This window comes from Sciurus vulgaris (assembly GCF_902686455.1).
Source record: "Sciurus vulgaris genome assembly, chromosome: 6".
NCBI lineage: Eukaryota > Metazoa > Chordata > Mammalia > Rodentia > Sciuridae > Sciurus > Sciurus vulgaris.
Window position 1 is genome coordinate 163,120,583 of NC_136466.1, and position 1,126,080 is coordinate 164,246,662.

Here is a 1,126,080-nt window from a genome sequence, read left to right on the forward strand (position 1 = left end):
TGGGTGGTGGACTGGAAACTGAGCTACTTCTATCTCTGGGCTGCTTCCTTGCTTGCTTGTTTATAGAGGATAGAGGAAATGAGGCTTACTTGATTTGATAGGAGAGAGAGAGAGACTTTGCTTAAGAGAGAGACTTTGAGAGAAGGACAGGCTTTACTTAGAGCTTAGAGGAAGAGAGACTTGCTACGCCTTGCTTAAGGTCTGCTGCTTCTTACTGGTACATCCTGCATCCTGTGAACTAAGGGTGCATCTACCTAAAGTGCTTTAGTGATGTGTCTCAGTTCTCCGCTCTGCGATCTGCCTTCCACCGCTTTCTGCTAGCTGCTGTTCTGCTATCTTTTCTGCTAATGGCTTCTCTGTGCTTCTTTCTGCTAGCTGCTGCTCTTTCGCTGTCTCACTCCGCCTACGCTTATATCACCTCCAGGAGGCGGAGAGCAGGGCCACGCCTCTTACGCAAAGATTAGCAAGACGCTAGATGTCGGAGCAGGCACGATTAGGAGTGCTTGAGAACACATGTGCATACATTGTGTGCGTGGATGATAAATCACCTGAGTGTGCTTATGTCAATTAACCTCCTCGCTGCCGATGTGATCAGGCACCGTTCTGGCACTGTCAACATGGCACAGCTCCCAACAAACAGAAAAACAGAAGACAGGAAATAATCAAAATCAGGGCTTAAATAAATGAGATTGAAGCAAAAAAAATTCTTAAAAACTCGACTAAATAAAAATTTGTTTTTTTGAAAAAATAAATAAAATTAATAAACACACTTGACCATTCTAATAAAGAGAAAACCCAAATTACTAAAATTTGTGATAAAAAAGTAATATCACAACGGACACTATTGAAATACAGAAGACAATTAGAAACTATTTTGAAAACTTACAATCTGAAAAATAGAAAATCTGCATCAACAAATTTTTAGAAACATGACCTATCCAAACTGAATCAGGAGGAAATACACAATTTAAACAGATCAATATCAAGAATGAAATAGAAGATGCCATCAAAAGCCTATCAACAAAGAAAAGCCTGGGACCAGATAGTCTTGCAGTCAAGTTATACAAGATCTTCAAAGTAGAATTAACACTAATACTCCTCAAATTATTCCATGAAGTAGAAAAGAGGGGGAACCCTTCCAAACTCATTCTATGAGGTTAGTGTCACCCTGAAACAAAACCAAAGTCACATCGAGGAAAGAAAACTTCAGACCAATATCCCTGATGAACATATATGCAAAAATTCTCAATAAAATTGTGGCAAATTCCACATAAAAACATTAAAAAATAGTGCACCATGAACAAGTGGGGCTTATCCCAACAATGCAATATTGGTTCCACATATGTAAATCAATAAATGTAATTCATCACATCAATAGACTTAAGGAAAAGAATCATATGATCATCTTGACAGATGCAGAAAAATCATTTGACAGAATATAGCACCCCCTCATGCTCAAAACACTAGAAAAACTCGGATTAGTAGGAACATACCTCAACATTGTAAAACCTCACATCCATGCTAAGCCTATGCCCAACCTCATTCTAAATGGAAAAAAAATGAAAACATTCCTTCTAAAAATGGAACAACACAAGGATGTCCTCTATCACCACTTCTATTCAGCATAATCCTGGGAACTCTAGCCAAAGCAATTGAAGAAAGAAATTTAAGGGATATGAATAGGAAAAGAAGAAATCAAAGTATCACTATTTGCTGATAACATGATTCTATATTTAGAAGATCCAAAAAACTTCCCACCAGAAAGCTTCCAGAACTAATAAACGAATTCAACAAAGTAACAATATATAAAATCAACACCCATAAATCACACACATTCCTATATATCAGTGATGAATCGTCTGAAAGAGAAATTAGGAAAACTACAACATTCACAATAGTCTCAAAAAAAAAAAAAAAAAAGAACTTGGGAATCCATTCTAACAAAAGAGGTGAAAGACTTCTACAATGAAAACTACAGAACACTAAAAAAATAAATGAATAAAAATTAAAGAAACCCATAGAAGGTGGAAATATCTCCCATGCTCTCAGATAGGCAGAATTAATATTGTCAAAATGACCATATTACCAAAAACATTATACAAATTTAATGCAATTCCTATTTAAATTCCTATGATATTCTTCATAGAAATAGAAAACGCAATCATGAATTCATTTGTAAAAATAAGAGACCCAGACGAGCCAAAGCAATCTTATCAAGAAAACTGAAGGAGGAGGCATCATAATGCCAGACATTAAACTATACTACAGAGCCATAGTTACAAAAACAGCATGGTACTGGCACCAAAACAGACACATAGACCCATGGTACAAAATAAAAAGACACAGAGAAAGACCACATATATACAGTTATCTCATACTAGACAAAGGTGCCAAAAACCTTTACTGGAGGAAAGATAGCCTCTTCAATGAAAGGTGCTGGGGAAAACTGGAAATCCATATGTAACAAAATGAAATGAAATTCTTCTTACCCTGCATAAAACTTAACTTAAAGTGAATCAAAGATCCTGTGCCTAACAGAAGACAAAGTAGGCCTAAATCTTCACCATGTCAGCTTAGGAACTGACTTGGTTAACAAGGCTCTTATAACACAAGAAGTAAAATCAAGAATCATTAAATGGGAAGGATTCGAATTAAAATGCTTCTTTTCAGCAAAGGGAACAAACAAAAAGTGAAGAGAGAGCCTACAGAATGGGAGAAAATCTTTACCACATGCACCTCAGATGGAGCAGGATATACAAAGAACTCAGAAAACACGAAAAAACCAAAAAACCCACTTCACAGAAGAAGAAATATGATTGTTCAACAAATATATGAAAAAATGCTGAACATCACTAGCAATTAGTGAAACACAAATCAAAACTACTCTAAGATTTCATCTCACCTCAGTCAGAAAGGCAATTATCAAGAATACAAGCAACAATAAGTGTTGACGAGGATGTGGGGGAAAAGGTTCACTCATACATTGTAGGTGAGATGAAACCACTCATGGAAAGCAGCATAGAGATTCCTCAGAAAACTTGGAATGAAACCACCATTTGATCCAGTCATTCCACTCTGTAGGACTTAAAATCAGCATATTATAGTGATGTAGTCCCATCGATGTTTATAGCAGCTCAATTCACAATACTAAATTACGGAACCAACCTAGATGTCCTTCAACATTTGGATAAAGTAAATGTGTTATATACACAGCTTTAAAGAAGAAAGAAGCTATGACATTTGCCAGTAAATAGGCGGAGCTGGAGAACATCATGCTAAGTGAAATAAGCCAATCCCCAAAACCAAAGGCTGAATGTTTTCTCTGCTATGTGGATGCTAATTCACAAGAGGAGTGGTGCTACAGAAGAATAATGTTACTTTAGATGAGGGGAGTGAAGGGAGGGGAGGGGGCTTGGGGGTAGGAAGGTTAGTGGAATGAATCAGACATCATCACCCTATGTACGTATATGATTACATGACCAGTCTTATTCTACATCATGTACAACAAAAATGAAAAGTCATATTCCATTTATGTGTGCTGTGTCAAAATGCATTCTACCATCATGTATACCTAATTAGAACAAATAAAAAACTATCTTACAGTAATTAGAATGGCAATCATCAAGAATACAAATGATTGCTGGCGAGGCTGTGAGGGAAAATGTACACTTGTACATTGTTGGTGGGACTACAAATTAGTACTACTACTTTGGAAAGCAGTTTGGAGATTCCTCAAAAGAGTAGGAATGGAACCACCATATGACCCAGCTATCACTCCTTGATATTTATCCAAAAGAACTAAAATCAGCATACTATAGTTATTCATGCATACCAATGTTTATAGCAGCACAATTCACAATAGCCAAGTTACGGAAAGCCTAGATGTCCCTTAATAGATGATTGGATGAAGAAATTATGACATATATACAAAATGGAGATTTATTTAGCTATGAAGAAGAATGAAATCCTGACATTTGGATGGAATTGGAAAATATCTTGCTACATGAAATAAACCAGACTTAGAAGGTCAGGTGAATATTTTCTGTCATATGTGGAAAGTAGAGCAAAGAATGGCCTTTAGCTTTAACTAAAGTGAACTGAATTAAGTACTATTTGGTCTACTATTCTCAGTGTAAAATAACAGCTACTGTAAATTTATCTATTAAAGTTGGTATTTAAATGCCTTCTCAAGACTTCCATGTACTGAACAATGTAGGTAAACAGGAGTGATTTATGCTTAATGATGAACAATGATAAATCATATGTAAGTGCGAAGATTATGAAACTTAGATTTAACACCTAAATTTTAACCCGAAGAAAAGTCTCAGTAATTTGCACAAACGAATGGATTTTTAATAGTAAAATTAAAATCTATAAAGAAATAATTCAGGGTTTCTTAAATTCATATTTAAGCCAGAATTCCCAGGGAAGATTACAGAATTGTGAGAGGGTAACAATAAAAAGCAACTTGACCAGAGGGCTTGAATTTTAGGTGGTTGCTGAAGGAGGCAGTAGGAAAACTCACATGTGGGGGGTGACATAGTCTCAGGTTTCTGGGAGGCACAGAAGACTGACAGATGTTCACTTCTGCATAGGATTACCTCCAGCTAGCCACAGTTAGGAAATTCAGCCTGCCTTTGAAGATGGTGAAGGGAAATTTCCCTGAACAGATTGAAGAGAATGAGTCCAGTTTCCAAGGACTGGGAGTGGCCAGGGCAGCCCAGGCAGGTGGGATCAGTTCAGAGTCCACAGTCTCCTCGCCTGAACTTGTTCATGCCCTTATTTTGACCTAAGGGAAAGACTCTGTATTGTATTTCTCTACAGTGAATTCATTTTCTTAATTTTAGACCCTTGTATTCATCTCCTAAAATATGCTTTGAGACTTCATGCTGTCTTTCAATTCTTTGTCTTTTCTTACATGCCCAGCTTGATATCTTAGTATTTTTCATTCTCGTTTATCTCTTTAACAAATTATTTTATAATATGTTCTACAAAAATAAAGCTAGAAAAGTCCTCTTTTCATTTCTTCTAGTACAAGAACTTCTGTTACAGAAGGAATCACGTGTTTGTGTGTGTGTGTGTGCGCGCGTGTGTGTGGCCTGAAACCAGACACTCACTTAACCTATATTGATATTAAGTTCTTGCTTGATGACAGCTAAATGTCAGTAACTAGGGTAATTTAGTATGGGGCAAGAGACACTCTAGACACCTGAGACTATCTGGTACCATGGCAAATTAACATCTATGTTACTGCTCTGACTTACCAATGAAAGATTTTTCTCATGCCCTGCTTAATAGAAACAAAATGAGTCCTTCAAAATAATTTTCCATAAAATAGACTAAGTTAGGGGTGCTCTTCAGAATGTTGACATGTATTACCAAACCAGCCCCCTGGAAACAGAGAGACAAAGGGCATTCCACCAGCATCTCTCCCTTTGAACCTGCATTGATTATCATAAGTGGAAAAGATTTTGCAAAATTGATAGGGGGATATGGACATCACAAAACTATTTACTTAATGTAATCATAACTATGATTATTTCTATGATTATATTATTCTTTTTTATTTTATGTTTCACATATTTCTATTTATGAATTATCAATATTCTATATTTCATGTATGATCAGCAGACTTCCAAGTGAATCGATCTACGGATATTCATGAAGTAGAAAGAATGAAAAAACTTCCATCTACTACCTGTGAATCATCCTAAGAACTGAGACCTGACAAAGGCTACAGAATCTCCCCGGGTGAAGTGGCAATCTTTGTCCTGACAAGACACGGTACTCCTGATGGTCCACCCTGCCCTCCAAGGGCACCGGTCAGTCTATGTGCAGATGAGTCTCCAACTGCCAAGGCTTTGACTTCCAGTTTTGGGGGTTTGGCTTTGTTTTTTTATAGTCCTGGGAGTTGATTTCCAGGGGAGCTCTACCATTGGGCCACACCCCCAGTCCTTTTTTTAAAGTTTTTATTTTGACATAGGGTCTACGTTGCTGACAGGCTTGAACTTGCAATCCTCCTGCTCAGTCTCCCATGTCGCTGGGATTACAAGCATGCACCAACTGTTTGACTTGCTGTTTCTTTTTTCTTCTTTTTTTTTTTTTTTTAACTTTTATGATGGCACAAAAAGATAAAGTGATCTGTACTTCCAACTTTGAATTTTGATCTTTCCCACGGCTGGGGAAGGATACTTCCTCACACTCTGGGCAGCAGCAATGAGCTGGACCTGCGGTGAGCTGCGGTTCCAAGTCAGCCACTTCATTTGAGGGGAAACACCTGTGCTCTGTGGCAAAGATGTGATGTTTGATAGCTTAGGTGTATTTAGTGCATTTTCAACAGGCTATTTTCAATTAATGGTGGATTTATCAGGACATAACCCTACTCTAAGTCAAAGGGCATCTGTACAGTTTTTCCCTAAAATTTGTATTGGCAATAACCTCTGTGACACAGGAGGAAAGCTTCCTTCCCTGCTCCATTTCAACATGTCTCCCTTCTCCAACTCCATAAAGGAAAAGTGCTTCACTTACTAGGTACGAACCCTGCCTCTGTGATTGTACTTCTGTCAACTCATGACCCTTTTGGCCTGAGTTAGGAGACCATATGTGTATGCCAGTTTCTGAATTCTATCCCATTCCTTGTCCTTTATCTATTCTTCTGCAAACATCACAGTATTAATTACTAAATATTTATAGTAAATCTTGTATCTGGTTGAAAATATACTGGAACTTTATTCTTCAAATTCAACATCGACTTGATTATCCTGGGTATTTTTTACTACTGTAAAAATAATAGAATCGGCATGCCAATTTTTAAAATCCCAGGATTTTTGTTGCTGTTTCACTGACTATAAAAATTAATTTTCAGAGAATTGATATTTGAACAGTATTGACTCTTCTAATCCATAACCATGAATATATATAACTACTAAAGAAACTATGGTACTTAAGAAATTTGTCTATTTTTCAACTGTTTATTGTAAGTTTATAGAAACACAATTGATTCATCTCAACTGAGTTGACTATTATTGCTAAATTCATACATTAAATCTGTGCACTGTTAATCTTGGATATATACAATCCTTTCCAGTTTAGTTTCCTATTGTTGCTATAATAAATTACCACTAATACTGTGGCTTCTAGGAGCAAGTATTCATTAGCTTACAATTTTGGAGAAATACGTAATGGCTTCCACTTTCCTAAAACCAGGCTGTTGACAGGAAGAGGTTCACTGTACAGACAATAAGGAAAAGTCCACTTCCCTGCCCTTCCAGCCTCTAGAGGCCACTTTCACTCCTTGGCTTCGGGCCACTTCCTCCATGGTCAATGTCAAGAGCTCAATATCTGTAAATCTTCTTCTCACTCTGACCCTCTGACTTCACTCTCTCACTTGTAAGGGCCCTGTGGTTATACTGAGCCCACCTGGATAATCCATGACAATCTCCCCATCTCAGGTTCCTTAACTTCAGTCACACCTGTAAAACCCATTTTGCTATGTAAGAAATGTATTTACAAGTTGCAGTGATCAGGATGTGGAAATCCTTAGGTGGCCATTATTATTCTCAATGTACTTTCTATTTTTGTGACTGTTCTTTCTTCCATTGACTAACATTTACAGTAACATGTTGAACAACAGGATGCTGTGGTATATGCCTGTCATCCCCAGGACTCAGGCATCTGAGACAGGAGGACAGCAGATTTGAGGCCAGTTAAATACAGTTAAGCTACCAAAGAAATAAGACCTAACTTTAGGATTTTTAAAAAGAGATCCTACCTTACTGTTCTCCCATATTAATAGCTTGTAGCCTTCAGTCCTAAATTGTGGTTTTTCTTTACTCTTAGTATTAGTGTGCTGGGGCTGCTGTAACAAAATACCACTTAGCAGTGACTTAAGTTCATACAGGAGTCGGAACAACTATCATCAAGAGGTTGGCAGGGCATATTTCTCTGAGGCCTCTCTCCTCGGTTTGTAAATGACCACCTTCACCTTTTGCCCTCAAAGGGCCCATCCTGGGTGCATAGGCACCCCTGGTGTCTCTTCCCTTCCTAAAATGACAGAGGTTCTATTGAAACCATTAACATTGGAGGCTATTGGAAGCTCATAATCTCATTTAACCTTTGTTACCTCTTTAAAGATCTCATCTCAAGTACAGTCACACCAAGGATTAGAGCTTCGACATATCCATTTGGAGAGAACACAATTCTGCCTTTAACGCCACAGCAGAGGGCCTTTCTGACCTCTCAACTCACTCTGGCCTGTTTGTAAGTATTCTCTGATCTGGTTAGGCCTGACCGCCAAAATCTCCATTTCACTGACAAAACTCCCCAATCTCTCCAGCTCCCTCCCTCTCAGCATGGACTCTCCCTAACTTTTTGGAGTCTTGTTCCATCCACGTGAATTGAGAATTTGATCACAGGACCTAGTGGGGAGAAGGATCTCTATCCAAACATCTTCATTTCTGTCTCAAAGGATCCTCCTCCTCCAGTGCCCTCTCTCATAAGTCAAAGTCACTTTATTAAACCCAGGTTTTAGTCCTTACCTTCTGTGTCCCAGTAAAACACAACTCTTGTATGCATGCTCTACAAAGGCACTGCAAACCAGAAAATATTCCTCGGGAGAAAGTCTGTGTAAAAAGTAGTTGGTCCTTCTACAGCCTCCTCACTGTTAAGGATAGAAGCCTTAACTTGAGCAGTGTCCGCTGTCTGCAACAGCGTATCATAGGTATATTTCACCAGGTAGAATAATATTAAAAATAATTTTGTGGCATCTCACAGGTTTTGTTATATACTTGTGTTTATTATCATTTAAACAATTCAACCTTTCTGAGTGCATTTGTGAAGTGACGTTAATTAAATTCCTGACAAGGCAATTTTCTATTTCCTTTTGGGTACTTACAGTAAGAAAATATATTCTCATAAGTCCGATCACTTCAAACTTCTTGTCATTTGCTTTATAACTCAACACAAGTTTGATTTTATGGAATAAATCAATAGAATGGACACTAGAACATGTTTATGTGTAGTAATTTAAATAAAATTTTTAATTTTAAATTGAAATTTTAATTTCTGTTACTCTGAGTTCTGGGCTTCCCCATGGATTCATTCTTATAAATCCCCATATTTTTGTGAATTTCTCTCTTTTTGTGCTTTTTCTCTATCTTTGCCTACATTTCTGTAGTCTTGTGAAAATATTGATTATTATCATTTAAACATTTTGTCTACTAATTCTAATATCTACATCACCTTTGGGTCTGTTTCTATTATATGTTCATTAATTGGTTATTGGTCATGTTCTGCAGGATTATTCTTACCCTTATATAATAAATTTTACTGAATGTTGGGCAACGTACATAAACCACTGTGGAAGTTTGCCTTGATGGGTTCACTCCTGTTTCTCTAGGTGGATAGATTACCTAATCACGGGCACGGGGCCAGCAGTAGCTCTAGTGTCCGTCCTCTGCTCTTTACCTCAGCTCTCAGGGTGCAGTCCTCTGGGGTCTTGAACTGACAACTTGATGTGTCTCCCAAGGTCACTATCTCAGGCAAAATGTGAATGCTTTTCCCCTCTACATAAAGATTAATAAAGTTAGACTCTGATTTTTCAGCTGCTTTATGCTTAGCTGTTTAGTTCTAGGCAACTTTATAACTTTGTATTTTAAGGAAGTTTTGAGAGCACTCTCAGTCATTCACTCTCAGTACTCTGCTCTTTCTCTGGGGGCATCTTGATTGCTCAGGTTTTATTTTGGGTCCTGTGAGACCAACACAACCTCCTCCACCATCTCTCAGACAGCGGCCCTCTACCCACGGAGAGCCTCAAAATGCCTCCTCTTTCACTGTGTCCAGATTGGCAGAGCTTCCTGGAGGCAAAGCAGATGTGCCGTGTCAGCTCTATCCTTCTCTCTTTCCCATCTGGGATCTTCTCTCCTCTGGTTCTTTTTGCTTCAGCAGGATTCTGATACTTTACAGAAATATTATGGTCCTTTATTCAAAATCTCTAGTTATTCTCAGCAGAAGCATAGAGCTTACGCAAGCTATTCCCTCCTACCCAGAAGAGGATTCTGATCTAGTTGTCAATGGGGTGTCTATCTTCTCAAACAACTTGAAAAGAATAATCTTTATTAAACTTTTATTTACCATGAGAAAAATCATGTAATAGCAGTCAAAATATATTAAATGAAAAAATTGGCTACTCAAAGAATATTACAATCTTAAACTAGGAAGTGTGTGGAAAACAACAGAAAAGTTCAAGAATACATTTTTTGGTGAACAAGAGTATAGACCCTTGTATATTATGTCTCAACATAAGAAAAAAATAGGAGAAGGAAATTAAACAAGCTTCTTTAGTTCTGGGAGGTGGCATTGTGATTTTTTCATAATTTTATGTAATTTGTTAATCATATGGATGAGAATTTGGTATTTTTGTAATAAGCAAAACAATTTTTTTTCTTTTATCAGTGTTGGAATCAAACCCAGGCTCTCATGCATGCTGGGCAAGGGCTGCATCACTGAGCTACATCCCAATCCCTAAACTGAACTATATCTGCAACCCCCAAACTGAGCAAATTGTAGCCCCTAATATGTATGTTACTATATATGACTGCAGAAAAACAAAATCTATGAGACTATGAGGATCATTAGATAACATGGTTATCAACAGATAAACCAAAGTGATACATTGTATGGAATAGACAAAGAACATATGAAATTAGACATACACCATCATGACATGCAACAAAATGGCAATCTACTTAACTCTGAAGTGTGTATTCATATGCCTTTTAATTTCTTAAAATTGAGTAAAGGCATTAAATAATAGTGTACAAAATGGAGATAAGGGCAGGCACAATGGCACATGCCTGTAATCCCAGTGGTTCAGGAGGCTGAAGCAGGAGGATCACTAGTCCAAAGCCAGCTCAGCAACCTTGAGGCACTAAGCAACTCAGTGAGACCGTGTCTCTAAATAAAAATACAAAATAGGGCTGGGGATGTGGCTTAATGGTTGAGTCCTCCTGAGTTCAATCCCTGGTACCCCTCCTAAAAAATGGAGACCAGTGTAAATATTCACCATTAGTCTGCAAGATATAATTACCTGTATGTAGGAGAAATTCAGTTAATGCTTATTTGACAAAAAAAAAAAAAAATTTTGAAAAAAATACATTGAAAAAATTTATTGCAAAATAATGTCTTCTTTGTTTTGAAGACCAAATGAGGTACGTACAATCAGATGAGTGTTTTTTGACATAGGAAGATGTCAAAAACAGCAAAAATAAGGGGCCTTTTAATGTGATTACTCCTATTAGCCATCACTTATTGATTTCTTACTAGGAGCAGGCACAGTGCCATTTGCCCACCATAGATGGATTCATTTGATTCATTCTCCCAACAAACCAAGTGGCCAGATTTTGCTCATTTATAGATAATAAAATGGGAGCTTTGAGGATTTTATTGAAACAGGTAAGCTGATTTCAGAATGGGTACAGTGTGCAACATTGAGAGTGACATCTGAGTGGGTGGAAAATGTTAAGAAGACTCTTGTTTGAAAATGAAATATTCATTTTGGAAGATGGCTTAAAAATCTTTGGGGCACACTCATTAAGCAAAACATCGTGGCTTCCTCCATGGGTTAGACACCCCAAACCCCTCACCATTGTCATTCATTGATTTGTCTTTTCATACATGTTATTTCAGACCATATTCATTTACTCATTTCATTGAAAAACCTTCATTTTCAGAGAAAATATATTATGAGAGAACTATTTATAGTGATGAGTCTGTAGTAAGCAGAGGAGAGGAATTACAGAGAACACATGTTAACTGCCCCCCGTTTAAAATATTTTAATTTTGAATTTCAGGATAACAACAGGTTTTAGCATATACTCTTTGCCCAGAGTTCTTAAATGTGAACATTTGCTTTAGCATTCTCTCCCTGACCTTCTCCTTCACCACACATAGAAACACACACACACATACATAATAATAATAATAAAAAAAAAGCACAAAAAACCCTACTGAGATTTTTTGTTTGGATCACATTCAACCTATAGATAGATTTTTGGAATTTTAACAATATTAAATATCCCAATCCATGAATGTGGTATATCTTCTTATTTAGTTCTTCAATTTCTTTCTTTAATGTTTTTACCTCTTGACATAAAATATATTTCAATTGAAATTGCATTTGGCTGTAGGTATCAAACACCAACCACCATTCTGGCTTAATAAAATGTTGATTTTTCTCTCATAAGAAGCAGCTCAGGGAGCATAAGTCTTAGGGTGGTAGGGTGACTGCAGAAAACTTTTATTTATTTCCCTGGTTCCTTCTATTGGAGGCTTCGACACCTTGATCTGTGGCTCTCATTCTCTCTGTCAATGTACATTCAGCCTGCAGTTTGCAATCAGGCTGTAAGGAGGAGCAAGAAGCAACCACTAATGGGGAGCTCCCCTTTTGCAAAAGTAAAATGCGCCTTGAACACTCCACCAGACTGAGACTTTTCTAACTGTCAGATTCTGTGTAGCAGTCTGGGAATCTGGGAAGTAGTACTTTGTAGCTGGTCACACAGCACACTGAACAAAATTGAGGTCCTGTATAAAGGGAAGAAGGGAGGATAGATATTGTGAAGGGAGCCAGCAGTGATTATGGGTATGGGCTTCGTCAGAAGAACCAACTAAGAAAGTAGAGAATAAATAATGAAAGATCAGATGAAAATTCTAAAACAAAATGACACAATGAGATGGTGATGGGGAGAAATGTTTATGACTAAGAAGCTGGTACTGAAGTTATAAGGCTGAGAAAAAAATTCTCATTGATTTGTAGATTCTTCCTTTGCATGCATAGTGATTTTGATTGCATTGTTGATTAACCATTCATCATTATTATTACCAACTACTTTATTCAACAGAATCGAAAGTGGGGTTCAAACTTTTGTCAATGGATCCAGTCTTGATTTTCTTAAGGAAAATATTTGGGCATTTCATTCAATGACCTATTGAAACTAAAATGGTACATTTTTATAATAAATATTGTTGTAATGTTCACATTACTTTCCTGAAAAGCAAATTCACAGGTATTAACTGATTTTGAATATTGACATAATCTCCTAACAGAAATATTGAAAATAAAAGCAAAGTTATTTCAAATACAATATTATGCCTTTCTTTGTATAACTACATGGCTACAACTTTCTTAAGAGTTAACCAAATACTCAGATTCTTTATCTGTAACATCAACATAAATGTTATGCCATTAAACAGAGTGATGCAGGAATTTTTTTTTGTCCTGAAGTATGTACTACTAGTTGTTAGTCATAGGAATATCTTTGGTCAATATCTGAATAAAGTAACATTAAAATGACCCATAATTTACATTCTCATTAAATTTAATATGTATTAAAATGATACAAAATGCTTCTTGCTGGTACATAAAATATAGTAACATGTGTTAGGTACTTGTGAACAGACCTGCAAAAAATCAGGAAGGATGCTGGCAATCCCTCCTTATTGTAGAGTTGTCCCAGATTTTCAACATTTGTGTTTGGGACAGATGCTAGTGACAATCAGAAAATTCCTTCTCACACATTCTGAAATAGCTCCTGGAGGGCAATAATGAACCACTGACCATGAAAAACCCTTGACCTAGAAGTTTAGCATGAAAAATGGAAATTTGGATGATGATATTTTTAGGCTAGATCAACTCTTTCTTGAAATGTGTCTAGAACATCTGGATGAACCTTAAAAGAACTTCCTTCTTCCATTACTTGGGTCTTGTTTTATGCAGTTCCTCCTTCCTGTTTCTGTCTGAACACCTCAAGCCAGCCACTGTGGGGAGTCCATTCCTTCATCCATGGGACATCCATTACATCTTTATGTGTTACTGTCAAATCACAACATAAAGTTGGCTTCTCCTGTCACGGAGATTCTGTGCCCAACCTCACAATCTATTTGAGATCTTTCTGTATAGGTAACTCATCAAAGACTGTTGATCTAGACTTCCAATGAACAATGCTTTTCCTTTCCTACATCTGACCAGGCTACATGGAATTCAGAGGTTTTAGTACCAGGTTGTGATAATTGTAGGGACATCATGAACCCCTCAGATCTCTGAGTCCTCCACCCAATACATGGCTTTGTTCTACCTTCAGGAAACACAACTCTTACCAAATGTACACTCTCCACAAGCCTTTGCTTGAGGATTTCAGATCCTATTTCCTCACCATGCTACCTATGTCCTGGCACAAAAACCAAAATTTCTTGAAGAAGCAAAAACAGTGAGGAAACATTTTAAGAAATGGAATTTGAATCAACTCCCAAAAGCGCATGCATAATCAGAAATAAATGGGGATATTTCAGTATCTTAGGCTTGTGGTTACTTTCCTGGGGTTCTGTCTTTTTTTCTTTTACTCAGTCCAATTTTATAGTTAAATTCTATAAATATGTAGAATTAATCATTTTATCTATTGTTTGCTATCAATTCTCCAAATTTGCCTAGGACTGAACCACACTATATGTTTAATAAACATTTGCTGAAAACACATCAAATGTATTTTAGCCGTAATGAAAGGCAACCTGCATGAAGTGTGAAGCTTTGAATCAAATACTGTAGTGGTCCACAGATTGATCTTAAGTAAAATGTTCAATGCAAATACTTAACCATTTTTCAAGTCTTTAAATACAATAACAACATTTTTCAATATCAAATGCTTTATCTTTAAGGATCAACACACAGTGGTGTTTATCAGACTCCCAAACACACATATCCATCATTGTAATAAAACTACTGGTTGCTATTCCAGAAAATTTTATTTAAAATTTAGATTGTGAATTTTAAAGATGTATTGTTATTCTGCTTATGTGTGGAATGGCAATAATAATTACTTACATAATTTTATTTTTCCAATTTGAAATTTTCTGTGTGATTATCAATGGGTAGTATACATTGAAAATTATAGAAATATTATCTTCTATTTAACCCTCAATAGCAAGACACAATACTACATTAAACAACTTTGACTCACATAAGGATATCATTCTCCTAAAATATGACGCAAATTTATAAAAATATTTTGGATCATTAGTTCTTATTTCTAAAAATTAAGTAAAACTTTTATTTATAAACACATCTGTTTCAAAATTTCAAGTTTAAAAATCAAGAGATACAGTAGTCAGTATTTATAGGTGATTTCTATATTATAGAACTAATAATGCATTTGCAGAAAAAATACAATAAAGATTTTTCATTTAGTATTAATTGCTATAACTTGAAAACAATAAAATAATAATTTTCTGGTCTTATAGGAAGTTAGTGAATTCAGAATGTTCCTTTTTATAGGAACTATCAGAAGCAGGAGGCAAAAGATGGCAGCAGTGAGTCATTCCAAGATCGAACACTACACATGATCATTTTACTTTATTTTTCAAAATTACCTATTTGTGAATTTATAATATCTTGAGTAATACATTATTTTAGAAGAATATAAATCATAAATGTTTCAATGACATGGGGCACAGAGCAAATTAAGTCACCCTGGTCATTACTGCTCTGTTCAGGCACCCTCTCATCCATCCCCAGTGAATCTAAGGACTGCCTATGGGTCATTTTCAAGGTACATAATTAGTGAATAGTATTTTCACCATTGCTCATCTCAAAAGTAACTCTAAAAAAGGTTTTGAAAATTATTTCCATATCTTGGATTTCTATGGGCATAAAACACACATAAACTTTTCTATGGATATTATCTATGCACCTACCTCAATTTTAACCCAAGGGGTAACCTGATCTCCCTTCATCATTCTTCCTCTTTCCCCATGATTTCCTGAGTTAAAAGATGCAAAAAGAAAAACAAATAGACAAACAAAATTAAAAAAAAAAAAAAAGACAGAGGCTAAGGTTGGAAATGAAGAGCCTCTTTTAAAATATAATGTGGTCTAATACACATGGTGCCATTAATTTTTCTTGTACCAGGAACTCAGTGTGATGGACCTGCCATTCTGAGAGCAAAAATTAAAAAAAAAAAAAATAGAGTTAACTATATGATGAAAGGGCCTTTGCATGTCTTTCCTCGCAGGAGTCAGGCCGTTTTAATATCAGACCAGCTTTACCGCTTAGAGCCACATCGGAGAACTATTTTTGCAGGTAAGGCAAGCCTATGTAAGCATGTGCATCCCTGAGGTGCAGGTAATAAAAATGTATCTGTTGTTGTCAGTAGTCCTTGCTTAATCTACTGCTCCATTCGTTTATGTTTACCTATGTAACCTGTTTAAAACCTTTTCTTCTTTACTCCAACTTATATTTTGACTTACTCCAAGTATATTAGAGATTAGCACTGATTAAATATTCAAGTCATTTTAACTCTGTTGGATAATCTTTTCTAACACAAAATAGAAGCACACTGCTACTGAGATTCATAAGCCCCAAATCCCTCTTATTACGATTTCCAGTATTCTGTCATGCTTATCTGTGTTTCAGAACGAGCCCTGGTTGAGGGTTGGAGAAGAGAAGATCAAAACCCCTTACAGTCTGGGATCTCCAGGATCAGGGATGCTGAGTGGGGCATAGTAGCAGCATTGATCCTGGCCCCTGGGTAAGTTGTGCTTTGCCGTGGCCAGGTCTTGAAAATGTGGTAGGGATGTGCCCCTCATGACTTCTGAAACAGGAGGTTACAGGTGCAGACCCTCAGGACTTCCTTGGCATATGACAAGGGTCTTGTTTGCAACAAGAATTTCCGTAGGGTGTCTTTAGTTGCTAAATTTCACAGCAAGAGGCACACTGAGAAGTCTCAGTGGGATTAATCAGCTGTCTGATCCTGAGGAGATTTGGAAAACCCATCTAAAAAAAAAAAAAAAATGAAGAATGTAATGCAGTCTGTATGGGACGACTGTGGGGGAAGGAAGATTTGAGTGTTTCCATTTTAGTTTGAAAAGGGGGAAGAAGAGGAGGAAGCGAGGGTGGCAGAGATGCAGAAGAAAACACCTAAGAAAGAAGAGATGATTGGAGAGGATGAGGAGAACTCAACACTTGTAATCAATTCCAGACCAGACAAGGGTCCTTGATGCAGAATTTTTTTTTTTTTTTTAAAGTCATTTCACCTGTGAAAATCATGGAACCAGAGCACTGGAGGTGATGGTAAGATGGGGCGGGCACTGTGAAAAAGACATCTCACCGATGTCACGTCTTCTTTGCTCTAGAACCACAGGGTCTACAAGAGCATCCACCTCAGTCCACCAGCATGATGGGCGAGCCTGGTCCCCCTCCCCCAACTCACAATCTGTTCTAGATTCCCCCCTCACCCTCAGCCCTTTGCAGACCGACATCTGCCCCTCCAGAATCAACTGTCAGCAGCTTGCACGTGAATGAAGGACCCGACCCCTTGAGAAGCGGTCCCTCCTGGGGTTCCATCCTTCCCTCATCCCTTCCAGATTTCGCCTGCTCCCCAGCATCCTCCCATCTCTGGTCCAGGGTGTGCACTCCCAAGTATGCCCGGCCCTCTCCCAACCCGCGGCCTCCTCCCTCTCTGCTGCTGCTGCTGCCGCGAAAACCAGAAGTGGAATTCGCGTGGCGAAGCGCCGCGCTCTCGCGGCGGCACTGGGCATGCTCCGCACCCAGGGCAGGTTTCGGTGGTGGGGCGGACGCTTCCTCACTAGCCGGGCGCCGGAGCCCGCCGCCGAGGCATAGGTGGAGGCTGAGGCTGCCGCGCGCCGCGGGAGGAGCCTCGCCCTCGGCGGCGGCGACGGCGGCGGCGACACAGGTGGCGCGGGCCGCGCGCGGGGCGCAGCACGGGAGCGCTCGGCGCCGGGCGCCGCGGCGGCCCCAGGCTCGCGCCCGCGGCGGCAGCCGGCGGAGCGGAGCGGCGGGCGCGGCTGCTGCTCTTCTAGTCCGGCTGGCAGTGGCGGTGGAGGTGACGGTGGCGGCGCCCAGAGCCCGAAGGAGCCCCAAGAAGCCCGCGGAGCCCGCGGAGCCGGGCAGGGGGCGCTGCGCTCGTCGCGCTCGGAGGGGCCGCCGGGCCGGGCGCTGCGCACTCGCGTCGGGAGCCGCCTCTCGCCCGCGGCGCTCGCCCCAGCTCCCCGCTAGCATCACTTGTCCCGCGGCCGCGTTCAGACAACAAAAGCGGAAGATGCTGCAGTTGGGCAAGGTCAGGACCTTGCCCTGAAGCCGGGCGGCGGCGCACACGCCTTTTCCCGGACTGAGGAGCGGTAGCTGGCGGCGGGTGCATGTTCGCCAGGAAGCAGTCGGGCGCCGCGCCGTTCGGTGAGTTGCTTTTGCTGGGCTGCTGGGGCCGAGCGCATCCTCCTGCTCGGCGTCGCCCTCCTCCTCGCCGCCGGTGGGGGTTGGTCCTCGGCTCCCGGCCGGCTGGCGGTGGCGGTGGATGCTGCGCGGTCCTCCCTGCCCGGGGGAGGACCGCGATTGCTCCGGGTCCCCTCTTGGAAGACGGGTCTGCCTGGAATGGGGTGCAGGGTTAGTGCCTTTCTTGGAGCGGTTACCAAGTGGCTTCTCTGCGTGCTCCCCCTCCCTGCCACCCATCTCCCCCGGAGGAGGCGTATATAGGGCAACACCGACAATACTGCTACCCGCCACCCTCAAGAACATACCCGTTGCGTTCATGACGTCCCTAATATATGGGAGAGGACGGGGTGGGGGTGGGGAGGACTTCCCTCCAGTCTTTTGCCCTTATGTTCAATGTCATTACGATGTTTGGCTAGAACAAAATGGAAAGACTTATTCATAAGCGTCCATGGCTGTTTCTTCAGTCTACCGCTTCTTGCCAGACCCAGAGACCCTTTGGTCTATATTTAGCGGTTTCCGAGGACGCATTTTCAGCTCCATTCACAGGTTTCGGGGGCTTCTGCGTCCTGACAATAGCTAGCGAGGCTCTGAAAAGCGCCGCCTGAAACACAGGTTTGGAAAGCTGTGCATGTGCATGGGAGATATGTGATGCGAAATTTGGGTGATTCGTAATTAATGGCTGAAAGCAAAGCTGCTTTTCTTTACCCCCGACCTTCCTCTTCTTCTGGTGTGTAATGTGTTCATCGATTGCTACTCAGCAGGTTTGAGCCACTGTGCTGAGAATTAAGTCACTAGAAAGGTGGTGTATGTAGCCTCTTCGGTTTGGGTGGTAAGATAACAGACTTCAGAATTTTGGGGGTGTGCGTGCGTGTGGTTCCACAAAGAACAGTTACTTCCAAAATGCCCAAAGTTGTGTTTCACAGTAAATACGGGTAACGAAGGGTGTGGAAGATGAGAATGAGGGGCAGTTGCTCCTTTCAAGGTGTTCGTGTTTCCCCCATTGGAGCTGATCGGATTTGCTTTAGCTCTGAAAGGTATTATGAACGTGTATGCCTAGTGTTCTCAAGCAAATGTGTTGGCTTAGAAAGAGATACGTTATGAGCATAATATCATACCTGACAGACATAGACTTTTACTTTTAGCAACTGTGTGACCAAGACCTAAGAGGCTGGGAATTTTCTGAAATGACTTCCATGGAAATGGGGAGGTGCTGAAACTACCCAGGAGTTATCTCATTGTGCATCCTTCTGATGACAGTTGGGTTGATCTCTGCTGGTGGGCATTCACCTACATAATGAAAAGGCTTCCGAGCCCCACTGCTTCTAAAAGCCCATGGAGAAGTGTTTGATATGACATATCAAATTGCAGAGACGGACCTGTGCGTGATTTGGGGGGTTTGCTCCATAGAAGTATGACAGATAGGGGTGAGTAGTCTCACATATAGACTGGAGGTTTTAAGCCCTGAGACTTCTTTCCAGAGCATATCTCCGCCACATGCATGATCCATTGTTAATGTTGTTGGGAAAAATGTTAAGTGATATCCTTACTGGTTTGTGGGTTATAAGGTCTCAGGGCTTGAATGAAGATGATTATGTTCGGAGTTAGATGTTGAAATTTGGGAGGCCTGTAATTATACTAATAATAAGTCGATGATGCAGAAGCACTAGCAGGGTCTCCATGACTCGAGTTAACTGAACACTATGATTAGTTCTACCAATATTGCCTGTTTCGCATTATTAACATCCAGAGAACTTTCCAAGAGCACTTTGGACGCACTATTGTACCCTTGTCATTGTTTTAATATAAAATTTCTTCCAAAAGAAGCATTAGATGAAGTAGATATGCATTTCTCCTTCCATTTCCTTTTCCTTTTGATCCAGTGTTTCAGTTTTAAAGATGATTCTTAAAAGATTAGTCAGTATCACTCTGTGCCTGTGTGTGCGTTTGGAGAGCAGCTGATGGGCTTGAGGAAAACTCCGTATATTGTCTATATGATGTTGGTGTTGTATTGTGGGTTGAAAATGATAGTACCTGATTGAATGGCAACTGTAATAAGTACATGAGGTTGTTGCTCTAATAAAATTGTCATCTTCTTATTGAAGGGAGTTAGTTAATTTGGTGTATGTTTGTGTAGTTGTATAACCCAGTCATCTGAGATGTCACTAATGTTTTCATTGTTTTGTAATAAAAGTCAAGCACTGTCAAATTACAGTATTTCCATCCACTGCACATCTTTCACAATAGAGAGAAGCCAATTTTTTCTCCCAGTGAAATGGTTCATCAGGGAGAAAAAAATATGAAATTCAAATGATATTAGTTGCAAAGTACCATTCATAGTTTTGTCAAATAATTTCTATGGATAATGCTACTTTCTTAATGGACTCTAAAAATGAGGTTATTATTTTCATTTTTATATAATAAACATCATATTTATTGCTTTTGGCATATCATTGAATGTACAGTACCTTTACTGAAAATGTTGTAGAATTCATTATTTTCTGTTGTGCTTTATCAAAGTTCTCTCTTATGTGGCATGATTAATATGGAATCATTGGAGGCTTTTGCAGATGCATTTCATCAGTTGTCCTTATCTAAGAAAGCATTAAATTTACATTTGAAGTAATTTATGTAATTTGTTTATATTGTGTATCAATATTTCTAGTTGTGACAAGCCAATGAAACTGGTATATTTTGAACTTCAAAAGTTGTCTCTTTCTCTCATGATTATCTACAGGTGATGGAAACATCCATTTCTGATTGTTTCTCTGTGTGAGCATTATTTTCACTTCTTTAGAGGGGATAACTGATGCTAGTATTACTATTCCTAACAGAGACTTTTATTTTTAAAGATTCCCACGTGGTTGGGAGTACTTAAACTAACTTACCATAATACAGGCAATGAACAGAAACCAAGCATAGACTGCCAATACTGTTAAGTCCACTATTTTGGTTGAAGGTAGGGTACAAGGGGTCTCTGCTGGCTGGTTTGTGAGTCAGGAAGTGCAGTTTCAAGTCAGATTCTTTCATTGGCTTCTGAGATGGTTTTCATCAGCCGTATCTCAGAGGTGTCCCCAGGGATGCAGTCCTTTAATGGCTTCGCAGTGGCTCATGTTGTTGTGTGTGGAAAGTTAATTGAGTAGGAACAGTTCATGATACTTGTTGCTCGCTTCCAGTTTATCAGATTATATGCCAAAACAACAGCTTTTTATAGTACTATAAAATATTAAACATGTCATAGATAAATAGTTTCTTTCACATTGTCTGCCAATCCAGCCTACTGATTAATAAACTGCCTGGTTGGGTTTAATGAATCCAATTATATTCACAAACAGTACCTCCAACACAGGAAACTCACAGAAATATTTTATCATACTGTGATTTTAGTCCATTAAATATTAAGACTCATAACAAAAATGTGTAGTTATGACACCTCCAGTTGTTTATCTTTTGATCACAGAAGAGCTCAGTATAATTTCAAGCCCTGTGTCATGGTTAATTGATCTGTAGGAAATGTCAGCTGTATTAGGATATTGAAGTTATACTTTGTATCAATTAGTTTTTGACAAATTGGAAATAATGACTTTATAAGTGAAACAATACTTCCTAGAAGCTTTCTATCTTAGATGTTCTTCTGTGTCCCATGAAGCTATTTGCAAAATGATATTTATATTTATGTTCCTGTATATTACATATTCTAATAGTCAGTATTTCGCATAAATATAAACATGCACATACGTTGTGGGGCAAAGACCCAATTTTTCTTTGAAAGTGTATTTCTGATCAGAAATGGCAATGTAGGAAAAATAAGTTTCAATAGTGCAATGCTGTTTTGGTTTCTGCTGCCAGTGGGTAAGAGAATGGGGAATAAACACTGGCTTTGAGTGGATTCCAACTCTTGACCATGTGATCCTGAGTTATTAACTTAGTTCCTTCAGCTGTAAATGGGTACAGTAAGAGACTATCTCAAAATATTGAGGACAAAATAAGTGCTCATGAATAAGTGCTTATGAATTATAAGCACTTATGTAAACATAACAGATGTGTCTACATATGAACAGATAACTCTGTTTCATATCTGTGTTAAGGAGGTTGACACACCCTCTGTATCAAAGACCATTCAGTAGACACCATCTCCTTATTTTGTTCTAACATTATTTTATTGTCTAGATTTTCATATAAAACACCATATTTCTACTCTAAAACAGAATTCCTTTACATATTGAAATATATAATAGTTAAGCTAGAAGAGATATAAATTATATCTCCCTGCACCATTATTTTTAAAAGATTTTAATCAAACAGTCAGAAATTGCTAAACTTTGATACTTTTTGTTAGTGGTCTGTTAGTCATCTGATCAAGATCAAACTTTACACAAAGTTGTACAGAGATTAATGTTGTACAGAGAATATTATAGATAGTTTTATAAGCATCACTTAGTGAGGTCAAATGTTAAATAAACATCTGCTCAGTTTAGAATCACAGAATATGGATGCCAACAAAATACCATTGAAACAGAGTCAAAGGAAAAGTTGGGCAGGAAAAAAATTGGTGCACAAGAAGAAGACACCCCTCCTGTTAAAATCAGTTCACTGGAGAAAATAAACCAAGTGTGCACATTGGTACTTTAAAAAAAAATACATGATTCCTCCATTCTTCTCTCTACCCCTCCCGTTTTGTGGGAATCTACATCGTGTACAACCATAAAAATTAAAAGTTGAACCCCATTTGTGTACGATGAATCAAAGTGAAGTCTGTAAAAATAAAAAATAAAAATATAAATATAAAAGATAAAAAATATATATGGTCATTTTTTACTTGTCCCTTAACCGTCTGAATCTGCAGTGAAGGAGTTGGATTCCTCCAAGTTTGACAATGTCCTGGTCCTTTATCTTCATCAAGCCTAGAGGAATCTGATGTAAACACTGATCTTTAGCAATATAATTTTTGGGATAATCACACTTTAATATATCTTAGAATTTGTTACAGAATCTGACCTGTGTAACAGGGAACTGATTTATCTTCAGTAAGAAAAATATTTGACAATAAATGTGGTTATTTATATTCAAATTTATGTTTTGTTGTGGGAAATTCCAATTATATTACCAGAGTAAAGCACATATTATAATAGTAAAAGGCATTTCTGTTTGTTTGTTTTTTTCAGATAAAAGTGAGCAGGTTAGCCAATTATGTTTGGTTAAATGGATGATAAGTGTCAACAATTCTATAACTTTTGAATGACACAAATATGGTACTTACTGAAAGGGGTGTTTAAATTTTAGCATTAGATAATGAGGAACAATTAATTTTATTGTTGAAATTATAAATACATTTATTAATCATAAGTAGAGGGCTAGAATTTTCTCACTTGTCATTTTTTTTTGTGATTATCACAACTGTTATTAGACATTTGATTTAAAAGGTATGAATTAATTAAATATTTTGTGCATGTTACATATAATTCATCCTTTTGTTTTAGGAGCCTCTTTATAATCTTATAATGCTTATTGTAATATCTCATTTAAATAGCAACATAAATCACAAATGTATTTACTTTAAAAATTCTAAAATGTACAGAAATATGAATTGTTGATATCTTTAAGGAGTCAGATAAATATCAACCCTCAAATCCCTGCCCCAGGTCCTGAGCAAATTGGGTTATTGGAAGGAAAAAAAAAAAAAAAAAAAGATACCAGAATGGGCACCATTCTTAACACATAGCTTGGTGCGGCTGCTGAATGACATTGCAGGTTCTTGGCCTTCCTCCATTCCTCCTTCCCCACAGGGACAGAGCTGCCTCTGAACTGGTAGAGGCCAGCCTTTCTCTCTGCAGGCAAGGAGATCTCCAGAGGAAGAATGAAGAAACAAGGCAAGATGCTCCTTCATTCTTCAGAGGCAGAGAAAGTAAAGGGTTGGAGAGAGGCCAGAAGTGTTTCATTAATTAAGTTCCCTTTACCTGGAAGGAAATAATGGAAGTGGGGAAGAAGTGTTCCCCATGACATGCTTTATAAAGAATTCTGGTTGATAGAATTCTGGATATAGTATCTTCCATATTACTTCACTTAGTAGTTGAGCTCTTTAAATATTTCATTATATTTTGACACTAAATCAGGAATTATCAGGAGACTGTCTAATGCCCTGACTGATTTATAGTGAGGATGATCCATGAAATTCAATTGATTTATGTATAGCTAACTTTAAAATAACATATCCTTAGTGTTTTTTCCCCACTTCCCATGTTAGTTTTTAACTGCCAATCAATGAATGGCTTATAAGTGGTGAGCACTGAACATAAAAAGGATAGTGTCTAAATCTGACTTCTTAAACCATTTATAAATGATGATCCAGGCTAGCTAGTATCCATAGCATATTCTACCTCAGGATAGATAATTAGAGTTTGGTGTTTAATGTTTCAGTAATAATGGGATCAATCACAGACACAGTTAAGAAAGAAAAAAAAATGCATTTCCAAATAGATATGACGTTTTATTTGGCTCGGAGCATGACTACTCAACCTAAAAATGCCCACTTCTTAAAATAAATTTTATTCTTCTCCATCAAATATTTTATTTGGACTTTCAAATATTAGAGTAACATAGCAGACATTACCTTCAGCAATATAGAATAATTTAATTTCCAGGAAGAGCAATTTCCTTGTCAGCAAACTAAGTTATCCAAATTTAAGAGCCACAGTGCAGACTCCATTTTTAACACAGTTCTTACTAGGGCAGAGCATGGTTCTTGGAGTCATAGGGACACTGAGCGAGAAGAAGAGGCATATGGGAGAAATTCAGAAAGGCTCAGGGGCAGAACAAATTATATCACTTTTAACCAGGACATGGCAGGTGGTTCAGAAAAGTCTGACTGATAATAACTAGATCAGGTTGCTTGTGAGATGAGTTGGTTGAAAAGAGTAATGCTGTGAGGTACATCGGTAGATTATGCTACTTCTAGCTAAAGAAATACCATGTAGGTATGAGTTATATTTTCAAAGAATAGTCACATTGGTAATATTCATCAAGGGAAACAAAACAAAACAAAAACAAACAAACAAACAAACAAACAAAAAACCCAAGAAACCTCTGCTGATATGATACCCAGCCCTCATAGCCCAACACATACCCACATGAATTCAAGAACACAGTGTTCATGACCTGGTTTCAAGTGTTTCTTTATATAGTATTTTCCCACAACATGTAGTTTATTACATATTACATAACCATGCAAAAACATGCTTTTAGATTTTAAAATTATATTTCCTTCAGGGTATTTCTTTATTTAGCTGAATACATGATTTAACAAGGTTTATTCTTAATAAGGTGCATATTGCACTTGCCCTAGTCAGTCATACTTTTGTTGTTTCTACTTTAAATTTGAGATGTATTGAGTAGATTTAGCCATTTTGTATCTTCTTGAGAAATCTACAGCATGTTAGTGAAATGTTTTTTCTGCTTTTCACATTACATTTTATTTTTTTTTAAAATAATTCAGGTGCACTAAATATTTGGAAATACATGTGATAAAAATAAAGTTCACACCTGAATTCAAGCTCCATGGATAACCCTAATTGTGGCAGAAATGGTAACACATATATTTTTAACTTTGAAATAAGATTGCTCATATTTCATTTTTTTTTACCTTTTAACATGTAAGACAGCTTCTCTCATATAATTAGTATTCATTTTTAGCATCTGTTTCCCATGCCTTTATGTAACATTTTTCACATAAATAACTCTCTAATTTTGAAGATTGATGGTGTTTTCAGTTTTTTGGCAGTGTATTTGATGGTCTGATTACATTCCTGATAGCTAAATTCTTTCTATGGGGTTGTTTGCTTCAGAAGTACCTTAGGACTGGATGTTGTCACCATTGTTGATACCTGTTGTCTAGGTGTCCTTGAGAAAGGTTATGTAATTTGTATTTCTCTCAGCAAAGCAGGAGTAAGCCAATTTCCCATGACTTTTACAACATTGGATATTATAATTAGGAGAGAAAAGAAGCCCAAAGTTTCCAGTTACATAGGGGAAAATCATACTTTCCTGTGATTTCATTTGCTAATTTAACCTGTGCTGAGCTTAAATATTTCATGAGTTTGTTGTCCATTTTTATTTCTTCTAAGAATTGTTTTTTCATATCTAATGCATATTTCTTACTTAACTAGATACTTCTTTTGATTTATGTTGTTTGTCTATACTAATTCCTTCATTCTTTGCCATGTCTTACTGTATATATTTCATTTCATTTTATTAATGATTTCTGGTGGCAGGAGCATAGTTCTTAGGTTCAAGGTTAAATTTATCCACCTTTCCTGGAAGGATTTTTCTTTAAAGAAACATTATTTTGCTTACTGATTTTGTGTCTTAGTAGTAAATATGACAGTGGAACAGATAGTTGAGGGGACAGCTCAAGAGTCAGTCTCCCAATTACTGCACCATGCTTTTAGCAAGTGGGTGGGTTACTACTGAATGTTGTTGTTGATAGAGGGGAAATAATAATTATTGGGTGTTCAGGCTGTGACTGTGAATTAAGAGACTATGTACTTAAAATACATCGCAGGGTACTTGGTGTCTTAGTTACAAGACCTTAAGCATATTAGCTGCTGAGAAAAAAGTGCCACATCATTGTCTACAGTGTCCCCCTCTGCTTTTCTCACAGGAAGTGTAATTAGACCTCCATACAGACCTGGGGACCTCTGTGTGCAAAGGCCAGGAGCTTGTGGCAGTCTGTGTCCACAGGTGGATGCGTTTGCTCACAGTATAGACATTCACTGCATTCTTCCGGAGGCCCTGCTGCATACATTTTAGTTTGTTGGGAAGGGTCAGTTGGGACCCTGTTACTAATGAGTCAGATGTTTTCCATATTCTGCTCTGTTCCAAGAGACACATTCCTTTCTTTCTTGTCACATGGGACCATCCTTCTCCCCAGCCCTGTCCCATATTGATAATCTTTCTATCATTGGGCCTCCAATCTTAGAATAGTAATTGACACAGTAAATGGTGATTTATCATTTTGGGTATCGATACACTATTGTTTTCATTGTCAAATTGATTCACAAACCAAGGTTTGTGTTATGGTTTAGATGTGAGGTGTCCCCAAATAGACTGAGAGCTGTCACCTAACTAGTCCATCCTACTTTGAGTGGACAGACTGGGTTGTAACTTAAGGCAGGTGGGGCGTGGCTGGAAGAGGTGGCTTCTTGGGGGGACACCCTGGGAAGGTTCATCTTCCCTCGGCCCCTCCATCTCTCTCCGAGTTTTCCAATCTCTGAATGAAGCAGCACTCCTTTAGCAAGCTCTTCCGCCATGCTGTTCATCCTCACCTTGGGCCCAGAGTGCTGGAGTCAACCCACCACGGACCATGAGCCCGTACTACAGACTTTTCCTTCTCTAACATGTCACAGCAACAAAAATCTGACTAACACAATTTGTTTACTTTGGGTTCATTTTGGGTACTAGGCCTGGAGCCTGCAGAAAGGCACCAGGTTAGGATTCTGGGTTCGGAAATCCTAATTGTGCTTAGCATTTGCTTTTTCTTGCAAACTTGCATCTGTGCCTCTTTTGTCATTGAGATAAAAACTCACGGGGATTTTGTGAATGCTATAAGATATTTCATGTGAAAATGCCATGGGAAGCACAGTCATAATAAACACTTAAGTATAAACTGTATTCATTGGAGCTTTGATGTACTTCAAAGATAGGTTTTTTTTTTTCCTTTTGTATGAGTTGAAGTCAAAAGCCTTTCTTGCCTGTAAAGTGAATCTGTGACTTCCATTACTTATATGGATATAAAGTGTCCAGTTTCCTGATAGTTGTAAGACTTTGTTACATTCCTTCCCATCTAGTCCTTTCCAAAGGATTCCCTCTCTTTTACCCATCAATGGAAGTACTTCTTGTTATTTCTTAATATCACTTCAAAACTTGTAAGCTATCCCGAATTGACTGAAGACATTTTCCCGTATTTTTTTCTTCTGGCATAGATGTTTGCTGCTTGAAAGAAGGGGGTGGCTTGAAGCCCTTTTGTTCATCAAGAGTGAAGTCTGTAGAGCTGTCTTCAGAATATTATTTTATCCTCTGGTGGGCTGCTGAGTCTGGCACCTATGAGGCTTTATCAGAACAGTTTTAGAAGTGTGAACCATAGTTGGCTTCCATTTTTTGAACACATTCCTTAAATAATTTGACAAAATTGCTGAGAATTCTTATCGCTCCAACTGTAGCCTATCAATAGGAAGAAATCATGTGTAAGTTACAAAAATTTAATTGTTCCCTGCTCTCCAAACTTTTGAAGGACATACAGGAGTTAAAGTTCCTGGTTGAGGATGTAACTTAGTGAGTAGCATGATTTCAAGTACTTGAGAAGTAATGCTAATCATTGTTTTATGTTTTTAGCAACCACAGATATGATCATTTTCCTTGTAAAGCTGAGTTTTTTCTGTAGTTCGGAGCAACCCATGTGGTACTTTTACAGTGATGCCATTCTTCCTGTTCGATCAGTTTAGGGGATTCTTGGGGGTGTGCTTAGATTTCCTTAGTGGACCCAAGAAAGAAACAGCACGAAAGGTAAGGGTCAATAGGATTGGTGGGGGAATTGACACTCGGGTGTCATCCCTTCTTCCTCTGCACAACTTGTCCTGTGGACACACAAAACAATGTGTCGTGGTGAGCTCTGAGCTGGAACCTGAGGCTTGGTAATACATTGCTACAAAGTACAGGAATTTGAAGAGGTGGCGGGGCTCAGGTAACTTAAACTGGCTTGGCAACAGATATTTTTTACCATGGGCTTCTCAATGGCTCATTGGTTTACTGTTCTGTCCACAAACTGGGCAGAACTAAGTTTTGAGGGAACAAGAAGTTATAAAAGAGTAGCATGCTATGCTCTGACAGCGTTCCTTCAGATGAACTGCCCCCTTCTGAATACTTTAGTGTTTTCTAGTTGAATCATAGCTGATTCTCTCCTGTGCAAACTCAGATTTCAAATGCAGGTGGCTCTTCAGCTGCATCTCTGAAAATCTGCCTTTCCCTCTGGGCCAGTTCTCTTGATATGCATGAATTGCCACTGGAACTCCAGATTTTTCATTATTGAACATAAATACTTGTGCATACCCAATATAACACTATGAGTTCGTGCGGCTTCCTCAGGGCTTGACACATGGTGCATTTTGCAACCGCTCAGTTGTACCTGGGGAATGGCAGGTGGTGTGTAGCTGTAAGTGGGTACGCAGGTGACTGAGCCTGAGAAGGACTGTCTTGAGTTGTACAGGATGTGGGAGGAACTGGAAGCAAAGTGATTTGAGTTTCATAGCATATTAGTTTTTACATGTGCTTTCTCATTTTCTCTCTTGAAAGTGAGGAAAAGAATTTTAACAGCAACATAACCAATTTTTGGACTAATAAATTTTTGTTGTGTTCGCTGAATCTCAGAATACCCTGAGGTACTGTTCATCTGATTGCCAACAGCATGCGGTCCCTTACAGTTATTTATCACTGTAGCTAATTGAGATGGGGTGGGCCAGGATTGAGTGGCTCTCTTTGTTTTTAGCTCTGGCCCAGAGAAAATGCTATCTCCTGCTGAAAGCTGTTTCTACAGTTTCTCTCAGTGTCTTTTATGTTTGAATAGTTATGCTTGTTGCTCATTACCTTTCCTTCTTTGTGTTTAAATCAAATTGTTTTATGGATAGTTTCTGTAGCTTATTGATGATCAATGCATATAATCATGATTTATGTTAACTAGTTGCTCTTGTGCTATGGGAGTGATTTTATTTTTTCCTTCTGAGTAGTTTTCACAGAAGTAGAGCATCATTACCTATATATTTACTGCTGACTTATCTGTGAAGATAGATGCTGTTGGTCATTTGGCAAGAAGTAGAGCATCTTCTGCATCCATTTTGAGGCACTGAGGAGGACACTAGGGGTGGGCAGGTCACCTTGGGTCACTCAACACTTTGCAGTGATACTTTTGGCATTTGGAGAACTTTAGCATCATTTGATCATGAAGCGAAGCTGCATATGCATTCTGATTTCAAAGCACAGATACAATAAACAGCACAGGTGTTACAGTGTACACATGGGCGATGTTATAGAGAAAATCGTGATGTCAGAAGAATTTTTGATGCTCTTCAAATATTACCAGAAGATGGTAGAACATTTTGATAACCTATCTCTGGACATTCTTTAGCACTGAGCAGATATCTGAGTTCAATATTAAATTGCATAGGTATCCATAAATCCAGACCTAAGAACCCATGTGTCCCCATACCACAGAAATTAGGCAAAACATGTCCAGAGATGCTTGCGTGTTATAGGGCAGCCTGACTGTGGGAGGGATTCACTAAATCTAAGTAGTGTAAGAGACTCAGCTCAGGCTGCTCTAACAAGATGCTGTAGAATGGGTGGCTTAAGCAGCACATTTCTTTCTCATGGTTTTGGAAGTTGGGCAGCCTAAGGTCAAATTGTGGGCCAATTTAATTTCTGTTTAGGGCTTTATTTTTTGGCTTACAGATGGCTGCCTTCTAGATTAGTCTCACATGGATTTCTTTCTGTCCTCCTTATAAGGCCACTCATCCCATAATGAAGGCCCCACTCTCAAGACCCATCGAACCCTAATTACCTACTAAAGGGTCCATCTCCAATGCCACCATACCAGAAGTTAGGGCTTCATCATATCAATTTGTTTTTTGGGGAACATGTAGTCCATAACAGAGATCACAGGACAAAACTGATGAGATTCTCCAATACTAAGAAAAGCCAATCTCTATGGCAAGTTTAGATTTCGCTATTGAATTGTTCTTCAATGAATGAGAATTTCCAGTGGGTAATGTGGGTCATTCTTTGAGCTATTTTGAATTGTTCTTCAGTTCACTGTTCAGTGTTTTGCTTTGAGTGATTAAATACAGAAGGTGACACAGAATAATGTGCTGTGGAGAGCACCTAGATAAACATTTGTTTTTATTCTCTCATGGTCTCTAAGTTATTTTTTGCATATATTTTTCAAAATTGCGTGGATGGTTCTCATCTTGGTTGATACCCACTTCTTACTACCTTCACTCTGAAGCTGCTGACCCACTTGCCTCATGTTTCATCAGAATTGCTGTTGCAGGCGCTTGGTGGGCCGCCTGCCTTCGACTCTGCCTGCCGGTAGCTCATCATTTGCTCAGTTGCCAGAAGCTTTCTTCTCCTGACTTACATCTTGCCTTTGCTTATGACCCTGGCAATGATCGTCAATGATCGTCAATGATCTTGTTTTTCTCATTTCCCTTTTCTATCTCCTTGGTCTATTAAGCTGGCACTTCCTTGACTGTCTTTCTGTCTCTCCTGATCATCCTGCTAAAGCAGATGTTTCCCTTGTCAACAATGAGGTTTTAGCTCTTCCATAAGATGTCTGTGAACGAGAAGTCATCTCATTACTAATTGGTTTGCTTGGTTGTTTTCATGGGTTCTACAATTCACATGCAGCCTCTTTGAGGGTTGGTCATCGTTTAAATGACTTTAAAGTGGATTCTGTACTGACATAGTGCAAATAGGAACTCTTGAGCATGAGTATGCACGCCCAGCTTCGAGGAAGATGCCTGATGGAAGAAGATAGGTGGAGTTTTAATATATGATCATCATGGAATACTGTCGTTGATATATGTTGGAATGGGAAGACAAGGTAGAAGACAGTAATCTCTCACCCAGTGGGTATGAGAGATCAATATGATGATTAGTTAGCCAGAGCTGCCTGCATTTCCCATGTGGCTCAAACAGTACTTTTGTCTGGTAAGTTAGCTGCCATACATTTCCTGCCATGCTCAGATACAGCAGCCATTTCTCAAAGACAGATTATCTCAGGTAAATGTAATATAAATATGCAGGTATGTTGCTGCTAGATGATATTAAACATACTTTTAGAACCAAAAAACAGAACTGTGCCAAGTTTATATTTTCATGGTCCAGCAACCATCATTTCAAAGAAAAGTAGTGGACTATGAAACAAAAATATTGATTTAGATGAGTTTTCAGGCTGTTTTTTCAAGACTTCAGAGAAAACATAGATGAAAAACAATACAAGTTCAAGTAATTAGCATGTATAATTATCAAAACTAGTTTTAATTTCTTAGAGTGAAAGCGCATTTCCCATTATATTAAATTGAAGATACTGTGTATGATTTGGAATATTGTCAACTGAAAGGAAATTATTTTAAATAACTACAGAAGTATCCAAATGCTAATTTTTAGATGATGCCTTGATGTATATATATATTGAAGACATTGGGATGTCTTTTATAAAGAATAAATGTCAATGTGTTTGGGATATGGAGGTTTTTTTTTTTTTTTTTTTTTTTGCAACTACAACATAATTAAATGTTAGAACCTAATTATGTGGCTTCAAGAGTGAAATTCAGTAATTTCATGTTTATTTTTGTTTCATCTCATACAGATAATGTAACTCAAAGTTAATATAAAATGAAGTTATTTGCTTTTATTTTATAAACTTAATTTCTCTTGTTTGGACTCCACTGTTAGAGAATTTCCTGTTTTATTTAAATTAGCTATGCCTTCAGTGAATTTTATTTGAAATATTAAACCTACACAGTGAAAATGATTGAAGTTATTAAATATGTCATTAGATCGGGGACATTCCTCTTACCTCATAAGTGTATTTTGAGGTGCTTCCCGCTGGTATTTCAATTGTGGCTGTCCACTCAATAATTTAAACTATTTCTTTCTCGGAACACTCTGCTGACTGAATATTTGTACATCTTAGCTTTTGAATCTGTCTGTTCTTGAAGAATAGTCTTGGAGAGCACTTTGGGGTCTGTGAGTATGTGCCACTGAGGCTTGTGCCTGAGACAGGCCACCTCAGGGCTTGGTGGAAGGGGGCATCCTCACCCCGCCTCACCATCTCTGGTAGCACTGTTGACAGTCTCCATTCTGCCTGATGATTTTAGCTTTTGTTCTTTGAGCTTTACAGAAAGCTGGAAAGGAGACCCTCCCTCACGCATTCAACAAGGGTTTGGCCTGCCTTGAGAAGACTTCTATTTGTCATTCTGGGAATTTGAAAAATACACAGCCAGGCTCACTTCACCATGTTGCTGTTGAAATATGAGGTAGGACCATGTGGAAGGCTGATGTGCCGCCATCTCTGGCCTACAGGATGATGATTTTACTCTAATGATGTTCATTCTCCTTAACTGAGGAATTAGTAATTGTAAAATACTGTTTATGCCTTCCCCACATCCCCTGAAATTCTCCATGTAGTGGCTTAACAAATAAGAGACTTGAGAATTCTCTTGTATTTTCAAATACTAAGGGAGATGTGCCAATTCTTTGGTCATGGGGGAAACTATTTATTGGATTAAGGTTGGCATAGCTGGAAAGAATTAACTTAAATCCCTGAGCAACTTAAAGAACTCTGGGCTGATGTGTTTGGCCCTGGGGAGTGGGAAGCACGCAGTCCCTGTGCCTCAGGAAACTATTCTTATCTTCAACAACAATTCTGTCTTTCCTGGGTTTTACAGCCCAGCTGTGAGCTGTAGCTTTGGCCTTTAAGTTATGGAGGATTTAATTAATGGACCAATGTAATATTCTAATATTTTTATGAGACTATTTTCCAAGTTTTTATTTTTAATTTTGCATTTTAAGATGTTTTATGTTCATTCTAAATGAAGCTGGAGTTCATATCAGGTACTATTCATTTGTATAATGAGTCTGGTTTAGATTTTTACTTCAAATTGGATACATTGGCAGTATAGTTGCCCCTCTGTGAGTTCTGCATCTTGAGATTCATCCAATCTGAATGGAAAATATGAAAAGAAAAAATGTATATGTACTAAACAGGAAGACTTTGTTTTATTATTGTTTCCTAAACATTACCATATAACAACTACTTACATAGCATTTACATTGTATTAGATGTTGTAATAATCTAGAGGTGATTTAAGCATACAAGAGGATGTGCATAGGTTACATGCAGGCACCATTTTTTATAAGGGACTTGGGACATGAGCATTCATGCACCACGAGGAACTCTGGAACCGATCTTCTATGTGTACCAAGGAACTACAATACTAAGTTGGAGGCATTAAAATATAATTTAGTGTCCACAAATATGAGCAAGCAGTTAACAAAAGTTGTTACTTTTCCTATGTGCTAATCTGAATAGACCACAGTGAATCTCACCTTTATGTATATCTTACAAGGACTAATTAAAAAATTATAAATAAAAAAGTGTCAATCACAAACGTGCGTGTGTGTGTGTGTGTGTGTGTGTGTGTGTAATTATACCCTGGTTATGATGTGTTGAAAAGGGCACTTTTTGACTTCCCCCCAAAATTAAACCTTAGTCTAATCATGTGGAAATTATCCTTTATAATATCCAGCCAATATTGCTCAAAACTATTAAGGTCATCAAAAATGAGGAAGGTCTGAGAAACTGAAAACAAATGACTGAATGTACTCTGGTATCCTTGTTGGAGTCTTGGGACAGTAAAAGGACATTAGGAACAAATTAAGTAACTCTGAATTAAGTGTAGAGTGGACTTCAGTTAATAATAATATATTAACACTATTTCATTAATTGTCACAAAGGCAACATATTAAAGTTTCAATAGAGGGTAAATTGGGTCCTAAAAGATCAAGGCCATTTCCTTTTTGAATGTAATTATTGACACTGGGAGTTCTTAAAATGCCTATTCAAAATTTTTAAAGATGTCAGTAAAAGAAAATATATTTTATTTTGACAGTTGTGGTCTGTCTCCCAATATTTTAGAATTGTTAGTTAAATTGATCTGTAGTTATTAAATAGTAAATCAGCATGAAATATTTTTACCCCTATGTCATGAATTTCTGGCTAAGAAGGGAGGTGAATAATAGAAACTATTTTAAAAATTGATAAATTCCTCATTTTCTTGTTTATTGATAACTTGGAATAATAAAAAATAACTCAAAAGTTAAAAAAATTTCTTAAGTATTTCTTCGAAGTATGACTTTCATAAGAGCAAAGGGCTTTTCCAACGTTTGTTTTGAATTTGTTTTAGTAAGTGGAAATATTTTCTTCCTAACATTTACAAAGTCAAACATGTAATTTGTCTTTATTTCATGAGTCATATTACTGATATTTGAATATAAGCTTTTAATGCCCCCAACGTCAGTCCTTTTGCATAAAACATGCATTCCCACATGGTTAAGGTTGCTAGATTTAGCAAATGAAAATAAAGGATGCTTAATGCAGTGTGGATAAACAAATAGAATTTTTAGCAATAAATTTTGATTTTATAAAACAATATGACTTGTTCAGTGTTAGTATATTCTGAATAGTGCATGGGGCACACATATATAAAATTTTATTTGGTGATTTTTTTTCTGAAATCCAAATTCAACTAGACCTACCCCTGCAGTCTCTTGGGCACAAAGTGACTTGTAGTTCTTTAATTCCACTAGTACTAATAATGACAATAGTAATCACTGAGCTCTTATTGCGGGTCATAGACCTGGACGTCTTACTTGTGATAGGAGGCCTGCTTCCTGGTCTGCCAGTTCTTGAACATCACTGGCTTGAGTGTTACTTTCCTATTGAGGCGTCCAGTGTTACCTGAGCCTGAAGGAAACTTCTGCAGAAATCTGCTCTTCACTTACTAATGGAATATTTCATACATTGCCTAATAGAGTAATCATGTGCTAAGGTGGTAGAATATCTGTCATAATTCTCTAGGCTGAAAATATAAAGTGACATAATGTCTTAATTAAAATATTGTATAACTGAACGAGGAGGTTGTATGTCAGGATGAACTAAAGTTATTCTGCCTTAATAAATAATTGCCAGTTAGTAGCTGAAAACAATTTTAAAAGTTGGTAGATTTTTCAGCCTGGATTGTCAAAAGGTTGAGGATGGAGCTTTGGACAGTTCCAATTACTTTGGGGCACAGGCTAAGGGATTCTCCACCTTGGCAAAGTCTCCCATGACCACAGAGGTCAAGAAAAAAGTGGGAATATGAAACATTATCACTTGGTCTTATTTCATTAGTCAGAGCGAGCTACATAGCTGTACCCAACTTTACAGAGAGAGGGATACCCAGGATGTCCTCCAGGATGAAGAAAACCGGGATGCTGGTAAACTGTCCTAAATGAATCATCAAAAATAGAAAACCATTGTGAAGTCTTTGAGAATTGGATGACTGAGATATTCCTTAACTTGAAGAGTTACTCTTCGTGAACCTATAGGTTTTATTTATAAAAGAGACCTTTTTTCTGAATTCTTGTACTTAAGATAGAAACTCAGATTTTTGTAAAAACTAAGACAAAAAATGAACGTCAAAGCCTCATTAATGGTACAAAATAGTATGTGAATCATGATTGGGAATCAGTATTATGATCATGTGCTCCAATAAAATGGTAGCATGCTCCAAAGCCATCTCGCTGTTTGTCAAGAAATGCAGTTCTCAGACATTGAGGCAGATCAGACCTTCATTTGAGTGTGTGTGTAGACATATGCATGTGCACGCACAGGTGCATGTAGACCTGTATCATACAAATATATTAAGATATATTTTCCTTAACTAAGCTTGAGGACCCGGTTTCTGTTTCATCCTGGTAGTAACGTGATTGGTGTCCGGAGGCTCCTGCCAGTTTTAAATGCTGCCCTGCCACCGCTGCAACCCTCGCCCCCAGCTGACATCCCCCTCAAGGACCTCAGGAGTGGCAGTGCGGCAGTCCTGTTCCGCTGCTCCACTTGGCATCCGCCTCACCCTCTCTCTTCTGTGCGGGCACCATCTCCATGGCAACCACGGGCTGCTCAGCAGGCAGCTGTGCCATGGGGGGCGGCTGGAGCTGGCAGAGGCAATCAAAGAGCGAGAAGGCCTTGAAGAGCCCTGGAAAAAGCTTCCAGTGTAATTGCAGAGACAGAAATGAAAAATGTTATTAATTTGAGACATCCAGGCTATCAGTGAAACCCCCAGGAGGGCCCGTCTCTCCTCTGCACCTTGCTAACGATCTGCTCCCACCTCCACGTGCCTCTTTCTGCCTTTGGCTGCTTTTCTGTGTTGGCGTTTGAGGAAATATGGGGTAGGCAGATTTTCGGCCCGGGGAGAGCATGTCTCCACCTTGGATGACTGACTGATCACATGCGTGGCAAAGCAAGGGCTCTTCTGAAATAAAAATCTGAAAAGATGTAGACCCCAAATTCCAAGGTCAGTGAGTCTTCAGCTGAGGATTCTAGAAATAACCTGTAGTCACTTGAACAGCCATACCAACCTTGGAGGAGGTTTTTGATGCAGTTGTACTCAGTTTGGGGTCTGGGTTTTAGAGCACTGCTGAGCATTTGCTGCTCCTGTTTTCTCTAAGCATTGATCTGCCCTCAGGATGTGATGTAAACTCAGGTACCAATGCCCTTTGTTCTTGGGCCTCTCTGAACCTTGCCCTACTTTCCTTTTCTCTAGGGAACTCATCTCAAAGACAAACTGGCAAACTTTTACAGGAAGTAATACATATTGTTGAGGAAAGAGAGCAAAGAAGAGCTAGAAGAAATCCTTTTGAGACCAGAACTAAGAAAAATGTGTAATATTTGTAATCGAGGTTTTTTTTTTTATATATACCGTATATAAATTTGTTATGCCATGTTTGTTAATACTGTAGATTTTCAAGTATAACATGAAAAACAGAAAGGATATAATCAGATTTTTAGTACATCTCTGATTGTTTCTGAAATTTGTTCTTGCATGTGTGTCCGCATCTATATGTAAAACTGTTAAGGTGTTCTCTCCTGCATTTTTAAAGGATAAAGCTTGAATAGCAGATAATTCTCTTCTGCATTTCTTTTATCATACACAAGACTCATTCACTTAATTGTGCCATAAGGAAGTTCTCAGGATTTTGTGTGCTGCTCTTTAGTGCTTAAATAATTTTGATTATTAATTAAATAAAGAGATTTATGAAATTCGATGTTTATAGTTTTATTCCACTTGCACCAGAGCATGTCTTCCCAGTGAAATAAAGTAGCAGTCCTTTCGTTTTTCAGAATTTGATGCTCATCATGTCTTTGTCTTACAAGGGGTACTACTGACAGACTCTGATGATCATAACAATAGCCGTGATCATTATTGAAAGTGAGAGGTTTCTTCCAGGCCCCTCTTTTCTAGCCACGGGATGGGCAGTAATATGAATGGTTCCCAACCATAGGCGTCACCTCCAGGCACATTTGAATATTGTTATTACTGACAGTTTAAAAATGATTTCTTTATCTTTCAAAAATGCTTCCTTTAAAAATTAAAATACAGCTTATTATATGCTTGATTTATAATGACAGTTCAAAAGAAGTTTACTTTTAAAAGTTAAGTTAGGAACCGCTGTGGTGGGGGCACATCTGTGATCTCAGCCACTTGGGAGGCTGAAGCATGAGAATCGTGAGTTCAAAGCCAGCTTCAGCAACTTATTGAGGCCCTAAGCAACTCAACGAGACCCTGTCTCTGAATAAAATATAAAAAGGACTGGGGATGTGGCTTAGTGGTTAAGTGCCCCTGAGTTCAAACCTCAAAACAAAAAAAAAAAAAAAAAAAAAAAAAAAATTGGGGATATTATGAGTTTTAAAAACTGTTTATAACTACATTTCCATTGCACAGTAAATAGCAGAACTTAAAGAAAGTAGCTAGTTTAGTACCTAAAGAGAATTTATAGTATTGAATGTATGTATTAGAAAGAACAACAACTGGGAACAAATGAGCTAAGTGCTCATCTCAGGAAATCAGAAAACAAGGGCAGGGAGGAAAGTTGAAGAAAGCAGATGGAAACCAGCTCTTGCAAATATGAATAGTATCGTTCCTAAGAACAGCTGTACGATTTCAGAGTTGACAGTTGTTTTGTCAGTCACAAACCACTTCAGTATTTACAACAGAGGGAATTTAATGTAGGGGATTGTATGCATAATTGGCAGAGAAGCTGAGAAGTTAAATAAGGGTCAGAGACATAGCTTAGGAAAGAGTCTCAGGGTCGTCAGCTGGGGCCTGTGTGATACCTCCTTCCCTCCCTGTCAGGAGACACTTTATGCGTGTCATGACTGTGCGGTGGGTGTTACTGGTGTTGTGTACAGAGGCCAGTGCTGCTGCTAGGTATCATACAGGCCTAGGACAGACCCCATGGCCACTTCTGGGGGCTAACACTGAGACACCATAGTGAACTTCAGAAAATGTATGTAATTCAGGGTCAGTTAAAGCACATGAATGTAACCTGAGGCTGGGCTAGCTTTGAATACTTGTTTCTATCCATAGCATCACTAAAAGTTCCTAAATATGTGGTATGTTTCTGCTTGGGTTATTCTTAGAAATAACCTTTTATGCCAGTCAGTTCACTGGGCTGTTTTAGCTTCTCTCCCCATGCAAAGTTCCTTCTCTTTTGTTTGATTATCCATATGCTTTTACATGATTTGTATCTGAGTACCTATGTACACACACACACGTGCACTTTGTTGTGATTATGAAGTACTGATTTTAAACAAACTTGTGGAGTTTTAGATGGAATTCTTTTTTTTTTTTTTTTTTTTTTTTTGCAGTGCTGGGGATCGAACCCAGGGCCTTGTGCTTATAAGGCAAGCACTCTACCGACTGAACTATCTCCCCAGTCCGATGGAATTCTTTTCTACAAAATGCACTTGTGACCAAAGACACCTTCTTAAAAATTATATATACAATACACTTTATGTCTATCTAAGATCATAGTACAGCATTCCATCCATTTTGTCAGGGGACTAGGGAGAAGGAACGGATTATATCTTCTGCTTCTTTATATAACTAGCACCAGGTTGAGTAATATAGACATTGGACTCATTAAGTAACATTATTCAGGCATGGTGTGCATGTTAGGAAATGAAGAATGCATACACGATCTTCACATTTTGTCTGTTTAATTCCGTATTAAGGTTGCAGAAACTTGACGGTGAACCAGTGTTAGTTCCTGGGTACCCCAAAGGCTTTCTTCCAGTGATCATGTGTTGTGTCTTCATGTACTTTCGAATCTTTCTAGTAAAATTGGGACTTTATTCAAGATCATTGTTAGTCTGCTTGAGTTTGAACCAGTGTTAGTTCCTGGGTACCCCAAAGGCTTTCTTCCAGTGATCATGTGTTGTGTCTTCATGTACTTTCGAATCTTTCTAGTAAAATTGGGACTTTATTCAAGATCATTGTTAGTCTGCTTGAGTTTCTATAGAAAGATGGCAGAGACTGAGTGCTTACATTTAACATTTATTTCTGTCATTCTGGAATTTGTTGATAGACCTTTATTTTATTTGTTGATTTGTATGTGGTGCTAAGAATCGAACCCAATGCCTCACACATGCTGGGCAAGTGCTGTACCCCTGAGCCCCAGCCCCAGCCCTGGTTCTGGAATGTGTGCAAACAAGGAGAGAGCACTGTCTGGTGTCCCTTCTCCAGTAAGAGCACCCGCCCATCATGACCCCACCTTCCGGACCTCATCCACACCTCATTTCCTCCCAGAGGCCCTGCCTGCCCTGAGTTAGACCTTCAGCGTATGACTTGGAGTGGATTCAGTCCACTGCCGTCCCTGATGCCAGAGGCTGAAGTGTTTGGGGCGTCAGTTCTTCTTTCCCAGATCTGAAGGTTTGGGTTGAGTCACGTATGCCTGGAGTGGCAGCCTCAAGGAGCAGTGCGCTTGCACAGCCCTGTAGTAAATTAGGGGTGAGGAAGCAGAAATCAGGCTCTGGGGTGAGGGAGGTAATTTCGAAGTTAAAGAACTGAAGATAACAATAGGGTAATAGCTACTCTGACTCAGGAATTTGAAACTCAGAGAAGTCTGGTTTCTACCAGAATGATTAAACAATTTGGAATAAAGTCTTTGCAGTTCCGCGGGCAAATTATTTTTAAGTTATCTACCTAAGTGAAGGATAGAGCCATGAATACTATATGAGGTCAAAAATCTTATTTGTTTTCTACCTGTGCAAACCAATTTGGGATTAGATAATTACCTCTTTTTTTTTTTTTTGGGTAATAGTTTGAAAGAATCAAATGAATCACTGCTACATATGCTTTCTTTCGTATCTAACTTAAAAAATAGTTTTCGTTATATTTTCCTTTGAAAATTAATGATGGGATTTACCTTGCTGTAGTACAGGCTCTCTGGATGACAGATTGTGGTGCTAATTTTCCGAGTTAAACATTATTACATTTCATCTGTTCTGTGATATTTGATACTTCTGCTGTATTTTTGTGCAGTGTAGAAGTATGAAATGTTTCTCAAAAAGAGGTGATAAGAACAAGAGTATTTTAATTGTTAAAATTTGGTGTTTTAACATGATAGGAGGAAGAGAGGGCTTCAAGTTCTGACTAACGAATTCCAAAATTTCCACTTTTTAAAAAATCTTTTTCCCCTGAAAACAAGTCTTTAAAAGTACACCGTATTTCTATCCCCACGACTAGCAGGGTCTGGACATCTATGTTGGGAAGGTTCTGTGTTTCTCCATCCCCCCAGCTCCCCTACAGTAATTTTAGATTTTGTTTTCTGGGCTCCCTCTCAATTTGCTTCTAAGTAGTACCCCCATTATCTGCAGGAGATGTGTTCCAAGACACCCAGAACATGCCTGAAACTGCAGATAGCACGGACCCCATATGCTCGAAAACTGAGATGGCTACTAAGTGACCATGGGATTGGTAGTGTGCGCAGCATGGGTGTGCTGGGCGAAGCAGTGATTCATATCCTGCGAGAGATAGAGCGAGATGGTATGAGATTCCCCAAGACTACTCAGGAAAATGTGCAAATTAGCACTTATGAATTGTTCACTTCTGGAAGTTTTCATTTCATAGTTCACCCTTCTGTTGACCAAAGGTAACTAAAACCACAGCAAAAGAAATCCACAGGTGGCACCAGTGTGGTCACACTACCTGGGGTGTTGGATGGAATGAGGGCTGCTGTCAGCTGCTCTTCTGCTTCAGCTGCGTTGGGCAGGGGGTGCAGGTGTGGCCTTCATTCAGGACCCTTTTTAAGTCTGGTTCTGCTAAATAGGGAAGTTGTAGGATGGCTACTTTGGTGACTAGCCCAAGCTGGTAATTCACTACTATCAGCAGTAAGTGGGTGCTCTCTTTAAAAAAATTTCTTATCACATTTCCTAATTGGTTTAGAATGGAGAGGTGACTTTTATGCAACCTGTGTATATTGATTTTAATATTAGGATAAGGTGTTAAACTCATAGATGGTCAATAAAATCTCTTTGTGACCCATTCACCTTGAAAGATGAATCCCTAGGGGCTGATAAGTAATCTCAGTCCTCCCAGCGAGCTTCTCTCTACGTGTATTAACTAGTCTTAAGTGCAGGTGCACTGTAGTTTAGTGATTTGCATGCTGCCTTGTTTGGTTTGGAAAAGATGGTCGTGGTTTAGTATAACCGTTTTCATCTTCCAGCCCCAAGTCTGGTCCTTTCAGGGAGTATAATGATGTTGATTAACTTCTTAATATCCATGCTTCAATATGCTCTGCCTTAAATACTATAAATTTCTTGATATTACCATTTACTGTTTTTGTTACTGCATGATAATTTTGGGCAGATATAAGTCACTATTGAATAACAGTTTAGGAGTGGGTAGGTTTTTTACAGGCAGTATGGAGGAATTATCAACTAATTCCTGGTACATCTTTTTCCACAATCCCCCTAAATCATTTACCTTCCCAAGAGTGGAATGGGACGTTTTCCAGTGGATACTCGTCCTCCTGAAATGATGTCTTATTCTTGATGAAGCCCAGGTCTCTCGATGTGCTATGAAGATTTCCAGCACCGTAAGTTACCAAAATGCTGACGGAATTGTGAAGAGGGACTACGTAGTCTAAGAAGCTAATTCAGAGGCCAACATAAACTTAAGAGGATGCTACAACGTTTTCTTTACAAAAGCAGTGACAACTTGGAAACTCTGGTAAACTTTTAAAGATTTCACCATTGTTTCTTTGTTAAAATACAGATTGTTATAAATGTGATAATTCTGAAAGAAACAAGATGGTGAGCAGAAAGGAGAGAATGTATGCAGTATACCTTCAGTGAACACACTTGGTAGATGTGTTTCCAGTAATGCAGGGAAGAATACAAGTAACAATAAATGTTGGCAAGGATGTGGGGGGAAAGGTATGCCCATACATTGCTGGGGGACTGCAAATTGGTGCAACCACTCTGCAAAGCAGTATGGAGATTCTTCAGAAAACTTGGAATGGACCCAGTTATTCCACTCCTGGGTTTATACTCAAAGGACTTAAAATCAGCATGCTACAGTGATGCAGCCATTTCAATATTTACAGCAGCTCAATTCACAATAACTAAGTTTTAGAACCAACCTAGGTGCTCTTCAACAATGAGTGGATAAAGAAGATGTGTTATATATGTGTACAATGGAATATTACTCAGCCATAAAGAAGAATGAATTTATGGTGTTTGTTGGTAAATGGAATGGATGGAACTGGAAACTATCATGCTAAATGAACTAAGCCAATTAAAAAAAAAATCTTCTCTCTGATATGTGGATTCTAACCCACAACCAGGGTTTGGAAGAATAGAAGTTCATTGGACTAGACAAAGGGGAATGAAGGGAAAGGAGGGAGGATGGGAATAAAAAAGACAGTAAAATGAATTGGACATATCTTTCCTATTGTTATATATGAATACATGACCAGTATAACTACACATCATATAATCCTAGCTGGAACAAGTTACACTTATTCTTTGTATGTGTAATATGTCAAAATACACTCTACTATCATATATATCTAGAAAGAACAAATGAAAAAAGTACTGCAGGAAGATGAGCTTCCTCAATGCTCTGAATGCAAATTTTACCCCTTGTAAAACCAAAACTATACCATAATGATGTGGCAAGTTAGAATAAATAAAAAAGTTTTAAAAATGGAAAAAATATTTCATACCTCAAATTTTCCAATCTCTCTCTCTCTCTCTCTCTCTCTCTCTCTCTCTCTCTCTCTCTCCTCTCTCTCTCTCTCTCTCTCTCTCTCTCTCTCTCTCTCTCTCTCTCTCTCTCTCTCTCTCTTCTTTGTAAAGAAGACTTTGTGATATTCGATGTCAAATTTCTGGCTTCCCAGATCTTCCATTTTGATGTCCCCTATAGTCTATAGATACGGGGACATGGGTATCCTATCCAAGTCTTCTGGAGGGGATTCTTTCCAAAATGATGAGGTTGACTGTCATTAAGTACTATGTACAGTCTTTATTTTATAAATATGTATGCAGCACTTCTTATGCACCTGATATTACTTTGAATCCATTACAATATTAACTCCTTGAGCCCCCTAAGAACACTGTTTTGTAGATAAGGAAACTGAGGCATAGGGAAGTTAAGAAGCCTGGCTGCCGTGTGTGACATCCACAGTCCAAGGTATAGAGATATGAAAGTGACTCAGGGAAGCTGCCAAGGTAAGTTTAGGCTGCAATAAAAAGTGCCACAGACTGGGTGACTTATAAAAAGCAGAAATTCATTTTTTGTGGTTCTGGAGGCTGAGAGTCTGGGTTGAGGGGTTCTGGTGATGGTGCTTTTGGGTCACAGTCAGCTGATGTCTCATAGGATGGAACTAACTCTTGGGCCTCTTCTTATTAGGGCACTAATACTGTTCGTGAGTGCTCTACCCTTATGACCTCATCTAAGCCTAATTACCTCCCAAGACTCCATCTCCAAACACCTTCTCATTGGGAGTTAGGGTCAACATATGAATTTATAGGGTGGGGGGACAGGTTTTCCATCCATTGCAGAAGTCATCTTCTTTACTCACCACCAAAGTGTAACTTCCCATAAATCCATGTTACAGATTTACATCTTGCGTAGTGCATAGTAAATTTGACCTCGGCTTGTGACTGTTCAGATATGCAAGTTTCCTCCAGATACTAGCTTCCATTTTCCCGCCAGTCTTGGCATCTGCAAGTGCCAGGGACCAGTGGTCCATGACAGAACTGAGTGAGCACAGTGGTAGCAACAGGCAGGACGATTCCATCCTCTGTTCCTGAGGAGAGGTGGAGATGACAGGTTTCTTGCTTTTCCCTGCAAAAGCCAACCTGGCACTAGATAGATTTTAGCATTTCCTTCTTACAGGTAGTTGAGCCAAGGGAGCTTCTGTTTATCATCAAGAGTATGTAAGTCAGGGAATCTTGCAAACGTATTTGTTGTAAGCAGATCTGAGTCTTCAGCTCCGTGACTGTGTAGCTTGGTCATGAGTGTCCTTGTCATTCCAGTTTAACTCGGTTGCCTGCCATGGAGAAGCTCAGCTTTTGAATTGGTCAAAAGCTACCCCTATTGAGGGTATGGCCGGATCTCCCTTTGCTGTGGGACTGTCCGCATGGCAGGATGTGTAGAGCATCCTCAGCCCCTACCCACTAGAACGACAGCCGTAACCCACCCCAGGCACTGATCCGCCACGGAGCCTTGCAGTGGATCCCGCCCCTCAGCAGTCTCCCTCTGGCCCCCGTGGACTGGCCGTGGTGCTGGGGGAACGGGCTGTGGCTCGACCACTTCTCCCCCGAGGCAGTCTGCTTGTGTCTGCCTTGTGGTTATCACGCTGCATCCCGGCCCCGCCAGCCGCGGCATTTTGAGATTTTCATCCTAATGCAGATTAACTGCTCTGTTAGGGGAATCAGGACATTCCTGACACCCTTATGTTTTCCTGAATTTGTTCTTGATGCCTCAGGGGCCCCTTCTGGCGCTGGAAGAGGCAACGCGCAGCGAGTCCACCCAGACTGGCTTTTCCCCCCACCCTCAGGTGCACGTCCTGGAAGATGCTTTAGAAAATAGACACGTTTTTATTTTAGTAAAATGTACAAGACACGGAGTACACCAGGGTCACCAGTCTTAAGCGTGCGATTCAGTGGCCTTATGGAATTTCACAGTGTTGTGTGGCCACCACGCTATTCTCTTGCGGAACTTTGTCATCATTCCAAGTAGAAGTGTTGTACTGCTGGACAATATTCCCCGATCCTTGCAGCCCCTGGCAAATGTCATTCCCCTCACTATCTCCGTGAATTTGTCTTTTCTGCATACCTGACGTTGGTAGAATCAGACACTGTTTGTTCTTTTGTGTCCAATGTGTTTCTCTTATGATACTTGCAAGGTTCATCTACCCTGTTGTATATATCAGAATTTGTTCCTGTATGTGTGTGTGTGTGAGAGAGAGAGAGAGACAGAGAGAGAGGGAGAGAGAGAGAGAGGGAGAGAGAGAGGGAGAGAGAGAGGGAGAAAGAGGAAGAAATGCACATTTTGCCATTTTGATTATCCAGTCATCCATCAGTGGACAGTTAGTTGAGCTGCTTCTGCCTTTGGCTGTTGTGAAAGATGCTGGTACAACACCGTGTGCAAGTATCTGCTGGATTCCCTCTTTTATTTCTTTTGGGGAAATGCCTAGGAGTTCTGGGATTGCTGAATCACATGGCGATTTCTTGTTTAGTTCTTGGGGGGATACCATCAGACTTGTTCCACTTCATCTGACCTTTTTCAGTTCCTACCTTCTGTGGCACTTCTCTCTGTGCTCTACTGTTGTCTGCAGGAGAAGTGACCTGTCGGAGGCCAGTCCTTGGGAACATCAAGGCTAGTGCTCATCTTAGAACTCTCTGTTCCTCTGCTCTGGGTTCCCAAATCTAGCTGTTATGGGTGATCAAAGATGGCACTAGGGTCAGGTGTAAGAACCAGCTCTGTGGTTGGGGAGAACGTTCTACTGCTTTAGATCATGGCATGGGGAGGCACTTCAGATGCCCTGCATTGCTTAGATTCTCTTTCCATTTTTAATGTATTCTTATAATTTCAATTTTCCAGTAGCACATTGTTTTTAGTAAGTCACAGTATAAGTTGATATTTTAATGGTATATTGATTCCTTTGATCTGTCAAATTCTTGGCTTAGAATCATAGGTTGTGCCACAGATATTCTGGGTGATTCAGGTTCAGTGTCTTTGACTAGTTGAGACCTTCACAGACCTTATAAAATATGTGATTGTATAAGAAATTAGTAAATCCAGAGTCTCCCATTGTGTAACAAATGCCAAAAGGTGACAGGTCTTTTGAGTTACTTAGATCTCTGATACACAGTAATAAAGTGATAATCCTCATCTTTTACACAGTAGCCACTGAGTCTTCTGCCTGTGTGACGGAGCATCCTGCTAAAAAGACAGAACATCATCTCCATGTAGGAGGGGAGAGAATCTCAAGCCACTCATTAAAGTTCTGATTGACTGATTATAATAATCTAAGACATTCTTCTTTGCCTATAATGTTTTCTGTGATTTTGTATTTTCTTCTCCCAAATAAAAACAAAAACAGCGATTATTTCTTGCCTCAAATAATTATTGCACTCTTTTTCTTCTGAAATCAGTCCAAAGTCTGAGCAAAGGGCAATTTTCCTGGCTAGAATTAACATGATATAAAACCAGCACTGCAGCCTGGAGCAAGCTCATGCTTCTCTGGAGCAACTTGACTTGTTGAAATTGTCCCTGGCTTCAGAACATTTTGCACCAGCCAACCAACTGGACATTGTAGGCAAGGTCACGGATGCCTTGGCAAGGCAGAGGGAGTTCAAACCCGAGTTTGGATCAGAGTCATGTAGGATCTCGCACGGACTCGAAATGTTAAAGCCAGGCTGCAGGAGAATGTATAATGCCGTGTCATGCATTTGTCATGATGATAGATGTGCTTGCAGATACCTAGAAAAATGGTTACAGCTTATCTGTGGCTCCTGATAAGGTGTCAGAGAGGCAGCAACCCGCAGTGAGTCCATGATGACTGGAATCAGGTATTGATCGAGGCCACACAGAATAGCATGCTGCTATTGATCATCCTAAGAATTCCGAGGGAGGCCTACTGGCCCGCGTGCGAATGTGCCCTGCATTTTGCATGAGTAGTAGCGTCGCTTGTGACGAGGCCATCATGGGAAAGACTGTTCCTTGGAGGGGGCAGAGCTCTCCTGTTTGTCTAGGCAAAATGCAGGAGGACATCCCTGGCAGGCATTTATTTAGCCCTTGGGATGTGCCAGACGCAGGGCCGCACGCAGACTCTCTGAAGATCCTCCCAACGGCCTCTGATGTTGGGTCCTGTTTATTTCCTACATCAGAGTTGTCAGCAAGGACGTCCTGATTTTCGTATTGGGTAACATTGGCCCATACTTTATGGATCTGGGCATTGAGGTCTGGGCAGGTTCTGATGGTTCCTGGCTCAGTCTTCCCTTTAGCCGAGCCTGGGTCCTGGCATGCGACTGTTCCCCTTCTCCTGCTGCTGTGACGAATCACTTTGGAGTCGGCAGCTTCAGTCAACACAAATGGATTGTCTCAAACTCTGTAGGTGAGAAGCCCAATTTGGGTCTTGTCTAAAATCGAGGTGTCAGCAGGGGTCTACCCTCTGAAGGCCCCAGGGAGATCCATTGCTTTCCTTTTCCAGCTTCCGCGCGCTGCCACATTCCGGGACTCCGGGCCCTTCCTCCCCTTCAAAGCCACGACTGCAGTTTGAGACCTTGTATTCCATATCTGCCCCCTTTGTGTGTAAGCTTCCAGCTGCTTGTGATGACACTTGACCAATCTCGTGTTCCGCTCAGCTGGCGAGCGCTTCAGTGCTGTCTGCGACCTTCTTTCCCTTTTGGGTGTCCTGGACCTGTTCACAGGTTCCAGGGATTAGAGTGTGGACAACATTGGGTGACATCTTTTTCTTCCTGCACTGACTCAACCCAGAAGTGAAACGTCATGCTCCTTTGCTGATCTCTATTAATAAAGCCTTTGATCTCAGTTATATCAAAGTTTACTGAGTTTATTCCTCCTCACTTCTTTTTGTCACTTTTCCATCCTGGATGGATTCCCCCCTTTTTTCAAAGCTGACAGTCCTTCCCATCTTGGCCTCTTTATTTATTTATAGTACTGAGGATGGAAGGGCTCTCCTGCTGAGCTACTTCACCACCCCTTTTAATTGTGACCCAGGGTCTCACTCAGTTGCTGAGGCTGGCCTTGAGCTTGCCATCCTCCTTCCTGTACCTCCACAGAAGCTGGGATTACAGGTGGGCACCCCTGTGCCAGGCTCCCATCTCAGTCCTTTGGAAATCTCTTCCTTTCAGAAGCAGATAAGCTACCAAAGATTGAAAAAGGAGCTTTAGACCAGTACAGTACTCATCCTGACTGTGAATAGACTGCTCAATATCTTGTCATATTAGCCTGTTCTACAGATTGGAAAAACAGCAAAAACAACTGAGGCTGGGCAGGTTTGTAATTGGCCGTAGATCTGTGATTCTTGACTGGGGGTGCCTTCCTTTGTCACCGAGGGAATTTGTGGCACTGACTGAGGCACTTTGCTTGTCACAGCTGGGGGAGATGAGGTGGCAGAGCCCCTGGCCTCTGGGTTGTAGAGTCCAGGGACACTGCTGATGTGTACAGTGCAAAGCCTGGGCAGCAAAGAGTGACCTGCGCTGCAGTGTTGGTAGTCCCCTGACGTGGACTGCGCAGCCAGGTGCTCGATGCAGGAGAGTCAGCCTGAACATGATCTCCTGTCCACCCGACAGCCACCAGAGGGCTGAGACCCATAAGCTTGAGCTGTCCTTCCAGACAGGAGAAGTGACACTTTGAGATAAAAATCTCACCTTTTCTTGGTTATAAGATTATCATATATATTTTTCATGAATCATGATTTTAATATTTGTAAATATACCGAATGCAGCATTTTCTTCTGCTTGATGTGGTTTTCCATATTTCTTGGTAATATAGTAATAATTTCTACTAAATAACCTTAATAGAAATTTCTAAGAAGAGTAACATCATTTTTCAGACACATTTTAATGAACGCCTATGAATAGAGTCTCCCCCACCCGCCGCCCCGGAAATTAGAAATCCATATATACCCTTGCTGGTGGCATCCCTTGGGTTGACTCTTGCAATCTTACCTTTCATTGAAAAGGCATGTATTCCTGGAAGTGGAAAAGGGAAATCAAGTCAAGGAACAATTAGGAAGGCGGGATGCTGACCAGAGCATGCAGTGAAAAATTGTGTTTGTGATCCAGTTTGTGATGGGTCCATTTACAAGCTGGTTACAGTAGACTAGTGGAACAAGCCTGAGCTGACCAAAGAACGGAGGGCCCTATTCTAGGTGGGTCCTAAATAAAGTCTGGAATTAGAGGATGTGAGCACAGATGTACTTCTTCTGTGTCAAATACTGTTATTCCCCTTTTACTGAGATGTTGAAGAGAATTATAGAATTTGGGGATGTGAAAGCATCCTTTTGTCTCAAACATCCTTGTTTTTTACTAGCCTTAATTATGTACTATCTTCTGTTTATGATGTTGGCTTCAAATATGTGATTATGTTATTCTTAAATTTAGCTTGGGCAGAAGTGTCACTTTGGTAGAAGAAGCAGGACATGGACGGTGATTGCAATTTTAGGTTGATTATGTGCTTGGGGCACGTTGATATCTGCATAGCGATTGTTAAGTTGGGCTTCCAGGGCTTAGATTTGATTATTTTCATAAAAATCAGCTTTAAAAATGAAGAACTTCTTTGTCTTCTTGCTCTACCCATGTAGCACAAATAGAAGAACCTATTATCTTAATAATTGAATTTACTGCCAGAAATTAATAATAATTGTATTGTCCTGGTAGCATCTGTTCATGTAATACTTACACCAATCAGAAATAATTGGTTCCTAAGCTAGGGAAGCTACTCTGCAAGGGATCCTGGTGTGATATTTCTGGCCCTGTAGTTTGATTCATCCCCATTGAGTAAAATCCTTTGAGACTCAACCCTCATATTCTAAAAGAGAATTTCCACGATATATCATTTATGATAGGAAACAGCATTTGTTTGGCAATCAGTGGTTTTATTATTGAGCATCTATTTGCATAACAATGTGCTGGGTACTTTGGAGAATTCAGATGATATCGGCTTATAGATTTATTTTCTTAAAGTGAAAGTTTTCAACTTTATTAGGAAGACGTAATTTAAACCCATGAAAATGTTCTTATAAGTTTAAGGGTTAAGTGAAATATGAGAAAATAGAGGGGATCAGTCTGCCCTGAGAAAATAACAGGGATAAAGTTGTCGAGGCACTCCTGAGCCTCCGATCCGATTCTGAGCTGTGTAACTTGAGTCTGGAAGTCTAGTTCATCTATGTGCTTATTTGAGTCCTAATTTTTCTATTGAATGGACTACAGAAAACTTTTTATTTTTGTCTTCAAGTGATGTACACTGGTTTGTTCACATTCAATCTAATATTGCTCTTGTTTGTATCACCTCTAATGTATTCAAAATGAATTTACAGGAACCGTAAAGCAGTTCTGAGAACAGTCAGGAGGCTAAGAATGGAAGAGTTGGCTCATGGGTCCAAGGAAATGGGCTGGAGTCTAACCCAGAAGCGTATTCCAACAGGATGATGGAGGAAGGCCCTGGGGGAAGAAAGGCCCAGAGGCTTTGGTGTGATGATGACTTTTTGAGTAACTCTTCAAAGTGTCAACTTTAGGATTGTGAGGCAAAGCTCTGAAATGTCTACTTTGGTCAGAATGATAAGGAATGCATCTGATCTCTCTGTTTCCTAATGCTGTACTCACAAATGTCCTTTTGGGGTGACCTCTTGAAATAGATGGAATATAAAGTGTGTGTGTGTGTGTGTGTGTGTTTTAAACCAGGGTGCCTTTGAAGTAGAAAAAGGTCATGTTGTTTATGCATACATCAAAGGTTTCCAGGATTTTAATGGGAACCCTGGCATCCTGAAGTTACAGTAATAAACATCAATAACTGTAACAGATACCTTCATATTCTCAATGAAAAATCACGTGTATACTACTGGATAAGACAGGACAGTCTTTGAGGAAAGTTTCATGACAGCTGGAACAGAGTCGTATGATGCAAATGTGGAGATACGGTTAAGTCAGCAACTGGAAGAAGTATTGACCCAGTATGAGTGTGGAGTGTTGTAGGAGATGGTCATTGTGATGGAGAAGCACCACGGGATTGGGTACCCACAGAGGGGAGGGGTGTTGGAGGTTCTGAGGGGGGCAGTCAGGGGAGCTACCCTGGGAAACAGTTTCCAGAAGGTGGGGATGGCAGCCTTGCAGGTAACTGTGAAGAGCGCAGGAACCGCAGCCTGGGCCCCTGAGGTGTGGGAATGCTGGTGGTGTTCACAGATGCCAGGGAAGCTGGTTGTGGCTGTAGCACAGGAGGTGGCAGGTAGCTTGAGGTCTGTCCATGGTGTCAGACTTACAGACCAAGCTGTGAGAAGCGACATCACCCAGCTCACATTTTTTCTTGGTTCTTTTCAGTTATATGTAACATCAGGACTCATTTTGACTTAATTATGAAGGTATGGACTATAACTGGCTCTAATTCAGTGTCAGAACTGCCCCTTTCCCTCCCCTCCTCCCTCTTCTCGTTCACTTCCCTCTACGGAGCTTTCTCTGACAGTGTAAAAACCTGGAATGCGTGTCATCTGGTGCAGGGGCCATGCTGGCCTTCTCCTTATCCTTCCAAATTCAGTAACCCCAGGTCACACCTTAAAAGCCCTCCTCAGATTGCCTTGCTAAAGTCAGAGCGGGAGGAGGGTCAGGGAGCTCAGCTAGGAGGCCCTTGCAGGAATCCAGAAGAGGCTGTGTAGGTGTGCACGCTGGAAGCAACCATGTGCTGGGTATGTTCAGAAAGGCAGAGGGTTTGCTGACTAAGGGGACTGCGTGCAAGGACTGGAGGGATAAAAGATGATGCCAAGTTTTTGGCACAGCAAAGGAAAGGCTGGAGTTGCTGTCCACTGACAGAGGAGCCTGTGAGGTTGGGTGGGGGGAGTTCTGTGGACCACTTTCATGTGGCTGTGTGGCGTTCTGTCCTACCATACTGTACTGTGTCGTGTTGCAGAGGTTGGTCAGACGTCTAGGCAGAGGAGCCAGCAGGCACAGAGCGTGCATCTGGAGCCACGCATGCAGGGCCAGAGAGACTCTAAAACATGAACGCAGGCAGTGGGTTATCATATCATATGGAAATGGAAGAGGGCTCTCTTGGTGGGAATGTGTGTGGGCGGATTAGTTGTTTCTGTTTAGATCATGTTCTGCACTTTGCAATGTAGACGTTAGTGCAAGAGGACCATTCAAATATATATGTGTGTGTATATTTATTACATATATCTAAATAGATCTATGTATACATATATACATATACCTCTATTACATGTCTGTTTATCTATTGATCTATCCATGTATCTTCTTATTACATATATCTAAATATATATATATACATATATACATACACCTCTGTCTGTTACATGTCTGTCTGCCTATCTATCTGTCTATCTATCATCTATCTATCTATCTATCTATCTATCTATCTATCTATCTATCTATCTATCTTTTGATCTATCCATCTATCTTCTGTACTGGTAATTGAACCGAGCTCAGTGCACTGGTAATTGTGCACTAAGCTACATCCCCAAACTTGTTATTTTTTATTTTATACTAAGACTGGACTCTGGAAATTGCCCAAGCTGGTCTTGAACTTGGTGATTCTCCTGTCCTAGCTTCCCTAGATAGCTGAGATTTCAGTCATGTGCCATCACGCATCCTAACACCTTTTAAAAAGCTCTTGTCTAAAAAACATTGTTGAGATTCTGATTTGTAGTAAATTTCTGAAAACATGATTTTGATTACCCTTTCACAACACAAAAAGAAATTATGTTTTACTGAGAGAAAAATTCTCATGAAGTAGGAATGTGTTGATATCAATTTGGCAGACTCTCTGCGATTCTCTATACTTTATTATATTTGTGGGGTTGGAACATTCTACAGGAGATCTTGGAATCACGGGGATTTGCCAGTCATCTTTAGGAACTATTATATTTAAATAATAGCTGAGGTCATTGATTGAGCAAAGGTAAATTGAGGATTCTAATTAGTATCTAAATTACCTGGTTTTGCTTGTTTATACATGTGTCATAGGTAAATTATAGCACTTGTATAAAACAACCAGCCAGTTGACCTCTGATTTCCACAGGAAGCAATTGTTATGACTAGTGAAGCCATGTGACTTATTTCTACTTTCTCCTAGTTTGTAATTGGAACACTTCATGTGTACATTACAGGATTTTAGCTATAATTGTAAGAAATCCAATCAAAAGGAATTGCTGAAATGGTTACATAACTGTTAAAAATTATAGATCTTTTGAAATGTTCCAAAATACAATATTATTAAAACAACATTCACACCTGAGCTCTAAAGTTTAGTAAGGAGGGGGTTGTCCAACAACTGTGGTTATAGAATTACCCAGAAGTTGAAACAATAGTAAATCTAAAAAAAAAAAAAAAAAAAAAAAAAACACAGCAGTCGTTGGGTAGGGAAGTGTGTGCTCTTTTCTTTAGAATATTTAAGGTGCCACAATAGGAGAATTGAAAATGATTTTAAAGTATGATATGCCTGTAAGTCTTGGTTATGAAACATCCCCATTTTACAACTTCATTGTGTTTTATTATAAATACCACTTATGCATTTGTATTCTGTAAGGAATCAGAGACATTACAGTAATATATAACATTTAATAAAATCACTTTCTAGTTAATTTCAGTGTGACTGAGCAAGAATAAGAAAGAACACTGCTCAAGAAAATAAGTTTTAAAACAAGAACTGGTTGCAAGAATCAGCGATTTTTTATTCTCAGTACTTCTGCAGTTTCTGCTTCCGAGGGAAGCGGAGGGAAGTGCTGAACTACTGGTGGACTCTTGCAACAGCATTTGCTGGTAGATTCGGCCCACAAAGCACCGTCCAGTTTTTTAGTACATTTATACTTCAAATTTACTGTCCAATAACGTTGTCAAATTTTCACTATTTTTTATTGTAACAATGGAATTGGACCTTAAGTACCTGAGATTTAATCTGATTCCTTGTGATTCATCTGATAAATCCAAATATGATCGACAGTTGGATACAGGTATAGCAATAATTCCAACTATGTATCTTTTTCTTATTGTGATGGTTCCTTAAGCAAATGGCAAATAAGGGACTGGAGGAATATCAGCCACTGCATTTCTGATAGGTCTAGCCTGTGCTTATGCTGTGGTTAGTGCAGGCAGTGAGGACAGGGTACTGAATACAGAATAGGTAGGGCACCTGCCATTGTAGTGCTCAGAGGTTTGTTGAAAGGCAGATTCCAGAACATTAAATGTTTGCAGCTGAGAAACAATTTTAAATGGGAAGAGGCAGGGTGCTGGGGAGAGTGATGGACGTGAGGTACGTGTATGACAGGTATGTAAGCAGGTGTAATGGAAGGACATGGTTGTCATGAGTAAGAGCAGGAGCAGGTTCTGAGAAAGCATGAACAGACACTCGGGGGCAAGAAAAAGCCTGGACTCTTGGCTCAGTGGAAGGAAGGTGCTTGGACAGTATTACGGAGACTGCAGAAGCCTCAGGTCTGTACGGAGATGGGGGGAGGCCAAAACCTGGCAAGACCATATTTTCTTATAAAACCAGGTGTTGGGCTGGGATTCTGGCTCAATGGTACAGCACTTGCCTAGCGTGTGTGAGGAATTGGGTTCGATTCTCAGCACCACATATAAGTAAATAAATAAAATAAAGACCTGTCAATGTCTAAAAAAATTTTTAAAAATAAACCAGACATTGATTTTTCACATAATAATTTTGTGATCATACGGTCTGGTGACTGGTGAAAAGACATTTTGCTTACTACCATTGTGGTCTTGTTAAGTGTATTTGTTGTTGTTTTCTTAGACCTAGTACCATAGGAAGGTCTGCATGTGGAACTTAACTTCTGCAGAGATGTCAATTGCAGTATAAGGCACGTGTTAAGTATAATACGTAGGCACAGGAGTGAACTGCTCAGTCACTCAGAGGAAAGAGACATTGTTGCTGAATGAAAGAGAAGGCTCCTTCTATACGGGAGTGGAACCCACAGGCCTGAAGGAGATGCTATTGCGGCAGTTTGGAGGATGAGGCTGGGGTCAGGCAGGATTCCATCAGCCTTGCAACTTGAGCTTCATCAACCTTACATCACTGGGTTTTTTACATTAACAAGATAGTACATACAAAGCATGTAACCCAGGGAAAGCATAGAGAAACTTGCTGAAATATTAAATATTCTCCTCAATTTTGCTCTCAAAACGTTTGTTACATTATTTGATTGAGCTGGAAACCATGAGTGGATGGGCATAGAATATGTGATGCTTTGGAGCGAAGAGGGAGCAACCACGCTAAGGTTTTGGATCAACAGACCGTGTGCAGTTTTCATGCGATACAACATTAACAGGTAGGATTATGAAGAATAGGAAAATGGGGGTATTTTATTGATTATGAGGTAAACTTGCACCTTGAATTCACTCACTGCACCCCATTTCCTCCAACTGGAAATTTATTGTTGAAATTATGGGGATTTCTCTGTGTGCACGCGCATTGACGTCACTGTGAGGAGTCATGGAACAAACCCAGCAGGACTCCTGTTTTCGTTGTTGATTGCACGGAGTCCTGTGTTGTAGATGGCATTGAAGGAGGCGTCAGGGATGCCTCATAACAAGGAGGATCAGCTTAAAACTGGAGGAAAGGAGAGCAAAGGACAAGCATGGGCATCCCGATGAAGTCACTTTGCCAAGCGGCATGGAGCTGGGCGGAAGCTGCACTGTCTTTAATTCTGTTCTGTCACAGTAACTGTGAGGGAACAAATCCAGCCACCCAAAAGCTTGCCACAAGGAGGCTTAGGCTTGCTGCTGGCCCCCAAAGAAAGTATTACCAAGGTCCCAGCAGCTTGTAGATGTTTCCCATCTGAAAAGTCCCCTCTGTCCTTTCAGGACTGTACCAACCACAAACAGACCTTGTCACTGTTTGTCTACTGTGGCTGAAGGACTGTGTTAAAATCATGATCTCGTATGCATTACATTACATATTCTTCCTTTTCCTAAATGCACATCTACTATCTTAAAACACATCACAGAGCAGACAGGCATAATTTCCCTGACATAGAGATGATAGTTTTTCTTTAATAGCATGGGGAGTCCCCGATCAAATATGCACATTTGTAGCTCAGCTCAGATTTATTAAACATGACACTAAGTAGGTTAACCCACACTTAATGTATATTAGCTCTTCTGCTTGTTGACCCCAAAGATCACAGACACCCTATGAGTCAAGAACGTCACATTATTCTGGGTCCAGATTACAAGATTTGAATGTCTCATTAGAACACAAGTGTACACTCATTGGCACAGGATAATCAGATCATATTAGCCTCCTATACACGACTTCTCTTGCTGTCATATTGCACAGAGAAGAGCATCTTTACCATGGCTAACAACGACACAGCCCCAAGTGACTGATGTACCCCAGCCATACTGCTGGTTTCCTGTTGCTCAAAAGACCAGTACCCCAGTGCCTTTGCACCTACAGATGTCTCTCAGAGGACTTCATACCTTGATATGGCTGCTCACCTGTGGCATCCTGAGCTCCCTTTGAGGATTTCCTTCATGAGGAATCCCATTTTCAAACTTGTATTCTTAACACATGACTTAAATTAACCATTTGATAGTATAGAAAGATGCAGTGTGAAAACCAATATCTTTAATATTTGGAATACTATTTATCAGGATTTAGGAATTAAATCTTGATATCAGTAGTATCAGAATGGTTTTTAAATATAGATATCTAACATGAAGGAAAGTTTAAAAATGCACATTCACTATCAACATACTGGGCATTGATTTATCTTTGAACAAACATTTCAACAAGTTTTTTGGGGGGAATTTATTAATTTGAGAATAAATAGTCATTTAATATGAAAGGGACTTCCAGAATCATGTTTCCCTATGGTTGTGATATTCTAAGCTGCTGTGCTTTGGGTTTTATTTCTTGTGCATGTAACACTCCAGTTCATTCCAGGCATTTTAAGGGTGCATTTTAAGAATACCCTATGATTCAGTTTCTGTCTTGTTGTCAGAATTGCTTCACATGCTACTTGTTGATGGGAGATGCATATGTATGTTCTTAATGTCCATCCTGCCCTTGAGTGGTGAATGCTTCATCTCCTCCTTGCCTTGATACTTTGTTTCTTTACCTAAACTCTGTAGTTCCTTAGGTAGAAATGACACTTAGCCAAGAACTGAGAAGGTGCCCAAGAATCGAGGGGAGGCTGCTTTAACCCGCCGGATGCAAACACTAAACGATTCTTTTGTCTGTCTCCACACCCTTGGTTGTGCAGAGGCGATACTGTCAAACACAGGTGTTCTCAGCAGGTTGTAGATGGCAGTTAATTTAATTCTCACAAAAATAATCACACGGATTGTTTCTGTGTATCAGTGGAGGAGATGATCGGCACAGGAGAGGTCAACGACCCAGGATTTGAACCTGGGGTTCAGTGGTCTGTGAGGCTAACCACTCCCCCAATACCTCTCTGGGCAAGACAAGCTGCTGTTGTCCTTGTTTCAACCTGTGGGTTGATGCTTTTCCCACAGATTCTTTTGGCATCTCCAGTTAATCCCTGGTTTAAGCCTGCCCTGTGGGCATCGTGAGATTTTTATGCTTGAATGGGAAAACCCAAGGAACCATCACTCTTTAAGGAACTGTGTCTTAATCAGATTTATTTAGGTCTTTGAGTGCAGCTGCACATTACAATTACAGTGTATTTTTATTACTTACTTTATGAAAAGTGACAGTGTCATAAATGGCCCAGATCAGAAGGGAATAGTAGGCTTTCTTATCACACCGTCTTGCCCTTTTGAATGTAGCTTTACATGTATCATCATGTTTAGTTTTTTTTTTTAATTTTTATTATTTAAACAAATGGGATACATGTTGTTTCTCTCTTTGTACATGGAGTCAAGGCATACCATTTGTGTAATCATAAATTTACATAGGGCAATGTTGTTTGATTCATTCTGTTATTTTTTCCCTTCCCCCACCCCTCCCATCCCTCTTTTCCCTCTATACAGCCCTTCCTTCCTCCATTCTTACCACCCTCCTTATCCCTAACCCTAAACCTAACCCTAACCCTAACGCTAACCCCTCCTACCCCCCATTATATGTCCTCATCCGCCATATTTAGTTTTAAAAACAGCAATAAAAAATCCCTGTGAAACATTATCCTGATTTTATGGAGAAGGGACTGATTACCAGGGCAACTGAAGAAATTCTTCAAGGCTAACCCTTTAGAACAGCATGTAAGCTCAAGTGCGGGATTTTCATTCCTGCGTCAGCCCTGGTTGTCCTGCGTATTAGACATTTGCATTCAGAGGGAAAGTATTCCTTTTACTGCCTTGAGGAGAGAGATTTCATCTGTGGAGTACGCGTGGTAAATTAGGGTTTTGAGTCTTCCTATACTCAAATAAGTGTTTGCTGAGCTCCTTCTTTGAGCCTGGCACTTTTCTGTGTGCTTAGAAGACATCCGCACAGGAAAAGGAGACCGTTCCCGTGAAGGTTGCAGCGTGGTGGTGGGAAAGCGGAAGTGAACAGAAACAAGTGTTGTGGGTTAGAGGTCGCTGTGAGCTGTGAGAAGAGAAGGTCAGGGAGAGTGGAGACCAGGCAAGGGGAATGTGGAATTTGACACTGGTAGTAGCTCCTTAGAAATGACCCTGAAGCAGGAAGTAAGGCAGGTGAGGAAGTCGGCCCTGATTTCCTGGGGGACACTGTTACAGGCACAGTGAGAACAAGGACCACATATGGCAACGTGCTTAGTGTGCTTCATGAGCTCAGGGAGGGTGCGGGGCACCTGGGAGCCTGGGAGGTTACTTTAGGGGACTACAGGACAACCAGACTTTCTGGGGTCTTGTAGCCCATGGCGGGTTTTGAGCTAGGAGTGACATGGTCTGATGTAGCCTTAGCTCATTCCAGGGCTTCGGGAAGACTAGACTCTAAGGAGGGAATTGTGGATGCGTGGAGAGATGGTGTCCTTAGTCCAAGTGAGGGACGGTGGCAGTTTGGACTAGGGAGGTCGGCTGGTGGAGTCAGATGTCAGATGTGGCCACCTGCTGGGCCTATCTGAAGGTTGAATGGACTGAACCAGCTGGTGGTTGGGGTGTAGACTGGGAGAGAAAAGCTGGAGTTCAGAATGACTCCTAGACTCTTCACCCCAGGAACCGTGAGGGGTGGAGTCAGCACCAGGTGAGAAGGAGGGGTGCGGGGAGCGGGCTTGAGAGGTGGGTCCGCATCAGGTCAGGTTCGAGTTCAGAAGTCTTGCTGGGCAACCAAAGTCAGTGTGAAGTAGGCAGCCGGATCTGGGAGCTGGGTTCAGCTGGAGACAGGGACTTGGGCCTCGTCCTAATACGCATGATTTTTAAAGCCACCAGCCTGGATGAGGTCCCCCAGGAAGTGGGTGTCAGTAGAGAAGAGATTGTAGGGGTTCTGAGTCCTGAGATTGCAGGGGTGGTTGGGACGTCAAAGGGAGAGAAAGTGGGGAGGACTTGGGATTGACTGCAGGTTAGCAAGGGCATAGGGCTCGGGGACACTGGGGGAGCGAAGGGATTAAAAATGAAATGGAGCTTCTCACAGAACAGGGGCCTCCGAGTTGGGGAGCCTGTGCCGTCTTTGCAGAAATGTACCCATTTTCCAATTCTGAGAGGCTTTCCGTTCCCTGGATTTGAATGTGACTCTTCTGTGGGGGGTGTTCAAAAGGGAGACGGGAAAAACAGAGGCAGAACCGCAAGGAGAAGGCGGAGGAAAGCGACTCCCAGAAACCAGATTAAGGGAAGGCTGTCCCCACCGCGGCCCTGCCTCTCCTGAGGGAAGCCTACCCCTGTGGACAAGCAGTTGGCCCTCTGGGATGTCCTGCCTCGCTCAGTCAAGCTTCTGATGCAGACCGCAAGCCAGCCTAAGTCCGAGAACTGCCAGTGAGCAGGAAGTTTCCGTTTTGGAGATTGAACGTAGGAGGCCTTTTGCCTGGATGTGTGTTTTTGAACTTGTTGCTTGGATCGCTCTGAGGGCCTGGATTTCAGGACCAGGGAGATTGTGGCAGCTGCCTTTCCTTCGCCTCCTACTGTGCCTCTGAAAGGGCCCAGGGTTTACTTAAATACGTCTTCTCAGTGTCACCCGGTGTTCTCTGAATTCTTTTTCATTTTCTTTACTGCCACTCGACGGTCACTTAGGGCCACAGTAGGAAAAGGGTGGCTTAGAATTGTGGGATCAAGTTTGTTTATCATGAATTGAGCAAAGATTGTGTTATTATTTCTTATGACTTTATGAATGGACTTTTCAAAGTCTCTCTGGGGCTTTTGTGATCACCTTGAATGGCTTTATTGTGAGCACTACCGGGTCGTTCACTGGGTGACATTCTGGTGGTGTTCTGGGGGATGAATGCGGGTCCGAGGCCCCTGGCGGGCACTGAAAGATGTAAAGTTAACAGCTGACCCTAAGGAAAGCCAGATGGTATAGCAGGGAATGCCACTGGGCTCCGTTGTGTAGGGGTGGATGAGAGTGGAAGCTAGTTCTGAATGTCTGAGGGAGCGCAGGGTGCTGGAGAGGGAGGGAGGTCGTGGCCCACTTGAGGCAGGAGAGAAAATGCACACACCGGCCGCCTGCAAGTTACTCTAAAGCTTTTACTCACCCTCTGTGGAAAGCGTGGACTGCGTTCAGCTGCCTTGTGTCCTCACCAGATCATTCACAGCTCATTAAATGATAAACACCTTGTTCTGGCCAGGCTCTGAATATTAAGACTTAGTTTTTGAGATTCCTTTTACGATCAGCACTTTATGAAGCATATTGTGTGTACCTAAGTCACAAATGGAATTACACATTGCCAAAGAGGAGACTTGGCACCAGCACCCAGGCCAAGCAGACTCCCAGAAATGTAAACACGGCGCCAGGCTGAGGGAGTACCACAAGCAGAACGCACACAGCACTGCCGGGGCAGGTTCGGGGCGCCCTGATTTGATGACTTCAGACGTGGGATTTCCAAACAGGCCCCGTGTTTAACAAAGCAGCACGATGCTGACTGTTCCTGGTTGCTTGGGGATGGGTGATGTCAGCCACCATCAGGCCCCTGAGGGAAGTTGGAAAATTCCTCTGAGAAATAACTGGGGCCAAGAAAACAGGCCTGGGTCACCGGGCTTCATTTTTTCAGTCATGCAGAGTAAGACATTTCTTGTCCTGATAGGTAGAGTTAGTCAAAATCCTGTTGGTGGCATTTAAATATTCTAGTAAAAGCTATCCACTCCAGAGAAACAGAACATGCATATACACACAAATAAACAGGATATACGTAATAACAACATGGTTGCCTACATAAATAATATATATGTCATCGGTCTATAGACACATAAATTACATATTTATAAAGTACATAGTAGATACATGTACACTACATATATATTCATATTATATATATATATATGTAGGTTCAGAGAGAATGAATATTGTTTAAAGAAATCGGCTACACAATTATGAGTACTAACAAATCCAAAATCTGTGGGACAGGAAGATAGACTAGAAATTCAAGTAGGATCTGTCTTTGCAGTCTAAAGTCTGAGATCACAGGGCAGTCCCGTAGTTTGGGGACTCAAGCAGGGAGTTCCTAGTGTAGTCTTGAGGTGGAATTATTTTGGGAAATCTCTTTCCATTGTGGTCTTCGACGGATTGAATGAGGATACTTTATTATGGAGCGTGACCTGCTTTGCTCACTTAGCTGATGGTAAGTCATCAATCAAATTCACAGAGGCCCTCAGAACACCTTCCAGGCTCATGCCTGACTGCGTGACGAGGCATGGTGGCCAGCGGAGCCAGAACGTAGAACCGCCTACCACAGCAAATGTCTCACATCAAGTACGTACTGTGCTTGCACAGTAAGGAAACCTATATCAGATAATGCAAAATGCACCTCAAGTTGAACTTTTGTCTTTTTATTAATCAGATGCAAATGTGTGGGAGGAAGACTGTGCTCTTGGGCAGGCACTCTGGGTCTTGTCGTCTTCCTTAGGACTCAGTGTCATAATGGATCTGCAAACAAGGAAGAGAAGAATTCTCACTATTTTTAGAAAACAATGTATGTTCTGCATTAATAAGGCTCTCCTTTTACGTTCTTCAGTGCAATGTGTTCTGCCATTTTAATTATTTATTAAAGATGCACAGTAGGAATAGCTCTGCTGTTCACTAAGGACAGGAAGTTGTTTGGTATAAATAATGCAGATGAGACCCTGCTCTCTGCATAAATGAGAAGTTGATTATTAGCAACTATTTTATTGCTAATCTATTATCTTAGAGTTTAATCTCTTGAGAATGTATTTGTCTTAATAAGGCAAAATATGTTCATCATTTTTAATTTGGCACAAAGGATAAACCTGCTTTTTCACTTACACTTCCCATTTCCCTGGAGTTTTTGGTGAAGTGGGGTGAAGGGTCTTCCCGTCACGGTGTCCCTGTGCCTTCGAATGCAGAGTATGATAGCACCTCAGGTCATCTTCATCCCTATGTCACGTCCCTTCAGCAGCTCTGTGCATTTTAAAGTTTATGTCTTACATCCAGGCTCCTGGAGGAAAAGTGATGTGACCCTTGGACTCGATGTGGCTTTTCTTTCCTGGAAGGCTCATGATCATCTGATTTAGCCATTTGGTGTTGCTGGCCATGGACTGAGATTTCCCTGTTGTCGTAAATTTATTTTCTTTTCTGTCTCTTTCTCAGTGTGTCAGTCTGAACACAAGATTGCCTGTTCCTTGGGAGAAGCATCCAACATGCCCATTGTATACTCTGAGAAGCATCCTCCAGCCTCACGTGTGAGGCACATAGAAGGAGTTTAATAGTTGCTTTGCAAATAGAGAATGTTTACCTTTGTAGTCAAGGGCAGGGAATCCTCATTGCCTAAACCCTACATCCACATCCACAAGGTCTTTTTTGAGGCATAGCACTGACGGCCAGGGACAGTTTTCTGGTTAGTTGGTTCTCCCTTGTCAAACCAGTGTAAACCAGGTGAAAGGGAAATATGGAATTTATTGCTTCTCGTTCCCAAGGTTTTAGTCAGTCCATGCTTCACTGATCATGACTCAACTTTTTTCTTCTTTCATGTCTTTATTCTGCTTTCTTCTTAATTCATCTTTGGCATGCTCTTTAGAAGTAGTGCAATATGTCAGTGGGAACATAACCCGGGAGTCCAGCAACCATCAGAGAGAGTATCATTATGTCCTCTTGGTTCCGGAAGATTCTTAAGGATTGGCTTTGCTTGGTCCAGATCAGATCTCATGGGAGTCATCCTGGTCCAGAGGATCTGTTGTGACCCAGCAGGCATGGTGGGGATGGGCTGTTCAGCTCACACGACCTGCACATCACATATCCATGTGCCTCACATGTCTGGTCACTGCAGGGTGAGCTGCGTGTGGAAGGGGTATGCCAGAAGCTCTGTGTGTGCACAGATGCGTGTAGATCCAGAATTGTGGAGCACGACATGGGCTGGGACTGAGACATTGCAGTACTCAGAGATCAGATAGGGAGGCTGGTGAGGAAGGAGGTCAAACCAGAGAAGGTGGAGGAAGCTGGGAGGGTGGGTGTGCCCCTCAACCAAAGGGAGAAGTCATAAGGGGACCATCTGGGAACACACAGAGCTGCTGGAGTGGCATGGGAGCGGAGAGTGTGTGAGTTGAGGGTTTGGTGCTGATTCTGGAGGCCAGGGGAGCTTGCTGAGCTGAGGAGGTGCTTGTGCCTCTGTCCCTCTCAGTGATTCTTCTGAGCACTGGTGCAGACAGGTTTCCTGTTGGGAGAACAAGTATGGGCTTAGGGCATCTGTGAGGGGCTTATTCAAAGTGAAGGCTGGTATGTCTGAAGGAAATAAAGTTGGCCCTTGTGTGAATGGGGAAGTTGAGTCATTCTGTGAAACCAGATTCCAAAAAAGATTCACACCTTGTCAGTCAGCCCCAAATCCATGGTGTGGCTGGGAACTTACATTCCCTAACGGTATCACCAGATGCACTGCATTAATACAGTTAACTTGACTTTCATTTATTTTATTTATTATAAAATAACATTTATATTTATTTTGTAATTAAAAAAATGAAGACTATAGTTGCTCAGAACTTAAGGACTTTATGCCTGATTGTATATCTTTCCATGTTTGGATAACTACAGTAAACTCAATTTAAAACTACCCTTTTTTTTCCCCTTAAAAGATGTGCTTTTTTAGACTGTTAAATTTTTTCATCCATGGAACCTACCACTGTTTGGACCTAAGGAAGCAATTTGATTAATATTTTAGCATTCATTGATGACTAAAATAAATTAAAATAGAGTACCGGACAAAACTTTATCTTAGGTTGAGTGGAGTCTATGAAATTTACATGTAGAAATGTGGAAAACTTGCCAGCACTCTGGGAATCTTAGATTCTCATTGGTATTGAGATATATTAAAGATAAGCATTAAATGGCTTTTAAAGAGTTCTACATGATGACTGGTTTTTAACATAATTACTATTATTGCTGAAAAATTTTATATGTGCACTTGACAGGGCCATCAACAAGTCATTCATTAAGAAAGGCATTTATGTACAAAAGTTTGCAAAATTACACTTATTTATGAATCCGAGCATCTACTTCCATGTTGTTTGTTTCTCATCACCCCTCAAAAACAGAGCAACCCTGCCATCTGCACAGCAGGAGGCAAAAAAATTGATAAATAGTTCCTTAAAGTGTTGAAAATGTCCTTGCATTTGTATTTTCTCAAGCTGACAACATATGGCGTATTTCTAATTTTTCCACTAGGATTTCTTTTTTAGTGACTGACTTGCGCTTGATTAAAACACACACACACACACACACACACACACACACACAATTCTTAAAGTAGAAATGGTGAAGAAACAATTGTTTTGATGCCTATTTTTGGTTTGAAGTTTTCAATTTTAATATTTTATGAAGCAAGCTCACAAATTCCTCCTGTGTGTTGAATTATGCTTCTTTGTGTTGGCCATTCATTCATTAAACAGATTTATTATGACTTATAGCCATAATGTGTTGGCCTGCATTTAAGTTTTGGGGGTGTGTTAGTGTACAAATCAAAGTTCCTGGTCTCAAGGTCTTCTATGGGTCCTGAATTAATTTAGTTGGCTTATTCATGCTCCTCTAATGAAAATCAGGCATGATTAATTAGGGATCTAAACATTAAGCATAGCCAGACACATAGCTTGAAAACCTTTTCTTAGTTTTCATTTAGATTTAGACTTCATGTTATTCGTTTCTATTAAGTCGTAGATTGTCTTAACCACTGTTAATTTGCTAAGCTTCTGGGACCAACTGCCTCGAACTGGGGAGCTTAAGTCACAGATACGTATTCACTCAGAGTTCTGGAGACAGGAGTGCTAGACCAATGTGCTCAAGGGCTGGGAGGGCCTCTCTTTCCCTGGAGCCTGGGCAGCTGCTGGCAGTCTTTGGTGTCCCTCGGCTACTCTGGCATCATCCTGACCCCTGCCCTCATCTCCCCGTGGTATTCCTCTCCACTCATCCTGCAGGCATACCTGATGAGGGACCCACTCTCTGCCTTATCCAGCAGCGATTCCATGTCCAGAGAAGGCACATTCTACCATCCTGTAAGTTAGGACATCAGTATGTGCTTTTGGGAGACATAATGCCATTTGTAACAGTCACCATTGAGTGGATGAGAATTGTTTTTATTTAAAAAATAGGTATTATCTACTGTTCTAGGAATAAGCAATACAGCAATTGTTTAAATGTTAAATGTTAAGGTCCTTTAGAAAGCTGATGTCAGATCAAATTCACAAAATTAAGACTCTAATATCCCAGCTAGTCTGTCCTAATAGCTAGTATCAGAAGATGCTTCCCACTTGGACACTGGTGTCCTAAGCAGCTGTGACTTCCTTGCCCGTAGTTTACTGGAAAGCCCCTGGAGAGTCAGGACCTTTGTTTTATCACAGGAGGTCACCCCAGGTGGGTGGACCCAGCTGGAGGCACTTTTGGGCTCCTGTTCTTGAAGGCGATGTCTCCCTGCCCCCCCCCCCCCCAGTGATTAACAAAACTCCCCGATCTTCAACTTCCTATCTTTACTTATAGCCAGTCTCCTGAGTTAAAAATTCAAGTTTCCTTAGAAAACTTGATTAAAGACACTAATGTGACTTACCATATAGGAAGCTTACCAGTAAAAAGGTAGCTCCCCAGGTAAGGAGTGTGATTTATTTTAAAAAGGAGCTAGTTATTGAGTTTTCCAAAATTGTCAATTCATCAGAAATCTGGCAACAGAAGATACATGGCATATATAAAAGGGTTCAGATTAAAGTAAACAACAGGTGCACCATGAATCCATTAGTTCTACCATTAAAACCAAAGTGATACAGAAGTTCTGTGCTATGCCACTTTACATTATAACAGATTTTCCAATTTGCAAAATGAGTGAAATAATTATAGCTAGAGAGTGCTTTCATTTTAATGGGAATCTACAAATGAAAATCCTAATTTAGCTTCAGGAGTTGCGTTATTAGATTTCAAAATCTGATAAGGGTGTGTGTGTGTGTGTGTGTGTGTGTGTTTGTGTGTATGTGTATTACAGTCTATCCATTCATTAGTTAGGGACATTCATAATGTATACTAGATAAATGACTTTATAAAGTTTAAAAAGTCTTTGGGGAGCTATTTATACAACCTTCTCAGAAATAGGTATTAAAATTTCTATAAGGATATTCATTTTTAAATATACTTTACATTCTATTTGGGTACATTTGGACTTTCTTTGGTTAAACACGAAGCACATTCCCCCCTTCCATTCATCTGGAAATGTGGAATGTGAACATTAGAGCCAGGAGAAATCGTAGCATGACAGCTAGCGCCCCAACTCAGAAATGAGCAAACTAAGATCTCAAAAACAGATTGAGCATGATGGGAACTGGGATTCCAGCTGACTTCTGTTGACTCTAAATCATTATCTTAAAGACAGCAACACTGAACCACTTCAGGCTACTGGTATGTCCCAATTTAGCAGTAGATCAAACCACAAGTGTTGCATGTTCTTTCTTATATGTGGAAATTAAAAAACAAAGTCAGTCTGAAAGCAGAATAGTGATTTGGTAGGAACTTGGAAAGGTGCCAGGGATGGGGAGCATGGTGGAAGAAGGGTGGTTAGATGTGATTGATGCATGTTGTATGCATGTTTGGAGGTAACAGATCACACCAAATCCTGTTAATATGGGTCAATAAAATAAATAAGCAAATCAACAAACAAAATGTATGATTACAGATAAACCCAAAGCAATGACAAAAACTTCCCTTAAGTTTTCTGTGCCACAAAAAATAATATACTCTTTTGTTTTCCCTTTAAAGCCTTGTTGTTTTAAATAAAATGAAATCACATACTTCTGAAAAACTTTTCTTCATTTAGATTTCGTTGATGCAGAAAGGGCCAAAGAGTGACCCTCTTCAAACTATATAATTGTTTAGCATTTCTAATGTGAATCTAGAATGTGAAGCACTTAGGACTGGTGAAAGGTAGCCCAGATATTGGGGCTTTAACTTTTAATAAAGATAAGGTAGTTTGTATTTCGGTATTGGCTTCAGCATCATAGTGATGAGTTAGATTTTCCTCCTTAAACTCTTGTGACTTTGTGACTCGATATCTTCTTGAGATCAGGTTTGTGGACTCGGAGGGGTTCATTTACTTATTTTCCCCTCCTGTAGTATTGGAGCAGCCTGGCTGGGAAGCTGCATCATCTCAGCACAGCTAATATTTGTTCCAGTAGGCAGTTTGGAAGTCATCCATGAGGAAGGTTTAGCAAAAGTAGTGTCTTCAGGAGAATGCTCATCTCTCTGTAGGAATGGATATCATTTCCTCTGATGATGCCGTTGCCTGCACACCCAACCACTGTTCTCTAAAAAGGAAATAAAGTGCATTTTAATTTTCTCCAGAGGAAAAGAGCATGAATTGTCTACTGCTCATGAGATACTACTTTTTGATAATAGATTTTCTTGTTTTATGTTCATTGTCATATGTATATGACATATATGTATACACACACACACACACACACATACATATATATAGTTTTTATAAGACAAGAAGTGCAAGATTCAGAGTGTCAGATTCAGTGATGAATCTGTAAGAATGATTATATTCCATGCCGGGCATTTTGGGGGAAAATATTGATTTTTATTCTCTGCTCATAATACAATATTTAGGTCTAGTTTTAGTTCTTGTTTGTGGACTGAGCCAGGTTAATACTTGTCCCATACAACAGTGTTCCACATATTTGAAAAGACCTGATACAGATCCCTGATTATCTCCCAAACAGCATTGTCCAACAGAAATAAAATGTGCACCCCAGAAGTAATTTAAGCTTTTCTGGTAGCCACATTACCAATGCAAATATGAATTAATTTTAATAATATATTTGAGTTAAGGCAACACAGTCAACATGTTATTTCAATATGTTCAATATAAAATTATAAAAGAAGCTCTCTCTCCCTTGCTCCCCCTCTTGTGCAATCTCTCTCTCTCTCTCTCTCATTCTCTCTCTCTCTCTCTCTCTCTCTCTTTTCTCTCTCTCTCTCTCTCTCTCTGCTTTTCTCTCTCTCTCACCCTGCGGGCAGACACTCTGCCTGTCTGCTTAATAAAATCTCTTACGTGAGTTCCCAAGTCCAGAGTGGTTTCTGGGTGCTTTCATTGGTGCCGTGACTAGGATTGGCTCTTCTACTGCCACTTAGCCAACTGGACTGTGACCTCAGGACGCCCTGGACACTGGCTCGGCGGTATCAGTTTCCACCATGGGATCTGGGTCCTCCATTCCAGCGGATTCACCCCTGGGGTGCCTGCTAAGTGCATGAAGGTGGTCTACATAGTCTGCTCTTGCACCGTGGCCTGGATGATTTGCTCAAAGCCACTTAGGACGGGAAACTTGCTGCGTTCCGGGTGGAGGTCTTCTCACGGCCGTCCTGGCACTCCTGGTCAACCACGACTTCGCCCCTCTGGAGATCCTCTGGGCCTTCTCTGTCCACCTGGAGTCAGTGCCATCTTGCCGCAGCTGTCCATGGTGAGCAGGACTGGTGAGGCGGAGACCGCCACGAGCCACTACCATTTGCACTGGTGTCTGCCGCACCCTCTATCTCTTCAACTGGGCTTGGCGCTACCACTTTGAGAGCTTCTTTGATCTCATTGCCATCATGGCTGGCCTGGTCCATCCTTCCCTCTACTGGCAGAATGAGACTCTTCGTTCCTGACCAGCAGGAAGAAGCTACAGAAGAAAGACCGTTGTCCCACCCCTGATATCTATAAAAACAAAAAGGGAGGAATGTCGACATCAGATCTGCTATTCTGCTGCTGCCATTATTCTCCCTCCCCCACACCACTTCACAACCCAGACTGTCGGCCTGCAAACTACCTATCCAGTAATTGGTCCAGATTGTCAGCCCATGAACCTCCTCGCCAGTCATTTGTCCGTTATTATTAACCTGCAAAATTTGACTACTTAAGAACGGCTCCACTGTCATTATTATTTTTTTTAATTTATTTTTATTGTAAACAAATGGGATACATGTTGTTTCTGTTTGTACATGGAGTAACAGCATACTATTTGCGTAATCATACATTCACATAGGGTAAAAAAAATCATAAAAGAAGTATTTCACATTATTTTTTTAATTATTGGTTCACAGTCTACAGTGTATTTTATGCTTACAGCTCACCTGAATTTGCATTAGCCTCCTTTTACTTGCTAAATATCCACATGTGGCTACTGGTTACCATATTGGATAGCACATTTTAAACCAAAGATCCACAGCCTTTGAAATATGTTTGGTAGTGATACTGCCATTTACTGGTGACGAGTTCTGCTCCTTCTAATGTTGAAGATTGAACACTAGAGAAGCACGCCAAGGCAAGCATATTAAGCAGGTTTTATTTAAAGGTAATAATACAGACTTCTCCCAGCAGGTAGAAGGGGGCCATGGCTGATATTCTAAAGTCCCAAGAAGTGAGCTCACCCTACAACTTTTATAGGTGAAATTCTCTTTTGTTCTCCAGTTGTCTTCCCCCCTTATCTCTCCTTCCTGCCTGGTTTTGCATTAAGTGAGAAACCATGGGCAGGGGGAGGGCCAGGGTGATTCAGGCAGATAAGGGCCCAGGGGGCATTAATTAGCAGCCCCTTGTTTGCAGTCCTTGATAAAGGCAGGTAAATTTGGTAATCTATGGCCTCCGGAGATCCTTGACATTCCATCCTTCCAGGGGCAGTCTCCAACTTCCAGAGGCAGATGACTTTATGGCCTCCATTTCCTCCATTTGACCCAATCCCCGATTTCTACACTAACTACCTGTTCCCAATTCTGGCTTCAGTAGTTTTAGAGATTTGAGTTTGTGCCTGCCTTGATCTAACTAATTTGCATCACATGAATGTGTACTGAGGATGTGGCCTCTGTAGTCTAGACTAGAGGCTCACTTGATCTGATCTGACTCAGAACCTAGAACAGTATATACTAAGTCACTGGGTATCTTTGTAATAGGTGGAGTCTGATGCTGGACGTCTGGTGTAGATCCCAAGATTCTGCATTTCTAGCAACTTCCCAGCTAATATTCATATAACTTCTCAGGGACCACACCTTGGGTAGCAGGAGTCCATGGTGCCTGGTTTGGGAAACCTCTTATTATTGGTTATTCCAGCTTACCCCTATATACATAGACCTTCCAAGATTTTCTCCATACATGTTGCTACAAGCTTTGGCTTTCCATGCTGTTCTTGTACATTTGGTTTTCTAAACCCTAGTGTAGAATTGTGTATTTGTTACTGGTACAGCTTACTAGATTCAGTCCACCAAGGTGTGAGTACTTACTGTGGATCTTAGTTCTTCAATCAATAAGTTTACTTACTTTCTTATTATTTATTTATTTTTTGTGGTACTGGGGATGGAACCCAGGGGTGCTCTGCCACTGAACTACATCCCTACCCTTTTTTATTTTTTGAGACAGGGTCTTGCTAAATTTCCCAGGCTGGCCTTGAACTTGCAATCCTCATGCCTCAGCCTCCTGGGTTGCTGAGTTTATAGGCATGTAACAATGCATGTGCTTACATCATTGTGTTTAGAATCACCTCCTTCTTTTAAGTAATCCCTACATCCTTTCATAGTTTACTCAATATCATTCTTCATGTAAAAATGATGGTCAGCGGTTTTGAATTATAGTCGATCCAGTGGTATTTTTCAGATTGTAAGTATTTGGGTAATAAATAATTCTACAAATTACACCACTGTCTGTACATAAAGAGAACAATATCAGCTAATGTGGAATCCCGAAAAATTCCCTGGTGATATTCAGAAACACTGTGTCTCTCATATTGAAATATTTCCTAGAAAGCCATCAGAATGAAAAGAAGAGAGCAGGCATTTGCCTCTGGGGTGGGGGAGGAGGTGCTATTCACAGGGGTGTGACTGACTGGTCCCAACCAGTGGTGTGGGAGTGAGTGCTGTGGTCCACCAGAGCCGGCTGTCACCGTGAGGTCTCTTGTGATGAGAGGTCTCAGGCTCTGGAACTCCAGAGCCTGAAGGTCCACACTGTGCCATCTAGTCCAACCCTGGTCTTACCCATGAGGAAACTTAAAGCAGTTATGTGATTCCAGGGACAGCCAGCCAGTTTCTAGGCAAGGTATAATGTCACCGCTGCTGGAATGTCTACACGCCAAGGAGCCCTTCCCAGATAGTACCCTCTCTCCAGCCCCTGGCTTTGCTTTCTCTCTTACCAGGTCCATGGACTTTGTCGCTTGTGCTCTGTGTCAACTCTAGACCCAGACTGCACAACTTTGTCCTTTTAACCGTTTTATCCTGGTACCTGGCACAGCATGTATGGTTAGAAAACATGTTTTACTGACTTAATCAGTGTACAACTTAAATATAGGCATCCATGTTACAAATTTAGATAATTCTTTAATGAGTTGTGGGACTGCGGGGAGATGTTCCATTAGCTTTTGATCTTTTGAGATTAATCCTCTTCTTGAGAAACTTGTATGACTGGTGTTGGTGCCAAAATTTGTTAAGGGACTGTTAAGAAATAAAAAGGTGACTGAAGTGGACTGGACGGAGGGAGAGGGAGACCACTGCACCCTGGGAGGTTATTTTGCATATGCCTTAACTTTTGTGAATTGAAGTGATTTCTGTAGCATTTATGAAAAGTTGGGTGATTGGTGCGGGGTGTCTGAAGTATAAAGGAGAGAGAATATCACTGGTTTTATGGCTTTGTGAGTTAATTGAAACAGTGTATTCCTGGCATCCATGATGGCATTTTAAATGAAGTTTGTTATATTAATACCAATAACATTAATCTGTTTTAAATTAGATATTTTGTGTTATTAAGTAATCTGTTATACAGAAAATTCATTTTAAAGTTTACCAGTGGCTGCCTGATAGGATAGGTAAGCACATTAAAAAGTGGAACTTCTTAATTAATCCGTACATACATGGGCAGGCAGACATATTTAAGGTATTTCTTATTTTAACGTTAACTATGTTGCTTACCAGTGTTACCTTCTATTAAAGCTATAATTTCCCATGTGCCTACTTCTTATTGAAAATAAACCACGGAATGCTAACTCTGGAGGGTTTTTACCCTGAGCAGCATGGATCACTATGCACACACACTCTTGATTCTTAAATAAAATGAAGTAATACAGAATTATTTTAGTGAGTTTGGTTTGCAGCATTTGAATCCAAAGTTTTAAAAGCTGAACTGTAATCACAGAGAATGAGCTTTTGCCCATTTCATTTTTATTTCTTTGAGAAATATAAAAATATAGCACATATTGAGTTTCACGTTTCTCTGGATGTACTTCTTAAATAAAATTTTCCATTAACCTGAGATGATTAATTTTGAGGGACATAAATCCTTTCATAACATGTTCTAAAAAGCCCTTCAATAAATGATAGTACACAGTTAATGTTTTATAAAGAAATGTTATTTGTGGTATTTTAAGCAACTTTGTTGAGGGATTTTGTATTGATCCAATTTGAGCTTAAGAAAGATGTGTTACGTATCCGTGTGTGTGTGTGTGTGTGTGTGTGTGTGTGTGTGTACTTTTAACCTCTTTGGTGTTTTCTGCCTCAATGAGTACTTAAGTGATTTTTTTTTTTTTTTTTTTTTTACTACTAATCAAAAATACTGCTTTAGCTTCTGTAACTATTTAAGAATAAAAATATCAGATTTTTATTGTGAATATCTTTTCCTGTAGAGGTAAATTAAAAATGTAAGACTTTGAATTTTGTATTTAGAGAGTGACAACTTAAAATGTCTCTTTGTGGTAGTTTAAAAACATATTCATGGATTTAGTTATCTTTTTAAGAATATTAAACTGACTTTAATGTCTTACTACCAGTCAACATGGTTCAGCAGACTCTTGGCTGCCTGGGGCAGGTCACCAAGAGCTGCACAATTCCCATAGGCTCTCTGCATCTCCCTGTCTCTTTCTGGAGAGTCCCACCTTTAGAGCTCTGAGCCTCTGCATAATAAGTGTGACTGTCCTGAAGCAGCCTCCTGGGGACACTTAGGTGCAGACCACACAGATATTACGGGGACACCAGAGGGGTGCAGATACTCCACCCCGGCTCTTTGTGTCTTCCAGTTCACAATCTAACATGTGAGCTCTCTGTCACCCCAGCCACTATGTTCTGACTGTAGCCACCTCCGGGTTCCCCAATGAGCTTCACTTAGTTGAGCCCTGGTAACCCTGAGCCATGGTTATCTTAGAAATAATAAAAAAAAAACCTTGTCATTTTGTGCCATTGAGTCTGGGTAGTTTGTTTCTCAAAAACAATGTTGGAACACTGTTTTTGAATGACTTTCATGTTGAGCTTGGGTTTTGTGACCTCCAAATCAAGAAACAGTTCAGAGCTGGGATGTGGTCCAGGCCCTCCCCTTTCAAGGGTCTAATAGACCAAATTGACTATTGGAAGCAATAAATTTCCATTCCTTTGGGTTTATTACATTACCATGATGCCAATTCTCCTTTAATATAATATTTATATATCCTAGGCTGAATTAATCATTTGATATTGTCATTCTACCATCTTATTTCCATGATATTATTTGAACTGCTTGATTACTGCTTCATTTTTCACTTTGTTAGAGAATTTATTTTTTATCTTCCTGTCTTTGCTATTTTATTTTTCACATCACATAAAATTTGATTGTTAAGGTGCACCATTATGTTAGATGCTAATGTGAAAGAAAAGATACTGACAAATAACTTGGAGATGCAGATTTTAAGACATGACCCAATATCAAAGACGTTACAATGTGAAGAAGTACCTCCCAAATGCATGCAGTGTAGTATTTAATACTGGCATGCTCCTATTCTACAACAGTATGTTCAGAAAATCAGATAGGCTTCAGGTAGTGGTCATGAGTTGGGTGAACTTGACTCAAGGCCTGACCTTTATTCTCAGATGTACAGCTTAAGTTCTCAGTCATTCAAAACTGGATCTTCATGTGGCAACGGAATCATCACTCCAAATCCCAGAAGTGCCTTTCAGGTATTCATATATATATATCAGAATCCTTACCTCCAGAGCTAATGACTCATGCAAAGGCTGGGCTCATTCAGGAGGAGACGCCTGGTCCTCTGTGCTTACTAAATTGCCCAGGTGACTGTGACAGTCACCAAAGTTTAAGAACCATTGTTCTGGAACTTACTTAATATCTGTCAGAGAAAATGTAAAATAACTGTGCCTAGGGTATTGAAACTCTTTCAGGGTTCACTAGGGAAATCTGAAAACGTAGACCCAGGGAGGGATAGAAATTCCACAGTACCGGAAGCCCCAGGAATTGCAATGTTTGGGAAGGCCTGAAGTATCCAGGTTAGGAAATACCCTGAGCCTCAGTCAGACTCTCTTGGGATACTGAAAAGGGAAAGTGTTCTAAGAAGGGAACACGAGGGTACAAAGAAGAGGAGGTGCAGAGAATGGTGCTGTTATTAAGGAGAAGCTGGGCATAAGGTCGGTTTCGTGGACCAGTGAGCAGCTGACCCCGGGGAAGCCAGTCATCCTGGCTGTTGATGCTCCAGCTGAAGGCAGGGAGAGCCTGTCAAGGGCAGGGGCTATTGTAAAGAAGAAGAGTAAAGGAAGGACCTGGAATTGCAGCCAGAGCAAAAGTATGTACATTTATCTTGAGAATTGATTTCTTTTCCAAGACAACACACATTTCCAATAACCAACATACTGTGTGGATGTTACTGACCCCAAATTGTCATTATTATACATTATTGTACAAACATTGTGCATTATTGTCTCACTCTTTAGAGTAGGCTAAAGAATCATTGAGATAAACAAAAAACATTGTTAGGGAGAAAAAGACATTAAACATTAAAACTTTTGTTGCCTAGAAGATGTGACTGGTGCCCATCCTGGAAAAGCAAAGAACCACTTCACAGATGGCTTTACTTAAGACCCAGCAGCAGGGCAGCAGTGGAACGCTTCCAGTCTGAGTTGGAATTTGAGATTGTCGCTTCTCACTGTGACTGGTCTTCCCTGCCTGGGTGCAGGAGACCTTGCTTGCTCTGTGTATTACACCCTGATAATAAGGTACTAATGTGTATTTACAGTTTACAAAGCATTTTAACTCTTATTATCCCGTTCACTTTTCAAACATTCTTTCAGTGTTTAGTAAGATAAATTTCATAATCCTCCAGTGACATTCTAAAGCCACACAGATGGTAAAATGTGAAGCAAGGGTCTGAACCCAGGGTTGTACATTTATTTTTTGATGGATCATAATCACATATCATTATGGTATATGGTGTGATGCTTTGGTATGTTTATGCATTGAACATGGATCAACTCAGCATACTCCAGTTTTCCATAATCCCAAATACTTATTATTTTATTGTAAGCACAGATGATTTGATTCAAATGCTTTTTTTCCCCCTTTTATTGCCAGGCATTTTCATATCCTTTGAAGTAGATGGCTAATAAGTATTGGAATTATCATATTATATTTCATCAGGAAGGGAACTTAGAGATGTGTGGTCTCTTCTTTGTACTTTGTCACTAGATGAATTGGTACCCTGAGAATGGAGGTGGATTAACTGGAATCAAAAACAAAGTAAGCAAGTATCAGACCCTCTGCTGGTTCCCCAGTTATGCTGTGAAACAAGACTCTTGCATTTCCTATGCTGATCATTAATTCCACTAACTGGTGCTCCTCAGCAGGCTGGAGCTTCCCTGCTCGGAGCTATGGGCCTTAGAATCACACCATTGGTGACCATCAATATTTCCCTCTTGAATTAATCTCTTTCCATTCCCTTGGCATGAAGGAGCAGAAACAGCAGAGATATGTTGAACACTCTCTGATTTTTGCCCCAAGAATTTCCATTGCCTATATACCTACCCTAGGTATAACTAAATATAGTGTAGCATTCATTGAAAAAGTTTGCTTCAAAATAAATCTGTCCTGAGATTTCAATTTAGCATTTTTATTAAATTTTAGAAAATTATGATTATTGTATATTCATCAGCAAATCATAAGAGCTAATAGATCTCTGCTTTTAAATACAGACAGTTTATGAGTACTTCATCTCTTTGCTTGACTTTTAAATTTCTGTCTAGTGTAAATATAAATTGTAGGTGAATTTTCTTTTTGGTGTTGTTGTTACTTTGATTCTCTTTAGTGCTATTATATATTTTTAGAAATGAAAATGGAATAAGATTTGCAGAATCAATCATACTGTCATGATTTGGAGCCAGTAGGAGGCAGAGAGTCTGTGCATTCCAGTTAGCTCAGTGGTCCTCATCAAAGACTGACATGTAGTTCTTTAATGCTCACATTCCACTGGTTAAGCCTGTTGGCTACATTCCATAGTTGTTTTCTTTTAGATCCAGTGAAGCTATAATTGTGTTAGCACTCTCTTCCAGTCTTCAATGTTTGTCTAATTCTTCTTTGTGATAATGTACTAAAAAGTTTTCCAGTAGAAGGAAGAGGGAGGAGGATCAGGGAAAGGATAAGTACTGGGGACTGAATAAGAACAAATTATATTCATCCAAATTATGAATTATCAAATTATATCCATTATATTGTATAGAATGTGTGTGTGTGTATATTATATATATATATATAGACATAAAATTATGTTCATTGGTTGGAAAGGAATTGATTTTGAAAGGTTAATTGGTTTGTCTTGCTGTGGTGGCATCAGTTGTTATTAGCATCAGTTACTGTTCCTATCTTGTTTAGTACCTACTGTGTGTGTTTTTGTGACTGTGGTCGGTCGTGTCACTGGACAGTGGAAGGCTGGGGATTCAGTGAGGTCCCTCCCTGGCGTGGGTGAGTGAGGAGCATAGCACAGGGCAGGCTCTCTCTACTGCTTTCTTCTCTGTCTTTCCTCGTCCTTCAACCTTTCAATGTTGTCTGGCCCTGTTTTCTCGATAGGCTTCTCACCTTCAAAGGGGCTACGTTGAAATCTGGTAACGGGATTGGAAAGGGTGGCTATCTGTATTTGTAGTTCTGGTTCCTTCAGCATGAGAGTTGGAATTTCTTACTTGGTCTCTGATGCAATAGAAGGGTACATCCACAATTGTGTCCATCCCAGAACCTGCAGGATGCAGGTGCTCAGTGTTCAGGGTAACTGCAGGCTGTCTGAGCCCTTTATCTTCTTGTTTTGCTTATTTACTTAAACGGACAGAGTTGTGCGTATTTATGGGGGTCTACAGTGTGATTCTTCCGTACAGGCGTACACCATAGACTAATCCAGTCAAGTCTGTTAACGTGTCTGTGCCTTTGCACTTGTTCCATTCCTTTGTGGTGAGAAATATATAAGATCACGTGTTTTGACTTCTCATGTTTCCCAGCAAAGAAAATGAGAATGCATAGGAGAGATCTGTAGATACCTACTGGTTGCAGGCATTACAGATTAACTGGCACAGGGGGAGAGGTACGGAGGTCATGATGTGATTTTGTAAAGCATTTATTTTTACATGCGCAGATTTACTAAGGAGGCTGTGTTAATATTTTTGCAGGCATTTTCATGGTGCATTATTCAGAGTATTACCTTTTTCCCTGTTGGATAATTGTTTCCATTTCCTTCCTCCTACGCTCTCTTTTTCCTAGGCTTTTACCCCAAGCTACTCCCGGCTCCTCATGGAGTTGTCTATTTCATGCCTTTGCTGGGAGTAGTTATGGCATTGGTCCCTTTATCTTTATCAAGTGATTAACATTCTTTAAAATTCGAATTTGTTTCATGATGACTTGAGGATGTGATGTGTAATGTGGATACAGTCAGTTTCATTTTGGGGGTATGATGGGTTTTGACGCATGTGTACTGCTACGCAACCAAATGTGTTCCCAGCCCAAAGCGAGGTACAAAATAGTGTCAGCAGGCCACAGAGCTTCTTGCCCTTCCCTGACAGGACTGTTGTCCCCTCTCCCCACCTGGGCGACCCCGTGGGATTCTGGCCCTGTGCTCTGCCCTTGTCAGAATGTCTTACAAGTACATTTGCACTGTGCAGAGCCTTCTGTGCTGGGCTTCTTCCACTCAGCAGAATACATCCGATGCTCCACTATGTTTTATCATTCATCAATGAGGCATTAAAAGTCAATAGTATGCCTTGTGTGGATGTATCACCAGTTGCTTGTCTATTCACTAGTTAATGGACTTTTACAACATTACTGGTTTTTTGGTATTATGAATGAATTAGTTGTAAACATTTACTTCAGAGATCAACCATGTTTTCTTTTCTCAGGTAAATGCAAAGTGTATGCTTAACTTTTTTTAAAAAACCACAAGCTTCCAAAATCTCTGCACTTTTCCTACCACCACCGATGTCTAAGGGTCTCCGTTTCTCCAAATCCTTGACAGTACTATGCAGTTTCATTATGTTTTGATTTTATTCATTCCAGTAGATGGGTTGTGGTTTTTCATGGTGGTTTTACTTTCCATTTCTAGTGGCTACTGATATTGAACAACTTTTTTATATACTGTTTGCTGTCTGTTTATTTTCTTCGGTGAAGCGTCTGTTGAGATTCTTTGCCAATTGTTAGGTTGAGTCATTCTTAAAGCAGTAAGAGATTTTTTTCCTCTCTCTTCTTTTTCTTTCTTTCTTTCTTTTTTTTTTTTTTTTTTTGACAGTATATTTCGAAGGCAGAACTATTTCATTTTAAGGTACTATCTAAATTTTTTTCTGATGACTATGGTCTCTGTATTATATATTTAAAATATTTGGCTCTTATATTTTCTCCTGGAAATTTTTGTGCACCATTAAATCTTTGATCCTTTTAAGTTGATTATTTGTTTATAGTGTGAGCTTCTTTATGTGTATTTCCAAAAATATGTCCTAGCATTGGCAAGACTTTCTTGTCTCAGTGTTACACACTGGTCAAAAAGCAGTTGACCTTCATATGTGAGTGGACATATCTCTGAACTCTCTATGTACACTTATTCAACGTATCTAGTCTAAGGTGAAGAAAATACTGTCTCGATTACTTTAGCTTTGTGTTAGGACTTCAATGAGGAAGTGTAAGTTGCCCAACGTGGTACTTCCCTACTCAATGTTATATTTAAAAAAAAAAAATCATTCTAGATCTCCATCTTTGTCATGCAAAATTTAATATCCGTTTCCTCCTTTCTACGAAAACCTCTGTTGGAATTTTGAAGATGATGGCATTGAATATAAAAAAGCAGCAGTTTGGAGAGAGTTGACACCTAGATAGTACTGAATCTTCTGATCTAATGAATGCACATTTTCCTTTAATTATTTACATCATTGTATTATAATTGTCCTTGCATAAGTAAAAGATATTTTATTATAGTTATCCATATATATTTCATATAGTTTAATGCTATAAATGGTGTTGTTTTATTTCAATTTCCAGTCATTCACTGCAAGTATGTATTTTAAAAATAGAACTTTCTGTACCTAACTTGTGTTCTGTAACCTTGCTAAGGAAACACTAGTTCTAGTAACATTTTTGGAGATTCTTTAGGGATCTATAAATAAACAATTCCATTGTCTATGAATTAGTTTTATTTCTTTCTTCCTAAACAATGTGTTTATTTTCTTTCTTTTATTTTATTCATGTAAAGTTCCCGTGCATTGTTAAATATGAGAGGTGAGATGAACAGCCTTGCTGTATTTCCACCATTAGGGACATAATTCAGGTCTTCATTACCAAATGTATTTTGAGCTAAGTTTTTCTAAATATGATTCTTTTGGATTGAGATGATTCCCTTTTGTTTCTAGTTTGCAGAAAGTTCTTATTATCATTTTCAAATTGATCAAGAGCTTTACCTTTATTCATATAATCATATTTGTGTTTTTTTATTTTTTCTCTTATATGAATTATGTTTATTAATTTTTGTCTGTATTTTGGACAATTATTGCATTAAGGGACACACCCCAGTTAGTATGTATTTCTGGATTCAGTGTGCTAATGATGAGTTAAGGTTCATTTGTCTCTTCTGATTTGGTAAAAAATTATTCTTTTTAGTTCTATACAACAGCAGGATACATGCTAACCTAATCACAATCTCTTCCTTTTATGTATGTGTATTTAAATTATGTGTATTTCATATAATTATCATACAAATGTTTCTTATTATGGGGTTATGTCCTGATGAATCCATTGTAAATTGAAAGTACATTTAATATACATAACCTCCCAAATAACATAGCTTAGCCAAGACTACTTTAAATATGCTCAGAACACATATATATTTTCCAGCAGTTGGAAAAATACCATGTAATGCAATGCTCATTTCATAATATAGTTTTGAATACTTCTTAGAATTTTGTAACCTGTTTTCAAAAAAAATACTGCAAGATAATGCTCTAGAGATTGGTGGTTCCCCTCATGATTTTGTGGCTGACAGGCCCTGCAGTTCCCTGTTTAGCCCACATTATGAGAGTGTCAGGCTATATATTGTTAGCCCAGGAAAATATCAAAATTCCACATATGAAGCATCATTTGTACTGAATGTATGTCACTTCTGCATTGTTGTAAATTAAACAAAAATCCTAAGGGTAACCACTGGAAATTGGAGCCATCTGTATTTGGAGTTTCCTCATTCTTCTGAGTATTTTTTTAAATTTTATCATATATTTCTGTTTTTTTCTTTAAACTTTTCCCATCCTTTTGGATTAATTGAGCTTCTTTTAAAAATGTTGCTTTATCTAAATTATTTTCATGATAATCATAACTTTATTTCTAGGTGGATATGTCCATTTTTATTTCAGTACTTCTTATATACTGTCAAAACTTTAATAATATGCATTTGTTTTATACTTTGTGCTGTGATTTCATGTTTTTCTTTTGTCTATGTTATTAACCACATAATAGCAGCTACTGTTTTTGTCAATAGATTATCTTTTGAAATGATTAAAATATTTAAGAAATCTTTTCTGTTTACATCAGTTCTAATTATTTCTACTGTTCATTTCTTTGTTACAGATCCATATTACTTCTGGTATCATTTTCTGTCTTCTATAGAATTTTCTTTATTATTTTTACATTGCACTGTCTTTTCTTGAATAGCAAGAAAATGGCAAGGCTTTTGCTTCTTGGAGAACAAGATATTATTTATTTTATTTAATATTTTTTTCAAGTAGGTGTAAAACTGTGAGTTACAAGGTTTTCCCTTTTTGTTCTCAGTCCTTCAAAGTTTGGCTCCATTGTTTTTTAGTTTGCATAATTTCAAGTGAGAAGTCTATAATTTTCTTAGCTTTATTCTTCTGCAGGTAATGTGCTTATTCTTTCGTCTTTTTTTTTTTTTTTTGCTTACCACCATGATTTTATCTTTATCTTTGCTTTTTAATAAAATCAATTTAATAATAATCATTGTAGTGATTTAAGTATAACTGTTCTGGATTTTAAAGTGATCAGTTTTTAATTTGTAGAACTCATATACTTTGATTTGTCATCTATTTTTGATTTATGTTGAAAATTCTCATTGTTTCTGCAGATATTTCTTCTGCCCTCTTCTCTCATTCTGAGATTTCAATTTTCTAGAGTTCAGACTTCTTGATATTATTCCACCACTCTTGGATGCTCTATTCATTTTATCGCACTCTTGTTTTGGATAAAGGGTGTTGATCCATGTTTAAGTTTCTTTTTTCAGCTGAGTTGCCTTTTGATAAGTGTGTTGAAGGAATCCTTTTTCTCTCATATTATGTCTTTATTATCATGTTTTCACTGTTTTTTTTTTTTTGCATTTTTCAATTTGTGGTTTGTTTCTCTTTGCTTATGTCCTCATACTTCATGCATGTTTCCTACCTTTTCTATATTAATGATCACATGTTAATGATTCTGTATTAATGTTATAAAAACTAACTTTGACTTTCTGTGGGTTAGTTTCAATACTAGGTCATTCCGGAATCTGATTCTGTTGGTCATTGCTTGACACCAAGTAAATACCACATCCATTGTCTTGGCAGGCAGTTAGTAGACAGACATCAGTAGTTTAACTGCATTGGGTTTTTCTTATTACCATTGTTGTGCTTAGTACACTATAGGACCAAATTTCTCCAGTGGTGTACTCCTGTTACCTTGTGGTTAGTATGCTGACCACACTAGTGTGTCTCTCTGGGGTGACAGAACAGTATTCTTACTTCTCTTACTCCTTTTTTAGCTTTCCATAGTTCCTAATCACCTGTACAGCAGAGGGCACTTTTTATAAATGCTCTTGTTCCTCCTTAGAGGTAGTGTGTTATTGCCTGTTACCAGTAGTAGACATGGTGGGGACAGGGAGAGTTCTGAATTGCACAAGTCTAGTCTTAGGATTGTAGATCCTGTCCTCATGGGTCTAGGGTTTAGAACCTCTGTGTCATTTGTACCCTTTGAAGCATGACAGCTGGATTCTGCCTTGAGTCTCTGGTTTTTCTTGTATAGAGAGGGTTTTCGTGCCTCTCCTAATGGAAGTCAATGTCTGCTTCTTTTCTGGTGGGGAATTCAGACCCATGAGGTTTCCCTTCCTTCCTAACAGAGGCACGGATGCTTCTTCCCTCCACCAACAGCTGGTGCTTTCTTGCTTCCTGGTGGTGTGCTGGAGGGTTTCCCCCCATCTGTCCTCCAGAGTCAGACACGTTTTGCTTCTTCTATTGCTGCCATCCCAACCACCTCCATCAGCCCTGGGGTGAAAGTTCTTGTTCACTCTACTTTAAAGCCTTTGCTTACTTTCATACAAGTCTGCGTAGGAGGGCTGGATCTGATACCAGGTGACTGAATTTTTAGCTGTGCTGCTAACTGACCACTTACAAAATAAATTCTCTGTGATAGAAACAGTTTAACTTGTCTCTTTCAAAGTTGGATGGAGACTGAGGTATTGATTTTTTAAATATCCAAAACATTTTTTCTCAATATTCATGTTGAGCCTCACATTGTACATTATAATGTTTAAATAAACTTTTCCCCGGACATCATTCATAATTTCTCTTGTGGATTTTATTTTTAAAGTTCCACTGTATAATATGGTGCTGACATGGCATCTGATGCCTCAGAAATGTTTTACAAATTATCATGAACAATAACTTTTTCCCAAATTCATTCATATGAGAACATCGTTATTCATTATAAAATGTTTATCATGAAAAGGAAATGCAGAACAGCAATTTAACTGATGAAAATGAGCTGTGTAACAGCTGAAATTTTAATCATTTTGTAATGACTGATATTTACACTTTCATCATTATTGTATTTAGCAGTGAAAACATCCTCATTGATTAATAATTTGGGTTGGCTTCTGGTGTGTTTCTGTAATGTGACTACAACACTTTTAGGATCAAGCTCAAAAAATAAGTAATGAAAAATTTTCTTTCAAAAAAATTTTTTTGTGTGTGCTGGGAATAGAACCCAGGGCCTCACACATGCTAGGCAAGCACCCTACCACTGAGCTGTATCCCCAGCTCTGTAAATATTTGAAAACAAATTTGAGTCAATAAAATTTCTTGATTAGTAAGTTTCCTAGTATACGCCTCGGGCAAATCCAAAAGTTCAGTGATTAGAAAGAATTGCATGCGTCATTATTACCTTTATATATAAGTTGATATTTTCTTTGGCTTTTTGGAGGACACTGTCTGAGTTGGAAATTTTTCCATGTGCAGCTGTAATCCTTCTTATTTAATTCAGTTATACATCTGAACATAATTCTCATTATCGTTAAAAATATATTTGAATTATTGATATGAGTATTAAAATTATGCATGAAATATGGATTTAAGGACATTAAAATTAGATATATGTTGTCAGTGGTAAGAATAATTAAATCATTTTTATGTGGCAAATGAATATCAGTAATTTATTTATTATTTTTTTAATGCTATTGCACTTTTATACCTTTATTTTATTTATTTTTACGTCGTACTGACGGTCGAACTCAGTGCCTCACATATGCTAGGTAAATGCAACCCAAATACTGGTAATTTATTATTATGTGACAAAAATACTCTCGAACTCAGTGGTTTAAAGCAGCTTATGTGCATCCTCTCATGGTTTCTGTGAGCCGTGAGTCAGGGCATGGCTTAGGTGGCCTCTGTCTCCTACCTCTCCCAAGCCCTGAATAGAGAGCTGCAGCCACCTGAGGGCTTGACTGGAGAAGGTTCACTTCTGTAATCGGGCCCTGGTTTTTGGTAGCATTACATTCCTCATGAGTCACTGGGCTGAGGTTCCTGTCCTCACTATTGACTGGAGGCTTTCCTGAGTCCTCGCCAGTTGGTTTCTTCAATATGGCACCTTGCTTCATCCAAGTTTGGAAGCCCTTTAAGAACTAGAGTGCATGCTATCCACACAGGTAGCCTCGTCATGGAAACGAACCCCTCTCAATGCAGTGTTGGTGAGAGGGAGTTTTCCAAAGGGAAGGTATAGAAGGTATAAGGCCATAGACACCAGGATATAGGGATCATCAGGGGCCCGCTCAGAGACCACCTACCACATTCAAATAAGCATTTATTACAAAATCAAGGTAAAATTTGACTCTTGTGCTGACTACTTGAAATTCTTTATGTTATAATTAAATTTTTCTAATAATGTGAAACTTATTCATTGTTTATTATTTTTTAGATCAAGTCATTAAAATTTCTTTTCACCAAAGATATTGTGCTGTAATTTTCCCAAAACATTGTGTTAGAAATACAGAGTAAGAGGAGGTTATTGCAGAATTAATAATAGCTAAATAAGAAAGGCCAAGGTGTGATTTTATTCAAATTCTTTCTCTATCATTTATTTTGTACCTCTGAGACTCAATTTCTTCCTCAAGTGGAGATAACCATGCCATCCTGTTTGATAGTTTTTACATGTAGTTCCCATAAGATAATAAAATAGAGTCCTTAATGTATTTTTCTTACATAGTAATTGCTACACAGTGAGATTTATTATTATAATGCCAATCATTGAAGAATGACAAAGGGCTTGGGTGTTGGCTCAGTGGTAGGGAGCTTGCCTGGCATGTGTGAGGCACTGGGTTTGATTCTCATCACCACATATAAATAAATAAATAAAATAAAGGCTCATTGACAACTAGAAAAAATATTTAAAAAAAAAAAAGAATGAGAAATTCCATCCTATTGTTGAAAAACTGTTAAGTCATTCTTAGTAAACTGAATGCATTATTCGCTTATTTAGGGACAGATTTGCTGGCACAGTGGATTGTTAAGAAATGGTTTTAGCATACAGAGTAGTAAATGGTTAGAATAGTATATTGTTAAATGAGATCAGAATTGATTTAATTTTACTAAACAGAGATGTCAGTATTTCTAATTGACACAACAATGTGAATTTAAATACCTCTCATTGATATTGTGGTGTTACCATTGATGGTTTTCCCAGAAGTAAATTCTGGAAGTGATTTATAATAGAGGATGGGAAAGTTAGAAAGTTCAGCAGTTACAGCAGTGTAGTACTGAAATAAGGATTAACCAACAGATTGTTTCGAGTGATAATAATTTAGGTTCTGATGGAGTTTTTGTTTTAATTTTCATGGTTGATTTTAAATGAATCTTCTATAATGAAAGCTTTAAAGTTATAAAAATGTTGAATTTTACAGTAAACAGTCCTTAGAATGTATAAATAATTACTGTTGTATTTTTCACATATCAGTGCACTTTGCCAGCCATTTCTTCACTCTCCCAACAATTCATTGTTTATCCTTTCGAAGTTGTGGGTATGAAGTACACTGTCTAGACTGCACAGCAAGTTATTCAGGTTGGGGACTAACCTGTAGAACTCAGTTTATTTTATGGTTCTTTTTACATAAAACTTAGATCAAGTGGAATAAATAATCTTAAGGGTACTATTTGAGAAGTTCCAGTAAGTGAATTTTTGACCTAAATTTATATGTGCTATCTTATATGTCATAAATCAGTGTGAAAAGAACAGAAAATGGTATTTTGACAACTGGCCAACATTTGTAGAAAATGGTGTTCTCCTCAAGAGCAATTGGCAGGCTTGAATAGACATACTTTATATGTGGAAGATATTGTTGGAGAATAACCATGGACATTAGTAATTTGACCAGTGGTGTCTACTTTGCAAATCGTGGATTGTTTTGAATCTTCACTCTCCGTTCAGAATACATTCTGTTACTGTGATCTTTCTGAGACTATCTGATTTGCTGATTCACCTATGGGATAAGCTGAACTTGAACTTTGCATTACTTCAAGTGCAGACAATGAGCGCCTTTTAAAACCCACATCCTGATGTTTCAAGGAATTAATTCAACTTGTTTAGTAGAAATAGAGCAACTCGTAGGGGGCATCCTGGTGACAGAAGACCTTTATCAAAGCAGCACATGCATTATAGCACAAAAAGAAAAAACACTTGATATATAGCAATTCTTTAAAACTGTCGTAAAGGAAATCCTTTATATAGGATAAGTGGCTGGCCAAGAGATTTGAATATATAACATTGTGAGCAGATCTTTGAGAAATTGAACTGTTGTCATTTTGAACATAAGCGCTTCTATTAATTTTGGAGCAGAAACTAATGTAATATGGATAATGTTTTGCCATATTAAATTAAAACATTTTAAATTTTTACCTTCAGGCGTTTCTTTCACCATTCTTCTAAGTCTGAGCCTTAAGGGATATAGTCCCATGAAGGAGACAGCAGAGATTTCCTAGAGGAAAGAAATACCTTTGGATCTCAGGTTGATTTCTGGAACTTTTAGCAAGACAGAGGCATACATGGCATGGACGTGTATAGTCAGAACAAGAGTTTCCGGATTCCTTATTCCTTTGCCTTCTGTGTTCCGAATCCGCAACCAAGACTGGCAGATTAGACTTCAGAGTTGCCTATCGGAGTCCAAGTCAGACAATAAGAAGCAGAGAGCTCTCATTTTCTGCCCAGTGGGTATTGGGAAAAGGGAGAGAAAAGTGTAGGAAGGAGGCTTCAGACACGTGTCCTCACTTTCCCCTAAAGTCCCGGAATAAGAGGCTGTAAATCTAGGAGAAAGCCAATGGCCTAGAGTTCTTCCTTGAGAATCAGGGAAGAGCTTGCTTCATATGCTGCCTGATAAGAACAGACTCATCAACTAAAATGCCAAGGCTTTCTCTGGCACAGTGCCTGCCCGTTGTAGCCCTCTCTTGCCACCTGAGGTCCCCTTAAGGAATGTCCCCTTAAGGGAATGTCGTAAGCTGTAATACAGGGTGTGGAAGTCTGCTGGGATGTTTCCTGGAGGGTTTGCAAAGGTCCTGCCATGACCCTGATGAGGGGGAAACAGAGGCAGGTGTGGAGAGAAGGTTGCTTTGGCCTGGATCCTTGTAGACCTCACAAGACCAGCGGCGCCGTGTGGTTCCTTCACCAGGTGCAAGGAAATGACCCGACTCGCCAGTCAGAAGGCTGTGAAGTCCCACTGTCCTCTGGCTTCTGTGGTGATAGCTAGTGCAGGGCACCAGCAGCCCTGCAGACCCAGAACGAGGAAACCAGAATTCAGAGCTGGGCTCCCTGTCCTTGCAGACTGGTCATCAAAGCATCCTGTGCCAGGGTGGCAGGAAGAGGCCAAGGCCCATGCTGGGAAATGCTGACTATGGATTCCAGACCTGGAGGTAGACCGCACTGGACTGTCCCGCTAGGGTTACTCTTACAGTGAAATTTGATTATTCACCAACAATGGCGGGGGTGGGGGTTTAGGCTCAGGAAAGGAGAATTATTCTGGGGAAGTAAGAGGTGTGTGTGTGTGTGTGCGCGCGCACGTGTGTGCATCTGCCAGTTCTGACACGTAAGTGTAAGTACATCTGAGACTTTTCATGGTTTTCTTTGTTGTTTTTGTAATTAAATTATTCAAAACTATGTATTGTACTGCAGTAAAAGCTGTAGCTACTTTATCATGTGTGTACATTCAGTCTGCAAACCACCAGTACAGTCATTTCAGTGTCTGCTTTTCCTCTCCCCATTCCTCAGAATATCTTTGGGAAAATCTCATTGGAGAGAAAATTAGTGAGATCTGCTGCCACCCTACAGTTCCTGAGTCTGAACATGGGGGGATCCAGCAGCCTAGATCCTGCTTTTCCTTAAGTGTCAGGAAAGAATATTACTTGAACTTTGAATTTTTTTTTTCCACCAAGAACATAAAAATAGGTTTATTCATTTATTTATTCATTTGGTTCTTTTAAATTCTACATACATTCTTCACTCATGTTCCCAACAGCTGGCTTAATCATATTAATGAAATATTCACTGAATTTCCGCTATACAGATATTTTTATGTAGGGTCTTCAGGGAGCAGTGCACAACCCTGCCCACAAGGAACCTGAGTCTAAGAGGGAAGGGAAGCAGCAGAGGTCATTTATAAGCCTTTCAGCAGGCTCTGAAAGGGAGAACGAATAGATCTTGGAGAAGAATTGTGGCTTCTTTTCTCCATTCATCACCTCCACGGGCACAGTGCTATGCTGTGGAGAGAAATCCTGCTGTAACACAGACCTGGTGTTTTTGTTTGTAATTTTACTATGGATGTCACTCACGCTTAAGGCTTGATTTTAACTGGCAGATGACCTGTACTATTAACGTGTATAATGTGCTGTCTTAGATAGCCTCTTGTGCACTGTTTTATTTTGTTAAACTTGCTTATTCCAATATTTCCTTCCACTTCACTGCAACAGGGCTTAGATAAGGTTAAGAATGCAGGTACCTGAGCCTGAGCCAGCCAGCCTGGTTCAAATCAAATTCCCCACGTAGCAGCTGTGTGATCTAAATACTGTGACTCATTGATGCATTCAGATAATGAATTGAAGAATTCATGGATGTCCCTACATCAATATTAAAGCCTGTAAGTATATATCTAGACACATCATAATCAATACATTATCTTCTTTCCATCTGCCCATCCTTCCATCTCTTGTACTTTGTTTTTTTATGGCTAAGTAATTTCCATGCTGTTTGATAAGTAAGCATGTTATAAAGAGCCACAATCACCTACCAAAATAATGACACTTCTGTGATCTGTTTTGTTTTGTTTGCTACTGGGAATCAAATCCAGGAGCCTTTGGCCTCTGAGCTACATGCCCAATTTTCTTTTTTTATTATTTTTCATTTTGAGACAGGGTTTTGCCAAGTTGCCCAAGTGGTCCTAGAACTTGCCATCTTCCTGCCTCAGCCTCCCTGGGATTATAGGTATATGCCACCACACTGGCATATCGTGGGATTTAGATACAGGGTGGAAGCAAAAGGATGAACAACACCCGTGACACTTATCTTCCCTTAATAAATCTTTGAAACTCTCCTGAGAGATTTTTTACTGAGGTGGCATTTCCCATGTTTATCCCATTTCTGTTTTCACATGATAAGTTTCTTCCCAAGCATTAGTTTTCTGCTTTTTTTATACTCCCTCTCTTCTAAAGTGTAGAGAATGTGCTTCCATTCCTGCTCAACATAAATTCAGCTCAGAATGAACTGCATCCCTGCATCCTGCTTAGTGAATAGACTCAAGTCTCAAGGGCTCCCAAGGTCCTGCCCATCTCCTGCCTCTGCTTTTAGCAGGCCTCGTGGACTTCCCCTAACCTTAAGAGATCAATCTGATTTTAATAAGCACACATTACTTTTATGTATTAAATCCAATCTGATTAAGAACATTCACTGTAGCTGTAAGTTAAAGGTGTCCCTTTCCTCCCTCCCTCCTTTCTCTCCCTGCCCTTCCCTGTACCTGACCTATGGGGACTGGATCTGTAATGGTGCTGTCACCTGCTGAGTTCTCCTGTCCTTGGTCTCTCTTGTTGGGTTCAGGGGAGAGGACCTTTGAGGACAAGCATTTGCCCTGTTCTCAGCCAGCCACTAGCTCTCTATCATGAAGGCATCCCTGTGCTGCCCGGGGCCCCTCTGAGTGCTTTCTGAGGTTCTGCTTAGATCCTGATGCAGTTTTCATGAATGTCATATACAGGGTTTCCCTCTCCCAAATTGCTTCTAGCAAAAAATACGCCCGTCACCTCTCATTTCTGGGGTCTCCTGCCCCCCCAGTTGCCCTTGGGAGCAGGACCCCATCAGAAGGATCCAGCACAGTTAATTTCAGTGTGGTCCAGGTGGCTGATGGGAACTTGCCTCTTCCTTGCCAATCTCACCAAGAAAGGACGAAGCAGACTGACTTAATCCCATGGCCTCTCCTCACCCTGCTCCCTGCTGCCTGTGTTTTCAGATGTCTCCAGACAGCAGGGAAGTGTGACCTCCCTGTGCATGTGTGGCTCCCTGTGCATGCTCCCAAGAGCACTTTAATTTTGCTCCGTGCGGGGGTGTCAGGATGGGCTCATGGCTGTGCAGCTCAGCTGGCAGCAGGGGACAGTGAGAAGCTCTCTCCTCTCTCACAGCCACCCTTGTATATTCAGTGTGTATCTCAGAGACCTCATCAGTGGCATGAGGAACAGAGGAGGAGCCTCCCTCTCTCTTCTCCCAGCAGGAGGAAGATCAGAGAACTCACCTTTAGCTTGGGGAGCAGGTGGTTGTCGCTCTCCTGAGTACGGGAACCTCCTTTGGATGAAGAATTCACACAATAGAAAGGACTCCTTTCCTCCTTCTGTTGTACCAATAAGTTGCTGGGTGAAGCCCTGCTTTTGAATGGTACACTTGACCTGACCAAATCTATCATCAGAGTGGTCATGATGGAGGAACCATTTTAACAGAATTGGAAAAAAAAAATTGGGGATTGTAACCCATTTACAGTTGGTTATGTAGTATAAAAAACAACTGATATAAGATCAGAAGACTCTATCAGAGTAGTTTAGTCTCTTAAGGTTTTTCTGAGATCATTAATAGCTGTCAGTTAAAACAGCATTTGTCAAATAACGTCTTAAATATAAGCATTTGCTTTTATTATAATAATGATGAAAGTAAACATAGTAATGGCAATATTTCCTCCCAGTTCTATATATGGAGTAAGTAAAATAATAGAAGTGAAAATGATACACTCATACTAATGTTAGTTAATGTTTAATGTTAATTTTAACACATCAGATCAGAAATTTGAAGTTTCTTGTTTTGAATTGATTAAGCTTATTTGTCATTTTCATTTTACTCACCACAATTTTCATGTAATATCTATGTCTGCGTACATGGTAACTTGTTTTTGTTGTTTTTTTTTTTTGGAAGCCAGGGTTACTTAACCACTAAGCCACATTCCCTTTTTTATATTTTATTAGAGACAGGGTCTTGCTAAGTTGCTGAGGATAACTTTGGACTTGTGATCCTCCTGTCTCAGCCTCCCGAGCCTCTGGGATTACAGGCATGCATTACCACACCAGGCCATGGTCACTTCTTAATGATACATGTCTTCTCTTCCTTATTCTGCATTTTGTAGGGATTTGAAGTTTTAGATATAATTTGTAGATGTAATTCCTTCAGCAAGAATGATTCTGGTATCTATGAAATTCTCATTATTGAGAATCCCATGAAACGAGAGAGAGCTTTAAAATAAGTTCTTCAAATATGTTTCATTTCAGTAATACAAATCTGTGTGCAATTATAACTAAGCTCCCATTGATCAACTCAGTTATCTTGTTTAGAAACTGTAGGCTATATTGTAACTTCACAGCCAGATATGTGGTGCTATTTCTGCTATGCGTCCATTTGATATTTTGTACTTGGGTGACTTTATACAGTTGTATTCAGAATGAGGTCTAGGGATGGATAGCAAGGTCCTGAACATTTCCCCATTAAAAGCTGCAGCTGGGATCTTATTCATAGTAAGTTCATCTTCACCAGTGGTGGCCTTGCTTTCCTCCTAGCTGGTTGCTACTTGCTTTGCTTTTCTGCATGTGCTGGCCAGCTCTCCCTGCCCATCAGCCGTCACTGCTTGCAAACCTGCGGGTGTATTTTAGACATACCTGCGGTACTGCCACAGCAGCCCACACTGAGTGATGATGCGTTCATCAGTGAAATCCCCCCGTGTGGGTTGGAACTGCCATCTACCGCATCTTTTAATGAAATGCTCGTCCACCAGGGACTCAGTGTTCTGCAGTGTGGAGATGGCTTCCCTCTCATCTCTGATCTTCCTGAGTTCTCTCTGTAGGTACACACAGAGGTATTTGGTCTCAGCGTATAGGTGTATTTAAAACTCATTAATAAAACCTCATTGTCATTATTTCAAATGTTTTAGGGACAACTTAATTGAACTTTGAAGATTAGACTTTCATCATTGTTAAAATGTCATATTCTGGAAATAGTAGATAGAGAAAGTAATTGAAATACATAGAGAATAAAAAAAAAATGTGTCCAGTACATAAGCAAGTATAAAGGAAAAACATCTACAAATGAAAGTAATACCCTATTTTATTAACAATTTTCTGATAGCCAAACTAGATTTTATTTTTAAGATAATTATGTAGATTCTTGTAGGATTTACCTGGATCAGTGAATAAGCATAGCCCTCAGTGATTTGAATATGATGTGAAAATCGTAGCTTCATTTTAAAGTCTTGTTAATTTTTCAGTTAGAATGCTTATTAAAATGTTTGTTCTAAAACAGATGTGGACTGTTTTAGAAAGTGGATGCGGACGTGGAATGAGATATATATATCACCAAAAATATCAGTTGCTAGGGAGATATGTGGAGATGTACTTCAGTTTGTGCAGGAACCAATTAAGAGTAGAAATATTCAAATACATTTCGGTAACAAGTGGTGATGGGGGGAGAAGGTTAGTTAAGCTTCTAAAATGAAAACTTAGCAGAGATCACAATCGGAAGATTGTGTAAATGTGTTCCAGAGACTGGTTGGCTAAGGCAGAGTTTTGTGTTTCACTTTGTTCTTGAAAAATATAGTACAAAGAATATTCTACAAGAAATGGGATTAAAAGGCTATATTATGAGGTGTATTGGATGTGAGGGGAATAATGGTAGTTCTGGGTGCTTTTGGTTTCAAAAAGCAGTAAAAAAAAATAATAATAATTAATCATGGAAATTCCTTATCTGATGTTTCTAGAAAGTCAACTGACTTCAGACATGGTTTGATCAGGGCACCAGTAACTTTCTATGTGAATACCTTCACTTTGCCCTGTGCTGAAAATCAGTTTGATCATTGACTGACTTCCCTTATCATTTAAAAAAAAAAAAATGGCTCACAAGGTCTGGCGCTCACATTTTTCAAATTCATCCGAACAAAGGAGCCTTCTCTTTCTTGCTCATCAAACGAAAGTGCTGAGCTTTGCAGTATTTCCCTTTCTTAGCTTTTGTCTTCTTCTGAACTGGTCCTTGAGGCCAAATGTCTTGCCTGGATTGGTTTAGACTTGAATGTCTGACCATCAGAATCCCAACATAGTGATCCAGTCAGTTCAGAGCAGAAGCTAGAGTCAATAACAAATGAGATGAGGAAGCAGTAGATGCTTAGAGCCCGTGGTGTCTGCTGCTGGGGAGACTAAGAAGCTGGGGATACAATCAGGGGCCATGTCATGTCAGCCTTATGATAGTTGACAAGCCTGCAGTTTTATTAAAGGACTCATTTGCAAACTCACCACTTCAATAATTTTTTTACAGAATTAAAAATGATACAATTTAATCTGAACATTAAATAGGGCTAGACTTACAAAGATTTCAAATCAAGAGTAATGATAATGGTATGAGATTGTAAGGAATATACTTATTTTTTTTTTTTGGATTTCTGCCCCTCAGTTGCCATCTCATTTTTATTAAGATATCAACTTTCTTAGTGAGGACTACTTGGTCCACCTCCAAAGAGCAGGATCTTACCCAGCAATCCTGTTCATTTTCTCTGTTTTCATTTCACCTGTGACTGGACATTGGTATTTTGCTGATTAATTTCTGTGTACATTGTTTTGCTCCTCTAGAAGCAAAGTTCCACAGGAGCAGGGATTTTTAACTGTTTGGAACACTGATAGAATAGTGTTTTCTTTCGGTTAGGAGCTTATTAAATATTTGATGGATGCATTTCCATCCATATTTGATGGATGCCATCTTCCTGCCTTTTAGAAGCACTTGAGGTTTGTGAGCATACTATGGTAGCAAAGGTTTAAAGAAGATCATTGGGGACAAAAACTTACCTGTTTCAAAATGACATCCGATGACATCTTTTTCTCCTTTTCCCCTGCTTTTTACTTCAGTACACAATTTAATTTTTTTAATTTTAGGCCATTGTAATTATACATAATCATGGGGTTCATTTTGACATTCATAAATGCAGGTAACACAGTTATTTTCCATTTCAGTCCCCATTATTCCCCTTCCCACCCACCTCACTTTCCCCTCCTCTTCCTCTACTCTGTTGGCTTCCTTCTGTTTATTTATCAGTGTCTCATTGATCACCGCTGCTGTATGAATTGGAATGCATTGTGGTGTCTTCTCACATCCACCTCCTGGAATTCAGTCAAGTGTCTTTCCCCAGTTTTTCCCATTCAGTCCCCCTTCTGCTCTACTAATCTCCCTTCATTTTTTGCAGGATCCCCTTTCTTTTTATTTGCTTTTTATTTATTTGTTTTGGCTTCTGTGTACGAGAGAAAGCATTCAATTTCTAACCTGAGACCTGTCCCACGTCCCACCGTTCAGTCAGGGACAGCCTACCTGTGGATCCAGGGTCTAGAAAGAGTATCCACTACCATGCCAAAAACGGTAGAGGGGCAGTGGAGTTCAGGATCTGTCAGCTGGTCATCAGACCCTCCTGTTGTGGAAATGGGGGATTCATAGTTGTTCCTCTTTACCTGCATATAACGAAGGCCAAGGTCAAAGTTCAGGGTGGCTGGAAGTTGTGTGAGGAGGTTTGTACAAGGTTTGCAGTGCATTCCATCAGGCTTAATTTCTCAGTGTCTCCTACAGATTCCCAAGAGTGACTTGTCCCTAAGAAACCCAATAAATGTTTGTTGACTCGATATAAAATCCTCATGTATTTAGAGTAATCATTTCTAAACATGCATTTCATTTTAAGATGACTTTTTATGACTTGAAGTGTGATAAGCATATATAATTTCTCACACAAGCTGTACTAAAGTTCAGATGATCCGTGTAAAATAAAACATTTTATATTTATATATATAATAACTATTTTCTTCAGTTCATATAGAAAAGTATGTCTTTCTATAAAAATAGGTCCCTAAGTACTAAAATGAGATGTTGACTAATTTACCCTAGGATTTTAAGCTTGCATTTAAAGTGGTATGACAATACTTAATTAGCTAATTTAAGAGGTTCATTGCTTTTCATTTTAATCAATAGCATACCTGTATATACACATACACCCACATACACACACCAGCAATTTAGGGTTGCTTTGCAAATTACAATCATGCCTCACAATAAGCATTAGAAACTAAGTTGTTTTTCAAGTTAATGATTTTTCTGACATGACACAATTGATGTAATTGCAAATTATGTTTTATAGTAAATGGAAAGTATGCTCATTTTTAATTTAGAAAACATTTGTTAAAAGTAGTAATCCACATTTAAACATTTAATGCAATGCACATTTAATTTTCAAAACATAGCTTCAGGCAATGGTTGACATTTTCTTATATTTATCAGATTGCCATTCAAGATTGAACTAAAAATTAATTTGCTATATAGTAAATCCTCAAAAAACTTATGAACATCATCCTACATTTCACAACCATCCTTAATGAAGGCCTTTCTTCTCTTTTGTAATGTCATAGTTATTGTTAATTACTTTTTAAGCTTATGTCATAATCTTAACAATTTAACTCAAATTAACATGATAGCTTGGATGCCATCATTAGCAAAAGCTCAGAAAATGTTCTTAATATCATTTAAAACAATTGCATTGGGTACCAAATATGATTTTCTATGTAAAATACATTGTAGACAAATACTTGCTATATTAAAGAATAGGAAGTTCAAGTTGGATGAATATGATCTTATATTTAATTGCTTATATTTAAGATGCCAAATTTGTCAGGAGAAATTGTTTTCTCGTTATTTACCTAGGAAGGTATTGTCAGGCTTTATACTCTTGCCTCAGGGTCTGATACTTCCTTTGAAACACTTACTGGATCTGTAGGGTCAGATTTCCAGTCGCTCTTCTTTCTTAAGACCTCTTCTTCAATCAAGAGCTGATAGAAGTTTTCTTACAGCAGGGCCCAGTGACCTCCCCCATACTCTCTGCCCTTTCAGTCGTTATTCATTACACCATGCATTTGAAATAATGTGCCAGTAATTTCTGTTTATAGTTTTTGGTTTTGTTTTGTATTCCCTGTAAATTGTGACACTTATGGAGCTGTGACCAATTCTTCATCTTGGTTTAGAAAGGCTTTCCCAGTCCCCTTGTGTACACCTGGCAATAAATCAATATTTGGAGATGACAGGGAAGTCCCGTTTTTTTATTCATAGACCCATGACCCAGAGACGTGTGGCCCACCCTGACTCACATCTTCCCTTCCCTGGCAGCGTATGAATTTCGACATTGACTTATTCTTTCATCATTTGTCAAATTCATCTTTATGGGTTCCCAATGGTAGTGAATAAAGGCAGAGTTAGGTAATGGGATTATGAGTGTGCATCTTAATTTTTGAAATAAGCTTCTCAGTATATATTCTAAGAGAAGATTACCAAACAGAATCCTGTGAATTTACTGCTACACTCACATGCTTTAGAATTTTGAGCTTGGAAACTGTAATAATCACTCAGAATTCATCTTTATGCCCTGTTATGGTAGATATGGCTTTGCATCACAATGCTGGAATAAATGAGTATTCCATTTAGAGTTTGACATTGAATTGTCCCAAGAGGCTTTAAAGTAAGGGAGCCATAAACACCAGATTAGGAAAGCGTTCACTTTCCCTGTCCTTATCAGAGCAAAATTAGTGCTTTCAGTTTTACACAGACATGCAGAATTTAGCACAGTGCTCAACCTACATCTCCACAGTGAAGTATGTTTCTAGAATCCTCTTTGCACTGTGTAGAAAGAGGACTGACACAGCCTCCAGCAGCCTCCGTGGTGCTCATTCTGGAGGCTTTCCCTTCCGACTGGGCTTGTACTCTTAGTGGCTCAAGATAATTTCCTTAGTGTCTTCTTGAATGTGTTTCTTGTAGTTGCTAATAATCTCATTTCCACTTTCAACACTTTTCTCAGTAATACATATTAAGCCAATAATGCACATAAAGCTAATTCTTAACCACCAAGTTTCTGGTCACATGAATCTTGTGTGATGTAAACATGTTTATTATTTCTGTACAAATTTATGTGTAAATGTGTTAAAACCATGTTCTGATGAAAAACAAGAGGAGGATATAACCTTTTTAAAGGAGAAATCTTGATACCAGATTTGGCATGTATGGGCAATGGCTCATGGGTCCATGACTTTGTGTGTGCAACGTATGTTCTCCATGTCTTACCCATAGTTGGGAGATGTACAAAGCCTTGAAAACCAGAAATCCTTCATGGATTCATGGAAGTTATTTAGGGGCAGTCTGACCTGGACTAATGTAGCCATGTGTAGTCATTGTTTATCCTACGTAATGTGGATATTCATAATTTTTTTCTTAAAAATGTCACTTTATTTGATTAATCATGCTGCCCCAGACCTAGCTGGGATGATCACATTAAAAAAAAAAAAAAATGGTAGATCCACCTTTACATTGAAGACTGGAACCTTCATAATTCCAAGGACTCAGATAACCAACTCTTGGTACATATAAAAGATGAGGGTCAGAAGTTGCTTTTACTAAGAAAATGACAGATTTAGAGAAGTGTTACTGTGGTTAAGAAATGCAGAAATTGTGATTCATGTTGTAAATTCTGGTGAATGACTGTGGTTTACATTTTTTCAATGTCTCTGCCTGTGGTAGAGAGATGGAAGAAAGCAGAGGCAGCTATTTGGCAGGGCAGATATTAAATAGGAACCATCTAGTTGTAACAGAAACCAGCTTCTGGCAGCTCTGAAGAACACAATGGAACAGTTGGCATGAACCTGCTTGAAGACCCAGAGCTACAGAATAGCCCCAAGAGGTCTGACTCCAAAGGAAGCATTCCCAGTGAAGGCTAGGGTTAGTTTAAGGCCTGATTGATGTCCATCTGCATTGTGCTGGGTTGTGATTTCCAGTTTCTACTCTGCTCCCTCCAGATGGTAAGCTCTGGGGCACATACTCTCTGTGTTCAGTTTCCCCATTCCTCAAACATCATCTGTGTGGTGGTGGGTGTTCATTAAGTATTTGGCAATAAGTAAACGAAGTATGTTTAGTTGTGGTCCAGTGACTCAAAGTCTTCACATTATGTTTTAAGTCTCTGATGTCTAACGTCATGTGGCTCAGTTGGGAAAAGGAGGAAGTGCCATGTGTCTCTAGAGGTTGTAGCAAAAGCCTTCTGGCTAGGGAAGCAGGACTTGGTTTGAAACCATAGTGCTCCTGATGTCCCACCCAGTTTCTAATATGCCATGGTCCCCTCTCTGATGAGAATTTCTCTTTTAGGGAGCCGCTCTTACTGGTGGAAATACTTCTTATTTCCTTTTTATCAAAGTGAAAAATAAGTGGGAGAATCACTGTTGGAAGGGGTAAAATTTACACAGAATCATGAATAATGGAAGTTACTTTATAGGCTTAGTGGTTCAGGAATGGCTGTTTTCATGTATATCAGAGAAAAACCAGGCCACACATTTTAGTTAGTGAAGTAGACCTCTGGGAACAGGCAAAAGTAACGGTGGTGTCTCTGCTCATGTCTTAGGGTGTGCAAATGGCAGATGAGGGGCTGGGGTTGTGACTCAGTGGCAGAGCGCTTGCCTAGCACGTTGGAGGCACAGGGTTCGATTCTCAGCACCACATATAAATAAATAAAATAAAGGTCCATTGCCAACTTAAAAAATATTTAAAAGATGGCAGATGAAGTTCTGAGTGTTGTATAGCTAGCTTTTCATACCCAAATCTACAACGATCACTAAATTGGCAGTTCTTAGGTTATATTAGATAGTAAGCACACATTTTTCCAGATTGCCTGTAACTCCTGTCATTTGCTCACAACTCTGTACTGGATGCTGGTGCCCCCTTTTCTGTGGACTCTGTGACGTCATGCTAACATTGATGGCAAAAGAAATGGGTGCTCATGAATACTGCTTAGAATAAAAAGTTACCAAAATGGATCTAAAATTACAAGTACTTAGACAAACTGAATTTTCATTTATCAAAGTAGGAAGTCAAGAGAAAATGTCTAATTGGATAAAGCAATTATTATTGACATATTATTAAGAGATGTGGAAGTAACCAATAGAAAATACACAAGCAAGTCTTGCAGTCACTTGTGCTAACAGGAAATAAATGTGGAAGTAGAAGAGGAAGGAAAGAATTGCTTTTCAATAGAAAAAACTTCTGAACTGTTTTTCACTTAAATATTTGCAGCACCTTAACATATGAAATTTTGAAAGAGGGGATGTAAGCACTGATCTAGTTTAGCAAGTTGATTTAGGATTTTAAGTGTTTATTTTTATTATGAGTTCATGCGTATCCATTAGCAACTTGGAATCACAGAAAAGCACAAGGATGAAATCACCTGTGATCTGTTCACTCAGTGCTCCACTAATAAAAATGAATTTAGGGGGTGATTGGTGATCATATTTTTTTTTAGGATAATATCCTCACGATGATAAACATCAACATAATGGTAGCTAACATTTGTGTTCATTAGGATAGGCGTCTTCCTAAGTGGTTTATGACATCCCCAGGAACCACAGAGATAAGTGCTTTTATAGCCCCCTTGTTGGAAATGAGGGAACCTAAACCCAGCATGTTAAGAAGCCACATTGCCACATTGCCATCGGATGGCAGACCTGGGAAATGAACAGGGAAGAAGTGAGCAGGAGCAACGAAGGATTGCCTGTCCATCAGGCGATGACTGAATGAGTTCTGCCTTATTAAACATGTCTTGGATATCTTATTAAAGATATCTTGGATATCTTTGGTTACTTTAAAGTTCCTTTAGGTATCTGTCCTGTATCCAGAATAATATGTGGACTCTGATTATCTGTTCCTGTTAATTTTATTTGCTTTAAACTGTTAGAGGTGTAATGCATCTTTTAAAAGTGTCTTAAGTGACTCAGGAAGCTGAGGCAGGAAAATTACAAGTTTGAAGCCAGCCTCTACAACTTAGGACAAAATTAAAACTTAGTCTCAAAATTAAAAAAATAAAAAGAGTTGGGGTATAGCTCAGTGGTAGAATGCCCTTGAGTTTAATGCCTGGCAGTGCAGACAAAATAAAAAGTGTCTTAAAGTAATTTTTAAACAGTTTTAGAGCCATGAAAAAGTTGAGAAGACAGTACAGAGAATTCCTGTATACCCCACAGCAGGTTCCCCCTCTTAGGAACATCTTGCATTAGTGTGCTACATAATTATAATTATAGGTCAGTATTGATACATTGTTGGTTGAAGTCCATACTCTCGTTAGGCTTTCTTAAGTTTTACCTGATGCTTTCTTCCTATAACAGGTCCCTATCCAGGATACTACGTTGCATTTAGCTGTCATGTGCCATTTGGCTTCTCTTGGTTCAGGAAGCTTCTCTAACTTTCCTTGTTTTAATGACTGACAGTTATGAGGAATATTGATCAGGAACATTGTAGGATGTCCCTTTAATGGAATTTGTCCGATTGAGTGAGTAACTTGGAATTCTTTTGCATGGGAATTTCTTTTCTCATTTTAAAAAATTTTCAGTCATTTATATTGATAGGGACTCTTGGATATTTATCTTGTACTTTGTTATACTCCACTGCTACTATGTCTTTGTTTTGCCTTTTATTTTGCCATTTTTATTGACAGATAAAAGTTTACATCATCATGGAATATAGTGTGATATTTCGATACATTGTTACAATGTGTAATGAATGACTCAGGGTATTTAGTTTATCAAACATTTACCATTTCTTTGCATTAAGGACATTCACAATCCTCTCTTCTAGCACTTTTGAATTATAACTCTGTTGTGTTGCTAAAATTATTCTAGCTTTGGTCAAAGAGGCTCTGTGTCCTGCATATCTCTGACATATCTCTGCCTATTGACTAATTAATAGCACTTCACTAATTAATTTCACTTCATTCTCTGCCTCTATTAGATGCTTCAGGCTCATCTTGTGTTTTCCTTGCCCCAGTTCTAGAGTCAGACATTCCTTTAAGGAGCTCCGGTTCCTGTTTTTGAAGAATGGCATTAGAGGTCAAGGTCAGCAGATGAGCGCATTTCTATTGTGGTGGTGGTGTTTGTAGGCCCCCTCAGGCGACCTTGAAAGAAATATATGTATGTACACTAATGTGAGCGTACACATGTACCGATGGGAATTCCGTGTACAGCTACCTGCATCTACATGAAGCCGTATCCGAGTCTCTGTCTCTAGACCAGCACCACATGGATCCCCCAGCCTCCTTCCATTGCTTACATGTACCTCCCTGCTCCAAAACTGAGAGGCTGGTGCAGCCCCTTGCCATTGCTTAGGTCCTTGTTCAGTTGCAGTGGACACGAGGCAGGGTCACAGTGGTTAACCCCTTCCTCTACAGGAAGCATCATCATCAACTCAATTACAATGATGGAAATGGTTTATTTTCCCTTTAGTCTTGCAACCTCCACTCACTTCCAAAGTTTCTAAGGCTACCATCTCTTTCCCCGCCTGTTTCATGAGGTTGTGTCCTACAGTTAGACAACTTTGTCACATTTGGTATTCCATCTCATATCCCTCAATGTTCCAAATTACTTTTTAAATTTTCCCACATTAAGCTTCATTCTTTGTGCTATAAATTTCTGTGAGCTTTGGCAAATACATCGTGTCATGTAACTACCATTATAGTTTTCCACAAAATAGTTTCACTCCCCTAAAACGTCACCTGTACTTCACCTGTTCCATTATTTTCTCCTCCCTTCAAACCCCTGGCCACCACTGACCTTTTCTTATTTTGTCTTTTCTGCAGTTTCATGTGATTGGAATATTATAGTACTTACCCTTTCCAGAATGGCTTCTTTCATTTAGTCACATTCATTCAAGTTTCCTCCATATCTTTTCATCGTTTGATAGCTCATTTCTCTTAAGCACCAAATAATATCCCATTGTATGGGTGTATCATAGTGTATTTACCCATTCACCATTTCAAAGGCCACCTTGGGTGCTTCTAGTTTGGGCAGTACTGGTAAAGGTACTGTACACATTCTCATGCACATTTTTATGGACATGTCATTTTAGACGGAGATGGAGTAAATACCCAGAAGTATAATTACTGACGGCATGGTAAGACTGTATGTGTTTTACAACACATATACCACACAACCTTCCAAAACGCCGCTACCATTTTGCATTCCCATCAGCAGTGAATGAGAATATCTGCTGTTCTGGATCCTGGAGGGCAATTGATACTATCATTTTTTTTTTTTTTTTAAGATTTTAAGCATACTAATAGCTGTGGAGTGTTATCTCCTTATTGTTTTAATGTGTAATATATTTTTAAACAGAAGCCATGACTTCTACTTGAAATAGCATCTGCTTAGAAGTCCCTGGATCAGTCTTTTCAAATCTTATCCAAGAAAGTATTCATACTTTGAAAAAGTAAGAAACTCACTTGAATCCTTAGAACAAAGACCAGAAGCTAGAATTTTGGTAAGATGATAAGATTTTTTGTTTTTAACTAAATTGGAGCAGGAAAAAAAATGAGTAAAAAGAGGAGGAAAAAAAAACACAATAGTATAACATATCACAAATGAGAAATGTTGACAGTGGTAAAAAATGAGGAATTCTGGGAGGACTGGTGTGAAATACTGAGTCCAGAGAAGCATATTTCATTACATAGTGTTTGTTACAGTGCCACGTACGGTAAAAAGAAAACAGATGACAATAGAAAATTGTTAAATAAATCAGTATAGAGACAAATAATGGACTACAATATACCCATTTACATCATAGTTTAATTATATGTGACCTAGCATACATATGCATTATAATAAGTTACAGTAAACCAAAATGTTTTTATGGTGTGATTGCAAGATTATTAACAGATATACACAGGGACCTCCACAGAATTGTGGAGAAAATGTTTCAAAATCTAGTAGTAGCAGAAGCATTTTCTTTCTTAAACTTTTCTCATCATTTCCAAACACTATATGATTAACTATGGAATTGCCTATTAAAAATTCTCTGTATTATATATGATTGCTTTTAGATCACTCAGTTCAACTCCAAATTATTGGTTATTGTCCAGTTATTTGATGTTGTAGGAGTACATTTTATTTTGATAATAAAAAGTCCTACTTTTTATACTTATGCACATAGAATGAAAGTTCCGCTTCTACCTAACAGCATAGCTAAGCATATAAGAAGATGCAAAAGAAGACCTTCAGTTGTTGCCTATGGAGACTCCCCAGTTACATGCCCAGAGGGTACCAGCCATTCCCATTTCAAATGTTCCTGGCAATAGTGCCCCCCCCCCAGAAACATTGCAAAAATGGAAACTGTAATCTTTGAATTATTACATATAAGAAAGAGTGAGCGCTGACACATCTCAGTACCCTTCGAACGAGGCCATTTACAACCAAGGAAAAGCCTGGGTTTTGTTGTTAAACACAGAGCCAGAAATTGGTGTGCATTAAAAGAGATCCCAAAGCATACAGGGCTTTGTCCTTAGTGGAGGGAGCTATCATGGTCCCGCACACCAGGTGAGTGAGAATTTGCTAATTATTACATTTGTTCCATATTGGCTCAGAAAATAAAACCACAGTGCACCACTCACTCAGAAGTGCCATGCTTAAGTGGTGCCTATCAGCCACCAAGACTTTTGCCAGCATGTTATTTAGCACAAGGAACAACAGCAACAAAAGAATGTGTTCATTTTGGAAGACAGGATTGTAAAGGATAATTATGGAAGAGCAACCCTAAAAGAATCTAAACCTTATATTATTCCTGTAGGAAATTAACGTCTTAAATACCTTCCTTCTCGTGTCACTGAGAGATGCAAAGAACACTCTTATGAAAAACAGCCACAGAGCCCTGTCCACACCTTCTCATTAGAAAATTAACACTTTTCACTAGTTAACGGCTCTATTTCCTTAGAGTAGTGAAAGTAGGAGAAGGGAATTCTGAAGTGTTTTTATGATTTACAAATATGAATTATAAAGCATCTACTTTATATTTGGGCCTCAGAAACTTAATTTTAAATGATAGCTGAAAATATTATGAGAAAATGCTTTATTCTGCCTCTGTCTAATTATCTCAATTGATTCCATTTTATCAATCATTTTTTACATATTGCAGAAGAATCAAATGGCAGTGTTGTTATAAAAACTCTTCATTGGACTTCAGTCTTCTGTCACCTGGTCTCCAGTGTAGGGTCTGCTACAAACTGGGACAAGTGCCTTTTGCATGAATGATTAAATTGAAGGATGTATGCTGGTCCATTTCTCTTTATTGCTTCTGCTAATTGGAACAGAGGCTCAATAATATGTTCAGATATTATATGATTCCATGACCATAATGTCGATATCCCCTTCATGTTGAGGTCTGAATGGTAGGTCTCTTGCTGTTTTATATCATTAAATGTTTTGAATCACACACATAGTGTACAAGTGTTAAGAACCCTTGTCCATCTCTTGTCCAGAACACAGTAAATCAGCTTTGTCTCCAGCTTTTCTCTGCTGCCAGGTGACTACCACATAAGAAAGCCCAAACCGATGCTCTGTAATTGGGTAATTATGGGAATATTTAAATTCCATTCAGCAAACATTTGCTCAACATTTCTGATGTGTCAGACATTTTAACATGCTTTATTTCATTTCATCATCTCAATGGACCATGAAGCTGATATTGTCACTCACATTTTGGGGGAAAGAACAACCAAGGCCAAGAGAAATTAATTCAGTTGCTTAAATAAAGGAGTAAGTAGCTGACTGGGAAGCCTGTCCAAGATTCTGAAATATCCCAGTGTACCACTCTAGTCTGTGCCTTGAAATAATTTATGATTTGAGAGGGAGGGTGGTGTAGTAGAAAACCCACGGGCGTTTGACAGGAGCCTATATCTGCTGTTGCTATTTGTGCGTTGTGTCTCTTAGAGTGACCAACGTACAGTCTTCAAGCCCTGTTTTCGTCCCTTGGTAGTACCTTGCCTGGCACAACTGAAGTGTCTTATAAATGATATTTATTACTATCTAGATGTTAGGACACTTCTGATCATATTTTAAGATATTGCTAGCACATACACAATGTTAATCCTCTCTTTATCAGAACAGAATGGGGTATATTTCAGAGTATTATAGTAGTAGCATCTAATGCATTTTTCCATTAAATCCTCCGTAAATGCATATATATTTTCTCAAAGAAGATAAATGCATTGAAAATAGTGTAATGAATGGAAAAGTGGAAGAAGTTGATCAAAAACTGTGGAGATGACTAAATGTTTGGAAAACACATACACATTTCCAAGAGGACAAGAAGTTGTAAAAGTTTGGAGATTGACTCCAAGCCACAAAATTCTGCCAAAATATATAGACATGGAAACTGGCGTTGAGTCCAAGTCTTCCATCTGAGATAAAAACGAACACTGCGCGTTGTAAATAAAAACAACGTAGGATTAAAAAAATCACCAGTGGCGTAAAATCACTGTAGAAATGTGAAGCACAAATGGGAAATTAAATCAATGAAGTGTGAAATGATGTCACGAAGCAATTGGAGAATGTGAAAAAAATTTGTTAAAAAGATGAACCAGCGTATGACAGATGATTTAAGACCTGAAGGAGAAGCAGTGAAGTCCAAGCAGGGGTGCTTCTTTCAAAGTGGCAGAACATGTGGCATAAATCAAATGGCCAAGTGGTTCCAGGGTGGGAAGAGAAATTGCTGTGTTTGTGAGCACTGTAGAGTGCTGAGAAGAAGAAGAAGCACGAGCCAATGTGAAGAGATTTGTAAACAGGGAAGAACTAGCTAGCATACGACTTTAAAAACGAGAAGTGTTTAAAATAACTATGTTGGGTAGACTTCTTGTTTAATTGAAGGAATGATAGAAAGTATGTATTACAAACATATGAACAAGTGCATTGTTCTGTCACTAAGTAATACATCCATATATCCATACCAGTCATGTAAGTTACATATTTATATCTATTCTAATACTATTTTTATTCTAATTAGTTATACATGACAGTAGAATGCACTTTGTCACATCATACATAAATAGAGTATAACTTCTCATTCTTCTGGTTGTACATGATGGAAAATCCCACCAGTTTTATAGTTATGTATGTACACAGGGTAATAATGTCTGATTCATTCTACCATCCTTCCTATCCACATGTCCCCTCCCATCCTTTCTATTCCCTCTACCTAATCTAAAGTAACTCTGTTCTTCCCCAGTTGCTCCATCCATTGTGAATTAGCATCCACATATCAGAGAAAACATTCATCTTTTGTTTTGGGGAGATTGGTTTATTTTGCTCCATCCATTTGCCATGATTTTATTCTTCTTTAAGGCTGAGTAGTATTCCATCATATATATATTATATATATATCATATATGTATGATAGATATATGGATATTTATATATGACAGAATACTATATATATATATACCATATATATCACATTTTTCATTCTTCTTTATGGTTAATATTCCATTGTGTATATATAACACATTTTCTTTGTCCTTCGTCTGTTGAAGGACACCTAGATTGGTTCCTCAGTTTAGCTATTGTGAATTGAGCTGCTATAAACATTGATGTGGCTGCATCACTGTAGTGTGCTGATTTGAAGTTCTTTGGATATAAACAGAGGAGTGGGAAAGCTGGTTCAACTGGTGGTTCCATTCCAAGTTTTCTGAGGAATCTCCATACTGCTTTCCGTAGTGCTTACACCAATTTGCAGTCCTGCTAGCAATATATACCTCATTCCCCACATCCTTGCCAACACTTATTGTTGCTTGTACTCTTGATAATAGACTTTCTGACTAGAGTGAGATTAAATCTTAGAGTAGTTTTGATTTGCATTTCTGTAATTGTTGGAGATATTGAACATTTGTTCGTATATTTGTTAATCGACTGTATTCCTTCTGTGAAGTGTCTGCTCAGTTCCTTAGCCCTTTTATTGACTGAGTTATTTGATTTCTTTTGGTGTTAAATTTTTTTGAGTTCTTTCTATATCCTGGAGATTAATGCTGTATCTGAGATGCATGTGGTAAAGATTTTCTCCCATTCTGTAGGCCCTCTCTTCATGTTATTGATTATTTCCTTTGCTGAGAAGAAGCTTAAATCCCAATGACATTCTTCATAGAAATGGAAAAGGCAATCATGAAATTCATTTGGAAAAATAAGAGCCCCAGAATAGCCAAAGCAATCCTTAGCAAGAAGAGTGAAGCAGGAAGCATCACAATACTAGACCTTAAAGTATACTACAAAGCTATAGTAATAAAAACAGCATGGTACTGGCACCAAGATAGACATGTAGACCAATGGTACAGAGTAGAAGACACAGAGGGAAACCCACATAAATACAGTTATCTCATACTAAACAAAGGCACCAAAAACATTCACTGGAGAAAAGATAACTTATTCAACAAATTGTGCTGAATTGGAAATATATATGTAACAAAATGAAATTAAACCCTTATCACTCAGCCTTCATGAAACTGAATTCAAAGTGGATCACAGATTTAGGTACTAGAACAGAGACCCTGTCCTAATAGAAGAAAACATAGGCCCAAATCTTTACCATGTTACTAGGATCTGACTTCTTTAACAAGACTCCTAAAGCACTACAAGTAAAATCAAGAGTCAATAAACAGGATGGATTCAATCTAGTATTATTTTAGTGAAATGTATTGCTGTGATAAAAATAAAAACTCACCTATCATTCTCTATAGATTCAGAAACACTTTAATTCTCGAATGAAAGTCTGTGGTATTGCTATGAAATTTGATGTATGTTCATGATTCAGGCAACTTTTATGAAGATACCTTGTTTGTTATATAAGAACCTAGGGGGAAATATGAAAAACTTGAAAAACAAAAGGAAAATATGATTTAGTAGTATCTTCCAATACTAATGTTCAACAATGAGTCTGTGTCATCCTAAGTGTGGAAAAGGTGAAAATTCAATTTGTCACCAAAAGGGATTTGATAATGTCATGAAACAAATACAGAACTTCTTTACCATGGTCCACTGGAAAATGACAGGGTGACTCAGTAGAGACATTTTTCTGTGAAAGAAAAGTGGACTCATTGATCACAACCACTAAAATATGAAGTAATTGGCAGTAAGCTCTAATTCTGTCCTATGGTTGACATAAAGAAAACGAGCACGTTTCATTGGGAACCCTGTATGTTTCCCTTGGTAACATTTTTGGTGGTCCGTCCCATGTTTCCTGTGCCGATATGCTTTGCCTTGAAGTGAAGGTGGAATATTATGCTCAATATTCCACTGTTCCTCAGTGGCAGAATGAAGGCCTGAATCCTTCCCCCTGTGCACCCCTTTTCTGTTCCACACTCCATGGGCTAGTCCTGCCTTGCTTACTTGGAGCTCCCACACTTGAGACACAACATTCAGTTAATCCAGGGACTGGTCACCGCTGTAGCTGGTGCATTATCCTTGTTGATAATAGTCGTTAAACTGGTAAGTACCTCTGTTTAGGAAACTGACAGATAATGGAGTTCTTACACATTTAAATTTTGAAAATTCCTTAATTATATTGAATCCAGAGCTTGTTTCTTAGGGAAGAATTGCATCTTTACTACTAATATAATCAGCTTGAAAATGGCAGTGGCTATTTCAGTGTGTCTAGAGCTGAGTTCCTTGGGGAACAATGGGGAAGATAAAATGCATGAAGGAAAGCGAACACACTGACATTTGAATGTTGCTATAAATGTTTTATGAGAAAGTTGGGTTTTAATGGTTTAAAAATACATTGGTTTTAAAAATAAGCTTTTTGAGGTAGAAATTATTTTTCTATGGCAATACATTTCTGAAATACAAGTCAGGTTATGAATATGTTGACCAATTTCTCAGGAATATATATCATAAATTGAAGACTGTTTCACCTGGATTTTACTGAAGAAAAGTATTTAATCTCTTCTTCTGATTTATTCTCTAAAGTCATATACATTAAAAATCATCAGGATGATGAAATGATACTCTTGACTTGCTCATTGGCCACTGAAATCTTAATACAGAGTTCTAGTTCACATATTTGTTACTAATATTCCAATTAGTGTACATATTTAAGATACACTTAAATACTTAAGATACATATTTAAGATATGTTTCATAAAAATACTGAATTATAAATGTAATTTTTCTTTTAACTGAATATATTAGAATAATATTTTCATAATTTATATTACCTAATCCTGTTCCCTTGAAATACTTTGACATTACTACACAAAGTTATCAATAAATGCTCGTATATTGCAGACTTACAGATGAGTAGCTTGAGGTTAATAGAGGTTAACGTACTTAACGATACTCAGCAAAGAAAAAAAAAATTAAAAAAACAGAATTTAGTTTAAAGAATTTCAGATTTCTGAGTCAGCAATCTAGCCCATGAATGAAGCTGCCTGTCCCCTCCTCTAAATTCTGCAATTAAAGTAACGATCATTATAACCATAATGGACAAACCTCTTTTAACATGATCTATACTGTTTTTCATTTACTCCATAAAATGTTGGTGTTTCAGTACAAAACTTTCCAAAGCAAAATTTTTTCCTTCCAAATATGTATTACAAAGTAACATTTACAACCAAATAAATCTTCTGCTTTTTTAGAAAATGTCACTAAGGGATGTGGCAGTGTCCCTTCACACACACACACCACACTACACTCCTGTCTGATAGTTAGCACACGAGTCAAAGAGGCTAACATACAAGAAAATAATATTCAGTAAAAGCAAATAGCATCTAGAATAGTGAATTAATATCTTGGTTAGAAGAAACACAAGTTACTAAAACACTTTCTGTTTTTACTTTTGCTCTGTGGTACATTGAAACTACATCCACAAGTTTTTTCATTCTGTTTTGTTTTTTAACTTACATAGAAACATACAAAAATATTGCATTATTGAATGTTTACTGAGGAGGAAGAAAATCTGTGACATCTTTTTATTAGTACAGTCTAGCAACTTCTATAAATTTAAATGATGAAAATGTGTAGGTGGAGTAGAATAATTCAATTTAAATTCCCAAATTACATAATCTCAAATTCTTGGGACACTAGCAAATAATTATTGCCAACTGTGTTTGAAAATGGTTTATTATTTTCATAATTATACTTCTGTAAAAATTTCCACCTACAAGAGATGTTGAACATTTTTTCATATATCTGTTGATCGCTTGTAGATCTGTGAAGTGTCTGCTCAGTTCCTTAGCCCATTTATTGATTGGGTTATTTATATTCTTGATGTAAAGTTTTTTTAGTTCTTTATAGATTCTGGAGATTAGTGCTCTATGTGAAGTGTGTGTGGCAAAGATTTTCTCCCACTCTGTAGGCTCTCTCTTCACATCATTGATGGTTTCCTTTGCTGAGAAAAAAACTTTTTAGTTTGAATCAATCCCAATTAATTCCTGCTTTTATTTCTTGTGCTTTGGGAGTCATGTTAAGGAAGTCTGATCCTAAGCTGACATGATAAAGATTTGGACCTACTTTTTCTTGTAAAAGGTGCAGGGTCTCTGGTCTGATTCTGAGGTCCTCGATCCATTTTTAGTTCAGTTTTGTGGAGGGTGAGAGATAGGAATTTAGTTTTATTTTACTACATATGGATTTCCAGTTTTCCCAACACCATTTGTTGAACAGGCTACCTTTTTTCCAGCATGTTTTTGGTACCTTTGTCTAGTATGAGGTGACTGTATTTATGTGGTTTCGTCTCTGTGTATTCTATTCTGTACCATTGGTCTGCCTGTCTATTTTGGTGCCAGTACCATGCCATTTTTGTTACCATTGCTTTGTAGTATAGTTTAAGGTCTAGTATTGTGATACCTCTTGCATCATTCTTCCTGCTAAGGATTGCTTTAGATATTCTGGGTCTCTTATTCTTCCAAATGAATTTTGTGATTGCTTTCTCTGTTTCTGTGAGGTACATTATTGGGAATTTAATTGGAATTGTATTGAATTTGTATAGCACTTTTGGTTGTATGGCCTTTTTTACAATATTAATTTTGCCTATCCAAGAACATGGGAGATCTCTCCATCTTCTAAGGTTTTCTTTAATTTCTTTCTTTAGTGTTCTGTAGTTCTCATTGTAGAGGTCTTTCACCTCTTTTGTTAGATTGATTCTCAAGTTTTTTTTTTTTTTTTTGAGGCTATTGTGTGTGGGGTTGTTTTCCTAATTTCTCTTTCAGAGGGTTCATCACTTATGGATGAAAATGCATTAGATTTATGAGTGTTGATTTTATGTGCTGCTACTTTACTGAATTCATTCGTGAGTTCTAGAAGTTTTCTGGTGGAATTTTTTGGCTCCTATAAATATAGAAGAATCATGTCATCAACAAACACTGATAGTTTGAGTTCTTCTTTTCCAATTCATATCCCTTTAATTTCTTTGGTCTGTCTAATGGCTCTGGCTAAAGTTTCAAGGACAATATTGAGTAGAAGTGGTGAAAGAGGACATCCCTGCCTTGTTCTAGTTTTTAGGGGGAAGATTTCATCTCACCCCAATTAGAATGTCTGTTATCAAGAATACAAGTGACAATAGGTGTTGGCGAAGATGTGGGAAAAAAGGTACACTCATGCACTGCTGATGGGGTTGCAAATTGGTGCAGCCACTCTGGAAAGCAGTGTGGAGATTCCTTAGAAAACTTGGAATGAAACTGCCATTTGACCCATTTATCCCACTCCTCAGTCTATAACCAAAGGCCTTAAAATCAGCATACTACAATGACACAGCTACATCAATGTTTCTAGCTGCTCAATTCACAATAGCTAGATTGTGGAACTAACCTAGATGTCCTTCAACAGATGAATGGATAAAGAAACATAATGATACATAATGGGGGTGGGAGGGAAGGGAGGATGGATTGTATAGAGGAAAATGAGGGGTGTGGAGGGGGTGGGGGTAAGGAAAATAATAGAGTGAGACAAATATCATTACCCCATGTACATGTATGATTACACAAATGGTATGATTCTACTTCGTGTACAACCAGAGAAACGATAGTTGTACCCTATTTGTGTACAATGAATCAAAATTTTGAAAAAAGCATTTCCACCTACAGAGATATAACCATGTGCATTTATAGTTAAATTATTCTTGTACATCACGTGGAAGATGCGAATTTCGAGATGAGTTATTTGAGGACAACATTCAGTTTGGGACAGTCTGTTTACAATTGATCATTAAATAAAATATGCATTTTTATCCTTGATCATAATTTTATAGCAATGAAGCCCCTAAACCCTAAATCTTGGATTGTTTTCAAAGTGAGGGGAAAATTAATCCCCTTTATTCTTGCCCCAATTGGAAGGCCTGTGTGGGAACCAGGACCTCCCTACATCCTGGTGAGACAGAAGCAGGAGCAGGCCTGGGGGAGGGGGGTAACAGGAATGAGAAGTGTTCCTGCTGCCACCTGCAGTCAGCTTGCTGACCCCAGAGGATCAATGACAGTTTATTCAGTCATGGTGAATTAAGGTGACTTTGAGAAGTTTTTCCCAGTTATTTCATTAAGAGATCTCCTTTGGGAAAAATGTTTATAAAATCAGTCTGAATGAAAGACAAAAGAAAACAAAACAGCCTTTTTTCCTCAGTGAAGTCTGCCATTTCCGGAACCTGTAATGGTTCTTTTCCTGGATTTGTATGCCTTTTCATTGCTCTTAGTAATTAGAGAAATACTAACACAATCTAGTGTTTTGTAGATACTGCTTCTGTTAAAGTTCTTATTTCTGTGCTAAGTCAAACACAAAAATATAACAATAATGCATAATCTTCTGCAAAGAGCTTCTGATGATTTCTATTGCTGTTAAATTTTAGCAGCAATATGCTTTCCGCTCAGATGTTTTGTTACAAAAATAGGAGAAAATTCATTGTATGAATTGATGCTTGTTTTTTATATGTCCTTCAGTGGTGTTAACCATTTGAAGAATTAGGACATGCTCCAAAAGTCCATAGTGCACATGATTTTAAATATATGATTTCATTTATTAAATACAGACGGTGCTCATTACCTTGAAGCCTGGCAGATGTTGATATTTTAAAGTACTGTGCCCAGGAAGGAATCCTGTGAGGACTAAATCAAGCAGGACCCGTGGTGAGACAAGACTTTAGCCGTGTCAGAGGTGCAGAAAGACAAAGCGCCTGATACTTGGATATTATTTTTGGTTGGAAATATGCTGCAATATTCCAGGGTTTGAAAGTCTCGTAGACAAAGCTCAGAGGGGTACACAGTCAAGGATACATTCTATTTAGACCAAAATAGTTAAAATCAACTTCTAGGGAGACACTGGACTGGGTGTGAAGCAGGACGTGCAGGCAGAGAGGTGGTTCAGGTGCGGTCTGTGGAAGGATAGCCTGTGAAGGTGTCCACGTCCTGGGCCGTGCAGCCTGTGAGTGGGTGATGTTGCTTGGTGACAGGGTTCAGGCTTGTGAGTGTGATCACAGCCGCCATTCAGCTGATGGTGAGTGGAGATGGACCTGGGTTATCCTTGTGGGCCGAAAGTAAGTGGGTCCTAAGAGCCGAGAACCTTCCCCGGGTATGGCCACAGGTGGGGAGGATGGAAGAAGGGCCACAGAAGAGCTGGACCTGCTCTTGAAGGTGGGAGGCCAGGAGCCAGGAACCCAGTCAGCCTCCAGGAGCCAGCTGCTCAGTTAGTCTCCAGGTAGGAATGCAGCCCTCGGTACTGGCCCTTGGTGGGCCTGTGACTGGAAGATCTGTCACGTAATGACCGTGTTAAGTCACCATGTCCATGCTGGATTTTTTTTTTTTTTTTCCCACCAGTGGTAAAAACTACTTGGATAGGATAGAAGAGTCAGATCTTCCCTGCTGAGTAAACATTTTGGGTATTAAGACACCGTAGTCTCTCTCCTGAGACGTCTTTGTCTACTTCCTCCGCCATCACGTGCTGCCAGCCCTCGTGTAAGTCTGGGGGTTCCTCCCACCTGCTCTGCCACCCTCCATTCCTGGTCACTCCACCTCTAACTTGATTGTTAAAGCTGCCTAGTACTGGGCTGGGTTATCCAGTTCCACCCTCTTACCTCCTGTCCGCCTTACATCCAGAGTCATGGGACCCGACATTGAACTTGGTGATGTCAGTTCCCCTGGTGGAAGCTCTGCTGCGGTTTCTCCTTAACCATGGATGAAGCGGTCTCCCCAGAGCATGCTGCCTCTGGCTTCCAGGCTCACATTCCTTCCCTGCGGCTTGTATTCCCACTGTCATTTGGGCGACTCCTTCAAATCTCAGTGCTCAGCTGAAATGTCATGACCCCTAGGGAAGGTCCTTCCCTGGCCTCCAAAATACAGAAGTTCCCCCTTATCTGAAGCTTCTTTTTCCAAGGTCTCAGTTACCCATGGACAACCTTGGTCCAAAAATACTAAATGGAAATTTCCAGAATTTTTTAAGTCACAAGTATCAAGCAAGTTTTATTACTGCATATTTTTATAGTTCAGTTTGGTTATTAGTTATTATTATTATTAATCTCTTGTTGCATTTAATTTATAAATCAGACTTTATCATAGGTGTGAATGTATAGGAAAAGAACATAAGCTATACAGGGTTTGGTACAGTTTGTCTGCATTCATTTTCAGGGCTATACTGGGGCAGTCTTGCAGCGTATCTCTAGGATGGCTGGCCCCTGTGGCGTCTAATTGCTTACTCTGGTGGGCATCAAGGTGTGGGTGCACATGGCTGAACTCATAGCACCTAGTACATTATTGAGTCCAGTGGGGCCACTTAAATTTGTAAAAATCGAATTAGTTAAAAAATTAATAAATACATGTTTGTTAATGCTAAAGAATATTTTAATTTATTGTTTTTCCCCAAATTGTGATAAGAAAAGACAGATGTATAGGAGTAAATATGAGACTAGTCACTAGGAACATAGTCATGTTTGGAGAGGGAATAATAGTAAATAAGTTTGCCATGGGGCTAATAGCATGACTTTCCCTTTATTGAACATACTATTCATTCACTTAAGAGTTTAAAACATTGCAGATACGTAGGGTCAGGCGAGTGGCTACTTCGCACAGAACTCGGAGCCCTGCAGATGGAGCAGAACCATCTGCTTGCTCTCAACAGTTCTTTCATATCCCATCACTCACTCATTCACTGGAGAAAAGATGGCATAAAATTAAATTTTGTAAATGAATGGTGTTGATAATTCTTACTCCCTTTTGATTTGCAAATTCTCATCTTCAATCCTGTTTTAAAGAAAAGTGTTTCTTGTGCACAAAGATGTTCAAGTATGCTTTTAAATTTTAAATTCATTCTAAGTGCTTAAAAAAATCCAAAACAGAGAAGAATCTTCAGATGACAAAGCAAACCAGAAGGAAACAAACTCACACTAGCAAGACTCCAGGTTCTGGCCACTGCTTCTTGATCTGAGGCTGCTCTGATCTCTGCTAGCATGTGACATCTGTGCACATAATTTAGCACCTAATTATATGTGTCTCCTCTTGGTAACTGTTGGCTTTTAGGTTCACAGGCAATTTGTTTAGCTCAGTTACTTAATTTTCAGCAAACTAGTATAAAAAATATAAACCTAGTGGATGTTGAAAACATCATTTGACACATTTGCTCATCTATCTTCTAGAAGTCGGAGGAAATTAACATGGGAAGCTTGGCTGTGAATATCGATTACGGGTTCCAGGAGTTGGAGCTAGGTCCCCAGCATGTGGTTGGTGGCGCACTGTCCTGGAGTGGATGAACAGACATTCTTTCCCAGGGTCAGCAGGGGAGGAGAGAACAAGAAAACACTTGCTTCTTACAATATTTCTTCTCAATCAATTTAGGATAAATATAAGCTGTGAAAATGGAAGACATGTTGAAACTAATACTGCTTTTGTGAAAACTTTCTCCCGAGAAGGTTAGAATAACCCTAGTGTGAGAAGTCATATTTGCAAACAGTATCAGAGGCCAATAGGATTGGCAGATGGTTGAATGCTGTTTAAACTTGTTAGGGCTGCTCTATGGAACGACCATAAACTGAATAGCTTAGGACAATGGAAATGTACTTTCCAGCAGTTCTGGAGGCCAGAAATTCAAGAACAAGGAGTCAGTAGCAGGTCCGTCTCCCTGGGGAGGTGCTGGGAGGTTCTTTCCCAGGCCTCTCTCTCAGCTTCTGAAGTTCTTTGGCAGTGGCAGCAGAATGCCAGTCTTCACGTGGATTCTCCCCGGGTATGTTTAAGTGTCCAGAGTCCCTTTTTCAGCACAGTGGCCCTATTGGATCAGGGGCTTACCCTCCCTGCAGCATTAACAATTCTTTTCTTGTTGTCGTTGGGCTTTTTTGGTTATGCATGACAACAGGATTCATTTTGACATAATTATAAAGGCATGGAATAGAATTTATTCCAGTTCAGTCCCCAGTACTTCCCCTTCCCTCCTCCATTCCCCCTTTTCCCTTCCATCTGATCTACTGAGCTTTCTGCCACTTATTTATAGTCACTTTTTAAAATTAGCATCATGTGGATGTATATGATGTTAAGATTCACTGTGGCATATTCATATATGTACATAGAAAAGTTAGGTCAGATCCATTCCACTGTCTTTATCCCACTCTCCTCCCTTTTGTTCATGCCCCTTTGTCTGCTCCACTGGTCTTTATTTTTTTCTTTCTTTTTTTATTCCCCCCTCTCCCTTATTTTATATTAACTTCTGCATATCAGATAAAGCATTCTACTTTTGACTTTTTGGATTGTCTTATTTCACTTAGCAAGATAGACTCCAGTTCCAGCCACTTACTGGTCAGTGCTATAAATGCATTCTTCTTTGTGACTGAGTAATACTCCATTGTGTCTATATACCTCTTTTTCTTTATCCATTCCTCTGTTGAAGGGCACCTCAGTTGGTCCCATAGCTTGGTACTTTGAGTTCTACTGCTTTAAACATAGATGTGACTGTGCTGGTTTTAAGTTCTTTGGATATGTAACAAGGAGTGGGACAGGTGGGTCATATGGTGGTTGCATGTCTAGTTTTTTGATTAATGTCCATAATGCTTTCCAGAGTGGTTGCATTAATTTGCAGTCCCACCAGCAATGTATGAGTGTACCTTTTTCCCCACATCCTCACCAAAATTTCTTGTTAGTTGTATTCTTGATGATTGCCATTCTGATTAGAGTAAGATAAAATCTCAGTACAGTTTTAATTTGCATTTCTCTAATTGCTGGAGAAGTTGAACTTTTTTTTCATATATTTGTTGACCATTTGTAACGTTTCTTGAGTACTTGCATCTACAGCAACTCCAATTCCAAATAGGTTACATTCTGATGTATTGGGGGTTAGGACTTAAGCATATGAATTTTAGAGGAATACAGTTTAAACCATAGCCAATACTACATGTGAAATTAAGAATGAAGACCAAGGTGATTGTAGATTTTTGGACCAAGTGACTAGAAGAAGAAATTGCTATTTATTGAGAAAGGGAAAACTGGAAGGAGCAAGTGGGTGGGGTCTCTCATGTTTGGGGCCTTAAAAGGCTGAAGCTGATGGACTCACCTGAAGAGCTTATGTCTATTTTGAGGGTCAGGGTTCCTTGAACCAATAAAACAGTGAGCCATACAATACCAGTCTAATTCTGTCTTTTGGAATTTTTATCAGTGACTTAATGTCTACCATGTGGGACAAATTATGAAATTGATTACATAAGATAATTTTTAGCTATCTAAAGCATTTATAATTTGACTTCAAATGCATCCCTGGTGAATCGTGATATGCATTCCAGTTCTGCACATGTGGACCTTTTTCTTCCCTCTAAATAAATGTAGCTTATGCATTTTATCCCTGAGCTGTTTTATCATTTTAAGCCTTTTTTGGCAAGCGTCTGTTGGCTGTGAATGGGGTCTGGCAGGGAAGCTTTCCTTAGGGAATGAGGAAATGCAAGTAGAATAGCAGCATTGTGCACTGCTAGGGTATCTTTCTTTTAAGAGGACATTGCTGTTTTATTGGTAGAAGTAACCATGGAATTTGATAATTAAAAGAAAGAATAAGCAAAATTCTAAGCGACAAGAAGTGAGAATTTTATAAAAAGCGTGTCAAGCATGAATAATATCTTGAACACTCAATTCATTGGCCTTGATATGCTTCCTCTTAGACCCCTGCTGTAATCATATTTGAATGTCTGAAAGCTTTTTCGCCTGCACAAAAAGATACTGGGCAGGAGTATCCCAGGACTCTTGCCTTCTTAGAGAAAGTCTCCATATATAATAGACTAAGTGGTAATAAAATATTCTTATGTGCATGGATTTAATCAATATATTTGAATTTTTGAAAATGAAAAGCACAAATAAACCTCAGAGCTAATTTCAATAGTTAAAAATAAATGCTAATAGTCATTTATAGTGGATTTTTTTATACATACTCATTTAGACAGCTAAAAAATATATAAGCATTTTTTTTAAAGAAAATTGGATCTAAATCAGTCGGCATTGCCTGACAGTTTTTGAGGGTAGAACATTGCAGTAATTATTATCAGTCCTTCCTAACTATGTAATTAGAGCATTGAGTTTGGCAGGAGTTCCCTCATTTAAACTGATTATCATAGAAGAATAAAAACTTTGAGACTGCATAGTCTAGAGAAGAGACAAGAGAATTGATAGGGAGAAATTCTGGTTTCATTCCCAGATTTAGAATAGCTCCATCATATGACTGGGAGAGCAAGTCAATTCATTCTATTTGCAGAGTGTTGAATGCAGTCACCCGCTCTCCTGGCGTGGCGTCCACATCTCTGATCCTGTTTGACCAGAGTGTGACCAGCATGCCTGCCTTTTGCTTGTCTGCTGCATCTGGTTGGTGTCATAATGATCAATTTAGCTTTACTCATCCCTCAGAAGACAGGGAGCAGTGTGGAGGGTGAGATCTCAGAGATTGAGGCTGGTCTAAACCAAGGAAAATCATGGATCCCAGAGTTTAGTAGTAATGACTGGAAGGGACATATGACTTTTCAGGCATGGACCTCGTGCCTGAGACGCATTTTCACGACCTGCTTTCTTTATAGGATCACATTGGGAATTGTGCTTGTGTCCCCAGCAATTGTTTCTGTGGCACCATTTTCCAAATAGATTATCAGACGTATTTAGCAGTTAAAATTGCACTCGTTTCCCAGCGAGTTGATGAGCCTTTGATACAGTCTTAGCAATACTTGGCCACTGTTAGCCATCATGGCTCAAGGGCTGTGTTCTCTGCTCCGCTCCAGCCACTTCCTCCCATTCGCCCTGGCTGGTGCCCTGTTGAGAACGTGCCCCTGCTGTCTTCCCAGCTCAGAGAGCGTCCGACTTCATGTCAGCATTTCCTGTTGCTGGCACTGTACCATCTTCCCTTTGGTTTACTTCATTGACAGCCTGAACCTCTGTACGGGCCCTTTCCTGGCTCTGACCCATGACACCTATCTTCCCCAGGACTTCTGGAATAAAGAGGCACCAAATAATTGAAAGTTATCATCTTAGCCTCAACTTCAAGACTGAAGTTGAGGGGTTGGCAGAGCTACACCCTCTGCAGCCTGGGAGGCCCGGGTGACCCTTGGCTTATAGGTATATGGTTCCATACTCGGTCTTCGTGTGTTCTCTGACGATTTCAGTCATATTAGATTGAATTGGACCCATCCTACTCCAGTGTGATCATAACTAATTACATCTAAAAACTCCTGTTTCTAAACAAGGTCACATTTGCAGGTACTGTGCAGGTAGGCCCTTATCACCTTGGAGGAAGCACAGATCCACTCATACCCCTGATTGCCTGGCTCCTAACAGGACTCGGTGGTTTTCATTCCTTCTACAGTCAGACTGTCCCACACCCGTACCAGATTTCTGGCACCAGCTTATTCTCACAAGGCTCCAAGTAAGCCTTTCTTTTATAAGTGATATTAAACCCTGTGTGTCATTCAATATGCGAAGACCAAGGCCGATGTAGTCCAAGAAACAAATGCATGCAGCTACCTTCACTAACAGAAAGCATCCGTCATTCTTTATAGAAGACCCCGAATCTCCAGGCACCCTAAGAACAGTTCCAACCCCATGCAGAGTAGGACTCACTCCTGTTTACAGAGGAGGAGAACAGAGGGTTAAATACACACATTGCTATCCCCCACCTCAGGCCGTGGCCCCTCACCCAGAGACTCCAGGAGTGGGTGTCAGGATGTTTTCCTGAGAATCAGTGACTGGCTCATGATGGCACCAAGAGGGTGAAACAGAGTCGGGATCGGGTTATTGGAAACACAGACGAACCAGATGTGATGCCAAGTTGAAAGCAACCCAGGAAATATTGTAGAACAATTTAGAATTTATGTAACGAAGTCGGACTTCAAAACCCCAATTAACACAAAATTTCAAAATACTATTGAATCCTCTATGTATTGAAAATGATTAGAGCAAAATGATTTTTATTTCAGATATTCAAGGATGGCTCAACATGATAAAACTAATAGATGAAATTTAGTGAACATCATGTTCATCAGAAGAAGAGCTTTCTGCTCATGTCAATAGAAGCCCAAAATACAGTTGAGAAAGTTCAATACCCAATTATGATTTTAAAATATTTCTGTTAGCAGAATGACAGAAGGAAGTGCTTCAGCTTGTTAACGAGTTGCCAATCAGAATGCAATCCCATATGCCAGAAGAGTGCAGTGATAAGAAATATAGGTAAAATTCTAACAAAAACATGCAAAACCCTTTAGAGGAGAATTACAAAATTTTATAGAAACCCATGAAGAAAACTAGAATTAACAAGATAATACCAGTTTCAGGAATAGGAAGGCTCAATGTGCAAGCCTTTGTAGAAAGTTAACCCTACAAGCAAATATAATGCACTCCACTCAAAAACCCCAAGAAGATTTTTTAGGAGTGACAAAAAAATTGATTCAAAAGTCACATATAAATATCAATGAACAAAACAATTTAAGACAATTTACAAAATAATGTTAATAAGAGTATGCACAGCCATTGTGCAGGTTCCCTTTGGAAGGAATTTCCTCATTAAGCCTTTAGAACAATAATATAAGACTAGAAATAGATTTGAACATATGTGAGAATTTCATAAGAGGGAATCATTATGTGTCTGCATGGAAATCAGGGTAAAATTAGATTTCTGTCTTCATTCCATAGTATAAATTCCAAGTTGATTTAAAGTCCTAAATATTTTAAAAATATAAAATATTAGGTAAGGTGGTGGCGCCTGCCCTTTGATGCATTTATGGTGGCCCTCTCATGGATTTGAGCATTAGACTAAGGATCCTTAGCCCTGTGTTGACCATGAAGTTATTAGATCAATTTAATATAATGTGCAGGAATCACTGTAATATACAATAAATTCTGGAGTCTTGAATATATGTCTTGGTGTGTGTGTGTGTATTTGTGTGTGTGATGACGCTGCTTTGAGAGCTTTTTAAAACAGAAATAACAAGTGAACAAGAGAAATACCATTGATTCAGGGATTCAGATCTTCTCCCAAAACTGTAAACTTGAAGGTAGCAGTGTTCTACACTGAAGTAGCAACTGTGTATTCTTTGGGAAATCAGTCTTATTAATACATAGGGCACTGTCTGTACATTTATTTTCATTCCCAAGTAAACATACATTAAATATAGAACACGTTCTCAATGGGAAATAGCAACATTCCCCCAAGAAAATGCAACTGTATTTCACCTTTTCTATTTCAAGTTCAAGAACAGTTGTACAGGGCTGGAGTTGTGGCTTAGTAGTAGAGCACTTGCCTCACACAGGTGAGGCACTGGGTCTGATCCTCAGCACCACATAAAAATAAATGAATTAGATATCGTGTTCATCTGCAACTAAAAAATGTTTAAAAAATCCAATTGTATAGAATAACCTTCCTAGAAATCATCCTTCCTAACTCATCCTAAATCTGAGATCCATATTGTTCTAGTATGTACACACATGAGAGCACACAGACCCAGAGGCCTTTATTAAGGAGTTGGCATTAGCATTAAATCCAATGAATTCTAATATCATCAGCCACATATTTCAGATGGGGTTCTAATAATGCTTTTTGTTAATTAAAAATCTTTAAAAGTACCAAATTGAACCTACTGAGAAATAAAAAGTAAATTCGACAACTAACTGCCCTAAGTAATAAGTGCATCAGTTGCAGGTTACCTGTTAGAATGCTCAGGACTGGAGGACCAACCTCACGGTCCGTAGGGCCACCCTGGCTACATGTATTGGCATGTAAATGATTCCTAGAGGTGCGACTGAAGAGTAGCACTTAATACATCACGAATTGCCGTTCTTAGTACAGTTGCATTTATTTGACCTATAATTTATGTTCTCTCAGATCTTTTGCTGAGTTGATAATGTACTTGGGGATTTGGTCTTGATTACACATAGACTGATCAATCTATGTGTTCACGTGCACAGCAAGTTTGCTTAGCTCTATTTAACCAGAATATGTTTAATGGTACTGTTTTATCTTTAGCAGTGTTAGCTGTTTTCATCCAGAATACTTTGTAAAGATACCATTGCTTACATTAATTGTAGAGAATAATGAGGGCTTACTCTTTCCCCCAACATTTCCCATTGTGGCATAGTCCAGAATTCCCACATTAAGACCATCCTATCCAGTATGTAGCACAAACACCTGGCCAACTCCAGCAGTGGTGGGGTGCAGTTTGTTGATGTTATGTGACTTTATTATTGAAGCACTTCCGATCTCTGTAGAAGCCAAGCGTGTGGAAGGGAGGAGTTCCTTCCTTGGACATTTTAATGATTTTTTCCTAATCTCCAAATCCATTCTGATATTAGAGAACACATTGTAACTCTAGTATAATAATAAAATTAAAATGTGGATAAGCCCTGAAGTCTCCCTGGGACTCACAAATTTAGTTTGTCAACAAAAATGTGAGAATTTTGTGTAAAGAAAGGCAACTGCTTATTCACAGAAGATATTAAGGAAAAAAATGCCAACTTTCAGGGATAGAGATCTCAAGAAAAAGTCTCTTCCTTTTCTACTTTGGTTCAGTTTCTTCTGTGCAAAATATGTTGCTGATTTGCTTTAATGACCCTACATAGTTCCACACTTTTGTTCTTTGTGCCATTGGAAAGCATTCCATGTCTTCATCCTACTCCAGCATTTCTTAACTTTAGGGAGGAATTGAATTATCAACATCAATTAATTTTCATAACATCTCTCTGGAAAATCAGCAGCATTTAGTTTTCTAGGTTAGATACCAAGGGACTTAAGGTGTAATGCTTTATTTATAACCCCCTCAAATGATTTATCTGACAGAGAGCATCTTGGGAAGCTGCCTCACTTTTAAAAGTGTTAATAAATTAATAGAGTAACAGAAAGAAGTCTCCAGGAACTATGCAAATTGAAGAATTCCCTTCTGAGAGGGCGATCTTCCACTTTGCTTTCCTAAAATGAAATTGTGACATCTGTAGCAGTGAATCCTGATTACTGAGAGGGAAGAGCAGCTCCTGTCCTCTGAGGGCAGATCCCATACTCTGCACTGCACCTGTGGTGGCTGTGGCTAGGGGGCCTCCTTAGCCTGGCCTTGGTAACTGTCTCTTGTGCATGCAGACTTGCACACAGCTGTGCTGCCTAACCAGGGAACTGGGCCCTGTGCTTAGCCCTGAGCAGCACGTAGGACATGCTCCAGGCAGGGGCTTGATAAGAGCAACAGCAGCCTGTGACCTGTATGCGGGACTTCTCTGGTCAACTCACTCTCCAGTCCCGGCTGACTCACCAGCCGTCAGTCAAGGAAGAGGTTCAGGTTTAAACCTGGTCTCACTGGTATGTCACCCCCTCCTCTAGGAGAAGAAATGTGGGGGACATTCTTCCCACTTGAGAACGGTGGAAATGCTGAACCCCAAGTCGCAGCGAAGCCATGTCTTTATGAGAGACACATTTTGATACCAATTGTTAAGACATTTTATCATTTAACCCGCAGTTAGGGAATACTCCTATACATTTTATTTTACACTCCCCGCCCCCACTAACAGTATGTCAGTAGCACATTTTCATCTCACTCTTTCTTGCTACTGTGCTAAATAGTACAGATTTGTTTTGCTAGAACATGCATTATGCAACCAATTCATATTTTATTCACTTTAAATTAGAACTTAAACTTTTGAAATAACTTTTGATATTTGATGTTCAGGTTACTGAAAAGTATCTAAAATGGTTATTTTTAAAGCCATATTAGCATTTCTGTACTTCAGCCATTATTATTTATGATATTTACTTATACAATTTCCACATGTCCTACTTTTAAAAAGATGGCTTGCAAAATTGTGACTATTTTTGACTAACATGTATTCATATTCATCTTCAAGGTATATCTGAATATGTGAATTCTGTAATGTTTGAATACATTAATTATGTTTCAGTGAATTATAATTTCCAATATATGCTGTAACTCATTTATGCTACTAGTAGTCAGGTACTACATAATGACCCTTACTTCGACACTGTCCGTTTAATGGTCATCCCATGAGACTGCATTGCTTGGTGAGGTCAGAGCCCACTTGGCTCTATTTTTTTATGATGATGAAATTGACCAATCAGATATTTCTTAGAATGTGTTGCTGTCCACAGGAAACAATCAAGAATGTGAATAGAGAGCCTATAGAATGGGAGAAAATTTTTGCCACCTGCACCTCAGATAGAGCATTAATCTCCAGAATATACAAAGAGCTCAAAACACTCAACAAAAATCAAATAACCTAATCAATAGATGAACAAGTACTTCATGGAAGAAGAAATATGATTTGTGAACAAATATATAAAAATATGTTTAACATCTCTAGAAATCAGAGAAATGCAAATTGAAACTACAATGAGATTCTATCTCACACCAGAATGGCAGTCATCAAAAATAGAAGGAACAATAAAGTTTGCTGAGGATGTGGGGAAGAAGTTTCACTCACATGTTGCTGGTGGGACTGCAAATTGGTGGAACCACTATGGAAAGCCATTTGACCCAGTTATCTGACTCCTCAGTTTATACCCAAAGGACTTAAAATCAACATACTACAGTGGCACAACCACATCCATGTTTATAGCAGCCCAGTTTACAATAGCTAAGCTACAGAACCTATCTAGATGGCCTTCAACAGATATGGATGAAAGAAGATGTGGTATGTGTATCTATCACATACACACACATAATGGAATATTACTCAGCTTTAAATAAGAATGAAATTATGACATTTGCTAATAAATGGATGGAGGTAGAGAATATCATGCTAAACGAAACAAGCCAAACCCCCAAAACCAAAGGCCAAATATTTTCTCTGATATGTGGATGCTAATTCACAATAAGGGGGGGATAGGGAAAATTGAGTTGCTTTATATTAGGTAGAGGAGAGTAAAGGGAGGGGAAAGAGTATGGGGGTAGGAAGGATAGAGTAAACAGACATTATTACCTCATGTACATGTATGACTGCATGACTGATGTGATCCTACAATATGTATAATTGGAAAAATGAGAGATTACATTCCATTTATGTATGATCTCTCAAAATATATAAATGCATTCTATTGTCATGTTCAACTAATTAGATCAAATAAAAAAAATTTAAAAATAAATGAGTGAATACATGACCAGTGACACTCCACATTATTTACAACCACAAGAATGGAATCCTAATTGGAGTGGGTTGTACTTTATGTAATTATAATATGTCAAACTACATTCTACTGTCATGTATATCTAAAAACAACAAATTAAAAATAAAAGAATGTGTTGTCGTTGTGAAGTGATGAACGACCATATAAGGTGCCACAATTAGATACCTCTAAAGAGGAACTTTTCATGTTAACTTTGTGCTCACAGAGAGGGTGACAGACATGCATGTAACCACCTCAGTTTGCCTGGGCCACAGAAGAGAGCCTTGGTACGTATTATCAGTGTTAGTGATCGGTTATTTCACAACAGTGTTGCACAGAGTTAGTGGCTTGCAGCGACACCCAGAAATCGTCCCACAGCCCCCACAGGTCTGCGGTCTCGGCGTGGCTCTCCTGATCCTCACTCCTGGTGGACTCGGGTGGAGAGCAAGGCCTCACGTCGGCCAGGCTGTTTGCTTCGGCAGGTGTGGCTGGAGAATGAGCCCTCCCCAGCTCTCTCGGGAGCCTGGTGGGATTCATCTCCACTTGGCAGTTGACTTCATGGGACGTGCTTCTTCAGAGTCAGCAATGGAGAAAGATAATCTTCGGCTTCCAGTCACCTGTCTCTCAGGATAGGAGAGAGAACCAGACGTGATGACCTCATGTTCAGATATGACTGCATGACCGACGTGATCCTACAACACGTAGAATCAGAAAAATGAGAGCGTGTCCTCCATTTGTGTATGATCTGTCAAAATGTATGGAGACATCGTGCTATCATGGATAAGTAGAACAAATTAAAAAACAGAGTTGGCCTGATCAGGCCAGGCCCCCCAGGAAGCCTCCCTTTTCGTTTACGTTGAGACCTTAATTCTACCTGAAAAGGGTTGCTTTGTCTTGTCATATGACGTGGTCTGATCACTGGAGTGGTATCCCTTACATTCAAGGCTTTTCTCTTGCTGAAGAAGAGGGAGTAAAGGGAGGGCGTGGAGAATCGGGGATCATTTAGAGTTCTGCCGCCCTGGGGAAAACCTCCTCAAGTCAGTCGCCACCGACAATCTCCGAGTACCCACTGTGTGATAGATCCTGCACTGTTTTCATTTATTAACCACATACATCTGATTGTTTTTCACTTTTTAAGTGTTACATGTCTCTCATTTACTTGTGTTTCGCATTATCCACTTGACTCCCATGACCCTTTGCTGTCTGCATGTCAGACACGCTACTCTCTTTCTATAGCTTATGTCATTTTCAACAGGACAACAGTACCTCTCTTATGGAGTCCAGTCTGCCTTTGTCCCACTGTTCTCTATGACACAAAGCCAAATAGTCCACTTACTAGGGAGTTTCATGAACTTCTGCTGTTTTGATTCTGTTTTGGGACAGCAGCTTTGTGGTCTTGGTGTGGTCTGCCGCTTTGTGGAAGTGGTGTGGTCTGCCGCTTTGTGGAAGGGCCGTGTGGTCTGCAGCTCTGTGGAAGGGCCGTGTGGTCTGCAGCCTTGTGGAAGGGCCGTGTGGTCTGCAGCCTTGTGGAAATGGTGTGGTCTGCAGCTTTGGGAAGAGGTGTGGTCTGCTGGCTGAATGTGGCTGGAATCCCTGGTGTGCAGGTGGGTTACAGGTGGGCTCCCTGACTTTTCTCACTCCCTGCCAAGGGTTGCCTATCCCAGATGGACATGGTGAGTACGGCATGTTGTCCTGGACCTGGTGACATATATTGGTAGTGGTCAACCTTCCTGGTGGCTCTGGGAGGAAAACTAGAAATTCCCAAAGCAATAGGGCAGGATAATTTTATTTATTTATTTTTTTCAAAACAGAGCAGATGACATCATTGCAGGTGGTAAATGGGAAGAGCTGCCAAGAGGAAATAAAGTGCATGTTTGATGGTGGCTAGTGGAGACTGAGCAGGTCGGCAGTGCCCTGAATGCCCACATGTGGTGGTGGAGGAGATGCTGCTTTTGCTTGGCTTTCTCCTTCCTTGTGGAAGCACCAGCTGGGGTGTCTGCCTGACATCTGTCTTCTCAGGGTGCTGGGGAGCCGAGGAGAAGGACCTGGGAATAGGAACCCCCACCCCCTTGGGGCTGTGTCCCTTCACTCGACAGTTATTTAAGTGGACCAGCCTTTGGGAGCTGAGCATGTGCTTCAGCATCACGATTCCCTGGGGTCCACAGTCCAAACCCCACTCTGCAGAGTCCACCAGCCTGGCACCAAGAGGAAGCTTTCAATGTCCCTTTACCTGAATTCTTCCAGACTTCTGGTTCTAGACTGGGGCAGTGAAGGTGAGTGGGCCGTTTGCTCAGCTCCCTGCAATATTAGCACGATCATGTTGGAGAATTCTTTATACATGATTATACACAGGGAAGATCAACAGGTGGAAGAGAAGGGTAGCCCAGGTACCATAATGGAACATGATAGGAGTAAAAACAGACAATTAAAAAGGTTAAACAGAAGAAACGATTTTATGGAATGTAGACTGAAGTAAACTTGAGGTTGTGGTATACAACCATTACTGAGGTAGTCCAGCAGTGAGTAACACAGGATAAAATTCTATAAGAAAAACACCTGTAGGCTTGGTGTCTAGTATCTGTGTGGGTGCTGCAGGGTACAGTCTGTCGTGGTCATTCTTTCAGTCCTTTACCACGTTCATGAATGTGCATTAACATATCCTGAAAATTTGTTTAATTAGTCTTCAGTCTTGTTTCTTAAAAAGGAAATTCTAAATATATTAAGTTTGCAGAATTGTCACTTTTTTTTCTTGTCCAGTGGTTTTTCAAGTATTGCATACATTAAAACTGTCTCACTAACTCCCAATTGTACCAGACCCTCAGGTATCAAAATAAGTTTTAGAAACCAGATGCAACAATACAAGTTTAAATGCAGTTCACACAGCATTTAAAAGTTAGAGATGAACCAGGCATGGTGGTGCATGCCTGTAATCCCAGTGGCTTGGGAGGCTGAGGCAGGAGGTTTGCCAGTTCAAAGCCAGCCTCAGCAAAAGTGAGGTGCTAAGCAACTCAGTGAGACCCTGACTCTAAATAAAATACAGTAGGGCTAGAGATGTGGTTCCTGGGTTGAATACTTCTGAGTTCAATCCCCAGTACACTTCTCCCCCCAAAAAATGTTAGAAATGGTGGGTAACAGGTATGTTGAGAGAAGAAGTGAAATTACAGAGATACATTGTGCATATCATTCAGCATGGAGAAATGTAAAGGAAGGAAGGTCACAGCTAAATGTTTATTCCACCTGTATTCCCAGTTGATCAATCAGTTATGTATGTGTGAGCTATTTACCATGTGAATTATCTGGAACTTGACTCTCAGAGAAAAGCAAAGCTAGCTCTTGTTTACGGCGCCTTATTTCACAGTCTGTTAACATGGGTCATCTTCAGAAGGCTGCCTGCACTTGTATGAAATATTGTTCAAACTGCAAAACTTACTCCAGAAAGCAAGTTCAAGTGCCAGAAAAGGTGAAAGGAAGACTCTGTCGGGGGAAGGGACTCTTGATATTCGATCATAAGCTCCCGAAGGGTGGCTTCCTCACAGTCAATAGCACACTTCCTGGCTTTTTATAAATTCAGTATTTGGAAAATGGTCATATTAGGGAATTTATAGATTAGCATATATATAATAAAAAAGGCAGTCTGAAATTGAGAAGGCCATAGACTTTTCTCAAGCTCAACCCTGTTTCCATCCAACACTTCTGTGTGAAGGATTAGTGTTCCCCCTCCAGCTGGGCTGGGGGGACTGTGATAGTGTTTGTCAAGCCCTGGTGACTGGCAGGAAGAGCGGTGCCTTAGTGACCATCCTCCTCCACACCTGGCTTGACAATCACACTTCAGTGCATTGAGTGAAAGCAGTGTCTATAAAAAGGAAGTAGAGTAGTAGGATTGGAACAAAAATTGAAGGAGGTTATAACATCTGTGGGAGAAGATCTTTACCACATGCACCTCAGATAGAGCACTAATCTCTGGGATCTATGAAGAACTCAAAAAACTTCACACCAAAAAAACAAATAACCCAATAAATAAATGGGCTAAGGAACTGAACAGACACTTCATGAAAGAAGAAATACAATCCATCAACAGATATATGAAAAATGTTCAACATCTGTAGCAACCAGAGAAATGCAAATAAAAACTACTCTAAGATTTCATCTCACTCCAGTCAAAATGGCAATTATCAGGACTACAAGCAACAATAAATGTTGGCAAGGATGTGGGGAAAAAAGCACACTTTTACATTGCTGGTGGGACTGCAAATTGGTGCAACCATCATGGAAAGTAGTATGGAGATTTGTCAGAAAACTTGGAATGGAACCACCATTTGACCTCACTATCCCAAAGGACTTAAATCAGCATGCTACAGTAACACAGCTACATCAATGTTTCTAGCAGTTCAATTCACAATAGCTAGGCTATGGAACCAACCTAGATGCCCTTCAATAGATGAATGAATAAAGTAACTGTGATATATATACACAATGGAATATTACTCAGCTTGAAAGAAGAATAAAATTATGGCATTTGCTCATAAATAGATGGAGCTGGAGAATATCATGCTAAGCAAGTAAGCCAATCCCCAAAAAACAAAGGTCAAATGTTTTCTCTGATATGTGGATGCTGATACATAATGGGAGGAGGACAAGGGAAGATTAGAGGAACTTTGAATTGGGTAGAGTGGAGAGAGGGGAGGGGAGGGGGTATAGGGTAGGAAAGATGGTGGAATGAGATGAACATTGTTACCCAATATACATGTATGATTGCACGAATGGTGTGACTCTACATCATAGAAAAAATGAAAAGTTGTGCTCCATCTGTGTACAATGAATCAAAATGCATTCTGCTGTCATGTATAACTAATCAGAGCAAATATATATAAAGAAATTCTTGTAGCAGTTCATGGGCCCAGGCTCATGACTTCCCTTTTTCTCCACCCAACCCTGAAATCATTAGCCATTTTGGGGTGAGCTCATATCATGTGCTGTAACTGAAGGTGGGGTGGCATCTACCCTTTTCTGGGTTTGGGAATGGGTGTCCATTGAGTCAGTCCCATGCTAACTTAAGAGGTTTGCCAGATGTGGGGTGTAACTCAGGGGTGAGGTATCATGCCGTTTCCCAGGGTGGCCCCCAGAGCCTCAGCACTCCCCAGGCAAGAGGCAGAAGTCCAAATTCTAGAGGGGAACGAAGTGGGAGGAAAGTTGCAAGAAAGGGAGAGATTGAATTGAGAGTGGTGTTGGAGTCTTAAAATTGACAAGTGCTAAGTTCTAATAAATGAAATGACTGTGTTTTGGTAACCAGAGTCACTGAGAATTTAATAAAGTTGCACTGAGCTATCATTAAGGAATCTAGTGGTCTAGCAAGAAAGGAGAGCCTGACAAATTACAGCAGGTAGCAATTACTGGAAAAAATAAAAACGATTCGCTATTTATACATCAACAAGTGGTGAATCCTCACATACCCAACGTGCATATTTCAAGTGCAGGAGCGTAAACAAACGCCTGCAAACGGATGCCCACTCTGGCTGGATGCTCTCCTGCTCTCTCTGCAAGGTACCCTGTACCCTGACCCCCACCAGGTGAATTTTAGTCAAGGACTTGCTCCTACATCCATTTGTCTGTTGTGTTATCATCAATAGGTCATTGAGTTAGACAGCCCTAAGCCAGTGGAAACGAGGACCAGTGTGAAATGCAGCTGTTGCTTCAGTGCACGCTACGAGGAATCCTGGAAGACAAGAATGCACAGGTAGATGTTGGGTTAGGCCATGTGAAAAAGCAGTAAAAAAGTGGTTTGGAAAGTCGTAAAAATCCAGAAGTAGTCTGCATTCAATCTACTGCAGAGTTCTGTTTTAATTTTCTCTAGTTCTCTCGATTAAGTAAGACATGAACTAACAGAGGATGCTCCACACTTGCCAGATGTGAGAAGGATGTGGCAGCCTGACCCAGGGCTTAGACCCAGAAAGGGCCTGGCGTGCTGTAAAAAGATGTGGGATTGGACCTATATTATGTTCTAAGCCCACTCAAAAATATATATATATATATAAAATGTATGTGTTTTGTTGTAACTGATTTTGGAGGATTTTTTGATTAGTTTTTAGAGTAGTTTTAGATTTGCAGAATTAGGGTGAAGAGAGCATGGAGATTCCATATGGTTGGCACCCTTTCTCCTGTTATAAATATCTTACATCTCTATGGTACATCTGTCATGACTAATGAACCACCATTAGTGCATTATTACTAACTAAAGCCCATAGTTTATTCAGAGTGCCTTCATTTTTTCCTAATGTTATTTTTCTGTCCCAGGATTCCCTCTGGGATTTCACATTACATTCACTAAAATCATGTCTGTGTCATTTTCTGGCTGTGACAGTTTCTCAGACTTTGTTTTTGATGACCTTGACAATGCTGGTCATCTATTTTATAGACTCTTCCTCAGTTGGGATTTGTCTGATATTTTGCTCATGATTAGCCTGGGGTTGTGGGTTTTGGCTGTAGTTGACAGAGTAAAGTGCCGGTCTTGTCATATCACATTACAGGTACATACTGTTAAAATGATTTATCTCTGTTGATGTTGATGATGGTCACCTGACTGGGATTTCTGATTTGAGTCACCTGGAGAACTTGATAACCATTCAAAACCTGGGTTCAGAGTTGTTGATTCCAAACTAAAAGATACAGATCACTGGTGGTCTGGTATAAATACCATAAGTACTGGTGCACAGTAAACTGTTAAGATTTTTTTGGCTCTGAAAATGTTTTATCCTGGGACCATCCCAGGACCCACTACCAGATGTTGGAACTCATGTTTAATAGACCCGTGGCTGTCCCACAGGTGTGTCCTAATCACGAGGGAAATATAGTAAAGAACACGAGGACCTGGTGGCATCGATAGAGCCACAGCTTGAGCAATTGTATTTTTGATCAGTTTTATAGAGGAATTCTGAAATAACTGACATTTGTGAGCCAAAAAATGTTGGAAGTAGGATCATTTTACTGTGAGAAGATGCGCCTGCTGCACAGTCCCCGGTATTGATTAGAGCCCCCCCCCCCCCCACGTGCACATCCTAGTTTCTGTGCAGGCCTCTGTGTAAGATTCAGAAGTGGGACTTTGACCTAAACTCAAGTCAACCAACTCCGTCTTCGAGATCTCAGCACTCGATCCAGGGTTGGAAACATTATTGGGACTCACCTCACTAACTGGAGGTAAGCATATGAATGAGAACTATGAATATAAATATTGAGTCTTCAGCAGTTGAAAAGTGCATTTCTTAGATGAAGATGGAAATACATATTATTTCCATTTTGCAAATGAGACTGTGGCAATCTAAATATCAGCATGGCTGTTATTCTAACCAGTGTTTCCAAATAAAACTGGAATTATTTTGTTCTGTCAACAAATAAGTTCATGTGTGCTTGACATATATCCCAGTGAACTCTTTTGTGTATATTTAAATAATAGATGAGGTAATAGTGTTAAGGTTTATTTATTTGTTTATTTTTTTAATTGTACTAAATTTCCTTTTGCTCCATGTTAGAACACGTATTTCAGTCCTACAGATCCTGCTCTCTCATCTTGTTTGACAACAGGTTCAGTGTTTTATCTCCTATGACAACTTGCTCACGATAGTGAGTGCAAATTTTAAAAGAAAATTTCTATGGGTCAGTCCTACTACTCACTTCCTTAGAATTAAAAAAAAAAAAACAATATAATGGCTTATTCTACGTGATGTTTTTTCTTTTTAAAGTTGATCATGAATTTGTGTATTTGTTGTATGCTTTCTTCTATTAAATCTCGATATATGGTAACTTGTAAAGCAAAACAAAAATTTCAGCAGTAAGGCTACATTTGGCATAACTAATTCTGCATTGCAGTAGTGTCAAATGCATTTGGCTATAGAGCTCATTAAATAATACCTATTTTCAGTGATATTCTTAGTAATTTGCACAGTTAGTAATCTTGCACAAAACAAACCTAAAATAAACTGAGTTTTACTGCTTGAAAAAAATCATTAAACTTATACAGATTTAGAGAAGTATTTATAGATGTTTGAAATTTATGTATGGATGCATTTTTTTTTTTCCTGCTACTTTCTAAAATGGATTGGCGGACGCTAGCAGATTATTAAGAGGAAGTTACGTTGTTCAATGTCGTCCACTCTCACTTGTGGCTGACTTCCTCGCCGGCAGAACCTGCTCAACACAGAAAGCTTCCTGTGTGATCTGTGCTTCACCTTTGCACCGCCTCCGGACAGTATGACACAGGATGCTGGTCTGGGTCTTTGCATCTTCTGCTTCTTGAGGAAAGAGTGCATTTCCTTCCCTTAGTCTGTACCATCATTTATTTCCAATTCCACAAGCATAACACATTTGAGTTATGATGAGTCATTCTGGGAACTTTTATTTGGAGGTAGAAGATGAATTTAGATGACGCATGTTTTCCTACTTTCAACCATGTTCAATTGCAGGGTTTTCAAATCCTGCTGCAGGTTTCCAGCGCCCTCCTTCTGCTGTAAGGGAAGAACTGGTATTATCTGTCCTGGTGGGAATGTCTTTGTCATAGAAGGCTGAAAGATCATGGGACCGTGCCTGCTCTTCTGAAATTGAAAGGGATATACCTGCTTCTTAAAAGGAAGCCTCATTGAGTACTTCATCTGGATTTACTCTTTAAAGCAAAATTTTTTTACCATTTAGGGTTCAACTGTCACTTGGAGAGTTTTGAACATGCCAAAACTATTTAGTAAAATTCACAAATGCATATGTATCCAACTTTTCAGAGATAGTTTAAATACTCAAAGTTCTCTGTAAACTCTTCCATGGACCCCATGTTTTCAGAACTCCTATCTAAATTTCAAACCACTGTTACTATAAATTCCAACATTAGAAAACTTGAGGAAGAAAGCCCTACCACTAGACTTTATACTTTGCCAAGATGAATTCCATAGAGATATAATTTTGTCTAAAAATAAACTTTAGAAACAAAAGAAAAGGTAGTTGTTTATTTTTAGAGAAAAGGAAGAAATAATACAAAGGTTTAATCAAGATTAATGCTCTATGTTGCTACATAGCAAAATCACTAAAATGTATATATGAAGAATTTAAAAATCTTGGTATACCTTATGTTAGACAGTTGATCTCTCTCTTATATAAGAGTAGTCTATAAGAAAATAGCCATTTATATATTGGAAAAATTGACAAAGATTACAAATGTACAAATTTTAAAATAAGAAAAATAGTGAAGAGGGATGAATATGCTCATGTTGTCTACTAATTAAAATAACAAGGTCTGATTGTCCTTCAGATAGCAAAATGGATGAGAAAGTCCTACTACATAGCAGAGCCTTGCTGTGTGCCTACCAAGCTCATATATCCAACTTGCCCAGAGTGAACTTTTTCAGTGTTTCAAAAGCTCTAAAATGGTATAGGATTTTAAGGCAAAATTTACATCCTAAAGAGTTTGTCTTAAGGAAATGGACAAGCCAACAAAGGTTTCCATTGCAATCTTTTTTTCATAATGGGAAAGTGGGAGACATTTTAAATATCCAAAACCATAGCCAGACTGATAAATCATAAGGTCTCAGCTAATTAGAGAAAATGTAGTCATTATAATAACTGCATAAATGATTACTGATATAGAAGGGGGTTGGGAGAGGAGAGTGATTAAAGTCTATGTGTTATGAAGCAACGTTACATGATTTTGTGTGTCTGAAAAAATTATATGTACATGTCAAATATTAATGTTGATTTTCTCTAAAAAATATTTTAAGAATTTGAACATTACTTTTAAAATTATGTTCCTTATCTGTTTGATGTTATATTTGATGATTTCTTCATCAAAGATGAATAATAAGTCCTGCACTTATTACATAATTAAAAAATGTTAAAGTTCAAATCAAATTAAAAAAAATAACACTCACAATGTGAATCTATGAAAAATGTTGGTATTTCCAGGAAGGTAGAAATTTGGCTCTTTTTCCTGGTACAGAAAAATTGAACATATTTATGAATGATGAAACCCTCTTATTACCGGGATCTGAAAGCAAGACGAAGTCTTTCATTTTGTGTACAGATTGTGATGTTCTGAGTGTGTCAGGGGAATGCTGCTTTCTGACAGAACCCACGACACATATCACATGTGTTTAGGAGGGAGTAGTTTTCATTGGTTTTATCTGGATATAGTTGTTTTTCTTGGTAACTCAGCAGGAGGAATGTGACTGAGTCTCAGGGAATAATTGAAACTAATTGCCTTGCTGCTCCTTTCTGGGCACCTGCTGAGTTCTTCTTTGGTCTTTCCCCCCCTCAGTTCCCTCCTCTTTCTTTGCCTCTCCTTTCTTTCTCTTTCTGCCTGCCCCTGTTGTGTCTGTCTGTCTCTTTTTCTCGTTGAACTTTTTTCTAATCTACATGGTGGAAATGCATGTTCTCACAGCTTCCAAACTTGACATTTTATACCTGTGTTCGTTGGAGAAGGATCAGTGACTTTGGGCCTAGAACCAGCTCTCATATCAGGCTCTGCAGGTCACAGCGTGGGTCAGATGCCCATGGCCAGACAGGTAGCCCTGGGGAGGGAGCCTGGTGATATCAGAGCATATTGACTCCCTCTGCTTCTTGTGGATCACAGTGCATTCATGGGGAGTTCCTGCATGTAGGGAAATAGTCAAACAAATTAAAGATATATGTTGAACATATATCATGTTGAACAGTCAATTCTTATTTTTTGTTTACCACATGATAGACTAAGTCTGAATCTTCAATAGAATTTCAAGATCCTTATTATTTCTAATTATGTTTACTTCATGTAGGATTCGTTCAGTACTGAGTGTTCACATCAAGATTGGAATTTCAGGGCTGGGGAGATAGCTCAGTTGGGAGAGTGCTTGCCTTGTAAGCACAAGGCCCTGGGTTTGATCCCCAGCACCCCCCCAAAAAAAAAAAAAAAATGGAATTTCACGTTGCTCTCAAATTCATGAATGCTGTTTTGATGTTTTAAACATAACAGAAGAAGGTCCAGGGTTTCTTTTGTTTCTTCCAAAATCTGTGATGCTAGGGAGGGCCATTCAGCCATAGGGAGTCTCTGTTTCTCCCAAAGTTTTCCTGACCCTGAAAGCTTTTCTTTCCTTAATAATTTAACCTATGGTAGTAGTAGTTCCCAGAGGCTGATTATAGTCTTTAAAATTCATTAGCCATTTGAATTTCATCATTTCCTCCTGAATTTTAGTAATATATATTCTGGAAAATACACAGAAAGTTATTAAACCTGGAATTAGACTGCCAACATATTTTCAATTCGAATGTTTAATTTCATAATTGGAAAATGATACATCTGCCTAGAGAAAATCAGTGGGGTTGGAAAACAAATTATGTGTCGACAGTGTTGGTACAGAAAGATTATACATATTTATGAATGGCCAAATCATCTTATTACTGGGATTTGAAAATATAATTATTAATCATTTATAATATAATGATTTCAATTGAATGCCTTATCCCGAGGCATGTGTTTTATGTGTGTGTAAATTTGCACATTTATACTGCTGACTGTACAGTATCTCTAGTTACCATCTCATTTGATCTTTAAACCTTCATTACTATAATTCAGATTCCAGTGAGTTAAACGTCTGCCACAGTGCTGTAGGCAAATGGATACTATGTAAAATGATTAGTAAAATAAATTGCAACTTTTAAACTCTAGAAGAATGTCACATTTTATAGTATTTAAATAAGTATGTATAATGTACACTTTAAGTACATTGTGGAAGTTGTTCAAAGACCATATTAAACTAAGTTCCTTTGAGGATTTAGTTGTTGGAATCCTAAATGGGAAATGATTGTCTTGTATTAATACATTGCTTTTGGCTTTAGTGACAAACACAGGTGTGTCATCCATGTCCTATTCTTTTAATTAGTTGGGTCACTGGTGGCATCACCTCTCAGAGGCCCCTGGAGCTTGAGCACCAGGTGACCATGGAGTTGCCACCTCAGTTTTAGCCTCCCAGGGGTTTCTGTGTCTGTGTTTTCAAGGAGGTTCAGGACAGGAGGGCCTTGAAGTGGCCCAGGACAGGATCCCTAAAGCAATCCAGCACTTAGGAATCAGATTTCTTGAGCATACTCCCTGGAATTCTACATTTTTAACAAGGTTCTCAGTAGATTTTGACACATACTGAGGTTTGAGAATCAGTGATTTGATGCTGAGAAGAAAGCCATCCATTGTACAGTAGAAGGAAGTCATCAAGTAAGCAAACAGTCCTCTTTGTTCTTAAGAGAAACTGACTCTTTTGCTAGATGAGGGGGCCTCTTTCCTACAGCACATGAATCTAATCAGAAAACTGTACGATATCCTGTAACTGAGTTCTCCAGATGTCCGGAGGGCGGAGGAAGCCCCAGGATCCTGAAGGCGCTGGGAATGAGGGCTTTTAGGGACACACTCTTTCTCTTGGGAGCGTCTCAGTGATTCATTTTTGGCCAGAACTCTTGCAGGTATTTTTTTCTCACCAGCCTTGGCTTACTATGTGTGTGTAAATGAGTTTGCACATGCAGGGTGGTGTGTACTGAGAGTCTGTGCTCACCCAGGCTACCTGGGTTCTGGGTTCGGCTGAGCTACTCCTTTCTTATTTGAACTTTGGCCATGTCTCAGTGTACTGGATGCCTTGTCTCCTTAATAACCTCCCAGATGGGAGGATGGCTTTTCAGGACAGTGCTCCTCACTGTCCGTGACTTAGTACATTACATCCATAATGTTGTACGCTGATTGTTACGATCACCTCATGAACAGAAAACCTTCTTTTAATTTAAAGCCTCATCCAAGATATTTTATTTTTTTTTTTATTTTTTCACGTTTAATGCTGTAATTACAAAAGAAATTGATGTGGCAAGGCATGTCAGCCCCCAATGAAGAAGTCTGTTATTCATCCCAGGATTTTTATATTGTAGTTAAAAACTTAGTGAGACATTATTAGAGTATTCTCTTAGTTGAAAAACAGAACTGTGGGTATTATGCATAATATCTGTATCTGTCATTTTTTTTTTTTTTTTTTACTGAATTTGACAAATATTATCTGGGAGTATAGGAGGAAGCAGTGAGAGGATGCAGCAATGACCCTTGGTCAGCAGACCTCCTGGTGCTGTTTACTAGGTATTGGCCAAACAAGCAGACCTCACCTGGCTTCCGCAAACCTTCAGGAGCAGTTGGTTGAAAGCCAGCACAGAGTCAGTGAGAACTGTGTCTCACAGCAGTCTGCTTTGATACCCTTTGGAATCCATTTCAGCATATTTAAATGGAGGCTGGAAACATTGCATTGAAAGTTTTCTTAAAGACAGTAAGACAGAAGTGTTCATTCTTTTACTTGCTCTTCATAGCAGATACAGTGTTTGTTTGGGATCATCACTAACCCATCTCTCGAGCACAACATGTACACTCTGTGACCCTTTATTTCTAGAGGCAGTGATGCCCAAGCCTGAGCTCTGGCTTTGCAGAAGTGGAGTTGGAGAAATACAGTGGGTGCATATGAACAGGTGGAGACACAGGCACAAGCCTGTGCATAACCTCACACCTGCTGTCACGTGGCACACCAGGAATTAATGGGCAAGTGTGGCCAGTGGTTCTGTGTCAGAGCGGTATTGAAGCTGTGACAGTACTGAGGTTGCCATATACAGCCACAGAATTTGTGCTCTGCAAGCTCTAGGTATTCACCTATGCTCTTCAGAATTGTTCTTGATCTTTTGATATGCTGATTGCATTCCATGGTCTGGAGAGAGGTGAGATTTGTCATTTTAAGTGAGCTCCCAGGTCCTGAGACACTAAATAGTGAGCCCCCAGATGATGGTATAGACGGTACCCTAACAGAATTGTATAGTCTGGCACATAAGACGCTTGACCACAGCTGCAAGCTACAGAGACAGGCCAGTTTCCTGGTTCTCCTTACCTAAGGTGCATATTGTTGTGAAGACTTCAGATTCACAAATGTTTGCCTAAAATGCAGGATAGGTTTGAGATTTTATGTACTGTAACATCGAGGAAAAGAGAAGGAGAATTCAGAGCACAGAGGCCTAGGGATGCTTGCCCTCCCTCTGTTGTTTACAACTGAAATCCGCAGAGTGGGTAGCTTTATAAAGAAAAGAGGTTTGCTTTGGCTCTGGAGGTCCCAGGTGAAGAGGCTACATCTGGTACAGGCCATCTTATTGGCAGAGCCCTGAGGAAGGTCAGGGCATCGTGTGACAAGAGACAGGGAGTTTTCTGGTGTGTCTCCTCTCATCTCCCCCTCTTCTTATTAAGCCACCAAGATTCAATCCTGGGGGCTCCAAACTGATGGCCTGATCCTAATTACCTTCCAGTGGTGCCACCTGTATACCCTAGTCAGATGATTTCTGCCCTTTTAACACCTCATGATGGGTATTAAATTTCAACACATGGAACCTGGGGGGACACTCAGACCACACCCAAACCAAGCACTGTGATGGACTGAAAGGCTTCCCTTCATGGCTCCTGTGGGGCTCCGGCCATACCCCGCTCTCACTGAGAGCCAGCTAAGTGCCATTCAGCCACTCTTCTGAACATCAAGGGACTGTGAGCCACCAACACTCAATGCCATTGGAACTTGCATTATTATCCCCATAGAATACTTTGCATCCTGGGGGATCTGTGTTCACTGTCTGCCAAGGAGAGGTTAATACACAAGTGGAAGTAGATAATTATTCAGTGAAAATTAATAGGAAAAATAAGTTAATTTATCATTTTGGTCCTTATTATAGGGGTGAAATAGTTAAAATGCCTGGTATATATGCCACAGATTTCCTCAAATTGAATAGTAAAGTGCTGGGTTCCTGGCATGTCTTCTAGAAAACCCAAACCTTTGTTTCTGTCTTGGCACCAGCTATAATTATTAAGGAACAATTCAGAATCCACAATGTTTAACAGATCTATTCTGATTTAATGAAAAGATAATTTTATTCTTTTGAAATGATTTTAATTGAAATATATGATTCCATGTTTTAATAAAATATTATTAAGGAATTATTTGAATTGTTATGTGACCCTAAGCAGTTTCGAGTCCTTTTGAGAAGCCCATGTCCATCAAACAGGATTGAACCCAGAGCCTCAGCGGTGTAGGCGAGCGCTTTGCGTTGCGCTATTGCCCTCCTAGGGCTTCTGGGTGTTGCCTCTTGACGTCTCCAGTTTTTCTCCTTCCCTCCATCTCCTAATTTGAACCTGCTACATGGACAGATGAGCAGAGAGGAGCCTCGTAACTTGACTCTGCTGTGAGTTCTACACCTTTTATCAAAGTAGTTTTCAGGCTACATTTAGAATAATATTTTCAGAAATACTCAAATCCAATTTCGAAGGTCATTACCCCATGTGTGAAATCTTTTACGTCCTCTCCAGCATCTTCAAGATTTCTAAGGAGTGCACGTGCAAAAGTGGACCTGGGCCTCTGTGGCCTGGACTTGCCTTTCTTTCCAGTCCCGTCTTCTAAGATTCCTTTCTACAGGTCTTTGCCCCACTTTTCTAATCCACATGGAGCCTGGGAACTTGCTGTATGAGTCCTGCCCGAGTCTGGCTCACAGTTCCCATAGCTGGGACTCCCTCCCCTCTATCATCCAGTCGACCAGCTTCCGCCCATCAGGCAGGTCTGGGCTCAGCATTGAGCGTGTCTCAAGCTGGCCTCTGACTCGCCATCCCAGTCCTGCCATCTGAACATTTGTCTCACTGCATAACTGTCTTTATTCATCTGCCTCACCCATGACCTTGGTACTGCAAGATCCTCTGACTTTGTTTCTCTGCCTTGGTTGCCTTGGCCTTGCTCATACTCGGTGCTAACATAGAGGCCTCCTGAATGCTCCTCCATCTCATGAGTAAGTTGAAGGAACAAGCAAGAAAGGAGCGGCTGTACGTAATGAGAGCCCAGTGAGCCGCTTCTTGAGGACAGACCTTAACAATACTCATGTCCTGTGGCAGAGAGCATCTTGGCAAACTTTCAGTTTGAGTTGGTACCAGAAGATAATGTTTCTTGCTTTTTATCTGGACATTTTTTCTTGATATGATTTTCAGTTATTTATGTGAGTCGGGTTTATGGTATTGGCTGTGTGTTATATATACTTGGTAGTGAAAACTGCTTTTGTTGTTGACTTCTTGATTTCACTGCTGAGCAGTGTCTGGTCCTCAGAAAATATATTTTTAATAGCCCAATCAACCAAGAACATTGCTCCAATCAGGTTGGATACCTGACTGAATTAACGACATTAGATAGGAACTTTGGGCAGAAGTGAAGGAAACTACAGATCTGCTTAAGAGGGAAAAGAAAAGCCATTGGTCTTATGGGATTCTCATAACAGAAAGACGTATTTCAAAGCCAGGGTTCAGGAAGAGCAGGACTGTGGAAACTCTCTGGGGTTATAAGCAGTGGGGACTCGTGCATGTGACTGGGATGTCCCCATTGGAGGAATCAAACTAAACAGTCTTCTGTCCTAGTATTGCTTTTCCAGGGTTCATATCTCAAGAGGACCCCATTGGATTAGAGCCACACCCACAATTGTCCAGGAAAGGATGGTATTTTAGCTTCCTATGCCTGCTGTAACAAACTATCCCAAATGTGGTGGCTTAAAAGAACACAGTGTATTATTTTATTTTCTTGCTAATCAGGAGTGTGAAATGGATATGGCTGGGCTGGGATCAAGGTGTTGGTAGGGCTGCATTTCCTCTGGAGGCTTCAACGGAGAATCTGTTCTCTTGCCTTCTCCAACTTCAGAGGCTGCCCATGTGTCTTGGCCTGTGACTCCCTTCCATCTTTAAAACTACCAATTGCACCATGTCAGTGTCTTCTTCTGTTGTCACGTTTTCTTCTCTGGCCCTCCTGCCTTTCTCTTCCGTTTACACGGGTGTCTGACCCACCCAAGCAATCCAGCATGATCTCACAGTCAGCTAACTAGCAGCCTTACTTCCATCTGTACTAATTCCCCTTGCATTTAATATAGCATATGCCTTGGTTCCAGGGATTGGAACATGGATATTTGGGGGAGTCATTGGTCTGCCTTCTGTACATGGGAACCCTTCATTAGGACCACCCCCCCAAATTCCTACAATATAAAATGGATCAGTCTCTCAAGAGAAACTAAGTGCTGCTTAGACAAAAATGAACACTGCACAAATTGAAGTTTGCATTGTCAATTTTTTGGCACTAAAAAGAGCATTGTAAAGAGGTTACTCCATACGGTGAGGAGATGCTTAAAGTGGCATTTGAGCAAGCCCTTCCCTCCTAATTCTGCTATGGGCATTGCTGTCTCTCAGCCTTCACTAACAGGACCTGGAAAGGGGTCTGTGCCCTGATTTAAGAACAGCAGTCCTGGCAAGATTCAATTGATCAGTTATCTTTTTAATTTTTTTTTTTTTTCAAAACTGTGATTTCAAATTCAAACCCACTTGGAAGTAGGAGAAAACAAGAAGACAGAAGGATGGACTTGGATTTGACTTGGATGCAGAAGATGTACGTACTATTTGGAATTGCTTCCGGCAACTCCAAGACGGCTAAACTTGTAATAAGGTGGCCTGGATTGAATTCACAAGGTCATTGCAAAGTACACGAATAAAAGCAAGCAAAGGAGAAATATGCTTGAAGGCTGTCATCTATCTTAAGCTTTCTTTTGGAGATTGCAGTGCACCTTTTTAGTTCGTCTTTCATTTACTTTTGGAAATAATTCCTTTTTGGATCATTTAGCATCTTGGATAAGCAAGTGTTTCATATTACACATATGAGGCTTGTCCAGTGCCAAGCACTTCATTTGGGTTCATTGTGCAAGAGAGCAAGATTGGAAGCATGCTCTAGACATTACAGTATGTCTCTAATAGCCAAAACTTATGGTTTTATTCTCTGCTCTATTAAAGGCTCAGGATATGACCTTGAAAGTGTTACTTAATTCTTTTATGCCTCATTACCCTCCCATCTATAAAATGTCTCAGCAAAGAGTCCTTACCTTCCCTTGGGCTGCTCAAGGGCTACTCATATGTTTCTGTACTTTTTGGTTTGTGCCAAGAAGAAATGCGCAGAATGGCTATCATTTTCTTGGGGGACTCTAGAAGTGACAAAGGAAAATTGAAATTTCATCAAGTTATACCAATATTTTCCTCACTTAAAGGGGCATTTCACCTTTCACATGTTAGAAATTAAATGTACTGGATGTCACATATACGTGTGGATATCTTTTCTCTACTAACAGAGTTCACCAATACCAATTTGTATGTGAGTTTGTCTCTTCATTTTTTTCAGTTCCCATAGTTTTCTAATCATGATAAAATCCAATTTTCTAAATTGACTCATTACCTTGACTACTATAGTCCATTTAAATTTTAAATTAGAAGTTTTCCTGTTGTCCAGTATAAGCTACACGTCTTCTGCTTCTGTGGGGGTGAGCTAGTGTATGTCAGGGATAATTGATTTTAGGTCCAATGGGTGTTACTGGAAACTGATGAAACCTCATACTGTCACAGTTTGCTGTGTTCAGATCTGGGCCATTATGTCACTGCATTAGACACTGCACTAAGTCATTATGTAGGGACTTAACAACTTGAATTGAGCAACGTGTTTGTGCACTGTGATACAAATTTAAATATATGCAATTCAATGCTTCATTATTCACTTTTTTCCAGGCACCTATATAGTGATTAAACCATGATTTAATTGTGACTTTAATCATATCATCTTGCAAACAAAATTTAAAACTTAATTTCTGATTAATGTTCATCTTCCTAATTTTGTCCAATTTCTTAATATATCAATGGAACTTTAATCCTGTGTTCAAAGTTCAGAGAGCTGCTCCACTTTTCAAAATAGCTAATTGAGAGACATTTTCCCTCAATTGTGCAAATTATATGTGCGGTACACAGAAATTAGAAAATGATTTTCCAATATGATGATGTGTAGATTGGTTATTCTAAATTGAAATTCAGTCACTTGTACAATTTGAATTTAGCGTCATTTGCAGAGTAATTGCTGTTCCACAAACTCATGCTCTCAGCCTGTGTTGTCACTGGATGCCGCACACAGACACAGTCACCAGGGAGCAGAGGTGGAATCCATGCAAACAAAAAGCCCTTCAAAATCTGGCATCATCCTCTCCGGTGGAATTATTGACATCATCAAGTACCAGTAGCCACTTGTTTCTTAATGAAGTTAATAGATGACTAATTGATCCAGCAAGTAAATGATTCCAGGCAAAACAAATGCTCGTACCATGAGGAGACCGGACAACCCCATAACATAACAAAGTAGGCCTCAGCACGACCAGTTCACGTCCCACTCACCCTTTCAATCATTCATTCAGCTTATTCATTTGGCAGATAATTATTGAGATACAGGTTGATGAAACCCTTTTAGCCAAGAGATTGAGATCGGTTGGTTAAGAGGAGTCATTTAAAATGGGGAATCTGGCTATTTTCGTTTTATTTCAACTTCATTGTACCTACGTTCATTCATCATACAGGTCCAAGGCCATTTGTTGAAGTAGGGCCTACTCATAAGAGCCAAGTGCAAGTTCTTGCTGCCTGCTCTCCCCAGCTCAGCAGCCCACTCCTTGAGTTCTCTATAACGTACCATTTCTGTTTCTTTAGCGTCAGTAAGGGATCTGACACTGGTGACGCATTCTGAAGGAAGAATTCTTCTAGATGTGTATAATTTCCCCCTCGCCCTGGACAGTCCTCTCATCTACAGTTGATTCCACAGCATTTTTAATGACTTATCTTAAAGGAGCTTCACCAATGCAGTTATTTAAAATAAACAAATTTTTAAAAAATCCTCTTTTTGTTCATGAAGTTATAACTCATTGTTTTGTGTCTGTTTAATTAAATAATATGACTGTTATTTAAACTAAATGGGAATGAAGGGGTTGGGAAGCAGCACTGATAGCTATTGGCAGTCTACCCAGAAAGGTCAGGAGGACCTTCAGGCTGACATGAAGTGGACAGCTTACCACAGGTGCGGGGGACTGATCAAGAGAGCTTCCAGAATATATGCTTGTCATTATGGTAGGCATCGAAACACCAAAATAATCAGCCCTCTGAAGACATTCCTATGTACAAACTTTCCCTCTTCATAACAAAAATCGAAATTCATAGTCGGGATTTGATCTCTATGTATCTTATTTTCCCTGGGACTTCTCCCAACTGTGAAGAAAAAATTTCTTACTTGTCTTTTGCATCAAGTATTCAATACCTACTTCTGGTCCTGGTGCAGTCTGTGGTCAGTGAATTACTTTTTAATCAATGGATTATTTTCTATATTGGTGTCAGTATTAAGAGTCATTCTGTAGAATTGCAGCATAGTAAAATGAGAAAAATGGGCCTTGTCAATTTGAATAGTGGTTCTTCCCTTTGGCTGCCTTGGCCAGGTTACCTTTCAGGGTCTCTGTTTCACCATTTGGGAAAGGGATAATCATAGAAATACAGCCCAGGGCTGAGTATTAACTAAGCCAGTATTGGTGAAGAGCTTTAGCATGGTACCTAGTGCATAGAATGTATGCTTACTTAATGATATTATTATATTGTCTTGAAAAATATTTACTCAGCTGTAGCTTAAAACTTGAAAGGTAGCTTTACAGCTTTTAACTGATTTGTACCATCCATATATATATATATACACTTTAGTATATGTGCTAGTACTGGTGTGACTTTCAAATGCATTTTTAATTGGTTATTCATCTAAGACATACAGAAATTGATAGGAAACCTTATAGGAGAAAAAGTGAATGTAAGAGAAGAATTTTGTGGTTGAATATTTGGTTTTTGTCTAACTAAAATCTACAATCCTGCATAGATGGAGATTGTAAAGACACATACTGGTTTATTTTGAGGTCTTGTTTTCTTGAGAACTTGGACACTTGTATGTAAAACAAATTTTAATCTCAATAGTTCATTTGTATACTTTCAATGACTCCAGGTCAATAGGGTTTTCCTATTGAAAAGACTGGAAATTTTTCTTTTTTTTCAACCCCTTTTAAAATATAATATCACCCTTCACTGGTTGAAATTCCATTCACCAATCCTATTTTAGGGATATGGAAAAACAAGAGACAAGGGACTCTAGCTAATAATCAAGTCAGCTCTTGGAACTCATTCTCAAGAAAGACTAGTGTAACGTTCAGACATTTCCAGGGAAAGAGAAGTGTGCTTCCTACCTAACTGGTGGAAATTTTGTTTCGGTTTTTGTTTCTTTTGGCTAGACAACAAAGCCAGTTTCCTTTTCTAATGGTTATCCTTGTTTCATTAAAGTTTAATATTTTTGAACACCTATAATTGACTAATTTTATAACAAGTAAATATTAAGCTATTTGAAATTTTATTTAGCAATCATTTCTGTATTAGAGAGTGGTAATTGCTGATGATGTGAGGCATTGCGAGTAGCCTTAAAAAAGAGAAAGTAGAAGTTGGGAACCCTGTTGGTGGAGGGAGAATTTTCCCGAATGTAGAATGACTTAATGGTGCTTTCAAATGCACTAGGAAAAAAAAAGTTCAAAATGAATTTAAATCACTAAATATTATCATTTCAAACTGGGAATGTGTCACCTCAAACAAACCTGTTTCCTTGTATCTAAGATTGAAAAATAGGACATAATTGCACAAATAATTATAAACATAGAATTGTTGCTTTTCTAATAACTTTGCTGAAATTTCCTCTGGAGTTTAAAATATTCTTAGTCTCTTAGAAGATGATAGACTTTGCAGCATATTAAAAAGGTATGGTATGGTGGGAGCAGAAGCAGAAGGTAGTAGGAGAATGGGGAAAGGGGGGATGTGGTTCCAAGGATGCAAAGTTTCAGTTACACAGAAGGAAAACACTTCAGTGACCTGTTACGAGCAGTGGTGATTCCAATAAATAAGAAGGCATTGTTTGTTTCTAGCTTTTTAGCTGCAAGAAAATGAGAATATGGGGTGAGGAATTTGCTATGTAGTATATCATTCTATAATGCAAGTATATATCAAAATGTCATAGAGTAGCCCATAAACATATAGTTATTGTCAATTAAAAATATATTTTTCAAACAGCATATTATTTTGACTTAAAATATAGCATCCTATCTCAAGTACTCAAAAGTAATTAGTAACTTCATGACAAAACTTAAAAGATTCAAATTAAATTTTGAAAAATAAACACAAACTTTTGAAACTGACAAGTATTGTCTTATAATAGGATCTGAAATGTAAAAGAACCATCACATTCAAACATTGATAATCCTTGGGGCTAATCAAAGTGACATGTGACATAATATCAGAAATTTAGTTTAAAATCCTTTACCATCATTGGCAACCCTTTGTGAGAGGATGCGTGCTATTTACTTTTTCTTAATCTCGTTTTTCTACATTTGTGAACTCAGGTTATGAGTAGTTACTTTGTACATTTGGCGTGAGGGTCAGAAGAATTTTATCCCTAATTGCAGAGAAATTGTAAAGTGCTGTGGGAGGCATGACACTCACATGACAAACAATGGAGAGAAAGATGGCTTATGTTCTCTGTGCTTGGAATCAGCTTTTTGTCTGATAGATTATTTGGTTTAAATGTCATTTTATGCAAAAGAAAACAATTATGGATTACATTTTAACTATCATAAAAAAATTAAATAATGACTCATATGGATGTTTGCTAAGAGCTTGCAAAATGCTGTTCTCTTCTGTCGTTGGAGGAGTCTCCACCGGAAAGGCTTTTAGGATAAGACGGCAGTGTCTGTCACTACTTAAGAGGTTCATATTCTTAAGACAAAGAAAATCCATTTCTGGCCATCTACTCTGAAGTAATTTTCTCACACAAGCACATAGAATCAAAGAGTGGTGCTGATTTCAACAGCTTTAGGTGAGTGAAGTGGGAAAAGATGAGGGAAAAAAAATGCATATAAAAATGTTTACAGAAGACTTTAAAATATATCAGTTCAATGGAATACTTGTATATAAATAAAAAAGCATGATAAGTCCAGATGTTTGGATCTCCAAAACACAGTGATAAAAAAAATGGTGACAGAACAATGTGTAAAGTGTAGTTCCACTTATGCTATGTATGCGTAGATAAGTGCGGATTTGGGCTTGTGCGTGTATGTATGCGAATATTTACAAATTTATGTAATTATGTGTTGATAACATACTTATTAGCTCTTTGTCACTGTGATCAAAATGCCCAACAAGAATGACTTATAGGAGGAAAATTTTATTTTGGCTCATTGTTTCAGAGGGTTAGTTCATGATGGACTGACTCCATTGCTCTGGGCACAAGGTGAGACAGAATATCATGGCAGAAGGGCTTGGGAAAGGAGTGTTAATCTCTTCTTGTTGGCCCGGAAGCAGTGGGGAGGGTCCACAGGAAGATTCACCCTCTCTACTGAACTACCTTGCTCATCCAAGCCCCACATACCTACAGTTAACCACCTACTCCATTCTTTCAAACTTGGTTGGACCAATCAGGTTACATCTATCATAATCTAGTCATTTTAACTCTGAATATTTCTGCATTAACACAGGAACTTTGGGAAATACCTCATATCCAGACCACAACACATACCATAATAATGTGACTGCTGATACATTTGTCTATAGATTGTTCTTACTGTTTTGTATTTTTTTTAAACAATCAATGTTGTGTAAATTTAAAATATTTTAGTGAATATTTTATAATGGTATTATTGTACCAATGTACTACTATTGTATTTATTTAACTTAGTTTAAATATAGTATTCTTAAAATATTTAGAATTAGTGTATCTTAATATAACAAGTAGAAACAATGCAATGTTTTATCCAATTTTTTTATTTTTGAGTACTTGAGTTTTTTAACTCACACCACATGAATAAGAAATTATATTGTTTAATTTTTCTATACCTGTGGATCAGCTTCTTGTTGTAATTTAAAATTCTTATAGACTTTATAAACTCCTTTAATTTAGTTTGCTTTCATTTTTCAGATTGTTGTATGTGTGTGTGAATTCAGGTATAAAAACGTTTACACATAAAAGAAAGTTTTTCTTTTAGTTTATCCATGAAACTTTTTAGAATGTGTACTGGAGAAGATGATTAGTATTGGTTAAACTGTAAGCTCATCAACAAAGTACATGGGCAAATCACTGTTGAATTATCCTTTGATTATTTCACTAAGTAGAGATTTTAGGTATACATTTAAGTGGTGTGCTTCTTTAATTGCCTGATATGATGAGGCAGTTTGCTTAAATTATACCCTGAACAGGTGAATATCTGTGTGATCAGAATTTTAACATATCAAGAAGTTAAGAAATGCATTCTGATTTTTTTAAGAATGTATGGCTTAAATCACAGATCGAATTTTAGTGTAACATATGTGTGATTATAGTTCATTTTTCAATAAATATTGAGGAAACTGAGATCCAGGAAAACATTTTCTCAATAGGACAGTAATTAAGCTTGTACCGTTTATCTCTTAGATCTGTCATACAAAGCTACCACAGGTTTCTAATGCCTCCGGACTAAAGAAAATATATGCAAAATGGGACAGATGAAATTTTGTTTTCAAAGAGAACTTTGTATCACTTTTTTTTTTTTTTTTTTTGAAACCTGGGATTCAACTTAGGGGCAGTCAACCACTGAACCACATCCCCAGTCCTATTTTGTGTTTTATTTAGAGACAGGCTCTCACTGAGTTGCTTAGCACCTTGCTTTTGCTGAGGCTGGCTTTGAACTCGTGATTCTCCTATCTCAGCCTCCCAAGCCAATGGGATTACAGGCATGCACCACTGTACCTGGCTTCACTTTATCTTTTTTTACTGAGAAACTTTTGTAACTATGCCCTATCTTGCCCTCTTCTGGCTTATCAGTCAGGATTGGTTAGATATGCCACAATAACAAATATCCAAGTCTTAATGCTTATTAATTCAGGAGACTCACGCATCATGTCTGTTGCAAGTGGATAAACTTCCTCTTCCTCATCGTCACTGTACAACTTCTTAAGCCTCTTCCACGCTGGAATGACGCACATGGCTTCCCAAAGCAAGGAAACATGGAATGCAGACTCACGACTGACTTTCTCATGCTTCTGCTCCTTCATAATTTATTGACCCAAGCAAGTCATAACATCAAGGTTGATTTTAATTAAATGTTTTCCTAGATATAAAAGAAAAAAAAAAGAAAAACGAGTGAGTAACACTAATATTTACTCAGATGGATTTAACTCACCCCACCTTGCGTTGGGAAGAATGCAGTTGGTTCACACCAAGAACAGAAGGCTACTAGTGGAAGAATGGGAGGAAAGTCATGTGCCAGAAGAGTGGCTTGAATGTGAATACAGAAGAAATGAAAAGCCCTTGCCAAGAGAATCTGCTGAAGGTACTGCCAGAAAATGAATCATTGGAAACTTAGCACCAGTCGAAGCTAGATAATTGAGGATTATTATGGGCATTCACTAAGGGAGAACAGTTGAAACCTGAATGTACAAGGATCTATTTTTTAAATGAGGCGCAGTGTATGAATAAGATAAGATCATCATATGATATTAAAACAGTTTGTCCTCATCACTATTCATGTATAAGGGGCTATTGTTTTCTGCATATTTAATGAAAACTGTTGACAAAATACATCAACTCAACAAGATATCCAAAAATAGCATCATAAACTTCAGCAAAAATATTGACTGCTTACTTTTTAAATATGTGCCCACAATTCTGTAACATCTTCAAACTTCTTTAAAAATATTTAAGTGGACAAATATAAAATGTATTGTGAAGTCATGATTATATTCATGTTAATCTTCCATATATTCTTTTCCCTGATTGATTATTAGCATTGAACTTGCCTGTCAGCAACCAGAAATTTGTGATAAATCATAAATTCTGAGGGATCATGTAGAATAAATCTTGGGGATAGCAGCAGAGTCTCTGGCCTAGCCTAATTTTCATGCATCCCATTTGGCTCTAAAAGACCTTCATGAAACTATTGTAGTGTCAGAATTATGGAATGAACCCTAAAAGAACACAAAAATTGTTACTATATTCAGTATATCTTTGTTGTTGTTGTTGCAAATCTAAATTTATCCTTGATCCTTGTCCCTGGAATCATTTCTTTTAGCTTCTAGATTCCGTTTCTACCTTTCTCAGGTACAGACCAGGTTAGAAGTGCTTTAACAACATTCTTGCAAGTCAGGGGCTACAAGATCATAAGAACAAATACCCTTTTAGAGAGAAAAAAAATGCTCATTTAGAAGTATTCTATCATGTATTCATGGCCTATAAACCAAACTTAGCCTAACTTTTCTAAATGCCCCAAGAAGATTACCCTTCTTTAATGTAATTATTTTTCTCACTTTTTTATTGGTGCATTATAGTATATTTTATTATAGGACACACTGCCCTAGAACTTCACAATGAATAAACTAATATTTATCTCATCGTTTCTGTGAGTCAGGAACTCAGAAGCAGCTTAACTTGTTTCTAGAGCCACATTTCTTATAACGTTTCAGTCAAGGTCATCAGAAGGCATGCCTGGGGCTGCAGGATCTGCTCCCACCATATGGCCCACTCCTAAGGCTGTGGCTGTAGGCGTCAGTCCTTTGCATTTGGTTGATGGAGGCTTTAGTTTCTACTCCATGACCTCCTCATGGAACTTGAGTGTCCTCTCAATATGGCAGTTGATTCTGCAGAGTAAATGATGCAAGAGAGATCAAGATGGAAGTCACAAGGCCTGGTAGGACTTGCTTTTCTCAGAAGTCATGCACCTTTCCTCCACCATTTCTTTTTTAAAGAGGAACAAATCTAGACCACACTCAAAGGGGTGTGGATTAAACTCTACTTTCTGAAGAAAGAATCATCAAAGAATCTGTGGACATAATTTTAGATCATCACACTCTCCCAAGCCAATCCTAATAGAGGTGGTTAGAAACACTAAACAGATGAAATGCACGTGTTTTTATTAAGAGGTAAATGAAGAAAAAAAACAGTATCTGAGAGTCTTATTTTGAGGAAAGAAAGATTTGGTAAGGAAATATTATAAATTTGCCTTGAGGTGGGTAATGTTTAGATTGGTGCAAAATGAAATTTAAAAGAAAAAAATTGCAAAAGTCGGGTTAGGATCATTTTGCATAATGTACAATTGTTTGTCAATTGTGTAAAATTATTGATTACATACCAGAATATTTAAACCCCTAAAGAACAATATTTAATGAACATAAATGTGTATATATACACCAACCAAGAAGTTCTTTGTTTTGTAACCTTCACAAGTACAATATATATAAATTTGATTTCACACTCAAAACAAAGCTTACTTTTTTCTTGAAATCATATGATATAATAAGCAAATTATAACCCTGAGTCTTTCAAAATTTGTTGTTTGTGAGTAAAACTGTAAACATATCTTGCCAGCTATCAAAAATTATTTGACTCTATCTAGTTTTTCTTTTAAGACCAGAAGAAGTATTTATTTGAAAACTTTCCAAGTCAATGGTACCAACCAAAGCTGTATAAGAGTAGTGGAAACTCTGTGCTCTCTACTTACATTTAAATGACAATTTAGCTGCTGTCATGGGTTGAACATTTTGACTGACTGGAGATATTTACTTACAGTTAGAGATTTGGTCCTTGACCACCTATTGAGAGCCATTGGGAGGGAGGTGAAGTGGTTAAGCTCCAGTATCAAGAAATTGTGAAGTGTCAGATATGTATTTGCAATCAACATGAAGGGTAAATTGCCATAATTTGAGTGGACACTTTCAAATACTGGGCAACAAGAATATGTTGCAGACTAGTGTGTGACTGGCATTTGGAACTTTCTATTTAATAGATTGTGACAGTGTTGGTAATTCACAGTGGTTAAGTTGTTGTGGACTGGTATAGAGCATGATTTTTTTATTGGATTTTTATCATGTAGATCTGTGGTTGGATGGGAGATATAAAATGCAAAACTATATTTTTAAAAAATATTATTGGGAGAATATTGGGGAAGACAAGTTGTTTTTCACTTTCAAGCATGGATAGATACTGTTGAGCATCTTGCATAGATTCAGGGTGGGATGGATTCTGTCTGCTGGAGCTGTGTGTGAAGAGAACTCTAGCCTCAGAGACATGGGCTGTGACAGTACGTTCTGGATACTCACTGTCTGAGGAGCACTGTGTGAGGACCTTCTTTAAGTTTCAGCTAGAAGAACATTCAAACTATATTGAGTCTCTTTATTGTAGAAGGCATTAGAACTTCATCCATGCAAGGGGAGAGTCACAATTTAAGACACTCTGCTGTTTCAGTTTCTGCTATTATTATGTGAGGAGTTTGTAATTCCTGAATCCTGGACTTTTATTTGTCTGGCCTGAGAAGTGTCTTTGTAGCTTAGTACTGCCATCAATCAGCTGTTGAAACATATTTGCATTGTCTAGGGGAGCTACGATGGGTATTGATTCCAGAAGTGGCTCCCTGTCTAATTCTTACTAAATATGAATGCTGAAACATTGTCTTATCATGATCATTAATTTGATCTGGACATACCCATGGTAAATGTAGACATAGCTTAGATTGGCACAAATATAAATGCTTTGGCTACTTTAATTCTATGTATATATTACTCAAACTCATACATTTAGATGTAACTATTGTACAAACCTGAGCTGATTCATAGAAAACTTATATATCAATCAGTATTGTAAGAGTAAGTTTTTTGGCATTTTAAATCTTTGACTTGTTCAATAAACATTAATGAGATCAACTCCTTACTAGGCACCAATTTAGGCACAGGGGTCATAAATATGAATAAGTGGGCATGATGACACACACCTGGAATCCCATCAGCTAGAGAGGCTAAGGCAGGAGGATCACACGTTCAAAGCCAGCCTCAGCAACTTAGTGAGACCCTGTCTCAAAATAAAAAATAACAAGGGCTGATTCCATGGTTAATTGCCCCAGGTTCATTCCTTGGTATGTATGTATCTATTGATCTATTTTGTGTGTGTGTGTGTGTGTGTGTGTGTGTGTGTGTGTATGAAACAGTTTCCATGCTCAGAAAATTCATGACCTAATTAGGAGCTATAAAATGTAAATTTATGGTGTTTCCATAAATTTCTGTATATCATTGATTTAATAACACTCTTAGTTGCAAGTGACAGAAAATCTATCCCAAATAGCTTGGAGGAAAAGGGGACCACAGTCATATCAAGAAGCATCCTATTTTCAAAATCCTTAAAGATTTTTTTTTTTTTAATCCCAGAAGAGGACAGATCATTACTGCTCATGGTGATAAATGCAGTGCCTGGGGAAGATTCCCACTGTCAAGGTGACAGTGAGGAGCAAGTGATTCATGTTGTCTAGACTTGTGCAGAGGGCTGGGAGAGGAAGAAACAAGTGGGCAGGATCTGGAAGGAGAAGGAATCGAGTTTGACAGCAGTCCTGATGAGGAGAACTGTGAATGCAGAATTCCATTCAGTGAGATGTGCTGGGAGCTGAAGGAAACTTGGAGTACCGTAGCATGGGTGTGCTGGGATGGGGGGGCAGAGGAGCAAGTGTGGAGAACAGAGAATCAAATACGGGCCACGGAACATGGGTGGTGGGACAGCTTCCTCCATGGTACAAAGGAGACCAGACTTCATCGTTTGTGGCAATGATTTCCAAATGTTTTCTTTCCGTCAATTTACAGGTTTAAATTCCCCTTGTGAATTTTAATGGAAGTGAACAAGATAGAATTGGAAATATAGTGCATTGCATGTTATAAGGCTTCCTATTTCAATACTTTTTTTCTCCCCGGTGAAAATATGTGATTAAGTATCACTGGGTCATGATCTAAGATATATTTCCTGTCTCAGAGTTTGAAAGCCTCTGGTCTGGGCACTGAAGACCAGTGAAATAAATTTAGAAAACAGGGTGTCATGATCAGATTTTGGGTGAAGGAGATTGATGCTCCCAATAAATAGTGTAGAGAATTGTTTGAAGGGAGCAATGATACAGGAAGACAGGCAGGTTAGGAAGATTTTGCAAGTGTCCTGGTAAGAGATGAAGAACCACGTGGAATTTTATCTTTTGTGGAGCTGTCTGGGAGCCTTGTGTAATTAGGCCTATTGGATGTCAAGTGTGAGGTCTCCATTAGTAGTAAGCATCTGAGATATTATTTGCACACCCAATCTCTGTTGTGCAAGGTCTTGCAAAGACAAATGCAAATGAGGTTCAGTGACAGGAAATAGGCGTGGACTCCTTGCAAATTTACTTGTAAGACATTGGCTTTCAAACTCATTCTCCTGGTCCACTGGGATTCCTGAGTTGTGGAGAACATCTCATGCTACTTGTTAATAATACACTTGTTACAAATTGGTTATTTTCTAATATTAACAAGTCCAAATTCAAGATCATACACAAATTCAAGGTCATCACTAAACTTTTAAAAATACTCTTCAAGGCCTCTCAGATTATACACATGCCCACAGTTTATTATCCTACAGTGTGTTTAGGCTCACTCTTGTTGTTTCTCGAATCCCAGTCGGGTTACCCACCTTTCTTGCCCCTCTCATCCTACTTTATGCAGTTATTTTGATTCTCTCCTCTCTGCTTGTAACCCTGCTAAGGTTTTGATCTGGAATGTCCCCAAAAGCCTCTGTGATAAAAACAAGGTCCCCTGTGCAGCAAGGTTCAGGGGTAGGGCTTTGAGGCAATGATTAGTTCATGAGCATTGTAACATCAACACTGGATTAATTCAACTGATTGGTTAATAATCTGATTAGACTCCTGCTTTGTAACTGAAGGCAAGTGGGCACGTCTGGAAGAAACAGGTCACTGGAAATACATTGTTGGGGAATGAATCTTGTCCTCCCATCTCCTTTTTCCTCTCTCTTCTGCTTCCTGGCTGCCATGAGCTGAGCTGCTTTCCACCACCATGCCCTTCTGCCATGATGTCCTTCCTCACGTGAGCTCTGGCCCAGAATAATGGAGTCAACTAACCATGGGCTAAGAACTCTGAAGCTAAGAGCTGAAGTGACTCGTTCCTCCTCAGGTTTTGGTCACGGTGATGAAGAGCTGTCTGACAAACCCTCTGCCTTTGTTCTGACACCCATTCAGGCTCTTGTCTTCCTCCAGCACTTCCCCTCCTGAGAGTCTGTGGGAGCCCTTATTGCAGTTGAAGAACCTTTCCTCTCTCACCATTGGAACTTTACCTCTTGGCTGGCTTTGTTTCACCTGGCGTTGGCTCTGGCTCTGGCGTCGCAGTTTATAAGCTTGTCTGGAACAGGGTTCAGGGGATCAGACACCCACCGCATCTACTGGGCTTGTTTTCTGAAAGCACCACCTTTTAAATACGTTTTTAAAAGATAAGTTGTTAGCATAATATATGTTAAGACTAGATGGAAATGTTTGTTACCTCTGGGAAATAGGCCTGGGGGACACTCAGAGGGAAGAGCCCAAAGGAAGACCGTCTCCTCTCCTCACTGATCTCATTCTGCTCCATTTTGGCTGCTTACAGTATCTCCCAAGTGTGAGAACTGCCATCACATCTTGCTCTCTGGTATCCTCCACAAAATCTTATTTATACCTTCAGATATAATTTAGGTCACTAAGAATAATAATCCAGGTGGATCTGAAGTCAGATACTCAGGTTGGTGGCCTCCTCCTCAATGATTAATAGCCCATGCTATTAGGACAGGCTTGCTGACCCTCTCAGCTTGTTTGGCCTGCAGCTGTTCCCACTTCTCTCAACATGTGGGTGGAACTGTCGTCCCTGGCCTTTGACTTGTGAGTGAATCCAACACGCAGATCCCTGCAGCTCTTCATGATTCCATCACATCTTCATATAGCAACGAATGGCAGTGTCCGTGACTCTACCTGACCCTCACCCCACATCTTAGGTACATTTTCCCCAGCCCCTGACTTTGCCTCCCAATGCCTTTGCAGCTGCTTCGAATGGTGTTCAGTACTGCTGCTTGCTGTCCTTGGGGGCTGTGCTCCATAGGGTTCGTCAGCTTTCTTTTTGTAAGTTTCTGGTTACATTTATCAAGTCCTAGAAGCCTACTTGATTGATGATTCTACCTGAAAATCCAAATATCAGGGTACACCATTCTCAAGCAATTGACAGAAGCAAAAGCCTTTCTGAAAAGCACTTTCTTGAGTCATAATAAATCATTCAAATACCATACAGAAAAATGCTCCTAATGTAAAGCCCATTTTACTTACGTTATATGCTCTAGTAAGCAACCATTATTGATTTTACTCTAATAGTTCATGCATTAACTCAACAAATACTTATTAACTGGCTGCTATATATCAGAAGCTGATGCAGGTGTGGTAAATTGAAGATAGATCAAGACAAATTGAGTTTCTGCCCTAATTGTATTTAGTTTTGACAATGATTAATTATTATATTATTTGTATTATGACAAGCAATAATTTCAGATTTCTCTTTTGAAAGTAAGATGTAAGGATGGATATATTTGTTTGTGGACAGAACACATGTAAGAGAGAATGAGGCTGTGTCTGGTCCTGGTAATGACATGCTAACTGCAAATTTAGAATTGGAGTTTGGGTGGCCACAGCGATTCCCCAAATTAGGTGTTCTATATTGGTGATGAGGCCACTAGTTGATGTAATGCATGCATTTTGTGCATCCTGATATTAATAAAGAGATGTTTATGCTCAGTGTTACACAGTATTTTAGGTGTTGCTTGTGGAGCAGAAGATTATCAAAATCAATTATGTTGAAATATATTAAATTTTATAACATTAAATCACTCACATTCACATTTGGCTTTTAAGTGACAATATCTGGATCCAGGGCAGGGAGGGGCTGCCATGCAGAAGATCAGAAGATAACTTTGATCCACAGGAGGGAAGGGTGTAAGGTGAGGCGAGGCTATACACAGGGTGTGCTTGTTTGGTGTGAGAAGGATCCAGGAAAGTCACATCAGATGTTCGGGGATGACGTTGTCAACTGAAGCTAACAAGTGGAAGTGTGAGAAGATTCACAGAAGCTTTTACCAACTCTAAAGTAGAACGTGGAGGGACCTGCCTGGAGAAAAGGAAAACGGGGAAACAAGGCTTGACAAGCAAGACTTGGAAAGCATCAGGCTGTTCATTCCCTGGTTCACATCCCTGTGTGGTTTCTGTCTGGTGCATTCAACTGCCAGGTTTTATCAGTGAAGGAGAATCACAGGCAGATTGGTTTGGGGTTGAGGGTTTGTAGCAAGGCCACCTTCTGCTATAGTTTGGATCTTGAAAAGCTTCATGTGTTTCAAGGGTGGTGCTATTAGGAGGTGGTGGAATCTTTAGAAGGTAGGTCCTAAGGGGAAGTTTGTGGGTCACTGGTGGTGCACCTCTTCTCTTCATCTTCCATCTTCCTCTTCCTGGCTTATGAGTGTGCATTTCGCTCTACTATGAACCCCCACCTATTGCGTCTGGCATCCCCACCAGAAGCCTAAAACCAATGGGTCCACATGATCTTGGACTGGAACCCAAGATTGATGAGCTAAATAAATAAGTCTTTTACTTATTTTAAGATATTTTATTATAGTGATGAAAAGCTGACTAACATAGAAAAATGTGGATGGATTTGGAGTTGAAGGTTTGTAGGCAAGGTCTCCTTCCCTTGCTCCAAGTTTGTTCTACCTGTTTTCGCCCATAGCCATTCCACATCTTGACCCATGACCACGCACTCAGACTAAACCCTGGGGACCATCCAGATTTCCCTATCCTTCTTGCATGTACCACATGGAGTCTGTCAGTTATCCTGAAAGTTCTTCCTTCAAATTTATCCACAATATGACATCTCACAACCTCTACTGCTCAGGATTAAGACACCAGATAACTCATCAAAGAGTTGATTATTGAGTATAGAACAAGGCTATAAATGAAACTGTGCAGTGATAAAAATCTTCTACTTTTCACTGCCCAATATAGTAGCGACAGGCCAGAGTGGCTGAGTCCTTGAAATGTGAATAGTACAACTGAGGAGCTGAATTTTAATATTAATATTCAATTAAAATGTAAATGGCCACATGTGACAAGGGGACTGCTACACTGGACATTGCAAGTCTAACTAATTGTGTGCTATTGAGTCCAACAGCAGCAAAGGATTTGAAGATGCTGGAATTTGAAGCAGGTGGTACATGCTCACCTGGGAGGAATAAAGAAACAGGCCTCTGTGACGTCAGAGTGATAGGGCCATGGAAGTGACAATGTGAGAGAATAATTGAAAAGATAATAGTTCAGGAACCACAAAGAAGGGGTGGGCAGCTCAGTAGGAGCCAAGACCATATCATGGCCAAAAGAGCTTATTGTCAAATTGCAGGTGAGGGAGAATCAAGCAACTATAGCATGTAAATGCTGGGTGGCTCACTTAGCTGGGTGACTGACATGGAACCCATCAGTTATTTTGTTGAAGATAGCCATGTGTTGATGCCAGAGTCATTAGTTGCTAGGCAAAAATGACCAAAGAAGGAGCAAATTGAAATATTAAAAAAAAAAAAAAACTTTAAGTTGTTTTCTTTCTCTATGATGGGTAGCAATAAAATATGACATTTAATGTATTTCCTGAATCAGAAGGAACAGTGTTTGATCTTCCAAAATGCAAATGACATTTTACCATGTTACTAAGTATAAAGTAGATTTATAGTATCTCATGTTTGGGAAAGAAATGTTTGGAGTATTCTTCGGACACCACAAAATCTTATTACATTTGGATATGAGTTCAAATTGAAAGGGAGCCTGCATGTGGTGTGGCTACCAGCTTTCCCTATTATTGTCACTCCAGCCAACTTCTCTGAATTTCTGAATGCTGCTTCAATGAGAATGGAAGTATTATGGTTGTTTTTAAGGTAGTATTTTGTTCTCTAGGCTTATTTCACACTGAAGAGACACAATCCTTTTTAACTCGTGATCCACGTGTGCTGATTTGAAGCAAGAGGTGGGCCTTCTCTCAACACTTTAATTCATTTTAGATTGCACCCTGCTACCATCAGTTACAAGACTCCCATGTTCATGCCCCTGGGGGAATTTACGGAAGGAAATCTGAGAATAACCAAATCCTTCTTTTTTTAGCATAATGTCTGCTTGGGAAACTATAACAAAATAACAGTAAGCAACAAAAATTTAGTTTTTAAATTTTTTAATTTTTGTTTTAATTAGTTATACATGATAGCAGAATGCATTTCAATTCATTGTACATGAATGGAGCACAACTATTCATTTCTTTGGTTGTACATGATGTAGATTCCATACCATTCATTTGATCATACAGGTACCTACTTAACAGTGTTAATCACATTCTACCACATTTCCCTCTCCCCTGCCCCCTTCCCTCCCCTCACTCCCCTCTGCCCAATCCAGAGTTCCTCCATTTATCCCTTACCCCCACTCCCATTGTGGGTTAGCATGCACATATCAGAGAAAATGTTTGGCCTTTGGTTTTTTGGGATTGGTTTATCTTGCTTAGCATAATATTTTCCAACTCCGTTTACCTGCAAATGCCATAATTTTAGTCTCCTTTAAGACTAATATTCCATCCTATATATATGTCATGGTTTCTTGATCCATTCATCTATTATTGAAGGGCATCTAGGTTGGTTATATCATTTAGCTATTGTGAGTTGAGCTCTATAAACATTGATGTGATTGCATCACTATAGTATGCAGATTTTAAGACTTTTGGGTATAGACTGAGGAGTGGGATAGCTGGGTCAAATGATGGTTCCATTTCAGGTTTTCTAAGAAATCCCCATACTCTTTTCCAGAGTGGTTGCGCTAATTTGTAGTCCTACCAGCAATGTATGAGTGAACCTTTTCCCCCACATCCTCACCAACACTTATTGTTGCTTGTATTCTTGATCATTGCCATTCTGACTGAAGTGAGATGATATCTTAGCTTTGATTTGCATTTCTGTAATTACTAGAGGTATTGAACACCTTTTAATATATTTGTTGATAGATTGTATGTCTTCTTCTGTGAAGTGTCTGACCAGTTCCTTAGCTCATAACTGGCTAGGTTATGTGGGGTTTGTTGTTATTGTTGTTTTTGGTGTTAAGTGTTTTTGAGTTCTTTGTATACCCTGGAGATTAGTGCTCTATCTGATATGCATGTGGTACAAATTATCTCCTACTCTGTAGGCTCTCTCTTCACATTATTGATTGTTTCCTTTGCTGAGAAGAAAATTTTAGTTTGACTCCATCCCATCTGTTTATTCCTGATTTTATTTCTTGTGTTTTGGGAGTCTTGATGAAGATTTTGGCCTGGTTTTTCTTCTATTAAGTCTCTGGTCTAATTCCGAGGTCCTTGATCATTTGACTTGAGTTTTGTACAGGGCGAGAGATAGGAATTTAATTTCATTTTGCTGCATATGGATTTCCAGTTTTCCCAGCACCATTTGTTGAAGAGGCTGTTTTTCCTCCAGTGGCACCTTTGGCGCCTTTGTCTAGTAGGAGATAACTGTATTTATGTGTGTTTGTCTCTGTGTCTTCTATTCTGTACTACTGGTCTGCCTGTCTGTTTTGGTGGCAATACCATGCTGCTTTTGTTACTATAGCTTTGAAATATACTTTAAGTTCTACTACTGAGATGTCTCCAGCTTCACTCTTCTTGCTAAGGATTGCTTTAGCTATTCTGGGTCTCTTATTTTTCCAAATTTATTTTTTACTCTTCTGGCAACTGAAAGTCCAAGATCAAAGTGCCCTTAGGATTGGTTCCTGTGACACCTCTCTTTCTGGCTTGCAGGTGGCATTTTCTTGCTGTATCTTTACATGACTTTGCAACAGTGTGTACACAAGGATATTTTGCTTTTTCTCTTTCCCTTTTCTTATGAGAACAACAATCCTTTTGGATTAGGGCCCTGACCTCGTGACCTCATATAACCTTAATTACCTCATTAAAGGCCTTGACTTCAAATACAGCCATACAGGGAATCAGAGCTGTATATTCAGAGGACAAATCTCAGTGCATAGTACTGCTCATGTTTCTGTGGGTGCAGAGCAGCATGACTTGAACTGGAAACAGTTTTGTTTTGCTGTTTTATGGACAAGGATTTGATAGTGCTGAATTCTGCTAGAACAGACAAGCCCTGAATTCAGGGCTGTTTTTCCCTCTCTACTCTCTTTTTTTCTCATGTGGAAAATGGGCCTAAAATGTCACTTGTATATTTACAGATTATAACTCTATTACCCAGAAAGACTTCTCACATAGAAATTCTGTGAAGGGTCTGAAGACTTGTATATAAAGGAATAAATCTGTCTTGAATAGTCACTGAACTTGTAGCAGATTTAAATGATTGAGGTGATGCATTTTTCTATATCACGTTGGTAAAGGAGCGAGAGGCTGAGGCCAGCGCTGCTGACACGGTGGGGAAGTGACTTTCTCATTACACCACCAGGGGGCAGATGTGCTGGCTCAGTCTGGCTGGGGGACCCTGTGTCTTTGGCGACCAGAAGTCTGAAAAATGTACACATTGCTTAATGGTTCTGCTTCTGGAAATTTGTTGAAAATGTCAGAGATGCAAAAATGGGATAAAAATTACAAATAAGGAATAAGTAAGTACATCTTGATGTGTACAGATTATCAAAATACTGAGTAATCATTACATCATTAAACTGTAGAGCAATTATTGTTGATATAAGAAATTGTTCATGAGATGTTGCTGAGCAGTAAAACAGTTTTTCACAAATATTACCTTAGTTCTCCATTATGTAAAAATCTCTATACAGATAAGGTATAGAAGAAAAAACATGATTCGAATCCCACAGTAAACACATTCATAGGGAGCGCAGCATTGTGGACGGTTGCTCTTCCTTTATTTCTGCCTTCTCTTTGCTTCCCTGTGTTTGGTAATTCCCTGGGTTTAACATAGTTTAAATACTAATTTTTAGTGGATTAGTTCTGATTAAGACTAAAGTATTTGGCCATATTATTGCAAAGTACGGAAGCTTAATGCTTTTTATACTTACCATAAGGTAATCTAGGGCTTGGTTGCAGCAGGTCCTTTTGCATATTTTATTCATCTCTTCTTTTGCTCCAAGCCAGGAACATGGAAGTGGAAGTTGGCAGTCTTGGCCATCCGGACATGGTGGTGACCAGTGCTTAAGTTAAATCTGGATATTAAGAACTATAAGCCATGGACATTATTCCAAATCATTTGCAGGCAGTCCTGATGACTGCCTTAGGCAGCAGTAGCTCTGTGTGGTGGAATAAGACCTGAAGAGTTCACTCCTTTCTGTTACTGCTAGAGAAAGAAGAGGCAAACAGTCCTAAACTTGCCTTGAACATGTGGGTCAAGTTGGTCAGTTACCAAAGAATAAAACTTGATTTGGTGCCTCTTAAAGCCAATATTTTATTATAAGAGGCTATTGTCATACTTTTAAGGGTGATACGTTGTAAAAATTAGGTGGTAGACTAGCATTTAGGAGGCAGAACAGGTTAATGAAAATAGACATCAAAAAACACTAAAATAGGAATGAAAGGGCAGAAAACATGAGTTCTAGACCCACTTATGTTCATTAATATATTTAAGACCTTAGACATTTTGTCAGAAAATATATTAAAAATCACTAGCCCAGAACCTGAATTAACATGGGCCAAATGAAGTTTAGAGAACACAAATATTAGAATAATAATTGAAAACATGAAACTCCCTTCTCAGAGACAACGCTCCTGTGTTGAGTCCCATTTGGAAGCCATCATGGTACATCCTGGTTAGGGAGGGTCTTGGTGACCAGAGTTGACCAAACACCCAGAGCTGTGACTTTCCTTCCTTCTGACATTCTACCCTGCACCTCTCATCTCCCAAACCCCTCTTATGTGGAAGGTCCTGGGTCTCAGTTACTTTATCTGGGCACAGCGTTTATTAATGTATCTGTATTCTACATAGTTATGAGACTTGGATCAAGTAAGAAAACCATATCAGAAAACAATGCAGATACATAAATATACTTTGATCTTCCCAGCCCCACCACCAAAATGACTTGAGTCTCTTTCTTTCATCCTGTTGGTTTCCATCCCCTCACATAGTTTGAACATTTTAAGCAAGGTTGCATTTTGCCAAATCATATTTGATCTGATTTATACTCTTTGCTCAAATTGTTTTCTTAATCCTACTAACTGAAAATCTCAAAGATTAATTTCCCCAATGTTATTCTGATCTCCTGTGATGAAATCATAGTAAGTTGCTTCAAAATGTAAAAGTAAATCAAAAGGCAGTTGGAAGGTTCAACAACAAAAAAAATTTGAATGACATTTTCTATTATTCTGTGTTTTAAGTAAAATCGTATAATTGGGCTATATAATTTTGTCTAGACCTATGTTATGTGATAAATGTAGCTAATAACACAGGCAAAGGACTACTTTGAAAATTATGTCACTTAGTGTAAAAGCAGTGATACTCGGGTGCACTATAATAGGGAATATCCTTTAATATCACACAACACTGGTCCTTACAGGGCATGGAATATACTAGGTTTAGGCATGAAAACATGTTTTATTTCCTCCCAGCTTTTTATTGAGATGTGTCTTTTGTAATGACTTGATAAAAACGACTCTGAGTTAGTTATTGGTTACTCTGTTGATGATCATTGCTAGATGATGTGTGTAATAAATACTTCCGTGTTTGTCTTAGTCCATTTGGGCTGCTCTTAAAAAATATTGGTATTGCTGGGCTTGGTGGCACATACCTGTAATCCCTGTGGCTTGGGAGACTTAGGCAGGAGGATCACAAGTTCAAAGCCAGCCTCGGCAACTCAGTGAGGCCCTGAATAAGACCTTGTCTCAAAAGAGCTGAGGATGTGGCTCACTGGTTTAGCACCCCTGGGTTCAATCTCTGGTATCAAAAACAAAAACAAAAACAAACAAACAAAAACTTGTCATATCTTACAGTTCTAAAGACTAAGTCCAAGATGAAGGCACTCAAGGATTCACTATCTATTTATGCACTAGGGTTAATGTGATTTGAGTTTCTGGGTTTTTTTTCCCCCCGCATAAATAAACTCACACAAAATAAAGTGTGGAAATGGGCTTTTTCTGTTTTTGTTGCTGTCTGTTCTGGAGTAAGAGCTAGGTAAATATTTGTGGGATGGACTAGTTACTTACTGTATTTCACAGTGCCAACAAAGATTTTTATGTTAATTTCATGATTGGTAATTGTGGATCATGCATATCGGATGATCTCCTTACAGTGGTTAGACTTGAGTTACAAATATACCAATGGACAAGAGTAATAAAGTTGCCTAAAACATAGGAATTTGCAGTTGCAGTAGCTTCTTAGACTCATTGCTTTTTCGTCTCTTTACTCTTCGTTGGAGTCTTGCTTATTTCTTCCCCCTCTTGCCCTTTCTTGCCCACTGATCTCAGAGACAGAATGCAAAGGCATGAGCAGGCCACTGCATATTTGCTTGGGGTGGACATAAGGAGAAGGTGTTCTGTTTCCTCCTATTGTTTCCTCTTCTACCATTGGGTGATGTTCTGCAAGCAGTTCGTAAATTTCTCCATTCCCACCTGTGCTTCTGGGGCCACCTGATGGGGATATCTGTTGATAGTGACCATGTCCAGTTTCCTGAGCCTGCCTGTCTTTTTGCATTGCAGGAGCTATGCCTGTCCCAGACCAGCCTTCGTCAGCCTCTGAGAAGACCAGCTCCCTGAGCCCTGGCTTAAACACCTCCAATGGGGACGGCTCTGAAACGGAGACCACCTCCGCCATCCTCGCCTCGGTAAAAGAACAGGTAGAAACATTCCATTTTTGTGACATCGGTATATGCAGCCCCATTGAAAAAGAAAAGCTGATTTTCCACATGAACAATGATGATTAAATTGTTATTTAAGAGAAACATAATTTTCTTGTAGAATATTGGTATTTGTCATATAAATAAAATGTGGTCAAAATTGCCAGGCATGATGGTGTATGGCTATAATTACAGCAACTTGGGTGTCTGAGGCAGGAGGATGGAAAGTTTGAAGCCAGCCTTAGCAACTTAGTGAGAACCTGTCTCAAAATAAAACATAAAATGAACTGAGGATGTGTTCAGTGGTAAAGTGACTAAGGTTTAGTCCCTAGTATGAGAAAAAAAAGTTAAAATTGCTTTTAACTTCACAATATCAGCAACTTTCCTTGGAAAATCTTCCATAGGGGAAAAAACTTTCCTGTAGGAAAAGATTGGGAAGATTTGTTGCTTAACCTGGTATTTAATGTCATTAAACATATGAAGCCAAATAGTTGGTCTTTAGAAAATATAAATAAATTGCCAACATATGTCCAGGAGGCAAAAATTTAGTAGATATTGACAGTGAATGAATATTCAATTAGATCAAGGAAAACTGGTTTTCCCAGTGTTTCTGAGGTGGATCTCGAAAGACACATTCCAGATCCTTTCAAAGGATCTGCTTTCAAAGTAATCAAAATCTGAATGATACCTCCCTATTTTACTTTGCTATTAAACTGGTAAGTAAATTCTGAATCTGAGATTTAAAAGAAATCATTTCATGAAAGTCATGCTCCTTGTCAATAAAAAATGATAAATGATTGAAGAATGCCAAATGACCACAATTTTTTAATTTCCTTCTGAGTATTTGTTAGAAAATAAAATCGGTATTCCTAAATATTTAAAAATTTTAATTAACTATGTTAATTTTGTACTTACTTATGGGATTCAGGTTTATATTTTGGAACATGTATTATTTATATAATCTATAATGATCAGATCAGGGTAATTAGTGTTTCCATCTGCCATTATCATTTCTATGTGTTGGAAACCTTCAAATTCTTCTCTCGTTATTTTGAAATGCATAATAAATTGTTATAGACTGTGGTTACCTTGGTATGCTGTGAAACACCACAGCCAGTTTCCCCTCTAGCTGTGCTTAGGGTACCCATTATCCAGCTGCTCCCTACCCCCACTCTTCTTTCCTTTCTAACTTCTAGTGGCATCTCCTACTCTCTCCCGTGCTCAGATTATTTCATTCAGTGACGGTGAATTAGTGCCTGCCATGGGAGGATTGGCATGACCGGCCAACTCCAGAAAGTAGGCGGAAGAGTGTAGCTGGAAACTGGCAATGAAGGACAGTAGCTGTGCTCAAGAAGAAGGCTCCTCAGTAGAGAAGTTCTGTTTAGTAAGTAGGAACTGATCAGGAGAAGCTAGGAAGCCACCTGCATGACCAAGCTATCAAGAGAGCCAAGGGAAGATGTTCTGACAAAGGATCAACGATACCGTCAGTCAAAAGTGTGGCGCCCATTCAGGAAGTGTGGAGTGGTTGGGTCCGGAAGGGGAGCTGGATAGATAGATTGGATTGTCTAGTTCTGGGTCATGGATGGTGAGCAAGAAACTGCAATGAGCATCAGGTGGTAATGCTTGAACAGTTTGCTTTCAAAAGCCCATTCTTGATTGTTCTGATTATATTTAAGGAGTAGTAGAAAAGGGGGCCAAAGAGGGGCTTCCTTCCACTCCCCCAAATTGGAGATACTGCTTTGTATTAATTGAGTTTGATCATGGTTTCTTACCCTGGTGTGATCTGGAAGTCCTGCTAGGCTTTAATGTGGTGTTAAATATAAAACAGAAGGGATAAATTTAACCAGAATGCTCCAAGACTTGTCTGAGAAACATTTCATCAAAAGTAACATTTTATCAGAGAATTTAATATAACTCAATCAATGAAGACATGCCATGTTCCTGTGTGGAAAAGCTTGATAGCTTCACAGTATTACTCTCCCAAATTAATATAAAGATTTTAAACCATTGTAATCAGCTTTGTGTGGCTGGTTGTTCACTTCAAACTAGTATTTTTAAAGATTATAGGGAAGCATAAATATATTGAGGGTTCAAGGAAAATTGATAGGATCTATCTTATCAAACATCCTAATCACAGAAGTATTCAGTTGGCTAGAAATAGAAAAAATGATCCTGTAGATCTTAATGGAGAGTACAGAACAGATTCAAATACAAATAGGGGGCTTACGTCATTGAAAGTTTGCATTTCTTTTCAGTACAAAGCAGTGGTTTAAATGGCATTAGCATAACTGACTCAACTTCTGGAAGGAAAGTTGTTAAATCACAACCCATGTAGAAATAAGTCTCAAAAGGAAAGCCTTGCAATTGTAAAAATGCTTTGAAGAAGCATTGGGGACATATTCATATAAATTAATGGCAAAGAGGCTTTGAGGAAGTCAGGAAGCTCTGAAGCCATCTACAAATGGCAGATGCATATGGCAGTGTGAATACTAGCAATAATAGCAAGGCAAAATTAAACAGAAGAGTAGAAACACAAACCAAGAGAGAATATAGACCATGTGCATAACAAAATGTTGCTAAAATTAATGAAACTTCCTGATGTTCATGAGAAATAAAAAGCATAGGTAACTAGGCCAAGGATACGGGCATGGGTTTACAGAAGAAAACTGCAAACAATAAATGGATGTATGAAATGTCTTTCATTTGAATATTCTCATCAGGGCATTAAATTTTAAGTGAAATTATTTCTTTTTTAATCTACCAGATAAACAAATGTTTAAAAAAATAGTATATAGTATTTGCTGCCTTAGGGTTAAGGTTTGGGGAAACACACATTTTTCCATTCCAGATGAGAATGTGAATTGCTATAATGATCTCTGTCTGTGATTTGACATTTTAAATATCCAGTAACAACTTTTGGTCTGGTCATGCTTGGATATATGTTCTATAGAAATGAGTGATCTAGGACACATGTTTTATCTATATGGACATTTATAGAAATATTTGGGATAGCAACAAAAACAACTGAAGAATATTTTTTGGTGAAAATTTGAAAAAAGGATAAATTCTTTCTACATAATATTATGTAGTTATCATTTAAAATGAGTTAGGACTATATATCTGGCATTTGGGTAAAATTCATAAGAACTTTAGAAAGAAATGACATAAGATGGTATGACCCTGTGTTTTAGAAACAGAATAGCAAATTTTTGGATCTGTATGTCTATGATCATCTAGAAAAGTTAAAAAGAAACCAAAGGATTAGTGTTGATTTTACTGTACATGTTTACAATTCAGTAGATACAGGAATGGAATGAGGAGGTAGAAGAGAGTCAAAAGTGTGGAAAAGAATTGGTAGCTGGAATAAACTTTGGCTGGTAGGAATTACTCTTCAGCTGAAATAGTGGTGTTTGAATTCTGAGAATTTACACAAGTGCTCTGGGCCAAGCTTCATTTCTGTAGAGGAAAAGGCATTTCAGAATTCTTCCCTCCCCCTCCCCTCTCCCCTCTCCTTTCTTTCCTTGGCAGTTCTAGGGATGAGCCCCTGCTAGGCATGTGTTAGCAAGTGCCCTCCAAATTCCTGACAGGAATTTAATAAAAACTTGGGAAAAATTTTTTTTTTCGAAATGATTCTTTTGAATTCATTGGTTCCGGGCAGTAAACGTGAGATTCTATGTGGCAGATAACTAAGGTAAGAAGGAATGAAAATCAGTTTTTGGCACTTGAAATAAAGCAATTTGAAGAGCCCCCATTGGGTGCTTGGAGGCAAGTCCCCGGGCAGCATCTGCTTATGTGAGACCAGAAACCTGCAAGTAACAAATCCCGTGAACTTTCTTAGGGTGACCTGACAAAAACAACCAGGCTCTCCTTCACTGGGGATGCTAGTTCTAAGTTATTCTGAGGTTTCCTTCTCCTCTAAACCCCAAGTAAAAACTATTATCAATGGAGTTAAAGCTCAGTTAAAGATGTTTCTGTGGAAGCTGGAATCAAGAAAAACTTACTTTAAAAGTTAATGCCTTCCATGATTCCTAATAATCATATACAAACCAGTCTTTAAACCTGTTTGCTTATGGAATATAATTTTGCTTTGCTCTTTTGAGTACTCAAGAAAATGAATCTTCTGGAGTAGAAATCCCATTTTTTTCCTTAGGAAATTTCAGGTGAGAGATTTTGTGATACCACACCATGTATTACCCTAGTCCTGTCTACTTGGAAGTCATCTCTGCAGGAAAGAACCAGTTGTTTTATGTAGCAGACACATCTTCTGAGCTCTCAGGTAACAAGGTAACAAGTGACATACTTTGTTCACTCACTGAGTAAACATACCCAGCATCTTATACAGCAGCACACAATACAGAGTAACACACACCCAAAGAAAACCCAGTCTGATAGAGTTCACTGCAGCAAGTCGTCAATGACACTGAAAAGAGGCAGCTGGTTAACAATGCATGGGCATAGATTCCAGTTCAAAACCATGGCCTGAGACTTAAGTCATGACATGCCATTTGAGTCCCATGATGGCTTGACAGAAGTGATTCCGTCCTGGATTGCTCAATGAAATGTGTTCATTGATTTTTCTCTTTGTTCTAATTTTCCATCTTGATTGCTGTTTAACTGGTGGGTTTTACGCTTTTACATTACGTTAACATAAATGAAGCCATAACGTATGCAGCACTCTTTGGTGATTTTCTGTTTCAGACACACCTGCCTCATTTCCGCAGTTATCAAGTCTCTTCTTCCATAGGGTTTTAAGAGAGAGGCACCTAATTTCCATTTCCTCCCCTGTAATCAAGTGGCCCTCACCAGAACAGGAGGTGAAGGTGGACAGTGGGTATGTAATGACTCCTGTTAGATAATTTGGATGAACAACACAGCAGCCATTAAAAACACTTCTTACTGTGAGAAACTAAAGATAGCTTGGTGATTAAGGAGGTGAGAAGGGTCAGGGATTTTTTTTTTTTTTTTTTTTGCTATGTGTAGTTTTCTTATGAGGACAACGGTGACCCATGAAATCAGATATTAACAATGTTTGAGAGAGGGACAGTTTTAAAGGAAGAGTTCCTGAGTCGATGAGAGTGAACAAGGTGTGGTAAAGAAGTAGAACGAAGGCAGGTCATCCCTTCCTGCAGAGCTGAGCGAGACACAGGAATGAGACGCAGGTGTGCTATGGCCCGTGCAGAAGAGAGCTGTGTGTTGTTCCTCTTCTGTGGCCATCTGCAGGCCCAGTTGGCTTGTCTTGAGTTCCAGCCTCTTCACTGTGTGCGGAGGTGACCAAACCAAGGTAGAGAGGGAGGGGAGCATTGGAGATGAGGGGCACAGAGAGCAGTTGTAATGCTGGGCCATGGAATTCATGCTGAGCGAAAGCCAGTGACTGGCAGAGGAATTGTCGGGATGAGAGATCACAGTCCGTAGTCAGAGCACACATGAATGGATGAGAGCACCTGGAGACAGAAGTGAATTTTCAGGGGTACTTAAAACCAAGAATTTGGGAGTATGTGTTGATAAAGTCAAGACTTAAGACTGTGGGAAATGAGAAAATGAAAACAAAAAAAAGAGAGGCAGATGTTGTCTAGGTCACCCCAGAGAGTCTGTGTGAGGATGCAAACAGATGCAGAATGAGGAGGATGCACACAGACACAGGGATGAGGAGGTCCAGCAGCAACAGCTCAGATCACTGCAGTGGAGAAACGGGGAGGATGGAGGTAGCTACAGGCCTGGGAGAAGCACAGATGTGTTTGTCTGAGACTCGCCTGAGGCTGCTCATCCTAATCATCATGTCATGTGTCTTCATTTGTTTTGTTTTTTGTTTTTTATAATTCAATACCAAGTATAAATTGGTACCAAGTATTTTTTATAATTTGGTACCAGGTTAAGGGGCACTTAACCATGAGCCATATCCCTAGCCCTTTTTTGTATTTTATTTAGAGACAGGATCTTACTGAGTTGCTTATGGCCTCGCTCAGTTGCTGAGACTGGTTTTGAACTTACGGTCCTCCTGCCTCAGTCTCTCAAGCCCTAGGATCAGGCATGCACCACTGCACTCTGCTGTTTGTCTTAATTTTAAAACTTGTTTTAATGGTGGTCTGTTCCTTAGATAATACTTAATTTTCAATCATGCCGTATAACATCGGTCTTTGTATTTTATTTTATTTTACTTTTTTCACTTAACTTGACATGGATTTATGATAATAATTTTTAAAAATTTTATTTATTTTAATTTTTACAGAATGCATTTTGATTCATTGTACACAAATGGGGTACAATTTTTCATTTCTATGGTTGTATACGATAACAGATTCACACCATTTGTGTATTCATACACGTACATAGGGTAATGATGTTGATCTCATTCCACTATCTTTCCTTCCCCGCCCCTTCCCCCATTTCCCTCTACACAATCCAGAGTTTCTCCATTATTTTCTTGCCCGCCACCCCCCCGCATTATATATCATCATTCACTTATCAGAGAAAACTTTTGGCCTTTGGTTTTTTGGGATTGGCTTATTTCACTTAGCATGATATTCTCCAGCTCCATCCATTTATCTGCAAATGCCATAATTTTATTCTTTCTTATGAATAAATAATATTCCATTGTGTATATATGCCACAGTTTCTTTATCCATCCATCTATCGAAGGGCCTCTAGGTTGATTCCACAATATAGCTGTTGTGAATTGAGCAGCTATAAATATTGATGTGGCATTACTGTAGTTTGCTGATTTGGTTATAACCTGAGGAGTGGGATAGCTCGGTCAAATGGTGGGTCCATTCCAAGTTTTCTGAGGAATCTCCACAGTGCTTTTCAGAGTGGCTGCACCAATTTGCTTCTCTACTAGCCATGTATGAGTGTGCATTTTCCCCCACATCCATGCTTGTATTGTGGATAATACCCATTCTAATTGGAGAGAGATGGAATCTTAGGGTGATTTTGATTTACATTTCTGTAATTACTAGATACATTGAACACTCTTTCATATATTTGTTGATCATTTTATATCTTCTTCTGTGAAGTATCTGCCTAGTACCTTAGCCCATTTATTGATTGGGTTCTTTATATTTTTGGTGTAAAGTTTTATAAGTTCTTTATCAATTTTGGAGATAAGTGCTGTATCTGAAGTGCACGTGGAAAAGATTTTTTCCCACTCTGTAGGCTCTCTTTTCATGTTATTGATTGTTTCCCAAATCTTTGAACCATTTTGCTCTTAGGAAAACTATGAGTTTCCTGAAAATACATTTCTGTTCCAAAATAATACTTCCTTCCCTTTGATTTACCAGTAGTTCATTGGTGATCATGTGTTTCCAAAAATTAACATGCAAGGTTTTTTTTTTTGTTTTTTTTAATAAACTAGAGAAATTGCTGGGACATTTTTAGAAGCTTTAGAGCCCATTGATATTTGTAAACTCGTATGACTCAGACAAATATTTTTAGAAATAATCCTACCAGCCATGAACATTTAGTAATGAATAGATCATGCAGAGAATTTCAGTGTAGGTAGCAATCTGTGCACATTGTCATCACGCCACACCTATCCAGTAGTTTTTGTCCTACTGTGTGTATTGGACAGTGCTGCCACAGGTTCTGCTCAGATTTGGGGTTCACCTTCAAGTACTTATTGAGGATTTCATAATACAGAACAAACATATGTAAAAAGTTTTAAAATATAAAACACTCTCGGTGAAATTTCAAGAAAACTGTGTCAGTATGTTCCCAAACTCCAGATGATTCACACAGGAACAAACAAACAAAACACTTCCTGAAATTGTGAGCATTTGTAACCCTATGCTACTTTCCTACACTGATATTTCTTGTTTCATAAATTCTACAAGCATTGTAAATCACATTCCTGGTTTTAGAAGAATTTTAAAATATCATTATTTAGGGCATTGATGGTTTCTAGATGGTAAAAAAAAAAAAAAATGTTTTCTTGCTCTTAGTCACTTTGTTGTTCTACTTGATATGGGAAGAAGTAGGGATGAAGGCACCCCCACCCCCCACGGGGAAGACCATGGCACTGAGTACTTTACACATGTTGTCATATGAAGGCACACACTCAAAAATCCATCTCATGTAAATTCTAAAGGAAGCTTGATCTTTTACATCAACTCATGCGATGGTGTCATGCTTTCTTTTTGATTTAGTTTTTACATTTGTAATTTTAAAGTGTCTTTGCTCTATATAACAAGAATACTATTTGGAAGAAGCACATTATAAAATACTCTCTTAATTAATATTCTTCCCTACCTATATCATTGCAAAATCTTTCAACATTATTACTGTTACTATATTGTACAATAGCTTCTGATACTATAATGTGGAATATAACCTATACCTATTAATTTCCAAACTGTATTTTAGAAAAACATGTTATAAAAGTAATGACAGAATTATCATCCATGAAAAATAAAAGGAAATTAAAATACCTTTGGGAAAGGTCAAGAAGATAGAGGATTATCTGCAAAGCCAGTGAACTTTAGATTCATTTTGTCAGAAAAGATAAGAATTATACATAATGTGGTACTACTAGTTAACTGCTTCCACATATGAAAATGAAAATGAGAATTCCTTGATCATTAATTTTTTAAATTTATTTCTTCTTTCAAGACGATTGAGAATGAGAAAAATAAAAGCATTTTCCCCCCTAATTTTCAGTGCTAGAGCATCCGTTGCATTATGAGAAGTGATTGTTTTGAGATGATGATTGAAATGTCAAGGCCAAGAGTCTGGGAATGGGTCCCGGAAGCTGGTGTTTCCAGCATGGAGGAGAGGGAGCTGCAGCATCCCCAAAGGCTCAGAGAGCCTGCAAATGCCAGAGAAGACGGTGGGCTGGTGGGTACAGGTCTGGAGTCCCGTGTGAAGGGCATAGATGGTCAGGGGGCATCTGAATGAGGGGACCTGCTGGATTGAAGTAGTGTGGTCTCCTTGTTGACTTTGTGCATCAGAAAAATGATGGTCAAGACTAGAAATCAGGGAGAAACAAGGGTGATGAACTAATATCACAATCTTGGGAGCCAGTGCTACGGGTTCCAGTTCTGGAAGACTATTTCCCCAAATGTTGATGTGACCTCTACACCCACCCACTGCCAACCCAATGCTTTCTTAAATGTATTCTGGTATTTTGATTTCTTTTCCTAAAACATACTTTTTCTTAAAATTTCAGAATATAAGTTTTCTCAACACTGTATACTTATCTTTTTGAAAACCTTAAACTCTGTCTTAAGAACTAACCCATTTGATTGCCTTCTACTCTGTTCTCTTTAAAAGTGTTCATTGTGAGGTTTATAAGATTCTAGAAGTTATGATGGGGAAAAATAAAATGCACTTAACCTTTATATCTAAATGAGAAGATGAGGCTATACTAGTGGGTTTTGTACTATGATGTTATAGTGCCTCTCTGCCTCTTTGATATTTCTCATTAGAATTCATTTTAAATATTCATATGTGAAATCATATTAAATTTCTTAAAAGTAATGTTTCAGTAATTTAAAATTTTTTTCCATTATGAAGGTAGTCTATGAATATTATAGAAAAATTGAACATCAGAAAGAATAAAAATAAAATTTTATTTGGGAAATTACTATGACCAGAGTTAGTTACAAATATTTACAGATATTTCCTTCCCGGATATATGAATATATGATTATTTGGGTACAATATTTATTTTGCTTTATAACTGTTTTAACCTTTGCACATTTAACATTGTATTAGGAATATTTTCACATATCACTGTCTTATTTTGAACATTTTCTAATGAATATATATGATACAGATTCACCATAAATTATTCAATATGATCTACCTTTATTGATATCTTAAGTTGGTTCAATTTTCTCAGTATGAACAAAAATGACCTGTCATAGTCCCTTGTACATAAATCATTGGGTCTACTTTGACAGAAGCTGCCTGGGGCAAAGTTTTGAAAAAGAGTTTAATGATCCTTACAAACTCACTGGGAAAATATGTCATAATTAATTACTGATAAGGGCCTGGGGCAGGACAACAAAGCAGAGGTTTTAGGAGTATAAGAGTCAATGCCTTCTGCATGGTCTGTGCAGACTAAGAAATGAACAGACAGAACATTCTAGGGAGAAAATGAAAATGTTCTTTATTCAGAGAAACTGAACTGGATTATTCCAAATTTGGATTTTTTTATACTTTCCAATGACTTATGGTAGGTTGCAGATCAAAATATGCCACTATGAGACCTACTATTCCATATAATGAATATGAACCAATAAAAATTTGGTGGAAATACTAAACACAAGAGTTATCACAGAACAGAAAATAATGTTAACAGTATCTCAAAAATAAGATGTTCTTAGAAAGTTTTTTTATTAAAATGTACTTATTTTGTATGATATTTATTTCATATTTCTATAAATTTGTGAAACATCTTCAAGTGCGCAGTTACATAATAATTGTTTTCTTTACTAATCATTTTGTTCAATATTTTTATTAATGACCAAAAAAATTAAAACATATTCAGTTTACCTACTGACAGCCATATAGGAAATTGATGAAGAGTTGAAACAAGGAATTATTTTACTCTGAATTCAGTGCCATTTTCAACAGTGTCTCATAATTTAGGTATGATAATGGACTTATAATGTGGTGTCTAATATGCCTCCCAAGAGATACATTTTCCTGAAATATATTTTTGGACTCTCAAGGAATCATTAACGAGAATCTGAATAAAAATAATACAGAGAACTTCTACACCTGATTATTAGTTAAGAAAGTCTGTGAAGAAGATGTTATTGTAAGGGCTTAGTATAGTCCTGCTGTAGTTGAGCATTCCTATGGCTGAGCCAGTGGTTTGCACTGCTGTTATCTCTAGCATGCATCAGTGACATAGGTAAATGTGCCGGAGGCTGCCCATCGATCACGTTCAAGTTGCTGTCACTCTGCTGCACTCATAAAAGGCACGTGCAAGTTCATGCCCTGGGCTCTAAATGAGCCTGCTCTGTGGCCTGCTGCCATGGAAAAGTGAAGCTCAGCATTCTCCTTTTCTCCTAATGACAAGTTCTGGCTTTCACATTCTCCTCATAGCCTCAGGAAGCAGCTGGACCACTTGCCTAATTACTGTGAGAAAAAAAAAAACAAAACATTCAATATCAATAAGCCAAATAAAAAAGAATCACTTTTGACAGGTAATCTTCGGCATTTAGATAGACATTGCTAAATAGCTCCATTCACTAAGTCAATAGATTTAGTCATTGGGGATGCATTTGCAACTTACACATCCTGGAAGATCTGCTGGATAAAGGACTTATGCGCAGATTAAAAATTAAAGCTACATAAACGTCAATCGAATATTTTCCATAGTGGTTGTAGGCAATCACAAACAACTCCATGTAGACTTCCAACATGCTGTCTGTTCTGGGAAGTAGAATCATGGTACACCAACTAGGGGTGTTTCTGGCCCTGAGGTGATCCGTATGACTGTAGCCCTGTTTCTGGCACCTGCAGGTACCACATCCACAGCAGAGCAGAGACCCTCCACCCAAGACGTGAGCTTGGTACTCAGCCCACCTGTTACTACAGAAAACACTTCCATAAATAAAACCGCACTCTCCCAGTACTTGTCAGAGTCCTGGAATTGCCTGCTATCAACCTCCTGTCAAAAGCCCAGGCAATTTATTCTTAAAATTAATAATCTAGAATATAAATACTCCATCTTTAGGAGCTCTACTCATATTAGGAGGGTACCTCAGCCCTCTGTGGAATGCCCTCTAAGAGCCTGGCTTTAAGAATACAGTCTCACAGTGTGACCACACTTTTCATGGAGATCCAAGGTAAGGAATACCATGATAGGAGATCTTTTGGATTGTACAGAAGAATGATATTGTAAACCTTTTCTACACTGTTGTCAATTGATTTAGCATGCATAAAGCATTTTAGTAGTAGGTGTGGTGATTTTTTTTTACTGGTAGAAATTAATATCTACAATAAGTTTTTCCAATAAGCATCTGAGAGCTATTAGTCTATGGAAGAAGATTATTACCTTGTCTCCCCTGCTTCCTGGTGTGTGATCAGGAGCAGAACTGAGCTGGCCAGCCAGGAGGAGGTATTTACTCCTCATATTTGTGGAGTGTATGATTTCAGGAGAGAACTTTACCACGTTTTACTATTTTATTTTAACCCAAAGTAAACCCTTTGCTCAGTTGTGCTAGACATCCTGGTTTATTTTCTGGTATAGGTCACAGCTGACCATGTTCCTTTCCTTCTTTTATAGTTGTATTGGGTCTGTGTCTCCCATGTGGGCTGCCTGCATCTGCTTTCAGAATTAGCCCCTTTATTTTGATAAACCTCTAGCCCCCAAATTGCAATTTCCTTTGTAAACAATGTTCAACAGAGACTCATTGAATCAGGTGAAATGAGACATTTTCAATTTAAAATGTGACTTACTAACTGAAATGTACTCTTCATTAATAAAACTTTGATCTTTTCCCCTTTAATCTACACTGTGTACCTTGTTTCACTTAAAAAAACTCCTACTTTTGTAGTGCATGAATCTGTAACTTTAAACATGCAAAACCCACAAATACACTCATGTTATTTTTGTTTATATGCATTTATGCCAAGTCCATCAAATTTGTTACCATCTCCTCTGATGATCTTTAACTGCTCTTGGAAAACATACCCTTTCTGAGTCTCAGAGCGTGATGATTAGCGACATTAGTGTTCATCTTCAATATCCTTTGTGTTTGGAGGATTTCAAATATATATTTGTGTTTGATGAAACTCAGTGTTGTTAAAATGAAAAACTCCTAATTATCACAGATTTGGAGGGTTTTTTGCTTGCTGTTTCTTTGTTTAATGGTGGTATGGTATAAGTGATGTATGTGGGTGGGCTATTTAAAAATGTCAGCTTTTTGTATTTTATTACAAGGTACATTTTGTGTATATTTGATAGATTACACTAGGACAGTAGAAAGCTTACTTTTATGTAGCTATATACCAGAATAATTTCAGTCTTTTCCAGTGATTATTGGAAATAGAATCTACATAGAAGAAAATGCTATCAGGATTTCTGTTGAAAAGTTGTAAGTACTATTGCAGCAAATCCTTCATTATATCCCTGGCTCTTTTGAGGATTTATTTTTCAGCATTTTTTAGTAGAGAATCCTACTAAGTGGAGCTGGTGTTTTAAAACGGCCTATTATTGAAAGCCACTCCACTAAAATGTGAGCTATGAATGCACTTTTATGTCCCTGCAGGAAGTGAACATTTAGAAAAGCGGAGCCTGTTGTGTAGGCTGACAGCACAGTAGATGAACAGGTGCATTTTGACATTGTGCCGACCCTGGTCCTCAGGTTGGCAGATTGTCCTGTTTCAGAGTGGCCACAATGCCATTTCTCATCTCTCAGACTCCCTTACCATTGGAATCTTACCCTTTTCTCTTGACAGGTGGGCTCTCGATTCCCTCTGTTTCTTTAGGTGAGATGGGGACAGTGGTGGAGATGTCACCACGGAATAGGTGCCTGAAGGCGAGACCCTCCTGCGGTGAAGTGAGAACACTCAAGGTCCTTGAAAGTGGTCCCTGTGAACAGACCTTCAGACTTTGAACACAGCACCCCTGAAACCCCAGATAACACAGCGCCAGAATGCCTGTCTTTCCAGTGAGCTTTCCCTGGTAGACCTAGGCCACAGCAGATTTCATGGGGAGCAGAGATGATTAGTCTCATGGGTGTTTGGAAATGGATAATCTAAATAAATAGTCCTACTGTTAAGCTGTTAATTTCTAGGCAAACTGTCACACAGTATACATAACCAATTCACTAATTTCTCCATATTTATATAAATTCAGTCCTGTTAAACCATTTCTAGTTTGTTATGCTTCTAAGTCTTATGATTCTGTGTGTCCCAAGGTAACATTTTTATTTTAAAGCATCCTATTGAGGTGTAACTCACAGAATCCTACCTGTTTTAGTTGTTCAGTGCCTTCACTACAACCATCACTACAACTTAATTTTGAAATGCTTTTGTCCTCTTAAAAAGAAGCTCTCTGTCCATCCTTAATCGCTCCTCATTTTTCCCAAGCCCCTTGGTCCTATAAGACCATGGCTGTGTCTTCTGCCTGTCTAGGCTGTTATTCTGGTCATTTCATATACACAGATTGTGTGGTCTTTCATGAATGGTTTCTCTCACTCATGCTGTTTGAAGGTTCTTCCATGTTTTGCATCAGGATTTCATTATTTTGGTTAACAAATAATAGCCCATTTTGTGACTTAACCTCATTTCATCAATTCTCCTATCTGTTGCTGACCATTTAGGTTGCTTTCACTTGTTGACTAATGGAAATTATATTGCTGTGATTATTTGTAACCGAGTTTTTGTGTAGACATGTTTTTATTTCTCATGGATAAATTCCCATGAGTGGAAATACTGGGTCATGGGATAACTCCAGGTTGACTTTTTGAGTAACAGCCAAAGTGTTTTGGGAAAGAGACTGCACCCGAGGGCCCCGATTTCTTCACAGCTATGCCAACACTTGATATTGACTGTCTTTTTAAATTATCACCATAATAGAGAACTACAGTAATGGAAATGAACTGCCAGAGCAAAGCCCAAGGATATACACCAAAAAATTCCATGGCAGAAAAATAATTTTAGATTTTAAAATATTTAAATTATACTTAGCAGTATAATTATTTAGTAGACAAAATAAGTTCCCGAACATGAGTTTTTGTAAGCCCCAACATACCCAGAGCAACACACCCTTGCCTATAGAGAGTCAAAAAGCCAATACATATGTCGCAGGTGGGACACCAACCATGTCTGACTTGCAAATTCTCATGCCAGGATGGACTGTGAGAACTGTCTTCAAACATTGTTAGGAAAGAAGTAAAATCTGTTGGAGAGCTGTTTGGAACTGAGAAGAGAATTAGGATAAGGAACCAAAATTTAGGGGAGTCAGTTTTCGGTTTCACGTCAGACATAATTCCTGGTTCTAAACTTGGCAATTTTAAGCTGAAAGGAATAACTCAAAAGACCCAGGTAACTCACAGAAAAACTTAGAGGACCAAACGGGTTTGTAGTCAACAGCGTTAGGAATAACTCCCCGTTTTCTAGCAGATAGGCCTTAGGGATGTGATGACAAGATAAAGTTTTTTAAATGGAAAAAAGGTTCTTCAAGATGCTGGTAACTAACAAATTTAGGAAAGTACAAATAGGTCTGGCTGGTTACCACTGTCTCTTCAGGAAATTGAGTAACAATGATCAATGACAGACCTTTGACCAGTGGGTGGCAGTACAGAGGACCCATGGCTGGCCTAACGTGCTGTAATCACCCTTCAGCCCTGGTTGTGGCTCGGTGGGCCATTGCTGCTGGCTTCCTCTGTTGATTTGCACAAAATGCCCCCAAAATATTCTTCTCTAACAAGATTAAGAAACTAGGATAAAGCTGGGGGGCGATGTGGTAGTGCATGCCTGTAATCCCAATGGCTCAGGAGGCTGGTAAGTTCAAAGCCAGCCTCAGCAACTTAGCAAGGCCTTGTCTCCAAACAACAACAACAACAACAACAACAACAAAACAAAACAAAAACAAACAAACAAGAAACCCCCAACAACAACAACAACAAAAAGACTGGAAATGTCCCTCAGTGGCTGAGTGCCCCTGGGTTCAGTCCCTGGTACAAAAAAAACAAAACAAATGAAACTAGGATAAGACACAAATTTTTTTTTTTTTTTTAAACCTCCTAGGATATAAGAAGTATGTGCTATAGAATTACCTAAAACAAACAAAGCACTTAAAAATGAAGGAAAAGGGATAGTGAAGTCATCTTGGTGGGAATTAAGCAAGGAAAATCTGAATGAATATCTGGCAGGGATTCCTAGATAGTGGATAGAAGAACTAAATGGTCTTCTCCAAATGTACATATTCTTGAAGTCTGACTTCCAACTTGTTAGTCAGTAAAATCTACTTATTCACATCCCGTTACTAAAGATAAATATTGAAAATTATTTTTTAGTAATAGTGTATATGTATGCATATACTAATATATACACGTATGTCTGTATTCACACACACACACACGTATAGTACCTGCTTAGAGTATTTTCTCAGTGTCTGAATTTTCCTTCATTTTTAAATATTTGGCATCTACAAACAGAGCAGTTATTAGGTTATTAGGTAACATTAGGAATCATTGTTTCCCTAGTGAGTCCAGTTAAGGAATTGAACAAAGACAATTCAAGAACCTTTGATAACTAGCAGGGAAGTCACTCTGGCCAAAATGTGTCTTCCAGTTTCAAGGACAAGTTAAAGTTTCAGAGCTTCTCTGTGGCACAGACTAAGCCACGGACTAAGCCTGGCACATCTTACTCTGTGCCAGGAAATCTTTATTTTTCCTGAAGATAAAGTGTGTCAACTTATTTTAAGTATTAATTCATGAGTGGTTTTGGGGTTTGGGCTACTATTCAGCATGGTAGAAAAGGAGATATATGTAGTAAATGAAGACTTGATTCAGATTCCTCCAGCATTTTCTTAACTGAATGGCCTTGGTAACATAATGCAACATCTGAAGCTGATTTTGATTCTATAGTAAAATGAAGATAATCAGATCTGAGTTATGATGGAATGAATACAAATTATAACAAATATACAAAAAACATTAATTTATTAAGATGCTCATGCAAATCTCTGCTTCTTAGTTTATATTAGCTTGACAAATTACTCCTTAAGATTATTTAAACTTATATGCAAACTCAAACTTGGGATGAATTCATAAAATCCTAAAGTGAATCTGGGATTTCTTTAGTAAATCAGTATTTAGAATTTTACTTATTGACATTTGGTATGTAACCATATGCCAATGTCTAATATTAAGATAGTTGAAAGGAATAAATGAAGGCAGGTTTTATTCTTCATCTTAATATGCTCATAAGGTAGTTTTATGTGAATGAAGGAGAATGTTTGTAAGAGTGAAGGAACTCAGAGCCAAATATGACCAGAAGAACATGAGGGCCTGGGATTTATAGAAACCTTGGACTGATTTGGATTCTCATAAATGTGAGAAAGGAAGATCTAAGGAGCCTTCATTAAGTCTCAAGAAATTTAGCTACTATTTGAATTTTACTACGGAAAGTGCTCCTGAGTCCCTTTGGCACACCCTCCTCCTTTTGAGAGCTCTGGAAAGGGACTCTGATAATGCCTGAAATATAGAAATTGCTCTTTGCATAGCAGTTACAATTAAGATAATTGAAATTACTTCATTGCAACAGTAGTAATACAGTTCATACTTAACCAGTGAGGTTGAATTGAGTGTGTGAAATCCATTCCAGGAGTCCTGATGTTTTATTGCCATTGGAATATTTTATGTAAGTGAATAAATCTACTCATTTCATTTAAATTGTTGAAATATTTAAGGAAGTATTAGCAGTGAGTATGGTGAAATTAATTTTCTACTTTTTCAAAAATTCTCAAATTCCTGGGATCATGATCCTAATGCTTTCAAATGTTATCATTGATGGTGATTTAATTTTAGATTGAATGAATAAATGAATGATTAATAAGTGGTAACTGTTAGGAATTGTAAGTGGAGAGACAATAAGTCAATGAAATTTTAATATATTTAGGTAGATTCAAGGGTTTCAAGGTCAGCATGCGAATATTCAATAGCAGCAATACCTCAAATTTAATTTTAAGATAATTCATCCCAAGAAAATTATCATTCTTATTCATAAAATATGATATCCCTGTTTTTTTGCTTGAATTTGACCTTTATGATAATATGCACATAAATAAATCAATGAGAAATCATTTTCCCTTTGTTAACTTCAATTATTTCACTATTTAAAATAGTTAACTGTGTGTTTAACCAGATTAATATTCTTTTTGTGCTAGGTTCACAGTATTTTTTTTCAGGAAGTATTTCGGCTTTACAATTAAGTAGTACCGTGTCTGGCTTGGTGTAAAGAAGTCCAGAAGTCAGTATGGGAGCACCTTGGTTTTGACTGCCATGATTGGCCTCATAGCCCAAACTCTGTGCAGTGCCACACTGGCCTGGCCATAGGGGATTGGCAGACTGGGGATGGTCACTTGAACTGAAGGGACACAGCGTGTTTCTCTGAGCCTGTTTGTCTTAGTGCTATGTAGTCAAAGGTGTCTGAAGTCTGTAATTAAAAGTGGATAATCAGAAACCTTGTTTTCTGTTCTATGAAAATGTTAGAATGCTTGGTAGTTCAGCCTTGGAATAATTCATTGAAAGATCTAAATATACGTCCAATACATTCTATTTTGTTATTTGATGTTGTTTGTTTTTTGCCATTTTTGTTTTCTATTAAACCAATTCAAATTGAGCTCCTCTTACAACCAAATGAGTCCTAACTAAATTATTTATTTTTTACTCGACGAGCATTTCCTTTAAAAAGGGACTTGATAGGTAATTACATGACATTTAAAGGCAAACCCATGACATTTCCTTTTCTATCTTAAGACGTGTAGAAGATGCTTCTAAGAACTGTTTTAGTCAGCTGTTTTGCTGCTGATACTAAAAGGACTCAACCAGAACAATTTTAGGCAAGGTAAAGTTTATTTGAGGCTCCTAGTTTCAGAGGTCTTAGTTCACAGAAGGCCAGCTGCATTGCTTGAGGTGAGGCAGAACATCATGGTGGAATGGCAGAGGGAGGCTGCTCACATTATCAGGAAGCAAAGAGAGACTCCACTCTCCAGATACAAATATATACCCCATAGCCAAGCCCAATCCCCACCTCCTCCAGCCACACTGACCACTCCAGAAACCACTGATTGGGTTGAGTCTCTCACAGCACAATCATTTCTCCTCTGAACCCTCCTGCATTGTCTCACATGTGAGCTTTTGGGGGATACCTCACATCCAAACCATAACAAACTGGGTACTGAGTTGAAGCATTGCAGAGTAGGGGCTGCTGATTTGGTTTCCTGGAGCTGAATCCCAGGGAAGAGTAGGTGAGAGAGGATTCTACATGTATCCTTGATCTGGACCACATTCTGTGGTTGGTTGGAGTTCATTTCCAAAGATGAATGGCTTTTTGACTCCTAGGAGGGTCCTGGAGTTAAGTCAGTTTTGTGAATACATTGTAAAAACGTCACCGCAAGGAACCAGTCAGGGATGAGTGAGAAGGAGCATCCTTAGCTGCCCTGTTGTCCTCCTGTGCTCCTACTCTTTCAGTCGCTTGCCCTGCAGATGGAGCAGTGACAACTCAGAGATGCAGTCAAAGCATTTGTCACTCTTCTGCAGCGTCCTATGTCACCTAATTAGGTAAGGAGATCACATGGGGCACTGCCACTCACTGCTGCTTGAACAACGGTTCTGAAATCTTGCCTCGAGTGTTGGCATCAAGTTGGGGCACCCTTGAGGTTCAGTCATTTGTCCAAGATGTAAGCCCTGGAGGGAAATTTATTCTAAGACAGAAAGCCTGTCTCCCTGTCTGGTGTTTTATTGTTGTGTAGCTGGTATTGTTGTTCTTAAAAGCGATAATCACTAGAATATTAGCTAATAACTGTGTGCCACAACAGGTTTTCATTCTTTAGCCTCCTGAATCCATGCAACTTACACATAAGTACGATTGCATTATGATCGTGTTAAAATGAAAATGAGACTGAGTGATCTTGCAGCTTACACAGAGTCATAGACTATTACATTTCAGAGTGGGATTCAAACCCATCTTTCCTACCTTTAAAGTGAGTTCACCTCTACACTACTCTATAAATACATATAAATGAAATAAAAGATCAAAGCAGCCAATGCTTTGTAACTTTCCCTGAATAAAGTATTAGAAAGAAGAGAGAAAGATTCAGGCAATAACCTTAAGAAGAAGAAAAAAAATGGAGCTATTCATGAAAACATATCATTATCCCTAGGAAGATAAAAACATTTAAAGATTTGTTGAGATGTTTGTCTCTCTGTCTGGAAGATCGACTCCAGTCGATTTTTGCTGGGGTTTTGCTTTTCCATTTTCTACCAATTTTAGCTCCACGGGAGCATTCCTGCTATCAGATTCATTCAGTTTGTTTTCAGATACAATCACAAGAAAAATCTTTCAAGTTCTCTTTAAAAATAAATTAAGCCATCACTCACAGCAAACATATACTCCCCATGTAACAAAATTAAGTGTGGAGTGTAATTTACAATTAAACTAATATTGAGCTTCCTGTCAATGCTGCAGTCTTATTACACACTGGCTCTGTTTGAATGGCTGTGACTTTGGAATCCTCAGTGTCTCCCTCCTCCCTGCCTCTCAAGCGACCCTCCAGGAGACAGAAGGTCAGGAAGCCTTGATCACCAACCATAGCAAGTTTGGGTTTAATTAATGGATTTTTTTTAACTCATCACAAATTTTATTATAATTGGGGTTCTACGAAAGTTGAAGCTTTATGTTAAGTTTGATTTCTTCATGTTGATGTGGAGCCGATGTTAAAAATATTCTAATGACATAGAGGTTGTTAGTGTAGAAAGTCTTATCTTCATAATGAAAATCTAGGGAAAAACCTGTACCAGGCATATGCATATTTACATTTCCTGTATAGGTGGATGCTAAATATCTACAAAGAATAAACCATTTTTATCCTAGCCCTTAAAATCACAATTATCATGCTATTAACAATAGAAGCAAATGATGTTGTGAAATTTCCCATTCACATTTATTCTTCTTATCCTTAAATAACAAAATACTAACTATAATTCTTTCTGGTCATGTTAGTATTATTTCTTATGATAAGATCTTCAGTTTTCAATTCTTTTTATTCCCAATTCACAGCACTGTGCACATATCATTTTGCAGATAATAGGATTGCAACTTTATTTCCATTTATTTTCAACATGCCTTCCACATTAATATAGAAGATTTTGTTATCAAGAAATATCCCTATTTTCAAATGTTGCTATTAAGTACCATTTCCCCATTTTTTACTATGGCACATGATTAACCAAAAAATTAACTGTATATGAACTTACCTTCTCAAACTAGTATATTTGATTTTACTTTAAACTGATTGTAAGTTATCAAGTATGGTAACTGCTGTAAGTTACTGAATTCTAATTTTTAGAATGAATGGTTCTTTAGTGTTATTTTATCCCTGTTTGCTGTTTGCAAAAGCAATTTTTATATCCTCCATTTCAAAAAATACTATTTAATTATGCCCATTTATTCAGTACCATTGGAAAATGAAGAGTTTTAAATAAATAAGAGAATTTACATTTAATTAGTTTGACCTTTGTAAGTGCTATAATATTTTTATTTAAATTATCCTTGTAACGTTATTTTTTCATAATCTTGCTCTGAGTTCTACAGTTAAATTAAAAACAAAACACTGAAAGTGTTATTGTTATTTTGTAAGTACTAAATTTACTGGTTTTCATCCATAATTACAGAAACAAGAGCCCTGAAACTAAAGCGGGGCAGGTCTGTATAGAAAATACTCCTAAAAGGTGTTTTGTAAATTCATCTGTACTTTGTGATTAAAAAAAAAAAAAAGTAGTGAAAACATTTATCTGTATGAGCTTAGGAACACTGAACTATCTGAAATGGTTACTGTGTAATAAAAGGTTAAGGCCATTGTCTCCCTTCTGATTTAATATAACTAATAGTTTGTGTATTGTTTCTTACAGTTTGCCAGCTACCTCTGCAAACATTGTTTGATTTAACCTTGCACCGCATCCTGTAGTCTGTAGGAGACGTTTTGCTAATCTCACTCCGTAGGTCAGGAAACTGGGAAGCAAAGGTTTGAAGTCTTTTCTCCAACATTGCGGATTATAAACTGTCAATCCAAGAGTGTACAACCGTGTTCTACCTCCTACTAACAGTAATATTAACTGAAAATCATTGAGGATTTTCTTTGATCCAGGCACGATGCCTTATGCATTATCTTATAGTGTCCTCAAATGGAATGATATGCAATTACAGGGCCCATCTGACAGATTAGTGATGAGGTCAAACTAGTCAATTAAATTTGGGTTAGTAAGAGTGGCTATCTCATGGAGTGTTCAGGATTTCAAAGTTAATATATCTAAAAGCTTAAAATGGAACATAATATGCAGCAAGCACACAATATATAGTAGCTACTATTTATGTCATCTGCTTTTTTTAAAATATAAAAAGCAGTAGTGAAGCCTGGACATTTATGTGCTATAGCTTAATATTAATCCAGTTGAAATGGCCAGATTTACATTTCCATATGAAATGGCATGTGATGCAAGAGTCCTGCGTGCTAACATTAGAACTGTGCTAGTTAAAAACAGTATCAAGTAGTCAGTGATGGGTAAGAGGAACAGGACCCTCAGTGAGTCCCCTTGGAGAACAAAGTCAATGAGAAAAACCTTTGAAGGCAATAAAGAATAATATCTCTACAAGCATTTGGGTTCAAAGCTTGTTTCTTTCATTTGTTTAAAAAGTTAATAGGCAAATATTTAAAATAACTCGTGTTAAACTGCTAAAAAAATGTTAATAGACGAGGAATCAGATTGTGGGATATATATTTTTTTTTCATGACAAAGAGTAAAAGTAATTAAGCAAACACTTTAAAGCAAGTAGGTGCTCCATCCTCACCATCTCCTGTTTATTGAAGATGACTTGAACCTTAGCTGCAGTCTTGGAAAGATAGCAAGTTGAAGTCTTTAAGGAAAAGACTAGATGCATTGAGTTAAACATTTCATCTTGCTCATTTTTTCCCAGATTGACCATGTAGGATTTTCCATTTGTAAGCCAAGGAAAGGGCAAGTTTAGACATCTTTTGTGTTGTTTTTGCTAAATCTGAATCAGTTATTAAGGAAAATATTTTAGACAATTTTACAACTATTTAACTTTCAACTCATTTTTTTAAGCCTTTTAACCTCTGGGAAATATTTCTCCCATAGACACAGCCATGGATCCATGTCTTGAAACTAAAGAATCAATTCCTTTGAACTATTGGACATTTGACATAATTAAGATTCAGTTTATCCATTACACCTTTATAGATTTATTGGCCTGAGTTTTGAGAACATTGCAAAAGGTATGCTAAATGAGATCACTTACATCATATAGGAAAAGAAATGGCAGGTTAGGTATATAACAGGTTCTTGAAAAAGATCATCATTAATTTATTTAGTATATAGATTCTCTCAAACAACAAACACTTAGTGAATTTCTATTATATACTGAAACTGAAAAGATTAATGGGCAACATGCCTTTTTCCAGAAGTTTATAAGTTACAAGTTTTTAATACATCAACAGGATTTTGTCGGTGTTGGCAGGAAAATGGGTAACAACTGAGCACCTTGTAGGATAAAATCTCCAAAAAATGTGCTGCGTTTCAGTATTGGAGGCGGGGGTAGATAGAAAATTCTGGTTCACACAGACCAGGACAGGAGAGTGTCACCAGGGCCGTAGGACCTGGTAGTGCAAGAGGTAAGAGAAGATGAGGAATTACATTGCCCAGTACCTTCCTTATTTGATTCCTCTGGCCACCATCCAGGTCATGGAGTTTGGGTTGTTGTCTTCATGGGTAGTTTGCTTAGATCAAAGAATTAATACGATTCAAGAGGAGATTTATTTCACCTGTAAGTGACCTCTTCACAATGACAAAGCTGAACACATTCCCTGTTGGAGTGGGATTGGTTGACTTTGAAAAGTTTCTTCACGTTTCCTTCTCTTCTTGTCAGTGTCCCCTGTGTGTCACTGTCCACTGGGCTTCTGGGTTTTGGCTTCTATACTGGGCAGATCACAAAGTGGTGATTTCAGGATAAGGTCATGTGACCCTCTTGAGTCCCTGGAGAGTAAGTAGTTGGCCTGAAGTCACCAGCAGGAGTTCACTCTTTTCAGTGGGGGTCAACTGATGCCACTAGGGTGTTTTGTAGTGTCACAGACAGACACAGGGACCAAGGAGATGAGATTATCCAGCCATAGAGTGCTTGGGACCATTATCCAACCCTTGTCTGTCTCTTAGCTTTCTGAGTCACCTTCTCTGTCATTCCAACTTGAGAACTGGACCATTTTCTAAGTGATTAGTGAATGGCAACATGTTCAAGCACAGGAATTTCCATTTTGTTCTGTAGGCAGAAAATAACACTTTGAGGAGGTGGTGGTGGTTATGGTAGCAGCTGTTCTGTTTTGAAGCAGCGGGTGCAATAATCCGTGTGTCTTTTAGTAAAAACATGGTGCCACAGCCTCGTGGAGGTTCCAGTGGAGAGTGTAAGAGTTTTCAGAGAAGCCAAAGAGAGAGATCACAATAGCCGAACCCAGGAAAGTACCTGGGGAATGGAGTGGCGGAGGAGAGAGCTGTAGATCAAAAGAATTGATCAATGGGATTTGATCAATGTTTTTCAGAACAAGGAACCATCAATATGTGCTTCCAAACTGAAGGACTGAGGAATTCCTTCAGTCTTCATCTGATTTAGGAAATGGAGACAACGGGAATCAGGACAAATCCAAATGAATTGTTGTTGGCTCCCCAAGGTCAAGAAATAATCATCCCTCCTTTGCACCTCTCTGGGGACACTTGACACCTTCTAAATGGTTTTAGAGTTATCTGTGTGTGTCTTCTCTCTCTCTTTTCTCTCTGAATGGAAAGATACTTATGGGTTTAGGGTAACCTCTTGTAATGAAAGTGTTTTTCTATTCCATGTATCACAAAATGTGTAGCATTCATGGATTTTATGTGAGCTTCTAGAGGGATTTTCCTAATTCACTGCATCTTTATAATAGTATACAAATATGATTTTTATAGTATCTACTGAATTTTATCAATTGGATATTTTCTATTTTTATAAATATATTTGACAGTTTCACCACGGCATATATTAGGTGACAAAACATAGGTTTAATGTGAACATCGTTTGGTACAAAATCTCTTCATATGAAAAGAAGCCCAACTGTATCCTTACTGACAACAGCATTTGCATTCTTTTTAAGCCAGCTGAATCCTTTGGTAACTTTTTAAATGACAGAAGCAATTCTCTCTGTTCTGCTCTTTTTGCTTTCGGTATAACTTATTTTTTTACATTGTTTTTGCAGATCACTGTATGTTCTTAGCAAACAGAAAAAATAAATTAGACTAACTCAGAAAGTGTTTGGCATTGTTGTGTATAATTTTAGAGTACAGTATTAGTTCAACATCTTATTTTATGTGACATTTTGACAAGTGCCTTAACAGATTGGAGAGAAGATATGCTTTTACATGATTAAATTAGACTAAGAAACACATTCAGACCCTGTCATGGTGTAGCAGAGTTTTCCCTGAGTCCACAGTCATTGAGGAAGAGATTCTTGACGGCTCTGAGTACCTGGACTGCTGTCAGCTCTGGCTGCTAATGCTGGTAAAGAATTGCAGCGTGGCAGCATTCTGATCTTGCAAAGCCTCCACCAAATGCTGCTGACTGTCCAAGACAAGCCACCTTCTCACTTTCTGGCTTCTGCTATCAAAATGGAAAAGCTGAATTTTATCTTCCCAGCCTCTTCTGCAGCCCAGTGTGTCTTGAGGCACCTCATTGACAAATATAAGCATAAACTCACTACATTTTTGTGATAGTTCTTGCTTTTGTGGAAAAGGTCCGTAACTGTCACCCTCATGACACCTGCTTAGGTATGGACTGAAGCCCAGAACTGCAGCAGCTGCCCATGGCCTTGAGTTGAGGAATATCATTACCAGGATGGGGAAGAGTCCTTGATGGAGAAGTTCTCTGATGGAGTCCGGGTCTTCCACTTCCTTGAGCCACACTGCAGAAGTCCTACACCCTCACACTTATGCAGGAAAAAAAAAAGGCCCCTTTATATTGCTTTATATTAGACATTATTGTTCAGGTTATGCAGATGGACATTTCCTAGCAGATGTGATAACGTCTAATTGAAAAATCACTATTAGTGTTATAGGCATTAGAAATGCTTGAATCTCTCTAATGTGTGGAGAAAATCATAAACTCATGCAGAAAAATGTCATCTTTCCTTACTTTTAAAGCATTTTGTTGTAGGAGATCTTCTTGACCTACTCTGATAATTTTTATGGTTGAGATATGAGGTGTCTCCCAAAAGCTCAGGTGTGAGACAGTACAGGACAATGTAGAGGTGAAATGGTTGGGTTATGAGAGTCTTACCTAATCAGTGCATTTGTACCCTGTTGGGGATTAACTGGAAGCAGGTAGGGTGTGACTGAAGGACGCAGGCCATTGAGTGTGTGCCTATAGGACGTATGTGTGGTCCCTGAAGAGTGGAGCTGTCTTGGTCTGGTTCTGATGGCCATGTCCTGAGTCGTTTTCCTTTTCTGCTATGAGGTTCTGCCTCACCTCTGGCCCAGAGCAACGGAGCCGGCTGTCTGTGGACTGAGAACTCAGAAATTGTGAGTGCCAGATAAACTTTTCCTTCTCCAAATTGTTCTTGTCAGGTCTTTTGGTCACAGTGACAAAGAAACTGACTAAAACAGTAATGATCAATGACTTTCTTTCCTGGATAAACTAAGGCATGTTTTATATAATGAAAACGAAATATAATGCAGAACTCTCCACTGGATATTTACACCTATTACACTGGTAAACCTGTCTAGCTGACAAATCTATTTAACTATTTCTTATGCTACAAAAATCATCTTTTTTAAAAAAATATTTTTTCGTTGTCAATGGATTTTTATCTTGTTTATTTACACGCGGTGCTGAGAATCAAAACCAGTTCCTTATACATGCGAGGCAAACACTCTACCACTCAACCCCCCAAACTGTCTTTTAAAAGCATATTTTTATCTACTTTTCATTTCTCCTGAATATATATGTTACTAGTTTTTATCACAACGCATATCTTTAAATTTGCAAAATACAGAAATTTAGAGTTGGAAAGATTTTAGAAATATTCGATTTTGTCTCTATTTAATGATGCAGAAATGGAAACTCCAAGAGGTTAGCCTCGAACAGTGGGAGCTATGTACATTGGTCACATCTGAGGACCTTAGAGACTTTTTAAAAAATGTTTTAATTTGTTCTAATTAGTTATACATAACAACATTTATGCATTTTGATATAGCATACATAAATGGGGTACTGTTTCTCCTTTTTCTGATTGAACATGTTGTAGAATCACATTGGTCATGCAGTCACATAAGTACATAGTTAATAGTGTTTGCTTCATTCCTTTATTTATTTATTTATTTAGGTACCAGGGATTGGACCCAAGAGTGCTCAACCCCTGAACCACATCTCCAATCCCTTTTTATATTTTTTATGTTGAGACAGAGACTTATGAAGTTTTTTAGCTCAGGGTCTCAGCTAAGTTGCTGAGGCTGGCTTTGCACTCAGGACCCTCTGCCTCAGCCTACCAAGTCTCTGGGTTTACAGGAGTGTGCACCATACATGGTGAGGTATTTTTAAAAAATTTATTTTCCTTCTTTTTAAAAAGACTTTGTAATCGTAAGTTGTTACTAGCCTAAAATAATGGCTTATAAAATGATTTATATAACAGAGTGAGAAAACGTTAAAACTTCTATTTTGGTTTACTCCAAAGTGTAACTGAACTCTTAACATTTGCTGTGTGCTCTGCTGGTTGCATGTCCTCTGGTTTTGGTGTGGGGCAAGGTGCATTGTCGTTCATCATCATTGGCCTCTTTTTCTGGGGTGTCCTCCTGTGATACAGAGGCAGGGAAGTGAGAGTGCATTTCCCAGACTCCTTTTCATTTAGGCGTCTCCATCCGTTTCAGCTTTCATCAGTCCAATTATGTGCATACGATTCAGAGGCAAAAGCAACATGCAGGTTGTCATTCTGCCCGTGAAGGGGGATGGGAACAGGGTTGGACAGGAGCTCAGTAGGTCTGTGTGGGTTGAGAAGAGGGCAGGTCTGCCAGGTCTGTCCGTTTCTAAGTCACCACATGTCAAGAGCCACAGTGACTTAGATTCATGCTGTGGCAATTTTCCTGGTAAGAATGTTCAGAAACAAAAACGAATTTCTACTCCATGCAACAGCTTGTATGAGTCTCAAAAGCATTTTGTTAAATGAAAAGAGAGAGGCATAGAGGCTGTCTAGTATATAGAATTGCATTTGTATGGTATTCATAAAATGACAGAACTATGGGCAGCAACTCTATCAGCAGATCCCAGTATTCAGGGGACGGCTGACAGCAAAGGAAAGCAGGGTCCCTTTGGGATAATGAAGACATTCTGTGTCTTGATTTGGTGTTACTTACACATCTGTACACATTTTCCAAGATTTTTTATTAAGACGTATGAATTTTACTATGTGCAAATTTTTCTTCTATAATCATTTAAAAAATGGAAATCCAAGGTCTTGGGAAAGTCTCCCCATCCCTGTCCTCTGTCCTGCCTGTGTCTTATAACCCTGGTTCAGACAGCCCACCAGTGGAAATGGCTTCAGGCTTTTGTTTGGGGCCTGACCTAAAACAGCTCACATTTATTCTTCCAGTTTGTGAGATAGGAGTCCAGGCACAGCCTAGCCCTTTCTTCTGTTCAGAGTCCCACAGCTTCAATCGAGAGTTGATGGAGTTGGGTTTTCACAGAGGTCAACTGGAGAAGAATCTGCTTCTAGATACACACAGATCGTTGGCAGAATTCCTACGGATGTGTAGGCCTGAGGGCCTGGGCCGCTCCCTGGTCCAGGATGGAGGCTGGCCCCAGCTCTTCAGAGCAGCTCCAGGTTCCTGAAGAGCACCCACCGTTCCCGGCCTTGTGGTCCTTCCCAGCAAAACTTCCTTCATCTCACCAGCTGGGCGATTGTCTAGAGCCAGTCATTTGGTGGTGAAGCCTCATACAATGCTGTTATGATGGAGTGTAAACACAGGGTGGCTCCTGTCACTTTGCTGTATCCTGTTGATTAAAAGTAGGTCACAGCACCTGGCCACACTGAGTGGGATTTATGTTGAAGTGTAGCAGAAATTGTGGGGACCCCCCTAATGACTGTGCACCATGGTCTAGAGGAAGATAAAGGAGAGTTTGCTGATTATTCTGGGAAGGCAGTTCAGAGCATGGTGGCAGCTGGTGGGAAATGGGGGCTGTGGGAACCTCGCCAACAGCAAGAAAGGATAAGGGTTCCAGGGTGAGACAGTGCTACAGGACTTCCTGGGGTCTGTCCACTCTCTCTGTAGGCTAAGTATAACTCAGATTTTTAAAATACAGTATTTCAAGAGAATCAAAAGATTTCTGTAAAGAATAGGAGTTTCACATTCCCTTGTACCCATTACCCCAATATAAACGACTTACTTTTTCAAATGTCTCATCCCTGATTATTTTATTCATAGGCCTACATATCCCTGTATGTTTACATAAATGGAATCTGACTACATATGTCCTGTTTTTCAGCTTGTTGAATTATTTCTGATGACTTTCACCTTTTCTATTTTAGGTCACTTTAATCCTTCCTTTTTTCTAATAATACTCGTCATCCTTTGAATAGAGGTCTGGTTTGTGCTTGCTTGGCTCAAGCATGGAGTTGGGTGGGAAAGGATTTTGGCCGGTGTCCTGCTCAGGTGAGCTCTGTTTTTCCACGTGCCACCTGTAGCATCCTTTGTTTGAGTTAGGTCCTGGGCAGAGGAGCCAGTTCCCTCTCGAGTGTCACAGTGGTATTTGCCCCTTACAGACTTTTGATTGGCTGTTTGTAGATAACTTATTCTTAGACTACTGACCAATTCCAACTCTTCAAAGGGTTGTGGCTGTTTCCTTTGTCTTCCCTCTCTGGCTTTGTCTTCAGACAGTTTCTCTAGTTTAATTGACAGAAAATTGTCTTTTCATGTGTGAGATCATTGGTTGAATCACTCAAGATTTTCTCTCTTCATTCTAACAACATCTGCCTTCTGCTCAGCTCTGGAGAGAGACATTGACTTTGTGTATCCTCACTGGGTGTGCATTGTGTTTTGGATCCATCCTATTCACTCATATTACATGTGATTATATTATATTATTGCCCTCAATTCCAGTGGTTTTCCTTTTCCTCATTCACAGCTAAACTGCAACAGCTTTATCATGGTTGGTCTAGATACAGGGCCTCCAAAGAAACGGCTGAATGTGTATTGATTTAGATGTAAGCTGAATACACTTGTGTTATCATGAATTAAGGTCAGGTTAAATGCATTAAAACCAATGGAAAATAGAAAGTCCTAGGACCAGCACATTAGTTCTAACCCTAAGCCATCTCCGTCAGCGTTTGCTTCCATCTGGAGACCTGAATGTGAGCTGCATCTGTGATGCTCAGGGCCCGGGGTCAGGATCCCCCGTGTACCTGAGGTGGCATCCACACTCCACTGGGTGGGAATTGAGAGAGAGTACTCATATTTTCATCAGACCCACGTTAAAGTTAACCATCTGCTACAGTCTGTCATCTGTTTCTTGACCTCAGTGAAAAATGGTACCTGTCACTCTCATTAGGAAGGCTTCTGTATTGTGAGGAGTCTTCTTAATTAATCTTCCAGGAGGGAATGTCAGTCAGGGCCATGCTTCGAATTGTTCTGAAATGGGAGCTGTCTTCACACCTTTGTAGGTGGTCCTCTGAGGTCAAACCCAAGCAAGATTGATGGGATGAACACCATTGAGACCTCTTAGATAATTAATTTCAAGTGAGTTTTACTGCATTCTAGTCTTCTAGTCATTGCTATTGAAATAGCATTTTCAAAGTTTTGATGAAAAATTGTTTCCTTTCTTCTTTCGTATCCTCTTCATGAAAGATGCAGAGGTTGTAGGATTTGGGGTTAACGATGCCTTTAGATGAGGATTCTACTACATGTATTGTTAAAACATCATATATGGCCTTTTAAGATTCCACAAGAATCTCTCTGACAAGAGATAATTATTTTAATTTTCTCCCTCCAGGATAATATTCTTTTGCTCCCTTTTAATTGTTTCAGTTACTAATTGCTTCTGGTCAAAGACACAGAGTTCTGATCAAATTATATTTGAGATCTTCATTCCAAATTCTAATTCTTTAGCAGACACAAGATATCCAGATAAATAATTCAAATCCAGTCTTCTTAAAAAACTAGCTTTTACAGAGACCCAAAAGATTGAAAGTCTCTTGTTCATTTATTTACTAAATAGCATCTGTGAAATTATCTGCTTGCTGAGGGTAGAAACAATGTTTTATTCCACACTAAAGCCAGGAGATGGTGGAAGTCCTCCCTTGAGCCTGGCATTCGCTGAATAAACATTAGAATGAGGGTTAAGAACTTATTTCAATTAAACTTGATGTTGGCAACAGATGTGACTCTATAGTGATGGTGCAGATATGCCTGAGTGCCTGTCCCATGTTACATGTGGCCTCCATGAAACCTATTTACAGGCCAGGAAAGGGCGTGTTGCTATCAAGAAACAGCATGTTTCAGGTACCACGCTGGTTCCAGGACATGTTTTGCTAGAATCACCAGTAGACCAAGTCGTTATGGTTAGTTGCCATCTTCTGATTTATATGTAGCCATAAGATATGTTTTGTTTGAACCATATTAAGATTTTTTTAATTAGTTGCCAACTACATATTTTTTTTTTCTTCATCCTCTTGCAAGTGGGGAAGATCACAGCCTTCCTTTGTGGGAAGAGTTGGCTAGAGTTGAGCAGCTCTTACCTCTTGAGAATGAGGCATGCAGATCCCGTCAGCCCTGGCCCCAGCCGGTCCTCTCATGTGCTGCCTGCATTCTCCTTCAGGATTTGCCTTTGTAACCCCTGAATGCTTCACCCTAGAATTTTGAGGAGGTAGGTTTCTCCTCTTGCCATATTTTGAGGGCAGTACTGAAGAATGTATCAGGGACATTAGTTGTTAAAATTTATATGATTAGGTACACAGTCTGTCCTCCAAATTTAGTAGGAAACTTGGCCTAGTGTGGGGTCCTCAGAGTCAGGACTGGCTTGCAGAGATTAGAGCAAGGAGAAGTGGAAGCGAGCATCCAAGGAAAAGAGAGAAGGGAGGCTCACTCTCTACATAGAGCTAGAAACCAAGCTTCTGTGCTTTTTGAAGGGACCCAGGGAGCTGTCCAGATGTGGAGAGATGGGCAGTCAGCAGGCAAGGTCTTCTCCTCAGGTTTCTACCCCCAGGATCCAGCATACCAGTCCTCGACCTCTGGAGAGTGACTTGGGCTGGGTGTCATCTTTGCAATCTTGTGGGAAGGAGAAAGAGAAGAGCAACATTTATGGTAAACAGAAATCACTAATTGGTCTGGGAAAAGATGATCAGAATTCAGTCCAGGAGAACGACTCATCTTCACATGTGGCATTTGCTGTCAGGAAGTATGGTGAAATGAGCCCTCTGTGAAGCTGCTGCCTCCCTTCAAACACGGATGGTAAACCTGGGAAACAGAGTGCATGTGAGCGTGGTCTTCCATGCAATTGTGTTGAGACATGCCTGGGCCTTTCAGAGGTGATTAGGATGCTAAAGGGGATTATCCTTTTCTCAAGGGACTGTGTTCTAGCTCTCAGAACTGGTTTGGTTGCTGTGAGAACAGATTGTGATACAGTGAACCTTGCGCCTCCCCATGGAGCCTGTTGGTCTCACCTGTTCCGCCATGACACCCTCACCAGAAGCTAAAGATATCAGCAGCATACCCTTGTATCTGCAGAACCATGAGTCAAAATAACACTTCCTCCTTGATAAATTAGCCAGTCTCAGGTAGGTGAATTGTTAAAGCAACAAATAACAGACTAAGACATATGCCTTGTATTAAACAAGACAAAACTTCACTGGTATAAAATTAAGAGCATTTATTGCTCTCAGGACTAAGTCCATTCTGCTGGTTTGGGCTGGATTTGGCCACTTGTCTGAGGACCAACTGGACTGGACATCGGCAATTGGAGACCCAGACTCTGCTTGCTGCATTTCATCTTGCAGGAAGCCAGACATCACACATTCTCATAGCAGTGACTAAGGACAAACCCAGGTGTCATGTGCCTGTCAGGCCCTTGCTGTGTCACATTTTCCATTCATAGTGATGAGGCTGAGTCCAGAGACAGAGTGGGAGTTCACTGCAAAATTAATTCTCATTAAATTCTTGTTGATGTAAGCCTTTTAGGGTGAGCTATATCCCCAGCCCCTTTTCAACACCTATGTAATCACATACAGAACTCATATTGGCAATTCTATATATCATAATTCTAGCAGTTTAACTCAAAGGAGAATAAATATGAATATTGAGTGTATAGATATTATTTGGAAGGTCTATATAATCACTTTATGCAAAAGGATGGTTGGCTGATTTGATATTATTATTAATCTGCCAAGTTCAGGTTGGACATATTTGCACTTCACAGATGTTTACCTGAACCTCCAGCAGCCTGAGAGGAATAAGCCACTGTCTCCAGCATCAGATGATGGAACCCTGTGCAGGAGAGGTCCTTACTAATGGGGCATCGCTGAGGATCCTCTCGGAACAATTCAAGAGGACCAAAGACTTACTAAGGCATAAATGGGTACTTTGAAAGAATGTTGAACATTCAGATAAAAAGGAGACGTCTCTACCTGTGGCCCATGATTATCTTCAAAGTCCCCTTTCTTCATTTTGACAGTTTATTTAGTCATCATACGAGATTATTTTATACTTAATGGGTCTCAAGTAGTCACAGTATATTTAACCAAAATGAGCAGCCACTTAATAAAATAACTGTTTTGATTATGCATGATAATATCAATGAAACAAGAATGATCTTGAAAGTAGCCCTGAATTAGCACCAATCCTATCCTCAATAATCTCTTTATATATCCTTTCTAAACGAAGGTGCATATTGTGACCTGAACTCAAATTTCAAGCGGATCACTCTCTTTGAAAAGTCTTTTCTCCCTCTTTACCTCAGTTGTTCAATCTGATTCTTATTTTAGGGAATTACCTTGTTTTTCAGCTACCAAGTGCTGATGCAACTTCAGAAATTTCCCAAGATCTGAGAGTATTCCCTCTAGAATAATCTTCTCTTCAACTGATGCCTCTGTTAACTGTTGGCTTCTAACAGGAAACAAAAGGAAGGAGGCCAGCTGCGTAGGAGGCCACAGAATGGAACTGCACGGAGCAGAGAGAAACAACTCCTCCTGTGGGTCACCATGCAGCCACTTCCTGCCAGAGGTGGTTTTCAAAATGTACTACCCATAGCCAAACAGGGGTGCCCTGTCCTCTAAGTCACTGACTCCACAGTGAAGTGGACGCTCGTAAGGTCAAAGGCAATCATCTTCAATAATTAAATATTTGAATTGAAAATTAGTTTTCATTGCCTTTGTCAAGGATCAGATGACTATGTCTGTGTGTGTTTTCCTCTGTGTATTCTAGTCTGTGCCTTTGGTCTATGTGTTTTCTTTTATGCAGGTATCATGTAGTTTTTGTTACAGTCTGTGGTATAATTTGAAGTCAAGTATTGTGATGTTTCCAACTTTGCTTTTTTTTGGGGTTAGAATTGCTTTGGCTATTCTGGGTCTTTTAGTTTTCCAAATGAATTTTAGAATGCATTTTTTTTCTAGATCTTTGAAAAATGTCATTGGTATTTACATGGAGATTACATTGAATGTGCATGTTGCTTTTTGCTTTTGGTAGTATGGATACACACACACACACACACACACACAGAAGATGGAATTGAATCCAAGGACACTTTGTTACAGAGCTACACCCGCCATCCTTTTAATTTACTTACTTATTTTTATTTCAAGACGGAGTCTCGCTAAGTTGCTTACGGCCTCATTAAGTTGCTGAGGTTGGCCTTGAATTTGTAATCCTCTGTCTCAGACACCCTGAATTGCTGGGATTATAGGTGTTGTGTCACTGTACCTGGCTAGTGTGGCCTTTTAACAATATGAATTCTCCCTATCCATGAATGTGGGAGGTCTTTCCATCTTCTGGTGTCTTCTTCAATTCTTTTCTTCAGTGTTCTATAGTTTTCATTATGGAAAACCATTTTCTATCCTCTTGGTTATATTTATTCCTAGTTTTATTGTCTTTTTTTGTGTGTGTGGCTTTTGTGAATGTGATTATTTTCTCAACTTTTTTTCATTCTTGGTATATAGGAAAGCCATTGACTTTTCCATGTTGGTTTTGTAACCTGCTACTCTGCTGAATTTGTTTATTAGCTCCAGCTATCTTTTGTGGAGCTTTTTGGATCCTAAGTATTGAATCATATCATCTGCAAATAGCAATAATTTGACTTCTTCTTTTACTACTTGTATCCTTTTTATTCCCTTCTCTTGCCTAATTGCTCTGGCCAGAATTTGTACTACTGTTTTAAATAGGATTGATAAAAGTGAACATCCTTGTCTTGACAAAGGTGTGCTAAAAATGTGCATTGGAGAAAGACAATGTCTTAAACAAACAGTGCTGGGACAACTACTTTTCCATATGTAGAAGACGGAAACTAGACATTTATCTCACACCCTGCCCAAAAACCAACTCAAAATGGATCAAAGACCTTGGAATTAGACTAGAAATTATGCAACTCTTAGAACAAAATGTAGGGTCAACACTCCAGCATATAGTCACAGCAAAACCTTTCTCAATAGGGCCCCTAAAGCTCAGGAAATAATGCCAAGAGTTAATAAATTCAATAGCATCAAATTAAAAAGCTTCTGCACAGCAAAGGAAACAAGAATGGAAGACAGAACCTACAGAATGGAAGAAAATCTTTACCCTTATGACAGAGTATTAATGTCTGGAATATATAAAGAACTGGAAAACAATACCAAAAAAACCACAAATTTTAACACAAAAATGGGGCAAATGAATTAAAAAACACTTCTCAAAAGAAGAAATACAAATGACCAATATATATGAAAAACTAACATCATTAGCAATTAGGAAAATACAAATCAAATCTACACTGAGATTTCATCTGACATCAATTAGAATGGCAGTCATCAAGAAAGGATGCTAATTCACAGTGTGGTGGTGGGGTAGCTAGCAAGAATAGGGCTATTTTAGATTGGGTAGAGGGGAGTGAAGGAAGGGGAGGGGGAGTGGGGATAGGAAGGGTAGTAGAGTGAATCAGACATTATTACCCTGTGTACATAGGTCACTATATGACTGGTGGGATTCTACATCATGTATAACCAGAAGAATGAGAGATTATACTCCATTATATATGGTGTATCAAAGTGCATTCTACTGTCATGTATAACTAATTAAAACAAATATAACAATTTTGAAAAGAGAATACAAAGAGTAATAAATGCTGGAGAGGATATGGAGGAAAAGGAACACTTTGACACTGTTGGTGGAATTGTAAATTAGTATAACCACTGTAGAAATCAGTGTGGAGGTTGCTCAGACTAGAAATGAGCCAACACTTAACCCAGACATAACACTTTTTGATATTTATCCTAAAGAATAAAAGTCACTATAGTGTAGTGAATGTGCACACCCATGATTCTAGCAGCACAATTGCAATAGCCAGACTATGGAAACAGCCTAGGTGTCTGTCAGTGAATGGATGGATAAAAAAATGTGGTATATGTACACAATGGAGCTCTTGTCCTCACTCAGACTCACCTTCATGATTTCTAACCTCATGGAGAATTAATTACAGTTTGAATGCTTAAAGGAATGTTTTCATTTTGAAAGGAGCTTGTGGACCATCCATAGGTCCATCTGGCAAGGATTTAAATAGATGGCCATAAAACTGGGGAGAAGCAAGGCAGAGGGTTTGGACTCCTCTTTCCCTTTTAGTCCTCCATATATGTTCCTTTCATCCTGGTCCCTGCCTCTCTCCCTCTGCTCCAGAGGAATGTTATTCCTCCCTCATTTGCCTTACAGTTTCCAAAGTTCTTCTTGTCCTCTCTTAGGTCATTTAGCCTTTTCCATCTACTGCTCACACCCCTGGACACACTGACCTGGTCACACCTCCACCTTTGTTCCTTGTCACAGACAGTCAGTTGCCCAACCAGATTCTTCTCTTAACCCTTCAGGATTTGCTCCCCTGCATCCCCGCCTCTGCCTCCTGCATGCTTCCATGGAGCCCAGTCCTCCACTCCCTTTCCCAGAGGATCCTGGCCTCTCCTCTGACTTGTCTCAGCTTGTCCATCCTACTTGACCCAAAATGTAAACCCGACTTTACTTTCTCAGCACTCGATATTATGATTGCAGTTGAACAAAGCTATTCAGTGGCTCCTCACTGAACAAAATTTGCATACTTCATGGTGATTATTTTTAAAATTTACTGTCTTTCTAAAGTACAATTAGTTAGATGTTTGCATATATATGTGTATTTATGTTCATATTATATATAGTTATTCAAAACAAATTTTGATATGTTTAATTCCTCATAATATAGTAATAAGTAAGAGACAGAAAATGTGCCTATCAATATTTTTATTGTTGGATAATGTTAATATTTACAATTTAGAATAAATGATCAAATCTCTTCATAAATTCTTATAAGACAGGTTTCTAAAAGTAGTCTGCATGATGAATTATACTTGTAAATTCTTTGAACTTTGTGGTGATACTGGTTCCATTGCTTTAGTAATATTTTAATTGAAATTATGTGTATGTCTGTTGAAAAACTTCACTAATATTAGTATTTGGTTCCTAAATCATTTCCAGTACTTCTAGGAGAGGAAGGTCTGAGCCCAAGACCGAAGGGTTGGAGGTGTGTATCCACTTCAGAAGGGGCGCTGCATTAGCACAGGAACAGGGTTATTTACCCCCAGGCTCAAGTGGCCTTGAGAGTTGGGTTGTCCAGTGTTACCCGGGGGCCTCAGTGGGCAGTGGCAGGCTTTCTTTTCTCTCTGGCATTTACACTTGTCTGAGCCGTGATTGTTCCTGATCTTCGACAGCCCTTAGTTAGTTTCCCCGTTACACTCTTGTTCCTCAGCCCTCATTATCCCATCGCCGCACAGCAACCAGAGTGATTTTTAAAATGATATCTGAGCTGTAACTCTACTCCTTTAAAAGCTGTAGTGGCTTCCCATTACTTTAGAACAAAGGAGCGACCCGCTACTGTTGCAGAAGAGAACTGCCAGCAAGCCTGATAGGCAGCCTCCAAGATGGGGAGAATTCCAGGCAAGACAGGAGACTTAGTAGAGGGTAGCAAAGTTTATTAGAGGGGATAAGAAAAGGGAAATGGGGACACTCTCAAAGAGAAAGTGTGTCCGCTTAGAAAGCAGAAGGATTGTGTGCCCCTCTTGACCTCCTACTTTCTTTGGGGGTCCCAGGGAAGTTTCCAAAGAGACCTTTCCAGGTCCCCATCTTGACTTTGATTGACATCAGTGTCCCTTCTACACATTATAAAGGTTCATGGCAACTCTAAGTCACTTTGGCCCATGCTGACCATTCTAATTGGAACTTGTTCTTGCAGATTTTTTTGTTTTCTTTTTTTTAGGGGAAATAATCTTTTTTTCCCCTGAGTTCTGGAACCTGGTCTACATGAGGGTCACAAAAGTCTCCCCCTTCAGGATAACTGTGCTCTTATGCATTTGGGGCCTGTATTTCTCCTCAGATAACAGGTTGTTTGCCAAGGAAGGTAACATGTTCTGTTGACAAACCAGGTAGGGCTGCAGGCAAATTCCTTTTTTTGTTGTTGCTGTGTATCTCAGGTGTTTATTGTTTTTTTTAAATTTATATTCTCCACTCTTTTATCGATGCATTGTAGTTGTACGTAATGATGGAATTTGTTGTTTCATATTCATACATGCTCACAGCTTCACTGTACTTTGGTCAGCGTCCCTCTCCAGCACTTCCTCTCCCCTCCCGCTGCCCCTTCCTCTGTTCTGTGATCGTCCTTTGCTTTTATGTGACCACCCCCACCTTTCTTTTCCTTTCTCCTCTGTAGCTAAAATCAAGAGGAAACACCCCCCCCCCCCCCAAGATAAGAAGGTAAATTGCTTTTTAAGAGAAAGTGTTTGGGGATCAGGACAGTGAGCCCAGTTTCTGGAACTGCCACCATTCATGTCTGTGACACTGTGACCTCCTGTGGACTCTGGGCAAGGTCTGCGTGGAAGGCCTGCTGCTTTGCATGGTTGGTGCCTTTCCACCCTGCAGGCTCCAGTGTGACTCACCCCTGCTGAGGAAGGCCTTTCCTGCCAGTGAGTAGCCCCTACCACTCACCCACAACCCCCCTCCAGCTGTGGTCTGTGAAGAGCATACACTTGGCCTCTGCCTCCCTGATCAAAAGTGTAAAGCCACTTCCTGAGGATTGTGTCATATCAAGGGAATCCTTCATTGCTTTGTCCCTCAATTTCCTTATCTGAGAAGTGGGTATAATAAAAGTGCCTGCCTTCTTAGGTGCAGCTTTTGAATGGGTTGTTCTGTGCCCTATGCACAGAACCATGCCCAGGCACAGAAAGTTAAGTGATAGGACATTTGATCCTAACTTATAAAACACAAAAGGATGTTTCATACATTTTTAATTGTTTATCTTTTATTCTTTTTCCTGCAATAGCAGTGTTAGGTGGGGTACCTTATCTGCCTTTTTTCCAACTCTGTCCCCGCGGCTATTCCTGGCACACAAGAGAAGCTCCTCAAATGTTTTATTGATGGAATGTGAATTGTGATCAAACTTTTGCAAATTAAATTAAACCGTATCATTGAGACTCAACATTTTTTAGGCAGTTGTTGGCACCTGCAAATAGCTGGAATTAGGGAGGCTTTTACACTTTCCAGTGACTGGCAGAAGTGAAGGCAATTTTGAGACCAAAAGCCACCACACCTGGAAATTTTTGTAAGGTTGAGTTTTACCTTCAAACAGGCACAGTTGGTGGGTTGCAGTCAAGAGATGAGGTAAAACTCTCTTGGGCAGAGCTGGTCTTCAGATTTATGCACTATAGCACCATACCAGTTGTTAAATACTAGTCATTCTACTTGTTGATATATAATTACTGTCCAGATGCCAAAGTGTCTGACCTCCCCAGTATTTGCAGATGCTGAACCCAAACACAGAAAAAAGGGTTAAAAGCTGACTCTGAATACCTCTAATTTCAACAGTGAGAGCTCATGTCTAACATCTGTTATGTTAGCAAGCCAATAATTTCACTCAGGAGAACTCATTCTAATGCAAATTTTTTAAAATAGCTGCTGCCAATCAGATTAAAAGACAGCTGAAGTCCCAGTGATAACCCCTCCTTGGAAGAAGGACCTTGGACTGGGGAGGGAGTGAGCCATTCCTGAAGAAAGCGATCCTTATTAGGGCAATTGACTGAACCTCCTGGAGGCTTAAACTCAGGATCTGCAAACTATATGTAGGGGCCAGATCCAGTGTGCTACTTGTTTTTCTGTAACCTATGAGCTCAGAATGATTTTCACACTTTTAAATAGTTGGAAAAATTCAAAACAAGAATACTATTCGGTGACATATGAGCATTATGTGGAATTCAGACTTCTATCTCTTATAAAGTTGTATCGGAACAGATGACTTTCATTTGTGTGCTGAGTGTCATCACTTTGGTGCTAGCATGGCAGTGCTGAGTGACAGCAGATAAGGTCTCAGTACCACTATCTCCAAAGTAATATCTGTCTCTTTACAGAAAGTGTGTGGACCCCAGGCTTAAACTAACACACAGGCAATACCACAATATCCCTGCCAAATAGTTTAAAACAAATTATAGACATGCATAGAAAGTATGAAAACATGCATAAACAATGTGGAAAATGTTTAAATGTTTTGGCCATGTCAGGTAATGGGAGTTGTTTTTGAAGATTAATGACAGTGCTTTTTATGTAGTAAGTGATTAAGAAATAGTACAAGACTCATATTATGATCACGAGTTTAGCATTTAATATATGACTAATATATGTTTATAATGAAGAATAAGTGGATCAGATTAAGAGTTATGGACAACAATGGTCTTACTTATTGCTTAACAATTCTAAATGTGCCTGCGTTCATTTTAAAATGACAGGACTACTATGATAATATAGAACATCAAACTCATGCCAAAGATAAGGAATAGGGAGTTTGCATTGTCTTCATCACTAGTGAAGTAAACATGGATGTGCCATTGTTATGGAATGAAGTATTCCATTTATTCTTGAGAGACCAAAAAGCATTGTTATAATACATAAGTTGGAAAATATCTCTGAATAGCTTGTTTTTTATCCATTTTATTATAACGGAAGAAAAGGGAAGTGGACGGACGTTCTGTCCCTAGTTCTTAATGATTCTACAGAGAATAATTTAGCTCTTGAGCTTCAGTGTTATGAGAAGTAATAACCCAGTACCCAGCCCACAGAGCTGTCAAGACAAAAGGCTCCTCGCTGTTTGCTTCTGCAGAACAATAGATTGGACAGGATATGCCAACTGCTACATCCTCATCTTGAACAATAAGCAATGTGACATGATATGCTATTATTAATTGACATTATTAATAGTACTACCTAAACCAGTGAAACCATTTTCTTCCTTCTGTGATTCCTCTTTTCCAGACCGTCTCTTCTTGACCTGGCCTTTGTAAGATTACAGTGGTCCCCTCTTATCTGTGGGGAGTGTATTCCAAGACACCCAGTGGATGCTTAAAAATGTGATTAGTACCAAATATTGTATTAATTGTTTTTACCTCTGTAACCTATAGCATTGCCATGTAATATCAGAATCCATCTCTCCTTCCATGTTTCATGCTGTGGCACCTGTGTTGCTTTACTACTCTCGTGCTTTGAGTGTTTACTAAGCAAGTTAAGTGTTTTTACTTGAACACGAACCCTGTGATACTGTGAAAGACACTGATAACTGAGAAGACTAAGGGACTCAAGGGTGGGTAGCATATACAATGTGGATACGCTGGACAAAGGAATGACTCATTTACTGGGCAAGATGAAACAGGAAGGCACAGGATTTTAGCACAACACTCAGACATGCAATTTAAAATTCTGAATTTCTCATTTCTTGAATTTCCATTTAGTGTTTTCTTATTGTGGTTGACCAAGGGTAAGTGAAACCACAGAAAGGAAAACCATGTGTGAAGGCATCCTTCTCAATTGTCTGTTGTAACCCTCTCTCTCTCCTTTCTGTTAACTCCACCTCATCTAACATTTCAGTTTATTCTAACTGGTCTGTAATCCAGTAACGTTAGGTGAAATCCATACCTCTATAGGTAACATCTTTAAATATCATCTACTACATGCAGTATATTTTGGATGAATACATATATATTTAATATGACAAAATAGGGGATTCTCAGTCCCATTTTATTTAACCTCCAGTAGACAGAAAAGTCCTCAAAGCATACATTGGTTTTCCTTCTCAGCAAGCGCTAGTTAGGTGTTTACTGCTTGCAAACTGTGTTTATGATACAGAGGAAAGAGGAGAGGCGAGATCACAGAATTGGAAGGTCTGATTCCTGCAGGAATATTGTAATTCCTTGTTAGAAACACAGTCAGTCCTCATTGTTTGATAATGCACATTTGAGTTTGCGCACTTGGTAATTCCACCCTCAGTGCACAAGGTGCCCTGGTCCTGCACCACACATGGAGAAGCACCTGGCCAGCCAGAGCCAGGAAGGTGGTATTCTGCTTTCCTTTTATCTCCTGCCCTATAAACAAATGTCTTTTCATGTTATATAACACTTTTAAAAAATTGTGGTTCTTTTTCCCTATGATTTCATGTTTTAAAATGGCCCTTAAGTGTAGTGCTAACATGCTGTCTAGTGTTTGCAAATGCAAGAAAGCTGTGACGGTCTTTGTGAAGACAATACGAGTATTAAATAAACTTTATTTGTGCTGGAGTTCTGGAGATAATGGCTATGAATCAATGTTAACGAAGCAACAACATGGTTAAATAAAATGCTTTTATACAAAACAAGATCATACATCCATAAGCTGATGAAATGTTGTGACCAGAGCTTGCAGGGACCTGGCCTTTTGTCTCGCCAAGAGCAGAGATTCAACATTCACCAATTCAGCTTTCTCACTGACTGTCAAACATAACTATCATAAATAACTACAATCAACTATATTATGTTCAGGTTGCTATGTAAATTTCTGGAAACTTGTTAAAAATTATTAATAATAACAAGTTATGCATTTACCAGTTATTTACGGAGGGTTTCTGTGTGGTAGGCATTGATCAAAGAGACAAACAGCCCTTCCTTCCTGGAGTATCTAGTACTGTTAAGATGCATTGATTTCTAAGGGCCAGTGTGTACTTCATGTGTATTGGATGGTCCTTTCAACAATCCCATGAAGTAGTCATTTTAACCCCATCTTAAGGGAAAGGAAGCTGTGATTGAAGTAAATAACCGATTCAAGATGAAGTGCACCATTTTACAAAACTGAGCTTCAAATTCAAGTTCACTTGAATCCAAAGTCAGTATCTTGGTCCATTTGGGCTTTTATAACAAGATACCATCAGCTGGGTGGCTGATAAGCAACAGAGACTCATTTTTCTGAAGATGGGAATATTTAAGATCAGGGCAGATTCAGTGTCTGGGAGGGCCACTTTCTGGTGTCTAGAAGGTGGATTTTTTTTTGTGTCTGCATTTGAAGGAAGTGACAAATAAACTCCCTTGGATCTCTATCACGGGGTGCCGATCCTATCATGAGAGCTGTTCCACACAAGCTGATCACCCCCAAGAGTCCCCCTCCTAATACCATTCTGTGGGGAGTTAGGATTTCAACACATAATTTTCTAGGAGGCTTTTAAATATGGTACTATGGTGTCACCACCTATTTTTAATGACCTGAAACTATATGCTGAAAAGAAAATCAGAAATCAAAATGACTCCTAAGTGTTTAAATTTCATGTAGTAAGCGCTACACAGTAACAGTTCATCCGATTTAATAATTTAAGTGAGTACTACATTGTACAATTATTGTTTCTTTTTTACTGTTATGGATTCATAATTATACTCTTCTTTGGAAACTGGAGTAACTTTGTAAGTGTTCTTGGTCTGGGGACTATGCTTTACTTATACCAATATATGAAAATGGACAACCCAGGCAGTGTTTGGTTTACACTTTGAAGTGGGGTGGATATTTTTCTTCTTCTCTTCCAAAAGTTTTAGAGGGATAACTGGAGATTTTTATTATGCTTCACAGTTAAACTTAAAAAAATTTTTTTTTAAATGTCAGTGTGATTGTCTATGTTCCACCTGATGGTATTTATCATTGCAGTGACCCCCTGCCTGGTTCTGAGAATCCTCCAGGATTCTCCCCAGGCCTGTGTCCTCCCACTGCATTTGCTTTGTTGCCTGCCCAGGAACACAAATTCTATCATCAATGAGATTCCGGCAAAGCCAGATATATATGGCAGCCAATCTCATTCTGCCTCTGACTAGCTTTCTTTTAATACCTTACACTTGCCAATGTTTTTCCAGTTCGATTTTTTATTTTCATGATGGGTTAGGAATCTATTTCTATCATTTTATGAATAACTAAAATTTTTGGTGGAAATGTTTGAAACAAGGTAAAAGGGGGAAATAATTGTCAATAGGTATGTTCCTCAGAATCAACAAAATGAAAATTTATAAATATATTTCAGATGTCTTTCAAATTGTCAAATATCCTGCTATAACTTTGTGTTAGTGGTTACAATGATTTGCAGAAAAATATATTTGTGGTATTTTTCAAATATTAGGAAACTTTATATACTTTTTATTTTAGGGAACAATTAAATGAAAATAATAGCATAGAATGTGGAAAAGATACTGAGCACACTTTAAAAATGTTAGATAATTGGGAACCAAAAGATTCCTTACTTTTTTTTTTTTTTTTCTTCCTCTTTTGGTACTGGGGATTGAACCCAGGGGAGCTTAACCACTGAGCCATGTCCCCGGCCCTTTTTACATTTTTATTTTGATACAGGATCTCTCTAAGTTGTTTAGGGCCTCACTAAGTTGGGGAGGCTGACTTTGAACTCTCAATCCTCCTGCCTCAACCTCCTGATCCACTATGAGTGTGCCACCAAGCCTGGCTACTTTTCTTTATTATATAGTTAAAATTTCCTTTAAAGCAATAAAATTTGTATCTGAACTTGACAATCTTTAGGAAAAGATTCCTTTTGAAATTACTGATTTTTTGGTGAGTACCAGTATGTTTGGGGAATCTATAATTTTCTTTTTTTTTTCAAACTACTTTGTTTTATTTTTACAGATTGCATTTTGATTCACTGTACACAAACGGGGTACAACTTTTCGTTGGTTGTACACAATGTAGATTCACACCATTCGTGTAATCATTCAAGTATGTAGGGTCATGATGTCTGTCTCATTCCACCATCTTTCATATCCCTCCTTTCATTGCCCTCTACATAATCTAAACTTCCTCCATTCTTCTCTAGCCTCCCACCACCCCCCCACCTCCATTATGTATCATCATCCACTGAACAGGGAAAACATTCGACCTTTGGTTTTTGGGGATTGACTTATTTCACTTAGCATGATATTCTCCAATTCCATAATATTATTATTCTTTATGGCTGAATAATACTCCATTGTTTATATATACCTCAGTTTCTTTATATGTTTTTCTGTTGAAGGGCATCTAGGTTAGTTCCACAATCTAGCTGTTGTGAATTGAGCTGCTATAAACATTGATGTGGCTGCGTTTCTATAGTATGCTCATTTTAAGTCCTTTGGTTATAAACTGAGGAGTGGGATGTCATGGTCAAAACCATTGTATTTTATTAACTAGAAATTTCCTTTTTTTCAACATGTTTTCAGAGGTTAGTATGTCAAGACCATCCACATGGAGTTATTAATTTCCTATCAAGCCTCTAGTGCATACAGCAGTGTTTTATATACCAGTTATTAGCTATCAAGCTTAGAAAGGGGGTCTTGTGGAAAGCACTGATTCCTGAAGTCAGAGCCCCCGCTTGCTTGAATAGAAGAAACTGTGGAGACTTGTGTGCTTGTCAGTTTGTTTTCCTTCTCTGTGCTACTGTAAAATGAAGAGGCATTTCGGGACCATGTAATCTTCAGTGAATATGCTTTCTCATTCCTTTGTAACGTTGTCTGACAGATTTGTCTGTTGTTGTTATTCAGGTGAACATGTGAGATGATGTGTTGCTACTTCAGTGTGTGTCCACTGTTGCATGATTTTGAATTCCCACATCAGTGCCTTGGTACACTGGATTTCCTTCCTTCCCGCCTGCTCCTGGTTGATCTCATTTCCCCATCAAAGTACACTTTTCTTTGACTTTGTCATTTTCATTTAAGTCATTTTACAATTGTAGCAATGCAAGTCTACAAACTTGTAATGACAATATTTTAAAATTTGTACCTTTATTATAGTTTTTAAAAGAATAAGACAGTTTTCCCCTGGTGTTTGACTGCTGCTAAATAGTCTTTGCAATTTTGTTTTGGAAGTAAGAAGAATGGTGATTCATCGACATTGTTCAATTACTATCCTAGATTCAAGGCCATGGATTGTAATGCTGCTGTGACAAAATCGCTTGCAGCGTATTATAATGTGCACTATTGAAAAAAGATGATAGGATCCAGATCTTCATAGTAAGCAGAGGAAGTCAATTTCATTATTTCAGCTTTCAAGGTAATTTGATGTAACTGATCCCTTTTGGCTTTATGATGAGAGATTTTCCTTGCTTTTTATAAATGTCACAATATCACAGTAATATAATATAGAAGCAGTGTTCCTGAATAACACACCTCCTGGGATATTTCTGCAACACAATGATTATTAGCTGCATGAAGCTGTGGCCTTGTTTACGTGAAAAAAAAAAGTGTGTCCTAATATTCTCTACAACGGCACTCTCAAGTTGATTTATTTACTGAAAAGTGACATTAAGATATGGCTGTGTATGAAGTGTGAGTCTGTTTTTAAGTGGTGATTAACCATTTTAATGGGAGATAAAATTTTCATCAAATGATTTAAAGTATAATAAAATACTTCATTTCATTAAGTTATATTTATATCTATTTACATATAGATGTATATATATGTTCATATATACATATATAGTGTTAATCCATAGGCATATGGATTAATATATAGAGAGCAAAGAGAGATTTTAATTTTCTTGCTTCCAAAACACTTCATCATTTTTAATATTCTACCGCAGTCTTCATCATGAAGCTTATCATTAAAATGGACATTGTCTTCTCCATTTTACAGATTAAAGAAATCTAATCTCAGTATTAAAAAAAAAATAGAATGTCTGAGACCTCCTTCATAGTCAATGCAAAGTCTCTCCTGTAGAGAATGTCCAAGTACAGTGCTCATTATTTTTTGATTTTTTTACTACAGTTGTCTTGAATTATATATTACATACAGTATTGCTGCTGAAGAAGTAGAATTTGACAAAAACTCAATAGAACAAAACAGCAATATGGAGAATAGACACCATTGAAAGTAGCCTCATTGTCAATATTGCGTGTTCCAAGTTACTTTGCAGCAACTCTTTTTTTTGTGGTTCTTTCTTTCTCATTCATCAGAAGGGTGACTCCATCTGTGATCAGTGAATGCAGAATGGAATTATTCTCTGCTGGTGTTCTCTTCCTGCAGGCCCAACACCCTCTTCATTATGTTCATCGGCTATTAGTTTTCCTGCTTTCTTCAGCTTCCTGTGCAGCATTGTCTTGAGGAGAATGCTCTCTGTGCTGTAAGAAGCTGCACTATTCCAACTAAACAGCAGAGCTCTGCTCACAGGAAGCAGATTCCTGAATTATAGGACTGAGTTTTCCATTAGTCACTTGATATTTTGGTCCTCAATTTCCTTATTTGGAAAATGAAGATACTTAAATCAGAAAAGCACAGAGTTATTTTTGAAACAGATTTAGATAACATGTGCAGGAATTTTGAAAATTATAAAATGAAATAATTTTAGCAAAGTCGCCTAGAATTGCTGAACCTTGTTGCTGACATCACTTAAAATTCAAATATGATGTCCGTGGAAGGCATGTGCGTCTTCATCATCTGCATTTCCAGTTTCCTGTGGAGGATTCTCAGCTCACTGTGACATCCATATGCTTCATTGATCTTCACAGAGTGCATTGTCCATTTTTCACTTGTTTCGTCTACATTCATTCATTCATTCTTTTTTTAACCCATTCATTCTTTATTGGACTGTCGCTGCATGTTGAGCAAGCCATGTGCACTGAGATGAGCAACGGCGGTGTGTTTTCCAGGACTTCCACTGGGGGTTGGGAGGGCTGCTACTATAAGTGCCATAACAGAGGCATCGAGTGTCCCGTAGGTGCAGAGAAGAGGCGGGCGGAATCTGCAACACCTGGAGTAGCTTGCCCTGGCCTCGGCTTGGGAGTGGTGGAAATGGATTTTGAATCCTGTCAGCAGTCACTGCTACAGTGCACAAGCTCAAACCACACTCTAGAACCTAGACAGGAGAAGAATGTGGTGCATTTGGGGCACTGGAAATAGCTTCCTCTGATAGGTGTCGGGGGCTGTGTCTTGGGAGTGCCAGGAATTTAGACCTGTGCAGTAGGCAGGTGGCCAACGATAAGGTCCTTCATAAGCTTAGCAAGGAAGTCGGGCTGGCACGGCACAGGTTGAGGAATACCTGGTCAAAGTAGGGCAGTGAATCAACTTGAGTCGCAGGCAGGACTCTGGCAAGAGCAGGAAGGAGAGGAGGTGAGTTTGGGAAGCCAGTGAGGAGTCCATGGTGCAGTCCTCACACACAGAAAGCGGACAAAGAACTGAACAAGGTGAAGGTCAGGGAAAATGGGAGGAGAGGGGGAGGTTGAAGAACTTTCTGATGGCAACATGGACGGACTCTTAGTAAAAGCAGACTGGAAGGGCATGTGTCAGAGCCCTGGCCACCGTCACCCTGGAAGGAATGAGGGATAAAAGGTAACGTTTTCTTATGATCTCAAACACACCCTCCATTTATCTCTGTAGTATAAAATTCAAATATATAAATGTATTATAGATTGTGTGTATATATATACTATATATGAGATTCGACATGTAAAATTATATAATACTTTCATATGTATATATAGGCTGTGTCTATATTCTAGTGTATAATACATAACTCTAATGTGTATTATAAGTGTATGATACACATGTCCCACATGTATACACATATTATATAAGCATCGTAACAACAATTACGCACATTGTTGAGTAGTTCAGCGTGCTAACGTTTAGGAGTTCATTGCGTTTCTTCTCTCTATTCATTAGTGAAAGCTGTGTCTTGATGAGGAGCCCGAGACGGTGATTATGGGAACCCTCCTGGAGCTGGCTCCTGAGACAGCCTCATGACTGTGGCAGATGCAAACATCACGTATTGCTGTCCTGTAGAGACTGTCCCCCATTTGCGCCATGTAACTCAACAGTGCTCTGTCCCCGCTTTGTAGTGGCTCCCTTCTGCGCAACGTTGCATTCCTAACTCTGCTACAGGAGATCACTGAGCCTGGATGGCAGCAGCTGCTGAGGGCAGAGGAAGTGGCCTGGTGTGGGCAGACCCTCCCGCTGTGCCTAGCAAAGGAATCGGCTCTCGCCCTCCCCACTCGATCTTTTGTGCCATAGAAACACTTTCCAAAGTCCAGGGCTTCACAAGCGTTCTCTTAACTCTTCAGACTTGTTACATAGTGGATTTGAATGCTAGGAGACCTTTCTACAGACGGTATGGATTAGAGATAACGTCTTAACCTCATCTCCTCATCTTTAACTGGGAATGTAGCTCTCCAACTAGGTTTTATGTGAGTGAGTGACATGAGATATTGAAAAGTTTCTTGGAACAGAGATTAATAATAATGTGATTAGTAATCATGTGAATGGTCATCAGATCGCAATTCATGACAATGGGATTGGTATTATCATTATACTGATTTTTATTACTCATTAGTGGAAATCAACTTCGAATGTATATCAGCATATACATGTCATGTTCAGAGTTTGTATATTAAGGGGGAAAAGTTGAGTTTAAGAACAAAAAAAAATCTTTGGCAAATTGTAGTTAGAAGAGTTTGCTTTAATTCAGTTATATAGATCTAAAATCCTAAATGTGGGTTGTAGAAACTAGTAGATCCTTATGATTTTAGTTTACATATAATCAAATATTACCTGAGACTCCAATAACCAGAAAGTTCAAACAATCGTATATTTTTTGTAGGTAATTCATGAGCGATGAGACTGCAAACTGCCCTTGGGTTTGGCACAAGGGCTGAATTTCGTGCTCTTTGCTGTCACCTTTTTAAAGCTGGGGCCAGAATTGGCTGAATGTGCTTCACCTTCCTCTCCACGACTTCCTTAGCTCTTCCACCAACAGCTTCACTCATGTGCTTCATCTGCTGTCCCTCATTTGGATTTGCAGTGCTGGGTCTGGATAAATAAAAATGCCTTGGGGTCAGCCTAGTATTGATATTCCTGCATACTATCATCTGGTGTTTGTAATAAGCTACTTTTAAAAAATAATAGTTCATTTAACTAATAGTCCATTTATTGATCATACTGTACTGTTTCAAAGTGCAAAATGGAAATTTTGTTAACGTCCAGCTTTGAATAAGAGGAAGGTACCAAGTTACGGAACATAAGTTTGATGGTGATTCCATAAAGATGAAGAGAGTTGGTCCTCTTATTAGCAGGTAGAGGGAACAGGATGTGCGGTCATTCTCTCTCTGTTCCTTTTTGTTTGACTGTTACTGGGAAATAGTCTAAGGAAAGAAGTTCAAGGGTTTTCAGAAATGGAGAAAACCTTCCTGTCTTAGAGCAGTTAAAATAGGAACTTATGCAGGAAGAAACTCTGAAAAGTATAGGTGGGACGATTTATCAAGAGACTGACGAAATGCACAGTAATTATAAGAGCAACTGGTGGAGCGTCTAACTGAGTGAGAAGGACTGCAGCACATTTATTAGGCTCCACAGTGTCAGGCCTTTCTGCGGCCTGCTGTGTGCTATAGCTCAGTATTTACAATACGCCTGGCACTTGGGTCGTTCTTTGTGGCGGTGCAGCGTGACATCCGCTGGTAGTTCTCCTCAAGCCTTCATTCTGCCTTTCTTTTCACATGTCCTACTTAGCAAAATCAAACTGTGAGCTATAAAAAGTTGCTAGTCACTCCTCCTGGTTTTCTTGATCACTATAGCAAACATAACTGTGGCCTTGAAAGCCATCTGACATTTATAATTGGAAGGGAACTTTCTGGAAGCAGAGAAAAAAATACATACTTCTGTTTTAGAATTATTCCATTGCTTCAAGCACAGTCTCTGGGATGGCATCTACTCTCTGAAAGCTCAAGGGCCACCCAAGCCCTCATTCCATGAGAAATGTTCCTGCCTTGTGAACTGAACATCAGTCGGTGGGAAAGAGGCAAAAAATACCATCACCAGACAAATAAAGGCACAGCCTCAAAGCCTTTTAAAAATTATGTTCAGTGCTGTTTACTTTATATTTATTGATCATTCATTTGGCTTCAGTGTAGGATATTTAGGAGAGGGTTACAGAGGCTGGAGTAGCTACCAGCAGCTCAAAGTAAAAAGGATCTCATAAGTGTGCTGAGACTTAACTGCATAGACCAAACCCTGGAATGTTTAATGTCTCCACTTTCACTTTTACTTCATATTAGCATGCTTCTTTTTAAGACTTTTAATCAAAGTAGCGTAGGATTTTATTTATCTCTGTTCAAAATATTGTGTTCAGCACACCATGTGGTTACTGGAAAATCACATGTAGGGGATGAGTGATCCTGGTTCTTCATGGTCTTGGCTAAGGCACTGATTCTCAGTAGGACATTATGAATGCCATTAAGCTCAGAGACTCTCTCTCAGTATCCAACCTGCTACAGCAGAGGCTGAGAGCTTGAACCCTCTTGTATTGTATATAAAGTTTTCTAAGTGATCACCTTTGGCAGTAGCTTAAATTGCTTGTGGAATGCTGTAGATCAGATTGTTAAAGGCTGTTAGGACACCACTTCATCCTATTCCTCTGCTCTGTTCGCTTTTATTATTCTTATTCAGAGAATGAGCTCCTAAGGTACCTCCGTGCAACTTCAAACTCATGGTTCTTCAAACTCGAATTTACACCAAGCATGAAGAAGATAGGCAGAAACATGCTTGGATCGACTGTGCGGTGGCTCTTTGATGACATCACTTACCACACTTGATTACAATTTGAGGAAATAGTTTGGGGACGGAAATTTGCATTTAAAACCAAGAACTCTGTATTGAGTATTCCACCCCAGTTTAAAATGATCAATCTGTCCAGTCCAACAGGATCTTTAAAACTACTTCTCTTGAAATACTTTGAGCTATTTCTTATTAAAGAAAGGCTTATTAAAATGACCTGTCAAAATATAACAGTGGCTGTCTCTTTTGCTGAAGTGTCAATATGCCTCAATGGCATATTGATAGGTCTATACCCTTTTTATTCTCTTCTCTAAAATCATGAAATCCTAGTACTTTTACCTTCATGACATTTTGGAACTGCTGGGTGCGAGGCATCATATCCTCCAAACCCTCCTGTTACAGTGAAGGCGTGGATTCCTGGCAGGACTCTGGCTCGGGGCTGTGACCTCTAAGTTTGTTCCTACACAATTGTGAGCGAAGCACAGTGTCATGCTGCTTGGAGCTCTGTAAGTTGTTTCTCCATGGGGTTTCCACAGAGAATATCAGTTACTCTTTGTGATTCCAAGTGCCTTTTTGAAAGAGAGAGTTTAGGAGATCATTTCTCAGCGCTTATTTACCTTAAATTAAAAGTTTAAGAAGATAAGCATTTATTTTCTCTCTGAGCACTTTACAAAGGGCAATCTTGTGGAAAAGAAATGAGGATTATTAATCATTGGGAGAGAACCATGTAAGTGCAAAGGTAACAATTACAGGGCCATTAACTTAAGTTGTGCTGTGAATCATATAAAATCATAAATTTGGATGTAGGAAAATAAATAGTTATCTTTATAATGAATTCTGTTGATTTTATCATGGATTATGATTTGAGGTTAGAATATGTAATTTAAGAGATAGTAGAAGTTAGGAGCAATTGAAATCTGTTTATTTTCTGCTACTGTTTGAAAAATAACATGCTTAGAATACTAAAACTACTGGTGAAAATTTTATCACTTTGTTGGAGTTTATACTCTGACATGGAATCTTAACATTACATTTAATGCACTGCTTTTAAGAGAATATTTAAATGTCTTGGATCTCCATTGTGCCTAAGGATTTCTATATGAAGTTAAGATATGTTAGAAACTAGCTAGAGAGAAACCATAAGCACGTAAATTAGCAGTGTAAACAAAACCTTCAGAAAACACAGTAGATGTTACCAGTGTACAACTGACTGGCAAAAAACTGATGTGGATAATGTAATTTATATTGTGTTATGGGATTATGTATTTTATTCCAAGAGTTAAATAAATACACTTATTAATCATTATGTTTTTCCACATATGGAGTTTGTAAATTCTGATTTCTTCTACCTTTCTTTCCCTTCTCATTCATAGTTGCTTGTGTCTGGGAGGTCTTCCACGATAGGGTTTTGTTTGTACTCTTGCATGAACAGCAGGCTACATGCCAGCATATGCAGCTTCTTGCTTGGTTTTCATTTTGTTTCTGTCTCAGAGCAAGGACCACTTGCAGTGCCTGAACTTGCCACAGTTCCTGGCGCGTCTTGGGTGTTCAGTAATTTCAGTGTTCTCTGCGAGAGTCTGGATCTTGGATGTGCCCCCAAGTTCTGTTGGTGAAGGTTTGGTGCACCTGGGAGATGGTGGGACTTGAAGAGGGGGCTTACTGAAAGGGCTTCAGGCCATCGGCAGTGTGCCCTTGAAGGGGATAGTGAGGCCCCAGCTCCTTTCCCTTCTCCTCTGGTTTTTTGGTCATGAGTTCAGCAGTTTTGCTCTGTCACACCCCAGTAATGCACTGCCTTACCACGGGCCCAAAAGCAACAAGGTCAACCAATCATGGACTGAAACCTCTTCTGTTTGTGAGATGAAAAAGCTGACTGACATAATGCCACTTAGTACAATAACTGTTCTCAACCCTTTACCTTCCACACATCATAAAATGTACTGTGATTTACATGACTTCAAATGTGTATAGCCAAAGGGATATTAAGAAAGAAATAAAAGGATGGTGTTTTCCTTTCACTGAATTTGCGAAAAGAAGTGTCCTCTCAGTATGCACTGGGTGGAATCTTGTTATCTTGAAACATTCTGCATCCAGAGTAGGCATTCTTACATTTATATGAGTCTATCCAGATGTCGTTGGTATAATTTACAAATGGTTCCAAGTAATCAGTGTTTGATCACCTGTGGACTATTTTGTGCTGATCTGCAAGGGCAGTCTGTGACACCTGGGCTTGTCCCTGTCATCGCTGCTGTCTGTTGGATTCTAATAAACATTGTACTCAGCCCGATTGTAGTGCCTAGGGCTTCAGGTATAGAAAGAGCTTCCACATAAAGATCTGAGTGTCTAGTAAGAGAATGTGAAACTGCCTTACTTAAAACAGACTCTCACCTATACATCTTCTAGATAGAAACTAGAGATGATTCCCATGCTACAGGACTCTGTGCAGTTGCTGTTCCCAGGTACCTGGGGGAGAACAAGCTGGTGCTTACCTGCACAGACGGACAGCATGCTGTTCCAGTCATCTCATGTAGATACTTGTCTGTTTCTATATTGTGATAATTGCTTCAAATGCTGACTGTGGGAATTCTGCTGAGAAAAATTAACCCTTTCTTGATAGGTCAGTAGATTTCTAACAGGTAATTAGTAAACTCACAGGTAGCTGGCAAGCTCAGCCAATCTGACAGGTGTAAACCTGTTTGCTCTTAAGGATTATGTGTACAATTATTACCCGTGCTATGTGTCATGGCCAATGGTAACAACATTGAGATGAATGACTCCATGATTAAAATGGGTATGTAGTTATAAAAATCATTGGTTTAAGTGAAAAACTAATATGTATAATTTCCATTGCATTTATTATCTCTTCATTAACTTTCCCTGGTGGGAATGGAAAACAACTTTTATTTCCTCAAAAGCCAAGATTGCTTAGAGAGTCCTTTAGCAGATAGGAGATACCAGCCATGTGGAACCCGTAGCAAGATCAAGTCTGTTTAAGCACACGTATAAAAAAAGAGAGCGGTCATCTGAAAAGGCAGAGCTCATATCAGCAAAGACACAAGCTTTTCACTTCAATGTGAACAAAAAAAGCTTGCATTAAGTTCAGAGGACTTTAATCTCAGTTCCTTAGATTCATTCATCTGAGTAGTTCTGGAGTGTCAACTGAGGATGGGTTTGAATCACGTGTAAGCACTTGAAAACTGAGTGGATCTTCCTGAAATCTTGAACATATTCAGGCCTAATTTTGGTTTGGAAGAGAGGTACACCTCAAAGGCCAACACCAGGAACACTCCACTCCACTCCTCGGGTGCGACAGATCCTGAACTTCTCAATGACCTGTCCAAAACTGATATTGTTCCTTACTGTTTCCAAGTTTTGTACACAATTTTCTCTTCCACTTGAAGGGCAGAATAAATACCTAAGTTGTCACTTTATTTTCACCATAATAAACAGTCAATATTGAATGAGTGAATTAGGTTGCTAAGGCAACCCCTTTTGGCTTGAGGCAACTGCAGAATGTCCTAAGACATAAAACTCAGCCTTAAGATGAGATTCAAAAATATGAGAAAAGGAAGATTAGGCTGAATTTCCAACCATGGGACAATATCCACATTAATTTTAATTCATAAAAAATAAAGCAAATGCACCATTACTTACTATAATTTAAAATAAAAGTTTGCTCAACATTTGAAGCAGCTTTTCAAAAATATCTAGCAAAATCTACAAACATGCATTTGTAATATTGTGGCATTTTACATGTATATTTTATCCACATAGCAAAAGCTGTGTCTATTAGTAGATTAAGATATAAATAAACATAAATGGAAATATAGGCAGGCAGCAAAAATCAACCAATCTGTGTCAAGAGCATTTGGGTCCCATGTAAAAATTCTGTAACTTTCTAACCCTCTGGAAAATTCATGAGTGATATATTTTCCAAATAGAGGGCCTGGATCTCCTGTTGTAGAATCTTTGAATATTGAAGTGATCAACTAGACATGGGAAGAAATTTTACCTTGTTTCATGGCACATTCGTCCACTTTCAGTTTCAAAGAAATCAGATTCTCTCAGTTCAAAGTGTAGAAGAATGCAGTCACTTTACATTACAAAAGAGTGGTTAAGAATCCCAAGTGCTGCCTCCTTTTGTACAGGAGAGAAAGAAACCAAGCAGCAAGCTCTGCTACCACTCAGACACAGAAGGAGAACAATCCCAGTGATGGGCACAATTAGTTCCATTCTGTGATTGCATTACAGTGCACTTTTATTTTTACCCAAGCATATTCCTCCAATTTGGTTTGAGAAAAACTTTTTGTATTTTGTAATGTCTGGCTGTTGAAACAATTCCATCTATGAACACTCTTTAAAACTTCCTTTCTGAAGAGTGCATTGATCTTTGGAATGAAAAGAATTCTTTTCTTAGTCTTTGTCCTTTTTCTAAGGTGTTTGTTTCTCAGGACTGACACAACCCTGCTGGCTTGGGATGTTCCTTCTTCCAAGAAGATATTACAGCTGTAAACTGAGAGTCATGGCCAAGCCAGTATAAGGAGGGTCAGAGTTCAGCCCCTAATTAACTCTTCCTCCAAGTGCTTTTGAATGTCCATGAACTCTGCTGTTGGACTTAGGGATTGCGATGGTATCTTAGCTTATATACATGCCTTGATCTTGTTCGACCTTACATTTGAAACTTAAATCTTGTCCTTCTTCCCTAGCCTTTTGTAATACACACTCAGCATGGCTAATGTACATTAAATAATCAAATAGGACTGCATGAAGTTCTGTGAAGTACTCAAACTTTTGGCAATTATTTCTACTTCTTCCTGATTGGTGATTGTATAAGAAGCAAATATGATGCACTTGACTGTCCCCTGACACTTTCAGCTGTCAGTCTTGGGCAGGAGCTGGGTTTGTGATGCAGAAGGGTATCAGCTGTGCTGCTTTTGGAGGGACAAAGCAGAGACATTCAAGCAGGTGAAGAGGAAAGGCTGAGAGGCTTACCCGCCCCTTCTCTTGTCACTCAGCTGGTCCCCAAATATGCGTTTTACTCTGTCCTCTGTTTCACATCAATATTAAGATGAGGGATTGGTATCATTTGTTTAACATATAAAAAAATTAGGTAAATTTGTCATTCTGGAATGTTAAAACTTCTGAGAAGTTGGTATGCTTGAATAGAATATCCCAAATAGCATTAAACTGTAAAACCAAATTACAGTTCCTGGAAAGAGTGAAAGCCCTTATGTCACCTCATCTATTTTCCCCTCTAGTAAAATCCCCGAAGGCAGTAACATTGTGTTTGTGCAGATGTAGTAAGAATTATACACGGATCTCAGGGGTTCTGTTTTTATTAAGTAATATTAGTGATATGCTAGCACTAGATGCCTTCCAAAACGATTTATATGAACTGGCACTACACTTTTTAACATAGCTATCAGCTGCCTCTGTTCCAGGAGGGTAACTGCTGGATGGAATTACTTGCTGTCTCACAGCTGCTAAGTAGTGGAGCTGAGATTCCCAGGCAGGGTTCCCAGGCAGCCCACCGGCTCACCTCCATATACATGAGCCTACAAGTTCACTTGTGAGTTCTGGACAGACATGAACTATTCACTAGCTACGAATATGAACCTGGTTATTGATAACCTGAACCATGATTGTAGTAATTCATCAGAAATCTGGCCAGGAAAATAAATTTTCAGTTCATCTTCTTGCTCACATCCAAAGAGGGCCAACATTTTGAACACAAAAAACCCAGGTGACAGCAAATTAAAAAAAAAATCCACTTTAATTCTCCCTTCAACACAATGATTTCACAATGCAATTAGTTTGTTGTTATTCTCCAGTCACCTCTGATGAAGAGTAACTTCGTATTTCATTCTCTACACAAATCCATTGGAGCAGTTCCCCTTGTGGAGGACAGAAGACCAAGTCAGCTCTATCTTTCTTTGATAACGTATCTATGGGGGAAACTAAGTTGAATGAACTGAAGCTAATAATTTGGAAGAAAATTATCTCAGCCCAGAGGCCAGCCAAGATGGGAAATGAGCAAATGTTTTTCTGTGATAAATGATGTTGTTACTTTCAAAAGTTTATAACATTTAAAGTAAATTATCTATTTTAAATTTTAAATGATCATTTAACTTAATCAGACTTTGAAAACTGTTTTTCTCCAAGTATGACACAGAAGTGATATTTTCTTACAATGATATTTTGATAATAATAAGGTATTTGCCTACATATGTGATAGATACATGAAATTTTGAATAAAGAGATCACATTACCAGCCAATTTACATCATTAGGGCATAGCATTTTAATTAGCAGCTTCTACTAAAACATTTAGATATGAATGAATTCTAAGAATAAACCTTTTTAATTAACTCCTCTATGTGTTTGAGATGTGTTGTCAACTAACAGGATTTGAAGATGACACAGCATCTAATCTTGAGACGGTTTCGGCCCTCACACCTCACTAGGAAATGCTACTTTAGAGTATTGCTGATCAAATCCCTTCTACCATCATTAAAATGAATTCTGCAATTCGATATAGTTTAGGAACAGAATAATTTACATTGCTTACTGATACTACCTATGAATATGATGGTAAAATAAAAGTATCTTTAAATGTTATTGCATTACTTATTTAATTATGTTATAGTTATTTTTTCTTTTGCCCTGGCTCAAATTATGATTCCCTCTTGAATTCTTTTATTAACAATAATCTTTGATTTATAATAGACCTTTGAATTAAATATGTTTGTTTTAAAGTTTTGTACAAGTTTAAAATTTAGTCTTATTCATTGTCCATTTCTAAAAAACTCTCTGGAATGCAGAATATTAGAATGACAATGAAGAAAAAGCTTTATTGGGTTAATTTCAAACACATTTAATCCTCACACACACACACATAATTTAATTGATGTTAAGAGTACATCATATTTTAATGGTTTTCCTGATTGTTGTAAAGAAAATAACTGTTTTCCAGTAGTAAATATATATTTATTCTACAAATATCTCCATCCTACTCCTCAGGTACCTTGATAGTTGGGTAGAATTACTTGCCGTCTCACAGCTAAGTAGTGCAGCTGAGATTCCCTGGCAGAGTTCCCAGGTAACCCACTGACTTACCTCCATATATTGTCCACAGTACATATTGACAAGCTATAGATATTAAAATGTTTGCAGATAAAAATGGCAATTTAAATTTATGATTGGATTATTTAATGAGAAAATTTAGCTGTCTTCCCACTATAGATTATTCCATAGTGTAGTATAGGACATTAGGGTAACTTAATTTCTGTTAAAGGTTTCTATTTCAGTCAATTACATGAATATATGTTTTTATAATGGCATGACTACTTATCCTCCAAAAAATGCAGATGCATGATGCACCATCTGCAATGACTCTGTGGATCCTCTATCAGCTTTACCTTCCCTCAGACCCAGATTAGAGGCATCTTTTGTAAAATGAAAATCTTAGAATTAGCAAGGAGCCTTCGGGCACCTTCCCCACCCTCTTCCTACCTTCCTCAAGACTTCCTGCGGTCCAGCTCTGGTGTGTTTTGCTGCTGCCCTTCTCTGGTGGGCAGGGCAGACTGGAAATGTTTTGGTTACTGTGTTTCCTGTTGGTTTTGTGGAAACAATTGTCTAGTAATCCTGTTTAGGATTTTAGAATGAATTAAAATGAGAGCTTTAATTTGTTCTTCTTCATTAAATCAATTAGAGGAACTTTCTCCTTACTCAGAGCCATTTATTTAAGTGTCTACAAAGTAAAAACAAAAAGAAGAAGAAAAGTATATATATATACATCTCTGAATAGAAATCTAGAATTCTTTCTTTTTTTAAAATATTTTTTTAGTTTCCAGTGGGCCTCTATTTATTTATTTATTCATTCATTCATTCATTCAATCATTCATTCATTCATTCATTCATACTCAGCATTGAGGATCAAACCCAGGGATGCCAGGCAAGTGCTCCACCACTGAGCCACAACCCCAGCCTTCTGAAATTCTTTCTAATTTGGTCTTTTCAATCAAAAAGAAGTACTTGCACTTTGAAGATGGAGGAAATAGCTTTTTCCATCTTTGGTACCCATGGTGATTGGCTTTCTTAGTGGCCTAAGGAAGATAAATTTCCGGTAACTTTGGGTATGGATATGTGCTTCTGTAAAACTCGTGTGTTGTTTTGTTGTTTGTTTGTAATGGGGACCCAGGGGCACTTAACCACTGGGCCACGTCCCCATGCCTTTTTCATTTTTTATTTTGAGACAGGGTCTCAGTAAGTTGCTTGCTAATTTGTTGAGACTGGCTTTGAACTTGGGATCTTCCTGTCTCACCCGATTCAACGGACTAAGTCTTTTTAACATTGCTGTAAAATAATTTGATTTAATTAGGCTTTAGGGAACTAAACTCTGGGGAGAAAAGTTCTCTGAAGAGACCACATTAAAAACTGTGAGATCCAAGGAGGTTGATATTTCAAGACACTAACTGGAGTGGGGTCCACAGGACTTGGTGCTTCATTTAGCAAACAAGGACACTAAGTTTCTAAATGGTCCAGAAGGAAGTTCCTCATGAAGTTAGAACTTTACCTTCAGTCCTGCTTCTTTCTCAGGGCAAGCTTTTTCAAAATTGGCTTATTTTCGGAACCTCACTTTCTCATCTGTAGAGTAAACAATCTCTACAGTGCGTTTCGAGCCACATCATGGGATTTAGGTGGAAAGATGGGGAATTTCCTTGCTTTGTCTAGTCCTATTTGCAGAGTTAGGGACTCAAACTCATCCAACTCCTTTAACTACTTATAACCACCTTTTATCCTTAAAATCACTCTCTTAAAAACCTTTGATTTCCCAGGAACTTTTTAGCAACTGTTTTCTTTGCATTTATTAAAAAAAATAAAGTCATTATACACTTATATTTACAATCCCGAGAGGTTTTTTCTTAATAAACTTTATTGATTTTTTTATGATTTTCTTGCTTTTTCATATTTCATGAGAAATGCTATCACTGATTTTTAATAAATGTTCCTTGAATAATTCCCTGATCTAATGACTGAGTTGAATACTCACGTTTCAGAAATTTAGTTACATTTTTAGCTCTCATGGTCTTTCTTTAAAAGCTTACATTTAATTTTTTTCGCAAAATTTTTAAACTAAATTTTGCTTTTTTGATATCGGTCCTATGAAGGTTTGTATGTTTTAACTTCATTTTAGTTTATTATCACTTGGATAATTTTTTTATCATCAGAATGAAGCCATTCTTAAGGCTTAATATCTCAATTTGCAAAATACAAAGAATAGATTAACTTTAAAAATATGCACATTCTTCTAGTGTTCTCCGACAATGTGCAAATAATTGAAACATCAAATATCAACATATTTCATTTTACAATTTGGATTTTCTCCCCCAATACTTTATTAATCTAATGATCCATTTCTTTCCTGTGTAAATCACTCATCTCTTACATATATACTACTATTCTTTTTATTAATTTTTATTGATTATTTTTAGTTACTTGAAACATGAGGGTATATTTTGACATAATCACAAAGCTTGGAGTATAATTTTTTTCTAATTCAGCCTTCAGCACTTCCTTCCTTCCCCTCCTCCCTTCCCTCTATTATACTGATCTTTCCACAAGTTATTTGTGGTTGTTTTTTAATTAGCGTCTTGTGGGTAAACTTGGTATTGGGATTCAGTGTGCTGTATTCATGTATGCACATGGAAAGTTCAATGAAGATTTATTCTACTGTTCTTCCCTTTTCCTGTCCCTGCTTCCTCCCTCTCAGTCCCCTTCATTTGCTCTACTGATATTTCTTCTATTTTGATGAGTTTCCCACTCCCTTTTATTCCTTTCTCACTCTTAATTTCTTTCTGTAACTCAGCTTTCTCTTGCAGCTCATATTTTCAGTCATCTACCGATCATTTCCATTTGGGTCTTTCAGATCTTTCAACAGTTTGTCATATCATGAATGTAATTGATCTTGAAGTCAGAAACTGTATGCATTTCCCATAATTCTTGTGATTGTGCTTCCCCCCCTAAATCAAGTAAAGTCAAAACTCCGGGTTGCTTTTTGACTGACACATTTCTTGTGCCATAGTGAACCAGCAATAGACCCTCTTCCAGTAGCTTATTCCCATTCATTCTTCAAGTGGCTCACTGTCCTTGTCCATGGTCCTGCCATCTCAGGTAGCAACTGCTCAACTCTCTGTGCAGACCTCATTCCACCACAATCCCCTGCTAAAGCTCAGCCTGATTGGGTTTCCTAAGGCACAAGCTTCTGATCCCAACCTGCCAGCTCAAAATTCTTTCAAATTCTCCTGCTGCCAATCTAATGACTCTTTACTGACAATGAAAAGAGTCCCAAATCTAATTCCACCCCATCTTCCCATAACTTCAGTTTATGGATCTAAAATTCTGTCCTGTTCATTGTTTGTTATTTTCCTGAAAGTATTCACTGATGCTAGCTATACACTACTGACATACTACTGTAATAGTGATAGCTCTTTTTCACATGTATTTGCCTGCTTCTGCAGGGGCAGAAGATGTAGGCTTGTGACATAAATAGTTATAAAGCTGGCCCAATACATGATGTAACTATTTTCAGACTTTGGAAAACAGGTGGTGTTGGATTTCATTCTTGAGGAAAAAAAAAAAAAAAAGCCTCAGAAATGAGTGTCACATTTTTTCCAGATCACTCTTAGAGTAATGTCTCATCCTGACACTAGTGGGAAAGTGGGGTTCTCTGAGTGTGAGGGATCAGGGGTCGGAGTTTGCTGCTGCTGGAGAAACTGGAATTTGAACAGTTGGACATCAAAGAAGAGGTACATACCAAGTATGCATCAGATGTTCCCTTAGGTTCACGCCTAATTTGATTGATGCTGATTGCTTGTGTGTAAACTGAGACTCCAAAAGATTTCTGATAGAAGAGCTCCTGAGAGTTTAATGGAGATAGACCAGGTCATGTGGTGATGAGAGATGTCAGGGTTCTGGTCCACCCAGAGTGGAATGACCTTGGGGATCCAGTTGGACATTCAACTCACACCACATTTAGAAGTGAGAACCACTGCATAGAGTCATAATGATCTCTTAGGTCTATGGAGAAAAGCAGAATACAATGACCCTCCAAGAAAGCAAAAGATCAAGTCCCACAGAACCAAATAATTTCTCCTGCAACTCAACTAGCTGTTACTTTTTAAAAAATCATTTTATTTGTTTTAATTAGTTGTACATGACAGTAGAATATGTTTATACATTTTGATAAATCATATATAAATGGAGTGTAACTTCTCGTTTTTCTGATTGCACATATTGTAAGATCACATCGGTCATGCAGACATATATGTTCATGAGGTCATAATGTCCATTTCACTCTACTATCCTTCCTAAAAAGTGGACACTCCTTTGAAGGTAACAACATAATCTATATTTGCTACAATGAATCATCAACAGATAGGAAATAAGGGAAGATGAAAGATTAAATCTGATGGTTGGTATTACATTAGATATAAATGGACAAGACATGCCATTTAGAGGGTAAAAATTTTCATGCCAGGTTAAAACAGGATCCAACTATGTGCTATCTAAAGAGTCACATTTGAAAGAAATTGAATTATGTAATATCAACAAGAAGTATAAAAAACAGATATCAGGTGATTTAGTTTGATTAATTATTGTCAAAGTAGAAGATCTTTGCATAGAGACAAATACTGAAAACCTCATGTGTGTGCTAATAACAGAACTTCAAAAGAAATGAAGCAGAAACTGATAGAATTAAGATTTCTATTTTAAAACTGAAGCCATAGTTGAGATTTCAACATCTCTTTCAGTAACTGGCAGAATGAATAATGAATGATCAGTGTGTGTAGAAGATCTGAACCACCAGCTTGGTTCTGGTGTAAGGAGAGACAGAATGGAGCAATGCTCAGGGTCAAAACGATAGAATCAGGCAGCTCCCCATTCATCTCAGATGAAGAAGAGGAGAGACAAGCATTGCTTAAGAAGGGGGAGAAGCTTTGAAACACCAAGCCCTACTGTGGGAGAGATGCTTGTGATCCGGCCACGTTTGGCCTTCACCGTGGCCTGTGCTCAGCAGTGTGGAGGGAACCCTGCTTCTGTGAGAGGAGAGTCCACAGGAGTCACTTTCTTTGGTCCCACGTCTCCTTATTCCACATGAAGATGTAGAACTGTGTATGAATGGGGTTCCTCTGTTTTAAGGTACATGCTAACATGTTAGAGTTGTAATGCATGAAAACAATAGCATGATTGAGCCCTGAAGTCCGCAGTCCACTTCAGCTTATTCTTCTGTGGGACTCTAGTATTCATTCTCATTCTATATTAAGAATATTTGCAAAGAGTAATCTAATGCACAATTTACTGAAATGAAATTTTAGAACTTTTTATTAAACTGTTAAATTATTTCTAAGTGCTGGCTAGTTATAATCAGTTTTATGATAATATTTGACTCATAATGTATCTCCAAAGACTTTTCACTGAGACTTTGTAAACTACCAAATGGCAGGATTTGTATTTATTAGCCAGGACTGTGATTTCTGAAATTTCACATTCCATGCCTACTTTAGACACTCCATTTTAGCAGCCAATAATGCTGATTGTCCGGAAGTATATTCACATAGTGCAGTGTAAATTTTTAATTCACTAATCTGTCACTTCCTCCCATCAGCAATCAACTGTCATTTATGGAAATCTTACAGGCTGAGTGCTTGGTGCCAGAGGGCTTAAGTGACTCCAAGACATTGACTATAATGTTTTTAGGGCTTTGACAAAGATGAGATATGTCAGGTCTTTTCAGTTTAGTGAGTTTCCCATGGAATACAGCAATAAGGATAGCACAGGAAGCCAGGAAATAAGAGCTTTTCAATAATGGGTTCTGCTTATTTGTTGGGTTGTCAGTAATTTGACTCGAGTGCATCCGACCTGCTGTAGGACAGTGGATAGACTCAGAGTGCGCCAACTCCAGGGTAGTCCTGATGGGCAGCAAAGCTTTCCCTGATGCATATTTAGTCTTTGTACCCACTCGGGCATGTCAATGTCTAGTACCTATACTCTTCATCATGTTGGACATTTAGTGGGTCTAGGATCATGTAGTGGACATATATCAGTGTAAGCACACACATAGATATAATATATTTTTTAGAAAATATTATTCTCATTTGGTTGAAGAGTTATAATAGTGTAAGTTTCATAATCTTTGAGAAATCAGGTGAAATTTACTATGATCTATGGGCAGAGATACTCAGAAAATAGTGTTGTAACTAATAATTAGAAAGAGTAATTTCTGAAAATAAATAAATTGGATTTAGTTATAAAAATAAGCAATATTTTCTCAGGTGTTTTCAAGAAATGATTTTCAACCATTTTAAACATAATTATAAACATCTACATGCCCCCAAACAAAATTAATTAGAAAAAATGTGGAACACTTTTTCATATTTTACCAAAATATAAATCATGAAGTTCATGAGTATTTGAACTTTATGCTCAATAGGTGTACCAAAATGATTTTTTGAACTCTTTTAACTGGTGTGCCAGTTGAAATAAAGACCTTTAAAATAGGCTTGTGAAAGATGTATTAATCTGAGAACTTGATTTTTATATCATCAGTGTTTAATTTTCCCTAATTGCTTGAGAAATAGAATCCCTAGCCCTGTCTATTGCCACACTTCATAAAACCTTAGAAATGTTAAACTTTAGAAATGTTAAACTTTAGACACTGTAAGAGGCTGTTAAGATGAGTAAGAGAGGAAGGAGAGAAAGGAGGAGAGAGAGAGAAAAGAGAGAGAAGGTATCAAGTAAATCAGGATGCAAACTTGAACACAGTGCTTTTGTGTTAAGATTTTCATCTAATAATTGTTGGAAAATCTCTTGTGCATATATCTAGATATAAAGCTTTTCTCTTTCACATGTAATTATTGTGCACTCTTTAAAAGTGAAGTACAAGTTTGATTAGATGGCTAAGTATTCACAAAACTTTTCAACAGTCTTTCCCCTTTGATTCACTTCTGCTCTTCTTCACTTCTGTCGTCTGTTTTTCCAATTTTCCACACACTGCCGCCCTTAATGGCATCAAGGGTGAGGGGACAGGACATTTTTCGGAAGAGTTATATAGTTGCTTCTGTGCTTGTCTTTCTAGCTATTGAGACACATTTGCAAATAATGTTTTCTTGATCTCACCAGAACAAAGCTCTAGCAGATTTCAAGACAGCAATAAGCACTGATACTCCTTCATGTGTTTCTTTAGTGAAACGCAGCGAGCCATGTCCCCACGTGTGTGACTTGAAAAATGTACTGTGACCACCGTCTGGCCAAATGTGATTGTAAGGCGGCCTGTCTGTAAGATGCATTCTGATTGCAGAGACATGAAAATATGGAAAAGTGTGCATCTTAGATTTGCTAGCATGTGCTGTTTATCATTTGCTTCTTCCGGTCTCTGTTATTGGGCTTGTGTAGTTAAGTGCAAAGATGCTAGTCATTGTATCTTTTGGGACTCTTCTGTAAAGTTCACCTGCAACTACAGAGAGATGAAGGGTTTTGCTGTCTGTGGGTTTCCATAGTTCATGGGGCAGTAGAAGCACCTCCATCTCTTGGGATGGAGAGCCAGGGGTAGGGTTAAGTTATGGCAGCATGATGCAGGTTTGCAATAACCTCTGTGTGACTGGCATAGGGTTCTGGAACACAAAGAAACTCACAAAATACTCAGGTCCAAAGTGAGGTTGTGGAGCATCTCTGGGCCACATCAGTATGTAATTGTTTCTCTGGTTGTGTTCAGCAGAAAATATAGAAGCAGAAATGATCTGAGCTTCTACTGATTAAAGGTAAAGGTTTTATAGAGCAAGTCTGAAAAGAGTTTAACCATTGCAAATACGATTATAGAATAAGAAGAGATGTAAAAGCACTTAATGATTTTATTTTTGGACATTATATGTGAATTAAAGCTGAGAATCACTAAAGACTTACCTATTCTGGATTCATCTTGCTTGATAACTTTATAACTTATAGTCTCAGGTCAGTTTCTAAGTGTTCTCAATCTGTTACTATGTCTAAGTCCTAAAACTCTGAAATACGTTTAGAATGAAATTATTCAAAGCTTCTTTAAAACTAAAATGATCTTTTAAATTAAATCAAAGAATTACCTGATATAGATATAACTCTTATGACCCACTAATGGAAATAAGTCATAGATGGTTGATTCAGAAACTCCTGTATGAGAAACCAAAGCTAGTGTTTCATCAATGGAAAAAAAAAAAAAAAAGCAGCATCTTGGGAAACTGAGAGCCACATTATCAGCCACTTCAATTACTGAAACCACAGCCTGTGTGGTATTTACTTCCTGGGCAGTGTATGTGAAATGTAGGAAAGCCACTTAGGGCTGCTTCCAGTGCATTTGGGTTGATCTTATTTAATTCCTAAACCCTGAATGAAAATGATAAATCGATACAGGCAATGCTTTTTGCCATTTTTACTGTGACTTATTTCAGTTAAAAACACATGACCTTGAACTGAATAATATGTGCATTCCTGAAAAATTACATGTTAATATAGTTTATTATGGAATGATTTTAAGTGAACATGAAAGGGTTAATCACGAAGAAGAGTTATTTCCTCCTCAATTCTGTTCTTTTAATTTAAAATTCAAGTTGTTATCTATCCATGTTGTGGAAAGCAGATTCCTGCTGGGTGATACACTGCTGTTTTCTCAGTGGAATAGATGGCCCAGTTTGGCAGGTGTGGAAGAGCTTTGTGTCTTTAATAATGAAAGATTCAGGAAATGGTAGTCAATAACTGAATGAATGTAAGAACTTCAGTGTGCAGTATTTCCTGGAGAGAGTAGACATAAAGAATAGCAAAATTTTCTTTATTGGTTACAAATTAGAAGCATTCCCATTAAGCTACAATATAAGTATATTTAATGCAAAATCTGTTTAAAAATATTTTTAAAATGCTGACCAGTACATTTTTTAAACAAGATGAAATGACAGATTTTGAACATTGAGCAACAAAATCTAGATTTACTTTGATAATCTCCCTAAAAAACCCCAACATTATTGACTGATAAATAATTGAAATTAATAACTTTTCAATAGAACAGCAAGACACTACACAAGACCTAATGCTTACCATATTTGACAAAGGTAAAAATCCTTTGGTTATTCAGCTGTCTACCAACTAGGCACAGGATAGCACTCAACACAAGAAAGCCCACATATAACAAGCACATGGTCACTATCATACTCAATGGAACAAGACAAGGATTCCCAATATCACTGCTTTTATTAAACAGAGTACAGGAAGTCTTTGTCAGAGCAATTATAGAATAAAATGAAATAGGGAAGTCATCCAAATCATAAAGAAAGAAGAAACATTGCTTCTGTTCGCACATGACCTAATCTTTTATACAGAAAATCCTGAAAACTCCAGCAAAAATAAAATAAAATAAAATAAATAAAATAAAAAAGTTTCTGGATACAAAAACCAACCTGCTAGAATCAGTTGCATTTTCATATAATTACACTGAATTAATGGTGAGCTCCTATAAAGGAATAAAGATGTGATTCCATTTACAATAGTTTCAGTAAGAAGAAAATACTTAGGAATAAATTTAACCAAGGAAGGGAAGACCTGGGCACTAAAAGTTATGAAATATTGATGAACAAAATTGAAGATAACACAAACAGAAAGATAGCTGGTGTTTCTGGAGTGGAAAGTTATTTTTGTTACAATAATCATGTTGCTCAAAATAATTCTAAAATCTGTATGGAAACATAAAAGGCCTTGAAGAGCCAGAGCAATCTTGAGCAAGAAAGCCAAAGCCAAAGGCATCACACTACCTAATTTCTAAGTATATTAGGAAGCTATGATATTCCAAAGAGTGTGGGAGTAGCATGAAAACAAACATAGACTAATGGAACAGGAAAGAGAGGCGGAAATAAACCCATGCATAACTGATCAACTAATCTTCACAAAAGGCACCAAGAATATGCAACAGGGAAAGGATAGTCTCTTCAAAAAGCGGTGCTGTGAAATCTGGATAGACAAATGCAAAAGAATGCACATGAACTCTTGTCTTTCGTCATACAGAAAAATCAACTCAATACTATAGAATTCCTGGAATACCGAAGAAGAAAGCTCCTTGACGTTAGTCTTGGTAATATATTTATGAATATGAACACAAAAGACCAGACAACAAGAGCAAAATTAAACAAGTGAGATGACATTAAAAGAATCTTGGCACAGCAAAGGAAACAGCAAAAGAAAAGCAACCTATGGAAAAAGAGAAAAATTTGCAAATCAAATGTCTGATGGGGCTCAGTATCCAAACATGTAAATAACTCATAAAACTCAAGCTTAAAACAGCCACCACCACCCAATTAAAAATGGGGGAAGGACCTGAATAGACATTTTTTTTTTTTTTCCAGAGAAGGCACACAAATGACCAATAGGTATATGAAAAAATGTTCAGTATCACCAGTCAACAGAGGTGTACAAATCAAAACCACGGTGAAATATTACCTCACACGTGTTCCGGTGGCTGTTATCAAAATGTTGAAGACATGTTAGCAAGGGTGTGGATAAAAGGAGATATTTGTACAATGTTGGTGGGGTTGTAAATTGGTAGAGCCATTATGGAAAACAGTATGTAGGTTCCTAAGAAAACTAAAAAGAGAACTACCGTATGATCCAGCAATCCAACTTTTGGGTAATTGAAATCAGTACCTTGAAGAGGTATCTGTACTCCTGAATTCATTGCAGCATTATTAAGGTTGTTTACGGTAGTTCAGATTTGGAAGCAACCTAAGCATCCAAGGGGATGAAGACATAAAGGGAAGATGGCCACACACATAGGCCTGGCCCATGAAAGCAATCAATCCACAGGACACTGGACTGGAATAAAGGATTTTATTAAAGGAATAATTATACAAGAGTAGGAAAGTGATTTTTTTTTTTTCAAATAAAAGGAGAATTGATGACTCAGGGTGATTAGTCTTCTATGTATGTCAATCTGTTAGCTTTCTGTAGTCATTAGAATTTTGGTAAAAATTAAACAACAAAAAGAAATGGAGCTGAAGATGAATACATAAACAGATGTGGGAAATAATACACAGAAACATGTAGGGATCTGCTCCGTGTAAGTACTTTAAACACTTTATGTATACAATTTATCCATAACCCTAAAAGAGAGTGGCTGCTGTTATCTGTGAACTGCACTCACAGGGAGATCAGGTGGGCTGCTCATGGTCCACTGAGGGCCAGTGCGGAATGGACCTGCCCATCTGGGTCTGCATTCTGTCAAGCGATAAAGGACTCAAACGATTAATACAATGGAGATTTCAGATCATTGGAGAATATCTGAAGGATTCATTAAGTAGTGCTAAGGTACTTAATTAATTGACTACACACACGGAACCTTAGTTTACAGCAAAACATATTGGAGAAAGATTTCAATAGGCTAAATAAATGTAAGTAAATTTAGGAGAAAATATTACAAAGAAAGAACTTTTCAAAGTGTAGTGAGGTGTGAAGCTAAACCCAAATGGATCTGTATATTTTTCTTCCTGAAAAATTGATGGGTCAGGGGCTTCATTAGTATCAATTACCAGGAGCTGATAAGCCTGGAGAGAGGGACTTTTGATGGAGATGTATGTGCAGCCAGCCCTAAACAGGGATAGCTGAGACGTGGAGATGAACAGAGTGGGATCTTGGCTTTGGTAACTCATGTATGCACAGGGAACTCAGGCAGAATTTAATTCTATTCAATACATCTCAGTCACGTGAGTCCCTAGTGAGTGCACTGGCAAAGTTGAAAACACAGTAGTGAGAAAAATCCATATTGACTAAGAAAGAAAATTGTACATAAAATTATAATATAGTATGCTAAGTGTAGTGGTAAAAGTTCAGGATGCTTGGGATAGGAAGAATGCTTAATGCATATTTAGCATGTGTAGAAGACTTTCAGTGAAAGCAATGTCTGAACCAATACCTAATAGTTGAACGAGATTTAGCTTGCTCCTCTTCCTAGATTTATTTGTGAACACTTCTTTTTTTCATTATTATTATTATTATTATTTATTCACCTGGTGAAGACAAAAATCTGGAGTTGTATGGAATTAGGCAAATGAACAATTAGATTTATAACTGGGAATTTGACATGGAGAAGCAAGATCTTGGCTGGATGTGTCGAACAAAGATATCAGCAGGCAAGAATCTAGTCTTGGAAAACAGTTGAGAGAATGGGAAGTGTACAGAGATAAAGGGTAGTTAGCACAGGTCCTCTGTAGCACCCTGAGGATCACCACAGTTATGGGACATGGAGCAGCCCAATGAGGATAGTGGCAAAGGCCCAAAATCACATCTGGAGAAGACTAAGTGGATGTGATGTCATAGAAAGGACCAGAAGATTATTTCAGTACAGTGGAGAGGTGAGGTGTGATTCTCCCTGACCAGAAGATAGATGTTAGTGGGGCCAACGTAGCAGAGTAGTAGTGGAACCCAGACCTCAGTAGGTGGGATGATTGGTGGAGATGGCAGGGACGGGTGACTAAAGTAAATCAGTGCCCTGTGGGGAGCCCTGAGGGAGGACCCATTGAGGTTGAATTCCACCAGCCTGGATTCTCATGAGCAGCAATCTGTTTAGTTGTGCTATTTTTCTGAGAGAAGTAATTTTGTTGGAACTCAGACTTAGAGAAGGCAGACAGCTTAATTGATCCAGGGTTGGATTTCTTTTTTGCCAGACTCATAATGCAAAGAAAATGAACAAAGGAGTTGTGGGTATTTGCTGAAACCCAAGTTCTTTAATAAGTACTGGAGTCTCGCTGAGGAAGCAGGGCCAAGAGCATGCAGATTGCACGGAAGCAGAAATGGTGGTGGGGAGCGGGGCCGTAGTCACAGGCTGGTATCCTGTAGGAACAAGAATGATTTCCCTGGACATAAGGTACTGAAAGTGCTGGAAGGAAAGAAGGCTGAATAGAAGGAAGAGAAGGAGAAGAACATTTGGGGAGGATCCCTGTGAAAATGTGTGACTGACTGTTTCCTGGAGACGTTCTGAGGCTGATGGGAGGAGATGGACAGTTGACAGGAGAAGAGCTCCACATGCACATGGTTCTGAGGATGTTTCCCTGTCGATGGCTTCATGAGCCCTGGGGACCAGGCTGCGCCCTTCCACTTGAGGCTCTGACTGGAGTAGATCCGACAGAGTGAGAAGACTCACCGTCCACAGATGTCCTCAAGGAGGCTGTGTAGAACCGTTGTTCCTCTGGCACGTGCAAGGAGAGAGGGTCTGGTGGGGACAGGGGGCGGGGTGAGAGGAATGGCTCCTCCATGAGCAGATAGGGATAAAAAGACACATTTAATAAAAAATCGAAATACCGAATAAACAAAATTGGTTCTGAAAATTGAAAAGCCAGACTTGCCAAGCATCATTGGTAAAAAATGTTTTTGGAAAATAATTTCAAATTTGTGATCACAAATTTTAAATTAGCCTGTGAGGGGTTATTGATGGGAATGTATTCCAAGGAAACATTCAGGCCAGAATGCAGCGAGACACGCCTGGGAGTGTGTGCTTCAGGGTGCGGCTCCATGGAATGGGTGGAACCTCCCTCTCTAGAAACAGTCTCTCATGACTGTGAGTCCCGTACTGACTGTCTCTGTCTCACTGACCTTAGGAAATCCCTTCACCCTGCTAATAGTGTTACTGGCAAAGTGGCAAAGCACTGGTAATGGCTGCTCAGACAGTTGAAGGGGGAACGTGGGTGATACACACAAACCTGAAACCAGTGCTGGAACATGATGCTAAAGGCTCTCAGTTCATTTCAGCCACAGGGAAAAAGAAAAAGGCAAATGTAAGGCAGAAGGGAAGAGAAATGGAGTGGAAGAGAGGAGGGGAGAAGGGACAAAGGAAGAAAGGTAATTCACAGACCTTTGATGAGATAAATATAGTGCATCATAAAATGGAGTAGTGTATAACTATTACAATCATATTGCGTTTTATGTATATAGTCCATAATGATTGCCAAAAAGAGGTTTTTGATTCTGAAAAAAATACAGATTAAAAAACTAGATGATCAATATGATGTCCTTTTGTTTAAAGTTGAACATTATTAATTTTTAAAAAATTAAAAAATATAGATGCAAATGAAACTTAACTCACCTTTTCATACAGTAAGATTGTTATTTTCTCATTTATATATTTTTCCTTTTCTAAACAGTTGATAGTAAGGGTGCTTATACAGATAATCAGTAAATTCAGGAAGTTTGTATTTCCTTATTCTTATAAAGGAAATTATTTCAAATGAATAATTAGTACATTATGTCTGAACATGTCATTAACCCTTCCTTAATTATTGCACCAAATGTCCCCAATTTATTGAAAGACTACAATGATTTTTGACATATTCAAATACTTGGATAAAATATCATTAATTCATGGTTTAATTCAGTATAAATAACTGCAAAAGGTCATTTTAATATCTTGTAATTTGCGGTGTGAAGATGAACAGAATTTCTGGGATTTAATTTTGTGTTACATGCACCTATTTTGTGTTTTTGGGTTATAACAAAATCTGTGAAATTAATCACCATAGCTACAAGTTTATAACTATATATCAAAAATTATTCAGGATTTTGCTAGTTGGTGGTTTTGGACCCCATCTGCTAGAACACTGCCATTAAACAAAATTGCCTCTCTCATATCTCTACTTGACAAAAGTAGCCATTAAAATGAGTTCATTTTCATGTATATCCTATCTGGTAGGTTACAAGCATCAGTTGTCCAGTTCTTTGCACAAAGGGGCCAATGCATTGAACACGGGGACAATCATGGCTGACTTCCTCTGCTGGTATATATTTTAAACCAGAAAAATTAAAAAAATATATATTTCTAGGTATCGTTCAGGGGATTCAGCTGTTTTAATAGTTGAAAATAACAATTGTTGTTTTCCTAAAATACGTTCTAGAAGTTTAAAACAAGAAAATAAGATAATTTATTATGAAACATGCTCCATAAATTGCCAGCTTGCTGTCTGGGCCCTGTATCTGGCATGACATGTTCCTATCAGCCTTTCAAATACTATTATCCAGGTTGTTTTCACTTTCTCTTATTGATCCATTTATTGATTCACCTATTAATGAAACTTTCCCACTATGGAGAAGAGCAGGCAAAAGTAATAAAGTTGGTCCCTAGACTAAGTGATTTCATTGTCCTTCGTGCACCGAATATTTAAGAGACAAAATCAAGGGGTCATGTACAATTATTGATCTACTTTATATACTGGACAAATAGAGCAGGTTATTTTTTAAGCATTCTTTCTCTACTCAAAAGTTTTTCTCAATCATAATTGTTAGATTGAGAATAATAATGACCTGTGAAAAGGAGAAAATGAAATTTCCCTTCATTTTACTTCATATATATATTCAGGGAAGTAAAAGCAAACAAATATCACAGTAGAAAAAAGGAAAATAGCTCAGTAGTTTTAAATTATATTAGTTCATTTCTGAGGAAAATTCTAGAGACATAATGACCTTTTGGTCTCTCACAAAATTCAATCATAGTAGCATAGTTGGATAGCAAATTGCACTTATATAATAATGATAATGGTAATACAATTATGTAATAAGGTAATAGATATGATTCCAATGCATGCAACTAATACTTCTTATTTTGAGGGTCTGTATATCAGGAAGTTATATATATGAGATTAAAACTTCATAGTAGCCAAAAATTTATTTAGAATTTGACCCAACAGATACTTTGGATTTTTTAACTATTTTTTTTTATCTTGTTCTAATTAGTTATACATGACAGTAGAATGCATTTATGAATTTTGATAAATCATACAAAAATGGAGTGTAATTTCTCATTTTTCTGTTTGTACATGTTGGATTTTAAGTAGCATTTTATCTGTGCCATTGGTTAGAATTACTGGCACAGAGTTATAAAATAGCATTATCACCTCTTCCAATTCTTTGCTTAGTGTTCACTTCTCAAAAAATGCCTGTTTTGATTCTCCTGGTCCAAACTACAACCTCCCCATTCCTTATATACTTTACTGTTATTTAAAATATGATTTCTATTTTCCACCATAATATATAACTTGTTGATTTATTATAACATTCTTTAATATTTATTTAGTGCCCCGGTTCTAGAATCTAACCTCCATGAGGTCAGGGATATTAATGTACAAATAATTTTAATTATTTATACATTCTAAGTACCTGTGCAGTCCCTGGCACGTGATAGGTACTCAAAAAAGTATTAATTAATGCATACATCTATTGAATGGGTATGCTTTTATTTATTGAATAGATATACCTCCTTTTTATATGTATAATTGGGGTTCAAAATTGTTTTCAAAACTTTGTGTCTTTTTTTAACTTTTAAGAAACAATTTTCCTAATTTTACCAAACTCCTACAATTTAATATTCATTAAGAAAAAAACAAACAACAAACAGCAATTACCCTAAACCTTGTGGGAGAAGCACTGTGATTATGTTATGCACCATAAAGAAAAGGCTATTGGGAATGTAATGGAATCAATGAACAGCTTTATCATTTTTAAGCATATAAATTGTTTTATATTACCTAAATGAATCCTTTCAATTACCTTGTGAGCAAGAACTAAAAGATTGCCTTTTACTGTTTTTCTGAAAAGGAAATAGATGCTAAAATAGATTAAATACCTTTCCCAGTGGGAAATGGATGCTCACAGCAAAACAGTGGAGCCTGATTTATCCTGTCCAAGACCAGCTATGTTTCCAGTGTGTTTGTTTAACTCTCACATTGCACTGGTCGGAGAAAAATGTCTGGGAGAGCTAATACGTACGTTATTTCTTGTTTCTATGCTGTCAAAGAAACAAAGCTATCTATTAATTTCACATGGACTCACAGGGCATGGAGTCCCCATTTGGAAATGGCTCCCCATTTCCAAAACTCTGTACACAGAGAGACCTTGGACACAGGCAGAGCTACCTTCAGACAGACCTCAGCACCTTGAGCACCACTTGCCCCACAGTAAACAATTGATGTTCTTTTTTGTTTTTGACTGAATGAATGATACACTTCATGAAAGTCAAGCGCTTTTAAGGTATATTCTTAATGCTGAGTGACTCTGGCATTTATCACTCCATTGATCAGCAGAATGGACTGGCCTCATTATTCTTTGATCACACCCTTGACCGAGCAGAGTTGATTTGGCTCATTATTTCTTGAGAAGCTCTCTCCAAGAGAATGCCTTTGGTTGACTAAAGTGAATTGAGTGGGTAGAAGCCAACAGTGTTAGGATGTTGCATAGGATGGCACACAGAGAAGAGTGTCTGCCTGTCACTTGAGGATGTCTGAATAGCTAGGCAGACCTGAAAATGGAAATCTTAAGTCTACCAATGGTGATTGCCACTGGAATAGATGAAGGCCCTGTACTGTCCTTCTTACATGACACATGGCTCATGCTGCTGTCCCCCTGTTGTTTGATGAGACAGGTGCAGCTCTTTCCCTTGTGTTGCAGGGGCATGGGTGTGGGTATTCTACAGGTCTGAACTGAGACACACTTATCTCCAGTCCTGACATCTTAATCATTAATCACATACAGGTACTCTTTCTGTTGTTGCTCTTTTCTTGATAGTGTAACACTACAACTATTTATAGATAACTACGTATGAACATGAAATGCCAGGGATACAAACCTAGTCTGTGTGACAACCCTGAGGAATTGTTAATTGCTTAGGAAATGTTCACGGATTTGCAAAGCTGTCCACATCAAGGCAGTCCTCTTCATTAAGTGAACCTTCAATAACCCTTAATATAATTAGTGATGAAAAGAGACAGTCTGTGACTCCATGTAATTTATGTGCATAATAAAGTCACCATTGACATTGAATTACTTATTTTTTTCCTTCTCTTTTGCAATTGTTCCCAAGAGTTGCTTGTTAAATGATTTTTGTCCCTATTACAAAGAGGGCTGAAAAAAGTGTTAGTGCTAAAGCATTCAGATAGTGTGTGGAAAGCATGTGTCCTTGTAATGTAATTCTGAGCAAGGAGACTCCATCCCCAGCTCCAAGCTGTGTTTCTTCTTCAGCAACAACCATGCCCTGATTATTTTTCTTACCTGAATTTTTGCATATAAGAAATTTCCCACTGCACAATGCTGCTTGGGCGTGGTTAACACTTGATGAAGGTTTTTTCTGTGGAGACTCTATGGGATTCTAGCCTGCGACTCATTGTTGAGGCAGGCCTCGGTTTTTGTCTTCTGTTGGAGCAGCATGCATGGCTGGGAATACCAAATTCAAGACTCTTTTGAGAGGAATTTGAACTTTATTCAGTTTCTCTTTGTCTTCCAAGCTGAGAAAAGGAAATGTGTTCTGTGAAACCTTAGGCTTACTAAATGCTCTGAAGAAAAACAGATTCTAGAGTGAAATAATTTGGGAAAATGTTGTATGTGACAGGGCTTTTTTGGTAATTCTTAAGGTGCCTTAGCTTCTCAGCACATATTGTCTGCTCTATATTGAATTTTCTACATGTATTGAGGAATGAATTATTTTAAATTTTGTATGTAACACTAATATCCAGTGGAACTAATGGAATATTGTTTTAGAGACAGGATGGTCTAACAGGGAGTCTGTTATCTAAATTAACAGTATTCATTAGGGTACCAAAACAGATAGCCCCAAAGAAAATTTATAAAATTTAACCATGGCCAAATTGTTATACAATCAGTGCTCCTCAGACTTGACTAGCCATATGAGTCACTTGGGAATCTTGTGAAATGTAGGCTGATTTAGTAGATCTATTGTGGGCCCAAGTTTCTAATGAGCTATGAAAAGATACTGAAAATAGCCTGTATGAGAACAGCACTTTGAGTAGCAATATTTATATCAGCATTCCTCACCGCTGGGCAGAGTGATATCTTAGACTAGGTGACTCCTTGCTGGGTGTGTGTCCTGTGCATTGTAGGGTATTGAATAACACTACTAGCATCTACCTACTAAATGACTGTTTGATCATAGCACTTTCTCTCCCCAGATAGGACAACCAAAAATGTCTCCAGATGTTGCCAAAGTCCCCTTATGTCGGGGGCAAAGTAACCCCCATTTGAGACTCACTGATTTGAGTGGTTTGTATTGCAAGAACCTTTGTCTTTGACATAAGCATTCCTTCTTGGTTCTCATAGAAAGGATTGGCCACAACTAGAAGTATATTCCCATTGGTATAGGTCATCAGCTATTTGAAGGCATCATTTCCTATAAAGAAATAAGATGAATTGGGATGTAGCTCAGGGGTAGGATGCTGCCTTTCATGTGCAAGACCCTAGGTACAATATTCAGTATAGAAAGAGAAAGAAAGGAAGGAAGGAAGGAAGGAAGGAAGGAAGGAAGGAAGGAAGGAAGGAGGGAGGGAGGGAGGGAGGGAGGGAGGGAGGGAGGGAGGGAGGGAGGGAGGGAGGGAGGGAGGGAAGAAAGAAATGTAAAAAAAAAAAATAAGAAACCTTGTTTCAAAATTTGGAGTTATTGAAAAGAGAACCTAGGATGAAAGTCTGTGGTTCTGTTGAGTTTCAGGGCTAGTTAAGTACGCATTCACAAACTTGTGTTCAGGGAATAGCATTATAATCTGAGGGGCCTTTGTATAACCAGAGAAGAAAATGACTTTCAAAAAACTGAAGGGCCTTTGCAGAGGTAACAAGAATTGAGGCATGCAGTCCATTATTGGAGTACCTGTTATTCGTCACACTAATGCTAGTGATTTTTGAAATTCTTTAGTCTGAAAGTGAAAGTAGAATTATAGCATAAACAAAGTTGGCAAACATAATGTAAAATAACAAAAAATGTTACTGGTAGCGTCTGAAGAGCTGAATTCTGTAGTTAGAGAGTGGTGGACAGAATGTTCGGGCATGCCAGTTCATTCTGTACCCAAGTGTGGTAGAGATCCACAGAGTAGGGTCATGCCACTGCCAGGCATGGATACTAGCTGTACATCTCCCAGAGGGGCAGCTGGAAACAGGAAGAGCTGCCCCTCATTTGGCACAACCAATCTAAAGTTCTGAGAATGTATTAAAAGTTTAATAAATCTGAGACTAATTCATTTGACTAAAAAAGAAAGACTATTATCTTTTTTCATTAAAATTAAAGACTTTGGAGACCAGTTCTTTACATTAGATTTTACTGATGACTTGGTATAAAGTGTTAACTTTTCTTAAGCACATGAATCTTGTATATATCGCTTTTCTGGGCTTCACTTCTTCTCCATAAAGTGAGGCTTAGATTAGGTGATCTCTAAGGTATCCTCCAGTTTCAGGATGATTCCATAATTCTGTAATAGGTTTGGGTGATGGGCAGAGAAATCAAAGTGTGTCTGAGAAAGGAATCACTAATGGAAATTTTTTTTAAAAAATCAGGTGTGTACTTTATAGTTATTGTTTGATGAAAAGATTGATAGATGAGTTTTAAAGCCAATTATTTTATGTTATAATGACATAAGAGTCTTTATAATAATTTTCAAAATGAGTTTTAGTTTGATAATGCAGAATTCTTTAGTGTGCTAGTCTAATTTTTAGTGGCATTGTTCTGAGGCTAAAAAGGTACAATTCTGCACTAAGCAATTTTGATAAACAAATAAGCAATTCAGATGAAAATAACTTGGGCATATAAAACTTTCCAGTAGAGGTAATTGGAGGGAATAAGTGTGAGCTATCAGTTTGCGTGTTCACAAGATGAAAATATTTCTCAAGGATATTTTGCTGGAGCAAGGGCTATCTTCTCAACTGCGGGGGGCTTCTGTACTTATTTTTTTTTTTTCAAGGAAGCTAATAGCAAGAGTTTCTTTCAATATATCAGTATACCTCTGGCCTGCATGTTCTGTTGAAATGGTTCATTGGAAAGAACTTAGTTTTTTGAGAGCATATATATATATATATATATATATATATATATATATATATATATATTATCCTTTATTAGTTTTAAAAACATTCAGTTGGCATTTATACATAGAAAACTAAGGTAAATATTTCCAAATTTATGCTTGTATTTCAAAGCTGTTACAACTTCAGACTTTACCAACTTCTAAATGAAACTGCTGTCTTGTTATTTTGAAACTGTCATCCACTTGAGGTCGTATCTCCTTTTTCTGCTATAGTTCTGCTTCCCCTGCCCTCTGTGGTTCTCTGAATCATGATATTATTTACTCCTATTACAATCTGGCTGCACCTTGGAACCCAGAGAAATAAATTCTAAATGCATAAAAGCCTGTGTGAGAAATTGCCTCCAACTTCCAAAAGGAAGGTCATTGCTTAATATTTATGTGATCTCCACTACCCCTTCTTCATGCCCCATTCAACACCAATGTGCAAGCCTTAAACTTGCTCTCTGCGCCTGTTGATAAATAGATCTGCTCCAAATGGTTGCACTCCAGCTGGTGCCAAGATGACACACTTTACAATGCCTCAGACATGTCTTCCAGATTTGTACACTGGACCAGATAGACTTTGATTAGCAGCATTCTACTTCTCTGGGCAGTAGAGTTAGCTGGCTGAGTTGCATTAGAGGGTAGGAAATACTTGGGAGGTAGAAATACCTGTCTGCACTGTTGTAACTGCCTTGTTCTTAGTTATCTCAGCACCTATTTTGTTACTGCTAAAAGTTTTAATTCCATAATTGCCAAGTACGGGAAGTCTGTTATAGTCAAGGTCTACATGGATATGGAAGAGCAACCTAATCCTTCACAAAATGACTTCCTACTTTTATGGATACTTTATGCTGGAGTGGGAGGAAAGAGAAGATAATGCTATTTGCAGGTAGCTACCTGCATAACTATCCTGGGACAAGAGTAGGTTCAAGATCGTCAGTAGTTACAGCTTTAACACATTCTATAGTCAACTTACAAACACTTTGAATGTGTATGTGTTTGATTTCCATTAGCCGTCATAATATCCATACCAAATAAGCTGTATTTCAAAGATTCATTTGTAGTCCTTAAGGGGGCAGATTTTTCTCAATTTTCTTTCCTTCCCTCTAAAATCTATGGAGATGATAGTAGAATCATGAATGGAGAAGGGAGTTAAGCCACTGATGTCAAGTGGACCTCAGAAGATGAGGAATTTGAACTATTTCTAAACGATGAAATTAGTGGGAGTTTTAGTTTATGAAATAGAGAAAATAAGACCCAGAATGCATGCAGAAAGAAGTTGGCATAGAGGAGTAAGGATAGGAGCCTGTCTGCTGGCAGAACCTGCAGTGTCTTGGGGTTCCCCAAGCAGTGCAGTATGTGTGCAAGGCAAGACTAAAAGGGCCTAAGTACAGAAGATATAAAGAAGCACTATCTATGAGAGAGAGGGAGAGAGAGAGGGAAAGGAGAAGAGAAGATAAGAGAAGAGAAGAGGAGAGGAGAGGAGAGGAGAGGAGAGGAGAGGAGAGGAGAGGAGAGGAGAGGAGAGGAGAGGAGAGGAGGAGAGGGGAGGGGAGGGAAGGGGAGGGGAGGAAAGGAGAAAAATACACTCTTTCCTGTGTGGAATGTGAGAAACTATTGTAGTACAGCATAGTAGAAAAAATATATATCAGAATGTTAGAAAAATGGCATGTATATTTAGCTAGAATATTGAGATCTGGGGAGAATTCAGAGCAGTTTGGAGCTATTTAGAAGATAATAACAGTAACACAGTATCCATAGCATCCCTTCAGAAATGATGAATTTCCATCCTTCCCAATCTCATCTGATGTCATAAAGTTCCTGGAACAATTGTGTCCTTGTTCCTGGCGAGCTCCATTTTTTTCTGCATCAATTTCCACCTCCACCAGACTTCTAGCCTTGTTTCCCTCATGCTCAGTAGATGATCTTAAGACTCCAGCTTCCTAACACTCACTGTGACCATCACTTCTTTCTTGTGAGTGATGCCTTAGTTCTGAAGATGGTATTTAGCCATGAACATCCTACATACTTTTTTTTTTTGTTCCATATTCTTTGAATCCTGATAAAAACTATGTCCTCTTATTTAAGTTTTTAACAATAATCCCTTTACTCCTGTTCTGTGCTTTTTACTCAAGAACATGGCCAAATTGTTCCCTCCATCCAAAATATACAGGTTGGAACATCTGTCTTTTTTTTTTTATGATTTATAGATATCCTTTCCCTGTATTCACAAACAAAGGTCTTAAAAGGGTGCTTTAAAATCTGTTTCCTATTTCCAATTGAATATCACTCTTTCAGCCCATTGACCGTATCTGCACCCCACAATATGACCTTCAAATTCCTCCAGTTTTTCTGTTCTTCCTCTAGGAGTCTTCCTTCTTCCACCATTGGCTTATTTCATTCCATCTTTCACTTACATATTGCAATGTCCTGTGATTCTTCCATGGACTCTTATGTCATTCTCCCCATAGTCTCTGACCCACTTCATTGTGGCTTGTGTTCAACTACCTCCTACTCAAAATGGCACAAGATTTAGTTTTCCTGGTCTTTCAATATTCAATGTGAGATTGCAAAGAAAGAGCAATCTATTAAGAGCTCAGTGCTTTCATGGCAGACTACTGGTTTGCCACCTATCGTTTCATAAGAGCAGGAGCAAGAGGCAAACCTGGAAAGCCAGTGCTCAAGTGATTGAGAAGAAAGTCAGGTAAGGACCTTTTCCCTTTGTATGCCGGCGGATCAGGGGTAGCTAATCTGGATTCTGCTCTCCAAGGTGCTGAACTATGAATCTTCAGAAGAATGGCTTATGAACTTTAGCTGCTTTGAAATGGGGAGACAGTTCCTTGGCTGTGTGTGTGCTTTTTGTCCTCTGCAGGCTTTGCTGGGGCTGAAGAAAATAATAGAAAAACATGACGTTATGTCCAACCACATGAAGAAAGGGTGGGTTCTCTGGTCTCTTGAAGGTATGAGCTCCTGAAAGTAGATATTCACCTTATTGTGCAAGAGTTGTGAAATAGATAAAAGAGACTGGGGAGTCTGGCCTACTGGGGGCTTCCAAAGCCTGGAGTTAGGTGTTATGTGCATTGGAAGCATGGGCCTGATTCTGTCATCTGGGTTTTGTACAGAAAACATGAACAGATTCCAGAAGACTCTGCCAGTGGGTGCTGCCCAAGACTACATTGCCTGAGTTTGCAGCCTCCACCAACTTGCACAGAGACTTTCCTAAAGTTTCTGGATGTGCTTTGATGACCAGCACAAGGGAGTATCCATTTTACCACTACCACGGTGGAATTATTCATGTGTTTATGAACAATTTATGAGAAGATTAATGATAATTAATGACTTTAATGATAGCCTCATAAGAAAATGTCTTTCTCTATATATATTCCTGGTCAATACCCAAAGAGAAGGATCAGGCATAAAAAAAGTGTACTGTATTCCTGTCTACTCAAAATCACTGAAACTTCAAACACCGCATCATTAGAGGAGGGAAGATATTTGATTTCAAATGCAGGTTTAAGAAAACAGAAAAATTCTTATGTTAAATATAACAAGTTAAAATTATTGTTTTAGATTGAAATGTCAAAGAAAGCCTACACTCAGCTGATAAGAGGATTATAGAGAATACCAATGTTAACCATATATATACATGCACAGGTCTTTTCCTTAGCCTTCAATTATTTTCCTCTGATCTGACCTGCTATTGAGTTGTTTTGTACATTAAGTAGGATGTTGAAATCTCCAGATAGCACTGCTGAATTACAGCAGTTTTGAGTGTAGCTCAGGAGTGCTTCCCCACTGTGTGAGGGGCCCTGGGGTTGTCCCCCCAGCACTGCCAAAAATAAATAGCAGTTTTAGAAAGTGTTGAATTTTGCATGTTTTCCTTCAGTTCCTACATTATGGGGCTCTTTGGGTATATGTAAGTATTTCGTCCTTTCCAGCCTTTGCTATTACTGTTGCAAAGACAATTGTTCTTTTTGTTCACCTTCCCTTGCAAATGAGAAGTCATTTTTCTCTTGCTGCTGTAAATATATACTGATTTTCTCTTCCAACTTTCTAACTGTAATGTGTCTGAGTATGGAAGTCTTTGTGTTTAACCTTCTTGCATTTTATTGAGCTTCTTGGAAGTATTAATTAATGATTTCCACTTAATTTGGGAAGCTTACACCACTGTTTGATATTTTTGCTCCTTTCCTGCTTTCTGGTACTCCTATTACACGTGTCCTGGTATGCTGAACCGTGTCCCACAGTTCTCTGAGGCTTTGCTCAATTTTCTTCGTTCTTCTTTCTTTTTGTTCTCCATGTCAAATAATCTCCATTGGTCTTTCTTCAAGTCCACTGAGTCTTTATTTTACCAGTCAAATATATTGTAGATATCCCCTAGAGAATCTTTCACATCAGTTATCATACTTTTCTACTTTGGAATTTCCATTTGTCTTTTAAAAATTATTTCTTTCTCTTTATGGACATGCTGTGATTGAGGAGTACTGTACTCTCCATACCTCCCTTTAATTCTTTAAGCAGGGTTCCTTGAATTCCTTGAGCATATCGATAATAACTGATTTGAAAACTTTGCTGAATCTACCATCTGGGCCCCTTCAGAGCAGTTTCTAATGTTTCGTTTTGGTTGTTGTTGTTCCTTTGTATGAATCACACTTTCACATTCTTTGGGTTTTTCATAATGTTTTTGGTTGAAAACCGGACATTTAGATACTGTAATGCATCAACTCTGGGTACTGACCCTGAAGCGCTCCGCAGGGGCTTGCAGCTTCAGTATCCCTCTAGTAACTTGGTTGGACTGGTGTATCAACGTATCCGTCCTGTGTTCTTTATTTCGCATCTGCTGCTGCTCCTTAGAGGGCGCATGCACAGTCGTTTATGCAGTCTCCCTTAATGCCTCACCCATTCAATCACGGTTGGCTATGGTTTCAACCAGACTCTCTTGTACTATTTCTTTCTTGCATTTACCTGTTTGTGTTAAGCCTCTTGCTGGTGCACCTCCGTCACTGTCAGTGGCCGTTCATCCCATCACAGGAAGGGTTTCCGTAACTGTCCCTTTCCAAGATCTCTGTGGTGAACTTCACCAGATTCTGTCGTTTCATTTGTGGTAGTCATTGCGTTGCCAGCCTTCTCTTAATCTTCTGTCATGGGATCTCCTCCTCGTGAGCAGTTTACAACAAGTCCAGTGGACTATTCTCAGTTTGCGGCAGCTGAGGGAGTAATTCTACCCTAAAAGGGGGTGAGGTAAGGAGGGTGCCTTGGGCCCTTGGTCACCTCTGTCTGAAATGGAGCTTCTGTAATACAGGACTGCAGGTGACGGCCAACGCTGGTGCTTTTCACTCCTGGGGAGACACCGTTGCACCAGTCGGAATCGACAGTGAGGGGGCCCTTTGTTCTTGCTGCAGCCACTCAGAGCAGAGTGGAGCTTCTGTCCCACCAGTCACCAAGGAGGGGAGCATGCCAGGACCCAATACCATGGGCTCCCTTCTTCCCAAGGCCTATTTGGTTACCTGGAGTAAGCGATTCTGCATCTGCTATGTGCTCTTCAAACAGTTTCCCAAGATTCTACATATTTTTATTAAAAAATCATTCTTCCCAATTATGGTTGTTTTGTTAGGCAGAGAGTCTGAAGCTCTCGACTCCCACTCCTGGAAGTGCCTCCTAACACAATCCACTTTTAGTACCTCTTCATGACCCTAAAAAGTTTCTTTACATGCTTTTCCAGCTAATTCCTGCTGCCACCCTCAGCTCCAAGCAACAACTGATCTGATTTTTTGTTCTATACCTTTGCCTCCTCTAGACTTTTCATAACAGTGACATCATACCACATGTAGTCCTCTGCCTCTGGCTTCTGTCTTACTGTCTTGCTGCTGAGAGCCCTCCTAATTTGGGCCGTGTCAGTAGTTCATTTCCTTCAATTGTTGAAAGCATTCCATTCCGAGGATATTTACGTTGTGTTTACCTATTCACCTCCTGATGGACATTTGTATTGTTTCAGTTTGGGGCTATTATGAATAATGCTTCTATGGAAAATTGCATTGTCTCTTTGTATACACATAAATTCTCATTTTCCTTGAATAAATTTTAAAAAGGGTAATTTCTGGGCATGCTGAGTTTAACTTTTAAATAACTGCCAAACTGCTTTTCACAGTGGCTGTGTTTTGCTTTATATTCCCATCAGCAGTGTGTAAGATTTTCCACATGCTAAGCAACATTTGTCATTATCTGTCTTTATTACAGCCGTTCTAATGAGCTTACAGTATTTTCTTATTTTTAAGTTGTGATAATTATGTAGCTTTTTAATTGCCTGTAAATAGCATCTATATATTTTGAAAATTTACAATAGATTGTCTCTAAAATATATGAAGATAATTTTGCCTCAGAGGAAAACTGGTATAATTGTAAGTTACCAGCCTTATCTTAGTTGATATTGCATGTGATACTATTCAAGGAACCATATATACTAAAAATAACATCAACTTAGAAATATCAACTGAGAATTACTGGTCTTGTTTGATGAGGGATGTCTAATTCTTTCTGCTCATGTTTTATTAATTCACTCATCTTCAGTCTTGAAACATCTGTAGTTATGATTTTAACATAGAATTCTGTTCTTCTGTGTTAACTCTGCTTGTTTAATCTCTTGAGTACCTCCCTTTGCAGTGGGGCGAGTCTCCATATCCCCTGTCAGTCCACAGTGGTGTTGGAGACAGTGCGTGAAGGTGAAGGCTGAGTGAAGTCTGCCTTCTAGGAAATTTTCCCAGAAATACAGGCATGGAAATTGCTTTTTTTTTTTTTTTAACTGAAATTTCTGTTTGGGTGATTTTTATGGATTCATAAAAATTTTAGAGCTTAAACAGATCTTCAACATCATCTTGTTCATCCATTATATTCTTGAAATAAGAAACATGTGTCTTGGCATCAGATTTAGTTTAAAAAACTTTGAGTCTTATAAACTTTCTCTGACATTAAAGATTTTTTTTTCTTCAGAACAGACATGGTGACAGTCTTTATTAGCAGTAATACCTGGCTGTCTTCACAGTAATTTAATAATGTATCCTTTACTACTGCTTGAATACTATCAAGAACTTATTGCATCTTATAAACATATACAATGGGATGTCTTAATCATAGGTATTACCATATATTATTGAAATAGTAGGGCTTCTCCTTTTAAACAATAAGAATTTTTTCATAGTAACAAAATCTGTGTATACTTCTTCAGGGAAAGACAAACAGATTGTTGCTATACAGGAGCCCAGGGAATATCCCCATGAAGATAATGTGACCTTGATTTGATGATAAATATAATGTAACTTGCAGAGACACTCAACTTACTATAGGATGATCCTAAACAATTTCCGATGTTTTAAAGACCGAAATATGAGAGGTAATCTGCACTAGTCAGATTTTGCTGCTTTAACAAAAAGGCTCCTTATGAAGAAAGACTCCTTATGAAGAAAAAGAAGTCTATTTAGCTTCCAGTGTGGAAGGTTCCAGGGCATGGCACTTGCTTTGGCCCCAAACAGGAAAGGACCCTCAACTGCATCACATCATGGTGGTTGGCAATGGCAGGGGCACAATGGAAGCAAGTACTTACATCAGCAAGCAGGAAGCAGAGGGAGCTGGGTGTGACCAGGGTCAGGCTTTGGCAGCAGCCTCCTCCCTGGAGCTAACCAGATCCCAGGGAGATTCTGTAGTCCCTTTTGGAGGCTTGCCTACAGTTGGCCTAGGAACTACCACAAGGCCCCACCTCTAAAGGTTCCATGGCCTCTGAATACCATCAACCTGGAGCCTAAGCGCCCAACACATGACACTTTAAGGGGACAAACGACACCCAAACCATAGCATGATCCTATAAGTGTATAGAATAACATACTGGGGAAGAGCTTAACGACATAAGGATTGGAAAATCTTCCCTGAGCGAGCATTTTCTCCCTATGGGAAAAAGTGACATTATATGTCCCCTTTAATATTAATGTTTCTATTGAGTGAAAGACAGCATGGAGAGTTAGGAAGTGTTTGAAGCAACTGACTGGGAGAAGACCTGATTATCTGCCAGCAGGGAATCGGAGCCTAAATTATATAGGGAAGCGATCCACAGGAAGTGAAAACAGAAGTGCCCGTCCCAGGAGGAGGTGGACAGTGCACGTGGTGCACACGTTGCGCGGTAGAAGCCAGAAACCCATACCCTTCAGGGAAAGGATGCCCTCTTCACACAGGTCAGTTTGGCAAAGTCATAGGACGTGAGATTCCCTCAAGACAAGGGAACGGAAACCCTGCCCTCCTGCTTGCTGTGTGTCTGGTTTGAATATGAATGGTCCCCACAAACTCATGTGGGAGTTTAATCCCCAAAGACATGTTAATTGTATTAAGAGGGTGGAAATTTAATCTGATTATGCTGTATAGACATGGGGCCTTTGGGAAGTAATTAGGTTTACATAAAATCATTAGGATTGGATCTTGGTGACATTATAAGGACAGATAAAGAGAGAGAGGATTATGTGATACAGAAAAGGGTGTGGAATGCTCTTTAGACTCAGTCTCCCAAAGTGTGAGCCATGATAAACCTCTGTTTTTAATATAGTAGCTGCCTCTAGCATTTCAACGCAGTGAAGAAAGCAGACTAATACAGCGTGGGTGCTGATCACCCGTAGGAGCCAGCGGGAGCACAATGGATGACACTCAGTGTGCGCACTGCTCAATGTCCTGCGGTCCACCTCTGGGTACTTTGCATTCTCCTAGAGCCACGAGGAGCATGTGCAGCAGGATTCATCACTGTGTTGTTGGGGTAGGAAAGGACAGGAGAATCTGCTCGGGGAGTGGACAAGTGAATTGTGGTACATGCATTGGCCTCAAAGAATGAACTGTCTCTGTATAGGCCCAGCCTCTCAGAGGTACTGTGTTGAGTGGGAAAAAAAATAAAAAGGAAACATAAGTAGAATGAAAAAAATCACCAAGTAGTTTTTAAAGATGCCCACATAAGTAGAAAAGCATGGAGGATGAATTCAAAGAATGTGCATCAAATGCACTAGAGTTAATTACTATTAAGTAACAGGGACTGAATTGAAGCTAGCAGACAGATGGGACAATGACCAAAACAAGCAAACAAAAGCTGATGTACTAACCGCACGGCTTTTTATGGACCAACAGTAAGAGTTCAGCAGAAAAAATACACACTTACTGTTTTCCTGTAAAAAAAAAAAAATGATTTTAACTTTTTAATTAGCATAGTTTTTTCAATAATTAAATGAAAGCATGTCATGTGGAAGCCTGGTCAAATTGGGGAGCAATGACATATAGAAGTAAAAATGAACTTCTCTTCAGATGTAAATGCTCCATGCCTACAAGGCAGCCACAGGATGCCAGAACTGAAACGGAGAAAACTTCCTGTGGTGTCTCTCAGGGCTGCCCTGTCAGGACTCCTCCCACTGCTGGTGCTCTTGGTTTGATAGGTCCAACCTGTCTACAGTTGAAGAGGAAATACGTTACTTCTATTCTTGTATTACTCCTAAACAAGTCTGTATTTTGTGAGGCAGACACCCTGGAGAATTTTGAGACTCTGCCGTGTGGCGGAGTGCGGTGTTTCATGAAGCACCTGTGGTGAGCAGCTGCCATATCGTGTACCAGAAAGATCTGCTCCATCTTCTGTCTTTTCTGCTGTCTAGCTTCAGACTTATTGACTTTAAGGTGAATTTTTTTTTTTTAACTTTTCTAGTTCAGGCAGGGGGAACATAGCAAATGCTCAGTAATCCAAAGAAATACTGAATGTGCATTATTAAAAAATTTTGGCATGGCACTTCGTTATTGAATCCTGTCTTTAACATTTGCATTTCTTCTGCTAACTAGGTTGTTTCAAATACTTCTGGACACTTGGGTAAGAGACAGTTTTGCTGTTTCCTGTTCAGGTCTGCTAGTCCCATGAGCAACCTGACTATACTTCTTTCACCTCTCACTGAATGATTTCTCCTAGGAATTTACCATGTCACAGATGGTATGACAGAAATAAAATAATATTAGTCTATTCTGTTTTGTTGTTGTTGTTGTTGTTTTTTGTTTTTTGTAGTTGTAGATGGACAGCATGCTTCTATTTATTTTTGTGCAGTGCTAAGTAACGAACCCAGTGCCTCACTCAGGCTAACCAAGTGCTCTGCCATTGGACCACAACCCAGCCCTCTATTCTGGTTGTGGACACTTAACAAGTGCTAAAATGTTTCCATCAGCTCCTGTCCCACATTTTGGAGCAATACAAAAGAGTGAAAGTCTGGTTTACACTGGGCAGCTCTCAGGGCATTCAAGATGAGAATCTTGTTCTCTGAATCTTCTCATGAGTTTTAACCACTTTTGCTTCTTTGATCCTTCCCCATGCTAGGGATGCTGTAATTCAGATAAATATGATTTTACAAAAATTGATGACCATCAATCTCCTCCTTTATTCTGGACCTACATCTATTAGTGCAACACAAAGCCTTATTAATACTCGAAAGGTCAAATGATACTACAATCTCTTTGAGAATCAATATCCATGGTGGTCAGGAACAAGGACTTTAAACTCCAAGAGCTGAGGATCTCACTGCACATACTGTTTATTTATGTGACTTTGAGCAGATAGATTAAAACCTCTGAGTTTAAATTGCCTCATATCTTATGTACAAATCTGATATTACTATCTTGTAGTGTTCTGAGGGTTGAGTTATGTGATACTTGTAAAATACTTCGCACTTACAGCAAGGCAGAACGAGTCCTCAATGGATAGATTACCCATTATTTTGTGTTCTTCTATGCAAAGTAGGATTTTAAGCACCAGTCTCTTGATACTGGACAATAAAATAATTTAAACTCTAATCAGGGCTATTTTATTTATCCTTACTAAATTTCATCTTTTAGGATTTACCTTTCATTCCAGAATGGTGAAGTTGTTTTGAATGATTTCTGTCATCCTAATAGTTGTTATCCCTGCCTAAATCGCAAATTTGGTTACAGTCTGTTGAGTGCTGCACAGGTGCTTCCCGTCATCTGAAATGGTCAGTATTAGAGCTGACCATGTAGCACAGCCCTACATCAGACATTGCCCATAGTGAATTTTTCACTTTTCTTTAGGACTTCATCCACAGCTTTCAATAAGTATGTATTGATGCATTTCTACAGGTAACCATCGTGTTGTGTTACAGCACCGTGTTCGAATGGCGCAGGCTGGGGTTAGATGGATTATTAAAAACACTGGGATACATGCCCAATGAAAGATCAAACTGAAGGACCTCTGTTTTGGGGACCTGCTGAAGAACTGCTGGAATTTCCACCGGGATTAGCAAGGATCTGCTTTGCAGAGTTGCCATCTGGGTAGATCTTGAAGAATGAATGGTCTGAGACAAGTGTTAAGGGTATTGCAGGACACAGAGACCAGCCTCCTCAGACCCTCGGCTGAAATCCAGCAGCATTGCTTTCACAAAAGTCCTTAGTTCTTCCAGTGCTGATAAATCTATCAGAAAGACTAAAGATCTGTCTTATGGGACAAGCTCTTCATGACCCAATTTTGGAGCTTAGCGATCACCAGTAATTCTTCAAACACTTTCCAAATACCTCTGCAAATTAGCTCAAATTTGATCCATCATCTAACCTGTACCTGGCAGCTAAAAATAGATGAAACAGGCCTCTGGCTTAACAGAAAGAGCCTCTGGCACACCAAATAAGCAGTAAGAACCACTTGGCACAATTTTTAAAACTTAGAATGAAATCATCCCGGGAGCCTTCTGTGTTTGTGTATGTGCTGGTGTTTGTGTGTGTGCTCTTCTCTTATTGTGCTTTCCTGTTTGCACATGAAACTCAGTGCATTCAATTCAGTGCATTTATTTTAGAGGAAGCACAAATCAACATCCCTTTTTAGGGTGGGATATGTGGTATCATGTTTCCTATATCCAAGATTCCATTCATCTCACTGTCTTTGCTGCTCTAAAGAAAGAACATTAATTACACAGTGGCAGCCACAAGAGACAAAGTCAGAGTGTCTCACAAAAATGGAAATACATTGCAAGACTCAGCCACTTAACAACTTGTTAAGAGACTTAAACACCCTGGCTCTTCAATTTGTGATGGTTGATGGAATATAATTTTGTAATTAGCAATGTGTACATTCCTAATATGATAGTGTTTCATATACACTCAATGAATTATGTAAATCTCTTTTACCTGTAAGTTTATGTTTTAGTTTTTACCTCATTACTAAATATCACACTTGGTATAGTGTTCACGTTTAAGACAATGCAATTAAAATTTTTAAATGAAATAATCAGTGGGCCACAACCAGCAATCAGCCTTAAACATGCAGCCAAATGGAATAAGAGGCCAATGCTGCTGAGGGCTTGGGAGAAGGCAGACAAGTACGTATTAACTTGCAACACAGGATCTGAAGTGGGAGAAAAGTGTCCCTTTGCTGACTTCAGTGGGAAGCTCTGTGGCCAAATAAGTCCTGACATTTTAGTTGGGTTATAATTTCAGAGAAGCCTCATGGTTTATTTCACATTAGGTATGTGAGAAACTTACTATTTTATACTCAGTCTTCGAATGAGCCTGATAATACCCTTCGGTACTTGTTAGCAGAAATGATACCTATTTGAAGTGGAAAGAATGTAATCATAACTTTACAGTTAAATCCTTTTAAAATCTGTAACTAAACTTTGTAGCAAACACCTATTACATTAAATTTCTTTGTGGGCAGTCCTGAAGAAAAATTTGCAGTTCATAAAACTAACTTTATTACTGGTGAAACAGCAAGTTTGCAACAATATTTATGTAAAATGTTTGCCATGGGACATATGAATATTTTGGCCTGTTTGATCCACTGATCTCATTTCTATAAGTTTGTTTTAAGAAAGTAATCGCAAAAATGGAATCCAACCATATACACCAAAATAATCTAATAAAATCTGAATATATATATATAGGGCAACATTCCCATTGCCCTAAGCTACCCCCTGTGCCCTAGTGACAGCGATCAGTGCCCTGCCTACCACTCCCTCACCTTGGGCAGTCATTGGTCTGTTTCCTGTCACTGAAGTTGTGACTTTTCTAGAATTTCATGTAAACAAAATCATAGTGGGTTTAGTCTTTTTAGTCTTTTGTGCCTGATTTCTGTTAGAGTAATGCCTTTGACATTCATCCATGTTATTGAGTGTGTCAGTGATGTGTTCCTCCTTTTTTTTTTGGGGGGGGGGTGGGTGTGCTGGGTTTTGAACCCAGGGCCTTGTGTGTGTTAGGCAAGCACTCTGCCAACTGAGCTATATCCCCAGCCCTTGCCATTTTGAATAAAGCTGTTATGAACATTCAAGGCCAGGTCTTTGTGTGGGCGTGTGCTTTCATCTTCATGGGTAGATATCTAACAGCAGAACTGCAGGGTCACGTGCTGAGTCTGTACCCCCATTTGGGAGCCACAGGATATGGGAGCTTCAGTTGCTGCAAATCCTCACCAGCACTTGGCATCATGGATCTTTACCATTTTAGCTATTCTGGGGGTTTGTGTGGTATCTCACTGTGACCTTAATTTGCATTTCTCTAATAGCTAAATAAGCTCTGAATCTTTTCATATGCTCATTTCCACCATTATATCTTAGGTACTGAAGCATTCAGTCTTTCCCATCTTCTTATTTGAGTTCTTGTTGGTACCTACGAAGTCATGAATGTTCTTGGTGTTTACTAGAGACAAGTCTTTTATCAGAATTTGCAGGTGTTTTCTTCCAGTCCGTGACTCTTTTTCATTTTGTAGCAATGTCTTTTTGAAGAGCAGAAGTTTGTAATTTTAATGAATTCCAATATATCTCTTTTAATAATATATTCATGTTTGATATCACTGTAAAGAAATCTTTGCCTAGTCTCTGATTACAAAAAAAATTTTCAATGTTTTGTTGTAGAAGTTTTATACTTTTATGTCCTATATCTAATTCTATGTTCCATTTCACATTCATTTTTGTTAATAGTGTGAAATAAGGATAGGGCAGATATATTCATTTTTCTTTTTCATATGGTTGCCCAATTGTTTCTGGGCCATTTGTTGAAAACATTCCCCTTTCCTTACTGTATGGGGTTGACCTCTTTGTTGACTATCAGATATAATTTATATCATATATACTTGATATTACATACTCTAGACAAAATATTTTCCCCCAACCACTTTAATAAGAGAATTGGTGGAAGGAATTTTTAAGGAAATAAATAAATTCCTTTATGAAGACTAGAAGCAAGAAACGAAGACCATACTGACTCATAGTAATTTTGAGAAATGTTAGTGATTAATTTTTTTTACTTCTATTGCACTCTTAACAGTTTCAGCCATTTGGTTATTTCTGTGGATGCTCTTTAGTGATGCATGTTACTGGAGTATATTTTAGTTTTTTAACATACTGAGGAGATTTGGATTACTGTTGTTGCTAGATTTTTTTGTTTGTTTTTGATTCATAGACAACTACTTTTAAAATATAAACCACAAATTGCAATAGATTACATAAATCTTCAAGTGCCACACCTGTCATAAAAGTAGACTCAATAATTATGAGCTGAAAGAAGGCACGATTGGTAGGTACAGTTTTAGCAATTATTGTTGTGTCATTACACTTTGGATTTGTGTGTGTGTGTGTGCGAATATTTGTAATATCTGTAATTTTGGAAGAGGGAAAGGATCTATCACTGGAGGAATTGCAACTATTAATTTTTCTCATTTTGAGAAGAATCTTTTTTCCTAACTTCTTATACACCAAAATTACAAAAGCTACTTCCTTTTCAAGAAGTTACTGTTGATAAAAGTAAATATTTTTGAACATTTCTCTCAATTATTTTCTGTTCTTTTATTTTTGTATTTGCAGTTATATACTTAACACAATTTCATATGTAATTTAATCTGTTTAATAAGGTAGCATCTACATAGTACATTGTGATTGATCATTGTGAATACAATAACACCATTGTCATCAAGTATTAGACAAATTGTGTGCTACCTTACATAAATGAAAACAATGGGCATATTTAGCATTCAACATCTAGGGTACGGATGCTTTAATGTGAAGATGCATGTTTTTCTTTCCTTTCCTCAAGCCAGCTGATATGTGCTTTCTCTTTAAATAAAGAACATGGCCTGAGAATTCCCATATTCCTCAGTGGTCAGTCTTAATTAAGAGATGTGAACATAATGAACGTCAGTATCATTAGCTTTCAAACAGGAATGGCAGCTACAGTGGTACACACCTATAATTCCAGTGGCTCAGTAGGCTGAGGCAGGATTACAAGCTGAAGGCCAGAAACAGCAACTTAGGCCCTAGGAAACTCAGTAAGACCCTGTCTCAATATAAAAAGTAAAAAGTGCTGGGAATGTGGTTAAGTGCCAGCTCAGTGGTTAAGCGCCCCTGGATTCAATCCCTGGTACCAAAAAACAAAACAAAACAAAAGATAAAACACAGAGCAATAAACCTATCTGAGGATCCAATGAGATCTTACTTTAAAAGCCTTGGCCCAGTACCTTGCACAATAAATCCTCAAAACTTGTGAACTTGCATGACCTTAATTTTCCACTTCTTTAGCAGCCTGTGAGGACATAAAAATAATCTAAAGCAAGTTCATGAGTGCATGCTTCTAGTTTGACATTTTTCCTGTAAAAAGCAGTCTGCCTGCAGGCTGAACATCTCTTATGCTCTATGGAGAAAGGAATATTTCCAATGGAAAAATTCAGAGACCAACAGGGTAGTTAATTTTTTCATTCTTATTCAATGGGAGCAGTTTTCCAGTAAATTTTCTTTTTATGATGATAAAAATAAACATGTTGCATTGTTAATGTGGCTTTGAAGGACATAGTTATAGAAAACTAAATATATCAACAATAAAAAACATTTTATGAAATTGAAATAGTCCATATGTGGGGGGCAAAAGGGTTGATTCAGTCATTCTGAAATTAATGTGAATGGTATTAGTGTTGTTTGCTGGTTGACTAGTTTTTTCCCCCTACCTTGAGATAACTGCCTCAACTTTATTTTGAAGTTGATAGGATAAGGTAAATGCTGAGAAGGTATCGTTGGGGAATAGCTTTCTATGAAGGTAGGTGGTGTCCTGAGTCATGCTTTTGTGAAGGCAGTTTTGTCTCTGCAAGACTATGTTTTTCTAAAAAATAAAAATAAAGCCCACTAGCCTATAACAGAAGAGAGCTGTAATCAATTGGGTCATTTTAGCCATTTTAACTGCATGGTCAGTTCAATCAATTCTGTCATTTAGAATGGTGGAATAAAATCAGATCATCAAAAGTGTTCAGTTTGTGAAGCTACGTGGATGCAACTGGACTCTTTCTTTCTGCAGGGACTCTTTAAAAAAATAGTCTGAACTTTCTAACACTATTGCTGTGCTTACTGAACAGCTTATTGTTTGCATTTGCTTTCTGTTGATGTATTATATTAAGCTGGTGCATCTGTTGTCCCCAATCGATGGTACATTCATAATGTTTTATGTGGGTAAGAAAATAAGTTTATTTACTTTCTGGTCTCCATTTAAAGTAATTCTTAGCTTAGGAAATAGAATCTTTTTAATACAGATTTCTAAAGAAAATAATAATTTTAAAGTACACAATTCCTTACTAGAAATTTAACGTAGATAATTATTGGTAACTCTGGAAAAAAGAATACCTGTTGAGCTTTTTCTTTGTTCCTAGTGAGCATGACACCTGATTTAAACCTCTGTGACTTAAACCTGGTACTAGGACCCTGTTATTAATATTTAGATTTACTAAATTTTTAAGCACTTGCTTGCTTGACAAATTTAAATTAAATATTATTTTTAAGCAAATGATGAATATTTCATTTTAAAGTAGTGTATTTTTGTCTGTAGTGTGTATGTGCACACTGCAAACTTTTGGGAATGAATGGAGGAGAGCTGTTTAAAGGGAGCTCAGGGAGAAGCCACCAAAGGCAGGCAAGTGGCCCTGTGTAGTGAGTGGTCCTTAGTGTCAGGCTATGGTGGGGCGTTCACGCCCTCAGCAGGGAAGCATCACATAGCAGCACAGGACAGGAGCTCACCTGCTTCCTGGCCTCACCCTTTTTACCAGGTGCTCTTGTGGTGCTTGAAGGAGAACAGGTGTGTCGTGATTCATCATCTGCATACATCTAAATAAAATAAATGCACTGCATTGTACTCATTTTATATATGCATTTAATGTATGCCATGTTTTATGCAGTATTTAAGCAAGTTTATATAATCTACAGATGCATGCTATTTATACAGTTTCTTTTCTTCTGAACCAAAAGAAAAAAAAAAAAAAAAAAAAAAGTAAGTTCCAGAGTCAAGGAAGTCTGTTATCTAACAAAAATTAGTAAAATTACAAATGAAAATTCTGGAACTAACTCTACATTAGTTTTCAATAATGAGATGAACAAGCATGCTACTGGAAAAGCAGAATTTGCATTTGTTTTATAATTCAGACATAGTTTCAAATAAAACATTTAGACTAATGTAATCAACATGAAATTCATATCTACTGCTTTTTTTTCCATTACCAAAATATAATGGCCGGTACCCATCTACCAATATATATTTATCACAAAATTATTTTCTAAAAAGTGCAAATGTGGGTTGGGGATATAGCTCAGTTGGTAGAGTGCTTGCCTGTCAAGTACAAGGGCCTGGGTTTAATCCCCAGCACTGCAAAAGAAAAAAAGTTACAAATGTGGTAATCCAAATTCTGACATTCCATTTACAGAATTCCTTTAATATTAGTTTTGCATCTTTACATGTGGTAGTTGTTTTATCTGGATACATGTGCATGTATATGAATGTGTGCACATGTGTGCATGTGCCACTCACACATGCATGGTCATTTCAGATTATACATGAGAGTGGCTGAGTAAACAGCAATGAGCCAGCCCACAGCTGGGGTTGACCTCTGACGTGAGAAGCAGTGTCAAGTAGACATGTCTGCCAGGCCATGATTTCTGTAGTCATTAACAGTACCATCAGGCCCATTCTGGCATTGGTGAACCCTGAGCATGAAATAGATGCTTGAGGCCTTTGGCATCAGGAAATGCTGGGAACATGTATCAAAGCCACTGGGATGAGTGTCACCTGGCACCTGCCCATCTGTCCTAGAAAAGAACAGCTCCTGGCTCCAGATGCAGAGGGCAGGCTATAAGCCTGGGGACTGAGAGAGAACGAGGTACTAAAACCAGGGCCTGTGCTCTGTTGCTTTCAAATGTAGATTTTATTATTACTTAAGTATGATGAGGCTGATGATCAGGAAGCAGTGAGTACTGAAGAGAAAGTTTGTTATGATTCCTGAGAGGGGACCACAGGATGTTGGAGCACAAGGGAGAATACTGGGGCGTGTGCCTGGCTGCACTTTCCCCAGGAAGGAGCCCTGAGGCAGGGGAGTGGGCTCGAGCATATAGAGCTGTCCTGGGCTGTCTGCTTCCTGGCCCTGGGTGATGGAGGCAGGGGACTCTTCGCCCTGAGAGTAAGAGCCCAATAGCGGTGCAGTGCTGTGGGCGGCTCTGGATTGGCTGCTTGCAAGTGAAGGTGACACTGGAGCTAGTCAGTGACTTTAAGCTCCAGAATAGACCAGCACTGGGAGGGGCTGCCTCTCTGGAATCTGTCGGGCTCCAAGCTGTCTAAACATCAGAATTTCAGAAAATAAAGAGGCATAGTTAATATGCCTATGATCCATAGTAACGTTGCTGGGAAGAATAATAGTGAAAATGAGCTACATTTTTGAAGTTTCATCATTTTTGATTTATGATATTTTAAAATAAAGAGAGCCAAAACAGCCCTGATTAAAATAGTTCTTTATGTTGATATTAAAATTTATTTGATATATTATTTTGCGCTTTTGTGGAAAATATTTTGAAAACAAATACAAAGCCCAACTTGAAAGCAAGATGAACTGGACCAATGAGCTGTGCCAAGGAAGAGAATGTACAAGAATCAGTTGATACCTTGTGACACAAAATTAAGATGTTAAATCACTGGGGTGTTTAGGATGCAGGTAACATCAAACTTCAAACACTAAGGTTAATCACGTGATGTTTCTTCTGTGAAATTTCTGAATGCCCACCAATTTGGGTGCCATTCCTGCAGTGCCAACAGATGGCACCAGTAGTTAATGGAGACAGGTTATGACTCTAGCTGGGACGAATACAAGTGGGCTAGAGATTTCCAGCTACCTGCACAGCAGAAAGGAATGGGCATATGTTAATAATGTCATTTTTATATAGTCACCTAATCCAAAATGCTGACACCATCTATTTAGAATGTTTACATTTCTTTCTTCACCATCACGGAACACATAGAGAAATTTAAAATATATATAATTGAAACTCATGTCAAGAAGGCAGATTGCTTCTGATCAGCACAGACTCTTACATGTAGGATTAAAAAAGACTAAAAACAATGAATAACCCACCAGGACTACAAATCATCTCTCCTCAGACCACATGAAAGGTCAGGCAGAAGTAGGACAATGTGTAGGCAATACTGACTATAAGTTCTGATTTTTTTTATTTTTAGGACTCAAGTTTAGAGTGCATATAAACAAAAATGATATAGCTCAAATCCCATGAAGGAGATATTGAAGTTTTTATTTATTAAAAATGATTGTTTATTTTGCAAAACACTTGGAATCATACAAGGTTTAAAATTAATAACTCATATTAAAATTTGGAGGGGAACAATATAGCTTTCAGGTGTGTTGTTAATAAATAATAGGTTTACCAGAATTTTTGAATTTTTAACCCAAATTAGTAGTATTTGAGAATTAAAAACAGTTCAGTGATAAAATGAGAATGTCTCAGTGCCCAGTGTTTGCATAGACTCAGCTCATTCCTGGAGTGGGGGCCAGGGGTCACAATGGCTTTCTTTAATGTGAATAGACTAGAAAATTGCCTTGACAGTCTTGTTGTCTATGAAAAACACAAACAAAACATCTATTTGTGGCAAATTGTGTCACTGAATAATTATTTCTTTGTATTATATCAGATACGCAAATGTGTGGAAAAGGTAAGAGACTTAAGAAGTATTTTTACAATATGACACTTTATTGTTTGACTCCAAAATCTATAGTGTGCGTGTGTTTGTGTGTGTGTGTGTGTGTGTGTGCGCCCCCGCGCACACGCGTGTGTGTGTGGGGGGGGCACACATGCAAAGAATATTGTGGAAATTCTTCCCAGAACCATTAGCAGTGTTCTGTCAGCAGGGTGTTAAGAAGACAAGTGATCAGAAGCTCTTTTCTTCTGAATATAACCTGACCTGAACTAGCATGGAACTATGGCATTGTTAATCATAACATGTGAGTGATCTCTCTTATTTTTCATAAACTTTAATGTGTTGACTCTGTGTACTTCTCCTTGACACTGCAGTATATGTATAGTCATATGTTTATCTTAAAAATATTGCTCAATTCAAATATGTATCTAAATGCAAGCTTTCTCATAAGAGGTTGTGATTGTATAATTGGTAGAGAGCAGGCTTTATGATTTTTTCAAATGATTTGAAATGGACATCAAAACTCAAATGTATTCAGATATGAATGTTAAAATCTGATAGGATTCAGATAGCGAGGGCAGAGGAAGGGGAAGCTATGAAGCATGTTGTTGAAGTGCTAAATATATGCAAAACAAAGAAGAAAAATCTTAGCAGATTTGAAGGGTAGACATGAGCTATCATTTTTATAGTGCTACTGTAATTGAATTCCCTGTCATCAGTTTCTTCATCCATAAAATGTAAGCAATCATACATACCTGCTTTACCAGTCTTGATGAATGGGCTAAACCTCTGGTAGTATAAGTTAGTGGTTCTGTAACTAGGAAGTTTGCAAAGCCTGTTTTATTATAAATGGTTCTAAAATTCATGTGATAAAGACCCTTGTTTAACTTTGACACACTGGATGCCAGAATTATTTCTCCATAATATTTGTGGAAATATTTATCTTCCAAGACATTTTGGGAAGTGGCTTACATTCCTCAGTGCACCAGCATGGACAGGCAAGGTAATGACACTGGTCAAGAGCCAGAGTCCTTCATATTCATGTGATTGTACTTTGAAGAGCCTAGAATCATAACTGCTTAGTAAATGTTTAAGTGTGTGCATAAAAAATTACTTCCAAAGTATGTCTTATAGTATAAATGATAAATGAATGAGAAAAAGGCTTCTGCCATAAGAGAGAGAAATTGTCTATTCTGCATGTGCTTATTGATATGAATCTAAAATATATTTGAATTCTTACTCAAATCTTACTCTAGTCTAGCAGATGATATTTAAATGAGAGCAACTGCATGTGATACACACATAGCATCACTCTGCCCATTCAAATGTTTCTCACACACACACACACACACACACACACACACACACACACACATCTTGTTTCTGACACTGTGTTTTGGGTGTGAGGTGTCCCCCAAAACTCACTTGTGAGATCGTGCCAGAAGATTCAGAGTAGAAATGATGGGGGGCAGGGCATGAGCATCTTAACCCAATCAGTGATTAATCCCCTGATAGGAGTTAACTGAGTGTTAATCAAAGTGGTGGGGTGTGGCTGGAGGAGGTGAGAGTTGGGGTGTGGATACGGGATATATATTTGTATCTGGCAAGTGGAGACCTCTCTCTGCTTCCTGATCATCATGTGAGTTGCCTCCCTCTTCCACACTTTTCTGCATGATGTTCAGCCTCACCTTGAGGCCCAAGGAATGGAGTCTGTTGTCTATGGATTGAGCCCCTAAATAAACTCTTCCTCTCTACTGTTGTCTGTTTGCATCCTTTAATCACAGCAGTGAAGAAGCTTATTAAAACAGATGTCCTTATCATGTTTGTATGGTCTGGTGTCTGTGTGGCTAGTTCTCATGATGAGCTCATCAAATAGGGACCATTATCCCCAGTCTGGAGATGAGGAAATGGAGGAACAGAGAGATTACAGAATAAAGTCCCTTTGACATGGGTGTCACAAAGTCTGGCTCCCTTGCCTGGGCTCTCTCCCGTGTTACTGCACACATTCAGTGATGAAGCAGGTTTGGGAGTCTGTGCTGTGCCCACCTGATGTTCATTTACTGCCCTGAAATCGTCCATTATGTGTCTACATCATAATTGACCCATTCTCCTCCAGATGAGTTGTTGCTTTGGCAACAGTGCTACCATAAAGCAACAGAACCCTACATGTTTCCCGAGAGTTTTTCTTCATTATATACCCAAGAGTTGAAAGTTCTTATAATAAGCTAGTGCCAAATTATTTTCCAAAGTGGTTGCATAAGTTATATTCTCATCAACAATAGAAATGAGGCTGTTGATTTACATCTTCTGACTCACTTGAGTTTCTTAATCTTCATAGATGGAAGTAGGAATAATTCATCATGTGGGAAAAGGGAGGCAGAATTCTTTTTCCCTCAAACTTATCTGAAGTCAGATCTCAGGCACAATCTTTAACCTTTCCAAATACAAATGTATATGTTTTCAAATTAAAAATATCTTATTTAACCTGTAAAATGTAGTGTCTACGGACAAATAAAAATGTGTAGGGCATGCAAATAATAGCAAGTATAATCATCTTCTGAGTAAAAAGCAAGTTACCTTTAAAATAATTACATTACTTTTAAAAACAGAACTATTAGGAAAGATCCATTGACAAACAAGAGATTATCCAAACTTTTATCAAAAATGTTTAAACATTTTTAATGAATGTATGTCTTTTTAGCTGCACAAATACACACACACACACATGCACACATACAGTTTAAAATACAGTCCTAGGAAGTCACTATAGATTCCTCTGAGGAGGAGTTGATAATTTTAATTAAGTGGAAGTGGGGATTTTGCTGGGAGAGGAAGAGAGATAAAGTCATGAGACTGGTAGGTTTATATGAATCTACAGACTATTTTGGAAACATGAAGGTCTAATCCTAATTCTGGCCTTTTTTAGGCTATCAATCATAAGGAAGATGTTGGGAAAGAGCATGGTCCAGATACACAGGGATACCTCTGGGGAATGTGTGTACCCCACCGTTTAATTTAATCTGAAGCAATAAATTGCCTGAAGCAGAAAGCTCAATGAATGCATAAAAATTAAATCCAAACATGTCAATCAGTGTCTTTGAGTTCCTGATTGGACAGTAGGTTTGACTACTTCCTAGTGGTGACTTATTTCCTGGAGTCTGGATGGCACATGAGAGGTAAGTCTTTAGTTTTCCTTTTCATTTTGAAGGTAGTGTCGGGATTTGCCTGCATCTCTCATAAATGTCATAATGGGTCTCAGTAAGAACTTTAGAAAGATTATTTTAATGTAAGCTCAGTAAGTGGCATACACATGCATGTGTGTTTATAAAACTGTGGGAAAGAAGCAAGTTAAGGCCTAAATTCATTATTGACACGAGGTCTTGGAAACAGGATCCTTGCTACACAAATGCCATCTTGAAACCGGAATGGAAACAACCCCAAGCCAGGCAGATTTCAGTGAAGAAATCTTGACCTGGGCAAAACATCTTAGAAAATGCCACCTAGAAGCCAGTTGGCTCTGCCCACGTCTCATTCACAACCTTATTCAGCCCAAGTGAAAGACTGTGCATTCAAGTAACTGGTACACAACTGAGGGAAACAGTTCTGCAATTCTATTCACTTAAGCTGTGGTTAATTGACCCTTAGAGAATTCTAACTTTTATTTTTTGGAAGAGCATGTTTGTCTTAGTAAGAAATATAATCTCTTAATGCTGTTTTTTTCCCGCCATGTTTTTAGTGAATAATTTTGTCTGTACATTCTAAGTTACTTAATGCACATGCCTTGGAAATATAGGCAGGTACATAGCTTGGATTCAGTGTTTTGTGGCATAAATCTGCTTATTTATGCCGTTAGTAAATTTAAGCATCTTTTAGGCGTAACTAGCTTGCTTAAGCATTTGACAAAATACAGCACCCCTTCATGCTCAAAACATTAGAGAAACTAGGGATAGTAGGAACATACCTCAACACTGGAAAAGCTGTATATGCTAAACCCAAGGCCAACATCATTCTTAATGGACAAAAATTGAAAGCATTCCCTCTGCAAATTGGAACAAGACAAGCATGCCCTCTTCTACCACTTCTACTCAAAATTGCCCTTGAAACTCTGGCCAGAGCAATTAGACAGAAGGAAGAAATTAAAGGGATGCAAATAGGAATAGAAGAATTCAAACTATCACTATTTGCCAGTGACTAGATTCTATATTTAGAAGATCCAGAAAATTCCACCAGAAAAGGTCTAGAACTAATATATGAATTCAGCAAAGTAACAGGATATAAAATTAACAGCCAAATGTGTTCCTATACATCAGTGATGAATTCACTGAAAGAGAAATTAGGAAAACTACCCCTTTCACAATACCCTAAAAAAAAAAAATGAAAATATTTGGGAATCAATCTAACAAAAGAGGTGAAAGACCTCTACTATGAAAACTACAGAACACTAAAGAAGGAAATTGAAGAAGACCTTAGAAGATGGAAAGATCTCCCATGTTCTTGGGTAGACAGAATTAACATTGTCAAAATGACCAAACTACCAAAAGCACTATACAGATTTAATGCAATTCCTATTAAAATTCCAATGACTTTCTTCATAGAAATAGAAAAAGCAATAATGAAATTCATTTAGAAAAATAAGAGACCCAGAGCAATCCTTATCAAGAAAAGTGAAGCAGGAGGCATCACAATACCAGAACTTCACTTATGCTACAGAGCCATAGTAACAAAAATGCCATGGCATTGGCACAAAAACAGACATGAAGACCAATGGTACAGAATAGAAGACACAGACAAACCCACATAAATACTAGACAAGGTTACCAAAAACATACACTGGAGAAAAGACAGCCTCTTCAACAAATGGTGCTGGCAAAACTGGAAATCCGTGTTTAGCAAAATGAATTTAAACCCCTATCTCTCACCTTGCACAAAACTCAACTCAAAATGCATCAAGTACTTAGGCACTGGACCAGAGAACCCTGTGCCTAAGAAGAAGAATAGGCCTAAATCTGCACCGTGTTGGCTTAGGGACTGACTTCCTTATGAAGACTCCTCATGAAGCACAAAAAGTAAAATCAAAAATCAATAAATGGGATGGATTCAAACTAAAAAGCTTCTTCTCAGCAAAGGAAACAATCAGCAATGTAAAGAGAGTCTACAGAGTGGGAGAGCATCTTTACCACGTGCACTTCAGATAGAGCACTAATCTCCAGGAAATACAAAGAGCACAAAAAAACTTAACACCAAAAAAAAAAAAAAAAAACAAAAAACAAAACAAAACAAAAAAAACCTAACCAAATAATCCAATCAATAAATGGGCTAAGGAACTGAACAGGCACTTCATAGAAGAAATCCAATTGATCAACAAATATATAAAAAATGTTCAGCATCTAGCAATTACAGAAATGCAAATTGAAACTACACTGAGATTCCACCTCATTCCAATCAGAATGGCAATTATCAAGAGCATAAGCGAGAACAAATGTTGGCAAGGATGTGGGGAAAAAGGTACACTCAGACATTGCTGGTAGGAATGCAAATAGGAGCAACCATTATGGAAAACAGTATGGAGATTCCTCAGAAAACTTGGAATGGAACCATCATTTGACCCAGTTATCCCACTCCTTGGTTTATACCTAACGGACTTAAAATCAGCATACTACACTGAAGCAGCCACATCTATTTTTATAGCAGCTCAATTCACCATAACTAAACTATGGAACCAACCTAGATGCCCGTTAACAGATGAATGGATTAGGAAAATGTGGTATATATACACAATGGACTATCACTTGGCCATAAAGAAGATTGATATTATGGCATTTGCCAGGAAATGGATGAAACTGGAGATTATCATGCTATGCAATATAAGGCAATTCCAAAAAACCAAGGGCTTAATGTTTTCTCTGATATGTGGATGCTAATTCACAGTGGGGAGACTAGGGAAGAATACACATTCTTTGATTAGACAGAGGAGAGTGAAGGGAGGAAAGGTGGTTTGGGGGTAGGAAGAACAGGAATGAATCAGACATTATTACCCCGTGTGTACATATGATTATATGACTAGTGTAATTCTACATCATGTACAACCAGAAGGAAGAGAAGTCATACTCCATTTATGCATGATGTGTCAAAATGCTTCCTACTGTCATATATAACTAATTAGAAAAAAGAAATAATTTTAAAAAAGAAATAACTTTTACTTTAGAGAATTTTTGATTTCTATGAAAACCAAAATTCCAAGTCAGAAGTCATGAGTAATAATTTCTAATAAGCAAGAAATTATAATGACATGCAATGTTCACTTTATCATATGTTTTTTATATATACAGCACTAGGATATACCCTAACATTATCACAAGAATGTGGAACATAGTTCAGTCTCCAGCATCCCAACCACGATTCCTCTCCTTACACTGCACCAGTCCTGCATTAATCTATGTACAATTTCCTTTCTTAAAAATTAAATCAAATAGTGTGCTATGCCTGCACTGCTGCTGGGACCTACCATGCCACTTCCACATAGCGTGTATGAAAGTGTGGTCAGACTAATTCCCCTGATCTTCCCTTTTCCTGTCCCTCCTTACCCCTCCTCTAAACCCTGCATCTACTCTACTGATCTTTCCTCTCTTTTGATGAAATTCCTTCTCCCCTTTTATTTCCCTTCTCCCTTTGTTTTTTTTTTTTTTTTTGTTTGTTTGTTTGTTTGCTTTTGTTAATTCCCCCCACTTATTTTGGAATAGCTGTTGCATATCAGAGAAAACCTTTGACCTTTGACTTTTTGGGATTGACTTATTTCACTCAGCATGATATTCTCCAGTTCCATCCATTTCCTGGCAAATGTCACAATGTCATTCTTCTTTATGGCTGAGTAATGTTCCTTTGTGTATATGTACCACATTTTCTTAATCTATTAATCTGTTGAAGGGCACCTAGTTTGCTTCCATAATTTGGCTATTGTAAATTGAGCTGCTTTAAACATTAATGTGGCTATGTCACTATAGTATTCTGATTTTAAATGTTTTATCTTTCGTGTATATACTGAGGAGGGGGATAGCTAGGTCATGTGGTGGTTCAGTCTGCATTTTTTGAAGATTCTCCCGCTACTTTTCAGAGTAGTTACACTAATTTGCATTGCCTCCAAGGATGTATGAGTGTTCCTTTTCCCCACATGCTTGATAACATTTATTATTATTTCTGTGCTTAATAATTGCCATTCTCACTGGAGTGAGACAAAATGTCAGTGTTGTTTTGATTTCCCTTTCCCTAAATGCTAGGGATCTTGAATTGTATATATTATATATATATATATATATATATATATATATATATATATATATATATATTCATTGATCATTTGCTTTTCTTCTTTTGAGAAATATCTGTTTAGTTCCTTTGCCCACTTACTGATTGGGTTATTTGGTTTTTGTGTTAAGTGTTTTGAGTTCTTTGCATAATCTGGTGATTATTGCAGTATCTGAGGAGCTGGTGGCAAGTCTTCTTCCATTCTATAGGCTTTCTTTGAATGCTCTTGTTTTCTTTGCTACAAAGAAGCTTTATTAATTTGATGTCATTTCAGTTACTGGTTTTTCATTTTCTTACTTGCTCTGTACAAGTCTGATAAGGAATTCAGTTCCTGCACTGACATGTTGGAGGTTTGGGCCTGTATTTCCTTCTGGCAGTAGCAGAAGTTCTGGTATTCACGTGTTGCTTTTACCGAGGCACATTTAAGTGTTCAAAGTCAACACTGTTTAAGTGATAGACTGGAGTGCCAATCCTGCTATGTGGCATTTCCTGTTAGATGTGTTCCAAAGTTCACATTGTTCTCCTTTCAGTCCCTGCTCGGTGAACACCTGCTGTTTGGACTTAGGTCAGTAGAAATCAGAAAGATAAAATTTCCACATCTATTTGTTCAAAATAAATGATTTTGTTTTGAATGCCAAGTATTCCTTGATCACTTATTTGTATTAGGAACTCACCTAGAAATAAAATAGAATCATTGTCCCAGAAGATCTCAGTGTCTGAAGGGACCTGTCGCCCCAAACATTTGTTTATGATTCATGGAGTGAGAGATGGAGCAGACCATTTGCCAGGTGCATAAATTTGCCTGGTGAACATCTCCTTGGAAGAAGCACCCACAGCATCTTATGGACATGGACCCTTGAGCGAGAATGAAGGTTTTCCAGGCCAGGCAGGGGAATGTTGGCTGGCGTCCCAGGGCCCACATCTGCAAAGCCTGGATAACGGAGCTGAGTTTCTCCATCGTGATGCTGTGGCAGAGGCAGGGATGGGTTCTCAGGGTCTCTGCACTCAGCAGGGCCCAAGAAGGCAAGACCTGGACAGTGCGTGCACCGCATCTGCTTTGTCTTCAAGGAAAGACTTTAACATTGCATCCTGATGAGCATGATGTAAAATGAAGATCAGTGGACTCCTGATTAAATCACCATCAGCCATCCACAGTCCCTTGTCCCCCTCAGAATGAATCTTTGAAGGTTTGAGGGTTCACACGACTTTTCTTTTTTCTTTCTTTCTTTGTTATTGTAAACATGAGGTGCAACTTGTTTCTCTGTACATGAAATAGAGTCACACCATTTGTGTAATTATACATCTACATAGGGTAGTGGTGTTTGAGTCATTCTCTTATTTTTTTCTCCCCCCCACCCCTCCCACCCTTCTTTTCCCTCTATACAGTCCCTCCTTCCTCCATTCTTGCCTCCCTCCCATCCCCCATTATGTATCATCATCCGCTTATCAGGGAGATCATTCGTCCTTTGGTTTTTTGAGATTGGCTTATCTCACTTACCATGATATTCTCCAATTTCATCCATTTGCCTGCAAATGCCATAATTTTATTAATCTTGATGACTGAGTAATATTCCATTGTGTGTGTGTGTGTGTGTGTGTGTGTGTATATTATAGTTTCTTTATCCATTCATCAATTGAAGGACATCTAGGTTGATTCCACAGTCTGGCTATTGTGAATTGAGCAGCTATGAACATTGATGTGGCTGTATCTCTGTAGTATGCTGATTTTAAGTCCTTTGGATATAGGCCAAGGAGTGGGATAGCTGGGTCAAACGGTGGCTCCATTCCAAGTTTTCTAGGGAATTTCCACACTGCTTTCCAGAGTGGCTGCACTAATTTGCAGCCCCACCAGCAATGTATGAGTGTACCTTTTTCCCCACATCCTCTCCAACACGTATTGTTGCTTGTGTTCTTGATAATCGCCATTCTAATTGGGGTGAGATGGAATCTTAGGGTAGTTTTGATTTGCATTGCTCTTATTACTAGAGATGTTGAACATTTTTTCACATAATTGTTGATTTATTGTAGATCTTCTGTGAAGTGTCTGTTCATTTCCTTAGCCCATTTGTTGATTGGGTTATTTGTATTCTTGGTGTAGAGTTTTATGAGTTCTTTATATATTCTGGAAATTAGTGCTCTATCTGAAATATGTGTGGCAAAGATTTTCTCCCACTCTGTAGGCTCTCTCTTCACATTGCTGATAGTTTCCTTTGCTGAGAGAAAGCTTTTTAGTTTGAATCTATCCCAGTTATTGATTCTTGCTTTTATTTCTTGTGCTATGGGAGTCCTGTTGAGGAAGTCTGATCCTAAGCCAACATGTTGAAGATCTGGACCTACTTTTTCTTCTATAATCTGCAGGGTCTCTGGTCTGATTCCGAGGTCCTTGATCCATTTTGAGTTGAGTTTTGTGCAGGGTGAGAGATAGAGGTTTAGTTTTATTCTGCTGCATATGGATTTTTAGTTTTCCTAGCACCATTTGTTGAAGAGGCTATCTTTTCTCCATTGCATGTTTTTGGCACCTTTGTCTAGTATGAGAAAACTGTATTTATTAGGATTTGTGTCTGTGTCCTCTATTCTGTACCATCGATCTACTTGTCTATTTGGTGCCAATACCATGCCATTTTTGTTATCATTGCTCTGTAGTATAGTTGAAGTTCTAGTATTGCGATACCCGCTGCTTTACTCTTCCTGCTAAGGATTGCTTTAGCTATTCTGGGTTTCTTATTCTTCCAGATGAATTTCATGATTGCTTGCTCTATTTCTGTAAGGTATGTCATTGGAATTTTAATTAGAATTGCATTGAATCTGTATAGCACTTTTTTTTTTTTTTTTTTTTTTTTTTTTTTTTGTGGTGCTAAGGATCAAACCCAGGGACTTGTGCTTGCAAGGCAAGCACTCTACCGACTGAGCTATCTCCCCAGCCCTGTACAGCACTCTTGGTAGTATGGCCATTTTGACAATATTAATTCTGCCTATCCAAGAACATGGGAGATCTTTCCATCTTCCAAGGTTTACTTTTTCTACTGCCTCAGATCCTAGATTCATGTCCTAACTCTTGGCTCCAAATTATAGTCTGACTCCAAGCTGTTTGACTTAAGTAAAGTATCTTCTCATTCCAGGTAGTTTGCAGCATTACTTTCTCCCTTAAGAGAAGTACAGATAAGATTCAATACGACAACCATGTAGCCGTACCTACAGTATGTTACTCCTATCAAAAATAAGAATTTATCATACTCCTAGATGAGTAGAACTCTGTGGACGATATTTTTGGATCAACATGTTTATGCTATAATTGATTTGACCAACATTTATGATCATAACGTTCTGTTACTTGTAAGTTATGACCATCAGCTACAATCCAGAGGGTTTGCTTTCATAAGCAGGCGAAGGAGAGGGGCTTAGTGAAAGCCAGCTTCCCTGGCTGAGAGTAAAAGTTCAGGCTGCCTTCTGGCACTATGAATTCTGGCAAGGATGTGGGAAAATTGTTGGTTCATCCATTTTTGCTTGGACTACAAATGAGCACAACTGCTCTAGGGAGCAGTATGGAGATTCCTCAGAAGAGATAGTAATGAACTCACCATAAGACCCAGCTCTTCCATTCCTTGGTATTTATTTAAAAGCACTAAACCCAGCTTACTATATTGATGTGGGCACATCGATGTTACAGTAGTGCAGTTCACAGTAGTCAAATTATGGAACCAGCCTAGGTGTCCCTCAATAGAGATAGGATAAAGACAAGGTGGTATACATACACTATGTAGTTTTACTCTACCATAAAGAAGAATGAAATTATGCCATTTGCTGGTAAGTGGAATTGGAGAACATAATGCTGAGTGACGTAAGCCAGACTCAGAAAGTCACGGGTCAAATATTTTCCCTTATGTGGAAGTTGGAGAGAAATAAGGAGTGAAAAAAGGGTGGGATCTCATGAAAAATAGAAGGGAGAAAAATGGAGTCTGGGTAAGGGATGGAGGGAGAGGGAGAAGGGATGGTAAGTGGAACAGCAGGATGAAATTGACCAAACTGTACTATGTGCCCATAGGAATGTATCACCATGGATTCCACTTCCATGTACAACTACAACGCACCAATTTAAAAATGAATTGATAAAAAATAAAACAGTGGTGTATCAATATGGACCAGTAACTTCACATCCATAGGCCTTAATTTCTCAACACCAAAATGGGGGTATTGTTCCCTTCTTACATATCTTAAGGGATTAGAGCAAAAGCTAGCTATTCTTCCCCCAAAATTCTTCAATATATGTTTTACCCATCTAGTTTTCAATCTATTTCAAAATGCAGTATAATTGACAAAACAAAACTTTGGAATACCATTTTCCTATATAAACCAAATGTTTTTCCTTCCTAATCTAATAAAGCATTGAGTTTTGCTTGGATTCATTTATGAAGGTCATTACGGGTATTGCACTGGCCAAGTTTTCCTCAACTCAATCCTGTGGAATAGCCTCGTGTCTTTAGTCTGGCATGCAGAGGGAACTAAGTGTGCGGGGAGCCAGAGTGGTACTTTGAGTCTGGAGCAAGTCCTAAAACTTTGTCATGGGCACTTACACTGTTATCATAAATCAACATAACAAAAGCTAGGACTGGAACCAAATACCTGTCAAATAAATCAGTTTCAAACTTCTCCTTGTGTTTAAAGGAGGTCATTGTGTAGGTTAAGGGATTCTCAGTGTAGTTTGTTGGGAGGAAACTTTCATGATAAATGGTTAGTAGGCCTGCCCAAAGGGAAGGAGTCTATCGCTAGGAGGTGAGTTTGAGATCCCCGTGCTGGGGGTGGGAGATGGCCCTCAAGTGGAAGCCACCTCTTGGCAGGTAGCTTCATACCTCCCTGGGACTGGGGCAGGCTTGAGCTAGACGCAGGGACCGCAACACACCCAGACCTGTAGACAAGACTTCCTTCCTGTGGTCTCACCTGTCACCGTTGTGTATTATCAGTCTATCCTGGGCCAAAAAGTCAGTATTGGAATTTTGTCCATCACAGATGTTATAAAATCGACCATTATTCTCCCAGAAGTTTAAGAAATGTCATTCTTCCACTCCGGTGCCAGTGAGTGATTAGTAATTCTAATTTAAGACCCACAGCCACAGTGACAGGGTCAGCAGAGACCCACCCATGGAGAAGGAAATTCATGCTCTTAAAGAGTCCCACTTTTTGCATGTTTTTTGGGGAAAAAAATCTGCAAACTTAGAACAGCTTCTCATAATTCATCAAAAATAATGGTGTCAGATTTTGTGGAAAGTGAACAGGAAGGCACATTTCTAAACCACATTGAAATTCTGGAGGAGACCAATAATAAATCTGTAAGTAAAACCAAGAAAGCAATTGCCGTAGTTTCAGGTGGTGACAAGTTATGTGAAGAAGACAAAACACAGGGGCAGTGGCATGAGAGAGTGGGGAAGGTGGCAGGGCTGGCTGAGGAGAGGCTGCCCTGAGGAGCAAGCCCTTCCTCAGACTTCAGGGAGGAGCAGGGGGCAGCCATGCTGGGTGTAGGAGAGCGTGGCTGGGCCCCAGGAATCGCCTCTTGAATCTGAGGAATGAAATGGACCATGTGGTTAGGGTTTAGTAAAGAGAGTGAAGGATGAAGCAAAGCCAGTCACAGGGATGGCAGAGTCCTGTCCAGTCCAGGTCCTCAGGGACCCTCTGACGATGCTGAGGAGGAAGATGACAACTTATTGGGAAGCCATTTGAACATTTTAAGCAAAGGACAGAAATGTTGACATTAAAATTCGGGAAAACTGCTCTGCAGAAAATAAAGATTATGCAGGTCGGAGTGGGAGTGGGGTTGGGACAGGGGCAAGGAGGAAACCAGGGAATCAAGTAAAATGCTATTGCAGAAATTTATTTTATTTTATCTGTTTTACTTTCCCTTTCTTTGAGGTGGGAATCTTACTCTGTGCCCAGGTGGTCTCAAACTTGTAAGCTTAAGTTTTACTCCTGACTCAGACTCCAAAGTAATTGAACAGGCCACCAATGCCCAGGAAGAAATTGGAACTAGTGATGGTGGATAGATTTGGTGGAATCAGTACAGGATGCAAAGTGAAGGATTCCAGAATATTGTTTGCAGGAGAGCAGAACCAATGGAAGCTGGCTTGTGTATTTTTGTGGGATATATGGAAAAGTAACTGGTCCAGAACCTCATTCACGTTTGTCCTGTAGGGCTGCAGTGCTGGTGGTCCCATTTACAGAGATGTGATGACTAGAAAAGAAGAAAGGCTGGGAGGGATGGGATGGGGATAATGGGAAAAATGACAATGCTGTTCTGGGTGTGGGAACTTAGAGACATCTGGTTTACCCAGTGGGAACAGGAAATAGGTAGTTGAATAAATGAATCCGGAGCTCCGCAGGGCTGGTAGAACTGGAGGTGAAAGCTTGGGGATCATCAGCATTTAGATGATGTTTAAAGCCTTGGGCCTGCCTGAAATAACACTTGGTTAATTTTCTATTCCCAGCTAGGTCTTTTCTGGATTTCTGTGAATTGTAGGAATTCAGAATTTACCAGGACCCTTCCTGCTTTCCATTGCTCTGGGTCAATTCACATTCCCTTTAACGTAGCACATGAAGTTGCTATTTCTAGATTTGTTGCAAATTTTTGATAAAATTCAGAGGTACTCTGTTTTATGAATATTTTCCCCTTGGATTCCTTTTTTATGGTTGGTAATGAACTTGAGAATTTTTTATAATTCACAGTGTCAACCTTAAGCACATTCCTTGCATGAGGCCTAATTATGTATCAATTTGTGTTTATAGCAGAAGGTGTGCTCCTTTTAAAATTGGAGAGGGTTAGATGCCTGCCGTGTTCACAGACTTTCAAGCCCAAGTTTTGAGCTTTTTCCACTTGGGATGTTGACAGCTTGACATTTTTAACAGGTCTAAGTTAAATAAAACATTATTTGAGTAAATACGAGGTATATGATACAGAAGTGGAGACATAACTAAGATTCTTGAGCACTTTTCAATCCATAATTTTTCATGGAATATTAATATTCAAAGAACAGCAATTTATGTCAACTGAATTGCACTAGATTTTAAGATCATCTAATAAAAAACTTTAACTTCTAAGTGAATTCATATTTGATAATGAATACATGCTTGCTATTTCTTAAAATCGAATAATTAAAATTATGTGATTATAATTATTTTAATAGTCTATTTTTTCTTGCCATAATTTCATCTATTTTATCTATTCTAAAGTGTACAATAATATTATGTTTGCCAGATATGGAGATCATAATACCTCAAATATATCTGTGTGGCTGTCTCGGAGGGCAACTTTATAGATTTGTTAGGACTGGTACATATATATATTACATATGTACACACACACACATATGTATATATATTTATATATGCATGTATAACTATATATATAGCACTATATATTTGTTAGGGCTGATATATATACACATATATTTCATGTAACATAATACACATGTTATATAGTACATAGTGAAATATACACACACACACACATACACACACACTCATATAACTGGGTTGCCAACTAGCTGGGTTAGTTAAACGATAACTAACTGGGTTGCTTAAACAATGGCAGTTAAACATACTCACAGTCTGGAAGCCAGAAGTCCAAGCTCAAGTTGTCAACAGAGTCGATTCATTCTGAGGCTGAAGGCACATCTGTCCCATGCCTCTCTCCTGGCTTCTGGTGGCTTGTAGGTGATTCTTTCATTCCTTGGCTTATGGGAGCATTGTGCTGCTCTCTGTCTCTATCTTCACATGGGGTTCTCCCTGTGTGCAGGTCCCAGATTATATTTCTCCTTCTTACAAGACCCTAGTCCTGTTGATTAGCAACCACTCTAATAAACTTACTTTGAGTATTTTCTTTTAAAGAGCCTACCTTCAGATATAATCACATTCACTAATTCTGGGGATTAGCATGCCACAGTATCTCTTTGGGGGAAGATACCATTCAATCCCTAATAGTGTGTGATATCCTTTCTGTCCTAATATTCTGAATTTTCCTGAGTCATTATTAATAAGAAAATTCTGCAGACATGGTCTCTTCATCTGTATTCCTGGGAGTGCATGTGTAGCCCCAAACAGTATTATATGTTTACAGTACATTTATAAAGCCAGTTCGTCTCTAGCCCTCACTTCCTTACTGAACTCCAGATGTGTATTTCCATTTGCCTTCTTGTTGCCTCCAGCTGCATAGATGATAGATGTCTCAAACTCAACATGTTCTAAGCACCTTTTCTGCCCCCTCTTCAAAAGTTCCTTCACCATTCTCCTCCACCCTGGTAAATGATCCCTTCCTCCCCTTCAACTCTGTCCTCAGAGCCGTCTCATCCTAAAATGTCTCTTTCCTTCTCTCCTAGTGCTGGGTGAATTTGGCCTTGCTGTTGTAGCAAATTACTACTGCCTTAGTGGCCTAGAATACTACCAATTTATTGATTGCACTGTCTCAGAAGTCCAATGTGAGTCTCATTGGCATGAAATCGAGGTTGTCAGCAAGCCTCCATTCCTTTTTGGAAGTTCTGTGGAAGAATCTCCTTCTAAGTTTATTCAGGCTATTGTCTAAGTTCAGCTCCAGGTAGTTGCAGGATCAGGATCTCTGGCTCCTTCTGGCTGGTGCTGAGGATCATTATGGACTTGTTAACGCCACCTGTGTTCAGTGGCTCATGGCTCCCTTCCTCCATTTGGGTTTTAAATTTCTCTGACCTTTTTCTAATTCAACTCCTCTCCCTAATGTCATACCTCTCTGCTTGTTGTTTAATGGACTTGAGCAGTCGGATTCTGTTAACCTGATGATTTCACTGTCTTTTTATTTGAGCTCAACTGATTGGTAGCCTTCAGTTCATCTTCAAAGTCCCTTCACAGAAGAACCTAGATGAACATTGAATAGCCACCCATGATGGAGATTTTTTAAAATTATTGTTTTAGTTGTTGATGAACCTTTATTTTATTTATTATTTCTATGTGGTGCTGAGAATCAAACCCAGTGCCTCACACATGCTAGGCAAGCGCTGTACCAATGAGCCTCAGCCCCAGCCCCATGAGGATCTTGAACAAGGGGACACCTTCAGGATTGTCCCTCTCACAGCCGCCGGCTCTCCTTAGCACCATTTCAGCACACTGTACTTCTCTCCTGCTGCTACCACCCGTACTCCCAGCTCCCACCATTTCTGGATAATTACAGTAGATTGCTCTATGGCCCCATATGTGATTTCTGTGAATCATGGTTTTTCGATCAAATCAAGGTGTTTCTTCATTTTTTGTTGTGTTCTTCTAGGTAGGTTCACATTAAGCTTAATGCAGTTCATATTAAATCAGTCATTTCAAAAATGAAGCAGTAGCTGCCAGATCATGTCATTCAGATTTCTCTTTTGGCTTCCTTCTCTGTTTAGAATAAAATCCAACTTTAATATGACCCTCAAGGGCCTGTGTACCCCTGAGAAGCTCTGCCTTTCTACTGAGCTGTTGTACTTTGGTCCTAGAACTTATCACCATGAAAAAACATCTAGTTCATTTATGGTGGATATTATTGTGTGTGACTCTCCATTCGGATAGGAGACTGTCTTCGGTCTTCTTCAGCATCAAATGGACCTGACAGCATGCTGACCTTGTGCTCACCACATGTTTGAATTCCGGGGAAATCAATTGCTTTCATATGTATCTGTCCATTTCATTAACATGGGTGTCATGTGCTGGGCACCCCGTCTTAGAGTTACCATAGGCACAGAGAGGAGTGTGAATATGCCTTAGACTAAGCCCTGGACCCCAGATACCTTGCAGCCGTTTCTCCATGTATGCCTCTCACCTTTATTCTACTGCAAAAATATTATTTCAATTTTATACATAAAAGAACTTCATTGAAGACAAGTTTAGTAACTTCCCTAGGGAATCCTGGTGCTATAGCTCAAACTTAGAGTAGTTGCTTTTACTCTAGATGTCTTTCTGTACCAAATGCTACGTTTAATCATTCTCAGCCCTCCTAAAGCTTGGATAAATTATTCAGTATTTTTCCAAAAGTGAATATAAATCATCTTCATGTTATGGTTTAACGTCTTTTTCCTGGCATTTATATATTAAAGTTAAACATTAAATTATGTGGAAACGCCTTAAAATGATTGACAGTGTCAGCCGACACAAGAGAAAACTTGTCCAGGGCGATAAAGAAGAAAGGCTTGAAAGGGGAGATGGGTTGCCAAGGGGTTTGGGGCTGGCACCAAGACTGGTTCTTCCTTTCTCCACTCTTGCCAGGGACTCAAAGAGGCAGGTATCCATTCCTTCCTGAGGGGTACTCCTCCATTTCCAATTTTACATTTCCCATCACCTGAAGGGGCAGATGTGTGGGTAAGTCTCTGGGGTCTAAAAACCAAAGGCTGGCAAAAATGGTCATGAGGCTCTCTTGAATCCCTCCACAGACTTGGAATTGTAAATGCTCATTTAATTTCCCACTCAACATGACCTGTGTAACTGCTTTTAGCAAGATGCTTCTTGTGATCTTGGGGCATGGATATTTATTGGGTCCAGGTAATAGTTGGGCTTTGGGGACACATGGAAAAGATGAGCCTCAGACTTTCTATAGGACAGAGGAAGAAGTAGGATTTGGAAAGCCAGAGAACATTAAGGCAGGGCACAGGAGAATATGGGCCACTGCATATAGAAAGCAGACATGCTGCAGAAGACCAGAACTTGGAGTCAGAACTGTGTCCCGACCATGCTCCACATATACCAGCTTGGTGGCCTTATTCAAATGACTCCTGTTCTTGAATCTCACACATCTTTAAGAGATAAACAGTACTTTTTTTATGGTGGAAGTTCTTGGACACATGTGTACAGAACTTTGCACAACATCTAGATGGTGGATGCTGTCTAACTCATGGTACGAAGTACAATGTAGTTTGGGGGTGACAGGTTGGCAGTGAGGGCATGTGGTCACTTGGTGTATCAGTTGCATTGGCATGAATAGCTCACTGCCTTTATTCTAAAATATTAGCCTCCATGTACACATTCCAGCACCTTCCACACATTCCACAGTTCTGTGATGAAAGGAGAATCTGCTTGGGAGTGTGAATGCTTGAAAACATGAATAGGAAATGTCTGTGTTCTTATTTCCATCCTCTGTGTGATATAAAGCAACTAATAACTTTGCATTTTTTATGGGTTATAATTTTATTTTAAAATTTTTGTCTAATTAGTTATACATGACAGAATGCATTTATGTTCCTTGATATATTATATATAAATGGAGGATAATTGTTCCTTTTTCTGATTGTGAAAGTTGTAGGATCACATCAGTCATGCAGTCATATATGTACATAAGGTAATAATGTCTGTTTCACTCTACTATCCTTCCTATCCCAGAACACTGGATTTTTGAGGTATGTCTTAACACTATACACTTAATGATTTAAAAGGAAAATACTTATTCAGTCTGTTAGACCATGATTAAATGTTTACTAGATGAAATTCACTGAAGGAATAAATAAATTTGTTTAACAGAGAAAAAATTGAGTTTCTAGCAAGGCATGGTGGCTCACACCTCTAATCCCAGTGGCTTGGGAGGCTGAGGCAGGAGGATTGCAAGTTCAAGGCCAGCCTCAGCAACTCAACAAGGCCCTGTCTCAAAATAAAAATTAAAAAGGGGGGTTGTGTGTGGCTCAGTGGTTAAATGCTCCTGGTACCAAAAAAACAAACAAAATTGAGTTTCTGGTAGAAGTAGAAGGCAGATATGAAGTGTCTCCCAAACAAAGCTGGTTGTAAGCTCCATGAGGATGGGCCACATGTTCCTATTGTACCTTTCACTGGAGTTACCAGAGCACAATGGGAGTGTGGTATTTGTTGAATGCGTGAACATATGGATCATAACAGACTTCTGGAGCTAATGATTTGTTGGGTTTGTAATAGACTTCGCTGCAATGTTTATATTTGATCATACATTCAAGCTCTGTTCACATTCATTGCCTTTTATTTTTAGGGAACATGATCTTCCTAGGTTTTACATATTATATTAAAATAATATGATAATGAAGCCGTGTGCAGCAAGCTCTGTAATTAGCCATTTCCTCTGGATTCCTCTGGGGCCTGCAGCCTATTTCACTGTGAAAGCAGGTGTGTGGAGGGGTAATCTTGGTTACCTAAGGACAGGCAAGGTTTTGTCTTGGTATAGCACAGGAGATCCTGACAATGATGCCAGCAATACCGAGTTGAAAACGGTTAGTCGCTACTGCCGTGACATTAACATGTGAAACGTGGGTGAACTATTTGTGTTTGTTTCATGGAATGGTTCCCACTAGGATGTACTTAGAATCTGTTTTGGAAACTAGACCTGACAATGTTCACATTGCAAAAGTAGGTGGTCACCTAACTAATACGCTAAATGCAGATGAAAATTAGTTCATTAGATTATGACACATGACAGGTGGACTTGTCCTGACAAGAGGGCCTGCCACATCTTGGAGTTAAAGGCTTACGTGTCATCACTTTGTGGTTGTGGTTGTTGAGATGCCCATTGTGAAGTTCTCCATCCTGTATTCCTGTTTACTATGCAATAGGGTCAAGAATAACCATACTTTTACTTTAAAATTGCCACACTGTGCATTTATGTTATACTTATCAAAATACTTTAAGAAATCATGACTATTTCTTGTGTGGATTCACTATTCATGGACTTTAGGCTTCCAGGAGCACAGGAGAATTAGAGAGTTGGAATTATTTCAGTGAATCAACATATTTTATTATCATCACCTTGGAAAGTAAAAAACAGTATTTACATTATTGAATTTTTTTAATAGTTAAAGAGAAGGTGAAATTGCTGGTTGGTTTCTGTCTTTTTCACTGGTGAATATTGTAAGGCTGTTCCACTAGTCCCCACTGGCTCAGCATGTCACTCTTCCATCTGGGCAGACGGCTGGATGATTCACTCTGGTCCCCATGGCCAAAGGGCAGTGCCCTTGTTTCCTGCTGCGACTGCCAAGAAAGTGTTTGAATAGCACTATCTAATGTCATCATGCTTATTATGCACACTGACACATGTCCATGGGGAGCTTGCCTGAAAGGAAACATTCGTATGTGCTGCTCTGGATTCTCAAATCCTCCCAGATGACGAAAACTGTGGAATTATTCTTGGTATCAACAATGAGAAGAAAACTCTAGAATGTCCCTACCTGTAATTCCCTAATTGTGGTAATGTTAATCCTGCAGCACTGATGTTAATGCATTGCCAAAAGCCACTTGCAAAGTTAGAAGATGAATTATGTGATGGTATAGTAATGAAGTAGACAAAATAGATTATATTATTAATTTCTATAAGAAGAGAAATAAAATTGTATGGTGTTTTACATACACTTATTGTTAAAGGCACTTCATTAGCACACTCTGAGAGGAATAAATGGTCTTGCCTGAGTCTTGGGAGAAAAGAGTAGTAGGAAAAGGTTCATTTTGCCCACTTGGCAAAACATTCTGGAGAGATGGGAGAGGGGATGGAAGAGATCTGGTGAATGGTTTGAGATATGATACTACCTAAGTGCTCTCTTTAATGAACAGTCCCTAAATACCTAAGTTTATTTTAATATGTGCATAAGTATTATCTGTAATTAGCCTGGTAATTTAACTTCCCAGATAAGAATTTTGATATAAATTAGGTTTCTGTTATTAAATTCATAATCTTTCTATTTTTAGATATTAATAGCTACTTGAAAAATTATTAAGAGGATCAGCAATGTCAATTTATGCAAAACTATTTGTAAACTGTAAGGCAATAAATATACTTATATGTTACCATTGTGATGTGTTTTCTCATCTAGCAAAATAATAGTTCTAAAAATCCTAATGAGTTTTGGGAAGCAAACAATTAAACATTACCAGTTAAGCATAATAAAGTCATTTCAATAAATTTAAGATGTTTAAGGGTTTTCAAAAAGATCACATTGACATTTAGTGATCTAAATTTTATTTTTAATGACCTGAATTGAATCTGTCCCAGTAATTTATGTTTTAATACAATATATTTTCCTTCCCAGGAAAACTTATTGCACAAAACAGAAAATTGGTGTAGAGTAGAATGCTATTTTCCATAGTACTGAAAGAGCCCAGGCAAAGTGGAGAGAATGGAGACCATTTTCATTAGATCCTAGACCGAAGAGAGGTGAACATAATGCTGTGGAAGAAAGAAAAGCATATTTGTGATTCCAGTTTCCCTGTAGCTCTAAAATGTTGTGCATGACATTATAGATGTATGAAATATGTCTGTGCATATTCTTTTTTGTACATGTACCAATACAAATATTTATGTATTCCCCAGTTATGATTTCATTTCAGAGTGAGGGATTCTAACCTATTTCTACATCTTTATGTAGTTTTTTTAAATAAAAAAAGTTCTTCCATCTTTAAGCTAGTGAGGTGACTGTATTTATGAGATTTAGAATTATTTACATTCTTTTTGTTTAATTCAGATCTTTATCTGGGAGCTTTTAGTCTCCTGGGTGGACAGAGCCTCCTGGCTGCCTTCACAATATCCGTAGATATGTTGTCCCTGATGCATGTCAACCACCAATACTCTCATTTCCTTCTGACTTCTGTACTATTGCTGCTCGGCTAATTTCTGACATTTCTTTTCAGATCAAACCTTTTATTACTAACATCATTGTCTGGAAGCATTCTGCTCAATACTTTTCAAATACAGTTTCATGGGCTGGTCTTCACTTTAAAAGATATGCACACTTGCTCATTCAGTTATTGGCACATTTTTCAGCTGGCAAAAGCAAGAACACAATGTATTTAATGTATCAATGGAAAATATTTGGTACATCTTAGATATAGATTTCTTTTTTGGAATTTTTTATTTGTTCTAATTAGTTATACATGACAGTAGCATGCATTTATGCATTTTGATAGATCATACATAAATAGAGTGTGAATCACTCATTTTTCTGATTATACATATTGCAGGATCACATGGGTCATGCAGTCCTACATATACATGAGGTAATAATGTCTGTTTGACTCTACTGCCCTTCCTAATCCATACCCCCTCCCTTCCCTTCACTCCCCTTTACCTATAGTAACTCTATTCTTCCCTAGTGCCCCCCACATTGTGAATTTGCATTCACGTATAAAAGAAAACATTAGGCCTTTGTTTTGTTGGGTTTGGCTTATTTGACTTAGCTTGATATTCTTCAACTCCATCCATTTGCCAGCAAATACCATAATTTCATTCTTCTTTAAAGCTGAGTAATATTCCATTATATATATATATATATATATATATGCACATATACACACACCACATTTTCTTTATTCATTTATCGGTTGAAGGATACCTAGGTTAGTTCCACAGTTTATCTATTGTGAGTTGAAGTGCTATAAACATTGATGTGTATGCTTCAGTGTAGTATGCTGATTTTAAGTCCTTTGGGTATAAGCCAAAGAGTAGAATAGCTGGGTCAATGGTGGTTCCATTCCAAGTTTTCTGAGAAATCTCCAGATTTCTTAGCTTTAATGTGCTTCAAATATTGTTTAGAATTTAGACATCAGCAAATGCTTTTCACATACTGAATATCCATGCATTCACTATATTAATATATATATAATCCTAATAAGTAGACATTACTTGTGATTGTCTCAGACATCCAGTGACGTCAGATGAGGAAAACAGAGATAGTATGTGGAGGACATTTGAGTCTTATTATTTTAGTTATAGCTCCTAAGCTCAGATCCATATTTATGGTTGTACTTCAGAATGGGATAAAAAAGCAGCTATGGTCTCAACAGTTGGAATTTCCTACAAGAAGACATAATTTAAGGGTTTTTTTTAAGCAACTCTTTAACTTTGTAATTCATCATCATGTAACTCAAGTTATCACCTGGATGACAATAGAATACCATCAAAAGCCCCAAAGAAACTTCCATCTTTAAATTCCTCAGAAATGTAGTATGACTCTAAGAAAGATAGATAGCCATTTCCATGTGTCATTTCTCATCATCGAATAATAAACTCTCTGGCCTGAAAATCTAGTGAAAAGTCTGATTTCCCTGACTTGTCATAGAATTGTACTCTCAGGCAAAAGCTTCACCTTTGATTTACATTGACCTCATAGACCAATAGAAGCTCCAACTTCTTTGGGATTTAGAAACTAGTAAAAATAAAACCAAAAGCATAAAGACTTAAATTCTTTGTCAGTAAATATTTCACATGTGAGTAAAAAAATACTATATATGGAAAACCTACCATTGGCAACTTCAAGATATCATAAACTATAGGAGTTAATGGAAAAAACCCCAGAGATGTATTAAATAATGTTGTTTTGGTTATGCACCATACTTTTGATAAATTGTCTGGGGATAGAAGGTGCATGTTTTCAATACTGTTATTGACACTTCCTTTTGAAATTTTTTGAGCAAGCCATTAATGAACACTAATATTTCAATAAACATGAAAATATGCTTGCATTTGCTGGTCAGATATTCTGGTTAAGTCTCATACATTTTATAAATTGTCAGGGGATGGAAGGTGACTATTCAGTCTTCATCTCATTTACGAAAACCAGGCATGGAATCCTAGTAACTTGGGAGATTGAGGAAGCAGGATGGCAAGTTCAAGGTCAGTCCGGGGAACTTAGCTTTACAGTTTTAAAAATTAAAAGAATTTTAAAAAGGACTGGGATGCGACTCAGTGCAGGACACCCCTGGATTTAATCCCCAGTACCAATAAATAAATTGATAAATTAATAAATAACTCAATGACTGTGACTCCTAGATACTTTCCTCCCTCCGTTTGTACATCTGCCACAGGAGGCTAATTGAAAAGGAAGGTGGTATGTATCTCCTTTTATTTAAGAAGGTGCAACTGTGACTTTCAAATGGTATCAGATAAAAGACCTTGAAATTTTCCAGGTACTATTAACCTTCATTACTTTTCAAATGGTCGACAAAACCAGGGTTGGTGAAGAATGGCTTAATGGGTGGATCAGGTGAGGACAGACCTGGTGTGCTGGTGCCCATAGGCCCTGGCTGCTTCTTAGGGGGTTGGGATTTCTTGTTGGAGATTTATTTCTTGATTGGTCAGGAAGGGCATGGAAAATATGATTCTTCATTATTTTTCTAACGTTGTAAGAGCATGACACAGGACTTCTTAGGCACGGCTCCTGGAAGACAAACTCAAAATCTTGTAACTGATTTCAGGTTTCTAGTGGTTTGCTGTTTAAGCTCAAATTCAGGTTCTACCCATTGAAATCTGTGTGATTTGAGACAAATGTAAGGTAAAATATTGACTTACCCCTTTGGAATGTGCTTATAAACTATGGTAAAACTCCATCCTTTGCTTAAGCTGTTTTTTTTTATTTGTTTTGTTTTGTTTTTGGCAGTGCTGGGGATTGAACCCAGGGCCTTGTGCTTGATAGGCAAGCACTCTACAAACTGAACTCTATCCCCAGCTCAGGCTGTGTTTTTGATATAACAAAAAATATACACCAGTTTCTTACCACATGAAAGTATGGACCAAGGCAATTTCAGGACAGAGGGAAGTTAGTTACCCTTGTTGTCCTGTAAAGAGTTACCTACTGATAAAATACCTACTATTCTTGGCTATTATTTTTTAAAAATATTTCCCAGTCCATGGTACTCAATTATGAATTTAAGAAAACCACATTATTGGTTGGGGGAAATTGTAAACTTAGAGCAAATTTTAGAAATCATAGCATAAATGTACAGAGCTAAATGAGCCATAGCTTTTCCATCCAGTCCATCAGATGATATGAGTGGTTTTGAAAATGCCAAGGAACCACTGCATTCCAGATGTACTCATATTTTAATGGGAGAAGGCTCAGTGTTTGGGAGATTTAAAAAGTCGTGAGCAACTCTAAACAAATGCTTATTTCAAATAGCGCAATGTCAGTTTATAGAACCAACGTAAGTTGTGACCGACAGTCACGGACCTTGTTTTTAGGATATTTGCATTACAGGCAGTATTCAGAAATAAGTGAATTTGCATAGTTTTGTGGGAAGGACTTCAGAGTTCTCAAAGGACTGTGTAACATTTCAGCAAATCACTATTGTGACTTGGTGCCTGGTGCTACCATATCGGGAGGAAAATGTAGTTTAGCCATGCTGAAACAGCTCCCGCCCCAACTCCACAGGCAACTATGGCACCACGGATAGCGAGCAAACTTAGAGATTGTTCTCAAGCATTCGGGAACATATGTGGCAAATACATTACAATTCATAAAAATCACTGATCAAGTATTTAACTACTGTTATCAGACTTAAAAACTACTGACAAAGTAAAAACACAAAGAGAACACTAACGTATTCGTCAGCTTTTCATTGCTGTGACCTAGATACCTGACAGGAACAACCCAGAGGAGGGAAGGTGGTTTGGGGCTTATGGTTTCAGAGGCTGGGTCCATGATGGTGATGCAGAACCTCAGGGTGGAAGGGCATGGCGGAGGAAAGCCGCTCAATTCATGGCAGTCAGAAAACAGAGCGCCAGCAGCCAGGGACAGCATATAATCCTCAGAGGCACATTCCCAGTGATGAACTTCTCTAGCCATGCCCCACATGCCTACAGTCACCACCAAGCAGTCTATTCAGGTTATTAATACATCAGATGGTTAATCCACCAGTAAGGTTGCAGATCTCATAATCTAATCATTTCACCTCTGAACACCCCTGCATTTTTTAACATGAACTTTTGAGAGGACAGCACGTATCCAAACCATAAAACTAATGTCGCAGAATTACAGGAATGCCAGTCGTGTTGAGCCTGCTGATCCATCTGTAATCCTCCTTCTGCTTGATGGGCACCCTTCGCCACTGTCCTCTGCACCCAGCTTCCCAGGGCACACATTAACTCTTTGGAATTAGAGGGCAGGATGTTGGAGGCCAAGTGTAAGGAGTGTGGTAATGGCCAAGGAGAGCCCTTCCTGCGGGGAGTAGTTATGTAGATGTGATCGGATGTACTGAACTGTGGTGTATTTTCAAAAAATTTACTCATGCTTGTTTTAAATGTACCCCTCTAGTATTTTTTGAATCTTAATTGTGCTTTCTTGTTTTCTCAGGGTGTGTTTGTATGTGTGTGCGTGTGTGTGTGTGTGCGCGTGCACACATTTTTCAAGTAGTCTCTTTGACTAGTGTCTTAGCCAAACACATTGTGGGATGAACTTAAAATGCTTAGTCATGTGCGTTTTCTTATTGGTATTCTTTAGGTGCCTCCAGCCAAGGGCAATGACATAATACCTAAATCCAGCCAGAGAAACAGGACCCACACTGTTTTGATCCAGTATTATTCATGATCACCACTTTGTATAAATGTTAAAAGAATATCAAATAAAGATACAAGCTAATCATGCAAAAAAACATTGAAACAAATGTCAGTCTTAATGCTTGCAGATTAAGAGGTGATACTTTCAGTAATCAGATAAGCTTAGTTATTTTCTCAAAGACAGTGCCTTAACTATATGCTTGAAATAGGGAAAAGGGTAAAATATGATAGACACTTTCCTTCCAGTAATAAACAGAAAATGCTCCCAGTTTTGCCATAAGGAAACTGTCCTCTGTAATTGAAAATATTGAAATCTGCTAAGGCAAGTGGGGGAGTGTTGGGGAGAAGGGAGAGAGACTACTTTAAAAAATTCCCCATTGGTCGTTGATATTTGGAAAGGGCAGGCATTCATAATTAAGCTGGCACATTGCTGATGTGTTTCTTTACCTTTAATGATTGTGTTTTAATAAGTATGCTCCAAATTCATTCCCTGGCAATCATGGTCGTGAAGATTTTGGTCGTTGAGGAATGCCTATCTTCATTTTATTTGTGCCAGAAATGTGAAATCATCTGATTTTTACAACATCAGGAATGCCAAGGGGTTTGCCGATCATTACCAGGACGATCAACTTCACCTTCTGCCTGAAAAATCAAGGGTGCTTTGAAGAGAGTGAAATTAATTTCATGCCAGGCTGGACAGCTGCCCCTGTAATCACTTGGTCCTAATCTGCCATTGTGTGAGCATTAGTTGGAGATGGAGTGAAGGAACCGTGTAACTCGCCTAGTGTAAGGTCTCAGATGAGAGGCTTATTCCCTGGTAGAGCACACAGGGGCCAGAATGGACATCAGGAGCAGGACTTAGAGCATCCCGTATTTCTAGAGACAGGGTTCAGGTTCACACTGATGGATGGATACGAGCCAGTGTGTGTGTTTGTCTTCCTAGTCTCTACGTACCGAGGGTCCTATTTCTGGGTCTAACACAAGGACTCGGGAGCTTGGGGCAGCAGAAGGCAGCACTGGCATTTGGTTTTGTCCCAGTAGCTGTCACTGCCAGGCTCTAGGTAGACATCCAGCTGCCTTTGTTACTTCTGTTCTCTGGTGTTTCTCTTCTTTCCTTTGCCTCCTTATACGGTCTCTTTTGGCCACGGGCAGCAGAGAAAGCTGCTGGGCTACAAACAAAAAGCTCAACTGGCCCTTAAAGGATCACTCCTTGCAGCCATTTATTTGCAGCAGAGGCTTCGTGTTGGAGCATCATGTGCCCCTTGGAAGGAAGACTCAGCAATCTGGCTGCTCATCATATTGCAATTTTAAGTAGGAATACAGACTCTTGCATCTGAATGCTGATTCTTGAGAAGACAAAATTTCAGAAGTCTAGTCTTTCCAATAGGCTTTTCTAAATATCAAGGTTTATTAAATAAAAATTCTAAATATTGATATTAAAGTTACTTGTAAATTGCTACAAAGCCACTTATAATTTACGATGTTATAGCTTTTCATTTTAGAGCTACTTATTCTTCCGACTTACCAATGTTAATAAAGAAAAGTGAATAAGAAATTAAATACAGACTGCTTGCTCTCTTTCTTTTCCCAAAAGGGCCATGGCACAGTGAATTTTTATAAAATTAATCATAACTATTTAAAACAGTGATTCATCTATCCTGAGTTCTGTTTTTATTTTGCAAAACTTAAAAATCTTTTATTTTATTTAAAAATAAAACTGGAAAAAATATTGCCAGAAAATTCTGGTTAAAATGCATTTTTTCGTGAAGAATATTTAATATATATAGATAGATAGATATAAATAATTTCCCTATTTTCTTATGAACATGCTTATTATATCTTATAAATATCTAGGGTTGAAAATAATTTGGGACTTTTTAAAAGTATAATTTATACACAGAAGGAACGTATGTCATCAAGTTCAGCTCACTCGCTATTGTGGGTGGAGATCCAGTCACATCACTGAGCTGACTGATGGCTCATTTCCTTTGCTGGGTAATATTTCACTGAGTGTGTGTTTTGTGTGTGTGTGTGTGTGTGTGTCTGTATGTGCACTCTGATGGGATGACCCTTCTGTACATTTTGGGGATGCAGTCCCCCTGCACTGCTGTACCCTGTCTCCTAAACCAGTGCATATAATATATATATATATATATATATGTATATATATACATATATATATATATATATATATGGTCACATACATGTCCACTCTAGTTGCTGGACATCCAGTACTGTGCAGTTGGGGCTTATTGAGCATAATGGCAATTGCTGTCTGGTCCTTGTGAGCACAGTTCTGTTCTGTAAATACCTAATAGTACAATTTTTGACAGGTACAATATGTACATAAGGAATTTTGAAGACACTGACAAACATCTTATTTATCATTTTACATTCCCACTTATAGTTTTTGTAAGTTTTGCTGACACCTGATACTTGCCAATTTTCATCATTCTCTCCCTCTGACTGCTCAGGTGAATATATACTACCCATTATGATGGTTAGAAAATATATATGTATACAAATATTTATATATATGTGTATATGACATATGCACACATATGTATTTCCTGGTGAGTAATGACAATGATAACTTCATTTATTTATTGGCTGTAAGTTCTTGCTCAAATATATTGCCCCTTTTGCTCTTAGGTTGCTATTAGCTTGGTATTATTTTATATTCCTGACTTTATACACATACACAGAAAAGAAGAACGTGTTTATTTTCACTAGGGTACTTTCACTTTCTAAATGGCATTTTTGTGACCAGAATTTCCCAGATTTAATATGGCCCCATTTATAACTTGTTATTTCCTTTTATGGTTAGGACATTTCCTGTCCTCAGAGGATGCCATGCCTGCTCCAAAGCCACACGTGTGTTGCACACTTCACTTTCCCAGCGTTTCATTTCACATCTACATGGGCACTCCGGTGGGATGACCCTTCTGAACATTTTGGGGATGGGGGTCCCTCTGCATGCTGTGCCGTGTCTCCTAAACCAGTGCATGCCTGGCTTGGGTCTGGATTCTCTCCTGTCCTACACTGTGTTTCTCTCTCCTTGTGCAGATACCACATGGTCTTAAGGATTGCAGGTTTCAAGATCCACATTTGTTCTTTTCCTTCCAAACTGTTTGCTCTTCTCGGCCCCTGTGTTTTAAATGAATTTTGGAATCCACTACTCATTAGTTTAGCCTCTCCTTCCCCACAGAAAATACATGGTGAGATTTTGATCAGAATTGTGTTAAATCTATCAATTAATACAATTAAGTTGAAATCCTTGAGATTGAATCTGCCAGACTGTAAATATTTCTTTCCTCTGACTTAGCTGTGCTTTAATTTCAACAGTGTTATGTAGTGCTTAGTCATATTCCACTCTTACAGATTTATTCCTGGATACTGAATGTTCTCTGATATTATAAATACTATTGTTGTTTTAATTCCCTTAATATGGAAAGGAAATGTTTGTATTTGCTCAATAGCATTTTGTCTTTATTGCCTAAGACCTTCAGGACAATATTAAATCAAGGTGATACCAGTGAATGATACCTCATTCTCATCAAGAGTTTTAATACTTAACTCCAATCACACTTTTTAGGCACTTATTTTGTCATTATTGCACTGAGGAGATTCCACTCTATTCTTAATTTGCAAAGATTTATTTTGGTTCTGGGGATCAGACCCAGGACCTTACATGTGCTAAATATATGTTCTACTACACATTACACGTGCACATTTAATTCAGAAAGGAGAAGAGAAGGAGGAGGAAAAGAAGAAGGAGAAAGGGAGGGGGGAAGGAAGAGGAAGAGGAAGTAAGTTTGGTTTCTAACCAGAATTCTCAACTGGAGCACGAGGCTCTGAAGACGTGAGGGGCAAGGAGAGAGAGGGAGCCCAGCCTAAGCTAGAGTGAGGAGACTGGACCCTCACCTTCCTCACTCAGCACCCTTCCTTCCTGGTATTAGCAAGGAAGGTCAGGCCAAGGTAAGTTTCCCATAATTCAAAAATAAGTAGTATACCAAAAATTCAAGATAAGACAGTTGGTCGATGCTATCACAAAAGAAAAAAAAAAAAAAAGTAAGGAACAAATCAGAAAGAAAAGAAAGTAATGCAAGAATGACATACAAAAGGTCAAAAAAGTGTGACTCTAAAAAAAAAAAAAACCACCCCATGTATTGTGAAAGAAAATAAATCGTGTTCTTTTTTTTATAGTGTGACAAAATTTAAAATCATGAAAAAAGGTGAAGTGAAGGCATATATCATAAGACAAACAGGGTTTAAGAAGAATAACAATGAAATGGCCACACTCTTGGAACAATACAGGAGAAAAGGAAGAAGTAGCTGTTTTGGAACCACATGAGAAGCGTCAGAAGACTAGATGGTACCAGAGCAACGTACCTGTGAGGGAAACGGCAGACGAGAGAAAAGATGAGGTAGAAGCAACTAAAAAGAAGAGGATAATATAGAAGAGAACTGACAGGGGCAAAATATGGGATGACTATTCTTTCCACAACACTTTCTACCTGGGTCAGTAACTTTCCTAGGAGAGGGAAATATCAGGGTAGCTTTCTAATTCTCTCCTGCAAGTTTGAGTGTCAGAAGGTGTTCATTCAGTGTCAGAAATCATTTGCAGTTTCTCCAAAATTAGAAGGAAAGAAATGTATGACAGAAAAATTGTATTCTTTGAATTTTGTATGTATTTTGTGTTCATATACACAATTTAAGGAAGGCCTTCACAGAGAAGGGGGTGAGCCAAGCTTCCAGGTACCAGGGACATTCCCTTCCAGGTGAGCGATGCCTCCTGAGTTTTCAGAATAGGGACATTTGCCTACTTTGAAGGCAGCAGGAAATCATCTCCAATATGCGCTTACAGAAAATATCATCACCCACGAACATTTCTTGCAAAATTGTCATAAAGACATCATATTCAAGACCTAAGTCAGGGTGAATGATTTAGGTCTAGATATGCAGTTGTATTAAGAGGATACAGAGGTTGGTGTTGAGAATCTGTACAATAAGAAGTACCCCATACTTTATAAAAGCGTACTTATGAATGCTTATTTTATAAAAGTATGTACAGTTTGATTTTTTTTTTCAAAGGTAGGGATCAAGCCCATGTCTTTGTGTGCTAAGCAGATGCTCTATCACTGATCTACATCACAACTTTAAATTTTCATTAAGTTTATGTTGTTTTAAAAATCAAAACCTCATTTTAAAAAGTAATTTGTTTAGTTCTTATTTGAGCCGATACTATTCACTCCACTTTTCAAGTGAGGATTCTGTGTTCCCTTTCAGCAGCATCAGATTTTATCCTAATGGCTTATGTGTGTATTGTTTTAGAATTGACAGACTTGCACAGATATCTTATAATAATACTCATAGCAACCTAATTACATTTCTGTCTTTTCAGTAACTTTCCCTGGGTCTTCTAATTATAGCATGTGGACCCGGGGTACAGTTGATACACGGTTCAATAAAAAGTTTAAAATACTTTGCTGAATTTATGTTTTGGAAGCTGTGACTAAAAGCTAGAGAATCAGGTAAAAGACTCCAAGTTGTTTCGATAGCTAGGGGGTGAGGGCATGTATATAAATAAAATCGGCCTCAAAATCAGTGTCTATGCAGTTTCTCTTTTCTGTGAGCCTGTTGAATTTCTACGATTCTGTAAATTTTATATTCCTTTAAAATTGCACTTTCATTTCAAAATAGAATTAATTAGAACAAACTTGAGTCTATCAGTGGCCCTTCTTTGAAATGAAAACTGGAGTGACTTTAATATGAATTCAGAACATCTTGAGGCGAGGTCTCGCTTTCTCATTCACCAAGGAGACAGTCTGGAGTTAGTTTGAGAGTCTTTTTATGGTCTCTGCACTTTGTTGTTTTCTTGTGTTGAGATAGGGATAACTAAGAATCCAGATACAAATCTAGGGTGAAGGAATGGACGATTAGAAAACTAGAATTTGCTAGGCAGGCTAGTGGGAGGGTCCTTTTGTGATGAAATGTTGCATAAATAATGCTGGTGGGGGTCTAAATTCACGGTTGCCATGGAGACCTTTGTGCCTGGCTGAACTCTATTCTCCTCTCTTCTAAGAAGGCAGCCACTAGGCTTGTGGTATCTGGGATGTGTCTTGCTTTGCTTTCTCTTAAACTGTTTGCAAGTGAAAGCAGAAATTAAACTATGATAATTTGGCCTCCTGACTTTTTTGAGGCTGTTCTTCACTCCTTTCCTGGTTTTTGAGTGCTTCTGTGTTCCTTTTAGCTGCGGTTCTGGGCGGGAGGAGCAGGTGGGTGGAAGCCTGGAGACCTGCCCCTGCCTGCACCCTGCGGCCTGGGGAAGGAGGGCAGAGTGACCCTTCCCATCTCTGGAACTAGTCGACTTGTTGGCCTAGACCACAGTTTCCAAGTGTTTAAGGACCATTTATTTCCAAAGGTACAGCAAAGGTAAAAGAAAGTGAAAACTAACCGTATCTGGGTTCCTAATGTTTTCATTATTGTTGTTGTTTGTAATGGTTTTAGTTTAGTCAGTGTCTGAACATTGAAATTGTAAATGCCAAATAACTGAATTAAACAGAAAGTGGCGATCAAGGTTACTGAGATACCGTTTCCTTAAAAACTAACCACTGTGTATGTTTAATAATTGTTTTTAGTAAAACTTAGTGTGTACTTTAGATTTTATGAAAGTTATGATTATCCACCAAAGAGTCATTGCAATTCAGTAGGAATTAAGTCAGAGTTGATTTGAAAACTATGGGTTTTTATTTTCCCTTTGGTGCACAGTTAAATGAATAATCCCACCCAGAAGGAAATTACTCCCAGAGAATAAAGCACTAGCCTCACCCTACTAGTGTCACTAAGTAAGTGTAAAATTCAATATATTAAAAGCTAAATTGTATTGCGTTCCCTTTCCTGAGAGTATTTGGTTCTCAGTGATAAGATTTGCATTGCAGCTAGAAAACGATAATTGCCATGTTTTGATCATGCTAAACCATACAGGTGTGGACGAGCTGCACACATCCCATAATTACACAAAACCTTTACCGTCCTTATGTTTCCAGATTGCTTTATTCAAATAACTCACGGAAGAACAGTTGACCAAAACTGATCACAGCTCCACAGATTCCACCCGTGCGCCACTGTAGTTAGAAAGTGTTTGTGAACAGATCAGAGAAACGGTCGATGGAGGAAGGCTAGATTTTAAACAAGATGACAGTCTGTGTATGGGAATTGTACAGTAGATCATCATACATTTGCAACATAGGTATGCACTGTACAATTGTGAGTACAATAAAATGGAATGCCTTGAAAATCTCTAGATCTTTACCTTTAAAACTAAGGTGCTTTGAAATGGGTAATAATAGTGACAGAATTATTTTCAACTTAATTATGAAAATCACGAGATTCAACTTCTACTTGGTTAATATTTGAAGTATTCAGAACTCAGATGTTAAGTACAAAGAATGACCATATTTTCTTTAAAATGCTTTATTTTTTTATCAGAAACAAATTTTTATGTGTTTTAATATTTTCATTGCCTAGTCTGGGTATGCTTTTTAGTAAGAAAGCTTGCATGTACTCTACTGTTGCCTCTTACTAAATATTTCATTTAAATTAATTAAAAGTTAAAAGATTATGCTACTCATACATTTTAAAGCTAAGAAATCTTTTATTTCTAATAAATGTCAGTGAATATTAATGGTATAGATTAAGAATAGTGGTTTAAGAAAAGTTTAATCTTTGGAAGTATTTTCCATATAAATTGTTATATTATTATATAGTATTATCTAAATATAAGAGTAAATGACTGTGAAACTTCACTTTAGGTAAATCATATCTACGGATTCACACTTTTTGGAATATCTGTGTAAAATATTTAAGTGACATTGAATCTATAAACTGTAGGACACAATACATTCATGTGACTCAAATAGAACTTTTAAAATTTTAACTAATTAGATGACTTGATTCACTATTACCCCGTGTCAGAAAATACAAATTTCCTATGTAAGATGGAAATTCTAACCATTTTAATTTTTTTAAATTCAGGTTTTCATCAGTCATATATACCTGAAAATACAGCAAACAGTTCTTTTTAGTGGCTTTATTAGTTCATGGTAGTTATACATGACATTGGAGCTCATTGAGACATGGTCAGACATGGGCGGAATATAATTTGTTCCACTTCAGTCCCAGTATACTTCTTTTTTCCCTGCCTTCTTCCCTGTTCTGTTCCCCTTCTTCTAGTTTACTGGTCTTCCTTCTATTTACTCAAAGTTTTTTTAAACTGGTGCTTTGTAGATATAACAGTGAAATTGACTGTCGTATATTCATATAGGTCCATAGCATAATTTGGCCATTTTCATTCTATTGTTCCATCTTTTTAGATAGCATCTTAAAACATAAGCAAAGAGTCAAACAATGTGATTCAAAAAGAAAATATACTGTGAAGATTTCCAAATGCCAAGTTGCAAAATGCTTTCTAGGCTATTTTACTTCTAAGCACAAAATCAAGAATGAGAGAAAAATAGTTTCGATTGTTTAAAAAAATGCATATGCCAAGGCAATACCAGGTTTGATCCAAATGGTCCAAGTCTGCTGAGTTGCATAATCCTAACTAATAAGTTTGACAAAATGTTCCGCTTCAAATGGCTTATGAATAAGGATATGTTTATGCTGTGTTTCTCCAAGAGGCTTATTAGCACATGAATTCCGATTTAGAATTCTGTCTGTAGACTTTTTATCATTGTAGTTTGCAGTACCTTGTATTTGATAAATATTTTGGATTCTCTCCTATGTGTTAAACATCATATGACCACACTCCGTGTGCAGAAATGGAAAGAGGTATTCCCTGGAGAGCTCAGGAACGCAGCAGCCTGGCAGGGATCCAGATGTGTTAACTAGTAACTGTGACGTGATAAAATAATTGCACTAATGTCAGCATGGCCAAGCAGAGGGTGAATAGTGGGAGAGTTTATATAGTACTTTTCAGTCTTTATTTCATCCTTTCCACTTAACAAAGATTAAGAAAGTTATTTGGACAAAATAACCATGTCTATAAAGATTAGTTCCTGATAGTAGCCAAAGCAGTCCTACAAAAATGCAGGTCAAATCATGTTACTCTTCTAAACAGAGTAAAAGTCAAAGTCCTTCTATGGCCAGTAAGGGCCTCCATGATCTGCCTCCTGCCCTTGTCCTCTCCCACATCTCCTAAGATCCCCCGCCCCTGTCGTCTGCTCAAGCCTGGGAATCTCCTTGCCTCCCCTGGAACACGCTCTCAGCCCTTCGCTTTAGTGTTTGCTGCTTACTTTTGCTTGAACCGCCATCCCAGATCCTGTTTTTCTCCCACAGTTCCCAGCACAGGTATGCATGTGCCTCCCTACTTCATTTTTCCATCCGCTCAGATGTCACCTGATCAATTTAAAGTGACCATTTCCAATTGTGTGTCTACATAGTCACTTATGTACCAACGCTCTTAGCCAGGTCTCCTGTGTCATGGAGGAGTGGTAGCTGAGGATTTCTTATGATGTTAGGTGACATCTGATGACCCCGAGTGGAAACACCTGGGATCGCAGCCCCTCTCCCATCTGTCTGGATGCCTTTGGCTTCTCTTTTCCTGTTTCTTCATCATGAAACACCTGACTGTTACTCTAATTTCACAGCTTCGTTTTCCAAGTTTATGTGGCTTATCGGTAGATTCTCCAAAGTATTAGAAGAACACAAAAAGAAGTATTTATAATCTCTGAGATATTAAATCACTTTCCAACCTCATTAACATGAGAAAAATGGTTCAATGTCCTCAATTATGTAGGTGATCTTATTTAACTAGCAGTTCTGTTTAAGTTCTACTCAAAACCAAAACCAAATGTAAAATCCTTAGAATACTAAGAATTGCTGTTAAATACTAATATTAATCCTGTTTGTGATGCTATTTGATTGGTTCTTTTTTTTTTTTTTTTTTTTTTTGGTCAGATCTAATGCCAGTGCTTATCTATAAAGTATAATAACAGTGGGTGTGTTTCATCATTTGTGAATCAAGTCACCTGCTTCTAACCATTGAGTTCATACTACATTTAATTAGACTCAGCACATACGATTTTTAAAATATACTCTGCAAGTCCTAAAAATTTAATAAACACTGCATTGTGGCTAATTATGTGTACCCTTCACCAGGTCGTAAATGTTTTCCAGAGATAAGAGTCACCTTCCCTAGCAAAAAAAAAAAAAAAAAAAAAAGATATATATATATATATTGGATATATATATATATTTATATATATATATTGAACCTAGGTTACAAAAGAATTTCTAGCTCTTTTTTAAAGAAGGAAAGACAATTTTGACTGTTGGTCCACTGTCTGATTGTTTTAGGACAAAGCAAATAGATTACTATTAGCCGCGAAGCCTCAGCTCCTGTTTTCCCCTGTGCTGTGACATTGGCGAGCTTGTTCCTGCAGGGGGAGCCACTATGAAGGTGGTTATTTACTACATGGTCCCCACATTCATCACAGGCTCCTTCTCCGTTACTTTCTTGTATGTCACCTCATTTTTTCTATAAATATGTATAAATGCATTCTACTGTCATGTATAACTAATTAGAACAAAAAAAATTTAGAAATTAAAGAAAAAATACCCTCATGCTCTTCTGAACCAGTTTCTAGAAATTTTCGTCAGCATTAATAGAATTTCTTTAAGAGATACTCTATTCAGCATTGAAATGTTAAATGTAATTAAATTTAGTGGCTGAGGTTGGGATTAACTGCATATATATTACTGTGGAGTACTTGTTCCCCAAACTGCAAACCTTAAATACAGTGGTGGAAATGGAAAAGAATTAAAGAGGGGGACTCTGAGTCAAGAGTGGAGCTGTGTCTTTGGAATCACAGGCCCTCTGGTGGCCTGCCCACTTGGCCCTGCCACCCTCAGGGTCTTGCACAGCACTGGGAGGTGGCACTGGTCCAGTCTGCCAGTGCCGTCCTGGTCCTGACATGAATTTGCAGACTCACATAGATGTATGTATATTTGGACATATATTTGGCAAAAATAATGCACATAGATTGGCCAAATGCCATGTAGTTTTTATTTAGGAACTTATCTCTGGCTCTGTAAAATTAAACAGAAACATTTTATTTCTTCATTTAAAAATGTATAAACATGACCCCTGCTTTAATTTTGTTATTGGTCTGAAATAGTAATTGATAAAATTATTGAGCACATCCTGTGTGGTTCTGATTACATGTGATATCTAATTAAATCATATGAAGGACCCAATGTCTTAGACATTATTATAGATATGAAACATTAAACTGAGTAATGATGTCATTGCATTATATTTCCAAGATCATAGATATAAATTGGTGCAAGATTTTGAACTCAGGTGTGCTCAACTGTGACACTCACCTTGCTTCAGCCTTCGATACAGTGGCACCGGTCAGTGGAACCACTTCACTGAGATTTAAGCAGCCCGTCATTGGCCCTTGCCTGTTCGCAGACTTCCTGCTCGGTGCCTGCCCCTCATTCTATTGGGTTTGCTGCTCACTTCCACATAGGTGCTCAGGTCCCTTTCCCTTGTCCTGCGGACACTTGATTCCTGGATCTACGTGTTCCTTTTTGGAATCCCACAGGGTCTAGAGCCCAGGGATTGGTAATGGATGATGGGGACCTACCCTTATCAGGATCACCAGGGCCACTGTCATAAGTGCAGCTTCCTGGCAATGTCCAAGCCTGCAGCTGGACCTCTGCGTTTCTAGTAGTGTTACAAAACCACCTGTCCTGTGAGGGGGATGCACTGAGCATTCAGAACCACCTGACCATGAGGGAGGTGGAGAGACACAGTCAAGGACGACCTGAGAGCTCTCTGCAGGGAGATGGGAGCAGGACAGAACCTGGAGACAGGCAGGTTACCCCAGAGACTAGTGTGAGTGATGGGTTCAAGGTGAAGAGGGCTTGGAGGGGTCGATGGGCATGTGACTAGTTTCAGCCTTGGATTTGGCCGGGCCCCCTCTCTGCCTTCTGCCATGGCTGTATTCAGTGTTTGTGCATGAACATGGAAGAGCTTGCTAGCCGCACTCTTCACGGCTGAATCTTTTGTTGTTGTTGTTTTTTGAACTTTGATCACAGTTTTATTCTTTGAACTTTAAAGAGGCATTCCTTGTTTTTCAAAATTTATTTTGATATAATTTCAAGTTTGTAGCAATGGTACCAAAAAGTGTTGAACACTAACAATCAAGATTCTTGGCTAAGATGGGCCATTTGTTATTTTTGCCCCCAAAGTTTTTTTTTTTTTCTTTTTTTTTTTTTTTTTTGAGCCTTATAATTATACATAGTAGTTGAGTTCATTTTGACAAAATCATTGTGCAAAGAATTTGATTTCAATCTCATGCCCCTTCCCCTCCCCTCCTCCCTCCCCCTGTTCTCCCTCCTCCGCTGATTCTACACCACATCTTAAGATGTCCTCCTCATATCTCTGTCCACTTCCTTCCCCTCTCCCCTTTGCTTTCACAGCTGTTGTATTACTTAATTTTCATTTGCTCTCTCGTTTATCATTTTCACTTTATTCATCAAGTCTGTGGTGCTTCATATCTTCAAAACTCCTCAGAAGAATATTTTTAGTTCAGGGGCATAGCATAGGTATTGTACATCACTCTTTGCTGAACTCGTTTGCCAGCTGCTCTTCCAAAAGCCAGGTATAGAGAGAGGACATAGTCCTGCTGTCCCAGTGGGGATCCAGAGATAAATCAATGATTATCACGGTCACCCCCCCTTCTTTCTGAAGAAAAGCAGCCCAGGAGTACAGAGCATCATGGTTTCAGATGGGCTTTATCATCCCAAGGAGACCAGACAAGTGTCTCACTACCAATTTCATCTAAGACCTTATTGTTCACTTTCGCTTTTAATAGGAATCCAGGGAACTTTATTGTCAACCTTGTTTATAGGTGACAATAGTGCGTTCAAGAAAGTTTGAGAATGTGTGAGGTTTTCATTGGAGATGAGATTCTTAGTGTATTTAACCAGGCATGAAATACCATGGGGGTGTAGAAGGAGTGTGGGAAGGAGAGCCAGAGGCCTGGCTTCCTGCGCCGGCCCCAGGGCTCTCCCCTCCGGTGTGTGAGCTTAAGGACGTGTGTGTGCATCCAGTATGCTGCTCTGTTTTTCACAATGACAGTGATACTCTCATCACTGTGGCACAGGCACACTGTGATGTATAAAGTGTCTGGCTTTGTCCTTTTCCAGCTCTAGAACTTTCTACTGGACCCAGGTTAGGAGTGGATGTTCCTCTCCTGTACACCTTTTTGATAGTATGTCTTTCATCTTAGGCCAGTGAGAATATTTGCCATTTTCAAAGGCAGATTCTAAAGGGGTTTCAGATTCCATGGCTGCTCTGCATGAAGCAGCCTCTGGCTTTTGTGGAGCTTCGACTGCACCTGCCTGACGCTCTCACCAGAAAATCCATCAGCACAAGTGTGGCGCCAGAAGACCTAGTTCACTGGCTACTGCCTCCAGTTCCTTCCTTTTCTTTTCTTTCTCTTTGTGTTTTCTGCTTTGGATTATTTGTTTACTTTCTTATTGGAGTATTTTGAGAAAGAGCAGAGGACTAGAATCAGGTCCAGTGCTGGTATGAACTTCATCTTATTTGCTTTCTCCTGGTTCTGTCCCCATTGGGCTTTACAGCTGCTCAGTCTATTCACTTAATCCCTTTCCACCTCAGTTTCCATAACTGCAGAATTAAATGCTTCAGCTCTGTGATCCCTTATAAATGAAGAGGACTTTATTGTCTCTCAGGAGCTTCCCAGTGCAAGGTTAGAGGTATACCCCACACTGTGGAGCAGAGAGACCGAGGTGGGTCCTCATCTGCATCATGGACCAGCCTGGGAGTCTCTCATCCAGCAGTCTCCAGCTGTGCTAACTTCACTACCCTGGAGTCTTTTGAGCAAAATCATCTATTATATTCAATTTATTTCTACACAATATAAATTTGTCACTGTATCAAAATTTATATGTCAGAAAATTTTTCAAAATCCAGTGTTTAAAAGAGGAGAACAGTACATTTAAGTGTGAGTTCAAATCTTTACTCACCACACCCCACAGGATCGTCTTGTGCACCTACTTTGAAAGAGACTACTGCCGCCAACTAAGAGCTGCACTCTTCAGCATACTCCAGGGCATTAACAGTCAGATTCAGAACTTGATAGGGGAGATAGGTTATGTATGAAGCTTAGCCGTACATGCTGGTAAGACCTTCGTCTTGATTATAAATGGAGTTGGGGTCACTGAAGAGGATCATACGGTTGTGAGGAATTATTTTTCATTTGCAAATGAGCACAAGACCCCAGTCTTTCTGCAGATAGGGAGCTAGTGAGACAACGCTGATACCTTGTTGCACTCTGTAGGTGCTAAGGAACTTCCCAAGTCAGGTGCTGATGGATACCTGTTTACTGAATCATTGAAAAGGAGTTTATAGTAAGGCATTCAACACTGTACTTTCTACTCAAAACTATGGTCAAAAATTGAATTATGTCTTCAAAGTAAGCTTATAGAACACAACAATATGCATCCCTTGGATATAGAATTAGGTTTCAAAAAACATATATTGTTGAAAATATGAAATAAAAACAAAAACATAGACACAGAGACTCTATGTCCAGCTTTGTCTGTAGGCCCAAAGGTATCAATTGAGGAAATGGATACTGTAGGGAAGGAGAGGTCATCAGCAAACAAGAGTGATGTGGAGAGCTCTGTTCAGAACCAGAAACCTCCAAAACAAGGACCAGACCCTCCTAAAGTGCTCCTGTCTAAATCATAAAAGAGATGTGGTTTTCAAATAGTGAGTAGTAGCTTCTGTTGATGAAAGAGTCAGTGCAATGCTTTGGCGAATCAAATGACAGACTAGAACAGCAGTTCAGATCGATTACTAGATGTTTCTGAGGAGGCATATGGTGATTTCGATGGCCAGGGGAGTGCTGTGCATCTGAGTTAGAGCTGCTGTTCCTGGTAGTTGTCACTCAGGGACTGCCCAAGAGGCTGACTTGGGAAGGAGGTGAGGGACCTTCTAGACCCCATCCACATAGAACAAATCCCGTGAGACTTTTTAAATTTTTTAATTTTATTTTTGCATAGTGCATTTTGATTCACTGTACACAAATTGGGGTACATAATTTTGTTTCTATGGTTGTGCATGATATAGATTCACACCACTCATGCCATCATACATGTACATACGGTAATGACGTCTGTCCCATTCCACCAGCTTTCATGCCCCTATCCTCTCCCCCCTCTCATTTCCCTCTACATAATCTAAAGTTCCTCCATTCTTCTCTTACCCCCACCCACCACCCCCATTATGTATCATCATCCACTTATTAGGGAAAACATTCATTCACAATAGCTAGATTGTGGAACCAACTTAGATGCCCTTCAACAGATGAATAAAGAATGGATATATATATATACACACACACACACACACACAAAGGAATATTATTCAATCATAAAAAAGAACAAAATTATGGCATTTGCAGGTAAATGGGTGGAATTGGAGAATATCATGCTAAGTGAAATAAGCCAATCCCCAAAAATCAAAGGCCAAATGTTTTCCCTGTGAGACTTTTAAGGTACAGTGTTTAGATTGATTAGAACTCGATGAAGTTTATAGTTGGGTAAAAATCTGAAAGCCCATTATAATGTTTTCTGCATACTGAGGTTTCTGTAAGCAAGTTGTGATTTTTGAAAACACTAAGTCATTCCTGTATATCTGCTGTTTTAAGACAGAAAAGGAATAGGAAAATTAGACAATTCAGATAAGTTTTTATTTATTCATCCTATACAAACCATTCCATGGAAGATATATCTTTCTGGATATTTGAATGTCTACTTCCCCACTCAGCAATTGGTTGACCATGTATATTCTGTCCTCTGTGTCCTCATCTTTAAAACAGAAATATGTTTTAATAGCAAGGATACTGTTTCCTGAGTCTCTAAAGAGTATTCACTTTACTTTGGGAAGGGAAGGAGGACATTGCTTTATGGAAAGAAAAAGTAGCTGAAGTGTATCAAAATCCTGAGTGAGTGGGGGTAGAGTAAGTTACTTCTTCTGAATAATTGCAAGTTCTACAGTATTTATCAGATACCAAATCTTGTTGACTATTTAATTTCTGACTAGCCTATTCCTTTTCCCACTTGAATAACAAGGGGAAAATTGTGTAGGGAAAGCTGGCCTGATATATATGAAGCAGCTGCCGCCCGACTCTGTAGCCGGGGAGGCTAATGCTGATCAGCCCTGCCCTCTCCATCAGGTAACACTGCAGCTGATGGAAATTTCACTCTCTCTGGTTTCAGGGGACCCAAGGATAATTTGGCTTTTCCTACAATGGCATAAACAAAATATTGGCTAAGCATAGACAGATGCTAAGGTTATACTTGGTACATGATTTCATGTACTTGAATTCACTTTAATGGAGTTGAGCTTATGGTGTAAGATCTTGCAGCTCATTATAACTAAGTTGTTATGGGCTGCTAATTTGCCAGAAGCTGCTGTATCATGAGCTAGCCCAACTGCCTTGATGCCTTGATGGGTCTCCTGGCAGTTAATATGGATTAAATGTGAATCTTTTATTTTTCCCCCTGTGGTCTCACATAATGATATTAGCTTGTCTACAGTGTGACAAATTCAGTGTACCAGGAACATCTGGTACACTGTTCTCTATGACTGAAAATAAGCCTGCAAACTTGGTAATGCACATTCATTAAGATGCTTCCACATATTGGGGAGATGTGGAAGGATGATGGTCATGGAAGGAATCTGTGGGTCACAGTTCATTTTTGCTTCAAAATAAACTGTTCAAACAGTGGCACCACCATCAACATTTCATTCCTGCACGGCCTCATCTGATTCTCAGGAAGCAAGCATGGGTGTATGCCTTGTTAGGCTGCACTTAATTTATTCCCAGAGGAGGAACTTCAGAAATTTAAGAAATGATGATAATGGAGTAAAAAGGCACAGAAACCTGCACAGCTTGAAGAGAGTTTTAAAGGAAGTCTTTTGAAGCTGATCTGAGATCAGATCAGACTGAAATGTTCACCTCATGAAGCTACATTAATAGAGTATCTTTTTTTAAATTGCAATGCAACTTATTATAAGAAATGAATAATAAATCAGATTCCAATGTCCCATGTGAATCTAAATACATTGAGTGTTCTTGTTTTTACTGTTATTCCCAGGGATATACATTTTGCAGATGTAATATAAAGGTTGACCAGTGTACACATATTAAATACCTTCTCAAGAATGGAAAAGAACTCTGGGCTAGCTGTTACTGTATTTTTTTTTTTCTGCTAAATCACTGAGTAATCTTAAATTATTTACTTAGCCCTCTGATTAACAGTTCACTCCTCTTTATCCAAATGGACTATATTTCTTGTTCTGCATCCTTTGATGAATCATCCTGAAGCTGAAGCAGAGTAAAAACATAACTCTTATTATACACATAGTTAGACTATTAGGCCAAGGTATTTGGGGACAGTTGCAAGAGTAACTCCCTCTTACCTGATGCCAGTCAGCCCTGTGGCCCCTTCAAGCTTCTATTAGCCACCAGTAGATGGGACAATCACAAAGTCATCTATGGAGATAGTGAAGATATCCAAAACCTATGCACTGAAGATGGAAAGATTGTTACAAAGGGAATGAAGTGCAAGAGCCTATAGCAGCTCTTTGTGCCCACCATCCCAGAGGATGTCACTGTGTCCATCTAATTATGGAAAATCTCAGCACTGACAGGGACATTTACCCACAGGCAAACTAACCTGCTGGCAGGGCAATATAGTAAAAGATACACGTTTACTCTGTCGATCCTGAAATGTCAAAGATGGTTAAATTTCGTTAGTTTTGTTACTGTTCATGATTCAAAGAGTTCAGTACATTTTCCTAGGAAGTAGCTGAAAGGGTGCATTGCATTCCATAGAGAGGACCCCTGTGGAGTACTTCAGTCAAACTTCCAATTTGCCTGATACTCAGCCTGGCCCTTCACTCCAATTAAACTGAATTCACTGCAGCATTTGCCTTTTGGTGAGTTAGCACATGCGCTTTCTCCCACCTGTAATGACTAGAAAGAAGTCAACTTTAAGATTCATTTATGCTTCTCTTGATGCCATCCACATGTTACTTTGTGTTCTAGTGAGTACAGTATAGCTTTCAACCCTTTTACTAGACACTAAACAGTCAGTAGATTCCATACCCAAATCCATTTTGTACCTGCTTCTTTCCTGCCTGTATCACTCAGCATCTTGCAAAGTACTTTGCAAATAAGTATCTATTGCCCAACTGTCATTTTGTTTATCTGGGAAATATTTATTTGGCACTTAAATATGTGGTAGATCCTAGAGAGTTGAAGGGTCTGTCATTTTTGTCTTATAATAAAAACATGACAGTAATCCCAAAACGACTGGAATTTGTGGTTTACTGCGAGGGAAGCAGGCATAAAAGCCTCAACTCTACACCCCCAGTCACTGCTTGTGAGAAGGTGGTGTTTCTTTGTCATTTCATTTATGCACCAAAAAACGGATGCTGTGCCATTGAAGAGAAATTTGGCAGCAACATCACCACATTGCGGAGACAAATTTTGGTTCCCAGTGATCAAATGAGAGAATTTTCTAAGAATTGTTGGAGCCACTAAAGAGTCTTAAGATGTTTCTGAGTCATAAAATACTAATAGGTGCTTACCTCTCAAAGATCTACCAATGAAACTCATTAGGTGTATTCCATAGCTTAACTATTGTGAGTTGAGCTGCTACAAACATTGATAGGGCTGTGTCACTGTAGTATGTTGATTTTCAATCCTTTGGGTATGAACCAAGGAGTGGGATAGCTGGGTCAAATGGTGGTTCCATTCCATGCTTTCTGAGGAATCTTCACACTGCTTTCTAGAGTGGTTTCACCAATTTGCAGTCCCACCAGCAACATATGAATGAACCATTTCCCCCACATCCTTGCCAACTGCCCCACATTCTTGATAACTGCCATTCCGACTGGAGTGAGATGAAGTCTTAGTTTTGATTAGCATTTCTCCAATTGTTAGAGATGTTGAACATTTTTCCATATATTTGTTGACCAATCGTATTTCTTCTGTGAAATGCCTGTTCAGTTCCTTTGCCCATTTGTTGAATGGCTAATTTGTTTTTGTGGTGATAGCGTTTTTGAGTTCTTTATATATCCTGGAGTTAATGATATATCTGAGGTGTGTGTGGTAAAGATTTATTTTCCCATTCTGTAGGCTCTCCACGTTCTTCATTGTTTCCTTTGCTGTGAAGAAACTTTAGTTTGATACCATCCCATTTATTGATTTTTGATTTTACTTCTTGCACTTTTAGGAGTCTTTTTGAAGAAGTCAGTCCATAAGCTGGCATGATTAAGAGTTGGGCCTACATTTTCTTCTAGTATGTGTAGTGTCTCTGGTTTAATTCCTAGGTCCTTGATCCACTTTGCATTGAGTTTTGTGCAGAGTAAGAGATAGGGGTTCAATTTCATTTTGCTACTTGTCGATTTCCAGTTTCCCTGTAAAATTTGTTGAAAGGCTGTCTTTTCTCCAATGTATGTTCATGGTGCCTTTGTCTAGTATGAGATAACTGTATTATGTGGGTTTGTCTCTGTGTCTTCTATTCTGTTCCATTGGTCTTCATGTCTGTTTTGGAGCCAATGGAACTAATGTAGGTGCCCTTCAACAGATGAATGGATAAAGAAAATGTGGCATATGTGCACAATGGACTATTACTCAGCCATAAAGTAGAATGAAATTGTGGCATGGAATTGGAGAGTATCATGCTAAGTGAAATAAGCTAATCCTACAAGACAAAGGCTGAATATTTTCTCTCCTATTTGAATGCTAACACACAATGAGTGGGAGTGGGAAGAATAGAAGTTCATTGTATAGACAAAGGAGAATGAAGGGAAGGGATGAGGAATAGGAATGGGAAAGACAGTTGAATTAATCAGATGTGACTGTCCTGTGTTCATGTGTGCATACAGGACCAGTGTGACCACATCCTTTTCAACCACAGGAATGGGATTCTAACTACAGTAAGTTATACTTCATGTGCATATAATATGTCAAAATGCATTCTACTGTCATGTATATCTAAAAAGAACAAATAAAAAATAAATCTGTAAAAAACAACAAAAAAATAAGACTCATTAGAGAATTTTAGGTCAAGTAGAAGGTAAATGATGGAAAGTGGATTATTCCATCATGCAAATTATGCAGGGTAATTGAATCTGAAAATGTCAGTTTTACCTTTGTGTTACTTCTTCTTAAGACATGGACTTCACAGTTTGGACACAGGACTTTGGAGGCTAGGTCTATAGAAAGTAAACATCTCTGGGTATTTTCCTCATGTCATAGCAGTGTTTACCCCCCTCTGAAAAATTTCCCAGACATTTCTTGGTGCAAAAGAAAAGAAAGAATATCTTTGAAGATGGTAGTAACTTTCTTGTAACAATTACTATTACTATGAAACAGTAGTAAATCCCAGAAGGAGACATGGTGAGAATCTTTCCTTGTTACAGACTGTATCTGTAATTTCAAATTAATATAACGATCAATATTCAAAAGCCTGTGTTTTGAAAGGTTTTGTTTTGTTTTGGTTTTGGTTTTGCAGTGCTGGGGATCAAACTCAGGACCTCACCCATGCTGGGCAAGCACCGTACCACTGAGTTACATCCCAGCTCTAAATGTTTTTGCATAAACCAAATGTACATCGGAATAGGGATACCTGATAATATTTGCTCAACATCTTCAATCCCTCAATTTAATATCTAGCTGTAAGAGACAAATTTTGGTGCTTATGTTAAGAAATATTTCTTTTAATGTTATAAAATGTTGAGTCATCGCAGGATTAAATGCTAATAACTATTAATTTTTATTCTCAGGAAATAAGGAGCCAACGAAGATTCTAAATAGATGGAGAACATAGAACATCACAGTTGTTACTTTTTAAAGATCATTTTTGGCTATTATGTGGAAAACAGATTGAAAAATAGCTGTGATCCAAGGAGGGGACTCCAGGATGCTGGGGTCTCCCATCCGGACAGGAGATAGTGGGGCCAGGACAGCAATGCTGTCACAGATCAGCCAGGGACAGACAGGACATGACTGTTGTGTTGTCTGGAGAGAACACATGATACAGAAGTGGGGGATTAAGTGACTTGATAAACGATGTAGTCGTTTAGTGAGATAATAAAACAGAAAAATGGGGAAAGGTTGGTGGTTCTGGTTGACTTTGATTTTGGATGAGAACCTCTGGGTTTTGGGGAATGGATGTCATTAGTGGCTCCATAAACACCAAGAGCTGGTCATTGAGTTGTGGGAATGGACACAGTTATTCAGATATAGGATAAGCAAATAGAAGTTAACAATAATCACAGGAAGATCGGTGACTGGAGAGAGAGACACGCAGAGAGGAGAAGGAGAAGGTCAGCCAGAGAAGGCTGGGAAGGAAGCAGGAGCCTGGGAGCTCCCAGAGGCCAGCAGAAGAGTCTGTCCCAGGAGGTCAGGGGACGCAAAAGGAAAATGCGAATAGCAGGCCCGGTGAAGTGCCAGCAGGGCCTGTTCCACATGCCTGAACGGAGAACTTCCTGGTTATCCCACTGTGGTGGATGTGTAGCATCCTAGGTTTAAGGAAGAGTGTCGATTAAGGCAGAATAAGCATTAGTCTTTTGTTGTCTTTCAAATTTTTATGTGGAGTAGAATCATTCTTAAAGAATCTTAGTTACACAAAAGTCATCAGAGGGGGGGGAGGGGAAAGAGGAGGGAGGGGGAGGAGGAGGGAGGGGGAGGAAGAGGGAGAGGGGGAGGGGGAGGACTTAAATGAAGAGTTCATGAAAAAGATCATGAGATTTTTGCATTGAAGCAACCACTAAAGTAAACTCATCTTTTACATTTTCTCAGATATGTTTAGTGAGCTTACCCTGTGCCTACATACTATTGTGTACCTCTGCATTGGTGACATTAACGTTGATGATTTTAATGTTTATTCAAACACTGTTGAGCCTACTTTCATCCATCCATTCATCCATCTCTCATTCACTGAGTACATTCTATGCTAGGTGAGAAGACAGAGATGATAGGAAACATGGTCTTTGCCATGGGAGTGCGGATGGTGGAGAGAGGAGACAGGCATGTAAACAATGATTCAATAAAGCATTGCTATGAGTGTGGTGGTCAGTTCTTTGCAGGGGTAGGGAGTCAGGGTGAGATGAGGAATGTACTCACATAGAACAGATGGTAATTAAGTGAAGCTGTGTTGTGTGCCGTAAAATTGAAAGGAAAAGGCATTTCCCCTAGACTTCAGGGACAGGAAGGTAGGGACAAAGAAGTGGGTGTTTGGAGAAACAGGTGCAGAGTGTTGGAGGAGATTTCTCCATCTCTGTCCTTGTTGGATAAACCTAAGTTTTCTAGACATGCGCCCCCTTCAAAAAAAAAAGTGAAGGGCTGATATTAGAAGGAAATATTTCTCTCGTGGTGTGAACTTGAACATGACTGTAATTCTTTCTGTGGTGCACATAAAAATGCTAGTATTTGATTTCCAGGCAGGTGGGAAGAACTAAAAAAAGAACGTGACGTCATGAGCCTTAGTTATTTCTCCTAAGGAACTTCAGGTTGCTATTTTGGCTGCCCTGTCCGGGCTCTGAACCTCCCCTGTGGCACTGAGTGTGAGTGCTCCTGCAGTTCTGGGGCCGTGGGTTCTCAGCCCTCAGCTGGCAGTTCCAGTGCTGACATCTCTGGCAAGCTACATGGCGTCTTTTAATTTGGGGATGTCTCAGACAGCAGGCCTCCCTTATTGGGCTAGCGGGTGTGATGACTGGGTTGAAGGCATGCAAAGCGCGTAGCGAAGCAGGGTATGTGGTAAGTGAAAGCATAAAATGCTGCCTGCCATCATCATGAGCTTTAGTTATAAGTACAGTAGTCACACCAAGCTGGTAGGGATGCAAAAATCCTCAGGAGAAAATATTTAGAACACATAGTTCGGAGCACTCTTACCCACAAATTTTTATTCTGTGATTCTGAGGAATATACCAGGCATTGAAAAACGTTTCTAGAGATTATTTTGACGTGGTTCAGAATCACCAATACAGTAGTACTGCTGAGCTTCTAATCAAGCCTAATACAACTCGACATCACCTTGAACTACTAAGAAATGTGGCCTTAATTTCCTGGAGTCCGTCTTTGAGGTGGATTAAGTAGACTGGTAAGCATGCTTTATTTGGCTGGCTAGACATTTGGCGAGATAAAATGGCAGAGCACAGCAGATGGGGCAGAATGGAGTTGGCTGTAAAGGGTGTTTTGTTATATTTTATTGAAACTGTTCTGGAAAGGTGCCTATGATTCTGCTTCAGAGTGCTGATTCCTGTCATCTGCTGTCTTGCTAGGTGACCCAGAATGACACTGCGGTTGTTTAAAACATTAGTCTGTCAGTTTTGTAAACTTCTGTGGACAGCTCTTTGCCGTAGTTTTTGACTCGCCAGTGAGGTCTGCGCAGCCTTGCGGCTGACATTGATTAGTTCTGTTCCATCTGACATCATGGTGTGCTCTTTCCAGGTTTGCCGACACTTTGCTGTAGGCTTCCTGTTATTACCCTGTCATTTTGCCACCTTCCCTTCAGACTTGGCTTGCTCCGTGTCTGAGGGGGATGGAATCAACATTGCCAAGAGGTGTGGCTCTGAAGTCAAATCATTCATGCGAAATGGGAATTAAAATTGATGTGAGAAAAGATTGCTCAGGATGACTTGAGAGTTCAAATCTTTGATGGGAACAAATGAGGGACACTAGGGAGCAAAAACTCATCTATCCAGGGGAAAAATGGGATGGAGAAGCCACTGTCCTGTACCCTGACCATCTACCAGGCAGAACAACACCCAAAGGTAAGGTTTAGACAATGGCAAAGACCATAATTTACTTGAGCAGTCATTTTGAAAAATGATTGCAAGGACAGCTATTTTCAGATCCCCTAAAATCATTGATTCTTAGCACCTGAAGAGAAATGGCAATGAGTTTTCATTCTCTCATTTTTTATATAGCTCACTTAGCATTGGTGCTTCTAAGAACCAAGATGTATCCTGCAGACAGGATGGCCATGAAATGGGGAGAGAGAAAGAAATATGGAGGCTGCAGGGAGCCTCTGGGCAATGGACAATGTTCTGTGATCCAGTAGAAGCCAGTGGGGACATTAGACAGTGAGCATTTTTAGGCAAGGAGGAGGGAAGAAGGTCAAAGGAGAGCAGAAGTGTGTGTCAGGTGATAGATCTCACAACACAGGCAAAGTAACCATCAAATGAAGACAAAGGTAGGCACAGAAGTGGTAGAAAGTTGAGTTCACACAACATTTTTTACAAAGAATACAGGCCTAAAGAATGATTGCTATCTTTATTTCTCACCCACGGATTTGCTCAAAATAAAACAAGGTATGAACCCAAATTCTAGAAATAGAGGGCACAGTAGGAAAATCGACCGAATCTTGCAGTATCAGACTTCAGATGTGTTTCAGAATCTTCCCAACCAGGAACTGGACCAGCACATCAGAGGATGGTTATGCTTGGAAGGAAAGCAGATGGGCCACCCTATGCAAGGTAGAATGTTCTAGCTCAGGGAGTTCAGCAAATGGTGCAAACACCAGGGTGCTTTAGTCTCACTCTTGCTAGGCATGTCAGTCTTTGCTTTGGGATTCCCAACTTCTGTAAGGAAATTGCCTGACCTTCAAAGAAAGAAGGTGGATTGAACCATCAAATTAACCCCTAATCCCTTGCTATAAATGACAAGGAGAATTTTTAAAGGGAACATAACCCCAGAAACATGGAGGGTAGGTGCATAAGGAGAAAGAACTGTATGTCATCAAGTTAGAGAGTCATTGATGGTTAGAATTACTTCAAGTGCTATGAAGATAGCACCATTGACACCACTAAGCACTACCAAATGTAGCTCATCCCAACTCAAGAACTAGTAAACCCAGAGGTATTGAAGTGTGAAAAATGTGTGTCTTAGAACTAATAAAATATGTGCTGAGGAATGTGGCCTAATGGTAGAGTACTTGCCTAGCATACATGGGGCCCTGGTTTCAATCCCCAGCATCAATAAGTAAATAAAATAAATAAAAGCAGGACAAATAGGATAAATTGTGGTGGATGGATAGAGACAGAGTGGTAAATGACTCATCACATCCCAGGTAGTTGAGTTCTAAGTGGTGGGGAAAGGTAAAAATTTAAAATTGAGTTAGAGGTATATAGATATAGGGAATGGGGCTTGAAATACTGCAGTAAACTAAATTGTCTGAAACCCAGTTTAGATGTCAGACTCCAATGTGACAGACTATGATATCTCTGGAGAGGGCAAAATTCAGTGTCTTGAGCTAGGACACTAGAAAGAGTATGAGAAGTAGCAGACTGAATAGCTGAAGTTTTTACCTGCAAAGTTTCACGCCCTGCTTCATCCTCTACCTGCCTTTAGTCCAACACAGTTTCCTGGCTACAGCCAAATGTGGACAATCAGAGCTGCTGGTCTTTCCTGGGGATTCTGCATGCTGTTCTGCAGGCTCACCCAGTAATTCTCCTTGAAGGTACAAGGTGTGCTCAGCCACTGCACACACACACACACTCAAATATGAGCCAATGCCCAGAGTTCTGAAGATGGTTTTCACAGAGCCAGTGATAGGAAAGTTTAATTCTAAAACAACAGAAATTCTTGTGGAATAGGAACTATGCAGACAGAAGAACAAAAGTAACATGGCATTAATATTATGCAGAAAGGAAAGAGATGGTTTTGCATCCACAAAATAAATACCAGATGCTAATTAAAAAGAATACTCTGAGAATAAAATCTACCTCTCAGAAATTAAAAGCATAATAACAGCAAGGAATTACTCATTCTAGATATGTAGGATTACATTGAGAAAACTTGAGAAAGTAAAGCAAAAGATAAAAAGAAAAAGAAGAAAGATTAAAAGAAGAAAGTTCAATGATGGATGGGATATTGACTTTAGCATAAGGATTATGAGAGCTTAAAAAAATGTCATCATGAGAGAAAAAAGGAAAAGAAAATCATTTTAAAGATATTCAGTAGAACTACCTAGAACTAAAAATGTTTCTAGATTGAAAGGTTTAAAGGTCCCAATAAATGTCCAGCAAAATGTCTAAAAATGGTGTCATATCAAGACAGATCACACTGAATGCTCAGAACAAAGGTTCAACAAGTTTTCTGAGAAATAATAAAAGAGATTTCACCACAAACAAAAACAAAAATGACCCCCAAATTCCAAGAGCTTTCACCCTTCCTAACAGCAGCATGTAGAGCAGAAGATAATGAAACTCTGCCTAGAAACCTGAGGGGAATGATTCTCAGCCAGGAACTTTATTCTCTACTGGGATTCACAACCCTGCCATCAGCCAAGTGTGTGAGTAGAATAATAACATAGAGATGCACAATGTCACAAAAAGTGCCCCTCGGTCACTCTCCCCACCCGCAAAAACACTTCCCACTGGGACAGGAAAATAAAGTATGAAAGTGAAGAAGACAGCAGATGGAGGAGGTGGGGGATTCACAACAGACAGGAAAGGAAACCCCAGCGCGGGAGCACAGGAGGGCCTAGGAAGCCACCGTGCCGAGAAGGCAGGTTGGAAGGCTCCAGAAGAGACTCTTCAGTAGCCGAGGTTGGTGTTCTGTGCCTTGTGTTTGTGTTGAGGAAAGATTTATACAAATTGGAGGAGTTTTAGGTTGGATTCGTGCTAACTGTATAGATAACTAAGGAACAAAACAGTTTAACTTAGGGAATTCAAACTATTAAGTCTTTGTCTCCATCTCTTGATTTCCATTCTTAGAGTGCTTTTATCAGTTCCCTATAGGTACTAGGCAAGGCGAGGCTAGCAACCCCCCATCTGCCATCACGGCATATGCACATGTCCTGATGTCCCATGTAATTAAAATGTAGCATTAGGCAGAACCAAATTGCAAAGAATTTGAAATGATTTTCTCCAGAGAAAATGAAATAAGAGGGCAGGGATCATTTTTGCAATGAACCCAATATCTATATCAATCTGCCTGTCTATGTATCTATTTATACATACAAATATATATATATATATATATATATATATATAGAGAGAGAGAGAGAGAGAGAGAGAGAGAGAGAGAGAGAGATACTGAACTCAAGGACACTTTACCACTGAGCTACATCTCCAGTCCTTTTTACATTTTATTTTGAGACAGTCTTGCTAAATTGCTAGGGGTCTCACTAAGTGACTAAGTTTGGACTCAAACTTGCCATCCTCCTGAGTCACCCTCTCTTTGATGGGATTACAGGTTTGTGCCAGTGCACCAAGCAACCTGAAGAATATTTAACCCATTTCAATTTGTTCTTGGACAATTGCGTTTAAAAGCAATGACAATTATTTTCCCTTATGGAATTGTAAATATGACCAGAGTTTTGTATTTATGTATATTTGTGTGTGTGAATAATATTAGAGTCAGTGATTAAAAATAAAAACATAAAAGAAATTTTAAAAAATACATTTTTAGTTGTAGATGAACACAACGCCTTTATTTTATTTATTTTTATGTGGTGCTGAGGATCCAACACAGTTCCCCATACATACTAGGCAAGTGCTCTACCACTGAGCCACAAACCCAGCCCACAAAGAAGAAATTTAAGCAAAAGGAACATTACATAGTGTGTCAGGTTTATGTTGCTGTGACCAAAATACCTAACAGAAATTATGGGTGCAGAGATTCATTTGGCTCATGGTTTCAGGGGTCTCCGTCTGTGGTCAGTGGGCTCTATTGCTGTGGGCCTGTGCTGAGGCAGAATATCATGTCAGAAGTGAAGCAGAGTTGGGGTGGGGGGCTGGGACTAGTTATAGTCCCCAAGGGCATTGCCCCAGTGACCTAGATCCTTCAGCCATGTCCCACCTGCCTGCAGTCTCCTTACTTCCCAGTATTCTATTCACTTTATTCATTTATCAAGTGGATTAATCCACTGATGAGGTCAGAGACCTCAGGGCCCAGTGGTTTCCCAAAAGCCCCTCCTCTGAACATTGATACATTGGGGACTAAGCCTTCACACATGAGCTTCTGGAAATTCAAGATCCAAACCCTAACACTCAGATAAACATTTAAAAGCCCCTAAGGTAATCATGGCTGTGCATTTATATTCTCCTAGTGGTGGAGTTTAAGTCCTGAGAATGTTGTGATGGAGGACGTTCCCAGATGTGGATTTTCCAGATGTTCTGCAGAAGTATTCTCACAGTAGTTTGTAATTACAAAGTGACTTCTTTGGAGAAATGAAGGTGTCACAGTGTCTTGGTTCCACTCAGGAAGCTGTGACCCAGGATCTTGGGCCATGTGTTCATGAACAAGGTTCCTCTAACCCAACTGTGTGCCAGGCATTTGGCTCAGAGATAAAACTTCAGGTTAAAACCCAGTTCATTCCTGAGTATTTTCTCAGTCTAGCAAGTGTATGAATATCGGAATAGATAACTATAATAAAGTAAATAAAGTACAAGAACTGTGGTATAAACTGTGAGTCGATGTTTGGAGGACAGGATGATATTATGTACTTTTTTTTCATATCATCTGTTTAATTCATTTTAATTGACAAATACGGATTTATATATTTAGCATGTACAACATGTTAGTGTGAAATATGTATGCCTAGTGAAATACCTTAATCAAGCTAATTAATACACACATCACCTCACAGATGGTGAGAACTCTTAAATCTACTCATCAATTTTGAATAAAATACATTTTGTCTACTGTAGTCATCATGTTGTCATTAGGTCCCTTGGACTTAAACCTCCTGTCTAACTGAGATTTGTATCCTTGGACCAACTTGATCTCCTGAAATCTGAACCCCCATCCCCAGCCTTTGGAAGACCCCAATTCTGCTTCCAGGAATTCAGTTTCTGAAGACTTCACAGAAAAGTGAGATCATGTGATAATTTGTCTTTTTGTGCTTATTTTACTTAACGTCCTCCAAATTCATCTGTTTTGTCACAAATGGCAGAGTTTCCTTCGTGTTTAGTTGGAATAGTAGTCCAGCATGCACATCTTCCCTATTGGTGGATTTTCTTTTCTCATCTGAACCTGACCCAGCTGAAGAACAGTTCTTCCTTGAGGTCTGAGGCAGGACTCTGAAACCATTAACCATTAGCAGCACGGTTGACCAGTCGCATCCAGTTCCTATTTCTGCTCCTCACCCTCATGCCGGCCACCATGCTGTCAGGATCCATGAAGACTTCGCCAACACTCCACTGTGTCTGGAAGGTGCTGGTACCTATTCTTATCTTCCTCTCCAGGAAGGGAGAATGTCACAGTACTTACACGGCCCAGAGCAGTCTCAGGAGCCTTGGAGCGACCCTCCTACCTCCACAACAAGCCTGAGCCTCGTCAGCTGGAATCTCACTTCCCCGGTTTCTGTCAGTCACTGATGTCCGGGCCTTACAGAGGCATGCCTGTCTTCTACCATGCAGCAGCACCTCGTCCATCTTTTCCCATCCCCACTTCTAAAGTCCAGTCTCATTTTATCTTCTCAGATTAGTAAGTTCACACATTTATTTTAATTCATAATTCAGTCTAAAATTTTCCATTCCTTAAATCTCTTTTACCTTCCTAACTCATGGTACATGGTCAGTGAAGTACTTTTTGAAGGAATTAGTGAAACTACGAGTTTTGATTGCAGTTTCTATCCTGAGTTGGCTAAGCCCCCTCAAGAGATTCTGTGTGCTTTTAACCATGGAAAATCATTTAATAAAAGCCATTTAATTAAACCAAATAAATGTTTAATCTCGGCTCTTTAGGACAAAGTTATAAAACTATATATACTGTTTTTCTTATAATAATTCTAATGCATTACATGACTCAACAATGTCCTCTTCTAGGAGTGAAACCATTTAAATCTGGCTCCCAGTAAATTTTAATGAACTTTGGCATCATGTGTCTAATGTGCTTATGAATGTTTATAATCTCTAAGACAATATAATTTCCACACAGCGTGGAGACAGGCTGCCTCCCACAACTTTGCCTTTATTAAAGCTTCTTTTACTACAGGATGCTGCCTTTAGTCTTTGCCGTGATAAATTCCTCAGAGCCCTGGTGTCTCTGGACAGGTTATGTGTCACATTTCCTACAGGCTGATTTACGTCATGACTTCTCCCTGGGAACCATCCAGGGAATTGTATTTGTGGTCCTCCCCTGAGGATGGACCGTCCACCAGCTTTGCTGCTTCTGTTGTTCTGTCTTCCTTCCAAACCTAGGCACCCCTTGAAGCCCTCACCTCACTCTTCCCTTCCTTGCCTATAGTCTCCCCTTCACTGAACTTGTTCAATGCCATGTTCACACAGAGCCCGTGTCGCACACTTCCCTTTCTAGTTGATTTCTTGTGCACTCCCCTGTGCTCATAGGCAATGCACCTATGGAATGCTTTTCCATTTCAAATTTTCTAAAGAAATTTGGGGTCTTACTCAGTCACCAGAGGCCTGTCTGTCCTTCCTCCAAACAGCAAACTGACCTAGACTAGGAGGATGCCTTTCCACCTACAAGTAAGCGTCCTCCGGTGCCACAGAGCTCTTCCACCTGTGGGAACATACTCTGCTCTCACAGCATTTGGGCCACAGGGTGGCCTGTGCCAAGGAGAAAAACCAGGCTTCAGTAGAAATATCAATCCTTTGTCACAGGTCTGAGAACCTCAGTGACACCTTTTCTTCTTCCTGACCAATAGCTCAGTATCAGTTCCAAACATAATGCCATGCCAGGTAGGGTGGCTATGTCCAGAGAGCTCGCAGCTCCAGTGACACGCCATGACCTAAAGGGCCCTCCTGATGAACCCTAGGCCATTTGCTGGGCAGAGGCAGGAAGTGCCTGCCTGGAGGCAGGTTCCCCGTTGCACTGCAGGGGTGGAGCCAGAGGCACCTGGGTGGGAGGACAGCACTGGGAGGTGAGGGAAGTAAAGGCCTCTGGAGTTCACAGACCCAGGTAGCAGGTAGGCAGTCTGCCGGGGTAGAACAGAGCAGCCCATCTGTGGGAGAAAACAGCAGAGGCCAGGAAGAGCCGTTTGAAAGGATGATGAGGAATCAGCTCCTCCTCTCAACAGGGCTGAGAACATCTGCCAGCACTCACCAGTTAGTCTGGGAAGCCCTTGATTCATGTCTTGCCTCAATAGTGCAGAATAATTTGCCCTAGTTTAAATGTTGGACTTTTCCCCTAATAGATCTTAAGCAAGACAAAAGTATCAAATTACCTCCAAGTAATTTGTGGTGTCCCAGAACAGAGCTGAAGATATTTGCAGGAATACAAAGTTATCTAGAGCCCAAGAAAGTAAAATTAAAGAAGTTTCTCATCAAAGATCACCATATGTCCAGAGCAATAGGGACTGTGACCCACACGGAGGAGGAAAATTGATCAGTTGAAACTGGCACAGATGTTAGAATTAGCACTGAAGGACATGAACACAGTTGGTTGTAAGTGTATTCCACACGTTTTAAAAGTTAGTGGAGTCGTGAAGACATAAGAAAGACCCAAATGAGGGCTGGATTGTGGCTTAGGGGTAGAGCACTTGCCTAGCATGCAAGAGGCCCTGGGTCTGATCCTCAGCACCACATAAAAATAAGTAAATAAATAAATAAAGGCATTGTGTCCACCTACAACTAAAAAATTTATTAAAAAGAAAGACCCAAATGAAACTTCAAGAGGTGTTTTATTCATCAGTCTGAAATAAAAATATACCGGATGAGAGTATTGGTAGATTCAACATTGCAGAAAAAATATTATTTCATTTGAAGTCCCTAACGTAAATTACACACAAAAAAACACAAAGAAAAAAATTAAAACGGAAAGAGAATCTGTGAGCTGTGGGATAATTCCAAGTGACGTAATATGGACTTACCTGGAGTCACTGAAGGAGAGAAGAAAGTGGAGAAGAGAAACATTTTGAAAAGAAATAGTGGCAATTTTTGTTGTTTTTTGTTTTGTTTTGTTTTGTTTTGTTTTTTAGATTTGATAGAAACTACAAAACCACAAATCACAGAAGCTCAATGAACCCCAAGCATAAGAAACTTGAAGAAAATGACTCCAGAGGACATCATCATTAAATTGTGCAGAACCAGTGATGGAGAAAAAATTTTTAAAAGCAGAGAAAAAAAAAAAAAAAAGATAGCATATATACAAAAAATAAAGTTAAAGATAACTATAGATTTTTGGCCAGCAAACAGTGCAATTAAGAGGACTTTGAAGCAAACATGTCTTCCAAAAATGAGGGCAAAATAAAAACTTTTAAAAGTCATGTCAAGTTGAAAGTATTCACTACCAAAATAGCAGTACTGCAAGAAGGATTCAAGGCAGTCCTGCGGACAGAGGAGGATGGAAATATGGCTATACAAAGGGAGGCAGAGTGCTGGAAATTCTGCTGATCTCTCTTGAGAGGTAGTTTGAAGATTAAGTCGAGGTCTTCCACAATATGGAAGAAGAACATGCTGGCCCACAGCTGAAGCAGGCACAGCCCAGAGTGGTTAAGGAACCCTGAGTCACAGCCTGGTGCTGTGTCACTGTGAGGGGACAGAGATGAGGATGATGGGAATACACAGTTAAGATAATAATTCTATTATTATTATCAGTGCTGACTCCACATGCTTTCTTTGCCAAAAAGCAATTTGCCTGCAGCCCTGCCTGGCCCAAGTAGATAGGATATGTCACATTCTTCAGCCAATGACCTGTTATGGACAAGGAAATGCAGGCAGGAAATAGCTTTGATAAGAGGAACCTAAATTATTTGAAGGGAGAAACTTTCATGTCCCTTTTCACAGACCAGATCCTGGAAGACAAGGATGGTTTCTCCTAATCATATCTGTAAGAATGTATGGTTAAGTGTCCAATCAGAACCTGTCAGAACGGGCCAAGGTGACTGAGAGTTGCCATGGCAGTGGGACCAATGTCACGCTGCTGAAAGTCAAAAGTGAAAAGGTGGACCTGGTAGGACTCTCTGGAACCTTCTCTGGGATCCCCAATAAAACTGGAGTGCATTGGCTGTTCTGAGCCTCATATTTGCAAATGAATTTCATGACTACTTTTTCTATTTCTATGAGGACATCATTGGAATTTTAATAGGAATTGCATGAAATCTGTATAGCAAATAGGGATAATTTGAGTTGTTCTTTTCCTATTTGTATCCCTTTATTTCTTTCTTTTATGTAAATGCTTTGACTAGGGTTTCAAGGCTTGAATAGAAGTGGTAAAAGAGGGCATCCCTTTCTTGTTTCAACTTACAGAGGGCTTGCTTTCATTTTTTCTCCAATTAGAATGATGTTGGCCTTGGGTTTAGCATAGATAGCTTTTCCAATGTTGAGGTATGTTCCTAGTATGCTCCGACTATCCCTAGTTTTTCTAGTGTTTTGAAGATGAATGGGTGCTGTATTTTGTTAAGTGTTTTTTTTTCTGCCTCTGTTGAGATAATCATGTGATTCTTGTCTTTAAGTCTATTGGTGTGATGAATTACATTTGTCGATTTCCCATGCTGAACCAACCTTGCATCTCGGGGATGAACCCCACTTGATCATGGTGCACTATCTTTTTAATGTGCTTTTTATATTGGATTCCCAGAAGAGCCAAAGCAATCCTTAGTGAGAAAAGTGAAGCAGGAGGCGTCATGACACCAGATCTTTAATTATACAACAGGGCTATAGAAATGAAAAAGGCATGGTATTAGCACCAAAACAAACATGAAGCCCAATGGTACAGAACAGAAGACCCAGAAACAAACACAAATAAATACAGCTATCTCGTAGTAGACAAAGGCACCATGAATATACATTGGAGAAAAGAGCCTCTTCAACCAATGATGCTGGGAAAACTGGAAAATCATGTGTAGTAGAATGAAATTTAACCCCATTCTCTCACCCTGCACAAATCAACTCAAAGTGGATCAAGAACCTAGACATTAGACCAGAGACCCTGCACCTACGAGAGGAAAATGTAGACCTAACTCTCTATCATGTTGACTTAGGAACTGAATTCATCTAATAAACTCCTAAAGCACAAGAAGTAAAATAAAGAATCAATAAATGGGATAGATCAAACCAAAAAGATTCTTCACAGCAAAGGAAACAGTCAAGAACATGGAGAACCCACAGAATAGAAGGCATCTTTGCCACCAGTACCTCAGTTAGAATATTAATGTCCAATATATACAAAAAACTGAAAAAAGTTAACATCTCAAAAAAAAGAAAAATAACCCAGTTAATGAATGGGCAAAGGAACTGAACAGACACCTCACAGAAGACATATGAATGGTCAACAAATGTAGAAAAAATATGTTCAACATCTGTAGCAATTAGAGAAATGCAAATTAAAACTACCATGAGATTTAATCTCACTCCAGTCAGAATGACAGTTATCAAGATTTTAAGTAACAATAAATGTTGGCGAGGATGTGGGGAAAAGGTTCACTCATATATTGCTGGTGGGACTGCAAATTGGTACAACCGCTATGGGAAGCAGTATGGAGATTCCTCAGAAAATCTGGAATGGCACCACCATTTGACCCAGCTATCCCACTCCTTGGTGTATACCCAAAGGTGTTAAAATCAGCATACTACAGAGATACAGCCACATCAATGTTCATAGCAGCTCAATTCACAATGGCTAAGCTGTGGAACCAACCAACATGCCTTTCAACAGATGAATGGATTAAGAAAATGTGGTATATATACACAATGGAATTTACATAAAGAATGAAATTATGGCATTTGCTAGTAAACAGATAGAACTGGAGACTATCATGATATGTGAAATAAGCCAATCCCCCATAATCAAAGGCTGAATGTTCTGATATGTGGATGCTAATACCCAATAAGGTAGAGGGGAGAATAGAAGTTCATTGGATTAAACAAAGAGGAATAAAGGGATGAGAGGGGATGGGAATAGGAAAGACAGTAGAATCAGACAGAACTTTCTTATGTGTGTATAGGAGTACAAAACAGTGAAACTCCACAACAAGTACAACCACAAAAATGGGATCCTAATTAGAATGAGTTATACTCCATGTATGTACAATATATCAAAATACACTCCACTGTCATGTATATCTAAAAAGGACAAAACAAACAAACAAAAACAAACTGGAATGCAAGAGAGGCACATTGTCCCTCTCCTCTCTGAGAGGACCCACTCTCTCCCTTGAGAATGTCCCCTTTCCCTTTTCCTATTTCTTCAATAAACTCATTCCTGTTACTCCGAGTGACATGTCTTAAATCTTTCTGACTTGATTGCAAGAATTGGGGCTTGAAGGCGGGGGTCTTTCATTGCCTCAGTTTCTTGAAAGGCCCCAGCTCTGTAGCATCATCATGGTTTCCTAGGTCCCATGGAGATGCGTGAATTAAAGATTTTTACTTAGACAACAGAAATCATGAATTTCCATGGAGCAGTGAGGAGCTGTGTGTTCTGTTTCCAAGGTGTTGTTAGTACGGGTTGAGTTTTCTAATACACAGATAGACTTAAGGCACAATATGTTTTAAAGTCTGAAAATAAAAAATCTAGAGCTTGGATATTTTTGTGGGAGAGAACTGCCAAAGCAATAGACTGAGAGGGAATGTTAGATATCAGTGGTGCATCTGGAAGAGGTCTTGTTATTTATTTATTGCTAATAATACTTGGCGCCATGGGAATATGCAGGACTAAAAGTTGGAACTTAACCAACAACTTATTCTCCCAGTCTTAACACCCTAAAGTGAAAGGATGAATTCTCATTTGCAAAGTGTCTTTTACTTTACTCCCCCCGACAAATGTCAATGTTTGAAAAAAAAAAAAATCTGCTCTCATGGATAAGAGCCAGGGTAGATTTAATATATGTATGGGACACACCACATTTTACATTTCAAAGATCTCACCTGAGACCACCCCAGGGTAGTGAATAAAATAAAGTCTTCTTTTTTGGGAAAGAAAAATCTATGCAACTTTGGAAGTTTTAATTCTCCAAAACAGACCCTTCAGAATGAGATAGCATTTTTGCTTTCTCATCCACAAAATATAACTGTGAAGCTCATTTAGTTTTTCGTTAAGTGTGAAATTGTAAATATTTTTCTGAAAGTTTTAGTTAACACACATAATTTGTTGTAATTGTTTGTTAAATAATTTAAGTGTATGGAAAAATAAAATATAATGACTAAAATATGATTCCAAAATGCTGTAGTTGGAATAACTGAGATCCTTAAAGTTCTGACTGATTCATTTTTCATTAAAGTTAATCCTAAGCTTTAGTCAGCTTTACAAAAGCATTTTTCATTGATTCCCATGATTATTTTTAAAGGCGATGTGTCATGTATCTCAAAGATTGTGCTTTTAGTAATTAGACTGTATAGAATGTGTATCATTGACTGTCTGCTGGAATTTGAAGAATGAAAAGCCAGGTTTTAAAGCATTACTTTCTCTAATTTATAATACCATAAGTAATATGGAGACAAAATTAGCATATTGAAGCAGTTAGAAGCCCAGTGGGGGTAAACAGAGGACTTCTAGTCATGATAACTAATGAATTGTTTACTCAGTGCTACAGTTTTAATGTCAGGAATGTTAATGTCACTTGGACGCTGACCAATGGCCGGAAATAGCAAGGCTAATATTTCCTAGGCCATAGAGCACTTCATCCTCACCCCCAACTTACAAAATGAGTGTGCTAAACCCATTTCACAGGTGATGAAGCAGCTCTCAAGTAGCTTATTTTAAGCTGGTGGACAGCACTCTGCACTTGTGACCCTTGTCCCTTTCCACAGTAACATCCTGTTTCTCAAAGGCGACACCTTTGAGACATCCTGTTTCTCAAAGGCGACACCTTTGAGAATTGTATTCTGCCGTCAGCTCTTCTGTCTGAATTTCCCATTTCATATGAGCATATCATTCACCGTGTGGCTTGGTTTCTTTCAGGAATTGCAGTTTGAAAGGCTGACCCGAGAGCTGGAGGCTGAGCGCCAGATCGTAGCCAGCCAGCTAGAGCGATGCAAGCTTGGATCCGAGACCGGCAGCATGAGCAGCATCAGGTACTGGCTCTCTGCTCTCCTCCCGTTTTCTCTGCTTCCAGAGGCTGTGAATGTAAATCGTGGTGTTTATCTTCTCCTTTCAAACCCGACGGGGATTTGGAACGTTCAGTCAGACGTTGGAAAGTAATTGTAACTGACCTGATTTAAGATGTTCAAAAGGTGCCCAGAATGGCCTGATTTGTACTCAAAACTCTTCTCACAAAATTAATGCCTGCCCCAAATGCAAATTATGCATAATTTCACACAAAGGGAGGCTTTGCCTTCAGACCACTTTTTGGAAACCAGAGATGCCAAATCATGAACTCCCAGAATGGTTCTTTTTTTTTTTATTCTAAATGATCCACAGACTCAGGTTCCTGAAATGAAAGAGAACGTTTTGGTGTAGTCTATATTGTTTGCTAATGCATAATGACAAATTATAAAATTGTCTCTCAAGTGTCAGCCACACATGCGATTCCCCATGTGTAAAAATATTACCCATCCATGGGTCGAAGTGACTGTTGAACTGGGTTTTTTATTTTTTTTTTTTTTAGTTGTAGGTGAACACAATACCTTTATTTTATTTTTATGTGGTGCTGAGGATCAAACCCAGGGCCTCATGCGTTCTAGGTGAGCATTCTACCACTGAGCCACAGCTCCAGCCCCAGAATTGTTTTGTTTTAAAACCCAACCATTTAGTCACATGATCAGAAAAATTTTCCTCCCTAGGACCTTGCTTTTATATTTAAGCATATAAGGATTGTGAGTGTGTGGGTGGACATGAGTGGGTAAGTGGAACTTCCATTGCTCAGGAGCACATTGTACTTCCCCATCTTGTTTGATGAGCTGCTCTTGGCACTGTACATTTTTAGAGGGGTGTCTTATTTAAGGAAATAGTAGCAAATACACTCTAACATTTCTGTGACCTAACCCAGTAGCAGTCTGTTGCCACGCCTGAAACAGAGTGAGGCAGGGAGGCTGGGAAGGGGCTACTTCCTCTTTGTGCTGTGAGCAAGGACCAGGTCCCTTCTCTCTGAAGGTCTGGCCATCTCTGAGGCCTCTTCCTCATTAGCGTTTCCAACATTGTCACTGTGTGATCTTGATGACCAGGCCCATGGCCTGTCACAGATGGAAATGGGGCAGTGATTTTTGGCCCTGCTGCAAATTTACTCTGGACTCTTTTTTTAAGTTCTATTGCTATAGAAAAATAAAAAAGCATATGCCATTCATCTTATAACTTTGTTCTTTCATTGGTTGGATATGAAAAGCCTTTAAATGGATATCTTTGCGTTCTGTGTTGTGAGATGGCTGGGATATCATTTCCATCAGGAAGTCATGTGTAGGACACAGAGAAATATCTGTTATACAACCGAGAACCTAGAGCATAGCTCTAGTAGGTCTGTTCAGTGTGGTCTCTTAAACTCACCGCAGACTTGTCAAAACATCCACATTGCAAAAGCAGGATGCATACGGAAAAACGTGAATTCTTCACTTTAAATTGGTTGGATGGTTGAATGTGAGTCTCTGTGGGAACAGAAGCCTGCGTTTGCTTCTCTGCCTGTGGTTGTGGGTCTCTGAAGAGTTCTGGGTTAAAGCCCAACCTGTCTTGAGAGGAGGAGACGGTCAGACTGTATAGCTCCCCGGGCACCACTGAACAGACATCTGTTTCGCGTGAAGCCTGTTTACCTTTTGGTTTATGTCCTAATCTGTGTGTGTGACAGTGTCACATACTGTGTGTCTTCTACTCCTTTTCACCCCCCCAGCCCCTGCCCGGAGCAGGTCTAGCGAACCCTGCCTGTGCCTTGATTTCCAGTGCCTGACTGAACCTGAAATGGATGTCCCACCCAATGATGAGCCTGTAAAATTGGAGCAGCGACTCAAAATCTGTGACATCCAATGGTCACCAGGGCACAGAAGCCACAGTGGCTTATGTGTTAGTGGAGGACTCTGGTGACAGAGAGCAGCCCAAGAGAGAGACTGGATAGTCCCTGAAAATCAGGGAGACTGAGTTTAGTTTCTTTTTTATTTTAGGACAGGCTGCATGTATAGCATTACCTGTCGACTTCTTAAACCTTTCCTCTTTCTTCATTTGATTTGATTTTTTTTTGGGTTGATTTCTTGGTTCCAAAGTGTCTTGAACAAAACCCATCGTTGAATGACTAATTTAGATAGAAAAATGATCCCTTGACGATTTTGGTTCTTCACTTCCTGGCTTATAGCCCATGATCCCTCATCAATAATTTTGTGTTAAATGTGTATTAGAGTGTTAAGTGAAGAAGACACTGTCCAATTAGTCTCCCTTACCATAATTAATATTAGTCTTCTCCAAGCTTAATTATTTTGTATTTTTGTAAATCTCTAATATACGAGTCCACATTTATACAATACAAGCATTTTATTGATATATGACTAGAGAAAATCCCTGTGTACCTTCTACAGTTGTTGAATTTTTTGTATTTTTTAAAATCATAACCTACTTGTATGTGTAACTTCAGGAAAGCACCTTTGGAAATTTGTGTCTTCATTAGGATGAGAGACTAACCTAGTTATCACATCAAAAGGGATATTTAAACAAAAACCAGAATATCAACAATTTCTCCAAAAGGAGGACAGTTAGAGAAGTCTGTGATAATTTAGATGTTGACTCATACCTCTTAGTGATGCTAGAGGGTGAGTGGGGGTATTTCTCAGAGGATTTGGAACAAAATCAAGTCATATTTTCCTGACTTATTTTCATGTAACAGGTGGAATTCACTTATAAATATAACTTGTTTTTCTTTTGCCTTTACTAACGATAGGAGATCATTCCCTCTGAATCTGAAGACTAGAAGTCACATCGACATTTGAACTTACTGAAAAATGTCTGTATGTAGTTAGAGCAGTCAACTTTATAGCAGCACATCAAAGAGTAAATGAGAACCAGGAACGGGAGGGAAGGAATCTAGAGATGTTCACTGTTGCAGCAGATTGGCTTCAGCATAGCTTACAGACAGGAGCATTGTGACCTCTTAAACTCTTAACAGACTTTCCCTGACGTTCAATGCAGATCCTGGTTTCCAGACTCAGACTGATTTACAGTTGCCTAAGTTTTCTCAGTCATGTGAAAGGAACTACTGGTGCTTGTTACTAGAGGTACAGTTCTCCTTGTGCCTTATCTCCTTCCTACATTGGCTTTCTATACCCAGAACCTGTTTTTAGACCAAACCGTTCGAGACTCTTGGATCCTCCTTCCATTACTATGATTATAATGTGGTTCCATACTTTCTCCCAGATTCCCCCAAACCATCCAGACCTGAGGTAGGTGCATTATGCAGATGTCCTTTCTTTGACATCATGTGTAGTCTCTCCTTCTTTAGGGACTAAATAAGCACCTGTTGGTAGTAGCTTCACCAGGTCTGTCAACTGGGTCTTAGTCTGGCAGCCTGCTGAGCCTTTTAGTCCAGAGACCTGCCTGAGTCTATGCCCTTGGAATATTCTCCAAGACCCTGTATCAGCATCCTAACTCATCCTCTGCCTACCTTCATCCCAAATCCTTTCTCCACATGGCATGAGATTAGTTTGCATACTACATGAATCTATCAAGGGCACTCCCAACTTCTGCACCCTATATCATACTTTCCTGTCTCAGTACCTACAACCATGTGGTCTCTTGTTCCTAGAACATCCTATCTCTTGAGCCTGGTTACCTCCTTCTGTTGCTCCAACCACTGATCTAAGGGGCTTGTATTCTTCTGAATATGTTCTCGAGTAGTCCAAACTGGACCAGATGTCCCTTCTTTGGGAATCGTTATAACTCAATAAAGCATTGGCTAGGTTGCAGTTCACACTTTGTGGATAATTCTGTAAGCACCCTGTTGCAAACATTTTTACCCTTCTTTTAAAGGATAAATGGAAATTTTCTCAAGTGCTATTGAAAAATTAAGGGCATCTCAATAGATACCTACTCTCCTTGTCTCCTGGGGAGAGCAGGAACATAATGGAGAAAAGCTGAATTCTAATTACTGTTGGACGCATCGCAGGGACTGCTTCCTAGCTGAGCTTAACTCTTTGAAGACTGTTGAGGATAGATGGTGATGATGATGACAGTGATGACAGTAGTAATGATGATGGGGACATGTTGTGACAATAATAAGACTAGCACTTGCTGTGTTCTTCCTGTGGACCAGTACTTTTCTAAGAATTTTTCACATTACCTCATTTCATACTGGGAATAACCCAGGTAAATGACATCATTGTCTCCACTTTGTCCATGTGGCAGCCATGGTAGAACAAGGCAGGAAAATGGGTCCATGGGACGGCATCACATGAGGGGTCAGGCTGCACTGACTGTGCTGAACAGGCCAGGAGGGGCTGGGGTCACAGCGGCTCAGACATGGTAAGAACTGTGACCATCCCTGCAGCACACAAGGCACCCTGGGGCTCCACTGAGGAACTCCCTCTAACAGAGCTGGTAAATGGGCATTGGAAGGCCACAGAGGCAGGGAGCTGGACATGTCACTTGTGCAGCAGGGAGGACATAGACCATAGCCAAGGCCAGCAGAATCCCAGCCTCTACTAACGAAGGAAGGCAGCGATAGCAGCAGGCTGCAGGGAAGCAGGTGGCAGTCCTAATTACATCATCCCTGCCCTTGAACTCATGCAGTCACTCTTGGAAAGTCCCTGTGGAGGGAAGGAGGATCTCAGAAGCAGTTAGAGCATCCTGATTTGATGCTCAGACACAGGTGGCTTCTCTGGGTAAGACCCCAGGAGATGGAGCAATAGCAACAATTTCACCGTGGAGGGGATCGTAGTCTAAGTTCCTGTGCTAGATTCATTGCATATTGTATGAAGGGAACAGTAGATGAGTCGAATATGTGAGTCAAATGGATTTAATCATGGGGACCTTTATCTCCATAAATATGAAGTCTGGAGGTTGACAAGCTTCTTTTGCTGACCTGATGACATCCTGACCCTAGCAGACCTCTCTTGGGGTCCTGTGGCATTTCACTGATGGTTTCAAGAAGTGGCCTCAGCCAGGTGGAGTGGCCTATGCCTGTAATCCCGGCAGTTTGGGAGGCTGAGGCAGATTCAAATTCAGCCTCAGCAACTTAGTGAGGTCCTGTCTCAAACTATGGGGATATGGCTCAGTCCTTAAGTGCCTCTGGGTTCGATCCTTGGTACCTTAAAGAAAAGAAGTGGCCCTTGATTGTGCAGAGTGGGAAGGGAGGGGAGACTCTTATTGGTCTTTCTCTTCGTACACACGTACACATACACAGAGAGATGAACAAATCCAACAGACACACACGCACAGCTGTATCTTATATGAAAAATGTCCCTATATGTAACTATATCAGGTGTTATTTATTTTTATTATATACAATGTATATATACCTGAAAAGTAATTCCCAGAGGTCCTCATGTGGCCTGCCATGGCCCTGGGGCATCTGAGACGTTCCAGACTCCTTCATGTAGCTCGGTCGCCTTGATGCCCAAACCAAACTTGAAGCGTGACAGGAGGAGGTGGCGCTGTGAAGACCCTGGCAGCTCCTAAACCTGCTACTCACCGAGCCATCACAGCCACCTGCAAGGAAACAGCATTTCTTACATCGGGTGGATGAGGAAGTAGTTTCCATGCCGAATAACTTGCTCAAAGCACATAGACAGCAAGGGCACAGCTGGGATCCAGTCCCAGGCTGCAGATTCTAGACCTCTGTTCTTTCACCCTGTGCTACAGCTTTTCCTTGATCCTGTCTTCCTGGCTCCCACCTGACCCTGTATTTATCTGACATTCTATTTCTCACAACTGAAGTATTGGAATCATGTTTAATGTGGTGTCTCTTACCCGGGGAGACCCTTCAGGACAGTGGCCTTGACGTAGTCATTCAGGTGGCCATGGTCCAAGACAGTACCTGCCATTCAGTTGTTACTGAAACTAACCAGCTTCTCTGGATCCTGGCAGTCACCTCTTCCTTTGGACATAGTTTATTTAGAAATTGCCATTTGATTTTATATCACTTCTTGATATTGCTGTCTCTGGCAGCAACCTGTGTCCTCACTAAAGAAAATTAAATGCTATTCAGAATTTTCACTATTGCCCGTTCCCTCAACTCTTGGCTCACCCAGGTGTTGCAGATGCGGGCCTCTTTTTCATAGCCCACTCTTCCCTAGCTGGTCCCAAGAACTGTGAGCCAGTTGAACCGTGACTGCTCCTTGAGGTGGCAAAATCCCAGGAAGTTCACCAAGGTTTCTATTATCCCTGGTGTTCACAGCCTATACAACCCCAGGGACGTGAACAGGAAGAGGCTTCATGCCTGTAATTAGGTTATGTTATAACCTCATGGCATATGGAGATTATCTGGGTAGGCCTGACCTAGTTACATAAACCCTTTAAATCTGGGTCTGGAGGTCAGAGACAAAGGAAGTCAGAAACTCAATCAAAGCCACAGATATTTGACATGAGATATATTTTCTGTTGCTGGCTTTAAAGATGGAGCGGCTGTATGGCTAGCAATGCAGTCGGCATCTAAATGTTGAGAGGAATCCTGCACTGATATCCAGCGTGGGAACCAGACCTCTATTCTGTAACTGAAAGGAATTAAATTTAGCTGACAACCTGGATGAACTTGAAGGGGATTACTCCCTAGAATCCCCCAGAAATGAAATTCACCCTTCAGAAAATTTCCTGATAGCCTTATAAAACTCTGAGAAGAGAATCTGCCCACCCGTGAACCTTCAAAACTTATATAACTGTTAGCTAAAGCAGTCTGCACTGTTTCAAGCTGCTCAGCTTGTAAGATTGGTTACATGGTGATAGGAAACTAATGTGATGCTTTTCAGTCGATCACACTAGATATATATATATATATATATATATATATATAAAACTGAATTGTGAAAATTTTTGAGAGGCAATAATTGTTATTCTTTGATGACTTGTACCCTATTCAAAAGTTCAGGGCGGATGGCCTATTTTATTCTTCACACATATGTGCATCCACTTGGACACAAAATCTGTAGCCCTGGTTCTGAGAAGTGGAGCTGTTTGTGCGGCAGGTTGATGCTTTGCTGTATAACAAAGGCACTAAAGAAAGCAAAAGTCCTCAGTGTCACTACTGTCACGATACAAATACTCAGGACTGCCATTTGTAGTTATAGATATTTTAAAAACCAAGACATTAATAAATTAGCATTTAGCGAAGGAATGTAAGTCAAATACTCATATACGTTTTTGTCAAAATTAAATTTATTTATTTATAAGTGTGATAGAATCTGGTTGTGGTGGCACACACCTATGATCCCAGCAACTCAGGAGACTGAGACCGGAAAATCCCAAGTTCAAGACCAACCTCAGCAACTTAGCAAGGCCCTAAGCAACTTAGTGAGACCCTTGTCTTACAATTAAAAAAACATTTTTTTTTCTTTTAAAGGACTGGAGGATGTGGCTCAGTGGTAAAGCCCCTGGGTTCAATCCCCAGTAACCACCCCACCCTCAAAAGAAGCATGGTAGGTGAATTTTATTAAAGAAATAAATCACATATGAATATAATTATTTCCAAAGTAGGATGATTCATACATTTTTCACTAAATTTTAATTTATGATATTTAAATAATTAAATTTTTTTTTACTCTTTTAAAGTAAAGAACAAATAGATTAGCCAAAGTATTTCATTTTGGAAAGTAGGTGTTTTAGATATTGAAATAATTGCTTCTTAGTTTTTAAAATAAGGCTCTTTTTGGGTGCAGTGGTACACACCTGTAATCCTAGCAGCTTGGGAAGCTGAGATTCAAGGGTCACAAGTTCAGAGCCAGCCTCAACAACTTAACAAGGCCCTAAGAAACTTAGGAAACCCTATCTCTAAATAAACTATATAAAAGGGCCATGGATGTGGCTTAGTGTTTAATCCCCAAACTAAATAATAATAATAATAATAACAACAATAATATTAATAATAATAATAATAAATTAAAAATAAAATAAGGTTCTTGTTTTTTGGGGGTGGTTGTACCGGAGATTGAACTCAGGGACACTCAACCACTGAGTCACATCCCCAGCCCGTTTTTGTATTTTATTTAGAGACAGGATCTCAGTGAGTTGCTTAGCACCTGGCTTTTGCTGAGGCTAGCTTTGAAATCGCAATCCTCCTCTCTCAGCCTCCAAAGCCACTGTGATTACAGGATGGTTCTTCTTATAATGTAAATATTTCTATTTGCATATACCAATTCCCAAACATACTCATTTAGCCAAACATAAAAGTCACCTGTAGTGTAGGATTTTTAGATACTTATTTACAGTGAATACATGCTTGCCAGCTAGAAAAAAAATTTTTTTGATCTTTTTGTTTTATTTTGTTTTTTGTTTTAAATTTTTACTTTTCCTTTAAATATTGGTTTTATTTTAAATTACAAAGACAGTAGTTGCAGTTTCTCCCTTGGTCTGTTTTGTACTGCTATGCCAGAATACCACAGACTGGTTAATTTACAGAGACTAGGGAGAGCTCAGGAGGATGGGAAGTCCAAGAGCAAGCTGCTGGCATCTGGCGAGAGCTTTTGTGCTGAGCCCTCAGGTGGTGAGAGATGGAGAGAGGGTGGCTGGCTCTGGGGCCCATGCACAGCAGTGTTGGTCTGTCTGCTCATGGGGAAGGGCTCTGGGACCCAACGGCCTCCCACCAGGCCCCACCTGAAGGGGATGGGGGGGTCCTTTAGCTCCAACACAGTGTGAGGGACACAAGCATTCACACTGTGGCAGCCCCATGCTAGGAAAGAATCATTTTGAGGAGATAGAATGCTACCCCCCCAAAAAGTTATGTCCAGTCATTTTAAAAAGATAGTAAGTTTATTGAAATGGCAATCCAAATTACTAATGCAGAAGTCATTTCCAAAGTCTTTGAGAATGGCTGCTTCATTATAAAGAATAGAAAAGCAGAGGGACTATAGACGTATTTGGATAATTTTCCCCCTACATTGCCAATTAAAAAAAAAAAAAGAAAAAACGTTTCTCTTTATTTCTAGTGTCATTCCAGAGCGGAGACCCCCTCAGAAAGTCTCTGATTTTCCTCTTCTACCACCATCTTTCTTGTTCTCTCTCTTTTTTTAAATTTTCAATTGCCTGTTCCTGCTCCCTACTTTAGGATTCTGTTTCATAATTTTTCCTTTCTCCTACATAAATTTGTATGAACATCTGGAATACTTTCTGGGTCCTCCTGTTCACCTGCATGCTTTGCGGCCCATCAAATTTCTGCTCAGGTCCCCACTGAAATCTTCCTCCAGCGGAAATAACAGCAGCAGCACTCACAGCTGTTGCTCGGTGGATCGACCAGCACTTGTTCATCTAATCCTCTTCAGCCTCCCGGCCCTTATCCCTCTGAGCCTTTCTCATCTAGCCTGGGGTCCCAGGTCCCCACATGAGCCATGACTACCTAGTAGCCCAGGTTCTTTGAATGTCTGATCCAGGGCACATTTACAAACTGGATTAAAGCTGCTGTCTCCTCCCCACAGACATTAAGACTTGGAAGTCTGTGTCTGTCCAGCCTATATTCCCTCCACTGGTCGCTTAGTATTCCTCCAGGTGGGGACTTGAGTATAGGGCAAAGCAGTGGCTGAATCATAGTAACTGTTCAATGTGGAAAGACAGATGGATAAATGAAAATGTAGCAAGTCATTACTGTTGTTATCCCATTGCTATTGTATGGGTAAAAACACCAGAATTCCTAATTTCTAAACATTCCATCTTTCATAAGTTAAAATACGTCTCACATGCCTATTTTGTCTTACATATATATTTGTAATATTGTCGTATACCACACAATGACATTCGGGCCAATATCTCCCATGTACAACAGTGTCTCCTGGCAACGCGGTAGCCGTTAGGGATTATAAAGGTACACACACTGATGGTCACACAATGAAGAGGTCACCTAACATACACTTCTAGTTATGTATTATATGACCATATAAATTTACATGAATTATATATGCATTTTCATTTATAAGATATATGTAGTATATGAATATAATATAAAATATATTATTCCAACTTTGATCAGAATATTACATTTCACTATTCTGGTTAGTTTTCGTGGAAATGTCTACCTCTTCAAATGGTACTGTGAAATTTCAAGGTCACTTATTTTATGTCTCTATGTGTGAAATTAAGATTGTTTTAGCCTATACTTTCTTGATCATAAGCAGTCGATGATCATAGTTTTAGCAATCATAATAGTAATGATCTTAATAATAATTAATGGCAGTATTTGTTGAACAATTTCCATAAAACATGCACAATGTTGAATGCTTACATGGATTATCCCATGTATTCCTAATTTCTTCTGTGAGTTGATTCTCAATTTTTCATTTGAAGGTAAAAAGAATGAGAAAGAAGAAAATTCACATTCCCAAATCCAACTGTCTAGACATTGATTTTTTTAAAATTTATTTTTATTGTAAACAAATGGGATACATGTTGTTTCTCTGTTTATACATGGAATAAAGGTATACCATTTGTGTAATCATACTTTTGTATAGGGTAATGGTGTTTGATTCATTCTGTTATTTTTTCCTTCCCCCGCCCCCTCCCACCATTCTTTTCCCTCTATACAGTCCCCCCTTCCTCAATTCGTGCCCCCCTTCCATCCCCCATTATGTGTCATCATCCGCTTATTAGCAAGATCATTCATCCTTTCGTTTTTTGAGATTGGCTTATCTCACTGAGCATGATATTCTCCAATTTCATCCATTTGCCTGCAAATTCCATAATTTTATCATTTTTTATGGCTGAGTAATATTCCATTGTATATATATGCCACAGTTTCTTTATCCAGTCATCAATTGAAGGACATCTAGGTTGGTTCCACAATCTGGCTATTGTGAATTGAGCAGCTATGAACATTGATGTGGCTGTATCTCTGTAGTATGCTGATTTTTAAGTCTTTTGGGTTTAGGCCAAGGAGTGGGATAGCTGGGTCAAATGGTGGTTCCATTCCAAGCTTTCTGAGGAATCTCCACACTGCTTTCCAGAGTGTTTGCACTAATTTGCAGCCCCACCAACAATGTATGAGTGTACCTTTTTCCCCACATCCTCCCCAACACCTATTGTTGCTTGAATTCTTGATGATCACCATTCTAATTGGGGTGAGATGGAATCTTAGGATGGTTTTGATTTGCATTTCTCTTATTACTAGAGATGTTGAACATTTTTCCATATGTTTGTTGATTGCTTGTAGATCTTCTTCTGTGAAGTGTCTGTTCATTTCCTTAGCCCATTTGTTGATTGGATTATTTGTATTCTTGGTGTAGAGTTTTTTGAGTTCTTTATAGATTCTGGAAATTAGTGCTCTATCTGAAGTATGAGTGACAAAGATTTTCTCCCACTCTGTAGGCTCTCTCTTCCCATTGCTGATAGTTTCCTTTGCTGAGAGAAAGCTTTTTAGTTTGAATCTATCCCAGTTGTTGAATCTTGCTTTTATTTATTGTGCTATGGGAGTCCTGTTAAGGAAGTCTGATCCTAAGCCAACAAGTTGAAGGTTTGGACCTACTTTTTCTTCTATAAGATGCAGGGTCTCTGGTCTGATTTCAAGGTCCTTGATCCATTTTGAGTTGAGTTTTGTGCAGGGTGAGAGATAGGGGTTTAATTTCATTCTGTTGCATATGGTTTTCCAGTTTTCAAAGCACCATTTGTTGAAGAGGCTATCTTTTCTCCATTGCATATTTTTGGCACCTTGGTCTTGTATGAGAAAATTGTATTTATTTGGGTTTGTGTCCGTGTCCTCTATTCTGTACCATTGATATACCTGTCTATTTTGGTACCAATACCATGCTGTTTTTGTTACTATTACTTTGTATTATAGTTGAAGATCTGGTATTGTGATGCCCCCTGCTTCACTCTTCCTGCTAAGGATTGCTTTAGTTATTCTGGGTTTCTTATTCTTCCAGATGAATTTCATAATTGCTTACTCTATTTCTGTAAGGTACATCATTGGGATTTTAATTGGAATTGCATTGAATCTGTATAGCACTTTAGGTAGTATGGCCATTTTGACAATATTAATTCTTCCTATCAAGAACATGGAAGATCTTTCCATCTTCTAAGGTTTTCTTTAATTTCTTTCTTTAGTGTTCTGTAGTTCTCATTGTAGAGGTCTTTCACCTCTTTTGTGAGATTGATTCCCAAGTATTTTATTTTTTTCGAGGCTATTGTGAATGGGGTAGTTTTCCTAATTTCTCTTTCTGAAGATTCATCACTTATGTATAAAAATGCATTAGATTTATGAGCATTGATCTTATATCCTGCTTCTTTACTGAATTCACCTATGAGTTCTAAAAGTTTTCTGGTGGAATTTCCCGGTTCCTGTAAATATATAATCATGTCATCAGCAAACAGGGATAGTTTGAGTTCTTCTTTTCCTATTCGTATCCCTTTAATTTCCTTGGTCTGTCTAATTGCTCTGGCCAGAGTTTCAAGGACAATGAAAATAGAGGTGAAAGAGAGCATCCCTGCCTTTTTCCAGTTTTTAGGGGGAATGCTTTCAGTTTTTCACCATTTAGAATGATATTGGCCATGGGCTTAGCGTAGATGGCCTTTACAATGTTAAGGAATGTTCCCACTATCCCTATTTTTTCTAGTGTTTTGAGCATGGAGGGGTGCTGTATTTTATCAAATACTTTTTCTGCATCTATTGAAATAATCATGAGATTCTTGACTTTAAGTCTTTTGATATGGTGAATGACATTTATTGATTTCCAGATGTTGAACCAACCTTGCATCCTTGGGATAAAACCCACTTGATCATGGTGCACTATCTTTTATATATATATATATATATTATTGTAAACAAATGGGATACATGTTGTTTCTCTGTTTGTACATGGAGTAAAGGCATACCATTTGTGTAATCATAAATTTACATAGGGTAATGTTGTTTGAGTCATTCTGTTATTTCTTTCCCTTCCCCCACCCCTCTTTTCCCTCCATACAGTCCTTTCTTCCTCCATTCTTGCCCCCCTCCCTAACCCTAACTCTAACCCTAACACTAACCCCTCCCACGCCCCATTATGTGTCATCATCCACTGATCAGCGAGATCATTCATCCTTTGGTTTTTTGAGATTGGCTTATCTCACTGAGCATGATATTCTCCATTTTCATCCATTTGCCTGCAAATGCCATAATTTTATCATTCTTTATGGCTGAGTAATATTCCATTGTATATATATATGCCACAGTTTCTTTATCCAGTCATCAATTGAAGGACATCTAGGTTGGTTCCACAATCTGGCTATTGTGAATTGAGCAGCTGTGAACATTGATGTGGCTGTATCTCTATAGTATGCTGATTTTAAGTCCTTTGGGTATAGGCCAAGGAGTGGGATAGCTGGGTCAAATGGTGGTTCCATTCCAAGCTTTCTGAGGAATCTCCACACTGCTTTCCAGAGTGGCTGCACTAATTTGCTTCCCCACCAGCAATGTATGAGTGTACCTTTTTCCCCACATCCTCCCCATCACCTATTGTTGCTTATATTCTTGATAATTGCCATTCTAATTGGGGTGAGATATAATCTTAGGGTGGTTTTGATTTGCATTTCTCTTATTACTAGAGATGTTGAACATTTTTCCATATGTTTGTTGATTGCTTGTAGATCTTCTTCTGTGAAGTGTCTGTTCATTTCCTTAGCCCATTTGTTGATTGGATTATTTGTATTCTTGGTGTTGAGTTTTTTGAGTTCTTTATAGTTAATATATTTTTGTATGCAATTTGCTAAAATTTTGCTGAGAATTTTTGTGTCAATGTTAATTAAGGATATTGGTCTGAAATTTCCTTTCCTTGATGTGTCTCTGTCTGCTTTAGGTATCAGGGTGATATTGGCTTCATAGAATGAGTTTGGGAGGGTTCCCTCCTCTTCTATTTCATAGAATACTTTGAGAAGTATTGGAATGAGCTCTTCTTTAAAGGTTTTGTAGAACTCGTCTGAGAACCCATCTGGTTCCGGACTTTTCTTTGTTGGTAGGCTTTTGATGACCTCTTCTATTTCATTACTTGAAATTGGTCTTTTTAAATTGTATATGTCCTCCTTGTTCAGTTTAGGTAATTCATATGTCTCTAGAAACCTGTTGATATCTTCGAGATTCTCTGTTTTGTTGGAGTATAGATTTTCAAAATATCTTCTAATTATGTTTTGTATTTCACTCGTGTCTATTGTGATATTTCCTCATTCATTCCGAATATTAGTAATTTTTCTCTCCTTCTCTTCATTAATGTGGCTAAGGGTTTATCAATTTTGTTTATTTTTTCAAAGAACAACTATTTATTTTGTTATTTTTTTCTACTGTTTCCTTTTTTTACAATTTCATTGATTTCAGGTCTGATTTTAACTATTTCCTGTCTTCTATTACTTTTGGTGTTGTTCTTTTCTTCTTTTTCAAAGGCTTTGAGTTTTAGTGTTAGGTCATTTATTTGTTGAATTTTTTCTTCTTTTATTGAATGTGCTCCATGAAATAAATTTTCCTCTAAGTACTGCTTTCATAATGTCCCAGAGATTTTGATATGTTTCTTTGTTCTCGTTTACTTCTCAGAATTCTTTTATTTCCCTTTGATGTCTTCTGTTATCCATTCCTCATGTAATAGTGTAATATTTAATCTCCAGGTGTTGGAGTAGTTTCTGTTTTTTATTGTCATTTATTTCTAATTTTAATTCATTATGATCTGATAGAATACAAGGTAGTATCTCTGTCTTCTTTTATTTGTTAATATTATCTTTATGGCATAAAATGTGGTCTATTTTAGAGAAGGATCCATGTGCTGCTGAGGAGAAAGTGTATTCGTTCTTTGTTGGATGGTATATTCTATATAAGTCGGTTAAGTCTAAATTCTTGATTGTGTTATTGAGATCTATGGTTTCTTTATTCAGTTTTTGTTTGGAAGATCTGTCTAGTGGTGAGAGAGGTGTGTTAAAATCACCTAGTATTATTGTGTTGTTGTCTATTTGATTTCGGGAATTGAGAAGGATTTGTTTGACACACATGGATGAGCCACTGTTTGGGGCATAGATATTTATGATTGTTATGTTTTGCTGATTTATGCTTCCCTTAAGCAGTATGTAATGTCCTTCTTTATCCCTTCTGACTAACTTTGGTTTGATGTCCACATTTTCTGAAATGAGGGTGGATACTCCAGCTTCTTTGCTGTGTCCATGTGTGTGGTATTTTTTTTCCCCATTCTTTCACCTTTAGTCTATGGGTATCTCTTTCTATGAGGTGAGTTTCTTGCAGGCAGCATATTGTTGGATATTTCTTTTTAATCCAATGTGCCAGTCTATGTCATTTGATTGATGAGTTCAGGCCATAAACATTCAGGGTTATTATTGTGATATGATTTGTATTCCCGGTCCTTTGGCTCATTTTTGTTTTTTGACACGACTTGATTTCTCCTTTATTTAACAATTCCTTTAGGCTAGCTCCTCCCTTTGCTGATTTGCTTGTTCGTTTTTCATCTCTTCCTCATGGAATATTTTGCTGAGAATGTTCTGTAATGCTGGCTTTCTTTTTGTAAATTCTTTTAGCTTTTGTTTATCATGGAAGGATTTTATTTCGTTGTCAAATCAAACGTAAGTTTTGCTGGGTATAAGATTCTTGGTTGGCATCCATTTTTTTTTCAGGGCTTGATAAATGTTGTTCCAGGCCCTTCTAGCTTTTAGGGTCTGGATTGAATAATCTGCTGATACCCGTATTGGTTTCCCCCTGAATGTAATTTGATTCTTTTCTCTCGCAGCCTTTAAAATTCTTTCTTGTTTTGTATGTTAGGTATTTTCATTATAATGTGCCTTGGTGTGGGTCTGTTGTAATTTTGTACATTTGGAGTCCTATAAGCCTCTTGGACTTGATTTTCCATTTCATTCTTCAGATTTGGGAAATTTTTTGATATTATTTCATTGAATAGATTGTTCATTCCTTTGGTTTGTTTCTTTGAGCCTTCCTCAATCCCAATAATTCTTAAATTTGGCGTTTTCATTATATCCCATAATTCTTGTTGATTCTGTTCATAATTTCTTATCTTATCTGTTTGGTCAACTTTGTTTTCAAGATTAAATATTTTGTCTTCAATGTCTGAGGTTCTGTCTTCCAGGTGTTCTGTCCTATTGGTTATGCTTTCTATGGAGTTCTTAATTTGGTTTATTGTTTCCTTCATTTCAAGGATTTCTGTTTTTTTTTTTTTTTTTTTCGGTATCTCTAATTCTTTATTGAAATGATCTTTTTTGCTTCCCGTATTTGCTCTCTTAACTGTTGATTGGTGCGATCATTCAATGCCTGCATTTGCTCTTTCATCTCCTCATTTGCTTCCCTGATTGTTTTAATTATGTACATTCTGAACTCCCTTCCTGACATTTCTTCTGCTGTGCTGTCATTGGGTTTTATTGATATAGCTTCTAGGTTTGTTTGGGACATTTTCTTCCCTTGTTTTCTCATATTGGTCAGATATCAGTGGGACTCTGAGATATTGCAGATTTCCTCTATTGGGTTATGTTGTCCCTGTAGATTTCCAGTATATCACCTCCCAGCCTTCAGTAGCCTGAAGTCTTGGAGGAAATTGATAATGCAGTGCTTCTGAAGAAAGTGCCTGTCTAGCGGTGGTGGCCTTCATGGGGGGGTGTATTCCCTGCTGGTGGGTAGAAGCGCCTCCACTTGTTGACCGATGGTCTACCAAAGGGAACTAGACTGCAGGCAGGTCGTGGCTAGTCTGGGCTTGTGTCTGGCCTGCCGCCCAGGCCAGTGGAGCCTAGTTGTATGCAGAAACTCTTGCTGGCCAGCCCTGCACCAAGAAGCCTCCTGCTGTTTGGGCTTGCCACAGGGCCCGGGGGTAATCTGGCTGTACATGGAAGCCCCTTGCTGCCTGTGATCTGGGCCTGCTGTTGGGACTGGGGATTGGGACTGGCTGTGCGTGGAAAGCCTCTCACTGGGCGGGCCTGCACTGAGAAGTTGCCTGTGGACGGGGCCTGCTGCCGGAGGGTGCCTGGCTGTTCACAGAAGCCTCGCTGCGCTGTCCTGCTCTGAGAAGCTGCCTGCAGACGGGGGCCCACCACTGGGTCCCTAGACATTGATTTTTGAAGCCAGTCATCTCTACTCTCCAAGCACATGTGTAAAATGCCACCCCACAGTGCTGTTACTCAGTCCTACCTGGTGTCTTCAGTCGTGTTGGAACAACCTTTCAACTGTCTCCGGTCCCTTTCACCCTAGGATGCAAACATTGCTTAACAGATTTTCTGCTTATCACTCTCGGATGCAGTCATTATAGCTATTTTGAGATTCTTTATGCAAATATGTTTGTGAGATTGAATCTTACACGAATGAGGTTAAAAAAATTGGATCCTGTGTTGTCATTATTATTAAGTACATCTGCAGTAATTCCTCAGTATTTTCTCAAAAATTTCCAATTCTCTTGCTAATTTTCCATTGCCAATTATTAATTCTACAGATTTATGTCTTATATAAAATACCAGGTACTATATTAAGCACATTATCCTTAATTTCTATGGAAATAATATTCATCTGACCTAAGAATTGTATGTAGGTTCTTAGAATGTTTGAATACTTAATGTTTATTCTTATTTACTGTATCTCTTATATAAATAACTGTATCTTAATACCTTTCTATCAATTTTGAAATCTAACATATTCAAAAATATCAATTCAATCCATTAATGTTCATTTTACATCTAAAATAATCAATACACCAACATTTATTTTACAGGGTTTTTTTTTTTTTATAAAACAAAGTTTTTAGGTAAAGTAACCTTAAAGAATTTGAATTTTAACATTCTGATCTATAGAAAACTTTAAATCTTTAAAATTTAATTAGTCTAGAAGATTCTTCGTCATTTTCTCCTATATTAATAGCATTTTAAATGTTTTCTCATGGATGTGAAATATGCATTTTGTAATTCCATAAATTATAACTCAGTGTCAAGTTTGTTAGGCCAGGGATGAGGCTTAGTAGTACATGCACTTACCAGCACACATGAAACCCTGGCTTTGATCCTTAATAACACACACACACAACACACACACAACACACACACACACACACACATCACCATTGTTTTTCTATGGTATTGCCTAGTTTTGCAATAATTTTAAAACATTTTTTAATTTCTCTCTGAATTTTATTTTTCATCCTTAAGCATGGGGACATGCTCCTCTAAAAATTTGCAAATACTGAATAAGAAATGTAAGGAAAGAATTTCACATACTTACTAACTAGCAGATCATATTTGTTTACTTTTTTTTAAAGTTAACTTGGGTTTTAATTTATATCAACACTCATGTGCAAAATTAACCCCAAAGTTAATGAGTACATGCCTTAAAAGTGACTCTAAAAAATAAGTGTCCCTTTTTGTAAAATTGGGACAGAAATCCAGCCACAGTTACAAGCAGCCTTATCACAGCAAATAACCTCTTATGAATGACAACTCAAGAAAAATAACAGTAGTCCCCAAATAAGAAGTAGTGAAAAAGAGAGGACATATGTAATTTGAAGTATCTTGAAAACCAATGGGAATAAAGCCCCGAATGTCATTCCGTTTTCACGACTACTTTGTTTCCTTTTTGACAAATGCACAGAAAGCCTTTGCACTGCAGTCTCTTTAGAATGGTTCCTCCCACCATGGCTAAAATGGCGTGTTGGAATAACACCATGTTTGTCTCCTTCACAGTGTAGACCAGACCGCCACTCAGAAATGGGCAAGATGAAAGGGAAGCAAGCTCAAACCAGTTTCCCTCTTACATGGGAAATGTTGGTGTATTTCTGGACCACTTGGGGAACTGAAGGTGTGACCTGATAGTGCGCGATCCTACGTGGAAGAGCGTAGTGCAGAGATGGCCTCTGTAGGGCAGGAACATGGTGCATTCAGACCCAGATGCCCACAGCACTGTGGATAGATGTGTTCCACCAGGAGGTGCAGTGCGCACAGTGACTGGTGCAGGCTCTGTCCTCTCCTGCTTGCGGGTCTGTTGATGAGAGCACGTGTGGAGGTAACTGAGAAGTTCCTGGTCTTGGCAGGAACACATCGGAGGAGTGTACTCAGGGAGAGTCACTGGGTTTCAGGGTCTCTGTTTCCTCGTCTGTAAACAGTAAGCAGTGAGTGGTAAGTTTGTTCCAGCTTTCTGCTCTCCTGCCCTTTGTTTCATGCAAACCTCTTGTGATGGGTAGTGAGTCGTATCTGGGTGTTAAACATGGTGACATCACCTGAGCTTGAGTAACAGAGCATAGTAATGAAGTCCTGAGATGTGGTGCTTCAGTGGAGGGTAGATTAGTGGAAGGTAGATTTGTACTTATTTAATTATGTGTTCTCTTTGTACTTATGTAACTAAATGTGTGTGTGTGTGTGTGTGTGTGTGTGTGTGTGTGCGCGCGCGCGCATATGTATATATAAATAAATAAAAAGCACAGGCTTTATATTTAAGGAAAAAACAGCATAGATTAAAAATACATTGAAAACTGTCTCAAATGGTCTTTATGCTTCCTACTTTGGCTAAAAATCAAGATTAAAAATGGAGTGTTTCACACCAAGAGCTCACTTGTGTTTGGAGGGGGCCTTTTAGGAATAATGGTTGATTGCATTTTAAAAGACTGTGCTCATGAAGTCCTTCTGAGGGCCAGACATGTTAGTAAGTTCTCCTTGTGCTGCAAAAGCAACTGTGACGTGGCTTCTGCCTCCACAGGCTTACTACCGAGCAGAGGGTCCGGGAAGGGACAGGTGAAGCATGACAAAGTTGGTCCGTGCTGTTAGGGCAACAGGAGGGGGTGCCAGCGACTGTTTCACAGAAGGAAATTTCTGTGTCCAGGGCCTGAAACTTTGGAAGGAAATGGGACAGAGGGACTACTCAGAGGGGAAGTGCAAGGGCAAGAAAGGCGCCCGTGAATGTGGGAGCAGTGTGGCTGCACCAGAGTCCGTACAGATGGGTTGGTGCTGGATAGGGGTCGGGACTTGAGCAGTCCACTCTGTGTGCAACCGGGTAGGTCAGGCTAGAGCCTGGCTTTCGTGGAGTAGGCAAGAGAACCTCAAAGACAACAGCTGAAGCCCACGGAGGCAGGGAGAGCACAAGTTGGAGATGGGAGCCCCTGGTAGGGAGATTGTCCTGGAAACGAAATCCAAGGTCGTCCTCATCTGCAGAGGCTTCAGAATTAAAGTCCAGAGGCGCTGGGCGGTCATGTGGGCTAAAGGATGCAGGGCAGGATTGGGAAACTTAATTTTTTACAAAATTTAAACCTTTGGTAGGATAAACCAATACTGTGATCTTAGCTTTTACCATGAGCATTACCCATCCTCAACAAGAACGGTTTGATTTGTTTTACTTCATCCTGTGTGAATGTATCCTAATTCCCTTTTATCCAGGAGAAACTATCATAGAATTTTAAATTTAAGAGATTGCTGTGCTAGCAGCAGGCAGCAAAGATGTTGCCTAATTTGTTGACAGTAAAGCGGTATTCATAAGCTCCAGTCTTCTCAAACATCTGTTTGTTTAGTACCTCAAGAGCTGAGGAAGTTTAAAAATCGTCACACATTGTTGCTTAGTCTTCTGCACTTATTTGAGAATGTAACTCTCAGCAAGATTTTATTGAAAGATCCGTCCAAGGAATTGACTGCCGACTGTACTCAAAATTTAGCAATTAACCTTCTCTCCCTAATGTGTGAATGATGGTCTCCACCTGTTGAAAACTCATTGTCATTTTAACACGCCTCATTTAAGGTAAAGAACTACATTTTGTCTTTTGGGACTCACATATTACCTGTCATTTCCTAAGGTTCCAACCCCGAAGCTCTAATTCAAGGAGTTAGAAAATGTGGTGGTGGAGACAACGATGTTTGGAACTGGCGAGTTCTGTATTTGAGTGTCAGCTCTGCTTGTTACTGTCCCACGAGGAAGTGCTCTGCTCCTTTGGGAATCTCATTGCACTATGAATTTTGGACAATAATACTTACCTGAGAAGCTCATTGCTAGGATTAGGTGTGGAAATGCATGTAAACAAGTACCATAGTGTTTGTCACTGAAAAAATTCAGCACATGTAGGCTGGTCCTCTTCATTATTGGATTTATCTACATGTTACAGTGAATCACATGTGACATGCACGAATAGGAAATGCCCCAATTTCCACAGAACAATGTATGTAGTTATGTCTTTTCTTTCTTTTGTTTGCTGGGTGAGTGCTATGACACCAGATCGACCAAGACAGATTATTCTGAGGATCGCCATTTTCTAACCTAAGACAATACCCAACTACTGCCCTTTTCTACCACAGTAAAGGGCGTTCTGGATGCATGTGCGTGCGTGATAATGCAGTCTTGATGCCCTAATTATCACACTGCTTAGGGCACAGTCTCATCACCATGAAAATTGCTTTTGCCCTGAGGTGGATAGTTGCTCAAAGACACTGCAGTTTCAAGGTCTTCATTCTAGTACTAATGAGCTTCATTTAATTCCCTTGTAATCTGGTATTAGAGAACAATTTTACCAGAGAGATTAATGTGGGAATAGAGGCAATCCTCAGTGTTGTCTAAACTTTGGAATTGTTAGCATTCTTTGAAAACCTCGAGTGTGCTTGAGGTTCCTGAAACCTACTGACATTCTGCAAAGCCTGCCTGTGGCCATGGGGGTGGGTGCTGGGATCACCCACCAAAGATGAAGCTGGAGGAGCATGGAATTGTGAGCCCCTGTTATGAGGAGGAGGAGGAGGAGGAGGAGGCAAGCCCGCCTTCATCCACCCTCCCACTCGTCCATGCTTGTAAGTCACGGTCATGCTGTGTGTCACCCAATGCAGGGGCCATGGGAATACAGCCTGCCTGCTTTCAACCCACAGCCTTAATGCTACCTGAGGGATACGACTTGACTTCAAGAGGGTGTGAGCAAGATGTTGCCCTGATAATTAAAGCTGCTCTTTTAAGTCAGTAGCAAAATTTCAGTCAAGCTGACTTGCCTGTGCATGCTAGACCACTTCATGATAAAATAAAACAGCAAGGGCAAGATCAAAATTCAAGGGGGGGAGTGAAATTAACTCGATTCTATTCAACTTGCCCTTCGGGGTGGGGATGCAGAGGTGTATTTTAAGCTTATACCTAACCATTTCAAAGAGTTAATATGTTGGCTAATGAACTTACATTCCAGAGGGAGAAAATTAATCAGCACCTAGTTTTGAGTAAAACTGTTGGAGCCCGAACAAAAGACTGATAAACTAACGAAGAAACAAAATTGCAGAATATTTGAATGGTATAAAGAAACAATGGAAACTTCAAAAGGAGGTCATTTTAGGAAATAAAATATGAAAGAAGTACTCTGACAGAGGATTGGGTTTGCTATTTTTTGCAAAAGATTTAACGTGCCTCATTCCCAGGGAGAATTCTTTCATTGTAAGTCAGAAAAATACAAATTTCTGTGATGCTCTTTGGATCCAACGATAAGATACTTCCAAATATAAGTATTCTATTATAGTAGACTAGATGGTAGACGGTTTAGAAATGTTATCATTTATTAATAGGACTTTAGTTATAAAGTGAAAGGAATTTAAGGTTATGGTATATAAAAATAACTTCCAGAAACAAATCTATGAAGATCCTTGTACATATATAATATCATATATATTATATAATATATATAGTATAATATATATTTGAGAATGTGTAGTATATGTGTATTCACAAATACCTAAATCTGCTGACCAATAATTGTTGGAGATTCCTCTTTCCCTCCCTCCCTTTGTCTCTCACTACACCAGAGATTAGTACTTCTCTGAATTTTGTATTTAATCATTCCCTTGTAATTCTTTATGTTTTTCTGCCTGTATGCATCCTAATATGCAAATTATTTGGATTTCCTGTTTTTGAATTTCACATTAATGTGTTATGCATGCTTTGCAACTTGTCTTTTCTACTCGGCTCTGTGTCTTGGATTTATCAGTGTTGACATGGGGGCTGCTATCTCATGCATTGTTTTTTTTTCACTGATGCCTTCTGCTCCATCATGTGAATATGCCACAGGGTGTTTATCCTTTTCAGAGAAAATTCACAGAGTTTTTAGGTTTTGCTTCTGTAAACATATGGCCAGGGACGTTGTCACAGTAGGTTTGTCCTGTGGTCTTGCAGATATTCCCCTGGGCATACACAGAAAAGCAGTAATTGGGGTGTAGGATAGGAACTGTTCTACTTCTCTCGAAAGTTCTGAAGAATTTTGCGGAGTAGTTGCATGAATTTTCACTCTCGTCAGCAATGTGGAGTCCATTGCTCCATGTACTCAGCAAAAGTTCATAGTTCCCAAACTGTTTTGCTGTTGTTGCATATCTGGTGGATGTGAAGTTTGCATTTCTCTGATTTATGCACTAATGGAATTGCTGATTATTTGCTATTAATGTTTATTCTTCTACTGAATGGCTATTCATGTCTTTCTCCTATTTTTCTATTTGTGTTTTGCCATTTTCTTAGTATTTTAACCCAAACTGCGGCGACATCTCTGAAAAGTATTCGTTTTTCACATGTATACGGTCTACTTCTGAGAAATTGGGGAATCTTTATAACTTTATGAGTCTGAATCTTCTGATTCACAGACTTTGTGTAAACTTATTTCATTCCTTTAAAATCTCTTTCCATGAAACTTAGACATTTCTTCATTAAGGCTTGGCACCGTTCCTTCTTGCATTCATTCCTGGGGTCCTTACAGTATATCCTACTATTGGAAATGTTGTATGTTTTTATGAGATGCATCCTCTAAGCATTTCTTTTTCTAAATAATGCAGTTATTTTTACATATTGATAGGATAAGAAAACTTGCTAACCCCTCCAAATACTTACAGTAATTTGTCAGTGCCTTTAGGGATTTTATGTGTGTTATCCATGAAAATTATTATCTGTCTTCTTTGAAAATCTTAAAATATTTTACTTTGTTTTGTCTTTTCATACTGGCAACAAATAGGGTAAATAAGTCACTTTATTAATTTACTATAATTCCATTTATGTTTGCCATTAAGAAAACTACTGTATGCCTGTGGTGCATGCCTGTTATCCCAGTGGATAACAGGAGGCTGAGGCAGGAGGATTGCAAATTCAAAGCCAGCCTCAGCAACAGCAAGGAGCTGAGCAACTCAGTGAGACCCTGTCTCAAAGTAAAATACAAACTCTAGCTGGGGATGTGGCTCAGCGGTTGAGCGCCCCTGGGTTCAATCTCTAGTATCCTCCTACCCCCCCCCCCACCAAAAAATAGAGCACTACTTTAGGTTTTTTTCAAAAACAACTTTATTGAGATATTACTCCTGTGCCATGCAGTTCAACCATTTCAGTGTAAAATGTGATCTTTTTTTGGCATGCTCACAGACACTTGAGGCAGTTGCTACAAAACATTTTCATCGCCTGGTGATGGGGGAATTTTCCAGCCCGAGGTTTTCTTTATGTGCCCATTCTGGACATTTATATAAATAGATTCATGCGATATGTAATCTTTAACTATTAACTCCTTTCAGGTAGCATAATCGTTTCAAGGTTCTTCCTTGTTGCACCCAATATTAGTACTTTATTTATTTTTATTGTCAAATGATTTTCCATGGTATAGCTATGGAGCACACAGTTGTCAGGCTTGTTCCACTTTTTAGATATTATGAACAGTACTACCGTGAGCATTCACATACAAGTTACTGTGTAGACAAGTTTTCATTTCTCCTGTGACAATTCTACAAGTGGAGTTACAGGATCACTGTATGGAATGAACATTTGCTATAGATTCGTTTTATCCACTTTGGGTCATTTCATTTTTAATTTAACCTTGTAGTTTGTAAGTAACTTATAGATTTTAGTTGATGCAGAACTCATCATCTCTTGGTTGTTGCTGAGTAATTTTCCATTTCGTGAACATACCACAGTGTGCGTTGGTTAGTCATTGATGTACATTCTTATTGTTTATAGGTTTTGCTCTTTACAATTGGAGGTGCTATGAATAACCTTTTTGAAAGTCTTTGTGTACAGTAATAATCATTTTCTCTTGAGTCAGTGCCTGGATGTGGCATGACTGAGTCAATGGCAAGTTTACACTCAACCCTTTGAGAAACTGCCAAATCCCTTCTAGGTGATGCACTGTTTTCTTTTCCTAGCAGAATATCAGGGTTCTATTAAGCTGTTTCTGGTATTAAAATGAGTTCTATTTTTCTTTTTTTTTTTTTTTTTTTTGTTTTCATTTCTAGAAGTTCAGCTTTTTTATATTCAGATCTGTGGAATATTCTATTTCTTCTTTTTAATCTAAAAGTCCCCTTTGGAAGTTTTAAACATACTAAATGTTTTCTACATATTTTTTTCTGAATCTCTATTAAATCTTCTTCATTTTGATTCTTTATATTATTTTTCACAAATACCTGCTCATGGAGGTGTGTTTTCTCATGCGCTGGACTTGTGGTTATGAGTTCATGCTCCTCAGAACTTATATGAGGGAACGAGTTGAGGTCCAAGTTTAAGATACGGTCATCTGAAAAGGAGGGGTCTTTTGCAAAGTGTGAGGCAATACTCCCGACTTCAGAGCCCTTTGCACTGGCTCCTTGGTCTGTACCTGGGAGAACATGATCAGGGAAGAATGTGCCATTAAGCTGAGCACCTGTGAGTAAGGGCTCTTCCATCTCCAAAGGCCTCATCCTCTGTATGTTTACAGTGAACTCTTAAAGGGTGGGTGTCGTCCTTGCCTTGGTTACTCCAGTTCATCCGTCCCTGATATCCATAGGACATACCTTCCCAAACCTGCAGTGTGTGCCTGGAACTGCAGATAGTGCCAGCCCCTATACATGTGTAATTATGTATGATAAACTTTAACTCATAGATGAGGCACTGTAAGAAATTAACAATGATAACTCATAATGAAATAGAACAATATAGCAATATACAGTAATGAAAGTTACATGAGTATTCTCTCTCTTTTTCTCTCTTTTTTCTGCCCTCCCTCCTTCCCTCCCCCTCCCTCTCATTCTCTCAAAATAGCATATTGTGCTGTGCTCACCCATCTTGTGGTGATGTGAGATTATCCAGGCCTTTGCGCTGGGTGAAGTGAGGTAGGGTTAAGCTCTGTTGGCCTTCTGATGATAGGTCAGAAGAGGGATCGTTCAACCATGAGGTTGCCTGATGACCTTGGGTAACAGAAATGGACAGCATGACTCCAGATGAGAGGGAAACGTTATACATACTTCTGGCTTTAAGAGGAAGTTGTTGACATCATCTGCCAATTTATCAATGAGCAGATCAGATGCGACAAAATAACACTAAAGAAAATAAGGCAATAGGAAACTCTGACAGTATCTTGTTACATGAACTGTATAGCGAAATATCGGGCTGATTGTCTTTTGTTAGCATTTGGTGAGGGGAAATCTTTCCCCCCCACTGGGGAGGCATTGCCGAGTATTCTGTACCTCAAGGGTGCCTGTCTGTGTGAAGAATGTTTACCTTGATTGGAAAGCGTGCTCGTGGCTAAAACCTTCCTGATCAATCCCCATCTTGTTTCAACACAAAGAGCTAAGGTCTGGGATATGCAGGCTTCACCTATGTAGAAAATGAGGAGAAGACCCTACCCATTTTGCTGTCCCAGAATAATTTGCCAAGATGAATCTGAAAAAAATGAAATAATTTATACTGCAGTTGGTTATCTCATAGGCAATAGTTGTTGAGTTCACTTACTTAAAAACCTGTTTATTGGCACTAGAGCATATTTAGAAGAGGCACACATGTATGTCTAATGCTAGACAGTTTAGGGCCCTGATGTCCTATAGTTTTGATCTAAAAATGCAACACCAATACATGAGAGATCTAGAGTTCAGAAGGAAGAGTGCCTGTTCAGCCTCCCCTTCCTTTTGCCCTTGGCTTTGCAGGCTGCACATAAAGCAGGAGTCAGGTGAGGTTTCATCAAGGGTCTGTGATGGTGAAGAAGAGGCATGGGCTTCTCCTTGGTAGATGACTTAAGAGTAGTATGGAAGTCACTTGTTTCTTAAACTTATTGAGAATTGCCCAAATTAAGAGCTAGATAGTGACCTTTTCATTTCTTTGGAACGCACAATTTCAATAACTTGACTGATCGTGCGCTCCCTTAAATCAATCACTAGATACATATGTACATATGTTCTCCCACCACCTTCCCATTATTTAGAATATTTATGAATGTGTCTCTGATGGTAGAGGTTATGTCAAGCAAAGCTTTTGTAGTCAGTGATGAAACGTTTGACTTTACTGCTGTATGTCATCACCTTATGTCAACAGCTCTTCAACCATCACCTCATTTACTTTAAAAGTAACTTCAGTTGATACTCAGAATCCTCCTTTGGAGAGTTTACCCACAAACCAGCAGAATATCTGGAATGATCAGTTGAAAGGACCTTGGCAATAATGAATTCAGTTTCTTAGTTTAAATTTTACAATTGTCCACATCTTCACCTTCCCTGGAAAGCAGATTGCTTTGTTTGAACGTGCAGTGGGTCTCTGCAGCCTGCTGCCAGTGGGGCTACATCTGCAGATAGCTCACTGTGAATATTTACCAGCTCTGAGATTCGGAATGTGTACTATTGGGCTGCATCTGAGGTAAGCCCCCATAGCACTGCTCTTGGCTGATAGAACCATTTGAATTACAGTGTGCATTTGTAATGGGGGTGGGGGAATAATGTGTCTCCAAAGAGGCAAAACTGTTTGTTTGTTTGGTTAGGAAGAGAAAAAAACCTTAGATATTGGAGTGGTTCATGATTCTCCAAAAGCCACAAAATACAAACAGATTTAGAGGAAATCTGGAGTGGTAATATTGAATGGGGTGGTGTAAGGAATTGAAAAAAGTTAAAAAGGCTCCTTTCAGTACCAATGGTGAAACACAGGCTGGTGAATATGGTTTATGAGGGTTCAGACCACTGGAGTCTGATATGCATTGGATTCATCAGTTCTGAGAAAAGTCTATGTGAGCAAGTAGTGGAATCAGTTGATTGTAGGAATCACAGAGAAATGTTCCTTTAACAAAGATAAGAAATCTATTGTCCTTTGTATGTATGGCTTTTCGTAGAAAAATTCAAGTTCCTGTGTGTTTGTGATTCTCTAAGGTGAGAAGCTTTGTGGCTCTTCTGTGATTCCCTAAACCCTTGTCCCTAAGACTCAGTTTAATTTAGGAAAGGCGTTCTACCTTTTGAGGTCCTTTTATGGTGGTGGCCATGGTTGGAGGCAAACGGCAACAACAAGAGAAATTGTGGTATTTCCCTAACTGGGACCATGACAACCTTGGGAATGAATTTGTACTGGGAATGGTTTTTCTTTGTGGTTATTCACCTTTATCCAAGAAACTGGTAGCAGACTGCTTAAAGCGATTTTGAAGTGTGGCTGCGGAGCACGGTTGACCGTAGTTCTCTGCCCTGACTGCTCTGTTAAAAGCACTCCCCCCAGGCCTCAGCCTCTGGGCTCTGATTCCAGCAGCCCATAGAGGGGCCTCAGAGCCGATCAGGGGAATGAATTGTATGTGCAGGGACTTCCGCCTCAGCTCCTCTTCTGAACTCATCGCTCTCCTTTGCCTGTGCTGTCCACTGCATGCGCACACTGGACTTGGGGTCAGACCCACAGCTGAGAACTTCGTGGTCTGTTTTTGGTAAACCCGTGGGAGTGCTGGGCCCTGAGTCTGTAAGAGACCTGTTTCCAACATTGCCACCTTGAAATAATAGCAGTCATAGCTCAAATTCATTGACCTCTGACCTTTTCAAAGCACTTGTCTAATTCTCATACCAGACCATAAACTATTATTATGTCCATACTCAAGAGAGGGCAAACCCATGGGAAAGAATTGCATGGAATGTCAACACGGGCAGTGACCGCAGGTTTAGGTCACCGTTTTACTCGACTCCCTGCGGAATTCCCATCAACCGTTGGGAGTAATGATTAAACACTTACCAGGAGTAAGGGAATCTGTCGGATCAGGTAAGGGGGAACAAGGTCACCGCTCAGGAGGACACATATGCCACTGTTGAATGGCGAGGCCCATGTCAATGAAGAGCCATGCTGGCAACTTTAAAGTGCCCTAAAGAGGAACTCTGGAGGAGACAGAGTATTTTGTAGCTGAAGTGAGCGACAAAACTCCATTTTGAACCAGAGTGAGGCTACATAGGGCGAAGAGAAAACATATGAAATTTCTATTATCCATCCATTTGACCCACAGCAATGGCAATTTCATATGGTTTTGTCTCTGCGATAGGGTGTTCCAGATTGAGAACCAAGTTATGGACATCGACAGGTTAGCATCCATGACCACAGGGCTGTAATTCTGCTTGTCCTTGGCATCATCTATGGCTTGCTGGCCACACAGATGTCACCAGGATCCTTGCAGTTGAATGATCTGCTCATCTGCACCATGGGTCTGGACCAGTGGTCCTCTGAATAGCTTTAGCTCAAAGCACCTCACATGTCACTGAGCTGCTTTTAAGTGACAAGTCAGATGAGGCCATCAGAAGCCAGGTGGAGACAATACTAATTTGAGAATAAAGCTCAGCACCTCTGCAAGTTGTGAGAAAGCCTTCGGGACTTCAAGCTCTAAGGCAGACCAAGGGCTGTGCCCTGGCCAGAGCTGGGTGAGCTTTTTCCACAGTAGCAGACACCAGAAGGGATAATCTTCAAATGTGGATGCCCTTCACAGTCACCAAGAGTGATGTCCAAATAGAAGAACACTCTCCACCTGTGTGCACTGTTTGAAGAATTTCATATCTCACATCAGCTTTGTTAAAGCCCGAGGGGCGGGTCTAAGGTTTTCAGCATTGAATCCTCTGAATCCAGGACACCAGTGAGCATTGTGCCCTTGGCTGCTGAATTGACTTGGAGTATGTCCCACACATCTGGGTAGCAACATTTAGTGCTAAGAGCAATAATGTTAACTAATTTTAAAAGAAAGAATTTAAAGAGTTTTTAGAAAGATTTTACATTCTAAACATTATTTTTTTATCCACTAAACTCTTATTATAGACAATCGGGTGAAAAATGTTATTAGTCTACTGAAAAACTATTGAGAATTGTTTACGAGAACTTTGTCATTAAAAATAACATCCTGTGAATTGCTGGAGAGCTCTACAAACCAGAATACATCGACCTAAGTGTTCCCAGACAGTCTGATTAGGAAAGAGCTCTTCATGGAAAATAACTAAGAAGACACTGAGATGGATAACTTCCATTTCTCCTCATTGGGCATCTGTATCTCAAGTAGAACACCAGGGTCCTGATGGGATATGGACAATAAATAAGTTACTCAGTTGCCATGTTGCTGGGAATCTGTGCATCTAGAAAATTTAATGAAGATAGCAAAAGCAGCAGCCTTTAACCTCTGGAATTAAGATCAAAAACGAAGTATTACAGTAAATCTAATTTTACCCTGTTTATGCAGTATTCCTTACTTCTGTATGCTTACGAGAACACTCTTAAGAAAGGTAGCTATTGCTCTTGAGTGACTTCTAGGGACATTGTGGGTTAATACAGACAATCTTACATTGGTGACCAATGAACTCAAACAAGCATCCATGATTCCAAACTCTATTATTAGAGTTATTAAAATAACTCTATTATTTTACAGGGGAATATAATGAAGAAACATTTATGAAATAGTTTATGAATATATTTTTAAATGTTTGCTTATGTTTATTTTTTCTGTAGAAACTTAAGATATGCTTTTCATAGTCCTCTTTGCTGAAGTGAGTACTATGCTTTAAGCATCAATACTCATCTCCCTGCTCTTGAGAGGAGCACCCTACTTCTGAATCCCATCTGCCCACTCTAACCTAAATGTATCTTTATTATTTTGCCACTGCTTTCCTTTTCCATGTCAGAATAGAAAGGAAAATTTTAAAATAATTACTTGCTCCAGAGGATACAAATGCCCAAATTAAAAGGATAATACTAGATCTGAGAACAAATGGATTTACAAAATTACAGAATTGTGCAATATATATAAATTCTATTTGATTCTATTCCAAAATTTAAAAAAATAAAATTTTTAATGCTAATTTCACCTTTGAATTTTTTTTTTTTGGAAGTTGCAAACAAATTTTGGATTCACGTATGTTACCTTTCCCTTACTATAACAAAATACCCAAGAAAATTAACTTATACAGAGAAAAGCTTTATTTTGATTGACAGTCTACAGGTTCTCATCCAAGAACAAATGTGCATTTATTTTTTTTTGGCCTCCAACGTGGGCAGCACAGCATGGTTGAAGCAGACCTCTTACATCATGACCCAGAAAGACAAGAAAAAGATGAGGTCCCCAAATCCCCTAGAAGGGTCACGTTCCCAGTGACCTATGGATCCCCATCCAGGCCCTACCTCCTAAAGGTCCATGGTACCTTTTGGTAGTACCACACTGGGGATCAAGCCTTGAGCACATGGGCCTTTTGGGGACATTGCCCATATTCAAACCATAGCTGATGATGGATTAGCAATGATGCACATTTTGCTTAACAATAAATAGGACATATTGAGTGATCACCATGTGTCAGTTTCTGAAATGGAAGTTTAAATGTCCAAACTCCTTTCTAATTCCATTTTTAATTAACAAATAATAATTTCATGTATGTTTGCAAGGCACCATGTGATGTTTTGATATGTTTACAATGTGGGTTAACAGATTCATCACCTCATATACTTAAGTTAATCTGTGGTGAAATCATTCAAACGCTATTCTTTGAGCAATTTTGAAGTATACAATATGTTATTATTTACTAAATTATCCATTTTGTGCACTAAATCGTGAAAGCTTGTTTCTGCTCCTCATTTTTTATTGAGGCATACTCTAACAAAAAGATAACTTCAAAATTATTTATCAAAAACTTAATTTATTAATCAAGGGAAGGATTTTATTTTAGAACACTGAAGTATCATAAAGATGCTGATCCAATGTTAAAGATGCCCGAGTTGTCTTTAATCTGTGCTTTATAGCTCTTAACCAGCATTAACCAGATTAATCAATATGTAAAGCAAAATTGGAAACCATTGGAAATTTGTATCTATTTAAAAAGTCAATGTTATATTTGTAATCCCAATGGTTGATTAGCTCAAGGGCACATCAGAAAGACTGGGAGGCATTGTTAGGGAGTAATTACTCCTTGACACCCTTTCACCATCCCTCCAGCCTTTGATTCAGCCAGTCTGAATTGAACCCCAGACTTTGCATATTTTAGGTGCCAGTTGATGCAAATACTACAAGTCTGGGAACCACACTTTTAAACTCTAACCTATTAAACACATTTTAAAATAATAAGGCCTAATATTTACTGATTAAATACTGTGGATTTTATACCATAGATCAACTGAACACTTTACATACAGAATCGTGTTTAACTCTACAATAAGCCTGTGAGGTAGACTCTGTGTTTAGCCTTGATAGTTTGGGGAGGAAAAGGATGATTAGAGTTCAGGATACTTTTCTAAGTCACCTGATTAGTAGCAGATCTGAGATTTACACCTAGTACTGCAGGTCCAGACCTCATGTTGTAACACCAGTAGGAAACAGGTCTTGGTTTGTCAACCATTTTACATATTTACTAAAACTCCAAGTGCACATTTTCTGCATGTCATCAAATGTACTTCTGTGGGGCATTTCAAGCATGAAAATACTATGGTTTTAAATAATCTTCTGTGCAATGGCAAATGAAGTAATGCTTTTAATTTTTCTTGAATCTATAAGTACTCAAGGAACTAAGAAAAACCTGCCTCTTACAATATTACACTTGTAAAAGGTGCTCTTGTTATAATGGAGGGGACAGAAAGCATGTCACAGAGTTTCACACTCAACATGATACTACCGAATCTTGCTGGCATCCACAAGAGGGTGGTGTACATTATTTGGGTCTATTTTGAAGCACATTTTGTACCCTACTGTAGGCAGATTTTTATTTTTTTTACAATAATTAAAGGCTATATCTTTGCCTAAGAAAGTGAATCATTTTATCAGGATTCTTCTGCCTTTTAAACTAATGCACGTGAACGAATATTCCATAACAAGCGTTTTATCATTTAAAGTGTCTGATCCTTTTTCAAAGTTCACTCCAGAACAGAAGTCAGAGCAGGGAGAATTGGTCTATCTCCTTCTAAAGAGGGAAACATCACTTCCTTGCTCAGACAAGGAACCTGAGATTCAGATTTTAAATGAATGTTGCCAATCAGACGTCAGTGCCCATAACAAGCCAAGGAAACCTTGGGAGTCTGCCATTTTTATGCTATCGCCTTGGAATTTTCAGTTTTTCCACAGGATGCATCAAATTAAATAAGGAAGGTGAGAATGGCTTAAGAAATAAGATATAAAATGGAAAGGAAAGCCTGCTCTTGTATTTCTGCCATTTGAGTAGAAAAAGATAGATGTTGAATTTTTTTTGGTTTTTAATTTGGGGGAAGTCGGGGGCAAACTCTTTTCGTAAGATGGTTCTGTGAAATGCACTGCTGCACAGAGCCAGCCTGCTGTGGATGCATCTGTACTTGCAAGCAGTGTGAATGAAGCAGGTACTCTCCAGGATAATAAGGACAGGGTTCTCTGCTCTCTACACTCTAGATCACTAAACCTTGGCTTTTCAAAGTGAGGCCCTGAGCCCAGGGACATCATTCCCCCCTGGAAGCTTATTAGATATGTGGATCTCAAGCCAGCACCAGAGATCCTGGGTCAGGATCTGCATTTTAGCAAGACACTGGGATCATTTGAATGTACATTTGAGTTTGATGAAAGCTGTCATGAGGTTCCACGGATGGTAAAAACAGCCACCTCCATGAAGCCAAAGAGGCGGAGCGGCACTGGGTGGCAGTATTGATGTTGGGTCAGGAGGACGTCAACCGAAGGCAGCTTCCGGATCCACTGTGGAAAGCAGCAGTGGGGTTGGGTGTTTTAACCAGGACTTCACCACCCTGGGCCTTCCAGGCTGAGGGTGCTCAGGGCCTGAGGTCTGGGAAGCTTTTGCTCGTGATTCCAACTGGAGGTTCCTGGAGAACATTTTCTCCCTGGGCGGCTATGGCTACCAAGTCTCACGCCAGGTAGAAAGCCTCATGAGGTTAAGTCCTCTTAGGACTGCGGGGGCCTTCCTGGGTATGAGTTAGATTTCAGGGGTTTTGAGAGCCATTCCTTGGTGACTCAGAAATATAAACACAGACTATCACGTTGTTTTCTGTAAAAGGTGCCTTTAGATTCATGGTGGAAGTCTTGCATTTGTTGCAAGATTCAATGTTTATTTGTCACTTTGGTAAAAGGTAGCTGGCCTCCGTGTGTGTGACTGTGAGCTCCTCTTGACTCCTCTTCGTCCAGAGCATTGTGAGCCTGCATTTCTACCTCCCCCTTCTCAGCCCCCTGGGGCTGTCGCTTCACAGAGCTCTAGTGACTGTGTTCAAGTTTCCACTAATTGCTTTATTATTTCATAAAGAGGCATTAATTGCTAACATAATTTTGCCTCTCTGTTGAATTGCCTCCTTCTTTTATGCAAAGTGACTACTTCTAATTCTTTCCCGTTTCCCGCCCCCTCAGCCTCTTCCTGTCAGTGGGGAGTCAGTGGGCACACCTGCCCGGGTGGTATGTGGCATCCCTTTCTGCACAGTCCCTGGCTACAGCACCTTTTCCTTGATGATTTAAAACTACATCCTGTGAAAGACTGATTAAAGTTTATTTCCTGAGCTAGCAGATGTCCATTTCAGCCAAGCCTCTGGAATCTCTGTCCTATTTTTGAACCGTAAAATTAATTTGAACAATAGAACAAAACATTTTTATGCAGAGTAGCTTTCTTATTTATTGTCGAGTTTGATGATTTAATATCATATTTTAAATTATTCTAGTCTTTGTAGATGGTTGATTCCAAAGCACACAACCCACATGTGTGCGCGCACACACACACTCCATGACAACATTCCTACATATAAACAGAACGCATATCATTCAACCCTCAAGACTCAGAAAACACACAACGTATGGTACACACAATACACATGCAACACACATGCATGTATACAGAAACACACACACACACACACACACACACACACCAGTAATCTGCATAAAATCTACAGATCAAGGACGGTGCCTGTTTTGCCCATATATTTTCCCCTGCAAGGTGGATGCCCCATAGCAGGTTCTCAGTACCTTAATAAAAATGTGCTTCATAGTTCAAAGTCCTTTAATATCCTTTTCATTAAGAAAATAAACATTTTGGAATTGAAATTGGCATGAAAAATATTCCCTAATAAATAGTTAGAAAGTAAGTGTCTTATGTTTCTAATAAATGTTATTCTGGTTCCTGGGAAGCTTACTCAGGTATGGAGAGTAACATGTAGGGAGCTTATCGTGGGTGCTTTGGGGGTCAACATGTGGAAGGGAATAAAGGGAAGAATATTACCCAGAGGATCTGGGTACAGATATATAGAGAGATACAGACAGATGATGAGAGGGGACTTCTCAGGGGAAGTGACTCACTTGGCTCTGGAAGCTGAGAATCCCATGGCAGGTTGTCTCCAAGCTGGGGACCCTGGGGCATATGCAGCATGGCTCCGTCCAAATACAGAGTCCTCAGCATGGAAGCTGAGGGTGTCGTTCAGTGTGCCCAAAAGACTGGCCACCCAGGGCTTGCTGGTGTGAGAACTGGGATCCAAAGGTCCAAAGACCAGAGAGCCAGGGCCTGATGTCCAAGGGCAGGAAGAGGCCAGTGTCCTTACTCCAGGAGAGAGAGGTGGGCTGGGGACAGGACTGCTCTTCCTTCCTTCCTTCCTTTTTTTTTTTTTTTAACTCTTTGTGAACCTCCAGTCAGTTGTGTGGAGCTTGCCATTTAAGGGCAGATCTTCCTCACCCCATCCACTATCCCACAGCCCCATCTCCCCTGAAGTACCCTCCTAGGCACACCCAGAATCCATACTTGGCTGGTTCTCTGGACATTCCTTAATCCAGTCCAAATGACCCCTAAAATTAACACAGACCAGAAGCCAAGAAGGGGAGGGAATTGGCATGTGTACGTGTCAGCTCTGTGGAGTAGCCACTGAAAAGGAGCCTGGGGATGATATCTCAAAGTGCAGTGTGTTCTCTCATTTTGTTCTTTATCCTTTCCTGAGTTGTTCCATTAATAATTAATATTTGCTACCTTGTGATAAAGATTCCCATGGTGATGGCTCTCCCTGACCTTCTGAGTTCACTGTGGGGGGACCCCCTCTACCATCCCTTACCCTGCATAAATACATGCAGTGTATGTAGACAGCACTCATGCTTGATTCCTGCCTGTGAGGTCGGTCTGCATGACTTTTGGCCTGGTGTGCATTTTTGGAGACACTTGGATCAGTCGCCCTTGCCTGGCCACACTGGATTTCACCTCTTTTGTACATTCAGAACCATCACTTCTGATAGGATATCAGTGGGTTCCTTTCTGTCCTCTGCTGCCATTGGGGTAATGATGGTTGTATTTACAGCATGTTATTTTCATTGCTTGCAGGAGAGAGAGCCATGTTTATATTGTCAGCAGGGTAATTTATGTTAAAGATACATCAGTTTAAGACAGGGTGTGGCTAAAGGTGTGCATTTCTAAGAAAACATTGTTTCTTACCCCAGGGTTAGATCACTATCAGTGGAAAAACCCCAGTGCGGAGTCCATAATCCAGGATGGTCAAAAATCAGTCCCAAATCCATACCGTCAGGTTTGCTAATGGGCAAAAAGGGTACTGAAGACAGGTAGTCACTGATGAAATGAGTGATGTCAAGGAGTACATGGTTAGGACCACTGTCCATGTATGGGACTGGGGTGTCAGATTCTGGAAATTCCCACAATTAAATATTTTGAACATGGTATTCAAGGCTCGAGGTTTGAAGCCCCATGGATCCACACCCCAGTTCCAAAGGACAAATCTCCTGAGCTGACTTGGACATTGGCTATTTCTGGCCCCCATGCTGCTGCACCCCTCCTGGATTGAGCCTCCTCTTTCTCCCAGAAGGCGAGAGGCTGGCCCCCAGGGCTAGGAAGCAGAGGGACTGGCAGATCATAAGGCTATGTGGGTGCTGGGTGATGAAGGCAGGAACTTGTCTAAAAGCTGGTTTCCTTTACAGCAGGTGATGGGTGTAGGGACAGGATTATCCGCTGCCACCAAGTTCTTCAGTTGGTGTATTCCTTATGTGTTTAGATATGATGGGCCATTCTCGAATCCTTGTCTTGGACCTGCTTCCCAGGTGGAGTTGCCTCTACTCCTTTGATCATGTAAACTTTGAGGGGGGGCCCCTGAGAAGTTAAAACTAAATGAACTGTTGTAGTCAAAGAGAATGCAGGACACCCATTTCATAGCAGCAATTTGGTATCCAAAGCTAAACTTGCTGCAGGGTTTTGCTCAAAGCTCAGTATGAACACAGCTTCAGGAAGTGGTCTCGTGGCATATGGTATGTAATTTCCTGGATAAATTAGTACTTCTGAATAATATTTGAATGATGGAGTTATCTGAACAAAAGGATTTTAATAATTCTGCTCTGGATACCTAAGCACATATTGTTCTGAGTAATTTTAAAGACAATAAAGCAAAAGAAGATCTTTCAAATCCATGATTTTAGATTGTTTGAAAATATCATTAATCTCTCTATAGTCCATTTTTATGAAAATATTTCTAAATCGATTTGAAATTTTGCCTTGAATAAAGCTGAAGTTATCTACATAATCTTGGGCTGACTCTGAAGTCCCCATTCATATTCATAATTATGCTAAAGATGTAGGAAATCCATTGCATGCTCTGTATTTAGGAGACTACAAAACTAGTTTCCAAACTAAGCTTCATTTGATTATTCTCCCATGTGGATATTGCTTTTTATTGAATCATTTTTCCTTCTGAATTTCTCCTGAGCACCAAAGCAGAGTTAAAAATAGATCAAAGATGGCTCAAATTATGTAGAACCATAGTGTGTATTTCTTATTTATGAACTTTGGAAGACTTGTCCTTCTTGTTTGTCTTCTGAGTATCTACAAGTTAAATGTACCTCATTGAAAGACGCTTTGGCTTTCAGAGCATTCACTTTTTTAACTGAAATTAAATAATTGGTTTAGGGATATTCCCAGATATCACAATCAATACCCCCACACACCTTTTTCAATACGTGTTTTACACACTTAATAGGAAATTCATGCTTGGATGGAAACAAGACTGCCTTTGGGTTGAGCTTTGCTTTCTGTTTCTTTTGGCCCGTGGTGAGCAACCCTCACTTTCCCAGAGCACACACCAGTGACTATGAAATACGGCTGTGTTGTCACTGCAAAGCACCCATCTGTCTGTCCAGATGAGCACAGTGTGATCCAGGGCTTTCCTCTTGTCAGATGAGTTCATCACCCCACTCCTTCCGGCACAGTCTCCCATCAGAAGATCAGAGACTCAGATGTGTCCCTGAAGTCAGTAGCATCCATTGCCATGGTCAGGAGGCTGAGACAGCCCTGACTGGGTCTCCTGGGGCCACCTTACTGCTTGTGATAGAGGGTTTTCACTGAGTGAGGGCAGATGCATGCTACATTGGAATATCTCCTTGGGTTCAGATTCTGTCCCAGGTGCCCCCATGGAACAACTAGCCTGATTCCCCATGGCCATCTTCTCTGATGCAGGCTCAAGTAGGGTTGGACTGGGTTCAACATCTGTTTGCAACTGGACATTTGGGATAGTCTTGTGAGAACCTTGGCATGGCTTGAACTCCCTGTCTTTTTTATTTACTTATTTATTGGTACTAGGGATTGAACTAGGGGTGCTTCCCTCTGAGCCACATCTCCAGCCCTTTTTAAAAATATTTTGTTTAGGGCTGGGGATATAGCTGTGCTTGCCTCGCATGCACAAGGCCCTGGATTCAATCCCCAGCATCACCGAAAACAAACAAACAAAAAATGTTGTTTAGAGACAGGGTCTCAATGAGTTGCTTAGGCCTCGCTATATTGCCGAGGCTGCTTGGAACTTGCGATCCTCCTGCCTCAGCCTCCAGAGCTGCTGGGATCATAGGTGTGCGCCACCTGGCCTGCTCTTTCAACCATTTCTAAGAGACCTGATTTCCCATTCCAGTCAGAGTTGTCCCAGTCCCTGTGATATATTTCAATTACTTTGACATTCCCAAATCTCCATGAAATAGAGGATGAACTCCTGAATATGTGTAATAAGAAATTTCCATTTTTTTGTGTGAACCACTGGAAATAAAAGCTCTTCATTTTATGATTGCTGCACTCTACTTCGTGAACCTGCAGCAGGTGTGCAGATGAAAAGCCAGCAAGTCTTCCTTCAAGGAGCTGGCTCTGAGGCTTTGGGGTCATCGCGGGAGGCCGCTGTGCGTGCAGCTTGTACGCGCTTGGCTGCTAAGTGCCGCCATGCCTCCGTGATGGGTGATGCTGTCGTTTGTCACCAAGCACCACTGCAGGAGCAACGGTGTGCTCCTTCCTTCTGAACCCTGCGGAAGAGGCTCAGGCTCAGAGGCCAGGTCTGAAAACGGCATCGATCGATCCGCCCCGGGGGAGTGTTTCCTCATGCCTGTCTTTACATGTTTGTTCATGTAGTATTACTTTTTAAAGATGGACTCTTAATATGTTTGTTATGATATTATTCTAATTTATTTACTGTTCTAGAAAAATCTGTTTAAATTGGTTCAAAGGAACACCATAGACCCTTGCTGCTGCTCAGCATCAAGTTGTAAAGTCTTGCCCTTCATCTGAGTACCCCAGCTCTGTCCAGGAGACAGCTGTGCACCCCGGCCCAGCATGCATCCCCGTGTCCACTCTTCTCTGTGAGGTGCTGAAGGAGACGTAAAGCATAAGATCACCCCCCTTGTTTAGAGTGGTTAGTGGTGTGAAATGTTATGCGAAGTGACGTAGGAGCTTTGGAGAGTGTTATCCTGTGACAGGGCTCTTGGTGTGAATCTGTAACCAGAGAAACAGATAGAAAGTCCCAGAGATGTTTTCAAACAGCCTAAACTCTGCCTTCCCTCTTTCTGTCCAAGATGAAGCATGTGCAATCTGTGGAAGGTGGGTCTTAGTGCCTGCAGGTGCAGCAGGGGGGGCCTCAGGAGCTGTCCAAGGTACTTCAAGTGCAGGGGTCCTGAGTCTGAGTCACAGTGACGGTGGTGGGAAGGAGGGTGGGGCCCAGGACGGTCTTGCTGGAGGCCTGCAGGGGATTCCTTGCCACCGGCAGAGGTGTGAGTGTGAACCGCAGTTGGCACAGTGCGCCTTTTGCACACCCGTCTTGGTTCCTTCATGCACCTGTCCTAGAGGAGGCTGTGGGTGCAGCCTGTGCCTGAGCCCTCCTGCTCACAGGGTAGGGCAAGGCTGCTGGCCCTGGCTGGCCTGCCGTCTAGGCAGATGCCTCACAGGATCCGAGCGCAAGGATTTCAGTATGACACTCTACTGCTCTGCATCTTAATTTTCTTTTTCTTTCTCTCTCTCTCTCTCTCTTTTTTTTTTTTTTTTTTTTTACTTTTTAAAATTGTGGTAAAATATGCATGACATAAAATGTGCCATTTTAGCCATTTTTGAGTGGACAGTTCAGATTGTGATGTCCTTTTCCACTCGTGACAACCTTCTTCACAGTCCTTTTCCAGAGCGTTTTCATCCTGCAACACCATCCTTGCTCTGGCCTAGAGGGGTCTGCCTCTGAAGCTCACGTTGCAGTTTTATTGCTGTTCCCTGTGGCAGGATTGGGAAGGGTGGTTTTCGGGGAAATGGAGGGTTATGCCTTTCTCTCAGGGGTGTGTCAGTTCTGTTTGAAAGCAAGGCCGCTGCTTGTGTTTGCTCTTTCCCACGTGCCCATTTGCATTCCCACCTTCTGCCAGAAGATGAAGCCACAAGCGACCCTTGCTAGCACACATTCTTGGACTTCCCAGCCTCCAGAGACTTTGATTCAAAATAAACCTCTTTTCTCTCTCTCCCTGTCCTTCTCCCTTCTTTTCTGTCACAATTGAACCCAAATCTTACACATGCTAAACAGGTATTCTACTGCCAACCCTTCTTCTTTATAAATACCCAACCTCAGGTGTTCAGTTGTAGCAATAGAAAATGGGATAAGATAGCCTATCATATAATAACTCCCCATATTCCCTTCCTCACCCCCAACCTCTCATCTTTTTTCTGTAACTATGAATTTGGCTACTCTAGGTACCTCATATAAAGAGAATCATAGAGTTTTTGTCCTCTGTCTGGCTTATTTCATAGCCTAATGTTGTTAGAATTTGTCCATGCTGTAACATGTATCAGTATTTCTTTGATTTTTAAAGTTAAAGACTGTTTCATAGTATGTAGCTACCTCATTTTGCTTATCAATCATCTTTTGATGGATACACAGGTCACTTCCACCTTTTGGTTTTTGTATATAATGTTGCTGTGAACACTGGGTGCCTGTTTGAGTCCCAACTTTCAATCTTTGTGGTATGTACCTAAGAGTGGAATTGATGGATCATATGGTAATTCTGTGTTTAACTTCGTGCCTTAGTTTTCTTCTGTACAGAATGCAGATAGCCAGAGCTCCTCCTGGGCAGTGATAATACAAAAATTAATTAATTAGCCAGGCACTGACATCTGGTGTACTCTAGGTAAGTCTTGGCCGGTATGATTTTTCCTCAAGAGCCAGCTCTGGCTCCCGTGTGCAGCCAGTATGGTGAGAACCAAGAAGTGAGGCTTGAACCTCAGCACTGCTGGACACAAGAGGGTATGCACCTCTTGTCGGGGTGGGCTGCCCATCCTCTGAGGCAGTGTGCAGTCATGGGGTGCACTTCTTCTTCCAGCTTCCCATGATCCTGGTATCTCAAGGTGGAAAGTGCACTACGAGGCATTCTTACCTACAACAACGGGCATCTGAAATCAAAACATTCAGATTCTACTCTTCCAGAGAGCTTTGAGAGAACAAAATATGACCATGCACTTTTAATTTACAAATGCTCTCCACCATGTGAGAGTGGAACAGTTTGTCAGCTCATGAATTTTACCCTGAAATACCACATGGGTTGATAGGAGCCTTCTGGGGGAGGGGACTGTCCAGAGAAGGGGTTTCTGTTAAAAATTCAGCACTTTGTGCTCTGAGTGCTGTGAGTTGGGCTGAGTGTGAAAAATCTCTTTTGATATGTAACTCAAGCGTGGATGTCTGGCCGTGGCTAAAAAGCCCCAAAGCTCTCTCTAGTGTATCATTTATGAGGAAGTTAGTTCTGTAGACGCTTGCTCGCTGTCACTGGGGAAAGGTCATCTTACAGTAAACACAAAAATCACCGCAGTCTCCTTTGACAACCTGCTTTTCTAAATTAGTTAAAGTTAGTTAAGTATTCTATTTAAATTCCTGTGTCACATAGTATCATACAGAGTTTTGAGAATTTTGAATAAGTCATGCATCAGTGAATACCCAGGATTCTAGTAGAAGGACAACATTGTAGTCTAAAAATATTGGTTGTTTCCTTCACATGATGAACAGCAAAATAAGTTTTGCAAAATGAATTGATTATATGTACATAATTTGAGGTATGACAGAAGCTCTAGAGTACCTTGTCACAGAAAACATTCATATTACATTTATTTTGTCAAGGGCAATAATTGTGTTGAGGTGTGTGGGTGTTTGGTTGGAAAAAAGAAAAGGTGGACTTTTTTTAGAGAGAGAAGCTTGTGGGGGGGAACAGACAAAAGCTGGTCCCCTCCTGTTTGCCTTCAACATCAATCTTCAAATTACCTGAAATCCCTTGGAGCAGGAAGGGCTTTGTGGAGGAAAGAAGCTATTAAAGCAGCGTCCCCCATGTCACTACCCCTTGTCCTCATTCAGCCCCCATCAAGGCGGCTGGCTCTGGAGGGGCCCTGGCATGGTCCAGACACAAAAGAACCATAACCCCCTGGTTGCTGAGGCTTGAAATTCCCTCAGCCAAGAACAGAAGCGATTCTTTCTGCAACTTACAACAAAAGCACTTTTGAATTTCATGGCTTTAGTTTGATTGTGTTTAAGTCTGGGTGTAATAAGTGAAGAAAACAATTAAAATACTTCTGTTCTGTCCGGCTGTGAAAAGACACATAGCATTCTGGGTGCCCGAAGTGGGGAGGGGCTCGTGGAGGGGGATGGGAGGCCCGGCTCTTGGGAGGTGGGGTGCCAGGGCAGCAGGGGATTAGAGATGTCAGCACGAGGTTTGCAGCCTGCCCCCGCATTTCTACCCATAGTGATGTATGAGGATCCCTTCTGAAACGGGTGAATTTGTATAACCAGGGGATTAAATAGCCGAGGAATCACTGTGACAATCAGAGATAAGGCACCACAACCCAGGACCCTGGGGGAAGGCCTGTGCTCAGCCAGCACACGGTGAAGAGGAGTGAGGACTTTTTGTGCCCCAGCCATGTCCAGATGGGGCAGAGAAGGATGGCAGTGTCCAGATGCAGGGAGAGGGGCCATTCCAGCCCGGGAAGGAGAGGGTAGCACAGCTGGAAGTCCTTCCTGTCAGATCCTTTCAGAGCCTCTGCACGGACCAGCCCGTTGTCATTGTATTCCACCTGGGCATAACCTAGGAGCGCTGCTGTTTGATCTTCACCCAAGCTTCCCCTCAAAGATGCACGGCCTTCAGCCTGTGGCACCCTGCGTTGAACCAGTAACCTAAGAAATGCCCACTGTAGGTTTCTGACTGTCCTGGTATACAGCTACAAAACAAATACGGCTCGCAATTTCCTGTTTTGGGTGCTGAAAATCAGGATCCTCCATTGTGGAGGGACTTCAAGCTACGCCACTGTGTCCTAATACCATGTTCTAAGCACCTACTTGCGCACCACACGCTCACGTTACATTTATACTCTGGTGTTCCAAATAGAACATTGTTTTTAAAGCCTAGAAACAATTTCAAATCAGAAGCTGTAAGAATCTTAAAAAATAACGTCACATGATTATAAAAAAAAAAAATGTGATTGTACTTCTGTCCAACCACACATATTAGGGAATGATTCACATTAGAACAGGAAGAAGCCTTGGAGAATACCTGTTTCATGATCTTTCATAATTTTTAAGCTTTCATCATGGCCAGCATTTGTGGATTAAGGGTGAAATTATAACCATTTGTGAAATATTTTTTAAAAATAGAAGTATCTAAGAATATAATAGGAAAAAAAACAGCTCTTTGCATATAACCATGCCAACTAGCTTCATTAAAATTTTTTATAAATATTGATATCAGAAATGTTGGGCTCTTTATTGAAAATTATTAGTTTTTCCAGAAAAAAGTTTGTTTTAAAATTAAGTGCATACACATGTGTGAACAAAAATATGGGTATGCACAGCTCCTAGAAACAGAACTCTTCAGATTGCATTTTTCTTATATCCAAAAAATGTCTTTGCTCCTTTGTCCTCCAGGAGCAGTACCTGTGTCTATATGGGATAATGGGATTTAATGAATTTAGAATAATTTGGTCTGACACCTGTGATGACCGTCTGCCATTTTGTCTTGAGTAGGCTGTGAGCAGAATGAATGGGAGACGCTGGGTTCCGGAGCTCTGGTCTCTGTGCACTTCCAGTTTTCACAGAGAGAGTCTCATTCACATGGAGCCTGAGCTGGTGGCTGCATGCAGCAAGTGCTCATTGTGAGTGCTGATTTGATATTGTCTCCCTGCAGATAGCGCCTGGGCAGTGTTGAAATCTAACACAGATAATAGAGTTGATTGTAGTCTGTGGCAGTGCTTGGGAGAATGATACTAACAAAACACCAGATTGTGATGATGGGTTATTATCAGAAATTAGAGTTTTTACAGCTGGAATGGAGCTGACAGGTTTCAGAAGAAAACTAAGGCCTGGCTGTCAGGTGACTGGTACAAAATCACAAGGCCAGGACTATTGTTGGATACTTGGGACTTCCAGTCCAGGGTCTTTTCCCTAATCCACACCACACTGAGATTAATTACACTTTGCAATCTTTATTCCAACACACACAGACTCGAAAATGTGTTTATGGCAATATCAAATTGATTGCCTTGTTTTTAACATCTACCTACCATCTTGATTTACTATGTTTTAATTTCCACCTCCTGGTTGACAGAACTGATAGCCAGTAATTGTGCAGTGTGTTTGTTAGTTGGAGATGAATCTCGCTCTTCACTGTGCTGTACCTCTGCCTTATAAAGCTGGTTCATGTAGTTGGAAAGCAGATTCAGGTTATAGCAACGTTCTCCACATTGTAAGCAGTTGTCAGTAAAAGGCAGGAGAGGAGAATCCGTCAACTATTGTTACTGAGAGAACACCCAGTTTTGTCACCCTGCAATGCATAACTCTTTCTCCTCTCTAGTGGGTAACATTAGCTGTACACTCTCCATTCAGTACGCACCCATTGTGTCTGCCGTCCCTAACGCTGTGCCTCCTTGAAGGGACACAGCATGATCTCTGTCCCCATGGGATGATGAAAGGGTATGATAATGTGGCAGACTATTTTGAAGATTGTTAAGAAAATTCAAAGGCAATGTTGATGGCATGTTTGTTTGATACTGGTGATGGTGACGATGACAGAGACAGACACACACTGGGAATTGACTGTGAGCCAAGCATGTACTCAGTCTGTTACCTGGATTATTTCATTCAGTCCCTAGAACAACTCCCTACAGTGACAGCTATTAAGATTCCTCTGTAAGAACAATGAGAGGAAGTAGAGGCTAAGATAAATTTGATAATGTGCCCGAGAATAACCAAGGAAAGCCAGGTACAGAGGATATTCCTCTACTATGTGCCTTAATGTTAAGACAGGATTTTTATTTATTTATTTTTGAGATTGTGATTACTTCAGTAACTTGAAGCTGTTATTCAAAGGCAAATAACATTAAGAAATGCATTGCCCTTTTAATATTGAAAAAGCCTTTGACTTTAGGAAATGCTAGATTTCCCTCTGATATGAATGTTTATTGTACTTCCTAGTGGTAACAAGTATATCATCTGCTTGAGAATTCTGATTACCCCTCTCCTCTTCCATGAATCAAAATAGGAAGTCTGGAAAATAGGAAAACAATGTGCATTGCATTAAGTAAATGATAAACCAAATAGCACAGAGTAATTTATTTTCATTTGTTTCTTTGGGTTCATATAATCACACTGTTTCATTATGAAATGTAAATCTTGATCATCATTAGCATTTCTCCAAAACAGCGATCCTGACTACATTAAGTCTATTTATTGCAAACAGCTAGGTGCTGAGCTCTGGCATATGGTGGTGGGGATAACACAGCTACGATGGGATAACACAAAGCTACGAGAGAGGAAGCTGCCCGTCTAACTAGGAAAAGCGGGAGGTGTGGCAGGCGATGAGTTGGCACGCGAGGAAGGCAGGGACAACTGGGAGGGGCACAAATCAGGAGCAGTCTTGACGGTGTCAGATAGAACTCAAATGGAATAAGACCCATGGGGTTGACGCTAAACCAGGCTTCTCAGAAATAACTGTGAAAGATCCTGCTACATGAGTCTAATCACTTCAGGCCCAAGGAAAACATCACTCTGCCTCTGTGAGTTTTGGCATTCCTGCTCAGAAGTGGTAAACCCAGCATGAACTTCGTTCCCCTGTGAGAACTTGTACTCAGAGCAAGGATCATAGGCTGATGTTCCTTCCCTCTAATCCTGGATAATCCCAGGATTGTGGTGGCAGGCCATGAGGATATTGGGGAGAACCATTCAGATGTAATTGGCCTAAGATGTGGATGGCAGTGAGATGCCTAGTGTGGACAAAGAGGATCCAAGCCTGTCACAAACCAAGAGTTCTGAGATACAGATGTCACTCTTCGCCAGCTCAAGTTATAGTTTTCCACAAGAAGGGATTAAAGTTTCTAACCATATCACACTGTCTTCCATCCATCTAGCCAGACAGACAGACAGACAGCCTGCCTGCCCACTAGCCAGTTCAAAAACGATTATTAAATACTTCCCATGTGTTGTGATTCATGTAGCTTATATACCCATGTGAGCAGATGACAAGTAAACCACAGACCAACAAATAAGGAAATAAAACACAAAAAACAATGAACAGTGTCTCACGCTGCTTCAGAAAGTGCCAATGCAGAAACCAAGATGCCCGTAATCTAGGTGTAAGTACTCTGATATCTACCAGTTTACCAGGAGAGAATGAAAAGTAAATATAAGAACCCTTCAGTCACAGTGGTCAAGAGAAGAGGACCTCAAGGAAGAGACTCTAAGCCACATAGGACACTGCTAAGAGATGTCTAAGATGAACCTTGACTAGAAGCAATCAAATGTAATAGTCTGGAATCCATTGGTGACATTGGTAAGATCAATTTCAACAAGATAATGGGATAAAAGTTTGATTAAAGTAGAAACTCGAAGAAGCGATAACTTTCTTGAGAAATTTTGCTATAAAAAGAAGTTATAAATGGTTGCTGTTGAAAATGTCATGATCGAGTATGTGGTCTACATGTTAGGCTGCTATTTAAGTACATGTTGCTGGCCCGATTCTGAAGGACTAGTTGTCCAGCCTTACTGAGTCTTAGACACTTCATCTATGCAGGGAGGGTCTCAATTATACCTAGGAAGGAAGTCCCACGTGGGGTTCAGTCTTCTTCCACAGTATACTAAAACTGAAACTTGTTAACTAACATTACCCCATCACTCTTCCCCCAACCCCTAGCTCCCACTGTCCTCTCTGATTCTGTGAGTTTGACCTCTTTGGGTTCCAGATATCAGTGAGGTCATACAATATTTCTTATTCTGTGTTGGGAGATCTAATACACAGCATGTTGATCATAATGAGTAATACTAGACTGCATTGTGAACTTCAAGTTTGCTCAAAGGGTAGATGGTAGGCATTTTTTTCACATACACACAATAAAAAAAGAATGAGCAAAAGAAAATGTTAACTATGTTAAGTAGTAGATACATTTCTGAGCTTGACCTTGTGATCATTTCACAGTGTGCACATTCATCAGAACATCTGGTTGTATACTTAGGTAGACTTTTTATTTATTTGTCAATCAAGCTGTTTTTGTTTGTTCAATAAAGCTGTTAACATTTTTCTTAACATAGTCACTTAAATTAGTGTTATCCTATCATAGAAGAATTCATACATTTTGAGAATCACTTTAATTTGATTCTATATGTAAATAATCTAGTTTTGGTGGGGATAATATGAAGCTTGACTTTTTGTATTTCCTAGAGTCTAAGCAGTGTAGTTAACATAGTTGTGAAATTGTGAATAATAGAATAAGCAGGTAATGCAGTTACCATGCAGTGTGTACCTCATGTATTTCCCTGGAGCTTGCACATGAAGGTCAAGTGTGCTTACTCAAAAGGTAAAACTTCCTGAACTCTGGAGCTTCTTTGGACATTGAAAACTGATTATTATCATATACTTGCACATCCACACACATATACTGTGTACAAGATCTATCTTAGTTGGTAGTAACTACATAAACATTGGCAACAACAAATTTTGAAGTTGGCAATTCTCCAAATGTTTTCTTTTACAAGATTGTTTAGCTATTCTCTGTTCTTGCATATGCATATAAATTTTAAGATCTTCTTGACAATTTCTGCAAAAACAAAAATGAAAGCAGATATTTTGGTAGAAATTGTGTTAAATCCATAGATTAATTTGGTATATGTTGACATATTAACAATATTAAGTTTTCCAGTCTGTGAATATAGAGTATCATCATATTTACTTAGATTTTTCTTAATTTGTTGGCAATACTTTTAATTTTCACAGTACAGGTTTTGCATTTATTTTGTTAAATTTAGTCCTAAATATTTTTGATGCTATTTGTATGTGAAATTTGAATCTTAATCTTAATTTGGGGTTTTCCAGTTCTAGCATACCAAAAGATAATATTTTTTCTATACTGACCTTGTGTTCTGACACATTGCTGAACTCCATTATCAGTTCTTAAAGTCATTTCACACATTCTTTGGATTCTATACATGCAAGATCATATCATCCGTGAATAGAGAGAGGCCTCCTTCCACTTGCGTCCAGATGACTTTTACTTCTTTTTCATGCCTAAGTGCCTCAGTCAGAATTTCCTTTGCCATATTAAGCAGATGTGGTGAGGTTTTCCTGATTTAGTGGTTGTTATCTTTTTAAAGAAGTGAGAACACACACACACACATACACATATGTAATTATTCATGGTGACTCTGGAAATTTACTCTTCTAATCTTTATTTTTTAATGATACTATAATTATTGTCCTTTAAAAGTTAAGCAAATATTTCCAACTGAATTGAACTATTAGCATGTATTGTTAATTGCCCTAAAATACTTCATTATAGATTCTATAACTATTTTGTAGCCTTTTAACAGAAAATTATAACTTTGAATATTTAGATTTTTTCATACATATAACAGATGCACTGCTGCTGAAATTCAAACATGACTGTTATTTAAAATCCCAACGTGGTGCTCTGTTCATAAAGAAGCATACTTTGAAGTGTCATAAAAATCTTGTAATTGCACACTTGGGGTATGCTTTTGGAATTGCCAAATACAAAGAAATTCAATGATGTGTTATAAATATGGTGTAACTCAACCAAGTTTACCCCTTGATTATAGCATCCCGAATCTTCTTAGTCAGAAATGAAATAACCACATTCACCTCTATGTGCTCCCTAGTAGAGTAAAGCTGAGGCTGGTTAAAATAAAGCACAAACAGGATTTCCACCTGAGACTCTGCCCTGCCCTTTCTAGTTTTTCACATTGCATTGCTCTAGTCTTGTCAGCAGAAAGAGGATAGAAGCTTCATTTTGTCTGCAGAGTTTCACATCATTAACTTTCCAGTGTCACTTCTATTATATGAGGGAAATGAATGGGCCAATATTTGAGGGAAAGCACTGCAGTATTCCCCATGCTGAGAAAACACGCCATCAGAGTGTGCGGGCCAGGAGGCTCCGCAAAGAGGCACCTCCCTTTCATTAGGGAATTAATTTTGTTGGTACGGATTTGTGGTTTCTGTCTTGTTTGCCTTGCCTTTAAGTCAACTTTATTAATTCAGTTTCATTTTGAACATATGTGATCCTAACATTAGAACATATTCTTTGCATTATTGTGATGAAAAAGGCATTTGCATGCATTTTGTAGAAATATCATGCATATGATTTTTGAGGTGTGTGTATACATGCATGTTTCTGTCTTATGTGGAAGAAGTCCAGAGTCTAAGTAAATGCACTTGTCAGAAGGGATGGGTTTCCTGTGTGAATGCCTGAAATGCCAGCCCCAGTGTGCAAACTGGCACTGTGTATTCATGCAGCATTGCTTTTTGAGGTCACACTATGACATTTAAACACAGGAAATTTTTTCTAATGTTGACAGTTTTTTAAAGAACAGTAAAATGAAGAAGACAGCTGATCAACTTTGAAATGTGTTATGCTATTAGATGCAGATAAAATGATTTTTAAATATTTGCATTTCATTCATGTTCTTAAATATATTAGTTACTCAAAATCTGTCATGTGAATACAGCCAGATGTCAGGAAAAGAACTAACTTCTTTCTAGAACAAGATACATATCTATGCTACATTGATTCTTAAAGGCTGCTTTATCATGCATGTATAGCCAGAAAGTTGGCTTATCTCATATATGGATGTATTTTCATACCTTTTATGTATACTTATATTTATTATACTTGTGAATATATTTATATCATCATAATTGTTAAGTATGAGGGAACTAAATTAGCAATTTTACAGTAGAAAATATGTACATCTATCAAGCGTACTGTATACCATGAACTAAATGTATGCTATATGAATACTTCAACTTATAGTCAAGCATTTTGTAAATCAAGACATATTTGAAGAGAATTTTTAAGACTCCTCTAGACCTGATTACTAGAAAGCCAAATCCAAAATAATATTTAGCTCATCAATAGCAACATGGGGGTCTTTGACTACACATTTTTGCCTATCATTTATTATTCTCTAAGAGGTTACTTTAACTTAATAGTGAAAATCATGCAATTTAAAATGAAGTGGTGAAATGCTGAAGAAAAAGTGAGAATAAACAAGGGTTGGAAGATAGGAATGTAAATAGACACTAATCCTTTCTTGATCACAACAACCCAAAGTTTCCTAGGCTATCCCATGAAAGAGATTCGAAGAGATCGCCTCAGAAATAGCAGTGATGGCTCCTGCTTTTAAATATGTCACTCCTTGGGTCTGGTTTGTGGGACCAATGTAATGCTAGTCATGAATCCAGATCTTTGAAGCTGAAGGGAGAAAAGCAAAGAAAGCAGAGGTACCTACGGGCAAGGGAAGTTCTGCGACCTTGGGGAAGGATGTGGTGAGTGGTACATACAGCGGGTGTGCAGCAGGGTGGAGCGGGGCTTCTGCACCTGCTCCCAGTGCCCCCTCCTGGATGCCTGTGGTGGGGGCCCCTATGGGAATAATGGCTTTGTGGAGAAGACAGCAATGGAGTCCAAGTCAGCCATGATTATAAGTGGGCAAGTTAGCGCCACCTACAGGGAGGGATACAGGGGAAGTGGTGTGCAGAGAAGGAATGACCTCAACAGAGGACGGGTTTGGGATTTGGGCTGGGTATGAAAAAGTAGTTGAACCTGGCGCATGAGACAATGTGTCTTCCCTCCTGCTTAACTTTGCTCAAACCCAGTATATGAATGAGCCACGCAGTTACACACCCATGTTGTTTCACCTGTTCTCATCGGAGATACTGCCAGGAGAAATCCTGGACTAAAGAGAGAGCTAGTCCTCATGCCACCGGAGCCCTGTGTACATCCGCTGGCAGTCAACTCCATGACATCCGCCATGGGTGTGGGTTCTACCCAGAGAGGGCGATGGAGGGAAGAAGAGACATGCCCGCATTAGTACAATTAAAGCTTGAAGAATGTAGAGTGTGTCAAGTATGTAGAGCAGCCAGCGGCTTAAGCCCACGTGATATTAGCATGAACACATGAGGGTAGGCCTCCCCTTGTTAGGGGAAAGATTGCAAATTCACTGCTGTCAAGATGTGACCATGCTTTGTGCTTTGGGAAACTGAGAGTAGATTTTTTAATTAAAAAAAAAAAATTCCTGATGTTGTCTTGATGTAGGAAAATATTTCCTACAGCAATGTGTAGGGACAGTAGAAAGAGGCAGAATTTGGGGAGAAGATGTCAGACAGGTTACAGGGTCCAGTTCAAAATAAATATGTGCAGCCACCTATTTAAAATAAATAAGAATTTTAAGATAGAAACCACAGAGGATTAAACCAGCATCTCTTTCTTCTGAGTCTGGGTCTTCATGAGACTGTGTATGCCATGTGCCTGTGAAGCCACCTGGGTTGAATCCAGGATCCTTCTCTATTTATTTGAATGGGTGACAGTACCATTGTTTATTACATGAAAATGGAATTCAGAAATAAAATCTGGTTCATCTAGATGCTAATAGGTTTTTTCTAATGAGTTTGAGCTGACTTCAAAATATTCCTTTGATATTGTCCAAGAAATACTAATCTGGAGCTCACAAGAGATGTGCCATCTTGAAATAAAGAACTGCATATTACTGACATGTGGCTGGTATGTGATATCCTCAGGGAAAGTACTTGACAACATAGAATGAGAGGCAGGGTGGCCAAGGCTGGAGCCCAGGGGACACCAGAATTCAAAGAGGGAGGATTTATTAGGATGAGTTTTTCTCTTGAGTATTTCAGCCTCAAGCTAGTGCTTGGCTTGTAAAGGGTAAATTAGTAGGCAGGAGAAAAGTGAAAGATAAAATGGTTCTTTGGGGCAAAATGCATGTTTTCACTATGTATCTAGAAGTTAGGTGATCCATCTACTAAGTGTCCCCAAATGGGCTTATTATCATCCCTAAGTTTGGAGAAAATGGAACGCAATGGGCAGTGTTCCTCGTGGCTCCCAACTCACTAACCTCTGGCCTGTGGTCCACCTCTCCCAGCCTTTACTTCCTCCTTGTCACCCAACACAGGATCCCACCATCTCTATCCTCCCAAGAGCCAGAACTGTTCTCACTCCATGACACATCCTGGGTTTAAACTTTGACTTTGATCTCTCACTACTACAGATAGAAACCAACAGACTGTGACTCATTAAAGGTTAGATGTTTTTTCTTAAAAGTGTGAAATGACCTTTAACCTATTCTAAGAAAACATGACAGAAATGCTGGGGGTCATGATTCCTTTAAAGAATACTCCAGTCACCTCTCAGTAGGACAGTGTGAGGTGCCACAGGGCTTCTACCGTGCTAGGCCATATTATCATACAGTTCAAATTCTTGGACGTAGTACCACCTCTCAGGGGTCCCTGTTTTACCATGTAGGATTAGTATTCAGTCACAATTTCAAGAGATGATGATGAGTGCTAGGTACAGAAACTTTAAAACATTTTGAATACTAGTGCATTTGTTTTCCATTACTTTGTTTCTTACATAACTCTGTCACTGACAAATGTCTAAAATTATAGGGAGTCCTAGTAGTAATTAATTAATTACAAATCTAGGTTGTCTGATTGCACATACATCACCAGTTGGTAAAATTTGTCACGAATGAGACCTAGACATAACCGCTCATGATAGTTGTTTCAATTAGTACTTCTCAGACCCTAGTGAACCAGGCATTAGGGATCTTGCCAAATGTGGATTCCAACTGACTCTTTGGAGATAGGCCCCAATGCTGCATTTTCAACAAACTTTTAGGTGATGCTCATATTGCAGTGATCTTAGACCTCACTTTAATTGCAAGGGTGCCAGCCTAAGGGTAAATTGAAGAACTTTTTTTAGTTTTATTTTCTTGATTCTTCTTCTGAAGCATTGATTCTATTCCTAGGAGGTGCAATAAGAATTTCTGTCTTGATGGTGAGGGGGAATTCTCTCTGGAAGAAGAGATAAGTTTGAACACATTGCTCAGTAATGCTGGTCTAGAACAGCACTCTGCTAGAACTTAAATAATGTCTGCCTAAGAAAAGGTAAAGGGATTGGATCCCTATTCAATATTGTTCCTACCTCAGAGATTCTATGATTTACCCTTTAAAAATAAGCAGGATGCCCATTTCTCATTTAGTGCCCCTTTATTTGTTTTTCTCATTTCTTATTTATTTTTCTTGGAAACTCTTTGTGGCCTGTTATCCCTAGTGCTCAATTTCTCTACCTAATAATTATAAATATTCTCCTTCATTCAGCTTGCCTTATGTGATCCACCATTAAGCCTCATATTTTTCTCACTTTTTTCTTTTATTTACTTTCTTTTCTTTCCCCCCACAAAAGTGTGCTATTTGATGGGAGGATTGGGAAATATAAAGCTGTTTTGAATGAGATAAATGTTTTAAAATCTCCTATGGGATGGCTTTTTAAATGATTTTTCTTAATAGTTCCACAATGTGTGTAATTTCTGGCATCTTCTGTTTCATAAGCACCTTTTAGAAGTCTAAATGCGTGTACGTACTGAGAATTGTTCCCTTTAGCCAATAAAACCAAAGTCTATTCACTGATGCGATGCCTTAGGGAGAGCCACTGAGTGCTCGACCTCAGAGTTTCTGGACTCGTGTTCCATTTTATTAACACTTGGTTATTTGATCTTCATGAATTCTTTTCCCTATTTTAAAGCAGTTGATTCATCCTCATCTTAAGGAAGTATAAAGGTACCAAAAATTCACTCACATCAAAGGCAAATCATGTTGCTATTATTTTAAAGTCTCCTTCCCAACTTAACTATTTTTCTAGTTTTTCTGTTGCATTCACATGTTCCTATCACCTGTTCTGGGATCTTGGTGAAGACTTGAAACTGTGCTGTATCTTGGGGAAACTTTTTGTGTTGTATCTGGTTTTTTTTTTTTTTTTTTTTTTTTTTCCACTACACTCTAAGCATTTTTATTTCTGCATGAATATTAAAACTTTTTCAAAGTGCAACATAAAAGAGATTATTTCACTTGATAATGTGTTGATATATGGCGTTTGGGGCTACATTAAAGAAAAGCAATTTTCTTGTTGGCATTACCGTGTCAGAAGCAGAAGGGAAACGATTTTCCTCTCTAGTTCCACATCTGTTGTCTCAACCTGAAGCCTCTGCAATGTGGCAGCTGTTTGTTTGGTAGACCATCAGCAGAAATGCCAGGGGAAAGTGCCCCCTCGTCAGCTAGGAGCTGTATTCAAGGGCATGAGCTGCAGAGAGAACCTTTGCTGCAAAACAGTCTTGGTTCTGTCCTTAAGAGAAGGACGGGGCTGGGGAGATAGCTCAGTCGGTAGAGTGCTTGCCTTGCAGGCACAAGACCCTGGGTTCGATCCCCAGTACCCAAAAAAAAAAAGAGAGAAGGAAGTGTTTATAAGCAAAATTAATTTGACCAGGGGTGAGAGCTGCTATTTCCAATAGCTGTGTCATTCCCTTAGAACTGGAATATTTAAAATGACTCTAAATCCTAACAACCATCACGTAAAATTGAGGATCATAGTTCAGTGTTACACAGTACTTCATGTAAACTGCCTGTCACCTTCCTCCATAGCTAATGCCATCAAAATAAAATCTCATGTGTTTATGTGTCCAAAGCATCATGGCGTAAGACTAACTCCTCCTTATTTGCTGAGGTCTGTCTTCTCAAAGACATAGCAAATGCCACCTGAGACCTCCTGGCTCTGCTATGGACTTGACACTTCATGGCTTGCCCTTTGACTCCTTGGGTGCTGAGTCTATTCTGCTGCCTCTGTGGCTGGAGAACACCACTTGCCACAGTGTCTATCCACTCTCACTCCAGGTCATAAGACACGACCCTGCGCCACCTATTCTCACAGGTCAGATGGCTCCAAGAAAGCTCACAATTTCCACACCGGGCTGCTAACCTGTTCTAGGCTTCTCTGCACCCCCAGGGTGGAGGACACCCACCTGCCTCATCACCACACCTCAGAGTCCCTGTGGCACTGCCTGTGTGCCCCCAAGGAAGGAGAAAATCCATCTTCCCTCGAAAGCTCAACTCCTTCTCTACTTCTGGAAGATGGAGATGGGACAATCCCTCCTCTCTGCAGGAATCCCTTCCCACTTCACAGGGTGCCTTCTGGACCTCACCGCCCGGACAAGACCATTTTCTGCTTGGTCTATTCTCTTAGCACAGGGCTCTCAGGGTCCAGTCTCAGTTACACAGGACCAAACACAGGCCAATTTCCAGTCACAGGCTTCCCTTATTAAAAATGAAAATGGCTTCTATCCCCAGAGAACTCAAAAATTTCCCAGTGGTGGAGAGTCAGGTGTATAATGCATAAATAGGTGATGAATATTAGAATAAAGGTGTGAAATAAAGCACAGCGAGGGAGCCCCAGGCTAGGCTGGAGGAGTCTTGGGAGTACTGTTGGAGGTGTGTGTTGAAAGGAAAGTTGGACAGAGAGCACCATGCTTTGTTTGTAGGGGATAAAGAGGATGCACCAAAATGCAGAATCAAAACATGTCTCTGTGTACCTTAGTAAGGTACAGAGGTTCATTGAATCTTATGCACAGATTTTAATTGGACCTTCCTTCTGCAGGGACTCCTGCTGATAAGACTTTGACACCTTTTTTCTGTGTGTCTTTCTTCAGCCAATACTTTAAACCTTGTGTTTTTCTTTAGAAAGTGACTTTCTAATCAGATTGTCCCTTCTTACATATGAATGACAGCAGGCAATGGAGTCTGTCACTGGGGACTCATGTCAGGTGAGCAGATTCGAGGCATCCCAAAGGCAAGGATATTAACTTCCTGGAGAGAATTTGGTCTGTGGAAATGTGGGTTGGCACCTTTGCTTATCCTAGGACTTGTATGTAGGGAGGCAAGGAGACACTTCTAAAGGAAAAGTCAGATAAAAGTGCCAGGCAGGGCATCTCCAGGTTGTGCATATGATCGACTTAGGCAGAAAGAAGCTACCAGAAACCCAATAGGAATGACGTTAGAGGGCCATAAGATAGCCATGCTTAAAGTAAAGAGATGGAGGGACATGGAATAGTTCTTTAATGGACTCTAGGATATTTTACATGATTAACTTCCCTGTAGCAAGAATATGTGAATAATCCAACACAAAATGAACCTAATTCAAACTTACTTTTTTCAACCAACAAATTTATTTAGATTATGCTAATGTAGTGTGTGAATAATCCAGTATTGTTCCACAATTTTTAGAATTAATTTTATATGATTTTGAAAAATGTTTGTTTCCTGTCACATATTTTAAAGCTCATTTCAAATACCAGCACTCATAGTTAGATTTACATATAGTAGAAAACATTCAAACATTTATTGATTTCTTCTTTGGATCCAGTGTGTTAAATAAAATCAGGATAGATAAAACAGAGCATTTAGCCTATTAACAGACAGAGTTTTATACACAAATTGTTATTAAACATGTTTAAAAGTAAGTGTTTTAAGACAGTTTTGAGGAGGTATCATAGAAGGATGGAAAAGAAAACCTTTAATTCTAAAATAGTTTCTTAAGGAGAATGGCAGAAAATAAGGGGGTTTGAAATACAGGTAGGACTTTTATGGCCAGAAATGAAAGCAAAATTGGCTCTACACCAAGGGACCACAATGACTGGAATTGTGAGAAGGGAATTGCAGGTGTCCCCGTGCATCTGAGGATCCAGCACCGTGGCAGAGGAGGTGGGAAGGAAAGTTTGTGCTCAAATCACCCTCTGCTTAGAAGCGGGGACTAGATTCCTCAGGCAGTGGGGAGACACTGAAAGCTTCTGAGCCATTTAGGGAACTTATTATGTAGGAACTTAATTGGCAACTGCTTGAAGGATGTGTTTGAGGCTAAAAAGTATTGTGGGCAATCACTCTTCAAGGCAATCCACGTACAATATCCCGGCGAGGGGCCTTGCCCAGTGGTCCAGATGAAAGATGAAGAGGCCCAAAGTAGGTCGGCCCCTGGGAGGAGAGAGAAGGCTGCAGCTGTTTTAGGATTCAATTTGTAGATTTTTAAGGGGGTGTAGGGCAGGGCTTGGCAACTGATTGTCTGCAAGTGTTGAGAAACAAGGAGAAAATGACTCAGAAATTGATTAGTAGTCTCAGTGGCTGAAGCTGAGGTAATTCTGTGACTGAAGTAGGGCACAGAGGAGGAGAAGCACTGTGCTAGGGTAATGGATTACGTTTTGGGAACACTCGACATGCTGGAATGACATCAGTGAGGTACTATCTAGCAACTGATTAAACAAAACTTCCTTTATAAAGGACTTGTCCTTTGTCGGTCGCTCTGGTAATCCCGTAATATGCATGAAATTTTATCTTTTACTAATGCGATTGTGTATATTGAAAGCCCACACTCTGATGTTGTGGGATACATAAAGATAGTAAACCTGTTACCATAGTGAAGCGATTTAGCACACCCATTATCTCACAGTTATTCTTTCTTTGTGGATATAAAGAACAAGTAAAGTCTACTCATTTAGCAAAACTCCTGAATATGGTACAATTTTGTTAACTCAAACTTCGTTATGGTACAGCTTTGTTTCTCACGTTGTACCCTGGATCCCCGGTAGGTTCCTCCTACATATCTATTATTATGCATTTCCAGCCCACCAGATGCCTCTGTTGAAGGGTACTGTGAATATTAGTGATAAGAAAGTTTAAAAAAATAAAACTCTTTAATGCACAAAAGGCAAAACAAAAATCAAGCAACATAATGCTATCATTTTTGATATTTTATTATCACGTCTATGTTCTAAAGGACAGGAGCCCTTGAGAAGTAATTTTCCCTTGCTTTACAACTTGCTAGCAAGGAGACCAAGACGGTCCCCACTTTTGGCCTCCCCCTGTGATGGCCTCTACTCTAGAGACTTGAAGCTTGCAGACAATGCGAGGGCTTAGAGTGGGTTTGTGTTTTGTTTTCTGTCTCAGGATTTTTGCTTTTCTTTTTCACTCTCTGACTATGCAGCCTAAGAGAGGGAGGCGATATAACCCAATGGAAGCTCTTGTTTCATAATGTCAGTAATGGTGGTGGGTAGGTGACAGGGGCCACTATTTGAAACAGCTGATCTCTACTGAAAGTCCTGGGTGCCATGTGTGCATTCACTAAGCACATCACTTTAACGCTCAGCTTGGAAGTGCGGATTCATTCACCAACTTCTTGCTGAGAAGCCCGGGCCCTTGCTGTGGGCTTGCTGATTGCATTTCCTGTCTGTCTGTCCTGTACAAACTGCCCCACAATACAGCTTCTGCCACTCTGGTGTGTTTTTGTTTTGTTTTAAGAGAAAGGAGGATGCAGAGTTACTCACAAAGCCACTTTACTACACAGGTTTTCTTGAATTTTTTTATGATTCTTTCAGTCTTATGCTATTTTCTTTTTCATACTAATTCAACAGTTTTGATATTCCTTCCCAAAGCATTCAACCTAGTTTTCATAGAAGCATCAACTCTCTTTTCACAGAAGTCTTTTTCCAGTTTATACCATGATTCAAGATTATATCATCCGGAGGCAGGAAACCCACTGAAGTGGGCCTTGGCAGCAGAGGGAAGAAATGGGCAGAAATGGCTCTTTGGACCACAGGGCAAAAAACAGGCCATATATGGACTCTCCAGTTAACAGCATTCCCAGGTCACCTGGGAAAGAAGCTTGCCCATGTGACCACCAAGAGCAGGAATTTCAGCAAAGAAGGCTGCAATACACTGCAGGATGCTAGCACTGGGTTGTAGGTGGATCTTACCAGAGGAACAACACAGAGGTGTTGCCCAGGTGGCCTGCACAGGCAGTGACTGCCATGTGTTCCTGTCCTGTCGGGGAAATCTCAAGGAAACCTATGGAATATATCCCACAAATGGAAGGGTCTGCTTCCAACAGCCCTCACATCCAGGGGCATGGGTGCTGTGGTGACACTGCTCAATCCGAAAGACTTGCCCATCCACAATGGCCTTGGGCCCACAGGCAGAAAACCCTAATGACTGTGAGCTCAGGGTGTGAGAGGACAGTGGCCAGGCAGGGAAGCAATTACCAGCTGGCTGAACCTTCTCTTGTGCTGAAGTAGTTCCTAAGTGGAACTGAGGAAATGTCCAGAGACATGAGGAAATTTTGCATGCATTTTGGCATTTTAATTCTTTTTAAAAGATTAGACATTTAGGTTAGTAAAACGGGCACCCCAGGCCAGGTGGCCCTTCTGGGATTTTGGTGCTCTGGATTCAGTGACCCGCTCACCCTAGAATTAAGAGAAAATGATAAAGAAAGAAAACAATGAATTTAATTGCAACTTGGCTAAAACTGGGAAGGAATCTATCTACCTCTGTTTGCCTACCAAAGCATTATAATTTATAGGAACAAAAGCCAGGAAATACATGCATGTGGCTTTAGCCAGGCTATATTAGTTAGAGATGTTGCAATTAATTCCTGTTCCATTGTCACCTACCTAGGCCAAGAAAACTATGTATCAGTTTGCATTCCCAGCATCAGGAAGCTGGGATGAAGAAACACACATTACCAGGAAATGAAAGGAAGAAAAAGACATTTTGAGACTTTTAATTTGAAAGGGGTGCCCTTTCAATTCCCCCATCTTGTCCATTCCTCAAACTTAAGGACCTGGGGCACTTGACATCTCACTGGCAGTTTATTGCTGGATTGTTGGGTAGGACTCATCAGGCCTTGAAAGCATGAGAAGCCAGACGCTCATTCCCAAAAGAAGAACCATTAAAACTGGAGAATGGGTGAGTCCAAAGATACATGATACCTCTGCCTACTGAAAGGACTTTAGTGTTAGGAACTCATGAGCAAGAATTCTCTTTTTGACATCTCCGGGCTGCTTTCAGTTGTGGTAGAGTTGGAAAGTGACTCCAATGAGTCACTTGGTTCTCTGAATGATTTCCTCCGAAGACATCGCTCATTAACCTCCAAGTGGTTTGCTGCCATTTTGTGGTAGTTTTATCCCATCTTTATCTGGTCCCATGTGTGAGGAGAGTGGCAATAGCTGAGTGGTCATCGATGTCATTATTATCACCATCATCACCATTATCATCAGACTTGAGTGAAGTCTTACCCAAGGAGTGGATTTGACCCCACTGAGAGGGTGGGCTGGGTGTGAGCATCAAGTGTTCTGTCTGTCTGAACTCTTTGCAGTTTTCCTGTTCACGTAAAAGTTGAGAATCATGACCAAATACTTAGTTCAGCTTCCAGAGAATGTCAATTATAAATATAACAGTTCTTTTGCACACTCACTCATATCTTTTGTACTTTGATAATTGTCTTTTGGGATTAGATAATGATAAACCCACTTAAACGGAAATCCTGATTTCATGTAATTCATGAAGAGTATTTTCCTCTGTGAATGATTTTTGTGCCATGCTACCCTCTGATCGACTCCCTCCCCTCAGACCAGAGTTAGGAAAAGGAGGTGTAAGGAGATTCTACTTAGGTTAAGGTGTTTTTTACTACCTGTTTTTTTCCTGTTCTTATAGTATCCTTATTTATCCCATAAATAATTAGTACAAGGTGTGTCCAAGTCATGATGGAGGGAGAAAGTGTCCATTAACAACTTTACAGGAAGAAAAGATAATGCCTGGTATGATTGCGAAGTTTGTTATGTTCTTTGGTTCTCTCTGGCTGTGTAGGCTTTGTGTGTGTAGCACCGTAGCCATAACTGCCTCTGTGCAAGACAAATAAACCCACACAATCCACACACAACAGATGTTCCTGAAAACAATGTCATAACCACCTTACACCATTGGAATCCCTAGCAAAGATGTGCTGATGGGTTGATCAGCTGAATGAAGCTTAATATTACAAAGTTGATAGCTTATGAAATTAGTTGAAAATAAAGGCTAAAGATGCAAGCTTTGAATATAAAACCTTCAAAAAAGTTACCCGTGACACTGGGGTCTACATAGGTGATGGATCTTCCATTTGAGAACAAAATTCCCAAGCTAGGTATAATTGCCTAAGAGAACTTAGGGCTTAGAATCACAGTTCATAGCACCATATGAGAAGGAATGCACATTTGCAATCCTCATTGAAAATGGCAGCAGATGCTTCCCTTCTCCAGACCCTGTTGGTAAGGGACCTGTGATCCTCTCTCCATCCCACATGGCACACGCATGTGCAGCTGCTTTCCTGTAACTGCTGAGAGTTCAGTTGTGCGGGGGTCCTCTCTGCCACATCCTGCTTGGAAGAGAAAAGGGTTAACTGCTGGAGGAGGATGTTGGTGGTTTTTCTATCTGTTACCCAAAAAACTTATCTACTCAACAAACACACAAGAGCCAATATTCTTTTTATGAGAGGGGGCATGACAGGTCTGGCCATACCTGCTCTGGCCTCTTACAACAACATGAAGTCAGCCAACTCTCCTGTATTTATCACATGCAGGTAAAGGGGGCAAGGACCAGGAGGAGCTGCTTGTGTGATGGACAGGATAGGGTGGAGTTAGGGAAGCCATTCTCTTAGGGGAATATTCCAGAAGGAGACAGGGAACCATGCCCACGCGGTACCTCATGCTTCCCAGCAGTTCTAGAAGTCAGGCCTCTGTGTCCCATGGCTCAGCCTAGTCTGATTCTGCTCAATAAGGGTGGCTTCCCACACAGATATATCTGAAGGTGTGAAGGGACAGATGTAAGCTGGCCCCGTGAAGGCATAAGCACTCCACCACCATGCAGGGCTCGTTCTGCTGTATGCGTGGTTTCAGTCACTGCTCCTCTTTCTGATGTTAACATAATTGTCTCTCCGTCAACTACATTTCCACATGCGAGGCATGAACATTAAGAAGACTTTCACTGGAGCTCATGTTTGATGTCAAAACACAAAGCATGTCCTTGTGCATGTACCTGCATGGCATTCCATTCTTGCTATTCTCATCATGGGAAGTACATTTGGCTCTGCTTTTTGACCTTATATTTTTACATGTATTTCAGGGTGTTCTCTTACATGATGCTGTCTTCAGTAAAATCCTTCAGGGTTGAGAATTTCCTTCTCCATTTTTCCATGAAGACACATCCTCTTCCAGGTTTATAGACAGCTGCCTACCTTCTGGATCCTCACATGGCAGAAAGAGAGCCAGCTATTTCTAAGGCATTGATCCTATGAAGGTTCCACCTTCTTACCTAGTGAATTCCCAAAGGCACACCCCCAATTGCCATTATATGGGGATTAACGTTTCAACATATAAATTTCAGGGGCTAGAAGCCTTCAGTTTATTGGAGTAAATATTAATTGAATTGGATTAAACATCTAAAGGTGACTTCAGATTGTACTGTGAGGACCTCTTTGGGGTCAGAGGCAGGGTTTCAGTAGCTTTTGCTTCTGGTGAGCTTAGGTTGTCATTAGTCAGTTGAGAGACCCAGCGGTCACATTCCATGTGGGTAAGATATCCTTTCCAAGAACACACAGTTCTAGAGCGTCCTTCCCACTCCTGTTCGGGCAGTAGGGGTCCTATCTACAGAGAGTCCATTTGGAGCCTCCTTCCTTGTTTGGGTAGCACGCATAGCTTAGGACTTTACCGCAGTTCCCAGGAATGGGTTTAGGAGAATTTCACAGAAATGAGTCTATTGAGGATAAGAAGTATGCATGTTCGTCTTTCTCTCTAGTGTTGGTGGCACTGCGACCATATTGCTTTAACAAGTTATTTAATAAAAGAATGATAAGCGGATGATGACGTATAATGGGGAGTAGGAGGGGTTAGCGTTAGGGTTAGGGTTAGGTTTAGGATTAGGGATAAGGAGGGTGGTAAGAATGGAGGAAGGAAGGACTGTATAGAGGGAAAAGAGAGGTGGGAGGGGTGGGGGGAAGGGGAAAAATAACAGAATGAATCAAACAACATTGCCCTATGTAAATTTATGATTTTTAATTAAAAAAATCTCTCTGGGGCATTCTGAAAACTACCTACTTATATAACTACTTTTCTAGTTATATATATATATATATATATATATATATATATATATATATAACTAATTACATATCAAATTTTTGGTGAATCACAATTAAAACTAATTTAGCAATCTCAAAAAAAAAAAAAAAAAAGAATGGATAACTCCTGTTCTCCTTATGTGCCCCTAGAAGAGTAGTGTATTTGTGAGAAGTTTTGAAATATGATTGAGAAGCACAAGATGGGAAACGCTAAGAAACTTCCATAAAAGAGCACAGGAAGGCACTTGTCGATCAGTTCGGACTTAAGAGATGCTGATAGCTGACATGCTTACATTCTGCCAAATGCCATACCTTCGTCAGCGTTCGTTATGTTTTGAATATGTAGTAATAATTGTATTCCTTGGTTTGCTCTGAGTAAAATATTTTTATTCTACCTGGGAGAATACCAAGAAGAAATCAATTCTATTTATGTTCTTCAGAGTAGTTCATGATCTACTCTGGGATGTATTTAGCATTGTGTATGTCACAGACTGGTGTTCAATATACCTTCGAGAGTATGGAGCAGTTGGAGTAATAAGCTGGTCAATGGAATAACGACAGACTGGTGATAATAACGCAGAGTATTCATTATTCCTGCAACCTTAAGATGTGACTTGTCTAAGATGCTGATTTCATTTCATATTCCTAAGTTGTATGCTCTATCTTCAGCCTTTTGACTACGTTTTTGTAGTTGTTTATTTGTTCTAATTATCAGTTTTTAAGAACCAGATATAAGCACAAAATTCTGTAGATGTTGATATTACCTGTGACAATGAATGAGAGAGGTATGCTGTTCCATTGACAGGCATTACAGACCATATCTTAGTTTAAATTGTAATGGAGTGTAAAGAATTTCATGGATCTCAATCCAGAAACTGATGAATACCTTATGACAGTTATTTTGAGTGAGAAATGAGGTGTATTCCGATTTGGCTTTAAATTGAAGATCTTTCCATGTGTGAGGGATGGTGCCAGATGCTTCCATGAGCATTGTCTCAGAGCAAAATTTGGAGTAGTTTTATTACAGCCTACCTGCTCTTCAGAATAGGAATATATGCAGAGAGGAGGAACTTAAATCAGAAAAGGCCTGTTTCTTAGCAGAGAAATAGATGAGCATGACAACTCATATCGGAGAACAGATGAGAGTAGTTCAGATTGAAAATTAAACTATGTGTTCTGTAAAACAAAGGGATTCTCAGACCCTTGCTTTCCTTCAAAATGGAACAGAATGGAGCAAAAAATAAATAAATAGATAAATAAATAAATAAAAACTACCAGATGTTAAGGCACATGGATGGAGGGAAACATTAGATGATAGCTCAATGAAATAATTAACCATACCCAAACTGTGGGAGATCCTTTAACAAAAAAGTCAATAAAGAGAATTCAGGAGGGTATTATTAAGAGCCTTAAAAACAAATTTAAATCTACAAAGATTTTTTTTAATTCAGATTCAAATAAACTCATTATAAAGTCTTTTGACAAGATAAATTTTATATGAATTTTGAATTAGATCATTGAAGGGATTCTGTTAATTGGCCTGAGACTATCTTCTTGTTTGGGATAATGGCTCATCCTTATTTGGGGATATACACTGTGGCATTCATGGGCAAAATGGTGGAATGCCCTGGATTTGTTTTTAAATTCTTTAGACAAAAAAGAGGAGGAAGGAAGACAGATGACATGAGGTCAACAAAATGCTAACAATTATTTAAGTCATGTGATCGATGCACTGCAGGTCAGGAAACTTCTCACTGTGTACCTAGGACTCTGAAATAGACCATTGATCACCAGCATCCTCCAAGCCTCCAGCCTTGAGTGCCTTTGGTAGTCACAGCCCACAGGGCAGTGGAAGATTTGATGGGCAGGGAGGAAGAATGATTCTCACCTAGAGGTGCACAAGATTAGAGCTCTTTTTCCAGAGACATGAGCCCACAAGGCATCTACAATTGTGTTTCAGAGGCTTTGAGCTCCCTATAAGTATTTACTAGATTTCAACTGGAAATTTTTTTTCTGGGTAGATATTTAGTTGTTTTCTCTAGCTCTTTTATTTTTTTAAGATAAGCACCATTTTTTAAAGTTATCAATGGACCTTTATTTTGTTTATTTATTTATATGCAGTCTAAGAATGGAACCCAGGACCTCACACATGCTAGGTAAGCGCTGTACCACTGAGATACAACCCCAGCCTTTCTCCAGCTCTTCAGAGATATTCATGGCCTACAAATTTGGGGATATGCTAGATTACAGGAGTTCTAAAGCCTTTTCTATCTCTGAAATTATGTAAACCCATCTATCTGAGAACAAAAATTTAATTGTTCTATTTTAAGAACTCCCTGCACAGTGGAAAGGACTCCAGATCTCATGAAGTCTGCATTTTAATGTATTCAAATTCTTAGGAGATAAGAATGTTCAAGAGCCATCAAATGCATTTAAAACAACAAAAAAAAAAAAAAAAAAAAAATCACATTTATGTCTTAGACTGGTTCAGCTATTAAGACAATAGCTAAATATATCAATGAAATTTTCTCTCTTAGGCACCCTCCAATGTTATCCCAGAGTCTCTGTAGTAAAGGCTGTTAGGAGATAAAAATAAATAACAATAATGATAAAAATTTTAAAAATGATAAAATAATAATAATAATAATAATAAAAATTTAAAAACTCATAAGTGGAAGCATTATTGCAGCATAAAAATTTCCCAGCTATTGTATACACCAGGGAACAAGGTAACAGTCTTAGGTGCCAGCATCTCATTGGCTGTAAGGAAAGAGACCTGGTAGAAGGCCCATGCTTCCATAGGCCTAAGGTCACGTACATGGTAGATGATCATTATAGTACTTTTGACCATAGTATTTTGCTGGTATCCTATGTTACATGTTAGTTCAGGAAAAAAAAAAAAAAAAAAAACTGCGTGCGCACACACACACACACACACAATTTTTTTAAAAATGTACTACCTTTAGGATTTTCCACAAAACCTGAACTGTTGCATTTGGTGGATTTATGAGGAAGCCCAGAGTGATGTGGTTGGTTGTAGCACTTTGGTTTGAATTCAGTTCTGACATCCTGCCCTCAGAAGCCTCCCTCGCTTATTGTTCAAGATTGTGATTCACCTGCTGTGCAGCTCCTCGTCATCCTTTTCCTGTTTTTTCGTCAAGTGAGGGGTGAAGCAGAGCCCTTAAGTGTGTGGATACATATGTGCATGTGTGTTTGAGGGCACCTGGAGAGAATGGGACAATTTTTACAGTTAAAGTTTTGTATTAGCTGTTGCTGCAGCAGAATTGCATAATAAACCTCTTCCTAACTCGGTGGCCTGGGGCACCATGAACTTGTTTGCACTCATGATTTTGTGCATTGCTCATGAAAGAGGGTAGGCCAGTTCCTGGCTGGGCAGCCCTGACTCAGGCAGTCGCTGACGGGGCTTGGCTCTGTGTTACAGAGAGGGTGTAAGCCAGTTCAGGGTGCAGTCGTTTGCAACCCAGGACAAAGGGGCACAAGCTTCTCGTGTTGGATTGCCAGCACATAAAACTCTCCATTTTACACATTCTCACTTCCTGTGGACTGAATCAAGTCAAGGGGCCAAGTCCAAAGGTAGTGGAGCACGGAAACCTGTTTGATGCAAGAAGAGATGAAGAGTACGGATTTACTGAATGGTGACAGAATTTATCACAAAGTCATTTTGCCACCGTATTATATAAGCACATCATTAATTTTTCCTACTGGATTTATAGGTGATCTCTACTTAGTTAGACTTAAGGGTGACTCATATGTAAATCAGTGTCCAGAATTTAAGTTCCAGCATCCAGTGTGTCACCCAGGTTTTATTCCCCAGTGTAAAATTTTTTCTGCCTTTTCAAGATCCTGCTTCTCACACCCTTTCTTACCTTTACAAACTCTCCCTTGCCCCTTTCTCCTTGTTCTCTACTTCCCAGCAGGTCTTTTGAGACTTTAAATTGCACCAAGCTCTTCAAAGCCTTAGGACCTTTGCAGGCAGTGTGCCCTCTACCCCTCATTCTCTGCCTTGCAAATGTCTTGCTTTCTGTCTCAGTGTAAATGGTGCTCCCCAGGAGGACTTACTGACCACCTGAACCAGCACAGCCCCCTCTACACTCAGAGGACCCTGCTTTCTTCCTTCGTGGCCCATCGTAATTTCTGTTTACATAGTTCTTTATAAGGACAGATCACATCCACTGTTCCCATTGGACCAAAAACATTGATGGAGAAGTGACGGATTTGTTCCCCTTGGCATTGTAAGTTCCAAGGTTGGTAGTCCCCAAAATTAGTTGTTGAGTGAGTGAGTACATCCAATTAGGATCCTGGGAAGTAAATTTCCTCTTTTCAAATGACTGAGTTTCCCAGCTTGGAGATTATAGACCGGTGTGAGTTTGAGCCTCAGTTTTAGTGGATGACTAGGTCTCCATCCTTCACTGAGTGAGGACAGATTTCTCTATACTGTGTGTGTTGGGGTCTTAAGCCCCCTTGCTCTTCTCGACCAGCGACAAGGGAAGGGGACACTCCCCAACAAGGCCAGACCAGGATAGGTAGGGCCAACTGACCGCCCACAACAGCCCCCGAGCGGAGGACAATCAGACCTTCAGGGAGACCAGTCACAGCAGGAATTCATTTATTGAGGAGGTCACACAACTTTTATGTAGGGTGGAGGCTAGGCGGGAACCAATCAGCTTAAAGGTCAGCAAGGCATGGGGGGGGGTGTGTGTTCATGCAGGCAAGAGTCCCATAGGACTATATGGCAAGCACGAGCTGATCACGTTCGGGGAACTGCTGTTAACCAATCCCTGACGGTGGTCCGATTTATGGTCGTGAACCTTTGAAACTGCTTTTGAGGCCTTGATCTTGCTCACTCACCAGGGGGCAAGGAGTCAGCCTGAGTTAGTTAACGTGTCATTAGTCCCAACACTGTGTGTACTAACCCTGCACTTCCTAACCTTGATCATGTTTTTGAGGATAAGCAAAATGGTGAATGAAAGTTCCTACTGCAATACTGGGCCCACATCAGGCAGCCAAAACTCAGGAATTCCGGATGGGTCTTGCTACTCCTTCTCTCCTGGGTGTGAGTCCCAGTCCTATTCCCCAGCACATCGCCAGCATTTCAGAGTCCTCATCACAGTCATTGGTTGCTGTAATCCAAGTGATGCCCTTAGACACTATAGTGACATGAGCAAACCTCAAAACTAACGATCATAATAATGCTGTCTCTATGAGAAAATCAAATCTGCATCCAAACACCTGAGTGAAGGGCTTGAGGAACATAGCATGTAACTAGAGCTTTGTGTTCATATGGAGTTCCCTTTACTGACAACAGTGAGAGTTCTGGCCACCCCTGATTGCATCAGACTCTCCCAAGTTCACCATGGAGGTGTGCAGTATTGCATCCAGGTTCCTACCTTAGGAGGCAGGGGACTCCGAACCCCCTGACTGCATTTTCTCATGGAATGCTGGGTAACCAGTGCTCCTTTCCAAAGCCAGTCCTATTTTATGCATCAGGTGCCTAAAGAATCACTCCAGTGGTACCAGTCCCATGAAGAAATCTTACAATAAAACATTGATGACCTGTCTCATCCCTCAGATGGAAACAAAATGTTCTCCTTGTGACAGTTCTGAGCACGAACCCAAGGGTAGCAGGAAACACCACCACATGCCAACCAGCAAAGTGAGTCCCTGGACCTGGTCTGGCCCTCTGGACCATCTTCATTCCTGAGTGCCCTGAGGTTAACACGTACACCCTAGTACTCCCTGATATTCTTGTCCATGTCCTACAACAGTAGTTTAATAAACTTTAAAAAAAATATTCTTGGCAGAAAATTGACAGGGCTATTTTAGGTAGGGAAGGAGAAATCCATGGGAAGGCATTGTATTGGCTGTGTCCACCCATATTTAATGTAGCTTAATTTCAGAATAAACTTGATGAAGGATATGAAGTTGGAAATATGAAAGAGACTTGAGGCAGGAGAGAGTTAAACAGAGGAAAGGACTCGTAAGATCATTGGTAACCTTGAGATACTGCCAGCTTCAGTTCCTTTTGGGGAGAAGCATCTTCAGGGCCACTGGTTGGGGTGAAGTAAGCATGGGGTACAGAAGGGCAGAGAGAGAAAGAGCTGGGGGATCTGTGAGTCGCCCACCCTCCTCAGACATCTTCAGGGGCTACTGCAGGCAGAACCGTGGAAAGTGTCTGTTGAAAACTCTCTTCCGTTCTGCAGGAACTGGAGGGAGTAGCCGTGGGCGTACAGTAGGACCGGAGCAAGTTGGCCTCTGGGTGCAGGGTACCCTTGCCACTTCAGGGATCCAAAGCCCTGTTCTGCACACCTCACGGGGGAGTGATGCCCTGTGTGTATGCACAGGCTGCATGCCGAAGGGCAGTTCAAGGTCAATGGCAGTACAAAACCTGAATTAAACCTCAGTTACCTGATGGCCTTTGGAACCGGCCCCTGACTCACATTATTGGGTTCTATTTTGTTAGACCAAGGTACATTTTTGGAAACTCTTGAAATCTTTGGTTTTTAAGTCATTGAGTTAAATACTCACATTAAAGGGGATGGAAGAAATACTTAAAATATTAAAATTACTACTGCTGAATATTCCTTAAGATTTTAAGCTGAAATCATTGGCATTTTGTAAATCATGATGTATATTTTAATTCCTTAAACCTGTTTTGATAAATAATAAAGATGATCGTTGGACTCAAAAAGATTTCCAATTTCAGGTCAGAGCCAGTTAAATGAAGTTGTTAGAAAATCATGAAGCTTCATCTTATTATAATTATTGATTCAACAGCAACTGTAGTAACTATAGTCAGTAAATTATTTCCTTAGGGGGCATCTGCTCTTTCAACCCTAAAGCAAATTAATTAGGAATGAAAGAAATTTTAAAGAACTTTAGAGTGAAGCAGAGGAGAGAATCTTGACCCCTCCTCTATGTGGAGAGCAGAATTATGAAAGGATACTTGTAAATACGGTAGGTAAACAACGACGAGATGAAACTTTGGATGGATGGAAAACTGAAAACCAAACACGTCGCTGGTCTTTTCTGGACTGTTGTTCAATATGATAAAAAATACTTTACTACTTCCATTGGTATGATTGGCACAGCATGAAAGTGTCTGGCCTCGGTGAAACATGGCATCTTCCTCCACTTCTGAAATGGTCTTTTCTACTGCTGTATTAACATTTGGAAAAATTACTTCACAATTAAGCAGTCTTTTTTGAAGTCTTTCCAAAATAATGGGAGTCATGCAAATAAAAAATGATAACGCGGTAGAATTGCTTATGACCGTGATATTTTCTCAGTCCTTTCATTGAGCATTTCTCAAGCATGGGGCAAATTTTCAAGAATATGTGTTTGCTTCACCAAAGAGCAGCCAAGAGGTGGCAGCACTTCTTTGAAAATTATTTACATTTATTTCATGTTGACATCTTTTTCTTTCAAATCCCACTCACGTGTATATGGTAATCGAGCCATGTAATAACACGCAATTGTGGATCAGAAAGCTCCCTTCCTCTGCAAATTAGATGAATGCTGTAATGGCTATTGATAAAACCAACCTTCAAAAGACATTTGTTTCAAAGATTTGTCCTTCTCTTTAGCTATTTGATCCCAATTGGTCCATCACGTTTGATATGTAGCCACAAACTGACTCCATCTTCAGAGTAAGAAAATTTTCATGGAGTCACTTAATCTATTAGCAAAGATTATAGCAACCCCTCCACACACAAGAGGTTTAGAGTCTTACTTGTCAGGATACCATGAAAAAGAATGGATATTTAAGGATCACAAATAGACCTTTTTATCCCCATTGAGGGATCGAGCTTGAATTTTCAAACCTTTCAATCTAAATATTTTCCTTAAGCCCAAATTGTGCTATATTTCTTTTTTCAGAAAGTTTTTTTAATCACTTAATATTTGATGCTTTTAATGTTATATATTTAAAAAAATAATTAACACATTCAGACTAAATTATCCCAACCACATTCCTATTTTTCCTAGATGAACTTGTGTTTTGCAGAGACATATAGAGAAGGAAGATGACATTTGCTATGACATCACAGTAAATTCAAAGGCTAATGTGTCTCTTTGAGGAATTTAATGATGAAAACGTGCAGCTACACAAGACCTTCAAGATCAGAGGTGTCCATGTCTGTTGAGAGATCAGAGGTTTTATGTCTGCTTTGATCTCAAATTTCCAGTGAAATCTTTTTTCCAAAGGTCATCCTATGGCCTGGCCCAGAGAGGTGGAGTTTCAGTTGCAGGATGATGTGGAGCCTGGCAGCTCACCTCCTTCCCTACACCACAGTCACCCTCCAGCAGAAGCCCAGGGTCTGTGGGTCAGGCTGAAAGGCACTGATGCAGTTTTAGCTCAGTCCCTTTGCTTCCTGAAGGTCAAGTCAGATGTGAGCAGCTAAGCAACTGGTCCAAGATTGTGGAGGTTACTGAGTCTGCTCCAATGATTGTAGGGTAATCATGAGAACAAAAATACATGTTGATTGATTTTTATTTTACTGATTTTGTATTGGTCATTTCTTATTTAAAAATAGATGGCAGGAGAAAGTGTAACTATAAATATGGATGTGATATAGATATCTGAAAATCAAAGCACAGGAGCACCTGATACAGATATATGTACATGTATTTACATGTTCCTTTTCTGATATTTACACATACTTACAAATATGTGTAAGGCATACCCATAGCACTCAATAAAACTTTCCTAGCACTCAGAGCCTGGGAGATGAAGACTGCACAGCAGCCTATAAGGGAAGAGCACAATTTAGAAACCTGTTACCGGCATAGTGGCAACACTGGATTGTTTTTAATGTTCCCAAGACTTCATGATTCTGAGTAGACGCCAGTTAAAATGCTGGATTTCCTCCCCTGCATTATGATTGTAGAGACTGTGTAAACTCACACGAGCATGTGTGGTTTGTGTACAGCACACACCAGGTGCAGGGGTGCAGACAAGAAAGCAGACATGCTGTGGAGTTTGAGGTACATAACCAAGTGCTATACACAGTTTTCATCTCACACATGAAGATACCCAGTAACTCGTTTTATGATTCTTTGTATTGCAAAGGTTATGATCATCTTTGACAGCTGTCCTTGTTCTTTTTGAAAATATTTTTGCTGAGCAAGTTCTCATGCATGAAATCACACTGGTTTAGTGACAGCAGAGTGTCTCAAACCCCAAATGTTCGATGGTAATTAGAAAGAATGCATCATACATAGTTGCTGAATTGCTGGATTCTGTCTAAAATATGATTTAAAACACTGACTGGGTATATGCTTGGAAATCAGACTTGTCACTTTAGAATCTTTCCATTTTGGCATAAGTAAATGCTTCAAGGGTCCCCTCTCTGACAGGGAACTGGGGCGCTTGCAAAGACGAGGGTGTTAGTGTGTTATTGGACCTGAAGGAGCGTCTGGGTAGGAGCAGAGTCTGGATTTTCTGGACTTCCCTCTTCCCAGGAGGAAGAGTGAGATTAAGGTTTTGAAACCTGGCTCCAGACTGGCCTGGTTGGGAACCGCAGCCCTAGCTCGGGACCCTGAGCTTCCTTAACCTCTCTATGCTCTTGCTGATCTATAGAATGGGAAGGATGTTGATAACAGCACCTGCCTCTGTGTGGTTGAGGGCAGAGAATGGGATCATGTATGGAAACCACTAAGAATGGTGCCTACTGCCCAGAATGTGCTGTATAACTGTTTGCATTTCCTACAGTAAATGAAGCATCACAATAAACCCTTCAAATCCTGTCATTAAAGAGAAATTAAGGTTTCCCCAAAGGAGGCAAAAGGTGGCCATGTGTCCCTGGGGAAGCAGCCTGGGACTGGGACAATGCCATACTAGCCAATGATAATCATCATCATAAGTGTATAGTACTGTGGGATTGTAAACAGCCTTCTAAGAATCCACTCAACCACTTCAAAATTCTGAGACTATGTAGTCACATTCATATAACTTTTGATTTCTTAATCATAGTTATAGTTGCTGTCATAAAGTCTTGTGTTTTTATTTGAATGTGCATTTCTTTAGCATATTTTATCTCAAGGAGAGAGTTTACTAGAAATTATTCAGGCTTTGGGCAAACCATGGTCATGCATGCTGATATATTTCTTAACATTTGAAAATGTGAGGATGCAGATTCACTAAGCAATATAAAAACAATATTATAATGGAGTGCATGTATGTGTGTGTGTATGTGTGTTTGTACAAATACATATTCTTTTTGTTTGTTTGCACAGATACATGTTCTTTGTGTTTGATTGATTCTTAAAGTCAATATTTGTTGTCAAGCACAAAAATTGAAGTACAAAATTCAGAATGAAGTGGCTTGAGATACTTAAGTAGTCCTCATTAAATCTGTCTGGTATTTTGTGAATCTTTTAGATCTTTTAGTTAGTACTAGCCCATGTTTTCCAAAGACAAAATACATAATAAATCTATACTTAATTTCAAAATCTATGAAAGAAATTAAAGGTATGGAAACTAAATTTGTATTTGTTTTATGAATAACACATAAAGGATAAAACTCAAATATAATCATTTTTAGTAAGTAAAATATTCAACTATTAGTGCCTGTTTGTAAAAATATGTGCATCATTTTCTTTTCATATGAAAAGTTAAAAGTTAAAAAATCTTAGTCATAGAGGTTTTTTTGTTTGTTTGTTTGTTTGGTACCGGGTGCTTAACCACTGAGCCATATCCCCAACCCCTTTATTTATATATATATATATATATATATTTTTTTTTTTTTTTTTTTTTTTTTTTTTTTTTTTTGAGATAGGATCTTGCCAAATTACCTAGGGCCTCACAAAGTTGCTGAGGCTGGCTTTGAACTTGTGATCCTACTCCCTCAGCCTCCTGAGCTGCTCGGATTCCAGGCATGCCCTGGAGTTCTTAAACATTCTATGTATGCAAGAAGTCAAATGTTAATGCAGTGAAGTCAGAGAGCCAGAGCTTAATAAGTTTAGATTCTGCTTTATTTTTAGATTAGCTGTGGTACCCATGAATGTGAATTCTCACCAGGAACTTGACCATCCTTCAGTGCTGATGATACTGGGATGGTTGCAAAGCTCTTGCTACAGTGTGAGTCTGCGCCACCACAAGAACAGGTGGAGGCAGGAGGCAATGGAACAGACACAATAAAGCTAGAATGAAATTTGCAGACTGCCTCGTATGTATTCACTAAGGTCTTGTTTCACACACATCTGTGCCTACAGATGATAAGAATGCCTCCCTAATAACAATTCTAGTTTTTAAAAAAGACTATAAATAAAATGAATGACAAGCGAATGCCTATCAGGACACCTCGATGAGCAAGCATAGAGAAAAAATTTATGGGAACGTAAAAGTTATGTGGGCAGCTGTGTGCCAGTCTCCACATTATTGCACGTTAATTTTGTTCCTCTTTGCATACTTGGTTACATTAGCCAGAATGCATCTCCCAACCCGGTTCTCATTTCCCTCCAAGGAAGTAAAGCTGTTTTGAAAAGCTCCTCTATTCACGTGTTTATTCCTATTCTGTTATTTTCAGATCATATTTATTGAATTTCTGAAAGGAAAATGAGTTGACAGCATAAGAAATTCAAACAAACTGCTGAATCCAGTCATCTTTTTATATCTTGTAAGTTTTATCTAGGAATATGATCAAAAAGAAGTATCTTTCTACTCAAAAATGGGGTACAGAGGATTTGGACACTTCCCCCAAAAGATATAAAGATGCTTAATGTCATTAACCACTGGAGAGGGAGGTGCAAACCAAAGAGAGACCCAACTCACTTATGACAACGGCAAAAATCAAAACAGCAACATCATATTCCAGTGAGTAGAACCCACCAGACCTTGTCTCCATTCTTGAGGGGAAACCTTGAGAAAAGGTCAGGAGTTAGAAATGCGTACTTTCCACATGACCCTGAATCTGACTTCCAAGTGTTTGTTCCAGGGAAATGAAAACTTGTGTTTCCACCAGTTCTGCACATGTTACCTTTATTTAAGATCACCCAAATTCTCCTCAGTGGATGACTGCTCAACGTGTGTACGCGCATACTGTGGAATACTACTTAGCAGTGAAATAGGACAAACTATTAATATGTGCAGTGGCTTCAGGGAAACTCAATGGCATTATGCTGGTGAGAGAAATCAGTTGGAAAATATTGCATAATGTATGTCTCTGTGTAACAAGGGCAAAGGGCAAAGTCCTTTGCTGGAGAGCAGACCAGTGATGGCCAGGGCTTATGGGAGGTTTAGACAGTGGAACTGCTCTCTACCCTGAGTGTGCCATCAGTTATATGAATCTGTTTATGAATCACAATGCAAAAAATGAGTACCTCAGAAAATATCAATTTCATTCATCATGATAATTGCTTTCAATCATATTTCTGTCTAAGCTATTGCTAAATTTCCACTTGGAAAAGTTCAAGGCAGTGGCAATTTCAAATTGCAGTGAACTTTCAAATATGAAATGAAATCATGAAATATGAAATCATAGTTTTGGTTAACCTGTTCTTTGTTGACTTTGAGAAAGACAAATGCAGATGCCTGCAGCCGAGCCATGTTTTGAAGGGGCCCAAGTGAAGGGGTCAAACATGAAATGGCTGTAGGTGGCTCCAGGTGGAACATTTTCACTTTAATGGTAAAGGATTTGTTTGTGTGGGTATTTAAAAAACTGCAAATAGCACATCAACTCCATAATTTCATGCATAGTGTTGCTTAAAAATTAGCAGATTGTAAAAATGGAAGAATAATTTTAAAATAATTCTTAAAAGTGTATTAATAAAAGTGATTCAAAGATAATAAATGAAATCAAATTTAAGAAATCTTGAGCAGGTCAGTATTTTCTGAGGTAGCCAAATTTTTAGATCATATATAATAAGAAAGAAAAGGTCATAAGGGATTGCCCATATATGGTCAGAAGTTTAAGTTACAATAAAAACAATAGTTTGTTTCTGAAAATAGAAGAGAACATTCTATCAAGAATTCCTATTGTTTGAAAATAACTGCTTGTGTCTGTGCATGTAGTATAACATCAAATTATAAAATGCAAAGCATGCAAGAAAAATCTAATTTTATATTTTATAATAGTAAAGATAAGAAGAAATTTGTATAAGTACCTTACCTCCGTTCATCTACTTTGAATCATTTCCAGCATTACCATTTATATTCTCCATTCAGAATTTGGTCCTGGATCTTTCAATATAAAAAATAAAGTCTTATATATAAGTGAATAAAAAATATTTTACTTGTTTCATATTTTCACTGAACCAAGAGTTGTTTTTATGTGAACATAAATATGGACATTAAAAGTAATTGAACAATTTCATCCAAAGCTTTTGGTTATTGCTACATATGTCAACTGCTTTCAATAACTCTAAGTATCAGACAGTGTATTTCAAACTATTCATAAGAAATGAAGGAGGGAAGCATAGCTACTCAAAGTTGATTATTTACATCCAATTTAAAATTATTTGGTATGCAGCCTTTGGTGAGATTTTTTCCAAAATTGAGGTTTAGTAAAAAATGATGGTTTGAGATGAACGATGGCAGGCAGGTCATTGAGGTCAGCTGCACGGAGACTGGCTGGCTGCTGACCGCGCCCTTTCCGTTCCCCCTTTTCTCTCTTCCTCATTCTCCTTTTGTCCTGCTGTCTGTCTTCCCTTCCTCTCCATCTTCTCTGCATTACTTTTCAAGTGAAAAGACAATCCAAACAGGTATCTCGGAGGAGCGCATGGAATACACACACGATCACGCACACCTACACAGGCACGCAGACACATCCGCTCACACGCTGGTGAGAAGTTGCATTTTTAAGCTGATACATTCTTTTCCACTTGCGTGAAATGTTTCCTTTCTGTTTTTACTTCTTTAATACATTTTTAGATTTTAATTTTATTCCTTTCACTTTTTTTGTCAAAATCAGTCTAGACATTTTATATTTTATGTTGTGCATTTTTAAATTTTTTTGCCAGCTAATAGGAAAACTATTGATTGTGGGTATGTATTATATAACTTGCTATTAAACTGATTTTTTGGAGGGGTAGTTCTTAAAGATTTTTTTCAGTTGATTCTTTGAACTCTCTTAGGTACCGAAGAAAATCAAGTTTAAAGAAAGAGTAAGAGTTTTGTATCTTGGGCCTTTTCCCCACCTCATTTAGAAAGATGGGGTAGACTTTCTAGGACAGGGCTGGATACTGCTGACATTGTGAGAAGACTCTTGAACACATGGACTCTTCATTTCCTGTACCGCTGTGTTCCGTTTGCTACCATTTTAACTAGAATCTCTACTTTTCATGAGGAGAATAATTTTCATTTGTCTTGTTTTATGAGTTCATGCTTGCTCCATATAATGCATATGGAAATGCTGTTATTCTTTATGGTTTGCAATAGTTCTGATAACAGAAAGATATACCTAGCATTGTCACTGATAACTAAAGCATTAGGAATATGGAGTTTCCTCAGTGAACTACATGGTAATGGTTAGGTGCCTATTGTGCAGACACAGATCTGGGTTTAAATTCTGCATCAGCCTTAGAATCTCAGTTTGATCTGTGCTACTTACTTCATCTAAGCAAACATTTTGTGGTCTCTATCACACAGGGAACAGCAGCATCTATGTTTTCTAGGTTCTGTGAGGATTACATTAGATAAGGATTACATTGGATAATATTTTAAGGCAGGGGTTTGGCATCTGGTGATGTTGAGTCGACAGTAGCTTTCATATGATGGACGTCCTAATTGCCTTGAAATTGCCCGTCATTTTAAACCAGCCCGTCCATCTCCTCCATGACTCTTTCAGATGATACTGATTCTTCTGAGCAGCTCTTCTGTGTCTGTTTGGTTACATGTCTTCTTAACACATGGTCTGACTGTGGTTCCCTATCTATCAGTTGTAAAGTTCTCAAGTAGATCATAAAGCTCTTGAGCATCCTGTTTACTTTGAATGTTCTGAAACTCAGAACCTAGAGAGGAGGCACGTAATATCTGATTAATTGAATTTTAGAACTCTCTTAATTTTTTTTCCTCACTTTTTCCCAGGTTCTGATTCTTAATTTTGTGAATAGATCTCATTTTATTTATCCATCAAACATCATTTGACTGTGTTTGACACTAATCAAAAGAAGAATGCTAACTTTTAAACTGTAGTATATATTTTAAATGCCTTTAAGGAATGAAAAATATAGTCTTGTCATCAAATATTTATCTTTAATTGAAGGTGATTGTTTCACAGTGTCCAGTAGAAAAAGTTAAATAATAATCAAATATTTTTTTGTGAACATGAAATTCACTATCAAAGCCGTGGAATTGGGGTGGGGAGTTGGAGGTAGTTGATTTTGATGACATATTACCCAGGACTTATTAGAAATCCTTGAACTGCTCTCAGCAGTGTATAGATGTTGCCTGTCCCAGTAAGTCCCAGTCCCCTTTGGGTATTGCAAATGCCAGGATGACCCTTTATTAAAATTTTCAGTTCTGTTTCTAGATCCATGTAACATCAGATACAACACACATTTGCCAGTTCTTACATGTGTGTCATGCTAGCTCTCTGAGCATTTGTAAGGCATATGGGAGATTTTGGCAATGCCAAACTTAGGTAACATAATATGGCCAATTTCTTGGTTTGTAAGAGGTAGTGATGGGAGGTTACAGAAGCATGACTCTTAGATCATTGAATATTGAATGAGAGTCCACAGGGAGATAAACACCATACAGAAAAATATAATCCAAAGCCAAGAAGATGTGAAAGAATCTGCTGCATTTGTGCGGTTTGGTGAGTAGAACATGGAGGATGTGGTAGAAAGCCCGATGGGGGAGCCAGCTCATCTTACCGACAGATGCATGCTGCCAGGTGTACCCAGATGGGTTCTAAACTCCATTTCTGCATCCGTTCTCAATTGCCATTCTCAATCATTCCCTCCTAAGACACTGCCATTCCAAATCCTTCCCCCAGGTGTGCCTGGCTGTGAAAGGTCCATTTAAGGACATTTCTGTCTTTGGTTTCCTGTCTTTCTTCCTGATTTTCCAGTGTGCTCCTGGGAGTTGCCTTTCCTTTCGCCATATTGACTTCATTCCATCTTCTGTACCAGGAACCATTCATTCATTCATCAGACATTTTCTGAAAATAGACTCCATGCCCAAACCGTGTATCACTAAACCATCAAGATCAAGATCGGTCCTTTGGAGGAGCTGAGGGGAGACCACGGGCATCATCCTTGAGGGAAGCAGAAACTGGATAAAGCAAGAAAAATAGATGGAGGTGTAGGAATTGGAGGACATGTGCTCCATCTAAAGGCACACAATTGCCCTTTCTAAAAACACTGGCAGCACAGTGAAGAAGGTCTGCCAGTTGGGTCCTCTCCAGCTTTAAATGCCATCTGCTCAGTGCCAATTGCCAAATATCTGTCTCCAGCCTGCAATTCTCCAAAGCTTTATGCAGCCCTTAACTCCCATGGCTGCTGGAGGTGTCAGAGGCACCCCACACGTGACCCTCGGAAGCCAACCTTCCTCCACATGCACCACAGACCTGCTCTTTCTATTGTGACTTTCTTCACATCAGAAAATAGCTATTCCATACTTCCAGGTGCTTGGATGTGAAAGATGGGGTGTTATCTTTGCCTCTCACTTTTTATCACAGTGTGTGTTCATCAGCCCTGTTGCTTCTAAGGATATTAGACATTATCTAGAATTCAAACACTTTTTTTGGCCTCCTCAGCTGCCACCTTTATCCACCCCCACTACTGTGCTCCATCCACTTCTGCCTTTGATCCCAAAACTCATCTCAGCGGCAGCAAGGGGAGGCTGTGGACATGAATCATTCTCTGAACAATGCCTCTCCATGGGTTCCCATCTCAGAGAAAAGCCCAAGCTGTTAAAATGGTCTGCAAGACCCTCCACCCACCATCTGCTTTCTCCTTCCCTTTGTCTTCCAAAGACCCTCCACCCACCATCTGCTTTCTCCTTCCCTTTGTCTTCCAAAGACCCTCCACCCACCATCTTCTCTCTCCTTCCCTCTTCCTACCCCCACCCTCTGCTCCAACACCTTGGTCTCCTTGCTGTTCTGAATATGCTAGCCCAGGTCCAGCACAAGGGATCTCCCATCTGATAGAACATTCCAGAGCACCACTCACTCCCTCAACTCCTTTGAATCTTTGTCCAGATGTTTGCTTCTCAGTGAGATCATTTTTTTATGACCAGTCAAATCAAAACAATACCCTCGCGCCCCTGGTCATCTCTGCCCGCCGTCTGCTCCGTTTTTTCCCACTAGCACCTCACTCGCTTGACATGCTGTTCTACTGGCATGTTTATTGGTATCTGTTTATTGGCAGCCTTCCACCATTGGAATGTTACCACCTGAGAGTAGGACTGTTGGATTCTTTCCTTCACTGCTCCATTCTGGGGCCTAGAACAATGTCCAGTATGTGAAAGGCACTCAGTGCTTCCTTGTTTAATAAATGAATATGTGTGCTGGGTGAATATGCAATCAAAAAGATGACTATTCATAAAACCCTGAATATTCTTGGGTTGTTTATTTAGAACATTATCACTCAAATGTTGTTTATGTAGGTGGGGGGAATTTCACCAAGGAACCTCACCATCTCGACCCCTATTCACAGAGATACAATATATTGGGGATTCAAACCTCTCGGACAGGGGATTTGCCAGAAAGATGTGATAGATGGCAGAAAAGACTTTGTGAAATCACAAAACCCCAATTCCTGTCCTATGGAGGTCAGTTCTATAGAGTCCAGCATGTATTCTGAAATGCACACATGAGTCTAGGCTTTTCTGATGGGAAAAAGTTGGTCTTTTCAGTGTCTTTGGAACTGGTACAAAGATGTGTGCCTCAGATTCAAGAGAAGCAATAGCAAGGGGTCAGGCACTTTCTTCCAAATCCCAAGGCTATATTGTATTATTCAAGCCTTATAATAAAAAGACCATGCAAAGAAGGTTAGAAAGACATGTCATAACTAAAAACTTTACAAGTGTGCATTCTGGGGCTTTCAGGGCTGCTTACATCCATAATTCCTATGTCTGGTTTTAGACTTTTGAGCCAGTGACTTTCCAATCTTCTGTCTGTGACCTACAGAAAGGAATGTGCTTCCTATCCCAAACTGGCCACACAAATACGACAACTACTAGGAAATAATTCTCAATATTCCTTTATGTGAGGCGCTCAGTCCCTGTTTGGGTCTGTTTCTGCTATTTTAAAGCTGCTGATAGCTGAAAGGGGTGAGGGGCTCATCAGAGCACCAGATTAAGGGGGATGGAAAAGTTGCGGATGATCAAGACAAATAGTATTTTGAGTTGAAGTGTACAAAAATCAAAATTAAGAGTGACAGTCCCTGATGAGTAAGGTATCAGACTTCTGAATGAAGGCCGTAGCCATGTTTGCTTTATGGTCCTGCCCTTTGTGCACCTTGATGTGATTGTCCCTTTACAGTTGGCCACCGTGTCCTGCCAGGTGGGTTCGTGAGCTTGGCCATGCAGTGAGGCTCTGCGTCCGTGCTGTTTGACTGCAGAGTGTGTGTCCACTTGTCCCCGGTGGTTCAGAAGGGAGGGCTAGTTGACAGTGGCCACAGGGCACGTTTCTCCTTTGGCTCAGGCTCCCCTTGGGTCCTCAGGCTGCTGCTGCCTGACTGCCCACCACATTTACTTCTTATAAAATAAGTTGGGAAAGTGTCCTTATTCGGTTCCCTGGCTTCTTGGGGCCTGCGGGTTCTGCCAGCAGATGCAGCTCACCGACATTCCCGCTCTCCCTACCACCTGCTTCCCAGATGTCTTGCCTATCTGCGTGGAGCCCCATGGGTTTCCTTACATTCTATGTATCTTCGTCAACATTAACCTATACTATCCACTTTCCAACGCGCGCGTGCACACACACACACACACACACACACACACCGTGTTTTGTTTGATTTTGGTGCCGGGATTTGAACCCAGGGGCACTCTACCACTGAGCTATACACCCAGGCTTTTTCATTTTTTGTTTCAAGACACGGTGTCATTCAGTTGCAGAGGCTGGTCTTGAATTTGAGATCCTCCTGCCTCAGCCTCTCTAAGTGCTGGGAGCATAGGCCTGCACCACTGGGCCTGGCTACACACACATATTCTTAAATCATAGAAAAGGCACGTGAGGTTAGTTAGCAGAACCGTGCTGAAGCAATTTCATCAGAATGGAGAGCTCTTCCTGAGTTGGCCTTAGAGAGTAGTATGCTGGGAGTCTACAGGGAGTGTTCTGTGTGTCTTGAGCACTTAACTTACACGTGGGAGCAGCATGCGGGGGAAGAAAGTTTCATAATCAGCTACTTCAAATGACAGAACAGGAGATGCAGACTTGAAGTCGTCTGGGTTTTACTGGTGGAAAGGTGACGTCACGAAGAGAAGACGACTTGGGGTTGCTCAGAGTGCATTAGTGAATTAAAATTCCAACTTTGTTTCCCTGTTTGGTGTTTCTTACAATAGAGTCTCTTTCAGAAGTTTTAAAATGGTTTTGTTAAATTTGCTTTGAAAACAACAAAATTTTAAATGAGATAAACAGGCGTCAGATAGTCTCCTCCTAGTGTCTGCTAACCTTAAATCTAATCGTGTGTTTTTACGATCAGATTTAAGCTCGTGCGGTTGTGTACAGTGGTTCCACTTCACAAGGAGCTGCATTGGTGGTGACGAGCACTGCTTTTGGAAGCCATGGTACTCAACCACCATTGCAGATTTCCCAGGACTGTGGACTAGCATGCATAATTCTCATAGGTCAGTGGTAAGTTCAGGCTGCCAAGGGCAACAAGGGCGTTTCCCTATGGGAAGTAATCAAGCAACAATATGTGTGATTTAAGAAGATCTTAAAAGAAAAGCTGTTTTTTTCTGGTTCAGATAAATGAGCAGATGTGGCTGGCATGATGGGTTTTGACAGAGTGCTCCAAAGACATGGTACTTAAGGGCTGAAAAGCCACCTCTCCAGCAATCTCGTCTTCTAAGAGCAGCACTGTCAGATTTCACAGTCTCACGCAGGAAATAAAGCAGTTTATGGAGTACAGTGGACACAAGCAACTCCGGATCGTGGGCGAAATGCAGGATTTTACATTCAATCAACTATGGAATAAAAACTGCTCTGGTAAAATAAGCATCAAGTTCATAGGTCCCCCAAGCACAGCAAAGGTGGTAGGTCCATGATAAAATGGATACAAATTGATAAGATAAAGTGGGACAAATTTTTTTAAAAGTTGCAGTCTTCTCTTAAAGATAAAAAAGAAAATATGGACAAGCCCACATCCACACACCCATTTGTACATATATATGACACAGGAAGCCTAGTGTGAGAACCTAGTATGCGCAGGTGATGAAAAATACTTCCAGTAGACGGGTTAACAGGAGACAGTTGATCATTTACCAATGTCACTTTATATTCTGTTGCTGTTTGAGTGATTCGAGACTCTACCATCACCCCAAGCTGGGTGATTCACAACAATCTGTCACTGTTTGACAATATTTGCTTGATTTTACATACTTAAGAATAAGAGTGCAGGAGTTAATTGCAACTGGTTAACCAGTCATACCATTGTTAGCTTTTTTGTTCCCACTCCAATATTTCCAAGGAAAAGTCAAAGCCATGATCTCATGAGAAATTCTTTTTTTTTTTAAGGGAGTGGGTATCAGGGATTGAACTCAGGGACACTCAACCATTGAGCCACTTCCCCAGCCCTATTTTGTATTTTGTATTTTATTTAGAGACAAGGTCTCACTGAGTTGCTTAGCGCCTTGTTTTGCTGAAGCTGGCTTTGAACTCGTGATCCTCCTGTCTCAGCCTCCTGAGACACTGGGATTACAGGCATGCACCACTACACCTGGCTCATGAGAAATTCTGATAGATCATTGTAACCCTAGAGGAAAGATGAACTTGTAAGAGGTAGCGGCATAAATACAATTAACATACACTCAACTCAAAAATTTTTCCTTGAGTTGAGTCTGCTTTCCTAACAAGTGTATATCTGCTCTATACAAGATTATCCCTAGATGGTTATTATTTTTTGACTTTCTGAAAATTGGTGCTATAGAGTTAAGAGTTAATAATGACTCATGAGAGTTAATTATCATGATAATTATACTATTAATCATGACCTGCTAATAAAACAAAGATATAAAAATTCTGTTTGTAAAGCTCTGGACTGAATCCACAAAATAGTTATCCAACACAGTCTCCTTCTCAACATTCAACTTGTTTCAGTTAACTCATAAAAAACATAAGTCCTATTATTAACTCATAAAAAACTCAAGGCCTATTATTTCCTTAACTGTGAAGTTCCCAATTTTTTACGTTAAATGGAATCCTTATAGTAAAAGGAGGGCGTTTCATTTTAGGCAATTTGTGGTCAAATAATATCAGTTCCCTTCCTATACAATGTTATAATTTAGTGAAAAGGAAAAGTCAAAAATCAGAACTAACTTTATTAATACAACTATTACTCCAACAGGACAGGATCATGTACTTTTAATTCTTACTATTACTATAAAGAGTGTGAAAATAGCTTTTATATATATTGCATTTAACAATTGTAAGTGCCTTGGCTATAATTTAATTTAATTATGACACAGTCATCATCCTCATATGAGTTTAGTATACGTCTGTTGTTGGATCCATAAATAGTTGCTTCTGGTTCTAGTCTTACACTGAATAGGAAATAAATGTTTTAGTTATAGAAAAAGAAAGTTATTGGAAGCTGGTCATGTATAGATTGTTAGTTGTGTGGGTGCCCAGAATTTTAAATATGTGGAGGGTGGTGCAGAACAAGCCAGATTTTTATTCAGCTCTACTTCTACCTTTACATGGGGTCACTGGAAATTTACCCAACCCATCTGGACCTCCATCTCCTCTCCTGGAAACATGGAAAACAATATCTACCTTGCATTATTATTGAGAAGGTTGAGTGAAATTGTGTTTGTAACTTCATAGCGTGTTGCCTGACACCTAGCAAATTATCCAAGTAATAACCCTCATTGGTAATTGTAGGTGAGCCAGAATGGTCAAATGGGAATTTAAAGATATGCTGAAATTCCAAATGTTCATTAATAATGTAAGTCTATTGATAGAGTTACAAGCCTTTAAATGGATTTTCCCAAGTTAATCAATCCCCAGAACCATCTGGTTTGAGTCCAGCTAAGGTTCAGCAACATGAAATCATTTATTTATTTCCTTTATGTGAACGTAGGACATAAAATGCCCAAAACAACCGTACATTTAAATATATAAATTAGAAAAATATCCAGGTGCCAGCCTCTGCCCCCCATGTCAGTTGACTGCACCACATTATATCAACTCCTCTGTCTTCTGTTTCTCAGGTTCACAGTTCGACTCACTGGGAAACCTTAGCATATCCAGGTTGGACATCCCTTCAGTCTCGATTATAGTTCACTCTTTATATATGTGTTTCCCCTAAATTCCTTAAGAGCAAGAGTCTAAGAAAGTGTTTTACACACCCAACTTCAACTCATAATAAATACTATTGAACCCAAAAGGATCGAAGATAGTATGCTGAACACTTTTAACTCTTCTGTCATTAGTTGCTGATTTGGTGGATTAAAGGCAGTAAGAATTAATTACCCACTGCTACTTGAGTATCCAAAATCTTAAATTTAATTCCTAGCAATATGGCTCCTTGAGCAGGCTTCGACAACTCATTCAATCCCTGGGTCTGTCTGGCAAAAACCAACTGTCATCAATTTTACATTCTTTCTCTTTCTGCCAATATCTAGCATAACTCACAGGCCATTAATGGGAAATGAAGCCCTAGAACCAAATTGGCTTGCTTACAGTATGGAGGGAACGGTGGGAATACTTGAGACATGCTTAATTTGTGTTCTCTCTCTAAAAGGACTTCCAGTCCCAGTTTGTTGAGGCAGCACAGTTTTGCAGTTTGCACATGACCTTTGCTGAGAAAATGCAAAAACAGGTGACTGCAAGATGTCAGAGAAGTCTGGCTCTCGCATGCTGACCCATGAAGGGCAGGTGTATACAGGCAGCTGCTGAGAGCCCGCCAGGGCACCGTGGAGGATAACTGGTAATAATGATGACAAGAGCTGAGACGATCAATAGGTGACTTGCTGCGCTAATGGGGCTCAATCTAAGGGCTCGGTTTGAATGCATATGATGACATCAGGCCAGAGAAACTGCAGTTGTCATGGTCATCAGAAGTGCTTAATGAGGGCACATTTATTTTTCCCATCTCGTATTCATGTTGGAGTCTGAAGTCAAGTGATGATTTTTGCTGTCTCTGAACAGCAATGTGCCTGGCCTCTCCCTATAGATGCTCTTTTTCTGCAATCCCGATTCCCACCTCTACCTTCTGAAAGCTACCAGTGTCCAAGGTCAAGGTCTAATACTTCCTCCTCCAAGGTGACTGTTTACTCCCATGTTCCCAATCAACTCTTACTGTCTCTTTCCTCTAGGTTTTCATAGTATCATTTGGAACATTGTGTTTTTCTCTTACAGAAACATTGTTTTCCATTCTAATAGTTCTCTTTTTAACTAGATTAGAAAATGCTTGATCAACCTTGCTCACTTGGGGACGTGGGGAAAAGGGATCACATACCTGGCTCAACACAAGGGAGTTGGAGATAACATTTTATTGGATTATTAAGAAATGGTAAATAATTAATTGAAGTCTTGAACATACAAGCCATGTTGGATCCTCCCCCCAATTTCTCATGGGCAAATGTAAACATCTACTGTTAAAAAGGTTCATCGTTTCCTTCCAGATGGATTTGACTGAAAACCAAATAGTGATTATGTATGAATATCTCTGTTATGGTCCCTCTGCTCCAAACAACATAAATTCTACACTTAAGTCTCTTGATTACTGCTTACCAGGGTAGGAAAGGCTGTTTAATTCCAGCCACACTTTGTCACAAGCTTATGCAGAATCATCAGAATATAAGAAGGTGTTTCCATCAGCCTTTCAGCACTGACTTAAAGACCTGACAAGAACAATTTTAAAAGAAGAAGAGTTATTTGAAGGCTCACAACTTCAGAGGTCTTATTCCAAAGATGGCTGACTTCATTGCTCTGGGCGCAAGGTGGCAGAAGGTTGTGGAAGAGCAAAGTAGCTCAGGACATTATGATCAGGAAGCCAAGACTCTATATACCTCAAAGGCACACCCCCAATGAGCCACCTCCTCTAGTCATATCCTACCTGCCTACAGTTATCACCCAGTTAGTCCCTATCAGGGGATTAATGAACTAATTAGTTCTAATTTTTCATAACCCAATTTCTTGACCTCTAAACCCTCTTGCATCTTCTTCCACATTAGCTTTTGGAGGACACCTCATATCTAAACCATAACAGAAAGGTAAAGGGCCTACTTGAACTTGTCACAGCAGTTTTCCTAGGACCTATACAACCCCTTTGTACCCTGAGAGCAATAGCCAGCATTCCCACTGCTTCCTACAGAAGTCCTCATTAGACAAGCCAATCTCAGGCGGCGCTTTGCTAACTTTCTCCTGGCTCCTGTCCTGGTCCTTTATCTCTCCACAGTCTTTTTGCCCATATGGATGCTGCTGTGCCCTCTCATTTTGCTCCAGGTTGGGATTTTAATTTTCCTTCTATATGAATGTCTTTCCTGGGAATGGTGAGGGAATTATTTCCCACTGCCATTATAGAGAGTTCCAGTGCCTTCTTTCAGCAACATGAGGGTACAGCTGCAGGGGACCCTCCTTTGCTCAGTAAGTCACTGGCATTGCTGTCCAATCCAGAAACCAGTATCCCTTTAGCAACTAAGCAAATGCTCTTGGGATGCCATGTGTGGCTTTTGTCTTCATTGCTTGCCCTTGGGAAAGCCTACTGTTTAACATGAACTACATGGGCATTCAACACCAGGAATGGACCAGAAGATGCCACAAGTTACAGTGGCTTCATGTTGATTTTGCATTTGCTCCATCCTTCTTCCAGTTGGCTTTCTTCTGTGGATGCCATAAAATCTTCGAGAGTGTTATTGTCATCCACCTCCTTAAGTCTTGTAGTCAACAGATCTGGCTACAAAATGAATCCTGTTACTTTAACTGTTGAGATCTGCCAATCTGTTTGTCTTTTCTGCTGAAGATTTTGACCTGCCAGTACATTTTGAAAAGCCAAACTGCTCAAATTTCACAAGTAAAGGTCTCTTATTTTAGATGAGAAGAGGAAACTTTTTTGTTTTATTCATTTCTCTCTCCATACTGAACTTGATGTCACATAATTGCTTGTCAGTCTGACACTTTCATCTCACACATCTTTTCCAAATTAGAAAATATCTAATACAAAAATCAATAACAGTCCTGTCTTTAAGAACTAGTTAGAATGTTTACCAGCGTAAGATTTCAAAATTTAACAGCAATAATCTCAAAACTGTAACATTCTTAGAAGTGAATTATTCATTTATTTATTTATTTATTTATTTATTTATTTATTTATTTATTTATTTATTTATTTATTTTTCGTGGTGCTGAGGATTGAACCCAGGGCTTTGTATGTGCTAGGCAAACACTCTACCAACAACATCCAGAAATCAATAAATGTCATTCACCATATCAACAGACTTAAAGTTAAGAATCACATGATTATTTTGATAGATGCAGAAAAAGCATTCGATAAAATACAGCATCCCTCCATGCTCAAAACACTAGAAAAAATAGGGATAGTGGGAACATTCCTTAACATTGTAAAGGCCATTTACACTAAGCCCACGGCCAATATCATTCTAAATGGTGAAAAACTAAAAGCATTCCCCCTAAAAACTGGAACAAGGCAGGGGTGCCCTCTTTCACCACTTCTATTCAACATCGTCCTTGAAACTCTAGCCAGAGCAATTAGACAAACCAAAGAAATTAAAGGGATATGACTAGGAAAAGAAGAACTCAAACTATCCCTGTTCGCTGATGACATGATTATATATTTAGAGGAACCCGGAAATTCCACCAGAAAACTTTTAGAACTCATAAGTGAATTCAGTAAAGTAGCAGGTTACAAGATCAATGCTCATAAATCCAATGCATTTTTATACATAAGTGATGAATCTTCAGAAAGAGAAATTAGGAAAACTACCCCATTCACAATAGCCTCGAAAAAATAAAATACTTGGGAGTCAAGCTAATGAAAGAGGCGAAAGACCTCTACAATGAGAACTACAGAACACTAAAGAAAGAAATTAAAGAAAACCTTAGAAGATGGAAAGATCTCCCATGTTCTTGGATAGGAAGAATTAATATTGTCAAAATGGCCATACTACCAAAAGTGCTATACAAATTCAATGCAATTCCAATTAAAATCCCAATGGTGTACCTTACAGAAATAGAGCAAGCAATTATGAAATTCATCTGGAAGAATAAGAAACCCAGAATAGCTAAAGCAATCCTTAGCAAAAAGAGCGAAGCAGGGGGCATCGCAATACCAGATCTTCAATTCTACTACAAAGCAATAGTAACAAAAACGGCATGGTATTGGTACCAAAATAGACAGGTAGATCAATGGTACAGAATAGAGGACACGGACACAAACCCAAATAAATACAATTTTCACATATTAGACAAAGGGGCCAAAAATATGCAATGGAGAAAAGATAGCCTCTTCAACAAATGGTGCTGAGAAAACTGGAAATCCATATGCAACAGAATGAAATTAAACCCCTATCTCTCACCCTGCACAAAACTCAACTCAAAATGGATCAAGGACCTCGGAATCAGACCAGAGACCCTGCATCTTATAGAAGAAAAAGTAGGTCCAAATCTTCAACATGTCAGCTTAGGATCAGACTTCCTCAACAGGACTCCCATAACCCAAGAAATAAAAGCAAGAATCAACAACTGGGATAGATTCAAACTAAAAAGCTTTCTCTCAACAGAGGAAACTATCAGTAATGTGAAGAGAGAGCCTACAGAATGGGAGAAAATCTTTGCCACTCATACTTCAGATAGAGTGCTAATTTCCAGAATCTATAAAGAACTCAAAAAACTCTACACCAAGAATACAAATAATCCAATCAACAAATGGGCTAAGGAAATGAACAGACACTTCACAGAAGAAGATCTACAAGCAATCAACAGATATATGAAAAAATGTTCAACATCACTAGTAATAAGAGAAATGCAAATCAAAACTACCCTAAGATTCCATGTCACCCCAATTAGAATGGTGATTATCAAGAACACAAGCAACAATAGGTGTTGGCGAGGATGTGGGGAAAAAGGTACACTCATACATTGCTGGTGGGGCTGCAAATTAGTGCAGCCACTCTGGAAAGCAGTGTGGAGATTCCTCAGAAAGCTTGGAATGGAATCACCATTTCACCCAGCTATCCCACTCCTTGCCTATACCCAAAGGACTTAAAATCAGCATACTACAGAGATACCGCCACATCAATGTTCATAGCTGCTCAATTCACAATAGCCAGACTGTGGAACCAATCTAGATGTCCTTTAATTGATGAATGGATAAAGAAACTGTGGCATATATATACAATGAAATATTACTCTGCCATAAAGAATGATAAAATTATGGCATTTGCCGGCAAGTGGATGAAATTGGAGAATATCATGCTAAGTGAGATAAGCCAATCTCAAAAACCCAAAGGATGAATGATCTTGCTGATAAGTGGATGATGACACATAATTGGGGGTGGGAGGGGTTAGTGTTAGGGTTAGGGTTAGTGTTAGGATGAAGGAGAGTGGCAAGAATGGAGGAAGGAAGGACTGTATGGAGGGAAAAGAGGGGTGGGAGGGGTGGGCGGGAAGGGAAAAGTAACAGAATGAATCAAACAACATTACCCTATGTAAATGTGTGATTACACAAATGGTATGCCTTGATTCCATGTACAAACAGAGAAACAACATGTATCCCATTTGTTTACAATAAAAATAAATAAATAAATAAAATATATGTTCATGAGTGGAAAAAAGCAAAAAAAAAAATAGGGAGTGAATTTAGTCAACAAGTCTTGATATCTAAATGCAGACACTTATAGAAGAGGCTAAAAAGAAAAAAAGAAGTGTAATGGATAAGATCTGTGTAAATTCTCATCATTGAAAATATATGTTTCTCCCAAATACATTTGTAGACTGAATGAGTCCAATGTTAAAAAATTCATGAGACAAAATCTAGATAGAAAAATTAATCTAAAATTTATCTGGAAAGTCAATGAATGAAACTAAAAGTATTTTAGGAAAATGTTAATGAGAAATAAAATTTTCTTTCAATTATAATTGCAAAATGCTGAAATAATTATACCGGCCTGGAACTGATGCCAAGAATTTTATACAAAGCTATGGCAAATAATGAGAAAGATATTGGTGATTACCTCATCAACTGTAAGATGAGAATTTCCATCAGTAGTGGTTCTATTAAGTTGAAAGTTGTTCAACAATTATAAGGATTAAATAAGAATCTGCCCCAGGGGGAAAAACAAATGAGTAAGTAATAGTATAAAAGGAAAGCCTGTCACAATGACATCTTTTACTTCTTTGACAATAAATTTTAAAAGCAAGGAGTTAAACTAGTTTCTGAAAATAAATTAAAGACCAAATTGTTCTACGTATGATAACAGGAAGGGCAAGTGACTTTGCCAGCCCATATTATGGACAAATGGAAAGAGACACAGACTCATTCATCATAACAATATTTAAACAGTACCAAGTTCAGTACCTTGTAGCTTTGCTTTGGGAATTAATGCTAACTTTATCCTAATTCCTACTCTTCTGGAAAGTGATGTTGATTCTTTTTGGTAACTCCTGCTTGGAACTTAATTCTTGACAATGACAGGAAGTTCCTGTGTCAAGTTTTCTCAGAATGATTTTGGCATGGTATTTAATGGGCCAGTTTTTGGCCTTTACAGAATGAACTGTGGAGTTTTAAAGTCATAGTCAATATGTGTCCAGCAGATAGAGAGGGACACACTCATTAGTAGCATGTGCTCCTGATTTGTTTAACATTTACTGCCAGTAAATATCTTTATCAAAAGCAATATGCTCCTCCTGGAATTTGTTATTTACAAATTTTGATAACATTACTGTGCATTCTGAGTGTAGTCAGTTGTTTCTCCTTGTTTAATATAAAAATAATAATGGGAGAAACTCTTTTAATGCCATAGAAAAACATCCAATTGGGCTTAAGTTCATTTCTTAAACTCCAAAACATGTATTGAAATGGTTTAACAAGAAAGTTAAAAAAATAAATCAAAAGCTAGAAAATGTATTACAGTTATAGACTTTGTATCAAGGATTTGGCAACTGAGATATCTGGGTTGAAACCCAACTTTGCCCTATGGTAGTTATGTTCTGTGGGGGAATTTTTGACCCAGGTAAATCTATTTTCAGGGATAAAAATATCGACCATTTTAGAATAATAGCATAAAGTGAGCTGAAGGGTCCAAGATCGGAGCCCAGGGCCTGGCAAAGCTGTTGGGCTGTTTTCTGTTGCTGTTTTCGTGCTGTCATTAGATGATGACGATGATTTCCTACGTCCTCTGATGTGTTCCATCCATGCTGTCACAAAGCCGCTGGGGCACGCTGAGGTTCCACTCTATTCCACGATTCCAGAGTTGGGCAAATAACGACCACTGGACATGTTGGTGAACACCTATGTGCTCCACCTTGTTTCTCTCCAATGTCCTGATAAGGCAATACAGCTTAATCATTTGATCTCAGGTGTTGCCATCGAGTATCCTGAGTTCAAGTCCCTACCCTTCCCCTAACTCGCTAGCTGTGCGACGTTGGTCAAGTTTGATAATTTGTCGATAATAAGAAGGTGATAATGTTTGCTCATTTTTAGGGCAAAATTTCAAGGTGTATAATTAATGTTGGTTAATAATGTTATTTTATGTTTCCCCATAAGAAAAGGAAACAAGGGCCTTGACAGTGGATGTAACTTGTCAGCGGCCAGGCAGTGAGTGAGTGCCCATGATTTAATCCAGGTCTCTGAGGCCCAAGCCTTGGCCTTTCCTCTCTGCTTTGCTACCTGTCCCGAGTACAGTGTTGCAGGGAAGTAAAGTGCTTGGACAGGCAGTAAATTAAACAATTGTATAAAAATAGGTAATTGGGAAGAATCTGCAGTTATTGGCTTTGAAAGACAAAGTATGGATATAAAACACATTAATAGCCCATTTAACTCATATAGCCATATAACTCATATAACTTGAATTTTAATTAGAATCTGCACGATGAATATTCATGAATGAATAAACAAATAATCAAGTAACAAACTGCAGTTCAGAATTAGACCTGAGGCTGTAAGGGAGCCTCCTGTGTGGTGGCCTTGGCATTGTAAATCACAGGCTGAAGAATAAGTCGTTCAGTGTATCATGTTGAGAGTTGAACCACTCTGTGGACAGATATTAATATTATTCCAACATCAAAGCCATCATTCATGATGTAGGAGAGTATACTCATGACCATGAGAAAGATACATGATTCTTAAACAAGATACCCAAAGGTCAAATCATGAGTAGGAAGTTTTATATACTTGACTCGGTAAAAACAGAAGATTGCTAATTTAAGGAAGAACACTGTAAACAATGGTGACAGCTGGGACAAGGTGACTTGACCCAAAACTTGCAAAAGATCAATGTCCAGAATATATGGAGGGTCAAAGGACACAAAATGTGAAATAAACATGCCCAAAGGGTTCAATTAAGCAATTCACAGTAAGAGGAAAACGAACCATGACAGTTATGAGGAGAATTGAAACCTCGCAAATAATCATCAAAAAAAGTAAAACAACAGGGTCACACTGCCTTAGACTCATCACTGTGGGGAGATTGGAAAGTCAAATAGTATTCAATCCTAGTGAGGCTGTTGGCAAAGAGGCCCCGGAGCCCCTGGTGAACCGCTGTAGCCACTGGATCCAGACTGCAGACAGCTCTGCACCCGGTGTTTCTTCCCTGGGCATGTGCAGTAAAGAAACTTTCCCTCAGGAGCTCACGCCCCAAGTTCAGTCTAGCATCCAGGGTGGACACAGGGCTGGGAGCATCCTTTCCTTCTCACTATCATTTGAGTTTGGGAAATGTATTTGATGTACCTGGTGGATTATTAAGTACCAGTTAGAAGTAACGAAGGGGATGATTTCCTAAAATATAGCATTGTTTGAAAACGAGCTTTTGTAATAACAGTTATTATAGCATATGTAATGTTATATAGTGTTTTTTTACAAGTGCAAAAATACTGTCTAAAAAAACACAAGGATAAAGAGGATAGTTATATACTTGTTGGGGTATCTGAAGCATTGATGGATGCAGAGAAAAAATAAAATTGAATAAAGAGGGACCTTACGTAAAGCCTCTGTAAGAGTGTGCCAAGAACTAATGTGTGACTCATACCAGGTGTCACACATGTCACATGTACCAGGTCACACGTGTACAGGTTCCTGAAAAGAAGAGGAGAAATTTGACCAGTCAGACCATCCAGGTCAACACTCACAAAGATGTGCTATGTGGGTCGTTTGTGCTCTTGTTCAGATGGGATATGAACAGTTTTCCTTCTATGGTTTTCCTCCCCGACACCCACATTCCCAGAGGGACTATGAGGAAAACAGATGAATCCCAGTAATTGGGACATTCTATAAAACACCTAACCAGCACTGACCAAAACTGTCAGTGTCATCAAAAACAGGGAAAATCTGAGAAGCTGTCACAGCCAAGAGGAGCTGAAAAACATACCATGACTAAATGCAATATGGAGTTCTGGTGGCATCTTGAAATAGAAGGCGTTAGATTAAAAATGAAGGAAATCTCACAGTGCATTGGTGCATACCTGTAATCTCTGCAACTCAGGCTGAGGCAAGAGGATTGCAAGTTCAAAACCAGTCTCAGCAACTCGGTGAGGCCCTAAACAACTTAGTGAGACCCTGTCTCAAAATTTAAAAAAATAGGGATGTGGCTCAATGGTTAAGCACCCCTGAGTTCAGTCCCTGGTACCAATAAAAGGGGGGTGGTGGCAACTAAATAAACCAGGGCTTCAGTTAATGTTCAGTTAATGATAATATGTCAATATTGATCCAATGATTCTGACAAATGTATTACATCGATATAAAATAAGATATTAATGGGAATAAGCTAGGTGTGGGACACACAGGAACTCTTTGTACTATCTTCTTAAGATTATCCTAATTCTAAAACTCCTAAAAATATAGTCTATTTAATAAAGAAGTAGGGGTAAGAGTGGAATGGATAACAGAACTAGTATGTGCTGTCAGCAGTTTGGACGTATGAGGACCCCATTTGGGAGCCTCTGAAGGCCTGAGCGCCCTGGACCGAGGGACTTAGGCCAGAAGAGACCAGGCAGAGGCCCAAGCCAGGAATAGCAGTCGTCCTGAGTCGGGTCAGGAGACAAGAGGGAGACCAAGGGAGTTAACAGCACTGAATCCCTGCATCCTGGGGCCAGGTGGTCAAAGAGAGGAAGAGGCTGCCACCAGGGGATTCAAGTTGAAAACTGAAATACTGGAAATGTTTACAGGGGAAAAAATGACCTAAGTGTTTACCATACTACAAGGAGAAAATCTGTCAAGAAAGTCACCAGTGGAAATTCACAAAGGTGGGGCATTTTCCATGGAACTGTCCTTGAATGTGTGGTTTGGGGCTTTCTGGTCTTAAGCAGACAACGCTTAGAGCCTGTCTGTCTTTTGTCGCCACTGTGATGTGATAATTTCTGTTTGGAACCAACAGTGTGAGTTGATTGACTGTCTTCTTAGAGCGAATCCAGGTTTTGGTGCCCTTTTGCTCTGATAAATGCAGCTGCTTTACATCTTCTGTGCTGAAAGTAAATTAACCCATTTTTTCTCGTTTTCCCTGATGTGGTACTCCTATAAAACCTTAACTGTAATATGTGATATAATTATATAGTAGTCAATACAATTATCTAATAATAATGGGAACACAATTATAGTAATTATACTGATTTTAATGATAGTATATATAAGCTCCAGATTGTGAATCCCAACCTATTTTAATGCACTTGTGTCCATTTTGTTGAAATATTTACTGAATTGAAAACTTCACCTATGGGTGAAGTTAACCTAATGGGTTAAAGGATCCTGGGCTTAGTGTACCCATTTCCAAATCAGCTTATCCAGCTTCCAGCAACACTGTTGACAGCGCTGATGTTGACTGGACTTCGTCTTGCACACTAGTGATTCTCAGAAAAGAGCAATCGACTCTGACCTCCCCAAACATGAATACAGAGCTGATCCGCAGGACAAGAAAGGGAAATCTCTTGGCAGAGAACAGAAATGGAGAAACCAAGCTGCCCTGCTTGCCCTCAAGTTGGTAGATCCAGGGAAGTTTGAGAGCAAAGGGCATCAGATGCCCAGGACACACCCACCTGAAGGACATGACTGTAAGCTGGATGAGGAGGGAGCTACAACAGTATCTTTGAACAACCCCTAGAAGCAGAGGCAGCCCTGACTGTGGAAAGAGCTAGAAATTCTCTGACCTCTGCTTTAGGATCAGCAGAGCATCTTCAGGGACCTCAGATGGGGAAGTATTCTCCTGTGAGAAACCCAAACTCCAGACCAGCTTGACAGTAGACTCCAAAGTTACATAACACATGTCATGCAGAAACTCCGGCTGAAGAAGTTCATCTGAAGATGGATCAGAATCCCCTTAGCACCACAGAATAGGCAAAGGGGACTCTTCTCTGGAGGGCCCTTCCATGGAGCAATTTTTGCTAGGATCCCTCAGGAAAGGACAGAGAAGTCTACTAGAATGAGCTGAAAGTTAAAAATTTCAAGAGACAAGATAAATAAGTCATCACGCAGAAGTCAGCAATTTCAACAAATGGAGTGATTAGCAGCCCAGGAATTTGAGTTACTTGATCAAGCTGAAAGAAACAATAAAATAAGAGACTAGGAAATTTGAAAAAGGACCACATAGAATTTCTGGAAATGAACGTGGGCAATCACTGTATCTTAAGCATCATGGGAGTGTTTGAGTGACACCAGTATTGGCCCCTATTCCGTGGACCAGGGCCACCTTCATGTGAAGGCTGACACGTGGGAATTGTGCAGGAACATGACTTTGTGGTGGTCTGTGCCTTGAAACTCGTTCTCCCTGCTGCCTTCGCCATTTCTAGGTGTACTGACTGTAACTTGGCATTTCACAAACTCTTGAATTTGAATTAATAGAAATGGAAATGTATCCATGTTTTAATCAAAAGAGGAAGAATAGCACTCTAAAAGCTAAACATACTTTATATCTTCATTTTTTAACTAAATTTGAAGGCAAGGCTTTTTTCTTATTTGTCTTACACCCCCTAAAGTAGTATGTTTGTAGGAACGATGAACTTAAAGACATTTCTTAGAACTTCTGCATGTAAAAGTGAAATTGCACAGGAAAGCTGATCGATCCAGATTCATTTCCTCCCTTACTAGGAATAAATCCCCAATCATTGTATGAAGTAATATTAAAATTTCCCTAAGTAAAAAGATCCTCCCATGAGCCCAAGTCACCTTTTTAAAAAATCTAGTAAAAAGGAAAAAGTACTCATTTGTTTAGTCTACTTATTTATTTTACCCACACATACCAACACAAAGAAAAATCAAATTATATTTCAAAGGCCAGAACATGTCACAAATGATTTATACTCATTGAATATTCTGGCTAAGGTCACCCCACTTAGAGTGGATATGAGACTAAAAACTAAGGAAACCTGAATAAATCAGGCCCTGGCACTTAACTGTGGCCACCAACCCAGAGGCCCTCAAAGTACCGGGCCCCTCCTAGCCTGGGGTATGAACGAACCCTGAACCCAAGGTAGCAGGAGGACAGGACATCTGAGAGCCAGCCCAGTGGCTCTGAGGAAGCAGACCAAGCAAGGGCCACCAGAGGAGGAAGGTGACATGAGAGGGCAGCAGGCACGCAGGGTCAGGCAGGCCAGCCTCGGGAGGACCCCACTCTACCAGAAGGACGGAGGTCACCACCTGTGCTGAGTCCACAGAGACCTTGGCACTTTCAGGGCTGAGTTGTGGATTCCCTACAAACAGGGACCTGGGTCTAGCCTTGCAGGTTAGTCTCTAGGAAGTCCACGGTAGGTCTGAGAGGGGCACCCTGGGGAGCAGCACACCTCGGCTGTGTCCAGCCCCCACGTCTAGACCAACTCAGGTTTCCTTGTCCCCTGAAATAGGAGCAGAACACAGGGTTTTGTGGTTTTTTTTTTTTTTTTTCTTCTTCTTTTTTTTTTGGTACCAGAGATTGAACCCAGGGGTGCTCGACCACTGAGCCACATCCCTAGCCCTTTTCTATTTTTTATTTCGAGGCAAGGTCTGGCTAAGTTGCTTATGGCCTTGCTAAATTGCTGAGGCTGGCTTTGAACTTGCGATCCTCCTGCCTCTGCTTCCCAAGCCCCTGGGATGGCTGGCGTGTGAAGATGCACCTGGCCACATTTTTCTTTTATGAACATTTGTATCTACATAATGTTTTTCATGATAGTTCTTCATCTGTGGAAAGCTGACATTCATGTTGAACATTATTTTCTCAGTTTGTTCAAAAGAATTGATTCTGTGGGGTGGGTGGGAGATGGTGGTGGGTAGGGGGAGAAGACGTCCCTGACTTTCCTACTGACTGTCTCACAGATACACCACAAACTTGGGTCTTGAAAATGTCATTTCTGTCTGAATCCATTTCTACTGCTGCTAACACAATATCACAGACTGGGCAAGTTGTAAAGCAAAAAGTTTTATTTTGGCTCATTGTTCTAAGTTTGAGGGGCAAGGCAAACACAGTGTGTAGGTGTGAATGTGTCTAATTTCTGTTTTAGAAAGCCACCGAGATTTAATTATGGAGACTTACACTGATGAACTAATCCAAACCCAAACACTTCCCAGTGCCTCACATCTAAACACCATAGTCAGGTTTAGTTTCTACCCTCTGAATGCCTCACAGTAGAGACTACAGTTTTTGAAAGGGAAAAATAATATTCACCACAGCATTATCTTCAGGAGTAGGATAATAGGTAGGCTTTTCAGCAAAACGATTTTTTGATATTCACTTTTAGAGATCTGGTTTTGTAAAAGTAATTCAAACTAAAAAGAGGATTCCTGACAGTATTTATAGAATACAAGTAACAATAAATGTTGGCGAGGATATGAGGAAAAGGGTGTACTCATACATTATTGGTGGGACTGCAAATTGAGGTAAACACTCTGGAAAGCAGTATGGAGATCCTTCAAAAAACTAGGAATGGAACCACCCTTTGACCCAGGTATCCCACTCCTTGTTTTATATACAAAGGATTTAAAATCAGCATATTACAGTGATGCGGCCATATCAACATTTAGAGCAGCACAATTCACAATAGCTAAGTTATGGAACCAACCTAAGTGCCCTTCAGCAGATGAATGGATAAAGAAAGTGTGATACTATACCCAATGGAATATTACTCAGCCATTAAGAAGAATGACTTTATGACATTTACCAGTAAATGGATGAATCTAGAGACCACTATGCTAAGTGAAATAAGCCAATCTCAAAAGATGAAGGGTTGAATGTTTTCTTTAATATGTGGCAGTTAACCCACATTAAGGGAGTGGGAAGAATAGAAGCTCAGTGGATTAGACAAAGGGGAATAAAGGGAATGGAGTGGGGATAGGAAAAGGGAAGAGAATGGAATGAATCTGACATCATTTTCCTGTGTACATATATCAATATAACACAATGAATCTCACCATTCAGTACATCCCCAAGAATGGAGTCCTAAGTAGAATAAGATATATTCCAGGCTTGTATAAACATATCAAAATAGATTCTACTGTCATGTATAACTAAAAAGAATCAATAAAAAGAAAGAACTCATGGTGATTAGTAATTCTTCAAAATGAGCTTCTTTCCAGGTGAACAGCTATCTGGGAGAACACTCTCCTGTGTTTAAAAAAAAAGAAAGAAAGAAAGAAAAAGAAATTTTATCTTTTTAGAGGAGAAAATAAGGTTTGTATTAGGTTCGTTTTCTGCGGCACTACTTGTCTGTTCCATAAAATCTGCCTTGGGAAAGACTGTCCAAACATGGCCATCTGCCCCTTGTAGCTTGGAAGTCGGCTGCTGTCTTCACCTGTGAGCTGCTGCGAGCAGCCAGCCACACTGTGACATCACCCACATTTTTTATAATGAAATTCCAGGAAATGGCAGCAAACTCCATGTGAATCTGGTCATCTTTCCATCAGTGTGTTTGGAAAGGCTAAACCAGACCGACCTGCTAGGTGATTTAACCGGCTTCCTTGGTCTCAGTACTTCCAGGGATTGGGTCGTTTTGCAAGGGGCAGGTGTTGACTCGCCACTCTGAGGTTTTCAGTAGCTGCTCCTGAAATAATTACAGACCAGGGACCACGGTCAACAGTGACCTTCATTTCACTCGTTCGGCAAAAATAAAGGTGACAGGGAAGCTGTGTCCTTTTCGTCTTTCAGCTCAGTCCTTACATCTCAGAACTGGAACCCAGACCCGTGGGACTGACAGGCACCGCAGTTCCTGGGTTCATCGTGTTTTGGTTTTCAGCCATTTGCCAAAACACGCAGACCCCACGCAGTCACCGGGCCAACCCTTCAACAATTAAGTTTGCAAAGTAACCACAGGGACAGGAAGAGAATTCAAAGAATAGTACGGTTTCAGAATGTGTCCTATTCCAAGAAAAACTCTTAAGTACACGTAGTGGAAGACTGATATTTGGAAAATATTTTAATACTGCTTAATGGGTAAAATTATCTAGATTCATAGTCATGTGAACAATAGGAGAAAATATAAAATACTATAATATGTTAATGTAATGATTCAAGAAAAAAGACAAAAAGAAAACCACACTTACGATGATCATGAAGACTAAAGAGGAAATTGAGTGGCGAGGAAGAGAGGGCGGTCCTTTCGGTTCCGAGGAGCGGAGCCTGCAAGAGCAGCTCCTGGGACCCCGGCCTGTATTCCAGGTGGCTAGGAAGGCACTCCTCCTCCACGTTGGACGTTTAAAATAATTACCGTCACGGTGACGAGCACACATCAATGGCAGGATGCTCCTGGCCTGTAGTTCAGAAGCCTGGAAGCCGAGCTCAGCTCCTGTTGGGTCCAGCAGCCGGTCTGCACCATCGTTCCCACAGTCCTGGGAGGCCCTGGCCGCGGCTGCTGCTCCCCCACTGCACACTGTGCCTTCTCACCTGCACAGTCCCCCTTCCACGTAACCGGCCTCCGAGCTTCAGCTCTCCAACGGGCTGCTCAGCTCAAGCCTCTGCATGACCCTCAAAGACAAGCCAGATCGCTTCACGCCCTGGTTCAATGGCCCATCAAGTCCTCAGGATGCTGGAAGTTACTCAGAGTGAAGAGAGACCCTCGCAGCGGCCAGCCTCGCTGCAGCTCCGGGACCCCTGGTGCCCCACCCAGTTCCTCTTGCTATCAGCCCTGGGTCCCTTGCCCTGGAAGGCCTCTCCACTGGGCTGCAGCAAAGCCCTCTTATCTCAGCAACCTGCTGTCCTTACTCCCTCCTGATCCCTGCTCAGCAAAGCCTGCCCCAGGCCTCCACCCTTAACACTACCATCTCTGTTTCCCCCCTGCTTTTTTTAAAAACACCTTCTAACATATTGTTTATCGCTTTATTATATTTCTTTCCAAACTATAATTCAATGGAATTTTTGTCTGTTTGGCTCATGGCTGATTTTTCTAATGCCTAAAAGGGTCCAGGCACATTGCAAGTAATAAGTAATATCTGATGAATGAATAAAATATCCAACACTTTTACAATGGAATTTTTAAAATTATATCCTTTAGATGTATTCCAAGAAGTCTGTTTCAGGACTGGGTCACCACTGGTTAAAAGTGAGCACAGAATAACAAAATAACTGGTTATAAGTGCTTTGAAACTAACAATTAACTTTTGCAATCTCTGTAAAACTTACATTGCCAAACAGTATAAGATAAACAAATAAACAAGCAAAGGAAACCAGAATCTGTTTATTTCACTTACAAATAAAATCTTACTACTATGATTTTGGTTTATTTTTTAGACATTTTGGGGAGGTCACTCTTCAGATGCTTAAATAATCTGTCAGAGCTGGGCATGGTGGTGTACCCCTGTAATTCCTAAATTCATCTCCCAGTAGAAAAATATTCTGAAATCAATCCACCTCATTGGGAGAAGCTACAGTTATTTTTCTGTGCTTATTTATAATTTTATTTATCTCTTAAATTATCATGAGCATGTTTCTGGTTGTCTCCATTTCTGGCACATAAGAAGAAAAAAGCAGCTGGTATATCTTAAATAAGTGTGGATGGCATATAAGGTGATCCTGATTAAGGCTGAAGGTTTTAATTAAATGAGCAATTAGCCTTGAGCATGTATGTTTATAAAACTTGGAATGGAACCACCATTTATCCAGCTATCCCACTCCTTGGTTTATACCCAAAGGGCTTAAAATCAGCATTCTACAGTACTGTAGCCACATCAATGTTTATAGCAGCTCAACTCACAATAGCTAAACTATGGAACCAACCTAGGTGCCCTGAAGTAAAGAAAAAGTGATATATATGTGTGTGTGTGTGTGTGTGTGTGTGTGTGTGTGTGTGTGTGTACACACAATGGAATATTAATCAGCTTTAAAGAAGAATGAAATTTTGCTGGTGAATGGATGGAGATAGAAAATATCATACTAAGCAAAATAAGCCAAACCCAAAAAACCAAAGGCTGCATGTTTTCTCTGATATATGAGTGTTGATTAACAATAAGGGGTGGGGGGATTAGGGAAGAACAGAGTTACTTTAGGTAGAGGGGAGTGAAAGGAGGGGAAGGGATATGGGGGAAGGAAAGATAGTAGAGTGAAATAGACATTATTACCTCGGGTACATATATGACTGCATGACTGATGTGATCCTACAATAAGCAGAAAAATGAGAAAGTATACTCCCTCTATGATTTATCAAAATGCATAAATGCACTCTACAGTCATGCATAACTAATTAGAACATATTAAAAAATTAAACATTTTTAAAAATAAATAAAATCTTACAAAGAACTCTTTCCTGGCTGCCAAAGCTTAGCTGGACCTATAGTGTGTAAATATCTGCCTGCTTTGCTCGTGCTTTTCCATTTAATGTTTAAAAAGCACAAGACGTGTGTCTAACATCACAGGTGCAGACGGCAAGATTCTTCCTAGGAGCTCTTGTCAAAACAACGAAAGTACAGGATGCTCGGAGATACGTTATTTTCATATTAAAGCACACCTATGGATGTTTTCTTAAGTAGTATTGTGGCCTTCCCTCAGTATTCGTGATTTGACTGCATCACACCCCACCAGATGCAGCCAGAGTTGGCCTCAGCTCTCTACTGGGACTTGGGAAGTGGCACCCCTGACTACAGAGATGGGCCACAGTGGTGGTTGTGGGCAGCAGTCACCTAAGTGGGGAGCACCTCACCTTTGTGGGCGTGCTTGTCAATCTGAGAAAGCACATAACTGAGGTCTCTGATGTCAACATTTTATTGAAAATGCACATGAAAGAAAAGTGATACTGCAAAGAGCCAGTGCACCCACAGAACAGACCCGTACCCCTTTATGTATTTATGCACATTCACATAGCGTGCGATTCTAACAGGTAGGTGGGCAGGCCAGAGGACGGCCGGGTGGATGGATTGCTTTTACTTCTGAAGACATTTATAAGTCCATTTTCAAGTTTTGTACATAATTAACATGAGGAATGTTCCTAAGAGTATATCATATACCAAAAAGTAGGGTTATTATTTGAATACATTTTCTAACTTGGCCAGAAGCAATATACTATAATTACAGTACACTTGAAATGAAATGTTAAAGCGGGAGCATTTAAATTGGCAAAGCTATTATGTTGGACTTGTGTGATTAATCTTTGAGAGGAATGGCAAACAGATTTTTAATGAGTTTTAAATGCAGGACTAAGATTGATGGACAGTCCACACTTGGTATCAAGACTGAAGAGTATGCAAATGCAGGGAAGGAGGGCCTCCATGCAAAGTCCAGGGAAGATAGAGACAGTTTCTAGATGTGAATGCGGCTGTCCTTTGTCTTGTTTCTTTGCACTGTGCTTGGTTACTCACGGCAGACCAGTGTTAAGAAACACATAGATTAGAATCATAGGAGCTCATTTCTTTGTTGACATTAATACTACATAACATAAAAATAAGTTATTTCCCAAGATCCTAGTAATGGAATTTATTTTTTTTTCTTGTTTATGTTTGTAACATTATTTTCTTTTATTTTTGTCTTTTGAGCTTTAGAATTTTTTGTGGATATTTCTTCCCTCATCATTGCCTATTTCTGTATCCTTCCAATTATTCTGTAGAAAAAAATTAAATAGAGTCATTCTTCCATCTATGCAACTATAGCACCTTCAGACTTCTGCCCCGCTGTCACCTTAGGAAGTGGGCAGCAAAGCCAAGGCAACTGGAAGAGACCAAGGCCGGGTCCCAGGTGAGAGGAGACAGCTGCCATGTGTCCATGCTTCACAGAAGGTCAGATCCAAAATGAATGTGAGAAAACCAGGTCATAGCAGAAGGAGCGCTCCCCCAAGCCCTGTGCCTGAAGGGTCATCCAAAGCAAGGATCAAACAACCTAGACTTTAGAGAGACAACTGTGACCTCTCTGCCCCTCAGCTCTTTGCATTTGGCCCCTTGCTTGGTATGAGTGGGCACAATGTGTCCAGGTAGCACTGGCCTATGGGGGTTGGGGGATCCCAGCAGTAAGGCCAATCTCAGGATCTCTCTGAAGCCTTGAAATAAGTATGGTGTGGTCACTTGCTGGGATATCAACTGCCTTCCACCCTTATTTGCCTTATTGGCTTTTTACCAGTTCAGTTCAGCCATAGGACTCAATATAACTTGGGTATGAAATGCCAATTAAAAATAATAATGAAACGATACTAATGTTACCTTACTCTTGTAATAATTTTTAAGCTTTCCTCAGAATTTACATAAATGTTACACAGTATTTCCCAGAAGCAAGGACTCTATCCTTATTTCTTTCTAAACTAAAATTGCTTCTTAGAAAATCATTTCACTAATTCTTGAGTGCAAACATTTGAGTTTTTCTGAAATGCCAGTCTGGTTTCTGTATTTATGAGGAGTGTTAACTGAACTCTACAGAAAGTCCATTCCAGCTTTGAAAGTGAATGATTTCATGATTTTTTTTACTGGAGCTAAAACATGCTTAAGATGAGTTGGGTCTACCACCTTGAGGGGGCAAGAGTAGCACATTCCAGGCCAAATGTGTTTTGTGTTTTGTTTTGTTTTGCTTTGTTTTTGTCTTGGGCCTTACAGTACCCCTAGTAAAAGTCAATCACAGGGTTCATAAGAATACCTGGGATAGAAACGTGTAGCTCTAATAGCTGACAAGTTGACAAGCATCCCACCCTAACTGGCCCGTTCCCACTCCCTGGGTTTATATTTACATATAAGATCAGGTTCAGGATCTTGTGGAAGGGCTCAGTGGAGCTAAGCTCGTGACTGTCAGTGTCTCTGCAGTCCCTGTGAATATCCAAGTCCTCCGCAGAGGAGATGAGGCCATGCTTCACTCTTCTGGTCTCGTGTTCACATGCAACACATATTTATTCCGGTACAGCTTCTAGGCTGAAGGTTCAGCCACAAACAAAGTATGCGATGTCCCTGCCTTCACAAAGACGCACCTGGAGAGGGGAGAAGGAAAACCGAGAACCGCAAAGAACAAAGAAGCCAACTAGGGGGAGGGGAGTGAGGGAGGGGTGCTATTTATGTGAAGGCAGCTGAGGGTGGATATTCCTGCAGAGCTGACTGAGGAAGAGGAGGGGAGTCAGCAGTGTCAGAAGGAGCGTGGCAAGCACAGCAGCCCAGAGGTGCAGGAAGGTGACCAGCCTGGCCGGCAGCGTGGGCAAGGGCCACCATTGGGGCCACCCTCTCACCAGCTAGTGTCCACAGGCTGGTGTTCCTGTCAGCATTAACATATGAGTGGTGTGTGGTGTCTCAACCCGTCAGGTATTTAGATATAACTCCCATTAAGAAATTGGCTGGACGATTATGGGAAAAGGTGACAACCACCAGGTGTGACTGTCAGGCATTTGCATTTCTTCCACGGGTTTTCCGTTTTGTTTCTTCCTGGACTCTCGTTTCCCGGGATGACTTGGACACTAGCAGTAGTCCCGCTGCCTGACGTCAGTGAGGAGCCCCTGGGCTCCTCCGTCTTGGACACTCCCTCTGGCTATTTGTAAGATGGACCTTTTGAGTAGAAGGTGCAGGCGGCAAGGGTCTTCCTGGGAGCACTTGTCAAAACGACAAATGAGTATCATTGCTTGCAAAGAGTCAGCTGTACCAAAATTCGAGTCCTGAATTCTGCAGTTAAAAATGGCTATTTTATCAGATTGCTTGAGGTATTAGTCATCTGACACTTCGTCAGGACTTTGGCCCCAAGTTCATGAGAGCCAGGAGAATGGCTGAACTTGGTTCATTGCAGGGTATGCTAGATGACACTGGCTTCGATGTATTTATAAATCCCCAAAATAGTAATTAAATTACTTTTCCAAGTGTACACAAAATTGCTTACATGTAGAAATGTACAAAGATTTTATTGTCCTGAATTTTAAAGTTGGTTGAGTTTTTTTGTTTTGTTTTTGTTTTTGTTTTTGTTTTGGACCTGGGTTGAACTCAAAGGCCCTTTACCACTGAGCGACACCCCTAACCCTTTTATTTTTTAGGGCCTCACTAAATTGCTGAGGCCAGCCTGAAACTTGCAATCCTGCTGCCTCATCCTCCCAAGCTGCTGGGATTATAGGTGTATGCCACTGAGCCCGCAATTTTTAAGTTTGAGATGAAATATCATTTAATATCTCTCTGCAAGTTTGGGGAATTCATGATGTGTAGGAAAGAGATGCGTTTTTGTTTTTTTTTTCTGGATAAAGAAATAAAAGAACTACCTGGAGATACTTTCCATTCTCAGAACAGAGTATCAGCAGTGTATATTGCTGTAAACTGTGACAGGCAGGCCACTGGAGGTCTATCCCTGTTCTTGATGTTTCTGTTCTTGGCTTCAAAAACCCTCCTCCCTGAAAGTGAATATCTTCATCTTTTAACGTATTATTTTTAATAGGACAAAATAAAACCTTTGCATTGAATGCAGCCAAGCAGAATTTATAATGGTGAATTTTAATACTTAACACTCTATTTTTCTACATAAAGTGGCAAATTTAAGACTGCTGCATTGTTTATAGAGACAAGATTTATGTGGCAATCTAGGACTCTACTCTGCATATTAGGAAAACAGTGACTTTTATCAGCAACCTCATTGTTGTACTAAATCTTTTAAACTTTTAAACTCTCCAAACTGTGCAGCAAAATAACAATACTAATGAAGATAAAACTTGTAATAGCCACTTAATCTATGGCAAGCCCTCCGCTAAGCACTTCCCATGCACTGTCTCATTTAATGTTGACCTTATTTATTTATTCCTTATAGAACATCTTTGAGTTAGACCATCCTCATAACCTCTACTCAAGTGGTACCTTATGGATCCCAAGAAAGAAGTAGAACTTGTAGTGTTTCCTAAATGTACAAGGTCATAGCAGGGTGCAGCTCCTCATGCCTTACAGAATGGCAGCTGGAACTAGGTTGAAGTCCCAGGGCCAGAGTCCAGAGCCAAACAAGTAACAAGCCCATGCCTGTCCTGGGCTATCATGGTTGTTAGGTTTTGAAGGGAGTTGGGAACATAAGGGGTTCTAGTAATAGGGGAAAACATGCACATGGAACAGGACGTGCCAGGAGTGGACACAGGCCCAGGACTGATGGGCCATGTGGTTTGGCCTTGAAGTCACCTACACTGGTGGCAAAGATCTGCTCAGAGGAGGCTGTACAACAGTGTCCTATGCAGGAATAGAGAGGTGGCTCCAAATGTTTGCATTTTGGAAATAATGTAGCACAGCTTTTAGGAGATAATTTACCCCTTCCCTACCAATGCAAAATCAAAGAATATTTAGATTTCTGAAGGTGATTGAGTAGAAAGAATACCAACTCTGGGGTCAAGATTTTTAGTATCACCACATACTAGCTCTGTGAACTTGAAAAAATAATGTCACTTCTTTTTAGCTTCAGAGTCTGAACAATACTACAAAGGGTATCATATGAATTATGTGATGACTGATATCCATCATCATGCTCTCGTGTGATAATCAGTATTGTTTCCTGCATTGTGCAATGGCTTCTAGAAATTGTACCTCTAAGAGAATCCAAGTTTTGAGATAATCTGTACAAAAATCAGTCTAAACCTTTACCTTGGATATTGTTTTCAGGAAAGAGGATTCATAGCCTGGGGTATAGCTCAGTTGGTAGAGTGCTTGCCTCACAAGCACAGGGCTCTGGATCCATCCCCAGCACCGAAAAAAAAATTCAGAGGGGCAGGGATATGAAAGATGGTGGAATGAGACAGACCATATTACCCTATGTACATGTATAGTTACACGAAAAGATGTACCCCATTTGTGTATAATAAATCAAAATGCAGTCTATACAAATAAAAAAATATAAAGAAAAGAAACATAAAATATCTAACTCACAACTTGTTTGGGGCTGCCTCCTCAGGTATTGAGATTGAAATATAGAAATACGGCAACTCTTTGCCTGAGAAGAATGTCCTCAATTCACTTGGGATATAGCTCTCTGCTGGTCATGGCACCTGTGTCCGGTCACAGGTGAGAGGCCACAAGTCTGTGCCTAACTTTATATGTTATAAATGGAATAACAGGCAAAGCTGGTGAGTGTCCCTGAAACAATTCCCGCGTCCATCTCCACTGTGCCCTCTCCCACACATCAGGCAGGCAGAGCTGAGTACATTTACACAAGGGTAAAACCAACATTGTCTTTTAGATGCAGGAAGGAAAACCAAACACAATTCTTTTTCCCTTGGGGCACATCAAGAAGTAGCAGGACCCATTAAAATCTATTGCCCAGATGATTGAATTAGATCATAAATGAGTGATGGTAATAAGTGCTTATTTGCCCAAGTGGGTGAGGACTGACATATAATTTGCAGTCTTGTGGATGCTGTACCATGCAAAGACTAGCACATAATAATGAATAAAAGTTTCACTCTTTAATTGTATTAATTTAGGAGTATTCATTCCTGTGGCGTATGAAAGGGTTCCGTTTTCAAAAATAAATAAATGCATTCTCATTGCCAATGAGAAAGATTTATGCTGACAGAATCTAATAGCATAAGTAATCTTGTGTTATTTCTCAAAGGCGCCTGAGCAAGCATTCTTGGTTTGGATGGAAAGCAAAATGCTAAGTCTTATTATATATGATCACTTTAATTCTGAGCAGAACAAACCTTCCTTGATAAGCATTAGTTACCATTATTTAAAGTAAAAAGTCATCTTTTCTCATGCCCTTATTTTCTCTACTGTTAGAAATGTATGATCACTTCTTGAATGACAAGATGATTGATTTTAAACCAACACATCAAAAACTGGAAGGCAAAACGTGGAGGCACTGATTTCCAGAGAACTTTCTAAGCTGTCTCTGGAAAGAGATTTTAAAGGTCACCTTTGCAATTTGATCTGAAATTCCTGGTGCAGTCTTGAACATCTAAATCAAGATCAATCTCATCATAAGAGCGTAGGGAGGTGTTAGGTACTGCGCTTCATGTAATACACATGGTTTGAAAAAATCACTGCTACTCACAGTGATCATCATGATCGTAGGATATACATGCAGTAATGGAGTCAACTAGAAAAAAAAATTAGTAAAGAGTCCAGAGAAGAGCATTATTGTGATATCTGGCAAAATAAATAGGGTTCTCTGCACTATGCTTCATCTTAGAAACGAAAATGGAAAGACTGATTTTCTCTTCCCACTCTGCTTCTGAATACAGCAGCTTTCTGAATGCACCTCACCTCTATTTCTCAGTCCTCTAGTTGGCTTTTCTAACTGCCAAACGTTGAGTGGTTTTCCTAAACCTACCAAAAAAAAAAAAATGAACAACCCCCTTAAAGTTCATTTCCTGACTAATTTCAGCTTAGACCTTGAACAAGTTAAGTTCTTCCAACCTCAATGCTGTGATGCAAAACTGGAAGTTATTCACTCGCATTCAGTTCCTAATACTGGAATTTTTCTCCAGTTTTTAAGAACTAATCCAAAAGATTACTCTTCTAAAAAATATTATCAAAATATATGTTATAATCTTATTATTTCTTAAGAGTGCATAGCATGGGATAATTGGAATGTTCCTCTAAACAAAGAATACACTTGAAGATACATGAACTTTGTTTTAAATATATAAAAGTTAGATGTTACAGTAATTACATTTGATTTTTTTCATTGTTTTTACAAGTAGAATTCTGATGTCATTTTTAAAATATGGTAACAAATATAGGAAAACCCATATGGAAGAGAATAAAGTGAAATTTTCTACTCAGAACTTTTAAGTTTAGTGATTTCTTCTTTTATTCATTTATTTTTTTGTGGGTGCATTGTAATTATAAATAAAAGAGGGATTCTGTTTTCCATATTCATACATGCACTTAACATAATTTGAACAATCCCACTTTCCAGGACCTTCCTTTGCCCCCACTCCTTCATCCCCCCAATCCTCTTGATCTGCTCTCCTGATCTCCTTTCTATTATTATGATTATTGTTGTTATCTTAGTCAGTGTGTTATAACGATATGATAAGAAAGGTTCAGTGTGATACATTTGTACATGGACATAGCATAACTGGGTACAGTTCGACCCCCATGCCCTCTCCTCCTTCACTCTCTGTCTCCTTTCTGTAATCTCTTGGCTTTCCTTCTGTTTTCATAAAATTCCTTCTCTTTTCTTTTCTTGCTAGTTTCCACATTTAAGATAAAAAAAAGTCACCCTTGACTCTGAGTTCAGCTTATTTCACTTAGTGTGATGTTCTCTAGTTCCCTTCACTTAACCAGCAAGTGACATAATTTCATTCTTTGCTAAAGCTAAGTAATGCTTCATTTTTTCACCCATTCATCTATTGACAGCCGTCTGGCTCTGCTACGTGTCTGTTGTGAATTGTGCTGCCGCAAACACTGCTATGCATATACTGTGGTATACTGATTTTCGTTTTTTGAACAAATACAAAGGACTGGGTTAGCTGAATCATATGGTGGGTCTATTCTTAAGTCTCTTGAAGAATCTCCATACTGTTTTCCAAAGTGGTTGTACCAATTACAGTCCCACTAATAATGTATAAAGGTACCCCCCCTCCCCTTAGCAGTTATGGTCATTTGTGTGCTTGATGATTGCCATGCTAACTGGAGTGAGATGAATGTTCCAAGTAGTTTTCATTTGCATTTCTCTGTTTTTTTTTTTTTTCATATATTTGTTGGCCATTTGTATTTCTTTTATTGAGCAATCTCTGTTTAGATCATTTTCTCATTTATTGATTGGGATTTTGGGGGTGGGTGTTAAATTTTTCAAGTTCTTTACATATTCTGACTATAAACCCCATTAGAAGAGTAGCTGGCAAAGATTTTCTCCCATCCTAAGGCTCTCTCTTCACAGAGTTCCTTTGCTGTACAGAAACTTATTAATTCTCCTTTTAATTATGTTACAGCTTATGAGGTGTTAATGTTGACAGGGTAAAATTTTTATTTATAACAGTACTCCATAAGAGAATGAGCCTCAATTCTCCATAGAACAATCCTGTTTCCATTTACTTTTTTAAAAAATTATATGCTTTATTAGAGCAAAATATACAGTATGTGAATATCTCAATTTTTTTCCAAAAGTATAACCTGCAAGTCATTACTTTTTTTTACCCACTAGGTATTCTTTTTTTTTTTAATTGTTTTTTTTTTTTTTTTACAGACTCCTTTTTGATTCCTTGTACACAAATGGGGTACAACTTTTTGTTTCTATGGTTGTGCATGATGTAGACTCACACCATTCGTGCAATCATATGTGTAGGTAGAGTAATAATGTTAAAATGTTACATGTTGTCATATCATCAATGGCTTTCAAAAGAGTAGTACAAATTCAGCATAAACCAAGGAAATGATTTTCAAAGAAGAGAGGAAGAGGACATGTATATGTGGAAGAAGAAAGAGATGCAACTTAGATCTTTACCTGATGAAAAATAAAATGCCTAAATTGCTGCACAAACAAAAGTTTGGATTTTTTTTTTTTTTTTTTTTTTCAGTGCTGGGACTTGAAGCCAGAGCCTCACTCGTGCTAAGCTACCACTCTGCCCATTGAGCTATATACCCTGAGTCCTGAATTTGTTTTCCAAAGGGTTTCCTCTGGGGCAGGGTCTGTCATGCCTGATAGTGCCGGGCCATATATTCTATGCATATATGAGAAAGAAAACAGGGTCTTTCAGATTGCAGTCTCTTCCTGTTTGTTTTAAGTGATTCCTGGCTCCTTCATAGTCCGCTCTTCTAAGTGCCTGATATCTCTGCTTAAACCCTATATGATTTACAATAAGCAAAGATAGATTTTCCAGTGATTGGAGCCTTGTGGGACAATGGGAAAGGAATTGTGATGAAGTCAAGAAATCTAGTTATGGCACAGTGTCATACTTGAAGTGTCCTTTCTACAGAAAGAGCTAAAATGCTTTTCAAAACACCAGGGCAGCCTAGTGTGCTGTGGCTTCTGACGTCACTGTTGATAACGTGATTTTCAGTGTTCGACATCAACCTCTGATATTGGCTATTGCCACCATTGCATATGGCTTTACTTTGCTGCTGTGGCTCACTGCAGAGTGCTCGTGTTTGCCAGGTAAGACAGAAGCACTATGCATAGAGGTGTCTGAGTCTCAGCTCCAAATTCTTTTGCCACTCTCTGGCTCTGTGGCCTTTAATGGGTCACTTCAGCTCCAAAGAGTGGGAGCTGGAGATGATGCCACCTGCTTTTCAGGGTAGGTGGCAGAGCCTGAGAAGCATGCAAGGCACCTGAAACATGGCAGGCATGTGCTCTGCTGCTCTTGATGAGCTGCACTGAGGGCTGATGGAAGGTTTTTTCTCTTGGATGCTTTTTTTTCTACCTAAAGCTGATCAGTGTAATATACATATATTATGGTATTTTTCAGACAGGCACTTCAAGCAAATATATGCACATATTATATGCACAAGCTCCAAATTTTTTTCAAATTTAAATGAACTATTTCAAAAGAAGTTTAGTTTCCATGTTTGAGATGTTTTCCTGCTTCCTGAAACCAACTAATCCTTGATCCAGATCAACTGCTCATTAGTGGACAGGATTCTTAGAGAGACTAGAACCCTGAATGAACTCCATGTCACACTGCATCTATCTGTACTGTATCTTATTAAAAAAAAAAAACAAAAACAAAAAAAAAACCTCAGATGTTGTCAAAGAGTGGTTTTGAAACTCCAAACAAGCCAGGCATGGCGGTCTGTGCTTGTAATCCCAGTGACTAGAAGAACGACACAAGAATATCACAAGTTTAAGATCTAACTGACCAACTCTTTGAGACCCTGTCTCAAAATAAAGAATAAAATGGGCTGGGATGTAGCTGCAGAAAATGAATTTCCTGGGGGAAGGAGCATCCATCCCTACAATAATCTTCCAGCTCTTGCTCTTTCTTTCCAGTTACATATTTTTAAATTTTATGGGGTGATTGTTACAGTTATATGACTTAAAATATTTGAATTTCTGAAAAACTTGAGATTACCTAGCACTTTGAAAGGGCTTATAAATAGTATTGGTTTTGAAGTTTTTTAAAGAAAAATCATAAAATTTTATTCTTATTTTGGGGTACATTTTTCCATAGCAACCCCATTTTTCTTTGTGGAGCATGAAATACATTTCTGTTTACCAATATGCTGTCCTGATTAATTCGGAGACTTGCAATAAAACTATATCAGCCATAAGAGTTGAAAGACTAGGATTAAAAAAAACAAATATTGAATTCCATTTGCCATTTTTATTGATGTTCTGTAGCCTGACTTTTCATCCTGTCTATACCAGCACTGGGTATTTAGCCCAGAGGGATGTAGCAATTCTTATCCATGCAAACATGTGACATCATTAAAATAAGCTAATCCATTTTTTAAAAGTTTCTTCCTGAAGCATGTTTAGACTTAAACTTTACAATTATGCCTAGGATTATCCTTGTAATCACCATGGAATGTATCACTACTGAAGCAAAAACAAAGGAAAGTGGTCTTTAGAATTTTGTGTTTGCCAGTGGTATTTATTTAAGAATGAATGACTAAAGGATAATGCTAAGTAGAAGGATATGCCACTACATTTATTTTTTAAATGAAAAGCACATATTATTTGCATATATTGTTCAATTTGAATAAGTCTTAATCAGTTTTCTGATTCAAATTTAAAAAGCACATAATAGGATTTAAGCAAATATATTAGATCGTCAATGTGTGAACCATATAAATAAAAATAATTTTGACTTTACCTTCCATAATAAATAATAGCCCTGTAGGGGTGGAAAGGTTTGATGCCTTTCACCACCCATTATGAGTCAGGACCAACACTTCTGTAACAAGCCAGGTTAATAAGAAAAAAGCAAGCATTATAAACTTCTTTTATCAAAATTGTGTCACAGGGGAGTCTTCAGGAACAAAAGACCCAGAGGAAACTCTTTTTATGCATAGGTTCTTTGAAGAGTGGGGAAGTGGTGTGGAAATGTGATTGGATAGAGGCGTGGCCTAATAGTAACAGACAGGGGCAGGCACCCTGCAAGGCCTGTTTGCCAGACTTTTCTTGGCCCCTCTGTGAAGCACTCCTTCCTCCTCCCGGGATTGGGACAGGACCCCTCTGGAATGAGAATTTTTTATGGGATAGAAATAAAGAGAGAGTGACTTTCTCAGTATTATGTCTTGCTTGGAATTTCTATATCCCACCTAGAGAGAGGAAATTCTGATTTAGGGGGCTGGATACTGGAACAAGAGTTGGTGAGAGACAGGAGGGCAGAAGAAGCTTGGAGAGACTTTGCTCCTGAGGCCTTCCAGTCTGACTGGGTCCAAACATGCAGCATGCCAAAGTGCTGTACTTTGTATAGCGGGAACTGAGCCCCAACGCACCATTCCAATTTAGTGTTTAAGCCCAATAATATTGTAATATCACCATCACTAAGAAAATTGCACATGTGTGTCTTTGGACACAGGTAGTTGGAAGAGAATTATACAGTAATGTGTATATTTTTAGAGTTCTCATTTCTAGCTATGACTGATACAAAAATAGGGCAATGTTGAGGGAATATACTGCGTGTGTTAAATATGGCTGTAAGTGTGATCAGGGAAAATGTTAACAGTAACATTTTGAAAGGACAGCACCACAGATACCAAGTAGGACACACGTGAAAACAGTTTATCTCTGATTAATTTGTATGTTAATATAATTTTATACCTATATCTCTTGATTGTTGGATATGATTAATTTTTATATAAAACATAAATGGATAGTTATTAGAATTTCAGCAAGAGCATATCATAATTTGATAGTCTGAAAAACAAGTAGACTGCTTAAACAAAATTTCCTCTGTAATACTGATAAATGATTGAACACATTTTTGTTCAAAAGTGTGAAAGAATCTGTCCATGCAAGGTCTGTTTTGGAATGCATTTTCATGCTGAAATTAGTCTCTTTGCAGACTTGTGTTTTGTCTTGAAGCTATAATAAAACCCCTATAAAGTTGCTCTCTGTGCACTCAGAATGAGCGGAGCCAACCCAGGATCGCTGACTCTGCTTCCCCCGTGCAAACATACTGGGTGAATGCAGTGATAGACAGCAGACTCGCTGCAGCAGTGTGAGTCATTTTTAAGAGACTTAAGTTTACCAGTTGACACCATCACCGAAGGCACACTGTTCCCTTGCAGAATGTGACATACAGCTCAACACTGTAATCCCAGGAATTTTTAGGGTGACATATGGAATAACGTCTTCTATAGATTTTGTGATAGAATTTAAGCAGTAGCACCTTTAACTGATCCAGGTTTGATGATTAGCACCCAAGGAACTCTCACTAATGAGATTTACTACATGATGCAAAGAGCAACCCATTTTGTACAAATGACGTGTAGTTTGAAAAAAGCTGTTGCATTCTGGATCTGCAGAAAGCGAGGAATGTGATCTGACAAGATGCACCGTTCAGTATAGAACCAGCCTTCCAAGCCTTTTCTAGCACTCAACTTATGCTAATTTAAAACAGAAAGTGCTCTTAGGAAAACCTATCAGAATAAAACTGTAGCAGATCATACTATCTGGCAACTGTCCAGGTGGCAATTCCTTGGACTGACATTATAATCAGAAGATCCAGTGAGCAGCTACCTTCTGTGTAGCCAGCATCCATTCGGTGTCCTGTGTGCCAGACACAGTGGTAGATGCTGAGAATCCAGAGATGGGCAGGAGACAAGCTAGGTTCGCTCTCAGAGAGGTACATTCCAGTGACGGGAGACAGATTCAAGGTGACCTGATCGGGAGAGTAACGTCATTTCATACAGAAATAAGGGACACCTCAGAAAGAACAATAATGACTTTGAGTTATCAGGGTCCTTAGAGACCAGGTGTTTCAAAGTTGGCTCCATGTTGTGTGTCCTGTGATGTGCAGTTCCCACCTCACTGTGGCCTCCGATGGCCCCCAGCCTTCATCGGGCCACCTGCCACTTTCTCACGTTTGGTGAGAGACACCAACATCATGATGAAGGGCTGAGCCAGGTCTTGTTAATCTCAGAACAGCCAATAGCAGGGAGGTTTTGGCTGGGATGACACAGCCAGCCACTGTGCTATGTCACTGCTCAGTGGCATTGCCCCTTCCTCAAATTCACCGTGTCTCGAAGCAATTGATCAGGGACAGTGGATTGCTCGTGAGACAAAGCAGAGGTTCCTCTTAGAAACCATCACATCCTACCTGCACATAACCTTTTCATAAATGAAAGGTATTTTTATTTCAGTTCTGACAGTATTTATTTACATGACCTAAAATAAGCAAGGAAAATGAATTGTGTTGATTAGAATTCATCTCATATAAAAATGTTAGTAGCTGAACAATGTATTTTGATTTCTTCTTTGAACTTATTAGCAACTGAGTTCAATCCTAGAAATAAAATTCTGTATTTCCAAGCAAGATTAGAATGGAAGCACAGTATTTTCCTTTTTGCAAAGATACTGTTTGAAATAAAAACAGAAATTAGACCTTTTTACTTGTCTTAGTATAGTATCACCTGGATCATAACCTACATCTTTTACTCAAAAAGGAAAAATAAAAGAAAAAGCCACTAATGAAATGTTAATAAATTCATGAAACCTACTTTCTATGAAGGAGTGGAAATTTCATGATAATACGTCTTATTTTTTTCTTAACTTCTGGGTAAAGATTGATGCAGCCTATGTATTGGCTACTGAAGATTTTAAAGTAATTTTAACTATTTATAAATATTAATAAGTTAATAAACTTAGTATATGAACCCATAAACTTGGTATTCCTGCTGATGATATTATAGACCTCCTATTGTTATTAAAGTTGTGCATTTTATTAGCCTGCATGTAACTTGGTACTGGCAGGAACAATCAGCGGTGTGACTAATCCCCCGAAGAGTGTGCTGAGGGAAAATTTGCAGTTGTGGTGATTCCGCAGTGACTGGCCAGGCCCCCTCCTCTCTGCTGCACAGAAGGTTGTCTCTCACTTTCCAGGAACTCTCACTCAAGACTTGATATAGGGACCAGTTTCACCTCCAGTTTCTATAGCTTCCATCCTCACAAAAATTGATCGTGACAGAAACTGTGTCTCGCAGACCCTCTCTAAGAGGTCGACTCAGTTCATACATCTAACTATGCCTCAGTCAAGATCCATGGGATGAAATCTCAAAAAAGCCTCCTTCAGCTCCCACTGTCTCACTGAAGTTTATCCAACGGGAGGAACAAACTTCCTAGGCCCTGTGTCTCCAGTACCCACGTCAGCCACAGGGGTTGTTAACATATCTGAGCACTTCTGTCTGGAGAGATGCCACCATGTGCCTTGAGCTCCCCTCCCCATCCACCCCCAGTGGCAGGCGCTGACTGCTCTTCTGGGAGAACTCTCACCCCAGCTCCCCAGCTCTCAGCAGCTAAAGGTCCAGAGGTGAACTCCAGGGCCATCGCCAACTCTGCCAGTGTCCCCTAGTTGATTGACTCAGGCTATATTGTGTGTTAACAGTTTTCAATATTTGTAATAAATGTTTTTAAATTTAATTACTTATTAAGATAGTTTTAGTTGCAGGCAAATGGATGGAGTTGGGGAATATCATGCTAAGTGAGATAAACCAATCCCCAAAAACCAAAGGCGGAATGTTTTCTCTGATAAATGGATGATGATATATAACGGGTGCAGGTGGGAGGTAAGAGAAGAATGGAGGAAGGATGGATTGCTAGAGGGAAATGAGGGGTGGGGAGAGGTCAGGGGGAAGGAAAGATAATGGAATGAGACAAACACCATCACCCTATGTACATGTATGTTACACAAACAGCGTGACTCTACTTGGTGCACAACCAGAGAAATGATATATGTACAATGAATCAAAAAATATTCAAAAAATAAAATAAAAAAAGTTTCAATTTGATTCCTGTAATTCCTACCCCCTCATTATAAGTCAGAGATTCCATTTTCATCCCAGCTTATGGTTATTCTCTCTCCCTCCCGTAAAGGTTGACTATTTGAGAAAGGAGTTATGGATACTTCCATAACTGTTGTGTAACTGTTGTGGAGAGATAGGGAAGACACGACACCAGAGTTAAATGAGCTGGAAAGTTGTAGAACAGATGACTTCAGCCTTCCTGTCTCCAGAACTCTGAGAAAATGCATTTCTGTTGTTATAAACATTTCAGTTTGTGATGTTGCAGACCCAGGAAACTAGGACAGTTCCTTGGTGGGCAAGCAGATCCCTCAATCTGGTGTTGAACATATCTTTTCTACCCTCAATAGATCCCGTGTGGCCACCCTACACCTCATCCCCTGCTGGGGGCATAGTGCTGACCACAGGACTTCAGTGCCCAGCTGTCTGGGGGTCCTGTAGCCATGCACATCAAGAGAGGATCCTGCAAGTCACAAAGTTTCTAGAACCAGTCAGTTGCACGCATTCACTTCAGATGCACTGACTCATATGTCTTCATCTTCCCATTGCTCATAGCACAGACACTGACTGAATTTATACTTGTTGAGCATTTGAATCAACAGTTGTTTAGAGAATTGCTTTTCTGTAAGAGGGCTCACAATTTTCTCCTATTTTTTTTTGTCTTGGATCACTTAAGGTTACAATTATGAGAGAAAATCATGTTTTTGCCAAAAAAAAAAAAATGGGGTATAACCTTCCAAAGAAGAGAAAACTCTTTATACTCCACGTGAATCCCAACAATGATCAGGGGACGTGAGTTCTTCAGTAGCCTAGTGGTTTATTTAGGACTTGTTATCATTTCCACATTGAGTTCAATCAGCTGTTGTCTGTTGGTTGCTTCCAAGTGTCTTAATTCCCCTGAATCTTGGCATTAAGTCAATGCCAGAGTAGCCTCATTGGTATCTTTCCAAGTTACTATTTCTGAACTGAGTTTTAAAAAGCCAGCAGTCTACACTACTGATGGAAATAATTAATCACTTTAGATATTTCTATGCTTAAATGAATCTGTGACATTGTAAAGCAGCCAATCGACAGGTGGTATGAGAGTGCAATAAATGCATTAAGTAGAAGGAACAAATGTTTACGCAATGCCTGGTTGTTCTTCTGCCCACCCAGCAAGGTTGGTCATATGCCATCTTGGCGAAGGAGCCTGAAACTCTGAGTGTTTAAAATCTCAAGTTTATACTGTTGAGAATAGCAGAGACTGAGTTTCAATCTGATTTGACGTGATTTCCAAATGAAAAAAATGTCCCCTTGCAACATATTTTTTTTTTCCTTTGGTATTTAGAGTGCTGGTAAATGTCATGTTTGGTTATTTTGTCTTACAATATATTACTTACAGGAAGGAACAGACATGTAAGGAATAAAACATCAAAACAAAAGATGAAAATAAAGATAAAAGTTTGAAAGATATCTTAACTGGAGAGTTTAAATTAACCTGTGCATATATTTGCACATACTTATATAAAGATGCACACATGTGTATTTGTAGATTTGCTGTTAAAACAATGACTTGTTTTGTATACCAGTTCCATGGGACCAATGTCTTTTCATTGGGTCACATCAGTGAATTTTCTTCAGATGTACCTGTGGTAAAATGCCAATATATATATACCTTTTATCCCCTCCACCTTCTCTCCCCCACCTCTTGCTGGTGAGAAGTGAAAGAAGAACTCTGAATAATTCTCATGAGCTCTGTGTGTGTGTGTGTGTGTGTATATATATATATGTGTGTGTATGTATATATATATATATATATATATATATATAGAGAGAGAGAGAGAGAGAGAGAGAGAGAGAGAGAGAGAGAGAGAAGTGATTGCAGGCCCATGAGATGGAATGTATTTACCCTGATGATCATACTAATTGAAGGCTCCTTCTTGAACTTCAGAAGTGATTTTAGTTCAAAGCCAGAGCCTAATGCTTCTGAATTTTACCCTGCATTCACCCCTTGGGCAATAAGAAACCTTGGCAGGGAGAATCATGTTTCTTTCAGCTACCTCTTCAGTTGCTTCAACTCTTCTTCCAGGAATAAATGAGCATGTTTAGTTATTATATCCAGTGTTTCTAATCAGTCTTAATATGTTTTTATCTACTCATTTTTTCAACATCACTATGAGTTGTGTTTCATGATATGGAGTCACTAAGCGCAGTCGACAGCAAACAAACCAGGTAACTGTATTCACAAAATAATCCAATATTCAGTCTACCAAAATATGTCTATAGTTGCATCTGTACTTGTAATTTATTTTGCACAAAAAAGTTTAAGAAAAAATAAGTAGACAAACTATTTTAATAACATGTATACGCTATTTCCACATCCTTTTAAACAGAAGAATTGGTCCTATGTAGAGTGCATGTTCGTAGATACATCCTGTCTTTTTCCTGCTTATTTCTTGGAAGTTATAGGGAGTATTGCATGGATATCTCTTTGTTAACATAAAGAGAAATTGAGCTATTTTTAAATAAGTCACTGGTAGGGGGTTATGCTAATATCTAGATTCAAATTTGAGATATTTTTATTATAGAAATCATATGAAAAAATAAAGTATTGAAAAAGTAATATCACTGTAAATTGTTCAGTTTCAAGAATCATTGTAAAGAGGGAAAAAATAACACACTGAAAAATCCAGTTTTTCTCTGTGTATTTAGATGAACTTGACCAGAAAGAAAACTAAGCCAATTACATAAAGATATGGGAAGTTCTTAATATTCAGAAGGATTGCTTTCATAGTTCTCTTGAGGAAAATAGGAATACAAAATGAGGATTTATTGAGTGTTTTCTAAAAAGCAGGGTGTTTTTCAACATTTGAATCTATTTGGACTTTATGTATAACATATTCATCTTCTATATTCAGATATTCTATGCAGTGAAGAACTTCATTTATTGAGAATTTCAATTTCATATTTGACAAATACTTAAATCTTAATGTTGAGACTTAAACTTATATGACTTACATGTAAATGTTTACCAAACTACCTATTTTTTTAAAACAATTTTTGTAGTTTTTTAAAAACAATTTTTGTAGTTGTAAAAGATCAGAATACCTTTATTTTATTTGTTTATTTTTATGTGGTGCTGAGGATCGAACCCAGTGCCTCACACATGCTGGGCAAGTGCTTTACCACTGAGCTACAGCCCCAGCCCTAAACAGTAGCTTTTGGAAAGGATTTGTAAACTTAGTCAAAAACAGTAAAGTATTTTAATTGTTTGTCCCAATAATTCAATGCCACCTCTAAAATTTTGCCCCCCAAAAGCAAAGTCTTACAAAGATATTTATTAGAGCATTATATGCACATGTCTCTCCATTTATATTTATATATGTGTATAGATAGTGATATAAAATCTGGGTACATATGTAATTTGTTAATTACATAATCAAAATAAATAAGAAATAAACTGAATAATTAAAAAATAAGGTAACTTAAAAATATTACATGGTATTCATACTGGCCTGGGTAGAAGGCTATTACAAATAATTATTATTTGTAATAGTATTTTTTCAAGGATTAAGGTCAGGAAGAATTGCTAACAAAACAGTCTAGTAAAAAGTAGTACGATTTTGTTTTTGTAAAAAGTGAAAAATCAGTGTGTATTAATGGATAATAATAAAACAAAATGCAATGAAATGCCCACAGAGATTAACTCTGAGTTTTCATTTTAAGTGATTTTAATTTTTTTTTTACTTTGCTAAATTTCTAAATTTTTACCCTTAATATGTATTACTTTTTTTAAAGAAATCTAAAGCAGTAGTCAAAAGAAACTGGATTAAAAAGCACATAAAAAAATGTCATCTCTGACAAATTTGAAAAAAAACTGGATTAGAAAGCCACATGGGTCTATTTGCTACTGCAATTTTTATGTCAGATATTTAAAGATGAAAAAAAAGCATAAGGTAATTAGGACTCAGAATTATGCTAATGGAAGCACATATTGGAAAAAATATCTTGTTAATAGTCACATTAACTGATGATTAGGGGAGAAGACAGTTTGACTGATGTACTTCCCTCCAGACACATAATGGAGTTGGATATTGCCCACCAGCTTCCTGGGTTCTATTGGAGACGATTTTCATCCCTTGTTGGAGATGTGAACAAATTTCATTTTTTAAAACCGTAAACATAATGAGCTCAATAATAAAATGCTTGATGAGCAGTTTTTACATTTATCTCAGTTCTCATTGCAGGTAAAATTATATACTGCAAAATTGTACATAGTGGCAAGAGAATTATGAAATATCATGAGTTTCTTTGGTACCAGTACTATAACACACCTTTCAATATCAAATAACAAGTAATTACCAAACATGATCCTGATGTAGTATTTTTTTAACATTGCCACCTATCAGTTTTCATCCTTTAAAAATTATTCCATAATGATATATTATGTTTTCAGCTCTATAGCTGAGCAAAAATATACTTTTCTACATCCAAATTTTTTTTCTGGAAACCATATTTATTTTCTATATCATTTATATCATTTCATGAAAGACAGAAACTGACATAATAGATTTTTACTATATATGATTATACTCAGTATATAAAAACAAAAATATAGTTTTACAATTTTATAACAAACTTCAGAAATAACTCTGTTCATGGTATCCAGAAATTAAATTTTAATTTTTGAAATGCACATAAATGTTCCTATATCATCTTTTCTGACATATATATACTTTATCACAAATATGTAAAAATAGACTCATTGCCCCTCTAACTACACTTATGATAGCATTTTAAATTGGTACAGAAATTTTATTATTCTGGTATTATAAGCTTTTTCAAATAGCAGCTGGAAAAAAATACATTTTAGTCTCAATTTCTGAATAATATTGATTATTATTATAAACTACATTATTTCCTAGTATTTCTCATTTGGGGATTCTCAACATTCAATCTGTTCTCATCCAGTAATAGTACAAAAGAATTTGGAAATCCTTTTTATTTTCTCATAGTTTTACATAAGCTTTCCAATATTCTCTGGGTAAATTACCTGTCTTACTAAATCACGTTTTAAAAAACCCCCACCCTAGAATCATAGCATATCACAGCTAAAGCCCTATACAGCCAGTTGATTAGGAAAGTAGCAATGGAGCTTAAGGAGAATAAAAACATGCATAATTTCTTTTTTAAGTTTGAGATTAAACATTGATCACAGAGAATTTTGATGCTGTAAGTTCATACATCAACTAGAATAGTTGCAAAGTCACAGTTTATTATAAAGTCTGCAAGAGACTAGGTGCAGATGAAGGTAGGCATTGGCAATCTAAATATCATCTTTATTTGAATATTAAGAATGGAGTCTTTGGAGTTCTGGTTGTGTACAGGGACAGTGTTCTATCCTTGTTCATTTATGTACATTTCAAAAATTTTTTGCTCAGTACAATTCTGATTTCTGCCATCATTCCATCGTAACTATTGATAACTCCTCTGTCATCTTCCTCTCTTAAAAAAATGACCCAAGTTGGTCCATAACTCATATTATTCATGGGGAACTATTCACATTTATTATCCCATCGTCTTCTACAATCCCATTAACAAGAAATTAAAGGCATGAGTGGGAGAACAGTGTTTGACTTTCCCTTTATGGATAATGAGGTACCACTGAACTTCTGGGGAAACCACAGACAGCTCATCCACCCTCTGCACCCACTGTGGTCTAAGGGGCCTTCCTACCACCAACCCCCAGGAGCCCCATCCTCAGCAGACTGGACTTGTCCCTAAGGACTCAATTTGATGACAACTCAAACATGTTGAATGCGGATTGGGAGAAGCTCACGTGTCTTCAAGTTACCGTGTGGAATGTGGCTCCAAGAAATCCACACCTGGAGTGACAGCCTTAGCTTGGCCAGGAGTCCTTTGCTTTGCTGAGTAAAATTCCATTGTTTAAATATACTACAGATTGTCTGTCCATTCTCTTACTGGTAAACATCTGGATTCTTTTAAGTTAAGAGCAATTATGAATAAAGCGATTAAGAACTTGTACTGATCTTTTTGTATATGTTTATTTTGGACTGCTTGGAAAAATATCTTGATTAATATCACTGGATCATTGGATAGGTGTATGCTTAATCTTTAAAGGTACTACCTGACCTCTTCCTAAGTGGGTGGACAGTTTTATACACCCATAACAGTCTAGTTGAGGTACAGTGGCTTCACAGCCTTATTATCACTAGGTATTATCAGTCTTTTTTAAAGTAGCTCTTTACCAGCATGCATGACTATAATTCCAGCGACTCAAGAGGCTGAGGCAGGAGGATCACAAGTTCAAGGTAAGTCTCAGAGAATTAGTGAGGCCCTTAGCAACTTAGTGAGACCCTCTCTCAACATAAAAAAATAAAAAGAACTGGGGTTGAGGCTCCGTGGTTAAGCGCCCCTGGGTTCAATCCCTAGTACCAAAAAATAAAAATAAAAAAGTATATATTCAAGGAGATGTGAGGCGGGGTCTCATTTGGGTTTTAATTTGCAGTCTGTATGTCTTTAGTGACCAATGACGTTGAACACTTTTTTACATTATTTTAAATTATTGTAATGTAGGTGTCTATCACTAATACAGTGATCTTAAAATAAGACTTATGAAAAATTTGATGCAGAACAAAGACACTCAAACTTTGTGCTTGTTGACAGAGTTGTTTTCCCTGTAAAATTTCATTAAATAATAAATTTCAACAGGCTTCTTTCTAGAGACAACTACAGTGTTTGATATTTCAGAACTATACATGCATATCTAGAGAATTGTTATGATAAATCCAAATCAAGACCCCCCTGCTGTGGTCTGATTTGTTTCCTTTCATTGTTGTTATCATTGCTGCTGCTGTTGTTATTTTACTGACCATTCTGAGTGAAATATTGGCTTATGAATTTTTGTTAAATATTTTTTTTAGTTGTAGATGGACACAAGGCCTTTAATTTTATTTTTATGTGGTGCTGAGGATCGAACCCAGTGCCTCACCCATGCTAGGTAGGTGCTCTACCACTGAGCTACAACTCCAGCCCCAATATTGACTTTTTTTAGGAGAGACTCTTCCCCTCAGAAATATCCCCAATGTCACTATGAGTGGAAATGGCCTCTCCTTCACACCACAGCAGAAATGGAAGAAATATTTCAAATCTGAATTACATTTGACAGAACCATCCCCACCCACCTGAAGTCTTGTCCAGAAATGTTAAACAGAATTAAATAAGTTATTGATTCTTAATTTTCTTTCCTTCCTGTCTCATATTAGAAATCTTCCATGTCACTACTCCCGTAGAATTCTGCATTAACTTTATCCCCTCATTCTTTCAAGATCTGGCTTAAACTACATCATGACCCCAATGTCTTCCACGTCCTCGTATACTCAATTTATGTTAACTCAGAGCACTTTTTTGTTACCATTTATTAATTTATAGTATGCATTGTTTCCATTTCAAACTACAACTTTCCTCAAGGTAATAGGACATAAGCTTTCGCCTTTTTTTTTTTTTTTTCCAAAATCAGCTTCAGAAACTCATACTATGTAGTATATTTGGTGTGTATCCATCGTTTCCTTTAAAAATTAAATAAAATAGAAGCAATAAAGCAGACTCAGGAAGCAATAAAGCAGACACGTAAGGTTTGGGTAGTATTTAATCCTGTTCCACACCCAGCTCTGCAGAAATCTTTTTCTTCAAAATAAACTGCAGAAATGCATTGCCTAGTAAATTTAAAAGTCAGCCATTCGATCCATTTCCTTTCCTACTGTGGGCTGCCAAGGAGAGTTCTGTCTGTGCACATAGTTTTGGTTATCTGTTACTCTTCCACAAACTCCCAGAGCTCACTGGTTTTAACATCACCCATTCTACTTGCTCAGGATCCTGTGGGTCTGGAATCCAGGCAGGGCATATCCAGGTAGGTCTTCCATTCTGTGTGCCATTAACAGGTCTTTCATGTCACTGAGGGCTCAGAGGGAAAGACCAAGAAGACCTCTCTGGTGTGCCTGGCACCTGAGAGCTCCTCTAGGTGGCCTCCATCTCTCCATCCAGCTGTTTTGGGCTTCCTCACAGCATGGATGTCACTGAGTGGCCAGACTTCTTAGGTGGAGTCTGCCTTCCAGAAGGGAACCTACAGCTCTAGGTCCCTACCTAAAGCACTTAAAAGTTACAAGGCACTAACTCTGTTGCATATCGTTGATCTGCAGTGGTCACCATTCAGTCAAGATTGAAGGAGAAATTAGCATCCCTCTTCAATTGATGAAGTGGAAAGACTTTTTTGTTGGTTTAACTTTAATCCATCACGTGCATTGCTGACCTCAGCGTATCTAGTTCAGCTTGACATGTCTAACCAGCTGCACTGTGGCTGTAGGATCTTAGTCTGACAGCTGTTGCTTGGCTTCCTAACTGCTCCATGGACTCACGGTGACTGAACTGAGTTTGCTTCCAAGAGTTCTTTGTCACTGTGTACTGCAAGTTGTAGAACACAGACTCAGGGCATGTGTGCAGTGAGACACCATCCACCAAAACAGGGCTCCAGAAAAAGAAGAAAGGCCATAAAATTTCTCTACTCAATGACATCAACTCAGTAAGAATAGCTGCTGAATACTATTTTATTTTTCTACTAATTCTCAACAGGTTGTATATTATTCCCTTCAAAGACCCAGACTCATTAAAGTGCTCATCCCTGTGTGTTACACAGTTTTATTACAGCCATGATGGGTGTTTGATTAAATCTTTGAAAAGGAGAAAAAAGGGAGATATAAAGTCTGATCCTTAATTTATCTATCCAGATAAACTAAAATTGCATTTTCTATATAGTAATCATAAACTGAAATATTGGTACTACTGTTCTGTATTTCCTGACACAAATACTATCCCAAGTTCTGGTGGTCATGGTGGTTGGGTGTGTGTATGTTTTTGTGTTTGCACATGTATTTTAATCAGAAAGGAGGTTTATGGCAAAATTTTGAAATTTTAAAAATAGTAAACTGTTTTCATGAGTTTACTAAATTAGCATGCTGAGTCTAGTCGTATAGAGGGAAATTTCCTCTGATAGTACAATAAATATATAAAATTCTAAATTTTGAGATTTGATTTTTCGATGTTTTTCTATATATATTGAAGATCAAAGAAGACAAAGGAATCAAAGTATATTTTTTATTGTCTTTAACCCTTTAAATATAGGTATATATATATATATATGTATATAATTTTTTTCCTCATCTAAATCAGTATTTTTGAACTATTAACCACTTATACAATATAGCAAGAGATGTTATGTTCTTCCTGCCTCAGGGAATAAGTTTATTCTGTTTCTTGTTTCACACCAATATTTTGTTGCATTTTATCTATATATTTGATATTACTCTCGATAATAATAAAGAAGAAAAATTCCCGATATGATTTAAATATGCACCATCTCCTAAAAGGTCATGTGTGAGACAATGCCAGAAAGCTAAGAGGAGTACTGACTGGGTTGGGAAAGCCTTAACCTAATCAGTGCATTAATCCCCTGGTGGGGATTAACTGGGTGTTACTGTAGACAGGTGGGTGTGGCCAGAGGAGATGGGTCACAGGGCTGTGCCTTTGGGGTTTATGTCCTGTTCCTGGTAAGCAGAGCGCTCTGCTTCCCAATTGCCACATCTTGAGCTGCTTTCCTCCCCACACCCTCTACCATGGTGTTCTGCCTCATCTTGGGCGAAGAGTAACAGAGTCAGCTGTCTGTGAATGGAAACCTCGGGGACCTCTGAAACCAGGAGCACTAAATACATTTTTCATTATTCTCGGTTGTTCTTGTCAGGTGTTTTGGTCACAGCAGCAGAAAAGCTGACTACAACAGGTCTCTTTGTTTTCCAGTAAGGACAATGCAGATCAAGTCCACCTACTACAACTAAAACACAAAAAAGCAGAAATTCCATTTGCTTTCTCAGTTGTCTCTTCCTGAATAGGAAAAGAAGCTGAAGGAAGCTGGCCCAGGCTGGGTGCGCTTTCCTGCTGGTTGATGTGGACCTGTGTTTTGAGGAGGGCTCCCACTGCTGGAGACTCTTCCTGCACTTTTATATAATGTGCCAAAGTTTCATCTTACAGGGTGCATTTTCCGAGAGAAGGGCTCATTTCAGCAATTTATCAGGGGCTGTGTGACTTGGAAATGGGTCCAACAGGAGCTAAATCAACACCACCAACTCCTTTCATTTAGACCATTAAGCACATTAGGTGATGAGGAGTCTGTCAGAGCCCCTGGAGCCAGATTAAATCAACAAATTAGAAATGAAGGATGTCCTCCTGCCTGTGAACTTCCTGTGCTGCTTCATCAAGGCTGACTCTGGGTCCTGCTTTGCCCTGTCGCCTTAAACAAACACGGAGGCCTCGGGAGCAGAACAGGGACCACTAATGACAACGGCCCTGGCGAGCTCTGATTTATCTTCCTGTAATTGTCCCCACTTAGAAGCCACTAGCAGCATGTCATGGAGCCTTGATAAGTGAAAATAATGTTTCACTGAACAGAAAACTCCAACAGATGAGATATGAAAATGGGCTTAATTAGGGAAAGGAAAATTAGTTCGCTCAAGACTATAACAGAAAACAAACTGAACAACAAAACAGATGACCAGAAATATAGTAGTGGAACTTTGAAAGACTAGCTTTTCCCTACAAATGTGAGCACCACCCCACTGGCTCACCCACAGAGGAATAATTTCACCCAGGATGGCCTTTTGAATCATGGTATACCCTGCCTTTAAAAATAAAAATTGGCCTTATGTAAATTTAGATGTAGAAAAAAATTAAAGTTTCATTATTTTCATAACAGGATTTTCCAGGGCACACTGTTAAATAATAAGTGCCCTTAAAGTATTTAGTGTAGCAGGGAATGTTCCAGGGCTCCACCACAGACTGGTGACTGCCTTCTTTCCTAAGGAATCTGTACAAATCCAGTGTTCACTCAGGAGATCGCTTCCTTGTCCTAGTGATGCGCTGAGAAAAGCACAGTACAAGGTAAAAGCTCCTTTTTGTCACAGTACACTTCTAAAAGACAACCTTCAGTGAAATAAAAGATCCACTTTGAAGAAAGAGGAAGCCCTGCGACATACGGACGGCTGACTCCCACCTGTGGACACGTTTGTGAGTGGCAGTCAGAGAGCCTCATACTGTGGGTTACAGAGATCAACGCTATTTGCTCTCTGTCTCCAAGGAGCTCCTAGTTTGGCAAAGACAAACACTGAAAAACAAATTATTCCAGCACGTCCCGGCCAGTGATAAGCTGCTGTGGAGCCTAAGTGCATGCAGAGCCTCGTTCAGGGTCCTCTGGGGTGGGGGGCTCGGGTAGGCCAGGCAGGTCCTCCAACCCAAGCGTGCTCTGTGGAAGGCTTGGTCTGCACTCAGGCGCTGGCAGCCAATGAGGGCTTTTAACTCGGATTGCTGTGATCGGATCTCTGCCCGAGGATATCCATTTCAGTGACATCTGAGATCATTGATTAGAGCAGACAAGACTGCAGGCCCGAGGAAAGGAGGAAGGCAGCTAGGTGGAGTGAAGCCAGAGAGCAGCCGGGGAGGGTTCGCTGCTGTCCTCTCGTACCGGGGACCTTCACATGCATTATCTTTTAATTACCTCAGTGGCTATCTGAGATAGGTCATGTTCACATAATCCACAATGCCCAGTGCAAATATGGGGCCTGTTGTTCAAAAAGCAGGGAAAAGGATGCCATTCAAGGTATTCAAAAATACTAGGACTTTTCCCTTTCTTACATAGTGTTTCCCACTACTTAAAATTTAATGCAAGTATAAGTAAAATTAAAATAAAATTTTAAGTTATTAGAATGATTCTACAATTGATCTTTAATTTGTTCTGTGCCAGATTTAATGCAAACATTACAGCATTTAACTTGTCCGGAGAATCCCTGAGACTATAGAGATCATATTGCACAGCCCATGCATGCATATGCATTTCTTTTTTTTCCAGAACAGTGGACACATTGCCCAAACTGCTTCAACCATTTATATTTCACTTCGTGGTTGCCAGTACTTTCCTTCCAGGTCATCATTTTCGGCATGAGTTGTTGGCTGCCATGGGGGGAACATGAGTCAGAAAGGTGATGATAGAGTTCCTTGACGGTTCCTGGTTCTTAGAAGATTTGCTTTCTTCACTCAAAGCGAGTGAAGTTGGAAGGGAAAGCGAGGTCTCTTGGAGCCTCGGCACTACTGCGTACTCCATCGCCAAGACGACATGCTAACTCTGTGCACACTTGGAGTCTGGTTCAGTCCCACGGCACAGGGTGGCTTCAGCAGGTCACTGCCAATGCAGTAGGTGGACAGGCAGTGGGAAACCAGGGGCATTGTATTGTGCACAGCTCCTTCACGCAGGCACATGGCCCGCTGCTGTGTCAGATTTCACTTGCAAAACACAAGTTCAAAGATAATATTTCTCCATTTCCAAAGGGCAACAGTAGAGCCTTAAACCCAAGCAGGGACCCTCTGAGCACAGGGCCCTGTGCAGTCGCACAGCTCTCAGACAGGGAGCTGACCTCCATAATGTCATCTCGGTGTAAGCACCAAGGCCTGGTTTGGAGGAGATGTGATGTCCTCCATATTCCTCTCAGACACTGGAGAGTGTTAAAAAATATTAAGTGACCACTTTTAAAGATTGGTAAGGCAGACTTTATTTATTGGTTCAAAGGGTTTTATAGTTGGGCACAGTGGTTGGGCCCAACTCCAAATGCAACAAGGGAAAGTGGGAACTTTGATAGCCATGGAGCAGGGTAGGAGGTCAATGAATGGAAAGTTACTGAGAGGCAATAATAGGAATACAAGGAGTATTCTGACCCCACTGAACTAGCACGATTCTTTCTGAAGGCAGGCGAGGGTGCTAGGACATCACCTGGAGGGATGGGAGGAGATGAGGAACCCTATCAGATAGCAAGGATTGGGGTGTGGGTTGAACTGAGATAGCCTTTTACCACAACTGCACCCACAGGGAAGGATGTGGGAGTTCATAAAAGAGCTCAGAAGAGCCTAACCGAAGTGTGGTCAAGGAGAGATTCTTTGTCAATGGGGAAGAGTTTTCATGCCACAGGGGAGAGCTAACCAGGACCCCCAAACAACAATTGGAGGAAGTCAAGTTTCAAGGGCGCTTGCAGTGAACAATAGACGAATAGATAAAAGGGATCCCCACAATGATTGCTGGAAAGATGTGCTTTAAATATCTTTTTTTTTTTTTGGCACGGTGCTGGGGATTAATAACATTCATAGATATTTCAATTCATGACTTTTAAGTGATCTTCAGTGTTTGATGGGCAGTACCATTGTTCAGTCAGAGTACGCATTTCAAATCCTCATTCCTTCCAGAAAGGAGAACTTCAGCATACACAGAGCTGCTGGGATCTGCAGAAGGTGGGGAGGCTGATCCACTCTTTCAGTTTCAAATATTGGAGCTAAATGTTGGAAAGAAAGTAATTTTTAAATGTGTGGTTTTGTTTTTCATCCTAATAAATATAGGAAGCAACAGACAAAGTAATCAGACAAGGAGACCAGTATCCCAGGAGGCAGGATAGTAGGTTCAGGGACAGCAAGCAGACAGGCTCAGTGATTGCTCCCCTGCAAAATAGCAGCAAGAAGAGCAGCTTATGCACCAGGTGAAACCCTGACTTAACTAATATGCTTGCAGAGAGCCAATGAATTCTATTGTGTGAGGCCTCCCGAACATGCATAGCGTGCGTTAAAGACTTACACTTTGCTCCACTACTGTTAGCCAAAATTTCATTTTAAATTTTCCCTGAAAATATAGGCAGCAGAAATGAACACTGGGTCCTGATGAGCAGGGTAGCTGAGAAGCACCGTGTGAGTTGCCTTCAGAGGCAGCACAATTCCTTGCATCCGATTGGCAACGGAGAGTGTGATTGGTCTATTATATTGCAGGGCTGACTCCTTCATTCACAGAACAAGGCAGAAAGGAGCCAGGGCAGGGTCCTCGGAGCTCTCCTGATAGGAATGAAGAAGGAAAGGACAATCAGAATGAGCAGCCGCTTCCTTTGTTCCCCTTCTTCTCCTTCCTTCCATCTCTGTTCCTTCCTTGACTCTTTACCACTCCCAATCTTCATTTCATTCTAGTTTAATTATTACATGAGAAAAATTCAGTAGCATTTTGTATACAGAAAAAAAAAAAAAAAAAAAAGACCCTCAGGGAAGAGAAAAGGAAGCATGGCTAAACCACAGTCCACTCATTTTGTTGGCTTTTTATTTGGAAATTATAACATATGCATATGAAAATCCAAAACGAACTACACAGAGAAACCTTCTGTAAGTTCACCAGGGAGCTTCCCAATAGCAAACGTTTACGTGAGCAGAGCCATGTCACCACGGGGAGACTGACATTTGAATGATCCAGATTTTCCCAGTTGGACGTGCATTTGTGTGTGTGTTCTGTGCACATTTATCACATAAGCAGCTTTCTGTCACCTCCACAGTCAAGATCATTCCATCACTGCCAGGCTCCCTCATCCCACCCTGTTAGCCACCCACCCCTCCCTCCTCTCTAAGTTCTGGCTACTACTAGTCTGCTCTCCAGTTCTGTAATTTGGTATTTCAAGGGTATTAGTTGTCTTTGTTACTCAGCAAGATTCCTTTGAGAGCTGTTGTTTATTGCATATGTCACAGCCGTTCCTTTGCCCTGCTAAGTAGGTTTCCTCACGTGGATGCATCCATTTGTTGAACCAGTCACTTTTTGAAGGACATTGGGTTGTTTCTAGCCTTTGGCGATTATGAATAGACCCGCAATGAGTATTTGTTCGTTCATTAAACTTTCTAACTAAAGCTGCTGGTGGTTTCAGATGGCTCAGGCGGTCTGGAAGCAACTCTACTGCTCTTGTTGAAATAAAGATCTACAACACCATAAGAGCCGCTGTGCACACATCTTACATGATTTATGCTCCATAAAGGCACTAGAATTGAAATGTATTTTTGTGAATCATTTATTGAGACTCAAAAAATAAAACAGAAAGTCATTTTTTCTCTTTTCTAATGAAAGTGTCTATGGATTTTTTTGTATATATTTCCATTAAATATCTAGGCGGGGTTAACTTTACTTATGAATAAAATCATATTTCTTCCAGTCAAATCCAATGCCCAGAGTTTGACATACCTCTAGGAGAAAACACTTGTAGGAAGCAAGAACAGGTAAAAGAAGAACTGTGAGTAGATCAGAATGAGGCAGAGGAACAGAAGAGGGGGCAAGTGCATGTGAACACACACACACACACACACACACACACACACACACACACACACATACACACAATCATTACAAGGATCCAGGACAATATAGATTCGATCCTTCCTTTTGCTCACAGATGTCCCTAAAGCTAATGAGCTACCTTAACTAAGATGAGCTAACTGAATAATTTAAAACAAAAAGATTTTTGCAAAAGATGCAAAGGAATGAAACACGGGTCATCTGAGAACCTTGCTATAGTTCCCACCTCTACCATCTACTTTTCTCCAACCAAAACATCAAGTATGAATGATTCAGCTGAAAAATGCAGTGAACCCTCTGTTCACTCTCAGCATCAGGGAATGAAGTATTTAAGTTAATCAACATCTTACTGTGAATTCTAGTGAACACCAAAATAGAATTATCAATTTAACAATGTATAATGCAGTAGTATTAGCACATAAACTATACAGACTATTCAATTTAATAGTTTAGAAAGCACTTCAAAATATTGTAAAATCTACCAGCCAATTGATGAACAGTCTCCCTTATCATCCAGAATTGCAAATTACAATATTCCAATTTATGGAATTCCCACCAGCAAAGATATTATGATACTTGGCTTTCCAATATGGTTGAAAATGTGTTTTCAACTACACTAAATTTCTTTTCTATGAGTATAATCATTTAAAAAAATAATTCCTTACTCATGCCTGAGAAGTTTCCCAGGAAACTATGAAAGTAGACATAACGTGAGACATTACTACGATACAATACACCATTTGTTGCTGCTTCTAATATTGAATTTTTTTACATAAAGTGTCTTTTGTAATATAACCACAATCAACAGTGAAACTGTAAAACAAATTTGTAGGAGAGAAACTTGAATGCATATCTTTCCCAGGCTGAGAGATTGACTTCTGTGCAGTAATGCATTTAAAATGATTGAGCTTTAGGCTAATTCTTTGTGGTTGTTTGAAACTGGAATACTTACTTTAAAGGATTTCAAAAAGAATGAAGATGCATGTTCTTTCTCCCTTGTTTAGCTCTCGCTGGCTAGCTCCTGCGTATGACCGTGTTTTGTGCTCTGTGATAAACCTAAGAGCCATGTGAATCCAGGCTAGGGCCCGGGAGCCACTACTGTTCTGCTGTATCAGTTGCTTGGGTAATTTGTCAGTCACCAGCACCATCAAAATTAGCTTAGGGATATGGATTTCCTCTGCCTCCAACTAAAAAGAAATTAATAATAGCAATTTGAGCCTGATTTATTTTCTCCCATGGTTTTGAAAATAGCAACTGGTCTTTATGGTTTTCTCCACTGCAAGAGAGATGGCAATTGCCTGAACAGACTTTCGCTGCCAACACTGATTGGAAACTTATGGTTTAAATGCAATCATCTTTCTTTGTAAATCACAGACTGCCTTTTCCCTTCCCCATCTTAGTGTGGGAAAAAAGATAGACAATATAAATTCTTCAGCGTGTGTGACATATTTGTGTGATACTATTTATTGGTCCCTAGACACAAACAAGCTGGATTCTCTATGATTGACCTGCTGAGCTTCTTTCAGTTCTGTGAATTGGCCGTTCTTTCTCAGGCCTCTGGTTCAAATACATATGTATGTTCCTACTTACTATGTTCTTGGCACTGTTCTTTGGTTTTCATATACTTTACAGACTCAACTCTTTGTCTTTCCAGATCTTTAAAATACTAGCAAAGTCCTCATTTTACAAATGAGGAAACTGAGACTTCATTACATGAAGTGACTAGCTGAAAGTCCCTTGTCCCTGGGTGCAGGAGTGCTTTGAGTTTCTCTTGTCATGCAGTAAATACCCCAGCTTCTGTGCACTGTGCACTTACCTACTGGTGCTTGACCACTTCACACGTGGTCTCCCAACTTAGGAGCTTTGTGGTTCAATGACTGTCTACCATGGTCCTGTAAAAATGTCTGCATGGGGGGTCCAGTCCCTTGTGAAAAGTCAAGGACAGCCTGAGGCAAAGCTCCATGGTGACTGCCCCTCATCGTGTTTACTCCACAGGTCACATTTCCACAGTATTTGAGACCTTTGAACGAAGTCATTTCATTTTGTCACCATGCCCATTCATGTGAGATGCTGCATGCAGAACTAAAAATTATTTTGTTAGAATACGAGGTCAAGTCATGTGGACATCATCAATATCAGGATCCTTTTCCCTGTAGGCTAGAATCAAGTAATCATATGGAAGCAATTTATTTTACAATAGTTTCACTGGCTTATGTTTTAAGTACATTGCTTTACTTGAAAGCAAACTAACAAAATCTTATAGTTCTGTAGCTTTATTTCATTTTGAAAAATTTTGGAAGCAATAATGCTCCTCATGAAGCAGTGTAGAGATTGATGCTCTGGGCATCCCAAAGTGGAAAAAGAAAATAAGAAAATGTATTTGAGCAGGTTCATAAGAGACAGAGCATCCGTAGTAATGGTTTGCTTTGTGTCTTTTCCTGACATTAAGGAAACCCACTGAACTTTCATATATATATTCTTTTTATTAGAAATGGCCTGGAGGTGGGTGAGGAGACTATCATGCAGGAAATGGCCGGGGTGAAAATCACTTCTCTAGGAAATCAAAGGCTATTCTTTGGTCTAAACAAATCCCCCCACCCCACTGCATGCCCTCAGAACCTGGAAGTTATTGGTTGCTTACCAGAAGTTTTCAAACCACCTCAAACTTAAAACACTGCAAAAGTGACTCTCATTTTTCTCACATATGAAATGGAGAAAAAAGGGAATTATGTATTCTCTCATTGTTTTCCTCCATTATTTGTACCTATATATTTCAGAAATTTTGATATTGGTTGATTTTCAGCTATCAGTGATTCTAATAACTGTGAGAGTCTTATGTGGAATGCAACTACAAGGACTCGTACGAGCATTTAATTAAACTTATTTCCAAATGCAAGGTTTTTTTTTTTTCCCCCCAAAGGTAAAAGACATTTTTAAGTTAATGCTATCATGTTATCCTAATAACATCAGGATATTTTATCAGTTTTCATAAAAGGAAATATTAAATTCAAAGCAAATGACTCTGTGGAGTCATTTCTCCCCCACCACAAGCCAGCACCATGACAAGGTGGTATCTTTTGACACATGTTGATTCTTTCTCCCTCCGTATGTGTGCATATTGTCAATGGTTTCACATAGTTGGGATTTTGCAATATAAATCTCTTATACTTCTTGATTTAATTTGCTCTATATTTTGTTTTTGAGAACATCAAAGGTGTCTGCCTAATTTCTTTTAAATGCCCAATGGTATTTACATGTGCATTTCCAGGTATTGACTATGGCTTGCCCCAGTGTTTCTCTATTTTCCTACCTTCCATATATGAGAGTTATTTTTCTGTCTCTTCCCTCTACTTAGCATTATCAGACTTTCAAACTCGTTGACCGTCTAGGGGAATGCAAAGGAGTCTTGTGTGTAATTTGATTGCTCCAATTCTTTTAGTGTGTTCAGTGGCCACATATGCATACAATGCATGCATTGTGTGAGGCCTGAGTTCAATCCCCAGAACTAGGAAAAAAAAAATGTTTTGTCATGAAAATTAACTGTAAATCAGTTAGACTATTGTGTGGTACAGAGAACTTTACAAGTGTTAACTCTTAGTATCTTGCTTGTAATGTATTGTCTCTAAAGCCACTTCTTAGCATCTCTGAGGTTTATATATGTTTATTTTTTTAATCTTTATAGACTGCATTTTGATTCATTGTACACAAATGGGGTACAACTTTTCATTTCTGTGATTGTACACAATGTAGATTCACACCATTCTTGTAATCATACTTGTACGTAGGGTAATGATGTCTGTCTCGGTCCACTATCTTTCCTTCCCCCACCCCCTCCTGCCCCATTTCCCTCAACACCATCCAAAGTTCCTCCATTCTTCTCTTATCACCCCCACCCTCCAACCCACCCCCCTTGTTATGTACCATCATCCACTTATCAGAGAAAACATTCGGCCTTTGGTTTTTGGGCTTGGCTTATTTCCCTTAGCATGATATTCTCCAACTCCATCCATTTACCAGCAAATACCATAATTTTATTCTTCTTTATGGCTGAGTAATTTTCAATTGTGTATATATACCACAATTTCTTTATCCAGTCATCAATTGAAGGGCATCTAGCTTGGTTCTACAATCTAGCTATTGTGAATTGAGCAGCTCTGAACATTGATGTGGCTGCTTTACCATAGTGTGCTGATTTTAAGTCCTTTGGGTATAAACCAAGGAGTGGAATAGCTGGGTCAAATAGTGGGTCCATTCCAAGTTTTCTGAGAAATCGCCATTCTAATTGGAGGTAGATGAAATCTTAGGGTCATTTTGATTTGCATTTCTCTAATTACTAGAGCTGATGAGCACTTTTTCATATATTTGTTGATCACCTGTATATCTTCTTCTGTGAAGTGTCTGCCCAGTTCCTTAGCCTATTTATTGATTGGGCTCTAAATTTTGAAGATTAGTGTTCTATCTGAAGTGTGTGTAGTAAAGATTTCCTTCCACTCTTCCATTCTCTTTTCACATTATTGATTGTATCCTTTGCTGAGAAAAAGCTTTTTAGTTTGAATCCATTCCATTTATTGATTCCCACTTTTATTCCTTGCAATCTGGGGGTCTTGTTAAGAAGTCTGGTGTTAAGTCAACATGATGAAGATTTGGACCTACTTTTTCTTCTATTTGGTGAAGGGTCTCAGGTTTAATTCCTAGGTTCGTGATCCATTTTGAGTTGAGTTTTGTACAGGGAGAGAGAGGGGGGTTTAATTTCATTTTACTGCGTATGGATTTCCAGCTCTGCCAGCATCATTTGTTAAGAGCCTATCTTTTCTCCTTTGCATGTTTTTGGCACCTTTGTCTAGTATGAGATAACTGTACTTATGTGAGTTTGTCTCCATGTCTTCTATTCTGTACCATTGTCTGCCTGTCTATTTTGGTGCCAATACCATGCCATTTTTGTTACTGTTGCTCTATAGTATAGTTTAAGGTCCGATATTGTGATACCTCCTGCATCACTTTTTCTGCCCAGCATTTCTTTGGCTATTCTGAGTCTTTTGTTCTTCCAAATGAATTTCATGATTGCTTTCTCTATTTCTATGAGGAGTGGCATTGGAATTTTAATTGGAATTGTATTAAATCTGTATAGTGCCTTTGGAAGTATGACCTCAACATTATAAAGGCTATCTGTGCTAAGCCCATGGCCAACATCATTCTTAATGGAGAAAAACTGAAAGCATTCCCTCTAAAACCTGGAGCCAGACAGGGATGTCTTCTTTCACTACTTCTATTCAACATCATCCTTGAAATACTAGCCAGAGTAATTAGACAGACCAAAGAAATTAAAGGGATATGAATAGGAAAAGAAGAATTTAAGCTATCACTATTTGCCAATGACATGATTCTATATTTGGAGGATCCAAAGAACTCCACAAGAAAACTTATAGGACTGATAAAAGAATTCAGCAAAATAGCAGGATATAAAATCAACACTCATAATTTAATGCATTTCTATTCATAAGTGATGAACTCTATGAAAGAGAAATTAGGAAAACCACTCCATTCACAAGAGCCTCAAAAAAAAAAAAACTTGGAAATCAATATAACAAAAGAGGTGAAAGACCTTTACAATGAGAACTACAGAACACTGAAGAAAGAAATGAAGGAGAACCTTAGAAGATGGAAAGATCTCCCATGTTCTTGGATAGGCAGAATTAGTATTATCAAAGTGGCCATACTACCAAAGGCACTATATAGATTCAATGCAGTTCCAATTAAAATCCCTATGCATATTTAAAGGTTAAATGCTATTGTATGCTACTCATTAGAAACCTATTTTTGTCACATCACTGGGTACTAGAACTCATACATAGATATGTTTAAGTACCTGTGAACTGATCTCAATTACATTTATATTTTTCGTAAATTTTATTCTTGAAGATAATTTTTGTTTTAAGTCACAGCATTTTAGCAATAAAAGCAAACTTTATTCCCAGAAGTGAAACATGCATGTAAGTTATAATGGTTTTCAGACCGTCTCTTACATTAAACTGAACTCTTTAACTGAAAGAAGTTGACCACAAGTAATTCCTAACACTTGATGTTAGCGTGTCTGAGACATAGTCATGATGCATGTTCATTATGTGGATAAACAGTGTGTTGGCTTTTTAAAAATATCCACCTTAGAACCATTTTTAAGAGAAGGAAGGGTATAAAATATGCAATTGAGTAGAATCCCCTAGCACTGAGAATGAAATGTGCACTTAAAGGAAATAAAATCCAAGCCAGCCTTCTCTCGGGATTTCTGTTCTCTGTGATCAGTCATACTTTTAATGCATGTTAACTGTGAGAAGGGAATCAGGGAAACCATTGAGGTGATTAATGCTTTTGTCTGCCCAAAGGAAGTGCCTCTGCTTTGAAAGAGTAGTTTTATATTCACTTCTGATGGTATTTTTTCAATTGCAATAAGAAAAATGTTCCTTCTTCTTTCTGTTGCATCATAAAATTGAAACACTTTAGAAGGAGATGGACACAAAAGTAAACGTTATGTAGTAGCCTGATATGGAGCCCTGCACACAAAATCACCCATTACTAAGTAGATGAACAAAAAGTCCCCACGGATGAATAAGAGCTGTGGCACTACCTTGTTTGGACTGGGGTTGCCCAGGACACATTTATTCTGCTCTCTGCTGTGGGAACAGAAGGTTTGGAAGGAAAAAAAAGAAGAAAAAAAGAAAAGAAAACATTTATGAATGCAAATGATGGCACAGAAAATTTCTGTTTTGGTCAGTCTGACATTTCTTCCAGCGTCACAGCCTCCATCGTCTGGGTTGTAACACAGCAGTGGTCTATTTCTCGGTCATGCTCTTGTGTTCTCTGTGGGTTGGAGGAAATCTTCTTGCCACATGCTGACTCAAGGACCCATGCTAGGCCTCAGAGGACAGACAACAGGAAAACCTCAATCCTGCCCTCTGTGCTTGGGCAGGAAGTGATGCCTGTTACTGCCTCCCACAGGGTCTCACATGACCTTATCTTCATGCAAGGGGTGGGCAGTGTGGGCCCCAGTGTGGCTGGAAGCAAAGGACAGCTGGACTTTGCTGAGCCCTGGAGCGGCTTCTGTTGACTGGCTCACGGGTACTGCTCCAGATGACTGGGAGCTGAAGTATGTCCTTCCATGATGTTGGACCATGAAAGAGAAATTAGTTTTGGAGTTGGTCAGATTCATTCAAATCCCTGCTGAATTCCTAATGAGCCATGCAGTCAAGTTACTCAACATCGCCGAGCCTCATCTCTAAAAGGGTTATGCTGGTGTAAAATGGCAGAGCTGTGGTATACAGGAAGCACTTAGCAGTAAGTAGCTGTGGTGATAAAGGCAGGTAGTAGTATAGAGATGGTAGCAAATCCTGGAGGATATTATATAAGAGCATTCTTTTATCAGTTTCCAGGGGTTGCCTTAACGAATTATCACAATTGGGTACTTAAAGTTTTATTTTCTCACAGTTATAGAGACCAGGCGTTCAAACCCAGGTCATCAGCAGGGCTGTGTTCCTATGAAGGTGCCTTGGGTACCATTCATTCCAGGTTCTGAAGTCTTCAACAATCCTCAGCTTGAGGCTGGATGGCTCCACCCTCTGCCTCCCTTGGTCTTCGTGTCTTCTCTCTCTTATGAGAACATTTGACCTTAGATTTAGAGCCCTCCTAAATGATCCAGAATGACCTCCTCTGAAGATCATTAGCTTAATTACATTTCAAAAACTCTTTTTCCAAGTAAGTTACCCTTGATTAGGTTCAAGGTTTCTGTGTACACTCATGTGTAAGGGAAAGAAGAACACCATACAGCACACTACAATAAGAAAGAAGATCCCACCCCCGTGCAAATCCATGGCATATACAAGCTTAGAATGCTGTACCACTCGGAGAGCTTGATCAGCCATAGTGGAACAGCTTTAAATTCATAGAGCATCTTTAATGGAAACAGTATCTACTGTTTTTCAAACATAACAGAACATAAGGGTTATCACAGAAGCTCTTTACTAGTCAGATTGCCAGCCCCACCTGAAGATTTTCTGGTTCTGTGGGTTTCTGGTGAGGCCTAAAATACACATATTTAAGAAGCACTGCAAACATTTCTGACACAAGTAACCATTTGGAAATACTCAGAATTAATGTTCCTCCTGCAAATGACCATTGGGATATCAAAATTTGCATCATTTAAAAATAATGGTTAATCAGCTACTTACAGTATTAAAGTAGCTAGGATGACTATGGTTTAGACTTATGGTGATGTTTCTTGGATTTTACGATGAGATTGATTAATGTTAAATGTCACTTACTAAGAGAACCTGCTTTAAAAAATTTTCACATATTGATTTTAGGATTTTAGTTCTATTTTAAGGGTTTAACTGTAGTTAGATGTTGATTTTATATAATGTTTTACCTTTCCAATGCAAGAAAGAGATGCAAGGGACTGAATTTACCAAGTTATCATTTTTTCATAGCAATTCTGTATATATCTTTTATTGCAAAACCATTTTCAAGTTTGCTAATGTGGGTTGACTCAGGAGCAAGACACACTACAAAAGTCATATGTTTCTTAAGGGACAATTCTTGTATTCATCTACATCAATCATGGCTTTTCTGAACATTGATTTATACCTGAAATCGCTTTTTCTCTTATAAATGGATTCAGAAGCCACCTCTGAGGTACAGATTAAAGACCTAAACTCCACTTGCTGTTCAGGAACTGATGAGCTATTCACAGAAGCTGCTAGATCAGAGGCAAAAAATCTGGTGAAGAAAGGGTAGAAAATCATTCTCAAAATGATATCTGTTCAGTAATTGACAGTAGCTTTCTTGCAAGTTATTGACATAAAAAAAGTGGGTAGGTAGGAAAAGTCCACACATACAGTGAAAATCGTTCACATTTAGAAGCTTTAAATTTATTCATCTATTTTGTATTTAATAAATTATTCAAAATCAATCTGTTGCCACTCTGTACAATATGATTGGTATAGGAAATATATGAACAACTCTTTATGCTGCATTATTTTATAGATGTATTGTCAAGTGAGAAAGTCAGAAGTGTATATTCAGTTGGTGGAAAAGTGTTATTATTTTTAAATGACACAATTTAAACTGTAATAATCGACTGAAAGGAATTGTTCATAGGGAATATCAAAGTAAAGGAAAAGATTTATTTTATCTTTGTAATAAAAGAAGAGATAGTTATTTCTTCATTGGGCTACTTTACAAAGTCTATATATATAAAATCTTATTCAGACTTATATTTTAAAATAACTAAAATTGTGCAAGACTGCATGTATGCAGAAGTTATTGTAAGGAACAAGTTTAATGGATTGAGATTTGTTTTATAAAATGAGCTGTCCTTGTGGAAATTACTGTACAATGTCCATTTATAGCATGCTAGTACCTGTCAATCAAAAAAAGATATATGGCAAATGGACCATTTATGTCACTTTTCTCAGTGAGGAATTAAAGGCAGTGTCATGGAACCACTGTACTGCTCTGTGGAGCCTTTGTGACTTGCAGTTTGGGGCCTTTCTTTTCTAATCATGGCGTTATACCTGTGTGTTCTCTTTTTTGCAGTTCAGCAGAAGAGCAGTTTCATTGGCAACCACAAGGTAAAGTATGAGCTCTTGGTGGGTCCTTGCGCTTACTTCCGTGTACAGTAAATGGGAAACGTGACAGTAACAATTGCAGGGAATCTGTTGTGGTGAACAAGTGGGGAGCAAAGTTCTCCTTGTTAGAGAACAAGGTCACTTCATGTTCTCCAGGTATAGTTGGAATTGGCTGGCCTTGGCGTTAGTGCTGGCCATCCATCACAAGTTTTATCAAATGAGAACTTCATGGAGATGACTATTTGTTAGGATGCTTCTGATTATTAAGTCGTAACCTACAGCTTTTAGTGTTAACATATCCCGTACTGATTCATCACTTTAAAATGTCTTATTTCAGATGGTCAAAAAGATATCGAAGATGAACTTACGACAGGTCTGGAGCTGGTGGACTCTTGCATTCGATCACTGCAGGAGTCGGGAATACTGGACCCGCAGGACTACTCCACCAGCGAAAGTAAGTCACAGGGCGCTTACAGCGGAAGACTTGCATCTCACAGCGCATGCGCCCTAGTGCTTTCCGACATCATTGCCTTTCTGCACCATACATGAGAAGCACTTCAAGATATCTTTATATTGTTTTATCCAATTCCTTCCACTCTCAATTCCCTGCCCGAGTTGCCCCATCCTGACTCCCACTGGACTATAAAGTATTAACTCAGTCATTGACTTCTAGATTTTTCACCAAGTTTTCAGCATCAAGACTAGCATGTTTAATAAACTCGCATGTTTGTTTAACCAACACAAAGTCTGACTTAAAATCAACTATCGTACATGTTTTATTCATACGGATCATTGTTGGTAGAGACCTTAAAAATCTGCAGTTATGTAACAAAATAGATATAAATTGGTGTAATGGATAGTGTTAAGTAGTATTAAAATAATGTAATATGCAGTAACTTCTTACACTCCTGCACTTAGTCTTGCATAACTATATTAACTTCAATAGAATATTTAAATATTTCTTTATCTTCATTTAATATTTTTCAACCAGAGTTGAAGCTTAGAAATAAAAATGTAAGGAATTGAAATGCCTTCTTTTTAATAAATTGTAAAATTCTCTCAACATATTTTAACAAAATCCCACAAAAGACTAAAAAGTAAATAATTTAACTATCTCAGGCTTTCATAATTTTGACATCAAAAATTAGTCAACCTTTTTATTCCTTAACTTTAAAAAATTAAAATTGACTCTAATGCATTTCAAGATTCCATATAAAAGGAAGCTATAAGATTGAGATAGCATAGTTATCTTGAAAACCATTTAATTTACATATTAGATCATCTCTGTAATCATTATGCCACCACTATTCTTTGGATAACAACACCGTGGATATCCAGATTTATTTTTAAACCCATATCCACCATTAATAAAACTCCTAAAGTAAGATGAATGGTTGTTATTATAGTTGTTTTCTGTATTTTATATTCAAAATGTAGAATTGCTACTTCTCCCCCAGAGTCATAAATATGTTTCCAGCTGTAGTTAAAAGTCATTTAATCAATATTTGAACCTAGAAAGTAGGAAAAGCAGAGATAGAATAGTAGGTCTTGCAGGGAAGGAGGCAAGATAGTGGATATCATTCTTCATATAATTCTAGAGTAGCATTCTCAATTTTGAGTTTAGGAGAAGTTATAACCTTTAATATATGGAAATTACAGAGAAAAGAATGAAAAGATAAAATAAGACAGAAACAAATTAAAATAGAAGGGATAAGACAAGTTTATCAACCTAATTACTTATAAGCACACTAAATTCTCTAATAAGGATAATAATTCCAATTTGTAATAAATAAAGATAAAATACTTATGTGATGTTTATAAGAAACACATTTAGTGAAATAAATGTTGAAATTAAAGGACTCGACAAAGCAGTGCCAGCAAATACAATGAATGCAAAGAGTGGATGAAACTGGAAGAATATTGTGAGGTATATTGGAAAGTATCAGAGCACGACCAGAGTCAGAGAAGAGCTAGGCAGTGAGACCGTATTAACCTCTAATGATGGAATAGAACTAAGGAGCCCAAATGCTCCAAACAGTACAGAACCTGAATTCCTACAAAAAAGCTAGAGAAGCTGATGGAAAACATTGCTGTGGACATGTCAGTGCTCATTCAGAAATAATGCTACAAGAGAAAGCCACAGAGTAGGAACTTAAAATTAACAAATCAATGTATTAAATGAATTTCAAATTTTATTCATTGAAAGGTATTAATTTATTTGTACATGCCCAGGGAATATTGACAAAAAGTAATCAGATCCTGGAAGGTAAAGACAATTACATAGAAAGGCTATACTATTTGATAATAGTACACTAGAATTAAAAGCAAATAATAAAATATTAAGCAAAAATGTAATTAAAACCAGAAAACATACTTCTAGATATCTACTGAATTAAAAGCAAAACAGAAATTGTACACCATTTAGAATGCAAATAAAACAGGAGTATTTTATAATAAAAACTGAATTCAGGGGTAAGAGAAGAATGGAGGAACTTTGGATTATGTAGAGGGAAATGAGAAGGGGAGGGGGGTATGGAAGATGGTGGAGTGAGACAGACATTGTTACCCTATGTACACGTATGATTACATGAATGGTATGAATCTACATCCTGCACAACCATAGAAATGAAATGATGTACCCCATTTGTGTACAATGCATCAAAATGCAGTCTTTAAAAATAAAAAAATTTAAAAATGTTTTGAAAACTAAACTCAGAGGAAATCCAAACTTCACTATTTAAAAAGTAAGGCAAAATAAAGGAATGTGCTTATTTTGGGAAATTTTATAAAGAACTAAATATTTTTTTTAAAAAAATCAAGAATATGAAATGATAAAAGTAAATTCAAAGACAAGGTAATGTAAAATAAAATAGAAAATATAAATAAATGTTATAAAAATAAATAAACAGAACAGATAAATATGTGAATTATTTTATTGTAAGCCAAAAGATAGCCCCAAGCTTTCCTAGGTGAGAAGCTCTGCTGAACCTGAGGAAAATGGAGAGGATCTTAGCTTTCACTTTTTTCCCCCATAATTTGAATTCAAAAGTCACCTGTAGTGCTGGGGTGTAGCTCAGTGGTGAAATGTTTGCCTTAGAGGTTTGGGGCCCTGCTTGGGTCCCCAGTCCTGCAAAACCAACAAACAATAGTCATCTCAAATGCTGTACCTTCATCACAGGGGAATCAAATGCTCGGGTAGAGCTTCTTCCAAATATAGGTGGTAACAGTCCAATTTCTGTTTTTCAGAAAAATGAGTTACTTTGAATTATTATATGCAGAATTACTTGAAGATTGATAGGACTTGTTAATCATTCTTTTCATAAACTCTTACATCCTGGTTTAAAGAAAGGAAAAGAAACAAACATAAACAAAAAGAAACTGAAATCAAAGTTCCACCCTAAAACTTCGTGCATGGGGCTTGGGAACCAGCAAAACAGAGAAGGTGCTTATGCCTCAGAAACATTCTCAACTCTTTCACTGTCACTTTCAGACTGAAGTCGCTGAGTAAAATTTAGAGAATTAATTTGAAAATATTGGGTAGATAGCCATCATTTTGGAGATCCATATTGCCAATTGTAAGTGTTCAGAAGGTCATAAAATAAAAATCTTAATTGCTCTGTGTATCAGTGAGAGTCCAGATGGGATATATAGAGTCTACATGCACACACACAAACACACTCAAAAAAAAAAAAAAAAAAAAAAAAAACGGAAGATAATTGAATTAAGGAACAGAAGTGGGTGAGACTAAGGGAACACAGTGCCTGTTGAGTCACATGAGGGTTGACAATGACAAGAAAAGCCCTCACCACCTTCACACCTAAAGGATAATGGAGGAGCCACTGGTACCCACAGAGTTGGGCAAGGTGGAAAATCCTTTTTGCCCCTCGGTTCCTTCCTGTGCCTCCTATTGGCCAAACCCAAGCAGAGGCCAGGGAGCAGGTTGTCCTTGAGAGGACAGGCAGAGAGGGAAATGGCAAGTGAAGAGATTAAGCAGCACCCATCTCTGCTAAAGAGGAGAACCATGCACCACGTGTGGCCTTGGTCTGGAGGCACAGCAAATAGATATGTATGTAGTGGCTCCTTGACACTTTCCATCTAATTAGAGAAAGCCCATCAGATGCTGCCGGTCCCTTGTGATTATTCAATCAGTGGCTCATTAGCTGGAATAGTCATGAACCAGCTCATGCTAAATGGGACCTGGCACCCTGCCCTTGAGAACCAGTCCCTTAATCCTAACTCAAGGGACTAAACAATGCTAAATACGCCTAAATCAAACCTGGAAAGAAAATACTAAAAGCAATCTCAGTCCCTAAGCACAAGGTATTTAATTTGTTGTATTTAAAGCTTTTGCTGTTCCAAGTTCCGATTAAAATAAATTTTGAAGCATAGTAACCCTGTCTCCTGGACCCTCAGGCAAGTGCTCTGCTCCACTGACTTTATGGGGTCACACATCTATAAAGGTTTTGCTGTACTTTGTGCTTTTTAAAAATGGCATCCTACAGTATGTAAATCGTGTAGACAGCCTTTGGCACCCCAACACAGTTTCATGACTGCCGGCTGTGTAATTTTAATTCTAACAGATATGTGTCACCAAGTCACTAGGAGAATGTTTTCAGAAATTGCAGTTGTTTTGCTGAAACAAAACAAAACTCACAACAAAAGACAGTCTTCTGACAGAAACCCAGACCCATCAGCTTCTCACATAATGCATAGGTTGGCCTCACCTGACACGGATCACGAAATTTATTTTAGTACATGCATCTTTGGAGATACAAATTCAGAGATAAGCATGATTGTATTTTGGCCAATAAGTAACAGAAATAGGGAAAAATGATCAGAAACAGGGAAAAAATCAGAAATATGAAGAACAGCTTGACATATTTAGCCAGAAATTAAGTGTTTAATATTATATTTCAAATGGTAATTATTTCTTTCTGTGACATATTAATAAATTGAAGTTCTACCATATTTTTGATAATTTCATCATTCAGTAGGAAGAAAATTTTGGGAGCTGATTATATTATAAATATTATGACAAAAAACTGCATTGTTTTGATTATTAAACCAAAATGCACTAAAATATCAGGAGTCAATTGTGTAAGTTACCTTCTGAGCAGGTAGAATCCAAATAGAATACTCATATGTAGTTTGGTAGAAATAAATGTATCATTCACTGTAGATCTGTGGACTGTCACTTTCATTTAATTGTGAATATTCTTAAGTCACAGAGACTCTGAAAGATCAGGTTATTAAAGTGCTATAAAATATTACTCCACGTACTCCTATGTAATAATAATATTGAAAGTGAGAGACCTCCTGTGAAGTGCCTGTTTTCATAATTCCTATTAAGTACAACACCCAAGGATGCAGAAGTAGTTTAAGTATATAAGGTTTTTATAAAAATTATAGTAATCAAAATGAGAAGCTTATGAATCAAATTGATCAAAATATACAAATCATGGCCAGGGGAAATGGGCTGGTTTATTTGCTTTGATTTCTGTCATGTTGGAAGCTGTGTTCTCAGATTGACCCAGTAGAATGGAAAACCTTCTGAAAAGAGTAGAAGCCCTGGATTCAAGTTCCCTCACTCCCTGAGTAGCCACAGACTGTCACCTAACCTCTCGTGATCCCTCATCCTGGAACTGTGTCTATTTAAATTAGTTGTCTGATCCTCGGATTGCTCCTTCCATTATCCATTTGATTATGGATATCCATATTAATCCATATGATTATGCTTCAATCCAGGCCTGATGATGGCCCTTCCAGAAGTTTGTCCCTGTACCCAGGTCTAGGGTTGCCTGAGGCTTCATGCATCCACTTGATTCTGTTGCAATTCACTGGTGCTCCCTTGCCCAGCCACCTTTGCCATTTGAGGCCAATGGGAAGTTAGTGGTGAAGGAAAAAAAGTGGAAGACAGGAGCGAAACACAAAGATAACTCATAGAAAGAAAGAAAACCTTCCAGGGAACTGCAATTCTCTTCTCCTTCAGATAGTGTCTCTACCTGGTTTTCAGCTAATGTTCAATTTCTTTTTCTTAGATTTCACTTAGATTTCCTTCTATCACAGGGACATTTAAGAAGCATGTTATGCCTTCTCTAAAGAGGTCACCAGCTTAGGGGCAAAACTAGGAATTGAAGGAATAATCAAAGGCAAACAGGAAGAAGAGCACTTTATGGATCGCCGGCACAGAAGAGAGCTGTGCAAAGTTCTCATGAGACACTTCATCTGGGATCAAGCACAGAACTAGTCTCTGGTGGAAATTTCCTGGTTTTGAAATTGCCGAGGCACCATAGGTGACCAGAACATGAATGTGAGGAGGTACCCAAGACTCTTTCAGGGACCCTCAAAAATCAAAGGGTCTTCACAACATTGAAGTTGTTTATCTCTTGCTTTTTCTCAAGCGAATGCTCAGGTGCGTTCTTGAGAGAGCCCGTGGTGAGTGAGGGCACCAGTGTGCTCCGACAGCTCAGGGAACAGGTGCTGCCTATTCTTCCATTTTAAAGATTTCCAGGAAATAGCATTATGTATAACTCGCATTGATAAAAGCTCTCAGGGATCCTCAATAATTTCGAAGAGTCTGAAAGGGGTCTAAGACGGGAGTTTTGAGAACCACTAGAATAAATATGAAAGGACCAGGAAAGTCTTCACTGTAAAAAGATGTGTGTTCAGGACACGTAAGTAAAATGGGATTAAGTGCACAAGCAACTCATGCAGATGTGGGGGAGAAAGTGTCCTCCGAGCCAAATCCGCAACTGCTTTGTGAACTCATGTCATCCCATCAATCAACTGTGGCATTTTCTAGAGTTAGCTTCTAAGTTGTTTTCTTCAAGACAGATTTGTATTACTTTTCTGTTTCTTCCAATAATCATCAAGAATGAGAATATCAATCTATCTTCATTAGTTTATTTACAAAGAAATATATAAAGATTTTTCTTCTCTGCACTGTTAATTTTTTAATGATCAATAGTCTGAAGACAAATAGTCAGGAAACTGTAATGAGCTATAAAAATATCATTTTATGATCACCTATAACCCCATGCCCCATAAAATTCTTCAGTTGCACATTTTGAACTAGAGTTACGTGTTTGATATTTGTCTTTTCTGAAAACTGCCTTTTTTGTTCAGTGCCCACCATTGAATACAGATCTAAGGAAACATTGTCAGCACATGACCAATCTTAACTTTATTCATTTCAGATAGTCAAACTTGAAAAATCATACTAATTAAGTCAATAGCATTGGTCGAATCTAAATCAATTTAAAATCCAAACGGGTAATTCTATGTTCCTAGGACCATTAAAGTTTCAATTTTCACATAAAGCATTATGCATGGAAAGCAACTGATCAGATGAAATAGGTATTCTGGAGACAGAGACACAGAAATGAAATTTAAAAGCACACCTGCTCAGAGAACATCCATATTGATGGTAAGCTTCCTCACATAACAAGCCCCTGGAGCTTTCCCCTCAGTTAATTTTTGGAATGGTAGATGGGCGAACCACTATTTTCAGGCAACCTCCTCAGTGAAACTCCTCCAAATGAGCTTTATAAGTCACTAATGAAGCTCAGGAGAAAACAACTCGTTTACCACCACCAGCCACCTCTTACTCCAAGTAAGTTTGTAAATTGACAAGTTCTTCCAGAATCCATAAAAAAGAAACTGCTACTATAAATGAAGCTGATTAGTGGTACAGTTTAAGCAAAGTCCCATATTTTTTTCTTCAGAGTGAATTTGTGGTTAGATAGGACTAAAGTGTTCTGAACAGATTTAAATTAGGTTAATAATCTTACAAATAATCAAGTTTTTCTCATTGATTTTGTAATTTATAATAACTGCTTTGATATAATCACCACAACTTATTTCCTTTATCCTTTCCTAATATCTCCTATAAAATATGTTCCCTTTCTCTTTATTTGCTCAAATAATTTACTCTCATTTTAAAAAAATAATAACCTTCAAATCATTTTTAACCTTCCACAAAGAGCAGGTAGCGAGAGGGTAGCAATGAATGCGAATTGCTCATCGGTGATAGATGCGTGTGAATCCTGGTCTGCTCATTTTTCATGGCCTACATAAAAGTGTTTTTAAATCATTTTGAAAAAAATCAATTTAACCTAAGGGTAAATAATGTAACTGTACCTCCTAACAAGCGTCAATTTAACCAAAGCTGCTCTTGAGATCTCAGTCTTGAACTTGTGCATCTCAGTTTGTAAGTTTATATTTTATTCTTTTGGTTTTCCTGAATTAGCATCCTCAAAAACATCCCTTTGGCTCCCGAATGAGATGCTGCCCAACTCTACTACCTGATTTCGTTGTTGTTGTTATGGGCTTCTTGTTAGTGGTAAAATAATCCACCAGACATCCCCTTGTCTTCCTGGCTCTGGCTTCCTCTACTGATGATTTTGATGGCTACTCTGTCCTAAAGTTTCATTTACTTAGAATCAAAATTCCCATACTCAGTCATTTCTGGGAACTTTTTAAAGATCTAGAGAGACGAGTGCATCAGGTTCTCTTAGAATCCAGCCGAGTCCCTTTCTCACAGCAGTGCATGAATCACCTTCTCCTCCAACTCCGTAGCTGAAGAAGGAAGCCTGCCCCTCCCCAGACATCAAGCGCCCGCACACACCCCTCCTGCACTCGCCCCTCTGAATGCACAGATGACAGTTCCTGCTTTCCATCTCCTCATTCATTTCCTGTTAGTCATGTTCAGGACAGATGTCCAACTTGAGCAGACCAGAATCAGCAAGTCTGAGTAAGTCCTCTGAAGATGTGCAGAAAAAGAAACCACACCCTGCCTGCATGCTGTCCGCTGTGGTATCTGGAAAGAAGGCGCTCTGTGTTGCGAACTCTCCCGGCAGCCACTGCAGTGTGGATGGAATCGCCCTCCCAGGAATGAGACCCTTCCACGCTCCTTTGCTTCCTATGTACTTACTAAGTTCCGACAAGTGCTTCTCTTAGTAGGTCTGAAATTCACGCCTTCCTGTCCAGCCCTGATGCTCTTCTTCCTCAGTGACTGCAGCTTTTCTTTTCCTGCACAGCAAGAAATCCCTGATCTCTAGGCTCTCCTACCTCTGAACGCAATATTCTTCTGTTCTGTTCCTTAAGTGACCGCAACCTCTATTTTTATTGTGTTCCTCCTTCCCAGTTTCCTCTGTTCAACAATTAAAATTCCTTGGAATTTGGGTCTTCCAGAGTGTTAAGGTAGCATGGCAGAGTAGGTTAATTTTCCTTGGGCACTCAGGCATCTGGGCAGGCTGCCTGGAGGTGGAGACATTTTAAAAGCACCTGAAGTTTGGGAATGAGTTTTGAAATTCTCAGAGAAAGGAATTTCAAACTGAGGGAAGAGGAAAATCTTTCTCTGGATGACAAAGGAGCTTGATTTTTCATCTCTTGGCTCTGACACTAGGTGCTTCTTTGTTTGTTCTATTTTTATTGCAAGCAGACCATTTTAATGAACGATGCGTTAGATGTCTTCTTTGCAAATTGAAAGCTTAAAGAATATTGAAAGTAAACAGTAAGTGATGTATGGGATGATGCTCTAACAAGATTTTCAGGAAAAACAAATCCCAATCAAGGTGTTATTATTATCAGACCATGTGGCCATGTAATTAGATAAGAAGATGATCATAATAATAACTGACATTCATATTGATATTTATATTTTTTCAAGGGCTTCCACACCATTATCTCATTTAGGTGCTCAAATGGGGAGAGATTAAAATGTGCAGGGGCAGAATAATGGTAAGGACATGCAATCTGAAGCCAGACTACAGGGTTTGAACCCCGGGCTTGCACCAGCTGTGGGCGCAGCTGGAGGAACCCTCAGTGTCCCCAGCATCAGAAGGGTTCCTTCTGCACTAGGATGTGTTCAAATCAACAGGGCACAAGCTGCTCAGGACAGTCCCTGGAACTTAGTAAGCACTCAGTACTTGTCGACTGGTGTTACTGTCACCTCTGTCACTGTGGCCATCACCGTCTCTGCCTGCGTGAACCTGAAGGAGCACTTAGGGCCCAGGTCTGCAGACATCTAGTCACAGTTTATTTTCCCCCCAGTACACGCCAGTTACTTCATTAGCATGATCATGGCTTAAAAACTCCACATTGGAGGCCCTTGATGTTTTCTGTATCATTATATAGTGTGTCTTTTCATTATGCTTTAATGTATTCTGGGACATAAATTTAGCTAAAGCCAGCAAGAATTAATACTTCTGATAAAGTCTCTTTTGAACCTTGTACAACAGTTCTGGTGCACATGATCATGGAAACTCTAAAATATCTAGTTAATTGGATCAAAAGAAACGGTATTGTAAGGTCTATGTTTTTATGACCTATAAGTGGATCTGAATTTTTATGCAAAAAATAGCATTTTGGCCTCTATATTTATTGAGGTTGACTCTGTTCCACTGGTGGCAGAGCAAACTCCCCCAGCTAGCACCTGGGATCTCCAAGCAGCAGGTCCCTGGGGCAGGACTGTAATCTGAGCGTGAAGAGTTCTTCTGTGAACAAGGAGTCCTCCATGCAAGAAAGACTCCTGCAGCCCTAAAGGGTTGTTTTGTGTACATTTGTGACTTCAACAAATAGTGCTTTGACATTAGACAACAACTCCTGGACTTGGAGTTGGAAGACCAAGATCTGAGTCTCATCTTCAAATTACCACATGTCCAACACTGCCTGTTTCATCTCTTTGTCTCTGTTTATACTTGTAGAAATAAGGAAAAAGAAGTATGACTTTTTTTTTTTTTTTTTTGCAAGTTGCCATATGTCTTAGAATCAGCTAGAATATTTGAAAACCTATTGATGCATCCATATTTTACTTAAGATTCTTTTCATGGGGGAAAAAAAGCACAGGCCTGTAATCCCAACTCTCCTGGACTCTGAGTGAGGAGGATCTCAAGTTAGAGGCCCACCTCAGAAAGGTAGCAAGAACCTGTCTCAAAATAAAATAAAACAGGCTGAAGATGCACTTACCCAGCATCATGAGGCCCTGGGTTCAATCCTCAGTACATCAAGTCAAACTTTTTAAAAAGGTATTTGCTTCATGTATCTTCTTAGGACTAGTAGGATCAATTATGTAGTTTCCTTGGAATCTTTCCCCTCTGTCCAGTTGGGAATAATGAGTTTAGATCAGACCTAGGACAGGGGAGTGTCCTGAGCATTATCGCTTTGTCAGTAAATGGCATCACCTTCTCTCCCTGGTCTACAAAGGTCAGTCCTTTTGAACAGGTCACTGGGCTCAGGTGCAAGGACTCTCCAGTGATGGGGAAGACCCAGGAAGGTCAGCAAAGTCTCTGCAACCCATCAGGTCAATGTGCTGAAGATGTACATATCAGAACATGGCTTCTGCTTTCTGCCACCTAGAGGGGCATCGTGACTTACTGCAGGTCACAGTTCACGTTTCTTTGGGAGCAACCGATTGCAGCAAGAACAAGATGGCACTTCCCTAGGGGGACTCTTAGCACGCAGCCTCTCCCCCTTCCCTACCACATCTTCCATATTGCCCATCTCCGGTTCTGATAGCCCAGTTTACTTCTCGCCCAAGCAAGAACTGAAGGAAACTCAAAAGGTCTGAAGAAAGAAAAAAAAAAAAAAAGTCTGAAACTATAAAAGCTTTGGAAATCTTTGGCAAATTTGTATGTTCTACCTCAATGCACAGTAATGTTAATAAAACTAATTGAGAGTTAGATATATGCAAATTTTACTCCCATTATAAAGTAATTAAGAACTGTCCTATAATTTTAACCTTTTTCATACATCTATGCTTTCCAAAACGGGAATGAATAAATAGTGTTGACTCAGAACATAGTGAGCAATGGGAAAATATCATTCTCAAACACATCAATGGCTGGGCTATTGTCCCTGCTGTCCTGTCCTTGCCAGGTGATGTCGGAGTTGTAAAATGATGATATATTGTTCATTGTGGCAATTACCTCTGTCAGAGCACATCTAGATTTCAGCACTTGAGATGGTTGAACAAAATAATGAGACAGAGACTCTTGGTTTGTTTTCATTGAATATTGATCAAATACACAACCGATTCTATAAAAGATGAGCAGATTTGATTATTCCATGACAGATTTTTAGAAGCAAATTAATCATATTTTAATTGAAATTTTTTTTTTGAAAAGGGACTTTGAATTATCATCTAAAACTCCTGGCAAGCCTCATTTGTAGGTTTCTGGAGATAACTGTTTGAATCTATTCAGAATATACAAAATTATTTTGCTTGCTAACTATATACTCAAGAAAGTTCATCAGAACAAATTCACAATCTCATTGAAAGGCAAATAATTAGGCCATGCAACTATTTTCCTTTATAGACTCTGTTAAAATACATGGAATTAAAGATTGTATTTTACTTAATTCTATCAACATTTGCAAAGTCTGTGTGCGCTGTGCGTCTGCTGTAACTTTCATTGTCTTTGAGATGCATTATCTTGGGGACTATGGCATGGCCAATGCAGGCCATTACATCCCCTGTGGACTGTCCTGAAAGAAATAGCCCATGTAAGCCACAGTGGGAAGCTGCCCATTATCAGGTACAGTGGTGACCATTAACCTGTAGGGGACTTTGCTCTTCACTGTAGCTCCCTCTCCTCCATTAGGATGTGACCTGCAGCAGGCCTGAGGGTGGCACCCGGGGCCAAAGCCATCACCACCCTGCCAGTGCCGACTTCCTCCTCTTCTCTGGGTAGTCTTCATGTGCCACAATCCCTAACAGTGTCCCCTCCCTTGCCTTCCAAAAGCTCTCCCCTATCTCAGCAGACCTTTAGAGAACACCCCTTGCAGCTGAGCTGGGCAGTTTCCATTGCAGTGACGGAGACATGTCCCTGGTGTCCAGAAGGAAACTGAACACATCTCTCCACGGAGACTTCCATGTCTGGCGATTAGGCCTGTAACACCTTCAATGTGCATTAAATGACCTTGTTGCAGACTGTTGGAAACTTAACCACCTGGTATCTGCTGTTTTCTTGGGACTCTATACTTTATGTTAAAAGAAAAAGAATTATAGCTGTACTTTTGTTATGCTCTTCATGAGGAAGTTAGGGATGGATGGGAACATTTTTATTTCCTCGTTGGACATTTTTTCCCCAGAAACTATATTGCTTCCAAAGTACCAAGTCTTTTCTGTATAAGTAAATCGCCTTATTATTCCATATCTAGTGATTTAACAACAACAAAAGGATCTACATGTTGTTTAGAAGTTTCACCAGAGAATCACCACCAGGGAATCAAAAGGAAAGGGAAGGTCTTAAATGGCAAAGTTCACACGAACCAGTGCCATGACAAGAAGGACTCGTTGCTTTTATGCCAGACCCATCATTTTTAGGTCAAATCTAGGCTGTCACCTGAAGTCTGAAACCTTGATCCATTCCTAAAGGAATAACTGGAAAATGCTCACATTTATTAGAAATGATGCTGTTGTCTAAAACAGACAAAGGAGGGGACCAAGGGAGGTTTAATGGGTACAGCAGAGTTGATGTGTATGTTATCACCATTCGTCAAAAACGCACCTTTGTACCATGTTACCAAGAAACATGAGAAATCTAGGGTGGCCCCACACACTCCCCTCGCCTCGGCTCCCTCTCACACACACACTGGAAGCTAGCAAGTACGTTTCTGCTCCCTTATGCTCTTCTTAGCCCCCAAATTAAGTATTAAATTAGATTTTTGAAAATTTGCCTGAAAAGAAAATGGGCAAACCTTACAGGGATCCTATCTAAACAGAGCATAAAAAAATAACACACCATTTCATATGAACTGGTAATTAAATTATGAGGCCAGGACCTGATTCTCATTTATTCATCCCTTATATTATCAACCATGTTAGCGGCACCAATTTTAACACTGTATCTCCTCTTTGTTCTCCTACTGAGCGTTGCTGTGATAGCAAAGATAACTAGTCATCAGAGATTGTGTGAGATCAGGGTGAATTCTACATTGTATGAAGAGCTATTAATATTTTAAACACTGTCTACCCTTCTGGCACTGAGGTATTACATCACTATTTATACAATAGAATTTGTTACTGATTGGAAGGTTTCAAGTGTTTTAGCATCCTGATCATTATCTGGAAGATGTAATTATATTAACACAATTAATATGTACCAAAAGCTAGTCTTTTACATTATTTCATATGTTTCTGATATTGTATGATCCAAAAATAACTACTTGATTAACTAATTTCTCCAATAAGAAGTGTCTCTATGTAGGTCAGGATGAGATCATTTGAAAAATCTACTCCTTTGAGAACTTTTAAACCGCCAAAAAAAAAAAAAAAAAAAAAAAAATCTCATTTGAGAGCTGAAGTCGAATTATATGGTCATTTTAGTTCTCAGAATTCAAAGCATAGATGGCTGGAATCATGTGCATGTGATAATTCTAGGCTACTCTCAATAAATAATACATGTCATTTCTGCTTCACTGAGACTGTCACTGACTGCTCTAAATGACTTTCAATGCAGGGCCCAGCCTGCTCTCCCAGAGTGCACTTCAGCTCAATTCCAAACCTGAAGGGTCTTTCCAGTATCCGGCCAGCTACCATAGCAACCAGACTCTGGCCCTGAGTGACACAGCCCCTTCGCAGCTCCCAGCCCGCAGCACTCAAGCCCGAGCTGGGGGCCAGAGCTTCAGTCAGGTATGTGCCCTTTGCTCTATTGTGTGGGTGGGCTCCTAGGGAACAGGTGGAGATGGCGTGTGCAAGGGACGCGGTGACCCAGCTTGCCTTTCCGACATCCCATAACTTAACAGAAGATCCCCTTGGTGCTGTGAATGAAGGAAAGGAGTAGTAAAAGTGCAATTGTAAAGTAACACTGACGATTCAATGCGTCTTCTTTGGGAATATCTGTGAGTTGCTCTTGCACGCTGCATATATTTAGCTGCATGAATATGCAAATGGATTTTGAGTTGCTGTATCCATGTCTATACGTGATATATGTATAATATACACTCTAAATTTGTGAGTGCTCCTGGAAAAAAACCCTGAGCATTTTTTTTTTCCTCCTAAAAGCACAAGAATGCAATTATTCTTTGTGGTTAGTAATATCAAGGAACATGGTGTAAATGTGTAATCAAGTATATAGACCTATTCTGTAGATAATTTAATGAGTTAGAAATAGTTACACTTTGTTGAGCATGATTTTGAAATGTTCCCTTAATTTTTTTCTTTAAGGTATGTGCCTCTTCTTACGCTTTGCATAAATTCATTAGCTGCCTTCAAAACCAACGTTTGGTTCAAAAAAAGGGGAGGGGGGAGTCAATACTAATCTGGAAATGATTTCCAGAAAGATGTATATGTTGTAATGTATATACAGAGCTAATATTTTGGTTTTGTTGATTTTGTGGTGCAAGGTATGTTTGATCCATTCACCAGAGTTACTGTATCAGAGGGCGGTCTTATATATTGCAATTTTAAACTTGTTTTCAGTGGCATAATGCTCTTTTAATCTGTGCACTTTTGTTTCTGGACTGCAGGCCCTCCCAGTCACCTTGTTAGCATGCTTAGTTTCATTTCTTAGGCTTCGCCTCTGCCTCTGCCTTACTGCTGCCATCACCAGCCCCTGTAAGGCCCAAGCCTAGAGCTCTGTCATACGTTTCTTCTTGTCATTCCTCCGGAAGTACTCCCAGTGAAACAGAAAGCTACTTGAGGCCAGTTTCATCCTGGAACCAGTAGCCCCTAGAAGGCCACGTGGCCACAAGAAATGTCTGCAGAGAGGCAAGAGGCAAGAGAAATTAGAACAACCTAGTGCAGGAACCATCACCTGCTCAGTAAGGTGGCATCAACATTATTGAAACATATGTTGAAAACTGTCATTGCACTACAATTATTAAATGATTGTCTCAGCAATCATATTAGAAATAGGACTGCCTTCTCCAGGCAACACCCTCATCCATGAGTGGCTTTATAACTTTTACCTTCTTGTGATGCTGAGCTATAGGAAAGTGGATAAAAGACAGTGAAAGACAGTGTCTCTACTGAGACAGAGGACTGTCTTTCCACCTCACATGAAAAGTCTGCTTTAGGGTATCAGATAGTGTTACTAAGCTGTAAAGATATCAAAAGTATATATTTGAAGTTATCAGTTGTAGTTCGAGGGTGTCAATAAATGTGAATGTTCAGAGAGAGAACTTAAGTTTGAGACAGAGAGTACTGGTGTACTCTCCTACGTGGCAGATAAGTAGTTTGAACAAGTCTCAATATTCAAACCAGGAGTCAAAATGTACTTGACAAGTAGAGCAGAGAATGTTGTTAAAAAAATCTGAATTATTTCTGTAGCTCCAGGTGGTGATGGTACCATGATCCACGCTAGTTGTGCACAGCAGTGTGAAAGGCATTTTGAATTGAGTCCCCAACAGGACCTGTATCTAGAAGGTAATGTCAGAGAAATGTTGAAACAGTAAGATGGAACTTTCACTCCACGTTCAGAGTTGTGCCCTTGAAGAAGGGAGGCTATATCCCCCTCCAGTGCTGCCTGCATTGTTCTGACCATGGAGTGGTTTTGCTAAGCCTGTCAAGACTTTCTTTCCAATATCGTGAATGGTGTTTAAGTCTCTCCTTCAAGGCTGGGTTCATTTTGAGAAAGCCCTGTAGTTGTCAAGTGCTGCAAAGGCTGGTAAAATTCAAATGAATACAAGCAGATGCCCAGCCTAGTGGGTGAGGTCAACCGTCAATCAACACAGAGGCATTTCATATTTTATTGTTGTTGTTTAAAAAATATGTATTTCTAAAGTAAAGCAAATGGTTTTCTATCTGGCTCACAAATCATATCTGAATGCAGTTTCAAAGGAGTATCATAAATGTTCAAGATTCTAGTTTTACTTTTTTAAAAGTTCTAGTTTATCCAATATAATGAATGTTTACTAAGCGGCCATCACCAAGTTCTCTGATCGACCCTGGTGGTGCATATGTCATCTGTAGTGCCCACTGTGTCAACCCCAGGGTAAAACTACAAGTCACAACAATTGCCATGAACTACTAGTTATCTTGTATTACTCCCAACTGAAGTGATTCTCAGACTCTCGGAGGAGTTCTTAAAGCTGGGTGGGAGGACAGCGATGTCCAGCCCTGCCCACAGCCCTGTCCAGGAAATGGCATGAACAGATTCACAGCTTTCTTTCCCCAGACCAGCCTTTCTCCTCAGCCCAGCTGCAGGCTCCCACTGGCTATGCACATGATCACTCCATCCCTAGCTTCTTCCTCCAAGAGGGCCTTTGCCTTTGTGGGGGCTCCTTTGAGGAGCCTCAGTCAAAATAAAGAGGCTCTTCCAGTTATATTTGTATATCTGATTATTCTTTGGAGCATACATTTATTGTGGGTCCAGGAGGCCATACGGTAGGTATGGAGTAGCAAAGATATAGACACGATCCCTGTGCTCAGAGAACACACACTCTAGTAGCAGGGATGGGGACTGAGATAATGAACAGAGTGGATCGGCAAATTGCACAGTGTGTCAGAAGGTGATAGTTTCTTCAGGAAGGAAATAGACACAGAATAGGGTAAGCGAGATTTAAAGGACAAGGTGGGGTATGACATAAAAGGGGACCTCACAGAGAAGATGTTTGGGCAAAGGCATAGGACTCTGGGGGACAGCCAAGGCAATGGCCCCTTTGTGCACAGTCTGACATGTTGACAGAACAACCCAAAAGCTAGAACAGGGTGTGGGCATTTGCAAGGTGATGGGAGACAGAGTTGATGATGGTGAGGGCTTGTCTTCATCTCAAAGTGAGGAGACTTGAGTGGAGGAACAATGTGACCCGCCTCATACTTTAAAAAAACTTTGCTCTGTCTTATCACGTATCATATGCGACAGTAGGTTGTGGTGAAGTCATTTCTTCCCAATGCAAAAGCTAAAACCAAGCAAAAGTACTCTCCATATCCCCAGTAACTTTTCCCAAGTTCACCAGCTCCCCATCAGGTTCCTCCAGCATCAGTCAGATTTCATAATTATACAGCCAGGCTTGTTCAGGAGCAGGTCAGAGGATTAAGAGGTTGGCTATCCTGTAGGTTTTGCTGTTTCTCCTCCTGTAACATTTCCTATGGACTGTATGAAATTAGGAATATATAACTTCTGTCATAGAGGAGCCACCCTAAAAAGGTGGGTTTTCCCCATGTCTGCATTAAACAGTCTCACCAAGCAGTTCATCCCTCAAAGAAACAAAAGCCACGAGAAATAGGAGAGTCTACAACTGTAGGCAGAACACTGGAAAAGTAGTACAGGAGCCTCAAGACAGTTAAACCATTTGCATGTCCGCCAGCAGCACTGAAGTATGCACACAATTGTAATCCCAAGAAAACGGCCTGGGAGCTGCAGGAAATGGAGAATTGTGTGATAGTTCTCTGAAATAAACCTATGCAATAGTGGATATTCTGGAAAAGCAATAAGCTTTTTGAGAAGCAAAATAGCCATTTCTTTTTGATGTGGCCTATCCATTTAATGCTGCCGCCACTGACTTTTATCTCTTAAAAGTCCTCACTTATACTGTATCATAATCACAAATACACCATCTGCTTCCTTCTACCAGAGGCGATGCATTTGCCGCGGGAACACTGGAACTTGTTTTTGGTGCACGCGCCTCTCAGGTGGAGGTGGACAAGGGGCGGGGAAGCCATGTGAATGGTCACAAGGTAGACTGTGGAGTCCCACTTGGTGCAGAGGAGGAGTGAGTGGCCAAAAAACCCCTATTGCGTTGGTCACGGTTTGGAAGGGGTTGCAGAGGCCACTGCCATAAGGTCACTCCAGTTTGCTTAATGATGAAAGCAGTTGTCCTTAGGTAATACTTTCAGGAGAAAAATCACCAGCCAACTTGGAAAACAAACTTAGAGAGGTATTTTTAGTATAGAGGGCCTACATCATGCAGCATTTAGAGCGGAAATCATGTCGTTTTACATATTTTCCTTGGCATGTTTTTGGGAAATTGGCAGGATATTTTTTAAAGCTGTTTTTAAGATGATTACCTATTATAAATCCCTATGCCTTGCTTCACTTTAAAACATCCCTCGATTTTCTCTTTTCAGTGTATTTAATCTGGCTTCAACAATTGAAACATTCTTATTGCAGGGACGGTGTGTTTGTGTTTTATTATAGCATTTCCTCTTCTGAGCAAATATTTGGATTATTAAAATTATACTAAGTGAGCCTCTTGCGGAAATAAAAGTTTTATATAGCGAATTATTACCCATGCTCAGGTAGGTTTTAGAAAGCGTTTCCATTAAGAAATACTTCCTTATGTATTCTTTAGGATTAAGTTGTACTCAATCCTTCTGTCAACGTTTGTATTTTCTTTCTACCAAGAGATTAGGAAAATGGCCATAGAAATACTGTTCTGAGCACTTATTGATGATTACCTTAACTTTTATTAAAGGGAGTTTAAAAGAAAGGAAAAGTCAGTATCCAAATTGCAAAAATCTATACCACCATGTTTGTACTAGAGCTCAAAGGACTTGGGAAAATGAATGCCTTGCCACCTCCCAGCTGCAGGGCCAGAAACGGTGTGATCTGCAAGACCTGCCTCCGCCTCTCTCATCTTCTCTAAGGCAGAGGGTGATCTCCGTTATCATCACAGAGTTCTAGTTGCTCTTATGGGTCCTTTTACCTGGGGTGTTTCCATCTGAGGAAAGGAATTCCCTTCTAGTGCCTTAGTCTTTCAATTAACTAAGTTTAATTTGCTCTGGACACTGCCTTCCAGTGTCAGCGGGATGGCCAGCAGGTAAGCCCAGCCCTTCTTACCTACTGATCTTAGCGTGACGGTTCAGGAATGACGTGGGAACCACCCATAGATGCTGCCTCTTTTCCTTGTGTTACATACTGGTTTTTTACCCAAACCAGGATGCTCAGGAGAAGTATTAGATAAGCACTTGATGATTTCATTTGACTATTTCCAAAATTGAACCTTCCTCACAACACTGGGAGTTTTTTCCTTTGGAAATAAAGGGTGAAATTCCTTCTGAAGATTGTTGCGAAGAGAACTTACCAAGTCATGTGAGCAATAGTAGTTGTGCTGAAGCAGGTTTATGAAATCAATCCCAGGCAGTGATCAGGAGACTTACTTACTTGGGGATGCGGTTTCATTCTAATAGAAAATTTTATGTCAAACCTAAATAAGATGCTTCCATTTGGAGCTGCATTTCAAAGTCGTGAGAGTCGATGGCCTTGTCCATTTCTGTGTGTAACCCTAAAGTTCTAGACAGATGTACCCTAGGAAAGTGAAAGGCTTTCTCAAGAACTTCAGTTAGCAGCACAGAACTGGATATCAGATCGTTATCAGTTAGAAATGTATTTCCTTGAAGATGTCATGCTAGTGCTCTGTCTTTCTGTACTCAGAACTTACTCCGGCCTCCTTAAAATAGGGCAAGAGAGCCCTTCAGTCACCATGGTTACTTTCTCTCCACCACTTGAGCCTTGTGGCCACGTAAGCCTTCAACATTGAAACAGTTCCCTCAAACCCCAACCCAACCCCTTCCTCACCCGATAGGGGCCACGCGTGTGCTCAGCTGTACCTAGGCCCTGGCCCTGGAGGCTCTCCCTTCCTTTGAGATGTGCCCACAGCTCTTCCCCTCTTGACCTGTGCTTGCCTGTGGGCAATGGTGGTGCCATCCTCAAAGGAGAACATCATTAGTGACAAGATTGCCAGCCTGTTGTGACCAAGGAAAGTGAGAAGGGATGAATACAGTACATGAGGGAACAGACTGCCCATCCAAGGTCACCAAGCTCGGCTTTGGGAAGCCCATCCAGGGACTCCGGTTAACCATTCTTGACATTGTTGGCCTGGCTGCCCAGCATTCTAGGCAAGCCTCCCTGTTGTCCCAGAGTTAGGGCCTTGCTGACTATTTCAGGAAACTTGGAAGGTCTAAATGCATCTTTACCAGAACTGCTCGTCAACCATGGACCTGCTTTGTAAATGTGCTTCTGCTCCCGACATGGCTTCCTTGTGACTGGAAGTCAGGATTCCTTAGAGATGGCTGTCTGTCAAGTTTTTTGTTAACTGGCAGCAAGCATTGAGTTTTTTCTTTTCTTTTCTTTTTCTGTTTTGTTTGCCCTGCCAGATCTCCAAAGAATGAGGATTAAATAAGTTTCCAGGTTCTGAGAATTTTCCCCTTATGACCCCTCTGCCATCCCTGCTCCCTTTGTAGAAGACACAGCGTGAAGATCAGCAAGCAACTCTTTAGTTATTGAGGCCAATACAACTTTCTGTTCCAAGGGCACCGTATTCTCAGGGACTTGTTCTTACCCAAAAGAACAGTGCCATATTTGTAAGCAAGAAAGTATGCTGTACAAACAAAAACCCAACAATGATCGGGCTCCAAAATAAGATCAAAACAACATACTGCACAGAAGAGAAGCGCAGAGAGCTCTTCAAACACTCCCCTCTTTCCTGTGTGGGTGAAGTCTGCTCTCCTCCGTGGCTTATTGAGTGACTGAGTGAGTGGAGCATGAAACTTGAGCACTATTGGTTAATGGCTATTGGGAATGTGAGTGTATTGCCTAACTTCCCATTTCAATTTTTTCTATTATATTTTGAAAATACGTCTTTCCCTTCAACAGTTTGATAAAAATACGTATAAATTCATTCCACAGTGGCACAAGAGGCTGCAGTGTACCACTAGGTAACACATACACACAGGCAAACAGAATTCAAAAATCACAACAATCGAATCTCCTAAATCTGACCCCTCCTGAAAGTTACATGTATACAGGTGAAATAGTTAACTGAGAGCTTTGATGAGTGAATGTTTACTAGTTTTCTTCATAAATTTCCCACAATGGCAAGCAAAAGCAGAAACAGTTGTGCTGTCCAATGAGGTGGTCACTATTCACACCGGCTGTATAGATGTAAGTTAATTAAAATTAAGTGCACACTAAAATTCAGTTACATTGAATGTGCTCCAAACTCAGCCTGTGAGAAGCTATTAAATCAGAGCTTTGGCTTGACAGGGTGGCTTGTCTCTGAGTGTTCTGCTTCCTTGTCAATTTCACAGAGGTGAACCCCCTCCCCTTTTGACAGGATGGGGAAGACAAAGTAATCTTTGGTCTGAAACAAATCCGAAGAGCTGAGAATGAAGCTACCTAGTGGAATTGTCCCTGCCAGTGGAACATACGATAGGACCAAAGACAGTCTTGGGGCCAGTCTGCTCCATGTACTTCTAAAACTTACTTTATTTATGATTTTTCTTTTAAGGGCTTCATCAAAACTAACAAATTGATTTCAATTCGTATTGCTTTGAACACATACATTTCCAAAATTGCTAGTGAGAAGAGTTCAAAGTAATAAAAAAAGTGAAATTTTACCTGAATTCTAACTTTAAAATTAGATTTATATTTTTACTGTATTAGCACACCTTTGAGAGAGAAATGAACCTCTATGACAGTAAAGTGGATAAAATTCTACAAGTCACAAGTTTATTTTAGTATTTCTGATCCTTATAGCAGATTGTAATAAGCTATCCCATGGACTGTGCAGCAGCTCTGAAGTGCTGTCTGTGTATCCCTATCTGGCTGAGTTACTAAGTGAAATTACAGAATGAGAGACAACTGAAGCACAGAAGTGGAAACTGGCTCCCCAAAGATTAGTGGGTTAAGATGCTATAGAACAAATTTCTCTGTTTAGCCAAAGAACAACTCTAAGGCACATATTCCTCCATGAGCCATTGAAATGGAGTGTAGCACCCCTGGATTATTTATTGTCAACTGTGCACAACTGTCTAACAGTTGTGCTGTCTGATGAAGTGGCTACTAGTCACACCTGGCTGTGTAGATGTGAGTTAACTAAAATTAAGTGCACACTAAAATTCAGTTCCTCGGTTGACAGCCGCATTTCAGGTACCAGTAGGCCTGTCTCCAGCTGCTGCCATATTGGAACATAGAGATGTGGAATATCTCCAGTCCTGCTTCAGGACTATCAGAACTTGTGGCTGTGCAGATATCTCCCCTTGTGGCTGACATCCTGGGAAAGCTCTTTGATTGATGGTGGCTTTTTAGACAAATTCAGGAGGTTTTCTTAGAGTTGTGTTTTAGTGCAATTTGAACACTATCACTTACTATCTTAAAGATACATAATATTTTATTGTTTTTATAATGTAAAAAAAATTATTGGGAGAATTTCACCAAGATCATACAATACCTAAAAGTTTTTTGAATTGGCCTCCATCACTTGTCAAAATACCTGGATCTAGTTTGCCACTTCTCAAATCTGCAAGTGATTTAAGGAAACTTTGGAGACAATAATCAGCAGAGTTTTAAGACTCTGAGATTAGAAATTTCAACAGATTAAAAGAAAAATAAAATTTCATGTAAAAGTATTCCAGGTATTCCTGAAACACAAGATATTCTAATATTTAAATATCATAATAAAGGCTGACTTAGTAATATTTTAATTTACATTATTTTTAGTGTTTATTTTGTTAATAATTGTGCTATTTAGTAATATCATCATTACTGCAGTGTAAGGTGATTATTAATGTTATATATCCAAGATACCGCAAAGAGTGTTTGCTTTGTTATTAGCAGGGACCTCTCTTTGGTCCCTTTGTGTTCTCTGTTACTCCCATAGAAAGGTCTTTCAGAGATTCCCTTGGGAGGCTTTTCCATCACTTACCAGCTAGATTCTGCATGCCTGAATGTTGCTGAGGCCCCCTCAATAGGGAACCCCAGTAGAGCGTTAGAAGGAAAAGCTTTGTACCTCACTGGAACTGTTGAGCAGCGACATCTGCCTTCTGTGGCATATTGTCAGAAGTGCAGACCCTCGGGCCCACTCCAGACCCTCTGAATTAGAATCTCTTCTCAGTGGTTTCAAACTTTGGTGATCACAGACAGTCATCACCTGGAGAGCCTGTTAAAGCACAAATCCCTGACTCCTCCCCTGAGTTTTTGCCCAGTTCAAAGTGTGGCGAGGCTGCTGTGGATTAGGTACCTCCTTTTGAAAACCACTGTTTGGGGAGAACTAGTTTATACTTGGAATCACCTGTAGAGCTTCTAAAAAGTGTGATGCTCGGGTGGCACCTTCAGAGACTCTGAGTTGAATGGCCGGGCAAGTCATAGGTATATATTTTTTTCTTTTATAAACTCCCCTGGCATTCATAATATGCAGCCAGGGTTTAGAAGCCCAGTCTGTGTGTTTTATGCTCAGAGATTCTTCTGGGAGAGAAGCTCTGAGCATCTCCAGATAATGCTGGACCCTTTCCCTGGGGTTAGGGGGAGCACAGGAGTTCTGCACAGCTTGCCCACCATCCTCTATACATAAAATCCCTGGATGCAAAAGACCTGGGAACAGCCTTATAACCACTCCTTCATTCACTTCTCAAATATTCCCAAATTCTCTGCCATGAATCAGGCCCTGTTCTGGATGCTGGAGGCACTTCACTGAACAAAATCATGGAGCTTACATTTTATTTTCACTTACTGTTCAGCTCAAAACAGTTGTATGGATTGAGATTTATAATGCATTGATGAAAAAATACTTAATAATCCTATATAAATAAATACATGCATACGTGCACACACATCTTGTAGAGAATGTCTTTCAACAAGGGGTTCATCTCTCACACCACCGTGGTCTTCATAGAGGATTTTGATGTTGCTCAATTAACTCCTCAATCTTCACACGAACCTGCTATCCCAGGTTCCATTTGGAAAGCTGTGCATGGTAGGAAAGAAAGTGCTGAGCCCACCACTTGCAGGTTGTATCCCCAAAAGGTGGAGAGGCATCAGTGAAACTTGGAATGGACAGTAGCTCCTCCTCTCTTCCCCTTCCTGCAGCTCTCTCCTCCCCACCCAACCCACACTTCTCATTGCAAACCTTCCTTCACAGCTTCCCTCTCACTCTTTGTAAAATCCTACCCCCTTTTCACACCACCCGGCTCTCCAAAAGCTTTCTGCTCCCCTGGGGAAAGCCTGGAAGATGGGAGACCTCCTGCCCAGAAGTAGTTGACAATGCAGTGTTTTCATTCGAATGCAAATTTGTCTCTGGACCAGATTCAAGGAAAGTGCTTTCCCCTCCAACTGTCTTTCCAGCTCCACCCCAGCCCCTGTTGTATTTTGTGGTGTTGTAAATAAATGAGAGGCAACTGGCTTTCAGTTGGAAGACACAGCTGCAGGGGGGCTCTTGAAAGGAGCTAGATGTGAAAGATTCGGAGCTCAGTGTTAAAATCTAGAAAAGGGAGGCTTTTTTGGGGCTTTTCATGTGCGATTGCTCTGACTTGTCTAGAATTTTTTTTTTTTTTTTTCCTTTTTTGAATACTGAAAAACCAAGCCTATTTCTCTGGTTGTATATTTTCGCCCCTCGTTTGACTTTTCTTGTCTTAAAAAAGAAGAATCCATTCACCAGTAGCAGCACAATCAGTTCTAAGTGTGTTTATTCTTGATGTCGTCCAGATAAGTATGCACCTTGCCAGTTTGGGAGGTTGAAAGTGTATCATAAGATGGGGGCAGGGGGGATATTTAATGCCTGAATTCTCCAGTAAAAGTAAGAGTCGGGAGTGCACTCGGGGCGATCACGATTGCCCTGTTGAGTGGCCTTTCCGAAATCGTTATGTGGCTCATGCCATGCCTCTTGCGGGCACCCCGACGTGCAAGCAGATCAGGCCAGACTCCATCCTCCGTCAGAGGCCTTGGCGGGTCGGTGTCTGCCGGGAAGGAAACCTGCCCGGGAAGCTCGGGGGCGTGAGTTCGCGCCTCGGTGCAGGCGCAGCCCGCCGGCCGGCCTTGGCCTCTCTGGCTAAGTCGTGTCTCTCCTCTCCCGGCACAGGGCACCACGAGCCGCGCGGGCCACCTGGCGGGGCCCGAGCCCGCGCCGCCGCCGCCGCCGCCGCGGGAGCCGTTCGCGCCCAGCCTGGGCAGCGCCTTCCACCTGCCGGACGCGCCGCCCGCCGCCGCCGCCGCGCTCTACTACTCGAGCTCCACGCTGCCCGCGCCGCCGCGCGGGGGCTCCCCGCTGGCCGCGCCGCAGGGCGGCTCGCCCACCAAGCTGCAGCGCGGAGGCTCGGCCCCCGAGGGCGCCGCCTACGCCGCGCCGCGCGGCTCCTCGCCCAAGCAGTCGCCCAGCCGCCTGGCCAAGTCCTACAGCACCAGCTCGCCCATCAACATCGTCGTGTCCTCGGCCGGCCTGTCCCCGATCCGCGTGACCTCGCCCCCCACCGTGCAGTCCACCATCTCCTCCTCGCCCATCCACCAGCTGAGCTCCACCATCGGCACCTACGCCACCCTGTCGCCCACCAAGCGCCTGGTTCACGCGTCCGAGCAGTACAGCAAGCACTCGCAGGAGCTGTATGCCACCGCCACCCTCCAGAGGCCGGGCAGCCTGGCAGGTAAAGGGCGCACGGTCACCTGGCGGCTCACCTGGGCGCTCTGGTGGGGGAACGTGCAGGCTTGGGACAGGCAACCGGGCTTGAGTGGCAGTCAAGTGGGCGTGACGTGTCGGGCCGGTTTTCGCTCTTTACCGGATATTGACAATCCTAGGATGAGCCCCTCGTGGTCCCACCCGCGGCGTGCCCATGGGTCACTTCTAACTTTGGAAGGAACGTGGTCTCTCAGTCTCTAGCATCTGTCTCTCACTTCTCTCTTCCTTCTCCCGGGCTGGAAGACTCAAGCATAAAAATAAGGCAATTTTAAAAATGAGTCACATAGACCTGTTGATTTTATCCAGAAAAAAAGCAAAGCAAGAAACAATCACGATATTAATAGAAATGCCTTTAGTTCTCTACATCTAGTTGTTGGAGAAAGTAAGGGATTTTCCCGGAGTAACTTACATAGGTTTCAGTAGTAGCATAAAAGTAACCAACAGTGAAGTACCTTGAATTTACTACCTGCCTTTTCTAGGAAGGGTGGGGATCTGGGTTGGAGAAAAGAAGCCTGCTCTTCTCTGCCAATTCACAGAGGTGACATTTCTGTGGTGGTTATGCCCATCAGACCAGCCTGAGCGGGTGCATCTCTGCTGTTAGCACCATATGCTCAGCCTGAACAGCCTCTGTGATTGAAAGAAAGACCCATGCTTTGTCTCCTAAAACACCTGACAAGTAACCTGGATTTATTGCCGATTTTTTTCCTTATAGAAGTATTTGGTAATTGTGTCACTCGAGTAACAGATGCTGTGCTCGTATGTTTCTTTTCTTGACACAAATAGATGACTGTGAAGATAAATAGGATAAAAAAGGAACTTGTTGCAGGCACAAGGCAGGTGGCCAAAGGCTTCTTTAATTCAGCACAGTAATTGCCAGTGTGGACTGGCCTGACTTAACAGGATGCCTCCTGGTATTTGCTGCCCCCAAATTATGCTAGGTATGTTTACTGAACTGAAAATAATCCCTCTCACTCACAGCCTGTCCCCATAGAATAGAATTTTGGAGGAAAACAATCATTAATGCCAATCCAGTGCCAGTACCAAAATTTCTGTTTGTAGAGACTCAGGACTAGCATTCTGGTTGGAAGAAGGACCTAGAAAACAGGTGCCAAAACTTTGTTTATGTAAGTTTATAAAATAATTTGCTAGGTCTTATCAAGCAGAGCGAAGGTGGGACAACTGTAAGAGATGACACCCTGTCAGCCATCGCAGCCACCAGAGAGGGGAAGAGAAGCTTGGGGAGTCCAGGAGACTTATGAAGACCATTTCATTTCCTGCACTTACCTGGTGAAAGAAATAGGAGTCTCAGCTTTCCTGTTTTCTGCCCTTTGGTTACGTGTGGTAGATTTTTGCATATTCCACTCTATCATCTGAGTGAAAATAGGGAGTGTGGCTACATGGCTGATTATATTGAGTCTGGAGGAGAGGGTGAGGGAGTGGGAAAGGCGTAGCATAGAGCCAAGCTCCTTATATCATTGACTTGAAAGAGGGGTTGGAAGGTATGCATTGTGAAAATAGCTTGTGCTTTATTGTCTGCAATGGGTGTCTCAAAAGGTTTAATGTGGATATACACACGTATGTGTGTATTTGTGTATGTCTGTGAGTATTCAAGTGTATGTCTTTGCACATGCCAGTGTGTGTGTGTGGTAGATTGGTTATGGGCAAGGAAGCTTTTTTTTTTTTTTTTTTTTTTGGCCAGAAAGAGAATTCCAGTTGACCAGCACATTCCTATGTGCCTTCACTTCTCTCCACATTTCCATCTGTTCCTCAAATTTTCTGGCCATATCTCATTTTTGCTACCTGGTGAGAAAAAAAAAAAAAATCCAATATGCCATTGAAGAGTCTTAATTTTAGAGCTACAATGGGCACTTTAAATGTTTGCATTTATTTATTTAACATATACTTTAAAGTGTTTAAAGTTTTTTTTTTTTTTTTTTATGCGAATTGCTGCTGGTTGTTTTTTAGTTGAAAATTTTCCCATAACATGGGTAAGCACTTAGTTTGCATAAGAACGTATGTTGGACAGGAGAAGCCTGGGTAATGTACTGAGGTATTTATGATATCAGGAACTTTGGAACCTTCAGACTGCATGCCTTCACCCCATTCTGTGTGCTTGAGAACATTTCAGGCAGTATCAAGCGCAGAGCCACCCAATTTGCTAATTGAAAGAGCCCAATTATGTTGAGATTGAAAAACAAATTTGGGGTTTATAGGATTGTGATTTGGGAGATCTGTCACTGGTAACTAGGAAGTGTGAATACATGACAGACAGTGACTTTCCCTAATGGTTCATTTATGTCATAATTTTTATCATGTGTCTTTTATGTACTACCATTGAAGTAGACCCTGGAGATACAGTATCAACTGAAATCTCTAGCCTTGGGGAAAATATCACCCGAATAGATACTCATGATTGTGTGGCCAAGGATGTGTGGTCTTATAGGATGGCTCTAATGTGAAGGTAACTTTTGAGTCTGTCCCGAGGAGGTGAGTGAGCTGGCCCTATGGATATCTAAACCAAAGGAAAAATAAGTTAAAAGGCTCATAAATGGCAGTTTGTCTGATGTGTTTGCAAAAGACATGGGGGTGGGGCATGGGGTGAAGACGTGATAGTGCTATGAGTTCAGGAAGATGGCCTCGGGATGGGGCTGGAAAGCCAGATCCGGAAGGCCTGCAAAGTCTTGCTGAGGACTTAAGGAGGCTGGCTCTGCTACACCCATGGGAGCCACTGATGATTGGGTAGAGAGTGACACAGTCTCACACAGTTTGTAACTGGCTTACTCTGGCTGCTGCATTAAGAGTAGATTTGACTGTCAACAGCAAAATCAAGGATAAAAGTTGGAAGCAGTTGCAATGACCTAAGCAAGAGGTGATTATGGGGTGGGCCAACACGATTTTGTTGGGGTGATGAGAAGAGCTGCAAATGTGCATGCATGTGGATGTGGAGCTACAGAATCATCTCATGGACTAGGTGGTGCTGGCGAGGGAATGGGGATTGGATGCCTCCAGCCCACCACCAGAAGGGTGGAGATGCTGTGGACTCTGCTGGGTGACCCTGCAGAGGGCCCTCGGTATGTTGGGGGGTGATGGTGTTAAGTCCCGAGATCTCAGTCTTGAACCTGGGATGGCTGTCTGTCAGAATCAAACACTGGTCAGGCTGAGTTGGATGTGCAGGCCAGAGTTTTTTCCAAGAACTTGCTTTGTCTAGCTTTAGCATCTCTAGAGAGTAGAAGTTCTGTCTGAGGAATTCAGTCATCCGTTGCATAGGGGCGCTGACACACCCATATTTTCTGGTAGCTCTTTCTGATGGCCAGACTTTATAAAGTCTGACTGGAGATTTCAGACTTCTAACTCTCTGGGGAAACACCACACTTGAGATGAAGCCTCAAGTGAGAAAAGTGTGATTTCTCAATCACTGGAGTCAAAGATCTCTTGGAAGTTTTTCTTTTTCTTTTCAATAGCATTTCTTTTCATCAAATAGTGGTGCCTGGGTGGAAATCCGCTGGACCTGGTGGGAGCCCCCCTAATGTCAGATGCACCTCCTACACACTTGTTTGACATTGTTTCATTATAGAGAGGGTCATGACGCATCTACTCATAATTTAGAAAAAAATAAGGTCATGAATGTAAAGTGTATGCATTTTATGTTTCAGTAAAAGTTAACATTTTTTTGGGGGGGGAGCAATGTTTACCTACCTTGGGTGTGCGAGGATAAAAATAAGTTAGCCACTTTTGCTTTTGACCCAAAGCAGATTCATGAGTCCCCAAACATGCTACACTCTGCTTTGGGCTTACAAGATGAGGGAGGCATCATCCCTGTGTCCAAAAGACCCAATTTCCATTTTAAACCAACCAGACTGGGACAGAGGTTCATTACTGAGGAAGCACCTTACTAGGATCCAGGTGTGGATGCTTGCTGAGGATCCAGGTGTGCCCAGCGTGCTTGCTTCAGGTGCAGCCCCAGAGCTGAGCTGAAAAGAAGCAGCTGATGAGAGAGGTAGCTGGAACCAGTCCAGAAAGTTGAGGTGTGTAAGCGGTAAGGGGCAGAGGAGAGATGACCAGCAGATCCTGTTATGGGGTGCATCTTAAGAACAGACCAATCACCACTGAGAAGTTCAAATTTGAGAGTCTTTATTAAGCTGGCCGACTGACTGTCTCACACAATGCCCCCAAAAATGGCTACTGGGAGAACAGCCCCGACCATAGGGTTGTAGGGGTTCTTATACCAAAAATCACATCAATCATAAGTGTCTCTTGCTATGACTCGAAATTACAAACCAACATCATGAGATCATCGACAGATGGGGAAGGGGTCAGAATGACCCTTACCTAGGTACAAACTGAAGAATGGTCACTAACATCCACACAATCACTGTTCACACTGTACAGTGTTTAGGAGCAATAGGAATCAAATAGAGCAATTCTTTACTACATAGGAGTTGCCATGGTATATTATTAAACATGTCACACCAAGTAACTGATGATGGGTACAGAGGTGGGGTGTTCCCATGGAAGAAGCTTATTTCCTACATAACATGGAGTCTCAGAGCAGAATGGAGTCTGTTTAGTCATTTCCCTTAGAGTCTGGCCTAGAACCTTCTCATGGAGTCAGATCTGTCAGCCCATCACAATCCATGTTTCTTGAGCAGAGTGGCAGGGGCTCGTGAGAGAGGCACGGGGGAGTTGTGGCTGGTGGGTCCACACTAGAGGGATTGTAGTGCTCTCTTTCCTCAAAGTACTGACGTGACTCCATTTGCATGTTAGAAATTTCTCAGGGTGGTGTGGAAGATGGACGTACAGAGCAAAAATAAAAAAGGGGGCAGGGAAACAAAGCCATTGAAGTGTCCCTTTTCTACTTCCAGATGTATTTAGTAAACTCTCGCTCACTTCCTATGAAATGGGAAAATTCAACAATCACTTAAAAATGGGAGAGGAAGCCAGGCCCAGTGACCCATGCCTGTAATCCCAGCATCTTGGGAGGCTGAGGCAGGAGGATCGTGAGTTCAAAGCCAGCCTTAGCAACAGCAAGGCCCTAAGCAATACAGTGAGGCCCTGTGTCTAAATGAAATACAAAATTGGGCTGGGGAGGTGGCTCAGTGGTTGAGTGCCCCTGAGTTCAATCCCAGGTACCAAAAAATGAACAAATAAATAAATAAAAAAAGGGAGAGGAAGAAGGCTAGATAAAGGATGTAACCTACTTTTTATGTTGGTCTCTGGGCCAACAGGTTGCCTGATTTCACATTTTATAAATTAAGATAAATGTATTCATTTTAATGAGTGAATATATTAAATATTAATAATGAATAAAATTATGTCAAAAACTCATAGCACTGTAAAACATTCGTGTGCGCCAGATTCTGTGCCAGAAACTTGCAAACTGGGTCTCACATGGTCCCCAACCATTTCATGAGGTAAGTATGTACTGTGCCCCCATCCCACGGATGTGAAAGCCGAGTCAGCAGCTTCTTCCTTGCCCTAATTTACTTGTCTGGAATTGTGAACTTAGATCACTTTTCCAGACTCTCCATACTCTTAAATGTATATGGTAAATGAATATATGGAACATATTTTCGTGTCAGTGAAGAACAACACCAAGGGTGCAGAAACGGGATGTGAGTTGTAAAGTATTTAAATAGCTGGTGACTTTGAAGAAAGCAGAAGCATTTCAGAAACATGTCAACCTTCTATCAAGCATGACCTCAGTACCAATTTTTGTTTGGTTTTTAAAGACAATGATAGGATTCTTTCTTTTCTAAGTTTAGAGCAAAATTAATCCTGTTAGAAATAGCAATCTGAGTTGTAAATATGAATTAAAGTTGTCAAACATCGGAATGCCTACTTGATGCAGAAATGAAGAGAATGAAATGTCAGCTCTTAACCCATGATTTCAACTAAAATGGGCCTAATATGGAGTGTTATTTGGTCTAGGCATGTCCACCTCCAGCCAGAGAGACCTAAAATCAGTATTTAGAGTGGATGGTGCACTCTGAACCCTGAATTCTGAATCCGTGGCGATTTCAGATCCATTGCCTGCCTTGTGAAGGCCTCCGGGTGCCTTGTAAGGAAGAAAAGCAACCAATGCCTGGTCCTGGATGAAAGCTTCGCAGGCTCGGCTGTCAGGCTCTCAGAGAGAACCTCGCCAGCGCAGGCGACCAGCCGGCCCCTATAGCACTCCTGGGATGTGGTCAGCAGGCTAGGTGGCACCAGCCCCCACGGCTCCTTTAAATGTCCTGCAGCTTACCTTTCCCTGTCCATGACAAGAACTCCTGAACATTCTCCTCCACTATCACCATAAATCAAAAAAAAAAAAAAAAAAAAAGAAAAACAGAGAGCAAAAGTAAAAGGAACCCCAGCTTTGTTTTACCAGGATACGATCAGTCCCTCAGCCTTTCTTCATAGGTGGTTAAGGCTGACTCTCTGGGCTGGAGCTTTCAGAGGCTCTTTGGAGCAAGACATCTCTGGGGAGCTCTCCCAGCACAGAGACCCCCTGCATGTCCACTGGCCAGGTGTCTTGGCCTCACCCCTTCCCCAGAAGCCCTTGCCCTATAGGACCAGCCTGTGCCCAGCCCATCTTTTTTATGATGGGGGGTGGGTTACCAGGGATCAAACTCAGGGGGCCTTGACCACTGTACCACATCTCCAGCCCTATTTTGTATTTTATTTAGAGACAGGAACTCACTGAGTTGCTTAGCACTTCGCTTTTGCTGAGGCTGGCTTTGAACTCACAATCACACTGCCTCAGCCTCCTGAGCCTCTGGGACCATCTTTTGAATCATGTTGAACAGATATCTCTCCTGCACCCCAGTATATTTGGGGGAATGCAGGCTGGTGCCCACTCCGGCCCTCTCCCACCAACATCTATTCTTCCAGCCATTTACCTTCTAGCATTCTGCACCCCATTTTATAGTAGGGAACCTGTGATCTGATCTCTCATCTCTCCTGGCTTCCCCACCCTCCAGGCGGGTGGACCCTGAAATCTCTTCAGCAAACCCTGCCTTCTACGGATATGCCAAGTTCTTTCCAATGTCCTTCATTCAGAGCTCCAAAACTCCCAGGAGCCGTCATCAGCATGACCTCTATAAATTCACATCGCATGCATCTGCACCACACTTACCTTAGCATCTGATTTCTGTCCACTCACTGTCCAGGTCAAACTGTAGCAGGAAGAGTGCCCTTTCTAGCATCTTACAGCAAGCCAGTGACTGGAGGCTGCAACTAAGAATCTAGATTGCTGGGTGACCCAAGGGGTCTTCTTGGTGTCTTTCTTTCTTGTTTGATTTTCAGAAAATTAATACTTACCTACCTACCTTCCTACCCTGTAGCAACCACATCAATTAAAATGAAGTAGGCACATCTTTTTATTGTTGTTCTTTTGTAGGAAAATGGTATCTTTATGTTGAATTCTGTCAAAGACTTGCCAATGGTATTGATATTTACATGGTTTCAACTGCACTCTAAATTTAACTGGGAAAATGTAAACTAAAAGAAGAAGGTGAAAAGATACCTTAAATACTGGTTCAACCTAACACTCTCTGCCACTCATTTGCTGCCTCTATTTCTCAGCCCCCACCCCAAATTACAAGTAGAGGAAAACAATTGGGAATGAAGTCACTAAAGAGAGAAGGACACGGAGAATGGGTGTTGAGTGTCACCAAGAAGTTAAGAATTTTCTGATAAACAGAAGCTCAAGGGTCGGAGTCGACCCGGGGAGAGCTATGGAACTGCATGTGGACGGATGGCTTAAAAGCCGGTGTTTGAGATGATTCTAAGTTGGTACCCCTCCTGTTCATGTCCCCTCTTCTACCAAAATGGCAAACTATAACCAGTTTCTATCCAAGGTGAACATAGGCGTGTTCTCTTGAAGAAACTCCACGAACCCTCTGAGAGAGTTAGGCTTCTGACCGGATGTTGGCAGCCTGGTTGAAGTTCATGCCATGCAGGCCGAGGTGGGATGGCAGGGGCCTGGGCTGCTTGTCCACCCACCCACTCTGAAGGACATGGTCCCTCACTCACCCTGCCCTCCCTGTGGTAAATGATAACTGGGACAGTGCCGCTAGGAAGCGCCTGTGTTCACACTGCTACCAGTTTTTCTTTCCTCAATGTGATAAATTAGAAAGGATTACTAAGGGCTGAGATGGAATTAGTAGCATGAAAGAGAGAGACCAAAATAGAAAACTAAATTGTCTCTCAGAAGAAACAGAGGTAATTTATGGAATGGAACAGATTAAAAGAAATAAGCAAAACCTTTAGGTTCTGTATTGAGTAGGATTTAGGAGAATCTCGAGTTCATTAAATAATAACTGGGATGGTATGCAAAAGGATCAAAGAACAACAAAAAAATCTTTCTAAGCTGTAAAAATGTAACTGCCAAAGCTAAAAATGATAGAATGACTAGAAAGTTGTTAAAGAAATCACTCAGAATGTAGAACACAAAGGGAAAGAGACAGAAAATGTGAGAATAATGCAAGAAGCACCATAAAGGACAAGTCCCCAGATTGGATGTGTTACTGGAGTCTCAGAGAAACGGTAGGGAGAGGCAGTTATCAAAGAAGGCAGGCAGAGGAATTCTTCAGGGAACATGCCTTCCTGGAAATACCCTCTGCTTGGAGTAGGAAAGATTCCTTATTCTACATCATGAAATCTCAGACACCAAGATAAAAGACCTTTTGATCTCTGAGAGAAGTAAAACGGACTCCACCAGGATCAGCAGGCTTAATATTGGATGGCAGAGAACAAGGAGTGGCTCACAAAGCTTTGGGGTGAAGTAATTCTCAACCCCAAATCTAAACACAGCCAATTATCCACCAAAAAGGGAGAATCAAATATTTGCAGCCTTGCAGGTAATCACAAAGCCCTCTCCTGTGCACACTGTCCTAGAAAGTCACAGTATGTAGAGAATGTACTTCAACTAAACAAGAACGTAAAACAAGAGGAGAAAAGAACAGGAACTGATTAGAAGAAAAGGAAGAGAGGTCCCAGGACAAGAGCCCAGCTGGGCGGCAGGGGATGGGGACTCCGCACACACAGTGAGCGGTGCACGTTGGCACATCCCAAACACTCAGGGTCATTTCAGTATCTAAGCACAGAAAAAGGAAAAGAAACTTGTTGAACTGCACACAGGGAAGTAGAGGCTGTTGTTGCATGCCCCCAAGCTCTGCAGACTGAGGGGCTAGACAGAGGCGCGTGGGTGTCTTAGTTCCGTCACCTCCTAGCTCTGTGACCTTGGACAGTTTGGTTCAAGTCAACAGGTATTTACTGAGCAACTGTTTTGTGTCAGGCAGTCTTTCAGGGGCTGCGCACTCAATACTTCCACAATTATACAGTGTCTACAAAGATCACGTGAGACTGTGCCCGCCCATCAGTTTACACAGATGTTAAAAGGACTCTTTAAAATTCTTGTTATTATGGACAAGCACAGCATCAGGCTCTAATGGGAAGTCAAATATAAATAAATGGAACCCATGACTTAAAGGGTCTCTTCTGACCTGAAGGAAGTTAGGAATGACAGTGCTGCAGAAGTTGCTTATAAATCATGTAATCATGACACAGGCGATGAAAGGGGGTCAGGGGCCCGATGAAGCCCCAGAGGGAAAGGCACATCGCAGTGGGAAGATTGCCTCTGAGGAGGTATGACCACTTTGGGGAGGCACTGAGTTGCCTCAAGCAGAAATTTTTATTTGCCTCAATACATTTTTTGTTGTTATAACAAAATAACTGAAAGCTGGAGACTGCTACAGAAAGAAATTTATCTGGCTTAGAGTTTTGAGCTGAAGGTCTGAGACTGGGGGTCTCATCTCTTTGAGTCACAATGTGGCAGATAACATCTTGACACATTCAAGAGGGACCAATCACATGATAAGCCAGGAAGCCAGAGCACCTCAGGGGTCGTGTTTGTTCTTTTACCACAAGTCATTCCCCTAAGAACTAACTGGACTCCCACAAGAACTATATTAGCCCCTTCCCAGGACAGTGACCTAATTACCTTAAATGTTCTCTAGGCCCCTGGGCTTGGCGTCTCCACTGTCTTACCACCACCATACTGGAAACCAAACTTCCAGCATGAACCCTGAGGGACAAAGCACATCCAAACCATAGCAACATCCTATCATGTTTTGTTTTGTTAAGTAAGGAGACTTTTAAAAAAATTTTTAAGTTGGAGGTGGACACAATACTTCTATTTCATCCATCCAGTTTGGTGTGGTGCTGCAGATGGAACCCAATGCCTCACACATGCCAGGCAAGTGCTCTACCACTGAGCCACTACCCCAGCCCCAAGGAGACATTTTTTAAAATAATACATAATCTACAAGTCCATAGAAGCTTTTGTCACTGGGTTAAGGGTCCCAAGAATATGTCAATGAGTATCTGAGGCATTAGAGACTGGAAGCAGGTGGGGGTACCGGAGAAAACTGAGAAGGAATGGGAAGGAATGAGAAGGAATGGGTAGCATGGGGCCAATTTGGGGACATGACAATGAGCAACTCCCAGCCCATTTCCTTTGTCGTATTTGAGAGATGGCCACAGGATGAAAACCCAGTGGTGTGCTAGTGCTGAACTCAGAGGGCCTTATTCTCTTCAGGGCTGCAGATGAGAACCAGTATTCTGTTGAGAAGTGCTTTTATGTTCAATCCAGGATGACAGAAGCAAACCACAGGAGGGGAAGAGAGGGACTCAGGGACACACATAGCCCTGTGTCAACTGACTGCCAGGACAGTGTCTTCATGGCTGGATCCTGAGCCCCCAACGATGGGTGAGGTTGTGGAGGGTAGTGGGGCTCCTCCCTCCCTTAGGGACTCTGCCTCTGAAGGTAATGTCAATGTGGAGCTGAGGGTAAAGTACAGTTACATATACATGTACGCGTACACATGCGTGTGCACATGGGCACGCACACACATCCACTGTTGACTGACTAAAATCGATAGGTCTGAAATCTCTAAAGGCTAATCCCCCATAGATCTGCACACATTTATTGTGTCATATACTACCAAAGCATCAACCTTGACAGAGAGAAGAAAGTATCCTGAATTCTCTTGTAATCAAAAGTATAAGAGCACTTAAACAAGCAGGCATCTGGGCTTCGGGAGGGCAGCTAACCAGCCCACTGCGCATTTCCAAGCTTCCCACCAGAGATTTCAGCTCATGGTGGGTCAACTATTGTAAAGCTAGCTAGTGGATAAAACTGTTACAGCCCAGGAAAACCAAAAGTCCTTGTTAGTACAAAGAAAGAGTGAATACAGAGATTCCAGATTCTCCCTAAAGTGAGCAAAATGTTTATAAATTAGCAATGGTTGACAAAAAGCATGACTCCATGGGTGTTGAGCCTCTGCAACAGAAAATGCCTGCCTCCTCACCTCTGAGTTCCACAGTTCCTTGGAAAGTGGCCTTTTACCTTTCCTAGGTCTCAACTGCAGCATTCACAGTGACCCAGAAAGCAGTCCATGTAATGCCACAGGTTCCCCGAGGGAGCGAGTAACCCTACAAGTGGATCTGGGCAGCTCTGTGGAAGTGAGAGTCTTACAAACGGGCAAAAGCTCTTCCCTGGTGCCATGTCCTGTGGCTCTTCCACAAACCCACAGGAGACCAGCAGAGGGAATCCAAAGAAGACCATTAAGAATTCTGACCACGGAGTGGGGTTAAGGGGGCCCTCTGATTTCTGCTTGATATGCAGATATCCTCAGAGTTAAAGCACTGATTCTTCCTTGTTCAGGGTCCTGCATGAGCCCTGGGCAGGAAAGTGCTAGGTTATTACAGAGGGGGAGCTTATGCTGAACGTTGAATGGCATGTGCCTTTCCTGAAGTTTCTGACCTCAGCCTTAGTTCTCTGTGCATGGACTGGCAACATGGTGGAGAAGTCAATGCCTGAGGAGGTACACTTTTCTTTCTTTTCTGGCTGATATAAAAACGGAGGGAAGTTTGTTTCTCTTTAGGATCTTGCTCCCTCTCTCTCTCTCTCTCTCTCTCTCATACACACACACACACACACACACACACACACACGTATTCATTCAGGTCTTAAGCTCAGCTAGTGAGAAACAAGTAATACTGCAGTGTCCTCCAGGGCACACTCTTCTCCACATTTGTGTCTTAGTCCATTTGAGCTGCTATGCAAAATATCATAAACTGCGTGACTTAAAGGCAGTGGATGTTGACAATTCTGGAGGCCAGAAAGTCCTAGTTCAAGATGCTGACAGATTTGGTGTTGGTGAGGGCCATTCTCTGGTTCATAGATGGTGCCTTCTTGCCGTGTCTTCACATGGTGGAAGTGGCAGAAAGTCTCTCTGGGGCGTCTTTTACGTGGGCACAAATCCCATTAGTGAGAGTGGTGCACCCGTGACCTCACTGCCTTCCAGAGACCACCCCCCAGTGCCTTGACATGGGGGTTAGATTGCAACATAACAGTTTTGGGGCAAACACAAACATTCAGACCCCAGCACTCAGTTAACTTACTATTGTTCACATAGCCACAAACATTCCCCTTCAGGTTCGTAGTCTTCTTGCAAACAGGAAGCGTTTGTTCTCTACTGGAAGATCACAGAAATAGACTGTGTGTATTAGAAAAGTATTCCTCACATCATGAGGAATGGTCCCAACGGTTGGGTTAGTGTATCTTCCTTGAATAAAGACAACATTTAAAAAATGATATGGGAGAATTTAGTTATAGATTGGTCTCATAAATCATGTATAATATTAGGAAACTAATGTTTTAGAGGTTATAACTGGTATTTGTATGATAATTATACATACATAACCTAGAAACTAATTGGATTTTAAACTACACTTGCACATACACACATATTAAAACTTTTAAGAGTAAAAGAATCAAAAGAAAATTTTAAGCCTCCCCAGAATTGTTCATTAGACAGTGTTAAAATGTTGATAGAGAAGTTATAAAATATAAATATAGACACTGACTAATCTAGGAAGCAGTTTGTTATTTTCTCTCTATAGGTTCTTTTTGAGAGTTAATGGTGACCTTTGTTCTGGAATTATCACAAGGCCACTCTGTGGGTGTTGGTGAAACATAGAATGCTGTAGAGAAATGATACAGAGATAATGCATTTTAGGTTTGCATTTTAGAAGCAAAATGTCTGATTTTTGAAAGAGAATTTGTGCAGCCTGTCTATGATGTATTTAAGACAAGCTGAGCGAAAAGACTGTGTGTAGGATGCTGAGACGCAAAACATCTTAATTTATGTCTGTTTCAAAATATTACAAGCCACTTAGGAAGAAAACTGCATGCTGAAGCCTACTTTCATCTGGTTAAAACCCTCCTCCTGTCCATAAAGTCAGGATTTCATCTGCCTCCTTGGGCAGAAGCCATATCATCTAAAAGGAAAACTTAACCCTAGTTCCCTCAGCCATCAGCACTGTGGAAGCAGGGCAAGAGTCTCAACCTGTTTGTTCTGTTTGCATCTCAATTGAAAAAAAAAAAAAATGGATGAGGACCAGCTCGTTCTGGGTTCTTTCCATGGAAATATCCATAATTACCCGTAATAGTGAGGTCTAAAAGCCAGACTCCAGATGTACTGTTCCAAGTATTGAACTAATGGGGTATTGAGAGGCAGCTGTCAAGAAATAAAATAACACTCATTGAATGTTATTCCCTTGTTGATTAAAAAAAAAAAAAAAAAAAAGGAGTATCTGTGTGAGTATGAGCCTGGCCATTAAAAACTCTGGGAAGTGACTAATTAATAAAGCACCAAATCATAAGGTGTTTTGCATCAGTAGTTAATTAGGACAATAAGAAAATAGCATTAAACGCTTGGTCCACTCCATCCACTGAAGAGATGTGTTTTGAAGCAAATTTTAAATACAAGCCACCTCTCACATGAAAATTAACTCCCTATACTCAACTTCCGTACATGCAGATGACCACATAGTATAATTACAAGTCTGAAATAATAGTATTACAATTTGAAATCCAATGCTTTCCCCATTTCATTGTGCCCAGTCTCACTGAGAAGGTTTTGGGGTGCCTAGGTAGAGTCTTTCTGGCGGACTTTCAACCAACTTCAGTCAGAAGCTATTTTATAAAGATTCCTAAGAGTTCACAGTTGTCATAGCGTGAGCCCCGTGCAGACACCTGCGAGAGAACCTCAGGTAACCCCGGCCCCAGCGCAGCTGCTTCTCACAAGTTTAACTGCGCAGGACAGAGACCTTCTCCAGAGACCTGTGGAAGAGAAGAGAGGCAGGAAATTGCAGCGCAGTGTGCACCTTGCTGAGGCAAAACCCTGTTCCTGTTTTCCTGCTCTGCAGTGTTCTGCTACCTTCTTGCACACTTCAGAAACTAAGCCTGCAGGGAACAGGCACTCCCTGCAATCCAGTGTTTCTGGGGGTGCCAGGAAGCTCTGGCTTAAGGGGCCTGCTGAGAACCAAACCTTGACCTGTGCCCTCAAGATCCTGCATCTTACCCCACAAAAAACAACTTGGAAATTGTTGTCCAAGCTAGGTCACTTCTTAGCAGCACTTGGAGAGTGACTGAACTGTTCCATTCCAGGGCCTTTCCCTGAGGTCCTGGTCTAGAGTGGGCCCCACACATCAAGCGCTTTGAAAAGTCTCCCCGCTGAGTGCCACACAGATCCTCTCGGGGTGCAGACGCGGCGGGCATGCCCTACATGTGTGCACTGCACAGTGTGGCACCTAGATACCTGATCCCCAGGAACACTGAGAGCACGGCCAAAGTGTTCCGGCCCAAGTCCACCCGGCTGATGGAAAGACACGTTTTGCTCCCTGAACGGGCTCTTGCTCCAGACTGCCTGCTTAGTAAGTCCCCTGCTGTGAAGCTGGCCACCTGGAGCTAGGTCTCTCTACAGCAGCCAGGATGCTCACATGTCATCACAGTCACACAGCATGTGCACCCAGGACCTGGGATGTGGGTTCCTGCTAGGCCTCACCTGCATGGCCAGCATCCAGCAGCACCCTTGAACTCTGCCTTTGTTTAGGCTACTTCTGTCCACTCCATTAGTCAGGGCACTGTGGCACTGATGTGTCTGCTTCCAGGGCTTCAGGTGGTGTCCAAATTGAAGTCCTCTAGCAACCAGATCCATATTCACAGCTGGACCTGGAGGTCCTGGCTTCTGAACCTGACCAGCAACACCAGCTTCACCTGAGAGCTCATTAGAAATGCACTACTTCAGGCCTTTCCTCAAATCTACTGAGTCGGAGCCTGAATTTCAATCAGGGCATTCCTATGCACATGGCAATTGGAGAAACAGTGACATGCGTGACTAAGACATTTGGAGCAACTCTGTGTGACCTGAGATTTGAAACCGAAAGGAATTATTTTATGGGAACAGGTGCCACACCACCAACCTGGTGCGTTTCACCGTGTGGCTAGTACCTCACACAAACAGCTCTCCATCACGTCAGAGCTGGCGTGAGCTGTGGCACGACACCATCCTTTGCATGGCGGACAAGGAAGCAGTGCAACATCTGGCTGGAAGTGAGAATGGGAAAGGCCCACCTGTGAATGCAAAGACGTGGGGTCCACATTGCTGGTCACAGTCCATTACCACTGTCGCTTCTCTCCCAAATGCCTGCCTGTCACAAAAAGAATCAAACAAAAGAGGACTGTTTTCCTAAAAGTCCGGGAAGAAATGCTCATGGTTAGAAAGTTCAAGAACGAGGGGCAAATCTCTTTACAGGGGATGAAATGCCAGGAACACGGTTAACTGCCATGTCTTGACCATTGATTTTAGCCATTATGTAATTCTCCCTCCAAGTATTTGAATCACAATAGGTTATAGTATTCACTTAGTTAAAGGGATGATGAGGTTCAATAATTATAATAAATCATAGAAAATCACATCAAGAAAATCATCAAGAAAATCACAGGAACAAATTAATCCTCTGTGTTTTGTGTACTGCCAGAGACATGATTATTCAAGGTTTTAGTGATAGCAAAGTTGTACTGTTACTATAATCTATGAAAATCTAGGATTTATGAAAGAGGAGGACATTTTTTTCTAAAATCTGAGTTTTCATAGAATGATTTTGTATCATCACAATGAACTTACTAGGCTATACTATTATCATTAGATTCATATGAATTAATACCTTCCTAACATCAGTCTAAAATATGACTCTTATCCTATGTAGGTAATGTGCCCATATGTTTTCATATTTATAACAATATGAAAAATCATGTCAAATGAATTAGTACTATTTGCTTATGAAATTCAGCTCATGAACTTGATTTAGGAGACATGGGGAAATATTTTGGAGTCCTTTAAATACTAAAATTAGCTTGTGAATTCTTAGTCTTCAAGTAAGAAGTGGATTTTGGAATTTTGATTCAAGTCAAAAGCAAAACTCAATAATAAAGCAAGTAAATCATATTATACAGAGTTCAGTTCAGTGCCAGTGGTCTCATTGCCTTAAGTAGAGTCCCAAAATAACACCATGAAATGTAGTTTTCTTAATGTGCTTTCTTTTGAGGTAAGTTTTATTATGATGAGGTATTTCTCTGATCTAAGATATAATATTTGCATCTCTCATCAATTTACCTAGTACACACTAATGAGATGGTAATACTAACTAGAATTATGTAAGTTTTCCTATTTCTAAGTGTTTATATGCTGGTATACCTTTTTTTCCCCTGGAATGTACTGGTAACAGACATCAAGCCAAACTTTTTAAAGAAATTAAAATTCCACAAAATAACTATCACAGAGTGGAGCCATCACAGAGCAGAGGCTAAGTACCTCCATAGGACATGCCACCTGGCCACATTGCTTAGTGACGCTGACAGGGCCAGAAAACATACCCCTCAAGTCAGGGGTCCAGCAGAGGAGGTCCTGCCATGGAGACAAAGGAGGAGAAAGTCCACCCTGATGCCAGGCTGTGCCCCTCTCTACAAAAGTTCTCTTTTACCCTTCACAGATGTAGTTCCATCAACAAGTATTAATGCATGAACTGATCATGCAATTTTTAAAAAGTCTGGACTCCTAGATTCTACTTCAAACTTTCCTTCACAGCACAAGGAATTAATAGTTTTTTTTCTTCTGAAGAGAGTTCTTTATCTCAGAAATGAAAAGATACCTCTTTGCTATCTGTTCACATGCACATTGCCGGCTGGCTGCCTCCTAACTTCTACAATGTCATTTAGACCCTTCTTTTGCTACTTCTGCTTCTCTGCAAATGAGCATTAAAATCGAATGGCAAATTTGATTAAATGACAAGAACATCCTTAACCACCTAATACATATTTTTCAAAACAAAAACATGCACAACTGTAGGTCTTTGTAGAAGCAGGTGAATTTTCATTAAAGCAGAGTCAGAGATCTTAGAGTACAGAAATACAAGAATATAAGTGGTCCCCATGAAAGCAGAATGGACCTGTTTTGTTCTGTTTAGTAGAATAACTGGCATGACATGGTAGGAAATGATGGTTTGAATAAATTAAGAAATGATAAATGAGAGGTTTTTTAATTTGTGTATTTTTCTTTTAGGACTATTTTTTCTTCTCTGCTGTATCTGAGGCAGGGAAGCTAATGGCGTGACCCCTGATCCCTGCATTAGAATCAGAAGGCCCGGGGTGTTCATTAAATTTTGCACTGTTGCACTCCACTCGGGCTGACCCACTCAGAATGTCTGGGAGGTCATATCCAGAAATTCACATTTTCAACAGATTCCCAGTTCATCATTTGAGGACTCAAAAAAGACTTGAGAAACAATCATAGTCTAAGAAATTAAAATTCTAATTTAAAAGTAGTTAGAGCTAAAACTTGGGCAGTTCTCACAATTTTCTATGTGCAACCTACCCCTGAATGTTTCAAATTCTTTTGATACAAATATGGTTTGTGTGATTGTGAAATTTTGAGTTAAAAAGAAATGTGTCAAGCGGCTTGGGAGGCTGAGGTGGGAGGATTGTAGGTTAGGATAGTAAGGTTTGAAGCCAGCCTGAGCAATTTAGTGAGGCTGTAAACAACCTACTGAGACCCTGTCTCAAAATAAAAAATAATAAAAGGAGGGTCTGGGTTTGTGGCTCAGTTGTTAAGTGCCCCTGGGTTCAATCTCTGGTACCAAAAAAAAAAAAAAAAAAAAAGAAAAGAAAGAAAAAGAAAAAGTGCTCAGTCATTGTAATTGGCTATAGTATGAGTCTGTGAAGAGTCCACATACTTACTGGCACTTCCTTTAAAAGACAACATAGGTTGAGTGCAGTGGGGCACACTTGTCATCCCAGTGACTCTGGAGGCTGAGACAGGAGAATCACAAGTTCAAAGCCAGCATTGCAACTCTGTGAAACCCTGTCTCAAAATAAAACATAAAAAAGGCTGGGGATGTGGCTTAGTGGGAAAGGAACCCTGGTTTCAGCCCCCAGTGCCAAAAAAGACACTAATAAACTGGCTTCTATAAATATTGTGAAATGCATCTCCTGCAGAGGTCCTTTGCTGTCACAGCTGAGTTCCTGTCTTTGAGAAACATATAGCTGTTCCTTCAATGTGGCTGTCTCTCACCTTCTATAGTTCTCTGCTAAAACACTGGATGCTCAAAAAACCTTCTTGACCTTGGTATCCAAACAACCTACCCTCCTGATGCTTTGTCTCCTCTCCCCCTACCTCCCTCAGTGCCCTTATCCCATCTGCCTGGATGTGAGGACTCACTCACTGTCCAAGCCAGGGACATCTTCTGTCTTGAGCACCATGGTGCCCTCATCTCCAAGGGGCTGCCCAGGGCACTCTGTAAGTGTGTTGAATGAATGAATGAATGAATGAATGAGTATGGTTTAACTGGCACAAATAAACAATTGCACATAAAATCTAGCATATAGAAATGTAGTTGCAAATAATCCCAAAAGGATAAATGTTACATTTTTTGGTCAAATGTAAACACAGTTTGTTGGATTCTCTGACCCAGTGAAAATGCAGTGTGTAAGATTGGCAGCCAAGGCAGCGAGTCGAGCTTCAGCCCTTCAAACTCATCTTTATTTTCCATGTCAAGATCTTCCTGCACATCTGCCACTGACTTCCAACTTGATTAGCAAGTGTTTATCATCATTAACATGAAGGTTTAACTCATGTCTTATTTCTTTCTAAAAAGAATTTTACCTTTCCATGGTTATTTTAGCATCCCTGCATTCTTTCCAATTATCCATTGGAATTATCCAACAGAATTTTTTCTTAAAAGAAAAAGGATAAGATTTACAGTCTGCAGTAATTAACAAAATTATCAAAAAATTCTTGGTCATTTAGAATAATTCAAAATTAAATATTTAAGTTGTTTTTGAATTTGGGTGGTTTATGTTAAGAAGAGTTTGATTTTTTTTTTCAAATCAAAAGTCACATATGCATGAGCTGACAGCATTTCTTGAGGCTAAGATTAAATGGCATGAGAACTCCTGATTTGTTAAGTTGCTTTATCAATTGTACAACACTTTTGTGTATGATCTCTCTTGTCTCAATCCTCCAAACTCCTGGGCTACAGATGCATATATTATTATCTCTGTTTCACACTTGAGGAAACTTGGCATCAAAGGATTTTGGTTATTTGCCTTGGTTCACCCTGCTGATTAGAGACGGATGATAGCCAAACTTCATGTCTCCTTATTTTAAGTTCTTTGAGCAACACTGACACACACACACACACACACACACACACACACAAAACAAAAACAAAACAAAAAAAACCAATAAATTAGAAAGTGCCTGAATGTTTCTGTTTACTTTGAAGTCTGACCATTATACCTCGATACCCTGAGCTCTGTCTCATGTACAGAACTTGATGGTGAACATGACCGTCAAGCTTGCACACAGGAGTCCAGGTGCAAAGGGCAGCCATGGTTGAATGGTGTCAACCTGGACCCAGGGGTAGCTGTGGCCTACTGCCCCTCCTGCTGTTCAGTCTACCCAGCTCTCTGAGCCCCTGACGTGCCTCCCTCTCTCCTGACCTGGGACTGAACCCTTTCCTCTTTCCTCCCACACCAAGATCACGGCTGAGTAGTCAGGAGTCATCCCAGCATCCAGGGCAGTGAAGAGATGGCTCTGTGGTCCCATGACAGTTGGTAGATCTGATTCTGCAACTGCCTTGGACCCAGTCCAAGGTCAGCTTGCATGATCTCCTGAGGGGGTTCTTAGCCTGCAGGAGCTGTGACTGCATGGGTCACATGGGAATTCTAACACTGTAGGCTTCCAACACCACAGTCTCTCTTTAGCCTGGAAGCTAAGTGTTCACGTTTCACACGTGTCTTTGAAGCCCTTTCAAAATCATGTTGTTCATGAAAATTGCCAATGCCTGAATTCTCTAGCCATTAACTTTGTCACATGAAGAGGAGAAATAGGAAGAATAGAAATACATGATAAAATTGAAGTATTAATGCTAGAACTGTTGCAGAAATTGGTCAGGAAGTGTTGTATGGACACAGCTATTATTCTTGCAGGATGTACGTCTTCTGTGTCACGAGAAGTTGTCAGTGCAGTTGTTCTGTTTTTCCCTTTGGCTCATCCATGTTTTGATTATGTTTTTCCATCTGCTGTTCTGCCCCTCCACTTGGTCAAGGTCAAGTTCCCGGAATTATTCTCTACCAGCATAATAGATGAGAACATTTGACCTTGACGTCTATGACATTTTGAACCAAATCAGAATTTCTTCAGCAATTTTTCTCTTCTTATGACAGCATAGTATATGGTACTTAAGACCCACTGTTAAATAGTCCATAATGGTGATGGAAAATCTTTGCTAAAGAAAAGTACATTTTCTTTGAATTAGCAGATACATCTTAGTGAAATTTTGGTGCATATTCCCAGAAGTGGTTGTGTTGAGAATCGTTCTCTCAAAATTGCCCAAAGTAAATAGATCTTGTGAATATGGATCCCATGATGCATTCTTCTTAAACAAGGGTGGTAGAAGACATGAATTCTAGCAGAGGCACTTTTAAACTTTGATCCCTTGGCCTCTCTTCTTTCCCCCAATTCTTTTTGTCTCTCTTCTAGCTTGTCCATCCACATGATACTGAAATGTGATCACAATGGATCAACAGAAGAAACAATGCTCCTTTTAAAATACCTTATCTCCTTTGGTGCTCTGCATAATGCTTAAATATCCAACTGTATTTTGTGCAAGTGTTTTCACAGGGAAATACCATGAGCTTTAGTTTTAACATCAGCATGCTGATGGGAGAAAAATATACAGCATACTACTCAAATTTTTAGTAATTTTATGATCATATATTAATCAACATTAGAAGATTGAAATTATGATATCAACAGAGGTAGACTTTACCTCTTGGTTAGGACCCCATGAATGATAGTACTAATAAATAGTTCCTTATGCCAAGTAAATGCTTCTGACAAGAGGATCCTCACATATGCCTGTGATCATGTCACCACATAGAAGTCCAAGCAGTTCCTCTATATGTTTTTTGATATTTAGGATGAGGGAATGGTGATAAAGTTACCACTCTAGATCTGCCAGTGATGCTTAACTTTTATTTAACTATACATTTGAGTATAATCATTACTTCCTTGTTTCTACACATCTGAATCCTTAGCAATGCTATCTGAATCTTCAGGAGTAAGAATTGACAGCAGAAGCTCAAGATGTGTTGTACTTAAATATATTCCTGGAAAATCTGAGCTAGAGATAATATTCAGTGCAGTGTTGGCATGTGACAAATCAGAGGCAATGAACCTAATTATGCAAAACAATTATTTCCAATCTATCATTCATTTCAACACTATCTAAATCAGAAATTATTTAATTACTACAAAGGGAAAGGTAAGGATCTTGCCTGCCCTGCTCCTTTCCTTTCCTCAAAGCAGGCTGTGCTTTTTATTAATACTGCATTCATAGCGTTCTCCACATTGCTTCCTCATCCGGAAATGTTGTTTTCTGTTTATTTATATTCAGAGCAGTGAGTGCTAAATATATCAGTAAAGCATTTATCTGTCAGCAATTTCAAAACTTTTGAATGGCTTTTTCCTCAAATATACTAGATGAGAATATTCAAATTCCTTGGTCATATGTTCCTGAAGAAGCAACCCTATCTTTGCACATTTGAAGATTTTGGCTTGTTGGTGTCCTCTGGGGAAGGCCTGGACAAGTAGGAGGGACATAGAACCATCCAGATACACTGTCGAGGTCAAGGAATCCCAACCCACACGTGCTTTAGACTGCCGTGGAGAGCTCCAAATTTGGCCAGTAGGGATGGCAGTTGGCAGTTGAATTCTAATGTGCCAATGGGTACCCATTTGAGGGATTTCACTGAAGGGTCCTTTTCAAGCCAGCTGCAGTCTCCTTTGGTTCTTGTCTATGTTCTCTGGTCATCATGGTAGACCACGCCTCTCCATGCTGCCCAAGTCCATCCCAGGCCCCAGGTCCCCTGCCATTTCTCCTCTAACATTGGCTCTCAGCATCTTCCAGCTCAGCACCTGGCTCTCATGCAAACATGTGTTCTGGTGTGCAGAGGTCTCCTTCAAGAAACATCCACAGGTTCCCTGGTCTACAGCATTGCTTCAAAGCAGCCTTTCCCCAGACCATGCAATGAAGTGTCCCAAATAAGGGACTCATGAATGCTAGAAACCAAATGATTTGTGGCCTCAATTTTTAAATAAACCAGTTAGTGACATGCATTTGTACCTTTTATCATAGGGAGGTCTGCTAAATGCAAACGCTTCAGGTTCGGAGAATCAGAGTAAAAGAAAATGAAACTCAGGAACCTTTTTCTTTAATGTCTACTTCTCTTAGGGTTTCAGGTGGCTGTCCCTCAAATGTTTTGACTCCTCTGTTGTCCAGGGAAACACTGCTGATGGGAACACATACCTGTCCACTTGTCAGGGGCAGCATCAAGATGGTTTTGCCCTTGTGGCTCATTCAGTTGCTCTTCATTTACCATAATTTTTGTTGTACAATTTAGGATACAAGGACTCTGGGTAATAAGAGGTTTTTAGAATCCACTGCCTGCCTGATTCCTTTGGTGAAGAAGCCAGTTACATTCATCAGGCTGTGAGAAAAATGATGTTTCCCCAGTTGGGTTCAGTGTGGATTTATCTCAGAAGCATTATCATCCTCACAGTGATCAGCTTTGGGAGCAAAGCAAGGCTGCTGGATGACATGATAAGCTGATCAGCTTGATGGGTTGCTGCCATTTTATGGTATTCGTTTGATTTCTGCACATTTCAATCATTCTGTCTCCCCCCAAATTCAGATATTCTTGGATAAAACACTGTGACTATTGGCTGAGCTTTAATGTGCCTTGTTAATTTATTTCAGCTGGGTCCCGAGCCTCGTACAGCAGCCAGCATGGACACCTGGGCCCTGAGCTGCGGGCCCTGCAGTCCCCCAGAACACCACATAGACCCCATCTATGAAGACCGTGTCTATCAGAAGCCCCCTATGAGGAGTCTCAGCCAGAGCCAGGGGGGATCCTCTGCCGCCAGCACACACCGGCACCTACCGCACGAGCACAGGTGTGTATTCAGGACCCCGCTGCCAGTTGGCAGGGGGTGGGCTTCCTTGGGAGCTTAAATATTGCCCCTAAATCAAAGGTGCGCATGTGTGTATGCCCGCGTGTCTTGGGTACCCACTCCCCACCAGCATGGTCACCTGCTTCTACCAGCATGTCTGAGATGATGATGGTATAAACAGAGTGTGACTTCACTTAGCCAACTGTGTATACTATGATGACGGAAGTACAATGGGGATTAGAAGCCTAATTTGTCAAGCAGGAAAATTGAGGGAAGCAATACTGATGTTTCATACCTCCTATTAATTTACGTAATGAATATAAGTACTCCAAGAAAAACACAGCCATTACACAGAACATAAAATGCAAATGCCTGATGATCATAAGTGTTTTTTAATGGTGTCATCTACTTATTTGGCAAGCTTGGGGGAAAATATTTACTAAAAATGTAGCATATTTTGGAAGGCACACTTGGAATTTGTTTTCATACACACTAATAGGTTGAATCATATGAAATTATTGTTTAAAGGTCTGATGCTGGCAATTGCATATGATTCAATCAGCTCTATAGCTCCCCCTGGATTAAATCTGTTTTGGATTGTACAAAGTTAAGGCCACATGAAGAAAGACAGGGTAGTCCAGGATAAGTGACTACTTGGAAAATAATTGATCTAATGTCATGATTACGGTGCTAGAGGACACTTGCATTAACTATGAAGTCAGTAAAATTGAAAACCTCTTGAGAATTGCACTTATTTTAGAGTACCACATAGCCAGGTAAACAGAAAAGAGGATGTTGCGGGTCTGCAGAACAGTAGCTCCCTCCTTTCCTCTGATCACGTGAGTGCTGGCAGGCACTGAGGCACAGGACAGCTGGTGATCTGGTCCAAAGCTTGGCAAACAGATCTGTGTAGCCTCAGAGTATTGTATGTCTGGTGACCACTAACTACAGTGTAGCAATTTTTGTTAAACTGCATTATGATACTAAATTACACGTTTGGAAATCAAGACAAGCTAAGCTACTTTTATAGTTGATTATTGATATTTACATTTCAGTATTTCACTGCATCATATGAAGAAAGACACAAAACACTCTTTATTTTGCTTCTGACATGGTAAATGCTGCCAATGTTAATAATACGTGATCTGGTTTAGATGAAAAAGATTACCCATTTATTCTTCTGTCACATTTCTCTCACCTTCAGCCTGCTAGGTCTACTCGAACATTTCATTTTCCATATAATCAACTAAGGTAATTTTGTTTTTGTGTACTCTTGTCAAGGAAAAGTAACAATTTCAGTGACATTCAATACCTAATTTGAATAAAAACTGATGGCAAAAGAGAGTTATTAATTCTCTGTTGTCTATGCATATGCTCTTAGAATTATCTCTTGTTAATAAACTTCTAGGGGGTTTTCATGAAAATTCACTACAATAATGAAGAAAGCTTAAGTCCTCCATATCACACTGAAGACAGTATAAGGCTCACACTTTATAAAAACAAACAAATGAAACTAGTATTTTCCCTAAGCCTGAGTCAGCAAACAGTGGGATCCAGCTCAGCCCCGGGTTCAGCAGCACTTGAGAGTTAGAATGACTACTCTGTTAAATGGTTGGGGAAAGATCACCAGTTGAATAATGATTTGTAATACGTGCGGATTGCGTGGAATTTGCATTTCAGTGTCCATGAGAAAGCATGGACGGCAGCCCCACCCTGGCGCTATGCCTCTCTGGCACCACAGGGGCGGAGTTGAGAGGCTGCGAGGAGACCAAAGGCTGGCAAAACCAAAAGTACTTACTCTTACTCTCTGGCCCTTTGCGGGGAAACTGCCGAATGCTGCTGTGTGGCATCAGTAGGGAGCCATTCTGAGTGAACAGTGTTATTCTTTCCCCCCTCCTCTGAGGGCAAGGACAGTGGCCTCCAAATGCTTCCAGGGGAAAACCTGTGTGACCCAGGGCTTTGCCAGTAATAGCCATGGCAGAGGTCCACCAAGGTCATGACATCCAGATGTCTGAGGCCTTATGCCAGCCTGAACCTTTGACCTTGAGACCTTCCTTGAATTTTAAGGAAATAGGGTGGTTTACACAACACTATGAAAATTTCCAGTGCACATGGATGGTCTTTTGGGAAAACAGGTGGAGGAGGAGAAGCCATCTCACTTCAACTCCTAAATATAAAGCCACAAGCTCTTTCTTCTGTACCTGCCCAGGTTGGCCTTGGCTATACCTGAGTCATTTCATGTTCTCACATTTCCTGAACCAGAAACCATCTCTATCGGAGCCTGCAAGTTTGAGAAACTGTCTTTCATATATTTATATGTCCTTTTCCTTAACAATTATAGCCATTCTGTATACATTTTAGTCTATCTAGTATAACATATACTTAAAAATTAATACTACAAAAATAGAGATAAAAAAATAATGATAAAATAGCTGAAGGAAACATTCTTCAGGCAGGCTTCCCCCACAATCTAGTTGATCATCTTTCCATGTCCGGTCCTATGTTGTGCACTCCCCAGTGCTGGAGACCTCTGGGGCAGACCTCGAGGAGGCTCCCGGGGATGGAGAGCCCTCATCCCTCCGGAGAATTGGACAAGCTCCTTACGAGGTCTGTTAGATCTGAGTGTTCAGAGGCACTGGCCTTAACTTGGACTGGTAACTGAGGTGGGCAGTGGGTCTTACCTTTCTGCCCCCAAATCCTGGACTATCATCTAGAGTCCCTTTGGTTGGATCCCTAAAGCCTTTCAAACAGTGCTTCAGGGGAGAGTGGGGCAGGAGCTGGAGAGCCGTGGTTTCTCATCAGTGGATCAACTCTTAGGAATGAAGACGGGTACTTACACCTGAAGATTGGTGCATAGAATCAAGCATGAGAGAGAATGATGTTATTCATACTGTGGCCAAAAGCCCACATACACAGCCCACTTTCAGGAATGTTCTAGTTGCTCTGATCATATTTACTAATCCCCCAGAACAATGCTAGAACAGAACTGTTATTATGATGTGCACTTTATAGGTCAGAAAACTGAGGCAGAGAGATGTTGAGTGATTTGACCAAGATTGCACAGATTGTGTGGAGCCAGCCTTTAAACCTTTGCTCCCAGACAGTCTTGCCTAAGACCTTCACCTTGGTGGACCCTGCATTTGTAAATATCATCATTTAAAAACATTCAGCTCCACAGATGAAAACAAGCGTATATTCAAAAGCTATTATTTGATTAAGAAGAACTATTGAAGACGTTGTATAGTAGATGCTCTGGCCCAGTCAAAGAAATTTAGAATCTGTTCCTTCCTTGAGCATATTTAGAGAAGGAACATGAAAAGTTAACTGGTAATGGATGGTAAATTTTAAAGGATAACTGAATCTCCCAGATAAAATCAAAGGCAAATATTAATGAAAACACTGAACAGCACATTGTGGGCTTTTGTCTCTTTGTTCTTGTGCTGGATAACATATGACTCAAGATGAGACTGTGCTATACACAGATTGAAGGGTCCTAGTTGCCCTGGTCTCCTGCTCATGTCCTCTGACCATCCACCTGCTCACAGGTGAGCCTGAGCGTGGGTAGGAGTTGTCTCCACTGGCCACCTGCTGGTGTCTAGTGCTGCATCTGTACTCTGTACCTGCCAGGGCTCCTGAGCATTGCTCTGGATCCTGTGGTTAGTCTCTTTCCCCATCTCTACCCCATGCTGACCTCATCCCTGGGCCTCTCTGGCCCCAAACACCACCAAGGCTAATGTGAATAACAGACTGTTCCTCAGCGGGGAAATTTGCCGAGAGCTGACTACACAGAGAACACCAGAAAGCATCTTCAGACACTGAAGAGACAGGCTACAGCTCCCTAATCTTCCCCACCAAGAGGGATGTCCCAGGTGGCATCCGGTGCTCAACACATCGCCTCTCCCTACCTTTGTTCTCTACTGCTGTAAGGAAGCAGCCCGCGCCCGCTACTTTCTAAGGAAGACAGTTTAAACCTCGGATGACATTATGTCTACCTCTGGGCACTTGGAAAGCTCCTCTGGGGTTTCTTGCACCATAAAGCTACCATCGTCACGTTAGGGACCCCATGAACCTGTGTTTAGGAACACGTAGGTCCATGTGTGAGGACTGAGATGCCCGAGTCCCTCTCCCCCTCTTTCCTCCTCTGCAGCTTGTAGATGGTGAAACATCCCGACAGGCATCACTATTTACATAGGAATCAACTCTATGGCCCGAAGCTGAAGTGGCACACAGTCAGCTCGGACTATCAGGGGGCATGTGGGCTGAAGGGGTTTCCTGCCCCCTCCACAGTCCTAACCCTTGTCATGCTACTGCAGATGCTTCCAGGGGAAATGTTCATCTCCCACCCGGCCCAGCAGAGGCTGCAGGCTGTAAGGACAGTTCTACCAGCCCCTCTGGTCCCAGAAGAGCTGAGCAGAGACAGAAAGACAGCAGCTCACTCCTGCCCATGGACAGCAAGTGAGGAACAGAAGCCAGTGTGGTGGCCCCAGGGATCTGGTTTCCTTAAAGGCAGGAGAAAAGGAAAAAAGGTTACTTGTGTCTTAGCAGTGGTCCCTGGTCAGCTGGCTCTCACAGCTGCCCCATCACCTGATATGAGGGCTGTTCCTTTCTTATAGGACCAATAAATGGTGTGGGGAGATGGCACAGGAGACCACCCTCCCCGGATGGAGAGGCAGGATTTTGTGGACCCCAGTAGCACTGGCTGGTGTGCCTTGGCAGGATCATCAACCCAATGTCAGGGTATTACCTGCTGCCCAATGAAATAGAAGAAGGCACAATTTTAACTAAGGTGTCTGTTTAGATGACACACACATTTCTTCTGAGGTGAGGCTGTCAGAACCAGAACTGTACAATCAGGAGGACATCAGGACAAGGAATGTGCCAGCCTCATGCATCACTTAGGGAAAAGTCTATTAAGTAGGAACTAAACAGCCGGAATTTCTATTTCCAACTCAAACATGTGCATGACAGTCAACTTGGAAGTCATTTTATCAACACAGACGTTTGACTCTGATACTGCCTGAACACATCTTTGCAAATGAGTGAAAATGACCCGCATCTGCCATGATGCCAGTCCTGGGAGTTTATTTTGGATAAATGTGACTTTATGTGAGAAGTGGCACCAAGCGTCCCTGAGGCAACTGTCAGCCTGTAATGAAGGAGGAATTGTTTTTAACAGGCTGCAGGGAGAAAACCCACCAAATATCTTCCTAGGGTGACAAGTACTACCACGTGGAAAGAAAAGAGATATGAAGAAAGTGTTTTTCAGAAAACCTCAATTCTCTGCAAAAATAGCCAATGTTTGATGAAGTTATAGTGGGATTACATAAGACCTTTATATGCATAAAATCTTATTATTCTTCAGTTATATATAAATATTAGTAGCAAAAGACTTTTGATTAAAACTATAATTTGAGTTCAAAAATGTGGATTATTAACAATTTATCAATTGTTCCTTCTGGCTATAAAGTCAAGTACTTTTCATTGAAATAAGTTAAAGAAGATACTGTTACCTCTCAGATAAAGTCTTTGCTGTTTTGTAACATAGGGTTGTTATAGCTAAGTGATAGAGAACTTACTCGGTGGTCACAAGGCTCTGTGTTTGATATGCAAGACCAAAAAAAAAAAAAAAAAAAACCTGCCTTTTAAATCCAAAATAACATGGAGTCTCAGAGCAGAATGGAGTCTGTTTAGTCATTTCCCTTAGAGTCTGGCCTAGAACCTTCTCATGGAGTCAGATCTGTCAGCCCATCACAATCCATGTTTCTTGAGCAGGGCAGGGGCTCGAGGGGCGGAGAGGCACGGGGGAGTTGTGGCTGGTGGGTCCACACTAGAGGGATTGTAGTGCTCTCTTTCCTCAAAGTACTGACGTGACTCCATTTGCATGTTAGAAATTTCTCAGGGTGGTGTGGAAGATGGACGTACAGAGCAAAAATAAAAAAGGGGGCAGGGAAACAAAGCCATTGAAGTGTCCCTTTTCTACTTCCAGATGTATTTAGTAAACTCTCGCTCACTTCCTATGAAATGGGAAAATTCAACAATCACTTAAAAATGGGAGAGGAAGCCAGGCCCAGTGACCCATGCCTGTAATCCCAGCATCTTGGGAGGCTGAGGCAGGAGGATCGTGAGTTCAAAGCCAGCCTTAGCAACAGCAAGGCCCTAAGCAATACAGTGAGGCCCTGTGTCTAAATGAAATACAAAATTGGACTGGGGAGGGTGGCTCAGTGGTTGAGTGCCCCTGAGTTCAATCCAGGTACCAAAAAATGAACAAATAAATAAATAAAAAAAGGGAGAGGAAGGCTAGATAAAGGATGTAACCTACTTTTTATGTTGGTCTCTGGGCCAACAGGTTGCCTGATTTCACATTTTATAAATTAAGATAAATGTATTCATTTTAATGAGTGAATATATTAAATATTAATAATGAATAAAATTATGTCAAAAACTCATAGCACTGTAAAACATTCGTGTGCGCCAGATTCTGTGCCAGAAACTTGCAAACTGGGTCTCACATGGTCCCCAACCATTTCATGAGGTATGTACTGTGCCCCCATCCCACGGATGTGAAAGCCGAGTCAGCAGCTTCTTCCTTGCCCTAATTTACTTGTCTGGAATTGTGAACTTAGATCACTTTTCCAGACTCTCCATACTCTTAAATGTATATGGTAAATGAATATATGGAACATATTTTCGTGTCAGTGAAGAACAATACCAAGGGTGCAGAAACGGGATGTGAGTTGTAAAGTATTTAAATAGCTGGTGACTTTGAAGAAAGCAGAAGCATTTCAGAAACATGTCAAACTTCTATCAAGCATGACCTCAGTACCAATTTTTGTTTGGTTTTTAAAGACAATGATAGGATTCTTTCTTTTCTAAGTTTAGAGCAAAATTAATCCTGTTAGAAATAGCAATCTGAGTTGTAAATATGAATTAAAGTTGTCAAACATCGGAATGCCTACTTGATGCAGAAATGAAGAGAATGAAATGTCAGCTCTTAACCCATGATTTCAACTAAAATGGGCCTAATATGGAGTGTTATTTGGTCTAGGCATGTCCACCTCCAGCCAGAGAGACCTAAAATCAGTATTTAGAGTGGATGGTGCACTCTGAACCCTGAATTCTGAATCCGTGGCGATTTCAGATCCATTGCCTGCCTTGTGAAGGCCTCCGGGTGCCTTGTAAGGAAGAAAAGCAACCAATGCCTGGTCCTGGATGAAAGCTTCGCAGGCTCGGCTGTCAGGCTCTCAGAGAGAACCTCGCCAGCGCAGGCGACCAGCCGGCCCCTATAGCACTCCTGGGATGTGGTCAGCAGGCTAGGTGGCGCCAGCCCCCACGGCTCCTTTAAATGTCCTGCAGCTTACCTTTCCCTGTCCATGACAAGCACTCCTGAACATTCTCCTCCTCTATCACCATAAACCAAAAAAAAAGAAAAACAGAGAGCAAAAGTAAAAGGAACCCCAGCTTTGTTTTACCAGGATACGATCAGTCCCTCAGCCTTTCTTCATAGGCGGTAAGGCTGACTCTCTGGGCTGGAGCTTTCAGAGGCTCTTTGGAGCAAGACATCTCTGGGGAGCTCTCCCAGCACAGAGACCCCCTGCATGTCCACTGGCCAGGTGTCTTGGCCTCACCCCTTCCCCAGAAGCCCTTGCCCTATAGGACCAGCCTGTGCCCAGCCCATCTTTTTATGATGGGGGGTGGGTTACCAGGGATCAAACTCAGGGGGCCTTGACCACTGTACCACATCTCCAGCCCTATTTTGTATTTTATTTAGAGACAGGAACTCACTGAGTTGCTTAGCACTTCGCTTTTGCTGAGGCTGGCTTTGAACTCACAATCACACTGCCTCAGCCTCCTGAGCCTCTGGGACCATCTTTTGAATCATGTTGAACAGATATCTCTCCTGCACCCCAGTATATTTGGGGGAATGCAGGCTGGTGCCCACTCCGGCCCTCTCCCCCAACATCTATTCTTCCAGCCATTTACCTTCTAGCATTCTGCACCCCATTTTATAGTAGGGAACCTGTGATCTGATCTCTCATCTCTCCTGGCTTCCCACCCTCCAGGCGGGTGGACCCTGAAATCTCTTCAGCAAACCCTGCCTTCTACGGATATGCCAAGTTCTTTCCAATGTCCTTCATTCAGAGCTCCAAAACTCCCAGGAGCCGTCATCAGCATGACCTCTATAAATTCACATCGCATGCATCTGCACCACACTTACCTTAGCATCTGATTTCTGTCCACTCACTGTCCAGGTCAAACTGTAGCAGGAAGAGTGCCCTTTCTAGCATCTTACAGCAAGCCAGTGACTGGAGGCTGCAACTAAGAATCTAGATTGCTGGGTGACCCAAGGGGTCTTCTTGGTGTCTTTCTTTCTTGTTTGATTTTCAGAAAATTAATACTTACCTACCTACCTTCCTACCCTGTAGCAACCACATCAATTAAAATGAAGTAGGCACATCTTTTTATTGTTGTTCTTTTGTAGGAAAATGGTATCTTTATGTTGAATTCTGTCAAAGACTTGCCAATGGTATTGATATTATATGGTTTCAACTGCACTCTAAATTTAACTGGGAAAATGTAAACTAAAAGAAAAGGTGAAAAGATACCTTAAATACTGGTTCAACCTAACACTCTCTGCCACTCATTTGCTGCCTCTATTTCTCAGCCCCCACCCCAAATTACAAGTAGAGGAAAACAATTGGGAATGAAGTCACTAAAGAGAGAAGGACACGGAGAATGGGTGTTGAGTGTCACCAAGAAGTTAAGAATTTTCTGATAAACAGAAGCTCAAGGGTCGGAGTCGACCTGGGGAGAGCTATGGAACTGCATGTGGACGGATGGCTTAAAAGCCGGTGTTTGAGATGATTCTAAGTTGGTACCCCTCCTGTTCATGTCCCCTCTTCTACCAAAATGGCAACTATAACCAGTTTCTATCCAAGGTGAACATAGGCGTGTTCTCTTGAAGAAACTCCACGAACCTCTGAGAGAGTTAGGCTTCTGACCGGATGTTGGCAGCCTGGTTGAAGTTCATGCCATGCAGGCCGAGGTGGGATGGCAGGGGCCTGGGCTGCTTGTCCACCCACCCACTCTGAAGGACATGGTCCCTCACTCACCCTCCCTCCCGTGGTAAATGATAACTGGGACAGTGCCGCTAGGAAGCGCCTGTGTTCACACTGCTACCAGTTTTTCTTTCCTCAATGTGATAAATTAGAAAGGATTACTAAGGGCTGAGATGGAATTAGTAGCATGAAAGAGAGAGACCAAAATAGAAAACTAAATTGTCTCTCAGAAGAAACAGAGGTAATTTATGGAATGGAACAGATTAAAAGAAATAAGCAAAACCTTTAGGTTCTGTATTGAGTAGGATTTAGGAGAATCTCGAGTTCATTAAATAATAACTGGGATGGTATGCAAAAGGATCAAAGAACAACAAAAAAATCTTTCTAAGCTGTAAAAATGTAACTGCCAAAGCTAAAAATGATAGAATGACTAGAAAGTTGTTAAAGAAATCACTCAGAATGTAGAACACAAAGGGAAAGAGACAGAAAATGTGAGAATAATGCAAGAAGCACCATAAAGGACAAGTCCCCAGATTGGATGTGTTACTGGAGTCTCAGAGAAACGGTAGGGAGAGGCAGTTATCAAAGAAGGCAGGCAGAGGAATTCTTCAGGGAACATGCCTTCCTGGAAATACCCTCTTCTTGGAGTAGGAAAGATTCCTTATTCTACATCATGAAATCTCAGACACCAAGATAAAAGACCTTTTGATCTCTGAGAGAAGTAAAACGGACTCCACCAGGATCAGCAGGCTTAATATTGGATGGCAGAGAACAAGGAGTGGCTCACAAAGCTTTGGGGTGAAGTAATTCTCAACCCCAAATCTAAACACAGCCAATTATCCACCAAAAAGGGAGAATCAAATATTTGCAGCCTTGCAGGTAATCACAAAGCCCTCTCCTGTGCACACTGTCCTAGAAAGTCACAGTATGTAGAGAATGTACTTCAACTAAACAAGAACGTAAAACAAGAGGAGAAAAGAACAGGCACTGATTAGAAGAAAAGGAAGAGAGGTCCCAGGACAAGAGCCCAGCTGGGCGGCAGGGGATGGGGACTCCGCACACACAGTGAGCGGTGCACGTTGGCACATCCCAAACACTCAGGGTCATTTCAGTATCTAAGCACAGAAAAAGGAAAAGAAACTTGTTGAACTGCACACAGGGAAGTAGAGGCTGTTGTTGCATGCCCCCAAGCTCTGCAGACTGAGGGGCTAGACAGAGGCGCGTGGGTGTCTTAGTTCCGTCACCTCCTAGCTCTGTGACCTTGGACAGTTTGGTTCAAGTCAACAGGTATTTACTGAGCAACTGTTTTGTGTCAGGCAGTCTTTCAGGGGCTGCGCACTCAATACTTCCACAATTATACAGTGTCTACAAAGATCACGTGAGACTGTGCCCGCCCATCAGTTTACACAGATGTTAAAAGGACTCTTTAAAATTCTTGTTATTATGGACAAGCACAGCATCAGGCTCTAATGGGAAGTCAAATATAAATAAATGGAACCCATGACTTAAAGGGTCTCTTCTGACCTGAAGGAAGTTAGGAATGACAGTGCTGCAGAAGTTGCTTATAAATCATGTAATCATGACACAGGCGATGAAAGGGGGTCAGGGGCCCGATGAAGCCCCAGAGGGAAAGGCACATCGCAGTGGGAAGATTGCCTCTGAGGAGGTATGACCACTTTGGGGAGGCACTGAGTTGCCTCAAGCAGAAATTTTTATTTGCCTCAATACATTTTTTGTTGTTATAACAAAATAACTGAAAGCTGGAGACTGCTACAGAAAGAAATTTATCTGGCTTAGAGTTTTGAGCTGAAGGTCTGAGACTGGGGTCTCATCTCTTTGAGTCACAATGTGGCAGATAACATCTTGACACATTCAAGAGGGACCAATCACATGATAAGCCAGGAAGCCAGAGCACCTCAGGGGTCGTGTTTGTTCTTTTACCACAAGTCATTCCCCTAAGAACTAACTGGACTCCCACAAGAACTATATTAGCCCCTTCCCAGGACAGTGACCTAATTACCTTAAATGTTCTCTAGGCCCCTGGGCTTGGCGTCTCCACTGTCTTACCACCACCATACTGGAAACCAAACTTCCAGCATGAACCCTGAGGGACAAAGCACATCCAAACCATAGCAACATCCTATCATGTTTTGTTTTGTTAAGTAAGGAGACTTTTAAAAAATTTTTAAGTTGGAGGTGGACACAATACTCTATTTCATCCATCCAGTTTGGTGTGGTGCTGCAGATGGAACCCAATGCCTCACACTGCCAGGCAAGTGCTCTACCACTGAGCCACTACCCCAGCCCCAAGGAGACATTTTTTAAAATAATACATAATCTAAGTCCATAGAAGCTTTTGTCACTGGGTTAAGGGTCCCAAGAATATGTCAATGAGTATCTGAGGCATTAGAGACTGGAAGCAGGTGGGGGTACCGGAGAAAACTGAGAAGGAATGGGAAGGAATGAGAAGGAATGGGTAGCCTGGGGCCAATTTGGGGACACGACAATGAGCAACTCCCAGCCCATTTCCTTTGTCGTATTTGAGAGATGGCCACAGGATGAAAACCCAGTGGTGTGCTGGTGCTGAACTCAGAGGGCCTTTTCTCTTCAGGGCTGCAGATGAGAACCAGTATTCTGTTGAGAACTGCTTTTATGTTCAATCCAGGATGACAGAAGCAAACCACAGGAGGGGAAGAGAGGGACTCAGGGACACACATAGCCCTGTGTCAACTGACTGCCAGGACAGTGTCTTCATGGCTGGATCCTGAGCCCCCACCGATGGGTGAGGTTGTGGAGGGTAGTGGGGCTCCTCCCTCCCTTAGGGACTCTGCCTCTGAAGGTAATGTCAATGTGGAGCTGAGGGTAAAGTACAGTTACATATACATGTACGCGTACACATGCGTGTGCACATGGGCATGCACACGCATCCACTGTTGACTGACTAAAATCGATAGGTCTGAAATCTCTAAAGGCTAATCCCCCATAGATCTGCACACATTTATTGTGTCATATACTACCAAAGCATCAACCTTGACAGAGAGAAGAAAGTATCCTGAATTCTCTTGTAATCAAAAGTATAAGAGCACTTAAACAAGCGGCATCTGGGCTTCGAGGGGCAGCTAACCAGCCCACTGTGCATTTCCAAGCTTCCCACCAGAGATTTCAGCTCATGGTGGGTCAACTATTGTAAAGCTAGCTAGTGGATAAAACTGTTACAGCCCAGGAAAACCAAAAGTCCTTGTTAGTACAAAGAAAGAGTGAATACAGAGATTCCAGATTCTCCCTAAAGTGAGCAAAATGTTTATAAATTAGCAATGGTTGACAAAAACATGACTCCATGGGTGTTGAGCCTCTGCAACAGAAAATGCCTGCCTCCTCACCTCTGAGTTCCACAGTTCCTTGGAAAGTGGCCTTTTACCTTTCCTAGGTCTCAACTGCAGCATTCACAGTGACCCAGAAAGCAGTCCATGGAATGCCACAGGTTCCCCGAGGGAGCGAGTAACCCTACAAGTGGATCTGGGCAGCTCTGTGGAAGTGAGAGTCTTACAAACGGGCAAAGCTCTTCCCTGGTGCAGACCTCTTGCCATGTCCTGTGGCTCTTCCACAAACCCACAGGAGACCAGCAGAGGGAATCCAAAGAAGACCATTAAGAATTCTGACCACGGAGTGGGGTTAAGGGGCCCTCTGATTTCTGCTTGATATGCAGATATCCTCAGAGTTAAAGCACTGATTCTTCCTTGTTCAGGGTCCTGCATGAGCCCTGGGCAGGAAAGTGCTAGGTTATTACAGAGGGGGAGCCTATGCTGAACGTTGAATGGCATGTGCCTTTCCTGAAGTTTCTGACCTCAGCCTTAGTTCTCTGTGCATGGACTGGCAACATGGTGGAGAAGTCAATGCCTGAGGAGGTACACTTTTCTTTCTTTTCTGGCTGATATAAAAAGGTGGGAAGTTTGTTTCTCTTTAGGATCTTGCTCCCTCTCTCTCTCTCCTCTCTCTCATACACACACACACACACACACACACACACACACACACATATTCATTCGGTCTTAAGCTCAGCTAGTGAGAAACAAGTAATACTGCAGTGTCCTCCAGGGCACACTCTTCTCCACATTTGTGTCTTAGTCCATTTGAGCTGCTATGCAAAATATCATAAACTGCGTGACTTAAAGGCAGTGGATGTTGACAATTCTGGAGGCCAGAAAGTCCTAGTTCAAGATGCTGACAGATTTGGTGTTGGTGAGGGCCATTCTCTGGTTCATAGATGGTGCCTTCTTGCCGTGTCTTCACATGGTGGAAGTGGCAGAAAGTCTCTCTGGGGCGTCTTTTACGTGGGCACAAATCCCATTAGTGAGAGTGGTGCACCCGTGACCTCACTGCCTTCCAGAGACCACCCCCCAGTGCCTTGACATGGGGGTTAGATTGCAACATAACAGTTTTGGGGCAAACACAAACATTCAGACCCCAGCACTCAGTTAACTTACTATTGTTCACATAGCCACAAACATTCCCCTTCAGGTTCGTAGTCTTCTTGCAAACAGGAAGCGTTTGTTCTCTACTGGAAGATCACAGAAATAGACTGTGTGTATTAGAAAAGTATTCCTCGCATCATGAGGAATGGTCCCAACGGTTGGGTTAGTGTATCTTCCTTGAATAAAGACAACATTTAAAAAATGATATGGGAGAATTTAGTTATAGGTTGGTCTCATAAATCATGTATAATATTAGGAAACTAATGTTTTAGAGGTTATAACTGGTATTTGTATGATAATTATACATACATAACCTAGTAACTAATTGGATTTTAAACTACACTTGCACATACACACATATTAAAACTTTTAAGAGTAAAAGAATCAAAAGAAAATTTTAAGCCTCCCCAGAATTGTTCATTAGACAGTGTTAAAATGTTGATAGAGAAGTTATAAAATATAAATATAGACACTGACTAATCTAGGAAGCAGTTTGTTATTTTCTCTCTACAGGTTCTTTTTGAGAGTTAATGGTGACCTTTGTTCTGGAATTATCACAAGGCCACTCTGTGGGTGTTGGTGAAACATAGAATGCTGTAGAGAAATGATACAGAGATAATGCATTTTAGGTTTGCATTTTAGAAGCAAAATGTCTGATTTTTGAAAGAGAATTTGTGCAGCCTGTCTATGATGTATTTAAGACAAGCTGAGCGAAAAGACTGTGTGTAGGATGCTGAGACGCAAAACATCTTAATTTATGTCTGTTTCAAAATATTACAAGCCACTTAGGAAGAAAACTGCATGCTGAAGCCTACTTTCATCTGGTTAAAACCCTCCTCCTGTCCATAAAGTCAGGATTTCATCTGCCTCCTTGGGCAGAAGCCATATCATCTAAAAGGAAAACTTAACCCTAGTTCCCTCAGCCATCAGCACTGTGGAAGCAGGGCAAGAGTCTCAACCTGTTTGTTCTGTTTGCATCTCAATTGAAAAAAAAAAAAAATGGATGAGGACCAGCTCGTTCTGGGTTCTTTCCATGGAAATATCCATATTACCCGTAATAGTGAGGTCTAAAAGCCAGACTCCAGATGTACTGTTCCAAGTATTGAACTATGGGTATTGAGAGGCAGCTGTCAAGAAATAAAATAACACTCATTGAATGTTATTCCCTTGTTGATTAAAAAAAAAAAAAAAAAAAAGGAGTATCTGTGTGAGTATGAGCCTGGCCATTAAAAACTCTGGGAAGTGACTAATTAATAAAGCACCAAATCATAAGGTGTTTTGCATCAGTAGTTAATTAGGACAATAGAAAATAGCATTAAACGCTTGGTCCACTCCATCCACTGAAGAGATGTGTTTTGAAGCAAATTTTAATACAAGCCACCTCTCACATGAAAATTAACTCCCTATACTCAACTTCCGTACATGCAGATGACCACATAGTATAATTACAAGTCTGAAATAATAGTATTACAATTTGAAATCAATGCTTTCCCATTTCATTGTGCCCAGTCTCACTGAGAAGGTTTTGGGGTGCCTAGGTAGAGTCTTTCTGGCGGACTTTCAACCAACTTCAGTCAGAAGCTATTTTATAAAGATTCCTAAGAGTTCACAGTTGTCATAGCGTGAGCCCCGTGCAGACACCTGCGAGAGAACCTCAGGTAACCCCGGCCCCAGCGCAGCTGCTTCTCACAAGTTTAACTGCGCAGGACAGAGACCTTCTCCAGAGACCTGTGGAAGAGAAGAGAGGCAGGAAATTGCAGCGCAGTGTGCACTTGCTGAGGCAAAACCCTGTTCCTGTTTCCTGCTCTGCAGTGTTCTGCTACCTTCTTGCACACTTCAGAAACTAAAGCCTGCAGGGAACAGGCACTCCCTGCAATCCAGTGTTTCTGGGGGTGCCAGGAAGCTCTGGCTTAAGGGGCCTGCTGAGAACCAAACCTTGACCTGTGCCCTCAAGATCCTGCATCTTACCCCACAAAAAACAACTTGGAAATTGTTGTCCAAGCTAGGTCACTTCTTAGCAGCACTTGGAGAGTGACTGAACTGTTCCATTCCAGGGCCTTTCCCTGAGGTCATGGTCTAGAGTGGGCCCCCACACATCAAGCGCTTTGAAAAGTCTCCCCGCTGAGTGCCACACAGATCCTCTCGGGGTGCAGACGCGGCGGGCATGCCCTACATGTGTGCACTGCACAGTGTGGCACCTAGATACCTGATCCCCAGGAACACTGAGAGCACGGCCAAAGTGTTCCGGCCAAGTCCACCCGGCTGATGGAAAGACACGTTTTGCTCCCTGAACGGGCTCTTGCTCCAGACTGCCTGCTTAGTAAGTCCCCTGCTGTGAAGCTGGCCACCTGGAGCTAGGTCTCTCTACAGCAGCCAGGATGCTCACATGTCATCACAGTCACACAGCATGTGCACCCAGGACCTGGGATGTGGGTTCCCTGCTAGGCCTCACCTGCATGGCCAGCATCCAGCAGCACCCTTGAACTCTGCCTTTGTTTAGGCTACTTCTGTCCACTCCATTAGTCAGGGCACTGTGGCACTGATGTGTCTGCTTCCAGGGCTTCAGGTGGTGTCCAATTGAAGTCCTCTAGCAACCAGATCCATATTCACAGCTGGACCTGGAGGTCCTGGCTTCTGAACCTGACCAGCAACACCAGCTTCACCTGAGAGCTCATTAGAAATGCACTACTTCAGGCCTTTCCTCAAATCTACTGAGTCGGAGCCTGAATTCAATCAGGGCATTCCTATGCACATGGCAATTGGAGAAACAGTGACATGCGTGACTAAGACATTTGGAGCACACTCTGTGTGACCTGAGATTTGAAACCGAAAGGAATTATTTTATGGGAACAGGTGCCACACCACCAACCTGGTGCGTTTCACCGTGTGGCTAGTACCTCACACAAACAGCTCTCCATCACGTCAGAGCTGGCGTGAGCTGTGGCACGACACCATCCTTTGGCATGGCGGACAAGGAAGCAGTGCAACATCTGGCTGGAAGTGAGAATGGGAAAGGCCCACCTGTGAATGCAAAGACGTGGGGTCCACATTGCTGGTCACAGTCCATTACCACTGTCGCTTCTCTCCCAAATGCCTGCCTGTCACAAAAGAATCAAACAAAAGAGGACTGTTTTCCTAAAAGTCCGGGAGAAATGCTCATGGTTAGAAAGTTCAAGAACGAGGGGCAAATCTCTTTACAGGGGATGAAATGCCAGGAACACGGTTAACTGCCATGTCTTGACCATTGATTTAGCCATTATGTAATTCTCCCTCCAAGTATTTGAATCACAATAGGTTATAGTATTCACTTAGTAAAGGGATGATGAGGTTCAATAATTATAATAATCATAGAAAATCACATCAAGAAAATCATCAAGAAAATCACAGGAACAAATTAATCCTCTGTGTTTTGTGTACTGCCAGAGACATGATTATTCAAGGTTTTAGTGATAGCAAAGTTTGTACTGTTACTATAATCTATGATAAATCTAGGATTTATGAAAGAGGAGGACATTTTTTTCTAAAATCTGAGTTTTCATAGAATGATTTTGTATCATCACAATGAACTTACTAGGCTATACTATTATCATTAGATTCATATGAATTAATACCTTCCTAACATCAGTCTAAAATATGACTCTTATCCTATGTAGGTAATGTGCCCATATGTTTCATATTTATAACAATATGAAAAATCATGTCAAATGAATTAGTACTATTTGCTTATGAAATTCAGCTCATGAACTTGATTTAGGAGACATGGGGAATATTTTGGAGTCCTTTAAATACTAAAATTAGCTTGTGAATTCTTAGTCTTCAAGTAAGAAGTGGATTTTGGAATTTTGATTCAAGGTCAAAAGCAAAACTCAATAATAAAGCAAGTAAATCATATTATACAGAGTTCAGTTCAGTGCAGTGGTCTCATTGCCTTAAGTAGAGTCCCAAAATAACACCATGAAATGTAGTTTTCTTAATGTGCTTTCTTTTGAGGTAAGTTTTATTATGATGAGGTATTTCTCTGATCTAAGATATAATATTTGCATCTCTCATCAATTTACCTAGTACACACTAATGAGATGGTAATACTAACTAGAATTATGTAAGTTTTCCTATTTCTAAGTGTTTATATGCTGGTATACCTTTTTTTCCCCTGGAATGTACTGGTAACAGACATCAAGCCAAACTTTTTAAAGAAATTAAAATTCCACAAAATAACTATCACAGAGTGGAGCCATCACAGAGCAGAGGCTAAGTACCTCCATAGGACATGCCACCTGGCCACATTGCTTAGTGACGCTGACAGGGCCAGAAAACATACCCCTCAAGTCAGGGGTCCAGCAGAGGAGGTCCTGCCATGGAGACAAAGGAGGAGAAAGTCCACCCTGATGCCAGGCTGTGCCCCTCTCTACAAAAGTTCTCTTTTACCCTTCACAGATGTAGTTCCATCAACAAGTATTAATGCATGAACTGATCATGCAATTTTTAAAAAGTCTGGACTCCTAGATTCTACTTCAAACTTTCCTTCACAGCACAAGGAATTAATAGTTTTTTTCTTCTGAAGAGAGTTCTTTATCTCAGAAATGAAAAGATACCTCTTTGCTATCTGTTCACATGCACATTGCCGGCTGGCTGCCTCCTAACTTCTACAATGTCATTTAGACCCTTCTTTTGCTACTTCTGCTTCTCTGCAAATGAGCATTTAAAATCGAATGGCAAATTTGATTAAATGACAAGAACATCCTTAACCACCTAATACATATTTTTCAAAACAAAAACATGCACAACTGTAGGTCTTTGTAGAAGCAGGTGAATTTTCATTAAAGCAGAGTCAGAGATCTTAGAGTACAGAAATACAAGAATATAAGTGGTCCCCATGAAAAGCAGAATGGACCTGTTTTGTTCTGTTTAGTAGAATAACTGGCATGACATGGTAGGAAATGATGGTTTGAATAAATTAAGAAATGATAAATTGAGAGGTTTTTTAATTTGTGTATTTTTCTTTTAGACTATTTTTTCTTCTCTGCTGTATCTGAGGCAGGGAAGCTAATGGCGTGACCCCTGATCCCTGCATTAGAATCAGAAGGCCCGGGGTGTTCATTAAATTTTGCACTGTTGCACTCCACTCGGGCTGACCCACTCAGAATGTCTGGGAGGTCATATCCAGAAATTCACATTTTCAACAGATTCCCAGTTCATCATTTGAGGACTCAAAAAAGACTTGAGAAACAATCATAGTCTAAGAAATTAAAATTCTAATTTAAAAGTAGTTAGAGCTAAAACTTGGGCAGTTCTCACAATTTTCTATGTGCAACCTACCCCTGAATGTTTCAAATTCTTTTGATACAAATATGGTTTGTGTGATTGTGAAATTTTGAGTTAAAAAGAAATGTGTCAAGCGGCTTGGGAGGCTGAGGTGGGAGGATTGTAGGTTAGGATAGTAAGGTTTGAAGCCAGCCTGAGCAATTTAGTGAGGCTGTAAACAACCTACTGAGACCCTGTCTCAAAATAAAAAATAATAAAAGGAGGGTCTGGGTTTGTGGCTCAGTTGTTAAGTGCCCCTGGGTTCAATCTCTGGTACCAAAAAAAAAAAAAAAAAAAGAAAAGAAAGAAAAAGAAAAAGTGCTCAGTCATTGTAATTGGCTATAGTATGAGTCTGTGAAGAGTCCACATACTTACTGGCACTTCCTTTAAAAGACAACATAGGTTGAGTGCAGTGGGGCACACTTGTCATCCCAGTGACTCTGGAGGCTGAGACAGGAGAATCACAAGTTCAAAGCCAGCATTGCAACTCTGTGAAACCCTGTCTCAAAATAAAACATAAAAAAGGCTGGGATGTGGCTTAGTGGGAAAGGAACCCTGGTTTCAGCCCCCAGTGCCAAAAAAGACACTAATAAACTGGCTTCTATAATATTGTGAAATGCATCTCCTGCAGAGGTCCTTTGCTGTCACAGCTGAGTTCCTGTCTTTGAGAAACATATAGCTGTTCCTTCAATGTGGCTGTCTCTCACCTTCTATAGTTCTCTGCTAAAACACTGGATGCTCAAAAAACCTTCTTGACCTTGGTATCCAAACAACCTACCCTCCTGATGCTTTGTCTCCTCTCCCCTACCTCCCTCAGTGCCCTTATCCCATCTGCCTGGATGTGAGGACTCACTCACTGTCCAAGCCAGGGACATCTTCTGTCTTGAGCACCATGGTGCCCTCATCTCCAAGGGCTGCCCAGGGCACTCTGTAAGTGTGTTGAATGAATGAATGAATGAATGAATGAGTATGGTTTAACTGGCACAAATAAACAATTGCACATAAAATCTAGCATATAGAAATGTAGTTGCAAATAATCCCAAAAGGATAAATGTTACATTTTTTGGTCAAATGTAAACACAGTTTGTTGGATTCTCTGACCCAGTGAAAATGCAGTGTGTAAGATTGGCAGCCAAGGCAGCGAGTCGAGCTTCAGCCCTTCAAACTCATCTTTATTTTCCATGTCAAGATCTTCCTGCACATCTGCCACTGACTTCCAACTTGATTAGCAAGTGTTTATCATCATTAACATGAAGGTTTAACTCATGTCTTATTTCTTTCTAAAAAGAATTTTACCTTTCCATGGTTATTTTAGCATCCCTGCATTCTTTCCAATTATCCATTGGAATTATCCAACAGAATTTTTTCTTAAAAGAAAAAGGATAAGATTTACAGTCTGCAGTAATTAACAAAATTATCAAAAAATTCTTGGTCATTTAGAATAATTCAAAATTAAATATTTAAGTTGTTTTTGAATTTGGGTGGTTTATGTTAAGAAGAGTTTGATTTTTTTTTTCAAATCAAAAGTCACATATGCATGAGCTGACAGCATTTCTTGAGGCTAAGATTAAATGGCATGAGAACTCCTGATTTGTTAAGTTGCTTTATCAATTGTACAACACTTTTGTGTATGATCTCTCTTGTCTCAATCCTCCAAACTCCTGGGCTACAGATGCATATATTATTATCTCTGTTTCACACTTGAGGAAACTTGGCATCAAAGGATTTTGGTTATTTGCCTTGGTTCACCCTGCTGATTAGAGACGGATGATAGCCAAACTTCATGTCTCCTTATTTTAAGTTCTTTGAGCAACACTGACACACACACACACACACACACACACACACACAAAACAAAAACAAACAAAAAAAACCAATAAATTAGAAAGTGCCTGAATGTTTCTGTTTACTTTGAAGTCTGACCATTATACCTCGATACCCTGAGCTCTGTCTCATGTACAGAACTTGATGGTGAACATGACCGTCAAGCTTGCACACAGGAGTCCAGGTGCAAAGGGCAGCCATGGTTGAATGGTGTCAACCTGGACCCAGGGGTAGCTGTGGCCTACTGCCCCTCCTGCTGTTCAGTCTACCCAGCTCTCTGAGCCCCTGACGTGCCTCCCTCTCTCCTGACCTGGGACTGAACCCTTTCCTCTTTCCTCCCACACCAAGATCACGGCTGAGTAGTCAGGAGTCATCCCAGCATCCAGGGCAGTGAAGAGATGGCTCTGTGGTCCCATGACAGTTGGTAGATCTGATTCTGCAACTGCCTTGGACCCAGTCCAAGGTCAGCTTGCATGATCTCCTGAGGGGGTTCTTAGCCTGCAGGAGCTGTGACTGCATGGGTCACATGGGAATTCTAACACTGTAGGCTTCCAACACCACAGTCTCTCTTTAGCCTGGAAGCTAAGTGTTCACGTTTCACACGTGTCTTTGAAGCCCTTTCAAATCATGTTGTTCATGAAAATTGCCAATGCCTGAATTCTCTAGCCATTAACTTTGTCACATGAAGAGGAGAAATAGGAAGAATAGAAATACATGATAAAATTGAAGTATTAATGCTAGAACTGTTGCAGAAATTGGTCAGGAAGTGTTGTATGGACACAGCTATTATTCTTGCAGGATGTACGTCTTCTGTGTCACGAGAAGTTGTCAGTGCAGTTGTTCTGTTTTTCCCTTTGGCTCATCCATGTTTTGATTATGTTTTTCCATCTGCTGTTCTGCCCCTCCACTTGGTCAAGGTCAAGTTCCCGGAATTATTCTCTACCAGCATAATAGATGAGAACATTTGACCTTGACGTCTATGACATTTTGAACCAAATCAGAATTTCTTCAGCAATTTTTCTCTTCTTATGACAGCATAGTATATGGTACTTAAGACCCACTGTTAAATAGTCCATAATGGTGATGGAAAATCTTTGCTAAAGAAAAGTACATTTTCTTTGAATTAGCAGATACATCTTAGTGAAATTTTGGTGCATATTCCCAGAAGTGGTTGTGTTGAGAATCGTTCTCTCAAAATTGCCCAAAGTAAATAGATCTTGTGAATATGGATCCCATGATGCATTCTTCTTAAACAAGGGTGGTAGAAGACATGAATTCTAGCAGAGGCACTTTTAAACTTTGATCCCTTGGCCTCTCTTCTTTCCCCCCAATTCTTTTTGTCTCTCTTCTAGCTTGTCCATCCACATGATACTGAAATGTGATCACAATGGATCAACAGAAGAAACAATGCTCCTTTTAAAATACCTTATCTCCTTTGGTGCTCTGCATAATGCTTAAATATCCAACTGTATTTTGTGCAAGTGTTTTCACAGGGAAATACCATGAGCTTTAGTTTTAACATCAGCATGCTGATGGGAGAAAAATATACAGCATACTACTCAAATTTTTAGTAATTTTATGATCATATATTAATCAACATTAGAAGATTGAAATTATGATATCAACAGAGGTAGACTTTACCTCTTGGTTAGGACCCCATGAATGATAGTACTAATAAATAGTTCCTTATGCCAAGTAAATGCTTCTGACAAGAGGATCCTCACATATGCCTGTGATCATGTCACCACATAGAAGTCCAAGCAGTTCCTCTATATGTTTTTTGATATTTAGGATGAGGGAATGGTGATAAAGTTACCACTCTAGATCTGCCAGTGATGCTTAACTTTTATTTAACTATACATTTGAGTATAATCATTACTTCCTTGTTTCTACACATCTGAATCCTTAGCAATGCTATCTGAATCTTCAGGAGTAAGAATTGACAGCAGAAGCTCAAGATGTGTTGTACTTAAATATATTCCTGGAAAATCTGAGCTAGAGATAATATTCAGTGCAGTGTTGGCATGTGACAAATCAGAGGCAATGAACCTAATTATGCAAAACAATTATTTCCAATCTATCATTCATTTCAACACTATCTAAATCAGAAATTATTTAATTACTACAAAGGGAAGGTAAGGATCTTGCCTGCCCTGCTCCTTTCCTTTCCTCAAAGCAGGCTGTGCTTTTTATTAATACTGCATTCATAGCGTTCTCCACATTGCTTCCTCATCCGGAAATGTTGTTTTCTGTTTATTTATATTCAGAGCAGTGAGTGCTAAATATATCAGTAAAGCATTTATCTGTCAGCAATTTCAAAACTTTTGAATGGCTTTTTCCTCAAATATACTAGATGAGAATATTCAAATTCCTTGGTCATATGTTCCTGAAGAAGCAACCCTATCTTTGCACATTTGAAGATTTTGGCTTGTTGGTGTCCTCTGGGGAAGGCCTGGACAAGTAGGAGGGACATAGAACCATCCAGATACACTGTCGAGGTCAAGGAATCCCAACCCACACGTGCTTTAGACTGCCGTGGAGAGCTCCAAATTTGGCCAGTAGGGATGGCAGTTGGCAGTTGAATTCTAATGTGCCAATGGGTACCCATTTGAGGGATTTCACTGAAGGGTCCTTTTCAAGCCAGCTGCAGTCTCCTTTGGTTCTTGTCTATGTTCTCTGGTCATCATGGTAGACCACGCCTCTCCATGCTGCCCAAGTCCATCCCAGGCCCCAGGTCCCCTGCCATTTCTCCTCTAACATTGGCTCTCAGCATCTTCCAGCTCAGCACCTGGCTCTCATGCAAACATGTGTTCTGGTGTGCAGAGGTCTCCTTCAAGAAACATCCACAGGTTCCCTGGTCTACAGCATTGCTTCAAAGCAGCCTTTCCCCAGACCATGCAATGAAGTGTCCCAAATAAGGACTCATGAATGCTAGAAACCAAATGATTTGTGGCCTCAATTTTTAAATAAACCAGTTAGTGACATGCATTTGTACCTTTTATCATAGGGAGGTCTGCTAAATGCAAACGCTTCAGGTTCGGAGAATCAGAGTAAAAGAAAATGAAACTCAGGAACCTTTTTCTTTAATGTCTACTTCTCTTAGGGTTTCAGGTGGCTGTCCCTCAAATGTTTTGACTCCTCTGTTGTCCAGGGAAACACTGCTGATGGGAACACATACCTGTCCACTTGTCAGGGGCAGCATCAAGATGGTTTTGCCCTTGTGGCTCATTCAGTTGCTCTTCATTTACCATAATTTTTGTTGTACAATTTAGGATACAAGGACTCTGGGTAATAAGAGGTTTTTAGAATCCACTGCCTGCCTGATTCCTTTGGTGAAGAAGCCAGTTACATTCATCAGGCTGTGAGAAAAATGATGTTTCCCCAGTTGGGTTCAGTGTGGATTTATCTCAGAAGCATTATCATCCTCACAGTGATCAGCTTTGGGAGCAAAGCAAGGCTGCTGGATGACATGATAAGCTGATCAGCTTGATGGGTTGCTGCCATTTTATGGTATTCGTTTGATTTTCTGCACATTTCAATCATTCTGTCTCCCCCCAAATTCAGATATTCTTGGATAAAACACTGTGACTATTGGCTGAGCTTTAATGTGCCTTGTTAATTTATTTCAGCTGGGTCCCGAGCCTCGTACAGCAGCCAGCATGGACACCTGGGCCCTGAGCTGCGGGCCCTGCAGTCCCCAGAACACCACATAGACCCCATCTATGAAGACCGTGTCTATCAGAAGCCCCCTATGAGGAGTCTCAGCCAGAGCCAGGGGGATCCTCTGCCGCCAGCACACACCGGCACCTACCGCACGAGCACAGGTGTGTATTCAGGACCCCGCTGCCAGTTGGCAGGGGGTGGGCTTCCTTGGGAGCTTAAATATTGCCCCTAAATCAAAGGTGCGCATGTGTGTATGCCCGCGTGTCTGGGTACCCACTCCCCACCAGCATGGTCACCTGCTTCTACCAGCATGTCTGAGATGATGATGGTATAAACAGAGTGTGACTTCAACTTAGCCAACTGTGTATACTATGAATGACGGAAGTACAATGGGGATTAGAAGCCTAATTTGTCAAGCAGGAAAATTGAGGGAAGCAATACTGATGTTTCATACCTCCTTATTAATTTACGTAATGAATATAAGTACTCCAAGAAAACACAGCCATTACACAGAACATAAAATGCAAATGCCTGATGATCATAAGTGTTTTTTAATGGTGTCATCTACTTATTTGGCAAGCTTGGGGGAAAATATTTACTAAAAATGTAGCATATTTTGGAAGGCACACTTGGAATTTGTTTCATACACACTAATAGGTTGAATCATATGAAATTATTGTTTAAAGGTCTGATGCTGGCAATTGCATATGATTCAATCAGCTCTATAGCTCCCCTGGATTAAATCTGTTTTGAATTGTACAAAGTTAAGGCCACATGAAGAAAGACAGGGTAGTCCAGGATAAGTGACTACTTGGAAAATAATTGATCTAATGTCATGATTACGGTGCTAGAGGACACTTGCATTAACTATGAAGTCAGTAAAATTGAAAACCTCTTGAGAATTGCACTTATTTTAGAGTACCACATAGCCAGGTAAACAGAAAAGAGGATGTTGCGGGTCTGCAGAACAGTAGCTCCCTCCTTTCCTCTGATCACGTGAGTGCTGGCAGGCACTGAGGCACAGGACAGCTGGTGATCTGGTCCAAAGCTTGGCAAACAGATCTGTGTAGCCTCAGAGTATTGTAATGTCTGGTGACCACTAACTACAGTGTAGCAATTTTGTTAAACTGCATTATGATACTAAATTACACGTTTGGAAATCAAGACAAGCTAAGCTACTTTTATAGTTGATTATTGATATTTACATTTCAGTATTTCACTGCATCATATGAAGAAAGACACAAAACACTCTTTATTTTGCTTCTGACATGGTAAATGCTGCCCAATGTTAATAATACGTATCTTGGTTTAGATGAAAAAGATTACCCATTTATTCTTCTGTCACATTTCTCTCACCTTCAGCCTGCTAGGTCTACTCGAACATTTCATTTTTCCATATAATCAACTAAGGTAATTTTGTTTTTGTGTACTCTTGTCAAGGAAAAGTAACAATTTCAGTGACATTCAATACCTAATTTGAATAAAAACTGATGGCAAAAGAGAGTTATTAATTCTCTGTTGTCTATGCATATGCTCTTAGAATTATCTCTTGTTAATAAACTTCTAGGGGGTTTCATGAAAATTCACTACAATAATGAAGAAAGCTTAAGTCCTCCATATCACACTGAAGACAGTATAAGGCTCACACTTTATAAAAACAAACAAAATGAAACTAGTATTTTCCCTAAGCCTGGAGTCAGCAAACAGTGGGATCCAGCTCAGCCCCGGGTTCAGCAGCACTTGAGAGTTAAGAATGACTACTCTGTTTAAATGGTGGGGAAAAGATCACCAGTTGAATAATGATTTGTAATACGTGCGGATTGCGTGGAATTTGCATTTCAGTGTCCATGAGAAAGCATGGACGGCAGCCCCACCCTGGCGCTATGCCTCTCTGGCACCACAGGGGCGGAGTTGAGAGGCTGCGAGGAGACCAAAGGCTGGCAAAACCAAAAGTACTTACTCTTACTCTCTGGCCCTTTGCGGGGAAACTGCCGAATGCTGCTGTGTGGCATCAGTAGGGAGCCATTCTGAGTGAACAGTGTTATTCTTTCCCCCTCCTCTGAGGGCAAGGACAGTGGCCTCCAAATGCTTCCAGGGGAAAACCTGTGTGACCCAGGGCTTTGCCAGTAATAGCCATGGCAGAGGTCCACCAAGGTCATGACATCCAGATGTCTGAGGCCTTATGCCAGCCTGAACCTTTGACCTTGAGACCTTCCTTGAATTTTAAGGAAATAGGGTGGTTTACACAACACTATGAAAATTTCCAGTGCACATGGATGGTCTTTTGGGAAAACAGGTGGAGGAGGAGAAGCCATCTCACTTCAACTCCTAAATATAAAGCCACAAGCTCTTTCTTCTGTACCTGCCCAGGTTGGCCCTTGGCTATACCTGAGTCATTTCATGTTCTCACATTTCCTGAACCAGAAACCATCTCTATCGGAGCCTGCAAGTTTGAGAAACTGTCTTTCATATATTTATATGTCCTTTTCCTTAACAATTATAGCCATTCTGTATACATTTTAGTCTATCTAGTATAACATATACTTAAAAATTAATACTACAAAAAATAGAGATAAAAAATAATGATAAAATAGCTGAAGGAAACATTCTCAGGCAGCTTCCCCACATCTAGTTGATCATCTTTCCATGTCCGGTCCTATGTTGTGCACTCCCCAGTGCTGGAGACCTCTGGGGCAGACCTCGAGGAGGCTCCCGGGGATGGAGAGCCTCATCCCTCCGGAGAATTGGACAGCTCCTTACGAGGTCTGTTAGATCTGAGTGTTCAGAGGCACTGGCCCTTAACTTGGACTGGTAACTGAGGTGGGCAGTGGGTCTTACCTTTCTGCCCCCAAATCCTGGACTATCATCTAGAGTCCCTTTGGTTGGATCCCTAAAGCCTTTCAAACAGTGCTTCAGGGAGAGTGGGGCAGGAGCTGGAGAGCCGTGGTTTCTCATCAGTGGATCAACTCTTAGGAATGAAGACGGGTACTTACACCTGAAGATTGGTGCATAGAATCAAGCATGAGAGAGAATGATGTTATTCATACTGTGGCAAAAGCCCACATACACAGCCACTTTCAGGAATGTTCTAGTTGCTCTGATCATATTTACTAATCCCCAGAACAATGCTAGAACAGAACTGTTATTATGATGTGCACTTTATAGGTCAGAAAACTGAGGCAGAGAGATGTTGAGTGATTTGACCAAGATTGCACAGATTGTGTGGAGCCAGCCTTTAAACCTTTGCTCCCAGACAGTCTTGCCTAAGACCTTCACCTTGGTGGACCCTGCATTTGTAAATATCATCATTTAAAAACATTCAGCTCCACAGATGAAAACAAGCGTATATTCAAAAGCTATTATTTGATTAAGAAGAACTATTGAAGACGTTGTATAGTAGATGCTCTGGCCCAGTCAAAGAAATTTAGAATCTGTTCCTTCCTTGAGCATATTTAGAGAAGGAACATGAAAAGTTAACTGGTAATGGATGGTAAATTTTAAAGGATAACTGAATCTCCCAGATAAAATCAAAGGCAAAATATTAATGAAAACACTGAACAGCACATTGTGGGCTTTTGTCTCTTTGTTCTTGTGCTGGATAACATATGACTCAAGATGAGACTGTGCTATACACAGATTGAAGGGTCTAGTTGCCCTGGTCTCCTGCTCATGTCCTCTGACCATCCACCTGCTCACAGGTGAGCCTGAGCGTGGGTAGGAGTTGTCTCCACTGGCCACCTGCTGGTGTCTAGTGCTGCATCTGTACTCTGTACCTGCCAGGGCTCCTGAGCATTGCTCTGGATCCTGTGGTTAGTCTCTTTCCCCATCTCTACCCCATGCTGACCTCATCCCTGGGCCTCTCTGGCCCCAAACACCACCAAGGCTAATGTGAATAACAGACTGTTCCTCAGCGGGGAAATTTGCCGAGAGCTGACTACACAGAGAACACCAGAAAGCATCTTCAGACACTGAAGAGACAGGCTACAGCTCCCTAATCTTCCCCACCAAGAGGGATGTCCCAGGTGGCATCCGGTGCTCAACACATCGCCTCTCCCTACCTTTGTTCTCTACTGCTGTAAGGAAGCAGCCCGCGCCCGCTACTTTCTAAGGAAGACAGTTTAAACCTCGGATGACATTATGTCTACCTCTGGGCACTTGGAAAGCTCCTCTGGGGTTTCTTGCACCATAAAGCTACCATCGTCACGTTAGGGACCCCATGAACCTGTGTTTAGGAACACGTAGGTCCATGTGTGAGGACTGAGATGCCCGAGTCCCTCTCCCCCTCTTTCCTCCTCTGCAGCTTGTAGATGGTGAAACATCCCGACAGGCATCACTATTTACATAGGAATCAACTCTATGGCCCGAAGCTGAAGTGGCACACAGTCAGCTCGGACTATCAGGGGGCATGTGGGCTGAAGGGGTTTCCTGCCCCCTCCACAGTCCTAACCCTTGTCATGCTACTGCAGATGCTTCCAGGGGAAATGTTCATCTCCCACCCGGCCCAGCAGAGGCTGCAGGCTGTAAGGACAGTTCTACCAGCCCCTCTGGTCCCAGAAGAGCTGAGCAGAGACAGAAAGACAGCAGCTCACTCCTGCCCATGGACAGCAAGTGAGGAACAGAAGCCAGTGTGGTGGCCCCAGGGATCTGGTTTCCTTAAAGGCAGGAGAAAAGGAAAAAAGGTTACTTGTGTCTTAGCAGTGGTCCCTGGTCAGCTGGCTCTCACAGCTGCCCCATCACCTGATATGAGGGCTGTTCCTTTCTTATAGGACCAATAAATGGTGTGGGGAGATGGCACAGGAGACCACCCTCCCCGGATGGAGAGGCAGGATTTTGTGGACCCCAGTAGCACTGGCTGGTGTGCCTTGGCAGGATCATCAACCCAATGTCAGGGTATTACCTGCTGCCCAATGAAATAGAAGAAGGCACAATTTTAACTAAGGTGTCTGTTTAGATGACACACACATTTCTTCTGAGGTGAGGCTGTCAGAACCAGAACTGTACAATCAGGAGGACATCAGGACAAGGAATGTGCCAGCCTCATGCATCACTTAGGGAAAAGTCTATTAAGTAGGAACTAAACAGCCGGAATTTCTATTTCCAACTCAAACATGTGCATGACAGTCAACTTGGAAGTCATTTTATCAACACAGACGTTTGACTCTGATACTGCCTGAACACATCTTTGCAAATGAGTGAAAATGACCCGCATCTGCCATGATGCCAGTCCTGGGAGTTTATTTTGGATAAATGTGACTTTATGTGAGAAGTGGCACCAAGCGTCCCTGAGGCAACTGTCAGCCTGTAATGAAGGAGGAATTGTTTTTAACAGGCTGCAGGGAGAAAACCCACCAAATATCTTCCTAGGGTGACAAGTACTACCACGTGGAAAGAAAAGAGATATGAAGAAAGTGTTTTTCAGAAAACCTCAATTCTCTGCAAAAATAGCCAATGTTTGATGAAGTTATAGTGGGATTACATAAGACCTTTATATGCATAAAATCTTATTATTCTTCAGTTATATATAAATATTAGTAGCAAAAGACTTTTGATTAAAACTATAATTTGAGTTCACAAAAATGTGGATTATTAACAATTTATCAATTGTTCCTTCTGGCTATAAAGTCAAGTACTTTTCATTGAAATAAGTTAAAGAAGATACTGTTACCTCTCAGATAAAGTCTTTGCTGTTTTGTAACATAGGGTTGTTATAGCTAAGTGATAGAGAACTTACTCGGTGGTCACAAGGCTCTGTGTTTGATATGCAAGACCAAAAAAAAAAAAAAAAAAAAACCTGCCTTTTAAATCCAAAAGTCAGGGACACATTATTACCCAATTGAAAATTATAAATGAGCCCAATGATAAATATCGTCAAAAGAAAACTTCCAGTTGCCCAGTTGCTTCCCTATATCAATTCACTTAAGATGGTATAAATAAAGTGTCTATTTATGGCTCAAAGGAGGCAGAGTGTTTGATGACAGAACAGTTAATTGATAAAATTCAAGGACATGGAAGCTCATAATTTTGTACAAATGGATGTTGAGGATAATGTTGAGTGACCAACCTGGAGACCCATAACCAATACACTCGCTTTGTCCTGGGAGGTGGACCCCAGTCTCCTGGGTGCTCACCTCACCCTTAAGTTATATCAGTAAGCACATCAACATTGACAAGAGTAAAAGCCAAAGAGCAGGTGACAACTGAACACTGAATGGGTCTTCATGTAACACTGTAAGGTGGAACTTAGGGAGAATCAAGACACTGCCAGGAGATACACCCTGTGAAGCCATAGCCACAGCCACTTCTGCCCTCAACACCAGATATTTTCTATAATTATAAGAGTGTAAAAGTGCTATAATTTACTAATATGACTGTTTGAATCCTTGGAAATATTAAATTCTTTAGAAAAATGAGTAAAACAAGACCAAGGTCATGTTGCACTTGACGTGGACATGTTCGTTTTCTAGTATAAAAAGGACCACAGCACCACTGGTCCCACATCTGCCAGATCCCAGCCTCCACCCCTGATTTTCAGGGTCTCAGCCAGTTAAGATACTTTGTTCAAACACTTAAGCATTCCGGGAGTGCCTTTGGGGCTTCTTATTTAGCATGTGGATATTTGGATGCATAATGAATATAATAGGTCTTTTTATTATAACCACATACTGTCAAGTACTTGATATTATGCCATTTAGTGCTTAAGAAGGTGGAGCAAATGTTTTTTCCTGGGCTACTCCTGTTCTTCCACCACCTGGTTCTTGCACCCAGTCCTGTCTCCACATGGGTGAGGCCCATGAATAATGCATCTCTCTGGCTAGGAAACATGCTCATGCTTCCCATGCAGTCTCTGCTTGCCTTCCCCTCTGATCCTGTGACAGGTGTGCAAAGACCCCTTTATCCCACCCCAGGTGAAAGAAAGAGTCCACCTTGGATACATGAGCATTCCCCACCCAACTCCCCCATTTCCATTTTGATGGAAAATTTTATCCAAGGACGTTCCTTCATCCAGGTCCATTCTATTTTCAATGGAGTAAAGTTTTGCTGTTTCCCTCTGAAGAAGAAGCCAACGTTGAAATGACACTACAGATTCTGAGGAATACTAAAAGGGGGTGAATTGCCTAGGTGATCGTACTTGACCAGGCACACAGTATCTCTTTTGTAATCTTCTTTGGCTTTTCCGCCAAACACATTACTCTTCAAAGTGCATGAGCTATATTCACTGAACACACCCCCGTGTCAAGTGCTCAGAGTGTATTAGAGGGGGAGAAACAGGCAGAGACTGGGGTCAAACTGAGTTGGAATCCAGTCTCCTCCAGCTGCTCACCTGAGAGATGAGGAGGTGGTATAGGTGTAATGGTACCTGCCACCTGGGCTTCTGTGCTCAGTAAGTGAGGCAGTGTGTGTAAGCTGCTTACACGATGGCTGGAACAGCAGGAAGCTCTGCTTAAATATTGACAATTGCACCCTTCTTGTACACTCAAAACTAAAAATGTCAGAAAGATGACCACATTGTCATCACAAAACTCTCTTTACACACACTATAAATTAGAGGTCAAATTATATAGCATTGGGTATACATTTAAATATGTGCAAAACGCATACGTATGTAGAATTAGACATGAATTTTTTTGCTTTATCCATTCAGTTTACATTGTACTTGCATAGCTATAACATTAATAACATAGTAGTCATCACTACTATGTATCAAAATGATCCTATTTCTATTAATCATTTGTTGATTTTTTTTCCTATGAATTTATATTGTGAGTACCTAATGAACAACATGCACTTTTAGATTCTTCAAGCATCATAACAAAAGAAAACTGTAGAAACTGTTCAGGAGAGAATTTTATTTCGTTTTCTCCTTAAAATACACCTACGATACATTCACAGACTCGTGTAGTTTGTGAACCACTGTTGTGGGACTGTTTGCCCTTTGCTGATGTTTTCAATATCTTCTTCCTCAATCAAAGCAGTGAAAACAACATCGACACTAATAATATTCCATGACGACTAATCATCATGCATTAAATGCGTCTCCCCACAGAGATAATATGTGAAGTTGAGAGATTCTGTTAAGTTTACCCTTGAGTATTTTCCCAGTGAGTTTAGGGTCAGCTTGTGCCACGTACAGAAAAGTGGGAGACAGTTACAATGCAGCTCTTGAGGGCTGTGTTATAGGGTAAGCTGACCTGGGTACTGAGGTTCTGATCTCTGCAGTGATGGGTTTGACCTCTCTCTAAGAGCATGTAGGCCATATCTGTCACTTAAGCCGTATTTTTTTCTGAGCTGTCTTTAATCACCTTTGTATTAATCAAGATCACACTTACAAATGTGTGCTATGCTTTCACATTTGTCTGTGTTTGCAAATATATACTGTAAGGCCCCCCAAAAAGGAAACCCCAACTCTGTCCCATGGATGGATGGCAACCCCAATCAACCGCAGGAGGCGTCACTTGATGCAAACCGCAAGAGGTGTTTATTCCAGCGCGCTGGGACCCAACTCCAGGAGTCGAGTCCCTAGCAGAAAATCTTGTAGGTTTATAAAGGCAGAAACCACACATCGGGAGGGGTCACACATGAAAGGGAAAAGGGGGAACAAGGCTGCCAGGAAATTTCAAAGGGGGTCTGGGTTTGCTGACAACATGTTTCACAATGTTTTACAACAGGCTGTAGATTCTGGTCAATAGTTTCTGGTAATCCTACTGTTTGAGCACTATCTGGCTATCAGGCTCAATTTACTCTTTTACTCTCTGTTTGGGAACAGAGAACAGCTTTAAGGGCTTTGTTCCCATTACTGGGAGGGAAACCTTAGGGAGTTGAGATAAAACAGACAGCTTAAAAAAATGTCCATTCTTTCAATACAAAAGTAAAGCAAATAATATAAAAAGAGAAATGTTCTCTTCCTCTTTGTCTAACCCTACTTTACATTCCTCCCAACAAGGTTCTCACCGTGTTCTCAGATTCTTGTATTTTTTTCCCATGCTCTTTCCCCTTTTCAGTAAATAATGCTTGTCACCATCATTCATAAAGCAGAATGCTTCCTTTTTATTTAAAAAAAAAAAAAGATGCCTCGCCTCCTCTTTCGACTGTAACAGCTAAAACATCTCTTTGTTTTTCCTTGATGAACTGGGGCTTTATTTGTATAGCTGTACAGAAAACAGACAGATAATTTCATGAACAGCATAGGTGATGTTGGTGTCAAGTCAGCTGCAGAAGCATCTCCTGCTCGGTGTCCCCAGAGTGACCAAAGGCACTGTCCATGGAGTTGAAGAGCTCACCGAGGGGAGGAGGCTGTTTGCAGAGCAGGTGGGGAGGGGTGAGTTTGCAGAGCTGATGAAGCCCAGGCCCCTGCAGATGTTTGCCTTGAGGGGTTTGTTGGATGAAGTCATCCAAGAGGAGGTCAGTGGAGCTCAAATAAGAGACATGTTCAGCTGTACAGAGATTAAGGGGAACACGTATTGAAGGAACGTGCAATAGCACACCAGTATTCATTTATCCTTATTGATGGACAGGCCTGATTTGTAGAAGCCACACCAAAACCTGAAAAATCCACCAAAAAGGGGAGAGCTTGAACCCCAAACATTGCAGTATTCACCCCTATTCCTTATGTACAGTCCTTTCAGTTTCAACATTTTAATGCTAATGCTAATAATAGCAGCTTACTTATTTAACATTTGCTATACGTTAGGGGTCTATCACTTTTCATGTACTCAAAGTAAACCATGATCTCGTGAAGTCATGGAAACATTTTTTATGTATACTTTTTTAAAAATAATGAATTTTATAGTTACATCACTGATGTTTGGTTTGCAATCAGTTTGATCCTCACACATTTTGTTCTGTATGATTTTAGAATCCATTCTTTAATATATATGTCCCCCACCCACTGACATATTGATATTTTCTTGCATGGATCAGTCTCACATTTGTTTCAAGTTAGCAGCACCAATTTGAATTCTGATTTTCTATTTCAAAATTTCCATCACCTATTTTATTTCTTGAGACCTAAAAGAAGTTTCAGTCGGGTATTTGGGTGATACTTTTGAAGGGCCATTCATTCAAAATTTAGGCTCACTGAGGGGAGGAGGCTGTTTTCAGAGCAGGTGGGAGGGGTGTGTTTGCAGAGCTGATGAAGCCCAGTCCCCTGGGCTTTTTTCTGTATATTTTTTTTTTATCGGAGTAAATTCAGTTTAGTGAAAAGTTCTGTAAATGAGTTGACACACCAATTTGTAATAATTTTTGTCAATATAATACTATATTCTGTTGATTAGTTCCTATTGTAATCCCACCTCCTCTCTATCTTTAGCAGATATTTCCCTTAGTTTTAGACTTCTCATCATTTTTCCTAAGTCTTCACACTATATCGGATAATTCAGTAGCATGCATCTTTGAGGTTTTAAACTTGGTCCAACAACCATGGTGGTCATAAGCAAAGAATCTGGAGACAGGCTGACCACAGGGTTGAGTTCCTGTCCTGTCAGGTCTCAGCCAAACCTCGCCATGTGATTTCATCTCTCTGTGCCTCAGTTTCCCATCTGTAAAGTGAGAGTGACATTTATCCTCTGCTTGGCTCTTGGAGGAAATGTGGGTCCACACGGTCACCCAGGAGCAACTGGTCAGGAAAGGACCTTGTGCCGGTGGCCCTCGGTGCAGTCCCTTGTCTGATAGTATTGAGTTCAGCAGTGGCAATGGTGGTAGCTTTGCTTGTTTGTTTAGCGTGTTCTCCGATCTGGATATTTGATGCTTCTCCTGCATTTCAATCAAGTGGTGATTCCATGAAGCCACGTGGTTCTCTGGACAGCTTTGACACTGCACCTGGAGAGCTTGCTGCCTCGCTCAGTGCTGAGGACTGTCCGAGGCTGGAACAGGAACTCAGTTCCCTAACTCGAAGCAAAGCTGCACAGGAGTTGATGGCATTGCCGTGGAAAAGGCCAACTGTAAGACAGACAGGAACCTACTAACTTCCTGAAACTGCTCCACCCTCTCTTCCTTCCCATCCCGAGTCCTTGCCTTCCTGCTTCCTTTTGATGGAATTTCACACCTGTGTTCACAGTGTGATCCGCTTCTCGTCTTCAGTTTGGGGTCTGCTCTTTGGCAGTGCTTGTCCTGAACTCCCTCCGTCACGTTATGCATTCTCTTACCTGAGGAGCCTTTGAGAGAGTGTGAGGGCACTCTATTGTTCCATCTCTGTTCCTCTTACACACGCACGCACACACATGCACACAACAATAACAACTGTGTTCTCTAGACCTCTGCGTCGTTTCCTTTTCTCTGCACTCTGTCCTCCTTTCCTGTCAACCGTTGTGTATAATGTATTAATAATGAATACTTTGGTGTAGATGAGGGCTTTTGTCTGAAAACCATTTTCAGCAAGATTGAACATTAATATTTAGTTTCCTGAACCAAAAAAAAAAAAAAATCCACTTTGAGAAAATGTCAGGTGTGCTTAGTTTTCTCCTTTTACCCTTGGTTTTCTGGCCAGGTTAGCACAAAACTCTTTTTTTTTTTTTTTAATATTTTTAGTTACAGATGGACACAACACCTTTATTTTATTCATTTATTTTATGATGCTGAGGATCAAACCCACATGCTAGGCAAGTGCTCTACCACTGAACTACAGCCCCAGCCCTATCACCACTCTTAAAGAAGGTGAAATTTTGTTTACCTTTGTGTACTTGGCTAGATTTTAGACTACTTTAGCCATCACATAAAGCACATTGTTTAGAATTGTTAAAATGTGAGTTTTAATTAGACATCTTAGCAATAATTTGGAGAAATTATTAATACTTAAGAAATTGACTAGAGCCATAAAGCAGATTTTCTGATTGTGAAGGTGATGTTTATTAATCTAATCTGATTCTTCTTGAAACTTATATATCAAGGCAACCCTCATCATTTCAAAATACTTCTCTAGGAAGAGACTCACTTTCATTTAGAAAATTTATCTTAAATATTTTTGTAGTTTCCATTGTGTCATTTTATCATGTAATCTAATTTTTGGTTATGTTAAGATCAAGTGTTGAAAGTTCATTGGAAAACAGAAACCCTGACTGTATTTAAGAACCTGTTCTCTGTTTTAGAATAGATTCCTCCAATTCACTTAGCAACTTAGTATCACTTCAACACAGTTTTCTCTTTCTTTCTTTCTTCCTTCCTTCCTTCCTTCCTTCCTTTCTTTCTTTCTTTCTTTTCTTTTCTTTAATTTTCTTTTCTTTTTTTCTTTTCTGGGTATTTAACCCAGGCCTCACACTGGCTGGGCCGAGCTACACCCCCAACCTTCCCTTACCTTTTTTAACAATTACTTCTCCATGTGACATGTGTTTGGTGTCTAGTATGGCATATATTCCTTAATGTGAGAGAGGCTAAAGTAAGCTCTAAGGCATGCTCAAGAAGTCAGAGTTGTAGGTGGGATTTATGACTAAAATCTAATTCCATTAGAGCAGTCATGGATCGGTGGTCATATCAGGACACTGGCCGTAATTTGGAAATATTCTGATGCATAGTGCTGGACAGCATGTGGGTGGGTATTGATCACAGATGACAGCGGTTGGAGCAATAAATAACTCACTTTGTATTGGTCTGAAAGGTGCTAATTTCATTGTATCTATCAAACTTTAGAGGTTAAACATTTTGAGAACCAGATAAAAATAATGACATAAACGATCTAAAAAGAGCTTAGGAAGGAAACAAAAAAAACGAGGTTCTGTTTGGAAATAGACTGATGTTAGTAGCTGGTGCCACGTCCTCTTTGGAACAGCTGAGTCCGCCCATCATTCTGTCTGCCTGGCGGTCGGGGTCCCGTCTCCCACAAGCCTGCCCTTCACCACACGCATTTGTACCTGCCACCGCTCTGCTTGAGAAGGAAGCACATACACATCTGCAGGGAGTTACTGCACAGAAACTGGAGCAGCCCCCATGGGGTGCCTGCTGCTACTCATGAGAATACGAGCCCACCTGACTCATACATCCTGGCCTCCTCCTTATTTTCCTCTGTTCAGGGAAATCAGCTCCATTTCTAAATTTGTTCCAAGCCCTTCATGACATGCATGCAGTGTTACCTGAATGACTGCATCCCAAATGCCCTCCTCTTCAGCTGTGAAACTGTCCACCTTCTGGAATGTTCCCTGGACTGTGGCACAGCTCACCTTTCAGTTGAACGCACCTGCCCTTGGGTATCAATTAGCAATATACGTGTAAGGAACGGATCCCTGCCCAGTTCATGTAGTGTGGGTTTCTGAAATAGCATGCTAATTGTCATTTGACTGGATAATATTGACTGTGTGGTTCAGCTATGACAGATTAATCTTTTTTATTCTTTCGAACCCCTATTTTTTATGTGTGTAATGTTCCCCCCTGCCTAGACCTGGTTAACCGTTTCTGTGAGCAGGTCCTCAATTTTTTACTTTGTCCCTACTTTCCTGTCCTAGCCCCATCTTCCCCCGGTGTCGACTCCGTCCCCTTGCAGCGCACAGGCAGTCAGCACGGGCCACAGAGTGCAGCCGCAGCCACCTTCCAGAGGGCCAGCTATGCCGCCGGCCCCGCCTCCAACTACGCGGACCCCTACCGACAGCTGCAGTATTGTCCCTCTGTTGAGTCTCCTTACAGCAAATCCGGCCCTGCCCTCCCACCCGAAGGCACCTTGGCCAGGTCCCCGTCCATCGACAGCATTCAGAAAGATCCCAGGTGGGTACAACCCTTTTTCTCATACCTGTGATGTTGGAAGAGGTTTTATAACTGGTTGGTGGTTCAGTAGTATTATAATATTTTTCCACCACTGAAGCATTCATGTCACTGGCTAAATAGGAAAGAGGTGTCTTTACTTGGGTCTTGTACTTTTCTTTGGAATATGGGTATTCACGATGGATCCCTAGGAGGTCATGATTCAGTATCAAGAAATAATGATCGCAAAGCCACGTGCAGTGGTGCACACATGGAGTCACATCTACGTGGGAGGCTGAGGCAGGAGGATCACTTGAGCCCAGGAGTTTAAGACCAGTCTGGGCAACATAGCAAGACCCTATCTCAAAACAAAACAAAACTAAAGATCTTTTGATGAGAACAACTTGCAGGGCTGAGGTTTCAGCCATTGAGAGATCAAGAGGAGCGCTCTGTGATGCAGTGGAAACTAGGGCAGGCGAGGGGAGGTTGTGTCCCTTGGCTTCCAGTATCCTGGCCTAAGAAGTGTGCTTTTGTCTCGGTGGACGCAGCCTTTGTCACCTTGGGTCTTCCCATTTATCACAGTGTAAAGAGAGCACCTCCCAAGTTATTCTAAAAATTATAAATTTAGAAATTCCATATGAACCTCATTTGTCTGTGTCTGAGAACAGATGAAGCAATTTGGGGATTGATAAAAACTTGGACATAGTACATTAAAGATATTATTGTCGTGAAGTGTGTTTCTTTTTCACTTTCTTTCTTCCAACAGCCGCAAAGGTTTTAGTGATGTTCTACTTCTGAGGTTGCAATTTACTCCCTGTAGAGTTAAATGATGTTTTATTCATAGCCATTGGCTTTATGCAGATAGAGCCCCATAAATACATATCTGCATCTGTGAACGTGATAGAAATGTCAAATTTCCGGTACATCTTTATGGAAGGGTGTGTGGCTTGACCCTGGTGGAAACTTAAAATTTGTCTTGAGGAATTTCCACTAACAGAGCACACAGATTTCAATGTACTACATTGAGAAGTTTGCATACATTCTTTAGCAAGAAGAAATCAATTCTACAAACATAAAAAGCAGAACGTTATCGTCTATGGTATTCTTTGAGACAACTACTTTAGTACAGATCAAACCCACTTGGAAGGGTCTTGCTAAATACCATATTTGGTATAACCTCCGTTATACAATTCAATTTTAATAAATGCTTACTCTTAAGGACTACAAATCAGAAATATACTTACATCAACAGTGCTTCCTGCCCTGGTTTTCTAGATTTTCAGTGTCAACAGCAGTCTCTGTAGTCTTGGTCCTGAAATCTATCCTAAATGTTTAAGTATTCTGAGCATGTACCATTAGAATATTCTTAGGAAAATACTTCTACACTCTCTATTTTCAAGTAATTTTTCTGAACATGCAACTGAAAATATGTAGAAATACAATAGTAAACCCTTGAGAAATCTGAAGCAGGAGAATATATCCTTGAATTGGCTTGCTTGTATTTAACAGTGTATATTTCAATTGAGAATAAACATGTTATCTCTAATGGAAAGGCTTTACATTTTCATATTAGGGAAATTTAGATTATAAGAAACAAATTTTTATTTCTCTAGCTGCCACTTAGCTTCTGTATTTTATTTGGTATATTAAATACGTTTTATTAAATGGCATACCTTCCCATCTTATATTACTGCCACTTTTATAGTCTTTTTTCTTCTTTCCGTATATTGTCATGGCTCTTACCTTTCAAGTTATGGATTATGTCACTTACATTTATTGAGTGCTTGCTATAAACCAGAAAGAGTAACCAACAAGAACTGTTAGAGTGAATAGGAGAATATTGGCTACGAATCTAAAATGGTAATGCTTATTTCAAAACATAATTTTTTTGCATTTTCCTTTAAAATGAATTTTTATTCTTCATAAGCAAATATTACCAAAACTAGTACACTTAACTTCTAAGGCTCGAAATTGTTTACTTTTTGTCCTTCACATTATGACTTATGATTTAAACTTTTTCCACCTTTTTGACTTTTTTCACACATTTATACCTACGGGTACTGAAGAGGATGGGTCAGAAGTTTGACGTATCATTAAACACCAAACCATGTAAGCCTCTTTTACCATTACAAACAGAGGTTTATAGCACATGACAGTTTTGGTCTGTTTTCATATGTCTTTGATAAATCCTCCTTTGCGAGGTGTCCCACGGGCAGTGCCTTGATTAAGAAGCATGATGTGACTTTGGGATGGTCACCCTGTGGCAGGTGGGCACGCAGGCCAGTCAGTGCACTCTGCAACATGTTTTGGCATGAATATTTTGCTTCTTTACCAAAAATAGAAAGGAAATGGAGACACTGTATTAAGGTCTTTGTCATTTTTCAGAGGAGGGGTGGGTGTAGAGAGGGGTTCGTGGATGGAGAACCTGGGAAGAAGGAGCAGCACTAACTCTGCACTAGGTATGTGTCTCTGCTGGGATTTTAGTTCTTTTTCCATATGCACCGTTTTCACCTTATTAAAGACCAGTATCTTTTCTCTTTTAAGGGGCTATGCTATTACTCAGGGAGAAGTTTTTGGTCAAATTTGTTATTTTAAACTACGAATTTGGAGTCAGGAGAGCCTCAATCCATTCATTGGACTTTAAGCCAGAGACACCATGTTTGCTTTGAGTTACTGAGTCACGGGATGCAAAGGGATTGTTGAAAGGTTGGATTTTTCCTGTTGAAGGTTGGCTCAGTTATGAGGATCTGTGGCAGAATTTTGGTCTTTTTTGCTTTTAACTGCCCTAATCAGAGACACCAACAAAGAGTGCACAGAAGCCTTTTACCAAAGGGTTGGTAAAAATCCAGTTTCCCTTTTCAAGTTGGTGTTCACTGAGAAAATAGTTTTATATACATATAAAATTAACTTTACAGGTATGTTTTGTTTTTAAGATGCCTTTATTTTGGAATGGTATGCTATTATCCATGTGACTTTCCTAAGGATTATTGACAGAACAAATACATATTTGGATGCTGTGCCCAGTATTAAGGCTTATATGTTCCTGTTTCTGAACATGTGTGTCAAATACAACTTCTGAGATTAAATCATATGAAAGAGGTGCCTGTGGTGTCAGGAGTGGTGAGTCATGACAACATTCGTATTTTGAAAATGTGATTAATGAAGTTACTAGAATAACGTATAGCAAGACTGATATTCCAGAGTACTGAGGATATAATGAGTGTTCTTGCCTACAAAAGAAGAGAAGCTACAGCCAAGACAGTTCACCAATGTGATGCATAAATTATAGCAGTCACAGTATCCTTTAATTATGTTTGATTAATCCCTTTTCAGGGCATTGTACGTCTTGATGTATGCTATCTCAAAAGCAATTTTTCACACATGCCAAAAGAAATCTCACCTGATGCAAATGTGATTTACAATATAACTTTCTTTTTGTTATTTATCATAATGGAAAAATGCTCTAATGGCATATTTTTAATGCAGATACTGGACCCAAATTAGCAACTGAATTTTCAATCAGTTCATCAAATATATTCTCCTTGGAGTTATTTTAAATCATAGACTTCATCCATAATATAAAAATAAGAACTTTTAAGGAATTATCTGTATATTTATTTTTTCTTTTTAAAATTCTTTTGTTCTAATTTGTTGTACATGACAGTACAATGCATTTATCCATTTTAAAATTATTTATTTTTAATTTTTTACAGATTGCATTTTGATTCATTGTACACAAATGGGGTACATCATTTCGTTTCTGTGATTGTACACAATGTAGATTCACACCATTCATATAATCATACATGTACACAGGATAATGATGTCTGTCTCATTCTACCATTTTTAATACCCCCTCCCTCTTATTTCCTTCTACATAATCTAAAGTTCCTCTATTCTTCTCTCACTCCCCACCCCCCCACCGTCATTATATATCATTCTCCACTTATCAGGGATAGATCATACATAAATGAATCTCTCATTTTTCTGATTATACAATTTGTAGGATCACATCGGTCAGCACTCATATACGTACATGAGGTAATAATGTCTGTTTCACTCTACTATTATTCCTACCCCACACCCCTTCCCCTCCCTTCACTCCCCTCTACCTAATCTAAAGCAACTCTATTCTTCCCTAATGCCTCCCCTCTTATTGTGAATTAGCATCTGCATAATTCAGAGAAAACATTTAGCCTTTGGTTTTCTGGGTTTGGCTTATTTCACTTAGCATATTCTCCAGCTCCATCCATTTACCAGCAAATGCCATGATGTTATTCTTTAAAGCTAAATAATATTTAATTGTATATATATATATATATATATATATATACATACATACATATATCTCACATTTTCTTTATCCATTCATCTGTTGAAGGGCATCTAGGTTGGTTCCATAGCTTAGCTATGGTGAATTGAGTTGTTATAAACATTGATGTGGTTGTGTCACTATAGTATGTATATTTCTACTGTATTGAGGTGTTACTGAAAGTTATTATGGACATTATATTATTGGATCTCATTAAATACTATTGCTTCTAAATATTTTATTATTATGTAAACCTCAGTAAGAAAAATGTTTTTTCAAATGCTGCTTTTTTATTGTTTAACAGTTTGCAACTCACACACACATAATATGTAGTGAATTGAATGTTCAGAAAGCAAAATATAGTGTTAAAATACTAGATGATTTTCAGTTTTTTCCTATAATAACACAAAACAATGAATATTTTTGTACAAAATATTCTTGTCCATTACTCAATTATTTCCTTGCATTAAATTAAAAGAATAACTACTGGTTAAAAGATACACATTTAAAATTTGGCTAATTATTACCAAACTGGCCTGTAAAAAGCTCTATCGACTCAACCTCCCTCAGTAACAATGGCTCTTAGCAAATCATTTTATGTACAACAATGTCATGGGTGAAATAAAATGGGTTCCTTCTGCAAAAGAAAAAAAAAGTGAAGTTTGAAAAATATGTTTTAAATCTTAAGGTTTAGATACTATTGCTGTGCAGTTGAAGTTATCATGTCCTTCAGTAACATTGCTGAAATGTTTGCAATAAAACATATAATATTCTTCACAGTCCAGTTCACTTGGGTGATGAGTCCCTGGGGAGCGTGCTTTTAACTCAGATGCTCAATACTCCTTTATTTAACTGGAACGTCAGAGGGGATTCACAGTGTCGGGAAACAACCCTGGAAGGCACTTACTCACTTGGGCCCATAGCTGGCAGCTGGACACTCACTTTCTGGAAGTAAAGTAAAGCAGCCACTCGCCTCCTCTGGACTCAGCCTACTTGTTTTCTTTGAGTCATTCAGATCTCCCACACATCTGTATAAACAGCTACAAATCTGCATCTCTTGTAAGCTCATCCCCTGATCTTGTCTCCGCCCTTTGAAGTCACATGAGAATGTGCCTGTTCCTTCTCTAAGAACAGCAGGTACTGAAGGTCCCACCTATCCCAGGACTCCTGTCCCTGTACAAGCTGCCCTCATGCCAGGAGCTGTGGGGTAGATCTGCAGAGGTCAGTGTCCCTCCCAGGTCAGTCTCAGATCTCACCAGCAAGTACAGAAAGAGAATAAATGTTCCTGTGTTGTTCCTGTGGACCAACCGGGGCTTATTGTGGGTTTTCATGAAAGTAAGATAAGAGTATGCCCATAACTGATCATGGTTACAATGACAGTTAAAATTATTAATATGTAATACAGTCACACTCAGGGTTAAACTTTACATATTAATTATTTAATTTCCTATTTCCCAAATCCCTATCACAGGACTTCTAATAAGGCTGTTTTACATATGATGAAACTGAGACCCAGAGACCTAGAAATTGAACCCAAATCTGACTGATTTCTAACCCTGTGTTCCTAACTGCTGTGAGTATTGATGTCAGTATCATCAACCGAGATGCCTTTCTTTCCTCATGTGTCTTCTGCAAAGCTGTGAATCAGCTGTACTTCCCTCAGTGTTTCAGTTTTCTTTTTGACTTTCATGAGGGGCTTGACATCACTTCTTATGAGAGGAGTCCATAAGTGGTACTACAGAAATCTCTCTGGATCCCCACTTTGCTAGCGGGTATCACTGCTGTGACCTCTGCTCTGTGTTGCTTGAAAACTTGAAAGGCAAGCTGTATGTCCAGCAAGGTGTTGTCCGGATGTGGTGGCCACTGGCAGAGAAAGAGTCCTGTGGCTCTCGTTCCCTGCACCTCTCCTCCAGATTCATGTCAAAGCAGTCAAGGTAACTTTTCTCTGGAAGGTTCTAGGAGGGACTCTGAACATGGCCTCATGCTTGATGGAGTTTTCACAGTTGTCCTGGAGAGAAAGGTTCCTCCAGAAGTGACCCTCATGCACTGAGTAATGAGAGGCACTGAGAGAAGCCCGGTAGAGGGGTGAAGGGGCTCCTGAATGCCAGGAGGGACAGAAGGTGTTTACTCAGGAAGACATGAGAAAGCTTTCCAAGCACAGAGAGCAGTTAGAAAGCACAGAGGGCTGGGAATGGAGTGAGGGGAAATCCCCCTGGAAACGCTCCAGCCTGGTTCAGCTGGACTGTGGGGGATGCACAGGGCGACCTCTGGCATCCTTGTCCACCCCCACAACAGGCTGGAATGCCGGCCTCCACCTCCAAACGTGGCAATCTTCTCCTTCATTATGACTACTGCATGCTTATTTTCTGTGGCTACTGTCTTTGTCTGTTTGGATTGACACAACAAAAATAGCACAGTCTGGGTAGCTTGCGTGAAACAGAAATGTGCTGCTCATGTTCTGAATCCCAGGAAGTCCAAGATCCAGGTGCCAGCAGACTGTGTCTGTTGAGGCCCTTCCTCATTGATGGCGCCATCTGACCCTGTGTTTTCAGGTGGAAGATGTGGAAGAGGCCAGGCCGCTCTCAGGGGCCTCTGTGGTCGATCCTAATCCCATTCATGAGGACTTTACCCTCAAGACCTAATCACCTCTCCAAAGGAACTGCCTCCTAAATCTGGTCGTTCTTTTTTTGTTTTTTGTTTGTTTGTTTGTTTTTAACCATTCTTTTTAAATTTTTTATTTATTCTAATAGTAATATATGACAGTACAATGCATTTATGCATTTTGATAAATCATACATAAATGGAGTATAATTTCCCATTTTTCTGATTGTACATGTTGCAGCTATCCCACTCCTTGGTTGATACTCACAGTACTTAAAATCAGCACATTCCAGTGAGGCAACCACATCAATGTTTATAGTAGCTCAATTCATAATAGCTAAACTATGGAACCAACCTAGGTGTCTCCAACAGATGAATGGATAAAGAAAATATGGTCATTAGGTTTCAATGTTTGAATTTAGAGGGGACACAAACATTCAACAATAATGGCTACCATAACTAATTATCACAAACGAGGTGGCCTTAAATCAATAAAATGTATTCTTTCAGAACTGGAAGCTAGAGGTCTGAAACCAACATGTCAGCCATGCTATTTCCCTCCAAGGTTCTAAGGGAGAGCCTTCTTTGCCTCCCACCTCTGGTGGCCCCAGACATTTTGTGGCTTTGGATTCACCACTCCAGTCTCTGTCTCTGTCTTCACACACTTTCTTCTTGGACTTTCTAACTCCCTTTGTCTTCTTCTAAAGACACCAGTCATTGAACTCAGAGTCCACCCTAATCTACTGTGACCTCATGTTAATTATATCCATAAAGACCCCATGAATAAGGCCACATTAGGAAATTCTGAGTAGACATTAATTTTGGGGGACACTATTCAAGGATTACACATGCACCAACATACTTATATACTATGCACACTATAAAGTAGATGTACACTGAAGGTAGAACTTAAAACAGGTTACATTAAAAATTAAACACTTAAAAGTTTTTATTTTATTTCACCTTTTCATGATAACTGGCATTCTTTATTAAGAACAATGTGGTTGAATTTGTTAGCTCTGTGTGTATCATCACCATTTTTACTGGTTAACGAGGCTGATGTTCATGGTGCTGGGCGTTGGTAGCTGGGCAAGCTTGGCTATTGTTCTGGCTTTTGGACATGCTTGCATTATTAGCGCAATCTTGTTCATTTTGTGAGGGCTGGTTTAAAAGTAATTACTGTAAATCAGATCTTCACATGGACCAACATACAGCAGCAGCAACATGGTGCCCACATGCAAGGACTAGCAAGGGTGTTCCCAGTTACTCCGCCATGTTGTACCTTCTACTGAGACATGTTTAGTTAAATAAATGAGTAGAAATTTTAATATTCTTTCCTCTCACCCAGGGGACATCTTTTCTCAGCCTTGAGCTGCATACTGCCCCTCACCCAGGGAAATAGTAGATGTGGCCAGTCTTCTGAAGGGCATCAAATACAAGGGTGAAAGGATTCTTAGTGAATCACAATTGGGGCATGATCTCTGCACCGTCCTCAGTGTCCATGAGGTGAAGTGGAAACGATGAAAATACCTTCCTCATAAAATCGTTGTGAGGATGAACTATATTAAGGCCCTGGAATACTTCCAGGTATGAGAGATGTAGCCTTTTCATCACTGTGACCAGAATACCTAACAAAAGCAAAAAAAGAAAAAGTCTATTTGGGCTCACAGTTTCAGAGGTTCAGTCCATAAACAGGTGTCTCCGCTGCTGTGGACCTGAGGGGGAAGGGCATGGTGGAGGAAAGCAGCTCAGGACAAGATGGCCAGGAAGCAAGGAGAGCTCTGCTCACTGAAGACAAAATATAACCCCCAAGGCACACCTTCCAGCCGTACCCTACCTACCTAGAGTTACCACCCAGTTCATCTCCATCAGTGGATGACACACGTGAGCAGGTAGCACCTCTCATAATGTCATCATTTCACCTCTGAAATCTCGGCCATATCAGAGAGTCATTTTTAGCTGTGGTTGCTGATATCACCCCCATTTCTGCAGCAACTCCTAACTCTGCCTGCAGAAGCACCTCAGTTTGTTTGAGAATGGGACTGAGGAATCAGATCCACAGAATACATGTGGGAAGATGTAGAGGCCATGAGCTGTCTGATTGTAGGGAGGACCAGAGCCTTGGCCAGCAGGGGAGAAGGAGGAGGGATCACTGACAACTCAAAGCAGTAGAAGGACGAAGACGAGACTTCTCTACGAATCACATTTTTTTTTTTTTTGGTTGTTTTATAATACCCTTCTTTTCAAGACTTCCTTTATCAGTTTAAAGGAAAGTGATGTTCAGACAATATACTTGTCTGTGCCAATGTTGATTCTTTCCATTCTGGGTTGCTATTTTGCCTCCTGATTTCAAAACCATTTGGAGGAGTAAACAACTGCATTTTTAAAATAACTGACTTCTGACCCTACCTCCCACCTCATTTGCACTGTCAGGATCTGGCATAGGCGCCTCCATGACAATGCATGGTCGAAGGTAATGGAAGAATGTGACTGCGTGACCAGTGTGGTCCTACAGTTTGTATAATCAGAAAAGTGAGAGATTACACTTCATTTATGTATGATCCCTCAAAATGTATAAATGCATTCCACTGTCATATACAATTAGAACAAAAACTTTAAAAAATTTAAAAAAGGAAGAGAAAAACGAAAAGTAGCATATAAAAAATAAAGAAAGGTAGATGTCATGCTGAAGGGTATCTGTCTCCATGGTACTAATTAGTTAATGACCCATTAGCAGGCTCTCCATCACTTGTGATGGTGGATGGAGACTGTTTTGTGCTTCTCTGGTGTACAGACTTTCCTCTAGGGAGCCAACTACTTTGCCCCCTTCACTCCACACATTATCAGTAAAGCAGACTCGAGCCCAAGTTCAGAGATGAGCCTGCAGCTCACGCCTGAAGTGCAGCTGACTGTCCATGGATCCCACCACCCACATGAAGGATCTGCAGGACCCAAGTCCCAGATCTCGAAAGTGGGCAGCACACATTCTGGTCTTTCTGCGTCCAGACTAGCTGGAGCCAACACAGAGTAGCAAAAGCTAACTCTGTTCTCTCTTCCTGGCATAGTTCTCCCTCCCTGATGCACCAACCCAGTTGTTCCACACACTCATGGTTAATGCAGTAACCCTGATACTTCCTGACACATGCCTGGTTAATGTCCGTCACCTCATGATGGCGCTCTGTGTGATGTTGCATGTGTGGTCTATGGGATTTCTCATACAGGAAAGGACATGGAGTCTTTCAGAGGGAGTTGGTCCTTGAACCACTTTGCAATGACAGATATGTGAATCTACTAATGAGGAAAAAAAAATCCTCTACTAATGAGGAAAAAAAAAATCCTCTGTAGTTGAGGGAAATCTGCCTCCATCTTTATTTGAAAGAAATGATTGGAAGCTTAAGACACAGCAGGAGTGTGAATATTAAAAATGAGGCACCTCTGAAATGATGCAAGACCCAAAACCAAGGGCCCCTTTCCCTCAGGAATCTTGAGAAGGAGAGCAGCCTGAAAATCCAGAGTCAGCTCTGTAATCCAAGCTCAGAGATGAGGCTGCAAAATCCAGTGTATGAGTAAAATGCATAGATTTTACTTAAAACCTGTGTGTTCCTGCTCATTTCCCAGTTGACATCTTTTGAAGTTCTAGGATGTGATCTTAAAGGAATTGAAAGAAGCATTGGTGCTTCAAAATAAATCAAAAAGAAAAGTTTTAGGTGTTCTGACTTGAATGAGATTATGAAATGAGGGAAAGCACCCTACTACCTTAGGTTGGTTCCCACCAGAGGGATCCCTAACCAGGAAAAGAGGAACCAAGAAAGTTCAGGTGACAGAACTAGCCCATTTGGTCAGTCAGCCCTCAGGAATTGTCTTCTGGGATGATCTTAAGAGCCCTAGACTTAATTATATGTGTGTGGCAGACGATGAGTATATGTATCCATTATATTTGTATTATATATGTACACATTGGTTATATGTATGGATATAAGTGTGTAGATATGGATAGATTATGTATTATAGATACATACACACTCATGTATGTGTATATGCATATATAAATGCAATCTGTGTGGCATATTGATAAACAGATTATATGCCTAACTGTATGTGCATGTACACATATGTGCATATACTTATATTTACATATACACATAATCTATTCATTTACTGGTTTCCGCACATTGATGCAGAGATAAGATCTATAAAATTTGCATAAATATCTGGTTATTAATGTTACAAAGGACACATCATAACAAAGTATTTTCTGTCCTATCTCTTTATCAATGCTGATAGAGTATTAAAAACTAAGAATACATACTCATAGAGTTGTTTTGCATGCAGAAATGGACCTGTCATGATAGCTCTGAGATTTTGAAAGGCACCTTTCTGGCTGTGGGTTTGTGTGTTTAGTAGACACCACATAGCTGTGCTCTACCTTTTGAAGTCATATGCTGTTCTAAGTGTCCTACGTTTCTCAGAGAGCTTGCCAGTTCCTAATTAAAAGAACCTCTCTCCTTTTCCCTTCCACTTACGCTACTATAGAAAAGCAATTTCATGTTTAGGATATTTTAATTAATTAATCCTCTACTAAAGCACTCCTTGTTTCTTCCATCACCATTGAACAGCTGAAATCCCCTTTGGTCATGTCATATGCAAACCAGCGTTGATATCTGGCTTGATGTCATAAGTCACTTTTCTTCACCATCTGACTGTGAACATTTAATTGAGGACAAAAATGGAGCATTCAAAACATTTATTGTCTTGCAAGGCAGGTTGTAGTTGACTGTCACTTGTTAACTAATGGAAATTAATTCCCATTTCTTCTTGAGGAGTTTTGCAGCTAATAGTGCTCATTAATTTGGAGGTACTGACATTGATAAAAGAAAATTAGCATTTTATAGTAAGAAAAAATATACTTTAAACTGAAATTCCATTGCTCATGATATATTCCAGTTTGACAAGTCCAGTAACTTAATTTTTTCATCTACTGAAGATCAGGTTCAACTAATTTAACTGGGTTGCTGAACCACGTATGCTCTAGCAGCCACTAACTTCTCCAAGAAGAAAAGGAGGAAAATGGAGAGGGGGTGGAAGCAGGTGGGAAGGAGGAGGAGGAGGAGGCATCCAGTGGGAGGCTTAGCGGGCCATGAGGCTGCACATTAAGCGTCTTTTAAGTGCCGACGTGCAGTGGAGGGAGAAACGGAAGATGTATCCTCACTTTCTCATTGTTCACCTGTTTCCTGAAGCTGCTTCACTATTTCCTTAGTTCCTTCACTGTGTCTGTTGTTTAAAATGCCATAGTGGAACAAGGCCAGGCCACCAGCTTGAAGCCCTCTCTAGAGAAGAGCCCCACACTGGTGAAGCTCTGACTGTTTGATAATTGGGCCGTTTGCCGAAACCCCAGTCTACCCTGTAAAGCTGCTCTGTACTGCAGGATGCTGAGGAAAGATCCAGGGTAATCCCCCATGGACTTGAATGTGATTCACAAACAGTAGCTTCTCTTAACTTTGTGGGAAGCTCCAAAGACCACTTCTAAGAACATCATTTATTATCCCTCATTTATTACTTGCCAAATATATTACCTAAGTAAGTTCTTTAATCTCTTTCCCAAATTTTCTCATGATCCAGTAAAATAATAACAATAATAGTCTGTTATAATATATTGCCTAATTTATAATAACTTTAAGACTCAGTTAAAAGAATAAATGTAAAATAGCTTTTAAAATTAGATGGCACAATATTGTTCTATGGAATAAAAATATTCATATTATTCAAGAAATACTTCCTCATGGTGATCAGATTTAGATATTCTTATTCATTCATTCAACAAATATTTATTGACTGCAAATTGCCAGGCACTATTCTGGATAGTGTAAACTTTTGCATAGAGAAAATGAGGTGGCATTATTAACTAAGAAATAAATAGGAAATAATCATGTTTAAAATCATAGAAGCTTAAAAATAAACTGAATTTAAATTAGACTATATGCAGCATTCTTATTTAAAATTCCCTTTAGTGACTGCTTATACCAGCCACCACATAATTCTGTTTAATGACCTCAGTCATTCCTACTGTGCCTATTGTTCTTGAGCCAAAGTTCCATTTCATGACTTCTACTCAATTCCCTCTCACACTAAGTATGAAGGTAGTCACTGCAAAGACCCTGTGTCAGAAAGCTTTCAAGCAACATCAAGAAAGCAGACAGAGAGCGCATCCCCCTTCCTCCCAGAAAGCAACAGGACCCTTCCTGTTTCTTCTTGACAAAGAAGTCTGCTGTATTTCCAGCCAAGTTCTGTTGTATTAGAAGAGAACTCATTAAGGTAAGTGGCAATTAACATGTATAACTGCATTAAAGTGCTCCTGTCGTTAAAGAGGAAAATACAAAACTCAGGCTTTTTTAGATAAACTGACATGTCTCTGCAGGGGCCTCATAATGTGTATGCTGTCCTTTGTTTTGAAGATGACTGCAACATTAACAGATTTAAATTTCCCATAAATCAGATTGAAAGTAGCAGGCAATATCGCTAATATTGTAAATGGGACCGTTAGGAGTACAAACACTGTGTGTCTGCTAGGCAGTGTGCATGTTTGTACATATACACCCATACACATGCAAATACACAGAAGCATATGCAGACCCATGTGCACCGTATATGCAGAGGCACGTACATGTATGCACACATACAGGTATGTCCACACATATACACACACAGACTGCACCTGCCCTGTATAAGTAACTTTGAACCCTGGAACTATTGGTATGTTTTCATTTTTTGAAAGGAAAGGAGTTTCTATTTGATTATCTTACACTGTTGCTTTAATAAAAAGGAGGGCAAACAGGCAACATACCCCCGGACCCTTAGGCCCATCCGCCCGTGCTACGCATCTGTCATTCAGACCCCGGCTCTCGACTGAAGCGCCTGTGTGTAACATGCTGCATTAGCTCATTCACGGCAGTAAGCACTTACAAGTTGCAAGGAAGGAGAATGCACTCTGGGGATCTCAGTCAATAGGAGCTTGTTGGAAGTTTCCAGAGGGGTATGAAAGAGACAGGAAATGGCTTCAGCAGCTTCAGCCAGGAGGGTCTCATTGAAAACCAGCTCACAGACCTGGATACAAAGGCAGCTTTGGAGCTGGGCAGGAACTCTGAGCACGGCACAGAGAGCAAGTGTGGGCTGGGCCCACTGCACGGCCTTGCGTTGTGGGCTCTGGGCTTCTCTGCCCTTGCCTGCCTCCCTCTGACCCCACCCTGTCTGCCTCATCTCTCAGCTCTGCCTTCCAGGGCTGCTGTTGGCGGTGGCTTCTTCCTCTGCTCTGGTTCTGTCTCTCTCCTGTGTATGTTCATCTCCAGCACCTTGAATTCCAGCTGGCTCAAGGGAGAGGCATTTTGGACTGAATTTTGTCCCCCTAGTTCATGTGTCAACATCCCAAATCCCAGCACTCAGAATGTGACTGTATCTATACATACAGTCTTTGAAGAGGTGACGAAGTTAAAATGAGGTCATCAGGATGAGGCCCTAATCTGGTAGGATTGGTGCCCTTATTAAAAAGGAAGGGACACCAGGGATGGACTTGCACCGAGGAAAGACCATGTGAGGGATGAGAATATGGACATCCATCTGCAAACCAAGGAGCGAGAGCTCAGGAGAAATGGACCCTGCTGGCACCTTGGTTTTGAACTTCTGGTCTCCAGAACTATGACAAAAGAAGTATGTTTGAGTCACCCAGTCTGGGCATTTTGTTATGGTAGCTCTAGAAGACTAATCCAGGAGTCCATTGTCGAGCCATGAGGGGGTGTCCAGGATAAAGCATGGGGGACTGAGCTTGCTCACCAGGCTGCCTGCTCTGCCAACCCTGAGCAGAGTGGTTTGGGTCACTGTGAATCCAAAGGGCATTCTGCTGTGGTGGGATTCTGCAGGAATCTGCATGAGGCAGTTCTCTGAGATGGATACTGGAGGGTGACATCTGCTCTGAGCAGGCCCAGAGGGAGGCTGTTTGAGCTGGCCTGACATTTTTCTTGTATAGATGTGCCTTTTGTGAAGATGAGCTTTGTATAGTGTTTACAATACATTGTGCAAGTTAACACATGTATCTGCTCTAACTTTGAAAAAGGGATGTGTAGGTTATAGAAAATGAAATGTAGAAAAGGTAGTTTTGTAATTTTCCACATGTACCATTGTGCGTGTAAATAAATGAACCTAAGGCAGTAAGTCACTAGTACTTTGATTGGGTATGCCCACATGTGGGAATGAAATGTTTTCTGTGAAATAAGGACCATCGTCTTTTTCATTTAATTCCTTCAGTTTTGAAATCACTGAAATAAAGTATTTGCTCTATTACATTTTGAATTTTACATTAAAATATATCATCGACTTAAAAATCAACATGGGAATTACCAAAATTAAACTTGCTAGCACCTTCTTTAGAACCTCACCCTCTAAAGTGTGATGCTGAGATTCAGTGCAGAATCCCAGGCCTCGGGATCTTCATTTGAACAAGGCCCCATGTGCTCTGCACACATGAAAGTCTGAAACACTGATATTATGGCCAGAAAAATCTCTCAGCTAGAACGTTTAGTTGATGGCAGAAGTTAGAAACCATATGAATGTGCTTTGGATTATATTGTTGTGTTAGTGGCATAATAAGGTACTAGGATCATTTGACTTTTGCAGTCTTAGGGTCTTGTTTGATCAAAATCTGAATTCAAGAATACAGATATTTAAGAGTTGATAATACTATCAAAATGTAAACTCACTTTTCATAGCATTACAGTATAGACTTTGGAAGATGTAATTGGCCTTTAAAAAAATTCCCACAGGATCTGTTTTCTTTAAAAAGATACAACTTTCAGCTTGTCATTCAAAGATTTTGAACAACTCCTTCCCCTTTCCTATCCCCATGCAGATACCCCTAATGTCCCCCCACACCACTCCCCACTCCTTTTCCTGTTGATTCGTTCTTATCTTGCTGGGAGGGCATGGACCATTCCATCCCAGAATTGCTCAAATAAGAGTCAAAGTCTTATTCAGTCTCTTGCTGCAATGTCTTTCCCTGGTCTTTGCCCTTACCTGCCTGCCCTTGACCTCCGTCAGACCCAGTGTACTCCCCACATCCATCCTTCTCTAATTAACCTCAGCCAGGCGCATCCCCACTAGCCTGAGACCCTCAATGTGGACTTAGGACCCTCCTGCTCTGTTGCCATTCCTCCTGACCCCATGGAGCACCGTGTGTGCTATTCCAGTCAGGTGGATGCTCCTCAGATGGCTCAGTTGCACACACCTTCAGCAGCACTCGGACATGTTCAAGCCTACTTTCTACGCCCAAGTGTGTCCCAAGTGACGCTGGGCTCGGAGCTCCTCGTTAGCTGTGAGCAATCCCAGACCCCACCCGCAGACTGCATTTTAACAGCAGCGGTTCATTCTGGGTTCGTTTAAGAAACTGTGGTCTGATGGTCAGTGTTGCCTGCTCATTTTCCTTCTGCCTTTTTAATAAAGAATTAACCTTTCTTACATAAGGGAGCCTCGAATCCCTGATCTGGTGCTAAACTCGGGGAACAAGAGGATGAAGGATGCACAGCTGCTTTCAGCCCCCTGAGAGCGAGGGGACATCCAGGCACACCTGGAAGGGAGCGGCAAGGCAAGGGTGGCTTTGGGGGCTCCCACTAGGCGTTCTCTTGGCTAAGCTCTCGACCAGTGGCTGTCAGGTGGGGAAGGAAGGCCTGGGTGAGGGAACTCACCTTCACAGTGTCGGATCTCACGACTGCTCTTCCCCAGATGTCCTTACCACACTCTTTCACGGTTCCTCTGCACCCTCTTCGTAAACAACAGCAGCCTCTCCTCCCGAATCGCACTGCATGCTTACATGAACAGGGTTGTGGAACAGTCTCATGCATAGAAACCAGAATTGGAATGCATTGTAAGGACCTGTCTCATTCTAGTAATAAATAGCATCTGTTTGTGAAGATAAATGAATTTTTAAAGACTCCACATCCATCTCATTAAAAGATGCATTTTTGATAAAATTTTGTTTCATAATTGCATATCAGAATTTCTATGCTTTAATAATCATACATGTTTTGATCTATTGTGCACTAATAATAGCTGTGATGATCATTCAGTTCAAAAGAAAAAATTAACAATGAGAGCTTCATTGTCAATGGAAATGAAGGATATAGGAGGATCTGTGGGTATATGTGTGAGTGTTATTTTAGTGAAAAACCTAAACATTGTCTTTTGATCTGCATACGAATCTTTTAAAGGGAAAAACCATGGAAGTTCTTTCAACAACTGAGAATGCCTCATAATCCACCTTTTATTGGGTCAAGCTCTGGGCCTTTCATTAAGCCTGCAAAGGAAAATAAAACTTCTGAAGACTTCCATTAGGCTTGACCTTTGAACCGGTTTCTCGGAAATAAGAAAAGCGATGCAGAGGCTCCCTCTCCTTAACCCCAGTTCAGCAGAAAGGGCCAGTCCTTCGGCTCCAGGCTTTGGTCTCATTAAGGCTTTCACTCTTTAGAAAACAGGACGATATGTCAGGCTGAAAGCTGGAAAGATTAAACTTGGCCTTGAGTTTTCTGAGAAATCAGCGCTCATTCCTTAGCAAATTTCAGAAGCAAACTATTTTAGCCACACAACAAATGGTTTCTTTCAATTAATACACAGCAAATGAGGTTGTCTGGAGTCCATTGAAAACAATGGCCAACTGTACACTTTCCCAGCCTGTACCTCTCTTCATGTTCAATGGCACACTGTCGCGGCAATGGCAGGCTGCCCTCCGACGGGGAAGACTTGGGCATTTCATCTTTCAAGAAAGCCAGAATTCTCCCCTGCCAGTAACCCGAGGTGCCCCTGACCTTGTTAGGACAGATACCATTTAGTTTCTTCATTACTATTTACAAAAGAGAAGCCAAGGGAAATATTCTCAACTAGTTCCCAGATAGGCTGTCCAGGTGTAGGGCATGCCTCTTCCATGGTGACTGCAGTTGGTAGGAAATATTTCTTTGGTAATTTTCAACAAGAAAATAATGTGCTTATGATTCCTTATTTAAATGGGTGCTTTAAAATTTTCCCTGCTCTGTTTCAAGTGGTAACACTTGGAGAACGGTATGCAAGGCCGAGATGTAGGAAATTAGAAAGCGTTCTGCTGCGTGCAGGAAGGAAGCAGTGTGTGCAGGTGATATGCAGCCAGATTTTAATCTGATGAGGAAAATTGCTTGAAAAGTGGGTTGGGCATTAGTCTTCATAGTTGTTTGTGTCTTTTTGGTGCTTAGCACATGAATGGGAGAGAAGGATTACCTGGGCCTGCCCGAAGTCCCTTCTGCACCCAGCAGCAGGTTCAATATCTTCAGACTCTGGAGACAGCCCAGACGGTAGTTAGAAAACCTCCAAGATGGTACAGCTCAGCATTCTCAAGACCTGACCTCTACTTGTCACCTAGCCACTGGTCTTCTTCCTCTTTGGATTGCCAGTATCCACCTCATCCCCTACCTCTGCAGCCAGTGAAGGCTGTCCCCTCCATCAGAGCCGCACCTTGAAGGCATGGCATTGCACTTCCTTAACGCCACACGCTTACTGTGCTGTGGTGACCCCATTCCTTCCTGGGGACTGGAACTCTGTCCTTGGCTGGCCTCTGGTTGCTTGCTTATCAGAATTTCCTGCCAAAGGAGAATACCTATACTTTTGTAGAAATTTATTCTGACTTGGAATACATATTTTGTTCTACACCATAAATGTGGTTATGTCTCTCGCTTGCAATAAAGTACTTTTTCTTCTTTAGCTATCAAAATGAAAAGAGTTCACAGTAAATGCATTTAAGAGCCCCCACAAAATATGTATCATAGAACAATCCCATAAAATATTGAAAACACAAATTAACTCAGTGTAGCTTTGCTGTTGCTATTTTTATATATACAAAACTGACACTTTGAGGAAACTCTTGTGGGATAGTGCATTTATGTCACTCATCTTTTTGGAAGCGATGCATAAATGCTTATTACATAATGTCATTATGCAACAGTGCCTTCATTATGTCAACAGAGATTCTGTGCAGCAAATACTGTGGTAACATTAAAATTACCAAAATGAGTAAGGCATTTCCACATCCCCAAGCAACTCTGGGCTGTCCGTGGGAAAAGTACAGGTCAACAGTTTCAGTCCCATGATACGAAAGTGCTAGGCACTGAAGTTAAGGGAGCATTTCATGTGGAAATAGGGAGGCTTCCTAGAGAGAACCGCATGAGATGACTGGAGAAGAGGCAGTTCCTAGTGAGGCTCGTGGTGAGTTTCACATGAAAGAAAAAGTAGGGTGCACTCAGTGAGGTAGAAGTTACCCGGCATGGAAGATGGGAGCGAGTCAAAGGAGAGCCAGGCTGCTCACCACCAGAGGGCGCTGTTTGAGTGCTCGGTGCTGTTTCCAAGCCTGCATTGTTCGAAAGGGCTTTGACCTGGGATCATAATCACTCAGCTGTCTTTATCATGGTTCCAGTCATGGCCACAAGGGATGGGGGGATGGGGATGAGCTTTAGAAGGTTTTCCTTTGTTTTAGGATCATAACATGGGAGGACAGGGCTGTGAGCCACCTTTCATGGTCCATATTGCTAGGGAAGAATCAGCAAGAACCACGCTCATTACCTTTGTGCGTGTGTGCGTGTGCACATATGTGCATATGTGTGGTCTTTATTTCTCCCATCTCTTTTAAATGAAGCAAACTGTTTCCTCACGTTTTCCATCTTTCTCTTTCAGTGTATTACTTTGCATTTTTAAGAGTTTCTCACAGTTCCAACTTTACATTTTTATTGCATCATTATCAAAATGTCTTATGTTGATAAGACCATAACTTAGGATGGCCTGTGCAGTGGTTATGGGGCTTTCTTAAACAGCGGTACGCACGGGCCTGGCCCAGAGGGCTGGCCTGTCAACAGAGTAGGGGCGTCTCTGGCTCAGTAGCGGTGATTTGGAACTTAGGACCTTGTTCTACTGCCACTGTCATCTGGGCAAAGGGCAGACACAGGGCTGCAGCACTGAGTCGCCATCCCGAGTGTGGAGCAGGCTGGACACTCTGCAGAGTGTAATGCTGCTTTGACACAAAAATATTTATTACTGACACATCTCCAAGTGGCAAAAACAGAAAATCAAATTCCCTTTTGATGTAGCAACACATGTTCTATTTTGTAAAATCACTCTTTTGTAAAATATTGTTCATTTTTATGTCTGGCTTTTTATAGCCTCAAACTGTTTTAATTCTCTTTTGCTTGGTGGTGGATCCTTCATTACCTGTTTAGTTGTAGGTTACAAGTTATTGGAAAGATGATAAAAATGATATTTAGCCTGCATGTTAAGTGCTGCATGTATTTAAGGAAAAAAGGAATAATGTGTGTGAATTCAGCATAGAGAACATGATTTATGGTGTAAGATTTTGAAAACATCTTCATGCCTGTCAAACTCAAAAAATAGATTATTACGTAAAGCTATGTTCAATTCTGTCTCTTTAATCTTAGGAATTGGTGTCACTTTTCATATTGTTGGAGATTAAACAGTGCCTTTTTGGGGTTTTCTTTTCACAGTACCTTTTTCCTTTTCAGTTCTTCAACTGATGAAGTGTTTAGTATTCTGTACCAGTTCCTCACCCACAGAGATTTTTTGAAAACCATGACAGGGTTGCTGGTTTGTCTGAGGGCACCAATATTTAGATAATAACTGAGTGGGAATAAACAAACTGAAGCAACTTTTCTTTTGAGGGTAAAAGTGAAGTGTATCAATATTGCCAAGGAACAATTCTTTTCCTTCCAAAACCTGTCAGATGAATTTGTAAACATCACAAGGAAAAAAGAGAAGAGTTATAGAATATGTTGTATTTGAACATGCGTTTAATTTCCTTTGGGCATGCGCTTGTCTTGTCAGCGGACAGTGCCAGCTGAATGCAGCGGGGGATGCCTGTGATCCCTGAGCTGGGTCATGTGGTCCACCTGGGATGATCAGAACCTCTGGGCATCATTTCCACTGTGGTCAGTTGGCATTCTAAAAGATAGAATGTGCGGTGTGGGTAGGCGAGTGTGCAAACTCAGCTTCTGGCTGTGAGCTTGCCAAAGCAGTGCTGACGGCTTCGTGGACTCAGCAAGCATGCTATCCATTTCAGAGGAAAATGAGGGGCACTAAAATTTTCTGATCGTCAAAGAAAATCCCCAAACCTGAACTTATGAGAAATAGAATGTAACTATGGGTTTAATGGGCAGTTTGTCACATTCAAAAAATGACAAATGATGTGGCAGGACTACGTAAATAATGTGTCCATTTGGATTTACAAACATTCAGCTTGCATATCATTAAAGATCTCTAATGACACAATACCAGGATGTGGGTCTTAAACACAGAACGGGACCAGGCGCTGCTCCAGGTATTAGAAAACAGGCCCAGGTTTTATTCTGTCAGAGCTCACCTAGTGGCCAGAGGAAGGAGACGTGAAATAAACAAATAATTGCAGCCAGGAGAGGTAGAATGTTCTGCCGAAAGCAAGCAAGGTAAGGACTCTGAAGAGGAAGATTGGTGCTCCTTGATGCAGGCTGAGCAGGGAAGGCTTCCTGTAGGAGTGGCATTTAGATAGAGGCCTGAAGGAGAGGTGACTGTCACTAGCAGGTACCTGGAGAAGAGTCTTGGAGCTGGAAGGAATTGGAGGTGCAAGGCCCTGAGACGTGAACCTGGTTGCAGGTGTGAACTAAAGCCAGGAGGGGCCTGGACCTGGAGGACAGGGCAGAGTGGGTGGGGGATTTATCAAAGGAGCACATTTTGAGGTGCACCTATAGGATAGGGTCAGGACGCTGGGTTTGCTGTGTGTTGGGTGTGATAAAATGCAATCCTTTTGCCAATATGTAGAGTCTTAATCAGACGTAGGTTTCAGAGGGATTATTGTGGCTTCTAGAGAAAATGAACTGCATGTAAACAGGTTGAAGGCAGGGACACCCCATAGCATGCATTGCACTTGTCTAAGCAAGAAGAAAATAGCCTATGTAACTAAGCAAACAGAATGAGTGGCTATGAGGTGCCATCAGATCGGGCCTCTGCTGGAGGTGGAACCCACAGAATTTGCTGATGGACTGAATTTGGGGTATTAGAAAAAAGAGGAGCCCTGGGCAGCTACATTGGTGTTATCCTGAATGGCTGGGAAGAACAGGGACTCCACTAGCTAAGAGGTGCCTTTCTGGGAGATGCCCAGCTCGGGAGGCAGCACAGGAAAGAGGGGAGATGTGGAAGTGGACTGTAGGTTGGACCGGGAAGGAAACTTGGCAATCTCAGCATGCAGATCCGGAGGCTGCAGTCTCCCAGCAGGGAGGAGAAGACACACGGAACCTCCAAACTCACAGAGGCTTTGCAGAGAGGAGGATTTGGCAGAGCAAACAGAGGCGGCACCCGGGGTGAAATAGGAGGAGATCCAAGGGAGAAGCACGTTCTGGAAGGCAAGTGAGGACAGCAGCTAGAGGGAGGGGAAGCCCCCGTGTCACCCGCTGCTCAGAGGCCCAGTATAACCAGGCCTGGGATTGGCCACTGGGTTTGGGAAGTGAGGCACTAAAACCCGGATGTATCCAACTTCCCAGAATTCAAAGGTGAGGAAGTGTAGACCTGAAGTGTAGATAAAATTCAGATAGCACGGTTTGTAGCCAAGAAGATGAGCTTCCTTGGTTCACATCTGTTCTTCTGGGTTCTGCTTGGTGTGACCTTGGACTTTGTGACTCAGTTTGCTCAAATGTAATTTGAAGATTTTAACAGCCCTGATGTTACTGACAAGTACAGGATTTTTGTGCCCACTGCTTATAGCAGAGCCTGTCATCCCAAGGTGGTTAGCATGGCTGACATTAGCATTGGTATGATCAGAAGCATCACTAAGAATATTTCCTAAAGATGGTCAGAGAAAGTAAAATGAGGCAGTAGCTAGCGCCTGGGTGTGTTTTCTTTTAGATAAGGCATTTTACATCATGTTTTTATGCTGGTAGGAATTCCCAGAAGGATAAAAACTGGTAGTGCAGGAAAAAAAAAAAAAAAAAAAAAGGATAATTGTAAGGTTCCTGCACTTGGCAGCAGGAATGGATTTAGTTGTGTGGAAGGGTAAGGAGGCAATTCTATTTCCACAAAAAAAGGGGAAAGTAGATGGGGACAGGCAGCTGGCTTGAAGAATCCGAGGAGAGAGTGATCATGATCTCTTTTGCTTACTCACAACGAAGCCAAGGTCTCAGGTGGTCCTGAGGAGGGGTCTGGGTCCTGGGGCTTGAGGACCCAGCAAGACATCACTACCCTCAGGTGCAGTGACATGCTTGGTCAGGGCTGGGAGTACCCTTGAGGTCACTGGTCACAAAATGAGATCCGGCAGCAAGGCCAGATGTTGGCTCTGGCCAAGTTCAGGGCTCAGGGCATGTAGGAAGGAAGCCACATGTCACCAGGCCAAGACCATGGTTGTCGCCAAGTGAATGCGAAGGAGGGACAAGTACCCAGAGCATGCGTATAAGTCGCTGTGACTCCAGGCTGGTGGGGAGCCAGGTGACGGGCGATGGGCAGGGAAATGAACCCTGCTTCGCTTTGTCAGGGGCTGGTACATAGAAACCTGAAAATGCAGGTAATGTTTAGTGGCACACTCGATTTAGGACTACTTTTGGGACCTGAACTCTCACAAATGTGATGAAAGTTGTGGACATGTTTACATTTCCACCTTTGCATAGACTCACACAAATAGAATTCTGTGTTTAATTTTCAGGTTACTTGAGGATAGGAGAATCCGTGGACATAGGACCCCCAGGTGTGATTTAAGACATATAATATAACTAATAAATTAAAGAAATGGCCATACTTAAAATTTGAAAAGCTTTCTCTAAAAGATACTCTCTTGTCTTGGGAGTGAGTCAAATTAAAAGACCATTTTAGAAGGACTTATAATTAGCACAAGAACTCTACTTCAAGTGGAGAAAGTAGAATATAGGGAGGAGTGGAGACTTGTAAGATACTCAGTTCAACAGAGTGGATAATGTGGAGTTGACTGTAAGGGGAAAGCAGAATGGGAAGTACTGACGTTTTAAATGCACCTGCCTGAGTCCGCTCTCTGGGTATTTAAGTGTCTAACTAATTGAACTGCCATAGCCACCAGGGTGCCGGGGCTAGTGAGGAGAGGAAGTAGCCTGTGAGGTCCCACAGTGGAAATGATGAGATCTACACAGTAAGACAGTTCAAATCCAAGATTGCCCTAACCAGCCATGTGGTCCAGGGACAGGTAAACCTCACTGAGCCTTAGTTTCTTAACCTGTTAAATGGGAATAAAATAATAATACCTCAGGAAGCTGTTTTCAGGATTAAAAGAATTGGTGCATCTAGGGTGCTTCAGATATAACTGGAAGATAGTAAGTATCCTATAAATGGCTGCTTTTGGTCCTGATTTTTGACTTTTCAAAGAGTGTGATCCTATTTGTATTCCAGAGATGATCATTACTGTTTATCCTGGAAAAACATGTTTTAAAACTGGTCTCTTTTAATTGAGTTCTGGAATCGAATTAACATTTAGAATTCTTGTTAATGTAAAGTATAGTAAAATATATCTTGATTAATGGGATAATTGATTCTTTGCCTCTTGATCTGCATAAGTTCTATAGTTAGTGGTAATGTCCTGAAGTTGTCACTTTTAGTAACTGCTCAGTGTTACATGAAGTTAATTTCTACCTATTACCTGCTCAGATCCTATGTCACCTGAGTACTCTGTTTTAGTCAGCTTCTTTGTTGCAGTGACTAAAGGACCTGACCAAAATAACTATTAAGGAGGAAGAGTTTATTTGAGGGTTCACGGTTTTAGAGGTCTCAGTCCATAGACAGCAGGCTCCATTCCTCAGGGCTCAAGGTCAGACAGGAACAACATAGCGGAGAGTGGCAGAAGGAAGCAACTCACATGGTGATCAGAAAGCAGAGAGAGTCCACTCGCCAGATACAAATATACACCCAAAGCCACGCCCCAATTCCCACCTCCTCCAGCCACACCCTAAGGCTTCAGTCACCACTCAGATAATCCCTATCATGGTATTAATTCAGTGATTCGGTTGAAATTGTCACAACCCAATCATTTCTCCTCTGAACCTTCTTGCACCATCTCACCCATGAGCTTTTGGGGGACACCTCATATCCAAACCCTAACCCAGTGTTACGTACATCTTCATCTAAGTCAAACTGTTCTTTCAGGCTGACTGTATAATAACAGTCAAAGAGGATTCGGACCCATCTCAACCAGTAACATTGTCTCAGAATGTGAGAAGCAAGAACCAGTTTTCCCAATTAAATTCTAACATGTTCTGCAAAATTAGCTCTCAGAATTACTGAGAGAAAAAGTTGAAAGGTTGTATATGTCTCTTCCCCAAATACAAAAACATCTGATCCCCTGAGCTTTGTTTTTCAAAGTATATATTCACATGTATTCATATATTATTAATTTGTTTCAAATAAAATGTCATTAATTATAATTTCCCAGTTATTGTGCTAGGTTATGCTGGAAATCAAAACTGTAAAATAAAAAGTGCCTTGAAATTGTTTTTTTTTTTTTTTTTTTTTTTTTTACTGGTAAAAGTTAAGAAAAGGACCAAAAAATGGGATCAATACTATAAAATTATTTATAAATTACTTTAATATTTTTCAGATGTGGAGTATAAAGTAATTTCAGATCTCTGCTATCTCTAAAACTGTATCATCTTTAAACTAATAAAATCATGGCAAAAAGCTATACTCTCTATTACATCAGTTACCATATTGAATCACCCGCAAAGCTGCCCCACTCTTTCTGGTACAAGGTAATATAAAAAAGATCATAGTTTTGAAAACGTTAAACTAATACGTTTCATTGCTCGTGAACCCTCAGCGATTTGGCTTGCCTGTTTTTATTCAGAGCTCTTATTGTTTACACAACTTCACTGGGAAATTAAAATTAATAATTACTTTTGTTAGCAAATTCGATTACATGACACCCAGACACATTTGAATTTCAAATAAACAGTGAATAAATTTTTAGTATGTATTTTTTAAAATATTTGGAACATACTTACACTAAAAATTTTTCACTTTTTAAGTAAAGTTCAAATTTAACTGAGTGCCCTACATTTCTCAGGTGTCCCCGTCACTCCGTCCACCCCTCCCCCACTGCAGAGAAGGCACCCATTTCTTCAGAGGAAGGAAACCAGGAGCCAGGGGCTCATGGCTCAACTGTGATGGGCAAACAGAAATTTAAAATGGTTAGCTGAATTTGATGAGGAATCAAGAGTCTTTGATTTGAAAAGCCCGTCTGTGATGTTGGTGGGGGAAGAGTGAAAGATGAGTTGGGTCCCCAGATCACAGCCTGAAGCTGACCACAGAGCAGGTAGGACTCCAGCTATAGCGTTTTCTGAATTCAGGGAAGAAGCTGAAAGATCAAGCCAAATGAGCAAGTCAGGAAATTGAGAGGGGCCAGTCCACGGTGACGCAGCTGTGGGGCCCGAGGGGCGGGTTCTAGAGCCCAGCGCCTGGGATTCAGCCAGGGCGGAGAAGTGCTGAGGCATGAGCGCTCCCAAGAGGGGTTGGGACCTTCTCCTGGAACTCTGGGAGAGCCCCGGTCCCCAGGAGCATAAGCATCAGGCACTTGGGTAGAAAGGCCACTTAGTGCGGTGGACTCAGCAATGCCACCCGTCACCTCAGCCTGCCCTGCACAAGCAGGAGTTCCAGCTGATTTCATGGATCCTGCAGGATGACCCAAGGCCAGAAGCTTGGAAGAAGTTCAGGACCAGAGGGCAGAGAGTGTGGCCCCTTGTGCTGGAGACTCTAAGGGACCTGAGCACCACACAGCAGCTGGGGGACCCAGAGAGGCCTCTGTTCTGCTTCCTGTTGACCCAGATCCTATATGGGGAGGGGTAAAGAGGAGGAAGAAAAGGGATTTTCCTCTTTGTGATGGAGTTTAAAACCTGATGTGTCTGTACGAGTTGACTCCATCAGGAAAATCTAGATCTCGAAGCGGGTGGGAAGAGTCAGTTGCTGCAGATAAAGGTTCTGGAACAAATGAGAGCTCAGGGACAGAAAAAGAGAGATGGTCACCTTTCTGCACCAAAGGTGAGTGTCGTTCAGGTTTCCACCCACTCCAGCAAGGTGTGCTAAGGGCCAGAGGAGATGTAATCCACAGGCGCTGCCAGACCCCTGATCTCCACAGAGGAGGCGCAGTTTACCTTGATTTTAAGGCATTTGGCAATGGAGGGACAGATATTCTGGAAGGATAAGACATCACAAGGACAAACTCATTTAGAAAATATACAGAGTATATTCAAAAGTCAAGCTGTCCAGGACAGTGTGGCTGACTTTGTGTGAGTGTATAAATGAGGGTGTTCAGGTGAATGGGTGAGTGTGGATGAGTGTGTGAGAGAAAGCAGGTGGGCAGGAGGGGTAAGGGTGGCAGGGTGGAGTGTGGGTGTGGGCACGAGATGCAAGGGACTGAGTGTGTGGACCAGAGTGTGAGAGGACAAGGGCACGTGGACAAGGGTATGTGTGTGTGTCCTATGTAAGGGTTGAGCATGCGTGCAGGAAAGAGTGAGTCTGGGGTGCATGGGCAGCCTGCAGTGTGAGCATGAACGAGTATGCGAGGGGCTGAGTGTGAGTGTGGGCGGGGTGGTGTTGGAGGGTGTGAGGAGAGGGGCGCCTCCTGGCAGTAAGCCGGGCTCAGCCCGAGCAGGAGCAGGGTCGGTTCAGCTCCTGGTGACCTGCTCACTGAGGCAGAAACCTGTGTTTTTGGAAACCAAGGGCCGCTTCCAGGTGTTATGGACGAGGATTGGCAGAATCAGAGCTGTCTTGCCAGAAGATTGCAGTAATTTTAACGTGTAGGATGGAGTAAAGGGAGGGATCCTTGAGCTGTCACAGAAGATGACTTTGGGATTTTAAACTTAGAAAACAGTGCTATGAATAGCAGCAACGAAGGCAGGAGGAGAAACAAAGTTCGAGGGGAAGCTAAGGACTCGCTTCAGATGTGAGACGGGCTGTGGCAGGTCACCCATCAACAAAGATGGTTAAACACCTCCTAGGGTCCAGGCCTGGGCTTAGTAGTGGGGTGTCACAGCAAGACGCTGAAGCCTCGTCCCCCTGTGGGTGGAGACTGTGCGAGGGGCGAGTGGGTTTATTTCTCTCTAGTCACATGAACCCAGGGCCTGACCTCTGGGAAGGGCCCCAGTGGGTGCTAATGAATGAAGGCAGTGATACCTCCTAAATTTGCCTGGATTTGCATCCAACATTCATGCATTGGATTGATTTTGCTTGTTTGAAGCTGTTTATTTAAAAAAACAAAATCAAAGCACATTAAACAATGAGTACAGCCTTCACCTTTTGTGTATGCTAGCTCTGATTATGAGTTTGTGATTAACAGAACCTGGAGTGAAGTGACAGTACCTTCCCTAAATCAAGACTGACCAACTACAGTGTGTGGGCCAGATCTGGCCCCCAGCCTGTTATTTTAAAGAAAGTTTTATTGCTCATGCAGCAATGGACTGTCTGGGGCTGCTTTCACAGCACTGTACCAGCTGAGATAACACAGCCCTGAGGATTAGGATGTCCTCCTACCACACTGTCTTCCCCAGTGGGCCCCTCTTGCTTTACAGCTGGGGTCCGTGTGTTCGTGTGCATGTGTGCATACACACACACACACACACACACACACCCCTCCCTTTGTGATTTGTGTACGTATGCATTCGGGAACATTGGCTTCTGATCTCCCCTCGCCTCATTACTGACTCAGGAGTAGAGAAAGAAGTAAAAGCATGGGATGTGGAAAGAATTACTCTTGCCATAAAGAATAGTTTGTCCATGGGGATTAATAAATGACTGAAAGCAATTCAGAAAAGCCCCTTGGGATCACGCTCTGGGCAAGCTAACCTCATTGAACTAAACCGGCAGCTTTTAGCGCTCACTTCCCTGGGCCCCCCTGGAACCTTGGCTACCACCTCCAGGCTGCAGCAGGGAGCCCTGCACCCACCTGCAAGCAGAGGAGAGGCCTCGTCCTCGTGAAGGTGAAGGTTGTCACTGAGGACAGAAGCCTAGATTCTATGAATTTAAGATCAAGCTGGTTCTCTGTGCCTTTTCATTGGGTGCAGTGCAAGCCAAACCTTTGAGCATTTTGGAATTTGACTCAGCACCTTGGTAAAAGATTTCGGCCTCAAATGTCCCCATGCCTAGGTGTGGATAAAAGCATATCCATACATTTGAAAGATAGCTGGGCCTTGTGTACCAGGACCCAGGTCAACCTGTATATTCTAAAAAGAGTAGATCAAGGTTGCAAAAGTCTTTGTGTTTCCAAGGCAACAGAATGACAGATAACTAGATTCTTAATCCAATGGACAACATAGTGATTCCAGAACCGTTTGAACTGAAAATGGCTAGAGAAAAGCAGGCTCCTCAGAATCAGCCCTTGCTAGTCCCAGGGGCCTCTTTTTCCTAACAATGTGTCTAGAAGGTGCCCTAATAATGTTAATGGAAGCAGCTTCCAGCATCTCACCGGTTGTGAAGACAAAGGCAGGAACGTGGAGATCTGCTCACCGTATGCATTATGGTGTTTACTGACTGACTGACCCTTGGGTTGGTTCCAGTGCCTTTCTCAGTTCATTTGCAAATTCTTTAAAAAATGTACTGCTGGAGGGAAGAAGAGAGAGTCACCAGTTCACACTGGGGAATCCAGAAGGTTACATGTGAGACGTTTGGACCAAGCCTTGAAGGGCGAGTGGAACTCGATGACAGAGGTGTAGGACCACAGGCGTGGGGTAAGGAAAGGGCGTTGGTGTTGGCAGCGAGGGCTCTGTTTGAGGAATGCTGCATTACTGACTGCAGCTTGGTGCTGTGATGGGAACGAGGCAGGAAGCTTTGAAGTGGGGGTCAAGGATCACTCCAGGAAACCTGCACGAACCCTCCAGGCACTTGACATCAGGACCCAGGACGAGGGTGGGTGGAAGGATGCGAAGGGGCAGAGGCAGGCTTCTGTAACTCACAGGAGGTTCTTGTCTCCCCTTTGCCGCTGTAGCAGAACACCTGAGGCCAGGTAAGCCAGGATGACCAGGAGTACGTGGGTCAAGGTTCGGGAGGCTGGGGAGTCCTGGTTAAAGGGCTAGCATCGGACAAGGGCCTTCTTGCTGTGTCCTCACAAGGTGGAAGGCGGAAGGGCCAGGGAGGGTGAAGTGAGGGACCCAAACTCTCCTGTTTACTTTGAACCACTCCCAGGATAACAGCATTACTCCATTCATCAGAGCGGACCCGCCAGGGCCCAATCACCCATTAACTGTCCCACCTCTCAAGGCCACTGAACCGCCTCAAGTTTTGGAAGGGACGAGCGTTCAAACCTGAGCACTTAGGACCAGGTTGAGAACAACTGTACACTGGTCTCTGCCCTTCCTGACCCTCTCCAAGCTGGCGACATCTCTGATCTCTGCCATGGCAAGAGCTGCCTGCCTGGGCTCTCCACACTGCTAGTCTTGCTCCTTTCTAATCCTTCCCTCTCGCAGCAGAGAGAATACAAATTTTTCATTTATGGAAATCATCTTGCCACTCCCTTGCTCAAATTCTTTGTCTTTTTTCCATTTCAGATCAAGGCTAAACTCTTTTAAAAAGTCTAGAATGGAAACTGAGTGAAGAGAAAGGATCAGGGGAAGGGGGTGGGAGGGTCAAGGGGACAGTGGTGGAAATGATCAGCGTGTTAGATGCAGGCACGGGTGTGCCACGGTGAAGCTGCTATTCTGAGCTGTTAACATGTTCTCAGAAAAGTCCCATAAGCCTGCGCGTGGCCCAGCCCAGCTCTCCTCTCTCACGTCCCTGTCTTGCACGCTGGGAACAGCGCTGCGGGCCTTTTCAGCACTCTGAAGGCACCACGCTCATCTCCACCCGAGGCCTCCCGACAGTTTCCAGCCGTGCGTTGGGATGTGCGTGCTCCTCATGAGTTCCACCTTTGCACAGGCCTCACCATCTAAATTGGCGCCTGGCTCCTGGTAGACACAGAAACGTGTAGAAGGCAGTAGGAGGGAAGGTACTGCGAGCTGGCAAGATGCGTAAACAATGGCGTGAGAGCCCTCTGCAGCTCCCAGGGCCCACAAAATCCTTGCCTGGGCCAAAGGCTGCTGTGAAGGTTGGGGACAGGGAACAGTTGAGAGGTTAACACAGTATTAGCCTGAAAACTGGAGAGGGCCGACCTGAGACCCTAGAAGTGGGAGGGTGGGGATGAGATGGGGCTGCACACAGAGCTGAAGGGCCAGGGTACAATAGCAACTCCTGGCTCTGCTCCCTCCTCATGGTGTGATCCTGGGGACTCCACTAAGCTGTCTGTGTGCTGGGTTCCTCATCTGTCTAACAGAGATGAGAATAATAGTGATAGAAAGGTGCTCAGGACAACGCCACCTGTGTAGGAAGAGCTTTATGAGCATGCGTGAAAATTTCCAGCTCTGAGACTTGCTAGGGGACTGGGGAAAGTAACTGCAGCCACCAGAGATGCGTCTTAGACTGCTGGCTAGGGGTGGAGTGGAGGATGCTGCAAGTCACCGCCCTCATGCAGAACCCAGCATGCTGCAAGGAACGGGGATCCCGCAACTCAGGCTCCGTCCTTGTCCTGAGATGACTGTGGGAAACATGCAGATGCCCAGCAGAGGGAGTGAATGGATGGACATGTAGGGACAGACCAGTGAGTGACCCCTTTCCTGCCCATCATAAAAGGCCATGGCTATTCGTTTTTCGAGAGAAAAAAGGAATTCTTTTGGTCATGGTTTTATGTGAGACGAGAATTCACCTTGGAGACCCAGAGACCAAGGTGAACTGTTGATTTTTATGTTTAGGTTCAGTGAAGCATGGACAGCCGTACAGAAATATGACTGGGCAAAACCAGCCTGGGCTGATGGAGACAGGCTGAGAGGGCCAGCCAGGCTGTGTGCTCAGAACTTCTGGGCCTCTCTGTGCAGCACCCCATCCTCCAGGATATGAAGTGGGGCCTGTTTTAGTCAGCTTTCTGGCTGCTTATACTACAGGATCCCACCAGAACAATTTTAGGGGAGGAAAAGTTCACTCAGGGGTTCACGGTTCCAGAGGTCTCAATCCAGACAGGTACCCCATTCCTCAGGGCTCAAGGGGAGGCAGAACATCAGGGCAGAAGAGCGTGGTAGAGGAACGCAGCTCACGTGATGATCGGCAGCAGAGACTCCACTCGCCAGGTACAAATATCTACCCGAGCCACGCTCCCCATTGCCCCACCTCCTCTAACCACACCCACCTCCTCCAGTCACCACTCAGGTAATCCCGTCAGGTGATTAATCACTGGCTGGGTTAAGGCTCTCCTAACCCAATCATTTCTTCTGTGAAACCTCTTGCATTGTCTCACATGGACCTTTTGGGGACACCTGATCCTAACCATAACAGGGCCTCCTCTGCAACGGGGTTTATAAAGCTCAAATGCAGTAGTGGGTTCTACCTTCCAAACAAGTGAAGTGAGAGGATTTCTTTATGGCCAGTCATTACACAGAAAAGAGTAGGGAAGGTGAGGTTTTATGACTAGCTTTGGGAACGAGGGGTTCTGGATTTCTATGACCTGCGCTGGAGAGAGGAATCTGAGCTTCTGTGGCTTACCTCAGGAGGATTGGGAGGCACAGACAGGAGGGCAGGGGAAGGCCAGAGAGAGACTTTGCTTCCGAGGATGTCACTTTGGGGCATCGCTTTCTGAGTCCTAACAGATACGTGAGCCATGTTGAAAAAGAGGGAAAAGTTGGCCCATCTCTGACCGTAGTGGCCTAGAGGATGCCAGCTCACCTGTGAAGAGCAGAATTGGCAAAGAACAGGGTGTGGTTGGAAGAAAAGGGGTGACAACCACAGGATGAGGGAGCTTCCTGTGACTGGTGAACAGGGGTGGACACAGTTGAAACTCCTGTGACAGGGGAACAGGTGGGTATGGGGCTGAAACTCCTGGCCCTTCTTTGCAAGGAGCCTCCCTTCCGCCATATTCCTTTCCTTGCTCCTGTCAGTTTAGATAAACGGTCCTCAAAAAAAAAAAAAAAAAAAAAAAAAAAAAACTAATTTAGTATTTTAAGTTTTTATATTTTTATAGAGGAGCTCAAAATTATTACACAAGCTTCAGATCTACAAAAATCTGGGTACCCTCTGGGGATGAGAAAAATATTGCTGTGAGCATTAAGGGAACAAAAGGCAAGATAAACCCACCATGGGGAGGGGTGCTGGCATGCATGGGAGTGTGTGTGTGTGTGTGTGTGTGTGAGTTCTGTTAAGGGTATGGAAGTCCAATTTAAAATAATAAAATTGCTTATAGCACATTTCACAAAGTGTTTTATTATTAATCCTCAACAGCCAATGGGTCAGGTACCATTTTCCCCATTTCAGAAAGAACCTGAGATTTAAAATTTCCTGATTGACCACCCAAGGTTATTGTACAAAATACAAAGTGTAAGGCAAGGGTGATTTTCCACGGCCACATCCTTCCTCCTGATGGACTTTAGAAGGACCAGGGGAGACACCATGCCTTACAATCTGTATCTGAATGACAAAGTAGTAGAAATGATCTCATTGTGGCCATTGAAAATATGGCAACTACCCATTGATGGCTCCATGTGTGCCAGGTGTCCATTCCACCCAGCAGTTTTCATTTATTACGCCACTAAGTCTTCCTGACAACCCAGCAAGAGAGAATAGCATGCCAAGTGAAATAAGACAATCCCAAAAAACCAAAGGTCGAATGTTTTCCCTGGTAAGTAGATAATGATACCTAATGGGGGTGGGGGTTAGAGGGGTGAGAGAAGAATGGAGGAACTCTGGATTACATAGAGGGAAATGACAGGGAGCAGGGCGTAGGTATGAAAGATGGTGGAAAGAGACAGACATCATTACCCTGTGCACATGTATGATTACACAAATGGTGTGAATCTACATCATGCACAACCATAGACACGAAAAGATGTGCCCCATTGATGTACAATGAATCAAAAGGCAGTCTAAAAATAGAAGAAAAGAAAAAAATGAAAAGTCATCAGAGCATATTCATGGAATCCATGTGGGTTACAGTGTGTCTTCCAATCTATAAAAGACCTATAATTTATATACAGTAATGAATACCAAATACTAATACTCAATTATAATTTGAATAACACATTAAAATTTAATTAAATATTAAATTTTTTTAAAAAAAGAAGAGTGATTTTTATCACGTGTTTTTCTTTATATAAGGAGGAAACTGAGGCCACAGATAATGGGAGACTTGCCTGGGGCCTCAGAGCCAGGAGGCGGGGGAGGCTGGATCAGTGAGGCCATCTGCTTTCTCAGGCAGCACTCTAACCACCATGCTGGGCTGCCTCTGCAGGTTTCAGGAGCAACTGTACCAGTACGAGTGAATAGTTAGGAGTAAGTGTCTCCTAAGGTAACGAGCAGTAGCCTTTCTGCCCACCCAAATTTCAACATGTGTCTGTAATGCCGACGTCAAGTTCAGTTCAGCTGTGTGTTTGTGAACCTCCTGAAGGCCAGGGACTGGACTGAGCACTGTGTGGGAGGAGGGCAGTTCCTGGGGGCAGCTGAGGGCGTGGAGACATCTGTACCCTCCAATCGGAGAGTTACAGAGTAAGAAAGGCAGGTTCAGGCAGGACCGGGAGCCCAGCCTATCCTGTGGGCCCGGACACTCCGGCTCTCTCCAGCACAGGCCAGGACGAGGTGGGCGAGCAGGGGCCCCTTCCTAACTTCTCGCTGCTTTTCTTTGGTGGGGGGGTGGTACTGGGGATTGAACTCAGGGCACTCGACCACTGAGCCACATCCCCAGCCCTGTTTTGTATTCTCTTTAGAGTCAGGGTCTCACCGAGTTGCTTAGCACCTCACTTTTTCTGAGGGTGGCTTCAAACTGGATATCCTCCTGCCTCAGCCTCCCGAGCCACTGGGATTACAGCCTCACTGCATGTGTGGATGCTGCCAGGTGATGCCTCCTAACCAAGGGGACACATGCTGGACTTTTTGCATCCTCCACTTTCCCAGGAGGCCCTGTACCACCTTGCAGCAGCCAAAAGTTAGAGATGGAGTCACAGAAAGAAGGCAGAAATGGTGGCTGATTTCGAATCACATTGAGGCTCAGTGGAGTACAGGTGAAGTATCATCAGAGAAAGGGGGGAAGGCCCTCTTTTTCTTGGCTGGCTTTCTTTGAGCTATCCATAAGCTGGTGTGGTCAGTTCTTGATCCCACATTTAGGCTTTCCGGGGTTCGTGCATGCCTCCAGCCTCACACCTCCTGGGGTGCACTTTGCTCCTTTGCTGTCTTCCATGCCGGCTCAACTACATAGCTAAGGAATGACTGGGGGTGCAAGAGAAAAGCACCCTGTGGAACATGCACAGACCCCTCCCAGATTACAGCCAGCTGGACCCCCAGAGCGAGAACTGTTTTGAGGTGGGAGTGGCTCTGAAGGAAGAATGCCCCCACCACTCCCTGGCCCTCTCCCTGTGCTCTCTCTCACGGGGTGACTGTCATCCCAGCAACAAGGCGAGCACCACCTGTCCTGAGAAGTACACTACCCTGCCCTCATCCCTCTCACAGAGGAGGCAGCCAGGCCCTGGGGAGGGACTTCCGCAGAACCACAGAGGGCGGTCGTCAGCTAATCACAAAGGGTGAGCCGGAAGCATGAGCCAGGCAGCGTGAACCCAGCACAGGTCTCTGATGGGGGACTACCTACCAGTTCCGCCACAAGGGCTTGGAGAGTCTGGCTCCCAGTTGCCCATGTTCTTTCTTAGAAACTCTCTGCCACCTCCTCTGACTCACCTGTGCCTCCCCAGGACAGCACTCAGTCATTCAATAGTGTGTTAGTTAGCTTTTCATTGCTGTGATAAATACCTGAGAAGAACAACTTAGAGAAAAGATCTATTTTGATTCATGGTTTCAAAGGTTTTGGTCCATGGTTGGCTGACTCCAAGACAGAAACATCATGGCGGAAGGGTATGGTGGAGAAAAGCTGCTCATGTCATGACAGCCATGAAGCAGGGGAGGGAGCGGGACGGGGCAAGATAGCATTCCCTTGGGCATGGCACCTCCTGGCATTTCCATTACTCCCAGCGATGCCGTCAGTCATCCATACATGATGAGCTCAGAGCCCTCCTGATCCGACCGCTTCCCCAGAGCCCCACCTCTGAGCATCAAGCTTTCAACACAAGGGCCTTCTGGAGATATTCCAGATCGGAACCATAACAAAGGAGAATCTCGTCTGCTTCCCCATTCAGAGGGTTTGAGTGGTAACCACAGGATTTTTGGTGTGGCGGATGTGGGTAATTGATTCTTCTCCTAAAAGGGGAACAGTTCCTCAGAGGCCACAACTCCAAGCACTGAGGTCATCAAACTCAGATGTGCACAAATGAGTTATGATATCCAGGAAAGCTGGTTACTTCCTTGGAGAGCATCGTGAGTAATATATTCACACTATCAATAATTTATATACCCGCATGTATGCTCAAAACCGATCAGGAAGCATAAATGGTGTCCATTTCTTCAGGGTGCATCAGAGCAGTAAGGCACACTGGTGCTCTCTGTCCCCACTGAGCCTTCCTCAGCAGCCCCATCACTGTTTTAGGAATCAAGCGATCTGAAGGTCCAAGACTCTGCATTGTCAAGCGCCAAGGTGACTCATGAGTGGCCAAGGTTCCTGGTGTTCTCCCATGGTGACACTCATGTCCATGGTGGTCTCAGTCTGGGAGTACCATGGAAGCTCCAGGCACACTTGCACAGAGGGAATTTCATAGAGAAGACAAATGACTTGGCCACCACAGGTGTTTCCTCCCTAGAAAACCTACCAACCTGCCAGGAGATCATGGTGGCTTCTCAAGATGACAAGCCCATGTAGTAGAAGCATCCACAGAGGGCTTAAGGGGTGTGAAGGCGAATGATTGCTACTCTCCATGGGCACCATTGTAACACGTCTTGCCCTGTGTGGAATCAGGAATCAAAAAGCTGGAGGTCTCTCTCAATTGTGCTACTCTGAGCTCGGTGACTTCCTGCAGGACACTTCACATCACTCATCCTACTTTTACTCAAATGAGGATGGCAGTATCAAGCTCTCGGCTTGTTGAGACAATATGAATGAAAAGAGCTGGGTGCGTGTTCGCCTGTGATAGATATGCACGTGATAGCTAGAAGTTCACAAGTTGAATATGAAGTGGTGGATTTCGATGAATCAGTACAGAGCAGACACTTCAAGACTTACGCACTGGCCAGGAAACAGACAGATACTTACCAAGGTCAAGAAAAGAGAGAAGTGGACAAACTCAAGAATTGACTGGTGTGCCATCCCTATCTTTTCCTTCTTTAATGAATTAGTTGGCTAGAGGGACTCTTTTCAACACACATCCAGAGTGAGCATTTATGTATTTATACAACCAGGAGTTCTATAAGTTGTAATAGCAAGGTGACTGAAATAAATATATTTATCAGCTGCATAAATAATAAATGACCAGGAATCAGTAGGCATGGTTCTGAAGTGTTTCCCATGTGTAACTCATTATATTTCTTACAAAACCTTCTGAAGTGCTCTCACTGATCCTGTTTCATGGCTGAGGAAACTGAGGCCCACAGACATATGTCACCCTCCTCAGCATCACCCAGACCATAAATAATGCATTCAGATTCATGGTTACAGCCTGTGCTCCAAGCTTCTTTCTTGTATCCATTGTGCAAATAAGTGGTGCATGAATAATTTAGATTTTCCCCTAGGGGATATGTCTATGGATATGATCCCCAGAAACCAAGATCATAGAATTAATAGAACTAGTTCAATGAGAGACATAACTAAATGAGAGATAATCTAATTATTTGGACATTTTGAAAGCAAACTATAAAGAGTTTAGGTGACAGGACATTCACTATTCAGTTTATGTATTTCCAAGTTTTAGCATCTAGTTATGAAACAAAAGGCAATAGTTCATCTCCTTGGATTTTGTTGTGTTTAAGAACTGTAGTAGTTTTGGTGAAGCATGATGGTTTGATGTATGGATGGAGTCACGGTGACATGGTTCCGCCTGTAAAATTGCTTAACTTCAAAACATGAGGTCTTTTGAAGAAGGCAGAGAAACAGGACATTGTAAAACCAAGCTCACCACCGTTTTTCTCTGTCAGCCCAGTCTTGAAATTGCATGTTGCCTTTTTAACATTAGGACTATAGTGTTTTCATTTTGCCTCATTATCATTGTGAATTTTGAGGTGAACATAACTAATAGTGTGATTCCTTGGAAACTTGTTAGACAATGGTAAGTGGAATCAATATGCTCCCTGGGATAAAACCCAGATGCATGCTTACTGTGGCCTGTGGTTGATTGTCCTCTTCACTCCCACTCAAATCCACTAGACTAGAGGAGCTCAAACTTTCTGGTTCCTGACCTCTCCTTAACACTTAGAAAAATTGTAGAAGACCTCAAAAAGCTTTTATCTATGTGAGCTACTTCTATTTAGTATGTTTTATATTGGATATCACAATTTTGAATATTTAACTCAATGTATCTCTTAAGTATTCATTTAAAGTCAAATATAATAAACCTATTATATGTTGATAAAAATATTTCATTCAAAATACCTAAATTTTTTCACAGCTAAGAAGACTGTCTTTATTTTATAATGCTGCAAGTAGCTAGTATGTCTGGCTCCATGGAAGACAGACATGCTCTCAGATCTGCTTTTTTATGCAATGTTGTAAGGCATTTTATTCAAGGTATAGGAAGAAGATACAGTCACACATGTACTTTGTTGGTCTGTTAATTACCTTTATATTGCCGTCATAAAAATACATGACAAGAAGAGCTTAAGAAGGAAAGGTGTATTTTGGTTCACAGTTTTGGAGGAGTCAGTGTAGTTGGTTGGTTCCAAGGCAGAAACATCATGGTGGAAGGGCATGATGGAGGAGAGCAGTTAGCTTAAGACAGCCAAGAAGCAGAAAGAAAGAGGAAGGGGTCAAAGAAATGACAAATCCTTCCTGATCATGCAGTCATGATCAACCTCCTCCACTTAGATCCACCCCCCGGAAGTTCTTTAATCAGTGGATTAATGCTTTGATGAGGTCAGAACCCTCATGATCCAAACTCTGCTTAAAAGCCCCACCTCTGAACTTTGCTGCAGGGGACCTGATTTTAACATCTGAATTTTGTTGGGATATTCCAGTTCCAAACCATCACAGTTGGAAAAGGGAGAATACTTTCAAAACTTTTTGAAATTGTGGATACAGTATTATTTGAATACTACATCAAAACTCTCCAAGTTGTATTTTCTGGAAGATTAGTTGAGATATGGAATCTGAAAACATAGAAATGAACTGTTTTTACTCTGTGACTTAAAATCCATTGCTCTGTCTTGGACAGACCTCAGTTGTCTTAAGTAGATCTGGCAAAATTATATATGATGATGGCACATATTACACTGAGTTTCTCAGAGATCTAAATATTGATATAGTTCATGATACAATATTTTTTAAATGTCACATTTGTTAATATCCCTGATGATGGCCTCAGAAAGCTTTAAATATAAAGACAAAACACATTCAAGATCGCAGATCCGAACTTTCCAACATCCTATCTTTGCATGAGAATCCAAACTGTATCATTGGCAACAAATACCATCAGTTGTTTTTTCTGGAAGTAAGAAGTTCACTTTGTTCATCTTCAAGAAGATGACCCACATATACTCAAGAATGAATAACCAGGACCAGGAAAAAGTGGGTCATTCATACCACAGCTGAACACATAGGTGTTGGTTGAGCAGGGAACCATCATAAAGCAGAAGAGCTACATATGAATTCCATCTTATCTCCCAGAATATTAAAAATACCTGAATTCAGGGCTCAAGACTTCACTTAATTAATAGATTGTATCGTTACATGAAGGCCAATCTTGATGGAGGTGGAGCTGGCTGGCCCTTCTCCCCCTGTGCATGAGGAGAGCAGTTAAGAATATAGTAACTGCAAGTACAGATCGATACCACCGGCTTGATTCATGCTCAGACCCAGCAGTTTGACCTGCATTGCCTCTGCAGCTTCAGTGCAATTGTGAGCCAAGTCAAAGGACAAATGACATATGAATATTGTTACACAAATTATCCTAACTTGGTAGGTGCCCTGAAAGGAGTCCTGGGGTTCCTAGACCAAACTTTGAGAACTACTATTCTAGACCAGTTCTGCCCCGTGTTGGTTAAATTTTTGTTTCTGATTATGAGGAAGTAATTTCACACACACACACAAAAAAAACCTGTCCTAGGGAATATTTTTTTTTTTAAAACAGCACGAATTCCTTTGAGCCATGTTTGCTGATGATTAATGATTACAGAAGTGGTGGTTTTGTCCTGTATTCATAAGTTCACATAATTCCATTCCTTGAGATGGCGAAGCAACATCAGAGTTGTTGAATGCCTTTATTTCCACTCAGTTGCTCACTATTTAGAATACATGTAAAATTTGAAATGTTTTAAGAATTTAATTTTCATTATTTGTGCTCTGTGTGATGCATTGACTTTAATTCCTTTTAACAAGAGTAACACTATGTTTGCATTATAAAAGAAACAGTAAAAATGTGCAGCCAAGCATGTTAGACTTGTTCATGAGTCATTTTATTTAAGTAACACATCTGATAAATCGAATAAAAATAGGATGCCCTTTGGACCTTTTATAAACATGTTCTCATCTAAGAGAAATGAATTATTTTTTCGAGTTTGCATTTTCAAGGGGCAGGTTAAGGACTCAGTGAAAATCCCATGTTGCCTTGCACTGGACCAGGTGAGGGCCCCCTGTAGAGCTTTGTCTGGCCTGGAGAGTTGTCAGGAGAGACCCCCAGAGGCCATGCCATGGCTATGACTGGGGCTGTAGTCATGACATTCCAGTGTGCTCTCCGATTTCCTACTGGGGGACCTTGGACTAAGAACTTACTTTGAACTAAGAACTTACTTTGCTAATCCTTTGCTAATCCCACAGCAGTGAAATGGGAGCTAATCACATGAACTTCTAACTCTCAATGCCTTTACGTCCATTGCGAACCTGAACTCAATGCCTGAGAAGGGTTTTGACACGAGCTGATACTTGAGTATTTGTCTCAGGGCTGCTGAAGCAAAGACCCACCAACTCAATGGCTTACTGAGGAGAAATCCATGATCCTTCAGGCTGGAAGTCTGAGATCAGGATATTTACAGGGCCTTGTGCCCTCTGGTCTAGTCCTCTCCTGATTTCTGGTGGGCCCTTGGCAGGGACAGCAGAATTACAACTCATGTGATATTCTCCCTGTGTGCATGTCTGAACCCGAGTCTCCTCTGCATAAGCCAGGCAGTCATGTTGGGTTAGGGACCCCTGTACCCAGTGTGACCATTTTGAATAAATACATCTGTAAGGACCCTACTTGCAAACAAAGTCCCATTCTGAGGTACTGGAGGTGGGATCCCAGCATGTGCATTTTGGGGAGTATAACTCAACCCACACCACCTAGCAAGCCCCTGGTAAGAGTGAGGTTTTGTATGGTGGTTGTGTAGTTGTCTTGTGTGGTTGTGCTGCTTAACATGGAGCATGAATCAGAACTGAGGGTAGTTCTGAGGTTTCTAGTTTTGACAACTGCGTGAACACGTCGTGTTGAGCTCCTCCCAAATGAGGAGCAGGGTCTGGGGGGGTTGGGGTGTCAGGGTGTGAATCTATTTTAATTAGGGAATCTTCATGTAGCTTGGTAGTTTATCAAGTAAAAATTGTAAAGGAAACCTGAGGAGGGATGTGGACTTAAGGTACAGTATTGTAAGTCATGAGAAAGTACATGTGTCTGTGTGGCTCACACATATGATTCCATCCATTCTGCATTTATCAACTGCTTTGTACCAGACCGGGATTTTCTCCCACATAATTGGATATCTGGGAGATTTGGGCACTGTTTGCATGGTAAATCTAGAGATGTATTTAGAGAAAAGTGAATACTCTAGCTTGACGAGAGTCCCCGGGAGTTCACGGGAGAGGCCAGTAACAGGGCAGAGGACCAGGGTTTTCCTTTTACAGTTTTTTTTTTTTTTTTCCTCTCTCTTTTGCCTTCAAAGCAATAGGAGACCACTGAGAACTTTGTGTAGGAATTGGTATGTGAAGGTTCTGCTGGGGAAGCTCTTCCGTCCAGGCTCAGGCACAGAGTTTCCTCCAAGATCCATGGGACATGGCTCAGTAGCCCCCTCTCATCTGTGATTCTCTTCCTGCAGCTTCTTACCTCCGGTTGAGTAAGGTGCAACAATATTAAATGGAAAACGTTCAGGAATAAATAACTTGTGAGTTTTCAATCACACACCATTTTGAGCAGCATGGTGAAATTCTGCACATCCCCCCTGGACGTGAAGCATCCCTCTGTCCCATGTGTCCGTGGCGTGGGCACCACCTTCCCATTAATCACTTGGTACCCCTGTGAATCATCACCTCGGCTCTGTCGGTGCCACAGTGCTTGGGTTCAGGTGACCCTTATTTCCCTTAGTAAGGGCCCAAAGCGCACAGGTAGCAACGCCGGCAGTTTGGATATGCCAAAGGAAACTCACGGGGTGCTTCCTTTCAAGGAAAAGATGAAAATTCTCATAGCTTAGCTGTTGTGCCTCCAGCTGTGAAGGCCACTGTGGCCACGCTGTGCGGTAAGTGCCCCTGACAGTGGGAGAGACACTGAATCTGTGTTTGTACATGCAGGAAGACACAGCGCGGAAGGTTTGGTACTGTCCGTGGTCCTAGGCGTCCATCCACTGGGGGCTTGGAACTTGCCCCTTGTGCATAATGGGTGAGGTTCTGGTGTTTTTTGCAAAACAATAGGAGAGAGAAATCCAGAGGGGGAAGGAATCATGGGTTGGGACTCCCAGGTTGGACTCAGTGGACGGCAACCGCCAGGGCAGAGGTGGTGTGGGTGGGGACAGCACAGTGGTGGCAGCAGAGCACGTGACACCAGCCAGAAAGCTCTGCATGCTTGAGGAGGGTCAGCATGTGACCTCTTGTCTTCTCTCCATGTGTCCTTCTCTCTCTCCCCAGCAGCGTAACCTCATCTGTGAGACTCTGGGGGAGGGGACACATTGACGCCCTGGGACTCTGCTAAAATCAGCAGTTTAAATGAACTTCACAAAATCAGCTGCCATCACGCATCCGTTGTTGGGGGACCAGTGTGTTCCGCTTCCATTAAAGAAACAACCAGGGTTACTCTATGTTGAAACTGGAGGGGCCTAAATAAAGCCTCAGCCTCTGATTCATCTCCTTAAGGTCAAAAGGTGATATGAGCATGGGAGTCAGACCGAAGGACCTGAGATGTGACCTCAGAGAGGAGGAAAAGGGACAGATAATGAGTAAAGCTGATGTTCTCAACGAAATGGATCTGTTTATGTAACTTTTTTATAGTTTGCTAGAAGTTTCTCAGAAGGTCAATCATAGTTGCATCCGTGGTCATTTTATCAGCAGACACAATGAAATTATGGGTGTTCATTCTCATGCGGTCATTCATTTGTGGCTAAAACACAGTTCCCAGTGTAAGAGTGATCATTATTTGAAGGAATAAAGGCACAGAGGTGGAACTAGTGAGAGGTGGGCAATTACTTCCTCTGTGGGAGCTGAAGGGAAGACAGGGTATGCTGGGCCCTGGCTCAAGCAGCGAGTCACAGGTCCTGAGAAGACACAGGCCCTGGTGAGGCTTCACCTGGGCCGCGCAGGGAGCATCGTGTTAGCTCCCAGGCAGCTGAGACACAGTTAGAGCAGCCTGCTCTGTTCTCATAGAGCTTCTGCTCTAGTCTGAGAGAGAGAGAGAGAGAATGCAAAGCCTTTTAAATTACTTAAAGAGACTGAGGAGTAAGGGGTGGTCTCTGTTTATGCATGGGGGGCATTGCTACATCTTAGATTTGTCAAATTGGAGAACGGAGTGTGAGGCACATGTCCTTCAGTGGACATTTCTATAACAGCCCCTCCTCTTCCCTCCTCTGGGATGTGTTTCTCCACCCCATCCATGTGGTTGCAAGGGGAGCAGCTGTGTTATGATGCAGCACAGACAGGGTGACTTTTCCATGGAGGACTGGTTACAGAGCCATACCTTCTGGCGGCACTGACTGCTCCAGGACCCAGTGGCTTACCCAGACTGAGCCCGTGAGGCCCATCCCAGGAGCATTTGGACTTGGGACCAGCAAGGGTGAGAGGCACTTTATTCCTGGGAACAGTGAGAGACTGGATCCACAAGTGGCCTTCGCAGGGAGGAGGGACACCATTCAGCAGGAAGCATTGATGGAAATCGGAGAAGAGGGTCCATAGGCTCATTCCAAGCCCGATCTTCTCAGCTCACAGAAACCAGATGATAATTCCCCTGGGCCCAGAGTGGTAACTAATAGTGGTAGTTGTTATTATTTGTTTGATTGATGTTTGATCTCCTGAGTGGTTGTCCCTTGCATTCCAAAGGTTCCAAAGCACACAATAGAAGCTTCAGCAATTTGACGGGCAGGAGAATGCATCTGTACTCTTGATCAAGTACTGCTTTGAGGGTGAAGAGCTGCTCCTTTGTGAGCACACCATGAATTACTCTCCCAGGGCTCAACGGCTGTTCTTTGGGCCAAATTCAATTTAATAAGAGCCGATGCCCCCACAGATCATTGGAAAGTGCAGACTGTTTCCACTTGTGTTATTCCACAGTGGCTCTTACACTTTGGAGGTGGCCTGGAGCCTGAGGTCGGATGTGAGTACCCAGGAGCATCTGAGGGAAAACTGAAAAGACAGGGCCCCTTCCCTTTTATCTTCACCTGTTTTGTGTCAGGTACTGTGCTAGGGGCTCTGGATACTGAGATGAATCATGCAGGTTCCTTAGTTGAGGCACTAAGAGCCACGTCAGCAAACAATGCACAAGGATCCAAAGGGACCTGTGCTAGGGCAGCAGACACTGGCGTGGGGACACAGGTAGACTGGAGGAAGCTTCCAGGAAGAGGAGCACATCAGGCTGAGCCTGGCAGGACATCGACGGTGAGATGAGCGGCACTCCAGGTGGGGACCGTGAGACACAGGCATGTGCGGGGTTGCTGTCAGATCCCTAGAGAAGAAGAATGTTCTTAATGTAAGAGTATATTGCTAAAAGAATATGTAGCACCTTAGTAAGCATTTTTGAAAATACTTGACATAATACATAGCGTTTTTGAAATTTAAGTTGTATCATGTGTTAATGATTAAAATTAACAGAATAGTCAGTGCATTACCTGATATTTATTATGAATTTTACATAGACCCGTAGCATTATTTGAATGGCAGAAAGGATTTCCAGTGTCATTTCATCTTCCCTCCCTTGCTACTTCATCAAACCAGTCAGTCAGGCCCAGAGAGGATGAATGGTCTATTCAAGTTCCCAGGAAAATGAGTCTAGACTAGTGACTTCCAAACGGTGGGCTGTGGCCTGCTGCTAAAGGCTGTGAAACCAACTCTGTAAAATTCAAAGAGGAGAGGGAGCGGAGATGGCAGGCAGGGTGGAGAGGTCAGCTCACACCGCACGTGGTGGTGATGGAGTCTGGTGACCCTCTGTTTCACTGATGTATCCGACGACTCTCGAGTGAGCGTAGGTCACACATGTACACACCTCATGCACGTGTGTGGCCACAAAGTTGAATGGATTTCTCACTGTAACTTGCCACAAATAAAGGTGGAAGAAATGATGTTCCATGTCCTGGGCCCCTTGGTTCACTGGCCGCTGAGAGTCTTGGGAAACGCCAGGCTCCCAGGGAGTCCTGGAGGTGCCCGAGGGCCTGCAGCAATCCTGACCCTCCATGGCGGCACCCATTACCACGCACGTGCACCGACTTCCTGTCCGCCTCCCTGTTCCCTTTGGCCACCCTCCCCTCACCATGCGACCTTGCTGTCCGGTTTTGGTGATCACTTTCTCTGTTCTGTCCTGCCGAGATCAGGAAGAGTGTAGCTCAGTAGTGAGGAGGTGAACCGGCAAGTGGGGAGAGAGACAGGGAAGGAAGGAGTCGCCCATCCACACCGAATGTGGGGTTGCCCTTCTAGGACTATGGAGGACTTGGAGCACTTCCCCAGGTGGTCCGAGGAGGCGGGACCACCTCCTACACAGGTCCCCAGCGGGTACAGGTGTCCTGTGGCTGCACCTCAGGGCTATGCTTACCTGTCACCCAGTGACCCTGGGGCTTTGGTGAAAGTCCCCAGCAAAAGCTACAAGACAGGTGCTCAGGGGTCCATCCGAGCTCCAGGGAAACACCGCCCGCAGTGGCTGAAGTTCAGAGTGGACCAGAAGCCTCTGCAGGGCCCTCAAAATGACCTTACGAGGTCTGTCACATAAGCTGGCACTTGGGTGAAGCAAGGGAGCCCACATGGAATCCAGGATCCGATTCCTGTGACGTGCCCTCTCCTGCTTGCCGCCACCACAGGTATTTTTCTACAAACCATTTAGCTCCATCCTCTTTTGTTGGACTAATTTGTCAGAGAGTCCCTTGAGTATCCGCTTCCCATAGTATAGGAAACTGAATTTACACGTGAAAGCTACTTGTTTTCCACACAGAAATCCATTCTTCCTATCCGTTGAATTATTTATTTTTCTTTGAAGAGGGCTGAGCATAAAGGTTCATTTATAAACCCCAACTTCTCATAACTGATTGTGTCAGCAAGCCAGTAGTAAAGGCAGCCTGGGAATTATACATCCTGGGACAGGAAGGATAAATCACCAGGAGAACTGGTTCTCAGACAGAGGAGGCCAGCCAGAGTTCAGCTGGGCTTTTCCAGAGCACACGTGCGTCAGCCCTGTCTGGTTCTGAAATAAGGACTGAAACACAAGTTTTGTCATGAATGTAGAGAAGAGTTTTGATTAGGTTCAGAGTTTTCTTTTTCCATCAGTGAAATTTGAAAGTGGCAAGACCCTAATTACAGGTATTTCAGGTTTATAAGCAAGTGTGTGTCCTTGGTCTTTGTTTTCCAGAGCTCCCGCTTCAGACATGGTTGTGTGCACCCAAAGTGGAGAAACTGGGGATTTTCACTATCCTTATTAACCCCGGTCTCCTGGGACTTGTGACAAGTGGATGTTGTATCTTATTTCTGTTGGGCACATAAAAACCAGAGTCTCTGTCGTCATCTGCTTGGACACCTGGTCACGGAGATCAGGGTTTGCTTTGAAGGCGGAGGCCAGCTTCCAGTGTCTCCACCCTATCCTCTCCCTGCATGGGGAGAGTGGGAACTTAGAGGCCTGAGAGCAAAGGCCGCCCTCTGCCACCCAAAGGCAGTTCCGGTCTAGAAAATTCATTTGCAAATAAAAAAGAGCCTTCACCATAAATCCTCGTTCTCTGTCATGAGCTTCAGGCCTGCTTCCCTTGCAGCCTCCCTTAGGCCGAGCTCCAGTCAGAGACAGTAGGCATCCGTTTCTTCAACAAGCATGCTCTCGCTCACTTAGGGGCCTTTCAGCATGCTGCTCCCCCGTCTGAAACGTCTTCCTTCCCCTCGGTCGCCAGTCCTGTGAGCCTCAGAACTGCATTCAGATGCCGCTTCCTCCAGGAAGTCAACCGTGATCGCCAGTCTGGATGAGGTGCCCTATCACAGCACGGTACGCTTGTCCTTCCAAGCCCTGGTTTTCTCCCTCTGTCCCTTCCAGGCAACCTCTTCATTTAGACAGGGTCTGTATATGTCTAACGGAATCCCCAGAATGGAGCACAGGGCCAGGCAAGTAACAGGGAAAGAAATGGACATACTTGCTTTGCAGGATATTATGGTTTCAGTCTTAAGTGTCCTTTCTGCGACAGTTTTTCATCCAAACACCTTAGAACGACTTAGAGGATGGAAGGTTTATTTTGGGTTCATGGTTTCAGGGTTGAGTCCATGGCCAGCCAACTCCATTGCTCAAGGTAGGCAAAGCATCAAGGTAGAAAGATGTGGCAGAGAAAAGCTATGAGCTCATGGCAGCCAGAAAGCAGAGAGGGAGGAAGGGCCAGGTCCAGGGACAGATATAATCCAAAGCCAGTGCAGTATTTCTTCCATCCACACCTCTCCTGCTTATAGTTACTCCCAGGAGTGCCTTCCGTTTATTAATCCATCAAATGAATCCGTCCACCATGAGGTGTGGCTCTCCTAATCCCATCTTTTCATTCATGTTGCCCTATCACCTCTGCATGAGCTCTGTGGGGACATTTTTAGATCCAAATCCTAGTATCCTCTGGAGGCTGATGTACTGAAGGCTTGGTCCCTAGCCGACAGTGCTGTAGGGAGACGGTGAGCCTTCAGGAGGTAGTGCCTCCTGAATGGTGTCAGGTCACTGGGGACATGCCTTTGAAGCGAATAGCCCACTCCAGCCCCTTCCTGTCCCTTTTTGCTTCCTGCCACTGTGAGATAAGTAGCTCTGCTCCGGCTCATGCTCCTGCCATGATGTTTGGCCTTGCAAGAGGTCCAGGGCACCAGGGTCCAGTGGCCATGGGCTGAAATCTCTGAGTCCATGAGCCAAGATAAACCTTTCCTCCCCTCAGGTCATTTTCTCAGGTTATTTTTCTTGTGACAGTGAGCTAACTCAGGATTTCCACATTTGGCCGCAACCAAAGTCACATGACCTTCGACACCCAAGAACCCTACTTGCATCTTGCCGCACAAAAGCTGCTGCTTTTTTTTTTTTCCTTGTAGAATTTCATATAATCAGCATGAAATATGATGTTCGAATTCTCCGAGCCACGTTCCATATCCTGATTGGAAAGCTGTTTCTCAGTCCTCAGTCCTTTCCTGCTTTCTGGTCGTTTAGTTTCCATTCCTTGAATACTAGACAGTCTCCCTTAACTTCTCCAAAGGGAAAGAACCAGAGGAAGTATAGGTAGAGAGAGGCAGATTCATTTCAAAGAAGCAGCTCATGCAGCGGTGGCGGCTCACCACATCCAAGCTGAGGAAGATGAACCTGGACACGTGAAAGGACCTAAATAACCACCAAGTTACCAAGGATCTGGTGACAGCCTACTCGTGATAATTATAATTAAATGCTCACATACAGAAAGACTGATTTACATCACAAGGATTTTAATTAGGGTTTTATAAGTATAATTGACATGGTGTTAAAAATAATTAGCAATTATTTTTGCCAAGTTTTATTTAAAGACATTACTTGAAGGTACAGTGGAAAACATTTTATGGGCTGTTTCTGTACCAAAGAACATGGATGATTGTTGATGTACCAAAGAACATGGATGATTTCCAACGTATCAGTGTCACCTAATGTCTGTGTTTCTTTTGGAATCGTAACCTCACTTTCCATATGCAGCAGCAGTTCCCACACCATATCACCTTTAAATGTGGGCATGATATTTCACACACAAAGAGAAAAAATCTGAGGTGATGTATCTGCCTACAGTGGTATAATAACTTAGAAGGCACTAAATTATTTGTGATACCTGAATATCATCTGACATGGTTGAGAAATCAGAAGAGCATGTTTTTCTCTAATTCATGAAGAAAAAACATATTGTAAATTATGATACATATCAGAATACAAATGGTTTTTCTATTATAAAATTATAATTTAAAAATAATGGCTCAGGAAAATATATAATTTTTATTTGTTACAGCAACTGACCGATGTGGAGTTTTTATTCTGATGTAACACTTCCATAGAGACAGATCTGGTCTAGTAATTCAAATTAGAATTGAAGGAAATCGACTTCCTTTGTGTATTATAAAGTAAGGCATATTCACTTTCCTGGTAAATGAAATTCACTTGAAATGCAGCTCTCAGAATTGTCTCAACTTGCCCCCTGCACTGGCATGTTAATGTGACTTTTTTTAAACCATCCCTTACAGAGCAGTGAAAGTTGTCTATGGACAATCATTTGTGAATATTGAAAATTAAGTGGGACTACACCTTGCACAGCTGTAAGATGCTGTTCACGTGTGTATTTTCCTGTAAACCACTTTGTATGATTTAAACATGTACATTAGTTGCAGTTAGTGTTTTTCAAAGGAAAAACACCAAAAGGGTCTATATTGAAATAGAGACAGATTCATTTTAAAGAATTGGTTCACACAATTGTTGAGGTTTGGAGTCCAAAACCTGAAGAGTGGTCAGCAGGCTGGACACTTGTTGAAGAGTTTCAGACTGAAGGTAGTCAGCTGGTGGAGGTTCCTCTGCTTCTAGGCACCGCAGTCTTTTACTCTTGAGGCCCTCAACTGATTGGATAAGGCTTACCCACACACTGGGTAATCTGCCTTATTCAAAGTCTGCTCATTTAAATGTGAATCCTCTACAAAAGTGACTTCACAGAAAAATCTAGAATAATGTTTGACCAAAAACCTGGATGCCATGGCTTAGCCCAGGTGACCCCTAAAATTAATTTGACAGTATCTTACTACCTATAGATACAGGAGTCCACCTGTAACTTCCTTTTGGATTCAGCCTTGTTGAGATTTGCCTATCCAGGAGGGTATGTGCATATCTTATTCCTTTTTTTTCTACTTTGTAGTTAATACATCATCATGTGAATACACCACCATGCTTTTATCTATTATCTGATTAGAAGATATTTTGGTGGTTTCCATGATTTTATTGATGGACACTTAGCCAGTAATGACCAGAACATGTGTCCTTGAAAAATGTGAAAGTTTTTTCTGGGCATTAAAATTGCTGAACCGGAAGAATTCCATCTTCAATTTTAAGAATTACCCTCTCTTTGTTGTCTAAAATTGTTGATCCATTTATCTTCCAACTATCAGTTTATGATGGTTCCTGTTTTATCTTATGCAACAATTCTTAACAGCCTTTAAAATTTTTGACAACTGGCTAGTCTGGTCGCTTCAGTTTGTGTTTCCGATGATCTCTGGAATTTAGCATATGTTCAGAATAGGTTTCTGTGAACCGTCTGTGCCTACCTTTCCCAGTTTTACTACTGGATTGTGAATGGTGGTGTCAGAACTAGGCCACCTGGGTGTAGGTCCCAATCTAAAAGTCATGTGATCCTGCACAAATTTAATCTTCCTTCTTGTAGTCTCTTATAGTCTTTAAAATGAGACATTATGTAAAGATGTTTTAAGTTCTTAATGAATCAATGCTTGTATAGTACTCAGGGATGGTATATAAGTGAAAGTCATTTTTTTGCGCTTTATATAGTCCTGTTTTATTTAGATTATATATACATTTTCATTTGTTCTAATTAGTTATACATGCTGTCCTACCGGGCCTCTGCCAAGTGCTTACCTACCAGCTCCCTGGAGGGCAGAGGGAAAATGGTCCTCTCTCTGGTTTTGGGTTCTCAGAACTTAAGAGGGCATAAAACATGGGCTGACACCTCATACTAGTGTTCGTGCACTCTGTGCTTCTCCTCTGGTCCTTTCCAGAACTCATCCCCCTGGTCCAGAGAGATAGTGGGTGTCCTGCCACAGGATGTCAGCTTGTGCCCCCAGCTCTGTGACTCCTGTTAACTGTTCTAAACCAGGTTCTGTGTTTGGTATGCAAAACCAAAGCTTGTTTTGTTTTGTTTTAGAAGCAAAAAGCTTTTTACTTTTTTCTCTCAACCCCTTGGTCCAAGAAATACACTTTGACTATTGACCTGTATCTCCTCTATGGACTCTAAAAATTCTCCTTTGAATGCAGGTTACGGGTCTGCATTGCACGATGTAAGGCATGTGCTTCCCTACTGCCCTGAAACACCTTCTTTCCAGCACAGTTGCTCCTTGGGTTATGTCCTGAAAAGCTAGTTGCAATTTGGAAATGTCATGAATGGAAAATGCATTTAACACACTGACTCTGCCAATCATCATAGCTTAGCCTGGCCTACTTCAGATGTGCTCAGAACACTCACGTTAATCTTCAGCTGGGCAAAAGCATCTAACACAAAGGCCATATTATAATCAAGTGTTGACTATCTCGTGTACACACACAGGGGTGTTTTTTAAGTCTGATAGGATGTGGCAACACAAACATGATATCCAGAAAATGCTGGCAACATGCACCCGCCAAGTGCTGGGCTGAGTCAGCTGCAGCTCATGGCCACTGCCCAGCACCTCCAGAGAGGATCATATCACTGGGGAGGAGATCAAAATTCAAAATTTAAGTATAGTTTCTACTGAACATGGATCAGTTTTATACCATTGTAAAGTCAAAAAATCCTAAATCAAACCTCTGTAAGTTGGAGGCCATCTGTAGTCCCTAAATTTTCTAAAGTCCTAATATTTCCAATATTTCCTAAAACTGAGGGATGGTGAAGGCAAGTCACTCTAAAATTAAATAGTAATGACAGACATTGGGTGTACATTGAAGGACAAAATAGTGTCCTGTAGGAGCATTAGGAACAGGGAACAATTTTATTTAAAAGAAGAATCATAGACAGAAATCACTATGCATCATGAGTCTTTCCAGGTATTTTTAATACAAACCAATTTTATAACAGCACCTTCTAATTTAATCCATAGATACCAATGGCCACTTTATGTCACTAGTTTTTAGGCCCAGAATAATTATTTTCTTCTATCACACAACTTAAAAACAAAAGGAAACATCACTGATACTACTGATTCCTTGTTTGATGGGGTATTGTGGCTTGGGAGGAGATGGAGATGTGATGTCTGTAACTACAGAACTGCCAGTCAATCAGGAGACCTTCCTCCCTGACTCAGTGGATAAAAGGAGGAGGATGTCCATTTTTTGAGGTTTTTATTTTTATTTTTCTAGGACTGGGATTGAACCCAGGGCCCTGTGCATGCTAGGCAAGTTCTCTACCACTCAGGTAAACTCCCAGCCCTTTTTGTTTTATTTTTAGATAGAATCTCACCAAGTTGCCCTGGCTGACCTTGGACTTGCAATCCTCCCACCTCAGCCTCCAAGTAGCTGGGATTCCATGTGTGTACCACTATGCCTAGCTACTTATGAAGGTGTTTAATGAGCATAAGGTGAGCTAGAAATGAGTGAGACTTACCCTTGAACTTCACCTCCCTCTTCTCATTCAGGAAAACATTTACCCTGTGTCCAGAGGTGGATAGTAGTGATAGTAGTAAAACTAGATTTTATTCAGAAATTATTGCAATAGAGAAAGAGAGTTCTCAGTGTGGAACAGGACTCAGGAAGCAAAGCAGAGGTCAGTGATGGAAAGTACCTTGGAGACATCAAGGTTGAGGTAGTTCTTTACCCTGCTAGCATGACTCCTGCTGAGGACAGCACACATTGGTGACATGTCACCGGGGGCATGGTGGCAGATGAGAAATTGATCAGATTTGGGGGAGGTAAGACATCAAGGAAGGGGAATTCTCTCTAATTTTACAGGGTTCCTGTCCAAACTGGACTCAGCAAGTCAGGGCCAAGGTGGAGGCCTCGTTGAGAAGCGTACTCATAGGTGCCTGACCAAAGTTTGGTCGAGGAGAGGGTCTTTGTTAGACCCCCAGACCTTTGTGATACAGAACAGCAGTTTCTGCTTCCAGCTTGCCTCACCTCTCACTCATGCCCACAAGAGGAGCAGAGCTCCTCCTGGAAAACAAAGCCCACCACAAGATCTACCTTGGTAACCTTCTCAGCCAGGGGCACCTCCCCAGAGCAGGACACCAGGGCCACAGCTACGCGTTAGCCCTGAATGCCGTCAGACAGCGCCAGGGTGAATGGAGCACCTTGCGTGGCACAGGAAGTCACCCAGAGAATGCTGAAGTATGGAAGAAAGGCATTCCTAGATACCACAGCGCATGAGGCCAGGCCGGAGCCAGTGGGCAGTGTTGGAGGAGCTGTTTTATGGTGACAATTCCTGCTGGCCAGTTCTGAGAACTGCATGACAAGCTTACCTGAATAAGGGGGACACTGTCCCACTCAAGAGGACCACAGAGCCCAGCTCAGCAATGCACACTGCTGAGTTTAGAGTGAGCCTTAAATTTCCTAGGTTTCATGGAAATTTACTCAGTGAACTTTTTTCCATGTGACTCACTTATGGACTATTTTCTAGAAATTTCTGAATAACCTGTTACATTTGTTGGACTCTTTGTTTTGAATTAGAAATAAATTGATTCCCTTCTTTCATTTGCCTCCTGGGTTTACAGTGGCAAGGAAGTCGATAAACCTCTTTGTTTTAGTATAGAAGATACCAGAAGTTTACATCAGGCATGGGCAAGGATTTCAATTCCAATACTGGAGGGGGAAAAAATTGTATTATAGGCTACTGAAATCACAGTATTTTCCATTTATCTAATAGATTAAGCAGTCTACTTAAAAATTACTCAAGGGGGTTTCAAGATGGCGGCCTAGAGGGTGGCTGCATTCATGTTGCTCCAGGACTCAGGATTCAAAAGAGGAGATATTGAGACACTTGGGACCAACTCAGAGCAGCCGGGTGACTCTCTCCCGTTGGGGAGGCGTCCCGGATGGGACGGTAGTCCCGGAACGCAGGAAACTTTGTGAAGTAGAGCTGCCACGAGACACCCCTCCCCCCGCTGGAGCAGTGAACTCGGACAACTGGGAACGCCGTAAAGGAGGCCGCTCGGCACAGCGCTGGGACTCGGAGCAACCACTGGGGCTCCGGTGGCTGCCCAGGAGAGGAGTGGCGAGGAGAGCTGTGTGGACTCAGAACACCGGGGCCTGCCACTTGGATTCGGAGTGACTGCACCAGAGCTACAGGCGGTTGCCAGAGGAGAAGCCGCGCGGTGAGCTGTTTGGACTCTAAGCGACCACTTCTGAACACCGGGGCCTGCCCTGAGGACGACGAGGAGGAAGAGGAGCGCGGCCGCTTGGATTCGGGGTGACTGCACCAGAGCTACAGGCGGTTGCCAGAGGAGAGGCTGCGTGGCGAGCTGTTTGGACTCAGACCACTTCTGAACCCCGGGGCCTGCCCGGAGGGGGAGGAGGAGGAGCGCGGCGGGTCGTGTGGACTCGCAGTGACTGCATTAGCGCTCCAGGCGGCTGCTCAGAGGAGAAGGCGAGTGGTGAGTTGTTTGGACTTAAAGTGACAGCTCCTGAACACAGGGGGGCTGCCTGGAGGAGAAGCGTGGTGGGTCGCTTGGTCTTGAGTGGCCGCACCAGAGCTCCGGGCGGTTGCCCAGAGGACCCGTGCAGCGGGTCACGTGGATTCAGAGCCACTCAGAGCGACCGCTCCTGAACACCCGGGGGGTTATCTGGAGAAGGAGGAGGAACGGGGAGGGTCACTTCCACTCGGAGTGATTAATTGCCCAGGGCTACGGGTGGTTGGTGGGAGGTGGAGGCACGCAGTGAGTTTCTTGGACTCCTAGTGACCGCACCGGAATACTGGGCGGCTGTCTGGAGGAAGAGGCGTGTGGCGGGTCTCTAGGACTCAGAGCGATTGTACGGGGCCCCATGTGGCTGCTCAGAGGAGGGGCCGCATAGCCAGGCGATTAGGTGCAGAGCAGGGTCCCAGGATCTAGGAGGCTTCTTGGTGGAAGAGCCGCACAGAGACAGGCTTAGGGCGGAGCAAAGGTTCCAGGCCTGCGGGCAGATTCTCTGAGGAGGGGCAGCCTAAGGAGATTCATCTGCGAAGGGTGAGGCTCCCAGGCCCAGGAGGTAGGGCCGGGTCCCTGGGAACTTTGCAGAGGAAGGCAGCCCAGCCCAGGTGGTAGTTGTAAATTGAGGGGAACCTCTAGGAGGGAACTGATCAGCGAGACCTCCCCACCGGGTGAGTCTTCCCTGCCGGGTGAGGTTTCCCCACAAGGACGGTAAAACCAGAGACTCAGGCCCAAACAGGCCTTGCCTCAGCCCGCAGCCTAGGTCCCCTTTGGATGACCATTGGTCAACAAGTGGAGACACCTCTGCCCACTAGCAGGGATTATACCCCACCTGAAGGCCACCACTCCTAGAGAGGCAGCTTCCTTGTGGAGCACCGCATTATCAACTTCCTCCAAGACTTCAGCCTACTGAAAGCTAAGGGGAGATATATATAGAAATCTTCAGGGACATTGTAAGTCAATAGCGGAAATCTGCAATATCTCAGCGGTCCACTGATACCTGAACAATATGAGAAAACAAGGAAGAAAATGCTGCAAACAAATCTAGATGTTACATCAATAAAACCCAATGACAGCATGGCAGAAGAAATGACAGAAAAGGAGTTCAGAATGTACATAATTAAAATGATCAGAGAAGCAAACGATGAGATGAAAGAGCAAATGCATGCACTGAATGATGAGATGAAAGAGTAAATGCAGGCATTGAATGACAGCACCAATCGACAGTTAAAAGAGCAAATACAGGAAGCAAAAGATCATTTCAATAAAGAGTTAGAGATATTGAAAAAAAAACCAAACAGAAATCCTTGACATGAAGGAAACAATAAACCAAATTAAGAACTCCATAGAAAGCATATCCAATAGGATAGAACACCTGGAAGACAGAACCTCAGACATTGAAGACAAAATATTGAACCTTGAAAACAAAGTTGAAAAAACAGAGAAGATGGTAAGAAATCATAAACAGAATCTACAAGAACTATGGGATATCATGAAAAGGCCAAATTTAAGAATTATTGGGATTGAGGAAGGCCTAGAGAAACAAGCCAAAGGAATGAACAATTTATTCAATGAAATAATATCAGAAAATTTCCCAAATCTGAAGAATGAAATGGAAACTCAAGTTCAAGAGGCTTACAGGACTCCAAATACACAAAATTACAACAGACCCACACCAAGGCACATTATAATGAAAATACCTAACATACAAAATAAAGACAGAATTTTAAAGGCTGTGAGAGAAAAGAACCAAATTACATTGAGGGGGAAACCTATACGGATATCAGCAGATTTTTCAATCCAGACCCTAAAAGCTAGAAGGACCTGGAACAACATTTTTCAAGCCCTGAAAGAAAATGGATGCCAACCAAGAATCTTATACCCAGCAAAACTTACTTTCAAATTTGACGATGAAATAAAATCCTTCCATGATAAACAAAAGCTAAAAGAATTTACAAAAAGAAAGCCAGCATTACAGAACATTCTCAGCAAAATATTCCATGAGGAAGAGATGAAAAACAAAGAAGCAGATCAGCAAAGGGAGGAATTATCCTAAAGGAATTGTCAAATAAAGGAGGAAACAAGTCGTGTCAAACAAATAAATAAACAAAATTTTAAAAATGAACCAAATGACCGGGAAACCAAATCATTTCTCTATAATAACCCTGAATGTTAATGGCCTGAATTCATCAATCAAAAGACATAGACTGGCAGATTGGATTAAAAAGAAAGATCCAACAATATGTTGCCTGCAAGAGACTCACCTCATAGAAAAAGATACCCATAGACTAAAGGTGAAAGGATGGGGAAAAACATACCATGCACATGGACTCAGCAAAAAAGCTGGAGTATCCATCCTCATTTCCGATAGTGTGGACTTCGAGCCAAAGTTAGTCAGAAGGGATAAAGAAGGTCATTTCATACTGCTTAAGGGAAGCATAAATCAGCAAGATATAACAATCATAAACATCTATGCCCCAAACAGTGGCTCATCCATGTATGTCAAACAAATCCTTCTCAATTTCAGAAACCAAATAGACCATAACACAATAATACTAGGTGATTTTAACACGCCTCTCTCACCACTGGACAGTTCTTCCAGACAAAAATTGAACAAAGAAACCATAGATCTCAATAACACAATCAATAATTTAGACTTAATGGACATTTATAGAATATACCATCCAACCAAGAGCGAATACACTTTCTTCTCAGCAGCACATGGATCCTTCTCTAAAATAGACCATATATTATGCCACAAAGCTAATGTTAGCAAATACAAGAAGATAGAGACACTAGCATGTATTCTATCAGATCATAATGGATTGAAGTTAGAAATAAATGAAAGAGTAAAACACAGAAACTATTCCAACATCTGGAGATTAAACAATATGCTATTATATGATGAATGGATAACAGAAGATATTAGGAAGGAAATTAAAAAATTCTTAGAGGTAAATGAGAACAAAGAAACATCATATCAAAATCTCTGGGACACTATGAAAGCAGTACTTAGAGGGAAATTTATTTCCTGGAGTGCATTTAATAAAAGAAGTAAAACTCAACAAATAAACGACCTAAGACTACGGCTCAAAGCCCTAGAAAAAGAAGAACAGACCAGCACCAAAAGTAGAAGAGGACAGGAAATAGTTAAACTCAGAGCTGAAATCAATGAAATTGAAACAAAAGAAACAATACAAAAAATTGACAAAATAAATAGTTGGTTCTTCGAAAAAATAAACAAAATTGATAAACCTTTAGCCACACTAACAAATAGAAGACGAGAGAAAACCCAAATCACTAAAATTCGGAATGAACCAGGAAATATCACAACAGACAGGATTGAAATACAAAACATAATTAGAAGCTCTTTTTAAAATCTATACTCCAACAAAATAGAAAATTTCGAAGACATCAACAGGTTTCTAGAGACATATGAATTGCCTAAACTGAAGGAGGAGGACATAAACAATTTAAATAGACCAATTTCAAGTACTGAAATAGAAGAAGTCATCAAAAGCCTACCAACAAAGAAAAGTCCGGGACCAGATGGGTTCTCAGCCGAGTTCTACAAAACCTTTAAAGAAGAGCTCATTCCAATACTTCTCAAAGTATTCCATAAAATAGAAGAGGAGGGAACCCTCCCAAACTCATTCTATGAAGCCAATATCACCCTGATACCTAAACCAGACAGAGACTCATCAAGGAAAGAAAATTTCAGACCAATATCCTTAATGAACATCGACGCAAAAATTCTCAACAAAATTTTAGCAAATCGCATACAAAAACATATTAAAAAGATAGTGCACCATGATCAAGTGGGTTTCATCCCAGGGATGCAAGGTTGGTTCAACATCAGGAAATCAATAAACGTAATTCACCATATTAATAGACTTAAAGTCAAGAATCACATGATTATTTCAATAGATGCAGCAAAAGCATTTGATAAAATACAGCACCCCTTCATGCTCAAAACACTAGAAAAAATAGGGATAGTGGGAACATTCCTTAACATTGTAAAGGCCATCTACGCTAAGCCCATGGCTAATATCATTCTAAATGGTGAAAAACTGAAAGCATTCCCCCTAAAAACTGGAACAAGGCAGGGATGCCCTCTTTCACCACTTCTATTCAACATCGTTCTTGAGACTCTGGCCAGAGCAATTAGACAAACCAAAGAAATTAAAGGGATACGAATTGGAAAAGAAGAACTCAAACTATCCCTGTTCCCTGATGACATGATTATATATTTAGAGGAACCTGGAAATTCCACCAGAAAACTCTTAGAACTCAATAGTGAATTCAGTAAAGTAGCAGGTTACAAGATCAATGCCCATAAATCCAACGCATTTTTATACATAAGTGATGAATCTTCAGAAAGAGAAATTAGGAAAACTACCCCATTCACAATAGCCTCGAAAAAAATAAAATACTTGGGAATCAATCTCACAAAAGAGGTGAAAGACCTCTACAATGAGAACTATACAACACTAAAGAAAGAAATTAAAGAACACCTTAGAAGATGGAAAGATCTTCCATGTTCTTGGATAGGAAGAATTAATATTGTCAAAATGGCCATACTACCTAAAGTGCTATACAAATTCAATGCAATTCCAATTAAAATCCCAATGACGTACCTTACAGAAATAGAGCAAGCAATTATGAAATTCATCTGGAAGAATAAGAAACCCAGAATAGCTAAAGCAATCCTTAGCAGGAAGAGTGAAACAAGGGGTATCGCAATACCAGATCTTCAACTCTACTACAAAGCAATAGTAACAAAAACGGCATGGTATTGTTACCAAAATAGAAAGGTTGATCAATGGTACAGAATAGAGGACATGGACACAAACCCAAATAAATACAATTTTCTCATACTAGACAAAGGGGCCAAAAATATGCAATGGAGAAAAGATAGCCTCTTCAACAAATGGTGCTGGGAGAATTGGAAATCCATATACGACAGAATGAAACTAAACCCATATCTCTCACCATGCACGAAACTAAACTCAAAATGGATTAAGGACCTCGGAATCAGACCAGAGACCCTGCAGATTATAGAAGAAAAAGTAGGTCCAGATCTTCACCTTGTTGGTCTAGGATCAGACTTCCTTAACAGGACTCCCATAGCACAAGAAATAAAAGCTAGAATCAACCACTGGGATAGATTCAAACTAAAAAGCTTTCTCTCAGCAAAGGAAACTATCAGCAATGTGAAGACAGAGCCTACAGAGTGGGAGAATCTCTTTGCCAATCATACTTCAGATAGAGCACTAATTTCCAGAATCTATAAAGAACTCAAAAAACTCTACTCCAAGAATTCAAATAATCCAGTCAACAAATGGGCTAAGGAAATGAATAGACACTTCACAGAAGAAGATCTACAAGCAATCAACAAACACATGGAAAAATGTTCAACATCTCTAGTAATAAGAGAAATGCAAATCAAAACCACCCTAAGATTCCATCTCACCCCAATTAGAATGGCGATTATCAAGAATACGAGCAACAACAGGTGTTGGCGAGGATGTGGGAAGAAAGGTACACTCATACATTGCTGGTGGGACTGCAAATTAGTGCAGCCACTCTGGAAAGCAGTGTGGAGATTCCTTAGAAAACTTGGAATGGACCCTCCATTTGACCCAGCTATCCCACTCCTTGGCCTATACCCAAAGGACTTAAAATCAGCATACTACAGAGATACAGCCACATCAATGTTCATAGCTGCTCAATTCACAATAGCCAGACTGTGGAACCAACCTAGATGTCCTTCAATTGATGAGTGGATAAAGAAACTGTGGTATATATATATACAATGGAATATTACTCAGCCATAAAGAATGATAAAATTATGGCATTTGCAGGCAAATGGATGAAATTGGAGAATATCATGCTAAGTGAGATATGCCAATCTCAAAAAGCCAAAGGACGAATGATATCGCTAATAAGTGGAGGATGACACATAATGGGGAGGATGGAAGGGTTAGTGTTAGGGTTAGAGTTAGGGTTAGGGAGGGGGGCAAGTATGGAGGAAGGAAGTACTGTATAGAGGGTAAAGAGGGGTGGGAGGGGTGGGGGGAAGGGAAAAAGTAACAGAATGAATCAAACAACATTACTCTATGTAAATTTATGATTACACATATGGTATGCCTTTATGCCATGTACAAACAGAGAAACAACATGTATCCCATTTGTTTACAATAAAAAAAAAAAGACTAAAAAAAAAAATTACTCAATTTGTCAGGTAAATATGATTTATAAAATGACCGTTGTAAAAGATAGCAAATAATTGGAAAATTATCAAAGTGTTTTTGAAGGACTGTAAAGCCAGCCACTGAGGATTAAATCAGGTAAGGTTTGTTAGGGTGGCTGTGGCATCTTAATTTGTCACACTTCGATCTTACAGAGATCTGAGGAAGAGGAAGTGCTGGTCTGGGACACGCTTTACATGGTGTCCTGGGTTTGGAGTAAAACTCCTCTGGCAAGGGTGCGTCATTATGCAGATGACGTAGCAAGGGCTTAGGCCTGTCGTCACTTACAGGTGTTGCCGTTAAACCCATGTAAACAATTAAAGATTAAAAATAATAATTTAGGAGTATTAAATTACTCATGGTTCATTGCTCTGTAAGTATTTAATGAAAGACACATTTCCATATAAAAGCCTAATTTTTATCACTTGTTTCGAAAAAGATATATAAATCTTTCTACCTGAGTGTACTGAGTCCATGTTAATTGCCAAGCAGGTACTGAGAGGCCTGCAGCTGTTCCCACACAGTATGAGGGGCAGGCTGTGGCTCCAGGTGGCAGCCCGGTCATCTGTAAGGTACTGACTTCACCTTGGTGGGGCTGGAGCATATCAGAACCACTTTAGAGTGATACTCAGAACGAGGCTTGTTTTTCTTCCCTACCCAGACCTGAAACCAGATGCTTCCTTCCAAGGGGGAGAATGCCCCAATGCCAGGCCTTCTGGAGTCTCCCTCCTGTACACCATGATTTACCATCTACCTCTTGCGAGTCACTCTTCTGGGTGCTGGGGTAGAAGGGCTGGAAACCTCAGGGGTGAGTTGTCTCCTTTTGCACATTCACCCATGGCTGGTCACATTGATGGGGACTAAGATCCCAGCCTGTGGCACACTGCTGGTACCCAGCCAACAACCAACCCATATCGACTCTCCAGACATGGAAGCAAACCTTGGCTGAGGATTCTCCTGAGTTTCATTTTTGCCACATCACAATGCCCGGAGCAGAAATGAGCTGTCCTTTTGAGCTCTGTGCAAATTATATTTGTGAGCCAAATAAATGGTTGCTGTTTCAAGCTACTAAGTTTTGGAGTAGTTTGTTGAGTACTCCGTTATGGGCTGAACTGTATTCTGCCAAAATTCCTATGTTCAAGCCCTAACCTCTGGTCCCTCAGAATATGATTATATTTGGAGCCTAAGTCTTAAAAGAGGTGATTAAACTAGAATGAGTCTGTCAGGGTTGGCCTTAATCCAGCCTGACTGGGTCCTTAGGAGAAGGAGGCATCAGAATGCACAAAGAAGAAAGACCTCATGGGGGCCTAGAGAGGAGGCGGCCATGTGCAAGCCAAGGAGAGGCCTCAGAGAAAGCAACCCTGCTGACCATGATCTTGGACTTCCAGAAATGTGAGAAAACAAATATCTGTTGTTTAGGCCCCTCATTCCATGGTATTTTGTTATGGCCACCCTGGCAAACTAATGTACACCATAGCAAAACAGATTCAGTTTGCAAGTGTTGACAGTCCTTTTAAGTCTTTGCTACTGGCTATTGCTTCACAGAACACTGCTTCCTGCAAATGTTTGCTTCTGCAGCACAAACACCTTTCATGGTGTGCGACTTGGCTGGGTAAAGGCACATTTTAGAAAACCTGATGCAGTTCATGAGCCATTCCTAAGACATGGTTTTACCAGACCTCTTTTAGTCAGTAATGTCAACATACCTGGCCTTTCCTTTCACCCGCTGACCTTATCTCCTCTGGAATTTACTGGGCTTGTGTAATTATTTCTGAAAGGTGAAGAAAATGTTTGCCCCAAGGATCAAACATCTGCCATTAAAAGTCCCAAAAGATAAAATATTTGCTACACTTTTTTTTTTTTTTTTTTTTTGCAATAGACTAGCTACGGTTATTAAACTGTGTTGAGAATTTCACACATGGTGAACATGTTCCATACTAATTCTAAGAAGATGAATTCTGGTCTTTTCTTTTTCTTTGACTTCTGGTGCCACCACTCTGGGCAATACCAATCTGTTGCTTGCTCCTGCCTGGGTCAGAAGTGGGGCTTCCCCACGCCAGGTACCACACTGGCCATATCCTCTGCCCTTGGGTTGCTCCTTGTCCTTCTGGGCATTGAAGACACAGTAGAGGTGTCTGCAGAAGAAGGCTGGACTGGACCAGGAGGGTTTTCAGGGCTGGGACATGATGAGTCCTTCGGGGAGCCCTGGGGAGGGAGAGGCCTTGGAACAAGACTGAAAGCATTCTGTGATTGCAACAGAGGTAAGAGTCGTGGTGGTAAATGCTTTGACCTAGCTTGTCCTCCCAAACAGTACATGTTGAAGCCCAGTTTCCCCATGTGACTGTACTGGAGATGGGGCCCTGAGGGAGCTGATCAAGGTGCAGTGAGTCCAAGGGCAGCACCTTGTCCAGATAGGACTGGTGTCCTTATGAAAGTGGAGAGTCAGAGTGCTTTCTCTCCTGCCAGGTGAAGACACAGGGAGAAGGGAGCCACTTGCAATCCAAGAAGCCCTTACAGAAATCAAAGCCCCCAGAACCTTGATCTTGGACGTTCTGTCCTCCAAAACTGTGAGAAAGTGCGTTTCTGTCCTTTAAAACGTTCAGTCTGTGGAATTTTGTGTGCAGCCATGGTGGTTTAAAGCATCTGTTACTCCACAGCACCAAGCTTGGTCTTCTTTTAGTAGGTTGGTGTGAACAACTGCTGACCTGTGTCCCTTTTCATTTGAGATAAGATACTGCTGGATAATGAGTGTTCTGAATTTTGTAATCAATACTGCTTATAGAAATGAGGGGGAAGGAATGCAGAAACAAATTACGTCACTTAAAGACATCAGGCCTTTTGAATCCCATGTTCCTGGAGTAGATTGATCCTTTCTCCAGGTGAGATGCTGAGGCATCATAAGCCTGCTTAAGGTGTAGCATGAACTTCCTGTCTGCACTCTTGAAAGTAGACTCCAAAGGGCAAGGAGACCAGTTAGTTAGGCAACTCTTCCAATAAGCAGAGAAGATGGGGCTTGGACCAGATGGGCACAGGAATGGATTTAAGGCATGGTCAGATTACTGATATATTTTGAAGACAGATATAACAGAATTTGTGGACAGCTTGGTTGTGGGTTTCAGGAAAGGATGGTTTCATTAATTGAGAAGCTAAAGATGGTGAGCAGAATGGTTTTATTTTTATGTGATTTTTTTTTTTTTTTTTTTTGCTGGTTTCATTTATTTATTTTTGATACTGGGGATGAACCCAGGGATGTATCTCCAGTCTTTTCTATTTTGAGACAGGGCCTCACTACATTGCTGAGGCTGGCATTGAACTTCAGTTCTCCCAATTCAATCCCCAGGTCACTGGGATTACAGGTGTGCTCCATAGCACCTGGCTGATGAAATGGTTTTAGAGGGATTTTGGCCATGTTCAGCTTTAAATGTCACTTAGATCTCTGAATGGAGACTTCACTAAGGCTCCGTTCTCCAAATCTGGGAGCTGGGGCAGTTCTGGACTGGTGGTGTACAATCAAAAGATGTTTGTCTACAAGAGTCAGGCGACTACTCACTCTCAGTGCCTGGGAGGGTCAAGTCTGTGCCTTTCCCTGGTGTACAGTAGTCCCTGTGCCCTCAGATATGTTCAAAGATGCCAGGTCAATGCTGGAAACCCTGGGCCATCCTCATGCACATACTGTATTTTTCCTACGCATACATACCTTTAATAGAATTTAATTTATGTATTAGGCACAGTAATCGATCAATAGCAATAGCCATTGTAGAAAAATTATACTGTAATAAAAATGAGTCATTGTGGTCTCTCTCTTGAAACAATCAAGAAAAATATTCATATTTTCCAATCACAGTGGATTTCATAGAAATGAAACCATTCGAAGCAGAACCACAGATTCGAGAAACTGCTGCAATGGCTTTCCCTCCCCTGCTTCCGCCTCAGGGTGCCCAGGTTTGAGGACAGCCTGTTTTGTGACCCTGGGGCACACCCCCATCTGGTTAAAGCAGTAAGATGGGGTGGAAGCTCCGTGACTGAGCGCAGGGAAAGAAGAGGAGGGTCAGGAGGCCCAGCTGCTGTCACCTGGAGGGCAGATGACGAGGGAGCAGCAGCAAAGAAGGGACCTGTGAAGTGGGAGGCCACCAGGGGAGAGGGTCTCGCGTGGAGGGGAGTCAGTGCCGGGTGCCTGGTCCTGCCCATCTTCAGTGACTTCCTTGATGAGTCATCCAGACTCACAGCTTTACCTACTGTCTGATTGCAGTGACTCCAAGTTTATGTCTTAAACTTACCAGTTGGCCACCATCTTCAGCCTCTGCCCTGCCCATTCTCCTTTCCTGTCAGCAGCCAGGGAAACATTCTTTTAAATGTTACCTCCTCATGGAAGGTTCTCTTGGCCACTAGCTTCGCTGTACACCCTTTTCCTATGCCTTCTCCTTAGCACTTGTAAGTACTTTTATGTCCTCCTGGCTGCTTGCTTTCTCCTTGAAATGTCAGCTCCAAGGTAGAAGGACTTATTTTCGTCAGTGCTCTATGGACCTTTGTTGAATCAGTGAATGAAAGAAAAGGAAATAGGAACTGTGAAGAAGTCCAGTGAGAAAAAGGAGGCAAGCGAGGGGAGGAGATGTTAGAGAGCGTTTCATCCACTTTCTGTTGCTATAACAAAACAGCTGAGTCTGAGAAATTTATACAGAAAGAGGTTTACTTTGGCTCATGATTCTGGAAGCTAGGACATTTAAGAACCTGGCATGACAAGGGCCTTGTGCTGCTTCAACCCATGTTGGAAAGTGGAATGGCAAACAGGTGTGCAGAACCACAAAACACAGGGGGGCTGCCTTGTTTACCACAACACACTGTTGTGGTTACCAGTTGAGTTCTGCAAAAGCCAGACCTCGCACAGAGGAGAGAGGCACGAATCCATGCGTGAGCAATCTGCCTTGTGGACCAGGTGCCCCCAACACAGCTGTTCCTGGAACTAAGCACTGACGTGCATTTTGGAGCATGTTGGTGGTGACAAACCACATTCAAACCTCTACTCCCCTAGTGACCCCTAATGAAAGCTAGGTGACGTGACCCTGTGGTGGTCAACTTTCTGTCACTGTAACAAATATACCTGAGTAAATCACTTTATAAAGAGAAAACCTTTGTCTTGGCCCACAGTTTTGGAGATTTCAGTCCCCAACTGGTTGGTCCCTTTGCTTTTGGACCTGTGGTAGCACATCAGGGCCAGAGTGTGTGCAGAGCAAAACTGCTCGCCTCTTGACCAGGAGGCAGACAGACAAGAGGGAAGGCGAGCATCCCATAACCCCCGCCAGGTGGTATTTCCAACCATCTCACTTCCTCCCAGGACGAAGTTTCCACCACCTTCTAATAATGCGAATCTGGGTTCCAAGCCTCGTGCACAGCACGGCGCCAGGAGACCGAGCCCGCAGGAACCGAGCAGAGCAGTCTGGTTGAAGGGTCGGTTGAGGGACGTGGGCTTTGGGAGATGCTGGGGCAGAGAGGAGGTTCCTCCTGAGGGCGGCGAGGACACCGGGCTTTGCAGCGGGGCTGTAGGTGGCCGGCCTGCTGGAGGGAGGGGAGCCCTGTGAGGTGGGATTCAGGGAGCAGGGTGCCCACGGGCCCACGGGCTCCAGGAGGCACCGGAGCCGAAGGCCTGGCGCAGCCGCGCACCTTGCTTTTGGACACTGACCTTTAGAGTTTGAGGGACAGAACGTGTTGTGACATTTTCTCTTTTTTTGTATTAACAACTGATTTCACATTTTTCCCCAAATTAATTTTTCTTTTCATTGAACAATTCAATTAAAAATTGAGAAAATAAAAGAGTAAATTCTGTTCTTAATACAAATGACAGTTTTAAAAGTTTATGAATCTTTAAATTATGTTAGGGAACCGAAACGTGTGTGGAGTTTTACAGCTAGCGTCTTCCCTCGGGACTATTTTTAAAATACTCCCCCTCACTGCTTCAGGAAAGAAAAAACAGGCAGAGGGTGGGGGGCTGCTTTTAAGTGACATTGTCATTCCAGGTTTTTCCTTTTTCTCTTCAAAAGTGTCGTATGTTAGTTTCTAGGGCTGTCACAACACATCACGGCAAGCTCCGTGACGGAAGCAGCAGAAGTGCGTTCTCTGACAGTTCTGAGGCCTGGTGCCAGGCAGAGCACACCAGGCCCCTGAGGTCCTCGGCTGCTGGTGGCCCTTCTCTGCCTTCCTCTTCACGCGACCCTGTTCCCTGGGTACCTTGTGTCTCGAGTCCCTCTCCTTCCTCTCACAGGATATGAGTCATTGGATTTAGGACCTGCACTAAATCCAGGAGGAGGAGGACTTTATCTTGAGATCCTTAATTACATTTGCAAGGATGTGATTTTCAATAACAGGTATAAGGATTGCACTTCGGTGCATCATTTGTAACCCACTACAAATTGTTTTGTAATTTGAGATGTGATTTTTTTTTTTTTTTTTTGTCCTGAATCAACACATCCTTGTTTTGTGTTTAGAAAAGTCGACATCGTTCAAATAATTATATAAATAAATAAAGTTGTTTTGAGTTTCAGGGAAACAACTAAGACCATGTTTTAATGGTATTTTCTCGATCATGTGCCAAAAATAGCTGACATGGGAATTAAAATCAGATATTCAGCAATCTACAAATTATATGTTTCTCTCGCTGGCATTAAATTGTCTAGAAAACACAATTAGTAAAATGTCTGTGGAAGAAATATGTTTTGCTCAACGCATTCCTCCGAGGACCGGCACATAATAGAATCCCGATTAATTTGAAGTCTTGTCAATCTTTGACTCCGGCTGTTTCAAAGGATTGTTTCCTTTGAACGTGGAGCTGCAGGAGTTCACGAAACAGCAGGGAACCCGCAAAGGTTCAGCGTGGCGTGGGGGCGGAAGCGGTGCTCACTGGTGCTCACTAAGCAGCTGCTTAGTTAAAAGCGCTCGCTCGCTGGGGGTCTCATCCTGCTCAGCGCAGCCTGGCCACGTGGGCTGCAGCGAAGCCCTCTCACTGCGAGTGGCCCAGCACCAGCCAGGCTTCCATGGGCAGGATGTGAACTGGCTGTTGCCCAGAGGCCAGTGCAAAGAGAAAGCACCCAGGAACCATTGCGGACGCAGGAACTCATGCAAGAGATTTTATTAAGCGGACACGCAGCGTCTGCCCACAGAGAGAGAGAGAGAGAGAGAGAGAGAGAGAGAGAGAGAAGGTGCGCAAGAAAGCACTGCCAGGGAGGGAGGGGGAGAAAGAGGGGGAGGGGACAGAGGGGGAGAGGGGTGAGAGAGAGTGAGAGTGGGTGAGAGATAGCAAGAGAGCACTGAGAGGGGGAGGGGGAGGGAGAGAGGGAGGGAGGGGGGAGAGTGAGAGTGAGCAAGACAGCACTGCGAGGGGGGAGGGGGAGAGGGAGGGGAAGGGGAGAGAGGGTGCAGAGGGTGCGAGAGGAAGGGGGAGGGGGAGAAGGGGAGGGGTAGGGGGGAGAGAGCATGTGCAAGAGTGAGTGAGAGGGAGGGGGAGGGGAGGAAGGGGGAGAGAGGGAAGAGGGAGAGGGGGAGTGGGGGAGAGAGAGAGGAGGAGAGGGAGGGGGAGTGGGGGAGAGAGAATGAATGGTGGAGGAGCTACTCTTAAATAGTCAAATTTCGCAGGCTAAGGCTGGCTAGGATGTTGGAGGCTGACCTCTGCCATTGTACACTGGTGTGTGGGCGGGGCAGAGTACTGGCAGCAAGCTGAGCCAATAAAGAGCAGAGTGCAGAAATCTGGGTTCCAGTCCTGGCTTTATGGCTGGCCAGCTGCTGATGCGCAGCTGCCATTGAGAGAGGGCTGTGAGGTGACTATCACACTGCCACAGAAGCCAGGTGTCCTGGCCAGAGTCCTGCCTCTGCTTCTGACTAGCTTAGCTGTGTGACCTGGGGACACTTACTTGTACCTCTCTGGTCTCAGTCTCATCTGTAAGTGGAACAATACTAACTCCTGCCTCATGGCACTGTGAGGGGTAAATATACTGCCAAGGGGACACCTGTTCCACCTCCTTAGCCATTGTGAGAATTCGAGAACCAGCCCCAGGGGCTCTCCCACCAGCCCCTCACCCAAAAGTAGGTCTCTAAGGTTGGTGAAATGCCCCAGGGGGACCAAGAGGCTAGTCGAGCTCCAAGCTTATTGTTTTTTTCCCACAGAAGGATTTTTGAAATGTACATCAGCTCAGGACAAAAATCCCTAATATTTTTCACAACCTACTTGAAGATGTGTAGTTCTGACCTGCCTCAGTCTTTGTCCTTGGAAATCAACTCTTTGTTTTCACAGTAAACTTTTGCACAGATAAAAACCAGGATTTTCATCAGAAACTTAAAAGCAAAATAATGCTATAACATTTTATACAGAAAGAAGATAATCATTAATTATTAGGCTTGATTCTTTGGGCTTACAATCTGCTTCCAGACAGATCATATTCAATTTAATTTGTATGGCAAGGCCAGGTTAAATAAATCTTGTCCCAGGCAAATTTGTAATGTGTTTTATGTTTTGGTAGGTTTTTTCAAAAAAAATTTTATCAGCTATGTTTTTATGGAAATTGTTTTATTTTGTTTTGTTTGTTTTCTAATTACTCTCCAAAGTATGTTTTTAATGTGATATTGAACATGTTATTTTCCTGCCTCAGGCTTGTCTAACAATTTTACTGGTGCAGGTTATTTATTACACTGTGCATTCACGTGAAATGGAGATTTAATACAATGGTAGTTTCACATGAAAAAGTTATTAGTTTTTGCTAAAACAGGCACACAGTCAACAAAAAATTAATAAGGACCCAAAGCAGTCTCACAAATGTTCATGCCTGCATAAACCCAAAGGCCCTAAGAATAGAACTTTGACATATGTTGTGAAAATTAAGAATTCTATCAAGCTGCAAAACACTACTTATAAGTACAACTGCCAGTAATCATACCAATAAGAGGTACCTGTCTGCGCCTCTAGTTAGTGGGAGAGCTAGTGATGAATACTTAATGTGATCGTTGTTTAAGGTTATCAGTTAAACTTGTTCTGCAGACAAATATCTATGAGCAGGAGAGGAGGGGAATGGAGAAGGGGCATCTGGTAAAACACAGAACAAATGAATAGCAGAAAGCGTACGGACTCCCCAGAAAATTTATGTTCCAATCAATTGTTCTTCCAGGGCTGTGTCTTAGAACTGCAGTACCCCAAAGACCAGAGCATCTTTTTAGGAAAACTTACTGTGTATCAGGGTAGAGCAACACATTTTTTTCTTAGTAGAAAACATACACAGAGGGAGGGTGTTAAGCCATGCTGCTGCATGTCAACCTCAAACAAATGAGAATTTCATTAATGAGACGTTCATTAAGTCGCATGTCTCCCTCTGCGGAGATGGGCACCCTCCAGTGTCATTGGATGAAAAGCCCAATTTTTCTTCGAGCTTATGGATTTTAAGAAACAAACGGAAAGTTATTTTTAACCAAGACCACTGCCTTCCCTTGGGTGAAGAGAGGGACTCCTCTTCAGAGGAAGGGTTTTTCCCTGGAATCAGCAGGACAGTTCTGCACTCCAGCACAGGAGACAGGACCCCCATGCCTGGTCACGTACCTGCTGCACACATTACTGATGTCCACCTGGGCACCAGAGGTGGTGAAGGGCTGTAGCCAGATCACTCTCCCAAGTTGACAGATATATATAAGAATAATTATAACCACTTCAAAAGGACACTCACATACACACCTGGGCAAACTTTCTGTGAAGGAAGAGACATCAAGTATTTTATGCTTTGTGGCCAAAAGGCAAAGTTGAGACTATTATGTAAATACTTATATAACAGAAAACAAAACCAATTCTTCACAAAATTATGGATAAAGTTCTAAAAATAATATCAATGAGGATAATTTTAATACAGATCTGCCAATAAGAATGAGATTTTTTTTTAGGGGGAATATTTTGCCTTTCTGGGCTTCAAAGTTCCTGTTTCTTTTCATTGAATCAATCATCAGTCTTCATCTATGAAAGCCAATTTTAGCTCACAGGCCATACAAAACAGGAAGTGGCCCAGAGTGGATCCAAGGACCTCTTTGAACACACTAATAACTAATGTACTAGTGGGTTTATTTCTAGCATTTTCTCTGAATTATAAAAGTCAATAATTTGCCCTAATGTGGCTTAGCCAGGAAGCTGCTTGAGAGCAACCCAGACGGAATTCAGCGATGTTTCCAGGAGCTCATGATCTTATGGTTGTTACGATATTATTTTCCAACTGAGTACTACCCGGGATCTAGTGGCTAAATCAGTTTAAAGGGGTCTTACCAATATTAAAAGATGGAATGAAATGGAGTAGATTTTAATACCCACATACGGAAAATTGTGGTTTGGCTTGGTGTTTTGGCAGAAGGGTGTCAGACTTGGGTATAGGCCAGTGTACATCTAAAACATAGTTTTATTGTGTGTCTTGATGCTATTTAGTTTGCATTATGAAAAGCAGTTTAGGAATTGTAGCTTAGTTTCCAGAATTTGTATCCTACCCAGTGAAGTGGTTTCCTCCTTCTGTTAGTGGGATGGTCCCTATCAGAATGCATCTCCTCTGGCTCCCTGCTCCCACCTCCTGATCACTGCTCAGCTGGCCAGCCCTGGGTGAGGTCCCATCTCAAAATTAGAGCCACATTTGCAAATAATACAAGCTACTCAAGAAGGTAACATGATTCTTTTTAACACACCATCCTAGCCCAATATTCTTTCTTCATCCGAAGATAAAAATGTTTCCTAATGGCGGTGGGCCTGTCCTGAGAATTGAGATGACATCTGGGTGAATGTGCGCAGTCTTGTCTATGTTGCTGCCATCTTTATCAGGTTTGCATATCTTGGAAAGTATACTGTGTGTGTGGAGGAAGGGAAGGAGGAAATGCTCAGTGGATCAGAAATAAATAAAATGAAAATCATCAAAAAAGCTCTTTTTCCCTGTGGGCTAACTTTAGCCTTTAAAGCTAATATTACCCAAATCATCCAACAGTTACTGTATTATATATGATATATATGGTGATATGTGGTGAGCGTGATTGTCTAGCACTAATAGATAAGATATACATATGTAGGTACACATACCTATGTGTAATAATAAGTTTTTTTTCCAACTGTGGATTGTGACCCTTTAGTGTATAGTAAAATGTTTTTATTGGTCATCGATAGTATTTTTAAATCATTTCATAGAATATAACAGAATAGAACCTATCAAAGTGTGTCACTTTAGTAAGGATAATTTTCTCTTCACTTATGTGTGTGATTGGGTGTGTATGAACTGGGTTGCAATATAAATATTTTACATTATGACTCATTATTTTAAAATTCTGAAAAAAATAGTGCTGAAGTCTTAGTGACAGTAGTGATCAACATGCTCCTGTTATTCTCCTATTGCCAAGTGCTAAAGCATGATCATTAGTATGTTACTTGATACAGCATTCTTGTGTTTGGTGCCACATGGATTTCACACAGACTACTCTTTGCTTTGCTTTCTTCAATCTGCTGGTTATTAGAGGTTTCTTATCTGCTATTTTAAGCTTTCTTGCAATAATAAGGCTAAGGATTGGGTTGTGATAATCCAATAACCCCAAACAAAGGAAGTATTAAGAGACATAATGTACTGTGAGACATAGTGTACTGTGGAACCCTTATTTAGGAGAAAGGAGCTTGATCCTTTCTAATACAGTTTATTGATGGTACTATGTGTTGGAGTCGGGATCCTGGATTTTTTATGAGCATTGCATTATCTATTGTCTCCCGTCAAGGAAGAATCAGTTCAGCCAGAAATGTGACGCTGGAAAAGTGCAAGAATCTCACAGACTGAACATTATAGGGACAGGATTTTTTTTCTTTTTTTGTCACCATATTGTTTTCCTTAGAACGTATGCTAATAGGCTTATAGCAAAGCCATCTTGTACCTGACAAGCTGTACAGCTGTTACCTGGAATATCACACCAGCAATTATTAGCTCTTCCATGATAATTACACAATGCACTACTTTATGTGTGGGTCTCTGACTATAAAAAATTAGTACTTGGATGTTAAAATTTCAGGAGGAACATAAATGAGAAAATCTTGCATGCTTACATTTTTCATCTGTGAACAAAATAAAAATAAAAAGAGCCCCACTTCAGGGAAGTTCTGGAAGGAACTAATTCCAGTAAATTTCAGTATTCATAAGAAGTGTCTGGTTCAAAATGACAAGTAATACCAATTTAATTCAAGTTCATTGTGGAGGTTTTGTTTCTACCTTTTTGAAAAATAATCATCATACAATTAGTATTCCCAAGGTTAACATAATCAGTCAATTCAAGGCTCCATGTTTTATAATTTTTCAACATTAATTTCTAGAGTGTATACTTCATGGATAGACATCCAGTTTTCTGAGCATGCCTGTCTTTGGGTTTATGGAATGTTAAGGTAAATATTGATGATGTCCTGCATATCCTGCAGGGGAGGGCAACTCCTGTCAAAATCATTCTGCAGGGGTCCAAAGTGCAAGTCTAGAGAGGAACTCTGGCAGCAATTTAAAAAACAAGCACCTTTTTTGTAAATACTTACATTTATGCCAGCCATCTACCGTGAGCCTCACACACCTGTGGCCTTTGTGAGATCAGAAGCACTGATTTCTTTCCATCAAACATGTAAATCCATGTCCTCCCTGAACTCGGTTGCAGTATGAGTCCCACACACGCTACGGACTGGTGGAAGAGGAAGTGAGCGGACAGGGTAGATTTAGCTTCCTCTCAAGTGAAGAGATGCTGTGTTGTTTTTAAATTGAAGGCTGCATCTGTTTTGACAATGATCAAGAAATCTAAATTGTTTTCTAGTATTTCCACTGAAGTAGACAAGAAGAGAATTCCAATGAGAGGTTTTCCGATTTAAGGGCCTCCAAGTGCTGTAAAACCATTCTTTTACATTTTTGAAGGCTAAAGGACAAAGAGAAGAGACAGAAAGCACTCAGCATGACTCTCTCAGGGCAGGTGTTGCTCTGAGCCTGTTGCTGGCCTTCCCTCCTTCCCTCCTCTGCCACCCTCTAAGCCAGATGCTCTTATCCCCCTATTGTACAGTCCAGCAGACTGAGTCCCAGGGGATGGTACCTAGTCCACGGTCTCACAGCCAGTCTGTGGAGGAGCCAGGGCCCCCCACAGTTGTCTCCAGAGGCCCATGCTCTTAGCCAGTGTTGTATCTTTCAATGAAAAGTTTTGCTGAAATACAGAAAAGGAACCGAGTAAGCATTAAATTCATCAAGGAAACTTTGTTCTGCTCTTTTACTAACTCCTCCCACCTCTCCAGACACCTAAGAGAATGCTAGTGTGGAACTTCACGACAGTAGAATCTACAAGGGTCAGTATGCACATTGCTCACTGAGATGCAAATCCTATTAAAAAAAAAAAAAAAAAAAAAAAACCACCCACAAAGACATAAGCGTGTGGAAGTGTGCAGAGGGACATGAACTCTAAAGGGCTGGAAAGAGTTGTGAAAAAGTACAGACTGCAGTGACATGGAGCAGTCTTCACTGGGTTATTTTTATTCTGTTTAGTGTAAGTAGTGTATCATTCTTTATTGTGTTGTTTTAAGTTGCTCTTTTACTGATAGGGAAAGTAAATAGATACCTGACTGAAGTTACTATTTAAGCTCACTCAACATATTTTTTTATTAATGCTTTGAATTTTAAATATACATCTGATAAAGGAGAAGGCGACCCAGAGGAGACGCTTGCTGTGTCTCCTGACACCTGCCTGGACTTCCTAGAAAAGGTGCTGAGGTCAGACATCTCTATAAACTACTCCTCACTCAAGGCCCTCAACCCCACCTCCTGTTGCCACTTTGACATTCAAAGCAGCATGGCCGGGCCTCTGCCAATCACTCCTTGATCCATTCCTTTCTTATTGAGGTTTTTCTGCATGATGGTGACAATTGCTTGCTCCTTCTATCGCTCATCCTCTTGTGCATGATACTGTTCACTTCCCTTTCAGTCCCTTAAACTCCAAATGCCCATCATTCTTCTCTGAGTGACAGATAAATAGAAAAAATAAGGGATTGGTTAAATGTTAGCTGCCAAAACATTGGCAAAAAACATTTGTGTGTGAAGTCATTTTAGTGATCAGATGTTCACGTAAAGTATCCTGAGCTGCTAGAACTAGGCTTCCCTTTATAATCAAATGATTTGGGTTATTATTAGGACAAACTTGTCACACCTACAAAATGTGTACTGTCTTATTAAGTAGCCTGTTACCTATTTTTCCTTTCTTAGCTGGACAAATGGATGGGCTCCCTCTTGTTGTTAATCTGCCCTCCACAAGGGAGCGATAGGAAAACCAGACCCAGCTGCATAGGGTCTTTCAAGTTAATAAAAATCTCCTGACAGTCTAAGTTATCCATGTCTCAGTTAATGACTGGTGACATCTAGTGGTGGCTGCATTGCAGGCACCTAAATGGCTCTCCACTGGAGACAGATCCGAAATAAACTGGTAGACATAGGTTCACATCCCTGATATTAGCAGATAGATGGAGACAAATCCTGCACCACGTGACACCATCATCAAATACCAATGACCCTTTGACGTCAGTGAGGGTGGGCCCTGCCTGCCATGCCCTTGGTGGACAATGGCGGACCTGGAGATTCCAGCAGTTTCCCTCCTTGAGAAGCTGGCTCTTCCCAAGTTCCTCGTACACCCAAAGCCAGCTCCACACCATCTCCCTGCAGCCGCAGCAGCTCATGAGTAGGAGGCAATTGTCTCCTCATGATGTTCCCTGGAAGAGATTCCACATGGGAAGCCAACCCATAATGGCAGCTTCTTTATTAAATATGTGCAGTGGAAATTATGCTAATTAAGCTGGAGTGTAATTATAGACTAGGAAGATTCGCTCACAGTCTGACTTGAATTGTTGTAGATAAATGTGCATTAACTTAATAGTGTGCAGCTAATTATGAAAGGTAAAGGGGAGGAAGAGATGTAATCAGTTACGCGCCGTTTCCGAGAGGCTGCCATCCCAGGCAAACTCTGTCTTTAAGGCCCAGGTAACCCTGTAATGAGTGTTCTTCTCCCATTTTTGTCCAATTTTCAATACAGCAATAAAAATAGCCACCGGTGTCTAATTAACCCATTTAACTCTATTTGTCTGTGGCATTTATTACAGCAGAGAGTTAAATGCTGTGGCTCACTGCAGCTTTACGCCCTATTTTAAGTGTGTTTGTGGAGTTAATCTTTATCCTTTATTTATGCTTTTGTGTGTATTTATGATAATTATGGAAATGAGGCAAGAACGCATCGTCCCAGTGTGGTTTCAGTGTACTCAACTAAAACTGTGCTCTGGGAAATGGATTCTATGTACTCTGACTCCAAACAAGGCCAAGTGGTCGTCACATATGCCTTTTGTGCCAGAGTTATCGATTCAAAGAATCTGAGAGGCATCATCGTCAAGCTGGGGCAATACGTTGTGGTGACATAAAGGACGAGTTAGCGAATCCCATCAGTTGTCAGTTAAGGTTTCTAAAATCCTTCCATGAGATGGGCTTGTGTTCTCCATCAAAGCCGCCTGAACCAGCTCAAGGAAAGGCATCTGTAAAAAGGAGTGCAGAGGATGCCGAATGATTTCCAGCTGATTTTGGAAAGCTCCGTGTTCACATGTCTTCTGAGAATGATTTGGCACCTGGTCAAACACTAATAGAGTGGAGAATTCTTGACTAAGGGATAAAAAGAACCAGCACTCGCACTACTAAGTGTTTAAAGGGCGTGCTTCCCCAGGGAGGAAAAGTCACATCTATGGTGCCTGTGACGCAGGTGAGCTTGTCCTGTGGGAGCTGAGGCCATGCCACCTGTATCAGGCCTCACTCTTCTTCTGGGTTTCCAGGGAACTTTAAAGAAATCCTTTTAATTGCTTTTATAACTAGAAAACTAATGAAAACAGTGACATACATCAGGATTTACTGATTCTTTTAATGGCTATTTTCTCTCTTCTCTCATTTACATTAGTTCTCTGGTCATATATACAGATTGTTTAAAATACTAACAATTGATGACTCCAAATTTTAATTTTGATTTCCTAAATCATTTTTGACATGTATGTGAGTTCTTTAGAAGATTTATGGCGATTTAGTTTTTGACTTCATAAAATGTATCCCATCTTTGCTTTATGTTTGTTTTTGCCAAGCCAACACAGGGATCAGAAAAGTTTCTCAAAGCTTACTGTGTAATCAATGTGCTTCTGATGAAGGTTCACAATTGTTCTTGCCTGGGAGATAGTGTAGCCAAATGATTACCAGCAGGTCTGCAGATTTGTACCAGGTTGGAACTCCACTGCTCCCTACCCTGTTTTAACTGCCCTGTTTAAACCTTGCACAATGTTTTTCCTTCCCAGTTTTCTTACCCACAAACAGCATCTTCCTCAGTGATTTCAGCTGGAGTAAACAAACTGAGTCCACAGCCAAATCTGACACACTGCCTGTTTCTATAAAGTTTTACTGAAATATGCCATGCCTACTTGCATGTATCATGCTGTGCTTGCTTTTGTGCAGTAAGCAGAGTTAAGTAATTTTGACAGAGACCATGCAGTAGCAGAGCCTAGAGTATTTATTATCTTGTCCTAAGGAAAAAAGTGCTGAATCCTGAATCAGATTATTATATGCGTATATAAATATATATAAAACAACTATGTGTATGTGTAAGACCTCACGTGTGCAAGTGTGTTTACATAGTTGTATGTATATAAAGCCTTTATATACATAATATTTAATCATTGCAAACACTCATGTTAGCTATTATAAATATTATGACTTCATCAAACTGTTTTTCTTAATTGTTCAAAATCAATTGTGAAGCAGCCATTTGATAACACTAAGTACTCAATAAGTATGACAGTTAAAATATTTTCCTCTAAAAGAATTTTCAAAATGTTTTCAAAGTAAAGGCTTTGTCATTTAAGTAGATGTTAATTATAGGAATGCCTATCTGATGTGATCCTATAATATGTATAATCAGAAAAATGAAAAATCACTCTATGAGCTCTCAAAACGTATAAATGCATTCTACTGTCATGTACAACAAATTATAACAAATTTAAAAATTAAAAGAAAAAAAAAAAAAGAGAATACCTATCACACCTTACCAAGTGCCTTACGGCTGCCTAAGGAATTCTGTGAATTTGAGTGGCTGAAAACAACAGCAAGTCCTGGTCTCACAGTTCTGAAAGATGAAATAAAGGTATCAGCAGGGCCGTGCTGCTTCCGCCGGTTCAGAGGGGATCCCGCCTGCCCTCCAGCTCCTACTGTTCTATTCCTTGGCTTAGAAGTGCTTCACTCTGAGTCCTGTCTTGCAGACACTTGGCATAGGACGCCCTGTGTGCATCTTCACGTTGCCTTCCCTCTGCGTCTCTGCATCCAAAGTGACCTCCTGGCATAAAGGTGCCAATCATGGGGTCAGAGCCCACCCTAATGCAGTACTGCCTTGTAAGTTGATTACATCTACAAAGACCCTATTTCCAAATAGGCACACGATTACAATTCTGGGGGTTTGGTCTTCCATGTGGCTTTCAGAAGACAGAATTCAAGCCATAGTAGCAAGTAACTATCCTCTGGAAAACTGGAGCGGTTCTCCTTACATCCTAGACAACATATAACATATTTTTTAAAGATTGAAATGAGCATTTCAGTCTATTTGATAACTGGAAGTCAGACTGATCAAAACGCTGTCGCCTACACATTTTTCTGACATTTTTGCCGGCTACACAGAACATCTACGTTTAGTTGCTCCTAAGTGAGCATGAGATTGCAGATGACCAGCACCAGAGGGAGAATACAAAGAAGGGATTTTTAAAGTGACTTGGAACCAACATTGGTCACACTATGCATGTTTCCATTTGTCCTCCCAGGCTTTTTACAGCCTCTGTCTTGGTATTCTTCTCCATTCTACTTTTTCTCTCTTCCTCTACCTGCCTCCACCAACACACACATTTTTATTTTCTGTACAGATTTTTAACTTAGTTTTTTCCTTGAATGTCATTTCTTGGACATTTCTAGAGTTATGAAATATGTTTTTTAAACACAATCTTATTAGCTTTAACTATTCCATTCTATTGCAGTCTATAATCATTCTCCTTGATGACTGTATTCAAAATACGGTTAAATACTGAAACAAAGGATAGAAGAGAGATGCTGGATATCTCAATAGGTTCCAGAATTCAGGGGTAGAGCCAAATGGATTGAGTCATCTACGTGGGGTCAATGGGAAAATAAAATGTAGAAGCCTCATCCTGGAAGGGAGGCGGGTCACCTGCCATCCACAGGTACTTACCACTGTTCTGCTGTCTGCGTTCTCACTTCAGTGAAAGTGGGGTCACATGGTGTCCAGGTTTCTTTCACCTCTGAAATGGTACACTTTTGGCAGACCCAGTGGAAATTCCCTCTGGAGCATGGCAAGCCATATGTAAATAAAATGATTTTCTTGCAGGAAAGTCATTTCTCAAGGCACGATTTTGTAAAAAGCCTGCATTCTTGAAAGGAGGTGGTAGGATCATGGAAGTCAGGAGTGCAGGCCTTGACGGTCACACGGGTGTCAACAAAACATTCCCATGAACTTGGTCTCAAGGATCTGATGGCTGCTAGTACGGCTTCAAGCACCAGGCAGTGTCCACCTGATGCAAGGGCAAGGGGCTCCACTGGCAGGGGCAGGGGCCTGTGACAGGCTCAAGGGGAAAGCCTGGTGCAGAAGGCGAGTGGTCGCTTTCCTTTGCTGTGAGCAGGGGGCCTTCCCATCGAGCCTGCTCAGGTCAGTGGGGTCCCTCTTCACGGGTTGCTGTAAGTCTCCTCTTTTGCTTTTGGGTTTTGGTGTTTGGTTTTTCTAACCACCCTGTTTGAGATTGGCTATCATCTCCCATCTGATTTCTCAGGTCTGAGCTTCAGTTGCTGAGCGACTTTCACACAAGTGACTCCTTAGGGCCTGTGAAACTCCTGACATCCTTCATCCGTGAACTGTGAATTGAATAATGCATAGATATGCTTTAATATACCTTGATTTTCCTAGCCCTTTTATGTGAGATTTTAAGCTTTAAATAGTTACCTAACACTGTTGGTCGGGTAGTCACCGTGTTGCTTTATGGTGTATTATCCCATTACTTGAACTCCAAGTTGACTTTCCTGATGAGAAAGTTCTGAGCCCATTCATTCACACCACAGCTGCAAAGTCCATCACCTCCTGCGCTTCCCCTTTCCTTCTCATTCACCCAAGTCGTTGCAGGCTGGAAAGACCATGGCCAGCCTTGTCAGGAGGAGCCCTGGCAGCAGCCCCTGGTTGGGTGGTGACCAGGGACACTTCACCCTTGGTGTCCTACCACATTGAACAGGAGAAGCAAATGGCCTTGGGTTCTTCAGCAGGATCCTGAGAGGTTACTGTCGTGTCTGAGAGGGAGACCAAGTGCAGAATGCTAAGTGACTCTGACCACTGCAGAGTTAACTGCAGTTTCAGCTGGTGGATTTTATCACTGGGTTTTTGTCAGTCTCACTTCCAAACCGCCGGGAGAACACTGGGTAGCTTGCCAGATCTGAGCAGAGTCAGCGGGCAGCAAGTGACAAATGAAGTATTCTGTCAGCAGGTTCTGGAGGAAGGAACTCTCAGAATATAAAGAGCTCAAGTGCGTCCCTTGTCTAACTTTGGGGCAATACCAAGAGGTTCAACCCGGACCTGTGAGCAGCTGAGAGGGGCAGGAGCCCCACAGCTCCGTCTCTGGCACTTCTATGTCATTTTGCAACCATATTAAGGGCCATAGTTTTAATCACTCATTTTCATTAAAGAAGAATCTACCTTAAATCCTTTCTGGTCCAAGGTGCATATTAGAGAGTGTCAACCCCCTGCGTGACATCAGCCTGCATACACAGGCCAGACTTACCCCTGCAAGATGTGTGAGCGAATGATAGTTAAAATTCCAAGTCCTGCTCTGGGCCTGTTGTAATTAGCAATATGTCAGAATTAATTTAATAATTTCTTAAAAAGTGGATTGATTCTTTAACCACTGAATTGTCTACTTCCAATAATACTGAATTTTATGCTGCTATCATAACAATTGCTGATAAAGTGTTCATCTTTGCCACCCTAATTTTTCAGATTATCAATTATCCTCTTTTTTACATATTAGAATACACATTACATAAATATGTTAATGTAATATATTTTAATATTATAAAAATAATTTTATTGCTTTTTCATTGAGTTTTCATGTGAGAGCCTGTGGTTTTTTTTTTTTTTTTTAATATTTTGAATTCTGATTAGTTACACATGTCAGTATAATGCACTTTGACACACCATACATGAATGCAGTATAACTTCTCACTTTTCTGGTTGTACATTATGTAGAATCACAACAGAGGTATAATCAAATATGTACATAGGGTTATAAGGTCAGATTCATTCTACTATCATTCTTTCCCCCATACCTCCTCCCTTCCCTTCACTCCCTTCTACCTAATCCAAAGTACCTTTATTTTTTCCCATCCCCCTCTTATTTTGAATTAACATCCACATATCAGAGAAAAGATTCATCCTTTGGTTTTTTGGGATTGGCTTATTTTGCTTAGCATGATATTCTCCAGCTCCATCCATTTATCAGTAAATGCCATAACTTCATTCTTCTTCAAAGCTGAGTAATATTCCATTGTGTATATATACCACATTTTCTTATCTGTTCACCTGTTGAAGGACATCTAGGTTGGTTCCACAGTTTAGCTATTGTGAGCTGAGCTGCTATAAATATTGATGTGGCTGCATCATTGTAGTATGCTGATTTTAAGTCCTTTGCGTGTAAACGAAGAAGTGGGATAGCTGGGTCAAATGGTGGTTTCATTAGAAGTTTTCTGAGGAATCTCCATACCACTTTCCATAATGGTTGCACCATTTTGCATTCCCGGCAGCAGAGTATGACAGTGCCTTTTCCCCCACATCCTCGCCAACATTTATTGTTGCTTGTATTCTTGATAATTGCCATTCTGACTGGAGTGAGATGAAATCTTAGAGTAGTTTTGATTTGCATTTTTCTAATTGCTAGAGATATTGAACATTTTTTCATACTTTTTTAAAATTTTATTGTAAACAAATGGGATACATGTTGTTTCTCTGTACATGGAGTAAAGGAGTACCATTTATGTAATCATAAATTTACATAGAGCAGTGTTGTTTGATTCATTCTGTTATTTTTTCCCTTCCCCCCACCCCTCCCACCCTTCTTTTCCCTCTATACAGTACTTCCTTCCTCCATTCTTGCCCCCCTCCCTAACCCTAACTCTAACCCTAACACTAATCCTTCCCTCCACCCCATTATGTGTCATCATCCACTTATTAGCCATATCAATCGTCCTTTGGCTTTTTGAGATTGGCTTATCTCACTTAGCATGATATTCTCCAATTTCATCCATCTGCCTGCAAATGCCATAATTTTATCATTCTTTATGGCTGAGTAATATTCCATTGTATATATATATACCACAGTTTCTTTATCCACTCATCAATTGAAGGGCATCTAGGTTGGTTCCACAGTCTGGCTATTGTGAATTGAGCAGCTATGAACATTGATGTGGCTGTAGCTCTGTAGTATGCTGATTTTAAGTCCTTTGGGTATAGGCCCAGGAGTGGGATAGCTGGCTCAAATGGAGGGTCCATTCCAAGTTTTCTAAGGAATCTCCACACTGCTTTCCAGAGTGGCTGCACTAATTTGCAGCCCCACCAGCAATGTATGAGTGTACCTTTCTCCCCACATCCTCGCCAACACCTGTTGTTGCTCGTATTCTTGATAATCGCCATTCTAATTGGGGTGAGATGGAATCTTAGGGTGGTTTTGATTTGCATTTCTCTTATTACTAGAGATGTTGAACATTTTTCCATGTGTTTGTTGATTGCTTGTAGATCTTCTTCTGTGAAGTGTCTATTCATTTCCTTAGCCCATTTGTCGACTGGATTATTTGAATTCTTGGAGTAGAGTTTTTTGAGTTCTTTATAGATTCTGGAGATTAGTGCTCTATCTGAAGTATGATTGGCAAAGATATTCTCCCACTCTGTAGGCTCTTTCTTTGCATTGCTGATAGTTTCCTTTGCTGAGAGAAAGCTTTTTAGTTTGAATCTATCCCAGTTATTGATTCTTGCTTTCATTTCTTGTGCTATGGGAGTCCTGTTGAGGAAGTCTGTTCCTAAGCCGACATGTTGAAGATCTGGACCTACTTTTTTTTCTATAATCTGCAGGGTCTCTGGTCTGATTCCGAGGTCCTTAATCCATTTTGAGTTTAGTTTCGTGCATGGTGAGAGATATGGGTTTAGTTTCATTCTGTTGCATATGGATTTCCAATTCTCCCAGCACCATTTGTTGAAGAGGCTATCTTTTCTCCATTGCATATTTTTGGCACCTTTGTCTAGTATGAGAAAATTGTATTTATTTGGGTTTGTGTCCGTGTCCTCTATTCTGTACCATTGATCTACCTTTCTATTTTGGTACCAATACCATGCCGTTTTTGTTACTATTGCTTTGTAGTAGAGTTGAAGATCTGGTTTTGTGATACCCCCTGTTTCACTGTTCCTGCTAAGGATTGCTTTAGCTATTCTGGGTTTCTTATTCTTCCAGATGAATTTCATAATTGCTTGCTCTATTTCTGTGAGGTACGTCATTGGGATTTTAATTGGAATTGCATTGAATTTGTATAGCACTTTAGGTAGTATGGCCATTTTGACAATATTAATTCTTCCTATCCAAGAACATGGAAGATCTTTCCATCTTCTAAGGTGTTCTTTAATTTCTTTCTTTAGTGTTGTATAGTTCTCATTGTAGAGGTCTTTCACCTCTTTTGTGAGATTGATTCCCAAGTATTTTATTTTTTTCTTGGCTATTATGAATGAGGTAGTTTTCCTAATTTCTCTTTCTGAAGATTCATCACTGATGTATAAAAATGTGTTGGATTTATGAGCATTATCTTGTAACCTGCTACTTTACTGAATTCACTTATGAGTTCTAAGAGTTTTCTGGTGGAATTTCCAGGTTCCTCTAAATATATAATCATGTCATCAGCGAACAGGGATAGTTTGAGTTCCTCTTTTCCAATTTGTATCCCTTCAATGTCTTTGGTTTGTCTAATTGCTCTGGCTAGAGTCTCAAGAACTACGTTGAATAGAAGTGGTGGAAGAGGGCATCCCTGCCTTGTTCCAGTTTTTAGGGGGAATGCTTTCAGTTTTTCACCATTTAGAATGATATTAGCCATGGGCTTAGCATAAATGGCCTTTACAATGTTAAGGAATGTTCCCACTATCCCTATTTTTTCTAGTGTTTTGAGCATGAAGGGGTGCTGTATTTTATCAAATGCTTTTTCTGCATCTATTGAAATAATCATGTGATTCTTGACTTTAAGTCTATTGATATGGTGAATTACGTTTATTGATTTCCTGTTGTTGAACCAACCTTGCATCCCTGAGAAGAAACCCACTTGATTGTGGTGCACTATCTTTTTAATATGTCTTTGTATGGGATTTGCTAAAATTTTGTTGAGAATTTTTGCATCGATGTTCATTAAGGATATTGGTCTGAAATTTTCTTTCCTTGATGTGTCTCTGTATGGTTTAGGTATCAGGGTGATATTGGCTTCATAGAATGAGTTTGGGAGGGTTTCCTCCTCTTCTATTTTATGGAATACTTTGAGAAGTATTGGAATGAGCTCTTCTTTAAAGGTTTTGTAGAACTCGGCTGAGAACCCATGTGGTCCCGGACTTTTCTTTGTTGGTAGGCTTTTGATGACCTCTTCTATTTCATTACTTGAAATTGGTCTATTTAAATTTTGTATGTCCTCCTCGTTCAGTTTAGGCAATTCATATGTCTTAGAAACCTGTTGATGTCTTCGAAATTTTCTATTTTGTTGGAGTATAGATTTTCAAAATAGCTTCTAATTATGTTTTGTATTTCAATCGTGTCTCTTGTGATATTTCCTTGTTCATTTTAGTGATATTTCCTTGTTCAATTTTAGTGATTTGGGTTTTCTCTCGTCTTCTCTTTGTTAGTGTGGCTAAAGGTTTATCAATTTTGTTTACTTTTCGAAGAACCAACTATTTATTTTGTCAATTTTTTGTATTGTTTCTTTTGTTTCAATTTCATTGATTTCAGCTCTGAGTTTAACTATTTCTCATACATGTTTTGATTGACTATATTTCTTCTTCTGTGAAATGTCTGTCCGGTTCCTTAGCCCATTTAGTGATTGGATTATTTGTTTCTTGGTGTTATGTTTTTTGAGTTCTTTATATATCCTGGAAATTAACACTCTGTCTGAGGTATATGTGGTAAAGATTTTTTTTTCTCATTTATGTTATTGATTGTTTTCTTTGCTGAGAAGAAACTTTTTAGTTTGACTCCATCACAGAGTGAAATCAGAGACCCTTTGGTGTTGTTTTGTTTTGGGTTTTTTTTTTTTTTTTTTGAACCCGTGGGGATTGAACCCAGGGGTGCTTAACCACTGAGCCACATCCCCAACCCTTTTATGTATTTTATTTAGAGACAGGGTCTCACTGAGTTGCTTAGGGCCTCACTACGTTGCTGAGGCTGCCTTTGAACTCACAATCCTCCCACCTCAGCCTCCCAAGCCACTGGGATTACAGATAAACTCATAAGAAGTAACAAATATAAAATATTTCATTATGATATACATGAAAGTGCAAACATGTTACATAATAGCTTCTTATGGACCAGGCCTTCCGAAGAGGTCTAAACTCAAGAAATATTGTTTTGTATTTTTCACCTCCCTGCGTGAACCTTTGTTTCTCTGGTTAAAATACATTCGTCAACTCCCTCTGTTTCTTCTCACCGTCCTTGGCAGACCTACTGCCCACTCCTTTGTGTCACTTCAACACAATAAATGTTGGATATCACTCAAAGAATGGCCATCTCTCTGCAGTGAGGAGACCTGATTATTATTTTGCTCACTGCATGCAAAGCTCCCCAGCGAGAACACAGATAAGGCTGAACATTTCAAGTTTGCATTATCTATGTTTTAGAAGAGTTTTTCCAAGTGCCTTGAAGTGTGTTTGCCCCCTTTAAAATATTAGTGAACAAGCCTAAGGACGACACCAGCACAACATGCTCTTAAGATAGCTCTTTGCAGACCAGGCATAGTGCCGCATGCCTATAGACCCAGTGACTCAAGAGGCTGAAGCAGGAGGATCCTAAGTTCAAGGCCAGCCAACAACCCTGAAAGACCCTCTTTCATAATTAAAAAGTTTAAAAAGGACTGGAGGTGTATCTTAGTGGCAGGGCACACCCAGAGTCAATCCCCAGTACCAAAACGCTCTTTTCAAACCTTTTACTCCTGTCTGATGGGAAAAAAATTAACCAAATTAAGGAACAGTTTGGACACGCTGAATTCTCTTCTTGAATAGTTTCAAGATGAAATGATGTTTCATTTAGTCCTGTGAATAGTATCCTTGGTTGTAACAAATGGAAACATGACGTAAGAACAATATCACAAAACCTGTTCCTCCATATCCTTGCTATCTATTACATGACAAACCATCCCTAAATTTAATGGCTTAAAAGAACAATGGGGATTATGTCTCGTGATTCTCTGTGAAGATTGAGTTTAGCTGGGAGTTGTCACTTGGGTAGTCGCCTAAGGTTGCAGCAAGATATCCCTGGCTACATTCACATAGTGTCCCCATGATATTGAACACCCAAGATGGCACACTGTCATGTGGGCAGTTGAAGTCAGCTGTGAAACAGGAGCTCAGTTGGAGCAGTTGCTCGGTCACCTACTCCATATGGCTTAATCTTCTCCCAACTGGGCTCTAGGAGGGAGTACCTAAGAGACCCAGCTGGAAGCTGCCTGTCGTCTTATGACCTGGGCACACACACAGACTGATTCAAAAAGTTAGCTCACTGAACTGTGGGATTGTCAATTCTGAAATTTATAAGGAAGACTGACAGGCAGGAATCTCAGGCACAAGTTGATTCAACCATCTTGAGGCAGAACTTTTTTCCTCTACAATTCTGTTTTTCTTCTTTCAATGACTTGATGAAGCGTACTCCATTATTGAGGGTCATCTCCTTGGCTTATGGTCAGCTGAGTATAAATGGTCCCCACATCTGCAACATCCTTTCAGGGCAACACTTTGATTCAGGTCTGATGAAATAACTGGGTACTGTATCTAGTCAAGTTGACACATTAAAACACAACCTTCTATAAAAAGAATTTGCTGATTCATAAACTGGGCATAGACAAAAAGCAGGAAAGAGACACAAGAATTTCCTAATTAGCTGCTCTTTGGGAAGCAGAGGGAAATCAGATATTAAATTGGGAAAAAAGTTTATAGATTTTCTGTTTAAAGGCACTTTGGGTAAGATTTTAAAATTGAAATGGGAATGCTGTTAAAGATGATGTAAAATTCTGAGGGTTTATTATTTTTAAATTTCTCAATCTCAGATGCAACCATTTTCTTCCATTCTAGAAGATTAAAAAAATACTTCTTAGTGAAATTCATAACTTGGTTAAATTTAAAAAAAAAAAATCCTTTTTTGTGCCAAAGTGAAAAGATTAGACAAAGTGAGACGTTGAAGTCTAATAAAGTCTAATAAAGTCATCTTGCAGCAGGAATTGGAACATGGAAGCCTTTTCCTTTTCAGCTTTTGTAAGGTTTTTCTGTGTGACCTTGAAGAGTTCCCTGAACCTGTTGTGCCTGAGCAGACACTTGTGGAGAAGGATTGCAGCGTTGGTACATGAACGTTTTAAAGGGTTGGGGGCCACCAGGTGGAGTCTCCTGTGCTGCCAGGGAGAGAGGGACTGAGCAGCCACCCGGTGCTGGCCCAGTGCCTCCTCTCCAACCCCACTTTGGGCTCCAGTCTGTCACCTGCCTGGCCTGGGGGCTGGCATCATGGCAGTGCATGCCTGGTCCCCAAACATGAAGGGTTTTGTGCTGCCCTTGGGTCTGCGGCTTCTTAGAGGAAATCCATTAAGCCTAAGGTGCCGTCTGACTTCCTGCAGACACAGCGCACACAGATCTGCTCTGAAAAGATCTGACTCTCAGAGAAATCTGAGTTTGATTGAGACACCAGAGCAGTGAAGGAGCATTATTCACCCCAGGAATATAACGATCGAAAATGCTACACCAGCTCAATTCCTTGATGGGAGAGAGCCTGACGGGTAATAAGAGAATGACAACGATGTTAAAATGCGTGAGGAGAGTTATTTAGCACAGTGACTCTCAGGTACCTTTTCTTACAAATACGTGCACATCCAGGAAGCTCCCTGTAAGGAGATGGAACAAAATCATTCCTACACTCATCGAGCAAGGCTTTCCTGGCCCTGAGAAGGCCTATCAACCACTGTTTGGTGGTTCATGAACTCTGATAAACTCTTGAAATGTTCCTGCTCCACCTGGAATGCCATCGCTTTTGGTTTTCTGTGCCCCAAGCCCGGCTGATGGCTAATCACTCACTTAGGTTCCATGAAGCCAAAGGTTGTCACTTACACCCTCTCCCGCTCTGTCCTTCACACCCATGACTCTAGAGCCAAACTCACTGCAGTCCCAATCTGTGAAGCCTACTGTGTCCTTTGTCTCTATCATCAGCAAGAAGCAAGAGAACAGAGGCCTCTCTGGTATGATCAGAGGCGTTCAGTGCCCTGGACCGTTGTCTTTCTGCTTCAGAAATATGACTCCGCACCAGTGGTTCTCAAATAGGAATGAGTCCCCCCACCCCAGGGGACATGTGGCAATATCTGCAGAGATTTTGAGTTGGCATGATGTAAGCAAAGGGGAGACTATTGGTGCTTCATTGGTAGGGACCAGAGATAGTGCTAAACACGTCCTGACACAGGTCAACTCTTATCTCCAACCAAGAATTATGTGACCCAAAATGTTAATAGTGCTGAGTCTGAGAACCCCTGCCTCACCCTGATGTTGCCCCTTCTAAAACTACTCATCCTCTCAGCCACTTGCCCCTGGGGCCAGTGACCTCGATTATTCACTGTGCTTCATTGTCAGTCCATGAATGTTTGGTGAATGAATGAACCCATGGGCCAGGCAGATATGAGCAGCAAGAGAACAAGCAGCTGATGGTAGCTTATTGCTTACTATATCTCATGTATGCTTTCGAACATCATTATTGTTTTATCTTCGAGGTATTTTTGCCCTGAAATAGTTTCACTATTTCTTCAAGTGCCTACTATGTTCAAGCCATGTGCTGGATGCTGAACGCACAGTAAGGAGGTAAGAATGACTTGAACCCAGCTCGCTGGAGTTTACTGCCTGGTGAGAAACCAGCATTGCACAGCTACACAGCAAGTGTGACGTTTCAGCGTGACAAGCTATAGAGGCTGCTTGCTTGCCACAGGGAAGGTCCCATGTGGTCAAGAACCAGCCAGTGCTTTCTGCAGTGATCTGACCCACAAGAGATATTTTAAGTCTGTCTGTGTACTAATATTCCCTGGGAATCGTGTCAACTTCCCTGTCACCAGGAAAGGACTTTTTCAAGTGCCATTTGAGTGGAATGGGCATTGGCCAGGCAGGTGGGGTTGGGGCACTTTAGCAAAGGGGAGGTGAGAGAACGTGGCGTGGCTAGCGTTTGGAGCTGCACGCAAGTGGGTGTGCATGCAGGGCTTGCACAGAAGGGCACAGAGAGCAACAGTACAGCTGGAGGAGGAGGCAGGGGCCAGAGCTGAGGCTGCAGTGGAGCCCAGCTCTGAGTGACAGCGTGAGCGGGGGTTCCTGGAAGGTCACAGAGATGCTGAGAATTGTCTGGGACTCCTCACGCTGACAGTGCTGTGCAGGATAAAGTGAAGGGGCACAGTCTGGAGTGAAGAGCCCTTTAGTATATTATCTCAGTTTTCAGAGCATGAGTAAATGAGGCCTTCAGCTCAGCCACGAGAATATCACAGGAAGAGAAATCATAGCCTTAGGTGTTCAAAGGAACTTGTAAGGCATTCTTTTATTCCTAGTAGCGTTTCCCCCAACAGTTAATGAAAAAACAGTCCCTTGTAAATATTTGTGTTGTTCCAAGATAGTCCTGCCCTGCCCTTCCCAGCATCCTGCTAGACTGGGTAGACTTTATGGTCATGGCAACTTTATGGGTTTCACATTTCAAAGAAAACAAGGCAAGACTGAGTTTGCCTTTACGTTACAATAGTCTGGTGACTTTAGTTCCAAGTATTTTTTATAAAAATATTTGAAACTCCCCGAGCTGTTAAGTCAACAGGAAAAAGAAATGTTCGGGTTCCAGTCTGCTTCTGTGTTGCACTTAGACTCGTTAAGGTTCTGGCTGTCTTCGGTGTCAAGCCAGTGTGTGCAAAGTCCAATCTCTGAGAGTGGCGTTTGGAGATGGCAGGGGCCAGCTATTGCAGACGGGAGCTGTAGGGGCAGAAGAGGGGCCGGTCCTCTTCTTGCCCAACATAAAGGGTCACGGCGGCACGGCTGACAGAAGAAGAGCCTGACATTTCTCTGATCATAGTTCTACGAGGTGTGGGAGCCTCCACGTTCAAGGCCAAAGCCTGTGTGAACTTGCTGCTTTCACCCTTGGATTGGATGAAGCAGAGAGCCTTGTAGGCATGTGGCTGGACCAAAGCGGTCAAGCTAATGGAAACCGGCGGAGTGGACACCCAGTTGGGCTGTGTGCACAGGGTCTTCTTGGCCTCTCTGTGTAGCTTTCCTTCCTGTAGGGCAGGGGCAAGACCCCTACAGAAATGGGGTCTTATGGCCTACTATCAAAGTAGATTAGAGGATTTCTTTAAGACCAGCTCTGATGCAGAAACATGAAAGGAAGCTATACTAATATATATATATAATATATATATTATATATAATTTGTATATATATTATATATATTTATTATATATATTAATATAATTATATGTAATTGTATATAATTACATATAATTATAGATATTATATATAATATATATGCTAATATATATTTGTATATATATGTATATTTATGTATGTATATATGTATGTATGTGTATGTGTGTGTGTGTGTGTGTGTGTATATATATATTTTTTTTTTTTGGTTTTATGGCTGACTTTAGGAAAAATGGCACTCAGTTTCCATGACATGCCTTAGAGAATGGGAAATCTAATTTCTATGCTTTTCTTGGGGGGATACGGAAAGGTGAAAGAAAGGCAAGAGAAAGTTGGAGAGAAAGGTTGCTTGTGAGGCAACATCCGAGGTCTTCACTTTGGGGTTCCATCTGCTGAGCCCCAGGAGAGCTCAGCTCAGAAGAGCCCTTTCTGTAGCTGAAATGCACTGGCACTTTTCGTGAAGTAGATTTACTTTGGATTTTTAATGCAAATCTTTTCTTTCCCTTCTTCTGTTTAACTACAAAGGAAGTATTAACTCACACAATAGGCAGTAAACTTAAAATACCAACTACTCTAAAGACTTAAAACCTAAATAGGTCAAGGGATATTTAGAAAAAACTCTCAGATGACATGAGTGTCATGGGAGATGAAGGGAAAGCATTCCATGATGTACCCTGAACCTTTAGTCTGCCATCCCTTAGAATAATAATTTTAAATAGTAACAACAACCCAAACTACTTGGTAGTCAGAGAAATAAAGATGTGGGGTTGAATTGACAGTTGCTGTGGCCTAACACAATGCCACTCACATATTGTTCTGGGTTATCAAAATGTGCAGAATATTCTAATCAATCACAGGTATTTGTAAATGCAAATAAGAGTCATAATTGCTTCTCCCAACTCAGTGAAATATTTGATAGATTTCACATTTCTCCTTGAAGTTAAAAAAGTAACTCTCAACTGAGTTTTCTGCTTTCTAATTTTTACATTACTGGACAGATCCAGATGTTCTCCTGAGTCTAGGAGACATGCATTTCCTCTGACCAAGGGGAATAAGAGCCTTCTCTGTGGTCTTGCCTCTGAGCACAGCCTGCACCTCTCATACGTACTCAAACGGAATCAAAACATCGCCTCAAGTGTACTGAAAAGGTGGAGTGTGCACAGTTCCCTTGTGCAACCCAGAAGTGGTGTTCTCTGCCCTCCCCGCTGTCAGATCACCCCGTGTCTGGACACAGGTGGAGGTAATCATGGAACCAAACTCACAGAGCCATTGTCAAGAGAGTGAATAGACAACTGACATTTATTGCGCAAATACTAAGGTCAAGTACATTAACACCGGGGTGACTTATGTAAATTTTCAAAACCCAAGGAGCTTCCTAGATTTGATGATTAAACAGCTATTGTTTTTGGAATATTCGCTCCATATTAAGTATTTTTCTGGTCATCATAGTGGATTTTAATCGAAAATACTAAATAGTTTCAAGGCAATATAATAAAATATACCAGAGAAATAAATAGAAATAAATGAATATGTTGAGAGTACAGGAAAATAAGTGTTTTCTGTTATATTATGTTTAAAGAAAATAGTTTTTTTAAATACAGCCTACAGAATTTGGTTGACTTCAAGTCCCGTTTGGAAGGCTTTAAACAGGGAACACTAAGATTAGTAGAAGAAAAAAAATTAGGGGAAGTTATTTTATCAGGAAGGCTTTATTCTTTGCATCGACAAATAACTATTGAAATAGGTGGGGGACAGGAATATGAAAGATGGTGGAATGAGACAGACATCGTTACCCTATGTACATGTATGATTGCACAGATGGTGTGAATCTACATGGTGTACAACCACATAAATGAAAAGTTGTACCCTATTTGTGTACAATGAATCAAAATGCAGTCTGAAAAAATAAAAATGAAGAAAAAGAAAGAAAAAAAAGGGTAGATACATGATATATATTTTTTGTATATCATAATTATTAATTGAATGGTAGGTGACCTACAAAACCAGAGAAAGGTAGAGCATAAATTTGGAAGAAGTTTCAAGAAATGGATTGTGGTTGGAGCTGAGCACAATTTAGAGACTGGCTCATGAAAGATAAGAAAAGGGTAATTGTCTGAGGAACTGGTTGAGAACATGGAGGTTTCTCCAGGTAGGACCTGTATTCCCTCCTCCATGACCTGATCTGGGCCTCAGAATTCTCAAAGTGAATTACCTGAACTTATAAGCAGAGAAAATATATTAGAGATGTTTGTTAGCAAACATCTAACATGTGTTTGTTAGCACGTAGTGGTTTATAAACGTAGTGGTTTTATAAAATGTTGTTGTGTGAGTTACTGATTTTTTTAAAATTACACAACTCTTGATTTAAAGAGCAAAAGCAATTACAGTTGACAGATATGTAAGACATGGTGTTAGTCCTAAATCAGGTGAGTTTTAGCTTATCCTAATGAAATTTCTGAGGGGTACACATTCATTCTTCTCCCCAACTTGTAATAGCTTTCAAAACTAGTAACAACAATGGTTTGATGAGACAGTGAGCCTCCTGGTTATGACAGTGAACTCTGAAGAGTCCGTCTGCATATTACTTCTGCCTCCATCACCTGGTTATTTCTGGACCTTAGGCAAGTTGCCAACAGACTCTGTGCTACAAGGACTACACCTATAAAATGGGCGTATTCATGCACCACCCCAGTGGGAGCAGGTGATCAGCAATGAGTAAGGCACATGTTATGATTTGGATTGAGGCGTCCCCCAAAAGCTCACATGTGAGATAATGCAGGAAGGTTCAGAAATGAATTGATTGGGGTTGTAAGTGTCTTAACCCAATCCGAGATTTAATCCCCTGGCAGGGATTAACTGAGTGGTAGCTGAAGTGGCAGGTGTGGCTGGAGGAGGTGGGAATTGGGCGTGGCTTTGGGTGTATATTTGTATCTGGAGAGTGGAGTCTCTCTCTCTGCTTCCTGATCATCAAGTGAGCTGCTTCCTTCCTCCACACTCTTCCACCATGATGTTCAGCCTCACCTGGAGCCCCAAAGAATGGAGCCTGCCTTCTATGAACTAAGACCTCTGAAACTGAAAGCCCTCAAGTAAACTTCTTCTCCTCTGTAATTGTGGTGATCAGGTCCTTTAGTCATAGCGTAAAAAGCTTGACCTAGGCACACAAGACGTGCACAAGAGGAAGAAGGTCTTCAACGGGTCGAGACTTATTTCTGTGTGAAAGGAAGTTATGTTAGTGTTTATTGTAAAGTAGTCTTATGTTCATCAGGTAATCTCCATGATAATTAAATCTCTAAGCATCTCTAGAGGTAGTGGGCAAAGGACTCCGTTCTTCCCGTTTCTGATCATTCCCGCATAGTCATGTCTACAAAGAACTGCTTGTCGCATTCATCCAAGAGCACAGCTTCCCGTGACTAAATTCATTTGCTTTCTCTGGCTCTCAGGTCCCTGATGTGATTCTTCCTTCTGAAATTTAAACCCATAAAAGCCCAAGAAAGGCATGCAAGAAAGGGCAAGAAATGGGTAGGAAGGAGGTCCCTTAAGATCAAATACGATATTGAAGATGTTAACAGCAATTTCACACGGTGAGGAGCATGCTGAATATAATAAAAGAAGCGTTTTCAGTAACCACGGCCACTAAAGTGGTATTTCTGTCATGAGCATTTCATGATCCCATGGTACTGTGCCCTTGTCCAGGTTAAACAGGAGAGAGAAAGTAACTTTGAATGTGGATATTTTCCCTAAATTATTTGTATTTTTATATTGTTAAATATAAAATATTAAATTTAATATAATATATTGCTATTGCTTAAGTCTTTCACAGTCATAAAATGATACATTTCAAAACATTTAGAAAAGAAAACTGTTAGAAATGAGTGGTAGTCTATTTCCCCAAATGACAAATGCTTAGGTTCATTTGACTTACTGAGTTGCTTAATGGAAATTCTGAATTTCAGCTACCCAACAAACTTCCATTCGGGTATGAACCATCTGCCCTTCCACTGCTACCTGTTCATTATGCTGCAGTTTCTCATCGAGGTTCAAGCCGCGGCTACTGTTAAAGCCAGTCACTCGGGGCTGGGATTGTGGCTCAGTGGCAGAGCACTTGCCTAGCATGTGTGAGGCACTGGGTTCAATTCTCGGCACTGCGTATAAATAAATAAAATAAAAGTTCACTGACAACTAAAACAATATTTTAAAAATAACCATTCACTTGGTTCTGTTCCCCAGCTCTGTGGCTCCAAGGTGTCCCAGGGCCACACAGCAGACACAGAGGAGCTCCCAGGGAGATTTTAAATTTTAGAGGGATGTACAACAAGGTCTGTTGGACACCGAGTAAAACATGAGTTCAAGTTCAGCTTCACAATTCTATTGTCTGACTTTACCCCTGACAACTTCATAACTCTGCAAACCTGGATTTTTAGAGCTTTTTGTGATTAAAAGTAAAAACATGTCAATAAAGGAGAGAAAATAAAGCGGGCATTTCCAAATCCAGTGTTTGAGAAGTTGCCTGGTGCCCCACAGCACAAATAGTCAGGGAGTAGATAATTCCTAAGTCGTTGGATCTAATCACTTAATAAACGGGGCTGTCAAATATTTCTTTTGGCCCAGGGACACCTGGAAACACTACGAAATCACAAAAAGCCTGTGAACCAACACAGTCTGAGAACATTCTGAATTCTATTAAGTCAAGCATTGAGAAGTATTCAGTTACTTCTCACAAAGAAACACTACTTGTTTTAATACATATACTTGTATGATAATTAAATATTGAATTCCATTTTTAAAGATCCAAATTCTGGTTTTGTTTTTGTTTTTCTAGTGGTTTTGGTTTGCTACCATGTAGACAGGACTTAAAACAATGCATTTCTTGCATATGGAAAAATGCTTAATGAAGACACTACTTTTCTTTATTTTTTGTGGTGGTAGGGCTTGAACCCGAGGCCTTACACATGCTTGCCTAGCAAGCCTTCTACCCCTGAGCTACAACTCCATCCCAGATACTGCCATTCTTAATTAGTGAAAAAGGTAATAGAAATAATGTACCTGTTGGTTATATCCGAGAGTAAACCTCTGTATATCTACCACTGGCTCTTTTCCTGTAGTCAAACCTCTTCCATTCGCCTTATCTGTCCCCTGCCCACTTTTAAATTATAGAGGTTGATGACAACAATAAGAGAAAATATCTTTAAATTTATTGCAAACTTTCATTTAATTTTCAAACTAGTCATAACCATTTGCTGAGAGTTAGCCACACGCTGATGTAATAAAAGCCTAGTCTAAGGCTTTATCAACAGGTCCAAGTTAAAGGTAATTGGACACCATTATCTTGAAATGAATTTATTATTATTATTATTGTTATTATTGCCCTTTGAACAGAAACTGGCTATTGTATTCAGTTGCACAGCTATAGAATCTTTTAAGATGAAGGTATAAGGTGACCTTTTGACACCCCTTTGACTCATGGTCTGCAGGGACTGCCAAAGAATATCCAATGTTGGCTGTTTTATTCAAACTAAAGGGTGAAAATAATCTCCATATTTTACACTTGGAAAAATTCAGACAGCAATAGTGGGAATAAGTTAATAGTCTCATATCAAATGTACTGTGAAATATAGTAAAAGAAACGACTGCGCAATTCCCTTCTACTTTGTGTCTAGTAATGAGAAGTAATTGTGAATAGCTACTTGGATGTTGTTCTTGTTTTTCTTTTTTAAAATTTTTTTTTAAATATTTTTATTTGTTCTAATTAGTTACACATGACAGTGGAATGCACTTTGACACAGCATACGTAAATGGAGTATAACTTCTCATTCTTCTGGTTGTACGTGATGTAGGATCACACCAGTCATGTAATTATATATGTACATAGGGCAATAATCTCAGATTCATTCTACCATCCTTCCTACTCCATATCCCCTCCCCTCCCTTCACTCTCCTCTACCTAATCCAAAGTAACTCTATTTTTCCATATATCAGAGAAAGCATTCGGCCTTTGGTTTTTTGGGGATTGGTTTATTTCACTTAGCATGATGTTCTCCAGCTCCATCTATTTACCAGCAAATGCAATCACTTCATTCTTCTTTAAAGCTTTGTAATATTCCATTGTGTATATATACCACATTTTCTTTATCCATTCATCTGTTGAAGGATACGTAGGTTGGTTCCATAGTTTGGTTGTTGTGAGTTGACGTGCTATAAACATTTGTGTGACTGTGTCACTGTAGTATGCTGATTTTTAAGTCCTTTGGGTATAAAAAGAGAAGTGGGATAGCTGGGTCAAATGGTGGGTCCATTCCAAGTTTTCTGAGGACTCTCCATACTGCTTTCCATAATGGTTGCACCAATTTGCAGTTCCATTAGCAATGTATGAGTGTACCTTTTCCCCCACATCCTCACCAATATTTATTTTTGTATTCTTGAAAATTGCTGCTCTGACTAGAGTGAGATGAAATCTTAAAGTAGTTTTGATTTGCATTTCTCTACTGCTAGAGATGTTGAGAGTGAAAATGAACTGAGCATGGTGGCACACGTCTGTAATTGCAGCAACTCCAGAGGCTAAGGCAGGAGGATTGCAAGTTTGAGGCCAGCCTCTGCAACTTAGTGAGACCCTGTCTCAAAAATAAATAAATAAATAAATAAATAAATAAATAAATAAATAAATAAAAAAGGGCTAGGAATGAGGATCGTGGCTCAGTGATAAAGTGCTCCTGGGTTCAATCCCTGGCACCAAAAATAAATAAATAAATAAAAGAAAAGAAAAAGAAAAAAGTTAATTTGAGAAAGAATTTTTATCTTCTTTAAGATTCCTTTAAGAGCAACGTGGAGCAGTCCACTCAAAGGGCTATGTTTGGCCCTTCTTTTTTGACATGGGCAGTAGTTACCATAGAACTAATTATGCAGCTGTGCTGTTTTATTTTTCTTCTTACTTTAGCAGCTAAACTCAATCACCACTCAATAAGCTTCCCTCCCATTCCTAACACATTCCAGGTTAAAGCCACGTGATCCATGAAGCCACTTTTCGGGCGCTGCCCTGAGGTGTCAGACTTGCTCTCTGGGGATTTCAGACTGTAAGGACAGAGAGTCAGACAGCGTGAGCTCCTGGCAACAAACCAGCTGGTTCACTTCCTCTTCTTCTTCCTGTTTTCACGTGTAGTTTTGTTATGGCATTGACAGATCCGGGTCATGGTTTTAACCCCCAGAATGGCACTGCTGCAGAGGCAGTGAGCGCTAAGATGGGGAGCTTCTGTGTAGCGTTTTCTTCCCCTTCAGATGCGCCCTGATGGCCTCCCGGGCAGCCCCACCCAGGTGTTGGGGGGAGTAGTGAGGCTGGCAGCCCCAGCCAGCAGGCCTCTCAGCCAGGCCTGGGCTTCCTCCTGGCGAACGTGAACACTTCCACCTCTCATGAACCACAGGCAAGGCCCTGTGTCCCTGATGGATCCTGACAGGGTCAGGACTCGCCATATCATCTCTGAATGCAGACAACACACAAATGTCATCCACACCACAAAAGATGGCCACACCACTCCCTGGCCAAAGTGACTACTGCTTCTCTGTCCATCACAGGTTGAATGTTGCTCTGTTCTTCCCTCCTCCTAGAAAAGTGAGATGCTTTAAGATGCCCAGTCACAGATACCTAGGCATATCCAAATATGTATAATAAAATACATTAGAAATAACTTAGGTCTTTGTGACTTTTTCCTCAAAATCTGAACCATGAGGCACAATCCTGATCTTCTCCTGATACTAACAGACTGAAAGCCATAGATCAAACATCCTTACATCCTGTCCTCCTAATCTGAAATCCCAGAGCATCAAATTCCTTCCTTCCAATCCCCACCCTGGGTCCACACATCGAGGTGTTTTTCTAAAAAAACAAAACGGGCTATTAATTTTAAAATAGGTACATAGTTGTAGAATATAAGCATTTTCCATAAAGTCATTATGTTTTACAAGGTAAATTTTATGGGTACTAATTTGCAATCTTTTCCCTTGGGCTATGTGCCACCAAACAAAACCTGTTCAAATTTTCAGAGCAACTCAGTTCTTATGTATATGTATTATTAATTTTTCCCTGCGTACCATATTTTTCTTGAAACATCTAGGAGCCTTAATGAATAAATAAATAGCATTTTAAAGTTAATTGACACTACATAGGTGTTATGATATCGTTATGATATAACTGATAATGTTCTTTGTCCTAATCATCTTTTAAAATATTTAGGTCTTCAATAAAAGCAGAAAGTCATTGATATTTAAACTATATGTGATTTTAAGTGCTAAATAATATCATAAGCTTGGGCTAATCATGGGACATTATTTTTCCTCCTCAACTTCTAACAGATTGAATTCAGAGAAGAAGCCCATTAAGCTCGGCGGAGATTAATTCCAGGCACTTGGTACCCATGAAAGTTCCAGGGAACTGATTTTTCATGATTTTACTGTTTGTCTCTTTTCACTTCGGCAGTTAGGAGAAACCTTGCCACTTCAAATCATTCCTCCTCGTTCTCAAATACTAGGTCCTAGTCTCCAAAAGCTGGCCCAGGCTGCCCACCCGCCCAGGCTGGGCTGAGATGGGTGGCGGGCCACCCTTCCGTGGGGAGGAGGCTGCTTTCCAATGGGTCCCCTTTGCCTACACTTCACATGCCCCATCAGAGTCCTGCTGGCTCCCGCTGCACCAGACTCTGCTCCTAGCTCCCTCTGTTCCCTGCTGCCCCGACTTTGCCCTGCGCTCCCGGGCTGCTGGGCACAGCAGCCCCAGGGATGCTCTCAGGAACTGGGCTTCACCTGGTGTATTTGATTCACAGAAATGAGCACTTTCAGGCCTGCAGTTTATGCATCTTAACAGATGCATAATGTCCACAGAACCACCATCCAGCTACCTCTCTGGAGAAGCACCTAAGGGCCTGCAGTCGCTGGCATGTCCTCTGTAATCTATCTCCTCTCCCAGCAAGGTCCAGGGGCCCACTCCACTTCCGCCACTGCCTCTCGCCTCTTGCCTGCTGTGCCAAGCCCACTCCTGCCTCAGGGTCTCCCCTGGCCACGCACAGTCACAACACCTGCGCACCCCACACCCCACCAACACAGGCTCTGACTCTCCCCATGTCCACGCTCATTCCCCATCAAGTTGAAACGCGTTTCCTGTGGAAGCCAAACCGTTGTCACATAACTGAACACCTTCAAGGGACAGAACTCTACTTCTGAGTGCCCGGGTCATTGGAGTCTGAAGGCGCCATGTTGGAGAGGGGGTCCTTCTGGGGGCTTGAGGGAGGCTTGACCCAAGTCTCCTCCTAGGTTCTTGGGTTGCCAGGTATACTTAGGGTTCCTCGGCTTGCCGTTGCCTGTCCCCAGTCTCCACCTCCATCTGCACACCACCTTCTTCCCTCCATCCAGGTTTGTCTTTTACAAAGACACTCCTTTTGTATTTAAAGCCATTCCAATTTAGTACAGTCTTGTCTCAGTCTTTACCTTAATTATGTTTGGAAAACACTATTCTCAAATAAGATGGCATCTTAAGGTTCTAGGTGGACAGGAAATGTTTTTGGAGGCAAAACTGTTTACCCTACTAAACTTTCCTGAGAAGTATTATCTTTTTCTCTTTTAACAATTCATTACCAGCTCCCATCTGAAAGTGAGTTCCCCAAAGGCAGGAGTGTGTGCTGTGTTCAGTGCTGTGTCCCGGTGTGTGGACTGTGCTGCACCCTTAGACACAACAGGCAGGCTGGCAGGAACAGGGAGAAGTGAAGGCTCCAGGCCTGTGGAAGCAGACGCGGACCAGGGAGGCTGCATTTTCAAATACACAGGTTAACAGGAGGTGGTCAGGAAGGCCGCGTAAATCAGCAGAAGGGCCTGCCTGGTACACAGTAGCCACACGAGGCTCTCAGAGCCGGACTTGGAGTTGGTGCCTCTTGGCGGTGGAGGGTCTTCTGCATTATTTCCTACAGCTGCTATTACAAAATGACACAACATTACTCCATTAAAACAACACGCTTTCACTCTCTTCTAGTTCTGTGAGCTGGAGGTCCCCACTACGGTACACTGTGCCACAGTCGAGGCAGCGCCAGTACCGTGCTCCTTCCAGAGCTTGCAGAGGGAGGTGCATCTCCGAGCCTCCGGCAGCTTCCAGAGCAGTGCCTTCCTGGCTCCTGGCTCCTTCCTCTGTCTGCAGCCTCCCCTCCCACTTCACGGCTTCCCTGCCTCCTCCTGTGGCCAATCTCCTTCTAGGTCCCTGTTTTATGGATGCTTGTGATGGCATTTAAGGCCCATTGAGTGGCCCAGGATAATCTCCTGTCTCGGAACCCTTAGTGTGGTCACATGTGTGTCAGGGTCCTAAGCCCCCTTGCTCTTCTCGACCAGCGACAAGGGAAGGGGACACTCCCCAACAAGGTCAGACCGGGATAGGTAGGGCCGACTGACCGCCCGCTCCCAGCCCTCCGGGCGGAGGACAATCAGACGCGTCAGGGAGACCCGTCACAGCAGGTCTCGTTTATTGAGGAAGCCACACAGCTTTTATGTAGGGTGGGGGCTAGGCGGGAACCAATCAGCTTAAAGGTCAGCAAGGCATGGGGTGTTCACGCAGGCGAGAGTCCCATAGGATCAAGTTGGCGGAACTGTTGTTAACCATCCCTGACGGTGGTCCGGTTTATCGTCATGAACCTTTGAAACCGCCTTTGAGCCTTGATCTTGCTCACTCGCCAGGGAGTAAGGAGTCAGCCTGAGTTAGTTAACGTGTCATTAGTCCCAACACATGTGCAAAGGACACTTTGCCAAACAAGGCAACACTCACGATGTCAAGAATGAGCCAGGAATTAGGACCTGGATAATGTGGGGTTACTGTCCAGTCTCTCATGTAGTCTAACCAGAGACCAAACACAGAGCAAGTTCGCACTCAGATTCTTCCCTCCTGATTTTCCTGTGGGATTCTGTCCTTTTGCTGAACCAACGGTACTAGTCCCTTTTCTTCTGCATTAGTTTCTCTCCTGCTGGCAGGTGACTTGTAAGGTCCTCGTGAGCTGGGCACAGGCAGGTCCGTGGAGCATAGTGACTGCTCCATCATGAGGCTGGATCCAGAATCCGTGGTGGGATGAATTCAGGCTTATGCTGCAGTTCGGGGAATTCCATCTTACTCGAAACACAAGGACTGAAGAAAGCCTTTCAACCTCGCAGCTGTATAAGAATGGAGCCCGCTTTCTAGATAGTCCTCATTCTGGTGCTACTGTTTATTTAAAAGCAAAGATTTTTTAACACGACTGACCTTATCCTTTTTATTGTTGGTCACAAACTTTAGGAAAGAGGGTTAAGACATTAGTGCTTTCATGTGTGCATCGTTGGGTGAGTTCTGTGGCGTTGGCAAGAATTGAAATGTCTTCTTTTTACTATTTTTAAAATCCTGAATTTTTATATCTGGTGCCCTTCAATCTTCCCAGCTGAATCAACAAGCCAGCATAAAATCAAAGCAGCCTAACTTCATGGCTCTGGATATGAACGTCAAAGGCAGTGGGGTCTTCAAAACTTTTAAAGTTTGAAAGTTCATGAGTGATAAAGATTTCCACACCTTGGTGTAACTTCCGTACAGTCGGGCTCCCCGTGGAAGTTATTCAGGTTTGCGTCCAAAGTGAGCAGTGTCCCCTCTGACGTGAAGCTGTGTCGGAAACCAAAGTCCGAATTTGTGGGGACCCTGGATGTCCCTGCACTCTTTCCCTCCGGGAAACTTGATCAAATGTTGACACTCCTCCAACTCTTTGGTCTCAGTCCCAGCGTGACGTTGTAAAGATCTTCAAACTGTTTGCTATTTAGCTGTGTGCTAAGTGTTGTGATTTTAACAGCTCAGGCAGTCCATATAAGAGTGAAGGTTTAGTCACAATATTGTTGGACTATGTGACAGGTTTTAATGAAGAAAAGGTTACATTTGCATATTCTCCAGTTCCATTAACATTCTAAAGTGAAGCCCAGTAACAAATGAGTTTTGAGTTCAGCTTCCTAGGAAATTATAGATGCTTCTTACTTATTAGTCTCCTTCTCTTTGTCTAGTTATATGTAACACCTGACATTTCTAGAGAGCCCACACTGTGTGCCTTGGTGCCTGATGTTATTGCTGATCTCCCACCATTATGCCTGGGCAAGCATTATCATCATCTCAGGGAGGCAGATGGACTCCAAGAGCACCCGTGTGGCCAGCGCCTCCCAGGCCAGCCAGCAGAGGCCCAGCAGCAAGCCACACAGACCTGAGCCCAGGACTGCAGAGAAAGCTGGTGGGGCAGTGGGATTCTAACGAAGTCTGGTTCCATCCAAGGAAGCTTGCCCACTCTGCCACCCTGCCTCCAAGGGGAGTGACAAGAAAGGAAATAGTTTCAAAACAGCAAATTTTGCTATAAGCTAAAGCAATCTTTCTCTTTTCACTTATATTTCTTCATATAAGCTTAATGTCCAAATGGATAAATGTCAATAAAAGGCTTTGAGGTTTTTAAAAAATTAAAATGTGTTACATAAATCACAAAAGAAAAATACATCCCTAGTCGCAGTCTTAGGCTAACAATTACTAGAATACATCTCGCTCTGAATAGTTTGCTAAGCACTTACAAATTTATTGTATCTTCGAGGAGATCAGTGCAATTATTTATTCTCTGTAATATTATTATGTTGTTATATTATGCTGTTACTCCCTATTTCATCTGTGGAAGACAAGATCAATAAAGACTAAGGGACTCTCCCACATTTATGAGATACAATGGACAAAGCCAGAAGTTCAAGTCTGAAGTTCAAGTTCGGAATTCTTTGCCAGTTTTTTGGTGCTAAATCCTAGGTTCATCCTCCTACAGTAACCAAGAACAGAGGCAGGAGAGAGTGATGTGCACCTGTCCTCCAGTGTGGCCAGCTCTGAGAGTCAGGGGAGGCTATGTAGAAGGCCACAGGGACCTCAAGTCCCTTTACCAAGAATGGTGGGAGCCACTGAGGGCTTGAAGCAGGAAAGTGGGACAGTCAAGTTCGTTTTGGCATGGTTAGTTGACAGGTGGTGGGAAGAGCCAGGAGGCAGGAGGCGACTGGCAGCTGGAGCTAGGTCTGTGGAGGAAGAAATAGGGATGGAGTGGGTGGTTGGGATCCCAGAGGTTTGCGGCTAGGGGAGAGGTGAAGCTGGGGCCAGGGTCCTTCTGACCTATCGGTAAGGAGCTTGGATCTCTTCTGGATTCATGCTTCTTTGGAATGTTCACATCAGTTGTGGGGAAGGGGTGCACATGTGTACCCACTGCATCCATGTGTTCAAAGAATCTCTAAGTCTTCTCCTCTGGAGCGCTTGTTCAAAAGATCTCTTGATATATGCCCTATCTGCCTTTGCCTATTTGCCTTTGCAATTACCACCTGGTTAATAAAGTAGACTGAGATGAGTTCTTTACTAATCACTTCCCAATAGCCTAAACCTACCTGAATTCATCTTAGCCACCCATTGCCTTTAATTTATAGGCACCCTGCAGATTTTGATTTGATTCACAAAGAATATAATTCTAGAGAGCTACTATTATCAGAAGGACCTTGCTATCTCGGTATTATGAGGTGGTTTGGGATCATGTGACAAAAGGAATTTAAATTAGAAAGAAGAACCAGCTTCAAGTTTTCAATCCATAATTGTTTTCCACTGTGATCACATATCAAAAAGAATTGAGCATCAGCAGTCACTTAGGTGCGTTTCCTAGCAAATGTGCTATTGTGCTACGTCTTTTGGAGAATGTCCTGGTATATGCATAAGATGGTATGTAAATTTATTGAATAGTCAGTGCACATGAAATCAAATGCTTTATCTTTCCAGTAAAATGAAGCCACTTCAGAAGCCTAACTGTTCCATAGTGTCCTTAGTAAAGCAAGCACCAACACCTTTCATCCTTGACAACTCTACCAGTTGTGATAAAGGAAAGATAAAGAGGACAGGTTAGAACCCACGAGGACACTCTTAACCTTTGTCTCCTCCTCTGACGCCTCTGTGCAGATGACAGCGCTGACCTGGCATCAGTAGGACGCTTGCTTCTGAGCTGTCTCACGAGGTGCTGGGTGGCCGCTGCACAGCCATCTCGTCCCTCCTTAGCCCATCTTTCAGATAAATAGCACCCTCTGTGCCTCGGGGGTCAAGTTTCATTGGTGGCCTCAGCGGTTGCTTTTTTATTTCTCTGTTAAAAATTGGTTCCCTGCTTTAAGAATAGAATCCATAGAGTTGGTCCTGCCAGCACTGGAAATCTAACTGGTTGAGCTGAGGGATGTCAGAAAAGAATATCCGTTTGCACAGTGGTACAGTCTCACTTCTGATTTAGGATATTCTAGAGCATATTTCTTAAGGTTAAATAGAAAAACAGAAGCTTTTTGGAGTAGCTCAGATGTAAGAAGGAGGATTCAGGAAAAGAATACATGGAGCATAAACCTTCTTAACGTTCTATGAATAAGCCAATGTCTTTAAATAAATAATTTCCTTTTGGAAAGTCATCTTATTGTTTGTACTTTTATCCCCAGAAAATCATTAAGTGAATATGTCTACTTTTTTTCCTTTTCTTTTTTCACTTTTGTCTATTTTTTTCAGTGCTGAAGTCGGTCTATTTTTTAAAAAGAGATGATGAAAGTAGCAAGAACAAAAATGAAAATAATAATGATATCAGCATCACCTGCTCTCCTAAGTTATATTTTCTTATATCTGAAGATTTAGCTAAATGCCATGCCTCAGTTTATTTAAATAATATATTAGGAAAATGTGATCTCTTATAAAGTATCTACTTAAGCTCATGAAAAGTGTGTATATTAATAAAATCAGGGTCATGTTATTTTTATAAATGTGGAACTTCAGTCAATACATTTAACTTCATTTATATATGTGTATGTAATCTTTTTGTTTTTTATTTTGGTAGTGGGGATTAAAACCAGGGGCACTTAACCACCGAGCCACATCCCTAGTCTTTTTTGTTTTTAATTTTGAGACAAGGTCTTGATAAGTCTTTCAGGGCCTCGCTAAATTGCTGAGACTGGCTTTGAACTTGTGATCCTCCTGCTTAGCATCCCAAATCGCTGGGATTACAGACATGTACCACCACGCCCAGCTACATATGTGTATAATTTTATATAATCAACGTGTATGTATGCACTTAAAAACTATTTACACAAGATGATCTTTTCAAAATGCTCTCTTAATGCCTCAGTGTATAAGAAAAGCAGAACAACCATTGTGAAATATTTCTGTGCAAACTATTTAGTACATTTCCTAAGGGTGCTGGCCATATGCCAGTCTGGAGGGCTCATCCTCACGTTCTCCTGCCTTCCTTTTGTTCAGAGAATTTGGATGGAGAGACCCGGAACTGCCCGAAGTGATCCAGATGTTGCAACATCAGTTTCCTTCAGTCCAGTCTAATGCTGCAGCCTATTTACAACACCTCTGTTTTGGAGACAATAAAATTAAAGCTGAGGTAAGCGCTACTTGAATTCTCAAATGAAAAGGTGTCAGACTGATAAGCATTTAGAATTTTTTAGAGTAATGTCAATGGGAAAAGACATCAGTAAACTCAAGTTGGGTTTTCACATTTGGACCTCTCTGTAAGCCCCAAACATGGTTCTTTCCATCCAGTTAATCAGCATTGCCTCTGCATGACCAAGGAGGCATGCCAGAAGCAGAGGCTGGCTCATCACAGCACATTCTGGGTGTGATTAGCCTTCCTCTTCTGAATTCCACCTCTGGGGTCATCTCTGCCCCTAAGTCCAAAAAACATACCAAGCATCATCAATTATTTTTTCTGAAATTGCAATCAATATGAGGAGTTATGGCCTATCCTTCTTGGAGAACTCCTTGATAGGATGGGGATGTTGGACAATAAACTGGCTTTCTCTTCTAAACAAGCATTTCAAAGCCATTTACAAAGGTAGCAGCAGATAGAATATGCATATATGTGATCCATTAAAGAGAGTATTGTCTGTGTCCATCACACAAATGAGTGTTAACATGCCCTGTTCTTTTGGAACACTCTAAAGTGCGTAACATGTTGTGTTGTGTGATTAGTTTTGGAAAATCACCATGGTCACTGCAACTCTGATTTTTTTAGATAAAGGATAAGAATTTACATACAAGCAGCTGAGTCATCAAATTTTTATAAAAAGATTTTATAAACTATAATGAGTCATCTCCATAGCATGTAAGCAATTTTGAGGATGAGTCTAAATTAGTTTATGAGTGGAAAGAAGAGATTTGAAGATATAATTGCAATTTATTATAGATTTTGCTTGCTTGCACTGGGATGTATATAACCCAGCAGCTTTCTGTCTTTTTTCTCTTCCTTCCACTGGGACTACAGATGACTTGGTTTATGCCCAATCTTATCAGAAAAGTCATATTTCTTGTTTGAATGAATGTGGACCAGTGGTGTGCAACCAGGTGTGATTTTTCTCCTGAGTTACATTTGACATCTGAGGACATATTTTCATTGTCACAATTGGAGGAAGGTGTGGTAAAGCTACTGGTTTCTCCTGGATAGAGGTTGGAGATGCTGCAAAACATCCTATAATACACAGGGAAGAACATACTGCTACCCAGCCCCAGTATGAATACCGCCAAATTTAGACAGAGAAATATATTGTCCACCAAAGGTAAATTTAAAATGTGAAAAAAATACCTACTATTAAAATGACCTAAAAATACATCAGTTATGTGACTCTCATCCCCAAAGGAATTCATCTTAGTCATTTTTAATGGAAAACAAAGCGGCTGTGCAAACTGAAGGTCAGACTTCCAGTTACGGCATCATGTACTGGTATATAATGTTTTGAAGAATACACCCTTGAGAGTTTCTCCAAAGTCCACGAAAGCATCCCATCCATTGTTGGCACAGGGTTGTCCCAGGATTAGGGTGGGGCCTTCCCCCAAGTGAGCTGGAGCCCACCCAAAATGTCATTCCAGTGTTGAGACTGCAGCGCCCATCTCACACCAGGACAGAGAAGGTGGAGTGCTCACGTGAGGAGGCTTTGCTCGGTGAGCAGCATGGCTGCCATCCATCTAAAATGGGCCTGAGAGAGTTCTGGAAAGGAGTCTGGCTTGAGATCCTTTGGTGGGTAGGAAATGGGTTCTCACATGTGGGGCCCTGCGTGGGTAGAAACTCTCCTGGTGCCAAAGGAGGAAAACACCTAAGCCTTCTTTTCAGCTTGTTCGGATGAAGGGCAGAAGACAGAGAGGGGTGAGGCTTAAGAGCTATCAGAAGTCAAACTTCAGAAAATAGAGCAAGATTCTATTTTCCCCCCAGTACTAGGGATTGAATCCAGGGGTGCTTTACTACTGAGCTATACCCTTCAGCCCTTTTTAACATTTTTTTACTCTAAGACAGGGTCTTACTAGGTTGCTAAGGCTGGTCTTGAACTTGAGATCCTCTTTGGCTTCCCAAGTAATTGAGATTACATGCATGAACAACTGCATCTGGAAAAACTCTGTATCCCAAGCCATCACCTGGTCGTGGCTGTGGGTACAGGCATCATGGCCCAGGGTAGTTTGAACTTGCTTGCTAACTGACTCTGTATATGTGCTCCAAGTTCATGGCTAGGCATGGAGGCCTCTTAGTAGTGATGCCCACTAAAAACTGGCTGTAGACTTATTTGTGGCTACACTGGAATTAGCCTCAATGTCCTGTGGTTCACAGTGGCTGTTCAGTGAAGGGGCACATATATAACACCAGACAGAGGCAGCTCTCCATGCTGGACCCCTTGCTCATCAGCAGCTACCTGGAACAAGCCAGTTGTCCACTGGAGCCTCTTTAAAATAGAGAGGCTGACACCTTTGAGGGGATTAAGGGACCTCATGTCTGCAGACTGCTTAGTGGTGGAACATCCACTCACCATGTTCTTTCCGCACAAGGAACATAGTACACTGAAGCTATTTCACCTTATGAATGTATATGTGCACATGTGTGTGTATATCAGTGTGTGCTTATCTTTACTCTGCTGTGGATTCCTTCCGGGTCATCTGCATCACCTCTCAGTGTTTGGAGTGCCCTCCAACAGCTGGCACTAGAGTAGTGCTTCCAATTGTCCCAGCCCTCCTCCACTCCACCTGCCAGCTTGCCGGCTCCATGCCAATGGTGCCTGGTACTTATGAGGCTGGAGTTAGGAGGAAAACAAGGGTGGTGTCAGGGTGGTGAATGCCTTGATATTGAGCAGAAAGCACGAGATCAAAGTTGCTGTCAGCCGGAGGGACAGAGAAGTGCAAAAGGCCTGCATAAAACCCAGAAGGAGCGGCCCAGCGCTTTCCTTTCTCCCCACCCTCAGTCAGTGGGGAGTATGTACATGCATGCAAAACTCTGATAAGAATCCTCCAGACCTGTTTTGTTCCCTCATCCCCACTCCGAGCCCGAACTGTTAGTAATGGGTTCTCCGTTTGTGACGGATGGCTGCCTGTCATGTTTTCATATACAGGTATTGATTTTTGTAATTACCTGTTGTCCAAATACTAATCTTGCAGGCACTAGCCTTTCCAAATTTACTCAGTCCTCTAGTCTTTCTATTGCATTTTATTGGATTGATTTAGCCCTTCAGTCTACATTTCATTATTAGTATTGACTCTGCTCACACAATGGATAGGCCATTGAGCAAAAGGCAGAATTAAATCTCCTATATGCGGAGGGTCATAAATCATGCCTCGCTCGTTCCTTATTACAGTGCTTTGTACAGATTTCATATAATGAAGCCAAGAAATTCAGTTTTGTTCAAATGATGCTGGATCTTATAGGTACAAAGTAGAGAATTCACTGCCATAAATCATAGACGAAAGCCCTGGTCCTAACTTTTCCTTCCGGCCTAGTGAACTGGGGTTTGAGTCTCCTGAGCCTCCCTGCGGTGAGGTAGAACTCAGAAGAGAGGACCAGGCAGGGTCCAGTTTGACAGTCTCCAGTGACTTAGGTGAAATCTGCATTCCATGGGGCGTCCTGGCCCAGGGTGGGACATTCAGTGATAAGCACAGATCAGCCAGTGTATAAAAACTGGCGTTGGAGGGTGTCACATAAGCAATGGGTCAGAGAGAGATTGAGATAAGATCTGAAGCAGAAAAGCTGAAGAAAAATGCCAGGAGTTTGAAGGAAGCTGAAGGTGAAGGTCTAGGTTCTGCCACAAACATGCCAAGTGTGTGGGGCTCCTCTTCATGGGTTAATGGCTCTCTGATCTGTAAGCAGGTCCTCCTGCGTAATGGGCAGAGGCAAGATTAGTGTGGATAGATGTCTGTGGGGTGTGAACCGTGCCCGCCATCCACAGTTTCCTACATTGTTGGGAATGTCACAATAAATTGATTTCAGAGAAATTATTAGACCTGGCAACTGGCTTATGTGTATGGACTGCAGGGGACTTTCAGAGGTGCCTCAACATAGGTAACTTCTGAATATTTTTCAAAAATCCTTTCTTCGTTTTTTCTGGGATCTCTTGCTCAGTTGAGAATATTAAGAACATCTCATTGATTTAGAGATAATGCTAAGTGCCTTTTGTGAGTTGTGATCATTTCAGCTTATTTATGCTGTTTCTTCTGATGAAAACAATGGACTAGGCAGATAGAAAGACACTCACATTCACACCTGAGAGTTATGTGCAAGCCAGAACACACATACACACCAATGATTCCCTAAATGGCAGCATTGGAGATAAAATGATTCCTGGAGACTGGAAAGCATTTCCACACTTTTAAGTGACCAAAAGGATTATTCTAATTTTTAAAATTTTTAAGATATTTTACTTATTATAAGTTGGTAAATCAATCAAATTGAATTATAATTTTTTGATAAAATATTAAATATTTAAATAATTTAAAAATGTTTTCATTCACTTAAACAATGTGACTTTTTTTCAAATACTCAGTCCTTATTGGATGACATTACCTCTGGGAAGAATTGACTAGTAGTCTCTTCTTTGTGACAGAAATGGTCAGTGACCACCAGTGACGAGGATTTAAATTAGGGCCCAGGGTGTCGGTTCATGCCTCTAATATCAGTTGCTCAGTAGGCAGAAGCCAGAGGATCCAAGTTCCAGGCCAGCCTCAGCAACTTAGTGAAAACTTTTCTCCAAATAAAATTTTTAAATGACCAGGGATGTAGCTTAGAGGCAGAATGTTTTTGGTTTAATCCCCAGTTTAAAAAAAAAAAAAATTTTGTTTAGGGTTTCACCTGGTCACTTTTTGTTATATGAACAATAAGCATCAGTATAAAAAATTGCAGCTGCAGTATGAGGTACTTACATTGCATGAGATCTTACATTGTACCCTTACACTGTTCCAATACAGGGACCTTGGCCCTAGGAAACCGATCCTGATTGTATTTTCCTACCTCCAAGAAGCTTCTTCACAATTGTTGTATCATCCCAGCTCCTACAAAGCATTTTTATTTTTAAAGAAATGAACTTTTCCTACCTAGTGGGAATTTTAAAAAGAAAACACAAACTAGGCTCTCAGTGGAATCCTTTTTTAAATGGACAGACAGTGTGTCAACAGGGTGTTCTTATACCCTACGTTAAGTATGTGAAAAGGTAGGTCCACGGCCGGAGAGGATTTACGAAATGCTTAAAACCCAGCCTTGTGGAATCAGGGAAAGCTGCCCACTTCTTATAGTGATGACTACACTGGAATTTTAAAGTCAGAATTTTCCAGAAAAACATGACCTAAGGCATACCCACTTAGACCATGTGAGCAGCTCAGGTTGAAGGATCTCTGTCCCTTGGAATTTGCTCCCGGTGGGTGTCTCGAGTGTGTGTGTGCATCCCAGTGGTGTCAGTATATCATTGATAGTAATCTTTTTCCAAATTGGCATTATCTTTCTTTAGAACATAGAAATCTATTTCTGTATATAAAATATGCATGCTTCCCCCTCCTCCATAATTTTGATTTTATTCAGACCAATTTACAATGTTTCATATGTTAAAAAAAAATTGAGACTTGTTCCTGTCTAGTACACTTAAAGTGCTTCATAATTTCTTCTTTATTCTTGATTCTTTCTACCTCATATAGTTCAAGAGAAGCTGATATCCATCTTTTCAGGTGATTGCCTTTGAATAATTTCTTCTCTTCCTTCATCATAAATTGTTTCACAGTTTTTGAAAGAGAACCTGTATCTGGTTTTTAGGTATCAGTAGATGTACAATGCTCAGCTTGTGGCAAGACCTCTGGAGCTAGGCTGCCTGTGTTTGAATCCTGGCTGCTGTACTACCATCTGTCTCTGTGACCTTCAGCAAGTTGCTTTCCCTCCTTGAACCTCAGTCACTCAGTCTATAAAATGGCACAGTGACTCCATCTGCCTACAGAGAGAATACAGGTAGACAGCTAGCACAGAGCCAGTGATTAAGGAATGTGAGTTATTATTAGTATCTGTTGTAAATATTAATGAGAGAAATCTCTTTTTAAGAGTTAAATGTAAAACATTTTAGTTTGATGAACAAAAATCTTTGTACATATTCTGCTTCATATGCATCATCCATTTACCTTTTGAGATTTGCTGTTGTCAGTTAGGGGAGGCTGAAAGGCAGGTGGTGACATGAACAGACAAAGCTGGAAGACCCGTTTCTGGGGAGACACGTGACCTTGTCATGCTTAAACCACATTGTCAGGCTGGGAGGAGGAAGAGGGCCGGGAACATGGTAGGGGTGGGGAGCTAGGTCTCCTTGGAGGTGTCAGCTCTCTGGAAGGTGTCAGCTTCTTGGAGGTGACAACCTGCAGGAGCATGCAGGGGAGCCAAATGTGGTCCACTGTGAGCACCAATAGCCAGGGCTGGCACTCAGCTAGCAAAGAAGACAGCCCAACACACTTGTTAAAAATCTTCTTGAAGGCTTGGTCCCTCACGTGTGAAGTGTGATGAAAGGGGCAGAACCAGTCATGGGGCCAGCACTTGAAGCTAGAAAGGGCCCTGAAGTAATAGGCATGCAACATTGCTAACAGGCTGGGGCAGAGTCACAGATGAAGATATGACCTACTGAGGCAGCATCAGTGTGAGGGGAAGTGACAAGCACAGTCCTTCCACGTACAGAGAAAGCAGCAGAGACGAGGCATCTGCAGGCGCCCAGTGCTGGTGATGCCTGGGCACCATTTTGCTTGAAGGTAAGTGGGCAGGACGCAGAGGCAAGGCCACCTGGTCTGGCGGCACTATGGCGCCCCTCCCTGCCACATGGGTCTCCTGTTCTCATTTTGCTCTTGTACCTCATGGCCCTTTGGCCCCCATCCCCTGCACCATTCAGCTCTTCTCTCTCCTCGTTTGCTTCCTTCACGTGGGCCAGTTGCAGCACTCGTTGGCTTTAGTGGTTTTCCCTCAGGGCTGGAGACCAGGGCTAGGCTGGCAGAGGGCCTCCTCCCAGATGGCAGTTGTGTGTGAGGTGCCCAATGGGACTCCATGGTCACCAAACAGAGACTTCAGCAGCTGCCGTGCCCCAGTAGAAAATGAGTCAATGATCACCAGGACCAAGGTCAAAAAGGGTCCCAGGGGCTGGGGCTGCAGATCAACAGTAGAGCACTTGCTTAGCACGTGAAGTACTGGGTTCAATTCTCAGCAGCAGGAAAAATAAGTAAAATAAAGAAAATAAAGGTATCGTGTCCATCTACAACTAAAAATATTAAAAAACAAGCAAACAAAGGGAGGCCAGGTCTTGAGAGAAGAACTATCTCCTCATGTTTTCTTCAGTCTCTGCAATAACAGTGGAGACCTCACTAGTTTGTTGGCCTTGTTCATTGAGATGTCTGACAGGAAGAAGAGAAAGGACTGAAACAACACTGGGCAAGACTGGGCGTCGGGATGGGAGGAGCCCCATAGTTCACAGGAGCAGCAGGAGCCGGGTGGGGGAGACAGTCTCTTCTTCTTTCCCAGCTAACTCAGCTCAGGTTCTGAGCTGGTGACTTGCCTTGGCTGCTGGGGCACAGGAGGGAGGTGGCCCAGCAGTACAGTCAGACCTAGAGCCATAACTCTACTCCCTCAAGGAAGATGGACCTGGGTGGGGTCACAGAGGAGAGAAGAGGCTAGGGTTCTGGGGATTTGGATCACTCCTGTGGGGCAGCCGGGGTGAAGCAAGGTGCAGGCATCCGAAGGCACGGAGCAAGGCTCCGCTGAGGGCAAAGAGCACCAGCTCCTGGCTGACCCTTTCTGTAGCCCATAAGCCACATGCATCTGCAGAAATGACCCACAGAAAAGACAGTGGCCTGGTGACCTGCCTTTGTGCAAGGGTCATCTCTTCCTTCTCCCTTCCACCCCAGCAGAACTGGAGAAAGAACCGGAAGAGGAAAGGAGGAAGAAAAGAGCACACTGAGGGCCGGGGCTGGCATCCTGCCTGCTCCAGGAGAAGGCAGGGGGAGCTGAGGGGCCCAGGGTGACAGCCAGGCTGAATTCCGTGTGACTGGGAAGAGACACTTTTAATAAGTGGATGGAGGTTAAGGAGTCAACTGATGTTGTGGTGAAATTCAGCTGCCCTGCGTTGAGACGAGACAATTGATTAAAACCACCAGGTATACCAGGTTCTCTCTGCAAGACAGATGAGTCACAGCACCATCTCAAAACTGGGTCAGGATGTGGGAACAGAGAAGCAGGTATCTTTCTAATCTCTGTGAAGTTTCTGGGCTGGTTTGCTAATTCCACTTTGGGTTATTTTAACTTCATCTTCTCTGAGCCATTCTTCCCATTTATTTTAATGGATCTTCTTATCACAACCCCTCCCCCCACACCTTGGTCTGTAGTCTTTCCAGTAATGAGCAAAAGAGATAAAGACTAAGTGTCAGTCCATTTGCATGCACCTCCCCGTGGAGGGCCTGACTCTGACCCAGATTCCTCACAGTGCTTTATTTCCTGGGCACAATTTTGAAGGAGATAGCCTATTTCATGTTTTAGAAAAGAAGAACTATACTGTGTCCTCCTTCAGGGACACAGTCCAACTTTATATAAACAGCCTGAACTTCTTCAGCTACCTCTTGATTCATTCCTTTTCCTTCATCTTTAGGAGAGTTGACAGGAAAATCTTCTGTCACACTCTGCCACTTATTGCTGCCAGATCACCACCCTCAGGCCTTGTTTCTAGGTGAAAAATCTCTAAAGCATTGAACCAAGGGAGAGGACTCTTATTCATCTGTCATGTTCTTCATTTTTCCCTTCTAAACCTTCTCCAGGTTTTCCTGGTACACAGAGCTGGGGAGAACATATTGTTGAAATACTGGTAGAAACAACACAAGAAAACTGCATATCATGTTGTATCTCTTCATGAACACTTCTCCTGTCTTTGGTTTCCAGTTCTGTGCTGAACTGTATTTCTGAAACTGCTGACTTCATTCATCTACCCTAAGTTGTCTTGCTGCTTTGACCCCCTGCCAACTTTTCCAGTGTCACCAAGGTTGTTGCTCCATTTCATTCTAAATCCAAAGATTCAGACCTCCTTAACCTGATGGAGATGCAGATGACCAGTGACTCTCCTCTGGGCCCTGCCTGCCCCATTTTGGAAATGTTTAACATCACTGAAGCCAGACACCATGGAAGGAAAAAAAAAACACCCTGAGTTGAATGACAGGCTCAGTAGATTTAAGTGTGGGCAAACTCATGACTCAGCCTCCTTCCACTTGTTCAGAATCAGATTCTGGGTGGAAGAAATGTCTTTATATCAAACTTTCCCACAGATGCTTTGTCCTTCTCTCTTCCTTGCTAGGTACACTTCATCTTTACAAATGTTTGCAGATGTTTCAAGAAAAAAAAAAAAAAAAAAAAACCTCTATAAGTGATGCTTATTTGATGACTCTCCTGGTTTGAAGCCCCTGTGCACTTCCTGACCAAACCCCACTGTTGCGGGGAGCAGAGTCTAGTTTGCTAGAAGCTTTTCAAAATTCAAATTGTTCTTCTGCACTTACAATCATTCTTAATTAATTTGCCTCTTGCATAACAAGTGAAACCCTGAGTAGGCATTAACTCTGTCATCATTTGTATTTAGTGGTAGTGGATGCTTTTGGTATTTCCTATGACTCTGCACTTCCAACATTATTTAAAAGAAAGAATCTCATGACTGAAACGTATTTTCCCTGTTATCAGTGATATTTAAGGAGACAAGGTTCCCCTAAGAGCTCCAAAACCTTGTTAGAATGTCCCCTGGGCTCTAGCGGCAGGTGAACCATACTGTCATAGCCAATATCAGTGCATGTCTGGGGACCAGAAAGGAGAGTTCCAGTAGGAATCTAGGACCCCTCCCCAGCACTCCACCTCATGGAAGGGTGTCAGCCCCACACGACTTCCTTATGAGCTTCAGAGTGGAAGTGGAGGCCATCCTTGCCACCATCCACAGGTGTTGCAGTCTCTTGGGTGGGGCGGGGCAGGAGGGCAATGAAGGCAAATGAAGAGGAGTGAGGGCACAATGGCATTGTCCTCATCAGGAGGGCTGGGTAAGCCCTCTGACTGGGTGAGCTGAATGGAGGAGGGGGAGGGATGAGCATCAGCTCCCATGGGCATTGCCCTTAAATCCCAAGGGGACTTCTCAGACCCCACTGGCTGCCTGGAAGCCTTTCGTTTGCTTCTGCCCGGGTTACCTGCTGTCCTTGTTATCACTATCATCCACAGCTTGGAGGCCGGTTGCCTCCATCCTCTGCCCTGGGGAAGAGAACACCACCTGCCAGCTCTTCCCTCTTCTCTTCCATGTGATGCAAACACTCCTAAGTGTGATGTTATGTAGATCTTTACCATCTTCATAGTTGATGGGAAATAGAGCAGGAATACAGTGCTTCCTTCCTAGATATTACCGTTTTTCTCTTATAAAGACAAATAATATCGCCCATAAGGGTCAAAATGTTGGCTGTACAATTGGGCAGGTTTCCCTTAGACTTTCTCACCAGGTCCCCTTTCCTTTTCCAAGGAGTCCTTCCCTCTAGAGGCTGTAGAGGCCAGAGCCTCAGGGTCACACAGCTGCTGTGGTGTCAGTTGTGCAGGTTGATGTCCAGGGTGGGTTGGATCTCTGCAGGCGGTTACTGAAGAATGGCCCAGTTTTTCAGCCCCCAGACTAGGGTGACTTACCCATGGCCCATTTGGATGAGATTAACAGAGGGCAGATTTCTCTTTGAGGAGAACATTCTATCAAGAGGCAAGTTCACACATCACCTCTCTACATCATCTGTCTGCAACATATTGGTACTGCACATTCAGAATGCTTTCATATTTTGTTTTTATGCCAGTTTTTATTTTCTCGTTCAGAGCCTCAGTTATCTCTGCTTTTTAGTAACAGCCAGTGGAAGGCACTCTCTTTGAATTATAATTTCTATTCAATATGAAGTTGTGAATCACCCAGAATCAAGGGAACAAAGGCACATCCCACTGAGAAAAGTTCCTGTCTCATCCATGTAAAGTTGTGTATTCCAGACCCAGAATGGTCTGGCCATGATAAAGGCATCACAGAATCTTCTCCACCCATGTTGCTGCACTCCCCCATCTTTGCCCCAGACCACCTTCTCTATCATATCTCCTCTCTCCTACTCTGACCCTCCAGCTTCCTTCTTGTAAGGACTCTTGTGCCTATATTAGGACCACCAAGATAACCCAGAATAATCTTCCCATCTCAGAATTTCTTAACGTAATCACAGAAGCAAAGTCCCTTTAGCTACATAAGGTAACATGTTCACAGGTTTGGAGGAATTAGGATGTGGGCATCTTTGGGGAAGGAGAATCGCTCAACCTACCACGTAAGCCCTGCCTACTGAGGAGAAAAACTTAAGATCCTTTGGGAGTAAAAAGAATTTATAATTTGCATTCTTCTCTCCCCTGCAAAGTTCTAGAAAATTTGAAGTATGTATGTTTAACTTTGCTGATTTTAAAATACCTGGATGGAGGCTCAGAAGGAGATGAAATGGTGATCATAGAGGAGGATTTTAGTTTGAGTAGTGAGTGAGGAGCAGATAGAGGTGGGGGTAGAGTGCAAGAGGGGCTGGAGGAGCAGCGGGGGGTGCTCTCCGTAGCAGATCTGAGGCCATGTGCTGCAGTTTCTCTTGTGCCAGGCTAGCTCATATGCGGGGTAAGGGCGCAAAGTCAAGACCCAGACTCCAGGAGTTGGGTGGAAGCAGGCTTGTGGCAAGCAGCCTGCAAACTCGTTTAGTGCGGGAACAGCTATCCGTTTTATAGGTTTCTTGCCCAATCGCAATGCACCATGGGGGATCAGACCACCAGGTTCCTATATGGTTCCCTTGGTAACACCTTGTCAACTTGGGGCAGTTGTTTACTTTCCTAGGTAGCCAAAATGGAACGCTCCTCCCTGCAGTTTTCCTTACACACTTGAGACGTTCACTGCTGCCAGCCAAGAACTGGGATTTCTCCCAACAATGTGCTGAGGCCAGTTTCATGGCAATTGGTGGAGAAGCTCCGTTTCCTGGGCTTCCTTGGTGTGACCCTATCTGGCCCTTGTACTGGACAGCTGGAGGCTACTCGGAGTGAGGATGGAAAGAGGCTCTCCATGGGCATCACCTGTACGTCTGTGGTGAATTTGCACAGGAGTCAGGGGGACAGTGGTGGCAGAAGCCAGTTGTGGTTGTGCACACTAAGCAAAGCCCCTCATCAGCCAGGACCCAGCAGTCTTGAAACAAGAACAAGACACACTTACTGAGCAGATGCTGGCCATATCTCTATAGACAAAGGAGGTGGCGGAGACAGGTCCCTGGTTCACAGCCCTTCTCTGCACAGATGACCTATTTGATCAGACCAATCAGCTATTCTGGCTTCACTTTATAGATCATTAGGGTCTAAATAGACTGGGACTTCCAACGGCGCTGACAGTATCCAATATAGTTCAAGCTAATAAGGAAGCCCGGTAGGCACTGGGGGTTTATAGGGCTATCATCAATCTGGAAAATTTCTTTCTTTTTTTTTCCAATCCCAGTTTCTGAGAAAAAGTCAATCTCAATTTGTCTTTACCCTAAAGACCATCCGATCTATTTTAACAGTTTTCACACAGGCTATGTTAACTCCTTTAGCCTTGACAAAAACTTCTGCAAAGAGACCCAAAGGTACTAAAATATGATCTATGGCTTTGATGACCTGATAGTTACTGGGCTTATAAATAAGAAGGAGAGGGCTGGGGTTGTGCTCAGTGGTAGAGAGCTTGCCTGGCATGTGTGAGGCACTGGGTTCCATCCTCAGCACCGCATATAGATAAAAAAAATAAAGATCCATTGACAACTAAAAAAAATTAAAATAAAAAAGAAAGAAGGCTGACAGAACTGGACTAGCCCAACTCATGTGGCAAGCTGGTCTGGGCTGGTCAATCCTGCAGAACTCTGAGTCTGACCCCACAAGGCAAGCTTGAGGAATCAGAAATTGTTCTCAACTGATGGAAAAGGATTCCCTGATGCCTCCCTGAAATGAATAAGAGACATAACCCTTGGTATAATCCCTCGTTCTAAAGAGATCATATCTTACATTTAGGAATATTGTTAAGTCCTGTTGGGAAAAGAGGAATTAAAATAAAAAGAAAAATAAAGAAAAGGCATGAAAGAAAAGCAAAAGATGATGGGAGGCAGAAAGGAAAGGAGGGAGGGAAGAATGAACGATTGTTGAAGATGGTCCCCCAAAACAAGAAGGTCTCAAGGTCTTTGGTGGGTGAGAACATTGGGCACACGCATGAATGCCCATGATCCTGAAGCGCCCTCAGCTAGATAGTGACACATATCCACAGAGATCGGAGTCCACGGCCAAGCCCACAGAGGCGGCAGAGAGACAACAGCCTTGAGGTTTCCAGCAGCTCATCACCTTACCTTGCTTCACCATAAGGCCATCAGTGACTTGCTACTGGGCAGGGAGTGCTCGTATTCTTAGGGGACACTGGAGGCCTGAACCTCTTGGTGGACCTTGATGCGTATCAGGAAACACATAGAAAAGGATCTTCCCTGAGACTCTCATCGTAAATGCAGGTATTTGCTCATGAACTCAAACTTGGCTATGCAGAGGGGTCCAGTAAGCGCGTGAACAGGAAGGCTGTGCACCCAGCGCCCTTTCTGATGCTTCACCCTCTTCTACCGTGAAAGCAGAGCCCCACCCTATACTTCTTACCAGAGCAGTGACAGGACTCACAGGCAAAGCAGAAAATGATGGATGCTTCTGGAGGGGTTTTTGAGCGATCCTTTTGGAAAGCTACCTCCTTCTATCTTCTTTTATGGAAAAGTTAATGACAGCAGGATAAAAAGCAAAGCCAGAGCACCCAGAGCCCTCTTCCCAGGTGGCCAGGCTGCATTCCTTTGCATGAACTGTCTGAAGTGGTGCCAGTTATAACCTCTGTAGACAGGGTCACCATCCAGTGTACTACCTCATACTTTGGGAAGACTTTTCTGATTTTTCTGCATTGAAATTATCTGAAAAGGGAATCGTTTAACCTTGACTCATGGTCAGTGGCCAATGGTTGGGCCATCAAGTCAAGAACATGGACAAAGAGCAATGAGTGCCCTGTCTTTGGTACTACTTTTATTTTTTCAAGTTTTTAATTTTTATTTTTTTCACTGCATTGTTGATTTTTTTTTATTTGTTCTAGTTAGTTATACATGATAGTAGAATGCATATGTGCATTTTGATAAACAATGGATAAATGGAGTATGATTTCTCATTTTTCTGATTGCACATGTTGTAGGATCACATTGGTCATATAGTCATACATGTGCATAAGGTAATAACGTCTGTTTACTATCCTTTCTACCCCAAACCCCTTCTCCTCCCCTCACTCCCCTCTACCTAATCTAAGGTAACTATTCTTCCCTACCCGGCCCCCTCATTGTGAATTAGCTTCCACGTATCAGAGAAAACATTCAGCCTTTGGTTTTTTGGGTTTGACTTATTTTACTTGGCATAATATCAATAAATGGTCTAAGGAACTGAACAGATACTTCACAGAAGAAGATACACAGTTGATCAAAAAATGCTTGAAAAAATGTTCAGCATTTCTAGCAATTAGAGACATGTAAATCAAAACTACTCTGAAATTTCATCTCACTTCAGTCAGGATGGCAATTATCAAGAATATGGGCAACAATAAATGTTGGTGAGGATGTTAGGGAAAAGGTTCAGTCATGCATTGCTGGTAGGACTGCAAACTGGTGCAACCACTCTGGAAAGCAGTATGGAGATTCCTCAGAAAACTTGGAATGGAACCACATTTGACTTAGCTATCCTACTTCTTGGTTTATACCAAAGGACTTAAAATCAGCATACTACAGTGATGCAGCCACATCAATGTTTATAGCAGCTCAATTCTCAATAGCTAAACTATGGAGCCATGTGTCCTTCAACAGATGAATGGATAAAGAAAATGTGGTAAACATATATGGAACATTACTCAACTTTAAAGAAGAATGAAATTATGGCATTTGCTGGTAACTGGATGGAGTTGGAGAATATCATCCTGGTACTTCTTTATGCAGAGCAGATACTAAGGTTGCCTTGGTCCTGCCAGACTTAGATTTGCCCATGTCATTTTAGATGCACGTAACTCCTACGGGTCAGAACAAGACAGGATGATAGGTCCTGACCATGGACACAGATGCTTGGGCATCAGAATGGGTGGGCACTATAGCCCTCTGCTGATGGCACTTGGGCTGGTAAAAGCAGCTGCCTTGTTCCCTGGAGCACACAATCTGTCAGTCCAGAATCCGTCACTACCTATATGTCACTTTCCTATTTCTACTGCAGCAGGTTACCACAAACTCAGTAGCTTAATTACAGTGTGAACTTATTATTTGATAACTCTAGAGCTCAGAAGTCCAGAATTGATCTCTTTGGGCTGAAGTCTGGCCGTTAGCAGGACCATGTTCATTTATGGAGGTTCCAGGTAGAATCTGCTAACTTATCTTTTCCAGCTTCTAGAGATTTCCTCACTCCTGGATTCATGGCCCCTTAATCTTCCAGGCCAGCAATGGCTGACCACATCTTCCTGGTGCTGATGCACATCAGACTCTAATACCTGAGTCTCCCTGTAGGACATCAAAAGGAACTTCGCAGTTCCACTGGCCCCTTGAGATCATCTGGGATAAAGTCTTCATTTTAAGGTCACCTGGTAAGCAGCCTTCATTCTTTTTGCAGCTCCTGTCCCCATTGCCATGTGGCACACATGGAATTAGGACACAGGCATGTTACAGGATCGGGAAGCCAGGGAAGCGCCACCTCTGATTGCAGGGTGCAACCATATCCTGTCCTGTGGGGCTGTCTTCCGCAGACGAGGTTCTGCATTCTTTGCCGCTAATAGGATTACTCCGTGACTAGTTGCTTGACTCTGCTGTGTGGACCCTGTCCACCTCTGTGACCACACAGCCTGACTGCATGCATGCTGACCATACACTGAGCAGCTTCTGACTCTTGTTATGGAAATCTCCTTTCAGAAGTTTCAGCTTAAATCAGAATTTCCTTAATTTCGTCATTCAGACTTGCTATTTTCCCACCCAATGAGCATATCTATATCAACAAATACCTCACAGTTTTTCATATTATCTTTCAGAGAAACCAAAACTAATGTTTTTCCCTTTTTTCCAAATTTTTCAGGCTTTAGATTTAATTTTTTGGCAATGAACGCATGAAGAAATGAATCAATAGATGATAATTTGCTTTGCAATTCAAATTTTTCTATTTTAATGTCTTCCATCCAGAAGAGTGACAGCAAAATGTGAAGAATTTGAATTATGAATAATATCCTTTATTGTTCTAACTTTTATCTGTCTCTTTACCTTTTAACCCAAGTACATCTAATGGAAATTGGATATTCAGCTATAGGCCTAAGTGCTACACTATTTCACGTGCTTTTATATATTTTTGCATTAAGGAAAACAAGGCATCTGCATATCTATAATTAGCTAATATATTCAGGCTCGGTTTCTATCAACAAGATGCAGGTGTACATAGTGCAGAAGCATTTTATACAGACTGTTGGCTTTTACTTGTGGGAAAAAATTACTCTCTCTTCATGAAATGAAAAGATAGTTCTAAGAAAAACATTTTCTAACTGTACATAATGTTTGCCTGGACTAGTGCCATTATATTCATGGCTGCATAATATTCTAAAGTTCTAAGATATCTTCTTAGGTAACATTTCTCCTAAAGGGTAGACTGTGAAAACTGCCTTATTATAAAAATTCAGAGTCCAAAGTCAAAACTACATTCATCTAAAGACAGAATGCCTGCTGGGTGCCAGGCACTCCTCTTGGCCCCAACTACAGGGAATTCAGTGTCAAATAAAACAGGCAAGACCTCTGCCCTCCAGCAGTTGCATCCCTCTGTGGGGGGACGGTATGGAAGAGGAGAGTCAGTGGATAAGTACATGGCGTACATTAGGTGATAAATGGAGGTCCAGCAGAATCTAGAGAAGAAGGGCCCAGAACAGAGGGAGGATGTGTGAGGTGGCATGATCTTCAGAATAGCCGTTAATGATTGAGCATATAACTAATATACAGTTGGACACATATTTGAAGACTCGTTTTGTTTAATTTTTTAATTTATTCTAATTAGTTGTATGTGACAGTAGAATGCATTTATACATTTTAATAGATCATACATAAATGAAGTATAATTTCTCGTTTTTCTGATTGTACATGTTGTAGGATCACATGGGTCATGCAGTCATACATGTACACGAGGTAATAATGTCTGTTTCACTCTACTGTCCTTCCTACCCCATACCCCTTCCCCTCCCTTCACTCCCCTCTACCTAATCTAAAGTGACTCTATTCTTCCCTAGTGCTGCCCCACTTATTGTGAATTAGCAGCCACATGTCAGAGAAAATATTTGGCCTTTGGTTTTTTGGGTTCGGCTTATTTAGCTAAGACTCTTGAATTAAAAATGCAAACCAAGTCATTTATGTAGACAATATTCCTTTAAATGCATAATTTAAAAATCAGTAAAGAAAAAAAACCTACTTAAAAAACTTGGAATTTCACACATTAAAGGTTTTTTTAAGAATTCATTGATAAGCTATACCAATGAATAAAGTCTGAAAATAGAGTCAAATCCAAGCATTAATTATTTGAAATGTGAGTTGCAGTCATTTAATCGGGTAAACTCCAGAACCTAAGATCTTTGAGCTGAGATTACCAATTTAAAGAAATAACAACCTTTTCCATTTCTGTGACTCTTTACTTACTAGAAGGTAGCAACTCTGTAGGCAGGACCTCTGACACACCAGTAATGGGTTTCAGAAATGAAGAAAAAAATGCTACCAATTTTGTATTTAGTTAGCTTTTGTCTCTGTGACTAAAAGACCTGACGAGAACAACTTACAAGGGGAAACGTGTATTTTGGTTCCTGGTTTCAGAGGTTTGGTTCTTGGCCGGCTGACTGCATTGCTCTGGGCGAGAGGCGAGGCAGAGCATCATGCAGAAGTGCGTGGCAGGGGAAGGCGACTCAGGACATGGCACCAGGTAGCAGAGAGCGAGGAGCTCTGTTCACCAAGGACAGAATACACACCTCACGGCACGCCCCCGTGTCACCTCTTCCAGCCACACCCTACCTGCCTGCCCCCAGTGGATCCGCATGGGGGATGAATGCACTGATTAGGTTAAGGCTGCCATAACTCGGTCATTTCACTTCTGAACATTCTTTCATTGTTTCACACGTGAGCTTTCAGGGACACCTCATCTAAGCCATAACAAATTTTAAATCAGAATAAAAGAAAAATGGAATTAACTCCACTTTAGGAAGGAGAGACAGAGACCTTTCTTGTTCTCTCTTAAATGCATCTGTATGTACAATACAGATAATATAATCACTGTGCATATGTGTGTGTGTACTGAGTTACAGTCGTGTCATTTAGTACTGCTGGCTTTAAAAATCCTGGCAGGGTTGTTATGCATCAGAATTGCCACGGAAACCTTCCATGTGATGCCTGGAATAAAACCTCCTTCTTCATTAAGGGTTGACACACAGGTTGGGGATGCGTTGCAGGGCACTTGATGGAATTTCTTAGTATATAATTTTTAAAATTTCAAAGGTCACAGATGCACCAAACAAGTGTATTTTCTTATTAAACCATGATCCAAGTGTCGTATAAATGTTCTGCTTGGGCTGATGGACAAAATGAAGAGTGAATGCTTATTAATCAGCTGAGCAACACCATTGAAAAACTCATATTTCAAGATGCTGTGTTGCAGATGGATTTCCCTGGGAACCACTTTCTCTGTGTTCAGTAGAAGCGGGAGTGAAAATGAGGTTGACATGTTCCCGTTCCTACATCCTTGAAAGAGCCGGCCAGAGTGGTTGAGTCTGGCAGACTTCTGGGGGAGCTCCAGGGGCCCTCTTGCCCGGTCTCTGGGATTCCCTCTGGTCTCCACCCTCAGTCTGGGGCCAGAGCTTCCTGGGGAATCACAGATGGGCTCCAATGTTACCTTGGAGCACAGGGCTCTCAGAATAAATAGAAGCCAAAGTTCATGTAAGCAAAGGATTAAGAGAGGTAAAAATCCCCACGTTCATTTTATAATATTAATAAAATCCTACATCTCAAGAAGAAAGTCAAACTATTTAATATCTGACATAACAATCCACAGTGCCTTATTTTTTGTTTTTTTTAAATTTTTTAATTACACATGCCAGTAGAATGTATTTATGCATTTTAACAAATCATACATAAATGAGTAAATCATACATGAATGAGTATAATTTTTCATTTTTTTATTGTAAAAATCATAGGATCACATCGGTCATGCAGTCATATATGTACATGAGATAATAATGTCTGTTTCATTCTACTATCCTCTCTACTCCAATACCCCTTCCCCTCCTTTCACTCCCCTCTACCTAATATAAAGTAACTCTATTCTTCCCTAGTGCCACCTGCCTTATTGTGAATTAACATCCACCTATCAGAGAAAACATCTGGCCTTTGTTTTTTTCAGGTTTGGCTTATTTTACTTAGCATGATATTCTCCAACTTCATCTATTTACCAGCAAATGCCATAATTTCATTCTTTAAAGCTAAGTAATATTCCATTGTACATACATATACATACATATATATATATACAGAAATACATACATATATATATATATATATATGCCACATTTTCTTTATCCATTCATCTGTTGAAGAACACATAGGTTTGTTCCATAGTTTAGCTATTGTGAATTGAGCTGCTGTAAACATTGATGTGGCTGCATCACTGTAGTATGCTGATTTTAACTCCCTTGAGTATAAACCCAGAAGTGGGATAGCTGGGTCAAATGGTGGCTCCATTCCAAGTTTTCTGAGGAATCTCCACACTGCTTTCCGTAATTGTTGTACCAATTTGCATTCCCAGCAACAATGTATGAGTGTTCCTTTGTCCCCACATCCTAGCCAACGTTTATTGTTGCTTGTACTCTTGGTGATTGCCATTCTGACTGGAGCGAGATGGAATCTGAGAGTAGTTAGATTAGCCTTTCTCTAATTGCTAGAGATGTTGAACCTTTTTTTCATCTATTTGTTGATCGATTGTGTATCTTCTGTGAAGTGTATGTTCCGTTCCTTATCTGGGACCATCTCTCACATTCGTTCTGTTGCCTCTGTTGCCCCAACGTCCCATGTCATTCCTCTGCTCAGAAACCCCATGTGGCTGGCTGGGCATCCTGTCACCTCTGATATTTTTGAGCTAGTTTGTTCTTCAGTACTTTTCCCACCTGCCCTCTTCCTAGCATCCCTGACGTTCCCGGCCTCTGCCTCTGGGAGGCGCTGTGTGCGGGGCAGCAGCCTTCTTCCCGTGGCCTCCCTCCTCCCCAGCCTTCCACTGCGCCTCTCCTCCAAGCTTTCCTGCATCTGCTGCAAGAACCAGGGGCTGCTGGCCAAAGACGTTCTCGGCAGGCACGTCACACTCATAAGCTCTGGGCCTTTACTTTGTATTCTACCCCATAAATTGCCCAAATCTGATTATTAAAAACAGATGTCCTCCCCAGTCTGAGTAAATTTAGGGGCCAAGAAGATATACCTGTGCCTAGCAGCAATACCCACCATTTCTTCCAACCCTACCATATGGGCACCCCACTTAAAGTGTGGACCTATTTCACCCCAAGCATTTTGGGGTTTTAAGGGTATGCTACATTACATAGACTGCCTGTTTTCAGATTTTTAAGTAATCAGTTCAGCTCTTACTTCTCCCAAAAGTAATGACCCACCCCAGTTCCTACAGAGGCCAATTTGGTGATTTTCCTATGGACTTGGGGAACCTATTTCTTCCTTCACTAAGCCATGTGTTCCTCATATCCATGCACTGATGTTACTGAATATTATTAAAATTATGTATTTTTTTTCTCAACCAAAGTTTAGTCCTCTAAATAATGGCTATTACTAAAACCAAAGGAAATATATCTTCATGACATATAAGATACCTCATGATCTAAAATAGAAAGAAAAAAAGATGTATGCATAAGAAGATACTTTCCATCATTCATTCATATAACGAAGGAAATTTTAGATTCTATATGACTCTTATAGGTTTAATAAAAGTCTAACTTGAAGTGACTTGGATGTTTTTAAAAAGATATGTAATTTTAAAGTAAAAAAAATGCATATAGAAGTTTTTTCTACATATCTATGATAACCCTCTTGGTGAAATATATTACTTTACCTTATTTTTTTCCTTTAATTTTTATTTTTTTATTGTAAACAAATGGGATACATGTTGTTTCTCTGTTTGTACATGGCGTAAGGCATACCATTTGTGTAATCATAAATTTACATAGGGTAATGTTGTTTGATTCATTGTTATTTTTTCCCTTCCCCCCACCCCTCCCACCCCTCTTTTCCCTCTATACAGTCCTTCCTTCCTTCATTCTTGCCGCCCTCCCTAACCCTAACTCTATCCCTAACACTAACCCCTCCCACCCCCCATTATGTGTCATCATCCACTTATTAGCAAGATCATTCGTCCTTTGGTTTTTTGAGATTGGCTTATCTCACTTAGCATGATATTCTCCGATTTCATCCATTTGCCTGCAAATGCCATAATTTTATCACTCTTTATGGCTGAATAATATTCCATTGTATATATATATATACCACAGTTTCTTTATCCACTCATCAATTGAAGGGCATCTAGGTTGGTTCCACAATCTGGCTATTGTGAATTGAGCAGCTATGAACATTGATGTGGCTGTAGCTCTGTAGTATGCTGATTTTAAGTCCATTGGGTATAGGCCAAGGAGTGGGATAGCTGGGTCAAATGGTGGTTCCATTCCAAGCTTTCTGAGGAATCTCCACACTGCTTTCCAGAGTGGCTGCACTAATTTGCAGTCCCACCAGCAATGTATGAGTGTACCTTTCTCCCCACATCCTCTCCAACACCTGTTGTTGCTTGTATTCTTGATAATCGCCATTCTAATTGGGGTAAGATGGAATCTTAGGGTGGTTTTGATTTGCATTTCTCTTATTACTAGAGATGTTGAACATTTTTCCATATGTTTGTTGATTGCTTGTAGATCTTCTTCTGTGAAGTGTCTATTCATTTCCTTAACCCATTTGTCCATTGGATTATTTGTATTCTTGGTGTAGAGTTTTTTGAGTTTTTTATAGATTCTGGAGATTAGTGCTCTATCTGAAGTATGATTGGCAAAGATTTTCTCCCACTCTGTAGGCTCTTTCTTTGCATTGCTGATAGTTTCCTTTGCTGAGAGAAAGCTTTTTAGTTTGAATCTATCCCAGTTATTGATTCTTGCTTTTATTTCTTGTGCTATGGGAGTCCTGTTAAGGAAGTCTGGTCCTAAGCCGACATGTTGAAGATCTGGACCTACTTTTTCTTCTATAATCTGCAGGGTCTCTGGTCTGATTCCGAGGTCCTTAATCCATTTTGAGTTTAGTTTCGTGCATGGTGAGAGATATGGGTTTAGTTTCATTCTGTTGCGTATGGATTTCCAATTCTCCCAGCACCATTTGTTGAAGAGGCTATCTTTTCTCCATTGCATATTTTTGGCACCTTTGTCTAGTATGAGAAAATTGTATTTATTTGGGTTTGTGTCCATGTCCTCTATTCTGTACCATTGATCTACCTGTCTATTTTGGTACCAATACCATGCCGTTTTTGTTACTATTGCTTTGTAGTAGAGTTGAAGATCTGGTATTGCCTATACCCCCTGTTTCACTCTTCCTGCTAAGGATTGCTTTAGCTATTCTGGGTTTTTTATTCTTCCAGATGAATTTCATAATTGCTTGCTCTATTTCTGTAAGGTATGTCATTGGGATTTTAATTGGAATTGCATTGAATCTGTATAGCACTTTTGGTAGTATGGCCATTTTGACAAAATTAATTCTGCCTGTCCAAGAACATGGGAGATCTTTCCATCTTCTAAGGCTTTCTTTAATTTCTTTCTTTAGTGTTCTGTAGTTCTCATTGTAGAGGTCTTTCACCTCTTTTGTGAGATTGATTCCCAAGTATTTTATTTTTCGAGGCTATTGTGAAGGGGGTAGTTTTCCTAATTATTCTTTCCAAAGATTCATCACTTATGTATAAAAATGCATTAGATTTATGTGCATTGATCTTATATCCCGCTACTTTACTGAATTCACTTATGAGTTCTAAAAGTTTTCTGGTGGAATTTCCTGGTTCCTCTAAGTATATAATCATATCATCAGCAAATAGGGATAGTTTGAGTTCTTCTTTTGCTATTCATATCACTTTAATTTCTTTGGTCTGTCTAATTGCTCTGGCTAGAGTTTCAAGGACGATATTGAATAGAAGTGAAAGAGGGCATCCCTGCCTTGTTCTCATTTTTAGGGGGAATGCTTTCAGTTTTTCACCATTTAGAATGATATTAGCCATGGACTTAGCATAGATGGCCTTTACAATGTTAAAGAATGTTCCCACTATCCCTATTTTTTTCTAGTGTTTTGAGCCTGAAGGGGTGCTGTATTTTATCAAATGCTTTTTCTGCATCTATTGAAATAATCATGTGATTCTTGACTTTAAGTCTATTGATATGGTGAATTACATTTATTGATTTCCTGATGTTGAACCAACCTTGCATCCCTTGGATGAAACCCACTTGATCATGGTGCACTATCTTTTTAATATGTTTTTGTATGGGATTTGCTAAAATTTTGTTGAGAATTTTTGCGTCACTGTTCATTAAGGTTACTGGTCTGAAATTTTCTTTCCTCGATGTGTCTCTGTCTGGTTTAGGTATCAGGGTGATATTGGCTTCATAGAATGAGTTTGGGAGGGTTCCCTCCTCTTCTATTTTATGGAATACTTTGAGAAGTATTGGAATGAGCTCTTCTTTAAAGGTTTTGTAGAACTCGGCTGAGAACCCATCTGGTCCTGGACTTTTCTTTATTGGTAGGCTTTTGATGACTTCTTCTATTTCATTACTTGAAATTGGTCTATTTAAATTGTGTATGTCCTCCTCGTTCAGTTTAGGCAATTCATATGTCTCTAGAAACCTGTTGATGTCTTTGAAATTTTCTGTTTTGTTGGAGTATAGATTTTCAAAATAGCTTCTAATTATGATTTGTATTTCAATCCTGTCTGTTGTGATATTTCCTTGTTCATTCCGAATTTTAGTGATTTGGGTTTTCTCTCGTCTTCTGTTTGTTAGTGTGGCTAAAGGTTTATCAATTTTGTTTACTTTTTCGAAGAACCAACTATTTATTTCGTCAATTTTTTGTATTGTTTCTTTTGTTTCAATTTCATTGATTTCAGCTCTGAGTTTAACTATTTCCTGTCCTCTACTACTTTTGGTGCTGGTCTGTTCTTCTTTTTCTAGGGCTTTGAGCCGTAGTGTTAGGTCGTTTATTTGTTGAGTTTTACTTCTTTTATTAAATGCGCTCCATAAAATAAATTTTCCTCTAAGTACTGCTTTCATAGTGTCCCAGAGATTTTGATATGATGTTTTTTTGTTCTCATTTACCTCTAAGAATTTTTTAATTTCCTTCCTAATATCTTCTGTTATCCATTCATCATATAATAACATATTGTTTAATCTCCAGGTGTTGGAGTAGTTTCTGTTTTTTACTCTTTCATTTATTTCTAACTTCAATCCATTATGATCTGATAGAATACAAGGTAGTGTCTCTATCTTCTTGTATTTGCTAACATTAGCTTTGTGGCATAATATATGGTCTATTTTAGAAAAGGTCCATGTGCTGCAGAGAAGAAAGTGTATTCGCTCTTGGTTGGATGGTATACTCTATAAATGTCTCTTAAGTCTAAATTATTGATTGTGCTATTGAGATCTATGGTTTCTTTGTTCAATTTTTGTTTAGATCTGTCCAGTGGTGAGAGAGGCGTGTTAAAATCACCTAGTATTATTGTGTTATGGTGTATTTGGTTTCTGAAATTGAGAAGGATTTGTTTGACATACATGGATGAGCCACTGTTTGGGGCATAGATGTTTATGATTGTTATGTCTTGCTGATTTATGGTTCCCTTAAGCAGTGTGAAATGTCTTTCTTTATCCCTTCTGACTAGTTTTGGCTTGAAGTCCACATTATCTGAAATGAGGATGGATACTCCAGCTTTTTTGCTGAGTCCATGTGCATGGTATGTTTTTCCCCATCCTTTCACCTTTAGTCTATGGGTATCTTTTTCTATGAGATGAGTCTCTTGCAGGCAACATATTGTTGGATCTTTCTTTTTAATCCAATCTGACAGTCTATGTCTTTTGATTGATAAATTCAGGCCATTAACACTCCGGGTTATTATTGAGATATCATAACCCTCTTGGTGAAATATATTATTTTACCTTAGTACTCATGTTTTATAACTATGGGCTAAGACACATACCAATTTCTCCATTATTTCTATGTCTATACTTAGCATAATTTTATACTTTTAAAAGATGGTATTTTTCCATTTTACATGAACAAAAGAATAGCAGTCTTTTAACTGTGTGCTTTTGTAATGCCAATAAAATATAAATTTAGATGAAGAGCTGTGTCTTTCGTAGTGCTTTGCCATCTGTCCGTAAACAAAACTACTGTTGGGATGATCCTTGATGCACATGTTCGTTAAAAATGAAGGGCCGACACCAGTTGTTCATGATTCCTTTCTTCCGTCAGACCCCATAGGTATGGCCCTATCTGTGGGACAGATATGCAGTTTGACCGTATTTTGCTGCTTGTGTCCCCATCAGTCCATTGGAAAGCTGCTGTGCTTCTCTCACCTGGATACTCTCAGTGGCCCTACCTGGGGCCCACTCTGTCCTCCACAAGGCAGTCGTCTTTGAACCAGTGAGTTAGGGTGACCCCGATTCCTGTCTTCCTTAGAGCAACCCGCCAGTGACAGAGAGCCTCCATCCAGCTCTGCAGACTGCTCCTTTGTGCCTCTCTGCAGCCTCCCTGTCTCCCGCTCCTGGCTCCTCCCAGTGACCAGCTGCCTGACAGCCTCTATCAGCCTCCCATCTCCTTGGGTTTCTGCTGAAGCAGCCCCACCACCCCTTCCCCTGCTCTCAGCCTCTTCTCCTGCTCTTTCTTTGTGTTGTCATCATCCAGACAACACAGGTGTTGAGCGGCCTGAAACTCTGTATTATGATTTGGCCAATCTTCTTTAAGGAAAAAAAAAATGTAAAATGGCGAGTAGAAAATTGCCAGTGCTCTTAAGATAAAGCTTTCTCTGGATTTCATTATTAAAATGGCCATGTTTGCTTCTTTGCTGGTTTCTTTACTGAATTTCGGACTCTGTGGGTACAGCGGCTCCTTAAAGGAGGGCTAAGTCTCTCACCTGTCTGCAAAGGTGCTCAAGAAGGATTTGTTAAACAAACCTCTGCCCAGTTCTTGCTAAAATGAAGGCTCTGGGGACTGTTTGGGCTTCTTATACTCACATTCTGAGATTACTTAAGACTTTTCAAGTAATTAGGTTATATATCCACCTTATACAGAGTTTGTGCTGTCAAAATTTATGTGAGCTCATTCTGAATTCTCTTTTGGGTGTTGAGGAACATGTGGATTTAGCTTTGCCACCCCTAAATATGTTAGATCATATATTTTCCAAATGAAGAGATAAACATCTTAGCGTCATAACTGCTAATCTAAAAAAATAGAAGACTGATGAATTTTTTAAAGTAAGACTAGAATAGGAAGAGTATTTGTTTTGGTCAGAAGTGGGCTTCTGCACTCTGTGTTGTAATTCAGATGCACCCCAACTTCAGCACATCAGCCCTGGAATCTTGTTCACACTTTCCAATCTGGAAAACTAGCACACCAAAGCTGGAACAAAAGAATTTATCTGTACACAGTTATTTTTGGAAATAACTTGTTTCCATTCTTGTTTGTGTTTTGGATTCTTTGTTCATCCTGGAAATCATATTGCTATTCCCTTAAATTAACTTTGCCTTTGTTTTGTATGTTTTCTTCTTAAACTCGTGCAATGCATATAATGCATAGTCAACTTCTCGATGAACTTTTCATGTAACTCAAACCTTCAATATTAGCTTGCAGTTCTGCTTTTTATCGCACTTTCAATCCTAAATGCATAGGTTCTTTTTCCTGGTCGTCTGTTCTCTTTCACTGTTCCATCTAGACTCTGCATCAACACCTTGATGGTTTAAGTTTTATGCTTTCCATGATATTTATATGTAAGATAAAATAACCCTCCATGTGTTCTTCTGTATTGAAAAATGCTTAGTTTTTATTGAGGGCTCAAGATCATAGTAAAAGTTGGAATCACTTTGTCATGGTGCAAAAATATATCCCTTTGGATTGAAATTGTGTTGAAACTATAGGTAAATTTTGCAGCCTTTTCAGTATCTACTCTTTTCATTCATGAACACAGTATTTTATTTTATTTAATGTGTGTGTTTATATTGCTCAGTAAAGCCATCTAATTTCATTCCTATAGATTCTGCACCTCTTTGGTGAAAAGTTTATTCAATGACAAACTCAGGAGTCATCAGGAAAATGTCAATTAATACTAAAAGGAGATCATTTTGCATCCAAGAGATTGGGTAGATTAAAAGAAGAACTTAATATAAAATATGTACAGGTTGACTCTTCTTCACTGCTGGTGAAATGCAAATTAATGCAACCTTTCTGGCCACATCATTATAGTCCACCAAACCTGAGCACTTATCCTAGAGAAACTTTTCCACTGTGCATGAAAGCATACACAGCTCTGTGGCTGGGATAAGGAAAATTGGAAACAAGTAGTATCTATTATGAGACTAGATTTAAAATAATTGCAGCGTGCTCCTACCGAAGAATCCTTCCCAGCAGTAAATGTGAATGAACAAATCTCTTTGACGCGGGGTAAATGTCATTTATATATTGGCTTGGATAAATATCACCCACATCATGATGGATGTTGAAACTGAGTAAAGAGAATTGAGTGCAGCAGGAGACTATTGACACTGAGTTTTAAGAAATAAAGCCATTTTGTAGACACTTGGTCAGAGCAGCCCCAGAGTAAGGCAACAAGGGCTTTAGGGCACAGCCGGGATTTGGGTCTAGCTCAGCTGTCGCTGGGTGTGATGTTAGCAATCATGCCATCTTTCCATGTGCCTGGTTTCCTGCCCTCTAGAGCCCGGTTATGAACTTCTTGTCTATCATTCACAGCCGATATTCCCCCGTTTGACCCTCGCTGTGTGCATTCATTCATACTGAGAGTCTCTTCTTCGTGGCTCTGGTTTCATATCCTAATAGGTAAATACCCATTCGTACCTTCTTCTAGCGCTTTTCTGTATTTTGTTTCATATTTGAATTTCTAGCCTATCTGGAACTTCCTTTGTGTCGCTGAAGAAATCAAATGCTATCTCCATCACGTGCCGCGCCTGCTTTCCCTAATCCGGGCATTAAATCCTGAATGTGTTTCTCAAGTCCAAAGCCTCATAAGCCTGTGGATCGTTTCGGGATTGCTGTTTTTCTTCTCTTCATTGCTGCCCGTTGGTTCTTGGTCCTTTGTCATGTTAGTCTACTCCTTGATGCTTTAGAATGTGTTTATCCCTCCAACGTTCTTTATTTTTTTCCTGTGATTTTTCCCCTGTGTTCATTCTTCTAGGTGAGCTTAGTATCATTATGTGCAAAACAACTCTAAGTCATTCTAGGTTTTGGATTAGAATGGCTTCAATTTTAACTGAGTATGGGGCCCAGGGGATATCTTTGCAATAGCAGGGATGTGCTATTCCATTCACATTTATTCACATCTGCTTTTCTGTACTTCAGTAAATGTATATGAGTTTCTCCAGATAGAAAGTCCTTGATTTTTTTTTAATTTATTTTTATTGTAAACAAATGGGATACATGTTGTTTCAGTTTGCACATGGGGTAACAATATACCATTGAGGAATGGAGCCGGCCTTCTATGGACTATGACCTCTGAAACCGTGAGACCCTCAAACAGACCTTTCTTCCTCTATAATTGTGCTGGTCCAATCATTTAGTCACAGCAGCGAAAAAGCTGACTAAAACAACTGATTCACCAACACTAGTGAAAACCAGGGCATTTTAATATCAGGTAATATCTAAATGTGGAAACGGAAAGTAGACATTTGAGTTCAGTTTGGAACACAGTAATAGACTCACTGGAGGCATTCTTCATCATTGCCACTGCTTCATGATTTCGTATTGCCACAAGGACAGGTAAAAATGTCAGTAGCAGGAACCACCGGGCTTACCTGGCCCACGTTTCATGCGTGGTGTCCTCAGGAAGGCTACCCGTGGAACCACTTGAAATTCTTACTTGCCGGGTGGGAGACTGATGCTTGCTCAGTGCACTTAAAGAGTGAGTCGAAGCTGGCGTTTGGGTTCAGCAGTTGTGCGAGTGTTTGTGCAGGTGTTGCCTCCAGCCCCAGGAGGACTGCTCTGTGCGGGACTTGGCCCCCAGGCCTGCCTCTGTGGTGGGCTGCAGGGGCTTCAGCAGAGCCCGCTGCCTGCTGTTCTTTGGCTCACACATGATGAAATCTCATTCTCAGACAAGTGACCGTCTGGGGACCTTCCCTGCCTGATCATGGTCAGCACAGGGGAATGGAAGGTCCAGGACTGGGGTGTGTGTGACTTGGCCATGGTGCTGCAGCTGCCCAGTTCCTTTTAGGTGACCAATAGACTGTGCAGAAAATGATGATTCCTGGTCAGTCCAAAATGAAGGTTTTTCCCTATTTCCTTTATCTCGTGACAGAGAAGAGAACTTGAAGGTTCAGACTGCAACAAAATAGGTCATTACAGAGACGTTCATGAGACACGGTTTTCATTAACCAGAGTCGTGGACAGAAACTTGGCAAACACTTCTGCAGTAGCAGCTACTGCCCTTAAGTAGCACAAAGAATTAAAGGATTAAGAGCATCGGATTCTCACCTCTGAGATGAGCTTTGGTTGTTCGTTGATGCACTTATTTAGCTGTGATGGTCTTATCTGACCCCAGTGCCAGCTGAGGGTCATGTGGTCAGTCCTCCAGTGGGGTGGATTTGAAGTCCAGAGTGGGATTTGAACATCTGCTCTAGGTGACAAAGGTTCTGGGAATTGTGGGGCTTTTTGATTGGGTAATTAATCAATAAATTAATAGTAATAACATCTTTGCAGACTTATTTTTCTTTCCATATGCAACTCAACGTGTTGGTTCCTTTGCCTTCCTAATGATTCTCGGAGGTAGGCAGGATGGAAAGGTAGGCTTTTTTTCCCTTTGTTTTAGTATTTATTGGTAGAAATAGGTCTTCAATGCATACTTTGTGTTTATATAAATTCTACATTCTCTTTGCTTCTTCTTACTTTCTGTGGAGTTTTTTGACTCCAAAGAAACTTAACATATTATCTGTGCATTTGATTTTTTTTTACATGACAGTAGAGTATGTTTTGACATTTTATACATACATAGAATAAGTATAACTTGTTCCAGTTAAAATCCCATCATTGCAGTTGTACAAGATGTGGAGTTACATTGGTGGTGTATTTATATATAAGGATAGGAAAGATAGGTCTGACTCATTCTACCCTCTTTCCTATTCCCATGCCTTCTTCCTACCCCTTTGTCTAGTCCAATAAACTTATCTTCCCTCCCTTGTTGAGGATTAGCATCCACATATCAGAGAGAACACTGTGCCTTTGATTTTTATGGATCGTCTTATTTCACTTAGCATGATATTCTTCACTTACCAGCAAATGCCATCATTTAATTCTTCTTTTAGGTTGAGTAACATTCTATTGTTATCTATACCACATTTTCTTGATCCATTCATCTGTTGAAGGGCACCTAGGTTGGTTCCATAGTTTAGCTATTGTGAATGAGCTGCTATAAATGTTGATGTGGTTGGGTCACTGGAGGATGCTGGTTTTAAGTCCTTTGGGTATAAATCAAGGAGTGGAATGGCTGGGTCAAATGGTGGTTCCTTTACCAATTTTCTAAGGAATATCCATACTGCTTTCTATACTGATTATACCAATTTTCAATCCCACCAGCAATGTATAAATGAACCTTTTCCCTCACATCCTCATCAATAATTATTGTTGCTTGTATTCTTGATAATTGCCATTCTGATCAGGGTGAGATGGAATCTCAGTGGAATTTTGATTTTCATTTCTCTAATTGCTAGAGATGTTCAACACTTTTTATGTATTTTTGACCATTTGTATTTCTTCTTCTGTGAAGTGCCTGTTCAGTTCCTTTTCTCATTTATTGATTGGGTTATTTATTCTTTTGGTGTTAAGTTTTTTTGTGTTCTTTATATATCCTGGAGATTAATGTTCTATCTGAGGGGTGTGTGATAAAGATTTTCTCCCATTCTGTAGGTTCTCTCTTCAAGTTCTTGATTGTTTCCTGTGCTATGAAGAAGGTTTTTAGTTTGACACCATCTCATTTATTGATTCTTGATTTTGTTTCTTGCACTTTAGAAGTCTTATTGAAGATGTCAGTTCCTAAGCCTACATGATGGAGAGTTGGGCCTACTTTTTCTTCTAGTAGGCACAGGGGCTCTGGTCTAATGCCTAGGTCCTTGAGCCACTTTGAGTTGAGTTTTGAGCAGGATGAGAGATAGGAGTTCTACTACATATGGATTTCCAGTTTTCCCAGCACCACTTGTTGAAGAAGCTATCTTTCCTCCAATGTGTGTTTATGGTGCCTTGTCTAGTGTGAGATAACTGTATTATGTGGGCTTGTCTCCATGTCTTCTATTCTGTTCCATTGGTCTTCATGTTTGTTCTGGTGCCGATACCATGCTGTTTGTCACGACAGCTCTGTAGTGCAGTTTGAGGTCTGGTGTCGCGATGCCTCCTGCTTCACTTTTCTTTCTCAGGATTTCTTTGGCTATTCTGGGTCTTATTTTTCCAAATGAATTTCATGACTACTTTTTCTATTTCCATGAAGAACATCATTGGAATCTTAATAGAAATCGCATTAAATCAGAATACACATTGGCACTATAGCCATTTTGACAATTAATTCTGCATATCCAAGAACATGGGAGAGCTTTCCATTTTCTCAGGTCTTCAATTTCTTTCTTTAGGGAAAGACTTTTGAAACCAAATAGCAGCTGGGTTTGTTATACACCTAACATGTATAAGACACTGGGTTCGATCCTCAGCAGCACATAAAAAATAAATAAATAAAGGTATTGTGTCCATGTACGACTAAAAAAAGTATTTTTAAAAGTTTTAAGAAGAGAAACCAAACAGCTCTCAGCTAGACACAGGTGGTAATGAATCTGAGTCCCCATGTATCTCACACCAGGGTACACGTGCAGCACCTGGGAAGAGCTACATGACAGTAAACGCGTCCAAGTCAGCTCATTTGTTACTGGTTGCATTGAGTGCCAGTGGCTTCCTTTTCATCTGTTTATTAGAAGCTATACTGTTAACAAAGTAAACTCTTTTTGCCTCATATTACTGTCTGTATTTCCTTGAAATTATGTTTTTAAATGTTTTTGTCAATTACCATAACATGAAAATATTATACTTCTTTTTAAAACATAAATTAAGTTGGAACATTGCCCTTACCTTGGAAATATATCTAGCAAAGTATCTCCTTGGTGTAGTATTAATGTAGATGCTTTGAAATAATTTCTTAAATGAGCTATCCATATGGTTTATTCTAGAACCAATATACTCCCTATTTAACCTCACTGGTCATAGACCAGATAGGATTCAGGATGCATCCTGAAATATGTAAATAATATACAGTGTACACATTAAACCAATTCATGAATTTATAACTGAACTGTGTTCCTTTTCTGATTATCATATTTTATATCATCACATTATTAAATTAATTTCACATATTGACCAGGTAGTAAGTCAATTAAGAGTATCCTTTAACAAGTTGATACAGGGTATAGTTCCAGACAGATATTATTTATTGAGCCTTTGTTAAACAATTTATATGGAATCTCGTTTAATCCTGAGAACAACCTAGTGCGATAGGTTCAGATGGTCTTGGAGTTTGCAAGTTAAGTAACTTGCTGGAGGGCCTATGGGGTTTAAGAGAAAACAGGATTGTATAACTCCTGTTCAGAAGTCAGCACCTCCTTGCTGCGCTATGCCCCCTCTTTACTACCCAATTTAAAAGGAAACCTAACTCATCACGATTCTCCCATTGAATGGAGACAGCAGGTCATTTAATACAACTGGAAGAAGAGAAAACAGAGAGAGGGAGCGAGATTCTCCATCAAAATTCTCAAAAATAATTTCTACCTTTGAACTAAAAGCATTTTCATGAAGTGAAAATTATTCAGAGGTAACAACATGAACACATCAATTGGGGTCTTCTGTAAACATCAATTGTTTCACTGGCTTTACAGTATGGTTAAGGGATTGAACTCAGTGAGCTGAATATACATTTTACAAACTAATAACTTTGTGATTTCTACATTAAAGTATAAAAGTGAGATTTGGTTAGCTTCTGCTTTTTGATTAAAAAACAAGTGACTTTTAGCAGAGAAAATTATTTGAATTTTAGTATTAATAAAAAATATGTTATAACTCTTATCTTTCATTATTTTTAGACCAACACCATTGAAATGTACCAGTAAACAGGATGTTTAGTGAAATCATTGAGCAAAAGTGCTCCTTTTTATTCAGCTTGTTCTATAAACCAGTTCTCAAAGATGGTGACGTGAGTTTTCATAAATATCCAAAGCAAGAAATAGCGCCATGCTGGTATCTGTGGGGTGTGTGTGCATGTGAATATAGTGTGCAGTGTCATAAATATGTGACAATATTGCAGTTATCTTGCACACTATCATTTAAATTTACTTTGAGTTTCAGATCCAGCCTAGTTTCCTTAACACTAACCCAGAAACCCAAAGATACACCCATTTTGCTTAAAATGAGATAGATCCCTGAGGGTTGTAGAAGTGACACAAGGTCCTCACCTGCTCTGAGGTCCTTATTTCACCAACCAGTGGATTGACAAAGGGCCACTAGACCTTCTGCTCTTGTACCCACCCTCAGCTCCACATTTCCCCCTGCTTACAGTGCAGAGCAGGTAAGCAATCTCTTTTGTCACACTGAAAAGCCTAAAAGGCCATGCCCTCAGGGGCTCACCATCCTCAAAGAAACTTTTCATGGTATTTTTCTAAATAAAGAAAAGTACTTCCCCAGATAAACTCTGTCACAAACTGTTGAAGCAATTTTTTAACCCACTATCTACAAAATCCCCACTGTACGTATCATATGAAGGCTGTCATGACCATCCAACACAAATGCAACTGAATATGCTACAAATTGTTCATTGATGTTGATATCAACTTAATGGTAATAGCTAGTGTACTGGTAAGTATATTGTATTCTCAAAAATAGAGATTACATCAATAACAAATTCACTAAGAGAAGAGAGTCTATTTTTAAGAGGTGATACTGTAATGTTTGCATTTTTTGTGTTCAACTTAATTACTCATTCATTTGATTTCTGGTTAAAGACTTAGATATATTCTGCCTTTTAAGGAAAAGGCAGGGAAGAAACCCAGAGCATCCTATTCTTGAATGATTTTCAGGTATTCTCAGCTCTGGAAGTTGAATCATAAAACTCCTGTAAGCAGTGGATTGATGGAAGCCATGGGAAGCTGTTTCCATCCTCCCCTGGTGCAAACTGAGCAGCGTCACAGACCCTGAACACACACATTCTTGCTTTCATTTCTAAAACACTGTCTACACCAGGTTTTTAAATGCCCTCCTATAAACAGCCTGACAGAAGAGGTGGCAGGGCAGTTTCTTCTTCTCGGGTGGTCAGGTCACTTTTTCACCCCTGGAGATGGAACCCATCAGGTTCCACTTTCTCACTCCTTGTGGACTAGTCTCACCATCTAGACCCCTGAAATTATCACCTAAGCAGAAAAATAAATGTAAACTATTGACATAGCTACAACTGACAAAATCTGGCCACTTATCAAATAATTACTTAATAAAAAAAATCTAAGTCCATCTATACAGGTCTATGAAAAGCCCTTTCCAGCCATTCTTCAGCTTATAAGGTTCAGGAAAGTAGCAGATATGGGATTTGTGCAATTCAGATCTAAACAAAGTGTTCATTTCCTATAAGAATTTCAACATTGATTGTTTTAATCCAATTATATATATATATATATATATATGTATTAGTATAAATAAATTCGAATCATGGCAGGCAATCTTAGAAGGAACACAACAATATACCACTACACACTTATCAAAATGGCCAGAATCTAAACACTGACATCACAGAATGCTGGTAAGGATGTGGAGCAACAGGAACTCTCACTGAGGTGGGAATGCAAGATGGCACAGGCACTTTGGAAGACAGTTTGGTGTTCTTCCAGAACTAAATATACTCTCAGCATATAATGCAGCAATTATGCTCTGACATTTACCCATAGGAGTAAAAGCTTAGAACCCTCACCCAGGTCTATAGCAGCTTTGTACATAATTGCCCTAACTCAGAAGCAACCAAGATGGTCTTTAGGAAATGAATAGATGAGTTCATGGATATCCATAAAATGGAATACTATTCAGTGCTAGAGAGAAATAAGCTCCCAAGCCATGAAAAGACATGAAGGAACCTTAAATGCATACTACTAAGAAAAAGAAACCAGTCCAAAAGGCTGTATGCTGTGTAATTCCAACTGCTTAACATCCTAGGAAAGATGGAGCCTATGGAGATGGTTAGAAAGATCAGTGGTTGCCAGGGTTTGGGTGAGAAGGAGGAGAACAGACAGAACACAGAGGACTTGGGGGCAGTGAAACCATTCTGTTCTCTACTGCAGTGGTGGGTATGTGTCATTTTACATCCATTGAGACCTTTGGAAAGTACAACACCAAGAACGGTGTTGGCAAAACACCAGTCCTATTGTAACTTTGGACTATGAACCAGGTAGAGGTTGAGAGATAGCAGTGGGTCAATTAAATGAATCCCCTGTAACAAAAGGACCACTCGGGTGCAGAACATCGATGGGGGAGATCAGACCTGTGTCTGTGCAGGGAGCACAGAATGCTGAGCTTTCAGCTCAATTCTGCTGGGAACCCAAAACTGCTCTAAAACATCAGACGCCCATTGGAAAACAGTTTTAAAATGTAAAAGAAAAAGGAGGAGGAGGAGAAAACACTAATACATGACAACTACACCATTCTTTCTTTCGTTTGCTACTTATTCACTTATGACTCTGTGAGAGACTTTCAAATAGTGCATCTTATTCTGTCGTTAAAGGTAAATGTTACATGTAGCCAACGTTTGATTGACTTTATTTTAATTATATTAAACCTAGATTCTGCAGGAAGAGGGTTCAGGAAGTGAGGTGGGAGGGTAAACTGACCAGCAGTGACCATGTGCATGAAGCCTGGGCTCAGCCTGCTGGACACGGAGCCCTCATGGGGGAGGTAAGTCCGGAAAAGACTCCTGGACGTGGAGTCAGAGGAAGGAAGGTCCCACTTCAAAAGAAGAGTATCCCCTGGCAGCTTTTCAAAAAGTCAGACTTTATTAATATTTAAAATAGATTTGTCTGGAGGCTTCAGAGGGTTTCTGGTTAGATACCAGGAGAAACCGGAAGGGTTGGGTGTGAGAAGTTGGAGGAAGACAAGGTCTAGGAGAAAGCAGAGCAGAGGGGCAGTGAAGAGGACAGTGGGGTCCTCCCCAGCAGGCCAGGAGAGGAGTCCGGGTCAGGGCCTCCCTTCTGCTCCCGCGGGAGGAGAGGGAGGGGCACGAGGACCTGATGCCCACTCCACATATGGGAATATTTAAATGTTAATTCTGACTAACTAACTTCTAGAAAACTGAAGTGGGAGTCTCAAATTCTAAGACAAAATTCTAACTCATGAAAATAGAAGTTTTTATGTAGATGACCTGGTGACCCCAAACAGGAGCAAACACATATTGTCCTATGTGTGTTTCTCTAAATAGATTAAAATAGAACGGAGGATCTCATTTTAAATTTGAGTATGTGGAATTAACTAGGGTCATACTGAAAATATTGTGATCTCATTATATTATTAAGAATCTTTTATTCATTCTGAATTCATTTACCCTCTTAATGAGTTGGGATAATATTTTAGTAGTTAATTTATTGAGTCACATGAATGGGAAATGCCATAAATTAAGAATATTAATAGTGATATTCAGTATAACTAAAATTTGTAGGTATGGATAAAGTTGTTTTATTTTTTTATTTATTATACCATCTTTTTTTAATATAGAACTGACAGGTTGACTGTAAAAATAGATTTATTATCTTTTTAATGGCTTTATCATTATTCAAATATTAAACCAAGAGAATTTTAAAGTAAAGCACACACATTCAATATGCACACATAGAAAAAATTGATATTCACAGTTTAACCTTGCCATACAGGTACAATTTCCCTTCTGAGGTGCTATAATGAAGTAGAGGTGGATATGATCCAGGTGTGTTCTCAGGACACACATCCAGTTTGCATCACACAAGTAGAAACACAAAATTCATCTTTCTTGGGTGGGCACTAAATAAGTCACACTGGGCGTAACTCTCAGTTGGGGACAGTTGTTTCCGGCTCCTTTTTCTCAGCTGGACAGTAATCTCTGAAGCCCTCATCTTCAGGTGCCAAACAGATGGCATGGAATGATACCCTGCTCAGCATTGGTCCTGAGTCCTTCCTCCTCCATCCCTGGTGCTTCTCCCATGGCGGGTGGAATACATTAAGCAACGTGCTTGTGTTTTCCAAACTAACGACTTTATGGCCCACAAGTTCTGTGACGGCGTCTTCTTTCCTGCTTTCACTTGTTGCTGAATGAAAATCATTCCTATGGGAACGCAGAGGCTCCTGGCTGGTCCGCCTGTGTGAGGCATGCCCTCGTTTTGTTTGTAAGCAGGTAGCAATTGCTGCTGGGGGCCTCCTGGATGCATTCTTGACTTCACAAAAGAGTATTTTTCACCCCTTTGAAGAAGGTAATTGCTTAATTTTGGAAAAGCACTATTTAAGTAAAAATGAGAAAACTGAAGTAGTAAGTAACATAGTACCTGACTAGCCTCATTCATCTGCTCAGCAGATACTAAGTAGCATCTGCTATGTTGTTGGCCTTGCACTTGCGGTAGGGAGAAGACTACATGAGTGATCCAAAAAGGAGACCCGCCCTCCCAGAAGACAGATGATAAGGGTGAATGTAACAAATGAGTTGAGCCTGTCAAGGGCTCTGAACCCTCTCCCAGATGAAAGTTAAACAAGAATGCTGTGGCAGGGAGGGGCTGTGGTTCCAACTGCAGTGTGGTTAGAGGCACTTCATAAAGAGATGGCACCTGCCTACTGGAGTTGGGGGAGGATTTGGCCAAGCATCCTGGCACGTCTGTGAGATGAATGGGTTTTCTGTAATAAGAAAATTAAGTACAGAAGGTACCAATCCTTCTATTCCTGGGAAACACTGAAGTTTAAAGAAAAGAACAGAGAAGGACATTACAAAATGAACTGTCATGTCTTTCCACGTTAGAGGCAGAAGTGTTCAGACACAGCTTTACGGGTGGCAACTGAAATAGTCTGCGTACTAACTAGCCACTTTGATTTGCTTCCAGTTTCAGTTTTAAAAGCGGTCCCAACATTGAAGCGCACTATGGAGAACACACATTTTGAAACACATTGTAAAAGTTGTTTGGCGTTTACTTAGAAAAGATTAAAATTTTCTTTGGGTGAAAAGAACAAGAAAATTGAATGCAGTTTTTGTTGTTGTTGTTAATCAAATACCTAATTTAAGTGCAACATACTTAGCTCAAGATGTTCTGTCTCTCATTGTGAGTGACAGTCTCATTTTCCCAGATCTTCTGAGATAAAATCCCTTGTGTTAGGATGCCAGTTTCTCACGTAGCTCCTGACTCCTTTGAAATGTTTGAAGTGTTCACCTATTAAATAACATGATTTCAGCATTTCCTTCATCAATCCTGAAGCCTTTAAGACGGTGGTTAAATTTGATTAGCCTGGGGAATGGGGATGATTCTACTGCTTTTTGCGCCTCCATCTGCTTCATGCCGTGAATGTGTGGCATATTTTTAGAGAGAAATGTCGGAGACACCCATTCTGAAGTGAAAATCACCTTTGCAAAATTCTATAGCTTGAAAGAAATACATTTAAATTTTTATGGGTAGGATATTAAAGCAAGTACAGGCAGTAAAATCGGGGAACACTTAATGGCTTTCTTTTCCCTTTGCATGTCTTAGTTCAGTGCAATTAATTGTAGCAGATTCTTCATATAAAACAAAAAAACATGTTTTGATTTAGGTAGGTGAATCCTTGTCGGCTGAGGTGAAAGTCGTGTCCTCTGCTCTTTCAGATAAGGAGACAGGGCGGCATACAGCTCCTGGTGGACCTGCTGGATCACCGGATGACCGAAGTCCACCGCAGTGCCTGTGGGGCGCTGAGGAACTTGGTGTATGGAAAGGCCAACGACGATAACAAAATCGCTCTGAAGAACTGCGGAGGCATCCCGGCCCTGGTGAGGTTACTCCGCAAGACCACCGACCTGGAGATCCGGGAGCTGGTCACAGGTTAGAATCGCTACTAAATTATTACATTTGGTCTCAAGGCAAAGTCTCCATTATCCAGCCAGTGAATGCTCCAAAAAGATCTTTTAATCATCTGTAATCCCCCACTAACCTTCTGCCTCTAACATTTCTTCGTATCTGTTGTGGTTATGTGCTGTTATGGTTCCAGGCCTCTCAGAGTGCTAATATCTTAGGCCGTTTCAATTTGTGTTTTCAAATGAGTAAACACGTGAATAATGTAGTATCAAATATCACACGCCTGGATTGATCGTATTAAATCGGTAGAATCCAGTAAACGTATTTCAGCCCTTGTCAGTTGCTTTATAGGCAGTTGAGTATCTTACCATACCCACAGGCCATTATTAGAATTACATCAAGAATAACTGATAAAAGGACAGGGCACCTGAGTTATTGGTAATAAGTATGCAGTCTGGTTTACAGTGTGGTTAACAAGAGAGAACTTACCTTATTAGTGCTTTATTTACTGAGTAAAGTATTTGTGCCTACTCAAAGTCCCAAGGCTATATGACCACACAGGAAGGAGTTTCTCAAATGTTAACATGAAAGAAAGCCTCCCATGATCATGGAATTGTGAGTTTTATAAACCAGGTCACTATTGCACCTCATACTGTCCCCGGGGCTTCATGAGAATACACAGATATGCAGCATGCACCTTTCTTAGATTATGTGTGAATGTAGCAAAACTTGGTTGTGAGCCGTCCTCCCTACTTTCTAAGGTGCACATTTACCTGCTGGAATGCCAATGATGTAGGTGGCTCTGTGTGGGATCCACATTGTCCAACGCTCCTTCTTGACATGCTCACTGCTGTTCTAGGTGATGTTTGGTTTCTGCTTCATCAGCATATCCATATCAACAAGTATTTGGCAAATGGACTTTAGAGTTAATGTTCCAAAATGATCTTGTAATCATCTGTAATCCCCCACTAACCTTCTGTCTCTACTCTTAAAATGTCTTCATATCTGTGCTGATGAAGCATATGCAGATTTGTTTATTTAAGAAAACGTAGTACTCAAGCTGCAGAATCATAAATATTTATTCAGTCCTGGGTCAGGACTGTCAGCTTCAATATACTTTCTTGAGTTTTCCTTCTGTAGGATGATTGTCACATCTCTTTCTGACTTTTAGTTGAACTAGAACCAAATTGGTTTTATTTATTTTCTTTCCATAAATAGAAAATTGTCTTTGTGGGGGGAAAAAATCATTGTTAAGGGTTGCAATGCTATTAATGCAGTGTTTCCCACTAAAGTACCCTGGGTCAGGAGATACAGAATCACCCTGCTCCACACATCCTATTGCCCAGGCTAGTTTTGGGTGTGCTATAGACTGAAGCGCTCCCCGTCTTGATGGCTGTGAATGCTGGAGATGCCTGTGGAAGAAAGGACTCAGCGTGTGTGTCCATGCACTAAGCCCTTCTGCTGGACACAAGAAGCCAAGAGCGCTCAAGGCCACAAGAACACCTTTGGTGTGCCCACCCCTGGGGCATGCTTCATGCTTCCAACAACTGGACTTAACCAAATTTGGGATTGCTCCAATATAAAACCATTGTTCAGACTCCCCCCACCACCGTGGCTCATCACATTACCAGAGGAACTCAGTCACGTGTGAAAGCTTGAAATGATTGATGGATTGGTGACTTAAAAGAAGAAAGCATGCTCCCTTGTTATATGATACCCTCCAGGACAGAAAGCCCTGTACCACTGCTGTCACTTGAGGTGGCTGTAAAGGAACAGAGGACAGCTGCACCACTGCTCTCAGAACTGCAGTTCTGACAGATCCTAGAGGCCACCACTTTAGACCAGGGCCACATCAAAAATTCCATGTGAGCCCCATTTGGAAACATCAAAGGAAGATCACCTCAGAAGCAAACAAACCTCTTCAAAATGTCAGGAAGCCCCCTCTCCTGGTCACATGGGCCGTAGGAAGCATGCTGGCACTTGATATTCAGAGAGGAGACTTTCACCTCTCACTCTCCTTCTTCTGAGAAGAACAAAGGTTTGTCCCCATGGTCGTGCCATGACCCATTGTTATTTCATCAGCATGTGCTGGTGACCAAGGTTCCCTTCAGCTCCCCTCTTAGAAGAAACGCTGCCTACGGTGACAGCCAGACTGATGAAGAGTGACAGTGGTTGCGACTGTAGTAGGTGTGCTCTGCCCCTCCAGAGGCAGGTTCTCACTGTGCTCAGCTGAACTTCAGGCAGGAATTTGTTTCCCAAAGACAAACATGTTGTTGCCACATTTTGACAAGCTCCAGTTCATTGCATCTGGAGTTTCCATCATGGGTGCTGTTGGCAATGGCAAGTACCTTGGCCTGGCTATGCCCTCACAGCAGGAAACAGGAAGAGGACCCATTAGGACATTCCAGTGCAGAAGGAACCGCGCCGCTGTGAGTCTTCTGCACATCCACCAAGGCAGAATTCCAAGGACGCCTGCCTAGAAACCTGCAGGAGCCAGCTGACATCCACACACATCAGTGTGCAAGTCCAGCCAACTCTGAACCTACTGCCTGGAGAAAACGGAAAGCAAGGCAAAATGGCTTCAACACAGAGAACCTCCTCTTCACCTGCAACTCATGGTCATCTGCAAAGTGAGCTATGAAGCTGGGATTCTCTTGTTTCCTGCAGAGCTTTGAAAACCTGTTATGTTACTCCGGATAACTTGATTTAACATCCAGGTCTTCAAAGCCCCCACCGCTCTTCCCCTTCCTCCTCTTTCCACTCCTCCTCTTGTGTCTCTGCCAAGTGAGCTTGACTCTTCAGCGTGGCACACCTCCCTGTGTGGGTGCAGATGCTTCACTCATCCCTCAGTTATTCGTTTCTCAAATGATTTTGAAGATCTGCAGGTGTCAGTGCTATTGAAGTGGCTCTGATGCTTAGGTCAGCACCCACTGCGGTGACCAGGCTCTGCTTGAGTGGTCAGCACCTGTGCCCTACTGGCTGCTAACATGTAAAGCGACGTCCTGACAACCCTGTCTACATTTTAGACTTACCAGATGAGCAAGAAAGGAGTCCATGGCTCTCAAGGGTGGAGTACAGTGTAAAAGGAAAAAGACTCACTTATCTTCCTTCATCTCAAGGAGCTGCCACGTATTCTTTTGGAAATTAGATTAGATATCTGTGTTGGCTTTTTATCACTGCGACCAAAATAACTGAAAAGAACAATTTAGGAGAATTTGGCTCAGTTTCAGAAGTTCAGTCCATGGTTGGCCATCTCCATTGACAAAACCTTTTGGCAGAAGGATGTGGCAGAGGAAGGTTGCTTCTTTCATGCCAGCAAAGAAGCAGAGAGTGAGCAAGTGAGGCACCAGGGACAAAATTAAAACCCCAAGGCCCAACCACCACTGACCTACTCTTCAACTCCACCCTACCTGCCTTTAATTGTTACATAGTACAATAGTCCTTTCAGATTATTAATCCATCAGATAAATCAATCTACGGATTAGGTTACAACTCTCAGAATCTACTCATTTTCCTCTCATCATTGACACAGTGTCTCCTGAGCTTTGGGGTGACACCTCATATCTAAACAGAACATTCTGCTTCTGGCCCCCAAAAGTTCATGCCCCTCTCACAGTACAGAATACATTCAGTCCACTTACACAAATCCCCATACTCTTAATAGTTCCAGCATCATCCCAAAGTCTAAACTCAGTCTCCTCTAAGACTCAAGGCAGATTCTTGGTTTGAGTCCCTATAAAGATCAAAAGAAACTTACCATAGATACCATATAAATGGCACAGAGTAAACATTTCCATTCCAAAAGGGAGAAATAGGGAGAAAGAAAGAAAGGTTGGGACCAAAGCAAGACTGAAATCTAGTCAGGCAAACAAGTCCTGTATGTCCACGTTGGCATCTGAGGCATATGGTGGCAAGATGTGATCTCCAGAGGACTTGGGCAGCTCCATTTTTTAGCCTTTCCAGTTGCAGCCCACATTATCTTTCCCTTATGCCTGTTCTGTCAGCAGCCAGCAACTTCTCTCAGCAGACATTCCTTGTTATTGGCATCTCTTAATCTGGCAGATCTTCATTCCAACTTCAGTTTCACCTTCACAGCTTCACACATTACCCTCAGTGATCCCTTCCTGCAGGGATTCTGACCCAGCCACACTTTGCCTGACTTACCAAGCCCTCCTTTGAAGTCTCAGTGGAAGCCTCTATGACCCCGAACTCTCACATTCTACATTCCTGCAGAACCAGCACCACGTGAATGACGCCAACATCTGCTACCAGCTCACGTAATATCTGGACCCACATGGAGCACAGCTGCAATGTCCTCTGAATGGACTGGGCACTGAGTACAGTGAAATGGAACCTGGGGAAATGACTTCATAGAAATCCCTGTGTAGAGGGTCCCCTCATGCTCTCTTGAACAAATTTTCACTTCTGCACCCTTGAGTCTTCAGTAGGTGTCATCTTGTTGATTCCTGAAATGCCTTGAAGACATTTTCCCTAGTGTTTCTCTGCAAAGTACTTAGCTTCTCTTTAGTGATATAAATCTCTTCAATAACCACACTTTCCTTGGCCTCAATTTTACATGCACTTCTTCTCTGGCCAAACTGCAAGGTTTTCAAATCATTCCTTTTGGCTTTTTGCTCCTGATCCTGCAATAAACATGGCTAAGAGCTTGCAGCAACACCAAAGCCACCGCCTAAGTGCTGTGCTGCCTTGAAATTTCCTCCACCCAATTCATTAGTTCATCACCTTTAATTTTAGCTTTACAGAAAGTTTCAGGACATGGATAAAACATAGACAAGTTCTTTTCAAGACTGTAACATGAATGAATGGTCTTCAATCCAGTTCCCAAGAGAATCCTTGTTACCCTCTGAAACATGAGCACAGTCTTACTGTTTACATTCCTATGACATTCTGGTCATCTGAGCTCCCACAAGAATCACCCATTAAATTCTGCTTACAACTTTGTAAGGCTTATCCAGACTTCTTCCCCAAGCTTTTCCAAACTTTTCCCACAAACAAGTTTCAATTGCTTTTGAACCATCTAGTCAGCAAGGACTCCACATCTCAACACTGATTTCTGTGTTAGCTTTCCATCACTGTGACTAAATTATTCCTGATATAACAACTTAAAGGACGAAAGTTTATTTTGGTGCATGGTTTCAGAGGTTCAGTCCGTGGCCATCGGATTTGCCTATTCCAGAACAGAGATGAGACAGAACATCATGGCAGAAGGGTGCAGTGGGGAAAAACTGCGGAGTACATGGCAGCCAGGAAGCATGGAGCAAGCAAGCGAGGTGCCAAGGACAAAATATAAACCCCAGAGGCATTCTTCAGTGACCTACTTCTTCCAGCCACACCCTACAGTTGCTAGCAAGTATAGTAGTCTTTTCACCACTAATGGATTAATCCACTCATTAGGTTATAGCTCTCATAAAGTAATATTTCACTTTTGATCATTCCTATATTATCTCCTGAACTTAAACATTATATTCAAACCATAATAAGATCCAAGCATGAATTAAATAAAGCAGTGACTTAAGTGTAACAACTATACCTCTTGTTTCCTTTGCAATTCTTCATCAGACCTAATAGGAAAAATATTATAGGGGGATAGAGAGCGAAATCTTTCTTTGAAGTATTCTCTGGATATTTGCGAGCAAAGATGCGTTTCACGTGAACACAAAATTTAAAAAGGATGGTTTTGGTGATCATTTTTTTTTAAGACAATCTGTTTTAGAAACTAAATTTTAAATGAGGCCCAGCTATATATCTAGAAGGACTTAAGGTATTGAGAATGCCGGATTATAAATAATAGAAGAATAAAAGAAAGAAATGATGTTATGAAGCTTTAAATTATTTATTGGATATTTTTTGGAAAACTGAACAATAACAAAATGCTAAATTGAGGTGTTTATATGCATTTACATTCAACACATAAACATACATGCTGAAAAAAACAGCTGCCTGTTTGCACTGCAGTGTCTATCCACAGCAGAAGATATTTTGTCTCTACCTGTTAGGCCATGAAATAAATAATTTTCTTCCTATGCAATAATTACTATGAGATGATGATCAGCATTATATTGAAATTCAGTTGAAGCTATTTTGTGCGACCATTACTTGAAGAGCTCCTAAGCAATAAACTTTGATTAGAAATGCTGCTTGTCTTTGGGCTTGACTAATATAATTTTTCTCTCTCTAAATAAGGAAATAACCGAATTAAATTTCAAAATGACCAACTAATGATTTCAGAATGCTTTACAAGTCATAATAAAACAGTTTTTATTAAACCATAAAACTTGATAAATAAGTTTTATCTTGTTTGAAAGCAAGTGTCCTTGAGATCTTTACTTCTCAAGAGTAGAGTGTGCTGCATCTTCTGCTTCCCACACCCAGATCTCTTCCCACTTAATGAAGGTGCCTAGCCACCAACCAGCTCGTCATTGCTTCCTGGTCCTCTCCACAGATCTCCTCTCAGAACCTCTGTTCCTGGGGAATATCTATCTCCTGGATCCGGTGCCCCTTCTCTCTTGCTCAACTCTCCAAGTTCCTGAAAAGGGAATCTCAGGAGATGAAATCAGAAGATGTCACTCAAACTCACACATGACTGATGCATGCCAGATATGGATTTTTAGATATAAAAATTTATTCTTCCCAGAAACATTTTCTATATTTTAATTTCATTCTTGATATTCTAAAATTTTCTGCTGACATCTGATGATATGTCTTAGGTATGTGTGTTTTTAAAAATTCACTGGCATAAAATCAGTAAAACCATTCTTCTTTAATTTTGTATTTGTCTAAAGCACATCCTTCTTAGAAATATCTAGGGATTATCAAGAATATAAGCAACAAAAGGTGTTGGAAAGGATGTGGGGAAAAAGGTACACTCATACATTGCTGGTGGGGCTGCAAATTAGTGCAGCCACTCTGGAAAGCAGTGTGGAGATTCCTTAGAAAACTTGGAATGGACCTACCATTTGACCCAGCTATCCCACTCCTCAGCCTATACCCAAAGGACTTAAAATCAGCATACTACAGAGATACAGCCACATCAATGTTCATAGCGGCTCAATTCACAGTAGCCAGACTATGGAACCAACATAGATGCCCTTCAGTTGATGAATGGATAAAGAAACTGTGTTTTATATATATACAATGGAATATTACTCAGCCATAAAGAATAATAAAATTATGGCATTTGCAGGCAAATGCATGAAATTGGAGAATATCATGTTAAGTGAGATAAGCCAATCTCAAAAATCCAAAAGAGGAATGATCTCACTGATTAGCGGATGATGACACTTAATGGGGGGTGGGAGGGGGACAAGAATGGAGGAAGGAGGGACTGTATAGGGGGAAAAGAGAGGTGGGAGGGGTGGGGGCAAAGGAAAAAGAATGGAATGAATCAAACATCATTACTCTATGTAAATATATGAATATGCAAATGGTATGCTGTTACTCCATGTACAAACAGAAACAACATGTATCCCATTTGTTTACAATAAAAATAAATTAAAAATTAAAATAAAAAAAAAAAAGAAATATCTAGGGAGTAACTCCAAGGAGGACCTTCCTCTCCCTTCACCTCCTGTAGTTTTAGAAAACTGTCCTTTAAAAAATGAGCATTTCCGTGGCCCCCTTTTCTTTTCTTCTCTTTCTGGAATGAGAAGATACATTGTAAATCTCTTAGGTTATTCCTCCTTCTTGTATTTTCTTGTGTAATGTGGAGCCCTTTGTCTTTTTGTCACATCATTTCTGAGTGATTTATCCAATATCTGACATTTATTTCCAGCCTTTGTTTTCCCCCATCAATGAGACTTTTTGGTGGGGTAGGAGCACCGGAGAAGACCCCCTTTCTTTTTTAATTCCAAGGAAGAACCTCTTGTGTTTTTTCAATAGCCTCTTTCTGTTTTATGAATAGAACTCACCAATGCACTCTGTAAAGATATTATTGAGAACTATGGCTTGTGTTTGTTCTTCTCAGTAACAGGAATGCACTCACTGTTCAGTATTTCTATTTCTTATGAGGGCCTTTCTCATTGATGCATGGTGATTCTTGGAATTTCTACTTAATTTTAAGGCAGGAAGAATACAGGACTCGTCTGAGCTCTGTGTACCTTGGTAAAGCTCATTAACTGTGAGGCGAGGCTTCACCTCAGGGCGTGCAGGCAGGAGCAAGGTCTGGGGTGCAGTCTTTTAAATATCCTAATTGGTAGGACTTTTGTCTAAGACTCCGATATCCACGGTAGCTTTTTACTTCTCCCCAGTGGGATCAGCTTCTTTTGATACTCTTCAGTGTTGTTAGTCTTGTTTATTTGTCTGGCCTAAAAGGAGGGGTTGGGACTTTCTGGCTACTGCACATTCTAACTTGCACATAAGCAGAAGAGGAGAACAAGCAGGTAGATGGCTGTTTCTCTTTAGATCCTTCATGTCTCCCTTCCTATTTCTGTACCCCATGTCCCTGTCTTCTCTGAGTATGACTCTTCCCCGGAGTCTCACTGAATGGTCAGCCATCATGTTGGGGTGGAGTCCCTGCTGTGCGTATTTTGGGCTGGACTGGCTTCCCTGTCATCTCCACCTCTCAACTTGCCTCTTACAGAAATGGGGTGAAATTTCCTACCCGTCGAATTATGTACTTTCTTTCTTTTACTTATTCCACTGTATCCCTAATAAATAATATCTCCTGCCCTGAATATGTTCTTAACAGAGTGACATATAAAACAAAGAATAAGTACTACTAAATATTCTCTCTCTTGCTGATGGTAACCAGGTTGAGGCATTACTTTAGGCACGCAGCAAGGGAGCTTGCTAATTCCGTGGAAGGGCTAGGGAACTGGGAGGAAAAGCCTTTCCCCATGAACATGACCTGGACTGTCTTCTCATCCTCTCTTCTGCAATCACGCAGAGGCATAACTGTTAGCCCCCAAGCAGGAGCTCAGTATTTTATCAAAACCATTCGTCTTCCATCTTCTGGGGGTCTTGAAGCAGGGAGGGGAGTCACCTGGAATTCACAAGAATCACTGAATTGGATCAGAAGAGCAAATTATGTAAGTCAATTGCAACGCCACTATTTTCCCAGGATTTAAAATTAAATTCCAGTGTAACTTTGTATCCCAGATCATATCCAGCCGTGTGGTCCAACAGAGCATACTCGTGGTGCTGCAGTGAGGAGGTGCTTAATCTTACACCTCACGAAGATGAAAATGAAGAGAGACATTCCAGGAACAAAATGGCAGCACTGTAGAGATGCCCTGAATTTTAATATGAACCCTACCAAATATCAAATTCCCAAGGAGAAATTAAAAATCAAAGTTTAAATCCCCTTTCATGTTGAAGTCAAAAAACATTAAAGTTCAAAGGAATTAAAGTCGAAAAATCAATGCCACTTGCCATTGTGTGTTCAAATTCAAAGTCCACAATTCTGAAGTTTACTAAATGTAAAAAGCCATCCTCTCCAACTTTTTTTTTTTTTTTCTGCACAGTCTCAACCAATAGGTTTCTCATGCCTCTGTTGGATGGGTTCTTTCAGGGGTCCAGGCCTGGACTGCTTCAAACTGAAGCTGGCTACGCCCTTTCGTGGCAGAGGAAGATGAAATGTTTCATTCCAACTGTGACCAATCATATTGTTCAAGGGTGTGAGCATTGTCCCCTGATCAATAAATTGAAGCCATTGCAAGCTCTGAGATAAGTTATCCCAGGCACAGCTATATACTAAAAGCCAGCCCTTGCTACAGTTGTCGCCGTGACCCCATGAAGCTGCCCTGAGTCCCCATGGCTGCTATAACAAATCACCACAAATGCAGCAGCCTAAAACAATACACCTCTTTAACTTGCAGTTCTGGAGGTTAGAAGTCTGACACAGGTCTTGCTAGGCTAAGATCAAGGTATCGCCAGGGCTGTGTTCCTTTCTAGATTCTTAGCTTTTATCACTGTGACAAAATACCTGAGATAAACAACTTATAATGAGGAGAGGTTTATTTTGGCTCAGGGTTTGAGAGATTACGGTCCCTGGACAATGGATTCCATTGCTTTTGGGCTTATGGCAAGGAAGAAAATCATGGTAGGGAGGGATGGCAGAGAGAAAGTGCTGAGCTCATGGCGGTCAGAAGCAGAAGAAAAGAAAGGGGCAGAGTCCCAGTGTTCCTTTCAAGGACATGCCCACAGTGACCTTTCATGAGGCTCTATCTCCTGAAGCGCCCAGCATGTCTTAATAGCCCAGTGGGGTGGGAACCAGGCCTTCAGCACACGAGCCCTTAGGGAACATTCTAGATCCAAACAGCTTGGAGGCTCCAGGGGACAGTGGGTGGTCTTGTCTTTTCTAGCTTCTGGAAACTGCCCACACTCCCTTTCTTAGGAACCTTCCTGTTCTCTTAAAGTCAGCAACACTGCAACTCTGATGGTCCTTTTGTGGTCCATTTTCTTCTGACCACTGTGGGGTGATGAACTGGGCCACACTCTTCAGGATCACCCCCCATCTCAAATCTGTAACTTGATGTCACCTGCAACACGCCTGTTGTCCTGAAGGGAACATAGCCACAGGTTCTGAGGGTTAGGACGTGGAGCTCTCTGAGGAACTAGCGTTCCGCTGACCGTAGGTCTGGAGGAAGATGAGTAAACAGACATTCCTTCGATTTAGTCAGTCAAGCGATGCCAACTGGGTAGTGGCCTGACTCCAAGGGGCCATAGTCCATGAATTTAAATTGAATCAAGAGAAAACTTCCAGGCAATGGTTGATTTTGGTATTAGGCATTCACCAGTTGAAAAGAGAATCATCTATGCACGTCATCTCTTCTCTAGAAACATGATGGGAGATTGAAAAGTGTAGATGTCGCCGCCATCTTGCAGCAGTTATACAATGGCAGTGGTGACACCTCCATCCCTTGTCCCCAGGTCACCAGCCACGGTTGACCTTGGAGGCAGAAGCACTGTGAAAGATATGAAAAGGAGATGTGTTGTCTAGACTGGAAGGCCTGCCTCTGTGGCTGGAGATGAGTCTGAGGTTGGCAGTGGTCAGCAGGCAGAAACGGGTGAACCCGGGCAGGAAGGACCCTCTGGCGCCCTGGGGAAGGCAGCACCTCTCCAGTGCCTGTCATGGGCTGCAGTTTGGCCACATGAGTGATGCACAAAGCTGTGGCCCTTTGCCTGAGGGCTCTCATGAGCCTGGACCGGGGAAGCTGGACGAGGAGGTGAGATGCAGTTTGGTGGGTGGACACTGCCTGCTACCCACCCAGGAGTCAGAGAGCAGAGCAGTGACACACCCAGCAGCACCCGCTGCCCCTGCCTCTGTGGAATGGGTCGGATTCCTATCCTTACAAAGTCTGCAAAATCAACTTCCACAGACTCTGGGGTGGACACTGTTTTTGATACTGCCCAAATGCCACCACCTCCGTTCCCCGCTCCTCAGCCCCACTTGGCTTCCTTCTGTTCCAGGCTCTGAGACCCACACCTCTCTAGAACCTCTTTTTTTCATGTACTGGGGCTTCCTTCTGTGATTCACTTCTCTCTGCTCCTCTCCTACATCTCTTGGGAAGACTTAATGGAGTTCCTAACTGTTGAACCTGCTGATTAAGTTGGACGCTTTGCTTCCCAGCGTGCACAGGGACAGCAGTGTTTGCTGGGGTGAAGTTCTGCCTGCCTTTTACTTTTACCAAAAGCATTGTGCTAAATGCTTTGTGCTTTTCTAACATTGCTCCAGGTTCTGGGGCAGAGCTGGAAGCTAGTTTTTCTATAAAGACAGAAATTATTTTAGTTTGTAAGTTGTAGGGTCTATTATAACTACTCAACTCTACCTACCCTGAGTGGAAGCAGGCACAGAGAATACACCAATGAGTGGCCATGGCTATGTGTCAATAAAACTATAGATCTATAGAAGCAGATGGCTGGCCTTCAGGCCACAGTGTACAGAATCTTTCCTCCCACAAGAAAGTTCTGATACAATGAAGAGGAGGCCACACAGTCAGCTCATTGCTGCTGAAGAGTGAAGGGCTGTTGAACAAGCAGGTTTTTTCTTACAGTTGCTAGAATTGGGCAGAGTTCTCCATCACGACAGCAGCAGTTGGGCTGTGGCGGCCTCCCTCCTGCTCTGCCAGCTCCCAGGGCACATCATATGGAGACCAGGAGAACCAAACTTCCCTGTGACCACTCATTCACAGAAGGAAGAAGGGCAGAACTGGTTCAAGGCAGGCAAGCCCACTGATGACTTGGAAAAGTCCTTCCACCTCCCAGGAGCAGGAGAAGGATTGGAGTAGCTGGTGTTACATTATTTGTGCTCCGTTCACAGGAAGGAAACATCTGACATGGGGAAGAATCGTTCCCACTAGCATGTTACTGTTCATTCCAGGGATGACAGAGTGGTAGAGGGGTAAGTGCCCTCGGTCTGCCTCTTGACTGCAGGTCATCTCCTAACCAGCTTAGTATCTCACACGTTCTTTGCAGGGACGTGTTCTGTTCTTATCCATCATCCTTTCGGCAATTTTAAAGTTATTTCTCTACTGGAGCTGGCCCAGTTACTTCTGCACAGGAAGGACAAACACTTAAAATTCTTGGCATTATTCTGATTCCTGATGCTCTCCCCAACCAGATGAAGTCTAATCAAATTAGAAAATCTGCATCATAAACTTCCTGTTCACCCCCACCCCAGTTCAAGAGGTAGAAGCAGCTCTGTAGGCTGTGAATCTCATTCCTTCATTCATTAAACAAATGGTTGAGTGCTTGCTATACAAAAGTGAGGGTAAGATGCTTGGGATACAAGGAGTGAGGAGTCAGCACCTCCTACCCACAGACCAGCCTTTCCTAGGTTATGACTTCCTTCTTAATGGTCGAGATCATGGTGTCTGCTTTTCAGGACACCAGATAGAGGAAGAAAGAAAAAAATCATCACAGCTGAGAGGCGTTTCAGTTGCTTCATATGTATGAACTCTATCAAGACTGTAAGTGGAATTTCATAATCCATTAACAGATCCATTTGGGAAGATTTCAATCTTAATACTCAGATGCTGCCATTTGTGTTTGGTAGATGAGACAGACAGTAAACCCAGACAAATAAATCTGTAGTTTTGGGGAGTGCAAGAACTCTGAGTAAAAAATCAAGCAGGCTAAGGGATTAAAAGGGTAGGGACTTGTTACTTGGAATGAAGCACTGCTTAAAGAAATATAAACACATCTAATGCCCTGTTGGACTAATGGGGAGTTCCTGTCTCTGCTCGTGAAGTCTGGAGGTGAGCACTTCAGGGACAAAATGCAGCTCAACACCATTGAGTCTTCAGGGACCCAGGCCCCTTCCAGCCACCAGCTCACCCTTCCTTAAGGAATGACTTACTAAGGGAAGACCAAGATGGTGGCACCTACTCCCAGTGAGCAAGAATTTGGTGGAAAGTGCTTTTATAGGTTAAGCAAGTTTACGCTATGGTAAGATGAACCTGCTGACATTTATGTCCAGATATGTCAATTTTATACCCCTTCTTTACTAACTGAGTCTTGGGGTAGACATGGAGATGTTTCTAGAGCCTACGTATCCCATCATTTCCTGTGGTAGCACTCATTGCTTCCCAGTGTGCCTGCACTGAGAAGTAAGGTGTTCTCTGATCTCTAAGAAGGAGTAAACAAACATTCCTGAATGCCAGTGCTTACGATCATTGCCCTCTCTGTCTTTCATGTGTGCTATTGCCCTGAATATTCCTGATGGTCTCTGAGATCAGATTTAAGGGGCTTGCCCAAAGTCACAGCTGGTGTGTGGAACATTTGAAGTCCTCTCCTTATAAAACTTGTCTGTGTTATGTCCATAGTTTCCCAATATTCCCAGTCAAAATAGATCCTTGGGACACTTGATGAGTAGGCAGGGAGCAGATTTGAATCCCAGATCCCTGTGAAATATTCTGGAATGCCACACCTATAACAAGACTCTGTGGTGGTGGTTGTGATCATGAATACTTGAGAAGCACCACTTTCTACTCTCATACACTCTCAGTTATGGTGGGAGCAGACTGGTGGGGACTGGGGGCACACAGATGTGTGTTCTGAGAGATGATGAAACAAGTCGGTGCTAATAGTAACTAAATCACCAGTGAAAATGATTAGCCCGTGTGTCATTTCTTCCCATTAGAATGATTGTGAGGTTATCTTACATTCAAACACGCATCAGTTAAAGAGAAAACAGTGAAATAACTTGTAATGAAGATGGCAGAAATTGTCTGTCACAGTAATGAGCGGCTGCTGTTGATGGTATGGTTATCTGGAATGGGACTTGTGGTTATTATGTCCTAGACTTCTGTGCAGAGCTTCTTGGCCTTTCATCAGAACCCCCTGTCCTCCCATGTTGTATGATCATCTCTGGTTTTACATCCCACTGAGGTAAAAGGCTGGATATTCACAAACCATCGGAGGATGCCTTCATTATTCAAGTCCATGACCACTAGTGCTGGGGTCCTGAGAGGTCCCTGTTCTTATCTACCCCCATGTTTCAGAGCATGCCAAAAATTTTATGCACATTCTAATGAAAGTATTGATAGGAGTTTTCGGTCCTTTGTTTATTTGCCAGAATTGAAATGTGTGGTGCATTTTTGCTTGTTAGGTCTGACAATGCTAACTGATTTGTGGCTCTACTTTGTGACTCACGAGTTACAAGTTAATTAGAAACACTTTTCCCTAATTATATTTGAGAGTTTGCTCTATTTGCTCTACAATTATCACAAAAATTACATTAACTAGCGTTAACGAACACAGCATAGAATATCCACTGGAGGAGAGAAACAAATTACACAATGTCTACATCCCTGGCCCAACACCTGGTTTCCTCTCCAACAGATGTTTTTATTTGTTATTCCCAATAACGGATCCAGAATAAACTTCCTTCTTGGATGTGCCCTAGAAGATGAAGCCAGCCTGGCAGAGAAGCTGTGGCTTTGCAGACGGTGGGCAGCTGTCTTCACTGATGGTATATTGGCCACCATAGTAGCCGGGAACTATCACCACATGCCCTCCCAAGGGACTACTCCAAAGAGGAATCTCTGTGAACAATTTCTCACCACAGGTACCTGTGTCCCAGGAGACCTGTAATCCGGGGAATGGTGCTTCGCTGGGGTCTTCCCATCTTCCTTCTTTCTTTCCTGCATTCCAAGATACATCTACAGTCCAGGGGTAATGATGATTTAAAAATGATGCAGACGAGAACTCTGGTCTCCAGAAGTGGTCAATTTAGGATGAAAGAGTGGACAGGTAGCTATTCTACAAGGTAAACAAGGGCAAGAGGCACTTAGAGGAGAGCAAACTTCACTGAGAGATTAAGAAAGATCTCATGAGCAAAGACATATTTCAAAAGGGTTTTAAAGACGGGCATTCAGTTTGGCTTTCAGGTAATAGTAGCAGGAAAAGAAAAGATGAGTTCAGAAAGTCATGGTTGATCTCCCTCAAACACAGTCCTTTATGGAGAACAGATTTACACTGAGTCGTTCCTCTGGCTGCCCAGGTGAGCATGGGGGTCCTTGCACATGCACTCCAGGTCAGAGTAGGAACCCTGGCACATTGACTGTCACCTGTCTCCTTTCATTAAGCCCTCACGCTTCCTGCCTTCAACAGTCTGATCCTCTCTCCCATCCATATTTGCCTTTAATCCTGTACTTCTCATGTGCCTTTGGGTGAAAGGAATAACAAGTAGGGTGCTGTACACATCTCCACAAAATTTTGCGACTTCACACACACATTTCTAGGGAGACTTCCAGAGACAGTGGCGTCCTCTTTGATAAGGAAAAAGAAAGCTTGCATGTACTATTGTCTCAAAAGAGCATGTGAATTAAAATTAATTAAAGAGGATCAATTAGTTAAAAAGGGTTGACAGTTGACCAACTGAAAAGCTTGGAAGTGTTTCTGTGTAATTTAAAAACATGTGGCCTTGAAGCACCAAGGCCATGAGCACAGCATTCTGTATCAGACCCACTTGGTACTTACAGTAAGGAAGCATCTCAGCCAAAAAATAGATCATAAACCACTTGCCCTATGGTTTGCTTGACTTTTGTGGGAATATTTTTTTTTTTTTGAGAAATGAACCTTAATTCATAAGCTCAGTTTTATTTTCAAGTGACATACCTGCTCTCTTCACAAACATGGCTTCCAGAGCCTATCTGTGCAGTTACTTAATTAAAAGCAAACGTGAACATGCACTCTAATCTGTTTCCCAGATATATTTCACAGTCAGCCACATTTTGCATTCACAAGTGTTGGTAGTAAAAACAGCTACTTCTATTCCTCCCATTCTATGTCAAGAATCTTTTCTAGATTTAAAAGAATGACCCTCCATCCTTTATGTTTCATTCAGAATTTTTCTTCTGTTCAGTTAGCCAGAGGCACAAATATGCTTGGAACTATCGGCTGAGAAATACAGACTGGAAAACATTTTCATTAATAAAAAGAGGTCTTGGCCACTAAGTCTGGCACTTTTTGTTTTGCTTCAATTTTTTTGTTTGCTTTTTAAGTGATTTTATAGTCTTGATGTAGCAGGTGTTTAATTTTGTTGGCTCCAAGCATGCTCAGGGGGACTAAGGAAAAGAGTTTAAAACGAGAGGGAGAGAACACGAATCTGAGTCTGCTTCTTGTGGCAGTGACTCTCTGTCTGCAGGGGGACTCTCCCAGCTAGCTGGTGCCCAAAGACGCCAGTCTCCCTACTCTTAACCCTGGAGTGTTTTCCGAGATGCTTATTACTATACACTGATCGTGTCTGTCCTTGCTAGGGACATTTATGTGCAGATGGTATTCATGTGTTTTACCTTCCTTGCCATCTTCAGGGAAATTCCTAATGCTTTGTGACATTCACAGACAGTAGAAATTTGTATTTAACACATAGTTATGCTTCTAAGATGAGCATGGATCATTTAGGCTTTTCAAGCAGTTTATCAATTTAATAACTTTCTGCAAAACTGCCCTTGCTATTAACTTAGTTATTGGAGTGTGTAAACACAGATGTGAAATTTTATTGTCATAGAAAAACTTCACATTGAGCATGGCTAGGTATTTATAATTCGAATCTAATGAAAATGTGATTGAAAAGAAAGGATCATGTGATCTCAGAATAAGAATTCTCCTGTAAGCAAGCACTAAGTGATTAAGTAAACAGTCAGTGAATGGAGAGGAATACCTCTCTGAAGTTGAGTGATCAGACTCCAAATACCAGGGTCTTATTAAAAGTCCCTTACCTCCAGGGAGCCTCCCCACCATCTCTAGGTAGCTTTGCTAATGCTTCCATTAGGGCGGCAATGAAATGCAACATTCTGAGTTGCCATGGAAACAGCTATATCTATGCAAATTACTCTTTAAAAAATCATTAGGCCACCGAAAGTCTGTCTGACATGAAATTTACAAACACTCCAGCCCACGACTACTCTTGGCATTGTTTCTCCTCTTTAACTGTCCCTGGTTACTTTTGCTGTCTGTTTAATGCAAAGGAAGCACTACCGATTCCCTGGGGGAGGCCACCAGCAGGAGAGTTGAGGACAGAAAGTTGAGTGCAATCACTTACAGTAGGAATTTGGAAGGCGTCTTTGGGTTTTGGAAGAACAAAGCCACCTAGAAATGGGGAGAGAGGTTGAAGATAAAAGAAATCTATTTACAACAGCAACTACCTCCTATCCAACTTCTGCTCCAAAAAATAAAAATTATGAGCTTGCACACACAGACATGCACACACAAAGGAAGGTACACACAAGTGGGCACAGGCAGGAGAGCAAACACACATACAAGCCTGCTTGCCCAGTATAGGCATGCACACATAGATGTGCATGTGCCAGCATGCACACACACACAGCCAGTTGCATGTGCATGGCGTGTGTGCATGGGTGTGCACACACCAACTCGTGCGCACACACATCTCCATTTGCATCCCTCACGGGGCCGTTCCAGCTGCTTTGCTCCATAGACGAGTTTCTGTGCTGAAAACGCTACCATCCACAGATTGTTTTGTTTCCCTGTTTGGGGCACTGGGTCTGGTGGGAACCTTTGCAGAACTCCAGGTCTTCCTGCTGGCTGCTGGCTCCTCCCCGCCAGTGCAGGGCAGGTGCTGCTCTGCCAGTGGGCACAGTCCCATATGCTGCCCCAGAGGCAGAGCACTCCCACAGGTGCCGAGCCCCCAGGACCTAGGAGCAGAATGTGACTCAGAGGAAGAAGGGCTTTGCCTTGCAGTTTGTACAGGAATACCTGAAGACTGTGTCTCAGGCCCCAGACATTCCAGAATAGCCTTCTCCACTGTGCCTCTTCCCCTGAGATGGAAGTGTGTTTCAGTTGCTGGGCTGGGACAGAGCCAAGTGACGGCACCCACCGCAGTCCTGTGTCCACCCCCGCATCACTGCAGCCTGCTCCTGGTACCTGATGACTACTGTTTACTTCTGTCAGCTCTCTCCCTTCCTGCGCATCAGTCAGGCCACGGCCCGCCCGCCGGACCTGCTCAGCTGGGTCCTGGTCCTCACAGCTGTGTTCTTACCCAGAACTTCCTGCACCATATACTACAGATTCAGTATCCCTTCTCTGAAAGCTTGAACTCAAAAGCATCTCCGATTTCAGTTATTTTAAGATTTGGGGATGTTTGCATACACATAATAAGACACCTTGGAAATGGGACCCAAATCGAAACATGAAATTATTTCATTTTTCATATACATAATTACATAATCTGAAGGTACTCTTATACAATATTTTTAATAATTTTTTGCATGAAACAAAGTGTATGTATCACACCTGAAGTGGGCAGGAGAGTTTTGCTCCTTGGGAATGCTGAATTTTGTGAGTCACACGTTTTTTTATTTGTTCTTTTTAGTTATACGGAACAATAGAATGTACTTTGACATATACACACACAGTAAAACTTCCCATTCTTGTGGTTGCACATGATGTGGAGTTATACTGGTTGTGTATTCATATGTGAACATAGGAAAGTATGTCCAATTCATTCTACTGTCTTTCCCATTCTCATCCCCCCTCACTTCCCTTCATTCTCCTTGGTCTAATCCAATGAACTTCTATTCTTCCCCTCCCCATCCCCCTTATTGTGTGTTAGCAGCAACATACCAAAGAAAACACTCAGCTTTTGGTTTGGGGGGATTGGCTTATTTTGTTTAGCATGATAGTCTCAAGTTCCATCCATTTACCAGCAAATGTCATAATTTCATTCTTCTTTATGACTGAGTAATATTCCATTGTATATATATACCACATTTTCTTTATCCATTCATCTGTTGAAGGGCACTTGGGTTGGTTCCATCACTCAGCTATTGTGAGTTGAGCTGCTATAAACATTGTTGGTGAGTCACATATTTTTTTTAACCTGGACCCATCACATGAGATCAGGTGTGGAATTTTCCACTTGTGACATCTTATTGGTGTCCATAAAGGTTCAGATTTTGGAACGTTTTGGATTTTGGAGTCTCAGATTCGAAATGTTCATCTTGTAATAGACTCTACCGTGTGTTGTCAAGCTGCTGGGGTGCTCTGACCTGTCTCAGCTCAGTAGCAGACATGGGCAACAGCTCAGACAGAGTCCGCATCCATGCTGCATGTGAAAAGTTTATGGTCATTGCCCATTTATGTCGTTTCGAGTGTGTGTGTATCGGCTTGCTTCCTTTAGAAGCCACTCACACTTTCAGTGTTAGGAGATGGCAGGATTAAGTGTGTTGACCAGCTGTGCCCTTGGGCAGAGGTGGACAAGAGCCCAGAGGTACCACCCCATCCCACAGGCCATCTGAGCTCCCTCCCTGCCCTGCAACCCGCTGTGGGGGTCAGAGGCATTAGCAGATCAGCCCATTTCCTTTCAGGCTCCTATGTGCTTCTGCAACAGGTAAGATTCTAGAGTGGGTGAGGCATGCAGTCCTTATGTACTTCCAGTGTGTAGAATTTAAAGCCAGTCACAAGTATGTGTTTTTTATTTGTCTGCTTGTTTTAATGATGTAAGTATTGACCCAGAATTCTACTTCCAAAATAAATGTATTGCAGGGGCTGGTGATATAGCTCAGTTGGCAGAGTGCTTGCCTAGCATGAGCACGCAATCCCCAGCACCACCAAAAATAAACGAATGCATTGCTTTCTAAGGCAACATGACCCTACTTTCTTTGCTAGTTACAGAATTAGTGCCCTGGACTCAGTCTTCCCTTACTGAAGGCCAATGCTGTAATTTCCTCTAAGAGCAGAGCCCTCGATTCATCATTCCCAGCAAAGGGAGTATGTCATTGTTTTTGATCCCCCCCTTTTTTTTTTTTTTTTCTTTTGGTATAAGGAGACACTAAAAGGTTAATGCCATCTATCCCGAACTAAAAGTTCTTACTTATTTATACGTTATTTTAGAACACAAAACCATACTCCTCCAAACCAGTTACATATTTTTTGTTAGGTATTATCCAGGGTTACCAATTCTGGGCATAATTTAAGTCTTTAATGAAAGGTATAAATTAGATGTGCTCTCAGACCTCTTTGCTAACTCTTAGGAGTGGAAGGCAGAATGTTTTGTAAAGCCACATTTTCCAAAAGAAAACATCTTTTTGTGAAAGGAATTGAAAACTGGATACATTATAGATTATAGTGTTAAATATGCATACTTAAAGGCATAACCCATATTTTAAATGATAGCCTTGTTTTAGAAAATATAATAAAATGCTTTGCTTTATCTTTAAAATTGAATGTCCACACAGTTTGTGATAAAATATGTCCATTTGGAAGAAAGTAGCAATCTAAAATTGAAAAATTTTAATCAAGCTATGAAAAATTATCTGCTTATTTTTGCCCATACCATCTTCATAATTAATGGTTGTAAAGTACATGAGCTGTCATCTTAGTGGGGGTAATTTTAAATAGGAATTTTTCAGCTATGAGCTATTGTAGTTCTCTATCTCAAATAGTAAGACATATGTCTTTCTAACAGCTAAATTTAAATATAAGGTCAAGAATATATTGTATCTGTCTTCCTTGCACAATAAATAGATACCAATCATTACATTCTTTTCCAGCTTGAAATGATTAAATGTTGTGATCTCTCTTGGTCTAATTAATTTTAACAATAAAAATTTATGTACTATCAATTTCAAATTTATAGACACTTAAAAAGAGTGAAGTTCTGTGGGGCTCTGTGGACTCTTCTGTCTATAATATTTCGGGCTCCGTCTCCTTCGCTTGCCCTCTCCTTGCTACACTGTCTCCCTTATGAGGCATCATTAAGTCTTGCTCCTCCTGCCTGGTTCGTGCAGCAGACCGATCCCTGATACTAGCTCCTGGTGTTCCACCACTTCCCGAGGGCCGGGCGGTTTTGTGCCATGTCAGTGTCCTTGATGTCCAGCTCAGCATATCGTAGGAGCTCCACAGATCACTCTTGGACCTGTTCCCCTTACCCACCTGCCTACCTGGGTCTCAAAGGAGCCTCAGCTCGGAGCCCCTGTGATCTTCTCTTTTTAGCTTCCTGAGAAAAGGCTCCCCCAGGGCTGACTTGTCCTGTTCGCTGATTGCTCCTCCACCTTGACTTCACAGCAGGTCTCTGCTTGCTCTCTGACAAGCAAAGGGTGACAACATGTTAGCTCTTCTACAGAGAGTGGCCGGACTCCATTGTGGGAACTGCAGGGGGAGTCAGGAGACCCCATCTCGGTCTCAGACAGTGCAACCCTGGCTTGAACCCTCGAGGGCTCCCTATCTCCTCCAGCTCTTCCTCTCTACCTCTGCTTCTTGACCTTCAGCACTAGCTGTACCTCCACGGAGCCAGTCACCACTGGGCATCAGCAAGTGTTAGCTGGCATGCATTTGCTCCTGGGAATGCTTGACAATGTTGGAAGGAGTTGATACCTCCCTGTTTTCCTCTAATTGAAGGAGAACTGTTTTCATCTGATAGTGTGATTTCAAACCATACTTCTCCTGAAGGAAGAATTGTCATCATTGTCTAGATGTTTCCATGAAGAATCACTCAGCATCATGGATCACAGTGGTTATTTCTACAAGATGTTTTTCAGAATTTAAATGAAAGATTATAACCTTTTTCATCTGATATTGACTCTATGCAGTTTAATGATGGTATATTGTAGGTCTAAGAAAGACCAAAACTTGATGCCTTTCCAAATCTCACTTCCGTTAAATATTTTGTAGTAGTACCTCTATTTGATACATATATTTCAGTTAATTTTTCTGTTAAAAACTCTAGAGTCTCAAATAAGTAGTGCCTTAGATCCTAGAGTATTTCAAGTTCTATCTATTATTTTTACCATTTTTAAGAACAATGGATATCTTTTGGTCAGTGTTAGACATTGCTGTGTGGTAGGTATGGAGTTGGTAGTTAACTGAAAACCAAATCCCTTAGTTTCATCACTGAACCTCAGTGTCCTGTCTACACCTGGAAACCAAGGCACCTGAACTGGCCTTGAGCGTGAAGCACAGAGAATCTCTGCCCACCGTCTTCTTGGAGATGAAATTTTAACATATATAGTCCCTGCAGAAAGCCAAAGGACTTCAGCAAAGGGAGTGAGACCCTCTTTCTTTGCAGGTTTATATGCGCCATCTCTTTACACCATTTTTAATCACGGGATTGTGTGCCTGGATCTCTTTAACTGAGCACCCCCGCCCCTGACAGATCATATTCAATGTCATTATCCTTACTCTTCTTAGAATTCTGCATAAGAATTTATGTGAAAAGCATATCAGCAAATCTTACAAACTGGGTCTTTAAATACTCTTATGTCATTTGTGTTTAAATCTGTGGATGAGGGAAAGCAGATGGTTGTTGGGTAGGGCAGTGACAGGAAACCCCCTTGCTGGGGAGGAACATCAGTCTGACAGCAGGGGCATGATGGGTTGGGATAAATAGCCTGCCTGAGACAGAGGCAGCGAACAGGTAGGCTATTGTGATATGTTAAGCTAGAAATAATGAATCCGAAACTTGATGGTAGAGTCCAATTAGGGTCATGCCGGATTGGGTTCCCATTATGGCAACCTGGGTTAAGGAAATCAATCTCCACAGAGTAGACTAGTTGGAGGAAGAAATGGAAATAACTAGACAGATCAATAAAAACTCATTCCATGAAGGAACTCATCCTACTTTAGAAGACATCACTGCTGCCATCCTCAACCTACAAACAGTCAAATAAACACACCTAGAAATGAATGGCTTAGAGCTTCGTTCCCTTAAGCTCTGGCAACAGAGAAAGGAGTCTGCCCTTACAGCAATGTGTACGTGTTTATGTCCATCATCAACAGCATGCGGATTTATCCAACTGCTTCCCATTTCCAGAGCCTCTTGCAACATGGTGTTTATAATTGTTTAAACATCCTCTTACTAAGACACAAGATGGAAGAATCATGCCAGTAGAAGATGTAAAGTCAAATGTCCCCAGATTTCTAAAAGTGGGGTTATTTGTAGAAAAACAAATGAATTAAAAGATACAGTGAAAAATAAAGTGTAGATGTCAATGGACTAAAAGTCCCAAGAATTGAAGATCAGAAAAGGACCAATAATAACTGTGGGCCTAGAGAGTATGAAGGTTAGGAAAAGGAGCAATAATAATTGCGGGCATAGATAGTAGTTGTGATACTTGCTAAATTCTCTGGGTGCCCCACAACTCTACTACTTTTATTGAAGTTCCAATTCTGTTCTGTTCCAATACAATATCCAATTGGGAAATAAAATAACAAAAGATATGAACTGCCATTTCAGGAAACAATGGGCAAACAGGTAAAATGCTCATATCAAAGAAGTGTATTTAAAAGCAATACCAGTGGGAAGGAAATGCCACCTTTGCCATTAGATGTCCAAACCTGAAAATGGTTGTTGGCCCCCAGTGTTGGGGGGCAGCAGTGTGCACCATTGGGTGAGATGGACATGATAGAATCTTCTTGGAGAGCATTTTAGCAGTACACCTCAATATTTTCAATTTTCATACTCTTTGCCCACTGATTCACATTTTATAAAACTATATCGTGGAGCTATTAAGAACAACTTTCAAAGCAGATGAGTTTAACTATGAAAAATATGTTTAACACTCTCTGCTATGTAGTAAAGAGCCAGTGTCAGAAAAAGAAATTAGACTATATGGCAGTCAGTACACAACTAGATACAAATGGTCCATCAAATAGACCATTACAGGCATTAAAAATGGAAATGTGGCTTAGATATTTGTTGATATCAAAATACATTCCTATGTTTGATGCAAAAGGCACGTTAAATACCCTGTGTGCTGTGATTGTCTTTCTGTGATGTCACATGTGGGTGTATGATAAGCAGAGAGGTGTACAGGAACATGTCCCCCAAATCTGATTATCCGTGGGGAGATTTGTGCTTTTTTCTTTATCCATTTTTGTCAGACCAGAGATTTTAAATTTACCAGAGAAAAGATAGCACTGTTAGAATGTGAGAAAACTTAATGTACCAAAACTATGTACTTTTCTTGAACTTACAGTTTGATAAAAATTAATTATAATGTAAAGTGATTTATTTTCTACTCTATTTACCCATACAGAGAAATCACTAGTTTAAAAAAGAAGCAGCAGTAGCATACTAAAATTTGGCTTGAAATAAAAAAGCTTAGAAATTCTAAAATTTCAACATAATCAGTAAAAGTTGCCTTCAATTCTCAGAAAATGGTGCTGTTTTTATATTTACCTAAGGGTTAGTCAACAGATAAATGCATTACATGTGTTCAGCATATTCAACAATATCTCCAAAAGTCATTTTTATCAATTTTGTGATTTTTACCTGGAGGAGTAATGCTAAATGTCACGCAGCATTCAAATAAGCAAGATTGTCACTTTTTCTAAATTGTTTTCTGAAAACCTATTACACTTCACATTCCCATCTTAATAGAGCTGTCACCATTAAGCATGCTTTGCCGAGCTCTGGTTATGTTGCTACTGCTTTGATTGGTGAAATGCCTAACAAGTGATTTCGATTTCACTCCCCGCTCACCACCAGTTCTTCTGCTTATCTTCACTGAGTACCTGCCCTAAGGATCAGCTGGCTGACTGGGCTTCATTTGTCCTCAGTCCACCCACTGATGGGGCTAAACAGATGCCTTATGAGGAAAACTGCAGCTCGCTTGCTTGTGGATATGCAAAATAAAGGGAGAAGTTATACCTCCAGATTACCTGGGCTGCTAAAAAAAGAAATTCTCAGCAACTAACAGAGGAGGTGTCAGCTGAGATTCAGGATGTGCAGAGGATTCCAAGGTGAACAGTCTGTGAAACTAAAAATTTTATAGTGCTTTTCTTCTTTCTGCCTTACTGCCTCTCCATCAGACTTAACCGTAGGCATGCTTCGGACCAACCCTGGGCTGCCAGCTCCTCTTCGGAACTTTACTGCAGTGACTTCTTCCAGTGCTGCAGCTTTAAATACCACCTAAGTGGTGAAGACTCCACATTTCTAGGTTCAGCGATGTGCTCCAAACTGGGAGCTCAGCTGCCTGTTGCAGAATCACTGGACATTAATCAGTTAATCAGCATCTCAGATTTAACACATCTCAAACTGGAACCCACATTTCCTGGGACCCCCCCCCCCCCCGCTTCTGTGCCCAAGGCCAGAATGGCTCCATTTCCCTCCTGCCCCCACATCCAGTCCAGCTGCCAGCTAGACGGTGTGACATCTAGTTTCTTTCTGGGACTTGACCATGTCCATCTCCACCGACCCGAGCATCTCTCCCTCGGAATCCCGAAGTCGCCTCCCAGCTGGTCTGCTCACTTCTTACACTTCTCACCCCATTTCAGACCATCTCGGTGATAAAACAACCAGCTCTGGGATGATGGGAAAATGCTTTGTACTTGGTGGAGGTGATGGGTGCACATCACTGTGACTGAACTCAACGCCACCGAGTTGTGCACTTTAATGCGGTTGATTGAATGTTACATGAATTTCGTAAAAAATTAAAAAGAAAAAGAAAAAGAATCTTAGAGCTAGATGACCAGTTGAGAATTTATCCTGTTTTTTTAAAATTTATGGCGACTGCTGCACAGAGCAGGACTGAAACATTACAAAACAAAAACCCATCCAGGAGATTTATTTCGGCTTATGGATAAAAGGGAAACTTCCAAAGCCCCTGTTCCTGGGCTCTCATCAGGTTCCACTGGGATTCTCAGGAGAACACAATGGAAGGACTCTTTTCCAAGGTGTAGGCAGAACTGGTAGAGTGCTCAACGACTCCAGAGCCGGGAGACAAAGGGCCCCGCCAAGGGTGCTGTAGCCTGAAGATCATGAGGCCCAGGGGCCTGGGGAGGAGTGCCTGCTGCATCCCTGCCCCTGACCTCTCTAGGTCCCTGGGCCGGCTGGCTAAAACCCACCGCAAGCAGAGGCACTGGAGCCTGGGGGGTCCCCAGGAGGACACAGGGGGAGCTTTCAGAAGAATAATGGGAGTCCTGACTGTAGGCAGTGTTAGATGTCAATCATGATGCTGAAGATCAGACTTGGCAGGGAACTGAAAATCCAGGGCCTTGAACGTTGTCCCTGAATGTCAGCTTTCCTATCTAGACACCAAAAATGAAAAGCGTAAGGATTTCCCTTGGATGCGACACACTGAATACCGACTCCTTGCTGTCTTCTTGGAGTCATGACTTCAGTGATCTAGTCTTTGATGAAAATCTAGCCATAGTGGAGGCCGCAAGTGGAACAGGCTTCCCAGCACGGAGACACTCTCACAACTTACAGACTCTCCTATTATTTTTGAAGTAGGGTGTTTGCTCTGCTTGGTGCATTTTTTTTTTTAATCATGAAAATTAGTTTATGAACAGAGATTTTCTTTTTAAAACTTTTTATTGGTTCTTTTTAGTTATACATGAGAGTAGAACCCATTTTGATAAAATCACACAAGTGTGGAATATGTCTTATTCTAACTAGGACCCCAACCTTGTGGATGCACATGATGGTGGGATTCACGGAGGTGTTGTCCTGCATGTACATGGGAAAATTATGTCGGTTTCATTCCACTGTCATCCTATCCCCCCTCCCTTCCCTGCTCTTTGTCTAATATATTGAACTTCTCTTCTTCCGTGCCTCTGATTGTGGTTTACCTTCCACAAACCAACAAGAACATTCAACCTTTGGTTTTGGGGGAGCTGGCTTATTTCACTTAGCATGATAGTCTCCAGAGCCATCCGTTTACTGGCAAATGTCATAAAGTCATTCTTCTTAATGGCCAAGTGACAGTCCATTGGGTATATGTACCACATTTTCTTTGTGCATTTGTCTGGTGAAGGGCACCTGGGCTTACTCCACAGCTTAGCCATTGTGAATTATGTTTCTATAAACATTGATGGACTTCTGCAAGCGACTATCCTAGTGTCAGACTGGTGACACGGCCAGTTATCGGTGACCAGTTCTGCTTCCTCAAATGTTGAAGTAGAACACCAGAGGAGCACGCTGAGGACAGCATATGAAGCAGGTTTTATTTAAAGGTAGTAACACAGACTTCTCCCTGTAGGGAGAAGGGGGCCATGGCTGGTGTTCTCCTATCCCAAGAAGTGAGAGCGCCCTCTTTTGTAGATTAGAGTCTCCTTTGTTCTCCTGCTCTCCTGCCTTATCTCTCTTCTTCCTGCCTAAGGGACTAGGCCCAGGAGATGCCGGTGAGATAACAAAAAGGTGAGAAGCAGATGGGCAGGGGGAGGGCCAAATGGAGTGATTCAGGAAAGTAGGGGCCCAGGGGCTTTAATTAGCAGCTCCCTGCCTGCAGCCTTTTGAGAGGGGCCAGTAACCTTGGTGGTCAGAGGGCTCTGGAGCCACTGACATTCCAGTCTCCCAGGGGTGGTCTCCCACTTCCCAGCTTCAGATGGCCTTCGTTTCTGAATTCAACCTGATCACATATAATTCTGACTTCACCATGATTGTCCAAACAAGCTGTTTGTTTGTTTGTTTGTTTGTTTTTAATCAGCATTTTTGTTGGCATCTACTCTGCATTGTGACTAGTATCCATTACCCATTCATAGCTGCAAGCCTCTACTCTCTTTATACCTGTATCTTTCTCTTTCTCTCTGTCTCTCATTCCCTGGCTAATTCTGCTCATCCCTCAAGGTCCACCCCAAGTTTCACCACGCCATAGAACCTTCTTTGATATCCTCTCAGGGAGCTCTTTCTTTCCCTTTATTTTCACGGAATACCATCGCTGACAGTTGATGAATTTTATCATTCACAACCCTATATGCTAAATTTCATTTTTCACTGGGCACGTGTGCATTCCCTTCATCTCCCCAGGTGGGTTCTGCTTCATTTACTATATATTCCTCAGAGGGACTGGCAATATCTCGTTCTGGCAGGTATTCACCAAACACCTGCTAAACAATTAAAACCTTAAGAAATGGCATGAGGAAACAGAAGTGTCCCCAGATTTTTTGATTTGGGCAGTGGACTTTCTTGTAGAATCTGAGAGAGGAGAGAATATGTTTGGAGGAAAATTGGCAACCACAAGTGGTCACATTTGGAGTTATGGAGGGAACTCAGACACACAAAGTTGAGGGTGATCAGCAGAGACGTTAGCTGAGTCTTAGTGTTCTCAGCAGCCATCGGCATGTGTTTTCCATGAAATGACCTCTGAATAGAGTGTCTCCAAGTGGCAGTGTTGTTTGAAATGTATTTTTGTCCCAGCTCCACCTCGTTTGCTTGTTACCTGCCCTTGAGAGACTTCTGTAAACTCTTCAATCTCTAATTGTGAAGCTATCAAACCAAACCTCCAGCAATAGCTCTTTCCTAGGGTTGGGGTCAAGATTCATAAAATGGTGCAGGTGACATGGTCATGGCTCAATGAACGAGGCCTTATGATTGTCACTGATATTCTGGTAGAGCAGGCATCAGACAGTTTTGATTTAACGGAAAATGAGACCTAGTTTTGAAGTAGATGGAGGGAGGATTTAGCTTTAAAGTTATTCTCATCTCAATCTAGTGTCTGACCAGTTTTTCCCATGGAAGATTGTAGCTGTTTTTTTTTTTTTTTTTCTTTTTTTCTTTTTTTCTCTCTTTCAGTAGAGGTAAGCAGAATTGGATGTTTGCAAAAAAAATTGTTCGTAAAAGTAGTTTCAAAACTGAATGTTCTTCGTTCTCTGGACCCAAATGACTTCTTGAGTTTCTCCAGCTACATGACCTGCGGCTAAAAAGAAACTGGCAAAAGATGAAAAGCAGAACATTCTCTTGTGTTCATGTATTCTGCTTCAAAGATCACAAACCACACCACCTCTTTCTAATTTCAAGTAGCAAATTTATGTGCCTGACTTTTGTCTGACTGTTCTATGCATTATAGTCAGACTCTTATCTGGCCTTCATTTTCACCGACGAGTTGAATGACTTTCAACAAGTGACAATTTCTCTGTGTCTCAGTTTTCTCATCTGTCAAATGGAGGTGGTCGAAAGATTGCACGAGTCAATACGTGCAAGATGATTAGCAAAGACCCTAGCACTGAATACAAACTCAAAAATGTGAGGTATTTTGGGTGACTTTAAATATTATTTCAATGTGGTCTTCTCTAGGACACCTGGTTCAACTGTCCTCTGTGATAATCTGAGATATGTGTACTTTAGCCTTGACTTCAAACAACTCTTCATCCATTTAATTATTCTTCCATTCAATGAGCACTTCTTGAAGACCTAGTAATAAGTAAACATTTTTTTTTAATCTGGAGTATGTGAGGACTGAAATGCAAACCTGTCTTTGATTCCCAGCTGTTGCTCTTTTTGTTCTGCCCCCACACCTTCATCAAGACTGCGTGTCTTCGAGAGCCATAGGAACCAAAGCACTCTTAAAACCTGTCCCAGTGCCGAATAGTGTTCCCAACATCCTCTTTCCAAGGATATATTAGTTCATTTTTCATTACCATAGCAAAACACAAAGCTCAGTAACTTTGTAAAGAAAAAATGGGGGTGGGGGGTGGGGAGTGAGAGAAGAATGGAGAAACTTTAGATTATGTAGAAGGAAATGAGAGGGAGGTGGAGTATGAAAAATGGTGGAGTGAGACAGACATCATTACCCCATGTACGTGTAGGATTACACGAATGGTGTGAATCTACATCGTGTACAACCATAGAAATGAAATGATGTACCCCATTTGTGTACAATGAATCAAAATGCAGTCTGTAAAAACTAAATAAATAAATAAATAATTTTTTTAAAAAGGCTAATTTAGCTCACAGTTCTAGAAGCCAGTAGTTCAAAATCAGGTGGCCCGATTGCTGGGCCTCTGGGTAGTACCTCATCATGAATGGCTTATGGTGGAAGTCGTGTGGGAGCAATAGGTCACAGGAAAAGAAAACAAGAAAGGCAGGGGCAAGTCTCCCGTGACCAATGGTTGCCACTACTTGAGGACTTCTCTTAAGAAGGTCCCACCGCACCCTGAGGACTAACTTGTCAACATCTTGAACTTTGTGGGAAACAAACCACATCTAAACCAGAGCTCAGGACTTGTAGCTAAGAAAGCTCTAATGAATTCAGTTCAAGTTCTTATGTTGACACAACAGGACCAATGAGGTGGGTGTGCTCTAAATGATATAAAAACTCCCAAGGCCACAGCCAGTTTGTTTTCGACTGAGGCTTTATCATTTCCCGTTTTCCTCCTCGCTGCAGGCCCAGAGAACCTGGTATGGCAGCCGGGACCTAGTGGAGGTGTGTGGGGCTGTGTGACCTCTGAGTTACAAGACTTACTCAAACTGCAAACAGCTGAACACACCCAAATAAGATTCCAATTCTATGGTTGATGGAGTCCCTGCACAATCAGGAATTTGCCAAGCTCTGTATTTACCAAAGATAAAGTACTTTATATGGTTTATCATCTGTTCTAAAGGCCAGCAGGAGAAAAAGTCTTCTGATCAGCAGAACTTACTTTTTAGACTTACTGCCAGAAAGGCCACTGCTCTCTCCAGAAAGAACCAGTGTCAAAGGGCAAATCAGTGCCTGGTATCTACAGCTCCTGGCTGGGTGGTGGTTACAGGGGGATGTGCAGGCTGGGGAGCCACTGTAGGCCTGGTGGCACAGAGAAGGGATCTCTCCTGATGAGCAAAGTCCTGCTTTTGAGAGACCAGATCTTCCCTTATGTTCCATGGTGGGGATTTCCTCTGGCCAGAGTTAGGTTATGTTTGATTAGACTTAGCTTTGTTCAACCTAGGGATGGCAAAGTATGTCTGCCCCAGTATCACTTGCCCAGGGCCAGAAATGATAGCAAGTTCACCTCCTGCATGTAGTTTTAAGATCATCAGATAATGGGGCTGTTTGTTTTTGAATATGTCTCTCCCTCTCTCCTCCTCTCTCTCCCTCAATCATGCCATTTCAAGTTACTTTATTTAATTCATATAATTCTACAGCACAAAACTGCCAAGAAATACACTTAAAATATATTTTAAAAAAACTTTAATGAGCACATATATGAATTCAGTCGTTACCAGTTAAAAGGACATATGTAATATTTGACTGACATAACTTATACAGTGCAGGGACTGCTTTCCTGAGACCACAAAGCAGCCTGGGGGCTCTGGTGGCACTTTTTCTGAGTTCTGGTATACCCAAGGTCATTGAGGAAGACTATAGTTTAAGCAAATCTAATTTTATATTCTAACCACTGGTCTCTTGGGAATTGAGAAATACAGAATTCTGCGGTTCATTTATAAAATGCTCTGATCAGAGGTGAACCTGTGACTTTCACAGATGGCTACTGCCAGATAGTGGCATCCAAATTGGTTTCATGTTCATCTACTTAAAAACAAAAACAAGCAAATAAAAACCTACCATGGGAAGAGTTTTCTCCTTCTCAGCATCTGCAGTGCTTGGTCCCAAGTGGAAGACAAGCATTGTTTTCCATGAGCCTGTTACCCCTTTATTACAAAAATTTAAAGGAAGAATTCTAAAGAAACTAAGATATGCTTATGCCAATTTAAACTGGAAAGAGATCATAGATATAGCTGAGTTTTAAATACTTCTTTAGAAAAATAGTTGCTTAAAGTCTTCTCTCTGTAAAATTATTTCATTTTAAATCAATTCAAACTCTTAACATTGAAGATAATTTTAAAAATTACCAATCCAAACTTTCAGTGAATATGGACCTCTTGCTTATATTAATCTTACACAAACTTGGTATAAACTTTTAAAAACTGCTGTTGGTGCAGAAATTTGAATCTAAAAGTGTTGCTGAGATTCTTTTTGGCTTTGGAACGAGACAGCCTCAATATCAATGGCTGTGTCTTTCCCCAAAGTTGCTTTAGAACCTTGGCAATTAAAATATCTCATGGGAACCAGGTAGATTTAATCAGCTTAAACCAGATTTTGCCTGCTGTGAAGCAGCAAAGGTCTGAGTTGCTTTCAAATGTAAAGAACAGTTTACTCTCATCCACTCTGCAGTTAACCACATTCTGTGTGTATTTTTTAAATAAGTAAGAATAATATTACTTAAATCTTAGTATTTATGTGCATGTGGCTATTTAAAAATCAATTCTGCATTTGGACCAGAAGCCTATGGGAATTAGTCATGGACGATGATGAGCTAGTTCTTCTCAGTTGTCACCTCCCCTGTGGGCCCCACAGTGCTCTCCACCCCCAGCTGTCCCTGAGACCCTCCATATGGCTCAGTGAGTTGAAATTCCAAGAGGCTTAGCCTTCCCCTGATCCCCACTGCAGAGGCCACCACCGTTTCCTGTATGGGATATTAAGGAGGAGAACAGAGAGGACATTTTTTCTGGTTAACCAACCCCTGGGACTCCTGAAAGAAAACCTTAGGGGTACTGGCCTAAGGAATCCCTGAGATCAGAACGTTGTTTTGGTAATAAGCTTTAACATACTCAAGATAAATACCTTTATTTAAAACAAAACTTCCAACAGCGTCCTATGACTGTTGTCCATCGGAAGGACTCTCAAGACAATCTCAACTCAACTCGCAGCCGTACCCTGAGGGTCTTTGCTTCTCAGGGGGCCTGAGAGTGTGATCGTCTGCACCCAAATATTCATGTGCACAAGAGGCGCCATGCACCCCAAGGCAGCATGAGATCAGGGCCCCCCACTTTTAATGAGCAGCCCTCTGCCCACTGCATGGGTGGGGAGTGGTAACAGTGGGGGCGGGTGCCCCCATGGCCCCTTCCACCACCCTAACTAGGCCTAACTGACTTTTTTGTGTGATGACATTTTTGGCCCCCATTTATATTTTCTCCTCTCTCCTTTCCTAGGGTCACAAATCTTTCTGAAAACATGATAATTATAAATTTGCTTAAAATAAATCATACATTAATTTGTCATTAACTGATTGATTTAAAATAAATTTTCTTAACATTTTAGAAATGAATTAAGCCCAACTTTCCTCTGGACTTTGAGTTTGGGGATTGTGGTCCTCATGGGTTTGGGGATTGTGTTTTAGGTCTAACAAATGAGAAGAAGTTACAGAAAACATATAGGAGGCCGTAATAAAGTCTTGCGTGGCCAGGAGGCAATATTTGATTTTCCCATAATTTAAGACTTGCTATTATTAAAGTATTTTTCTTAATTTTTTTTTATTAAGATAGTCTTCATCTCCTTTAGGAAAAAGAAACCATAGTTACCCTCTGCTGAGACAAAATGAAGGATCAAATGAAAGTAATTAAGATTTTATTAAAGAAATTTTAATAAACCAATTACTGCTCATGAATATGGATAATCTCAAGGAAAAGAGCCATCCTATGCCTGAAATAAAAATAAACTATCTTTTAGGTATATTTATTATACATAATTAGTTATTTAAATGTCTTCTTAACTAAACCTACTGTCAGAATTATATTTGGAACAGTAATCATTTTACATGGATAGAGGGAAGCTATCGAGTGCAAGTAATGAACAGAGAGATGCTATAAAGCAATTTATTACAGATTACATCTAGAAGAAATTAGCATATCTTCTTCAGGTAAATTAAAATTTGTGGGTGGCCATCAACCAAAATACTACATTTTAATGTTATCTTCAGATAAAAATGAAGGGAGTCACTTGTGAATGAAGAATACTGAATTCCATCTATTTCAGTCTTTCTGTGAGTTGAAAGGGTAGTATTGCTTTGCCTAATTTAGAATTCTCAGAGAATTCATATAAGGAAATTACCCAAATGAAGGCCTGGAGATAAGCCTTCCAATGAGTGTTTTTCAGAGATATAAAGTTTTCTCTTCTGGCTAAAAATAGAATTTCTATTGATTCATGGTAGATACTTCCTCATAAGTGTATTTTTATATTCTTTTTTGGATTTATTATTTGTGAAATGAAGTCTCACATCTGCTGTTTTATTCTCTCAAGTCATTATGTGATTTTTCTAGTACCATGAAGCTTGCTTGGAGCCCATCACATCCTGCAAAGGTCCCACCGTGCAATTATTAATTGCTGTTTTGTGCCGTCCTTCCCGGGGAGCTCCTCCCCGATGCCAGGGTGTGTTCTGTGTGCCGAGATGCCATGTGTGTGCACTGAGAGCGTTCTCCATGTTACCTACACTCAGTGTCTGCTGTCATCTCACCGTGAGGACCTTGCTGTGGAAAAGAGCAGCAACTAATTGCAGAAAATCAACAAGTCACAAAAAATGTGAGCAGGACCCAAGGGCTCTGCTGAAAATCAAAGCCGGAGAGCTGACACCAAGTGTCTGTATAAAAATACACTTCAGTGGAATTCCATACTTTGAATCCACAGAAGTTCTGTTTTTAGCCAGAATGCAGAATGCAGGTTCAGGGGCTTGTGGTGCAAGTGAGCTTGTGTGCTGGAGACAGCGGAAGGCTACTGTGACTCAGGCATAATGACAAGAGTGACTGCCACACCCGCACCCTGGGCAGGGAGTAGTGTTTGGTTCACTGATGCACCACTCTGTGCCTAAGAGAATCTGGCACCTGGCAGGTGCTGAATCTGCATGGAGCAGGTAAACCAATGATCAAAGCAATCTGAATCACCAGGGACTTAGAGGGCTAGGAGAAAGCTACCACAAGAAGTTCAATTCCATTTTAGATACACCAGCATTTTTAAGGGAACTTACCTTAGACTAATTGCTCTCCAAAGATGTCCACATACTAATTTCCAGACCCTACAGGTGCTGCTTCAGTTGGTATGATTGAATCGGAGCTCTTTGCAGATTCGATTCCATTAGGGGTCTTGAGATTATCCTGGGTTATCCAGGTAGGCTTGATACCATCCCAAGCGTCCTCTCCTTCTCAGAGTCAGAGAAGGAGATGCAATGATGGAAGCCAGGTCAGGGGGATGCCAGACCTCAAGCCAAGGCAGCAGGCAGCCTCCAGCAGCTTGGTAAGGCGAGAGCCTCCAGGCGGCACCCTGCCAGCCCACGCGAGACTCCAGGTCTGGAAATAGATCTCTTGTGTTCTTGAAGCCAACTTTAAGCACTAAGAGGAAACTAAGGCGCACGTTCCAAACTAAAGGAAGTGTTTAGCCTTTTCGTAAGTCCTACATGTGATGCATGGTGCAGTTTTAAAAAGCCAAACGTTTATCATTTGTTAAAATGCATTTTAAATTCAGTTACAAACTCCAGCAGGATCCTCCTTCCTGTAAGTTTTATGCTCTCACAATGGAAATTAGGAAGAGGAGAGAGGAGCTGGAGCTTGAAAAAGATGTACGAATCCAAAAGGGGGTGGAATGAGCCCACTTGGACAGAAGGTGTGGAAAAGCAAGAGAAGGGAGGTGGGATTGTACTCCGTTTATTATGATCTATCAAAATGTATAAATGCATTCCACTGTCATGAACAACTAAGTAGAACAAATAAAAATTAATTTAAAAAAGTAACTCCAGAATTTAACAGATGAGGAACACTTACCTCACACAGTGTCTGACGGCAGGAGTCCAGGGGCAGCTGGTTTTGGTGGTTCTGGCTCAGGGTCTCATGAGGGTGATGTCATTCTTGAGAAGGCTCAAGTGGGGCTGGAGGGCCCACTTCAGAGTCGTGCACTCGTATGGCTGATGGTCTTGGTTCCCCACCACTGTGGTAGGCACCTACTTCTCCTAAAAATAGGCAGTTTCTGAGAAAGAACTTGGGGAAATAATCTCAAGTCATTCATAGTCATTTCCACCATTTTCAGTCACTAAATCCAATCCTCTCATGAAAGGATTAGGCTCCATGATTTGAAGGGAATATCAGGAAATCTGTGGACATATCCTGAACCACCGTGGAAGAAATGAGGAAGGAATGAATACAAATTTGAGCAAAACACCATTTTCCATTTGTTCAGAGAGGATGACTAGTTATGCCCAATGTCTTCTACTAATCTCTCTCCCTCCCGCTGGGTGTGTGTGTATGTGTGTGTGTGTTTTGCAGCACTGATGTGAACTTCCCTCCTTTTCCCCTTGACATATCCACCTTTATCTCAATTTTCCCCAGAGATTACTCCTTCCACTCTTGTTTCTGTGTCTAGATATTGAAATTTCAAATGGTTTGCTGAATTCCACCAAAAGGAATTGGGCCATATTGCATCCACTTAGTCTGCTCTTCATGTGAAGTGAGATATTTCTCCCTGATGAAGACTCACTGCTGTTCTAATAAGCTCGCAGGCACCTGTGGGTTGGCTGCAGACATGCACTGAGATAGAAGGTAGACATGGGTCACCTTCTAAGTTCATTGGAAGATGACCCACAGATGAGTCCAGCCTAGAATGAATGTGAACTGAGAAATTTCTCTCCATGCATGAGTCTGAATTATATTGCACCAGTTCATGAATTAATGAAAAATGTAAAGGAGATAAAGACACCTCTAATCTTGTCCTTTTCATCCTCTTCTTGTCAAATATGAAATTGGGTTTTAAGTTTGTCTTTAATTTTTCCTCTTCCTTTCCCTCCTTCTTACCGTTCATTAGAAAGCTAAAAATTATTATCATAGAATTACTTGGAAAGAAAATATTTAATCCTTGATTTTCTGCATATGGTTTGTTTCATGTAGCATGATGTTCTCTAGTTTCATCCATTTACCAGAAAAATGCCATGATTTCATCCTTCTTAATGGCTGAGTAAATGCCACCATTTCCTTATACCACATCTTCTGTATCCATTCATCTGATGAGCATCTGGGCTGATTCCATAACTTGTCCCTTGTGAACTTCGCTGCTGTAGACTTTCAGGTGGCATTATCACTGCAGTATGCTGATTTTAATTCTCTTGAAAGTGGAAAATAATGTGGGGTAAGGTGGGAATCCTGTGAACATAAAAGAGAGATCAGTGGAGTTAAGGAAGGGGGTTGAGGAGGAGGAAGAAGGGTCTGGAAATGGGAGGCATGGAGGAATGACATTGACCAAACTAGCCTGTGTACACATATGAATATACCACAGTGAATTTCACTTGGATGTGTATCTGTAAAGTACAAATTTTTTGAAGCTATAAATAAAAAGAATTACTTTGGACTGGTTTAAACTTATTTCGTGTTAAGACGCCAATTTCCCCTTTATACTTAGTTCTTAGAGGAAGTGTATTTTATGGCAGAATATCACCCATATTTTAAGCATTTATTTTCAAGCCTCAATTTTCATGTATTAGTATTTCCAACTCAGGATTCGAGAGTGAAAAATTTCGTGTTATGTTTCTGGGTACCTGCACTGAATACTTAAGAGGAACATACCCAAATGCTTTAATATGACATTTCTAAAAGACACCTTCGAACACCATAGTAATACCTGATTTCTCTTGTGTGCTTTTTTTCCACAGGAAAAAAAAAGTCAATTATTTTACTCTAAAATATTTTTCAACACTGAAAATGAATGAATATAATCATTTTTATTATTTTGCTGATCAAAATTTGTAAAACATTTAGTAGGTGAAGAAATAGCTTCAGATCTTGCAGGTGGGTGTGAATGCAAAGGCCGGGGCCCAGGTGACCGGGCGGTGGTGGGAAAGACCACAACCTCTCAGGGTGGAGGTCATGGTGGTGGTGGTTGCGGTGGCGGCTTCAGCTGTGTTGGCAATAGCAACACCCACTTTTGAGGTGGAGGGTGAGGCTACTTCAGAGGCGGTGGCAGAGGAGGATGTGGACACAGGGGTGGCCCCGGAGGCCTCCAGAACCTAGGCGAGTTCCTGCATGGCTGCGAAGATGACATGGTTTGTAAATGTACCACAGATAAAAATAAGGTGCCTGATTTCAATGCTCCTATTTATTTGGAAAATAAAGAACAAATTGGAAAAGTGGATGAAATATTTTGACAACTTAGAGATTTTTATTTTTCAGTTAAATTGTCAGAAAACATGAAGGCAGTTTCCTTTAAAAAAACTACAGAAGTTTCATATAGACCCATTTAAGCTGCTGCCACTGCACAGGTTTCTACCTCGACCTCCGGGTGAGAAAGGACCTCCAAGAGGTAGCGGAGGCAGCGGTAGAGGTGGTAGATTTAGAGGTGGAGGAGGAGGTGGGGGCTTCAGAGGAGGAAGTGGGGATGGTGGTTTCTGGGGGAGAGGACATCAGTGTGGCATCTGACAGACTTCATCAGTTGACTCTGCTTTAGCTGCACCACCTGCTTCTACTCTGGATTGGAAGCTGGTGTCTTGAGCAAGTCCAGAAGATGTGGTCATCTTATGACAGTGGAACTGGTGTGTTAGTGTCGTGCTAGAGTGAGTGCCACAGAACCATCAATTTTGCTCTGAAAGAGCATAAAGAAGTCTTAATGTTTTATATGGTGCCTGGTACTCTGAGGGTGCTTAATAAATGGACAGAAGTTTTCATTTGAAGCATATATGAATTTTTTAAATAAAATATTTTATTCCTTTAAAAAATAAATAGCTTTATATTCTCTTTTCAAATTGATAAATGCATCTCCTGATATTCCTGGTATGTCAAAGTAGTCCATATCACAAGGTGTTTGGGGCACCTTCTCTGTACCCTGGAGCATTTGTTTGTCTACTCTGGGAAGGATACTGACGAGAGTGCAGCACGTTCACAGAGCCCACAGAGGGTGGTGGACGCACTGAGGAGGGTTGGACAGCTTTTCTGTGAAGGGCCAGGTAGTACATTTACTAGGCTTTGTGCACCATATTGTCTCTGTCACAAATAATGAACTTCCCCTCTGAGAACAAAAGCAAACAGAAGATACACAAATTAACAGTCATGGCTGTGTTCCAAAACTCCTTTATTTACAAAAGCAAGCAGTCCAGACTTGCCCTCAGGCTAAGCCCCTGCCTTATGGGACTGATTCCTATACACCAGGCACCAAAAACCTTTTATTTCTATTGCATTTGTCTAAATGAAATTCCCAGTAAATGTTACTTCTAAGACAGTTGAAAGTGTCTGTCTCTGTAGTCATGTTTTTAGAGAACTTTATAGTCACTGTGATAGTAGCTTATTCAATTATTAGTAGTCAGATTTGTACTATTATTGCCCTTGGTTGGTTCCACATATGCAAGGAACTAATAAACAATTCAGAATGATGTTTCTTCTATGCATTCTATTCATCAGATGGCAGGTGAAACAAAATCTCATCTGCTTAAGATAGATTGAGAGCTTCTTAAACCAATAAGTGGGAAGTTGCTTTTCTAAAGACAACTACAGTATTTTATCCCCATCTCTGCAGTGATGGTGCCTGTTTAGACCGAAGAAGCAAAAAGGCTTTCATCAGTAGGGGACAGAATAGTGTTCTGTTTCTTTTTCCTTTATGCAAACTATTCAGAAGAGAATGATTATTTTTCAAAGCATTTTCAAATGATGCTCTAACCTGCAATGCCTGCGGACTGTTTCTACAATTAGTCTCGTTTTAGAAAACACGTATCTAAAAACCTAAAATATTCCACGTGTTCACAGTTTTTCTTTTACTCTGCCCACGTTAATTACTGCTCCTCTCTGCCCACCGCAAGCAGGCCCTCCATGCTCCCTGGGTCACCATTTAAGGAAGAACATTCTCGAGTTCCTTTGTGAGCTTGCTTCCAGAGAAAAACTGACCAAGCTGCCACAGGCGACAACTTGTTCAAACTGCTTCATGCACCTATTGTCCTCGGCCTCCTGCTGGAGTCTCACCTGTCCCTTTACTGAGGGCTGCTAGTGTGAGGAAGCTAGGAATGAGGTCAACCCACAGCCATGCCAAAGTGCTGGTGGGACCAGGTCCTACCAGCCTGTTTTGAGTAGCTTTCACACCTCCCTGGTCTTGGCTAGAAGTTGGGCGCGTGAGTCCATCATATCAGAAGTTCACTGAAGCAGGGTGAGAGACTCAGTTCAGTGGGCTCTCTCGAGCTTACTGTTCTTCGTGAGAGGCAGAGATGGTCATGTCCCGGTTCTGCTCGCTTGTCTGACCTTCACAGCATGCTTCTAGAGGGTTCCAATGGATGCTCTAAAATTAGCATCAGGCTCTAGGATGCTCGCCCCCACGGCCTCACTCCTTCCTGCCAGTGCCATTAACTCCAGAAAGGAAACGCTGAGATGAGAAGGAGGGTTAGCCACCAACGGCTCTGCTTGTGTGTCTCTTGCAGGAGTCCTGTGGAACCTCTCGTCGTGTGATGCGCTTAAAATGCCAATCATCCAGGACGCCCTGGCAGTGTTGACCAATGCGGTGATCATCCCCCACTCGGGCTGGGAAAACCCACCTCTTCAGGATGATCGGAAAATACAGCTGCATTCATCACAGGTGCTGCGCAATGCCACTGGGTGCCTAAGGTCAGTGCCGCTCCTGCCGAGCGTCCCAGGGTCCGCCCCACACCAGGCTCCTCCACTGCTGCCTTCCTAAGACTCTGATTTTCTGCAGATGAGTGCCGATGTGGCAGTGGAGTATAAGAACCTAACCAAAAGCACGTTTAAGTCTGTACTGAACTGGCGTAGGCATCTGCCACTCCCCTGAATCTACACCAGTGTCTGACTTATTTAACATAATTTTTTTTTTTTGGGTCTAGGGCCAAAAACACACATTTTCATTTCAACCAAAAATAAGTCACTTTAATTGAAAACAATAGTTTTGGATCATTTGATGTAGTATCATGCATGTAGAATAACCAGACAGGCCAGTTGCTTGGGGAGTCTGCAACAGATGCGCAGGGACCTAGTTAACTATCACCAGTCGCTGTTTTTGTTTTTGTTTGTTTTTTAATTCTCCGTGTGACTGTGCAAGTCTGTGGTTCTTAGAAAGAGCTCTTCATAAGGCCTGTTGTGTTAAATGCTTTTTTAAATAATAGAAGTGGTAAATATGTGGTAATTCTCTCCCACTGCATTTTTACAAAATCATCCCCAGAAATCTATGGAGAGTTCTTAGAGCCTCTTTATGCCTTGTTTAATTTTGACTCCTAGGAAAGAAAGTAATAATCAAGATACAGTTTAAACTCTGGAACCTGTGCTCCCAAGGATGTTGAATTTTGTATCAGAGTTGGGACTCTCTCTGCTGGATGAGGTTAATCACGGATGGGGGCCAAGAGGGTGATTAAAAGCATCTAGTCAAATAATCTGTATTTCAAGACTGAAATGTACAGAGTTGCTTTAGCTGGGCTGGCACAAACTGCCATTTCTCTAACGCTTGTTCGGTTTCTAGGTATAAAAACCAGTCTCTGCTGAGCAAGAATGAAATCACCTCAGTGACATTAATAATCGTCATGTCATGAATATTCATACTGACACTCGCAGCCGAGTCTTGAGAGGGGCCTGTGTGTGAATGTGTATGCAGAATGTGAGATAAAGAGACAGACTCCATGAATATCTCCACACCTGCACACCAATGGGAACCCTCTGACATTTTTACTTTTCTTCCAGGTCACAAATTAATGAATTTTTGACATGGGTAGTCTCTAACATAAGCCAAATTTACAGTTTTCCAAAATACCCCGGTGTGACTTCAATTCTATGTCTTCTTAAAATCTGTTACTCTTCAGAAAACTCTTGTCTCACCAGGAGAATTATAACTCTTCCAAGGCTCAAGCCGCAGGCCTTTCCCACCTGCTCTTTCTACATCAGTCATTTTCACCTATTACAATCCGTCCCTTCCTCTCCCCACCCCCTACTTACAAGGCCTGCCACGGTTCCTAACGAATCTGTGTGTTTCAAACTGATTGGCGGAGGAGTAGAGGGCTAGTTAGCCTTCTCAGTTGAAATTCTGAGTACTGTAGGAGCATAATTATGACTTCCTGATGTCTGCCTCAAGGGTTGGGGCGCTGCCCGTAAGAGCATGCACGTGTAACACCATTGATGAAAGAGTAGATGAAGAAGTTAGACCAGCCCATGTCATGGGTCCTCCTTGTAAGTCCTCAGCTGAGGGTGAGGTCAGAACAAGGGTGTGTCAGGCTCAGGAGACTCTCCGTCCTTCTCTGTTCACACCAAGGCTCCGCTTCTGCTGCTTCTACTGCTGGCCAGAAGAGATGACAACATAGGAAGCCCAAACAGAGAGCATTTGATCAAAAAAGAGTTCATGTAGCCAAAGCAGATTTCCTTAGCCTAGATGCAACCAGGGCTAGTGATTTCCCATGTTTCTGGGTTTATCAGGTGAGTGACAAAGCAAATCCCATCAAAATCAGTGAAACTTTAACTTCTCCTTTAATTCATTAAATTTCCATCCTGCTACAAAAAGAAATATGATTTCTCCTCCCTTATTTGTTTTTGTTTTTGTTGTCGTTTGTTTATTTTGGTCCCAGGGGTTGAACTCAGGGTGCTCACTCACTGAGCCACATCCCCAGACCTACTTTTATATTTTATTTAGAGACAGGGGCTTGCTGAGCTGCTTAGAGTCTCACTCAGTTGCTGAGTCTAGCTTTGAACTTGGGGCCTCCTGTCTCCCTGGGATTACAGGCATGCACCACCATGCCCAGCTCTCTTCTTATTTGAATGTGTTTATGAATCATTCCACACTGATGATCAGGTTTGACTGGAGAGGAAGAAACAGCTTGGAGAGGACCAAAAATAAGTTATCAAAGTGTGAGTGGATGTAAAGTTTCAAGGAATTTTTTTTCCATTATTTGAAAAATAATGTTGACTATATACCCAAACAGGTGCAAATGCCTACATCATGATAGTTTAGATTTTAGTATGAGTTTATTTACATTCTTGTTTTTCCTAGAAACTCCTAGATCTTTATTCACTTTTTTTTTTTTTTTTAAATCCTTCCTAGGCTGATTTTGCCTCAAGTGTTTAATCTTGTAAGCATTTGCCGAACATTTAGTGTGTGCTGTGGGGACCAAGGAGACGAGAGGTCTGTACAGCAGCTCCTGCCCTTTAGAAACTCCTGCCTAGTAGAAGAAAGGGGCACCCCTGCAGCTAGTGCTCACATAGCCCCCTGCTCTCAGGTCAACGTTGGTTAGGGTAGCACAGGAAGAAATCTGCAAGGGTGTCCCCAACCCAGCCAGGTGTGGTCAAAAATGGCCTCAAGGGTCAGGTGGTATTGGGCCAGGCATACTGAGGACTTCCCCACTGGTGTAGTGGGAAGCACCGTGGCCTGGAAAAGCAGCTGGCATGCTCTGGCACAGCCCTGGGGAAAGTCCAGGAATTTTGAGGTGCATTGTCCAGAGAAACTAGACTCAAATAAAAAATTTCAATTATAATTATTATTTATAAAAGCTTGGCCTTCCAAGGACTTGAAAGTCTTGGTTCAGATATAGTCAATCCACCCACTGGGTGGCACCCACTTGGCCAACATCCCTTTTGCCTTAAAATCACAGTGGTTTTCTTCCTCTCCCCATTTCCATTTCTTCCTCTCCTTTCCATTTCCCCCTGCAGAGGCCTTGCTGTGGTCTGGATTGATTTGTCCCCCAGTGTTCCTTGCTGGAAGCTCGGTCCTCAGTGCACTGAGGTGGAGAGATGGTGGGACCTTTAAGAGACAGGGGCTGGTGGGAAGGATTGATGCAGTACCTCGAGGGACTCTAGTGAGTTCCTTTGAGACAGGCTTATAAAAAAAGTGTTCCTGGCCCCGAATCTCTCTGGCTTCAGGTTTTGCCACCTGATCTTGTCCACACACACTCCTGCCTTTGCGGATATCAATGCTGGGAGGCCCTGACCAGATGCTGAATAGATGGGCTGGCCAGTCCTGAACTTCCAGTCTCCAAAAATGACCTCAATATCCTCTTTTAAAAATGTTTTTTAAATGAAGTACCCAGAATCAAGTCTTTGTTGTAATAACAGAAAACAGAATAAGACAGAATTTAAGTACAGAGAGGCAAGTAGCTTGGACAGAGTTAGTCTCTAAACCTTACCTTGAATCTTCATTTAAACAGAGTTATGGGTACCTTTTTTTTTTTTTTTTTTTTTTTTTTTTTTTTTTAAAGATAAGCCCGTATTTTAAGGATAATGACATTGACATGATTTTTCCAGTAGTCAGACTCCTCCATTATTTGATGACTTTAGGACGAGTTGATATTTTGGGCTTGTTTCTGTAACTGCAGTTTCAAGAATATATAAAGAAAAATGAAAAATAAAATAAAATAAAATACAGCTCTTTCCTCAGGACAGTATTTGCTAAGCCCATGTAGCATACCAGTCCAGTAGAAGGAACATATGGTAGGTAAGAGTAGATCTATCAGTTCACTATTGGAAATCATTACTCTTGACTTTTGTTTCTAAAAAATTCAGACTTGTTTATGTCATTTCAGGATGAGAAACCAAGGTTAAAGATTGAAGCAGTTGCTAGTCTAAAAGAGATCACATTATTTTTTATTTTTCAGAATAAAAACAGTTTTATGAATGCAAATTGCACTGCTCTTCAATATCCAAATGCTGAGCAGAGGGGAAGTTCTGTGAGGGAGATCAGTCTGTGCTTCCGTCCTCTGGAGCTGAGACGCTGATGCCATCCTGCCTTTACCCAGCCCCAATCTCAGTGGACTGTGTCCACTGTCTGGTGCTGTCCCTTGGGCAGTAGGCATGGTCCAGCCTCCACGGCAGTGGCTCCCCAAAGTTCCTGGGGAAGTAGCCAGCTCAAGGGCACCTTCTAGAGAGGAGCCGCTTGCCTCCACCTGCCCTAAAGAGGCAGGGAACATCTTCATGGAAAAGCCCTGGCATGGTGACAGGGCAAAAACGTAAGCACGGCGGAGATATAAAATGAGAAGTGGTGCCCTTACTCCTTTTCCATTTAAAATTCATTTGGAGTAGGAAATAGAATTTTTCTCAAGCAGATCTATCTATTTGTTCCTAAAGTATTATCTGTCACTGAGGAAAGAGGGTAGAAATGAAAAAAATAATCTCTTACATTTTGTAGGAGGAGCGGGTTGATAGGCTGATGGTGGCCGTCTTGTGGGACGGGGTGGGCCGTAGTGCTCTGAGATCAGGAGCCGGATCAGGAAGGGCTTCACCCTGGCTCGTCCTCATCCCTCTCCCCTGTCTCCATGTGTCTTTTGTTCTAATTCTGCCTCATTCAAGCTTTGATTTCTGTTATTTAAAAATATGCTTCAAAGTAAATGTAGCCAATTGTTAGGCATGAGATGTATATATGAAGAAGATTATTAGTCTTTTCTTCATTTTGTGGTTAAGGACTCTTCTGGTGAAATGACTTCAGTGTCAGGCTGTTCAGATCTTGAAATGGATTTAGATTTGTACCCATGACTGTTTTGTTGCACTGTGTAATCAGATACATCTGTTAACCTTTGGCCAACATCATCATCACCTTCCACGTGGATTGACAGCCCAGACTGAGCACTGATCAGTGAGGTCAGATGGCCTCTGCCTCTGGACAAACTCAGGTCAGCTGAGGTCAGTGTGGTGTGCTGAAAATGTCCCACCAAAATTCATGTCCACCCATAACCTCAGCTTGTGACCTTATTTGGAAATAGGGCCTTTGGAGACATAGTTAATATAGGTTGCACTGATCCTAAGTCCAGTGATTTCCTTGTTAAGGAGAGAATGTCCACAAGAGAGATGCGCAGGAAGAAAGGCCAGGTGAACACAGAGGCAGAGACTGGTGTGACGGAGTGGCAAGCCAAGGAAGCCAGGGACTGCTGGAAGCTTCCATAAGCTAGGAAGAGGGAAGGCATCTTCCCCTATGGCCTTCAGAGGCAATGAGGCCCCACCAACACCTTGATTCTGGAGTTTTAGCTTCCAGAACTGTAAGGGGACATGTTTCTGTTGTTTTAAGCCATGAATTTTGTGTTTATTTGTATTGGCATCCCCAGGAAAGGAACACAATCACCCCAGTAAGAAATGGAGAGACCTGCAAAGACAGGTAGTCACCAGAGGACACAACACAGGGAGAAAAAATGAGTAAATAACTCAGAGGAGAGAAACAACTTGTCCGCAAACGGTGCCCACACATGAACAAACAACCCAGGCAGGGACCTGTTTTGTTTGTACACAGAGTATTCCCTTCCAGGGCTCAGATACATGACAAAGCATTACATGTAAGCAGGACCGAGTTCTTCAAGCTTAGATGTATTCACCTCAGCTGAAGATGGTTCCAGCCGACTCTTGACAGAATGGCCATTAAATAAGGGTTTCCCCACGCTGTATCCGACTTCTGCATGTTCTGCTATCCCTGAAGAGCCACCCTTCCATTATTCTCCCAACTTTGAGCCAGCTTCTCAAGGTGGCTTGGATTTATCTAACACTAGGGACAGCCAGAAGTCATTCTGTGTTCTTACACAGATAGCATGACATGATATAAGTGTCATTTCCGGAAGTAACTCCAGCAGCTGTGTATAGAATGAATACTTTCTGAACTTACTGTAAAACATGGCTGCATCTCCCACTGAAAATATCACATATCAATACCCTAAAGATCCCTGTTGTGGCCGTTATCATCATTTCAGAGTGAGCTGCAGGTAAAGTCTTGCTAGGCATCCTTTTTCTTCCTGTTAATCTAAGAGGCAGTTCAATAAGAAACTTGGATCTACATTACTGTATAGCTGCACTGTATTTAGTCACGAGCACTTAAAACTTTATCTCCGGCCCATGCTTGTGCACAAGGCTGGCTTTGCTAGCTTCCCCAGCTCATTTCCCGGGGCCCCTGAGTCGTTTATTTATTTTTATTATTCTATTCCCACTTCAGCATCTTGTCCTAAAGGACAACAATATACAGCCCTAATTTTTTCCATCTATCTTTGTGTACACAAGAATGTTATTAAGCCCATCAAAGGAGCTGCACTGTGTCTGTGCTTATGAGTATAATTAAACTCAGACCCTCAATTAGTCATTTTAACCCATATAATGGATGAGTGCTTAGTCCCACAGTGCCACTAATTCTAGAGTGACCTTGAGAAAACCCCATCATAAAGTAATGCTAATGATAATCACACTCTGGCTGGAATGCTCCAAGGACATTTATTTTATCTGGTTTACTCTTGCATTAGCCATGACTAAGAAGGGGAAATAGTACTATTTTTGTGTTAAGGTCAGATGACTGCCAGTATTTTTCATCTGTTCAAAAGAGTCTTAAATGTGCTTTTAAAGTTGTGTGATAAGCTGTGGACTGGCTTCCCTAGGCTCTACCAGCCAAGGGCATGCATCGCTGCCTGCAGCCCTCTTTGTCCTGGGTTTGTGGAAGGCAAAGGCTTGGGTTCTGTGGTGAAAAACAGAGATAGTCACCACTCGCCACATCCCTCCCCATTTCCCACGCCCTCTCCAAAGCAAAAGAAGCTCCTTGCTGGGCATTCTCCAGGGCCCATCAGTGTGTCTAATAGGGGGATGACGTTGTTTTCTTGAGTCCTGACTCAACGGTGAAGGCCCTCTACTTTGGAGGGAACAGAATTCACTGGGGACATGAGCAGGGGTCTTGAGAGCTCATCAGACTGGTTGGCACCCACCAGAGCAGCCCCAGTGGGGACAAGGCTCAGACCTCCCCAGCCAGTCTAGCCCACTGACCCCACGCCCAGCCAGTCGGAGGTGGTGGTCTATACTTGTATTCATTTGCTCAGCTGCCATAACAGAGTACCAAGGACTGTGTGGCTTAAACAACAGAGATGTCTGCAGGGACGTGGAATCTGAGTCACGTTCAGCAGGGTTGGTTCTCTGAGGTCCTTGTCCTGACATGTAGATTGCTATCTTCTCCCTGTGTCTTCACATGACTTTCTTTCTGAGCATGTGTCCACATTTTCTCTTCTCATACGGATTTCAGTCAGGTTGAATTAAGACCATTGCTAAAGACTTCAGTATAAACTGTTCCTTCTTTAAAGATCTAGTCTTCAAATGCAGTCACCTTTTGAAGGACCTCAGTTAGGAGCTCAGTGTATGAATTTTAGGGAGATACAATCCAGCCTGCAGCAATACTCTCACGGTGGGTTTCCCTGTTTCTTCCCACTCTGGGAAATAATTTTTAGTAAATTAAAACATTCTTATGGCAAGGTTACATAGGCCAATATGAAGCATATTTGATTCATTGTTCAATATAAATAAAAATCACTCTTATTCTCTAACTGTAAAAAAAAAAAAAAAACCACAATGTTACCTTTTAGTATCTATTTCCAAGTGGAAGTGATATCAAAAGTAGTCTACAGAAAACGTTCCACACATAAGCTAACACTTTGAAAATCCATAGAACTTCAGGAAAGTCCCTGTATAAGAAACTGCCAGAAAAGTCCCTGTATGTAAGACTATAAAGGCCAATTAATGAGTTTTGAGTTCTTTTTTGTTTGTTTTTGAAGTTAACTTTGATGAAATCAATAGTTTGATTTAGTGATAAAAGATGACTTTTAGAAAATCTCTGTACATATCTTCAGTTCTAATTTTTGAATTGTCTATAAAATGAAATGACCTTCCATTAAGAATCAGGTGATCTGCATTTACATCCCAACATTACAGCATCTTGTCTGGCTTCCTGAGGAAACCTGGCAGCTTTATCTTGGCCTCAGTTTCATGCCAGTGAAGGAGAAGTTTGGCCTGGAGTCCTTCATAAGATGAAATAGAAAATGCAAGCACAGCTGGGGTATTTGCTGGCTGGTTCCAGACATTCCCTAGGTGAGGATCCAAGAGAGATATCCCTGAGTGGGCTTCCCCATTGATAACTCAGTGTCCCCAAGTGGGGTCTCCTCATACAGTGCTATGGCTCTGGGGCCCAGTTGGGGTCTCACTGGTGTGATACTGGACTTTGAAACTGCCAGACCATCAGGAGGAAATTGGTTTGTGACTGACCCCCTTCTAGAAGCCCATTCTGATATTATGTTTCTGTAATATGCACGCTGCTAATGCAGCTGTCCCAATAATGCAGTAAGACAGGAATTCTGATCCCATTTTATAGATCCAGAAGCTGATGCGCATAGAATAAGCAGAACTTCCCAAGACATACAGCTAGGAAATGAAAGAAGGATGCACATAAAGCCCCGATTGTGTGATGATGCTGTTAGGCTTCTTCCACTCTGCCAGGTACCACAGGACAGAGGCAAGTCATGCCCAAGGACATGCACATGTGCTTATTTACAGCAAAGGCAAATGTGATGCTCAGTACAGATCCTTGATCTAAGCACCAAGATGGAATTTAGCAATCCATGCAAGAAATTTACTTAGGGAAAACACCTGAGAGGAAAGAGGGAGGGAACCACAGCAGCTTGGAGAGCCATCAGACATGGCTCATGTCTGACCCCGAGTGAAAGAGACAGGAAGGAAGAAAGGAGGAAAAGAAGGGAGGGAGGGAGGAAAGGAAGGTGTGTTGGTTAGGTCTTCATCACTGAGACCAAAATACGGACTGACAAGAACAACTTAGAGGAGGAAAAATTTATTTTGAACTCAGTTTCAGAGGTTCACGCCTTGTCTGGTGAACTCATTGCTCTGGGCCTGAGATAAGGCGGAACATCATGGCAGAAGGACATGGCAGAGGAAAGCTGCTCAGCTCATGGTGTCCAGTAAGCAGAAAGAGGAGGAGGAGCTGGGGGACAAGATATAACCCCCGAGGGCACATCCCCAGTGACCCACCTCCCGTAGTCATGCCCTACCTGCCTTCAGTTACCACCCAGTGAGTCCTTTTAGATTATTAACCTATCAAATGAATCGATCCACCCTCTAGGTGACAGCTTGCATAATCTAAGCATTTCACCTCCGAACATTCCTTCATTAACACAGGAACTTTCGGGCAACACTCATATCCCAACCATAACTTAAGGAAGGAAGGAAAGAAGGGCAGGTGAGCAGGCAGTGGAATGTCTTAGACTTAAGCAGAATTCAGCAAGACCATTGGAGAGTTCTTGAGCCCAGTCACCCTTCAAATGAGCCCAGGAACAAGTCCACCTGTCCCTGCTGTTGATCTCATCCCTGGCCCGGAGCATGCATGGCGAAGGAAGCCTTTGCATGAAGGAAGTCACAGGAACAGCTTGAGGGTACAGCAGCCAGAGCCCATTAGCCAGGGGTACTCCTGCAATCGGTAATCTGAGCGGTGTGTTTCCTGGGTGACACATCAGCGACCCTTATGCTAGCACTTCCCTTCTCTATACACCAAGCTTATAAAATGCTACTTCATAATCAGGAAGCTACTTGATAAAACGTAAACAAGAGTTGTATCAGTCAAAAGTTTTGTTCTCTTGGGGTAGATTTCTTCAGACCCCTACCCTAGGCCAGGCTCTGCAGTAAGTGCTCCGGCCGTGACGGAGAGTGGATAGAGTCCATGGAGTTTGCTGTTGGAAGCCCTGCACCATGTCATCAAAATAGGACAGCCAGATGCATAGGTCCACATCTGGCTGCACTGGAGCGGACAAATTGGGGTGTTTTCCCTAATAAGTGCCTCAGGAGATGATAATATACTTTTAATTTCCATGGCTTATCAACTTCTTCTTACTGATACATTTTTTTCTTTACACATAAAAAAGTTTGTACATTGGACGAGTTTATAATTTATATCTTACAGCTCCTGAGCTGTCCATCTTCAGGATTTTGCATCTCCTTATCTTTTCCATTAGGAAAAGTGTGAAAGGTATTTTGGGTTTTTTCCAAGTCTGCAAAAGATCTTCCTATCCCTGGAAAAGGACTACTATAATTGTGCAAAGTTCTTTCTGGTATTTACACTTCGTGGACCAGTAATAGGGGTCATTTCTTTCCAAATGTTATGTTTTTTTTCTCTAAGTTAGAAAACTTAATAGAATGATTTTACCTTAAATATAAATGATGAATATAAAGCATCCATCAAGATAGTCCATCTTAAAGTTGCTACAACTTATTTTTGCAAATTTAATCTACTTAATTATAAAAATTTACAGGCTCTAACTAAAATTTGTTTTATATTATTTATTCTGTAATTTGTAAATATGGGCTTTTTAGAAAAGAAATGAAGAACAAATATTTTATATTTTTGCTATGAATTCTCATTTTTCCTAATAGAATATGAATATTCAGATCTTTCCATTAGTACAAACAAATGACTTCCTTTAAAAATAATTTCAATGGAAAGTTCAGTTAATTCCCAATTGGTATACCCTGATGTTTAATATTTATTTCTATAAAACATTGGTTTACAAGGTGTTAGATCCCTGATAAATAAAAAAGCTGATTCATGCCTAAAATTCTTCATAACTTCTTGATATTAAAAATATAATTTTTCTCCCTGCTGTCCCCCAAATCACATTACAATGCATAAAGAGTAGCTTCCCTGGAGGAGAAGCAAAGAAATAAGCATATTAACCATAAATTAAAGAAGAATGGTTCCACCTATAGCATACATACCAAGCCTCAGCAGGCTTTTAATCCATCTATTTTCATGCCATTTCTCCTTTCCCTGGTCAGAGTGGTATTATTTTAAAAGAAAGTCAGAAAGGGAAGGTACTGGGGAATGAGATTGATCAGATTATGTTATGTTCACGTACAAATATGATGGAATAAATCCAGTATTATAATGTCTAATTTTAATGCAACAATTAAAATAAATAAATAAAATAGCTGAAGTCATTTACCAGAGTTGGGACAAAACAATCAATGAGGTGATTGCAGCTAATAGACAGCAGAGTGCAGGTGGAGAGCCCCCCAAGCACCCGCCATCAGACTCTGATGAAGTCCTCAGCTTGCAGGTGCAAGTCCTCCTGGAAGAAAAGAACCATAAGTCACAGAAATCATTGAGCATGCACCAGTTCAGAGGTTCCTGCCTTCTACCTGCCGTCTGGTAAATGCAGAGTGAAGGACCGATGCTCAAGTTCACGCTGCATACATCTCTTAGCCTGGTTGCCCCTGCATGGTCTTGTTTTTGAGCCTAGTGGACCCTTAATTAACCAAGATGATTTTGCATTAAATTTTCAGTGTCCCTTCATTGAACAGAATATTTGGAATAAAAGTAGAAAGTCTCCAGTTGCTATTCTCCCCATGGGTCCCCTTTTGGGTTAATGACTTCCTCACGTGGGCTTACAGAAGTCCACAGGCGTTACGCTGGGGCTTTGACGGGTAGGTGCAGGGTGACAGCTGATCAGCAAGGCTGGTTCCCTCGGTCCCTCAGGTTCTGGGTTTCTCTTGATCAGCCTTTGTAGCTGTGATATTGAGGAAAGGTGTGGGGTCTCCGAACAACTGCTGATGGTGGGTGAGGATTTCACAGGAAGCAGAGGTGCCCTGGGGTGAGCCATGGGCACCAGCCCTGGGTTCTTCCCTGGCATGATAGAACCCTGGATGCATTTCTGTGATGGACGAATCATCATCTCATACCCAGCTGCTCATTCTGGAAACAGGAAGCTCCTGAACATCAGGACCCTTATTCCTCCCTTCTTATCTAAAGTTCTTGTTCTGAACTGACAGGAGTTTCTGGAAGTACCAATTACAAAGTCTTCCTGAAATAGAAGAGCCAAAGGGAGGACAGCCCTGCCCAGGCTTCCTGCTCCGTCTGCATGTTCTTGCCTGGGGAAGCTTTAAGCCAAGAAGCAGCATTTAGTGATAATGTGTGCACAGGAGTTGACAGCCCTCAACACTGGAGGGTCAGGACACTGCGTCTCTCTGCGTCACGAATTCATTTTTCAGTTGTTCGGTCTGCTAAGTGAAAGGACAGATATGCCAGGACTTCAGATTAACCCCATGTCCTGCATTATTGTTCCATAGAGGTACAAATACATCGTTATTCCCCATTAACGGGCTGTATACCAGCAAGGGAGATGTGCTGTGAACGCACTGATGGGAGTTAATGAATCCCTACAACTAATTACTTTTCTCTTAAGGTAACTTGTTACCAGAAAGTAGCTGTGTTAGCTCAAAGATTTTTATGTGGGAATGGCCATACCCAGGAAGAGGCAAGCTGATTAATCATCCCCCATAATTCTCCATAATAGTCCTACCTGGGCATTCTGTTCAGAGCATTGTTCTTCCTGGGGCTGCATTTAGCCTGACCTTATTTTGGACCTACAGTGTAATTGCTAATTGCAGGCTAATTTATATAAACAAACAAGGATTCTGCCAAATGAGTGTTGTCACCAGGTCTGGGATTGAATGCTCTTGAACTCTCTGTTTTGCACAAGATTGGGTCAGGTGGTTGGAGCTTACTGCAAAAGGTAATTATTTCAAATCAGAAAAAAAAAAAAAAAAAAAATCATGTCCTTCTAAGGCCTTTGCAGGAGGCGTGGTGTGTGGCCTGTCATGTCCAGCGAGGAGGATTCACACTTTCTGGAGGAGACTGATTTCAGTCCTTTGCTCAGAATCTGGCAGGGCCTGAAGGGCAGTCTTCCTCCTTAATGGTATGAAAGCAGTGCTGATAAGCTACTTCCTAGAACAGAAAGGAACTTTACTTATTTCTCCTCCGCAGGCAGCACTGTCATCCCGGCTAGCAAACATGATTAAATGTCATTTGTCCTTGACCCCTGTCACTCCTAAGCAGCTGAAATAGATTAAGAGGCTGGCACTTTCTAAATCAGATGGAGCAGAATGTCCTCAGCTGGACCTGCAGTAATAGGCTTACAAAGGAACCAATACTGGAGTTTATTAGGACTGTCCAGGGCTTATTCCTATGTGAGGGGAGATTATTGAGACAGATTATCCTCTTGTTTCCTCTCAAGCACCCAGGCAGGATGCTCTGCAGGCTGACCTGAGACCCTCCCAAGGGGACCCCCCCAAAGATACAAAAACAGAGTGCTAGTGTCCAAATGGCCACTGGGGACAGGGATGCTGTTGGAGAAAGGGGTCCCCTTCCTTCTCACCTCTCAAGTTTCCTCCTCTTTCTTTAGAAGCTTACTGAGCTTTGAAAACTTTGATGCAGGAGAAGTCAAAGGCCAAGGAGCACAGAGAACCATGGAGATCAGGTTATCTTGCCTGGGAGCAAACCTAACAGCAACAATGAGAACCTCTGCCCAAGGGACCCTGTTTGGTTCTGGCACAAACTTCTCCCCATAGTCATTTTCTCCCCTTCACTTTATTTTTCTTTTATTAGATGAAATTCACATAAGATAAAGTGAACCATTTTAGAGTAAACATATCAAAGGAATTTAGCATATTAAAGGTAGTGCAGGCCACCTTTATCTGGTTCCAAAAGATATTCAGCACCCCAAAGAAACCCCATAGCCACTAAGTGGTGACCCCCCATATCCTTTCCCCTAGACCCTTGCAATTACCAATGTATGCACCATCTCTGTGGAATGACCTCTTCTTCATATTTCATATGAATGGAATCACAACATATAGGTCCTTTGACTGCCCATTTTCATTTAGCATAATGTTTTCAAGAATCTTCCGTATTCTAGCACGTTTCAGTACTTCACTCTGTTTTTGTGGCTGAATGATATGCCATTATTTGGCTGTACCACATTTTATGCATCTGCTCATTTGCTGATAGACCTCGGCCTGTGTCCTCTCTTTGGCTGCTGTCAATAGTGCATTATTAACACATGTTCAGGTACGTGATTTCAGTTCTTCCGGGAAGTTAATGAGGAGCAGAGTTGCTGGGTCATATGTAACTCTATGAACAGCCTTTCAAGTAACCACCAAACTGTTCTCCACAGCTCTTCCGTACACTTTCTGGTGTGTCTGCCTCCATTGTGTCTTTGAGTTCAGACTTCTCTTTTTCACTCATTATCTTCCTTTTCTTTTATCTTCATACCAGAGATGCCCCATTTAGTGGATTATTGGGGTGACTGAGTCCTGAGTCCATGTTTACAATAGTGGCCCCACTGCCTCTGCTCTGTGCCTCTGCTCTACACGGTGAGATCTTTTCTTTTTCCTTTTTTTAGGTTTTTAAAATGTGTTCTAATCAGTCATACATGACAGTAGAATGCACTTGGACACATCATACATAAATAGAGTATAACTTCCCACTTTTCTGGTTGTACGTGATGTAGAATCTCAAAGGGTTGTGTAGTCACATACGTACGCAGGTTAATAATGTCTGATGCGTTCTATTATCCTTCCTGCCCCCATGTCCCCTCCCCTCCTTCACTCCCCTCTGCCTAATCCAAAATACCTCTATTTTTCCCTAGCCCCTCTTATTGTGAATTAGCATCCATCCACATCTCAGAGAAAGCATTCAGCATTTGGTTTTGGCGAATTAGCTTATTTCGCTTACCATGATATTCTGTAGCTCCATCCACTTACCAGCAAAGGCCATAATTTCATTCTTCTTTAAGGCTGAGTAATATGCCATGGTATAAATATACATTTTCTTTATCCATTCGTCTATTGAAGGATACCTATGTTGGTTCCATAGTTTAGCTATTGTGAGTTGAACTGCTATAAACATTGATGTGGCTGAATCAATATAGTATGCTGATTTTAAGTCCTTTGGATATAGATTGAGGAGTGGGATAGTTGGGCGGAACGGTGGTTCCGTTCCAAGTTTTCTGAGGAATCTCCATCAGTGAGATCTTTTCTGCTTCAGGATGTCCACACATGACTCCTGGCATGCCAAGGACTTTATTCTTGCCTCTTTACCTTTATATCAGCTTAAATGATCCCTATTCAGAGATATTTCCCTTGCCAATTTGCTCCCACAAATCAATGCTGCTCTGAGGTATTTCCAGAGCACTCTGGGCTTCCGCTCCAGTCCTTCTCATGATCTGGGGCTTCGTCCTTGCCTGCATGCTGGTGGTGGGACCGGGTGCTCCACCAGCTACCTTCTCATGCACGGGAGACTCCTGTCTTTATTATCCTCAAGTCCCTTTCTCTAGAACAACGTTGGCACCTTGTCGACCCCTGGTTAGTAGCTACTAACTAAATGAGTCTGTGATAGATGAGGGAATGGCACTTCCCTTGCTGCTGGACGGGCTAAGGCCCATCAGCGCGCAGTGTCACCAAGACCTTTCCACTCTGCTCTTCCCTCATGGGATCTTCCCAATGGCGGGGCCATCCCTCTCCACGTGAGGCTCGTTCCTTGATTTCCATCATGGGTGTCTGGGATGTTGCTGCCAAGTGAAAACAGCTTCTCAGTTAGTTTTGTCAAACAGAAGACTGTCTTTTCTCTTGAACAGCTGTCACCGGCAAATTGAGTACATTTTGTCCCTGTAGTTTGCTCAGATTGCTCCTGGTTCTTACGATATTGGAGTCCTCGTCTGCCTCATTGGGAGGAAGCTGTTGGACTTTCATCTTAACAGTACTGTTTAAAAATCAATAAATAATATCACTGGAGCGCTTTGTAGGAAAAAAAAAATTCTCTTTAAAACTTCTGATCATCCCTTAATCCTCAGAACAACCTTACAAATGATTTGTTTTTCTCCAACTTTAAATAAGAAAAATCTTACCTGGTTAGCAATTTGCCCTGGAGCTTTTGGTGGAAAACCGTGAGCCAAGCTTCCAACCTGGGCCTTCCAAATCTGGACATAATGCTTTCCTCCTGGTGCTGCCCTGGGTGTGAGCCTGTCCTCGCTCATCACCTGGTCAGCCACCCGCTAACCCCATCCAATAAGTAGAACAGCTGTAACCATCTCATGTTCTTCTTCTTGGCCAAGTGCTAAATCCACAACTTGCATAAGATGGATTTTCACTCTTACTCTGCACAAGCATATATTGAATTTCTAGTGTGTGCCCAGGATTCTGCTAGGTACCATAGAAACAAAGACATGATGTTTATGACCTAAAAGAAGAGAGGGGCACCTGACCCATGGTGCATAATTAGTGTACCTAGTATCATTAAAAAACACCATGAAGACTCGGGAGGCCCCCAGTGAAGGAATCATGAGTTCACCTGCAGAACTCTAAGAGGACACCCCCCAGGTGATGGTCTGCTGATGAGGGAGGGTGGGCAGGTCGAGGGACAGAGGAGAGCAGTCCAGGCTGAAGGATCCAGGTGCAGGAGGAACACAGTGCCCGTGTGCATGATGGGGACCAGCAAGTGGCTCTGTGTGGCTCGCCAGGGAGAGGTTGACAGGTAGGGGCCTGAGAGGAGAAGGTTAGAGGGAGTCAAGTGTTCAGAGCGTCAGGAAGGAGGGTCATGTGGAGAAGGTGTCTCTCTTTCTGTAGGCTGCATAGGGCCATGGACGTTTGACTGGCAGGAAGAGACACCAAGCCTGTCATGCCCTAGAAATGTGACTGTGCTCACAGGGTTGAGGGGGAGGACCAATGAGGGGGAGGGGTTGTGGGGCTGGTAGAGGGGCAGGAGGGACCTAGGACAGCACTGGCCCCTTTGCTGATCCCAGGCTGTGTCCTAGAAGCTGCATAAGAGTGTCAGTCAGAGGCACCATCTTTTAAATGCATGTAATGTTATGAGATAAAATCCAAGTGTGTAGGAGCCACATCCATTCCAGATCTGACCGCAAACCCCTGGCTGTGTGATCTTGGGTCACTGACGCAACCTCTCTGTTGTGTCAGTTTTTCTGTATAGGGCAGTGGGCCTGTCATGCAGGGCTGGGTTGAGGATAAAGTGAGGGAGAATAAGCTATGCCAGGTTGGAGCCTGTCTTTACCTAAAATTGTGATAATATGTTCATCATGGATATTTTTCATTAATTTTGATGAAAAAAATATTTCATTAAAATATTATTTATCACAATAATGTATTATTTAGTCTCCATGTGTTAGAGTAGCTTTTATTTTTTAATTTTATCATTGATTTCTAATTTCATTCCATTATGATCTGATAGAATGCAGGGTAGTATCTCTGTTCTTTTTTTTACTAAGTGTTTTTTTATTTACTAAGTGTTGCTTTGTGGCATAAGATATGGTTTCTTTTAGAGAAGAATCCATGTGCTGCTGAGAAAAAAGTATATTCACTGTTGATGGATGAAATATTCTATGTATGTCTATTAAGTCTAAATTATTGATTGTATTATTTAGTTCTATAGTTTCTTTGTTTAGTTTTTGTTTGAAATATCTGTCTAGTAGTGAGAGAGCTGTGTTAAGTCACCCAGTATTACTGTGTTGTGGTCTATTTGATTCTTGAAATTGAGAAGGGTTTGTTTGATGTACATAGATGCTCCATTGTTTGGAGCATAAATATTTATAATCGTTATGTCTTGCTGCTGTATAATTCCCTTCAGTAGTATGGAATGTCCTTCTTTGTCCCTTCTGATTAACTTTGGCTCGAAGTCCACTTTATCTGATATGAGGATGGAGACTCCTGCTTGTGTTCACAATCCATATGAGTCATCTGCTCTTTTCCATCCTTTCACCTTCAGTGTGTGGATGTCTTTGCCTAATAAATAGATTGGATTCTTCAAAACAGGGTGTGGGGTGCTCTCTGAAACCTTATCATAGTTACCTCCAAACCTGTGTCTTACTCCTGCCTTCTCAGTGACTCCAAGCCTGTCACTCCTACCTGGAAGTCTTACAGTCACCTCTGGTTCAATTTTACTAATTAGCAAGGCTCAACAGAGCCTTCGCCTAGCAGCTTTTGTTTATCTTAGGACTGTGTTACAATTATCTCGATCACTGTTAGCTCGGCGTGGCTCATCCTGCCCTACAAATATGCACACACGCTGTCTCTCTCCGGCCCGCCTCCCAGTCTTGAAATAAAAGAGTGAAAACAAAGCAAAACATATACATATTATTTATCACAACAATGTGATCGTACTTAACACTACTGAACTATACAAAATGGTTCACATGTACAATCAGAAAAATGAGAGATTAGATTGCATTCCATTTCTGTATGATCTATCAAAATGTCTAAATGAGTTCTACTGTCATGTACGACTAATAAGGACAAGTTTTTAAAAATTTAAATAAATAAATAAACCTGGAAGCCCCCCAAAAAGAAGGTAATTTTGAATCTTTTACCCAAATTTTAAGATATGTACATTACAATAATTAATGAGTTTTTTAGCACCTTCTTAACATTCTTAGCTGTAAACAGACCATTGAGTGTCCATCTGCATTATTTGTCATATTTTTCAATTAGTCTTGGATTTGGCAGGAGAAAGGGGTTTGATTATTGGGCTGCGAAGTAAATAACTGAGCACGAGTGATAATAACCTGTGACAATACGTGTGCTGGCACGAGCAGAAAAGGGGAGAGAGGCGGGAGGCGGAACACAGGCCTGCTAGTTCAGACTTCCTCCCAGCCCTAGGAAACAGCCCACTTAACAGATCCAGAAACTGAGCATCAGAGAGTCTAAGCATGTCGTGCAAAGCCAGACAGATAAAAAGAGTCAAAACTTCCCGCCAAAGTTCTCTATTGCCCCAATTGCTTTAGGGAGTAGAAAATATCTCCATCACTTATAAACTAATGATGAGATGCACAAGCATCGTAGAGAAGAGCAGGACCTGCCAACATGGGGCTTGGACGCGTTCCTGATGTGCTCCTCTCTCTCCCAGAATCCCACTTCACTCACTCCAGATGTTCTTGCTTGAAACTCCTATAGCACGCTTGGGATAGGAATGTTATCCTGGTCCGTTTCTAGTTTCCCTGTGGGATGGAGGTGAAGAAGGCATGGCCGCCAGGAGGATGTTCAGTTGCTGGCTTTCCTTTTCCTCTCCCTTCTGTAGTGCAGGCACATTATTCTGGCATCTTTGAGTTCTTTCTCCTTTTCATTCTATCAAGTTACCATCTATTTGATAGGCAAAGAAGTCAGTCTCAAGCAGCCACGCATATTCACTCACAGATCCCAACTAGCTGGAGATGAAGACAGGCGCCGTGGAGGACTGTCTGCTGCCATCTGGCTCCGGAGCGCAGGCACAGCGGGCCCAGGGCACCGAGCTGATTTCTCTTGACCATACTCAGAGATTTTTCCGGCATCTTTCATGGCTGCCCGTTCTTCCTTCAGCTTGTGTTCTTGCATATTCAAACACAAGCCCTTCAAGCCGATCTTTACTAGATCTACATCTGCTCTTGGGATAATCAAGCTTCCCGAGAGGATATTTTTACTGAAACTGACTTCCAAAGATTGGAGCCCCTAACTTCTAGCTTTATCCCTTTTATTCACCAAACACTCTTATTAGGGAACTCTGAGCACTTAGGAACAAGGTAAAGTTAATCACATTAACATGCAATTATCATTAATTACTCTGGCCTTTTCTACTATTGTACCCACCAACACTTCACATGCATGTGCTTTTAAAGCAACCAGACAATATAAAAGAAACTAAATAAGCCTTCCTTCCTTCCCTCATCTTCCCACCCCAGAAGTAAACCAGTTAACTAATTTCCGTGTACATTCCAGAAAATGTATGTGTTTGTGGCTTGGGATTTTGGGGGGTTTTTGTTTGTTTGTTTGTTTTTGATAAATCCAATTTGCATCAACTTAGATCTATGTAAATACGCTCCCCAGCACTCGATAAAGGTAAATTATCCTACACATTGCCTGAGTCTGCATTTCCATATCCTTCTTCCCATTGCTTATCCCAAGGAGCATCAGTGACTTTTCTGTAGCTGGGAGTGATGGGCTCTCCTCTCCTTTCCCAGGTGAGTTTGGCATCACGCTGGGAGCTGGAAGTGCTAGCAAATATAGATACAGGTGTCCCCTTAATGCTTTGTTCCCGGGAACCAGTAGATTCACAAGCAAGCTCGAACTTTTTTATCAACACATATAATGATAGAAAACAACTTCAGAGTGAGGTCTGCAGACAATTATTAGAATAACGGTTTAGAATGTGTAGACTCACGCCAACCTCCATGGTCTCAGGCCTCACTCAGAACATCAGCACGAGGCAGGCGTGGGAGGCAGCCAGACATTTGTTCCGCCATTGCAGCTCCCACCCCCCCCCCCCCCCCCCCGTGTCAGGACTTCCACTGACCTGGTTTAACAGGTGACCTTGAAGAATGGTGGGCCTTTGCATCGCTCACAATGGGAGCCTGTGTGGGCAGGAAACCACCCCACCAGAGACCTTATGCCTTAATCCCAGCAGCCTGCAAATATGTCATCTTCCCTGACTAAAGCAATTTTGAAGATGTAAGAATAAGGGACCTTGAGATGGGAGACTGTTAAAAGGTTTTGGCATGGATCCCCAGAAGCAGAGAATTTTCTCTGGTTGGAGTCAGGGAAATCTTAAGGATTAAAGATTTGATGTACCATTGCCGGCTTTGAAGACAAAGAGAGCAGCCACAAGCCAAGGAATACAGGCAGCCCAGAGAACCCGAGAAAGTCCTCAGCTGACAGCCAGAAAGGAATCAGGGATTTCCGTCCTGTGACCACAAAGAACTGAATTCTCTCAATATGCTGCCTACATTATCACTTGGAGTCGGGAAAGGGTCTCAGTCCAACTGACGTTAGCCCTGGAGACCGTGATGGGTCTTCTTGCCTATGAGAAGAGAGTACTCTAATGTTTTAGTCAGTGTTTTGTTATTGTGACTAAAAGACCCAACTATAACAACTGTAGAGGAGGAAAAGTTTATTTGGGGACTCACTGTTTTCGAGGTCTCAGTCCATAGACAGCTGGCTCTGTTCCTCGGGGCTCAAGGAAAAGCGGAATACCATGGTGGAAGAGTGTGGTGGAGGGAAGCAGCTCAGAGATCAGGAAGCAGAGAGAGAGAGACTTGCTGGATACAAAATATATACCCCGCGGGCTTGCCCCCAATGTCTACCTTCTCCAGCCACACCCGCCCACCTTCCATGACCACTCAGTTCATCCCAGCAAGGGATTAATTCACTGCTGGGTTAAGACTCTTACAGCCCAATCATTTCTCTTCTGAACTTTCTTGCATGGTCTCATACATGAGTTTTTGGGGGACACCTCACATCTAAACCAAAATATGTAACATGATGAATTTGTGTTGTTTTAAGTTACAATATTAGAAGTAATTGATTATGGTGGCAATAGATAGCTCTTTAGGTCATGAAATAGCTCCTGTTTCATATCTGGATAGATACCTAACTTTGGTGATATTTTCCATAGACAATCCTGGACATTAGGAATATTCCCAATAAAGCATTCCATACATCGATAATGACTCACATTCTAGCAAATATCCTCGTTTGCTAGGGGGGGTCTGCCTTAAACATGTCAGACTCATCATCCATCACCTGCTTTCCTTCTCAAAAGCTTCCTTTCTCCCGCTCCAAAGTAAGAGGGCATGCAGGCTCACTGATGACTGTCTTTTCCTAATTTATTTCTCAAGTGTTTACCTACAGCTACATGGAAATAGTAAGCCAAGGCTTGTGCTGTTCCCCATTGAGTTCATCAGGGTTAATGTTGTTCTTGCACGTGGAAAGATGTCAAGCAGGGAAAAGCAAGGCAATTCCTGAACCATTTGGGGCCTGTATACTATTTATAGTCTTTTTGAAATAATAACTTCCTTTAGATACGATACCACTGCTTGACTAAGCTGGTATGAAGAAAAGAAAAAAAAAAAAAAAAAAAAGATCCGTGCATTTTTTTATCCCAAAGTTTACAAAGTTTCTTACCTTAAAGCAGTATCTCATCAATAAAATTGAGACAATGCCTGTTAGTCAGTAAGTAGAAATAGAACAATGGATGGATTACTCCCTCTCAGCTCCTCTGTCAGTCATCCCTTCCAGACAAATATAGGGCAAGGTTAGTATTTCCGAGATTTGGTTGGGGATGCAGGCTTTGCAGTTCAACAAGTATTGACTGAGTGCTACTCCAGGTACCATGCTAGACGCCGACGACCTGGTTGAGAAGAAAGGCACACTCTCTGCTTTCATGCGTCCACAGGAAGGAAGCAGTGAGTGGGGCAGGGACTGTGAAAGGGGGGCCTTGTGAGGACCGAGTGTGACTGGGTGCCATGGAACCCTCGGGAGGCCTTAAGCTCAGTGACCGTTTTCAGAGCATCGTGAGAGCCACTGTGGGAGCTCCAGGAGGCAGGGGAGGGAGGGAAGAAGCAGGAGGACCACAGACAGGAGGTGGTGATGCACGGGAAGGCAGTGGCCAGGGGACTCTGGAAGAGCTTTGGAGTTGGAGCTGATTTGATCCACTGGCTGCCTGGATAGGAACGTAGGGAAAGAGCGGATGGAGCGTGTGCCACACCCCGGGCTACCTGGTGAGCTAAGCAGGGCTTTGGTGCATGACCATGACGACCTAACCACTGAGGAAACCCCAAATCAGCCTCCAGGTGGCACCGCTCCCTGTGTCCCCATCCCTCTTTGACCTGTCTTGCCCTCCTCGACTTTTCATTTTCTCCTCGTGGCCACCTCTTGATCACTGTGGCCATGGATACACTTTGCAATGGTCAGTTTTACTCTGACCGTCTTTTCCTCGTCTTCACCGATATAACTCCCAGTCTCCATGGTAAAGGAAACTCAGAATTTATAAGAACCAACAAAAAGGCTGACTGTCTTGGTGCAGAGTGCTGTAACAGACTGTTAGTCTGGGTGATCTATAAGCAAGAGTAATTTTTGCTCACTTCTAGAGACTGGGAAGTCCAAGGTCAAGGTGCTGGCAGGTTCAGTGTCTGGTGAGGTCTCACTTCTTGCTTCAAAAATGGGACCTCTATGTACCCTCTCATGGTAGAAGGGGCAAGCAAACTCCTTCAGACTCTTTTACAAGGGCCCTAATCAATCGCATTCATGAGGGCTCCCCCCTGGACCTGGTCACCTCCCAAAGGTTCTCATCTCTTAATACCATGACCTTGGTGGCTAATTTTCAACACATGTATTTTGGGAGGCACAGCATTCAGACCTTAGCCCTGACCCATGCTGACTCCCCCCATGTACATATCAGATGGGCAATGGGTTACAGTTGTGGCTTAATCTTGCCACAGGGTAAGTGACCAGTGCAGATGGAGAGTGTTACTCACGGCCACACAGTCTCTGAGATGTATCCACGTGGAAAAGGTTAAAGGGTGCAAACCAATGTTCTAGGACTGCAGCAATTCTCAATTCCCTCCATTGGAGTAACCTGGCACTATATATTTTATTTTTAGCATTCTGAATGAATATTTCATGATGAGTATTCATAATTAAAATTGAAATAGTGCAGGTATTTCTTGGAGAATTTTAGCAAATTACTGGATTAAGTGAAGTCATTTCATCACTAGGTCTACTAGTCTAATAGCTAGTATATTTGCATGATATATAAGAATCCTCCCCCTGCATCCTTCTTATACAAAAATTAAAAAAATTAAATCTATCTTTTCAGCAACTGTTTTTTTTTGTTTTGTTTTGTTTTTCAACTCATCCCTGAAACCTTTCCATCCTGTACATGTAACAGATTGGTCATAGGAGGAATAAAATGAGCATTAGAAAAATCTTTGATTTTCTAGCGTTTGTTTTCTAGATTCTTTCTCTGGGGCATGGGTAGCTTGGAGCCATTCTACACCCCTTGTGCTGAAGTCCTAAGAATCGTTGTCATTTACGGAGAGCAGGAGACCTGAATGACGAGTGTGCCCTGGGCAGGTGGCGGAGGGCAAAACCTTCCCCTTTGTTTTCCATCGTTCTCAGGATGGTTCCTAAAGGTACGGCTTTTAAACAGGATCTGAACACTTGCTCGAAACAAAAGAGAGTGACTAGTAAGATAGCAGGTTAAAAGCCCTTGGACTGCAGCCCATATTTATGCTGAGGATAGACTGTGAAACTTGACTTGTCATGGCCACCTGTGACCTGTTTTTAATGGTACTCTGTGGCTCCTGGGTGTCTTTCCAGTTTGACCTTTCTATGCAGCTTTATACTTCTTGAGTTTCTGAAGCATTACTCCCTGTGCTTCTAAAGCAGTAAAAGGAAATTGTACACCCAGTGGTGCCATTATCCTGTCCTCATTCTGAGTGCAAGCCATCTGGTGGCAGTAAACCAAGAAGAGTCATCCTGGGGTGTAACCTAGGGTTGGTGGGGAGCTTGTCTAGATTACCATCCCTGCACCAGGAGGCTTCTGAAAATCATGATGACTGCATCTCATCTGGTTACACAGAGCATCTCAAATGCCCTCATATGAAGACACGAAGTTCATCTAAAATTTTTGGAATACTTTAGCAGAAATGTTAAAATGAACGATTACAGTAAATATTTGGTGGCTTTTTTTTTTTTTTTTTGATCTTATGTGAATGTAGTAGTTGTCCATTGCTCCTCTGATGAATTACTACAGTCTTAATGACTTAGAACAACACAAGTTTATCAGCTCAGAGTTCTGCTCACCAGATGACCAAGGGGGCTTGGTTGCTTTTTCTGCTTGGAGTCACTCAAGTCTGGAATCAAGGCGTTGGCCATCGAGTTCTTGTTGGGAAACTCTGGGAAGATCCTGCTTCTAGTCTCTTTCAGGTTTTTGACCAAATCTAGTGTCATGCAATTGTAGACTTAGGGCCCCATTTCCTTGGGGGCTGTTGGAGGGAGTTGTTCTTAGATTCCATTGGCCACCATGTTCCCTGGTCATGGCCCCTTCCTTCATCTGCAAAGTCACAATGCCACTTTTCCCCTTCATTGTTCCTCATCTCTCAGTCTGAATATTCTGCCTTCCTCCTTTTCTTATAAGAGTTTAGGTGATTACATTAGGACTAGCAGGATAATCCGAGATTATTTCCCTATCTTAAGATCATTTCCGTCTGCAAATCCCCTTCACAGCAGTTCCTAGGTTCATATTTGATTCAACAAGGTGGCAGAATTTGGGGGGGACAGCTTTAGAATTCTCCATACTACGATGAAGAACAAAAAGCACAAACTGTGTAGGTGTCGTAGCAGCCTTGACTGTTCAGTGAAAAACTCTGAGCTGCTCTTAATGAGTTTCCTTTCCAACATTATCCCTAAGTAGCAACTCGGTACATAAACTTAAAAGTCCTTATTGTCACTTTTTTTTTTTTTTAAAGAGGACAGCTTCTGCTTTCTTTTAATAAGGCTTTCAGAAATTTCTTTCTAAAATTTAAAAATATATCTCAATAATTAAGATTAAATATATATTCTTCTCCCTTTCTGAAAACAGACCAAGTAATCTTAGTTTTATTTAGTTTTCTTTATATTTTTCTCTTGCCTGAAGTAGAGATGTAATTACAGTTTTTCTTCCTTTCTTCATCCCCCACCCTCTCCACACTAGATATTTTTATTCTCAAAGAGTGGACCACAGACATTAGCCATGTTTTAACTCATCACTAGCCCAAACTTCCATTTGTTTCTAGAGTATCATATTCACCTAAAAACCACTCCATCATCTCTGACCAACTTATTGAAGTCAGCATTCTCTAGCATTGCATGTTCTATAGACCAAGTGGAAGACCACCAAGTGAATTTTCAAAACATCTGAGTTCATGGGGTAGCAAGTCACAGAGATGGGCCATTTTCTTAAAGATTAAAGGAAAACTGGCTTTATTTTTAATCACTTCCTTCCAATTTGGACACAGGGCTTAAGCTGTTTTGATCCAAGGACTGCTTTTGTTAGCATTTTAAGAAGTGTTTCCCCGCTAGGGAATAGATAGAGGAAGATCATCTTAGTCAGTTTGGGCTGCCATTTCAGTGTGATGGATGAGGTGGTGGTTTATGAAACACAGGAGCTTGCTTCTCAGCAGTCTGAGATCAGAGCGGCAGTGTGGTTGTGTTTGTATGAGAGTTCTTTTCCAGGTTGCAGACAGTTGACTTCCCCTGGGATCCCTCTCTTTTTCTTTTCTTTTGTTTTGTTTTTTTGGTACTGAGGATTGAACCCAGGGAGTATATCCCCAGCCCTTTTTATTTTTTATTTTGAGACAGGGTATCTCTAAGTTGCTTAGGGCCTTGCCAAGTTGCTTGGGCAATCCTCCTGCCTCAGCCTCCCGAGTCACTGAAATTACAGGCATGCACCTGGTGTTTCTTTCTTCAGGGCACTAATATTGATCATGAAGGCCCCATTTTTCTTAATTAATTCTTTTTTTGATTGGTTCTTTTTAGTTATACATAACAATAGGATTCCTTCTTTTTGAAGACAAATCACTTTGGTTTATTTCAAAGTGCAGTGTTGTTGTACCTGCCCTGCTCTCTCTTTTTTTTATTTATTTTATTTGTTCTAATTAGTTGTACATGACCGTGGATTGCACTTACGCATTTTGATAAATCACACATAAATGGAGTATCTTTCTCGTGTTTCTGATTGCACATGTTGCAGGATCCCATGGGTCATGCAGTCACACATGCACATGAGGTCATAATGTCTGTTTCACTCTACTACCCTTCCTACCCCATACACTTCCCCTCCCTTCTCTCCTCTCTACCTAATCTAAAGGGACTCTATTGTTCCCTAGCACCCGCCTTACTGTTACTTTTGACATAATTATAAAAGCGTGGAATGTCGGTCGCTCTGATTCCATCCCTAGTACTTCCCCTTGCCCCACTTTTCTCTTTTTTCCTATTCCCTTCCCTCTACTGATCTTTCTGTTATTTACTTATAGTTTTCTTTTAATGAGTATGAAGGCCGCACTCTTATGACCTAATCAACTCCCAAAGGCTCCTCCTTCTCCTAATGCTATCACTTTGAGAGGATTCCAGCGTGGGAATTTGTTAGAAGGGACACAAACATTCAGTCCATCCCCAAGACCAAACTGCAGAGAGGGGTGGTCGCAGCAGCCACTGTCCTGGAGGAGCAGAGCAGCTGGGCCTTCCCTTCCCCTTTCCCCATCACGAGCTGCGTTGCCGGTCACTCCACCACACCAGGCTGGCCAAGGCACTGGCCAGTTTAGGGAGCTGCCGAGGGCAGCAGTTCAGCCTGGAATTCCCAGAGTACAGAGATCCCTGGGCGGGCTGGGGAGCGGCAGGAAGAGGAGACAGGCACCACACACGCGTCTTTGCCTCTGAGTCCACCTTCCGCCCTCTGGTGGTGGTTATTGGTGCTCCCCAGGCTATCAGCCAGTGATCAGAGCCATCGCGAAAACAAGAACCAGGCCTGAGGAAGGCTTGCCAGCCAGACAAGTGAGCCTTAAGAATCGCACGTATTTTCAGCTTTAATAAGTCTTTGAAGTACGCTTTGTTAAAATTTCCTACAAGTAAATAAATTAAAAGATTACATGACTGCATATGGGAATTAGGTAAGGAATCGGAAGTTAGAAAGGTTGTTTTAACACTCGCTATGAATAATCCAGAACATAATGCCAAATCTTGAAAGTCTTCAAACTCACAATCTGACATTTAAAAGGCAGGTCGCCAATTACCCATAACCCCTTATTCGTCAGTTGTGTTTTTCCACTTCTTAGAAAATGGAGGACTTGAAATGGAAGGAATTGGACCGCGTTGTTATTGCTCATCATTTATTGAGCCATGCAATGCTAGTTTTCCTGGAAACCATCTACTTGGTGAAGTGAATATTGCATTTCTCTTTTGTAATGTTTCATGGCATATGAATATGTTATGTACCCACTGAATATATATATGCTTTGGTTGATGAGGAATAATTTGGATAAGCAGAAAAGGAAGAAAACACTGGTTTTTATTCATTTTTTAGTTTAATTTGCTTCTGGCTCAGGACATTTGTTTTTGCTGTTGCTGCATTTGTGATTGAGCCATGCCAGACAAATCACAGAGCAACTGGCTGCAATGGTGGCAGTGATGGCTGGTCTTGATGGGAAGATGGGGTGCTAGATCCAAGGATGAAGGTGAGGGGCTTCCAACATGGGTTGGATCCTGAGGTTCTGAGCCCACCACAAATATGGAAGAGGAAAACTTTGGGGGCATTAGTGTAGTACAGGGTAGGTGGGCATCCACCCAGGCGTTGGACTACATGGTACCACCTCCAGCTTCAGAAGTGGTCACTAAGATAAGCAAAGCTTAATGAGTACAGCTCACTCTCCAAGTTAGAAAACAACAACTGTGACCAGCGTGTGCGTTGTTTGTGGAGCACAAAGGACCACGTGCACAATTAGGCTCTCAGTTAATGGTTTTAGCCACACGAACTTGCTCTTTTTATTCCCCCTCTGATTTCCTTCTAATTTAGCCCAATGGGAAACTTCTAGCAGACATTTCATAGAGCAGTTCACTCTGTGGTGACCATCAATTTTAATTGGAATCATGTAGCTAAACCCTAGGTAGTGCTTTACAGTGAAAGGGTGTCTGTTCAGTCAGGTATCGCTGGTTCTGCTCTGGGCTTCTCTGGAACACTGTTCCCTCATGCATGGCTAACTCCAGAAGGCATGGACCCAGGCAGTCTTTAAAAAGGGCGGTGTTTAATAGTCAATGCAAGAGGAGCTCATCCGTCTCTTTCTGATGGTTTACGTTTGTGAAGGGACTTGGGGGGTGTGGGTAAATCCAGCAACTACCGCTCTGAGTGCAGAATGGCAGTGGGGTTCGCCGCCAGCCCCAGTAGGTAGCTGGGGTTTGGCCACTGAAGCATTCTGTCCCCGCAGCTCAACAGAGTAATTACCAAGTCATCATCATGCTGATTTATAAAGAAATTGCCTTCCTTAGGAGAAGACAGTAAGGTGCATCGTAATCCAAACAGCAAGACTATGCTAATCTTTAAAAAAAAATTAGGGAACTTGTTTCCCTAGAAATTGTTCTGACTTGGCTGTGATGAGGTACCAGCTTTGTACTCAGATGTGGAAAGAGCAGTCAAGAGCCGTTCAAGTACATTCAGCTTTCCAGCAAAAGTATGCAGAGGTGTGGCTGATCCTGATATGGTTAACGGCGCCCGGCTCTCGAGGTTGGTGTCCACAGTGTTCTTGTGATTCACTGAAAATAATGAGGCCGCACTACCAACACCACTGGAGCAGGGCTAGCAAGCTGCCATTTCCCTCCCTCAGAGTCCTCTTTTCTGCATGGACACAGTAGCAGGCTGCTCTTCCTGTTCATGGAAGCTGCGAAGACAGGTTTTCAAGAGCATCTTCTGGCAGAAGTAGAAGATACCAAGCAAAGAGAAGGGCAATCTGGACCAGGCTGATGCCCCCAAATTTGGTGTGTTCTTTGGGGTGATGAGATCAAGTATGGGGCAAAAAATAAAGGGGTGCCAGGCATGGCGACACATGCCTATAATCCCAGCGGCTCAGGAAGCAGAGACAGGAGCCAGCCTCAGCAACTTAGCGAGGCACTAAGCAACTCAGTGAGACTCTCTCTCTAAATAAAATACAAAATAGGGCTGGAGTTGTGGCTCAGTGGTTGAGTGCCCCTGAGTTCAATCCCCAGTTCCAAAAGATAAAATAAATAAATAAAGTGGTATACTTTGAATTCAAGAAGTACATTTTCACATCACATCTGCGTGTCTTATGCAGAGAGTCTTCTCGTGCTCTGGGTTACGCACAGCATTTTCCTGGCCTGGTAGATGTCTTATGCCATTGCCTTCCCCCTCACACACATGCCCCTAGCAGGATTTTGATTTGTACATGTGTGTCATTTTGGTATTGATAAAAACAGTGCAACTCTTTGACCTTCTAGAAATATCTTCTTAACTTGCATTTATCTCACAGTTGTCTGTGGGTCAGGAGTCCAGACACTAGCTAGATTCCCCAGTTGAAATCAAGGTGTTGATAGGGTTGAGTTTCCTGCCAGTGATGCTGGAGAAAAATCTGCTTTTGGTGGCTGGTTACTTCCAATGGCGACAGAATCCAACGCCTCATGGCCGTGGGACTGACTGTTTCCTGACTGACTGCACTCCACTGGGCTTAGCTCCAACCAGCTTCTCTCTCTTCCTTGCGTGCAGTCCCTCTATGCCAGAACCAGAATATGGAATTGAATCTTCATGCCTGGGGTCCATGCAGCTACAGACAGAGAAGGCAGAGGATGCTCTCTGCCTTTAAGGTTCTTGTGATTAGAGTCTGGGCACAATCCAGGACAGTCTCCCCGTTTTAAGGTCCATAGCCTTAATTCCATCTGTGAAGTCCCTTTTTCCATGTAGGACCAGCTAGTCACAGATTTCAAAGATCAGGGCTTAGACATCTTTAAGGGGTCAGTATTTGACTACCCCTCTGGCCCTCAAAGTTATATTCATCCCACACACTTCAACCTCATCCCAAGCTCTCTAAAAACTTTATCCCATTACAGCATTGATCCAAAGTCCTAAATCTCTTCACATCCAAACTCCAAATCTGATTCATCTAAATCAGGTGTGGCTGAGTAACCCAGTAGGCAAAGCTCCCAGGTGGGAACAATCCTCATCCCTGTGAGGACCTGAAAAACTGAAGGAGCAGCTTGTCTGTTTCCAACGTGTGTCAGATGGGACAGACATGGAACAACAGTTAGAGACATTCGAGGTCAAGAAAGGAGGAAATGGAAAGAAGAGTGGAGTCTGGAAATCCAGCCCAGGAAACCACTAGGTTTCAAGGTCAAGAACTTGCCCTTGGTCGTTCTCAGCTCTGCCCTCTGCATAAGATGTCAGAGAAAGGTGGCCTTGGAAATGCTGTTTGAATGAACTGGACTCACCAAGCGGCTCGGGGAGACTTGCTCCTGGCTTCTCTTGCGTGTTGTCCTAGCATCATAAACCTTCACTTGCCTGTTGCTAGGGAGCCACGCGGGGCAGGATCAGAACCTCTAATGATGTACTACCCAGAACTCATGGCAGCCTACCTGGGCCAACTAGTACCTGGGGATGTCAGGAGGGATGCAGCACAGGGCACAGGGCTGGGTGACCCAGGAGCCAGGCACAGTGTTACGGACACTGTGGACTAGCTCAGATGCCAGGCCTAGTAAAAACAGAGAAGTCTTGTGCAGAACTGGAATTAGACACAGAATTCTACCTCTTCCTGCCGGGTCCTCTCCTCTGTCAGAGCCTGTAGTGGTCTGCAGCCCCACCTCTAAGCAGGTGTGCTGATTGGTGTGCACCAACGGTTTACCTGGACTGCTCCTGAGCTGGTGTCCATGGTTGAAGCTCACTCTTCACATCTCCATTTAAAAATAACTTCCACATGAGATGCTTCCTTGCTGGAAACACATTTAATGCCCTTTGCATCCTTATTTCTTAAGTCACAATCCCACTATCTGCTGCTATAAATGTTAGGGAAAATAACTAATGTCGAAATTTACAAAATTGCAACTTAAGGAAAGATTCTGCTGAACAGGTGAATGATAACATATCCATCCATTTCAGCCTGTGTTCATTTTCTGTTGAACATCTAAGAGTCACATTTAAAGAAGTTTGGTTCCCAAATTCTACATATTACTGATTGCTGCTGGCATAATATTTAGTTTTATATATATATATATATATATATATATATATATATATATATATACACATATATATATTTACCTGACTAGACCATGACCTTCTAAAGGTCAAATACCAGGTATTATCATCTTTATCATCGTTACAAGACAGCATTGGGTATATAAAAAGGTGCCCACTTTTGTTAATTTGAATTGATTTATTTCTGCTAATTCTTTCTTCCTAGAATAGGTCCACAGCATCCATCTAACAAAATCCATAACTGAATTTTAGCTCAACATTACTAAGTAGAGAAAAAAGGTTAGATGTAACCTGGATGTAGCCTGTAGTGGTCTGCACCTCTTGCACCATTAAGGTGCAAGAATTCTAAAAATTATGAACTATGATCTGTTTATACATGAAACCCCAGAAGTCATTCCATAACTAAGGTAGATCTGCAAGTGCCATCATAAAAAGAGACAGTGATACATCTGTTCTTTCTAAGGATAAATGCAAGTTGCCTGAAGAACCAGGATGGTAAAAATAAAACCATACCTTCCCAGATCATTTATTAGGAGGAGTAGAAAATAATCTTGGATGATAAACACCAATGGTCACAGTGATTTCCTGGAGGAGCTCAAGGACAGCGCTCTCAGAGCTCTGCAAGGGCACTTACAGCACACATTCAGCTGAGTGACCACACCATTTCCTGCGGAAGGTGCACCTGCTGCAGGCCCACCAGTGTCCAGTGCTGCTGGACACCTTGTGTCTCTGAGCCTCCAACACTCGCTGCACTATTTAAATCAGATGGAACATGCAGTACTCTCTTAGACTCTGACATGGTGCTTACAGCACGCATTCAACTGAATGACCATACCATTTCTCATAAAAGGTGCTTCTGCTGCAGATGGCCAGCATGCGGGAGATCAAACCAGAGAGAAAACCAAAGGGTGGGATTTGGGGGTCCCAATCTATTTGGTTCCCTTCATACTCCCTTATCTCTTTAAACCTCCATCATTAGTTTTGTATTGGAATTATTGAGGCTGTGACCTTATTTCTGTCTGTGTGTACCTTCTGGAGGGTAGAAAGCACATCATCCTTCTGCCATAGTTGAAAGAATAGATCTGTGTTTAGGAAGAGGGAGAAAAAGGAAACCCTCCTTGCCTTCAAAGCAAAGCCCGAAGTTTCCCTTAAGATGTCTTTCACTCATTCTGGAATACTTGAATAAAAGTAGAAACTTGTGCCCAAAGGTTTGTAGGAAACCATTACTCATAACGGAGACAAATACAAACTTATGTCCATTTAATAATATATGCTGTCTCCTCACACCTGCAGACAAGAGGCATATGTGTGTGTGTGTGTGCGTGTGTGTGTGCGTGCCCGCCCTTTCCCCTTCTGTATTAAGACCATATTAATCTTTCTTGTTTCTCAACATCTTGCACATTTTAATTAAAAACATTCTAAATTTTGGAGCAGACTGGACTAGAATCGAATAGAAACTAGAGTATGCTGGAATTAATATTGACTGTATCTAATGTTTATAAAGCTGTTCATTCCTATTATTTCCTGTGGGTTAGTCCTGCACATTGTTGGATTACCAATGAAATTAGGGCTGATCATGACGAAGTCTACTTGTGCCTCAGGAGTCTGCCTTCCCCATCTTGAGAATGTTCAAAGGAAAGACAGCTCACCCCTCAAGGAAGTGTATTTGGGATAGTTCAGACTGGGGTGTACAGGAGTTATCATGCTTTTAGGTCTGAATTCCACAATCCTTCATTTGGAAAAACTACCCTCCCCCACTCCAAGGAGTCACACACAGTCTCATTGCCAAGGAGGTCTGATAGGGATTTTCGACAAACTTATTCTAAGAGCTTCAGAGTTCAGCCTGGAGAAAATCATTTCAAGGATGAATGGTCTAAACTGTTCTTTTATAAGGGACATCCTTCTAGTTTAGAATAATACTATTGTGTCTCCTGCCCCTTTTCCCCTAGCAGAAAGTTAGCCTCCACCCTGCCTCCCCCACTAGGGACATTATCAGAAACAGGTTGGCTAACACAAGGTGCAATGTTTAAAATTTTACATTAAAATGCTGTCAATATTTGACTAGTTGTATTATCTAAGACACTGAAATTTTTGTTTATATTTTCAGATCTTTGACAAATGCCAAAAGTCCTAATTCAAATTAAACAACATTTTCTGGGGTTACACTATAAATGCTGATTAGACCCTATTTAAACACCTCCTTTGAAAGCATTATGTTCACTAGCCTTTTAGCACTAGGCCTATTTTATTTTATTTTCATCCCTAAAGAAACAAAACCAAACAAAATCCAGCCTGTCCATATTCTCCATCAAACCTGAACACATTGCCACCTTCTTTCCTCGTGTTTCATTCAGTGTCTCCGTGCAGTAGCTGTGTGGCCTTGGACAGCCTCTCTAAGGCTCAGCTCCCTCACCTGCCAAGTAGAATCAGGTGCAACCACAAAACATACTTTGAAAACAAAATGAGAGAGTGTCTGTGTTGGGTGTTGGTTACAGTGGTGGTTTGGAGAGTCAAACTATTCTACTCCTCCAGCCTCTGTCCAAGCTCAGAGGTCTGCGACTCCTCCCCATGGCCTCTCAGCAGGCAGCAAAGAGGACCCCCTTCCTCCAAGAAGACTCTCCATACAGGGCTGGAGCCTAGCTCTCAGCTTCTGAATCACCATGGATCACCATGCCACTATCTGACTCCATCCCAGGACCCAGACCCAGGTCGATTCTAGCACCCTATATTTTATCTGCCCTCCAGTTTGCTGAGGTTCCCAAAGTTTAAGAACCATTCCCCAACCTAGATGATTCTCTGTCCTCCTCCACCCCACACCGTGCTCTCTAAATTCTTCCAATCCCTGAGTGCCCTCCATTAACCCAGCTCTCCCAGCATCCCCTCTCTGTGGCCCAGAGTCCTGCAGGAATTTTCCGCTGGAGCCAAATCCTAACGGTGGATAGGAGAGGAGGAGCATGCTCTCAAGTGTGGAGAGACCAGCATGCTCCAGACACCCACTGTCAACGAGGCTCTCTGTGACTGTAGAGCTGGAAGGTCTGCAGGCTTTCTAGGTGTGTGTTCCTGCACAACAGGCCCCTGCTGTTGACTAGCTCAGACCCTGCAGGACAGGAAAACGCTTGGAGAAACTCCTTCCCCTCAGGACTGTCGTGGACATCCCAATGACTACATTGTCACAGAAACTCTATGTCCATAGAGTAAATTCCTAGAGTCTACTTCTGGCTAGGCTAAGGTACATTTTTGAGGCAGGCCAATTTAGATTTCTAAAACATTTCAATAAGTCAGAAGCTCTGTCTTTTTGAAAATGCTTCCATCTTCTCAAAGAAAAAGAATCCTTTGAATCAAAAGACTTCTGATTCCCTTGTTGATTATAAATGATGTGACCCCTGGGACTTTCTGAAAGTTCCCCATTCTCAGCACTCACAAGACTGGCAGATCAATCATGCTAGGAAGTCTGCATGCTCTGTTTTCCGAGTTGCAGGAAGGGATCTTTCTTTTACTCCTTTCCAGGAAGTGTTGTTGAAGGCAACCCTACTCATTAAAGCTGTGTTCTTGATTAACATTCTACATAGAGAAAAAAGTTTTCTTTACAACTTGGGGCGGGGGGTCAGGCATGGAAGGATGCTGTCTCAGTGACCACGGTGAAGGTCACTGATGACTGACGTGTCCCTCTGCTTTGCAGGAATGTAAGTTCAGCCGGAGAGGAGGCCCGCCGGAGGATGCGGGAGTGTGACGGGCTCACAGATGCCTTGCTTTACGTGGTCCAGTCTGCGCTGGGGAGCAGCGAGATCGATAGCAAGGTTTGTAGGGTCTGCACAGACCAAGCATCTTCGAGAACACAGATGTCACGCGGATATGCCTTGACCAACCACACAGAGAGCTGTCACAGTATTTCACATTCACATCCTGAGCTCTCTCGGCTTCTCATGTGACTCCAACTTCATCCAGGCAGGCCTCTCCTTATGGCCTTAGAACTAGCCTTCTAACTTTAAATTAGCAATGAACAACAATCCAGATTAGGTTAACATTAAAATTACCTGGGATTGGAATAATCCTATATTCTTAGATTATCTTTTCCATAACTATTAATTGTATTAAGTGACATTTTAAAATACCTTCAAAATCTGAAAGAACGTCAAAAAGCCAAATCAGTGAAGTTTCCACTGCTTTAAGTTATTAATATGTACTCATGGCTATAGCTTAAAAACCAAGATAGACCTGGGTGAATTTTTCCAGTATTTGAGTTATTTTGTTTTGTCTTAACTAAATGAGTTTCAGTTCACACTAATAGAAGTGTGCAAAGTAATTTCATATCTTCATAAAAACACAGCCTCTACCTCTACCTTAAGGTAGTGCATGTATAAATGTGATACCTTAATGAGGACTCGAGGAGTCGCTCCTGTTAACATTTAGGGCATTGTGACTTCTCATTGTGAGGGACTGTGCCCAGGATTTTGGACACCATTCCTGCCTCCACCCACTGGATGCCAGTAGCATCTCCTACCCTCCCACCCTAGTAATAACAAACAAACATATCCCCCCAGGTGGCCTCACCTCCTTTGTGGAGCCAAATCTACCCTGGTTGCAAACTCCTACCTGACCCCATGATCTCCAACCCCGACTCTTCATCAGAGTTGTCTTTGGGGCACTGATGAATATGTCTGCCCAGACCCCATTGTTGTCCCTAACCTGACTGCCTGGCTCTTGTTGCAAGTGTTGGTACTTTTAAAAATGAATCAGAATATACAATGCGCATCTTGTATTAAGAGTTGGAGAATATCATGCTAAGTGAAATAAGTCAAACCCCCCAAAACCAAAGGCCAAATGTTTTCTCTGATATGCAGGTGCTAATTCACAGTGGGGGCGTAGGGAAGAATAGAGTTACTTTAGGTAGAGGGGAGTGAAGGAAGGGGGAGGGGTATGGGGTAGGAAGGATAGTAGAGTGAAACAGACATTATGACCTCATGTACTTATATGATTTCATGACCTATGGGATCCTACAACATGTACAATCAGAAACATGAGAAATCATACTCAATTTAAATATGATTTATCACACAAAATACATAAATGCATTCTACTGTCATGAATAACTAATTAGAACAAATTTTTTAAAAAAATTTTTAAAAGAGCCTGCTTACGAGGCTCTTGGACAATTGTAATTTGATTTGATAATATAATTGTTAAGTCAGAAAAAAAAAAACAAAAACAAAGAGGAGTGATTCTACTCACTTAGTGGTCCCCCCCCCCCCCCCCCGTGCTGGGGTTCAAACCCAGGGCCTTATGCTTGTAAGGCAAGCCCTCTACCAACTGAGCTATCTCCCCAGCCCAACTCCCTTAGTTTTTAAGCAGCTTTGAGGGTGGTTCCCACAGAACTTCTCAGCCTTGACCACACCTCACAGTCACCAGGAAGTTTAGAAAAGGACTCTGATGGTTCAGCCTGGCTCCTCAAAGAGGGGGGCCCTGCTGTCTCCTGGGACGCCAGCTCCTGAGTCACAGATGCACTTGCCGTCTCGTCCTTGCCACCCACTACGCCTGCATCCACTCATTTACCATGCACGATCAATCCCAAAGACGGAACATAACGTAATAGAGGTTTAAGCATTCCTCTTTCGTAAACACCATTAATGACCAATTTAGACCTTTTAGCACCATTGACAGGAAAATTAAATCCCTGGACAAGTGACCAGTCGAGATGCCCTGAGTATTTATGAGGCCTGTTAGCATAATAGACTCGTGATTTTTAAAAGAGCTACTGAAGGGGATTCTCTGGAGCAATGACGCTGAGCAGCTTAGTTTTTGCCATTGGGAAAGACGGAGGCGTGGGGAGATGGAGCCTCTTACCAGGAGGCTCATAAATGAGCTGAAATGCCATCAGACCTGCAGGTGAAATAGAAGTCAGTGGCCTTGTGCCTTAGCCACGTTCCCCGGGAACCGTCTCTGAGCTCAGGACGTCTAGGCAGCATGCTTGAGAGCAGGTGTGCTCCAAGGCACACGTATATTCCATCTGATGACTCAGATCTCAAACTTTTGATACTCTTGGCAGACTTGGAGACCATCTATTTAATCACATTTCTCCAGAGGAGAATGTTGAAACATCGGAAGACCCAGCTATCCCTGAGGTGTAGGAAGATCACTGAGGGTCCTTCTGGGCAGCGCCAGTGGACAGTGCCATCTCCAGCACCAGCCGGCTGAGGACCACGCCTGAGTGACCTCAGCTTTGTGACAGGGAGGATAATCGTAGCTGAATGCCAAGGCTGTTGAAAGGATCAGATGTGCTAAATCACTCAACAGTGCCTCGCTGGCTGCGTGATGGGATGGAGTTTTAATATATTACTATTGTACCACAATTTTCCACTTAGCGCTCTGCTTGGCCACCCTGAGCTTTCACAATGACAAGTTCGAGGGGGAAAATGAGCACACGTTCCCTTTAAGGCCAGAGAAGCTAATGAATAAAGAGCCTGGATTCCATGGACGCTCTTAGCTCAGTTCCTGTAATTGGGACAGTTTGTTGAGTGGGTAGCATATGGTAGAGCACTCTACAGATGACTTCCAAATTAGCCCTTTCTAATAGAAAATGAGGAGTCAAAATGATCCTGGTGACCAGGAGGAACTGCTGAAAGTGCTGTGGACAGCAATGGATGTCACAAGCAAAGCCACCAGCTGCCACACGCCTTCTGCTGGGGTTCGGTCCTTTTTCTTTTCTTTCCCCCATCCTCTTAGAGAAAAGCTCTTGAATTGGTGCCTGTCTAAACCAGCCAGACTGCCACACTCCGGGGAGCTTAAGAGAGAGGGAGTTCAGTCCCTGGGCCCCTCTCGCCGCCCCAGCCCCGCCTCTTTCCCTCTCTCCCTCAGCTTCTCCCCGAATCATCTCCCCACAGCAGGTAGATTATAAAGCACTTCTCAAAACAGCAGATTTAGTCCCCAGTAGTCTTCTGTTAAACAGAGGAATGGCGAAGCCCCTGGGGAAGATGAACAGCAGGATGAGAAAGAAGTTTATTCTCCCAAGTCTTTGATGTAAGAAAAATCAGTTTGAGCTGATTTGAAAATCGTTCTGACTTATGCCATAACATTTTCCTTTCAATGAGAGACTTTTCTGTCTTTCATGCATCGTCCTGTGCTTACCTGCTTTCATGCCGGGTTCCTTTTTTGATGCTGAGAGGAGGTTTGAAATAGAAAATCAAGTTGACTCAAAGCCTGTGGGATTAGCTGCTGAGAAACCTTGAAAATCCGACAAGAAAGGTCTAGAATGGCAAAGGCTCCAGAGATGTGTCCTGAGAACTGGTTTTCCTGGTTGACTTTCACATGCCCGTGATCCGGCAAAGGGCAGGGACACGTTTCACCAGATTCCAGCCAATAGAGGAAAGCAGGCAGGACCGGGATCCTGCCTCCAGCCCTGAGCCTGGACTGCAGCATCTGCCCTGGTCCCCTACAGCTTGGCTTCTCCTTTCCAGCCTCTGTAGAATGGAATCATGGTACCTCTGTTCAGTAGTGATGGCCACACAGTGGATTCTGGGAAGTAGAAACCAAGGTCTTGTGATTTTTCAAGCAAAACTTAGATCAGATTAATCCCCCCCCCCACCTTTATTGTGATCTTTTAAAAATTGGAGTATATTTTCCTCTCCCCTGGTTCCTCAAGTCCAGGACAAAGGTCAAATGGTCAGTTCTGTCTCAACCAGCAGACTTTCTGCAAAGAGTAAGAGCATAAATGTTTTGGGCTCTGTGAGCCCCACAGTCTCTGTCCCAGCTATGCAGTCTAGCCATTGTAGAAACCACAGGTAATAATAAACTCTGGATGTGTTGGATTCCACTGATGTATTATGTACAGGCTCCAGACTGGCTTTGACCCACAGGCTCTGGTTCACCAACCAACCCTCCTTGCAACAACTGGAGGTTATTAGAACCGTATTTCTTGAATCCCACATTTTGCCTCTGATGATAACAGCAAATGCATCGTCATCAGTCACTCTTCTGAGATCTGTGTCTGTAATGTCCTTTAATTCTTACTTTAGCCCTGTGAAGCACAGAGAGTTTAAGCACCTTATCCAAGGCCACACAACTCATTAAATGGCAGAGCCGAGACTGGAACCCAAGCCACACCGACTCCCTCTGGGTCCCGTGCCGGGCTGTCCAAGCCAGGCCTTCTCCCAGCATCAGTCATGGTTGATCCACCCACAGCACTGACAGTGCCCCAGGTGTCCTCGGTGCCTCCATGCTGCATCACTTTCCTGTTGCTCCTATCACAAATGGCCACATACCTGGTGGCTGGAAAAACCCCCACATATTTATTGTCTTTCAGTCCTGGAGTTACAGGAGTCCAAAATGGGTCTCACCCAGCTAACTTCAAAGTGCCATGAGGGCTGGTTTCTCCTGGGTCTCTAGGGGAGAATCTGCTTCCTTCCACACCCCAGCCTCAGAGGCTGCCCACATCCCCTAGCTTGTGGCCTCTTCCTCCACACGCAGAGCCCCCGATGGACTTTCATATCCCTCTGACATCACACCCTCTGGCCCTGACTCTTCTGCCTCCCTCTTTCACTTACAGGACCTTGTGATTAATGGGCAACCTGGAAAATCCAGATAAACACCCCATCTGTCAGCCAGCCAATCAGCAACCTTCATTCCACCTGTAACCTTAATCACCCTCCATGGAGCCTATTACAGTCACAGGTCCCAGCAATTAGGAAGTGGACACTTGGGGGCATTATTCTGTCTGTGGCACACACATACATTAGCTCCCATGACCCACACAGCAATCTACCAATGGGGTCCTACCTTGATCCTTGTACAGAGGAGGACTCTGAGACCACGAATATATCATCCCAAGTCTAATAGCGGAGACCCAGAGCTTTCCAGCTGTCCAGCTCTGCATGTGCCCTTAACTACTGTTAAACCCCTTTGCTAGAAGATAGGAATGTTGGTCATCTTGAAAAAATCAGTAGAAGGAAAACAGTTACACCTCCCGGTGGCCACAGCCCCTCCCATGCCTAGGGCAGCCCTGGTTTGTGTCACTTATTTTACACCCAGAAGTGCAGATGGTACAGTTCAGTGTCACCCACCAGGGCCAAGCACAATCCAGGGTCTGTGCTCTTCATGACGTGGAACCCCAAAACCCAAGCAGGACTTGTCTGTGAGTACAGACACCTGGGGTGGCTTGTGGTTATAAATTCCTTTCCTCCCTCCAGTGACTTCAATCCGCAGCAGCACGTGTTTAGAAGTAACCGTTGTTGATACATAGCTCGTTCGTGGGGAGAAGCGGTCTATGACCTTTCCAAGCTCCTCTTTCTTTCCACCAACGCTGTCAGGGGAGCCCTGAGGGGCAGGAGATGAAGGCCTCCCTGCAGAAGCGGGTGCCTGGCCTTTCCGGGGCAGAGGGCGGTGGGCAGAGAGCGGAGTGCTGGTTAGTTCTCGTTCACTCCTCCTGTTTTTCTCTCTTCCTTTCCTGTTTTCCCAGACCGTTGAAAACTGTGTGTGCATCTTAAGGAACCTCTCCTACCGGCTGGCGGCGGAAACGTCTCAGGGACAGCACATGGGCACGGATGAGCTGGACGGGCTGCTCTGCGGGGAGGCCAACGGCAAGGACGCGGAGAGCTCCGGGTGCTGGGGCAAGAAGAAGAAGAAAAAGAAATCCCAGGATCAGGTGATGCTGGGTGCTCGCGGCTGCATGCCATCCTCCCCGCCCTCCTCGCAGCCTTAAGTCCCTTTCCCTGTGTGTGACACTGGCTTGCATTTCCACTGTGCAGTGAAATTGCTGAAGTGCCTGCACAGTTTTCCTGTGGGAATTTCACCGCTGAGGTGGTGGAAGTTAAGTAGCATCCCCCGGTCTTGCAGCTGAGCCAAGATGGGAAATTTCAGAATAAGAAAAGAGCCAGGCAAGCTGTGAGACTCCTAGGGTGGAGGGACCCTGGGACAGAGCCTTCTGTGTGTGGCTTCCCGCGTGCATTGAGGTGCCTGTGGGACCAGGCTGGCTGCCATCCATGGGGCAGAGATGCCTGGAACAGAAGTGGTGTGTGCCAGGAAGCACCAACGAGTACTTGATCATAGGTGTGGAGAGCGTTTGGTTTTGCAGCCTTGCATTTGCCGTCGCAAGTCAGAATTCACAGGCCTTTCAGCAGGCTGGATGAGAAGTTTGGCTTTAGGGGACAATTCAAACTCCTTTGCAGTTAGGGAGACCTCTTCAAACAGAATGACCTTCACCTTGTGCAGCTGAACGTGGGTCCCCTGCAGTCAAGTAAAGGCCAGCAGGCAGCCTCCCCTCCTCTCCCCCAGTACATCAGAACAGCCTCCAGGAGGTGAAGCCCGCGCCCCAGGAAAGGGAGGAGTGGGAAGGAGCCGTCCATCCTGCCGCGTCCAGAGCCTGCCACCGAGGTTATCCCTGTTTCTCCCAACACTGCGGTCTCACATCCATGTCCTTCCTGGACACTGAGGTCACAGGTCCAGCTGCTGAGGGTCATGCCAACTCAGAGCATGCCCAACCTGGGAAATGGGTCAGAATTCACAACACCCTCCATCACCAGTTTTTGAATTCAAGCTCACTATGCAGATCACAGTGCAGAATTCCTAAACTATTTAAGAAGTGATTTTGCGTCCAGTGAAGGTCAGGTTCAAGAAGAGCTCTTGTCCTGGGTGAGAACGCATTCTTTTTTTTTTTTTTTTTGCAGTTCTTAAATCCAGTTCCTGAATTCTCCTCGCGTTAGTATTCGTTTTAGGTTGCAGTTCTCTAGTGGTTTGCAGCTCCGGGTCCTTCCGACAGCGTCTGGATTTACGCGATCAGCTTACAAACACCTGTGCTGTGGGGATCCATGCTCACTGTCTCTGACTGCGGCCTTCTCCCTCTGAGAACTAAGCCCAGCCCCACTTTTTCCCCTGTCATGAGTCAGGCTGTGCTCTCATCTTCCCCCGAGTGGAAGGAGCCTGTCAGGAAGGATCCAGCCCTGATTCTTCACCTCCTCAAGCTCCGCAGTGGGGTGCAGGGCCCCTGGCAGGTGTTCACTGGGCCCTCCCAATGCCAGACCGTGCAAGGTGCTGCCTTGCCCTCGGGTTTTGCACCTGTAGAGATAGAAGCCAGACCACTGTAGTTCTGGGCATTCCCTTCCCTTCAGCGGGAACCCACAAATTCAGATGCTGGGGTTTCCTTGGGACTGGTGCCCCCACCCGCACTTTCTTCTGGAAATGTGAGCTACCTGGTACATTTTCACAGGAGGAAAGCAGCTCTGCAGGCACATGGAGGTTCCCGACTTAACCAGGGGGAACAAGCCCCAGTCTCACCGTAGAGGGAAGGACTCTCTTCTGAAAGGGCTCCCGGCAACTCTGGAAGGCAAATTTGAGAAACTGCATTAAGTCAGCAGTGGTCAAGGAGACTTTCCATTGAGACTGAATTCAGTCCCATTCCAGGATCTTGTGTCCTGATTTTGAACTTGCATGGTATCCCTGTCGCTTCCTTGTGAGTGACAAAGGGTTTCATTTAGGAAGATTCTTAGCCTAACACCCACCCTTCCCCAACTCTGCCAACACGTCCTTCCATGATTTAAATCTTCCAGGTGATAGAAGGCGTTGGGAGTTGGTTGGGCCCCAAGAAATGAGCAGTCACTGGGGAAGAACGTGGGTGGGCCTCACCCCTACAAGCCCCTCTTTCCAGGGGTGACCCTGCCTTGAAATCGCAGGGTACGCTACTTTCCAGGCTTATAATGATGCACTTGGAACAATTTCTTATGACATTGATGAGCTGTTTTCTACGCTGAGTATAACAAAGTCATTAGTAGAATTTGATTTTTGCCTAAAGGCTTAAATGAAATTTTACGTGGTTCATTTGTCCCATTTTTTCTTACAATATCCTTTTTTTTTTTTTTTTAAGTGTGGAAGAATTCTTATTGTTCTCTGGTGTTGACTTGGATGTGATTTAAAAACTTTTTTTTTAGAGGCATTTTTTTTATAATTTTTTATTTATCTTTTAATTTTTTACAGACTGCATTTTGATTCATTATACACAAATGGGGTGCATCATTTCGTTTCTATGGTTGTACACCATGTAGATTCATACCAATTAAAAAAGTTTTGTAGAAACTGCCATAAACCAAAAAGCAATGGAACTCTGTTGTTTATAAAGAAGATTGAAGTTATGATTTCAGCCAAATGATAGTTTTTTAAGGCTTTTAATGTGCTCTAAATTAATACAAAACTATTTTGAAGTGCTAGAAAATTCAACATCGAGCTTAATGAGTATGTAAACAGACAACAACCATGCTTGTTTGAATAACCATTTAGTGTGTTTGGTCAGGTTCAATACATCTTAAAACAGTCCAAACTAAAAACAGTCTTGCATGTCAAGACTTCGAGAAAGGAGGCAAAGCCAAAAATCTTGGAGATGGGGAGGGGAGTGAAGATGGATTATAAGATTAAATGAGGGAGAGGAATAGGAGGGTGCCATCAAATCCAGCAGGCACTGGCAGGTGGCCAGGGCCTCTGGACTGGACTAGACGCCCAGGGAGAGAACTGAGTGTGGCTGGCACCACCCTCTGGAGAGCATTGGCATTGGGCCAGCCTGGCGTCTCCGCTGGGAATCAGCAGCCTTCCCCTGCGGTTCCCTCCAGGGCTGTGCACGTGGGGGTGCTGGTCTCCATTCCAACACAGCAGTCCAGGAGTCCGCGGGAACTAGGGCTGTGTGCTCCCAAGGAGAGGAGGCACCAGGGCTTCCCTGTTAGCAAACTGCCAAAACGTTGCAGCAGGTGAGCTGTGGAAGCATCTCGAGCCCTCTCCAGGGCAAAGCACCTGGGCAGCGGGTTCCCTTCAGGACCTAGAAACGGACTTCACTTTCAAAAAGCTTCCAGAGTTCTAAGTTTATAGCTTTAACATTGGTCCAGTATCACCTGTCTGGTTGCTATGGAAATATTCTATACCCGAACAGACACCTGTGTGCATCACATCTGACCTAAGACTTTGCAAACACCTTTATGTCTGATTGTTGCTGAATTTTAGGAAGCTCCTAGTTTCTTCAGTCCTTTTTTAGGCAAAACCTCCCCCAAAGCATGCTGCATATCTTATGCCAAAGAGGCAGCCTCACCTGGGAGAACCCTCCCTGACAGGGGGTGGCTTTGTGTCGGTAGTCTCTCTTCTTCTCCTTCTCTGTCTTCAACTCCTTCTCCTCCTCCTCCCCCACACCGCTTCTTCTTCCTCTCCACTCTCCTCTCTCTCTCTCTCTCTCTCTCTCTCTCTCTCTTTCTCTGTTTCTCTCTCTCTCCACCTCCTGCCTCACCCCCCAATTTGGCAATTTGGGGTATGGTCAAGGATGCTATGCAGGTGTCTGAGGTACTGCTCCCACAGGGTTGCCAGGTAACAGGACCCTGTCCTGCAGGCTGCTGGGCAGAGCAGACCTGGGTCTTCAAGATCCACTCAGTGTAACCCTGACTATAAAAAAAGCAGAGAGACCTGCTGAGAAAGAACAAGCAAAGCAAGCAGACCCCCTCAACCTCACAACCTCTGAGTTTTGCTTATCAATCACTGAAAATGTTTAAGTGGGTAAAAAAATATGTGTTCTCATGGGTGAGGACACAAATGATCAGAATCCAAACATGATTCTGATCCAGTATTTTTATGTGATAGATCTTCTCTCATGATAATCTTTGTCTCACAGTCAGTACTTTCTAGTTAAGAGATAATATGTTGCTCTGTTTTAAAACTCTCTTTAATTATGGATGCCAAGCTCGTAGGTTAGTGGAAGCCTCACTTAGGGTACTTAGCACGATGGTTTGTACGTGAAAGCGATAGGAATGGGCTTCTGTGTAAAATGTCTGGAGTCCTCTTAGTTTTCCTGTGAGGGGGACACACTGATAGACCCTCCAAGGCCTCCCCTAACACTTCCCCTGTCCTGAGGTCCCAAGCGCAACTCATGCTGTTCCTCTACCTGGTGTCCTTCCCTTTCTCCCACCACCTGGAGAATGATTCTTCATGACAGACATGGCCTTCCCCTACTCCCAAGAGAAAAGCCCGCCCCTCCCTAACCTGTCTACCTCTGGGTCGTTTTGTGAAACTCCTCTCCTGGTCCATATTGTGCCATGAGGTGGGTGCAGCAGGTGGCCCCCACCGAGAGGGAATGTCCGGGGGGAAGGCTGTGTAGGTCTTCTTTGTCTGTGACTTCTAACCTCCCAGCACCTGGCACCAGATGTATGGAACGGTGCTCAACCCTGGTCCCTGGTGCCCTCTGACTCTTGCTGTGGGTTTATTTCAGGACTTGACCCCCACTCTTCTGTTTCTTTTCTGTGAAGACTTTGCCTCCAAGGGTCTCTGTAGGCTAAGTGTGTCCCATGGTCCTCTCCTTCAGAGTGGTCACACTCCACCAGTTGCTCAAGACAGTGTTGAGTTGCATCACTTTCTTAGTATTGTGAATCTCCATCCATCCATAATTATGATCTTGTAAGAGCTTAGAAGTCTCTGGAAGCATCGCCGAGAAGCAGTACATTTGATCATGCCAGACTAAACAAAAGCTTTGCTCCTGGGTGTTGGCATGAGTCATACATGCATGGTATTAGACATGGAATCCCATCACCTGCAAGGTTTCCTTGAATTTTTTAGGACTTTGGGTATCACTCTGGGAGCCCACTAGGTCATATGGATGCTATTGGTCAAATATGAGACTCTGAGGCCATGTAGGCATGCAATGTCTCAAGGCACAAACGTGAAGTCTATTACTAGTTCAAGTCACCACACCGGAGATTTAAACTTTAAATGACAGTTTCTCTTTATTTCAGATGAAACAGATGTTAATTATGAGTACAAATACAGTTGGCCCTCTGTGGCCAAGGATTCTGCATTCATTGATTCAACCAACTGCAGATAGAAAATATTTGGAAAGAGAATCGTATCTGTATTGAACATGCACATTTATTTTCTTGTCATTATTCCCTGATCAATATGGTACAATTATTTACATAGCACATACATTGCATTAGATATTATAAGTAATCTAGAGTTGATTTGGAGCATAATGGGAGTTGCACATAGCTTATATGCACATATTATGCCATTTTTAATAAGAGACCTGAGCATATGTGGATTTTGGTATCTTCTGGCGGTCCTGGAACAATTCCCTCCAGATACCAAGGATTGACTATAAATACACACATAACATGTAAGTAAAACTGTATTAAGCACAAGAAAAAAATAATGTACATACTTCCACTATCCTCCTTCTGTAGGAACTCACGATTACAATTTGTACCTGGGCATATGCCCTTTTTAACTCACTTTTATTCAGAGCTTTGTTTAACCCTTCAAAATGTAAATATACTCCATGGGTCAGAGGCAAATGCAAAATGAACAGGTGCACGTCCCACCAGTGCAGACTCTGCTCCACAGTCATCCGAGGCAGGCGCCTTATAGCTTACACTGCTCTGTCTTTAGGATGCTGCTCTCCACTCTGACCCAAGGTGGCTCTTGACAGCCACAGTCCCGGGGTAGATGGGGAGAGCCCTGCCCCATCGGACATTGCATACCTCACTGTTACTGGTACCCAGGTGCCCTGAGCAGTTCACAGGAACACCTGAGCTGCAAGGGAGGCTGGGGGTTTAGTCTCGGGACCTGTTGTAAATGACCCTTGGGCATTTTGTTAATACAGAAAAACAAGGTGTAGTGGCATAATGAAGGGAATTTAGTAGGAGCTCCCTGTCCCTCTGAGTCACTGAACTCATTCAGCATTTTTTGCACATAGTAATAATAACTATAATGGCATTTATGCATTCTGTCATTGGTACATTCTCTGAAAACATCGAGGCCCCTTCTCACCTGTACTTGGGGCTGCTCCCCTGCCCCTGTGATTCCTCTGCAGGGGAGAAACAGGTTGAGGAAAGTGGGCTAGCTGTGGCAGTTTGTCCCTGGACAGCACGGCCTTTCTCCTTCCAGCAAGTTGTTCTTTATGCTGCAATGCTAAGGAGCTAGAGATTCCACTGTCGGGCATACCGTGATGCAGAGAGCCAGTCCCTCTTTAGAAAATGAAGTTGCTTCTAAGTTTTCACTAGTGTAAACTGCAATAAACATCCATGTAGCTAAATCTCACTGACCTTCTTAATTGCATCTTAAAGAAACATCTTCAAAGTGAAATGTCTAGACCAAATGAATGGCTTCAAAGGCTTTTGATACAAGGACAAAAATTTGTCTATATCTCTGCCAATGGCAGTTGAGGTATGTGGAGTAGATTTCGTTATAATCGCTTTATGGATCTGCCCTTCATGACACTGCTAAAACTCTCAGCTTTTCATTTCCTAGCATCACGAGTTGTTTTTCTTCTCTCCAGTCATTTTCTTTTTCTTATTAGTAACCATGATTTTTTCCTTTGCTGTTTAATACCATTTCCTCTCCACCATCTGCTTCATTCAGCTGCCACTCAGTCCTCTTGGCTGCTTCCAGTCTAGTCTCGCTCTGTGAAAACCCCTCCATATGCTGGGAGCTTGTTGATTCAAGGCATGATATTCCATGTCTTGGAAGCAGTGAACCACTAGCTCCTGCAAAGATCAGCTGCACCTTTCCCTACAGCGACGCTCCTGTATCCATGAATGAGATTTTTCTTCTCCCTTTCCTCACCTCCAAAAGCATCTGAAAATGCTGCTTATTTTCCATGATTTGCAGACTTAAAGCTGTTTCAACTAGCTCCTTAAGTTTTCTTAGTTACATTCTGCCAGTCGGTACTCCATGCCACCAATACTCTGTCTTGGACTACAGGACCAGAGTTTCTCAACCTTGGTGCTGGAGACATTTGCAGCTGAGTAATGATCTGTTGTGGGTCTGTCCTGTGCATTGTGGGATGTTTATCAGCATCCCTGGGCCCTACCAGATGGTACTAGCACCACCAACCCAACCCACCCCGCCCCTGTGTGATAACCAAGCATCTCTTCTGCAGATACTGCCAGCTGTCCTTTGAGAGGCAACACTGCCCTGGTTGTTGAGTCCAGGACGCTAAGGTTGCCTTGTTTTGTTTTGTTTCTGTTTGTGTGTTTGTGTGTGTGGGTGTGGTAGGAATTAAACCCAGGACCTCATGCATGCTAGGCAAATGCTCTACCACTGAGCCACATCCCCAGGCCTAAACTCTCTTTTGAGGGATGAATCACCAAACAACCAAGACTACATTGTCTTCTGAGGGACGTTGACCTGCAGGGGACAGAGTCCCTTTTAGAAAGCAGATCACAGGGAGGGCCTTGTCTCAGGTTTCCCTAGATTGGGATGAGAAGTTAGGAGCAGAAGGATGGCAGATGAGAATACTGCTGTTCCAGGTGGCTTCAGCAGTGACTTGGAGAGGGACAGGTAAGTCCAGTGATGCTGAGCAGCCGCGGTGGTAGAGTCCTCCAAGGGCAGCCAGCCAGTCTCATTTTTCCAGTCTCCCTCCCTCTCCCCAGGGATGCGTGCCACTCCTGGTCCCGCACATGCTGGAGGTGAATCAGCAGGTAGTCTGGAATGCCCTTTGTTCTGATCCTTTGTTCAGAAAGTGTCCCAGGCCTCTTCTTGGCAGAGGTTTCTGATTTCTCAAGTGCAAGAGCCCTCCTATCTTGTGCAGGGAAAAGCCTGGGACATTGCAGTGCCACCCAGACACAGCTAACTGGCCACCAGCCCTGTTTCCTCTCTGCACAGCCTCAGCCTCAGCCTCAGCCTCAGCCAGCAGCCTCCCCACAGTGCTGGGGCTCCCCTGGCCTCTGAAACTCCCAGGAATCAGCACAAAGAATTGTGTATCCTGTGGCTTTTTGCAGATGAATTGGTGTCACCAGTCACCTGTCACCTCTATTCTCACCCCCAAAAGGCTGTAGTGGCCATGAAATACCGTGAAGGCATAATCGGCTCCTAACTCAGGTGTTCAGCTGAACTGAGCAGCCCTGGCAGACCATGAGTGGACTTGGGGTTAGGTCCTAAGTGTTTTCTAAAGGACTTGGTGCTGACTGCAGCCAGAGGAAACCAAAGCCCCCGAGAGTTTACCTACATTGAGCCATGTTCTTTTCTTGTATTTGGCAATGTGTGACTTCCCCTGGGAAGGAAGAATGGGATCTTAAAATCAGAGTGTTCCTCTGTTGATGCAGATTCTTTCCCTTTGTTCTGCAGCATCTCTGGTCTGTTTATTTCCCTGAAATCCCATTTTAAAAAGCTATGCTGCATCCTAAGAGCGTTCATGTTCCCTGGCTGGTAGAGAAATCTCGGTAATAGAGGTGCGCTCTGTGGGTGAGGCCACGTTTGCTGTTTACATCCCAAGACACAGCTCAGCGGGAGGGTTCTTTGGGGAGGGAGGCTTGACTGGCTGAAACTGAAGCAAGGCCCATCGGGAGGATGTGCACTTCTGCGTGAAATCCTTGTCCCCGTTTAGTGAATGCTTCCTGTTTGTATCTCCTCAGTACCCAGCACAGGGTGCTGGAGACCAGAGACTGGGGACCTTGTAAGCTAGTTTGAAGGGAAGAGAATCTGTCTTTTAATTCTCTTCATTCAATAGGGAATTTTATGAATGTGATTCATAATAAGAGTTATCCTGTGAGTCTCTATACCTTAAAGAACCCTGCATGTAGTAGAGTCCCTGTAAAGTGTATTAACATCTTGACCTTTTTATTTGTTCATTTGGTTGGTTGGTTTGGGATTTTTTTAAATTTTAATTTTATTGTTTTTACTTTCTAATTTTCATCCCTAGGTTTTATCATTCCCTTCACGTAAAGAGTCAATGGCTTCTACTAGTCCATCCTCAAACCAACGAGAGAGAAATCTTTCAAATAGAACTTAGGCTCTACCAGGAAACCAAAAGTATTTTTAAATTTTAACTGGCACATAAAAATTGTATGTACTTAAGAGGTACAGTGTGATAATTCAGTGTGTGTATACAGCATATAATGATCAGATCGGCAGAATTGGTATATCCATCACCTCAAACAGAGCATTCAGAATCCTCTCTGCTGGCTGTGTTGAAATATGCCCTTGGCCAGTGTCAGCCAGGTGCCCTCGGTTACCCACCAGGCTCTCGAGCTCTAGAAGCCGCTGCTCCCTTCCACCTGCCCAGCACCCAGTCCCTTCCACCTGCACACCCCACACGTCACGTTCCCTCTCAGGTTAGCTATGCCATCCTGCATCCTCTGCCCTGACCACCGCCATATCAAAAAGCATCATGTCTAAGCTGGTAACTCCCGAAGCTTGTTGTTCTCTTCCTTTCCAACAAGAGTTTAAGCATTACCTTCTGGAGGGCAAATGCATGGGTTTAATTCTATGCAACTTTTGAAATTGGATAATAAACCGTGTACTGACTTTTTAATTGATTTTATTAGCACAGTTGTACTTTCGAAGCCAGTATAGAATCTGCTGGTATGTTTTGGAGTGAGGCACTAGTTGGGGTGACAAAAAACCGATCTTGTGGTTTGTTCCATGATCTGTTTTCCACATCATCCTCTAAGCTGCCTGCCTGTCCCCAACAGTCCTTCATGGCAGAAAGGTCGTGGAGTAGCGGCGGGACTCCCCTACATGACTTTTCTTAGTGCTTGCTGTGTTAACATGAGAAAATGTCACAGATTGGTTATAACCTACCTGATCCTTAGCTTGATGAATTCTAAATACACGTGTAAAATCCTACATTCCCATAAACAAGACAATTAATTAGAGGATCTTTAACCCTAGAAACATACTAGTATTTTTCCTCTTTAACCGCATATGAATGGCAAAGTATAATTGGAATATATTTTTTAATTTTATTTTTAAAGACTGCATTTTGATTCATCATACACAAATGGGGTGCAACTTTTTATTTCTATGGTTGTGCACAATGTAGATTCACACCATTCGTATGAAGTGATACATGGAAAAATCAAGAGTGGCTGCAACATTTGTTCATTTTATTTGTTAAAATGTAACCAATAGCCATATTGCACAAAATCACAGAACACTTATCTAATTATTAATCCTGGGAGCAAAACCATGCAAGGAAGGTGTGTCTTCCCTGAGAATCCCCTCCCTACAAGCTGGGATGAGGTGAAACCCAGCAAAACCTGTGCTGCAAACCGAAGATGCCTTTCTCCTCTTTCCTTTGCTTTCCTTTACCAGCCCTGCTTCATTTCTAAATTGCAATCTGCAGATGGAGATATATAAATGTAATGCCCATGGTGTGTCTATGCCCATTGAACAAATTGGTATTAATACAGATAGTATAATCATACTGCTGTTGCCCTATTGATTTCCTGCAGATACATTGTTTCCCATTCTTTGTATCAGAAAGTTCTCTCTCCTGTTAACATTTTGCTTCTGTATGCACTTCCTTTCACAAGTCAAACTTTTATTTTTATTATTTGTCCTAATGAGTTACACATGACAGTAGAATGCACTTTGACACACCATACATAAATGGAGCATAATTTCTCATTCTTCTGGTTGTACATGATGTAGAATCACATTGGTCATATAATCCTATATGTACATGGGGTAATAATGTCTGTTCATTCTACTGTCCTTTCAATCCCCACATCCCTTCTCTCCCTTCACTCCCCTCTACCTAATCCAAAGTAACTCCATTCTTCCCTAGCAACCACCACCACCAGCCCCCGCTGCCACTGGCTTATTGTGAATTAGCATCTGATTATCAGAGAAAATTTTCATCCTTTGGTTTTGTGAGATTGACTTATTTCACTTAGCATGATATTTTACAGTTCCACCCATTTACTGGCAAATGCCATAATTTCATTCGTCTTTAAGGCTGAGTAATAGTCCAAGAATTTTCATTTATATGTCCTCAAAATATAGTAGAGATCAAACACAAAATAATGTCAAATTATTTGCACAAGATTTTCAAATTTAGTCCTGTGTTCTCTTGGACTAAGTAGCTGTTCATTTGGTCAGCCTTTTGACCATGTTAAAGATTTAACCCCCACTTGCTTCACTCAGTGTAGAGGTTTGTACAAATGTTAGGAAAGAAGCATCATATATTTAAACTTATAAATGATGTATTTCCATTTTGGTAAGAGTTGCATATCCCATTTCTCACAAGTCTTCATCGAGAGAAAGATTCACATTAAAAGTTTTCTTGTGCACAATAGAGTTACTTTAGATTAGGTAGAGGGGAGCAAAGGGAGGGGAAGGGGTATGGGGTAGAAAGGATAGTAGAGTTGAACAGACATTATTGCCTCATGTACATGTATGACTGCATGATCCATGTGATCCTACAACATGTACAATCAGAAACATGAGAGATTATATTCCATTTATGTATGATTTATCAAAATGCATAAAATTCATTCTAGTGCCATGTATAACTAATTAGAACAAATTTTAAAATTAACTTTAAAAAGTTTTAACATGCAGAACAGTTTTATCTACCTCAGGGTGTGATCCTAACTGTGCCCATTCCCTATTGCCTGGTTGATGTTGGTTAGCTGGACAAAATAATGTCAAATGTGTTAACATAACCCTTTAGAAAAGTCCAATCATTTTCATTAATGAAAACCTCTTCTTTAATGGATAACCGATCATTTGCCCCTATTAACTCAATAAAAGTTTGAATCAAGTGTCCAGATACAGGTCAGATACACCAACTGGCTTTGAAATAGTTCTTTTTCTTTCGTGTTAGCCTGCCAGGGGGCCTTCAGTGTTCTGAAATAGCAAAGAATCCCCTTTGAACTCTCTCTCTACTTACCATCAAAGATTATCTATATTCACATCAGTTGTGCTTTTATTTCCTTTAGAGTGTCTCTGCAGCCATTAAGAGATGATTGTAATAAAAGGTATTTAAGAGCTTCATAGATGGCATGCCAGAGCAGAGGAAAATTGTCTACTGCTACAACCATTTATCCAGCTTTATCTATTGTGCAGAAGTTGGAAAGGTAGAACACGAGAAAACCCAACGAATGATAGTGCAGCTTCTTTTTCCCTTTTTATACTTCAGCTGTCACATTAGTGACGAGCCTGCCGACACTACTTCCCTACACGCCCTACTCTCATGTCAGCTCTTCTGGAAGAGGAAAATCCCATCCTTGTTGAGTTGAGATTTCATATGCTTATTTAAAATGTTTAAGGAGATTATAGAGTAGAAAATAAAACAAACAAAACATCCAGTGAACTCTTTTTGTATTTCTTGTTACACCAGCAGATAGACTCACTGCCCTAACTGGCTTCCTTTGAGAAACCAGTATTACTACTGCTTCATCATCCAAGTTGACAAAGCTACAGAATGACTGGTGTCTTTCCCAAGTGTCCTTTCTGTTCAGTGCAAAGAGCAGGTCTCAACTAATGAGCCAGGAGCCATAGGACAAGGACAATTCACTTTCAATGTTTTTGTTAATATTTGGAAGAGGTATGCTGGCTTCTTGGCTAGGCTGTGCAAATCATCTCTGAATGGTTTTGGTTAAAAACAAGACACTCCATGTGCTGAGTCTCCTTGTTATAAAGTTGAAATTGAATGACAAGCTCATTGAAGATGACCTTTAGTGGGGTATCCAACATCCATCAAGGGACATCATCCGTCTTTGAAATTTAGCTTTGACTTAAGTTAAGATGTATGGTAATGGAAAGAAAAAAGGCATGAATTTTGAATTTGTCTCTTGGAAAATAAGTAATAAAATTCTGGAACTTATTTATGACTTAAATAATTTTCTAGTATCTCTAGCAACATTTCCATTTTTTTATGTTGCAAGGATATGAGGCAAACCTCTATTTTCTTCCAGTCAAAATTTCAAGACTAAGAAACATGACTCAGATTCTGAAATACAGTTTCTTTTCACATTTATTTACAAACATACACACCTACACACAGATGTACATAGGTAAAATACCTGTGAAGAAGCCTAGCATGTATCATTTACACTCCATTGATTTTAAATCCATTAGTGGATACAAATGGGTCAGTTCGCTTGGCACCCCCTCCCCTGAAATTATAAAGGAAGAGCTTTGTTTTACTGTTTTTCTCAGAAGTCGGAGAATATTTCCCCAGACAGATGCTTATTTCATTTCTGTCCTCATTATACTCATTGCCTTTGTTTTCCACAAAAGTTAAATCATTGTGTAATCAAAGGCCAGAATCATTATTTCAATTTTTAATTTTTTTAAAAATCATAGTGATGATAGAAGACTTTAAGTGGAGACAGAAATGAAAGACAGACATTTTATCAAAGCGTTTTTTCTAATCACTGCAGGTTTTTATGATGCACGTTACTTAGGAAGAAGCACCATGTTCCACAGCGTTTTGAATATTATTTGTTCATTTAACTTTTATTGTTGTCGTTTGTCCAAGTTGCTATAATCTTCATAACTCTCATTTTTAGTGGTGTGCTGGTATTTCTTTGTATAAAGAAATGTATATAAGCCATAATTTAAAAATTATGTAATTAATTTTTAATTACCCGCTCTCCCGTTATTCCTTATATTTAATTCAAAGCAAATTTAACTATAAGATCCAGATTTGCCTATAGCTCATGTCAGTGCATCTAATAAACCGTAGCAATTTTCTTCTTTCATCCATTCTGTCATTTGTTTGTTAGATGCAGTGTAGTACCCCAAATCAAGAAAATATGTATTTACAAATTATATCAGAATTTATCACAGTTATGCATAAATTATTATCATTTTGCATTCCAGGAAGGCTTTCCATTGTTGGTAACTTACTATGCAACAGCTGTTATATGCTAAATATAGTATGTACTACCTTAATCTTCAACCTTTTTCCACCCTGCCAATCAAAATTTCCCCATCTCTGCTTGTTTCTTCCTGAACAGGTTGTGTCTGAATAGTCTCAGAGAGCTAACCCCAGGTTGCTACCAGTTTCAGTCTCTTCTGTACATGCCCCAACCCCCTCACACACACACTCCATCATAAGCTCTCCTGGTAGGAGTGGCTATCCTAATTCCGGTGGTCCCTGGACTCTTAACCCTCCCTGTCCTCAATAGTCACTGGGTTTTATCATGCCTGCTTTTGTTTTTGTCTGTGATGTTTGCAGAAAGAAATGTCAGGAAGTTGTTAAAGATGTTCACTCTCTCGTTTTTCTTCCACCAGTGGGATGGAGTAGGACCTCTTCCAGACTGTGCAGAACCACCAAAAGGGATCCAGATGCTGTGGCACCCCTCCATAGTCAAACCCTACCTCACACTGCTCTCTGAGTGCTCAAACCCAGACACGCTGGAAGGGGCGGCAGGCGCCCTGCAGAACTTGGCCGCAGGGAGCTGGAAGGTATGGCTAGTTCGTTACAATACAAAAGAATCTGGAGTTGCAGCAGGTCTTTAGAAAACAATGCAAGTGCAATTCTAACACAGATGTTAGGAGAAAAACCGATTATGTTGAGTTGTTGGACTTAGAAAGTTATTCCTTAAAAAAAAGTTCTTCTTAAGGTTTCAGAGTTCTTTGAGGACCACCGTGCACAGGGATGAATAGAATGGTCGTTGGAAACGCTGCAAAATGCTCGCCTTTCTATGGGTGCAGCTGAGCTGCTCCATTTCAGGGACAGTTGTGGCATGTGGAAGTTTTCAAAGCTCCATCATCGACTGTTAATCTCCAGACACCCATATGAATGTTTAAGATGTTGTACTGGGTCCCAGACCCCAAAGAAGACCCCTTACATTTTTGAATCATGGACTTACAGAGGAGAATAATATTGTTAATTCCCTTTGGGAAAAATATTTAAATGAATGTATGATTTTGAGAAGATGAGAAGGGTCTTTTTCTCCAAGTCCTTATAAACTGATGCTGTCCCTGATTTAATTTCACAGAAAATTCTCATTTTTGGTAGAAAAGGACTCACCAGGGTAAATCATTCTTGACCATGGGCACTTGTAGTTACATGCACCAATTTGCCTTGTTGCATTAAAATAAAAAAGGTGTGACCACTCTTAGAGAAATGAGGATAGAATATATGGGGGAAATGCCAAGAGAAAAATAAAACATCAAAAATGTTTTGATTTTTTTGCCATCATGTTCCATCCATTTAATATCAAAGTCAGGATTTGGGATGTTCATAAATCACTCTTTCTTTGACATTCATTCTCTTCAAAATGACATTCGCATTGACACATAGCTACAGAACTTTCAGAAGCTCAGAGCCAGAGATAGCACACGTACTGGCCTCAGATCATCATGCAACTGCGCACTCCCTCGTGCTCATGCTGTCCTTGTCACTTCCCCCCACCTTTCTCTCTCCTCTCTCCCTCTCCCTCTCCCTCTCACCCCCTCTCTCCCCCTCCCCCTCTCCCTCTCTCCCTCTCTCTCCCTCCCTCTCTCTCTCTTTCTCATTCATCCTCTCTTCCATTGCTCTAGCCCCAGCCCCAGCGCTTCCTTCTCAGCTGTGACCATCACAGCTCATGGACCCAGTCTTGAGTCTTCCTGCAGAGCTGCTTGCTGCTTGTGTGACGGACTCATCCCTCTATTGAGAAACTGAGGAATGAACATAATTGTCCCCTTCCCTTCCTGCCTGTAAAGCATCCCTAGTGCTTCACCCTAAAGAATTCAGGTTAGGCTAGACTGAAAAATGTCTCCTGCTTTCAACCAAAGGTGGGTGCAGAAAAGTTTCAAAAGCAGGGTCACAATAGGCAGAAGGCCAGAGTGTGACCTTATATGACTAGGAAGGTCATTAGTAAAAATCACTTCTTTGAAGAGGTTCTCACTTTTCATGTCCCTGTCAGCTTAACATGGTCCAGTCAGTTTGGACTCAAACCACAGTTCAGACTCAGGATCTGGCTTGTCAGAGTGTGGTTATCCTGGCAGGCTACACCCCTTGTGTGCCTTACACGGGTCATCTTCAAACAGAGAAGATCGTGGCTGCCGAACTCTCCACCTGCAGAGCCATCGCCACCAGGATGCAAAGATGGGCGCGAGATGGCATAGCCCAAGGATTGTCATCTTTGCAACCAAGACCAGCACCCCTGCCCCATGGCACTGTATAGACAGACCTGGAGAGGAAGGGGAAGTGTGGGTCTGACTGAGGTACAAAGACCTGAATATCCAGATGCTGGCAAATCTAGTCTGCTATCTAAGCTCTGCTCCTAACCAACTATCATGTCCCCTGAAAGATAGGTAGGTCCCTATCAGGATAATTTTTAAATGATGAAATGTCTTCGAGCACTTGAAGGTTTTGAATATAAGACTTTGACTTTTAAACTCTGTATTCTTCATGTTCAAAACTAAGAGGATATGGCAAAAATATGTAAAAGACCCAAATCGAACTTATGGGGTTGAAAACAAAATGTCTCCGTCTATGGAATTGATTCTATTTAAGTGGAATTAACAGCAGATTATTGTAAAAGAAAATAAATAGTGAACTTGAAGACAGTAAGGGGATCTATAAGTAAAAGGAGAATGCAAAACTAGTCAGAGTCAAGTAGTCTGAGAAATGTGGTGGAGCCTCACACAAGAAAAGGGAGAGAGGAGGAAGAGAACAGAAAAGAAAATATTTAAGGAAATAATGGTAAAATCTGTTCACATTTAATGAAAACCACAAATTTGCAGATGCAAGCAGCTCAAGGAACCCAAAAAACAAGGAACATGAAGAAACTATACCAAAGTCCATTATAATCCAGTTGCTCAGAACTGGTAATAAAAGGAAAATCTTAGAAGCAGCCTGAGGAAAAAGGCATGTGCTGTACAAGAGCCTCAGCACATCTAGCGAGCGACGTCCAAGAGCAGCATCGCCGACATCATTACTTCATACACGAGTCCTTGCTGAGCTGCTGACTGTCTCTAGAAGGGAACCGGGTCTGTGAGCCCCTGAAGCCAACACCAGCTTCCACTCGTTCTGTACCCCACTGTTTGGTGAAGCAACATGCTCCAACGGTAGCAGTCTCCTGCTTTAGATTATATAATGCCAATTATGAGAGATGTGTGACAGTTATTCTCAGCGTTTAACCCCAGCAGTATCTCCACACATCTTTCTTGTAGATGACATCTACTTATAAACGTCTATCTGTCAATAAGAATTTAGTAGCATATTGTGACCATCCTCAGATAATCACATTTATGACCATTTACTTGGTCCTCTGATTCAGATAGGAATAGGCTTTTTATGCGGTACAGAGTTGACAGAAAGAGCTGTTGTGCAGTGTCCAGGCTCAGCCGTGCTAGCAGGCTGTAGGTTCAGAAGTGCTGCCCAGTTCTGCTGTTCCTGCCTTGTGGAAGCTTCTGTGCACGACACCAGGCTCCTGTCTCAGGGGCAACCAGGCTAGCGTGAGAACTGCTGACAGATGTCATATTTAGGTGGTGGGAGTAAGAAAATGGCAGATTTGAAGAATGTTTGTATTTCTATATTTTCAAATTATCTCCTACTTCGGATTATACAATTCCAGTTATGAAAGATATGTAGCTATCATTCTCAATGTTTTCTAGAAATAGCATCTTGCTGTTTCCAGAATATAAACCTATATATTAGTGTAGTCCAGTTGTCCTGCTGTGACCACTATCCACACACATCCGGGAACATTTATTTGGTGAATGTTTTCTATTACTAATAGAGTAAGAACTATTAAGAAGGGGGAAACTGAAGTCAAGATCACAGAAGTTGTTCTGTATTTTGAATGAAGTTTAACAGCTATACCACTGGAATTCCCAGTCCACATTGTAGGCATGGAACTAGAAAATTCAAGGAGTACCTTTTACAAGTAGACACCCAGACGCATGGTAAGAAGTCACAGGAGATACCCTGATGGCAAAGAGAGAAGAAAGAGGAGTGAGGAAAGGAAAACATACAGATGCAAGAAAGAACGACTCCCAGAAGTTGTTCTAAGAACTGGTAGTCATAACACTGACCTCTGTCATCAAGAACATGTTAAATCGCCACTAGTAAATTCTAGAAGATGGAAAGAATTTTAGAATGCTGGTCTTATTCTAAGCTCTGCTTCCTGAATAATTCTAGATAAATGGGTTAGTCCTCAAGCAGCATGAGTTACTGCTCAGGAACATTCTGTGAAGTTGTAAATAAATAGGAGCTTTTTATTGAAATACAAATACACAGGCACACATAGAATTCAATCACATTATTGACATCTCTTGTGTAATTTATTAATTTGCTATACAAAGTGGGATGGTAGATAGACAATTCGTGGGCAAGATTGGGAAAGATTGATTAAACCAAACACTAAAAATCTTATTATTACTTTAAGAAAATTGAAAATGATATATACAGAAACCAAGCAGGAAAACCATTATTTTAAAAAGTCTAGTTCAAACACCAGTTCTTGAATAATTAAAATATTGACTTAGGATACACAATAGCATCAACCTTCATAGGGATTGTAGTGCCATCTGAAATCTAGAGTATTAAGAACGTGTTTTTATAGCAATTGTCAAAATTTAGTGGTATTTCTTTAGTGTCCTTAACTTTTTATGGCCCAACAAAAACAGAAATGTGAAAGTAAAACACCAGAGTTTTGCATGGAGACAGCTTTTTATGGACCTCATTGTCTGAAACAATAACTTTCCTTTATGGGAAGAGCATGCACACTCTTTTTTTCTGTGACAAATTGACTAGCAAACTAGCTCTTCATAATGGCCCTAAACACTTTTTAAAGTTTAAAACACTCATTACTTGGTTTATGAGCATCAGAAGAAGATAATGGCATTATTCAGAAGCAAAGTGATAAATGTTTTTCATAGCCGACATAGACATCAGTTACCTTTTTCTCATTTACAGTACAATGATTTTGTTTGTTGCTGAATATTAAAACAATTGGATAGAGGTAGCTTGAAGATTTCCAGAATGTGAATGAATGCTCTTTCACTCCATTTGTGAATATTTCTTTTGTAATTGAGTTTTATGAAAACCCAGGGATTGAATTACAGAAACACATCTGTACTGGCTATGAAGTCAAACACTTTAGGTATCTTTGTCATTTCAATTTCCCCCCTAAAATGTGAATATTCTCCCATTGCTTTTAAAAATAAGATAGGAGAAAAGGATATTTGGCAAAGAATATGTCAGTATTTAATGAGCTAACATGATAGCAATATAAACTTAGTGAAGAAGGAAGGAGAATCTGTGACCATGTGGTCCAATTGAATAAAAAAATATAAGGGAACTGGGAAATTCAAGACTTGTCCTTAGAAACAGGGACAATAGCCTAAGGAAGGACACTGAACTTAGCATAGCTTAGTGCTCAGTGTATTGTGCAGAAGTGAACCAGGGAAAATTATGAAGTGCAACAAAGAGAAGTTAAGACCATGGTTTGACCTAAGACACAGTGAATTGCCTTTCTCCCAGTTAACAGCATGAGTAAAGGCAAGAGGTTTAAATGCAAAGAAACAGAGTTTTGAAAGATTGTGAGGAAAGTGGGGCACAAAGCATCATGCCTCGTCAACTAGAACTGGGCCAGAGTAAGCACCAGGGTATCTAGGGACTCTGCCCCATCGGAAGCCTCCTGGAGACAGTACTCTGAGCAGAGATGATGTTCAGCCCAAAGCAGGACAAGAAGCCCAACCCAAGGAGCAGACTATGGGAGGAGCAGGCCCACAACCACACCTAACTCAGCAATTTCCTCCCTAAAAGAAGTACTGTGGAGGTACCCACCCAAGGGCCACACCTGTCCGCATCCTCATCACCTTGCTAGGGGACCCATTCTTTTTGTTGTTGTTGGTCATTGATTTCATCTGATTTCTGAAATCCTAAGTTGCAGAACTCCATCCTGAAGTTATAGAAACCACTAAACCAAAGGAACTTCCACTTCCACCTGAGATACCAAGATGGAGTGACAGAGCTCTGATTTACCCTATAATGACTATAAAACAGAAATAGATGAAACAGTGGATTTTTGGTAAGACACTAAGCATTAGTCAAGGAAGGATAGTGATCTCCAGAGACAGGAAACAAACAGGATGAGCCCTTGAAGGCCTCAGCTCTCTAAGCCATGCATAAGGACTGAGATCCTGGAAAAGCCTGCAAACACTGTGCTTGGACACGATGGAGCCGGGAATCTGGGGAGATCAAGGTGACTAGGGGTCATAGACCTGGAGATACACAGAGGATCCCCCTCTGCTACCAAGTAGAGAACCATCAGCACATGATTATGAGGGAAACACCTAGTCTGGAGAAAATCATCTGAAATTACAAGAGAGTAAAATTTGGCACTTACACAGATTGGGTGTAAAGTGTGTTTCTAAAAGACAAACAGGAAAACCTCAGGGTCTTGCCTCCATATGAGGAATAATAACACAGAACTATTGAATCTTAAAAGTAAGATCCAAATGCATCAATATTTTCCAAGTAAATTAATTCCATTCTTGAACAAAGCTTTAAAATATCTATGGGAATACAAGAGCATCCAGAATCCAATAAATTAAATTTAAGAATGTCTGGCATACAGTTGAAAATTACCCTGTTACAATTCATAATGAGAAACCAGCTTAGAAGTGATGGAGTTGAAACTGGCAAACAGGAATGTTTTTTAAATTTCTTTTATTTGTTCTACTTAGTTATACATGACAGAAGATGCATTTATGCACTTTGATAAATCATACATAAGTGGGGTATGATTTCTCATTTTTCTGATAATACATGTTGTAGGGCCCTTCAACAGATGAATGGATAAAGAAAATGTGGTATATACAAACAGAAATTTTTTATAACTACATTGTATGGGTTCATAACATTAAATAGAAACAGAACATATATAAAGGAATGAAATAAAACTAGAGTTAAAAGTACAATGCCTAAAATGAAAAAAAAAAAAAAAACCACATTAGACATCTACAGATTAGACACTATGGAAGAAAAGATTAGTGATCTGGAAAATGGAAATAGAAATTATCTCAAATGAAAAACTGAGAGAAAAAAGAAAAAAAAAAGCATACAGATTGTTATTGAACATCGATTGATATTTGGAGTCTCCAAATGAGAGGACAGAGAGAGCAGCAAGAGGACCAAAAACAATTGAAGGAATAAAGATTGAAAATTTTCCAAGTTTAATGAAAAAAACTATAAATTCCCAGATCCAAGCAGTTCAAAGAATCCCAAACTCAGGAACATGAAGAAATCATAACAAGGTGCATCATCATCAAATTTTTCAAAATCAGTAAGAAAGGGAAGTAGCCAGAGGGCGGGGGAACCTGTGTTCCTGCAAACCTGCGAAAATGAAGCAGCACATTTCCCATGAGTGTAAGGCAGGGGGAAGAGAGAGGGAAACAGGGAACTGCTGCACTCCTCCCGTAGTAAGCTGGTCTTGGTTTGGTACCTAGCAGAGGCACCGTGTCCCTGAAGGAAACGTCCAGGTCACCAATTACATAGAGCAGCTATAGAGCTAGCTATAAATGAACTCCTTCCAAGCCTGATGAGAACCTGGCCTCAGCTGGCCACGGGCATTGTTCCTCACCTGAACAGCGGCACCAGAGACATTCTAACATAAAACGTCACCTGAATTGTGCAGCACACTCAGAGAACCGGTGGCCTGCCATGTGTCACCCAGCACTCTGTTTGCCTTGGCCTGGAGAACAGCAAGCATGCAGAAGCCCTGAGTCAAAGGCTCCAGCCCCACACAGGGGCCACAGTGAAGGGGTGCATGTCCCTCCCACTTGGAACCTTAGCAGTTCCTTTGTGGTCAGACCCCGCTGGCCCCATCAGCCACAGCGGCTTCCATCCTTTTTGCATAGATCCTTTCAGAGGAGAATGCTGCGTTCAATAAGGAAGCACTTGATGCTGTAAACCAACCTGACATCTTCTCTCACCAATTAAACATGTAAAAAAATCTCCTACTATGGGCCAGAAACTGGACGACAGTTGAGAAAAAGAGACCAATATGACTTGGTCTCTTCCCTTATAATATAGTAAACATGTGAGTAAAGAGTTCAGATAGCCATTATATTCACTGTGCGCAGAGTGTGTGCAGATCCAGGGTGACCCTGAAGTCACCTTGACAAGGAAGTGTAGGGCAGGAGGAGGCTCACTCCCAACCTCACTGGTCAAAACCTCAGGACTAGGAGTCAGTGATTTAAGTTCCTTTTAGTACTCTAGTACAGCTCATTCTTTAGGGAAATACCAGCTGCCATACCAAAAGGACTTCCAAACATGCAAGGGCCCAAGCAAGATGGAACACAGACGTCCCTTTCTCTACTGGCATCAGAGGGAGAGCAGGAGTTGGAGGCAGGAAGCCCCCCTCCGGGAACTAATTCACCTACACTGAGAGCTGCTCTGTCATCTTCAACATGTGGCTCACTGAACTGCCCACGTCACCACCACCCACCAGCAGGAAGAGAGAAATAACCTGAGACACTCAAATTGGTCACAGGAAATGTCCTGTTGTCAAAGCCAGTCACACCTGTATGTGTGTCTTTACTTGTAATCTGGGCTCCACTCCTGGCCACCAGAAGACAGATACTTCTCTAAGTCCTACTCCACCAACAACAAACAAGAATTTGCAGAAAGGTGATCTAAATCCAGATTCAAGAAAAATAAAGTTCTTTCTTCTAATGGGACAAGGATTTGCTAATATATTCATGTTACAAAATTAAGCACTTGCTATCTTAGTAAAAGAGTTGCACTTGAGTCAGCTGACTGGGCTTCTACAAAAACTCTGCTTTGTACATGCAAGACCAGGTGTCCTCATCCGCATGATCCCTCCAGACTGTGCCTTAAGGTCAAGTTTCAGATTTCCCCCTCCCCACCAAAAGGAAGAAATAGTTTACTATCTCCAAAGTAGAATGTTTCCTGGATTTAAAAGAAAAATGTGAAGTCTACCCCATCTACCCATGAGGTACTATGTTTAATAAGACAAAAGAAAAAAAAAAGTAGATATATTAAAGGAAAAGTTTTCCAACCTGGTTTCTAATAAGCAAGAAGAAGAAACAACTGAATTATTTTTATCAGGTATTGAATAAAAAATAGAGCTGAATCCGCCATGTCTGGGAATGCAGTGGCTGGGAGCCTGCCCCTGCCCATCAGCGTCTCCACTGCTTGAAGGGCGGGACGTCAGCAGCGTCAGCTGAACCTCCATCCTGTCAATCACCTCGACCGTGTGCTCACACAGTGCAGTCGTGAAACAAACACAGGAGACTCAGAATCAGATCTAAGGCAGCCTTCATCTCCAAGCCCACCAGGCCTCCTCTCTAACGGAGCCACTCTTAGTTCACCAAAAGGCATTTCTAGATGCCAGTCACACACAATGATGACATCTCCAATATTTGATAGCAGTCACAATAAAAAATAAATAAAAACTTCCTGTGTTCAGAAAGGTTCATTTTTAAAGACTAGTTTTTTTTTTTTTTTTTTTTTTTTTTTTTTTTTTTTTTTTTTAATTGAACATCACTGATTCTTGAGATAGCCTAGCTGGGAAAACATGTGCAGTTGTTCTTATTTGTTTAGCAAATGCTTCCTCTGGGTCTCTCTTGCTCCAGCTTGACCTTCTTTATCTCTTCTTACCATGAAAGCACATCAGAATGCTATTTCCCCCAAGAAACCCTATTGACTAGAAACTCATATTTTCAACATTACATGAATACATGCAATAAAAGTCAGCATTGGCACTAACCTGATTCACATTTAAATATATAGTCAGACAAACAACACTTTAAACGTACTGTAACTACCATTAACATAACAAAGATTTGTATGTATTAAATTGATTTATTGCTTTGCAAACATAAGGAAATTTTTCACTAGTCCTCCTGATTAGAGATACCACTTTATTAAACAGATTTTTGGAATTTTGAAAAGAAAGCTGCACGATCCTAAAAGATTACACTGAATTTAAAGAGCTGACACCCGACTCACATGTTCACTGCAGAGAAACCTGTCATAGGAAGGGCCTTGTGCTGATACAAGTTGCTTCATAAATCCTATAGCAGCCACCAAACAGAGTTCACTTTCAACCTCAAAACCTTGGCAATTCAGGTTCTAATAATAAAACAAGACAATGTGACGCGTGCAGCAAAAAATATTTAGTACATTGCTTTGTAGTAAATTCCAGAGAGATAAGGTAGAATAAATAATTTTGAGGGGATGATTTCTGCCCTCTTATCATGGGAACAAGGTGCCATGGTAAATAACACGGTATTGTAAATCAATTCAGCAGCACATTTTAGAATCCCCAGCCATCCATACCTAACTCACTGTATGCATTTCTCATCGTATAGCATGGGACTTTGAACACATTGTGACCCGTGACACCATAAGATGCTAAAATTCTTCTGAAAGATTAAATTATATTTAGAAGAGTTAAGTTTTGAAATGTGACCTTTCTTTTCCATGTCAGAAGAAAAAGTGGGGAGCTATGCACAGTGTGCACACCTACAACCCCAGCCATGTGGGAGGCTGAGGCAGGAGGATCACACACAAGTTGAAGACCAGCCTGGGCTACTTAGCAAAACCCTGTCTCAAAAGTAAAATATGTTTTAAAAGTAGGGATTGGGATGTAGCTCAGTATTGAGGGTTTACTTGGGAAGTGTGAATTCCTAAGAACAAACCCATTACCACAAAAAAGAAAGGAAGGAAGGGGAAAGGAGAGAGAGAGAGAGAGAGAGAGAGAGAGAGAGAGAGAGAGAGAGAGAGAGAGAGAGAGAGAGAGAAGGAGAGAGAGGCATTAGGGAGGGAAGAAGGAAAAGTGGGGAAATGGCTAATTTAATAAAATCAGTGGGAAAATGCTCATTTAACGGGAAAGCATTTAATTTCAGATACTTCTAAAGCAAGAGTACTCATAAAGAATAGAAAATTAATCAACAAATTCAGAATTTTAGCAGTATAATGGGTTCAGCCTCAGAACAGGCTATTTTGTACTTAAAGGAGAGCATTATCTTTAGTTACTTAGTAAATTGTTGGGATTTAAAGAGGGAAAAGCTAAATTACAATGTTAATCTCCTTTTAGGGACATAAATCAGCTTAAATCGAATTGCCTCATCGTAAGCAGGGGAGAGATTTTTAGAAAAATTATAGCTATCAGTTGTGTTTATAGCCAGGCTGCAATTTTTCAAAATCAAGCCCCTCAAAATCCACATGAGAGAGAAGCAGCCTGGACTTACGGGGTTAAAAACATTGACCTGACGTCATCACCGAACCCTCAATACATACAGTGAGGAAATGTGTCCAACACAGTTGCATGTGTGAGTAAACTTGGTTTTGCACAGTTTACTGTAGGTTAACCTCTGAGCCCTTGTTTTAAGCGATTTAAAAAAGAAAAAAAAAGGTTTGGGGTGTGGGGTGGAGAAGGGAAAGAAAAAACAGACATTTCTAGGTACGATCAACCAACAGCTGCTTTGCAGTCCCTTCAGGCATAAAGCATGACTCCATTTCTGCTGTCAGCCCTCATCCTATCCTTATCCTCAGCAGTGGAAGCTGAATTTGGGGGTCTTAGAGGGACATCCTACAGAGGAAATGGGGACCGGATCATCAATTGGTTCCATTTCTCAGTCTGGAATCACCTCTGTCCTGTGCTGCCCCTTGTCTAGGACACACATGGATGTGCTGATTGGTGACTGAGCCAGCTCTGGACCATTGTGTTCAGCTGGCTGGCACCCGCATCCCTCGATGCTCAGCTCCCCTGATATGTGACTGCATCCCCTCCAAGCCCACATTCTTATGTGTGGCCTGCTTCCTGGCCAAGTGACCCCTTTACAGCTCTTGCCTGTAGCCCCTCCTCTGTTGACTTATACACCCTACCCATGTAAGCCCACAGAAACCCTCAGGGGCTATCCCTTGCCACACTGGGACCACAAGCGCATTCTCCAAATGAGCAAGTCACGCCACCACCCCTACTCTGTGGTCTCCAGAGCAGACTCTGTAGCGGCTAGAAAAGTGTACCAGTTGCCAAGAGTTTTAATCAAAACCACAATAGGAGTAACACTGTCATAAGAGTGAAGACATAGAGAAAAGGGCACATGACTCATAGCAGTTAAGATAGAGACCTTGGGAATGAACCTTGACATTGTGCACATAGGCTGTATGAATGTTTTACAAATTTGCAACATCTTTTTAAAATTTCTTTTAAATTTTTTATTTTATGTTTTTTTGTTCTAATTAGTTATACTTGACAGTAGAATGCATTTACACATTTTGACAGATCATAAATAAATAGAGTGTAATTTCTCATTTTTCTGATTGTACATATTCTAGGACCACATCGGTCATGCAGTCATATATGTACATGAGGTAATAATGTCTGTTTCATCTACTATCCTTCCCCTCCCTTCACTCCCTTCTACATAAAGTAACTCTATTCTTCCCTATCCCCACTCTTATTGTGAATTAGCATTAGCATATCAGAGAAAACATTTGGCCTTTGGTTTCTTGGCTTATTTCACTTAGCATGATATTCTCCAACTCCATCCATTTACTGATGTAATTTAAGTGATTTATTCGGAGTTGCCATACGCTGTGGTGATACTAGAAATCTCCCATACAAACACAAATACTCACATACAACTCAAAGGTGCTAAGTAAAAGTCATTTCCATGCATCGTTAAGTCAAGTGCCAGACCCATTGTTATCCTTCTCATTTAGGGAGAACATATTACTGTGGACCATTTTCTCATATCAAAAATGTGTTTCCATGACTCAGACATACTGAGGGCACTACATGACCATTCTTTCATTTTTGTTATTCTCAAATCACTTCTTATCAAAGCTGAAGAACTCTCATTACTTTCCAAACACCAAATCATCTTTCCATCCAACATGGGAGGGAGAGTTCCAAAAAGGACAAAGCCATGACTGTTCCTTCTTGGCTCACTTCAGTTCTCCTGAGTCTGTAGGGGGATGGAGAGGGAGTGGGCAGTGTCTGAGAGGCCGAGCATGGAGGCTTAGGCAAAAAGGAAGGAGAAGCAGGACCCAGGGTCAGCTTCGCGGGTGACTCCTGTGGCTACATTAGTTAACATCTTTGTGTATAAATTTCCTCATCTACAAAATGTTAATGCTGACCTCCCTGAGGTTTGGAGAAGTCAAATGCATAAGCAGGTGGCACGGGCCTGGAAAGAAGTGGTACCAGAGAAGAGGGCCGGCTGGAGATCCTACTTCAGCCTGCCTAAGTCGCCAGGAGCACCCCTGCGGTGCCCCAGGTGGAGAATATCTCCCCAGTGTTACGATTTACGGTTGATGCTCACTTTGAATATGTCCAGGTTGACACTGCGCTCTGACTTCCATTCTGTTCCTTCCTTTTTCCAGCTTCCCTCCATGGTTTTAAGCATGAGCCAACCATAAGTGGGCTGCCTGAGCGCAGGCTTGAAGTCTGTTCTGGGCTGGGTGCTGCAGGCAGGGAAGTCATTTGCAGAATGTGGGTTGAATGCACCAGTGCAGTGGGCCTTGGTACCAGGGGACGGTTTATCCTCCTGGGAAGGATGTCAGACCAGACATCTGAATCCTAACACGCAGCTTCAATCCTTGGTGCTTTTCCACTCCTCAGACTCCTGGACAGCCATCTCTCTGCTCTCTAAGGGTGGGGCTATAAAATAGTTCTCTGCAACCAAGAGATGTCTCAGTGGGTTCTGTCTGCTTGCCTACCCCTCAGGCTTCCTGAGCTCGAGGACACACAGGGGCAGGAGAAAACCGTGCATTATTGGATGATGGTGATAAGAAACTATGTGAATGTGACTTCTAACGTAGGACAGGATGAAGTTGTTTGTTTTTTTAATCTCATATTTCATGCAGGGCTGGGCTGAGGATGTGGCAGGCATGGCGTATGCCCTACGTTCACTGCCAGAGGGGGCTCCCTGCCTGCCACAGGTGAGAGCCAGCTCTGGGGTGCCTGCCCTTATGGGGGAAGGAGGGTGGAGAGGGCCCGCGGGGGAGGGGTGGGGAGGACTGGTCCCAGGAGGACTCCCTCAGAATCCAAAACCTCATTCCGTGAATGCAGTTTTCTCAGATCACAAATGAAATTGCAACCGATCCAACCCTTACATATGTCAGTTATTTATTGGGACACTACAGAAGAATGTAAAGCATGTATGCACATGTATGAAAAGCACATATTTGTTAAATGAATCTGAATCTGAATGCTTTATTTTTCTGATACTGCCTATACAATTCAGTTTGAAACATTAACTGTTCCATTAAGGCCTGTGACTGCCAATCCCCCCCGCAAAATTTTTTATGTCTTACTTTATAAGTAAGACATTGAATTATGACCCTGAACAAAATGCATTTTGATGTTTATCTTTTTTTAAAAAAATGTACAGTTTTCACTGTAAATGTTGTGTTTACCCCCTCCCCCCTACCTTTTCTCTTTACTGCTCGGCAAAGGACTTTTACTCTTCTTTGTGTTTGGCAGCTGATCTCTCTGCCCCACCTCCAAATTCAGAACTCCTTTGCAAAGTCACCATGTTCAACTCATCCCACTTTCTACTTTTTGGTGGTTCTTTTTTTAATCCTCTTATTGAGAATGGCCAGTCCTGCCTGTCCCAACTCTCCACATCTTAAAGCATTAAGCACACCCCACCGATGGCTTTCAAACTCAAGTGCCGGAAATACTGTGTAATAGAAGCGAAGTGTGGTTCATGGATTAACCCTGAAACCTTTACCTTATGTTGAAGGGGAAAAAAAGTTCAGTCTTTAAATGCATGTCTAACTTGTTCAACCTATTCTGCAACTAGGTCTTGGTAATTCATCCTTTTTGGCTCCTGTAAACAGCTGTTTGAATCCCACCCATGATATTTGCTCACGGGGTTTTCCACCTCTGTTCCTAAAGTCCTTTGCCTTCCCTCTTTTGGCAGTGGTCAGTATATATCCGAGCTGCTGTCCGAAAAGAAAAAGGCCTGCCCATTCTTGTGGAGCTGCTCCGGATAGACAATGACCGTGTGGTGTGTGCGGTGGCCACAGCACTCCGGAACATGGCCTTGGACGTCAGAAACAAGGAACTCATCGGTATGTCCTCTGAATCACGGAGCCCCAGCTTCTCAATGAAAATGCTTTCTTGTGGGGTGTGCATGGTGAAATCCACATATGGTGCCACATATATGAGCCGAAGCGGTGCATTTATTAGCAGCCTCATGTTTTCTGGGTCTTCTGCTTCAATTCCAATGAACTAATTAATCTTTTACAACTTAGAGGGAAAGGTGGTCTTGTTGCCATTTTTCGTCCTTGCAAATTAAAAACTGGCCGCATGCTGAGCACTTCATCCTGTCCCAGTCTTCTGAGTCTCTCAGAAAAGGGACTTCTGAGTCTCTCTCAGAAGACTGTGTTTACTCCCACCTGTGAGCTGAGGAATCCTGATGGGGGACACATCCCTTTGCTCCCCATTTCTATTTTTGATTTCTTTTGGATGAGCCCATACTGAATCTTTAATCCTACTTTTTTTCTAAACCACCTCCCCATGAGATACTGAGGATCTTTTATTGTAGATTCTTTAAAGAGGTAATACACTCACATATTTATTTAACAAACATGTATTTATAACCTGCTTCACTCCAGGCCAGTTCTAGGCCCAGAGATTTATGTCAATGAGTCAGACTAACAAAAGTCTTGCTCTTGTGGTGTTTGCATTCAAGAGAGGGGAGATGTCAAATCAAGAAATGAAGCACACAGTGTCTTAGGAAGGTTTACAGGGAGGATGGGGCAGGGTAAAGGAGGCTGGGATTGGAAAGGTGGCAGGTCCTTTTTTAATTCACATAACACAAAGTTAACCTTTCTACAGTTCCGGTGCCATTTGGTACATTCCCAGTGTTGTATAACCAGCACCTCCGTCAAGTTCCAGAGCATTTTCAGCACCCAAAGGACCAGCCATGTCCCTTAAACAGTCCCCCTACCTCCCCTTCTCCCAGCCTCCCAGCCACCGAGCCAAGTTGCTTCCTGTCTGTGGGGTGTCCTGCTCTGGACCTTTCAGGTACATGAAACCATGTAAAATTATTTCCTTTCCTTTGCTCAATTTGTTATAATCCCATTTGTCTATTTTTGTGTCATTGCCTGAGCTTTTGGGGTCAAATACAGAAAACCATTGCCTGGACTGATATTGTGTAGATTTTCCCATTTTCTTCCATGAGTTCTATAGTTTCAAGTCTCTTGTTTAGATATTTAATTCATTTTTAGTTCATTTTTTTGTATATGGTGTGAGGTAAGGGTCCAGCTTCATTCTTCTATTTGTGGATATCCAGCTTAATGTTGTAATTCTATATGAAAGGTCAGTGTAGCATGGTTGGAAGGAAACCCTTGAGCAGAGACTGAAGGGAAGCAGATAGCCATGTAGATATTTAGGGGGAAGAAACTCCAATGTGAAGGGGCAGTTTCTGCAGACAGCTCCCTAGATTGGAGCTGGGAAGGAGACAGTGGGTGAAAGGTCTTCAGGGGATCTGATGTGTCTGGTAGAGTGAGTGGTAGGAGCCCAGGTCAGAAAGACTCCTAGTGCCTTTCTCTTTGTAGATGAGATCAAGCTGATTGATATGTGGGGAAGGATGACCTCACAGAAACTTGGCGGGAAACCACCCTAGTCCCCATGGACCATTGACCTGATGGATAAGCATCTGGTATTGAGATTATTCCTGTAGGGTTGCTGGTCAGTCAGTTTAGAGAGCACAGTCTGGCAGACTGAGCAGGTAGCAGGTGCCAGTGGACAGCATCTGGAGGCCGGGCCAACTACTGTGGCCAACATACAGCCTACTTGTGGCCTCTGGGGAACTGGGAGAAATGGGATATGAGTGTACCAAGGAGCAACACTCCATTCCTGAGCTGCTGGATGACCAGGCATGATATACTAAACCCTTTATCTGGGAACCAGACACTTTTCCTGCCCATCTATAATACTCAGCAGATCCTCCAATGAAAACCAAAGTATTTGCAAATTTTTAGCCATTTATTCACAGTGAAACAAGACTTCAAATCTGTATCTAATAAATTCTATTCATTGTGCTTGCAATGTGTTAAAAGGCACATGCCTGTAATCCCAGTGGCTCAGGAGGCTGAGGCCAGAGGATCACAAGTTCAAAGACAGCCTCAGCAACTTAGCAATGCCCTAAGCAACTTAGCAAGACCCTGTCTCAAAATAAAAAGTAAAATGGGCTGGGGATGTGTCTCAGTGATTAAGCACCTCTGGGTTCAATCCTGGTATAAAAGGGGGAAAAAAAGGCAGGAAATAAACTTGCAATTTGATATGTATAGTTAGTTTGAGTTTAATTTAAAATTTTGTGAATTAAGTATATTCTGTATATTTAAACTAGGTCATTAGCTCAAAAGGTCAAAGTACCCTCTCCATATACACTTTTCTTTCCCTTGGACAGGATAGCACTGGGGTTTCCGATAAAATCCTCTCTCTCTGTAACATGGAGGAAAAATCAATAGCTAATCAGTCTACTGCCTGGGTGCTAACTACTGGCTATTGTGAGCTTGTGTGTTTTATTTCTTTTGGTGGATTAAAATATAACAAAATAGTGAACTATTGATTGGTTTTCTAGCTCCTAGGCATCTCTTCTTTCTCAAAAGCCAGTTATCTAGTTCTCTCTGTGAGGCAGGAACATTTGGAGCCCCATATTGCTCATGTTAAATTAAGCTTTTACTATCAAATGTCACCAGACAGGAAATGGATCCAGTCATTTAGAAGCACAAGTGAAAATATCTAAATCATGGGCTTTATAGAATCAATAACTTTTTTTCTTGAATGAGAAGAGCTGAATTTTAAAAAAAACATTAGATTTTCTTAGAAGAAAGGAAATGTGACTTTTACTAACTCTTTAAATATTGTATTATAGTAGTGATTTTTGTAGAAAAATGATATGAATAACTTTATACATTCAAAATAAAACTGCAGTTACTTTGAACCTAGAACAAGAAGAAAAGAAAGTGAATGTGAAGTTGTTCTCCTATCAACTCTCACTGAAAGTCTTGGTGATGTCAGTTGATTTCATGTCTTTAAAGGTCATATATATGCCGATGACTCCCAGTCCAATCTCTCTGGCATGATCCCAGTCTCATGGCCAGCATTCTGCCCACGTGTCCACTGGGTGTGAATTATCCACAGACTTGACCTTTCCACAATCTCCCCATAACAGCAAATGGCCAGTTGTCCTTATGCCCAGGAAGGACACCTTGGAGTCGTCTTCAACTCACATCCACCCCACTTTCATATCCAATCCATCAACAAATCAAGTCATCCTTCTGGGTTGCCCCAGAATCCGACACTTGTCAGCATCTTCATGGCTTTCTCCCTGGTCCAGATCTCCCATCATCTCTCCCAGGTTCTTACGGTGGCCTCGTACCAAGTCTCTGTACAGCCACCTTCTACCTGTACAGTTACTTGTGCAGCAGCAGAGTGGTCCTATTTGAACCTGAATCAGAGCATGTCATTTCTTCATCCCAAATCCTCCTCATCACTGTCCAAACTAGGTCTTCACAAGACAGATGCAACTCTGTCAGATCCAGCTCCCTACTACCCACACAGCCTCCCCTTCTGTGCCTCTCCACAGCAGTGCCTTGCTGTGGACATTGGATCACTGCATTCCCTTTATCACAGGAGCCAAGACCCTCCCTTGGGACCTCTGAACCTGCTGCTCCCTCCACCAGCAGTCCTCTTCCCTCTCTTACCTCCCTAACCCTAACCCTAACCCAAATGTTACATTCCCAAGAGAAGTCTTGTTGACCACCGTAAGTAGCATCCCACCTGCGTCCTTTCCCACTTAAGCAGCATCCCACCTGCCTCCTTTCCCACTTAAGCTTTCTCCACAGCACAGCACTGATCACCTTCTAATAGATGGTTGCAACTTAAGATGCTTCCACTTAACAATTTTTGACTTTACCATGGTGTGAAAGCAATATGCGTTCTGTAGAAACTGCACTTAGCTATTTGAATCTCAGTCTTTTCCCAGGCTAGTGATATTTGAAGTCGTATCCTTTTTCTTGATACAGTAGCAGCAAGCTCTGGTTCAGCCACCAGCAGGTGCAGTCCATATTCTACAGAAATGCTGAGTTTCTGAGCTGTGACGTTCAGTAGATTAGGTGCATTAAGTGTATCTTTGACTTACAGACTTATAGTATTTTCAACTTACCATAGTTTATTGGGGAATACTCCCATTGTAAGTCAAGGAACACTGTCTGTAACATTTCTCATCCTTCTTCTCTCACTAGAATGTGAGCCCATTGAGGGCCAGGAGCACTGTCTTATTTGTTTGCTGATAGGTTCCATGTACCTGGAACAGTGTGGGTCTGTGTAGGGACTTAATAAAGATTTGCCTAATGAAAGATGGAACTAGGTTTTTCTTCTCTACCCTTCATCTTCTAACAAACCAAATCAGCCAAACAATAATAAATCAAATTAAGTAAAAGATTAACTAGGGTAAAGGGTTTTATGTTAATAAAAATAAAAACATCAGTTGATTTCCTTCTTAAAGTATGAGATTCATGCAGACACTCAGAATTTCAGAAGGAATCCAGTTTTTTCCATCCTTGTTTCTGGGTTTCAGTTTAAATTACAACTCTCCCTCGATTATTCTCTGAGTAAGGGGTTGGGTAGGCTAGACACCCCCTGAGGTTACAGAACATCCTCTTTGGACCCTGTTATTGGAAAAGCTCCCAAGAAGCTTGTGAACATGGTCACTCCCCCTGTCAGGTCTAAGGAGGAGCATACAGCAGCACCAATGGAATGTGACACACTCTACCTCTCCCTTTCTTCCCCCGGGGCTGTTTCCATGGTTTTGTGTATGTCTCTGTGGTAAGTGGTAATACGCTACAGATAGACCTTTTCATTCCTAATGCTGGCACAGTAGCTGAGGTTAATGCACATCCATACATTTCTTTGCCAACTTCAAAAATGTTAATTATCCTTCTGAGTGGGGAAGACTTTTAAAAAGAATGGCAGTAATTAGCTTCTGTGAAAAGGTGGAAAGGCCCTACAATATTGTCACTTCAACAAGTTTAGCAACATGCCACCTGTTTCAGCACTTGGACAATTTTTTATCAAGACTGCAGGCGTTTGTTTTAGCCAAATTCCCACCCTCTACCAACAAACAAAGAAAACCCAACAAAACTAAAGCCTGTGGCACACATGAACTTGCACTTGCTACCTCCTACTTGTCCCTAAAAGCTCAGCTCATGGTGACCCTCTCTGAACTCAGCATGGGTGGGTAGCACCACCAAACCTTTCTGTTTATCTTAGATTTCTGTTGTGTAATTCAATCATCTCATTGTCTCTTTTTTTTCTACCCATATATCGCATCGTCCGCACTGAAATAATCAGCAGGGAGGGTCAGGTTCAGGTTAGAGTTAGGATTTGGGCTGCATTTAACTGATATTCCATAATGCCTGGCGCTTTGCTGTGTCCATAAGAGGCACTCAGTGCACACTTACTGAATGAATGAGCTGTTTTGGCAAAGGAGCTCAGATGCTCTCTAACCCAGGTCTCTAAGAAACTCATCCTGCTGCTGCTTGGAAGAGGTTCAAGACTACGGTGGAGGGAGAAGAGTAGAGCTTTCTGCACGTGACCTAGTCATGCCAGAGCTCCGTGCTGGCCGTGCTGCTGCACCCCTGTGGTGATATTGCCAGAGCTACATAGCACCCTTCCTTGACTTCCCTGGGAGGTGGCCATTTGCCACACTTTGTGACAGGTGGACCATGACTGGGATGCGGGGAGCATCCCTCCAGCTGCCTGGGTGCCTCCCTAGGCCCAAGAGAGGTCAGACCTAGTTGCTGTGGTGCTTTTGCCTCATCCTTCTGGGCTTGCAGAACCCTCCCTCCCTCCATCACCATGAGGATGGTTGGTTCTCTCCATTGTGATGACCTCTGTGAAGAGTACTCTGACATCTGTACATGTTCATAATCTCTGAGCCACGCGTCCCATTGGGCTGACCATCCTTCCACTTTGTCAGTAAGCTGAGCTTCTGTTCAGGCAATCTTCTCCTCTCTGTTGGAGTCACTCTCCGTTGCCCTTCCTCTCCCTCTACAAGCTTGCAGATCACCTCTTTCATCCTTTCTGGGGGTTCAGGGAGTGGAGCAAGAGCAGGAGGTTTTTCTAGCTTTCTTTCTCGCCCCAATCTGTTATAAATATAACAGATTTTATCTGGCTACTCAAAAGACTGCTCCAAGATGAAGATTGCTGGTGATATTCAGAGGACAACATAAAATGTTCTGCCTTAACTGAAGGTACAGATTGAATGAAGAAAGTGGAAATGCTGTCCATCAATGACAACCGTCCCTTCCCCAGACAGATATGTGCTTGGTGAGAAACGGGTTTTCCTTTGGAGAACTAGGTTGGAGGTGGGGAGATGAGGGGGGAATCGTCGTCATATCAGTACTGTCCTAAAAGTTGCCAGCTTTGTACACATTGCCTTTCATTTTGAGATCTCACAGCTGAATTTTTTAAGAGGTATATTATACAATACCAGGAAAAAACTTACCTTTATTCAAACTCTGAAATATATTCTTTGCCCAAACCCTTAATTGTGCATGAGAGCATGTTCTCTGGGGAACCAACAGATACCTACAAATGCTTCTCAGGAAATAATTCCTCCAGGTCTGCCTAGCTTCTGCAGCCCAGGAGTGAAATAAGTTCCAGGTGTCATCTGACTGTGTGTGGGTTACCATGTGGCCTGCACAGCGTCTCCTGGCAGAACTGGAAAGCAGAGGGCCTCCTATCAGTTAAAACCGATACCATGTGCTTTATTATGTTCCCATCTTGTGCAAGGGGCTTGGTGTGGCAAAATCCCTTTGGGAACGGGCACCCCATTGGGGGGCAGTCCCCTTGTGGGTCACACATCTCAAGGCACCTTACATACCCTCTTTACCTATGCTTTTGACCCTGGTGAATTTGTGCCCAGGGAAGACTTGAGGCTCTGGAAACCTCCATGCAACCCAGGGAGGCAGGATGCTATTTTTATTCCTGAGAATATGTAAGCTTCACTTTATTAAGTAGATATGAGAACATTTTTAGAAACATACCTTCTCTGCTTCTCAAAACATGCTCTTGAGCCCAGGGCAGATGTTGTTTTAATTAAAACATATGCAATTTCAATTAGTGTTTTAAGAAGAAACCTGATTTCCTAGACAAGGTGATTTATCAGAGCACTCTGCTGGCTCTCCTTAATAACTTGATTTTCACAAGCCACATTCCAACAGAAGGGAAGTGCTGTACTTTGGCAGAAACTTCCCATCTTCTGATGAGGTGTCTGTGCTGGAGTGCTCTTCTCCTGACCCCAGAACCTGATCTTACGAACACTCCCTCCCTTTTCTGTAAAACCAGGGGTTCTTTGCTAATTAACTTTAGACACCTATTGGGGAATTTTGGCTGCTGGGTCTGGCAGATAAGAATTCCTTGGAAGGGGAGTTGTAAATAAATCAAAGAGCCAATAATTATTTTATTAAACAAGACTTCAATGATTCATCCCTTGGAAATACTCCATAAGGAGAAAGGCAAAATGGGAAATTTCCAGTTGATTCAAATTCAGGACCTCCGCTCATAGCCTTCAAGACAGAGACAGAGACAGACACAAGAGAGACAGGCAGAGGCAGATAGAAAGTGATCTATTTAACTTTATTTTGACTATTTAGGTATTCATTTTATGCCTGGCAAACAATTTCAGAGGAAAAGGTTTAGAGAAGTGAAAGAGGAGAAATGAAAGTGTTCTCCTCAAATATCCCAACCAGGTCTTGAGAATCTAAAAATAGAAAAGAGGATTTAAGCCGGACAATGTTTTTGAATTGTATTCCTTTTGAAGTGTGGATTCTCCTCCTTGTGAAAGAAAGAAAGTAAGAAAAGAAGGAAGAAAAGTCTTAATCATGTGGCAAGAAATTACAAGATTTACTCTCTTATAGGAGAAATAGTGGATTAAGAAAGTTTAAAAGTTTAAAGACAATATTCTTTTAATCATTCTGACTTAACATTTGGTTGTGTTTATCATGCTGCAATAACTGGGCATTTAGCTAAAAAAGAAAGGCGTAGAATGAATTGGACATGACTTTCCTGTGTTCATATATGAACACACAACCAGTGTAACTCTACATCAGGTACAACCACAAGAATGGGAAGCTATACTCCATGTACGTATGACATGTCAAAATGCATTCTACTGTCATGCATAACTCAGAAGAACAAACATAAAAAGAAATAAGAAAGGTGTACAAATCAGACCGTCTGGTGGTTCTGCCCAGAAGGTGCACACTAAGAGAAGTGGACACCTTAGAGAGACATGCAGCCTGAGCAGGAGGCAGGAGGACCTTCAGCCAGGGACGAGCTAGGAGCTTGGCATGCAGTCCCTGCAGCTCTGGGTAGCCTGGGGTCCAACCAGGGTGCTCATCTGTGAAATGGCTCAGACTGCAGCAGCAGTCTCTGCCCCTAAACCCAGAGTGTCAAGAAGAAAAACTTGATTTGGTTCATCTTCAGACAGGAGCCAAAGGAATGTTTAGTTACAAGAGAGGAGAGGCAAAGAATCTAGCAATTTCCAACAGCCCCTCCTCAAAATGTCCTAAAGGTTCTTTTTGAAACTTATTTGAAATTCACAGATTTTTTTTCTTATTCCCTAGAAAGTTCATGAAAATTTACTGCCTATCAGAATTAGCCTGGTATTTTTTAAATATAAAATAAAAAGTTCTATTCAATTTTGTGTATTACATCTTTAAGCAATGTCAGGAAAAATGAATGACTTTGAAGAATAGAGCAATTTAAAAAAAGAAAAAAAAAAAAAAAAACAAGTGACTTGTTTCATACATAATGTCCTTTGAGTTCCAGATTGTATCACCCGGGTCATTTGATACATTCAACTGCACTTGGGAGAGGACAGACCGGGCTCTTGCAGACAGACATTAATGTGCAGTGTGCTGCTTTTAATTAAGAATCAGTAATATTGCAACATCAACATGGAGGGTATTCAGTGTTCAAGACAGAACGAAAGATAAAGATCCCCGTGGCCCTCACCTTGAGGCTTGAACAGTTTAATTTACTTGTCAGAAAGGAAAGTTATAGCCATGAAATGGAAAGTGGATGTATTAAATTTTTAATTGAATATTAAGTTCAGGCTAATACCTCCAGTGTCTGTATGAGTCAGGTCCATTTTAAGAGTGACCTTAATTCTCCAAAAATGTTACAAACCCAATAGTTCTAACTTTCAAGCCATCGTGGACTTCCTCAAATTCTAACCCACGCCCTGGTTTCCTGCTTTCCACCATTTCCCCAGTGACCGATGAATGGAAACATCGACTTATGTCCTTCCTCCTCTTTATCCCCAGGCAGTAAGTCCCTCCGGGTGTCATGCCAGTCTTCCTTGGGATGTTTCTTGTGTTTCTTATCACTCCTGTGCTTTCCCTTTCCAGCTCCAGCCCAGGGAAGGTCAAGTGCAGGGTACACCTGGTCTCCTACCTCACTGTGTCCCCCTGACCTTCATAAAGGGCTCCAGTTAGGGGCTACTCATGTTCTGGGATGTGAATGACACCAAATGAACTTGGTGCCTGATTTTTATTTCAACAAAACTGTTTTTCTCTATATGAGCCTCAGTGATTCGTAGTGCGATGTCCTTCGCCTTGCCCTGCTCTAACCTTCTCACCCACTAACGGATTTGTCAGTCTTGGCTTTTGAGCATGGCATCCCTGGTTACCTCCTGCCCCTTTCCTCCCGGCTCCCTGGCTTTTTCCCTCTGCTTGACCTCGGGGCTCCTCCTGCGTCTCCTCTCTTCTTCATCTGCACACTGCGGCTCAGGACTCACCTGCTTTCTTTCTAGTGTCCTTCATGTCTTCCTGCCGAGTGAGGGTAATTCATGTAAACCTTGCATAATTTCTCTTCTGCCAGAGAATGTCCTTCTGCTCTTTCATATAGCACAGGTCTTCTGAAAGCTGAGCTCCCTCAGCTTTGGGGGTTTTGTCTGAAAATACCTTTATTTTGCCATCAGGCATTCAGGAAGTTCTGCTCTATAGGATTCTGAGATGGGTTTTTTGGTTTTTTGTTTTTTGGGTTTTTTTTCCTTTCAGCACTTTACAATCATCCTCCCACGGTCCTGGGTTCTCCATTGCTTCTGATGAGAACAGTCACTCTGCTGTGGTTCCCCCCAGTGCCTGTGTTTTTATGCTCCCTGCTTTTAAGCTGCTGGTTCTGGTGCACTCTGGTGTTTCTCCGACTCCCTTCACTTTCCTCTCTTTCTGTGGCTCCAGGTACAAGTGTGTTTCACTGCCTGATCCTGATGCTGCCCTGTAGGTCTGGGTTACTTGGTTCCAGGTTTTGCATTCTTCTTTTCCACTTTGTGCTTTAGCTTTGACAATTTCTAGAAGTCTGTCTTCAAAGTCAGTGCTTCTTTCAAGTGCTGTCTTAATGTACAAAGGTCAACATATAAATCCTTCATTTCTGATATTGTATTTTCTAATTCTAGAATTTCTATAGTTTTCACTTCTCTGCTGAATTTGTCCATTTTTTCACCCATGTTGTCCTTTTTTCCACTAAATAATACAGATAAAGTCCTTTCTGTCTGTTCTTACACCTGGATGGCTATGAATTTGCTTATAATAACTATCTTTCCTCTTAATTCATGGTCACATTTTCTTGTGTCTTTGCATGTCTTGTTATTTTCTTTTCCTTTATTTTATTTGTTCTTTTTAGCTATATGTGATGGTAGAGTGTGTTTTGACATATTATACATGGAGTATAATTTATTCTAATCAGGATCCCATTCTTGTGGTTGTACAAGATGTGGAGTTTCACTGGTTGTGTATTCATATATGAACACAGGAAAGTTATATTCAATTCATTCTGCTGTCTTTCATATTCCCCTCCCCCTCCCTTCTTATATGCCAGCCATTTTGTGCTAAAATGATATAATAGACTAAATTAAATAATTTATTTCTCCCCAAAAGGGAACGGACTATTTCTTCTAGTGGGTGGCTGAGGTGGTAGGGTTGAACTAATTAATGCATATTTTAGCTCCATCCAGTCTTTATGTAAGTTCAGCCTAGTTGTATCTTCAGTTAAACTCAGTTTTCCACTGAGTTCAAGTGTTTACAGATTATGCTTAGTATCTAATCTACAGTGAGACTTGGAAGCTGAGCACCTACAGATTCTGGAACTTTCCCCATGCATCACAGTCCAGCCCAGTCACTGGTTATCTGAGCCACAGGCGATCTCCCTCTCTTTCTCTCTCTCTTCTTCTCCCTCCCTCTCTTCCCTTCTCTACTGCAATGCTCAACTGCCAGCTTTTGGGATCAATACATCACCTTAATTTTTCAGGCCTTCAGTGATTTTGCTTCTGCTGACTGTGCATCCTGGGTTTTCACATTCCGAAGCTCACAGCTTTCCTCCAGAGGGCCCTCTCTCTGCTGATCCTGAGACACTGCAACCCGTCACTTCAGCAGCGTCCCCATCCCAATTGCCGCTTCCCCTCCTCTCCTGTCCTCTCCTCTTCCGTCTTCCAAGACCAACTCAGGTCCCACCTTTCGCCAACCTACGTAAACTTTTTTGTGCTGTGTGCACATTCATGGAAGTCCACGTGGTTCAGGTGTAGTGGAGTCAGTCAGCCAGGCTAGTACTGCTTGAGGAGCAAGAGTGTCTTTCTCTCATTTCACTTTGTCTGGCTCTTTTGCAAGCCCTGACCCTGCCTCACAGTGTGTTGGTGTGAAGATGGTCTCCCCGGTGGCATGGCTTCTGCACTGGCTGTGAAGCCCCTGGGAGTGTGCACAGTGTTCTCCTCAGCTGCTGCTTCAGGCCCCAGCACAGGGCTGTCCAGGGTTCAGGAGAGACTTGTGAAGTACCATTCCAGTGCATAGTCAGTTGGAGTCATGACATTATGGCCTCACACACCAAGACTTTGTTGTCATACATAGATTTTCTAATTATTTTAAATCCGTTTGCAGCTATAACCTCTAGCACAGCTTCTTTTACAATTGAGATGCACCTACTTTGAAGTCATTTTGAAGAACATGGTTCTTAACCTTGATATGCATTGGAATTGCCTGAGCCCATCTCCAGGGATGCTCAGATATCTTAAGATATTTTAAGGCCCATTCGGGAATTCTGAAATATTCCAGGTTGATAACTACTGATTGAGGGTCTGTAAGACCCAAAATGGATACAAGCCTACTCATCTTCTGAAAAATTGTCTTCTGCCAATTTTAAAATGTTTTTAATGATGAATATTTAAACACATATTTTTCTGACACATTCCATTTCTTTGATCAAAAAAATAAGTTAAATTTTTTCTCCAGAAATATTCTGATCCAAATTTCCTCCTTCTGTGTGTAATGAATAATTACTTCTAATTGACTAGCCAATTTCAGGTAGGATTACCACTAATGTTATTAATACCTACAGTCAAAGTTTAAATTGGTGTGTGTATGTGTGTGTATGTGTGTGTGAGTGTGTGTGTGTGTAAGAGGAATTTCAAGACAACTACTCCCTTGTTTTAGTATAAGCTTTCATAACACACACTTGGATGAAGATATCATGAGCCTCTTCACTTTAGGAAGGATTCTTTACCTTTCCACTTAATAAAGACCCCTATGTTGAAAGACCAATTCAACCAAGAGCACAGGCTTAAAGCCCGCAGTGGGTGAAGACATGAGGTGTCCAAGTTGCTGCCCATACAGGAATCATCCAGGTGACCAGCATGGTTAGCCCTCGGAGCAAGCGTCCTTCCCTCACTTCCAATCTAGCTCACATCTGGAACCAGAAACCCTCATTTTTACTCTGTACCCCGATATTCCTCCTCATACTTTGTCCCTTGGCTTCTTTGAGTATCTCTGCTTAGGTGTGGTTGAATAGGAAAGAATGCCCTTCACATTCCAGTGAGCAAGCAAAGGACAAGAAAAGAGCTGTGTGCACTAGCACAGGCCTGTGATCCCCAAACTCGGGAGGCTGAGGCAGGAGGATGGTGAATCCAATGCCAGCCTCAGCGATTTAGCAAGACCCTGAGCAACTTCGTGAGACTCTACCCCAAAGTAAAACATGAAAAGGGCTGGGGATGTGTCAGTGGTTCAATCTCCAGTACCAGAAAAGAGAAAAAGAAAGGAAAAGAGAAAAGAGAAGAGAAGAAAAAAGAAAAAAGCAAGAAAAATAGACAGAAAATATGCATATTGATACTTGAAGATACAACATTGCCTCAACCCTTCTCCAAAAGTGATGTGGTATCAGCATTATGTTTCCTTAAGCTATTTTTCATGAATTAAATCTTCCTATCACTTCGGCAAAGCAATTGTCCCCAATATATGCAGGAAAAGTTCCAGGACCTCCCCACTCAAAGACGAAACCCCCTGGGTGCCCAAGTCTCTTGCACAAAACGACGTAGTATCTGTGCGTAACCTATCCACATCCTCCCCTGTGCTTTAACCCTCTTTAGATTACTTCTGATACCTAACATGCGATGTAAATAGTTATTCTACTGTATTGTTTTGGGAATAATGACAAGAAAAAGAAAGCCTTATATATTCAGTACAGATGCAATTTTTAGAAATACTTTTAATCCTTAGTTATTGAATCCATAGATGTGGAACCTGAAAATATGGCCAACTATTCTTCTTCTTCTTCTTCTTTTCTTTTCTTTTTTTTTTTTTTTTCTTCTTTTGCTGCTACATTGTGCCTTATGCCTGGATGATTTTGAATCAAGCTCTTGGTTTACGGAGGGGATGTTAAGCAGTATGTGTTTTGAGTTGCTTTTGAGTCTTTGAGGCAGGATTTTTTAGAAGTGTTTCCATCTAGTATCTAGTATCTAGTATCTAGTATCTAGTATCTAGTATCTAGTATCTAGTATCTAGTCCCCTGCCCATCCTTTAACACAGGTGCATGTACGATAGCTCTGGGATACAATACTGGAGAAGCTAATGGGTACCCTTGAAGGTCAAATCTTTGCTCTTTTTCTACCAAATGAAGGAATGGCAGACAATGAGGAGACCCAAGGAGTGAGTCCATTGTGCAGTGAGCTTTCCAGCGAGCCTAATACTACACATCAAGTGTCACCTTCTGTGACAACTCACCCTAAGAGCAATGCTGAAATCGGGTTCCTTCCTACTGATTCCCTTTATTGGCCTAAGCGGGGGGAGAAGAGGTAGAAGAGGAAAGAGAGAGTTAGTGGTGGCTCTTGGCAAGGATGTTGTGAAGTGAAGAAGAATCCTTTCTAAGACTTCAGAAGGGAAAATTGAGGAATTACTCAGCTACTTTCCATTAGGTCAGGGACTAGAATTAGCTAAACACATTTGAATCACAAATTAGAGAAGCTCCTCTGGGATCCATGTTTTACACTCGAAGCATGTGACAGTGTTACTATGGATTGGATAGTAACAATCTCTGAGCAACAATGAATACTGAACATTCAGTAATTAAGTACAATTTGCAACAAAGCCCATCTTAAATGAGTAAGTGACCTCGGATGTGAAAACATGATTTCATCCGTGGTAATTAGGCACAAATTGGAAGGGACAGAGTGAGCCAGGCTCTGTCTTCTTCCCACTTTGGTTTAAGGCAGTGCACAGCGCTTCAGTTTCCCAGGTGGTTTCGAAGACCACTCTAGGCCCAGTGAGCTCCAGGCGGGAATGGGACACAGAGGAGGATTCGGAGGTGTTGGAGTGGAAAGGACACCATGCAGACGAGACAGCAACAGCCATAACTACACTCCAGCTGCTGGAAAACCAAGCAGCCAGCTCAGGGACTTGCTTGAAAGGAACGCAGGAAACGCCCACCACTACCTAAACTAGCTGTCAGTCTAAGTACAATGAGTGGATCCAGATTTTACTATTTCCTAGGTTTATTACTTTTCTTTAGGAATTCAGTTGACCTTTCAGGAATGAAAGCTGCATTCCTGTTTTGCTTTGGTAAGACAGAGAGGGGCGACTTTTAGATCATGGAGCTGATAGAGCTGGGGAGGCCCAGGCTTGGGGACCGGATCAGACAGCCGAAGGTCAGCTCTGGCTGCGTCAGCAAGGAGAAGAGAGGACCCATTCCAGGACTGACTTATGGAATGCTAGAGGGGGAAGGCCCAGGATCAGGAAGGAGCTGGGTGTGGGTGTACCTATTGAGGGAGGACTTCTCTGGTGACTTTGCCTCTTCTCCCCTTGCCACCTGCCCTCAGGCTCACTTCCCACCTGCAGCTGCTGAGAACCAGTCTCTGTTCTGTTCTGAAGTCCCCAGGTCCAGGGCTTTCCCATCTACATTTGTTACCTTGTCTCTGCTCAGTTATTCAGTGACTAGATTTTCCTCTCTGCTGGGTTTCTTTCTAAATTCAAAGGCATGTGAGACTCCTTGTTTTAAATACAGCAAAGACTAGGCTCAACTAAGTACCTAAGAATAGGCCGGTAACAGGGCTGAAAGGGGCTGGGATCTTAAATAAAGGAAGGGGAGAGAACAGACCCTGCCTTCTCCCAAGGCCTCCCATCAATGCCAGAGGGAGGACTCATTAATGTTCAAACCCAAGATTCTGCCCACCGAGTTTCCTGAAGTTCTAAAGTCATTTCTTTCTGTTGCTGGCCTCTCCGGGGTCGGGTGCCTGTTTCCCCCAATATTCTCCTTGAAAGATTTTGTAGTTTTATGCAGGATCCTCCGTGATAACCACAGGTGGCCTGACCATTCAGGCTGAAAGGGGTCTATATCCATTTATTGATAGACTCATCAATTACAAATCACTGACAGAAGAATCAGGGTGGGATCCACGATTTATTTTTGCTTGTTAACTTTCTAAAAGATTGTTGTTAGCTACTTACTACTCCCTTATATCACATTTAAAAATTGTTAAATGTGCCACAGATGTAATTCCTGTGTTGTATTCTAAAATAAATCTGACATGTACCCTTTAAAAATAATATCTAAGTAATCTGAATATTATAGTGGTTTAACATCCACTATCATTCTCTTTGATAATGTGTGAGCTAATGCTTCATTAATGTTAGAAGTTCTACGTTGTTTTTGCTCCTTGAATATATGATTCTTCCACAGTTGCCCAAATTTTACCCTGATTAATGTCTCTAATGCTTTAAAGTCTCTTACGGATCATTGTCTCTCTAAGCAAAACATACAGAAGTTTAATTTTTAACTTTTAATACTTCTAATGGTATCAGGTTTTAAATTAAAATTTTATGGATTAAGTTATTACTATAGGTGTTAGCAGAATGCAATTGATCAAAATTACATACATGTCATAAATCTTGTTGAAATTATTAGAGTAAAATTTTATTGGAAACACGTTTCTTAGATGAATTAGCTTCCCCCACCCCAATTTATATGTTCAACTGAATACTACTTATTTGAAAAAAGCAGGGTTCAATATCATTCTTTTCCTATTTTTGCTTTGCTTTGGTTTTATAGACTAAAATACTAAGAAACTTATCTACACACCTAAGCAAAGGTCTTTCCTTATAGCATTGCCATCTGATTCTTTGAACTTCTTATGCCTGTGGTTTCAAACATCTCATCGGGATCCATCCTGAACCCTTAGTTTTAATTCTCTGTTAACTGACAACTTGATTTAGCCCCCCTTCAAATCTGTTGGAGGGAACACATTAGAAACTCCCCTGCTGAAAGAAACAATGGATCATCCATCATGGGAGCCGCCTTCATCTCCTTGTGACCCAGTCACAGGTATTTGCAGTACCTGGGTTTTGTCTCACAGAATGTGCGCCCTCCTGGAGCAGGGAGGGATCTGAGCTGGCTCTGTGCAATGGGAGGAGGTAGGTGGTGAAGAGCAGCTGCGTGTTCTCAAGCAGATGGGTCTTGCTGCAATGGTGCACTGGGAAGAGGAGGATCTGAAGGGGCTTCTCTGAACCCCAAGACTCACATCTCCTCAGCAAGCTTCACGTGGCCCCAGGGCACACAGGCTCCTTTGGAGACCGGAGCCCTAGGATAGCCTGACCTTGACAGCCCTCGAGCCACGACTTTGAGGTTGTTCATACAGAATCAAAGGTTAATGGTGGGAAGATGTGCTTCTCTCTTGCATGAGCTTTGGTTTTCACAAGCTATTTCTGCATGTGCCAGCACTGAGCTGCAGCTCTCCAGAGGGAGCTTCCCACAAAGAAAAGCAGCCAGCTGTGTGGTGCAAAACACCGGAGAGATTTAAGGGTCGCATTTGAAGCTAATTAAGACTACAGGACAAATTTTATGCTAGATAATAATTTCTTATCTGCATATAGAGGATCATTATTGGGACAATAAGTGCAGTATTTAAAACTTTCTAGGGATCAATTAAATATAAAGAAGTCCTGCTTTCAGACCACAAGTGCCACAATTCAGTTCTTATACCACGAAAGTTTAATGTGATTATTTAATTTAGTTACCAAGATACTAGAATAAGAAATACTTGGGTATTGCAAGGGTTTATCATTGTTTTCTCCTTGTCTGTTGACTTTCAAGATGTGAAATTAATTTATATCCTCATTTATTCATTCGCTTTCCCAATTTATTCAGTATTATCAAGTGCCTACTATGTGCCAACCACATTACAGCATGGAATTTTCTTCTGCTTCATGGAGATTATGGTCTGCTGGTGAAAACAGTCACAGAAGCAAGCAAATAATATTTACTTTCTGCTTTGCATATGAATAAAATATGGTAGGGGATTAGAAAGTGACAAGGGAAGGGGAATTTTGAATGTAGCAGTCAGAGAAGGATTCTGTGAACTGGTGGGTCCTGAGTGGTAGACAGGAGCTGTCAGTAAGCCATCAGAGACCATTTTCTGGGTACAAGGAGTAGCAAGAGTGAAAACTCTGGCATAACTGAAAGTTTGTCCTGTGGCAGAAACAGGGACAGGGTCAGTGTTGTCACAGCAGTAACTGAGCAGGGGAAGGCCAAAGATGCTAATGGTGGAGGGGTGCCTGTAAGACCAGGCAGAAATTTGGATTTTCCTCTAAGGGTTTTGTCTGGAAAGAGCATAACTGGATTTACATTACAGTCTTTTCTGGTTGACTTTTGCACACTAGCCTGTAGGGAAGGAGAGAGACCCTGAGGGGGCTTGATTTCAGGAGTCTGGAAGGAGAGGGTACCGTCCTGTATCAGGGCTGCAGCTGGGGTGGTGGGAAGGGATTTTGAATGTGGAACCAGCAGCAGGACTTGGGGAACAAAATGCTGCAAATAGAAAGAGGACAGAGGCATGGAGGGGCTGGTAGGAACTAGAGTGTGATTTGGGAATGAAAGTGTGGAATGTGTGTTAGACCGGAAAAGGCAGATGCCAAGTAGGAAGCCAGAAATACTAGTTTGGAGCTCAGGCCTGAGATACTCATGTGTGTGTCATTGGAGATAAAGGGGAAAAGAGATAGTTAAAGTCGCGGTCCAATTATGTTCATTCTCTAAACACAAAAACGTGTACAAGAAGCCTAATCTTTAAATAAAAACCCTAGCTGTTGGTAGACCTGCCTTTTGTGGCTCATTAACCAAAGACAGGTTTTTTACATATTTTTTCTCATTTTTACTTTTGAATAAAGAAACAAGAGATAATGCTGTTTCTTTCCAGAAAATGTGAGACCACATATGTTCACATAGTTGTGGGTGACCCATCGTTCGTATTGTGAAGTGCTTTGATGGTCTCCCTACCTGCCTGAGTACAACCCTTAAGCCTGAGCCTGTGCATGCAGAACAACTGAGCCTCGTAGCTTCACATCCACCCCAGGAAAAATATGGCCAGGTGGGGGAGGGTCAGCCAGTTCAAACTGATGAGGAGTCTGCATTTCCTTGCCCTGGTCTAGACTTCCTTGGGTATTACTTTTTATTTCCTTAGGCTTATTATTCTGGATGCTCACATTTTACTACCGAGATTCTCATCAGTCAAGTAATTTCTGTGTGTGTGTAGTCGTCCCTCATTCTGCTGCTTCAGGGACTTGATGAATCCCTGTGAACAGCACAGCATATCTACTCGTTCAGTCTCGTTCGGTTTTCTGTGTGGCAGAAATTATGTTAGGGTCCCATTTGTGAAGTGCCAAGTTGTTTATCTGTGGAGTGTGTTAAAATGACAACGATGGAACTGCTGCTTTACCCAGACCTTTATACGTGCAGCAGAGCGGTTGCCTCTTTCCACACCTGCCGTACGAATGCTCCAGTTGTGATCTCGTCTCCCAGTTTTCAGCTGTGTGCAGGTCCTGGCACGAGGCTTTGTCAAACATCTAGAAGTGAAAAGAGCCTGTGGTGGGACATCAAAATCTAATTGATGGAGGACCATTGGAGACACCTCACCTTATTTTCCAGGGATAAAAAAATATTCAATTCCTTTTTTTTTTCCAATCCTATATAAGGCTTAACAGATTACTATGAGATGCGGGGGGGGGGGGGGAGCTCAGTAAGACTTTGTCTTTTAAATTGAACACTTTTACCCCCATTCATTTGGATTTTAGTTGGCTGTGGTGAATGATTTTCTTACTCTTCTTTTCTGTTCATTCTTTGTATGCTTGTCAGAGTTTTTCAAGCAACTGATTTTTGTCCCAAAGTATTTTTATTATTTTTTCTATGGACTGAATTTTGATTCATCATACACAAATGGGGTACATCATTTTGTTTTTATGGTTGTGCACGATGTAGATTCATACCATTCATGCAATCATACATGTACATAGGGTAGTGATGTCTATCTCATTCCACCATCTTTTGTACCCCCTCCCTCTCATTTCCCTCTACCTAATCTAAAGTTCCTCCATTCTTCTCTCATCCCACTCCTCTACCCCCATTATATATCATCATCCACTTATCAGGAAAAATATTTGGCCTTTGGTTTTTTGGGATTGACTTTTTTCACTTAGCATGATATTCTCTAATTCCATCTATTTATCTGCAAATGCCATAATATTTTGCTTCAGATTTATGTGATTCACACAGAATGGAAAACCATGGTTGTTCTGCCTCCAAATTCCCAACACTTTTTCTATTTGTTACTCATAGCTGAGATCCAGTTCTATGGTATTGATGATCTACGCCTATACCATTAAACAAATCAATAGACCCCCCTTCAAACTTCCTCTTTCCACTCGTTTCCTAGTTACTGTACCTGCGAGGCTGTTTTCTGATTTTGATAGCCCAGATGTCAGTCGTGGGGCAACATCCTATCCTTAGAGATGTGCGCCAGAGGAGGCATGTTGGCAGAGGCATGTGACTTTCCATAATGCAGACCAAGGTCAGTCATAGTTACAGACAAACAGATGTCCCAGTGGTAAAGCACCAGGCAGGACTCCACCCACAGTGGTTCAATGGAAACTACTCCACCAGTAATCAGCTTCAGAAATGTTTAGAATGGTACCTGCCCCACCTGACCCCAGGCCTCCTAATCTTGCTGTTGGGCAAGGGCCCTGAGCATCTGTCTGCATATGCTTCCCAGGCGATTCTGGTGTGTGGTTCCAGCTGAGCATCAGGTACTGCATTGTAGAGCACTAGCCCTCTCCAGGCCACCCCTCCTCTCCTGTGATATTGCCATTTTCACTCTCATAGCACTCCTGCTTTCTGAGCTTTCAATTTTCACTTACAGAGATTTTTTAGGACCTTAAAAAAATAAAGCTCAAATCAAGTGTCATCCAGATTGTGCAATGAGCCCATGAATTTAAAATACATAAGCAATTTAGAGGGGCAACTACATCATTGTCTTTAAATAAATCAGATGAGTAGTGTCAAGTTTCATTACACAGAAAACACAGGGAAAAAATTCCCAGATTCATTTAAATTCATTCCACATCTCATTGTCCAGCATTTCTTTGGTAGTGATCAAAGCTGATTCAGTCATGAGCATTAACGGAGTGATGACTGTATTCAAGACATCATGCTAGGTGCTGATTCAATGCCAGGCATTTATTTTGATTCTCGTTAAAAGGAGATTGATGAATAGTATCGAAGTACAAAGGGTTTACTCTCAAAAGTGAAAGCCATTGTTTGAACGTCTCGTTTTGACTCAGGCACGTACTTAGCAAAGTCTTGATGATGAATGACACCCCCACCCCATCTCCGTGGTCCAGAGCCCCAGCCTGTCGCAATTATATCTAAGAACTAACTGGAACCTGTGTTCACGAGCGAGGGTGTCTGAGATCCCACACTAAGCTGCGATCATGGGAGCTGACTTCTTTTGCAGGCAGGAAGCCAGCTCAAGCCCAACTGGATGTTACCGTGGACCTCCCCTGGACCTCCCCTGGACCTCCCCTGCCCTCAGCACACTCCAGACAGGGCCAGCTCCTGGCAAGATGTCTGCATGTGGGTTCCTGCTGTGCTTTCATTGCATCCATGGCGATCTCAAGTGGCGGCTGGTCCTTGTCTCTATTTCTGCCTCCTCCCCACCTGTGTTTTCTCTCCCAAAACCAAGGACCACTTAGCACAGTACTGCTAGGCACAGCCTCCGTCTGTGGCCACCCAGCAATAACTACCTTGAACAGCTGTGCCTTGGAACACCACCTCCTGACTTCAGAATGGTGGGAATAAAACTTTTCCTCTACCAACTCAGATCGATGGACAGATTATCAGGAGAAAAGACAAGTTTAGTCACATACATGTGGAAAGGCTTGTTAAGGAGGAACTCGCTAAACAGCTGGGGTAATGGTTTATATGCCAGCTTAATTGGGATGAGGCCTAGATAGGCTTCTAGGGAAACTAGAAGGAGGTACAGAAGTTTCTGGTAAAGGTTGCTTATGCAGGTTCTCACCCCAGTGACCCCAGTGCTAAGGGTCAGTCTCCTTTTTGGCTGGAAGTTCCTCAGAGGGGATTGTGGCAACTTTATTCTCAAAGAGCTCTACCTCAAACCCATAAGGGAAGCTCAGAAAAGGCTTCTACTAGGTTTCGTCTTTATGCCATTCAGGTGCGTCCATTCAAGATCTTGGCGGCTCTGTTTAGGTCGCCTTGCCCCTCAGTTCTTCTATCGTTAGCCCTGTCTTCTCAGACCTTTTGACTTTTCCATTTCTCAGTCAAGTCTGTGGTATAACGAAATGAACTAGGCCTTGCAGACTTCAAGGTGGAAATCAACACCTTGAGTGTGGTAAGCTGTGGCCAAGGCACATGGCTTCTTGAAGCCACACGTTGCTCTGAGAAGGCCTGCCAAGGTCCCCACATAAGGCTGAACATTCGAAGCCTACATTGCAAGTAACAAAGCAGAAGTGCTCAATTGTATGAGAGGCCGGAAATGTAAGGGCTCCACACAAATGTGAGCATAGAACCCTCAAGGGTGCTTAGCGTGGGACCAGAGCTCTCTGGGACAATGTTACTGTAATGTAGAAAGGTAAATCTTGCTCCCAGAAAGATGTCCAGCCTCTAGAAAATGCTAACCTGACCCTCTCCAAGTCTCCCACTTTCACATAAAAGGCAGTCTATAATGTCCAGCCGTGCTAGGCCATAAACACGGCCTCTCTTCCAGGAGACACTGGGGTGCATGGAGATGGGAGGCAAGCTCTAGGACCCGCTCTATGGTGGGGGTGGGTCAGGGGGTCCTGGGGGCCCAAATGCAAGCTGGGGTTTGCAGGGAACCCCAACAAAGGTCACAGCATGTCTTCTCATCGCCCCGTGGAGGCAGCCCTGCTCCTTTCCTGCTCTTCTGCTTTGCTTATCTGTATTTCTAGCCGCGCATCAGGCACTGCACACACCCTAGCTGGACTCCCTTAGGCAACTGACTCATCTTCTCTGTGCCTTTGTTTGTTTGTGTTTAAAATGGAGAGAGTGCCTTTGACCCCCTAGGACTGTGGTGAGAAGTAGGGACACAGGGACACAGGGTTCTTAGAACAGTGCTTGGGGGGTGGTGCCATGGGTCCCCTCCTGTCCTCACTGCCCTTATGCCTGTCCACAGCAGCCCTGGTACCAGCAGCTGTGTCCCTGGCTTGCCCAGGGGCTTCCTTGGACTTCCGTAGGTGCAGGGGGCTGCCAGGCAAAGGCTCCTCCGCACCTCTGCTCTGTGAGCAGAGATTAAAATGTCCAGTGTATTTAGTGATCTCTAGCTATTATGACAAAGTTTTTTTTTTTTTTTTTTTCCAAAGCACATTTTTGTTTTCATTTTATTGTAGGCACAAATCTTTTTTATGCAGATACTTAATGTTTCCCAAAAAGAAACATACTCCTTCCACCAAGGTTGGGGATTTGGGCTTCACATCTCTGTTCTTCCAAGAAGCCCAGCGGTACACAGTGGATCTCGGAAGCCAAGCGTGGCAGTAGAGAGCACTCTGCAGTGACAGGAGCTGTGATCTCAAGTGCCTGCACTCACATTCTCCTACACATCTGCAGAGTCGGATACAAAGAGGGAGTTGCTTGTGCTGCCTTGATCCTAAGAGGAAAAAGCCATCGAGAACTCTGGGCTTTAATTACCCAAATTAGCTTGCCTTAAACAAAGTCAAACAGTGAACACGAAGGAGAAGATCAGACACGTCTTGTGACCCAGACCACACATGCACTCCACCGGGTTGTGGCCTGTCTTTGGTATGCCATGAACAGCACTATGCTGTCCAGACGTGGCCACCAGAAGAGCGCTGTCTCTGGGAGTCTCCAGGGAACCAGGCAGAGACTCAGGTAAAAGCATATTCCAAGGCACATCCGTGGAGACGAGGATTCTCAAGGAGGACTCGAGTGCATTATCCAGTGAAGTTGAGTTCCTTCCTTGGTATGGAATTACTTTGGCCTTATACCCAAGAGCTCAACCTCTTCCTTCAGACACTGAAATTCATCTGTTTCACTCATGAACCATTTAAACCTTTTTTTTTTTTTTTCCTTTTTTTTGGTACTGGGGATTGAACTCAGGAGCATTTTATCACTGAGCCACATCCCCAGCCCTATTTTGTATTTTATTTAGAGACAGGGTCTCACTGAGTTGCTTAGTACCTCACTTTTGCTGAGGCTGGCTTTGAACTCATGAACCTCCTGCCTCAGCCTCCCGAGCCACTGGGATTACAGGCTTGCGCCACTGCACCTGATATCATTTAAGCCTTTTTTATTTCCTCTGAAACTTCCCTGGTAAGCTTGCCTCCATTTACAAACACATCAAAGGCTGGTGGGAAAAATAATAGAAGAAAAGAAAAGAGAAAACACCTTTAGTTTAAGCTTCGAATAAGACTGAATTGATTAGTTGTCTTGAGGTTAACGTGGCCTGTGAGTAAGTGTACAGCAAGCCACGGCTGTGGCCCTTTGTCTATTCTTGTTCCTCTTTGAAACTTAAATTGCTGACATCAGGTCATCTCTGCAAGGGACTCTGATGAACTCTAAAGTTGAACCAGCCACTGCCCTGTCTGAGTTTTGTGTATTCTAATAGGGACAAAGACATCAACTCAAAATCAAGCATTATGAGAAAACTAATGTCTTGCTAATGAAAATGTACAGAGTTTGCATATTATCCAATAATGTTATAACATAATGAATGAAGGGTCAGTGCAAAGTCTAGCTGCCTCACATGCTTGCATCTGCTTGAATTCTAGTGAAAAAAAAGTCTTTAGGGATGCCCAAGACCGGCTTCCTAAACATCATCAACACAAGTTGTTGCTGAAACAAAACTGAGCTAATTGCACACCATGTTGAAGGAAGCCGCACTCAAGGGAGCTGGGGCCCTGCCTCATGAAGATCGGGGGAGGTCCCTCGGGGCATCTGAAGCTTGGTTCAGTGTGGGGCTTTCACGCTCAGGGTTGGTGGAAGCAGGAGTTCAGAGTCTCCAGGTGTAGACACATCTGTTGATAGTTTCCATTAAAGCTTTGGTGGGTCTTTCCACAAGTTTCTGTATTGAATTAACAAGTTCCTTGTCTGGTCAAGATCCCCTTGAAAGAGAAAATGATGCTAATCATGATGATCAGGTGATGCTCCTGAAGAGTCAGATGTGCATGTACATTCATCGTCGAGGCTGTGCGTAGAGGGCAATGAGGACACAAGTCAGGGGCTCACAGTCTGCGTTCTTCACAGACCAAAAGGATACATGCAACTGGAAAATCCTTCACATCATAAAGGACAGGTAGCCAGGAAGGATATAAAAGCACAGTAACTCAAAGCTATCAGTCATCTACAGTTCATTTTCACTTAACTTTAACAATCTTTTGCATCCCAGTGTCCCCACCTCTGGACCCTGACTTAATTATTCCTTCCCAACATGGTGTGAGAGAAGATGAGATCTCTCAGAGAGTGGGTCATTCAGCTGGAGGCTGAGCTCTGGCCCATTTGAAACCACACTAGGTGTTCACAGAGGCTGGGATCGTGGTGGGCAGACGTAGACGACAAACACAATGCTTACTCAATGCACAGCTCTAAGTCATGGAGAAACAACAACAGTTAAGGATTTCTAATCACACTATTTTGACACTTAGGCTTAACTGCTTTGGGACCCAGGTCTGATCACATCACTCATATTTAACTTTTGAATAAATCCAAAGCCAACAAAATGTTAGGGTGCCAATATGTATGTGTTGTGCTAAGTGAATAAGCAGTTGACATTCATGCTTTAAGTTCATAAAAAACAAGCATCATAGAATCTATCACTGAAAAAAAATTTAATTCTGAAAAAGTAGGGGGAAAAGACCCCACTCTTATAAAAAAGAATCCTTTGCAATTCCGATTTCCCAATTATTAGAAGAACATTGCCATACACCATACTGTCCCAGGAGAGAAGGGTGCCGAAGCGCCAAACCTCAGGTCTCATGTTCTGGCAAAAGAAAATTTAAAGTCAGACACCAAAAGTCGTGCAAGAGAATTTTATTTTAAGTGAAGATAAAATGGAAGTGAAGTGAGAATAGGGTGAACGCGGGGTAAGGCTGAAGCAGTGAAGCATGATTAGCATCAAGGGAGCGTATGGGCCATCTCTGCACAGAAAGCCACAAAGGAAGCAGTGCCGTTTCCAAATTCACTGCTGTTTGCTGTTGCCTTGAGGACTGGGGTCCACCATCTGCAGTCTGCACCAATCAGGTGTTCAACACCCTCCTATACTCGGGTGGTGTCGTTTCTAACCCTAGTGGCCCTCTTGGGAACTGTCACGGTGGCCATCCTACTCAGGGGGGCTTCATCTACAAGTCAGTCCTATGTTAATGCGGGCACTGAGGTCAGCGACTGCCAGCAGGTTCACCTTACTGAAGAATCTCCCTTCTGAGATAGAAGGAGACCAAGAAGGAGACGGAGACCATACCTGCTAGTTTCATCTTGACCTTTATGGGCCCAGTCAAGAGTTAGTCCCATTAACCCTTCCTTCTAGACATACTCCCCATTTTACTTCTTTTACTTTCGTTTCTTTATCTTCAAGTTCAGCCCACTGGTGTTTTTCTACAGGTTCTCTGCTACAGGTTATTTGCTCCTCTGCCTTGGCAGTAACTCAAAGAAAACTCTAACTTAAAGTGAACCCACGACCTTGCAGTGCATTCCGCTGCTCATTACTAACTACCACCTGACGATACAAACTTATTTGTTAGTACCCGATGTCTATATATTTCTATTATCCTCTGTTAACTGTAGATATGATCAAGAAAAGTTCAAATGCATGAGACCAAACAGTGGTACAGTGTGAAGTTCTTGCCAGTGAAGACCAACTTCTTATCAGTTCATCTCAAATTCCTAACAAGATTAGGAAAATCAAGCAGGGAGTCTGTCCTGTCTCCCTTTTTCACACGCTTCCTGCCATGGCTGAATTCCCTATGGCTAATTACCTGTTTACTGTCCAAAGTTCTCAGCGATTTCCAGTAGCCCTTGTCTTTCTCTGCATGTTCTACTTTTCGCAGGTGCCCACTGGCAGCCTGGCCATGGAGCAAAGGTAGTCCATCTTGAAGATGGCAATATTTTTAAAAATAAAGAGCCTCTTTAAGCTGCTGGAGAAGGAAAGCCACCAGTGGAGCAAGGCATTTGACTTAAGAATGTGCATATTCTCATGATTGTGGGATGGGGGCTTTGGAAATAAACAACCACCAAAGGAGACCAGCGAAGGTGAGCTATTCTGATCATGCAGTAGCAAGGGAGTCAGCACCTATCACATATTCTACCAGACTCGGAAGCAGAGGAGTAATAAACATTATAGGGCAAAAAAGGGAAGTTTCAGGTGTGACCTATTGGAGTCTGATGACAGAGAAGCTGGACAGAGACACACCACAAGCCGGTGTCCTGTGTATACGTTTCTTTCTCTGGTCAGTCCTGCATGGGAATCAGGGACAAAAATTAGGGAAGTTGTCAGTTATTAATTGAGTCTTGGCCATTTCGAGCCAGTTATTAAGGGTTCTGGCTTGTCACTAGGGATAGCATTCCAGCTTCCTGCAAGAGTGACCTTCAGCAGGCTTCCTCGGTTGTTGTAGGTTGTGAGTTAAAGTTTTATTTTCCTGTAAAGTCTGGCTGTTGTCTATTTGTATATTCAGTCTTGGTGGAGATTTGTGCAACAGAGCTCTGATTCTAAAATACATTTTATCTCATATTGGTTTTTAGTCACGTAATTAACCTAAACGTAGCCAGGTAATCAGGAATAGATTATGTCCTGCAAGTTTTTCCCCCTCTGGTGTTACATGCAGGGGCCCAATCTATAGGAGTCAGGCTGAATCACAAAGGAAAGCACTGGGAGGATATAAGAAGCAGAGTTATCCAGTGGAAACAGCAGGCGCACTCAGTGTATCCTGGTATCTGTTTTCTATTGAGACCTGACTTGGTGGAAACTTCTGAGTATGTTTTTTGCATGCAAGTGTTCATGGTTTCCTAGTTCCCAGTCTGTAGACCAGGAGACCTGGCTAGAGATGGAACATGGCTTAAGAGAGGAAGGACAAACCCAAAAAACCAAAGGCTGAATGTTTTCTCTGATATGTGGAAGCTAATTCACAATAAGGGGGTGGCAAGGATAGAGAAGAATAGAGTTACTTTATATTAGGTAGAGGGGAGTGAAGGAAGGGGACGGGTATGAGGGTAGGAAGGACAGTAGAGTGAAATAGACATTATTACCTCATGTGCATGTACGACTACATGACCGATGTGATCCTATAACATGTACAGTCAGAAAAATGAGATTAAACTATTCATGCATGATCTATCAAAATGTATAAATGCATTCTACTGTCATGTACAACTAATTTGAACAAATAAAATACAAAAAATTTTAATTTTCTTTTATAAAAAAGAAGAAGTGCACAGTAGCACATGCATGTAATCCCAGTGGCTCAGGAGGCTATGGCAAGAGGTTCACGAGTTCAAAGCCAGCCTCAGCAATGGCGAGGTGCTAAGCAACTCAGTGAGACCCTGTCTCTAAATAAAATACAAAATAGGGCTGGGGATGTGGCTCAGTGGCTGAGTGCCCCTGAGTTCAATCCCCAGTACCCACCCCCCAGAAAAAGAGGAAGGAAAGACATCATGGACTGGTAAAGAAAGAAGAAGAAAGAGCATCCAGTTGAAATTCCATAGTCTAAAAAATACATACAAAATTCTAGTCTATATCATTTTAAAAGCAGCCTGTGAAGAATATATGAAAGAAGTGATGCTGTTCTCAATCTGCTGGACCCTCACTGAACACTTACACCCTACTAGGAGCCTGGCACTGGGAATAGTCTATGATATGTCATGAGTAGTCCACAACAACATGGGAACAAGAGAATGTACCCTTGGACAGTTGGATTGCTTGAGCCTTACAGATTTCTGATCTAAATGAAATGGCTACTAAGAGGCATAAATGGTGCACTTCTGTCCTTTTTGCATAAGTGGTATGGAACCCAGTTTTTTATGGAAGGCATACCATGCAAGGAGGGACATGGTTGGGTGCGTGGAAGATGGGCAGGATTCCAGATTTCAGGAGAATTCAGGAGGCTTTGTAGACAGGGTGGACTTGCAGATCTATAGTGTGGGAGAGGTGGTAGATATGGTTCAGGAGTGGACAACTCCAGACTCCTCCTGCCGCCGTGGGAAGGATGCTATTTCCTTGCCCCAGGGGAGTTGTCACAACACACTTGACGAGTCTTATATTTCCGTTCCTCAGGTTCAGAGTCAGCACACCGTCTGTGCATGTTTAGACATTTATTTTTTTCTGAGTACGTGTTCCCACCATTGCTCTCTGCAGACAAGTGAGAGAGGAATTTGACAAGCAATTTGTATTATGTCAGTTACACCAAATCACATCTCCCGTCTGCCCTTCTAATCACACAGAAGCCTCCAAAAGCCCATGAGGCATGAAGTTCCCAGAGCTTATAAGGTTATGGAGGCAACGTGAGGAGTGTAGAATAGACATCAGGAGACTTTAGCGCTGAGGATCCTCCCTGTGGCTCCCTGAAACATCCAGCCGTGACTTTCAGAAGGTAACTTGTTTCCTGCATTCCCAGCAGCTACCTGGGCTCACCGCTGAATCTCTGAAGATCTCTCTGTACAGGGGGCAATTTTGTCCCCCAGGAGATATTTGGTAATGTCTAGAAACATTTGGTAATGTCTAGAAACAGGCACAGCTGTTGTAGATGGAAGGGTTGCTACTGCCATCTAGTGGGTGGAGGCCAAGGAGGCTGCTAACCACCAGCAGAGCACCCACCAGGGAGGGTAGCATGAACCAGCCCCAAATTGCAGTAGTGCCAAGGTTGAAGACCCTGCTCCAGATCTCCTAGGAAGCCTTGGAAACCTGGAAAATTCCGTGTCTTCCCAACAGGAGTATCCTTTCCCATCTTTTTAAGCAGACATAATCATGTCCACTTGGATCTTAAAATTACAACTAGGAAATCCATTAAAATCCACAGTGCAATCCAGCCAGATGACATTGGCTAGAAGCAGCACTGATGTGACCCCCTGCAAGTTGACCCTCAGGCTGCAGATATTCCACCTGTCAGCACCTGTCACGCAGTACATGAGAGCAGTGTGGAGTAGGGTGTTCCAGAAGCTCAGGTGTGTATGTCGTATACCCATGGGGTAGAAGACTGCACCATGAGAGAATGTTCCAGAAACATTTCTGGGGCTAACTCTCTCCGAAATGTTTCTCTCACCGCACAGATCCTTCTGGTTTCCCGGGCAACTAAATGTATTAGCACAAATATATGCATACAAGATTTTTATGGAAAAATAAAACAACATAATATTAAATTAGGTTCGACAAATATTCACGATCATTTAAATCTCTGAGGCAGCTCCCATCATGGTGGGAGTAGCTTATGTTTCACACTTGGAAATTCCTCTAAGAGGCCTGACTGGTGTTTGCTGTGGTTTGGTTTGGGGGGGTTCTGGTGGGTTGCTTGCTTACTTCGTGGGTAAGTAGATGCAGAGGCCAGATGGTACATCCTTTGGGGCAGTGCCTGGGGGACCTTGTGCAGGTCAGTTCCAGTGCTAGGGCTTAGGCGATGCCTGTGTCCATTGCTTTGGGTCATGAAACTGGAGAGTCCCTCATGCCAGGCTAGAGGCAGGCTGGGATCTGGGGTAGGGGAAGGCTGATGAAGCAGCCTTACAAGAGGGGACTCAGGAAAACCTTCCTAAATGGTAGGATCCCTGAACTGAGTCTGGAAAGGTCAGGGTGAACCAGGTGAGGGAGTGAACCATGCAGGAAGCAAGAACAACAGGAGTTAAACCCGAGCACACCAGCTCACACAATTAAAAGTAGGGTCACCTGGAAGGAGAAGAGAGGCCCCAACACAGGGGTCTTGCTGGAGTTTATCCAGAAAGCAAGGAGCCACTGATATGGTCAGCAGAGAAATGCACACGGCCTTGTGCTCCCTGTTTTATTCTGCTAGAACTAATATATAAGGGATTTGTATTTATTCAGGCCTCTCTGGACCTATTCCACAATGTCAGGTGATCAAGTGTCTTGCTCTATGTTTATTCACCTTTCAATGAACTAGTGGGTGTATATGCATGCATGCATGTGTGTGCACATGCCATATTCTCCATATGCTAAACACACGTGTTCTGTCCCTTCATAGATAACAAACCCGTTGGTGGATAATTCTCTGCCTCTGTTATAAACCCACAGCCCAGCATTTTTGTCATTGCTATTGGTGGGACTGTGTGTGATATGATTTTATCTCTGTATTCCTTTAAAACTGAAGGCCCAGCCCCCTCCTATGACATCTTCCCGGACAGGTGGAGGTGGGCACTGGCAGTTTTCCCTCACTGCTGTGAGTAATCTTTCATTTCCAAGATAAAGACCCTGTGCACACATGCAGTTCCCTGAGAACTCTCAGCTTCACAGAGGTATTTGCAATAATGAAATCTATCTAATTAACCCTTCTGAAATTCATGGGGGACTGAGTTGAGAGGAGTCCCTTATGACAGAATGACAGAATTTTAAACTATTTTTCCATTCCCAATAACATGGCGATTATCCTCATGAAAACATGTGGGCTTTATGTCGCAGTTGAGAAATTGGTCGTGTTTTCTTTTCTTTTTTTTTTTTGCAATAAACTGGGACAAAGTAGGATCCAGTTGCAGTGAAGAGAGCAGCCTGTAGAATAGGCTACAGCAACACCAGTGGTACTGAAGTGCTGCGTCCCCTTGCTTTTGCTTACTTTGTCTTCTATGCCAGTCTTCTTCATTTGAGACCTAGCGGGTGGGATGTCATCCAAGGATATTTCAGAATGCTAAACATGGAATGATGTGTTACATGGACTTGCACACAGCTGAGGATATGTGAATATTTGTCAAATAGAACAAAGTATAGGCAACTGTTATTTGTAGTTTCCTCTTCACAGCAACTGTTTCAAACATGTGCCTAAACCCCAATATTGAGCAGTGAATTGGTTTGCTAGAGTTGTCATAGAAAAGTACCCTTAATCACGTGGGATGAAAATAGGTATTTATTGTCCCACAGTTTTGGAGGCTAGAAATCCGAGATGGCTGCATCAGCTGGGTTGGTTCCTTATACGTTCCCACCTTGCTCCCAGCTCCCAGGGTTTGCTGCCAGGCCTTGGCTCTGCTTGGCTTCTGGAACCATTATGGGTTTCTCCCTGTGTGCATCTATCACAATCTAAATTTCCCCTTTTATAAGGACACCAGTCATATAGGACTGGAGTCCTCCCCATTCCAGGATGACCTCACCTGGAGCAATTCTAGTTGCAATTATCCTATTGCTAGATAAGGTCTTATTTTAAGGAACTCGGAGTTAAAATGTCAAAATATGACAGGGACACAAATCACCACGTCGCTAGCAGCGTTCCTATTCTCACACCCTCTCTCACCAACGGGCCCCACCAACTGCTGAGCAAGCAGACTCCCCACCCTGCCCCAGGATGAGGTCAGCCACTTCATATTTCTGGTTTGAACCAGCAAGGAAGGAGGTTTGAAACCTCCAACCAAATAAAGGAGGAAAAGTGGAGAAGAAGGGTAGGGACACTCTAAGAAAAATGAGGGGTACAGATTAGGGAAGAAATGTATAGTAAGTTGAGTGGTGGCATCCACAAGAGATGTCCACATCCAAATCCCCAGTATGTGAACATGACTTTCTTTGGAAAGGAGACTTTGCATGTGCAATTAAGAGTCTTGAGATGAGATCATCCTGGATTATCCAGGTGGGCCCTAAATACTAAGACAAGAGACCTGATAAGAGACAGAAGAAGAGACAACATAACACAAAGGAGAAGTCCACAGTAAGAGACAAAGAACAGTCACGTAGCTCCAAGCCTAGAATGCCAGAATCTAGCTGAAGACAAGGAAGGGTTCTCCTTTAGAGCCTTCAATGGGAGCAAGACCCAGCCAAAGCCTGGATTTCACACTTCTGGCCTCTGAACTGTGAGAAAATACATTGCTGATTTTTTTAAACTACCCCTTTCATGGTCGTTTGTTAAAGGACTCACAGAACACCAGTGCAGAAGGAACGAAGGAAGTGACATTTGCAGGGAACACTAAACCCCACATTCCCCTACAACTGTGCTCTGACCAGGTTATAGAGAGAGCTGTATCCCCTGTGGGTCCTGCCACCTGTCCCGAGTGAGGTTCCTGAGTGCCAGTATTTGTCTCCTACCCGATCACCTCGGCTCCTACCTCCGCATTCAGGCACTCTAACCTGTGCTTGCTCTTAGCCGTTTATCTCTAGAAGGAAAGCAGTTGCTGGGTGAACTCCATTTAACTAATGGAATTATATCAAGTCAAACAACTGTCATTGAAACTGCAGACTCTCAAGCGACTGAGCAGCCGATGCGCTCATGCTCACCCCTGGAAGCTTCCAATGGCTTTGAGAGTGAAATGACCAGGGCAGCTCACACTGGGTTAGGAAGTGTGTGTTGAAGAATTGTCCCTAACACGAAGATCGCTACTTGCTGTGGCTCGTTGAGCAGTTTGGGCTTGCTTGGCTTGCTTTCGGTTTGGTAGTGCCTAGCACACTCATGGCATAGTAATAACCACACTATTTATGGACCCAAGTGTAGGCTCTCCTGTGATCCTTGAAGATAACCAAGTACCTCACTGCTATCAACCCAAGAATGCTGAATGGGGCTTGTGGAGTGTCAGGGAGAGTGTGCAGCACCTACACCGTAGAAGGGACACTGCTAGAAGTCATTCCTACCCAGGGCTTTGCAGCAGCGAGAGCAGACATCTAGCAGGCTGCCACCCCTCTGCACAACCTGCTAGCAGATCCAAGGAGGCAAATGTGAATGACCACCTCTCCCCGCTGTGTGGGCTCCCTAGTGAGCAGGCAGATGGATACTTAAAACCTTCAAAAACTGGGTCTGTTTAGGTAGGAAAATGCCAATCACTTTGCTGGCTTTGGGGTAACAGATCTACAAAACTCTATGCCCAATGTTTTCTGCTGTATAGAATCTCCCCCACACTCTCTTCCATTCAGAGTATCTTTCTCCTTTGCAAAATCCCATCACAATAAAGAAATTGTCAAAGGACTGTCCAATTTCTTTTCTCTTCCTAATATTTTTCAGGATTAAATATTGCTTGTAATCAGTGGGTGATCAGCTGGGCTCAGATCTGATTTCTAGCCATTTTGATTGGGAGGGATTAGGGGAAATAAACTCGTTCACTTTTGGTCTTGTATGCTAATTTTCAAATTCTGCTTTTATATCCACTCAGCACCTTCTTATTCTTTATCTTTATATCTGATTTTTTCTACCTCCCTTTTTCCGAATGGTTCATATAGTTGAAATATTGACTTTTGTTGCGTAGCACACACTCAACAAAGTTTTAAAGTAATCAAATATAAATCTCATAAATTTTAGTTTTATACACACAATGGAAACCTACAATATTCTTGCTGGAGACTGGGTAGACTAATAATGCTAACAGCTCCTTCCATTCAGAATGTCCGCTGTGCTTAATTAACAAAGAAGCGGGCAATATTACAGAGCCCAGGATATTTTTACAGTTCATAGGAGCAGTGTTTTCAGTAGCTGGGGAATTTGGGGAAATATCCAAAACACGAGCCAACTTTTATTAGAATAATTCCTCAATATCTTTGAGATCTTATGTTCTTTCTCTTGAACTATAAAAACACAAAAGGTTTAAAAGTTACAAGTACCACATCTCTTTATCCTGAAAAAAAATTAATATGCCCATGAACAGAAACTAAACAATAGGTTTTGACCAAGGCATCAAGTTTTATAAACTAATACTATTTAAAATCAATCTCAAAGTGAATAATGAATTTTGTTGTGAAGGACGGCTATAAATCCTCTTGTACCCAGGACAGGAGATGATCTCTGAAGAATAAGGGGGACAGCAATGTTGTAGGATTTGGTGCAATCTCAGGTCCCTGGCCTGTACTGTGAGGCCACATTATGTGTTTTTGAAGTAGAAACTGAGAACAGTTCAGCCAAGGCTGCCCTGGACTCCCTGCCTCCTGGGATTTACTTAGCTCCACAGGAGGGTTTACATAAGCAAAATCACACCCTGGGAGAGCCACATAAGACTCACTGCTACTTGAAGCTCAGTTCAGTAATTAAAAGCAGAATGAGGATTGCTTACTGGAAACCAGTTCTTGGCTTACTGTTAGGTACCAGGACCAAAATAAACTTGGGTAACAAAATTAAGTGAATTTCAAACAGTGAACTTCCTTCCTTTAAGAAGCCATCCTGAGAATTCTCCCATGAACATCTCACTGGCTAATGAGGAAGATGAAATTTTAAGTCAATGAGATGAACTTCTTATATGCCATTTAATTTAGTTTATGAAGTCCTCTGTGAGTGGGCTCACTTGTGAAACCAAGCGAAGGTTGCATATGTGAGTTCAGAACCAGACCCATGCATCTGGGGACCGTGTGCACACAGGGTGAGCGGCTTCCATCAGGAGTGCTCAGACAAGCAGTCCTGTGTTTTCTCTGACCATCTCTTTTTCATAATCAAATGACTCGCTCAGTTCTGATTTTTATCAACATTAACCAGTTGCTCTGAGATTCTGATTTCTTTGGTGGTAAAGATGTGCAGGTACTTAGAGGTTAACAGGTAAGCATAGTAGGAGGTGTAGTGAGGAGATAGCAGGCTCGAGCAGAACCACCCAGCGCGCATCTCAGAATCCCAGTTCTCTGGAAAGGCAATGGGTGCTGTGCTTGAAAAGTTCTCTCTCCAGATAAGTTTGGGGGAAACTGGGTTAAGCATGTTAATCAGGTGGCTACATTTTTTCTCTTAAACTGAATGGAGCCTTCACTTCACTAATTGGAAATATATTTGCTAATGCATTTTAAGTCAGTGACTTGAATATGGAGTACAGCATTTCCAATACTTATGTTAGCAATAAACCCCTTTTTAGCACAAAGCATCTTATAGGACTTCTGTTCCCCAGAGCTGTCACAGAGGCATGTGACGAGAACAGCAGGATAAATGTGGACACAATTCACAAGAGTCGAAGCACTATTGCATCTTAGGTGTGCGGCCTAAGGGCCCTGCTCAATCCTTTTATAATTTATCAGAAATGTGAGGTTATGAGATATCACCCTGTCCTCAATTTATGATATTGTTGGAACGGTACATCAGATACACCAGCTAACACACGCAACTTACAGTGAATGTAGAAGGACTGGCTGAATAAAGGAGTGACAGAAGTGTCACACAGCTAGGAAAGACTATGCCACGAAAGAGCTCAGAGAAGAGCGAGGGAGCACGTTAGAACGGGGAGCTTGGGAGCTTTGGGCCTACAGGTACCAAAGCTCAGAGGAAAACTGCAAGCCAGCATGCCTCGTTCAAGCTCTGCAACTGTATTTGTTATAAATTGGAAATTGCATCTGTCCTTTTTATACCCCAGGGAGATGTAAAGCAAAAACGAGAATAGTTGTGACTGTTCTTAACAAAAGTTAAGCCACCATATAAGGTAACCTATGAGAAGTCACATAGGAAGAACACTGAAAGGAGAAGGTATTCCTTCTCATGGAATCCTTAATTGAGGCTGATTTTTATTTTGGCAGAGGTGGAAATCATTGGAGAAATCAAGAATGAGGGGATGTGGTTTTATAACTCACCACTAGCTCATGCACAGTCATCCTGATATCCCAGCATGAGGTCAGGGGAAGGGTTTCAGCTTCTGTTCCTGAAAACAAACTTTTCTTATGGAAATGCTGATCTCATCCTGTCTCAGGCAGACTGTTAGACTGTTGTCTTCTGAAATTTTTATCCTAGAAGAGTACTTGGTCTTTGATAGATAGCAATCTTGACCTAAAAATAAAAGCCCTTCCTAGGTTTCTCCCCTGAAGCTTAGAATCAGTTAAGTTTAACTTTTCATCTTTACTTCCTTTCTGCTAAACTTAAGCAATAAATTAAGATAATTTTTTTGCTATCCATGCTTAATATTTAATCAAATTATTTAAATCCTATTAAAATACGCCATCCTAGTTGCTTGCCTCATTTTCAGTATTTCTCAAAAATCAATTTATTTTTAGTTCAGAAAGGTGCTTCAGTGAACTTCGTGTTAATTAACTGCCATTTTTATTTTTAGAATCATTTTTATGTGAGTTAAATATGCGTATCTCGGCTGCCTTCTTGTATTCCTTACAACTCTTGACACTTGAACAGTGTGAGAGCTTCTCAGAATCTAATTCAGTGATTTCCTCTGGATGAGACTGCAAGGTGCCCCAAAATACAATTCCTTTTGTCTGCAACAAAGTGGAATAGGTTATTTATTTGAGGGTAATAACTCTCGAAAGAACTGCATCCTGTGTACCATAAACCTATAAGATCCTGCCTTGCTCAATATTATCTCTCTTCAGAGGCTGGAATTACTCTTTGAATCATTTTCTCAGGCCAACTACTTACCAATTTGGGCATGTGAAGTAGCTTCTTAGATGTGTTATAAGTCTGTACTTGTCCTTTAAAATCATAGTTATTAGAAAAAAGGTGTAAGGAACTTTAGCATATCTTCTAGAATGTGTGCCAACCTCTGCCCACAGCATCCGTTGGCTTCCCTCGTCACCACTGATCCCTTTCTGCTATGCCTCTCTCCCTCTGAATAAATCTCTCATCAATTAAAACAATGGGCAGATACATAAAAGAAGGTTCATTTAAAAAACAATGCATCTTATGAAATATTTATTCTAATCCAGCAGGAACAAAGGGACAGATGTGGAGATGAGCAGGTTCCAATTCTGGGGAAAGGGACTGACGTGATTAGACCAGGGGGTTGTTGTGGCCACTGCCCTATTCAGTCCTTGAAAAGGGAGACAGGAAGACAAAGCATGGAGAAGGGAAAGGGGTTTTACTGACAAGTTATTTCACAGGAGCCAGAGTGGAGAACTGGACTCCACGTTCAGAATGCACGAGCACACCACTGCATTTTACTCAGTGACATCGAGTTGGGTCTTGGTGAGCAAACCGCCCTTCTTTCTCAGGCTCATCCCTAACCGCTGTTGTAGTCAGCCTTTTCATTTCTGTGACCAAAAAACCTGATGAGAGCAGCACAGAGGAGAAAAAGTTTATTTGGGCTCATGGTTTCAGAGGTTCAGCTCATGATCCACTGACTCCTTGGCTCTGGGCCCAAGTGAGGCAGAACATCATGGTAGAAGGGCATGGAGGAGGAGTGCAGCTCAGAACATGGCAACCAGGAAGCAGAGAGGAGCTCTGCTCTCCAGGGATAAAATGTAAACCCCAAAGACACGACTCCAGGGACCCACCCCCTCCAGCCACATCCTACCTACCCAATTAATCCCGATCAGTGGATTAATCCACTGATTAGGTTACGACTCTCCTAACCCAATCATTTCACCTTTCTCTCATTGTGTCACACTTGAGCTTGGGGGACACTTCATATCTAAAAATGTAGTAGTCATGAACTGGTATTGCCAGTGTCAGAGATCAAGTCCATTAGGAATCAGTACCTAAAAGAAAATGCCTCAGAGAAACAAAGTTTGGGACTAGAGCTAGAAAAACAAGAGTGTGTTTCTTTCGATTTTTTTTTTTTTGCTTAGTTTCCCTGAGCTTATCCTCTGAGCCACTTGGTTTTGTCTTCAGAATGAGCTCACAGGCTTTGTTTAGCAGTGTTCTTATTTGTGACTATTGATTTATGGTTTGTCTTATCTGACCAGTTGTATAGACTGAGGTATGGCAAGTAGTGTTGATGTATTTCACAAAGACCAGTTTGCATGGTTATCAAAATGAAAGTCATGTGACATTAAGTCCTAAGAGTTAACTTTTGTTTTGTGGCCATTGAATGTGGCAGAAATATACCGTTCCCTTTCAGTTCAACTGCTGAGATCAATAACCCAGAAATCTCTGGTGCAAGGTTCAATCTTACAGGCTCCACCTGCGTGCGTTACCTATGACACAGAGATTCTCAGCTGTCAGAGCTTCTGGCCATACTTCCTGTAGGGCCGGGACTCCCTGAACCACAGAACATGAACCAAGCCAGGGTCCCAGGAGGGTGCTGTGCATACCAGTTCCACATATGAGATGCACGTGTTCTTAATGGATTTGTCATGTCTTGTTAAATTATTATTTTCCTTTAAACGTAACATCTCTGGCATGGTCACAGTTACATATTTGACTTACTCAATTATCTTCTGGTTGGAAGAAGTACAGATTCTAGTTCATTATATACCATGAAAACCTATGCTTAAGGAAAGTTGTGCACAGATTAGTGAAGGTACTTTATTCATTTGTCAACTATGGAATCAAGTTGTAGCAGAAACCCACACTGATCAATGCATGTTGTTACATTTACGGCGTCATGATGATGAGCTTTGCCCAACAGTTCATCGACTTATCATCTGTTTTAGGACTTTTTAAAGGGTCTTTTTAATGAATTCGAAAGGATTAATTAGAATAAGATCTCACTTAAAGAATGTTCCGTTCTAATTTTTACAAGCTTAACCTGTTAGATCAAGCATTAGAGACTGAAAAAGTAGAAAGAAGGCTTTTTGTAACATGCCCAATCCAAAATGTAATGTTAGCTTCAATTAAAAGTATTTCATGTCCTCTAGGTAACAAATCCTTGTTTTATTGATCTTGGATTAGTCACCAGTCCAGCTTCTCCAGGTTGTCTGATTCTGATGTAAATGAGTTCTGGGAATCCTGACCCAGTCCCACCCCTGTCTGAGAGATGTTCACTGGTGGTGATAGCATCAGCTTATTGAGGGCTGCCTGGAACCAGCGTCCAGGCAAGAGTTTCCAGGGGCATCTGCTCATCAGACCATTTTGATGTTTCTTCAACAGATAAAATAACTGATCCGTGGCTCTAGCAGGTTATTGGTTTGTTAGTTTTAGGTAAACATGGGAGAAAAATCAGAAACTGCCTATTAGCGATATGACCGAATAGTCTGGTTAGATGCTCATCATAAGCAATAATATCAAAGCTGAGACAATTTTCGTATAAGGACTTGGTGACAGCCATCAGCATATAGAAATGACAGTAGGAACTCTGAGAGATATCCAGGTCCTCTTAATTTACGATTGAGTGCATGGTGGGGTTGCCACCACTAAAGCGGCTCTCTTATTAATGGAAGCTTTCCTTTAAAATAAACCACTGACAAAAAATAAATAAATAAGATTATAAGGCATTGACCACTCTCATGCCATTCTCTAACGTGAAAGGGAGCATGCTTCCCTATGAAATCAGAGTTCCCTGGCTGTGATGCTTGATCATAATGACAGTGTTTCATGTGTTGTAATAAGTGGACATTTAGTTTCTCCTTTTCTCACTTGTCAGATCTTTCTCCTGGATTCTTGGTAAACAGTGCAGCTCTCCCCACAGTAATCAGCTACAGAAAAATCTGCAGAATGCCATCCATTTCCTCAGGTGAAGAAGAAAAATCTTTGGGATCTGGCAAACCCCAAAGATGGTGTACAGATTTTTTTTTTTTTTTAAGCTTTTATCAGTTTCACTATGAAGTGTGCATTTCTGGAAGGAAATTTCTAAAAGAGTTATCAGGGGACACAAGATATGAATGTGAGTCCTGAGTGGCTAAAGACAATTCATAACTTGGGTTTGGTTCCAAGGGTTCACAGTGATAATATTTAAAATAAAGATACAACAAACCCATCAATTATGAGGAATTCTCACATTTGTAGAAGTAAGGATCTTTTGTTAAGTATTAATTTTTAAAAATTAAGTGATTAGAGAGATTGACAAAAACAGCTCCAAACTGACATGACCTCAAGTAGAAGTATTTTGGTGATAGGAGAACCCTGGGCTCTGGGAACAGATCATCCACGGTTCTGTGTTGAAAGCAGAGTGGATACTCAAAGATTAGTTTGTCGTTTCACCAGAGATATAACTCAGTTCTGACTTTATTATTTATGTACACCACATTTTGTAACATTTGCAATGAAGTATTCACTAGTCTTGTCTTCACCTTACAGGCAAACTCAACGGAGATTTTAACATGTCCAATTGTTTTCTTCAAATGCATCAGGTGTGGGCATTAGAAACCAGGGAAATAAGGCCCACTTCTCAGCTTTTGATAACTTACTGACACCCCAAATATATCTTGTATTATTTTCTTTCACATTAAAACACAGCTAGACATTTTTACCTTAGTCTTTCTCCCTTGTAAATAAAAACACTTTCCATTACTCACGGACACGTTCACAGTACCTAGTATAGTGAGGTAGGCCGGCTACAGCCCCAGGGTCTCTAACCCCTGATCCCCTACACCTGGAAACAGGTGACCTTGTGCCGCAAAGGAGACTAAAGGTGCTAATCGGCTAATCTTAAGGTGGAGAGGAGACCCTGGATCATCCAGGGACTCAACATGATCCCAGGGGGTCTTAAAAGTGGAAGGAGGGGCTGGGGAGATAGCTCAGTTGGTAAAGTGCTTGCTTTGCAAGCACAGGGCCCTGGGTTCGATCCCCAGCACCGCAAAAAAAAAAAAAAAAAAAAAGAAAAAGAAAAAAGTGGAAGAAGGTGAAGGAAGCAAAAAAGAGGGTCAGAGATGTGAGGGGGATCCAACCCACAGTGCGGCTAGTTTCAAAGACAGAGCAGAGGGCTACCTGCAGGAAATGTAGGGCCCCCCAGAACCTGGGAAAGGTCGGAGAACACCCTCCCTGCTGGGCCAGCACACAGCCCTGCCCACTCCTCCATCTCAGCCCAGCAAAGCCCACATTGTGCTTTTAGCTGTTTTAACTGTAAGATAGTAAATCTGTGTCGTTTTAAACAACTAAGCACGTGGTGATTTATTATGGCGGCCATAGAAAACTAACGCGGGCAGCATAGGCTATCCATGTACTTGTAACTTTTAAACAATGCGACTGAGTTGTTTCTTCAGACTTAGAGGAGACGTGGAGGCAGGTGTGCGAGAACCCTAGCCAAGATCCGAGACTCAGACTGCCCACACTGCCTGCCCGGTGCCCGGCTGTCCGCCCTGAGCACCAGCACAGACACACACACCAACCAGGTCAAGCCAGCAGCACGGGCAAGGCTTCCAAGCACGTTTTCATGTGCACACGCTCCTGTGTTGAGTGACTAGCATTTTAGCAAAAAGAGGATGTTAGAATTTTTACCCAGAAAGTTAAATGCAATCACTCAGTTAGTAGAATTTGCAGAATTATATAAGGGTAAGAAGAACAAACCCTTTATAAAATGTCAGTTATAAAATTCAGTGTAGTTGAACACCTGTTAACCTTTATCATTTTAAGTAAATAATGTTGGCTTGTCTGAAATAAAACCAGAAATTTAATTGACTCACATTAATTCACAAATGAGAAAATAAACCTAATCTTGTATAAATAGATCATGCTAACAGAAGATTTATGACATGAAATGCACCAATAAAAAATGTGGGGAAAAAAATAAAGACACAAAAAAGAAAGATTTATTACATGGTAAAATCAGGAAGGGGACACATTTCTGTTTTACCGCCAAATTACCAAACGTCTAATTTTTGCAAGGATTTGCCTTAGCTAAAAACATAACATAAACTCTTTCGACTCTAAGTACCAATTACTGAAACCTTTGTAGACGTACTTCAGCATCCTGCAGGCCTTGGTACGATTGTTTCCTTCCTTTGCCAATCTGTCGTCCACTGGTATTCCCTTGCTGCAGCTTTTTAACCTAGCAACCAAGGCCATTAGTTTCTTTCATCGCTGAACTGCTTTGCATTTCCCTTTACCAAACGCTTTTGTGAGACAATTGTTTTCCTTAAAGGACCAAGAGCTGAAATCATTCTGAGTTGATGTCTTCACTGGAAGGTTTTTTAGTTCTCTGTTATAATTTTACATATAAACAATTGTTTACCTAATCCAATGAAATGAGGATTTCCATTTAACAGTTTCACCCAGAAAATATAAAAGCCATGCCAATCTCTGACACATAAAATGTTTACATACACATAGAAAATAGAATCCGTCAGGATTCTTGGGCAAGCTGGAGAATTCGGGGGACTTACAACTGTGTTTCTCCCTATTAAATATGTGCATTTTTTGTCATGCTTGTCCAGTCCAGTCTGGGCCCAGGAGGTCCCCTCTCAGACTTACTAACACCTTATTGTTAGCACACACAGCCTTTTACTTCCCTTACATCAGCCTGCATTTCTGTGGGACTACTCTAATTTTTCTTTTTGTGAAATAATTATAGATTCACAGGAAATTATAGATACAGTACAGAAATGTCCCCTGTGTCCCTCACCCATTTCCTCAATGGTTACGTCCTACAAAGATATGACACAGTATCAAACCAGGACGTTAGCCCTTCGACGTGCTGGCCTTGTCCAGTGTCATTCTCTCGTGTGTAGACTTGAGGGTCGATCACCGTTACCACAGTACACACCTTTTCCATCACGCCAGTCATAGTCGAGGTGGTACTCCGCACGGACACACTCTTCCTTCCCCACTATTCCAAACTGCAGGCAACTGCTCATGTGCTCTCCATCTCTGTGATTCTGTTAGTTCAAGGATGCTGTGAAGTGCAGTCTTACAGTGCACACCCTTCTAGACTGGTCCTTTTCTCCCAGCACAATGCTGTTGCAGTCTGTCTAGAGGGCGGCATGTACTGTTCTTTTTTAAATTGTGTTATTTGTTCCTTTTAGTTATACATGACTGCAGAATGTATTTGACACCTTAGACATACATGGAGTACAACTTTCCATTCCTGAGGATCTACAGGATGTGGATTTACGCTGGTCGTGTATTCATAACGAACACAGGAAAGTCATGTCGAATTCACTCTAAACTCTATCTGGTTTCCATCGCCACTTCCTTCCTTTCACTCCCCTTTGTCTAATCCAAAATACTTCTGCTCTTCCCTTCCCCACCCTGTTGTGTGTTAGCATCTGCATACCAGAGAGCACATTTGGTCTTTGGTGTTGGGGATTGACTTATTTCACTTTGCATGATAGTCTCCAGTTCCATCCATTTACCAGCAAATGCCATCATTTCATTCTTCTTTATTGCTGAGTAATATTCCACTGTGTATACCTACCACATTTTCTTTATCCATTCATCTGTTGAAGGGCACCCAGTTTGGGTCCATAGCTTAGCTATTTTGAATTAATATGGCTACATCACTATAGTAAACAGCATGTATTGTTCTTTTTATCACTCAGTAATATTTCATCTATTTTTGGTTGAAAAGGAAAAAGTCCTGTATGCAGCTCCTTCTAGATAGTTCCAGAGGTTGGAAATCTCCAGACATCTCTATCTGATATCTCTAAGATATCTTTCAGATGTTAGTGAGCATTCAGTTTTTTTTTTTGTTTTGTTTTTTGTTTTTCAATATCTAAGCAATACCATCTTGAGTACTTCACTAACTTGGTCTATAGCCACATAAATCAGCTTTAAAACAAATATTTTGCTTATGCTGTCCCCTCTTTGACAACAGACTATCTGGATCAATTAGACATTCTTATACTGCATAACTGATTGATTTTTATCACAAATTGAGCTCAACTATTCATGGAGCATTGCAAAAGACAATAGCCTTCTACAAAGGGGAAAGAAACTCTTTTCACACTTACCTACATATACCCAATCACATAATTATCAACCCTTCACTTTTATCTCTTCATTCACTGGGAAAAAGTAAACTCAGAGTACAGAGAGGATTTGGGGATGATGGGGTGGGGGAAGCACCATCTCTCACCTAGGCCACAGTGACACTGACAGAATCTGTCTGATAGAACTATTCTGAAACTCTGGAGTGTATTGGTGGCTTGCAACTTCCAGGGAAAGGCTTGTCAGTAAGTGGTGATTGATTTTAGTCAATATCAGTTCTTACCTCAGCAGGAGCTACACATGTCTCATCCCTTGGCCCCCAGTCGCATGACAGGCAGCTGGAGCAACTTACATGGAACTTCCAGAAGCCCGGACTAGCACAAGGGACCCTGTCCTCCAAATATTGGAGATCTGTGCTTTCTGCTGCTTTCTGTGTCTGATCACAGAGATGTAGCCAGAGGGTCAGCACTGTTGAGCGCACACACACACACGCCCCGTGGTGCAAGCCCCTCTGTAGCTGAAATGATTTTCAAGGGATTTGAAGGGCTCACACATACCCTTCCCCCACGACATTTCTTTTCCCCTTAGGAGCCAGTCATTAAAGACTAGAACGTTCAAAAGCGGCTACAGGAATTAGAAAGTCCGTGTGCATGCTGAAGGAAAAATGCAGGCTCAGAAAATGTCTGTGAAAACTTAAGTTTATACCTTAAGTTACTCCACAGTACAGAGACAGCCTACAACAATCAAAACCAAAACCAAAACAAAAATGTAGTAAACCCTGGGAAAGGGTAAGGATCTGGTTTCCAGAGTTAGAACATTATTAGATTCAAATTTATACTTTTCAGCAACAAAATCAACATCATCATCATCATCAAGGGCTACAAAGAAATAGGGAAACATGGACAATTTATAGGAAAAAAACTTAACCAACAGAAACTGTCCCTGAGACAAGCTAGGTGGTTAATCTACTAGGTAGAGACTTAAAACAGATGTCTCAAAGATACTCAGAAAATTGAAACAAGACCCAAAAAGAGTCAAAGAAAATTATGTGTAAACAAAATGGAAATAGCAATAAAAAGAAAACTGAAAAAGAAACAAAAACTAGAAGTACAATAACTAAAATGAGAAAAAGGAAAACTAAAGGAATTCAAAGAAACTTTTGAGCAGACAGAAGAGAGCATCAACAAATATGAAGGTCAGACCATTGAAATGATTGAGTCTGAAGAACAGAAAGGAAGAAGATTGTGGAAAGGAACCCATTTTTTTTTTTGAATTTTCAAACTTTATTCTGGAAAACAACTAACCAAAGCCAGAGGAAGATGGTTACAGTCTTTATATCCCTCACAGATTGCTGTACATTTTAGTTAACTAATTGTTTTATAATACATCTAGATTTTTTTATTATTTTTTTTATTTTTACAGACTGCATTTTGACTCATTGTACACAATTGGGGTTCATCATTTTGTTTCTATGGTTGTGCACAATGTATATTCATACCATTCATGCAATCATACGTGTACATAGGGTAATGATGTCTGTCTCATTCCACCATTTTACATACCCCCGCCCCTCCTCCCTTTCATTTCCCTCTATGTAACCTAAAGTTCCTCCATTCTTCTCTCAATCCCCCACCCTCCCACCCCTATTATATATCATTATCTACTTATCAGGGAAAACATTCGGCCTTTAGTTTTTTGGGATTGGCTTTTTTCACTTAGCATGATATTCTTCCATTTATCTGCAAATGTCGTAATATTATTCTTCTTTATGGCTGAATAATATTCTATTATGTATATATACCACAGTTTCTTTATCCATTCATCTATTGAAGGGCCTCTAAGTTGGTTCCGCAATCTAGCTATTGTGAATTGAACTGCTATAAACATTGATGAGGCTGTATCACTGTAGTATGCTAATTTTAAGTCCTTTGAGTATAAACTGAGGAGTGGGACCCAGTTGGGTCAAAAGGTGGGTCCATTCTAAGTTTTCTGAGGATTCTCCACACTGCTTTCCAGAGTGGCTGCACCAATTTGCCATCCACTAGCCATGTATGAGTGTACCTTTTCCCTCACATCCACGCTTGGATTGTGGATAATCGCCATTCTAATTGGAGAGAGATGGAATCTTAGGGTGGTTTTGATTTGCTTTTCTCTAATTACTAGAGATGTTGAGCACTTTTTCATATGTTTATTAATTGCCTGTGTGTCTTCTTCTGTACAGAGTCTGTCCAGTGAAAGGAACCCATCCTAAGGGATCTGTAGGACCCATCAGGAGGGCTGACATTCACACTGAGAATGTCAGAAAGGAGAGAAAAGGGTGGAGAGACTGTTGGAGGAAATGAGAACATACCAAATTCAATGAAAGGCATAAATGTAAACATCTAAGAAGCTCAATGAAATCCTTATAAGATATGGTACTTTGCCAAAACACATCATAATCTAATTGTAGGAAGACAGAGAATCTTGAAAGCAGCAAGAGAAGCACCTCATCTCATAGAAGAGCTCTCCAGGAAGATGAACAGCACATTTACCCTGATAGCTCAGGAGGTCAGAAGGCAGCAGGCTGATATATTTACCTGCTAAAAGAAAAGAAAAATACCTTATCAACCCAGAATTCTATTTCCAGCAAAAATGTTCCTCAGAAGTGAGGGGAAAATTAAGACATTCTCAGATAAGCAAAACTGAGGAAGATCATTAGCACTAGACCCGATCTGTTAGAAACCCCAAAGGGAGTCCTGCAGGTTGAAATGAAAGAACACTAGACAGTAATTCAGATCCCAAAAGGAGTTCAAGACCTCAGTAAAGGTAAAGACAGGCAATTATGAAAGCCAGTATTATTGTAACAATAGTTTATAGTTCATAACTTTACTTTTTATTTTCTATATAATTAAAGAGACTAATAAACTTAAGAAAAAACAATTATTAGTCTACAAGCTAATTTTATGGCGACTTTGGTTTGTAGCTACACATTTTGTTTTCTACATATGTTAGAGGCTAATGCATTAAAAAAAGCAATGATCACTATGTTTTTGACATATAATGATCAAAGGTATGACTTTGTGACATCAGTAAATGAAAGGGAATAGCATGTCACCATAAACAGGCAGTTTTTTGTATGTTATTGAAATTAACTTGATAAATTCCAATTAGAGCATTATAGCTTTAGGATGTTGGAAGTAATTCCCATGATAACCACAAAGAAAACAAAGAACATGCACAGAGGAAACGAAGAGGGAATTAAAATTTTTGCTACAAAAAAAATCAACTATCTACAAAAGAGACAGTAATGCAGGAAATAAGGGATTTAGAGAATAGCAAGATGACAGAAGATAAGTCCTTCCTAATTGGCAATGACTTTAAATGCAACTGGATTAGGCTTTCCAAAGACAGAAATCAATCATGTGGACCCAAAACCATGATCCTAATACATGTTGTCTGTAAGAGACTAACTTTAGATCCAAAGGCCGAGAGATTGACAATAGGGTATTTGTGCACCATAATAGAGCAACGTGATTGACAATAGAAACTTGTCAATCAATAGAAACTGTCTATCAATAGGTGAACAGATAAGCAAAATGCATGAGGAAGAAAGCAAGTTCTGACAAGCTACGTCATGGATAAGCCTTAAGGACTTCATGCTCAATGAAATAATCCACTCACAAAAGACAAACATTCTATGATTCCACCCCACAAGGCAGCTAGAGTAGTCAACTTCATAGACAAGAAAGCAGAATGGCGGTTTCCAGATGCTGAAAAGAGGGCAGGAGGAAAATTGGTGTTTAATGTATGGAGTTTCAGTTCTGCAAGAGAAAAAGAGTTCTGGATATGATGGTGGTGGTTGAACAATGATACGAATGTACTTAATTAACATCGCTTAGAAATGGGGGCTATAGTACATTTTATGGTAGGTGTTTTTATCACAGTAAAAAAAAAAAAAGTTAAATAAAAAAAATAAAAAAACCACTTCTGAGTATTTTAGCCAAAACTCTTAGCAGCTCCAGAAACAGAAAGGCCAAAGAAGCACTGAGAACTCAGGGGCAAAGGAGTTGTGTTCCTGATCCTGGGTTTCTGTCTATTCTACCCGATCTTTAAGAAAATGTGTTTTTTCTAATCAGTTTGAAACATTTAAGTTTATTGTAGTGAACAAGGAAGATCAGCTAAGAGAGAGCTGTATCAGTGATCAAAAGAAACACAAAATCAGTGTAGGAAGGAGCTCGAGAGACAGCCTCCCTGTGTAATTACAGGGCCGCACTTGGTCCATCACTGATGGAAACTCAGGCCTTTCCACACCGTTCCTCCGGCAGGCATCTCACATCTGTGTACCCGTCAGGGTGGGTCCTCTCCATAGAGCTGAGTCCCGCAGAAGGAACAACCTGAGGATTCACTTGCATTGGTAACTGTGGCAAGACAGAGTGACTTGTCTGGTGGAGGTGTTGGAGTTGGGCTTTGTTTTGTTTTGATCCAAGAAAGTAAAGAGCTTTCCTCTCTTACGGTGTGACTCTGTGGTAGTGGATCGTGGAAAGCATGTTTACTCCAGAGGCAGGGCAGCGTGTGCACTGTGCCTCCTCAAAACTCTGTGTCCTTTGAACCTGTCTCTCTGGTGGGATTTTGCTGAGCAGTTCTCTCATGTAACCTGCATAATGTGTCTTGGTTCGTTTTGTATCAATGGCAGAATACCTGAGACTGAGTCATTTACGAGGATGGGGGTGTATTTGGCTCACAGTTCTGGAAGCCTGGAAAGTCCAATGCTGGGCATCTATGTCTGGTGAGGGCCTTGGGCTACATCAAATGACGGTGGGGAAAGAGGGAATGGCAAGCCAACTCCTGCAGAGGCGAACCTCGAGGAACGGCCTCCCTGTGTAACAACACACTCTTACAGAATCTAATCCAGCTCTTCAAGAGTGAGAACTCCTTCAGTCCCAAGAAATGGCAACAATCCTTCATGAGAATGGATTTCTCCTGCCCCCGTGCCACTCTTGGGTCTCATCACCTCTCAAGACTGTGAGAGTAGAAACTAAGCCTCCATATGGATTCTGCTGGGGACAAACCAAAATTAGCACATCTGATTTCACACATTTTCCTTTGTGTGAAAACTCAAAGTAAATCCAATTTGTCCATTATTGTTGAGCTTTAAAACTCCCTTTGGTCTTCACTTCCCACTTCACTGTCCAGCTAGAAACCTCTGGGTTGTCCTTCCCTCCACTACCTCCACTCAGCACAGGACTCCAAGCCAGTTGGCTCTCCAGCACGGATGCCCTTCTCTTCCAGCCTGCCGTAGCCACCTCTCCGCAGTCACACACCCGAACTGTCTGGATTCTGAAGTCTTGTAGTTGCATCAGCGTGAACCATTCTGTGACTTCAATCTGTATCATTTTCTTATTTTTAAGTTAGACAAAATCCAGAAGAAGAGGGGCTGGTGCCTGAGCCATTCATTCTAAGACACTTCCTGTGCCTCATGCCAGCTCTACCCCAGGGTGAGCCCTGTGCTCCCAGGTCCTGGTCTTCATCTGCAGCGTCCCAGTGTCCCATGGGGCCACTGCTGAGCTGCACATGCCTCTTATGTCCCTGGGCCCCTGCAGAACCTCCAACCTATTCCCTGTCCAGATCCCTAGAGAGAGAGTCACCACCCAATGGCCCAGACACTCCTTCCTTAGCCCTGGCAGAACCCTGACTCTCATTTCTCTCTCTAAAAAGAAAAAAATCACCAGGTGAGATGGCACATGCCTGTAATCCCAGCAACTCCGGAAGTTGAGGCAGGAGGATGGGGAGTTCACACCCAGCCTCAGCACTTAGCAGCTCAACAAGACCCTGTCTCTAAATAAAATATTTTTTAAAGGGATGGGTATGTGGCTCAGTGGATAAGCACCCTTGGACTCAATCCCCAGTACAAAAAAAAATGAGAGAGAAAGAAAAAAGGAAGGAAGGAAGGAAGGAAGGAAGGAAGGAAGGAAGGAAGGAAGGAAGGAAGGAAGGAAAGAAAGAAAGAAAGGGAGAAAGAGAGAACGTCAACAACTTGATGATGATAAGCTGTATAAATTAAGGTCTGGTCCATTCTCTTTATTGACATGAGAGGGAGTTAACTCCTTTCACCTCTGAAGACATCTCAGACCTTAAGGACCCAAAAGTCTAACTGAGGGTTGGAGGAAAGGGGACCTTGATTCTTATTTGACAGCAAGAACAGCTTTTTAGTTTTTTCCAGGGTTTAGGAAAAAAGAAATGAGGGGGCCTGGGACAAGCTCCCTTGAGTTGTAGGGCTGATAATTTCTGCAGAAGTTCAGACCAGAGAGCTTTATCATCAAGGAAAAGACAATACCCTTCTCCCACCTTCCACAGGACACCGCTGAGACCTTCCTTCCTAATGCCCCAGATTCTTTTTGTGCAATAGCAACTTGTCGCCCCCTGACCTACTGAACAGTCCTAAATGTCCATCTCCTGGGCCCAGCCCGCCCTACAGCCCCAGTGCAATCTAATTCTCTCTTCCTTGACCTGATGTGATGAACTTGCTGCACAAGGTCACTTACAGCTATAAGCATTCTGCATTTCATATCTTCTTTTTTCTTCCAATTAGCCTCAGAGTTTCTAAACAGTAAAAAAAGCTATTAGGAAAAAAAAAAAAAAAAAAAAAAACTTTCCTGGCCACCCAAGTTCCATGTAAAGGTAGGATTTGATTCTAATGTGAGAAAAGAACATTTTTGAGCACATACACAAAGGTCAAAAAATAAACAAGGAAATAAATAAATAAAGTGTGCCCTTAATATAATTTAAAAAGTTCTTCTTCCTCAGGGAATAATTTTTCTCTCAGATGGTAAAAAAGTGTAAACTAGAATGTATCTCTCTGGACAAGCAGACTCAATGAATAATCCCCATTGTCTAGTAAAACATCAGTGAACTTTATCGGGAATGTTAGAAATCAAATAATCCCTGTATGTTTCCCCGATTGTCAAGTGGTGGTGCCTTAGGTGAGTGGCTCCTGATCTTGACCACATGGTGGGGCACATGGACAATGACAGCGTTTGCACTGCACATCTAGGTGAGGGAAGACGCTGCTCGGTAGGGGATTGGCTTTCCCTGCCACCTGAATGTGACAGGGACACCTGTGTCTCCTTCTGGGCTCGTGGACTGGGAAGCCCTGTTGAAACCGCACATTCAGGTGTACCTGAGCTCATTCTAATGGGGACAATAGCCATCCAAACTTAGAAACACCGCAGCCAGATCCTTTCTCTGCTTTCAACACAGACAATGTCCAAGGTTACAAAGCCAGTCTTCATGCAGTCTTGAGTGTGAATGTAGCCGTATGCACAAGGATTGAATATTTTGCAATTCTGATGCCCTTTCTCCATCACTTTCCTTTAGAAAAAAAAAAGAGGGAAAAAGAGAACACATCCATCTTCTCACTTTTGTGGATTTCAAACATGTCTTCTCATGGCTCATAGGCTGAATGAGCTGATAGAAGCCCCAGCATGCTGAGTGCTACGAAGTAAACTCTTAGGGTTTAGTCTGGTCCCATGACACAACGCAAGTTGCTCAGAGAACTATCCGTGTACAGTTATCTTCTCCCGACTACTTCAAGTGCTGTCATTAGGGAAGAAATATGCCACATTTGGGGGTTTCTGGGCAAATCATTTTTGTCAGCCACTTCCTCTGCCATCATTAAGTGGATGAAGACACTTTTCTATTTCAATAAACATCAGCATTTTCTGTCCAGGCTAAAATAAGCCAACTAAACACAGGATAAGAGCAGATACCAAAATTACAAGGACCTATGTTTTATTTATTACTATCTGGAATTAAGATACTGCATATTACCAAGGGGTTCTATTTTCTAACCTCGGGCTCTGTGCACTAAAAATTTAGCAGCAAAGGAAGACATCATTTAGAGAATATGCTAGAGGTAGAGTCCAGATAGGTTTGAGGAGCTAGCCACACATGTCTATTGGGGAATAGGAGACAAGTCAGGAATCTAACTTTGGACACTTGCCAATTCCACCCCCCAAATTTAAGAACTTCTAACTTTGCTACAGGCACTCATTTACTTCCATAAATAAATTAAGGGAACAGAATTGGAAGCTGCAGGTGGGATAAATTAATTGTCTTGACTAAACTGCTATGTAAACTAAAACTGCTCTATAAATATGTCATTGTAAGTACCCTTATCATCAGGAGTAACCAGATTAATAACGACAAAGTGAATGAAGGAAGCAGAATTAGATTTTATTTCTGTGCAAACAAAAACATGCTATATTAGTAAACATTGGGGGAACCCATACGATAAAATCCCATCAGAGAGGCAAGGTTACCCTGATGCACTGGGTACATAGTCAGGTAGCGTTTACCAACATTTTTTTGCTCTATAGGGGTCAGAACTCACATACTTGATCATGTTCTCTACATATTTATGGTTTGACTCCTGTTCAATTGTACAGGTCCCAACATAGCTCCTGTGATGGTATTTTGGGGGGTTGTTAGAATTGCATGTATTTTCTTGACTTTTGTGAATATGTCAGGTAGGAACCTAGTGATGGCTAACATCTAGTGAGTCCTGCATCCTCGTTAATCACTGGGTCAAGTGCACTCCATACATTCACTCTTTTAATTTTTAAAGTATCTCGTAAATTAGGTGTCATTATCATTCTCCTTTATAGATGGAAACAGTAAACCAAAGCTTAGAGGCATAAAATGAAGCATGCAGTGATTCATTCCTAGAGGTAGCTAGCACCAAACTCCAGGCTCTGGCCACGAGGAGACAGTTGGCCTTCCATACCCATGCCTTCCATACCCATGCCTTCCTCATGCTTGGGTTCAACCAGCGCAGATGGAGATACTTAAAAATATTGCATCTCACTGCACACTTACAGACATTTTTCATGCCACTATTCCCTAAACAACACAGTATAGCAACTATTTACATAGCATTTACATTTTATTAAGTATTAAAAAATATCTAAAGATGACTGACAATATTAAGAAAAATGTGCATGTGCCATTTTATAGAAGATATTTGAACATCCAGAGTTTGGTAGCCATGGGGGCGGTGCAGAGGGCTTTGGGAACCAATGTCTCCTGGGCTCTGAGGAAGGACCACTGTGTTCTCTGTCTGTGTTTGAACTCACCCGATAAAGGACACTCGAAGGTGGGAAACACAGTACCGCATCTACCTGCCTCTTTGTTTTCTCCTCCCAGGACCCATCTCTCCCTTTACCTTCTTCCTCTGCTTAGCCTCTCCTCAACTCCTCCCTGTGCTTCTTTTTCCAAAGGCAAATACGCCATGCGAGACCTGGTCCACAGGCTGCCAGGAGGGAACAACAGCAACAACGCAGCGAGCAAGGCCATGTCGGACGACACGGTGACGGCCGTCTGCTGCACCCTGCACGAAGTGATCACCAAGAACATGGAGAACGCCAAGGCCTTACGGGACGCAGGAGGCATCGAGAAGCTGGTTGGCATCTCCAAGAGCAAAGGAGATAAGTACGTTGACTGGTGACTTCCCACCTCCGTGGTGGTAGAATTGGTTCTAAGTGTGCCTGTCGTCACCTGGTAATGGATAGCACTATTGATTGTCACTCAAAAGCATTTCTCTCTGATAGTCAAGAAAAGGAAAATGGAAAATGGTTTCCAGTTTTCTCTCCTCCTCATGAAAGCTGATCTCACTGGTACTTTGGATTTGAAAAATAACTTGTGACTTGGTAATGGCCATGATATTGGTAAGGTAGACTTGACATTCAACCTTCATACTAGTGTGTTGCAAAAGACACCAGCTTAACCTGGATTGGTGAAGCTATCTTCTTGTTATTGTCCTTGTTTGGTTGCAAGTCCAGGTATTGACAGATGCACAGCCTTTGACTCTGTGCCCCTTCAGCTCCACATAGCAACTCATAATGCAGGATAGTCAGGGAAGAAGAAGAAAGCATGACACAGTCAGAGTGAACTCAGTTCCAGTCCCCCACCCCTCCTTACAGGCTGTGGTTTGGGACAAACCACATAATTTAATAAGTCATTATGTCCATATGTGCAATCTATAAGTGAGGGGGGGAGCTGTATGATATTCTTTCAGAAATTTCTGATAAATAAGCCCAAAAGGATGAGTAGAAATTTCCTAGCCTGAGGAAATGGTGGGAGAAGGGCGGGCTTTCAGGTAAATGGAATAAAAAGAGATAAGATGTGGTGTCAAGCAGCTGCACCGCCACAAATGGGAATGTTTCCCAGTGTGATTGAAGAGCCAAGGGTATCTTAGTGTACGCAACTAAAAAATATCTCCACCAGCCAGGGTGCTAGTATATCCGTGAGCTGTCAATTTTTACAGAAACCTGCGCCAACCTTAATTAAATTTTGCCTCCTGGAAGTCCCTCAATGTAATCAAAGAAGATTAAAAGGGTAAACCTTTTGTTATTAAGGGTCTGTCTGCTTCTTGACTTTTCAGTCCCCACCCCCACCCCATTCCTTTACATCTAAATGCTAAACAATTTTTCTTTCATTATTAGAAACTGTGAGAAATGCACTTGGAGACTTTCTGGAAATTCTAGCTCATTATTTAACTTAATTCAGGATATTACTAATGTGTTACAGAGCTTTCAGTGTTTCTGTTGTAAGCACCTTGAGAATTCCAAATAGGCTCAATCAACAATTCAGCATTAGAATTTGAATACTTTCCTATATCAGATAGAGAAAGCCCATTGGACTTGTGCAATAATTGTGCAGATTGTTGGCTTGAATTATAACTATAGGGGGATAGACAGACAAACAGACAGACAGAGTTGCTATACCACAGTCTATCTTTGCTCCATCTATGCTGCATGATGACTTGTGCAGCAATGAAGGGGCACAGAGTCAAAGGACATGGATCCAGCAATACCTGGACTTGCAACCATGCAGGGACAACAAGGTAATCTGATAGGTAGGTAGGCAGGTAGGTAGGTAGGTAGATCAACAGATCTCGTGATGTTGCAAAATGCCAAGCTCTGTAGGCAGGTAAGTGCTTTCTTTACATAGCTTCAGTAGACCTTTGGGATCTCTAGTTGGAGTGCCCACCGGTTTGGAGCACTGAGAGTTTAGTATGTTACTGCTTCTTAATCATATACACATAGGCACACAATCTAACTTTAGTCCACAGAAACACTCTAACAACATTTTAGCTGCATCCCTGAGGCATTCAAAGATTGGAGTACTTTCTCCGAATTTTAAGACTAGAGAGCTGGGGAGTGGTACTCCTTCCCTTCCAATGAGCCTCCCTGTGGCGGTGGGCATCCCTGAAGGGACCTTACGAAGAAAGGATGCTTAACTCAGTCCTAAGGTCAGTAAAACTATTCATCAAAATTACTAAAATCATTTGAGGAAAACATCTATCAAACAGTATGCATATCCTTGTTGCCAATACAAAAAAAAAAAAAAAAAGGACCTGTTACATCTGGTCCTAACGATTATTATTAAGAGGGAGATATTTTCACTTGATATGTCTTACATATGTCCTTTAATTTGACTAAAATTTTCTTTGTGGCACTTGTTTCATCTCATTGTCCTTGATCTTCTCTTCAATGTCAAAGACCTGGGTTTGTGAGTTTCATAAGAGGTGTTGAACTGGATTGAATCCCACATGTTTTCAGTTGTATTTCTCCAGCTTAGGCAAGCTCATCCATTTTTCAATGTAGCTAACCTTTTAAAATACATATATTGATTAATTGGGGGAATTAAAACAAGGATTCCTTATTTCCTTAACTACACTTTAGTTTGGTTATTCTTTTCACTGCCCTTAAAACCGAGTGAATTCAAGAGAATTGCTCCATATTGCAGCATGAAACTCACCAGTTGTCACTCAGCTCTATCATTACAGGAGACATTGACATCCCCATCACCTCCTAGCCATATTTTAATAAAAGAAAAACTCTTCATTGAAAATAGATTTTTTGATAGCTCATACATAAATGGAGTGTAATCTCTCATTTTTCTGAGTATACATATTGCAGGATCAAATTGGTCATGCAGTCATACATGTACATGAGATAATAACGTCCGTTTCGCTCAAAGATCTAGCAAAATGTATAAATGCATTCTACTGTCATGAACAACTAATTAGAAAAATAAAATTTTAAAATTTTAAAAAAAGAAAATAGATTTTTTGGAATTGGTGATGATTTAATAACTAGAAATTATAATAATATCAATTCACAGTAGGTAATTTATAAAATGCTTGCAAATATGTCCACCTTAAATTATTGAGAAATTACACTCCATTTATGTATGATTTATCAGAATGAATAAATGTATTCTACTGTCATGTACAAGTAATTAGAACAAATTTTTAAAATTTAAAAAAATACTTCCGGAAATAAGTTTAGTGCATATCTGATTTTCCTTTGAAATAACATGAGAAGACATAGACATTAAAAGCATGCCTAGCTATGATCCTTTATTTTATGTGCTCATCTGTTTTATTTCTAAATAGATGCAAGCCTAAATATGCAACGATATTAAGCAGGCTGTTGAATTGACAATCACAGTGTGTTGGAACCACAACACTCACTGCATCTTGGGAGCACAATCAATGGGACTAGGGTGCTGGGATCCTGCTGCTGGCATGACTGTTCTGAGCAGCCCCAAGGAGCTGTTCCAGCTGGCATCTTTAGCCACCCATGATTTGACAGCTCTGGTGAAGTCCAGACTTGTGTAATCGTTATTGACTCTTGTAGGAGTCTTATACTCACCATTTTGAAGTCTTGATAACATTCTTTTCACGTCATTTCAAACATCCACTATGGACATTCTATCATGTCTATTTCAAAAACACATTTTTTTCTGATTTTAACAGTTACATAGGAAATAGTGTTGAATGTGTCACTGTCTTTTGTCATAAGACAGAAAAGCTATTAACAGTCTCAACTCTTACTTGTCACTAAAGAACTGTGTATTGTGGCTTTGGTTATAATCACTTGTCACATTAGAAACACTCAATGTTCAAGTCCTTCAATCAATACTCATAGTTTGTCAAGTAGTTGTTTATGTGATACCAGTCTAGTGAATGAATCAAAATTAAAGTCAAAAAAGAAAGCAATCTTTCTTTGACCTTCACATGTTTTTATAACACCATGATATATTGGCATTTTAATTAAGAAGTTAAAGACTGCTATTCATTATGCATTTACAGTCTCTTTCTATTTTATAACTAGGGAAGAAGTAGAAATAAAAATTACACTGTCAGAGAAATTTTGTATACTAACTGTTTCAACTATAGTATTACTACCTGAATTTTAATATTTTTTCCTCTTGGGTTGCTTGAGTATTGTCACAGACAAATATCTAGCCAACAGTAATAAAATGCAATACAATATAGCATCTAATATTTGTTCAGCATTGATTATATTACCTGTGTCCATAAAAAGTTCTAAAATTCTGTCTTTAAGTCAAAGGAATTTAAAATTACATTTGGAGCATGACACTATCATAAATTTTGAAATAATTTCAGCAACCATTTATTTCAGTAAAAGAAATGTTATTTTAATGTAGTTAATCTTTCTTTCACATAGAAAAGATTTAAATTTATAGTAACTCTATATTTGTTCTCTTTAATTCCTCCATATAACTGTGGCCAAAGTTGAATTTTACCTCAGTAATCATAACAATGACTATTACTCTCACCCCTCAGTGAATGGATGAAGAAACTTCAAACTGGGTTGGTCTGAATTATAAATGTGAAGACCTAGGAAAATAGCAGCCACTTTCTCCTCTGTGTCTTGGCATCCCATAATTGCGTTGCAAAATGTATATCCTCAGAATATCTATTTATTTCGACTCTCAACTACAACCTCAACCTGGCCCATCTACCATCTTCCCACTTTGTTTCAAATGCCATTTTATTTCAAAGGCCTCTTTGGTTCTGATTCAGATATTATCAGTAGCCACTGAACATCAGTCAGTTTCAGGACTGGTTATCACACTGGAGTCTTCATGAATGGTAGTATCCTGCCCAACACCAGGAGTCCCCATCCACATGGGCCAGGGGTTCGCAGATCATAACCCATGGACCAAATCCTACCAACTTCTTGTTTATGATAAATCACATTTTATCGGAACACAGCCATACCCATTTGTTTAAAAATGACTCTTCATGTTCCAGTGACAGTTAAGTAACTGTGACCAAGATCATAGAATATTTACTATCTGACCCTCTGCAGAAAAAGTGAACTGATCCCTAAGGTAGTTCATGGTGCCAATAGCAGTCACAGAATGGTGCTCTGGTTATGAAGCCAACCTGTTAGTGTAAAGAATTCCTGAGTAGTCAGTGGCTTCCGTGACCACAGGTCCAAGTGACTTCCAAGAATTCAGTTGAATTAAATTGACAGGAATTAATCTAGTCTGTATTTTGAGGTGCAGATTGGCACTGAACCTAAAGACAAAATATCTAGTTATATTGTCACAGGTATTTCAAAGGCCTGGCTTGAATGGCAGTGAAGATGTTCTAGTCCAGATGTTTCTGTGACCTTGGTTTCTCCCTATGCACTATGGTTCACATGTGAGAACTTTTAGTGCATGTAAGGCTTTATAGATTCTTACACAAATGCATTCCTCTGCGTCCGTGTGAGTGTGTACACACACCAACGTTCACTGCCCGTCTCTCGTGCTTGGCCTCAGCAGATGTGTAGAGTCCACACTGTGTATGCTCTCATGCCTCCGTGGGACTATGCATATCTGTTCTCTTGTTACCCAGGTGTCACACAACACTGCCTTGGAAACTCCTGAAGCTGGCCCTTTCTGATCACTATTTCTTCTCTTTCTATTCCACTTTGTAGACAAACGCTAAGTCTACATTCTGACTACATGCCACTGTTCTTATGCTTCATTTTTTAAAAACTCTTTTCCAAATCATAATCTCTGCCTACCCTTCACCCTCATGGATGTGTTGATGAGAATGTGAATGGGGACTGGTAGAACAATCCTCGGCCCTCCCCGGGCCTAGAGGAAAAGAGCCAGAAGACCTGGGAGGAAGTACATGTTGACCTTTCCTGACATGTCAGTGTCATGCAAACCCAGCTACCATTCTGATGGTATTTCCTGTCTTTTCTTTATCAGACACTCTCCAAAAGTGGTCAAGGCTGCATCTCAGGTCCTAAACAGCATGTGGCAGTACCGAGATCTGAGGAGTCTGTACAAAAAGGTAAGGTTTGCTTCACCTTCTTGGCTCAAGAGCATCACACAGGTCCTGGGCCCAAAGACTCAATATGGGGCCATAACAAGAGGCGTCTCAGACATAGAGAGCACTAGCCCAACAGCCTCAGTAGCCAAAACACATCTAAAACAAGAGAACCAATGAAGATACAAAAACAGAAAGGACCACTGTGTCTCCCCTAAGTATCCACACTTTGGGACTGGGCACATCCACACTCAGAGTCTTACCCAAAATTGTCTTTTCTCCTTCTCTAAGGAGTTGTGGTTTTTTAATTTTTAATTAATGTATAGTACTTATACGTATTTGTGGGGCACAGTGTGAGGTTTTAATACATGTATACCTAGTGTAATAATCGATTCAGGATATTTAGCTTATCTGTCATCTGAAATATTTCTCATTTCTTTGTGGTGAGAACACTCAAGATCCAGCTATTTTGAAATATGTAATATTTTTAATTATGCTACATCACCTTACATAGAGAAGAAAACAGGCCTATCTCCTGCACTTTTGTATTCTACAGTAGACCAAAAAGTAATGAATTCAGGGATTTTTTTTTGGGGGGGGGAGGGGTTAGAGACAAGTCAACAAATAATTTTGGAAAGGACACAGAAAAAAATTAGGAAAAGCAATTCAGAAAGTCAAGTATCACAAGCCAGAAACATTGAACTTAGTCCCAGCAGCGTGGCCCCTGCTCCGAGGCCTGATAACCTCACCATTTCACTGCCCGGAGGGACGGAGAAGATGGTCCCAGTGACCACCAGAGAACTCAGAGAGGTTGGTCCTGGGGCACTTGGTCTGTACCCCTGTGCACGGCAGGCAGGAATTCATATCATGCCTTTGAAGGAGTCTTCACTCCCAAGGTGGTTCAAAATTAAGCCTGAAGAGAAAAATGCCACAGCTAGAGATTTCGGTTCTATATATCTCATTTCCAAATGCTTCTAAATAAAGGACACTTTTTTTTAAGTTAGGAAGGGATAATTCTTTAACAGTATCTCCCAAAAGCTATTGTTTTGTTGTTCCCAGGCAAGCAAGTGTGGATTGTTAAAATTTGAGCTAATGAATGGGAGTAAAGAACCTAGATAAACAGGAAGAAAGAAATACCTGGATCAGACAGGGAAACACAGCTGGGGCAGGGCCCGGGGGCATCCGTGGGCCACTGCCCAAAGCACCTGTGTGGCCTTGTGGACAGAGAAGAGAGCCAAAGTCATTGCTGCCTCCTTCCCACCCACCCGCCTTGCGTGCGACCAGCTCCCTGGACAGGGATAAGAGGCACAGTAAGGGTCTCTTGTTGGGAGTGAGACCCAGCTTGCCAGAGGGAAATTCTGTCTTTTTCTAAACCAGTGGGTAAAAGTAAATATTTAATTTCTGGCTGTACTAAGTTATAGTCTATTTCTAGATTTCCCTGAGGCCTTTGTACTTCCCTTAAGCATCCGTTACTTTGCACTTTAAGTTTATAAAGTTTATCTTATATACTTCTCTTTTAAAATTTTCCCATTCCCCAAGAGGTAGTGTATTGAAGTGAAAACAGAGATAACAAAAATAAGTGTTAAAGGAGTGTTGAAGATTAATTATATCTAAGCATTTTGCATGTCAGGATGAGCAAATGTTTTGGATTCTGTTCTGTTTTGCTTGAAATTCAGGTCCCAGCATCCCTTCTCTGCTCCTCCTTGGGCTCCTCCAGGAGTCAGACACAGTCTGTCCCAGGAAGGAGTCCTTGGGCTAACCAGGCAGCCAGACGTGAAGAACATGCTATAAATTAGAACGAAGCTGGTGGTTCTGAGTCAGTGGTTCCAGAAGCTCAAAGAAGTATTACTGCCTCAAATAAACCACTTTCCCTGGGATCCTCAGCGCTTCCTCTGTGCTGAAATGCGCCTGCTCATGCTTTTGTGCACTGGAGGGAAACAGCTTTTAGAGATGCTGCGTGCTATTTGTTAAATAGTAGTATGAGTTTCCCACCTGAGGTATTTTCTTTTTTGGTAGTAGAGTTCAAAAGGTGTAATTGTCTTTCTATTTTCATGAAAATAAGAATGTGTTGACAGGAATTTAATGGAGCTTAAACTCAAGAGCTAAAGAAGGTTTAAAGTGTGCTTCATATGAGGAGATTCAAGAAAGAGGGCTAGAGAAATAAATGATATTTTTAGTTGACCCATGATTTAAAGATGTTCAGAAAGAGCTATTGTTAATCATTTCCAAATTATGCAGTTGCGAAATGAAATGAGGACCTTGGTGCTCAATGTCATAAATGCTGTTAATAGCAAAGCTCAAAATTCAAAAATCTCTCCATTTGAGGTCTTTTGGTGAGAAAACCAAGTTCATTTATCCTCATGAATTGTTTTAATCATCAGGGAAGTGATCTCTATTTGGTTCTCCGCTGACAATTTGTATATCCTCAGAAAAAGGTCAGGTCTATATCTTTTAAGTATCCCCACTTCAGATCTATTTATTAAACACCTATTATGGGCTGAGGAAAGGAAGAGTTCCAAAGGAAACCTAAGATATGGGTGCAGCGACCATGAGTAAAAATGAAATGGAGATCTTTTTAGCTTCTGAATTATGTAATTTAGCTTTAAAGCATGAATTAAGGAAAAGAAAATTATAGATCAAAGTCTTGAAGAATATTCAGAGCATGCATAAGAGGTGAGAGGTAAGGACTTTATGGTCAGAGGAAAACGAGGGAGATAGGAATTGGAATGACAGCCGCATGTGTCTGGGACAGAACTGAGACCCATCTGTCACTAACATCTCCCCTAGAACCAGACACAGAGGCCAGGGCGCTTAGTTTTAACTCAACTACTTTATTATTTACCTCTTAGAAGACTAATTGGATGAAATATTCTTGGGGCTGGGTGTTATTGCTCATGCATTTGGAGCCCAGACACCTTTGGATTGACCCTCTATGGAGCGAGACCTGGCCTTCTGGGTTTGTTCCCCTCAGGGAAGATACACAATTGCAAAGAAGCTCATTGCATGTGAGATGAATAGCACATCACCTTTTAAAATCCTTAAGTTTGGACAGCCACAGATAAATCCGTGAAATGTCTTTGTCACCTGTGTCATCTTGGTGGCTGTTTCATAAAGGAAGAGACCTGAGCCTCAGAAACTGTCTGCAGGTGGGGCCAAAGCAGGACTTCAAAAAAGCTTGACTTTCTAGAACCTCAGAATGTCACTGACAACATGAGGGGCTTACATGTGACCACAGCTGGTGACTTGGGATGACTGGTTTGGTGGAAAGGAGGCGGGTGGTGGTGGGAGTATGGACTGTGAAGTTGTAGAAACCACTGTGTACGAGTCCCGTGTAACACCAAGACACGGGTCAGTGGTTGGAACATGTCACTCTAACAGTGACTCAAAACTTTAGAAGCTCCAACAAACAGGTATCTTTCATGGAACTCTCATGGAATGGCACCTGGTCAGGCAGGTGACCTGGGGCCAGCAGGTGGTCCTTGTGCATGTGGGCAGAGCTCTCTGGCCTTCGCTTCTCACTGCAAACTGCAGGGAGGAGAGGGAGAAAGGAGGGCAAGAGACCAGGTGGCTGCCAGACTCCTGCTTATGCCCCTGGGGCTAGAACTCAGCTCTGTAGCCACGTCCAGCTGCACAAGAATGGCAGGAAAAGTGGGCAGCTTTGAAAATATGTGACAGGAGAAGAAAGGCCATCTCCAGCAGTCATTTCATTGTGTTCAAATATCTTTAATGCTAATTGCCAATATGACCTAATGAGGCACGTTATTTCATTTGAGGGTGGCCACGATTAGCCAGAATGCCCTGCTTATATTAAGCATTGATCTCTTTATCCACAGCTTTTGCCTGTAAAGCCATATACTGAAGCAGTCTACTTTCCCTTCTCCATGTTGACCTTCCTGGTTCTAAAGCTGGTCTGCCTCCACCAGGTCATTCCTTCCCAGACATTGCTGACAGAATCTCCAGAAAACTAAATGGCCTCTTCCAATGGTCTATGGCAGGTCTTCTCTCTAGGTGACTGGACGTGCCCTCTGGGTCCTGAAAGTTTGAAGGCCTGGGCCTCCATGTACTGCCTTCCTTCTGCTTTGTGTATCAGAGCCATTAGTGTTCTCCAACCCCTGCATCAGAGACCTTCACAGCGTCCACAGAGACCACAAACATGTCTCCCTCTACCCCAGCCCGGATCTCAGTGTCCTCACATATGAAAGAAAAGCCCAACACCTTCCTTGCTGAGTTCCTGATTGTCTCAAATACAACAGCAGCCATGACAGTGCTCTGTACACTGCAAACTAATAAGCCCATGGAAGTTGCTGGAAAATACTTGTTCATGTCATTGTCACTGACAGACACTGTCCCTCCCTTCCTGGAGCTTTGGAGCTGAGGATTTTAGTTTGTCATTGTCACCATCACTATTCATCTCCACCAATGTTTTTATGGCTCATTTCCCTCTTGGTTCCTCTACTGTCTCCTCCTGTGCCCCCTTCTCACAGTTTTTTTTTTTTGCCAAGCATCTCTGCCAACCCTATTGACCAGAGTCCCAACAGGGAGAACCTTGATATAGTGAGGTTTTAGGGTTTTATAACATGACACAAAAGCTGGTTTTAGAAGTATTTTGTGTGCTTCCATTCCATATTAGTGCTGCATTTGTGTGTGTGTGGCAGGTCAGGCATGCTGAAGACTCATGTTAGACTGGGAATCATGGCGAGGTCTAGGGGGTGAAATAATTCATGAGTTCAAGCCAGCCATGTTTCCTTAGTAAGGGTCTCTGCTGGGATCCTGTATGCTTCTAGTTTGAAAAGTTGTGGCAAAATAGTGTCATTCACAAAAAATAGTCTTCTTATAAGTACTAGGGCACATCTATCCCCCATATAGCCTCAGGATCCCCATTATACATCCTTTATGGGCTCATATTCCTGCTCATTTCTTGAATTTTGACATCCTCGAGGATTTGACACTCAGAATTTTCTCATATCATGCCCAGCTTCTTCCTGGATTACCACAGCTTTTCTCTTTGATTCAATTACCAACTAAATCTTGTTACCTTTCTGATCTCTTTCTCTAGCCCCCTGCTAGAAACATGCTTAGATGCAGTTATCTGCAGCATCTCACTGAAATCAGATGCCAAAGTCCAGGCCTGCTTCTCTTGGAGTCAGCTCTTCTTGCCTCCACTAGCCCAGTTGAAGCACAGCTTCCCAGGTCACTGGCCAGGCACCTCCCTGACTCTATTCTCTCCTTCACAGATCAACATCCAGTCCACCAGAAAACCCCAGATTTCTGCTTCTGCCCTCTTCTTTATAAATTCATGAACAGCTGTCTCCTATCTCTGGATTTTGGTTTCAGGCTCCCAACTGGGCTTCTGATTTCAGTCTTGCTCCTCACCAGCAAATTCTCCCAAGGGCAGTCGGCATTAACTTTCTAAAGAGCAAATCTGAATTAATGACTCCTTGCAGTCACACCATTCAGTGACCACTGTGGTCCTCAGGAAAAAATCCAAATAGGTTAGCAGAACCCATGAGTCCTTTCAAAAGTGAGCGTGGCTCATCCCTGCTTCCTGCAGCCCTTCCGCCATTGCACCTGATTGGAGTTCTGGGTTACTCTCCTGCTCTCCCGTCCTCCAAAGCTTTCCCAAGTCTGTACTCCATCCCATCAGCCCATATAAATCTTCATTCTCCCTACATTTTTTGTACCACCTCCCCTGGAAATAATTTTTCTGACCCCTCCTTAGATCTGAAGTAAAGTCACTCCTTACTAATCTGAAATAATTATAAAGCAGATTAGTTTGAATGAATAAAATGTTTAAATTCATACTTTGAAAGAATGACTATTAAGAATATTTTGATCCTACAGCTAAAATGTTACAGCCTAAGCTGTATTTTTATTTTTATTAGAATATAATTTATTTTTTTGGTTCAAAGAGTACTGTGGGAGAATTTGGACCATGGCCTTATGTTGCAAGTCATTTCTCCATGGAAATTGCAATGGTGTTTGCCCCCAGCTCTGGTGCAATTAGTATCTGTTCTAATTAACAGTGTTGAATTAAGGGATACCAGAAATGGGTACAAGGCAAAATTAAGAAGTGCTGCCTGAAAGAGACTTTATTCATATGTGCTAGAAAATAGGAATGCAGAAAGTGAAACAGATGAAAGTAACCATAACTATGTCTTTGGCAAAAATATGTTTTTTACTTATTAAAAAATCATAGTTCATAGTTTATCTCAACTACTTCAATTACTCTGTTTCCCAAAATTCAAAACCCCACTCTTGGATACCAGAATATACAAAGATACAACTCTCGGTTTAATGACATGGAAACTTGAAGCTTATCTCATCCCCAACCAATATGGATCTCTGTTTATTGGTCTTTATGAGGCATTAGGTCCATGATCAATTTAGTTGGCCTTCCAGAAGACGAATTCAATAACAGACTTAGGTTTTACATTTTACATGGCCCACTTTACTTTGAAGGTTGATTTATGTAGCAGACCTTTAAAAATGTTTAGCACTTGGACTCAGGTTTTGTTGTTGTTCTTTTAGAAAGTTTACTGTTTTCTTTTAAATATATTTTTGAAGTCTTTATGTTTTTAAAGCAATTTTAGGTTCAGGCGAAATTAAGAAGAGATTTCTCTGTACCCCTGGCACCATTATCATCATCCCCCACCAGAATGGCAATTATTAGTCAGTGCACTTGTATTGACAAATCACAATCACTCAAATTCATAGACTGCATTGGGGTTCACCCTTGGTGTTGTATGTCCTGTGATTTTGGACAAATGTACCATGGCAGGTATCATCATAGCCTCATACAGAGTACTTTCACTGACCTAAAAGCCTCTCCCTCTGTTAAATCTGGACAAATTTGAACAAGATGTAACACATAGATTTTAGATTTTGGATCAATGTTTTCCTTCAATTTTAGTAAAAGAGAACTATGCTAATTTTTAATTATCGAAAATGCAAACAAGATCTTCATATTCATTGTCACATTAGAGCAAAATGACTTTTTGCTAAAGACGTACAACTGGTATACCTGAATGTTTCATTGGCCAGTGAATCATTCCTGCCTGGTTGTGGGTGAGCACTAGGCTAATTGGCCAGCCAGGAGATTCCTCGTCACCTTCCATGACATCTTTTTGTTGCATGATTCCTCCCTTCCAGCTGGACACAGCAGTTTCTCGCTAACCCTAACCCTCCACCTCAACTCTCATAGTCTGCTCTTGGAGTCTCCATAGGACTTAACTGGAGCCACTCTGCCACACAAAAACCTTTTGGGGAGATCCAGGAGCTCTAGCAGTTTTCTAGAACAGCCTCTGTAGCGTCCCAACTCATCCTGGCCCTTTTGTATGATGCCAAGGGGACCCACCTCAGGGTTATTGATTCACAGGGCAATCACGGAGCTTCAGGTACAGTGAACTCTGCTCTGCCTTCCAAGACTCACACTGGTACATCTGCAATCACTTGGAAGAAGTAGCGGTAGGCCTGACACGAGAGTAGAAATGCGTAAGAATTGCGAGCTTTGGGTGCCAAGAGGGCAAGCAGCCTGGAGGATACCACCTCAGTTCTTGCATTCCCTTGCTTCTCCATGAGCTGCTTCCCAGAAACATGCTAGGCCTTCAAAACAAACTGTTGTGTTACCCTGGAAGAGACAGGCCACTTCCTGTTGCCAAGTAGAAAGTGATTTTTTTCCAGCATGCAGCCTTCTATTACTGAGGTTCATGTGTTCTAAGAAACTCAAAGTGCTTCAAAGGGAACAACTTCTACTGTCTCCCTGTAAGAATTAAAATCCTTAATCCTTAGCTCATAAATGTAGAGATCAAATCGAAGAAGATCAAACATCAGAATCAATCTCTTGTTGACAATTAGTGGGGTTAGAAGTCAGATTATTCCAAGCCTGGGATTTTTAGGATCCAGGATCCTGCCCCTTCCCCAGTGAAATGTAGGCGTTGTGCCCAGTGAGCTGCCTGTCCTGGAAACTGGGGATGGTCATGTTTCTCTGAGTAGCAATATTGTTCTTGCATTGCTATTTTGATGTGAGAAACAAAACAGAAAGCTAATCTTCAGATACCCTTCCCTTTACTGTCAGCAATACAGACTCTCGGGTTGCACAGTCCATTCAGCGGGTGAATAATGAGTGTTGATAGGAGTGGAGTCCAAGCCCCTCACGGCCTGTCCCACTCAGGCCTCTCCTCTCCTCCTTCCTGGTGTTCCTTTCACTGGCTCTTGCCACCATCGCACCAACAAAATAAGAAATCAATAATTAATTAGGGATAGGTAAGGGAGTACTGGTAGGTCTCCTCCAGTGTTCACACCACTGGAGTGGGAGAGTGAAGCCAGCCTTCGTGTGGCCTCCTGTTGCCCGTTCAAGGCTGACCACTGCACAGAGATAAGCCAGGAGGCCTGTCCCCACAAACTGAAGTTAATGGCTCATGTCTGACACCCCTTCAGCCTGGTTTGCTGGAAGTTTGAAGAACAATACCAGTTTCTGATGGAAATCAGAAATTTATTTTGAAATATTGTCAAGGAAAAACAGAACAAAGTTAAAATTCAAAATTGTGATGCCTAAGCTTTGCAGTAAGAAGAGTGAGACATACTTTAATACTTCCTTCAGTGTGTACCATTTTGAGAATTAATAGATTTTACTTGCTGGGTATCTAAGATAGTCATGGAAAAGCACTAAATCCTCTGTAGAAATAAATTAAACTGCTAAATGTAGAGCTGTCATTTTATCAAGGAACCCGCTCACCAGGAATTCATTAATCTTTCAGCAGTGCTGGAAAGTTCCTCACCAAGAGATGACTGGAAGAACACAAGGACTTTTAGCCAGATTCTTAAACAACCCCAAAACGAAAAGGCTAAAGTTAAACTCAGCCATGCTACTTTCTCCTCCATCAATCTAGGCATTCACTCTTGATGTTCCTATTGACAGTGAAGGTCTTTCTTCATGAGGTCCCCTGACCTCTCAGAGACAATTCTCAGGCACCCATCATAAGATATCTGTCCAAAAATGAAGGCACAAATGGGAACAGAAGCAAAAATCAATTGTGCAAAAGTGGAAATCGATGCACACGGCAGTTGCTAAACGAGAAGTGACTAAGTTACAGCTATTGCTGGGACAGGTCCCCACGTCAAGGAAATCCACATAGCAGTGCCCAAATTAAACATTTCCCTTATAATTCCACTCTATTAGAGAGCTCTAATCATAACAAAAATACCCTAGAGACAAAAGACAGAAAAAATGATTGCATCAGAAACAGGAAACCTCAGGGAAGTGTAAGCGTATGTGCGTCCTTGCAGCCTGCTTTGTCTGATTGACTCACACTTACCACTCCTTTTTCAGCAGATCCCAGTAGATTGGGGGATGTTACCTACGAGAACCTTAACCTGCTTCAGCCTCCCTCCCTCTCCCTCCCTGTCTCATAAGCTGTGCCTTTACCCTTCCCAGTGCCATCAACCAGGTTAGACCAAGGGGGAAGGAAGCTATAGTGACGAGATCCAACCTGACCAGCGCCGTTGTACCCTGCTTTGGTGCACTTGGGCAGTGGGAGATGTCCACCAGCTCCTTCCCTTGTGAGGGTGGTCGTTGGCTTGCTGATAGTACCCCCTGCTACTGAGAACCTTCCATCTGCGGCCTGGCCTGGGCCCCGCCCCCGCCAGCTTCTCAGAGTTCTGCATCAGCCTCTGGCTTCTGCCACTCCTGCATATGGATGGGGGTAGATGCAGATTCTGTGTTCCTGTAGCTCATGTAGTTTTGGAAGTCCTGTTTAAAAACAAGAGTAAACTGTATGATTATTAAATTATGTACAGTCCTCAGAAGGAGCCCAGGCAGTGGGTAGACCTGAAATTTAAGCTTTGTGAACTCCATGGTCAATTCACCTCTGACCCTGAGTCATCCTGCTAACATGACTCAAGACACCAGCCCTCGCAACACCCAAACTGCAGGGAGCCGGTAATCAAGCTCTTTAAGAAGCTCCTCCCCTGGGTTTTAGAAGAGGGGGGTTTGGGGAATACTCAGCCACTGGCCTCCTCCACAGAAGCTCCCCTCCACCCTCTAGAGAATTCCCAGCCTAATCTTAGATCATCTGAAAGCGGGTCACATGCTAATACTGCAGAATCCCATTTGGTCTACCAGTTTTCGCCACTCTGAGAACGAATGCTCTAGTGCCATACTTTGAGAAAGTGGGGCAGTGGAAAATCTACTGTCCCCTTCCTTAGGACTTCAGCAAAGATAGTGTGCGCAATCATATTAGCACATGCCACAGTGCCTTGTCAGTCCTGTAATTATCTACAAGTTTTCCATAATGCCAAGTCGTTATGTTGAACAAACATGACTCAAAGGAAGGTAGAGATGGATCACCCTCTGAATCCACATTCCTAGGATGACACTAACAAATTACCGAAAAAGTTAAAATACACAAAGAAGTGATCTTGCAGTTCTAGAAGCCAGAAAAGGAGTTCACTGGGGGCTGAAATAGAGGTGTTGGCAGGGATACACTCCCTCCTGAGGTTCTCGAGCGTCTCCTTCCTTACCTCTTCCAGCTCCTGGAGGTGGCCTACAGGCCTTGGCTGGTGCCCCCGCCCCCTGCAACATCAACAACACTGTGTCTCTGAGGCTCTCTCTCTGCTTCTACTGAGTGACATCAACTTCCCAGCTGTCACCTCCTGACTCTCTCAGGAGGAAGGACGCTGGTGGCTACAGTGGCCCCTGGCATCCTCAGAGTGACCTTGCCCTTCCAGATCTTCATCACACTGCAGAGTCCCTTTTGCTATTTAAGGTGGCAGGTTCTGGGATTAGGAAAAGACAATCTTTGGGGCCCGTGACTCGGCTCCCACTCCCTCTCACACAGACGTCTGAGTGTGATTGTCAAAGTGGGAACTAACACCCCGCAGAGTCACGGGCTGTCTCCTCCTCGCCACTGCCCTCCGCCGCCAGCATGTCGGCCTCACTTCCCACTGACCCTCAGTCCGTCCACGCAACAGACAACCGGAAGGAGGCCAGGAGCACGCACGGCCTTCTTTTGGAGACAAACCATCCACCTCTTGGTGGCCAAATCTCTCTACCTGAAAGTCTAACCAAAAACAGTGTTTCTATTACAAGGTGGAGATTTTTTTAAAGGCCACTGAGATGTTTATGCCCACACTGTGCATGCTCTGTACATGTCAGCACCAAACCCCTGGACTTTCCGTGCCCAGTTTTTATCAAAGCACATTTTTTAGGTATCCCACTGTGCTTACATCTCACTGCAGAGGCTTCTGCGGGAGTTACTTGTTGACTTCTTCAACTTTGAAAACTAGCCATTGCCATGACTCCTTAGTTCTATGCAGGAGGCCAGAGCAGTGGGCAAAGAAGAGGACCTATAGGTTTCCAGACTACTTAAAAAGAGTCCTGCAAGCTGAGTGTGGCGGCACACACCTGTAATCCCAGCAGCTAGGGAGGCTGAGGCAGGAGGATCGTGAGCTCAAAACCAGTCTCAGCAAAAGTGAGGCCCTAAGCATCTCAGTGAGACCCAGTCTCTAAATAAAATACAAAATAGGGCTGGGGATGTGGCTCAGTGGTCAAGTGCCCCCGAGTTCAATTCCCAGTACCAAAAAAAAAAAAAAGTCTTTCACGGTGCAAAGAGCATCAGCAATGAGAGGGAAGAAGCGAGATCCCAGGCTGTGGAAATACCCTGGCTGTTTCTCGTTTCTGCTTTCCCTGCACAGTGCCCTTGGCGGCTGGCAGAGTGCCTGGTGGTGACCCTGATGAACCCACTGTTCTCACCAGCCTCTGATAGTCACTTATGCTATGCGCCTGATTTAACCAGATGACAGATTTACCACTGATGACATACCCAGCACCAAATTAAAATGCATCCACTGGGATCCTCCATGCCAGTCTAAACTCTAATACCCGCATTTCCCTAATCTCCTTGTTTATTACCACCTGATTTCTCTTAATACCATCCTCCCAGTTCTCGTAGCACATGGCCATTTCCACACTCTTTCGACACATATTTATTGAGTACCTACTACGTCCTTGAGTCTCCTCCAGTTTTCCAAAGTGAACATACCCACACTGGGTGACCTTTCCCCAATTTCATGAAGGCACGCTTTTCAATCATTATTTCTTGACTGTTTTATTTTAGGCCTATTCTTACCAGGCTTTATTCTGACGTAGACTTGTTCTGCTCTTCATGGTCCAGGTTTCTGAAGTGGTTTTCTCGAAGCACGAACCTTCTCAGGTCCCTTTCCCTCCCTCCTGTTTCTTCAACCTCTCCCTCTGTTGGTTCTTCCTCTACAGAAACATTCTTTCTCTGAAAAGGGACTGTCCTCTCTGAACTGCCCTCCTCCACCTTGGGTCCTCTTCGGTCTCCAGGAGGGTGAGCCCTCCCTCTCTGCACCTTCCATGTTAGGCCACCCCCGCTGTGCTCCCTGTGCCCCCTGTTGCCCCTGGCCTCTGCCCCCCTGTTGCCCTGCACTGGACACGCTCCTGCCTGTGGCATCCACCAATCCCACTGCTGAGCTGGGGACCCTCCCTGCCACGTCCCCTCCACCTCCAGTGAACACTGTCCTCCTGTGCTTTGTCACTGCTCTCCTTGCCTTTCTCTGACCTTTTGAGCAGCCCCTCCTCGAGTCTCCTTCGCAGTCTGCTGGTCTTCCCTGGGCATTTTGCCGAGCCCCCCATACGTCCAAACATAGATGGCCTCGCCTGCTCCCGTCCTTCAAAAGAAGGTCTGGGGTCACTGCTGTCCAAGCCTGTTTCTCTTCACTCCTGCATCCTAAGTCTGTAATAGGCCCAACTTCACAGCTATCCGTGTGACATCACCTCCTAGCCCATGGCCCCTAGCTGGCCACGCACTGACTTAGCCTTCGATAGCATCCCCAAATCTGTTCTTTCTCCACTGTCGCCCAGCTCAGTAAATAGCGCCTGACCTACTGTGTTGTTCTTTTTAGAAACTTCTTTCTTATCGCTGCCATACTTAGCAAAAACCACGCTGATTCCGTTTCATCAGTCTCTCTCAAGTCCAGCCAAGTCTCCCGTGTGGCTCCCTGGCCTGGTGCGGCCCCCGCCTCGTGGCTGCGTGGAGCGGGCTTTACCGTCTCCTCTGTTCTCCATTGAGCATTCGTAATATAGCTTACAACTCGGCTCTGGCCTGGCAGTCCCCCCTTTAAAACGCTCCAGCCGTGTCTGTTTCTCAGGACAGGGTCCTACCCGCTCTCTGTGCTCGCCTCCCACCCTCCGCTTGGTGGCTTTGTCCCACCACGGTGGCCCCCGATCCTCCCGGGGCTTCCTCTGCAGACCCCGCTGGGCCCCCTCCAGCCTTCCCATCACTGCACCTGCCCTCCCCGCCTTCCTGGCCCGGTCCTTCTGTCTCGCTTAACTGGGGTTCCCGCCAGGAAGCCCCCTGACCCCCTCCAGCCCCCGAGGCTGGTAACAACCACTCAGAATAATCTAGACTTTTCTTTCATGGGTCTTTTTTGCGAACAGCTATTGCTATGACCATTTTTAAACACTCATTCCTCCCCGATTTCTCTCTCGGCCCCACGCCTGTCTCTTTCTCTATTCTCACCTCAACTGAATTAAATTTCATTAGAAGCAAAGTGGCAGGTGCTTATGAACTGATTGACTAAACCTCCCACGTAGCTACCTCGGGGCTTGGGCTCTGCAGGGGAGCATCCGGTGACTCCTCCCTTCCACTGTGTGGGGCATTCTGCAGAGACCTCAGATTTGGGACCCAAGTGAGTCTTTCCTTTATCCATCCCTATTAAGCATATATGAAAAATTCCTGATTATTTCCAATGTCAAAATGATCTAAGTGTTTAAGGCCAGACATTTGGATTTGTGAACCTGAAGGCTGGACTGTGTTCAGTTGCACCCCAAGTTCAACTTCGCAGTATTGATTGGAACACAGAGGACATAGTTAAAGACCACCCAAGTCACATCTTCCGGTCAAGCCTCAAAAGAGACAGCAGGGGAATAAGAGGACTAATTTGGTCTTGTTTGAATTTCACAAGCTCATTTCCCCCCCATCCTATCGGTAATGATTGTTTTTTGACAGTTAACAATGATAATACTTTCTTCAACTAAATTATATACATTTCTTTCCAACCTGTCAAATCTTCCTAGTGAAGTGGGCTCTTTAAAATTAGGCCAACTAAATTAAATTGAATTCATAAAATGAATTTACAGAGTCTTTTTTAAAAGATGTCACTACAGAAGATCCTTATATATACTGTACCTTTAAGTATCCAAATCAATTTAATTAAATTTCATTAGAAGCAGCAGAGCTGAAACTAACTAATGAAAGCAACTGGCATGTCAGGTGGTATTTATTTCTGCATTAAACTGCAAATACTCCCTTTTGGCCCTTAAAATTTAGTTTAAATATTTAACTTTAATGGATTTTGGAATTGTTGATGGAATTAGCTTAAATGAATCTTTAACAAACAGTTTACCTTAAAAATAGATGGAAGCTTGTTTTATTACAGCAAAGAGAATCTGAAGGTTTCATTGATATGCAAAATTGCCTGGGTCTTCAATTACCAGGACTATGCATGGGAGTATTCTGCTTCCGTTTTTTTTTTCCTATTTAATAACCTTTATTGAAATAAGGACAATGTAGAACTACCACTAATGTGGAATATTTTCTTTCTCTGCTTAATGTGATTACATTAATAGGTTCATGCACTTAAAAAAGACTGCAAACTGGCACAGTTTTGAAAAATCAAGTTTTTCACACATGAGCATAATGTCTTAGCTGGTTGCCTTTTTCAGAGGTAGCAACAATTTATGTTTTAACTTTCATTTGAAAAACAGGTCCCGGAAGAAGAAATCTTGTTTGTGAATGTAAGTGACGAGAATAAGCAGCATGGCTGATGAGTGGATGGTCTTGGGTTGCTAAAAGCCCAAAGGATTTTTACCACACTTTTCTTTATATCTCAAGTCACTCAAAGAAAATTAGAATTGACAAGCTTTATGGGCTGTAGCGCCTTCAAGGACAGCTAAGGGGGAATACTTGTATTCGTTACTTCAGCATCAAATAGTTTCTGTAGGCCCACTGAGAAATCCTTGTTTTGAGGCCAAATAAATCTTACCAGATGGAGGAAGTTCCAGAGCTGTTTACAAACCAGGGAGAGAAAGGCCAATGACCACACGCCAGCCGCAGTGTCCCCGAGTCTGAGCTGGACTCCAGCTCATGTGCCCAGTAGAAATAAAGAACCGTTGTTATGGTCAAGGTTAATTTTTTACAGACACTGGTCTCTAAGTCAGAGGTGTTCCTGATTACCAGGAAAGATTCCCTCAATCTGACTTGGAAGTGAAGAAGACAAAGGCTGGAACTCACTCTGGGAAGGGAACTGTAAACAGGAGGATCAGCCTTTAACTTCCTGGCTGTGGCTGGGCACTGCCACCCCGCCTCAGGGTCTCTGAAGCGTGTCCTCTTCCAGAGGCTGAAGTCAGAGACCACAAAGTCAGTAGCTCGCAATCCCTTCCCTGCCACTTTTCATGGCCCTAGTAAGGATTTGGCGCATAATCCCTTTTCTCTCGGCCTGACTGCCAAATCCGCCAGCCTGCCTTTGAGCGGCCCCTGAGGCATTTGTGCTTCTTTTGCACCTTCTTTCTAAACTCTTTGTGAGAGGATGGAGTGGCTTCTTTCCCTGGGCCTCTCCTTCTCCTCCATCGGGCAGTGTCCTTTCCGCCCTTTCTCTGACTCAGCAGGCTGCCCTCCTCTGCCCACCTGGCTGTGCCCAAGGCTCCCCACTCCTCAGGGGTGGGCGGGTCTCTCTACACAACCCCCTGCCCACTGGGCGCTTCTCACCCCATCTCCCCAGTGCTCCCCACCCAACCCCTCTGTTGACTGGCTCCTGTGCCTTCTGGCTTGGGACAGCCTCCTGTTCCCTGCCCAATCACGTTCCTGTGACACATTCAGGAAGAGGCCCTTCAGTCTGGTGGACACATTCTGGTGGGTGTGGGCGGCTGCCCCCAGCCCTGAAAGAAATCGGAGCATATTAAGCAGAAATGTGATGTGCTCCCCCCTCGCGTCCTTTTCCCTGGTACTCCTGAGGCTTTGTGGACGGAGAACTCTTGTGTGGCCGTGGGCAGGAACTGTGTTCTCGAGCTGCAGGATGCCGGAAGCAGTGGAGCTGGAGGGGCCGGGCTACGTGCTCTGAGGGACCTGTTTGGAATCAGCACCAACCTGGGGCCAGATGTGCAGATAGAATGATGCTTCGAAATCAGTCTCAAGATGGAGTAAAGAGGAGGCAAGTTCATTGGCCTCCTGCTGAAATATTGGCAGCTGAGAGAAATTACCTCTTCAAATGGAGCAGGCAGGCTGAAGGCTCAGTTTATTGTACTCTTTACCCCAAACTGACACTGCCTTGAGCCCAGCTGCATGTATGTCCTAAAGGTCGAATATGCTGACATAGATGAGGATCCATCTGATGAGCTATAATTAAGAAATATCATAAAACTGTCATCTTTATTCAATATGGATAGACCTTAAGAACAGTAGAGGCTATCTGTAAAACCTATGAGGTTTATTAGCATTTCCTTTTGCAATAAATAGTGTCATCATATTAAGTCCAACTAGCATTCATTAGGCACCTCTGGGTTCCAGTTATCATACTTGGTACTAGGATTTCATAAAGAGGGCACCCTGCATGCCCCACAGCTGGGGAGACAGACTCTCCGGCAATGCGAAAGCATTTTGTTAATAGTAGGAAAAAGAACACCGTAGTCACATGACTGTAAGTTCCTCCCAGCCCCAGAGGCATCATGCATCTGGTGGAAGGGATTCGATGAACATCTGCTGCCTGCCTCCCGTTGACCTGGCACACACCTGACCAGGTAAGCGCCCACAGATACAGAAGGGGAAGGCAGTGATTGGTCTCAGGGCTGCCTGCTGAACAGTGCAGACGTGAAATTGAATCACACAGTCAGTGAATGCTGTGCAATCGGGTGTGACTGGGGCTCAGTGTGCGTGTGGCACCCTGAGGTTGTGACCTATTTTTGTTTCTGTAGACGTCATCCTTGAGAGTGCTTTATCCGACATTCCCAAACCGAATAGGAGCTGAAGGGCTTCCCAGGATTTAGCACTTTAAAAACATGTGTGTCTTCCAAGTAGTAGTCTCCTCCACCTGGGCACAAAACCTACATGCCAGGAGCACCCTCACCGTGATTCGCTGGCATCAACGGGGGGAGGCAGGAATTTTGCAAAGAATGATGCCCAGGCACAGCACAGACAGCTTAAACAGAATCCCAAGGGCTGTGTGGCCTGGCCGTTACTCTTTCTCAAACTCCCCAGGCTCATGAATCCTGTTGCCCTTAATTTATGGAGGAAAAAAACAGAACAAAACAAAACCTGATGCCAAGTTTACGATATATATACTGAGGGGAAGAAGCTGACTCCTTGCAAATTTCTAATCCCACCTCTAGCTACAGGGACCCCGGTGACATGAGCGGGAAGAGGATCTTCCTGAGAACAGTTCTGAGCCTTGACAGGCTACTCTAGCTCATCCTCTGCACAGTTGAATTGAATGTCACGCAGAGTTTCCAGAATAAGAAGCTATGGGCGAATGTGTGTTATCCTGAACAGTCTGAAAGCCGCTTAGGTCCTTGGTCCACACTGCTAGTGGAAGTCTGTCCAGTAATAACATTCTGCTTGGAGATTTTACTGGGTGCTCAAAACACATAACATGGAGGGTATTATAAGTCCAGGGACCTAAACATACTTAAGTTCTGTAAAAACTGAATTGAGTGATGGCTACTTAGACACACCATGAAGACCCAGTGGTTTTGAGACTGTGAGGTGGTATGTGAACTTGACTCCTGGACACTCTGAACCCTTGAAAATGCCAATGGGGTACATCCCAGCTTTGGGGAATAATAAATTTCATAATCAAACACGTCAGAAACTTTAACCCAGAAGCTGAAACTGGTGGAAGGACAGTAAAAGGGTATGATAAAGAAAATCAGATGATTCCTGGTGGCAATTTAAAGTTCAATGACTTTGAACTCCTCTTCTCTTTAGATTTCCATCTCTATCTACTTGGAACAATTTAACAGCCTCCAGTTTTAAGTTTAATGTGTTAAAAATAAAAACCAATTTGAGGAACAGATATCATATCACATTTTTGACAGCTTAGCTGGATCTTGAGCTGGAGGGCACAACTTCTGGGTCATTCTGCTGAGCCACAGACGTTAAAAAAAGTTTCTTATCGTCAATATTGAGGATTAACGGCCCTTCCCTGGTTACTGTGGCTATTCTTAATTCTCTGGTTTTCTTCCTTGAGCTTTCTTATCTAACCCCTGCAAACCAGAGGAAATGTCACAAAGGGGATCCAGGGCCAAGCACCCAATGTACTAGAACTCACAAAAAGTTCTCTGGCTAACAGTGAGTTAAAATTTTAACAAGAGAACAGTGATTAAAGAGGTGAACGATGATTGAAGATATGTGTCCGAGTGGTAGGTATTTTCTGAATGGGAAGTAAATGATTGGTAGCTAGCTGGATCACAAATGTGTATGTGGCCAGTGGGACAGAAAGGTTAACTTAGTAACAACTTTCCGAAAGAAAAGATTTCTTCATTTCCCTTCTTATTTAGAAAGCAAAATATAGTTTTTCAATTGCCTGACCCAAAATTTCATATAATAAAAGGTTTCTAGAGCTGTGAAATTCATCCTCACTAATTACTCATCATATCTGTAATGAGTATTGATTAATCTATATCCTGGGCAAGCCATACTCTGGTCTGTAGCATCCAATGTTATACTGGTTTCTGTGACATTTAGAAGTAGGTACATTCTGAACCCAAGTCCCTTCTGGACATGGTTGAATGCAGCAACATCCAAGTCCTGCAGTTCAGCCATTGCAACTTCTGCATCATGAATGAGAGCAAGTAGGGATCACCTCTTCTTCCTGCTCCTCTTGGGGCTCCCCCGCTGCAGCTCAGGAAATTGCCCTGATCCACATCTTTAGTTGGGTTTCCATGGCCCCGCTCATGTCCCTCTCCCCACCTCCACTTGGAGATCCTGCGCCCACTGACCTGCCATGGTGGGCCATGTGCAGAGGGGTCTGGCTCAGGGTCACACTCCCCTCCCCACCTCTTCTCTCATCACCCTTAGGTGCCTGTAATCCCATCATCCAGAGACAAGTTACCTGCATGAGCATTTGCAGGATTGGACATCGTGAAGGATTTGAAAGCATTTTTTTTTTCTTTCCTTTTTTGAGTGCCCCTAAGGGCTCCTTCCTAAGCAGTTTAGAACAGCCATCTTCCTGACACGGAAATACTTAGAGGAGATCAGTGTCCTCTGAGCATCATGAAATCTGCACCGCTGCTCCTCACACATCTCCAGTACCCTGCACAAGACAGAGATGCTGAGTAATCCATTGATGTCACACCAAGTAAAACCGAACCTAGCGTCCTGCCGTATTCATGCCTCACGTCTCCTTAGTCTGGAACGTATCAAATGTTCACCAGCGTTCTTATTGTAAAACATCATGCCTCTTGGGACATAGAATTTCACATCCGTGACCCGAGGAGCCATGGGTTTAACTGAAGCTGTGTCCTGAACCACGACTTAGAACCCCAAAGTGTACCTTCTAAATTGCAAATGAGACCAACATAAAATGATCTGCCTTCATTTGGTCATATTTAGGATTGGTTTTGCTGTCAACCAAGCATTTGCTTCAAAATAAAGCGTTATCTTTTCCAAACAATTTTTAAAATCATTCTCATGTATGAGTAATGGGTACCTACCCTTTCGAGATATTTTCCACCCTGCGCATTCTTTTGGTATAACTGTCCCTCCCTGTCACTACCACCACCCTCCAGAGGATCTAAGAGAAACCCACAGAATCCCAGTGGACACATTTTCTCCATACCCCTTACCATGACATGTTCCCTCCTGTCCCTGAGAAGGAGGTTACACCTTACACCCTTCATTCATTAACCCTGCTGCCATTGTTTCCTGAGCCTCCTGGGTCATCCATCATTGTCTAACTCAGCCATGACAGGCCGTGAACAACCATGGGCTGCCTCAACAGCCATCTTTGTCCTACCTGTGGTCTCCTGGCAGTAAACCCCCTGTGTCCACTACCTGCTGCTCTTTCTTCATCTTCTTGCTCTGACCCTCAGAGACCTTGAGGACCTCACCCACCCTCTCGGGTGGTGGCTGTTTCTTCTTCGTCAGCTCCCTCACCCCTCGTCACCGGTCCTAGAGGTAGAGTAAGTGCCCTCCCTTGCTCCTCATTGCTTGCTGGAGAACTTTGCCTTCCCTCCCCTTTCAAGAACCCCCCAGCATCTGCCAAGTATCCCCTCTCCAGCAGACTCTGCGGGTCCCCAGTCCACTAGCTCATGTCCACTCTCCATCCCTCCCTCCATCTTTCTTTTCCTCTCTACCCAGCCTAGATCCTGTGGACCTCATGACTTTCCCTTGTCCTTGTCCCTCTCCAAGTTCCTTACCTATAAACCTCCACCCAACTTACCCTCCTGGCCCAGCGCCCCTGGATGTGGCTGGGGAAAGGCCAAGGACCGTGCTGATTGGTCACCTCTTTCTCTAGTCATTGCAGCAATGCCTCAAGTAGTGTCCCCACAACCCTGCTGCCCACCTGGCTGCCCCCCACCTGGCCATAGCCAAGTGGCTCCCTCTCACCTCCAAAACTGTTCCACACCCTGCTTCTCCTTCTCCTTTCCCTTCCTCTCTCCTCTTCCGTCCTCTAAACTCCAACCCATCCTTACCTTTAGCAGCTGACCTAGCTTTTCATTTTCCCTGGGAAAACACGAAGCAGCAAGAGAGAACGTGCTCCTCCTGCTGTCTCTGGCTCTTGCCATCTCCTCATTGCATCCTGGCCAGAGAGCCCGTCTGGCCTCCCTCCTGCTCCTGTGGCCAGTGACCCCTTTGCTCGCCAAATCCTATCAGCCTATTTCCTCCTTGATCTTCCCCTCTCCCCTACGTCACCAGTTTTTCCCTCCTGGATGTTGAGTCATTCTATCAGCATACAAAATGCTGCAAAATCTTCCCAGGGATCTACTGAAACACCTCTTGATCCCTCTCTCTTCAAGCCCCATTCCTTTGCTGCCCTTTGATGGTAGAATGTAGACACAGGCTGTCTGGACTCCCTGTCTCACCTTCATTAGTTCCCATTATCTTTTGAGCCTTCTTGAGGGAGACATTCACAGACTGGCAGAAGAAAGTGCTTTTGTCCCCACCATGACGTTCTCCATCTTTCCAAGACCAGCGGGGGGGCTTGGTCCTCCTCCTTACTTGATTGGTCTCCTCCTCCTTGTGCATCTGCTCTCCTGGTCTTGCTGATATCACACCCACCTGGTTTCCTGCCAGCTCACCTTGTTCCTACTCTGCCCTGAGAAGAACCCCTGACTCTACACCCTCTAAATTCTGGAGTGCCCAGGGCTCACTGAGCTTCTGCCTTCTGCTTTCCTGTATTTACATTCTCACATTCTTACGTCCATCCTCTTGAATAATATCTACATGCTGAACCCCAGAATTTCTTCTCTAGCCACGACCTTGCTCCGGGTTCACAGACTGCTTGGTTCTCTTGCCCCTGTTCCATCTCTAACCCACCCTGTGCCAAGGTGACCCTGCTTCCCCTCCTACCCTGCTTCTCTCCCATTGTTCTCCCCTAGTAAGTGGCACCTGCCATTCTGGTTCACGCCAGAAGCTTCAGGCTGGGGCTTGACTTCTCTGCCCCACACTCGAGAGCCAAGTCATTCGCCAGTCCTCCAGTGTGGGTGCATCTTCCCTGTCTCCTCACCCGCAGGCCATCTGAGGTGGCCTGGGCTCCCGTCTCTTGGTGAAGGTGCTGCCTCATTCCATCCCCGTACACCCTCCTCAGCATAGAAGGCTTCTCGCTGCCCGGGTCCCCTTGCTCACTCTGCTCGGTCACAGCAGCCTTTCCTTTGTCCTCATGGGAGTCAGACCCGTTCCCACCCAGCACCTTTGCCTCTGTTCATCCTGTGGCTGGGAGGCCCTCCTCTGTCCTCGGAGTCTGAGTCCTTGTCACCCTCCGAGTCCCTGCTACAGCATTAGCTCTTCCGACTGCTTCCTTGACCATCGGCCACTGTAGCCACCCCAGCCCCGCCCACCCCACTCCTCTCCCTTAACCCTGCTTCTCTCCCAAGTACTTGTAAGTACGTCACATTTTAATTTTAATGTTTTCACGTGCTTACATTTTGACTTTGAGGGCCCTCTTGACTTTATAAGGCTCAAGTTCCTCCTCTGTGAATTGGGGAGAATACTAACATCCAGCTCTTGGGCTCATTGAGAGAATCTTGCACCATAGCAAGTACCCAATAAATGCTTTTAAAATAACTCACCTCTAATCTGAACTTTATCCTTCCATTCAAGTGGGACAGGAATAACAAAAATTAGATAAATGAAGAGACACAATAGTAGAAAGAGTATGAAATGTTCTTTATTCATTTTCATCTGTTGATATTTTCAGTGAGTCTCAATAAAGCATTTAATTCCCTTAAAAGTCTTAATATAATTCAAAATGAAAAGCTGAAAGAGTTGAAAACAATTATCTCTGTGAAGCAAGACTTGCGAGCAAGACAGAGGCTTGCTCTTCTTTGTTTCAACATTAGTACTAGGACACTTGAGTTCGATGGACGTGTGCTTGAGTTTTAGAAAGACTGGAAGGCAGTACTGTACCATGCTAACGGAGCTGTCTAGGCCAGGGAAGATGGTATCGTCAGCTGTTCTTATTGTCTTCTTTACATTTTGTAAATTCCCCCAGTGATCCATAATGTATTTATATGTTTTTAAATAAAAATCATATGCATGCTTTTCATATATGAACTGGATATTAGAAGGTTAATGGAGGTTTGGTAGCATGCATTTGAAATTTGCTGCATATTTGAAAATGTAATCTCTGGGGCACAGGGAACACGGCAGTCTAGTGTGGATACTGAGCAGCAGCTGCTAAGACCTTGAGACAGGAGGGGTTGGGCCTCGGAGGCACGGAAGAGGGTTGGAAACAGGGTAAGCAAGATAAGTGGGAAGGGAGGATGCCCCGCTCCTTCTGATCGCTCACAGATTGGTCCTGAGAACAGAAGAGTAAGCACGTTGGGGAGACTTGGAGATAGGAAGAGAGGAGGCAGGCAGGGCTGGAGACAGGCAGGCAAAGGATGAACATTTCAGGGTCCTCTGACATTCGGAGCATCATATTTGCATTTAATAAAAACCTCTGGCCAAAGCAAGTTTGCAAAGAGGCCGTTTATTCCACATTTGGGAAAGAAAGCAGGCACTCAAAGCAAGGGCTCCCAGCGAGGCTGTCTGGGGAAGAAGGGGTGTGTCTTCACTCACCTTCTCTCTGCTAACCTTGATGATGGCCAGGAGCTCTGTAATCTCTTTTGACATGCTGTAGAAATGTTTTGCAAATTCAAATGCTCAGAACTTCCAAATGTCGAGATGAAAAATCACTCTGCCTTCCCACGTAATAGGAGCGCACTGTTTCTTGCAGGATGGATGGTCACAATATCACTTTGTAGCCTCATCTTCAACCATCGAGAGGGATCGGCAAAGGCCCTACTCCTCCTCCCGCACGCCCTCCATCTCCCCTGTGCGCGTGTCTCCCAACAACCGCTCAGGTAAGAGGCTGCGCCGGGCCAGCCCAGGCCTTGGTTTCCCCTGGGCAAAGGCTCTCACCCCAACCCCTTAGCGGAGACACACCCAGGGAAACTGCCCCAATTCAAACTTTGACTAGGAATATGAAATGACTTTGTGTTATACATGCACATATTCAGAGCAAATTCTCTAACAGGTTCACATTCACGAAATCCCCATCAGGAAACTGCCTTCGCTGAAGAGCGAGTGTAAGGAAAACCACCAAGAGTTTGCACATCAAATTTAAAGTTTGAGTTGCATTTTCTTTATTGTAATTTGGATAATGGAGTAGAGGATACAGGATGTACTGTTTCTTTGGCATGACATGTTTGACATATGTCTTTGAGGGTTTTAGAACTATTCTGTATCTAAATGGTTTTTTATTATTGCCTACAAATCATTGATAAATTCTTACAATGAACTTTAGCTTGTAAGTCATTCCATTTAATTTTCTAATTTTGTCACATTCCTCTTGCTTAAATTTTGAGCGTCAGTCACTCATTTATCTGTAAAAGCATTTTATGTTATACCACTTTCCGATTATCTTAAGGAATGCCAAAGATTAGAGGGAAAGATTCACGATAAAATACGAACACCTCATCTAGTAATGTAAGTGGCATGGGTTTATTGTTCTTTTAACCAAAGTGCACGTTTCTAAAACTTCTCCCTTCTGCATTTTGATTTTGTTTGGAGAATGAAAGGCGGACAGGTAATCTATGCCCTCACATGCCCAGCTCTGCCGGCTTCCACCAGCCTCCCTGCCTTACTCTCCCGCCCACTTCCGGAGGAGGAGATCGTATTTTCTGAAAGGATATTCTGGAGGCATTGGCAGAAAACACTGCCCAGCAAAGTGGCCTCTCTGCCCCCAGGGACAATTGCAAGTCCTTACCCCAGTCTTTACTGTCAGAATGACAAGGAAGATCAGAAACCAGTGGGAAACCTGAGACTGACAGGAGCCACCCTCTCCAGCCCCGAGAAAGCTTCCATGTTAGGGTGTCGCTGTGGCTGGAGACATTTGGTCCAGCCTCGGATGAGGATCACTGCCACCTAACCTAGCAGCACAGAGGTGGCCTCTTTTGCTTCTTTTCCTACATTTCTGGCAGGTTTAGAAAGATAAGGAGCAGGGAGCCCAGGAAGCATAAGGAAAGTATCTTTTTTAAAAAGTTCAATTAAAAACTAAAGAAGATGAAGTGATATAAAAGCTCAGAAGGCGCTGGATGTGAACAGCCCCCTCTCAGGAGCAGGCAGGGCTGGGGACTCGGCCATTCAGCCAGTGCCTTGGTATTTCCTAGGCCAGGCACATCGAGACACCTAATAAACACTTGTTTGCATGATTTGATTTTTCCCAGAGCTTAATCCTGATTTACTGGAGACTCGAAGCACCACTGCGCATGAGGTCTCAGGAGATAATTACACACTTGACGTGGTTTAATAAACACGGCCATCTGTGCAGTATTAGACTCTAATTTTAAAAGCTTTGGTTAAGAAGCTCCGAAAAATTATCCCTCCGTGATTGCATGGCAGTGACTCCTAAAAGGCCAGCCTCCACATAGGTAGCACCAGGAGAAAGTAGGAAAGCTAGAGAAGGGACTTTTCTGGAAAAAAGAGGTGAGCGCAAGACAGAAAAGAGGGCAGAGGGTGGTGGAGGTGCGTGAGACTCCAGCGCAGCAGCCTGTGTTCCGGAAACAGCAGGAAATGGGCAAAGCCCAACTCAGCTGGGGGCTCTCAGGGACTTAGGTGTTCTTGCAGACGTCCCCCTTTAAGCTTCAGAACCCCACATGTTAATACAATGCAGTGACCTGTTACAGGGCTGGGGCCCTCTGGGAAACTGAGGCAGCACAAAGACCACCTTCAAACCCCGATTCTTATGATCGGGTCAGGAAGATTGCAGACTTGTCACTCAGAGTAACAGGAGTGAGTTTGTTGAAATAATAAGGGAAAGGGGACACTCTCAAGGGAAAGCGTAGGTCCTCTCAGAGAGGAGAGGGACAACATGCCTCTCCTACGCTCCAGTTTTTGGGGGATCCCAGAAAGTTCCCAGAGAGTCTACCCAGCTCCTCTTCTTGACTTGGCTGACAGAAGCTGACATCAGACTTCCAAGTCCTTACTGTCATGGCAACTGTAGATCACCTTGGCCCACGCTGACCGGTTCTAATTCCTTACAGATTTTATGGTTAGAAGTGACTATCCTTGTCTCCCAGAGTTTCAGGATCCGGTCACAAAAGCCTGCTGGTTCCTCCCATTGACATTACCTCAGGCTGCATTTCTCCTGCAGATAGGTAGATTGCTGAGGGATTGATGTATCCTGTCCACCGAGGCCAGGCAGGGCTGCAGGGAAATTGCTTCTTGGAAAAGAAAGTGTGTGGGGGTCAGCAGAGTGGGCCCATTTTATGGACTTACTCTCTTAACCTCGTGCTCCTCCATCCTCATCTGTTCGTTCCCCAACAGACCCAGTGTCATTTGCCTCCAGGGGTCCCAGGCGGAGCAGAGACAGCCTTGATTTTGCTCTGATTGGTTTGGGAGGGGGTAAGGGCTTTTCAGGAAGGGAATACTCGGTTTCCTTTCCCAGCATTTGGCGTGACTTCTCCGGAGCACTTGAGGCTCTTGTGCTGGCGTTGAGCACCCACTTCTGGCTGGCTGAGAGCTCCCCAGGATCAGGAAGCGCTGAGTGGCCCAGGGCTCCGCCTCCCCCTGGGGCCCACCAGGGATTTGAACACAGAAGACACTTAGTCTGACAAACAAGATTCAGTGATTCAGTGAAGCGAGGGGGCATTCAGGGTGCAAGCAGCCCGGTGCGCTGACCGGGGCTGGGGTGAGGGACCTGGCACTGGGTGAACCACATGCTAAAAGGGAAGCAGGTTGACTGGGAAGGGAGTTGGATGCTACAAAGGAAAGAGGACTTCATGCTAGAAATCAGACCTCCTCAGGAGTCCCATCCTCCATCTCCCCCAGGTGTGCTAGTTAAACCTGGATTCTGAGGCCCCGTCACTGAAAATGCAAACACCAAGACCAAACACCAGGATCGGGTGCTGGAGCCCCTGAGTTCCCGGGTGTTTGGGTTGAGGTAGATGGGGAGCACTGCACTAGGGCACAGAAAGCCGGGGACATTTCAGGTCAGCACTGGACGCAGCCCCGATGGCCTGTAGGTGGGAGCAGGGCTGCCCCCCAGAACACCCTGCTGCTGCCCCTGCTTTCCTCATCTCGGCACTGGCCGGGCTGTTGGGGTGCTGCCAACCATTCCATCTCCCAGGAAGAAGCAGCCTTTGAGATTCACCTCTTAGCCTCCAAGTTCAACTGTTTCTCTGATGTTGGTAGTAGCAGAGCTCATTCCCTGATCCAGCAGCCAGGAGTGGCCACAGTGTAAGGTGTGTGAGGGACACCTTCAGGAGAAGAAGCTCTCGGCCCTGCCCTGGGCCACCTGGAGAAAAGCTTGGTGGTCTTGGTCACCCCGTGTGGACAGGGGCTGCTTCTGCTTCCTTGAGGGCAGTTCAGACAACTTTGATAACATTTAAATCAAAATGCATTTCTTTAAAACATGGATTCTTAATTATCAGTACAGGCTGACCATCCCTCATTCAAAATGCTTGGGACCAGAGTGTTTCAGAATTCTGTATTACACACACACACACACACACACATTGGCATGTACCCAGAATATATAATACATATTATATATACTTCTGGGGGGGGTGTGTATATATTGTTTATTGTTATGGTTTAGATGTTGTATCCCCCAAAAGTTCATGTGTGAGACAACACAAGGTTTGGAAGAGAAATAACTGGGTTAGACTCTTAACCTAATCAGTGAATTGATCCTTGATGGGATTAACTGAGTGGTAACTAGAGGCAGGTGGGGTGTGGCTGGAGGAAGTGGTTCACTGGGGGCCTGATGTGGGGGTATGTATTTTGTATCTGGCAAGTGGAGTCTCTCTCTGCTTCTAATCATCATGTGAGCTGCCTCCCTCTGCCACACTCTTCTGCCATGATATTCAACCTCACCTACAGCACCAAGGAATGGCACCTGCTATCTATGGATTGAGACCTCTGAAATCGTGAGCCCCAAATAAACTTTTCCTCCTTTAAAATGGTTCTGGTCAGGTGTTTTAGTCCCAGCAGTGAAAAAGTTGACATATACATACATATATATGCATACATATTATATCCAGAAATCGGAAATACTCTGGCCCTGGCCCCAAACACACACACACACACACACACACACACACACACACACACACACACACACATATGTGTGCGCGCGGTATATCTTCAAGATAGGACCTGGTCCAAACATGAAATTTATTTCTGTTTCATATGCACTTTACATATATATCCTGAAGGTAATTTTATACAAAAATTGTCTGTTTTGACTGCAACCTATCACTTGAGATCAGGTATATGATTTTTTACCTTTGGTATAATGTCAACACTGAGAAAGTTTCTGATTTTGGAGCATTTCAGATTTTGAATTTTTGGATTAGGGATGCCAAAGCTGTAACAGCTCCTCTGAAACACATCTAATTTAAAAAAAAAAAAAAAAAAAAGGAGAAATGTAGACAGGGAGAGAGGGAAGGGGAGGAGGAGGGTACAGGGAAAGAGAAAGAAACCAAGACTGGTCTTCATTCTTAAAACTGCCACATACACCTCAGGCAGCTCATGTCTCTGCAGGATTTCTCTCTAAGGAAGATGGTCCCAGAATGTAATCTTCAAATGCTTGCCTCTAAGTCACACATCTCCCCTTAACTATCAAACACCAGTTGTCACAGTCTGTCACCAGTGTGGCAAAGTGATAAGTTCAAGAGCAAAAACCACCAAAAACTCTCAAGAGGCCCTGCCTAGATCTTTTACGTAGATGGAGCCGCGGCTTTATGGCTTTAACTGCTCATGCGGAAAGGCAAACTCGCTTAGAATGAGATGCAGAAAACCTTCCTTCTCATTTCTTCATCTAGCAAGTGCCCCAGCTTCACCTCGGGAAATGATCAGCCTCAAGGAAAGGAAGACGGACTATGAGTCCACCAGCAGCAATGCCACCTACCACGGAACTAAAGGCGAACACACTTCCAGGAAAGACGCCATGACAGGTGAGTGCATCTGCCTGCCTCCTCCTCGGAGCAGCTGGCTTGACCAGGGACAGGGCAGGAAGCTGGAACCTCAGCCTGCACACCATGCTTTGCAGCTCAGGAGGACTAAATAGGTGTTGGGTCACTTGAGATCTTGAAGTCATGATTCCCAGAAACTGAAAATGAGGAGATTAAGCAAAGATATAAAAACTGAGCACCTTAGAGATGGGAAGCACTAAGAGAAAATGTTCTCTACACACCTTTACTATTTCCTTTTCACCTGTCCATCTCATCATATCCCTGCCAGTTAGAAAGGAGAGTCTATATGTATTTCTTCTTCATTGGCACAACCCATGGTAGAGAAGATTCCAAGATGGTGTTGCTCTATAGCTCACCTTTGCCCATGAGGAAAGGAGGGAAGGGAAGGAGAATGGGAACAGAGAGCAGGGGAGAGGATAGACTTAAAGGAATCCCTCAGAACTCCTATGGAGATATTTTTCCTATTGTCATAAGGCTAGCCTCTTACCATGGCAGTTTGCCAGAAAGCTTCATTAGAATGCATTCCTTGGTATATACCCAATGGACTTAAAATCAGCACACTACAGTGACACAGCCACATCTATGTTTATAGCAGCTCAATTCACAATAGTTAAGCTGTGGAACCAACCTAGGTGCCCTTAAACAGATGAACGGATAAAGAAAACATGGTGTGTATATATATATATATATATATATATATATATATATATATACACAATGAAATATTACTCAGAAATGAAGAAGGAAATTATGGCATTTGCCCATAAATGGATGGAACTAGAGACTATCATGCTAAGTGAAATAAACCAATCTCAAAAAACCGAAGGCCAAATGTCCTCTCTGATATTCAGATGCTAATACAAAATGAGGGGGAGGGAGGCAGAGAGAATAGAAATACTCTGGATTAGACAAGGGGAATGAAGGAAGGAAGCACGGATGGGAATAGGAGAGGCAGTAGAATGAATCAGATATCCCTTTCCTATGTTCATGTATGCATACACCACGAGTGAAACTCCACTCCATGTACAACCACAGAATGAGATCCTAATTAGAAGAAGTCATGCTCCATGTATGTATAATGTGTCAAACTAGACTCTTCTGTCATGTATATCTAAAAAGAACAAATAAAAATGAATAAATAAGAAAGGAACCGACGAGCACAGTCTCTCTAGGGAGGCATTCATCTTCTGAGCCCTTCACTCCTCAGTATCCTTATACTCATTGTCTTCCTTTCTCACCTGCCGGGACTCTGAGGAGACCAGAACTGGTATACTTGGCATCTGTTGGCCGCCTCCTCCTGCCTGGCCTGCCCCTCCTGGCTGGTCTTCACTCTTCTTCTCTGCAGTTCTCTTTGGGGCATTCCCAGCCTTCTCCAGGGTTTCCATATTCTTCCTGTCCCATTGGGTCCTCCTTTGAGGAACAGAATTTGGAATGTTATTATAGAGGGGTTCATACATAGAAGTAGAACTTCCAGAGCTGCGGGACTATCACAGGCGACCTACATCGTTCTTCACCACGTAGACATGGAAATGGGTTCCGCCCGAAAGTCAGCCATGAGTAATAGAGCTGTAAGAGAACACAGTTATACTAGATCATTCATAAAAGTGGGGTGCAGAGGGCGCAACCCTAAAGTGACACTGAGACACTCTTATCAGAAATCTTGAAAGCATGGGGCACATTTCTCTGATGTTATTTACATGCAGATCTTCAGGGAAGCAGAATAAACAAATTGGATGATTTATTAAAATGTCTTCCAAACCCAGGACAGCTAAGATAAATTTTTCCAATAGCAAATGTATTTACCCCGGTGGCTGTGTTTTCTGCATTAACTCTGCACAGCTGCATAAAGCAAAGCATAATAAACGGATGTTTTTCATGCCCACTCTGAGATCCACGTTCTGCCTCCTCGTGCAGACCCTACAAGGGCAGATGCCACGTTTGCCCCTGAAATGTCCCTTGGATGGGAGAACTGAGCTCATTACAAGGCCATAGCCCATGAATGTTGCCCCGGTCATAAATGAACATGAACAAAGTTGTGAATCTGCATGTGGGGTCCCTAGAGTGGAGCTGTTCACTGCAGAATCCACTTTGTGCAGATGACTCTGCATTAGGAATGGCACCTACTTCACCTGACCATTCAGTTTGCAGTCGCCCCAGGAAGTCACACCACCAGAAGTCTGGGCAACAAATTGAGATGATGGTCATGAGAATAATCGTGAGATTGATTATAGTATTATCACTTGAGCTTAGTGTTGCTCTTTAACTCTCTGATCCAGTAGAATCACTCAGAAGGCTTTTAAAGGTGGGTGTGTTCACAGTGAGATAGTTCCAATAGTGCATGACTCTGCCCCCACACATAATAAAATAAAACATAAAATCTGATGTCTCCCATGTTCAGCCTTCCTAGGAAATGGCAGGGATCTTGACAACTCTGTTACTGAGATATACATAAATCTTCAAACCTCATTAAAGGCTTAAACAGCTTTGCTCTAACTTACTTAAAAATGCAATTCAAGACTGCACCATCGATCATGCAGCAAGCCTAGAACACTGAGATCTTTATTGAATGCTTGTACGTAGGGAAGGTGCGTCTGAAACCAGTAAGACCAACGTAAAATCTACTGTCATCGTCACAGAAATGCTGGTGGGGTGGCTACAAGGGAAGGGAGTGGTGGTGGTGGTGGTGGACGTGACGCGGGTCGGACGTGATGGTAATGAGGCTGGTGGAGGGATGGTGTTGGCTAGGGTGGTTTTGGTGCAGGTGGTGGAGGTGTTGGTGAAAATAAGTTTTGGGTGTGAGACTATTTGTGGTGTTGGAGGTAAGGCTGCTGGTGGTGTTTGTCCCATTATACAGACAGAGGAATGAATAAGTCCTCAGCCAAGCCAAGTAGGAGCCAATGTTCCATACAGGAATAGAAGGGTTGAATTGCCAATCTCTGCTCTGGAGCCCTTCGGCAAATGCCTATCATTCAAGTATTTACCTGCAAAATCAGATTTTTTGTGTGACCTCCACACCAAAAGCAGTATTTTTTTTTTTCTCATTCAAGAATAAATCCAGCCAGGCACAGTCGTGCACACCCGTAATCCCAGTGGCTCAGGAGGCCGAGGCAGGAGGACCGCGAGTTCAAAGCCAGCCTCAGCAAGGGCGAGGCACTAAGCAACTCAGTGAGACCCTGTCTCTAAATAAAATACAAAATAGGGCTGGGATGTGGTTCAGTGGTCGAGTGCCCTGAGTTCAATCCCCGGTTGCCCCCCCACACACAAAAAAAGAACAAATCCCAGGGTACTGGAGTGTTGCTCAGTGGTAGAGCACTTACCTAGCATGTGTAATGTCCTGGGTTCAATTCCCAGTAACACACACAAAAAATTGTAATTTAAAAATTAACAAGAAAAGAATAAATCCAAGGGACATGTCATTGTTAATGCATGGAGAACCATCTGGAACTCTGCCATCTTCTTGGTTCAAAGGCATCAGGGGCATCCTGCCATTCCCCACCCAGAACAAGCTCTCTGCCCAGGAAAAACCCTGGGAAGGCTTCCCTCAGATGCCCCCTGTGGAGGGAGGTGTAAGCAGTTCCTTGCCGGAGCCCTCATCTCCCCTGCTTAGCTCTTAGAAATCCAGGGCTTCTAGGCTGTTGCTCCAGACCTCCCCCGACCACCTCTTCCGGGTTCATTTTCCAACTTAGATGAAGTCCCTTCAAATATCTCCTATCCGCAGGGTTCCTCTCCTCTGAGGAGCCCTCAGGAACCCAGTCAGCTGTTCACTGAGGCATGCAGGACTCTGACAGCTGTTTCTCCAGTCATGCTGCCTAGGAAGAAACCTCTAGGTGTGGATGCCCGCCCGAGGCAGGGCTGCTTGCTCCTCAGCTGCTCGCCTGACTTTTAAGTTGATCCAGGGATTTCGCCCTCCCATCTGAGCTTCCCAAACGCCTTTCCATCAGATGGTCTGTGCCGTTTTTGCCAGTTTCTCACTTATGCCTTTTAAAGCCATTCTAATCCTCAATATGTTGATTCCGTTGGAATCTGGGTGTTTGGGAGATGATACAAAAAAGAAAAGCATCTGTTTAAGTCAGTTTTGCATCTCTGTGACCAAAAGACCTGACAAGAACAACGTAGAGAAGCAAAAGTTTATTTTGGTTCCTGGTTTCAGAGGTTCAGTCCAGGGTTGGCCAACTTGATAGCTCTGGACCCGAGGTGAGGCAGAACATCATGGTGGAAGGTGTGGCTGAGAAAAGCAGCTGAGGACACAGCAGAGGAAGCAGAGAGGGACAAAATATAAACGGGAGTCACGCCCCAGGGACCTGTCTCCTCCAGCCACACCCGACCTGCCCAGTCACCACTCAGTTAAGCCCTGTCAGGGGATTAATGCACGGATTGGGTTCAGGCTCCTATCACCCAGTCGTTTCACCTCGGAATGCTCTTGCATTGTCTCTTGTGAACTTTTGGGGGCCGCCTATCTCTAAGCCACAATGGCATTTCTCTGTCCACTCGGCTCAGACACACCAGGGCAGGGCATCCGTGGAGACCTCTGCCTCTTGCTGCCATTCAACCACAAAGTCCCGGCTAACAGGTGAGTGGGCCAGGAGCTGAGCAGGAACTCCCAGGGGGGAGTATAACAGGGAGGGGGGCCGAGCTCTACCAGCACCGGTGTCTTAGCCACCTGCCCCCAGCCCCCCACCCTTGCGTTTTATTCTAAGCAACAGAGAGAACAATATGTCAGCTTGCAGGGATGCTTTCTGTCGGGAGCTGGAGCTCTGGTGGCAGACTCTTCTGGGGTTTGCGCCTCCTTTCACTCATTCAGCAAACTGAGCACTGACTCTGAGTGTCCACGGAGGCCACTCTGTGCCAGGCTCTGGGGACGTGTACGATGGTGACAAGTCCCACTGTCTCTGTCCTCCTGGGCTTCTGCTCTAGTCGGCACAGGCAGGCACTGTGGCAGGTCATCAGGAGACACGTCACAGCAGGATAACACTGCACCATATCGTGTGGCATGAAGGGACTCACTGGAGCAGTGAGTCGGGGTCCCAGCTGGGACTGCCCTGGGTAGAGAGGCGGCACCTCAATACTAGGAGGCCGCCAGAGTCTGGGGGAAGCAAATCCTAGAAGGAAGATCAAGCACAGTCTCCTGGGCCTGGGGCTGGGGCTCAGCGGCAGAGCGCTTGCCTAGCACGTGTGAGGCACTGGGTTGGAGCCTCAGCGCCCCGTACAAATAAATAAAGGAATCGTGTCCACCTACAACTAGAAAAAAACGAAGTACGGTCTCCCCAAAGCCAAACGAGCTTGGCTCCTTCGATTGAGAGAAGAGGGCCAGGGCAGCCAGGGTGCATCTCTAGAGGAGGGAGAGACGCAGGTCAGCCGGGCAGGTCGTGCGGAACCTCGCGGACCATGAAGGAGAGCATCTCAGTGGGGACAGCCCTCCAGTATCGATGAGTGGAGGGAGTGACATAGTCAGTCTGCCGGACAGTGGTCCTTCTGGGGGTTGGGAACAGGGTGAGTGGAGAAGCAGAGCTTGGGGACAGGAAGCTGGGCCATCAGAGAGGACTCAGCAGTCCAGGAGAGGAGTGATGTGCCTTCACCCAGGAGGATCGCGGAGTCTGTGAAACTGAAGGCGTGCTCTCGCCTCACTTCCCAAGCAGAATTTTCCAAGAGGAGTTTGCTGCACAGTTACCGTGTGCCTGCAGGAACAGTCACCATGGGCGGCCGTGAACTTGAACCTTGACAGGCTGATCAGAGCTAGTGCCACAGCAACCTTGCCTCGGACAGAACAGGTGTCATGCGATCAGTTTCATCCCTTGGATCCTGGAAACCAAGGATAAGCCCTTCTTATTTCCAGAGTGCCGTGGGTCCCACTGTCACTTGACAAGCAGACTTTCTTGAGCTTTCTTGAGCCATGACCTTTCATTAACTGGGCCCTTCCCCAGGGCCTGTGGCATGTGCCTCGAGGGGTCTGGGTGAGGAGGAGGCCCAGTCACCCACTCAGCCTGTGCAAGCTGCTGGCAGCTGGAGGCGGCCTTCCTTCCTGTCGGCCACACCCATAGTGGGCAAGGCACCCTGTCTCCGCACCTGGCAGGATTCAAAGCCGCAGCCCCCCAGACGCACAGGGAGCATTCTGGAGGCACCACCGACTGGTCCCTCGGGCTGTGGAGAAATGAATTATCTAAATGATGATCAGGCACTTCTGTGAGCTCAAATTAGAAATGTTATTCTTGTCATTCTTCAGCTAAAAACTGAGCCGCTGGCCAGACCGCATGCTCGGTACAGGTGACAAGCCTTCTCACCAGAGAAGAAGGCGACGACGCTCGTGAGGTGGCGTCTGTGTGCGGCACTTCCTGACCCTGTGTGTGACGTGGGCAGTGTGGAGGAGGCTGGCGGCGTGGGGAGGTGACAGGGTCACTGTTCTGCAAATCTCTGTAAAACGAGGTCGGGGTCAAAGAATCTCTTTACTTGAGTGGTTCAGGAGCAGCCGGCGTGGCCTCAGTAGCCATTATTCCTCACCTGCCATCTGCTTTCTTTGCTAACGCTTCTCTTTTCCTTTGGCTCGTAGCTCAAAACGCTGGAATTTCAACTTTGTACAGGAATTCCTATGGTGCGCCCGCCGAAGACATCAAACACAACCAGGTACAGTGAGCGCAGCCTTTCCACCCGACCCTCCCCTTCGCCTCCAGTGAAATGGCCTGGAATTTTACAGAATTTAACTACCTTTCCCCTCGCATCATCAAGGACGGGGAAGAAACGTCCCCTGACGTCCTCACGTGGTGCTCAGAATCTCAGTGCTGGGTTTCGTGCTAGCTGCTGCCTGACCTGCTGCAGAGCACATGTCCCCCTGCGGTGCTGCTGGGTTTGGATGTGGTTTGTCCCCAGGGTCCACGTGTGGGAGACTGGGTCCTCGGTGTGGTGGCATTGAGGTGGTGAGACCCTTAACAAGTGGAGCCTAATGGAAGGTCACTGGGACCCTCGGTGGTGATTAAGGTGATTCTCATGGGACCTGAAATTAGTTCTCTCAAGAGTGAGCAAGATGTTTTAAACAAAGCCTTCTCCTCCTCTGGCTTCCTGTCTCATCTGTGATCTCTCTCTCACATGCCATTGTCATGCCATCCACCCTGTGGTCCTCACCAGAGCCAGGCCTATACCAACATGCCTCTGGACCTCCAGAACTGTGAGATAAATAAACCTCTTTTCTTTATAACACGACCCAGCCTCAGGTGTCTAATTATAGCAAGAGACACCAGACTAATATAGGTGTGAAGCTAAAGGAAGGTCCCAAATAGATAAGTGTAAGATGCCATTTGCTAAGCAGAAACTGTCTAATTTCTGGGCAGGAATTGAATAGGTCCTGTAACCCAGCCAACTCTAATTAGGAAGAAAACACTCATCATTCATGATAGTTACCAAGAACACAGAAATATCAAGTTTAATCTAAACAACCAAATACAATGCACTGAACGTGCCTTGCTGAGCAAAGTCTAGTGGAGGAACAGCAGAGTCTACATCACCTGGGAGCTCATTACAAGTGCGGAAGAGAGTCTTCGAGTCTTCTCTGGTGCCCTAACCCATTCCAGCTCTTCTGCAGCACAGCTGCATTTTAATAAGATGCCCCAGTGATTTGTGTGAACATTCATGTTTTAGGAGCTCTGAATAGTAGGCCCTTCACTAATATGAGTCTGTGTGTGTGTTTTAGTCAGCAAACATTCATCGAAGGGTCATTTTCTCTGTGGCTCTGCAGGAACTATAAAAGCAAGGAGACAAAGCCAGTGCCTCTTATTTGATTGACAACCTTATTGACAACCTCTCTCTCCCCCCTTGGTGGGCATCACAGCAAGACTGGCTCCTCGGAGCTGGTTGCTATTAATAACCATCAGCAGAAATGGTTTCTGCTGATATATTATGTTCCTGCCATACTTCAGGAAAGTTGAGCTAAGGAGATAAACCTGAGAGCCGTGTGCTAATAATCAAATGAAGGGAAGCATGGAAGGGCGATGTGTAGCTTCGGAACAGTACACTGCAGGCTAGCATCTACCCCTTCTAGCAGAACCATCTGGACAGGGGAGAAGGACCCCAGGACGCCTCCTTGACCACAAGCCATTATTTTTTTCCTAATCAAACATCACCAGGAGATGTGACCATCAGCAGAGGAATTAGCCTCTCACTCTCAATTTTCCAGTCCAAGTGCAGCCATTCTGGAAGACACGTGGTGTTGTCTGTGACCCCCTGGTGAACACAGTGGCCCTGCCTCCTGCCTGACACGTTGCTAACGGCTCATCGGCCTCCTCTAAGTTCTGGTCTTTACTAAAAGCAAGGAAGTCCACAAATAAATAAATTGGGTCCCAAGCACTAGACAGGAGGTCACCAGCAAGGCCCACAACTGCACACATGCCAACATGCCTGCCTGAGCATAAAGGGAAACAGAAAGAAATGTATGGGATGCCAACTCCTGTGGAAATCAGCCACTTTTCTTATAGCAAGTACCACAAAATTCTATAGTACAGTGCGCAGACTCTCTCCAGCTCTTAAGGAGACCTGTCAGGAGGTATTGGGACACTGATTTTGCATCCAAGAGTGTAACTGAGAAGCTCATCAGCAGAATCAGTAAATTCCCCACCAGCCCTCCTCTCTAAGGAATCCCACATTCTTGGCAATGAGAAAGCACCTGGTGTGGACCAGGAGTCCTTGGCATGTCATGATGTGGCTACAGGGGGCTCCAGAAGACTGCCTGTTGTCTAGATGTAGAGACAGGCCATAACTGTCCTAAGGGGCACATCTTAAGAATATTCTGGGCCTTTACACAAATTAGAATTGATGTGCCAAGATGGCGTCCTGCAGTGGAGGGAGCCCAGTCCAGGGTAGTCTTTTCCCACAGTCCCCAGAGTTCAGTCTCAGAGTGAAGCCTCAGGGCCACACGGTTCTGGTGAATGCTGCTGAACACCCCCTGTCCCCCCCAGAGAATGAACATGAGCAGAGGGGAGCCCCACAGAGCTGATCCTGTGGTCTGGTGGTACCTCGGTGCCTTCATTATTCCTGAGCAGGGCAGCAAAGGGAAGTGGGTGATTGGGCTGGTCATCCTATTCTGACCTGAAGCAGCATTTGAAAAATATCCACCAAAGAGAGTTTTTTCCCCCTAAAAAAAATTCCAAGGAAATCACGATCATAAGTCATTGAACCTGGAGAATGGAATAGAATGTCGTACCTGTGATAGACTCTGTTATTGGAGTAAATTTGTAGCCTGAACAGTTTAACTGGGAGGAATGTTCTGGAGTTCATTTAGGGTTAGCTTCAAAGCTTACCCTCTGCTGAGCACTCTAAACTTCTGTGTCTCAATGACCAATTGGGCCTCAGGAACCTCACAGAGGAGGCTGGAAGCAACCAGTCTTCTAGAGGAAGCAGTTCACTTAGAGAATCAAGTTCCCGGAGGGTCTCCAAGAGGAGGCCAAAGACTATGAGGGCTGAGAACGAGGTAGCAGCTCTGGAAGCAGGTCGGGTATGATGGGGTCAGGGCATCCCCTATGATGCAGGCCTCCCTTGACTCAGGGGGAAAGGAGCCAGGCTCTGCTCTGGTGCTGCCTTTGCTACTACCTGGAACCCCATTTACATATTCAGTGAATCCAGAGCTTAATGACTCCTAGAAGAAACAACTAATTGTGTAAATAGAGTTTGTGGTCCTAGGAGTTTATGTCTGGGATCAGTGGATCACAGGCATCATTTTAAAGCATTAATGACTTTTATTCTCTGAAAGTTCTGTTGAGTTTCTACCTATCCCATTCTTATAAAAAGAAATATCTTATTTAACTTTATTTAACAATAGGCTTTTTTGTTTCTAAACTAGAATTTGGTGTTTTGATAACCAGTTTTTAAATTACTGCTTCCCTCCACCTGGTTTTTCTGTCTCCTTGTTCCACTTTTCCCTCTTCTATGCCAAGTGTTGTCAAATTTGGGCATGAGTCAGAACTCCCCCAAGGGATGTTAAAACACTGATTGCTGAACCCCAACCCCAGTTTCTGGTTCAGTAGGTTTGGTGTGGGGTCCAATAATTTGTATCTTGAACAAGTTCCCAGGGAGTGGTGCTGTTGCTACCGGAAACACAATTTGAGAACCACTGAGCTTATTGCTGCTTGGCCTCCTTCATTAATACTCTGACTCTTCAGATTCTCCAGTATGGAAAAGTTTGAAGATTTTATATGGGCAGAATTTCCCTTGTGCTCAAAATAAATCCAGCGTGCTTGTTGTATAGGTCGGTTTTCTATAGTTGTAACAAAATACCTGAGTCTGGGTTATGTATAAAGAAAAGAGGTTTATTTAACTCCCAGTTTGGGAAGTTGAAAGTCCAAGATCAGGAGGCTCCAGAGTTCCAGCCTCTCGTGAGGTCCTGGTGGTTACATTACAACCTGGCAGAGAAGCAACAAAGGAAAATGGCTGCATCCAAATGAGGCCAAGCACATGGGTGGCTTTACTTTATAAAGACCTGTTTTCAACAGAATAAATTCAGTCTGGAAGACCAGCATTAATCTCTTCCAAGGTGGTGCCTCCATGACCCACCTGTCTCCCACTAGGCCCCACCTCTTAAGGTTCCACCAGCTCAAAAATACCTACCAATGACCAACCTTCCAGCATGGGAACCTTGTGGGGACAGAGCGCATCCAAACCAGAGCACTGGACGACTTGGCGAGGAGCAACCACAAAGAAGTCTTCTGTTCTCATGCTAACAGAGTTGGGAGGTCACAGGACAAGCACAAAGATCGTGGGCCCCCGAGTGAGCTGGTCATACTTCCCCTTCCTGGAGAGGATCCTGCCATGGGGCAAAGCCAGCCACAGCCTCAGACTCCTTGGGTGAGCCAGAGCTTCTCCAGGCCACAGCAGACACCCAAATTTAGAAATTCCTACTGCTGCATAGGGTCATTCTCCTTCCTTCATAGAAATCTGGTTTATGCACGATATTTTTAATGCACTTATTTTTAGTTCTTTTATGGGATGGGCTTATAGTTGAGAGCATTTCATCTGCCAAATTTTGAACACATGCAGATATTTCCTTAGAGAAAATTTTAAAATTCAGTCAACATTTCTCCACTATGGATATGTTTCACCAGCTGACATTCATACCACCAGACCAGTGAGCAAGTCCAGTCCCTGCCAATGCAACAGTGCCTCCCACCACCCATCCTAAGTACTTTCTTGACCTGTACACTTAGCACTCAGCCACTAAGCCTTAGAAGGGGTGGATATGGGACTCTGAACAGAAAGTAAGTGTTTTAGATAATAAGCTTATACCCAGCTCTAAAATGTGCACCAACCAGAGAGAACAATAGTAAAAAAAAAAAAAATGTGAAATAAGTTGACCCTAGAAATGAAAGCAGCAGCCACAGTCAGATGAGTGACTTCCTGACGTCCTCCTGTCTCCAGCAGTGCCCCTCTGGAGGTGCAGACCAGCACAAGACACACCTCTTATTGGCCTTTTTCCACTGACCTCCTTGCTTATCATAAAACCCAGAGTCAGCTCAGTGAGGATGTCCCTCTGAGGTTTGACCACCATGACTCTGTTGAAACTACTGGCATTATAAAGAGAACACGGGCCTTAGAGTCGGCCAGGCATGTGTTCAAATTCCAACTCCACAGCCTCACTCACCAGGATGTCCTGAAGACATTGCATAATGGTTCTGAACTTCAGTTTCCTCTCCTATAATTAAAGATGGATGGATGGATGGATGGATGGATGGATGGATGGATGGATGGATGGATGGATGGATGGACGATATCAATATGGATAGACATACATGAAGAGTAAACAAAGCAGAATTTGTTAAATGTTGAAGATGGTGCATTCGGCCACCACTGACGAGACATGTTAACAGACTGGACACTGCTGTGATGGATCCCACTGCTTCTCTGAAAAGCAGTTCGATACTAGCATAAATCAATTACATATAAAAGAGGGAGTTTCACTTCCTTGAGAGAAGAAATATGTGCAGGCCATTAGAGACATTCACTCACACACTACGTGCTAATTGCAAATCATTATTTACTAACTGAGACCAATTTCTAGAGGGTGTTTCCATGCTGAACCTTTAGTTAAATTAATAGGGAATAACTGAATGCTGGAAAGTTATCTAACTGTATTTTTTAAAGAGTGTTTTATAGTTGAAACCAGACCTCCTCCCCAGTGACTGGACGTAGCAGAGCTGGCGCATCCCTGTAGTATGCACTAGCTGGGGGTCTCCCTTACCCCACACCTTGGGAGGTTCTGCTTACTTCAGGGGCAGACACTTGGAGAGGAACCCAGAGCCAGCCATAAGGGAAAAGGCTAGTTCTGCCCCCAGGTACAAATGCTAGTAAATGTATTATTAGCCCATGAATACTCTGGTCTCAGTCTTCCTGAAGCCAAGCAGAGGGAACTAATTCTTGACATCATGTATCTTGAAGGCTCCTGTAATCCCTGAATATGTCTAAGCCCATTTATCAACGGTAACAGGCAGAGGGCAAAGCATAAAGGGGCGTACTGAGGTGCACTATGGGAAACCGGAGAATTCTGAAGGCCCCGCCCTGCTAATCAAAGGCCTCATCCCACAGCATACCTGATTCAACCAGTTCTTAATAGCACCAGTTAGGGGACATTTTTGTCCCCCAGAGTGCAGAGTGTTTGAAGTGTGTATCTAAGGCTGTGGTCCCTGGTCCCTCAGGCAGGTGTGAGGGAGTGGCCCCACCACAGGGAAGCCTCGGTCCCTCGTGTGCACGCAGGGGTCAGGAGCATACTGATGATGGCCCTCTGCTGGAGGGATGATTCCTGAGTGGCCATTAGTCCTTGACACCTTCACTGTCCCCTGGAGGTTGCAGTACCTACGTGTGATCCCAGGAAATGCAGAAAAGATGAAAGTAGTCCTTCTGGTCTACCCCACTTTAATTTTAAAAGGTCATGTAGTAAAATAGTGTGGCCATTATGGTAAACAGCTTGGTGCTTCCTGAAAGGTTAAGTACCCTTTAGTAGGTACTTATCCAAGAGAAGGAAAAGCAGGGATGTAAGACACGCGCACACCATGACCCGTGCAGCCTCCCTCGCAAGAGCCAGGAGGCGGGAAGAGCCCCAGTGCCCACAAGCAGAGGAAAGATGAGCAGAACATGGGCTGTTCCCATAAGGGAATCTCTTTAATGTCCAAAGCAGGGCACTCTGGCACATGTGACAACATGAGTGAACCATGAACTCATGATGCCGAGAGAAAACGCTGGACACACAGGGACAGATCTGAAGAGCTCCGTGGACCTGAGGCTCTGGAGCAGGCCCACTCAGAGAGCGTGGAGTGTGGGTGCCAGGGCGGGGGAGGGGGCACGGTGTGTGGTGAGTGCGAGTTCCTGTGTGGGGTGAGCAGGAAGGGGTGGGAGGGGCGGGTGGCTGCACAGCGCCAGGGATGTGCTAAGCCACAGACCCAGCATTCTGGAATGGTCACCAGGGCCAGTTTTATGTTATATCTACTTCACCACCGTGATAATGAGGGAAAGGTTATGTGAATGATAATGTGTGGACCCAAGAACTGATTCTGAAAGGAAACGCGTGATCACAGGTGCGGGGAGGCACAGCATTCAGCCACAAAGCGAATAGTATCCCATCATCTGCAGCACCAGGGACGGAACTGGACATTTTGGTGTTCAGTGAAAAAAGCTGGACCCAGAACATGTTCTCACGCATGCCTGCAAGCTGGGTCATGGAAGCAGAGAGTAGGGGTCCCTAGAGGCTGGGCGGGGGGGAAGGAGGTGATGCTGAGCCCAAACCCCGGTTACAGGAGGAAGAGCCCTGGTGTTGTGCGACACCACAGAGTGACCACAGGACACGAGACGTTCCATACATTTTATAAAGAGGTGGTTCACAGGTTCCCAGCACAGATAACTGACGAATATTCCAAGAGAGGAATACTCATTACACTGTTGGATCGTGCTCCTGTGGACGCCCGTGTGGGCCCATCACACCTCTCCCATAGCTATGATCAATTTAATATTTTTTTCCTTAAAAAAGAGCAAAGGCAGCAGCATTTGGGGAAGGCTCTGGGGTGAATGCCCAGCAGCAAGCGGGCTGTTCCCCAGCCCGGTGGAGTGGCCTGGTGGGAGGGCACTGCCGGAATAGAGCTGACCCAGCCTGGCTCTTCCCTCCCCCGCACAGGGCTCAGCTCAGCCGGCCCCCCAGGAACCCAGCAGGAAGGATTACGAGGCCTACCAGCCTTTCCAGAACTCCACGAGAAACTACGACGAGTCCTTCTTCGAGGACCAGGTCCACCACCGCCCTCCAGCCAGCGAGTACACCATGCACCTGGGCCTCAAGTCCACGGGCAACTACGTCGACTTCTACTCGGCCGCCCGTCCCTACAGCGAACTGAACTATGAAACGAGCCACTACCCGGCCTCGCCCGACTCCTGGGTGTGAGGCGGGCGGCGGAGCAGTGCATGTGCATGCATACACCAGACATTCCTTCCCCGCCAGTTTAGTTTGTTCAAGCCTGTCCCGTAGGGGGCTGCGGTAACCAGTGAGCCATCTGCACAGCTGTCTTAGAGAGCTACACAGATCGAACCGTAACGGGAAATCGGGAGGGAGCCAGGGCGATCCTGAACAGACAGCGGGCCACTCTGGTCTGAGCTGTAGGGTGACAGCGCTTCACAGAGAAGGCAGCGGAGGGAGGGGAGAGGAGAGGGCCAGGGCGGCGGGCGGTGAGGTTAGTTAAGCACAAGACACAGAAGAGTTTAGGCACTTATGGGGGACGGCTTCTCACGCTTTGTTTACTCTCTTCATCCGTTGTGACTCTAGGCTTCAAGTTGCATTGGGGTTCCTCTGTATAGCAAGATGTTTCTTGCCTTTTGTTAATGCATTGTTGTAAAGTATTTGATGTACATTACAGATTAAAGAAGAAGAGCGCATTGTGTATATTACACCAATGCCGCCGTGTTTCCTCATCTATGGTTCTAAATATTGCTTCAATTTCAAACTTTTGGAAGATGTATGGATTTCCAGTTTTTTCTTTTCTTTTCTTTCTCCCAGTATGTTTTAACAAAAAACAAAAAACAAAAAAAAAAGGAAAAAAAGGAATATTTAGCAGTATTGTTCGTTCTGATATGTGAATTTGTTTGTGGCAACTAACGAGGCGTTCAGCAGTTCCTGACGATTAACATCCATCATTCCACTCTCCTTGTCAACAAAGTGCTTTTCCACTGCCTAAAATTTTAGATGTAGATATTTGAAATAGATTTTTTCATTTATACCAGTTTTCTTTATGATGATACAGTGTTAAAAGAAAATAAATTACAATTGATCTGTCATCCATATTTGCTAAGAATGTCTATTTCCAAGGACCTAGCTTACAAAAATACGCATCCTTGCTGTGCGTCTGTGCGTGTGTGGGTGTGTGTATGTCCATGTACGTAGGGAAAAATGACCTGTGTGAGATTTTATTTTGATAGAAGCGATTTCATTTGCTGTTCATCTTGTGCAGACTTTGTTTTGGGGTTTTAGTATCAATGTACATCGGTTTGTTCCTTTCGTACTGTATCTATTCTTCTGACCATCTAGTGACTCAGGATATTAGGCCAGTTGAAGTGAAGTTATAGGATTTCCACACGTTCACACATTCTTGGATACCAACTCTTTCTACAGGTCAATTTCCTTCCACGTTTTACGCCCTCAGAAAACACTACAAACCATGGCCAATCGATAATTTCACTTTGGGGCCAATTACTTGAAGTGTCCACAGAAAATGTAAACTGCTCGCCTTATTCCCCCCCAAACTTTTTGTTCGTGGCAGGGAGCAGTAGACAATTATGGGATAGGTGATTAAAACTGAACTTGAAGCTAATGTTAGACTAGTGATTAACAGAGCTAAGAAATAAGGCTAACCATTTCAAAGAACATGGACTGTGGGTGAATTAGCTTCGCTCTTTAGATGCAAGTGACTGAGGCCAATAGGTGCCTAGTAAATGTTAACTGTTCTTGGAAAAAATAAAAAAATAAATAACAAAAGAAATTGGCTGCCATCTTCCTTTAAAACTTACTCCCCTTCACGCCACAAAGTTTAATTCAGCTCAAAGTCTAAAGTCATGGTTCTTTCTCCAAATTTAACAGCAATCCAATATACTTCATTTGTGTCTATTTTTAGAAATGTTAATTTCCAGAATAGAGCAGCAGACAGAAACTTACATATGAATTTCCTAAAGATTACATAGAAGTTGGACCTTGAAGCTTTGTTTACTATAGGACTCCAGGTGTCTGGGTTTCCTCAAAAAAATGTTCCCACCCCTCCTTCTAGAGAGAAATATACAGCATTAAAGACGGAGCTGCTCTTCATCTGTGTAGTAGAATGAAATTGTCAAGTTCATAAAGGCAGAGTGTGGTATAGACATTACTTATCCACAACCTAATAACTGGTTTAACCTTCCCAAAAGTGAACAGTGGGATGCTTTCCTTGCTCAGAGTTGTGAGGGGAAAACTAATGCATATGATAACAAAGTCCTCCTAGCAGGAACTTGCGATTTTTTTTTTTATGACTTCGAATCTCATTTCATGGCCCACATTAACAACTCTTGAAGACCAAAGATGTATTTGCTATCTATAGTTCTTTGAGGGCACATGGTATCATACTGTGGTTAACTGATTCATTCAGGAACCTCTGGAATCACAGCTGCAGGGAGAAGAAGGAAATTTAAAGTGTGTATAGTTACTCAAGCCAATCCTGTTTTTCTTTTCATAAATACACATAGAGATAGATGATAGGTAGGCAGGCCAAACACAGAAGATAGCTGATAGATGGAAGAGAAGGGAGGGAGGGAGGGAGGGAGGAAGGAAGGAAGGAAGGAAGGAAGGAAGGAAGGAAGGAAGAAAGGAAGGAAGGAAGGAAGGAAGGAAAGAGAGAGAAAGAAAGAAAGAAAGAAAGAAAGAAAAAGAAAGAGGAAGGAAGGAAAAAAATAGATGATGGGTAGATAACTAGATAGATGGGTCTTATCTAAACTGAAAATGGCATGAAGGCCCACAGGGTCCCGTGGTAAAGTCGTTCAGCTGATGGTATATTATATAAAGAGACGTGTTGGTTAAAAGCCTCAAGTGGCAAGAAACCTTTGGTTTTGCTTTCACTGTGCTGATGAGCAAGTAAGACCCCTCCCCCGAGTGGCTGCCTCTCGAGTGTACAAGAACCTCCAGACCTGGTCATCTACGAGATGGGAATGGTATTTTTCAGAGGAAAAGGAAAAAAGCTAGCACAGCTTCTTTTACCATTCAGTTCCGTATGGCAGACACTAAACACCCCCAGTGCGCTTGCTTGGGTGAAAAACCAGACGTTTGGTAGAAAAGCAGAGACAGGAATGTTGATCACCAGGGTCTGGTGAAGGGACACAGACCACACCATTATAAATGGCATTCACACTTTAAAAAATGAGATCTTTCAATACCAGTTCAGCTGTAATACCACACGTTAATACCTCAGTCCTCATTAACAATTACAGGTTAAGCAATAAAATATCAAATTTCTAAGAATTAGGGTGACACAGAGTCATCTCTTACTGGCACTGACCTAGGTGAAGTTTAGCCAGGGATGACCTATTCTTGATAAGACTCACATTATGGAAAGCGGCACTTAAAGAATAAGAAGATAAAAACAGCATTTAATCCAATAGCAAATAAACAATAACTACATACCAACAACCACCAAAATTCTCAATGTGTGGGTCTGTCTGGTTTCCCACTTCAACTCTTCCTTAGCATCTACACCATCCCCCTCGTGCTGGGAGCTGTGGCCCTGGGCTGTGAGGTCTGCAGATGCCCATCTGAGTCGGGGAAATAGCATAACTACTGCCTGAGCAAACTGTTTGCAAAAGGTCACTCCAGGCTGCCGAGGTCTCCCACCAGCCAAATAGGAAAACCCGGAATGATCAGCTCAGCTCCCCTGAGACAGCAGGAGAAGGCTGTGGCCAGTGGGTCATGGACCTCACCTCACCAGCTGACCAAAGGGTGGGACGTCTGTATGACACGGAGAGTAGAAAAGTCAAGCAATGGGGTGCAGGGTGCTTTAGGACTGCACATCCAGACCGGGGCCTGCTGACACCTGGCCGAGTCCCCTGGGGAGTCGTGCTTCCCAGGCCCAGCCTGAGACTTCCTTCCCAGCTGTGGGCAGGACAGTAGTGCTAAATGCAGGCCAAGCAACCAGCTGGTCAAGGCCAAACAAGTGGCCACCTGATCACCAGCCTGTAACCTTGGTCTCTCTAAAATCCCCAACAGCATTTCCCTACAGGTGTGGTGGCAAGACCCACCCCCAGCTGGCTGCAAGCCCTCTCACGGTGTCACACACCGTATGCTTGGGCACCAGTTGCTGCCCAGACTCTGCTGGGGTGTTATGGAATTTATGGGTGAACACTTGATGGTCTTCAAAAATCTGAAAATTTAGTTTAGTTTGCCCAAGAGTTTCACGCACGTGAACTGAATAAGAACTGGACTCTGGGTTTCTGAGGCCTTGCTTGGCTCCTAGAGACAATGTCCGTTCTATGGTGCATCTCCCATCAGCATCTTCATCAGGGTGCACCTTGGCGAGGGCTCTGCTGGAAGGAGAACCTTGTGCACTCCACTCCCCTCCAAGTGCCATATTGTTTGCTCACCTGTTAGAACCAAATAGCAAGGAGAATCGGGATGTGCTGGGTTATCCATGGCCTTCCAAAGTGAAGGACCAAGAGCTCCCTTTGCTCTCAACTCCAACACTCCAACGCTCCAGTGGACTCACACACGTGCTGTGCCAGGCAGACACTTTCTATTCCGGTCCCTGACACAAACACCCAGTTCCACGCTGGTAGGCAGACACCTAGACCTGGGCCTCATCGTCAGTTAAATAATAAGCAACTTGTCTTCATCTGAATTTGCATCAGCTATGGGAGATGAAGGAGAAATAAAATCCTCTCCCAAGTCCCTTAGCATACCAGGAAATGGTGAACAAGGCATTTGAAGCAGAATTTAGGCCTCACTAAGACAATGCAGTTCTTGACATGAACTTCAGCAATGGCCATATTAGCCTCCATCACACATCGTTAAAATGTTTAAATATGAATATGTGGTTGCTCTATTTCTCAGTAAAATGAAAACCAAAGCCTTTTAGGAAGTGCCTAGTGTCCCGTGCTCAAATAACAGACATAAAACTCCACGCGGTGCTGATGCAAGCTGCTGGAGAAAATAGAAGCTGCACACACTGCTCAGCTGCGGTGCCTCGTGACACTTTTGAGCAGGATGACCTTTTCTCAGTTTGAGAGCAGAGGTGAGCCTCGGTCCTGTGTGTTGCAACATCGTCTGCATCCCTGGCCTCTGCCCACCTGATGCCTGGAGACCCCTTACAGCTGTCTCCAGAAGGTACCAGTGTTCCCCAGGGGGCAAACCAGCCCCAGCGGAGGTGACTGCTCCAGTGACCTGCACAAGGTGCCAACCACGACCGAGCCCAGGAAAGGAGAATGTCGCAGTCCCACCGTGGTGAGCTAAAAATCAAGACAGAGCAGACAGCGGTGTAGAATTTAAAGAAAGGGTAGACTTCCAGTGAGCACGAAGAGGAGCATTTCGGGAAGCAAACGAGAATGAAGGAGGAAGCTATGAAGGAAGCACCAGGAATGGGCAGGAACACGGGCAACAATTTTTATTTTAAAATTAGGAACAGAGTAAGGAGTAATTAGGAGAGAAAGAAAAAGTAGCTGGAGGCAATGCCGGGGCCTTTGAAAAGCCATGTTGTGGAAACATTGACAATTTCTTCCCGCATCGTTACAAAGGTTCTTGGTCTATGATGACAGTAAGGGCAAGCTAAGCCGTAGCTCTGTGGTCTCTGTGATGCGCCATGCATCAGAATCACCGGGAGCACACGACCCAGCGAGCTGGTCAGTGTCTGACCGGGTAGGGCTGGCTGTGGCCAAGAACTTGTATTCCTAACAAGCTCCCAAATGATGTTCGTGTTTCTTGTCTGAGGACCACACTTTGAGAATTCCTGGTCTAGAGGAATCACTTAGAGACGATTGTAATGATCCAGAAGAGTTTTACTCAAAATCACTCCCACCCCAGCCTTTCTGCATCAGACTCTGCCTGTTCATAATAAGATGCCTGGGTGATGCACAGAACATTAAAGAACAACAGTCCAGGAAAGAAATCAGGGTCTGAGCTAGGAGGATTACAGTGAAACTAGCAAAACTCCTAACACCTAACATCTGCAAGGGGTCTTCATTCCCTCATGAAAGCAGACATCCATGAGATAAACACGTTTTGGTCACAGAGCAGAGGAAAGTGAACTGTCCTCCATGTGAATTAAATGTAAATGAATGGTCATGCTAAAACTGTATGTAAAGTATCTGCAATAACCAGTTATCAAAGGAAAATATGTATATACAACTTGTATATACAACTTGCTCAATTATCGAAATCACACACAATTTTGAACTACATTCATTCCGATTATCTTCTGCTCTTTAACAAACTACTCCAAAAGTTGTTCAAGAATTTTCAATTTAGACTAGACTCCATGGGGACAGCTCAACTCTGCTCCTCTCAGCATCTGCTATGAGATCTGGAGCTGAAAGTCAGGCTCTTGGGCTGGGGAGTTTGGGCAACTGGGGCAGGAATAGCTGCAGCTCAAGGGCACCCGGGCGTCTTCCAAGGCCTCCCCACACGTTCTCTCCAGCAGAAACGCTCCAGAGTGGCCACGCTTCTTATACATCGTCTCAAGGCTTCCAAAATCTACGTCCCAAGACAAGGAGCCAAGCCCAAGAGTTAGGATGCATCAGCCAATGCAGTTGCAAAACACTGCCCAGTTTCAAGGTGAGGGGTGGGAAACAGATTCCAAGGTCTCCATCTGGCTTTGCCTCATGGCAAAAGCTCTGCCATCTGAATTCTGGATGCTTCCTTGAAAGATAGTCTTAACTCCCAGAGACATAGAAAGGTGTCAACAAGGACAGCATGTGCTTCACTCAATAGGAATATACGAAAGGTATTGTCATGGGCTAAAGGTGTCCCCTCAAATGCATAAGTTGAAGTCCTAACTCCAGGCCCTCAGAATGTGACCTCTGAAGAGATAACTAAGTTAAAAGGAGCTTAGTGGAGTGAGCTCCATTTCAATAGGACTGGTGTCATTTTAAGGGGAAACTACTTCACATACAGGGACAAAGGGAAGTCCATGGGAGAACACAGTGGCAGGGTGGCCAAGTAGGGTCAGAGTGAAACCAACTGCGACAGTGCCTTCCTCCCAGACTTCCGGAACTGCCAGAAAATGCATTCCTTCTGGTTAAGCCCCGCCCGTGGTACTTTGATACTGCAGCCCAAGCACATTAATACAGGAATCAAAGGGCAACTCCACTAAATCCAACCCGACTCGACACATTCTGAAGTTGAGCATGCTGCCAGGCATCCGATCTTCATCCTGATGCGGCACCACCAGGAGAACCCTGTTTAGAAGCACTAAGGGGTCAGATGAGGCCATGACGCTTCTCCAAGGGGCTCAGTATTCCTGATGTGGCCTGAGTCTCTGCCAAGGAAACAAGCCAATGGCATTTACGATTCTCCACCCCAGCCAGGGCTGCCTCCCGGAGAGTCCGGCCTCTTTCCTTTCAGCTCCATCTTTGAGCAGGATCTTTCAGTGGGTCTCAAAGCTTTTCAAGGGTCATGGCTTTCCTGGGACCTCCAAACCTGCAAAGTTTCTCTCCAGTTCCATTTGGGAAGACTGAGCCATATGGTAAGTATGATAGAGAAGGTGATTTTTTAAAAAATTGATAATCAAGTGCTTTCACTTTGTGTGCTGAGTTGAATAGTTTTCCCCCAAAATTAAATGTCCAGGAGAAGTTCAAGTAACTTATTTGGAAACAGGTCTCTGCAGAAGGAATCAAGGGAAGAGAGGAGGCCATACTGAATGAAGGTGAGTCCTAAATCCCTCAAGCATGTTCTTTTAAGGGACAGGTAAGACAGAGACACAGGGAGGAGGCCCTGTGGAGATGGAGACAGAAGCTGAGGACATGCATCATAAGCCACCGACTGCCAGAAACAAGCAGTGGCCAGGGAGAGGCTGGGAAGAGATTCCCCCTCGAATTCTCCAGAAGGAACCAGCACATCCTGTGCCTCCATTTCTGACTTCTGGCATCTAGAACTGAGAAAGAACATACTTCTGTTGTTTTAAGTCACCAAGTTTGTAGTAATGTGTGATGGCAGCCCTGGGAAATAAATGCACTTCGTTTAGGCAAGATTATATGTCATTATAGCCAGGTCTGATCTTATTCTTCATCTTTTACTGCTGACTCTCTTCAGGTCTCACCTCTCTTGCCTTCCTGCCCCACATATGGGCAGGCTGATAGGGCCCTGGGTCATCTCCTCTTTTAGTACCAGAAGAAACCTAAACCTCCCAAGAATAGGAACTTTCCCCCTGATTCACATCTTAGCCATGTATGAAGGCCCACGCCCATTCTCTCTGCTTACCCCTGCCAGATCCACCTGAGAGTCCTCTGTATGAGTGACAAACCTTCTCTCAAACTCTCTTGGTGTGTGGTGTCACCCTAAATAACAAATAGAGATACTCCAAAGATAGCTATTTTATTTGGGAATAAACACTGCAACAGGCATACATGTGGGCATATCCAAGGAAGCAAAGGAAGGCAAAGGTTTTTATAGGTAATCTAAGTTATCGAAGTTGTTATGAAACATGCGTCCTTGACTACAGGGATCAATCACAAAGGCGGTGTCAGACAGTTTAGTCAGGCAGCTGCTGGTTAATGTCCTCACGGAAGGAGGTTCTCTGTGCACCTATGTTGGTCTTTGTGCACGGTTGTGGTTCTGTCCTTGTGAGAGTTCTACTTCGTTTGCTGACAGTTCTCGTCATCAGGCATGAGGTCACCTCTTAACCACTCTGTTTCATTTATTTTTTTTACACAAGTGACTCCATTTTGATTCTGACACCTTTCACAATGCAAAGTCATCAACCTACTCACTCAAACCAAATTTTGGATCAGGGGTCCCTCCTGCTTCTGCAGAGGGTCTAAATAACACTAATAGGGGAAGGAGACTCCTCTGGGAAGAATACCGATATTAAGTGACTGATATCCACAGAAACAAGTAGGATCTTAGAGCTCTTCCTCCCGTACCCTGGCCACCAACATCCAGGTTCATATCCATTGACAGACCCACCTGCTTCCCAGGAGCTCATCAGCAGAGTCTCCTGAGGTCATTAAGACAAGGTGGTCTCCAAAAGAACCAGAGCGGTGACTGCAACAGCCTGCTTCATAGATGGCATGGTAGCTTCCATGTTCTTGGCTTCAGCCCTCTCCCTATCTGCAGCAGGTTTTGACAGGGTTCACTTAGTCAGCAAGCAGGGGATGGCACAAAAAAAAAAAAAAAAAAAAAAAAAAACCAGGAAAAGATGACGTCTGCGAGTCTATGTTGTGACTAAGCATGTCTCAGCATTTCTGCTTCCATAAGTGACTCTTATTGACCAGGAGACCCACACTTGGCACTACCTACTCAGGTCATATGCCAAAGTCAGTTGAAGAAATTCAATTTGGCTTTTGGCACCTAAAGAGGGTCTAAAGAAAATGCAGTGGTGGTTGTAAAGCTACCATCTCTAAACTGAGAGCTGCCAAAAATATCAAGTAGACTTTTCAGGTCAATGCATCCTCACCCTACCGAAGCCAGCCACCCTGGGCTCCAAGAAGAGGCAGAGGACCAGGAAAAGCAGTGCTTTCAGTGGCTCCACACAGGGAAGGAAGGGAAAGGAGTTGCCAGGTGGGGCTTCACATGAAACCATGATATTTAAACTGCATGGATAAGGGGATGTCTCTCTGAGGACCACATCTGTCACAATTCTTTGGTTGCACGTGACTGAAACCATGATCCAGACTTCAGGAACAGAATGAAATTAACTGGCACTTGTCAATGAGAAGTCTGGAAGTCATTAAGCTGCAGGCTCTGCTGGATTCAGGGGCCAGAGTCATCTCCAGCTCTCTCCTCCCTAGCTCTCATCGCTCTCTCCAGCTGTCCTGCTTTTCATCTTTGAGTTCAGATGTAACAAGATCTCCAGGAAGTTTGTCCTCTCGGCCTTAAATCCATTAAGCAAGAAGAACTCCAAGAAAACTCAGCAAAAGTCTCAGGGTATCTCATTAGCTGTTCCGGGGTCACATGCTCATCCCTGATAGAGTTGTTAAAGATGGGAGAATGGAAAGCTGGAAAGACACAAACATTCCTTTGAAAAACCATCATATACCAAGTACCATACTAGGGACTTTGTTCCGCAATTTCCAATTGACTTTTAAGACAATTCCTGAGAAATGCATTTGATCTTCCTGATCTTCCAGGCAGCAAAGAAAGATTCAGAAAGGTTAAATAACTTGCCTAAGGTCACAGAGTAAGTGGCGGGATTGAGAGGGTAATGCTGAACTTAGGACTTCATACTTGAGTTAGACTGGAGCTTGGGGCCACCTAATCCAAAGCTGATTCCAGCTTACAGCATCCTCGAGTGATGTCCACACAGCAGTTCATAGCATGCCAGAGATGCACACCAGTTTAAGTCAGCCCAGGCAATACAATAAATAGCAAGAAAGGTGCCTCTTATTTTGAACTTGTATCTGTACCCTTTATAAGTCCCTTTCTCCAAGGTGTCTTGGACACCACACGCAGGCACCTATTCATCCTATGTCATCCTTCTTTTTCTTTTAATGTTTTTAATAGCACATTAAAGTCATACATAATATTGAGATTCATTTTGACATAATTATGGTGTATTGAATATAACTGGTGCCATTTCAGGCCCTACTACTTCCCCTCCCCACGCCCTTCCCCTGTTCCTCCCCTTTCTCTGCCCTACTGATCTTCCTTATTTGTATTGCTTTGTTTTTTTAATTGGTGCTTTATAGATACACATACAAGTGAGGTTCACTGTGGTATATTCGCCTATGTACATAGCATAATTTGGTCAAGTGCATTCTGCAGTTCCTCCATTTTCCTGTCCCTCCTCTCTCCTTCCTTATCTAATCCTTCCTCCACTCCACTGATTTCCCTTTTTATTTTCAAGGGATCCACCTATCCCCACTTTTGCCTTTTCCCTCATTTTTCTCTAACTTCTGCATATAAGAGAAAACATACAAATTTGACTTTCTGAATCTGGTTTACTTTACTTAGTGTGATATTCTTCAGTTCCATTGACTTACCAGCAAGTTCCGTAACTTCATTCTTCTTCATGGTTGAGTAAAACACCATTGTGTAAACAGACCACATTTTCTTTGTCCATGCGTAAGTTCTTGGGCACCTGGGCCAGTTCCATAACTTGGCTATTGTGACTTGCACTTCTATAAATAGGGATGTGCCTACATTACCAAAGTATGCTGATTTTAGTTCTTTTGCTGGAACATATGGTGACCCATTTTTAGTCTTTTGAGGAAACTTCCTACTGCTTTCTAAAGTGGTTGTACCCATCTAGAGTCCCACCAACAATGCATGAGTGTAGTATTTTCCCCACATCCTTGCAGGATGTATTACTATATGTATTCTGATGACTACCATTCTAACTGGAGTGAGATGAAATCTCTATGTACTTTTGGTTTGCCTTTCCTGGATTGCCAAGGATGTTGAACATTTTTTCAAGTATTTGTTGGCCATTTGTATTTCTTATTTTGCCCATTTATTCATTGGGTTATTTGGATTTTTGTATTAATTTTTTTAGTGCTTTAAATATTCTGGATATTATCCTTTCAGAGGAGTACCTGGCAAAGATTTTGTCATTCTGTGGTTCTCTCTTCATAATCCTAATTGTTCTCTTTGCTGTGCAGAAGTTTTTAAATTTGACAATGTCTCACTTATTGATTCTTGGTTTTTTGTTTTTTTTTTCCCCCTGATCTTTAGTGGTCTTGTTAAGGAAGTTGGCGCTGATATGTTGTAGTATTGATCCTATGTTTTCTTTTCACAGTTGCAAGGTTTCTGGCCTAATTCTTAGAGGCCCTTGATCTACTTTGAGTTGGCTTTTATGCGGGGGGAGAGATAGGGATCTAGTTTCATTTTTCTACATAGAGATATCCAGTTTTCCCAGCACTGTTTGTTAAGTCTATCTTTTCTCCAAAATATGTTTTTGACACCTTTGTTGGGTGTGCTTATGTGGGCTTGTCTCTGTCCCTTCTATTCTATCCCATCCATCTTCATTTCTATTTTAATGCCAATACCAGGCTGTTTTTATTACTCTATCTCTGTGGTATAATTTGAGATGAGGGATTGTAATGCCTCCAGTATTGCTTTTCTTGCTTATTATTGCTTTGGTTATTCTGTCTTTTATTCTTTTTATTCAAATTTATAAATCAATTTTAGAACATTTTTTTCTAGTTCTGTGAAGAATATCATTGGTACTTGATGGGGATTATATTGACTCTGTTTAACGCTTTTGGTAGTGTGACCATTTTGACAACATTAATTCTGCCTATTCAAGAACATGGAGGTCTTTCCATTTTCTAAGCTGTCTTCAATTTCTTTCTTCAGAGCTTTGTAGTTTTCATTGTAGAGGTTTCTCACCTCCTTGGTTAGTATTTTAGTTTTTGAGGTTATTGTGAATGGGATGGTTTTCCTGATTTCTATCTCAGTAAAATCATAATTGGAATATAGGAAAGCTATTGATTTATGAATGTTGCTCTTGTATCCTGCTACCTTTTCTGAATTTGTTTATGATCTCTAGAAGTCTTCTGGTGGAGTTTTTTTTTTTTTTGAGTCTTCTAGATGTAGAATCACATCATCAGCAAACAGAAATACTTTCACTTCTTCTCTTCCTATTTATAACTCTTCGATTTTCTTTCTACACCTGATTACTCTGGCTAGAGTTTTAAAAACCATGTTGCATAGAAAGGGTGACCAGGGACATCCTTGTCTTGTTCCTGATTTTAGGGGAAATGTTTTCAATTATTCTCTGTTCAGTATGATACTGGATTTGGGTTTGTCATATATACCCTTTATGATGTTGAGGCAAGTTCCTGCATCCCTAGTTCTTCCAGCATTTTTAACATTAACTGGTGCTGGATTTTGTTGAAAGTCTTTTTTGCTTTTATTGAGATAATCATACGGTTCTTGTTCTTAATCCTATTTATATGGTGCATTGCATTCACTGATTTGCATATGTTGAACCAATCTTACGTTCCTGAGATGAAGCCCACTTGATCTGATTAAGCAGACCCCAGCACCATGCTCCAGGACTTTTCAGCTTCCAGAACCATGTGCCACATGGTTAGAGATTACCCCACCTCAGTATTTTGGTATAGCAACAGAAAATGGCCCAGAACAGGCACTAACCCCTCTTAGGTGGGCTCTACCTCATGATCTAATCACCTCCTGGCGGGTCTGCCTCCCAACACCGCACACTGGTAGTTAGAGTTTCGATGAGGGGAGGGGGAGGGGGAGACAAACTTTCAGTCCATAGAATTCTCTCACTACTTAATAAGGGACCTTGGACAGGTCACTTTCTGCTCTGGGCCTCAATGTCCCCTGTTAGCAAAATAAGAGTGTTGAACTAGAAGAACTTCCAAGGTCCCTTCCAGCAAACTTATTCTTTGATATCCACTTTTTTCTTCTCATATGGCAATAAGTTCAATGAAGCATTCACTTCTTGCTGTAATGGTTTCAAATTTGGATACTATTTTAAAAACACTTAAAATTTCTTGCAGTGATAAACAGTAGTAATTAGGTCAATGTCTCCCCTAACATGTCCCCAGCCTATCCACTTATTTGCTTGTAGATTTTTTTCATTCTCTCTCACCTTGTTTCAAAGGCTTCTTGCCTGTTCATGAAAACCTCACCAAGTAATTCTCGATGATGAGAGAAGTGTATCATTCTGAAATTTGAACCACACTTCTAAGTAACTCCCATGAGAAACTCCTAGTGATGTGCTCTCTATTACAGGCCAGGGAGACATTATTTCCTGTTAAAAAAGACAAGGAGTCAGTGGGCTTTATTAACAGCTTCCTATCTTCTGTGTTCTCCTCTGATCCAGGAGCTGCTGCTCCACCAGCTGGCACAGCTGACCCTCCCCTTGGAGTCTAGCACTATTTCCACTTCAAGCACCACTCCCCACGTTGCTTCAAAAAGATGCCCATTTATTCATAAAAATGGTCCTGGTTTCTGCGCTATGTTAGATGTGCTCATTTCTCAAAAGAATAAATTATAAGCACAGTAGTACATGTTCAGCTTATGAATGTAAAAGAATGGAAAAATATACAATTAATGAAACAGATGCTGTTTCCATGAGAGAGAGCCATTTGTCACCTTCACACACCCTATACCTTGATTACAAATGTCCATCACTGGAAATGATGATGAGCCCAGAAACTTGTTCCAAAAATATGATTTGTAAGGTGCTGGCACAGGTTATTAAAACATCCAGTAATGATCATTAGACTAACAAGGAGATTTTATTTCAAATGGAAAAATCATTACAGCTGACGATAGGAAGAAATAAGCTCTAGAATAATTAATGTTTTTGCTCTCCTTTGGTCTTTGGCATCAGTCTGTGGCATACAGAGATTGTGTGGAAAAGGGGACTCTGGTCAAACTGGAAGGAGCTATTTAAATTGAGCCTTTCTTTACTGGATAAAACCATATCCTATTTTGCAGTACCTTTTCAGGGATAATTTACTACTCAGTCAAATAACAGCCCCAAGTCTTTCAAGTGAGTGGCCGATTCTGATGGATCACGGAGGAAAAAGAGGTACCACAGGAGAGTGGAGGGGGTGCAGAAACAGTAGGGAAGGTTCCAGGCACAGGTGCTGAAATCCAGCCATAGCCCTGGCCAGCCAGGAACCAGAGCTGCAGCTGCTGCCCTGTAGGTGCCAGAGGAACCATTTACTCACCATTATTCATCAGAGAACTAGGAGAAGCTGTGAAGGAGACGCTCAGCAGTCTGAGTAAAGAACTCATCCTTTTCTCCCTGCTTCCTGCTCCATTCATTTCATTCCAGATATCCTCCTTGAACCTCACCCCCAGCCAGACCCAACGAATTCACTGTCAAGACCAAGAGTCCCTTAAAATAGTAGGAGCTGGATTTACCCTCCCACCTTAAACACTTGAAAACTGGACAAAATGCACACACCAAAGGTTTGGACAAAGGTCTGCATAGGACTGTGATCCCCGAGTGGAAGAAAACTCCAAGATGAGCCTATGATACCAACATCATTGGGGTCCCACGCTGCCTGCAGGCAGGAAGTGACCCCAACAGAACCTACATTGAGAAGAAACAAAGCCAAGGAGTCCTGGAGTGTGCCAGATGCAGGAGAGAAGAAAGCTACACAGAGGTAAACTGATGCTGTGTCTGAGGGTTGATGTCTTCCAAAAGTTCATCTGTCGGGGTAACGGTACTAGGAAGGCATCGAGTCCCGGGCACAGAACCTTGTGAATGGGACTTGTCCCTTCTCCAAGAGAGAGACTCCTTGCTCCTTTCACCATGTGAGGTTACAGTGAGGGGTCTGCAGCTGGTAACCTGGAAGAGCACGCTCTTCAGAGCCTGACCAGTCTGGCACCCTGATCTCCGACTCGTAGCCTCTGGAACTGTGGGACATACGTTTCTATTGTTATAAGACATTCCTTTTATGGTAATGTGTTAAGCAGCCTGAGCTGACTTAGCTGGACAAGGCCCTCCTCCCATTGAGTCCTAAAAAGTTCCAGCCCTTTGTTCTTACTTCCTAGACTCCTCCTGGACCAAGAACTGTATTTTTATAGTCTTCAGATGCACTAAGGTGGAGCTTATTAGGTTGCAAATCTCCCCTGAGAGCAGTGTGATCCAAAACCATTCACCTTTTAACTAGACAAGAGTATTTCTCACACATCGCCAGACATATGTTAAAAATGACCACCACCCCCCTTGAGTCACTTCTGTGAGTTATTGATTGATTGAGTCTACAACTGGCTTCTAACCAGCTCTTCTGCACCAAGCATTACACAAGAAATGGAGCGGTTGACATGGAGTCCTTACTTACCCTAAAGGAAATCAGCCAGCAAGGAACACAGCCCTGACTCACGCTCCATGAGACACATTTCGGATGACCACATTTTCGGAGGGTAACCTTCATTCCATGTCCTGGGGACATCTTTCTCCCGCATTTTCTCTGACTACTTCAGGCATCTTGACTATCTGCAGCACTAACTTGCTAATCCACACGGAGAATTTTTAGTAACGACTTTGTACACATTTGTGAAATTGAACTACTTTAAATACTTGGGACTGAGACTGAGACATGCTGGCAGATGTTTTCCTCTCAGCTGCAACAGTTGACGTATTCTGACCACCAAGCACCTATTCACTCTGTTGCTGATAATAATGCCACAATTTTTCTCTGCCCATGTGCACCGAATGGGATTGACTTTCCTCTGGTCCCAGGACTCAAACATGACCAGTCAGAGGATAGTATCTCCCTAGTCACTGTGATTGACTTGAAGAGGATTGTGTCATCCAATCAGAACCAAGAAATGCAAGACCTTCCCAACTTTTCCTTAGCAGTAGGAAGACATGAGTCAGGAGTTGACAAGGACTACCACGCAGAGTTCTGGAAATGAGACCAAGGAAGCACAAGTCAGAGCCAGAGGTCAGAGGGACACCAAGCCCTGATGGCTGTTAGAACATCGTGGTCATTCCTTACCCAAGGTTTTGTTTTGTTTTTAAGTTAATGAGCCAATGAGTTTAGTTGGTTGGTTGGTTTCTGCTTAGTTTAAGTTAACTTTCCTAAGTCTTGTTGTTGAAGGACCAAGCCCCACTGGAAGCAGATCTGTCTCAAGTTTTTAAATTCATTTTTAATACATGAGTTAATCACTTCTTTTCTGAGTCTGAATTTTCTAATCCTTTTATTGGAAGCCTTCTAACTCCAACACCACAGAAGTGTCTCTGCTTCTCTTGTTGTTCACTGTCCCCAAAGCTTGTCACTGAGAACGACAGCTCATCTCTAAGATGACCCTCTTTTGAAGTGTGTCCAGGTCCTCTAGGTCCTATAGGCTACATGATAAAAAATACAGTGTCAAACAACATCAGTCAGATTATTTAGGACACTTTGTTTTCACACATGCCAGGGCAGAGCAGGGGTTTTCAGGGTTTATTCGACAACTAAACATATTTTTCACATGGCAACTATTAGCATGCTAGGAGACTTGTGCTTTAAGGAATGCATCTGGGAAATTGCAGTTAAAGTGTTGCTTTCCCAGCTATCCCCGAGAGGAAAACAGAATAGTGTGACTTCACGAGAACCGGACTATCAGATCTGCAATAGCCGGCAGGAACCTAATAACACTGCTCTTGAGAAAAGATCCCCTTGGGAGTTCCATGGAAGATACTGGAAGGAGTAGAGGGGAGGAGGATAAGCCCACGTGAGGCTCCACGTGGTGGTTATGGGGTGTTCTGGAGAGTTCAGAAGCTGCAGATCAGCATTGGGACATGATAGTGGCGGGGATTAGAGGTGTGCAAAGAGGCAGAGAGCAGGAAAGGAAGGCTGGGAAAACCTTCACAATGTACTTACGACAACTTTGGGATAACAGATGAATGACGCTTACTTGCTCTATAAAAAATTATTGATAATGGAGACCAGCATCTCTTAATTTGGATTTAAATTAATTTTCAACCATTTATTATCAACCATCTTCCTCCTTCTGATAGAATCTCTCACATCTTTAAATAATCAGTGTGGGAAGAAATCTCCCCAGCACCAAGCCTTTGTATGGTCTTAGAGGTGATCATTCTTAACTTGAACAAGATTGCTTACATTGTTTACTAAAAGCCAAGAGAAACAGAAAGGATAACTGAGAAGTCAACAAATACATAAATAAACTTGCAGGTAGTTACACAATTTGCCACAACTTTTTCTATATGGTGTAGGAGTTTTCGCTTATTTCAATTATGCTTGAAATATTAAATATGCTACCTGAGTAGATGAGACTTTCAAACATAAAAATCAATAAAATGCATTTGCTCTGGGACCATGACAGAGACATGGAGCTGAGCTACTTACTTCTGCTGCTGAGTGTACGGTGGACATTTTTCAGGTTGCCCTGATCCTTTGTATCCTCCTCATCTTGTCTCATAACTCATCCAGAATCAAGAGCTCATGTTATCATGCACGGGCTGTATATCCCCTTGATATATTAAAGGTATATAATCATCACTCCTGCTTTGGACCTTTTAAAATGACTAAGAACAAGATGTGAAAATTGCCAGGTAATAAAGGAGAGAGATGCAGAAATGAGGGAGACTGCTGGGGAAGCAGAGAGAGAACAAAGTCAGACACTTCGGCCATGGATCACAGAGCTCAGGGGACCTTCTTCTAGTTAGGAACACTTTATCCTAAAGACACAACAATAGCTTGAATAATGACCCCTTAAAGTGTCCACATTCAGATCCCCAGAACCTGTGAATATGTGTGACCACACATAGCAAGAGGACTTTGCAGGTGTGATTGAATTAAGGATCTTGAGACAGGAAGGCTCTCCTGAATTATTCAGAGGCCAAATGTGAATCTCAACAGTTCTCAAGAGAGGGAGGCAAGAGGGTCAGAGAAGAAGTAACGATGGAATCCGAGCTGGGAGCTCCATGATCGTTGGCTGGAAGGGTCGTGAGCCATGGAATACAGATGGCCTCTAGAAGCTAGCAAAGGGAAGAAGGTGGATTCTCCTTCGGGCCTGCAGCAGCAACACAGCCCTACTGACGCACAGCACCAAGGCTGTAGGTGGGTGGGGATCTTTACAGCAGCAGAGGACCCTCACACAGACACTGTCCCTCGGGGCCTTAGACCTCTGTCTCTCATGTGTGCTTATCTCCATGAACAAATTGCTTAAAGGATACTAAAGCCCAGTGAATCATAGTAGTAATTATGTTTGTTTATCTATTTCAAATTTTATTTAACCTGCTCTGTTTGGGTTAAATATGTTTAAAGAGGAAATTTCTAAAAATGATGGAGCTGTCTTTAAAATGAGACAGTCTCCCAAATCAGTCCTCTGTTTATCAAAACAGTAGATTTCCATGTTCAAGGTCACGATTGTAGAATGTTTTTGTATATTTAATAGGAGATAAAATCTTATAGCAATTAGTAAAATTTGTGTAGATTCCTTTTTAGAAAAGGATTCTCTTGGGATAGACCCAGAAACCAATATATCTTAGAATATGATTTTGTCATTTTATTTCTACAGGATCTGAAAATGAAACAACAAGCAGAAAAAGAATTGGAATCTTTGGAGTGCCAACTGATGATTTGGCTGAAAGTTTAGAAGCAATCAGTTTACCGTGCACTACATGTTCATTGATCACTCCCCCTAGAGAAGATTACATCAGCACAAAGAGGTAAAGAAGGGTGCCTGTTCGCAGGGAATCCACAATATGATGCAGTCAGAGTTCCCTGATATGATCAAAATTGGGGCAAATAGAAGAAAAAGAAAGTTAAAAGAGCATTAACATTACACCCAGAAAATCTGGTTTGGGGCAATTTGATCAAAAAAAAATAAATGCTGAAGAATAAAACCATGTCAGGGTGAGTTAATAGCCATAAAATTGTGTGGAACAGGCATCACTTCGTGTGTGATCAAAAAAGTTAAACCCACGCAGGAAAATATCTAACTATTCTCAAGTATTTTTATTTGTTCCAATTTTCTCTAAACTGTGAACCATTTTTTAAAAAATGTTTATTTTGTATGCCTGGTTTGTTGCTGTAGATTTAACAATTTCCCAAAACTAAGAATAAATTCTCGCTCACGTCCCACGTGGGCAAGGTAAAGGGTTCCTGTCGGAGGGATGAACTGGCTGCAAAATAAAAGCTATACAATTTAGTTATCAGAAATAAAGACAGAAGATAAAATTATCTTAAGAGCAGGGGCATGACCAATTGAGCCATCAAGAAGGGTCTGGTTCTAACACGGAAGGAGCCCACACTTGCTTTATTTATAGCGGTACAGATCAAAAGGGACCAGTAGGAGCATCTTCCATGAAAAACAGGATGGGGGGTGGAGGCAAGCAAGCCATTTGGCTCTAGCAGTGAGCTACATCCAATGCTTGTATATGAATTTGAGCGGTGAGCTAAGAGAGGATAACCACATGGCTTGGGCGTTCTCGAACAGTCATTATGGAATGGTGAGTTCCTGAGGTCAGATATTCCCAGTTAATGGCTTGAACTATGCTTGGTTCCCATACAAGCTGTGGATGGCTTCCCACAAGAAATAAACCTTTTTCAGAATAAGGAACCACAAGACACAGTAACGGATGATGTTCAGAGACAGGGTCCATCATTACCAAAAATGTTAACCAGATTTGGGGACGTATACATTCTCCTTAAGCAACTCACAGAGAAGGAAATGGAGCAGCCAGCAGGGCAGAGAGACACACCAGAACCACGTGGAGTCATCTGGGGACATGTGGGTCTTCCTCCCTCTCCCTGCTGCCTCCTCTCCTGGTGCTGCTAGATTCTTCTTCCTCCATTCACTTCCTAAATGCCAATCTTCCTGCTCTGTGCCCTCCCCTTGAATGTCAGTTATTTCAACTGTCTTCAGTTGACTGCATACCCACAAGTTCATGTCTTCAGTTAAGACGTGTGTCCCAAAGTCTAGCCTCGAATGAAAGACAGCTTCTGTCTGTGCACCCCCGTCCCGTGTCTGACGTGTGCATGTTGGGCTAAGTTTCCTGCAGCCTCCTGCAAGCCTCTCCTTCTCTACACCCCTAGCCTATATGGGGGTCCAGTCGTTCTCAGTTCTACCTTCTATCCTCCTGGCCTGCATCAGCACCCACTCTGACAGCCTTGGTATTTCTGCTCCACAGATTCCTTCTTCCCACCTTCTCTGCTCTTCTCCAGTCCTTATTTCATCTCACCTGGATTACTGCAGTAGCAAGCTCAATGGCTTCCCTCTACATGGAATGAGCTCCCCAGCCATCTCCATTGGACAGAGATTCATCCTTCTTCAACATAATCCAGTCTTAGAGCTAGCCATCTTCATTTCCTTTCCAAGAACCATTGGGATGTAGTTTGAATTTCAAGAACCTTCACAATAAGGAATTGCCTCCATGGTAGCTCCAAATACTTACCTATACTTGTCCCTCCACCCATCCCAAAGGATTGGTCACCCCAAAAAGACTTCCCAATGGGTTCTTCTCTCTATCTGGAATATACACTGCTACCATTTAACTCCTACATATTCCTCAGGCTTAGACTAAATGTCATCACCCTTAGGCAGGGTTCTCTGAGTCTGTGGTCAGATGTGGGCCCACTTCCGGCTCTGAATGCAAGCTTCTGTATGTCCTCCTCACTGTGTTGGCAGTCAGCCTTGCGTTTGCTTTGTAGGCCTCCTAAAAGAGGACAGCAACTTAAGGGTCATCAGGGGCATCTTGCAGTCTTGAGGTCCTGGCGCCATGCCTGGTTAATCAATGTGGTGGCATCAAAGTGTGCTGAAAGTAACTGAGATAATGGACTCATTTTACAAGAATAATGGGGTGGTTTCTGCTCAGAAATCATCTCAGAGTTGGGAAAGACTCAGACATATCAAAAGAATCAATTGGCAAAGAATTTTATTATTATTGAATTGAAATGAAGTTTGTACGATTTGGAAACTGGATGCAGTGTTTCTCTAGGGAAAGGCCAGGTGATGGTTCCCAGGGTCCTAAAGTAGGAGAAATTTTGTCAGGCAACAGTCAGAAACAATGATGATTTCATGCTTTGAACAATTTATTTGGGCCCTTTCTCCATTTTCCTCAGACTATCTGTGAGAAATGATGTAGAGGTAACAGCATTAAAAACAGTCTCTATTCAGTGAAGTGGGTGTTTGATAAGACTCTATAATAAAGTTATAAATAAATTTCATGTAAAGTCTTCTACAATGAACACAAAATACCAGTATGTCTCTATCTGGAAGATAATAACACTTTCCTTTAAAGCTAAAATGCTTCTCCTGTTACAGACCATTGATCCCTTCCACTTGCTTACTGCTTCCTGATTTACAAGGCTTTGTCATCCATAAAATCTTTACTTTCTCTGAATTGAGTCAAATATCTCCCTGTACCTTAAGTACAGAGACAAAAACCCCCAGAGGAATTGTGGGCTCAGACATGAGATCTGGGGTTCACAGTTTCTCAATTAGTAAAGAAAAACTCACAAACCTTCCACCCTTAAGCCATTCTCCAAACTTCAATAAGCACCAGGATGTCAAAGCCATTTCCTTTATCCTCTTAGTGACCTCACACATAAGACAGAGGAGTTCAGACGTTTAACCACCATTAAGCTCACTTTGGTTGTGGGATTCCCACAGGCTCAGCAAATCTGACCTAATTACTGCCGCCTTAAATGCGAGAAAAGGATGTTCTGAGGTTGCTTACGCAAAGGTCTTGCACAATTAAAAAGTTGAAAACCAACAGGGAGAGAGGAGACCACTGTAACTTAATTAAAAAGGAGTTTCTGGTGAGAAAAGCTAAACGGATCAGGAATGCTGATGGAGAAACACCAGTCACCTGAAGTGGCCTGGTAAGTAGACGCAGAGCTCTGCTCCTCTCTTCCTCCTGCGCATCTTGGCAAAGGGTGCGCGGGAAGGAGGAGCGAGGAGGGGAAGGAAAGCAGGAAGGGAGGGAGAAGATGACCACAGGAAAGGGAATCTCAGGCAGGGAGAGCAGCAGGAAGAGGACCCAGAGGCCGAGCCACTGCGGTGTCCAGTTAGCCGCCCCTCCTCTTCTGTTTCCCTCAATCCTGGAAAGACCTCTCTTCTGGTTCATTCCATTCTTCCCATCTCCACCTAAATACTCGTCTCCCTCTTCATTGGTTCTTCATTCTTTTCTTTCTTCCGTCACTGCTTCTGATTCCAATTGGAAGGCTGGGAGATGGGGTGCAGAGGGTGGTAATGGGGGATTTCCTCACACAGATGCTTCCTTGAGTGATGGTTTGAACCAGTCACCGTTCCCATAGAACCAGTTCTGTCTCAGGGACCTTGTGCTTGGAACTGAAATCAGGTTGGATACAGAAAAACAGTTCAAAAAATATTCGAATATTGTCTCAAATGCTCTTGGATCCACATTTTTGGGGGAGCTGAGTGTGTATGTCAGTTAGCCACTGGAAGAGCTTATAGACTTAGGAAAACACACAATTCCTATACAAATGGAGGCTCCTGGGTTCCTTTTCCCTCTCTCAAGGGTTGGATTTGCTGAGGAAGTTCCTACCTTGTCTTTTCAGCCCCTGAGCCTCCTCTAGACCTCCTCTATCTCCCTGTGCGGGCCCAGGTGGCTACATGGGTGTCCATGCTATAGCCCCCAAGGGGCAGCACCCACCTACCCATTTCCTCTTTCAGAAGCCGCTGTAGAAGGTCCCTCCATGGTCCACCAAATCCCTAAATCCTGCACACGTACCCACTGCGCGACTGGAATGTCTGACCTGGCTCCGTGCGCTGTTCTCTGGTGCATCTCGGGGACAGGTGGAATCGGAGACGGCAGGCGGAGCAGACCAGGCTGGAGCGCTCCAGGTCCAGTCCCACCTCCCCCGCCTTGAGAACCGCACACGGGTCATGCCCTTCCTGGGCGGGCCGTGAAGTCAGCCGAGCCCACGGAGGTAAAACGGAGGTTTCTGCAAGGACAGCAGTCCCACTCTGCCTCATTTTGAGGGGTGGTCTAGGGCAGCGTCCACCACAGATGAAAAATGATGGCAGGAAGGAGAAGAAGACTCAGGTGTAGGACACCTGCACCTCCTCACGCCTGGGTCCTGCAGGCTCTATGACCTGCGACCCCTGCACCTGCTCAGGCAGCAAGAGGGATGAGTAATTCATCAAGTGCTGCCTGTCCACCCTGCCCCACCCACTGACTCGTGTCACTGCTGGGAAGAAGGGCCAGCAATCAGAAGACTGACAGTATGGATACGCTGTCCACTGCCACAGCTTCCTGAATAAGGTTCCAGGCCCATACACCCTCATGCCAGCACCCCAGGGCACTGAAGCTAAGTAGGTGAATTTTATTTTATTGAGGAAACAAAATTAAAGCTTTTATAACAAGACGGCTTCACAGAGGGGGTAAGAAGAAGGGCTTTGGGATCAGAAAGTCTGTGTTTAAATCCAGTCTCCAACCGCTACTCCAGTGATATGAAGTCAGTTCCTCCATTCCTTTACCTCTGGAAGCCACAGTTTCTCCATCTATGAAATGGGAATATCAGTGGTGCTAACATTCTAGACAAGAGTATGGAATATTAATGTGAAACACCTGGCATCCAGCTCATAATAAACACTCAATAAATAAATTATCCTCAATCAGTAAAAATGCTTGACGCTATTAACAAGATGGCCACAAAAATTTTCGTTTTAAGACAAACTTACAGAGTTATAATTTACACTTGATCACATGTGTCCACGTGTGCAGTTAAGCACCTTCAACTCATGTATGCCTCCTGCAGTCGCTGCTCCAGGTGAGAACACACTCTCTCCCACCCAGGAGCACCCCTTCGCAGTCCATCTCTGCCAGTGCACAGCCCCAGGCCACCACTGATGTGCTTTTCGACACTACTGATCAGCTTCATGCCTTCTAGAATTTCATAGAAATCAGTTCAGCGCGTGCTCCTGTGCCTTGTGCCTTTCGTTCAGCCTGCTGGCTTTGAGTCCACCTCTGCTGCTACGTGCATCAGCACCTCCTTCCTTCATTGCTGAGCGCAACTCCATTGGATGGATGTGGCTCCATTTTTCATCCATCCCCAGGTTGATGGACAGCTAGGTGGATTCCAGTTTGGAGCTCCTAGGAATAAACGTTTATGGATGTTGGATAATAGAGTTTGGTTTTCGTTTTATTTTTGGTCGTGGTAGAATGAGCACATTTATTTTTCTTCTGGGCAAATACGTGGCAGTAGAATGTCAAAGTCATATCATAATATACACGTACTGTACACAGAACTTTTGTATTTAACCAGGAATTGAACTCAGAGGTGCTTAATCACAAAACCACATTCCCAGCCCTCTTTTAATTTTTATTTTGGGACAGTGTTTCACTAAGTTGCTTAAAGCCTCACTAAATGCACATAACGTTTTAAGAGACTACCAAATTATTTTTTAGAGGGGTTGCTGGTATATTCACCTAAAGAAAGATCTGAGAGTTCCAACTCTTCATAGCCTCACTGGCCTTTGGTATTATCCATTTTAAAAATTTTAGCCTTTTTTATTGGGTGACTAGTGGTTTTACCTGGCTTTTCTCTTATGAATAATGAACAAGTATTCATGTACTTACTAACTCAATGATTTCTTTTCTTTTAAGATACTGGCTATATTAGTCAGGGTTCTCTAGAGGAACAGAATCAACAGGAAGCATGATTATAAAAAGGGGATTTATTAGAAAGACTTCCATGACCAGAAGCTGGATAGTCCACAATGACCATCTGCAGGCTGGGGAGCTGAAGGAACCAGTAGATGCACAGTCCAAGAAGCTGAAGCCTCAGAACAAGAGGGATCCACAGTGCTACCCTAGTCCAAGACTGAGGGCTTCTGGAAACCCCACGGAGAATCACTGGCAGAGTCCACTTTGGAAGAGTGAAGAAGCAAAAGTCCAATATCCTCAGGCAATTGCAGCAGCAATCAAGAACCTGTTCAAGAAGAGACGAGCTTGCATCTGCATCTGCTTCCTTATCCTTCCAACTTTTATTCCATCCAAGCCACCATCCTACTGAACAAGGCTGCCCACTCTTAGGGAGGGGCTCCACTTCAGTTCCCTATCCCACCTGCCAATCATTCCTAGACACACCTTCTTGGACACACCCAGAAGCCTCTTAATCCAATCAAGTTGACAATTCAAATTAACCATTACACTGATCAAATAATTTACCTATATTTTACTGGGTTTTGTGTCTTCCCCTAATTAAGTCATTAGAGTGCTTTGTAATTTCTGGATGCAAGCCCTTTGAGACACATGTGCGCTGCAAACATACTTTTCCAAGTTTCTGGTTTGCCTTTTCATTTTTTAGTATGTCTTTTGAAGAATAAACTTTTAAAAATTCATTGAGGTATTGCTCTTTAAAATTTCATAGTAGAGTTTTTTATTTGTTTGTGTCCTAAGAAATCTTTGTCTACCCCAGAGCTGTGAAGATTTTCTCTTGTTTCTTTTCAATATTGTATCATTTGGTTATTATATTTAGGTTTGGGATCCAATGTTTCTGTTTAATGTTTTGGCATGATGGAAGGCAGAGCTCAAAGCTGAGCTCCTCCCACACAGATAGGCAAGTGTCCCAGCCCTACTCACCAAGAAGACCACACTTTCTCCGCTGAATTGCAATCGCGCCAGACTTCCACATCTAACAACAGTGGAGCAGTGCATTTACTCTTAAATGATTTGGACACTGGATAACAGAAAGGAAGCAATGAGAAGGGAGACCAAGAGTGGAGAGGAAGAGGACAGGTGGAGGGAGGAGGGAAAAGAGGGGTTACTGGGAATGGAATTGACCAAATTGCTATGTGCGTAAATGAACATGCCATAATGCATCCCACTATTAGGGATAAGTATGATCTATCAATTGAAAAAGCTAATTAAATTTTTAAACAAAAGTTTTGACCAAGATAAAGGAAGAAAGAAAGAAGCAGTGAACAATAGGCAACTGAGGAATAGAAGACAGTGATCAGTACACAAGGAAAACAGTGTCAGGGTGTCTGCAATTGCACCAGCTCGTGCCTGGAGGAAGATTGAGGTTTCAGTACAGAAAGAAGAAACTCAAGTCAGTCCAGCACTCTCCTTGACTTGGAAAGGCCAAGGTGAGGGGCCAAGGAGGCGGAGCAGGAATTGCCAGTAAAGCAGGAAGAAGCAGAGCTACGTATCCTGGCTCCTGCCATCCGCCGCTGAGGGCCACCCTCCCAGCCCTTCTGATCCAGGCAGGCACCCTGGAGAAAGCCCTCAGGCTGACACAGGTGCTGCTGTGGGGCCCCTTCTGCTGCTTTGGAATGGTGTCGAGGTGACATGGGTTCAGAGCTAGCAATTTCTACCTCAGAGGTCCAGAGCCACCTGTGCAGGGGAAACCAGCCCAACTCTCTCGTCCTGATGATAAACTACAGGGTGCTCAGGGTTCCCCTACTGCCACCACCCTATTCCCCTATCCCGTCCTGACAAGAATTAGGTGGGACCAGAGTGCACCTTTCCCCAGGGCTTGGTGGGCCATGCACAGCAGCAGGGAGCCCAAGCCTGAGCAGCAAAGGAGGACCAGGTGAAGACTGGAAGAGGGTTGCTGCTGAAAGCTGAGAGGGGGCAGGACGGGCCCTTCAGGGGCTTGCTCCCAGAGAGAACCGGGGTATTTGAGGCTGAGGTCCTACAAATTTTTAGGATCTCAAAACCTGGGGCTCTAGAGCCCGTTAGAGGTGCTGTTCATGAGTCCTTACTGCCACAGACCAGAGAGCAGAGCCTGACTTCCTCCCCCCAGCATGCAGTGGCCTTTCGCCAGGGAGCCTGTGCCATGACCCACCTATCAATGCCAACTTCATGGTATCCTAGCTTCTCAGAACACTGCCACTTCAACAAAACCTCCAGGCAAATTGTCCACTTAATTTCTCCAGTGCCCAGACTTTGAATGACATCTGCATATAGTAGACCCCACTGAACATGTGTAGAAGGAACGCATACGGAGCAACCTTCCGTTCCAGGCCTTTTCCCTGTTGTCCCCTCTGTCATGTTCTCCCTCCCAGAACCCATCTCTCACCCACTCTGTGTTCCAGAGCCCACATCACGAGTTGCTTCTTTGGGAACTCCTTGTCTCCCAGGCAGAATTAATAACCACCTCTCCCAAGAGCTTTCAGCTTTCATTTATTTCTCTGCTTAGTTCTTACCCCTTGATCCAGAGATGATTATAAACTCCATCACTGGTCATGATCCTCGCTCACAGATGACACGCATCTGTTCTGAGACAAAGAAACCAAACCTGGATTTAATCTACCTCCAAGGTGCACCCACTTTAGAAAGCCATGACTAAAATACCCTTTATCACGATGCAAAAAGCCAAAAATTAGGAACAATATGTGCCTGGAGAATAATGAAATGACAAGTCTCCATTTCCACACCCTAATTAGTTAATCATAATGGGTAACTGTCTTCCAACTACTGAGAGCCTAACAACTATGTGGAGTCTTAGTGGCACCTGGAAGTCACGTGCAGGGAAGTTTCACTCCTGGATTTTGTCATTGTAACTTCACCACTCAAAGAGCGCCAAACAGCATCCCAACATGATAATGTCAAAAGCTCATTCTCAAAAACCTTGTTCTGGGGCTGGGGAGATAGCTCAGGTGGTAGAGTGCTTGCCTTGCAAGCACAAGGCCCTGGGTTCAATCCCCAGCACCGCCAAAAAAAATAAAAATAAATAAAAACAAAACTTTGTTCTATTGGATGCTTGCATTGCTTGAATGTGGCCCCCAAAATCACATGCTAGAAGCTTAGTTCCCGGTGTGGCATGTTGAGAGATGATGGGACATTTAGACTAGGGGGCCTGGTGGAAGGTAATTAGGTTGGGGGCACCACTCCCAGAAGGGATTTATGCAGGTTGCAGGGTCATTGTAAGACTGCTCCTCCCTCCCTTGAGGCCGTCTTCCATCGGCACCAGGCACAGAAGTCCACATGCCATTGTTAAGCCATCTGCCTTGAGACCTGCACAGGAGCTGAGCAGATGCCAGCGTCATGCTCTTGAACCCCTAGCACTGTGAGCTAAAGAAACCTCATTTCTTTATAATAACAGAAAAAAGACTAAGGCAGATGCTATGTTATGCTGAAGAAAAGGCTCATAGAAATAGATTAACATGGCTGGAAAATACCTAAGAGATCATTTCTTCAAGTAAACCCCTTTTAAGCCTTTCTGAGCTAAGGAATTGACTCCATGTCATGCTTACAGAGCTTCAGAAGAGATCACGCGCCACCCCTGCAAGTGTCCATGTGTTTCGGGCAGTACTGCTCATGTACGTTGACTTCAGGCTGGAAGGCCTCTTCCTCTGGATGCCTCCTCTGTATGTATGGTGTGGCACCATAATGAACCATGCTCAAGAGAACTCCAATGCTAGCAAATCAGAAGAATCAACTGTCACGTATTTGAGACAGTTGTCAAGACTCAGTAAATTCCACTCCAATGTGTCACAGAATCAGAAACCCTAACTTACAAAATATAAAAGTTCCAGGATAGTCCAAATGTAACGCCTCCATACGTCGGCAGTGTCAGGGTCTCAGTGAGGATGCATAAACTTCAAGATGCCACCCCAGAATCATCAGTTACCGAAGACTCCCGAGGAAATAGGATACAGACTGGTTGCTAGTATGCAAATCCCCAGATGTAAGATGAACCCTCACGCTGTGAGAACAAAGTCCTCAAAGACCAGAAACAACCAGAGTCTGCCTCTGCCTTTCTCGGACCTTTGACTGTTCCGACCACTTCTGGTGATGTCTATGTTAAGCATTTCTATGTGGCTCTGGAGAAACATTCTCCTCTAGCAAGCAAAACCTACTCTATTAAAAAAAAATGCATAAAAATTCTTTAAATTTCACTTTAACTCTCGTGTAATGATTTTTTCGTGGCCCAAAATTAAAGAATCAATGATTTGTTCAATTGACCTAGCAGATAGTTACAGATCTTATCTTCAATTCATATTGGTAATCTGCTCAGGTGTATTTTAAAATCAGCATTTGCAGTTCACTGTAATTTGCAAAAGACAGTTTTCCGTAACGGTTATTACCTTGGCTGAGACCTTTGTGAGTTCCCCCCTGGATCCCGGGGAACCGTCTAAGAGGCCCATTAGGTTTACCAGCCTCCAGACTCCAGCTAGAGCAGACAAAGCAGTCCCCTTGCTTAGGATCTTCCAATGGCTCTGCTCAGGATTGGGGGTAGGGGATTAAGGAGCTGGACAAGGCTCTTCTTCACCCTCACCTCCCTCCCCCCTTTCCCTTCTTCCCAACTGTACCAAACACCAGCTGTTGCCCTGAGATGTCATTACACTGCTTGCCTCTGTTTTCATATGCTGTAGCCTCTGCGTGGGATTCTCTTTCTTGAACTTGAATCCTCAGACTAGCCATCATCTTCAAGAATCTGCCCTCCACCATGATGCTTCCCATTATTGTTTATGTAATGGTGTCCAGAAAAATGATAATGAATGGATTGAGAAGAGCCAAGAGGTCACCTGAGGCTTCTCAGGACAGAGGACCAGATCCCACCCCATAGGTCAGCACCTATATCCTGTGTTGGTTCTGTGAAAACAGGAGCGACAGGCTTCGTGGGCACGGAGTGACCCTGCACCTGTGTGATTGGCTCTCAGTGTGCTGGCTGCTTCTTTGGTATAAACAAATGCAGTCAGTGAGGAACCTGGTACTGTTCCTGCCTGACCTATAACTGCACATCAATGTGACTGAATGGACAACTTAGCAAAGCCAGAGTTTATGGCCAATTGCCTTGACTGTTGGCTACAAAACAACTATTTCCCTTCTGGTATATTGGAGGTGAACGAATTCTGTGAAAATGGCATTTCCTTTACATGGTAGAAATGAGAGTTATCCCCTCCATGAAGAAATTGATTTTGTTCCCCTTTTTATACTCAACCAGACTAAACCTCTCTGAATTTAAGGAGTCTTCTGCAAATTGCAAGAGCCTATGGTAATGAAGATTTCTCTTGGACTATAAGGCTGCCAAGCAATTCCCAGGTCCCCCATGAAACATCCAGTTCCGCTGGGTTCAGTCTAGCAGCCTGAAACAAGAACCCTGTGCATTGAAAACTGAAATGTGGCACGACAATAATCATTAGAAAACTCACAACATATTTATATTAACAAATACATTTTTGTACTGTAAGTAACCACAGAGCAAATGTCCTTTCCATACTGCTCTCGTTGTTTTTCCTGAGTGATTTGAGAGTTAATATCAAAGCCCTTGCGTAGCTCCAGGCATCCTTAGCACAAGAGGAAGAGTTTGTCAAAAACAACATGTATTCAGAAGAGACAGATGCTTAATTTTTTTTTTTTTTACTTACCTTGAACTGAATACTATTCCAAAACTAAAATTACAGGCTCGCCTTGCTGCAGGCCATGGTGGCATCTCCAGGCAAAAGCTTTCCTGGAAGCCCTAGAGCACACCCATTTGACCCTGAGCACCCCTCACTTCAGAGAGTTGTCACTGCCACTCTGCTCTCTGCAAAGAAGTAACTCAGGGGAGAACAAAGACAGGCAAGGCAAGCTGTCAATCATTTCAATTCTTCATTTTCCTGAATAGAATATTTTTCATAATTTACTAAAAAATGCATGGCCACTTATTTGGAATCCCTTCATTAATGGGAGGCATTAAGTCTAATCTGCTTTGCCCTTCTGAAAAACTGCCTTCATTTCAAATCCTGCTCTCAATGGAAGGTTGACGCCTCTACCTCTCAACAGTGTTTTGTCCATTCAAGCGCCCCCCCCCCCATTCAGTTAAAAAAGGCTTTTCATATGTCACCATAATCTACCTGAGAACAAAGCCGTACCTTATTCAGGAGGTTGATGCATACATGCAGCATCGTTCTTAAGCTCTTGGGAAGAACACAAACATTAACTACCTTTATTTTTATCATCTCTTCTGTACCTAATGCATAGCGGGCACTCTATTCATGTCTGTTGAATTAACCTAAATATGGACAACGGGAAAGACACAAAGGGAAAGCTGTCATGAGAATGATAATAAGTTCCAAAGAGAGAGTCATCCCCTGTGCAAGCATTGCCAACCTCCCAGCCTCGGTCTTGGACCAGCGTGGGCTCCTGAGCCTGGGCACACACTCACAAGCCGACAGGACTGCCATCCCATGGCGTCATCTGCTGCCAGCCTAGAGTTGTACTCTGAGCTCTCATTTCCCAAAGAAAACTTGCTGCCTGAGGTACTGAAACCAGAATTAAGGAGAGGTAGTTAGTGTAGAAATAGGGAATCGGGTCAATTGAGGAAATGAAGCCATGAAGCCATCTGCCTCTGGAAGTTGGAGACTGCCCCTGGAAGAATGGAATGTCAAGGATCTCGGGAGCCCATTGATTACCAAATTTACCTGCCCTTGTCAGAGACTGCAGGCAGGAAGATGCTGATTAATGCCCCCTGGGCCCTTACCTGCCTGAATCACTTTGGCCCTCCCCCTGCCCCATCTGCTTTTCACTTTTTACATCTCACCTGCAAAACCGGGCCTAATCCCTAGGCAGGAAGGAAAGAGATAAGGGGGAGAGAATGGGAGAATAAAACCCATAAAAAGGACAGGATTTGCTCATCCCATGGATTCGCCTTTGGGTCCCCTTCTTCCCCCGGGGGAAGTCTGCTCTTACTTTTCTTTAATAAAGCTGCATTTCCACTCTACATTTGCCTGGGCGTGCTTCTCCGGCGTTATACTTCAACTCCTGAGGAAGCAGGACTGTCACTGGTACAGAGCGGTATCACCGGGAGTGAGACTCGCTCCTCGATGCCATTCCCTGCGCGGTACCCCGCCTGGCCACTCACGCGCTGGATTCAGTACTGTCATCAGAGTAAGAAGTCATCATACTGAGGACGCCTTTCCCACAGAGGGGTTTCTACAGTTGGGAGAGAGAAAAAGTGGTATAGAGATAAAAGTGGAACAGAAATGACCTAGCTGTCGCAGAGACGTCACACGGCAGAAAGGCGACAGGCTCAGCCTTGCCACCGTGATGGCACCTTAACCTGGCTCTGCACTTCAAAAAGGGAGATGACCACACATGGGAAGGGGATTCATAATGCCGGAGCCTCTCAAGTCATCCCACGGAATAGTCCAAGAGTGTATTTCAACAGGAGGAAACAACGGATGCACCAACTGTTCAGTGAAGAAACATCAACTCTAGGGAGAAAGGGTGGACTGGGGTGAAAGGCAGAAAGCAGGCGTCGTGCCCACTGTGCAATATTTTTTCTCAATTTAACAATGTATGGAAAAAGTGTATAATAATATTAAGTAAAGAAGAAAAAGTGAAAAGCAATAGACCACGGTTATAGATTCCACTTGTGTAAAAAAGTAAGTTGAAAAAGGTTTGAAAGTGCTTTTAGACTTTTTAGAATGGTTACCATTAACATGAAGCTGTAAGTTAAGGTTGTTTTCAAAAAAACATATCTAATAGTTACTTCATCAACTTTTGAATTAAAAAGAGCAAAAAGACTTGTTTACACCCCAAAAAGATTTTTTTTTTTTTTAATTTAGACAAGAATTCTAAGTAACTCCACAGAGCAGTCAGTGGAGAACACTTTCCACGGTAGAGTCACACCTCACCTGGGGACTGTGGCTCACAGGTGCAGCAGCCAACATGGGGCAGAGGTTCCCCTGCATTCCAGGAAGAGCTTCCAGAGGCTGCTTTGGAAGTGCTAAGTATGGCTCCTCCTTTCAGCTTCCCTAAAGACCCACAAGCCCGCCAGTCTAAAGGGGGCCACCAGTGAGAACATTTCTGAACCCAACCCCATTTTACCTCTCATAAAACAATTCTAGAATAAAACCATTCTGTCAGTATTTGCACCTTGCAATCAAAAGATGGGGTTAAATCAGTGTCTGCTGTGGAACAACAGGAAGGGAGGTCCCAGTTAATTTTTTAATGTCGTCTGAAAGGGAAAGAAGTCACGCCAAATAACCCCAGACAAACAGCAGGCGCAGCTGGAAGGAGCATTGGCTCTCCACCGTGAAGCCGTCACTGGGTCCCAGGTTAGTTCTTTGGATGCTTTTAAGGACAGCCTCTCATGACCTAGCCCGACTGAAATAAGAAGAAAGTGACGTTGAGGTGCCTCACACGCGACCTCATGGAAATGAGATTTTGTTTGCTCATCTTGTTTTGTTTTAGATTTGAGCAAGGCGTTTCTAGTAAACCCTGCCATCAAACCCAAAAACAAATCCTAAAGAAAACTCTTTGACATAACATAGAAGGCACCCTCAAGCCCAGGCTGAGCGAATGTTCCCGTCTATACCAGGGAAACGTTCCCATTTATGAAGGAAGCCCTGGGGCAGGAGAACGGCTACTGCTTCCGCAGCCCCAGGCATCCCTGAGAACTGACTACAGAGGCTTACCCCTGGCCTTTCAGAGCAAGCAACAGATAGCTCTGTTCCCACTTTTCCCACCAAAATACAATTTAATTTTCTTTCTCCCACGTCGCCCCCACTGGGTTAGTCTGCAGAAAATGTCAGCTTCTAAACAAGAATAAGTCTCAGAAACAGAAACCACCTGCTTCCCAAGCCCAGTCTGGGGTTTTCAAAATGGCAGCATCAGCCTCATCTGGGAACATGGGTAGAAATGACATTTGCAGCCCCACCACAAGCTTCCTGGGTCAGAATCTGGGTTTCAGCAGGCTTTCCAGGTGGGTCTACACTTTCAAATGTGAGTAGCAATCGTCCAGGTAACAGGTTGTTAAAAGTGAGACCACTTGTCTGGACTCAGTTGTTGGGCCTGGTCACCCTCCATGTACCCATCGCTGTACTCTCCAAAAGGGAGACGGGCTTTGCGGACAGGAAGCAATAAAGCAGGAAGCACAGTCTGGAAAGAGAGAGGAAGGCCTGGGCTGAGGGAGGACAGAAGCAGCAGCAGCTCTGGCTCTTGGGGAAATGCCAATCAGATCAACTGATCTGGAAAAAAAGGATTGAGTTAGATCAGCGCAAAATAGGAACGGGGGCCTGTGGCAGAGACCGTCGTGACTCTGGACATTTGAGTGCAGGATTCTGGACCTGGTCATTGCTAGGGACAGAAATTTTGCTTTCAGCGGACACCCTTAAAAGTTGAACGGAGGCCCTCTAGTCGGGTCCTCCCCACTGCAGCCCTCAGGGAGGCCACGTGTGCAGGTGGCAGAAATGCAGGATGCTACACCTGATGGTCCCACAGGGTAGAGCTCTCCTGGAAAGCCACTGGATTTCCAGTCAACTTGGCCTGAGCAACAGACTTTAGTGCTGTTAAGGCACTGAGAGCTCAGGGTTGGATGTGCTGCAAACAGCCGAGGACACTGAGCAGGTGCGAAGGTCAACCTAAAGGGAGGCCAGAGTCCAAGCTTGTCCTGGCTGGGGGTAAGCCCTGACCGAGGACCCTCAGCCACTGGACCAACACAATCAGGCATGGGAAAGTGCCAAGGCTGAAGTTACGCTCAGTGCTGATAAGCCATCTTTACCTAGAAGGGGTGGAAAGAGTAACAGAGACAGGGTATGCTGTGCAGTTGTCTCTGTGGTTGAGCCTGTTGACGGAGAACTCCTGCAGGGACTCCTGCCCCAATCTCCTTGTAGAGGACAGCTCTGTCACCTGGAGGCACCCTGCTGAACATCATCATACCCCTCAGCTCTCCTAAACAGGCTTGCTTCTCAGCAGACTATGTGGCATGATAGAGTTAACATGCTTTTTGGTGATTTCTCATAGGCTTTGGAAAGCAGGAACCCTGGAGCCTCCATAAGCACATTCCAATTGTCCATCTAGCCCCTGTATTTTATAGTGGGCTCCTGGAATCGATTTCTATCAAGACAGCATGACCATGAGGGAAAGGGGCATTGTGAGTCTTCCTTAAAGACTAAGCAGCGGAAACAACTGCTGATTCAAACCTTGACCCATTACCCCAGGGAAATATGCACATGAGCAGATGACTAGTTGTTGGGACTTGAACAAACTCTTTTCTGAACTCGTAAGATGATGCTTTTGTGTTAATGTAATTAGGAACTTGAAGTTTTGAATTACTGCTCAGGGGAGGAAAGACAGGTAACCTCTGTCAAAATGAACAATCCGATGACCTTGCTCTGGTGTGTAGGGAGGAGGGTCCTGCTGAAATGTAAGACTGGCCACCCACAGTGTCTGCCCCCGACTCTTCTGCTAGGCCTGGGTGCCAGGAGCAGCGGAAGTGAACAAGAAGACCTGTCCAGACGGCCTTGGTTGCTAATTCTCCCATGGAGCAGTCTCCTGAGAAGTATCTATCTTTCCTCCTCTGAGGAAGACTTGCTCCTTCATTTCGTTGTTTCCTCTCACTAAATAAAGAAATGAGACAAAACAGGGCAGATGAGCAGTGAGAGAGGAGGAGTATGGTATCAGCACTAGAAATATTCCCTCTGTTTCCCAGACTTCTTGGTTCTCAATTTCGGTGAACTTGCTGGTCGTTGCTGCCCCTGGTCCAGACAGAATTTAGAAAAAAAAATACCCAAACCTTAACATGAAGCAGGTCTGCACGTAGATGAGCTGTTCTCAGTCTATTTCTGTTGCTATGGCAAAGTATCTGAGACTGGGTAATTTATAAAAAATAGAGTTTTATTTAGCTTATGGATCTAGCGGCTGGAAGTCCAAGAGCAGGGTGCCAGCATCCTCTCAGCCTTGGAGGGCCTCCTGCTGCCCCATGATGCAGCAGAGGGCATCAAAGGCAAGACAGAGCAAGCATGCTAGAGAGAACTTGCTTCTATAACAGAGCCACCCATCAAGCTGTGACTATATCCACCCATTCAGGAGGGCTGCCCTCCTGACCCAGCCACTGCCCAAAGACCCCACTTGGAAATGCCATTAGCATATGAATCTGGGGACTTGGCTTCTCAACAGGAAACCACAGCAGACACCTCAAATGGCCTCCCTGCCTTTACCGTGTTCGTGTTCGAAAGACAATAAGGACGTGCACTCCTCTACCTTAGGACTAATGTCTTAATGTGCCAGAAGGGGGGCACCAATTTCATGCCCTCTTCCTCTTCTGAATCTCCTCATCCGCTGCTTTATGACTGTAACTTTCAGAGAAAACTGGCGGCCGTGTTTACTTTACCATTTAATCAACAAGCAACTGCAAACCACTGCAAGTCTTGCCTAAATCTGGCTTTCAAAAAATAGCATAGCAGGATTTGGATTATCTTAATTACTTAACTCTCTACTTTTCAACCTGATACTGGCAACAAGAAGCAGCCTGGCAAATTTTTTTTTAGAAATTTAATTTATGACATAAGCTGTGTGCAAAAACTTCCCTCATTTAAAATCCAGTGCAATTTGTTAAACTTCAGAATGACCATGTGGTCTGCATTTGCCTGGGTAAACATTCTCTGACTCCATTGCTGTGGAGATATGGGAACCACATTGCTCAGGTGGCAGCTGGTAAAATAGTCATGACAAGCTCTGGGCACAGTGTCAACCACAACATGATGACCTGTTGCCGTATCAGGAAAACGAACCCAAAGGATTAGATGACCCCCTGCGTATAAAGCCCCATTAGACAAGAAAAAAGTGGTGAGTCTTTGAATTAGAAAAGGAGAAAGGCAGGCATATCCCTTTCCCGTGATGGACAAGTGGGGTGGCATTAAAACAAGAATTTCCTGTTGCCAAGTTCTGGAGACCAGAAGTCTGAGCTCAAGGTGCTGATGGGTCGGCTCCTTCTGGGGCCGTGGGGAGAATCTGTCCCGGGCCTCTGCCCTGCTTCTGGGGATTTGCTGGTAACCCCTGGTGTTCCTTGGCTTCGTGGGGCAGCACCCTCCTTAATCTCTGCTTCATTTTCATGTGGCATTCGCCTTCTGTGCGAGTCTATCTCTGAATTTCCTGTCTCTACAAGGATGCCAGGGACATTGGACTAGAGCCCATCCTAAGCACCTCATTTTAACTGGATGACCCCTGTAAATACTCTGTCTCCAACAAGGTCACATCCTCAGGTTCTGGGAGTTAGGACTGCAACAGGTGAACTTGAGGGAGAGGACACAATTCGATCCATAACGGCACGTGTTCACGTCAGATAGGGTGGGAGGTTGGGTGTTGCCATCCAGACATAACCTGGGATCTGCCAGTGCCTTTACTTCTTGGAGAAAATAACCGTTCTATGTAGCAGGTGGTGGGCCACATCCTGGACCAGTGAGGAGCCACTCAGTCACAGTAGGTAACTGCTGGAGATCCCTTCCAGCTGACACGAGACCAGGCTCTCTCAGTTAAGCTAAGCTCAGTTGGAAATAAAATATCAACCCCTGCAGTTCCTGTCAGAAACCTTCAGGCTTCTGTGGATGTGATTCTTATTTCTCTGATTCAGCACCAAATAGAAATATCTGTTGATATAACTGTTCTTTCATTTCCTAATCTTTTACATGTGTTTGGTGGATTGCATAATATCCACCCCAAAAAACACAGATCCAAGTTGTAACACCCAGTAACTGTGAATGTGATCTTATTTGGAAACAGGGTCCTTGGATGGAATTAAATTGACTCTCAGGATAAAATTATCCTGCGTTTAGAGTGAGCCCAGATCCAGTGACTGATGTGCATCTGTGAGGAATGAGAAAGAGGTGAGACACGCAGGCCTCCCCACACAGCCAGGACGTGGAACACCAGGACCGTGGCGTGAAGGAAGTCGACGCAGTGAGGGTCGCAAAGCCAGGAGTCCAAGTCACTCTTCTCTCAAAGCACTGTCCACACGAGAGGTGCAGGGGAGCCTAGGACCCAAGCCAAAACAGCTAAAAATCTAACCAGAGCTATTGGAATCTTTATGGTGTTCAGGAAATAAATACTGAGGTTGAACGAAGTGGAGGGTCCAGGAAAATATTCCAGTTTTCACTGGGGCCCCTGCAGGACCGCACTCGAGAGGTGGGGTAAGCTGAAGCCGACCAGACCTCACAGAGACCGGGAAAGAGGCTGGCCGACGGTGCCTGACTCGCAATGGTTTGACTTACAATTCTTTCCACTTTACAGTCGTGCATAAGGGCCACACATCAAGTAGAAACTGTATGATTTTGAATTTTGATGTCTTGTGGGGCAGAGATACGTGGTGTGGTACTCTCAGGATTCTGGCGGTGGCGGTGAGCCCCGGTGCCCAGGCAGTCACTCGATCCTCAGGGGGCACTGGGATGCTCTACGGCGTGTCCCCAAGATGCCATGTTTGGTAGATGAGGTATTTAAAAGCTTCTGACCTTATCACGGGTTTATTGGAACCTGGCCCCATCATGAGCTGAGAAGCATTTATATTCAATCCAGTCCGCAACTGAATAGCAGTGGTCTGCTCCTAACCCAGCTCCACATCAGGAGGTGAAGAGAATCCCCTCGGGAGGGAGATCACAGGTCCAGAGCCTCTGCAACTCCCCGTGGCTACAAATGTACGTGGATTCACAGCATTCAAGAGACGTGCAGCAGCATAGCAAGAGACGGGGTAAATCAAGAGTCGGGAAAAGAGAAGAAAAGACGAAGGAAACAAACCTCCAAAACGTAGGAAAAAGACCTGGACTGTCACTGTTATCAACAGATTTTAAGAAAACAGCAAAGTGGAGAATTTCACCAGAGAATTGAAACTTATTAAAATAAAATCAGATAGAAATTCTAAACTCGATAAGAACAATAACTAAAATTAATATTAGACAGACATGGTTTGAAGGAAATTAGACAACACTGCTAGAAAGAGTATTCGTGATTTGGAAGGTAAATCATTAAAAAGTGTCCATACTAAGGCACAGAAAAGGGAAATGAGAAAGCAGATTTAAACACAAAAAGCAGAAGACGTGAGAATTATGGAATATGATGATGAATAGGTCCACAGTGTGTGTCTCAGAATGAAGAGGAAAGAACAGGACAGAATTAAGATATGAAAAAAGAATGGCTGTGAATTTACTGAAATTAAAAAAAAATACTATGACGTTAAAAATACTATACTTGGGCAATATAAATAGACTATTACATATTGACATATGCTATGGTTTGAATAAGCATCCCCTAAATGTCTATGTGATGAAGACTTGGTCCCCAACATGGAACCACTGAGAGTAGCAGAGCGTTTAGGAATTGGAACCTGGAGGGAGATCCTTAGATCACTTGGAGCATGCTCTCCAAGGGAATTGTGGAATACGGGGCTCTTCCTCCTTCTTTGCTTCCTGACTCATAAGGTGGGTGGTTTGCTCCACCATGCACTCCCATCATGATGTGCTGCCCTCACCAGAGAACAAAAAACAATGGGATCACTTGGTCTTGCACTGGAACTCTGAGTCAAAAATAAACCTTTTCTTATTATAAGCTAAATGCCTCAGGCATTTCATTATAGTGATGCAAAGTTGACTAATATTAACACACCATAGCTGAAAACCAAAGACAATGAGAAAAATCTTAAAAACAGTCAGAGAAGGAAAGAGTATACTATCTCCTGAAAATCAACAAGAAGATGAACTGTCAACTTTTTAATTTAATCAACTGATGCCAAAAAACATAGAGTTGCATATTTAAAATAATAAAAGAAACTAATTGCCAACATAGAATGTAATGCCCAGGGAAAATCTTTTCAAAATTTGGATTAAAAAGAAGATTTTTCACCAGCAAACCTTACTAAAAACTAAAAGTACTCTCTTTTCATGCAAGAGAAATATGATCTCAGCCAAAACCACAAAAATGCCAGAAGGAGTAAAAAGGAAAACGAAGTATAAAAAGCAAATAAATCCCAATGACATAAAAATAGTAATAATAACATGAGGTTTAAAACATGAAATTAAGGTTTCTGTGAAAATAATACAAAAAAACAGAATGTGGCAAATGTTAAAAGTTTTTTAACATGCTTCCATTGTCCAAGAAGTAAACTAATGTAATATTAATATAAAAACTAATGTAATATTAATGTAAAAATACTGTTTTTACTTTAATAAATTAAGGAGGCACTTTGTAATCTTTACTGTAAAGACTGAAAGAGTAGTAGAAAATAAACGCCTGAAAAACTAAGAGAGTTAATGGAATAATTTTAAAACTTGAAAATTCCAAAATAATAAATAGAGGACAGAAAAAAGAAACAAACAGCAGGATGTAGAGAAAACAAATAGGAAGTAAGTATAAATGCAAATACTTCAGAAATCACATCAAATGCAAAAAAGATTTAATGCTTTAATGAAAAGTATTATAAAACTGAATTAAGGGGGAATCCAAGATGGTGGACTAGAGGGAGGCTGCGTTCCTTGTCGCTCCGTAACTCCGGTTTCAAGCAGAGAATATCTGTTTCTTGGTGAGGCAGTTTTTGCTGCTTATCAATTCCCTGGTGTTTACCCCATTTGTCTGCTGTGAGGACCTGCAGTCTGCCAGCATATCGACGCCTATTTTGAGAGCAGATTGCTCACTGTCAGGCACCTATCATCCACCATTTGCTGCCTCTGGCCGGTCCATCGCCTGCCTTACACCTATCCATCACCCATCACACGAGGTTCACCTCCCCATTGTCTGACAACAGTCAGCAAACTGATCACCGACCGCCAGTGGAGCACCAACTGCCTACTGTTGCCTGGAAGTTCACTGTCACAGTACCTGCAGGTTTGATTACACATGGCCATCGCCATTTTGAGACAATAGCCAGGCCCCGTAGGACCCCTGGCCAGACTGACTGAGTCCCGTCTCCAGGATCCCTCAGACCGACCGATCACTCCCTGCCTCTGGGGCCCTCACATCGACTGACTGCTCTGTGCCACCAGGACCCCCAGACCAACTGACTGCGCCCATTCACTGGGACCCCAGACCGACTGATTGCAACTAGCCTCCAGGATCCCACAACCACACCAAATACACCAGACCTCCATGACCCCTGCCTGACCAACCGCATCCCGCCTCCAGGACCTCCAGCTGACCACGTCCACACCCTGAGCTGCAGCTCCCCATTTGCCAACACATTTCGAAGCCAGAGTTGCCATCTTGGATAATCCTGGAAGCTGTAGCTCCAATCTTTAGGTGGGGCAAATCCCATCCTGAGGCACGTGATGGAGGCTTGAAGCTCATTGTCAGGTACCTCTCATGCATCAGGCTACTGAACACTGGGAGGTTGATTACCATATGAGTATTATACTGTAGATTTTCTTTTTTCTCCTTATAGAAAAAAATTTAAGTTTTTATTTCTTTACTTTTCTTGCTCTCTTTTCCTTTTGTTTACCTGTTCCCTCAGAGTCTCTTTCTCCCTTTTTTGCATGCTAACATCCAATTTCTTTTTATTACACTCTCACCCTTTCTATTATCTAGAACTTCTGTATAATCTTTTCTTATCCCATTAACAGCCACATTCTACATCCCTCTGCATCCTCTTTGTCCTCCATTAGAAACTGCAGACCTTATTGCAAACCTGTTTGTTCTATTGAAGATAATATTTTAACTCACTGCTTATTATGTCAATTTTGTTATTGTCCTCATAGGGGCTATGTGGTCTAGGATTGCATAGTGTCTGAATTGGACGCTGCTAATATTGATCTCCCCTTAAAGAAAGGGTTTTGGAAACCTATAGGGCCACTATAAGCCTATAGGGGGAAATCTGCAATACCCCAGATCTGCACTGCTAGAGAGGAAGATACATGAACAACATGAAAAAACAAGGGAAGAAAATGATCCAAACAAATCTAGATTCTATATTAATAGAATCCAATAACAGTATGTTAGACGAAATGTCAGAAAAGGACTTCAGATTATACATGATTAAGATGATTCGCAAAGCAAAGGATGAGATAAGAGAGCAAATGCAGGCAATGAATGATAATACCAATAAGCTGAAATAGCACCTGCAGGAAGCAAAAGATCATTTCAACAAAAGAGATAGAGATTCTCAAAAACAACCAAATGGAAATCCTTGAAATGAAGGAGACAATAAACCAAATAAAAAACTCAATGGAAAGCATCACCAAAAGACTAGACCACTTGGAAGACAGAACCTCAGACAATGAAGACAAAATATTTAATCTTGAAAATAAAGTTGCCCAAACAGAGAAGATGGTAAAAAATCATGAACAGAATCTCCAAGAACTATGGGACATCATGAAAAGACCCAATTTAAGAATTATTGGGATTGAGGAAGGCACAGAGATATAACCAAAGGAATGAACAACCTATTCAATGAAATAATATCAGAAAATTTCCCAAACCTGAAGAATGAAATGGAAAATCAAATACAAGAGGCTTACAGAACACCAAATGCACAAAATCACAACAGATTCACACCAAGGCACATTATAATGAAAATGTCTAACATTCAAAATAAAGATAGGATTTTGAAGGCCGCGAGAGAAAAGCATCAGATTACATATAGGGGGAGACCAATACGGATAGCAGCTGACTTCTCAACCCAGACTCTAAAAGCTAGAAGGGCCTGGAACAATGTATTTCAAGCTCTGAAAGAACACAGTTGCCAACCAAGAATCCTATACCCAGCAAAACTTACCTTCAGATTTGAAGATGAAATAAAATCCTTCCATGATAAACAAAAGTTAAAAGAATTTACAAAGAGAAAGCCTGCACTACAGAATGTTCTCAACAAAATATTCCATGAGGAGGAAATGAAAAACAACAATGTAGGCCAGCAAAGGGAGGAACTACCTTAGAGAAAAAGCACTCAAAGGAGAAACCAAGCCACTTAAAAACCAAAAATAAGCCAAATGACTGGGAATACAAATCATATCTCAATAATAACCCTGAACGTTAATGGCCTAAACTCATCAATCAAAAGACATAGACTGGCAGAATGGATTAAAAAGAAAGACCCAACAATATGCTACCTACAAGAGACTCATCTCATAGAAAAAGACATCCACAGACTAAAGGTGAAAGGATGGGAAAAAACCTACCACGCACATGGACTCAGTAAAAAAGTGGGGGTTTCCATCCTTATATCAGATAAAGTGGACTTCAAGCCAAAGTTAGTCAGAAGGGATAAAGAAGGACATTTCATACTGCTTAAGGGAACCATAAATCAGGAAGACATAACGATAGTAAATATTTATGCCCCAAACAATGGTGCATCCCATACATCAAACAAATCCTTCTCAATTTCAGGAATCACATAGACCACAACACAATAATTCTGGGTCACTTTAATGCACCACTGTCACCACTAGATAGATCTTCCAAACAAAAACTGAACAAAGAAACCATAGAACTCAATAACACAATCAATAACCTAGGCTTAATGGACATATATGGAATATTCCATCCATCAACAAGCGGATTCACTTTCTTTTCAGCAGCACATGGAACCTTCTAGAAAATAGACCATATGTTATGCCACAAAGCAGCCCTTACAAAATGCAAAAAAATAGAGATACTGCCTTGTGTTCTATCAGATCATAGACTGAGAGTAGAAATCAATAACAAAATAAATAACAGAAATGACTCCAACACCTGGAGACTAGATAATGTGCTATTGAATGAAACATGGATAACAGAAAACATCAGCAAGGAGATAAAAAATTCTTAGAGATCAATGAGAATGATGATATAACATATCAACATCTCTGGGATACTATGAAAGCGGTACTAAGAGGAAAATTCATTGCATGGAGCACATTCCAGAAAAGAATGAAAAGTCAACAACTAAATGACCTAACATTACATCTCAAAGCCCTAGAAAAAGAAGAACAGAATAACAGCAAAAGTAGTAGAAGATAGGAAATCATTAAAATCAGAGCTGAAATCAGTGAAATTGAAACAAAAGAAACAATTCAAAAAATTGACAAAACAAAAAGTTGGTTCTTTGAGAAAGTAACCAAAATAGACAAACCATTAGCCACACTAACAAAGAGAAGGAGAGAGAAAACTCAAATTACTAAAATATGTGATGAAAAAGGAAATATCACGACAGACACCACTGAGATACATAACATAATTAGAAGCTACTTTGAAAATCTGTATTCCAACAAAATAGAATCTACCGAAGACATTGACAAATTTCTAGAGACATATGCTCCTCCCAAACTGAACCAGGAGGACATACACAATTTAAACAGATCAATATCAAGCAATGAAATAGAAGCCATTAAAAACCTACCATCCTAGAAAAGCCCAGGACCAGATGGATTCTCAGCCGACTTCTACAAGACCTTCAAAGAAGATCTCATTCCAATACTTCTCAAAGTATTCCAGGAAATAGAAAAAGAGGGTACCCTACCAAACTCATTCTATGAAGCTAATATCACCCTCATACCCAAACCAGGAAAAGACACATCAAGGAAAGAAAATTTTAGACCAATATCCTTGATGAATATGGATGCTAAGATCCTTAACAAAATATTGGCAAACCGTATCCAAAAGCATATTAAGAAAACCGTGCACCACGATCAAGTGGGGCTCATCCATGGAATGCAAGGATGGTTCAACATTCGTAAATCAATAAACATAATCCATCATGTCAATAGACTTAAGGATAAGAATCATATGGTTATTTCAATTGATGCAGAAAAAGCATTTGACAAAATACAACACCCCTTCATGCTCAAAACACTAGAAAAAATAGGGATAGTAGGAACATACCTGAACATTGTAAAGGCTATTTATGCTAAGCCCCTGGCCAACATCATTCTTAATGGAGAAAAACTGAAACCATTCCCTTTAAAAATGGGAACAAGACAGGGATGTCCTCTTTTCACCACTTCTATTCAACATTGTCCTCTAAACTCTAGCCAGAGCAATTAGGCAGACTAAAGAAATTAAAGGGATATGAATAGGAAAAGATGAACTTAAGCTGTCACTATTTGCTGATGACATGATTCTATGTTTAGAGGATCCAAAAAACTCCTCCGGAAAACTTCTAGACCTCATTCATCAATGAATTCAGCAAAATAGCAGGCTATAAAATCAACACGCATAATTCTAAAGCATTTTTATACGCAAGCGACGAAACAGCTGAAAGGGAAATGAGGAAAACAACTCCATTTGCAATAGCCTCAAAAAAAATTAAAATACTTGGGCATCAATCTAACCAAAGAGGTAAAAAGATCTCTACAATGAAAACTCCAAAACATTGAAGAAAGAAATTGAGGAAGACCTCAGAAGATGGAAAGATCTCCCATGTTCTTGGATAGGCAGAATTAATATTGTCAAAATGGCCATACTACCAAAAGTGCTACACAGATTCAATGCAATTTCAATTAAAATCCCAATGATGTACCTTACAGAAATAGAGCAAGTAATCATGAAATTCATCTGGAAGAATAAGAAACCCCGAATAGCTAAAACAATCCTTAGCAGGAAGAATGAAGCAAGGGGTATTGCAATACCAGAATTTCAACTATACTACAAAGCAATAGTAACAAAAACAGCATGGTATTGGCACCAAAATAGACAGGTAGATCAATGATACAGAATAGAGGACATGGACACAAACCCAAATAAATACAATTTTCTCATACTAGACAAAGGTGCCAAAAACATGCAATGGAGAAAAATAGCCTCTTCAACAAATGGTGCTGGGAAAACTGGAAATCCATATGCAACAGAATGAAACTAAACCCCTATCTCTCACCCTGCACAAAACTCAACTCACAATGGATCAAGGACCTCAAAATCAGACCAGAGACCTTGCATCTTATAGAAGAAAAAGTAGGTCCAAATCTTCACCTTGTTGGCTTAGGATCAGACTTCCTTAACAGGACTCCCATAGCACAAGAAATAAAAGCAAGAATCAACAACAGATTCAAACTAAATAGCTTTCTCTCAGCAAAGGAAACTATCAGCAATGCGAAGAGAGAGCCTACAGAGTGGGAGAATATCTTTGCCACTCATACTTCAGATAGAGCACTAATTTCCAGAATATATAAAGAACTCAAAAAACTCTACACCAAGAATACAGATAACCCAATCAACAAATGGGCTGAGGATATGAATAGACGCTTCACAGAAGAAGATATACAAGCAATCAACAAACATATGAAAAAATGTTCACCGTCTTTAGTAATAAGAGAAATACAAATCAAAACTATACTAAGATTCCATCTCACCCCAATTAGAATGGCGATTATCAAGAATACAAGCAACAATAGGTATTGGAGAGGATGTGGGGAAAAAAGTACACTCATACATTGCTGGTGGGACTGTAAATTAGTGCAGCCACTCTGGAAAGCAGTGTGGAGATTCCTTAGAAAACTAGGAATGGACCTACCATTTGACCCCGCTATCCCACTCCTTGGCCTATACCCAAAGGACTTAAAATCAGCATACTACAGAGATACAGCCATATCAATGTTCATAGCTGCTCAATTCACAATAGCCAGACTGTGGAACCAACCTAGATGTCCTCAATTGATGAATGGATAAAGAAACTGTGGTATATATACAATGGAATATTACTCAGCTATAAAGAATAATAAAATTATGGCATTTGCAGGCAAATGGATGAAATTGGAGAATATCATGCTAAGTGAGATAAGCCAATCTCAAAAATCCAAAAGGCGAATGATCTCACTGATAAGCAGATGATGACACATAATGGGGGTGGGAGGGGGGCAAGAATGGAGGAAGTAGGGACTGTATAGAGGGAAAAGAGAGTGGGAGGGGTGGGGGGAAGGAAAAATAACAGAATGAATCAAACATCATTACCCTATGTAAATGTATGATTACCCAAATGGTATTCTGTTACTCCATGTACAAACAGAAACAACATGTATCCCATTTGTTTACAATAAAAATAAATTAAAATTTAAAAAAACTGAATTAAGAAGAAAACAAAATCTAACTAGAGATTCATTTGAAACATAGGAATACACAACAATTGAAAACAGAGGATAGAAAATTTATACCATAAAAATACGGATCAACTGAGCATGGTGGTCCCTGCCTATAGACCCAGCACTTGGGAGTTCGATGTGGGGGATCGCTTGAGCTCTGAAGTTCAAGATCAACCTAAATAACATAGCAAGAGCCCATCTCAAAAAGAAACTAAATGAACAAATAAAAGCTGGTCAAAGCAGTTTTTAGAGACCAGCTTTCAGATCAGAAGCATTAGTAAAGGTAAAGGAAAGTAAGTGAATCCACCAGGAAGATAAAAACAATGGTATGCTCCTGAAGACACAGCTCTTCAAAAGATTGTCACATTGGAGAGGTCAGAGAGGAGTGTTTCTGATGCCAGGTGGATTCTAGATAGCAGATGTGGGTCCCGCAGAACACAACACACAATAGGTTAAGGAGGGAGGAAGGGAGTCAGCTTAGGGACCCAGCAGATTGTGAGAAATGAGCGTGGCATCTAATTTTAAGTTGTTCTTCCCTTCATCCTAATTGCCTTACATTACTCTCAAATCTTCAGCAAGGTGTTTTAAACAACACTACCTTAATAAGTGTTATGCTTTGGGCTTTAAAGGAAGGGTTGAGTCAGAGTTGAACATGAGTGCTGTGAGGGCTTACCTGTGTGGAAAGGATCACCAAGATGGCGCATGGAAAATGGTGGATGGAAGATGTCATAAGCAGGCACGTGGGGTAGGAAGTGACAAGTGGATCAGAAAGAATGGGGTTACTCTTAGGTTCCTCAGCAAGGGACTAGACTCCTATAGTCAGGTCGCATGGAGTCCTGGGTTCTGGGATTTGATTTGTGGCCTCTGAGAGGCTGATAGCTTGGAACACTTGGGCTCCTCTTAGTCTGAACATCAGTTTGCTTTCTTGGAAAGAACTTTCCAGGTATCAAGTAATGGAAAGACCGCTCCAACAGGAGATATAATCCCATTGTGGTGACTGAGCAGGAGTTGATGACTACAGATGCCGAGGAAGGACTTCCTACTTCCAGAGGGAGATTTTCCAGGCAAACTTGTTCCACCCACACGCTGGACATTAGTAGAGATCTAATCTTTTAAATTGAAGTATAGAGAATCATTTCATGAATATAAAAGGTAGGTTAACTGTGTGCCTTGAGGAGAATTTCCATGAGAGAGTCATCCCGTTCTCTTCCTGCTGTGACCTGGACAGACTTGTAGTCGGGGACTGCTCCTCAATGGCACTTGGGATATAAACAAAAGGCAAGAGCAGAAAACACGAGGACAGAGAGGCAAGCCAAGCATTCAGGTTGCCATCAGAGAGAAGCCATCAAAAGGTTATGTCCCAGCTCTGGGCCATAACGGATCCTGCAGCTGGAAGAAAGGAGAGATTGGTCTGGCCAGGAGAGCAGCCTATTTCTCCCTGGGTAAGCCAGGAGAATGTGGTCTGATTTTAGAGGCGGTAATATTATTTTAAAATCTATCTTTGAATCGTTGTTTTCAGTGGCCTAACCTTTTTTTTTTTTTTTTTTTTTTTTTTTTTTGAGAAAAATCAATACATAAAAAGCAAGGTAAGCCAGGCACAGTGGTGCACACCTGTAATCCCAGTAACTTGGGAGGCTGAGGCAGAAGGATCACTTGTTCAAAGCCAGCCTCAGCAAAAGCAAAGTGCTAAGCAACTCAGTGAGATCCTGTCTCTAAATAAAATACAAAATAGGAAATAGGGCTGGGGATGTGGTTCAGTGGTTAAGTGCCCCTGAGTTCAACCCCTGGTACCCTATACCACTCGCCCTGCCAAAAAAAACAAAGCAAGTTAAAGTCAACAAATAATTGAGTCAATGAATGGAAAGAAAATTTATCTATCAACAGCCACACTATTGAAAAGCAGAGCCCTGACTTTCTAAAATTTCTCATCAGGAGGGCAGAAATTCTCGACTTTAGTTTTTGCTCCATGCTGCTTGTGATTGCTCCTCGTGGTTTTCCCACTATTAGCCAGATCCACAGAGACCCTTACTTGAACCCAGGATTACAATGGAGCACTGTTAAATTGTGTGAAGTAAATTGCCGAACTGCACTGAATTACTCATAGAAGGGTTGATTTAGCTACACTGAACTGTCAAATTGAGGATGTATTCCAAAAGAGAATTTTATAAAAACCTTATTTTAGGTTGAAAAATTAGATTTTTTTTCTTGCTCCTGGACTACAATAGACTAGTGATGATTGTTTATTTCCTTGAAAATAATGATAATAAAAAAAAACCCAGGTCTAGGTGGTTTTCCCTGGCTGGTGTGCCCAAGCAAATTTTGAAGGTGACTCTTTCCTCAGGTCCTTGGGAACTTCATAATGAATCAAGTCACCCCAACCCCCAAACTAGGAAATAAAGATACTAAAAGTTAGTTGCTCTTTCTGTGACCCCCTCCCTCTACTGCCTGTTCTGGTCATGGGTGGCCCTGGTGAATTGGAAATAAATCAATTTTGATCCATGCACCTGCTCTCACTCATTTTCCCAGTCTTCCTTGTTGTTTACCCTGACTCTCAGCCTGGTTTTCTTGGCTCTCTGACACCCCAGAGTTACTGGCATTTTCTTCTGATCCTTCCTGTCCACTCCTCAATAAGGTCAATCCACCTGTCTCCCTGTAGATTCACCTCCTGCTGGACGTGTCTGGCAAAGACGTAAATGATTTTGAAGACTTACAGTGATGTCATGCCTTCTTCCTGCCAGAAAACATTTTTGTTTAACAGAAAAGATCAGTGGGGTAATCTAACTGCTCTCAGCCCTGCCTGAACATCAGAATTGCCTAAAGCAATTTTTAAAATTATCAAATGCCAAGGCCGCTTCCATGGATATGCTGGTTTGGTAAAAATGGTATTTTTAAAAAATCCTCCCCAGGTGAATCTGTTGTCAAGAGAGGGGCTGGAAATCACTATCAAACTAAGGGAAGAGAAGCATTGTGGTTACAAGATAGACAGAGGTCTGCTTAGAAGGCTGCCTTGGATCTCACTATGCTGGTGATTGGCTGCTGGGGCTGAACCGCTCTCCCTATGCCCCTTGTTGACTAATAGAAGAACTCCTCACAGGTCTCACCTCTGATGAGAATAGAAGCTATTTTTCTCTGACCAGCTGACCACACCAAGATCTTTCAAATGCGGCTGGCCCCACGACGTGGCGCTTCCTCGAAGTTCTCTCCTTCCCAGGACTTGGCCATTTCTCCTCTTGTCCTCAGAGCACAGACACATCATCTTCTGGAGACCCCAAAGAAACAAATGACAAATTTTCTTTATGTTTATCCCCTTTATTCCATTGGTAGCATAGACACCTCTTCAAAGAAAGAGAGCAGAAGACGCCACTTGGCACTCCTGCAAAGCAACCGCAAGAAAGTCCGAGACCCAGCATCCATTCCCAGGGAACACTTAAAGGATGTGTAAGTAGACCGCCCTCTTCTCAGCAGCCTGCCTTCTTTGGCAACAGTGGGATTATCTCATACCGGAGACGCCTAGGAAATTGTCTTTCTGCTTTGCACTGTCATGTAAAAGCAGAACGGGTAAGGCTGAATTGTTTTGCACGTCATCTGAAGAAATTTTATGCTCCAAATTTACCTCCTTATTATATTATTTGTGTCCCAAACTGATAGCCTTTCGAAATTGCAATTGTACAAGCATCTTGAGTCAGCATAAATTGCCAGTGTCGGGTGACATGACACACTAGTCTTGCAATGTTTTGTAAGGTTAGCATGCTCGATGGCCCAGGTTAGGAAACCAGAGCTGTTGTTAAGTGGTCTTTGTTAAATCCATGTAGCCAAAGAGTCTCCCTCTGTAGGCACTAAGAACAGGAGCTCCCAGAAGGCTGTGTGAGCTTCCACACAAGGGAGGAGAATCCAAAGGTGAGGAGAAGCAAGAGGGTTTTGAAAACAGGTAAGACAGACCAGCCAATCACTGATTGCCTCATCTGGCATCTAGGAGGCAACCACGCTCTGAACTGGCAGTAAACTAGAATCACTAGCACATGGAACTAAGCCTTCCTTCGCACAATCACATGAATGGGACATTCTGGAGGGGTCTTTAACATCTGAATGTCTTCCAAGATGACCATGCCTTGTGATGCTTACTCTGGACTCATGATCTTTGAGACCAGAAGGGCAGGCCGGGTCCTCCCCTGGCCAGCAAGTGTTCCTTTCCATGTCTCCACAGTTTCTGTGGTTTCTGGGTTGCCATTAGTGACCCCACCCACGTTAAGATTTAGAGTTGGGGAAAGAGAAAGGGCTTGAAGACCAGATGGCTTTTCCCACATCTGACCATCACATTGATATGTGGGCCTTTGCTCTTAGAATATCATTTTGCACACAAATTGGGAGTAACCCAGAAATCCAAGCAAATACCAATTTAATATTGATTAAAATAGTTATCCTCAGCACCAAAAAAAAAAAAAAAAAAAAAAAAAAAAAAAGGCCAGCTAGAAGACCTGTCATAACCCCTTCACAAATAGGATAAATGACCAGATTTTGCGTTCCATTCATTTTTATCCACCAGTTTAGACTGAAATGCATCTTTTAGAACAATATTTCACTTTCTCCATAGTCTAGAAATCTTTCACTCATTTTTAAATGTTTATGAATTTCTGAAAGTACCACCTAATAAGGAACCTTTTCTAAGTTACTGCTGTACTGTATCCTGTTATGGTCGCACTGTTGACTTGGTGCCAGAAACTGTCACAAAGAATATATGCCTGTATCTTCTCTTAAAATTTGTTTAGTTGAGCTGGGTGAGTTAGGGTGAGTGTAACTGTTAAGAATATTGGCTTTAAAAAATAACACTGATAATAGCGATAAATCGTCAAACTCTTGAGCCTAATTAAAGTCAACAGGATGACAAACGAGACCCTTGCACTGTCTCATGGCTCGGGACTGCAAAACCATCAAAATATGACATGTGTTGTGACAAAGGGATTTACCGTGTGACTGTATTTATTGTTCAGTCCACCCACTTTTCTTCCACCCTCCCTGAACTCCGAGAAAGGGGAGAAGCACACTTAAATTACTCCTTTCACAGTTTAAATTGGATATCTGCTCTTCCCGCACCTTCCCTGTGGATTCTTAGGGTCTAACTAGCTGAAGAGAAGCAGATCTGAGGACAGCCACTCAATCACCTCTGCAGGTGACGCCAGTGGGCTACAGATGCACCAGGCCACCGCCTGGATCATCTCCCAAACACTGGCCTTAGCTCTTAACGCCTTGTTCGCTTTGACATCTGCCTTATCGCATTTGGCCTGGCTCCTTTTGCTTGCAAGCACTTTGGTTGTTCAAGGTATGTTCGGTGTTTCAGGAATGAGCTGGGAGTGATCAAGCTCCATTAGAGAGCTTCTGGGAGGATATTCTAACCAAGTTCAAGGGAGAGGAAAGAGCAGAATCTGTTTCAGCCTCAGGAAGAGAAACACCAAGCCAAGCCGTTGTCCTGACTGCCAGTGGGATATCAGGGAAACCACTTTCCAACATCCAGCTCTTGACATCATAAATGTATCCATCCAAGGGCATCTTATTACCCCTTCCTATGCTCAAGCATTGTGATTTTTGTCCTTCTAATTACCAATCTCTTCTTTGTTTTCTATTTGGATTTCCTTCCTCTGTGTTCTCTCAGCTGAACGTGCCATCATTTAAAATGCTCTTTTGTAAACTGAAGTGTTAATCATGTGAGAGAGAGCAGAGCCTGTGTATGAATTACACAGTCCAGGAGTTTCTAAATAATGATCCTTGACATTTGAATAGCAGGTTGCAAATAACATGTAACACATCATTTGACGTTCACCAAAATGCAATGAAATAAGCAAGGGAGCCACTGGGGAAACTGAGCCCCAGGTGTGCCTGTCCAGGTCCCGTCGCTGCCTGGTGTGTGACCTTTGCCTGCTGCCCTTCTGCTGTACCAGAATAAGGAGGCAGACCATCTGACCTGTCAATTCTGGTCCTGACACCCAGCTGAAGGCCCCAGAGCTCAAACTGTGCAGCTGCAAGTGACTGCCAGAGATCTTCTTTTCCTTTCTCTGAACCTAAGAAAATTTCTCATTTTGGTAAAGAATTAGAATTTGCTTAGATAAAAAATTAATTTAAACTTGTATTAAATAAACACACAGACACACACAGTGGGAGTCGGTCACTTGTGAAATAACACATTTCATCTGTGCTGCACCTACAGCCTTCTCAAAAACTCGTCATCTCTAGAATGTCGACCGCATAGAAACAGTGAAAAATGGCAGTTAGCAGAGACCCCGTGGGGCTTGGGAGCTGCGGCTCACAGGACACATATGTCACTGAGAGAGGAGGAATAAGCTCAGAGACCGCGGTGCCGATAGTTGTAATTGCAGAGTTGATGTTAAATGGTACACAGGCTGATTAAGTTGATTTAGCTATTCCACATGAATACATTGATCAAACCATCCGTTGTTCACCCTAAATGCACATAACTTATTTATCAATTGACTTCAATCCATTCCTCTTTTAAAGGAAGCCCTTGTCCTTCTCTAAGTTCACGGTGAGCTCACTGCACACTTTTTGTTAGCAAGACTTCTAAGCGCGGCCATTGTCGCTGGTGGAATCCACAGAGGCTGCTTTTAGTCACTGTGCTCTAAGTTCACCAAAGCCGAGTGTCCTGTATAAAACAAAATCAGGATAAATAGATAACCCCGACTGTGCTCCTGTGTCTTCCAACTACCTTTCAGGAAGCCTGCCAGGAATGCTGGATGCAGAGCCCGCTCGACTCGGGTGGCTGAACAGACACGCTCCTCAGCCGGGACAGGAAGCCGGGCTCCAGGGATGAGCCAGGGTGTGGATGGACTCGTGCCCCAGCTCCGAAGGAACCACCACCCCGACCCGGGATGGGAACCCAGGGGCAGGAGCACCATCTGGGACGTCAAATCTGCACCATGAGGCGGCGTGAGGGGCAGCTCCCCTCGGTCAGCACTGCCCGAGCGGAAGTCACGTCTCCAACAAGGAATGCCAGGGCCCTCCTCAGACGTGCCCTGACCGAGCCGTGGCTGACGGCTCGCTCACGTCGAGGGCCAAGGTTTCTCTGTCGTTGACATTGTTTCAGAGATCTTAGTTGGCTTGATTCTTAATTCCACAACTGAGCAACACTTCATTCGGAAACAGGATAAGGTCCCCAGGGTCCACACTGTAAGAACAATGTAGACAAGTCAGGACCATTCAGAGGAAAGCCACCAAGGGAGAAGCCCATTCAGAGCATGCTTGGAACTTTCGGGTGAGATCAACGCCTGTTGAATGACAGGATGCGTAAGGAGAGAATGTGGGTACAGTTGGGAGGAGCTGGGCCTCAGGAACTCAGGGAAGGAATGCACGCGGGCCCCCCAGGCAGGTGCCGGCGGGCGTGCAGGGATTCTACCAGGGGAGTCTGGCTCACCTTGGGAAGGGCCCCAGAGCCTGTGACCACCTGTCTTATTTCCCCCACATCATGACATCTCTCCCTGTGTGTCTCTGCATCAGCTCAAAGCCAGAGTCGCTCTTCTCAAACATCACCCCCTGCCCTGTCACGTCCTCAATGGCAGAAGGGAGAGACTAAACGGAGTTTGAAACAGTCAAGTGTAAAACAAAGTTTATTTTGTGGTTTGCCATTTTATAACATTTCCTCTCCTAAGATAGGTATGATTTTTACATAGTAAGTGGATATTTTCCCATAGTTTCATCAAAACGAACTCCCGAGAGAAATGGATCAGATTTATCTGTAACTTTCTATGTCTCTGCATAGTGCCAAGGTTGGAGGTTCTAGTTTTTAAAAAAGAAAAGGAAGTAGGGAACTCAGTTCTTTATCGCCCTTGTTTCTCTAAACCCAAACTTTACAGTATAGTTCTTCAAATTATATACTTGAAGCGTTCTTCCCACCCTCTTCTGAACCTCCTGCTTCTGGGTCTAGCCTTTGGTTCTGCTGCATCTTCTGCCCTGATACCATCTGTCTGCCCACCCTCCATGCTAGTATCTCTAAATGCATATCCTCTAAGGACCAATAATTCTTCTTTCTCCCATTGCTCCACCACCATCAGGCAATGGAGTTCTTTATTGGAATTCACCCCATACACCACTCTCACAATAATCTTGCCAAAGTTTGTCAACCTTGTTTAAAAATCAATGTACAAAAATCAGTAGCATTGCTATATGTCAATAGCAAATGATCCGAAATAGAAATCAAGAAAGCAATTCCATCTACAGTGGTACTTGTGCCCGGATAGTATAGAACTCAGATACCACATGAACATTTGCCCTCTTGAGCTCAAAGAACGCCAGCTAAGTAATGTCTCTACTCAGCACGGTGATGGAGGGGGTGTGGCAGACTCTGCAAGGGAGTCCAGTCCCAGTGTGAGCCGCCCCCCCTTGCACCTTGATGGAGTTACCCACAGACAGTAGAGCCTGGAAGGACAGCTGCACGTCTCAAAGTGAGGCATGCTCTGGAAGTTGACAGAGAGCCAGGGACAAGGACTGTCGAAGTAATTATGACCTTCTCAATAAGAGGATTTATGCAATTACAGTGGGTGAACTATTCTATTTAGATTTACAGTTGACTCATGATTAGAAATGGCTGGCCACATAATCACAGAGTCTGGGTTCCTGAATGATGAATTAGATGCGGTGGCTTCCTTTTATGAAAGTCCTCCTAAAAGCCACACTGCCTTAAATAGAGCCCCTTTGAAATGAATCATACTACATGCTAGAGACTGGAAAAGTAAATACACTGAAAATGAATCCACAACATCCATTTTTTTCCCTCTAAGCTAGCCAAAATTTTAAAACTTGTATTCATGGGGGGCTCTTGGAGTAGTCTTGGGCTAAACTCAAAATATAGGCTACAAATCATGTTACAAAAACCCTTTTCATTTACTGACTTGTTTTCAAGTATGAGAAAAGAATTCAACATTTACTAGCCACAAAACTAATAGTGATTTTCCGAGGACATGTGGGGGACTTCCCCATCCAACACCCACTCCACCTTCCAGCATGGTTACGTCTCAGACACCAGCTGGCAATCAGCTCCTCCCTCCCTCCCTCCCTCCCTCCCTCCCTCCCTCCCTCCCTCCCTTCCTTCCTTCCTTCCTTCCTTCCTTCCTTCCTTCCTTCCTTCCTTCCTTTTCTCTCTCTCTTTTTCTCTCTTCAATCTTTCTTTTAAAATTTTTAATTGTGGATATGATACAATAACATTTACCTTCTTAGGCCTTTCAGTGTGCTGTTCCCTAATGTTAAGTCTATTCACAACATCAGATGCAGATCTCCAGAACTTTCTGAATTTGCTAAATTGAAACACCACACCCTTAATCAAGACTCCCTGTTCCCCTACCCTCTCCCCTGGAAACCACCATTATACTGCATCTCTGAGTTTGGCTCCTCCAGGTATCTCATACAAGAGGAGTCGTGAGCTGTTTATTCTTGTGACTGACTCGTTTATTTAACATAATGTTCTGGAGGTTCATCCATGTTGTAGTATGTATCATGATGTCCTTCCTTTTAAGACTGAGTAATACTCCACTGCATTATAGCCCACATCTGATTTATGCTCATCAATCAATGTCAATGGACACTTGGGTTCTTTCAGCTCTTGTGGAAAATGCTACTACAAGTATTTGTTTGAGACCTTGTTTTTAATCCTTTTGAACATAGACCCAGGAGAGGAATCACTAGATCTTATGGAAATTCTATTAATTTTTTTTAGGGACTCTCAGACTGTTTTCCATACTTTCTTGTCCTTTTAATGTCTATGGCTTATTTGGTTTATTCTGGCAATAAGAGTTACACATACTCATGGTAAAAGTCTTCAAAAACAGAAAGAGAACATGACCAGTTATCCCAGCAAAAACTAAGGCTAATGAAGTATGTCGCCTTCTAGGCCTGAATAAGTATTTTCCTGGTTTATTAAGTGAGTCATGTTCATCAAAATGTTTTCTAAGAAAGTAAATATGATAGCTAACAAAAACAGCAAAGTCAATTAATGAAGTAACCACTTATAAAACTGGCCCTACTGCTTTGCCCAGGGCGAGGCCCCATGGATGGTGTGGTCTAGGAGGAGCGGGCTCTTGCCAGACACAGAATCTGTCAGTGCCTTGGTCTGGGGCTTCCTCAGAAGTGACATCAAAGCCCTTCCCGGGAATGGCTGGGAGTACCCCAAGTGTGGAGTCTGGCTTGCTCAAGTCGCTTTGGCTTGGAACATGGCCAGGGCAGCCTGGACAGGAGGGTTAGGGTTAAGTTTAGCCATTTCCAGCCTTTTTTTATTGGCTTGGCCTTGTTTTGATGAGTGTGTTAAATGTCTGCCATGTGCAAAGAACTTGCACGGTATGTCAAGATGTGGTGCAAAGGCCATGAACCGGGGCATACCTTGCACGTTTGAGGAGCAGCAAGAGTGTCCACGTGGATAGGCCAGAGCTGGAGGGACATAGAGGAACATGCGCAGCAAAGTGAGCAGCCACGTCTGCGAGAAGAGGGCAGCCACTGAGAATGGACAACTCGAGGCCCAGTGGAGGAAGCACCTCAGGAAGGAGGGCCATGACTTGGTGCCGAGGAATCAAAGTCAAGGACTGAGAAAGACCATTGGATGGGCAGCCCTGGAAGTCCCTGGACGGCTGTAGCTTCCCTGGAAAGGTGGCAAAGAAAGCAAGGTGGCCATGAGAGAGGAATTGGAGACAAGGGGAGACAATTTCTCTAACAACTTTTTCTATCAAAGGAGCAGAGAAATGAGGCAGAAGCTAGAGACCAGAGTGGGTAAGAGAAAGGGGGTGGGGGATGGGAGAGAGAGCAGCTATTTGGATCCGACTCTTAGGAATGATTCAGAGGGAGGAAAATTGGTGAAGTCAGAAGAAAACATGGTCTGGGCCACACCCCAGAGCACGAGAGGGGCCAGATCCAGGGCCCAGCGTAGGCCAGCCTTGGTGGACCTTCACTGCTCCTCAGCAGACCCTTCATCCGTCCTCCCCTCTAAAGAGTGAGCTCCGCAGGAGCATGGCTCTGTTTTGCCCAGTTTACTGTATCCTCGGTGCCCACGATGCGCCTGCATCTAGTAAGTGCCTAATAGTTGCTGTTACACCCATCTCTAAGGAAATGTATGCCCCCGAACTCATTCAACACATTTCTTTATTCCTTTAAGAATTAGTACTTAAGCATCATTATGTTTTAAATTTTGTAGAAAATAAAATGTAAAATTTCCCCAAAGTTTTTCTTTTGATCTTAAAGATAAAGTAATAAAATACATTTCTTTCTCCTCGTTTTTTTACTGCAAATTTTTTGTGCCCCTTTTGGCAGAAGTGACCTCTTTCTCTCACCTCCTGTCAGTGGCTCCTCTTCCTCACCTTGACATCGCAAGACTACACATACAACAGAAACAGATTGGTGGTACAGATGCTGTCTGTGAGTTGCATTTTCATTTAATCCTGTATTTTAGGCCTCTTCCTGTGTCAAAGCACATGATTCTCTATCCCATTGCAATGCCAACGGGGCTGGACAACAGAAATCAACCTTAATAGTCATGGTGAGCAGAGTAGCGAACATTGGCGAAGTACTTTCTATGCATCAGGTTTTCGATTAAGCACTTGACCTGTGTTGCTTCCTTTAATTATTGTCTATGACACTTATGAAAATGCAGGCTTAGCAGGTGGTTTCCCTGAGAGGCTAGCCCAGGCCTATCTGGCTCCTGGTGGGCACTCACACCCAGGGGTTGCCTGCCTACTTACTCCTGTCTCTATTTTCCTGGTGAGGAATTTCTAGAACTTCTGTAGCAAAAGGTATGTACAATTTGGCTTTTGAAACATATGCAAATTTTCCTCCAAAAATGCATTTTGAGTTTGTATTGCCTATTTCCCATAACCCAACCTTCCCTGCATATCTCTTGATTACTGTCATGCACAGTTTTAAAGATGATTGGTAGCCAGGCATGGTGGCGCACGCCTGAAATCCCAGTGGCTCTGGAGGCTGAGGCAGGAGGATCACATGTTCAAAGCCAGTCTCAGCAAAAGTGAGGCACTCGGCAACTCGGTGAGAACCTGTCTCTAAAAAAATACAAAATAGGGCTGGGGATGTGGCTCAGTGGTCGAGTTCCATCCCCGGTTCCCTCCACCCCCCCAAAAAATGACCATTGGTGGTATCATACTTCTTCTTTTACAATTTGCTTGTTTGTGATCGGGGTCTTCCTACTGAGGTACCCCTCAGCCTTATACTCACAGAAGTTCTTTATGTTTGGACTATTAACCCTCATAAGATTTTTTTTCTAGTGTAGTGTTCTTTATATGGAAATTCTATCATTGAGCTGAAGATTTTTGTTTTGATATTGTCAGATTTCTTCTTGGTGTTTTCTGCCTTTGTGTCCAAGATCACAGACATATTCACCAAAAATTTCAAGTTTTTTAGTTTTATTTTTAATTAAAATATTTAATTCTCCTGAGTTTTACGTATGTACATGGTCAGGTAGGAATTCCATTTGTTTATTTTAGAATTGTTGGCCACAATCTCCAATTGTATCCACAGGATACAACTTTTCTCCAGGGATTTGAAGTGCCATTTCTTTTATTTGTATTATCCCTGATTTTTTTCCTAGAACTACAACTTCAATGACCAATCTTCTTATCTTGCATCAGCACTATGCCACTTTAAATGTGTAATAAAATGATCAATGGTTGCTAGCACTATTTTCACCCCTTTCTCTTCTTTAAAAAATAAATCATGGCTAAGACTCAGAAAATCACGGGTCAAAGCCAGAGCAAAGTAAGGGATCAAATGGGAGGGGTCAGATATCATAAAGACAAGAGTTGGGGAAGATCAGTGGAGTAGAAAGAGGTAGGCAGGGCGGGAGGAGGGTCTGGCAGGGGAGGAAGTACAGAATGAGTTTGGCAAAATTACACCACGTGCATATGTAAATACACCACAGCAAATTCCACCCTTGACGCTATCTATAGAGTACCAATTAAAAATAAGTGAGGGTTATTTTTCAGTCAGATAATAAAACAGAATTAATACTTATTTATTCTTAATAAATTAATACTTAATAAATAAGTGAATAAATGAGTGAAAGGAAGACCAGGAGAGTAGAGAAAGTGGAATTGGGAGGGGAGGAGACGAGGTCAAGAGGGACTGAAATGGAGTAATTTAAACTCCACTTATGTATGATCATGTCACAATGAACTGTTACGCATAACTGTAATGCACCAATAAAAGCAAAACAATTATGGATATAGAATACATATACATATACCCTTATATATATATAAATTACATATATACTTTAATATGTTCTTTTTAAATAGAGGGAAATTAGTTTAGGCTTTGAATTTATAGAAAAAAGTAGATTAAATTTTTTTTTTATCTCTTCAGTTTAGAGCCTTTGCAACTAAGGAAAATGTATCACTCTTTATTTACCAAAGTCTTTGTTTATATTCTTTTTTGAAAAGAGTTTTAGTCTTCCTCACATAAATTCTGTGCCACATGTCTTGTAAGTTTTATTCCTAAGAATTTTGTCACTGCTATTGAAAATGCCATCTCTTATTTCCATCATATTTTTTATGTTTGTGGTTGATAGAGTAAAAAAAAAAAAAAAAAAAATCGCTGAAAGCAAACGTTGGGGGGGTGAGGAGCAATGAGTTTACACACTGTGTTGGAACATGAGTTGAGAGCAACTGGGCCTGTCTCAAAAAGGTGAAGAAGATACGGAATTGTCCCCAATCCCTGGTACACACTGCAGGTCCCTGGGGCTGGAGAGACACTCACATTTGTGAAAAGGAGACTTGTACTTCAATGTTCACACCAGCAAGCGATAGAATAAGCGGAGCTGTGTTCTTGCACAGCAATAATCCACAGCCAGGAGGTGTCGTGCCCACTCACCCTCCCAACAGAATTCTACCAACATGCTACTGACCAGGGCAAGCAGGCTCAGAAAGAACCCTTTCAGTGTGACACCATTTCCATGGCATCGAATCAACTGCAAGCGGAATCCGGGCATGCATGCGTACTTAAGGAGGCATGAGACCTGCATGCAAATGGCCAGCCCCAGTCTCAGGTAATCACCACCTCCAAGGAAGATTGTGTCAGGAGGGCGCTGCTGGGGGCCTCAGCTGCATGGCTACCTTTGCTCTCTTAAGCCAGATGGCAGGTGCACAGGTGCACATGCAGCTTCCTTGTGTTGCTCAGTGTCTGACAGATTTTATGCTCATTTGTAAGTAAAAACACTGCCACTTCCTGTATGTCAATTCTGTAACAAGTTTATCTAACTTCCCTCCCGTTTCTAAGAGTTTTTGCACGTTTGTGCTTGGGTTTTCAGTTCATCACACCCTCTGAGAATACTGCCTCTGTCTAACCCGGCTATAGAACTCTCATGGCAGTTCTCCCTGGCTTCACTGTGGCCTTCCCAAAGCAATGGAAGATGGTGCTTTGAGAATCCATCTATTCTACTGTCCATCCGTCACCCGATGTGACATTGGTTAGTGTTCCAATGCAGTCATGGGGCACAGAATGTATGGATTTTGCAGGTATGGATACATACGTGTGATGAGCATATATGTCTAACATGCATGAACTGGGGGAGTTTCTCCCAATCCTATGCGAGGCAACTTTCCGTAAATTTTAATAAGAATGATTGGCCTCATAGGTATGTTAAATATTATGGTATTTTAAAATATAAAGACAATTAAATGACTTTTCCTCATGCAGTCTTTTTAAAGAGTACACTCTACTAGTAGATTGTCTCATTTTAAGCCATCCTTACATTCCCAGAGCTTGACTTTGGACATTACTTTTGTCCTCTGCCGATGTTGTAATGACAGCAGGCTCCGTGGTCAAGGAGGGTGGGAGCGGACTGTTTCTCATGTGTTCTGCCCTGTAGGAAACAGGGTTGACTGCCATCAGGAAAGAAAAGGACACCCTCACCCTCCCGGGTGTGAAGGAAGAGCCCGGGGTTTTTCAGTTCCTTGAAGACATAGAAGAATCCCCCAAGGGATGCAACAGCTTTGAGAGGGAGGCACAGGGTCTTTCCTGACTCCTTTCTTAATTTTTTCCATTTCTAGGATTTTCTTCAGCGCTTTAGAAATGAACTCCGAACACAGCACAGCTTTTCATCCCCCCGGCTTGCAACACCACAGTCTTACCCATTCCTCTTGCAGCAGGTGAAATGATTTTTGTGGAGACTGGAGACATATCTGACCATGAGCGTTTTATCTGTGGGAACTGTTTTAGGTTTTTTCCCCCTACATTTAGACTTTTCCTCCAAGTAAAATAAAATCACCTCCCTGTCTCTCCTCATGTCTTGACCCAAATGAAAGCTAGCAGAGTGGGGGAAATTGCCAATCTCTTGTCTAAGATCTGGCAATATCCACCGGGCTGGCAGTTCATTTTCAGCCAGTCAGAACGTGACAGTGACAAGCTACCCCTCTTACCCAGAAAGGAAAACCAAAAAAGAGATTTGGGGGAGAGCAAAAGAGGAAGTAAAAGGAATTTCTCAGCAGCAGAATCTTAAGGGGCCACTATAACAATCCTTGTTCTTTGTCAGTGGTGACAGTAGAGGAGGACTAAGATTGTGGGTTGGAACACTTGCAGGCAGAGGAGGAAAGAAGCCCGATATCTCAATTACAGTATCAGGGTCAGAGTCCATCTGTAGAAAATTCAGAACAATGACTTACTGTTCCATAGCAGAAAAAAACATTGTTGAAAATAACTTTTAACTTTTCTAGCTTGCCTTACATAGCCTTACAACTGACTCGGCACAGCATTCACTCACAGTAGTTATGATGGCAGCGTCCATTTTTCCAGACATTACCAGACGATACTCACCCCAAATCCTCACTGGATTGTTTCTTGTATCCTAAGGAAGGCTAACTGGAGGCCCCATATCCTTTCTCGATGTGTTTCTGATTGTGAGGTTCTTCAAGCTGGGTTAACAGCAGAGGCCATTGCAGTAAGACAGCGGCGTCTCTTCACCCCCACTTTGTCTTAGCTCGGATTCGAGAGTCTGGCTTCTCTCCACCCCTGCTATGGGATAACGCCATACCTTACCTGCTGGCGGTAAGTGTTGAACCTGGCAGGCTGCAACAGGTTTGCTGCAGTGTCCAAGACCAGGGGCTTCCTCAGGTTCCACTTATGTGACTTTCCCTCTAGTCCTCCCCCAGGGGCATGAGGTTGATGGGTAGGGGCAGGGCCTTGCAGGCCGATAGCTTGAAGAAGGGTCTTTCATTTACTTCAACAACATTCAGCAGGTTGATCCCTAAGTTTCTGTTTCTTTATCATGAAGATGTCCCCACCATAGGCAGGTTCTAAGGATTAAACTAGATGCCATTTATAAAGGGCTTGTCATGATGCCTGGCATTTTGAATGGTTCCTAGACCATATTTTAAAGACCTTAATGAATTATCCATAACGACATCATTTGCTCCTTTTCCAAATTTCTGTAATAATATATTTCAATAACATCCAGGTTTAACAAGAGTTCTGTTCTTGTTTGAGCTATAATCTTCTTTAAAGTAATATTATCATCAGCTGGATCATGGTAATGATACAGGACCAGGATTTCTTAGGCCATGTGCTATATGTAGCATGTTTATGTTCCCCCAAAACTCACATGCTGGTATCCTAACACCCGAGGTGGTGGTATTAGGAAGTAGGGCCTTTCAGAGATGGTTCTGTCATGAGGGAAGGGTTCTTAGGACAGAATGAGGACCCCGGTTTGGATTGTTTTTGGATTTTTTTAGTTAGTTTTGCTGTGACCAAAACATCCCCCCCCCCCAAAAAATAATTAGAGGAGGGAAAGTTTATTTGGGGCTCATGGTTTTAGAGGTCTCTATCCTTAGATGGCCGACTCCATAGCTGTGGACCCTAGGTGAGGCAGAACATCATGGCAGAAGGGCCCAGCCGAGGAATGCTGCTCAGCTCATGGCAGGGACAGGAAGCAGAGGGAGAGAGTAGAGGAAGGGATTGCAGGGAAGATGTCCTTCTAGAACATGCCTCCAGCCATGCCCCACTTGCCTACAGTAACCTCAGTCAGTCCATTCAAACTAGGATGAACTGATTACGATACAGTTCTCAGTCTAAATATTTTACCACTGAATATTTCTGCATTAACTGGAGCTTTGGGGAGACACCTCATGCACAAACTATAACATGCCCTTATCAGAGAGACCCCAGAGAGCTAGCTTGCCTCTTCCACCATGCGAGGACACAAGGAGAAGTCACCATCTGTGGACCAAGAAGAGAGTCTTCACCAGATGCTAAATCAGCTGGCATCTTGACCTTAGACTTCCCAGCCTCCAGAACTATAGGAAACACATTTCTGTTGCCAATAAGCCATAGGGTCTGTGGGATTTGGCTACAACAGCCCCCAACAGACTAAGACACTTGCATCCATGCTTGTGTTAGTGTTTGTGCAAGGGGACACCCAAATCCCCTTGCAGTAGATCTCACAGGTCACAGTCCTTCAAGCTGAGAGATGCCGTGGGAGAACTGAGTCATCACCAGTACTGAGGAGTACTGAGCAAGCCTAGTCAACAAGAGCACAGCATAGAGAGGCCCTGGATCGGGCTGTGAGGCGTGCAGCTAAGGTCCACACCAGCAGCAACTCATTGGCAGTAAGCACAGCAGTAAAGATTCAATGACATTTTTCTTTAGATGCTATTTTTAAGCTTTGCCATTAGATTTGGGGACCACTTTTGCATTAACTGGTTCGTCAGACTAATTCATCACATGTTTCAAATGAAGTCATAATTAGAAAGAAGCATTTAAAATTGTAACTGACACTGGAAGGACACTTACACTATATCACGCTCTGTGCGAGGCATCCTGTGAACACTTCACACACTTCACTTATTTATATAAATGTATCACACCTCTAATTCTTACTCCAACCCTCAGAGGCAAGTGCTACAGTGTCATCCTTATTTTACAGATGAAGAGACAGAGAAGTGAAGTAACACCCAGGGCCACCTCATAACCCTGTGTGGCAACCTCAGGCTTTCGAGTCTCTGATTTTACCCACATGCAGTGGATATTTCACAGTAACAGTTACTCAGGTGATGGGCCACCCTCAGGAAAGCCATAAGACGGTAAAGCAGGAATCCTAAGTTCATTCTTCGGTCCATTGTGGGCAATTTAGGTTCAAGAAAAAACACCCATGAAAATAAATTAAAAGTGAATGTTATTGGCTTCATGGTTTAGTTTGTATGTAATTTATAAATAGACTATGGCATCCTTCTAAGAAATGTATGCTCAGTTTTATGTTTGTATTTAAAGAATTTTATAATAAAAATTATTTAGATCAACCCTGGAAAGTCAAAATATTCTTAGAAGGTCCATGTATCTCAAACTTGAGAGCAGTGGGTGACAGTACTTGTCTAAACCACTCATTTTGACATTTACGAAGTTCCTTCTGCCTCAAAGCCCAGTACAATTCGGTTTTCTCTCACAAATTTGGCCCTAGAATAACGTGGAAGATACTCCACTGGCGCTCGGGGGCCGGGGCAGGCTGCCTGGCTCACCTTCCTCTGATTCTCTCCCTTGCACCATGTGTGTGACCATCTCAACACAGTATTTCCCACTGTGGGGACAGGCACTCTGTTCTCCTTGCTGTTCACACTGTGCAGGCACAGCACACGGAGTTCTGTGCCTAGTAGATGCCCCATGCCTGTCAAATAAAAAGAACTCCAACCAAAGACCAAGGCCCCCCACACTGTTCCTTTATGGGCTTCCACGTTTCACAGAGCCCTGGGGACTGAGTTTTGTAAGCTCACTGCAGCTTCTCCACCAAGGCCAGCTGGCCTGTGCTCCCGGCCTGCAGAAATGAAGAGCTTATTCTAGGGGCTGGTGAGCAGTGCCATGGGGTTAATGAGTCTGTCTTGAGACTGCATTGGAGAATCCAGGACAGTCTTTGTGCCATTGCATTAATGCCGTCATATTAGACTGGGCACTGTGTGTCCAGCTCTGCTCTCTGCTGTCGACTGAACCATGAGTGCAGACACATGCCCAGTGGGTGTTTCTAACCTCCATTTTCTCATGAGGGAGCTGAGGCTCAAAGGATTTAAAACATTTTCCTAAGGTCACTCAAGTGAATACAGAGTGAGACAATTTCACATGTGAACTTGGTCATCTGGATTGGAAGCTACTGGAAGATCTGACCCACATCTCCAGTCCATTTTTACCTTGCTTACCACTGGGCCAAGTCCTGGTAGATTTAAAATGAGTGTTTCTTTGGTGGATGAATAGGAGCAGGAATTAATCTGTCTGGGACCAATAAATACAGGCTAAGTACTAGGTACTGTACCCTACAGTTTTAGAAGGCAGCTATTAGCCTGTGCTATTTTGTGGAATAAAGCCACAAGGTGATTCATGAGACCGTTTGGAGATGACACAGGACTCTGGTGAGATTCTTGCCAGGAACAGACACTACAATATGCTGCAAAAAAGGCAGCATTTGGTGACTTGGCTCATGAAGTATTCAACATGGGAACAGCCTGAAGCACTGCTGGGCTCTGTCCTGGCTTTTCCCATAATTCTCTAAATACATGGAGCACGAGCCTCTGAAGGAGAGGGTGAAATCCGCTCACTCCACCAGGGACGTCAGGTGGGCAGACACTCAGTGGTGGACACAACCCCCCTGCAACTTCCTCTGGTGCAGGGAAGGAAGAGCCAGGGCATCTTGCTCTGGACAGAGGCAGCCCTGCCCTCTGTGTAGGGGGCTGTGGTGTCACAGCAGAAAGAGCAATGGAGGGTTTGGTGCAGCAAAGGCCACTCCAGGCAGGTCAAAGATGAAAGCAATGGGTAGTAGGCCAGATATCTGCAAGGGAAACCACAACACCTTTTGTCAAAACCAAGACTTGTCCTTGTCCACAGTGGCCCTCAGATTGATGAGCCCCAGAAGGAGAACGGAAAGTAGCTTCAGGAGAGGGACTTGGGGCCACGTCTACTGGAGGATTGGAGGCTAGTGCTCAGCCTAAGGGAGGTCAGGGGGCAGGGGAGCTCTGTAGGACTGCAGGAGGCAGCAGCATGTGGACATGAATGGAGCAGGTGGAGTTATGGTCCTGAGAGAGGCGGCAGCTGGCCGGGCAACCAAAGGAGACTGGGGGACATCCGAGAGCTCCCTGAAGCTTCCCCGATATCCTTGGAGAATTGAATTGGTTTCCCTGAAGCTGAGCAGGATGAGGTTCAAGTGACGATCATTTGGAAAATTCATGTGGCCTCATGAGCGCTTTCATGCAGGGAAAATTCAGCATCCGACAGCTTCCCTGGCAGACAGGGGACATCCACTGGATGAACCTGAACTTTCTCAGATTGCTAAGACTTCAGTCATGGTCATAAGACCCAAACCTTTAACTTCCAGAACTGGCTTAATGCCTGAGTAAGCTTTTGTGGATCCAGAATTTTGCAAGGTGGTACTAATTCAGAATTGTCAGAAAGAGTAGTCTACCCACGTGGCTGACCTCCTTCAACAATCCGCCCTTCTTTCAAGAGTGAGACTTTGACTCCCATACGCACTCTTAAGAGTGTCCTCCAGGTTTACGGTTTTTCTAGTCTTCTAAATTGATATACTGCAATTCCCAAGCAGCCCACTTCATTTTAAAGAGTTTTGGAAATGTCTAAAAAAGTCGTTTTGAGTGAATTATGTCTTTTGTAGATGACAGGAAGGATGCTTTCTTTGATTTATTTTTCTCCCTTTGTTTCTAGAGCAGTATCACACAGACAGTAGAGGTTTGCACCCTTATTAACATGCATCCAAGGCAGAACAAATCAATGACTAAAGAACACGCACACAAAGAACCAGTTAACTGATCACCCGGTTTTGCTTTTCCCTCAGGTAATTCGCCAATTGCTCTTCCCAATACCACCTATCTGTCCAGTAGCTGTCCCCCTGTACAGCAAGATGCAAGAGTACAAGCAGATGTCCCAAAGAGAAAAGTCGACTTTCATTGGAATTAATATCTTTTTCTTACACTGATCTTTTAAAGAGGCTTCTTTCATTTTTCTTTTTTAAGAATAAAACGTGCTATTGAACTAAAACAGAACATGATGGAGAGCCACATCTGAAAGTCCCGGACTCGGTTGAATGCCAGGCTGATCACCACCTGCTGCTCCTCACTCTTTTATTCAATGACAAACCCAACTCCTGACTTCCTTCCTGCAAAGGCTTCTTTTATCTTGTTTTTAAAAAGATCTCATTAGCACATTTTGTCTTTCCCTAAGAATGTTACTGAGTTTTAGCCATAACAAAAGGAATTCTGTAATCAGCCACGATCTTTTAGTATCCCTCCTTAGTTTATAGAAGGAATGAGATCATCAGAACAATCCCTGATTCCAGGAGGAAGACACCAACCATCCGGAGTAGACTCAGAAATGAGTCTGGTAAGTTTCCGGGGTCATAAGCCAAGCAATGAGCCACCCTGAGGGAAGAAAAGATCGCAATGTCCTCATTAGGAAAAAAACCATTCCAGGCATGGTCATGGGCTTTACTTTATCCGGGGCCACTGGAACCACATAGAAGCAGTGAAGTGTCACCACCAATGTGCCCCAGACATTTGTGGGTCCAACACAAGAGGGAATCTCAGCAATGGTCTACAGTCACAGAATCTTCGCCTCTGCCTCCATTCAATCGTCACCCCAGGAATTCTATGATCTGTGGCTTCAGCGAAAACCTGCTCCATGCTGAGAATACGCTTCAGTCTATTTCTAGAATCAACGAATGGCCCCCAGCAAGACTGGAATGCAGCAATTCAATGTTTGAGTGTCCTGGGTCCTTTCTTCCCCAGTCACCTCCAACTCACCAGGACTCATTTTTGGCAGTAAGTCAGGAAGTAAATATGGGGTGGGGGAGTAATTTTTTTCTTCTTTGAGAATTTGTGTATGAAAAGTCTTATAAAACTGTATTAGTCTGGGTTTTCTAGAGAGACAGACCCAGTTGGATTTACAGTAACCCCCTGGTATTCATGGAGATTGGTTCCAGGGGCTGTCCTGGTACCAAAATCTATGCATGCTCAAACCCTTATGTAGAGTGGCATAGTGCTGAAACTCAGCCCTTGTCCCAGATGCCAATCCAATAATGAGGACATGTTTTTAAGAAATAGGATAAAGAAGGTTTATTGTTTTGGGACCTAAGGAGAATCACAGGGGACTCCTGTCCCAAAGGCTGTGATTCTGCTTATCAGCAGGAACAGGGAACTTTTAAAGAGGCGATTCAGAGAAAATGAGATTAGGGAGGAGAGATCAGGAAGGAGAAGATCAGGGAGGAGAAGGTTAGGGAAAAGAAGATCAGGGAAAAGGTCAGGCAAAAGGTTGGGAAAAAGAAAAAAAAAAAACCTTGTAAGTTTTAAAGCGACAAGGGATATAGTCAAAGCATCAAGTGACCCCTGTTACAATAGTATTTGCATTTAACTTATGCACATTCTCTTGTATGCTTTAAATCATCTCTAGATTAGTTATACTTCCTAATATAATAGAAATAATTATCTTGCTGTAATATTTAGGGAATAATGATAAGAAAAATGTATGTGTTCAGGACAGACACAATTTTTAAAAATACTTTCAGTTCAATCTGCTAACACAGAACCTGCCTGAATATGTAGATATAGATAAGATATATATATATACATATATATATATATGTATAGATATGAGAGAGAAAATAGGATTTCTTTGGGGAATTCACTCTTGTGATTATGGAGGCTGAGAAATTCATGATATGCCACCAATAAGCAAGACACCCAGGGAAATTAGGGGTGAACCTCAGTTCAAATCCATGAGTCTCAGAACCAAGGAAACCAATGGTATACTTCTTACTCCAAGGTAAAAGGCCAAGGAGACTGGCAGGCTGATGGTGCGTGCTCCAGGGTCCAGAACATGGAAAGCTGGAGTTAAGATGTTCAAGGTACAGAAGAAGAGGACCCAAGCACTGAAAGAAAGTATTTGCCCTTTCTCTGTTTTTCGTTCAATCTAGTCCCTCGGATGACAGATGGTGCCCAGATCACATCACATCAGATGAGGGCAGATCTTACTTTCTCAGTCCACCAATTCAAATGTGGGCAAATATGCTCAGACTTACCTAGCAATAATGCTTCCCCAGCTATCTGGGTATCCCTTAGTGCAACCAAGTTGACACCTGAAACGAACCATCTATGTAACTGAAAGCTGAGTCCTTGTCCCCAATGCCAATTTAATAACAAGGACATGGTTTTGAGAAAAAGGAAAAAGAAGTTTGATTGCTTTGCTACCAAAGGAGAAACACAGGGGACTCCTGTCCCAGAGGCTGTGATTCTGCCCATCAGGGAAAACAGAGGACTTTTAAAGGAGCTGACAGGGGGCCCCAGGGTGACCTGGTGGTGTGTTAGGATCCACTTGTTAATTTGGGAGACATCCACTTCCTAGATCCTCTGGAAGACATCTCCTTCCTGTGGAGCACAGGTAACTCAAGGTGATCTTGTTCCCTGCCCCCAGGTTAAAGAGGGGGAGAGGGAGAAGAGGAAAAGAACAGGTCTTTTAAAAATAAGTCTCAGAGCATATATTCAAAAGATAAAGAGGACCACTGTTACGTCTAGACAGTGTCCACCTCTGTAGGAAGGAAACCCAATTTTACTGTAATCAAGCTTTTTCAAGCCCCCCCTTTTTCTGATGTCGCTATAAGTAAATATTTGCTGCAAAACCTAAGTTTTAAGAAATAATTTTACAATATAAGAAAATGTTCTCCATCACCTCTTCGTAATCTCATTCTCCAGAGATGACCGCTGCTAATTAATGATGAGATTTTAGAATGAAATTTCATTAAGTCAAGATTTCCCACCACCTTTGGGTTATTTGGGGGAGTAAAGGAGGCAACAGGCTACTGCTATCAGTGGACACCTGGCGCACACCTGTAATCCCAACCACTCAGGAGGCTGAGGCTTGGGATCTCAAGCTCAAGGGCCGCCAGGGCAACTTGGTGAGACCTGACCTGAAATAAGAAGTAAGAAGGGCTGGGGATGTCGCTCAGTGGTAGATTCGCCACTGTTCTTTTCTGTCTCTTGCTTCGGTGTTTGACGAAAGGATGGTACTTAGTACCATAGGGTCAGTTCACATTTCTGGCACCTGGACATCAGTGGTTTTGCACCCTCTTACACACATCCTGGATCCACCCTTGAGCTTTGGTTCCTAGCCTACAGTTCCCAGCTCAATATTCACCTGTATGCTGGTCAGAGAAATCTCTGGATATACCAATGGGCATCTCAGACACATCTCAAAACAAAACGATCATCTCCTCCCCCACCTGCATGGCTGGTCTTGCCTCTGCATACCCATACTACTGAGCCAGAGACCCAGAAATCACCCTGGGCCCACCATCCCTTACCTGCACCCGTGCCCTCCATCACCAAGCCCTGTGGATCTTCCTCTCTAAATCTCTCTGGACTCCATGCTACCTCCACTGGATTGTTTCCCAGCTCTATCTGCTTCTCAACAGACTGCAGGAGCTCGGCCAACTCTCTCTCCAAAAAGGCATCTCTCAGCACCTGTCTTCCCACATTTCCCGTGCCACAACCGCTTCCTTGCCAGGGAGCCAGCTTTGGGACAGATTTACCTGCTCCCAGTCTTGCTTTGCAAAACAGCCAGGTACATCCTCCCCATCCTTTTGGTCTCAGAATAGATGCCATTTCCTAAGGAGGTCTGGCCCTAGTCACTCATTAAAATCACACACACACACACATTCATTCATAGCATCATGGAATTCCATTCACGCATAACTTCTAAATATATATTTACTTTGACGTCTGTGTATTTAAATCCCACACTCCCATTGAATTATAAACTGTTTTGGTCACTTCTTTATCCCCAGCACCCTACCTGTCACCTGAAACAGATTTGGCATTCAAGAAATATTTGTTGAATGAATCAATCAATAGTGTTTTCTAATCTCTCTCTCACTCTCTCTCTCTCTGATCCCTTTTTGTGTTATTTTATTCTCAAGCTGGGAAGGTTTTGCTAAATTGCAAATATGATCTCATGGCTCTGCTGCTCAAAGTTTTAGCAAGGGAATTGCAAAGATCTATTCAAACCCTCAGGCTAGCTGACACTTACCCAGCACAGCCAATACCACTGGGGACTCCCTGCTGTCCATGCTAAACGACTGCCATTTCCCAAGTGGACCAAGGAGTGTGTCCTTCTCCTTCCAGGTCCCCTCACTGTGTCCTGCTCTAGGAAGCCTCCTGCGCCTTCCACACACTGGGCCTGTGCAGCTTCTACTTACACCCAATGTAGGAGTTTGGGCTGTTTCTGCCCCGCCCCCCCCCCCCTTTTTTTTAAGCAGCACTATCTCGCTCACGAGCCTGTGTAGTCCCTGAGGACAAGCACCAGGACACGTCTTTTCATATTTCTAGCGCTTCCTTGTGCTCAGAGAATGGTTGAGAGTTTCATCTTACTCTTTTAGATTAACGGGGTGATATGAGTGAGAATCAGCATCCTGTCTAACCAGGCAGCAGCGTCAGTTCAGACCCTGGGATGGATGCAGGCTGTGATCACCTGTGGGCACGCCACGTGTCAGCCCAGCGTCAGCCTGGGGCTGATGAACCGTTGAGTGAAGGGATGGACGAGTGAAAGCCCTCCTGTGCTCGCTCAGTCCCTCCGAGGCTCCAGGGACAAGCAACAGCAGAGCAGGAGCACATTCCCTCTCTCCAGCGGCCTTGCGGTGGCCGCTCTGGAAATCTCCTCTCAGTCGGGCAGTCAGCACTGGCCCAGAGCTGCGCCATCGGTACAGTTGAGGTCACAGCATTCGGTGCCATTTGTCTTGAGAGGGCGTCCCTCGAAATGGACCTGGGCCCCACGTGGAGTTGGCACAGCTCGGCTGCGGTGATTGATTGTTCGGGGAGTAATCATCAGATCTTCTGGTCAACTTCGCTCTATTTTGCTGAGAGGGAAGAAAGATGTGTTTTTGAACAAGCGAGTCCGGGACCCAAAACCTGCAGGGAATTAGCTGACGAATGGGAGCCAAAAGGCACAAGCCGGTCCCGCAGGGAGTGTAACCCTCACCAGGTGAGCCCCAGCCTCTACCCCCAGTGGCTCCTACTGCAAACACATTGTGCCACCTGCTGCCCAGGAGAGGGCAGGTTCAACTCTCCAGCCCTGACTCTCTCCTAATTGCCTGGTCCACGAACCCAACTTCCCAATCAGCTTTTCCGGGGAAACGTCCCCCACTACCAGAGTCACCGTTCCTCTGAGACAACCTGGCTGTGTAAATGGTCCCCTGCCTGGATTTTGTTCTCTCTGTAGATTGTTACGCCATTCCCGCAGTCGCCCAGTTGTTAAATGACTTCCTCTTCCTCCTCTGGCTGGTCCCACCAGCTGGCCGTTCTATGTTGAGTCCGGCCACAGTATCCCATGGACTTCTGTCCCGCTGTAGCGTTGATGGTCCCGCCAATTTCTGCCCGCCTGGACTTCCTCGGCAGCCCCTTCCTCCACCAGCCAGCCTCCCTGAGTCGCTTCCATTAGTCTTCCTAAAACACAGCATTTGTCAGCCTGTGTCTGCTCAAAACTGTTCGTGTCTGTCCATCACATACCCTGTGTGTTTCCCAAACCTGCCTGAGGAATTCGTCTTGACTGATGGGTTGAATTTTTAAATTTTAAGATGAGAATCCTGGAGGCTCCAGTTCAGTAAGCCCAGAGTGGTATCAAGGCAGTGTTTGTGATTTTGGACATTCATATGATCAGAAAGTCTGGCAACACTGACCAACAGGGCAGGCATCTTCCTGCTGAGACCCCCCCCACCCCCGCCCTCCGCCGACTGGGCTCAGCTCCCATCCACCCCTCAGAGTGAGGCCTGCCCTTGTCACGCTGCATGGTCTGCTCTGGTGGACTCAAAGTCCACGTTCCCCCTCTGGGATGCTCATCCCTTTATTCCTGCTGAAATCCCATGCATCCTTCAAGGACAGGAATCTCCTGCTGCACAAACCCTCCCCCATCTGTCTCAGTCCTCAGCCCCCCTCCCCATCCACCTTCCTCCCCTCTTGTCCCTGAGGCCCCTGCAGAGAGCTGAGGTTGGGCGCTCACTCTTTTCCTGCCTTGTCCTGGTTTTCCTTTCACCTGCATCTCCCAGGTAGACTTTCAACTCCCTTCAAGCAGAACCTTCAAGCAGGCCTCCCGGGTCCCACAAACGCAGGTCTCAATTATCCAAAGTGACGAGTGCCCACAACTCACAACCAAAGCAATACTGTGTCCTCTCCTTAACCCTTCAACCCTGCTGATGCAGAGTTGCTCCAATGTTTCAGTCGCGTCACTGAGACTGTTGAATCACCCACTCAACAGCTACGGGAGAGACTGCGGAGTCAGGCCAGCCCCAAGGCACAGCCCCCAGATTTCAGCATTGAAGTAAAGCAGCCCCTGAACACATGAAGTTTCCCTTCCAGATCGAGGAAGCAGACAACACGCTAACGACCAGCAAGTAGCTCTGCACTCTGTCAGATGGTGACAGCAATGTATTTGCCATTTGGTATGTGTCACCTCAGAAATGCCAAGTCAAAACACATAAATCTGAAGTGAGATTCTATAATAAACATAAGAAATTTCTAATAATCCAGAAAAAGGTGAGCTGGATAATGGCACAGTCCGAGTTACCATCTCAGTGCCTGAGCTTTTCAATCTGATGTCTGAATAACAAAATTGGATTTGATCCACCTGGCAAAGAGGAAAAAAAGATGAATCAGACTCCGAGGGTAGAAAAATCTTAACTAGTGCTTAAAACCATGGGCATTAAGCACCTAAAGTCATCTTCAGAGCAATCCCAGGAAATCCAAGCTGGATTCATCCCCGCCAGTTCACAGGTGAGCAACGTGGGACCCGGGAGATGGGGTCCACCGTGCTCACACTGCATGTCAGGGCGGCGTGTGCGCTGGCCCCATTGTCCTGCCCCGGAGTCCTTTCCACTAGATCAGGTTGCTTCTTAGTGAAGTCAGATGCAAGGTCTCTGAAATGGCAACCGTGACAATAGCAAGAAACAACCCAAGCATCTGTGCTTAGCTCTGTTCTGAGAACTCGCCTGCTTGAATCTCTGACACCTTCCAAGGAATCTACCTAGCAGACTCCACCTTATCTCCCCCTTCTACAGACGCACACACTAAGGGCCGAGAGCTTATACAACTTACAATTGTTAGTAAATTGTAGGCGGTGACTCTCGGTGCCCACATTCTAATGGATAGCAGACCTTTGTCTCAGTCCGACTTCTGCTGCTGTGACAGAATACCGCAGCTGGAGCAACCTGTGAGGACAGAAATTTTATTTGCTCACAGTTCTGGGAAGCCCAAGATCAAGGAGCCAGCTTCTAGTGGGGCCTTCTAGCTGCATCATTCCAAGAGGGTGTGACAGAGAGACAAAAGGGGGCTGCTGTCCTTTCATAAGCAGTGTGCTCCCACGATTTAAAGCCCACTCCTGTGACAGCAGCAGTGAACATCCACTCTGCCCTCATGACCTCACCGCCTCTCGTGAGGCCCCTTCCCACATGGTCCAGGTGAAGTTCCCAGCATGCACCTTGTGAGGATACATTCAAAACAGCACTAGCCCAGCTGGAAGGTCAAATGATCTTCCTAATTCCAGAATTCTCCAGCACCAATTCCCAGGATGAGCCCCAGAAACAGCTGCATCACCGAGCCCTGACAATTTGAGGCCAAAATCCAGAGCTCATGCACATGCCCACCTGGGCCTGAGGGAGCAGACTCAGGAGGACGCTGCATGGGGACCAATGGAAAGAGGCTATTCTTTGGGGCTGAGCGATGAGGAATTAGAGATATGATTTTGAATTCATTTTGCTTCTCTAGCTGAGGAGTTATAGGCTATGCACTTTAATTTTATTTTGAATGTTTATATGACAGAGGAGCTGAGATGCCCCCCAACATGGAATCTCCCCAAGATGGTCTCACTTTCTCCCATCCATTCCATTTCCCGAGGTGCCTGGGGTGGAGCCGTTTGCTTGGTACCCCTAACTTATTAAGAGCACCCCTGTCCAACAGCAGCTGCTGCAGATCTGATGTAAGCAGGCAGAGAGCAGGGAACAGAGAGCTCCTCCAGGTAAAATCAATAAATATGAAGGCTGTGTGGAAAGGCCTCCCGTCTAGCTCAGGAGGGGAGAGTGTCAGGGACTTTGCAAGGCATAAAATCACACTGGCCTCCTAGAAAGGTGAGTCAGAGCGCTGAGCGGGGAGATGAAGCCTCAGAGACTCCCTGGCGACACTTCTCGTGCTGTGAGAGTCTAGAAAATCCTGTCCTGTGTCGCGCTGTGGTAATCACAGCCGGGCTGCGGCCAGGAGCCAGGGAAAGCTGAGAGTTTGGATCCCACACCCTGGAATCCTGCAGGCATTTCTAAGTCTGCGTTGATGAGGAAACTGCACAGTAGAGATCAGGGGTCTAGAGCAGGTCACTGGTTCTGGTGGGAATAAGGACAAAAAGGAAATTAAAGTATTTTGAGATTAGGAACGGCCAGTCAGGAGCTGGGAGGCACGTGGGGGTGCAGGAGGCGTCAGCCACACCCTGCCTCACTGCGCCGTCACTGACTTCCATTGCCCACAACAGAGAGTTAGGTGGAGAACACCAAGTTGTTTTATTATTATTACTGAGAATCCTCTAAGTTATTCTTATAGGAGTTTCTTTCAATCCCATTTCTGCTCAAATTGAATTCATTAAGTCATCACCAATCTCCCACCCCATCACACCCAACAGGTTCCAGTATTCCCTGAGCGTCCACGGCCTGCCGTCCTAAGCCTCTGACAGAAGGGACAGGGATGTTTATAAGTGCACCCACCCAGAGAATGACTTCAGGAAGCAACAAGTGGTCACCGGCTATCCACATATGTAATACCCCTCAGCCTTTTGCATGGCTTGCAAAAGGGCCAAGTCCACGGTTCCTCCTGCACCACCTGGACCACAGTCACCGACGGCCCCAAGTGACCCATCCAAAGGCCCTCCGTGGACATGGGAGGTTCAATCTGGGAAGGCGGCGGGTGAGTGAGCAGAGACCTCGTCTGGGATTGTCGGCCTGTCGTCGCTCTTTAATTCCCTGGGCCGTGGAGCCTGGTTCCAAGATTTACCACAGACCATCAGCAGCACTGGGTAAAACACCTCCCTGACCCTCAGGCCCCCAGGCCCTCTAGCCGGAGGCTCAGGACCCACATTTCAAGTGAGCTCCCCGGTAATTCCTTGTGTGCTCAGGATGGGCAAGCACCAGCAAGAGCAGGAGCTGGTGCCAAGGAAGGGGCACTCGGAAGGTTTGATAGAAAGAAAGGAGGTAGGACAGGACCACAGGCAGGAGTCAGTGAAGGACCAAGGGGGCTTCAATAAGTGACAAGACAAGCATGAAAGGGGTCTGGGGACACCAAGCAGGACAGCTGGGCTCGTGGGGACCAAATGAGGAATAAAGCAGTCAAAAACAGTGGTTTTGCCTAGGAACAGCCTGTCACTGTGGACGCTTTGCCATGTTGGCCAACACAGGCACAGGAAGATTTTTCTCCCAGTAACCCTGTCCCTGACACAGGCCAGTCACCAACCCCACCTTGGAAGGCTCTGTGCTACCATTCCGCCTCCGGCTTGGGCGGAAGAAGTCAGAGGAGAGCCATAATCATCCCCTGTGACAAAGCGTTCCTCTGTGCACGGTGGTGTGACAGCCCGTCTCCAGCCAGCCCTGCTCTTCACTTCCAGTCCTGAGAACAGCTGAGTCCTTGGCCTCTTGCTCCCTGACAAACCAAATTACAGCACAAGTAATAGCCCTGACCACAGCGGTTGTGGTCATTTGCAGGAGGCCAGAGCTGTTGCCAGAGGCCTCTCCAGCCAACCTCTGTTCTGCTTTTCGGGCTCCATGACAAAGTCTTCCAACAGCTCACATGCATTCCAGGAACCAGAAAAAGCCTCTGCCACGTGTGGTCCCAAGGCAACAGTAGTGGCCGTCACCCAATGTCTTCCACAGCAGGACTCCTTGTCCAAAATTTTGTATCCAGTATTGATCACAGACTGCAATATACACAATGTTCCATAGCTTAAAAGAAAAAAAGTGATTTCAGAGAAATTCAGAGTGCCTCTCCCAAATCATGCAGAGCAGCAAGTGAATTACTGGTGTTCAAGTATTCCAATAAACTAAACTCTTTTCAAGTACTGAGATATATATGGTAGTTGTATTAAAATTGTTTTATAGCAACAAATGTAAAATTGGTTGTTATAAAATCTATTTTGTTGTTATAAAATAATCCTGATTTTTTTAAAGAAAGGACTCTGAATTATTTATGATTTTTATTCAAGATCAATGACTCAATTATCCAATTAAGAGGACAAAAAAAACACCCCAATTCCTATGTCCAAACTGCAAGTCTAAACAGGTCTCTGCCTGAGCAGCCAGAATAAATAAATATGACAGTATTAGCGAAGTTTCTATTTCAAGAATAAATGTTAGTCTGCATTTTTAAAGTTTCCAAACAAACAGGATAAAAACAAGAATAGGAAATTGATGAAGCACGCTGTCCTGGCTTTACCATCTGTACCTGAAGAGAGCAAAGACCACAAGCACACTCTAAGAAACAGCGGCAAAAGCTATGCAGCTCCTGTCCTAGTCAACTGTGGCCGCTGTAACAGAAGGACCGGAGGTGGGTGGCTTCAATAACAGACACCTGTTTTCTTACAATTCCAGAGGCTGGAAGTCAAGGTCAAGGTGTGGCAGGGCTGGCTTCCCCTGAGGCCCTCTCTGTGGCTTGCAGGTGGCACCTTCTCTCTGTGTCCCCCACATGCTGTGTCCTTCCCTGTGGCAAGCATCCCTGGTGTCTCTTCCTCTTCTTCTAAGGACAGCAGGCATATTGGATCTCACCCATATGACCCCACCTTGACCTCATGCCTCTTTAAAGGCTGTGTGTCCAACTGCAGGGACATTAGAACTTAAGGCTCCAAACGTGAATTTGGGGGAAGAGCACGATTCAGTCTACAACAGCTCAGCAGTCAGAGTACACTTTAAGAAAAAGAGAATATTCAAACACACCTCTCTACAATCAACAAATCAGAGACAGACTTGTTTGAATTATTCTGGCGTCAGAAAGAATCATTTGAAATTAACTGATAATTATTCCATCACTGATTTTCCACTGATTAGAAATGTATTTTTCAGCAACTGGAAGAATTTGCCACACACAAACTCTTTTTTTAGTACTGGCGATTGAACCCGGGGGTGCTCGACCAGTGAGCCACATTCCTAACCCTTTTTGGTTTTTATTTTGAGACAGGTCTCACTAAGTTACTGAGGGCCTCACATAATTGCTGAGGCTGACCTCAAACTTGTGATCCTCCTGCCTCAGCCTCCTTAGTCACTGAGATGACAGTAGTGTGCCATACAAGCTCTTGAATGAATTAGTAACAAAACAATGTATTGTAATATGGCACTTTGAAAAAGAGATCCAATTGAGCTGGGAATGTAGCTCAATGGTACAACACTTGCCTAGTGCCTCAAGGGACCTGGGTTCAATCCCCAGTAACACAAATAATAATAATTAATAAATTAAATCAAACAAGAAGGAGATCAGATGATATTTCATAATTATTCATGATTATTTAAATTATTTTCACTTGGGGTCCAAAGTTATTTTTTAGTAGTATTTTATTTGTTTTCATTTAATCTGCTGAGAATTTAGGAGTGATAATACACTTTTAGCTCTTAAGTTTTATAAATTTACATTTGTTAGATATTTCTGTATATGTCTACATTCATTAATAATTAATTAATTATGGCAGTGTTGGGACACTGCTTCCCACTGCAGGCCTGAGGAGCTGGCCTCTCCTATCATGAGACCAAGGTCCTGTCCCCGAAGGCAGCTTTACCTGGCTACAGGTGGGCCTTACCTGTGCCGTTCATGAACGTCCCTGAATACTCCCGTCCTCCCTTGCCTCCCTCGTGCTGGCACTCGGTGCTCTGTGACCTTAGGACCAGGAGGGCCACAGCTCTTCTTGTCCCCCGTTGTGTCTGGCTGGTAGTGGGTCTCAGAGAACACTTGAGGAGGGGCTGGGTGGCCCTCTTCTCATCAGCCAAGACCCCATCTTCTGGTGCCAACTCCTTCTTCCCTAAACACGTGGACATGAAGTCCTCAGGCTGCCTGGCTCTAGACTCCTGGCAGCTCTGCCCTGTCCTGGACCCTCTCTCCTTGGTCTCCTTGGGCTGCTCCACTTTTCAGGATCACGCCCTTGGGCCCCCTCTCTCCAGAAGGCCATTGGTGTCTGTCTGCAGGCTCTGGGGCTTCGGTCCACCAGGCCCTGGGGCTGGGGTGGAGGATGGTGCTCATGGGGATGCTCTTCAGCCCGCCTCACACCTCTGGACAGACCCCTGCCTCTCCTATTCACCGTGAGGTGGATCACCGAGCTCGTAGCCCTGAGCACGTGGGCAGCCCTCTCAGCCTTTCCCAGAGTCGGGACAACAGACGAAGCAGGAGTCCCAGGACTGCCGACCCTTCCATGCTCCCGTTTCCAGCCACCTCTTCCTCAGCCTCCCAAGGCTTCCTTGTTCCTCACTTAAGTGTGGCCCATCACATACCCAGGGAAGGACTTCACTGATCTTACCCTTTAAAACACAGAGCGAGAGGAATGAGAGGAGCAGGGGTATGAGAGGGACTTTCGGGTTCCCAAAAACGTTCCATTGTCTTCTGACCTGGATGCATGTTATGCAGAGTGTTTCGTTTGTGGACATTCAGAGAGCTGGACACCTACGATGTTTGCAGTTTAGTACATGACTTCAGCACACACAACCCCAGAGAACCTGCCCAGTGCAAGAAGCACTGAAGACAATTTAGAAAACAGAAAGCAAAGTCACCTGTACGCCCACGCTTTGCCCTTCGCCCTGATCCTGTGCATCTGCATTTGTGTTTCTATGTAGATCTTTCCTACATCCTGCATCCCCACTTGACACTGCATGATCAATGTTTCCCAAGTTAGCTGTGGCACTTTTAACTTAAATGGTTTCATATTGGATCTATGGTTAAACAAAATGCAAGGGAAGCCCTTTTCCAGTGAGCGTCTCTGCTGGACCCCAGCAGACCGACCAAATGGGCTCAGGCTGAAATTCCACAAAGCCAACCTACACTAGGTTGTTATCAGACCTTGCCAGGAATCCGAGATGATAGGTCAGCCAGTCTCCAGACAGGACAGTCTTAGCCAGCTGTATAAGGAAGCCCCTTCTGCTTTTACCATTACAAGGAAAGTAACCTGAATGCTTCTCTCTCTGCATTCTGCACTGTGGTGTGTCCTTGTACCTGCTCAATCTTCCACCCGAGGGAAGGGGCAAAGCCCATGCCCATCAGAACCTACTATTCTATTTTTTTTTTTTATTTTTTTTATTTTTTATTTTTTTTTTTTTATTGTAAACAAATGGGATACATGTTGTTTCTCTTTTTGTACATGGAGTAAAGGCATACCATTTGTGTAATCATAAATTTACATAGAGTAATGTTGTTTGATTCATTCTGTTATTTTTTTTCCCTTCCCCCCACCCCTCCCACCCCTCTTTACCCTCTATACAGTACTTCCTTCCTCCATACTTGCCCCCCTCCCTAACCCTAACTCTAACCCTTCCCTCCCCCCCATTATGTGTCATCCTCCACTTATCAGCGATATCATTCGTCCTTTGGCTTTTTGAGATCGGCCTATCTCACTTAGCATGATATTCTCCAATTTCAACCATTTGCCTGCAAATGTCATAATTTTATCATTCTTTATGGCTGAGTAATATTCCATTGTATATATATACCACAGTTTCTTTATCCACTCATCAATTGAGAACATCTAGGTTGGTTCCACAGTCTGGCTATTGTGAATTGAGCAGCTATGAACATTGATGTGGCTGTATCTCTGTAGTATGCAGATTTTAAGTCCTTTGGGTATAGGCCAAGGAGTGGGATAGCTGGGTCAAATGGTGGTTCCATTCCAAGTTTTCTAAGGAATCTCCACACTGCTTTCCAGAGTGGCTGCACTAATTTGCAGCTCCACCAGCAATGTATGAGTGTACCTTTTTCCCCACATCCTCGCCAACACCTATTGTTGCTTGTGTTCTTGATAATAACCATTCTAATTGGGGTGAGAGGGAATCTTAGGGTGGTTTTGATTTGCATTTCTCTTATTACTAGAGATGTTGAACATTTTTCCATATGTTTGTTGATTGCTTGTAGATCTTCTTCTGTGAAGTGTCTATTCATTTCCTTAGCCCATTTGTTGACTGGACTATTTGAATTCTTGGAGCAGAGTTTTTTGAGTTCTTTATAGATTCTGGAGATTAGTGCTCTATCTGAAGTATGATTGGCAAAGATATTCTCCCACTCTGTAGGCTCTTTCTTCGCATTGCTGATAGTTTCCTTTGCTGAGAGAAAGCTTTTTAGTTTGAATCTATCCCAGTGGTTGATTCTAGCTTTTATTTCTTGTGCTATGGGAGTCCTGTTAAGGAAGTCTGGTCCTAGACCAACAAGGTGAAGATTTGGACCTACTTTTTCTTCTATAATCTGCAGGGTCTCTGGTCTGATTCCGAGGTCCTTAATCCATTTTGAGTTTAGTTTCGTGCATGGTGAGAGATATGGGTTTAGTTTCATTCTGTTGCATATGGATTTCCAATTCTCCCAGCACCATTTGTTGAAGAGGCTATCTTTTCTCCATTGCATATTTTTGGCCCCTTTGTCTAGTATGAGAAAATTGTATTTATTTGGGTTTGTGTCCGTGTCCTCTATTCTGTACCATTGATCTACCTTTCTATTTTGGTACTAATACCATGCCGTTTTTGTTACTATTACTTTGTAGTAGAGTTGAAGATCTGGTATTGCAATACCCCCTATTTCACTCTTCCTGCTAAGGATTGCTTTAGCTATTCTGGGTTTCTTATTCTTCCAGATGAATTTCATAATTGCTTGCTCTATTTCTGTAAGGTACACAATTGGGATTTTAATTGGAATTGCATTGAATTTGTATAGCACTTTAGGTAGTATGGCCATTTTGACAATATTAATTCTTCCTATCCAAGAACATGGAAGATCTTTCCATCTTCTAAGGTGTTCTTTAATTTCTTTCTTTAGTGTTGTATAGTTCTCATTGTAGAGGTCTTTCACCTCTTTTGTGAGATTAATTCCCAAGTATTTTATTTTTTTCGAGGCTATTGTGAATGGGGTAGTTTTCCTAATTTCTCTTTCTGAAGATTCATCACTTATGTATAAAAATGCGTTGGATTTATGGGCATTGATCTTGTAACCTGCTACTTTACTGAAATCACTTATGAGTTCTAAGAGTTTTCTGGTGGAATTTCCAGGTTCCTCTAAATATATAATCATGTCATCAGCGAACAGGGATAGTTTGAGTTCTTCTTTTCCAATTTGTATCCCTTTAATTTCTTTGGTTTGTCTAATTGCTCTGGCCAGAGTCTCAAGAACGATGTTGAATAGAAGTGGTGAAAGAGGGCATCCCTGCCTTGTTCCAGTTTTTAGGGGGAATGCTTTCAGTTTTTCACCATTTAGAATGATATTAGCCATGGGCTTAGCATAAATGGCCTTTACAATGTTAAGGAATGTTCCCACTATCCCTATTTTTTCTAGTGTTTTGAGCATGAAGGGGTGCTGTATTTTATCAAATGCTTTTTCTGCATCTATTGAAATAATCATGTGATTCTTGACTTTAAGTCTATTAATATGGTGGATTACATTTATTGATTTCCTGATGTTGAACCAACCTTGCATCCCTGGGATGAAACCCACTTGATCATGGTGCACTATCTTTTTAATATGTTTTTGTATGCAATTTGCTAAAATTTTGTTGAGAATTTTTGCGTCGATGTTCATTAAGGATATTGGTCTGAAATTTTCTTTCCTTGATGAGTCTCTGTCTGGTTTAGGTATCAGTGTGATATTGGCTTCATAGAATGAGTTTGGGAGGGTTCCCTCCTCTTCTATTTTATGGAATACTTTGAGAAGTATTGGAATGAGCTCTTCCTTAAAGGTTTTGTAGAACTCGGCTGAGAACCCATCTGGTCCCGAACTTTTCTTTGTTGGTAGGCTTTTGATGACTTCTTCTATTTCAGTACTTGAAATTAGTCTATTTAAATTGTTTATGTCCTCCTCATTCAGTTTAGGCAATTCATATGTCTCTAGAAACCTGTTGATGTCTTCGAAATTTTCTATTTTGTTGGAGTATAGATTTTCAAAATAGCTTCTAATTATGTTTTGTATTTCAATCGTGTCTGTTGTGATATTTTCTTGTTCATTCCGAATTTTAGTGATTTGGGTTTTCTCTCGTCTTCTCTTTGTTAGTGTGGCTAAGGTTTATCAATTTTGTTTATTTTTTCGAAGAACCAACTATTTATTTTGTCAATTTTTTGTATTGTTTCTTTTGTTTCAATTTCATTGATTTCAGCTCTGAGTTTAACTATTTCCTGTCTTCTACTACTTTTGGTGCTGTTCTGTTCTTCTTTTTCTAGGGCTTTGAGCTGTAGTGTTAGGTCGTTTATTTGTTGAGTTTTACTTCTTTTATTAAATGCGCTCCATGAAATAAATTTCCCTCTAAGTACTGCTTTCATAGTGTCCCAGAGATTTTGATATGATGTTTCTTTGTTCTCATTTACCTCTAAGAATTTTTTAATTTCCTTCCTAATATCTTCTGTTATCCATTCATCATATAATAGCATATTGTTTAATGTCCAGATGTTGGAATAGTTTCTGTGTTTTACTCTTTCATTTATTTCTAACTTCAATCCATTATGATCTGATAGAATACATGGTAGTGTCTCTATCTTCTTGTATTTGCTAACATTAGCTTTGTGGCATAATATATGGTCTATTTTAGAGAAGGATCCATGTGCTGCTGAGAAGAAAGTGTATTCACTCTTGGTTGGATGGTATATTCTATAAATGTCCGTTAAGTCTAAATTATTGATTGTGTTATTGAGATCTATGGTTTCTTTGTTCAATTTTGGTCTGGAAGATCTGTCCAGTGGTGAGAGCGGCGTGTTAAAATCACCTAGTATTATTGTGTTGTGGTCTATTTGGTTTCTGAAATTGAGAAGGATTTGTTTGACATACATGGATGAGCCACTGTTTGGGGCATAGATGTTTATGATTGTTATATCTTGCTGATTTATGCTTCCCTTAAGCAGTATGAAATGACCTTCTTTATCCCTTCTGACTAACTTTGGCTTGAAGTCCACATTATCGGAAATGAGGATGGATACTCCAGCTTTTTTGATGAGTCCATGTGCATGGTATGTTTTTCCCCATCCTTTCACCTTTAGTCTATGGGTATCTTTTTCTATGAGGTGAGTCTCTTGCAGGCAACATATTGTTGGATCTTTCTTTTTAATCCAGTCTGCCAGTCTATGTCTTTTGATTGATGAATTCAGGCCATTAACATTCAGGGTTATTATAGAGAAATGATTTGGTTTCCCGGTCATTTGGTTCATTTTTAAATTTTGTTTATTTATTTGTTTGACACAACTTGTTTCCTCCTTTACTTGACAATTCCTTTAGGATAATTCCTCCCTTTGCTGATTTGCTTCTTTGTTTTTCATCTCTTCCTCATGGAATATTTTGTTGAGAATGTTCTGTAATGCTGGCTTTCTTTTTGTAAATTCTTTTAGCTTTTGTTTATCATGGAAGGATTTTATTTCATCGTCAAGTTTGAAGGTAAGTTTTGCTGGGTATAAGATTCTTGGTTGGCATCCATTTTCTTTCAGGGCTTGAAAAATGTTGTTCCAGGCCCTTCTAGCTTTTAGGGTCTGGATTGAAAAATCTGCTGATATGCGTATTGGTTTCCCCCTGAATGTAATTTGGTTCTTTTCTCTCACAGCCTTTAAAATTCTGTCTTTATTTTGTATGTTAGGTATTTTCATTATAATGTGCTTTGGTGTGGGTCTGTTGTAATTTTGTGTATTTGGAGTCCTATAAGCCTCTTGAACTTGATTTTCCATTTCATTCTTCAGATTTGGGAAATTTTCTGATATTATTTCATTGAATAGGTTGTTCATTCCTTTGGCTTGTTTCTCTAGGCCTTCCTCAATCCCAATAATTCTTAAATTTGGCCTTTTCATGATATCCCATAGTTCTTGTAGATTCTGTTCATGATTTCTTACCATCTTCTCTGTTTGTTCAACTTTGTTTTCAAGGTTAAATATTTTGTCTTCAATGTCTGAGGTTCTGTCTTCCAGGTGTTCTATCCTATTGGATATGCTTTCTATGGAGTTCTTAATTTGGTTTATTGTTTCCTTCATGTCAAGGATTTCTGTTTGGTTTTTTTTCAATATCTCTAACTCTTTATTGAAATGATCTTTTGCTTCCTGTATTTGCTCTTTTAACTGTCGATTGGTGCGATCATTCAATGCTTGCATTTGCTCTTTCATCTCATCGTTTGCTTCTCTGATCATTTTAATTATGTACATTCTGAACTCCTTTTCTGTCATTTCTTCTGCCATGCTGTCATTGGGTTTTATTGATGTAACATCTAGATTTGTTTGCATCATTTTCTTTCCTTGTTTTCTCATATTAGAACCTACTATTCTAAATGTGATGCCACAGACTCATGAGTTGCTAGTAAAAGTCACTTAGATTGTTAGACTAAATTTGTCAAAATGTTCTTTTATAAAACCACTGTGTGCTACTATGTAAGTTCTCAGCATGAAAGAAGGCTATTCTCTGAGGCTGGCTTGGGTGGGTCTAAGGGGGAAGCCAGACCCCTGGGGCAGCTTCTGCATCCCAGTTCTGTCTGTGGGAACTGAATGGGAAGACTGGTAAATCTGGGAAGCATGGTGTCCTCAGTGAGAAATGGATTTTGTACAAAGCAATATTCAGCATCTCACGCTCTTCGGTTTTTCCCTCTCATCCGTTCTTACTGGCAAGTAATCCTGCATACACTTGGATTCCCGTTATCTGAAGGAAGAATCCACACCTCCCAGGGTTCAAGATTCAGTGTGATGACACGTCTCGTGTGCAGCATACAGTAGGTGCTCAAAGTCCCTTAGATGAATGGTGGAGGAGGTCAGGGTTGTCAGGGCCCTCCACCCAGCACACCGACGGCAACAGAGAGATCCCAATTTCACTGCCTGAACCCCGACCACAACTAAGAAGGCTGAATTCAGCTCACTCAGTTATAGCTAAGACCTTAGGTAAGTCACATCAGCCCTCAGACCTGAGTTTGGGATAACAATACCTAATAAAGGGGTTGTTAGAATCAATTTATGTACCTAAAATGCTGGGACATGATGCCCTTTTGATAATCAGAAGATATCAACTACTATTTTATGTCAAGTTTAATTTGCCCAATGAGGACACTGGAAGCCAGATCTCTTTCCTCCCAACTTTGAGAAAGTTACCTAACTTCTCTGAGGTTCAGTTTTCTCACAAGTAAAGTGATAATGAGATATAGTATTAGATATATAATAATAATAATCACAGAGATGGGTTTTAAAAAGAAGAACTAAATAGAATATTCTAGATCCTAACATAATGCTTGGCTCATGGTTAAGTTCTCAGAATATTTTAATCCATTTTTGCATTGCTGTGACCAAACTATACAAGAAGAACAACTGAGAGAAGGGCAAGTTTATTTGGGGCTCCTGGTTTCAGAGGTCCAAGTCCTTAGATGCAGACTCCACTGCTCTGGGCCGGAAGTGAGGCAGCACATCATGGAGGAGGGCCCAGCAGAGGAAAGCCGCTCAGCTCATGGCAGGGTCAGGAAGCAGAGGGAGGGAGTGGGGGACACAGGGAAGAAGTGCCTTGCAAAAAACTGCCCCCGTGACCTCCTCCAGCCGCGCCCACCTGCTTACAGTCGCCCCAGTCGTTCTGTCTGGGATACACTGACAGCTCACAGGGCTCAGAGTCCAGTCATCTTACCTCTGAATATTCCTACATTAGGAGGAACCTCTGGTGGACACTTCGTATCCAAACCACTTCACAGAAGGAAGAAAGAAGACGAGAAAATCATTGGAATTCCCATCCCGGTGATGAAAGGGCGGAAGTCCCCACAGGAAGTGTGTCTTTTATGAACAGGTAGCTCTTGGGGTCTGGCATTTGAGAGCTGTTTTCCCATCACTTGAGGTGGCCGCCCTCACTGGACACCAGCAGGAAGGCTGCCCCACCCAGCTGGGACCCCTACCCTCCATGCTGCTTTAGGCCCCTTCACTTCTAGAGTCTCCAACATAAGTGGGCACGGCTCTCCTTCATGGAGCCCAGCCCAGAGAAGGCACCTGTCGGCTTCTAAACACCAGTGCTTTCTTATTCTGCAGCAAGTATTACAAATAAATAATAAATGATCAATAATAAATCAAAAAGAAAATAAAAAATACAGCATTACTAAATAATAATAATAATAATAATAATAATAAATCAATGTCACACTCCACATTCAAACCCTCCAGAACCCAGCCCCACCCATCTCCATGGCCAGGCCACCTGTGTACACAGAAGCCGCCTCCACCTGCTGCCCAGCCCTGCTGCTCCCCTGGCCTGGTCGCCATCTGACGCGTTCCTCTCTCTCTCGGTCCCCCAGCTTCTCCACCTCACCCCCACCCAACCCCTGGTTAAAATGCTGCCCATTCTTGAAGAACTCTGCACTAGGGAGAGCTCACCTTCTCTCCAGCCGTTGTGTTTCATGTTCACTTCAATCCAGTTAACTTGTTCTTTTCATTTGGCACTTAACCACAGTGGTCACTTTTGTGTCAATCCCAAGGTCTACACCATTGCAAGATCACAATGTCCTTCAGGACAAGGAGGACGATGTATTTGCATAGTGCATATCCTCAAATATTTGCTGAACTTGGGACCATTTACCTGGATCCAGAAACCAATCCATAGCATTATTTAAATGGTTCTTTCAGTTCTAAAAATTCAATTCAAATATTCATCCAGCAATTGTTTTCTGCACACTTCTTTTTCTGCTAAAGTTTTTCACTGGTCTCGACAAAATTTCAGGATGGTATTAACAAAACAAAGGCAGAGCTTGATTGGGAAGATAATCACACAAATGTGGGATGCAGGGAGTCCACGGTGAACGATGGCCCAGAGGAAAGTCCGAGGGAGCTGGCAGGACACACGTTCCTTCTCACCACCGTGAAATAGTGCTTGGAAAAAGAGAGAACACATCCAGAAACACCATCCTATTAAGGCATCAGATCACTGAGGGAGCTGGTTGCAGAGCTGAGCAGTGCCTCGCCCTGGCCACCTGCCGGGGCACTCGGCCTGTGGTTCTCAACCCTGGCAGCACAGCGCTGAAGGGGCTTAGGAGACGGTGCTTAGGAGACATGCCAATCACGTGGAGGTTCAGGAACCTTGGTCTACAGCCACGAGAGATGTGTTGCATGGCGGTGCCCAGGGACTTCTTACCCTGGACACAACTTAGGGCAGGAGAGACTGTGCATAAACTTTGGCTTCCGGTGCACTTCACCTTGCATGCTGTGGCCACTGGAGTCCATCTGCAAAGAATTTGCTTAGATTCCATGTTGGGTAGTTAATCTGCTCTTATCAAAATAAGTCAAATAGGAGGAAGGACTAAAACCATGAGGAACAAAATTCCTGAGAGACCAGGGGTGGGATAAGAGAGAGAGAGTAAATGTTATTCGCCAAGTCTGTAAACTCAGCAGTTACACCATAGCTGTGCAAGACTATTAGCCCATGGAAAATTAATTCTAGTTTTCATTCAATAGCAGCAACTGACATTTAAAAAAAAAAACACTCAAGTAATTTTGAACACACCATCCCGGCCGATGCCAACTAGTTGACTATCTGGGGAAGGCACTGTCAATCACCATGCCCGTGAAGCAGAAAAACAGTAATTTCAGAGAACTTGCAAATCGCCCAAACAGCAGCCTCTCTTCTGTTCTTTTTTCCATTTAAAAGCATTCAAGAATCAGCTCTATGGAAAGCACTCCTCTGAAAATTTGAAGATAGAAGGTTTATTAGTTCTCTTCAGACCAGAAGAGGGGAAATAAGGCAGTGGCCACAAAGCAATGAGGTGTGGGCTTCCCTCTCGCCGTGCCTAATGAATGGAAGAGGCAGACGAATCAACCCAGTCGAGGGGAGCGAGTGAGCTGCACAGGACTGATTTGCAGGCTGTAAGTGACGGGTGCCATAGTCCAGAAAAGGTTCTGATTCCTCAATAAGTAAAAAGACCTGCCTTTAGAGAGAACGTGGGTACGTGTTAACACCAGCCAGACTGGGGTTCTGAAGAGCAGGCCTCTGCCTCCTAACGACCACAGGCTTCCTGGGCGCTCAGATCAGTGGGGAAGAGAGCCCAAGCTGCTTCAGGACTGAACCTGCCTGGTCGCGCCACTGGGAACGGGAGCAGGCAGGGTTTCACCAAGAGCACACTTCTGAGGCGCAACCTGTGGATTCAGAAAGGGAGCCCCTTCCTATGATGAAATCTTTAAAGCAGAGCCCAAACTGCAGGACCCTCTTCCATTCCCACAGCAGAAGGCACGTGAGGAAGGACTGTCGTTAGAAATGTCCGATGCCAGGGTTGTGTCCCGAGGCCCACAGCTTCCTGCAACGCTCCAGGGCTCCTTTCTCACGCCATTTCACCAGTCCTTCTGCTCCTGAGACCACGAGAGAAGGAGCAATTGGAGGTCAGTTCAGTGGTGGACTAACGTGATCCTCGCCCTGACGGCCCGGAGCAGGGTCAACAGAAGCTGCCGCCAGCACCCTGTGCTCTCCTTGTGTCCTCTGCACTTACTCTGGGTGTCCTGGAAGTCAGAAGAAACAGGACCCAGAGTGTCTGGATTTTTGTTTTGCTTTGTTTATATTTTATTTTTAAAATAGAAGTTGTATATATTTATGGTGCATTTTGATACATGTATGTTGGCAGAAATCCTAGTTCTTGGCTGGCAACAGTGAACGTCTCAAGTGTGTAAGGAAAACTTGCGGGGAAGAGTGTTCCCCTTGGCTACCTAGGAAAGTACACAACTGCCCCAAGTTGACAAGGTGTTACCAAGGGAACCTGTATAGGAACCTGGTGGTCTGATCCCCCATGGCACATTGTGATTGGGCAAGAAGCCTATAAAATGTATAGCTGTTCCCACAATAAACGAGTTTGCAGGCTGCTCACCACAAGCTTGCTTCCACCCAACTCCCGGAGTCTGGGTCTTGACTCTGCATCCTTACCAGCATCTGAGCTAGCTTGGCACAATAGACAACTACACATGTACCCATCGTTGACTGGCTAAAGCAAGTAAATGAATATAGGCATTGCCTCACATGCTTTTTTGTGTTCAAAACACAATCTGCTCTTAGCAATGTTCAAGTAGGCCGGACATTGTCTTCAGCTACGGTTACCATGTCGTACTCTTGATCTACTGAACTCATTCCTCCAGTCTTCCTGGAGTTTTGTGTTTTGTGACCCACACCTTCCCAAACCTTCCTCCCACTCAGCCACGGGTAGCCAGCATCCCACTCTCCTCCTCTAAGAATGATTTTTTTGATTCTGCCTATAAAAGTAACCATGCAGAATGTCTTTCTGTGCCTGGCTTATTTCACTTAGCATAAAGTCCTCTTGAGTTTATTCATATTGTTATGAATAACAGAATCTCCTCCCTTCCCTTTGAAGGCTGAAGAGCATTCTATTTCTCTCTCTCTCTCTCTCTCTCTCTCTCTCTGTGTGTGTGTGTGTGTGTGTGCTCGCATTTTCCTTATTTACTTGTTGACAGCCACCTAGGTTGATTCCTTATCTTGACTATGGATGATGCTGCAACGAACACAGCAGAACATGTAGATACGAAGCCCAAAATCCAGACTTAACATTCCTCTTTTGTACCCACCCCCACCTTTATGAGGAGGGCAAGTAACTAGCCCTATACTGAGCAGGAGTTGTATCAGTCTAACACAAAGTCCAATGTGGGATGAACAGCCACACTCTTGAGATGGTTTCTGGATTTCTCCTTCTACTCTGTACCCTCAGAACCAAATGGGACAAATCTGATCCATAGGAACATCAAACCCAGGGTTAGGCACAATTTAATTCCATGAATGAATGGAAAATAAAAAAACAGACTGGCCAATGGATACATGAAAGAAAGAGGAAATGGCTAAAGGAATAAGCCCAGATGCCTAATTCCACAAAGATGGGGAAAGCACATGGTTACATTGTTAAAAACGGAAGTGCTTCATTCCATCAGGAGGAAGGCAGTACAGATGCAGGAGACCTCAAGACCAGGCTTCACATTTGCAGGGAAAACGAGGGACCTGGAGACCGTCCTGCTAAATGAGTTAAACCAGACTTGGACCGTCAAGGGTCACATGTTTTTCACTCGAATGTGGAAGCTTGAGAGAAAAGAGGAAAGAAAGGTGACCTCATGAAAATAGAAGAAAGACCAGTAGAGTAGAGAAGGGAGAGAGGACAGGAAAAGGGGGCGGGGGAATGAAAGAGAGCAATTATGCTACACGTGCCTACAAATATATCACAGCGAATCCCACTATTATGTGTAACTGAGATGCGTCAATGACATGTTTTAAAGGGGATCACTTAGCAGAAAGGTTTGAAACTTTAAAATAAGAGGGAGAAAAAACAGAATTCAAGGTACAAAGAACGAGGAGTGGTCTGGGTGGCAAAGGAAAAGGAGATGGCAGGAAACCAGGATTTGTGTAGGGAAGGACAATTTGCAAGCCACTTCTGTCACTGCTTGAGCACATTCTGGGTTTCTTTACCCTCAAACGCAACAACACTGTCATGGCAATAATGCCCCGTTTGGAGTTTGCGTTTCCTTTTGTATCTTTTATCTGGCTCCTCTACCACTCTGAGATCAGTAGTGCTGGCTCTTGCTAAGGGGTTTGAACTGGGTCTTACTGGCGGGTGGAGCTCCTGAAGGATTTTGAAGCAGGCAAGACTTACTAAGAACTCTAGCCAGCAACTGAGGGATGACCAGTACCTGCAGCAGCAAGACGCAATGACTTTGGAGAAAAAGAAACTTATCCAGGTCCGACTCCCAATGCCCCCCAAGAGTGGCTTTCCCAAGGGAAATTCCACATATCAAGTCCTGCTGGAAACAAGGAGCAGGTAAAAAGCATTTGAATTTATATACAGATACACAAGTCAACGCAAAGTATAAGACCCAGAGATGTGCCAGATGGTTAAAGCTTACATATCCTCCTCATTGCATAGAAGGTAATGGCAGGGAGCCAAGGTTATATAGAAAATTCTAGAAGGATAGTAAATTACTATAAAAAGAACAAATGTACCAGGGAACAGAAATCACTTTGTGAATGATTCTCTTTAGAATTTGAATGCGTCCAAGAGATAGACATTATCTTGTGACAAGTCCATCCAGGGGTGGCTATGTGTCTTAGCCATCTTTTCTGTGATAGGAGATTTCAGGGAGGGAATGAAAGTCAACTGTGGTCACTTTAGTGTGTCCAGTCTTAAGGCAGACAAGAAAATCCCTGGGACAGCCCCTCCCTGACCTCAGAATGGAAGAAATACATAGGCTAGAGGGACCTTGATTCTGAGGGATCATACGAGGCCTCTCAGCATGTCAGAGAGCCCGTCTCGGGAGTGTCCTTTCTAAACTCCAGCACCACCACCAGGGCAGCATGGTGCCAGCACAGGACTGGTGTCTGCAGGCAGGTTCCAGTCCCAGCCCCACCTCCTCCTGGCTGTGCTACTGTTAAAGAAGAGGTTTCATATCAGCAAGGCAGACTGTCAGTGGAGTCTGACAGCAGGGGAAGGAGAAGAGGCTTAACTCTGAGTTCAGGAAGTGTAAGAGGGACTTACAGGAAAGGAGGCAAGCGCAGGCCAGTGGGTGAAAATGACTATGCAGGAACCCCGAGGCTCAGGGATTTGACAGCATGGCTGCTGAAGGCCAGGCAGCTTGGGAAGATGTTGAGGGCAGGGGAAGAGGGATCTGATCAGATATCAAGGGTAGGGACTTTCATTGAACTGACCCAGCAGAACTCTTAATTAAGACCGGACACAGTGGGTCAAGGACAGAGAAGGGACAGGACCTTGAGGAATTAAAGGCCTCGTTAATATACAGCACCCCTTCATGCTGAAAACACTAGAAAAAATAGGGATAGTAGGAACATACCTGAACATCGTAAAGGCCATTTATGCTAAGCCCATGGCCAACATCATTCTTAATGGAGAAAAACTGAAACCATTCCCTTTAAAAACGGGAACAAGACAGGGATGTCCTCTTTCTCCACTTCTATTCAACATTGTCCTCTAAACTCTAGCCAGAGCAATTAGGCAGAACAAAGAAATTAAAGGGATACGAATAGGAAAAGAGGAACTTAAGCTGTCACTATTTGCAGATGACATGATTCTATATTTAGAGGATCCAACAACCTCCTCCAGAAAACTTCTAGACCTCATCAATGAATTCAGCAAAATAGCAGGCTATAAAATCAACACGCATAAATCTACAGCATTTTTATATGCAAGTGATGAAACAGCTGAAAGGGAAATGAGGAAAACAACTCCATTTGCAATATCCTCAAAAAAAAATAAAATAAAATACTTGGGTATCAATCTAACCAAAGAGGTAAAAGACCTCTACAATGAAAACTACAAAACACTGAAGAAAGAAATTAAGGAAGACCTTAGAAGATGGAAAGATCTCCCATGTTCTTGGATAGGCAGAATTAATATTGTCAAAATGGCCATACTACCAAAAGTGCTATACACATTCAATGCAACTCCAATTAAAATCCCAATGACGTACCTCACAGAAATAGAGCAAGCCATCATGAAATTCATCTGGAAGAATAAGAAACCCAGAATAGCTAAAGCAATCCTTAGCAGGAAGAATGAAACAGGGGGTATCGCAATACCAGAACTTCAACTATACTACAAAGCAATAGTAACAAAAACGGCATGGTATTGGCACCAAAATAGACAGGTAGATCAATGGTACAGAATAGAGGACATGGACACAAACCCAAATAAATACAATTTTCTCATACTAGACAAAGGTGCCAAAAATATGCAATGGAGAAAAGATAGCCTCTTCAACAAATGGTGCTGGGAAAACTGGAAATCCATATGCAACAGATGCAGCAGAATGAAACTAAACCCCTTTCTCTCACCCTGCACAAAAATCAACTCACAATGGATCAAGGACCTTGAAATCAGACCAGAGAGCCTGCATCTTATAGAAGAAAAAGTTGGTCCAAATCTTCACCTTGTTGGCTTTGGATCAGACTTCCTTAACAGGACTCCCATAGCACAAGAAATAAAAGCAAGAATCAATAACTGGGATAGATTCAAACTAAATAGCTTTGTCTCAGCAAAGGAAACTATCAGCAATGCGAAGAGAGAGCCTACAGAGTGGGAGAAAATCTTTGCCACTCATACTTCAGATAGAGCACTAATCTCCAGAATCTATAAAGAACTCAAAAAACTCTACACCAAGAATACAAATAACCCAATCAACAAATGGGCTAAGGAAATGAACAGACACTTCACAGAAGATGTACAAGCAATCAACAGATATATGAAAAAATGTTCACCATCTTTAGTAATAAGAGAAAGGCAAATCAAAACTACACTAAGATTCCATCTCACCCCAATTAGAATGGCGATTATCAAGAACACAAGCAACAATAGGTGTTGGAGAGGATGTGGGGAAAAAGGTACACTCATACATTGCTGGTGGGGTTGCAAATTAGTGCAGCCACTCTGGAAAGCAGTGTGGAGATTCCTTAGAAAACTTGGAATGGACCTACCATTTGACCCAGCTATCCCACTCCTCGGCCTATACGCAAAGGACTTAAAATCAGCATACTACAGAGATTCAGCCACATCAATGTTCATAGCGGCTCAATTCACAATAGCCAGACTATGGAACCACTAGATGCCCTTCAATTGATGAGTGGATAAAGAAACTGTGGTATATATATATATACAATGGAATATTACTCAGCTATAAAGAATAATAAAATTATGGCATTTGCAGGCAAATGGATGAAATTGGAGAATATCATGTTAAGTGAGATAAACCAATCTCAAAAATCCAAAAGAAGAATGATCTCACTGATAAGCGGATGATGACACTTAATGGGGGGTGGGAGTGGGACAAGAATGGAGGAAGTAGGGACTGTATAGAGGGAAAAGAGGGGTGGGAGGAGTGGGGGGGAAGGAAAAATAACAGAATGAATCAAACATCATTACCCTATGTAAATGTATGATTACGCAAATGGTATGCTGTTACTCCATGTACAAACAGAAACAACATGTATCCCATTTGTTTACAATAAAAATTAAAAAAAAAAATAAAAAAAATAAAAGGCCTCGTTAAAACTGGATGGAGGGTAGAGTCTTTGTCATATAAAGGAAACACTAGTTTGGATCCTGAAGGTCCTTCAAAGGCCTGCATGTGGAAGACTTGGTCTTAGCCTTGGCACTACAGGGAGGTAGTGGAGCTTCTAAGAGGTGCAACCTAATGGGAGGAAGTTAGGTCACTGGGGACATGTGCTTAAAGGGGATATTGGACACTGGCCCCTCACTTTCTCCCCCTCGCTGCTCCTGCCCTTCCCTGACACCATGAGGTAAAGAGCCCTCCTCTACCCACGCTTCTACAATGAGGAATTGTGCCGCCACAGACCCAAAGCAATCGGGTCAAGCAGCAAGGTTCTGAAACCTTGAGCCAAAATATGCCTATATTCCTTTTAAGTTTATTATCTCAGGTATTTTGTCACAGTAATGGAAAACTGACACAAAAAAATCAAAATGGAGTAGCAATGGTTCAGGGCACTTAACATGGAGTCAGGAGGCATTTATTTAATCTGGTCTAGGATAATGCCGGCAGCTGGACCTTTGAACTGTGTTGCAGACACACACATACACACACGTGTGTACACAGACCTCCAACTGGACCAAAGAGCAGTTTTCTGAAACATTGTGTATTAGCCTCTGCTGCCCTTCTGTACAAGGGAGCCTTTTCCCAAACTACCCAGAAACTGAGACCACACACACTCCCTTTCTTAAAAGACAGTTTAACTTGTACAATCACAACTCCTGATTAACAAGTGATATAATTTCCAACCCCTGCTTGAAGTTCAAAGCTGAAATATAGCCACTGTTTTGTAAAATCTTGGGGGACACTTTAAAAATTGCTTGAATCTGTGTTTTCCCAGACTGCAATCCTAATTAGACCCAAATGAATGTGATTTTCTCTGTTCCTGACTAGACAGATCTCATTCTTGGTTGACAGCCACAAGGCACTTATCTTCTTCAAGTGTTCCCCACCAATCTATGGGAACACTACCTATTGTTAAGACATTGCAAGGATTCCAGTGAGACAGTGCTCGTGAAGTACGGGCACAGTGGCCACCACCTACTTGTGTCTGAGGGAGAGTCTCTCTTTGCCCTTCCTTGCAGTAGCTCTCCTTGAAACAAAGATGTTTTCCTCAGGTGAGTTCCACTCCTATCCTCAGTTTTTCTCATTTAAGAAATGCCCAGCCCCTTATTTCTTTGGTAGCTGAGGACCAGATAAACATCCCTGAATCCTAGCTGAAGAACTGATGCATCCTTGACGCACCTCAAGGGACACCCCAGACACTCTGTGCTTCGTCTATAGCTGAAGATCATAAGCAACCTGGCACTACACGTTGTGCATTCCCAAGATAAAAATCTAAGGCCGGAACAGGGTCCATAGGTGGAGCGCTTGCCCGGCACGTGCAAGGCCCTGGCCCAGTCCTCGGTGCTGCAAAAACACACCCAAAAAGAACGTGAACCCACTGTGAAAATCTGAAACTAGAAATTTCCAAAATCTGAGACTTTTTGAATGTCAGCATGATGCTGCTGTGGAAAATGTACCAGGTCTCGTGTTACGTGTTCCAGTCAAAACATAGGTGCAGAGGGAGGATCCAAGATGGCGGACCAGAGGGAGGCTGCGATCCTTGTCGCTCCGCAACACTGGATTCAAGCAGAGGATATCTGTTTCTCGGTGAGGCAGTTTTTGCTGCTTATCGATCCCCTGCTCTTTACCCCATTTGTCTGCTGTGATCACCTGCAATCTGCCAGCATATTGATGCCTTTTTTGGGAGCAGATTGCTCACTGTCAGGCATCTATCATCCGCCATTTGCCTGCCTCTCGCCTGTTCATCGCCTGCCTTACCCCTATCCATCACCCAACGCTTGAGGTTCACCTCCCGATCATCCGAGAGCTGCCAGCAGATTGACCGCAGACTGCCAGTGGAGCACCAGCTGCCTGCTGCTGCCTGGAAGTTCACTGTCACAGTACCTGCAGGTTTGATTACACGTGGCTGCTGCCATTTTGAGACAACAGCCAGGCCCCGTAGGACCCCTGGCCACACTGACTGAGCCCCGTCTCCAGGACACCTCAGCCCAACCGATCACTCCCTGCCTCTGGGGCCCTCACATCAACTGACTGTTCCCTGCCACCAGGACCCCCAGACCAACTGACTGCGCCCTATCGCTGGGAACCCAGACCAACTGATTGCACCCGGCCTCCTGGATCCCACAACCACACCAAACACACCTGACCTCCAGGACCACTGCCGGACCAACTAGATCCTGTCTCCAGGACCTCCAGCTGACCTCGTCCACCCCTGAGCTGCAGCTCCCCATTTCCAACACATTTGGAAGCCAGAGCATCCATCTTGGAATCCTGGAAGCCGTAGCTCCGATCTTCAGGCGGGACAAATCCCATCCTGAGACGCCTGCTGGAGGCTTGAAGCTCATTGTCAGGTACCTCTCATATATCAGGCTACTGAACACTGGGAGATTTCATTAGTATATGACTATTATACAGTAGATTTTCTTTTTTCTCCTTTTTTAAAAAAATATTTAAGTTTATATTTCTTTATGTTTCTTGCTTTCTTTTCCTTTTGTTTACCTGTTTCCTCAGAGTCGCTTTCTCCCTTATTTACATGATGTTATTGTCCCCATAGGGGCTATTTGGTCTAGGATTGCATAGTGTCTGATTTGGGCACTGCTAATATTGATCTCCCCTTAAAGAAAGGGTTTAGGAAACCTATAGGGCCACTATAAGCCTATAGGGGAAAATCTGCAATACCCCAGATCTGCAGCGCTAGAGGGGAAGATACATGAACAAAATGAAAAAACAAGGGAAGAAAATGATCCAAAAAATCTAGATTCTATAGTAATAGAATTCAATGACAGTATGTTAGACGAAATGTCAGAAAAGGAATTCAGATTATACATGATTAAGATGATTCGCAAAGCAAAGGATGAGATAAGAGAGCAAATGCAGGCAATGAATGATAATACCAATAAGCTGAAAGAGCACCTGCAGGAAGCAAAAGATCATTTCAACAAAGAGATAGAGATTCTCAAAAACAACCAAACAGAAATCCTTGAAATGAAGGAAACAATAAACCAAATAAAAAACTCAATGGAAAGCATCACCAACAGACTAGACCACTTGGAAGATAGAAGCTCAGACAATGAAGACAAAATATTTAATCTTGAAAATAAAGTTGCCCAAACAGAGAAGATGGTAAAAAATCATGAACAGAATCTCCAAGAACTATGGGACATCGTGAAAAGACCAAATATAAGAATTATTCGGATTGAGGAAGGCACAGAGATACAAACCAAAGGAATGAACAACCTATTCAATGAAATAATATCAGAAAATTTCCCAAACCTGAAGAATGAAATAGAAAATCAAATACAAGAGGCTTACAGAACACCGAATGCACAGAATCACAACAGATCCACACCAAGGCACATTATAATGAAAATGTCTAACATTCAAAATAAAGATAGGATTTTGAAGGCCGCGAGAGAAAAGCATCAGATTACATATAGGGGGAGACCAATACGGATAGCAGCAGACTTCTCAACCCAGACTCTAAAAGCTAGAAGGGCCTGGAACAATGTATTTCAAGCTCTGAAAGAACACGGTTGCCAACCAAGAATCCTATACCCAACAAAACTAACCTTCAGATTTGAAGATGAAATAAAAAATCTGACCATGATAAACAAAAGTTAAAAGAATTTACGAATAGAAAGCCTGCACTACAGAATGTTCTCAACAAAATATTCCATGAGGAGGAAATGAAAAACAACAGTGGAGGTCAGCAAAGGGAGGAACTACCTTAGAGAAAAACCACTCAAAGGAGAAACCAAGCCAACTTAAAAATGAAAAATAAGCCAAATGACCAGGAATACAAATCATATCTCAATAATAACCCTGAAAGTTAATGGCCTAAACTCATCAATCAAAAGACATAGACTGGCAGAATGGATTAAAAAGAAAGATCCAACAATATGCTGCCTGCAAGAGACTCATCTCATAGAAAAAGACATCCACAGACTAAAGGTGAAAGGATGGGAAAAAACCTATCACGCACATGGACCCAGTAAAAAAGTGGGGGTTTCCATCCTTATATCCTTAAAGTGGACTTCAAGCCAAAGTTAGTCAGAAGGGATAAAGAAGGACATTTCATACTGCTTAAGGGAACCATAAATTAGGAAGACATAACAATAGTAAATATTTATGCCCCAAACAATGGTGCATCCCTGTACATCAAACAAATCCTTCTCAATTTCAAGAATCACATAGACCACAACACAATAATTCTGGGCAACTTTAATGCACCGCTGTCACCACTAGATAGATCTTCCAAACAAAATTCAACCAAAGAAACCATAGAACTCAATAACACAATTAATAACCTAGACTTAATAGACATATATAGAATATTCCATCCTTCAACGAGCGGATACACTTTCTTCTCAGCAGCACATGGAACCTTCTCGAAAGTAGACAATATGTTATGCCACAAAGCAGCCCTCAGAAAATGCAAAAAAATGGAGATACTGCCTTGTGTTCTATCAGATCATAATGGACTGAGAGTAGAAATCAATGACAAAGTAAAAAAAGGAAATTACTCCAACACTTGGAGACTAAATAATATGCTATTGAATGAAACATAGATAACAAAAAACATCAGGGAGGAGATTAAAAAATTCTTAGAGGTCAATGAGAATGATGATACAACATATCAAAATCTCTGGGACACTATGAAAGCAGTACTAAGAGGAAAATTCATTGCATGGAGCACATTCCAGAAAAGCATGAAACGTCAACAATTAAATGACCTAACATTACAGCTCAAAGCCCTAGAAAAAGAAGAACAGAATACCAGTAAAAGTAGTAGAAGACAGGAAATAATTAAAATCAGAGCTGAAATCAGTGAAATTGAAACAAAAGAAACTATTCAAAAAGTTGACATAACAAAAAGTTGGTTCTTTGAGAAAGTAAACAAAATAGATAAACCCTTAGCCACACTAACAAAGAAAAGGAGAAGACTCAAATTACTAAAATACATGATGCAAAAGGAAATATCACAACAGACACCACTGAGATACATAACATAACAAGAAGCTACTTTGAAAATCTGTATTCCAACAAAATAGAAATTACCGAAGACATTGACAAATATCTAGAGATATATGCTCCTCCCAAACTGAACCAGGAGGACATACACAATTTAAACAGATCAATATCAAGCAATGAAATAGAAGAAGCCATTAAAAATCTACCATCCAAGAAAAGCCCAGGACCAGACGGATTCTCAGCCGAGTTCTACAAGACCTTCAAAGAAGAACTCATTCCAATACTTCTCAAAGTATTCCAGGAAATAGAAAAGGAGGGTACCCTACTGAACTCATTCTATGAAGCTAATATCACCCTCATACCCAAACCAGGAAAAGACACATCAAGGAAAGAAAATTTTAGACCAATATCTTTGATGAATATAGATGCTAAGATCCTTAACAAAATATTGGCAAACCGTATCCAAAAGCATATTAAGAAAATTGTGCACCACAATCAAGTGGGGTTCATTCCTGGAATGCAAGGATGGTTTAACATCCGTTAATCAATAAACGTAATCCATCATGTCAATAGACTTAAGGATAAGAATCATATGGTGAGGTTTCAAGATGGCGGCCTAGAGGGTGGCTGCATTTCATGTTGCTCCAGGACTCAGGATTCAAAAGAGGAGATATTGAGACACTTGGAAACAACTCAAAGAAGCCGGGTGACTCTCACCCGTTGGGAAGGCGTCCCGGATGGGACGGTGGTCCCGGAACACAGGGAAATTTGTGAAGTAGAGCTGCCGGCGAGACACCCCTCCCCCCGCTGGAGCAGTGAACGTGAGCAACTGGGAGCGCCGTAAAGGAGGCCGCTCAGCACAGCGCTGGGACTCGGAGCAACCACTGAGGCTCCGGCGACTGCCCAGGGGAGGAGTGGCGAGGAGAGCTGTGTGGACTCAGGACACCGGGGCCTGCCCTGAGGAGGAGGAGGAGGAACGTGGACGCTTGGATTCGGAGTGACCGCACCAGAGCTACAGGCGGTTGCCAGAGGAGGGGCTGCGTGGCGAGCTGTTTGGACTCAGACCACTTCTGAACACCGGGGCCTGCCCGGAGGAGTAGGAGGAGGAGGAGGAGGAGCGCGGCGGGTCCTTTGGACTCGCAGTGACTGCATTAGCGCTCCAGGCGGCTGCTCAGAGGAGAAGGCGAGTGGTGAGTTGTTTGGACTTAAAGTGACAGCACCTGAACACAGGGGGGCTGCCTGGAGGAGAAGCGTGGTGGGTCGCTTGGTCTTGAGTGGCCGCACCAGAGCTCCGGGCAGTGCCCAGAGGACCCGTGCAGCGGGTCACGTGGATTCAGAGTCACTCAGAGCGACTGCTCCTGAACACTCGGGGGGTTACCTGGAGGAGGAGGAGGAACGGGGAGGGTCACTTCGACTCGGAGTGATTGATTGCCCAGGGCTACGGGTGGTTGGTGGGAGGTGGAGGCACGCAGTGAGTTTCTTGGACTCCTAGTGACCGCACCGGAACACTGGGCGGCTGTCTGGAGGAAGAGGCCTGTGGCGGGTCTCTGGGACTCAGAGCGATTGTACGGGGCCCCAGGTGGCTGCTCAGAGGAGGGGCCGCATAGCCAGGCGATTAGGTGCAGAGCAGGGTCCCAGGATCTAGGAGGCTTCTGGGTGGAAGAGCCGCACAGAGACAGGCTGAGGGTGGAGCGAAGGTTCCAGGCCTGCGGGCAGATTCTCTGAGGAGGGGCAGCCTAAGGAGATTCATCTGCGAAGGGTGAGGCTCCCAGGCTCAGGAGGTAGGGCCGGGCCCCTGGGAACTTTGCAGAGGAAGGCAGCCCAGCCCAGGCGGTAGCTGTAAATTGAGGGGAACCTCTAGGAGGGAACTGACCAGCGAGACCTCCCCACTGGGTGAGTCTTCCCTGCCGGGTGAGGTTTCCCCACAAGGACAGTAAAACCAGAGACTCAGGCCCAAACAGGCCTTGCCTCAGCCCCCAGCCTAGTTCCCCTTTGGATGACCATTGGTCAAGAAGTGGAGGCACCTCTGCCCACTAGCAGGGAATATACCCCACCTGAAGTCCACCACTCCTCGAGAGGCAGCTTCCTTGTGGAGCACCGCATTATCAACTTCCTCCAAGACTTCAGCCTACTGAAGGCTAACGGGGGATATGTATAGAAATCTTCAGGGACATTGTAAGTCAATAGAGGAAATCTGCAATATCTCAGCGGTCCACTGATACCTGAACAATATGAGAAAACAAGGAAAGAAAATGCTGCAAACAAATCTAGATGTTACATCAATAAAACCCAATGACAGCATGGCAGAAGAAATGACAGAAAAGGAGTTCAGAATGTACATAATTAAAATGATCAGAGAAGCAAACGATGAGATGAAAGAGCAAATGCACGCACTGAATGATGAGATGAAAGAGCAAATGCAAGCATTGAATGATCGCACCAATTGACAATTAAAAGAGCAAATACAGGAAGCAAAAGATCATTTCAATAAAGAATTAGAGATATTGAAAAAAAACCAAACAGAAATCCTTGACATGAAGGAAACAATAAACCAAATTAAGAACTCCATAGAAAGCATATCCAGTAGGATAGAACACCTGGAAGACAGAACCTCAGACATTGAAGACAAAATATTTAACCTTGAAAACAAAGTTGAACAAACAGAGAAGATGGTAAGAAATCATGAACAGAATCTACAAGAACTATGGGATATCATGAAAAGGCCAAATTTAAGAATTATTGGGATTGAGGAAGGCCTAGAGAAACAAGCCAAAGGAATGAACAACCTATTCAATGAAATAATATCAGAAAATTTCCCAAATCTGAAGAATGAAATGGAAAATCAAGTTCAAGAGGCTATAGGACTCCAAATACACAAAATTACAACAGACCCACACCAAGGCACATTATAATGAAAATACCGAACATACAAAATAAAGACAGAATTTTAAAGGCTGTGAGAGAAAAGAACCAAATTACACTCAGGGGGAAACCAATACAGATATCAGCAGATTTTTCAATCCAGACCCTAAAAGCTAGAAGGGCCTGGAACAACATTTTTCAAGCCCTGAAAGAAAATGGATGCCAACCAAGAATCTTATACCCAGCAAAACTTACCTTCAAACTTGATGATGAAATAAAATCCTTCCATGATAAACAAAAGCTAAAAGAATTTACAAAAAGAAAGCCAGCATTACAGAACATTCTCAACAAAATATTCCATGAGGAAGAGATGAAAAACAAAGAAGCAAATCAGCAAAGGGAGGAATTATCCTAAAGGAATTGTCAAATAAAGGAGGAAACAAGTTGTGTCAAACAAATAAATAAATAAAATTTAAAAAATGAACCAAATGACCGGGAAACCAAATCATATCTCTATAATAACCCTGAATGTTAATGGCCTGAATTCATCAATCAAAAGACGTAGACTGGCAGACTGGATTAAAAAGAAAGATCCAACAATATGTTGCCTGCAAGAGACTCACCTCATAGAAAAAGATACCCATAGACTAAAGGTGAAAGGATGGGGAAAAACATACCATGCACATGGACTCAGCAAAAAAGCTGGAGTATCCATCCTCATTTCAGATAATGTGGACTTCAAGCCAAAGTTAGTCAGAAGGGATAAAGAAGGTCATTTCATACTGCTTAAGGGAAGCATAAATCAGCAAGACATAACAATCATAAACATCTATGCCCCAAACAGTGGCTCATCTATGTATGTCAAACAAATCCTTCTCAATTTCAGAAACCAAATAGACCATAACACAATAATACTAGGTGATTTTAACACGCCTCTCTCACCACTGGACAGATCTTCCAGACAAAAATTGAACAAAGAAACCATAGATCTCAATAACACAATCAACAATTTAGACTTAACAAACATTTATATAATAAACCATCCAACCAAGAGCGAATACACTTTCTTCTCAGCAGCACATGGATCCTTCTCTAAAATAGACCATATATTATGCCACAAAGCTAATGTTAGCAAATACAAGAAGATAGAGACACTACCATGTATTCTATCAGATCATAATGGATTGAAGTTAGAAATAAATGAAAGAGTAAAACACAGAAACTATTCCAACATCTGGACATTAAACAATATGCTATTATATGATGAATGGATAACAGAAGATATTAGGAAGGAAATTAAAAAATTCTTAGAGGTAAATGAGAACAAAGAAACATCATATCAAAATCTCTGGGACACTATGAAAGCAGTACTTAGAGGGAAATTTATTTCATGGAGCGCATTTAATAAAAGAAGTAAAACTCAACAAATAAACAACCTAACACTACAGCTCAAAGCCCTAGAAAAAGAAGAACAGAACAGCACCAAAAGTAGTAGAAGACAGGAAATAGTTAAACTCAGAGCTGAAATCAATGAAATTGAAACAAAAGAAACAATACAAAAAATTGACAAAATAAATAGTTGGTTCTTCAAAAAAATAAACAAAATTGATAAACCTTTAGCCACACTAACAAAGAGAAGACGAGAGAAAACCCAAATCACTAAAATTCAGAATGAACAAGGAAATATCACAACAGACAGGATTGAAATACAAAACATAATTAGAAGCTATTTTGAAAATCTATACTCCAAAAAAATAGAAAATTTCGAAGACATCAACAGGTTTCTAGAGACATGTGAATTGCCTAAACTGAACCAGGAGGACATACACAATTTAAATAGACTAATTTCAAGTACTGAAATAGAAGAAGTCATCAAAATCCTACCAACAAAGAAAAGTCCGGGACCACATGGGTTCTCAGCCGAGTTCTACAAAACCTTTAAAGAAGAGCTCATTCCAATACTTCTCAAAGTATTCCATAAAATAGAAGAGGAGGGAACCCTCCCAAACTCATTCTATGAAGCCAATATCACACTGATACCTAAACCAGACAGAGACTCATCAAGGAAAGAAAATTTCAGACCAATATCCTTAATGAACATCGACGCAAAAATTCTCAACAAAATTTTAGCAAATTGCATACAAAAACATATTAAAAAGATAGTGCACCATGATCAAGTGGGTTTCATCCCAGGGATGCAAGGTTGGTTCAACATCAGGAAATCAATAAACGTAATTCACCATATTAATAGACTTAAAGTCAAGAATCACATGATTATTTCAATAGATGCAGAAAAAGCATTTGATAAAATACAGCACCCCTTCATGCTCAAAACACTAGAAAAAATAGGGATAGTGGGAACATTCCTTAACATTGTAAAGGCCATTTATGCTAAGCCCATGGCTAATATCATTCTAAATGGTGAAAAACTGAAAGCATTCCCCCTAAAAACTGGAACAAGGCAGGGATGCCCTCTTTCACCACTTCTATTCAACATCGTTCTTGAGACTCTGGCCAGAGCAATTAGACAAACCAAAGAAATTAAAGGGATACGAATTGGAAAAGAAGAACTCAAACTATCCCTGTTCACTGATGATGATTATATATTTAGAGGAACCTGGAAATTCCACCAGAAAACTCTTAGAACTCATAAGTGAATTCAGTAAAGTAGCAGGTTACAAGATCAATGCCCAAAAATCCAACGCATTTTTATACATAAGTGATGAATCTTCAGAAAGAGAAATTAGGAAAACTACCCCATTCACAATAGCCTCGAAAAAAATAAAATACTTGGGAATCAATCTCACAAAAGAGGTGAAAGACCTCTACAATGAGAACTATACAACACTAAAGAAAGAAATTAAAGAACACCTTAGAAGATGGAAAGATCTTCCATGTTCTTGGATAGGAAGAATTAATATTGTCAAAATGGCCATACTACCTAAAGTGCTATACAAATTCAATGCAATTCCAATTAAAATCCCAATGACGTACCTTACAGAAATAGAGCAAGCAATTATGAAATTCATCTGGAAGAATAAGAAACCCAGAATAGCTAAAGCAATCCTTAGCAGGAAGAGTGAAACAGGGGGTATTGCAATACCAGATCTTCAACTCTACTACAAAGCAATAGTAACAAAAACGGCATGGTATTGGTACCAAAATAGAAAGGTAGATCAATGGTACAGAATAGAGGACACGGACACAAACCCAAATAAATACAATTTTCTCATACTAGACAAAGGGGCCAAAAACATGCAATGGAGAAAAGATAGCCTCTTCAACAAATGGTGCTGGGAGAATTGGAAATCCATATGCAACAGAATGAAACTAAACCCATATCTCTCACCATGCACAAAACTAAATTCAAAATGGATTAAGAACCTCGGAATCAGACCAGAGACCCTGCAGATTATAGAAGAAAAAGTAGGTCCAAATCTTCACCTTGTTGTTCTAGGATCAGACTTCCTTAACAGGACTCCCATAGCACAAGAAATAAAAGCTAGAATCAACCACTGGGATAGATTCAAACTAAAAAGCTTTCTCTCAGCAAAGAAAACTATCAGCAATGCGAAGAAAGAGCCTACAGAGTGGGAGAATATCTTTGCCAATCATACTTCAGATAGAGCACTAATCTCCAGAATCTATAAAGAACCCAAAAAACTCTACTCCAAGAATGCAAATAATCCAGTTGACAAATGGGCTAAGGAGATGAATAGACACTTCACAGAAGAAGATCTACAAGCAATCAACAAACATATGGAAAAATGTTCAACATCTCTAGTAATAAGAGAAAATCAAATCAAAACCATCATAAGATTCCATCTCACCTCAATTAGAATGGAGATTATCAAGAATATGAGCAACAACAGGTGTTGGCGAGGATGTGGGGAGAAAGGTACACTCATACATTGCTGGTGGGGCTGCAAATTAGTACAGCCACTCTGGAAAGCAGTGTGGAGATTCCTTAGAAAACTTGGAATGGAACCACCATTTGACCCAGCTATCCCACTCCTTGGCCTATACCCAAAGGACTTAAAATCAGCATACTACAGAGATACAGCCACATCAATGTTCATAGCTGCTCAATTCACAATAGCCAGACTGTGGAACCAACCTAGATGCCCTTCAATTGATGAGTGGATAAAGAAACTGTGGTATATATATAGAATGGAATATTACTCAGCCATAAAGAATGATAAAATTATGGCATTTGCAGGCAAATGGATGAAATTGGAGAATATCATGCTAAGTGAGATTAGCCAATCTCAAAAAGCCAAAGGACGAATGATATCACTAATAAGTGGAGGATGACACATAATGGAGGGGAGGGAAGGGTTAGTGTTAGGGTTAGAGTTAGGGTTAGGGAGGGGGGCAAGTATGGAGGAAGGAAGTACTGTATAGAGGGTAAAGAGGGGTGGGAGGGGTGGGGGAAGGCAAAAAAAATAACAGAATGAATCAAACAACATTACTCTATGTAAATTTATGTTTACACAAATGGTATGCCTTTACGCCATGTACAAACAGAGAAACAACATGTATCCCATTTGTTTACAATAAAAAAAAAAAAAGAATCATATGGTTATTTCAATTGTTGCAGAAAAAGCATTTGACAATATACAACACCCGTTCATGCTCAAAACACTAGAAAAAATAGGGATAGTAGGAACTTACCTGAACATTGTAAAGGCCATTTATGCTAAGCCCATGGCCAACATCATTCTTAATGGGGAAAAACTGAAACCATTCCCTTTAAAAACGGGAACAAGACAGGGATGTCCTCGTTCACCTCTTCTATTCAACATTGTCCTCAAAACTCTAGCCAGAGCAATTAGGCAGACTAAAGAAATTAAAAGGATACGAATAGGAAAAGAGGAACTTAAGCTGTCACTATTTGCAGATGACATGATTCTATATTTAGAGAATCCAACAACCTCCTCCAGAAAACTTCTAGACCTCATCAATGAATTCAGCAAAATAGCAGGCTATAAAATCAACACGCATAAATCTACAGCATTTTTACACACAAGCGATGAAACAGCTGAAAGGGAAATGAGGAAAACAACTCCATTTGCAATATCCTCAAAAAAAAATAAAATAAAATACTTGGGTATCAATCTAACCAAAGAGGTAAAAGACCTCTACAATGAAAACTACAAAACACTGAAGAAAGAAATTAAGGAAGACCTTAGAAGATGGAAAGATCTCCCATGTTCTTGGATAGGCAGAATTAATATTGTCAAAATGGCCATACTACCAAAAGTGCTATACACATTCAATGCAACTCCAATTAAAATCCCAATGACGTACCTCACAGAAATAGAGCAATCAATCATGAAATTCATCTGGAAGAATAAGAAACTCAGAATAGCTAAAGCAATCCTTAGCAGGAAGAATGAAACAGGGGGTATCACAATACCAGAACTTCAACTATACTACAAAGCAATAGTAACAAAAACAGCATGGTATTGGCACCAAAATAGACAGGTAGATCAATGGTACAGAATAGAGGACATGGACACAAACCCAAATAAATACAATTTTCTCATACTAGACAAAGGTGCCAAAAATATGCAATGGAGAAAAGATAGCCTCTTCAACAAATGGTGCTGGGAAAACTGGAAATCCATATGCAACAGAATGAAACTAAACCCCTATCTCTCACCCTGCACAAAAATCAACTCACAATGGATCAAGGACCTTGAAATCAGACCAGAGACCCTGCATCTTATAGAAGAAAAAGTTGGTCCAAATCTTCACCTTGTTGGCTTAGGATCAGACTTCCTTAACAGGACTCCCATAGCACAAGAAGTAAAAGCAAGAATCAACAACTGGGATAGATTCAAACTAAATAGCTTTGTCTCAGCAAAGGAAACTATCAGCAATGCGAAGAGAGAGCCTACAGAGTGGGAGAAAATCTTTGCCACTCATACTTCAGATAGAGCACTAATCTCCAGAATCTATAAAGAACTCAAAAAACTCTACACCAAGAATACAAATAACCCAATCAACAAATGGGCTAAGGAAATGAACAGACACTTCACAGAAGAAGATGTACAAGCAATCAACAGATATATGAAAAAATGTTCAACATCTTTAGTAATAAGAGAAATGCAAATCAAAACTACCCTATGATTCCATTTCACCCCAATTAGAATGGCGATTATCAAGAACACAAGCAACAATAGGTGTTGGCGAGGATGTGGGGAAAAAGGTACACTCATACATTGCTGGTGGGGTTGCAAATTAGTGCAGCCACTCTGGAAAGCAGTGTGGAGATTCCTTAGAAAACTTGGAATGGACCTACCATTTGACCCAGCTATCCCACTCCTCGGCCTATACCCAAAGGACTTAAAATCAGCATACTACAGAGATACAGCCACATCAATGTTCATAGCGGCTCAATTCACAATAGCCAGACTATGGAACCAACCTAGATGCCCTTCAATTGATGAGTAGATAAAGAAACTGTGGTATATATATATATATACGATGGAATATTACTCAGCTATAAAGAATAATAAAATTATGGCATTTGCAGGCAAATGGATGAAATTTGAGAATATCATGCTAAGTGAGATAAGTCAATCTCAAAAACCAAAGGATGAATGATCTCACTGATAAGCGGATGATGACACATATTGGGGGGTGGGAAGGGGCAAGAATGGAGGAAGTAGGGACTATATATAGGGAAAAGAGGGGTGGGAGGGGTGGGGGTGAAGGAAAAAATAGCAGAATGAATCAAACATCATAACCCTATGTAAATGCACGATTACGCAAATGGTATGCTGTTACTCCATGTACAAACAGAAACAACATGTATCCCATTTGTTTACAATAAAAATAAATTAAAAAAAAAGAAACATAAAAAAAAATAGGTGCACTAAAAATATCGTATAAAATTGTATTCAGAGTACGTATGTCAAACAGTGAATCTGGTGCATCCCATCCCCAGACTCCTCAGTATGTGTATGCACATATCCCAAAATTCCCCCCAAAATCCCAAATCCAGTCTAAAATGTTTCAGGTTAGGAATAGCAGCCTGCAGGACATCTCGCTAGCACATGTTTGGCACTATTTGGGGGAGCTTCTCGTGGGGGAGGACACATGGCATCTGTCGCCTGGGCTAGGACTGGTCTCTGGGCCAGGCTCCCTGGGGGGGCCCAGGCTCTGGCTGTATGAAGAATCGGGAGCTGGGGCTCCTGGGCTCCTAAACACAGGCGTAACACTCAGCCTCGCTCAGCCTTTGGGGACAGCAGCCAGCTCAGAGGGACCTCTTTCCACTATCCTCTCGGCAGAACTCTCCCAGCAGTCCCCGCTGGGCTGGGCATTCTCCCTGGGAAGGTGGAGAGGCAAGTGTGGGTTCCTCGCGGGATGAAACCTCTACGTTCTCAGAGAATGCTGGGGAACTTAAGCCTGGGCCACTGATCTCCAGTCCTGAGTTTTCGCCATTGGAAATGCACCATGCCATGTAATTTTATGTCGCTTGCTCTCTATTTGGGACTTAAGGGATCTCCAGGAAAGAAGGATTAACGAGTTCCTTGGGATGTTCCTGTAGCACGTGGCAAACCCATCATTAGCAGTTGGGTGATTGTGCTTGATTCAAATCACCCACAAAACCAGACCTCGGGGTTTACTTTTACACTGCACTCTTGTTAGGAATCACCAAAAAAAAAAAAAAAAAAAAAAAAAAAAAAAAAAAAAGCAAAGGCTGAGTTGGCAATATTTATTTCCTCGGCATTTTGAGTCTGGGGAAATGCTTTTAAATGGGGAGAACAGACTACAGATCACACCTTCCATTCTGCTAGAAACCTCAGGGAAGCTCAGTGGAGCATGTCTGTCAGGACCCAGGGACAGAACTCCAAAATCATCTGTCTGGAATACATGACAAAAATCCCCCCAACGACTGGAACGTCTCTCCACATTTGTCTCACTTCACCTGCATCGCAACAGCTCTTCCCGGCACGCCAGCCAGAGCCACCATCCCACTGGGCTGCTCGTGCTGGTCTGTTTAACCAACTCTGTCCCCTTCCGCAGATGCTCTGATTTACCTGCTCAGATGGCCGTCTTCGAGCAGCCTGGAGGGCTGGTGTCTCCGTCCCTCCTCCTCCGACAGCTTCCATGGCTGCAGGCTTGCTCTCTGATACAAGGAGTGTGTCAGCTGCAGCTCTTCCATGTTCAATAAGAACAAAAAGATAGTTCTGACTCCGAACTGAGCCTTCTCCTCATCCTGCACGTGCCCCACTGCTCCCCTGAGAGGGGGTCTTCCTGGTTCAAACAGAAGCAGGAAGCAAGAGTTCAGGGCAGTCTCAATATGCAGGCACCAACTCTAGGGCACATGAGCACCCGGCATCCAGAGTGTGCCTACGGGAGGGAGGGCGGGTGGAGTGAGACCCCCTAAGGGCTGAGCCCCAACCATGCTTCTCACCCTCGAGGGTCAGCACGCCTGAGGCCCTGCACTCCCTGCTCCCCGTCCGCTCTTTCCTTCATGCTCCATGAAATATTTATTGAGCAGCTGCTTTGAGTAAGCGAGGCGCTTTGACCTCCTGCCTAGCTGGGCCTCCAGCTTGAGAGATAAGACAAACGTCCATAAAATATTGAATAATGATATTGAGGCCAGAACCAGCAATTCAGAAAAATGGCAGCTGTGGAGTGGGGGAGCCCCTGGAGAGCTGGCCTGACTAGGAGAGGATTTCTAGACGGGAATCGCAGACTGTGAGGGCCGGGAGAGGCTGTCCCAAGAGAGGAGTCAGAATGGACCAAGTGGGCAGAGAGCGGGTGGGGCTCTGAGGACAGCAGGAAGCCGAGTGGAGGAGCTCACAAGCCAGGGAGAGCTATGCTGAGCGGAAAAGGAAGGAGAATGTGGGAGAAGTGGACGGACCCTGGAGGGGCCCCTCACTCCACACACCCTCCCCTCCCTTCTCTCCAGGTAGAACCATCCCAGGGTGGCCACCCGAAAGCTGTGACTGCCTCCTTTCCTGTGACACCTGGAGAGGAAGATTTGCTTAGGATGAGCCTAAGCCCTTCGTCCAGGGACGGGAACAAAGCCAAGTGCTGGGTGGTCTTGCAGCTGGATGGTACAGCACTTTGCCCAGGGCACGGGCTGGGGAAAAAGCCATCCCAGTGCCAGGGATCTGCTCCAAGCATGCAGATGCCAGGAAGGTGAGAGTCCTTCTGATAATGTGCTGCATAAACTAAGTAGTCTTTTTTTTTTTTTTTTTTTAAAGGAATCTTGTTTCCTCACGCCATAGACAATGGTTAATTCCAGAGGAGTTTACACCTGGGGGACAGTATAAGAGAATAGCCCCTGACCTTGGAACAGGCAAAAATGTCATAAAACAACCAGAAAGGACCAAAAGGGACATTGACTCCAAAGAAAAGTTTCCATAAACTAGAGTAGATTAAAAATCAAGAAGCTTCGTTCATTTAAAGACACTGTCGAGGTTGTGAATGGGAACCCAGAGAGAGGGAGATAATATTTTCAACGCACATATCTGTGTCCCAGTCAACTAAGGCAGCTGCAACACAATTCCATAGGTTGGGTGGTTTACACACAACAGAAATCTATTTCCCTCAGTTCTCAAAGCCAGGAATCCAAGGTGTAGGTGCCCGAAGTTTCAAAGCTGGTGAGGGCCCAGTACTGGCCAGCAATTGGCCTTCTTCCCACTGTATCCTCCTATGCAGAGAGCAGAGAGTTCTCAGGGGTGTTCTTAATAAAGGCCCTCATTTTAGGTCCACCTCTGTGACTCAATTTCCTCCTAATATATCACATGGAAGGCTAGAACTTGGACATACGCATCTGGGAGGGACACATTCAGTGCATTGTGATCTGATAAGAGGGTTGTATCTAGACTATGTAAAGAACTTCTTCAAATCAAGAAGAACAAGACAACTAACCAACAAAAAATAAGAAAAATATGTGACCAGGTAGCATATTCAGAGATAAACGAGTGGCTAATAGACAAATGAGGAGTAATCTGAATTCATCAGTGATCAGGAAAATGCAAATTGAAACTACAGTGAAATACTTTTTCAGATCTAGAATGGCTAATACGGAAAATTCTGATAATATCATGCTTCGGCAAGCATGCGGAGCAGGCGGAACTCCCAAAAGTGCTGGTGGGGGGTTCACTTATACAAACAATTTCAAAAACTATTTGGCAGGATCTTTTAAAGTTGGCCATACATGAACACTGACCCAGCAGTTTTACTCCAGTATTTACCCAAGAGAAATGATAACATATGTTCAATCGAGATGTGTACTCAAACGTCCACAGCAGCTTAATTTGTAATAGCCCAAAACTGGAAACAATGAAAAGTAAATTGTCCTATATTTATACCATGGAATGCAAATCACCAAATAAAAAACAAACTGCTGATGTACAATATATAGGAAAAGAAATATTTATACAATAATTTACACTGTAGTGAAAAATTAAATCCTGAAAATAATCTGCATACTTTTTTTTAAGTTTTTTAAATTTTATTTTTTTATTTTTATAGATTGCATGTTGACTCACTGTACACAAATGGGGTGCATCTTTTCATTACTATGGTTGTGCCAATGTAGATTCACGCCATTCATGTAATCATCCATGTACATAGGGTGACGATGTCTGTCTCATTCCACCATTTTTCATACCCACTCCCTCTCATTTCCCTCTATGCAATCTAAAGTTTCTCCATTCTTCTCTCACCCCCCACAACACCATTATATATCATCATGCCCTTTCAGGGAAAACATTCGGCCTTTGATTGTTTAGGATTGGCTTATTTCACTTAGCATGATATTCTCCAATTCTATCCATTTATCTGCAAATGTCATGATATTATTCTCCTTTATGACTCAATAATATTCCATTGTGTATATGTACCACAGTTTATCCATTCCTCTGTTGAAGGGCATCTAGGTTGGTTCCACAATCTAGCTATTGTGAATTGAGCTGCTAAAAACATTAACGTGGCTGCATTACTGTAATATGCTGATTTTAAGTCTTTGGGTATAACAAGGAGTGGGATAACTGGGTCAAAAGGTGAGTCCATTCCAAGTTTTCTCCACACTGCTTTCCAGAGTGGCTGCACCAATTTGCAACTCCACCAGCAATGTATGAGTGTACCTTTTTCCCCACATCCACGCCAACATCTATTATTGTTTGTGTTCTTGATAATAGCCATTCTAATTTTACAGCTGTTTCTAAAAAGGAGTGTTTAAATACACTGTGGCCCATTCATTCAACAGAATACCAAGCAAGAGTTTTGGAAAATGAGATAAAAGTGGATGTGCTAATAAAGAAAGTGTCGAGATTAACTGAAAATGTCCAGTACCTGGGAGCAGGCATGGCATTTTCCATGTGTATTAAACACGTGGGTTACGTGCAGACACTTGCAGAGGGATACACAGGGAACAGGTACCTGGCTGGCTCCAGGAAAGTGTCTGGTCCTGGAAGAGGGCGACCAGTGCTCTGGTCTGTGTGGGGCTGGGGGCTCCTGGGACACCAGGTGTTCCGCAGGTGCAGGCACCTGCGCTCACAGTGGCCAGCTCCTGCTGGAGCCTGATGCGCAGGTTTCACTATGGGGTTCTTTGTATGGTCCAACACCTTCCCCACTGACATTTTGTGGACTCTGGACCATAAAGTTTTGGAATTCAGAGATTCCATTCTGTTGCTGAATACTTCTCCGCTTGGGAAACAATCCAATACAGGTCCATAAGTCAGCAGGCTCACGTTCAAACATGGGCCAGTGTCTGTGAAGGGGAAAATGTGGGTCCCCATGAGGCTGCTTTTATTTAGTGTCAACTAAAATCACCTCTGTGTTCAAACTGAGATCTCCTTGGTTTGTTATGATTTTTACTAAACATTCTTGAGAAATAGTGGCAATTTTTTAAATGTGTGTGAATTAAGTTATTGTACATTCCTGCAAAGACTCTTAATTTGGTGGTGCGATCATTTTGAGGAGGACTTAAAACTGTCTAGTTGGTGGCACTGACCCTAACTGTTCTTTTGCCCTAACATAAAATCATCCAGAGATGCAACACCTGCATAATTCATTCAAAACTTTTTCTCAGGGCAGTGAGGGAGATGTGTAAACACCCCAGGATTTCCCAATTTCATTTGCAAAATCTTCCTTTCAACGCAACAGTTTTTGACTTGCACTTTTAAAAATTGAATTTAGGAAAGAGAGAAGCTTTAAAAATTAAACTTCCTAGTGATGTGTTTTTATTGTTTCGGGGAGATTAATTTCTCTCTCTCTCTCTCTCTCCTGGGAATTTTAGCACCTGGAAATTTCTCCCTATGGGACAAGCATGTGTGACTTTCTGCAACATCTCCTTCCAGAAAGGCTCTGTTCTTGGGTAACATGGAAGCTAGAAGGTTTTCATAAAAGAAATGAGAAGAAAAATTTGCCAAAAATTCACTCCATCCGTAATTCTCTTCTGCTCTCCTCCGTGAGGACTGGAAAGCGCAGTTGGCGATGTCTGTGCAAGAGTTTTAATTTCAACCCAGCTTCTAAGACCTGTAGCACTTCCCACGTTGCACAAAGCTCCTTCTGCAAGCTTTCATCCTCCAAGTCTCCATTGTCCTTGCCTCCAGCCCAAAAAAGCAGGACTCACCCTATATCTCTAAACAGGGCCACATAGAATAATCTGTCTGTTCGGATTCCAGTCTCCAAGATAAACAGACAACGTGGAGTGGGATCACAGACAAGGAAAGGAGAGGACGGCCACAAACCCCCGTCCTGGCCTTGTGGGGTCTGCGCCCAACACCCCAGCACTTCTCTGCATTTCTGATGGGAGAGAGCACTTTTCAAGTAGGTTCCAAAGCTAGAAGTTCACACAAAGAAGAAGAGAAAGGAGGAGGGAGGTGGAGGAGGGAAGGAGGAACTGACCTGGAGAGAGGGCTGTGTTTGAGATTGACCCCCTTCTGGTCCAACCAGGTTGGACTCTGTTGTGGGGTTTCCTCAATGTCCCCACGCTCTTGGTGGCCCTCACTGTCCCCACCACATTCAGGCAGGCAGTTTTCCCTCTACAATGGACCTAAGGAAAATGCAGCTCTTCCAAGACTGGTTTTTAACATCCCATCATCCCCCAAAGCGTTCCCTTCCCTGTTCTCCGTTCCAAGGTCTTGTTTAGACTAACGATAATAAGAACAATGTTTATCTTTTATTAAGCTCCTATTATGTGCTGCTTTCCCTGCTAGAGTGTTATCTCTTTCCTTTCTACTACCCAGCATGAGAGGCATAATTATCTCCTTTTTTGCTTCTGAGAAAACTGAGATTCGTGGGATTAAATTGGCTTAAAGTAAGAGAGCTCTCGATTGAAGGGCCAGGATGTGCTCTCCTGTAACTGGGAGACTTTAACACTCACTCAGGGAAGTCGGGGCACAGAAGGACTTTTATGGAAGGGTTTGCAGGTTGCACTGCCAGTTGATTTTTGGATTTTTACCCAATTTTTATAAGTTTGCTTCAGAATTCACACTGAAGCTCACACAAAGTATAAAACTATAGCCAAATTTAGGGTAGAAAATAAAGAAGAAAGGGAGAGGGAACTATAGCAGAATTAATATTTTAAACCTAGGAGAATTCTATGACCTAGGTATCTACCCTCCTTACACTAAAATGAATGGCTAATTCTGTTATTATTCCTCCAAATTAACTAAATACAGGAGAATCAACCCATTGATTCTCTATCATTCCCGTTGGCTATAGGTCTCTGCAGCAAAGGCACCAAATTATCCCAGGATCCATTGTGCATGACTTTTCAAGCCTGGGGCCACAGGACACCAACCAAGGAGAGGTCAGTAGGCCAGTGTCCAGCTTGACCACCTTTACTCCACCACCTCCCACAGCGGCCAAGCAGACATCACCCACGTGCTGGAAGACTCCAGAGATGGCATGGGGAAGGACGTTTTGATGAGATTGTCTTCTTACCCTTTTCCTTTGCCTGGAACATCAGCTGAGGCTGGGTTTCCCAGAAGGAGCCTTGAGCTTGGAGCAAGGATTTGGGTACAAGAGGCTCCTTCAGGAGGGGTGGGTGGGTGGCCAAGGAGTACTGCCAGGCGAATCTCAGACTTGGCTTGATCGCAGGCTCTGGAGTGGACCTCGATGCTGGGATTTATCACAACTATGAGCAAAGGAGACCCTGGTCTTTGAACTATGAGCTGCCCTCGTGGGGGGCAGGAGTAGCAGAAGGATCTGGAACTGCCCTCTGCCCACGGGAAATGCTCTCAAGGTCACAGAAAACCTCGGCCAGGAAGTGGGATTTGGCTGACTGTCTGTCTGGGAGGGGCGGCTGGACAAGAACCCTCTTCACTGTATGTGCCACCACGCCACACACACCTCGCCTCATGTCCAGGCCCCATGGTCTCCTCCTCAACATGCCCCTGTCAACCTGGTGAACTCCTGCTCACTCTTCAAAACCCTGCCCAGGTGTTAGTGACATATTCTTTGATTGCTGGTAACCCAAATGCAAAATCTCTCTTCTAATGCTCTTCCTTTACCTGGAACACCCTTCTGAGAACAGCAGATGCCATGATCACCTTAATCGCTCTTTCCCAGAAGCCAGCCGGGCTCCTTACTTGCAAGTGGAGCCCCAGGAACAGATATTAATGCACCTCTCCGGGACCTTAATTATTCCCAGGGAGACAATGGACAAAGGGAGCCCACAAGCTGTGCATTACTACTGTGGCCAAATGGTTCTTCTGAAGATGGAGAAGAGAACCACGTGAAAAATTCCCGGAAAGCCTGATTTCAAACAACAGCCTTTGGGAATACAACACATCTTCCAACAAGAGCCTTATGCACAGGCCTTCCTGATTGTCCTAGATAATTAGCTAGTGATCATACCTGTTGTGGGAACACTCCATGGATTTTGGGGTTTACTGAAGAATAAAAAACACAGAAGATTAAAGCAAGGGCGTGGCCAAAAAGGTTCTCTCCCCTTCACCCCACATTTAGGGCACATTTCTCTGATGTTCAAAGTCGAAACACATTTAACAACTAATGCTGGCCTTTGAAGAAGTTCTCTTTTCAACTTTATCAGGCAAGTTCACAGATGTGTTTTACAAGGCACATAGACCAAAAGAAACAAAAAGGAAAAGAAAAGGAAGAGGAGATCAATTCTACTGCTGTGAGAGAATCTAGGTCAATTTTATGGATTTGCCCCCACATGAAATCCACAGAAGCACACAATTTAGGAGACACTGGTTTAAAGAAAAATCATACCAAGTATCAAAATAAGTTAAAACGCTATATATTTACAATTCAATAAATGGAACATATCCCAGGTCTTTACCAAAATCAATTGCTGTGGCATCTTGCAGAAGCTTCCGTGAGATTCCAGTAAAGCTTTAGAAAAATCTTATACAACCGTGCTCCTAAGGAAAGAAGCAAAGCCTAGAAGCCAAAATGTCCACTTTTGCTCCAGTCGTTCTTACTCGAACAAGCTGGTTCACTCAGTTCACACTGATGAACCTGCACCCAATCACGGGGAACTTCGTGGTCTGGGATACAGGTTTTAATTGTCTTCATAATGCACCTGGAGGGTCACCAGGGAAATGGTGCAGAAAAGGTTTCCCGTACGAGGTGCTGACAAAACAGAGATGTTGAGCAGCATGCACCTCGGGAATCTCCATCTCCCCCGGGCTGCCTTCTGTCTCCTCTGTTCTGTGAGAGCTTGTTTCTCACTGTTTTCCTTTTCTGTCAATATTTATGTGGATGTCAGCTCTCCCCTTCCCTCTGTGTAAGTATTGCTTTTCTCCAGGGCTCCAACATAGAAACGAAGGTTCAGTCAAAACTGATATTTTTTATCCTCCCTCTATTTGTACCAAGAGCAGGACTTGGGTCCAAAATTTATGGGAGTGCCAAAAAGCTCAGTAATCAAGATAAATGATGTCTCGGGGCAATGTTTTTCAAAATCAAAATGAATGTGAACAAAAGAACTCAGGATGAATAAAATATCAAAATTTTAATATCTCATCCCTGATAGGGGCTCTGCAGTGGTCATAAGTACTCATTAGTACTTCCCGAAGCATGATAGGTTTGTGTCTCTGGCTCCCACGTGGGCATGGGGGGTGTCCAGGAAACTAGTTCTGAATCGTATATTCCAAACAGAAGTGACATGTCCTCTCTGGGCAGGAGCTTGGAGTTGCCAGTTCAAGACCTTCCTGAGAGCTCTTTTTCTCTCATCTCCTAGCAACTATCAAATGCCCTGGCCAGCAACACTGCACTGGGAGGCCCCAGAATGATTAGGTTGAGCAGACCCTCCCAACAATCCCATAATGGACACAGAATGAGCAGGGAATAAACCTTTCTTATTTGAAGCCATGAAGGTTCCGAAGGTGCTTGTTACAGCAGCTGATGGAGGCTCTCATGGCTCATACAGACTACAAATAAGTTCCCACTAGGCAAGTGCTGCCTTTTTCAGCTGAGAGAAACCAATCTGTGCCAATCAGCCAGTCTTACAGCTGAAACTCCTTCTTGCTTAAGACAGAACGGCTTCTTCTACCCTTCCCTGCTGTCCTGTAGATTTTATTCTTAAGACTGAGGGCTTTGTAGATAGACAAATGCAAATTTGAAAACTGGTTTCACCTCTTACAAGCACCCGGGATTTAAGACAGCTCATGAGCAAAAACCGAAGTTGCTAGATCTATAAAATAAGGTTAGAAACACCTCCCACGCAGAGTTGCTAGAGAATTAAATGAGATAACACATGAAAACACCTGGAACACAGGCGATAATACATTTTAATCCAGTTGTGCTCAAATTGCACCTGACACGCTCATTAAAAAGCAGATAACCTGCATCACCCCCGCGCGGACTCAGCAGGCCCAGGGCCCAAGTCTGCGTTTTCACAGCGCCCCCTGGTGGTTTCCCAATGGAACCACCTTCGTAAGCCCTTCAGCTCTGCTCATCACTACCAGGTCTAACTGGTGGCCTGGCTTGTTACATGTATTAATTTATTTTCTTTCCTAAGATAACACTGGGATAAGGTTGATCTCAAGTCAGTTTGCAACAACCCAGAAAAGTGAAGAAAAATTAGGGTAGCCTTGAAAAGAAAGTGGTCCTTACCACTCTTCTTAACACACTCAGAGTGAAGGTCATTGTCACACTGTGTTGGAATGTCTGTCCTCCTAAAATTCACATGTTGAAATCCTCACCCCAAGATGCTAATATTAGGAGATGGGGCATTGAGAGTTGATTAGGGGCCCTCATGAATGGGGTTAGTCCCCTTATAAATGAGACTTGAGAGATACCCCAGGTCCCTCCATGTGGAAAACATGAGTCAGACACAGTGAAAAGCACCGTCCATAAACCAGAAAGCAGCCCTTGCAGACTCCAAATGCACCAGTTTATCCTGACTTCCCAGCCTCCAGAGCTGAGAGGTGAGTTCCTATTTTTTATAAGCCATCCAGCCTATGGACTTTGTTATAGTAGATTGAACTAAGTCATGTATAAGCAAAGTTCATGATTTAGTTGGGTAGAAAATTCTTACTTGCATTAAGAAATTCATAAAGCATGCTCACACAACCAGCGGGCTGGTTTCCAACTATTTGGGGTTGCTGCGCTGGTGTAAAATTGTCACTGTTCCAAGTTCAATCAAGAAGAATGAATATTCCAATGAATCCGAGTAACCAAGGGCATCCCAGGCCAGGTGGATTTTTCTTGGTAGGTATCACTTGAATCTTACTGTGACATGGGTAGTCAAAGTCACCTTTAACCACACCTTGAATTTCTAAAGAGGACAAAAACTGACATCTACTTGGATTGACCATATCATCAGTCCTGTGGAACCAATGGGTGATGTCACCACATTTCATTGTCCATCTCAGTTGAAATGAACCAGGAGGGTCTTCTCTGTGACCTCAGATGCAAGATTTATAAGAATCATTCTTAAGCTCCATGGCTCAGGTAGCCTGTAGGTGTCTGTGGGGAGCTAAGAAGGTGTCTCTCATCTGGGCAACTGAGAGTCATTTGAAGGCCATGAATGTGAGTCGTAAGAATGTCAGGGTCAGCTCTCTTTTTCATGAAACATGGTAGGTATCAGGAAGACCTGGAAAAAAACTCATGGTTCATAAATTGCAAGAGGACAAGAATAAAGTCTGTCCTAAAGGGAAAGACCGCAGTAAACACTACCCTTCCCGGCCATTTCTCAGGGCACTGGTGCTCTGGAGACGCACTTGGGGGATGAGAAGGGTTGGCTAAGCCTCGTTTCAGAGCTTTGGCAGCAGAGACTCCCCATCTCCCGTCCTCCTGTTCCTCCTACAGCAGCGATGGGTAGGCAGAAATGGCATTTCCCAGTCCCCCTCTCGGATGCACGTGGCTCCTGGGATGCATATTGATTCACAGAGACCCAGAACAGCGCAGTGGCTTAAGACAGCAGAATTTCACTGTCTTGTGGTTCTGGAGCCTGGAAGTCCAGGACCAGTGTGTTGACAGGCCATGGTCCCTGGTGGACCTGTGTGGGGAGCTCCCTGCCTCTTCTAGCTTCTTTGGTTACCAGCAGTCTTCAGCGTCCCCTGGCTGGCAGCGCCTCACTCCGTCTGTCTCCCTTGTGGTGTGTGCTCCTTGGGGTCTCTGCCTCCGCATGGCTGCCTTCTCATAAGATCACCAGTCAGTCTGGGTCAGGGCTCTCCCTCCGGCAGTGTGACCTCCCTTAACTACACCTGCAATGGCCCTATTTCTGAGACACTGGGGGTTTGCGACATCTGCAGAGCTTTCTCAGGGGACACACAATCCAATTCGTAACAAGGTAAAGCAGAAGTTGCTGGTGGGGCTTCTGAAGAAGTTCTTAAACAGAACCGACTGACGAAACCCAAGAGCAGTGACTTGCATGGAGGCTTTGGCCTCGGTTGTGTTCGGCGCTGGGCTGCCTGGGGTGGAGCCCATTTCCTGTGCTTTCTGGACCCTGGAGCATGAGTGGCCTCTCCAGCCTGCAGCAAGGCAGGCAGAGGTGGCTTCTCTGTGCATCGTTCACACCCACTGCTCCACCTTCTCTTACCCCGGGGATGTTGCCTTGTTGGAGAGAGGGTGTGTTAGGATTCAGTTCAACTGCAAACAACAGAAACCCAAACGACAGTGATGTAAGCTAGATGGAGGATTTTTTAGAAGTCTTGTAGAGGTAGGGAAATAGCACACTCCTCAGAGATTCAGACTCTTTCCAGTTGTACCTCTTTTTTTCCTATCCTTACTGCAAGTTTTCCCTTCTAAAGTTTGCCTCATGGTATCAAGATGGTTGCTAGAGATCAGTAATCACATTAATGTTCCAGATGGCATTTATTTTCCAGGTAGCAAAAAAAAGGAGGGTTCACAGGTGAAGTGGAGCATCTCCCTAAGCAGGTTACATCCCCTTCCTTGCCTGGGGATCAAGTCAGGGTCATCAAATGTCTTTGCAAAGCGCTGCACAGCGAACACTTTAGGCCGTGAAGACCATACTGTGTCTACACAACTGTTCACCCTGCCAGCACCACACCAAGGCATCCAGAGGCACTGCACAAATGGAAGGTCATCGCTGCTGCCGTGTGACCCCTCCAAACAGGGAGAGCTGCCAGTGTGACGGTACCAAGGGATGGGGCTCTGTGGCTGGTGGGGCCTCCAGGCCCTCCTTGTGAGTGGGACTCATAAAAGGCTTCCTGTATCTTTTGACCAGTTTGCTCTTCTCCATGTGAGGGTGCAGGGCCCGTCCCCATATGTCCACCTCTCCTGCAGGTAGAAGGCAGCAAGAAGGCCCTCACCAGACTCCCAGTGCTGGCACCTTCAATTGGACTCTGGAGAAGTCCAAGATGATAAACAAATTTCTGTGATAAATGAATTTCTGTTTTTTATAAATTACCCCATCTTGGGTATTTTATTAGCATGGGGTGAGTGGACTAAAATAGCTGTGTTCCAAAAAACCTACTTACACAAATAGGAGTGTGTTGAGTTGGACCCAGGCCACAGGTCACCGACCCCTGCGCAAAACACTGCCCTCACTCACTCACACTGGTGTCCATAAGACCCTGGAGACAATACTAACTTGCTCTGTATCTTCTGACCGTCTAGGCCCAACCCGAAGTAATAAAATCTCATATGAGTTGGTGACAGTGGAGCCAGCCCCTGAGCGTGGAGTCCAGGCTGGTCTAAATCAAAACTACTTCTGCTCTGGGCAGCCTCCCACACCCCTTCCCATGTTCAATCTTGCCCTGGGTTCTCCATTATATATTAAATATGATCCTTATGTCACAGATACTACTGGAATCCTGCTACATCTAGTTTTTGTGATCTCGGTCTTACTCAAGTCAATCAAAATAACTATGAATCATCAAAACCCCTTTGGAAGTAGGAGCACTAGGCCCCACTGTAGGCCTAGGTGTCAGCAGAGGTCAAGATTCAGCCATCTGTAACCCACAGACCAAATCTGGCCTGTTTTTATCAATAAAGTTTTATTGAAACATGGCCCACCCATCCATCCATAGGCTGTCTCTGGCTGCTTTTGCACTGTGCTGGCAGAGAGGAGGAGTTGTTGCAGAGAGCAGCTGACCAGCAGAACCTGAGGTGCTTATGATCTGGCTCTACAGAGAACGCCTGAGGACTCGCCCAGGCAACGGTCCAGGCTGCCAGCTGCCAGCTTTGGCAGCAATGCCAATTCGGGATCTGAGCCCGCCACCTTGAGAACCCACTCTGAGGGCTCCTCACAGACACCCCTGTGGGAAACTGAGGTCATCCTCCAATTCTCCCTCCTTGGAGCACAAACGTCAACCTTCTGGAGTGCTGGGTCCTCCATGGAAGCCCCCCAGGGGTCTCTAAAGGACTCACTAAATAAACTTAGCTCCTCGGCCCTCGGGACACAGACCTTGCCGGGCAGCACAGCATCCATCTGGGCTTCGCTCTGATACGGTGTGCTCACTTAAGAGCAGCCACCTGGCTGGGCACCTCTCGAGTTGCGCGGAGTCAAGAAGTCCCTCTGAGGAGGGCTGCGGGGCTGTGCACTCCCCTTGTTTACACCGTGGCGGGGGGACCAGCTTGGCGAGCTGACATGTGTTTTCTGTGCAGTTTAAGTGAGTCAGGGAGCCACCAGGGTTCAAGGGAGCCCCCCCCCCCCCCCCCCAGTGCTCGCAGTGCCAGAGGGCCTGGAAAACCCCAGAAAAGAACTCAAGTTCACAGAAGGGCTGGCCAGGGTGCAGAAGGTAGGTCTTACGGATCAGCGAAGAACACAGCATGATTTTGTCCTTTGACACAGTCCCCTGTGGACTCAGACCTGTGTCCTGTTGGAGGACTGTGGTAAAAGCCAAGCAAAATATAAATAAGCTACTTCATCAAAATCCCCGTGTGACAGTGAGCACATACAGCAGTAGCTCTTCAGGATTTCCACGCAATGAAGGGTGCCATAAACAAGGACAGGAGGCAGATGGTCCGCTCAGAGGAGATGTTTCCACTGTATAAAACAACGAGGGATCGTGTCTAGAGTAAACAAAGAAGTTCTTTAATTATTAGGGGAAAAAAAACCAGCGAGTGGTTAGCAAAGGGGCAGCCTCCAGCAAGTGCATACGGAGACGCCAAGAGGGGCTGCAACGCAGAGAAAAGCAAGACAGTGATGGAAAACCAACATGGGTGGGGACAGGGGGAGGGGCCCCTCCCTGCCGCAGGAGAGGCAGCCTGTGAAGCAGGGCAGCCCAGGAGCCATCCAGGGATCACCCCGCCACGCACGAGGGGCCCTGGTTTAGGATCTCCTCCTGAGTCTCAGGGGCTGTTGCTCCAGGCCAAGGGGCCACGGGCAAGGACGCCCACGGAGGGTTTGTCTGTGTCATGCAGAGGACGAGGTAACCCTCTGACCGTAGAGAAGTGGCTGCGTGGAATGGTAGCACCCAGGATGGGCACAGAGGGCAGAGGGCAGAGGCAGGCTGGGTGGGTGGAGGGCACAGGGAGAGGTCCAGACAGTGCTCAGTGGGGACCCAGGGGAGTGTGTTCACAGAGTGCTCTTCAGTGGTCACACCACTCACTACAGGGTCCCTCCAGCAAGAGCAGCTGTCTCCGTCCAAGGGCAGGCAGCTGTCCACAGCAACACTCCACCTGCCAGGGTCAAGAACCCCCGCCCCTGGCCAAGGGGCTGGGTGGGCTCCAATCACACCTGCAGACGCAAACACGTTTGAACTGCTTACAGCAGTACCACGAGGCCGGGGAGCAAAGCGGCACCGCAATGGGGATGAAACCAAAGAAGGTATAGGGGAGCAACGCCTCCAACAGCGAGAAGGTGGAATGTTCTGGAAATAGGGACAGAATTAACTCACCTCTGAGCCTGAGCTACCCCACCCTCGTGACTCGTTCAAGAGAGAGAGGCCCGTGGGGCAGGTGGGTGCTGCTCTTCCCTGGAATCCAGCAGCAAAGTGAATGGGATGGACATCCTGCCACCTGCTGGCAGATGGCGCAGCACAGCCCGAGCTACTGCGCAGAGGCAGAGGCTCCAGGCCCGTCTGTTTGTGAACAGAGAGAATTCAGATCCGCTGGCTGCGAGGTAGAATGTCTACAGCCACGAAGCACCTGCTCACGGAGGGGAAGAAAACAGCCAAAGCCGGAGACCATGCTAAGCTCCGCAGAGAGGAAGGAGGCTGGCAGAGGGACTTCACGGGCAGGACAGCGAGGCTGGAAGCCGCAGACCCAAATTCCTCAGAAACCATCATGAGATGAGAGCTTTCTTACAAAAACAGATTCCTGCACAACAGAGTGAAGATTACAAACCGAATCGAATCACGGGTGAGTGTAGGGGTGTCGTGCTGGAATCTGCTGCTGGTGGAGGCCTGTCTTGCCCAGGTAAAGCAGAAAACACCCCGTGAACTGTGACCCCATCTGCGTGTGCACATGCCGCATGCTCGCACTGGTGTGAAGTGCACATGTGTCCACGTGACAGGGCCCCTTCTCTCTTCTGAGTCAAGACGCATCTCTTGCACTGGTAGAATGGGCTTGGGGCGTCCTTTCTCACAGACTTCCAAAGAGGCTAAGCTCTCCGGGGTTCTGCCGGCACCTATTCACTTCTAAAGGCTTAGACGCAGGTCCAGGGCTGAGGCCGGGCAATCAGCCTTTGAAGTCACACCTCCTGATCCCCAACCCACCTCACAGACTCTTCACCTCTCTGCCCAACCTCAGTAATCCCACCTGCAAACCCATATTTGCAAATCCCTACAAGCCTACCCGGCCTCAGGCCACCAGTCCTGCCCAGACCTAAGGAGATCCCATCAACCCCGCAGCTCAGGCCAGCGAGTCCCAAGGTGTGGTCCTCAAGGCAAGGTCCCCGGGCGGCAGCAGCCCTGGGAGGCCGTTACACCTGCCAGCTCCCAGCCTCCGCCCGGGCTGACTCTCCGAGTTCGCCCAGCAGCTGTGTGTGGACGAGCTCTCCGGGTGACTCCCACATGTGTTAGAGCTCATGGTCACTGCTCACCCCGGCCTCATCCCGCTTGGGGTGGAGCGACAAGAAACAGGCTCTGCCTCCTGAGAGCCTTAATCAAGGGCGTCTGGGAGCTTCGAAGAAGCAAAACCTGAGACAGGGTCTCGGGCGCAGGGGATGACAGAGTCTACGGCCCTTTCAGAGAAGAGGAAGGGAGGCTGGAGGGGCAGAAGAAGGGGCGAGGATAAGGTCTCCCTCATAGCAGGTCACGGCCTGCCTCCTAGGAGAGCCGGTCCCACCAGAAGCACAGGAATGGCTTCGGCACCAAGTCGGCCAGTGACCCACCACAGACGCTACAAGCCCTCCTGGGGGAGGCAGCTTCCGTGCCCGGAGAGGGAGGCTCACGGAGTGCAGCCCTGAGCCACCAGAAGCGCAGACACAGCTGCTGGGGACACCAGCCCAGTCAGAGGAGGGTCCTGCTCTCAGGGTATCCGACCGAGTGGAGGGACACGGGGAGGTCCCAGACTCCGGGGTCCTGTGATGGAGAAGTTCAGGGGAGTGGACTAAACCAGCAGCAAGTCCAGCTGCCACAGGCCAGGCTCCCTCCACAGGCCTGTCCAGCCCGCTCTGATCCTCCCCTTGGATCCCTCGCTCCAGTCTCACCTTTGCTCTCGCATGTCTTCTCCCTGCGCACCTGTGTCTCGTGTGTCCTCGCCTCCTCTTAAAGAGGCCAGTCATTAAATTTAGGCTCCACCGTGGTCCAGTTGATCCTTTACTTACGCAGACTATTCCGAACAAGGTCAGCCTCACAGGTGTGGGGAAGGGGCTAGGACTTCAACAGCTTTTCTGCAGACGCTGAGGATAACTTAAGGGGTCACACCCTTAGGAGAGAGAGTCCACCGCATCCGAGCGACACTGCAGGGATCTCTCTATTGGTTCCTTGGTGAGAAAGCCGCTAATAAACACTAGGCCAACTTTCAGTGACTAAAAGAACAATCACCCTGGCCAATCGGCTAAAGGAAAAGAACATCTACACTTGAAGGGACCCTCCTCTGGCTGGCCGTGCTTCTCAGTAGAGAGGGCAGAGTGTGGCCCCGCGCGGGTGTCAGACAGACAGCAGAGGCAGCATCTCGATCTTTCCACATGAAGAACAAGACCCTGGAGCTTCCCAAGACTGGAAAACTAGCGATGCTCTTGGAGCCAGATCAGGCTGTGAATTCCTACCAAGTGGCTCTCCTTATCACAGTTCTTCTTGTCACCCCATGGCCTTCCTTCCACTGAAACAGGATGGCAAGGCAGAGGTTGGTGGCCCCAGGGAGGAGCTGACCCACAGAGGCCTGAGCAAGCAATCCACTCTGCCCCCGGGCGCTGCGGAACCAACTCCAAATCAAGAACAGAAGCACCGTCTGGGAAACTAAGGGTTTCAGCTTAGAGCTTCAGGCAGGTGAGAGAGGAAAGGTTTTTATTGTATCCCAAGTGAAATCGAGAGCAAGCCTGAGCAAAGAAATCAATCCACGGTGCACAGTGAGAACAATAGCCATTCCTGGACAAGGGCTGCCGGGCTCCCAGGAGAAAAGCAAGAGAGGTGGGGAGGGGCGCCTGCACCCCACTTGAGATCAAACACGCTGCTATGAGCCTTGTGGCGGTTGGTCACTCAGTGTCTCCTGAGAAACACATCCAATAGGAGTCTGTGCACACAGTAGGTGATGGATAATAGATAAATAGATGATGGAGGATGATGGATAGACAGACAGATAGACTGGCTAAGAAGTTCCATGACCTCCTAGGTGCAGTTGGAGATGAGGAAAGACTGTGGTATAGTTCTAAGGCCTGACACAGAGAGATGGTAGGAGATCAAATCCAGATGTCAAGATCTGAGAATTAGGAGTGCTAAGGACTGAAGAGCAATGACCCAGCTCAAGCACTCAAGCAGACAGGAGATGGAGACAAAGGTTTTGTAGATGTAGATATAAACACACACACACACACACACACACATATACACGGAGTCTTTCCTTCCTTACCTTTTTGTTTTATTAAGACCCTCAGCATATTGGCTGGTGCCTGGGGAAAGATGCCTGTTTCACTCAGCCTATTAATTCAAATGCTGATCTCTTCTGGAAACACCCTCACCGACACGCCCACATGTTCAGCCAAGTGTCTGGGCATCCTCTGGTCCAATCAAGTTGACAGCTAAAATTAAGCATCATAAGTGGTCCCTGGAGCTGAGAAGTGGGAGCAGAGCTGGTCTAGGCAGACGGGTGCTGAGTTGACCCTGCCCCTCACTCCTCACTCCTGCAGATCAGGGAAGACCCAGGAGTCTCCAGATGTTGGAGCGGGCTGCCAAGGGGCACTGAAGGTCAACAGCTGGCATACCTGATAAGAGGGGCTTTGTTATGAGCCCAGGGTCTGCACGCAGCCTGAGCCTGAGCTGGTGACTAGAAGAGAACCTGATTCAGTCTTCAGAAGTTGAGCTGGGAACTGGGCAAGGACAGAGCCAGGGATGGCCGCCCAGCTCCACAGGACCAGCCACAGCCTACTGCCCTCCATGGCCAGAGGTCAGCTCCCAGACCAGATGATTCGCCTCCACGCCAGGCCCCTGGGAAGTAGATGACCTCCCAGGGGAAAGCGATTTAGAATCCTGAGCTGGTTTCCATCCCCCCGCCACAAAAGACACCTCACTTCAAACAAGGACTGCCAGAATTGCCTGGAATCGGCAAGATTAAGTTCTCTGCCATTAGCAAAAATGAGGGTTTGTGAGCTAAATTAAGCTCAATTATAAAACAATAAAGAAAGTTACGTTTCTGCACACCGGAGTTTTATGGTTGTGAAATTTGTACTTACTATACAAGAACTGTAATTGTAATTCAAGGCGGTGTGTGATATACACCATATCTACTGCAGAAGCAAAGTGTTTTATGAGTTCAAAAAAAGGAGAAGTGTGCCTACCAGAGTTTTAGAACCTGTCTCTGTTTATAGTTCAACCTCTCCATCTTATAGATTACCTGACACCTTTCCTCAAACCCAACTTCCCGTAACTGTATTAGTTATGATTCTTTCTGTTTCAGGTGACAAAAACCCTAACTCAAATAAGCTTAAGAGAGGGAAAAAGAATTTCTTCGCTCACACAACTGAAGAATTCAGAGGGCATTATTGCTTCAGGTAGAGCTTGATCCAGGTCTCACATAACCTCACAGGGATCCAGCTTGTATCTCTGGATTTCCATGCTCAGGACCCATGTGCCACAAGAGATCTGCCACAGTTCAGCCCTGCAATCTGCTCGCATTCCAACAGAAATAAAAAAAGTATGCTTCCCTGATACTTCCAACCCAAACTGGAGAGTGGTCCTTTTAGCTGTGACAGGCGCGGATTACATCACGTGATCATCAGGAAGTCAGTCACTGCTCCAAAGCTTAACAGAGCCAGCCGGCTTTACCCACAATGCATCCTTGGGGAACGGTGAAGTGGTGCTTTCCTGTGGGGCAAGGAGCCGACTACAGCAGTTTTGCTTGTTTCTGTTTTGCTTCTTCTTCCAAGGCAGACAAATGGTTCCCGAACAGCCCATTTGTTTTCCCGTTGCAGAATTACTGAAAACTCCAGCGAACTCCTTGGTCAATGTCCTTGGCTGTAAGTGAAACTCACTGATGGGTCAATGTCCTTGGCTGTAAGCAAGATAAACCCACACAAGGGCCTGGGGGAAAAAGGCGAGGGAGGGCGTGGGGGGACAGGAGAAGGGACAAACGGTCAAGCCACAGAAACCCCGGGAGAGGCCTGCCTCCAGCCTCAGGAAGAGGCAGCCGCCGGCCTCGGAGAGCCAGGGCACCTGTGCTTCAGGTCCCTCACCCTCTGCGGGTTCAGGTCGGCCTTTCTCTCCCTGGAGTCAGAGCTTCCTCTGCTCCTCCGCGTGCACGGTGGAACACGTCCCTCCCGGGCTCCGGGGGCCAGTGGACATGTGGCAACTTGGCGGCTTTCTCTTGCTCTTGTTTCTCCTGCTTCTGGAAATCCTTGACTCAGCCTCACCTTTTCCCAGCCACCAGGACTGGCTCAGCCACGGGCACGTGACTCCAGCAGAGCCTAGGCGATGCAGCCAGTCCCGCCGTGGGGCCTTTGGGGAGCTAACGCTGCACTCCTCCTTGTGGACTTGGACTTGGGAGTTGTAAACTGGAGCTTCTGCAGCTCTCTTGGCACCGCAATCTGAGATTACACCAACGCTAAGGAAACAATCAAGAAACGGAGGCGGTCTAGATCCTGTTATAATATTTAGGTTCTTGGATCAAGACTCACTGAGTCTTACCTTTAGATGTTTTATTCAAGTCAATAAATGCCCTTCTGAGTAAGCAAGAAGACATCGACCGTTTGTTCCTGAAATAGTTCTACTGTACCATATTAAAGTGTTGCTACCCTTGTAACATGTACATTATATTTTGGTGAAAATCCAAGTTCCCAGGGAAAAGAATCTAGTGGGACCAGCCCAGGTCAGGTGTCTCCACCTGGCCCAACCAACTTGGCCCAGAGGGTTTTGTGATCCCAGCAAGAGACAGGCAGTCCCAACAGAGGGAGGCACAACCGGAAGCCAAGCAGACATACCACAATGTGCAATTTATGCCAGTGCATTCGATGCTTAGCTGCCCCTCTGCACTTTGGATTGAAAAGAGTAATTCTACGTACTTGGTTTATATTCTCAGTGTCTTGTTGATCCTCACAAAGATGTTCTCATCCCCAATTATCCATGGGGGATCCATTCCAAGACCCCACTACCTGCCTGAAACTTCAGACTGTACCCAACCCTAGACATATATGCTGTGCTTTATACTATACATATGCATCTATGATGTAGTTTAATTTATAAATTAGGCACCGTAAGAGATTAACAGCAATAAAACAGAGCAAATATAACAATATACTATGATAAAAATTACGTGGGTTTTGTTACCCAAAACCATGGGACACGGGAGACCTCTGTCACACAGGAGGCTGTGTTGGGACATTTCTCTTCCAGGCGCCTCCACTAGCAGAGAACATGGTGGTGGTTTGTGGAAGGTGCTGCCATCCTCTGCATCTTCAGCATCTTCCCCCCAGTGCCCTGGCTGCAGTGGTCTCCTCCATGGTAAGGAAGCGTGGTGAGCACAGGAAGGGAGCCCCATCAGGTGCAGCTAAATACCGCAGACCACATCTGCCCTGGGAACCGTGGAGAAGCTTCAGATCGTCTCCTTCCAGCCCCCTCCCAGCACCTGTCTAATGGCAGAGGTGCTTTTGCGAGCCAAATTCTAACCCACTCAACCACAAATAACATTTAGAGTCCCATCACCTGTCTCCATAGGTTATGGGATTTGTTCATAGGATTCTTCATAGGATTTATCACCTTTTAGGATGGACTGAAAGTATCTCACCCCCTACAAAATAATTCATATGCTGAAGTCCTAACCCCAAATATAGGATCCCTGCAGTATTTGGAGGGGGACCTATAGGAAGGAATTGGATTTGGATGCTCATGGGGGTGTGTCCCTTGTGATGGGATTGGTGTCCCAAGAAGAGAAGAAAAACAGAGCTCACTCTTTGCCTGGTGAGGACAGACTGAGAAGGTGTCCATCTATCAGAAGGTGTCCAAAAAGAAGGTCCTCACCAGGAATGGACCACACTGCACCCTGATTTATTCTTCTGGCCTCCAAAACTGGAAGAAATAAATGTTTGTCATTAAAAGCACCTCTTCTATGGCATTTTGTTATAGCAGCTTGGGCAAACTAAGACATGTTGGTCTAAAAAGTTGAATGAAGGATCGTCCTGGGAACAAGGAGAAAGAAGCAAATCCATTTCTTAATGTGAATATTGGCTGGGCCCAATGTGGATATCCATCTATTCTTACGTACTAGGAAAAGTTCTCCTCAGACACAGCTTGCTTGCTTTCGAAGGTTATTTACACCGTCAAAATGTATTCGTATTTGCAAATCGGCGTGGTCTGCGGCAGCACAGATGTAAACAGGGAACAGGTGCTGTGAGAGAGCCAGAGGAAAGTGGCTGGCTGGCGACATCAAGTGACAATGGGAGAAGAGTGAAGTGCCGCAGAGGAACGCCTAGCCAGGGAGCCAGGTGTACGTCCAGTTCCCATGCACGTCGGTCCGAGAGGCAGCTGGGGGAGACCCACGCACACGTGTGCGCCTGGGGCGAGTGTGTGCGTTTCACCCATCACTTGCTACACAGTGTACTTTCTACACTGTACATACATGTCATGTATTCTGTGATTCTATGTCATTTCCATGGCTATGCATTTCACATAAGCAGTGATTGGACCTTTCACGTTTGTGGAGTGTTGTCCTGGAGTCTGTGCTGGGACCTGCAGTCTACGGGGCAGGCAGTAGGAAGAGGAGATGGTCTTGAACTGTGCGAGCATGACTAAGCTGGAACCCAGAGGACAGACTGGCTGCCACTTCACTTCTGCCCTCTGAATCTCCCACAAGGATCTCCTGGGGTACCCGTGACCAAAACATAAGGAAATGGGGTCTGTGGAAGGGAATGCAGCCTAGTCAACAAGAGCATTGCCAACGGCCTCACCTGGGCTTCTTAGTAAGGAATAAGAAACGCTTGAGTGATGCTATGCTAATGACCCTGATGTGATTATTATACATTGTACACCTATGGAAATATCAAGCTAAACCCCCAAAATATGTCAATCATTGTGGGTAAATTAAAAATAAATTATACATAGGTATCTATTTTTTAAATTACTTTTTAAATTGCCTTAAAGCTCAGTGGTATAAACTCCTTTCTTATGCCCATGTATTCCGTCAGCCAGGAATTGGGACAAGTCACCGTAGCCATGGTCATCTCTGCTCCATGGTGTGTGGCTAGAAGTTTATTTATTCACAGGTCTGGTGGGTGATACTCTTTATGGATCCCACTTCTGTTTTCCTGAGACACCTCCTTTTTTCTCTCTAGCTTTTATATATGAAAGAGAGCATGTCCTTGACTTTCTGAGTTGGCTTATTTCACTTAACACAATGTTCTCAAATTCTCTTGTCCTGCTAATGACCTAATTTTGTTCTTCTTTGTGTGTGTCTAACACATTTTCTTCATCCACCCATCCACTGATGGACAGCTGACCGTGACCGTGGTCCAGCTGCCGTGAGCTGAGCTGCTGTAAACGTGGTGTGCAGTACCAATTGTGCGGTGGCTTTAGTTCTTTAGGACAGACTGAGGAGCGGCCTCGCTGGGTCCTGTGGGGGTCCACTCCTCTCCTCGCCTTCCGGGAGCCCACATACTGCTTTCCACATGGTTGTGCGCAGCTCCTCGCACATGTCAGTCCTTGAAAGAGCACAGGCAGGAGCCAGGTCTTCTTGTGACCCAGCTTCCTGAGTCCCACAGCGTCACCTCCACCATGTGTTCCTGGCTGAACCAGTCACAAACCAAATCCGTGTTCATGGGGAGAAAACACAGACACCCTGGGCCGGTGGCCAACAGCATTGTGGTAAGAAACTGGTGTGACCTGATACGTGGCCATCACTGGACAGCACACCTGCCTCAGGGGCGAGGGTGGATAGGAGCTGCAGCTGGCCCATCTCATAGGAAAATCATCCCAGTGCTATTTTGTTTAGTTTGGAAATCCATCTTATTCTCACAACGTAGGATAAAATGCTCTACCAACTCTCATTAAGGGCTTACCACATTCCCAAAAGGTCTAGCACTGAAACAATCCAAGGCTTCCAGAGGATAGTAATTGAGTCAAGATGACACTTCAGAGATACATTATGACACTTTTCATTTTAAGTAACAAATACCCAACTCAAACTGGCTTAAAGCTCAAGAGAGAACTTAACTTATTGGCTCATATAAATGGGGAATCCAAAGACAATTCTTCACAGTTTCAGGGAGAGTTTGATCCAGGGAATAAGACTTCAGACTGCCGTGGCGTGGCTCCACCATTTGTGTTGAGGGTCCCATGCCTGAACACACGTTTGCACCAATCTTCATCTGCTAATTCCTGATGAAAGAACCATTTCCTGACCATGTCAGTAAAATTCCTGAAGACCAATCTGATGGGTCTGTCTTGGGTCACATCCTCATCCCTGAACCAATTACGGTGATCAAAGAAGTAGAGAACTTCCACTGGCCACCCTTGGGTCAGAGTACTAGTGAGTCCCAACCACACTACTAGACAGAGTGTGAATAAGACCACGGTGCAGGGATGTTTCCCAGGTGGGGAGAAGTGAAGCAGGTTGGCACATGCACTTCACCACCCGAGGGACAGAGGTGTAGTCATTACTGATATTTCAATAGCCAATCACTTGTGCGTGTGGGTATCCCCAGTGTACGTGAACATCCACGTGATTCACTTAGAAATGAAATGCCAGTCAATTTTACTCCCAGGAACCCGAGGATGGAGGCTCCTTAAGTAAACACATTGATTGCTATTTGTTCCCCAGGGAGACTTGGTGGTAACATTAGTTGTAACCCAGCCTCTGAGGAAGCATCGCACCTCACAGATCCATGCACCAGCTCAAGAAGCCGGCCCTGGCTGTAGCTTACTAGGGCTACTGCGACAACGTACCATGAACTGTGACTTAAACAACAGCAGTTCTGGAGGCTGGAAGTCAAAGATTGAGATGTCAGCAGAATCAGCTCCATGCCTCTCCCCCACCTTCTGGTTAGTTGGCAGTCACTGATACCATCCTGATGTCTGCCTTCATCTGTGTGTGTGTGTGTGCGCGCGTGTGCTCACACACACGTGTGTGCGTTTTCTTTTTTTATTAAGAGTCAGTCATGTTGAATTACAGCCCACCCTAATCATCTACTTTAACCTGATTATCTGTGAAGACCCTTTCTCCAAACAAGGTCACATTCTGAGGTTCTGGAGGTTAGAATTCCAAACATTTTGGGGGATATAATCCAACCCATGGCAGCCTCATTTCATAATAGAGGCCTCTAAAAAAAAAAAAAAAAGTGTAGCAGCTTTTTAGCTAAGGCCAATATTTTCTTCTGCAACACTTCCTAATCTTTCCTGGACAGTAAAACTAATACTTCCTCCACTGTTAGCACAATATGATCATTGAATACTTCTTGGTTATTTGGATATTTCCTAAAACATTTTGCAACATTTTCCTCTATCTCTAAGTATTAAGACAGACCAAATATAGTTCCAAAACCAGAGGTGAAAAGGCAAATCTTGCCTCAGAGACAAGGTAGTAATAGCCAGTGTTGTCGAAGTAATCAAAAATGTCTCCATTCCTGGTAAAGTCGTCAGGCAACTTGAGTGCATCTGAGGAGTTGGATATAGAGTCACTGGAAAACCAAAGCCAACATGGAGTCTGGAGATGCCAGTTGGCATGGAGGATACAAATATGAAGCAAAGCTTACACATTATTTTTTTCAGGATTTTTAAAGGTGCATTTCTCTTTGGTCAGCAAAACCAGTGACTTTTCATAAATGAAATAAGAGAACTACCATCGATCACCAGCTCACCAGGGCAATTGCTTCCTCAGCTGCTACCCGCTCTGTAGGTGGAGGCTCGAGCCCCATCTGCTCACTGTAGAATTCTGGACCTGTGTATGCTTTCTCGTTCATTAAACTGTTAAGTCCCTTTGTTAGAGGTCGCGTCTGTGCATTATGGATTAGCTCTAAATTTAACTGAACTTTTGGGGGGAATCTAGAATTCAAATCCACCAAACTCCTGACCTGTAACTGTCATTTTAATCTCCCCAAAATACCATTAGCGAGATCATATTTACTATAGTGAGAGAATGAATCCCAGTTTTCAGAGTGTTAAGAAAAGTGGTGGCTCTCCTCATCTGAGTGGCAGATGTCCTCAAAGGAAATGGAAAGACCGACTGTAACATTTTCAGGGCAGCAGAGGCTATCCAATGCTAGATTGCGGTAAACCCCAATTCAAATGTTTTTCTTATTGAGCACCTAGGGATAGGAAGAGAAGACACACAACACTCAATTTTATAGTTAATCACCTTAGGTATGGACTGTACCGTGGTTGGGTAAGTGACTGCTCTTGGTTTGAGGACTTGTGTGCTTTGGACTTAGGAGCAAGTGTCAAGAGATTGGCAACATACTTACAAATGATTTAGAGAGGAACATGTTTATGATACATGTGATATAAGTAACTCACATGTGTATAATATGAGCAATTGTTGAACTTGGAATTGACTTCTTGTTACATGCAATCTTACTTTTTATTTTAAAAGTCTTATAGCAAGAAGTTGGGGAGGAAGGGGATGGTGAAGATGTGAACAGTTTTCTTCCTCTGGTCAATTTGTCACTGTGCCCCCCTACAAAAGACAAAGCCCTTTAAAATCTGTTTGGGGAATGAAGACATTTTCCTTGCTATTTACAAATCATGCTCTGCTCAGTGGAGGGTCCTGAGAGCTGAATGAGCTGGTTGAGTGTGATGCTCAGGTAAGCCCTCTGCAAGCTGGCTATTGTGACTTCTCATCTAAACTACGTGCCTCTTGCTGGTGCTGACCTTTAGTGCCCTGTGTGGCCCTGCTAGGAACCTACAAGGATGGTAGGAAGAAAAGATCCCTGCTGGCAATGGCTGGAGCAAGAACAGGTGGGATTGGAGCTTCCATTTGCAGAGAGGTTAGAATTAAGAGATGCCCAAAGGTGGGCTTGAGACAAGTCAGAGACCAACCAGCAAAGAGCTCACACTCTGAGAGCAGGGGAGCCCCCTTCCCACCAGGCACTTGAAGTGAAGAATCCTGGAGAGCTGAGCAGGTCAAGGGCAGGTGTCTGCAAAGGGCTCACATCTCTTGCTATGCTCCCTTTGTTCCCATACCCAGCCACACAATCCCACTCAAGCACACACAAACTCGCCATTTGTCAGTAATTCAGGAAAGAAAGAAAATCTTGTGTTAAAAAGTCCATGTGAGTACATAACCAGAGATCCTCCCCGAACCTAGGCAGGCTGGCACCCCGATCTTAGACTTGCAGCCTCCGTAACTGTGGGAGATGAATGTCTGTCACCTCAGCTACCCAGTGTATGCTATTCTAACACAGCAACCAGAACAGATTGAGACATCAGTCTTCTAGATGACTAATTTTCTGAAGAAGTTGCAAAAAGAGTTAATAAAGAACAGTTAAGAGTTTCACTCTGAATTCATAAATCTCATTCTTTCTGAGTCCTAACTATGCGCCAGGCATATTATTTTAATATCACCTCAGAATGAGTCTGTGAGGTGTGTATTGTTATGGTTCCTGGTTCACAGGTGGAGAAGTGTCTAACCACCCTGCCCAGGGCCAAGCTCCTGGATGCCGGGAACTAGCACTCACCCTCAGGGCATGGGACCTGCAGCTGCCTTCTCCCCTGCCACGTATCCTCCGTGGTTTCCACTCCTTGGTGATGCGCAGGGTTCATAAGACCACAATTCATTTCACTAAATCTCCGTGTCTTGGAGCCACCTCTCGAAGCACCTCAGACACATAAGCAACAGTGCTCATTGTTGTATCCTGCTGGGATTGTGTGGCTATTTGCTACACAGCATGACCGTCACGAGAGGTAACTGCTTTATCAGGGCATTCCACACTCAAAGGAGAGAAGCACAGGTTCACTGAAGTGTCCTGCTCTTTCCTAACCACGGCTGGTTCTGTCCCAAACACACCTGCTGGCCCAGGCCCTCCCACCACCCGTGCAGACCCAGGCTCCTGCTCTTGGCCTCAAGGTCACTTCCTCTGCAAAGATTCCCGATGCCCCAACTTCTTCTCCTCTAAGGCACGAGACACACTTCCCTCTTTATTGTGTAGCATATGGAGAAAGTGTTATTTCAGGAGGTGGCAGGAGAATTCCTTTGAAATAAGAGGCTGAATCAGTGAAAGATTACTTTTACCACTTTTACCAAGGCGCTGGACAGTAAACAAGGGGAAAAGTGTGCTTAGTGAAAAAAGGGTTGTAAAGGGTTGTAAATTCCATTCTTGCAACTCTGCAGAGGAAGCATTTAGACAAGAAGGGGGGGGGGGGGGGGGGCGCCAGCACCTGGATGCCATGAATAACTGTCCCCGACCTGAACATGGGACACCACGACTTTCATGCAGATCACTCAGCAAATATTTGAAAATGGTTAGGATTGTCTTATTACCTGTGTCCTTCCTGATTAATTGGGAGGAAAGTTCTACATATTGATGATAAGTCTTCTGTGCTTATATGCAAGCCAGAGGAACCTCACCAGGGCCGCATCTGAATAGGGGAGATTTGGAATGACAGAATGTAGCCTAGCTTACAAAAGAAATTGCCCATGATATTTAAGTATAGCCAACTCAGACCCATAACAAAGTTCATTATTGTAAAGGATATTTCCTTGGCTACCATGTTTTTATTTCTGGATAATACCCATTTATAATTACTTTGCACTATATAGGTAAATGTTGTTTCTCAAGTGTTTGATGAGCAGGTCTTGAATTAGAAATATACCCCTCCTTGCATTGAAATAATAATTAACATTACCTTTCAAGAAAATGTTTGCAAATTAAAAAGACTCCATTGAGTTCCTGTGTGAATCATTACAAATTTTAAACTGGTGAAATCTAAACAAATAAGATGTGTTATCAGATATTGATTTTTCAAAAAAATATGACAGATTATTAACACAAACATACAAATGGAAAATTATACTCTTTATTAATTTTTGTTTCTGCCAGTAGAAGAATGTCAGTATCCAAACATTAAGTCACTTTTACCAAAAAAAGCAAAAAACAAAAAAACCCTATAACCCTATATGACTATATGTCAAAAACCTTGTGTTAAATGTTCTAATTAGGATTATTAGTAATAGCCCATATCTGGAAACCATCCAAATGCCTATTGCCTATAAAATGGATAATTACAGGTATTACAGAATATGTGGTGCTAAAATAAAAATTATGGGAATTCTTGGTTTTCAAATAAGTTCCTGCACTATGTGCTGACAGAAAGATTAAAAAATCAAAATGGAATCACTCGCGCTAAAGTTTCACCAATCTGAAACTAAGCTGTTTATCTGAACTCCCAAGAAATCAGGGTTAGAGAGATAACAGCCAAATTTTCCAATCAGGCCAGTTTTGATTGGCATGATAATGAAGTCCCCTCAGCTTTAATCCTTACACACACACACAAAGGTGGCCTGAGGTAACTTGATATTAACCAATCAGATATTTTTCTATTGTCTGTCTTCCTGTCCCCGCCTTACAAGGAAAATAACTTTGAAATGACCAATCTGCCTTTTATTCAAGCCCTTTCCTGTCTGTGAAACCAGCCTCCTCTGCCCCGGGAACCCTCATTCTGCTCCAAGGAACGAAGTGTTGCCCGTTCTAGAACAGAAATAAAGCCAAGCAAGATCTTGAAACAACACTGTGCTTTTATCCTTTGACAAGGACAATGTACTCTGTTTCAATACATTATATGATGTTACATAAATAACACATTGTACCAGGATGATAACTTCACCAGGGGACACCGGTCAACCCTGAGATGAACTCCCAGGTCCCTACCTCACACCTCACACCCAGGAAGCCAGACACCGAAGCTTTCAGAACCACAGACTGCAGAAGCAAGCAATGCACGTGCATGCCATTAGAAAGCACACCGACGGTCACCTGATGAGGGGGTGGTGCCTGGGAGGGGACATGAGGGTTTTCTGGAGCTGGCAACTTTCTGCTTCCTTCTCAGAGCCAGAAACACGTGAGCATGTTTTGTTGTTGAAAAATTATCACATGGAGTTTTCTGTGTGCCTGACCTTCAATACAGATGTTTTCTTATTTTAACTGAAGTAAAACAATAATCCCCAGGTGAAGGGGCGAGAAGAAAGCAGGTGTGTGCAGTCCGTGTCTGTCCTTGAAGGTGGGTTGGAATTCTGTCTGCTAAACACCAAATTCAAAAGGAAAATTCATGAGCAAATACTGGGACAGCTAGAGGACCCAGCACACCGGAAATGCTGAGAAACAATATGGGAGGCCACACATTTGGCTTCACCAGCCACACCAGAGAGCATAGGCAGGCCTCCCCGGGGGGAGCAGAGTAGGGGCGCTGAGTTGTGGGGAAGCCTGAATTTGGGGGTTTGCCAAGGTTGTGGCCCCTCACACATTGTTATGTCTCAGTCCCCTCATCTACCAAACGAGCTAAGAACACCTGCCATGCAGGTTCGTTCTAAGGACGAAGTGAGTCTTAGAATATGTCTGTCAATTGCAAGGTACCACGTGCTGGAAGTCACCAGCTGCTGTGGCTGAAAGCTCGGTCCTTGTCCCCAATGCCAACCCAATAACAAGGACACCGTTTTGGTAAAAAAGAAAAAGAAGTTTTATTGTTTTGCTGGCAAAAGAGAAGCACAGGGGACTCCTGTCCCAGAGGCTGGGATTGTGCCCATCAGTATGAACGGGGGGCTTTTAGAGAGGTGACTCAAAGGCTGCGTTCCCCAGTGTTCTCCATTGGGGTCGTAATCACTTACTAATTGAGAAGTTAATTCTGAGATCTTCTGGTATCATCCCCAAAGCCTCGATTACTTTGTTCCCATGTGGGTAGGTGGTACTCAAGGATAGGTAACTCTTCCTAGGATGGGGAAGAAAGGTAAACCTATTTCCCCTGATATTAGGGCCAGAGAGAGATTAGGAAGGAGCAGGGACAGAGGAAGAGAAGAAAATATGTCCATTTTTAAAATAAGTTGCTGTAGCAGAGCAGCAAGGGCTACGTTCAAAGCATCAAGGGGCCCACGGTCATGCTGTGAGTGGTTTATTTAGTACTTTCTATAAACCAGACCAAAAAATAATGTCACTCCTGGTCACGGTGAGTGTTCTGTCTAAATGCAGGAGTATGTTTTTATATTTCAGGTCAAAATTATTCATCCCAAGCAGACTAGCACCAGAAATCAGAACGCTTTTCCATTATTCATTTACAAAGCTCTTATTTAAAACACAAGATCCACGACTTCAAAACAACACCATTTAAATTCAGAATTACCCTTTATAACCCTCCAGAGAGGTAAGAGATTGCCTCATTATCTGGTGCTATCGGACCGGTTCCATTAGTGTGATCAGCTCTTGCTTGTGCTTGTCATTTTTACTAGACTCTCCTTCCAATGCATGTGGCACCCAACTCTAATTTAGTCTAATTTTGGATCCACAAATATAAACTTCATGTAGCATTTCACTTATCTCTAAAATAAAGTTATCGCTCTAGTTCCCAGTTCCTTTCTGGAACACATTATTGTTTGTTGAGTTATTGATCTTAGTTGGAAAATTAGAATATTAGCTTTCAAGTCCTTTACATTAAAATGTCATTTGTTAATTTGCATTAAATAGCTGGCATTATGGGCCCACTGAGAATTAACTTTGCTTCTAGCTGTTGCTAATTATTAACATTTTTTATCTTTGCACTTCAAGCATTTGTTTTGATACTCTCCTTTCCTATCTGTTCCAAGTCATAAGTCATCCGGGAGGAAGCGATTAAGCTGCCAGATTGCCCTAATGGTATTCATCCTGGGAGATCATTTGTAGTACCAACTAGAGTTTGCCTTTTAACAACTGGTAAAGATCAATCTGTTTCAATATTGAGAATTAAAATACAGAGACTTCCTAATTTTTAATTATCCTTTGCAGCAATGTCCAGGGCCTTGTGTTTGTCTTTGAGTTTCTGGCAAGGGAGAAAACTGAGCTGATGGAGCCTTCCACTTCTTGCTAAAACACGGAGGAATCCTGGTAAACATTACAATGTGTTTTAAAGTATTTAGTTAGGTTAATAAGTAAGAGAAAGTTTCAGGTGCTGCCAGAAACTAAGGATGAGTTTGCAAGATGACCCCCTGAGCGGCAGATCTTAGACACGGGCCTAACGGCTAAGGGCCAGGGTTTAATGTTGGGAGAGGTGATGGGTTCTGAGACCCTTGGTGGGGAATAACACCACTGGAACTGCTGGAGCCAGAATCTTTGAGGACCTGCCACCATTAAAAAGATGCTCTGTTGCCAGAAGCCAATTGCATTAGCAATCATCTCTGGCTGCATAAGAAATTATTCCAAATATTCAAGGCCTAAATCACAGCATGTATTAGCTGGTGGTTTCTGTGGGTCGAGCATCCTGGTGGGCTTAGCAGGGCCCTCTGCCTCAGCATCCCTCACAAGGCTGCGCTCAAGGTCGCGACCCGCCCGACTCTGCCTCTAAGTTCATTCCTGTTTTTGGGGTTCAGTTCCTCACAAGTTGTTGGCCAGAGGTTTCGCTCGACTCCCCACCTCTGGGCCTCTCCAGGGGACAGCTTGCAACATGACAGCCAGACTTCAAGAGAGAGCAAGCAACAGGCAGCAGAGGGTAGGATGGAGGCCAGAGCTTTCTGTGACCTGGTCTCAGACGCAGCTTCCCACCTCCTGTGCCATGTTCAACCTGTTTGTCAATCAGCTCGGATTCAAGGGATGGGGTTATACACGAGTGCGAATCACAAAGAGGGATGACAGAGGCCACCTTTGAAGCTGCCTACCACAAGCAGCTATTTATCTGGACCCATGTGTTCCTGTTCAAGACTTGGAGGATGGTCCCCACAGACCCAAGACCCAGTCTCCGGAAGGGGTAGCGCCAGCTGGTATGGTGTCTATGAGGCTGGGGTTCGATAAGGGTGGGGTTGATGGTACAAAAATAAGCTGGGACTAGAACCATAGCCAGCCACGTGGAGACCGTGCTGGGTGATGCTTCGGGAACGGAAGCAAACAGAAAACAGCCATTCCTCACTCGCAGCACCTGATGAGCAAAAGCTGAAAGAGAAGAGCCTCCCTTTTAGTGGCAGAGGACAAATGTGCATGTGGATTCCAGCCCCGGCATCCTAAAGCAGAATGCACAGGAGAGGGGCTGCAGCTGAGAGCCTGCCACTTCACCTGAGCACAGAAGGCAGGAGGAGAGCGTCCTCCCGACCCAAGAAGTGGCAGAAGGCTTCTCTCTGCCTGGGGATCTGGGCAAAAAATACTTTTCAAGTCTCCAAGGAGAAATCAAAACAGTAATTTTATACATAGCTTAGGCGTGGAGCCTAAATTTACACTAGCCAAGCAGTGTAGGAATCTCAAAGAATAAGAACGACAACAAAAAAGTCTCAGGCCAATGAAATCAATGGAACATAAGCAAACGCACCTCCCGAGCCTCCTGGGGGTGGGCCTCGGGCCTCCCGGTCCACCAAAGGTGAACTCGGTGTCAGGCTTAAAGCCCAGAGAGTGGGCTGGGGTGCGGCTCAGGGGTGAGCACTTGCCTAGCATGGGCAGGACCCTGGGTTTGGTCCCCAACATCATACACACACACACACACACACACACACACACACACACACCCCAAAGAAAGAAAGGAAGGGAAGAAAGAAAAAGAAAAAGAAAAAACACCTAGGAGTGAATGCTTTATGGAAGGGCGAAGGGTGACTGAGCAAACACAGAAACAGAAGAAAAGGGTAGGGAAGGAACCAGAAGTAGGACTCTCGCGTCCTGGAGAGGTCAGAAACATCTGGAATTATTCAAACGATACCACAGCGAAAACGGTCAAGAAAGAAGAAGAAGGTTCTGTTGAACCATAAAGGTTCCTCTTAACATGACCATTCGTCACTCCGCCTTCCTGAGAATTCCGGTGGAGTAACGGTGACGGAAGGACACCCGCAGGCGCCAAGGGAGGGGGAAGGGATGCGCGATAAAACATCGCATCACAGGCAGCTTGAGAAGGCCAAGGCCGAGCCCAGGAGGATGGGAGGGGCAGGGAGCAGGCGAAGCTCCAGACGCATTCTGAGCCTCAAGCCCCCTCCCTCCAGGGGAGAGCATGAGCAGCCAAGGTCTACGCCCCAAGCACACAAGTGCAGGCGGTTCCTTTTAGAAAACCGAGCGAAAGAAAACGTCTACTGTGTTTTATGAGAATACTTCCCTCAACTGTCTGGCAACGTTTGCCTAGGCTCATATTTAATAGTGAGGATTAGAAAACCAATGGAAAGTTTTGTTTCAGAAAGGAAAAGAACTTCAAAGAAGTGGAAGCAACATGCAGAACCAGAAAAATCAGTAAGGATAAACGACCATTGATAATGTCCTCAGAGCTAAAAAAGAAAAAAATGGTATACACATGAAACAAGAACAGGAGGTAACTTAAAAAGAAACCTCTGTGGAAACAAAATAATAATCCTTTAGGAAATTAAAAAATGATAATAGGAAGACTTTTGTGAAAAGTTGGAAAGATAACAGAGGGAAGGGGAACGCTGTCATTCAAGGTGTAAAAGAGAGGGATTCCTCATTCCTGTAGGAAGAAACCAGGGGATGAAATCCAAACTTGAAAACAGTAGTATCACCATAATGTAGTAATGCTGAGACAAATGTCAAAAGAAACAAGTTGAAAACAGTAGTGTTTGGGAGTTGGAATCTAGTGTGAAGCAGGGGCTCTCTTTATTTTATCCTAAGTCTTATAGAATTTAATTGGCTTTTGATCATTGCATATGTATCATTTTACTAAAATAAATGTGTAAATATGTATACCTGCACGTATGTCCAGATATACACACACACACCCATGCACATACCATCCCTGACTTATGCTGATTCAACTTACAGTTCATCATCTTTACAAAGGTGCTAAAACGATATTTAGTCAGGAGAAATCATACTTTAAAATTTGATTTTTGATCCTTCCCAGGGCTAGTGACGTGCAGTACAGTCTCCTATCATGATTCTGGGCAGGGACAGAAAGTTATTGCTGCTCTTCAGTCCCCAGATCGTGAGGGGAAACAACAGCCCTGTAATGGTTAATTTGAATTGTCAACTTGATTGGATAAAGAGAAGCTGATGATTGAGAGGCCTCTGGGGGTGTCAGTGAGGGCGTGTCTAGGAATGATTGGCATGTGGGACAGTGAACTGAAGTGGAGCCCCTCCCTAAGTGTGGGCAGCACCACACCCAATAGGACAGCGGCTTGGATGGAATAAAAGCTGGAAGAACAAGGAAGCAGATGCAGATGCAAGCTCGATTCTTCCTGAACGGGTTCTTGCCTGCTGCTTCAATCGCCTGAGGATATCGAACTTTTCTTCACTCTTCCAAAGTGGATTCTACCAGTGATTCTCTGGGGAATTTCCAGAAGCCCTCGGTCTTGGACTAGGGTAGCACGACTGATCCTTCTTGTTCTGGGGCTTCCACCTCTTGGACTGTACAGCCACTGGTTCTTCCAGCTCTCCAGTTGCAAGACGGTCACTGTGAACTACCCAGCTTCTGGTCATGTAAGCCAATCTAATAAATTCCCTTTTTATAATCATACTTCCTATTGATTCTGTTCCTCTAGAGAACCCTGACTAATACAAGCTCTCTACAGAGTACAATCTACTGTGTAGCTAAGACAGCATACTTTTTGGGTCAGGAGGACCCAATGCATTTGAGACTTTTGATATTTTCAACTTATGAGGAGTTTACTGAACATAACCCCATCATAAATCAAGAAGTATCTATATACACACACATGAAAGTCATTAAGAGACACATGGAGAAAAATGGGAGGGTCCAAGGTAAGTCTACAAAAAATGTTTTCCAAGGAGAAATGGAGAAACTGGGGGAGAGGCTTTGTTAAAAAAAAACTTGGCAGCTCTCTGGAATGCGTGATTGTTCAGATTCAAAAATAGCTCTCCAAGTCTCAAGCAAGACAGAGTTCAGCATGATGATTGTAGTAGATGATTTTCCCTGTGTTTTGCATTTGATTTGTGACCTCATCCTCAGTGGAACATCGGTCTTCTGGGGTCATGCAAAGGCCTCTGCAGAGTGGCCTAGTTAGCTTCTGCCAAGCATCCCTAAAGATCACTGGCCAGGCATGGGATCCTAAACCACAGCCAGACAATATTCAGACTCCATAACACCTTATGGATAAGACCTGCTGTCTCTCCACCAGCAAATCTTTACCTTTCTCTTTCCCACTCAGAATTTTGGACTGTGTTTAAAGGATGAAAAATTAAGAAATATGGAATACATGCTCAAGATCTATGAAAAGGTTTGTCAGGTTTGTAGCATTATCAGAAAAAAAGTCTAAACATATAGAAAGTATAATATACCATAGCATAACACAACACGATACAGGCCATAGCACAGGAAGAAGAGGGACCGAAAAGACACATCAGACTGAAAGTAAGACAAAGGAATTTGGAAAGACAATGTGAACATAAAGAAAGGTGGCCTTAAGGTAGACATCGCTGGCCTGAGGACGTCAGTGTCAATCTGCTTTCCACCATTGTGACAAAATATCTCCTAAAAGCAACACAGAGGAGGAAAGGTCTATTTAGGCTGTGGTTTCAGAGGTTTCAGTCCCTGGTCACCTGGCTCCATTATTTCTGGGCCTGAGGTGAAGCAGCACATGGAGGCGGGAGGGTGTGGCAGAGGAAAGCTCTCACTTCCCGGCAGCCCGGAAGCAGAGCAAGAGAGCAGGGACACGTAGATGGGGACAGGATGTGACCACCAGGACCACACCCAGAGGCCCGCTCCACGCGCTCGGTCCCCCTCCTACCTGTGGTCTCCACCTCCCCTAATCTATCAAAGGATCAATCCAGGACGAGGCTGAAGCCTCAGGATCAATTCCTTCCCAAAGTCCGGGCTCTGAACGTCACTGCCCTGAGGACCAGGAATCCCCGGGAGCCATTCCGCACAGACTGGAAGAGCCCAAACCCCCAAGAGCCCTGCTTTCACTGGCCCTGCAGAACCCCGTCTCCCACAGGGACCCCTCCGTGTGTGCCAGACTCTGCTCTGGGTTCTCGGGCTGCGCAATGATGGTCACAGCTCACTGGGCCTCTAGCTGGCGGTCGCTCCGCCTCCTGGGCCTGGGCTGGTCCACCTGTGAGACCGGAACGTGATGGTGACAGCCCTGGCTGTCCTGAGGGACGAATCAGCCAACACTTGGAAAGCAACCGGAGGGGCATTGAACGCAAGCTCAGGAGGGGCAGCCAGCACAGGCTCTGGCCCCTTGTCCTGATTGTTTGTCTCTTCCTTTGTTTTCTTTGGGGGGGGGGGGGGCGGGCGGGCTGGGGGGGGGTGGGAGGGGGGGAGGATTGGGGGCTGTTATCACTATTTCTTTTTTTTAATTATTTTATATGTTCTAATGAGTTTTACATGACAGTAGAATGCACTTATGCATTTTGATAAATCATACATAAATGGAGTATAATTTCTAATTTTTCTGATTGTACTTGTTGTAAGATCACATGGGTCATGCAGTCATACATGTACATAAGGTAATAATGTCTGTTTCACCCTACTATCCTTCCTACCCCACACCTCTTCTCCTCTCTTTGCTCCCCTCTACCTAATGTAACTATTCTTCCCTTGTTCCCCCCTTATTGTGAATTAGCATCTGCAGCCACATCCATGAGTTTATAGCAGCTCAATTCACAATAGCTAAGCTATGGAACCAACCAAATGCCCTTCAACAGATGAATACATAAACTGTGGTGTATATACACAGTGGAATATTACTTAGCTTTAAAGAAGAATGAAATTATGGCATTTGCAGGTAAATGGATGGAGTTGGAGAATATCATGCTAAGCAAAATAAGCCAATCTCAAAAAATCTAAGGCCGAATGTTTTCTCTGTTATCACTATTTCTTAAAATGCTACATGAAGATATCACCTCTCTGCCAATTTAACCTCGTGGTATAGTGTGGAAAGCCCTCCTCGCCGGTCTCCTGCCCTCCCATCTGGCCCCAACCCCCCACTTCCCATACAGGCACCCTTCAGCCTCTGTAGCTCCTGGCCAGGGGCCTCTCCTGGAGCACAGCTTGGGTTCCAGGGTCTTTGTTCCTGCTTCGTCTGCCTGGGTACAGTGCACTGGCCAGAGTAGCAAGGACCAGAAGACCGCTAGCAGTACCTGAGGGTGGCTCAGCCTGTTGTCTTTGGGCACACTGTGGTCCACCTCTCTGGGAGTCCAGGAGGTGACATCTAGCTCTGAGCTCCCTGAGGACATCTAGCTCTTTTCCCCTCCTGACCTTCCCGGGCTGTGCCCCTTCCCTCACCCAACTGTTTCTAACCCCTCTACTTTAAACAGGGAACCACTCTTTCTAGAAGACCTTTGGACCTCAGTTCACTCACAAATTCACCACTGTTTATTGAGACCTTGACCAGATCCCAGGGTCAGAGAAAGAAAAAAGATGCCTCATCTTTCAGGGCTTCCGAGCTAATTGGGAAGAAGCAGAATTTAGGGATCTGCCTGCCCCAAATTATAAATGCCATGAAGGGCAGAACACGGGCCTTGTTCTACTTCACAGATGCGCATCTGGCTTTGGAACCTGAAACTCCACCTTGCAGGCGGTCACAGCGTCAGGAAGCAGCAGTATGTGCAGTGTATGTTCTGTGTGTAACACATTATTTATGTTTCAGGAAAAGTCTGCTCAGTCAGCACTATGGCGATGCCTGTTTTACAGATGAGGAAACTGAGGCACAGAGAAGTTAATTGATTATTCAAAAAGCCAGAGAATAGCAGACCCAGGGTCTGATTCAAGTCTTTCCAACTCCAAGTTCAACAAATCCGCTAGAGCAGGGTTTTCCGACCTCAGCACTTCTGGCTCTGCCTTGGGCTACCCTGGGCACTTCAGGAGGTTTAGTAAATCTTGGGCTCCACCCAGCTGTGACAGATAATGACATCAGACAGTCCAAGGGGCACTGGAGGTGAAGGGGGCCACAAAGCTTCCCCTGGCTGAGAACCTCTGCTGAGTGCCTTCCTATGTCCCCAGACCAAAAGCTAAGACCCCCTCCTCAGCCAGGGGCGGGCTGGAGAACGGACTTCAGCTCACCTTCTGAGTCTCCACGCCGCATCTTCTCAGTCTTAAAATGAAAGTGTGCTGGGTATTGAGATGCTCAGCTTTCTGTGTGTGCAGCCAATACCTGCGATAAATAAGCTTATGCATAGAAAAGGCTTATTTTTGCTCATGGCTTCAGGGGTCAGTCCGTGGTTACGTGGCTCTGTTGCCTTGGTCCTGAGGTGGCACAGTACATCCTGTGGGAACAATGGTAGAGGAGGCCTATTCTTCATGGGGGCCAGGAAGCAGAGAGATGAGAAGGGCCGAGGTCCCCTGATGCCCTTCCAGGGCTCAGCTCCAGTGACCTAACTCTCTCCAGCTGGCCCTCATCTCTTGAGGCTTCCACTGTCTTCAAAGGCGCCACACACCAGGGACCAGGCCTTCAGCATACAGGCCTCTGAGGGACATCTCAGATCCAAACAACAGCAGATATCATCCAAGGATTCATTCAGCACTGAAACCCTGTGACTCCTATACAGCCTCCTATTCCACCATGGACCCTGGTGTGACTAATTAAAATGACCCCAAAATGGGAGCCCCTGGAACGCATGCTCAGCAGAGGTAGAGAGCAGCTTGTCCATCCCAATTGAAGTCCAGTGAATTGACCATTTACTGCATAGCTCTCTATTTTCTCAACATACTACAGCGCCCAGAGGAACACGGAGCAATAAATAGTATTATAACACTCAATTATGCTCCCAGAGGGCAGAGAACTTCTAGAGAATTCTAAAGCAGAACCATTCTTTTTTGCATGCAAAGATTAAATAGCTCTCTCTCTCTCTTTCTAAATAAACACAGGAGTTCTTGAAACATGCTAACTTGTTTTCTAAAATATAGCCTCTGTTAAATTTAGGTTTTCTAGAGACCTTTGAGACTCTCAAAGAATAGACATGCAGGGTCCGGTTACACCCTATCCAATATTTTTTAACCTGTGATCGTGTTTTGGACCTACATTCTGTTTTCACAACACTGAGTAAAATAGAGTTCTCCGAGCTGTCGTCATGTTTAAATGAAGAGACGCGGGCCGAGAGCATAGCCCACCACTTCAGATCACTTCACAAAGCCATGCCAAGACCAGTGCCTGCCTTGGGATTCTCATGACAGTGGCATCCATAGCAAAGGCTGGCGTTGACCTGAGGGGACCTCCATGCGCTCCGTGGCGGTCAGGGCCCCACTTTGTGTCTAACTTCGAGACTGCTGCTCAACAGAGAGGGCAGATGGGGAGGCACCTCCAAGGCATGGATTCTATCTGAATTTGAAAAACTAGAACCTAAGAGGAAAAAAGAGGAATTAGGAACAACTGCTCAGACAGCATTAGATTTTTAAAAATTCACCTAGACGGATATCCAGAAATCAACCAGAGATAGACCAGCGTTAAGGTGTAGCGGACGCTAGCGTTCACAGGGCTGCGCTGAGCCCTCGGGGGTCGTGCAAAGATCCTGAAGAAGGGCTGCAGAAGTGGCTCAGGAACGGCTGATGACCGGCCGGGCTGTCCCTTCTGGTGCCCTGGTTCCTCACTCTCTGGCCCCTCGTCCCCACTGTGAGGTGCCTGTGCAGACCTGGGCAGGCAAGGCAGCCCGTGCTTTTGTTCTGTTCCTGGATGTTGGAAACGAGTTGCAATGAAAACAACACAAGACTGCAGTCGGGAGGCGTCCCGGCTGGCCTGCCTTCGGCCAGCTCCGTGACCCATGGCGAGGAGTTAGCCCCTGGGGCTCCCGGTCCTCACTTGTGAAATGAAGGGATTGAACCTGCTGATTCTAAGGTCACGCTTTGCCTTGAGCAGTGAACCAGGCCAGATGAAGAGCCAACAGCTAAAGCCCTGAAGTTTCTCCAAGATTTCCAGGATCTCCAGCTTTGCTTTTTCCGCCTTTTTGTCCAGGCAGTATCCTAATTTTTTTCATGTTAAAACAGGGAAGATAGAATTCCATCATCTGCGCTTTGGCAGAAAGCCTTTCACGCCGACCTGCTGTCTCCCGTTACGCTGAGGTGGACGCCCCTGAGTCTGCGTTCACCTAGTTGAATGAGCAGAGTTTGTGCTAAGGGTAAGAAGAAATCTGATGCCTGACAGGGGAGGCACAAGAACCGTCTTTCAGCTCCTGCTAAGCCTTGTCCTGTGGGGGACTGGCTGGGATCATCTCAGAAAGCCTGTGGGGCCGAGCAAACGTGGAAAAGGACTGCCTTCTCTCCCCTTCCCCATCCTTCCCTTCTCTGAACCCCATTTCTTCCCAAAGAGAGAGAGGGGACATGGCAGTCCAGGTCAGACTCAGGCAATCCCCTGGTGCATGCTAAGCAGAGATTCTCTGAGGCCCCAAGTTAAAGCCCCTGAGCATGTTTGGGGGAGCGGAAGTGTGTGGGAGCAAGACACTGAAATTAAATAGTTCAAGGATCAGGAACAGTGGTCCATTGAAGACACGGAACACCCGTAAAATGGAAGTCAAATAGTGAACACAGGGAACTGACAGTATTCCTTGTTTATTCCTAATCATGGTGAAGTCCAAATAACTCTTAGGCACTGCTCATCAGAATGACCTGCAAAACGTTCTGTGCCTGCAGAAGTGCACTTTACGCTAGCCTCGCTGCCACATGGCAGGCAGGTCTATGGTCTTCCAGACGCCTGGACACCACAGTAGGGGTGACGGACTTTGCAGGCTCAGGCTCCAGTGGCAAGAGGACTCTTCGCACATCCTGGTTCCTGGAACTCTGGTCACACCCCATTCCACCTTCCTCTTGGTCTTCTCATCTGAAGACTCTGACACCACTCAGGCTGGGGGCTCCAGTTCCAGCTCAGCAACTTTGGACTTCGACCAGTGGATGGATGGGGAGGAATCATGATGCTGAAGGGAGAGAGAGAGAGGGAGGCCCCGAAACTCATGGGGAGCAGAGTGTTCGTTTTCTCTGATTCTTCCAAAGTTACTTTGCTTACCTTCATTTGACTTATGTCTCTCATGTTCTTCACAATGGCTGAAAGTTAGCTAAGGAAATTTGTAAATCAGAAACGGAGGAATAAGTACCAAGAGCACAGAATGAGATTCCCACTCAAGAATCTGATGCCTCCTTGAGACTCTTCCCTACAGCTGTTCCCTTCAGATCAGGTGGCTCAGCGCCTCACATTCCGCATGAAGTGCTCATCTGCATGGGTGAAGGGCATCCCTGCAGAAGAGGGCCCAAGTTCACGGTCCCAGTCAAGGTGGAGTGATCTGCAGGAAAAGCAGGAGGTCAGAAAACAGAGACTGGGGCCAAAGTCTGGGAAGCAGCTTTCTTCACTGAGAAGGCAAGTCTTTGAGTCTGGAAGTCCTTTGTTCAGTATCATTTTGAGACCTGCAAAATGAAAATGTCCAAAGATGCAGGTTGTGATTAACATAAAAAAAAGACTTGCTCTAAAAATGAGTTTCTTCCCTTTGCTGGAAATCAAATATTTAACATAACTACTCTTGTATCAGGAAGAAAGGAAAAAAGAGGAAGAAAAATGAAAAGCCAAGAAAAACAGCCACATACCGTGATGCTTTAAAATACAGCAAAAATATTGACTCCCTGTATTAACCAACTGGAGGGGTAGCCACATGCAATTTCCCAAATAAGAAGTAGTTATGGTTACTGCACTCTGGAAAGCAGGCATGGAGGGGAAGCTTCACTTTGGACAACTGCAATTTAAGTAAAACAACAGCTTAATAAAGTGTCAGCAGCTCCCTCACTGTTTAAAAACAGATGGGCTTTGCTAGCCAGGAAGAAGGAGAATTTTTAGATGTGCTGCAATTTAGAGAGTCTGTCTTCACCCTTTATTGAATCATTAAGACTCTGAAAAGCATAAATAATGATAAAGTCTCCAGTTCACTTCGGAAACTTCAGTGCTGTGTGTCAGATTTGGTCAATAGTCAAACCATCATCAATTTTAAATTACGATACAGAGAGCAGACTTTTATACATGTAAGAATTTTGAATAGACTGTTAGCCAAAGTATTTTTACAATTCTTTTCTCTTTCTACAGTTGAATAACCATGAGGCTAAAACTAGCAAGGCAGTTAACATTTCAAAGTCAGACCTACAAACCACATCTGTCTGTATATGTATATGTATGCATATGTGTGCGTGTGTGTAAACATACATACACACATATACTCAGATAGGTAGGCAGGTAGGTAGATGATCAGCTGTGCAGTGTATAGATTTCCTCCTGACAGTGTGAGAATCTAATTCCAGTACGTCCAGAACATCCCCAGTTTGGGTCCTGAGAAGATTGGGTGGTTAGTCACCCTTACCCTCAATGTTCCCTTGTGCCACCAAAACCAGTAGTGCCTTTGTCATGAGGGGAGGCCCAGGTGACATAAGGAGTTGGGGGCCCATTTGCCCCTGACGTGACATGTGAAGATGGCACCTGCCTTCCTGTGGAACTGGAAGCCACCCCATTGGAGATGGGACACACATTTCATAAGGCCTGTCCCACAGCAGTCTTAAGACTTATCAAACCCTGGTTTGTCCTGTTGTCCCAGGCCTTGCAGGATGCTGAAAACGAGGGACCGACCCACTCCCTCACAAAGGCAGGAGAACCCCGGACCCGTGCTGCAGATCTGGGTTCCTGAGATCTAGTCCCAGACTAGCTGTGTGACCTTGAGAAAAGACATCACTCTGAGGTTGACCAGCCAACGGGAAAGCCAGGATCAGGGCTGCTGTCATCCCAGGTGTCTGACTCTGGATGTTCCTGCTTGCTGCATGCTTTGAACTCTGCTCAAAGAATATTTAAACATGATTAGGATTTCCTTAGTACCTATGCCCTTCCTGATTAACTGGGGGAAGAGTCCTGCAGGCTGATACGTATTCTTTGCTTAAATAAAAGCTATCCAGTCCAGGGCCACATCTAAATTCAGATAATTTAAAATGATAGAGTACAGTATTACTTGTAAAATAGTTAATCATACTAAGTATATGATCGCTATTTGGTAACCTTGTATATCTATCTCTCTGCACCATCTGTCTGTTGGAAAATATAAGACAACAATCTGGACCTTCAATAGAAATTTTTCTCCAGGTCACTAATAAATTTCAGAAATGGTAAGATTAGTGAACAATAGTGTTCTGGAACACAGGCCTCCCTGATGATCAGCATTAACATCTCTCCCAAAACTCCAGAACCTATTATAATTTCTGGAAGCAAGTTTCCAAATGATACTACACCTTTATGTTTACTAGTGAAAAGATGACAATATGGTGCCTTTTGATCTAACTAGGAGATAGGATGGCACTTCAAGATAGAAGAAATGATGCTAGAGTTTTAGCCTGTCTCCTTTAAGTAGAGAGATCACACAAATTTTTATCTTGATGTTGTGTACTTTTCTCATTAAAACTTGATTCTCATTGCTTTAGTCATTAATCCCATTATGGCATTTTATCTAAAACATAAGCTTTTATCATGTCAAAGTAGAAATAATGAGATAATGAGATAACATTGTACCCATTGTGGCTAATTACCAAGTTGCAGATCTTAACACACCAAAGCTCTATCCCAAATTGAAAGAGAACAAATCCGTCTCCCTCTTCACTTTTTGACTTTAGAAGGAAGGTCTGCAAGACCAATTCTTTATGTGTTCACACCTTTTGTGTTGAAGGAGGAGTAGGTCAGTAAAAATTAATTAAAAGAGTTACTTAAGCAGAAAAGAGAAATTTACTAAGCAATTTCCCACTTCTTGGTAAAACCCTCATCCCAGACCATAGAGTCTCCTGAACAAGTGACTTTATTTTGTGATTTAACAGTAGGATATTTCTTAGCTCATCCCATCTGCATCCATTTTCACAATGACTGAACAAATGCAATTAGCTTGCAGTGAGCCAAGTAATGATTTTCTTAAAGAAATGGGAACACTTTCCTAGACTCTAATGTGTACAGACGTCTGCTGCATCTCTTCCAGCCGAGCTCCTGATAGGAACAACCACATGTCTTGTTCCAGTGCAACATGGCAAAACTTTTGTGGCAAAAAACAATACCATGGGATAGAAGAGCCAGGTAAGGGGTGAATGAGAAGATGCTGGGCCTCTCCATCATTTCCAGGTTGGGATCCTGACCAGGAAAGAAAGAAAACTAACACTGTGGCACCCGTACTCAAGGCTGATGCTCCACCAAGGAGTTTATATCCACGCCAGAATTCTAGAAGCTCAGTCCATCAGAGCAGAGACCGTATCTGCCTTGCTCACAACCATATCCTTAGTGCACATGGTAGGCATTCAAAAGATGCTTTGGAAGACAACCTGAAGCCCCTAGGAGTCATTTCCATCCTTGGATTTGGTAGAATCCAAGGTGGTTCCTCACTGTTGGTCTTAGAAATCAGTTGGCTTCTCAGGAGTCATCATACCTGGGAATGCTGAGCACACAAACATAGCTTCTCCAAGACCTTCAGATTCAAGGGCACTGGAAAACATTTTAGCAGATACTTTTAATTCACTAAGACAGAGGACATAAGCACACCCTACACGCGTGACTGTATATGTACAGAAGAAGGCTCCTGCTTTTCAGCCCACTAACCATATTTCATCAAATCTAGAACACATCCTGTCAACTGTAAGATGCCTCTTGATTTCCAAGATGGTAGAAGGTGAAACTCTCTCTGCATTTGGTTCTGCGCTGTGTGATCCCACACACACGTAAAATGAGATAAGAGATCTGAACAAGGACGATGATTATGGAGGAAGTGGGGCTGTTCTCCTGGGAAGACATGCTATCATGTAGTCTCCCTGTTAAGCTCTTCATCCCAAACCTTGCCACCCTTCCCTGCCATGATCCACTCCATCGCCTTCACTTGGTATACACTTAGCCCACACAAAAAATATTTAATTTAAATTTTAATCAACAGTAGAAGTACCTTTTTAATAACAAATTAAATGAATTGATATTGAGAATTGAAAAAAACTAGATTCTTACACTTGTGTACTATTTGGTAGTACATATGTAAATTCAATCACAATGTATAAAAAAAAGAATTGTAAGTTTTTCAAAATCAATGCAAAACTACTCAGCAGGCTAACTTCTGCAAATTTCAAGTGTATTTTATTCTAGGTGGAAACATTCACCTAGTAATACAGCAGTCATAGCTAAAGTTTTGTTTTATTTCAGAAACTAATAACACTACTGCTTATGTTTTTGTAGCCCAGAGGAACTTGCTCAAACAACTTAATCAAAAAGAAAAAAGGAGAAAGGAGAAGGAAGAGGAGAGGAAGAAAGAAATTAAAAGTAATTTCATTTCTATCATTTTTGGTACCTGATTGTGAGGAATGCACCATTATTATGTAGATTTTTACAGACAAGCAAGTCAGGAATTCTAGTTATAAAGACTTCCAATACTGAATCTTGGAGATTTTTAAGATACAGAAAATTGATCAGTAAAGAAACCATAGTAGTATGGAAGGTGCGATCTTTTTACTGTTTGTATTCTTGATTGCCATTCAAACTGGAGTGAGATGAAATCTATGTATAGTTTTGATTTGCATTTCCAAGATTACTAAGGATGTTGAACATTTTCAAAATACTCATTGGCCATTTGCATTTCTTCTTTTGAGATCATTTGCCCATTTATTAATTGTTTTTTTTTTTTTTGTTGTTGTTGTTATAATAACAATAGAATAGAAATCAGAGGAGTACGGGAGATAAGGAGAGGGAGGAGAACAGGGAAAGGGAAGATATGATGGAATGAGATTGATCAAATTGTGTTATATGGGTGTATAAATATGGCATAATAAATCTCACCATTATGTATGATTATAATGCCCCAATAATAAATAAAAATTAAGATTCCACTTTGTAGAGGACAAAATTGAGTCAGTTGCTTAAAATTATACAACCAGGATGGTTGTATTAGATTTCTGTGTCATTTCTAGCGTAAGGTCTACTGTCATATCAACTCTGTCTAGTATTTTAAGTATGTTATTTGCAAATTATGAGCTTCCTGGAGAATTAAGGCAATATGCTATTGTCAACACTGTACTTTTGTTAAAAGTTACTTCACTATAAAAAAAAATAAGAAGAAGAAATCATAATACCCTGAAAGGGTTCCTCTTTTGTAAAATTGTCACAACAAAGATACTCAAATAGGAAAGCAACAGACATTAAGACAAACTCCCCAAACCATCAGCCTTCCAAGGGGCAGGATGGGTGCTGGGTTTCACACCCAGCGAGCAGAGAGCTCTTGATAGCTGTGTTAGCTGAAGGGCTGAGTGAATGAATGAATGAATGAATGAATGAATGAATGAATGAATGAATGACTCACACGTACGGCCAGGTGGTGAGCAGCTGTGGTAGCAGCCGCAGAGTGTAGAAGGTGAAGAACAACTGTCAGCAATCTGACTGGAAAGGAAGAACCAGGAGAACAGCCTGGCTACGTGAAGGGCATCGTATGCTTCTGCAAGGGTCGTGGTGGGTGTTGTGGTTTGGATATGAGGCATCCCCCAAAGAGCTCAGGTGTCAGCCAAGCAATGTTCAGAATGAAATGATTAGATTATGAGAGCTGGAACCTAATCTGTGGATTAATACGTTTGATGGGTTGATAATCTGAATGGATTACTGGGTGATAACTGCTGGCAGGTGAGGTGACTGATTTTCTACCCCACGCCCTCCTGCCTTGGTTTTTTGCTCATCTTAGACTTGGAGCTGACCAACCAGGGACTGACCCTCTGACACTGTGCGCTGAAATAAACTTCTCTTCCTTTAAAGTGTTGTCAGGGATTTTGGTCACAGAGACACAATAGAGCCAGAGAGACTCCGCACAGTCACTAGACCACAGAGGCAAACTCAGTGGAGTAGAGATGAGCTTTCTAACAGGAATTTAGGAGTCACACGGGCCAGGTGTGATCCTGTTAGCTTCCCACGTGGACTCTGCAAGACCCAGATGTGGGGGGTACATAAGATGAGAGGGACTCCACGATTCATTTCTTGGAGGGCACACCCTCGCAGGGAGGTGGTGGCCAGGGTAGACCTCACACTGTGAATCCTTATCTGGAGCTGGTTACCCTGAAATGTGATGCTTTCCTGGTCTCCTGCAGGGGGGCCAAGGACACAGCTATGGGGTTCAAGTCCTAAGAATAACTGCAAGAGCAGCCGAGGGCAGGCACAGTGTCTCCTGACCCAGAACCCTCCATTTGGCTGTCACGACTCCTCATCAAGGCTAAAGAGCAGATTCCGGTACCGAACCTGTACCTGCTGCCCAGAAGCGGCCGCCAGCTCTCCCTGGCTGGACCAATGCAGCAGCCCAGGGGCTCAGCAGCAGGTGTCACTGGCAACACTGTCAGTCAAGCAGGGATTGCCGAATCTTTACTCCTGGCAATGAGGCGAGAAATAGAACGTGCTCAGCTGGATTTCCCGATCACAGGTCGGCTTGCAAGGCTTAGGGGCGGGAAGCGGGAAGTCATCTTTTACCGTGCTAACTGAACAGTCAGGCTGGAAGCCAAAATCCATAAAATCAAAGAGGGGATCCCATATTTTATCTGCTCCTGATTGTTGGATAGGGCTCTTCTTGAAAAAGAAATAGTGATTTTCTTTCAGATAATTAAATGAAACAAGCAAGCCCCCCCCCCCCAAAAAAAGTGGAAATCATTGGATTTAAACTATTTAAAGGCAAATCCTGTCTTCTCTTTACAGCTCGCCTATAAACATCTTGAGAGAAAATCCTTTCTTGTCCCCCTCTTTTATCGTTCAGGGTGCAATTTATGGTGTCGTGCACGTGGCAGAGATGAATATGTATTTTGGGGAATGAGGAAAAAATTACAGACTGAACACAGCTTCCTTCTCCACCAGGCAGAAATGCACACAGGTGTTTTTAAGAGACACAGAATTAAAACATTGCAACTAGGAGATCAGCTAGCAGGTAGCCCAAGGATTTCAGCTACGAGTCCTGGGTTCACCTCCTAGCCCCATCACCTTCTCTGTGTGACTACCAGGAAATTTTGTCATGTCCTTGAGGACCACTCACTGGCTGTGCATGGCTTTCCCGCCTGTGAAAACCTAAGTCCGGTGGGTCAGTGCTCTGCTCCAAGCCCTCCTCCCGCGGCTGCCCATCACCCACCAGGTCAAAGCCAAGGCCTTTCTGAGAACGTAGAAGGTTCTACACCACCAACCTCCTTACTGATCTGAGTTCATTTGACAAGTCTCACCCTCTTGCAAACTGTCCTCCCCACTGGGTGGCCACTGCCTCCTTTCTTCTCTGTGGTCAAGGCTCCACCCCTGCCCAGTCACCTTCTCAACAAAGTGGGGCTTGGCTTTCTGATAGACCACCAGAAATCATCATCTGAAATGTAGGGACGTTAACCCCCCCAGGGAGAACTTTCCCAATAGAAAAAGAAGCCACCAGTAAGTCAGCTGACGAGAGTCTCCTTTGAGAACATCCCACACACTGGTCCTGCACGCACCCTTCCACGGACTCCCAGGGGCATGAGAATGCTCCTTTCCAGCTCAACTCCTCCTACCTCTGTCCCCTCTCTCTACATTCTCCTGCCCTGGCCTCACACTTCCCAAACCTCAGTTTTCTAGAAAAGCAGAGCTGCAGAAGATCCTCTTCAGTCTGTTGATTGATTTCATTGTTTTCTGTCCTCCTGGAATATAAGCTTAGTGGGGGCTGAAAGGTGTGCACAGCAGGCGGAAGGTACCTGGAACACCCCAAGGGTTTGTTGACTGAGTGGACGAGTTTCTAGCTCCGCGTCTGGCATGGTACCTGGCCCTGCCCACTGGATGGAGATTTGCACCATCACTTACTACCTGTGAGGTTCAGGACAAGCTGTGCTAGGTGCTGTGTCCTTTGCATCAAAAACAAAAACAAACCAAAAAAATCCTTTCTTCAAGGATTAAATTTTAAAAACGTGTCTGGAAATATTTTTACATAATTTTAAGATATGTCCTGCATTGGACATTTTTGTTTAGTCCTAATTATAGTCCAATGTTCTTACCAGTGGAAACATAAACAAAAGCGTGACAAAAATAAGAGACACAGGAATAGGAGACAAAAGCAAAAGAGCAAAGAGGAACTAACATAAGCCTTAAAAGGTGGAAAGATGCAGGACTGTGAGGGAAGAAGACCCTGGATGCTGCAGTAACACACGTAAAGAAACAGAGTAGGGCTGGGGAGATAGCTCAGTTGGAAGAGTGCCTACCTTGTAAGCACAAGGCCCTGGGTTCAATCCCCAGCACCACAAAAAAAAAAAAAAAAAGAAAGAAAGAAAGAAAAGAAACAGAGTAAAGGAGAGAGGAAGGAAGGGCTGTCAGAGACAGAAAGGAGTGACATCTTTTTGTAACGTTTCTCTGGCCTTGTGAGTTTGAGATTGCCATACGAAACCTTAAAAAGCCATATTTTCAGCCAAATTTTTCTATGTCATTGTTTAATTATACCACAACAAATCCCACTTTTATAAATAATGAAAATACTAGTGATAGTAATAGAAGGGAGATCCCAGAGTAGAGCAGGTGCATCAGCAGGAAGGGCCGGGAGGCCCCAGGGAACGCGGGCGACTGAATTATGTCACGTGCGAGTACAAATACAGCCATGAATCCTGCTATTATTATAATGACAATACGCCAATAAAAACAACAAATTTTAAAAAGCTCTATTTGCTTTCCATGCAGATATTTTTCCTCGTTGGCTTCCCACAAGTTTTGACAATTGCATCGTCGGCATTCACGCGGTTGATAAGAGACGCACTTTCCCAGAGATTCAGATTTCAAACATTTCTTCAAGGTGCTAAGATAAAAAATTATTTTTGCTTTACGATTACATGTCTGGAAAATTCAAAAGAATCCGAGGGAAAGACACCATGGCACTAAGAGAATTTAGTGAAGAAGCAATGTTTAAAATGAGCAGAGAAAAATTAAGTATTCACCATAAAAACCTGCAAGAAGGTATGAGGAAAAATAAAAAAGGAAGGGCTGTCCCTCCCTCTAGAGGTGGCGACATTCTCCCTGGAAGGTGCGTTCCTGGCCTTACCCCCAGGTGTCTCCCTTGAGAGACCCCCATTACCCTTTGAACATGTACCCACTCTTCTAAACAAACCCTGCATATGACTTTGAAGGGAAGAGAAACTTGAGTGTCAACCTTACAAAGGAGGGTCCAAACCCAATGTGAGGAAAAACCATAAAACCATAAACATCTCATTTATTAATTATTGATCCTCCATAAAACACTCATGGAAGGTAGAAAAGCGGGCTGAACAGGGGCAGGGCCAACCTGTGTCCTTTGACAGGACTCTGCATTAAAAAGTTACTGGATTTGTGAAGTTAATAAATAAATTTAATGCAATCCAAATTTTTTAATTCCCCAAGTTTTGTTCTGGGGCAGACAGACTGATGCTGGAGTTCATTTGGAGTAACAGACAAGCAAGGCTAACACCCCAGAAAGAAGCTCGGCGGGGAAACGGAGGCGCTAGTCCCTGATGTCAGAACACACTGTGAAGCGTCCGTCCTGTACGAAGCTTCGTGCGGGTGCCCGGATAGACAGGATGCAGAAGAAAAAATCCAGAGATGGACTCACCTGATCACGAAAATATAGCATACAACAAAGAGGACCTCTTAAGTCAGTAGAGCAAGATGGACTTCCTAGACAGCACTGGGAGAGTAGAACAGCCGTGTGGGATAACAAGATGGAACCGACTACTCAAGCCGCACACTAGGGTAGATCTCCAATGTCATGTACCAAATGTAAAACCCAAAGAAATCCATAGGTCCTAGGAAAAACTGGTGAATTCCTGTTTAACCTGAGAACAAAGAAAACTTTAATAAATATAATTTAGTGTCTAGAAGCAATAAGTGTAAGATTGATTAACTTGATTACTAAAAAAAATTATGGAAAAAAAACAGCATAAGTAAAAAAGCAAATGATACACTAAGGAAAAATTACACGCATCTGTCAATAAACTTAACTTATAAAAAGTTTCTGGTAAAAGACAAAAACCCACCTCAACTAAAAATATAATCTAGAAACATGAACAGTTAATTTATGGAAAAAATCAGTAATCAGTGCAACTGAGTGTCAAACAAATGAAAAGATATTCAACTTCTTTTACCTGTCCTGTGAGAGGAATTCAAATTAAAATTATACTAAGATACCAGTGGATTACACCAAATAAGGCTAACAAAAAAAAAAAAATCTTCATTGGTTGCCTCTGGAGTATGCATGAGAACCAATTCATTATTGTGAAAATCAGTAAGTAAAAAGGAACCAGCAGGTATTTGGGCTGTCTTTCCTAAATGCACTGTCCTTGGGTATAGTCAAAGAGGTGGTAAGGGGCAATTTTTCTTTATAGAACTGTTCCAACCAATGAATAAAAGAGTATTGGGATTTAAGTATCCACCATTTTGCAACCCTGAATGAATTAATGCATTGGGAAAAAAATCCAGATTTGACAATATAAAGCTCTCCAGTCTAGCTAGCCCACTTCTGGGACCTAACCCCACTGACATACTGGCAAAAATTTGAAAATACAAAATCAAAAGTCTATTCATTGCAGCACCAATTGTGAGATGCACAAAACTTAGGACAACCTACTTGTCCACCCATCAGGTACCTGGTGAATTACCTGGGTACTACAGTACTGCCCAGTACTAAGATATTACGCAGCTGTCAAGAGAGAATGAGAAAAGTTTCCACTGTGAAATGCCCTCTAGGTTTTATAGCCCAGTGAAAAAAGCAAAATGAAAAACAGTAACTACAGTAGATGAGGAAAAGAGGAGAAGAATGTAGAGAGTTTGCTGAAAATTTTGAAAAAGACCTGGGAAGATTAGTCTGTCAGTGGTTGCCTATAGAAAGAAGAGGAAATACAATAGAAGGGATGGGAACACAAGCTAGGCTTCTTTGGACAAATCTTATTTTGTAGATTTACCTTTAATACAATAAAAACAGTTTTAAAAATCCTTAAAAATAGAAAGTAAGTAAAATGAACCAAATGAAATTAGAGAGTGTCTTTTGGGAGCTTTATCACCCCAGGAGCTGTTCCACATGCTAGTGGAATACCTCGCAAACTGTGTGTCCCAGCAGCACGTTCGTAAGGGAAAGGCAACTGCTAGCAAATCGTAACTGGGTGTTCCTCAAGATATTGCTCCTGCAGGTGTCGGCATTGTGAACTGAAACTTGTCGGTGTGTGTTATGGGATAATGCAAATGAGTGATTATGTTGGTGTCACTGTGAACCTGGAATCTTAGAGGACAAAATTAAAAACCATGGGTTCAAACACCAGCACCACAATTAAAAATATATATATATAGGTTTGATGAGGCTAAGTAAGAACGCCACAGCCCTACCTTTGAACTACAAGTTCCAGGATGGAGCCCACATAGTTTATTTTAAATAGCAAATAAGCGATCGAGTAAACAAAGCAAAAAATACTGTTGGCTGTGTCCACTGCAAGTCCATCATCAGTGGACAGCCCAGCAGCTAAGGGCTTCCCAGCGTCCAGACTTTGATCTTGACAGTCCATTTCCCACTCAAGGGAACAGGTGCTCCTTGGGGAACAGGCTCTTCTGGGACTGGGGCAGACATGGGCCAGGAGATTCTGGGACATTTTATCTTATCAGAAAGCAAGAATGCTGGCAAAGATTGCTAGGCACCCAACCAAGAGACTCAGAGGCAAGATGTGCCCAGCACCCAGGGTGTGGGTAAATGAAAGTGATATGTCCATAGAACACCCATAGAATGGATGTTACTCGGCAATTTTTTAAAAAATCAAAATACTGATACATGCTTCACTTTTGAAAATGTTTTGCTAAGTGAAAACAGTCAGCTACAAAAATGGCCTCTTATATTATTCCATTGATGTAAATTTCTAGAAGGAGCAAATCGACTGGGCTGAAAGGTAGATTAGTGGTTTCCTTGCTGTAGGCTGCCTGCGGGCTGCAGGGAAGGAGGAGGTGGGTGGAGGGAAATAGGGAGTGACTGCTAAGGGGCACAGAGTTTCTTCAGAGGATGACAAAAGTGTTCTGAAATTAATCGTGGGGGTGGCTGCACAACTCTAAATACACTAGAAACCCTTCAATTGTATCCTTTAAATGAATGAATTGTATATTCAGGGGTCAGCTGGTTGGAGATAGCAAATTTCATCCCAAACATGTTACATATGGTTATATATGTAGCATGTTCATAATGAAAATAGTTTGGAATGCCTTGGAGAACGTTGGGTAACCAACTCACTGTTATTAAAATCAGCAAATGCTAGGGTTTGAATACAGTTATCTTCCTCAAGTTCTTATGGTAGAACCCAAGAACCAAGGTGACAGTAGAGGGGTGAGGTCTTTAAGTAGGGGTAAGGTGATCCGATAGGAGTAGGGTTAGCACCCTTACTAAGGGGCTGGAGGACCTAGCTCACCCCTGCTGTCCAACCAGAAGGGAAATCTTTGTGACTCCGCAGAAAGGACGCTCGCCCAGCACCAATCACGCCACTGTGTTATGTGATCCAAATCGGAATCTGATGAGGCCTCTCCGTCCATCGATCTGCCACTTCACAGGAAGGGCAGTGGATGCAGGGGCAGGTTAAAGGCCCAGGGGGTGAAACCAGCACAACCAGGCTCTGCAGGATGAACACCCAGCTGCTCCGCAGACAGGTGTGTGAAGACCAGGAGGTGGAGAGGGTGAGAAAGTCCTAAGAGGGACGCCGCCCAGCCATCCCTGGGGCCTGTTTGCTTTAGGTTTGAAACACATGGAGGAAAACACGGACGTGTAACGTGGATGAGGTGACGGGGAAAGAGCACGGAGGGCTTAATGAAGGGGAGGCATTGCGGTCTGGTTTGTGTGTGATAGGAGAGACGCCCCTCATTTTAGCTATCGCTCCATCTAGATTTTGCTCTATAGGACCTCACACCTGCTAGACAAGAGGTCTGTCCCTGAGCTATGTCCTCAGTCCAGCACACAGCACACCCCTTGCTTTGAAAGCCTGGTGAATAATTAAAAGTGCTCTAAGCAGGTTTTGAAGGCACTAAACCGTCTGGGCTGCGCTATGCCATTCCCACCTCCAGCAAGTCCTTTCCAGCCCTGAGCCTGTGTCCCTTGTCCGATGTACCCACCTCTCACAACAAAAGGCTTCCAAAATAAGCGTCCACTCAGCAAGGCCCCACACCCAGCCCTGTGGCGGGAGGGTCATCCCTCAGGAAGAAATGCACCTGCTTTTTGTTCTTAAGGGAGAGGCAAGCAGCTCCCCTCAGCCTGGCCCTTGTCCAGCAGCAGGTGGGAAAGCGGTGCTTCAGCTCCAGCCACCCGTCCACGACTTGGAGCAAGCCCAGGCTCGCTGTGCTGGGGACCTGCACCCTGGCCCTCTGCTTCCGAAGGCTGGTCCCATGTCTTCCACGGGCTCGTTTCCACAGTGGCAGCTGCTTCTTCGTGCCGGTGGCTTTCCTTCTCCCTCCCTACCCGGCCGAGCTGCTGCCTTTCCTGCCCGCCTGGCCCGGGCCAAACCAGCCAGTTGGAAGAGCTTTCTGCTTCGCTCTTGCCTGTACCTTCTCCCCGGTTTTCCCACCGTGGTCATGCTTTATCTTTGTGAAGAAAAGGCGATTTTTGAAACTCATCTGTGCTAAGATGTCAGTGCCTGGCGGCCACGAGGGCTCTGTGAAACTGTCCCTCCCAGAGGCGGCCCGTGTGAGATGTTGCTGGGGGACACAGCGAGGACCGTGAAGCTCGCTCTTAGGTTCTACAAGGAGCAGGTACTGCCCTGTCCTCTGACCTGCCTGGGAGGCCCGCCCGCCCCAGCTGCTGTGTCACATGGGTGGGTGTCACTGTTGCCCTGCCCCAACCTCCACAGGTTAGAGTTCTAACCCTGTATTTCACAATGGGACCTTGTTTGGAGATACAGCCATTACAGTGACAAATGAGTCCAAGTGAGGTCATTAGAGGCCACCCTAACCCGATGGGCCTGGTGTCCTAATGAAAAGGGAAATTTGGACAGACAAATTGTAGAGGGAGGATGTAGGAGGACACCCAGTGAGAGGGTCAGCTGCAAGCCTAAGAGGGCAGCCTCCCAGCAAACCATCCCCGCCAACGTAGATCCCAGGCTCCAGCCTCCACATTCTGTTCAGAGGACACATTCTGTCGTTTAAGCGTCCAATGCAGCGTACAGGTGGACTATTCCTGATCCAAAATCCAAAGTGCTCCAGAATCTGAAACTTTCAGTACTGACAGGACAACACAACGGGGAAATTCTGCACCTGACCTCACGTATGGGTTTCGGTTGAAATGAAACATCTGGAGCGTTTTGTATTAAATTGTCTTCGCTCTGCACAGGAAGTACATATGAAACATAAATTCATTTTGTGTTTGGTCTTGAATCCCATCTCAAGATCTCTTATTATACATAAACAAGTCTTTCAACATTTGTTTAAAAAAAAAAAAAATCCCAAATCCTCAACGCTGCTGGCCCAGGGGTCTGGAATGCAGCTGGTAGCTCGTTACTGCTCCCTCCCTCTGAGAACTGTTCCTCTTGTCCTGGTCGGATGACCCACCTCGGCATTGCCATGGCCAGTGACAAATGACCAAACGTGGAGATACAAAAGGGGCCAACGGTGTGGTAGATTCATGCTGCATACAAAAGGGGCCAACAGTGTGGTACGCTCCATGCTGCGGAGCTCCTTTGGGACCCAGCTAGGGCAGACCCAGGGCACTTCCTTCATTCAGTTCCACCCTACCAGCACCTTTTCCTCTTGTCCCCTCCCTTCTCCACAGAATGCTGCTTCATCAATCCCTTGCACAGGCTCCCTGTCCCATGCTTCATCTGGGGAACCCAGCTGAAGTCACTCAGCATCTGAATAAGACCTTTGGTACCCAGGGCCCCTTTACAGCCTGGAGGCTCCTGCCCCATCCTCTGCTCCTGCACAGCCTGCCTCCCCCCCATCCGAGTGTCAGACTCCAGGGCAGTCCCAGAAAGGAGGCCCGAGAACGGGAAGCACTGTCAGGCAGGCCCCACAGATGCGACGCCACCCTCTTCTCCACTGCGCAGGGGCACACAGCATCCCGAGGACACCAGCCTCCTCATTCCCCAGTGGATTTTCATGCTGCCGCCTGCAGGACTTCTCGCTGCATTTTAATGTGCTGTTATGTTTGGGGCTCCTGGGGAGCCCGATAGAACCTCTTCAGTCCCTGACAGCAAGCCTCACTCATGTGACAGATGAGGGGGGAAAGGAAGGAAAAGAAAAGCAAGGGGACAAATTCTTGCTGCCTTAAGACTCACTAGGGAATAAAGCCGCCCTGCTAGATTCCACTTGGCTCAGAGTTTCGGATCTCATTTTTCTTTTGCAGAAATGAGAAGAAAGTGGTTTTTGGGGTTTTTTTGTTTTGTTTTGTTTTGTTTTCTCTTCCTGGTTTTGCAAGAGTTTAGGAGAGAAGTCGCATTTTTGTGTTTTGTTTTTCTTGTTTTATCTTTAATTAGGTTCCTCACCCAAATGACAGCCCAAGGGGCAAATGGTGCAGGAAATGCTATATGAACCACTTTGCTTTGATCATCTTGCAGCAGATCTGAGCAAAACCACACTTACAATTTATTAACAATTTCTGCATGTCTGCATGGAAGATGGCTTTTTAAAGCATGTGTTTGCATTTGAAAGCCTGCTTACATCTACCAGGACACTTCAAAACAAATAAATTACAGAGCAAAAGTACTTCAGAAATCCCTCCATCCAGCTGTGCATGGTGGTGCATTCCTGTAATCCTATCTACTCAGGAGGCCGAGGCAGAAAGATCTCAAAGTTCAAGGCCAGCCTCAGCAATTTAGTGAGAGGCACCCTGGGTTCAGTCTCTAGGACTAAAAAAGAAAAAAAGAAAGAAAGCAACCCCACCCCACCCACTTCTGTTGTCCAGGCACCTTTCCAAGGTGAACCTTCTGTTGAGTTATCTCCAGGGATCAAATGTTTTCCTTTCAGAAAACATTCTAGAATATTCAACCAGAATCCTACCCTAGGCAGCTCTGAGACATCCTCTCAAATGTAGCTGCAGTGTCAGGGGCGGCAGCTAAGTCTGTCTTCTGTGCGGGAATTTGCCCTCCCAGGCTTTCCATTTCAATTCCTGTTGGCTATTTGCTATTTTCCATGGACATTACTTTCATCTGGGGCCTGATTTTCAATCCCGTGTTCCAATCCAGCCTGCCCTTTCAGTTCCATGCGTGTTTGTGAAAACGTGCCCCTGTCTAACCCTTCTGGACATAGGCTAAAAGACAGATGGGCTGAAGACCTCAGTTAGATAATCACAGCCAACAGGGAGGCTGCAGTGGAATGCCAGGCAGACCTGAGCTGTGGTGGAATTTTACAAAATGCTGCGGAGAAGGCGAAAGAGTGATTCTGCCCGACTGTGGCTCTGGTAGAACATATGGCGTTACAAAGGAGTTGGCACCGAGGTCTGAAGGATCCACGTGATTTCAGCAGGTAGGAATGGGAGAGCCATGTCTGGAGATGCAGAACTGTTTTGTATGGAGGAAAGATTCTGTGCAAAGGCACCGAGGCAGGGAAGCACAGTTGAGTCTGCTAAATTCAGTCAACCTTGGAGCAGGAAGCACGGACAAGAAGCAGAGAAGATGGAAAGGCAGACTAGTGCCAGAAGAGCAGGACGCTGAGAGATCTGGTAAGGAGGTGGCCTCGGTATTAAGAAACAGGTGGACTTTCCATGAATGATTTCATTATAGGCAGACAGTATGAGTTTGCTAGGGCTGCTATAACAAAGTGACACCAATTAGAAAACTTAGACATTTGTTTTCCCCCAGTTCTGGAGTCTGGAAAGATTTAATATCAAAGTGTCAATAGGGTTGGTTCCTTCTTCAGCCTTACCTTGGCTAGCAGATGACCATCTTCCCTCTGTGTCTTATATGGGCTTCCCTCTGCAAATGTCCCACTCTTTTCTTAATCCAGTCATATTAAATTAAAGCCTTCCCTAAACACCTCATTTAAAATTCATGGGCTCCATGTCCAAATACAGTCCCATTCTGAGGTACTGGGTAGAACTTCAACATGGAGATGCTGTGGGAAGATACAGTTCAGCCCATGACATAGTCTGTGCAGAAAACATTCTTACAGAAGATGGAAAAAAGACCAAGAAGGAGGCAATGAAGTCAGGGAGACCAGTAGAAGCTGGCACAATTGGCCCAAGGAGAATCAACCGTGCACAGGGAATGAGGAGGTCAAAGATTCTGAGAAGATGGTTGCTTGGCCCACAGCAGCTTGTGGTGTTAGGGGTGTGGAATGGAAGGAACCAGAGATAAGTGTGTGGAACCCCAAGAGCCAGCCCGAAGTTAGCACACATCTTTGTGGAATTAGAGCCCATTAATAAACAGGAAAGGATAAATGGGTGAATTGCTTTGGGCAGGGCCCAGAGAGGAAAGCAAACCTGTGTTTAACAGAACCTTAGTATTGCTTGAAACTTTTTGCAGAATTGTGTGTGACAATTTGAACAATCAAAAACAAAAATAAAAAATAAATAGCCATGCAACTTCAAAGTGTTCTCCCTTCTGAACTGGTTTTCATATCGCTTGACTCTCCCTGAGTTCTGGGTACCTATGCTACAGACACCATCTAAGAAACCAACCCAGGCAGAAATCACGGTGGTGCCAGGTGAGGGTAACTACTAGAAAGAAAAGAAAAATAGAAATTCAACAGGAGCATAGCCAAACAGGTATTTATAGAGAGAAGTTTAGTATAAGAAATGTTGACTCTGGACTCTTCTAAGGAGATTCAGTTACTAAACTTTCCTCCCTCTTCCTCGCACAAGAAAAGTCAATGACTTGGAGCTCCAGGCGACTGAGATGATTGAATCAGAGGACAACTATACAGTGTCATCTTCCTGGACATTACATCTGCACCAGGTGCAGACATAACTGCCCAACAAGTGTCAGCTATGGCAAAGGCTCTAAATACATAGCATCTATCTGTTAGTACTACATTTGGGGGGCCTCACCTAGGAGTCGTAAGGACCGGAGGGATGCAAGTATCCAACAGTTCTTCCCCTCTTTACCTGACAGATGTTCAGGGATTGGAAGGCCTGGGTTTCTGGGGCTGGCTTCCCTTTCAAGTCTTAGCATGGCTCTTGATTAGCCTGACAGTCACTCCTTCCTGGTGACTGATTTAGTCTTGTATGATGGTGAATTTTATGTGTCAACTTAACTGGGTCATGGGGCTCCAGATGTTTGGTTAATCATCATTTCTGGGTATGTCTGTAAGGGTGTTTCTGGATGAGGTTAGCATTTGAAGCAGTAAACAGAGCCAAGAAGATGGCCCCTTCCAATGCTAGTGGACCTCACCCAATCTGCTGATGCCTGGCTAGAACAAAAAGTCGAGCAAGCGAGGATATGTTTTTGAGCTGGGATAACGGTCTTCCCTGCCTTTGAACTTGGACGAGAATTCACACCATTAGCTCTCCTAAATCACAGGCCCTAAGACTGCAGATCTTGGGACATCTCAGCCTCCATAATCATGTGAGCCAATTCTTTGTGATATATATCCTGACTAATTCAACTTAGGAAGAGATGCAGTCATAATAGTTATGATCAAGTGCAAAGGGAGGGAAATCTGCTGTGGAACATCAGGGAAGTTATGTCTTGCCCTTAAAAGGGGACTGATACGTTGTCATCTGCTTAGATGTTGTCATCTGCGTGGTATGCCTGGAATTGTAGCAGCCACTTTTGCAGGTCAGAAGCCACCCTAAAAGGATAAACCAAATCACCTACCCAGCACTGCAGAAAGAAGAGATGGGAGGGATTCAGACGTAGATGATTTTGTTAAATTGGTGACCTAGCCATCCTAGTACATGCCTGTCTCAGGACTTCTCATGAAGGGAAGAACTAGTCTTTGTTCGCTTGTCTGTTACTTGCAGCCCAAAGCATCCTAACTGCTAAGAATACTGTCTCACATGAAAAGCTTGGGCTCCTCTCTGTCTGGTGTATCTCTCACTGTTTTCTTCACCCAGGCTGGGGATAGAGTTTGGGGGTCCTGTGCCTCACCAGAGCACGAGGTGGGAAGCCTCTTCCTCTTGAACACACTGGCTGCTAGGCAAGGTCTTTAGGGACAATCACCAGTGCATACGGGGCAGAAAGCCACTGCCCCTTTCAATGACAGTTATTGCTATTCCAAGTTGTGTTGTGTTGTTTCTGCTCAGGTCCTCCAGAGAAACTTACAAGGAACCAGCCAAAATTGCCTTGTCACTCTGACTCACTCTTGATAGGTGACTGAGAGTAAACTTTGCTCTTTATAATATAAAATTCTCCACCCAGAGTTGTTCCCACCCACCATTTACCTTTGAACATGGGATGTGTGATCTCCACTGAGCATGCTCATGAATGCCCACCCTACAGGTGATGACCAGTCTTTCACACATGAATATGTATAACTTTCCCCCGTCAGACTCCAAGGTGTACTGCCTGCTGCGAGCCGTAAGCCTACCTTCACTCAGATCTCCTGGTTGTGCTTATCAGCCTTGCACTCAGCAAGGAGTGAACCTAGTACGCTTGGTTACAGAAGAGCTTTGACAAACAAGAGCAATTTGCTGGTCGCCAAAGCTCACGTATTTCACGCTGACTCCTTGGCAAGTGGGACCTGCTGTTCTGGAGGGACTGTTGCTTCTCTCTGGACTCCAGCCAATGTTTTCAGCATCCCGGTGCTTATGTTTCTAAATCCCAGTCCTGAATTCCAACTGTAGGCTCATCAGCTTTCTCCTGACAATTTTTTTTTTTAAATGTTTGCCAGGCTCCTTTCCTGATATGAGTCACAGTGTGTTTTCCACTGATAAGCAAACAAGTCAGCCTCCTGCCCACAACCCTGGGCCATCTGCCATTCTTCCCAGGTCCAGTCTCCGCCTGTGGGCTCAAAATAGTCGCAATCCTAACAATGCTTTGCATTGCCTTACATAGTTATTCAGAGTTTACAAAGCATTTTCACACGTGCCATCTAATTTAATCCTTGCAGTGATATATGAGATCAGTAGAGCAGACTAACCATTCCTATCTACAGAAGAAGAAACACATTTAGAGAGGATGGCTGGGCGGAGGTCAGGCAGCAGAGAGCTGGCACAAGTGGGAGGCACTCCAGAATGGACAGGAGCTTCTGCTCATCTGCTTCAGTTCCATTCCACACACACTTAGCCTGTCCTCCACTTGGGCTCAGCACTTTGGTGCTTGCCCAGGACAACCGTGAGCATGAGGAGTGATGTGCATGCCCTGTGTGAAAGACATAGGTCAAACTGGTGCCACACGGCGGTTCCTAGAGTTGAGTCGCGGATCTAGTTTTGAGTTAGTCTGTTCTTTCTTCAGTTGGGAAGACTCTCTTTGGGTTTGTTTTTCTGTATGGGAAATGACGAGCAGAAAGCAGAGGATGTTCGGTGTCTATGAAGCCAGTCAATGCCCGTGCTGAGTAGAGAGCAGAGCCCAGCAGGTACGACAGAGGAGAGTCACACAGGAGGGGACAGGGCCACATGCTGGAGAAACCCAGACTTACTTGGCAAGCTGAATGGAAAACTCCAAATGTTAGCTACACGGGCCAAATGTGAATTGTATCAATTAGTTGTTGATAACAAAATGCCCCAAATCCAGCGCCTTAAAAACACACCATCTATCATTTGTTAGTTGGGTGGTTTTCTGATGGGCCTGGCTCAGTGTTCTCAGTTTGGCTGGCTCAGGTGTCTGCAGCCAGCTAGCAGGGTGGCTGGGGACGGGCTGGTCTAGGCTGGCCTAGGCTGGGACAGTTCAGCTCTAGTGCATGTGGTCTCTCATCTCTAACAGGCTGTCCTGGTCCTGCTCTTGTGGGGAAGTGGAGGAGCTTGAGCCGACCGACGTCTGCCAGGTCTCTGCGGGCCCAGGCCTGGGCCTGCTGCACCGCACACCAGCTGCATTCTTGAAGCCAGGGCAAGTCGCAAGGCCAGGCCACACCCAGGAGGGAGGAAACCAGATGCCACAGGGAAAGAAGGAAGGCAGCCCACTGCCTGTGTTGAATTTTGAGGGCTGAGAAAACTGCGTGTGAGATTGCCCTGGTCTTATTGTGGAAAACAACTATGGGTCCCTCCTAAGCCAGTCAATATGCACTGAGTAGAACCTCCATGAAAGCATCATTGGAGACTTCTTTGATGATTAAGGGATCAAGGGGATAATTTTGCATAAGAGGGTAGCAGCCCTTCCACCTAAAAATAACAGACCAAGGAGAATGACTTCCAGCAAGGTGAAGGCTGTTAGCACCTCCTAGGCAATGCCATTGGAGCAGAACCAGCAGGGCATATATGCACACACACACATGTGTGTGTGATATAATTATATGTACATATGATTATTAAAAAGACGTACAGAACCACAAGCCAGATATTTCACAGTAGGCTGGAGAGCTGGAGGAACCAGCAGCTGCTCAGTCCTAGAAGCTGGGCCTTCAGAAGAAGAGGGATCAATGATGGACCTCAGCCTGAAGGCCTGGAAACTCCCTAAAGAATCGCTGGTCAGAGCCCGCTTTGGATGGATAAAGGAACTGGAGTCCAAGTCCTCCAGTGACTGCACAAGCTACCCAAGCACCTGCACAGGGAGAATGGAGCTTGCATCTGTGTGTGCTTCCTCCTTCTACCATCTTTTCTCCATCCATGCCCCCAACTTATTGGATAGTGTCACCCACACTTAGGGTGGGTCTCCCACTCAGTTTGCTATCCCATGTGCCAATCATCTCTGGAAACCTCCTTAGACACACCCAGAAGTCTCTGAATCTTGGGCATCTCTTAATCCAACTAAATTGACAATCCAGGTCAGGTCCTCCTATGAAAAGGGTCTGCACACAGTGTTACAGCTCATCTCCACAGCCCCTAAAAGTAAGGAATGTTCTGGGATTTGTTGTTGAGTTTTATTCGACATATTTTTTATTCCTCTGACCAAAAAAAAAAGGCAGATTGGAGATGTCAGGTGCATCTGACATGTGTTTTGTAAGAACACCTCTTCTACAGAAGTTAAAAAACAAATCCCTCTAAACTTCGTGGTGCACAAAAGGAATATCATCATTTCCAGATATTTTAAGGTTTGACATGTTCCTATTCTAAACTAAAAGGAACTTTCAGTAAAACACATAAATTTCGAAATAGATTATTCAAATTTATTTTAAGTATCTAATTAAAAATATTCAATGGTCTGTGGAATGCTAAAGACCAGACTTGATCAAATGCCTTAGCAGCAGTAAATAAGTGGGAAAGAAATGGACATCTGTCCATAAATCCAATCACGTGAGTGCCTTTGTTCACTGTGAAGAGCAGTTTTCTTTATGAGTGAACCAGAACTTCTCCCTTCACTAGGAGGAAGGTGGGGCATTTGCCATGACACCCGTTAAATATCAAACTTTATGAAATTCATAAACCTGTAGAATTCAAGCACATTCCCTGTTACTAGCATGCAGCGAAGTAACAACAAACGAGCAGCTCTGTTGAGGAATGCCCCAGCCTTGTCCGATCATTCTGGGGCGGCTCCCCACAAGATGCACACTCTGGGAAGAGAAGCCAAGCAAGTCAGCCCCACAGGCACTGCAGGCGTTCACAGCCCTGCTGACTTTTCAGTCATCAGCGGACATTTGGAGCACCTGCTTTGCACAAAGCATCACCTCAGAGGTTAAGAAACGATCCTCCTCCAGCTCCATGATGTTCTGCAGGGTCAAGGTCCGGGCAGTGCCAAGAGCCCCGGCCCCAGCCATTAGCAGCCTTGACCTCCCCTGCCCCGCCTTCACACTTACATGGTATCTGCAGACTGAATGTGCCCCCGGGATATTTTCAAATCTTTTCAGGCATGCTCCTCACTTCTTGCTGCAGCAATTCCCAGTAGCCGTGGCCATCATCTCCTAGTCCTGTGGAGGCCACCCCCTACCCTGTGCACCTACCTCCACCCAGCCCCAGAACACAGCCTGCACCCTCAGGTGGCAGGAAGAGAACAGGACAGGCCTGAGCTGACCTGGCTGCGCCTGAAGTCCAGCACTCTTTGCTGGGCAAATCTCTCACCTTCTTGGCTTTACTTGCCCCACAATGGGGCAAGGGCCCAGGTCAGCAGAGGGACACCGTCCTCCACCATTAACCTATTGGGTCTGCACCAGGGGCCAGCTCCTCGGTGCAGCAAGTTCAGGCATGAGCTGGAGCTGGTATTACAGGCTCCAGAGCGGAGCAGGCCCTGCTGTAAGGAATTCCATGCCAAGCCCTCACCTTGCCCTGGGAAGGTAGGATTTCTGCCTACCTATTTGGATTCTTTTATGGTTACATTTGAGCTACAGAAGTTGTTGAAGAGAGAGCCACACTGGAGATGACAGAAACTCCCAAATAAACTGAAAAGTCACTCTGTCCTTGAATGGCATTTAGTTGTGAGTCTAGAACTTGGGCCTCTAACTCTGTTTCTGCCACTCACTGGCCTTAGATTTGGGGCAAGTTACTTCCCTTCTTGGGACCTCAATCTCCCAAGAGTGAACTGAGAATATGAGACGTGGCTCAGTAGGACCCCTGAGGGTTAAAGTGGATCATATATAAAGCCTGTGCAGCTGTGAGCAGGGCAGTGAGCAGGGCAGGCAAGTGTCAGCCTCAGCAGCCCAGCCTCAGTACACAAAGAGGAGGCCAGGGCTCCAGCCCACATCTCTCATTTTGGGTGGTGACTCAGGCCTCCACTTCTAACAGTCTAAGCCATGACTGCAGAGGCCACACAATAACTATGAGCTGGAAAAACTCTCAGGTTCTTGAGGTCAGACTACGTTTTCACTGATGAGCAGTCAGAGACCCTAAGAAAGATCCTAAGAAGCCCAGAGGATCTGACACCATGGTGGTCCACAGACTCTCCAGCACTTCCAGGCAAACAGACAGCATTGGTCTCCTTCCTTCCTCACTCCCACCAGCCTCCCTGCTGAGGCATGTTTTCCTCTTTAAAGGTTCCTAAATATTAGTTTGAATGATGAAGAAGGAGTTATGGACAAGAGAAGGGGAAGATCTGGTTAGGAGTCACCCCAGATCTTCATACCCTCCTAGAGAACATCATTCCTCATCTCCACTGCATGTGTGGCTCTGAGCACACACATGCACACACACACATACATGCACGTGTGCACACATAGGCACACATGGCACACGCAGACTCACGTATGGCCACAGGCAGGACATGCCTGCATGCATGCTCATGTGTACACCCAGGCATACGTGTGCCCACACACAAGCACTCATGCAAACACATACACACACTCATTGCACACATACGCCCGCACAGATACACACAGGCAAATATGCGTACACATAGGTACACATGGGCACACATGTGCACAAAGGTACATGTATGAGTGCACAGAATACATGGATGCACAGACATGCAGGTGTATACATGTACTTACACACCTGTGTGCGTGCATAGAGACATGTACAGGAATTGTGCACAGACAGGTAGGCACACAGGCACACGCATGACTGCACACTCAGACGTGGCCACACACAGGCTCCTACATACAAAACACACAGGCACGCTCACACACAGGAGCAGCTACGATTTTCAGCTGAGTGGCGGTGCGAGCAGAGGCAGTAGCAATGGCCAGCTTTGGGCAATCATCCGCATCTGTCTGTGAAGCCCCAGTTCGGCTTTCTGGACAGTGACTGTGTCCAACACTTGTCACCTGTCTTCTAGGATTTGAGGCACTGAGAACTGACAGCCATCAGCACCGGAGAGCTGCAAACATTCGGCACTCAGCGCTGGGCGTGGGGGGAGGAAGCCCCAAGCCCGAGCTGCAGGGTTTGCCAATTGCTATATGCAAATACTTCTTCATGGCCAATTTCAAGCTACCAGCGTGAGGCCACCGCAAGTGAGGTCAGGAAGAGACAGACAGCAGCTCTTGTGAGCAGGTCCGGCAGCTCAGGGACTAGGCGTCACAGCCGGTGAATCAAATCAAGACCTGGGATGCCCACAGCCAATGGGAACAGATGACATGTCTCCTCTCCCAGTGCAGACTGATTTGTTCAACTGGAAATATTCGTCCGGTAAACTCGAAAAATGGCGAAGTCATGAGAAGGAAATCTGGCACATATTTTAGTTAACGAATGTGGAATTTTTTTTTTCTGTCCCAATATTGGCAAAGTGACAGATGCACAGCCTACGCTCTGGGAGACGTCCACTCTGGTGACGCTCTTGCTTGCTTCGTTTTGGTTTTGCTTATCGTATCTTTAAACACTTTCACATTACACAGACTTCAGAGAAAAGGGGATCCTGTAGAAATGCATGCTAACCTAGGTGCGGCGGCGTGGAAGAAGGTGCTGACTCACCGTAGGAAAACGCTTTCCATGAGGATTAAAGGTCATTGAACGTTCAGGAGTGGCTGGCCACTGGGCAGAAGCCAACTCCCCACCTAAGCAATCACTAAGGCCTGCTGCACACGGCAGCCTCCCGCCACCGCGCTGCAAAAGCCTCTCCAAACAACTGCTTTTCATTCTGTCCCTCCCGTTGTTTTCGGCTCACATTTTTATTAGGTTTTCTGGATGTGGACCTGAGAGCACTCCCAATGCAAACGAAACAGCTCCCGTTACAGTCCATTGGAAAAACTGCCCACCGTAAGAGGGAAAGAGAAAACACAGTCTGTATTTATCCAAAAGCAATGGCGCCTCCAACAATAAGTTAAGATGATAATATTCTTGGGGGAGGCAAAATCCTCGATTCTAATATAAACTACCCAATTAGTTATCTCTGTACCACTCAGGAAGAGCCCAGCAGAATGGACTAAATACACACTGGATAGCCAGCCACGCTCCTTTACGGAAAGGCAATCAGAGCAAGAGCAGACGGGAAGCTGAAACCACCGCACCCTGAGCTGCCCCTAGGCAGAAGGGCTGGGCTCTGGGGGAAGTGAGGGTTTAATCCCACACCCTCCAGGAGCTGGGGACCATCCTGAAGCTGTGGGACCATCAGAGCCTGCATTTATGAAGCATAGTCTTCTCTCCAACCTCAGATGAACGTTGATCTCCTGCTTCTAAGAGAGGAATGCAGGACTCAGGGAGTGGCCGCTCTAGGTGAGTGCTACATCCCCAGGCACATTCACAGACACACGTGGACACGAGGAAGGGACAGCAAAGGGCTGGTGGCTTCGTGTGATGCAGTCCAACTTCACTCCACCCCTATCATCAGGGGCTCCCAAGAGAAGGAACCAAATGGGGAAGGTGAGCTTCCACTCGCTCCCAGAGCTGGAGGGTGGAGGAGTCATGACCAAGGGGAAGTCGTCCCAGCTGCAGGTGGAGCTGTCTCTCCAGGTCAGGAGCAGGATCCGATGCCAGGCTACCTAAAGCACGCTTTCCTAACATTCCTTTAACAAAGAATGTCCCCCTTGAGAATTTGAAAAACACCAGTGTTCCACTTGGTGCACCTTCTAGAACCCGTGCGCTGAATGAACTGAGCTGAATCTACTTGTTCAGGCAGCAGCTGGGAAGTACCAAGGGGAGAAGGGCAGGTACTGGAAGGTGCAGCCCCGTGGGCACCAGAATGTGGAGGCAGAGGGTCCCGGGGCCCTCCAGCTGCTTCCCTGCTCACCTCTGTCTCCCAGTCCCTCATTTGTAAACCAGACTTCCAGACTTGATAACAGGGATCGCCACGTGCACCAGGCCTCACTGTTGGCAGTGTTTGATAACCAAGTATTGCCCAGCACCTGGTGGAGGCTCAGTGGTTTGCAGCTATTTCTATATTTCACTCATCCTAAGACATTCATTTTTCATGCTTTATTATTTGTACATCTGACAATCTTTGACATCCTAGTATTGTGTCAGATTTTAACGGTGCATCTTACCATTAATGGGACCTTGATTTGGATGAAATATGTTATTGTAATTATTAGTATTATTACCACTGAAGAGATCTGATAAAATAATGAGACTGCTCCCATGAGCAGTGGACAGCAAGTAGCCTTATTATCTAGTGATAGCCTGGCACAGATTTTCCGACTGGGAGACTCTCCAGGAGCCTGTGTACCATGGCGCAGATGGATGAATGTTGCCCTGTGGTCCTGACAGGCTTTCTGTAGATCTGTCTCATTTTAAGCAAACCCAGGATGCAAATATCTAGGTTCCTGTTTGAACATGAATGACTAAGTGACACTTTAAAAAAGAAGAACATTATAAAACACTGCAAAGCAGTATTTCTCAATCTGTTTCATCATCCCCCATATACCCTGCAACCAGCCTTTGTAGACATTTATTCCTGGTCACTCCCTGATGAAAGCTTAATGTTAAAGACATTTGGGATTTATGCATTATTTCTACATCTTTGTTTTATATGTGAGAAGATGCATTAAAGAGTACTATGCTGGACCCGGGCGGCACACACCTGTACTCCCAGTGACTCAGGAGGCTGGAACAAGAGGATTGCAAGTAGGATGCCAGCCTCAGCAACTCAGCAAGGCCCTACACAACTTAATGAGACCCTGTCTCAAAATAAAAACTAAAAATATAATGGATGTAGCTCAGTGGTCATGTGCCCCTGGATTTAATCCCAGTACCAAAACAACAACAACCAAATACTATGTTTTGCACACATGTATCCCCTCAAATTCTCACCCCATGTGCAATTTCTCTCCTTTGAGAATGTGTGCAAAAGATACAGATTTAAAGAATATGTAAAATACTATGTGACTCAAGACACTTTGAATTGTACTCAGTGTTTCCATGACAGGTCAACCATGAATAGGAAGATGTACAAATACTGTATTTGATAAACCCTTTCAGTGAGGTGCCCACCTCATGTTTGTGACAGGGGAAGTCTGTCTTGTTATTTTTAGATCTACTACCTGGGCCACATATCAGGAAAGTGGGACACATCTGAGCCATGCTTAATTTTTGTAATTGAAGAAAATTTGTCTCCAAGTAGACACTTCTGAAATGTGTGTAACAGTTTTCTCCAATAGTGCATTCAAATAATCTTTATTATTTCTCTGATGGCTCCCCAATATCTTTTCTTTCTCACATTGTTATTTTTCTAGTAGCTGAAATCAACGTCCCAGTTAGTAATTTCCTCAAATATTCTCTACAGTTTTACACTGTCAGTGAACTTTCCCTCACTATAACAGATACCTGAGATAAAGAGCCAAAGGTCTCTTTTTGGCTCATAGTTTTGAAGGTTTCACTCCACGATCAGTTAACCTCGTTTTTTGAGCCTGTGGCAAAGCAGCACACCATGGCAGAAATGAGTGGCAGAGTAAAACTGCTCAATTCATGGCCAGGAAGGGAAAGAAAGGAAAAGGAAAAACGGAGGTCACAGTATCTCCTTCGAGGGTGCACCCTCAGCCATCTGAGCGCACCCCACGAGCCCCTCTCTCAGGGTCTCACCATGCTCATAGCACCTCACTGGGAACAAGCCTGTACTGCAGGGGCCGTGGGGAACATTCCCCATCCAAACTACAGCAAACCCCCACGGTCAGGATTCTGTAGTCTCAAAGGCCATGGCCCCAGAGGAAGGGCTCCTGAAGAAGTGTCAGTAGCTGTGTTCTTTCCTGCTTCCTGCTTCTCACTTCCTGCTTCCTCTTCCCACTTCCTGCTTCAGGCTTCTGGCTTTGATCGAGAGTCCGAGCACAGGAAGGACAGGCTCCTGGACTACAGCGTGGTATCTCTGCCTCAGAGGACAGAAGGGGAAAACTAGGCCGCACCGTGATCCAGAGGACAGACCAAGGCACACAGGAAGTGAGCTCTACAGAGCAGCAATCTCTGCACAAGAGGAGAAGGAGTCGAAGTTAAGAGAAGAGCAAGGGCGGGGAAAGATGGGAAGGAAGCAGCCATCTTGCAGGGCAGAACTCTGAAGAAATGATGTCCTCTGCCCTGAGCTGCCACAGGGAGACCCTGGCTGCCTAGCTGAGCTGGGGCCACATGGGAAGTGGCCTGGCATGGCCTTGGTGGCTTGCCATTTCTTATTATAATTCCCTGTCCCCTGGCCACTCTGGAGTAGGCTGGGAGGGCCAGGGGGTCCCTTGGGGACTGCTCTAACCCTGATTAGGATTTCAGGGTGGACCAGAGGCCAGGCTGAGCACAGCCCCCACTACCCCTGACTGCTCAGAAAATGGGATGCGTGAAAGATCCTGTGACTTGCTGGCGGGAGTGTAAATTAGTTTAGCCATTATGAAAACGTAAGGGGAGGTTTCTCAAAAAATTGAAAACAGAACTGCCATATCCTGCAATCCCACTTCTGGGATATAGACAAAAACAAAAAGATGTATCCCATCACAATCCGTCATAATTAAGATCGGAAATCAGCCTACATGTCCATGGACACAAAGGAATATTATTCGGCCATAAGGAAAAATGGAAGTCTATCATTTTCAGCAAGATGAATGGAGCTAAAGGATATTGTTTAGTGAGACAAGCCAGACACGGGAAGACTAGCACTGCACGTTCCCTCTCACACGTGGAGGCTGAAAAAGTCACCCTGAATGTAAAACAGTGACTAATAGGGGTTGGGATGTGTGCTAGGAGGGGTGCGGGGAGGGCAGATAAAAGAGACAGGATTTGACCAGTGCCTACCATATGCCTGTGTGGGGTATCACACCAAGCCCCCTTATTAGATACAATTAATAAAAAGATAAGACAGAAATAAAGATCACATATAGAGGCCAGAGCCTTCTATTCAACAGTATAAATGGCCTGCCATGTTTAAAACAAAAACGAACCAAAAGAATAGCTTTCTAGAATTTTTACCTCCATTTTGGCTAAGTACAAGGAGTCTGGAAGACTCTGGGGGCATTTGTCCAGCTGAGCCTTAGGAAAACAAGGGACCTGCCAGAGCCTCCTCTCCTTCCAGGGCTCGAGGGCCCTCTGTTCCCCATAGAAGGACTTTACCAGTGTGACAGCATTTGCTCTGCTGTGTACCCCAACCCCGGCTGCCTCCGTGCCTCACTGAGGTCCGAGGACTGGCCTGGACGCTCTCCTTTCCTCATGTGATGACCTGTCAGGATCTCTGACCAGCAACTCAAGTGGCCAAGCTCAAGGTTCTGGAGGATGCAAACTGTTGAGACTCCAGAAAAATGCGCCAACTTTATTTCTGGGTAGAGGATCCCAGCTAACACTCCGGATCCTGATCCTCCATCTAACCGCATATAGATCATAGGACCTCTTTTCTTGTTTTTGGTAAGTGGAAAAGATTGAAGCTGCAGCAATTGCAAAGGGCTAAGAGAGGTTGGCTCTAGGGAGATGGAAGGCCAGAGGGGCAGGAATCAAAGGCCATCTTGCGCAGCTTTATGGTTTCTCCAGGGCTCTGCTTTGCTTCCCTTGGCTCTCACAACAGAGGCCCAGGAGATCATTTCATAGCAGATGTCCAGAACTGTGCATGGCTCAGGGGACACTGTCTAGAAGTGCTTCTTGCTTTAAGCTGGTTGAGTGTGCATGTGATACTTTAAATTTCACAGTTACATAAATTCAACATCTACTTTGCAGACCTCACCTGGCTAATAAAGGGGGATTGTTATGGTTTAGATATGAGGTATCCCCCAAAATCTCATGCGTGAGACAATGCAAGAATGTTCAGAGGTGAAATGATGAGGTTATGAGAGATGTAACCTGTTCGGTGGATTAATTCACTCATATGAATTAACAGGGGTTAACTGTAGGCAGATAGGATTGACCAGAGGTCACCAGGGGCATGCCTTTGGGGTTTATATTTCGTCTGGTGAGTGAAGCTCTCTCTGCTTCATGGATGTTATGTCCGGGGCTGCCTTCCACCACCCTTCTGCAATGATGTTCTGCCTCACTTTAGGCCCAGAGCTATGGAATTGGTCAACTCTGCACTGATCCTCTGAAACCATAGGCCAAATTAACTTTTCCTCCTCTACGCTGTTCTGGTCAGGTCTCTGAGTCACAGCAAAGCACAGCTGACTGACACAGGCTCTCTCTCTCTCTCTCTCTCTCTCTCTCTCTCTCTCTCTCTCTCTCTCTCTCTCTCTCTCTTTCTCTTACACATACACACACACACACACACACACACACACACACACTGATTCACATTCATACACACACATACACATGCCCCTATCAACGTATAGTTAGAATGTGTAAGAACAGGAAACTTTTCTGTCTTGTTCAATTCTGGGGTTCCCAGGATCTGGAGTAATGCCTGGAATCAGTGCCACATCGCCGTTTGGGGGAGGCAGGAGGCAGGGCTCAGCAACTGGGGTCCTAACCCCACAGCAGGTTCTGAGACCAACCAGGCCACTCTGGCTGTGCACCTTCAGGTGAGTGTCAATCTCTGTAGTTTAGCCAGTTTAAAACATAGGATTTGGGCTCTTCCTGGAGCCCTAGGGCCTACTTGCCTCAGCTGATGACTTGGCCTTCACTGAGGCAGAGGGAAGGTTCTTCAGGCTTAAATCAAAGGCGTGTGGAGTTTCACTGTGTGGTGTTCGCTCGGCCTCCATTCTGACGCACCTCTGTGGAAGGAGCAGAAGCTGCACGTGATCTGGCTTAAAGGGACCGGGAGACTTTATTTGCTGGGAGCACACAAGCCAGTATGTTTGGAGCAGCTCCAGTGTCCTCTGGGGACAGCACCTCAAGATGCCCATCAGCTAACAGGAAGTCTCTGAGAAGATGTGCCCTGTGATCAGAAGATGCAGGGTTATGTCACCTGAGGGAAGGTCGAGCTTATGCTCCCCGGAAGAGTGACGCTTTCACAAACCCCTGACCTTGACCAGGGAATGCAGTCAATCTGGCTGCAAAAGAAGGACAAAAGTTCAGCTCAATGGCACAGGGAAGCCAACATTGACTCAGTGCAGCGGGTACTTGCATAACAAGCAGAACACCGATCATTGCACACATGATATGACAATCTGGCCTCTGCACTCATTCAAACCTGGACTAGAGTCCCACCTGCCCTGGCCCAGGTGTAAAGTCTTGGGCAAGTTACAGTCTCCTCAAGCCTCACTTTCATCATCTCAAATTGGGAATAATGACAACAACTTTTTCCAAGGTTGCATGAAGGTTAAAATTTTAAAAGGCACATAAAACACCATGAAGAGTAAGCACCCCACGAATCTTAGCAATAGCCATTTAATAGTTACAGAATAATATCTTTTGGGTGAAGACCTTGTGGTAAGAGTTGATTGCGTAACTCTCTAAAAGGGTAGGTTGGAGTCCTGACTCCAAGGGCCTCAGAATGTGAGCTTATTTGGAAAGAGGGTCTTTACAGAGGTAATCAAGCCTGAAAGTGGGTCACTGAGGCGGAGGCCCCATTCAACATGACTGGTGTCCTCATAAAACAGAAAAATTCGGACACAGACATGCATCAAAGGAAGTCAGAGAGAGTAGGCACAAAAGATGGCCCCTGGCAAGCCACGGAGAGGTCTGCAGCAGATTCTCCCTCAGAAGGAAGCAGTCCTGCTGCTGGAGTCTGTGCATGTCCCTCAGCCCAGGCCATGTGCAGAGAGGACCTTCGAGATTCCACAGATACATGAGAGAGAAAGAAGGTGAAGATCAGGTTGAACTGGTTTGTCTCCATGGAACTGGCCTCCAGGCTGTGCCAGCAGCTGGTGGGCTCTGCCTCCCCTGCCCTTGCAGCTCCCCTGCTGGCCACAGAGCGTTCCCTGACTCTGCTGGCCACCTGACAGCTGCCAGGGCTCTGATGAGCGGCAAAGGCCAATAGGACATGGGCCGGGGGACGCCAGGGCGGCAGCTGCTCAGGCTGGCCGCTCACAGATCTTCGCCAGTTGGCCACAGGAGCTGGGTCTGCCCAGGCACCAGGCTTGCCCTGAAGCAGAGATAGGTCAGAGCTCGAGTTTTACAAAGTACAGGTGTGGGCACCTGTTATGTGCCTGGTTTCGCTCCCATAAGAATAGACAGCTCTTCAAAGTGGGCAATTCCTGGCCTTTCATTTCACATAAAATTCACCCATTCTTACATATGAGATCGTTTTCCACATGAGCTGTGAGGTTTTGACTGTGCATTAGGACGAGCAGAGACCCACCTGAGACATCTGCTGGTTCCCAGAGTGGTGTGCGACCCAGGAGATGGAGCAGGGCCCTAGGCATGTTGAAAGTAGGGGGACATGAGAGCCCTGGTGGCATAACAGCTCACTCTGCCTCTGTACCTGTGAGTTCCACGTCCATGGGTTCAACTGCCACAGAACAAAAATACTTTAAAATGTTTTAAATAAAAATATAAATTTTAAAATATAACAACTACTTACATAGTGCTTATGATTGTATTTGGTGTTGTCAGTAAGCTGAAGTACCATGCCATTTTATTTTTTAATAAAACTTATTTTTGTTGGTATTGGGGATTGATCCAGAAGCACTTGACCACTGAGTCACATCCCCAGCCCTTTTTTTTTTTTAAAGGCAGTGTCTCACTAGGCTGCTTAGGGCCTTGCTGAGTTGCTGAGACTGACTTTGAACTCAGGATCCTCCTGTCTCAGCCTCCCAAGCTGCTAGGATTACGGACATGCACCATCACATCAAGCTCTATGCCCTTTTATATAAGGGACTGAGTGTCTGGGATTTTGGTGTCTCCCGGGGTCCTGGACCAATCCCCCTGGACACCGAGGGATGACTGCACTTCAGGAGGATGCTGACTTACGTATCCCTGTGCAACACTTTCCAATTCTATTAACTTAAATAAAGGGGACTGAATAAGCTCCGTCGCCTGATGACAGCATCATTCCCTAGTTCAGCCAAGTTTTTCCCTCTGGGTAATAGTCTGTAGCTGCTGAACAGTTCACCATAAAATTTGGTAGCTTAAAACAATAAACATTTTTGACGTCACAGTCTCTGTGAGGAGTCCAGGCCAGGTTGGGCTAGGTGCTTCCAGCTCAGAGTCTCCTGTGAGGTTGCAGTTAGCTGTCAACCAGGGCTGGTCTCATCTGAGGCTTGACTTGGAGCAGTGGATGTGGATTTGCTTCCAAGACCACTTGCGTTGCCATTAGGGCTTGGACTCTTGACACATGGGTCTTTTCACAGTGTCTTAGTCTGCTTTTTGCTGCTATAACCGAGTACTGCAGCCTGGGCAACTGTAATGAACAGAAACGTATTGGCTCCAAGCTCTGGAAGCTGGGAAGTCCTAAAAGGAAGGGCCATGTCTAGCAATGGCCTTCTTGTTGTACCATCCAATGCTGAAAGGACAAAGAGAGGGTGAGAGAGTGGGGTGGGAGACTAAAGTCATCCTTTCATGTGAAACCGTTTTCTTGCTAATGAGCCTAGTCCCGTGATAATGGCATTGATTCATTCTCTACTCTCGTGGCCTGGACACCTCTCACTGGGTTCCAGCTCACGACACTGTTGAACTAGGGTTTGAGTTTCCACTCACGCTTTGCAGGAGACAGACCCAAACCATGGCAACAGGGTTGCTTCAAGACCGCCCCGGCATCCTCCAGGGTGAGCAAACAGGGAGAGAGAGTGGACCCCCCAAGATGAAAGTCACGGTTTCTCACAGCCCAGTCTCAGCTGTGACACCGCAGCACTTTTGCTTTACTCTGTTAGAAGCCAGTTTCCAGACCTGGCCCACAGGCAGGCAGACTACACCAGGACAGAAGCCCAGGAGGGGGCCGCTGGGACCTATCTTAGAGTGCCTCCCATATTCAGTGTCAAAGCAGCTTCCACAAGGACATTCTACCATCAGCTGCTTTGCCAGGACATTCTCCCATAAGGAGCTTGCTCCTCACAGCTCCCGTGACAAATAAGAAAGACCGCACTCTCTGGAAAGACTCCCCCTCTATCAAGTTTGTATAAAGAATAAAGGGTTAAAAGTAAATCATGGAAAATTCTACTGTCGTCCATTATTCAAAATACTGAGTACAAAGTGCTCCGCTTCTGCTTCTGCACTGATACCTACAACAAAGCCAACACTCGAAGGAACACATCCTCCACCTCATTTAGCATCTGCCAATAAATCCGCATCTAACCCTGAAACGCTGCCCCGGCTGGTGCCATCAAGTGACACAGAAGAGCGGAGCTGCCATTCTGTTCCTAAAGGGACAGACGTTTACAATATTTCTCGTCAAGGGTCACATGGCCTTGGTCACAGCTACTCAACCCAGCCACTGTCACACAAAAATAGTCATAAACACTATGTCAACAAGTGGACATGGCTGAGTTCCAATAAAACTTTATTTACACAAACAGGCCCCAGGTCAGACATGGCCCGCAGATTGCAGTTGACCAACTCTGCAGTAGAGAATAGCCCGACTTCTATTAGAGAATAAAACAAAATTAGAAATAAAGTTTAAACTCAAACCAGTGTGTTACTATTTCTGACAAAGCATTAAGATGACACATGTATACAATGTGTGTACATAAATCCGTCCGGGCTATATTCAGAGGCTGTATTGGTAATCACCGTCTGAGTATTGAAAAAATGTGATCTGTGAAATCTCCTGTTGTCTATCATAATTTTAAAAAAAGTTGTGTGAAACTGTCAAACCAGTGAGGTGAGTGTGGTCAGATTTGAAATCTTTCCTCTGTTCTCCTAACGGTGAATTTCCACCTAAGCACCTGGAATAGGGCTATCATTTATTTCTTTTGACTGATTCTATGACAAAAAAATTACTGGGTGCCCCATGAAAATCCCATGAGCTTGAGGGCTACAGGTAAGTGACAGAAAAGCCTCATAATAATAATTACTAAACCTGAAATGAAGGCAAGGAAGAGGTTTGGTAAAGATTTTTCAAGTCCGAGTCCTAGAAACAAGAGTCAGGCAAGCCCCAAGTCTGAGAAGTCTGATGGAATCTTCTTACTCGTGATCTGGCCACAGGTGGAGATGGCAGGCAGAGGACTCTAGGGCCCACCCAACCTGTCATCTTTCCCTCTGCATCTCAGATGTCTCAAACCTTCAAACTCAGTTCAGTACATGACCCTGGTGCAGATCTCTCCGAGGAGGAGGAGCTTGCTATGGTTTGAAGTGTCCCTCAAAGTAAATGTGTTACAACTGACCTCCAAGCAAGAGGGTTGAGAGGTGGGACCTTTGAGAGGTGACTGGTCACCAGGGCTCTGTGCTATCATTATTGCAGGAGTGGTTTGTTGTAAGTGCAAACTCTGCCCTCTCCTGCACGCACTCCCCTCCCCCACCACGGTGCCTTCTGCCGTATTACAACACAGCAAGTGTTACGCGGCTCAACTTAAGGACAGACCAATCACCACTGAGAGTCTTTATTAAGCCAGCCCGCTGACTGTCTCACACAATGCCCCAAAATGGCTATTGGGAGAACAGCCCCAACAAGAGTTGTAGGGGTTCTTATACCAAAAATCCCATCAATCATAAGTGTCTATTGCTATGATTCGAAATTACAAACTAACATCACGAGATCATCAACAGAGGGGTCAAAACGACCCTTACCTAGGTACAAACTAAAGAATGGTTACTAACATCCACACAATCACCGTTCACATGGTACATTGTTTAGAAGCAATAGGAATCAAGAGAGAGTAATTTTTCATTACATAAGAATTGTCATTTTGTATTGCTAAACATGTCACACTAAGTAACTGATGATGGGCACAGAGGTGGGGTGTTCCCATGGGAGAAGCTTATTTCCTACATAACATGGAGTCTCAGAACAAAATGGAGTCTGTTTGGTCATTTCCCTTAGAGTCTGGCCTATAACATTCTCATGGAGCCAGATCTGTCAGCCCATCCTACAAGGAGGGGCCCCCCGACACCGGCTCTCCACCCTGTCTTCCAGTCTTCAAAATCAGGAGGAATAAATGTTGTGGCATCAGTTACAGCGCACCAAACAGACCAAGCCCAGCCGCTGGCACAGTTGTGACTCACCCCCAACAGGAGGGACTCCTCCAGAGTCCTGCCTTCCTGTGCCTTTCATGGACATCTTCAATCAGGCTCATCCCAGCCTCCCGGGACAGCGTGGGAGTTGTTTGCGATCACAGCACACGAGTACACGGCATCAGTCAACGCCTCATGCTCAAGTGTGATCAAAAATTAATTTAAAGAGGTTTAACTTTAAAAAGGGACATTGATGCAATGTTCATAAATCAATGAACTAAATATTAGCCCTCGTAGGTGTTATGAAGTCAGCTAATGATCCCTTCTGCAGTAAGCACAATTCTTAATCATTAACACCATTACAAACAGCCTCTCTTGAAATTCCCCAGCCAATACTTCATAACGCATAACATCCATTTTCTAAGCAATCACGGAAAAATAAGGACAAACTAGGATTAAAACTGCTGCAGGTTCCCAGCTTCCTGGTAGGCTAGTGCTGCCTTGAAGCCGGGTCATGTGACGGTCTGGGGTTTTCCTACTTCAGTGGGCCTCGGAATCCCCAGTGGGCCCCCTGAGTTCTGAAGGTATGTCTGGGTGGGGTGAGAACTTGGATTTGTTGACAGGCTTTCAGTGACGCCGCTGCTGCTGGCCCAGGGACCACACTGCTGCTCTAGGGACTGGGTCTGCAGACTTCCTCTAAAGAGCCACACGGTGTGGTCAGTGTGGTCTCGCAGCCAGCACCACCTCCACTGCACCGTCCAGCCAGGTGGCTGCAAGGGAGAGCGGCGTCCGCCCCTGCAGAGCGAGTGGCCCCACTCCAGGAGACCTGACAGACAAACACTGGCAGCTGGCCGGATTTGGTCTTGAGCCACAGCTGCTGACCCCTCTAGAGAGGATGAAGGACTCTCTTCAAAAGGCTCTAGGAATGGGGAGGCGGGAAGGGCGTGCGGGCCAGCCCCACTCAGCCTGCCTGACGAACCAGAAGCAGAAGTGCCAGGACGCTGGACTTGGCTTTGCAAATGCGCCCCAAGAACCGTAGCCAATATTTGTCCAGAAACAACAGAGCATGCTAACAGCACACGGCTTCAGAAACTGGGGCGTCACTCAGCTGCACCACTTGTTCAAGAGGAGACTGACAGAGCCTACCTCTGTCCCTTGTCACCATGCATAATGTGGGCCTCCAGCGGGCTGCGTGTAAACCACGAGAAAGCTGAGACCTTGTTGACTTAGCATTTGGAGAGCAAGGAGCTGGTGGCCAGGGGCGGGGGAGGCACAGCTGAGGCGAAGGTTCACTTCCCAACTAGTGAGGTCAGGCTGGAGAGCAGGAGCGTCCTTATCTCTTGATATCAGATTCCAGGAACACCTGATAGGGAGGATCCATGACTTAGGACAGGCGACAGCGTCTGGGCGGATTCAGTATGGCTTGAGACCTGAGGCAGAGGGACTCCCGGTTCTGCTCCCTAGGTTGTAAGTGTCCTACCCACTTTGGCGTATGGATCAGTACCCAGCAAGGTCATTGACAGCACAGCCTCTGTACACAAGAGGTCCCAGCATGAGACATGTTCTCTGAATCAGAAGGGTCACCTGGAGAGGATACAGGCATGGCAGAGTACAGCAGTCAGGGTTCTGGGTGTTTGTGGGTAAGAGGCGGAGAAGGGGACACAGATCAACTAGGGACAAAATGACCAATTGTAAGGAGCTGGTTTCGTGTAACTGTGGAAGCTGTAGTTGGGGTTTTTTTGATTTGGGGTGTTTTTTTTTATTTTTAAGGCCTTCTACTGATTGGGGAAGCCCACTCACATTACAGAGGGTCATCTACTCTACTCAAAATCAACCAATTTAAAATCCCATCTTAAAAAAAAATGCCTTCAGCTGGGTTTGGTGACACATGCCAGTAATCCCAGGGGCTCAGAAGGCTGAGGCAGGAGGATTGCAAGTTCAAAGCCAGCCTCAGCAAAAGTGAGGCACTAAGCAACTCAGTGAGATCCTGCCTCTAAATAAAATACAAAACAGGGCTGGGGCTGGGACTCAGTGTTCGAGTCTTCCTGAGTTCAAGCCCTGGTACCCCCTTCATAGAAACATCATAGAATTATGTTTGACTAAATATCTGGTCCCCTGGTCCAGTTGGGTTCACACACAAAACGACCCATCACTCTGAAGCGTTCCCTGGCAGCGTCCTGGAGAGAGAAGGTTGCTTGCTGGCGTTTCTAGAGTTTCTCTGGTATTCCTCCTTCCTGAGCTTGCAAGGGTCCCCTTCTTCATTCCATGAGCTCCTCCAGTATTGCACAAATATTCCAACTCAGAGTTGATCTCTCTTTGGGGAGGGATGGGGGAAGAGAGAAAAGAGGACCAACAACCTTTAGGGACAAAGGAACCATAAACAAGCCAAATCCAAACCCAGTCTGCCACGAGCCAGTCTCTGATGTTGTGCTGAGTGATGTCATGCCATCTAGACCTTCTCCACAGCCTGGCAAGGAATGCTTCAGGGTAGCTTGTCTTCACTCAAATGCCCCGTGGCTCCTGGTTAAGGTGAAGAATAGTCATGTTGTAAGTCTCCAGTGAGCTACTGAAATTGGGTATTTTCTTTCTTTTTTCCCCCATGGTCAAAGGTAATTTATTAATTCATGCCAGGGCTTTCCTGGATGGCACCCCAGAGGGCCCCTTCAAACTTAAAGGATGGGCTTGAGATTTGTTCTTCTCTGGATTTAATAGCGATCATATTTCCCAAGCTTGGACCTTTTCTAACATTGAACAAGAACAGAACTGACTTTTTTGCAAACACACTGAGGACCGGCATCTGACAGAAGTCATTATTTACAACCTTCTCCAGTCTGCAAAGTCACACACAGATACTTCAGCCTGATTGGAATAATTAATCAATGATGGAAAAGTCCTTGCTGAGGAGAAAATTGGTTTAAAAAGAAAACCAAGTAATTTCAGCTGGAAAAATGGCCTTTAAATGTGTTAGGGATATTACTTGCCATCTCTAACCCCAGAATAGACAGAAAGAATAACAGAAACATGGGTAGAGCCTAAAGGTATCTTCCAGAACTATGCCCAGATATATGCTTGCTAATACAGACTCTTACGAATTATTTTTAAAAACTCTAACTCTAACTTTACTGTATTAGTTCATTTTCATTGCGATAATAAAATATTTGGAATAAGCTACTTTATAAAGAGAAAAAGTTTATTTTGGCCACAGTTCTGGAGGTGTAAGATCTAGAGGCCTCATCCCATGGTGGCCTTCTTGCTGGCACAGCCTCAAAGCAACATGTGGCAAGAAAGGGAGCATCCATGTGTATGTGCCTCTTCTCTGGTCTCTCTCCCTCTTCTTACAAAGCCATCAGGATCCAGTGATGGACACTCCTTGCTAAAGAATGTAATCCCTTCCCAAGACCCCACCTCGACTACTACAGTTGGATTAAGTTCCCACCCTCCAACACCTCGAGGTGGGATGCAATTCAACACAAGAAGTCTTGGGGGACACGCATACCATCTCCAAACACGAGGAATCGAGCCCGTGTTCACAACGATGCCTAATGCAGAGTGGAGCTCACCAACATGTGAGCTTAAATCTTGTACAATAACCACATCTCACAACCCCCCAGCTGGTCACAACCAGCTGTCCTGACGCACCACCCCCCGCCCTGCACGCTAAGATGCAAGTGGCCCAGGGGCCTCCCCTCACCGTAGCTGCTGCTTGACCGTGAGAAAAACACCAAGCAGGATCCGAGGGACACTCGCCGAGCGAGACAGCTGGGGAGAGTCCTTGCCTGGTTTTCCCGGCAGGCCCGAGCGACGTGCCACTGGATGTGGTCAGTGTCCAGTGCCGCACGTCAGCAGGCTGTGGACAGCGTGCCTGGCTTTTTCCTTTGGCATTGCTCTGTTATTTGGGCTTTTGAAAATTGCTTTAGTTTAGATCTGGAATGTGCCCCAAAGCTCACGTGGTGAGGGCTTGGTCCCCAGCTGGGGGTGGAAACTGGGATGGGGGGCCGAGGAGGAAGAGGTCATCGGGGACGTGGCTGTAAAAAGCATAGTCTATCCCAGGTCCCTTCCTCCCTCTCTGTCCCTCTCTCTCTGCCTCCTGGCTGCCGTGAGGGAGGCACCTCTCCTTGGCCAAGGCTTCCCCACAACGAACTGCCTCACTCTGGGTCCAAAGCCACTGGGCCGAGCAATCGCAGACCAAAGCCTCTGAACAGGGTGTGGAGCTCAGTTTCTCTCCTTTGAAGTGGTTTATCTCAGGTATTTGTTCAAAAGCTCACTAACAGAAGTGCAGTCTTCGCGTTTTTCTTTAAACGTTCCTTCATAAAAAGCTCTCCCTTGAAAACAGCCAAAACACACACGTGTGTCACCGAGAGAAAGCACAACACGAAGCCGTGGAGGAAACAGGGCCAGCAGCCTCCTGGTCCAAGACTGTGGGCATTCCGCACATAGGAGCCTGGGAAAACAGCCCTTAGAAAAATGGTGTCGTTATGGCTGACAACCCTGAGATTGCCCAAACCTCCACCGGAGGCAGAACAGCAGAGTGGAGGCCCTGTGTGCCCAGGGACACTGGCGCAGGGAAGCCCCGCAGTCCCCTCCCTGTGGAACAAGACCCGGGCACCCCTCCAGCATCGGAGCCCGGCTGCTGACTGGGCCGCTGGGTCTGCAGCAGCTCACACTGCAGGCCTGGCACTGATGGCCCACCACCTCCACTGTGGTGGTCGCGTTATCAATCTGGATTGTTTTTTTTAGTTTTGGACCTTCAACAACACGTGTCTAAAGAATGTCCAGAACAGCAGTTCTCAAAGTGTGCCAGGAGGAACACTGGAGGTTCCCTAAACCCATTCAGGGGACCTAGGAGGTTGAAATAATGTGGGGATTTGTGTTTGTTTTGTTTTGTTTTTGTTTTTGTCTTTTTGTTGTTGTTGCTGATGTGTTAATTAGTTACACATGACAGTAGAATGCACTTTGACGCACCATACGTAAATGGAGGAAACCTCATTTTTCTGGTTATGTAGTCATATGTGCACGTAGGGTAATAATGTCTGATTTATTCTATTATCCTTCCTGCCCCCACACCACCTCCTCTCCCTCCACTCCTCTCTGCCTGATCCAAATTACCTCTATTCTTCCCTAGCCTCACTTCCCCCTCCCCCTGCTTATTGTAAGTTAGCATCCACAGATCAGAGAAAACATTCAGCTTTTGGTTTGGGGGGGTTGGCTTTTTTTGTTTAGCATGATATTCTCTAGCTCCATCCTTTTATGGCAAATGCCATAATTTCATTCTTCTTTAAGGCTGAGTAATATTCCATTGTGTATATATTCCACACTTTCTTTATCCATTCATCTGTTGAAGGGCACTAAAGTTGGTTCCATAGTTTAGTTCATGTGAACTGAGCTGCTATAAACATTGATGTGGCTAAGTCCCTGTAATAGGCTGATTTTAAGTCCTTTTGACTATAAACCGAGGAGTAGGATAGCTGGGTCAAATGGTGGTCCTATTCCAAGTTTTCTGAGGAATCTCCACACTGCTTTCCATAATGTCCATAATGGTTGCACCAAATTGCAGGTGAAATTATGTTTTTGATAGTAATGAATGTTATTTGTTGCTTCCCACTCGCCGTCTCTCTCCAGTGTGCAGAGCGGTTTCTGGTGGCCCCAAGGCAGGAGAGTGAGAGAAGGAAGGTGGGGCAGGATGAGGGGCAGCTGCCTTCCCTTCAGCGCCACCCAGGGCAGGAGCTTTGCCGCCTGTAGGTATGCTGGGCCTGGGCTCTGTCGCCACCTCGTGCCTCTCCGCCTGGACGCCCTCCCGTCGCCTGCCGAGGGACAGGCTCGAGTCCGACTCCTGGTCATGGCATCTGTTCATCCTCACCTCGCTCCCCACACAAGGCAGCGAGCCCTTCCTAGAGCGTGCTCCCGTTCTGCCCCATAGTCCGAGTCTACTCTACTTTGCTATTTCTCTACCGACAAGCAGTGTGTGTCCAGTAGACTCGAGTTTATTTCCTGAAGGTTCACGAAGAAGTCTGAGCACTGTCACATACGCCCCTTGTAAACATTCTGGGCGGGCATCACTGTCCCCATGTCGGGGTGGCACTCTGAGACTTGGCGAGGATGGAGCATTCTGGAAGGCCAGGCCTCAGCCCTAGGTCCAGACACCCTCTGCCCAGTGCCCAGTCATTTGCAGGCGCCCCTTCCAGACTGAGCCCACCAGAGAAATCCGAGCAGAGCCTCACGGGCTGGCGAAGGCAGAGAACCTGGCCCTTTTGCTGCGCTCCTCACTGGGCACTTGGCATGACACTCAGACCTGAAGAGGCTTTTGGAATGTTTTCATGCTTTGCTTTGTTTTAAGGAAGGAGGGATTTAAAAATGTCCCCATACCACTGTCTCCTAGATAGATTCTGCTAAAAAATGGGGGAGGGTAATAAAAACCTGTTATTCTTCAATTTCAAATTTCAGGCTCCCTGGAGATTATTTTGTCTGCTGAAAGCCTCTTTATTTTTGATGACTTTGTCATGTTTATTTTTTAACTCATAGCAATTCATATACCCTTGTAAGAAATTTCATACAAGGAGATAAATGCTAAGACATAATATTGAATAACTATTTGAATCCCTAAGTAAGATAAGTATTATTGCCTCCAGTGCGGAATTATAATCACAGAATATGTAAGTAGCTCTCACAAGGTCAAAGAATGACTACAGGAAGAGCCGGAAAGGCAATTTATCCCTCCCCTCCCCTCGTCCCTCTGCTAAGACACATTTTTCATAAATAACTTAGCGAGCACTTGGAGATTCTGAGGGAAATCAGTATTCATGGCTGCATCGCTGTCATCTCTTTTTCAGTTTCTATTTTCTAACTTCCAAATAAAGATAAGAGGGATATTTTGCCAAGGTTCAAATTGGATATTTTTTCTTCAAATATCTTTTACTAAAGTAAAACTTTATATGTGACTAAAATTGATCTCTGTGTTCTTTATTAGCTGGTGAATTTCTTTTGAAAAGTGCCCCAAAGTGTTTCTCAATTACTCTGTGACTAAATGATGATGAAACGCCCCCTGAGATTCCTTGTGTGTGTGTGTGTGTGTGTGTGTGTGTGTGTGAGAGAGAGAGAGAGAGAGAGAGAGACAGAGAGAGAGAACACGCATGCAAGGTATGTAATGCTCTATCATTTTTATTTGGCTTTGGGACAGAAGGTGTGTATCCTCTTTAAGTATTCTATGTGGCTGTGCATATGTCAAATAAATTATATTTAAATTAATATCACTTAAAGTATCCGTAATATAATATAAAAAATATCTCGGGCATCAGACTGGAATGTTGCTCAGTGGTAGAACACTTGCCTAACATACACAAGGCCCTGGGTTCAATCCCCATCACTGCAAAAAAAGAAACAAAGAAGAAAAAGAAAAAACGAAGGAAGGAAAAAGAAAGAAATAGATCCTCGATGTTACAAAGCAAAGTCTAGAATGACTACTGCCCTCCCTTTATAAGACAAATTAAAATGGAAAAGAGATTCTGTGTAATGAATAAGACTATAAAGAAGACAGCAGGGAAGAAATAAAAAAAATTCTTAGAGGTAAACAAGAACAACAACACAACATATCAAAATATCTGGGACACTCTGAAAGCTGTTCAAAGAGGAAAGTTCATTGCATTGAGCTCAAACATTAAAAAAATTAAAAGTTAACTACTAAATGACCTAACATTACATTTCAAAGTCCTAGAAAAAGAACAGATCAACACCAACAATAGTAGAAGACAGGAAAAAATTAAAATCAGAGCTGAAATTAATGAAATTGAAACAAGAGAAACAATTCAAAAAATTGACAAAGCAAAAAGTTGGTTCTTTGAAAAACTAAACAAAAGTGATAAACCCTTAGCCACACTAACAAAGAGGAGAAAGAAAACTCAAATTACTAGAGTTCATGACGAAAAAGGAAAGATCATGGCAGACACCATTGAAATACATCACATAATTAGAAGTTACTTTGGAATTCTATACTCCAAAACAATCAAAAATATTGAAGACGCTGACAAATTTTTAGAGATATATGATCCTCCCAAACTGAATCAGCAAACACACACAATTTAAACAGATCAATTTCAAGCACCCAAATAGAAGACATCAAAAATCTACTAACCAAGAAAAGCCCAGGACCAGATGGATTCTCAGCTGAATTCTATAAGACCTTTAAAGAACTGATACCAATACTCCTCAAAGTATTCCAGGAAGTAGAAAAGGAGGGAACCCTTCCAAATTCATTCTCTGAGGCTAGTCTCACTCTGATACCAAAACCAGACAAAGACACATCAAGAAAAGAAAACTTTAGACCAATATCCCTGATGAACATAGATGCAAAAATTCTAACAAAATACTGGTAAATCGCATACAAAAATATATTAAAAAGATAGTGCACCACGATCAAGTGCGGTTTATCCCAGGGATGCAAGTTTGGTTCAACATCCGGAAAACAATAAGTGTAATTCATCACATCAATAGACTTAAAGTTAAGGATCATATTTATTTCAATAGATGTTCAGAAAGCATTTAATAAAATACAGCAACCCTTCATGCTTAAAACACTAGAAGAAATGGGAATAGTAGGAACATACCTCAACACTGTAAAGGCTATCTATGCTAAGCCCTCGACCAACACCATTCTTAATGGAGAAAAACTGAAAAACCTTAGAAGATGGAAAGATCTCCCATGTTCTTGCATAGGCAGAATTAATATTGTCAAAATGGCCATACTACCAAAAGTGCTATACAGATTCAATGCAATTCCAATTAAAATCCCAATGACATTCTTCATAGAAATAGAGAAAACAATCATGAACTTCTCTGGAAGAACAAGAGACCTCAAATAGCCAAAACAATTCTGAGCAGGAAAAGTGAAGCAGGAGGTATCACAATACCAGACCTTAAACTACTACAGAGCAATAGTAACAAAAATGGCATGGTATTGGCACCAAAATAGACAAGTATACCAATGGTACAGAATAGAAGACACAGAGACGAACCCACATAAATACAGTCACCTCATACTAGACAAAGGAACCAAAAACATACAATGGAGAACAGATCAACAAATGGTGCTGGGAAAACTGGAAATCCATATGCAGTGAAATGAAGTTAAATCTCTATCTCTCACCCTGCACAAAACTTAACTCAAAATGGATCAAGGACTTAGGAGTTAGACCAGAGACCCTGCACCAAATAGAAGACAAAGTAGGCCTGAATCTTCATCATGTTGACTTAGGATCAGACTTCCTTAACAACACTCCCAAAGCACAAGAAATTAAAGCAAGAATCAATAAATGGGATGAACTCAAACTAAAAAGCTTTTTCTTAGCAAAGGATACAATCAACAATGTGAAGTGAGAGCCTACAGAGTGGGAGAAAATCTTCTCCACATGCACTTCAGATAGAGCACTAATCTCCAAAATTTATAAAGAACTTAAAAAACTTTACACCAAAATAGCAAAGCACCCAATCAATAAATGGGCCAAAGAACTGGACAGACACTTTACAGAAGAAGAAACACAGGCGATTAATAAACATATGAAAAAGTGTTCAGCATCTCTAGTAATTAGAGAAATGCAAATTAAAACAACTCTGATTTCACCTTACTCCAATCAGAATGGCTATTATCAAGAACACAAACATAATAGGTGTTGGTGAGGACATGGGAAAAAGACAAACTTGTACATTGCTGGTGGAGTTGCAAATTGGTGCAGCCACTCTGAAAAGCACTGTGGAGACTCCTCAGAAAACTCAGAATGGACCCACCTTTTGATCCAGCTATCCCACTACTCGGTTTATATCCAAAGGACTTAAAATTAGCATACTATAGTAATGCGACCACATCGACATTATAGCAGCTCAGTTCATAACATCTAGATTGTGGAACCAACTTAGATGCCCTTCGACAGATGAATGGATAAAGAAACTGTGGTATAGATACACAATGGAATATTATTCAGCCATAAAGAAGAATATAATCATGGCATTTGCAGATAAATGAATGGAGTTGGAGAACATCATGCTAAGTGAAATAAGCCAATTCCAAAAAACCAAAGGCTGAATGTTTTCCCTGAGAAGTGGATGATGATATATAATGGGGGTGGGGGTTGGAGGTGAGAGAAGAATGGAGGAACTTTGGATTATGTAGAGGGAAATGGGGGGGTATGAAATGATGGAATGAGACAGACATCATTACCCTATGTTCATGTATGATTACACGAATGGTGTGAATCTACATCCTGCACAAAATGATGTACCCCATTTGTGTACAATGAAGCAAAATGCAGTCTGTAAAAAATAAATAAACAATCAATTTAAAAAAATTCTCATCCACCAGACAACAGCACTAGAAGACAGAAATTAGGGGCTGGCCTGGGATAAGAAAGCAATGTTCATCGAACTGATTGCTACGTGGGGTTATTTTAATATGACATCTGACAATTCATAAGTTTTATGAAGGCTGGTGAAAACCCCCTTTGTTACTACAGGGTGTTTTCTAGACAGGGCGGTTTGCAACAAGTGGCTGGAGTGGTGAGCAGAGCAGATTCTCCAGGGCTTCCTGCTGAGGTGCCAGCACTGCCTGGCTCCTCACAGGCTATCTCTCCATCAAGGAGGTCAGAGGTGTCCCCACGCCTCAGGGTCCTGTGGGCAGTAAATGAGCTGATACAGAAATGCAGGTGCCTTAATCTGAAGCCCTGAACTCTCTCGTCCCTGGGGGGTGCTATGGGTTTCCTCTGGTCACCCCGCAAAGGCCCATGTGGAAAAGGCTTAGTGCCCAGCTTGCCACTGTTGGGAGGTGATCGAAATTTTAAGAGGTGTTTCTGGTGGGAGGCTTTCAGGCCATCGGGGGGTGTCCTGAGGATCGGGGATGGTGAAGTCCCAGAACATAATGTGAACCGCTCTTTCCCACTGTCACCCCACCGTGACGTGCGGCCTCACCACTGGCCCCAAGCAGTGAAGCCAATCATTCATGAACTAGAGCCTCCAAAGGTATGAGCCAAAATGAACCTTCTTCTTTATTTCTTAAATTTTTTTATTATTTATTTATTTATTTTTACAGTGCCAGGGATCAAACTCAGGGCCTCACGCATGCTGGTAAGTGCTCTGCCGCTGAGCTACACCGCAGCCCAATCGTCTCTATAGACTGATTCGTTGCAGGTGTTTGTTGTGGTGGTGGAAAGCTGACTAGCACAAGATTCAAGTTTGTGTGTCTGGCTTGCAGCTGAGGAAACTAAAGCTCAGAAAGTTTCTGTGATGTCACCAAGGTTACCAGATATACACATGGAAGAGAGAATCTGTAATTCTGTTTCTTCTTCAAACATTCTTTCCAGTGTTTAAGGTGCTCCCATTAAGTAGTATCAGAGTGGACACCATTTTTTCAAAACAACATAAGACCAGAGCAAAACCTACTTAGACCCCATGAATAGTGATGCACACCTCTAATCCCAGACACTCAAGCGGCTGAGGCAGGAGGAACACAAGCTTGAAGCCAACCTCAGCAACTTAGCGAGGCCCTGTCTCAAAATTTTAAAAACTGCTGGGAATGTAGCTCAGTGCAAACACTTGCAAGTCCCTGGGTACAATCTGCAGTACCACACACCGATGGAGGAGGAGGATAAAAAGGAGGAGGAGGAGGAGAGGAAGGAAGGAAGAGAAAAAGCAAGGCAGGCAAGCACACACTTGTTTACAAATGAAGATGAATCTCAGAAGATTAGAGGCAGGTGCCGTGATTCTGGCTGTGGCCCTCATTCCCTATGTAGTCCTCCTGTGCTTCCTCCATCGAGGTAAACAGAAGACATCCAGTGTGTTTGTGCTCCAGGCACGACAGACAAGGCCTCTCCCCTCCCAGAGCTGACCTTGTAGTCAGTGGAGAAGGACAGTGGGTGGGCAGATGGATACATGAGGGCTTGCAGATGAGGATGGAAAGCTATTCAAGTCAGTAAAAGTGGCATCAGTCGAGTTTCTGGGTGGCTTCCTCACACGCAATGGTTCAAGATAAGCCCTCAGAAAGCTGATTCCCAGACAGGAAGGAGTCCGTCATGCAGGATCTGGAGAGAGGGCTCTTAGTGGTGGAAACGGCTGATGCTAAGGCCCACAGGGAAGAATCAGCTCCCACTAAAGGAGCGTCACATGGCCAGCGTGGCAAGAAGAGCCAGGGGAGGTGAGCTGACAGCTGGGCAGGACCCCACGGTGCCGCGCCTGGTGGGCCACAAAGGCTCTAGCTTGCATTTGGCGGTCCACGCAGGCTCCAGGCACAGGGACTCCGCATAACAGGGACTTGTTTTCCAAGCATCTGGAGCAAAAGTCACTGCCCCGCAGAGCCCCCGGGGCTCTTCAGAGTCCGTGTGTCTTTGGCCTTCTGCCCTGCCACTGTCTGTGTGCAGTTCGCAAGCCTTTGGCTGCCTCCAGGTTACAACATGTTTCTTCTCTGTGATCAAAATACCTCATGGGAACAACTTAAAGGAGGAAAGACTAATTTTGGTTTATGGTTTCAGAGCTCTTAGTCCGTGGTCCAAAGGCTCCACTGCTCTGGGCATGAGGTGAGGCAGAACATCGTGGCAGAAGGGTGTGGGGAGGAGAACTGCCCAGCTCATGTGGGCAGCAAGGTGAAGGGTCAAGAGAAAAGCCCAGCCCTTCCAGGGAAGGTCCCAGTGACCTACTTCCTCCAATGAGGTCCCCCCTTCCTGTAGTCCATTCAGCTTCAATGGCTCTGATGAGGTCACTTCCCAAAAGCCCCACCTCTGAAATCCTGAGATTCTGGGGGACATTCCAGATCCAAATCATGACACTCTGCCCTCTGCCATCTGTCAGAATTCAAGGTGGCATGAACAATGCAGTCACCAGGCAGAGTGGCTGGTCTCCTACTGAGGATGAAAAATCTCCCCAGAAATTCCCTTACAGATTCCACTTACATTTCACTGGTCAGAAATACATCACCTTGCCACCCCTAGCTGCAAGGGAGATTGAAAACCTGTGCTTTTAAAGCTAAATTCAATACCTCCTTAAACGACAGTATCTTCTTTAGCGGGAATGCTGCCCAGCTGGCAAGTTGCTGGAGTAGTTTGACTTCTACTCCAGAGAGGAAGCTATTGATGGGTAAGCAGGTGACCAGGAACTCTGCTCTGAACATGTGGAATTGGATGTGCAGTTACACTAGTGCCCCATCAGTCTAGTCTTAAAGGACAAATGGTAGCAAAGATGAATCCTCTCAGAACTCAGGCTATCCCATTGGTGTCTGGGGCCACCAGACCAGACCCTTGGTCACTCTGATCCTTCTTCAAAAAGCTCCTCCTGGGAGCTGGGGTTGTGGCTCAGTGGTAGAGTGCTGACCTAGCATGTATGAAGCCCTGGGTTCGATCCTCAGCACCACATAAAAATAAAATAAAGGTATTGTGTCCACCTACAACTAAAAAAAAAAAAAAAAAAAAAATTTAAGAAAGCTCTTTTTACCCCAGCATTCCCTAGCAATTCTGTTTTTGAGTCTGAGACACCACGGCTCATGCGACAACTTGAAAGGGGGAAAATGTTGCCAATTAAACTGTAATACAATGTTTTCTTTCAACCTAAAGTTTTTATTCTGTAGTTCTTAGAAATAATTCTTTTTAGCTTGTTAAGGCACTAGTTTTTAGTCACAGGGCATATACAGAAAAAGGAAAATGTTTGTAAAATTAGTTGGTTAGATATTTTTAAAGCTTCTCTCCATTCAAAATCCAAGTCACTATCTTAGGATTCTCTTACATAAAATAGTGCTTTTCAAAGTGAAAAGGGCACTTTGGAGCTAGGGTGTAGCTAGGTGATAGAATGCTTGCCTAGTACGTGGGAGACCTTGGATTTGATCCCCAACACTACACAGGAGAAAAGAAGTGCTCTGCTATTGATTCCAGGATTTCCATCTAAGCTGCGGGTACTGGTTTGCGACTTCTGAATGTGAATGCAAGACAATGACAACTGTATCATGACTGTCAGGTGGCCCACAGCCCCTAGTGATGACAGAAACATGGAGGGCAGTGCAAGGTCAATGTATGGTGAGCACCGGTGTGTGGCCCTGACACAGAGTTGGGCAGCGCTGAAAAAGGCATCTTCTTTGATGGAGATTCAGAGCCAGTGGAATATATCAGTCAAGAGATCAAGGACAGAGAAATACGTCTGCAGACTTGGGATCCATAAGCATGTGGATGTGATAGAAGGCACAAATGTTCTATGGTTCAAACAGGTTCACCCAAGGTTCGTGTGCAGAACTTAATCCCCAGCGCAACAATGCAGGAGACGGGGCCTAACAGGAGGTGGTTCGGTCTGAGGGCTCTGCCCCATGGGTTAATTTTGCTTTTACTGGGTCCACCTTACAGTAGTGAGTTCACTACTCACTCACCCTCTCACTTTTCACCCTGGGATAACGCTGCACCAGCGCCCTCCCCAACGTCAGCATCATGCTTTTGGACTTCTCAGCCTCCAGAACCAGTAGCCAAAGAAAACTGTTCTTCGTAAATCACCGTCTCAGATATTGTTATAGCAGCAGAAAACAGACAAAGACACCATCGAAGAAAAGCCTAGGGAAGGAGGGTCAATTCTGAGGCTTGGGGACACTCAAATATTCAGAAATCTAGACTGTGCAGCTAGGGTGGCACAGAACCGCAAAACAAGGCACTAATATGGCATCGCAGAAGTTGAACAGGATGGTTGGCTTCTTCAAAGTACTGCAAAGAGGTCAAGTAGAATGACAGTGTAAGAGTGACCACTGGATGTGGCAGCATGGGGGTCATGAGTGACCTTGACAACGGGATTTCCCGTGATTGGGGCAAGCGGCAGGGGAGCTTAGTGAAAGTCAAATAATTTAACTGGGGTAAGAAGGGGCGAGGTGCCCAGCACTTTGAACAGTTGTCGCCAAAGGCAAATGCACAGCCAAGAGAGGTGGAGGTGTTCCCTTTCCTAAAGGCATTAGGCACGTCTGAAGGCTAATCCGGCAGCAGCGACCGGCTGCTCTTCAGTTCTCCAGAGTGGCAAAGGCTGGGGCGATGCACGAGCCCGCGCAGCAGGAAGATGCCGGCTCCCGACCGCACCCACGCAGCCAGTCCCGGACTCGGTCGGGTTTCCCGGCGCCGCCCTTCTCTCCGGCGAGTAAGGTTCATCCCTTTGTGTCGTCTC

At 41.8% G+C, this 1,126,080-nt stretch overlaps 1 protein-coding gene, 3 long non-coding RNA genes and 1 pseudogene across 13 annotated transcripts; 2 read left to right on the forward strand and 3 right to left on the reverse strand.

The window, feature by feature from the left end:
- Nucleotides 1-17,746: 17,746 nt before the first annotated feature.
- Nucleotides 17,747-922,194, forward strand: CTNND2 (catenin delta 2). 6 transcript variants are annotated; one of them, XM_079145292.1, is made up of 23 exons: nucleotides 17,747-18,238; nucleotides 167,597-167,733; nucleotides 330,886-330,998; nucleotides 474,977-475,011; nucleotides 475,346-475,462; nucleotides 489,471-489,643; nucleotides 500,746-501,304; nucleotides 549,021-549,215; nucleotides 562,482-562,737; nucleotides 668,826-668,958; nucleotides 708,088-708,301; nucleotides 748,598-748,781; nucleotides 783,947-784,064; nucleotides 789,716-789,901; nucleotides 804,238-804,411; nucleotides 817,784-817,858; nucleotides 818,845-818,995; nucleotides 872,359-872,569; nucleotides 878,162-878,246; nucleotides 901,671-901,797; nucleotides 906,763-906,894; nucleotides 913,457-913,530; nucleotides 921,047-922,194. In XM_079145292.1, exons 1-23 carry the CDS (start codon nucleotides 18,202-18,204, stop codon nucleotides 921,305-921,307), a joined length of 3,747 nt encoding a protein of 1,248 aa, XP_079001418.1. In that variant the 5' UTR covers nucleotides 17,747-18,201; the 3' UTR covers nucleotides 921,308-922,194. The 6 variants fall into 6 exon arrangements, with proteins under 6 accessions (XP_079001418.1, XP_079001420.1, XP_079001419.1 ...); XM_079145293.1 differs by lacking the exon at nucleotides 17,747-18,238 and adding an exon at nucleotides 99,546-99,564; XM_079145294.1 differs by lacking the exon at nucleotides 817,784-817,858.
- On the forward strand, nucleotides 719,386-746,810 carry LOC306663478 (H/ACA ribonucleoprotein complex subunit 1-like; annotated as a pseudogene). The gene is made up of 2 exons: nucleotides 719,386-719,460; nucleotides 746,060-746,810. The product of its transcript is annotated as an H/ACA ribonucleoprotein complex subunit 1-like (transcript).
- Nucleotides 885,110-893,676, reverse strand: LOC306664048. 2 transcript variants are annotated; one of them, XR_013764620.1, is made up of 4 exons: nucleotides 893,286-893,676; nucleotides 891,761-891,901; nucleotides 887,647-887,970; nucleotides 885,110-887,207 (listed from the first exon to the last, which is right to left on the reverse strand). It is a non-coding gene; the product is annotated as an uncharacterized lncRNA (long non-coding RNA). The 2 variants fall into 2 exon arrangements; XR_013764621.1 differs by lacking the exon at nucleotides 891,761-891,901 and having other exon boundaries at nucleotides 893,286-893,667.
- A 120,602-nt stretch (nucleotides 922,195-1,042,796) lies between the features above and the next one.
- On the reverse strand, nucleotides 1,042,797-1,052,629 carry LOC306664167. Its single transcript, XR_013764666.1, has 3 exons — nucleotides 1,052,467-1,052,629; nucleotides 1,051,751-1,052,248; nucleotides 1,042,797-1,043,319 (listed from the first exon to the last, which is right to left on the reverse strand). It is a non-coding gene; the product is annotated as an uncharacterized lncRNA (long non-coding RNA).
- Nucleotides 1,052,630-1,101,244: 48,615 nt separating this feature from the next.
- On the reverse strand, nucleotides 1,101,245-1,112,548 carry LOC306664141. 3 transcript variants are annotated; one of them, XR_013764658.1, is made up of 5 exons: nucleotides 1,112,077-1,112,548; nucleotides 1,110,982-1,111,128; nucleotides 1,107,185-1,107,334; nucleotides 1,105,542-1,105,819; nucleotides 1,101,245-1,102,950 (listed from the first exon to the last, which is right to left on the reverse strand). It is a non-coding gene; the product is annotated as an uncharacterized lncRNA (long non-coding RNA). The 3 variants fall into 3 exon arrangements; XR_013764660.1 differs by lacking the exon at nucleotides 1,112,077-1,112,548 and adding an exon at nucleotides 1,111,381-1,112,029; XR_013764659.1 differs by lacking the exon at nucleotides 1,105,542-1,105,819 and having other exon boundaries at nucleotides 1,112,077-1,112,543.
- Nucleotides 1,112,549-1,126,080: the final 13,532 nt, after the last annotated feature.

Bases quoted from the DNA above. Each gene is read 5' to 3' on its own strand.
- CTNND2 (XM_079145292.1), top strand. From the start codon at position 18,202: ATGTTCGCCAGGAAGCAGTCGGGCGCCGCGCCGTTCG. The intron at 475,012-475,345 runs GTAAAGTATGAG...GTCTTATTTCAG, and splicing joins GTTTCATTGGCAACCACAAG to ATGGTCAAAAAGATATCGAA. The intron at 818,996-872,358 runs GTATGTCCTCTG...CTTTTTCCAAAG, and splicing joins CAGAAACAAGGAACTCATCG to GCAAATACGCCATGCGAGAC.